Source organism: Gorilla gorilla, chromosome 12, assembly GCF_029281585.2.
Source record: "Gorilla gorilla gorilla isolate KB3781 chromosome 12, NHGRI_mGorGor1-v2.1_pri, whole genome shotgun sequence".
Taxonomy (NCBI): Eukaryota; Metazoa; Chordata; class Mammalia; order Primates; family Hominidae; genus Gorilla; species Gorilla gorilla.
In genome coordinates, this window is record NC_073236.2 from 75,695,914 (window position 1) to 76,780,000 (window position 1,084,087).

General features: G+C 38.1%; 9 protein-coding genes and 3 pseudogenes across 68 annotated transcripts in view; 7 read left to right on the plus strand and 5 right to left on the minus strand.

Annotated features, from left to right (window-relative positions):
* Positions 1–56,285: 56,285 nt before the first annotated feature.
* VPS54 (VPS54 subunit of GARP complex) lies at positions 56,286–184,227 on the plus strand. 6 transcript variants are annotated; one of them, XM_031008384.3, is made up of 23 exons: positions 56,286–56,425; positions 91,263–91,418; positions 93,399–93,640; positions 103,043–103,121; positions 106,326–106,360; positions 109,344–109,475; positions 113,862–114,247; positions 127,187–127,313; positions 128,864–128,971; positions 131,697–131,752; positions 133,790–133,886; positions 142,300–142,640; positions 154,997–155,126; positions 155,701–155,882; positions 156,333–156,445; positions 159,392–159,455; positions 162,056–162,161; positions 163,033–163,120; positions 163,688–163,809; positions 163,924–164,004; positions 176,786–176,893; positions 178,782–178,876; positions 182,830–184,227. In XM_031008384.3, the coding sequence occupies exons 2-23, from the start codon at positions 91,283–91,285 to the stop codon at positions 182,933–182,935; spliced, it is 2,934 nt and encodes a 977-aa protein (XP_030864244.1). In that variant the 5' UTR covers positions 56,286–56,425; positions 91,263–91,282; the 3' UTR covers positions 182,936–184,227. The 6 variants fall into 6 exon arrangements, 5 of the variants coding, with proteins under 5 accessions (XP_030864244.1, XP_030864245.1, XP_055233984.1 ...); XM_031008385.3 differs by having other exon boundaries at positions 93,435–93,640; XM_055378010.2 differs by having other exon boundaries at positions 56,292–56,425; positions 93,596–93,640.
* A 584-nt stretch (positions 184,228–184,811) lies between these two features.
* On the minus strand, positions 184,812–236,996 carry UGP2 (UDP-glucose pyrophosphorylase 2). Its single transcript, XM_004029313.5, has 10 exons — positions 236,117–236,996; positions 221,922–222,049; positions 220,415–220,522; positions 193,719–193,904; positions 192,282–192,415; positions 190,498–190,795; positions 189,848–190,045; positions 188,725–188,967; positions 186,189–186,293; positions 184,812–185,250 (listed from the first exon to the last, which is right to left on the minus strand). The coding sequence occupies exons 1-10, from the start codon at positions 236,133–236,135 to the stop codon at positions 185,143–185,145; spliced, it is 1,527 nt and encodes a 508-aa protein (XP_004029362.1). The 5' UTR covers positions 236,136–236,996; the 3' UTR covers positions 184,812–185,142.
* On the plus strand, positions 236,454–431,696 carry LOC109025731 (proline-rich protein 36-like). 3 transcript variants are annotated; one of them, XR_010130113.1, is made up of 4 exons: positions 237,067–238,272; positions 264,632–264,729; positions 369,446–369,540; positions 429,905–431,696. XR_010130113.1 is itself a non-coding variant. In XM_063696145.1 (3 exons), exon 1 carries the CDS (start codon positions 236,454–236,456, stop codon positions 237,147–237,149), a length of 696 nt encoding a protein of 231 aa, XP_063552215.1. In that variant the 3' UTR covers positions 237,150–238,272; positions 369,446–369,540; positions 402,383–402,596. The 3 variants fall into 3 exon arrangements, 1 of the variants encoding a protein (XP_063552215.1); XR_010130112.1 differs by lacking the exon at positions 429,905–431,696 and adding an exon at positions 402,383–402,596; XM_063696145.1 differs by lacking the exons at positions 264,632–264,729; positions 429,905–431,696 and adding an exon at positions 402,383–402,596 and having other exon boundaries at positions 236,454–238,272.
* On the plus strand, positions 243,389–325,236 carry LOC129531475 (heterogeneous nuclear ribonucleoprotein A1-like; annotated as a pseudogene).
* On the minus strand, positions 395,901–396,345 carry LOC101135486 (large ribosomal subunit protein eL27-like). The gene has a single exon (XM_055378014.2). It carries the CDS (start codon positions 396,334–396,336, stop codon positions 395,926–395,928), a length of 411 nt encoding a protein of 136 aa, XP_055233989.1. The 5' UTR covers positions 396,337–396,345; the 3' UTR covers positions 395,901–395,925.
* Positions 431,697–436,444: 4,748 nt separating the features above from the next.
* Positions 436,445–437,514, plus strand: LOC101136442 (small ribosomal subunit protein eS4-like; annotated as a pseudogene).
* A 20,268-nt stretch (positions 437,515–457,782) lies between these two features.
* Positions 457,783–458,689, plus strand: LOC101135126 (PRELI domain-containing protein 1, mitochondrial-like). Its single transcript, XM_055378008.2, has one exon. The coding sequence runs from the start codon at positions 457,930–457,932 to the stop codon at positions 458,584–458,586; it is 657 nt and encodes a 218-aa protein (XP_055233983.1). The 5' UTR covers positions 457,783–457,929; the 3' UTR covers positions 458,587–458,689.
* Positions 458,690–473,531: 14,842 nt separating this feature from the next.
* On the minus strand, positions 473,532–491,929 carry MDH1 (malate dehydrogenase 1). 2 transcript variants are annotated; one of them, XM_063696146.1, is made up of 9 exons: positions 491,655–491,929; positions 486,110–486,208; positions 485,181–485,277; positions 483,124–483,299; positions 481,411–481,533; positions 475,866–476,042; positions 475,335–475,448; positions 474,700–474,789; positions 473,532–473,867 (listed from the first exon to the last, which is right to left on the minus strand). In XM_063696146.1, exons 1-9 carry the CDS (start codon positions 491,655–491,657, stop codon positions 473,742–473,744), a joined length of 1,005 nt encoding a protein of 334 aa, XP_063552216.1. In that variant the 5' UTR covers positions 491,658–491,929; the 3' UTR covers positions 473,532–473,741. The 2 variants fall into 2 exon arrangements, with proteins under 2 accessions (XP_063552216.1, XP_063552217.1); XM_063696147.1 differs by lacking the exons at positions 485,181–485,277; positions 486,110–486,208 and having other exon boundaries at positions 491,655–491,760.
* Positions 491,913–974,566, plus strand: WDPCP (WD repeat containing planar cell polarity effector). Of its 13 annotated transcripts, XM_055377996.2 has the most exons (19): positions 492,408–492,506; positions 542,166–542,298; positions 593,992–594,076; positions 599,448–599,495; positions 600,354–600,398; positions 601,962–602,032; positions 602,287–602,346; positions 646,979–647,093; positions 649,300–649,433; positions 652,919–653,110; positions 682,296–682,905; positions 704,898–705,086; positions 708,476–708,599; positions 773,711–773,774; positions 827,505–827,607; positions 919,068–919,230; positions 940,634–940,713; positions 941,263–941,294; positions 972,074–974,566. In XM_055377996.2, the coding sequence occupies exons 2-19, from the start codon at positions 542,176–542,178 to the stop codon at positions 972,122–972,124; spliced, it is 2,289 nt and encodes a 762-aa protein (XP_055233971.1). In that variant the 5' UTR covers positions 492,408–492,506; positions 542,166–542,175; the 3' UTR covers positions 972,125–974,566. The 13 variants fall into 13 exon arrangements, 9 of the variants coding, with proteins under 9 accessions (XP_030864248.1, XP_055233975.1, XP_055233981.1 ...); XM_031008388.3 differs by lacking the exon at positions 542,166–542,298 and having other exon boundaries at positions 491,913–492,506; XM_055377999.2 differs by lacking the exon at positions 704,898–705,086.
* Positions 567,439–568,043, plus strand: LOC129531621 (uncharacterized; annotated as a pseudogene).
* A 63,545-nt stretch (positions 974,567–1,038,111) lies between the features above and the next one.
* Positions 1,038,112–1,043,706, minus strand: OTX1 (orthodenticle homeobox 1). The gene is made up of 5 exons (XM_004029302.5): positions 1,043,530–1,043,706; positions 1,043,111–1,043,179; positions 1,041,340–1,041,547; positions 1,040,230–1,040,381; positions 1,038,112–1,038,927 (listed from the first exon to the last, which is right to left on the minus strand). The coding sequence occupies exons 3-5, from the start codon at positions 1,041,434–1,041,436 to the stop codon at positions 1,038,112–1,038,114; spliced, it is 1,065 nt and encodes a 354-aa protein (XP_004029351.1). The 5' UTR covers positions 1,041,437–1,041,547; positions 1,043,111–1,043,179; positions 1,043,530–1,043,706.
* Positions 1,043,707–1,047,953: 4,247 nt separating this feature from the next.
* Positions 1,047,954–1,084,087, minus strand: part of EHBP1 (EH domain binding protein 1) — a 370,582-nt gene continuing 334,448 nt past the window's right edge. For all 40 annotated transcript variants that reach the window (XM_055377993.2, XM_019021230.4, XM_063696160.1 and 37 more), the window contains 4 exons: positions 1,056,782–1,056,881; positions 1,055,599–1,055,672; positions 1,049,259–1,049,373; positions 1,047,954–1,049,029 (listed from right to left, as the gene is read on the minus strand). In XM_055377993.2, the coding sequence (XP_055233968.1) occupies positions 1,048,939–1,049,029; positions 1,049,259–1,049,373; positions 1,055,599–1,055,672; positions 1,056,782–1,056,881 (380 nt within the window). In that variant the 3' untranslated portion in view covers positions 1,047,954–1,048,938. The remainder of the gene's footprint in view (positions 1,049,030–1,049,258; positions 1,049,374–1,055,598; positions 1,055,673–1,056,781; positions 1,056,882–1,084,087) is intronic.

Below are 1,084,087 nucleotides of genomic sequence, written 5' to 3' on the forward strand. Positions count from 1 at the left end.
TGAGAAGGTCACTGCAGTCATTTCTTCCCTTCTGTCAGACATAATTCCTCAGTTTAGCCTTCCCACCTCTATACAGTCTGATAACAGACCAGACTTTATTAGTCAAATCAGCCAAGCAGTTCTTCAGGCTCTTAGTATTCATTGAAACCTTTATATCCCTTATGGTCCTCCGTCTTCAAGAAAAGTAGAACAGACAAAAGGTCTTTTAAAAACACACCTCACCAATCTCAGCCACCAACTTAAAAAAGAATAGACAATACTTTTATCACTTTCCCTTCTCAGAAGTCAGACCTGTCCTCAGAATGCTACAAGATACAGCCCATTTGAGCTCCTATATGGACGCTCCTTTTTATTAGGCCCCAGTCTCATTCCAGACACCAGACCAACTTAGACTGTGCCCCAAAAAAACTTGTCATCCTATCTTCTGTCTAGTCATACTCCTTTTCATGCGCGTCTGTGTGAAGAGACCAACAAACAGGCTTTGTGTGAGCAATAAAAGCTTTTAATCACCTGTGTGCAGGCGGGCTGAGTCTGAAAAGAGAGTCAGCAGAGGTTGGTGGATTATCATTAGTTCTTATAGGTTTTGGGATAGGCCGTGAAGTTAAGAGCAATGTTTTGTGGGCAGGCGTGGATCTCACAAAGTACATTCTCAAGGGTGGGGAGAATTACAAAGAAACTTCTTAAGGGTGGGGGAGATTACAACGTACATTGATCACTTAGGGTGGGGCAGAAACAAATCACAATGGTGGAATGTCTTCAGTTAAGGCTATTTTTACTTCTTTTGTGGATCTTCAGTTACTTCAGGCCATCTGGATGTATACATGCAAGTCACAGGGGATGCGATGGCTTGGCTTGGGCTCAGAGGCCTGACACTCCTATTCACCATTCTCAACTACTCACACATGCCCTGCTCTTGTTTACACTGCCGGTTTACACTGTTTCTCCAAGCCATCACAGCTGATATCTCCTTGTGCTATCCCCAAACTGCCACTCTAAACTCTTGAAGTAAATAAATAATCTTTGCTGGCAGGACTATGCTGAATCTCCTTAGGCACTCTAATCAGATGTCCTGGGTCCTCCCAATTCTTAGATCTTTTATACCTGTTTTTCTCCTCCTCTTATTCCATTTAGTTTTTCAATTCATACAAAACCGTATCCAGGCCATCACCAATAATTCTACACGACAAATGTTTCTTCTAACAACCCCACAATATCACCCCTTTACCACAAAATCTTCCTTCAGCTTAATCTCTCCCACTCTATGTTCCCACACCGCCCCTAGTCCCGCTTGAAGCAGCCCTGAGAAACATCGCCCATTATCTCTCCATACCACCCCCAAAAATTTCCACCATCCCAACACTTTACCACTATTTCATTTTATTTTTCTTATTAATATAAGAAGACAGGAATGTCAGGCCTCTGAGCCCAAGCTAAGCCATCATATCCCCTGTGACTTGCACGTACACATCCAGATGGCCGGTTCCTGCCTTAACTGATGACATTGTCTTGTGAGATTCCTTCTCCTGGCTCATCCTGGCTCAAAAGCTCCCCTACTGAGCACCTTGTGACCCCCACTCTGCCCGCCAGAGAACAACCCCCCTTTGACTATAATTCTCCTTTATCTACCCAAATCCTATAAAACGGCCCCACCCTTATCTCCCTTCTCTGACTCTCTTTTCAGACTCAGCCCACCTGCACCCAGGTAATTAAAAGCTTTATTGCTCACGCAAAGCCTGTTTGATGGTCTCTTCACAGGGACGCGCATGAAACTGCCCTTGTTCATTCCTGGGCACAGGCCAAACTAACTTTGGGAGAAATTTAGTTTATAGTTTAACTTTGAAATAAAGATGATAATGAAACCATCTTTGCAAAAATTATAACAATGAGAAAATTAATGACAGTAAAAGAGATCTAATTGGCCAGGCGCAGTGGCTCATGCCTGTAATCCCAGCACATTGGGAGGCCAAGGCGGGCAGATCACAAGGTCAGGAGATCGAGACCATCCTGGCTAACACGGTGAAACCCCGTCTCTACTAAAAATACAAAAAAAATTAGCCAGGCATGGTGGCAGGCGCCTGTAGTCCCAGCTACTCATGAGGCTGAGGCGGGAGAATGGTGTGAACCCAGGAGGCGGAGCTTGCAGTGAGTCAAGATCACATCACTGTACTCCAGCCTGGGCTACACAGCAAGACTCCCTCTCAAAGAAAAAAAAAAAAAAAAAAAGAGATCTAACCAATCCCCATCTTTCCTTTAATCTCCAAACTGCCCTTAATCATTCCTGGGCTTGGGCCAACCTAACTTTGGGAAACATTTAGTTTATAACTTAAATGATAATAGCCCCTCCCCAAATCTAAACTGTCTTTGTAAAGCTAATAAAAGACCACCAGGGTAGGAGGATAACAGGAGCATGAATTCTGCTAAGGTGTCTGTGTAAACAATTACCAACCATTATTCCAGAGGTCACAAGATTTACAACTTCCTCAATTACTCCTGCAGATAACATCACTATTGTAGAACCTAAGATTGGCTTTTTGAGATGTCTTTTCAGGTTTGCATTTCTGACCACAATGGCTCCATGCAGACCCATCAAGCAGTCTTGTGGCCTCACCTGAAAGAAAACTATTTTCCACATCCCTATGATTGCACCCCCAACTAATCAGCAGCACCCATTCCCTGGCCCTCCAAAGTATCCTTGAAAAATTCTAGCCTTGGAATTTTCAGGGAGGCTGATTTGAATAATAATAAAACTCTGGTCTCCTGTTCAGCCAGCACTGTGAATTAAACTCTTTCTCTATTGCAATTCTCCTGTCTTATAATTGGCTCTATCTGGACAGTGAGCAAGATTAATCTATCAGGTGGTTACATATGCCACTTCTACTTAAATCCATTGACCATAGCTTAGTCCCATGGCACATCGAGCCACAAGAGAAGCTGATAAATATAGTCTTTATTGTGGATGACCATGTGCACAGTTAAATTTCTGAGGTCCTGTTTTTCAAGGGCAAGAGAAGGGGAGCCCCTGGGAGATACTAAGAGTCTGTCAACCTAAAGAAAGAAACTGAGGCAAAATTAATATAGGCTGAGAGTTTGGCCCAAGGTTGAGGACTGCAGCCTGGGAAACACTAGGAAGTGCTCCAGAGGAGAAGGAGAGGCTCAAAGTCTTAAAGAAAAAAGGATGAACCAGGAGAGGGGGCAATTTAGAAAAGTTTTTGGTCAGGAATTCTCACTGGTTTACAGAAATAACATTGATACGTGATTGGCTATACGTTGTTGTACAAAAGGGTATGAATTATGGTGTCCAGCATATGGCATTACTAGATTAATTTATAGCTATTGCTGGAAACACTCCATCTAGAGTCCATACAGCAGGCAACTATGAAATGATTACTAAACTCAAGGGCACAGCTGAGGGGGGAGATGGGATGTGACTGTCATCATATTTCAATGCCTCTCTGTTCCTGATCATTTAAAGGAGGCTTGCATTCCTCAGATTAAGTTTCTTTTCTTTCTCATTTCCCCCTTTTGATCAAAAATCTTTTTTCTTGAAAGCATCGATGATCAAAGTCTGAGTGTCAAAGTGTTCCTTGTCACTGGGAAGACTCATTCCCATATAGTCCTGTCTTACATCAGAGATAAGGAGGACACATCTTAGGGAAGAAATCTTAAGAGCGCCCAAAAGCTGAATTGTGATAGAATCAGAGACTGGCAAGAGACCTCAGTCAAATCATTGATTTATATAGCTATTATCACTTGTTGAATCATCTTTAGTCTTTGAAATATCATGATTTTAATTTTCTCAGAAATAAAACAATGAGAGATATATAGCATTAATAATTTGAATACTAGAAATATAATGTGCAGAAGGATTATAATCAAAAAGAGAATTCGGATGACAGAACAATAACAAAAAGAAACCATTCCATTAGGGAGCCAACTAAAAACATCAAGAAGAAAATTAAATCCAGGGTGTTTTGTAAGAGTCTTGTTGTAGCCAGAAAATAATTCCAAATTCAATCCAAATTTTAGGTAAACAATAAAAAGTCAAAAACAATGGTCAGGGCTAAAATCTAACAGTAGGCATACTATTAAAATACAATTTTTCTCTTCCAGTTCCCCCATTTTATCAAAGATAAATCATAGTAAGACCAATTTACTTGTAAAATAAGTTTTAGTCTTACTATACTTTGCCTGATTATTTACATAAAGTTCAACAAGAATACTGATTGTCCATAGTCTCCTTTTAAATTGGCTTTGCTGGAACATTTGCATAAAGAATTAGACTTTTAAAAGCCTCTTGAAGCTACAAAGCCAAGCCAAGAATTCACTATCAGACTATGCCTGTAATACCTGTACAAATCAGGTGAGTTCCTCTCTTCTGAAGGTCTCAAAATATCTTGAAGTTCCTGGGCCTGTCAGAAAGTGACGTTCTTTACTTACCACAAGGTCAGGAATCTTGTAAGAAAACTGTGTAGGCAAGGTACCAGGTCAGTCTTTTTCTAAGTCTATTGGCTTTCTAAAGTCAATTTCGATCCCTCAAAGACTGGTGATATCTAAAATATATTATTCCAGTCAACGCCTTGGTAAAATTACCAGTGTCTCCAACTGTGTCCTGTTACAAAAAAAACACCAAATTCTTATTGAACTTATGCAAATTACTATATTGCTAGAAAACAAGGATATTCATGAATAGTTTCTGAATTCCAGAGAAGACAGGTAAAGACAAAGGTAAATGTCTCAATTTCTTCACAAAAGTATACTTTACCTGGCCAGGCATGGTGGCTGACACCTGTAATCCCAGCACTTTGGGAGGCCAAGGCCAGTGGACCACCTGAGGTCAGGAGTTCGAGACCAGCTGGAACACATGCTGAAACCTCATTTCTACTAAAAATACAAATATAAGCCAGGTGTTGTGGTGGGCTAATCCCAGCTACTCGGGAGGCTGAGGCAGGAGAATCGCTTGAACCCGGGAGGCAGAGGTTGCAGTGAGCCAAGATTGTGCCACTGCATTCCAGCCTGAGTGACAGAGCAAGACTCCAACTCAAAAAAAAAAAAAAAAAAAAGGTATACTTTACCCGATTGCTGTTGGCCATAAATAACTCAAAAGCTAATATATCTTGACTCTGGAAAACAAAACATAAAAAGAATCAGCAATTTTTTTTTTTTTTTTTTTTTTGAGATGGAGTCTTACTTTCTCTCCCAGGCTGGAGTGCAGTGGCATGATCTTGGCTCACTGCAACCTCCGCCTCCTGGGTTCAAGCGATTCTCCTGCCTCAGCCTCCCGAGTAGCTGAGATTACTGGAGCGTGCCACCATGCCCGTCTAATTTTTTGTATTTGTAGTACAGATGGAGTTTCACCATGTTAGCCAGGATGGTCTCAACCTTCTGGCCTTGTGATTCACCCACCTCAACCTCCCAAAGTGTTGGAATTACAAGCATGAATGAGCCACCTTGCCTGGACTTTTTTTTTTTTTTTTTTTTTTTTTTTTGAGATGGAGTTTTGTTCTCGTCGCCCAGACTGGAGTGCAGTGGCTCGATCTCGGCTCACTGCAACCTCTGCCTCCTGGGTTCAAGCAATTCTCCTTGCCTCAGCCTCCCAAGTAGCTGGGATTTCAGGCACCCACCACCATGCCTGGCTAATTTTTGTATTTTTAGTGGAGACAGAGTTTCGCCATGTTGACCAGGCTGGTTTCAAACTCCTGACCTCAGGTGATCCACCCGCCTTGGCCTCCCAAAGTGCTGGGATTACAGGCGTGAGCCACTGTGTCCAGACATAATCAGCAATGTTTTAAACAAAAGGACATGAAAATAATTTCACTACTCCATCAATTCAGTCCCATGAAATTGAATCTTTTTCTGCTTAATGTTGGGTTAGCAATCTTCGTGAACCTGTCAGGTTTATATTAGAGTTCTGGAAGTTTTTTTGTTTTTTGTTTTTTGAGATGGAGTCTTGCTATTGATGCCCAGGCTGGAGTGCAATGACACGATCTCGGCTCACTGCAACCTCTGCCTCCAGGGTTCAAGTGATTCTCCTGCCTCAGCTTACCAAGTAGCTGGGATCACAGGTGCCCGCCACCACACCCAGCCTGCCTCGGCCTCCCAAAGTGTTGGGATTACAGGCATGAGCCACCGTGCCCAGCCTCATGTCTTTCTTATAACCTTCCTTATTAAAAACACATCTTACTTTCCTGCTATATTCTGTATGTAGAATTGTTTTCCTTCTTTAGTTTTAGTTACCATATGTTAGAATTTTAACTCTTTGTAACCTTAATTTATGGTGAAAATCTAAAAAGTAAGCAATTTTTAACTCTCAGTCAAGTATCAACTTGAATTTATGAATCTTTGGAGATGGAGTCTCGCTGTGTCGCCCAGGCTGGAGTACAGTGGTGCAATTTTGGCTCACTGCAACCTCCGCCTCCCGGGTTCAAGCAATTCTGCCTCAGCCTCGCGAGTAGCTGGGACTGCAGGTGCACACCGCCACGCCCGGCTAATTTTTTGTATTTTAGTAGAGACGGGGTTTCACTATGTTGCCCAGGATGATCTCAAACTCCTGAGCTCAGGCAATCCACCCGCGTCAGCCTCCCAAAGTGCTAGGATTACAGGCGTGAGCCATCCCGCCTGGCCTGAAACATAGGCTTTTCTAATCGAACAATTTTTTAATGTGGAACAGAACATTTTTAGTGTATCTAAATACCTTTTGTTTTCTGAAGTTAAAAGCATGTAAGCTTAAACTCATGATTAGTAATTATGTCTTAGCATTATATCTTATTTGCGGATGATTTAGATTATCATATGCAATGAATATCATTTAGTTTAGCAAAATTCTAAGGCTATAGCTCAAAAAGATTTGAAAACCCTTTTTAAGTAAACATTTTATAAAACATAATAATTATTAAAAGTTCATTTATAAATTTCTACCTCATTTACATCTATTTTATTTATTTATTTGTTTTGTGATGAAGTCTCGCTCTTGTCCCCCATGCTGGAGTACAATGGTGCGATCTAGGCTCACTGCAATCTCTGCCTCCCGGGTTCAAGAGATTCTCCTGCCTCAGCCTCCCGAGTAGCTGGGATTACAGGCACCTGCCACCACACCTGGCTAATTTTTGTATTTTTAGTAGAGACAGGGTTTCACCATGTTAGCCAGGCTGGTCTGGAACTCCTGACCTCAGGTGATCTGCCCGTCTCGGCCTCCCAAAGTGCTGGGTTTACAGGCATGAGCCACTGTGCCTGGCCTATTTATTTTTAACAATCATGTTTGGAAAATTTTACAATTGGACAAATCTATCCATTTCAAGTTAAATTTTCTATTCACCATTTTTATGATTGGGCAAGAATCTTGAAGTTAAATACATATATATTTTGTTGATAACTCAGAAGACATAGTTGTTTTTATTAAACCAACAATATTAAACTAGCCTTATTTACCAAAAGAGTTACTCGAGTCAATGGGAACTTTGGAAAGCATTTATTTGGGCTTACTAATTTCTGAGTGCTCATTTATGTATAAGTGCATTTGGTATCATGTAGACAATATACAAACACATGGATGTGCACAGGTATACATGAAATACAGACAAAGGGCCAGGTGCAGTGGCTCACATCTGTAGTCCCAGAAATTTGGGAAGCCAAGGTGGGAGGACCGCTTGAGCCCAGGAGGCGAAGGTTGCAGTGAGCTGAGATCTCACCACTGCACTTCAGCCTGGGTGACAGAGAAGGACTCTGCATAAAAAATTCAAAAATGCCAGGCGCAGTGGCTCATGGCTATAATCCTAGCACTTTGGGAGGCCGAGGCGGGCGGATCACAAGATCAGGAGATCAAGACCATCCTGGCTAACACGGTGAAACCCCATCTCTACTAAAAATACAAAAAATTAGCCAGGCATGGTGGCGGGCACCTGTCATCCCAGCTACCCAGGAGGCTGAAGCAGGAGAATGACATGAACCTGGGAGGCGGAGCTTGCAGTGAGCTGAGATCACTCTACTGCACTCCAGCCTGGGCAACAGAGCGAGACTCCATCTCAAAAAAAAATATTATATAGATTTTATTTTATTTTTTTTGACAGAGTCTCACTCTGTCACCAGGCTGGAGTGCAGTGGCATGCTCTCGGCTCACTGCAAGCTCTGCCTCCCGGGTTCAAGCAGTTCTCCTGCCTCAGCCTCCCGAGTAGCTGGGACTACAGGCGCATACCACAAAACCTGGCTAATTTTTGTATTTTTAGTAGAGACGGGGTTTCACCATGTTGGCCAGGATGCTCTCGATTTCCTGACCTTGTGATCCACCCACCTTGGCCTCCCAAAGTGCAGGCATGAGCCACCGCACTGGCTTTTTTTTTTTTTTTTGAGACGGAGTCTCACTCTTGTTGCCCAGGCTGGAGTGCAGTGGCGTGATCTCTGCTCACTGCAACCTCCGCCTCCCGGGTTCAAGCAATTCTCCTGCCTCAGCCTCCTGAGTAGCTGGGATTACAGGCGCCCACCATGGGTAACACCCACCATGACACCCAGCTAATTTTTGTACTTTTAGTAGAGACAGGCTTTCACCATGTTGACCAGGCTGGTCTTAAACTCCTGACCTCAGGTGATCTGCCCCACCTGGGCCTCCCAAAGTATTGGGATTATAGGCATAAGCCACCACGCCTGGCCTATAGCTTTGATTTTTAAAAGGTTTGAAAGTATCTTCCTCAAGTCAGTGTCACTATAGGATTTATCTGGGTAGGTACAGCAGAATGGGGCTAGGAAGTAAATGACATTGTCAAGAGATTAGTTAAAAGTAATGCATAATAGGCTGAGCAGGGATCTAAGTAAAGATAGAAGGGAGTCAATAAAGATTAGGAAGGAGCCTGAGTAGTTTAATCATTTTTGTTTAGGTGTCCATCCTGCCCCAGTATAGCTTATGTACCTAAGGGAAAACAACCTCCTGTTTCAGAAGTGTGCCCTGATGTTTTAAGTCAGTGTTTCTTCACAGAGGCACTATTGGCATTTTTGGCAGGCCAAAATTCCACACGACTGTCCTGTGTCTCCCCTCCCCCATCCCTCTTCCAGTAAAAGCCAGTGGTACTCCCAGTCAGAGCAACATTTCCAAATACTCTGAAGGAGGCAGTGCTGCTCCCAGCTGAGAACCTCTGATCTAAATCAGTCATCATAATCTCAACTCCCTTGTCACTGTAATTGGCTCAAAAATGGATAACTTAGTTCAGAGCTAAGCAAATTAGCACATGGCATTCCCCTAGTCACCATGATTGGTTCAGGTTGTTCTAATTAATGAAAGGCCAGGATTTTTGTTTGATGGTTAAAGACTCACTCCTCAGTTCCTCTGGACTTAATGCAGAAGCATGCAGGCTCAGTTGCTGCTGACCTCCAGCCTGTATAACCACGAGGGGAGCCAATCCCAGAATGAAGCTCACGTTGAGGGTGCGAGAGTAGACAAACAGAAGAAACAAGGCCCTTGGTATGTCTGTCTGGCAGGTAACCCAAGGCCTTTGCCACTGCTGAATTTTCAGTTACTTGAGTCGGTAAATGCCCTTAATGTTTAAACCAGTTAGACTTGAGTTTCCTGTAGCCTGCAAATGAAAACATACTACTTAAAAGAGGGAAGCAGAGGGAGGTTGAGTCAAGGGAGTGAAATACGGGGAAGGATATAAATGAGAGTAAGGGATACAATAGATGAATGAAGAGGCTTATGTCTTGGGTAGAAACTGAGGAATACAGGGACAATAGGTATGCTAAGTTTGGCTGGATGCAAGATTTTACAAAAATTAGTCTGGTCTCTTAGACTGGGGGTTGGGGTAATCAGAACAGTTCTAGTATTGTGTTGTGATAACCCAATGAGGTTTGTATTACTCCAATGTATAGAAGAAGAAACTTGAGACCCACCCAAGTACCTAAAGCTAGTAGCTGGCAGAGGTAAGCCCTAGCAAATTTGATTCCAGCACCTAAGTTCTTTCCACTGCTTCCCCATTGTTGTGTGATGCCAATGGGGTGGAAATAACCAGGGTGAGAACAAAAAACCCTTATTAATCCTTCCCACACCTCAATCCAGGATGAAGGGCGAGACCAAATGGGTCAGTGGGATTGTTTTCCCCTGTAAAAGGGATGGGCCACCTGTAGGGTCGGTGGTACAGTGTTTGGAGTACCATGCACAAATGGGTCATGGGCTCGCTGGAAAGGCAAGACAGACAGCTTACCCAACACCTACACAAATAAAGGGAATAACCACAAGGTACACTGAGGAGAAGTGGCTCAAAGATTCTGGTGAGATGAAAACTATTTAAGGTTAATTGCCAAGCACTGAATATCACATTCTGTGCATCTGCATTTTTCTCATTTCAGAAACTTATTTTTCCCCTTTTAATTTATTTTTGAATAGTTCATGCATGCATATGGAAAAAATGCAAAAGGTACAGAAAACGTTCCATGAGAAACAGGTTTTTCTTCCTTGTCTGTCCCTCAGTTATCTTCCCTGGAGGTAACTAAAGTGTTGACAGACTCAATCTTTGCCCTCCCTCTTCTTCCTCCCCCTCTCTCCATTAGAGGCAGGGGTATGTCAAGCTGAGTTCTCTTTATTTGGTAGCAATACAGACCTTCCTAATGTAGCAGGGTTTAAATGTACTCACTAAAAACTAGATTTACAAAAAAAAGTAACTTCATTGTCGATAATGATTTCTTGCTGGAAAGCCCCCATTCCTAACGTAGGTGGAAACACTTGATCTTGCCAATTAAAGGTAACACAGTCTCTTTACGTTTAAAACAGTTTTCCTTGGAAACTCACTCAATCTTTCAAGGTTTCTCCCTGATCCAGTGGTTCTCCTCTCCCACTTCTCTTTCTTAAGATGTCATTCGGGTCTTGAAAAACTGGCAGAGCAAGTCTGTCTGCCATCATCCAGGCTCTCCCGGCCTCCCTTGATGAGGAAATTATCTCCAGCTTTTGGGCCTAGAACCATTTCCACTACTGACAGCCACGGCCCCTGCCATGGCTCTCAGTGCCAAGGACCAGAAGCCTCACACCTTCTTGGCCCAAGGGCCAGGCCTCTTCCAGCCCATTCATCCCATTAGCCTTTGTCATTCTACCACTGGATCTCCTAAAGACCATGCATGACCCCAAAGAACAGAAATCACTATCTCAAGCCTGTTGTGCCTAATCATAGCATTTCTACTTCTCTGTAGTTACCCCGGTTCCAAACAGAAAGCAGGATACATGCCTCTTCTTCTTTAGTGCACCCTCCACTCATCTGGGGCAACCCTGTGCTGGTACTCTCTGAATGTCCCAACTTCCTGCCTGCTGCTTTTTTTTTTGGGGGGGGGGGGGGCGGGGAGGACAGAGTCTCACTCTGTTGCCCAGGCTGGAGTGCAGTGACGCGATCTCAGCTCATTGCAACCTCCGCCACCCAGATTAAAGCGATTCACCTGCCTCAGCTTCCCGAGTGGCTGGGATTACAGGTGCCCGCCACCACGCCCAGCTAATTTTTTGTATTTTTAGTACAGATGGAGTTTCACCATGTTAGCCAGGATGGTCTCGATCTCCTGACCTCATGATCCGCCCACCTTGGCCTCCCCAAGTGCGGGATTACAGGCATGAACCACTGCACCCGGCCTCTGCCTGCTGCTTTTATCTTCCCTTCCAGTCATGAGAAAGTGGCTCTGACATCATATCCTGTGTTCTTCTCGGCTGTATCTGTGATCTGTTCAGGGGCACTTTTCCAAGTTCTGCCTCACTAGCGTATACAAATACATTTTTTTCTTTCAACAATGTCTGGTTTTTGACACTCAAAAGCCCTTGATTTCAAACTATTGTCTTGCTATGAATTAATCCTATTTTGAAATTCTAAGCTAAGGGATGACTTATCCGATCTTGGCTGGGTTTTTTTTTCTCCCTGTGACTCAATGCATGCCATTGACTCAAGGGGGAAGCCATGGAGACAAAGACTTACTGGGCAGGCAAATACACTGATTTAACGTCTCACAAAGATTATCTCCATTACATCAGCATAAGGTTCCCAGAGCCAGCTGAAAGGAAACCAATGTCAGTGTGGCAAATGCTACTGAGTTTTCACATTGTAACAGGGGGTGCACCCACTGCATGGGAAAATTTCACGGTCCTGAAAGTGAACATGATCAGAATTGAACTACTGATTCCATAACTCTCCAGCCAATTATTGAGGTGCAAACTTGAGTCATTCTGGAGTCCTCTCTTTTCTTCACACCTCACATTTAATCCATCTGCAATCAGGGCATCTAATGGGAAAGAGGAGCCTTTTTCTAATTTTCACAAAGGCACCGTATGAGCCGGTAGTGGCCTGTTGCTGAAACCCTAGGCCAAGCTGCCAGTGTCTATCACCCGGACTTCTGCCATAGGCTCCTCCCAGATCTCCCCACTTCTGTGTTTGACCTCCTACAATCCATTCTCCACAAAGTAGCCAGATTAAATACAAATGAGATCACACCACTTCCCAGCTTCCTTGCTTTAACTCCTCCTCCAGCTTGTCATCACTCTTATCCGGCTCTGCTTCTTTCATCCTGGCTCCTGTTCAGCCTTATCTCCTTCCAAGCTTTTCCTCTAACTACTTGCCTCTAACCACACTGCCCATCTTGTTGCCTTCAAGTACACGGTACACAAGGCTCGTTTCTATCCCAGGTCCTTTGCACTTACTGTTTCTTTGCTAGCAGAGCTCTTCCCCGGATGCTCACACTGCTGCCTCCTTCACAGCCTTCAGGTCTCAACTCAGATGTCACTGAGCAGCCACACCACACCCCAGGTACCATCTACCATAGTACTCCGCTTTATTTTCTTCATAGTCCTTAGTTCCTGAAATTGTATTACTTATTTGTTTGTTTACATGTTTATTGCATATCCCCCTTCCCTTAGAATGCAACTGCCTTAAACAGGGACTTGTTTTGTCTTTTTCAGCACTGTGTTTCTAGCATTAAACAGTTGCCTGGCACATTGTAAACACTCAGTAAATATTTGTGGACTGAAACCAACTAATGTCAACCAGGGGAGGGAAGGAGGAAGACAGTATTTTTTAACTCCACAAGCACCAGTGGATACCATTTTATTTCTTTGCTAGGGAATATTAATTTCCATGTCAGGAAATCATTAAGGTTAATGTGGCTTTCTCGTGAGATACTTAGCTGCAAGACAGATCTAACATCTATATTTATGTCACAGAAAAGCAGTTTTTTCAAATAATCAAGTCAGTCAAAATATAAATTGTTAGCCTTATTTGCCAGGTACAAAATTTGACTGATTTGCATGTATGTCGGTGTGTGCTTAACCTGCTGCAGATCACCTGCTATTTTAGAGTCCCCTGATTGCTAAAAGTTGTTTACTTGATTTCTTTCATTTGAAGTGTGGCTGAGGAGGCAGGCCTGATCAGAGGCAAGTGGTCTAAAGAGAGACAATGTGAAAGATTTTTTTGGGTGTGCTATAAAATAACCACCAACAATCTTTAGGTATTTCTTGGACTTTCGAGACTGAAAACTAAGGTCTCTTTGATAGGTGCTTTAAAATTTTGAATAACTGATACACTGGAAAGTCCTGAACAGCTGTACAAACACTGAAGCAAGGACTTTAAAATTCTGCCCTGGGTGCTGGGCATGGTGGCTCACACCTGTAATCCCAGCACTTTTGGAGGCCAAGACAAGAAGATTGCTTAAGCCCAGGAGTTCAAGACCAGCCTGAGCAACATGGCAAAACCCCATCTCTACAAAAAATTAGCTAGGTGTGGTGGCACACATTTGTAGTCCCAGCTCTCTGGGAGGCTGAGGTGGGAGGATTGCTTGAGCCCAGGAAGTTGAGGCTGCAGTGAACTGTGATCATCACATCACAGCATTCCAGCCTGGGTGACAGAGTGAGGCCCTATCTCAAAAAAAATAAATAAATTAAAAAAAAAAAATCTGCTCTGAGTTACATGTTTTGAATAAAGGTGCGGAAAAATTAAGCCTCATCTTGATGAGAATAAACAAGATCAAACATCCTTCTCCATCCCTGGTTCATAGTGTCCACAATTTCTACCATTAGAGCTCTATATTTTTATCCTGGAGTCCTTTTTTAAAATGCGTCTATTCCTGGCAATATATTAGACCAATTCATGAAGACACTGAAACCACTTAGATCCATGTTCCTCCCTATGAGCCCTGAAGAGTAAGAAAGAGATGCATCAGGGGAGGCTAGATGTACCAACTCTGACTTTGCTGAACCTAGAAAGGACCCAGTACAGTACAGTAGAGTACAGTAGTTGTTGAGCCTTTGGATAATGATATTGTGGAGCAAATTATAAGTTTTGCGATGTGAGTTACTTAATCTAAGAAAATAGATTTTTTGGCCGGGTGCAGTGGCTCATGCCTGTAATCTCAGCACTTTGGGAGGCCAAGGTGGGTGGATCATGAGGTCAGGAGTTCAAGACCAGCCTGGCTAACATGGTGAAACCCTGTCTCTACTAAAAATACAAAAAATATATATATTAGCCAGGCGTGGTGGCACGTGCCTGTAGTCCTAGCTACTTGGGAGGCTGAGGTTGCAGTGAGCCAAGATTGTGCCACTGCACTCCAGCCCGGGTGACAGAGTGTAACTCTGTCTAAAAAAAAAAAAAAGAAAATGGATTTTTTAAAGTTCAAATGTCGCTATGCAATATAAATTTTGATGGATTTTCTTTTCTAGTGAGGGTCCCAACAGGCAACAGATGACACACTTGAATTAGGATAATTTGAGGAGAGTTTATTATTATTTTCTATTTTTTTTTTGAGACGGAGTCTCACCCTGTCACCCAGGCTGGGATGCAGTGGGAGAGAGTTTATTTTTAAAGAGACCATTTACAGGAGAGCTGGTGGGGTATAATGGAAACATAATGCTAGTCTACAAACCAGGGGTTAGAAGCCTCAGAATGGCTTATACCCTTAGGCCCTAAGGAGTGATGATCAGAACCTGGAAAGGGAGTGTCATTTGGAGGAGACCATCTTGAGAGGAGCAGTGACCTTTACTCAAGGGACACAAGGCCGGGAGCGGTGGCTCACCCCTGTAATCCCAGCACTTTGGGAGCTGAGGCAAGTGGATCACAAGGTCAGGAGTTCAAGACCAGCCTGGCCAAGATGGTGAAACCCCGTTTCTACTAAAAATACCAAAAAAATTAGCCGGGCGTGGTGGCATGCGCCTGTAATCCCAGCTACTCCGGAGGCTGAGGCAGAGAATTGCTTAAACCTGGAGGGGTGGAGGTTGCAGTGAGCCGAGATCGCACCACTGCACTCCACCTGGGGGTGACAGAGTGAGATTCCATCTCAAAAAAAAAAAAAAAAGAGTGATCAAGGGACGCAAACAGCTAGAGTCAACCTCTCTAGGAAAAAGCCAAGGAAATAAAAACTTTGATCTTGCACTTCTCGCTGTTCTGCCAGAGCTCCTCATTGGCCAAAACCAACTTGAAGCCAAAGGGAGATGGACCATATTCACATTAGTGGGGCAGAGGAGGGGGTAGAAAAGGGTGGAGAGGAATCTGGAGGAGCATAATGACACCCCCATTCACTCCACAAGAAGCGCTGAGGAAGAGCCATCCACATCTCTCCCTTTCCCACTGCAAGCTTTCAGAGTGAAGCAGTCTTGGGCTGGAAGAGTGGAGAGGATGTATCCTTAAAATCAGATTTGGAGTATTGATTAATATCTTACCAGATTTGGAGTGTGTGTATTTATATATATATATGTGTATATATATACGTGTGTGTGTGTGTGTGTGTGTGTATATATATATATATATATATATTTTTTTTTTTTCGAGATGAGAGTCTTGCTCTGTTGCCTAGGCTGGAGTGCAGTGGTGTGATCTCGGCTCACTGCAACCTCCACCTCCCGGGTTCAAGCGATTCTCCTGCCTCAGCCTCCTGAGTAGCTGGGATTACAGGTGTGTGCCACCATGCCAGGCTAATTTTTGTATTTTTAGTAGAGACAGGGTTTCACCATGTTGGTCAGGCTGGTCTCGAACTCCTGACCTTGTGATCCACCCACCTTGGCCTCCCAAAGTGCTGGGATTACAGGTGTCAGCCACCGCACCCGGCCTGATTAATATCTTACACTGGACATTCTAATCTCCATATCAAGACTGTGTTTGTAACTGAAAATGAGTCTATAGTGATAGTAATCATTATAAGCCAGAAAATTTAAGGGCTTGTCAGAATTTTCATACTAGAACATATCTATAGATGTCTAGATAGATAGATGGATAGACTTTATATATGCAAAAGGAAAATAGGGACAAAAATAAAGTTGCTTTTTTTTTTTTTTTAATTGAGACAGGGTTTTGCTCTGTCACCCAGGCTGGAGTACAGTGGCACAATCTCAGCTCACTTGGCTCACAGCCTCGACCTCTGGGCTCAAGTGATCCTCCCACCTCAGCCTCCTGAGTAGATGGGACTACAGGCGTGCACCACCACACCGGCTAAGTTTTACATTTTTTTGTAGAGATGAGGTTTCGCCATGTTACCCAGGCTAGTCTTGAACTCCTAGGCTCAAGTGATCCACCCGCCTTGGCCTCCCAAAGTGCTACAATTACAGGCGTGAACTGCTGTGCCCAGCCTAAAGTTGCTTTTTTATTACGTCAGAGAATTCTTATTCAACATAATGTTTTCCAACTTTCTCACTTTACAGGCAATGAAACTGAATCCGAGAGAGCTTGATTCACATACCCCCATCTCAGCAAGCCACTTCACACCAAAATCCAAACTAGAAGCATAAATTGAGGCATCTATAGGACATGCCACTGTGGGCTTATGCAAGAAGTTAGCACTGTTGCAAATTTCAAAAAAGGTCTAAGGCAAAATTTTAAACAAGGTCTATGAGCTATCTTTGCTGTATCGCTTGGCAGCAGACATTACCCTTTGGTCGTGTGGTATCTGGTAGTTGGAGAAGTCTCACTGGCCAAGCCAGGCTTCCTTGTTACTGTGACTTATACCTCTCCTTTGAGGTTTAGACCTTAGTTCTGTGATACAGAAATTCAATTTCATCTTTTCACCTAAGAATAATCAGGTTCCAATGAATTGATGTACTTGTCAACCTCACAAACAGAGTTACTGGTAAATAAAAATGTTCATTCAATTATGCTGAGAAATGTTACTATCAAAGAAATAAGACTGATATCAGCTAGTCAGCATATTCTCTGGCTCAATTGTTTGGAGGGAAAATATAGATAAATCAGACATTCATTTTCATTCTCAAGAAAATAACTTCAAGCGTAAGTCCCACTGACAGCGGGTCAAAGACATAAACTTCACACATAAATGACAACATATAATAACAATTTGCTTTACTAAGCATATGCTCTGCATTTTTTTTTTTTTTTTTTTTGAGATGGAGTCTCGCTCTGTTGCCCAGGCTGGAGTGCAATGGCGCAATCTCAGCTCACTGCAAGCTGCACCTCCCGGATTCATGCCATTCTCCTGCCTCAGCCTCCCGAGTAGCTGGGACTAAAGGCGTCTGTCACCACGCCCAGCTAATTTTTTTGTATTTTTAGTAGAGATGGGGTTTCACCGTGTTAGCCAGGATGGTCTCGATCTCCGGACCTCATGATCCGCCCGCCTCGGCCTCCCAGGTTCAAGCAATTCTCCTGCCTCAGCCTCCTTAGTAGCTGGGATTGCAGGCATACGCCACCACGCCCAGCTAATTTTGTGTTTTTGGTAGAGATGGGGTTTCTCCGTGTTGGTCAGGCTGGTCTCGAACTCCCAACCTCAGGTGATCTGCCTGCCTCAGCCTCCCAAAGTGCTGGGATTACAGGCGTAAGCCACAGCGCCCAGCCATGCCCTGCATTTTTACAAATTCCTTGGTGTTTTGAGGTGCATCCTCCATAGTGTGGTAAAACCTTGGCATCATAAAACTTTGGTTAGACAGAAATTAATTAGAACACTTCATTTAAAAGAATTTCTTTGATGCATCAACTTCTTTCCTCTCAGCTCCAAATCTCTGCACTGCTCTGCTCTGTGATGCTGGAGCTGGGCCCTGTAAACATTTCTCCTTTGCAGCTGGCAGAATGTTAAGCTTTGTCTACAGGGCTGGGAGGCCACTGCAGGAGGAAAGTGCTTCTCTCTTCTTTGTTCCCATGTGATTTTCCTTCTCTTGGGGTACTTGGCAGCCAGTGGGTGCAGGAATCCCAAAAGTGCTCAACTGCCCAGGGAGCTCACAGGCAACCCGGAAGGTGGTTTCTTGCATCCTGATGCTGACTTGCAGAACCTCGGTGAACTTCTTTACCATCTAGGAGGTGATAGCTACATCCGAGTGAAGTGACTCCAGTGAAGTCAGTCTTGAAGAGAGGGCTCTTCCAAATTTGTTCCTTCCTTGGGTACTCAGCCATAGCCCTGGGGCAAGCATTCTCAGTGGGGGTGAAAATTGGTTTTTGTGGGGGTGGGGAGTGTGTGTGAAATAATCTTAGGTTATTCCTCCAAAGGGCCACAGTAGACACACAGATATACGGTGTACCTGTAGAATTAAGGTTTCATGGGGATGTGGGGACAGGTGGTGATAAGGGGCAAAAAATATCTAAAAATATCTTCTTACAGGGGCAAATTTCTTTTTATAAGTTGAGAAACTCTGGTCTAGAGAGTAGCAGCTGCTCTTTATATCCACCATTCTTGTATTCTTAAGAGTTATGTTTACCTCTTAGTAGTTAATCCCATTTCTAGTTAATATACTTTAAATTTTCCCTGTTGGACTTATTGTGTGACTGTCTTCTGGCTGGACCTTGACTGATACAGTGCACTTGACTTTTATGGAAAAAAGGCAAATAATAATTGAAAATATGCTAAAATCAAAGGCTTAAGTTTTTAAAATTCTAGGACATTGTCTTTTTTTTTTTTTTTTTTTTTTTTTTTTTGAGAGGGAGTCTCGCTCTGTTGCCCAGGCTGGAGTGTAGTGGCATGATCTGGGCTCACTGCAACCTCCGCCTCCTGGGTTCAAGTGATTCTCCTGCTTCAGCCTCCCGAGTAGCTGGGACTACAGGCACTTGCCACCACCCCCAGCTAATTTTTGTATTTTTATTAGAGACGGGGTTTCACCATGTTGGCCAGGATGGTCTCAATCTCTTGACCTCGTGATCTGCCCACCTCAGCCTCCCAAAGGGCTAGGATTACAGGCGTGAGCCACCGTGTCCAGCCCTCTAGGACATTTTCTATAGCCTGTAGAGCTCAATCCCCAGCTACTCACATCCCCAGCTACTTACATCTTGCACAGTTTGGAATGATGACATTGGGACCATGACAGATGATGAATGGCCAAAGATAGGTTGCTAGCCTTTCACTAGTACAATGGATTCTATATGGATACTGAAAACATTTTTCGTTTATAACTATTTTATTAAGTTCTTATAAATGCCAAGCTCCATAATAACAATAATAATAATCATCATCATCATTATCATCATCATCATCATCATTATAACTAACATTTATTGGGTACTTACTATGTGCCAGCACTAATCTAAGCTCTATCACTCTGGTAGCAGGGCTGCAAATGAATGAGAAAAAGCTGAAAATATATAAGCCAGGAAGCCAGTTAGGAGGTTGCTATAAAATTCCAGGTATGAGATGACAGTGGCTTGGACTAGGGTGATAGCATGGAGATAGCATGCTGTTGGCTTAGTAAGGCCCAGAGCAGAAAGAGCTCTCTACCCTCTTCAGCCACAAAACAGTCTGTAGCAGAGGGGTCATTCAATCCACTTACCAGAGAAACAGGGCTAGAGAAAGAAACAAAATTTATTTGTTAAGTTCCTACAATATGGCCAGTACTGTGTTACACAACATTAGGGGTACCCAACAATAATCATATATTTATGACTACCTTATGACTTGGTATACAGCTATAAAATGATAAAGCTAATAGAAGAATATATAGAATATATGTGAGACTTTGGAATGGGAAAGAATTTTGTAAATCAGACCCAAAAAGCACAAGACATGAAATTTTGACTGCACGAAAATTACGGATTTCTGTTCAGTGAAGCCCATCATAAACAAACTTACACAGACAGAGGATAGACAGAAAGAAAACATTTGGAAGATATTTCACGCCAACAAGGAATTCAAACCCAGAATATACAATAGTGCTCCTTATCTGCAGGGGATACATTCTAAACTTTGCCAAGTGTATGCCTGAAACTGTGGATAGCACCAAACCTTATATATACGATGTTTCTTTCTTTTACATACATACCTCTGATAAAGTTTAATTTATAAATTAAGCACAGTAAGAGATTAACAATAACTAATAATACAATACAACAAATTATAATAATATAATAGCATTACTACTCTTGCAGTTTGTGGCCATTATTAAATAAAATAAGAGTGACTTGAACACAAGCATTGAGATACCACAAATTATTCTGAGAACCGGGAGGGCTACTAAGTGACTAAGGGGTGGGCAGCATGTGGATACATGCTAGACAAAGGAATGATAAGGGCCTTGGGCAGGATGGAGCAAGATGGCACAAGATTTTATCTCACTAGTCAAAACGGCATGCAATTTAAAGCTTATGAATTGTTTATTTCTGTAATTTTCCACTTAATATTTCTGGACTAAAGACGGTAGGTAACAAAACTCGGAAAGCAAAAGCTCAGATAAGGGGGGATGACTTTATAAGGAACTCCTATAAATCAGATAAAGTACCCAAGAGAGACATTGACAAAAAGTATGAATAGCCAACTCTCAGAAGTGGAAAACCAAATGCCTAAGAAGGATTGAAGAGAAGTTCAGTGTCACTAGTAAACAGAAGAATGGAAATTAAAACTATTTGACATACCGCCTTACATTACACCCAATAGATTTATAAAAATTAGAAAGTTGGGAAATCTCGGCAATCTTGGCAAAGGTGTGGGAAACAAAATCCCTCATGTGCTGCTGCCGGGAGTGTACACAGATACAGGTATCCTAGAGAGCACTGTGGCAGTATCTCTGTGTGTGTGTGTGTGTGTGTGTGTGTGTGTATTTGTGCACATGCACACATGCACGCACGTGCATGCTCACTGGCAACCTACAATCCAGGAATCCCTCTCCACACAGGTTCATGAAGAAATACACACAAAGATGTCTATCACAGGATTGTTTGTGGTACAAGAGAGTTCAGGGCAGTCTGGGAGTCCACCACTAGGGACCACGGATATGTTAAGAGGATCAGATGATCATGACATGATCATGACACATAATATGGAACCTTATGCAGCAGTTAGAAGAAATGCGCTAGCTGTGCATAAAGGAACATGAATAGAGCTTAAAAACAGCATTGCATCAAAAAGAAACAGAATGAGAGCCATTGAACATTACAGATTTAACACATATTCATAAAGCAGCATTATAGAAAAAACCTGGGGGTACACTCATATCCAAACAATTATTAATACATCAGAGTGACTGCCAATGCTGGCAATCAAGGAGGAAAACAATGAAGTAAAATAAAACAAAAAGGTCCTCTCATGGATGATCACATACAGTGATGTGAGGAAGGCGATTAACTCAAATCTTTGCACTTTAAGTCCAAAAGAAGAAAAAAGGAAAGATCTAAATCCTACCTTCCTTTCTTGAAGCTTTTTCATCCCATAAATGAGATGCAACATCTGATTTTTGAGATAATCCATGTAAACATCTGTGCAACTAGCAACTCAAGGATCATCCATCTAGCTGGTTCTTCTGGGTCTCTGGGGACACTTGAGCAAAGCACACATCCATGAGATGCCAGAGGGTAGAAATAAAACAGAGTGAAGGATACCCTTGTAAACTCAATTCCATAAACCAAAGCCTAAATACGGCCTCATTTATGAAACTAGAAGTGCAGTGTAAGACCAAGAATAAAGAGATTGCAGTGTCAGATCAGTGACCCTAGCGTGGTTATTTCCATCAAACAAAATGGAAAGTTATCTAACAATGAAGCACAGAAAAGAGAAAACAAACAGCTCTGCGTCATCTGCAAAGACAATGTAGTTGGTAAAGGCAGATTATTTGGCATAATCAGGCAATATAAAATGTATATATGTACATATATATGTGTGTGTATATATATATATATATACAAGTTTTTAAAGTGAGTTGATCTTAGGATTTTGTTCACTTCAAATTGCTTTCAGCCAAACAGGAAACACAAAAGAGCCTGGTGTGATTCCAGAACTCTTCCTTTTTAAGGCTGCCAGGTCTGTCCTCTTGCAGGGAATGAGAGTGAACAAGGCTGAATATTTCTCTGTGTTTCTGAGAAGGGCTTGTCTGACCCAAGTCCTTGCACCTGCATGCACCACCTGTGGCATGAGTCTGTTGCCCTTTTTCAGTTTGTTCTTTCTTGTCTCCAACTGTCTGCCTAGACAGATGACTGCTGGGAATTCACATGTTTTTCCTTCTCCTTAGCTTTAATACTATAGCCACCCCACTTAAATTACACTCCAAGGTAAGCAGGAATTGGTTTTAAATGGAACCCTGAGAGATGGGGAAGTGAGGAAGGTGGGGGATGACTTCTTGATTCCTTGGTGCTGTATTATCACTTGATTCTTCCTCTGAGTTATCTTTTTTACTTAAAATTCCTTTATTTAGCCATTAAAGTGAGTGAGGCTATAAACTGTACTCACTCTGGATACTTAGGTATTTGAAAATGTTTTTGGCTACCATTTCATTTGGCTAGCATTTTATAGTGGACTCACCTACAGATTTAACTAAAAGTCTAAGATACCCTGTAGCAGCACATCAATTTAGGGAAAACTAGCTTTAAAATGTATAGAAACTTAAGAGTACATAACTTTAAAAGTATATAAAGACATACTACTAAACTAAAATAATCACAAAATCTTAGAATTTTGTAGGAGAAAAGAACCTTAGCAAGCACTGACCAGTTCTCAGCCTCTTTTTTTTTTCTGCCTCCATACTATTTATATTTGCAAATTCTCAGTAACATGACTTCTACTTAATGAGTCTCACCTGGGAGAACAAACATGCACTGTAGCTTGAAAAGATCACCTCTCTCTTTCCCCATGCCAAGTTTATTAGTTTTCAGAGACCATTTGTTGCTAATTGATGATAAAAGTAATATTGTGATTCATGACTTTCCCTGTTTTTTATCTACCAGCCTGTGCCTCACTTTGAACTGTGCGACATAAGACAGGACCATGGCAGGGCACGGTGCCTTAAGCCAATAATCCCAGCACTTTAGCAGGCCAAGGCGGGCAGATCACGTGAGGTCGGGAGTTCAAGACCAGCCTGACCAACATGGAGAAACCCCATCTCTACTAAAAATACAAAATTAGCTGGGTGTGATGGCACATGCCTGTAATCCCAGCTACTCAGGAGGCTGAGGCAGGAGAATCGCTTGAACCTGGGAGGCGGAGGTTGCAGTGAGCTGAGATGGAGCCATTACACGCCAGCCTGGGCAACAGAGCGAGACTCCATCTCAAAAAATAAAAATAAAAAAAAATTTAAAAGACAGGGCCATGAACACAAAACAACTGTGTCTCCATCTGCAGAGAAGCACTGAGTATCTGGACATTGTTTAGTGTCCTTTTTAATCTTATAATTAAATTCCACACTTCCCCTGCTATTGTTTAAAGTATTTAGCACTCAACCAAATGTATTTTTATTGGCTATTAGTACTAAAGTAGTTACTATCTTATCAAAAGCCTATTAACAAAAGCCAAGGCACGATTTTTTCCCATGCAGTCTCTGGCTTTGATTTTTAAAAAAAAATTTTTTAGACATATTCATATAGAAAAGTTACAGAATACGGATGAACAGAAAAAGTTTTTCTTAATCTCACCACCTAGAGAAAAGAGCATCTCCCATGTACACTTCTAGTCTTCATTTTCATCTTAAACAAGAATATTTTACTTCAAAAATGTCACCCAAACAGACTTGTGTCTACAAAGGTGAGATTCTGAGAAACCAACTTCCCTTGTGCAGCAGCAGACTCTGCTTTAGAGGGAAGGAAGCGGCTCACATCCTGACTAACAGGGGGTTATTGTTACTCTCTCAGAATTGGCATAATGCCTTCTTCTTCAGCCAGAAAGACAATTATGTGACAGAAAATCTAAGAGGTTGGCCTGCCTTAGGGGAAAGTGGCTTAAAAGCAAATTTGACTCACATAAAGAGAGTGCTAGGTATTTTCCTTGCTTGCTTTCTCTGCAATTGTTACAACCCAGAAAGACATGGGTTTGAGTCCCAGTTATTCCTTACAAGCCAGGTAACCTTGGATAAATTACTAAAGTCCCTCTCTGCTACAGTTTCCTCATTTGTTAAATAGGAACAATAATAGTACCAACTTGACTGAGTTCTTGCAAAGACCAGCAAGTTATGTAGGGGCCAAGGGAGAGCTTTCCCCGTGGCCCTCAAAAGTTTTGCTGAAAAACCAACTCAAAAAAGGTAGACTAATTGGAGAAAAGACATTCAAATTTATTTAACGGGAATACACAAGAGCCTTCAGAATGAAGACCGAAACACGCAGGGGAAATTGTCATTTTTATGCTTAGGTTCAACAAAGTATGGCCAGCTGTATAGGAACATGACTGGACAAAAAGGGTAAGATCTAATGGCTGGAGTGGGGAAACCCAGCAAGGCCTGTCCGTCTAGATTCTTCTTGGCGTCTCTGAGCACGCATTCCTTCCTTCTGGGTGTGGGACAGGACCCTCTCTGGAACCAGGGTCTTATGTCCTATAGTCAAATAAGGGAGGTCAGATAATTTCTTCATGGCCAGTTTTTATACAGAAAGGTGGAGGGAAAGTTAGAGTAAAATTGTAGGTTTTATGACTAGCTTTGGGGAAAGGGGTTCTGGTTTCTATGACCCACTTTCGGGAAGAGGGATTCTAGTTTCTGCGGCTGGCCTCAGTGGAGAAAAGATTAAGAGACAGGAGGGCAGGAGAAGGTCAAAGAAAAACTTCTGTTTCTGAGGTTGCTTTCTGAGGTCTTTGTTTTAGGGTATTGTTTTCTGAGCCCAAACAGTTCAACAGAGTTTTTAGTGCCTGGCCTGCAGTAGTAAAAAGGTTTCAACAAATGTCAGCAGCGTTATTGTGGTTGTGGATCAGTGTGAGGATTATATGAGATACTCTATTTGAAACTCCTGCCACACTTAGGAATTAGTATTTCAATAATTAGCATTACAGGGAGGGTTTGTTCTTATCTACTCACCTTTTCACTTGGCCACACTCCCTGTTTTTTTCTTCTAGTCCACTGCTATCTGGTAGCAGTTTCTGTGATGATAAAAATGGTCAATTATCCGTGCTGTCCAACATGGTAGACACTAGTCACATGTGGCTGTTGAGCTCTTGAAATGTGGCTAGTGCAACTTAGGAACTGAATTTTTCATTTCAATTTTAATTAATTTCAGTAGTCCCACCTAGTCCCTTGATTTCTGTCTGCTCCTATCCCTGTCTAATCACCCCTATTTCCTTTAGGCATAAAGTAGATTCATCTATAGGGACTTCGGTCAATCTCTACTCATTTACGCTGTTTTGAATAATGTTTTCTACATAGCACTTTATTGATAAATGATACATACAATCCTACCATTAAGAAATCAGAAACAGACCTGGCACAGTGGCTTATACCTGTAATCCCAACACTTTGGGAGGCCGAGGCAGGTGGATCTCTTGAGGTCAGGAGTTCAAGACCAGCCTGACCAACATGGTGAAACCCCGTCTTGAATAAAAATACAAAAAACTCCTATGGGCGTGGTGGTGAGTGCTTGTAGGCCCAGTTACTTGGGAGGCTGAGGCATGAGAATCGCTTGAACCTGGAAGGCGAAGGTTGCAATGAGCCAAGATCATGCCACTGCACTCCAGCCCGGGTGACAGAGTGTGATCTTGTCTCAAAAAAATAAAAATTAACAAAAAATTTAAAAAGACAAAAAAGAATTCAGAAACAAATTGGATGTATTTCCAGCATCAAGCTTCTCCACCAAGTCTGCCTTTCCTTTTATTAAGCAGTTTGCAAATTTGAATGCAAGTAACTGAATAACCTTAAGAAAACCATTTGGCAGATTAGTTTAAAAGGCTGCGGCCAGGCGCAGTGGTTCAAGCCTGTAGTCCCAGCACTTTGGGAGCCTGAGGCGGGCGGATCATGAGGTCAGAAGATCAAGACCATCCTGGCTAACACGGTGAAACCCCGTCTCTACTAAAAATACAAAAAAAATTAGCCGGGCCTGGTGGTGAGCGCCTGTAGTCCCAGCTACATTAGGAGGATGGCGTGAACCCGGGAGGTGGAGCTTGCAGTGAGCCGAGATCGCGCCACGGCATTCCAGCCTGGGTGACAGAGCAAGACTCCATCTCAAAAAAAAAAAAAAAAGCCTGCTTTACACATCTGGAATGGAAAGGGGGTACTTCTGCTATCAAATGCCCTCCTTCACAAAATACAGCAGGGTAATTCTTGATCTGCTTCAATCTGTGTCTCCCTGCTCCAATCCGTGTCTCCCTGTGGGCCCTTGCTCAGAGATGCCACGTGGTTTCTGAACTTGACCAGACTCCCTGAGGGCAGCCACCAGTTTCTTCAGAGGTAGCAGCTGTGGGATTGAGCCCCAGAAGTGAGTTTATACTCCCTTTTCCAGGGCTTAGGATCTCTGCTTCTCTTCCCTCTGTGATAAAGCCAATTTCAACTTCAGGGTCAGGTAATCACTTGACACGTCTATCAAGGAAAAGCAATAAAACCCTGAACAATTTTGCATTAGATCAGACTAGCTCTGTCTTCTCTCCCAGGGAAAGGCTGCCACCTGCTGTAAAACATCAGCACTGGGCTTTTCCAAGGTCACTGAACAACCACTTCCTCACATACAAAATTAACGAAAGCACAACCACACTTGCCTTCACCTCTGCATGTCAAGAGTGTAAAGAGGAGGGCAAACCAGGAGGCACTGATGTAGAACAAGAGGCAAACTCATCCATATGAATGGTGCCCAGAAGGAACTGGCATAGCCATAACTCTGAATACAAGAGCAGCCTCTCTTCAGCAATTAGCAACAAGGTATCACAAATTAGCTAATTCATAGTAACCTTTAGGAAATCTCCCATGACAGCCTCATTATTTCCTCCATCCTTCTAGTTCTGTGTACCTTTATGTATTCTCCACGCCCCTAGCAAGACTTAGGCAGGTGAAAGGATTTGAGGAGAATAAAAACTGATCATTTTCAGGATAGCATTCCTGAGCCTTGTTCCTGATTTCCTACAAAAATCCCAAGTTGCAGCCGGGCGCAGTGGCCCATGCCTGTAATCCCAGCACTTTGGGAAGCCAAGGCAGGCGGATCACCTGAGGTCAGGAGTTTGAGACCACCCTGGCCAACATGGAGAAACCCCGTCTCTACTAAAAATACAAAAATTAGCCAGGTGTGGTGGCGCATGCCTGTAGTCCCAGCTACTTGGGAGGCTGAGGCAGAATTGCTTGAACCTGGGAGGTGGAGGCTGCAGTGAGCTGAGATCGCACCATTGCACTCCAGCCTGGGCAACAAGAGCGAAACTCCATCTTAAAAAAAATATATATATATATTCCCAGGTTGCTCCTTGGGATTTTTGCAGGAGGCCAAAAATGGGAGCAGGCCTAGCACAGTGTCTATCTCATTGCATAAAAGCTTGAATTGTTTGTTTGTTCTGTCTTTGGTGGGAACAATGTGCCCAAGAAAAGGAAGAACATTTCCCAAACTCAGAAAAAAGAAAGCAAAGGCATTTGGGACATGCCACCCCAAAATATGCTACTTTGGTATACTAATTATTTGAAGCTGAAGACACTTGAAAGACAGCAAATGCAGGGAGAGGCTTTCTCTGAACTCTCCCTTACCTGCCTGAGGACAGATCCTCCAAAATGAACTCAGTTGTCATTAATTCCCCTCTCTGGTAGGTTAATCAACCAGGAAGATTGACTATTACAACAGGACAGAAGTTTAGAAGTGGACACCACTTCTATTACATCTATAATAGAATGTAATAGTTTGCTACAAACGATTCCATCTCCCTAAGGGCTCATTCTTTCCCCCAAATTATTTACCCTCTCCTAAGTTGTCCATATCCCTCTTCTTCTTTCCCCTATGAAGACAGTATAAGCTCCCAAATCTCACCACTTTTTTGGGTATTCATTTTTTTTTCTCTTGTGATGCCCCATCCATGCAATAAATTTGTATACCTTTTCTCCTGTTAATCTGCGTATTGTCAGTTTGTTTCACAGACTCAAATTTTAAACCTAGGAGGGTAGAGGAAAAGTCTTTCCCTCCCCTGTAAAAGCAAGAATGAGGTGCTAGTATAGGGCCCATCATTTTATGCCCCAGAGCCTCCTCTTCCTTCTCCATTCTCCACTCCCACCCTGAGACCATTCACCATCCATCAGCTACTGTGGTCTACCCCCCAACACAACGTTTAAGAGTAGGTTTTGCTTACCATTATCTTCCTGCAAAGGGTACTCACGACTCTAAACTCCTCTCCCTGAATTGTGCCTTTGTATCTGGGAATTTATCAAACTTCAAGAATTCCTTAGGGATTCCAATGTTGAGTAAACTCAAATATAAACAACCTGACATTTACAACTAAATATCCAATATCCAAAAAGTTTACAATATAAGAAAAATAGGGCCAAACACCAATAACTTCTAAGCAAAAATAGCCGAAAGACAAATGCCTTGCTGCCTGATTTTTAGCCTTGTAGAATCTATGTCATTGTTATGGTTGATACAATTGTAAAATATCTGCAAAACATTTGCCAGCCTCTTGATGAAACTGAGTTATTTTCTTCACTGTAAACCACGGGAGAGCCCCAGATTGCCACTCCAACATCTCCTACCTGTATTCACAAACAGGAAGATGTAGGCTATGAAAGCAGGAAAGGACAAGAATATTGTTGTTGGTGTAAGAGAAGGCTTTTTAAAAGTTGCCTCAACAGCCAAAGAAATGAAATTGTATTATCTTGTATTATCTGATCCTTCTACACATTTGTGTGTGTGTGTGTGTGTGTGTGTGTGTGTAGTTTTTCAAATAACTTTTTTTTTTTTTTTTGAGGTGGAATCTCACTCTTGTCACCCAGACTGGAGTGCAATGGCGCGATCTCAGCTCACTGCAACCTCCGCCTTCCAGTTTCAAGCGATTCTCCTGCCTCAACCTCCCGAGTAGCTGGGATTACAGCCGCCTGCCACCACACCTGGCTAATTTTTGTATTTTTAATAGAGACAGGGTTTCACCATGTTGCCCAGGCTGGTCTCGAACTCCTGACCTTGTGATCCGCCCGCCTCAGCCTCCCAAAGTGTTGGGATTACAGGCATGAGCCACTGTGCCCAGCCTCAAGTAACTTTTAAGACAACATTTTATTTAAAATTCTGCCTCTTTAACTTTCATTTTTTTTTTGCTTCTATAGTTTTTTATTTGCATTCATTTAAGACACAATTTTATAATTTACACGTTTTTAATGTCTTGAATTATTCCTTTGAGTTGTTATATAAAAATTTACCTAGTTGTTGAAGATTTAGTTTCCTATGTTTTTCATGTTAGTTCATACTGAAATAAATATCTTTGTGGAAAGTGCTTTTCTCCTTACTGCAAGTTAATCTACAATCCATTACAGTGAAGAGCATGTGGCAATGCTCAGCAAATATTATAATTTTGTATAATAAATTATCAAGAATGAGAATATGGGGTAAAACAAACATTGAAACAATTCTGGTGTAAAAAAACAACGTCTTGATGCAGATTACTAAATAGCTTTCTAAAATAATTCTACTTATTTGCTATGTCAACAGATAAGTTGTTTATTTCCATTGATACATCTTTTTAAATCTTATTCATTAAGAAGAGATTAAGGTATGACAAGAATACTGGTTAAATGAAAGGACATAGAGAGTTTGAATGAATATGGAGAGTGTGGGTCACATTTTCAATTTTTTTTTTTTTTTTTTTTTTGAGACAGAGTTTCGCTCTTGTCTCCCAGGCTAGAGTGTAATGGTGCGATCTTGGCTCACTGCAACATCCACCTCCCAGATTCAAGCGATTCTCCTGCCTCAGCCTCCCGAGTAGCTGGGATTACAGGCGCCTGCCTCCATGCCCAGCTAATTTTTGTATTTTTAGTAGAGACGGGTTTCGCCATGTTGGCCAGGATGCTCTCGAACTCCTGACCTCAGGTGATCCACCTGCCTTGGCCTCCCAAAGTGCTGGGATTATAGGCATGAGCCACCTTGCCCAGCCTCAACTGTTTTTAAAATCTTGACTATAGTTTAATTTTTCATTTAAGTCCGCATTCTAACTTGCAGGGCAGAACATGTAATGGGATCAGTTAACCATCCCAATTTGAACATCTTAAAGCTTGGATCGGTTTTAGCCCAAAGGACCAAAGTGGGTTTGAATTTGTTATAAGGTGAATTTCCAGCTAGCAGGGAAGGACAAGAGGCCACAGAACTTGGCCATTCAAAGTGTGGTTTGCAGACCAGCTGCGCCAGCACCACCTGGAAGCTTGTTATTAGGTTGGTGCAAAAGTTATTGTGGTTTTTGCCATCAAAACCGCAATTACTTTTGCACCAGCCTAATAGAAATGCACAGTCTTGGGCTTCAGCCCAGAGCAACTGAATCTTAATCTGCATTTCAACAAGAGCTCCAGGTGCTTCTTATGCACATTGAGTTGGAGAAGCCACCTTCTAGACAGTGAAAATTGCTACTGCCAGTTGTCTAAGGGCTTTAGTAGAAAAGATAGTTCACCGTGAATATTAAAACATGAATCTAAAGGTAGCAAAAAACCTTCTATAATTTTAATTTGGCTGGTTCTTTTGAAAACATTCTTTATAGTATAGTTCAGCTTTTAAAAAAGTCAAATATAGGCCGGGTGCGGTGGCTCACGCCTGTAATCCCAGCACTTTGGGATGCTGAGGCAGGAGAATCGCTTGAACCCAGGAGGTAGAGGTTGCAGTGAGCTGAGATCACACCACTGCACTCCAGCTTGGGCAACAAGAACGAAATTCTGTCTCAAAAAAAAAAAAAAAGTCAAATATATTATGGAGTGTTTTAATACAAGCTTCTTTTATTTAAACCCTCCTAGCAGATAATGGATTATCTGATTTCTAAAACCAAGCTCCTCAAGACCTGGAAGAGAAAGCTTGGCAGATCAGGAATAAGAAAGTCTGGGGAAGGATGGGTATATGTGAATAGGCACAAAGTGGGCATGAAGATTACATGGTAATGCCTACCAGCAAGCACCATCTACCACCAAAGAGGCACTAAACAACCAGAAGTCAAAATGACACGGCTGGTTGACTTCAGCTAGCTTTCATCATCAGCATCTAGTGCTAATATGTTATATACAAACAGTGAACATGGCCGGGCACGGTCGCTCACGTCTGTAATCCCAGCACTTTGGGAGGCCAAGGCGGGCAGATGATTTGAGGTCAGGATTTTGAGACCAGCCTGACCAACATGGTGAAACCCCATCTCTACCAGAATACAAAAATTAGCCAGGCATGGTGGCAAGCACTTGTAATCTCAACTACTTGGGAGGCTGAGGCAGGAGAATTGATTGAATCCAGGTGACAGAGGTTGCAGTGAGCTGAGATCATGCCACTGCACTTCAGCCTGGGTGACAGAGCAAGACTCCCTTTCAATAATAATAATAAATAAAAATAAACAGTGTACATCATGGCAGAGTGCAGGCTATGAAAGGTCTTAAAAGCATGGGCTCTTGGGAAGTCGAGGCTGCAGTGAGCTGTGATTGCACCACTACACTGTAGCCTGGATGACAGAGTGAGACCCTGTCTCAAAAAACAAACAAAAAAAGGGGCTCTCTATGGGGTCAGCTGAAGCATTGGTTGAAACTGCACCACAGCCCAACTTCTGCCTCTGTCCAATTTTGCCTCTGCTCCATCCCTTCCACAGGTGTTAATCCCAAGAGCAATCCCTAATACGTTTTCTAAATGATAATCTCCTCGGAGTCTATTTCTCAACTGACAATGCCAAGTGTTAATAATGATGTGGTACAATTGTTAACAACTGTTAACTCACATACACTGTTTGTGGGAATGTAACTTCATATAACCATTTTAGAAAACTGAAAGAATCTACTAACACTGAATATAGGAATACCCATGATCTGGTGGTGCAACTCCTACAACAGAAATGCAGACATATGTGCAGCAAAATACTTGTTTAAGAATGATCATAGCAGCATTATTTTCTTTCTTTTTTGCTTTTTTTTTTTTTTTCTTTTTGAGATGTCCAGGCTGGAGTGCAATGGCTTGATCTCTGCCTCCCAGGTTCAAGCCATTCTTCTGTCTTAGCCTCCTGAGTAGCTGGGATTACAGGTGTGCGCCACCACACCCTGCTAATTAGTAGAGACGGGGTTTCACCATGTTGGTCAGGCTGGTCGCGAACTACTGACCTTGTGATCCACCCACCTCGGCCTCCCAAAGTGTTGGGATTACAGGAGTGAGCCACTGCACCTGGCTGCAGCACTATTTTCAATGGCCAAAAAAGAAAACAACCCAAATACCCATTAACAGTAGAGTTAAAATCTATGGTATATTCATACAATGAAATACTCTAGAGAGTCTTCATAGCATGTAGATAATCTACATACTAGATTATAGTAAATACCATATGTATGAACAAACCACTGCTACACATGACAACATGGATAAGTCTGACAAACATAATGTTGAGTAAAGTGAGCCAAACACCAAACAATGTGATACCATTTATATATGTAAAGTTTGTAATGCAATTCTATGTACATAAAGTTCAAAAATAGGAAAAACTGATTCAAACTGATAGAAGTCAAGATAGTGCTTAACTTTGAGTAGTGACTGCAAGAAGATGAAAAGGGGGCTTCTAGAGTGTGGTAATATTTTATTTCTTAATATGGGATGTGGTTATATGAGTGTTTTCATTTTGTGAAAATTATTTGAGCAATATAGATATATTTTTAGACAGGGTCTTACTCTGTTACCCAGGCTGGAGTGCAGTGGTGCAATCGTAGCTCATTGTAGCCTCAAACTCCTGGAACTCAAGGGATCCTCCCACCTAGGCCTCCCAAAGTGCTAGGATTACATGCATCTGGCTGAGCCATATATTTTAATGTATATATTACACATCAATAAAATGGCCTTACCTGTTAGAGAAACATTAAAATATTAATGAATGAAATGGTATGATACTTGAGATTTTCTTAGAAAACTTCAGAAAAATAATTAGGCATGGGATAGATGAAACAAAAATATAGACTGCTAATAATTCTTTAAGCTGTGTGATAGTTACATGGAAAGTTCACTATTCTACTCTCTCTACTTTTGTGTATTGGAAGAATGTTTTTATAATAAAAAGCTACAAAAAAAAAAACCCACAGGTACAACTTTAGTCAGTGTAGAAAAGGACATAAAACCCAAAAGTCATAAATGAAAAAAATGTTGATGGATTTAGCATCCATTCCAGCTCCCTTCCTCCCTGCCTTCCATTGTAAACGCTACAAAGTGAAATGTTGGCATTGCTAGCCCCCTGGCACTGAGCCTGTCCATATGACCCTTAATGCTAGTTAATGAGATTTAGGCAGAAATATATTCTACCTACATACATAAGCAATACAAATCAAAATCACAATGAAGTGCCATCCATTTTTCACCTATTAGATTGATAATGATAAAAAATTTGTCACTCCCAACTGTTGTTGACAGTTTGAAGACACATTCTTCTACACTATTGGTGGAAATATAAGTTCATATAAAATCCCTTGGAAGAGTAATTTGGAAGTATCTATCGAAATTCTCCTGAAAGCAACAGCAACATTTGAATGGTAAGAGCAAGAATGGAAAGGAAACAACAGATATGAAGCCTAAGTAGAGTCTAATTTAATTAATTTGTTGACTGAATATGGAGGAAAGGGTCAAACATTACTAGGGGCATTCATAGAAATAAGGAAGTCATACGCACTTGTTCAGGCAAGCACTTAATAATTCAGTTTTTCTGTTACTGCACAATGAAGACAATTTTTTTAATTCTAGGTCCAGAATCTAGATGTTAATACATATGTTTATATAGAAGATTTGTAATTTCATCAAGTATTAATCTAGGAACTCAAAAGGAAGGAAACAGAATGCCACTTAGCCTTAGCTACAAGTAGGACCTACTCATAAAGAAAACACACTTCAAATAGTGGTAAAAGACTTTTTTTTGCCTGGCCAACCGGCAAAGATTTTTTTTTTTTTTTTTGGGACGGAGTCTTGCTCTGTCACCCAGGCTGGAGTACAGTGGCTCGATCTCGGCTCACCGCAACCTCTTCTTCCTCAGTTCAAGTGATTCTCCTGCCTCAGCCTCCCAAGTAGGTGGGACTACAGGCGCCCGCCACAACACCTGGCTAATTTTGTACTTTTAGTAGAGACGAGGTTTCACCATATTGGCCAGGGTGGTCTCAAACTTCTGACCTTGTGATCCGCCCGTCTCAGCCTCCCAAAGTGCTGGGATTACAGGCATGAGCCACTGAGCCTGGCCAAAGATTTTAAAAAATAACCTAGATTAGCAAAGATGCAGAGAAATGGGTACTGTCATATACTGCTGGTGGGAGTGTGAGTGATTACAACTTTTGGAAGACAATTTTACAGTAGATAGCAAAAACTTTTTAAAAATGTTAGGTCTTTTGATCCAGCAATTCCAACTCTATCTGAAAAGTATATGCAGATATGTTTAAAATAATTTTTTAATCAAAGTAATATATGCACATCGTTGGGTTTTTTTGTTCTGTTTTGTTGTTGTTTTTAGAGAAAAGGTCTGGCTATGTTGCCCAGGCTAGCTTCAAACTCCTGGGCTCAAGAAATCCTCCCAACTAGCCCCAGCCTCTCCAGCAGCTGGGAAAACAGGCATGCACCATCATGTCCTGCTTGCACATGGTATTTTTAAAATTAATTATTCTGGAAGATTTAGATGGGAAAGCAGTGTACCTCTGCTCCATTTCTTACCCATACTGCTCTCCAATCTGCCACTTTCAAGAACGTTTTAGCCATTTCATCTACTACTTACGTCTTTGTGTTTAAATAATTTGCTCATTCAGGCTTTTTCTTGATTTATCAACTTAAGACATTGTCTATAGACATCCTGTTAAAGTAGTTGAGGATTTCACTCTCTTACTCAATCTCCACTTCCTTTCCCCACTTCCTCTCACTATAGCTTTATCATAATCTTTAAATGTCATAAGGCAGGACTTTTTGGTAAAAACAAAAACTTTTTTTCTTAGGGCAAAAGTGTTTTGATTAATTTGGTAATAAGTATTCACATAATTATGACTATGTAAAGATTTCTAAATATCAAAGGGCTAGCAATATTTTTTTCCAAATCTCCAAACATAAAAACATCCAACAACCTAGCAGTTCCATTTTTTCTCAAGACCTTCCTCTCATATCCCTCTAACTCCTCATCTAATCAGGACTGACTGCTCCATAGACTTGGGGCATGGTTGTCATTCTAGGACTTCCCCTCACTATCCTCTGTGTTAGCTCTCTCATTTCCTGGACTACTTTTTTTTTACTGTCCAGTATTCCTGAAATAGACATTTCCTAAGAAAAGGTACATATAGGTAAAATTTTGAGTCCTTGAATCTCTGAAAATGTCTTTTTTTTGAGACAGGGTCTTACGCTGTTGCCCAGACTGGAGTGCAGAAGCACTATTATGGCTCATTGCAGCACCCATCTCCCAGGCTCAGGTGATCCTCCCACCTCAGTCTCCAGTGTAGCCGGGGCTTCAGGTGCACGGCCCACCACGCCTAGCTAATTTTTTTTTTTTGTATTTGTAAAGACACGGTTTTGCCATGTTGCCCAGGCTGGTCTCGAACTGCTGAGCTCAAGCCATTCACCAGCCTTAGCCTCCCAAAGTCCTGGGATTACAGGCATGAGCCACCACACCCGGCCAAAGTGTCTTTATTCTATCCTCATACTTTATTGGTGGTTTGGTTGGATCTAAAATTCTTAGCTAAACCTAATTTCTCTTCAGAATATTGAAGATAATAGTCCTTTGCTTTCTAGAATTCAGTGACAATGTTGAGAAGCATGAGGTTATTGTTTCTCCTTTCTTTTGATCTGATCCTTTTTCCTCTCTTTGGAAGCTTTGATGGTGTTTATTCCCAGTGCTGTAGTTTTTTTCTTCTTCATTTTTGTTCGATACTCTCTGGACTCCTACTGGCTAAACAATAGAATTTCTGATTGATTCTTTAAGTCTCTTACCTTTTTTCTCCAGTGTTCCATCCCTTTGTTTCCTTGTTTGACTTTCTGGGAGATGTCATCAATGTTCTCATGCTTTTCTTTTCTGCTTTTAAATTCAGTGATTGTATTGTAAATTCCCAAATGCTTTTTAAAAATAATTTTCTTCAGTACCCTGCATCATCTTGGTTTCCTCTGAGTTCCTTTTTGTTTCGTTTGTTACCTTTGATACTGTGAGCTTTTCCCAATTACCTGGTGATTCTTGGGTTTTTGTTCTTTCTGTATGTGTGTTTACATGACAGAAATAAACTAAAAAGATACATTGGAAGGCCTTGCTGGAGTGAGGAGGACAGGTCAAATGGTGGGTTTCACTTATGGTGATCGGTTGGTACACCAGTCTTTTTATTGGCCGACTACCAAATGTCAGTACGAGAAAGTAAAGCAACTTAGTTTCTCCATAGAAGAAACTAAATTCTCCCATCTTAAGTTGCATTTTGTGAGCAAGGTGTAGAAATGAGTCTGACCGTCCACCGTTCAGCCAGAACATTTAGGCTGATGCAGCCAAGGTAATTCAGGTTAGATGTCTGTAACATGCACATCTGCATTAAAAAATAGTCTGAAAGTACATATACCAAAATGTTAAACTAGTCATCTCTTAGTTGCGGATTCATGGGTTATTTAAATTCTCTTTTTTTCTTATCTAAATTTTCTATTTTTTCTACAAAATTAACTATTTGATTTTTTAAAGTATTTAAATAAAATCAAACCATAAAAAACACCCAATTTCTTAAATGGACGAAAGATTTCAACAGATATTTCATCAAAGAAGAGATACAGATAGCAAAATAAGTACATGAAAAGATGCACAACACCTTTTGTAATTAGAGAAAAACAGATTAAAACCACAATGAGATACTACTATATACTCATTAGAATGGCTTTTTTGAAACAACACATATACTACCAAGTGCTGGTAATGGTGTAGAGCAATTTTCATACGTTGTTGATGGGAATGCAAAATGGTACAGCCACTTTGGAAAGCAGTTGGCAGTTTTCATGAGGTTAAACACATACCACATGGCCAATAATCCTACTCCTAGATATTTACCAAAGAAAAATGAAAGCATATGTTCATACAAAAAACTGTACGTGAATATTTACAGTAGATTTATTCATAATAGCCAGAACCTGGAAACAACCCAAATATCCTTCAACTGTATGATATTCCTTTGATATTCCATAGTATGAATATCTCCATACTATGGAATACTACTCAACAATGAAAATAAATGAACTATTGATACATATTACAACAATATGAATAAATCTCAAATGCATTATGTTAAGTGAAAGAAGCCAGACTCAAAAGGCTGTATTCTTTCTAATTCCATTTATATGACATTCTGGAAAAGCAAAACTATAGGGACATAGGACAGATAGGTGGTTGCCAGGGGTCAGGGACAAAGGGACAAGCTAACAAAAGGACAGTATGAGAGAATTTTTTGAGTGATGGCACTTTCTGTTTCTTGATTATGTGACTCTATGCATTTGTAAAAACACATGGTGTCATGTGCTAAAATGAGTGACTTTTACTGTATAGAAATTTTTTGGGCCAGGCGAGGTGGCTCACACCTGTAATCCCAGCACTTTGGGAGGCCGAGGTGGGCGGATCATCTGAGGTCAGGCGTTCAAGACCAGCCTGGCCAACATGGCAAAACCCCGTCTCTACTAAAAAATCCAAAAATTAGCTGGGCGTGGTGGCAGGCGCCTGTAATCCCAGTTACTTGGGATGCTGAGGCAGGGAGAATTTCTTGAACCTGGGTGGCAGAAGCTGCAGTGAGACGAGATCACACCACTGCACTCCAGCCTGGGTGACAGAGCGAGGCTCCATCTTAAAAAAAAAAAGAAATTTAAAAAAATACAAATATAAAAAACACTGTGTATTAAAATTACAACTTACAAAACTCTTAAATCAGAAGCTAAATATTTCAGAAGGATCCTATGTATGGTTCCTCTAAATAGCAAGACCCCTCTGGCATTAAAATATGAAATTTGGCTGGGCGCGGTGGCTCACACCTGTAATCTCAGCACTTTGGGAGGCCGAGTCAGGTGGATCATGAGGTCAGGAGTATGAGGCCAGCCTGGCCAACATAGTGAAACCCTGTCTCTACTAAAAATACAAAAATTAGCTGGGTGTGGTGGCATGCACCTGCAGTCCCAGCTACTCAGGAGGCCGAGGCAGGAGAATCACTTGAACCTGGGAGGCGGAGGTTATGGTGAGCTGAGATCATGCCACTGCACTCCAGCCTGGGCAACAGAGCGAGACTTCATCTCAAAAAATATATATATTTATATATGAAATTTATAAAATTTATAAAATGTATAAAATTTACTCACACATAAAGATTCTGGCACATATCTATTGTACACTGTCTGAACACTGGCAATGCTGAGCCCATGAAGTCATAAGAACTGCATCTTTATCCTTGGAAAAGATGAGACATTGGTCAAAGAGAACCTGATGTGACAAAGTGAAATTAATACAACTCCATTCCTACTATTTCATTAATTAAACACATATTTATAATTATTTATAAATATTTGTTCATTGCTTATTATATAAAAGCTTATGACAACGCAGAGAATACAGAGATAAATAATGAATCGTATGCATAGATCTAGTAAGGGAAACTAACCACATAATAAGTCACATAGCCACATTACTAGGCAGGAAATGACTAGTGCTGCATGAGAGGTATGGAGGAGGGATTCAGAGTAGAAGATTACTCTTTCTTAGTAGTGAGGTCAGAGATTGCTGTTTGCACTACACTGCATTTTTAAAAGGGTATTTGAAGAAGAGGTCAAATTTGAATATGCAGAATTGGGCATGTGGGAGCTGGGAAGGAGCCCAGGGAAGGCAATTCAAGCAAAAAAGAAAACAAAACAAAATGAAACTCATATGATTTTTCTTACAAATAATGGGGAAGTAGCTGTAAAAACACTAGCTATTATCCTTATCATCATCATCATTATGTGGACACTATGTGACACACGGACCACTTTGCCCACCATGTTAATTTGCTCCCAACCTTACTTATTGTACTAGCCATTGTGTTCTTCCAGCAGAATCTTCAGTGTTAGCCCAAAAGTTCTTGGGGTCTAATCACCTGAAACATGATTTTGTTGACTCTATCGCTAAACTTTAAAATGTGTGATTATTCAGTAAAAAATATATATCTTCTGTCACTTTTTTTCCCCATGATTCCTTTGTCATTATGAATAATATCCTCTTAAAATGCCACATAAAATCATACATCTCTGGTATTCTCATTAATACTAAAATGTATTTTAAATTCTCTTGTTCCTGTATTCAACCAGACAAAAAGGAGGAACAGATCAATTTTCACGTGCCCTCTGTAATTGCAATTTTCAGTACTTCAACCATGTCCCTTTATACTCTTTTCTATTTTGCAGGCTAAATAATCACTTTGAGTCAGTTGCCGCAGTGAAACTTGAAACCTGATCATTGAAGAAGCCTGCAAGTTAGCAGAAAACAAGTCATACCAGGATCTGCTGCTCCAGCTGCATGTTGAAGATTCAAGTCTCTTTAAAAATACCCTTATATTTCTAGTTAGTTTCATTGCTATAATATAATTCAGCCTTAAATAACTTTCCAAAGTTGTTTTTTTGAAGAATATTATATATTCATACCTACCCACAACTTCTAGGTGGCTCACCATAATCTTATAAGATTATAGTGATGTGATATATAACTATATAGTGATATGATATATGATATAGTGATGATGTATAACTATAATCTTATAAGACTATAGTGATATGATATACAACACTGCTTAAGCATAATTTGTGGGAAATGACTTGTGCTGGTTACATGAATTTTCTGGTTAAGCCCTTTTATCTTTCAATCTTGTCACATGATTCAGGATTTTGAGTTGCTTCGTTTCTGAAAATGATGCTGTTGAGAGCAGAACCTATGCTGCTAGATGCTGTTTTGATATTATTTTGCTGCTGTTTCATTTGTTGTTGTCATTTGTCTCTATTAAGGGCAGATCCTTTCCCCTTCTCTCTTCTCTCTGTCTCTTCTCTCTCTCTCTCCCTTTTTCTGTCTGCTTTATGTATGTGTGTGTGTGTGTGTGTGTGTATAATTGAGGTGCCAATTAATGCAAGTTAATCGGGTTCTGATTAACTTGGGGTTTTACTATTAGCAGGCCAAATTACCTCACCCCTAGAAACACCTGGAATATATTCCCTTCTTTTTCTTGTCCCAGTCACTATTCCTTCTTAATGAAAATGAAACAAAACTTATTCACAAAGCCATGTCTCCCAACTACTTGTGAAAACCCATTGTTAACAGCTATCAAAAGCACATTTATACTTAAATTTGCCAAGTTGATATTTGATAGTTCTGAATATATAAAACCCCTTTGGTTATCAAGAGAGAATACAGCCTATGTTAGTTTGTTCTCATGCTGCTATGAAGAAATGCCGGAGACTGGGTAATTTATAAAGGAAAGAGGTTTAAGTGACTCACAGTTCCCCAGGGCTGGGGAGGCCTCAGAAAACTTACAATCATGGTGAAGGGGGAAGCAAACATGTCCTTCTTCACATGGCAGCAGGAAAGAGAAGAATGAGAGCCAAGTGAAGGGGGAGGCCTCTTATAAAATCATCAGATCTCGTGAGAACTTACTATCATCAGAATAGCATGGGGGAAAATGTCCCCATGATTCAATTACCTCCTACTGGGTCCCTCCCACGACATGTGGGGATTATGGGAACTACAATTCAAGATGAAACTTGGGTGGGGACACAGCCAAACCATATCACAGCCTATAAGGTATGAAGAAATAGGGCAGATCTAACAATGATTTGCACAGTCCTAAGCCCTAGACAGTGGGGGAAATTGTTGGCATACCAAAAAGTCACCACTAATACCATTAATTTATTCAGCAAATTTGTAAAAAGTCTACTATGTGCAAATCACTATACTAAGGGCCATAAAGAGGACAAGGCATGATCTAGCAGTTTAATATGGAGACTAATAGTTTGAGCAGAGCTAGTATGTCACACATGCCATGTTCATGGTTCAGGAAATAATATGATAATTCAAAGGAGGATGATGTCACTTCTGGGTATGTGATAAAGGAAAATTTTGTAAAAGAGATGATGTCTGAGCTGATCCTTGAAGAAGGTGTAAGAGTTTAGTAAGCAGAGTTGACAGAGTCCAGTGAAAACAACGAGGCAGGAAAGCCCAAGTCTGTTCAGGGGCTGTGAGGAAAGATGCGTGAAGGAGAAAAATGACAAAAAGGGTTAGAAAGGCAGGTAGGATTCAATCAGGGAAAACTACTCCCAGCTAGATTTTGAACCTTATTCCAAATAAATGAACAGTTTTGACCAAAGCCCTGGTCAAGGGCTCAGACTTTTTATCAGATAGATTTGAGCTCCAATCCTGATTCTACTTACTATTTATGACCTTGAGCAAGTCACCTACCTTACCTCTCTAAGCCTCAGGTTGATCACCTCTATCTCACAGGGCTGCTATCAGGTTTAAGTGTAACTGGGATATGAAACACTCACTCATTCTGAAAATATTTACTGACCCTTCACTGTATATGTCCCAGACACTGAGCTTTGTAGCGCTAATACAGAGATAAAGGTAGAAACCCTTCCTTCAAGGAACACATGAGCCAATGCGTAAGGCAGATAAGTAAACAGAAAACTACAATATAGTATGAGTGAGCACAGGGGCAGAGGTGTTCAATAACTCAGATCAGGGGTGGGGGTGGTAAAGAAAACTGACCAGAGGAGGTACTCCCTGAGGCATCTCAAAGGATCCTTTGAAGAGGGATAGAAATAGAACTTACTTTCTAAGGTCTGATTATTTTTATTAGCCTTTATGTTAACATGCAGTTTCTAGCAGAAACAAACATTTAAAACTCTAAATAAATTTTTGTTGTTATTGTTATTCACTTTCATCTGTCTGGTTAATTGTTTTTGTCTTATTTCAAAGTCAGAAAAATAGAGATGGTGTAGGAGAGAGTACCCTATTTCTCAGGTGACCAAAAAGAAGAAAAGAGTCCATTTGCAATCATGATAGCAGTTGAAGGGCCAAATCCCTGGGACATGTGATAAAATGAAGGAATTAAAGGGAAGTTAGCTTAACACGAAGTAGGAAATCCAGGTTCTCATTTGCAGGAGATCTGTTACAGACATTTGTTGGGTTTACAACCCATATTTATTTCCTCTTTTGAAACAGGGCCACAGTTTTGTTTTGTTTGAATCTTTACCTATTTTTATTATACGTGTTCTGGTGAAGCTGACTCCATTTGACTCTGGCTTCATGAGTTGGCTGTGATTCAGGCTTGGCCAATTAGAGTCTCACACTGGCCACGGTGATTGGATCAGAGATGAAGGCATGCTCCAATTAGAGCCAGTCAGAGGCAATGTGGGACTTTTGCTGAACTCCTAAGACAAGTATGCCTTGACTTCTACTTGTTTGAACATGGGAAGTTGTAGACTAGGAGCTGCTGGTCGCTACTTTGCTATCACTTGCAGCCTTAGATTGAAGCCAGTCAACAGGGAGGAGAGCAGGGATCCTCATAGAAGAATGTAAAGTCCACGGGGGCAGGAAGCTTGGCTTTATTTTTAAATCTTTTTTTATTGACACATCATTCACATACAGAAAAAAATGTACAAAACAAATGTTTGGGTCAAAAATTATTACAAAATGAATACACCCATTTGTCTACCACCTAGATGAAGAAATAGAACATTACCCCCTCATGCTTCTCCCAATCACTATACCTTCTCTCCTGCTAACTAATAACATCATAGTTTGACAGTTTTTTAAGTTATATAGATAAATGGAGTATATACTTGCGTGTCTGGCTTCTGTCACTCAACATTATTGTAAATGTCTTTGGTACATATATGCCTTCATTTCTATTGAATATATTCCTGAGGATAGAATTGCTGGATCCTGGAGTATACAAATGTTCTGCTTTAGAAGATTATTGCCAAATTATCTTCTGAAGTTATTGTATCAACTTACTCTCCTACCCTAGTGTGTACCTGTTATTGCATATCCTAGGCAACATTTGGTGTTATAAGTCTTTAAACATGAATGTACAGTATATCATATTGCACTTTCCTAATTACTAATGAGGCTGAATACCCTTTCATATGTTTATTGGCCATTTGTATGTCCTTTTTTGTGGAGTACCTATTCAAGCGTCTATTGAGTTACCCATTTTTCTTTTTTGATTTGTAGGAGATATTAAAATTTTTATCTTTTAAAATATCCTGAATATAAGGCCTTTTTAGCTACAGGTGTTGCAAATACCTTCTCCCACTGGGCTTGCCTTTTTATTCTCTTAATGCTGCCATTGGACAAATATGTTACTAATTTTTTTTTTTTTTTTTGAGACAGAGTCTCGCTCTGTCACCCAGGCTGGAGTGCAGTGGCACAATCTCGCCTCACTGCAACCTCTGCCTCCTGGGTTCATGCCATTCTCCTGCCTCAGCCTTCCGAGTAGCTGGGACTACAGGCGCCCGCCACCACGCCCAGCTAATTTTTGTATTTTTAGTAGAGATGGGGTTTCAACATGTTGGCTAGGATGATCTCTATCTCTTGACCTCATGATCCACCCACCTCAGCCTCCCAAAGTGCTGGGATTACAGGCATGAGCCACAGTGCTCAGCCTTCTTCTCAATTCTTACATTGTTAAAAATGTCTTTTTCTTGAATTGTTGCACTGACTAGAACCTCCAGTGCAATGCTGAAAAGAAGCAGTGATAGTGGACTTGCTTGTCTTTTGTACCACTGCATCTCTAGTGTCTAAAATGGAGCATGGGACTCAGTAGCTTTTCAATAAATATTTTTAAATGAATGACAGTAAAGCTGAGAGAAGGGGGAAGATTGGTTCCTGCTTGATCATTTAAGCTTCCAGATCCCACCATGTCTTAAGTCATCCCTAACCTTGGACTTCTTAATGACATGAAGCAATAAATTTGTTCTCCCTTTTTATGTTGTTTTCACCACGTTAGCCAGGATGGTCTCAATCTCTTGACCTCATGATCTGCCAGCCTTGGCTGCCCAAAGTGCTGGGATTAGAGGCGTGAGCCACTGCACCCAACCGGAATCATCTTTAATCCCTACCCATTTCTTAGCTTCTTTGTCCAGCCAATCACCCAGTACTGTCAGTTCTGTCTCCAGGGATATCTCTTCAATCTGTTGTTGTGGACTGAATGTTTGTGTCCCGCCACCCAAATTCATATGTTGAAGCCCTAACCCTCACTGTAATGGTATTTGGAGGTGAGATTTTGGAAGGTAATTAGGTTTAGAAAGGGTCAGGATGGTGGGACTCCCTTGAAGGGATTAATGTCTTTATAAGAAGAGGAGGAGACTGATGTTTCTCTCTCTCTCTACCATGTGAGGACATGGGTAGAAGGCAGCCATCTACAAGCCAGGAAGAGAGCCCTCACCAGAAACCTGACCATACAGGCACCCTGAGTTCAGCCTCTGGAACTGTGAGAAATAAATTTCTGGTGTTTAAGCCAACCAGTCTATGGTATTTTGTTACGGCAACCCAAGCCAACGAAGACATCTGTCTAACTGGTCTTAGTCTTTACCTGACACCTGGACCCCTTGGATAACCTTCTAATTGCAGGTGCCACACCTTCTTTTGGTCATCTCCACTAATTCACTTTCCACATAGTGGGTCAAACCGATCTTTCAAAAACATGCTTATGTCACCTCATTGCCCAAAGCCCTATTATAGTTTATAATAAAGCTCAAACTCCACCAAGACCTACACCTTCTTGTATGAGATATACAAGAAGATATATTATAATATATATATTATATATATTATATATATATTATATATATATTATATATATATCTGGCTTTGGCCCAGTTGTCTCATTTAATGCCAGCCACATTGGTCCTTTGTTTCCTCTACTAGCCTACTAGTTCTTCATGCCTCAGAGCCTCTTTCTGCTGGCTGTTTCCTCTTCACCACCACTACTCTTCTTCCCTGACCAACTCCTATTCATTTTTCAGTTTAAATGTTGCTTTCTTGGGCAAGGATTCTCTATTTATCTATGTTAAATTATACTCAGCTTGACAAGCTCTCCTAACTTCTGCCTTCTCATGATACATATCCTAACTGTTGTCGAACAATTCCTATAATTGTTTAATGTCTCTCTTCTCACTCCAGATTGTAAGTTCTATGACAGCATGAACGGAACCAGTCTTGCTTACTGCTAGCTTATAGGACCCAGAACGCCCTTGATAAATATCCATTGAGTGTGAATGGATATCTGGATATTTATTTGAGAATGAGGATGTGTGCTGGGGGTTAAGGAGTTCTTGTGTAGAAATATTTTTCCTACCTCTTCATTACAATAAAAGATTTAGAATGAGAATCACAATATTAGTTTCACCATTAAGGGGAATCATAATTTTGACAAAATTTAACCTCATTCTGGGGGCAAGTAGTGAGTAACTGAGGTAGCCACCAATATACTAGAGCAAAATATAGGTATGTCGGCAGGCAGTAAAGAATCAGCAATTTCCTTCTTGGATGCCATTAACCAGAGAGATATGCTGACCACCTGGAATCAAAGCAGCACTCCACTGGCATGCATGAGTGAGCCAGTTTAATCATAAAGACAAAGCCATTTATACAAGCTTTTTGTTTGCTCATTGATTTGATGTATGCTTGTTGTAGAGCTCTGCAGGGGGAAAAACTGTCAGTAGCCTGACTTTCAATTTGTAATAGACACAGAAATACGTATGCTTTGTAAATGTGTCCTTTATGCTCATTTTACCATTTCTTTTGCTATGCATACTGATCTGCAAAGTAAAGTTGGGACAAACTTAGAAGAATAGAAATAGGCTTTTGCATATTTATGAAGGAAGAATACACGAAAATAGGCTATACATTTTCTAAAATACTGGATTCTTGCAACCAAACAAGAGATCTATCTTTGGACTTAAGAACTGGTAAAGAGTATTTAAAATAATAAATTAATGTATGTTGATTATTTCCTAAGTTATTAAACATCTGTTACCAAGCAAAATCTTTCCTACAAGATGGTTTTTTCTTACAAGTAATGAAAAACTTCATATTTTAGTGAAAGTTCTAACTTTTCCTTTGGGGACAGTGAGAGGAGAATACCATTTTTTTTTAAATTCAAGTAATAAGTAATTTCAGTTAACATAATTCTTACTTTTTCAGCTATTTGTTGTTATAGCATTTCCTCAGTATAGTGCGAGGCAAAGATCACTCACTAGTCTTAATGTCCTTAAACCCAGTTTCTGATTGGAAATCAGCTGCCACCACTAAAACATGATCTGTCTTAGCCCTCGTCTGTCAAATGAGAGGCATCTGCTGTTCTAAAAGTCTGATTTCAGTGATGTTTTCTTTCGAGTTTATTAATTCTATTTTATATATTGGCTTAAAAGCTATTAAATAAAAGCATGGAAGGGAAAAAAATGCTGTTCTAAATATAAAGTTAGATTTTTGGAAGTAAGACTTCTAAATTGAAACCAGATTCTGATTGAGAACTTTTTATTAGAGCTCAGGAATTCATAGCAGTAAAGAGAGTAAAAAAATACAGATGTTTTACTGCCTGGTGTAATGGGAACCAAAATGATCAGACAGTGGCATGAGAATTAAATGACCTTTATAATGCATTTTGGTATCCAGGAAAATCCATTACATAATTGCAATCCATTCTTATATTGATCTCTTACTTTGGATTATGTTGTTAAATTTGCCTAGTTTTATGATGCTCAGGGTTGTTTTGTCTCTATTTGGCTTGTAAAATTTTCCTCACTGCTTGATTTTTATTTTTTTCCATTTAAAAATATTATGTAGTGGGGTAAGAATTTGTATCCCTTGTATTTCTACCCCTTAGGGGGTTCTTCCTGAGCAACGGCTGGTGTTGTCGCATACCCAGTTGACGTATAAGGTGGTTCTTGAGAAAATCCTTTAGGAGCCCAACCCTGGCTTCTGTTTTTCTGGCAATGTATGGCTTCTAAATTGCCCACAATTTTCTTTGAGAAGTTTTAAACAAAATTTCTCCTCTCCCGAGATAACTTTTAAATGAGAATTTTTTTTTCCTGGCTGGGTGCAGTGGCTCATGCCTGTAATCCCAGCACTTTGGGAGGCTGAGGGGGGCAGATCACCTGAGGTCAGGAGTTTGAGACCAGCCTGGCCAACATGGCGAAACCCATCTCCATTAAAAATACAACAAAATTAGCTGGGCATGGTGGTACGTGCCTGTGGCCCCAGCTGCTCAGGAGGCCAAGACAGGAGAATCGCTTGAACCCAGAAGGCGGAGGTTGCAGTGAGCTGAGATCACGCCACTGCACTCCAGCCTGGGCAACAGAGCGAGACTTTGTATCAAAAAAAAAAAAGCTTTTTTCCTAATAAATGTTTGACTGTTATATCCTTATAGTTCTACTTCATTATAGAATTGCATATTTAAAACATTTTTCTAAACATTATTACTTAAATTACTCCAAATGTAAAATGAGCCAAGAGTATCATCTTGATCATAAATATAATAAATTAATAGTGGCTTACAAAAATCTTGAATCCTATAACATATCAATGGCAAGTTGTTTTCAAGATATTAGACTAACTGGTTATTTATCCTGCTTAGTGCATGAAAGAAAGTGGTGTATACTTGTAACAGCTAGTTTTTTTTTAGTCATTCATTCATTATTTCAAGTATTTATTGAACTCTTACTTTGAACAGGCACTGTTCCAGGTGTTGGGTGGTAAAGTGGTAAGCAAAACAGAAAAAAATCCTTGCCCTCAAAAGAGCTTGCATTCATGTTACGGACAGATAAACAATAAATAAGTAAAACATATGGAGGGTTAGATAATAATAAAGGCTAAGAGGTGAAAGTGGAAAAGCAGTTAAAGCCTAGTGTTGTAATGAGAAATATGCATGTCAAGAAATGCCTCACTGAGAAGGTGACATTTGAATGAAGACCTGAAGGAAGTAAGGGAGTTAGCTATGCGGACAACTGGGGAAATTCCAGGCAGAGAGAGGTGCAAGTGCAAATGCTCTAGGGCAGGGCCATGTCTGGTGTTTCCCAGGAATTGTGAGGAGTTCAGTTGTCAGAAATAGGGGGAGCAGGAGCAGATAAAGTCAGAGAGGTAACAGTGGGATGAGATCACCTAGGGCCTTGCAAGAACTTTAACTTTTCTCTGAATGAGATGGGAGCTTCTGGACGAATGACCTGATCTGACTTAAGTTTCAACAGGAGCAAGCTGACTATCGTTTTGAGAATAGACTGGTGGGGTCGGGGGAAGAAGGCAGAAATGGGGAGATGGCCTAGAAGACTTTTGCAAAAATCCAGGCAAGTAGGATCATTGCACTGCACAACTCCAAGAAGCATCATTCACCCTGCCGTCTGTATGAACGGTGCCTTCGGTAATAAGCAGTATATTATAGTCCAACAGCCACAGTCAGGGGCCCCGCGGGCAAGATGGCTTGGATCAGACTGGATGCAGTGTGAATGGTGAGAAGTCTTTAGTCTAGATATATTTCAAAGGTAGAAATAACAGAATTTGCTGACAAATTAGATGTGGTACATGAAAGTCAAGAATGATTTCAAGGTTGCCCACTAGTTTTATACATTATTAAAATTCATTATGCCAAATACCATTTGGCATGGGCAATTCATAATTATTTTAATTTTAATTATTTTAATTAATAATTAATAATTATAATAATTAAATAATTGAATTATTTTTATTTATTATTTATTTATTATTTATTAATAATATTATAATTAATATTATTAATTATAATAATTAAATAATTGAATTATTTTAATTCAACAAGCATCTACTGAAAGTCTACTATGTAGTATACTGTTCCAGATTCTGTAGGGAAATTTTTTAAAAGTACACTGCAACAACAACAGAAAATCCTACCCTGGAAATAGTTACAATTTAGTTCATTAGACATATTCTCCATAGAATAAAGAACCAAATACTGTATAAAGCAACATAAAGCAAAAATATGATAGCAGGACTAACAAAATGGTATATATAACTACTTTTCTAGGGAAATCGTTCAATTTGAAAGTAATCTTATATTTGTCAAGATATGCCCATATCCTCTGTTCTACTCAACAATGTAGTCACTATTTTCCTATAGGAACATGACTCCTGTGTTTTCCATTCAAAATAGTTATTGAACTCTTACTTTGTACCAGGCACGGTACAGACACATACCAGATATGCTCTGTGGTTGACTCCTGCTCCAGCAGGAAGTATATAAAAGGCTTCATGTTTGAAGTATGAATTATTTGTTTCATGTGCTCTTCTGTTGTGTCTTGGGTTGCGTTTTTCGGTTTGGTTGAGAATTCATAATTTTACCTTGGCCCATAGTTCCTATTTGTCCAGTTTCTGACCTGTCAATGTTCTCTCTCTTTTTCTCTCTCCCTTTCTCTCTCTCTCTGTCTCTCTCTCTCTCTCTTTCTCTCTCTCTCTCTCTATATATATATATAACTTTTTAAAATTATTTTAAGAGATGAGGTCTCACTATATGGTCCAGGTTGGTCTCAAACTCCTGGGCTCACATGATCCTCCCACCTTGGCCTCCCAAAGTGCTAGGATTACAGGCATGAGCCACCACACTTGGCTTTGACTTGCCAATTTTTATACCTTCTGACCACTGATCTTACTTGCAGCCCATGGGCTTATAAGGACTTTTGAGATCTTGTGGCTTCTCATGCCTCACCTCGACCACCTCACTCATAGTCAAATCTTGCCCCTTCCTATTTTGCGGGTTTCATTAAAACAGCTTTCCTAATAATAATGATATAGTGAAGATTATAATAATAATTATGATAGTTAACATTTTAAAGTACCAACTATGAACTAAGCATTAAATTATGCTATTTAAGTACAATCGTCCCTCAGTATCTGAGGACGATTGGTTCAGGGACTACCCCCTCCTCTGCAGTTACCAAAATCAGGGATTTGAGTAAGTCTTTTATATAAAATGGCAAAGTACTTGCATATAACCTACACACATCCTCCGAGATACTTTAAATCATCTCTAGATTACTTATACTACCTAATGCAATGTAAATGAAATGTAAATAGTTGTTATACTGTATTGTTTTTTATTGGTATTTTTTATTGTTTTTAAATATATATATATTCAATACACAGTTGGTTGAATCTATGGATGTGGAATCCGCAGATATTGAGGGCTGACTGTGTACTTTAAACGTAATCCTCACAGCACATCTACAAAGTCTAAATACTATCATTACCCCACAATGAACTGAGCTTTAAAGAGCTTAAATAATATCCCAAGGTTACTTAGAAAGTGGCAAAGCTGGAATACAAACTCAGAGCCCAGGAACACTATTATGCCAGAACACGTCCTTTTGTACCTTGTACCTATTGAACATGATTCAGAGGGAGAACTGAGGCCAACCCCAGCAACGTTCTCTAAACTCTCAAAGCCTCTATGTCTAATAATGATCTTTCTAATGTTATGCATTTATCATTTTATTTATTTTTCCAAGCTCAAGTTGGAAATAACATTTGCAATACTATCCATCCTTTTTTTTAAGGTGTTGATACTAGAATTGGTTTTGAATGGCCCTAGATACAGGTGCACACACATGTACATGAACTCTGGACCCAGGGTAAATACATAGCTGTTGAAAGGGTAAAAATGCCAACTGGGACTTCTAACAGACCAGGTTCAAAATAAAAAGAGATGAGAGAAAGGGGGAATAAAGGGAGAAAACTAACAAGTGTTTATTGAGTATTTCATGTTACCAGTTACTGTGTTAACATGCTCATTTAATCCTTAAACTCTATTATTAGTCTCATTTTACATGGGAGAAAAATAAAGTGCAAAGAGCTTGTTTTCCCTCTTTGCAGATGAACAAGCTATGAGTTAGAGGCTGATAATAAAGTCACATAGCTAAAGTGTCACAGCCAAGTTTAAAGCCCAAGGTTGGCCAAAATCCAAAGCCTGTGGTATTAATTATAGGCTCGAGGGTAGCCCTTCATGATTGCTACCATCAAAGGCAACCGTGATTGTTCACACTTTTTGTAATCCCCTCTCCTCAAGTGTGAGTGAAACTTGTGACCTGCTTATAAACCACAGACTATAGAAAATATGCTAGGATATCACTCCATTTGGCTAGCAGATTCACTTTAGAGACTTTAAAGACACTCCTCACTGGCTGATGAAGTAAACAGCTGTGTTACGGAAACCCACAGGGTGAGGAACTGCAAGTGGCCTCTAAAATCTGAGGGCAGCCTTGAGCCAGCAAGGAGCCAAGGCTCTCAGTCTGTAAATGCAAGAAAATGAATGCTGCCAACAACCTGAAGGAGACTGGAAGCAGATTCTTCCTCAGTCAAGCTTTCAGATGAGAATACAGGCTGATGGATGCTTTGATTGCAGCCTTGTGAAACCTTAAGCAAAGTTAAGCTGTGCTGAGACTCCTGACTCAAGAAACCATGACATAATAAACGTGTGTTGCTTTAAATTGCTAAATTGGCGATAATTTGTACACACCAATAGAAAACTAATATACCATAGTATCTTGGTTTTTCCCTATGCTTGGGGTGCAGTAAATTCTTAGTAGATTACAGCTGCTATTATTATAATAATCAAAATGGAAATCTGAAATATTGAGGTCAAGAAAGTTAACAGAGAAATTTAACAGAGTTAAATAATTGCTTCCAAAGTAACCAAGCGGCTGATGTAGAAGACAAAAAGATGATATGTTGAAAACTTGTATATTACTCCCAACAAGTATTGAGTACATTATCATCACCACATAAAATATTATAAATTTTCTAGTGGTGCTTATATCTACATTTAGCTTTAATATCTTACACCATACTCAAAGTAAACTGGAAAGTTTTCCTACATTAAGATAGTCCTATATTACCTATGAAGAAATATCAAAACACAGTTTCAGGTTAGAGTCATATTGTTATAAATTATCATTTATATTTTTATATACTATATATTAGCTGTATCAAAAATTATAAAATTTTTTAAATTATAAAAACACATATAATTATATATTTATATATATAACATTTAAGAATAGCTCAAATATGATGCATAAAATAATTCAGGACATTATTGGATAGAAAATCCAAACCCTAATGAAACAATTACCAGCTTGACACCTTCAGTTCATTAGTGCATGTAAATCTTGCTTATCAAAGATAGCTTATTTATACTAAACACACAATATAATTACACATATTTAGCTGTAGAGTAGGTTAAGAATGTGGATGGGTTTCCATTTGATAGATTCAAGGTTTGCTATCACAGAAAAAAGAAGCTAGTGCTTCTATCTTACTAAATTGGAAAATGATTTTTCTCATTGTTCATTCTATCAGTGCCCCCTTTCCCCTCTGTATTTATATAGCACGTGAATGTATAGTTTCTATCAAATAAATCATTAGAAAGGCAATGTTCAGGCCGGACATGGTGGCTCACACCTGTAATCCCAGCACTTGGGGAGGCTGAGGCGGGCAGATCGTGAGGTCAGGAGATCAAGACCATCCTGGCTAACACGGTGACCCGTCTCTACTAAAAATACAAAAAATTAGCCAGGCGTGGAGGCGGGCGCCTGTAGTCCCAGCTACTTTGGGAGGCTGAGGCAGGAGAATGGTATGAACCTGGGAGGTGGAGCTTGCAGTGAGTCGAGATCGTGCCACTGCACTCTAGCCTGGGTGACAGAGCAAGACTCCATCTCAAAAGAAAAAAAAAGAAAGGCAGTGTTCAGTGATTTAGTAGATATGTTAACCTTACTACTGCCACCTATACAAATATGCACAGAATACACAGTAAACATAAACATAGCCCTTTTATAGGTGTTATGGCATTAGAAAATTTGCCATTCTCCCTCTAATTAGAACATATAACCTTGATGGACTATCACCTTTCATGTGATTGGTCGGTAACAGATATAATAAATATGCCAAATACAGTGTTAGTGACATGGTAGCTAAATATTTTCTTCCTGATTCCTTTTTTTGAAGGCAATGATGGAATCTTAACTCCTATCAATTTCTTAATTTTGTATTAATTTCTTAATTTTCTATCATCTGTGCTTTCTGGAAATGCACACTAATAATATATCTATACCTATTTATTTGTGATTTGGCTTTCAGCTCTCATACTGACTGAAATGATTCAAGTGATAGCAAGTGAACATAGTAATTAATTTGAAACTTATCTAGCTTTAAATGAAATTGCTTGCCCAGTTTACACACTTTAAAAAAATTTTTGCAAACCTGATCATCAGCATTTACTTTCCTGTTTAGATTCAAGATTATGAATTGTTCTGTGGAAAAGTAAAAGTAAAAGTAAACATTGAGCTGGATCTCTGAAAGAACTAAGCACGGCACTCAATGTGTATTTTCTTCCTATGGTATGTTATCAACAGATGGATAATGAGGAAGCAAACCAGACTGTCTTGTTCTAGTGTCTGGGAGATAACTGACGGCTATCATTTAGCCCAAGTGCCAAGTTGGAATCTTTTCTGGAACAAGGTGGGGTATAAACACAAATATTTTTTTAAAGGCCAAACCAGCCAGGCTTAAGGAAGTTTTTGAACTGTTGTTGACTTCCTGAGGGGGGTCAAAATATAAGAATTTGCTAAATCCAATTCTTAGCATAATCTATGAACTGATTCTAGACATAAAGAAAAATTATTTTCCTTTCTGGCCTTAGATAAAACTTGGTTAATCCTCTTGTTAATATTTTCACAGTATAAACACATCTTTTTTAATAAAAAATTTTTAAACTGACAAATAATAATTATATATATTTATAGGATGCAAGGTGATGTTTTGATATATGTACACACTGTGGAATAACTAAACCAAGCTAATTAACATATCTTTCACCTCACCTACCTTTTTTTTTTTTTAAGAGATGGTGTCTGGCTATGTTGTCCAGGCTGGACTCAAACTGCTAGTTTCAAGGCATCCTTCCACTTCAGCTGAGACTACAAGTGTGGGCCACTGTACCCAGCTCACTTTTTTTATGGTGAGAACATTTAAAATGTACTCTTGGCTGGGCGTGGTGGCTCATGCCTGTAATCCCAGCACTTTGGGAGGCTGAGGCAGGTGGGTCACGAGGTCAAGAGTTTGGAGACCAGCCTGGCAAATATGGTGAAACCCCGTCTCTACTAAAAATACAAAAATTAGCTGGGCGTGGTGGTGCGCGCCTGTAGTCCCAGCGGCTCAGGAGGCTGAGGCAGGAGAATTGCTTCAACCTGGGAGGCCGAGGTTGCAGTGAGCCAAGATCATGCCACTGCACTCCGGCCTGGGCGACAGAGCCAGACACAGTCTCAACAAAACAAAACAAATAAAGTACTCTTTTAGCTATTCTGGAATATTAAATACATTGTTATTAACTGTGGTCATCATGCTGTGCAATAGATCACTAAAATTTATTCCTCCTACCTGAAACTTTATACCCTTTGACCCACATTTCCCCTTTCCTCATCACCCTTTACCCCCCAGTCTTTGGTAACCACCATTCTACTCTGCTTCTATGTAAACTCATCTGGTTTTATAAGCTATCAGGGATTTAAGAGGACTTCACTCTTTTACAGTTAAATTTATTTCATATTGGGGAATGATTTTCTCACTTTGTTTCTTACATAATTTTAGAGTATTGAACTTAGAAAAATATAATGTAAGAGTTCTCTCTCAACTATTTTTGGTGCTTCCTTACTTTTTGTCCTCTTTCCCCAACTTTAGCTCTTTGGTGGGGAAAATATTATTTCATAAAAGTTATGTTTGCAGTTTTCAAAGTGACTTCTTAGAAGTGAAACTTGGATCAACGTTTTTTTCAACCCAACTATAAGAGTTACATTTTCACTTTTGATTTGTTAAAACATACTATGTCTTATAAATGCTTGAAATTTATTTTTAGGCAAGAATTTCAAAATTGAATAAAATCTTCCCAAAATTAAGCCACAAGCACTCAAATGATTGAGGATCTTTTTCTTCCTAAAATATATGTGTGTGTGTGTGTGTGTGTGTGTGTGTGTGTGTGTATTTATATACTAAGACCTTCCCTTTCTTGTGGACTGTGTTTTATTGGTTTAAAGTTGCAAGTCCTGTGAAACCAGGCTGAAGTCAGAATTAGAAGGTATTAATTATCATACACACTCCAAGTATCTCAGTCAAGTAACAGAAATAACTGATTACAGTGTCTAGGAGGAAGGCCTGGAACTTGGGGAAGACTTGGAGGGGAGGACTGGATAGGGAAAAGGCCTCCATAGAGAGAATTGGGTTGTTGCGGAGGGGTGACCTTTAACCTTTGGAAGGGCATTTACTAGGGAACGGCTGAAAAGCATTTACTTCGAGGGGGTGGGGGAGAGGTGGAATCTCGTGGAAGTATTTACTTTAATAGGTCCCGGGTGATTTAGGGATGTTTCGAGTCGGTTAGTCTTGGGGGTGGCGAGGGCTACGCTGGAGGGGTCGCATCCCAGTCCCGGGGAAGGCGGCAGGAGGTTTTCTGGGTGTTCCTGAAAACTGGGAGTTGGGGGGAAGGGTGGTGGGGAAAGTGGAATTCAGCGTGGATTTGTCTGCGTGTAGGACTATTAGAGGAGGCGCAGGGGAGCCACGCGGTGTATTCCCCGCCCCGAGAGAACTTTGGCTGCGCCTGCGACGGGCACGCCGGCCTGCGCCAAGGCCGCTTTCCCCAGGCGGCGGGCGCTCCCCCCGGCCCGGGCCGCGGCCCTCCCGCCCCGGCAGAGCCGCGCGGTGGATTGTGGGCTGGGGGCTGCGGCGGCCTCCGGCGCTGTCTCCCCGCACCCGACCGGGCCGAGCCGGCTGGGCCGGCGGGGTGAGGGAAAGCAGTGGAGCCGGGAGCAGAAGCGCTAGAGGCAGTGGTCGTGGCGCGGCGGCGGCGGCTCCCCTGGAGGCCGGGGATGTGGGAGAGGCGGTGGCAGCAGCGGCGGAGGCGGCGCTGCGGACCCGGGGGAAACTGCTGGCTGACAGGACACCCGGGAGAGACGTGAGGGAGCCGCCGCTGCCACCTCTCACCCCTGAGTGAAGCTGGGCTCGAGAGGGCGGCCCTGTGCTCCCCGGGCCGACTGGCCAGCGGGCGCGGGGCGGGGGCGGGAAGCCGGGCTCGGGCCCGGCCGGGCGCCGGGCGGCGGCGGCCGTGGAGCAGCAGCCTCGGTGCGACGTGGAGGGCTGGAGGCGGCGGCGATGCACTAGGCCTCGCTCAGGGCGGCTGCCCCGGGACCCGCAGGTAGGTGTGCCCCGCGGCCCCCCGCGCGTCGCAGCCCACTCTTACCCCGACCTACTGCGGAGAGAGGGACCGAGACCCCACCCCCTCGGCTCTCCTCCCCAGCCCCAAACGGACCGAGTTTCGGTCACAGCTGACCGGCGCTGAAGCTTCCATGCTCCTCTCCGCCACCTCCTTTTTTTTTTTCCTTTTCACTCTCCCTCCGGGATCGGGGCTGGCAGCCGTGTTCCCTGCCTCCCGTCAGCGACCGCAAACGCCGCTCTTGCCCCTCTCTTATCTTTCCGGGATCCCAGCTCTGGAACTTCCATCACCCCCTTAGACGCTGCCCCCAAACTTTCCTTTTCTTTTTCCAGCCAGGCCCTTAGTCCTATTGGATTCTACTGGAATCGTTTAAACGTTTGTTTGTTTTTCTCTCCGGGGAAGGCTAACCCAAAGAGTTACTCAGTATTTTGCATTTTGGCAATGTAGCTTGAAATAATTTGTGCAATAATTAATTTTCTTCAGTTCTGCCTCCTTCCATCTCTGCATAGACAGAAAGGGCAGGCCCTCTCTGCCGTCTCTGCTCTCCCGTCGTTGACTTGGGAACTTTGGCTTGCCGATTATAATTAGCCATTTGGTCTGTTCATGTGTTGAGTTCAAGATGGTATTTTTAGCATTTTGACTGACCGGCGTTTCAAAAAAAATTTTTTTTCTTCTAACCAGCTTTATTTTTTGGTCTTTATTGAGGCTCTTTCGAAGAATTAAATTGTTTGGACTGTTTTTGTTTTTAATTGGCTGTATTTCTGATTTGTCAAATCAAGGGCAGTCTTAATACTAAACGCCTTTAAGTAATACCGTGATAAATTACTTGTAGTATACCGAGAAATATTACTGCGATAACCTAAACTGCAGATTTTGATGTACATTCACTTTTATAAATCCGAAGGGGAGTTCTAATTGGAAAAAGCACCTTCAGAGCCTAAATGATTTCTAAGCAGTTAAATGATGGAACAGAGGGAATGATGGGATTTGTTTGACTGTATTTGTAGTGTAGTCAGAATCGGATTTCCTAGAAATGGATGTTGATGGTTCGTAGTGCTCATCATTGCTTATGATAGGTTATCAGTAGCTGTAATTGATAGTTGTTTGGGACGACAGTAGATGTTTGCGATTTTATTGTAATTTGGCAATTTTTAAATTATGTTCTGATAACTTAAGAATTATTACACTACCAATCTAAGAGGCAGTCTGAGGATCACTTTTTAAATAAATGAAAAATGTTTTAATGGGTTTTTAAAATAATGCATCACAACCAAATCGTAAAGACTGTTTTGTTGTTGATATTCGTATATTTTGTTCTTGTAGAAGTATTGTTACTACAGCATTTGGCTTTCTGAAGTGTTTTTGAAATTAGAATTTAATACTAAAAGTTTACTAGGAAAAGGTGATTACTTTTGCATATGCTTATATTTTCTGGAAAGTTAAAATTGATTTCTGGATAAGATAATTTTTTGTGTCAGAATTAAAGTCAATTCCTATATAGCCCATGAAACAGCAAATTTTGCAGAATTTCTTCATCACACTCTTTTTTTTGTTTTTTTTGTTTTTTTTTTTTTTTGAGACGGGGTCTTGCTCTGTTGCCCAGGCTGGAGTGCCGTGGCGCTATCTTGGCTCACCGCAACCTCCGCCTACCGGCTTCAAGTGATTCTTCTGCCTCAGTCTCCTGAGTAGCTGGGACTACAGGAGCGCCCACACCTGGCTGATTTTTGTATTTTTAGTAGAGACGGGGTTTCACCATATTAGCCAGGCTGGTCTTGAACTCCTGACCTTGTGATCCACCGGCCTCGGCCTCCCAGAGTGCTGGGATTAGAGGTGTGAGCCACCGCCCCGGCCCCGGCCCATCACACTCTTTTTTTTTTTTTTTTAATCAACAAAAGTTAATTACAATTCCTTTTTCCTGCTCTTTGCTTTTTAAAAACTGCTTTATCGAGATAAAATTAACATACCATAAAATACGCCCATTTAAGGTGTACCACTTGGCCGGGTTCAGTGGCTCACACCTGTAATCCCACCACTTTGGGAAGCCTAGTCAGGTAGATCACCTGAGGTCCAGAGTTCGAGACCAGCCTAGCCAACATGGTGAAACCCCGTCTGTACTAAAAATATAAAAATTAGCCGGGCATGGGGGCGAGCGCCTGTCATCCCAGCTACTGGGGAGGCCGAGGCTGGAGAATCGCTTGAACCTGGGAGGTGTAGGTTGCAGTGAGCCGAGATAGCACCACTGCACTCCAGGCTGGGTGACAGAACGAGACTCCATCTCAAAAAAAAAAAAAAAAAAAGTGTACAATTCAGTGGTTTTTAGATTAAATAATTGTGCAACCATCACCATAATCTAATTTTAGAACATTTTCATCATTCTCTCAAAAAACCTTTATCCATTAACAGTTACTCCCCATTCTCTTCACCCCACCCCCAGCTTTAGGCAACCACTAGTCTACTTTCTGTCTCAATATTGGCCTAATGTGGGCCTTTCATATAATGCTTCTTGGCTCATAGCTTCTTGAAAAGCTTTTCCTTTAAAAACAGTGTACATGTTAAAATTTTTTATTTGAGCTAGGGAATAAGCAACTGATCACCAATATTAAAAGTGGTGTTGTAAATAACTGATACACTTTTTGGTTGTATTCAGCATAAAGTTGGAGAAGGCATGAATGGCTTCAGTAACCTCAAGAGGTAGTTTGGTCAGCTCGGAATCAATAAGTAAAAGTGGGCATTTTAGTCATTGAATATTAGAATATCAGGGAAAAGATCTTAAAGGTCATCAGCTTACTTCCTGCTTACCTCGCTATTAGTTGGCAGCAACCAGATGAGGAAACATGGAGATTAGAAGCTTGAATCTCTAGGATGTGTGGTTCAAGAACCACAGCGTGGCCATGTAAAGCAAGAAATGGGACTTTGGAAATTAGAATTGTTTAGATTCTTGTATATATGTATGTATTTGACATTTTGCTAGCAGAGCTGAGAAAGAACTGGACATTCCCCCAACTTTGGGGGAAAAGTGGGTGACTATATGTAGCTACATTGATGAAACCCACGTTACAAAATCCTCTAAAAATGCTTTAACCTAAGGAAGGGTAGCAAATGTATTATTTAGGTATATTCTTGTACTATTAATGTCTTATTTTTTTAAATCCAAATTTTAAAAAATTATAATTAACAGGGCCAGTTGGAGCTTTCCTTTTTCAAATATCCAGTGCCCTAACATCTAAAACAATGGCTCTGCGAGGACGGTTTTGACTCCAAGGGAAATTTAGCAGTGTCTAGAGACATTTTTGGTTGTCATAGCTGAAGGAAATGGTATTGGCCAAGGATGTTGCTAAATACCCTACAATGCACAGGACATACCACATCCACTTTTGCAAGAAATTATCCGGTTCAAAATGTCAATGGTACCATTGTAAACCTAGGGGCTGCATGATTTCTGGTAAGGACCTAGTGTTTTTGATTCCTACCAGGTGGGAGAATAGTCTCAGTGGGCGATGTTTGGTGAATTAGATTAACACCTTAGATCCTCTAGCAACTAACTCTATTTCTTTGCAAGAGGAGGAATTGAGGGAAAAATAAAAGGAAATCTGTTTACGACATGACGCAGATACTCTTTCGTATGTTTAGGTTGTCTTCAAATCTGAAAAAAGAACTCCTTTTTTTCTAAAAACAGACTTAATTTACTGCAAATTTGGACAACTATTGTTTTGAATTGTTAGTTATTTTTGCATACGTTTTTGAAATTGTAAATAGAATATAGTCATATCTTTTTTATCCAGAAGTGATTTTTTTTTCCTGGCAGCTTCAACTACCAAGAAAGGAGAAGTAAGCTAAGTGTTTAACTTTATGGATAACACTTATGTTATATATGTATATATGTATGTATGTATGTATAACACTTATGTATGTATGTATGTATGTTGTGAATGTCCAGAAAAATTCCAAGCTTATAATGAATCTTTTTTTCCCCTATGAGCTCCACTTTAGACTATTTAATGTTTTTAACAAGCTTAATTTGTTGATGAAAGAAGGTAATTGACAGTTGAGATCACTTTTGCTATTTATCATCCATACCTTATGGATAAGTTACTCAAATTATTCTTTCTGAGCCTCAGTTTTCTCATCTATAAAATAAGGGTAGTGATAATCCATGTATTACAAGGCTATTGTAAGAATTATTAAATGAGGTAATATGTATTAAGATGCAGTGTCAACTATAATATACTGTAGAAGAGTTACTCGCTTCAGAAGAATCAAATTAGGAAGGAATATAGAGGTTGTCAAAGGCAGGAATATAGATAGTAAGGCGGAGAATAGTGATGGCTGACAGCCTCTCTAGGGAGGAGAGAAGCACTAAATACAAATATTGATAACAAACTAGTAAAATAACTAGTATATCACTATAATCTGAAACTCCTTAATATAGGGGCAAACTGACTTCCTTCTGTAGCACCTGAGAGTATCACCGTTATAGCACAGTAAAATAACTGATTATTATAATGGTGAAATTAACTTATTAAGATTACCTTGTTTTCAAATATGCTATTTGAGAAGACTTGAAAATATATATTTTACTTCAGAGTTAAAATTTTTGGAAGTGACTTATACAAAAAGTTTTAGTGTTTTTAAGAGTATGCTATCGTTATTTGGATTAATTCCCTTTTGGGGAATAATCCTTTTGTCTTCATTTACTATGCCTGCCTTCCTGTGTATTTGAAGGGTTTTTCTATTATCTGAAGGTAATTATTCTTCAGATGTGAGAATTTAACTGAAGAAATAGGGGTTGTAAGCCTGCTCACCATTTGTAAAATCTCATTTCCTTCTAGATTTCTTTTAAAATTATTTTTCATCTTTCTGTGCAAAAAAGTCACTTTGATTTTTCTGTATGTCCCATAGTCCACAGTTATGCTGTAGCGTTTAGAGTTGAATTAATTAAAATGCATGAAATGAATGGATGAAAATATAATTTCTTAGAATTTTATTATTGTTATTATTTTTTGAGACAGAGTCTCACTCTGTCGCCCAGGCTGGAGTGCAGTGGTGCAATCTCGGCTCACTGCAACCTTTGCATCCTGGGTTCAAGCGATTCTCCTGCCTCAGCCTCCTGAGTAGCTGGGATTACAGGTGCGTGTCACTACGCCCGGCAAATTTTTGTATTTTAAGTGGAGACAGGGTTTCGCCATGTTGGTCAGACTGGTCTCGAACTCCTGACCTTGTGATCCACCTGCCTCCCAAAGTGTTGGGATTACAGGTGTGAGCCACCGCGCCTGGCTGGTTTCTTACAATTTTGTTAACTGGTCACCTTTCTTTCAGAATCATATAAAAATAAGGGTAGAGGTGGTCAAAGGCCCAGCTATTCAGTAAGATTTTTATGGGGTAATTTGAGGGTGGAATAGTTGCAGACAATATTCAGAATAAGTAATGTGGTATTGATTGGTATTATATATGATATATATATCTCTATATATGATATATATATCTATATATATTGATATATATATCAATATCTCATATATATTGATATATAGATATATATTTATATATAAATGCTGATATATATCATATATATATATCAGCATTTACTTAATAACATTATTTGATGTATACTCTATACTTAAATCTTCCCATTTGTCCCAAAAATCTTTACAGCTTTTTTCCCCCTCAAATGCAGGATTCATTCAAGGTTAATGCATTGCATTTGGCTGGTATGTCTCTTTGTCTCCCCCAATCTGGACTAGTCCTACCGCCTTCCTCTCTTCTTTAGGTTTATCCATTGAGAAGTAGAGACCATATGTCCTGGAGCATGTTCCACATTCTGAATTGGTCTGTTCCTCATGATTAGATTCTAGTCAGACATTTCTGGTGAGACCATCACACAGATGATGTGTATTTCTGCTGTATTACATCAGGAGGCACATGATTTCAGGCTGTCACTATATTGGTAGTGCAAGTTTGATCACTTGGTAAAGGTGAACTGACAGATCTCTCTACTGTTTAATAAATAATTTATAGAGGATACTTAATAGCCGTGTAAATATCCTATTCCCTGACAACCCTTTAACCAGTGATTTTGGTACCCATTAATGATCCTTGCTTGAATCAGTCATTATGTTGGAGGATTACAAATGGTAACTTTTCTTTTTGCATTTCTTATACTTTTATTACCTTCTTTGACTTTTTCAGGGCATTGAGGTCAGGTTAGATAAATTCTGAATATAGGCCACTGAATGTAGAAATCAGGTCATTCCTAACCTTTTCTGGAGCCAAGTAAATGGTGAAGATGGAAGACAGCTAAGGAGGTAGACCAAAAAGAGAACAGAGGTTTGCCAGTGAAGGGGAGGTGAGAAGTAGTAGCTGGAGGAGGCAGGGAGGAGGGAAAGAGCCTTCATTTGGTGCTTGAACTTTTCTTTTCTTTTTTTTTTTTTTTTGATGGGCCGATGAAGAGATTAAAGATAGAATTGGGGAATAACTAATAGAAAAAGGTCCCAGATGAAGCAGGAAGAGGTAAGATCCAAAACAGCTGTTGGGGGATTAACTCTGGAAAAGAGTAGACACCTATACTCTATCTCAGAAGGTTAAGAGTTGTGTATAGATGAGAATTAGGTACATTTGGATATGAATGGAAAAAACTACATCTGGGAACTTTTTTTTTTTAAACAGTTACTTTTTGAGCCTTGGGTTGTTGGAAGTAGGCTAGGGGACTTGAGGAGAGTGATGAAAGTGTTCCACATATTGTGGGGAATGGAGAAGAGAAGTGTTTCAAGATAAATAAGTGAAAGAATCGCTGAGCAGCATCGGAGGCTCATCTGAGATTGGAACTCATAAATTTGTAATCAGCATATTTTACTGTTTTTTCTGGCAGTGTTCTGCAAGCAGGAGAAAAGCAAAGACAGACTGTATTGAAGGTGGATGAGGGAGGAGAGATGCAAGGGAGATGAAGTAATGGGGATGTAGGCTAAGTAATGAAGTTAGTAAAGTAGAGCAGGGCTAAGATACCCAACAAGTGGTGAGAGATGTAAAGGGTAATGCCAAGGAGTGATTAATTAAAATACTAATTTATTGTTTGTTTGAGGTTATAGTAATCATAAACCCTGTATTTACTTTTCCCTTAAACTAACATTTAATATTTTTATTTGTAAACTATTTACTGACTTATTGCAGATGTTTCTTAGCTATTTTGCTTTATTTTCCCTAAAATGAAAATTCCTTGAAAGCATCATCTTTGTTACTTAATAAGTGTCTAATAGTTTATATATTTGAGACATATTTATTCTTCAGTACCTCTGAATGAGAGATTTTAAGATTATCTTGCTAATATTTTTGGCTGGGACACCAAGAAGAGAATACCAGTGTCTAATATGGTTCATTTTGACTGACAAAAATTTCACTAGTAATACAATCGTATCAGTGGCCCAAAGGAGTAAGAAAGCATCCAAGCTATTTTTTGTTGTTGTTGGAATTTTTACATGCTAGAGACAGATTTTATCTTAGTATAATTTATTCATATTCCAGGCCTGTGACCCTTAATCAATTTTTTTTTTCTTTTGAGACGGAGTCTGGCTCTGTTGCTAAGCTGGAGTGCAATGGTGTAATCACGGCTCACTGCAACCTCCCCGTTCTGTGTTCAAGCGATTGCTCTGCCTCAGCCTCCCGAGTAGCTGGGACTACAGGCGTGCACCACCATGCCTGGCTAACTTTTTGTATTTTAGTAGAGACAGGGTTTCACCATGTTGGCCATGATGGTCTGGATATCCTGTCCTTGTGACCTGACTGCCTCAGCCTCCCAAAGTGCTGGGATTACAGGCATGAGCCACCGTGCCCGGCCTCCCCTTAATTTTAATGGCTGCTATAATGTTATAATTCTCTGAGTGCTGGGGAAAAAAAGACATTGCTTTTATTTGGAATAATATCTAGACTTAAAAAGTATATATTTTATGAGGATATTTATGATTTTTCGTCCTGATAAAGATATCACATGAAATAGCATTTGTTTTATAAGCCATTTAAAAATATTTAAATTTAACATTACAAATTGTTATAATTTTTATCCTCCTAGTCAATATTATTTCTTATTGTTTCTTGTCACTAAATAAAAAGTAAATAAGCAACTTTAGGAAGCGCATGCATTCAGAGTTTCCTGCAAAGCACAGGGTCTCATAAATGCCATATGAGGATGTAAAGAAAAAGAAAATTAGATTACTACAACTTTGTTCTTATTTTCTGGGTTCCTTAAGCCTCTTGCATACTTCTTTAATGCTCAAGAGGACTATAGAAGTACTTATTTATATGACAGCCTCAATGTTAGTATTTCTTGAGATTATGTTTAAATTGTACCTTCAATATTGAGATTTTTGTGAGCAATAATATGTGATATGCATTTTAAAAAAATTTAAAGATTTTTTAAAATTATGATTAAACTAGATTTTGTCAAATGATAAATCTTAAATAGTGTAGAAGTATATTGCTATTTGTGTATAGGTAGTATGAAAAACTTACATTTGCCAGAAATTGGCTTTTACATTTCAAAAATGTTGTGGAAAGTACTTCTTAGAACATGAGATATTTGATGTATTTTGTAGGCAAACAGCAAGAAACCAACTGAAGGATGAGATTAAATAGGAACAAGAAAAGGTGGTGGAGAAAGGAGGGGGCAGAGTTTTTACTATGGTAACATAAACTCCTGAGTTCTGTCAAACTGATCTTTGGTAGGACATTACAGTGTGGTTAAGTTTTTCTTGCATATTATCAGTACTTGTAAATTTGGAGAAATGAAATTTGAGATTTTTTTGTTTGCTTTAAAAAAAAACAGCAGTCAATTGTGGACTTAAAAAAAAAATAGGTCCAAAATTGTATCAAAATTATGTCAAAAAAGCTCTGTCCAGCTCCAGTGTTAAAAAGAAATTTCACTTTATCCATGTTTTCTCAAATTATAAATAGACTTTTTTTAAAAAAGTTCATTTATAAGTCAATTATATGGGGCCAGGCACGGTGGCTCACGCCTGTAATGCCAGCACTTTGGGAGGCCGAGGTGGGCGGATCACCTGAGGTCAGGAGTTTGAAACCAGTCTGGCCAACATGGTGAAACTTCGTCTCTACTGAAAATACGAAAATTAGGCAGGCAAGGTGACAGGCGCTTGTAGTCCCATTTTCTTGGGAGGCTGAGGCAGGAGAATCAGTTGAATCCAGAAGCAGGAAGTTGCAGTGAGCCGAGATCACGCCACTGCACTCCAGCCTGAGTGACAGAGCGAGACTGTCTCAAAAAAAAAAAGGGTCAATTATATGGAATTCAGAAGTTGTTGTTGTTGAAATGGCCTCTCTCCACTGCCTTGGTCAGAGTGCAGTGACGCCATCACAGCTCACTGCAGCCTCAACTTCTTGGGCTCAGACTTTCTTGAAAGTGCTAAAATGATGCACCAAAGTAGTATATTTATCTCACGTTACAGGTGCAGAATTACTCCTTTGGTAAGAAAAATGCAGTAAATTACACTGATGAAAATGTAGGCTGGGCATGGTGGCTCACGCCTGTAATCCCAGCACTTTGGGAGGCTGAGGCAGGCGAATCACCTGAGGTCAGGAGTTTGAGACCAGCCTGGGCAACATGGTGAAACCCCGTCTATACTAAAAATACAAAGATTAGCCGGGCATGGTGCTGGGTGCCTGTAGTCTTAGCTACTCAGGAGGCTGAGGCAGGAGAATCGCTTGAACCCGGGAGGCGGAGGTTGTTGTGAACTGAGATCTTGCCACTGTACTCCAGCCTGGGCGACACAGCGAGACTCCTTCTCAAAAAAAAAGAAAAGAAAATGTATAGTATCTTTTTTCTTTTGGAATAGTCCTGGTCTTATAAAATTGTCACAATTAGATGTTAATTATTTCTATCATTCAATAGAAGATGGACATAAGTAATAGTTATGAAACTAAATAATTATTGATTCAGTCATTGATCTGATAAGGAGACAAAGACAGAAAAGGAAAGCACCAGGAGCCTGAAATGGGTGGGAAGGAGTAGTGACATAATTTAAAATTTTTTTATTAGTGCAGAGACAGAGGCATGGAACTTAGAATCAGAAAATCTGAATTCAGATTCCCTCTTCACAGTTAACTCACTGAATGGTCTGAAATCAAGTTACTCTTGAACTTGTTTCTTCATTCATATAATGGAGATCGTTGATTCATTGATTCATTCAGAAATATTTTTCTTACTAGGTTATTTTGAAGATGAACAAAAACATCTGAAAGTAAGCTATTATGAACTGTATAGTGTTCACTGTATTTGACTGTATAGTCAGATATTGGTGATGATGCAGTTCTTCTTGTCTTTCCATTTCATTCTTCCATGTCATCCTTCCTTGTTTCATTGATAGCGTATTTTTACATGCTCTTGATCTAGCACTTCACAGGACCTTCAGAGCCTGCAGTCCCAGCTGATTTCCACTCCTCCTCCCACTCACACATTGGGCACAGGAGTAGGGTGTGAGGCAACTTTTCTAGGTCAGCCTACTTATTTTCTCACTGTTGCCTGACAAAGTCCTGTCTTTCTCAAGGTGTGGCATAAACCTGAGGTGCCTTTTAGTCCCTGGGCTTGATATTCTTTCTTTCTCACTTTGCCTCTCCTTTTCCCATCCCCTCTCACCCCATTCCTGTGTGTATGTAACTCTGACCATCTCCTTTCTCCACCACTTACTTGTTCCTTTTTTTTTTTTTTGAGATGGAGTCGCGCTCTGTCACCCAGGCTGGAGTTCAATGGCATGATCTTGGCTCATTGCAACCTCTGCCTCCCAGGTCCAAGCGATTCTTGTGCCTCAACCTTCCGAGTAGCCGGGATTACAGGTGCATGCCACCATGCCCGGCTAATTTTTCGTATTTTTTGTAGAGATGGGGTTTCACCACGTTGGCTAGGCTGATCTTGAACTCCTAACCTCAGGTGATCTAACCACCTCGTCCTCCCAAAGTGCTGGAATTACAGACATGAGCCACTGCGCCCAGCCTCTTGTTCCTCTTTAATCTCACCCTTCAATTGGCTTCTTGCTGTTTGCCTACAAATATGCTTAGGTCTCCGATAGCCTAAAAGATTCTTGCTCAACTCTTGTTCTTTTTTTTTTTTTTTCCTTTTACCACCAAAGAGATGTTGATATTGTTGCCTTTATTACTTCATCACTTACCTCTTAACCTCAGTGGGATTGCTTCTTCCCTAACCACTGTCCTGAAACTGTTCTTAATCCAGTATCCTTTCTAAAGTTAGTAATCTCCTTGATCTCTTTGCAGCATGTTGATGCTACTTACTGTTTGCACTTTACTTCCTGACACATCTTCCCTGTGTAAGGATCGTATTTCTGATTGCCTTTGTCTTTTCCTCTAAACATATTTGCCCTACCCCTTGCTCAGAGCTTTCATTAGCTCTTTTCTTCGGCACTTTCTCCATTTGTAATATCACTTTCCTGTGACTATCTGTAGTTATCTACTAATTCATTCCTGTAATGTAATTGAACTAGAAGCAGTAATGGAAAATTCAGGGAAGCAGGATTCTGTTCACTACAAGAATTTTTTTTCTCCAAAGTAATTATGGTTGTTTTACAGTAGTACTCTGCTTTTAAAGTAGTTAATTCTTCATTATTGAAGTTTTCAAGTAGAGGCAAAAAGACCCCTTGTAGAAAGGATTTATATATGAAGTAGAAAGTCGAGCCAGATATTCTTTTAAAGTCTTGTCCAACTCAAAAATTGTAATTTTTATCTCGTCTACTCTACTTCCACGGACTTAACTTTGACCTATGCTCAGATGTCTTCCAAACCATTATTTCCAGTCACTCCCCTACCACCTCCTCGTCTGTCTTCTCTCCCATGGGCACAATTTTGTCATCAAAGTTGCTTATGTTCTAGGCCACCATATTTTCTAGCTTCATTATCACTTTCCAATATTCTTTTTACCCCCTTTAGTGGCAAGGCAATGAGGATCATTTTTCTATGCTTTGGTGGCTTTTCTGAAAGTAAGTTATGTCTGCCCATATTGGTTTAGTTTGTTATTGCTGTTTTCCCTCTACTTTCTCCTACCCACCACCTCTCTCTCCAGGATTAGGAATGCTCAAGCAAAGAAAAGGACGCCAGAAGAGGAGGCTCAGGATCCTAAAGTTTGCATTTATTTTAAAATTTTGCATGGCACAGTTGAAATGTTAATGTTTGCTGACCATTTAAAAAGTAAGATGTTTGCCAGGCGTGGTGGCTCACGCCTGTAATCCCAGCACTTTGGGAGGCCAAGGCGGGTGGATCACCTGAGGTCAGGAGTTCAAGACTAGCCTGACCAATATGGCGAAACCCTGTCTCTACTAAAATTACAGAAATTAGCTGGGCGTGGTGGCATGCGCCTGTAGTCCCAGATACTCAGGAGGCTGAGGCAGGAGAATGGCTTGAAACTGGGAGGCGGAGGTTGCAGTGAAGCCGAGATTGCGCCACTGCACTCTAGTCTGGTGACAGAGTGAGACTGTCTCAAAAAAAAAAAGTTTATAATAATAGTTGTTGCAAAATTATTTATTGAATGTCTACTATGTACCAAGTATTATGCTATGAACTCACATAAGTTATTTCATTTAAATCTTATGACATTCCTGTGAGGAAGATACTGCTGCTGTCCCATTTTACAGATTAGGAAACTGAGACTTAGGAAGGTAAGACAGTTGTCACACAACTAATAAATGACAGTGATCTAACTGATTGTAGGGCCAATACTCTTAACTAGTATATCGTTTTACAAGGAAGGTGGAGATCTAGAATCAAATTTCAGAAAGTCAAGTAATGTTATACAAACAAGGAAATATATTTTGGATTTATATTTTTAGATTATTTGAAATGTATGTGAACCTTTTGAGGTATTGTGTTAGTGGCTTGTGTGTCTTACACACTTTCTGTGATATTCATTCATTTGCTCATTCGTTCATTGAATAGTCATGCAGTTTATTGAATGCTTAGACTTTGTATTGGGTGTGGTACAGGAAGGTGAATGAAACAAATATAAGTAAGTAAGTTTACAGTATAGTGGGAGAGATAGGAAACAAGCAGGTAAATAATCACATAATTTATTGTAGTCTAGAGTAGTTTCCCACCTTTTTAAAATGACTGAGTATCCAAGCCAATTTCTTAATAGACTATCTCATACTCTTAATTTGTCTCATTGTTTCCTCATATATGGTGGTTTAAACCTTACTATCCTACTTCCTTCTATTTACTGTAAACTCAAAGGTAGGTCTAGAGCAAGGGTGCTGAACCTTGAGTTCACAGACTCTTGTAGGGTCTGTAGAATTCAGGGAATCTGTGAACTTTAGATGGGGAAAAAATTACATCTTTATTTTAACTTATCCCTAACTCAGTGGTTCTCAACCGGGGTGAGTTTGTCTTCTCCTTCCCCAACCCTAGGACATTTTTGATTGTCACAGCTGGGTGGGTACAAGATAGTCCCTGATAGCAGAATTATCCCTTTCAAAATGTCAGTAGTGTCAAAGTTGAAAAACTCTGCCCTAACTGGATTTTAGCATTTCCTTTAATTAGGAATATAAGAAACGCTTCATGGATACAGTACGGACAGTACATTTACAGTACGTGTAGCTTTGTCACCAATTGAAATCTCAGGTATTCTCATATCACATTCAATTGCTACAGATATCTTAAGATTTAATTTATGCTCATTTATTGCCTATAAGTTAGTTACTAGATTCGTATTAAGAAGCAATAGTAGACTGAGCGTGGTAGCTCATGCCTGTAATACCAGCACTCTGGGAGGCTGATGTGGGAGGACTGCCTGAGCCCAGGAGTTCAGGACCAGCCTGGACAACATAGTGAGACCTCGTCTCTACAAAAATACAAAAATTAGCCAGGTGTGGTAGCGTGCACCTGTGGTCCCAGCTACTCAGGAGGCTGAGGTGGGAGGATCGCTTGCACCCAGGAGGTTGAGATTGCAGTGAGCTGTGATTATGTCACTGCACTCCAGCCTGGGTGACAGTGAGAGCCTGTCTCAAAAAGAAGAAATAATACTATGTTATAATTTAAACAATTATTATTGTAGCTGTAGTTCAGTATAATTGTCCATTGTAGTGTTGTGTGTTTTATGGATTTAAAAACATTATTCTAAGAAGGCATCCATAAACTTTACCAGACTGTAAAAGAAATCCACAGGACAATAAAGCTTAACTCCTGATCTAGAGATTGGATTGGATTGGATTAAACATTTTTGAAGAGACTATTTCATAGGTAATGATGTTTATTTCCTATTTTGTCATTTCATGAATTACATAATATCAGGTTGTCCTCCTGTTATCAGTAATGTTAACTTTAATGACTTATGTAAGGTGGTGACAGCCAGGTCTCCATTTTAAAGATACATTTTCCCCTTTGTGTTGCTAAGTAATCTGTGAGGTAATACTTAGGCGCCATGAGAATATAATGTTTTTAACAACTTTTCACCTAATGGCCTTAGCATACTTTGGTGATTTTTGCCTGAATTAGCTTTTACATTGGGGGTTGCAAATTGGTGATTTTCTAATTTGGTCATTCCTTCTATATTTATTACTGGCATTCTTCAGTAGAGATTTTCTTTCCCCACCCCCTTTCCTTATCTCTTTTTTCTCCCTTAAGTATCTCTATGTATCCATTAATTTTTACTTATTCCATATGTTATACTCTATTGCTTTTAAAAAAATATGCTCAAGTTGTCCCAAATGTGGCCAGTGGGAACCCCCTTTTAACTTGGTCCTTTGTCCTCTTGATAGGTCCTGCTGGTCTTTGAGCATATCTTGCTTTCTGACACAAGAGTGCTCAGGGTAGACTTATTCTTTCTGTATTCCATGTCTGGAGTTACATATTCCTTCAAAGAGTCCTGGTTCTTTTAGTTGGAAGTGGTATTTAGAAACAGAAGTCTGGGCACCAGGTGTGTTCATTGCTTGGTGGGGTTCTGGCTGGTGGTTGGGGTTGGGGGAGGCAATGCTTCTAGTGCCTTTCAAAAGAAGTTTTTAACTGAACATAAAAAGATATTTTGAGCTATAAGAAAATCAAATCTCTATTTACTCATCCTTGGAAATCCTTTTTTTTTGGAATGGATGATTGTTTTTTCTTTTCCTTATTAGCCCAGACCCATTCTGTTATTACTTAAGTATTATTGGCAGCTGTCTGTCTGTTTTGTCTGTCTGTTCTGATATGTTCTACATACCATCCATTTCATTCACCTATAAAATTTTTATTATATGTATGACAGGAACTGTGATAAGCAAATAGAATACACAGAAAAACAGAAACATCAAGAAATTCAAAGCCTGATAGGGAAGAACTGTATGAAAACCAAAACCTCAGTATGATTGATGCAAAAATCGAAATACATAGAGTGACTAAGTGTGAGAAACCAAAGAAAGCTTCAAGAGAGAATAATATTTGAACATAGTATTCATACAATTATAAGGAGATTACCATGTGAAAAAGGTAGAGCTATTTATAGATTCTCATTACAATTGTTAAAATGCCAAATTTGTTTCTAGATGGTAGTTAACTTGAACTATCAGAAATCAGTAGTTCCCTGTGTTTAGTGCTCAGAGCTTTCCGTTTTCCTGTATTTTGTGTATTTTGTTTGCTTGTTTTTTCGAACTGATTTTTTTTCTGAGTAGACAAACTATCGTTGCTTATCCTGAAACCTTCTTAAGGTTTCTCATCATTTTTGTTCTTTAGCCTTTCAATGAAAGATTATTTCTTTGCTGAAATTTTGTGATTCAGATGCTATGTACATTTGTTGTATTTGTCTGTACATCTACATCTTATGAATAAATCCATGTTTTCTTACCAGTGATTGTACTTTTATAATTATGTGATGATCAGTACAAAGTTTGGTTCTTACTGTAGGGAGATCTTCTTAATAATAAGCTATGGATGGTGAAGGCAGTGAAGAGTCAAATGTTTGGAAACTGGGACTCATCTTTATAGGCAGTCCACTAGTTTTATGTAATCCCTTTTTACTAGAGATCTTCCCTCTTGTTATAAGAATTAAGAGTGGTATAGGAAAAAAGAGAATGTGCGTATGTTTTCCAATTCAAAATCTTTAAAGAGTAAACCATGTGTTTTTCTCCTCAGATACAGAAATAACTTAGAAGAATCTAGAAATATTCTTCTGCCATCTCCCTGCATATTTCTAGGTTTCTAAAATGGCACTTAGGATTTTTTTTCTGTAAAAACAGCATGGTAAATAGAATAAATCAAGATATCAGCATAGTATTGTCAGAATGAATATCTAATTTATCTGACATTAAGCAATGGATGTTTAACATAAATACATTTTCCACATGTCTGTGGCTTAACACTTCATGTCAAAATGTATTTATTTTAGATCTGGGGGTACAGAGCAAGATGGTGGACTAGAAGGCTCCACTGGATGTCCCCCTCCATAGGAACACCAAATTTAACAACTACACACCAAAAGCACTTTCATAAGAAACAAAAATCAGGTGAGCACTCACAGAACCTGATTTTAACTTCATATTGCCCAAAGAAGCACTGAACAGGATAGGAAAGACAGTCTTGAATTGCTGACACCACCTCTCCCCCATCCCCCATGCAGCGACTATGTGGTGTGGAGAAATTTGTATGCTTGGGATAGGAGGAGTGCAGCAATTGTGAGACTTCTCATTGAATGCACTATAACAGCAAAAAGCAAAACCAGGGTGAACTCAGCTGATGCCCACACATGGAGGGAGCATTCAAACCAGCCCTAGCCAGAGGGGAATTGCCCATCACAGTGGTTGGAACTTGAGTTCTGGCAAGCCTTGCCACTGTGGGCCGAGGTGTGCCGGGGTCCTAAATAAACTTAAAAGGCAGCGTAGGCCAAAAGGACTGCAAGTCCTAGTGCTGAACTGGGCTCGGCACCAGTGGAATTAGGGGCACGTGACTTACTAAGACATCAATTGGAACACCTAAGGGAGTGCTTGTGCCACCCCTTCTCCAAGCCCAGGCAGCCCAGCTCTCAGCTCCAAAAGATACCCCTACCTTCTGCTTGGGGAGAGGAGAAGGAAGAGTAAAGAGGACTTTTGTCTTACATCTTGGATACCAGCTCAACCACAGTAGGATAGGGTACTGGTCAGGCCCCCATTCTAAGCCCTAGCTCCTGGATAACATTTCTAGACACACGCCTGGGCTAGAAGGGAACCTGTTGCCTTGAAGGGAGGGACCCAGTCCTGGCAGGATCCATCCTGTGCTGACTAAAGGGCCCTTGGGCCCTGAATAACTAGCAGTGATAACCACGTAGTACGCCATGGGCCTTGGCTGAGACTCTGAGACATGCTGGCTTCAGGTGAGACCCAGCACATTCCCAGCTATAGTGGCTACAGTGAGAGACTCTGCTTGAGAAAAGCAGATGGAAAAATAAAGGGGACTTTGTCTTGTATCTTAGATATCAGCTTGGCCATAGTGGGTTCAAACACCGAGTGGGCTCTTGGGGTCCCTAATTCCAGGCCTTGGCTCTTGGACAGCATTTCTGGACCTGCCCTGGACCAGAGGGGAGCTTACTGAAGGGTGAGTCCCAGGCCTGGCAGCCTTCACCACATGCTGACTGAAGAGCCCTTGTATCTTGTGAACATTGACAGTAGCCTGGCAGTACTCCCTATGGGCCTTTGGTGGTGGTGGCCACAGGGTGAGGCTCCTCTGCCTGTGGAAAGGGGAGAGAGAAGTGGGAATGACCATATCTCATGATTTGAGGGCCAGCTCAGCTGCAGTATAATAGAACACCAGGTAGACTTCTAAGGTTTTTGACTGATTCCTAGCTCCTGGAGATAACCTCTGGACTTACATGAGGACTTGGGGGAACTTGCTGTCTTGAAGAGAAGGACAGAAGCTGGGCTGGCTTTGCCACCTGCCGATGGTAGAGCCCTAGGTCCTTGAGCAAACATAGGCGGTAGCCAGGTAGTGGTTACGGTGGGCCTTGGGTGAGACTCAGTGCTGTGCTGGCTTCAGGTCTGACCCAGTGCAGTGCCAGTGTTGATGACCACAGGGTGCTTGTGTTGCCCTGCTGCAAGCCCCAGGCAGCTCAGCAGAAAGAGACTTCATTTGTTTGGGAGAAAGTAAGGGAAGAGAACAAGAATCTCTGCCTGGTAATCCAGAGAATTCTTCCAGATTTTATTCAAGACTACCAAGGTGGTACCTCTACAAGTCTGCAAGAACCACAGCTTGACTGGGCTTGGGGTGCCCCCTAAAGCAGATACAGCTTAAATCACAACACCCAAATCCATTAGAGTATCTGGAAAGCCTTCCCAGGAAGGACAGGTACAGATAAGCCCAGACAGTGAAGACTACAAAAAATAACTTCAATGTCCAGACACTGAAGAACATCTACACCCATCTACATCATCCAGGAAAATATGACCTCTCCAGATGGACTAAATAAGGCACCAGAGACTAATCCTGGAGAAACAGAGTTATGTGACCTTTGAAACAGAAATCAAAACAGCTGTGTTGAGAAAACTCAGAGAAATTCAAGATAACACAGAGATGGAATTCAGAATCCTATCAGATAAATTTAACAGATTGAAATAATTAAAAATAATTAAACAGATATTCTGGAGTTGAAAAATGCAATTGACATACTGAAGAATGCATCATAATGGCTTAAAAGCAGTTGATCGGCCGGGCGTGGTGGCTTATGTCTGTAATCCCGTCACTTTAGGAGGCTGAGGAGGGTGGATCATGAGGTCAGGAGTTCGAGACCAGCCCGGCCAACATGGTGAAACCCTGCCTCTACTAAAGATACAAAAAATTAGCCGGGCAAGGTGGCACATCCCTGTAATCTGAGCCACTTAGGAGGCTGAGGCAGGAGAATTGCTTGAACCTGGGAGGCAGAGGTTGCAGTGAGACGAGATCGTGCCATTGCACTCTAGTCTGGGTGACAGGGCGAGACTCCATCTCAAAACAAAAACAAAAAACGGCAGTTGATCAAGCAGAAGAAAGAGTTAGTGAGCTTGAAGACAGGCTTTTTGAAAAGACACAATCAGAGAAGACAAAAGAAAAAAGAATAAAAATAAGCACACCTACGGGGTTTAGAAAGTAGCCTTGAAGGGGCAAATCTAAGAGTTATTGTCTGTAAAGAGGAGGTAGAGAAAGAGATAGGGGTAAAAAGTTTATTCAAAGGGATAATAACAGAGAACTTTTCAAACCTAGAGAAAGATATTAATATCCAAGTACAAGAAGGTTATAGGACACTAAGCAAATTTCACCCAGAGATGACTAACTCGAGACATTTAATAATAAAATTCCCAAAGGACAAGGATAAAGCAAGGATACTAAAAGGAGCAAGAGAAAAGAAACAACATACAATGGAGCTTCAATATGGCTGGCAGTAGACTTTTCAGTAGAAACCTTACAGGCCAAGAGAGTGGCATGACATGTTTCAAATGCCGAAGGAAAAAAATCTTTTACCTTAGAATACTATATCCAATGAAAATATCCTTCAAACATGAAAGAGAAATAAAGACTTTCCCAGACAAACAAAAGACGAGGGATTTCATCAGCTCCAGACCTGTCCTACAAGACATGCTAAAGAGCTGGCCAGGTGCAGTGGCTCACACCGGTAATCCTAGCACTTTGGGAGGCTGAGGTGGGTGGATCAGCTGAGGTCAGGAGTTGAAGACTAGCCTGGCTAACATGATGAAACCTTGTCTCTACTGAAAAACAAAAATTAGCCAGGCATGATAGATAGTCCATGCCTGTAATCCCAGCTACTCAGGAGGCTGAGGCAGGAGAATCACTTGAACCTGGGAGGTGGAGGTTGCAGTGAGCCAAGATGGTGCCACTGCACTCCAGCCTGGGTGACAGAGTGAGACTCTTGTCTTAAAAAAAGAAATGCTAAAGGGTATGTACTTTAATAAAAAAGAAAAAGATTAATGAGCAAAAAGATACCATCTGAAGATGTAAAACTAACTGGCAATATAAGTACACAGAAAATCATAGAATATTATAACATGATAACTGGTGTGTAAACTAGCCTTAATTAGAGAAATTAAAAGATGGGCCAATAAAAAATTATAACTACAATTTTTTCAAGACATAAGGATAGTAAAATATAAATAGAAACAACAAAAAGCTATAAAGTGGGGGGATATAGTTAAAGTGCAGAGTTTTATTAGTTTTCTTTTTGCCTATTTGTTTATACAAGCAGTGTTAATTGTTATCTGCATAAAACAATGGGTTATAAGATAGTATTTGCAAGCCTCATGGTAACCTCAAATCAAAAAACATGGAACAGATACACAAAACATTAAGAAACCAAGACATTAAGTCATAACACCAGAAAAAAATCACCTTTACTAAGAAGAAGACAGGAAGGAAGAGAAGACTATGAAACAACCAGAAAACAAACAAACAAATGGCAGGAGTAAGTCCTTACTTATCAGTAATAATATTGAATGTAAGTTGACTAACTCTCCAATCACAAGACATAAAGAGGCTGCATGGATAGAAAAACAGGACCCAGTGATCTGTTGCCCACAAGAAACACACTTCACCTATAAAGACACACACAGACAAAAAAAGGGATGGAAAAAGATATTCTCGAGTAGTTATCAGACAAAATAGATTTCAAGACACAAACTATAAGAAGAGACAATGAAGGTCACCATATAATGATAAAGGGGTCAATTCAGCATAGGATATAACAATTGTAAATATATATGCACCTAACTATTGGAGCACTCATATATAAAGCAAATATTAGAGCCAAAGAAACAGATTGGAAATAAAGAAAAAATTCAAATAATATCAAGCATCTTCTCTGACCACAATGGAATAAAACCAGAATCAATATTAGGAATTCTGGAAACCATACAAGCACATGGAAATTACATAATATGTTCCTGAATGACCAGTGAGTCAGTGAAGAAATTAAGAAATTGAAAAATTTATTAATAACGGAAACATGACATACCAAAATCTATGAGGATACAGCAAAAATGATACAAAGAGGAAAGTTTATAGCTATAAGTGCCTACATCAAAAAGGAAGAAAAACTTTAAATAAAAACCTAATGATGGATTTTAAAGAAAGGGAAAAGCAAGAGCAAGCCAAACAAAATTAGTGGAAAAAAAGAAATAACAAAGCTCAGAGCAGAGATAAATGAAATTGAAATGAAGAAACAGGACAAAAGATCAATAAAACGTTGGGTTTTTGAAAAGATAAAACAAAACAAAACCTGACACATCTTTTGCCAGACTAAGAAAAAAGAAGACCCCAAAAGATCAGAGATGAGAAAAGGAGATGTTAAAACCGATACCACAAAATTCAAAGGATTATTAGCGGCTACTGTGAGCGACTGTATGCCAATAAATTGCAAAATCTAGAAGAAAGGGATAAATTCCTATATACATACAATCTTCCAGGACTGAACCATGAAGAAATCCAGGGTGTGAACAGACCGATAACAAGTAATAAGATAAAAGTTGTGATGAAAAGTCTCCCCAGTAAAAAGTCCAGAACCTGAATGCCTTCACTGCTGAATTCTACCAAACATTTAATGAGGGTCTAGTACCAATCCTACTCAAACTAGTCTGAAAAATAGGAGGAGGGAATACTTTAAAACTCATTCTACGAGGGCAGTATTACCCTGATACCAAAACCAAACAAAGACGCATCAGAAAACGAAACTGCAGGCCCATGTCTAATGGGGGAACCAGCCCCCTATATTTCAACATAGGTTCTCTTCTGTTTTCCCTGAGTGTCGGCCAGTCTGAGAAATAAAGGGAAAGAGTACAAAAGAGAGAAATTTTAAAGCTGGGTGTCTGGGTGAGACATCACATGTCAGCAGGTTCCGTGATGCCCCCGAGCCGTAAAACCAGCAAGTTTTTATTAGCAATTTTCAAAGGGGAGGGAGTGTATGAATACGGTGTGGGTCACAGAGATCACATGCTTCAAGGGCAACAAAATATCACAAGGCAAATGGGCAGGGCAAGGTCACCAGGCCAGGGCAAAACTAGAATTACTAATGAGGTTACTAGGCAGGAATTTCCTAATCCTAATAAGCCTGGGGGTGCTGCAGGAGACTAGGGCGTGTTTCATCCCTATCTACAACTGCATAAGGCAGACACTCCCAGAGCGGCCATTTTAGAGGGCCGCCTCCCCGGCCGGGAATGCGTTCTTTTCCCAGGGCTGTTAATTATTAATATTCCTTACTGGGGAAAGAACTCAGCAATATTTCTCTTACTCGTTTTTGGCAATAAGAGAAATATGGCTCTGTCCTGCCTGGCTTCCAGGCAGTCAGACCTAATGGTTATCTCCCTTGTTCCCTGAACATCGCTGTTATCCTGTTCTTTTTTCAAGGTACCCAGATTTCATATTGTTTGAACACACATGCTTTACGAACAATTTGTGCAGTTAACGCAATCATCACAGGGTCCTGAGGTGACATACATCCTCAGCTTATGAGGATGACGGGATTAAGAGATTAAAGTAAAGACAGGCATAGGAAATTATAAGAGTATTGATTGGGGAAGTGATAAATGTCCATGAAATGTTCACAATTTATGTTCAGAGATTGCAGTAAAGACAGGCATAAGAAATTATAAAAGTATTAATTTGGAGCACTAACAAATTGTCCATGAAATCTTCACAATTTATGTTCTTCTGCCATGGCTTCAGCCGGTCCCTCCGTTCGGGGTCCCTGACTTCCCGCAACATCTCTCCCTTTCTTTTTATATAAATGTGCCATAGTGATGAAGGCTTGTTCTCTCGATTTAGATGCAGGATTCTTTGGCTGGTCCAGCACACTAAAGACAAGCCGATTAAACAGGGAAACATAATTCCAAAATTTACTACAGTGGAGCTCCCAATAGACTTAATCCAAGTTGTGGGGTTTAGTCCAGAAAGATTTTCTGCCACCTGATCTAATGCCTCAGCTCCAGGCACAATGGATAAATGAGCTTGAGAGGCTTCAAAAATTTGTTTATTTAATTTAGTCATGTCCAATGATAAATTATCTTCCCTACCCAGAAGGTGTCCTTTGACCATTTCCCATGAATGATCAGTCTCGTTATAGGAATACAGGGTGATATGGAAATCTGAAGTATTCCAGTCGCACTGCATTTGCATGTGATGTTTGAGACTCACTACCCGATCTCCAAGCCAAATAACAGACTGTCTTAAATCATTAATTTGATTAGCCAATTTTTGGTCAGTGCCTTGTTGAGAATTCAACATTTGGTGGAATTGGCTTGCCAGTCATTAACAAAATGAGCCGTTTGAATAGACTGATGTAACGCCATTCTGGCAGTCGTGGCCATTGCAGTGACTGTAATTAGGCCCATGATCACAGCAATTAAAGTGAAAACAAATCTCTTAGATCTTTTAAGAATTCGCTGTAACACTTCATTAATTAAATGTATCGAGGGGGAGGATTCCCAAGGTCTGGGCAAAGTTACCGGAATCCAGATTTCTTCTCCAGCTCGAACCAACATTATACTTTTCCTGGAGTCAAAATGGGAGTTAATATAAGTGTATAAATGACAATGCATTGCACAGTTTGATTCTTCGTCCAAATTTTGATATTTCCCACTAATGGCATGTAAGGAGGCTTAACACAACTCTTTGTGGGAACAGTCAGGTTGGAGGTAAGTAAAACAGAATGTCTGGATCTACGTTGATACTGAGAGAGGGGGACGGTAGCAGGGACAACAGACGAAATAGTTTCCCCTTCCCATACTCGCAGTCCAGACATGGCAATAGCCAATTTCTAAAGTTGTGGGTGTTCTGGGCTCAGAATGGGGAATATCATACGAGGCCTCAGATGGGGGTAATGCCTTTATCTTCCCATTTTAAGGGAAAGAATGAGCTGAACCTCCTATGCAAAGTAGAATGATGGTTCTCGTTCTCCCAATAAGAAATAAAATAAGTAGCCTCCAGGCATTCCCTTCCACCAGAAGAGCAATTGTTTTTTAAATAGCCCTTTGGTGCCCAGTCTATTACTAAACCATATGAGTCATTTTTAAACATTACTGCATGTGAGTTAACACAGTCTTCCCAAATTAAGGTTTTAGATGGGCCCTCAAAATTTTTAGGGCATGGTTTTCCTGCAGGTTTATATTGAAAGTATGGGATATCTCCCATTACTCCCCCTTTCATTTGTCTTAAAGGAGAAAGGGAGAGGCCAGAGACCAAATGTCCTGGTTTCTCTGTAGCTGATCTCTCTGGAAGATAAGCAGCCCAGACTTGAGTTTCTAGATGGATACAACCAGGTGCATGTCCGAGGCACAGAGGTGGGTGTTTGTAACCCATGGTAACATTAAATGCAGTGCCTTCTTTTCCTGGTTGAGCGGGGCAACGATCATCTGTAGCTCCAGGCATCCACACAGTATCATTAGTGTAGATGTCTGCAGGAGCGTCCATCCAGGTGAGTGGTCGAATAAGTGGAGGAAAAGGCACATAAGCCCAATAAGAATAATTTTGTGTAGCACATAGATCAGTGTGAAAGGAAACTGGTGAGACAGAAAGTATAAGGAGGGGAATCATTAAATAAAACCTAGTGTAAGCGAGATTCAGTGCCGAAGGAGGAAGAGAAGAACAGAGGGATGTTATTTTCAGGCTAATATAAATGGTGAGATTTTTAGGTTTGTAAGGAGAAAAAGAAAGGTAATTAGGAGAAGTGGGATTGGTTAGATGGGTCTGTGTTGCCATCAGGGAGGATTGAATGAGACCCATTGTGATTTGGTGGGCCAGCTTCTAAGGAGTTGGCACAGATCTCACCACATCTGAGGGCGGTTTTTGACGCGGACGTCTTTTCCCTGTGGTTTTCGTTTGATGATCTCCTGGTGAAACACAAGCATATTCTCTTTCCCACGTTAACTAGAATCAGAGACAATATTTAAAGGTTTGGGGGAAATCCTATAAGGCAGTAATTACAGCAATTTAACTCTGCCTTTTGAGCAGAGGTATAAGGGGTAGAAATAAACTTGTTTGTAGGACCTACATAACCAGCATTTCCATTACTGGAGCCATCAGTGAACACTGTAACAGCCTGAGGAATGGGCTGATCTTTGGTCAATCGAGGGACCACCCAAGAAGTCATTTTTATAAAATCAAACAATTTGTTTTTCGGATAATGAATGTCAATAATGCCAATAAAATCAGTCAAGTGAATTTGCCACAGTATGGAATGTTGAAAGGTGACTTGAACTTCGAGCCGATTTAAGGGAACTACAATTAAATTCGGATCAAATCCGGAAATTTTAAGTATTCTACACCGAGTCTGTCCAATTAAGATGGCCAGTTGGTCCAGATAAACAGACAAAGTTTTTGACACAGAATGAGGAAGAAAACACCACTCCGCTAAATCATTATGTTGAACTATTAGCCCAGTAGGGGAGTGCAATGAGGCGAAAACCAGAAGCTGAAAAGGCCGAAACGGCTGTACTCTAGATAACTGGGCGGTCTGAATTCTTTACGAATTCCAGTTCTAGTGAAGCCTCAGGGGTCAAAGTCCTGGGACTGCGGAGATTGGAATCTCCCCCCAGCATAGAAAACAAGTTAGCGCATAGGTCGGAATGCCTAAAGTAGGTGTTAAATAATTAATGTTACCCAAAAGTTTTTGGAAGTCATTTAAAGTTTTCAAATAATCTCTCCTAATTTGAACTTTTTGAGGTTGAATATGTTTATCGACCACGATTCCTAAATATTGAACAGGAGTGGTCTGTTGAATTTTATCCTGAGAGATGTGTAATCCAGCCTCTAACACGGCAGCTCAAAATATGATAACAGTCAATTCTTTATCAGTGGGGGCAGCAATTAAAATATCAATATAATGAAGAATATAGGTCTGGGGAAACTGGGCTCGAACTGGTGAAAGCACTTGCCCAACATAAAGCTGGCAGATTGTAGGGCTATTTAGCATTCCCTGAGGAAGTACTTTCCATTGATAATGAGCTGCAGGCTCTTGATTATTGATAGATGGTACAATAAAAGCAAATTTTTCACAATCTGATTTATGTAAAGCAATATAAAAAAATCAATAACTATGAGAGGCCAATTTTTAGGTATTAAAGCAGGGGCAGGCATGCCGAGTTGGAAGGCTCCTATAGGTTTAATTACAGCATTAATGACCCTTAAATTGGTTACCATCCACCACTTGCCTGATTTCTTTTTTACTAGAAACACAGGAGAATGCCAGTGGGAAAGAGAAGGTTCCACATTTCTAAGTTGTAACTGTTCAGAAACTAATTGAGTTAAAGCCTCCAGTTTTTCTTTAGAGAGCAGCCACTGCTGAATCCAAATGGGTGTGTCAGATTTCCATTGTAAAGGAATAGGATCAGGAGGCATGGCAGTGGCTGCCATTAAAAAGGATAACCTAAACCAGCCCTGTCTTCTTTTATAGTAATTGGGAGGGGTTTAGTAATCCCTTCATGTTTTGGACCGAGACCGAGTCCAGGAACGTACCGCATGTTTTCCATCATATGCTGACTGGGAGTACTATAAGAGTTATGTGGAATGTTAATTTAAGCCCCAGTATCTACTAGACCCTCAAACTTTTTTCCTTGAATGTGTATGGAGGTGGGCTGTTGTTCAGAAATTACATTAATCCAATAAGCGGCCTTTTCACCGCTGGAGCCCATTCCAGGGCCACGTGTCTTATCTCCTTTGTTTAAAACAATATTAAGTAGTAAAACCAATTGAGCAATTGACTCACTGGCCCGAATGGAAACAGGAAGCTTGGCAGATACGATTAGTTTAATCTCGTCAACTGAATCAGAATTAATGAGACCAGTATGAATGGTGATTCCTTTAGCAGAGGTGGATGCCCTACCTAACACCAGGCTCACCGAACCTTGAGGTAAAGGGCCAGTGACCCCTGTGGGGACAATTAAAGGCAAAGAGTTAGGTAGTAAATTTAGAGGAATAGTGCTACAGAGATCGACCGCCCCAACCCCTACCGTGGAGGTGGACAAGCATTGTACTGAGAAGAAGAGGCTGGGACCCATCTGGGTTGACTGTAGGTAAATTTGTTTGTGCTGGGGGCTGCGTTGGGACTGCCTGAAGTGGAAATGCAATGTTGGTCTGAGTCTGAAGCATCCCATTTGATATTGGGGCCTGGGACTGGTCCCACTTCCCGTTTCCCTGGTTCTGTGGTAGGGGGTTTCCATCTGTATCATACTTAGAGTGGCAAGTACTTGCCCAATGTTTACCTTGTGACGACGTGAGCAAACAGTAGCAGCAGCATTTGGCCATGTTTGTTGAGCCGGCTTGGCCGCTTTTAAGTTTTTAACAGTGCAATTTTTCTGAGTATGACCAAGTTGACTGCAATTATAGCAGGCTCCAAGAAAAGAATTAGTGGGGCCAGTTTGATTGGTCCTTCATGGCCCATGCCCACAGAATAGCTTTGTGGGTGTCTGATCCAATGCCTTCACAAGCTTTAATATATGCAGGGAACACCTCGTGATCAGGTAAATTTTGTCATTGGATGGAATGCATGGCCATTTTACACTCATGGTTCGCATTTTCAAAAGCTAACATACGAAAAAGAATACCTTGAGCATGCTCATCAGAGAGATTTTTCAATGGCATCTTGTAATTTAGCTAAAAAATCAGGGTATAATTCATCATGACCTTGTTTAACCATAGTAAAAGAAACAGGAGCTTGGCCTGGGGCGCATAATTTATCCCAAGCTCTCATACACACCTTTGTTACTTGTTCTGTGGTAAGAGCATCAAAGTTTAATTGGGCATAAGTATCAGAGAAACTATCGGAGCCTGTGAGCTGAGCCTGAGTAATTAGAATGCTATTAGTCTGATTTAGCTGAGCCTGCAGATGGGCCTCTTCTGACCACCAGATACGAAATTGTAAATGCTTTAATGGGGTTAGAAAAGCTTTTGCCAAAAGGTCCCAGTCTAAAGGAAGCAAAATGACCTCAGTACAAAAAGTTTGTAATACCATTTTAACATAAGGAGAAGTAGGACCATACTGAGTACAAGCATCCTTAAATTCTTTTAAAAAGCTAAGATTAAGAGGTACATAATGACACATTTGTACCCTTTGGAAGATAGGAGGTTCTAGTGTGACTGGGTAAGCCCACGTGTCTAATCCACTTGTTTCTTTGTTTTGGCATAATAAGTGTTGCATTGAAGTTTCAAGAGTAGGTATCTGAGACGGAGTTGGCATAGAAGTGATAGGAAAAGCATGTGTAGATAAGGGAAACTGAGGTTGAGGGGGTCGGACCAGGATGAGAGTGTGAGAAAGAGGCATTGAGGGAACAGAAGGAGCAGAGGTATCCTGGTGATTACTGGCGTGCATGTGTGAAGAAGGGTACAGAGAGGCAGGCTGAGTGGATGGCAAAGTGACCGGTTGAGGAACCGAAATGACAGGAGAGTGAGGGGCTGAAGTGGACGGGGGAGGGACTGAAGAATTATAGGTAAATTGTAGTTTGGTCCTGGAGCCATTAGGTGACTCCGGAGGTTTGAAGAGAGAAGAATTAGCGTATATATGGTCCCGGGCTGTCTGACTCGTGGCCACGGGAGCTATAAGTACTGGCTCTTCGTGAAAAGAAACAAGGTCAGCAGGGGGTAATGTTAAGCCAAAGTCACTGGAATTAGACATTGAATTTTCAGCATCATTAGGTGGGGGAGGAGTAGCTGAAGGGAGAGGCTGGTCAGATAACGAAGGCCATGCGGGAGAGGAAAGTTGAGGAAGAGGTGGAGGGTCCTCACATTCAGAAAATTGTGGTAACTGTAGGGGGTCACGGGATTGGTATGTCATTAGGACGACATGTACCAAGGCCCAATCACCCCAAAAAGTGACAGGAACACATTTCCCTGCTGGGAACAGCTCCTGGAATGTTGCACCAACACGATCCCATACTTTTACATATGGTTCCTTTTTCAGGAAACCAAGGACAGTATTTTTCCACCGCCTTGAGTAGAGTGACCATATTTTCCATGGTTACTCGGACCCTTCCCTGTTTTAACAGGTCTACATCTAAGGTTCCTTTTTTAGGAAACCAAGGACAGTATTTTCCCACTGCCCTGAATAGAGTGACCATTTTTTCAAACCCTTTTCTGTTTTAACCAGAGTGTAATATAGAAGAGATAAGTATAATTTTTAGACTCCGTGTGACCCGTAGTTAACCTGGACAAATTCACAGACTACTCACCAGTTGTCAGGGAGTCGAACAAGCATTTCTGTGGACCGAACTGATGACATTTCTCCGTACCTACCAAAGGGAATCGGGTTCCCACGTGCACTTAGGGAAAAAAGAAAAACCATGCTGGGCACCAGATATTGGGGGAACCAGTTCCCGATATTTCAACGTAGGTTCTTTTCTATTTTCCCTAAGTGTCAGCTGGTCTGAGAAATAAAGGGAAAGAGTACAAAAGAGAGAAATTTTAGAGCTGGGTATCTGGGGGAGACATCACATGTCAGCAGGTTCCGTGATGCCCCCTGAGCCGAAAATCCAACAAGTTTTTATTAGCAATTTTCAAAGAAGAGGGAGTATACGAATAGGGTGTGGGTCACAGAGATCACGTGCTTCAAGGGCAACAAAATATCACGAGGCAAATGGGCAGGGCAAGGTCACAAGGCCAGAGCAAAACTAGAATTACTAATGAGGTTCCCGGTCCTGCTGTGCAGGCACTGTCATTGATAAACATCAGGAAACAGGGTTTGAGAGAAGATAGCCGGTCTGACTACAATTTACTAGGCAGGAATTTCCTAATCCTAATAAGCCTGGGGGTGCTGCAGGAGACTAGGGCGTGTTTCATCCCTATCTACAACTGCATAAGGCAGACACTCCCAGAGCGGCCATTTTAGAGGCCCCCCTTTCCAGCCGGGAATGCATTCTTTTCCCAGGGCTGTTAATTATTAATATTCCTTACTGGGTAAAGAATTCAGCAATATTTCTCTTACTCGTTTTTGGCAATAAGAGAAATACGGCTCTGTCCTGCCTGGCTTCCAGGCAGTCAGACCTAATGGTTATCTCCCTTGTTCCCTGAACATTGCTGTTATCCTGCCTGTTCTTTTTTCAAGGTACCCAGATTTCATATTATTCAAACACACATGCTTTACGAACACTCTGTGCAGTTAACGCAATCATCACAGGGTCCCTAGGTGACATACATCCTCAGTTTACGAAGATGATGGGATTAAGAGATTAAAATAAAGACAGGCATAGGAAATCATAAGATTGTTGATTGGGGAAGTGATAAATGTCCATGAAATCTTCACGATTTATGTTCAGAGATTGCAGTAAAGACAGGCGTAAGAAATTATAAAAGTATTAATTTGGAGAACTAACAAATGTCCATGAAATCTTCACAATTTACGTTCTTCTGCCATGGCTTCAGCCGGTCCCTCTGTTCGGGGTCCCTCTGTTCGGGGTCCTTGACTTCCGGCAACACATATCTGTGATTATTGATGCAAAAAATCTTCAACAAAAATACTAGCAAACCAAATTCAACAACAATTAAAAATATTATTCATCATGACCAAGTGGGATTTATTTCAAGAATGTAGATAGTTCAACATGTGCAAAGGTGATACATCATATCAAGAGAATGAAGGAGAAAAAACATATCAATTGATTCTGAAAAAGCATGTCATAAAATTAAACATCCTTTCATAATAAAAACCCTCAAAACTGGGTATAGAAGGAACATTCCTCAAAACAGTAAAAGCCATGTATGACAGACCCATAGCTGTTATCACACTGAATGAGGACAAACTGAAACCCCTTCTTCTAAGATCTGAAACACAGCAAGGATGCCCACTTTCGCTACAGTTATTCAACACAGTACTGGAAGTCCTAGCCAGAGCAGTCAGACAGGAGAAGGAAAGAAAGCATCCAAATTGGAAAGGAAGAAGTCAAATTATCCTTGTTTGTAGATTATATGATCTTATGTTTGGATAAACCTAAAGAATTCATCAAAAATGATTAGAAGTGATAGATTCAGTAAAGTTGCAGGATACAAAATCAGCATACAAAAATCAGTATCATTTACATATGCCAACACTGAACAACGTGAAAAAAGAAATCAAGAAAGTAACAACAGCTAGATTTACAACAGCTAGAAATAAAATACCTAGGAGTTAACCAAAAAAGTGAAAAGTCTCTACAGTGAAAGCTATAAAATGTTGGTTCAAGAAATTGAAGGCAAACACACACACAAAGGAAAGATATTCTGTGTTCATGGATTGGAAGAATCAATATTGTTAAAATGTCCATACTAACCAAAGCAATCTACAGATTCAGTGTATTCCCTATCAAAATACCAATTACATTCTTCAGAGAAATAGAAAAAACAATCTTGAAATTTATATAGAACCACAAAAGACTTGGAATAGCCAAAGCTATCCTATGCAAAAAAAAGAAAATTGGAAGAACCACATGATGTGATTTCAAATTATACAACGTATTGGCATACAACCAGACACATAGAACAGTGGAACCAAGTAGAGAACCCAGGAATAAATCCATTCATCTACAGTGATCTCATTCTTAACAAAGGACAATCTTGGGGAAAATGACAGTCTCTTCAATAAATTGTGCTGGGGAAAACTAGATATCCATGGATAGAACAATGAAACTGGACCCTATCTCGCCATATACAAAAATAAAATGGATGCAGGACTTAAATCTAAGACTTCAAACTATGAAACAACAAAAAGAAAGCCTTGGGGAAAATGTCCAGGTCATTGAAGTGAGCAAGGATTTCTTCAATAAATACCCCACAAGCACAGGCAACCAAAGCAAAAATGAACAAATGGAATCACATCAAGTTACAAAGCTTCTGCACAGCAAAGGAAACAACAACGTGAGGAGACATCCCACAGAATGGGAGGAAAATATTTGCAAACTACCCATCTGACAAGGGATTAATAACAAGAATATATAGGGAGCTCAAATAACCTTATAGATAAAAATCCAATATGTTGATTAAAAGATGGGCAAAATATCTGAATAGATATTACTCAAGAGAAAACATGCAAATGGCACACGGGTGTATTTATCATCAGAGGAATGCAAATCAGAAGTACAATGAGCTATCTCACCCCAGTTAAAATGGCGTTTATCCAAAAGACAGGCATTAAGAAGTGCTTGCGAAGATGTGGAGAATAGGGAACCCTCATACGGTTAGTGGTAATGTAAATTAGTACAATCACCATGGAGAGCAGTTTGGAGGTCCCTCGAAAAACTGAAAATGGAGCTGTATGATCCAGCATTCCCACTCCTAAGAATATACAATAAATGAAATCAGTATATTGAAGAGATATCCATATTTATTGCAGCAGTATTCACAATAGCCTCGATTTGGAACAGCTGAAATGTCCGTCAACAGACAAATGAGTAAAGAAAATGTGGTACATATACACAATAGAGAACTATTCAGCCATAGAAAAGGATGAGATCTTGTCATTTGCAACAGATGGATGGAAGTGGAGGTCACTGTGTAAGCCAGGCACCGAATGAGAAACTTCACATGTTCTCCCTTATTTGTGGGAGCTAAAAATGAAAATAATTGAAACTCAAGTGATGGTTACCAGAGGCCTGGAAGGATAAGTGTGGGGGAAGGGGGCCTGGAGGAGAAGGTAGTGGTGGTTAATAGGTACAGAAAAATAGAAAGAATGAATAAGACCTAGTATTTGCTTGCCTAACAGGGTGATTAGAGTAAAAAGTCATTTTTATTGTATATTTTAAAATAACTAAAAGTATAATTTGATAGTAACACAAAGGATAAATACCTACTGTGTACTCACAAAAATTAAAAAGAAAAAGTTTCAAAAATGTTTTTTGCTGTTTTATTTGATTAATGAGAAAGTTAACATGGTCGATCTTAAATGTAGAATTGTCTTTATCACTTAGTACACAGTGTTTCTGTGTTGTACAGTGTTTCTTACCCTTTAGATAAGTATGTGTATTATCCTTTAGATAAAGCTGTATGTTTATCTCTCTTAAATATGTGTAAACTTTTATACAGAAACAACCATACACTTAATGTGTGTGGATATAAATGACAGAGGCCTTTCAAAGACTCTTAATTTTCCCAAATACCATTTTCATCACAGAACTTTTGCCACCAAACCTCTGATGTCTCCTTATTGCATAGAGAACCAACTACAATTTAACTATACTGTGTGTGTGTGTGTGTGTGTGTGTGTGTGTGTGTGTGTGTGTGTGTGTGAATATAATTTGTCACTTCTTCCCAGTGTAAACATTTCACTTTAGTCAGGTCAGTTTCCACTATAGTCAGTTCCTTAGTCTTATGATTGATTATTCAGTGTTCATTATCTTTTGTTCATGTTATCGTAGGCTTTCTGTTTAAGCAACTTGAGGAAGTTGTTTATCTTTGTGTATTTTTAAAGCAGCTTGTTTCTTATGGTTTCAGTGAATGGTATATTTGGTTATGTTTCCTTTGCATTGAAAGTACTGAGACAGATACATATTTTTAGTTTTCCAGCAAACTAGAGGGAAGTTAGGACAGATGAACTATTTGTCACGGGTTCTTGCCTCATATCTCTGCTCCTTATTTTTTATTTATTGTTTTTTTTTTGAGATGGGGTCTCACCATGTTGCCTAGGCTGGAGTATAGTGGCATGATCTTGGCTCACTGCAACCTCTGCCTCCTAGGCTCAAGCAATCCTCTCACCTCAGCTTCTGAGTAACTGGACTACAGGCATGCACCACCACGCCCAGCTAATTTTTGTAATTTTTATAGATACGAGGTTTCATCATGTCGTTCAGGCTGGCCTTGAACTCCAGGACTCAAGTAATCCGCCTGCTTTGGCCTCCCAAAGTGCTGAGATTTACAAGCATGAGACACTGTGCCAGCCTCTGCTCCCCATTTCCTACTCTTATTTATCTTTTTGCCAGATTTTCTAACTTGGCTTTTTGTTTTGTTTTGTTTTTTTTGACTTGTTAAACCTGATATTCTTTCTGGGCCTTTGTATTCTTCTCTGTTTTGAGAGAACTTACACTAGGTGATCTCTAAACATTTCAGTAATAAAACAATGCATGTTCTTTAGTGTCCAGTTCCAATATTGCTTCATTTATAAAGTCTTACCTGACCCTGTAGCCTGTATTATGTTGTCTTGCCCCACAAATTCTTTCAGTACTTACTTTAAAATGTAGACATAGGTTAACTTGTGTTTTGCTTACATATATTTGTTTTACTTAATACAATTGCAAGCTCTTTGAAGAATGACATTTCCTTTTTAAAGAATTTAATTACTATTTATTTTTTAATCATTATATTACTATGTAGCAGTCACGTCATAGTAATAATTACAATGACAGTAACCTCTGAATACTAACTCTGAGGCAGACATTATTTTAAATGCTTTACTTATTATGTCCATTCTCATAATTCGTAACAGGATGTTGATGAGATAAGATCTCGTTTCATCTCCATTTCACTGATGAGGAAAGATACATACATAAAGGTTAAGTAAATTTCCTCACCACTAGTGAGTAAACATAGATGGACCTAAGCAGGGATACTTCAAAACCCATGCACTTATCTGTTTTGCTATAATGCATAACTACTGTGTACTTGCTGAATGAATAGAGTGTTTTTAATCTTTAATATATGTTGGGTGCAACCTTGGTATTTTTTGTACTTCGAATAAAAGATTAAGAGTGTTTCACTTTTTTAAAAATGGGGACAAATAACTATCTTAGTAAACTAAATATTGTGATCAATTTTCCCAATTAAGAGCAAATATTCAAATTGCCTACTTTGAGGTATTTTGAGAAATTCTTCTGCTTTTGAAACAAAATTTGTGACATATATAATACTTGGATTTTGATTTGCGGTGTCTTAATTAGTATTTCTTACTCATTTTCAGTTGAGTGGTGATTTTATGCAATGGCTTCAAGCCACAGTTCTTCACCAGTGCCTCAAGGAAGCAGCAGTGATGTTTTCTTTAAAATAGAGGTAGATCCGTCAAAACACATTCGACCTGTGCCATCACTGCCAGATGTGTGTCCCAAGGAACCCACAGGTAATGCTTTTTTTTTTTTGTAGGATTTTTACTGATGATTTCTATTATCTTTAAATGAGTAGTCAGGTTTTATATACCAACATTAGAAGAGTAAATTTTATGATGTTAAAAATCATTTGGGGGGGCCGGGCACGGTGGCTCACGCCTGTAATCCCAGCACTTTGGGAGGCCGAGGTGGGCAGTTCACGAGGTCAGGAGATCGAGATCATCCTGGCTAACATGGTGAAACCCTGTCTCTACTAAAAATACAAAAAATTAGCCAGGTGTGGTGGCAGGCGCCTGTAGTCTCAGCTACTCTGGAGGCTGAGGCAGGAGAATGGTGTGAACTCGGGAGGTGGAGCATGCAGTGAGCTGAGATCGGGCCACTGCACTCCAGCCTGGGTGACAGACAGACTCCATCTCAAAAAAAAAAAAAAAAAAAAATCATTTGGGTCCCGGCGTGGTGGCTCACGCGTGTAATCCCAGCACTTTGGGAGGCCAAGGCAGGCAGATCACTTGAGGTCAGGAGGGAGTTCAACACCAGCCTGGCCAACATGGTGAAACCCCATCTCTACCAAAAATGTAAAAAATTAGCTGGGTGTGGTGGCGTGTGCCTGTAATCCCAGCTGCTTGGGAGGCTGAGGCAGGAGAATCACTTGAACCTGGGAGGTGGAGGTTGCAGTGCACTCCAGCCTGGGTGACAGAACGAGACTGTTTCTCAAAAAAAAAAAAAAACATTTGGAAATGATTGGGAAATTGAAATTTTTTTAAATGTATTTCATGCATTACTTACATAAACTGAAAAAGTGTTGAAAATGAAGGTACAGATTGAAAGCTGCTTAGTTAAAACATGGTACAGTCAGCCCTCATCATTTGCATATTGTGTATTTGCAAATTCTCCTGACTCCTTAATATTTATTCATAATCCCCAAATCACTACTTGTGGCACATTTGTGGTAATTTGCAGTCATGTGCAGAGCAGTGAAAGATTTGAGATACCTGACACATGCATTCCCAGCTGAAGTTGAACAAGACAAAGCTCTGCCTTTTTGTTTCAGCTCTCATACTATAAACTAATGTTCTTTTTGTGGTCTGTTTTTCCTTGGTGCCACATGTTTGGAGCTTTTTGTTGGTGATTTTGCTGTTTAAATTGCCCCTAAGCGCAGTGCTAAAATGCTATCTGGAGTTCCTAAGTGCAAGAAGGCTATGATGTCCCTTATGGAGAAAATACATGTGTTGTGTAAGCTTCATTCAGGCATAAATTATAGTACTGTTAGCCACAAGTTCGGTGTTAGTGAATCAATGATGTATACTGAATAAGGCGTCTTTAAACACACAAAACAAGGTTATGTATTGATCAGTTGATGACACTTTTGTGACCAAAGGCTCGCAGGAACCTAACTCTTTAGTTTCCCTACAAGCAGTGGTTCAATATTTGCTAATTCAATATTCACAATAACTTTATAGAACAAATACACTACTAATAATGAGAATAGAGTATATATTTTTCCTTCTTGTATGGTTAATGCCACAGCAACATTTATGTCACCTAATTATAAGCCAAAGGATGTTTTATCTAGGAGATCCTGCCATGATATAATAGAAAAGAGGCCTACCTCTAAAAAACAGTGGGGTATTAAAGGATAGAAAATATATAATAGAAAGCAGCATAGTTCTGATGTTGAAAAAAAAAGATAGAGTAATTGTACATTAAGGAAAGGAATTCATGAAAGACTTTCTTTACTATTCACTCCACCCTGCAATCGTAGTTCTCAAATTTTGCATATCTTTTATCTCGTGCATATTTTTCAAAGCCTTAGTAATTGATGCTGCCAGCTGAAGGTTGTTCAATCAGATTGATTTTTATTAAATCATTTACTGTGGAAGATTAGTTGGTTTACGTAAGATGGAATCTATGCTTTTTTAGTTTTCTAGTTTGTACTTTCAAACATAGAACCAATTTTACAGCATTTACAGAGTTCTCTTGTTTACTTTTTGCAGGTGATTCACATAGTTTATATGTTGCCCCATCTCTAGTTACAGATCAACATAGATGGACTGTATATCATTCCAAAGTAAATCTCCCAGCAGCATTAAATGATCCTAGATTAGCAAAAAGAGAATCTGACTTCTTCACAAAAACATGGGGATTGGACTTTGTGGATACTGAAGTCATACCTTCATTCTACCTCCCACAGATCAGCAAGGAACATTTTACAGTATATCAACAGGAAATCTCTCAGGTAATATCTAATCTTGGCTAGTTATAGTCAGGTCAAAAGTAATAGAAATATTTTTAGTATGCTTTATTATAGATTTTTGACCAGTAATGTTTGATGAACCTATAGTATTCATTTTGTTCATACAAATTATACTGTCCTGGGTTGCATTTAATTCTTTGCTTAAATATATTTTAATACATTTCTCTTACAGTAGTGATTTTTCAGAATTACACATTCCAAATAATGCTAAGATTCAACACGAAACTTACCCTGCTTACCAAGGAGAAAATGATTCTGTTAGGCCTATAAAGTCCAGATGATTTGTGAGGTTTGAGAAATTGGCAGAATATTACTGTTTCTGTGTCTGATTCACTGCATACAATTCTATAGAGCACCCTAGCTCTAGCAGATAGTTATAATATCTCCAGACATAATTATAACTTAATATATTACCTTAAACCCTGTCTGAGAGCAAGAACTGAGTATAGTGCAGAGTTTTAGATGGTCTATCAATTCATTTTCAGATTATTAGTAAGTGGCTGTTATCAATACAATTAAAATCATTAAAGTGGTAGAGGGGATATTTATATTTTTATAACCATTCCTTTTTATACTTTTTTCATTAGCAAGCCTAATTTGAATTTAGCTGGTTTTATTTTACTTACTTTGCACTTTTTTGAATATGGCTGTATTAACATTAATACTATATAGCATCTGGTTCATTTTTATTACTATCAAATATTTTTATACAGAACCTATATATTTTATTTGCCTTTGTGTGTATATATTGCCATATTAACAATCACTTAGATCTGATCATTGAAAACAACACAAAAACTGTTTTCAATGATCAGATCTAAGTGATTAAGTGGATGAACATTAATATGCCTTTGTAACCTATGATTTGGTTTTTCTATTTGTGTATTGATCAAATATTTATTGAGTGCCTTCCATGTGTCAGGTAGTCTTCTAAACATGAGGATACAGCAGAGAACAAAACTGACATCCATTCCTTCCCTTACAAAGCTATGTTTTTAGCAAGGGGTTTAACAATAAACCCTAAAGCAACCACTAAAATAGCAAAACAAAGAATTACAGCTAATAATGGAAGACAGAAATGGAATTTAAAAAATTCTCAATCCAAACAAAGGCATAAATAGAAAAAAAAGAATGGATAGGACATAAAATAAATTTCAAGATGATAGTCTTAAGCCTAATCATATCAGTAATTACACCAAATCTAAATGGTTTAAGCATCCCAATTAAAAGGCAGAGATTGTGAGATCTGATGACCCAAGTATATGCTGTATATAAGAAACATACCTTGAATAGAAAGAAAAAAGCATTTGAAAGGATGAAAAAATATATACCATGCTTAACAGTAGTCAGAAGAAAGCAGAAATGGCTGTATTAATAACAAAGTAGATTTCAGAGCAAAAACTATTAGTATGTATAAATAATGTTATTTTATAATGATAAAAGGGTCAGCTAACCAAGAAGACATAACAGTTTTAAACATTTTTGCCCCTAACAGCATGCTTCAAAACATGTGAAGCAGAAGCTGAGAATTTTATGGCAAAGTAGCTATTCATAATTACGGAGATTTCAATACTCTTTCAATAAATAATAGGACAAGCAGAATATCAGCAAGATTATAATAGACTTGAACCATTAACCAACCTGGCCTGACTTGAAAGAGCACTCCATATAACAGAAGAATATACTTTTTTTTCAAGTGTTCATGAAACATTTATGGACATAGACTATATTCTAGGTTTGAAAACAAATTTTAATACATTTAGAAGACTTTACCTCATACACAGTATGCTCTCTGACCACAGTATAATTAAAATAGAAATTAGTAATGGAAAGGTTGGTGGAAAATCCACAGATATTTGGAAACCAGAACTTTATGCTTCTAAATAAAATGTGAGTCAAAGAAGAAAGAAAAATCAGAAAGTAGTTTGAACTGAAAGGAAATGAAAACACAACATATCAGGATTTGTGGGGTGATGCTCAGTTAGCACTTAGGGAGAAATTTGTAGCACTGAATGCATATATTATTGAAAGAAGAATGATTTCAAATCAGTGACCTCAGCTTCCACCTTAAGAAGCTGGAAAAATGGCTGGGTGCAGTGGCTCACGCCTGTAATCCCAGCACTTTGGGAGGCCAAGGTGGGTGGATCATCTGAGGTCAGGAGTTCAAGACCACCCTGGCCAGCGTGGTGAAACCCTGTCTCTATAAAAGTACAAAAAAATTAGCCAGGCATGATGGCAGGTGCCTGTAATCCCAGCTACTCAGGAGGCTGAAGTGGGAGAATCGCTTGAAACTGGGTGGTTGAGGTTGCAGTGAGCCGAGATCGCACCATTGCACTCTAGCCTGGGTGACAGAGCGAGACTCCGTCTCCAAAAAAAAAAAAAAAAACAGAAAAAAGAAAGAATAAACATCAAAGTCAAAATCAGAGAAACAACAGAGAAAATTAGTGAAACAAAAAGCTGATTCTTTGAGAAGATAAACTCGATAAGCCTTTGGCAATACTGATTAGGAAAAAAAGAGAAGATAAAAGTCACCAATAACAAGAATAAGAAAGGTGATATCACTACAGATTCTACAGAGATTAAAAGCCTAATAATGAAATTTTATGAATAACTCTGTGCAAGTAAATTCAACAACTTAGATGAATTTACAGATTTCTTGAATGACACAAAATACCAAATCTCTTTCGAGAAAAAATAGATAATCTGGCTGGGCATGGTGGCTCACGCTTGTAATCCCCACACTTTGGGAGGCCGTGGTGGGCAGATCACCTGAGGTCAAGAGTTCGAGACCAGCCTGGCCAACATGGTGAAACTCCGTCTCTACTAAAAATACAAAAATTAGCCGGGCGTAGTGGTGCGCGCCTGTAGTCCCAGCTACTCGGGAGGCTGAGGCAGAAGAATCCCATGAACCTGGGAGATGGAGGTTTCAGTGAGCTGAGATCATGCCATTCCACTCCAGCCTGGGCGACAGCAAGACTCCATCTCAAAAAACAAAACAAAAAGAAATAGAAAAATCTGAAATAGCTTTATATTTATTACACTGATGTATAGTTAAATACCTTTCCACAAAGAAAGCTCAGATCCACATGGCTTCACTGGTGAATTCTACCAAACATTTACAGAAAATTCCAAATCTACACACATTCTTTCAAATTTTGGTAAAGATGTAGAAGACAGGGCTGGTTCTAAGATAAGGTGAGGCAGGTGAGCAAAATTTGAGAGGCACTGAAATCTGAGAGTGGGTACCTCCTTAAATATTGTACCATATGCTTCTTGCTTGCTTCATCCTACTGCCAGCCTTCATGGAGTAACTGGAACTCTCATATACCGCTGGTGGGAATTTAAAGTGCTACAACCCCTTTGGAAAAAAGTTTGGCAGTTTCTTAAAAAGCTAAACATACTTCTGATCTGTCATGTAAGGAGCTTGGAAGTTGTCACTTCTGTTCTCACAACAAAAAACCTTAGCAAACTGAAAATCAACAACTGAGAAGCACCTGTGAAGGTCGCAGCCCAGGGGCACAGGCTCACTAAGACTGAAACCTAATCATAAGATCATAGAATGCTTCCCCTCCCTTCACGCATTACCACCACATCAGTGGGGTGCTTGAATAAGGAGAATACAACGGAAAGGACTACATGTCTCAGACCTTATTTAAGAGGTCTGCAGGGAAACCTGAAGATAGTAGGAGAGGTGAAAAACAAGGACAGCAGTGGAAATTTTAGCCTCTGACACCTGCAGCTATAGCAATCAGTAAATAAAGCCTAACTCTTAGCCAGATAAACGAAACTTCATACTAAAGGCCTATTTACCTCAGTTCTTTTTAACTTTGGTATATCATATCTGGCTTTCAGCAAAACATTACAGTGAATACCAGACAGAAAACACTGTTTAAACAGACAGATCAAGTATCAGAATCAGACTCAGATGCGGTTGTGATGTTGGAATGATCAAACTGGGAACTCAAAGTAACTATGTTTAATATACTAAGGGCTGTAGTGGAAAACATGGACAACATGCAAGAACAGATGTAAGCAGAGAGATGGAAACTAAGAATCAAAAGTAAATGCTACAAATCAAAGATAGTATAACAGAAATGAAGAATGCTTTTGATGAGTTCATTAATAGACTTGAAGTGGCAGGGGAAGAAATCAGTGAGCTTAAAGAAATGCTGATACAAACTTATAAAAATGTGTGGGATGCAAGGGAAGTAAGGCTTCAAGGAAGTCTTGCTTAAATAAGCACTGAAGGCTTCATTGAATGCTTAAGAAGAAAATTTAAAATTAATAATCCAAGCTTCTACCTTAGGAAGTTATCAAAAGAAGAGCAAATTTAATCCAAATTAAGCAGAAGAAAAGCAGTAATAAAAATTAGAGCAGAAATCAGGGAAATTGACAATAGCAAATCAGTAGAGAAAATCAACAAAAGCAAAAGCTGGTTCTTTGCGATCAATAAAACTGATAAACATTTAGCTAGATTAAGAAAAAAGAGAAGGCCAGGCACGGTGGCTCATGCCTGTAATCCCAGCACTTTGGGAGGCTGAGGTAGGTGGATCACCTGTGGCCAGGAGTTCGAGACCAGCCTGGCCAACATGATGAAACCCCATCTCTACTAAAAATACAAAAATTAGCTGGGTATGGTGGTAGGCACCTGTCATCCCAGCTACTTGGGAGGCTGAGGCAAGAGAATCACGTGAACCTGGGAGGCGGAGGTTGCAGTGAGCTGAGATCGTGCCATTGCACTCCAGCCTGGGCGACAGAGCAAGACTGCATCTCAAAAAAAAAAAAGAAAAAAAGAGAAGATATAAGCCACTAGTATCAAAAATGAAAGAGGGGCTGTTTCTACTGATCCCACAGACATTAAAAGGATAATAAGAGAATATTGTGAATAATTCTATGCCCAGAAATTTGATAGCCTAGGTGAAATGGACCAATTTATTTTGAAAGACACAATTTACCAAAGCTTACACAACAAGAAATAAATATTCTGAATAGGCCTATATTTATTAAAGAAATTGAATCAATCATACTGCTCAAAGCAGAAATCACCAGGCCCAGATGGGTTCCTTGGTGAATTCTACCAAACATTTCAGTAGGAAATTATACCAATTATTTATAATCTATTTCAGGAAATAGAAGCTAAGGACATACTTACTAATGCATTTGGTGAGGCTGTCATGAAGCTAGTACTAAAATCAGACAAAAGCATTATAAGGAAAGAAAACTTTAGACCTCTTGTGTGTTTTTTTTTTGTTTGTTTGTTTGTTTTTGAGACAAGGTCACGCTCTGTTGCCCAGGCTGGAGTGCGGTGGCAGGATCACAGCTCACTGCAGCCTCAACCTCCCGGCTCGAGCAATCCTCCCATCTCAGCACCCCCCAAGTAGCTGGGACTGCAGGCGAGCACCACCACAACACCACGCCTGGCTAATTTTTGCATATTTTGTAGTGACGGGGTTTTGCCATGTTGTCCAGGCTGGTCTCAAACTCCTCAGTTCAAGCAGTCTGCCCGTGTTGGCTATTCATTATTTTTAAAAAAAGAACTCTCAGCAAACTAAGAATAGGAAGAAATTTCTTTAACTTGATAAAGAATGTACCGGGCGTGTCGGCTCACACCTGTAATCCCAGCACTTCGGCAGGATGCTTGAGGCCAGGACTTGAGACCAGCCTGGCCAACGTGGTGAAACTCATCTCTACTAAAAACACAAAATTTAGCTGGGCATGGTGGCGCATGCCTGTAATCCCAGCTATGTAATTGCCAATGGGTTCACCTTGCCTGCTGCCTAGGCAGCTGATTTATTGAGACGGGAATTGCAATAGAGAATGAATAATCCACACAGAGCTGGCTGTGTGGGAGACTAGAGTTTTGTTATTACTCAAATCAGTCTCCCCGAGCATTCGAGGATCAGAGTTTTTAAGGACAACTTGGTGGGTAAGGGGAATCCAGTGAGCCGGCAGTGCTGATTGGTCAGGTCAGCGATGATATCATAGGGAGAAGCCATCTCCATGTGCTGAGTCAGTTCCTGGGTGGGGCCAACAAGATCAAATGAGGCAGTTTATTGATCTGGGTGGTACCAGCTGATCCGTCAAGTACAGGGTCTGCAAAATATCTCAAGCATGGATCTTAGGAGCAGTTTAGGGGGAGGGTCAGAATCTTGTAGTCTCCAGTTGCATGACTCGACTCCTAAACCATAATTTCTAATCTTGTGGCTAATCTGTTAGTCCAACAAAGGTAGTCTAGCCCCCAGGCAAGAAGGTGGTTTGTTTTGGGAAAGGACTGTTATCATCTTTGTTTTAAACTATAAGCTAAGTTCCTCCCAAAGTTAGTTCACCCTATGCCCAAGAATGGACAAGAACAGCTTGGAGGTTAGAAGCAAGATGGAGTTGGTTAGGTCAGATCTCTTTCACTGTCTCAGTTATAATTTTGCAATGGGGATTTCAGCTACTTGGGAGGCTGAGGCATGAGAATCACTTGGACCCAGGAGGTGGAGGTTGCAGTGAACCAAGATCACGCCAGTGCACTACAGATTGGGTGACAGAGTGAGACTCTGTCTCAAAAAAGAAAAAAAAAATCTACAAAAACTCTATAGCTAATGGGGAAACTAGATGCTTCCCACTAAGAACAGGATCAAGGTAAGGATGTCCCCTGTCACTGTTTCTTTTAACATTGTCTTGGAAGTCCTAACTAATGTAATAAGACAAGAAAAGGAAATAAAATATATAAAAATTAGGAAGAAGTAAAACTGTTTCCAGATGAAATGATTGTCTATGTGGAAAATCCCAAAGAATCCAAAAAGAAACTCCTGGAACTATTAAGTGACTATAGTAAGCTTGCAAGATACAAGGTTAATATATAAAAGTTAATTACTTTCTTATATACCAGCAGTGAACAATTGGAATTTGAAATTAAAAACCCAATGCCATTTACATTAGCATCAAAGAAAATGAAGGCTTTATATATAAATCTAAATAGATATAAGATCTATCTGAGGAAAACCACAAGACTGATGAAAGAAATTAAATATCTAAATAAATGGAGAGATAGTTCATATATGTGGATAGAAAGGCTCAATATTGTCAAGGTGTCTCTTTTTCCCAACTTGATCAATAGAGTCAACATAATATTGATTAAAATCCTAGCAGTTGGTTTCATGGATATTGAAAACTGACTCTAAAGCTTATATAGAAAAAGACCCAGAATAGCTAACACAGTATTAAAAGAGGAACAAAGCTGGAGGACTGATACCACTCAGTTTGAAGTTTTGCTGTAAAGCTACAGTAATCAAGACAATGTCATATTGGTGAAAGAACAGACATATGGGTCAGTGGAACAGAGAACCCAGAAATAGACCCACACAAATACAATCAACTGATTTTTAACAAAGGGGCAACGGTAATTCAGTAGAGAAAGGATAGTTGTTTGAACAAATGGTACTGAAACAACTATGCATCCACATACCAAAGAGAAAGAATATAGACACATACCACCTTGCACTATTCATGGAAATTAGCTCAAAGTTGATGATAGACCTTAATGTAAAATGCAAAACTATAAAACTTCTAGATGATAACATAGGAGAAAATCTAGGTAACCTTGGGTTTGGTAATGACTTTTTAGATATGAAAGAAAAGCACAATCCATGAAAGAAAAAATTGAAAAGTTGAACTTCATTAAAATTAAAAAGTTCTACTCTGTGAAAGACACCTTTAAGAGAATGAAAAAACAAGCCAAAGACTGGGAGAAAATACTTACAAAACACATATCTGATACAGGATTGATGGTCAGGTGTGGTGGCTTACACCTTGTAATCCCAGCACTTTGGGAGGTGGAGGTGGGAGAATCACTTGAGACCAAGAGTTCAGGATCAGCCTGGGCAACATAGTGAGAACCCATCTCTACAAGAAAAAATTAGAAAAATTAGTCAGGCATGGTGGTGTGCACCTGTAGTCCTAGCTGCTCTGGAGGCTGAGGCAGAAAGATTGCTTGAGCCCTGAAATTTGAAGTTACAGCGAGCAACTTCAGCCTGGGCAACAGAACTAGACCCTGTCTCAAAAAACAAAAAGGGACTGGTACCAAAAATAAACAAAGGAGTTAAAACTCAACAACAACAAAATAAACAGCCAAATTAAAAAATGAGTAAAGGACTTTGAATAGACCTTTTCCCAAAAAAAGATATAGAAGTGTGCAATTAGCACATGAAAAGATGGTCAACATAGCAAATAATTTTACATGATAAATTTTATGTTATATATATTTTACCTTAAAAAATATGAGCAAAAGATCTAAATACCTCACCAAAGAAGATAATGCAGATGGCAAATAAGCATATAAAAAGATGCTAAATATCAAATGTCATTAGGGAATTCCTAATTAAAATGAGATGCCACTACATATCTATTAGAATAGCAAAAATCTAAAACACTGACAACACCAAATGTTGACAAGGATGTAGAACAACAGGAACTCTTATTTATTGCTGGTGGGAATGAAAAGTGGTATGGCCACTTTGGAAAACAGTCCTGTAGTAACTGATAGAATTGCTACCAGAACTCTGAACACTGCTGGCCTGCTGCTTTTCTTGTTACCACACTTCACTTTCTCAGGTATCCTTTCGGTGATATCTCTGAAAAGATAATAACATTGTTAGTGGTCATCTAATTCTAAATCAGAGTGAGATTTTTTTTTTTTTTGACTCAGAACGTGTCAATAACTAATTTCTATCTTTCTTTCTTTTTTTTCTTTTTTTTTGTGATAGAGTCTCACTCTGCCACCCAGGCTGGAGTGCAATGGCACGATCTCGGTTCACTGCAGCCTCTGCCTCCTGAGTTTAAGTGATTCTTGTGCCTCAGCCTCCCCAATTGCTGGGGTTTCAGGTGTGCGCCACTACTCCTGGCTAATTTTTGGTAGAGACAAGGTTTCACCATGTTGGCCAGGCTAGTTCACCATGTTGAACTTTTGACTTCAGGTGATCGGCCGCCTCAGCCTCTGAAAGTGCTGAGATTACAGGTGTGAGCTACCGCACCTGGCCTAATTTCCTTCTATCTTAGATATATAGGTTTTTGAATTTTCTTTCTTGATTCAAATTATTCTCCTAATTGATACATAAATATTTTCCATTTGCTTTCTCACTTTATTCTAAATATGGAGATTTTACTATAATTATATGAGATGGAATGGATGTAGGTATATAGATGTGCGTAGATCTCATAGAGGTATTTGGTTTATTAAGCACGCTTGTTACTTGTATTTAAGTTCAGGAGGCTAGTGATTTCATATTAAAAGTCGTAGGACTAATTTGGCATATTCTGATATTCTGTTGCAAAACACTTTCATGCTTTGAATACTCATGTTTACACATACATTGATCATGTTATTTGTCTTTTTATTAGAGAGAGAAGATTCATGAGAGATGCAAGAATATTTGTCCTCCTAAAGATACCTTCGAAAGGACTCTTTTACATACTCATGGTATGAATATGTGTTATTTATAGATAATAAAGCATAGCATAAATATTAGTGAACAAAATCTTTATTTTGGGACCTTATTGCCTATTATATCTATAATTTTTATTTCTAGTAAAATTTTTATAACCTATGATTATAATATTTTCTAAGAACTTCTAAGAGAAAAAGTAGATCTGATAGTAGTATAATCCTTTAGTTCAACAAATATTGATTGGATATCTTCGTGCTTGGTATGTTCCTTGTTGCTTAAAAATAGATGAGTAAGCTAGACATGATGGCACATGTGTGTAGTCCCAACTACTTGGGAGGCTGAGGTGGGAGGATTGCTTGAGCCTATGAATTTGAGAACAGTAACGTAGTGATACCCTAAAGTAAATCTATAGATAAGTAAAAAGTAGCTTTGGTCCTCAAAGAACTGATGTTCTCCTGAATAAGTTTAAAGAAAGAAACCAATAATTGTATCACTGTATATTAAAGAGTAATTTCAGTGTGGTAATGTTTTATAACATGCCTAACTTAGCTTTAGAAGCATTCCTAGAGTTGACAGTGATTACATGTGTTTTAAAGTCGTTAGTTTGAAACATTTATGTGGGAGAAGGCATTCCAAGAAAAGGGAATAGTTTATACAAAGCCATAGAATAAAGAGAGAACAGAATATTCAAGGAACTGTAAGAGTTTAATATATTGGTTCTACTGGAGCAAGAGATGAGACTGAAGCATAGGCAGGGGTCAGATCATGAAGAACCTTATATGCTGTGTTAAGGAATTTTACCTTTTCTGAAGACACTATAAAGCTACATAATATTTTTAACTAGGCATGATCAGATTTATGATTATACATTTATGTGAAAATAGTTGTGGATAGTGAATTATGGGATGATGATTAGACTAGAGGCAAGGAGACAGTTGGAGGCTACTGCAGTAATACAAATGAGAAATGATATTCCAGTAACAGTTACAGTGGAGATGGAGAGGGAATTAGGCCTTTGAGAAGTAACTCAGAGGTTGAGACACAGGTTTTGGTGGCCAGTTATTGGTAATGGAGCAAAATGATTCAAGGACAATTCCCAGGTTTCTTGCTTGGACAACTGGGTGGGTGACAGTGCAATTCAGTGAGAGAGGCAATATAGGAGGAGGAATTTTGAGGGAGATGGAGGCAAGTTTAGTTGCAGATTTGCAGTGAAGAACATGCCTTTTTGGCAACCTGGAGCTCAGGTTGAAGATTTAGGCTGAAGATGTAGGTATGGTAGACATCATCATAGACAGGTATGCTGGACAATAGCATGGTAGTTGAATCCAAGGACGTTGGGTGAGATTGCCTAGGGAAGATGTGAATAGTGAGAAGAAAACGACTGGTGATGGAGCACTAATTAAGCTGTCGCATTTAAGGGGCAGACAGAAGATGAGATACCTGTGAAGGAGACAAAAAGTGGTCAGAGAGATAGGAAAGTCAACCAAGAGAGAATTGCACCTTAAAAGTTAAAGCTAGTGAGGATTTCAGAAAGTAAGAACAGTTAGTTGGTCTATAATGTCAGAATAGTTCAGGGATAGATCAATTTGTACACTGAGAAGTCTCCTTTATTTTGGCAATCAGGAGATCTTAGAGCATTTATGGCAGTTCCAGAAACCTCAATACTATATATTAAGGAGTGAGTACAAGAGAAAGAAATGTAGACTACCAGTATTATGTCACTAGAAGATTTGAGATAGATTATTGACTACAGGGAACAGAGTGGAAGAATATTTTTTCATGGCCAGGACTAGATCAGGTAAGAGAGGCATTTGACTATCCCTGAGAGTGAGTGCTTTTGCATCTGAGGTCCTGCCCTTCCCTCAGTCTGGTCCTGGCCTGGGTTTTATCTTTTTCTGTATATATATATATATATATATATATATATATATATATATACACACACAGAATATGTGTATTCTGTATATACACACATATATAGAATATGTGTGTGTGTGTATATATATATATTTTTTTTTTAATGGGAAAGAACTGAGCATGTTTTATACAAAGAGAAGAGAGCTAGTACAAGGGAAGAGGCTGAAGATACCGAGATGAAGTAACCTTCCATGTGATTGGTGTGATTAACCAAGCTGACAGCAGAGGCAGGAGGGAATGGAGTCTAAGTGCAGAAAGATTGGTTTTGAAGAGGAGAGTAGTACTTTATCTGAGTTTGGATTGGCAGGATGAAAGTAAAGTAGGTTCATTTGAAGATAAGTGTGTATCTCAGCCTTAAGATGTCTGAGAAGAAAATTAATATAGTATAAAAAAGCAACCTTTGATCATAAGAAATTCTGGATGGGATGGTATATCTTTTAAACAATAAAAACAATATTCCTACTTTAGAATTTAATTCATTTTTAAAAATTACATAGCATGCCATATTCAGTCTTACCAAAACTTAAAAAGATAGCACAGCAGTCCTCAATCTTTTTGGCACCAGGGACTGGTTTCATGGAAAACAATTTTTCCATAGACCAAGGGGTTTGGGGGGAGATAGTTTTGGGATGAACCTTTATTATGCACTTTATTTCTACTATTATTACATTGTAAAATATAATGAAATAATTATACAATTCATCATAATGGAGAGTCAGTGGGAGCCCTGAGCTTATTTTCCGGGAACTAGATGGTCCCATCTAGGGGAGATGGGAGACAGTGACAGATCATCAGGCATTAGATTCTTATAAGGAGGGCACAACCTAGATCTCTGACATGTGCAGTTCACATTAGGGTTTGTGCTCCTATGAGAACCTAGTGCCACCACTGATCTGACAGAACGTGGAGCTCAGACGGTAATGTGAGTGATGGGGACTGGCTGTAAATACACATGAAGCTTTGCTTGTGCCCACTGCTCACCTCCTGCTGTGCAACCTGGTTCCTAACAGGCCATGGTCCGGGGGTTGGGGACCACTGAGATAGCATAAAGCCTTTTATGTCTGATTAAAAAGATTTGAGATGTATTTAGCTGTTTTATTGCTGCTATATAATTGATTACAATTACCTGAAACATTGTTTTGTTCAGCGCTTTGCCTACTACTAGGCATGTAATAGGTGCTTGATAGATATTTGTTGAAGGAATAAACTTTAGTTATTTGGATGTGACCCAGTACAATACTGAATCTGTCAAAATGTATTTTCTGGAGTTAAAATGAAAACAAGTTTTAAAAATAACATTTCCCTTCTTTTTTAAATAGATAAATCCAGGACAGATCTGGAGCAAGTACCTAAGGTAACAAAGCTTAAACATGAGAAAATTGCCTTATAATATTTGATCTTTAATTTTGCCTTACAAGCAGATTTCATTTGGCTTTTTTTTTTTTTTTTTTTTTTTTGACGCTTTGGCTACTTTGTCTCTTGTGGGGCTGTGTTGCATCACTTTTCTTCCTTCTTTCTCATTCTTTTCTTTTTTTCTTTCCTTCCTTCTGTCTTTTCTGTCTTTCTTTCTTTTTCTTTCTGCTTTTCTTTTCTTTCTCTTAACTTAGAATCTTGCTCCATCTCACAGGCTGGAGTGTAGTGGTGCGATCTCAGTTCACTGTAACCTCCGTCTCCTGGGTTCCAGTGATTCTCCTGCCTCAGCATCCTGAGTAGCTGGGATTACAGGCGCATGCCACCATGCCCAGCTACTTTTTTTGTTTTGTATTTTCAGTAGAGATGGGGTTTCACTGTGTTGGCCAGGCTGGTCTTGAACTCTTGATTTCAAGTGATCCGTCCACCTCAGCCTCCCAATGTGCTGGGATTACAGGTGTGAGCCACCATGCCTGGCCTTTTTTTTTAAATGAAAAAATGTTTTTAATTGACAAATAAAAATGATGTATATTTATGGTGTTTTTTCTCTTTTGCATCATCAGTCTCTTTCTCATCACTGAAACCTACAAATATTTTAAAATCTTTCCATTAAAAAAATTTTGCTGATCATTCAACCTCTTCAGATTATTAAGAGATACTTACTTTGTATGAAAAATTTTGTCGAGATGTATAATCCATTTTTTTCTGGGAAGAGAGTCGATTACCTTCATCAGATTCTCAAATAGGTCTGTGACAGTTGTTCTTTAGGGTAAGAAAGAGAAGATGAAAGACACAAAAAAGGTAGAAGGATATCATTTATATCATTTATTTGATCCTACAAAATAAAACTCAAAGTTTGTCATTTAAGGCTCAGTGTTCACTTCATGTAATCTTTACACATTCTTTACTTCAGCCAAACTTTTTTTTGATGGCTCTGTGCTTTGTTTACACTGTTTCTTGATCCTGGAAGACTTTTCCCTCATCTTCCCATATCTAATTCTCTGTAATCTTTTGCTTAAAATGGCAGCTTTACATGGGTACTTTCTTGTTCCTTCCAACAGAAGATAATTGGCCCTTTTGCCAAATTCCCATAACATTTTATCTGGGACTCTTCCCTCATCCCTCTGCTACCCCTTTAAGGATTTGTCCCTCTTCTCCTTATAAGATTTTTGAGACTGGCAGCCCAGGCTAGAGTGCAGTGGCACAATCTCGGCTCACTGCAACCTCCGCCTCCCAGGTTCAAGCAATTCTGTTACCTCAGCCTCCTGAGTAGCTGGGATTACAGGCGCCTGCTACCAGGCCTGGCTAATTTTAGTATTTTTAGAAGAGATGGGGTTTTGCCACGTTGGCCAGGCTAGGCTGGTCTCAAACTTCTGACTTCAAGTGATCCGCCCACCTGGCCTCCGAAAGTGCTGGTATTACAAGCATGAACCACCGGGCCCAGTCTCCTTATAATATTTTATATACATATTTTATCACATCCCTTGGATTGAAGCTTCATAAGATTGGGGTCTCTTTAATAAATTATCTTTGTTTCTCCCTCAGTGCCTAGCATCAGAAGTAGTCAGTAAATATTTATTGAATTAATCAATACTTTTAGTTATAATACCAAAGCGGGGATTAGAAAATTTGCTCATGTCTCTAGTTAGATTTTTTTTCTACCATATTCATTCTAATTTTTGTATATAGGTAAAATAAATCAGTAAATAAAATATAGCATATAAATAAATACATAAATTGATTAAACCATGTTTTAGGCCCTATGCTAGGTGCTAGAGATACAAAAATAAGCTATAAATTTAACCCTGCAAGAACATATGGTCTCCAGAGGGAGATATGCATACTATAAATAAATAATTTCTATAAAGTATGAGGTAAATAATTAAGTATGCATGATATATTTGTGTTCAGAGATGGGAGTCATTATGTCATGCACAAGGACACATTTGCCCTTTTGATTGGGTCATGTTCTTCAGGAAGATGTACAAGAAAAGGCATTCTAGGCCAGAAGTATGTATATAAAGATATGCATACTTTATGTATTAATACACTCATTGTAAAAAGAATAAGAGTATGGAAGAGAATTGAATATTGCTAGAGTGTAATGGGTAAATAGTGGGAGTGACAAGATACAAAGTGGTAAGTGGGTCCAGAAAAACAATGAAGGGTTTTGGATGCCATTCTAAATAGTTTGGTCTGTGGGTCATGGGAATCTATTGAGAGTTTTAAACAGGGAAGTTAATACAGTTATACTTGACATTGTAGAGGAGTATCTCTAACAGTAGTATAGGGGATAGATTAGGGAAGGATATCAGTAAATAGCTATTGAAGAGCTGAACTACTGAATGCTGTGGAGGTACAGGAAAGCAGAGATTCAAGGTATATTTACAAAATATAACGGGTAGGCCTTATTGCCTAGCTGGTCGTGATATGTAAGGGAAGAGTGGTCTATTCATAAAATTGAATTTGTTTTGGTTTTAATATTTATTGTATGCTTAATCTAAACTTGTTTTAAAACAATTTTGAGCAGGAGAAAATAGAAATGTAGGTTAGAGAAATTGATATTTGGCATTTTAAAAAACTATCAGTGGGAAATAATGTGGAAATTTTAGGATGAGTATTATATCTTCCTCTGGTATGTACCTGTAGGACTGCATGAGTGAGTATGATCATGTAGTAGTAGAATGACCATCTCCACTGGTAAAGGCAAAAACCATTTTGTATCTTTTATGAGTATTTTAAGCTTGGTGAGAAATTTACACATTTTTCTTATAGATATTTGTGTAAAGAGCTCAACTGTTATCACTTGCTTTTGCTATTCATACTCAAGATCCACGTTAATTTTGTTTAATGATCATGATGTTAGAAGAGATAATGGGTATAAAGAAAATACTTATCTAATTGAGGGAAATGCATTTTTTTAATAGATTTTTATGAAACCAGATTTTGCCTTGGATGATTCCTTAACTTTTAATTCAGTTTTACCATGGTCTCATTTTAATACTGCTGGTGGAAAAGGAAATCGTGATGCAGCTTCCTCAAAGTTGCTTCAAGAAAAGGTAATTTCTTTTTGACTTTTTCCATGTAGGAAACTATTTTAGTTAAGCGGTACTGTTTGCTTGGGTTCAGATTTAGTTATTTAGTAAGCTGTACTTTTAAATTCATTTTTGTTGTTACTGATAACTATAAGCCTCCCAATCTTAACTGATAAACTAACAGCATTTTGGTTCAATGGAACACAAGTTGTGCAGATGAACAAGGAAAAACTTACTATTTGAGTGCTTCTTACCTGAAAGAGCAGTTGATGGAATTTTAATTGAAAGGCTATATTAGCTAACACAATAAATTGCTTTGCATTTGTCCCAGATATTTTATTTACATACTGGCTAATTTTATTTATTTTTATTTTTATTTTTTTGAGACGGAGTCTCACTCTGTTGCCCAGGCTAGAGTGCAGTGGCACGATCTCCACTCACTGCAACCTCCACCTCCTGGGTTCAAGCAGTTCTTCCTCATCCTCCCAAGTAGCTGGGACTACAGGTGCGTGCCACCATGCTTGGCTAATTTTTTGTATTTTTAGTAGAGATGGGGTTTCACTATGTTGGCCAGGCTGGTCTCGAACTCCTGACCTCATGATCCGCCCACCTTGGCCTCCCAAAGTGCTGAGATTACAGATGTGAGCCACCGTGCCCAGCCCCACATTGGCTAATTTTATAAGAATGATTTAAAGTACAGAAAACCAATATTTTCCGAGGTACTGTTTTTCATTTTCACCTAGGGATGATTATTTTGAAACAAAAATATCTTAAAGAATACAATATTCCTATTGTTTTTGTAGCTTTGCAAAGCCTAGTCTTTTACATGTTACTAGTCAGCAGTTCTTTATGTTTTACAATGTCATAGTCCAGAAGTCAACATCTTGAAAGTCATTTAATATTTTATTTATTTATTTATTTATTTTATTTTTTATTTTTTATTTTTTATTGATCATTCTTGGGTGTTTCTTGCAGAGGGGGATTTGACAGGGTCACAGGACAATAGTGGAGGGAAGGTCAGCAGATAAACAAGTGAACAAAGTTCTCTGGTTTTCCTAGGCAGAGGACCTTGCGGCCTTCCGCAGTGTTTGTGTCCCTGGGTACTTGAGATTAGGGAGTGGTGATGACTCTTAACGAGCATGCTGCCTTCAAACATCTGGTTAACAAAGCACATCTTGCACCGCCCTTAATCCATTCAACCGTGAGTGGATACAGCACATGTTTCAGAGAGCACAGGGTTGGGGGTAAGGTCACAAATCAACAGGATCCCAAGGCAGAAGAATTTTTCTTAGTACAGAACAAAATGAAGTCTCCCATGTCTACCTCTTTCTACACAGACACGGCAACCATCCGATTTCTCAATCTTTTCCCCACCTTTCTCCCCTTTCTATTCCACAAAACCGCCATTGTCTTCATGGCCTGCTCTCAATGAGCTGCTGGGCACACCTCCCAGATGGGGCGGTGGCCGGGCAGAGGGGCTCCTCACCTCCCAGTAGGGGCGGGTGGCCGGACAGGGGGCTGACCCCCCCCCCCCACCTCCCTCCTGGACCGGGTGGCTGGCCGGGCAGAGGGGCTCTCACTTCCCAGTAGGGGCGGCCGGGCAGAGGCGCCCCTCACCTCCCGGACGGGGCGGCTGGCCGGGCGGGGGGCTGACCCCCCCACCTCCCTCCCGGATGGCTGGCCGGGCGGGGGGCTGACCCCCCCACCTCCCTCCCAGACGGGGCGGCTGGCCGGGCGGGGGGCTGACCCCCCCCACCTCCCTCCCGGACGGGGCGGCTGGCTGGCCGGGCAGAGGGGCTCCTCACTTCCCAGTAGGGGCGGCCGGGCAGAGGCGCCCCTCACTTCCCCGACGGGGCGGCTGGCCGGGCGGGGGGCTGACCCCCGAAAGTCATTTAATATTTAGATCTTTAAATATAATTTACTTATCAAGAGTCTTCTAAAGACATTTGATCTCTGTTCTTTCTTAGCATTCAGTTTAGAGCTCGTCTAAAACTGAAGGTAGTTCTTAAAATGAGAAGTAGTGATTTTGTTTTACTTTAATGGTATCCCCTGGCAATCTGAAAGCTTGTCTCAGGAAGACATCAATAATATCAGGTTCAGTCCTCATCAGAAACTGAAGAAAAGACTAGCTTGGGGAGGAGAGAAGAAGAAATGTGGGGAAGGAATCATGAGTATTCCTTTTCTCACAATTGAAAACGAAAATGAGCTTTTTCCTTTGGCAACATTTTTACCTATAAAAAGGTTTTTCCATGCATAAGAACAAATTGATAAATCTGATGAAAACCATGGGTTTAGAGACACAGGCTCATGACACAGGCTTTCATATTCTAAGTATATTCCCTGAGAGAATAATACCTTAAAAAGAGAAAAACAGCAAAAGCCAGTAAAAGTCTCATCAATCTATACAGGTACTTTTAATACAGATAATTTACAAATTATTTCCTTTATAGCATTTTAATAGGAAATAAACTATAAAAATGTTATGCCTTGAAAAGAGTAAATCAATGGATTATTGAAAATTCAAAAAATCTTTGAGACTCAAATGCTTTTCTTATGCTGAATGTTTAAAGTGACTAAAATAATGGAAATTTTTTTTATTTGTAAATTGCAGAATCAGATTTGCTATATTTACATTCTCACTCCTTTTCATTCTGCTCTGTTCTTAGAATAGGAATAGAAGACAGGATTCCAAGAGAGCACTTTCAAACTCCTTTTATGATGGACAACAGCTGGTTTATCGTGTTCGCTTTTAAGAGCAAGGATGCTATAACTAGAATTAAAGAAATTTGTATTCTATTGTACTATGCAAAGTGCTGGTCTGCAGTAAAATAAGGAGTTTGCACTGGAATGCAAATCACTGCACTGCTTACTTCATTAAGAAAGTCTGAAAAAAATACAGTGTGCTTAATGATGTAGTTGATTTACTTTCTAGCAAAATTCTTTATTTTATTATGGCCCTGTTAAACAGTCCACAGATTGGCAGCAGCATATAAATCACATTCTGGGTAGCACTGTCGTAAAGTTATCTATTCTCCATTTACTATTCTGGGAATTGAGTCCATGTTACCTTGCAATTTACCCTAGTACATTTGTGCCCATTTTGCTTTTTTAGTGAATAAATGAACAGCCATATTGAAGATGAAAGAGCAAAAGGGCATAAACTCAAGGTTTAAACTGTGGAAAAATTTCTTGTTTGTAACCTATTTAGATATTGTAAGATTATTGAAGGAGCATTATTGAAGATATGAATGATACTCTGTGTTTCCTTACAGAAACAGATTTGATGACCAAATAGTCTCTTCTAATCTTATGAGACCTAAATGTTGAAAGTTCATTAACCCTTTGAAACTATGAATTATCCCAAGACATTCAGAGATAATGCCCGAAGTCTGAGCTGTGGGTTAAAAAATCTCAAAGTAAAAAAATGGGTGAATAATGGAAAGATAATATAGCCAAAAAAGGCATATGCAGTTAGAAAGGAAGAAAAGGCAAAACAAGTTTTAGAAGTCCATATTTGAAATTTAGAAAGCATTTTAAATATATATTACCATAAGAATTAATCTTGGTAATGCTACTAATAAAATATATATGAGCTAATTATTTAAGGTGTTTGTCGAACTTTTAAGAGGAAAATTCGTTGGAAATAAACTGAATTTTACAAATTGATAAAAGAATCACTTTTGAAATGTAAAATAAGCAGCCTGAAAAAAATCCAAATGAATTTTAGTACCTTATCTATAATTTTTGACTGAACGAACCATCAGTCTATCTTGGATTATTCAGCATTTTGAGGCAGAATGGTATAATAGAAACAGCTTCAGTTTTTCAGTCAGAGATATACCAACATTTTAGTTTTGCTACTTAGTAACTACATGACTGTGTTTCCTCATCTGTAAAATGATAATAATAATACCTATATTTCAAGATTGTTAAAATTAGAAAAATTAGATGTGTATAAAATACCTGTGCCTAATCCATAGGAGGAGGTCAATAAATGGAAGGTGTAATCATCTATTTAGTCAGATAAATGATGTGCGATGATATTGGGGGCTAAGGAGATCATTCTCTTTCTCTCAGATCTTAGAACATCTGAAACTGGAATTGTAATTTGAGATGTCTGTGGGGTACTCTTTTAGAAAGCAGTTGGTGTTTGGAAGGTGGTAATGACAAGAACAGAGGAGGAAAGTAAATGACCTTGTACTCTTTTGTCTTACATTTATATCTTTGGGGTGTACCCTTGTATCTTCCTTCCATTTTGTTGTGCCCAATTTCAAGGATCTCACAATCAAACAATTCACACAATGGAATTTAAAGTATATGTAGAAATTTTTTATCATTGTCATAAAGTATTTGGATAATCAAGGAAGGTATGCTCATAGTACTTCATATTTTTTTTCCTTCCCTTTTAAGCTGAGCCATTATCTGGATATTGTGGAAGTAAACATTGCTCACCAGATCTCTCTACGTTCAGAAGCATTTTTTCATGCAATGACCTCTCAACACGAGTTGCAGGACTACCTCAAGAAAACTTCCCAGGCTGTAAAAATGCTTCGAGATAAAATTGCACAGATTGATAAAGTAATGTGTGAAGGATCACTCCACATTTTAAGACTGGCACTTACCAGAAATAATTGTGTTAAAGTATACAATAAGCTGAAGTTAATGGCAACTGTACACCAGACTCAGCCTACAGTACAGGTGTTATTATCTACTTCTGAATTTGTTGGAGCATTGGACTTAATAGCAACAACACAAGAGGTTCTACAGCAGGAACTTCAGGGCATTCACAGTTTCCGGTATGTTCATTAAGTAAGCCACTAGAAATAATGTTAGAAATTTTTAAAGAATAAAATTTAGCATGTCATGTTAAAAGTGTGAATGTATTCAAAGTTAAATGGATATTTTTTCTTCCAGATTGATCATTTGTTTAATAATGTTATTCTGATATTATAGTATTAGCAAAACAAAAACCATAAGGAATAATATTTTCAGAGACATTTGGATGGAGAAGCAAAATTAAAATTTCTAGGAGATGAGATAAATGCAAGGCCAGTCACAACATTAACATTTTGAAAATGTTGAAATAGCTTTGTGTCACAATGGTAGGTCAAGGTGGAGAGAATACCAGCATATTTAAAATTAAGTTTGTGTTGAAAGCCTTTAATAGATTTAAAATTGAATAATTATTAAAATTCATTTCTGATTTGCAGTCTGTTTGTCAAATTGCAAAAGAAATCCACATGGTGATAGAAAAGACCCAATTTCTCCTGTTATTATTTTGAAAATACCTTAGGTTTTAAATATTTTATATGAAATCATTCCAAAGTGTTTATTTTATAGACTAATTGCAAGCCATCAAAATTTCGTTCCATTAAGCAGGCTTGCAGTATCCTTGTAGAAGTTCATATCTGCTGGGAAAACCATCCAAACCACGTACTAGTAAGTGACTATAAAGTTTTATGGAAGATGTGCTCTGTAACTTAATCCATTATGGAAAAGTTAGCTTCAAAATACATTTATTTTAATTGAATTATAAATCTTATTGACTGAAGATACGTAATTGGAATGTTTAGGATATATTTTTAAAGCTGAAACCAAATTTAATTAGATGAACAATTGATTGATTCATTCAGTTAAGGTATGGCTGTTGAGCACCTATTACATGTCAAGTACCAGACAGAATGAATACTGGGAATATAGTCATGAATGAAGCAGAGATGTTCAGTGCTCTAAAAGTCTCTACAATTTATTTGGCATGGGGAAGGAAGCAGACAAATTACTGCATAGTTATGATATAGTGTAATACAGTGTGATGAATGGAAAGATTGCTGTGGAGCTCTGACCTTAGGGGTGGAACCTAATCCAGACTTGGATGGTTATAGAAAACGTTCTGAGTCACAAACCTCTTTGAGAATCCATTGAAAGCTACTGTTGGACCATCTTTCCACAAAAATATACCTGTACATAAAATTTTGCAATCAATTTTGGGTGATTCATGTTTTTTTGAAGTCTACTTTGAATTCCCCAGCATGGAACCCAGGGCAACTAAATTATTTTTAATTTTTCTTTCACCTTTGAAATTATAAGGATTTATCTTTGAATTTGTATGTCGTATGTATTTTATCAATAAATGTCAATTTTGTCATTGCCTTAGAAAAATGGATTTCTATAATGACAGAAGCTGTGTTTTTAACTTATCACTTACTGTATAATATCATGAGTGTTGATGAATATTGGGAGCCAGTATCCCATAGATAGTACAGAGCTGAGAAATAGAATCAAAGATTGAATGCCGCCTTGGCAAACACAAATTCTCAAACTGTTCTAATTTTTACCTCAAAGTTCATGCAGTTTACTTTTACTTTCCTTGACTCATAAGTTTATGGTCTACCTCAAAGTTCATGCAGTTTACTTTTACTTTCCTTGACTCATAAGTTTATGGTCAATACTCATGAAAAGTAATTTTAAGAAGAGGGTTGGATATTTATTTATTCTCAGTAGTTTATGATTTATTGGGTTACAGAATAAAAATTTTATAATCTTGTATTTATTATGAGCTCAAGGAAGAGCTTACCTTTGTTTTCAACCTTACTTTTTTTGTTTGTACCTTAACTCAAAGTATAAAATATTCTTCATTTAAAAATGTCTATTATTTATGTATGTATTTATTTCGAGACAGGGTTTTTATTCTGTTGCCCAGGCTAGAGTGCAGTGGTGCGCTCTTAGCTCACTGTAACCTCTGCCCCCACCCCCAGTCCCCTGCTACCCTGTTAACTCCCCACCCACCACCAGCTGAAGCCATTCTCTCACCTCAGCCTCCTGAGTAGATGGGATTAAAAACACACACCACCATGCCCAGCTAATTTTTATTTATTTATTTTTTATTTTTTTGAGATGGAGTCTAGCTCTGTCGCCCAGGCTGGAGTGCAGTGGCACGATCTCGGTTCACTGCAACCTCCTCCTCCCGGGTTCAAGCGATTCTCCTGCCTCAGCTCCCGAGTAGCTGGGATTACAGGCACCCGCCACTGTGCCCAGCTAATTTTTGTATTTTTAGTAGAGACAGGGTTTCACCATATTGGCCAGGCTGGTCTCGAACTCCTGACCTCCGATGATCTGCCCATCTTGGCCTCCCAGAGTGCTGGGATTACAAGTGTGAGCTACCGCGCCTGGCCTGATTTTTGTTTTTAGTAGAGACGGAGTCTTGCCGTGTTACCCAGGCTGGTCTCGAACTCCTGAGCTCACGCCATCTACCTTCCTCGGCTCCGCAGAGTGCTGTGATTACAGGCATTAGCCACCATGCTCGGCCAAAAATGTTTATGATTTTTAAAAAGACTTTCAGATGTTCTGATTTTCTACATTTTGCTCAATATTTTTCTATTTTTTTTTTTAGAACCACGTGTAAAGAGTGTTATTTCTTCATGTAAAACATTTCTGTAAAGTTTCCTATCAAATGTCAGTTCCAATATGTTTATAACTGTTTAAAAGTTTGGTATCAGAACTTGAGTCTCTGACTTCCAATAAACATATAGCAATTTATTTTCAAAAACAAAAGTACTCTAAAAGAAAATGTTTTTATAGTCAAGGAAGAATACTGAATCATACGTGAAGTAGTTTAAGACTTGTTATTATAACCCCATTCTTTTGTTTGTGTTTTGTTTTAAATTTGTGTCAAATCCTATATGATGATTTACTTTCTTGACTTTATCTTTCCTTTTGCTAAAGGTTGTTAAATATCAACATTAGTTACTTTCTTATATGGTTTCACAGATATTTTTAAGACCATTTAACTTTATTTAGAAGCATAAGAATTAGTTTTGGATGCTTTATAGATTGATTTTTATCCAGTAAAATATGTATTAGAGATCTCTTATGGTAACATAAGCATTAGGTTATAAGCTGTTCTCCTTAGTTTATTAAAATAATTACACTCTCCCATTAGGAAATAAGAAATATTCTACTTGAATTTCACACGTTTTTGTCTTTTTTATATCAGAGTCCATATTTTAGTCATTTCGTGGGCCATATACTAAGCCATAGGGTCTTACTTGAAATAAGAAATCTTTCAGTAGGACAAGCAAAGGACTCTTTTAAATTTATTTGTTAATAGTCTTTCCATTTTATGAATCTTAGTCCAAGTTTTGCTTTTGGCTATACTGTTCTTTGTATTTCTTTTTTAATACGTTCTATTTAATATATATATGCAGTCTTGCCCTGTCACCCAGGCTGGAGTGCAATGGTGCGATCATAGCTCAACTATAGCCTTGAACTCCTAGGCTCAAGTGATCCTCCTGCCCTAGCCTCCTGGGTAGCTAAGACTATAGGTCTGTGCTACCACGCCAGACTAATTTTTAAATTTTTTTGTAGAGATAAGGTCTTGCTGTGTTGCCCAGACTGGTTCTATTGCTTTTAAAGGGAACTTTCATACCACAATTTTCCAGTAGTTAAATTACCACAAATGCAAATCTCCGTTTTCAAAAAGGAATTTTAATAGTTGTATTTGTCTGCCATTTTTCTGTGTACTATTAACCTAACATCACATTTTTTCTAGTCATTAGTAGCAAATAATGCTTACGTGTGACTTCTTTTTTCTCATTCCTTCTGTATTTTTTGACTTTGAAATTATTTTTCATGTAAACTTTTTTGGTGACCTCTGAGCTCCCAGAACACCTTGTTTATATTCTCTAATGAAATTTTACAGTCTCCTACCATGTTTTGTCATGGTTTGTGTTTTTATTTTAAATCTTTCTATCGGGCTTTGAATTTAAATGTCTTGGACAAGAGCTATGTTGTACACATCTTAATATGTATTTGTGAAATCTGTGAATTATTCAGTATATTACCAAATGTATCTTGACACTTTATTCCACTCTTTTTTTTTCCTGTCTATAATCATTGTCCCTAATTTCCCATTTATAATCTATATGACTATAATTCTTAATCCTGGCTGCGTAATAAAATCTCCAGAAGAGCTTTTAAAAAAAGTGTGCCACACCTCACCCAAGCCAATTAAGTCAGACTTTCTAGAGGTTAAGGCTTGAGCATCTGTATTTTTTTGAAAGCTCTCTGGGAGATTCTAACGTGCACCATAATTGAGAAGCCTGGTTTATAACTACTATTGGATACTCAACTTTTTCATGATTTGTAATTAAAGTGGTAGCATCTTCCTACATAAATTTATTCTTTCTAAAATGAAATTTTCAACTAACATATCTTCCTGTCTCTATTCAAAGAGGTTTCTACTAATGGATTTGGGGGTATGATGTATCTGTATAAGTTCCAAGTTTGATTTCCCCTCTTCAGAACTTGAAGGGTAATTTTGACTCATTGCATAACTCATAATTATTATAATTCTTTTGTACATTTGTAGAATTTTTAAATTTAAAAAATTTTGAATGATTTTACTGCCTGAATTGTTGCAAAATTGGGCAATTTTAATTATTAGGACATAAATTTTTTTTTTTTTTTTTGAGATGGAGTCTTGCTCTGTTGCCCAGGCTGGAGTGCAGTGGTGCAGTCTTGGCTCACTGCAAGCTCCGCCTCCCGGATTCACGCCATTCTTCTGCCTCAGCCTCCTGAGTAGCTGGGACTACATGTGCCCGCCACCACACCTGGCTAATTTTTTGTGTTTTTAGTAGAGACAGGGTTTCACCGTGTTAGCCAGGATGGCCTCGATCTCCTGACCTCGTGATCCGCCTGCCTTGGCCTCCCAAAGTGCTGGGATTACAGGTGTGAGCCACCATGCCCGGCCCGGATATAAATATTTTTAACCATTACATGTGAAATGAAATTTTGCTATCTATTACCAATAAAAATGATAATCATTGAAACAATATATATCATTTATATACTAATTTAACTAAAAGTATTGCTGAGGCTAATGGCGTTCAAATGCTTAAGCAGATGTAGTACATAAGTCTCGTGAGCCCAAGAATGCATTCAAATGTTGATATCTTGCAGGTTTTGATACAGAAAATCTTTAGTTACCTTGAAACTTAGTGCTATTTGTGTGTCGTTATTTGCTCTTACTGTAAAGCTTTGTATAGAAACTCTTAGTTTTCATCACTGTCATTAACACTCTATTCCTACTACTTCATACCATGATTACTACCACCGCCATTCTACAACAGAGGACATATATTGAATACTTGAGTATTCTGTACCAGATACTGTGCTAAGTATATTGACATCACCCACTCCCTAAAAAACTGTGAGATAGGGAATGTTACCCACACTTTACAGATAGGAAAACTGAGGTCATATAGCAAGTTAAGTAACAGTACAGTAGAGATTCAACTTGGGTCTCACTGGGCTTGAGAGCTATGCTTTTTAATATATTTGTTTGAGGATCTTATGGGGCCTCAAATAGATCACTCTGAACATCAATACTAATTTGATTGTACAAACTGTGGGCAATTGAGGTATAGGTTTGCTCAGCAGCCAGGAACTACCATATTAATGGATTTTGGCGTAAAAATTACTGCAGCTAGCTTGTTTTCTACTTGTAAGCCTTTTTTTGTTTTGTTTTGAAAGAAAAGATGCAAAACACTCAGTTTATTATAGATTCCAGTTTATTATGATTTCATTGATCAGTGGCCACTGTGAGATTCCATTTAAGGGATATTTATTATTGGATGTATCAAAAGGTATTTAACATGTTATTTGACCTTAAATCTCCTATAATTTAGATTTTAAAATATTGTAGTAAGAAAACATCCACATTGTATGTTTTGTGATGAAGAAATCAGACTTCTTACTATTTGATGAAACTAGAATTACTACAGAGTTTATTGATATACAAGGTTTTCTGATAAGAACAGCACAGAGGTCACTGTATTGAACATACAGCTTAGTAGAAGGTCTGAATTAATGTGCAAATTGAGGCATATCTAAGTAGAAAGTATTGGGATTGTTTCAGTTTACTTAGCTGGGTATATTTTTCAGAAAGTGATATTTTAGTTGTCATTTCAGTAGATTCACCACTCTAAATTACTGTATGTGATTATTAGGATACATACTTTTAAAACAAGGTGTTAGCAGATTTCTTAAATATTTTTGTTAAGGTTAATAATAATGCATACATCATTATTATTGCATCTATTGTCAAAGTAGCCAAGAATATAAAAGAATAGATTGAGGATGAATAGGTGAAACTTGTAAAATATTATAGTTCTGAAAGTTGCATTTAAGGATTTGTGTAGACAAATTCTTGCATATATAAAATACCTGTGATTATAAAATAAGTACTGTTTGGTGTTAGTATTGAGGTTCTTTATTAAATTAATTATATAGCCTGTATTAGATAATTAAACTTTAAAATTACTTTAAGGATACATAAAAATGAAGCTACTCAAGTTATTTAAAATAATATCTAAGGTCAAATAGAACATTGCATTTAAGTTGTGCCGAAATGAGGGAAAGTTTTATTATTTTGATGCCCAAATATCAGTAGGTACAGTCATATGGACCTCCCACCATAATTCTTTATGGAGATTTGTTGAAGACTATTTATACTTGAGGTAACACATACCTGAGTGCTAACCTCTAGTCTGCATTAAAAAAGAATCAATGATCTTCATAAAAATAATTGAGAGCCAAGCAATATTAGGTCTAAATTTATGTCCTACACTGTCACTGTCTTTTTTTAAACTTATACTCAAACATACACAACAATAAAGGAAATTATATGAAAAGAATTATAGGAAGCTAGATGAATTGTTTATCTAAGTTGTCAATGCAAAGCCAAGTTTGTTTTATCTGTATCCTGTATTATTTTGTAACAAACCCCGAACATTTTGTTTCATTCATAAATACTTCATTAGGTATCTTTGAAAGATAAGGATTTTTTAAAAATATAACTCTAATGTCATTTATATTTTCAAATATAGCTAGTCAGTGTTCAGATTTTTCTGTTTGTCTCAAAATTCTTTCTTATGGTGTGTTTATTGTAATCAGGGTCCAAATAATATCTATATATTGCAATTGGTTGATATGTCTCAAGTGTTTTTTGATCCATAGTTATCCATTCTAATTTTCTTTCAAAATACTAATCGAAGAAACTGGGTTGTCTTATAGTGCTTCTCATAGTTTGGATTTTGTAAACTATGTTTCCATGTTTAGCATGTTATTTTTTCATCTATATTCTCTGTAATTGATAGTTAGTTTTAAAAGCTTGATTAGCTTTAAATTTTACTTTTTAACAAGAGCACCTAATAGACAGTGGTGTGTATTTCAGTCAAGAAGCATGAAAAGTCTCTCTTTTGATGATTAGCAGCCATTTAATAATTGTTGTCTAGATTTATCATTAATTGTGGGCTACAAATTATGATACTCTAATTCTATCCCACTTTCTTATTCACTGGAATATTTCTATGAATTGATGTTTCCCTATAACAATTATTTGGTCACCCTTTGAAAGACAATTCTTACAAGATTAGACAGGATAAATGCTAGATTCTTTTCCTTTATTTAGCTGTTTTCAAAATAACGAATTGGAAATCTAGCATCCTCCAAAGATAACTGATGAATTTTTAAAGATATTATAAATACATGGATTTATATGCAAAGTGTTTTAAGTTCTTTCTTTTTAATTTTTATCAATGTTCAAATTGAATTATCATTTGTAGGAACCTCCTCAAGTTCATTCTTGAGTCTTTTTGATGATTTCCTAAGTAGTTATTGACAGTTTTCTTACTTTGTGTTATGACAGGATGTTTATAGTATGCATTTCCTACCCCAGACTTGTAATCTGCCATTTGTCTAGGGAGTCCTACTTTCTTTTAGTAGGAAATAGTATTTAGAAATCCATATGGGTAGTAGGCATGTTCTTGCTACTGGATTGGCCATTATTTCTAGGCTTTTGTAGTGGACAGAACTGTGAAATAATTTTCTCTTTTAAGTGACTTTGATACATCTTAAGGAAAAGAAGAGGAAAAAGTCCTATATTGTTTGTATTAATAATATTGTTCTGAGACAATCTGTATGTTGTGGGATAAAACAAATGAGGAATTATGTTAGTGTCATTAGTAATCACAATTTTCAGCCTGATTAAAAGACGCATATGTAAGATTGAAGAAGTAAAAACCATATAGTCTTGAATTTAAATGGAAGTATCAGTATGACCTCAGTTTTTCTCCCCCACAACCCCTACCATAAGTCGCCATTTAAAAGTTTTAGTTTGTATCTATCCATCCATCTGTCTGTCTCTCATCTTAGATAAGCGTTAGCGCACTGTACATACTGTTCTCCACCTTGCTGTTTTTACCTTACAATATACTCTGGATATTGTACATGCTCTACAGCATGCATTCTCAATGGGAGATACTACCGCAAGAGGGCAAACGTTGGCTTTTGAAAGGTGAAAAAAAATCTTGAATATAACAATGGTTTTTGACCCTTCAAAGGGCCATAGTACATAAACAGATATATAATACATTTGTGGCATTAAAGTTTCCTAGGGGTGGCTGGGTACCGTGGCTCATGCTTATAATTCCAGCACTTTGGGAGGCCAAGGTGGGTGGACCACTTGAGGTCAGAAGCTCGAAACCAGCCTGGCCAATATGGTGAAACCCTGTCTTTTACTAAAAACACAAAAATTAGCTGGGTGTGGTGGCGCATACCTGTATTCCTAGCTACTTGGGAGGCTGAGGCACGAGAATTGCTTGAACCTGGGAGGTGGAGGTTGCAGTGAGCTGAGATTGCGTCACTACACTCCAGCCTAGGCAACAGAGGGAGACTCTGTCTAAAAAAAAAAAAAAAAAAAAATTAAAAATTTCATGGGGTTGTGTGTGTGTGAGATTAGAAAAGGCTTCTAGAGGGGAAATAATGAAAAAAAAACTGCTCTATAGCTGTATGTATAGGTATTTATCAATTCTTTTAAAAGTGAGTAATATCTATTTAAAATAAATGCGTTGTGATTTATTCAACCATTCTCCATTGGTCAGCATTTGGGTTGTTTCTATTCTGTTACAGTTACCAACAGTAGGGCAGTTAATGTATGTTCTTTGGTATTTTTGCTCATTCATCTTTGAGACAGATTCTAAGAAGTGAGATTCCTAGGTCAAAATTCCTCTGTGATTTTGCTAGATACTGCCAAATTCCTCTTGTGACAATGTTTTAGTTTGTACTGGTGGAAATATTCTAAATTAGTCTACTGTAAGATATTGATGCCATTTATGAGAACGTTTTTAGTCTATTAACTAACTATAAGAAATATAATTTCCTGTTGTAAGATGCAAACTTATATGTTATTTCACTTATCAGATTTGTTTCATAATTATCACTACTCCTACTTAACCTATGTTGTTTATAAAACAAGAATAATGCATCTACCCAAAAGGTCAAATGGTTTTAACTGATTTTTTAAAAATTGTGTTATATCTCATCTTTCTTAGTAAATACAGTTGCCAATATTAAGGATTTGTTTTTCAAGTAAATGTAGTGTGGATATATTTTAAATGTTTTTTAAATTTTAATGTAATATAAAATTTAAATGTTTTAAAACTGCCCCTCAAAATAGAGCTTAAAACATTTTTTTCCCTGAGATATAAACATATTTTCCATTGGACTCTTTCACTTAAGTTTTGAAATTCTTTGGACCAACTAGGTTATCTAGGCTTCTTTAGCTCATTGCTTTTACACAGCTATTTGAAAGTATGGCAGAAATCCCTTCATATATGAAAGTACTTCATCCTTACATTTTTCAGTCTTGTGTTTCAATGACTTTCAGTTTAATGACTTAAGGGATGTTGCACAGTAACTCAAACTGATTATAAGAAAGATTGAATTGAGTCCATCTGTACATACAGTCCTTCAGATATTTATTTGCACCCAGAACAGGGCCTAGCGCAGGGTAGGCACAAATGTTTGTTGAATAAATGAATGACTAGGGAGCTACCACCATTGATATTCAGTAAATAGTTAATAAGGAAAGGACTTAGAATGTCAATATTTTGTCTGTGGAAAACAATCATAAATATACCCAGTAACCAGGTTTTCTAGAACACATTTATTTGGAGGCTAAAGGTACACCTTTGACCTTGAACAACATGGGTTTGGACTTGTGGGTCCATTTATACACAGATTTTTTTTCAGTAAATATATTGGAAAAGTTTTTGGAGATTTGTGAAAGTTTGAAAAAACTTACCACATAGCCTAGAAATATATATGCCATGAATGCATAAAATATATGTAGGTACTAGCCTATTTTATCATTTACTACCATAAAATATACACAGCACTATTTAAAAAGTTAAAATTTATCAAAACTTGCACACAGACTGTATATGGCCCCACTCATGCAGTATTAAATCATAACTGCAGAAAACTAACTGTGGTACATATTGTACCACTGTAATAATTTCATAACCACCTCCTTTTGCTACTGTGGTGAGCTGAAGTGATGCTAGTCATCTATGTTTGAGCAGTTCCTCTCTCCAGTAAATTGAGTATCACAGTAAAAGGTGATCTCTTATAGTTTTTGCATGGTTTTTATTGTCTTTAATACATACTATACACCTTAAATACCACCATGGGACCCATACTAAGTTCACTGGTGATGCTGGAAGTACTCCCAAGAAGCAGAGAGAAGTCATGACATTTACAGTAAAAAGTTTAATTCCTTGATGTGTATAGTAGATTGAGGTCTGCAGTTGTGGTAGCCCATGATTGTAAAAAAAAAAACAACAGGTAATTTGTAAAGTCCTCACTCCAGCTACAACAGCATTTACAAAAACCTTTTCTTTTTGCAAGTACCTTTTTATCCATTATTGAAAATGCAGATTTTATGCAGGTGCAGGCTTACTATGAGAAAGGCATACCTATAGACTCTAATATTACTTGAGAAAAAGCTAAGATATCAAGTGGTAATTTAAAGCATAAGGAAAGTGAAGGATCTAAAGCTGGAGAACTTAATGCCAGCAAAGGATGGTTTGATAATTTTAGAGATTTGGCTTAAAAAAAATGTCATGATAATAGGAGAAGCAGCTTCTGCTGACAAAGAGGCAGCAAATGAGTTCCTGGATACCATTTAGAAAATAATGGAGGAGAAAGAATATCTACCTGAAAGGTTTTAATGCAGACAAAAGTGCCCTACTCTGGGGGGAAAAAAAAGCCACAAAGAACATTTATTAGCAAGGAAGAGAAGTGAGCACCAGGATTTAAGACAGGAAGGGATAGGCTATCTCTTACTGTTTTGTGCAAATGAAGTCAGGTTTCTGATCAGGACTGCCCTTATCTATAAAGCTGCTAACCCGCAAGCTTCAAAGGGAGAAGATAAATAACAGCTGCCAGTCTTCTGCTTATACAACAAAAGACCTGGATGAGAACCCTTTTTCTGGATTGGTGCCATTAATGCTTTGTCTCTGAAGTCAGGAAGTACCTTGCCAATAAGAGACTGCCTTTTAAAGTACTTTTGGTGTTGAACAATGCCCCTGTCCACCCAGAACCCCATGAATTCAGCACCAGAGGCATTAAAATGATCTCCTTGCCCCAAACACAACATCTCTAATCTAGCTTCTAGATCAGAGAGTCATAAGTACCTTTACAGCTCATTACACACACTACTCTGTGGAAAGGATTATCAGTGCTATGGAAGAGAACCCTGATAGAACATCATGAAACTCCGGAAGGATTACACCATTGAAGATGCCGTCATTGTTATAGAAAAAGTTGTGAAGACCATAAAGCCCGAAACAATAAATTCCTGTTAGAGAAAACTGTGTGCAGATGCTGTGAGACAATCAAGGAAATCACGAAAGAGATTGTGGATGTGACAAGGGTGAGGAATGAAGGATTTCAAGATAAGAATCTTGGAGAAATTCAACAGCTAATAGGTACGACACCAGAGGAATTAACAGAAGATGACTTGACGGAGATGAGTGTTCTCAAACCAATGCCAGACAATGAGGAAAAAGAGATAGAAGCAGCAGTGCCAGAAAACAAGATGACATTAGACAGTCTGGCAGCAGAGTTCCCATTATTCAAGACTGCCTTTGACTTCTTTTATGACATGGACTCTTCTATGGGCACTGAAACTAAAGCAAATGGTGGAAAAGAAGGGTTGGTACCATATAGAAACAAACATTTTTAGAGAAATGCAAAAGTAAAGTCAGAAATTACAGTGCATTTCGGTAAAGTTATACTGAGTGTGCCTGCCTCCTCTGCCTCCACTTCCACCTCCTCTGCCACCCTTAAGATAGCAAGACCAACCTCTCCTCTCCCTCCTCCTCCTCAGCCTACTCAATGTGAAGATAACCTTTATGATGATCTGATTCCAGTTAATCAATAGTCAATGTATTTTCTTTTCCATAGGATTTTCTTAGTACCATATTTTCTCTAGCTTTATTGTAAGAATATAGTATATGGTACACATAATATAGAAAAGAATGTGTTCATTGACTTTATGTTATTGGTAAGGCTTCTGGTCAACATAAGCTATTAGTAGTTAAATTTTTGGGGAGTCAAAAGTTATACACAGATTTCTGATTGCACTGGTGTTTGGTGCCTCTAACCCCCATGTTGTTCAAGGGTCAACTGTAAAGAGAAAAATGGAATTTAGAAGATGAAATGTTTGCAGTTATTTTGGTAAGTTAAAGGACTTCATTTTTTGAAAACATTGCATTATTGCACTGAAAAAGTACTGTCAACTGAAAAAGTTTTACCTACTAGTTCCCTTGATTGTGGAGCGAATTTGTAGTTTTTAGTGAATATAAATATAACATTTTTCTCTTCCTTTTTAGGCATTTGGGATCACAGCTTTGTGAATTAGAAAAACTGATAGATAAAATGATGATTGCAGAATTTTCTACTTATTCTCACAGTGACTTAAATAGACCACTGGAAGATGACTGTCAAGTTTTAGAAGAGGTATGTGTTTTAACTGTGGAATGAAGTTGATGCCATTGCTTAACAGTCTTGGCTTAGAACACATTTTTCTCAGATTATAGGAATCAAAATTATCTTAAATTTCAAGGGCTATCAGACCTATGAAGTCCTTCACTAGCTATGTGACTTTAGCAAGCACCATGATTGTTCACTATCCTATGGAATTAGAGAATAAAATAATTGTATAGCTTAATCAGAAATTAGAGTTAAAATGAGCTTACAGACCAAGTTAAAAATACAGATATAGGATGAATTAATTTATATTCTGTGTTTATGTGTGCGAGTGCTGGAGCTTGTCTTTTATAAAAAGTGATCATAGTTGGGCGCATTGGTTCCATGCCTGTAATCCCAGCAGTTTGAGAGGCTGAGGTGGGAAGATTGCTTGAGCCCAGGAGTTTGAGACCAGCCTTGGCAACATAGGAAGACTCCATCTCTACGAAAAATAAAAAAATTAGCTGGGTGTAGTGGTGCATGAACATCTGTAGTCCCAGCTACTTGGGTGGCTAAGGCGAGAGGATCACTTGAGTCCAGGAGTTTGAGGCTGTAGTGAGCCATGATCGTGACATAGCAAGACCCTGTCTCAAAAAAAAAAAAAAACAAAAACCGAAAAAGTGATCATTATCATATGGTAATTACCCGTCATTCAAATTTACTGAGTACCTATTATGAACATGTTTTTTATATATGTATATACAAATACATAATATCTAGGCTTCACTTAGCTGGTAACTTCTCAGTGTTAATCACTGACAACAACTAGTAAAAAATCCCAGAAACCCTGATAACTGCCTAAGTAAAGAAACTTTTGTAGATGTTAGCAGTTGACTTCCCACTGTGAGAGTCTAGGTCATTATTTCAGTCTTCTAGACTATGCATTACAAAGCATGGGTGAGGCGCAGTGGGTCAGGCCTATAATCCAAGCACTTTAGGAGCCTGAAGCTAGAGGATCGTTTGAGCCCAGGACTTTGAGACCAGCCTGGGCAACACAGTGAGTCTACAAAACAAATTTAAAAATTAGCCAGGTGTGGTGGTGCATGCCTCTAGTCCCAGCTACTCGGGAGGCTGAGGTGGGAGGATCACTTGAGCCTGGGGAATCAAGGCTGCAGTGAGCTGTAATCACCTCGCTACACTCCAGCCTTGGCAACAGAGTGGAACCCTGTCTCAAAACAAAGAAGCAAAAACCAAAAAAAACCCACAGGGCCCATGGAGTATTTATTGGTCATCAGGGTGTGAGAAGGATATTTTTTACTTGTTGAAACTAGAACAAAAAATACCCTTGTATTGTTTTGCCCGAAAACCAGCTTCATTGGTTCACTGTGGTGGGGTGGGATTTATCTGTTTTACAGCACTGACTCCAAAAATCTCATGATAAGATTGCTGTGGGAGGGGTTTTCAGGCTGCTAGAAAATACTCTGTGCAGGATAGAGATCTGAGGATCAAACAGAACTCTTGATGCTGAATATTTCTACCTCTAAGTAAAATTACTTCATATTTAAAATGTCAAGTTACATACTTTTATTTTATTTTAACAGGAAAGACTAATATCTCTTGTATTTGGACTTTTAAAACAAAGAAAGCTTAATTTTTTAGAAATCTATGGTGAAAAAATGATTATTACAGCAAAGAATATCATTAAACAGGTAATTATGCATTTTTATTTGATATATTTTGGTCTGGAACCTTTGTGAAGTTTATTTTTATGTTATCCTAGTAATAATATATATAGTGTAATAGTAATATAGCTCATTTATGTAAAAACTGAAAATTTAGAAAAATGAAAGTAAAACATAGCCCTACCAGCCAAAAGATTATTGCTATAGGAATATTTCCATGTGTAGACTGATTTTCTTATGTTGTCATTATGTGTATATGATTTTATACATATATTTCAGTTACAATCATAAGCAGTTTCTCATATTATTATAAAAGCTTTCAGAAACATCATTTTTAATGATTGTGTAAAGTCCCATTAACATTATGTTAAATCTACTTAACTTTTCCTCTGTGTTGAATATTTAGGTTGTTTTTCATTTAATACAATAAATAGCACTGTGACAGACATCTGTGGTATAAAGTTATTTTGTTTGTTTTTCGTACTTAAGAATGTTTGTTCTTAGACTGATTCCTAGAAGTATTGGTTAGAGAGTGAAAAGTATTTTTAAGTTATTTGATGTATAGAATTCCTATTTAAAAAGATTTGCCAATTTATACTCCCATCAGCAGTAGACAAATGTTCATTTCCTTTTTATCCTAATCTCTAAGAAATTATAAACTAGAATCCATGTGTTTTTCAGTATTCCCTGATCTTTGTTTTGACTTTTTTTAGTCAGATAAATCTTATCCACTGAACTTCAGTTTTTTAATATATGAAAAAGATAATATGATTTTAAAGGTATTTATTAGGCTTAATTGATTATTATCATTAGGTTGAATGTACATATATGAGTTTTTAAAGTTTAAGTAAGTTTAAAAGTTAAATAAGCAAAAAAATTATAATCATCCCCTCTTTCAAGCACTGATTAAAACACTATTTTTAAATTGGTACAATCACTTTGAAAAATTGTTGGCAATATATAGTAATGCCAAATTTGCATACATGTTGTGACCCAGCATTTCTATTCCTAGGTATGCACCCAACAGAAATATGTATATAAGTTCACCAAAACACAGCAGAAGAATGTTCCTGGCAGTACTATTTGTAATTTTAAAAACTGGAAACAGCCCAAATTCCATCACCAGTAGAAAGGATAAATAGAATTTTGATGTATTTGTACAGTGGAATACTATACATTAATGAGAATGAATAGATTACACAGAATAACAAATGAATATTATAGACATAATGTGGAGCCAAAGAAACCAGACACAGAAAAGTATACATTGTATGATTCCACTTATGTAAAACTCAAATGCAGGCAAAATTATTCTGTGGTTTAAAAATCAAGATAATAGTATATTTTTGGAGGAAGTAGTAACTGGTAGGGGAATAGGGGAGGAGCTCTGGGTATTAGCAAGGTTGTTTCATGAGCTGAGTTCTGATTACACAGATGTACTCCATTTGTACAAAAATATTGAGCTGTAAACATAATTTGTACAATTTTCTGTATATATATTTTAAGCAATTTCTAAAAACTGGTATGTTTCAATTCCCAGACTTCAAATCTAAGCATTTATTGTTTAATTTTAAACTGTTGCATGTATCACAAGGAAATGTAACTTCTAATACTAATTTCTTTTGGGATTTTAATATGGGGCTTACACCTTGTTCCTAAGTATTATAGTTCTGCTTTTCTGGTGTAGGATTTTGAACAGTTTTGAATATTAGGTGATTTTAATTATTACAATTCAAACATACTCTGAAATAATTATTTAATTGGCTAATTGTAATCAGCTTTTCAAACACTGTGAGAGATACATAAGAGATAAAAATCTGGTAAAATAATTATTGTAGCCAGTAAGAGCCTTTAAAATTTTTTTTTATCTTAAGTTCAGGGGTTCATGTGCAGGTTTATTATGTAAGTAAACATGTGACATGAGTTTTTTTGGTATAGATTATATCATCACCCAGGTATTAAGCCTGGTACCCATTAGTTATTTTTCTGGTCCTTTCTCTCCTCCCACCCTCCACTCTCCAATAGTCTCCACTGTGTGGTGTTCCCCTCTATGTGTCTGTGTGTTCTCATCATTTAGCTCCCACTTGCAAGTGAGAACATGCAGTATTTGGTTTTCAGTTTCTGTGTTAGTTTGCTAAGGATAATGAGCTCCAGCTCCATCCATGTTCCTGCAAAGGACATAACCTCATTGTTTTTTTATGGCTGCATAGTATTCCATGGTGTACGTGTACCGCATTTTCTTTATCCAGTCTATCATTGATGGGCATTTAGGTTGATTCCATGTATTTGCTATTGTGAATAGTGCTACAGTGGACATACGTGTGCATGTGTCTTTAATAATAGAACAATTTTTATTCCTCTGGGTATGTGACCAGTAATGGGATTGCTGGATTGAATGATATTTCTCTCTTTAGGTCTTTGAGGAATCGCTACACTGTCTTCCACAATGGTTGAACTAATTTACACTCCCATCAGCAGTGTATAAGTGTTCCCTTTTCTCTACAACCTTGCCAGCACCTGTTATTGTTGACTTTTTAGTAATAGCCATTCTTACTTGTGTGAGATGGTATCTCATTGTGGTTTTGATTTGCATTTCTCTAATGATCAGTTATGTTGGCCACATGTATGTCCTCTTTTGAAAAGTGTCTGTTCATATAGTAAGGGCCTTTTTAATGTACAAATGGAACATGGAATACTTAGGATTTGAAAGACAATTAATCGAATTGTTTTTGTTTTTTCTTAAATTTTGCAGTGTGTGATTAATAAAGTTTCACAAACAGAAGAAATAGACACAGATGTTGTTGTGAAGTAAGTATAAATATATAGGTTGGTGGTTATCAGTCAGAGAAAAGATGATAGAGGTAAATTAGAATAATTCGAAGTAGATTTCGTTAAGGAATTATTTACTAAGGTGTGAGCAGGGTGTAGGAAAATCACAAGTGACAGTGCGGAACGAAGACAGTGCTTAACAGAATTGAGGAGAAAGGTAGTTGAAAAAAAGCTGTGACCTTGAGTAGAGGGAAGCAGTCACCCTGAGGCAACCCTTGAGAGAGGCAGGAGAAATAGGTACCTTTACTAGAGAGCTAGAGGAGTAGGTACCTTTACTCCTTCCAGTTTTTGTAAGGGCTCCTCAATGGCCAGGCCCACATGTTAGCTTCCCAGAGCAGAGAGCAGGATGGACAGGGACAGAACATAGATATGGAGAGGTGAAATTGGAGATAATTCATTACAGGGGCATAGCAAGCATTATGTTTAAATTTGTAGCTATGTAATTAAAATCAACTTTTAATTGGCTTTGAGAAGTTTGAGTTAATGATTTTGAATTGCCCATGTTTGTATTTTTTTTTTGTTTTCACCCTAGAAATTCCTATTCTTGGCCAGGCGCATTGACTCACACCTGTAATCCCAGCACTTTGGGAGGCCGAGGTGGGAGAATCGCTTGAGCCCAAGAGTTCGAGACCACCCTGGGCAATAAAGTGAGACCCCATCTCTACCAAAAATAAACATTAAAAAAATAAGTTGGGCATGGTGGCACATGCCTGTAGTCCTAGCTACTCAGGAGGCTAAGGTAGGAGGATGGTTTGAGCCTGGGAGGTCCAGGCTTCAGTGAGCCATGATTGTGCCACTGCATTCCAGCCTGCGCAACGAAGTAAGAGCCTGTCTCAAAAAAAAAAAAAAAAAAAAAAAAAAGGAAAGAAAAGAAAAATTCCTATTCTATTATTTTAAGAAGAATAGTGATAATATTTTATGACTGAATTTCTTGTTCATATGGATATTTAAATGTTTTTAGCTGGCTTAGATATGAATAGCAATATGTACAACTGTGAAACTTTCTTGGGCCAAACTCACAGAATGGAGTATTAATTTCCACACTATTATCTAGGGAAAACTCAATTTCAGAATTAGTTGAAGCAAACTATAATAATCAGAGAATTGTTAGTGGTTGGAAAACATAAGTCATTGGGACACTATTAGAAGCTCCATGGATGTGGAGAGTCAGTTTTTCTTCTTCCCTAGGGAATTTTCTCCATAGAAGGAGAGAACTTCCTGTATATCAAGTGTTGTAGTATCTTTTTAGAATAAACTCTTAACTGAAGCTGCGTTTATTAAAAATTTAGAGTAATAAGTCATTTTGGTACTATAAAATATCTTTAGAGAATGAATTTGTATTACTTTTTTTCGCCTTGAAGTTAATGATTTCTGTCAACTATCAAAATAATATTGGCTGCTGCTTACATGGTACTTTTAAAAATGTGTCATGAATTGTTCTAAGTATTTTTTATTAACTCATATAATATTTACAACAACCATATAAGGTAGGTTCTGTCAGTTTCCTCATGTTAGATGAGAAAATCGGAGCGTGGAGGGGTTAAGTCACTTGCCAGAGCCACATAGCTAGCAATTCCAATAAGCTGCTGCTATTTTAAACCAAGGCATTGTGTTGTGGTTCCAGGGCTCTTAACTCATGCCATATTACTTCTCATATGGTATTTTTAAAGTTGTAGTTAGAAAAGCAGATTATTAAATTTTGGGGAGAGATGTATGTTTCCATTTTTATTCCAGAGTATATCTTCACACTTATTTCTCTATGGTTTATTCATTCAGTGATCATAAAGCTTGTTCATATGAAATTGATATATGATATAGTTAACTTACCAGTCTTAAAAATATTTAAATAAGCCATAACTCTTTGGTAATTTACCTCTTCAACATTTTAGTTAGGTATCTAGATGAAATTGCATTTTATCACTAGATAGTATTTAGTCTCATTTCTTCCAGTTTGTAGATGTTATATTGATTGGCCCAGAAACAATCATTATTTTTGTTTGAATTATTTTTTTCTAGGCTTGCAGATCAGGTGAGAATGTTGAATTTTCCCCAGTGGTTTGATCTGCTCAAGGATATTTTCTCTAAGTTTACAATTTTCCTACAGAGAGTGAAGGTAAGCTTATAAATTAGTTTGTCCAGAATATCCCTAAAATTAAGTCAGCTTTCTAGATACATAATATGTAAATAAAGACTCAAACTAGAATAAAACACAGTTTCTTTGTTTTTGTAATTTTTCTAAAGAGGCTTGTTTTTAAATAAAAATTTAGGTACCTCAGAGTTTGACAGTTTTAAGAATTTAGTAAGTTATAATTTTATAACTTGAAATATTATGCTCTTACTTTACATTAAATATTATACAGTAATATTTCCTCTCATGATTTTTTGTTCTAGGTTATCTAGAGGTACAATATTGTTAAACACCCCAAAATCACCCCAAACTATCAATTTTTCTATAAAGTCAATGTTGATATGATGGTGTTTTAAAATATATTGTTTATATTCAAATTACCTTGCTAATTTACTTTTTTTTTTTTTTTTTTTTGAGATGGAGTCTTGCTGTTACCCAGGCTGGAGTGCAGTGGCGCAATCTTGGCTCACCGCAACTTCTGCCTCCCGGGTTCAAGTGATTCTTCTACCTCAGCCTCCCGAGTAGCTAGGATTATAGGCGTGTGCCACCACGCCTGGCTAATTTTTGCATTTTTAGTAGAGATGGGGTTTCACCATGTTGGCCAGGCTGGTCTCGAACTCCTGACCTCAAGTGATCTGCCCGCCTCTGCCTCCCAAAGTGCTGAGATATAGGTGTGAGCCACTGTGCCTGGCTGCCAATATTCTTTATTTACATTTTTATTTCACTTTTTGGGCACGAATCCAATCAAACATCATGTGTTACATTTAATTATTTTGTCTCTTTAGTCAAGCCACTTAATTTTAAACCACTTAGTATAACAAAAAGAACAGGTCACGTATCATTTTACAGAAGATGTCAGACTCTAATACATACTGGTTTGAATCACCAGCATGTCATAGCTTTGGTTTAAGAAGAATACAGGCTGGGCACGGTGGATTACACCTGTAATCCTATCACTTTGGGAGGCCAAGGCAAGAGGATCACTTGAGCTCAGGAGTTTGAGACCAGCTTGGGCAACATAATGAGACCTCATCTCTACAAAAAAAATTTTTAAATTAGCCAAGCATAGTGATGCACACCTGTAGTCCCAGCTACTTGGGTGGCTGAGGTGGGATGATCACCTAATCCCAGCAGGTCAAGGCTGCAGTGAGGCATGATTGTGCTACTGTACTCCAGCCTGGCCAACAGAGAAAGACTCCATCTCAAAAAATGAAAAAATAAAAATAAAAAAAGAATACAATCATTAGGAATTACCATGTGTAACAGTTAAAAGGGACCATTTGTGAAATTAGATATGCTAATTAGAAATGCTAATTAGATTAGAAATGCTAATTAGATATGCTAATTAGAAATGCTAATTAGATATGCTAATTAGAAATTAAATTAGAAATGCTAAGTCACATGTGTAAGCTCTCCAATCAGGTTCACAAAAGTTTTATAGAGTGGGATTCACTGTGCTTAATTTAGACTGCTTCTAAAATGTTGATCCTACCTATAGATGGTGACAGACACAAACTTGTATCTATAGGTGTTCAATAACAAAACCATGTTTTCACTTCTTATATTCTGACCATGACCTCATCATCACACACTTCAACTATTGCATGTCTAGATATATAGAACTCTTACATTGCATAGTGTAGAATTGGCCAACTTTTTGCCAGAAATTTTTTAAAGTACAGTAAGTCTTCAATGTTATGGATAGGTCTTGGAAACTGTGACTTTAAGTGAAACAACTTATACCAAAGCTATTTTTTTCACTCATCATTATAGTGAAACATTTCCTTCAATGTTTTTTTCAATAACATTGAAGGAAACAGTGTTATTCAAAAACCTGCTGTACGTGGTTTCACTTAAAGTTACAGTCTCCCAGAATCTATCATCCATATTAAGTGAGGATTTACTGTAGTTATTCCACTATGTGGAATGGCTCTATGTCAGCTAAACTAAGTAGAGTTATTATTTTATGTATGTGCTATATGAAAACTGATTGATTATAGTTGTAATTTCTCATTTTCACATTTGGACCACTTAAACTAGTACTTATGTACAACATCTTTACAGATGACATGAAATATGGTACTTTTTTCTGTGAAAAAAGTTTGTGATTCTATCAAGTATTACTTCACTGAAAAATAATGTTAATTACAAGCTGTTCATTTTTATTGAAGAATTTAAAAATAACTAAAAATTGGAAAGAACCCAGATGTCTAACAATAGAGAAATGGTAAAATAAATTATGCTTGACACATTCTTTACCATGGAATATTATATACAGCCAAGGATTTTTAATGGTAGGAGAAAATACATACATTATGATATTCAGTTAAAAATGCAAGATACAGGGCCAGGCACCATGGCTCACACCTGTAATTCCAGCACTTTGGGAGGCCGAGGCAGGCAGATCACAAGGTCAAGAGATCGAGACCATCCTGGCCAATATGGTGAAACCCTGTCTCTACTAAAAATACAAAAATTAGCTGGGCGTGTTGGTGCATGTTTGTCCCAGCTACTTGGGAGGCTGAGGCAGGAGAATCACTTGAACCCGTGAGGTGGAGGTTGCAGTGAGCCAAGATGGTGCCACTGTACTCCAGCCTGGTGACGGAGCAAGACTCCGTCTTAAAAAAAAAAAAAAAAAAAAAAAAAGGCAAGATGTAGATGTACTTACATAGTGTGATCTCAGCTATGTCAAAAAAAATTTTTTTTAACCTTTTTATCTTCCTAGAACAAGGAGAAACTTTGGGGTTTTTTGGTGGTTTTCTTTAGCTGGTCAGATTAGATGTCATTTAAATTTTTTATTCTTTTCTATTTTCCCTGAATTTTCTACAAAGAGAAGTATTACTTTTATAATCAGAAAAAGTTGTTTTTTTTTTTTATAGAATTTACCACATTACAGGAATAGACTATTTGAATTTCTTGTTTGATTTACCAGGGTTAATAATTTACTTTCCTACATTGTTGCATTTATTTCTCAAAGACAAAGGATATCCAATTCTATATGTCACTTTAGTATTACGCTTTTTTTGTTTTTTTGGTTTTTTTTGAGGTAGAGTTTCACTCTGTCGCCAGGCTGGAGTGCAGTGGCACAATCTCAGCTCACTTCAGTCTCCGCCTCCCAGGATCAAGTGATTATCTTGCCTCAGCCACCTGAGTAGCTGGGATTATAGGCACACGCCACCATGTCTAGCTAATTTTTGTGTTTTTAGTACAGATGGGGTTTCACCATGTTGGCCAGGATGATCTCAATCTCCTGACCTTGTGATCCACCCACCTTGGCCTCCAAAAGTGCAGGGATTTAGTAGTATACTTTTTAAAAGAAATTAAAGGGTACATTTTCAGCCAGAATATTTCAATAGTTTTTTTATTTTGAATGGATAAATAATAAACTATTGGGATTTATAAATTTCATATTTGAGTAATTGTTAACAACTTGAGGATCTGTTGCTGTTATTTGTATTTTTTTAGTGTGTATTTTTTCTTTCTTTTTGGTCATGGTAAAAATAAACATAAAACTTATCATCTTAACTGATTTTAAGTGCACAATTCAGTGGCATTAAGTTCATTTGCACTATTGTGCTACTGTTAACAAACATCCATCCACAGAACTCTTTTTATCTTTCAAAGCTGAAACTCTGTACCTATTACATAATAACTCTGGGCCTGGCGTGGTGGCTCACGCGTGTAATCCCAGCACTTTGGGAGGCTGAGGTGGGTGGATCACCTGAGGTCAGGAATTTGAGACCAGCCGGGCCAGCATGGTGAAACCCCATCTCTACTAATAATACAAAAATCAGCTGGGCATGGTGTCTCATGCCTGTAATCCTAGCTATTCCGGAGGCTGAGGCAGGAGAATCGCTTGAACCCAGGAGGTGGAGGTTGCAGTGAGCCAAGATTGTGCCACTGCACTCCAGCTTGGGTGACAAGAGCGAAACTTTGTCTCAAAATAATAATAATAACTCTGGCCAAGGTGGGGCTGAAAGTCCCAACCCTCTAATCCTGCCTTAGTCTTTCAGGTGACCAGCCTTCATCCTGTGGCTATGTAGGGGCCCTCGGCTATTTGTCATCTCTTCAGCATATGAAGACATTTTTACCACTCTGGAGATTCCAAGGGTTTAGGGAGCTGCGTGCCAGGGAATGGGGACAAAGACCAAATATAGGCCTGACATAGTAGCTCATGCCTATAATCCCAACACCTTGAGAGACTGAGGCAGGAGAATCGCTTGAGACCAGAGTTTGAGACCAGTCTGGGCAACCTAGGAAGATCCTGTCTGCACACACACACAGCCATGCACACATGCACACAAGTCCTGGGCAAACCTAGCAAGATCCTGTCTAGACACACACATACACACACACACACCACACACACACACGTTTCCACTTTCCCCAATCCCCTGGCAACCACCATTCTACTTTCTGTCTCTATGAGTTTGACTCATAGAGCACTCATGCTGTGCACTGATTATTAGGTATTTCATATAAGTGGAATCATACAATATTTATCCTTTCGTGACTGGCTTATTTAATGTAGCTTAATGTCCTCAAGGTGCCATCTGTGTTGTAGCATGTTAGAATTTCCTTCCTTTTTAAGGCTGAGTAATATGAATAATATTCCATTATATGTGTATATACTACATTTTGCTTATCCATTCATTTGTCAATGGACATTTGTGTTGCCTTCACCTTTTGGCTGTTGAGAATAATAATGCCATGAACATGCATATGCAAATATCTCTCTGAGGCCCCCTTTTAGTTCTTATTTTTGTCAACCCCAGAATTGGAATTTCTGGATCAATACGGTCATCCTATTTGTAATTTTCTGAGGAACCTTCACACTGTTCTCCATAGCAGCTGTACCATTTTACATTTCCACCAATAGTGCAGGGTTTCAGTTTTTCTGCATCCTTGCCAAAACTTGTTATTTTCTGGATTTTGTGAGACTAGCCATCCTAGTGGGTATGAGGTGGTATTTCCCTGTAGGTTTAATTTACATTTTTCTAATGATGAGTGATGTTGAGCATCTTTTTTATGTGCTTATTGGGCATTTTTATGTCTTTTTTGGAAAAATATTTTATTTGCCTATTATTTAATGGGGTGGTTCGGTTTTTTTGTTGTTGAGTTGTAGAAGTTCTTTACATATTCTGGATATTAACCTTTTATCATATACATGATTTGCAAATATTTTCTCCCATTCCGTAGGTTGCCTTTTTACTCTGTTAATGGTGTCTTTTGATGCATAGAAGTTTTTCTGTTTTGATGTAGTCCAATTTGTCTATTTTTTTTGTTGTCACCTATGTTTTTCATTTCATATCCAAGAAATCAATGCCAAATCCAGTGTCCTGAAGCTTTTTCCCTGTATTTTCTTCTAAGAATTTTATATTTTTAGAGCTTATATTTAGGCCTTTAATTGACTTTAGTTTGTTTTTATAGGTGGTATAAGACAGAGGTCTACTTTCACTCTTTAGCATGTGGATATTCAGTTTTCCGAGTATCATTTGTTGAAAAGACTGACCTTTCTGCATTGAATGGTCTTGCCACCCTTGTCAAAAAACATTTTACTATATATGTGAGAGTTCATTTGTGGGCTCTCTGTATTCTATATGTCACTCTTTATGCCAATACCACACTGTTATGATTACCATAGTCTTGTAAGTTTTGAAATCAGGATTATAAGACTTCCATACTTCATTCTTTACTATTGTATTTTGACTTTTTATTAAATTCTTGTTTATTGTTAGCACCCTATAGATTAGGCTAATTTTTATAGGTAAGAAAGATAACAGCCTTTAAATGCAGCTTACCTTCTTTTCAAGGAATTCTTAGCTTTTAAATTTCATTTTGTTGTATGGATAAATAATCCTAGTCTGTCATTTTAGAATGACAATATCAGTTGTCATTATGGTTATCAATATGGCTACCAGATATTTCATTAACTCCATTCTCAAGATTGGAAAATTATATTTGGCTTAGCTGTCCTGGTGTTTTTGAAACATGAACTTGTCTATAGACTGTGTAATAGTTCAGAAAGTAAACCATGTATCTACTGTTGAAACTATTATGTATTTTAAAATCTTATTTTTTGGATACCAGTCTTCTGGCATTCTTAAGAATGGCTTTGGATTTGGAAAAAATAATCAGCAAATCTTTAAAAGTGTAGATACGGTGAAAACAGCAAAGAAGAATCCCTAGGAGAATACCTGATATACTTTATGTGGAAAATTTTAATAACTGTATGAGCAAAGATGTTATTAAAACGAACGAAGTATTCAAATCAAACTAGTTTAAACAATACAAGGAATGTATTGGCTCTGGGAATTAAAGAAAAGTCCAAGACTAGGAAGGGCTTCATGCATGGTTTTGTCTTGGTTCTCCAGCTTAGTTTCTCTGTTTCCAGTTCAGCTTTGCCTTTCTCTTTCCTCTTGGCTTCATCAGTTCTAGGTCTGCCACATTTGCCACAATTCTGTACCACCTAGAAGTTTTCTATTTTTTACTTAGAGTTTTCCTTCTTCAGTCACCAAATGAAATTCCTTTATCGATTAAGCCAAATTTAGAATTTTTCACCTGGAGTTTTTCTTCTTCAGTCATCAAATGAAAGTCCTTGGCTTTAATTGATTGAACCAGTTTAGGTCACATGTCCAGTCACTGTGATCAGGAAAATGCTGTGCACTGATTATTAGTTTAAATCTGGATTTTCTTCTCATCTCTAAGCTAAACATTAGGCAAGGAGGTTGGGAGTACACTGAGTGGGCTATTTAGAACTGATACTTGAAGCTGGAAAGTGGGCTTATTTCTACCCAAATTATATGGCTGTTGTACCATGGGAAAAGTGATGTAGAATAGATGTTGGATAGGTCTGTCATGTCTTTTTATTTTAAAAAGTTAAGAAAGAAAATTAGCAAGACAGAAGAGATAAGGAAAAAGACGCAAAACAAGATGGGGGAACTAAGTATATCAAAGATTGGACAGCAGTGAGGATTAAAGCAGCAGTAGTGGAGCAGCAAGTTTGTGACAATACAGAAGAAGCTAGTGAGCAATGAAGAAAGAAAAAAAATGCAGTATCCATAGTAGACTTTGGTCCTAAAGCTCTTGAAGGCTCTATCTTCGGTATACTGTATGGGCTATTGACTCATTTAAAATGCTTTCAGTTCCAAATAACAGGAAACACAACTCAGAGGGTCTCAAACAGTTAAAGAGGATTTATTAGCTCATACAACTAAAAAAATACACAGAGGTAGGTCAGCCTTAAGGTCTTTCATAAAAAGGTTGTTGGTGTCATCAAGCTTTGGCTTTATTTCTTTGCAATTCTCTCTTCTATGTACCTTACTAATGATTAAGCTCAGATTGTGGTGGTTCCATGTACTAATTGGACTAGCTTAGATCCTTTTGTTGATTTTGGAGACCCGAAGTTAGAGTCTGCTTCCCTAGAACCATGTAGATTCCAAAAAAACTAACCAAGCGTTTTGAGAAAGGGAGAAACAATTGTAAGACTGCAACTGTGAATGTTAAAATAGGCAAGCAGTCCTTTATTTCTTAATTGTCCATAAAGACATTAGTTTACATAAATTTACTCTTCATTTGCCTAGCTTTCAATATTTACTGAGCACCTCCTATTTGCCAGGCACTATTCTAGGCATTAGGATTACAGTGTCATGGAATGGAGCTGACATTCTAATAGAAGGAGACCTAGAATAAACAAAGATAATTGTACATAATGATAAATGGTTTTTTTTGTTTTTTGTTTTTATTTTTTTACAAAAACTGGATAATGGGATAGGGTTGCTGGGTGGAGAGTCAGGGAAGGCCTCTGAGGAAGTGACCACTGGAGCCAGAACCTCAGTGATGAGAAGGAAATATGTACAAAGATCAAGGTGAAAAGCATTCTGGATAGAGGAAACAGCAGAGGCACTGAGGTGGGAACAATCCTGGAATGAGGGAAGAGTAGAAAGAGAACTAGAATGTCTGGAGAGTAGTGAATAAGTGAGAGAAGATACGAGAAAAGGAGAAAGAGAGGTAGGGGCTAGGCATGGTAAGTAACACAGATTCCTTTTCATTTAGACAGGCATATCAATGTATATGATTCTCTGATGGGCAAGTTATGTTTAGTGTAACCTTTTTAAGAGGTCAGAGAAATATGCATATTTTAGGGAGATTTCCATTTTAAAAATTAGTTAAAATATAGGAAGTTTATTTCTAAGCTTTAGTGAACCCATTTCTCCTGGCCATTTCTTTTTCACATCACTTTTCCTATGTAATAAAAGATCGGTAGAAATTCTGATATACATGACTTTGACTCATTTATGATTATAGATGTCCAAAATTACATGCACAGAATTCTCTTTGGGAACTTCAGGTAAGAGATATTTTACATCCCTTAAAAGTGTGTCCTGTTTTCTTGTAGGCAACATTAAATATCATTCACAGTGTTGTTCTCTCAGTTCTTGACAAAAACCAAAGGACTAGAGAATTGGAAGAGATTTCACAACAGAAGAATGCTGCAAAAGATAATTCACTGGACACAGAGGTGGCTTATTTAATCCATGAAGGCATGTTTATAAGTGATGCATTCGGTGAGGGTGAGCTAACACCTATAGCAGTTGACACTACCTCTCAAAGAAATGCATCTCCAAATAGTGAGCCCTGCAGCAGTGATTCTGTATCCGAGCCAGAATGTACTACTGATTCTTCATCCAGCAAAGAGCGCACATCATCATCTGCTATTCCAGGAGGTGTGGATATTATGTGAGTATAGTGGCTACTGCCAAATTGACAAGATTTTGAGTCATCTTATTAATGGATTCAGTAATATTGGTTATTCAGTCTATTGAAAAACCATGTAAATTTTAGAATTTAACAAAAATATATTAATTTTATGAAACGTATCTCTATAAAAATGTATGAGAATTAAGGAGGTGAGCATTGGAAGTAATTAAAAATTATAGAGTTTTAAGATTGCAAAAGAACTTTAAAGACCATTTTATTAAATGCCCTCATTTCAGTGATAAGGTAATTGATGCCCAGAGAGCTTAGATGACTTGCTTACAGTGACTAGTGGCAGAACATATACTGGAACCCAGGTCAGTTTTTGCTTTGGTCATTTTTCTTTCTTCTGTGTCACCTTTGTGATTTATATGTTGTGAAGATCTGTTTGATTTATAACTTTTGGTTTTTCAAAGACATGAATTTCCAAATGGATCACATCTTCTCTTAAACCTTATTTTAAAAACTTCTTATTTTGAAATAATTTCAAATTTACAGAAAAGTTACCAGAATAGAATAAAAAACTCTCATATAACCTTCATTCAGATTCCCCAGGTGTTAATACTTTACCACATTGCACTCTGCCTCCCTCCCTCTCTTTTTCTCTTTCTGTCTCCTTTTGTCTTTATCTCTTATGTTAATATTTTTTCTGAATCCTTTGACAGTAGGTTACAGACATGATGCACTATTATCCCTGGATACCTGGTGTATATTTCCTAAACACAAGAACACTCCTATATAACCTTAGTATACTGATTAAATACAAGGAAACATTGATACAATAAATTATTAATATTACCATCTGATCCACAGATCCCATTTAAACAAAGTTTACCAATTGACCCAGTAATCTCTGTTATCAAAAAAATAGAACCAATAAAATATTTCTGGTCCAAGAATAGTTTGGATTTAGTTATTGTTAAGAATAACAATATTTTTATTATCTTTATATAAATCAACTCAGTACTTTATTATAACTTCTTTTTCTGTTTTGTTTTTTTTTAATTTAAGTTCTGGGTTACATGTGCAGAAAGTGCAGTTTTGTTACATAGGTATACATGTGCCATGGTGGTTTGCTGCACCCATCAGCCCGTCACCTACATTAGGTATTCTCCTAATGTTATCCCTCCCCTAGCCCTCCATCCCTCACAGGCCCTGGTGTGTGATGTTCCCCTCCCTGTGTCCACGTGTTCTCATTGTTCAGCTCCCACTTATAAGTGAGAACATGCAGTGTTTGGTTTTCTGATCTTGTGATAGTTTGCTGAGAATGATGGTTTCCAGCTTCATCCATGTCCCTGCAAAGGACATGAACTCATCCTTTTTTATGGCTGCATAGTGTTCCATGGTGTATATGTGCCACATTATCTTAATCCAGTCTATCATTGATGAACCTTTGAGTTGGTTCCAAGTCTTTGCTATTGTGAATAGTGCCACAGTAAACATACGTGTGCATGTGTCTTCATCGTAGAATCATTTATAATCCTTTGGGTATATGCCCAGTAATGGGATGGCTGGGTCAAATGGTATTTCTAGTTCTAGATCCTTGAGGAATCACCACACTGTCTTCCACAATGGTTGAACTAATTAACACTCCCACCAACAGTGTAAATGCATTTCTGTTTCTCCACATCCTCTCCAGCATCTGTTGTTTCCTGATTTTGTAGTGATCGCCATTCTAACTGGAGTGAGATGGTATCTCACTGTGGTTTTGATTTGCATTTCTCTAATACCAGTGATGATGAGCATTTTTTCATATGTCTTTTGGCCACATAAATGTCCTCTTTTGAGAAGTGTCTGTTCATATCCTTTGCCCACTTTTTGATGGGATTGTTTGCTTTTTTCTTGTAAATTTGTTTAAGTTCTTTGTAGATTCTGGATATTAGCCCTTTGTCAGATGAGTAGATTCCAAAAATTTTCTCCCATTCTGTAGGTTGCCTGTTCACTCTGATGATAGTTTCTTTTGCTGTGCAGAAGCTCTTCCGTTTAATTAGATCCCATTTGTCAATTTTGGCTTTTGTTGCCGTTGCTTTTGGTGTTTTAGACATGAAGTCCTTGCCCATGCCTATGTCCTGAATGGTATTGCCCAGGTTTTCTTCTAGGAGTTTTATGGTCCTAGGTCTTACGTTTAAGTCTTTGATCCATCTTGAGTTGATTTTTGTATATGGTGTAAGGAAGGGGTCCAGTTTCAGTTTTCTGCATATGGCTAGCCAGTTTTCCCAACACCATTTATCAAATAGGGAATCTTTTCCCCATTGCTTGTATGTGTCAGGTTTGTCAAAGATCAGATGATTGTAGATGTGTGGTATTATTTTTGAGGCCTCTGTTCTGTTCCATTGGTCTATATATCTGTTTTGGTACCGGTATCATGTTGTTTTGATTATCGTAGCCTTGTAGTATAGTTTCACGTCAGGTAGCATGATGCCTCCAGCTTTCTTCTTCTTGCCCAGGATTGTCTTGGCTATGTGGGCTCTTTTTCGGTTCCATTAGTAGTTTTTTTCATTTCTGTGAAGAAAGTCAGTGGTAGCTTGATGGGGATGGCATTGAATCTATAAATTACTTTTGGCAGTAAGGCCATTTTCACAATATTGATTCTTCTTATCCATGAGCATGGAATGTTTTTCCATTTGTTTTTGTCCTCTCTTATTTCCTTGAGCAGTGGTTTGTAGTTCTCCTTGAAGAGGTCCTTCACATCCCTTGTAAGTTGGATTCCTAGGTATTTTATTCTCTTTGTAGCAATTGTGAATGGGAGTTCACTCATGATTTGGCTCTCTGTTTGTCTGTTATTGGTGTATAGAAATGCTTGTGATTTTTGCACATTGATTTTGTATCCTGAGACTTTGCTGATGTTGCTTATCAGCTTAAGGAGATTTTGGGCTGAGATGATGGGGTTTTCTAAATATACAATCATGTCATCTACAAACAGAGACAATTTGACTTCCTCTTTTCCACATTGAATACCGTTTATTTTTTTCTCTTGCCTGATTGCCCTGGCCAGAACTTCCAATACTATATTGAATAGGAGTGGTGAGAAAGGGCATCTGTGTCTTGTGCCAGTTTTCAAAGGGAATGCTTCCAGTTTTTGCCCAGTCAGTATGATATTGGCTGTGGGTTTGTCATAAATAGCTCTTATTATTTTGAGATATGTTCCATCAATACCTAGTTTATTGAGAGTTTTTAGCATGAAAGGCTGTTGAATTTTTTCAAAGGCCTTTTCTGCATCTATTGAGATAATCATGTGGTTTTTGTCATTGGTTCTGCTTATGTGATGGATTACATTTATTGATTTATGAATGTCGAACCAGCCTTGCATCCCAGGGATGAAGCTGACTTGATCTTGGTGGATAAGCTTTTTGATGTGCTGCTGGATTCGGTTTGCCAGTATTTTGTTGAGGATTTTCTCATCGATGTTCATCAGGGATATTGGCCTAAAATTCCCTTTTTTTGTTGTGTCTCTTCCAGGCTTTGGTATCAGGATAATGCTGGCCTCATAAAATGAGTTAGGGTGGATTCCCTCTTTTTCTATTGATTGGAATAGTTTCAGAAGGAATGGTACTAGCTCTTCCTCGTACCTCTGGTAGAATTCAGCTGTGAATCTGTCTGGTCCTGAACTTTTTTTGGTTGATAGGCTATTAATTATTGCCTGAATTTCAGAACCTGTTACTGGTCTATTCAGAGATTCAACTTCTTCCTGGTTTAGTCTTGGGAGGGTGCATATGTCGAGGAATTTATCCATTTCTTCTAGATTTTCTAGTTTATTTGTGTAGAGGTGTTTATAGTATTCTCTGATGGTAGTTTGTATTTCTGTGGGGTCGGTGGTGATATCCCCTTTATCATTTTTTATTGTGTCTATTTGATTTTTCTCTCTCTTCTTATTAGTCTTGCTAGATCAATTTTGTTGATCTTTTCAAAAAACCAGCTCCTGGATTCATTGATTTTTTTTTTTTTGAAGGGTTTTTTATGTCTCTGTGTCCTTCAGTTCTGCTCTGATCTTAGTTATTTCTTGCCTTCTGCTAGCTTTTGAATGTGTTTGCTCTTGCTTCTCTAGTTCTTTTAATTGTGATGTTAGGGTGTTGATTTTAGATCTCTCCTGCTTTCTCTTGTGGGCATTTAGTGCTATAAATTTCCCTCTACACACTGCTTTAAATGTGTCCCAGAGATTCTGGTACGTTGTGTCTTTGTTCTCATTGGTTTCAAAGAACATCTTTGTTTCTGCCTTCATTTTGTTATTTACCCAGTAGTCATTCAGGAGCAGGTTGTTCAGTTTCCATGCAGTTGAGTGGTTTTGATTGAGATTCTTAATCCTGAGTTCTAATTTGATTGCAGTGTGGTCTGAGAGACAGTTTGTTGTGATTTCTGTTCTTTTACATTTGCTGAGGAGTGCTTTACTTCGAGTTATGTGGTGAATTTTAGAATAAGTGTGATGTGCTGAGAAGAATGTATATTCTGTTGATTTGGGGTGGAGAGTTCTGCAGATGTCTATTAGGTCCGTTTGGTCCAGAGCTGAGTTCAAGTCCTGGATATCCTTGTTAATTTTCTGTCGTGTTGATCTAATATTGACAGTGGGGTATTAACGTCTCCCATTATTATTGTGTGGGAGTGTAAGTCTCTTTGTAGGTCTCTAAGGACTTGCTTTATGAATCTGGGTGCTCCTGTATTGGGTGTATATATATTTAGGATAGTTCTTCTTGTTGAATTGATCCCTTTACCATTATATAATGGTCTTCTTTGTCTCTTTTGGTTTTTGTTGGTTTAAAGTCTGTTTTATCAGAGACCAAGATTGCAACCCCTGCTTTTTTTTTTTTTTTTTTTTTTTGCTTTACATTTGCTTGGTAGATCTTCCTCCATCCCTTTATTTTGAGCCTATGTGTGTCTTTGCGTGTGAGATGGGTCTCCTGAATGTAGCACACTGATGGGTCTTGACTCTTTATCCAGTTTGCCAGTCTGTGTCTTTTAATTGGGGCATTTAGCCCATTTACATTTAAGGTTAATATTGTTATGTGTGAATTTGATCCTGTCATTATGATGCTAGCTGGTTATTTTGCCCGCTAATTGATGCAGTTTCTTCCTAGCATTGATGGTCTTTACAATTTGGCATGTTTTTGCAGTGTCTGGTACCAGTTTTTCCTTTCCATGTTTAGTGCTTCCTTCAGGAGCTCTTGTAAGGCAGGCCTGGTGGTGACAAAAATCTCTCAGCATTTGCTTGTCTGTAAAGGCTTTTATTTCTCCTTCACTTATGAAGCTTAGTTTGGCTGGATATGAAATTCTGGGTTGAAAATTCTTTAAGAATGTTGAATCTTGGCCCCCACTCTCTTCTGGCTTGTAGGATTTCTGCAGAGACATCCGCTGTTAGTCTGATGGGCTTCCCTTTGTGGGTAACCTGACCTTTCTCTCTGGCTGCCCTTAACATTTTTTCCTTCATTTCAACCTTGATGAATCCGACAATTATGTGTCTTGGGGTTGTTCTTCTCAAGAAATATCTTTGTGGTGTTCTCTGTATTTCCTGAATGTGAATGTTTGCCTGCCTTGCTAGGTTGGGGAAGTTCTCCTGGATAGTATCCTGAAGAGTGTTTTCTAACTTGGTTCCACTCTTCCCATCACTTTCAGGTACACCAGTCAAACGTAGATTTGGTCTTTTCACATAGTCCCATATTTCTTGGAGGCTTTGTTCATTTCTTTTCACTCTTTTTTCTCTAATCTTGTCTTCTCGCTTTATTTCACTAATTTGATCTTCAGTCACTGATACCCTTTCTTCCACTTGATCAAATCGGCTATTGAAGCTTGTGTATGCTTCACAAAGTTCTTGTACTGTGGTTTTCAGCTCCATCAGGTCATTTAAGCTTTTCTCTAGACTGGTTATTCTAGTTAGCCACTCATCTAATCTTCCTTTAAGGTTTTTAGCTCCCTTGCAATGGGCTAGAACATGCTGCTTTAGCTCAGAGAAGTTTGTTATTACCGACCTTCTGAAGCCTACTTCTGTCAGCTCGTGAAACTCATTCTCCGTCCAGTTTTGTTCCCTTGCTGGTGAGGATTTGTGTTCCTTTGGAGGAGAAGAGGTATTCTGGCTTTTGGAGTCTTCAGCATTTCTACTCTGGTTTCTCCCCATCTTTTTGGTTTTACCTACCTTTGGTCTTTGATGTTGGTGACCTGTCGATGGGATTTTGGTGTGGATGTTCTTTTTGTTGATGTTGATGCTATTCCTTTGTTTGTTAATTTTCCTTCCAACAGTCACATCCCTCAACTGCAGGTGTGTTGGAATTTGCTGGAGGTCCACTCCAGACCCTGTTTGGGTATCACCAGCAGAGGCTGCAGAACAGCAAATATTGCTGCCTGATCCTTCCTTTGCAAGCTTTGTCGCAGAGGGGCACCCACCTGTATGACGTGTCTGTCGGCCCCTACTGGGAGGTGTCTCCCAGTCAGGCTGCACGGGGGTCAGGGATCCACTTGAGGAGGCAGTCTGTCCGTTATCAGAGCTCGAACACTGTGCTGGGAGAACCACAGCTCTCTTCAGAGCTCTCAGGCAGGGATGTTTAAGTCTGGAGAAGCTGTCTGCTGCCTTTTGTTCAGCTATGCCCTCCCCAGGGAGGTGGAATCCAGAGAGGCAGTAGGCGTTGCTGAGCTGCGGTGCGCTCTGCCCAGTTTGAGCTTCCCTGCTGCTTTGTTTACACTCTGAGCATAGAACTGCCTACTCAAGCCTCATCAATGGCAGATGCCTCTCCCCCCACCAAGCTCTCACATCCCAGGTGGATCTGACTCCTGTGCTACCAGTGAGCAAGGCTCCGTGGGTGTGGGACCCGCTGAGCCAGGCACGGGAGGGTATCTCCTGGTCTGCCTGTTGCAAAGACCGTAGGAAAAGCACAGTATTTGGGCAGGAGTGTACCACTTCTCCAGGTGCAGTTACTCACAGCTTCCCTTGGCTAGGAAAGGGAAATTCCCCGACCCCTTGCGCTTCCCAGGTGAGGCGACACCCTGCCCTGCTTCAGCGCACCCTCCATGGGCTGCACCCACTGTCCAACCAGTCCCAATGAGATGAACCAGGTACCTCAGTTGGAAATGCAGAGATCACCCGTCTTCTGCGTCGATCTCGCTGGGAGCTGTAGACAAGAGCTGTTCCTATTCAGCCATCTTGGGAGCGACCGGTCAACTCAGTACTTTATGTAAATCAACTTATGGTCCTGGAGCTTATAAAGGTCACAGTTACAGCATAAAGTCAGCTATAACACTGCTCTTCAGTACAAACAAACCAAACCCTGAGCTATATATTAATAAAGTTTCTTCTGTGTTCAGGCTGATATTTTCACATTTACTAGTTAGGGTGCAGTCTAAAACTGCTATAAAAAGAGATGTAAAAACTCTTTAGCTTAAACAGTGTAAAATTTTGTTTCTCTCATGTAACATTTCAGAGGTGGGAGATGGTCAGCTGAGAAGACAGTTCTACCATTCTCATGTGTAGTTTTCATCTGTGTCTAAGGTGGCTGTTCTGGCTTTTAGCATTTCATTTTCATCCGTAGCAGCAGGAAGAAGAGGACAAAGGGCTGATACCTTGCTTACTTTGTTTTGCTTGTTAAACATTTTAACAACAGCCATGTAATTTGGGTAGAACTAAGCCTACCTTCCATCTTCAAGTATCAATTGTATTCATCTTCCTCTCAGCCCTTTTATGATCCATTTGGAACATAAGGCACGTATGGGAAAATGTAGCAATTATAAAGTGCTCAGCTCAATTAACTAGCACAAAGTGAATGTGTTGGTGTAATTGTCACCCACCTCAAGAACTATAACTTTACCAGCTCTTCAGAAGCCCCTCTTGCTGCTGTAATACTACATTACTCCTTCCCATAGGAAACCATTAAAACAACTGGTTTTTCCAGTTTTTAAACTTTATGTTAATGGAATAATATATTTGGTCTTTTGTCTCTGATTTCTTTCGTTCAGCATTACAGTTGTGATATCTATCCAGGTTGTTACATGTAGCAGTGATTTTATTTTTTGTGTACAAATAATCCATTTTATGATAACACCACAATGTATGTATGTACTTTACTTTTGATAAGATTTGGGTTATTTTCATTTTGGATTGTCACGAACATTCTTCTAGATAACTTTGTTGCACATGTTACAAGCATTGCTGTTGAATATATACCTGGAAACAAAGTATGTGAATGGTCAATTTAGCTAATGCCGAACAATTTCTCAAAGTGGTTGTACTCATTTACGCTCCCCTCAGAAGTGTAGAGCAGTTTGTGTCACTCCACATCTTCCTTCACTCTTAATATTGCCAGTCTTTTACATGTTAGCCATTCTGTTGGGTATGTTGCAAGTGTAGTAATTTTATTTCCCTGATGATTGTTAGGAGAGCACCTTTTCATACATTCATTGGCTTCTGGGATGTCCTTTTCTATGAAGTGCCTATTCAAGGCCTTTACCCATTTTTCTGTTGGTTTGTCTTGATCTGTGAAGGTTCTTTATATTATGTCAGCACAAGCCTTTTGCCAGTTGTCCATATTGCAGATATCTTCTCCCACTTTCTGTATTGACTTTTCACTCTTATTGGGTTTTTTGGTGAACAAAAGTTCTTAATATAATTCTATGATTCATTACTTTCCTTTATGATTTATGCTTCTTTGTGTCCTGTTTAAGAAATCTTTCCCTACCTTAAAGACTTGAAGATGTTTTCTGGTTACTGTCTAGAAACTTTGTTACTGTCTTTTTCACATTAAGACCTACAGTCCATCTAGAATTGATTTTTATGTTTAGTATGAGGGTTAAGATTTTTTTCCCATATGGATATGTTTTTGACCTTGCACCATTTATTGAAAAGGCTGTCTTTCCTACTGCTCTATAATGTCACTCTTGACATAAATCAAATATTCAGATAGGTGTATCTGTTTCTGGACTCTGTTTCGTTCACTTTTCTGTCTTTACACCAGTACCATTAAGTTAAATTGTCATAGTTACTGTAGTTACTATAGCTTTTGTTTTCTTAAACAACTAGTTTGTAGAGATGGGGTCTTACTATGTTGCCCAGGCTGGTCACTCCTGGCCTCAAGTGATCCTCCTGTCTCAACCTCCCAGAGTGCTAGGCATGAACCACCATGCCCAGCAACTGTAGCTTTTTAATCCATATTAATATCTGGGAGATTAATTTCTTCCACTTTTTCTTCTTTAGGATTGCCTCAACTCTTCTTGGTCTTTTACAAATCCATATACATTTTAGATTTGTTAGTTCTCTGTTACCTTCACGTAGATTTGTTTATATTTTATTCTTTCTTTTTAAAAACAAGCACAATCCAGAATTCACACTTATTACTTCCACTCACATCCTAGTGGCCAGAATAATTACATGACTATGTCTAGCTATAAGGGAAGCTTGAGAAATAAGTCTTTAGCCTGCGGACTATTTGCCCAGCTAGAGCTGTCATTGTGGCAAAAGAGAGAACAGATACTGAAAGATAGTTAGCTTTCTGCCACACCATTTGAGATCCTTTTAAACTGGATGCAGTCTCACAGTTTTTATCCTTCCCCTCCTACCTCCATTGTGGCTCACTTTATACATTGAACCTTCTCTGGCTTTCCCCAATTGCATCCTCCTACAGCATGAAGCATAGGTTCTGTAGATGGTTCTTTCTATGTTCAGTAGGCACATAAATGTCTGGGAACTACCCAACCCAAAGGGGCAATGAATTGAGTATACTTATATGTGTGAGTCTAACTAGTTCTTTCATACAACGGCTCTGACTATTCCTGTAGCAAGTGTTTTTGTGGTATATAATTGAATCACTGATATAGAACACGCAAAAATACGTCTGACGTTCTAACTTTGTTAGTGGTAGATTTTCCCTATTTTCTTACTTCAAAATAACCTGCAATTTTGTAAGTTTATTGCAATGCAAATATGGCACAGAATAGCAAATACTTTTCTAGGCAGGAAATAGGAAAAGAAAAACAATGGAAAATATTAGAGTTGCAGAGCATAATGTCCTCAAGTTTCATCCATGTTGAAGCATATATCAAAATTTTCTTCCTTTTTAAGGCTGAATAATATTCCATTCACATGTATGTGATATATACATACAAGATGTATATGTATATATCACATTTTGTTTATCTGTTCATCCATTAGTGGACACTTGGGTTGCTTCCACATCTTGGCTATTTTGAATAGTGCTGTTATGAACTTGAGTGTACATATAAATCCTAGAGATCTTACTTTGTTATTTTGTATATATACCCAGAAGTAGAATTGCTGGATTATGTTTGAGTTCGTTTGTTTTTTTCCTATTGACGTGAAAGTTAGAGATCTAACTGAAGTTAAAAAATAATTTTTTTTTCTTTTTTTTTTTCCTCACTCCTTCACCCAGGCTGGAGTGCAGTGGTGCAATCTCGGATCACTGCAGGCTCTGCCTACCGGGTTCACACCATTCTCCTGCCTCAGCCTCCCAAGTAGCTGGGACTACAGGCGCCTGCCACCACGCCTGGCTAATTTTTTTGCATTTTTAGTAGAGACGGGGTTTCACCATGTGTTAGCCAGGATGGTCTCGGTCTCCTGACCTCATGATCTGCCCGCCTTGGCCTTCCAAAGTGCTGGGATTACAGGCGTGAGCCACCGCGCCCCAGCCCCAAAAAATCTTTTTAAAAGCAGAATTACAATGAATGAAATTATTTTAAAAAACTAACTTTGGGCTTTTTGGATTAATTCACTCTTTTTTTTTTTTTTTAAGGACTTGAGTTGTTTTTATTTGCTATTTTCTGTTTATATTTTTGTGAATTGGTAGGATATTGCCAAGAGTTTCAAATTCCTTAATCATTCTGTTACATGGGGGACATTTTAAGTAATGTTTCAGGAATTAAAAATTTACTTCAGTAGTAAAGTTGACTTTGAAATTTAAGCAAGAATTTTGCAGGTATTCTGTTTTGAAATACTACTAGACTGTTTATATAGAAATGTCGGAGCAGAGGAAGCTTACTCGATTAGAAGTAGACTAATTCTAGGTTCTAGTTCTACTCTCTTAATATTCTAACCTTGGATAGGTCACTTTAACTTTCTAAGATTCAGTGTTCTCCTCCATAGGTGGTTATTTATCTGCCTACCTCAGAGTGTGAGAATGAAACGAGATAATGTTTCTGCGAGTACTTTAAGAATATTAATTCTTCTGTTATTTTGAAGCATTAGTAAACAAATTTGGTGATATTATGATTTTGAAGGATAGCAGGTAATAACCTTCTTTAATACCATAACCAATTAGAATGGTAGTTTGCCTCAAAGTAATATACACCAGAGCCTCTTTGTAGTATCTTTGAAAAGTATTTTAATTCAGCTGAAAGAGAGAAAAATGAGGTTAAGGTACTTCACTTGGCTCATGGTAACACTAAACTGAACTGATGGCATGGAATCATTGGTCTTTATATATGCCCCTGGGGGAAAATGTTTAAAAATAGAAAGTTTTACATTTCCCCTCAAAATTGAAAAAAAGTACATTATGTCTTATAAATACTCCTCTTTGAGTTTAGGTTCCTTGAAAGCAGCAACCTATTATATTCCCTCTAGTGCCTAGCGCTTAAGCATGGTGAATGCCTAGTAAATATTAGTTCAGTTGAACTGAATATTTATACTCATTCATAATTATAAGTAAAAAGAGAGCCTGTTTGTCATGAAATAACATTCCTTCCCTCTTCTTGCTTCCACTGTATCATCCTAGGTGCCTATGCACAACTGTCCCCTGACATAGCTACTACCTTGTACCTAATCTAAAAATTTAATTTTGCTATAGTTACTGCAGACTTTCCAATTGGAGTCTGAACCAAGTGTTGAAAATACTACGGTGGAGAATGAAAATTCTTATTTAAGGTTATGATAAAATACATTTGTGGATGGGCACAGTGGCTCACACTTGTAAATCCTAGCACTTTGGGAGGCTGAGGTGGGAGGATTGCTTGAGGCCAGGGATATTTGAGACCACCCTGGGCATTGTAGCAAGACTCTGTCTCTACAAAAAATTTTCAAAAAAGATTAGCCAGGTGTGGTGGTGCACACCTGTAGTCTTAGCTACTTGGGAGGCTGAGGTAGGGGGTTCACTTGAGGCTAGGAGTTTGAGGTTTCAGTGAGCTCTGAATGTGCCAGACCCTGTCTCAAAACAAATAATAATATAGATAATAGTTGTATTATCTGAGCATGTTTAAGTAATGTTTCACTATAAAAACTATAAGATATTTGGTACATCATAGAATTTTTCTTCAAATGTGAATTTTACAGCTTTTTCATCCTTTTTATTGATAGGTCACCTGTGGAGAATACTATGTTTACAACTTTCCCTGACTAAATCTTATTTTGTCATTTTCAGGGTCAGTGAAGATATGAAATTAACTGACTCAGAGCTAGGAAAGCTGGCAAATAATATCCAGGAATTATTATATAGTGCCTCAGATATATGCCATGATCGAGCTGTCAAATTTCTCATGTCAAGAGCAAAGGTAGTTATTTTCATAAAGCTTTATATATTTTATACATAATAATTTTGAAGATCTGGAATTATGTCTTTGCTTCCTGTGTTCCCCATAATGCATATTATATTTTTAACATTTAATAAAGTCATTGTTACCACTGATGTGGTCTACTAGGGAGATGTTGAGATATGAAGTAATCTAAAATAAATAGGAGTTATTAAAGCATTATTTTCAGATAAATGATTAAATGACATTTTGAAATATATGTTAATAACTAATTTGAAATTAATGTTGTTTTACATATATAGTACGTGTATATATGTATACCTAAATATATGTAAACAAGTTTATAATAAAACTCCAACATTGTGAAAATTTTATAGTATGACCTAAATTCATTTGAACTATTATATTAGTTATAAAGGGATCAGAATCAAATTTGGACCTCTTAAGCATTTCATGCTCAATTTCTGGGTCTGAAGTATTGGGAAATATTATTAAAATAAAAAATATATAGATTATAATAATTGTTAAACTAACTTGGTTTCATAACTCAATTTGGTGTTACACTAACTCTCATGATTTTTGTATTAAAATTTAGGATGGTTTTCTTGAGAAGCTAAATTCCATGGAATTCATAACACTTTCTAGATTAATGGAAACATTCATTTTAGACACCGAACAGATCTGTGGAAGAAAAAGCACGTCATTACTTGGAGCACTTCAGAGCCAAGCTATTAAGTTTGTAAATAGGTTTCATGAAGAGAGAAAAACCAAGCTCAGGTATCATCACCATGTCCATTCTGTTGTTTGATTTTTTCATTTTTCTTTGTGAAACACAGTTATGTTTAAAAGAGGAAACTTAATTGGCCAGTGAAAATGCCTGATAAAGGTTTTTTTAACTAAAGGCAGATTGTGTAATTAAAATCACATTTCTTGGCTTTTCAAAGCGGAGTTAGAATGTTTACTTCTATTAAAGTACTTACCAGGAAGATCCTCAGTAAGTTGACTTTTGTTCCCACTCAAAGTTAAGTAAATTGTTTCATCATTCTTTTTGATTAGGCTGAGATATAAAAAGGGAACTATTTTCTAAGTATTGGTCCTGCTTATTAAAGTGTTCAGCACTTTTTAAGTCTTATGTTCTCACTCAGCTCTTCTTCCTTTTCTTTTAAACCAAGGAAGATGGTATTGAAATGTTAAAGTTTACCTTCTTTTCTCTTTACTGTGGACTAGCCTCCTCTTAGACAATGAGCGCTGGAAGCAAGCAGATGTTCCTGCAGAATTTCAGGATCTTGTTGATTCTCTGTCAGATGGGAAGATTGCTTTACCTGAAAAAAAATCAGGAGGTATGTGTATTCATTCACACATTCTCTTTCAATTTTATATTGTTTATTTATTTTGTATTAATGCTTAATATTTCTTTAGTTGACAATGCCTATTTCAAAGCTAGAACCAATATTTCCAGCTTAGTAAATACTTGACAGGAAAACTATGGTAATTTATAATAATTATTTCAAATATTTATTGCGTGTTATAACCATATGCCAGACACTGGACCATGTTCTTTACATGCATTACTCCAGTTCATTCTCAAAACGATCTGTGATACAGGTACTATTGTTTCTTTGTGTAACAGTGAGGAGGCTTGAGGCTCAGAAGGGTTAAGGAATTTTTATACAAATGATGAGTTGGGATTTGAAACCAGCTTTATATAATTTCATAGCTATGTTCTTAGCTACTATACCATATTGTTTACATACATGAATTGAGTAAGCACTAGTTAGCTTCTACTTTGTGTCCTATATTGAGACAGAATTGAGACAGAGATAACAGCTGTAATTCTGCTTTAAAGAGGCTAAGTCTAATGAACAAAACCAAAAAATACATAAGCAATCACAAGTAATGTAGTTACATGATAGCGAAAACCCAAACGTAAAGAAAGAAAACCATGAAGGAGACAAAAAAGGAAGAACCAGAGAGGCAGGGAGAAATCTAGAACATAGAAGTAAAATGATGAGAGAGTTTTCATGTGGAAGAGATGGCTGGGAAATATTTTTGTACCCTAGTTCAGGTGGAGTCATCATGTGATAATAATGTAAATTTATTTATAATAGTCCTATAAGATTTACAATTATGAAATTCTTGAGTATTTCTAACAGAGAAGGTAGTTGCACTATTTCAGATTTTATGCATTTAATCAAAGTTTTAAATTTCTACACAGAAATATTTTTAAATTGTATACTTCACATTCGCACAAAATGCAACTAGGCTACAAGAGAAAGACTTGAGTAAAACACCAACAGTAACCATTAGTTTGATACATAGATCATTTGCAATCTCAGTAATTCAGTGGAGTGATAGTCAAATTGCAGTTCAGTGCTTAGTAACTGGAAAAGTGAGGAAGGGTAGACAAGTATAGCCTACTTTTTCAACAGATTTGGCTGTGCAGGAAAAGTGAGTGATGAAATAGTAGCTAAAGAAGTTAGAGAGAGAGGGTGATTTACAGGGCAAGGTGCATGGAATCGAATCCAGAGTTTAAGAGAAAGGCTACTACTTCTGCCCCTGTGACAAGGGGAAGAGGGTTAAGGACAAGTATAAAATAGATGAGTTGATATAGGGCAGAGAAAAATTGAAGGAATTAAGTAAACTTTTGTCATATGACAGTTTTTAATAGGTAATAGCATTGGGTGGTAGAGTTTTCTACTTGATTGTATGATATTGGCACAACTAAAGCATTCAAGTAGCAAGAGCTGATGGAAAAATAAAACACTCTGACCACTCTAAATCACTAGTTTAAAATTATAAGACTTATCACTCATCTAGTCTTTCAAGCTATATTTAATTGACTTCCCTCTATGTGAGGTGCTGTGCTAGATGACTAGGATATGTTTTCTGTCCCTGAACAGCTCATGGTCTTTTGATTCCACTGTTAAGCAAACAGAATGATTTCTGAATTAAAATCATAAATGTGGAATAATTGAATTAATCGTGTGTTTTGTTTGAAACATGAACTACTTATTTTCACTTCTTTGGAAGATATTGATGGTAGGAGGTTTCTCTTACATACCTTGCTTCGTCTCAGTCTTTGTTTTCCTCTCTGAATAGCATAGGTGTATGCTATTAGAAGTCCATTAACATTTTACTAGTTCTTTTCAAGTTAAGGATCCTGGATTATTACCCATTTATCCATGATACATTAATTGGGTTACTATCCACTCAGCTAGGCATTGGGGAAATGAAGATTAATGGATAGCAGCTAATATTAATTGAGTGTTTACTTACACTGTTTTGTTCTAAGTATTTTACATGTGTTATCTCATTTACAGGTCCATGAGCTAGACATTATTAGTATTCCTATTTTACAAATTTAGAAACTAAGGCACAAAGAGGTTAAGCAACTTGTCTAAGGTTACATAGCTAGGAAGTGGTAGAGCTGGGATTCCAATCCAGGCAGACTGACTTTAGGGCCATTTCTCTTTTCTACGATGCTATGCCACTTCTCTGTAATATAGAAAAGTGATGAAGACACAGTCCTTAACCTCAAAAAATATACTTCTGACATACATAGTAAATTGTGATTGGAATATATATAGCTCTCAAATAGTCAAATATATTTACAAATCCTAAAGGAATTTGAAGCTTAGGGAAGCATAATGAGCTGCCCATGGTAATGTAATCAATTTGGCGTATCCAGGATAAAATCCAGTCCACTGTTCTTTTCACCTCAATATGCTGAATTTTGTTTAAAGAAATATCACATGCTGAAAATAAAGTAACGTCTGGGTTGAAGTATTAAAAATTAAATATATAATTTTTCCATCAAATTTAGAAATTAACTTGTATTTTATAATGATAATAGTAAAGACAACCAATTTAAATGCTAGTTCTGCCTTTCCAAAACTAATAACTTTTTAAAAAACTATTTGCTGATCATTTACCTTGTGCCAGCCCTAAGGGATAGGCAATTTGTGATAATTATTTCTACCATTAACAACAACCCTGAAAGATATTGTTGTCCACATTTAATAGATACAGATAGTGATACTCAAAGAGGTTAAATAATTGCCCCAAAGTCATGTATCCAGTAATTGGTAGTACTGGTACTCAAATCCAAATCTCTCCAACTTCCAGTATACTTTATTTACTGTGTGCCAAATAGTTTCCCAGGAAGTAGATGTTTATTTTCAGAAATGAGAGTTTTTGGCCTTAAACAGGAATTATCTTCTTCAGCTTTTTCTCTATTTTGTTTCATCTGGTACTCTTGTCTCTCGTTTATTTGCTTTACTCTGTAGCCACAGAAGAAAGGAAACCAGCTGAAGTTCTTATTGTCGAGGGACAACAGTATGCAGTTGTTGGGTGAGTGACACATTTTTCTTTAGTAGTTGAGTCAACTATTTAAAACACAGGTCTTCTAGTTCTCCCTTGAAGTGAATTGGAAATTTTGGATTAACAATTTTAACAGTGTTAAATTTGGATTAACTGTTTTAAATCCTGCAAAGAACTTAAAGGAAACTTTATGGATTTCTTTATCTTCTCTCTTCTGTAGCATACATTATTAAGGACTGCACTGGCTTAACACAAAAAGCTTGATTTTTCTCATATAACAAGAAATCTAGACAACCCAAGAGTAATTGTAGTGGATCCATGATATTATTGCTATCCCAGGCTCTTTCTATCTTTTCTTCTGTTGCTTTCTTAGAATGTATTATAGCATAATAGTTTAAGTTGTGAACTCTGGAACCCACACAATGTGGAAAATAGTACTATACACAGAATTATTGTGAAAATTAAGTAATTCATGTAAAGCATTTAGCACAGGTCTAGCACCTAATAAGTTGATAGTTGTTGGTAGTTATTCTCATTGGCATCATTTGAATCACTACATCTTTTACCAATAAAAGTATCTCAAATTCAAGTTAACTAAGAAGCATACAAATTCCATCTTTTTTTGTCTAGTACTATGTCTTTTATTAAATTGGTAATTAAAATATATCTTCATATTCTTTAACAGTACTTCACAGCTTAAGTGTTTTCATATATATGTGATCTCATTTGATCATTACAACTACATTGTAAAATAAAGATATTGGGGATTATTATTTCCTTTTTCCACTATGAGAATTGAAGCTTAGAAGATTAAGTGACCCAAATGGAGTCAGAATTCGAATCTAGGTCTAACTGCCAATATCTAGCCCAGCATTCTTTTTCACTTTTCTTCTTGTCAAGTGTTTTTTGAAATGGCCACCACCTCCAGGAAGAATGTAATTCTATGTCCCTCAATCATGGCACTTACCGTAGTATAATAGAATTGTTTATTTATGTATATGTCTTCTAATTTGACTCTGAATTCCTCAAAGGTAGAGATGAGGTCTTACCGTTTTTATTTGTCTTGGCACCATAATAAGCACTCAAAAAGTATGTATAGAATTAATCCTTTTTCTGTATCTGTATTCAAATACCTGAAGTCCACACATTCTAAACTAAAGCCTCCATTCTTTTCTCTTCTGAAGTCCTTCCCTGTTTCTGGTAGGGAAAGCTTTCTTCAGTCTTCCTGTAATCCCATCCCTTCAATATAATTATGATTTCCCTCCTTAACTACTGGTTATCTGGTCACTCTTCACTTGCTTGATGGATATGGTCCCCTCTGGCCATCTTGCTTTTGGCTCTTTAGGCAGAGAGTCTGTTGCCAAAACACTAAATTCCCTGGCTAAAGGGGAACTATTACAACTTCTGAGAGACAATTACAAAAGATAAGCAATGGACTCATGCTCATTTAGGCAGACTCTAGGAGAAATAAGCATAGAGACCAGTATGCATATATGGTCTGACAAGCTGTTATAAAGGCTAGACACCATCTTTCTTGAATCATTAGTTCCTGATATCTTTCAGGCTCTTATAAATCCTTATTTTACGTAGATCTTATTTCTGAGCATCTCATTGAACTTAGATATCCTATGATGAATGGCTTTCTCCTTAATTTCAATCTTCTTTAACCTCCCAGTAGTGTGTCTTTTTAACGTGTGATTTGTCCTTCTATGGAGGTGATAACTTTAACTGTATCATCTTTGGAAAACTTTTTTTTTTTTTTTTTTGAGACGGAGCTTTGCTCTTGTTGCCCAGGCTGGAGTGCCATGGCATGATCTCAGCTCACCACAACCTCCGGCTCCCAGGTTCAAACGATTCTCCTGCCTCAGCCTCCCCAGTAGCTAGGATTACAGATGTGCAGCACCACGCCCAGCTAATTTTGAATTTTTAATAGAGACAGGGTTTCTCCACTGTCAGGCTGGTCTTCTCCATTGTCAGGCTGGTCTCGAACTCCTGACCTCCAGTGATCTGCCTGCCTTGGCCTCCCAAAGTGCTGGGATTACAGGTGTGAGCCACCACACCCGGCTAGAGAACCCTTTGTGACCTACCAATAAAATTCTTAGGAGACATGTTTTCCTTAGAAGCCATTATAGATTTTTTTTTTTTCCATCTCACTAAGAAAATCTGGACTAGGTTTTCTTCATCAATTCATTAGTTATGATGGAGGACCTACTATGTTGGTAATCAGAAACACTGGATAGGCTTTTTGTCAGTGTTATTGAATTGGCTAATGAATGCAATACCTGTCTTACTGAAGCGACTCCCTTACTTAATAAGAATGCCATACAGAGAGTATTATGCCTCTTGTACAGAATTTAAGGAGCCACTCATTCTCAGTGTTGTGCAAGCTGATCCTGCAATTGCACAGAGTAAGAGCCTCTTTAAATTTTGCATTCTAGACACCTCTCTTGTCTTGTGTTAGTCAAGAACCTGCTGTACTAGTAGGTAAAATGCATACTTTAACATAGTTACCAAGGTCATTATATTCTCAGAGATCCTTTGTGCCATTAAGTAATTTGATTTTTATATGCCAAATTCTTTTGATTTTTCTTGTTTTAATTTCCTATTGGGCCATTTTTCTTTTCTTGTAGAACCGTATTGCTGTTAATAAGAATTATCCTTGAATATTGCCAGTGTGTGGATAACATCCCATCTGTTACTACTGACATGCTTACTCGTCTGTCAGATTTATTGAAGGTATGTATGACTTCACTCCATTATGGAAAAATTGTTCGAGGAATTAATACATTAGGGTGTGACTAACCTTAACTCAAAGACATTTCAAGGTCAAATTAACTTTAAGACATTAGTTTTATAACATTTGATTGTGGTTGAATCACAACATGTTATTGGAAACAGGCTGCCTGCTTCCTTCTTACTCCACAGTTAGTGATCCTCATTCACCCATAGAGTTGTTAATGACATTGGAGACAGGAGATGATTTGTTCGTTAGGTGCTGAACATGACTGAGGCCACTTAGGTCAAAAAACCTGGACTGGCTTCAAATGTGCATGGAAGGAATTCACTGAACTTTACAAAATTCATCTCACTAAGGTTAGAGATTTTTCTTGCATCATTCTTTCAGAACCATTGATATAAAATGAAAATGTGATGATTTTATTCAGCCATTTCATATTGAGATATTTTAAACTACCAGTATGGAGGAAATGCTTTATTATTTTTTTCAAACCTCTAATCTATTAATTATGTTCTGACTTGAGTTGTCATGTTTTAGCTGAGAAAGATTTTTATAACTTTTGAAAATAGGACTTCCCAACAAGAATGACTGAAACCGAATTTGTTTTGTACATGCAAATTAAAGATTAATTTCTGCGAACTGATTTTTAGAATTTTTCAACTTTTTTCTTATCAGTAAATATTATCATTTAGAATCTCCCCTTCTCATTTCTTTTTCATTAAATAAATAGATACTAATTGCTTCTACTAGATAATTCATTTGGCCATTGAATGAGAGGAAAGGGGAATGTATTTTTATAACAGCACATTGCCAGGATATAAAGAACAGTTTTTAGTAAATTTTGGGATTTTTTTCTCCTTCTTTTGTTAGTACTTCAATTCAAGAAGTTGCCAGTTAGTTCTTGGAGCTGGTGCACTGCAAGTTGTTGGACTAAAAACGATAACTACAAAAAATTTGGGTATGGATTCTTGCATTTAATTCACTTGCTGAAGTGTTAACAGTGATGTCACTGTACTCATCATGTTTTTTTATACCTCATGTTTTCATGGCTCTAACCAAAGTGGCATTACTCTAAAAATAAATGCTACTTACTCTTTTATGTATACTCATCACTGAAAAAACTAACCATGGGGAAAAGGTTACGATGCATTTCCCCTCCAAGTATAAGTTACTTGGAAGTTACACCACTCTAGAAAATATTAAGATATAATGTGTATAAAGTATTTGGGGGTGAAAGCTATCTGAATGTCATAAGAGAATCAGTTGTCTTGTTATTGTGATACTGATAATACTCACAACTTGAGTCCTTTGTGAAAGCAGCATGTTCATTACATTATTCAGTATCAAATTATTAGACAAAATGAAATATGTTGCCTTCTGCCATAGTGCTCTTCGTTTATGAAATAAACTGGATCTTTATAAGTGATGTTTTTTATTTGATTTGATTTGTAATTAAAATCAACTAATGCCTTTTTTTTTTTTTTTTTTAATTTCTCCATTATATATCTACTCCCTGGATCTTCAGCTCTTTCTTCACGATGTTTGCAGTTAATTGTGCACTACATTCCTGTGATCCGGGCTCATTTTGAAGCTCGACTACCACCTAAGCAATATAGCATGCTTAGGCATTTTGATCATATCACTAAGGTACTTTTTCATATATTTTCTATTGGCGTTTCATAAGTTTAGATCCTTAATTGTTAAGTATTTTTAAAATGTGTCCCAGGGACTTAAAAATACAATTATCATTTCTCATTGCAGGACTACCATGATCACATAGCTGAAATATCAGCTAAGCTTGTAGCGATAATGGATAGCTTATTTGACAAGCTGTTATCTAAGGTAATGATTTATAGAAATTATTAGACTTTGTTCAAAGACATTATGATTTTCTATTTTATAAGGAGTACTTTATAAATTAAGATGTGAAAAGATCATCTAAACTTTCATAGGATATTTACCAATTAGTAGAATTTTAAATTTTTTTTCAGGAAAATGTGACCATGTGCTGTGACCAAGACCCCCCATAGTGGTCTAACCTGCAGTTATCTAACAAATTATTCAGGGTTTAGAAAACAACTCAACAAAATTTTCGGATTTCCAAAACAGTTGATATTCTAAGGGGCTGGCAGGAGTAGGAGAGATGATTCTAAGGATGGTAGAAACCCTATGCAGAAGTATTTTTATGTTAATTCATTTCAACATTCATTTCTTGTTTGTTTTTCATTCCCAATATGTCATTAAATGAAGCAGTGTTCCCCAAAGAATTCGCAATTATACTGGGAGAGTATCTTTAGAAAAATATCATTTAGTCAGCCCCAATCACTCTTGATCTATCTTTCACTCTTTCCTTTCCCTAAGTTTTTCAATTCCCGTCTTAGGGGGAAAGCCAAAATTTCGTAACTTGAAAGTCTGAAAGTTTACTCAGTGTATACTCTCTGTCCAAGATCATATTTGGAATAACCTTAATAGCAAAGAACTTTGATTTGCTTTTTATCCTAGTTGCATCCTTCAGACTCCGAAATGGCAGGAACAGCAGGTACATAAGAATCAAAAGGGCAAGATAAAGTGGTGTCCATTCACTCACAAACAAGACTACCCAAACACATATTCTATTAGCCTTCAGAATAATGATATCAGAAGTCATCTAAAAATCCCCACTGTTCAATCATGAGAGAATGAGAGTAAAATAGATAAATAGCATCTTATTAATAATAATCTTATGAAAGCGGCTTTTACTTCCCAGATTCCTGGAAAGGGTCTCTGACTTCCAGGAATCCCCAGACTACACTACACCTCTGGTGTAGTTGGTAATACAGGTGTTTTATGCTTCACTTTTAAGAAGCTTAAGGAATTTGTATTTATGTACAAACATACCTATACTATGTTATGCCTATTTAAATTAGTTTCTAGTTGTGAAGGGAGAAAAATTACTGTTTAGAGATGCTTTATTTTCTTGACAGGTGCCAAGTACAAGCTACATTCAAAAGCAATTCTATTCTACCAGTTTCCTTTTTGATATACAGCATTCTTCTGTGTACCAAAAGTCGGTAACATATTGTGTCTGCTCTCAAGAAGCTTACCATCTAACAAGGTAGAAGACTGTAAACAGCTAACAGTGGAGAATAGAATATATGTTAAATAGTGGAACTAGGCTGGGAATAGTGGAACTATGCTTGAGTCCAGGAGTTCCAGCCTGCAGTGAGCTGTGATCACCCCACTGCACTCCAGTCTAGGTGACAGAGCAAGACCCGGTCTCTAAAACAAACCAACAAAAATAGTGGAACTATTAATAGGCTGTGGAATACAATGAAGAAAAACCAAAGATGTGGTAGTACTCTTAAAACTCTGACTTTAGTCTGTCACTTTGGTCATCCACAGAGTTTTTGAATAAGAATTGTCACAGTGACTAGACTTTTTCCTATGACAACTTATTTTTTCTGTAAAGAAAAAAGAGAATTGTTTAATTAACTTCCCATGTATGCATCACCTATATTTGTTATTAACAATTTGCCTTTTTTGCTAACATATTTTATAATAAATTTGAGGCATTATGGTATTTTATCCCTAAATACCTAAGTATGCATTTTTAAAAACTAAGAACATTTTTACATAACCACATTATTATCACACCTAACAAAATTGATAATTCCTCAAAATCATCTAATATTTATTCTCCTATTTGAAACTTATTAATTGTCCCAAAAATGTCTTTTTATAATAATTTGTTTGGACAAAGGCCTCTACACGGTTCACAGATTGCATTTGGTTATTACGTCTCTTAAGTCTTATAAACTAGAACACGCCCCTCCTCATTTAAAAAAATATATATCATTGACCCGTTGAAGAATATGGCCAGGCTTTTATAACATAATGTTCTCTCTAGTATCTTCTCCATTGATGACTTTTCCTATTACTCTGGCATATTACATTCTTCCTGTGTTAACAAGTCTCTCTTTGCCACTCCCTATTCTGTTTGCTTTCATGTGTTGCTCAGGAGTTTGACCCTGTTTTTAATTAATATCAAAATAACAGACAGTGTTTGGTTTGGGTTTGCCTTTCAGTTTTTAACCTTTCATGTTCTTATCTGAAAATATAATTTTAGGAAAGGATGACACAATAACATATGAGTTGATTCTAAGAAGCTAATAAGTGGCCAGGCACGGTGGCTCAAGCCTGTAATCCCAGCACTTTTGGGAGGCTGAGGCAGGTGGATCACCTGAGGTCAGGAGTTCAAGACCAGCTTGGCCAATATGGTGAAACCCTGTCTCTACCAAAAATACAAAAAAATTAGCCAGGCGTGGTGGTGGGCACCTGTAATCCCAGCTACTCGGGAGGCTGAGGCAGGAGAGTTGCTTCAACCCAGGAAGCAGAGGTTGCAGTGAGCCGAGATGGCACCATTGCACTCCAGCCTAGGCAACAAGAGTGAAACTCTGTCTCAAAAAAAAAAAAAACAAACAAACAAAAAAACGGCCGGGCGTGGTCACTTACGCCTATAATCCCAGCACTTTGGGAGGCCGAGGTGGGTGGATCGTGAGGTCAGGAGTTCAAGACCAGCCTGGCCAAGATGGTTAAACCCCGTCTCTACTAAAAATACAAAAATTAGCCGGGCATGGTAGTGGGTGCTTGTAATCCCAGCTACCCGGAGGCTATGGCAGAGAATTGCTTGAACCCACGAGGCGGAGGTTGCAGTGAGCCAAGATCACGCCACTGCACTCCAGCCTAGGTGACAGAGTGAGACTCCATCTCAAAAAAAAAAAAAAAAAAAAAAAAAAATGCAGCTAATAAGTAAGGGTACCATTGCCTGGGTAGGATGAAACAATATCTAATTGTACTAACAGCTAGACTAATGTTCCAACCACCATTCATTTATTCATTCATTCTGTAAGTTATGTATTAATATAAACTGTTTTGTTCAGTATCAGGGATACATAAGGGTGAATAAGCCTTTGATCTTGTCCTCCAGTAGCAAAATATTTGTCAGGGAAGTACATCAATAACTATGACAGGATGTAGGATATATGTAAAGTGTTATAAATAAGGAGCTAATTTAGTGCTGGAGCTTTTAAGGCTTTGGAAGAGATGGTGTCAGCTGGTGAAGGAGATCTGGGAAAGTTTTATGAATGAGGCATTCATGTAAATTTTGCTTTTAAGGATAGATAAGATGAGGGCAAATGAAGTTGAGGAGAACAGATCTCTGAGATAACAGCATAAGCAAACATGTTGGTAGAAATTTTAAGGCAATTCATTGTCAGGGTTTTGGAGTCAGGTAGACCTAAATTCAAATCCCATGTCTGTCACATACTAGCTATTGAAGGACCTTGGGCAAATTATTAATCTCCTTAAGCCTCAGTTTCTGCCTCTAAATGAGGATAATAGTGGAGCCTACTTCATACAGTTGTATTAATGAGATAATATGTGTGGATTGCTTTCCTTTTATCATGTATCTGACTATAGCAAGTTCTAGTAAATATTGACTGCTAATGCTTTTGCTGTTGTTGTTACTAATGATAAAGGTAATAGTTCCATTTGGCTAACGCATCAGAGTGGGCACACATGAGTGGGAGATATGGTGGAAAGATAGTAGAGCGCTGTGACTACCAGTAGAAAACTAGGCAATTCATATCAGCTTTATTGAGGTATAATTTACAGTCAGTAAAATTCACCTTTTCTAAGTGTATGTATACTGTCTGTATCTAAATACAGATAGTATAACTGCAAGTTATAGAACATCATTGGTAAACATTCTCTTGGGCACTTTTGTAGTCAGTTCACTCCCCATACTCAGCCTCTGAAAGCTACTGATCTGATGTTTGTCCATGTAGTTTTGCCTTTTCCAGAATATCCTCCAAGTAGAATTATACAGAGTGTAGTCTACTGTGCCACACTTCATTTAACATAATGTTTTTGGAGTTCATGGATGTTACAGCATGTGTCAGTGGTTTGTTCCGTTTTATTATAGAGTAGTATTCATTGTATGGATTCACTGCTATTTGTTTATCCATTCACCAATTGATAGACATTTGAATTTTCTCCAGTTTTTGGCTGTTATGAAGAAAGCTGTTATAAGCATACATGCACAGTCTTTGTGTAGGTATATGTTTACATTTCTTTAGTATAAATACCTTGGAATAAGATTGGCAATTGTGGATTATGGAAATATAAAATTTTATGGTAACTTTATAAGAAACTGCAAAATTTTTCTAAAATTTTCTAAACGCATCATTTTGCCTTTTTACTTGCCATGTAAAAGAGTTCCAGGTGCTCTTCACCATCACTTCATTTTTTAATGTTTGTCCTCTTGTAGGTGTGTATGGAGTGATACTCATTGTGGTTTTAAGTTACATAATTACAGATATGTTAAGCATCTTTTCATGTGCTTGTTTGCCATTCATATCTTTTCTTTGGTAAAGTGTCTGCTCAGATTTCTTGCTCATTTAAAAATATTAGGTTGTTTGTCTTATAAGAGTTCCTTATATATCTTAGATACAAATTCTGTATCAGTATGTGGTTTCGAAGTATTTTCTCCCAGTTTGTGGCTTGTCTTCTCCTTTCATTAGCAGTGTCTTAGAGCAATTTTTGATTTTGATGAAATTCAGTTAATTTATTTATTTATTTTCTGTTCATGCTACTTGTGTCCTATCCTGAGAAATCTTTTCTTTTCTTTTTTTTTTTTTTTTTGAGATGGAGTTTCGCTCTTGTTGCCCAGGCTGGAGTGCAATGGCACGATCTCAGCTCACCGCAACCTCCGCCTCCTGGGTTCATGCTGTTCTTCTGCCTCAGCCTCCTAAGTAACTGGGATTACGGGCATGCACCACCACGCCCAGCTAATTTTATATTTTTAATAGAGACGAGGTTTCTCCATGTTGGTCAGGCTGGTCTCAAACTCCCGACCTCAGGTGATCTGCCCACCTCGGCCTCCCAAAGTGCTGGGATTACAGGCATGAGCCACTGCGTCCGGCCAAGAAATCTTTGTATAACCCAAGTTACAAAGATATTCTCCAATTTTTTTTCTAGAATGTTATTGTTTTAGGTTTTATATTTAGGCTATGATTCATTTCTAGTTGATATTTATATATAATGCAAAGTATAAGTCAGTGTTCATTTTTCATAGTTCCAGCACCTTTTGTTAAAAAGACTATCATTTCTCCATTGGCACCTTTGTTAAAAATCAACTGTTTTTGTTTGGTTTTGAGATTATATTCTGTTCCAGTACCACACTGTCTTAGCTACTCCAGCATTATTGTAAATCTTGAAATAAGATAATGTGAGCTCACTAATTTTGTTCTTTTTCAAAATTGTTTTGGCTATTCTAGGTCCTTAGCTTTTCCGTATAAAATTTTATATCAGCTTATCAAATACTACCAAAAAGGCTGCTCAGATTTTGATTGAAATTGCATTGAATGTATAGATCACTTGGGGTGAAATTGACATTATTGAGTCTCCTGATCCACAAACAAGGTATATCCAGTTTTGTACCAGAGCCAGATTGCACCTGCTAGCCAGAAACTATGTTGTGTATCTCTTCCCAATACTACATTCAGTAACAGCACGCTGGTAACTTTGCCAGTGGTGTGAATATTTACACCATGGAAATTAACAAATACTACAAACCAGTGCTTTTCCCCCGGTGAGCCCATTAAATGTTTACCACACACCACTGGACCTATCTCTTTACTCCTTACATCTTTAATTTCTTTGATCAAAATTTTGTATTTTTCAGTAAACAGATAATGCACACATTTTATAAGTATTTCTTGATTTTTGATGCTATCGTACATGGTATCTTTTTTTAAGATTTACGTTTCCAATTATTCAACGCTAATATATTGAAACACCTTGGATTTTTCTATATTAACTTTGTGTCCTGCATCCTTGCTAAACTCACATATTAGTTACAATGCCAATTTTGTAGATTCTTTGGGATTTTTCTGCATACACACTCATGTTGTCTGAAAATAGAATCCTGCATCTTTTTCAGTCTGTATACCTTTTATTTCTTTTCCTTGCTTTATGGCACTGGCTAGGACTTTCAGCACAACGTTGAATAAAATTGGTGAAAACAGATATGCTTGGTTTCTCCAGTCTTGGGACAAAATGTTCAGTCTTTAACCAGTAAGTATGATGTTAGCTGTAGGTTTTTTTAAGAGGCCTTTATCAGGTTAAGGAAGATTCTTTCTGTTCAAGTTTGCTAAGAGGTTTATATGATGAACAGATGTTGAATTTTGTCAAATACTTTTTGTGCATCTGTTGAGATGATCATATGGTCTGCATTTCTTAGTCTGAAGAAATTAATTTCTAAATTTCTAAATATTTTAGGATTGCCTTTAGGATTGCCAAGGTGAATTACCTTCATTGATTTTTTAAGGTTGAGCCAACCTTGCATTCATAGGATAAACCTACTTAAGGATTTTTTTGTGTGGTGGGGCTGTATTATGAAGGATATTGGTCTATAGGGTTATTTGTTTTGTTTTGAAGTGCCTATTTGATTTTGGTATCAGAGTAATACTGGACTCATAAAATGAGTTGGACAGTATTCTTCCTCCTATATTTCCTGGAAGAAGAATTTGTGGGGAGTTGGTATTATTTTTTCCCCAAGTTTTAGGTTAGAATTTACCAGTAAAGCCATTTGGTCTTTGTTCTTGCTTTACAGGCAGGTTTTTAATAAGTTCATTAAAAAAAAAAATACATATAGGACTATGTGGGTAATCTACTTGAGTACACTTTGGAAGTTTGTTTCTTTGAATGGATTTATCTATTTCATCTGTTATTAACTTGGAAGCATTAACTTCTATATGATATTCTTTTATTCTTTTAATGTCAGTGAGGATCTGTATTATCCGCTGTTTCTTTCATGATATTGGTAATGATGTTAATTTATAAAGTCTTCCTCACCTCCCCCTTTCTGGCTAGAAGTTTATCACATGTTTTGATCTTTTAGTAAAAGTAAATATTTCCTGCTCTTTTTCTGCTTTTTATTTTCCTACTCCAGTCTGTGTTATTTTCTGTTTTCTTTTAACTTGCTTTGGATTTAATTTGCTGTTTTCTAATTTCTCAAGGTAGAAGCCCAGATTTTTGATTTGAGACCTTTCTTTTCCTTTTTTGAATATAAGCATTTGATAATCTGTGTTTTCCTTTATGTACTGCTTTTGCTGTGTCCTGCAAATTTTGATACTTTGTGCTTTTATTTTTATTTATTTCAAAATATTTTCTAATTGCTCTTGTGATTCTTCTTTGGCCTTGGGTTATTTGGAAGTCTGTTACTTAATTTCTAAATATTCTAGGATTTTTCCAGCAATCTTTGTTTTGATCTCAAGTCTAATTCTGTTTTGGTCAGCAAACAGACTATGTGACTCCAGTTATTTTATGTCTAAGATTTCTTTTGTGGCCCAGAATGTGGCCAAAGAATATCTTGGCTAATGTTCCACGTGCACATGAAAACAACGTGTATTTTGCTGTTGTTGGGTAGAGTGTGCTGTGTATATCAACTAAGTGGTGTTGGTTGGTAGTGTTATTTAGGTCTTTTCTGTCCTTACTGATTTTCTGTCTACTTCTTATATCAATTACTGAGAGATGAGCACTGAAGTTTTTTACTGTAATTGTAAATTTGTCTGTTTTTGTGTTCAGATCTTTGCAAGTTTTTGTTATATGTATCTTGAAGTTCTATTGCTGGATACATGCACATTTAGGATTACTGTGTTTTCTTAATATTTGTTGTGTGATCTCCCTTTTTTTTTTTTTTTTTTTTTTTTGAGACCAAGTCTTGCTCTGTTGCCTGGGCTGGAGTGCAGTGGTGCAATCTTGGCTCACTGCAACCTCTGCCTCCCAGGTTCAAGTGATTCTCCTGCCTCAGCCTCCTGAGTAAGTGGGATTACAGGTGCCTGCCACCACGCCCAGCTGATTTTTGTATTTTTAGTAGACGTGGGGTTTCACCATGTTGGCCAGGCTGGTCTCAACTCCTGACCTCAAGTGATCGGTCCACCTCGGCCTTCCAAAGTGCTGGGATTACAGGCGTGAGCCACCACGTCCAGCCTGTGATATCCTTTTTATGGCTGGTTATGTTCCTTTCTTTGAAGTGCGTATTATCTAATAGAAGTGTAACCATTCCAATTTTTTTGAATAGTGTTTTTATAGTGTTTCTCTTACTAACCTTGTGTTTTTAACATATCTATGCCTTATTTAAAGTTAGTTTCTTATACCCAGAATGAAGCTGGATCTTGCTTTTTTCCCTTAGTCTGACAATTACTGTCTTTCATTGACCTATTAAACCATTTAAATTTTTTTATATAGTTAGATTTAAATCTGTCATCTTGCTAGCTGTCTTCTGTTTGTTCCTTCTGTTCTTTGACTGATTTTCCCCTCTTTTTTCAGATTAAATGTTTTTTATAGTTTCATTTTGTTTAATCTTTAAAGTTGGTGTACTAGCTATATTTCTGTTTGTTTCTAGTGGCTGCTCTAGGGATTGTAACATACATCTTTCAGTTTACCTTTAAATAATATGATGACATTTCTTCCCTGATTGTGTAAGAACTTTATGACAGGATACCTGTTTTCTCTCTCTCCTGCTGTGTGCTATTATTGTCATACATTTTACTTCTACATATTTTATAAAACCTGTGATACCTTGCCACTGTTTTTGCTTTAGATTATCAGTTATCTTTTAAAGTGATAAAAATGAGGAAAACAATGCCTTTTATATTTATCCTCATTTTTATGAAAAAATGAGGGTAAATTTTTGGAGTTCTTCATTACTTTGCTTGGATCCATCCGATACCATACTCTTCTGCCTGAAAACATTCCACTCATATTTCTTGTGAATGTATCTGCCAGCAATGAATCATCTCAGTTTTTGTTTGAAAAAGCCTGTATTTTCTCTTCACTTTTCAAAGATATTTTTGCTAGATGTAGAATTCAGTTCAGTTGTCTTCTGGCTCGCATAGTTTTCAACAAGAAGTCTGCTGTAATTCATTGTTTTTTGCTCTATTTGCCTTCAAAATATTGTCTTTGATTTTCAGCAGTTTCACTATGATATGTGTAAGTTTTGTGTGTTTCATGCTTGAGTTTCTTCTGCACTTCTTGGACCTGTTGTGTGTTTCCTTTTTTATAGTTTCAATTTCTCTCTTGAGATTTCGGTTTCATTAGATCCTTTAACATGTTAATCAGTTATTTTATTTTTGTTATGTTATGTTATGTTATGTTATGTTATGTTATGTTATGTTATGTTATTTTTTGAGACAGTCTCACTCTTTCACCCAGGCTGGAGCACAGTTGCATGATCTCAGCTCACTGTGACCTCCACCTCCCGAGTTTAAGCAATTCTGAGGTCTCAGCCTCTGGAGTAGCTGGGATTATAGGCATGTGCCACCACACCCAGCTAATTTTCGTATTTTTAGTAGAGATGGGGTTTTGCCATGTTGGCCAGGCTGGTCTGAACTCCTGACTTCAGGTGATCCACCCGCCTCAGCCTCCCAAAGTGGTGGGAATACAGGCTTGAGCCACTGTGCCCGGCCTAATCAGTTATTTTTATATCTCCCTCTAATCGTTTCAACATCTGGATTCTCTCTCAGTCTGGTTCTGTTGGTTGCTTTATTTCTTGACAGTGGGATATTGTTTTCTTTTTTGTATATTTTGTTTTTTTTTTTTTAATTAAATGCTGAACCTTGTATGTAGAAGAACAGTAGAGACTGTGAGGTAAATAGTGTTTATGCATGGAAATGGACATGCCTCTTCTGTCAGGCTATTTTTGTTATGGTTTGAATCAAGTTATTCAATAACCAAGCTAGGTTTCTGTTTTGTTGTTGCTGCTGTTATCCTTAGTATGCCAGAGGCTTCCAACTCCTTCAGTAGTAGGCTGCTACTACCTTGTGTTTAATGTAGGGCCTGAGGTGTTGTTAGAGGGTTTTTCTCAGTGTTTGTTTCACCCTCATCTTTTAGTCATCTCTGTACATCTCCACTACAGAGCAGGAGTCTTTCTCCAGACTCTCATTGCTAGGCTCTTAAGGGTAATAGGGGAAATGCTTATTCTTCTTGTCTGGTCTCCATCTTAGGTAGAGCCTATATACCTGGCCTTGAATGTGGAGCCCATACTTCTGCTCTCAACTTCTGCTTTGATTGGTGCAAGATCCTAGGCTTCAGGTGTTTTTGTCCCTTTCTTCAGCAGCAGGCATGTTTTTTCGTTTTGTTTTATTTTGAGACGGAGTTTTGCTCTTGTCTCCCAGGCTGGAGTGCAATGGTGTGATCTCAGCTCACTGCAACTTCTGCCTCCGGGGTTCAAGCAATTCTGCTGCCTCAGCCTTCCAAGTAGCTAGGATTACAGGCATGCACCACCATGCCCAGCTAATTTTGTATTTTTAGTAGAGACAGGGTTTCACCATGTTGGCCAGGCTGGTCTCAAACTCCTGACCTCAGGTGATCCACCCTCCTTGGTCTCCCAAAGTGCTGGAATTACAGGCATGAGCCACCATGCCCGGCCCAGGAGCAGGCATGTTTTGTTCCTGGCTTCACACCGTGACCCCAGTGGTGAGAGTTTGGTGCCCCTTCTCAGTGACTTAGGCCTTTTACTTTGTAGGAGAATAGGGTTTGGGGAAAATGGATGATGGCATTTGTTTCTATTTCCTTGTGGCAACTAATCACCTCCTGAATACCTGTGCTGCTGGGAGTGGATCTATATGATCTTCTCCCTTTGATCCTCCTGTTTCTTCTGAGTACCTCCTGGAGGCCGTGAAGTAAAACTTGTGCATGAGTGCAAACTCTCCTTACGGCTAGGGTTTTCAGTTATCCTAAATATATCCTAGCCCACGTTTGGCCTTTAAGAATTTGTTAAAATTTTAGTTATTTTCATCTTACTTGCTTCTCTTGTGGTTACCTCTTCTTTTTATGCTCTGCCAAAAGTGAGACAGTTCCTGTGTATCACCTCTCCTCAGAGGGCCTTTTCAGTCTTTGGAATTAGTTCCCCTGATCTTTGTTCTCTGATGTATGGTCTTATAGATTATCTGTTTTTTGTGTTGTTAAGGTAGTAGCAATGTTCTATTGCAGCTTTCTAAATTTTAAATAAAAGTAGAACCCAAAAGTTTTTTAATGAATTAATCATACGATTAGAATGGTACTTTAGAAGTATTAATCAGATGGTGTATAAAATGGATTTGAGGTCGGACGTGGTGGCACACGCCTGTAATCCCAGCACTTTGGGAGGCCGAGGCTGGTGGATCACGAGGTCAGGAGATCAAGACCATCCTGGCCAACATGGTGAAACCCTGTCTCTACTAAAAACAAAAAATTACCCGGGCGGGGTGGTGAGTACCTGTAGTCCCAGCTACTTGGGAGGCTGAGGCAGGAGAATCACTTGAACCTGGGAGGCAGAGGTTGCAATGAGCTGAGATTGCACCACTGCACTCCAGCTTGGCATCAGAGTGAGACTCTGTCTCAAAAAATCAAAAAAACAAACAAAAAAAAACAGATTTGAGATGATATGGCATGTCCTCTACTTGGAATATTTTCACCTGTTTATTTTCCCTTTGAAGACTGAACACCTCAGGTGGGCAGCTCGGGAAGCCATTAGACATCATTATGTAAATATCCTTCACTTGAGTTCCTATAGCGTTCCTTGTCCACTTTTTGGAACACCAACCAGCTTTTAGACAGTTATCTCCCCAAAGGGAGATATAGTATTTAGCCCAAATTTGTCTTATAAATAAAATGGTATATAACTTCAGCTGTGTGAATTCTAAAATATAAGCTAAAAGATGGTTTTCAAAGTCATACTACCATATTGTTTCATATGTAAGAATAGTAAAATGAATTTACCTAAGTTTAAATTTTTAGCACAGAACATTGCTGAAAAAATCCTCCTTTTAATGTTAGGGTAAAATATTACTATATTGACCCACCTACAAAATAAAAAACATATTTATTCTGCCAGATTTTTCTGTTGATTTCAGATACGATCATATTGACACATTCTTTTTTTTTTTTTTTTTTTTTTTTTGAGACAGAGTTTCACTCTTGTCGCCCAGGCTGGAGTGCAGTGGTGCGATCTCGGCTCACTGCAACCTGCACCTCCCAGGTCCAAGCAATTCTCCTGTCTCAGTCTCCTGAGTAGCTGGGATTGCAGGTGCCTGCCACCATGCCCCAGCTAATTTTTAAATTGTTTAAAACGTAATCTGTTTATTTGGAGTGGCTATATTGTATATTGAGCCAGATTAGTAGCTAACAATTTTTTGAGTACTTACTTTGTATCAAGCACTGTTTTGCATTCTTATGAGTCCTCTTTTTTAATCCTCACAGCAGCCCTTTGAGATAGATAAATTAAATAACTTGCCCAACATCACCTAGCTTAGAATGGGAGGAGCTGGGATCTGAACCCAGCAGTCTGTTCTAAGATTGGAAGCAGCCTTTGTTCTTAGTCACTGAGCTCTTTTAGTTCCTTCAAAGTGAATTAAGATGTTGAATGAAAAGTTCTCAAGATTTGTATGAGTAGCGCAGATCACAGTTGAAAAGTGTAAGCTTAAGTACTATGCCAGAATTGGATATGTGGAGGGACAGTAAATATATGTCTCAGGGAATGGTGGAGACATTATGCAATTCAGAGGACATGAACATAATTCTCATTATTTTTTCCTACCAGTATGAAGTGAAGGCTCCTGTTCCTTCTGCCTGTTTCAGGAATATTTGTAAGCAAATGACAAAAATGCACGAAGCTATATTTGATCTCCTTCCAGAAGAACAAACACAGGTGAGTAGTAAGTAATTCCTAAAACTATTCATGTATATATAACATACAATATCTGTACAGAATTGGGGTGTTTTTACATGCTTTTGGCAGTTAAGCTGTTCATGTTCCAATATGATTATCATTTTTTTACATTGTTATATTGACTGGTAGAACATGGAAAAAAATTTCTAATTTGTAAGTGCTCCTTGCAGTGACAGACCAGAGCTAGAGCTTTACTATATTATAAACAATTCTAAAAAGTAGGTTTTCCATTTGTCCGTGATCAGTAGTCCCAGATTCTGCTTACATCATTTATTACGCTGTTCCTTGGAAAATTAGAGTTGGCCTTTATCAATGAGTAGCAAAATATGTTATGGTGATTGTAATTCAAATTGGATATGGAAAGAATTAGTGATAGAGTTAATAAGATTAACACATATAATTAACTCAATCTGCTTTATTGTTATGTCAGCATAAGAGATCTGTAGTAAAGACAAACTAGGAAAAAGAGCAAAATGGAGGGTGGGGGAGTCTTTGGCACCTCTCAGCTATGAAGTATCCACCCTTCTATTGCTACTGTATTCCCTTACAAAAGTATTATCACAGAGTTCTCTTCACTCTTCAGTAACAGCTCTACCCCCTACACTCCTGTTGCCCTCTCCTGGAACTTTGAAGTTTTCAGTATTCCCTTTTTTACCAGTTTTTTTTTTTTTTTAATCTCAGCTTATTTCCTCTGAACTAAGTGTGCCTAGTTTGTAGAATAAATGTTATAATATTAAAGTCTAGTTGCTGTATGACTAATGAATTTAACTTCCACTGAGATTTCTGCTATTCAGACAAGTTTGTTTATTTCAGTTTGTCTCTCTTACTTGGTTGAGTGCGTGGAAATGGTATTTGGGAGCAGAGGGTGGCTTTCTTAGTGTCTCTTGCCTACTGTTGCTCCTGCTGGTCTCCTTTCCTATGCCACCTCAAACTTCCATCTTATACTAGCTGTTAACATTTTCTTCGTACTTCCCTAGGTTTTCATAAATCATACCAAACTCATGAATAAATATCATGTAACTCCTTTGGGACTCACTGAGGACTGAAGGGGAGCCGTAAAATATGACGTACCCACTAGGGTCGTCTCCTTTTTCCTTCTAATTTCTTCTTAGCCAAGCCATCCTTTCCATTCCACATGTAAGATCCTCCACCTCTGACATTCTAACCTTCTGGATTTGCCATCTGAGTTCTAATTCTAGAGCAGGACTTACCCAGGTCAGGGAGCTGGGCATACAGGTACTTCATGTGTTTTATCTGTGGCGTAATTTAAAGGGTACTCTTGTCAACGCTGGGCAAATGTTATTTTGTGTCACTATTGCCACTTGAATACTGGTAATTCCACAAAACTTCCATAGATTATTATATATATTTTTCCCACAGAAAATGTTATTTCACAAAATCATTTCATAATTTCATTGTATATAATTTTAGGTTAGGTATTTCCCAAAGAAATATTGGGTCATTGCATGCAAGAACAATAAAATGCTTTGAAGTGATTTCACTAGAAGTACGAAGGTATCTTTGCCTCTATCATTATGACATTTTTTCCCCTACCAACTTCCTACTTACTGTGTTACAAAATTCCCCGCTACTTTTTATTATTTTTACCTGTCACAGTTGATCCCACTTGCGGGAATTTTTCCAAAAAGGAGTACTGCTAAGGAGGGTAAAAAGGTTTTTCCAACTAAGGAGAAAAAATGTAGTGAAATAGCAATAGAATACTTTCAGAGGAGGATTTTAAAAGTATATGTCAAAGCAAAGGTTTTGGTTTTTAAAAATACTTTCTCTAAATAATATTGATAACTCAGATATTTACATCTTCTATTTCAGTGGAACTTTAAGAAACTTAGTTTTATTTCTTTTTCAGATGTTATTTTTAAGAATTAATGCAAGTTATAAACTCCACTTGAAAAAGCAGTTATCTCACTTAAATGTGATAAATGATGGAGGACCTCAAAATGGGTATGTTTTTTAACATTTTCACCATATACTCCCATATCGAATTGTTTTAATGATCAGTTTGTGCCATCCTTTTCTGCTGTAATCACACTGAAGACCAACGTTGTAAAATCAGCAAGCTTTTGTGTTTTTTTTTTCCCCCTGTGGAAATATCTGTTTCTATCTAACTATCTAAAAGGGGTTTATACATGGACAATTGCTTACCTGATGTTATGTGTCTGTTTTGAGGCAGTGTGAATTAGTAGCACTTCCTTAGTTACCCAATAGCTTTCCCCATTCCAAACAGGATTCAAAAGTCCTACTGTGTGACCATGTGAATGTCACTTAACCTGTGTGCCACATTTATAAAATAACAAGGATGAAATCTGTCTTAATTCTTTCACAGGGTTATGAAAAATAATATGTGTGTATATGTATATATTTTATTGTAAGCGATTGAAAAATTGTATATATTACTGTAAAATAGCATAGTACATAGAAAGCATAGGGTAGGATTTAGAATCTGAAAACTTGGGTTAAGTTCTAGTTCTGTCACTTACCAGCTGTTGTAACTTTGGGCAAATCACTTACTCCCCCTCAGCTTAGGTTTTTTAGATTTGAAAATAGGGATGATGATAAAAGTTTCCTTAACAGGATTTTTTGAAGAGTTATGTAGATAAAGATATGGGGAAGAGATTTTATAAAATTTAAAGCACTGATCATTTAGTTACGTCTTAATGTCAATTCTTTAGTGTTCTAGGGTTTTTAGGAATAAAATTTTATTTCCTGTTAAAGGAATTTCAGGCTCAAATTTCAAACTTATAAGAACAAATGGAAAATGAAAAAAATGTATGTTGGGGTCAGAAGTTGGCCCTGCCATTTAAAAAGAAGTACAGTGAATCAATTTTGCAAAGAGCTATGTGAAAGCTTCGTTCTGTTGAATCTGTTAGGCTGAATTTAAGAGTTTTATGCAAGAATGATAGTCTTATTATCTGATTCTTCTTTTTCTTTTTAAAGAATTATTTGTTTTCAAAAATTTCAAAGCCATGGAACACTTAAAGGACAATAATGAACACTGAATAGCTTTTACCTAGATTTATCAACTGTTAAAAGTTTGCTACATACTCCCTGCCACTTTTGCTCCTTCTCCCTCCCACCCCCATACCTCCCTTTTGACAACCAAAAAAGTAGGCTGCAGTCATAAAATTTAACCCTTAAATACTTTGGCATGTGTCTCTAAAAACAAGGACATTTTTATACAACCGTAATACCTGAACCCCACCTAAGAAAATCAACATTAATTTAATAGCGTTATACCAACATGGAGTCAGATATTTTCAGCAAGAACATCACATGTGGTGACGCTGTGTATATCTTTTACTTGATGTCAGATGATACAAATGGTACATACATAAGAGACCTGCTCCTGAAAAGATAACAGCATATTAGAAACTTAAGAGACTCTTGGTAGAGATGTATACTGCGTACCTTAAAGAGGCTGTTCAAAAAAAGCTAATAATATTTTTAAGGCCTACCCTGCTCATACCCTTTTACTTTTATTCCCGTAGCTAAATCTGGGTTGGTTAGTTGGGTTTTTGTAGACCAGTAGTTCTGAAGCACCCAAGCTAACTCGTTAGCTGTTACTTTTCTTTCTTAATATAGCTATTTGGAAGTCAGTCTGACCTTAGAGAATCCTCACTGTCACATGCTAACAGAAACTCATTCTTTATAAGTCAATTCATGTCTTTGAAAGATCCCTGAAGATTAACTTCTACCCTGTAGCCAAGGACATAAACTACCTGCTTAAAAGAAGTTTTTGTTTCTGAAATTGCTCTAAAAATGTAGCTTTTGACTTTTTTTGAGGTGAAATTCACATAACATAAAATTAACCATTTTAAAGTGAACAATTCAGTGGCACTTAGCGTCTTCACAATGATGCGTAACCACCACCTCTATCTAGTTCCAAACATTTTCACTACTCCAAAAGAAAATCCTGTACCCATTAGGCAGCTGCTTCCTATTTCTCCCTCTCCCCAGCCCTGTACTTTCATTTTATTTTGAGATGGAGTATCACTCTGTCACACAGGCTGGAGCGCAGTGGCGTGATCTCAGCTCACTGCAACCTCCACCTCCCAGGTTCAAGCAATTCTCCTGCCTCAGCCTCCCAAGTAGCTGGGATTACAGGCACGTGCCACCACGCCTGGCTAATTTTTGTATTTTTAGTAGAGACGGTTTTACCATGTTGGCCAGGCTGGTCTTAAACTCCTGACCTCAGGTGATCTGCCTGCCTCGGCCTCTCAAAGTGCTGGGATTATAGGTATGAGCCACTGCACCCGGCCCAGCTCTGTACTTTTTAATGTGATTTTTTTTCCTCTAAGATATTTTAAAAATAGAGACATACAGAGAATAATAAATTATTTATATTTCTACTACCCAGAATTGATCAACATTTGTCATTTTCTCTTGAAAAAAATATTTATTGTATTTTTAAAATGGTATTCAAAAAATTGCATTCCAGATGAAGCTAAGTACACCTTTACACCCCATCTGCAGTCCGATTCCCTTTTTCTCCCAGCCTTTAGGTAACATTTCCAGTGAATTTAGTCTACATTCTTTTATTTACTGTACCTAGATTTATGAAAAATATGTAGTGCTGTTTTGTAAATTTACTTATATGGTATATTGCATATATGCAGCTTGCTTTCTACTAGGCATTTTTACTGATTTATCTATGTTGATATATGTTTAGTAGTCTGTTTTTGACTGCTGTACAGTATTCCATCACATCAGACAACCTTTTTTTTTTTTTTTTTTTGGAGACAGGGTCTCATGGTCACACAGGCTGGAGGGCAGTGGTGTGATCATGGCTCACTGCAGCCTCAACCTCCGTGGCTCAAGCAATCCTCCCACCAGACTCCCCAATAACTGCGACTATAGGTGTGTGTGGCACCACACCCAGCTAATTTTTTTAAATTTTTGTAGAGACGAGGTCTCACTATGTTGCCCAGGCTGGTCTTAAACTCCTGAGCTCAGGTGATCCTCCTGCCTCAGCCTCCCCAAGTGCTGGGATTACAGGTGTGAGCCACTGCTCCTGGCCATGAATCAGCCATAGATAAATTAGACATTTCCCCTAGTGATAAATTGCTAAGTCATTACTTTTTTCCATTATAACCATGCCATACTGAAGATCTTTATACATGTCTAACGGTGTGACCATTTCTTCAGGGCATATACCTATAAGTGAATTGGAGCTAATACACTTTTCATATTGTTAGGTATTGACAGTGGCTGTACCAACTCCCACATTAGTGGAGTAGTTTGTGAGAATTTGTTTCCCACATCTTTTCAACATTTGCTGTTAGATTTCCTAATTGTTGCTAGTCTGATGGGGGGATAGTAGTACCTTGTTTTGATTTGCATTTTCCTGACGTTTACCATTTTTTCAGTTTATTGGTTATTCAGGTGTTTTCATCTGTGACTTCTTATGTTCTTTCCTATTTTTCTCTTGGGTTTTTAAAGAAATATCTAGTATCGCTTATATACATGAATACTAGTCTGTATTTAACGCCTTAGATGACACTTAGAAACCTGGCCTGCTTTTCCCTTGAGTTTACTATTTTAGTCAACACTCCTATACTCTAGTGCTAACCAATCAAAAACATTTTAGTTTAACCTGTTATTTTCTCTGTATATTAATTCATGCTGTTTCAAGATAAATCTCATTTTCTTGGGCTGAATTTATCATGAAACTGACTCTAACAGCCATTGGTTTATTCATTTTCCAAATATTTATTATTGAAGTACAGCATTAAATGGCCTACTTATTCATAGCAGGAATCCTGCTAAGTATTTGGACACTTGGGCACTAAGAAATCTGAATTTTAGATAATAGGACTCTGACTCGGTGAGCACTGTTACTTTAATTATCTGAATAGAAAGTTTGAGATTTAAAAAATAATTTTCTCTCCATTATTTAGGTTGGTCACAGCAGATGTAGCCTTTTACACTGGAAATCTTCAAGCCTTAAAAGGCCTTAAAGATTTGGACCTAAATATGGCTGAAATTTGGGAGCAGAAGAGGTGATGTCATCCTGGAAAACGGGGTAGTTCATCTGACCATGGGATGTGTTTGTTATGAAGAAAATCTGGATGCCTGTGATTCGAGAATTGAACCTGAAACCCAAAGTGAACTGGTGTGGGGGAAGGGAAAAAGGAAAGTATCAAGTGTTGGGCAACTGGATTCAGTGGGATCTACAAGGAATGTCATTTTTGTGCATCCTACAGTGAGGAGTAACTGATCAGGTGTCTATAACATTTTTCATTCTCTCTGGAAACAGACTCAGGTTTCTTTGGACCAAATCCAAAAGAACACATAGCTGTAACACAGCTGTAGTTGACTAGAATGCTCTGTATACTTTATATTAAAAAATGCTTTGCATTTCTTCCAGTGCAATGAAATTCATATGGTGTCCCACCTTATTTAATGATGGTACAATTTAAAATCTTAAAATCTTAGTCAACTTCTGTAGAAAGTTTTCTCTATGAAAGTAAAGCTGTTTGAAAAATTATTTTTTTACAGATCTTTCTATAAAAAATAAACATCTTTTGATTGCTTGGATTTAGGAATTCAATTTTTGTTTCAGTGACCAATGTCAAGTTGCAGGCTTTGTGTGTTGCATATTTAATATTTCTACTACCACCGTATGTCAACTGGGTAAAGCCTTCCAGAGCTCTCTAAATACCTGAAAGACTTAAGTCTTTTTTTAAGTAATACTTAAAAAAAAAAGATACTGGCATCTATTTATGCAACTAAATACTTTTCAGAAATGGTATATAAAAGGCTACAGTTTAATATCTGTATTTTTATAAAAGTATGATGAAGGGTTTGGGGTGTTTTTATTTGTAGCAGAGGTAAGAATATGTATTCATATAATCTGCCTACTTTTGAGTTCTCATATTAACATTTAGATAACATATGAAGTATGGCCCCCTTGGATCCTTGTTTTTAAGTTACTTTCGATGTGTATACGAACAAAGACCAGGGAGAAACAGAACTTTTAAAACTATAGGCTGCTGTGTTGGGGCCAGAAATAAGGTGACAAGTAAAGACTTTTATAATACCTACCTTCAAAATTAGAATCAGCAGCACTCTACAAATAAAGTGCCTGTGCTTCACCTCACACCAAGAATCTTGCCTAACCCTGTCAGAGTGCCTAATATCCTGTGGTGATTATGTATAATGAAACAGTCTTATTTTGTGCTCTTTGGTTTCTTAAAAGGAAAGCTTGTTTTCTTTCCTTTATCATTACAGAGGTATGTCTTTGGTTCTTAAACTATCTGTCTAAAATAAAGCTGTAAAAAATTAAGACTTTAAAAGGCAACTTTTTTTAAAATGGTATATTGTGAACTTTAAGTTAAACAAGCAGCCTACTCAAAACAAGTATGGATGAATTTAAAGAAAAGGCATAAATTGAACTACCAGCAGACCTGATTGGAAAGATTATTAATGATCATTTTTTCAGTAATAAACAAGCTTCAGGAAATGAAGCTTCAGGGAAAGGGAACTTTTTATGAAGCTATACCCCCTACCTCACTATAGAAGAGTACAAGGATGTGAAAGAAATGCCTTCCCTTTGCCCACCCCCATCAGCTGGGAAAATAAATGCCACTTTGTTTCAATAAATGGAGAGTTTGTGGAAAGCATGGCAGGCATCCCAGTTTTAGAACTAGATGAAAGGTACTAAATACCTTCAGTTTAATTCCTATGGAAATAATGGTATGATTAAGATTCTTAGAAATGCCAAAAACTGGACTCATTAAGTACACACTGGCTAGGTAACTAGCCAGTGTGTACTTAAACGGCAAATCTTCCAACTAATGTAGTAACTGTCTAACAACAATAAACCATTTTATTTTACCATTTCATAGTTAGCATTATGAAGTACCAGTGTACACAAGTATTGCTTCACTGCTTTATTTTTGAAATCACAAGCAATTCAAAGTGATCATCATTGAGGCTCCTGTTAAAAGTTCTTCCAAAGTTGCCCAGTTTTAAGATTAAACAATATTGCACTTTAAGATGAACTAACTTTTGGGATCCTCTTCAAAGAAGGAAAGTATTGCTCCATCTGTGCTTTTCTTAGACTAAAAGCATACTGCAGAAAACTCTTTTAAAAATCAACACTGCAGGGTACAGTAACATAGTAAAGTACCTGCCTATTTTAGAATCCTAGAGAACATTTCATTGTAAGAAACTAGCCCATTATTAAAGTGTCCACAGTATTTTTCATTTCAGTGGTCCAAGATGCGAAGGTTTCCAGACACAATCTTGTTCTCTAATACTGCTCCAGGTGGGATATCAATTCTGTCACCATGATTTGCAATGATGATAACCGTTCCCTAAGTGACAGGGAAAACAAAAGAGTGTACTTGCAACTGAAATGCAATTTGATTATCTTACAGTGATCAAGTTTATGTACAACTTTTTTTTTTTACAGTGAAGTAACTGTATTTTTTTATAAACAATATTAAACATGAAAAACAAATAACAGTTAAGGAAAATTGTAATGTGTCCTTCTGTAACAATCCTGGCAGTAGTTCTAGATTCTCTGTCTCCTTGTTAAAGGTAGAACTAAGAGCGGGAAGTGGACCCGGTGCCACAGCATGGCCAGCCCCCTTTTTTGGAGGCCTACTTGCAAGGCCACCAGCATTATCCAACCTTCATAGAGAAATTAAAAGGTGCTTGGTTTACATTTACATATAGGGCTTTTGTTGTTGTTTTTATAACAGTTTACTGATAAGATTTTTCATGTCTTAAGTCTTTAGGCAGTCTCAGCAATAAAATTCAATATATGTATTTGTTTTTTCAAGATCTTCATTTAAGTAAGTAGCTTTAATGGGAGGAGTACATGAAATCTAGTTAGGAGATTTTTTTAAAAATTACAGGATTTGGAAAAAGCTATTGTATCTTTGGTGAGCTTTAATACTTTTATACCCCCATTTCCCTCCTATTTCTTACGTGAGGCTGGAATGACACTCAGAGTACCTGAGTACTACAATAATGTAAATGAATATTCTTACAGTGATAACATTCCTTTAATAGGGTATATTCAGTACAAATTGTCATTTTTTTCTGCTTTTACTCAATCATCTTTAGTAAGCTAATGCTAATAGTGATCCTATTTTAAAGATTCTCATTTCAGTAAAATAGTGCCAATTTAATTACTAGTGTAATTAAGACTAACAAGTATTCCTTAAAGTAAATGTAAATTTATGACTAGAAAATGAGACCTATATTGTAAGCTGTAAGAAATATAATTTTCATTGTAACAACATACCTTTAATGAAACATTTTTTCCAAATGTCACATCTCCTGAAACTGTGAGGTGATCCAATTCAAGCATATCTGGTATACTTTCAAATCTTCTTAGATAATCTTGAACCTTACAGAAAAGTAGAAACATAAAAATTTGTCTCAAATGGGTTCAAAGAAAGGAAAAATATTAACAAGAAAGTTTAACTGAACTGTAGAAACCTTTTTTGGCAAAGCTCAGGTCCTCTGTGGGAAGCACCTACTTATTAAGCACTCATTATATGCTAAATGCTGTGCAGGAAAGACCAGGAGCTACAAACATTGTTTTTATACCAAGCAATTTACAAGATAGTTGAGCAGATCTAAGGTTTTTTTTTTTTCTTTTTTTTTAAAGATAATCAACATGCCAAGAGCCAGATAAATAGTTCACACAATCTGAATTTAACTGAAAAAAAGAGATCATGCTTTGAAGCAGGCTAGACTGGAGCTGGACTTTAGTGGATAGGTAGGATTCTGAAAAATTAGAGCACATTTTAGGAAGAGCAACAGCACAAATTATTATGTTATCACCATCTTTGTCTTTTTATTTCCTTAGATTTACAAGCACTAGAGATTGTCCTATGTGACCCCATTTCCTATTTTGCTGGGAAAATGGGAGCAATCAGAAAACTTCCACTTGTTTCCATCCACCACCACCACTACTTTGCCCCCATTGCCCATTACTCTGCCTTCCTAGTACTGGAATTGGACTGTTTCTATTCCTACTTAAAGCCAACCTCTCCATTTGTGCATCAGATCCCTTCTTACGGCCTATCAAGTGTTGTTTCAGCAATTCTCCCTCTTCAGTCTTTTTTCCCTCCTGACTGCATTCCCATTAATGTATAAACATCCTCCCATTAAAAAAAACAAGAACTCAAATCCTATATTCCTTTCTACCTATAGCCCCATTTCTCTGTTTCTCTTTAAGGCAAAACTCTTGAGTTTTCGATATTCATATCTCCAATTCCTCGTTTTTCATTCTCTTTTAAATCCATGCCTGTGAGGCTCCCAAACCTCCATACTGATAAATCTAATTCTCATCTTACTTGAATCAGCAGCAGCATTTGACACATGATCATTCCCACTTTCTTGAAATATTTTCTTCATTTGACTCTGAGGACACATGCATTCATAGTTTTCTAATTCCCCATCTGCATTCTACACATCCACAGCAGGTGGCACCAAACCACACCTGCTGTGGACTAAAACAGACTTGGATGGCAGAGCAGGACCCCACAGGCCAACCACAAAGCCTCACAGTGTCACATTTCATTGATTAAATTTTTTGGATTTCACTTATCAGGCTAGGGTGGAGTTTTACAGCAGGTCCACAGATAGTGCTGTTTTGTTCAATGTTACTTTGTTACAACGCTGATGAGGGGAAAAAAAGATTGCCAGCCAGGGCTACTGTCTGTATGGAGTTTGCACGTTCTCCCCACATCTGTGTGGGTTTTCTCCAACTATTCTGGTTTCTTCCCACATCCCAAAGATGTGCATGTTAGGTGAACTGGTGTGTCTACATGGTCCCAGTATGAGTGTGGATATGTGTGAGTGTGCCCTGAGATGGGATGGCGGCCTGTGCAGGGTTGGCTCCTGCCTTGTGCCCTGAGCTGCCGAGATAAGCTCTGGTCACCCGTGAACCTGAACCGGAATAAGTGAGTCAAGAATTATCTTGTTTTTATTAATCAATGTATGTACAGCTCACATTTATTTCAGGGTTTAATATTAGAAGTGTTTTGTTTTTAAAATTTGGTGATATTTTTGTGACCAGAAATAAACTGTAGGAACTCTTGTTTATATCAATTAGCCTATGGCAAAATGTGTTACACATTGTTCTGCTTACTGTGGCAGTTTCCAAGAACATACTGATGACACTGAGGACGTACTGTACTTGCTATTCCACCTGTCTAGAACACTTTTTGCACTAGATACCCATTTGTCAGACCCAATCAACTCAGTGAGGCTGCCTGTGGCCACTCAATGTAAAATTACACCATCAACACCACCCCGCCACCTCCCCAGGCATTCCCTATTCTCCACCCTTGCTTTGTTTCTCCATAGCATTTTCCACCACTTGGTATATCATACATTTACTTACTTATCATCCTTTCCCCACTAGAATGTCAATTCCGTGAAGACAAAGATTTAGTCTGTTTTGTTTACTGCTAAATCCCTAGAACCCAGAACACTGCCCAGTACATGATAGGGGTTCAATAAGTATTTGTTAAGCCAGAATTAACCTTTTCCCACTGATGAAAGCAGTATTGGTCTTGGAAGAGACAGAAGACAAAATGCCCCAAAATTTAAAGATTATTTTCTACTCCCCATATGGCAATCATGTTTCAAATGTGAAGTAAAATATTTATCTTCTATGGTCAATTCCCTTTAAAAGGTATCAAAGACAGAGGAATACAACAGGTCAGTGGTAGAGACTGTAATTAGTCTCCAATTCACATGTATATCGTATCTTTATAATTACACATTTAAGAAATATGAACTCACATATCTTTATAGTTACGTACCTTTGTAAAAGAACTGCCTAATTTAACCAAGGGCACTGTAGGAAATTCCCGCTTTTCACTCATTGTCAGAGATCCTGCATTAAGACTATAGAGGTTTGACATCACCAGCAAGAGATCTGATGTGGTTTTGACAGGCAGAAAACGGCTCCTTGGCACATTAATACCTAGAGAATTCTCAAAACTTTTGATGGCAGCCCCTACTGCAGTTTCTAATTGAATGACATTCAGGCCTCCATCCAAAGTCTGTAAGAAATTAGGGGTGGGGAATAGAAAACAGAGGTTTTAGGCACCTACAACTTAGTTCCATGTAGGTTAGTTAATATTTGGGAAGTGATTTCAGAGATCCATTGATGGAAAAAAAAAATTTTTTTTTTTTTTTTTTTTTTTTTGAGAAGGAGCCTTCATCTGTCACCCAGGCTGGAGTGCAGTGGCACAATCTCGGCTCACTGCAGCCTCTGCCCTCCTGGGTTCAAGCAATTCTTATGCCTCAGCTTCCCGAGTAGCTGGAATTATAGGCATGTGCCACCTACCCAGCTAATTTTTTGTATTTTTAGTAGAGATGGGGTTTCACTATGTTGGCCAGGTTGGTCCTGGCCTCAAGTGATCTGCCGGCCTCGGCCTCCCAAAATGCTGGGATTACAGGTATGAGCCACTGAGCCTGGCCAGAAAAATAATTTTGAGAACTGACATTTATCAAGCACCTATCATATGCCAAACTCTTAAACATGTAATCTTTTTTCAGTCTTAAAACTCTTCTGTTCAGTAATATCATTTCCATTTTATGATAAACCATAGGTTCAGAAAACTCATGCAAAGTACCGATGGCCAAATGACCTATGAGTGTCAGAGCAACAACTAAGACTGAAGTAGGTTCTCTACTTTTGAAGCCCAGTGTTTTTGCCACTACCACAACCCAGGGTCAAATATAGGGCACCATAACTTGGCACACTAGAGGGGTGACAGCAGATTCCGGAAGACAGGGCTAGGAACTAGAGAGTCTGAAAAGGCAAAAGGGAGTGACCAATGGAATAGATGGGACAGAGGGAGTGGGCGATGGGGTCTGTGTGTAGCCTACTATGACCTTAGGAACCAGGAAGCTCAATGGGCCACAACCTTGGCTTACCTTTGCATTCACAATGATTTCCATGTCAATGGCATTTTGCTCCTGCAGTCTTTTAACTGCTGCAAGAGAAATCCATAGGTTGTTTGTATTAAATATTTTGAACTTTGATACAGACTTGAACTCATCTACATGTGCTTTTGGCACTTGAGCAATTTCCACCAGTCTCAGTTTGCCTTCATATTGAGTGAGTGTCCCACCCTAGAAAGGCAGAAAATAGTGAGTGCCTCCACATCAGTCCCAAGTGCATTTTTTTGTAAATACAAAGACAGTGATTATATAAAAAATATATAAATACATTATGTAGAAACAGTAAATTTTCATAAAAGGGACAACGAAATAACATTTAAATGCCAAACTAGAAGAGTATTAAAGGTTTGGACAACTTTACTGAAAGGTTTCACATGTTTCAGATTTTTGCCATAAATATGTATGAAATTATTTTAGTTAAAATTACTGATGTAGCTTATCCAAAAAAAAAGAGATGATTTTGATACTATTTATTATGGATTTATGATACATACTATTATGTCAAACAGAACATATTAAATGTGTTGTTTAACATAGAAACTTTCAAATAAAAAAGGCTTTAACTTCATAACTTACAAAATGTGAAAACATGAAGCCCTAAACTGCTTCCTCTCGGTATTTACCTTTACATCTGCACGTGTTTTATTTGTGACTTCCATGACGAATTCACAGCGTTTTCCATTGGGTGGGTTCATTAGATGATTAAGAATATACAGATCCACTGTGGCACCCAGATTATCTATGTTAGACACAAAAATATACTCTTTGCCTTCTCCTATAAAGGTATCAAGCAATCCAGAGTTGTAGAAACTGGCGTAAATATCACCATGACCTGGAGGGTACCAAGCTTCTGTATTTTCCCCTGAGTAAGACACGTCCTTTGCTACAGGAAGTAAAGATTCTTTATTAATCCTCGGGTACCTTTAAAAAAAAAAAAAAAAGCTCTTTTTCAATATTGACCCTGTAGAGCATTTCAGGCCTTTAAATAAAATAATACATTAAAGTTAAATAAAATTTCACTTCTTTTCAGAGTCTATCAATAAGTAATTTAATTATAGGTGAATCCATTTAAGAAAATCTCTCAGTATCTGTGTTGTCCAAAATCTGTTTTCCAGATGGTGATAGCTGCTGCAAAAACATGTCTCTATGGTCATACAGATGGGAGGACCCATCATATTTTTGAGATATTCATGTTTTATGACTCTCCAAAAGGAGGGATATATCAAGTAAATTTTCTCAAACTTATGTAGTTGTGAGATTGTTCTTTTCCCTGAAAACCTATCTGGGAAATACTGCCCATTCTTACAAATGGATATATTCAGGGATGGATCTCTTTCTTTCCCAGAAAATAAGCACCAGGTTAGCATTCCAAGATGTCTGCTTCCCACCACTAGTGAGAAAGGTAAAGCTGGTGATGGGGCAAGAGGAAAACAGGAGCTAGCACCGCAACAGACTAAAGACCAGAAAATAAAGGCAAAACATCTGCAAAGTAAAAAAAAAAAAAAAAGGAACCATGGGAAATAGATCTTAAAAACAACCAAACAAACTAATGACACAACTTTAGAAATGTCCTTTCTTTTTTATTTTATTTTTATTTTATTTTTGAGATAGGGTCTTGCTCTGTTGCCTAGGCTGGAGTACAGTAACACAAACAGCCTCGACCTCCTGGGCTCAAGTGATACTACCACCTCAGCCTCCCAAGTAGCTGGGCTACAAGGGCACACCACCAATGCTAATTTTTAAATTTTTTTTGTAGAGACGACGTCTCATTATGTTGCCCAGGCTGGTCTCAAACTCCTAGGCTCAAGCAATCCTCCTGCCTTGGCTTTCCAAAGTGTTGGAATTACAGGTATAAGCCACCACACCCAGCCTCAAAACATCCCTTCTGTACAAGTTCATGTGGACTGATGTCCATCCCTTAAATGGAAGTCTTATTTCTCCAGTTTCCTGGCCTTCAATCAGAATTCATCATCTGAATTTACTTTTTACTCACTATTTCCCAAAGATTTCCTCCAGAATTTGTTAAATTACCCCAAGCCCATAAAAGATGTTGAAGAAATTCCTTTCCATAGGAAAGGTTATCAATAACGTAGGAATATAAAAAGATTTTCACAGACCCACCTGGAGACCAAATATGCGCTCAGAAAGCAAAGGCTTAAGCTATCCCCAAATATTCTGGACATGGAACAGAGTCTCAAGCAGACTGAATTTTAAGAACTGGAAGTTAGAGAACCAGAGTGATTATAACAATCACATGTCAACAAATGCTTAGCTTTTATGGGCATCAAACACTTGTGAACATCAATATTTGGTACCTGTACATCTTGAAACTGCTCTGTTATAAACAAGATAAAGAAGTCCTTTCCCAGGAGTAACATACCCAGAGTTAATTTTTTACTCATTGTACCTGCTTTGATTGAAAGTGTAGATTTTCACACGACAATGATTGTACTTCTGTAGTATTTTTTTGGTATCTTCATCCGTGTTAAAAGAGTTCATTAAAACAAGAGGAACATCTGTATTGTAGGTTTTATTCAAATGCTAGGGAGGAAAATGACAATTAGATTACCCAGACTCACTTTTCTTTTGCTCAAATATGCAAAATTAGTTCTTAATGGTTAAATCATAAAATATCTAAAACATCATCTGTACGTAGCCAAATATACAGATTTGACAAAAAACTGCTCAGCATGAGCCAGACATTTTGCTAAGCAATTCACCATGCACTTGCTCATTAAATCACTACCCTCTGAGATAGAAACTACTGTCTGCATTTTACGGATGTCTAAACTAAGGCCCAGATAGGTGGTGGGTCTGGCAATGGCAGAGGCAGGACCCCCACCTCCCCACCCTAGGCAGTTTGAGTCTGGAGCTTGTGTACAGCCACAGTGCTCTGTGGCCTTACTGGGTAGGCAAGTGCTGATTAAGCATTTACTCTATGTTAACATCTCTGTAGGGATGAAAGTACAAATGTGACAAAGGCATGGCTCCCTATTCTCAAAATTAATGATCAAAAATTTTGAATCACACCCCAACTGAAATCTTTTCAACCTCAGAAGAGCTACGAGGCAGCAGAGTGTGAAGAAAACAGGGTCTTAGAAGTTACACTGCCCTATGTTAAAATTTTAATTCTGCACTTACTAACTAGCTTGGGAACCTTGGGCAAGTAACCAACCTCTTGTGCTTTGGTTTCCTCATTGGTAAAATGGGGATAACAGTACTTACCTCACAGAGCTGTTGAGAGGAACAAATGAGTAAATTCATATAAAGAGCTCAGAATAATACTTGGTGGACAATAAGTGCTGAATACATGTTAGCCACTGCTACAACTTGCATTAGGATTATAGTTGCCAGCACCATACTAGACAATAGGATAAGGAGATGGAAAAAATAAGGCCACTGCCCCAAAAGAGCTTATGGTATATGATTAATGACTGTCATAAGAGAGAAGCCAAGAACAGTTCTTAGCATGCATGGCCTGCAGCCAAATACACAGCATCCTCCCCACCCTCCCAAAAGGGGTTAATAAAGCAAGATCATCCCAGCCTTGATGAAGGCTGCCACCAGAAAGAAAGTGGGTAGAGCAGTGGGAGATCAAAAGAGAATCTCAACAGACCCAGAGATTTCAACAATCACAGGTGCTATTTAAGATCAAAAGCCTTTACATAACCTTAAGGATTTGCCCTTAAGAACACTAAACCTTTTTTCCACCAATAAAGAGACTAAAGATAGCAGGCTCTTTGGTTAGCTCAAATTCACATCTGCTACATTTTATAACATTTATGATAACTTAAAAACTAAAAACTATTTTAGTATCTCATGAGAAAGGCTAAATGTTACTCACTTCAATTTGCTGAACAGTCAGATCCAGAAAGGTATTCTCATTCCTCACACCAATCAGACTTTTAGGGCCTTTGCAGCCCATGCTGGTTCCCAAACCACCATTGAGTTTCACCACCACTAGTTTGTTCAACACAGAAGATATATTATCAGGCAAGCCCCTGGCCTTTATCTTTTCATAGGGTTGAATCTGAAAGAAAAATAACATTATAGGAGTAATTTAAACAGCTTTAAGGGACGTTAAAGCATATCAATCCCAGGGTTATTTCCATGCTTCCATAAAGTTTCGGTTTTTCTGTGGAAAGTTTTAATCAACTTTTCTTTAATGTCATAGGCCCTTGTGGTTCAAAATCAAGTACTTTAACAGGCAACTTCCCTTGCACACAGTAGTTCAGTGGCTCATTTATTTTACAATGGAGTAAGAGAAGGGGGAAAAAGTTGTAGGCCCTATATATTGTCTGGCTGGTTAAGAACATCCAGATCTCTTGGAGTATCTTCAAACACTCAATTCCCAATTTGCATCAACATAGCAAATGATCAAGTCATTTATTTAGAATCATCAAGTCTAAATATTTCTGTTGTACTGTGGCTCTACTTCATTTCTGGAGAACTACATATAAAATTACACATTATTCCTTCTACCACAGGAGGCAAATACCAAAACACACTTGTTCTTTGCCATTCTCCTCTATGCAGTCATAAGTTTGCCTTTCAGAGGAATGTAGCATAGACTTTTTGTCAAACTTCTAGGTATGCACAAGGACAGAATTCCTTCCTCAAGAATTTAACTTTCAGGTGTCACCATATAAAAGCCAATACTGGAAAATTAAGTGTTGTCACTGTTCTAAGAAATGCCCTGGAAGGGAGGGAAAGGGCAAGAGGTGGGGCTGAAGAAAATCCCAACTCAATCTTCTCCCTAGCATCCTCATCTATTTCTGTGAGCAGAGGGCCTTAATCTATAACTTCTCCCTTACAGGAAAGGAACAGTGACACAACTTACTGCAGAGGCCCAGATTCTTTTCTTCAAAGCAGAGGCACAAGCAAGTCTAAACATCTTACAGTAAGAAGGAAACCTTTCAGAAAGATCACAATGTATTTTCTATCCATTTATGTGACATGTTTGCTGTTATTTTGCTTTAATGGAATAGGTCCTCAAATTGACTCTTCAGTTACATCATGGTGTACAACAGCTAACACATAATGGACTGAAAAAAAATAAAACTACCCCATAAGTGCTTTGTGGACGTTAGCTGTTATTTGTTCTGCTACCGTAGGAACGTGTGTGTGTGTGTGTGTGTGTGAGGGTGTGTGTGTGTGTGTGTGTGACAGTGTGTGTGTGTGTAATGGGTAGGTGTGACTGGGAAAGAACTTGACAGGCTCACACTCCAGTGATCTAAGCCTATGGAGGCAAAAATCTCTTTATGCTTGGTCAGATGAACATACATACATATATCATATGTTGCCTCCTGATAACAAAATTCTTGTTTTTAACAGCTTTCCACAAAAAAACTAGTCTGTGGTTCTTATTTCTTCTACCCTGCAATATACTATGTTAACTGCCAAGTGCAAATTAATACACTTTCTTGTTTGGTGTAAATACAGAAGAACATGAAGCACTCTTCTCCAAGGCTCTCTACTTGTTATTGCTCCAATCATCACTAATGATCAATTCTTTCCTCATGTGGTAGGACTGTCAATCTTCCTGGTAAGTGCTGCTAAGTAGCTTTCTAAAGCCATTCATATTCATGAACCAAAATAACGGCCGGTTACAGAAAAGATAAGAGGAGGGGACAGGCCTGTGGGCACTCCAGGGGGTGCTACATAAATATTGGGATGTGAAATGACAAGGAAGAGGAGGGAGGCAGGAAAGAACGCAGACCACACCGATGGCTGCAGACCACACTGATCGCTTCCCCTGCAGCATGTGGTCCAGGTGAGGACAACGCAGGGGCGATAACAACTTGACCCCCCAACACACACACAAAGCACCCTGCAGAGTTGACAATCCTTGAAGGATGTTTTCATTTGACTCTACTGCCATGACCATCATTTGTTCAGCATTTCAAAGAAACTGGTAATATTGCTTAGGAGAGAAAAACCTCCAATTTATGCCACACTGCTAGAAAAATAAGAGTAGATGACAGTAGAACCTTTGTCGCCCTGATATAACAGGGTAGCTTATAATGTTTTCTAGCCCAGCAACTGAAAGCAACCAGTCACTAAAAAGAAACAGGCTGGATGCGGTGGCTCACACCTCTAATCCCAGCAATTTGGGAAGCCAAGGCAGCCTAGGGGTTTGAGACCAGTCTGGGCAACATGGTGAAACCCTGTCCCTACAAAAAATACAAAAATTAGCTAGGCATGGTGGTGTATGCCTGTAGTCCCAGCTACCCAGGAGACTGAGGTGGGAGGATCACCTGAGCCCAGGTGGTCAAGGCTCAAGTAAGCTGTGATTATGCCACTGTACTCCATAGAGTGAGACCCTGTCAGAAAGAGGAGAGGGAGGAGGGGGGAGGGGGAGGGGGAAGGCGGGAGGGGAGAGGAGAGGAAGGAAAGAAAGACCACTGTGATCAATGGCTGTAAGTAGCCTATTATTAGTTTAGAAGAGTCAGCAAGTGGGACCAGGCCAATTATTTTCCAATTATTTTGTAAAAGCCAAGAATTTCCATTTATCAGTTATTTTTCACTTCCTAGCAAGGACCTAATATTTACAGAGGTCTCACAAGGATGTGAAAATCAGTTGAAAGTCACCGAAAACTCCTAGTTCATGCATTCATTTTAGGTAAAATTGTTAGTTCAGAGACAGTCTCACCTATTTATGTTTTGACTACACTTTAAAAAAAGAGTACACAGCAGCAATTTTCCACATGGTAGGACAGGCCTGCCTTCCAATTTTACCTAAAATTTTTAATTGTGGTACATCGCATACATAAAAGTTTATAAAATATACATATGCAGTTGAAAGATTAACATTTTTAAAAAAGGAACACTGCCATGCATCTGCCCCTGATCACATTCCTCTTCTACCCCTACGGGTATCCGGACTTTTATTCTATAGTTTTACCACCTATGTGTGTAACAATATTGTAGGCCATTTTATTTGTCTCAAAACTTTTAAATAAATTGAATCGTACTATAAAGTATGACCCATCTTGTCATTACAATAACAGGAACTTAAACAAGGGATATCTCATTGAGTTTGTTGTTATTTGAATATTCTATTTCAAATAGAGGTAAACGTTATCTAGATGTAACTTGGAGTGAAAATTTTCATGTAACATCAATATTTTATCAAAGTATAAATGCTTATTATAAAAGTAAAAATGCTACAATAATTCTGAAAGCTATTAATTTTATATATAACAATGTTTTCAAATAATTCAATAAGTTGGAAAACAGAATGACAATAAACATAAAACTCAGTACATTAGATAGGTATCTTTAGGAAAATATTCCCTTTTTGAGGGAACAAATATTTATACAAATTTAAATAACGTGAGGCAGAAAACTCTAGATTACACCTTAATTCTAATCTTTACAGAAATGTTTGGTATACTAACATTCATAGCATTAAACAAAATGAGCTTTAGAAACCATGTTTAATTTTGAGCTATTTAATTTGATTTAGGACATAAGTCATCAAGAAACAGTACTAACAGGAACTTTTTTTTTTTTTTTACCTCCAGTGAAAATGAATTAAAAACCAAATGTCAACCTTGCTGCCTTAAAATTTCACCAGAAGAAAACAGAACTCCAAAATCATATGTATTCATGCTAAATCAGCTTTGATCCACACACCATAAATAATAGAAAGTTCTGGCTGGATGCAAGGGCTCACATCTGTAATCCCAACACTTTGGGAGTCTGAGGCAGGAGGATCACTTAAGCCCAGGAGTTTGAGAACAGCTCGGGCAACATGGTGAGACCTTGCCTCTACAAAAAAATTTTTTTAATTACCTGAGCATGGTGGTGCACACCTATAGTCCCAGGTACTCAGTGGGAGGCTGGAGTGGGAGGACTGCTTGAGCCTGAGAGGCTACACAAATAGACTGCCAACCCTTTTAGGCAGAAGAAAACAAATATTTGCCCACGTTCTTAGTCCTAGGTACAAAGTTCCTTGTAGAAACATGTTACTGGAAAGTTTTATTATAAATTTTGGTTAATGAAATTAAATGTGCTGCTTTTCTTTCCTGTACTTAGTCATGGAGACATAATCAGAGCTTTTTAAGTGTGAAAGCAAAATACAATGATCAATTCAACAATGCTAAAAACATACCTGATTGAAGAAATATTAAAGATAAAAGTGTTATGCAATTATCAGTGACAAATAGGGTGAGAGAACGATTTAGGAATCATCAACATTCAGTGTTTCACTCACACTTTTCACCTGCAGGCTATGAGCTAAGAGAGGGTGGGCCATTCTCATCATTCTGCTTCAAAGACAAGCTATCAGAGAACATCTGCTTACATGAGATGTTCATACAAGATGGAACAGCACTTAATACATTTTATATAGGCTGTTTGCACAAAAAAATAGTCCCAAAATTATGCTTTGGAAGTAACAAAACCAACATAGCAGGACTTACTAACAACAGTTCAATCGCCAGAACTGCTAAGAAATAACCAACTTATGTGTCCTAAGCATGCAGACTTCTTACAAGACAAGCTGTGAAGATCTTCCACTCATTCTGTTCTAGAGAAAATGTAAAAATTTATGTTTATGCAATGAAAACTGATGTTCAGAGACACACTTGTCAGGAGAGCCATTACTCCATCACCAAATTTCTAGATCCAAAATGTAAGATCTCAAGTGACTGTGTGAAGGAACAAGTGCATGCTGAAATATTTTTGAAAACACACACAAAATAAGGTAATATAAATGAGAAAGTATTCAGAAATTATCCGTCGACATGCACAAAACTTCAGTTTGTGAGATAACTTCAAGGAAATGGCATCATTGCCATAAATTAATGAAATTTACAAGCTCAGGATACTGAGAGGACAGAGCTTCACTTCAGTCAGTTACTATTAGAGAGGAAGGAAAACTTGACATCATGGCAGCTACATCATAATCAGCACATTCAATACTAGCAAAAATAGTTGGAAAATATCTTGCTCCTCCAACAACCTCCGTTGACCAAAGTCAGTCCATTTACTGTTATAGATGTGCATTCTGGTGACTGCAAAAGCAATCTACCAGATAACCATGCTGATGAACTATTGTTCTTGCACTGTAACATCAACATTTTAAAGCTTGGTTACTAAATTTCTAAATAGAACTGTAACAACTGCAATTTCTTTGTTATCCCAAAAACTTATTCTATGATGGTGATATAGATTCTCAGCCTCATATTGATTTTAACACTAGGCCATTTGGCCTTCAGCCAAAAGGTATACTAAATATACTTCTAGTTTTAACTCGAATATCCCCAAGGTTGGCATCTTAAGAAACTGAGTTTGAATTTAAAATGTAATTCTGAATACTGTTCAAATATTTGGTATAAAATAAAATGAGCTGATCCACGGACAACATTAAGAATTCAAAAACCAAGTCAATAAAGACTTCTGGGAACAGGCCCTGGCAACTCACAATACAGAGACTTATGTACCATTCAAGTAAGTGCCAGATTTCTCTGTGATGTGTTGTATTTATAACCTTGCATGCTAAGTTAAGGGGGCAGAAAGCCGCCCCACCTCTTAAAATGTCAAGGAACCATGGTTCTTTATGTAGTGCTTTCAATAATATCTTCTTGTCTTGCTATATCTAACCCTTAAAAGCAGCTAATTAAATGTAGGTCCTGCCGAGGAATTTGTTAACCACAGAAGACTCTCAGAATAACTGTGGAAAGGAAAGAAAGAAGTAACAGCGTATGAAGACGGGAGAAATATTTCAAGTGGTCAAGATAACGTTACTGTTGGAAGCCTCCAGGGGAGGTCTTTCACTGATGTTTCCTGACATACCCAGCCCCTACCACCACCACCCCTCAAAAGACACAGGGGTGTGCACAAAGGTACTAGTCATTTGATTCCAGGAAGCCAGGACACTTTCTGTCTAAAGCTTATTACATGTTAAATTTGGTGGTAAGCACAGCTTTCCATCACATAAATCACCCTATTATCAGCAGAGGTGTTCTCTCTTGGTGACACTGTCCACACCCTCTACCAGGCACCTAACCAAGCAGTCCCACAGAGCTTGGTTTAGTTCAACAAGCCAAGGGGACATGTGTTAGAAAATTGCTTAGCAACAGCTAAAGTCACACTGGACACACCTAGTCACAGAGACAAGTTTTAGGCCTGCCTTCCACTTTCCCTACTTAGCTCCCCCAGGAGAATGCACAAAGACATTTACTCAAGCAAAGACGGCTAGTGTTCAGAGACAACACAGGGAACATCACATACTACTGGATACAGCCTCAATGTTACTCTGACTGAATCACTTTAGTCAGTCACCAGTGCGATCTTTGTGCTTTCAATTCTAATCACCCTGTTTCTCTCTTTCCCAAAACATGAATAAAATTCAGTGTTCTAAGACCTCTACTGCAACTAAGCAGACAGGAGGGAAACTCCACAGGTGAGGTGGGGCAAACCGCATGAGGCTCCTGGCAAAAAGTCCAGAGGAGGCCAGGCCACTCATGTTCTCTTCTCACTGGTGGAAAAGAATTGGCCAAATAGCTAACATCCTCTGGGGGATAAGTGAAAGAAAGTTAATTGGCAATCTACTGAAGAACACGCTCTAAACAACATTCAGCCCTCTAGGATGTCAATCTAGTTTTTCTGCAGAAAGTGGAATGAGATTTTTAAAAAGATCTTTTTAAAACTATCTACCATGATCTGTACCTTGCCAAGTTTGTTCACAACTTAGTTTCCAGTTAGAAGAAAAGCCAAATTCATCACACAGTCATAGACACACTGTTCCCATTAGTAATAGGATAACCCAGTTCTTGGTAGCATATTTGTGCTATTCCTGGAGACACTGCCAAACACCCAAAGCAAGCTAACAGTACCTGCCCTGTATGCTTCACAAGGGTATGATTATTGCAATCTGAAAGAATTTTTTTTCAACAAAAGCAAGTTTGCCTGAAGGAAAATGAGCTGTGTAAACAGTTAACGAATTAGGAATGCCACTCCATATGTACAGAAAGTGTTCCAAGAACACTGGCTTATTCACTAAACCCTTACTGCACAGGGTTTGTGCGCCAAATTCTGTGCTAGTCACTTTCATGTATTGTCTATTTCACATTTCTAAAGGTAATAACCAAAATCTGGATCATTTGAAAGATCCTACAAATTTACTTTATAACAGAAAAGTCATATCTAGAATAATGTCTTTGTCTGGTTGTGTTGCCATAAAGGAATCCCTGAGGCTGGGCAGTTTATAAAGAAAAGATGTTTATTTGGTGCACGGTTCTGCAAGCTGTACAAGAAAGAAGCATGGTGTCAGCATCTGCTTCTGGTGAGCACCTCCGGAATCTTCCACTCATAGTGGAAGGCAGAGGGGAGCTGGTTTGTAGAGATCACATGGTGGGAAGCAAGAAAAAAAGGGAGCGAGGTACCAGGCTTTTTTTTTTTTTTAAACAATCAGTTCTCACTATAACTAATGAAACGAGAACTCGAACATTACCGCAAGGACAGCACCAAGCCATGCATGAGGGATCTGTTCCCATGACCCAAACACCTCCCACTTTGTGAAGTTGCTAAATCCTATCAATAACATCAGTACTTCTTATCTGCACTCTCAGATACATCTGACACAACAGACCAGTCCCCAAACCTTGAAGTGCTCTATTCCCCTTGACCTATGAAACACCATACTGTTTTCCTCCTCTTTCTGCCTGCTCCTTGAAAATCTCATTCTAAGTAGACCTCCTCTTCTACGCAGTCAGCTTCAATTACTCCTGTCTCTATGGCAATATAACATACTCGGCTGCTAAGACAGAAGCCTGCTCATATGTGATCAATGACCAAGTCCTGTCAGTCTCATGACCTGTGTTATTGCAGTGGTCTCTATGATCCTTTACCTCTTTCCAACCCACCCTCCATCTCTCAAGTGGCAATCTTTTAAAAAAGAATTTGAGCATGTTTCCCTCCTTATTGCATCATTCATAAAATAAAGCACTGGCATGGCATGGCATGGCAGAGATTATTAGCTGCCTACCCCAACATCATTTTTTTCCCCTTTCACTTTAGAACCCTGACTTTCAGCTGGGCACATTGCCATCGAGAATAAAAGACTCCATTTCCAGCCTCCCTTGCAGCTATTTGTGCCAAAGTTCTGGTCAATATGATTAACTAGAAGTGAATTAAAAGATTTCCAGGAAGTCTCTGTGAAAGGGCAGGGTCTGTGCCATCTTCCTTCTTCCTGCTGTTTGGACTAGAGGCATGATGAATAGTGTTCATTTTGGTGGCCATCTGGACAATGAGGAGATAAGGATGGCAGAGCAGCCGGACAGAGAAGCCCAAGTTTCTGATTACCACATAATTGTCTTACTAACTCTGGATTGCCTCTCTCCAGATCTACTGTGTTATTCTGGGTTTCTCTATTCTATGTAGCTGAATCTAATCCTAAGCGGAAGATAGGGTTTGCAAGGTCCTTAATGATTTGACCTTTCTTACCTTCCACTCTTTCTTCTACTCCCCCTAACACGCTGCTCCAGGAACATGGAGCATTGGGTTCTCTAACATACCACATCTCTTGCTTGTAAGGCCTTGCACTTTTTCCTCTCATACAACTTCATTTCACCAACTACTTTTTCTTTCTCTTCCACATCTCAGCTAAGACCGGCGATTTACAGGCTTTATGAGCCAACAGGTACTTGTGAAGATAAAAAAATGGAGCCTCTTTCAGACTAGTTCACCACCCCCAAAAAAACAAAATGTTTGCTTACAATTTACTTCACTACATTGGAAATGTCATTCACAGAATATAAAATTCATCTTAGTAACAGAAGTCATTCATTTCCCAATGAAAATTAATGTGCAAATAGCGTAAAAAATAAACTTTACCTCTCTCCAAACTAAGTTTCAATGAGAAGGCTTGTTTGGCTTGAATAAGAAGCTGATGCTGTGATGTGGTTTGAGATGATTACGTGCATACCATCTTTAATTGCCATTCCATTTTGACTTTTCTTTTTGATGGTCACAAGTGCTGAAAACCCTAATGTGCTCAAAAGCAAGCTCCCACAACTTTTGTTCTGTTAGTTGTATGCAGCCTGTGCTACAAACACCAGAATTCTCTAAGACTGAGAGCTGAGTGGTTCATGTGTGTCCTGTATCTTTGAAAGTCAATAAGGTCATCTTTGCAGAAGTCTGCATCATTCATACAGGATTGCACCATCCTGGATGTAAGGCTCACGGATGCAGAAGAAGGTGAATTACAGTAATACGTGGAGCTCACTCTCCTCCTCTGCAGCAGGACCAGAAGTGCTGGCTAGCATCACAGACACTCTACTGGCACACAGAGCACCAACACCTCGTCCAGCATGTTTTGCTTGGCTTAGACATGTTATCATTTAAAAAACACTTTCAGAAGAGGTTCATAAATCTTTTTTTTTTTTTTTTTTGAGGGCACTGGCATGCAATAGCTGGCTGCAGTGAGAAATGTCTGAAATTGCAAAGACATGCTAAAGGGAAATTATGTAGTTGCTGTTTCCTCCATGACCCGATTCAATGAACTACATCAATTCCAGCATGAATGATATCATTTGACAAAAAGCCTCCTTTAAATCGAATGAGACAGTAAAATACAGTAAGTGAGAGAGAACACAGGCTTTAATGCCAGGCTACCTGGGTTTCTTAGAATCCACCACTTACTATGGCAAATTATTTAACTGCTCTAAGTCTTTTTCATTTACTTCATTAATTCGTTATGAAGATAAATGAGATAATGCATATAAAGTGCTTAGCAAAGTGCCTGGCCCCACAGTAAATATTCAAATGTTGGCTGATATTATTACTACTTCACTGATTCACACACACTCCCTCACCCGTACCCAACATTTTAACATTTCTGAAAGCAGGATCCACCATATAACCAATAGGTTCTTACAATTAATTGGTTGATTTCTTTTCTTTATTAGTGGTACATAAAAGGTGTAACTTATAATCAGTGGCCCAAATTTGATGAAATATAGTATTGAATTTCTAGGTTTCAAGTCACGAACTAGCTGAATGATCTCCCAGACATGGGCTTCAGCCAAAGTTTCTCTCCAGTCATGTGTAGGCTGAGGATATTAAGACAGAGGTCAACAAACTATGGTCTGTGAGAGCTGCCACTTGTTTTCATAAAGTTTTATTGGAACATAGCCATACTCATTCGTTTACATATAGTCTACGGCTACTTTCATGCTACCATGGCTGAACTGAGTAATCATCCCCAGATTGTATGGCCTATAAAACCTAAAATATTTACTATCTGCCCCTTACAGAAAACGTTTGCCAACCCCTGGTTTAAGAAAGCCTTCTGGAAAAAACCCAAGTTTTGATAATATTTCTCCCTTTTCAAACCATGCTTCTTCTCCTAAAATAGCTCCATACTGCCTGAGACGCCTCAGGATGGCCAGAGAAAAGAGGGTCTCTCTAACTAAGGCTATATGTTGGCTTCGTGCTTCCACTGGCAAGAACGCTGCCATACAAAGAACCCCCTAGACTTTTGTATGTTCTCAAATTTCTCCAGGAAAGCAAAACCAGTAATATGTAATTGGTAACAGAAATCAGGCAATTTTCAAAACAACAGAAAGAAAACTTGAGATTTAAAAAGGTTTTTGTGGCCGTGCACAGTGGCTCACGCCTGTAATCCCAGCACACTGGGAGGCCGAGGCGGGCAGATCACCTGAGGTCAGGAGTTCAAGACCAGCCTGGCCAACACAGCGAAACCCCGTCTCTACTAAAAGTACAAAAATTAGCCAGACGTGGTGGCGCATTCCTGTAATCCCAGCTACTCAGGAGGCTGAGGCAGGAAAATTGCTTGAACCTGGGAGGCAGAGGTTACAGTGAGCCAAGACTGCGCCACTGCACTCCAGCCTGGGCGGTAAGAGCAAGGAGGAAAAAAAAAAAGGCTTTTGTCCACTAGTGAGTCATCTAAAGTAATCAAATTCATACAGACAGAAACCAGAATGGTGCTTGCCAGGGGATTAGGGGAGAGGGGGTAGAAGGGAATGGGGAACTGCTCTTTAATACTACAGAGTCTCAGTTTTACAAGATGAAAAAGTTCTGAAGATTGGTTGCCAAATAATAAAAATACACTTAACAACACTGAAGGATACATTTTAAAATAATTAAGTTAGTAAATTTTATGTTATGTGTATTTTACAATTTAAAATTTAATTTAAAAAATATTTTGTGTGTGTATGTGCAGTCACACATGTATGCCCCATCAAGGAGTTCAAGAACCAAATGGCAAAAGTATCACTTCCTTTAGAAGCCATTTGTGACCCTCAGCCCTAGTAGTGAATCTGGTGCAGCTCTTGGCTTTGGGCGCTACCGCCTCCTATCACAGCAATTCTTACAGTCTCCAATCTGTCTGCTAAGTTCTCTGGCTCTATTATAAGACTGTAAACTCCATAAGGGCAGTAACTGCCACCTGATACTCCCCACCATATTCATCACCTTTAAACTAACGGGTTAGCTCCCCAGTGTTGGCAGCACTCAAACATTTGTGAATAAGCGAATAAATGAATAAAACAAACGGCTATTAATTAATGAAATCTGCTCTCTGAAAATTATTTCTTGTCCTACTTTTAAATCCTTAGTTTAAAATAAAAGTGGTTTGATCACTGATTAGAAAACAGATTACAACCACCCACTACTTTAATTCAAAAAATAAAATACTGGATCAACAGACGTTATATACAAGTTTGATGAAAGAAAACCTAAATAGAAAACTTTGTTTTGCATAAGAAATTTTATAGGTCATAAAATTAGTACAGGAATTACAAAGCAATCCCCCATAATAAACAAATAGAATGAACAATCACATATCACAAGCCCAGAAAAGTAAATTTCCTAAGAAAGTTTTTTGTCTTCTACCACTTATAAATTATAAGCAAAGCAAACTATCAGATCAAGTACATATTTTTATTTTCCCAGCTATTAACTCCCATATCTTTGGGGTTTTTAAAAATTAATTTTAGGGGCGGGCACGGTGGCTCACACCTGTAATCCCAGCACTTTGGGAGACAGAGTCAGGTGAATCACAAGGTCAGGATTTCGAGATCATCCTGGCTAACATGGTGAAACCCCATCTCTATTAAAAATGCAAAAAATTAGCCAGGCATGGTGGCCGGCGCCTATAGTCCCAGCTACTCAGGAGGCTGAGGCAGGAGAATGGTGTAAACCTAGGAGGTGGAGCTTGCAGTGAGCCCAGATTGCGCCACTGCACTCCAGCCTGGGTGACAGAGCTAGACTACGTCTCAAAAAAAAAAAAAAAAAAATTTAATTTTAATTACTCTAAAATAAATGTTACTAACACTATGGAAAGGAAAACATGAAGGCAATTTTTCCAGTGATGGATGAGTCCTCACAGTCCAAAGGCAAAAATTTGTAACAGTTTTACATGTAAGTAAACAGGTCTTTTCAAAGAGCTAGTTAGAAATCTTGGCACCAACACTGTCCTCCAAACAACTACATACACCAGTACTAACACAATCATTCATGCTCAATATCCTTCAATATAATCTGCTACTTCAGTTACTAAAGTCAGCCTTAGTAAAACTCTAAGCAAAAAACTACATATTTGTGAGCCAGAATCATAAAAGTCACTTATTTTCAGCCTAAAGTTTGCGCTGTCCTCTCTAGGAAGCCAAACTTGAATAGTGTGCCTTTTTGTTATATTAAAGCATCATAGCAATTCAAAATCCAATGACCAATTACTACAAATAAAAGGTTAGTTCTCTATTAAATGTTTCAAACAGCAGTTAATACAACAGCCAATGGAAAAAAGATCAACTTGCTAATAAATAAAAATCAAAGAAAAATCTAGAAATTTAAAAATATTTTTCATTTCAACTGGCAAATATGTTTTAAAGTGATAATATTAAATGCTTTAATAAATACAGTGAGATTGGCAATACAACAGACTATACGTCTCTACTCAAATGTCAACTTAGAGACACCTTCTCTACCCAGCCTGTCTAAAATATTACCTCTACCCCTTCATTCTCTGTTCATCTTTCTTTTTTCTTCATTCACTTATCGCTACTTGAAATCACGTTACATATTTTTTATTGTCCACTTCTTTACTAGATTGTAAACTAGAAACTAGATGAATGGAGGGTTTTATCATTATGGTTCTCTACTAATATACATACAGTTGGTGCTCAAAAAACAGCTGTTGGACCAACAAATTAATATGAATGGGAGTGCAAATTGATATACTTTCTTTTTTTTTTTTTGAGATGGAGTTTCACTCTTGTCGCCCAGGCTAGAGTGCGATGGCGTGATCTCAGCTCACTGCCTCCCAGGTTCAAGTGATTCTCCAGCCTCAGCCTCCCAAGTAGCTGGGATTACAGGTACATGCCACCACGCCCGGCTAATTTTTGTATTTTTAGTAGAGAGGGGGTTTCACCATGTTGGCTAGTCTCGAACTCCTGACCTCAGGTGATCTGCCCGCCTCAGCTTCCCAAAGTGCTGGGATTAAAAGCGCTGGGATTACAGGTGTGAGCTACCGCGCCCAGCCTGATATACTCTTTTTAGAAAGCAATCAGAAATACAAAACAAAACCTTTAAAAAGTGCATATCCTCTGAAGAAAACACCATTTCTGAACATTTATTCTTAGAAAATTCAGAAATGCAAAGTTTTACATTCATTACACGGTTTTAATAACAGGAAAAAATCAGAACCAACCTATCCAACTATAAGAGAATCCCCAGAAGTAACAGGAGCTGATATGCTCACACTACCGTCAACTACAATATTTCCTTCAAGTGATTAACTGAATCCACTGTCTTATTTTCCACCATCAAAAAATTAAGAAAAGACATTTTATTTCCAAGGTTTTGCCATGCTTAATGATAGATGATCAAAGATCCTATGATGGCCATCAACCATCCTTCCTAAAATTTCACCCAAATTTTGACAACTTAATGCCAAGGACACTGTGCACAGCCTCCTTGGCCCACTAAACACCACATAATGAACACACACCAACTCTTTAAACATCTCCACCTCCATACAATATGAAAACGGGTACTTAATTATTTTAATAGCTACAATAGTCCTCTAAGACAAGGCCTACCTCTTACATTTATCTTGAGTTTGGTAGACATAAAACCTACAAACATGGTTGGAGTTGCTGGTTAAAGGTAATTCTACATATAACCTAGGGCTTTCAGTATGTGAATCTAGATATCCTTCAATAAAACTCATTAAACAAAATAGTCACCTAAGCATGTTCCTAATGTTGTTTATTCTCATTGACCTGACAGACTAGAGGCCTCCTGCAATCCTGAAGGTTAAAGAATTAGCTAAAGTGTATCTTTGCAATAACAAAAATTTGTTAGGATAGATGAGTTTTTTAATACAATGAAAACTGCAGACTAACAACACATTTGATAAAGAAAATTATAAGAATGTAAATATGGTTCTTCTACTTGATAGAATATCTTGCTAAAAATAAAAACAAAGTATTAAATTATTCATGAATCATAAATGAAACATACATCAAATTAAGTACACTGGTAACAAACATATAAAAGTATATTTAAAACCAAAGGCAAAGAATAAATATGAAAGTCATAGAATTTTAAAAAGCACAATCTAGACTCTTAATTCCATTGTTTTTACTGTGCCCAGCATAATACCTGACATAGAGGAGGTACTTCATAAGTATTTGTTGAATGTGTAACGATAGCAACCTTTGCTGTGGTTGAGCCTTTGCCAAAATGCCTGGCACATAGTAAATGCTTTTATGAATATTGTTAATAATCCTCACTAAAATCCTATAAAGTAGGTTCTTTTATTATTTCTACTTTTTATGAGTAAGGAAACCGAGACTTAAAGCAGTTAAATAACTTGCCCAATGTTACATGGTTAAGGAGTAATGAGGCTAGGACAAATCTCTTAAGCCTGTTTTTTTATCTCACTGCCATTACTAACAAATTGGAAAAAAAAGTGTTAAATACACTGAAGGCAGAATGAATTCAAAATGTATACGTAGGTGGTCTTTGTAATGGTAGGATTTTTTAGTGATTTACATAGAGCTTGAAGTAATTTCTCAGATACCTGTTGACTGTGCACTTGGTTAAGAATATTATAGCTCTCTATCATAAAATTAGGGATTTTAAAACTATAAAAATTCACACAATAAACAACATAAATATACAGAAATTAAACCACAAGCTCAGCTATCCCTGAGAAATGGTGTTAAAAATAAAAAATTTAAAAACAGGTAAATTTCAAAGTAGCCATTTCAGTAACAGTGACCAAGAACCACGAGAAATCTGTATTTCCTATGTAATTTGGGGTTTCAGATTGAGGAATTTAAAGCACAGCTACTCCCTACTTGCTTCCTAAAAAATGCATCCGCCTAGACTGCTATCCTAAGGCATAGGATCGTCCATCCTGTGTTTTCCAGCATCTTCTTATTTCAGCCAAAATGATCCCCCAATTGACAATGAGCTTGCAGCATGGCCCCCACTACCTTGCCTACCCTCATTTCCCACCTATTTGCATTCTTATTCTCCAGGAGTACTATAAAAATTATAGTTCTTAGAGCACGTTCTGTTCTCTCATGCCTGTGGGCCTTTGCATACCACATTCTCTTAAACCTGGAGTATCTGCATACCACATTCTCTTAAACCTGGAGTATCTACCCCTGATTTTTTGGGCAAACTCTTACTCATACTTCAAGTCTCAGCTCTAACATTACCTCTTATCCTTAACTTGATTAGGACTTCACCAACTCACCAGCTGCTCCTTCTCCTGCTACACTGAGCACATATACCAGAAACCCACTTATTTAATTATTTAGAACATCTGAACAAGTAGTCAGTTAATTTTAAAAATAAGTGCAAGCATAGAATCATGAAAAAGTTTTAGACACATTAACTGTTTTAACTTTTTACAAATAAGTCTACATTCATTCACCAGGGTCTTTTCCTTATTTATAGCACGAATCTGTTGACCCAGAGCTGTGTGTCATCTTTCTTATATAAACCACATCAATAATATACATTCTGTGATTTTCAGTTTCAGTTTCTTCCGAGTGGACCAAGAGCTCAGACATTTGTGAAACAATCTGCATGCAGAAGAATCATTCTAGATTTATGAAATTTTCCCAGTCTTTCTTAGTTGTCACACCTATTCAACATTTTTTTTTTGCTATTCCTCTTTATCCAAGTTTCCCAAAGCATTCAATTCAGTTTTCTTAGAAAGAGCTTTTTTAAATCCATTTCACTAGTTTGTATAAAATTTAATTATATTATGTCATTATAACCAAGATAACTAGCACGAGCACATTTGAGAACAAGCACAACTGACTTCGGTAAGCAAGCCACTCACTTTGGTGGGAGAACATATGCATAATAAAAAGTAGACCCAAGGCCAGGTGAGGTCACTCACACCTACAATCCCAGCACTCTGGGAAACCTAGGTAGGAGAATCGCTTGAGCCCAGGAGTTACCAGCCTGGGTAACATAGCGAGACCTTGTCTTTACAAAAAATTTGAAAATTAGGTGGGCATGCTGACACGTGCCTGTAGTCCCTGCTACTCAAGAGGCCGAGGCAGGAGGATCCCTTGAGTTCACAAGTTCAAGGTAACAATGAGCTATGGTCACACCACTGCACTTCAGCCTGGGCAATAGAGTGAGACCCTGTCTCTTTAAAAAAAAAAAAAAAAAAGTAGACCCAAGCATTCTGAGAATGGAGAACACCAGTTATTCATTCTCTCTAGGTAGAAGCCTGTTAGTGAAATATCTCCTGAACCACATTCATAGCTATTACCCAGTTGCACAATAAACATATTTTTGTGCAAACATCTCCTCACTAAACCAAAAGTTCAGAACCGGCTTGCTATTGCATGCCTGTGTTATTGATTCCTTCAGCCCTCTAGGCAGCTGGGCAGGGCTGGAGGCAGCCACAGCCTCCTTCCCAACTAAACGGCCTCTTACATTTACCCTACTCATTTTCTACGGGAAAACTTGGGAAACACTGTATGGTCCAAATTTTAAGTTCTTTAAGGGGAGTGACTGTCTTTATTTTTGCATTCCCAATAATTAAAATAAAACAGTGGGTATTTGATAGGTCTGTAGAATAAATGTAATGAATAAAGGAGACTTCGACAGCCTCACATAGTGACTACAGATAAACCAGAAAAAAGGACTTCAGACAGGGAGATGTGACTGTTGGGGGTAAGCCTGGGCCAGAAGAGCAGTGATGGGAAATTAGTCTTCTAAATTATTTTATTTATTTATGAATTTATGTTTTATCTCTCCCACTAGAATAGAGCTCTGTTAGTATTAGGCCCTTGACTATCTTGTTCACTTGTATCTCAGTGCCCAATGCCTATCACACAGTAGCTATTCAATAAATATTTGTTAAGTATCGTGGGAAGAACTTCAAAGAGAAGTGAGGGTATTTCAGGCTCTAAAGGAAGGAATGGAGCCTGCTCTACTCTACTCAAAGATGGATAACTGATGGAAAGGCCATACTTTAAAGACTTTCAAGTTTCTTTCAAACACTGGTGGCAACTGGTGGGTGTTCTACAATACATCATAGTGATTAGGAATGCGGGCTCAGGTAGACCTGGGCCTAAATTCTGCCTTATTAGCTAAGGAAAATTGTGTGGATAACTCAATCCCTCTCAGCCCCCACTGTGTCTTGCATTATGAAAAAAGGATAATAGTGAGCTCCTAGAGTTATCTGAGTATCATGTAAGAAAACACATGTAGAAGAGTTGAGAAGAATGCTTATTAGTGCTGAATAAATGTTTGTTGCTATTGTTATTACTACTGTTGTTGATAAGCACATAAAGTATGCCACATTCTGTGCACGAGAGATAAACATAGGGATGTACTCCTTATTGTTACTACAGGATACCAAAGAACCAGGTCTTAGGGCCTGACTATCTACCTGGTTCATCAGGGCCCCTTCTCTTAGGTGACCTACTCTGAACTTCAGTTTCCTCTTTTGTAAAATGACATAACAGTACCTATCTTCCAGGTCTGTTATGAATATTAAATGAAATCACAAACATAAAGGATTCAGCACAAAGCCTGACATGTGAGTACCCAAACACTGGCAATAATCATTAACTACAGAATATAGAGCTTTGCATACACAGCTTTTTACAAAGTTTTAAAAAAGGAAAAATGCTTAAAGCTTTGCTTCATTAAAAACCAAAAAACCCTTTGAAATGGTGTTTCTTGTTCTTTTGAAATAAGAGAATATTTTCCAATCTGCTGTTGGCATTAGGACTATGTACGATGAAGACACCTGTCTTAAATAAGCCCATCTATAAATAGAAATCTGTATTTAATGGCCTACTTCTACTTCTTTCCATATTTAGTCTAGTCATAGGTATTCTCCTGGCACATCCAAGTTTCTTCTCAGCTATCTTTTATATATTTTCACTTTTGACCTTGAAAGAAAAATTCCATCAGTACTCTTAGTTATTACCTTGTCCTTCCTTTGACTCAGTGGGAATTTTAAAAATGAGATACAGATAACAAATTAGCTTGGATAGCTTTATAATGTTTCTAGTTAAAAAGTGTATCTTTGCAACTTTTTTGTAAATCAAACTATTCTAAAATTAAAAGTTGATTTTAAAACACATATTGTAAGTTGCTTCTCACTTATTCAGTGCTCATGTGTTAACCTACTTACAGCATTTTATTTCTTCCTCTTGATATATTTGCCTCTCAAACTCCTGTAACTACTGCCCTTTCATTAAAAATTGTAGCAATTTCCAAAATGCTAAAGAGATGTAAAATTATAATGCTCCCAACTGTGCACTTTAAACCTGGAAAACTAGAGAAGAGATGACAATAAAAGAATTGGCAGAAAACCCAGATTAAAAAAACAAGAAATAAGTAAAACACTGTGGTTACAGATGGCAAACGATCCTACAAAGTAGATGGTACCTATGAAGAGAAGGTACCAACTGCTCCCTAAACCTTACTGTATCTAGAATTTTTATAGAAATTTTAAGAAGTTCAAAGACTTCTGAGTATTTTTTAAGTGTAAAAGGTAAAAGTGATACACAGATGGTTTAAAAAAATTCAAACACTACCAACAGTTATGTATATTCACCACCTTTTTATAGAAGTCAGCTGAAGTCATAAAATTAGTCAACCTTGTGGAACATCTGACCCATATCCTTATCAGCTAAGAAGATAGTTTTAAAAGAACACCCCACTTTAGTACGATTAGAAAGGACAAAGGTAGATGACTCAGGGAGCTGGAAAGCTATGCTAACAGAAATGGAGTTCCAAACACCAACCTGCTTACGTCACAATCTGTTCCAGTAAAGTCCTTAGTAAAGGACTCTTTACTAAAATCATCTTGTATCTCCCTTCTTGTTAGCCTACCTGTGGGCAAAAGAAGTTTCAGAATAATTTATAATCCTAAGTGCGTAAAAAAAAAAACGAAAAAAACCCGCAGTTTCTTCTTACATCACCCTGCTTACGCTGTATGCTAGCCTTAAACTCTGAGGTATTGAATAGCCTGTGATTAAAGCACTGTAAAATACAATGATAGTTGTTTTTTTTTTTGAGGCAGAGTTTTGCTCTTTCACCCAGGCTGGGGTAAAGTGACGCAATCTCGGCTCACTGCAACCTCCGGCCCCCCAGGTTCAAGTGATTCTCCTGCCTCAGCCTCCTAAGTAGCTGGGATTATAGGCACCTGCCACCACACCCAGCTAATTTTTGTATTTTTAGCAGAGACGAGGTTTCGCCATGTTGGCCAGGCTGGTCTCAAACTCCTGACCTTAGTTGATCCACCTGCCTTGGCCTCCCGAAGTGCTAGGATTACAGGCATCAGCCTACACTGGTAGTTTAATTATGTAATTCACATAGTTGGAACAGCTCCAGAGAAATGAAGGTGGGAATGGGGAAAAGGCCAGAAGCTATAAAAACAAAGTTCTATAAAAGGTTAAAGGGCTGGTATGGGCGAGTTATACGAAAGGCAAGATGATATAAAACAGAGAGGAGGCAAGGCTGACCTCTTTTTTGGATGTATAAATGAAGAAAAAGGCAAGATCTGCTTAGCTTGCGTGTTTAAGGGAAAATCTATAAAGAAGTCCATTTCAAAGGGGCACAAGAAAACGATTGGAGATGATGGAAAAGTTCTGTATATTTATTGTGGTGGCAGTTACCTGACTATGAGCATCTGCCAAAACTCATAAAAATGTGCACTAAGCGGGGGAGAAAAACCCCAAAGCTATTAACAGCTAAAATTCTGATTAACCTTATGAGGTTTATCACAATGAAAAACAAAAACAATAAGCATCTTTTAACTAATTGGGTTGATGTTTTATAATGTTGAAAAATCGAAACCAACTGTTTCAGTTATGTAATGAAGCAAGGTTTTACAAGTTTGTTCCAATCTTCTCTCCCTCAAATGGAAATTGAAGTTTCCGATATCTCCCCAGTGCAACCCACCAAGAGAAGAGGGAGGATCTCAGCCTGGAAGAAGGGCTGCAGTGGTAGGCAAAGAGACTCAGCATCTGGCTCTCAGGGGCTTTCTTCTGGCTCCAGATATGGAGCAGCAGACCCATCTACCATATGCTCCACCACCAGAGAACAGCTACATGCTATTAAGTTCATTATTTTTAGACATCTACTACTCTCAAAGCTTTTTTCTCTTTGATCATCCCTCTATCCTCAGGGAAATCTTGCCTCAAGGTTACCCCAGGAGTCTAGCCTAATGCCAGAAAGTCTTTCCTGAGCCTCAGGCCAGTAAGATGCTTCCACAGCACCCTATGGACTGTTAATTGTTTGTTCTGTAGTTAGCTGTTTTTGGACCCATTTCCTCCACAAACATGGGGCCAAAATTCTGAAAAGAGACCAAGACTTATTCTTCTAGAACCAGCATCCAACTAGTGCCTCGCAGAGAGAAGGTACCCGATAAATGCGTCTTGAATGAGATTCTAGGACAGTACTTCTTATCATCTTTACAGGTCATGAAACCCCGCCTTTGAAAATCTAATCAAAGTCAGGTAATCTACTCTAAAAAATGTACATTTACACATGGTTTCACATATAATTTTAAGAACTCTATGAAGGGACTGCAATTCCTACAAAGACCTCCCAAATTGAGATGTCTGGCGTAAACATTCTAGTCTCATCTTAGCTATATATATACAATGTGACAAGTGAAGTGTCAGCTGTTTAAGTCTGATCTACAACAAAGAAAATGAATTAGTAGGAGATCCCCCAAGTAAGAGATGTCAGGGAAGAAAAGATAAGAAGTAGACATGGGCCGCCCATTCCATTTTATATAAAGATTCCCCCAGTATTTATATTAAATAAAGATAATGGGGCCTGGCAAGGTGGCTCATGCCTGTACTCTCAGCACTTTGGGGAGGCCAGGAGTTTGAGACCAGCCTGGACAACACAGCAAGACCCAGTTTTCTAGAGAAAAAAAAAAAAAAGTTGTTTATAGTTAGCTGGCCATAGCGACACATGCCTGCAGTCCCAGCTACTCAGGAGGCTGCGGCAGGAGGGTTGCTTGAGCCCAGGAGTTCGAGGCCACAGTGAATATAATCATGCCACTGCTGCACTACAGCTCGGGCAATAGAGGTAGTCACTTTCTCCAAAAATGTATATATGCATTTTCATTCCATTATAAGACATATGACACACTTAGGGAGTAGAATACCAAACTTATCTTTATTAGTTATCACTAGCCCTGTGACACATGAGCTGAGTTCTAAAAAGACTCTCTGTGGGGTGGAAATTGGAATTGGAGGGACTGGCAATGTTCAAATAGTAGTATTACCACCTAAACCCACACTCTGATTTTCCTAATGAATTCAATTCTGTGGGACTGGACTGTCCTCTACTTTGGACACAAAGGCAGTAGTTAGAGACCCTGGTCCAACAATAAAACCTGGAGTCTATCAAATCAAATATGTAACTGCCATTAAAGTTCCATGTATTTGCTATTGCTATTTCTAAAGTGAAATTATAGACATGTAACCAGTATGGAATTAATAATCATGGGCTTGTTGTCAGTTCCTTTATCAGGTCCCCATTTCTGAAAGTCCTGTACACGAAGGAATGTGAAGGAAGGTAATCCCGAGGTAAATTCAAAAACTGTTCAATTCATCATGAAATCAAAAGTTGAAGCTTTGGCAATATTTGCTAAATTAGTATGTCTACTTAGTATCAGTATTTCTATATATTACTGTTTTGAAACTTTATGTCAAAGAAATGATGAGACTCTTCGGTATTCAGCCATGTCCTCAGAGCCATTTCTTTAAATGCCACTAATTCCTTTTTGTGGAATACTTTTTAGGATCTCATTTGTGTGTGTATCTCCACATACACACAAAACAAGTCTCTAATAGCTTTACCATTGGCTAGTTGCAGCTGGGAAATCTTCACATGCTCAAAGCAAATCATCCTATATGGCATACTATATCAGATGCTTGGCCAGATTGCCTCAAGATTTTTTTTTTTAATGTGCAAACTTTAAATGTACAGTGTACTACGGTTCACCTTCAGAAAAAAAAAAATGCTATGTATCTGTACTCTGCACACATAAACTGTAACTTCCTCAGACTTCCTTATAAATAAACAATAGCTTTTAATGTTTTTTGTATTGATAGACTAAGAAAAAGTCTCAGCAATTTTATGGAACAAAACAAAAAATCCATTGGAGCTAAATACCACATTGATGCATGCTATTCTCTTCATGCCAGTTCTCTACCCTATGACCCTACATAACTCCTCCCTGTTCACAAATATACCTTCACTCTTTTGATCCTATTAAATATTGAAATGAAAAAGTCGTTTTTTGTCTTTTTTTTTGAGACAGGATCTCACTCTGTTGCCCAGGCTGGAGTGCAGTGGTGATATCATAGCTTACTATAGCCTCAAACTCCTGGGCTCAAGTGATCTTCCTACCTCAGCCTTCCAAGTAGCTGGGACTACAGGTAGATGCCACCAGGCACAGCTAATTAAAAAAAAGAAATTTGTAGAGGTGAGGTCTATGTTGCCCGTGCTGGTAAAAAAGCCTTCTTTAGAGAATATTTTGTATAGAAATGAAAATACATCACCACCAGGGGTCAGTGCCAGCCATGTGACTAACAGGTTTTAAATTAGCGCTCAAGAGAACTTGTCAGCTCCAATACCTTCTTGAACAGGCCCCGTACTTTCTCGTAACTCTGATCTATTTCCCATCCCTGTCCATGCCCAACGTGTAAGCTTGGCCAAGACCAAGACACTCTCATAACCTCTCTGGAAAACAATGAAATGGTCAAATAAGCTACATATGCTGGCTTGTCCTTCCTTGCTCTAATTTAAAACATTAACCTTTATATATATATATATATAAATTTTTTTACTTATGTAGTTAAATATCAAGATAATCTTATTATTACATTTAGTTAACATTTACAAAGAAGGAGCAGAGCATTATCCATAACGCTATAAACTGGGTTCTTATTAGCCATAATTCATAAAACATGAACTCAAAAGACTTCTCACAAAACATCTATGTACTCACTGAGAGCTAAAACAAAGCATTCAACACAAAAGGTAAGAATGAGTAAAGCCTCACAATATAAAATTTCAATGCCTATCTATAAAATATGTCCTTCAATCTAGTATTTATGAAAAACTATTTTTATCTAAAAAGTGGTTAAGGCAGGAGGATCACTTGAGGCCAGGACTTTAAGACCAGCCTAGACAACATAGGGAGACCCTGTCTCTACAAAAAAAAAAAAAAAAAAAAATTAGCTGGGCCTGGTGGCACAATGCCTGTAGTCCTGCCTACTCAGGAGGCTGAGGCAGGGGGATCCCTTGAGCCCAGGAGTTCGAGGCTGTAGTGAGCTATGACTGTGCCACTACACTCCAGCCTGAGTGACAGAGCAAGACCTCATCTCTAAAAGAAAATAAAAAAGATAAAAATTAAAAGTGATCATCTGAAATGACAAAGGCATATGAGGTCAGTTTTCTGAGGGCCAAAGAAATAAAGAAAGCTACTAAAGATGTTCTGAAAATACATACACTAAAATGGGGTCAGTAAATGGGCTACATAATAAGTATTTCAGGTTTTGTTACAAGCCATACTGTCTCCACTCCAACTATTCAACTCTGCCATTGTTGCAAAACAGCAGTTATAGACAATACGTAAATGAATGTGTGGGTGTGTTCCAATAAAACTTTACTTACAAACCAGGTGGCTGACTCTGCTAATAGTCAACTCATACACAAAAATATAGATCCACTGGTATGACAATGTTTATGTCACACCTTTGATATAAGGCTGACATGAGAAATGTTACTCTAAATGGCTGTTCTTCCACAGTAATTTCTTTTTACTTAGGAATATAAAATATTATTTGCATTTTTTTAAAAAAAGACCTATGTTCACTTTTAAAAATTACATTTTGAAAGGAAAATTGATCTCTATAATAATCTCTAAGACCTGAGAAAGGAAACCTATGGGAAAGAGAAGAGTAGGACAAAGAGGCTAGAAGGAGGCATCCAAAAGAACCAAGGTGAACAAACATTAGCTCAAGATTTGTATTCTCAGAACTATCTGCAAAAGCTGGTAACATGCATACCGTATATAAAACACATATGTGCCCTCAAGAAACTCATGACGTAGTTGAAGAGCAAACTTATTTTTTGCCTCTGCATTCCAAAATTTTCAAGATTAAGGGCATATGGGATTGCAAATACATTTTTTGAAGAAGCTTAAAACTTATGCTTCAAAATAAAGACATTTTTAATGAAGACTTACACTTTTATAAACAGAAAAAGACTGCATAAAATCATATTACATCTAGAATTTATTTTATATTTCTATTCTTTTGTCCTATATCAATTCTGTATTACTATCAGTAACTATGGCTCACTACATGGGCATAGCCTCCTGAAAGAATTTATCAGAACTTTCTTGGGAATGGGGTAGGGTAGTACTGAACCGAAAAAATCCCATGATTCCTCTTCTCCTTCCTTCTCCACCCTCTGACCCCCACTTCAAGAATCCCTACTACATATCATGATCTCTCAAAGTACAAAAGATAGATTTCTCCACTGAAAAAAACTAATTATTGAACCCTAAAATATATTGAACATAATAAATCTGCGTGCCTTCCTTCAAGTAGGCTCTGTCTCCGAAAAGTTAAGTTTGTACAGTAGAAAACAAAAAATTCCCAGGTCTGCAAGCAAGAATTAAGACCAAAACCACTGTCAGGAACAGTGGTTCATGTCTGTAATCCCAGCATTTTGGGAGGCCAAGGCAGGCAGATTGCTTGAGCCCAGACGTTTGAGACCAGCCTGGGCAACATGGCGAAACCCCATCTCTACAAAAAAAATACAAAAATTAGCCAGACATGTTGGTAAATGCCTGTGGTCCCAGCTACCCAGGAGGCTGAGGTGGGAGGACACAAGCCCAGGGAAATAGAGGCTGCAATGAGCCTTGATCATGCCATTGTACTCCAGCTTGGGTGACAGAGTGAGACTGTCTAAAAAAAAAGAAAAAAGAAACTACACTTCTATACCCAGGTCCATCATAAATTATATAAGTGAGGTTACTTAAATTAGGGTAATTCCTAAGCAAAAGTTATAAGTGTTTCGGGGCGGGGGGGCGGTGGGAATAAATAGTGCCTAAATTTATTATAATTTTAGGCTGTTCCCAAACATTTTTAAGCATCTGACTGAATTTATACCTGCTTATTTTCTTAAACAACATACCTATCCAGAAGAATTCTAACTCTTTCTTGGAAGAAAATACTATTAAATCTACTACTTAAAAGTAGAAAAATAAATCACAATTCATTCACTAGGGTCAAGGAAATTAAAGACCAAAATAGACGCTAAAAAAAAAATGCATATTGTAACTGTTAAGCATTACAGCCAAGAGGAATTTTAGCTTTAACATCAAAAATAAGAGGCTCCTCAGAGAGAACATTACGTGAGATTTTTATTTTTTAGCTTATTTTTTTTTATAGTGAGAATGTTATGTATAATTTTTAAAACATTAAGAACTGAAAGACATTTTCCACATATGCAAATAAACGTACCTCTAACTAGGAACTACATATAATTTTCTCATTAGGAAAAAACAAGAGAGATTCATTAGCTTAAGCTATGATAAATAGTATATAAATTAATGAGTGAAGCTGTATTCCAATAAAAAACAAGAAGAGAGCTTTAAGGTCTGGCTAAGCATCCATGACCCTACGGGCAATGAGAAATCAAATGTTTTGGGAGAAAGAAGGAAGAAACAAAGTAAACGAAGCTCTTATGGTATATTTAGTACTTTGCAAAAGTCATTTCATATCCGGGGATACTGGGTACTGCCACAGGGAGATCAGACTGTTAGAGGACCTCAGCAAGACTCAGAGGTCTAAAAGAAGGGAAAGGAGCTGAAGGCTGTCTCCATAGTTTCAGGATGAGAGGTCAGAGAATTCAAAGCAAGTCCTGTCTTGTCTCACATGATTGTTACAGGTCCCCTACACTACCCAACCGTCCTAAGTTAAAACCAGCGTCCAAGATTACCCTACGTTTTCGTACATTTTATCTAAAACTTACCGAATCTTCAGGGGGTCTCTGGATTTTTCCCCAATCCACAGAAGGCCCCTTTTCTTGCAAAAATCTATGAAATAGCTTCCGAAATCCATCCAGGTCCTTTTTGGTGTGCTGTGAAAATAGAAGTCATTGTTACAACCAGCAGAATGCTTAATATTTAATAAAAACATAAAGACAGATACAAGTTACACATTTAAAATATCGTTAAATGAAATTCTTATACCATTAGGACATGGAGGGAGCAAGACTTTTTCACATCCTAAAAGCTAATACAGGCTGGGCATAGTTGGTGCATGCCTGTAATCCCAGCACTTTGGGAGGCTCAGGCCAGCTGATCATTTGAGCTCAGGAGTTTGAGACCAGCCTCGGCAATATGGCAAAACCCGGTGTCTACAAAAAAAAATACAAAAATTAGCCAGATGTGGTGGTGTGTGCCTGTAGTCTCACCTACTTGGGGGCTGAGGTGGGAGGATCACTTGAGCCCAGGAAGTTGAGGCTGCAGTGAGCAGAGATTGCACCACTGCACTCCAGCCTGGGTGACAGAGTGAGATCCTGTCTCAAAAAAAAAACAAAAACAAACAAACAAACACCATTTGTTTAATGGGAATTCCAACTGGCTCTGTACTTTTTTTTTTTTTTTGAGACAGTGTCTTGCTCTGTTGTCCAGGCTAGAGTGTAGTGGTGCAATCTCGGCTCACTACAAACTTTACCTCCCAGGCTTAAACTACCCTCCCACCTCAGCCTCCCCAGTAGCTGGGACCACAGGCGCATACCACCATGCCTGGCTAATTTTTGTATTTTTTGGTAAAGACAGGGTTTCGCCATGTTGCCCAGGCCAGACTCAAACTCCTGAGCTCAAGCAATCCTCCTGCCTTGGTCTCCCAAAGTGCTGGGATTACAGCTAAGAGCCACTGCGCCTGGCCGCTACACTTACTTACCAATATCTTTCTCTACTTCTCAATGAAAATTAATCTTCACTAAAAGAACAAAAAGAAATAAAACACAGCTAGCTTCAAAACATTACGTATAAATTGAAACATAAAAATGAAAATACTAACCTATTGATTTATAAGTAAAAAAGTAAATGCCTCCCAGTTCTGGAAAACTTCTATGACAATTGGCAAAGTAGCATGGTTCTATCAGAAGTGACTCTCTGGAAAAGGCATGCAGGACATATGAAGCTAACTTCTCTCAATTACAACTGAACACAGGTATGCATTTCTCCACCCAATGACATCAAAACACAGAACAAAGTATAATTTGGTTCTGATTATTTTAATGACTTTGAAAACTTCCTAGGCTTAAATGAAAAAAAGATGATGGATTTACAAAGGGCAAATGTTAAAAGCCCGTAATTGTTAAGCAATTCTAACTTTTTTGTTTTTGATGTTATTGTACATCTTGTGCTGATTTGAGGTGATGATTATCATCATCACCGGCAGCAACTCAGCATGAAGACAGATGAAGGGGGGTGCGGGGGAGGGGGGGAACACTGTAGAGACCTCCTTACCTCAAATTCATGTGATGATGCTGTGGTGAGTATTTTTTCTAGTTCCTTCTTCACAGATAATTCTAGCTCTTGCCGAATGACTTCTTGGAACTGAGAAGCACCATCTTGAGACATTGCTTTGCTAAGATCTTAAAACAAAAACATAAAACCACCAGCTGAAAACTCCAGGAAGCCATTCAAACAGCTGGTAAGCTACAACTGATTTCTGGTATTCAGCAAATGAAAAGTGCTCAATCCCAAGGTCCCTTTATCCTGTGGCAGTAATTCAGTGGTGTCAACTAGTTAGGACTCGTTTCACTCCAGTTTCATATTCTCCACTAAACAAGAACCCCTTGAGAGGTACTGGCAATTCCAAGGTGCCTCTACTTCCCTGTATCAACGTTTTCATTTTAAAAGGAGAAGGGCATAGGGCTCCCTGCCATCTTCTGGTTCCCAATTTCAGCCAAGACTTTGCACTGCTTACGTGTGTCAGACTAGACTTTTAATGCTTTTGGCATAGCCGGGCACTTCTGTGACAGATGGATCTCACTAAAGGTGACGGAAATCCCTCTTAGATAAATACAAACAACAAAAATAGAAAACTACAGAAAAAGGCTGGGCAATGGCAGCTCATGCCTGCAATCCCAACACTGTGGGAGGCTGAGGCGGGTAGACCCTGGAGCCCAGGAGTTTGAGACCAGGCTGGGCAACATGGCAAAACCTCATCTCTACAAAAAATACAAAAATTAGCCAGGTGTGGTGGCGCTTGTCTGTATTCCCAGCTACTTGGAAGGCTGAAGCAGGAGGATACCTTGAGCCGAGGAGGCAGAGGCTGCAGTGAGGCGAGATCGCGCCACCGCACTCCAGCCTGGGTGACAGAGGCAGATCCTGTCTCAAAAAGAAAAGAAAAGAGAAAAAAAAAAAAAAAAAAACCAGAAAAAGAAACACCCCAGACCCAAACACCTTGGGAGAAAAATACCAACACAGGCTGTTTTATACTTTATCTAGAAAGTAATCATCTGATTTACTTCTCATAAAATAGGGACAACTGGATTATTTGTCCACCTTTCCCCTTCTATCCTTAGTATTTGATTCAATCTTATTTTAAAAATGTATTTGTAAAGTTTCTATTCAAATAGTTTGATACCTAGTTATTTTTACAAATGCCTGTTAATTTAGCAGAATCACATTTCAATAAGGCTAAAAACTCTTTCCCCTTATATACTCCACCTACTATAAATTCTTTCACTTATATTTGAATAAAAGACATTTATACAGATAGAATTAAAGCCAACATATAAGATAAAACTAAATGTAACTACAAAGTTTAGAAGTAACTAAAGTAGCTGTTTGAGATTTGTCTAAATGAGAACCATTTGAAAACAAAACAAAACATTTTAGAAGCTCCCTCTGCAGAACAATAACTTATTAATTTACATGATTTAAGGTCAAAACACACAGAACCCAAGTCACTATCCTATCAACCCAAGCTAAGAAAGGCTGGCTGAAAGACTCACATTTAATATTGCATGTGCTCTCTGTCAACACAGGTCTAAGTTTCAGAGGCAGACTTGAAAAAATCCCAGACACAGGATCAAACTCGAGAAATGTCTCTAACCTCTGTTTCTTTCTTTTGTTTGATACAGCACCAATGCACATGAAGAATAATTTGTTTTCTTCCACCCTCTTTATAAATATAATCGGCTTAAACAAAAGAACATTACAACAAGCCTGTCACCTCTTCTACCCCTCTAAAAGCTCTGTTTTTAGTGATTAAAGAATCAGGAAGGGCTTGTAACGAATAAAAAATATTGAAGAATAAAGAATAAGGAAGAGTACTTAGACAAGAAGCGTAGCTATCTTAAGCATCTGGGCACAGACCAGGAGGCACAGAGCAGGGAACCATTTCCCTTAGTGGTGACTTCTTCATCCATCCTGAATTTTTTAAGAAAGGTCTGAAATTTCTGGTAGGAAAAGTAGTACAGATGTTAGAAGCCTTCTTGGATTTAACATTCTCAGGTTACACTTCTGACAAGGACAGTAGTGTTTCTAAAGGAAGGTCAACTAAAATCCTCTGAATAATCCAAGATTTCTAACCTCATGAAGTGTTTTGTCCCTATTTCCTAGCAATATAAAATTGATTCCCCACGACTTTAGACATAGAGTGGATTGGGAGTCAAACATTTCATTACCTTAGTCAAACATTTTTATAGATGGGAGGGAGCATTTAACCTACTCTCATCACTTTACAGACGAGGAAACAGGTTGAAAATAGTTAAATGACTTATCCAAGGTCACAGAGCAGGCCAATGTTGGAGCCCAGAAGCAAAGCCATGTTTTTTTAGTCCCATTCCACCACAGTGAGGCAGAAACACCTTGCTAATGTTTTTTTCCTGGCCTGGCTCTCTTTAACCTTGATGCAAAAATCCCTAAATACCACACTCTCCTCCAAAAGCATTTATATCAGAACCTCTTCTTATGTTCAATCAACAGACAAGATAATTCCCCACCACATAAAACTGGACTTACTAGACACTTTAAGTCAATTTCAGATAGAACAGGCAATAACTTTTTTTCACAAGTTCCTCCTTTCCCACAGTTTCCTAATTCTTCCTGTTCATAAGAACTAAAATTTCAACATCATGGGCTTTTTTATCCAGCTGGAGCCAAAAAAGAGAGAGGGCTACAGTCAATCTGACAAGTGAATATTTTTGTTTCTTAATTCATGGATCTCATTTCATGTATTTCAGCAAGTAAGAGGGATACATAATACCCTTCCCTGAAACCCTGACACTAGCGCAAACAAAATAAGTACACAAGCTAGTTTCATAATGCACAGGCCACGGAAAAACCACAGGCAAGGCACCAAGAGCAACAGAGAAGTTGAAGAGCCATCCCTAGGCCACCTCTGTCTGATCAGTCCCAACCTTCCTGGAAAACTCACAATGAGAGATACTCAAAGTCAGAGAATTGGAGAGCCCACTTAATCTTAAATCGGGAAATGACTTGTGATCCAAATAACCATAAAACTCCAAGAATTTAATGGCAACTGGAAATAATCAAGATAAAGCTATCTTGATTATTTTAAGACATAATCAAGAAATAATCAAGATAAAGCTATCTTGATTATTTCAAGGAAATATGAACTATGCCGGCTAGATTTACAACCAATTCAAGCTAACCAGCTTCTTCTGGGCTCACTACAGTCCTTTAAACCCAGTTATTTGTGAATATTCCTCCTAGAAAAGCTCTTTATGGGGTTCCATTACTCAAGTTTATCCTATATCTTTTCTTACCTCTCTGACCACACCTCAGTTTCCCTAACTGGCTCCTCCTTTCCTCTCCTGAGATTCCTAAAATTCTGTCCCCAGACCATTTTTTCTACTCAATTCTCATGCCACTCTCCTTACTGATCACTCAAACATGTGCCTCTCATCCTAAACTTTTTTCCTGAGCTCCAGGATCACATTCTTTACTTCCTTAAAGACTTCTGACACCTGGATACCCAGCTGGGTACCTCAAACTCAACATGTCCAAAACATGACTGATCATCCAAACTAAATTACTCTTTTGCCCACCCTGTTCTCCACGGCATTAACATTTCCATAGAAACTAAGGTTTAAACCTCACAGTCACAGTTGGCTCTTCCCACCTTTCCCCTCACATTGGACAACGCAATATCAAAACTTCTTAAATGATTGCTGTAATTCCATTCACTGTTTTCCATTTCCATTACTGCTACCTTGGTTCCCCTAGCATTTTTACTCTCCTAGTCATGACAACAGTTTTCTAACTAGTCTGCCCATCACTCTAATCTAATAGTGCCAAGGAGGATGGATTGATCTCCTTAAGCTGCAACCCCCATCATATCACTTCTCTTCCTTGTTTGATGAAATTCTCATTGCCTATGGAAATAAATACAAATTCCTTATCCAGGCATGACTCAAAAGCCAAGCTGGAGTATCTTTTGGAGTAGCCAAAGCTAATGAAAGTATGAAAGCAGACTGCCTAAAGGCTGCAATTTCCTACTCCATTTGGGACATCTAGAATAGTTCTTCTAAAACTTTAATGTACATACAAATTACTTGGAGGCTGGTTAAAACACAGATTCCTGGGTAAGCTCCCAGAGAGATTCTGATTCAGTAGGTTTGGGGTGGGAAAGATATGCATATCTAATAACCAAACATTGCCAGTATGGCTTTGAGTAGCTCTGGTAGATTACACTCCATTTATCTTAACATATTTGTAACAGCCATATTCTTCATCCTTCTTGGCTACTCCAATGCTATTCTGTCACCAACTCCCTGCCCCAATGCCCTGTGTTTCAGAGATGGCACGAGGCCCAGATTGGTCCAAAGCCTTCCTAGTGATTGGTTTAAGCATAAAATGTAATACGATTCTGGCCAGTAAGCCATAAGGGTATAATCTGTCACAGCACTTTGGAGAAAGGTGTTCCTCACTGAAAAAAGACATACATGAGAAAAGATAGTATTTTTTCTACTCACATAATGAGTATGTGTCCACCAATCACCCCACGTTTCTTCTGCCATGATTAGTGCCCTTGAAGGAAGCTGACCCAAGAATGAGGCAGATATGTCAAAGATAGCACAGCAGAAGGAAGGTCTGATAAGCTTTTGTACTGAATTAACCAACCCTGCATATCCTACTTCAGGATTTATGGGATAAAAAGACCCTCATTTTTGAAAGCCAAGTGAATTGGTATTTTTCTGCTCCATGAAGTTAAAAGCATCCTAACTATAAGACTGTTCGAAACCATGCACTTCAAATACCACTCAACACTTTTAGAAAAGGGGAGGCAGAAATGAGAAAAAAAGTAGAAAAATAAGAATGGCCCAGTATGAGTTCCAGAATAATGAGAATCATCCCAATCTCTGGGAAACCGCCCTGATCTCTCAATCCCCAAAGACTCAAACTGTTTTACTTGATTAGCTTCTGTCATTTTGATGGTGGTATTCCTAGTGTTCTAAGCAGTGGCTTCTGAACATTCCAAGAGGCCTTTCTTTCTACCACAACTGATTTGGGAGTTTTAATCACTCCTGTCTCTGTATTATAACAAACACCCCCTCAAAACCCCAATTCTTTAGTTAAATGTCTGTCTGCAATCCTAGAACATATTCTCTTGAGGGGGAAAAAACTACATTATGTCATGCAACTTTGTTTTCCCAAAACCTACCTTAGCACCTTGCACAGTACAGGTGCCTAATAATGGTATGTAACTAAACTGTAGATCAGGACTTAAATTCTCATATAATAGTAGTTTGAATAGCTCCTATTCATTTGTCAGAGTTCAGTTTAAATATTACCTGAGATTATCCTCCTAGAAATCTTTCTAAACTAAGTTACCTATTACATGCTCATATGCTTGATCCTTGTACCTCTCCTTTATAACATCATAATTTTAAAAATTTATTCAATGTTTATCTTATCCAACAGACTGTAAATTCTGTGAAAGTATATGTCTGTAATGTTCACAGCTGTATTCCCACTGCCAAACACAGAGCCTGAGATATAGTAGATACTCACGTAACATTTATTAAATGAGTAAGAGCCTATTATGATCCAGCTATGCTCTGGGTATACAGAAGGCAAAGTCTAGTCTAGTGTAGGTAGTGCCTAGTAAGCCCAAAGTGAAACTGTACAAGAGCCATGATGTCTGGTCACAGAAAGGCAGAGTTAAGATAAGTATAGACTGTCATAAGTATCTGAAGCCCCAGTCCCTAAGGCTTCTCAAGCAGAGGCTGATTTATTAGTCAAGTATCAGGGATATGGTCAAAGAAGTTTCACACAGATAGGTAGTCTAGACAAATGACTACTAAATTTCTTTTCAATTTTATTAACCAATATAAATGCCAATGTAATGTTTTCACTAACTTTAGAGATTAAACAAAATTGGGCAATTTATATGTTTACATTTAGTTTAATTTAGGGAAAAATATAGAAAAAATATTCCATGTCATTCAATGATAAATTAAGAAAAGTAAACTCAATTAAGTTGCATCTTATGTAATTTTATATGATCTTTTCATACTAAAGTTATTAGACTGTCAACTATGACTACACTGAGATATATTTTTAGATGACTCAGCTTTACATTCATATGAATGCTTAATAAATGCTTTTTGATAACAAAAATAAAAGGATATCAGGCTTTCAAGAACTGTTGCAGCAACAAATATGCAGAGCAGCTCGCTAAAAAAGATTTTTGCTAATCATGCATTGCTTTACTTAAAAAAAAAACTGCTACAATTTATATATAAACCAGACTTCTCATTAACAATTAAAATTAACCCTACTCTCATACAATAGAGTAGCTCTTAAAATCTCAAAGGAAAAAGAAAACACTACTTATGGAAAACAGAACATTCAGAAGAGATTTGTTAAATAATACCACTTTGTTTTATGTTTAATGGATGAGAAGAAAGTCATCACAAAAGGCCTCACACTCCTTTGTTGAGAAGAAGAGAAAGAGGTATAACATAAAATCACGATGAAAAGCCAAAAAATGATCCGGTAGTCCTGCCCTGTAACTTGCTATGTGTGCATTTAGAGAAACTTTTATGCTTAGAAGGGCTTTAAGGTCAGTGAGTCCAATTCCTTATTTTGGAGATAAAAAAACAGGGGCCCAGAGATGCTGACTGGCCTAAGGACACAATGCCAAGCTGGAACTCAAACCCTGTTGCCTGGCGCCCTGTTTCTCATTCTTCTGGAGCAAGGTCTCTCCCTTCTCAGTTACAGTGTATTTACATGGTTTACCACCTCCAGGTGTTTGCCACTAAATCTGAATGAAAACCGGCAGCTCAACTATGTCTGCTATGTGAGGTTAAAACTACAACTAGAATAATACTTTCTTACTGCATCTCATGCTCTTCAACTCCTCCTTATACACTGTGTTGTCTAAGCAATGAAAAAAATCGAAGAATGCTTTTATGCATTCCATGAATATTTTATTACCAAGGCTAAGCATTTTACCATTAGCACAAATGAACCCAAAACAGTGGATATAACTATGTTGTTCTGTTTTCCTGTGCTCTTTGGAAGTTTTAAAATTCTAGGCAGGCATATAACACAAATGAAATATCACATCAGCTTCTGCCAGAGCAGCAAATAGAAGAAAATACAAACTCCAATCACATTTTCATTGTGGCCAAGGAGCAAGAAGAGCTACTGTCAAAGAAAGGATCCCCTAAAATAGTATTTTTACAATATGTTGACTAGCAAGTAAAAAGGAGACTAAGCATAATACAACTAATTTCTGGTCCATGAAGACAATTAATGGCTTTTTGTTTGTTTGTTTTTTAGGACACAAGCGAAATCACAAAGAAACAATTCTCTTGATTTACACAGAAAAAACTAACAGAAATATCTAAAAATGTTTATGGAAATGAAACATTTTATTGTTTATGTATATTAATGAGAAAACATAGCCAATTTCTCCCATGTTTCTCAAAAACAATCCTTAATTGTAAAATGGATTGGGGGCACAATCGATTTCATTTGTTAATGACTGAGAAAAATAAACAACGGAACTGTTGGCAGAGGCAGAATTTGAGTCTTAGACAATTACTGTGCAACAAATTAAAGGAGATGCCTGCATCACCAATCTAGAAAACTGGGAAACAGCTTTCAAACAGAGTATTATCTTTTTTCTCACACATAAGTTACCCAATCAAAAAACACACAAAGTTTAATTTTCTTTGATAGCTTCATAAAGCCAACTTTCAAAGAATGTGTTATTAATAGAAGGACACGTGCCTGACAGTGGAATTTTAAATATCTAAGAATTGGCTGGGCGCAGTGGCTCACACCTGTAACCCCAGCACTTTGGGAGGCCAAGACAGGCGGATCACATGGTCAGGAGTTCAAGACCAGCCTGGTCAACATGGTGAAACCCTGTCTCTACTAAAAATACAAAAAATTAGCTGGGCATGGTGGCGTGCGCCTATAATTCCAGCTACTCAGGAGGCTGAGGTAGGAGAATCACTTGAACCTGGGAGGCGGAGGTTGTGGTGAGCCAAGATCGCGCCACTGCATTCCAGCCTGGGCAACAGAGCAAGACTCCGTCTCAATGAATAAATAAATAAATATCTAAGAAGTATGGTTTCAGTTAATAGTCATCGTGCCTGGGACAATCCATTCAATTACCAAGACCAAGATGGCCATAATTTCAAACACTATTACTCCAAGTTCAAAATATGATATTTAGAAAAGAAATTGTAGGCTATGTCAAAACGGCAACAGTCTTTAGAAAAATTCTGTCTTCTAAAGAGATTCTATCCAACCAAAAAGGTAGTAACTGAACCATATTTTCTCATCCATTAAACCCCAAGACAGAGAACTTGCCCTACTAATTTATTCATATTGCTGGAATTTTCTCCAACAGTATAAATGCTGGATATCAGGATGAATGGCATTACAGAAAGTTAACACACTCTTCTTCATTTTCACAGATAATCCAGGTTGACTATCAAATATCTGTTTATGTTAACTTTTCAGTAATTAATATGGCTAACTTTCTGAGAACTCATAATGCCTATGTCAGGCCTCTGAGCCCAAGCCAAGCCATCGCATCCCCTATGACTTGCACGTATACGCCCAGATGGCCTGAAGCAACTGAAGAATCACAAAAGAAGTGAATATGCCCTGCCCCACCTTAACTGATGACATTCCACCACAAAAGAAGTGTAAATGGCCGGTCCTTGCCTTAACTGATGACATTACCTTGTGAAAGTCCTTTTCCTGGCTCATCCTGGCTCAAAACCACCCCCACTGAGCACCTTGTGACCCCCACTCCTGCCCGCCAGAGAACCAACCCCCTTTGACTGTAGTTTTCCTTTACCTACCCAAATCCTATAAAACGGCCCCACCCTTATCTCCCTTCACTGACTCTCTTTTCCGACTCAGCCCACCTGCACCCAGGTGAAATAGCCATGTTGCTCACACAAAGCCTATTTGGTGGTCTCTTCACACGGACGCGCATGAAAGCCTATACTTCTGCAAAAAGCTTGGTGGGAACTAGGAAACTACAGTATATTTCTTTTATTTGAAACACTTTCATTATTAGGCCAACTGATGTTCCTCACACAATCTAAGTATCCCATTATTTTAATTAAACTTGCTGTAATTCATCTATGAAGGGAAAAATAATACATACCAACAAAGGGAAGGGTCTCTGTGAAACAGTATTACAAGAAAATACCTATGGACTAAAATAACACCTGAATTTCTTTTTAAGGTCATTTTTCAATTTATTCAGAATATTAAAATGGCACTCCCAAAAAGTGTACCAGTTAATATTTCTAATTTCTCTAATGTCCCTTATCAATTTTTTTCCTCAGTAGACTTTCACAAATGAAAATCATCCATCTTATTAGAAGAAAGGCTGAGTTAGCAAGAACAGGGACAATTTAACCACAGAGATTACAAGGTCCATGCTGGAAAACAGTCAGCACTTTTCATCAGCTCAACTCTTCATTTTAAATTTCTTTAGAATTTTTTTTTACATTTATAACTGTGACTGAATTTAACTAAACCCCTCTCTTCAAACAATATAATAAATCTTAAATCAGATCTTTAAAAAATGAGGGGTATGCCCTAGTCATTATTTTCATGGCTCTTGTCCTCACTCAAATCCATGCCACTATCCCTGTGCTAAAAGTGTCCTCATCATCTAAATAATCAGCAACAGGCTAAATTTGGTTTTAGGATTTGAGAAGAACCAGGCCCCAGAATGCTTCTCATCTCTGTATTCCTCGGAGACCCCTCCAGTTATAATTAGCTCAGTAATCTTCCCTGGCTAGCTGCCATCTATCAAATAGGAGTCACCAAAAAAGTTATGAAAAGAATTTTAACAAATGGGAAAGCTGATAGGCCTCAAGCATTTTTTAAGTGACAGAGGTACTTAAATGGCTTTCCCTGAAATGTAAGTATGTACCTCAATTTAAGAACATCAGGGACATTTTTACATAATTTAGATAGATAATGGCACATTTAGAATCATTTTTTTTAAAAAAACAATGCCTCTAATATTAGAGCATTAGCATCCATTATGGCCTTAGCTGGCTAGACAACATTCTCTCTTCACTATTTATTAAGTTTCAAAACATTTAGAGTGATTACCCCATAACACTCAGAACTTTTTAAAAGCAAAATTCCAAATGGCACCCACTGACAAACCTGACAAAAACCCACAGCTGCTGATGACCCCCGCCCCTGGTACCTTAAACTATGACAGGGAGCCCCCTTTCTCACTCAGCTAGGGAAGAGATGGTACTCACATCCATTTAGAATAACTGGGGGCCCTGGAACAATCCCTGGAGCAAGGAAAACCAGAAGCAGAAGGAATGTCACAAGTAGGCAGAAGGTGACCCAACAGCAGAATAGCTAGGAATTATGCTGCAGATCCAGTAAAGAAAGGTCTTCCTAAGAGAAGGAATGTTAAGTGCCTGAGGGACAGAGACTTGGGGATGTGACCAAAGAAACGTGAACCTTTTCTTTTGACCAAGAAATATATACTAAGAACTCTCCTGCCTACCTCAATATTTTTATTAATTGAATATTTCCACCTAATAGTTTATGGTCAATGTGCTTGAAGATGGAGATACCCAGCTTTCCTGTAAGGCACAATGCCTAGGATTTGGAGAAGGAGATACAAGCCAAGTATAGCAACCATTCTACTACATTCAAAACAGGTGTACACAACACTTAGGTGTAATGCCCAGATCTGCTGAACTTCAGTGCCTACCATAAGGGATATGCCAGAAATCCTAATACAGTACATCATACATAGTAAGAGCTCAAAAAAAATTTTGTTCACTGTATTCAGAAGAAAACCGTCACCAACTGGTACTCAAGTTGAGAGGTTATAAAAACTACAACCAAATTCATATTGTCCAAACGTTACCTTGCCCCACCCCGGCACTTTTTTTTTTTTTTTTTTAACATAATAACACCTAGGCCTGAACATGAAACCTGGAATAGGAAAATAAAGAACTGTCATACCTGCCTTTTTTCTTTTAGTTCTGTTGATGACATGTGGTTATATTTCGGGTGGCAATGCTATCTGAAAGGCCACCATCATTTCAGGAAAGAAAAGTTAAATTGACGGGCTACCTAATATGTGCCTAGCACATCCACATAGTTCATCTCATTTCAGCTTCTCAATAACCCTGAGGCATAAGCATTACTGCCCAATTTTTATCTAAGAAGAAACTGAGGTTTGAAAGGTATGTGCCTAAGATCACCTGCTAGTAACGGTATTCAAATCTAAGTCTGTACCTTTCCATCTTTCTCAACATTTATATAATCTAAGAGGTGTTATAAAAACTACAACCAAAAATGTAAGATAACCTACTAAATAGTAGATGGAAAGTGCTAAGCTGTGGGCTTCTCATTTGTCATCCATGACAAATTCATTTAGAGTATCGTCCACTTACAAAACACTGTATTTCTCCCAAGGATATAATATTATCTTTGCCCAATGGGAACTGACAGTCTAGCTGGAGAAACAGGCCATTTCCACAGTTGTTAATGTTAGAAGCAACAAAAGATGTCGGGAAGGACTAGGGTTTTAGACACACTCATGTAAGAATTTCAGTGCTGGGCACTAGCAGCTCACACCTGTAATCCCAGTACTCTGGGAGGCTGAGGCTAGAAGATCGCTTAAGACCAGGAGTTTGAGACCAGCCTGAGAAACATAGGGAAAGCCTGTCTCTTTAAAAAAGGAGAAAAGTAGCCAGGCATGGTGGTGTGCACCTGTAGTCCCAGCTACTCAGGGGGCTGAGGTGGGAAAATTGCTTAAGCCCAGGAGATCAAGGCTGCAGTGAGCTGTGATCGCACCACTGCACTCCAGCCTGGCAACAAAGTGAGACCCTGCCTCAAAATCAATCTATCAATCAATCAGTGCTTTATACAAGCTGTGAACTTTGGACAAGATACTTAATTTTCCTCACCTGTAAGGGCAGGATAAAAAATCTACATCTCAGGACTCTTATAAAGCTTGAGAAAACTCATGAAAAAAAAAAGTTAGATGAAAGAGCATGAACTACTAAGTGCCAGTGATTGGAAATATCAATATTTTCTGCAGCAAAGATCAAAGAATTTGATTTGCTTAAAAAAAAAAAATTAAAACCAAAATTTCCAACCCTTACACTTGGAAGCTCTTTTGTGGAGACAGCTGTGTCATTTGCCAATTAGGTTTATCATTTACAACAGCAGCAGAGTTAAACATATAGAGGGCTCACACTGTACAAAATTTAAACAATGATAAACAGGAGCATATTCATGTCAAAAAATTTTGAGGAGGTGTCATATTCTGCCCATCTTAAAAGGAAAACTACCATTTAAAGTAAAAATGTATGACAACTATAGGCTATGGCATATGCCTAAGTCCCATCTACTCAGGAGGCTAACACAGGAGGACAGCTTGAGCCCAGGGGCTTGAGGCTGTAGTGCACTATGATTGTTCCTGTGAATACCCACTGTACTCCAGCGTGGACAACACAGTAAGACCTTGACAAAAAAAGAACAAAGAAAAAGAAAAAAGAAAAAAAGTGGCTGGCAACTAAGTGCAATCTCGTATCTTAGAGTGAATCATGGGAACTGTGATCTGAACAAAGTCTTTAGTTAACAGTAATGTACCTACGTTAATTTCTTAGTTTTGACAAATGTGCAACTTTTCTATAAATCCGGAAGTATTCCAAAATATAAAAAGTTTTTTTAAAAAAAGTGGATGACAAAGTAATGACAAACATACACAGCAACTCTTACCACTTGATTTTGAATCTCCTGAGGACAAGTTGGCATTACAGCAAAGGCTGTGAAATCAGTCAATGCTTGCCAATTCTGCAACCTATTCTAAAGCATAACTCTACACGGAACACCTTGGGTTTATTAATATTTCTAACTTTTAAAGAGAAGTAACTTGTCCACTTTTACCTAGCATATTCTTGCAAAATACCGCCTTTATGGTAACTGAATATTGTTATTACAAAACCAGTACGTTTCTAACAGTTCTGCCTTTCTATTCTTGAATAAGACATTTACTCAATCAGAACATAAGCATCTCTTACCACATACAAGGTATAACATGAATTTGAAAGTCTAATAACAAGTGACATTTCTGAGCTTAGTGCTAAAGGCAAGCATAGGGTTCGATCTGTTTCGATAATAACACAGGCAGTCGAATTCTCTTAACCTACTACACAAAATTTAAAGAAGAGTTAATAAAGCGATGTAGAACTCAGTAGGGCATTTTTATTCCCAGGGTCAAATGATGGCCATTACTGACACAACTTTTTTTTTCCAAAAGTACACCTACATTTATCAGGAAGCATAATAAGTGTTTGTGAACTTTACTAGCTGTGTGTTCATCAAGATGGCTGAAGCTTTCACACACTGGAGTCTACAAGGAAAGAGTTTACTTGCATACCAGAAGGCAAATCTCATGGTGTCAAAGGTTTATGACAGCACCAATTTCAGTGAGTACACCGTACACACATGCATTCATATACACGTTACTGATCTCAGTTGAGGCATTCCCTAACCCTTTTTAAATACACATGTGGAATTTAGAGAGCAGTTTTCAAACTTCAAAGGAACCTTAATCATCTTTTCATAGTTCAAAAAAGGAAAAAATAAACACAGCAATGCAGCAAAGTCATTTCTCCAGCTGAAATGACCTCCAGCTTCTTCGGGCTACTCCCAGTTTCGCAATAAGTGAATCTGAGACGCAAACCACGTACACACAAACGAAGTAGAAGCGGAGAACACTAAAGCTTCCCCAACAGTCCCGGCAAAACCCACCTGGCCTTTCTCAGTCCTCCCGCTTCCCCAGCCCTTCCCGTCTGCGTGCACGCACAGGTACCTTGACACAGACCAGGAAAAGAGAACAAGGATTAATTAGCAGCCAAAAATCCTGTTTTATCACTTACAGCCACTATCCAGGAAAGCGACGGTACTACTAACCTGATTTCAGGGAGGCAAAACTAAACCCAGCAGGGTACAGGAGCATAAATTATACGCGTCTGGAACGTCAACCCAGCAGCTCAAGGCAGCTCAGATGACAATTCAACGAAAAGGGTTTCGCAAATGTTATCTCAAATGAACATTTCCACTTCCAAACCACCCACCAACCTCTCCACTGTCAGTACCCAAATTCGCCTGAAGCAACTCGGGATATAAGCAGCAGCATTTCTTACCTTGTACAAATCTCGACATTTTAGGGGCTTAGTAAAATACTCCGGCTTTTTTTTTTTTCTAGAGGAGTCACGCTATAGGGCAGGTCTCTCTTCCTCTCCTGCTTTAACAACAGATGTATTATTTCTCCTCCTATATTTAACTACTTAAGGGAGTATTTATTCAAAGCGATTAAAACTGGCTCAAGAAAAAGAAAAGAAAGAAACTCCTTCCCCAATTCCAAAAGACGGAAACTTGGTGCGACTGAGTCGGTTTGGGAACTCCTGAGCTCCGGACACAAATGAGGGCCAGCCGGAGACTCCCGGAAAAGGTAAAACCACACGAACTTAAATTTCTTCAATGAAAGAGGCGGACCTACAGCGGCTATTTCACCGCCCCCCAGTCCCCACGCCCTCCAGGGCTGGACTGCAGGAGGCACTGGCAGGCCGCGCCCCTAGCTGCCCCCTCCCCGCGCCGCCGTCCAGCCCCCAACCGCCTCCCCCGAAAACCCCGGTTAACAGCGGCTCCCGCCCAAGCAGGGGTCGGGGAGGCGGGCGAGGCCGGCAAGCGGGGGCAGTGCAACCATTTTCACCAGCCATAAACATCCTGGGACTAGGAGGCGCTACCAATTCCACGCTCTGGCTGGCCGACCGGTCGGGGCCTCAGCTCTCCGCCTTCCCGCCTCGAGCAGTGAAACCCGGCCGCAGCTCTTTCTCGGTAGGGGCCGAAGGCTACGCTGCCCCTCCCCCGCAGCGGACACTAAGGGGTCACCGGCTAGAGGCAGACCCGTGCACCGGCGCGGGAGTCCCAAGGGAGGGCACCGACCCTTCCCGCACATATTCTCGCCCCGCCTGCCCTGCGCTCCTCAGAATCCCAAATTCCGCCTCCGAGACCACACAGCGGGCCAGCGAGAGCGGGAAACACTCATCCAGGGGGTCGCCGGAAGCCCAACCTCGCCCCTCCTCAAGCCGCCAGCGAGACCCACCTTCCTCTTCCTTTAGCAGCTGGGAAATTGGGGGCGTTTATGGCGCCCCGGGAAGAAGGCTCGCAGGCTGAAAGTCACCTCTGAGGCGCCCTTCTCTCTCTCTCTCTTCCCTCACACATGCACACCTTGAGCCCCTCCCTAACGGTCGCAGCCCAGCTGCTAACCCCCCCTTGTCCACCCGTCAGCCGACTCCCGACACCCAAAGCCCCTACTTTCTCCTAAACACCTCCCCTCCCCCTCCATTCGGAGCAGCCCCTTCAATGCGGAAATGTCCCTGCCGCACGGACCGACAGGCGCAGCCGCCAGTCAGGAGCCGAGGCGGACGCAGGCTCTGGCCAATGAGACGTGCGGAGGTGGCAAGGGGCGGGGCGTTGCGGCACTTGAGAGCCGGTCGGAGTTGGGCACTGAGCAGTACGCGGGGATGCCGCGCGTGGGAGCAGCACTTACGGCGGCGTTGCGGCCAGGGAAGCCTCGCCAGTATATCTCAGTGAGGGAGAGCACCTGAGCACGACTGGTTATTTTTCCAATCAGTAAAAATATTCCCGCTGACTAGGGACTAAAGAAAGCCCTGCGGATAGAGCCGGAGCTCCCCACCGCAGCTGCCCCGAGGGAGCCCAGACGCTTCTCAGGGGACGCTTGCTCCCCTCATCACATCTGGCTGGGGGAGGGTGAGGATGCGTTAGGGAGTAGGCATTGGCCTGTGTGGGCCAGCTAACAAAAGGAGGGTTTAGGCATTGAAGAAAGTGACAAGTGAAGGCTCCCTCACCGGAACCACCACCATCCCCATTGCCCCGGTTCCTAATCCTGTAGAGATTTCTGCTGTGATAGGCGTTTACTTTTCTCTTCAACGTGGAACTGGCTTAAGTTACTCCTCAAGAGATGCTTTTCTTTTGGTAGATTTTTGAAGTCCTCAAGGAAAGAGGATGTTACACGGAACTTGACACTAGCCTGGGGACTGTTACAGGGCCAGCCCACGGCTTGTCAAATCACACCTGGTACCGTCAACCCCACCTGCACCTAAGACTCAGTGTGCCTGGCAGCGAGTGCATTTCAGACTTTGCATTTCCACTTTAAGACTCAAATAGCCCGCACCAGGACCGATGAATTGCCAGCGCCTTCTCTTAAGTGCCTCCAATAAACAAGTACAGTAATTACAGAAGAGTTTGAGGCTTTGGGCAACACTAATCAACCAAGGTAAAGTGAGAATTTTTTAATGACTCATTGTCTAAACAAAGGAACTTTGATTTTTTGGTTCTACGTCTTTATATGGAAATGTTATTAGAACAAACAACACAGAAAAGGCTAGTGAAAAATTGTTATACTAGAGAATGACAACCATTGGTACTGTGTTTCTTACATGAAATCCAAAAAGATTACACTCAAAAACCTCTCGGCCGTAAAACGAATTTTCCCCAGACAAAACAAAAGAAGTGTCTAAAATCCAGATGTCTACAGTTTAATAACAGCATTTGGAGACTGAAGATCTTAACAAAATCTCTACATCCTTTGTATACAGTACAAAAATTGTTCTAGCACTGAAAAAGCAGTCTTTACCAATGAGCATTAGTACCAAAATAAAATACTACCAAAAGATTTGGGCCACGTAGGGTTACTTAGCCTGCAAAAGATGAAGGACAATGAAGAGATTTATTTGTTGTTGTTTTGTTTTTGTTTTTGTTTTGAGACGGAGTCTTGCTCTGTCGCCCAGGCTGGAGTGCAATGGCACAGTCTAGGCTCACTGCAACCTCCGCCTCCCGGGTTCAAGCGATTCTCCTGCCTCAGCCTCTGGAGTAGCTGGGACCGCAGGCTCGTGCCACCGCACCTGGCTAATTTTTGTATTTTTAGTAGAGGCGGGGTTTCGCCATGTTGGCCAGGCTGGTCTCAAACCTCTGACCTTGTGATCCGTCTGCCTCAGCCTCCCAAAGTGCTGGGATTACAGGCGTGAGCCACCGCGCCTGGCGAGTTTTTAATTATACAAGGTTTATTATAAGAAACGATGATCAGTTACTGTATTTTCTGCCTTCATGGAAGATTAAAAAGGAAATGGGTTTTAACTGCAGCAAGAGCATTTGTTAATACCTAAGAATGGCATCTTGATTTATGAGTGATCGAATATTGAGATATAGTACCAAAGGTTGTTGTACACTTGCTGCCTCAAGAACTCTCCAAAAAGTAACTAACTACCCCTCTTCAGGGGTTACATCTATAACTGCTCAGTCACTAGTTCTTAGAGAAGTAGCACTCTAGAAGCTTAGTTTCCAAATATTTCCAAACAGTACTTATAAAATGAAATTTCTTTATACATCGGTATAAATTTAAATTTTGAACCCACAAACACTTTGTAAACGAGCTTCCCACTCTCTCAGAGCCACTAAGAACAACCTCGCTTGACAAATCCTGTGGAGATAGGAAAGAAAGAGGTGGAGTTATTGATGGCCATGGAGCAAAGACATGCTTGGAAAGTAGTTACCTATTTCCCTTTATATATTTCAGTCATTGAAAAATTGCTTTCTCTGGGCAAGTGTGTGTATCTTTAATCCTTTTTTTCATAAGATACTACTCTGGAATATCCCTTCAAGGTGCATGATGTTGATAATCTGTATCATTAGAAATCTGTAACATCGGTAGATTTATAGATTTTACCTTTGCAGAAACCTGGGGTGGGGGGATCCAAAGAATGAAGATGGGGGCTGATAAGAGTGTGTACAGGGTTAAGGAGCTGGAGTGAAATGGATTGCGAATTAAAAAGAAAGCCTGGAAGCCAGTTTTTGTCTGGTTCCATATGCGACCATCCACAGATGATACAAATTCTGCCTATAATTTCTTCCTTCTTTGTACTTTCCCATAGAAACTTGAGGAAACTCAGTTTGGTTTACCCAGTCCCATATCCTAGGATGTATAACAACCTCACCATATCTTTTTCCTTTGCTTTAGACAGGAGCTCTCTGTCAACAGCAAGGAAACCATGTCTGTGGTCCTATTTCTAAGCATCTTTTTTGGTGCCTTTTTAGATTTAATGCTTGGCACAGTGTCTGGTACATAGCGAACATTCCATAAGTATATATTGAATGACCAGTTTAGTGCCACTAAATCATTTTAACTCACAGTGTTGTATCGTACTCTCCACTCTTTTTTTTTTTCTTTGAGATAGAGTTTCGCTCTGTCACCCAGGCTGGAGTGCAGTGGCGCGATCTCGGCTCAATGCAACCTCCGCCTCCTGAGTAGCTGGATTCTCCTGCCTCAGCCTCCTGAGTAGCCAGGATTACAGGTCCCCACCTGGCTAGTTTTTGTATTTTTAGTAGAGACAGGGTTTCGGCGTGTTGGCCAGGCTTGTCTCAAACTCCTGACCTCAGGTAATCCTCCTGCCTCAGACTCCCGAAGTGCTGGAATTACAGGCGTAAGCCACAGGCCCGCCCCTACTCTCTGCTCTTTGAGAGCCATATAAAACATAAAAAGTTTATATTTAGAGATAACGTTTTTTAAGTTTCAGTTATTTCCACCTAGGAGATGAACCTGGGCCAAATTATAAGAATAATAGCAGCAAATGCCCTGATGACTTTACAATAAGCTGTGCTAACTACCCATGAGCATTATCTAATAAGGAGTGGTTTAGGAATTGTTAAAGGTATGAAATAAGTATACAGATCATCAATGTGTGTGGTCCTTTATTTTTTCTTGCCTGTCCTCTACATTCAAGAAAATAAAGCAGTGTAGTTTGAGCGAACATGTACTAGACATAAAAATTTCTGTGTCATGCCCAAAGTGTTTAGCCAAGAGACCAGGCAACAGTTATCCACTGGACTGTTGCCCATACTCAATATTGGCTCCCATCTGTACCCATCTAAATCCTAGGCCACCCACATGAGAGAGGAAAAAGGGGCTACTGTTACTCAGTCAGCAGTTGCCAGTAACTGACTACATCTAACAATAGGGCATTTCACTTGAGTAAAAAGGTAACCAAACGGGCTTAACTGGAAAAAGATATCAAATTATATCTATGAGATGGACCACTAATGAATGAGTTGTCTAAAAATGAGTGGGTTTCCAAATACTTGAGGAAGAGAAATACTTCATTCTTTCCTGTTGCCAACACCCTGTTAATGAACCAGGAAGTTTGCTGAAACAAGTTGTGAATTTAAATTATGACATATCCTTCCATTTGTTCACAGTATGATTTTTAAGTTATATTTGAGAGTTATATAACTTTTACATCAGAGCAGTAGCAATTATTTCAAATAACTGAGATGCTTTAAAAAATGAAGTTAGTTCACATTATGGATAGTTAATTAAAAGTTCATAAACCAATCTTCTAAGTGGTTTTAAAAGTCATTAGGCTCCCAAGCATGTTTAATCAAAACATACATTATCTTGTTCATGTTTATCAATAATTCCCCTCTAGATTCTCCTTTGAAAGTTGAAGGAAGCAGGTCCTTACTATTTTGTTTTCTGTTTAGTCTGTTCTGCATGTTCCCCAGAGGAGAGTGTTGGTGAGAAATGGTGACACCCATGAGGTTGTTGTATTTCTCTCATGTGCAAAACTGTATCTCCAAATCGTGTCCGCCCCTTTGATTATAGAGGCAATAGAGCCATTCCCTTTAGTGAATGGCCCAGGAATAAACATAAATAAACTCCCTATATTCTCTCAGGGTTTTTAACAAGCGTAGATTGTTATGTGATTATAATTTGAAAAGATAAAAAAACTAATAAGAAACCATCTTTTACCAAACTCATAGATAGAATAAATATTATTTTGATTTACTGTAGTGATATATGTATAGAAGATCAGGTTACTTATTGACTTTGAAATCCTCACAGAGAAGAGTTGTGAAAGAGAAAAGCATTCAGTTTAATTCTATTTTTTCTGCCTCTTTCAACTATATAAAAGATTCCCTGTTGTGCATTCCATCAAATGACTTTTGATGGTTTTCTAAATATCTCTGCCTCTGGTCTAGTTTATTAAACTTCCTGCTAGTGCCACCACTGGAAAGGAAAGGATAAAGAACTTCTGTTTCCTAACTTAGTCTCAGGGAATGTATTTTAAGCATTTCACACCCACCAACCTAACGAAATATTAAAGAGAAGATTCTCAGCTGGGTGCAATGGCTCACACCTGTAATCCCAGCACTTTGGGAGGCCAAAGCTGGTGGATCATCTGAGGTCAGGAGATTGAGAGCAGCCTGGCCAACGTGATTAAACCCCCTTCTCTACTAAAATACAAAAATTAGCTGGGCTTGGTGGCAGGCGCCTGTAATCCTAGCTACTTGGGAGGCTAAGGCACAAAACTCACTTGAACATGGGAGGCGGAGTTTGCAGTGAGCTGAGGTCGCGCCACTGCACTCCAGCCTGGGCTACAGAACAAGACTTTGTCTCAAAAAATAAAAATAAAATAAAGAGAAGATTCTCAGGACTGCTTTTTGGGTGAAGATTAAATAATTGAATAATTCTATGTCATTAGATGGATAATATGATTAGAGAATAAAAGGTAACTATTTTTTCTCTCTAATGAAAAAGGAGGAATGTCATATTTAGAGAAAAAACTACAGGAAAAAATATGAAATACTAATGTTAAGTTCTGGTGCCATTTTATTTTTTTTTTTATTTAATTTTTTTTTTTTTTTTTTTTTTTTTTAGATCACATAGCTACTATGTGACAGAACCAGGATCTGAACTGAAGCTATCTGACTCCAAAAACCCACAGGGAGGAAAATTTTCTCCCTTCGGTTTCTGGAGGTTGATTTGCTACCCCTCTCCATCAAAACAGAAAGGAGTGCAAATGGTCAGGCCTTTATCCGGGGCAAGTAATCTCTTAATGACTGAAGTTCTCTAGTAATACTGTTTTCTTCTTTTTTTTTTTTTTTTTTTTGAGATGGAGTCTCGCTTTGTCACCCAGGCTGGAGTGAAGTGGTGCAGTCTCTGCTCACTGCAACCTCCGCCTCCCAGGTTCAAGCAATTCTCCTGCCTCAGTCTCCCAAGTAGCTGGGATTACAGGGGCCTGCCACCTCACCTGGCTAATTTTTGTATTTTTTTGGTAGAGACAGGGTTTCACCATGTTGGCCAGGCTGGTCTCAAACTCCTGACCTCAAGTGATCCGCCCACCTCGGCCTCCCAAAGTGCTGGTATTACAAGTTTGAGCCATGACGCCTGGCTTCTGGTCCCATTGTAAATTGCACTTCAATTTTTTTTTTAAATTTCAGTAAGAATACACAGCTTAAAAAAAAAATCCAGATAGTACCAAAATGCCAATAATGAATAGCAGTACTTTTTTCTAGAAAGTACTTTAAAATAATGATGAAGCTTTAATTTATAAAACATGCATGCATTGTTGGATCAGTCAGACCAAAACTACTTTGGATGCCACAAAAAGGGCACTTCAGCTGCTAATGAAAAATATCCGATGTCTACGAAATCAGAGTTTCAGAGCCACCAGAGCTGCACCATCCAGGAGCTCCATGTTGGCTGCAATGTGCTGAGCACAGCCAAGGAGGTAGGTGTTCCATTATCTGGACATCTGCTTCAGGAACCAGCTACTGAACATACCACTCTTCACCTTGGATAAGAGGCCTGTGGAATTATTAGATGTTTTTTTATCATCCACTCTACCTGTAGAGATGCTGCTCCTCTTGGCCACCTTCCAGGAAGCTCTGGTAAATGCTGCTAGCAGCTGGACTGCAACCAGGCCAGGGGCTCCCAACTTGCGTGCCCCAGGCCTGAAAGAATCAATATGCTTCACAGCTTTAAGTCATTCAAAACATATAATTAGAAAATTCTGGTCTATATTGCCTCTCTCACAACTGCTGAGCAGCATATTAAAAAAAAAAATGAGAATTTGGAGCAGAGAGCAGTACTAGGAGAAAGACAGGCCATTCTCAATTATCAGTGACTTACAACAAGAGTTTACAAAGAAAATGTTAAGAGGTCAGCAACTTACTGAAGTTCTAGCTTTGCATGGATCTGTACAGCAACAAATTAAAAACAGACTATTTGGGTAATAGAAATAAATTTATTGAAGACTGCTGTCTGGATTTGGAGCATCACAGACAGACTGAGAGACGTTCAGCTGTTTGATATGTAAGCATTTCTAACACAGATCAGCATGGAATGGAGACCAGATAAAGTCACAAATGGAGTAATAGGATAATGAAAGAAAAAAGAATACAGATAGACCTTTGCTTAAGCTATGTTAGGCTGAAGGTTTTACCAGTTTCCTAGTGAGAAGGAATAAAACAGTGATAAAACCACATTGATAATTATTTGAAATTTGTGTGTGTGTGTGTGTGTGTATGTTGGCATACACTTACACATGTTCATATATTTATTTATAATTTATATTCTTTCTTATTCTAAAGAGAATTTGAGGCCAAGCAAGGTGTATATATTCCTAATTAAGTTCATTGCTTAGTAAACTGACCATACTATAGTTCATTCTTATAGTGGAAATTCAATTTAGTCATTCTCGTCTAAAATCCTTTTTGTTGTCTTTAGATTGTCATGTTAAAGAACCTCTTCTTATATTATTTTTTAAATGGCTTTTTCTCAACCCAGTGAACCCAAGTGATAACAGTCTAGATTCTGGGTCTAGAAAGAGTTAGGAAGTAAGCAAAATTCCTCAACATTATAGATGATATTCTAGATTAGGTATGCTATATATTACATGGTCAGTCTCTGAAACTGTAAACACTGAAGTCTCTTCAAAAGAATCTCCACAAAATATGTACCATCATGTAAGGGTTGGTTGGTTGGTTTTAATTTATTGGTGTCTTTCTGTTTTCGCATATTGGTGTCTAGGGAAGCAGAGGAGTACATTGGAAAAAGCAGAGTTTGGAAAATAGGTCTTTTTTTTTATTTCAAATTTTGTCACTTAGAACCTGAGTAACCTTGGATAAATTACTTAGATAACCTTATGAACCTTGATTTCCTCACTTAAAGATGAGAATAACAACTAATAGCTTGTCTCACCAGACAGAGAGTTCTTATATAATACAGAGGTGCTTGTCTGTTTGTTTGTTTTTTGAGATGGAGTCTCACTCTGTCACCCAGGCTGGAGTGCAGTGGCATAGCCTCAGCTCACTGCAACCTCCACCTCCCGGGTTTAAGCGATTCTCCTGCCTCAGTCTCTTGAGTAGCTGGGATTACAGGCGCCTGCCACCACACTTGGCTAGTTTTTATATTTTTAGTAGAGATGGAGTTTCACCATGTTGGCCAGGCCGGTCCCGAACTCCTGACCTCAAGTGATCCTCCCGCCTTGGCCTCACAAAGTGCTGGGATTACAGGTGTGAGCCACTGTGCCCGGCCTGAGTTATTATAAAGATCTTCTCACTCTGTTAGCACAGAGTGTAAGTTCAGCTAATGATTATTCCCTGTATTGCCATATCATAAGATTAATCTCAAGTTATTGTTATTAATTGATTTACTATTATAACTTATTAAATATTTATTTCCCCTCCACAGACTATAAGCTCTTTAAGAGCAAGGACCATGTCTCTCTTGTATCCCCAGAGTGTATCATAGTGCTTGACACATAATAGGCACTCAAAAGAAATTTGTTCAATGAATTATCAAATGAGATATTTATGAATGAATTTAAAAACTGTAGAGTACTGTATAGGTGTATATTAGAGTTTTCCCATTATTTCTATTGGAAACATGTTTTGGATGGCAAATAATCAACTTATAAATGTACTTTTATAACACAAAAGTGATCACTTCTAAGCAAGTCCTGCAGTAATAGATTGTTTGCAGAGATGTCCACAGTTCTTCCCATCCCTGTGCCCCTTGCTCTTTTACAATGTGACTTTGTCACTCCTCCCATTAGGAGGTGGAATTTCCCCCCCCACCTCAACACCTGGAGTCTGTGTTGGCCTGGTGATTTTCTTTGACCAATAGAATACAGCAGAAGTAATGTTATGTGACTTCTAAGCCTTGGCCTCAAGAAGCTTTTCAGCTTTCAACCTCATGCTTTGGAATACTGACCTGAGACTGCTGCATGAGGAAGGCCATTATTACCTGCTGGAAAATGACAAGCTACATGAAGTAGAGATGAGTTTTTCCAGTTGAGGCCCCACTAGACCAAACAGTACAGACAAACAGGCTGCCAGATGCGTTGTAGCCCATCTTAGGCTATCCAGCTCTCGTTAAACTGCCTAATGAGTCAAACTGGCCACATGAGTGAACTAGGTAAGACTAGTAGAAGAATCACCCAGATAAACTATATCCAGTGCAGTGTATTGATACATAGTAAAAGTTAATTCATACCATAATTGTAGTCTCAAAGAAAACTCAAACCACTCAAACCACACTCATTTGCTCTTTGCTTAGTCCCAGAACTGCTCTTCATCTTTCCACAAGGTGGGACTATGTTTTTCAGTCCACACATTTTTCACCTGTAAACTGTATTCTCCAAATCCTTCTCAGGAAGAGATCTCCTTTTATCACTTTCCTTGTCAAATCAATGCCCCCAAACTTAGAGATGTGCTTTTCCTCTACAGTTCTGAAGATTCTTTAAATGAAAAAAGATTGGTTTTGATGTTAAAAAATATTTTTACAGATGATTTAAATATATTGCTTTTGATATTCACTATATATATATATATACACAAATATTCCATGCAGTGTTTTAATAGTTTAAAAACATTTTAAACATTTAAAAACTATTTAAATGTTTAAAAACGAGGATACAATTCAAATATCACTAATATGGGGATTTAAATTATGTTAAATACATTTAGCATCAATATAAAAGGATAGTATCACTCATTAAAAGATGTGGTGGCAGTGTGTATTGACAAAGATATTCTTTATGTCTCAAGTGGAAAAAAGATCAGCCATATAATGACCTGTGGAGCAAGTATGCCAGATAGAAAGGCAAGAACCGAGGCTCTGAAACAGAGCATTGTGTATTCTAGGAGAGAGGAGACTGGAGTGAGGAAATGAATAAGTGCAGAATGGCAAGAGGCAAGAAATGAGTTTGGAGAGGCAAGATATAAGTTTGGAGGGCTGGCTGTATATGTTTTAAATTTATCCTAAATGCAGTGGAAAGCAATCTAATCATTTTAAACAGAGAACTGACATGACCTGATTTACATTTTTAAGAGTTTAGAGATATATTTTGAAAGTGGAAATAACAGGAATTACTGATGGCTTAGATGAGGAGGGAGTTGTTAGGAGGAGGGAATGAAAAGGAAGAGTCAAGGGGAACAGTTAACCATGGGACCATTTTTTGAGTGGTAAAGGGTGAAGGAGATCCAGATTTAGAGATAGAGATCCATTTTGGTCATTTTAAGTTTGAAATTCCTAGGAGACAGACAAGACAGAGGTCAAGAAGATATTTAAAGATGTGAGTCTGAACCTCAGAAAAAAAATCTAGCCTGCTGGTATAAATTTAGGAATTGTCAACATATAGTTTTTTAAACCATGAGAATGGATGAGAGCATATAGGGAGAAGACACAGAATAGAAAAGTGGGTATAAACTCCATCATTTAGAGGTCACACAGAAAAAGGAAAACTGAGAGAGAATAAGGAAGAATAGCCAATTATTTAAGAAAACCAGGATAACGTGTGCTATAGAGCCCAGAGAGGAGAGTATCAGATATGGCCAGTTATGAGAATTCAGTTAACTGTGGAGAGAAAAGAGAGTCAGCCAAACAAAAGTCAGTTACCCTTATAAGAGCAGTAGAGTGATAGGAAGATTAAAGTAGATTGAATTTTGTCATTTATTAGCACCATTGATTATTAGATGACTATTATTAGATTATTCAAACAGCAATATCTTTATAGTTCCGAGAGAAAATTATTCTAACCTAGAATTCTACAGACAAGCAAAACATTTAGGGATGAGGATAAATTAAAGATGTTCTCACCTTTTTTTGACTTTTTACCCATTTCAGGGGAAAAAATTGCTCAAGAAATGTTCTAGCAAAATAAGAAGAGAACTGAAGAGAGAACATGAGATCCCAGTAATGAGATCTCAGTAATGAGGTTCCAGTAAAGATCTGTTGAAGGTGTGCAATAAAAAGGTATTTCAGGACCACAAATATTTAGGCCATCAAGATAATTAATAATAATAGGACAAGAAGCTGGAAAATTTCAGAGAATGGCTTTAAGAAAAAAGTAAATTTACTTTATGAAATATCATTATTAAAAACTTTAATCATCTTTATGATAGGCTGATGATGCTTCTCTTGTCATCAAGACAGAGGAAATAGAATCTTTAGTAAAGGCAAAAAAAATTGTATAAGCCATGGCTCAAAGACGAAATGAACTAAAATGTGTCATTATTATGAGTAATCAGTGGACATAATAAGAAAAGAAAATCCGTTTGACATTGACACCTAGAACATTCTCCTTCAATAGGTGTAGATTTAATAACACGGCTTACATTTCTCTTCCCACACATCCATTCATACCACTTGATTCTGCAGTGAATAAGATGTACAAAATTGTAATACTGAAAAAATCTTTAATTTTCAAAATAAAAGACAAAATTTAAGACAAAATGCACAAGACGATTATTCTAACAGAGCAAATAATACAAATATCAACAATGTAAAAGTACTGGTGTAACCCATGGTATTTGGGAAATGGAAGGAAGCGAAAGGATAAAATTTTTTAATCTTACGCAATGGAAAAGTCAGGAGACACTTTCTAAATTAAGTACATCAAGAAATAGGTTTAAGTATTCTTTAAAGGAATAAAGTAGCAAATAGAATGTAATATAACTTAATTTTAAAAATTGCAAAGAGAAGACTAAGGGAAGAAAAATGGAGAGTACTGGAACTGAGCTAACTTCTCATTGTTCATTCTCAAAATGTAGAGTCAATTTGTTAAAAAAGCAAGGAGTTGAACCAAACAGTGGCGGTGCAGTGTGTGCGTATTATTTTAAATTATGGAGTAACTATCAGAAGAGCTAAAAACAGTTTGATGTTGGCACCTTTTGGGCAGTGTTTTCAAGCTGTGGGAATGAAATCAATTTAGTAGGTTGCCACCTACATTAGGAGACAAGAAGGAAAAAGAAATATCAGGTTGCATTGCACTAGTAAAGACAGTAAAGATGAGTAAAATGTGTGAAACATTTTTCAGCTTTCTGCATACCTGTAAAATGTATTTCCTACTTGAGTTTTGGTCAATAAAGTATGTAGGAAGTAGAATTGGATTGTAAGACAGTTGTTTGGCTGCATTTTTATGTTTTATTTTTCTGCTCATCTGTAATGTTTGAGTTTTTAAACTCGTGTATTACTTTTATCATAATAATTTTAAATGTTTCTGTTTTAATACATAAAAATACAAATTTATAAGCTTTTATAACACAAAGTGATATACATATTTTCTAACAAAAGCAAATATTAAGCAATTTTCTTGAGTAAAAAAAATGATAGTCAATCTTACCATTGCTTAGCAAAATAGAAAAAGTTAAACTTAATAATTTTTAAAGATTATTTAAGGCTCACAAGAGGGAAGGCTAGGGCAGGGGCAAGAGTTTAAAACATTAGAATCCAGGCAATGGATTGAATAGGAAGAAGACAAAGCAAAAGAAATAAAAAATCTTAGGTATCATTGTCACAAAGAAAACCAATGCTAAGGATGATCTTGAATACAACCTTGATGATTGTATGTAGTAGTGTTCCATCTGACAGTGAAAATATTTGGGCCATCTGCGTAGTTACACAGAAAACCTCATCTGCCTAAAAAGGAGAAAATGAAGCATAGAGGAGAGGTTATTTTTTCATTAAGTCAACAAATGTTTGAGCCTTAGGCACCGTTCTAGGTACTAAGTATATAGCAATGAGTAAAACGGTCTCTCCCCACATAGATATATATTCTTGGGGGAAGGAGAATGATGAACAAATATTTCATATAATATCAAGTAGTACTAAGTTTTATTTAAAAAGCAGGGTAAGGGATAGAAAGTTTGAAGAAGTTGGGTTCAGGGAAGTCCTCTCTGAGGAAATAGTTGGAGCAGAGGTTTGAGCCAGTTGGGAAAGCAAGCCAAAAATATATCTGGAAGAAATGCTTTCAAGCTGCAGTGCTAGGACATGCAAAAACTTTGAGTTGGGAGCATTCTGGGGAAATTCAGGAGACATAGTGGCAAGAAGAATGAAAAAAAAAAAAAAAAAGTAAATCCACACCTAAATAAAGATAAAGAAGAGATCTAAAAAACATCCAGGGAGAAAAGACAGATTTCTCAATTGTTACATAAATGGGTTAAAGATGGCCCCTGTGTATTAGCCCAATGTTTACTTCTTTGCAGCAGGCTAGGACCAGTAGATCAAAGCCTGCCAGTGCCAGACTCAAATTCTTGCATGTCTAGTTGCTTTAAATATAGCTCAAATGAGCATATTTTAGCCATTAGATCATACCTGCTTGGCATACCCCCATGAAACTGCACCCAACATCTTCTAGCCATAGATAAGACAAACTCTGTGGCTATAAAAGACCACAAACAGCTGCTGCCCTTCAGAGCTATTGACCTAGAGATTCCTCACCTTGCTGCTTAGTGACGTTACCTAGACATGTTAAGATCCCTCTTGTTAGGAATTCCATGAAGCCTGAAAATGAAGCCAGCATAGTGGAGAATGAAGAGACAGAGTTTTGATTACAAGGTTTGAACCCTTTAACTGAGATCCGCCTCTGCAGGCTATCCATGGACTTTTAAATTATGTAAGCCAATAATTTTTTTTATTCGTTTAGGCCATTTTAAGTTGGATTGTCTGTCTTATGCAAATGAAATGATCATGTTAGAGATGGTAGACTCAGCTCACTTTCTTAAATAAATTATTATAGAATCCATGATCAGTGAATTTCTTAAAATGTTGCTGGCTATAAAGATGGCTGTGACTAATAAGGCCAATGTGCAATCAACATGTATAGGAGACGATAAAACCTGTGCACTGGTTTGATTGAACTATTTGAATCATAGTAATATTACATCTTTTGAGAATTCTAAGAAAAACAAAGAGAAAAGAAACGAAAAATATTGAGCATATTTTGTTTAATAAAACAAAGCTGAAGGATTGAGAAGAATATAATGACACAGGGTCAGAAGGAGGGCTTAATTTTGTTAGCCAAGTAACAAGGGTAACAGGGGATAGTATAATAGAAAATAAACTCTTGCCTCATTTTTTTGGGTTTATTGAAGAAATTTTTACAAATATGCAGTGTAAGCTGCTTTTAAAATTTGCACATTTTGTTCACTAGGGAGTCTTTCTAGGATGACTTACAAGGAAGAAAGATTCAAGGAAGTCTGAAAGTCTTGAGACACAAGAGATTACATTTGCATTTTTAGAAGATTTTTCAAAAGATGGGAGACCTAAAAGTCAAATAAATACCAAATGGATTTGTGACAAAGACAATGGTCTATAAAAGTAGTTCTCAAAATTAATTTTAGCTTTGGACCATTTTTCCAAATTAAATCTTACAGAGAACTTCAAAATTAGAACTTCAAAGTTAGAAAAATGATATATTTGTTAGTACGGATTTATTTTTTAAGTTTAACTGTATAGCATCTATTTTTTAAAGAGTAGAAGAGGGATGCTATTTGGTGAACATGCAAAATATTTAAAATCAGGAGTTATGGATGACAGTTCCACTCTTATCTGCATTATCATTTAATTTATTTCTCTATTTTGGTTACGCAAGAGTAAGGTAAGTATTTCCAAATGATAATTTCAGGATACTTCTCAATTAAACTAACTTAGAAGCCTAAGAAAGAAGTAGCAGACTTTTTAAAAATTTTATTTCAAAGTTACACCACTAGTGTGTCTGTTAGTGGAATTAATTTTCATAAATATAAAAGTTAGAGAAAAAAGAACTAAAAGTTAACAAGGACTGCTTAAAATACCTATAATAGGACACAGTATTCTGGTGACAAGATGTCACCATAATGAATATTGAGAATTGTGCTAAGTCAGAAGATAAGAGCCTTTTAATATATATTGCCAAATATTACCCACTAGCGAGGCGGAGTGGCCTTTTCACAGTACTCTTGACTCCTGATTCTGAGGATATGTATTAAATTAAGCAAAGCAAAAACTTTCCTAGTAGGCAAAAAAGAAAAAATAGGATACAGTATTCTGTATCCTATTATAAGAAGTAAGACACCATACTTACTTGTTAATGTGTTATTTTTGGTACGTAAGTGACTGTTTTTCCTCAACAGAGAATTTGGCAAACTGATGCATTTGAACTTTTAATGGCATTGAATTGAGCAAGATACATGTGTATGTTGGCTTTTTGCTCATTTTTATAATTTTGTGTCAGGAAATATTTGCTGATGTGTTTTAATTTTTTTAAAAAAAGATAATGCAGGACTGTAACTTTCCATTTAATCCACATTTACAAGAAGTATAAGTGAGCACACAAAGATGTAGATAAGGAAATCATAAGGACTGTTCACAAATATTCCAATTCTCCTCCTGGATATTTGGTAAGATTGCTCTTCCTTGTCTTCTTTGGAGTTAGTTGTAGCCATGTGCCTTGCTTTGGCCAGTGAAATGTGAGCAGCAGTAATAGGTATCATTATGGGGCCGACATTTTAAGAACAAGTGTCAGTGCACAATTCTCTGTTTCCTTTCCCCTGTCACATGATTAAAGTTCACTTTTGAGATGGAGTCTCCATCAACCTCAATTCCTGGGTGATGATGAACAGAACCCCCTGCTAATCTGCACTGGATGTATAAAATCAGAAACCATGTACAAGCAGAAGAATGTAGTTTGTTAGCAGAGAATAGAGAGTGGGACAGACTTGCAGAGAGAATTGGAGATGCCATCAGAGAAAGAGAGAGCAGCTGATCCCTAGAACTCTTTTGGCTCGAGGTGCTTCCCAGGTCTCATGGGTTCTAACACTAAATCTCATATTATCCTATGAAGCTTGAATAGGACTCCCAATCCTTGAACAATAGCAACAACAAAAAGCCTATATAAAACATTATTTCCACTCAGCAAGATGTCACCATAATGAATACTGACAACTGTGCTAAGTCAGAAGATAAGAGCCTTTTAATATATATTGCCAAATATTACCCACTAGCGAGGCAGAGTGGCCTTTTCACAGTACTCTTGACTCCTGATTCTGAGGATATGTATTAAATTAAGCAAAGCAAAAACTTTCCTAGTGGGCAAAAAAGAAAAAAACTGTATTCACCGGCATTTATTAGTGAGACTGAAATTTTTTCAAATGTTTCTAAGTCATTCACCCTTTCTTTTGTAATTTTAAAAATTTATCTCGCGCCCAAATTTATTAAGGTCTTAAAGATTTCTTAAGGATTTATATGAGCTTTTTGTATTATAATACCTTTCACAAATATTTGCCCAATTTGCTTTCAGCTTTCACATTTTTATTATGTGAAAATGTCAATTATTAACTGTTACATTGTAAAATATATATTTTCCTTTGCTAGTTCACCATTGTGTCTAAGACTAAAAGTTTTACCTAACCGAAGATTATTCATTTATTTTTCCCTTTACTCTCTTTTTCTCATCTATTTGATTCTCATTTATATTGTACAAAAACCTTATATCAATTGAAGAAAACTGTAAATACAAAAAGAGATACACAAATGACCAAACTATTATTTTCTCTTTTAATGGTAAGATTTAAGATTTTTTAACCTACAATTTATAATATATTTTAATTTGGCATACAGTATAAGATAAAGATTTGATTGATTCTTTTAAAAAATGGCTAATTATCCTGGCATTTTATTGAACAACCCTTCCTTTTCCTGTTTTTTTTTTTTTTGAAACATGGTCGCTATGTTGTCCAGGCTGGAGTGCAGTGGCGTGATCACAGCTTACAGCAGCCTGGACCTCCTGGGCGCAAGCAGTTCTCCCACTTCAGTTTCCCAAGTAGCTGGGACCATGGGTATGGGCCACCATGCCCGGCTAATTTTTTTTTTTTTTTGTAGAGATAGGTGCATTAGTGCATTTTTATACTACTGTAAGAACTGCCTGAGATTGGGTAATTTATAAAGAAAAGAAGTTTAATTGATTCACAGTTCCACGTGGCTGGGGAGTCCTCAGGAAACTTAAAATCATGGTAGAAGAGGAAGCAGGCATGTCTTACATGGTGGCAGGAGAAAGAGAAGATGTGGAGGAGGAACTGTCAAACACTTATAAAACCATCAGATCTCATGAAAACTCACTATCATGAGAACGGCATGGGGGAAACTACCCCTATGATCCAGTCACCTCTCACCAGTTCCCTCCCTTGACATGTGAGAATTAAGGGGATTACAATTCAAGATGAGATTTGAGATGGGACACAGAGCCAAACAATATCAACAGGGGTCTCCCTATGTTGCTCAGGCTGGTCTCAAACCCCTGGGCTCAAGCAACCCTCCTGCCTTAGCCTCCCAAAGTGCTGAGATTACCAGGCATGTGCCACCATGCCCAGCCCATTTCCCACTATTTTGTTGTGCTTTTCCAGTATCATTTTTGACCAAATATAATGAAGTCTTTATTTCAGTGTATCCATTCTACAGTTCACATTTATCTGTTTCTTTGTTTCATGGTGGCTTTTGAAAGATTCCATTGAGTATAACAAAATTTGGTTATCAAAATATCCCTTAAAGGTTACTGGTGTATTTAGGGGGAGAGTGTATTTAGGGGGACAGTGTGATGATGTCTATGATGTTTGCAACTTAATTTCATTTGGTTCTGGAAAAAGAGACAGAGAGAAAAACAACAAAATGTTACTCTAGTGATTCTAGTATTCACTGTACTATTTTCTATCTTTTATGTAGGTTGGAAAAGTTTTTTTTGTTTGTTTGTTTGTTTTTGTTTTTGAGATGGAGTCTTGCTCTGTCACCCAGGCTGGAGTGCAGTGGTGCAATCTTGGCTCACTACAACCCCCGCCTCCCAGGTTCAAGCAATTCTGCCTCAGCCTCCTGAGTAGCTGGGATTACAGGTGCGTGCAACCACGCTTGGCTAATTTTTGTATTTTTAGTAGAGACAGGGTATCACCGTATTGACCAGGCTGGTCTTGAACTCCTGATCTCATGATCTGTCCACCTTGGCCTCCCAAAGTGCTGGGATTACAGATGTGAGCTACTGCGCCTGGCCAAAGTTTTTTGTTTTTTTTTGGGGGGGGGGGTGAAACTTTTTGTTCCTAAATGAAATTTTTTAAATTGAGGTATAATTTACAAACAGTGAAGTAGGCTTGAAATTTTACAAAATGAAAGTGAGGAAAAAAATAAAAACAAGACATTTTAAGTGAGATTTGGGATTTGGTTCAATGTTTAAGACAAAAAACTTGGTATCAGAGTTTTTCTGATGAGTTATTTGTTGTGCCATTTTTTCAAAGATTTAATTAAATTTGTCAATGGGTGTTTTGTATTTTTACAGACACCAAGATAGGTTAATAATAACAGAAGCAGATCTGATCAAATAAATGAATATATATACCAAATATATATATCAAATATATATATATATACATATATATATATATATATTTAGAGACAAGGTCTCACTCTGTTGCCCAAGCTGAAGTGCAGTTGGCTCAAGCAATCCTCCCACCTCAGCCTCCTGAGTAGCTAAGACTACCGCTGCGTGCCACCGCACCCAGCTAATTAAAAATTTTCTTTTAGAGACAGGGTCTTGCTATGTTGCCCAGGCGGGTCACAAACTCTCGGCCACAAGCAGTCCTCCCACCTTGGCCCCCTAAGGTGCTGGGATTATAGGTGTGAGCCACTGTGCTCAGCTGACTGAATACTTTTCTCTGTCACTCATATTTTGAGATCTGTGTAAAAAATAAGAGCTACTTTTAATTACTGCTTGACTTTTTCAAATCTGTGAGTTATATGTTATTCATATAATAAAGTAAAATCCAAATTTAGTGTGTGCAAACTGATACTTTGAGGGTTTTAAAATAAATCTCCAAAGCTGAATTTTAATATAAAAATTCTACAAACTCTAATTTCTTTTAATTATGTCATAATAAATAGGTAACATATTGGCCAGTGCTTTGTGTTTTGACAACTTCAGTGTCAACAGTACAGAGAGTGGACCATGGTGAACTACCTCAGACAAAAAGTCTAGTTAGGATGTGGTCACAACAGGCCGTCTATTGCTATTTCCAATATTTGACTCAATATTAGTCTCAAATTCTATTTTAAAATTGTTACATAAAACAAAACAGTCATTTTACATAATAATTTTAAAAACAGAGATAAAAAACAGGGAATAATTTTTAAAAACTGGGAATAACTATTAATATTATTCCCCATATTTTCCCTTTGAAGTTCAGATTGATTGATTCACAGACCCCATCTCTTTTCTATTTTCTTTAATAAAACATTGAATTGTTTCACAGTATATCTCAATAATCGTAGTCCCTCTTCCCTCACACAGAGGTGGTTCATATTTTAGTCTTATGTTAATTAGCTGAGTGACTGAAAAGGTGCTGAAAACCTATCCTTACTACTTAACTTCATACCTTAAGTGTGTGTTTGTGTGTGTATTTTTTTCTGAAATCCTTTGATATCCTCAATTTTGAGCTTTAAGCCTTTGAGTAGGGCCTATAGTTTTAGTTCATTTTCACTGACTGTTTTCATTTTATGTAACAATTTTAAAATAGAATTTGAGACTAATATTGAGTCAAACATTGGAAACAGCAATAGACGGCCTGTCGTGACCACATCCTAACTAGATTTTTGTCTGAGGTAGTTCACCATGGTCCACTCTCTGTACTGTTGACACTGAAGTTGTTGTCAAAACACAAATCTGGTCTTGTCACTCTGCTGCTTACAAAGCTTCCACGTCTCCCAGCCACTTACAGGTAAAATCAAAACTCCTTAGACGAGAAAAAGAACCTTTCACCATCTGGTCTCACCTAACTCTACCCTCCTCATTTGTACTACACTCAAAGGAACACAGGAGCTGTAGCCACGCAGTGATACTTGTAAATCTTAACAATTATTTTCCATGTCAGTGCTTTTGCACTTATTCTGTTATTTCCATTTAGATTGTCCTGCCCTTCTCTCCCTACTTCCTCACCCCAAATCTTAGTATCCTTCAAGAGCCAACCCAGAGTTCACCTTCTTAATGACACCTCCAAGTTCAGACTCCCTGGCAGAGTCAGTCACCTCCTCCTCTAGGGACTAGACAAATCATAGTCTAGTGGGTGAGAGAGACGTGGAAACAAATAGTCAAACACATGGTCAGAAGAACTGTGAACTCCTCAAGGACAAGGACATCATCATTTATTCATGTCTGTGTCTCCAGTACCTACTAGTCACATGTCGAATTAAATGTAACTGAATCATGTGGAATGAATTTATAATTGCATTTTCACTTCTAAGAATATTGACTATGTAGATTTTCAAAAGCTATAGGCTCATAATTTGGCTTTAAAAAACAAACCACAAAATGGTTGCTAAAGTTTTAGAAATAAGTATATATACTATAGTTTTTAATAAATTTAAGTTAAATTTATATGGGATTTTTGTTTGTTGTTTTTTTACTTTTAGGTTTGTGTAATTCCTAGAACCTAGGTAAATACCTCAAAGTAATTTGAAAGCGTATAAAGCATAGAAATAATATTGGAATGGATAACTAAGATACAAATATTAAGATTGTCCCCAAAAAACCACCGTTTCCTGAAAAGAACACAGGTTTTTTTGCAGAGACCAAAATGCGGAAATATTTAATGAGGCATTGCAAAATATACAAGCCCCCGCTTCTAAGGGAGGCAAAGTCAAGGTTCAGACTGAACTGTGCTTAGCAACTTTGGAACCATGTGTTTAAAGAATGAGATAGGTTTGTCAAGACTGTCTGCCAAAGCACATCACAAGCTTAACATGTGCTTACTGCCTGCTCTCAAAAACGAGTCTCTATGAGCCAGCCAGCTGCTAGCATTTGTGTTATCCTCTAGCTAGTTAGGTCTCAAACTGGGTTGCATCACTATTTCCCAAAAGAAGCTCCACAAGCTTTCTGTTGTCTCCTCTGTCTCTCAGATTACTAATCTGGTCTGTTTTATAAAATTCCTCAACTTTAACCTTAGAGCCATGATACAAAAATTTATAAATATGAAAATAAATATAAAATTTATAAACATTAAAATGTTCCTAACTAAACTATTCATTTTCCTAACAAACCTTTTCATCTCATGTACTGTTTCTGTTATGATGCAACCATCTTTGCAAACATCCACTTCAAAAAAGTTGAAGTCATAACAATGACAGTAACATTTATTAAGTACTCTTAATGTCTCAGACATCATGCTTTTATCTCCCTTAATTCTCACAGAAGAAGTTTTTGGGAAGAAAATGAACACATGTTCCTGATCTCTCTCTTCCCACAATTCCTTACTGGAGGAACTCAGGGACTAAAAGCAACCGCCAGAGTCCCTTGGAAGTAATCCATGCTTCTGAGAAAATCTGTGAGCTCTCATAGGAGAGGGTAAATGAGCGACATATGAAGTCTGTAGCTCAGGAAGGCTGACCCCTAAGAGGAAAAGGGGGCCTGCATAGGTAGATGGAGTCACTCTCTTTCCAAGTGTGTGTGAAAACTGTCTCCTTTGTACTTGGAGAGCCTGAGAGCAAAGAAGCTCCTTCCTCTCTCTTTTAAGTGAAGGGGACCCAGTTTACCAACTTTTCTGACATTGGGCTAGAATAGAGGTTCTAGAAATACTGTGCCTGGACCAGAAGCAACAGTATAACCCGGGAACTTACTAGAACTTGTTAAATAAATGCAAATTCTCATGTCTTACTCCATGTCTATGAATTAAAACTCCGAAAGTGGAGCCTAGCAAGCTGTATTTTAATACAAGTCCTCCAGGAGGTTGTGATAAACACTCATGTTTGAGAACCACTGGGCTTGCAGAGCAGAAAGCTTAATATCCTCCACCTGCTGGTTTATGACTATTAGGGAAACCCAAGCCACCTGACCTGTAAAGGTGCTGAGGAACTCACAGCCATTAGTAAAGCACAGGAAATTACAATGCAGGTAATAACTTTAGTAAATTGAGGGAGATCCCTCAGCTGATCAATCAGAAAAGGTCACAGAAAAATAATCAGACAGATCAAAATTTTAATCCTAGTAACAGCCCTGTTAGTTCCCCTGATAAAAATTGAGGCTTAGACAGGTTAAATAACTTGTTCAAGGTCACACTACTAATAAATAACCAAGATTTGAACCCAGAGCTGCTTTGCCTTCCATATCCTAATTAAGTCATAATTAAGTGTACCTCAGCTGTTTCTGTACAATCTTTTTTAAAACCTTGATTTAAACTGTGATATATGGAGAAAACATATATAATAGTGCATATATCTATGTGTGTATATTATATATATGTGTGTATACATCTATTTATAGTAAATATATATCAAGAGACATTTGTATTTATGTATATTTATATTTGTTATTGTTACACAGCCAGCACCCATATAATCGCCACCACTTAGGGCAAAATAGAACACTGCAGCCCCAGAAGCTCGTATATGCCTTTCTCTTCCTCCTGGAGGTAACCATTAATTTGACCCTTGTGATAATTGTTTAATCACTTTTTCTTACTAAATCACCTCTATAAGGATTCTCAAGCAACATAGTTTGGTGGGTTTTTTCCCCTGTTTAGCACCTTATGTGAAAGGAATCATACTTTTTATATTCTTTTGTATCCTGCTTCTTTTGCTCAATATAATGTTTGTGAATGCATCCGTGTTGTATGTAGCCATAGATCATTTTCATTGCTATGTAGTGATGCATTCAGTGGGTCATAAACATTTTCTTTATCCTGGAATTCATTTCTTCATTCCCACTGTCACTCTCCTAATTCAAGAATTCAGTATATGTTTTCTTATTAATTAAATTATCCCAGTGACCCCTAACTGTTCTCCTCATCTCCAGGCTCTCTCTGACGGCTGGCAGAGTAATTTTTCAGAACGTCAACACTGATTATGTGCTGACATTATTCAAGGCATTGGTGACCATTTTAAGGATTGTGGTTTTTATTCTAAAGGCAACGGAAAGCCCTTTCTGGCTGATAGCTTTGACTTTCTAAGTTCAGTTACTCCTACACCAGAGTCCCTAGACCATCAGCTTAGACCCTTTTAATAATTATGTCTGCAAGAATACAACCAAGTGTGCTTGGCCCTTATTATGCTCTGCATAGTGCCTTGGGATTGCTTAGGCTGCTAGTTGGTTCTGTCAGCCCTGGCCCCACTGGTTGCCAATTCTCTTTCATTACTCTGTAATGAACTGTTGTGTGCCTAGCATATCTCACAGATGAGGCCATATAAGTTAATGCATTTATGGATAAAATGTGATGACTTTTGATAGTACAATAGTGAACTATTAATTTTGCTAAAAATGGCAAGTGAAAGAAAAAAATGGAATAACTAAGAATTGTAATATTTAGCTGAAAATCTCACCTAAGTGCCCTATGGTAAAGACATTTCAAGTGTCTTAACAGACATCTCTGATTCATACCATTAAATATAATGAGAATCACAGAATGTTAGAGCAAGAAGAGGCTTCTATAGTTATAAATGTAGTCACAGACTATAATTTTTCCCCCTCACTCTTGCTGTCATCTTACAGACTATAACTTTAGTAGAGAGGTTGGCAAACTTTTTTTTGTAAAGGGACAGATAATAAATATTTTCAGCTTTGCAGACTGTCTGGTCTCTGTCACAGCTACTGAACTCTGCCTTTGTAGAGTGAAAGCAGCCATAGACAATATGTAAATGATTGGGTCTGGCTGTGTTCCAATAAAATTTTATCGGTGGCAGGCAAGATTTAACCCATGGACTATAGTTTGTCAACCCCTACCTTAATGTGTAATTTCAGTCCTCATTGCTGTTTGTTGTTTTGGTTTATTCCTTAGTTTTTAAAAATTAAGTCGTAATTTACACTCAATAAAATGTAGTAGCTTGGCTGGGTGCGGTGGCTCACTCCTATAATCTCAGCACTTTGGGAGGCCAAGACAGGTGGATCATGAGGTCAGGAGTTCGAGACCAGCCTGGCCAACATGGCAAAACCCCATCTCTACTAAAAAGACAACAATTAGCTGGGCTTGGTGATGGACACCTGTAATCCCAGCTACTCAGGAGGCTGAGGCAGAAGAATTGCTTGAACCTAGGAAGCAGAGGTGGCGCTGAGCCAAGACTGCACCATTGCACTTCAGCCTGGGTGACAGAGCGAGACTCTGACTCAAAAAAAAAAAAAAAAATGTAGCAGCTCTTGAGTGCAGTGTCTGATGAGTTTTTGACAAACTATTCGCCTGTGTAACCCCACCGTCCTAATCAAGATATAGAATATTTCCATTGCCCCAGAAATTGCTTTCATGCCTCTTTCCCATCAGTCCTTACCCCTGCCCCCAGAGGTTAACCACTGTTCTGATTTCTATTCTCATAGAATAATTTAGCCTGTTCTTGAACTTCATATAAATAAAATTACACAGTGCATGTCTGAGTGTATGGCTTCTTTCACTCAACTTATTTGTGAGAGTCATCCATGTTGTTGAGGGTGTCAGTAGTTCATTCCTTTTATTACTGATTAGCATTCCGTTTTATGAATATACCACATTTTTAGGAATATCCCTGTATTAGTTTCCTAGGGCTGCCTTAACAAATGACTACAAACGTGGTGGCTTAAAACAACAAAAGGTTATTCTTTCATAGCTCTGGAGGCCAGAAGCCCAAAATCAGGGTGTTGGCAGGGCTGTGCTCCCTCTGAAGACTCTAGGGGATAATCCTTCCTTTCTTCTTCCAGCTTCTGGTGGCTCCAGATATTCCATGGTTTGTGGCAGCATAACTCCAATCTCTGCCTCTGTCTTTATATGGCCTTTCTCCCTGTGTCTCTGTGTCTTTCTTATCTTCTGTCTCTTATATGGACAGTGTCATTGATCTCATCTCAAGATCCTTAATTTCATCTGCAAAAATCCTTTTCCCAAATATAGGCACATTCACAGTTTCTGGGTGGAATCTTTTAGGGGGTCACTATTTAACCTACTATAATATCACAGTTTGTCAAGTCGCCTAATAATATACATCTGAAGTATTTTTTTGTTGTTATTATGAATAAAGCCGCTATGAGTCATACCATACCAGGCTTTTTGTAGATTTGTTTTCAGCCTCACAGTTTTTGAATTCCAGTTTTAATTATCTTAATATAAAATGTGATTAATTTTCTTTTTAGTGATAATTACCCATAATATTTTTAATTTTGGCAGGAATTTCTGTAAGAATTGTTCAACCTGTATACATCTGACTTAGATATTTTGTACAACTGAAAACATAATAATGCCAAGAGACAAGATACGGAATTCTACTATCTTCATTTTTGTTTCTCAAGATAATATCAAGAAATGAACAAGTTCCATGAGGCAGTGCCTTTAACTCATTAAAATATCAGGAGTACCTGATTAAAGTGAAAAAAAAGCAAAAAATAAACAAACAACAACAACAAAACAAAGACAGTTTGACTCCATTGTGTCTTTTGTTTTGTTACAATACTTTATTAGTACTTGCAGCTATCACCTAGGCTATATTTGATACATTTATCTCATATGGGAATGACTAATACTGACCTTCCACTGTTTTGGAATTTAAATGCAGCTCCTTAATAAACAACCAAATAAAGCCATTCATCTGGGCTGCCCTCCCACCCTTAGACTCTGATAGGCCAACTACTACTGGTATGTGGTTTGGAGACTTTCCGGCTGTATTTAAGAGTATGTGTCTGAATGTCACTTTGCAATGAAAGCTTCTTAGAGAGCAAGAACTAGGTCTCATTTGTCTATGTATCTCACGACTCTAGGCCCAGCTCAATGCTTTCTTAATCTTACAAGTGTTTCCTGACTAAATAGTACCTGTTAATAAAAAACAAGGAAAACAGTGTCTTATTTTGTAGTAGAGTAATTCCACTAATGTAGAACAATTCCAGCTAATGAAATTTTTAGAAATAGTTTTAATGAATGATTCCTTTTTTTAATCCACTAGAAAGTCTCTGATTATTATTTATTACACTGGTGGTTTCTCATTGAATATTTGTTCCCTTTGTTCAAAATTCTAGGAACTGGTGAGTGGCTTCACTCCTCATTTATAAAAGCAATTTAAAACACTTCTCAGTCCCTGTTGACACTTGGCAAATCTAACAGAGAAAAGTGTAGAGTTCTCATTATACTTTTTAGACAGCTTTAAAACATGGTCTTGTAAATGGTTTGGAGTTTTTTTTAATGGGCACAGAATTATGTAATGTGCTTTGTCATTACCACTCCAGTCTTTTGCAATGTCTATAAATCGAAAATCTCATTTAACTGTTTTAGAAAAGTATAGATACAGTTTCATTATTTGGAATAGAATTACTTTGAAACTTTTAGGTAAATAAATTTGGAAGTTTATTCTGTTCCTTTCATTTCCCTTTTGTTTGTAATAGTTCTACCTCTGAAATCAGAGTTGACAAACATATCCTATTGAAACCATATTTTCTTCATCTTTGACATAATTATCCACAGGATGAGGTATAACAGAAAAGACAGTGAAGACTATGATAACACAGCCACATGTAGATAGTGTAACTTACGATAAATATATTTAAAGACACATAGTGCTGTTTTCAAAAACACAATTTAAAATCAAATAGGCATTTTAAAGTCATTTCGTATGTGGCATTATTAACCAGATAATATTATTAGCCAGGATTTCTAAGACATCTTCCACTAGTTCAGGAATATTTTCAACTATAAGTAACAGAATAACAGACTAACAGATCTTAAACTAGAGGAGTTTGTCTAACAACAAGAGTTAGGTGCCTTCTGGCATTGGTGTAGTGGCTTAATGTGAGGGCTCTGGATTGGTATCTCTGTGATTTCCTTTGCCTTCCCTTCATAGTCACAAGATGAATGCAAAAGCTCCAAGCATCAAAATTTTCAAATGTAGGAAGCAGGAGATATGACTGGACAGATCTTTCTGCTTTTTTTTTTTTTCAAACCAGGAAAGACATATTTTTTTTTCGAATCATCCATTGAGTAGATTTCCCCTTGCATTTCAGTGACCAGAATGTGTCACATGACTATCTCTAGCTATAAAGGAGGCTGGGAAAATAATTGTTTACTTTGATCTCTGTAATTAGAGGGAGGCAAGGAAGAAGGGGTTGGGAATAACTTTTGGGTAACCAGTCACATATTGCATACACTAGGTGTTTGGTAACTGTATGTTAAGTGATCCATACTCTTAAACAGAGCTAATGTTCCAGGTATACATCCACCCCTTTGTTATCTTTCCTATCAAATTTATATTTTCTTTTCTTCATTTGTTCAGAAACAGAAGTTCTTAGTTGTACTACTAGTTATCAGCAAACATTTATGGTATGGAATTTATCAGTAAACATATCTATGATATGGAATACATTGGTATTTATTAGAAAACATATTAGTATTTATCAGCAAACATATTAGTATTTATTATCAAACATATTAATATTTATCTGCAAACATATCTATGATATGGAATATGTTAGTATTTATTCTGTGACTGGAGAGAGAATAAGGAATGGCTTTATATAAGACATTTATCCATTCATTCAATAAATATTTATCGAGTACCTGTTATATTCCAGACACTGTTCTAGGTTTTTGAGACATCTGTGGACAAAACAAAGTGCCCTGCCCTCAAGGGAGCCCACATTCTAACAGAGCATATTGACATTTTTAAAAGGTGAGTAGGATTTTTATAAATTTGATGAGGGGGAATTGCATTTCATTCAAAGTGAACAGCATCAGCAAAGACATGGACTTGTGCGTAGGCATGTCCTGTTTGTGGATCACCAAGTAGCTCCATGAAGTGTAGAACACATGATGAGGACTGAAAGGGCAGCTTGCTGTCAGGTTGTGACCAGAGAAATGTGAGTTTTTCCAGATCAGAACTAGCATCTTGCAAAGTTAGTACTGAAGCTTAGTAGACATCTTCACCTGGAGGACCTATGGACACTTCAAATTATCATGTCCCAAATAGACTCGGTATATTAATACTTCTCCTGAAACCTGTGCTTCTCCTTTATTTCCTAACTTGGTAAATGGCACTGCTATTTTTCTGGTTTAGGCCTTCACCGTTTCTCACCTGGGCTATTGCCATTATTTCCTGCCTTTTGAATCCATTCTCTCTTAAACTGCCAAGTGATTTTTGGCTGAGCATGGTGGCTCATGCCTGTAATCCCAGCACTTTGGGAGGCTAAGGTGGGAGGATCACTTGAACCCAGCAGTACAAGACCAACCTGGGCAACGTAGTGAGACCTCATATCTACAATTTTTTTTTTTTAAATTAGCTGAGTGTGGTGTTGTGTGCCTGTAGTCCCAGCTACTCAGGAGGCTGATGTGGGAGGATCAGTTGAGCCTAGACTGAACCACTGCACTCCAGCTTGGGCACCAGAGTGAGACTCTGTCTAAAAAAATAAAAAATAAAGTGATTTTTTTTCTAAAACTTACGTGACCCAGAAGTTAGATGGGGGACATAGATTATGGAATATCTGTAAACTTGAGGGATGGGGTACTGTAGCGGGAGCAAATATTTGTATTAGTTTTCTATTGCCATGTAACAAATTACCACAAATTTAGAGAGGTTTAAAACAACACCCATTTATTATTCCACAGTTTCTGTGGGTCAGGAGTCACAGGCACAGTTTAGCTGGGTCTTCTGCTTAAGGTCTCACGAGGCTGCAAAGTGTGGACAGGCAGAATGGCTATTATTAAAAAATTGAAAAAAACCAACAGATGTTGGTGAGGCTGTGGAGAAAAGGGAATGCTTATACACTGTTGGTGGGAATGTAAATTAGTTCAGCTACTGTGGAAAGCAGTCTGGAGATTTCTCAAATAACTTAAAACAGAACCACCATATGACCCAGCAATGCCGTTAGTGGGTATATATTCAAAGGAAAACAAATCATTCTATCAAAAAGACACAGCCTTACGTGTTCATCACAGCACTATTCATAATAGCAAAGACACGGAATCAATCTAGGTGCCCAGCAATGGCTGGCTGGATAAAGAAAATGTGGTATATATACACGATAGAACGATGCCATAAAAAAAGAACAAAATCATGTCCCTTGCAGCAACATGGTTGGAGCTGGAGGCCATTATCCTAAGCAAATTAACACAGGAACAGACAAACAAATACCAGCCAGGCATGGTGGCTCATGCCTGTAATCCCAACACTTTGGGATGCCGAGGCAGGAGGATCATTTGAGCCCAGGAGTTCGAGACCAGCTTGCGCAACATGACAAAACCCCGTCTCTACAAAAAAAAATACACTTAGCTGGGCATGGTGGTATACGCCTGTAGTTCCAGCTACTCAGGAGACTGAGGTGGGAGGATCACCTGAGCCCAGGGAGGTTGAGGCTGCAGTGAGCCTTGATTATGCCACTCTACTCCAGCCAGGGTGACAGAGTGTGACCCTGTCTCAAAAACAAAAAGAAAACCAAATACTGTATGTTCTTACTTGTAAGTGGGAGCTAAACAGTGGGTACACATGAACACAAAGATGAAAACAGTAGACACTGGGGACTCCAAAACGGGGAGGGAGAGTGGGGTACAAGGAATGGAAAACTGCCTATTGGGTACTATGCTCAGTACCCGGGTGACAAGGTCTTTCATACCCCAAACCTCAGCATCAAGCAATATACCTAGGTAACATACCTGCACATGTAATCCCTGACTCTAATAAAATTTGAAAAAAAAAAAAAAAAGTGTGGACAGGGCTCTGTTCTCATTTGGCAACTTGACTGGGAAATAATCTGCTTCCAAGTTCACTCAGGTTGTTGGCAAACTTCATTTCCTTGTGTTGGTAAGGCTGAGAGCCCCAGCTTCTTTCTGGCTATTGGCTGGAGGATGCCCTTAGCACCTAGAGACCACCTGTAGTTCCTAGAGGCTACTTACACGTGGCCTTTTCCAATGTAGCTGCTTACTTCATCAGACCAGTGAGGAAAGTCTCTAGAGTGAGTCTGTGAGCAAGACCGAGCGATGTAATTATGGGAGTGACATCCCATCACCTTTGCCATATTTTATTAGTTATAAACAAGTTGAAGGTCCTGCCCACACTTAGAGAGGTATGAATACCAGAGATGTGAACACCAAGAGGCAAAGATCATGGGGAGCCACCTTATACTGTGTTTGTCACAACATTTTCACAGTCTTCTCTGTCCTTGGGTTCCGCTTCATGAATACTATCTCTGGGACTGATCTTGAAGTGAAGCCTGGTTTCTGCCAACAAACAAACCAAAAAAACAACCACTCAAAGTGTTTATGAGTTAGTATTTTATAGAAGATATAGGGGTCCTCTGCCTTTGGCAATTTTGCTGGTTTTTCTCACTTCTCTCCTATTTTCCTACAATTGTCCTAGGAAATTCCTTCTCCCTCTGGAAAGCACATTAGTCCAGCTTTTCTAGGCTTCCACTCACAAACATGTACAGTCAAATTGTTTCAGGGCTCAGCACAACAAATTTAGTCCATATTGTTTAGAAAGCAATAGGGATTAAAATAGAAAAGTTTTTCCCTACATTATATCCAAATTTGATCCTGTTTCTCCTTTGCTTAAAAAGCCCTTTAATGCTTGCTTCCCTATTGCTACATAATAGGTATAAAAAATATGGAATAAATTTGAATTCCCAAGTATAATATGTGAGACCTTCCCTGATTTGGTACTTGCCTGGTTTCTGGTTACTCCCACCTTGTACTATAAGGCCCAGATTTTAGGGTATTCTTTTATAGCTTGCTTCCTGGTTCAGAAACTTGACTCCCACTGTTCTTTTTCCCTCCAATGCCTGTCATCTGTCTCCCTTTCTGTCACTCCTTCCTCTAGACATCTACTGAAGTATTATTTCCTCTAGGAAGCTTTTCCTGTCTTCTTATTTTGTAAACTCACAGAACCTTGTATGAACTGATACTAGTATCTATAACACTTTTATAACTTTTTATATGCCTGTATCTTTTTAGAAAACTTGAAGAGGTTGTCCTATCACAAAGATAAATACAGGTCAACACAGCAGGACAGAGGTGATAGCTGGAGTATATATTTGAAAGTAGTCAACATAAAAGATGGTATTTGAAGTCATGGAGTGGACGAGATCATCCAGAGGAAAATAGAAGTGGGCAGAAAAAAGCAATATAGAACCTCTAATTAGGATGCCCAGTGAAGTATAAAACCAACTTCTGTTTGCAGTTCACCAGGTCTTTAGGTGCTCTTTGTATATTGCTTATTTTTTGAATTACTTTTTGTCTACACTAAATAGATTAGCCAAATGTTGTAGAGTAGTGTGGATTCTGACTACAGTCTAAATAAGGTATACAGTGAAAAATTTCATTTAAGGAAAAAATATTTATCATGAAGGAATTAATTTTAAGGAAACTCAGATAAAATGTTCTCTATGTTTTATAATTTGAGCAACTTAAATAATTTTTCAGTCTCCTGCCAGTTTAATTTCAGTAAATTCCTGTCCTAAATAGCATTTCTATTACACACCATAACATATAAACTTACAGGCTTGTGGCCTCAGTTATTTTCTTGAAATGATGAGCCCTGAGTGAATTAAAGGTCTTAATGTTCAGAGATAAGAGCTCAGTTTCTCCAGATTTTATGTAGTCACTCTTTGTAATAATTCAGTAAGTACATTGAATATCTATCATATGAATCTGTTATTGCCTTTGTTGGTTTGATTGTTTTCTGACAGATGGCTTCCATACGATATTTGTAAACTTCATCAACCTAGTATAATGACACTTCCTCAAATTTAATTTTTGGTTTTAAAAATACTATAAATTAGAATTAAATTGCAAGCAAAACTCAGTTTTAATCTTCAAGTTCTTTCATACAGAACAGTCTTATATTTAGTATTCCTTCCTTCAAAATAAGTTTATTGCTAAAATTATTCACAATTTGAGAAGTGAGACAAATTGTGATAAGATTTTGAAAGAAGAAAACATACTTATAGTGATTTTAAATTTATTAACTTTTTTGCTAATATGTTTGTGAGAGATTAGTAAAAGTCTTTTATATTTATTTATTAAGAATAGAGTTTTATGTTATTCCACTTGCATTGCCATAAAGAAATACCTGAGGCTGGGTAATTTATGAAGAAAAGACGTGTGATTGGCTCATGGTTCTGCAGGATGTACAAGAAGTGTGGTGCCAGTATCTGCTTCTGGTGAGGGCCAGAAGCTTCCAATCATGGTGTAAGACAAACAGGGAGCAGGCACATCACATGGCAAGAGTGGGAGCAATAGAGAGAGATGGGGAGGTGTCACACTCTTTTAAACAACCAGATCTCTTGTGAATTCAGAGCTGGAACTCACTCATTATCTCAAGAATGGTGCTAAGCCATTCATGAGGGATCCCCTCTTATGGTCCAACACCTTCCTCTAGACCCCCTCCTCCAATAATGGGGATTACTGTTGTGGGAAGTCAGGGACCCCAGATGGAGGGACCAGCTGAAGCCATGGCAGAAGAACATAGATTGTTAAGATTTCATGGACATTTATTAGTTCCCCAAATTAATACTTTTGTAATTTCTTATGCCTGTCTTTACTGCAGTCTCTAAACATAAATTGTACAGATTTCATGGACACTTATCACTTCCCCAATCAATACCCTTGTGATTTCCTATGCCTGTCTTTACTTTAATCTCTTAATCCTGTCAGCTGAGGAGGATGTATATTGCCTCAGGACCCTGTAATAATTGCATTAACTGCACAAATTGTACAGCATGTGTGTTTGAGCAATATGAAATGTGGGCACCTTGAAAAAAGAATAGGATAACAACAATTGTTCAAGGAATAAGAGAGATAACCTTAAACTCTGACCGCCAGTGAGCCAGGCGGAACAGAGCCATATTTCTCTTCTTTCAAAAGCAAATGGGAGAAATATCGCCGAACTCTTTTTCTCAGCATGGAACATCCCTGAGAAACAGAATGTGCACCTAGGGGTGGGTCTCTGAACTGACCCCCCCCCCCCCCGGGGCGTGGTCATCTCTTATGGTCGAGACTGCAGAGGTCAGATAGACTCGTCTCCCATAGCGCTCCCAGGCTTATCAGGAAGAGGAAATTACCGCCTAATAAATTTTGGTCAGACCGGTTGATCTCAAAACCCTGTCTCCTGATAAGATGTTATCAATGACAATGGTGCCCAAAACTTCATTAGCAATTTTAATTTTGCCTTAGTCCTGTGGTCTTGTGATCTTGCCCTGCCTCCACTTGCCTTGTGATATTCTATTACCTTGTAAAGTACTTGATGTCTGTGACCCACACCTATTCGCACACTCCCTCCCCTTCTGAAACTCCCTAATAAAAACTTGCTGGTTTTTGTGGCTTGTGGAGCATCACGGAACCTACTGACATGTGATGTCCCCCCCGGATGCCTGGCTTTAAAATTTCTCTCTTTTGTACTCTGTCCCTTTATTTCTCAAGCTGGCCGACGCTTAGGAAAAATAGAAAAGAACCTATGTGAATATCAGGGCAGGTTCCCCGATAGATTACATTTCTTTTCCTTTTCTTTTTCTCTTTTTTTGAGACAGGCTCTCACTCTGTCACCCAGGCTGGAGTGCAGTGGCGCAATCCTGAATCACTGCAAACTACGCCTCCTGGGTGCAAGTGATTCTCTCACCTCAGGCTGCCCTGGGACTACAGGTGCTCACCACCACTCCTGGCTAATTTTTGTAATTTTTGTAGAGATGGGGTTTTGCCATGTTGCCCCGGCTGGTCTCAAACGCCTGGACTCAAGCAATTTGCTTGCCTCAGCCTTTCAAAATGCTGGGATTACAGGTGTGAGCCACTGCACCCAGCCAGGGATTACATTTTAACATGAGATTTGGAGGGGACAAACATCAAAATCATACTAAGTTCTGTATTAATAATTTGTGGTACATTCCTGTTATACTGCTCTCAAATTATTTTGAAATGAAATGGAGGATTTTATTCATCAGAATTCCTATGGCATTGCCCCTCCTAATGTTGGGAGATGGTGTGCTTATCCCTACTCTTCTGTTTTCATGTGGAGGGACTTCCCCAGAGTAGTAGCACTTTGACCTCTTATTCCACCTGGTTGGTGGCTGACAGCCATTAATCTGCAGATCATAATTGGGTGGAGTGAATCTATCAAAAAAATCATATAGGCACATAAATGTTCAGTTCTGAACCAAACTGAGTCAGTTTCAATTTCTGTTCTGGGGTCTGATTTGGGGACAGAGTATGAGTGGGATAGGGCAGAGTATGTTAGGAAATATTAGCTAGCTCAATTAGCTCTCAGCCCTAACCCTCATTCCACAAACAGTTTTATCAATAATAAAAGTGACATTTTGACCTCTAATTTCCTAGATTCCTTCCAGTTCTGAAATTCCATGATCTTAAATGAGATTAAGTGGGTGGGTACACTCACTGAGCATATGGGTTCAAAACCCAGTAGAAAGCAATATGCTTATCAAAAGTACATCTACTTCTTGATTTAAATTGTAAATCATCCCTGACGCTTTTCTTTCTATAAGGGAGAATAAAACTTCAAAAATTTGACATGAAATGGGTAGCTTTTGTTTTGTTCCTATCTTCAGCCAGAGACACCCTGGCATGGACTCTTTCTTTTCTTTTCTTTTCTTTTTTTGAAATGGAGTTTCACTCTTTCACCCAGGCTGGAGTACAGGGGCGCCATCTCGGCTCACTGCAACCTCTGCCTTCGGGTTTCAAGCGATTCTCCTGCTTCAGCCTCCCGAGTAGCTGGAATTACAGGCGCCCGCCACCAAGCCAGGCTAATTTTTATATTTTTAGTAGAGACGGGGTTTCACCATGTTGGCCAGGCTGGTCTCAAACTCTTAACCTTGTGATCTGCTCGCCTCGGCCTCCCAAAGTGCTGGTATTAGAGGCGTGAGCCACCGTGCCTGGCCCAACATGGACTCTTTATATGACAAATCTAGACCATCAGGAGATAGGCCTGAGGGAGAGGGAGTTGTAGGAAGAGAGATCTTGAGTCCTTCTAAGTTATTCTAGTCGTTCACCAGCATTATCTTGCAAAGGTGGGATCTGGCCACCTTGCAGCAAGGAGAAGGACACATAGAGTTAGGATAAGTGTCTGGCTTGGGTCAGGCGAGGTGGCTCACACCTGTAATCCCAGCACTTTGGGAGGCCGAGGCTGGCGGATCACGAGGTCAGGAGATCCAGACCATCCTGGGTAACACGGTGAAACTCAGTCTCTACTAAAAAATACAAAAAAAAATTAGCCGGGTGTGGTGGCAGGTGCCTGTAGTCCCAGCTACTCGGGAGGCTGAGGCAGGAGAATGGCGTGAACCCGGGAGGCGCAGCTTGCAGTGAAGCCGAGATGGCGCCACTGCACTCCAGCCTGGGCGACAGAGCGAGACTCTGCCTCAAAAAAAAAAAAAAAAAAAAAAAAAAAAGGAGTATCTGGTTTGTTCTTCAGGATATTTCTATGCTTCAAAAAGCCTAGGATAGGAACTGAGAAAAACACTTCTCCTTAATGTACTGGGTAAAGTGTGGTGCCACCCCTGCTCTAGATACGAAGGGAATAATTCAGCCTGATAAAATTTCATAGTCACAAGCCCATTACCAAGTGAAGTATCATCTAGGATAAACCTGGTTTTAAATGAAAATTCCCCCCTAGAGGCAACTATTTCAATTCAATGCCAATTTTTCTCAGTCTATCACATGTAGTTTTCTGGTAATAGAAGAAATATGGAAATAGATAATTGAAAGAACAATGTGAAACTAAATATAAAAGCATGGCATTTAATTGTCAGTAATGTTAAGTACATATCTAAAACTAAACACTGAAATTATGTGTATTCATGTTCCGTAACTTAAATTCCCAAAACATATCTGAAAATGCCTTACATGTAGTAGAACACTGAGTTTCATACATGGTGAGTGAAACTGAGGAGAGCCAGCCCTAGTTGTAGCCTCCTTAGTAATAATAAATAGGTAAGTTAATAGGAAATAACATATTTTTTGTGTGTCTGTTTTGTAAAAATAATGAAACAATAAATAAATGTAATGTTTAATAGCTTTCTATATTTTTATATAATTCCTATATTAACAGCCATTAAAAAGTACCCCAAAAAGCCAGAAAAATAAAGAGGTAAGGGTTACAGCAGATGGTAAATGCTGGCCAATTATGTAACTCATTACTCAAAGTTACTTAGGTAGAGAGCCAAAATTTTCTACATTTGGAATATGCTAGTTCCATATTATTTAACAATATAATATGATAAGATGGTAATTTTCTGGTTTACATTATACAAATTCTGCCAAAAAGAAATACCATACCAGTTTTAGTGGGTATTCCATATATTTATTGCAAGAAATAAATCCAATAACCAAATTTTTTTTCAGTATTAAAATCGATTTTTCCTTGTATGTTTAAAATACACAGGTCATACTTAACAGCATTGTCTGTCTTTAGGGTTGGTATCTCTGCCAGAGTATGAATGTCAAAGTGAAAATGTCTGAAATCTCATGAGTCAGTTTCATAACAGCTTAATTATTATTCATGATAAATACCTATAGATTGAAAACAAATGCTGGTGGGCAGGCATGTGTTCCTCTGATCACCCATTTGAGGTGTCTGTGTTACTCCATATATAGCTCGTTTGGGCCTGTGAAATGTCAGGGTCTCTAGAAATGCTGTAAAGGAGCTCACTACAAAATGAAAACCTTGAACTTTTTGTGTTATTACAATGTAAAAAGGGTTCACTCCTTGAACAGGTGCAGTGTTTTAGATGGGTAGAGTTTGAGTAATGCCCCAAGCTATATGTGTAGAGTAATGTCCCAAGCCTACTTCCAATAATTGGTTTAAAATGTCCTAAAGAAATCTAAGAATTAGAATTCTTCAGAACTCTTGCTGTTTCTCTTTTAGCTGGAAGAAACATAATACATCTCTATGTGTCTTTTTTTTTAAAGCTGTACTATATAGACTAACAATAATATAGACAATTTCCTAATTCATTTGCCGGACTAGGTACAATGCAGCAAAATTCTTAGGTGAGATGTTGTGAATTCTATGCAATTAAAAAAATCATCATCTGTAGGAAATGTTCCTTTAAGAAATTCAGTCCAAAATTCTTCACAATTTTTTTACTTTCAGTCACAGCTAGAAAAAATCCAGCAAGGTAGTTCTTTAGGACAGTACTATACCTTGTGGCATCTGTAAACCTTATCATGAGACTGAAATATCACTGGAAATATTGTTATATGGAGAAAATAGTGTAAATGGTATTTGGTATCTATGGGTTAAAAGAAATATTTTGGTAAACTACTTGAGGCTGGTGAGTGGGACCTCCTTCCCATAGGGCATGCTGAGAATAATAAATCTTTATTTATTTATTTTTTAAGAGAGAGGGTATCATAATGTTGCCCAGGCTGGTCTCGAACTCCTGGATGCAAGTGATCTGCCCACGTTGGCCTTCCAAAGTGCTGGGACTACAGGCGTGAGCCACCATACCCAGCCTACTTTGAATGATGATGTTAGAATATGCAAGTTTGAGGTTAAAGCTAAATCATTCAGAAAAAATAGAGGAGATGCAATGTGCATGTTCTTTGCTATTTGTTGTGGTTAAAATGTGTCCACAAATTCTTTGATAACCTTTCTTGAAGAGGTGGTGCTTACTAACCTTCTTCTTGACTTTATGGACTTGCTTTCCCTTGCTTGACTTCATGGACTGCATGACTTGCTACTTACAGATAGAATATGGCATAAGTGACAATGTGTGACTTCTAAGACTAAGTCCTAAAAGACAATGTGACTTCCTCCTTGCTCCTTCTCTTGGATCGCTTGCTTTGTGGGAAGCTAGCTACCATGTCATTGAGAGGTGAAGCTAGCTGGACTTCCTGGGTAGAGTGGGAACTTGGGGAACTTTCCTGTCTTGCAAGAGAATTGTAAAACGCATCAATCAGGAACTTTCCTGTCTTACCAGAGGTTTGTAAAATGCACCAATCAGCACTCTGTAAAACGCACCAATCAGTGTTCTGTAAAATGCACCAATCAGCAGGATTCTAAAAGTAGCCAATCGCAGGGAGGAGTGAAAAAAGGGCATTCTGATAGGACAGAAATGGAACATGGGTGGGGACAAATAAGGGAATAAAAGCTGGCCACCCCAGCCAACAGCAGGAACCCGCTGGGTCCGCCTTCCATGCAGTGGGAGGTTTGTTCTTTTGTTCTTCATAATAAATCTTGCTGCTCCTGACTCTTTGCCTCCCTACCACCTTTAAGAGCTGTAACACTCACAATGAAGGTCCACGGTTTCATTCTTGAAGTCAGCGAGACCACGAACCCACTGGCAGGAACCCACTCCAGACACATCATGAGATACTAAAGGAGCACTATGGAGGGGCTCACATGGGTGAGGAACTGATTTCTTTGAGCCATCTTGGAAATGTATTTTTTAACCTGAGGCAAACCTTCATATGATTCCTGCCCCAGCTGACAGATTGACTGCAAAGTTATGAGAGATCATGAGCTGGAACCAACCACCCAGTTAAGATGCTCATCAATTCTTGACCCACAGAAATTGCTAAAGAATAAATGTTTGTTGTTTTATTTTTATGTATTTATTTATTTCAAAACATGGGCATACTCTATAGTCCAGGCTGAGTATAATGGTGTAATCCCAGCTCTCTGCATCCTTGACCTGCCGGACTCAAGTGATCCTCCCACCTCAGCCTCCGGAGTAGCTGGGACTACAGGCACACACCACCATGCCTGGCTAATTTTTAAGTTTTTTGCAGAGATGGGGTTTCTCTCTTTTGCCCAGGCTGGCCTTGAACTCCTGGGCTCAAGCAGTCCTCCCACCTCAGCCCTCCCAAAGTGCTTGGATTACAGGCGTGAGCCATGATGCCTGGCCTGTTTGCTATTTTAAATTGCTGAATTTTAGGGTAATTTGCTATGTGGTAATAGGTGCACTCTTTCCCATGAAGCACTTAGTATTACCTATAAATAAATGTTGAGCATTTATTTTTTAGATATCGCTTTAAAAAATGCCAAATTAGTACTCTGCCTAGGGGACCCACATATTTAACCCTGGAGTTATATTCCCCAGATTCATATCTGCTATGGGCAGTAATCTTTCCAACATACTTCTGAACTTTTGATTGTTTTATTTTGTTCATTTATTTATTTAATTAGAAAAAAATACAACTCTCCTTACTATGCTTGATGCTGTGGGAATATAGAAACATGGAAAAAATATGGTCTCTGTTTTTAAATAATTTACAATCACTTTTCTTATGTGACACCATAATAGGAGAGACAGGTCTGAAGAAAGGCTGCTTCCACTGTGCAAGAACCAGAAATGCAGCTGTACTGAGCTCCGTTACTCACTATACAAAGTAACATTCTATCACACAATAAAAGGAACTCAAAAGTTTCTCAGTGGTTCTGAAATAATTGCCAGAATTCCACTGGGGTTTTTTTTAGAATTAAGTTATATGTTGCCATTCAGTTGTGAATCCTATTTGGATACATTCTAAAAGCCTAAGATGCCTTATTTGGGATCAGTGAATATTCACAAAGACTCTTAGATGTTGAGATTTCAGGGAATAATAATATATATGTAATTTTCAATTAGGTATATAGACCAATACTTTTTTTTTAACCAAGGAAGAACATAAAAAACAGAACAAGCAAAATCTTACTGTCTATGTCATCACAATTGCATACAAAAGAGAACATTTTAATGCTTCTCCATCCCCCACAATGGAGGAAGGGCATGATTTCAGAACAGAGGATAGTCCTTTATACTGAACGAATTGAGTTCATTACATTGCCCTTATTTTTTTCATTTTGCTGGGCTAATGAAAACTTTACTGACCAACACTCTCTGACATATAACAGGTATTGAAAAACTACTAGCCTAGGGGATAAATCTGGCCTTCAGCCTATTTCTTAACAGGAACTCAAGCTAAAAATGGTTTTTATATTTGTGAAGGGTTACGAATTTAAAAAAGAAGAATATGAGACAAAGACTTTTTGTGGCCCATGAGACCTAAAATATTTACTATCTAAGCCTTTACAGAAATGTTTGCAGATGTCTTGCCTACATCACCCTAGAATTATATCCCTTGAGAAAAGACTCTGATGTTGGTACAAACCATTGAGGCTACTATTGAGTGGTTGTCTCCATCAAGGCTAGTGTTAAGGAAGGACTGAAGTCAAGGCTACTTTGGTGTATTCCAAAAACTGCCACTAACTCTGAGATCTTGGGCAAATCACTGAATCTCAGTAAGCTTCAGTTATGTCATTTATAAGTTGATAATAGTTGAGGTCACTTCCAAATCTAAGTCTGTTTCTAGAATACCAATTATCTTCTATGGTTCACTCTCCTTTATATTCAGTTTTTCCCCCTGAATTCAACAACTAACAAGATATTGGTGATCCTTCCTAATTTCTTCATAGGCTAGATTTCTTGGACTTTACTGTTCACTTTGAACAACATAGCTTTTCAGAAATGTAGTTGACATACGTAACAGGGAAAATTCCAGGAACAGAAAACTATTAGTTGTATTGGCAGACTCTAAAGTGTGAAACATTCTTAGTAGGTATGGTAATTAAGCAAAGGTAAGAAACACACATTTGCTCACTTTTAAGTATTTCAGATCATGAATAAATCTTAGATGTAGGAACACTGATAACGTACCAAAATTCAAAATAAGTAATTCTTGAAATCTATTTTGTTTGATATAAGTATAGCTACTCCGGATCTGTTTGTTTTAATTGGCATGGAATATATTGTTCCATTCCTTTATTTTCAGCCTATGTGTGTCATTTTAGGTGAAGTGTGTTTCTTAGAGGCAACAGATCACTGGGTCTTGATTTTTAATCCATTCAGCCACTCTCTGTCTTTTGATTGGAGAATTTAGTCTATTTACGTTCAGTGTTATTATTAATAAGTAAAGACTTACTACTGCCATTTTTTATTTATTTTCTGGTTGTTTTGTGGTTTTCTTTTACTTTTTTTCTTTCCTTCCTGTCTTCCTATTAGTAAAGGTGTTTTTCTCTCATGATATGATTTAGTTTCTTGTTTTTTATTTTTTGTGTATCCATTATATGTGTTTTGGCTTGAGGTTACCATGAGGCCTGAAAATACTATCTTATAATTCATTATTTTAAGCTGATAACAACACTGTTTGTATAAGCAAACCAACAAACAAGCAAAAAGAAAACTAGTGAAGACTATGCCTTAACTTCTTCCCCCTGCTTTTTAACATTTTGTTGTTTCTATTTATATTTTATCGTACTATGTCTTGAAAAGTTGTTGTAGTTATTTTTGATTGGTTCATTGTTTAGTCTTTCTACTTAAGAGTAGTTTACACACCACAGTTACAGTGTTATAATAGTCTGCGTTTTTCTGTGTACTTAATTACCAGTTAGTTTTGTATCTTCAGATGATTTTTTATTACTCATTGACATTGTTTTCTTTCTAATTGAAGTTTAGCATTTCTTGTAGGACAGGCCTTGTGTTGATGAAATCCCTCAGCTTTTGTTGTTCTGGGAAAGTCTTTATTTATTCTTCATATTTGAAGGATATTTTCACCAGGTATATTATTCTAGGGTAAAAGTTTTTTTCCTTCAGCACTTTAAATATGTCATGCCACTCTCTCCTGGCCTGTAAGGTTTCCACTGAAAAGTCTTCTGCCAGACATATTGGAGCTCCATTGTATGTTATTTGTTTCTTTTCTCTTGATGCTTTTAGGATTCTTTCTTTGCCCCTGACCTTTGGGAGTTTGAGTATTAAATGCCTTGAGCTAGTCTTCCTTAGGTTAAATCTGCTTGGTGTTCTATAACCTCTTGTACTTGGTATTGATATCTTTCTCTAGGTATGAGTTAGTCTCTGTTATTTTTCCTTTGAGTAAACCTTCTATCCCTACCTCTCTATTTCTTCAAGGCCAGTAACGCTTAGATTTGTTCTTTTGAGCCTATTTTCTAGATTTTGTAGGTGTGCTTAATTCTTTTTTCTTTAGTCTCCTCTGAATATATATTTTCTTTTCTTTTTTTTTCTTTTTCTTTATTTTTTTGAGACCAAGTCTCAAAACACTGAACGTAAATAGACTAAACTCTCCAATCAAAAGACAGAGAGTGGCTGAATGGATTAAAAATCTTCGGTCAGTTTGTGGTGAATGCTGCCAGGCCTGGGACTCTTCCTTCGGGGTAGTGTGCTCCCCTCTGGCCTGGGGTATGTCCAAAAATGCCGTCCAGGGGCCATGGTCTAGAATCAGGAACCTCAAGAGACACTTGGTGCTCTGTCCTACAGTGGCTGAGCTGATACATAAGCTGCAAGACAATGTCCTCTTTACTCTTCCCTCTCCCTTTCTCAAGTAGAAAGAGTCCTCCTCGTAGGAACTGCAGCTGGGAATACTCTGGGTTACACCTGAGGCCAGCACAGCTCTGAGTCTCACCCAAGGCCCATGGCAAGTACTACCTAGGTACTGCTGCTGATTATTCAGAGTCCAAGATCTGTTTAGTTAACAGGTAATGAATCCTGGCAAGTCTGGTTTCTTCCCTTCAAGGCAGCATGTTCCCTTCTGGCCCAGTCATGTCCAGGAGTTAGGGCCTGGAATGGAGCCTCAGGACTCTGCCTAGTGCCCTTTCCTTCTGTGGCTGAGCTGGTATCCAAATGGCAGGACAAAGTCCTCTTTAATCTTCCCTTTCCCTTTCTCAAGCAGAAGGAAAGAATCTTTCCTGGAGCTGCAAGCTGCGCTTCCTGGGGTTGGGAGAGGGGTGGTGCAAACACTCCCTTGGCCACCCCAGTTGGTGTCTTACTAGATCTTGTGCCCCTCAAGTCCACTGGCTCCAAGCCCAGCACAACACAAGGACTTGCCTAGGAATTGGAGTCCTTGCGGCCTAGACTGCCTTCAAGTTTATTTAGGATCCCAGAGCATTTTATCGTGTGGTAGTAAGAACTTGGTTAATTCTCCTCTGGCTACGGCTGCTCTCCTCTGGCTGGGGCTGCTCCCTCTGTGGGCTGGCTGACTTCTGCCCCATGTTGCTTTCCACCATGACAGGGCAGCACTGAGTTCCAATGCAACGTTTCACAGTCACTGTGGCCTCCTTCTCCCAAGCACACAGATTATCTCTTTGTGCCACACAGCCACTGCCAGGGGATGGGGGAGGGGGTAGTACCAGCAATTCAAGACTGTCTTACACTCTTCAGTGCCCCTTTCAATGATATGAAGTTAAAGCCAGGTACTGTGATTGCTCACCTGATTTTTGGTTCTTATGAAGATGCCTTTTTAAGTGGATAGTTGTTCAATCTGTTGTTCCTACAGAGCGGACAATTGGTGGAGGCTTCTATTTGACCATCTTGCTCTACCTCCTCCTGCTCCAAGACTGCTTGATTAAATGTCTGAAGAACACTGTTTCTTTCCATTGTTTTCCTCTTCTTAGCATGTCAGCTTCATACTTAGTATAAGGCTTTCCTCATGGTCACCTGATAGCTGCAGCAGGTCCATGTATCACAACCTGACATGATAAATTACAGCACACAGAGAGAAGCTATAACTCTCTTGTATCTTTTTTAAAAAGTAGAGAAACCTTTACCAGAAATCTTCTAGCAGCCTTCTCATGTCTCATTGCTCAGCACAACCATGTCTGAAACAATTACTTGCAAGGGGAATGGGAGAATCATGATTGGTCTAGACCAGTCAGGATTTACCTCTTTGGAGAGACCAATCTCTCCTGATGCACATGGACACATAGAAGGGAGTGGGTACCTGAACAAAAGTAAGATTCTTTCAATAAGGAATAATGGGGGATGGACGTGTAGTAGAGAGCCAATAGTATCATACATGGTTAGTAAAGTTTCATGCCACACATACTATCCTGCCACACATACTATCTTTAAAAATGCCCGGCCAGGCACAGTGGCTCATGCCTGTAATTCCAGCACTTTGGAAGGCCAAGGATTCTTGACCTTCTTTCCTTCTTTACTATGGGTTTTTAGTGAAAGCCCTAAGAAATAGCCAGTACACACCAGTGTTTTTCTTTCTTTCTTTCTTTCTTTCTTTCTTTCTGTCTTTCTTTCTTTCTTTCTTTCTTTCTTTCTTTTTCTTTTCTTTTCTTCCCCTCTCTCTCTTTCTCTTTCTCTCTTTCTTTCTTTCTTTTTTTTTTTGAGACAGGGTCTCACTATGTTGCCCAGGTTGGATTCAAACTCCTTGGCTCATGTGATCCTCCTGCCTCACCCTCTCAAGTAGCTGGGATTATAGATGTGCACCACTGCACCTGGCTCAACATTCTTATTCTTACCATTTTCCCTAATACTAGAATCTCAGAAGGCTGTGCTCAGGTACAAAGTGATAGTTCAATGAAATGTTATTAACCACAGAACAAGAGTGACCATCCCCTCAGCGTGAAAACAGTGGGATCCTCATTGTTGTTCCACTCATCCAACTCCAGAATTTTGGGGTTGTTATTTGCAGAATTCCACATTCTGGTAGCAAATTCTTTATCATTTAGGTTATTTTCAAATACAAACAACAGAATGCCCTAACTCAAATTGTATTAAACAATGAGAATTTCTGTTAATCAGATAATAAGAAGGCTGGAAGTAGAGTATTCCAGCAGTTAAATGACTCAGAGCTTTTTCCACTTTTCTGTGTTGTCATTTTCAGCATATTGACTTTGTCCTCAGGTGAGCTTCTCTCTTGGCTACACAAGGTTCATATAACCTGTCCTACACGATAATGTCTAGTGGGAGAAGCTATGAATAAATATTGGGTAGACAACAAACAGTGTTTACTACAAATGACTAGATAGAAGAGTGCTGGTGATTTGAGCTAAGAAAGCCAAATGGTGCACCTGATTGGAAGCAAAGATGGTAGTCAAAAGTGGTAGGAAATTGCATCACTTAGAATGCTTTCAGCTGCAAGTAACCGAAAACCCAACTCAAAGTGGTGGCTTAAACAGTAAGGAAATGTAGTGGTGCACACAACTGGAAGTCTAGAGGTAGAATAGGCCTCGGGCTTGGCTGAAATGCAGTTCAACAAGGTCATCAAGAACCCAAGATAATATCAGGCTTATCCTAAGGTGGTTTCCTAGTGGTCATAGGATGATAGTAACAAATACAGCTACGTGCTTTGTTCATGCCAACAGGGGAGAAATGCCATCCCTTTTTAAGAGTGAGGAAACTTTTTCCTTAGCAGTCTTTTTGACATGGCTCATTGGCCTAGATACTGTTACATATCTGTTCCTAAGTCAGTCAGCCTTTTTCTAAGGGAATGCCATGTGCTACTTGGTTTAAGCATGGGTTCCTAAACCAGTTACAGGCAAAGAGGATTTTCTTGATTGAATCAGACTTATCTGAGGCTGTCTCCATTGCTGGGGTCAATTCCTTAAAACATATGGGTACTGTACATTGTGGGAGGGGTGGAATAGATGTTGAAGAGATGACCTCAGTGTCTACTACACAAGTAGAAGCCAACCTTAAGGAATAAAGGAGAAATGGCAAAGTACAAACATGAAAGAGAGCAATTCAGAATGGGGCTTTGGCTGGAATATGTCTTTTTTTGCATGACGTGGCCGGGTTGACCACATGAAAAACAGAGGTTTCAACAACCAATATCTAACATCTTTCACCTAATATTTTATCTGTATATATGATTCAGTAGTTTAATTATAATTCAGTTTCCTTAAGTTCTTTTATAATCACTTCTTAAAAATTAAATTTCCTGCCAGCATTCTAAAAATGGCAATATGATACACACACACACACACACACACACACACACACACACAATGTAAGTACTAACTATTTTACAAAATTGAGATTTCTTAAATTTCTTGATATAAATTGTCAATAATATTTATAGAGAGTTCAGTGTAGACATAGGTTTACCCTGGTCCCGGAAAGAATAAACATTTCACATTAATTTCCATTCATTGTCATTTTCAGTCAGACCTGTGACTATCGGGGATGCATGTACAGCTATTAAGATCATAGATTTGGGAGCACATGTAGGGATCCTGATATTTCATTTTATTATTTTATTAAAATAATAAAAGAGTCTTGCTCTGTCACCCGGGCTTAGGTGCAATGGCACAATCATAGCTCACTATAATCTTGAACTCCTGGGCTCAAGCAGTCTTCCCACCTGGGCCTCCCAGAGTGTTGGGATTGCAGGTATGGGTCACTACACCTGGCTAATTAAAAAATTGTTTTTAATAGAGATGGGATCTTTCTTGCTATTTTGCTCACGCTGGTCTTGAACTCCTGACCTCAAGCAGCTCTCCCACCTCAGCTTCCCAAAGGGTTGTGATTACAGGTGTGAGCCACCATGCCTAGCCTCATTTCAATCATTTTGGAAAATGTATAGTTTTGTTTTTAAAAAGAATCAAGAAGCTCAGCCTGTGGTCCCAGCTACTCAGGAGGCTGAGGCAAGAGGATCACTTGAGCCCAGAAGTTTGTGGCAATAGTGTGCTATAAATGTGCCTGCAAATAGACACTGTACTCTGGTCTGGGCAATATAATGAGACCCTGTCTCTAAAAAAAAAAATCAAGAAGCTCAAACTGAAAGACTTTTTATTCTAAAAATGTTTTATTTTCATTATCCTATTGCCTTTGAAATTATTCTGTGATGACATTTACATTTCAAAATTAAGAAGAGGAGAGCATACCTCTTGAGTAGCACAGGAAGGAGGAATTGTCAAACACTTATAGGCTTCTACCATGGTAGTTCTGCCTTTTTTTTTTACAGTGTTATTTGAATCTATGATGTTATTCATGAGGCCTTTGGAGTGATTTTTTTTTCTAAAACACAAATCTGATCATTTTGTTCCTCTGCTTAAAACCCATCACCTGCTACTCACAGCCCTCAGGTCTGATCCTACATTCCTTTGCGCAGCCACAGGGGCCATGATGAGAAACCCCTACTTAATTTCCACTTCCTGCTCTGACTCACCTCCCTGTCCTCTGTCTGTATTCCAGCCATGTTGATAGACTACTTGCAATTTCTCAAATGCGTCAAGCTCTTTCATGCTCTGCCAGGAGCACCTTTTATCCCTCTTTTCTCCTAATCAGCTCTTTTCTTTAGGATACTCTTCCAGGATTGTCTCTCCTGGTTTAGATGCCCCTCATATGTATAGCCGTATCACTCAGGGCTGACATGTTGATATGGTTTGGCTGTGTCCCCACCCAATCTCATCCCAAATTGTAATCCCCATAATCCCATGTGTCGAGGGAGGGACCTAGTGGGAGGTGATTGGATCATGGGGGCAGTTTCCCCCATGCTGTTCTCATGATAGTGAGTGAGTTCTCATGAGATCTGATGGTTTTATACGTGTTTGACAGTTCCTCCTTCACATGCCCTATCTGGCCTGCTGCCATGTAAAACATGACTGCTTTCTTTTCTGCCATGATTGTAAGTTTCCTGAGGCCTCCCCAGCCATGTGGAACTGTGACTCAATTAAATTTCTTTTGTTTATATATTACCCAGTCTTGGGCAGTTCTTTATAACAGTGTGTAAATGGACTAATACACATGTCATTGCACTATTCACAGCACACTGTTTTGAAGATGTCTATTTACTGATTCTTTTTCATGTCATCGCCTTTGTACCTCCAGAGCTCAATACAATAATTGGCAGCAAATAGGCAACTAAACATTTGTTGGATGAATTAATATAGTTTTTTTCCCTTACATTTGCTAATAACTGAATAGCAATGATTTAAGCAGCTTTTACATGCAGGCACCGTAGTAAATGCTTTATATTATTTATCTCATTTAATTTGTTAGTTGTTATGTGACTAGGAATCATTATCCTCATTTTTGCAGATGAGATAATAGGTCTAGAAACATTCAGTAATTTATCTACAATTAAGTGACAGAGCTAGGATCAACCCTATGTCTGTTAGGTTCCAAATCTTTGCTTTTGTCCTCCATGCAACACATTATGGAGATCCTCCCTGATACCCTAGGTGAAGAAAGAGACTGGAGACTCTGGTGTGATGGCCTTCAGGATCAATATTCAATCAGCTCCATTCAGTGTCCAAGGGTGTAATGGTGCTAATCTCAGTGTTATTCTAGGCAAATATTCAGCAGTAAGCAGTGCTCTAAGATAAGCAAGCACCATTTCCATGGCTTTAGGGTTATCATTTACCTTCCAAGAAGAATGCTAGGTGGAGGCTATGGGTATAAAAAGCAGGATTCAGTCTTTTAGGAGACAAGATCCAGAGCTAACAATGCATCAGATGCCCAGCTAGGAAGACTAGGTCTTGGTATAAGTCTCCATCCCATAAAGAATTGGAATACTAAGTAAGGAACGGAGATTGGAGCACAGTCATAGAAACTTAGCCAACATGGCAGCGTTAGGGACTAATATGTGGTCATCCTGAGCTTGTCAGACACCAAGTCTATGCCAACAAGGCAAATTCTAAATTCCACTTACAATATATTGAATCCTCTAAAGTATTCCCTACCCTAGACCCAGGAATTGAGCAATTATGTGTGGGGCTAAATGATAGACCCCAGTGACGTCCAGAATTGGAAACAGCCTATCTCCCTGGTGAGTCAGGCAGTGAGTCAAGAGAAAAAATGTGCTGAGCAGCTTCCTAGGTGAGGAATTCATATCAAACAGTTGCTAAATCAGTATTAGAAAGAGAAAGCAGCTTTCTTTATCCTAACTTAATTCTTCCTGAATTTTTAAAAAAGAGTCCTTAATTACGTTCTCTACTGACAGTTACTTTCTTGCCTTATTATATGTAAAGGAAAACTAAAGAATGTATGTTTTAAAAATCTGATTATTTCTTTCTCCCACTAAAAATATTTCCCCTTACTAAGAGGTCTTCTCTTTCTTAGAAGTAGCATAGAAGAGTCAAGTTATTTTCCTTATGTCATTAAGTTTTATTTACATGTTCTCTTTTGATGTTTTATTTCAAAAGTCCCGTACGGAAATAGGACTTTCCTTTATTTCATCATCAGTTAGTTCTCGCTTGGCTCCAAGTTTCTGCAGTTCCCTTCTTCCCTCATCAAAGGCTTCATGGTCCTAACCATGAGCTGAACTTATCCTACTGTCTGTTATACGACTTGAACAGAAGAGGTTTAAGGGGCTGTAGCCCAATACTATGGGATTCAGCATCAAGTCACCCATGTTGCCAGGCCAACTCTGACTACCTGCTCAAGTTCTGATTACAAGTCTCTGTCTCATCCTCCAAGATCCACTTGTGCACCTGCTTGTGCTTCAGTTTAGTTAACGGAGTTTCTGCCTTGCTTCCCTGTGGCTGGTACTGACTGTGTTATTGGTTTGGTTTCTTCTTGGTTTCATATTTTCTCCCATTTGGGGCACCCCACTCTGAGTATCAGAATCCATAGCATCAACTGTGTGAATTTATCGATTGTTATACTCCTTAGGTATCATGATGCACTATAATTTCGCCCAGCACCTTGAGTGAGGACTGCCTACCCCATCTCTCCCATCAGGCTCTGGGTGACCCCACCTGGTCTGATGGGTGGCTCTAGATCTAGGTGCTGGTGCTTCAGAAGCAGCTCCATCATGAAGCAGTTAACCCAGCCCCATATCTAGATTTGACTTCATCTTTAGTTAAGGGAGTTTCCTAAACTTCTAGCACTTGATGAAGCAATCTAGAAATTTTGAGGTTAAACATTATTTTAGGGTGGAAATAGTACAAACATAAATAGAATAACAATATCACAATTCACAATTCACATGCTAATTCAAGTAAAGTATTTTAACTTGGAACTCTATGTGGAAGACTTCAGTCACTTCCAAACACTGATATCTTGGGACTTGATGTAATCCTACTCACATATGTTTCGCATTATACAGTGTAAAGGGAAGGGTGAGTAACCATATTCTTCAAATGAGAAACATAACTCAAAAGAATAAATTTCCAAGCACATGAAAATTAATTTGCATACTCTTTGGAGACAGAAAGAGTTTCTTTTCATTAATTTCAGTACCCTTCAAAAATGAAAGCATAAGGAAAAATATTGTTTCTTGACTGTAAAACAACGTGACAGTCTTCGGCCTCATTTTCTCTGCCTTTGCTATCTCGGCTTCCCACTAGCTGAGTTTAGGATCTCTGCTGGCAGGTGTAGTACTACCACTCTCCCGAAACTGGTCCAGTCTGGAGGCTGGATATGCTAAAGAACTCTCAGCATAGGCTGACTCTACTTTCACTAAGCTAAGTATGAAGTCACTACCCTTGGGTTGATAGAAACAGAGTGTTCCTTTCAACAAACACCTAATTTGCCAGGTTCTGAGCCAGGCACTGGGCAAAGGCAGACCCAGGTTTTGTGTGGCCTGAAGATTATGTAATTTGGGGGCCCTTGCTAAGAAAAAAAATACTTAATTGCAGACCAAAATTGGTATGAAAATGAATAAGAGAAAAAAAATTGTGACAAATTTAAATTTTCAAAAACTGACAAATACCACTAAAAATTACAAAATCCAGAAAAATGATATAATGTTTTTATTAACTTATCTGGCACATCTCTGTTATATTTTTCTATATTTTTGTCTGCATATTCTTTAACCATCTTTTCATATAACAATAATTATGTGAATTTTTTATAGAAATAAAAATAGTTGTAAGAATGACAATGTTAAGCCAGGCACAGTGGTGTTTACCTGTAGTTCCAGCTACTCAGGAGGCTGAGGTGGGAGGATTGCTTGAGCCCAGGAATTCAAGACCAACCTGGGCAGCATAGTGAGGATCTATGTTTAGGGTTTAGGGTCTGAATGCTCAGAATTATAGGCATACTCTATAGATAGATATGTGTGATACTGAAGTCTGGCAATGCCAGGAGCAGAAGGTGATATCAGTGGATAGGTAAAGAAAGAAAAGGGATTTGAAAATGTGAGTCAACCAAGGCAGATTGAATTTATGTGCACCTAATCATAGTTTTTGAAAACCATTTGCAGAATTGGTGCAAAAAAATTAAGGCAAGATTTTTTCTTTGATTTGTTTCTTTTTTTAAATCAGTAGCACAAGGAACTTTGGCAGTTTGTTTCTCTTGGTAAAAATAAAAATGTCCTTTAGATAATATTCATGTTGATTATAATGAATGATACAAGTAAGTAAAATAGAACTAAGTATGTATTTAGCATTAGAAAAAGAAAAAGTCCTTAAAAGAGTTCTGAGAGAAGTCCTAAAGATGTGCTCCAAGTTGTAGCTGCAAACAGTTTTCACAGGCCTCCCACTACTGCTAAGTCTGTAAGTACTGAACCATATGTTCCTCTCAAGTATAAAAATATGAAGTTGTAAATTTTACTAAGAAAAATTCTGTTTATCGTTATATCTGTTGAGTAGACTCCCTATTGGAAAATTGCATTAGCTAATGCCCTGCGAGTCATACCCACCAATGACATATTGCTCATTTTGTTTTTTTATGGTACTTGACTGTACTGGAACATCATGGTCTGGAAAATTATACTACTTGTTTGTACGTGTGTCTTGAAGGGCTGTGTAGTCATTCTAGCTACAAAATGTTGCAACATACAGCTACAGATGTGCTAGATATCATGAGTTCTTTACAAGATTAAAATAAAAAGATAATATGGTATTGGACTCATTTTTTATTTTATTTTATTTATTTTATTTTATTTTTTGAGACAGAGTCTTGTTCTATTGCCTAGGCTAGAGTGCAGTGGCACATGATCTCAGCTCACTGCAACCTCTGCCTCCCAGTTCAAGCCATTCTCCTCCCTCAGTCTCCCAAGTAGCTGGGATTACAGATGTGCGCCACCACACCCAGCTCCTTTTTGTATTTTTAGTAGAGATGGGGTTTTACCATGTTAGCCAGGCTGGTCTTGAACTCCTGACCTCAGGTGATCTGCCTGCCTCAGCCTCCCAAAGTGCTGGGATTAGAGACATGAGCTACTGTGCCTGGCCTGGACTCAATTTTATCAATCAAATTAATGTAGTATTTTGGTTCCATAGTTTAGTAATTATTTATATTTACTATAATTTTAATTGACAGAAAGTGGATTATGGTCAGTGCCCAAACTTACCTATAATTTTAGACAATGCTGCTCCATGATATATGTTTTAAATATATCTTTTTAATGTAATGTGTTCTGGAACAGCCAACAAAAATCAGTCACATTTGATTCTTCATAGTTTCAGTGCCCTTAATTAATGAGGCCCTTAAATTTTTTTAAGTCAAAATTACTTTGGTCTAAGATAAGACAAACCCTCCCCAAGACTGCATATTTCATCTTTTTGTCCAGTAGTTTTACCAGCAGGTATAAGTAGAGAAACTTCTCCGTCTATTTTTCCACTCTACTTGCTTAAGCGCACTTTGCTTGTGGTGTAGGAATCTGGTTGACCCTGGCAAAATTACAAAGAAGAAACATTTGTCTTGGATGCCTGTCTCTTCTATCCTGAAGGCACACTTCCCCACAGGGGCCCATCTCCAGCACTCTGTCCTTCTAGATTCTTCCCTTCAATTCCTAATACCTTATTCTTTAAAATCACGAATACCATAATTTCTTTCTCCATTTAAAATTTAGCTATTCTGTGTTTATTTTCTTAGGATCCAAGGGTATCCTAGTTTATATAATTTTTTTAAATGTCAAGGCAGATTTACTCATAGGAGAGGGTTAGAATTGTCATGATCAAGGAATGTAAGAATCTTCTAGAAATAGTACCCTTTCCTCATTCATATTGTCTCAATCATTCATTCATTTGACATATATTTATTGACTGACTATTGTGTGCCAGATATATTCGAGGCACTTGGAATACATCAAATAACAAAACATAAAATTCCCTGTGTTTGTTTTCCATATAACAATAATTTTGTGATTTTTTTTCTGTGTGCTCACATTTGTTCAATTTTATATCTCTTGAGATCATGAATCATTCTTTTTCATTTTGTAAGTTGTTACATCAGTGCATGATATTTGGATTTTTTGCAGTCTGTTTCTGCTGATCATGCTTTATGTATGTCTGTATTACTTGATGAAACACAATTTAGTGTCTCAGATGGGGCCGTGTAAGTGGCCAAGTGACATACTTGCTTCTCACCATATTGAAAACAAAGTGAGAGGCTGACACTTAAAGGTCACCATTTTCATGGAGGTAAGGATATAGATCAGAATTTAGTGAGAGGCTGTGCTCAACACACATATGGCGCTGGCAGTATCGTGAACAGATTCTAGACCTTAAAATTTTTCCAGGACTCCTGTAGCTTTGGACTAAAATGGTTACTTAGATGCTGTCTTCCAAACTGCATAGAGCCATTCTCCTAAAGACATTCCATAATGGGACTTTTTAAAAAAAATTCAAATGTTTCACTTTCTGCTTAGTTGAATATCACATAAAAAAACAAAATGAGGCCGAGTGTGGTGGCTCACACCTGTAATCCCAGCACTTTGGGAGGCTGAGGCAGGAGGATTGCTTGAGCCCAGGAGTTTGAGACCAGCCTGGGCAATATAGTGAGACCTCGTCTCTACAAAAGAATTTAAAAATTAGCCAGATGTGTTGAGGCTGAGGTAAAAGGATTGCTTGAGTCTGGGAGGCAGAGGTTGCAGTGAGCTGTGATTGCGCCACTGCACTCCAGCCTAGGCAACAGAGAGAGACCCTATCTCAGAAAAAAAGAAGAAAAAACAAAAGAGAATCATAAATATTTTGAATGAGGAATTTATCTGTGGAAAACACATAACTCTTTTTTTAAAGTTTAGCTGAGCCAGGTCAGTGTGGTTAATCTTGTTTGCAATACATGAAGCTATGCTACCAAATGTGTACTCTCTTTTTCATAGTAAAAATGTATCAGTTGTTATTGTGATCATACCGTCTTAATATAGTCTTTTAAAAAATATCTTTGTCTTGCTGCACAATCATATAAAAACTAGATGTTAAATCAGGTTTCTCCAGATGACCTAATTTAAAACTTGTAAGCCTCCAATTTGGGGACAGAAAATGAATCTAAGAAAATTGTAGTGGTTGTTTTGCTTCAGTTAAGTTGAAGACTGCATGCATTTATAAGATGCCTGATTTTCAGCTAACCAACAACAATAAAATATAGAATATAATAAAGAGAAGAACAGAGAGGGTTTATCATGTTTCCTAAACCTTTCCTAAAATATGGCCCTCTAGGGGAAAAATTATCTGCTGCAGTGTTACATGAAAACTTTATAAATATTAAAGCAGAAAAGTAAATGTATATAATATAATATTTACACGTTCTTAATTTATAAATGCCAATGTAGTATCCTTTCAAAGTAGTGACTAAAAAAAAAAATGACACTACCCTTCTTCAATAATGAATGAGTTCAGCTCTCCACACCAGAGAAAGGGAAAAGCAGTGAATGTGAATTCATGCTAAGTAGCCAGCCTAGGTGTGTACAAAAGAAGCAGAGGGGGAGAAGGGAGAAAGGAGGAGTAACTCCTCTGGTGTGAAAAGAACCTGGGAACAAAAAAGACATTTTCTCTCCTCTCTGCCTATGGAACCTATTTTCACTAGCCTTGACTAGGAAGAATATGTTTAAATATTCTTCTTGTGGTTGAGGGAAAAAACCAACTCAGTGTAATTAAAGAGCAAAACCAATGGAGAAAGACTTTTAAGAAATATTTTTCAATGTTTGAAGGAGATAGTTTCATTTGTTTAACAGTAATTGTCATTTATTGAACTCTCATAGGGTGAGCGTAGCCAAGCTCTGTATATATTGTTTCATTTAATCTTTACAACTTTATGAGGTAGCATGATTATTTTCATGGTCCATATTAAGAAACTGAAGTTTTCAGAGATGAAACAAACTTAAAGCAGTAGGATTTATACCCAGGTTTGCCAATTTTAAAGCCTGTGTCCCAAACATAACATTGGTTCCTCATATAGTTTCAATACTGAGATTTGAATTCAAGTACTACAATACAATTGTATACATGGGTTATGATTTTAAATTTATAAGAATATAATCATCTTAAAACATCTGAGATTGCTAAATTTGTATTGAGTAATTGGGCCTAAATTTTGACTTGTTTCTTCACTGTCTTTCTTTATTACAGCAAGATCTTTGTCAGAATTTCCCTCTAGAAGTTTCATATTCACACACACACACACACACACACACCAGCTAGAGATATTTTTTCAAAAGTTCAGAATTTTAAAATCATCTTTGAAGAGTTGTCTTTCACATGTTGGTGACTCTCATTTGTAATCTCTATTATTAACATTATAGAAAGAATAAGAGCTTTTTTGGACCCACATTCTCTTATGCCCAAATTCTGCTATTAAGTGCAGTCATGTTTCATTATTTTCAAAAGGAATTTCATATGCCAGCTGACCTAAGGCAACATTATTTTAGTCTTGGGCCAAAATTTGTCTTTGGGACCCCTTCTCTCTTCCTTTGAATGCCCTTCTAACTGCTTCAGAGGTCCTTTCCTGGGACCTTCTTGATGATACTGGCTGCTCAGAGTACCCCACCCTTCCTTGACTTTTTCCTGCTTGCCCTCATTGATACACTTTTGTTCATTCACACGACAAATATTTATTGACCATATGTCTCAAGTACAGTGCCAGATGCTAGATATACAATGATGAGAGAAGAGACATGCTTATTGCCCTCATGGAGTTAATGATGTAAAAAGGAATTAGGTGCTAATCCAATGAATAAAGGTTACACAAACAAAAGCAACACTGCAAATGTGAAACGGTGCTGGAGATTTGGTACTGGGATTTGGCTAAGTCAGGGAAATCAGGCTGAACTTTTTTCTTTTGATTTGTATAAATTTAAGGGGTACAAGTGCAATTTTGTTTCATAGATATATTGCATAGTGGTGAAGTCTGGAATTTTAGTGTCTCCATCACTTAAATAATGGTCATTGTACCCATTAAGTAATTTCCCATCATCCAGCACCCAAACCTGCCCACCCTTCCAAGCCACCAATGTCTATCATTCCACACTTTATGCCAAGGTGTACACATTATTTAGCTCAGACTTCTAAGTGAGAACATGTGGTATTTGTCTCTTTCTGAGTCATTTCACTTAAGATAATGGCCTCCAGTTCTATCTATATAGCTGCAAAAGACATTATTTCATTCTTTTTTATGGCTGAATAGTATTCCATTGTGTATATATACTTATACTTTTTTTATCCAGTCATCTGCTGATGAACACTTAGGTTGATTCCATTTCTTTGCTGTTGCGAATAGAGCTGCAATAAACATATGACTACAGCTATGTTTTAAAAGATTATTTATTTATTGAAAATTTTTTTTTAGAGACAGAGTCTTCCTCTGTTGCCCAGACTGTGGTGCAGTGGTGCGAACATGTCTCACTGCAGCCTTGAACTCCTGGGCTCACTAATCTTCCCACCTTAGCCTCCCAAGTAGCTAGGACTACAGTGCGTACCATGACACCTGGCTAATTTCCTTTTTAATTTTTTTTTTTTTTTTTTTTTGTAGAGACAGAGTCTTGCCATATTGTCCAGGCTGGTCCTGAACTCCTGGCCTCAAGTGATTTTCCTGCCTAGCCTCCCAAAGCACTGAGTTTACATGCATGAGCCACTGTGCCTGGCCAGGTATCTTTTTGATGTAATTATTTCTTTTTCTTTGAGTAGATACCCAGGAGTGGGATTTCCGGATCACATGGCAGTTCTATCTTTAGCTCTTTGAGAAACCCCCATACTGTTTTCCATAGAGGTTGTACTAATTTACATTCCCACTAGGAGTGTATAAGCATTTCCTTTGCTCCTTCTTTTAATAAGGAAGTGACACTTAGCTGCAGTTTGAAGGATGAATTAACACTGGAAAGGAGAAGGAAGGGCTTTTTTGGACTAACTGCCCATTTCTCTCTCCATTTTCCAGTCCTGAGGGAATGTGATGGCTCCAGGTTGTCCTTTTATATATTACACACACACACAAACACACACACACACACACACACACACATTGCCTGTGGACTGACTGCTTCAGATTAGGTGGCCAACTTTGGCCCACCTTTGCCAACATTCATTATTTTTTGTCTTTTTAATAATATAATAGAATTTTAAAATTCTGACTGGTATAAGACAATATCTCATTGTGGTTTTAATTTGCATTTCTCTAATGATTAGTGATGTTGAGCATTTTTTCATATGCTGCTTGGCCATTTGGATGTCTTCTCTTGAAAAATGTCTATTCTTGGCCTTGGCCCACTTTGCCCAGTTTTTAGTTGAGTTGTTTTGCTGTTGTTGTTGAGTTCCTTCTAGATTCTGATATTAGTACCCTGTTGGATATATAGTTAGCAAATCTTTTCTCCCATTCTGTAGGTTGTATGCTCACTCTGTTGATTATTTCTTTTGCTGTGTAGAAGCTTTTTAGTTTAATTAAATCCCATTTGTCTATTTTTGGTTTTGTTGCTTGTGCTTTTGAAGTCTTAGTCATGAATTCTTTGCCTATTCAAATGTCCGGAAGAGTTTTCCCTGGGTTTTATTCTAGTATTTTTATAGTTTCAAGTCTTACATTTAATTCTTTAATCCATCTTGAGTTGATTTTTTAATATGGTGCGAGATACAGGTCCGGTTTCATTCTTTTGTATATGCAAGCCAGACTTCTTAATAAGAAAGTGATACTTAGCTGCAGTTTGAAGGATGAAACAGTTTGAAGGATGAACACTGAAAAGAGGGGAAGGAAAGGCTTTCTGGGCTACCCAATTCTCTCTGCATTTCCCAGTCCTGAGGGAATGTGATTGCTCTAAGTTCTCCTTTTATATACACACACACATAGGTTGCCTGTGGACTGACTGCTTCAGATTAGGTGCCCACCTTTGGCCCAGAGAGCTGTGGCTGGGTGAGGGAGAGTTCCTGGGTCCTGGGCTCCTTAACAAGATCTAAGCAAGTGACAACTTCACTTACTGGAAATATGGCTGTAATAATTCATTTCGGGGACACGCTGCTGCCTCCAAGAAGCTTCCCTAGTTCCCCCAGGCAAAGTGATTGCTCCCTTCTCTTTTCTTCTCTTGTATCTTATACCTGCTTCTGTTGGTTGCACATATCCCACAGATAGTTTCGTTTCTGTTGTTAACATGACTCTCTGCCTCCCAAGTAGGCTGTACTTCTTGAGGACAGAAAATATATCTTATTTATGTCTGTTTTCCTAGAATCTAGCATAGTGACTGTACAGTGCCTAGAGTAAGCACTCAATAAATGATGCTGAATGAATGAATGAAATGACAAACTGCTACTGGAGTACTTCTCAAAAATGAATGAAATAAAGAACAGGAGAGTAGGCACTCTATCCCTTCCTTCTCTTTCTCTTCCCAAGTCACCCACAAATATGTGTCCCATTCAACATTTCTGGTACACATATTTGGCACATGTGACATATGCTATATGAACAGGCAAGTGTGATGGCAAATATATACCAGTCATGGAATGCCCGTGCTCAGCAAATACCTACATGGCATTTTAGAGCCAACCCAAGTCCTGGCATTTGGACTGGGATTGAGTATGGAAATACTATAGGAAATAAACAGCAAGATCTTATGGTGCCCACCAGTGGTGCAGATTTGAAGTAATAATACAGAGTGGGGGGAAATAGCACTAATTAAGCTGAATGGCTCAAAGAGCAATACCGTTTCTCAAACCAATTCTGTAACAGACCTGGTTCTTCAATTTTCTATTGTTGGCTCAATTCTAACTGTGCTGAGATTCCATCCATTTCTGAAGTGGTTTTATTTGGTGAGGGAGGAATACAAAATGACTACTTGGCCCGGTTTTCAGGTCTCACATGTTGTTTGGTTTTTGTTTTATTTTGGATTTTGTTTTAAAGAGTCTAAAGGGCTTCATTACACTGGAATCTAACTACCTATTTATTTTCTTTACTGCTTCCATTCTGCCTGAAGTTAGTTACCATAATAAATGTTGTTCTCCAAGCTGTGCATATATTATCCATCACTGCTAGGAAACAAAGAAAGATGTGTTTTCCTGAGAAGACTGCTGTTGTTAAACAAAGCAGCAGGTGTCTTGAATCAGACCGTGTGGGCTGATTAAAACATTGTGATTCTCCTCCTGACTTTGCTTTTCATTTCTTACACTTCAGCTCCTACTTCTGATTAGGCCAAGTATGTCCTTGGGAGTTACGTGCTTAGAAGGAAAAACATGTAACAGGAAAAATACCTACTTCTCTATAATTGAGGATAATAATGTTCAGCTTGGTTCATTAACAGGGTATCCTTCTGGTAAGGAGTAGAATAATCCTTCTATCTCTTTCTTCCAGATTGTATTCTGGCAGTCACAGCCCTCAAAGACCTGCACGAGAACCCTTTCCACTAGCTTCTTTTGGTGGCTGGGAGTTTCTCTTAGGGTACAGTGATACAAGAAATATGCATTCATCAAACTAAAATGTGTTGAACCAAGCCTCCTCTGGTCCAGGTACTGTACCCAGGACTCGAAGGATCATTGACTGCCAATCACTTTTTGGCACCATACATTTGTGACTTCTGCAAGATGGAAATAAACAGCTGTGCATAGCTGAAAATGTGAGTGCAGGGCACAGAGCTAGAAATAAAAATAAAAGACAACATCCCTAGATTGCTTGGAGTTTACAAAACAGCCGTGAGGGGGTTATAGGTAGGCAGGGGAAAGACTAGGAAAAACCTGAGAACAGGAATTGTGTGTTTATTCACCCTTGCATACCAAGAACCCTAACTATTTGATAAATTATTAAGAAATATGTCAAAGATGAGGATGGCATCTTGACTCTAAGAACTAGTTTTTGGAATCTTTTTGGAAAAAGAAATGAAAGTATAATTTAGATCTTATGTATCACAAAACTAGATTAAGCTTTAAAATCCTTTGCTCACACAGTGAATTAGAAATTGAGGCTGAGTGAGGTTTAAGGGTTTTTTCAAACAGTATTTTCAGCCCATCTGAGAAAGTGATTTGAAAAACTTTGGTGAAACTGCCTCCTCTCTTTGCACTCAAGAATGGAAAGCATCTGCTATTTATTCCTCACAAGGCGCTTAATCAACATCAAGCCCTCTTCTCTGCCCCAAGGATATACGCACCTAGAGATCGATGGTGATTTATCCTCAGGAGGCAGGTGTGGGCACCCCTCCCCACCAAAGAGGGTTGAAGAGCCTTGCTCAACCATAGAAGCACTGTGTTGCCTCTCAGGCTCAAGTGGAATCAGAATAAACCAGGACAAGCAATGCCTTATTTCTCTGAAGTTTTATTTTGGCTCTTCTCAACTTAATATAATTACCCCAAGTACTCTAACATCCTACCTTTTACTGTGGGAATGAAAGTGAGATTCCAACATCTGTTGTTCCCTGAGTCTCTGCTGAAAGTATGCCTTATGTTTGGAGGCCATAGCAATACATCCTACCATAAGGTAGTCATTTATACGATAGGTTACACGTTTTGGAAAACAGTTCCAGCATTTTCACAGTTCCTGCTAGGTCTTTCAAATTCTTGAGAGGATGCTTGTTTATCCCAGTGATTTATCTAAAAGTATTTTGTCACTTAGTTTTGAACCTTCTTGTGAATTTACTGTTATTTTCCTATTGAGCCTGTCCCCTCAAAATATAGTTGCAATTCAGTTAGATTTTATAAACCTTCATTGAGAGTTTACTGTGTGTCCAACATTGGGATTCAAAGAAGGAAAAGATACATTCCCCTTCTTTAGTGAGGTGTTTCTCAATTGGGAGAGAGAGGGATGTATGCCAAAATCTAGGCAGCAGAAGGGAGGGAGAAACACATATAACTTGAAAAAAGCATATTCAATGATAAAATGTTATCTTTTATTTGGAAAACAAAAATATGTTATTTTATAACACAAATGACAGAAAGTAAAGCTTGAACAAAAATTTCGGACTGGCAATATTATATAGAGGATGCGGAGATTCTCAGAACCAACAGTGAGACTAAGGGTTAAGACATTTATGTTTATCAAAAGAGAGCATAGAGTTTTTAAAAGCTGAACAGTGCTGCTCTGGCCAGTGGTAGAGTCTGAGATATAAAAAGAACATAGAATCAGTGTGTTGTAAGTTTGAAAATAGTGTTTATGCAAACCATAACAGGAGCAACATAAGACACAGGAACTTTCAGAAGGAAGTTAGGAGGCCATCTCAGAGGTCGAGACATTTTAGTTGGCTCTTGTAGGATGGGAAGAAGTTCAACAAGTGGACAAGGGAGGCTGGGCGCAGTGGCTCACGCCTGTAATCCTAGCACTTTGGGAGACCGAGGTGGGTGGATCATGAGGTCAGGGGTTCAAGACCAGCTTGGCCAAGATGGTGAAACCCTGTCTCTACTAAAAATACAAAAAATTAGCCAGGCACGGTGGCAGGCACCTGTAATCCCAGCTACTTGGGAGGCTGAGGCAGGAGAATCGCTTGAAGTCGGAGGGTGGAGGTTGCAGTGGGCTGAAATCGTGCCACTGCACTCCAGCCTGGGAGACAGAGTGAGATTCTGTTTCAAAAACAAACCCAAAAAAAAACAAAAAACAAGTGGACAAGGGAGAGACAACCTCTAGCCAGAGAAAACACTATGTCTAAAGACTCAGAGACATGAAGGAAAAGGCATAATCAGAGCATGTAAGCAGCTCTGTGTGCCCACAGCACAGAATGGGTCAGGTGGAGTTGAAGGAAATAGGGTAGAAATATTGTAAAAGGCATTGCATACTAGGAGTTCAGTTTTTATCCCAAAGACCAATGGCTCTCAATCTTACCTCCTTACCAGAATCATCTATACAGTTTTTAAAGACAGCTTTATTGAGGTATAATTGCATACAATAAACTGTGCATATTTCAAGTGTATAATTTGATGTTAGACATGCATATATACCCATAAAATTATCACCCCAGTCAAGATAATAAACATCTCCATCACCCCTTAAAGCTTCCTTATGCTCCTTTGTGATTCTTCCCTTTCACTCTTTTTACTCCCCTCATCTTCAGGCAACCACTGATCTGCCTTTTGTCACTATAGAACAGTTTGTATTCATTAGAATTTTATATAAATGGACTCATACACCATATATTACTTTTTGTCTGGCTTCTTTCAGCATAATTATTTTGAGATTCATTCATATTGTTGCATGTATCAATGGTTTATTCCTTTTATTAATAAGTGAGATTTCATTTTATGGATATACTACAATTTGTTTATTCATTCACCTGCAGATAGACATTTGGGTTGTTTCCAGTTTTGGGCTATTACAAATAGAGCTGCTGTGAACATTCAACTACAGGTCTTTGGATGTATGCTTTCAATATGGTAGTGGTATGTTTAACTTTTTAAGAAACTGCCAAACTGTCTTCCAAAATGGCTGTGACATTTTACACTCCTATCAGCTGCAGAGAGTTCCAGCTGTTCCACATCCTCACCAATTGTTGGCATCTTCAGTTTTTGAATTTTAGACTTTCTAGTAGGTATGGTTTTAATTTGCATTATGGTTTTTTAAAAGTTTTAATTGACAATTATTTTTTAAAGGTTTTAATGGACACATAATAATTATACATATTTATGGAGTACAATATGATATTTCAATACATGTATATATTGTGTAATGGTCAAATCACAGTACTTAGGATATTCATCACATCAAACATTTGTCATTTCTTTGTGATGGGAACATTCAAAATCCTCACTTCTAGGTATTTTGAGATATACAATACCATATTGTTAACTGTAGTTATCCTACTGTGCAATAGGACACCAGAACTTAGTCTTTCTAACGGTAACTTTGTACTCATTGACCAACCTCTTCCCATTCTCTTCTATGCACTACTTCTATGAGATCAACTTTTTTTATGTATGAGTGACATCATGTAGTATTTGTCTTTCTGGGTCTGGCTTATTTCACTTAACATAATGTTCTTCAGATTCGTCCATGTTGTCACAAATGACAGGATTTCATTTTTTATGGCTAAATAGTACACCATGGCACTGTGGTTTTAATTTGTATTCCCTAACAACTAATGATGTTGACCATCTTTCATGTGCTTGTTTTCTATCTTTATGTCTTTTTTTTTTTTTTTTTGAGACAGGGCCTCACTCTGTTGCTCAGGCTGGAATGTAATGGCACAATCATGGCTCACTGCAGCCTTGACCTCCCAGGCTCAGGTGATCCTCTTATCTCAGCCTTCCTGGTAGCTGGGACTATAGGCATGCGCCACCACACCCAGGTAATTTTTTGTATTTTTTGTAGATATGGGGTTTCACCACGTTACCCAGGCTGGTCCCAAACTCCTGGGCTCAAACAACCTGCCTACCTTAGCCTCCCAAAGTGCTGGGATTACAGACATGAGCCACTGCACCCAGCCTATCTTTATAACTTCTTTAGTGAAATGGCAATTCATATCTTTCCGTGTTTTATACTGGGTTGTGTGTGTTCTTATTATTGAGTTTCAATAGTTCTTCATGTATTCTGGATACAATTCCTTTATCTGAGGTGTGATTTGCAAATATTTTCTTCCTGTTGGTGGCTTATCTTTTCATTTTCTTAAGTTTCTTTCAAAAGTTCTTTTTTTTTTTGAGATTCAGTTTATCAGTTGTTTCATTTGTGGGGCAACTTGTGTATGTATGTATGTATGTATGTATGTATGTATTTATAGGCAGAGTCTCACTCTGTTGCCCAGGCTGGAGTGCAGTGGTGCAATCATAGCTCACTGCAGCCTCAAACTCTTGGGCTCAAGCAGTTCTCCCATCCTAGCCTCCCAAAGTGCTGGGATTATAGGTGTGAGCCACTGTACCTGGCCTGTTTTTATTTTTTAATACTAATGCCTGGGCATCTTCCCTTAAGATCCTCATTCAGTAAGTTTTGAAATAAGCCTGGGCATCTGGGTATATATAAAACTTCAAAGATGATTTTGATATCAGCTACTGTTGGGAATACTGCATAAAACAACAGAAGATAGTAGGATTTTGTATTTATTTATTTGAATGTTTGTGTATTTATTTAGTTATCTCCTTTTATTTCACCTTGTTCCAGAAAGACTCTAAGATAGTTTATAAGGATCCAAGATAGCATAATTTGAAAGTAAATAGAAGAAATAAAAGCGAAGTGGGACTGAAGCTACTAATGAAGCTAAAGATGCATACTTTAATGATGTATACATGGACTCTGAGCAGGACACAAATTTGCCTTCAACCTTTCCAACAATTCAATGTGTATAAGACACAAACAAGCCAACTGCTTAGGAGACATACTAGTACTAAAACTATATATGAATTTCCTCCAAAGAACCTCATAAAGAGGGAGGAGCAGTGTTGTAGACAGCAACAGTAAGTTTCAAAGGGCAGTTTGTTATAACAATGTTCAGTATGGGCTGACCGCATTACAATTAGGTGCAATTCAATAAAAGCCATTCTTTCAGAGAGCCAATGCAATGAAGAATAGATATCCAGCTCACTGCTGATCTAAATTGATGCAAGAGTGTACTTAAGACTATCTGGACTGTAAGAAAGGGTAAATAATCTTCATTTCAGACAATAATCCACATTTTCTCTTAAACAAGTTTTTGAAAATATCGGTTGGGGTCTGTGACGTTGAGCCCAAGATTATGCTCCCTGCTTTTCTATGCTGCTTGTTGAATATATACTTTATATATTAAGGGAGACAGTTGGATTTGGGATTAGCATCTCTCTTTGCAAAGGCTATTGCCTAACAGAGTCATTCCACCTATGCCAGGATATCAAGGAAATCTTATAGTTAGGGACAAGAACCATTAGAGGTCTTAAAGCATGAGATTGATGTGACTTATATTTTAGACAGATGAGTTTGTTAGCAGTGTGAAGAACATATTGAAAGGGGCAGAGAAGTTAGGGAGATGGGAGACTATTGAAACAGTCTAGGAAAATGAAAATGAGGGGCCTGCTCTGAGACCATTATAGTGGAAACTGAGAGGTGGGGATTCAAGAATTACTTGAAGAAGCTGAAGAAGAACTTGAAAATGACTCTAAGATTATTCTAGGCTGGCCAACTAGGAGGACTGTTGGCCAAGTCACTGCACTTTAGAACAATGGAGGAAGAACTAGGTATGCCATAAATGATCATGAGTTTAGCTTTTGACATTTGAAGGTTATGTCTTTAAGTTATTCAAGTGAAAATAGCAGTAGAACATTAAAAATAAATCTCTGGAGCTCAGAAAAGAGAGGTGGCTGGATATAAAGATTTGAGGAAAAATATACACACATAGGTGGTGGGTCAAAATCTTGGGAAGAGTTGAGATTTCCTGGGGAGATTTTGTAGAGAAGGAACAGAAGAGAACTGAAGTCAGAAAATTGATACTAGGGAGTTTAGATATAAGATATTTTCTAAAATATTTTTCAGTAAAGATGAAAGCAAAAAAAATTCTATCTGCAGCTATGCCTTCATTTTACATTCGCTCCATAATGCTGACCTGATTCCACTGATTTTCAGTCTGATTTTGAATATTTTCTGTCATAAACTTTTGTTATTAGATTTTATGGCCCTGGAAAGATATTTCCATAATTGCTTGGCACTGTGTAATTTCTGACCTACAATTTCCTAGGCTTTACTGATCTCACTTAAAATTATACCTGTTTTACTTTGCATATAGCCATGGCATATTTTTATTAGAGTAGGAGGTCTTTTAATCTGAGGTTCAATTTTTCCCAGACTTTTAAAATATTTTATATAATCCCTAGAATATACAGTGACTTACTATATTTTTAAGTCTCCATACCATTATTTCCTCACAATGCTCGTATTTTTTAAAAAAATCTTATTTTTTTGCTGCTCCTTGTGGACAGGGCTAACCCATAGCCAGTGTGCTCAGAGTCAGCCAATACTCAACGTTTTTATCAGTTTCCAACACTAAAACAACAGGATGAGATTTAAAAATTTTTCTCTCTTTCAGAATAATGTTGAACTGAATTACATTCATTAAATTATATAGCTCTTTTGGCAAAGTTTGATTTATCTCAAAAATATTTTTGCATCGAACCTGGTATTTCTCAAAGACTTCTTATTCAACAGCCATTCATTTGCATGTACAAGTAAAAAAGATTTCTTCTTTAGTATCTTGTACAAGTATCTTTATGAATTATTTTATTGAAGTATAATATATACAGAAAAGTACAAAATTCATAAGTACTCAGCTTAATAAATTTTTATACAATGGTTATATCCATGTAATGTCTACTTAGATGAAGAAATAAGGCACTACTGGCACCTCAGAAATCCCCCCTTGTGCTCTTCCCAGTCACCCTTCCCTGCTTTCTAAATGGTAATTGGTCTTCTGACTTCTAATCTCATAAATTAGTTTTGTCTTTTTCTGAGTGTCATATAAATGTTATTATACAACATTTACTCCTTATGTCTGGCTCTTTTCATTCAACATATTGCTTATGAGATTCTCCATATTCTTGCATCTATCATTAGTTTGTTCCTTTTTGTTGCTATATAGTATACCATTACATGAGTATATCTCAATTTATTTTTCCATTATACTGTTGTGGGCATTTGGGTTATTCCCAGTTTTCTGGCTATTATAAATAATGCTGCTGTAAATGTCTTTTGGCATACATATGTACATATTTTATTGGATATATATATAGGAGTGAAATTATATAAAGAAATGCAATGCTAATGGTTTCTCTAAAGATTCTTTTGGATTTTGTACATATATGGTCATATCATCTGTGAGTAATAACAGTTTTATCATTTTTCTTTCATTCTAATACTTTTGTTTTTCTTGACTTATTGTAGTGGCTAGGCCATTCAGAAAAGTAGTGAATCACAGTGGTGACAATAGGCATCCTTGACTTGATCCCAGTATCAGGAGGAAAACTTTCAAAGTAATAAGACATTTACTGTAGGTATTTTGTAACTACTCTTTATCAGGTTAATGAAGTTTACTTTTATACCTCATTTGTTATGAGGTTGCTGTTGTTTTATTTTATGTCATGAGTAATTGTTGAACTTTTTTATTGTCGATGCCTTTTCTGCATCCACTGAATTGATATAACTGATATCTTTTATTCTATTAATGTCATGAATTACATTGATTGATAATCAAACGTTAAAGCAATATTGCAGTCATAGAATAAACCCAATTTGGTTTTAGTGTATTATTCTATTATGCATCCTTGGATTAAGTTTGCTAATCTTTTGTTTAGGAGTTTTGCATCTGTCATAGAAGAGATTGACCTGTGTTTTTTTCTTGTATTGGCCTTGTGAGGTTTTGGTACCAGGTTATGTGGTCTCATTAAACAAGTTGTCTATTAGACATTTATATACAGAATCTATAAGGAATAATTAAGCAAGCAAAAACCAAATAACCCCATTAAAGAGTGAGCAAAGGACATAAACACTTCTCAAAAGAAGACATACAAGCGACCAACAAACATGAAAAAATGCTCAACATCACTAATCGTCAGAGAAGTGCAAATCAAAACCACAATGAGATGCCATCTCACATCAGTCAGAATGGCTATTATTAGAAAGTCAAAAAGGCAGATGCTTCAGAGAAAAGGGAATGCTTATACACTGTTGGTGAGAATGTTAATTAGTTCAGCCACTGTGGAAAGTAGTTTAGAGATTTCTTAAAGAACTAATAGAACTGCAATTCAACCCAGCAATCTCATTACTGGGTATATACCCGAAGAAAAATAAGTCATTCTACAAAAAAGACACATGCACTCATATGTTCATCGCAGCACTATTCACAATAGCAAAGATATGGAATCAAGTCAGGTGCCCATTGGTGGTGGACTAGATAAAGAAAATGTGGTACATATACACAATGGAACACTATGCAGCCATTAAAAAATATCAAAAGTAAGTTCTTTGCAGCGACATGGATACAGCCGGAGGCCATTATCCTAAGAATTAATACAGGAAAAGAAAAGTAAATACATGTTCTCACTTATAAGTGGGAGCTAAACATTGGGTACACACAGACACAAAGATAAGCACAATAGACATCAGGGCCTCCAAAAGAGGGTAGGGAGAGTGAGGGGGCAAGGAAAAACTACCTATCAGGAATTATGCTTGCTACCTGGGTGACAGGATCAATTGTACCCCAAACCTCAGCATCATGCAATATAACAAGTAACCCAGACCTGCACATGTACTCCCTGAATCTAGAATAAAAGTTGAAATTAAAAAACAAGTTGGCAAGTTTCCACTTTTAGTCTATTCTCTTGAAGAGTTTGTGTAAGATTGGTGTTATTTATTCTTTAAATGTTTGGTAGAATTCACTGGCAAAGTCATCTGGGCCTACAGGTTTTGTGTATACCAGAGAAAGGTTTTAAATTATAGATTAAATGTTTAAATAGATATAAAATTATTTGTATTTTCTATTTTTTTGTGTGTCACTTGAGTAAGTTTTATATTGTTAGGAATTTATCAATTTATTAAAATTTCAAATCAATTAACATAAAGATGTTTATAACATTTTATTATTTTTTAATGTCCATAGACTTTATAGTGATATCTGCTTTTTATTCTCGATATTAGAGATTCATGCCTTTATTTCTTTTTTTCTTGATCACCATCACCACTGATAAATCAATTTTATTAGCTCAGCGATTCTCAGGACTCTCTACACTTTTAAAAATTATTGAGGACCCTAAAGATATTTTGATAAATATTTATGTTACAGGTTAAAAATGTGAAAAATTTAAAATATTTATTTTTTAATTTACTTATAACTATTATACTTTAGCATGACATATTTTTTGTTATTTTTAACATAATAAAGATAATAGAGATAAAATGTTTATCTCTAATGAAAACAGTAATTTTTTTTAAAACAAGAAATTGAGAAGAGTGACATCGTTTTACATTTTAAATCTCTTTTAATGTCAGGCTTAATAGAAGACAGTTGGAGTCTTTTACCTATTTTTGCTGTCAATCTGTTGCAATATTCCCTGTCATGCATCCACTGGAAAACTCTGTTGTATACTTGTGAGGGAATAAGGATGAAAACGAACATATTATTATTGTTATAAAAATAATTTTGACCCTGTAGACTCCTTGAAAGGACCTCAGAGATGTCCAAAAGTCCTCAGACCACACTTTGAGAACCACTGTATTAGTCTTCATAAAGAAGCAACTTTTGGTTTTGATTCACACCACTATAATTTTGTTTTTTTGTTTGTTTGTTTCATTATAGCTTGTTAAGTTCTGTGATTTATTATTTATTTCCTTATATTAAATTTAACAAAATGAAATTGCTGTTTTTGTAGGTAAAAAATAGTTGAATACAGATAATTTAATATGCTTCACTTTAACACTTCCTTTAGGTTTAATTTGGTACTCTTTTCATGACTTTTTCAAATGATTTTCACCTTCTTTTTGAATATATTCATTTAAGGATACAAATATTTTTCTGAGTACAACTTAAATTGCACTCCAGTTTGAATATGTTGTATTTTCCTAATCTGAAACAAAATATTATTTTCAGATGAGATTGGGCACGTTCAGGGTGGTATGGTGGTAGACTAAAATATTATTTTCAGCTCAAAAAGTTTCCAATATTTGTTGAAGTTTCCTTAGAACCATAGGTTATCTAGAAGTGTATGTGTAATTTCCAATGACTTAGCAATTTTTAAATTATCCTTTATTACTGATTTCTAGCTTAATTCCACTGTAGTTTGAGAACATGCTTTGTTTCGTTTCAATCATTTGAAATTTGTTCAGACTCATACATGGCATTTGTCTTGGGGGGACTGTACCTGCTTAAGGCTCTCAAAAGGAATGAGCCATGTTGAATAACACAAGGAATGACTGAAGGAAATAGTGACTCTGAACTTAGAGAAAAACTAACAGAAACTTAAAGAAAAACTAACAGAATTCTGTATCCCTCACACAGAATTAGTTACCCACCAGAAATGTATTCATTTTTTTCCCCATCAACCTTGAAATGTGAATTATAATATACCTACAGTTGTGACCTAACAGTATAATGTAGCCATTTCATGAAAGTTTCATGAAAAATTTTAAAGAACTATTTCATGGAATCAGAAACTCAGAGTAGTTACCAAACTCAGAGTAGTTCTTGCTTGTTGAATTATTCCGTATAGATTCTGTATATAGAGGTCTAATAGACAATTTGTTTAATGAGACCACATAACCTGGTACCAAAACCTCACGAGGCCAATACAAGAAAGAAACACAGGCCAATCTCTTCTATGGTCCAGAATATGGTCCATTTTGGTCAAGGTTCCATATGCCCTTGAAAAAACTAATTATATTTCTAAATCTGTCAAATATTTTAGCTGCTACTTTAACTCCATAAAAACTATACTCCATATAAACTTTACATTATCCTGGTCATGTGATCAATGCAATAGATTCACCCCACATATTTTTATGTTACTGGAATTCCCTACCCACAGAAGTTTCATGGTTCTGAGCTTCTTTTTCTCAGTGAGACAGTTGCATTATTACTATTTCTGTTCTCTGTCTTACATAATGCTGTATGCCCCTGTGTGTTCTTATCCCTCACACAGAATTAGTTACCCACTGGCAATGTATTCATTTTTTTCCCCAACAACCTTGAGCTATGAATAATAAGAAAGCCTGTAGTTGTGGCCCAACAGTACAAAGTAGCCATTTCATGAGAATTTCATGAAGAATTTTCAAAAAGTATTTTATGGAATCAGAAACTCAGAGTAGTTATCAAACTCAGAGTAGTTCTTCCAAGAACTCTTCTGATACTGAAAAGCCTCTGCAACTTTCTTGTCAGTACATTGTAGGGAGCTGGTGAATGTTTAGTGAATGAATCCCACTAATCTCTAGGACCAAAGAGATCTCCCCTCCTAGAAAGCCCATTGTTTCTGAGGACATCATTGACTGTTGAAAGTACCTCCTTGGGCTAAGATAATGTCTGATTCCCTGAAGTTTCTGTCTGTTGGGTTTGCAAGAGTCTAATTCCTCTCCTGTATGATAGCCTTTCAAGTCCATGTCTCCTTGAAAGTTTTTCTCTAAGCTCAGTGTCACTATTTCCTTCAATTATTCCTTGTGTTATTCAATATAGTTCATTTCCTTTGGGAGCATTAAGCAGGCAGAGCTGCCCGCAAGACAGATGCCAGAGCTCAGTGTTCACAACTCTGGCTGTACATTAAAAGCACCTGGGGAATTTCTTAGAAAATACAATGGCTTGTCTTGTCCCCAGAGATTCTGATTGAATTGGCTTGGAGTAACCAATACCCAAGTGATTGAAGACTTGATATTTTTAAGACATCAATTATCCCCAACTTCATCTATAAATTCAATGCAACCCCTATCAAAATTTCAGCAGGTTTTTTAAAAGTTGACAGATTGACTCTAAAACTCATAAAAATGCAGAGGACCTGGAATAGCCAAAACAATTTGGAAAAAAAAAAAAAAAGGAACAAAAATGGCACACTTATACTGTCTGACTTAAAGACTTAAAGATAGTGGCATAAAAATAGTCAAATAGTTCAATGGTATAAAATAGAGACTTCAGAAATAGGCCTACACATGTATGGTCCATTGATTTTTAACAGAAGTACAAAGTCAATTCAGGAAAAAAGCATAGTCGTTTTCAACAAAAGGTACTAGAACAATGGGACATTTATTTGCAAATAAATGAACTTTGGTCCATACCTTCTACCATAAATAAAATCAACTAAAAATTGATCATAGACCTGAATATAAAACCTAAAATATGAAACTTATTTTTTGTTGTTTTTAAATTTGTTGTTGTTGTTATTTTCCTAGGCATCAACCTCAACTTAACTAAAACTGTAAAACTTCTGTAAGGAAAAATTAGGAGAAAATCTTGGTAACCTTGGGCTAAACAAAGCTTCCTTAGATACCATATGAAAGAGATGATCCATTTAAAAATTTTGATAAATTAAGCTTTATCAAAATTGAGACATTTTGCTGATAGAAAGACACCAAAGAGAGTGAAAAGCCACACAGACAGGACAAAATATTTGCATATCACATATCAAATAAAGGACTTCTATCTAGAATACATAAAGAATTCTTGAAACTCAACAATAAGAACACACATACACAAATAAACCTACAGATAAGATATTTGAGCAGACTTTTTGTCAAAGAAGATATTCAGATGGCAAATAAGCACATAAAAAGATGTTCATCATCATTGATCATTACAGAATGCAAATTAAAACCACAATGATATACCTATACCCACTAGAATGTCTAAAATTAAAAAGACTAATCATACTAAGTTTTGGAGAGGTTATGGAACAACAGGAACTCTCATACAATGCTGATGAAAATGTAAAATGTTATCGTTGTTTTGGAAAATGGCTCAGCAGCTTTTTAAAAACTTAAGCCATACATCCACCAAATGACCCATTCAACTCCTAGGTATTTGCCTCAGATAAATGAAAACTTACACCCACACGAAGACTTATACAGGAATATTCACAGCAGCTTTATTTGTAATAGCTCAAAACTAGAAACAACCCAAATGTCCATGTACAATGAATGAATAAGCAAATTAAGTATATATACAATGCACTATTACTCAGTAATAAAAAGGAATAAATTATTGATACAAACAACAACATGGAGGAATCTCAAAGTAATTCTGTTGTATGAAAGAAGCCAGACTTGACAGAAAGTGTACATTATAACTCCATTTGTATGAAATTCTAAGGAACAAAAACTAATCTATAGTGATATAAAACAGATCAGTGGTTGTCTGGGGATGGGGTGAGGGTGGGGCAAGAAGGTGGCATTAAAAAAGGACAAGATGAACTTAGAGTAGTCAGAATCATAGACAGAAAGTAGAATAGTGGTTTCCATGGGCTCGGGATAGAAGGGAATGGGAGTTATTGTTTAATGGCTATGGAGTTTCAGTTTTACAAAATGAAAAGAGTTATGGAGTTATATGGTGGTGATGGTGCATAACTTTATGAATGTATTTAATAACACTGAACTGTATACTTAAAATGGTTAAGATGGTAAATTTTATGTCTATGTGTATTTTGACAAGAAGAGTCTTTTGAGAGTGATGCATATATTCACTATCTTGATTGTGGTGATGTTTTCACAGGTGTATTAATGTGTTAAAATTTTTCATAGTGAGACTTTAAACATATGCATTTTATTATATGCCAGCTATACTTCAGTAAAGCTGTTTTTTTTAAGTAACATACAGAAATCCATAGATTAAGTATATCCATAGAGTAAGATAACTATACATAATCCTATTGTCAAAAAATTAATATTGGCTAGGCATGGTAGTACACGCCTATAGTCCCAGCTAAATGGAAGGCTGAGGTGGAAGTATCGTTTGAACCCAGGAATTCAAGGCTTCAGTAAGCTATGATCATGCCACTGCACTCCAGCCTGGGTGACAGCACAAGATCCTTTCTAAAAAAAAAAAAAAAATTTAATATTTGGGCATATTTACTTCCAGCCTAATTTCTTTATAAATATACTTTAAAAACATATCTTAAATAAAACTTATATGTATGTAATGTATATGTTCAGGGAGGGATGAGACTCACTGGTTTAGCTGCTGGCTTTTCACATCTCTGCAAGCAAAGAATGCTAATCTTTTGGGTTAGCTGGGAACTGCTTTAGCAGAACTGCCTGCTCTGTGCTCTACCTCCACTCATCCATTACAATGATATTTCTTGATTTCCTAAAATGCACCTAGGTGCATGTGCTAGGTGCTAGTGCTCTAAACAAGATGGACAACTTTTGAGGCCCCTGGAGCTATGGATGGTTGGAGGTGCTATCCCTACTCATAGAAGTTCTGCCCAAATATCTGATAGGAAGCCTGGCCCTGATGTGACTGAGAGATGTATGGCTCTTCACGCAGCTCATTCCTGATAAAATGTTTCTGCTAGGTAAAGCACAAGCATGGCTGCATCCTTCCTACAACAGAAGAGTCAGTGTCATGAGGGGTTTCCCATGCAGATGAACAAACACATGTGCCCCCGAACTGAGCCAAAATTGTTAACCACGCAGTAGGCCAACCCTGTCAGCACCACATGCCTTAGCTGTGGTTCCTGGTCTGAGACTTGATCCAGAGTCCAGGATAATTTTGGAGTTTCTGGAAGGGATTGAATCCATGTCTTTGGGACAATGTTGCATAGAAGCCAGAGGCATGTGACCTGGCCACACAAAAGGCCTAGTGCATCTAGCTAGAGGGGTAACCAGACACCTGCCTAATCCATTTACCAAGCCCCTCAAGGCCCCAGTTCAATTCATACCCCACAACCTTACAACAGTGAAGGTCTCTCTGCCCTGCCTGTGGCTGGTTTGCTTGCTGGCAGAACAGTCCACAAGTGCAGGGAAGTAGCCAGCTCCTTCATAAACTGTTCTGCTGCTTTTCTCACTGGCCCCTATGCTTAAGCCCACTGGCCTCAAACTCCAGCTCCTCCCACCTCAAAACATTTACACACACTGTACCTACTGCCCCACCCTCTTGCCTTCCCTACCCTTTATTGTTCAGATATCAGCTGAAATGTCTCCTCAGGAAAGTCTTCCCTGTCTTTCCAGACTGGGTTAGAGTTCTGCCATTAAACACTGCCATTGCCTAGTGAACTATTCCTTTGTAGTCTTTATTGTAGTCAATATTTATGTAGTCCTATTTTAAATATCTACCTTTAGACTGTAAAATTCTTGGAGACAGGGAGTATATCTGTCCTGTTTACCATTGTATCTTCCATGTTTAACAAATGCCCAGCACATAGTGCTTTCCACACATCTTTGTTGAGTGGAAAAGCTACCTTAGCCTAGTTCAGGAGTCCCTCTTAGATAAGCAGCTCTTTCCATTTTCAATTTTTTATTTACCATGTTCCTACTCTACCCCATCCAAACATGACCTCAAAGAGAATCTGGGCTAGGAAAGTAATCTGAATGACAATATAACCCTGGAATCAGAAAGATCACACCCCTTTGGTGACTTAGCCTTTGTTTCCAACCCAAACTCCTCCTTCATGGTCTTGCTTTAAAAATAGATTTTCTCCTCAGGAAGCCTCTCGGTCCATCCCCTAAATAAACGAAAGCCCCTTTACCAGCACAAATTCCTCATCAAGAAAGTCAAGGTTGTAAAGAGGCATTTCCTAAAGGCTGTCAGTGTGTAGTGTTTGTGGCTTTTTTCACATTCCAATCCATTTATATTTAATCTGCTTTTTTAATCACTTACCATATCTACTCTTTGCGTGGTGTTTGACAATTCAAAAATCATTTAAGTCTGAAAACCTTAAATACACTTAAAAACTCAGTTGACATTTTGGTCTTCCGGGATCATTCCAGGTAGCTTTCTCAGAGGCCTATGCAGAGATACACCTGCTGCCCCTCTGGAGGTCAGACCACGCCCATATGTTCAGCATCAGAGGTCACCACGGCATCACTCGAAGGATCACAGGCTAGCCCTTGACTGGTCTTGCAAACCCTATTATTAAAGTTACAATTTTTATACTTTTTGGAGGAAAATACTTTTCCTGTTATTTTTCTATTACAGAGCTGATAGGACTGGTGCTTATTATGTGGAGCCAGAGATTAAATAATTCTCAGGGTGACTGCTTAATGGGTATGAGGTTTTCTTCTGGGGTGATGAAAGTGTTTTGAAACTAGAGAGAAGTGATAGTTGTATAATATTGTGAATGTACTCAAAGTCACTGAATTGCACACTTCAAAATAATTTTATCTTATGTGAATTTTACCTCAATAAAAAGTAATAACAATAACTATCAGGGAACAAGAATTGATAATTATCAATAATTATCAACTGTAGAATTCCTCTCACAAGAAAAGTCCAGGAAAAGTCCAGGAATTTTAGTCAGTCATCACTGAGGTCATAGAATTCCCTAGAGATCTGGCCATCTGTGACCCTCCCCCCAACACCACCACCCTGTACCGTTTGAAGCCAGCTGGATTTAATCTACCACTTAAAGGTTCTATTCTTAAAAACAACTTCTAACAGCAATTTTTTGGCACAAGTAAATAGCCATAATGGAAGAAAATGAAAATAACTCCTGACTATCTCTGAATATATCCTTTTTAGGTATATTTTTCTACATAATTTCACTAATCAAAATACTTTTTTGTGCTACATTTCAGAATATATGAGAAGAATTTTGGTTTCATGAAGTTTTAGTCATGCTGAATTAACAACATGTGTATTTTGGATGCATTTCATGAGTTATGTTATTCTTACTGCAAATGAATTCATTTATTCCATCAACAATTTTTTTTTTTTTTTTTTTTTTTTTTTGAGACAAAGTCTTGTTCTGTTGCCCAGGCTGGAATGCAGTGCCGCAATCTCGGCTCACTGCAACCTCTGCCTTTCAGGTTCAGGTGATTCTCTGCCTCAGCCTCCTGAGTAGCTGGGATTACAGGTGTGCCACCACGCCCAGCTAATTTTTTGTATTTTTAGTAGAGATGGGGTTTCACTATATCGGCCAGGCTGGTCTCAAACTCCTGGCCTCAAGTGATCCACCCTCCTCAGCCTCCCAAAGTGCTGGGATCACAGGCATGAGCCACCGTGCCCAGACCATCAAGAAATACCTTTTTGTACTTTCTGTGTGTCAGTCAGGGTATTAGGTGCTAGGAATCAATAAGGCATACCCCCTAACTCAAATAAGTATGGTCTTGATAATCACATTAAATATATAGATGATCATGTTTCAAATATAGAGAGAGCTGCATCAGAAGATGAAAGTGAGCTTCAAGATATCAAGACTCTGTTTGTCATGGTCACTGTTGTATCCCAACGTATATAACAGGTCTGGTATACTGGAGAAACTCAGCAAATTTTTTTTATAAATGGATGAAGCTTTCCACAATTATATACCACCTTCATTGTTTTACTTAGTTCTTATTGCTATGGTTTGAATAGCCCCTCCAAAATTCATGTTGAAACTTAATCCGCAATGTGGCAGTATTGAGGGGTGGGGTGGAGCCCTTAAGAAGTGATTGGATCATGAAGGTTCTGCCCTCAGGAGTGGTTTAATTTATTCATGGATTAATGTGTTATCATGAAAGGAGAACCAGTGGCTTTATAAGAAGACAAAAAGATCTGAGCTAGCATGTTAGTACACTCAGCTTCCTCACCAGGTGATAACCTCCTTCGGGACCCTTCAGAGAGTTCCCACTAGCAGCAAGACTCTCACTGGATATGGCCTTTCAACCTGGGATTTCTCAGCCTCTAGAATTGTAAGAAATTAATATATTCTTATAAATTACCCAGTTTCAGGTATTCTGTTATAGGCAACAGGAAATGGGACTAAAGACCATACATTGTCCTGCATTGACTCAAACCAAAAATGCCCAGTTTATTGGCATAATCTGAAAGGGGTAATGAGTGCATTTTTTCTTACCCTCCTCAGTGTACAAATGTTATTTCGTGTTAGATTTTCAGATTGTCTGATTTTAATTCATTTAGCTTGCTCACATAATGATCAAAGGGCCACAGAAAAACCCTTATAGAAAAAGGCATCCATCCTCCTCTGCAGCCTTGTTGGTCCCCTCAGTCACCAACTCTTCTCTTTTCCCCAGTGATTCAGACTCCCACATTTACCTCTTCTCCTGCCCGACCACTTGGACTTAGTGGTTTGGTTTGGGGCTATTTGCACTGATTTGGGCCATAATGCCCCCACTCAAGGCAACTTTTAGTATCTCAATCCTGTCCTGAACCTTGGCCAGAAAGAGATGGCAATCTTGCAATGGTCTTGAAGAACCACGCTAAGACTTTTACTAATATCTCTATTTATCTGATGCACGTATTTTTTTAAATGTAAGTATTATTGTCCAGGAATTAGTAACTAGACCCCCAGCCCAAAAGAAGATGTGTTAATACCATGTTATAAGGCAGCCACCAGTAATGGGGACAACATATCTGTGATGGTTAATACTGAATGTCAACTTGACTGGATTGAAGGATACAAAGTATTGATCCTGGGTGTGTCTGTGAGGGTGTTGCCAAAGGAGATTAACATTTGAGTCAGTGGGCCGGGAAAGGCAGACCCACCCTTTAGCTGGGTGGGCACAATCTAATCAGCTGCCAGCATAGCTAGAATATAAGCAGGCAGAAAAATGTGAAAAGAGAGACTGCCCTAACCTCCCAGCCTGCATCTTTCTCCCATGCTGGATGCTTCCTGCCCTGGAACATGAGACTCCAAGTTCTTCAGTTTTGGCACTTGGACTGGCTCTCCTTGCTCCTTAGCCTGCAGATGGCCTATTGTGATTGCGTGAGTTAATGCTTAATAAACTCTCATATATATTATATATAATAGTATTAGGATGATGCTAGAAAAAGGAAGAATATCAGGCTTGTGGTTTGCCTTAGTCCATTTTTTGTTGCTATAACAGGATGCCAAAGGCTAGATAATTTATAAAGAAAAGAAATTTATTTCTCATAGTTCTGAAGGCTAAGAAGTCCAACATCAAAATACTGGCATCCGGCAAGGACCTTCTTGCTGTGTCATCCCATGGCAGGAGGCAGAAGGGCAAGAGAGTGTGAGAGAGCAAGAGAGGAAGGGAACCAAATTCATCCTTTTATCAGAACCCACTCTGAGATAACAGCATTAATCCATTTATGAAGGCAGAGCCCTCATTACCTAATCACCTCTTAAAGGTCCCACCTCTCAACATTGTTGCATTTCGGATTAAGTTTGCAACACTTGAACTTTGGAGAGGGGGACACATTCAAGCCATAACATGGTTCATCCTCCCTTGAGGGAGAAGAGGGAGCCTTCACCTCCCACCCCAAGCCAAGTGGGCAGGGGAGGAGCAGGAGAGCCTAGTAGTAAACCCAGTAATAGCAGAGTATTGGATGTACCACTGAGTGGATGGGTGATGGCTGTGGATGAGGTGGGGTGGCATCATCTGCATTGGAGATTCCTGTGGTGGGCAGGCCTTGACTCTGAAGAACTCATACATGTACCCCACAAGGAAAGCAGAATTTAGGGACTGTCACACAGAGGGCATCCTTAGAACCACAGTGTTAGTCAGAGAGAAGTGACAACCCACCAAGTTGGAAAAGATTCTTGTCCTAGACCTTCGCCCTTTTCCTACCTAATGCTGGAGACTTCAGCTTTGGAAAAGGTAAGAAGGAAAGATGTTGCAGAAACAGATTCTCTAATAATCAGGGTCCCAGGTCAGTTCTACCCTAGGAGGAGGGGAAATGAGATTTAAGTTGAGGATGAGATTAAAGTCTTTAAATATACCAAGTTTTAATAGCCAAAATGAGTAGTTATGGAATCTGAAAGTTAGGAATCTAGTTTGCCTATAAGTTCTAGAAGTTGTTAGGGGCAGGAAGGGAGATATTCCTCAGATTTCATGTTGAAAGGAAGAATTGGAGAAAAAGAAATCCTTTGCGTGTGTAAACACTCTGTGTTATAGATGCAATCAAGCCCTCCTGGAACAGAGTTGTAACACTGATATGTAACAGTGGATATCAACATCAACTCTGGCTGTCGTATTAAACTCTCAGGCAAGGCTTCCTTCATGGATGCAGTCTCATAAGGCCTCATGCTCAGAAGGGGGCTTTATGCTTGGGGTTTAATGTTCTGTTGTCACCATCTTAAAGTTCTTAATACTTTATCTTCAAATTTGTGTTTGGTAAGTGAAGTCTGATAAGACAATGGAGCACGTACTTGGGGCTTGGAGCCCAGGCTCATTCACAGTCCTGCCTCCCACCACCTTCCCAAACAGCTTCTTCACTGCCCACTCCCCTATTCCCTGAAGCCTAGAGACTCATCCAGCCTCCCTCTTACTGCCCGTACCCAGTGACAGCTATCACCCATCGCCCCCTGGGTGTAGGCTTGTGGAGGGTTGGGACCAGTTGGGCATGGGCAGTGCCATCTTCATCCTGTACTGATAGTGCCACAGTATATTAGGCAAGAACTTGGCTGAATGAGCCTCTAGCCTAACCCTCATCCAGGTATCTGGTGTATCTGGAGGTTCTCCTGTTCATTGTGGATTGTGGCAGCAGGCCGGTGAGAAGGAGAAATGCTTGACTTAAATTTCTCACCCTGACTGTGGGCAAAGCATTGGTTTAGTGGTTGGCGGGAGGAGAAACCCAGTAGTTGGTGTGTCGTGTTGGGGCAGGGGCCCCTGGCTGCTTGAAATCTCCATTCACACCAAGCCTGCGTGAACATAACATTAAATGGCAAATTTAAAATACCATGACAGGTTGAGAGAGAGAAAGTGGAAGAAAGGAAAAAGATTTATATATTAGTTCCTGTAACAATACATGTTTCCTGCTTCCTGGACAAAAAGCCTCACATTTTCGTTTTGTACCAAGCCCTGCAATTGTGTAGCTGGTCCTGTGCTCAAGTCCCCTTTCCCAGGGAAGGATTAATTTCCTAATATGGAGTGTCCTTTACGTGACTCCCAGTGCCTGAAGCTGTGACAAGGCTTTCCATGCCAGCTTACTGCCTCCATACAGAGGCAGATACAGGTTGCATGGACCTGAAGCTCATATAATTTAGGGGGCAGTCCTTTAAAAAACTACAAATACAAGATTGCTAGGACCCCTCACAGGACCTTAGAAAGGGCCTGTGCAAGTGAGGGGTCCTAAAGCTTATGCCTTATGAGCTTCATGGTAACTCCACCCCTGCCTTCCCAGCATGCCTTCTATTCACTCCTGGGTCCACTTTAAGAATCTGGAGCTTTTTTTTTTGGCCGTGCATGGTGCCTCACGACTGTAATCCCAGCACTTTGGGAGGCCAAAGCGGGTGGATCACCTGAGGTCAGGAGTTTGAGACCAGCCTGGCCAACATGGTGAAACCCCGTCTCTATTAAAAAAAATACAGAAAATTAGCCCAGCATGGTGGTGCACACCTGTAATCCCAACTACTCGGGAGGCTGAGGCAGGAGAATCGCTTGAACTCGGGAGTCTGAGGTTGCAGTGAGCCGAGACTGGGCCACTGCACTCCAGCCTAGGCAACAGAGTGAGACTCTGTCTCAAAAAATAAAAATAAAAAAAAAAGAATCTGGAGCTTTTTTTAAAGATTCCAGAACTGGGCTGTACGCAGTGGCTCATGCCTGTAATCCCAGCACTTTGGGAGGCCAAGGCAGGCAGATCACTTGAGCCCAGGAGTTTGAGACTAGCCTGGGCAACACGGTGAAACCCTATCTCAACAAAAAGATACAAAAATTAGCCAGCCGTGGTGGCATGTGCCTGTAGTCCCAGCTACTTGGGAGGCTGAAGTGGGAGGATCACTTGAGCCCAGGAGGTCAAGGCTGCAGTAAGCCAAGATCGTGCCACTGCACTTCAGCCTGAGTGACAGAGCCAGATGCTGTCCCAAAAAGCAAAAACAAAACAAAACAAAAAGATTCCAGAACCTCTCCTGGTTACCCTGAAACCCACAAATTAAAAGCTAAGCAGTCATTTTTTTTTTGGTAAACTTTCACTGAGGCCCTCATAATTTCAGTGTTTTTCTCTCCTGTCTTTCACTCTTCTTTGCTGCCACAGAGTACTTATTTGTGGCCTCCTCGAAGCACCTCTTCTGCTGAACCAACCCTAGACTTCTTTATGAGAACTCTTTCCAATTCAGTGGTGCTGGGTTGCTGAGGTGAGATGGTTGACTTTATTAAATTTTTGGCCAACAATTTTACCTAGTACTGGGAAATACAATTTATTAGGTTGGTTATAAAAAAAAACAAAAAACCAACAACACTTTATCTCAGGTTGATTGACATTGATCCTACTTGTCTTTGTGAAGGAAATAATTTCAATGAATTAATAAAATGTGTGCTTGTGTTAATAAAAGTCTACTGCCTTTTACTGTAGTAACAAACAACTTTCATATCACAGAGGCTTGATCACAATAAATATTTATTTCTTGCTCACTCTACATTCAGAACTCAGGTTAGCAAGGAGGTCTCTGTTCAACTTAGTGACTCAAGGACCCGGGCTGAAAGAGGTTCCATCTATACATGTGTTTCTGTGATCGCTATGGTAGGAGAGAAGAGAAACATGTGAATAAATGAATTTTGCCTGAAAGTGACACATATCATTTCCACTCACATTTCACTGGCCAGAGTAAATTACCTGTCTGTGTCTAACTTCAAGGGGCAGGAAAGTACAGTCCCATCATATCCCTGGAAGAAGAACTAGAATATTTAGAATAGCTCTAATGGCTACATGCCTTTTGGTCACCAATTGTTTGATTTGCTCTATTTCTGAGATGCAAAATATACCCACCCATTCCCTTAGGGAGAAAGCCCCAAAGTCCTAGGCAAGCATAGCATCAAGGTCATAATCTGTGACATCTGGGTGAGGTATGGTAGTTTCTAATCATGATCTGCTTCTGTAGATCCTACTTACACCTGTGAAATAAAAAAGACAGATTTTCTGCCTCCTCTCACCTGATACATAAGGGCTGATACAGGAACAGGATAATTGTAATATTCTCCTTGGGGAAAATGGAAAACACACAGCAAATACGTGTCTATAGAATTCTGAAATCCTGTTGGGAACAACTTTTGAGGGCCCCCTACCTGTGTTTGAGGAATGTTACCTGATTAATTCTGATTTTGAGATGCTCCTTTTGCTTATTGGTCTCTGTAGCCCCTGGATCTGCCTTCTGAAAGTTTTGTCCTTTTTCATTTTCTTTGACTGAATCTAAAGTGGACATTGGGAAATATGCCTTCTTTCAGGACTGAGCAAATTTCTCATATATAACCAATTTGGACTACGCTTTTCCTCAGGGTGCTAAAATACTCCACATTGTAGTACCCCCAACTCCCACTACACATGTATAACCAACCAGTAAGGTCCCATACCTTCTGCAATTAATTGGTTTATATGTCCCCTGCAAGAGACTTTGATATGAGCACAGTGTAGTGATAAGTGCACTAGAAAATTTCTTGGATATATGATCTTAAGCAGGTTACTTGACTTCTCTGTCTGAATTTTCCCATGTATGAAATTCTATTTTTAGATTAACAGGATTAAAGGACCAATAAACAAAACCTTTATGTGCCATATAATTGTTGGCTAAGTTCTTTTACATTTTTCCCTCTTTTAATCTATACACAGTCTTAAGAGGTTATTAGTATTTATTTTTATATGAGGAAACTGGAACTCAAATAGACTAGATGACTTGCCCATGTAAGAAATGATATGGCTTGCCCATATATTAAATGATATGATAAAGCTAATAAATGATAGAGTCAAGATTCCCAACTTGATATCTTGTGTACCTTCTACTCCCACACAGCTGCTCCTTGTTTTGAGGTAAATGTTACTAAATTCTATTGAAAATATATAATGTATATTTGTTTTTTTATCATGAATCAAGATGTCACAGAGTGATCATAATCATTGACAAGAATTTTGCCATCTGATTTACACATTTCTCCATTACAAAGAACTAATGGACCCTGAAATAAGGCTATTGCTTTCTTAAATTGTTATAATAACAATGCAGGATGCAGCAATTCAAAGGATACAGAATTTTTTATAATGTGCTACTTCTATCATTCCAATCAAATGTAGTCAAGCAAACTTACTTTAAAAAGAATGAATATATACTATCTTCAGTGGAAATGTGGGCAAGACTAGTTCTGAGTTGTTAAATGTTTAGGAAAAATCAATAACATTCTGAATTCCAGTTCACTGATGCAGAATATGACTCAAAGCCAAAACAGAATGTTTGGGACAAATTAGGAAGAAAACTATTTTTCACTTGAGGTTCTTGTTACAACTGAGATTATCTCTTCTTCATTAAGCAAAACTAATTAAAAAATCTTTTGGTTCAATATTTAATATTCTATCTGAGATTTTACTGTTTTAATAGGAAATGCAATGAGAATTACCTGGTCTCTGACCTAAGTCAGTGCATAGGAAACATTTCTGCAGGAGAGATTCTCAAAGAAGGAATAGAATATTTTGCACCTTGGTTACTAATTTTTCAGGCAGCGAGTGTGTAGACAAATTATATTTTCCCTGTTGTATATGTGTCTTGGATTTCACTAATGGACATTAGTATTTTTTGCACTATTTTTAAAAAGTCAGTTACTTAAATTGAAAACATTTGTTAAGGCCATGCATGACTAAGATGTTGGATTTTTAAAAATAATCTATCAGAATTTAAGAGCTTTTGCCTATGAGATTCTATAAACAAGAACAATTTTATGAAATCAGAAAAAAAATTTAAGCATTATGTAGGTTTGGGTACATAAAGAAATTTGCTCACTAACGTCAACTTTTGTTGTTATTTTAGTTATTCTTGTCTTGAAGATTTTTTCTTCCTGTTTCATTTTCCCAATTGTAGCAGAAGCTGCCAGATGTGCATTTAAATACTTCCCTCCTCCTTCCACTGTAATAAAAGGCACATGGCTAACCAACTATACAACATGTCCTTGCGTCTCCTGCTATTAGATGTAGCCATGTGAGTAAGTGTACTCCAATGGAATGCAAATAGGATTTGTCCTTAAAAACCTCCCACACGTGCTCCTCTAAGATGATAGCCCACCTCGGAGATGGCTGTCAGTGATTCTTGGCTCATGGTCCCTGTATAATTCCCTCCTCTACTGAATATAGCAGACCTGTGTAACGAACAAGATAGTGCAGAAATGATGGAATGTGATTTCCAAGTCAAGGCCGTAAAGGACATTTAGGCTTTCATCTTGCTCTCTTAGATTACTTTCCTGAGGGAGGTCAGCTACTATGTCATGAGGACATTCCAACAGCCCTTATAAAGAGGCCTGAGTGTCAGGAAACCAAAGCCAGCTGCCTATAGTCAGGACTAAGGAAGCCATATTGGAAGCAGATACTTCAGCCCTAGTCAAGCCTTCTTATGACTGTACCCACAAAACACATCTGATGGCAAACTCATGAATGACCTTGAGCCAGAACCATTCAGCTAAGCCACTTCCAATTTTCTGACCCAAAATAACAATGAGATAATAAATATTAATTGTTGTTTTAAACTGCTAAGTTTGTTATGCAGCAGCAGATAATTAATACACCCAGTCAGCTGGATGGCAATACTCATGAGAGTCTTGGAAATCATGTCTTGAAGATTGCAGAGCTGCTGTCAGCTCAGGTGCCTGAATGATTGTGTAAAGGAGGGCCCTTTCCTCTAGTTTCTCCAGTCCCCACATCAACCTGGACTGTTGAGAGAGAAATAAACTTTAGAGCCATTACATGTTTGGGGTCTAAAATTTATAACAATATAGCCAGCCCTAACAAATACACCAACTTTGTATTCTATTTCTTCCTTACATCAAGTCTTATTCATCTGTGAGAGTATTATTCCCCTGAACAAGGATTATTATTGGCATAGTTCTTCAAACACTATCAAAAATATTGTATTGGCTACAAGGCATTACATTAAATATTCAAAGCACTTCCCCCACCTGCAAATCCTATTTTATTTGCCTAGGACTCTATGTTTACTATCAGAGTTGTGGTTGATACTGTGGTGCCCTGTCCAGATCCTGTTCACTTGGTTAAAGCTTCTATCCCGAAGGTCCTATGAGTGGTGGCTGGTAATAGCTTACAGCTAGCCCTCTTCTCTAGAGAATTGCCATCAACTGATAGGAGCCAACTTACTAGGGAAGTTATGCTCCCTCCATAGATGACCCACAACAGTGGCCAACTGACATGATGGCATAAAAGTCCAGCCCTTGCCACCAGGGATGACAACTCTGCTGTGTTATTTGTATTTCAGATCCCTCCCTTCTGTGGTTTGGGCCAGGACTAGACTTTACCTAAGACCAGATCCTTGCTTGGCAGCTCTTTTCCCTTCCCTATCATGCTCCTTTCCTTCACTTACAGGTTTTTCCCAAGGAGTCCCTCAATAAACCACATCCACCCAAATCTCTGTCTCAGATTCTGGTTCCAGGGAATTTTATCTAAGGCTACCTACTTCCATAAAACTGAACACAAGAGGTAAGATCCTCTTCTCAGGTACTTACATTACTTATATGGTTTGGATCTGTGTCCCTACCCAAATCTCATGTCGAATTGTAATTTCTAGTGTTGGAGGTGGGGTCTGGTGGGAGGTGATTGGATCATGGAGGTGGTTTCTCATAGCTTAACACCATCCCCCTTGGTGTTATCATAGCGAGAGTGAGATATTGCAAGATATGCTTGTTTAAAAGTGTGTAGCACCTCCCACCTCTCACTCTTCCTCCTGCTATGGCCATGTGAAGTGCTGGTTTCCCCTTTGCCTTCTGCCATAATTGTAAATTTCCTGAGGCCTCCCTAGAAGCTGCTATGCTTCCTGTACAGCCTGTGTAACCATGAGCCAGTTGAACCTCTTTTCTTTATAAATTACCTAGTCTCAGGTATTTCATTTTTTGTTGTTGCTGTTGTTCGAGACGGAGTCTTGCACTGTCACCCAGGCTGGAGTGCAATGGCGCGATCTTGGCTCACTGCAACCTCCGCCTCCTGGGTTCGAGTGATCCTTCCACCTCAGCCTCCTGAGTACCTGGGATTACAGGCACCTACCATCATGCATGGCTAGTTTTGTATTTTTGTAAAGACGGGGTTTCATCATGTTGGCCAGGCTAGTCTTGAACTACTGACCTTGGTGAGCCGCCCGCCTCGGCCTCCTAAAGTGCTGGGATTACAGGCGTGAGCCACTGCGCCCAGCCCCTAGTCTCAGGTATTTCTTCATAGCAGTGCAAGAACGGACTAACACAATACTGATATATTTTATGCATGATAGGAAGAATATATATTCAGTCCAAAACTTTGGAAAAGACTTAAAAACAGAAAAACAATAAAGAATATTAAGAAATCTAAAAGTTGGCCGGGTGTGGGGGCTCATACTTATAATCCTAGCACTTTGGGAGGCCGAGGTGGGTGGATCACTTGAGATCAGGAGTTCGAGACCAGCCTGGCCAACATGGTGAAGCCCCATCTCTACTTAAAAAATACAAAAATTAGCTGGGCTGGTGGTGGGTGCCTGTAATCCCAGCTACTCAAGAGGCTGAGACAGGAGAGTCGCTTGAACCCGGGAAGCGGAGGTTGCAGTGAGCTGAGTTATCAACAAAATTGATAAATCCTAAAATGGATTAAGAATATAACATAAGGATACATTCATTAACTTACTTCTTTCTGCCTGTGGTCGCTACCAAGGAGGAGTTGCTAAAGTCTCTTCCCACCGCCACCGTCATGTCTAAATCAGTCTCCTAAAGAGCCTGAGCAGCTCTTCACTGGAAGGCTGAGCTTTGAAACAACTGATGAGAGGCTGAGGAGCCATTCTGAGCAATGGGGAATGCTCACAAGCTGTGTGGTCATGAGAGATCCCAACACCAAGCGCTCCAGGGGGCTTTGGGTTTGTCACCTATGCCACTGTGGAGGAGGTGGATGCAGCCATGAATGCAAGGCCACACAAGGTGGATGGGAGAGCTGTGGAACCAAAGAGGGCTGTCTCAAGAGAAGGTTCTCAAAGACCAGGTGCCCACCTAACTGTGAAAAAGGTATTTGTTGCTGGCATTAAAGAAGACACTGAAGAACATCACCTGAGAGATTATTTTGAACAGTATGGAAAAATTGAAGTGATTGAAATTATGACTGATTGAGGCAGTGGCAAAAAAAAAAAAGGAGCTTTGTCTTTATAAGCTTTGATGACCATGACTCCGTGGATAAAATTGTCATTCAGAAATACCGTCGTGTGAATGGCCACAACTGTGAAGTTAGGAAAGCCCTGCCAAAACAAGAGGTGGATAGTGCTTCACCCAGCCAAAGAGGTTGAAGTGGTTCTGGAAACTTTGGTGTTGGTTGTGGAGGTTGTTTCAGTGGAAATGACAACTTTGATTGTGGAGGAAACTTCAGTGGTCATGATGGCAACTGTGGTCATGGTGGATATGGTGGCAGTGGGGATGGCTATAATGGATTTGGTGATGGAAGCAATTTTGAAGGTGGTGAAAGCTACAATGCTTTTGGCAATTACAACAATTAGTCTTCAAATTTTTGACCCATGAATGGGAGAACTTTGGAAGCAGAAGCACTGTGGTGTTGGAGGCCAATACTTTGCCAAACCACAAAACCAAGGTGACTATGTCAATTTCAGTAGCAGCAGTAGTTACAGCAATGGGAGAAGATTTTAGTTACTACCAGGAAACAAAGCTTAGCAGGAGAAGAGAGCCAGAGAAGGGACATGGAAGCTACAGATTACAACAGATTTGTGAACTCAACCAAGCACAGTGGTGGCAGGGCCTAGCTTCTATAAAAAAAAGACATGTTTTAGATAAATACTCATGTGTATGGGCAAAAAACTTGAGGACTGTATTTGTGACTAAAGGTGTAACAGGTTATTTTAGTTTTTGTTCTGTAGAAAGTGTACAGCATTCCAACAAAGGGTTTTAATGTAGATTTTTTTTTGCACCCATGCTGTTGATTGCTAAATGTAATATAGTCTGATCATGACGCTGAATAAATGTGTCTTTAAAAAAAGAATAGAACATAAATCACCAGTATCAGAAATAAAAGAGAGGTTATCACTATAAATTCTACAGGCATGAAAAGGATAAGATACCATTACTAAAATTTTATACTAAAAATATGACAACTTAAATAAAATGGATAAGTTCTTTGAAAAATGCAATTTACCAAAGTCAATACAGGTTAAACAAAAACATTAATAGTCCTATATCCATTTTTAAAATTAAATTTATTGTCAAAAAATTCCACAGTGTAAATCTAGATTCAGATGGTTTCACTGAAGAAATAACACTAATCTTACACAAACCCTTATAAAAAACAGAAGGAGGGAACACTTTCCTGCTTGTTCGTGAGGCCACCATAACTCTGATACTAAAACCTAACAAATAAATTACCAGAAAAAAATTTGCCTACCAATATTATCCATGAACATAGACATAAAAATCTTTGAAAACTTAATGCATTGATTGCAGCAATATATATCAGTAATAATATACAGTGACCAAGAAGGGTATGTCACAAAAATGTAAGATTGGTTTAACACCCACAAATTTATCACTATAACCACATTAACAGAATAATGAAGAAAAAAAACATACGATCATTTCCATAGATGCAGAAATAACATTTTTCAAAATCCATCACCCAATTATGAAAACACTTTTAGCTACCTAGGAATAGAAGGGAACTTCCTCAATTTCATAAAAGGTACTTACAAAAACCTAGAGCTAACCTCACACTTAATGATCATACATTGAATGTTTTTCCCCTCAGATCAGTAACCAAGAGTGAAGGCCCACCCTTACAACTTGTACTCAACAGTGTTAATGAAGGTCCTAGCTATTGCAATAAGACAAAAACAGGCAGCAGTGGGGAGAATAAAAACTTGAAGTAAAACTATCTCTGTATTCAGGTTTTTCTTTTTAAGTATATGCTTTCCTATTTATTTTACCAAGGTTGTGCATGAAATAAACCAAAATATTTCAAGAAAACTTGAGTTTAGATAGGCTTGCCTTCTGAATTAGAGTTTTTAATTTCATAGGAATTCTGTTTTAAGTTATTCTAGTTATGCTTATATAACTAAACCTAGGCAAAATTGTGAGGCAAGAGAAATTTATTTTAGTGCCTTCCTATCTTTGGGGGTTTTAAGTATATCTCTCATCCATTCTGATGCCTCCCTGTGTCTCCCAATCATCGATTGCCCAGAGGTAACATACCATTCCAGTCTATTTTTCTTCAATAATATCTCATTCTTCAAAATCACTTCTCTTTTCTTACCTATTTTTATCACAAATATATATATTCTCCCACTGTCTCAGAGTTCTAGTCACGGTTGTCAGAGGAATACATCTCAAAAACTATTTCAAACTAGTAAGTTCACAGTTAATGTGTTGTCCCTCCCAAGGATATTTGCATTGGAAGAGCATATTTATAAACAATAATAGCAAAATTAAGATAACAGCAAGACTATAGGATGGGGATATAAACATTTAATATAGTAATTTCACATAATGTGGAAGAATAGGCACCTAGTTTGTCCTTTTTTAAGAAAACAACAAAAAATTCTAGATTATGTGTTCAAGAAATCTTAAAAGCATCAATGAATTACAGATGCTTCTTATAATGGGGTTACTCCCTGATACACCCATTGAAAGTTGAAAATATTGTAAGTCTAAAATGCATTTAATACACCTAACCTACTAAACATCATGGCTTAGCCTAGCCTACCTTAAACAGGTAGTTGGGTGCTAAAACGCCTACATTAGCCTACAGTTGGGCAAAATCATCTAAGACAAAGCCTATCTTATAATAAAGTGTTGAATATTTTATGTAATTTATTAACTCGTGTACCGAATATGAAAAACAGAATGGTTGTATGGGTACTCAAATGGTTTCTACTGAATGCACATCACCTTTGCACCACTATAAAGCCAAAAAATTGGCCGGGCGCGGTGGCTCACGCCTGTAATCTCAGCACTTTGGGAGGCCGAGGCGGGCAGATCACGAGGTCAGGAGATCGAGACCATCCTGGCTAACACAGTGAAACCCCGTCTCTACTAAAAAATACAAAAAAAAATTAGCCGGGCATGGTGGCGGGCGCCTGTAGTCCCAGCTACGCGGGAGACTGAGGCAGGAGAATGGCGTGAACCCAGGAGGCGGAGCTTGCAGTGAGCCGAGATCGCGCCACTGCACTCCAGCCTGGGCGACAGAGCGAGACTCCGTCTAAAAAAAAAAAAAAAAAAAAAAAGCCAAAAAATTATAAGCAAACCATTGTAAATTGGGGACTGTCTGTACAAGAAAGTAAGGAAGTCTCAGATCAGGGACTAAAAGAGGAAGGGATCTTGGAGAAGTGTAGTATTTTAGCCAGTTTTCTTTCTGAGTGTATTTGTTAACTTGTGTAAATTTGAGCCTTGGTTATCCTGAATCTACAGAGCCCACAGAGCAGGAAACAAAGACAAGGACTTTCAAAAGGTAGCAATTTATTAGCTCATCCCTTACTTTAAAAGAGCTGAAATATCAAAGTTCTAAACAGTCAGTGTAAGCATGACCTGGAAATAAACCCATCCCTTTCTTGTCCCTGAGGTCTAAAAAGAAAATATCCTTGACCTTTAGCAAAGAGTACAGGAGGTAAAAATAGTTGCTGAAAATTTGGAATCACAAGATGGTCCTCACACAGATTTGTAGCGCAAATTCACAGAAACTGTGTGTTACCAAAAACCACAAGTTAAGAATTTAAATTAGAGCACCCCAGACTTGTAGTGCCTTCATATGGCTGGTCAGAAACAAATGCAAATTAATCTATAGTATCCCACCATCATCTCAGTCTTCAAAGACTTCAAAGAAATGAAACTCTAAGTAAAATGAACAACTCACAACAAAAACACAGCAAAATATACGAGTGAACAAAAGCACCATGAGTGATAAACAGCAAAAGCAAGAGCTACAAGGAATATGTCCATATGTATTTCACATACCAGCTATGAAGTTAAAATGTTTACTATGCTTAAAGGAATAAGGGATAAGCTTCAAAGTATATGCCAGTAATAAAATATTACCAAAAACATACCCAGCAATGGGTATAAGATAATATATCAAATTAGGTTTATCCTAATAATTCGGGATTGGTTTATACTAAAAAATTAGTAATGTCGTTCACCATGTTAACAAATTAAAGGAGAAAATTTATATGATCATCTCAATAAATGCAGAAAAGGTGTTTGATAAAATTTAACATTCATTTATAATAAAAACATCTAGTTAACTAGGAATAGAAGGAGCTTCCTCAGTCTAATTTAAAAATAAATAAAACTAAGGAAAATATTATACCTTGTGGTTATTCAAATAATTTTATCTAAGATTAGGAACAAAACAAGGATTCCCATTTCTGTTTAACGTTACACTGTATGTACAAGTCACTGAAGAAAAGCAAGAAAACATAACGAGAATAAGGATTGAAAGAGGGATAATACTATCATTGCTTTCAAATAATACTGTTAATATGTAAAAAAATTCAAAATGAACTACCAATAAATTTTTTAAATGAATGTAAATTTAACAAAAGTTGTCAGATACCAACTCAATATAAAACTCTATTTCATTTCTATATAGCAGCTAGAGTTAGCAAATAACACATACACTCTTTTTCTTTTTCTCTTTCTATTTCCCTCACTCTCTCTCTCTGTGTATATATTCATTCCATCCACATGTATTTTTAATGGAAAATACCTATGTATTAATCTAACAGAATATACAAAACTTTTAAGAAACAATAGAACTAGAAGATTCTATATTATAAAGATATCTGTTGTCCCCAGTTTGATCTACAGAATCAATGCAATCTCAATCAAATCTCTGATAGATTTTGTTTAAAAAGTCAAACATGACCATCATATTCTAAAATGTATATGGAATAACAAAGGACCAAAAATAGCCAAAACACTCTTAAAGAGGACAAATGAGTTTGTCCTACCAGCTTTCAGGACACTAATAAAGCTGTGGTTCTTAAGATAGTATAGTATTAGTGCTGGATAGACAAATAGATCTATGGAACAGAATTAAAGCCCAGAAATAGACACTGACATATATAGATACTAGATATATGATGGAAGTGGTATTGCAGATGACAGGAAAATGATGAGTTTTTCAATAAATGGTACTGGATAAAGATATCCATATGGGAAAAAATTATATTGAGTCTCTACCTCACACTATAAACAAAATAAAATTTTGGGAGAATCAAAGACCTTAAAGTAAGAGGCAAAACCAAAGTGTTTAAAAAGATATATAGGAAAATATCCTCATGGCAACAGAGTACAGAAGGATTTCTTGAACAAAGTACAAAAAGACAAACAGGTGAAAGATTGAAAATTTAAACTAAATTAAAATTAAGATTTTTAGATATGTTTCACATCATCAAAGGACAACATAAAAAGTGCAAAGACAAGTTACAAATTAGTAGAAAATATTTGTAGCATATGTTACTAAGATCTAACATCTATAGTATGCAAGAGCTGCTACAAATCAGTGGGAAAATGACAAAATAGGACCAGACATTTTATCAGGGAAAATTCAGCCCCCGATATTTCAACGTCAGTCCTTTTCTATTTTCCCTAAGTGTCAGCCAGTCTGAGAAATAAAGGGAAAGAGTACAAAAGAGAGAAATTTTAAAGCTGGGTGTCCGGGAGAGACATCACATGTAGGCAGGTTTCGTGATGCCCCCGAGCCATAAAACCCAAGTTTTTATTAGCAATTTTCAAAGGGGAGGGAGTGTACGAATAGGGTGTGGGTCACAGAGATCACATGCCTCAAGGGCAACAAAAGATCACAAGGCAGAACGTCAGGGCGAGATCACAAGTTCAGGGCGAAACTAGAATCACTAATGAACTTCCATGTCCCGCTGTGCACGCATTATCATTGATAAACATCTTAACAGGGTTCAAGAGCAGAGAAATGGTCTGACTAGAATTCGCCAGGCTGGAATTTCCTAATCCTAGCAAGCCTTGGGGCGCTGCAGGAGACTAGGGCGTGTTTCATCCCTATCTACATCTGCATAAGGCAGACACTCCCAGGGTGGCCATTTTAGAGGCCCCCCCTGGGAATGCATTCTTTTCCCAGGGCTGTTAATTATTAATATTCCTTACTGGGGAAAGAATTCAGCAATATTTCTCTTACCTGTTTTCGGTAATAAGAGAAGTATGGCTCTGTCCTGCCCAGCCCACAGGCAGCCAGACTTTAAGGTTATCTCCCTTGTTCCCTGAAAATCACTGTTATCCTGTTCTTAAGGTGCCCATATTTCATATTGTTCAAACACACATGGTCTACAAACAATTTGTTCAGTTAATGCAATCATCTCAGGGTCCTGAGGCAACATACATCCTCAGCTTACGAAGATGACAGGATTAAGAGATTAAAGTAAAGACAGGCATGGGAAATCACAAGAGTATTGATTGGGGAAGTGATAAATGTCCTGAATCTTCACAATTTATGTTCAGAGATTGCAGTAAAGACAGGTGTAAGAAATTATAAAAGTATTAATTTGGGGAACTAATAAATGTCCATGAAATCTTCACAATTTATGTTCTTCTGCCATGGCTTCAGCCGGTCCCTCTGTTTGGGGTCCCTGACTTCCCGCAACACATTTCACAAACGAAGAAACTCAAATGGCCCATAAACATATGAAAACATGCTCACCTTCATTAGTGATTAAGAAAATGCAAATACAATGAGATATTTCCTATCTATCAGATTAACAAAAATTTTAAAATAGCCAATACCATGGGTTGATCAGCATCTGTCTTAATGGGAACTCAGCTGTGCTGGTGGGAACGTAAATGGGCACAAAAACAGTTTGGCAGTACTTCATAAAGAAGAAAAGAGGCACACTTTTTACCCTAGTAACTCCAGTAACTCCCTCATACTCATCAGGAGTCATACAGAACATTCATGGAAACATAGTTGATAATAGCGCCTATATTAGTCAAGATTCTCCAGAGAAAGGGAGCAAATAAGATGGAGTACAAGTGTGTGTGTGTGTGTGTGTGTGTGTGTGTAAGCGCGTGCATGCGCATATGATTTTAATAATAATGCAGAGCTATAAGACCAATACCCAAACTCTAGGCCTTCCGGATGAAAGGGCTATAATAAAACAACAGTTGAAAAATCATTACCTTGTCTAATTAAAATATCTAAAACCAACAACTATGAGTTCTAAACTATGAATGTAAATACATATGTTTTTAAATTTAATAATGATAGTAATCAACCAACAGTGTAAAGAAACTGGTACTCATAGTTGTTGGCAGCATTCCCAGTTGATACAATCATTCAGTGGAATAGTTTTAACCATATTAGAAATATGAAATGAGATATTAAAACATTGCCATTCTTTGACTCAGGTTTCTACTTTGGGAAATTTAAGGTTATTTAAGAAAATAATTTTTAAAGGGCAGAACAAACCAATGTGTAAAATAATGTTTAAGGCAGAAATATTTATAAAGGCAAAACTTAAAACAATTTAAATTCCTTACTCTTTATAAATCCTCAAAGTAGAGTACATTACTTACAAAAATAACATAAATATATACCTTGTATTGATATATGGATATATTAAACAACATCAAATGAACAACCAGACTAAACATAAACTCACATATTGTTTATATGATTAAAAAGATCTGCAGAAGCACTGAAAATATCAGAGAAATTTAAAGTAATATAAATAGTTGTGTTAGGCTTATGGGAATGTTCAGTGACGTGATTATTATTTTTAAAATAAGTGTGTATATATTTAATGTGAAAGAATATATTTAATGATGAAATTTCAGGCAGTGTTATAGACAGATGGTGAAACTATTTGTGCAGGAGGTGGGGTGGGTAGGGGAAAGGGGGACCTAGAATCTCACCACATGGAAGTTTCTATAATCAGAGGGTTTTCTCTGGGTTGTGCAGACTGTGGAGCCAAAAGGCAGACTCATACAGAAGACTTCTCAAAGGGGAAAAAAGAACTGAAAGGACTATAATTAGAAAAATGTGATTGTAAATTAATTTCCCTTTAGGATGTAAGCTGCTTTTCTTTTCTTTGTTTCTTTTATTTGTTTATGTTTAAAACAATTGCAACTTAGTGATTTACTACAGTATATGAGAGAGGCTGTTTTCCAGAGAGTCTGAGTTCTGTGTCCTTGGTCTGACTAATTTGTTTGATTTAACATTGAGAGAAGTGTGGAGAGTGTAACTATGGAAGAAGCTTATCAATTAACTGGCATCCAGTTCCTTTGATGGCAGCAACATTAAGGTGGCTGTCTTCTCAGAATCTTGTCTCATTTACTGAAGACAAAAACAAGGAATGATGTGCCATTCTGAACCAAAGGCCAGCATAAAAGAAGGTCAGTGAGCAAGAGGAGAGGGCTGCATTGCTGTTGCAGCTTTCAGATTAGAGTATATTGGAAACAAAGAAGAAGGCACCATTTCCTTAAACGGAAGCTGTAAAGTATGAATATTCTGCTCGAGAAAAAGTGCAATGCAGCTGAAACTGTGTTGTGCATCCAAGAACACTATGACTGCAACAGATCACTTCTCTATTTCAGTTTCTCCAGTTATAAAACAAAATGAGAAATAACTCCCTCTGTCTACTATCCCTCCACACCCCCACCCTTCATACATCTGGAACATATTATGACAGATTAGAAAAATCAATAATTTCATTTTAGAACATGATGTGTATAAGTTGCCCCTGCCATTAAGGGGCTTATTACACTTTAATTAGTACTGCTTTCTGTTTTGTACATTAAGTTATGTGATTTCTACTCAAGTGTTTTGTTGACAGATCTTAAAGTCACAAAGAGTGATAAGCAATGAATAAATTTTTTAAACATAATTTTCCATGTTATTAAAGTTGCAATAAATATATCACAGACAGTCACTTGTTACTTTTAAGCAGCTCATGGTATTTTTTTTAAAAAGCTTTTAGTATCACAAGGTCTACAATGTAATCTCCCTAATACGATCACTTGATATCAAGTTGCTCAACTGTACACATGGCCTTTCAAATAGAATGCCATCTCTTAATGCTGTGGACTGTCATGCAAGTATTCATAACTTGGGATTAACTTTCATATGAATTATTTGAGAAGTCTACATAATGCCAACAAAATAATTTTCTAAAAACCTCATTATCTTATTTCCATGTATATCTTGATGTATTTTTTTAAAAACTGTAGAATCAACAAATCCCTTTGGAATCTAAAGTTTAGATAATGTCACAAACTATTCACAGGAATTAGCAAATCTTTCCAGCAGCTGTTCTTCCATTTTCCCTGGCAGCATCAGGTGGCAAGGACAGGCGGTAACCAAATCCATTTAGTGTTAAGTGTGACTCTAACATTGATGACCTTACTGAAATAGTTGGGTCTGATGCTCTGAAGAATGATCAGGTAGGGAAGCCACGTAGCAGGCTGCACATACCCCCTTATCACAGAGCTCATTTAGAATATAGTTTGAAATTTTGTTGGAATAACAACTTGCAGGTAGGAAGAACAGCTCAGGAGAAAGAGCACTGGAATGGGACAGATCTGGATTCAAATTCCAGCTCACCACTTACAACATCAACTCCTCCAAGCCTTGTTTACTCATCTGTAACATGAAAATACAAACAATATCAATTCCACGGGGTTGTTTGGGGATTAAAAAGATGTAAACATCCCTTTTGGCATAAAATAGAGGCTCAAGAAATGGTAGTTCCCTTCTTTCCGTTCACCTGCGTCATGTGTCATGCTGGCCTTTCTTAATAAATTTTCAGTTCATTTTCAATTATAGCACCCTTAAATTCTTTACAGGCTAGTAATAAAATGCAACTGATAACATTGGGCTCTGTGTTACTGAGGCAAGGACTGGGTATAGAGTTTCCCTGGTGCTGCTTGGCACATTACCCAGATGTTCTAGAAGGTCATGGTCTGTGGCATTGTGTGGAACATACAATAAACAATCCACCAACGTTTTTATGTCATCTTGTATGGGTCTTTTGTTAGTTATCACCACTCTCAAGTTTTGTGTTGATAATCTACAGATAATGTCATTAGAATTTATAAGAAAAAAGAACCCTCGTAGGCATGGCAGGCTGCATAAAATAGATTGAACAAGACGAAGCTTTTAATGCAATCTACCTCATTAGTGAGAGGATATGGATCAGGCAGGGCACGATAAATTCTGAGGACCATCCCAAAGTGATCCTTGGGACCTATTCTGTAATGAAGTAGGAAGGCCAGACCTATCTTAAAACACTAAGTCTCCCTATAATGTTGGGTGAGTATCATCCACAAGTTACATGGCACTTTAATTAAGAGGACCACTAAAATTATAAGCTAGAATACAGACATTGAAATATAAACTTTCCTTCCTTTCTCCCTTCCTTCCTCCCTCTCTCCCTTCCTTCCTTCCTCCCTCCCTTCCTTCCTTTTCTCTTCTTCCTGTTTCTTTCTTTCCATTTTATCTTTTTACAGAAAGAACAACAGGCTACTGACAAAAACACATACACTGTAATAAGATGAACTATTAGAGATAGGGGAGACTAATATTCTTGGACATACAGTCAAGAAATTCCTCTGGGTTTATGCCAAGAGATAGACATCAGACTGAGTCAAGCCCAAGCACACATGACTGAGATCTCTAAAATATGCCTGACATGTGAGAAAAAATTTATCTGGAGTTCAGCTAATCCATATGATTCAGTTTTCTTTTTCTTTTGTTAAACTGAAGTAAACTTTAATAGTTCTTTATTAACCACCAGCTGTTGTATGATCCAATTTTAATAACATTTTCTATTTACCTTGCTTTTTGTTTGTCTAATCTTTTATCTGTATATAGGCATAGAGAAGTCTGGAATAATATTCACCTGAAGTTAGCAACAGTCATTTTCTGAGTGGTAAGAGGGGGCTTTATTTGTTGTGCTTTTATAAATTGCTTGAATTTTTAAATGATTTATTTAAAGAAATCAGAGGGTTTTTAAATAAAATAATCCACAACACTGATTTTTCACTTACCCAGTTTCTGATTAAAAGTGGCAAATGAGGAATGACGTTACATTGTTAAGCCATTAAATTTGAAAAAAAAATGCAAATATTGTAATCATGCAGGTAAACCAAAAAATTTAAGATGCAATTTATCAAAGCCAGAAATCATTCAAAGTAGGCAAGCAAAGAAAGTAAACATTAAGCATAGTGAAATACAAGAGACCAACTCTACTTAAACCATTTCCCACTCAATTAAACAATTAAATAAAACATTTATTTCTAACAGCTGGCTACCAGAGATGCCCAGGAGAAACCCAGCTCTGTGCAGGTATCTTAACTCAGGGTGTACAGTGGATAAATGAGCCTGAAAAAAAAAATAAATCAAAGAATGTCCGAGGGACCTGAGACTGACTCCCTAGCTAGTGCTTAATGGTGCCACAAAAGATGTCTTTATTAAGTGCTTTGTCTCAGTATTTTTGAAGGATCAGCTTACAGCAAAGTAAGAGACATTGCACAATATCAGAAATTTGTTACTGATTGTTAGAGTCAACCTTTATCCAGAAAATTCCAGCTTCCTTCCCTAAGGACAGACATTATCCAGAAACATCTGACTTCCTGGATATCCCATTAAGGATATAAAATTTCTCAGCAATAGCTTTCCACATACCACAATTTTGATTAATACCAAAATTGGTTAATACCAAAATCATCAGGACAGAATTTCACAAAATAGATGTGCCAAGAATGCATGAGCAGGAGGAACTAGAAGTAAAGCAATTATATATTCCTCATGGACAGGAGAAAGAGCTATGTTTTTATACCAAAAGACAATTAACTGCTCATGTGTTTGGCATGGCTCTGGGCTGTAGGAACTAGGAGCAGCAAATGGACAAATTACCTTGTACAGTAAGACTAGAGTGAGGTCTTAAACTTCTTAATGTATTATGGAAATTGTGGTTTGAGGAAGAGCATCACCTGCAGGAAGAGTTGCTACAAATAACAACTGCCTGTTACCAAATGCAAAGTAATGTTGGTTACACATTTAGATTACAGCTGCAAACACAGAGAATAATCATTATCTTCCCATTCATAATATACTTTGTGGCTTAAAAACAAACAGATAATTTATGGCAGGAGGAATATTCACTTAGACAGCAAATTCACTAACTAAGTTATCTATTTACAAATTGGTTGCGAAGCCCAATCATTTATTAAAGAAAGATGTATGCCTTGATTGCTTGAAAGTGATAGAAGTTGTGCAGTAAACTTAAGATGTATGAAAATTAGATAAATACACTGATAACTTAAATCTAGTCAAATCTCTCTTTAGAGTAATAAGTAAAATCCAAAGTGTTGGAAACAATGTGGAGAAACTGGAACTTTGATACACGTCTAATAGAAGTATTATTGGCACAATCACTTTGGAAAACTTTTGGGCAGAATCTCCTACAGCTGAATATACATATATCCTCTGACTCAGCAATTCTACCCCTAGCTATATACTTAATAGAAGTACACATATATGTGCAGCAAAAGACATATATGAGTATGTTTGTAGCAGCACTTTTTCTAGCCCCATCAAAATGTAAATAATCCAAATGCTCATCAATAGTAGAATGACTAAATTGTAGTGTAATCACATAATGGAATACTATACAGCAATGACAGTGAACAAATTATGATTATGTATAACAATGTTAATGAACATAATGTTCATTAGTGATGTTAATGTTTATTAACCATGTTAAATTTACAAGAGAAAAACAAAAACCCATTAAATAGTGGACAAAGGACATGAATAGACACTTCTCTAAAGAAGATATACATGTGGCCAACAAGCAATATGAAAAAAAAGCTCAATATCACTGATCGTTAGAGAAGTGCAAATCAAAACCAGAGTGGGATACCATTTCACACCAGTCAGAATGGCTATTATTAATAAAAGTAAAAAAATAACAGATACTGGCAAGCTTGTGAAGAAAAGGGAACACATACACTGTTGGTAGAAGTGTAAATTAGTTCAACCATTCCTCTTTGAGGAATCACCACACTGCTTTCCACAAAAGTTAGATTGCTGCTATCCACAAAAGCAGTGTGGTGATTCCTCAAAGAGCTAAAAGCAGAACTACCATTCAACCCAGCAATCCCATTACTGGGTACATACCCAGAGAAATATAAACCATTCTACCATGAAGACATATGCATCCGAATGTTCATTGTAGCAGTATTCAGAGTAGCAAAGACATGGAATCAACCTAGTTGGATAAAGAATTAGGATTGGATAAAGAAAATGTGGTACATATACACCAATGGAATACCATGCAGCCATAAAAAAGAATGAGATCATGTATTTTGTGGAAACATCAATGGAGCTGGAGGCTGTTATCCTCAGCAAACTAACGCAGGAACAGAAAACTAAATACCACATATTCTTACTTATAAGTGGGAGGTAAATGATAAGAACTTATCAATGCAAAGAAGGAAACAACAGACACTGGGGTCTACTTGAGGTGGGAGGGTGGGAGGAAGGAAAGGAGCAGAAAATGTAGCTATTGGGTACTGGACTTAATACTGGGGTGATAAAATAATATGTACAACAACCCCTGTAAAACGTATTTACCTATATAACAAACCTTCACAAGTACCCCCAAACCTAAAATAAAAGTTAAAAAACAATGTTAATAAACATAATGTTGATCAAAAAAAGCCAGACACATGGAGTACATATTGTATAAGTTCATTTGTACAAATTACAAAAATAGGCAAAGCTAATCTATGCTGTTAGAAGTCAGCATAGTAGTAACCCTGGGAGTTAATATTTGAAAGGGTTGTCAGGGGGATTTTGGGGAGCTGGTAATGATCTCTTTCTTGCTCTGGGTGGTAGTTACATGAGTGTGTTCAGTTGTGAAAATTCAATTATCTGTACATTCATGATGTATATACTATTCTGTTTATCTGTTAATACTTCAATAAAAAGTTTAAAAAACATAAACATTTATCCTTTATGACAGATTTAAATTATCCTCACATATTACTATGCCTATAGCTATGAATATAATCAGCATTTGGTTTTCAGGCAATGTTTGGTCTTTGACCAAGGCATAGATTAAAATTTCAAATATAGATATGCTTGAAAAATCACCATTTTATTCTAAAAGTGACATGATCAAACAGACAAAAATGAAATTGCTTCCTCATTTGTCATAAGCATTCTGGCCTTTCTCATTTTCCACTTCTGGATTGAGCTGATATCAAGCAGATCTATGTGCACAGGAGAAGGAGTGGGGGTGGTCCCCGGAACAAGCAAATGTCAATAGTAGCCCTGATAAAAAAATAAGAACCTGAGTATTTGCTGAACATTCTGTTGTGAGGCCATAGATAAACCACGTATTACAAGTGAAATAAAGTGGATAATATTATACAATCATCTCCATGAGTCATGCTGTGAAAGGGATTTCACCTGAAATATTGAGACTCACAGAATTTTCAGACTCACAGGCCAAGCAGTTAGTAATAGAAATGAATAAAACGGGTCAGATGAAATGCAATGGGGACTGGTGAGGGGTGTGGGAAAACTACAGAGCACCTAAGCACTGGTTGTCAGAATATGTCTCCAAACCAGCTACATTTGGAACTAGGTAGACATTCAAGTTATCTGGCCCCCAACCCAGAGCCATGGAATTAGAAATGCTGGGGGTTGGGCCCAGCAATCTAAGTTTTAACAAGCCCTCAAGTTGTAACAAGCTTGATTCTGATGCACATTCAAGTATGAGAACCACTGATCTAGATGTATACTAACTCAAACAAAATTTTTTAAAATCATGTGTGCTTAAAAAAAAATCATCTGGCCAGATTCAGCCTACAGGCTGCCAATTTGTAACTCCCAGTGAGATTCAAATGAAAAACAAAAACTTGAATTATTTGTATAATTATGTCAGTTCTGTATTTTCCCTTTTTAAGATGAAGAAAGATAGTATGTGGTAAAGGTTGAGCCTAAGTTTTATCTTCCCCAGGATTCAGGCATATCTGGACATGCCTGGTATCTAGTGGGATGGGCCTTCTGGAATTCTACTTATAAGACAACTCAAGTCGCCTCCAGGAAAGAACTCATCCCAGTGGAAGGAAGAACCAAAGTACAGAGGTTGTATTAAGACAGCAGATGAGGTTGAACATGTCTGAGTACACATGATGTCTGCCACTCAGGTTGCTTCCAGCCCAGCAAGGAGGACTAATTCATTCTTTCAACAAATAGCTATTGAACATCTACCTCATCTGTCTCTGAGTTCTGTGACCCCAAAGTGTCTGTAATATAAGACCTAGTAGAAACTAAAGGAGTTGGTGTTTGCTAATCTTCTTAGGACATGGAGAGTGCAGCTTGTTTGTGTCATGAATATTGGTGCCAGCGGCAGCAGCCTTGGCTCCAGGACTATCAACATCTTTGATGCCCTTGAAGTTGAGCTTTGAGCCTTGGAGGCCTGCTTGCACACATCAGCAACTGCAACAGTGGTGGTAGTGCTTTTGGTGGGCAGTGGGACATGGCTTGAAGGATTGGCAGCAGCTGCTTATATCAGGCATGGAGAATTGTGAACCACATGGCAGCCAAGAGACCTGTTTTGGGAGTACACATGAGACATCCCTGTACATTTTTGGAGGATGAGAGCCCTCCAGGAGAGGTAGAGAAATGGTAGTTTATAGCTTGTTTTTGTGCTGTCGTTTGAGTCTATAAGGTAATGTATGTTTTTTTTTTCTTTGTCTTTGGCAGCATTTAAAGAAATTACATGCTGCGTCTTGTAATAAGATTGACATAATATGCCTGCAGTGAACATGGTGGACTCAAAATCAAATCTCAAACATTTGGTTTTGTTTTTTAAAAATAAAAAGCAGCAAAATTATTACAGGTTTTGGGATATGAGGTTTAAAAAATCACAGCATTCATTCCTAATTTTTTTTCTCTTTCAAAACATCCCTATAAAATCAAACAACATTGCTGATGAGCTGTTCTTTGGCACCAGCAAGCAGGTTATTCCAAAGGAAAAATAACTTTGGAAATAGCCACTCCTTTCCTGCCAGAATTTTGGGAGATTGATGCCCTTTTCCTTCATTTCTGCAATGCCTATAGGCTGCAGATTTTCCATTACTTCCTGAAATCCTAAATTGAATTCTATTAAAAACATATTTGGTGTTCTCAATAATAAAAAGTTTGGTATTATATTTTGGAGACCACAAGTTCTCTGTAAGACCTAAGGAATTCCCCTAAGTAATCAGAGTTTTCCACAGAGTTAAGTGGTTGCTACATTGCATTTAAGCCAGTGTTTTATGATACCTGATAAGTAAGGCATGTGGTACATCAGTATTTCATCCAGACAGCAATACCTTGCAGATTTCCAGTTTTCTGATGGAGTCATATTTTTTGTTTGCTATTTATTTGAAACCAATTTTTTAAGCCCATATGAACTAAAAGAGTCACTTTATTTTGATACCTCAGTTCTAGCCAACATAGAATATCCACAGCAGAATATGCATTAATGAGATGAGGGTCAGAGATCAGGAGATTTGCATTCTAACCAGCAATGTTTTCCTGGACAAGTCATTTCCTCTATGGTGTTCAGTTTCACTGTCAGTAAAATTGGAGGTGGGGAAACTGGCCTAGACTTCAGTGTCTAGAATTCTGCAATCCTTAACCTCTGGATTATGAGAACTCTCCCTGGAGAATCTTAATGATGGATTAAGTATTTCAAAAAGAAAAATTTAACTGGAAAGGACTCTCGAAAACCATTGGTATTATAAGTTTCTTTTTTAACAGAGAGCTAGGGTTATTTTCTGTGTATCTTTGGGTACAGGTGCCTGATATTGTCACCAGTCAATCAAAGCTTGTTTCTATATTAACTTAATAGAATTTAGCTTTCTGGAACACAATTAACAACAAGAATATGAAACATTTATTCGATTCTGATTTCATAATATTTCTTTCTTCCATGCCTCTAGTCTGACGGTGTCTCTCTCTTTTGGACCATGGTAATAGACTCCTAACTGGTTTTCCCACTTTGGGCCCCTTCCTCCGACCCTTTTTACATGATTTTATACTTGGATTACAAGTTAATCTTTCCCACATACAGCTCTTCCCTATTACTTCCCTGCTCAAAAACCTTAATAGCTCTCTGTTGGCTACAATATAAAATATGAACTCTTTCTCATGGCATCCAAGACCTTGCACTGTCTGACTCAACCCTGTTTCCCATCCTGTGGCCCATTGCTCCTTGTCCCACAGTCTTCTGAGCTTCCTGTTCTTCCTTCACATGCCCAGAAATGCTCTGATTTTGTCCCTTTGTCCCACCGGTTCTTGCTCCCTGTTTCTACCTGTTCAGATTCTACCTCTCCTTACAGTTTAAGGCCACGGTTCTGATATCACCTTCTCTGCCTGCCCAGCTTTTCTTGGTCTCTCTTAACTGCAAGGGACCTATAATTTTTCTGAACTCCTGTAACAATTTATCTGCATCTCTATCATAGGAGCTATCACTTCCACTCTATATTATAGATATTTGTATTCACATCTTATTTTCCTCACTAGATACTCATTTTCATGAGGTCAGAAGCAATATTGTTCTGTATTTGTAGCCCTCAAGATACCTGGCACATAGTAAGTAGTTCTTCTATAAATGTTTGCTTAATGAATAAATGATATCAGAGTTTGAACTTACCCAAACTCCTTCAACTAAATTAGAACCACTCACAGGGCATATTTTTTAAGTGGGAAATTTCTTCATCTGTCTATCATCTGTCTATCTATCTATCTATCTATCTATCTATCTATCTATCTATCTCCATCTATCTATCCTTCTGCAACTTAAAATTTCTCAGCCTATGTGTGGTTTCAGTGAGGAAAATTAAGAAAAAAAATAAAAAGGTGCAATAACTTAAACTGCAGGTTTAGCAAGTAATTTATATCCAGCTCCTTTCTTTCATGCATTTTGCCATGGTCAGCTTTCAACAATGGTTTAGGTTCACATTTGTTTGCATACTGTGATGTTCAAATGTTTGTTAAAGCTGATGCAACTCTGAGAAAGATCAACACTAACTCTGTAGATGGAACATACAAGTTTTAATCCAGTGAAGTGAAGATTTACTCGAGGTATTGTTTCATGTGGGGCACTGAGAAAAGTCATGGCCTTTTAATTAATTAATTTATTTTTTTGGCAAAGAGCAGCCATTCGATGGAAAATGTGTACCTAAATAGGGAAAGTTAGATGTAGATAACTGGTCACAAGATCTCATTATATAGACATTATATGCATATATATATGTATATATAATAAAGTGGTTATATATGTAAATACATACATAAAGCCACTTTATTCATTTCTAGGCCTTTTGTGATGTTTGCCAATTTTTATACAAATTCTTTATCTTAAAATTAATCTTAAGAACCTTATATCACATACTTGGAATTTGTCTAGTTGAATGTAAGAATAATTTCCAAATATCTGCACACTAGAAAAAAATTAAAGGAAATTAAAAAAAACTGAAAATGTTCATCAACTGGTGAATGGATAACAAAATGTAGTTTATCTATACAATGGAATATTGTTTTGCCATAAAATGGACTGAGTACTCATACCTGCTACAACATGGATGGACATTAAAAACACTAAGTGAAAGAAACCAAACACAAAAGGTTACATATTGTATGATTCTATTCATGTGATATTTCTAGAATAAGCACATTCATAGAGACAAAGTAGATTCTTGGTTGCCAGACGCTGGGAAGAGGGGGAAATGAGGGGCTACTTATGGGTTTAGAGGTTTTTTTTATGGTGATGAAAATGTTTAGAATGAGATAGTGGTGATGGTTACACAATTTTGTGAATATACTAAGAGCCACTGAATTGTACACTTTCAAGGGGTGAATATTATGGTAGGTGAATTATATCCCAATTTAAAAAAAATACAGATTGAAGATTCTGCACAAGAAGAAGATTTTCCAGAGGTTTTCTTCCAGCCCAGCACTGACAAGTACAGAGAAGACAGTCGTTGGCAATCCCAGTCTTCAACACACTTGCCCTTGCTGGTCACTGTGTTTTATGGTAACCGAGCAGGACCAGCTAAATGCTTCTGCCCTCCTTGCCTGGACTGTGTGAAAGCCCATCACTGCTATGCTCCAGTGAGATAAAATCATTTATTTGTATTATTTGTATATTATCCTGTAATTTTTAAAGCACTTTCACTCCCACTAACTTATATGGTTCTCAAATGTTTTCTTTCCAAACATACTTATATTTTATACCCATTTATAGTTGTTCATCAAAACAGAAAAGTTTTATTTCTTGTAAATGTAGTGGGTTTCTCTTTGCTGTCTTTGCTGACACTTTTGTTTCACTCTCCTCTTTCTTCTAATACATTTTGCCCAGTTCTCCAGTACTGTGCATATATGTCCAATTCTCCTGACTTTTTACATATCTGTAGTTCTTCGTGTTTCTGCCTCCTGAGTCTTTATTTTCAAGTTTCAATGATTTACTCTTCATCATTCACCCTTCCCCTGAATAAGATCAATAAGCTTTTTCTTCAAAACTGTAATTCACTTCTTTCTTTCCCTTAATCTTGGTTGAGTGACTCCAAAAATAATGTCCTATCCCATGCAATGGTATTTGCTGCCCCTATCGAATATTTTTATTGTAGAACCATCATTTCTTAAATAAATAAAACATTTTATAAGATATTTCTGTTTTATATTTACTATAAACTGGTTATACTTATTCCTTTATTTCTTGTAGACTCCCATATGTTATTTTTATATAGTACTCAGGTTTATTATTTATTCTCTAATAAGTATATATCTCCTTTAAGAGTACTTTGATAATTTCTTATTATAGTTTTTAGGTCCTCAATATTTACATTCCATTGATGATCTTCTGCATTTTATCTTATGGAAAGATACCCCTCTTCTATATTTACAAATCACCTTTCTTTATAGCATGATTTGCCATTTCATCTTGGCCAGGGTGGAATTTGAAGCTTAGTCTCCAGCAGTTGCATTTTCTTCCATCTTGGGGCATAAGCCTAGTCTTTATAGCATCAGTGCTATGGTACTCCTCTTTATGTCCCATTTTAATTTTGTTGGCATCCATAACAGCTCATGTTGCTCATTCTTTATATGTCTTAAATGCACAAATGATGCCTTGAAAGCTATGATTGCATAGCACCCTCTTTTCATTTTCCCCCATCTGTGTCTTGGATTTGGCTTGTACTTTATTGTAAGAGTGTCTACACACCATAACACCATAAAGACCAATAGTCACATGGAGCCTTAACTATCTCCCCTCTTTCCTCATTTATTCCTAGGGAGTGGGGATTCACTTCATGTGCCCATGTAACATTTGCCTTGATTTTAGCAGTTTGTCTGGCATCTGCTTTTCATAGTCTTAAAGAGAAAATCATCATTGGCTCAAGCACTAGACTTTGCTTAATCTAAACAGAACAAATATACTTCTTATCACCTTCCTTTGGTATCTTATCCTTTCTCTATCCAGTCCCTTGTCTCTTGCTTACCTTGTACCATTGATGACATGTCTGAATTCATCTTGAGATTACAAGCTCTTTTGAAGACTAAAATCAGATTGCATTCATATTTGCTACCTTCCCTATCCTCCCTCCAACCACAGTATCCAACACTCTGCACAGTACATTGTACATTATAATGTTCCAGCAAAAATTTGTTAAATATGATTTTTAAAATATTTATTTTTATATTAATCCGTCACTTATTGCCATACCACTGGATCTTAGTATCTTACTTTCCTCCATTTTGCCAACTTTCCTAATAGTATTTCTTCAGACTGCATTGTTATGGGTACAGGGTTGCCTTGTGGGGTGATGAAAATTTCTTGGGAGTAGTTAGAGGTGATAAGTTGCACAACATAGTGAATATATACTAAGTGCCACTGAATTGTACATTATGGTTAATAGGTTAATCAATGTTATGTGAATTTTACCTCAATTTTTAAAACTGCACTACTATGAGTTAATAAAACAAAAAAAACCTCAACAGTTTATAAACAGTCTCATTCTTGTCTTTTTTTTTTTTTTTTTTTTTTGAGACGGAGTCTCACTCTGTTGCCATGCAGGGGTGCAGTGTCGCAATCTCAGCTCACTGCAACCTCCGCCTCCCGGGTTCAAGTGATTCTCCTGCCTCAGCCTCCCAAGTAGCTGGGACTACAGGCACGTGCCACCACACCCAGCTAACTTTTGTATTTTTAGTAGAGGCAGGGTTTCACCATGTTTGCCAGGATGGTCTCGATCTCCTGACCTCGTGATCCGCCCGCCTCGGCCTCCCAAAGTGCTGGGATTACAGGCGTGAGCCACCGTACCCGGCCTCGTTCTTGTCTTTTAAGATAGTGCTTGTATTTTTTTTTTCATGTACTTGGCTATTTTACCTTTCTCCCATATATCATTGAAAATAACAGCAAAAGGTGAGTCCAGCCAACTTTCTAAAGATTGGAACTCAGCAGTGAGGACATCAACATTTAATCACTGCTTATTTTTTGGCTGTAATTCCTACTAGTAAATCATTATCTTTTCACTCTTTTAATGATACTCTCCTATTAGTGCCCATTCTTTCTTTTCTCTTTTCTCAGTACCTTTTCTTGCTCTTGAATTGAACTTTGCCTTACCACGGTGATCATGTCATATCTCCTGGGGATGCCATAAAGAAGACAGTAAAATAAAAAAATTAGCCAGGTATGGTGGTGGGCACCTGTAATCCCAGCTACTCGGGAGGCTAAGGCAGGAGAATCACTTGAACGCGGGAGGCGGAGGTTGCAGTGAGCTGAGATTACGCTGTTGCACTCCAGCCTGGGCAACAGAGCGAGACTCCATCTCAAAAAAAACAAAAGAAGAAGAAGACAGTATTACTAGAGAACTTCAGTCATTAAGAGATTACTTGTCCCGGATAAACGCCTGACCATTTGCACTCCTTTCTGTTTTGATGGAGAGGGGTAGCAAATCAACCTCCAGAAACCGAAGGGAGAAAATTTTCCTCCCTGTGGGTTTTTGGAGTCAGATAGCCTCAGTTCAGATCCTGGTTCTGTCACGTAGTAGCTATGTGACCTTGGGTCAGTCACTTTGTAAGTCAAATTCCTTATGTAAAAAAAAAAAAATGAGAATAACAATAGTACCTACTTCCTAAGGTCCTTGTGAAGATTGCATGAGATAATGCATACAAATGTCGCTTGGAATTACACACATGCCTGTGTATAAGTGTCCATGTTCACACTTACTCTTTTTCTAGTTGTCTCCTAGTATCTGAAACTACTCTTTCCCTCCCTTACAACAAACACTGAGCTACTTATGCCCCTGCCTGGGGAATGGCTCTTTCTCCCATTCTCACTATGCGTAAATAAATGCCAGCCAATGAAGCACCAAGTAGAAAAATGAGCATGGACTATATTTGATGAATTTCAGCATTATAAGAAAATAATACAGGAGCATGTGTCAGGCACAGGAAAAACAAACAACCTAATTCCTCTTTGTGATCCTTACTTTTGACTGTATTTTTTTTTCACTACATAAAGCAGCATAGGAAACATAACTAGTGTGCAGAAATTTGGTTAAAACTGCTGTATCCCTTTAGTCTGGGGGAGAGAGTAGCCTTAAACTATAGATGAAAGTTATTCCACATGTTAAATAAGAAAATAGAAAATTGAGTTGTGCAATATTTCTGGTTTTTTTTGTTTTGTTTTGCTTTGTTTTGGCGTGAAGGTGCAATCACCTGATGTGCTATCAGGAGGCAGCAGGGTTCAGAGGAAGCGCTTTGAATTGGGGGTTAGGAGATGTGGGTCCTGGCCCTGCCACTAACTGGATGACCTTCAACAGGCTACTTCTCCTAACTGGGGCTATGTGTTTCCTGAAAAATACAAACTGAATCTGCAACCCCCACCACCGCCTATTCTGTTATTCATTTATTTTCACTCCAAAGCTCCTTTCCACAGAGCAACTCCACTTCTTAGGAATTAAAATATTTTTTTTATCATTTTTTGTGGTGTATTGCAAAATGGTTTTAGGTTAAAAAATTTTTAGATCAGATTTAATACAGCATCTATTAACATAATTTTAATAAAATCATTAATGTATAATCAGAATCCTATGTTTCCTTTTGTGGCAACACTGGGTTAAAAAATACTGAATCATATTATCTCCAAGTCAGTGTTTGATGTAGAAAATATTTTTTTCAGGAATAATTTTATTTAGTGATATATGGCACTGTGATTGATTGATATTTACTTGGACCTTCATACTGAAGAGAATATCATGAGTGTGGATAACATGGAGTGGCCTCTTTGAGGGGTATAATTAACTCTTGGTCAAAAGCCATTAAAAGTGTCAGTGTATGTTCTTAGAAAATATGAATCAAGGATTCTTTTTGTTAGAAATACGTAACTCTTAGTGCTGGTCCTAAATAGCGATTGGATGAATAGTTAGATGAAGAATGAGTTTATTTTAACTTCCCAGATATTTTCAGTTCATGTTCATGAGATTGTATATTGAAAATTTCCTTGATGCCTGCTGGAAGGAACCCCTGTGGAACTCAGAGAGAAGCAGTCCGTGATGGCATGGGAATGGAGCACTGAGTGGAAGGATGCCAACACTAAAGTCACAAAGCCCATGTTCAAGTCATGCTATTCAACTTGCAGTGGGATAACTGCAAGTTATCACTTAGCCTTGAGCCTCAGTCTCCTCATCTGTACAATGAGGATAATTATATATTTACTTCCTAGGGTTATCATAAGATGTAAATAAAATTTAGTATATGACATTACTTTTAGAAAGTATCACATTTGTCAAAAAGCATTTTCACAGGACAAGGGTGAGGTGATTAAGATGCCAGCCAGCCTAGTGGTCAGAATTTAAGGAGGCCCCTTCACTCTCAAGATCATACAAGTGCAATGTCAGCCTTGAAAGTGAGCACCTACTCAAAGTTTGAGCCCAGGCTCCTTACTTCTCTCACCCTCGTCCGAGTCCTGGTGTTTGGCCAAGTAAGCTCCTTTGAATAGGAGCCATACAGCTTCAGATGTGGGTCCAGTTTCTGAAAGACCGTTTTTGTTCACTTACACTTAGTAGGTCAGGAGCAACTTTTCCTGCTAGTTTCCAAAAAATATAATGCTACTGCTTGTATTAAACAATCTTCCTCTAACTTCTTTTTTCTTTTAATTGCCTTATTATGCTACTTATATCTCTGTGCATAGTTAGATGTTAGAAGATACATTAATTTTGTCTTCAGATATTCTCCTGGAGGTAGTATTTCATTATGATCTATTGATAAACAATACCATGTCTGCATTATTATTTTCTGAAATTTGTAGTACTGAGGGGGAAGATCTTTTAGCTTTAGCTTCTTTAAATTGCTTACTTTCAAAAAATAAGATTGATAGATTGCTAGCTAGACTAATAAAGGAAAAAAGAGAGAAGATCCAAAAAACACAATCAGCAATGACAAAGGGGACAGTGCCACTATTATGAGCACCTCTACACACACAAACTAGAAAACCTAGAAGAAATGCATAATTTCCTAGAAATATACAACTTCCCAAGACTGAACTAGGAAAAAATTGAAACTCTGAACAGACCAACAATGAGTTCTGAAATTGAATCAGTAATGAAAAGCCTACCAACCAGGAAAAGCCATGGATCAGACAGATTCACAGCTGAATTCTACCAGACATATAAATAAGAGTTGGCACAAATACCACTGAAACTATTCAGAAAAATAGAGGAGAAGGGACTCCTATGCAACTCATTCTATGAGGCCAACATCATGCTGATACCAAAGCCTGGCAGAGACATAACAAACAAATAAAGAAAAATTCAGGCCAATATCCCTGATAAGCATAGATGTAAAACTCCTCAACAAAATGCTAGCAAACTGAATACAGGAGGACATGAAAATGCTAATCCAATACGATCAAGTAGGCTTTATTCCTGGGATGCAAGGTTGTTTCAACACATGCAAATCACTAAACGTGATTCAATACATGGACAGAGCTAAAAACAAAAACTACATGATTATCTCAGTAGACTCAGAAAAGGCTTTCAATAAAATTCAACATTCCTTTATGTTAAAAACCCTCAACAAACTAGGCATCAAAAGAACGTACCTCAAAATAATAAGAACCATCTATGACAGACCCACAGCCCACATCATACTGAATGGGCAAAAGCTGAAAGCATCCTCCTTGAGAGCCACAACAAAACAAGGATGCCCATTCTCACCACTCCTATTCAACATAGTACTTACTGGAAGTGTTAGCTAGAGCAATCAGGCAAGAGAAAGAAATCAAAGATATCGAAATAGGAAGAGAAGTCAAACTTATCTCTTTGCAGACAGTATGCTTCTGTACCTAGAAAATGCCATAGTTTCTGCCCAGACTTTCCTAGATCTGATAAACAACTTCAGCTGTTTTAGGACATAAAATAAGTATACAAAAATCAGTAGTATTTTTGTGCATCAATAACATTCAAGCTGAGAGCCAAATCAAGAACTCAATCCCATTCACCATAGCCACACAAAAGGAATAAAATGCCTAGGAATACATATAGCTAACCAGGGAGATGAAAGATCTCTACAATGAGAATTACAAAACACTGCTGAAAGAAATTAGAGACAACACAAAGAAGTGGAAGAACATTCCATTATCATGGATAGTAAGAATCAATAGTGTTAAAATGGCCACACTGCCCAAAGCAGTTTACAGATGCAATGCTGTTCCTATCAAACTACTGATGACACTTTTTACAGAACTAGGAATAACTATCCTAAAATTCATACGGAATGAAAAAAGAATAGCCAAAGGCAATCCTAAGCAAAAAGAACAAAGCCAGAAGCATCACACTACCTGACCTCAAACTACACTACAGGGCTACAGTAACCCAAACAGCATGATATGGTACAAAAACAGTCATATAGACGAATGGAACAGGTTAGAGAACCCAGAAATAAAGCCGCACACTTACAACTGTCTAATCTTCAACAAGTTCAACAAAAACAAGCAACGGGAAAAGGACTCCCTATTCAATAAATGGTGCTGGCATAACTGGCTAGCCATACATGGAAGATTGAAACTGGACCACTTCCTTTCACCATATACAAAAATCAACTCAAGATGTTTTGAAGACTTAAATGTAAAACCTAAAAGTATAAAAACCCTAGAAGAAAACCTAGGAAATATTAATACTATTCTGGACATATACCCTGGCAAATATTTCATGAGGAAGCCTCCAAAAGCAATTGCAACAAAAGTAAAAATTGACAAGTGGGACTTAATTAAACTAAAGAGCTTCTGCACAGCAAGAGATACTATCAATGGAGTAAGCAGACAGTTTACAGAATGGGAGAAAATATTTGCAAACTATGCATCCAGCAAAGGTCTAATATCCAGAATCTATAAGGAACTTAAAAAATTAACAAACAAAAGAAAACCCATTAAAATTAGCAAATGACAAGAATGGACACTTCTCAAAAGAAGGCATACACGCAGCCAACAAGCATATGAAAAAAATGCTCAATATCACCAATCATCAGAGAAATTTAAATCAAAACCACAATGAGATACCATCTCATACCAGTCAGAATGGTTATTATTAAAAAGTCAAAAATATAACAGATGCTGTCAAAGTGGTGGAGAAAAGTTAACACCTACATACTGTTGGTGGGAGTGTAAATTAGTTCAGCCACTGTGGAAAGCAGTTTGGAGTTTTCTCAAAGAACCGAAAACAGAGCTACCATTTGACTCAGCAATCCCACTACTAGGTATATACCCAAAGGAATATAAATCATTCTACAGTAAAGATACATGCATGTATATATTCATTGCAGCACTATTCACAATAGCAAAGACATGGAATCAACCTAAATGCCCATCAATGTTGGACTGGATAAAGAAAATGTGGTACATATACACCATGGAATACTATACAGCCATAAAAAGAATGAAACTATGTCCTTTGCAGCAACGTGGATGCAACTGTAGGCCATTATCCTAAACAAATTAATGCAGAAACAGAAAACCAAATACCACATGTTCACACTTATAAGTGGGAGCTACATTGAGTACACATGGACACTAAGGGAACAATAGACATGGGAGCCTGCTGGAGGGTGGAAGGGTGGGAGGAGGCTGAAGATCAAAAAACTATCTATCGAGTACTGTGCTCATTACCTGAGTAAAGAAATAATCTATAAACCAAAACCTTGTGACAAACAATTTCCCCAGGTAACAAACCTGCACATGTCCCCTCTGAACCTAAAATAAAAGTTGGAAAGAAAAAAAACTGGCTGCTTTCAAGGTAGAAGCCATTTGCTTGCCAAGTAAAAAGATGTCACAGGTTATCATTTTTAAAAATCCCATAGGAGAATGGATATGAAAGCAGTTCTTCCAGGCTCAGAGCCAGAATTCAAGAAGCAAATATGAGTTGCCCCTCTGTACAAACAGATTTTTCAAGAGTTGTTCACATGCCCACATGTGCTGGCAGAGGTGGGCTTTTCAGGATAACAGTTCAGTGACAAACCTCTCAATGAGTTATTTAAACAAGAGAGGCTAGTGTTACTAGTTACACTTTCAGAGCTTTCTAAATTGCTTGCTAGTAGAGTTTTAAACTTTGTTGCCCACTTTTCCATTTGGGTTTCCTCATGCTGCTGTTAAAATGTTTGACCCACTCTTAAATTTTGCTTTATGATGCCCCATACTTGTCTTTTAAATCTTTGCAGATACCCAGGTTTTATATCCTGAAATTTTATATTTGTCTCTGATGCTCCCATAAGCATTGGTGTGATTTTATTAGTGATATTTTGAAGCTAAATCTGTCAGAGAGGAATTGTGATTTTTTTAAAGATATGACTATTTAAGTCAGGCTCAATGACTAGCAAAATCCGTAGAAGCAGGAGAACTGGCAAGTAGGTTTCTCAGAAAATGTGATCAACAGTGTAAGTATTGATGAAATTCTTTCAAAGATTGCATTTTTTGCCCTTCAGTAGTTTAGAAGATGAAAAAAAAAAAGGCTGAAGACCATTTTTTAAGTCTATTAATTTAATGGAAATTTAGGACATAGATGAAATGTGGTACTTTTAGCCCACTTTTGTTCTGTTGTTAAAGGTAGATATATTTATGGGTAAGAGTTGCAGCACAGCAATGAACAACTATGTATCTACATCAAACTAAATATGTATCATTCAGGCATTTTCCTTTATTACTCAGCATTCTGCATGTTTTGGTTTATAAATTATCTCCCATAGAAACTGCTCAAATTGGGCAGGACATAGCTATATACTAGATGTGTAGGTTGTTAGTTAAAGATGAAAAAATTTCAAATTGAAACTTAGGTAGCAAATCTGAAATGGGTATGAAAGACATTCTTCCAGGCCCAGAGCCAGAGTTCAAGATGAGTTGCCCCTCTGTACAGATTTTTCAAGAGTTGTGTAATACCACACAAATTTATCAGAAGTCAATGTCCTGGATGTCGAAGTTATGGGAAATTTTTCTTCTCCTTTTTTTTTAACTTTGCCAAATTTTCAAAATGAGAATGTCATTTAATAAGGATTTATAATCCATGTTGCCTCAGCTTTCTTGGAGGTGTGCTAAGATCTCAGTGGTGCTGCAAACCAGCATTGGGTGGGGCCAGAGGTGTCACTCATCAGCAGTTTAAGTTGTTGGGGGAAAGGTAAACTTGAGTACTGTCCAAACCGACATTAATATATATTCATTTGTCCACAATTCAACAACTATTTGTAGAATGCCAACTATGTGCAAAGCATTGTGTGAGGGGTTAGGCAGCCACTGATGAGCTCCAACATGGAGATTCTGTTCTGGGAGAATTCTTTAGATGCATTATGATAATTTCTACAAAGAAATTATAAGATTCTAAAAGAGGAGGGAGGAGCCAAGATGGCCGAATAGGAACAGCTCCGGTCTACAGCTCCCAGCGTGAGCGACGCAGAAGACGGGTGATTTCTGCATTTCCATCTGAGGTACCGGGTTCATCTCACTAGGGAGTGCCAGACAGTGGGCGCAGGCCAGTGGGTGCGCGCACCGTGCGCGAGCCGAAGCAGGGCGAGGCATTGCCTCACCTGGGAAGCGCAAGGGGTCAGGGAGTTCCCTTTCCGAGTCAAAGAAAGGGGTGTCGGACGCACCTGGAAAATCGGGTCACTCCCACCCAAATATTGCGCTTTTCAGACCGGCTTAAAAAACGGCGCACCACGAGACTATATCCCACACCTGACTCGGAGGGTCCTACGCCCACGGAATCTCGCTGATTGCTAGCACAGCAGTCTGAGATCAAACTGCAAGGCGGCAGCGAGGCTGGGGGAGGGGCGCCCGCCATTGCCCAGGCTTGCTTAGGTAAACAAAGCAGCCAGGAAGCTCCAACTGGGTGGAGCCCACCACAGCTCAAGGAGGCTTGCCTGCCTCTGTAGGCTCTACCTCTGGGGGCAGGGCACAGACGAACAAAAAGACAGCAGTAACCTCTGCAGACTTAAATGTCCCTGTCTGACAGCTTTGAAGAGAGCAGTGGTTCTCCCAGCACGCAGCTGGAGATCTGAGAACGGGCAGACTGCCTCCTCAAGTGGTTCCCTGACCCCTGACCCCCGAGCAGCCTAACTGGGAGGCACCCCCCAGCAGGGGCAGACTGACACCTCACACGGCAGGGTATTCCAACAGACCTGCAGCTGAGGGTCCTGTCTGTTAGAAGGAAAACTAACAAACAGAAAGGACATCCACACCGAAAACCCATCTGTACATCACCATCATCAAAGACCAAAAGTAGATAAAACCACAAAGATGGGGAAAAAACAGAACAGAAAAACTGGAAACTCTAAAACGCAGAGCGCCTCTCCTCCTCCAAAGGAACGCAGTTCCTCACCAGCAACGGAACAAAGCTGGATGGAGAATGATTTTGACGAGCTGAGAGAAGAAGGCTTCAGACGATCAAATTACTCTGAGCTACGGGAGGACATTCAAACCAAAGGCAAAGAAGTTGAAAACTTTGAAAAAAATTTAGACGAATGTATAACTAGAATAACCAATACAGAGAAGTGCTTAAAGGAGCTGATGGAGCTGAAAACCAAGGCTCGAGAACTACGTGAAGAATGCAGAAGCCTCAGGAGCCGATGTGATCAACTGGAAGAAAGGGTATCAGCAATGGAAGATGAAATGAATGAAATGAAGCAAGAAGGGAAGTCTAGAGAAAAAAGAATAAAAAGAAATGAGCAAAGCCTCCAAGAAATATGGGACTATGTGAAAAGACCAAATCTACGTCTGATTGGTGTACCTGAAAGTGATGCGGAGAATGGAACCAAGTTGGAAAACACTCTGCAGGATATTATCCAGGAGAACTTCCCCAATCTAGCAAGGCAGGCCAACATTCAGATTCAGGAAATACAGAGAACGCCACAAAGATACTCCTCGAGAAGAGCAACTCCAAGACACATAATTGTCAGATTCACCAAAGTTGAAATGAAGGAAAAAATGTTAAGGGCAGCCAGAGAGAAAGGTTGGGTTACCCTCAAAGGGAAGCCCATCAGACTAACAGCGGATTTCTTGGCAGAAACCCTACAAGCCAGAAGAGAGTGGGGGCCAATATTCAACATTCTTAAAGAAAAGAATTTTCAACCCAGAATTTCATATCCAGGCAAACTAAGCTTCATAAGTGAAGGAGGAATAAAATATTTTACAGACAAGCAAATACTGAGAGATTTTGTCACCACCAGGCCTGCCCTAAAAGAGCTCCTGAAGGAAGTGCTAAACATGGAAAGGAACAACCGGTACCAGCCGCTGCAAAATCATGCCAAAATGTAAAGACCATCGAGACTAGGAAGAAACTGCATCAACTAATGAGCAAAATCACCAGCTAACATCATAATGACAGGATCAAATTCACACATAACAATATTGACTTTAAATGTAAATGGACTAAATTCTCCAATTAAAAGACACAGACTGGCAAGTTGGATAAAGAGTCAAGACCCATCAGTGTGCTGTATTCAGGAAACCCATCTCACGTGCAGAGACACACATAGGCTCAAAATGAAAGGATGGAGGAAGATCTACCAAGCAAATGGAAACCAAAAAAAGGCAGGGGTTGCAATCCTAGTCTCTGATAAAACAGACTTTAAACCAACAAAGATCAAAAGAGACAAAGAAGGCCATTACATAATGGTAAAGGGATCAATTCAACAAGAGGAGCTAACTATTCTAAATATATATGCACCCAATACAGGAGCACCCAGATTCATAAAGCAAGTCCTGAGTGACCTACAAAGAGACTTAGACTCCCACACATTAATAATGGGAGACTTTAACACCCCACTGTCAACATTAGACAGATCAACGAGACAGAAAGTCAACAAGGATACCCAGGAATTCAACTCAGCTCTGCACCAAGCGGACCTAATAGACATCTACAGAACTCTCCACCCCAAATCAACAGAATATACATTTTTTTCAGCACCACACCACACCTATTCCAAAATTGACCACATAGTTGGAAGTAAAGCACTCCTCAGCAAATGTAAAAGAACAGAAATTATAACAAACTATCTCTCAGACCACAGTGCAATCAAACTAGAACTCAGGATTAAAAATCTCACTCAAAGCCACTCAACTACATGGAAACTGAACAACCTGCTCCTGAATGACTACTGGGTACATAACGAAATGAAGGCAGAAATAAAGATGTTCTTTGAAACCAACGAGAACAAAGACACAACATACCAGAATCTCTGGGATGCATTCAAAGCAGTGTGTAGAGGGAAATTTATAGCACTAAATGCCCACAAGAGAAAGCAGGAAAGATCCAAAATTGACACCCTAACATCACAATTAAAAGAACTAGAAAAGCAAGAGCAAACACATTCAAAAGCTAGCAGAAGGCAAGAAATAACTAAAATCAGAGCAGAACTGAAGGAAATAGAGACACAAAAAACCCTTCAAAAAATAAATGAATCCAGGAGCTGGTTTTTTGAAAGGATCAACAAAATTGATAGACCGCTAGCAAGACTAATAAAGAAAAAAAGAGAGAAGAATCAAATAGACACAATAAAAAATGATAAAGGGGATATCACCACCGATCCCACAGAAATACAAACTACCATCAGAGAATACTACAAACACCTCTACGCAAATAAACTAGAAAATCTAGAAGAAATGGATAAATTCCTCGACACATACACTCTCCCAAGACTAAACCAGGAAGAAATTGAATCTCTGAATAGACCAATAACAGGAGCTGAAATTGTGGCAATAATCAATAGTTTACCAACCAAAAAGAGTCCAGGACCAGATGGATTCACAGCCGAATTCTACCAGAGGTACAAGGAGGAACTGGTACCATTCCTTCTGAAACTATTCCAATCAATAGAAAAAGAGGGAATCCTCCCTAACTCATTTTATGAGGCCAGCATCATTCTGATACCAAAGCCGGGCAGAGACACAACCAAAAAAGAGAATTTTAGACCAATATTCTTGATGAACATTGATGCAAAAATCCTCAATAAAATACTGGCAAACCAAATCCAGCAGCACATCAAAAAGCTTATCCACCATGATCAAGTGGGCTTCATCCCTGGGATGCAAGGCTGGTTCAATATACGCAAATCAATAAATGTAATCCAGCATATAAACAGAGCCAAAGACAAAAACCACATGATTATCTCAATAGATGCAGAAAAAGCCTTTGACAAAATTCAACAACCCTTCATGCTAAAAACTCTCAATAAATTAGGTATTGATGGGACGTATTTCAAAATAATAAGAGCTATCTATGACAAACCCACAGCCAATATCATACTGAATGGGCAAAAACGGGAAGCATTCCCTTTGAAAACTCACACAAGACAGGGATGCCCTCTCTCACCGCTCCTATTCAACATAGTGTTGGAAGTTCTGGCCAGGGCAATCAGGCAGGAGAAGGAAATAAAGGGTATTCAATTAGGAAAAGGGGAAGTCAAATTGTCCCTGTTTGCAGACGACATGATTGTTTATCTAGAAAACCCCATCGTCTCAGCCCAAAATCTCCTTAAGCTGATAAGCAACTTCAGCAAAGTCTCAGGATACAAAATCAATGTACAAAAATCACAAGCATTCTTATACACCAACAACAGACAAACAGAGAGCCAAATCATGAGTGAACTCCCATTCACAATTGCTTCAAAGAGAATAAAATACCTAGGAATCCAACTTACAAGGGATGTGAAGGACCTCTTCAAGGAGAACTACAAACCACTGCTCAAGGAAATAAAAGAGGATACAAACAAATGGAAGAACATTCCATGCTCATGGGTAGGAAGAATCAATATCGTGAAAATGGCCATACTGCCCAAGGTCATTTACAGATTCAATGCCATCCCCATCAAGCTACCAATGACTTTCTTCACAGAATTGGAAAAAACTACTTTAAAGTTCATATGGAACCAAAAAAGAGCCCGCATCGCCAAGTCAATCCTAAGCCAAAAGAACAAAGCTGGAGGCATCACGCTACCTGACTTCAAACTATACTACAAGGCTACAGTAACCAAAACAGCATGGTACTGGTACCAAAACAGAGATATAGATCAATGGAACAGAACAGAGCCCTCAGAAATAACGCCGCATACCTACAACTATCTGATCTTTGACAAACCTGAGAAAAACAAGCAATGGGGAAAGGATTCCCTATTTAATAAATGGTGCTGGGAAAACTGGCTAGCCATATGTAGAAAGCTGAAACTGGATCCCTTCCTTACACCTTATACAAAAATCAATTCAAGATGGATTAAAGATTTAAATGTTAGACCTAAAACCATAAAAACCCTAGAAGAAAACCTAGGCATTACCATTCAGGACATAGGCGTGGGCAAGGACTTCATGTCCAAAACACCAAAAGCAATGGCAACAAAAGACAAAATTGACAAATGGGATCTAATTAAACTAAAGAGCTTCTGCACAGCAAAAGAAACTACCATCAGAGTGAATAGGTAACCTACAACATGGGAGAAAATTTTTGCAACCTACTCATCTGACAAAGGGCTAATATCCAGAATCTACAATGACCTCAAACAAATTTACAAGAAAAAAACAAACAACCCCATCAAAAAGTGGGCAAAGGACATGAACAGACACTTCTCAAAAGAAGACATTTATGCAGCCAAAAAACACATGAAAAAATGCTCATCATCACTGGCCATCAGAGAAATGCAAATCAAAACCACTATGAGATATCATCTCACACCAGTTAGAATGGCAATCATTAAAAAGTCAGGAAACAACAGGTGCTGGAGAGGATGTGGAGAAATAGGAACACTTTTACACTGTTGGTGGGACTGTAAACTAGTTCAACCATTGTGGAAGTCAGTGTGGCGATTCCTCAGGGATCTAGAACTAGAAATACCATTTGACCCAGCCATCCCATTACTGGGTATATACCCAAAGGACTATAAATCATGCTGCTATAAAGACACATGCACACGTATGTTTATTGCGGCATTATTCACAATAGCAAAAACTTGGAACCAACCCAAATGTCCAACAATGATAGACTGGATTAAGAAAATGTGGCACATATACACCATGGAATACTATGCCGCCATAAAAAATGATGAGTTCATGTCCTTTGTAGGGACATGGATGAAATTGGAAACCATCATTCTCAGTAAACTATCGCAAGAACAAAAAACCAAACACCGCATATTCTCACTCATAGGTGGGAATTGAACAATGAGATCACATGGACACAGGAAGGGGAATATCACACTCTGGGGACTGTTGTGGGGTGGGGGGAGGGGGGAGGGATAGCATTGGGAGATATACCTAATGCTAGATGACGAGTTAGTGGGTGCAGCGCACCAGCATGGCACATGTATACATATGTAACTAACCTGCACTATGTGCACATGTACCCTAAAACTTAAAGTATAATAAAAAAAAAAAAAAAAAAAAGATTCTAAAAGAGCTTATAATAGCAGAATCTGACCAGGGAAAAGGGCAGAGAGACACTGGATGGTGACTATGAAGAAGTGACATATACTTTGAAATCTGAAGAGTAAGCAGGAATTAGCCAAATATGTGGGTGAGAAAAAGGAAGCATTCTAAGTAGAGGGAATGGCTTGCTGGAAGGCCCAGAAATAGGAAAAAGAGTGGCAAGGCCAAAAAATGGAAAGGCCATTATAGCTGGAGCCAGGAGAATGAGAAAGTTACTGGTTATGAGATTTTAAAAATTTATTTATATTTTTTAAAAAAAGACACTCTGACTGCTCTATGGAGTGAGATTAGAAGGGGTAAGAGGGGTACAGGGAGGAAGAGGCTATTACAGTGGTCCAAGTGGGAAAGATGGTGGTCTGTGTGGCAGTTGGGGCATCAGGCTTGGGGCATAATAGACAAGTTCCCGAGATAACACAGGAGACAGAGTTGACAAGATTGCTGTCTGGTTGGTTATGGGAAGTTGTCAAGAATGATTTCCATTAGCTGGCATATACAACAGCCAGAGCACCTCCCCTCATGACACCACTCTGAAGTGGACAGATCAAGAACGCTCACTGTCATTTTGTAGATTTGCAAACAAATAAATCAAGCAATTGAATGACAGCCCCATTTATGCAGTCATGCCAATTTTCCTTGACTCGTGTATCTAAATCAGTGTTTGAATTGTGAAAACAAAAATTGTCAAGGTAGTTTCTGCCTTGTATAAGGAAGCCTGTTAAAGAACTGTTGTTTGATTCAGGGTTTTCTGTTCAAATGTCCCTATTAACACTTGAAATGTCAGATGAGATATTACTCTGCTATTGACATTTCAGGCTCCAGGTTAATGACTATCTGTCAGGTATGGCAGCATACTCAGAGAACTGCTAGCTGTTTCTGACTGGGGGAACTTGGCTTAAAAATGTACAAGGTAATTTAGATACTCCATTCTTGACATTCATTTCAGTGGGCTGTGTTAATATTTAGTTCCTTGTTCTGATGATTTTATTTTTCCTCTGTATTGTTTCTGTTTAACTGCCATGGGAGTGACTGCCATCCCTAGCAGAAATTCCCAAAGAACAAGACAGTATGTATATGCAGAGATCACAGGAATGTTGTTTGTGTTCAGAAGTTCAGCTTTTATTTTTTCAGATATCACCTCAACCTACGGGTCAATGGAAAGAGACACATTAGACTTAATAATGTTATTTTCTATGTAGGAAAAAAAATCAATGGGGAGGGTAAGTGGAAATTTGGCAGAGCACCGGGTAAGCCATGGCAGCTCTTAATCATGCTACAAAACTAGCTAAGGAGTCTGCCTTAAGAATTGATTTTTTTAAATTGAGGATAGTATTTTTTTGTTGTTGTTTTGTTTTTTTTATTTTTGAGGTAGAGTCTTGCTCTGTCACCCAGACTGGAGTGCAGTGGCGCAATCTCGGCTCGCCGCAACCTCTGCCTCACGGGATCAAGCAATTCTTCTGCCTCAACCTCCCGAGTAGCTGGGACTACAGGCGCACACCGCCATACCTGGCTAAATTTTTTTGCATCTTATAGAGATGGGGTTTCGCCATGTACCCAGGCTGGTCTCAAACTTCTGAGCTCAGGCAATCCACCCGCCTCAGCCTCCCAAAGTGCTAGGATTACAGGCATGAGCCACTGCGCCAGGCCTATTTAGCAATTTTTAAACTAGGGCTTTATTTGTTGTTTTCTTGGGATTTTTTGTTCTTTAGTAATGACACAAATATTATAAAAGATTCAGAATACCAAAAAGAAGAAAAAGGTCAATTACCCATCTACCCCAGGGGCAACCACTATTCATAGTTTCTTGGGTATCCAGGTATTTTCTGTGCATATATAAGTAGAGATAGATGATTGCTATATAAATACTAGTATAACATAGGTAACATTCCACATCTTGTTTTTTTCGCTCAGAAAGGCTAATTTCTAAGGCTAATTAAGGTTAATTTCTGCATTTGATTTTCTTATAGCCTAGTATATGGTAAACTTTTATAAACTTTTATAACTTATAAACTTTTATAAATTATAAGCCTTATAATTTATAAACTTTTATAAATATTTCATTATGCTCCGAAATATTTCATACGCTCAAAAAGAATGTATGGGAACATACATTCTTGGGAACAAGTTGTCTCTCACTCTCTCCACACAACCCACCCACCACACATCTATTAAATCAAACTTGTTAATTGTATTGAACAAATATTCTGTATCTGCCTAATTTTTGATCACTTTGTCTATCAGTTTCTGACAAAGTGATGTTAAAATTTCTCACCATGATTGTTTTGCCAGTTATTCTCCATTTGTACATCAGATCCATTCTTGGCCTTTCTCTACCAGCCTCTTTTGCCTCTGATTTTCAGTTAGGTTTTGTTGGTGGGCTTGGTACTATCAAATCAGAGAGCAGACAGAAAAAGAGGTCAGGGTATTTAACCTCTCACTACTGTCGCTTGCTCTGTCCCACATTCCCTCCCTGCACCACCCAGGGTTCTGGCTGCCATCCTCTATGGCTATAACTCATTCTAAGTAGCCCCTCCTCCACATTTCCAGTTCTCTCTGGCTCCAGTAATACTGTCCTCACCTCTTGTACTGTCATGCCTGAGGGAGTAATGTCATGCCACTCTTGCTAGTTCTTCGGTCCCTCATAGTCCCTCTTGTTCCTTCAACCTATACACCTCTGTAAATAGTACATTCATTACATTATCTTCAGTTAAATCTCTTAAGCTTGACAACTGTTTCCTTGTCAAGACTCTGACTAAATTTTCCATATCTTCTTTTAAGTCTGTTCATTTTTGTTTGTAAATTTCAAGGCTATATTGGCAAGTACCCATAAAATTATGATTAATGTATCTCCTTGGTGGATTTCTCCTTTTATATATTAATTGTTTTTAAAAAAACATTATTTTGTCTAACAGTAACTGATAAGCCAGTCTTCTTTTGGTTTGTATTTACCTAGCATAGTTGAGTTTTTTAATCTTTTGTTTTTCAACCTTTCTGTATTTTTTTGAAGTACGTTTTTGAAGCATCTTTTAGAAAGTTTACAGACTTCTACAAAGCACAAGAAATGATCCATAAAGTAAACAGACAACCTACAGAATGGGAGAAAATATTTGCAAAGAATGCATTCAACAAATGGCTAATATATAGAATCTACAAGGAACTCAAACAACTCAACAAGGAAAAAAACAACCCCATTAAAAAGTGGGCAAAGGACATGAAGAGACATTTCTCAAAAGAACACATGCAAGTAGCCAACAAATATGAAAAAATGCTCTACGTCACTAATCATCAGAGAAATGCAAATTAACACCACCATGAGATACCATCTTACATCAGTCAGAATGGCTATTAATAAAACGTTAAAAAACAACAGATGTTGTCAAGGATGTGGAGAAAATGGAAGACTTATACATTGTTGGTAGGAACATAAATTAGTAAAACCCCTATGGAAAATAGTATGGAGATTTCTCAAATAGAACTACCCCTTGATCCAGCAATCTCACTACTGGCTATCTACCCAAAAGAAAAGAAATCATTATATAAAAAAGATATTTGCACCCTTATGTTTATTGCAGCAATATTTACAATAAGATATGGAATCAACCTAAGTAGTGTCCATCAATGGATGATTGGAGAAAGAAAATGTGACATATATATATCATATATATCATATCATATATTTATCATATATATGGGATCACTATTCATTGTTTAATGTTTTAATATATATTTTTACCTCAAATGTATTTTCAGTGCCTCAGATACAATTTAATCTTAAGTTTTCAAAGGCCTCCTAAAATAAAAAAAAAGTACACTTTCTTTTTAAGCTTTCTTACTTTCTGGTAGTCAGTTTCCCCCACAGTCTTCAATTTTACCCTAAGAATTCACAAACTTCATCAGACCATCTGTGCTCATGGACTTGGACCTCTCTAGAGGGAGGCCTTGGGCTCACCTTCAGATGTGCTGTGCCAGTATACCCACTGCTTATGACACCCCAAATAGGACTATGTAGTAATTCGTCTCCATCATACCGCAGTACTGGAGCAACACCCAACTGTGGGCATCAACATTGGGCCAAGGATTCTTGGCCTTGCTCTGCTCTAAGAGGATTTTGGACAGAATCTTGTACAGTTGAGCAGTCAGCTTAACATGGGGTCACTAGGCAGGTGTTTCAGAGCAAACTCTCACTGACAGGTATACCATGAATCAGTCTTCCTTAGAAGACTGCATGGCCAGAGCCTGGGACAACCTGTCCTGAGTTTGTTCGAGATGTATTCTCTTAAATGCTCATCTGACACATCTTTGCCACCCTTAATTCTTTTCCACCTTTAGTTTTGGGCAGCAGCCTCTGGCATTCAGGGATACCATGACCTTAAAAAAACAGACACTATCATCAGGATCAAGAACTGACATTTCATGTACCAGTCCTTGGTGCCTATTGTGCCATCATTTTTCATGTTCACAGTGATTTGGCCTGCCACCATCTTGCCATGTTGCTGCCTGAAGGTCTTAATTCTGGCCTGCTTCTTACGCATCAGGTCAGCCAATATGTCTTTCAAATTCGTGGAGGAAGCACTGGCATGCTGGACAGCAAGAATACAAAAAGATGCATTCTTCATTTCCAAGAGTCAGGTGGCAACAGTGAGTAATGCCATGGCAGGTGAATTCCAGAATATAGTGGAGACAGAAGGAGGGAAGAGAGCTGCCTCAGGAATGGGAACCACCACTGCCTCTCCAGAGGTCATACCGATGAAGTGGACAAGGTTGAAAGGAGACACTTCATAATATATTTATTTTATATTAACTGAGCTTCCAAATGTGGGCAGCCTAGTTCAGTACATGCAGCACTGAATTCGTAATAAAGTACTCCTAACATCAGTTCTGCTACTGATTGGCTGTGTAGTAGTAAGTAAACTATTTGTTGTTTCTTTGCCTCACTCAATCCTTTGACCTTTAATTAGTAAAATATAAATGTAGCACAAGAGTTCTGGTCAGATCAGTCTTTAATATTTAATTTGAGGAATTCCTGGCCCCAGGGCCAGTTTTTATTTTCCAATAAAGTCCTCATGGGGCAGTGCATCAATACCATCTCCTTCTTGCTCCCTGTCCTCCCGTCGGCCCCACACTGCATACCCCAACCTCTTCCAAACAAGGGTTTTTCTGTGACCCTATATAAAATGATAGCAACTAGAAACAAAATGCATTCTATTATTTTTGCATATTTATTCAAATAGCACTTACACTTCCTTTCAAAAGTTGGGCTCCCCCATCATAGAGATTACTTCTGAGGACAATAAAGCGGTTTAAAATAATGACAAAAGTGCCACAGAGATGATCAAATAGATTTGTGAGAAAAAAGAACTAAACCAGAGAATGCAAAACTTAGCTGGGGTAGGGAGGAGCTTACTGCAATAGTGACTTTGATCCTTGTCCTCACTAAGGTTAGGACAATAAGACAGTAATCATGGAGCAATTAATTATGTTAGATACAGGCAGAGAGGTCTATTAACTTACTAGAGGTCTATTAAGTTACTAGAAAGGAAGTTGTCCTTTCTGTCCTGATCTGTTACAGCTTTCCCAGAGTCAGAGAAGTGGACTGTCCCTTCAGAGCTCATTAAGTCCACCAGCTTCCCAGAGAAACGCTTACTAACCTGAGTCTTAAAAATGTCTCCTGAAGAAACATTATACTCTCCTTTAGTGTCTTATTTTGATGTCTTTTAATTCTTGCAGCAAGAACACATTAATGCCAAATAGAAACCCCTCTGCAGTTAAGCACATTTCCTCTTTCCTCTGGGAAGGAAGAACAGAAGATCACCAACCTCGACCTCATGTGACATCCCTCAAATACTAAATTCCTATACCATGTCTTTCTTTTCTTCCTTTATTTCCCTAGCCCTCACTGGGTCTAGGTCCCAAAACCTTAAGTATTGTTCTTGCCTCTCTGATTTTATGACGAATGGCAATCCTGACACCTCCTGATGCTGAGAAGTAGAGAATTCTTGACTTTATCTTTGTATTAAAAATTTAAATGCAATGGAATGTATGAGCAGAAATAGGCTATTTTTCTTCTACAGATCACCAATTGCAAGATTCTTTTCATAAAAACAAGTATATCATTTTTCTATTGAAAGTACATTTTTTGTGAAGCATGAAAAAATTTAATCTCAAGCTCTGTAGCTGTCAGAGAAAAGAATGGCTCTTCTATTTTGAAATGGCTGTCAACAAATATGAGGACTGGGTATTGTTTCTCTTTTTGGTGAACTGTCAGGCTTCTCTTTATGAAGCTGGCATGTTACAGGTAGCTAAAGTAGCTTCTCATTGTCAGGAATTGGTACAAACAGTTGTTTCTCTACCTATGGCTTATAGTCCTCTTGCCTAAGGCTGAAAGGGTATTCTGAGTTGCATCGTACTTAATGCAGAGAATTGAACAAAGTGCTGTTTTGCATTTATTTTCAAATTATTTTACTGGGGCAAAATTTGCATAACATAAAATGAACCATTTTAAGGTGAAAAACTCAAAGGCATTTAGTATAATGACAGTATTTTGCAACTACCATCTATATCAAATTCCAAAATATTTTATCACCCCACAAAGAAAATCCATACCCACTTACCACAAGGCCCTAGAAACCATCTATCTGCTTTCTATCTCTATGAATTTACCTATTCAGGATATTTCATATAAATGGAATCATCCCATATGTGACCTTTGTGTCTGGCCTCTTTCCACTTAGCCTAATATTTTCAAGGTTCATCCATGTCACAGCATTCTTTTTTTATGACTGAATAATATTCTATTGTATACATATACCACAATTGGTTTATTCATTCATCTATGGATGGACACCTGGGTTGTTGCCACCTTTGACTATTGTGAATTGTGCTGCTATGAACATTTGTGTACTATTATTTATTTGTTGTTTGTTTGTTTGTTTGTTTTGAGACGGAGTCTCACTCTCTCACCCAGGCTGGAGTGCAGTGGTGCAATCTTGGCTCACTGCAACCTCCGCCTCCTGGGTTCAAGGGATTCTCCTGCCTCAGCCTCCCAAGTAGCTGGGACTACAGGTGTGTGCCACCATGCCCGGCTAATTTTTTGTATTTTTAGTAGAGGCAGGGTTTTACTGTGTTACCCAGGATGGTATTGACCTCCTGACCTCGTGATCTGCCCGCCTCGGCCTCCCAAAGTGCTGGTATTTATTTGCATACCTGTTTTCAGTTCTTATGACTGGAATTGCTGGGTTGTATGGTAATTTTATGTTTTACCTTTTTAGGAACTGTCAAACTATTTTTCTATATTTATTTTTGAAAGAGAAAACCCACAGCATTAATGAAATGAACTTATCTTATAAGGGAGGTATAGTCCCCTGAACCTGAGGAGGATTTTCTGAAGAATAAAAGGAAGGCCAGGCGCGGTGGCTCAAGCCTGTAATCCCAGCACTTTGGGAGGACAAGGCGGGTGGATCACCTGAGGTCAGGAGTTCGAGACCAGCCTGGCCAGCTGGCCAAGATGGTGAAACCCCATCCCTACTAAAAATATTTTTAAAAATTAGCTGGGCATGGCGGCGGGTACCTATAATCCCAGCTACTCGGGAGGCTCAGGCAGAAGAATCACTTGAACCCGGGAGGCAGAGGTTGCAGTGAGCCAAGATGGCACCACTGCACTCCAGCCTGGGCAACAAGAATGAAACTCCGTCTAAAAAAAAAAAAAAAAAAGAATAAAAAAGATACATAGTTGTTCGCAGCGAAGATATTTTAGCTGACTGTCCTCTGCTCCTGAACAGACAGAACCAAAATATACTTGGAACAACAACAATGACAATAACCACAATCTCTATAAATATCAGGGGAAGGAATCTCAAATTAGCCGCAAAGCCCACTTAAGTTTTTGCTGTGTTGTTTCTCTGAGATACTTCAATCAGCACAAATCAATTGCCCTTTGGCTATGTTCCTACTATAATTAACCTCAAACCTAATGATGAGAATTGGTTTAAATGAAGAAGCCAATTCTGATGAGGTATATTCTAAGGAAAACCTGAAAAACATTCTAGTTGGCAGAAGTCAGGTTTGTGCCCCTTTCTTCTTGTCAGCATAAGTATCTACCCTTTGAGTGTTTGACTAAAGTTAGCAAATTAATTACCATTTAATTATGATGTAGAAAGACATCTACCTATTTTCCAGAAACTGCTACTCTGTTATGGGTAAATTGGTATGAAGATTAATCTAATTTGCCTATTGTAGAAATAGGCTGGACTTTAAAAATTCATGCCTTATGTTCAGTTTTCAGAATGTTCCCATAGACATTGCCTTTTATATGACATTGCTATTGAAGATGTAGTGGAGCCCTGAATGATACTCATCCTACAGTGCCAATGAAAGGCTGTAGGAGACAATTCACCATTCCTATCCCTCTATGCTTGATAAAGCTGTGCTGGTCATAAAATGAACTTGTCTTGGTAAGGGAGGTACAGCCCTTGGAACCTGAGGAGGATTTTCTGAAGAATGAAAGGACCCAAAGGGGTGTGTATGGAATGGAGGTGTGTGATGGAATTAAAACTGTAACAGGATCAAAATGGAAACATTAGAAACAAAGACCTCACTCTTTCTTGGAGGTTTTGTTCAAGTCAGTATAATTGAGATAATATGCCCACATAGTGCACCCAGAAGATGAGCTCATCCATTGTGGATCCTGCCATGTTGTAATTCAGAATTACTCCTCAAAATTACAAAGCTGTTACAGTCTGAGTGGCAGCGTTGCCAGAGAATGAATCCTCAGAGAACCCTGGCTAGCCCAAGTCAGAGGAACAACTCCTTGGCTGCTAATCCACTGTGTCTATAATAGTTCAGCCCTGATCCCTGACATTATGCTGCCTGAGTCACATGCTCTTGGAGAAGATGACATCAGGTTTAAGTAGAAAGGTCAAAAGAGGACAGGGAGGCAGGGCAACTTGGGTCTAGGCAGATGAACCCTCGATCAGATTACTTAGAAACAGATTAATGAGAACACACTACAGGGGGTCTCACTGTCTTCACACAGAAAAAGACTTCTCCTTGAGGAGGGCTCACAAATTCCTGAGAGTAATGATTATGCCTGTGGAGAAACAAAATGTCCCTGAAGTGGAATTTTTGAACCCACTTATAGATAACTGGTAGTGGCAGACAGGAGAAAGCCTGATGCTGCAGGCTTCAAACATATTCAGGAAGATGTAGTTCATAGAGTAATTCATATTAAAACCTTAAGTCTCAATCTCTCCTTATCCCAGGTTATCACTTTAAGATATTAGGCTAGTTAGATCTCTAAAGTTTGATTAACATTTTCCAAGGACAGGAGAAATCATTCTTGCTATGGGAGTTGATATTCCTCTTTCAGTAATTTATCTCCTTGAGCTATTACAAAACACTGAATATATTGCTACTTTTAATATTTTCAAAAAATATTGGAAAATGCATCTGATGCAAATTGGTAACTCATGGCAATATTTTTGGATGACACCTGGGTTCACTGCCCACATGAGCTGAGCCCAAGCCCACATTATATGGTGGAAGTTGTCAGGCAATATCCTTTCAGCTGGCACACCGGGCCCTTCCTTTTCTCACCAGAGCATAGAACAAGTTTTTGGTAAACGTGCAAAGCTCATATGACTAATGAGACTTGGTTTGGCCCCTAATGAGATTCTAAGTCCCATTACGCCAAAATAGAAATCAGAGCATCACATCAACTTTGTGAAAGCCCCAAGAACTATTCCTCTCTCTAATATAGGGAGAATGAATTGCACAACCTCAATAAAAAAAAAAAAATCCTTAAATGTTGCCATACTCACCAAATCCTGCATTCTGATCCCAGCAGCAGTAGCAAGGGAGTTTGTGGGAGGGCCCGGTTTCTCCAGTATCAATCCAAAAGGTCAGGAATGTGTTTCAGCTCCCATCAGGAAAGTACTATCAATTTACCACACATAGGGTTTACCTAATCCATTAGAAGCTATTTCTGTTTTGTTTGTTTGTTGGTTCGTTTTAAGAACTGTGTCTTGCTCTGTCACCTAGGCTGGAGCACAATGGCACCATCACAGCTCACTGCAGCCTCGACCTTCTGAGCTCAATGGATCTTCCCCCTTTAGCCTCCCAAGAAGCTAGGACATTTGCACACCACCAGACCCAACTAATTTTGTTTTGTTTTGTTTTTTAGATAGATGGGGTCTCACTATGTTGTCCAGGCTGATCTTGAACTCCTGGGCTGAAGCGATCCTCCAACCTCGGCCTCTCAAAGTTCTGGGATTATAGGTATGTTGAGCCACTGCGCTTGGCCTAGAAGCTATTTCTGTAACCCATTTATTCCCAGATTCCCAGTCTATAACTACAATGGAAAGTATCCTTCCATTTCATACCAAAAATATTACAGTATTCTCTCCTATGAACCCACTTGCTGGAAATTCACCTCTCTCAAAGTGGTTTCAACTATATGTGAAACTTTACTGGTACTACCTTATATTTGGTCTAAAACAGAGCTCTCCCATGCTTCCTCTCTCATTTTTTTCAACTCATTGTTTTCACCTTCAGGAGAGCTCTGCTGTCATGTTCTCATATCTACCCACTGAAGCCCACTGTTATCCTGACTTCAGCCTCAGGAAAGACAAACTTTTTCCTTTGGTCCAAAGAAAACATCCTGATAATGATTCCTGCTTTTTGGTGGGTCTAGGATGAAGATGTAATACCTTTTGGGCCTAGGGGTTCTTTACCTGGTGTTTCTTATCAAAATATGCTGGTTGTTTCCTTCTCTGAACTGCTGTTGTCCCTGTTGCCACTCTGACAAAAATAGAAGCTTGATGTTGCAGCTTCCCTGGGCACAGCTTACTCCAGCATGAGCCTGCCTTTTCATACCTCAAAGTCCAGGACGAAATAGATCCCTAATACAGAGACAGGTGGAGGTCCCTCCTTCTACAGTCCATAGTTTTAGTTTATTTCCCACATGGGGATTATCCACTTCCAAGGATGACTGATAGTGGGAACATTCATTCTCTCAAAAGAAAAAGCCTACTTCCACCCAACCATTCAGCCCAACAGGTGCTCCTTGGCCCCAACAATACAATTGCAAAATGGTCTAATATTGACCTCTTTCCCAAAGTCAGAGCTAGTGTCTTATCCATGGTCACTTTTTAAACATTTGTATTTTCTACGCTTATTATTTCTTAGTTACAGAGATCTCTTGGTCCATTAATTAGTACATCAGTCAGGGTTCGGCATGGGTCTGGAAAGAGAGGGCATACTCTATGTGGGCAATTGAGAGTAGTCAAGGCACTGTTTACAAGGCCCGAGCAGGGTTTGCAGAAATCAGCAATAGCATATAGTATCTGGAATTTGCAACAATGAGGGGCTATTACTGCTCATAATTCTGAAATGGAAAGGAGAAGATATGTTTACCAGAACTCACAAAGCGTATGGAGAGAACTGTGTGACACAAGTGCTAGCTTTCAGTAGACAAACTCAGCCAACCTTGGGCACCCTGGTGGGGAGGAAGCTGGGGAATAAATACCCCGATCTTACTTTCCTCCATTTTCCACTTTCCTGCCACAGTGCTGCTCATCGCCACCCCACTCACCAAGCCCATCACTAAGCCAGAAGGCAAAGGTGCTTGTTGATGTGGTCAGTGTAGATCAGCCTCCTAGGACCAGAGCAGGGTAGAAAAGGACAAAAAGTAGATCCGGAGGGGCAAAAGAAGTTACCTAATGAAATTTCCTATTGCGAAACTCAAGCTTTTTTTTCTCAATTTATTTCTTAAAAGTTGCAAGAAATCTTCTAGTGTTAGTGTAAGGATACTACAATTAGATTCACCTCATTTTTACCCCTTGATTTTAAAAGCTTTAACCATGTGCCCTCTGAATCATTGCTTTCACAAACCCAAAAGCTCTAATCATTTTTGTTGTTCCCTACTCAGCAGTAGCCCTTCGTCAAACATTTTATTGTAACTCTCTGCTCCTGAATATCTTCAATAATTTCCTTAAGGTTCAGCAACTAAAACTGCATACATTATTCTAGAAGCATACATCCCAAGGTAGGAATGGAAAATATGCTAATTAAATCATGAGAACTTTCAGGACAATAAAAGTTAAAATAAAACTTAAGGAAATAAGAAAATATAGCAATGTTAAGAATTGAAACAATTTAGAGGCAGTTAGGAATTATTAGGAATTAGCACCACATAGACCATAGACTTAAATTCATAGCAGGCCTTGGGGTGGAAGTTTCCATAAGTTTAATGTATTTCTGGTGGCTTGAAATTGATTCTATTTATTGGGAATATTTTGCATAGCATAATCCAATACCACCCATGACTAGATATGAAATGTGCATGAATCTAGCCCCCAAATAAAATGTCAAATATGATAATAGCACCAAAGCTTGAAGGGGATGGGACTGAGGGTAAGAATGGAGGAGGGAAAAAGCAGCTAAATTTTCCATTCTTTTTTTTCGAGACGGAGTTTCGGTCTGTTACCCAGGCTAGAGTGCAGGGGCACGATCTTGGCTCACTGCAACCTCCACCTCCAGGGTTCAAGTGATTCTCTGGCCTCAGCCTACCTAGTATCTGGGATTACAGGCATACATCACCAAGCCCAGGTCATTTTTTTTTTTTTTTTTTTTGTAGAGACAGGGTTTCACCATGTTGGCCAGGCTGGTCTTGAACTCCTGACCTCAAATGATCCACCCCCCTCGGCCTCCCAAAGTACTGGGATTACAGGCGTGAGTGCCCGGCCAAATTTCCCATTCTGTTTAAGAATGGGTAGCTATTGGCCAGGCGAGATGGCTCATGCCTGCAATCCCAGCACTTTGGGAGGCTGAGGTGGGCAGATCATGAGGTCAGGAGATCCAGACCATTCTGGCTAACACGATGAAACCCTGTCTGTACTAAAAATACAAAAAATTAGCCAGGAGGGTGGAGCCAAGATGGCCGAATGGGAACAGCTCCGATCTAGAGCCCCCAGCGTGAGCTGGGACAGGTGATTTCTGCATTTCCAACTGAGGTACCGGGTTCATCTCACTGGGGAGTGCCGGACAGTGGGTGCAGGACAGTGGGTGCAGTGCACCGTGCATGACCCAAAGCAGGGCGAGGCATCGCCTCACCTGGGAAGCGCAAGGGGTGAGGGAATTCCCTTTCCTAGTCAAAGAAAGGGGTGACAGACGGCACCTGGAAAATCGGGTCACTCCCACCCTAATACTGTGCTTTCCCAATGGGCTTAACAAATGGCACATCAGGAGATTATATCCCACACCTGGCTCGGAAGGTCCTACGCCCACAGAGCCTCGCTCATTGCTAGCACAGCAGTCTGAGATCAAACTGCAAGGCAGCAGCGAGGCTGGGGGAGGGGGGCCCGCCATTGCCCCGGATTGAGTAGGTAAACAAAGCGGCTGGGAAGCTCGAACTGTGTGGAGCCCACCACAGCTCAAGCAGGCCTGCCTGCCTCTGTAGGCTCCACCTCTGGGGGCAGGGCACAGACAAACAAAAGACAGCAATAACTTCTGCAGACTTAAATGTCCCTGTCTGACAGCTTTGAAGAGAGTAGTGGTTCTCCCAGCACACAGCTTGAGATCTGAGAACGGACAGACTGCCTCCTCAAGTGGTTCCCTGACCCCCAAGTAGCCTAACTGGGAGGCACCCCCCAGTAGGGGTGGACTGACACCTCATACGGCTGGGTACTCCTCTGAGACAAAACTTCCAGAGGAACGATCAGGCAGCAGCATCTGCAGTTCACCAATATCCATTGTTCTGCAGCCACCACTGCTGATACCCAGGCAAACAGGGTCTGGAGTGGACCTCCAGCAAACTCCAACAGACCTGCAGCTGAGGGTCCTGACTGTTAGAAGGAAAACTAACAAACAGAAAGCACATCCACACCAAAAACCCATCTGTACATCACCATCATCAAAGACCAAAGGTAGATAAAACCACAAAGATGGGGAAAAAACAGAGCAGAAAAACCGGAAAATCTAAAAATCAGAGTGCCTGTCCTCCTCCAAAGGAACACAGCTCCTCACCAGCAATGGAACAAAGCTGGACGAAGAATGACTTTGATGAGTTGAGAGAAGAAGGCTTCAGAAGATCAAACTATTCTGAGCTAAAGGAGGAAGTTCGAACCAATGGCAAAGAAGTTAAAAACTTTGGAAAAAAATTAGACGAATGGATAACTAGAATAACCAATGCAGAGAAGTACTTAAAGGACCTGATGGGACTGAAAACCAAGGCACGAGATCTACGTGACGAATGCACAAGCCTCAGTAATCGATGAGATCAACTGGAAGAAAGGGTATCAGCGGTGGAAGATGAAATGAATGAAATGAAGCGTGAAGAGAACTTTAGAGAAAAAAGAATAAAAAGAAATGAACAAAGCCTCCAAGAAATATGGGACTATGTGAAAAGACCAAATCTACATCTGATTGGTGTACCTGAAAGTAACGGGGAGAATGGAACCAAGTTGGAAAACACTCTGCAGGATATTATCCAGGAGAACTTCCCCAATCTAGCAAGGCAGGCCAACATTCAAATTCAGGAAATACAGAGAACGCCACAAAGTTACTCTTCGAGAAGAGCAACTCCAAGACACATAATTGTCAGATTCACCAAAGTTGAAATGAAGGAAAAAATGTTAAAGGCAGCCAGAAAGAAAGGTCGGGTTACCCACAAAGGGAAGCCCGTCAGACTAACAACTGATCTCTCAGCAGAAACTCTACAAGCCAGAAGAGAGTGGGGGCCAATATTCAACATTCTTAAAGAAAAGAATTTTCAACCCAGAATTTCATATCCAGCCAAACTAAGCTTCATAAGTGAAGGAGAAATAAAATACTTTACAGACAACCAAATGCTGAGAGATTCTGTCACCACCAGGCCTGCCCTAAAAGAGCTCCTGAAGGAAGCACTAAACATAGAAAGGAACAACTGGTATCAGCCACTGCAAAATCATGCCAAATTGTAAAGACCATCAAGACTAGGAAGAAACTGCATCAACTAATGAGCAAAATAACCAGCTAATATCATAATGACAGGATCAAATTCACACATAACAATACTAACATTAAACGTAAATGGGCTAAATGCTCCAATTAAAAGGCACAGACTGGCTAATTGGATAAAGAGTCAAGACCCATCAGTGTGCTGTATTCAGGAAACCCATCTCACGTGCAGAGACACACATAGGCTCAAAATAAAGGGATGGAGGAAGATATACAAAGCAAATGGAAAACAAAAAAATGCAGGGGTTGCAATCCTAGTCTTGGATAAAACAGACTTTAAACCAACAGAGATCAAAAGAGACAAAGAAGGCCATTACATAATGGTAAAGGGATCAATTCAACAAGAAGAACTAACTATTCTAAATATATATGCACCCAATACAGGGGCACCCAGATTCATAAAGCAAGTCCTGAGTGACCTACAAAGAGACTTAGACTCCCACACATTAATAATGGGAGACTTTAACACCCCACTGTCAACATTAAACAGATCAACAAGACAGAAAGTTAACAAGGATATCCAGGAATTGAACTCAGCTCTGCACCAAGCAGACCTAATAGACATCTACAGAACTCTCCACCCCAGATCAACAGAATATACATTCTTTTCAGCACCACACAACACCTATTCCAAAATTGACCACATAGTTGGAAGTAAAGCACTCCTCAGCAAATGTAAAAGAACAGAAATTATAAAAAACTGTCTCTCAGACCACAGTGCAATCAAACTAGAACTCAGGATTAAGAAACTCACTCAAAACTGCTCAACTACATGGAAACTGAACAACCTGCTCCTGAATGACTACTTGGTACATAACAAAATGAAGGCAGAAATAAAGATGTTCTTTGAAACCAACGAGAACAGAGACACAACATACCAGAATCTCTGGGACACATTCAAAGCAGTGTGAAGAGGGAAATTTATAGCACTAAATGCCCACAAGAGAAAGCAGGAAAGATCTAAAATTGACACCCTACATCACAATGAAAAGAACTAGAGAAGCAAGAGCAAACACATTCAAAAGCTAGCAGAAGGCAAGAAATAACTAAAATCAGAGCAGAACTGAAGGAAATAGAGACACAAAAAACCCTTCAAAAAATAAATGAATCCAAGAGCTGCTTTTTTGAAAAGATTAACAAAATTGATAGACTGCTAGCAAGACAAAGAAGAAAAGAGAGAAGAATCAAATAGACGCAATAAAAAATGACAGAGGGGATATCACCACCGATCCCACAGAAATACAAACTACCATCAGAGAATACTATAAACACCTCTATGCAAATAAACTAGAAAATCTAGAAGAAATGGATAAATTCCTCGACACATACACCCTCCCAAGATTAAACCAGGAAGAATTTGAATCTCTGAATAGACCAATAACAGGCTCTGAAATTGAGGCAATAATTAATAGCTTACCAATCAAAAAAAGTCCAGGACCAGATGGATTCACAGCCGAATTCTACCAGAGGTACAAGGAGGAACTGGTACCATTCCTTCTGAAACTATTCCAATCAATAGAAAAAGAGGAAATCCTCCCTGACTCATTTTATGAGGCCAGCATCATCCTGATACCAAAGCCGGGCAGAGACACAACAAAAAAAAGACCATTTTAGACCAATATCCTTGATGAACATTGATGCAAAAATCCTCAATAAAATACTGGCAAACCGAATCCAGCAACACATCAAAAAGCTTATCCACCATGATCAAGTGGACTTCATCCCTGGGATGCAAGGCTGGTTCAACATACGAAAATCAATAAACGTAATCCAGCATATCAACAGAACCAAAGACAAAAACCACAAGATTATCTCAATAGATGCAGAAAAGGCCTCTGACAAAATTCAACAACCCTTCATGCTAAAAACACTCAATAAATTAGGTATTGATGGGACGTATCTCAAAATAATAAGAGCTATCTATGACAAACCCACAGCCAATATCATACTGAATGGGCAAAAACTGGAAGCATTCCCTTTGAAAACTGGCACAAGACAGAGATGCCCTCTCTCACCACTCCTATTCAACATAGTGTTGGAAGTTCTGGCCAGGGCAATCAGGCAGGAGAAGGAAATAAAGGGCATTCAATTAGGAAAAGAGGAAGTCAAATTGTCCCTGTTTGCAGATGACATGATTGTATATCTAGAAAACCCCATCGTCTCAGCCCAAAATCTCCTTAAGCTGATAAGCAACTTCAGCAAAGTCTCAGGATACAAAATCAATGTGCAAAAATCACAAGCATTCTTATACACCAATAACAGACAAACAGAGAGCCAAATCATGAGTGAACTCTCATTCACAATTGCTTCAAAGAGAATAAAATACCTACGAATCCAACTTACAAGGGACGTGAAGGACCTCTTCAAGGAGCACTACAAACCACTGCTCAATGAAATAAAAGAGGATACAAACAAATGGAAGAACATTCCATGCTCATGGGTAGGAAGAATCAATATCGTGAAAATGGCCATACTGCCCAAGGTAATTTATAGATTCAATGCCATCCCCATCAAGCTACCAATGACTTTCTTCACAGAATTGGAAAAAACTACTTTAATGTTCATATGTAACCAAAAAAGAGTCCACATTGCCAAGTCAATCCTAAGCCAAAAGAACAAAGCTGGAGGCATCATGCTACCTGACTTCAAACTATACTACAAGGCTACAGTAACCAAAACAGCATGGTACTGGTACCAAAACAGAGATATAGACCCATGGAACAGAACAGAGCCCATGGAACAGAACGGAGCGACACTCTGTCTCAAAACAAAACAAAACAAAACAAAACAAAACCCCATCAAAAAGTGGGCAAAGGATATGAACAGACACTTCTCAAAAGAAGACATTTATGCAGCCAAAAAACACATGAAAAAATGCTCATCATCACTGGCCATCAGAGAAATGCAAATCAAAACCACGATGAGATACCATCTCACACCACTTAGAATGGCGATCATTAAAAAGTCAGGAAACAACAGGTGCTGGAGAGGATGTGGAGAAATAGGAACAGTTTTACACTGTTGGTGGGACTGTAAACTAGTTCAACCATTGTGGAAGTTGGTGTGGCGATTCCTCAGGGATCTAGAATTGGAAATACCCTTTGACCCAGCCATCCCATTACTGGGTATATAACCAAAGGATTAGAAATCATGCTGCTATAAAGACACATGCACACGTATGTTTATTGCAGCACTATTCACAATAGCAAAGACTTGGAACCAACCCAAATGTCCAACAGTGATAGACTGGATTAAGAAAATGTGGCACATGTACACCATGGAATACTATGCAGCCATAAAAAATGATGAGTTCATGTCCTTTGTAGGGACATGGATGAAGCTTTAAACCATCATTCTCAGCAAACTATTGCAAGGACAAAAAACCAAACACCGCATGTTCTCACTCATAGGTGGGAATTGAACAATGAGAACACATGGACACAGGAAAGGGAACATCACACATTGGGGACTGTTGTGGGGTGGGGGGAGAGGGGAGGGATAGCTTTAGGAGATATACCTAATGCTAAATGACGAGTTAATCGGTGCAGCACACCAACATGTCACATGTATACACATGTAACAAACCTGCACGTTGTGCACATGTACCCTAAAACTTAAAGTATAATTAAAAAAAAAAAAGTAAAAAAAAAAAAACTAGCTGGATGTGGTGGTGGGCACCTGCAGTCCCAGCTACTCGGAAGGCTGAGGCAGGAGAATGGTATGAACCCCGGAGGCGAAGCTTGCAGTGAGCCGAAATCGCACCAATGCACTCCTCCCTGGGAGACAGAGTGAGACTCCGACCCCTACACCAAAAAAAAAAAGAACGGGTAGCTATTAATTTTTGATGTTGATGTAAAAATGTAGGCTTAAATATGTCAGGGCAACCATTAGCACTATAAAGATGTTAATTAAAACTTTTTTAAATTCTACTTTTTATTGATATATACTAGGTGTACATATTTTCAGGGTATATATAATTTGTAAAGATCAATTCAGCGTAATTAGAAGATCCATCACCTTAAATGTTTGTCTTTGGCCAGGCACGGTGGCTCACGCCTGTAATCCCAGCACTTTGGGAGGCCGAAGCAGGCGGATCACCTGAGGTCAGGAGTTCAAGACCAGCCTGGCCAACATGGTGAAATCCCGTCTCTCTACCAAAAATACAAAAATTAGCCAGGTGTGGTGGCATGCGTCTATAATCCCAGCTACTCGGGAGGCTGAGGCAGGAGAATCGCTTGAACCTAGGAGGCGGAGGTTGCAGGGAGCAGAGATCGTGCCATTGCACTTCAGGCTCGGCAACAAGAGCGAAACTCCATCTCAAGAAAAAAAAATCGTCTTTTCTTTATGCTAGGAACAATTGAATTATTCTCATCTAATTATTTTAAAATATACAATAGATATTGTAAACTATGATCATCCTATTTATCTATGAAACACTAGGTTTTATTTCTTCTATCGAACTGTATATTTGTACCCATTAGTCAACCTCTCTTCATCCCCCTCACCCCACCCTTTCTGGTGCCTGTGGTAACCACCAATCTATTCTCTATTTCGTGATAGTCACTTTTTAAGCTCCCACATATGAGTGAGAACATGTGATATTTGTCTTTCTGTGCTTGGCTTGTTTCACTTAATATAATGACCTCCAGTTCCATCCATGTTGCTGCGTGTGACAGGATTTCATTCTTTCTTATGGCTGAATAATGTCCTGTTGTATATATATATAACACATTTTCTTTATCCATTCATCCATTAATGGGCACTTAGGTTGGTTCCATATTTTGGCTATTATGAATAGTGCTGCAATAAACTTGGAAGTACAGAAGTCTCTTTGATATGCTGATTTCATTTCTTTTGGCTATATATAAGTAGAAAAATTGCTGAACATATGATAGCTCTATTTTTAGTGTTTTGAGGAACTTCTATACAGTTTTCCATAGTGGTTGTACTAATTTACATTCCCACCAACGGTGTATGAAGGTTCTCCTTTCTTCACATCCTTGTCAGCATCTGTTATTGCCTTTTTGACAAAAGCCAGTTTTAATTGGGGTGAGATATCTCTTTGTGATTTTGATTTGCATTTCTCTGATGACTAGCAATGTTGAGCATTTTTTTTTATATTCTTATTGGTCATTTATATGTCTTCTTTTGAGAAATGTCTATTCAGATCTTTTGCCCATTTTTAAATTGGATTATTTGTTGTTTTGCTATTGAGTTGTTTGAGCTCCTTATATATCCTGGTTATTAATCCTTTGTCAGATGAGCAGTTTGCAAATATTTTCTTCTATTCTGTGGATTGTCTCTACCTTGTTGCCTCCTTTGCTATGCAGAAGGTTGATGTAATCTCATTTGTCTTTTGTTTTGGTTGCCTGTGATTTTGAGGTCTTACACCAAAAATTCTTTGCCAAGACCAATGTCCTGGAGTATTTCCCCAATGTTTTCTTCTAGTAGTTTCTTAGTTTCAAGTCTTAAATTTAAGTCATCAATCCATTTTATTTGATTTTTGCATATAGTGAGAGATAAAGGTCTGGTTTCAATCTTCTGCATATGGTTATCCAGTTTTTTCAGTGCCTTTTATTGAAGAGACTGTTCTTTCCCCGTTGTATGTGCTTGGTGTCCGCGTTGAAATGAGTTGGCTGTAAATACATGGATTTATGTCAGGGTTCTCTATTCTCTTCCATTGGTCTGTGTGTCTGTTTTTATGTGAGTACCATGCTGGGTATCAAAACTTTTAAACACTGTATGCGAGAGAAAAAGAATAACAAAATTTTACCATTTAGAAAAAAATCAGTAAAGGAAAAAATGTTCAACACGAAAGCATAATGAGTAGGGAACGTAAATTACAATGACAGGCATACCACATTTGTCTTCGTTATCCATCTGTAATTGATTTTTGACTCCTCTCTCACTCACCATGTCTGTGCAGTTGACTCACTTGATTTTTCCTTGGAAAAGTCTTGTATCTGACCCTTTCCATTCCCACTACCACTTCTCTAGTTCCCTGGAGCCTGTACTAATTAAGTAGCTCTAGCACAGCATTTTTTTCTTTTTCTTTTTCTTTTTCTTTCTTTCTTTCTTTTTTTTTTTTTGAGACAGGGTCTCACTCTGTCACCCAGGCTGCAGTACAGTGGCACGATCGTGGCTCACTGCAGCCTTGACCTCCCCAGGCTCAGGTGATCCTCTCACTTCAGCCTCTCAAGTAGCTGGGACTACAGGTGTGCACCACCATGCCTGGCTAATTTTTGCATTTTTTGTATGAGATTTGGTCAGGTTGCCCAGGCGGGTCTCAAACTCCTGGGCTCAACACATCCATCTGCCTCAGCCTCTCACCATGCTAGGATTACAAGCGTGAGCCACCATGCCCAGCCCAAAACATATTCTACCTTGGCCTTACCCACAGCAGTGAGCAATCTTCATAAAACATAACCTCACACCCCTGCTCAAAAGCCTTCAGGAGCTCCTCATTTCTCACCATCTACCCTCTTAGCTGGTTTTTGAGACCTTGTATAATACTATCCCAGTTAACTGTGTTTTGTCAATTCTAAGACACATTTTTTTAAAAGACCTTTGAAACACCTCTGAAATCAGAGTGCATGTTACAATCGATGGCAATCATGGTGTCTTAGATTCAATATTTCTTTTCCCAGTTTGCCCTGGCTATGGGATACCTCTATGCTAGAAAACGAGACTTCTCGCTTTGTTATGCCATGACTCATTCTTTTATAGCTCCAAACTTTTTTTTAGACATCTCCCTCTGTCTGGGTATCCCTCTTCCTCTGCCTCCCTTAACATATCTCCCTGTCAAAATCAGCTCATCTTTAATAAGGCCCAGCTCAAAGGCCAGCGCCTCAAAAACTGCTTTATCCACCACCTTAGTGGGAACAACCGTCCCTGTGAATCCTCTCAGTTCCTTCTTTGTAAGTCTAGCATCTGTTATCACATAGTTCTTTTTAGTTAAATACTTGCATCCAGATTCGGTCCTGCAAATTGCTTGAGTGGACAGCTAAAATTGTGACATTATATGAAAGAACATGGGTTTCTTTCACAAGGACATTTTGAATAATTTCATTACAATCTGTGAAGTACTACCATTACAGAACTCAGTGAGAATCCTGCTTTGAACTGCCCTCTAGAGGTAGTACATTATCAGTGAGCCAGAGAGAGACCTACAACCATGGATGGGTGAAAGACAGTGGCTGCTAACCAGCTGGGAAGGGGAGCTGCTGAGAGTGTTCCTTCATCAGCAGGACTCGCTAATTGGCCCTGTTTGTGGGAGTAGCTGTTGGAAGGGTCAAGCTCTGGGAAACCGTGTTGCTTGGAGATTGCCAGCCCTCTCCAGTTTGCTCAGATGAGTCACTGTGATGTCTTGGAAGGGTGGGGCCTGACTAAGTAATAGCTTCCCTCAGGAAATCCAGACTGGGCTGGAAGTCCAGGAACTCTGGGTCATTTTCCAGGGAGATACTGAGCATAACCGCATCCTGTCAGAGGGTGTAGTCTGGGAAAAGACGGCTACATGTCCATGTCATTGTCTGCAACAGGATTCTTCTCCATCACAGCTAATTTTGAACTCTCCCAAGCATAAATCTTTACTGCAATACATTCACAAAGCTTTATTCCCCCCTCCCTCTTTTTCTGAGTAAACTTCTATGGCCACGAGAAGATAAAAGTCATCTCAGGTGTTCTCTTGCTAGCCAGGAAATTCTGTGACTACATTTTAAATGACTTGTGAAATTTCCTGCTTACTTCTGCTTCCTAGGGCAAATGCCATTTTCTGTAAGTGCCTCCCTGTTACCTGACTTGACTTTCCATAGGCATCCCCTCCAGCCTCAGTCTGTGCCAACAGAGGGATTAGATTCTAGAGGCTCCAGGTCCCTGCCAGCTTCAACATTCTAACATCTGCTTGGTGCTCAACATAGCTTGCCTCCCAGGCACTGAGTTTACGCATTAATGAGTTTGAAGTTCATTTTCCTCTGAGGCAAATCGGTTGGCATGATGTGATCTGGGAATGTCCTTTGAAAGCTTTCCATAGGATGTGACTTCTCTCCATGTCTTCATACCAGGAGACCTTGCATAAAGGTCACAATTGTTGAGCTGATTTCACCACAAGAAATCATTTTGTCTTAGAATTTTTTCCTCATTAAAAAAGTCGAGCACTTTGGGAGGCCAAGGTAGCAGATCACCTGAGGTCAGGAGTTTGAGAACAGCCTGGCCAACATGGTGAAACCCCGTCTCTAATAAAAATACAAAAACTAGCCAGGCATGGTGCTGCACATCCATAATCCCAGCTACTCAGGAGGCTGAGGCACGAGAATCACTTGAACCCAGGAAGTGGAGGTTGCAGTGAGCCGAGATCACACCACTGCACTCCAGCCTGGGCAACAGGCGACAGAGCGAGACTCTATCTTAAAAAATAAAAGTCATAGGCTGGGCATGGTGACTCATACCTGTAGTCCCAGCACTTTGGGAGGCCAAGGTAGGAGGATCACTTTTGAACTCAGGAGTTCAAGACCAGCCTGGGCAACATGGCAAAACCCCATCTCTACAAGAAATACAATTAGCCTGGCATGGTGGTACACCCCTGTAGTCCCAGCTACTCCAGAGGCTGAGGTGGGAGAATCACCTCAGCCCAGGAAGTCTAGGCTGCAGTGAGCCAAGATCACGCCACTACACTCCAGCCTGGGTGACAGAGTGAGACTCTGTTTCAAAAGAAGAAATCATAAAGATTTATTATAGAAAATATAGACATTATAGAAAATTATTAAAAAGGAAATAAGAATCACTTAAATGCAACTTCTCAGAGGTAATACTGTTAACACCATGGCAGGCAACACAACAATTTTTCTTCGTGTGTATGATCATACGATTTTTTGGTGCTTGATACGGAATTGGAATCACACTTTTCAAACTGTTTTTTAGCCTGCTTTTCTCCTGTAATTATAAATGATTAACATTTCATTTGTCATTATGCAACAGTTCATAGAGTGGACTCTGGATCTATCTGAATTTGAATCTTGGCTCATCACTTACTGTGTGACCCTTGGGTGTGTCCTTTAACTGAAATAATTTCTGCAAATTCCTCAACTGTAAAATGGGGATAATAATGGTTCCTACTTCACAAAATGTTGTGAATATTTAAGTGAGTCAACATTTGCCAAGTACTTAGAGCAATGCTGGCAGGTAGTGTGGGCTTTATGGGGCCCACACTACTACAACTACTACTACTACTACAGCTACTATAACTACTACTACATTTTCTTCTACAACATCATTTTAAGACTGAAGAGGATTACATTGTTTGGTTGTGGCGTAATTTATTTAGTCAAAGTCCCATTCTTGAATAGAGTGTTCTGCTTTTTTGGTATTATAAATAATACTGCAACAAATACCCTCTTCTGTAACAGGACAGACTATGTACCAGGTAGGGGAGGAAAGCAGTGATGGGAGATGGAAGAACTATGTTTTACCTTCTTTGTTTTGAGCTTGGTGGAGAGGCAAATATTTTGATATCTCACTTTTGCCTGGAAGGCTGCTACTGAGAAACCATTCAGACTTTCTGGCATCAGCCAGTCAAATATTTGGTGGTCCTTGCCAAACTGAATCACCTGGATTCCTAACCTAAGATTCTGGTCAGAAAAGGATTCTTAACCACCCAGGTCATATACTCTGGCTCTTTACCCAATTACCCAATTGCTACCATGGGTGTCTCAGCCATGTGGGCTCTGCTGCAAGGAAGCATTGGTGTGTACTCAGTGAACTGTAGTGGGTCCCTGGAGCCTCATTTTCCAGGCTGGTGGAGATGAAGGTCCTGCTCTGCCTTCTCTTGGAGCTCTATTCCTGTGGCCCTCCCCCTCAATACTACTGGAGAGAAGGGGAAGGCACCCCTTCTGGTTTCTGTCCTTAGTTATGGTAATGATTATGATGCATTCTTGTAGAATGGGTGTAGTTATCTGTCTACAAACTGAGGGAATGATAGAAAAATTTCATGGCTTCATGGAACAACTTTATACAACAAAGCTGTGCCATTGCAGACCAACACTGCCAAGAATAAACCTTGCTGGGGTATTAGCAACGGATCGGATCACTTCCATGAAGATGTGCATGTGGGAGTGTGTCAAATGCCTAGTTCTTACAGTCTCTCAGGTGTCATCAACCAAACCACCTGCTTGTTCTCAGCCCCTCCTAGCCAAAATTCATAACCTGACCACATTCTGGAAGACCCACAACTTCTAGATTTCTGCCTTTATTATCTCTTAGGTCCACTGGAAGGTTCTACCCACCTGCTACCCACTGTGGGGTTATAGATAAATACCACTTCCTAGAGAATTCCCTTAATACATGGAGATGGAAGAGCTGTCCCCCAACCTCAACCATCTCCAAATCAAATGGTCATTTAACCTGGTGCCAGGGAGTCTTTGTTTCTATCAAGTGAGTGGATATTCTTTTAGAATACAAGGATGAGGCCACTGACACTAGATAAAAATAGTTGTGAAATAAGCAAAACTAGTTTATACTTTTAGAAGTCAGGATAATGATTACTCTTAGTGGAAAGGTCAAGCTCTGGGAAACCATGTTGCTGGAAGAGGGTACAAGGGAGGCTTCTAGGGGGTGGATAACATTTTGGGTTTTGACTTGGGTGCTGGTTACATGGGTGTGTGCAATTTGTGAAAGTTCAATGAACTATACACTCATGATAAGTATACTTTTATCTATTAAAAAAAATTTAAGTAGGAGATATTGATAAACCAAAAGAGCCCAAGGAGATCCACCTCTCTTAAGACTAGTGGTTCTTTCCTAGTAGGGCTACCAGATTTAGCAAATAAAAATACAAGACAGACAGTTAAATTTGAATTTCAGGTAAACAATGAATAATTTTTAGTTTAACTATGTCCCATGCAATATATGGGACATATTTATGCTAAAAAAAGTATTCATTGCTTATCTGAAATTCAAATTTAACTGGTTGTCCTGCATGGCAGGATTTGATCTAGCAACTCTAATCTTAAATCTTCTAAATAAGTCTCTTCATCAATATAACAAAGTAAAAAAAGGATAGCTATTGAATCATATATATGAAGCATATATAGTCTTGGAAGGGAATACTAAAATCTGTAAATAAAGCATAGGAGACAAAGAAATGAGAAAATAAATGTTTTAATTTTTTGTTTTATCTATTCCTCATTCATTTCATATTTCTCTTCTGTTGTTCCTTGGTTTCTCATTCCCACATTCATATTAATGAAAATAAGGGAAATAAGATAAGTAAGATAAATAAGATAATGCCAAATACTTCACACTTTCATTTAGTAAGTTTGAATTCACAACTCTGTTGGTCAATGTTTCTGAAAATATTGTTCCTGTATTTGTCTGTGTTTTTGTTTCTTATTTTTGACTGAACTATTTCCTCCCTATTTCACTCTCTTTTAGAACTTGGCCTGCAGCCTTTGACCAGACAGAAGTTGAACCCTTCTCAGTCTAATCAGTGTTTCTCCCGCCTTTTCTTATCTTTAGGTTTCATAGGCTAAATGTGAAAAATCTATTTGTTGTTGATCTCAAAATGGCCATATTTTCCTCTCCAACAATGTTAACTTATACATACCTGCTACATTTCAATTGTTTTTTAAACAAATATGAACCAAAGTCAGAATTCCATTTCATTTCCTTTTTTATGCTTCCTACTCTTAAAGATGAAGAAATTCTGGTACAAATTATTTCGTACAACTAGGCTCTATAAGTACGTGGAATTGAGTCCCCAAGATTTTGTGCTTTGATACATTTTCAGTATATATTGATGGATGGTAATAAAATAAAATTATTTCCTGCTTGAAAAGGCTCCTAAATTGTGACTTTGTCACCAAGAGTGTCATCCACTTTATTCAGAGTAAAATACTCAATAATTATTTTTATTATTTTTTTCATTTAAACAATAAATACATGTCCTACAATACTTGAGGAGAGAAAGAAGGGGAAAAGAGGGAAGTTGCATCAACATCAAAGAAAGATTATAAGGTGCCTCTCAACAACCCGCCTTTGAAATCCTAACCATCTAAAGGCTAACTATCCTAGTCTTTTGAAGTTAGTAGTTTCCTGCAATATTGTCAACTAAAAAGTATATTTTTGATTGAATCACTTCACCAATCATTGATCTACTCTAAATGACTTCAGACAAAGTTTTCCTTTATTATCTTAGACACAACTGATTAAATCAACTGATTATCCTGTCATGGAGACGACTCTTTTTCTATACCATAAAACAGACATATTTAACCTTAAACCCTCTGTTCATAAGTTTTGCTGTGAAAATACAGTAGAGAAGAGGAGGGAAGAATGATAAAGGTTTAATATGTGCAGAGAAGAATTTAAAAATATACACAGACAAATTAGTATGAAAGCATTATAAATAAGGTAGAAAAACAACACTAATTTTCAAGAAATGGTATTAGCAGAAATACATAAATCAAGTAGCTCTGGATTTTTCAGAACACTCCATAAGCATTAGTGAATGGTCCATTAATCAATAAATGATGTATACAATTGCAGAATCCTTAACGACTCTAATAGTATTTTCAACTCTAATATTCTACAGCAAATGCAATAATGACTTTAGCAGCTAAATGAGCTCCCAGGAATGTGCTGGGTTGTTAGCAACAACTTATCAATTACTTGCCCTTGTAGTCTCTAGCATTCCTAACATTCAAAGGTCTCCAAAATCTGCTCCCTCCTACTTGTCCAACCTTATTTTCCACAACCCGCCTTGGGGGTCTGTTCTGATCAGGTCTTATTGGTTTCTAATCTCTGTACTCCTGGGGCTGTCAGAGTAGTACCTTTCCTACTTCCTGCTTGTCCCCTCAAATCCTCCCCACTGTTCAGGCCTAGCTCCATTCAACTCCCACCACCTCCATTAAATTCTATCTATCTATCTATCTATCTATCTATCTATCTATCTATCTATCTATCTAATATCTATATCTACTCTAGTCTATAGCCATCTTTTCTTTTGCTTGGTTATATTATTAAATTACTATCTGTACCACTAATATGGTATTTTATTATACATACCAGCTTATACCATCTTCTGCACTGTTTTCTTGAAGAGTTACTTAATATTCGTGGGTATACAAACATACTTTTGTAAACTATAAAACATCCTACCAATGTAAAGTTTATTCCCTAGTTTATAGTCCCCTTGTGCATATATTTTTGTATGACATCTAGGAGAGCATTGTATTCTCCAATTAATATTTTCTGATGAGTGAATGCATGGAAGACCACTGGAATTGGAGCTAAACCACCAGAGTTTGCATTTGCCGCTTGTCACCTCTCTGACTTTGAACTAGTTATTTAATCTCCATGCCTCAGTTTTTTATCTGTAGAATGGGGATAATAATGGTATCTACCTCATAAAGTTGAGAATTAAATGAATTTATACATTTTAAGTGCCTAAAACAGCTTGCTTATGTAGCACATAGCCAGTGCTCAATAAATGTTAGTTGAATGAATGAATGAGACAGAATGCATTTCAATTAAAATCTATAAACAACAATGTTATATTTTATTATCCCTGGAACTGTCATTATAAAATAACACATAATACATAAGAATGTCAAGGGAAATCAGTATATCTGTTTGAGATATAAGCCATTATGTATATATTTATTCCTAGATATATTTTTCAGAATGAAGCTTATATTCTGTATTACTTAATTTGTACTTCTTAAATTTCAAAAATCATTTAAGGCCTATCTAAAAGAGATTTTAGTACAGTCACTTTTCTAAACATCACATTACTTTTAGATGTGAATAAATAATGATTGCTGAATATTCTTGACCTTGGTTTATACTGTTTAGAAGATGACACTTAAAAGCAGCAATTAATTCCAGACAATTTGCTCTTGATATCTGTGTTGAACTACTTTTGCATATATTATGGGTAAATTTTGATGTAGAAGTTGACAGTAATAACTTCATGATGAACTTCTTGAAAACTATTTTCTTCTAAAATTTTACCAAAACATTTAGCTTGCCTAAGTTAATTTAACAAGTTAAATGTTTTCATTTTTACCATTCCAGTTTCTCTCATACACACACATACACACACAGAGAGAATGTAAAAAAGATTTCCTGTAATAATGATTTACACATACATCAGTTTTAAATTATGTCGTGATTTTTTTTGTTGTTGCTCTGTAGAGCCATCTGCTGGTCAATGCTGTGTTTTATATATTTATATTAAAGTTTTTCTCTGTGTAATGTAAGGCTCTAACAAAATCAGGCACTCCCAGTAAGAGTAGAGCTAGAAATCTGTGGCTCAAACAAAACTTGAAGAAAATGTCCTTCCAGGAATAACTATTGAGAGTAACTTGTAATAGTATAATGGAGAAAATAATCATTTGTAGACAATGAGTAAGTCCTATATTTTGGATAATTATTTCATTCATTCAGTAAATATTTGTAAACTTCTTCCTGCTAATAGAATAGAAAAATACACACACACACACACACACACACACACACACACACTTTGTAGTATATAATTTTTTAAAATCTTGTATAGATCATACCTTTCTACTTATTAAAGTTAATCAAGTAAACCAAAACTTTTTTATTCTCCTTTTGTATGTCAATTACATTTTTATCACTTATAATTAGCATTCCTCCTTCAGCATCAGTATGAACTCACAGCCTTTTACAGTCTCAGCTGGCTTCAGTTACCCATTATTATTGATATTACTACTTCTTTTTCTTTTTTTCTTTTTTTGAGATGGAGTTTCGCTCTTGTTGCCCAGGCTGGAATGCAGTGGCACAATCTTGGCTCACTGCAACCTCCGCCCCCCAGGTTCAAGCGATTCTTTCACCTCAGTCTCCCGAGTAGCTAGGATTACAGGTGCCCACCACCACGCCCAGCTAAGTTTTGTGTTTTTAGTGGAGGTGGGGTTTCAACGTGTTGGCCAGGCTGGTCTCCAACTCCTGACCTCAAGTGATCTGCCTGCCTCAGCCTCCCAAAGTGTTGGGATTATAGGCATGAGCCACTGCGCCCAGCCTACTACTTCTTTTCTGATACACAAATGTTCATAACCTGTTCAGGGGAGGCGTCCTTATATAGTGCCTTCTGTCATCTAAGCATTTCTATCCTTGTATCCTATCCAAACATCCTGATGTTTCAGATCCAACATAATATTTTCCTGCCCTCAAACTATGGAGTCAACCATCCCCCAAATTTCCTGGTTCATATTAATGGATAATAGAGACTAAAAGCTGGATGCTAAGGGTGCCTACGTGAGATTTAGTTGAGAGCAAAAATGCTATCATTGATGTTATTGTTGCTTATAACAGATCTAGATAAATATATGTTTTAAGGTTATGCATGTACATTCATTTCTCCCCACTGATATACATTTGCATTACATTTCCCTACCCAACTATTCTTGAATTATGTGGTTTTTTTTTTTTACTATTACCATGGCATTCCCCTATGTAATTTAATGTGCCACCTTTGGTAGATATTTATATTAATTCCAATCTTTTGCTTTTAACAACTACGCAATGGAATCATTACAGGTAAACTTTACACATATTCATAATTATTACCTCGGAGCAATCTGCTTGAAGTTTTTTGTGGGTTTTTGTTTGTTTGTTTGTTTTGTTTTGTTTTCTCGAGACAGGGTCTCACTCTGTCACCCAGGCTGAAGTGAAGTGGCACGATCATGGTTCACTGCAGGCTCTGCCTCCTGGGCTCAAATGATCCTCCCACCTCAGCCTCCTATAAGCATGCCCCCACCACACCTGCCTAGTTTTTGTATTTTTTGTAGAGAGGAGATCTTGCTATGTTGCCCAGGCTGGTCTCAAACTCCTGGGCTCAAGCGATCTGCCCATTTCAGCCTCCCGAAGTGCTGGGATTACAGGCATGGGTCACGGCTCCTGGCCTGCTTGAAGTTTTTGATGTTACTGCTGAACTACAGAAGGCCAGGATGTTCCTAAGTGGGACTTACTGGGATGGTGTGAAAAAAGCACAGAATCAGGAATTAAATAGGGATTAAATATCTAGCTCTACATAAATCACTTAACTTCATTGTGTCTCAGTTTCCTCATTTATAAAAGTATGATAATGATAATTAGCCTTTCCAGCTGAATTTAACAGTTTTAAATAAGGTTTTACAATAATTTCTCTCCAATCTACTTCACGGGAAATTGTTTTACAGGTTAATTAAAATAACCTGTTAGAAGTGCTTTGAACAGGGTAGAACAGACTGGAAGAGACAGATGGTTCACCTTATGACTGTCCTTTGTGCATGGGTCCACTTAGCTGGAGCTGTCTGGTTTCTCCTCATGCCCTCATTCTTGACATCTTTAAACACTCATTCAGGGGTATCCACCACCATCTGAATGCAAAGGTGATAAGTACATACATTATAGGGTATTGCTCACATCTGTCTTAGCTCCTCTTTGAAGTCTGTGCTAGACTTCACTTTGCAATGATGTTTTATGGCTTTTATTATTGCTTCTGTGCAGTACACTGGGCTAATAACATCAAGTTCACCTCTTGGCAAGGAAGATTGAATAGGCCCTGGAAGTTTCTGGAGGTCTTTATTTCATATGATACTGAGCAGCTGAATTATTCACTCTGCATAAATAAGAATAAAATTTATTTATATTTCAGAAATCTTATATCTGAAGAAATAAGAGAGGATGATGAGGAAATGTTGGATCAGGCCTACTTTAAAATTAAGAAACTAGGCATCCGAAGCAATGATGCTGTTTTCTCCACTGAATAAGGTTAACCCCCAACAGGCATTTTTCCCCTCAACCCCTTAGAAGTATCCCTCCTGAATACATCTGTACTACTTGCATCAGGAGTTTCAGTTACTTGGGTTCACCACAGCCTGATAGAAGATAGTTGAAAGCAGATAATTCAAGAACTATCCGTCACAATTACCTTAGGTATTTACTTCAACCTCCTACAAATCTCAGAATATTTCGAGGCCCCCTTTACTCCACTGAAAAGCTTTTCAGTGGAGAAAATAGCATCAGAGAGTCTGATGCCTAGTTTCTTTTCTGAAGTTAGAGGGTTTGACCAGATTATCTAAATTTGTGAATTCTTCTGCTCTTTGAAGAAAAATTTACAGAGAAGAATTAAACTAGTTGCTGACAATACCCTGGATCATTTTTTTAAAAAACAAATTGATCCATTAAAATTATATTCCCCCTCCCCATCCCAAAACAGACCCTAGTAATAATGCTTTGCCACTTTCCACAAAGCCCTGCAAGAGGGATGTCTTAGCACATTTTCTGTTGTTAAAACAGAATACCACAGACTGGATAATTTATAAAGAACAGAAGTGTATTTGGCTTACAGTTCTGGAGGCTGGGAAGTTCAAGAACATGGCCTTCATCCCATGGCAGAAGGCATCATATAGTCAAAGAGGGCAAGAGAGAGAGGGCAAGAGCTCATGAGACAGAAAAAGGAGGGCCCAACTCCTGAGATAGCTGATCCACTCCCACAATAATGGCATTAATCCATTCATGAGGACAGAAACCTCATGACCTAATCACCTTTTAAAGGCCCCACCTCCCAACATCATTATATTGGCAATCAAATTTCAACATGAATTTTTTTTTAATTTTTAATTTTTGTGAGTACATAGTAGGTATATATATTTATGGGGTATGTGAGATATTTTGATACAGGCATGCAGTGCCTAATAATCCTATCAGGGTAATGGGGGTATCCATCACCTCAAGCATTTATCCTTTGTGTTACAAACAATCCAATTACACTCTTTTAGTTATTTTTAAATGTACAATTAAATTGATTTCTTTACTATAGTCACCCTGTAGTGCTAGCAAATACTAGTTCTTATTCATTCTTTCTAACTATTTTTTGCACCCTTTAATCATCCCCACTCTCCCCAACCCCGCAATAACCCTTCCTAGCCTCTGGTAACTGTCCTTCTACTCTCTATCTCCATGAGTTCAATCGTTTTAACTTTTTTTTTTTTTAGACGGAGTCTCGCTCTGTCACTCAGGCTGGACTACAGTGGAGCGATCTCGGCTCACTGCGAGCTCCGCCTCCCAGGTTCACGCCATTTTCCTGCCTCAGCCTCCTGAGTAGATGGGACTACAGGCGCCCACCACCACGCCCGGCTAATTTTTTTGTGTTTTTAGTAGAGACGGGGTTTCACCGTGTTAGCCAGGCTGGTCTCGATCTCTTGACCTCGTGATCTGCCCGCCTCGGCCTCCCAAAGTGCTAGGATTACAGGCGTGAGCCACCGCGCCAGGCCAATCGTTTTAACTTTTAGCTCCCACAAATAAATAAGAACATGTGATGTTTGTGTTTCTTTGCCTGGCTTATTTCACTTAGCTATAATGATCTCCAGTTCCATCCATGTTGTTGCAAATGACGGGATCTCATCCTTTTTATGCTGAATAGTACTCCACTGTATGTAAGTACCACATTTTCTTTATCCATTCATCTGTTGATGGACACTTGGGATGCTTCCAAAATCTCAGCTATTGTGAATAGTGCTGCAATAAACATGGGAGTGCAGATACATCTTCGATATCATGATTTCCTTTCATTTAGGTATATACCGAGTAGTGGGATTGCTGGATCATAGAGTAGCTTTATTTTTTGTTTTTTTGAGGAACCTCCAAACTGTTCTCCATAGTGATTGTACTAATTTACATTCTTACCAACAATGCACGGGGGTTCTTTTTTCTCCACATTCTCATCAGCATTTCTTATTGCCTGTCTTTTGGATATAAACCATTTTAACTGGGGTGAGATGATATCTCACTATAGTTTTGATTTGCATTTTGCTGATGATGAATGATATTGAGCACCTTTTCATATGCCTGTTTGTTGTTTGTATGTCTTCTTTTGAGAAACGTCTATGCACATCTTTTGCCCATTTTCTTTGATGGGATTATTAGATTTTTTCCTATTGAGTTGTTTGAACTCCTTACCTATTCTGGTTATTAATCCCTTCTCAGATGGGCAGCTTGCAAATATTTTCTCCCATTCTGCTAGTTGTCTCTTCATTTTGTTGATTGCTTCCGTTGCTGGGCAGAAAGCTTTTTAACTTCATGTGATCCCATTTGTCCATTTTTGCTTTGGTTGCCTGTGCTTGTGGGATATTATTCAAGAAATCTTTGCTCACTCCAACGTCTTGAAGAGTTTCCTCAATGTTTTCTTTTAGTAGTTTTGTAATTTGAGGTCTTATATTTATGTCAAGCTTGTCCAACCCATGGCCCTTGGGCTGCATGCAGCCCAAGATGGCTTTCAATGTGGCCCAACAGAAATTTGTAAACTTTGTTTAAAAATTATGAGTATTTGTGCGATTTTTTTTTAGCTCATCAGCTATCATTAGTGTTAGTGTATTTTATGTGTGGTCCAAGACAATTCTTCTTCTGATGTGGCCCAGAAAAGCCAAAAGATTGGACTCTCCTGATTTAAGTCTTTAATCCATTTTAATTTGGATTTTGTATATGGCAAGAGATAGGGGTCTATCTGAATATGGATATACAGTTTTTTCAGCACAATTCATTGAAAAGACTGTCCTTTCTCTAGAGACTGTATGTTCTTGGCAACTTTGTCAAAAATGAGTTTACTAAAGATGTGTGAATTTATTTCTGGGTTCTGTATGCTGTGCCTTTAGTCTATGTGTTTGTTTTTATGTGAGTACCATTCTGTTTTGGTTACTATAGTACTGTAGTATAATGTGATTCCTTCAGTTTTCTTCTTTTTGCTTAGGATAGATTTGGCTATTCTGGGTCTTTCGTGGTTCCACTTAATTTTAGGATTTTTTTTCTATTTATCTGAAGGATGTCATCGGTATTTTGATGGATTGCATCAAATCTGCAGATTGCTTTGGGTAGTAGGACATTTTAACAACACTGATTTTTGCAACCCATGAACATGAGATAGCTTTCCATTTTTTAATGTTCTCTTCAATATCTGGAATCAGTGTTTTATAGCGTTCATTACAGAGATCTTTCCCTTTTTTGGTTAAGTAAATTTGTAGGTATTTTATTTGTAGCTATCATAAACAGGTTTACTCTCTTGATTTCTTTTTCAGATTATTTGCTATTGACATATTGAAATGCCACTGATTTTGTGTATTGATTTTGTATGCAACTTTACTGAATTCGTTTATCAGTTCTAATAGTTCTCTGGTGGGGTTTTTAAGTTTTTCCAAATATAAGATCATATTTGCAAACAAGGATAACTTGACTGCTTCCTTCCACTTTGGATGCCCTTTCTTTCTCTTGTCTGATTGCTCTAGTGAAGACTTCCAGTAATATGTTCAATAACAGTGATGAAAGTGGGCATCCTTGTACTGTTCCAGATCTTAGAGAAAAGATTTTCAGTTTTACCCCATTCAGTATGATACTAGCTATGGTTCTGTCACATATGGCTTTTATTGTGTTGACATATGTTTCTTCTGTACCCAGTTTTTTGAGGGTTTTTATCATGAAGTTATGTTGAATTGTATAAAATGCTTTTTCAGCATCAATTTAAATGATCATATGTTTTTTGTCCTTCATTCTCTTGATGTAATATGTATCACATTTATTTATTTGCACAAATCAAACCATTCTTGCATCCCTGGAATAAATCTCACTTGGTCATGATGAATGATCTTTTTAATGTGTTGTTGAACTTGGCTTGCTAGTATTTTCTTGAGGATTTTTGCATCAGTATTCATCAGAGATATTGGCCTGTAGTTTTCTTTTTCTGATGTGTCTTTTCTGGTTTTTGGTATCGGGATTATACTGGCCTCATAGAACGCATTTGGAAGTATTCCCTTCACCTATAGTTTATGGAACAGTTTGAACAGGATTGGTATTAGTTCTTCTTTAAATGTTTCATAAAATTCAGCCATGAAGCCACTGGGTCCTGGGCTTTTCTTTGCTGGGAGACTTTTTTACTACAGCTTCATTCTTGTTACTTGTTATTGGTCTGTTCAGGTTTGGATTTCTTCATGGTTCAATCTTGGTAGGTTGTACATGTCTAGGAATTTGTCCATTTCTCTTATATTTCCTAATCTAGTGACAAAAGTTGCTCATATTAGCCACTAATAATCCTTTGAATTTCTGCTCTATCAGTTCTAATGTCTGCTTTTTCATCTCTGAATTTATTTATTTGGGTCTTCTCTCTTTTTTTCTTAGTCTGCCTAAGGGTTTGTCAATTTTGTTTATGTTTTGTAAAAAACAGCTTTTCCTTCCGTTAGTTATTTGTATTGTTTTGTTCATTTCATTTATTTCTATGGCCTTGATCTGTATTATTTCTTCTACAATTTTGAGTTTGGTTTGCTCTTTCTTTTCTAGTTCTTTATGATGCATTGTTATTTGAAGTTTTTCTTTGTTTTTGGTGTAATCACTTATAGCTATAAACTTCCCTGCTAGTACTGCTTTTGCTGTACCCCATTGGTTTTGGTATTTTGCATTTCCATTTTCACTTGTTTTAAGACATTTTTAAAATTTCCTTCTTAATTTTTTCATTGACTCACTGGTTATTCAGGAGCACATTGTTTAATTTCCATGTGATTGTATAGTTTCCAAAATTCCTATTATTATTGATTTTTAGTTTTATTCCATTGTGATCAGAGAAAATGCTTGTTACTATTTCTTTTTCTTTTTTTTTAATTTTTAATGACCAAAACAAAGCATCTAAAACCACAGCTTCTGGAAGAACCACTTGTTCTTGCCTGTCTTGTATCTCTCTTCAAACTTGACCTTGACCTCTCGTCGGGCCTTGCGTTTAAGAGCAGGGTCTCTGAAGACATCCTTACTGATGACAGTTTTGTTCAAGGGGATATCCACAGAGTACCTTGTGGGCATTAGGTGATTGTAGTTATAAACTGTCACAAAAGACTTGATCTTTGACCTCTTGGCAATCTTCTTCTTGCCCATGGCAGCTATCGCTTTGCGGGGGTAGCAGTCAATTCCAGTCACCAGAGAATGGCTGTAGGGGCGATCTGAGGTGCCATCATCAATGTTCTTCATGATGATGGCTTTGCCTCCAGAGTAGTGTCCAGCCAGGACAAGCGCCACCTTCCCAGGTTTCATGAACTTGCCCATTTCAGCAGCAACCACTTGGGCCTACAGCAAAAAGGGCGCTTCTTACTATTTCAATTTTTTGAATGTTTTAAGACTTGTTTTGTGACCTAACATATGGCCTATCCTTGAGAATGATCCACGTGCTGGGGAGAAGAATACGTATTCTGCAGCTGTTGGATGAAATGTTCTGTAAGTATCTACTAGGTTTATTTGGTCTATGGTGTAGATTAAATTCAATATTTCTTTGTTAATTTTCAGTCTGGAAGATCTTTCCAATGCTGAAAGTGGTCTGTTGAAGTCTCCAGCTATCATTGTATTAGGGTTAATCTCTCTCTTTAACTCTAGTAATATTTGCTTTATATATCTGGATGCTGCAGTGTTGGGTGCATATATATTTACAATTCTTATATCCTCTTGCTGAATTAACCCCTTTATCATTATATAATGACCTTCTTTGCCTGTTCTTTTTTTTTTTTGAGATGGAGTCTCACTCTGTCACTCAGGCTGGAGTGCAGTGGCACAATCTTGGCTCACTGCAACCTCTGCCTCCCGGGTTCAAGCGATTTTCCTGCCTTAGCATCCCAAGTAGCTGGGACTACAGGCGCATGCCACCATGCCCAGCTAATTTTTGTATATTTAGTAGAGATGGGTTTTCACCATGTTGGCCAGGCTGATCTCCGTCTCTTGACCTTGATCCACCCGCCTTGGCCTCCCAAAGTGCTGGGATTACAGGTGTGAGCCACTGCGCCCAGCCCTTTGTCTCTTTTTATAGCTTTTGTCTTGAAATCTATTTTGTCTGATATAAATATCATATTATGATAAATATAATGTGATAAATATCATAATATGATATTTTAAATATGACATTTTGTCTGATATAGCTATTCCTTCTCTCTTTTGGTTTCCATTGGCATGAAATATCTTTTTCTATCCCTTTATTTTCAGTCTATGTGCATCTTTATAGATGAAATGTGTTTCTTGTAGGTAATAGATTAGTGGGTTTTGCTTTTTTTATCCATTCAGCCACCCTATGTCTTTTTATTGAAGAGTATAGTCCATTTACATTCAATGTTACTACTGATAAGTAAGGACTTGCTTCTGACATTTTGCTATTTGTTTTCTGGTTGTTTTGTGGTCTTCTCATCCTTTTTTCCCTCCTTCCTGTCTTCCTTTTAGTGAAGGTGATTTTCTGTGGTGGTATTATTTACTATCTTGCTTTTTATTTCTTGAGTATCAGTTGTATTTTTTTTTACGTTACCATGAGGCTTGCAAATACTATCTTATAACCCATTACTTTAAACTGATGACAATTTAACACTGATTGCATAAAAAACACAAGCAAAGAGAAAACTAATAAAAACTATAACTTCATTTCTCTGCTTTTTAACTTTTGTTGTTTCTATTTATATCTTAGTGCAGCATCTATGTCTTAAAAAGTTGTTATAATTATTGTTTTTGATTGGTTCATCTTTTAGTCTTTCTACTCATAATATGAATAATTTACCCAACACAATTACAGTGTTGTAATATTCTGTATGTTTTTTGTTTCTTTTCTCTTGCTGCTTTTGGGATCCCTTATTTATCTTTGATCTTTGGGTGCCTTGAGGTTCTTAAATCTGCTTGGTGTTCTATAAGCTTCTTGTACTTGGATATTTATATCTTTCTCTAGGTTTAGAAAGTTCTCTGTTATTATCAATTTGAATAAACTTTCTATCCGTATCTCTTTATCTGCCTCCTCTTTAAGGCCAATAACTCTTAGATTTTCCCTTTTGAGACTATTTACTAGATCCTGTAGGCATGCTTCATTGTTTTTTATTCTTTTTTCTTTTGTCTCCTCTGATTGTGTATTTTCAAATAACCCATCTTCAAGCTAATTCTTCTTCCTCATCAATTCTGCTATTAAAAGATTCTGATGCGTTCTTCAGTATGCCTATTGCATATTTTAGCTCCAAAATTTGTTCAATTCTTTTTAATTATTTCAATCTCTTTGTTAAATTTACCTGATAGAATTCTGAATTCCTTCTCTATGTTATCTTGAATTTCTTTGAGTTTCCCCAAAAAAGCTATTTTGAATTCTCTGTCTGAAAAGTCACATGTCCCTGTTTCTCCATGATTGGTCCCTGGTACCTTATTTTGTTCATTTGGTGAGGTCATGTTTTCCTGGATGATCTTGATGCTTGTGGATGTCTGTCAGTGTATATTTGAAGAGTTAGGTATTTGTTTTGTCTTCGCAGTCTGGGCTTATTTGTACCTGTCCTTCTTGGGAAGGCTTTCCATGTATTCAAAAGGACTTGAATGTTGTGATCTATGTTGTATCTGCATTGGGGGCACCCCCAAACCCAGTAACACTGTGGTTCATGCAGACTTGTGGAAATATCAGCTTTGTGGTCTTGGGTAAGATCTGGAAGAATTCTCTGGATAACCAGGCAGCGACTCTTGTTGTCTTCCTTTACTTTCTCTCAAACAAAGGGAGGGTCTCTCTCTGTGGTAAGCCACCTGGAGCTGATGGTGCAGTGATACAAGCACCACTGTGGCCACCACTGCTGAGACTGTGCTTGGTCAGACTAGAAGCCAGCATAGTATTGAATCTTGTCCAAGGCCCTCTGTAACCACTGCCTCCCTACTGCCTATATTCATTCAAGGCCTTGGGGCTCTACAATCAGCAGATGGCAAAACCAGCCAGGCCTGTGTCCTTCCCTTCAAGGTGGTGAGTTGCCCCAGGGAAATCCATAGGTACCATAGAGGTGTCAGGGACTAGAGACAAAAACCTTAGAAGTCTGTCGGTGTTCCATTGTTTGCAGCTGAGCTGGTACTCAAACCACAAGATGCAGTCCTTCCCACTCTTTCTACCCCTTTCCAAAGGAAGAGGAGCCCCACTCCATGACCACCACCACCATAGGCCCATGAAGAGTACTACCAGACTACCACCAATATTTCCTTAAGGCTCAAGGACTCTTCAGTCAGCTTGTGGTGAATGCTACCAGGCCTGTGACTCACCCTTCAGAGCAGTGGGCTCCCCTCTGCTCCACAGCAGATCGAGAAATGCCATCCAAGAGACAAGTCCTGGAACTGGGAACTCTAAGAGCCCTGTTGGTGCTGTACGTCCCTGTGGCTGAGCTGGTAGCTAAAGTGCAAGACAAAGTTCCCCTCAGTTTTCCTTCTGCTTTTCTCAAGCAGAAGGAGTCTCTCACCATAGTTAATGCAGCTGGGAATGTGCTGGGTCTCACCTGAAGCCAGTACATCTCGGTCTCACCCAAGGCCCGTGCTGTACTATCAGGGTATCACTGCTGGTTTCGGGGCCCAAGGTTTCTTTGGTCAGCAGGTGACGAATCCTGCCAGGACTAGGTCCTTCCTTTCAAGGCAGCAGGTTCCCTTCTGGCCCAGTGTGTGTCTAGATATGTTGTCCAGGAGCTAGGGCCTGGAATGGGTGCCTCTCAACTCTGCCCAGTGTGCTATACTGTGGCTGAGCTGATATCCAAGATTCAAGACAAAGTCCTCTTTACTGTTCCCTCTCCTCTTCTCAAGTAGAAAGAAGAAGGAGTTGCTTTTGTTGCTGTGAGCTTTGCTGCCTGGGGTTGGGGAGAGGTGGCGCGAGCACTTTTTTAGCCACCCCAGCTGGTATCTCACTGGGTCACATGTCCCCCAAGTCCCACTGGCTCCAAGCCCAGAACAGCACTAGGAATTGCAATCCTTGTGGCCTAGATAGCCTTTCATGTTTATTTAGGACCCCAGAGACTTCATTCAGCCTGGAGTGACAAGGCTTGTGGAAACTCAAATTCTGACCACTGGGATGGGTGATTCCCTTCCGGCCAGGGCTGCTCCAAATGCTCCCTCTATGGATGAGTGTTGGCTGACCTCAGCCTGGTTTTGCTTTCCACTGTGACAGGGCAGCACTGAGTTCAATGCAGGGTCTCACAATTGCTGTGCTGTCTCTCCTGTAAGCACACAGATTCTCCATGCTGTGCAGCCGCTGCTGAATGGGGGAGGGGGTGGCATCAGCTATTCAAGACTATCTTTCTTACCCTCTTCAGTGCCTCTTTCAGCTATGTAAAGTTAACTTTCAGCTATTTAAAATTAAAACCAGGTACTGTGATTGCTCACCTGATTTTTGGTTCTTACAAAGATGCTTTTTTGTATAGATAGTTGTTCAATTTGGTATTCCTCTTGGGGAGATGATCAGTGAAGGCTTCTATTTAACCATCTTTCTCCACCCTGTCTCACTATGAGTTTTGATGGGGATATTCAGACCCTAGCAAGGGATGAACTTGGCCTAGACGTAGCCAGGGTAGAAAAGATGAATGAAAACATAGTTTTGCTGAGAGAAGTGGTCTCTGCCTGCTGCCTACACTCTAAATTGCCTGCAAATGTTACAGTTTAGAACCTTGTAGTGGGGGCTTTAGGCCTTTCTCAAGCATTTTCCCTTAAAAGCTCTCTACCAGTGAGAAGAAAGAGAGGCCAGTCCCTAGGGAAAAAATTGATTAAAGGTGATATCTTTCCATAGAGGGCTATTCATTCAAAGTGCTCCATGCAGTGGCCATGAAGCTTAGGGACAGAGACTATGTCCCTAAGCTATGAGTAACTATGGTTACTCATATCTGGGATCAGCAAGAATCCGACTAACTAGAAACCTACTAACGAGGTCGTGGAAGCTGCAAAGAAATGCTGGCCTAGCTTGCTGTCAGCCAGTGACTAACTGCTCAGCCCTCAGGCTCCTAAATCCACCTCAAAAGGAGATGGTTTATAAAATCTGTGTAGGAATGGAATGCTCTCCCAAATATTAATAAGATGTGGCTATGGGGGATAATGAGAAGATTCTCCCATAGGGCAGAACCAGGACTGACAGACAGATGGCTCAACCAAGGAAGTGACTCCACTGTCAGCATAGAGTACTCACCACTCCTGCCCAACAGGATTCTGCATGTGCCATGACCACTGACAGCTCCGTGTGTCATGTTCATAGTGTAGTCATTCTACTTCTCCACACACTGTACACTGAGAATGTAGAAGACAGATTAATTCCATGACTCCATGGGGAGCCCATATAGGAACTTGACAGCAATAAAAATCACTCAAGCTGATTGCAAGAATTGAGTTTAACCTGAGGGAAGGGATGACTCCCTCTAAACCAAGTATATATTTGATTAAAAGATTGAGTAGGGGTATTGGGAACCCAAAGAGATGAATTGAGGCAGATTATATAGGCCAGAGTCAATTGCAGAAACATAAACTAGATATTTTAAGCAAAGGTATTTAATGCACGGGATTAGACATTTACGACATTTTAGGTAGGAGCAAGCTCCACGCTAGGTCTTCAAAAATAAATCCTAGAATGACCCTGCAGAAGTAGCCACCAGAGATGTCATTTCTGCCACCATCATTGGAACTGTTGGTTTCAGAAGCATGTACCAGGGATCAGGTAGCTCCGGCCACCACCGCCACTACTGCTAGCTCTAGAACTATGCTGACCCTCTTAGATGTGCATGCTCTACATCAGGCACATCCCTACCCATGAAGCTAGCGACTTGCCACTGAAATGCTGGCACAGAAAAAGCCAGTGCTTCTCTGCCTGACTGTGCCTGCCAGAAGAAAGAATCAAAAGAAATAGCAGAATCGCTTTCATCCTATCACTTCCAGGTCCCAACTCTTGCACAAGTGCATCTGATTAGCAAAAGCTAAATCACACAGGAACCTAGTTGGGAAAAGTAATTTTTAGCTCCCTAGCCTCTGCAGTACAAAAAGGTGCACTAAAAGGAGGGTAGAGTCAATGTTTAGTGAGCTAGTTGACCTTATCCCCCATGCAGGTACTGTAGGCTGGCTTACTTCAAATTAATTCCCTGCCCCATTCCCTTTTGTCTTCCTGTGCATTAGAGGCTGGAAAGATAAATCAATCAATTCTTAATCAATTCTCCAACCTCTTTTGCAATTGGGGTGCCCTGTGAAACAGTCTGACCAAGAGGATGTGAGTAGCAGTTTGATATGTGGTTTTGGGAAAGTATTGTTTCCCCCCCTAAATGGAGAATAAATTAGCTGATGCAGCCTTTTGCTCTTCCCTTTTCTTCCTGCCTAGGATGAGACTGTGATGCCTGGATGTACAGCCATCTGTTGACCATAATACTGAAAGCCAACAAACTAAGAACGATGGAGCAGAAAGAAAAAGGCTGAGACCTTGATTACTTTCGGCAACTGCAAATACCATAGATTTGGCATTTGCATTAATTTCTTGTTATATTAGAAAAATGAACCCCTATTTTCAAGCTTTATTTAGTTTTCAAATACTTGCAACCCACATTCCTAAATGATACACAGACTTTCCTGTCATAGAAAGATTATGAAGATGATATATCTTATATGAGAATACTTTTTTGAAGTGTTGTTACATAAACAAATATTTTGAAGCATCTACCAAAAATATATTTAATAAAATATATACAGGCAATATTCATGTAGATTTACCCATGTATTTACCCTATCCATTGCTTTTCCCAAGTTTCATCTGGGTTTGTTTTCCTTTTGCTAGAGAACACTCTTTCATATTTCCTTTAGTGACAAATTCTGTCAATTTATAGTAGTCTGAAAATGCTCTTATTTTACTTCATTTTTGAGGGATATCTTCATCAGGCATAGAATTCTAGGTTGGTAGTAATTTTCTTTTAGCATTTTGAAGATATCACTGCATTTATTCTGACTTTCCTATTTCTGTTAGGAATTCAGCTATAAGTTTAATCTTATGGCTGTTTCTTTATAGTTTTTATTCTGTGGCTGCTTTTAAGACTTTTTTGTCTTTGATTTTTAGTACTTTTATCGTCACGTGCATAGGCATGGTTTTCTTTGTACTTTTTTCTGCTTTGAATTTTTTTCTTTGTGGCTTTTCTGTTTTTATAGCTATTTTAACTATGGTTATTTTTAAATCTTTGGCTGATAACTTCAGTATCTGGATCTTCTGTGGATCTGTGTCTATTATCTGTTTTTATTCTTAGTTTTGTATGAAGTCTTGTCTTGATGTATACTGAGTATGAAAAACCATAGAGATAATTTGTGATCCTGAATGATGTTATCTTCTTTCATAGAGGATTTACTTTTGCTCTGAAGGGAATGGGCCTAGTGATAATCTTAATCTATCCAAGTATTGAAATTATTAAAAGTGCCTTCATTCCCTGTAAGTCAGTGGTTCTCAATACTGGGTGCACATTAGAACCACACAGGAAGCTTCAAAAATATGCATGTGCCTGGACTCTACTTCAGAGATCTGAATCAACTGATCTGGAGTGAAGCATTGATTTTTTGTGGGGGAGTAGTTTTTAAAAACTTTTTTTTGAAATAATTATGGATTCACAGGAGGTTGCAAAAAATGCACTGAAAAGCTCACGTAGCCCTTCCCTAAAGCTTACCCCACTGAATGCAAACATTTCACACAACTATAGTACAATGTCAAAACCAAAAAACGAACATTGGCACAATCCATAGAGCCTATTCAGATTTTACCAGTTATACATGGACTTGTGTACATATGTGTGTGTGTGTGTGTGTGTGTATGTGTAGTTCTATGCAATTTTTTCACATCTGTAGCCTCCCTAAAAAGCACCACAAATGAGATACTTAACTATACCATCACTCCCTGTGTTATTCCTTTATAGCCATACCCATCCTCTCTCTTTCTTTTCTAACCCCTAGCAACCACTGATCTGTTCTCCATTCCTGTAATTGTTCCACGATTGTTAGACAAAAGGAGTCATGTAATATGTATCCTTTTTTTTTGTTTTTGGTTCTTTTCACTCAGCATAATTTTGTAGAGATTTTTTGAACTATGGGGCATTGATAAATTTTTTTTTTTTTTTTTTTTTTTTTTTTTTGAGACGGAGTCTTGCTTTGTCGCCCAGGCTGGAGTGCAGTGGCGCGATGGGGCATTGATAAATTTTTTAATCTTTGTAGGTAATTCTCATGTTTATCCATGATTGAGAACCACTGCTATAAGGGCTGGTCTGTTTCTGGTTCACTGTTACTCTTAGACCATAGCCTTTAAAAGTCCCAAACAAAAGGCTGAGGTGTTTTCCAGGGTCACTCCTCCTTTGTGGGCTTTTCCTAGCTCAAGAATCTTGCCAAAAGTTCTGCTCAACTTCTCATGCACTTAGATACCTTTCACTTTGAGAATTAGCAATTGCCTTGAAAGAAATGGAGACCAAATGCCCAGCTCCCCTTTGTAAACTTTCTTCTTCTTTTGGATTCTTGGCCCTGTAAATTCTCATTCCCTCAGTGTCTTTCTGATGTCTTTGAACAGATGTTTATTTTATATTTTGTCCATTTTGTGTGATTCTTATCAATGCCAGGATTACTCCAAAATAACCTAGCCAGCTATTGCCAAAGATAGAACTCTACCTAATAATATCTAAGTAAAAGTAAAAAAGATTAGTCCTAGAGAAAATATATAGACCAAAGGGAAAGTAATCATAAACTATGAGGAAGAATTGGTCATAGAGTATCTGATCGTAAGGTTTTAATATTTGGTATAACTAAACCATAAATTTGTCTGTGTTGTATTGGGCAATGCTTTAATATTAAATTATAGTTTCTATTCATCACATCACTACATTACTCTTAAATAAATGATATTATTTCATATATTTGGTCGTGAAGGGGAAGATGGCTATCTCTTAAGACAAAAAATGGCAACTGAATTCCTAAATAAATTATTAAACAGATTGAAACAATAGGCTGAAAACATTTTTATTTGCAAAACTTAGTATTTGTTAAAAGAGAAAACATTTTCTTACCATTCCACACTAGATTTAAATAGAAAATGCCAAATTTGGAGGACTAAGCATAATTTATATAAAACTGGAGTTGAAAGGAGTGCATGACACATATAATGGAGATTTTTCTGCCCTTGCCACCCCCCCCTACCCCGCAAAGAAAGGAAATGAGAGAGCTTGAACAGCAGTTAGAGGATATTTTGGAGGGAACCAAATAAAGCATAGGCTTTTCACTTTAGAACCATTCCCTTACCTGCTCCATTATATACATGCCACCCACCTGGACTTAAATAAAGCCCAGATGGAGAGAGTATGATAGAAACACCCAGAGAGCTTTGAGGGAATCCCAGCCAAGGAGACTGCAGAACTCATAGGGAAGCCTAGAGTTAAGTGAGTTCAGCCAAGATTCTGAGAAACTCACTGCCTGGGTGGTAGAAGAGTCCCAATGAAGGAGGCGTGTAGGCAGATGGGCCTAAGAGGGGCTTGGCAGAGTCTCACAATCCTGGGTAGTTCCAGAAGGCACTGAAAATTCCTGAGCTCCCAGTGGAGGTTAAAAAAAAGTGATGAGAGAACCAGAGGACAAAAGGAAGTTTGGGGTGGGGTTCAAAAGGAACCCCAAGACCAGGGCAGGTGAGAACCAGTTATACTCTCACGTAGACATAGGCTGGCATAAGAACAAGAGGCTGCTGCCCCATGCCAGGACAACTGCTATGTCCCCAGGATAACTTAGAACACAGACACATACATACCTGTCAAGAAGGTGGGTATTCTCAGATCTTAGGGTGGACCAGATATTTACTTACAAGGAACTACATTTTAAACCAAACTTACTGAGCTAAAATATGAGGCAAGATTGAGTATTTTCCGTCATCAAAGAAAATGAAAGTCAAAATTTGAATTCATTTATAACACACATATTATATAAATTTTAAACCATTGAATGCTTTTTTTTTTTTTTTTGTAGTGTCAAGAACACTTAACATGAAATCTACCCCTTAACAAGTTCCTAAGGGTACATAGAATACAGTATTGTTAACTATAGGCTCGATATTACACAGCGGATCTCTAGAACTTATTCATCCTGCATAACTGAAACTTTATACATATTGAACAGCAACTCCCCATTTCTCTCTGCCCCAAAACAAAATTATCATTCTACTCCCTGCTTCTTATGAGTCTGACTATTTTAGATACCTAATATAAGTGGAACCATGCAGTGTTTATCCTGCTGTGACTGGCTTATTTCACTTAGCATAATGTCCTCTAGCTTTACCCCTTTGTAGCTTTTCTTTTTCAGGAATGTTTTGACCCTTGCTCCTTTTTCATTCTACCTGATAAACTTTGAACCACTTTGTTAAATTTTCCAAAATCCCATGGCAAGCTTTGATTACTCTACATAGGTCTATATAGTAATCTTGGGAATTTTTTAAATAAAACAAAAAAAAGTTTTAACCTGTTAAAGTTGCAGCCAAAGGAAAAAGCAAATACGTAAAATCAATCGCATTGTTCTTTTTATCCATGAGGAGAAAATATTTGTTTTCCCCAGACAAATGTGGCCTTGGGACTCTGATGTGGATTTGGCTCCTCGAAACCAGAGTTGTGATCAAGAACAGGGCAGGGCTGCCTGAGGCTTTGGGGACATGAGACAAATACAGAAGCAATGGCAGCATTCTGGGGAAAAGTCAGACCTGGGAACCAATAAAGCATACCCAGCTTCACGTCCGGCAGGAACTAGGTAGAAAGGCAAATTCCACAGCAACTGGAACTGGAAAATGGAACAGGTTCCTGAGGACAATTAGAAAAACATTTGATAAGATTGCCTCAGATGGGGATGCAGAGTGCCAAGTCCTTATGAAATTTTGCGTGTATTTGGGGAAGAAGTTTTTATAGGGACCAAGTTTGTTGAGACACTCAGGAAGACTTTCTCAAATAAGACTTTTTATAGACTGTACAGATATATGATGGAAATGTTTCTTATCCTCACAGCAAATGCAGTAAATGAGTAATGGGTTTTTGATAGGCTATTATGGGGCAGGGGCATGGAGATGTGCTTTTCAGGTGTCGTGTTAGAAGAACCTCTTGTGGAGAGTGTAGCTGACCAATAGCCTCCAGCCTCTCCCACCAATGGCTGGTGGCACAGTGGAGATACTCAAATCAGGCCATTCCTGCCTGATGGGGATTCCTTTAATGGGCAACTCTGGCTCAGGGACTCCCATCAGCCTGGCCAAAACTTGCTCAGAACTGCAGTATTTGAGACTCTTCCTACCCAATCTTCTTTCCTTCTCTCTCTCCTTTCACATGTGTCAAGCTGATATTGTGGTCTGAAAACAATTCCTACTTCAGCTCCCTACCACTTTATCCTTCACAGACGTTTTCTCCAATAAATCTCCTGTGTATCTATCTAATCCCACCTTGGCCTCTGTTTAGAGGAGTCAATTTGACACTGTTTTCTAAGTGGTTTGGTATCTCCTCTATACTTTACCCCCACCCACACACATCTGCATACTTGTACATTTATCAAGCACTTAGGTACCTTATGCACTTAAGGTATTATGCTAATTAACACATATTTATATTATATTTAATCCTTGTAAAGAAGTGCATAGTTTAAAATGGTTAAAATGGGCCAAGAGCAATGGCTTACACCTGTAATCCCAGCACTTTGGGAGGCTGAGGCAGAAGGATCACTTGAGCCCAGGAGTCAGAGACCAACCTGGGCAACATAGGGAAACATCCCCACCTTGTACCTACAAAAAAAGTTTTAAATTAGCCTGGCATGGCAGCACATGCCTATGGTTCCAGCTACTCAGGAGGCTGAGGTAGGAGGATGGCTTGAATCCAGAAGGCTTCAGTGAGCCAGGATCATGCTACTGCCCTCCAGCCTGGACAACAGAGTGAGACCCTATCTCAAAAAATAAAATAAAATAAAATAAAATAAAATAAAATAAAATAAAATAAAATAAAATAAAATAAAATAAAGTAAAATAAAGGCTTCAGTGAGCCAGGATAATGCTACTGCCCTCCAGCCTGGACAACAGAGTGAGACCCTATCTCAAAAAAAAAAAATAAAAATGAAATAAAATAAAAAATAAAGTAGTTAAAATGGTAAATTTTAGGTTATGCATATTTTACCACAATTTTAAAAAGTAGAAAATCTTGGTCTCTCAAGAAAATAAAATGTCTTCTTGTTTAGACATTTATATTGTTGGAAATTTTCTTTAAACAGGAGAAAACACTATAGTTTGCATGTTTTCTGTGCAAATATTTCTATGACAATTTCCCCAAATATGTTTATTGTGTTCACATCCTCTGATTTATATAGTAATTATAAGCTCATTAAAGTAATACTTCTCAGAAAAACAAAACAAAACTGAGGATATGGCCTTAGAGTAAACTCAGTTCTTTCTTTTTGATCCAAGATGAGCTGTACAAGTATTCAGCTTTCTGACAGATCTAATGACAAATTTTAGAATCTGCAGGATTGGCTGGACAAACAAGACTCCCCATGTGTCATTCCAAATAGGCTTCCTCTCTTTGATGGGGCAGTTCAATGTCAAGGCCTCCAAAAAGTCCTAGGGGGCAGGTACTCTATGTCTTGCTTAGGTTAGACCCCCTATAATGTAGAGATCATACATGTTAATGCCACAGTTGACTTCTTTCTAGTGGAATTTGAGGAGTAAAATCAAGCCTTTTACTTGGAAAAATGGATATCCCACCTCCCCACAGAGACGGACTGAGAGAGTGCCCACTGACAAAGCCAGAAAACTGGGTTTATTTGAGCATGGGAGTGACTAGCCAGGTCACTGAAGTGTTTACATCACACTCAGAGCATGGTAAGGGTCTGTTAGTATAATCGAGTAAGCACTGATTTAGGCCTTGCATTGTATATAACGAGTATTGAGAGCTGGGATTTTATGTTTCTGCTAGTTCTTGGATATTATATTAGTCTGAAAAGCAGGTACCAATTTGGGATTAAATATGCAAAGATTGGCAGGGTGTGGTGGCGTGCACCTGTAATCCCAGCTACTAGGGAGGCTGAAGCACGAGAATCACTTGAACTTGGGAGATGGAGGTTGCAGTGAGCCAAGATCACACCACTGCACTCCAGCCTGGGTGACAGAGTGAGACTCCGTGTCAAAAAAAAAAGGCAAAGGTTATATTAGGGGGACCACTCGTGAAAGAAAATGAAGAGGGAGCCAGACAAGGCTGGGGGAGCATCGGCTAATAAAGCAAGTCTGATGCTAGGTGAAGGAGATAGAGAAAGTAGGTTGGGTAGAAGCATCCTACACTGCTGGAGTTTAAGAAAACTTCAGTTAGGCTGTTTGGGAGTCCCTAAGCCAAAGTAGCCGTCAGAAGACTCCCGTGCCTCTGAGAAATGGGACTGTTAGTATCCCTGCTGCACTTTGTCATTGGCTAGGAGCAGCCTGTGGGAAGCATGGCCTGGGAACAAACGTGATGATGGATTTCAGAGTCAGGAGCTGGACCCTTAATCAATTACACTCAATGTAGTTGGAGGTCTAGTAGGCACACCTCATGGCAGTCAGAGATAGGAGAGAATCATGCCAGCAGAAGAAAGAGGATCCCAGCTAACCTCCTGGGCAGTCTAGGAATTACTCTAGCCTCTCTAAAAATCTCAAAGCTGAGCCTGAGTAGGGACAGAATTAAAGGTTCGAACTGTGCAGTGGGATTCCCCTCTTTCATTCCCTTCTCTGCGGAATATTTATGTGTAGCAGTGGCAACTATGCCTGTTACTGGTTCTCCAAAAGCTGAACTTTTTATTTAGCCTTCCCTTTTCCCTAATTTTTTCCTACTTCTTTTTTCCTCTCTTTCATTTCATACTTGTGCCTTAGATGTGCTCCCACTACCCCAAGGTAATAAGAGATTGCTACCCTTGTTATTTACGATGTTAACTTGGTCTGAAGGTGAGTGTGATTAGTAACCTCAGATGCCATTTCTGACTAGGTCCCAGACCTTGAGGCAAGTTGGCAAAGGGCAGATGGGAACATGGTCTCCAGTAACTGTTGGTTCTCATCACTGCTTTCCTCCATCTCATTTTCTCTCTTCCTCCCTGTTTTTTATACCATATCCACTTTACCTCTATACACACTCACGCTTGGGCACTCACATTCCTATAATCTTCCTGCTGCACTGCTATTTTGCTCTGTCTGTAATTTTCCCTCATGGTTCCAGACCTGGCATTCAAGGGCAAGAAATTAAAAAATCTAGAAGCCACCTTTCCCAGTGTACTTGGTCCTGGTACTTGTAGCTACTAGATCCCAGGATCACACTTTCCTTAGGTTCTAACTCTGTTCAAGATTCATATAGATTCTCCATGGTGGGCAGTCACTGGGATGGGAGAACAGAGGAAAAGGGGCTCTGTAGCCAGAGCCAAAGTATACCAGACAGCACTGGCTGTGTAGCAACGCCACGACTGCAGCAGAACTGAGGGAAGACCTGGTGATATAAAAGCCTGGCACCTTGAAAGAGCTCTCTGGAAGTCAAGATTCATAAAATTACATCATGTTAGAGCCTTTGAAAAGCTCTCCTCCCCTATGCAAATGTTCCATTTTATCAACGTTACAGATTGTGCTCTCTGTGGCTGAGATATCAGAGAAATGGTAAGCTTATTTGTTATTTTTATCAATAATACCTAACAATTATTATCATTTTCTTAACTACCTCATTTAATCCTCACAGCAATCCTAAGGGGTAGATACCATTATCATCCCCTTTCTATAGTTGAAGAATATGAGCCTTATAGAAAATAAAAAACTTCCCTGAGTTCACACAGCTGGTAAGTAGCAGACCAGGATTCAAACCAGGAGCTCCATGTACTGTCCTGCAAGCTGTGCACTGGACAAATCCTGGGGTTGCTATTCACAGACCATGACGTGGATGGTGCTTCCTGGAGTTGTACAGTGCAGCAGCCCTGACCAAGCAAGAATGTATAAGCACAACACTGGGGTTTTGAGCAAATGCATGTAACAAGAGAAGAGCTTTTTTAATGTATCTAACAAGAGAATATACTCTTTAAATTAAAAATTAGGCTGGGCACGGTGGCTCACACTTGTAATCCCAGCACTTTGGGAGGCTGAGACGGGTGGATCACCTGAGGTCAGGAGTTCAAGACCAGCCTGGCCATCATGGCAAAACCCCATCTCTACTAAAAATATGAAAATTAGCTGGGCATGGTGGCACGTACCTGTAATCCCATCTACTCGGGAGGCTGAGGCACAAGAATCGCTTGAACCCAGAAGGTGGAGGTTGCAGTGAGCCAAAATTGCACCACTGCACTCCAGCCGGGGTGATAGAGTGAGACTTTGTCTCAAAAAAATAAAAATAAAATAAAATAAAATAAAAAATTAGACATTGTAGAAGAATCGGGTTGCTTAGATTGCATTTAAGCACATATCCATGTTGTGCTTAGACATTTTACTACTTTGTACTCTGCAGACTTTAGTTGCTTTTTATATCCTGCCAGATTTCATAGTTTTACCTTCTGGATTTCTAAAGAAAATGGGTAGAGTTCAGAGAAGCTAATGACGAATCTTTCTCCCTAATGTTTTGCCTGAGTGTGGATCTTGGGACATCACTATCTACTTCATACCAGAAAAGAACAGATGTGTTACTGACCTAAGCATTCGACAGAAGTTTACCTAGCAATGCTAAGTAAGTGTTAGTGTTTTGTGTAACTCAGTGCTGTTGACCAGGGTCTAGCCAAAAGCATGCTGGCAGTAGTTCCCAAAGCCTGTGCTTTCTCTCCTGGGAAAGAAGGGTTATTCTAGAAAGCAATTTAGTGTCCCTAAAATTACACCAAGCACTAATATATGGGTGATATGCCAAAATCAGATTTAGATCTAATTCCTGCCTATTAGAGTCTGTCACAAAATAAGAAAAGATATAAACCTAGAAGAGAAACAGGAGTGTACAGAAAGGAGGAGGGGAGAGAGGGAGAAAGATGTGTAGAAACAGAAGAGGAAAGAATCGAAGTCTTCAGTTTACCCTGGAAAGCGGGGGCAGGGAGTAGTGTGGGTGATAAATCTTCTACCATCCTATTCTCACCCCATTTTTGGGACTGCCAGCAGGGGAGGGAAGCACAGACCTTGGTCTTGTGTCCTGCCAACGAATATATATTTACGTTATAAATAAAAAGTATAATTTCACACTTTCGGTCAGTACCCTGTTTTACTAAAAGTACAGATCTGGATTTTCTTTTGGGGTAGACAGTTCTTTTGGGGTTGGGTTAGGAATACTCTGAATGGTTCTTTAGTTATGCTAAAACCTAATCCAGAAAAAACAGGTATAGAACAATATGAGCTAAAACTTTCCTGCTGGTTATTGTAAAACAATTGGTTTATGGAGAGAATCTTTTTTGTTGTCTTCTCCATTTTTCTGGGAACACTGAAGCTGCAGTTTTGAGGCTTGGGGAGTGGTGGGAGAGGGGATGCAGGAGAGAGTTAGAGATGACCCCAGCCAGGGAGAGATGGCCAGGGACAGCCAGGGACTCCTGAAAAGGAGGGTAGCCAGTGGGCTCTAGGAACAGAGATATCTGACATCTCACTTTGTGTCCTGTTCTGCCGTATAGTGGCCACCTATCTGTTGCCATTCCACTCACCAAAACCCTTTAAAAGGCTTTTGTTAATCATCACAGTTTAGTATTAGACTTGAATTAGCACTCATTGCCTTAGGGAATTCAAGTTTTAGAACAAAGAGAACTGGAGAAAGGGCCCAGCATCCTGGAGAAGCACTAATCAGATAGAGAAAAGTGGGGAGTAGGAAGGCATCCAGAGTGTGTGAACATTCCCTGGCAGCCCTAAGAAACATATGAGAAGGGACTGGAGCATGGGGTTTGAGTTACTTTATTTGAATATTAAAGGAAGGAAACCTGGATAACATGAAGACTACTTGGGTTTCCCTAGCCAGAATCCAGAGGGTGCAGCAAGTATTAGCTAAAGCCAGCAGCTCTTCTTCCTGGGATATCATGGGACCCTATCCCTATATATTCCCTGTTCCTCTGCATTCTCCAACCTACCCTGCAAAAGAGACCCACAGAGGCTTTCTAGAGTTTAATGTAGCTCTAGAAGAAGAAGGAAAGAGAAGAAGAAAACATGATAAAAGGGAGAGAAACTCCAGAAATGTTCTGAACTGCTTTTGAATGTGCGTCATATAACTCCACCTTGAAAAGTGGCCAAAAAAACTGAACAAACAAAAACTGGCAACAACAAAACAACCAAATCCACAAGCAATTAACTATTACTGTTAAAATGCTAGCAAAACATCATTTCAGAGTTCCATCCAGAAGTCACTGGATTGCTTGTTCAGGTTTTTGCAATGACTTTGCGTGTGGTTTGAAGTTCATACCTATCCCCAGGATCTCTGTCAGCGCTGTTCTGCCCTAGAGGACAAACCTATGCCAGCCTCACCCCATGGCGAATAAATGGGTGTGTGAACATCACTTGCCAAATTCTGAAATACAACCATGTCAGTGAGAGACCACACACAAAAATAACAGACAAGTTTGTTCAGGGGCCCACACATTTTCATAACAGTTTTCTTGGCATATACTTGACATAAACTGCTCTTATTTAATGCATACAATTTAAGTTTTAATGTATGTATGCACCCCTGAAATCGTCACTACAATCAAGATAGAGGACCACCACTTTAAAAAGTGTTTATGGGTGTTTCCAGGAGATGGTTCCATTTAGCCAAGTATCTCATCAAATGAAATAAACTTCCCCAAAAATATTTAACAAAAAGCATCTGCATTGTGATTACCTAAGCTGCTCTTTTTGTGGGTCTGTTGGGCTATATTGGTGGGAAATTTGACAAGGTTCCAATGCTGATTTCCTTGATTCTCCAGCAATGAATGTCTGTGGAATTGAGAGTGTGGTGTGGACATATTGACATGGGGTAGGATTTGTGGTAAGGTTCCGACACGTTCAGCATTTCCACTCCTCATGTTAAGCAGATGAAAATGGTGGGGTAGAAAGGGAAGGAAGTGAAAAATGCCCAGCACTGAGAAAGCCTGGCCATAGCAGGAACTTCAAAAGATCCTGGCAGCCAGGTGGTCACACCCTGAGAGAATCAGTCATTAGCACACAGGACTAAACTGTTTGCAGCCTGAAGGCAGCGGCACAAAATTCAGTTCTGCAGGATTATGCGTGAAATGAATTCACCAAAACAGTAGGGAAGTTTGAAAAGGAATAAAGCATTTCTTTCAAACTGGAGTTTTAAACATACACGGAGAACCAATTCCATGTTCTCAGTCACACATCTCTGCTTTCAGAGCTTCTCTGTTTCTGAAATACAGCAACTGACCCTAGCAAAGAGAAATGAAAACACACAGCAGGCAGTGAAATCAGCCTTCTAAATCCTAACTCCTTCCTGCTAGCAGTAGAGCTCAAAAACTATTTGAATTTGCTCTATTTGAGCTCTTGCATTTCAGAAGAGTATCTCCAGGCAGAGGACATATTTCATTTTCAGGAAATGAAAAGCATTTCATTTTCAAGGAATGAAAAAATGTCTGAAGTGTTCTATTACTCATTTAAATAACATTAACATTCAGGAGGGATATATGTAAAGGTCCTTAGTATCTAAAATTATGTCTTCATTTTGAAACACAGAAGTTTCAGTGTAAATATCCTACCCTGAATTCCTCAGAGTAGCAATCACTATGGCAACACCACCACATGTTGTGCAGATGTCTGCCCAAAATCAGTTGTTGACTTAAACCACAATTCCTAAAGATTTGGATTCACACGTAGGAAGTGACACCACCAAACCATAAAATTTCTGTTTATAGTATCAAGTATCTTGGTAAAGGCTATGCAGGGATCTGCCTTCCTGTGTAGGGAAAGTCTACCTTTCTTGACACATCAAACTTCTATAGAGAATTGTCTATGCTTATTCCCTCATGTCCTCCCCTAAGCCCTTCCTCCATGTTAACTTCTATAATATATGTGTACCAGCACCATGCTACTGAAATTGTTCTTGCCAAATCTCCAGCCACCTCCTAGTTGTCAAATTCAATAGTTTATTTGCAGCCGATATCCTTCTTTACCTTTCTGTCACATTTGTGTAGTTGACCACTGCTATGGGTTGAATTGGGTCCCCCAAAATTCACATGTTGAAGTCCTGACTCCTAGTATCTCAGTGTGTGATCTTATTTGGAAGCAGGATCATTGTATAATAGATGTAATTAGTTATGATGAGGTCATACTGGAATAGGGTGGACCCCCATATCAATATGACTGGTGTGCTTATAAAAAGGGGAAATTTTGAGACAGACATACACAGAGTGAAGATTGTGTGAAGAGATACAAGGAGGATGCCATGTGAAGGCAGAGATTGGGACGATGCATTTACAGGCCAAGGAACATCAGATTGCCAGCAAACCACCAGATGCTAGGAAAGAAGCCTAGAACAGATTCTTCCCTCACAGCTTTCAGAAGAAACCAACACTACTAACACCTTGATCTTGGACTTATAACCTTGAGAACCATGAGACAACGCATTTCTGTTGTTTAAGCCACCCAATTTGTGATAGTTTGTTACAGCAGCCCTACTGAACTAATAGAACCATAATTCCTTTAAACTCTCTTATCCTAGGCTTCTGATAGAGAGAGCACTCTCCTAAGGGATTCTGTCCAGCTCTACAATCATTTATTTCTTCTCAGTCCATCTCACTTTCTCTATCTGCTCCCTAAATGTATGTTTGCTAGAATGCCATCTTCATCCTCTCCATGCAGAGGCAGTGTAGTGTAGTGGTAAGAGCATAAGTCCTAGAGTCAGATCTCCTTGTTGGGTGACCTGGGGCAATGTGTTTGATCACTCTGTTGATTCAGTTTCCCTACATGCAAACCAATAATTCCTACTTGAAAGGGTTATTCTAAGAAGTAAATTATTATATATGTATATAAAGTGCTGAACATATAAGTGCTCAACTAACTTGCTATAATTATTATCTTCTCTTCTTATTTTCACATTTTCTCTCTCATAATCTTAGCTTCTATTCTGGTAGTGGACATTTGTTATATCTGTTGGCTACACTGCCCATTTCACCCCCTTCCCTACATTAACAGCTTCTGCCTCCTGTAATAGACGATAGATTGCTAGTCATGTTTCCAGCCTCACTTGCAGCTATGATGCAAGCATTTCAGTTGTACCCACGATAGACTGAATTGGGAGCCGGTGCAGAAAAAAGGAGTCCTTCATGGAGCTCTTTTGCCAAGGATGGAAGCAGCACCTCCAGTATCTAGGGGCAGTTGCAGCAGAGCTGATGGTAGTGCCCAATCCCACATATTGGCAGTGTTGATGGTACCAGCTGCAGAGACAGAGCCCAGTCCTGCAATGTGATTTGAGAATTGTTTCTTGTCATATAGTCTCTAATCTTGGTTCTCTATCTTCCAGCCACCCATTTTCACTAGTAAATTATTTTCCTACTTAAACTAACCAGGATTGGTTTCTATTGTTTGAAACCAAGAACTCTGACGGTCACAACTTTGGTTTTAATGACCACTCACGTACTGATGATGCCTAAACTGAGATTGTCAGCTTCTACTTCCCACTTGGAATTCCATCTGAGCCTCTCTATCTGCATGTTCTAAAAATGACCTTGAGACAAACATGTGCATAACCAAATGTAATGATTTAATTATCTCAAACTTCCCTAAACTGTATTTTCTCAATTTAATGAAATTGCTAGATGCTCAAATGCCCTTCAGTACTGCTTGGGTTAAATGTGCGGTGGTTGTTGATATATGAGGGAAAATGCCCTCTTGACTTCTCAAACTATTAAAAACATGAAAAAAAATCCACAAATGCATGATGTGAACATCAATTATCAAATTTAAAAATTCCCATTCTAGTTCTTCCATGATAGCATGATCAAATATTTTTATCTAAATATGAAAGTGCAACATTACAACATCCAATTAATCTATAACCTCCATCCAAATGTTTTAGTCACACAACACTCAGCTTAGAAACTGAATTCACCATGAACTCTGCCCTCTTTCTCAAACTGTGTTCAGTCACCAACTTTTATAAATCACACCTACAAAATCTTAAATCCTCCATGTCCTTTCTCCATTTCTATAGCCAGAGTTCAAATGATCATATCTCATCTATAATCTGCAATTGCCACTTTACAGGAGTTTCCATCTCTGCTTCCTCTCTCTCTACTCAGACTGAGTCAGGCTGGGAGCCAACCCACACCAGCATTCATGATTGCTTTCCTCTCTGATGTTTCCTTCCAGTTATCTGTATCTAGTCCTAAGATAGAGAAGGAGTACATTATGCAACTGGTTTTATAAAGTTCCAAGTATGTGCTTCAAGTGTGAACCAGAGATATTGAAGAAGTTGGCCTCTTTGTTCTCCAGTTCCCTTATAATAAAATTTTCCAAAATAATAGTTGTCCTGCATTGTAGCTGCCAACAGTAGCAGAGGGCAAGGGGCAGGGTACAGGGAAGCTACCAATTAGTAGTTAAAATGGTTAGCCCTCCAAACACAAGATACTCTCCAGAATCTCTAATCTACAGAAATTATATTTGTGAAAGAAGCCCAAAAAAGCAGCCAACAGATTGTTGTGTTGTAAGTCAGGAAATGACCAAATGGAAGCAGGTACGACATAACATGGCTAGGGCTGTTCACCTTGAGGTACCTCATGGCTGGTGAGCTTTTGGTCTCTCAACAACAGTGGCATGGGCATCTGTGGGAAAAGGTTTAAAAGTAAAGAGCACTGTTTTCAGACTCATGAAAGAAGATAACCTTTACTGACTACCTACTGTTGGGATGCAATTCTCCATGAATATTTTCACATTTCTGCACTGTTTGGGCTTTCTGAACAAAGAACACTGGCAAAGTCGGTTAAAGAATGATTGAATGGCAAACACACCTAGGAAATTAGAGATATAGTACTGTTCTGGAGAGATTTAGAGGCTTATCTTTCCTGGAGCCACCTACCCCTCTCTCCAGGAGACATTTGCTTAAATTCCAGAGCAAAGATAAGCTCTCTCTCTCTCTCTCTCTCTGGAAGAGATGATGGGCAGATACATCAGCAGCCCATATAAAGCTCCAAGTCTCATGACTTTGGTATTCCTCTCCTGTGCTGCAACCCTGGCTCTTATCATGGGCTTAACATGGTAGGCTCTTCCCATGTTGCTCTGTAGGGCTTGGGGAACCAGTGCTAAGATACTGTGTGAATAATGAATGGTATGTTCTCTGATCCAGAAATCTCATGTTTTCTATCATAAATATGAATTTATGTGTGTGTATGCATACATACATATACATATATACACAAACAGACGATGTGGTAAACGTAGCACTATCTAATTTAATCCTCAAAAAACCCTGCAAGTGGTATAAACTATTATCACCATTTACAGATGAGGAAACCAAAGTTCAGAGAGGTAGCTCTTTGCCTAAGGTCAATCTGATAGGTGGCAGAGCTATGTTTCAAATCCAGCTATTTACCACCAAAGTACGTGCTGTTTATACTCTAATAATTTGTACTCTGTACTGGCTTGTTGTGGCACATAGGGCAAGTCATTTGACCTCTTTGTGCCTCATTTTCCCTGTATTTAACATGAAAAGATTAGATTATGTGACCACCATGATCCATTCCAATTTCATCATTTTAAGATTTTTATGCTTCCCCTCTTACCTTGTCTCTAAGTTCTCCCTAAAGGCAATTTCTCTCTTGCCAGCTGTTCTATTATGGATCCCTATGCACAACATACATACCTTCGCCTTCACATCTTTGTCCCAGTGATTTTTGCCACCTGGAAGCTCCCCTTACTGACTTCCATTCATCAAGGTCCTGTTCATCAATCAAGGAACAGGAATCATTAAGATAGCCTTGGTGATGGCTCTCCCCACAGCACCCACTGTCTGCAATATTCAATTACCCTGTATTGTATTTAGCATCTATTATGTCACCTACTATTTTGTTTGTTTCGTAGATAACTTCAAAACACAATGTCAGTGTATAGCTATTTATCTCCATAGATTGACAACTGAACATTGTAACAGAAATTGTGTGTGTATTTAAGATGATTCAAGCAATACATGTCATGAATGATACTTAAATATCCTTTTGTTTTGTTCAAGCAGCAATAATTACAGCAAGTATGTTCATTCTATCATTATTTTGACAAGCATGTATTAAGTCCCACTTTTTGCCATGCATTGTACTAGGTGATAAGAACATTGTCATGAAAAATAGATGTGGTCCTAGCCTTCAAAAAGTTTACAGTCTAATGAGTAGGGTATGGAGGACAGACATTAACTGAATACTCACTAAGGAAACAGCATGTGGCAAGAACCCAACAGCTTGTAAGGAATTGAAGCCTCAATTCTGTAGTCTGAGAGGAAGTGAATACTACCAACAACTATTTGAGTAGGCTTAGAAGTAAATCCTCCCTAGTTGAGTCTTTAAATGAGATGTTCCCAGATGACACTTTCATTGCAGCCTTGTGAGAGATCCTAAAGCAAAAGACCCAGCTAAGCTGTACTCACAGAACCCATAGAAACTGTGAGATAATAATTGTGTGTTGTTTTAAGCCAGTAAATTTTGGGGAGATTTGTTGCATAGCAATAGATAACTCATACATTCACACAAATGAACTACAGATGATGTTAAGTAAGTGCTATGAAACAAAAGTCAAGAATGGAATGAGAGATTATAACAGGATTTCCTAATTTAAATTTAGGTTTAGATCTCCACTAAATGGAGTTAAATTTTATCAAATAATGTCATTAAATGGTCATGTTTAGTGATATGGAAAAAATATTTGCAATAATAATTTACACTTTAATTCTTATATGAAGAGTTCTCACTAAACTCCACTACTAAATCTTTTTGAAAATAATACTGTGTTACTAAAATGTTATTCAAAATTAACCATACTTCTGTGTCCCTGAAATTTTCATTATCTGATAATACAAACATGTTACTTAAACACAGAAATCAAAGATAGTTTAGAATTTGATATCTCATTTTGGGACTATTCAAGGAGCTGTAGTTTTTTTATATTTCAACTTTTATTTTAGATACAGGGGGGTACATGCATAGGTTTGTGACATGGAGCTTTAGTTTTGAGGTAATAGAATAACAATATAGAGCAGAGGAGAGAAATTGGACTGGGAGGCAGGAAGCCTGTTGGAATGGACACTTGTTTTCATCTGCCTATAGCCCATCCCTTTCTTACATCCATGTTCTTAGTAAAACTACTCTTCTCCTACTCTCTGTAATTTTGCTGCAACTACCAATTGCAATTCAAGCAAGCCTTATCAGAGTTCTTCCCTGGAATTCTTTGCCTTGAAACTGGGAAAGGAATTTTTTCTTTCTCTTTGATTTGTGAATTTTAAGGGTGGAGCTTAGATTTACCAGTGTGGAGGTAGGGGCATCCCAGGGACTTTGACCTTGAGTCCCAACTTAGAAATTGATCTAGGACTTGTAGTCCTGGTAAATTAATTAATAATGAATTTTTTTAAAAAAAGAAAAAAGTAAACAAATCAACTCCAAAATATCTAAGTTACAGCTTATCATTATATTGCCAAAGATAAAAGGCTATATTTACCTTTGGGAACCAGAACTCTTGGTTTTGTGAAAAATACTTTAGTGGATCTTTGGCTGTGAAAAAATAATCTAAAAAGAGATAAGGGTAAATATAATATACAGCATATTATTTAAAAGCTAAATTGTGGCCAGAGTTGTATCTTTGCAAAGATTATTAAAATGATTGGATTATTAAAACGAAAAGTTTTCTGTGTTCTTCAGAGTAAAAGAGAAGTTGGGATCCTAGACCATGAGAGAGCAAGCTGGTCCTACAACCTTGCCACAGACCAGGGGCTAAGGATGGAGGTGGCCATTAGAGGATACTCTGTGGAAACTCACGGGCTCATATATAGTTGTATCTACTGTATTAGTTCCTCTAGGGCTACTCTAACAAATTGCCACACACTAGGTGACTTAAAACAACAGAAATGCATTCTCACAATATAGAGGCCAGAAGTCCAAAATCAAGGTGTCCTCCCTCCCAAGGCTCTAGAGGAGAATCCATAGCTTGCTTCTTCCAGCTTCTAGTGGGTATAGGCCTTTTTTGGTTTGTAGCTGCAATACTCTAACCTCTGCCTTCCTGGTCACATTGCCTCCTCCTCTTGTTTGTGTGTCTGTCTCCTGTGCTTTTTTGATATAATATCCCTCTCTTTTATAAGGATACACGCAATTGCCCACCTGGATAATCCAGGATAAGCTTCTCCTTTTAAGATGCTTAACTTAATATCACATCTATAAAGTCCTCTTTTCCGAATAAGGTAACATCACAAGTTTCAGGGATTAGGATGTGTCATTTAGGGGACCACTGTGCAGCTCACGATATCTAGTTTTAATGTTTTTCTCTCGACCATTATTATAAATTCTTTCTGACATCCTGAAACTTCCAGTTAAACGTGGTTAGACCTAGTCTTATTTTGACAGAAGAGCTCACTTAACTCTTTTAGCTCATTTCTGGCCACAATTTAGCTTTTAAATAATATGCTGTATGCTATATTTACCCCTATCTCTTGTTAGATTTACTTTTTCACAGCCAAAGATCCACTAAAGTATTATTTACAAAACAAGAGTTCTGGTTTCCAAAGGTGAATATAGCCTTTTATCTCCAGCAATATGATGACAGCTATAGCTCAGATATTTTGGAGTTGATTTGTTTACTTTTTTGTTTTGTTTTTGTTTTAAATCAAGATGATGAAAGTCCTAGATCAATTTCTAAGTTAGGATTCAAGGTCAAGTTAGTGAGAGGAGAACTGAGGAAACAAAAGCAGTGGACCAGAGCCTGTTGGCCAGCTGAGATGATCAACAAAAAGTGGCTCATACTTGTGGAACATGTCAGCATTTCTCAGGGATTCCCAGAAACACTTGGATCCAGCAACCCAGTAAATCACAGGACTTCCTGCCATTACACAGGATGGGGGTGCAAACTATTGTTATTTGAGCATTAAAGGCCAGGGTAGCTCCTGACCTTGGGAATTGCTAAGTTACATGTTTTCCTAAATTTTTCATAATGTTTTGATTTTCTGATAAATAAGAATAAACATAAATTTTGGGGTCCTGTTTGATTGAAATACCACACTCAGTGCTTTTTTGAGTGGTTTCTTCTTTGGTATTCTCTGCTGTTTGTCCTATACAGCTATTTTTACTAACTACTGACCTTTCTGCATAGTTGGTACATAGGTCTGATTACCCCATCACAGAAATGGAGAGGAAAAGTACCTGGCTGACAAACAGCTGACACATCCCCATAAGGACTTTCTGAAGCTATTTTACTCTGTCTTTTTCCAGGGATGCATTCTGACATTAGACAGAGATTATCCAGGGCAGAGATTATCTGGACCTTGTGTACTTTCCTTGCACTGTTTCAGGGTATATATGAAGCAACTCTATTCAAGCCATATAAAACACACATTGGAACTTTTCTTAAAACCAAGAATCAGAATCAAAGGTATAATGTGAAGCAAGATTAGGGCAATGGAGTTGTAGAACGCTACTCAGACCCATAGAGAACAATGGGATGTTCATAAAGGGTGGACCTTCAGTTTTTTGAGGCTAAAAAAAATGCCATTAAAAAAATTATAGATTGTCCTTTATCTTCTAGAAGGAAACTAGAATTTGTCTTGGGGGAAAACCAGTTAGGAAGGCAACTTTGATGGAACCTTTTAAATTAAGCAGATATAAAGCAAGGTTTGTGCTCCACAAACCTAGAGATGCCTGGGTGTTGTAGGTGGTGAGGGGTGGACAGGTCCCTGCCAAGCAGAGGCCAGCTGGACAAGGAACCAGACTGAGGGACTCTACTGTAAGGATGGGCCTGTGGGTTCTGAGTAGCTACCTTCACAATACTTTTATAACTTTTTTCTATTTACAAACAATGGGAAATACATTCAGTGTTTTTGCACTGAATGTTTTCAGGAACAAATTAATGACAGTAAGTGGGAAATGCCAGTATATTTCAAATCCGCCCGCTTACCACCACCTGCACCACCTACATTCTAGTCTGCCATCATTTCTTGCCTAGATGATTGCAGTTGCCTTTAAATATTCCTCTTCCCCAGTCTGTTCTCCACAGAACAACCAGAGTGGCTTTTTAAAAATATCACTCAGAGGCCGGGCGCCGCAGTGACTCACGCATGTAATCTCAGCACTTTGGGAGGCCGAGGCGGGCAGATCACGAGGTCAGAAGATCGAGACCATCCGGGCTAACACGGTGAAACCCCGTCTCTACTAAAAAATACAAAAAAAATTAGCTGGGCTTGGTGGCGGGTGCCTGTAGTCCCAGCTACTCAGGAGGCTGAGGCAGGAGAATGGCATGAACCCAGTAGGCGGAGCTTGCAGTGAGTCGAGATTGGGCCGCTGCACTCCAGCCTGGGTGACAGAGCGAGACTCCGTCGCAAAAAAAAAAAAAAAAAAAAAAAAAAAAAAAAAAATCACCCAGAACCTGTCTCATCTGTACGCAAAACCCTCCCCAATAATTCACAGCCATAATTATAATAAAGTAGCCCTTACCATGGCTTGAAAGCCTCACACAACCTGGCCCTTACCACCCTCCCCAGCTTCAGCTCTTAGCACTCTGTCACTAACTCCACTCCAGCCATCCAGGCCTTCCAGCTTTTCCTTTACTTTGTGAAGCATGCTTCAGCCTCAGGTCTTTGGCACTTACTTGGAATTCCCTTCCCTAGATAGTCTCATGGTTATTTCCCCCACTTTGTTCATTTCACCAAATGCCATCTTCTTGTAAAAGGCTCTCCTGACTACTCTTGTCTTAAAAAGCAGACATCTTTCATTCCTCAGCCCCCTTGTTCTTCTTCACTTTCCTTCATTGAACTTTACTACCTTGATAGCCTTTGTTTATTATTTTATTGTCTGTCCCTACGTTGAAGGTAAGTTCATGAGGACGGTCACAGTCTGTTTCATTTATTGCTCTGTCTTCAGCACCTTGAATAGTGCTTGGCACATAGTAGGTACTCAGGACATTGTTTTTGATGCTGTTTTAGTTCCTCAAGTCGGCTTTTAATCTTGACTTTGTCTTCTCAGTCTCCATTCTGCACATGGCTCCTGAGTAATTTCTGACTAGCTGCTCTTAGCTCTTGAAATATATCCCAATGTTTGTGTGTCTCCTTGGCTTTGGCCCATTTCTGGCTTCCAGTCAGGTTCCATGGCCCTCTCAGCCCGCTTGTAGCCCAGGTATTTGGCCTTGGCACTTCCCGATGCTAATGCCAGCCATTATCCATGAATCTCAAGAATCGTGAATCTCTGTGACTTCCAAGCCACCAACCCAGTCTGCATCTGGGGCCAACCAAGCCTGACCCACTGTAGGGCTCTAGGTCTGAGGCAGGGAGGCAAGCAGGGTATGGCCTCACTCTTCACTGGAATTGGGGAAGTAGACATGTTGTTGCAGCAAGATCTTAAGATACTGATACACAATGGTCAAAAGTGCTACTTGGGATCTTCCTGTTTTTCCAGAACTGGCAACTGGAACTCACAGTTGAGAACAAAAGGCACCAAGTACCTGCATTCTAAGTTCAGAGAAATAGGAGCTATGATGTCAGCCAATTCCCCACAGGGCTTGCAAAGAGGTTCTTTTCAGCAGAACCAGCACAATAATCCCCCGTCCTTCATCAGATTAATTTATATTAAAGGGTAGGAAATCCTATTTCTGAGAATACATCCTACAGAGTCATTTGCACGATGTGAATTGATGTATACACAAGGTTACACATTGCAGTTCATAAGGAACTGGGGAAATAAGTGATATAGTGCATACATACAATGGAATACTGTACAACTGTAAAGAAAGAATGAGAAAGTTCTTCATGTATTAATGGGGAAATATCTTCAAGATATATTGTTAAACTTTAAAAAAGGTTTAGAACAGCATATATAGTATTACACCTTTTGTGTAAAAAGGTAGTAAACAAGGACATATATAGATTTTACTTCTATGTGCACCAAGAACCTCTGGAAGGATGCACAAAAGCTAATAATAGTGATCACCTAAGAGTGAGGTGTGTGAACAGACAGAGGACAGAAGTAGTTTCTCTTTTGAATCATGTGAATGTATTAAAATATAAAAATTAACCCCTCTTAATGAAAAATAAGAAAATTATCATGTACTGAGATGGAAAGATCTCTAAGACATAAGATTAAGCAAAAAAATTATAGAAGAGTGTATAGCAAGGTGTTATTTAAATATATATATATATACGTGTGTATATATATATACACATATGTAGCATGTATATATGTGTTTGTAATACTAGAATTTCTGTGGCAGAAGACACTGGTAATAGGCTTTCCACTGGAAAAGTAAACCAGATGGCTGGAGAAAGAGAAGGGGGTAATACGAAGAGAGAGCAATGCTCACCAAGTTCTCATTTGGTGATGAGCCAAAATGTGTGAAAATGTGAGTTATGAGTCACACTTTCTCTGGGTTATGAGCCACACTTTCTTTGTGTCTCCCATTTGCTTCTTAACATTTCCTGGCCCCTTTGCAATTGGGCAGACCCACATGCATGGTTTTGGCCAATGAAGCATGAGTCCAAATGACATGAGCCATTTCTGAGCTGAGATGGTGAAAGTCTATGAGTGATTCTCTAGTCTCTCATCTCTGGCTTGGTCTGGTTACTAGAATGGGGCTGAATATTCTGTGGGAGATGAGTGGGCTCAGGCATGAGGAGCTGAGAGCAAAGGCAAAGCTTAATCCCAGTACAGTCAGTCCCCCATATCTGTGGTTCCACATTCACAGATTCAACCAACCATAGATTCAAAATATTTGAAAATTAAAAAAAAATAAAAATATACAAAATTTAAGACCAATACAGTATAACAATTATTTGCATGGCATTTACCTTGTACTAGGTATTATCGGTAATCCAGAGATGATTTAAAGTATGTAGGGGACTGTGCATAAGTTATATGTAAGTATTACACCATTTTATATAAGGGCCTCAACCATCCATGGATTCTGCTATCCCTGGGGGGTCCTGGAACCAATCTCCCACAGACACTGAGGGACAACTGTGCATATGTGGCTAAAGAACATGTTCCTTATTGTGGAAAGTTTGTCCTTTCACATCAAGCTTTTCGTCTGAAAGGAGAAGACAAGAGAGTGAGGAAGGAAGAAGGCATCCAAATATTCAGCAATATGAAAAAAATCCATCAGTGGACATCTCAGCCTGATTGTCCACATTTTCATCTTCCAATTAGTGACAAATGCCTTGCCCATCTAGACCTACGGTCATTTTTTAAGTGGACAGAAATAGTTTTAACTATTTTAGCCCCAAGAACCTCTATTCTGCCACTGCTTGTACCATAATGTTACAATCTTTTTCTCTCTGTGCCTCGTTTTAGATTATTTTTATTGTCTTCTATTTAGCTTCATGGTTTATTCTTTTGCAATATCTAACCTGCTATTTAATTCTGTCCAGTAAAATTTTTACTTCAGATATTTTATTTTTCATCTCTAAAAATTTATTTTGTTTTTTACCCCAAGGTTTCCGTGTCTTCCATTTATCTCTTTATTGTGCTCATATATTCTTTTAAATCATTGAGCTTATTTATATTATTTCTGATAAGTCTTTTAAAGTTCTTGTCTAACTAATTTCATCATCTGTCATTTCTGGGTCTGTTTCTATCAACTGATTTTTCTCTGGGTTATGAGCCACACTTTCTTGTGTCTTTGCATGTCTAATATTTTTTTTTTTTTTGAGATGGAGTCTTGCTCTGTTGCACAGGCTGGAGTGCAGTGGCACGATCTCAGCTCACTGCAACCTTTGTCTCCTGGCTTCAGGTGATTCTCGTGCCTCAGCCTCCCGAGTAACTGGGATTATAGGCACCGCCATTACACCTGGCTAATTTTTGTATTTTTAGTAGAGACGGGGTTTCGCCCTGTTGGCCCGGCTGGTCACGAACTCCTGACTTCAAGTGATCCACCTACCTCAGCTTCCTAAAGTGCTGGGATTACAGGCATGAGCCAACGTGCGTGGCCTCTAGTAATTTGTATTGGATATTGGACTCAAATTTTACATTGCTGAGTGCTGGATATTTTTGTATTCCTTTAAAGATTATCTTTACACTAGCAGAAAGTTATTTGCAGATTAGCTTAATCTTTTCCAGACTTGCTTTTAAGGTTTTTTGTCAGGGAGTTTATCTGGAGTAGCCTTACTCTAGGTCTAGTTTAGTCTCCCTATCAAAGTAAGTTTGACCTATCTGGGGTGTCTACTGAATTCTCCATGTATTCAGCAAAGTCTCTTCACTCTAGTTGGTGGGAACCTGATTCAGTCCCAATCCTGTGCAAGCTTTGAGTTATTTGGCTTCCAGTGTCCCAATAATTACTCTTTCCCAGCTCTTTGTTCCACCTCATAAAGTTTCCTCCTTTGCATGCACAAATTGATAGTCAAAGTCTGAAAAGGACCTCTATATAGATTTCTGGATCCTTTTTCACTGTAAAGCTCCCTTCTGTCCACTATTTACGATCTCTGTCTCCACTCAGCAAGAACACCAGGCTCTATTTGGGTTCCCTCTTCCTGAGCTACTGCCAGGAAATTGCTTCCAGGAAGAAAGCCAGAGCAATTGAAGGATTCATCTTATTTTATTCCTTTCTCTTGAACATCATAGTACTGCACTGCCTATTATCCAATATCTGAGAATGGTTGTTTCTTTTTTGTCTAGTTATCTAGGTTTTTTACCGGTAGTTGGGGACGAGTGCAGACTTCTAGTAGTTACCCCTTAAGGGCCACAGTCTTACTTTAAACTCCCTTATCTGGGATTGTATCCATCCATATGCTCTACATTTTTGCTGAGAACAAATAGGATAAAGATCAATGGCCCACACTGAGTTGGACTTAAGTTTTCCAACCAGGTACTAAGAGCAGTTTAACTTGTAGTAAATTTGGCACATTTTATCTTCAGAGCCAACTGCATTTCATTTCTGAATCCTTTTATCCTCAGGTTCCTTCATTTCTATCAAATCTTTCCTCAGAAAGCCTAAAACATTTTAGAAGTGATCAAGCCTTAGCAGAAGAAAATGAAGCTCCAGTGCTGATAAATTGCAGCAGATGGTAGAGACTTTGTGGCAGGCGAGGAAGCCATCTGGTGGGATCCTTCCACACAGTTGCCTACTTGTAGACCCAGTGACAGTCCTGATTTCAAGCAAGTGAATTCTTTCCTTCTCTTCTCAAATAAAAACACACCTTTGCTTGCGTTGAGATCTGCTTCAGCTGAGGGCTTTCCTGTTTCTCAGTAATAAGTTCAAGTACTTGAATTTTACAAAAGTTTGTGAATTGCATAAGTGTTGTGACCCACCTTCACCCAGAGGTTGTGCCATCCAAGTTGCTGGAAGCCATACGCAAGCCTCCAAAGTTAACCGGACATTGTGTTTGTGTCTGTGTCTGTGTGGGTGGCCAGGGAACTTATACTGGGCTAATGTTCTGTTCCTGCTAGAGCTTCACAGAAGCCTTCTGCAAATGCATCATGCCAGTGTCCATGTGTGGAACCATCAGGGCCACTTGCATCATTCAATATTGCATTATCTGAACAAATGGCCCTTCAGAATTGCAGCATTTAACTCACTGATTGAACCAGACTGTGGGTTTAAATTAATCTTTTTCTCCATATGGAGCCACGGCTTAAATTAGGCTGTTTATATCCTTAAGGAAAGTTATTATAGCTCCAGGAACACACGGCCAGATAAGAAGCATGCAAAAATCATCCTGATATAAGTCATGTGCTTATTGAAATCTTATTCATTCTTCAAGGTTAAGCTCAAATACCACTTTTTATGAGAAGTTGTGATGGGTAGTTTTACATGTCAACTGAGTTAGGTTATAGTACTGAGTTATTAGATCAAGCATTAATGTAGATGTTGCTGTGAAGGTATTTTGTAGATGTGGTGAACATCTACGATCAGCTGACTTTAAGTAATGATTACCCTCAGTGAGGCCGGTAGACCTCATCAAATCAGTTGAAGGCCTTAAGAGCAAAAACTGAGGTTTACCCAAGAAGAAATTCCATCTCAAACCTGCAACATTAACTCCTCCAGAGTTTCCAGCCTGCCTGCCTGCCTACCCAATGGATTTCAGACTTGCCAGCCCCTACATTGCACATTGTATGAGCCAATTTCTTATTTCTTAAAATAAGTCTGTGTGTGTGTGTGTGTGTGTGTGTGTGTTGTACACACATATAAAATAGATTTTGTTTCTCTGGAAAACCTAATTGAAACGGAAGCCTTTTCTGACATCTCTAGACCAGAGTGACTTCCCCTTCCTCTGACTTAGCACTTAACTGTACACTACCTTTATTTTTATAATTTCTTGTCTTCTATCCCCACATATTTTTGGTATGTATTTATAATATACCCATACTTGTTAAAGGACAGACTAAACTGCTATAATTAAGAAATTCAAAAGTATAGTGGCTTTTAAAAAAATAGAATTTTCCTCTCTAAACATTCCGGAGGATGAGCAGTCCAGGCTGACAGGGTGGTTCTGCTCTACACGGTCGGAAAGCAACCTAGGAACCATATTGTTGTTCTATCATCTCCAAGGTTGTTGTCTTTATTTATAAATGTCTTTATTGATAATGGTCTCAAGTTTGTCTCTTTGTATTCGAGGGAGACAAATTTCCAAAGCCCTGTACATCCAAGTCCACTGGGCTACTGCCAGTTCCCCACACTCCATCTTTCAGCCTTCTTGGCAAGGCATCTGGCAAAGTATTTTAAAAGTACTTATGTTGTTTTACCTCCTACTAACAGTACTACAATTGTAATCATGTCTTTCCACCACAGACTTTGCCAACCCCAATGCATTGCACCTCTCATTGCATGTGAATGATGGCTCCTGTTCTATTCTCTCACCTTCCAACACCATGAAGTCCATGCCAGCTGGTCAGTTGCTAAGAAAACTACCTATGGTTACCAAGAAGGACCTCCAGGAAACCTCAGATTGCCCAAGGATCACTATAAGAAGTAAGAGCATCAATTCAGGATCCTTTTCACTTCACTTATCTTCCTCCAATTTTTACTCACAGCTTCCTGAGTCATACTAAGAACATATTTTTTCTTCTTTATCCCAGTTATCTCCCTAAAAGAAACTTAAGTAGGGTGAACATATGGATCATATAAGACAAGTAAAGAAGCCATGGCAAACTCCAGTACTAAAGTCACTGGGCTGGGCAAGTCCTGAAGAAGTGATAGTGGGGACCACCTCCCTTCAAAATGTTTTTCAGTGGGATAAAGTCATTCACTAAAGCAGAAGTTCTCAAAGTATGTGTGGTCCCTGGACCAGCAGCATAAGCATCATTGGCGAACTTGCTAGAAATACCAATTCTCAGGCCCCAACAGTGTCCTGAATTTGAGCCATAAACTCAGGGAGTGGGGTCCAGCAATCTGTGTTTTAATAAGTCCTCCAGGTGACTGACTCAAGCTAAAGTTTGAAAACTTCTGTACTGAACAAATCTTGGGAAACTTCATGTCATTCCATCTTGAGCAAAGGTCTTGGGTGTAACATCCAAGCTGGTTATTCCATTATCTCATTCCAGACCCAGAGAAGAAGGCACAGCCTCTGCTGGATTCTTGGCTGTACACACCACTGTCTCAGGGGATCTCTCTGTAACACATCAACTGGTCTTCTCCTCTTATTGCCTTTGCTTCTCATTCCTGACACCAGAGGTTGTCTGTCAGACTTGGTTTAAGCCTCTCTGGCCAAATACTGTATCTGTTGCTTTATCTGGTCTGTCTCTTTGGTTTCTGAACAAACCTTTCCCTTGGATCCTATATCTGTTTCTCTTTTGCTCCAAGTCCTGCAGCCATTGATCATTTCTGCTCTACTCCAGACCCCTCCCCACAAGCCCCCCTTTCTGGGAAAAGGAGTCAGAGTACCAAATTAACTTTTTCCATTAAAAAAGCAAAACAAGTTAATAGGCTGGCTGAGCAGGGGAATGATATTTGATGAATGATGAAATTTAAGAAGGACAAATATTAGGTATTTCTATGGAAAACAGTTATTCAGTTCCTTAGAAAATTAAACAGAGTTATCTTATGACCTAATAATTTTACCATAGCTGTATATACCCAAGGTGTTTGAAAACATATTCCCACAAAATCTTGTACACAAATGTGTTTATAGCATCACTATTCACAATAACCAAAAGGTGGGAAAAAATCTAAGTGACTATCAGCTAATGAATGGATAAACAAAATGTGGCATATACATACAATGAAATATTATTCAGTCATAAAAGAAGTTCAGTTGTTACATGTTACCACATAAGTGAACCTTGGAAACATGCTAAGTGAAAGAAACCAGACACAAAAGACCACATGTTGTATGATTCCATTTAAATGAAATGTCCAGAATAGACAAATAGAGACAGAAAGTAGTTTAGTAGTTACCAAGGGATGGGGAAGGGGAGAATAGGGACTAGCTGCTAATAGGTATGGGGTTTCTTTCTGGGGTGATGGGAATGTTCTAGAAGTAGGTAGTGATGATAGTTGCTCACCATAGTCAATATACTAAAGTGTACATACAAAATGGTGAATATGTTATATGAAGTATATATCTCAATTTTTAAATGCTATCAAAGAAAAAAAAAAGTTGTGTTAAGTATTGTACTTGGGCCCAAAACATCATATGAGTCCTAAAAATTGCTAAACAGCAATCCATGTGAAAATGATATGTGATTTTTAGTTAACTGGAGCCTAAATGAGGTAATTTTGCAATATAACTGCTGAGAACACTAAGTTGATCTTTGATTGCAATTGGCAGTGTTCCACTTAAGGAAGAAGGTAGTCATTCTTTCTGCTGTGTTCACCAGAGTGGACCATTTCTAAGGTCTTGGATTCAGTTATGGGCATTTAAGAATGTTGCCAAAATTCAGCAATAAAAAGAGATTAACTACTTATTCATGCAACAAAATGGATGAATCTCAAAAGAATTATACTAATGAAAAAAGCCAGACACAAAAGTCTATACATTTTTTGGTTTCCATTTATATGACATTCTGAAAAAGACAAAACTATAGGTACCCAAATCATATCAGGGGTTGCAGGTTGTCAGAGGATGGAATTGACTGACTAGGGGCACCGTATTTTGGGATGATGTGAATACCTTGATTGTGGTGGTAATAATTACACAACTATACATTTCCCAACTCATTGAATGACATACACTTTAAAAGGATTAATTTTATTGTATATAAATAATACTTCAAAAAAGAATACTGATGAATTTTAAAGTGACCAACGAGTCCAGATTTGGCCAGTATTTTCATTTTAGCACATGAAAGTCCCACATCCCTGGGACACCCCTAAGCCTCAGATAAATTGGAGTTAGAGTGGCTAGATAGTGAGGAGTTTGAAACCATGAGAAAAACTTAGGGGGATAAGACTAAAGAATTGTCACATGCCTGACAGATTGGCCCACAGGGAAGCCCTAGAGAGGCAGATTTTGGCTCAAAAACCAAAGAATGTTCTATGGTACTCTCCTATAGGCAGACGGGCTGTCTTAACCAGAAGAGTGTTCATTTTCCTAAAAATATTCAAGGAGCTATCCGGGGCACCTGTAGGGGAGGTTTTTGGAAGGAATTCATGCATCAGTAAGAAGTTGGGTTACATCATTCATTCTCAAATGGTAGTATGCAGAGCTAAGGAAGTTGTTAGAGATATAGATTCTTGAGCCCCATTTCTGGAGTTCCTGATTGGTCAGGTTTCAGATGGGGCCCAAGAACCAAGTTTTTTTTTAATTAAACTTTTTATTTTGAGATAATTATAAATTCACATGCAGTTGTAAAAAAAATAATAATACAGAGAGGGTCTTGTATCCTTTACCCAGTTTTACCCAGTGGTTACATCTTGCAAAAATATAGTACAATATCAAAACCAGGATATTGACATTTATACAGACAAAATAAAAAAAGGTTTCCATCACCTGAAGTTGTCCTTTTATAGGCAGTCACTTTCCTTTCACTCTCACCCACTCTGGAAACCACTAGCTTGTACTCCATGTCTATAATTTCATCACTTTATGAATGTTATATAAATGGAATCATACAGTATATAACCTTTGGGGATTGGCTTTTTTTCCACTCAGCATAATTCTCTGGAAATTCATCCAGGTTGCTGTATACATCAAGACAGGCTATTTGAAAATGCATAGGCCGGGTGTGGTGGCTCATGCCTGTAATCCCAGCACTTTGGGAGGCTGAAGCAGGTGGATCATGAGGTCAGGAGTTCAAGACCAACCTGGCCAAATGACCCCATCTCTACTAAAAATACAAAAATTAGCTGGGCGTGGTGGCGGGCAGCTGTAATCCCAGCTACTCAGGACCTGAGGCCAGAGAATTGTTGGAACCCAGAAGGCACAGGTTGCAGTGAGCCAAGATTGCACCATTGCACTCCAGCCTGGGAGACAGGGTGAGACTCCATCTCAAAAACACAACAACAACAACAAAATGCATGATCAGAGGAGACGAAAGGAAAAAAGAAGAAAAAACAATGAAGCACACCTACAGGATATAGAAAATAGTCTCAAAAGGGCAAATCTAAGAATTAATGGCCTTAAAGAGGGTGTAGAGGAAGAGATAGGAGTAGAAAGTTTATTCAAAGGTATAATAAGAGAAGTTCCCAAACCTAGAGAAAGATCTCAATATCCAAGTACAAGAAGATTATAGAACACCAAGCAGATTTAAGCCAAAGAAGACTACCTCAAGACATTTAAAAATCAAACTCCCAAAGATCAAGAATAAAGAAAGGATCCTAAAAGCAGCAAAAGAAAAGAAACAAATAAGATGCAATGGAGCTCCAATATGTCTGGAAGCAGACTTTTCAGTGGAAACTTTACAGGCAGGAGAGAGAGGAGTGATATATTTAAAATGCTGAAGGAAAAACAAAGTTTTATTTTAGAATAGTATATCTGGTGAAAACATCCTTCAAACATGAAGGAGAAATTAAAAACTTTACCAAGCAAACAAAAGCTGAGGGATTTCATTAACACCAAAACTGTCCTACAAGAAATGCTAATGGAAGGACTTAAATCAGAAAGAAAAAAAAATGTGAACAAGCAGTATGTAATCACCTCAAGGTACAAACTTGCTGGTAATAGTAAGTACACAGAAAAACACAGAATATTATAATAATGTAACTATGGTGTGTAAACTACTCTTAAGTAAAAACATTAAATGATAAATCAATAAAAAATTGTAACTATGACAACTTTTCAAGACATAGAGAGTACAGTAAGATACAAATGGAAACAACAAAAAGTTGAAAAGCATGGGAGGAAGGGTGAAGTTAAGGCATAGAAATTTTATTAGTTTTCTTTTTGCTTGTTTGTTTATGCGAGTTGTTATCAGCTTAAAATAATAAGTTATAAGATAGTATTTGCAAACTTCATGGTAACCTCCAACCAAAAACCATACAATGAATACACAAAATATAAAAAGCAAGAAACTAGATCATATCATTAGAGAAAATTACCTTCACTAAAAGGAAGACAGGAAGGGAAGAAAGAAGGAAGAGAAAACCGCTAAACAACTGGAAAACAAATAACAAAATGGTAGGAGTAAGTTCTTATCAGTAATAACAATGAATGTAAATGAACTAAACTCTCCAATCAAAAGACATAGAGTGGCTGAATGGGTGAAAAACAAGAACCAGTGATCCCTTGCCTACAAGAAACACACTTCACCTATAAAGACACACATAGACTGAATGTAAAGGGATGGAAAATGATAGTCCATGCTAATGGAAACCAAAAAAGAGCAGGAGTAGCTATACTTATATCAGACAAAATAGATTTTAAGAGAAAAACTGTAAGAAGAGACAAAGGTCACTAAATAATGATAAAGGAGTTAATTCAGCAAGAGAATATAACAATTGTAAATATATATGTGCCCAACACTGGAGCACCCAGATATATAAAGCAAATATTATTAGAGCTAAAGAGAGAGATAGACTCCAATATAATAATAGCTGGAGACTTCAACTCTCCACTTTCAACATTGGACAGATCTTCCAGACAGAAAAATAAATAAATTACACCGGACTTAATCTGCACTATAAACCAAATGGACCAAATAGATATTTTCAGAACATTTCATCCAATGGCTGCAGAATACACATTCTTTTTCTCAGCACTTGGATCATTCTCAAGGGTAAACCATATGTTAGATCATAAAACAAGCCTTAAAACGTGCAAAAAAAATTGAAATACTATCCAGCATCTTCTCTGATCATGATGGAATACAACTAAAAGCTAATAACAAGAGGAATTTTGGAAACTATGCAAATATATGGAAATTAAATAATATGCTCCTGAGTGATGAGCATGTGAATGAAGAAATTAGGAAGAAAATAAAGCATTTCTTGAGACAAGTTATAATGGCAACACAACATATCAAAACCTTTGTGGTACAGCAGAAGCATTACTAAGAGGGAAATTTATAGCTGTAAGTGATTACATCAAAAAGAAAAAAAAGCTTCAAGTAGACGACCTAACAATGCATCTTAAATAACTAGAAAAGCAAGAGCAAAGCAAGCTCAAAATTGGTAGAAGAAAAGAAAAAATAAGATCAGGGCAGAAATAAGCGAAATTGAAATGAAGAAAACAACACAAATGATTAATGGAAGAAAAAGTTGGTTTCTTGAAAAGATAAACAAAATGGATAAACCTTTAGCCAACGAAGAAAAAAAGAGAGGAGATCCAAATAATCAAAACAGAGATGAAAAAGGACACATTACAGCTGATACTGCAGAAACTCGAAAAATCGTTAGTAGCTATATGAGCAACTATATGCCAATAAATTGGAAAATCTAGAAGAAATGGACAAATTTCTAGATGCATACCACATACCAAGATTGAACCATGAAAAAATCCAAAACCCAAACAGACCAATAACAGGTGACAAGATTGAAGTCATAATAAAAAGTCTCACAGTAAAGAAAAGCCCAGGACCCAATGGCTCCAATGCTGAATTCTACCAAACATTTCATGAAAAACGAATACCAATCCTCCTAAAACTATCCTAAAAAATAGAGGAGAAGGGAGGCCGGGCATGGTGGCTCACGCCTGTAATCCCAGCACTTTGGGAGGCCGAGGTGGGTGGATCACGAGGTCAGGAGTTCAAGACCAGCCTGGCCAACATGGTGAAACCCTGTCTCTACTAAAAATACAAAAATTAGCTGGGCGTGGTGGCAGGTGCCTGTAATCCCAGCTACTCGGGAACCTGAGGCAGAGAATTGCTTGAACCCAGGAGGCGGAGGTTGCAATGAGCTGAGATTGCGCCACTGCATTCCAGCCTGGGTGACAGAGCAAGACTCTGTCTCAAAAAAAAAAAAAAAAAAAAAAAAAAAAAAAAAAAAAAAGTAGAGGAGAAAGAAATACTTGCAAATTCATTCTGTGAGGCCAGTATTACCCTGATACCAAAACCAGACAAAGATACATTAAAAAATAAAACTATAGGCCAATATCCCTGATGAACATTGATGCAAAAATTCTCAACAAAATACTAACAAACCAGATTAAAAAGATCATTCATCACTCTTTCTATGCCTAGCACAACCATGGCTTTGGTCCTAAGAAGCATCTGAAGTGAGTACCAGCTCCAAAGCATTGGATGCTGGATAAATTGATTGGTGTGTTTACTCCTCGTCCATCCACTGGTTCCCACAAGTTGAGAAAGTTCCTCCCTGTCATCATTTTCCTAAGGAACAGACTTAAGTATGCCTTGACAGGAGATGAAGTAAAGAAGATTTGCATGCAGTGGTTTATTAAGATCAATGGCAAGGTCCAAACTGATGTAACCTACCCTGCTTGGATTCATGGATGTCATCAGCATTGACAAGACTGGAGAGAATGTCCGTCTGATCTATGACACCAAGGGTCACTCTGCTGTTCATCATATTACATCTGAGGAGGCTAAGTACAAGTTGTGCAAAGTGAGAAAAATCTTTGTGGTACAAAAGGAATTCCTCATCTGGTGATTCATGATGTTCACACCATCCACTACCCTGATCCCCTCATCAAGGTGAGTAACAGATTCAGATTGGTTTGGAGACTGGCAAGATTACTGATTTTATCAAGTTCAACATTGGTAACCTGTGTATGGTGACTGAGGGGTGCTAACCTGGGAAGAATAACCAGGGAGAGACATCCTGGATCTTTTCATGTGGTTCATGTGAAAGATGCCAGTGGCAACAGATTTGTCACCCACCTTTCCAACATTTTTGTTATTGGCAAGAGCAACAAACCATGAACTTCTCCTCCCTGAGGAAAGGGTATCTGCCTCACCATTGCTGAAGAGAGAGACGAGAGACTGGCAGGCAACAGAGAAGTGGGTGAAATGGTCTCTAGAGACATGTTAGAAAGCTTTTTGTACTTAATTAAAGATAATATAGCATGAAGAAAAGATCATTCATCATGACCAAGTTGTATTTATCCCAGGAATGCAAGGATTGTTGAACATACACAAGTCTATGAATATGATACATCATACCAACAGAATGAAAGCCTAAAACCATATGATCATTTCAACAGATGCCAAAAAAAGCATTTGATAAAATTCAACATCCCTTCGTGATAAAAGAAAAACCTCAAAAAACTGAGTATAGAAGGAACATAACCTCAACATAATAGAAGCCATATATAACAGACCCACAGCTAGTATCATACTAAATGGGGAAAAACTGAAAGCCTTTTCTCTAAGATCTGCAACACAACAAGGATGCCCACTTTTGTCACTGTTATTAAACATATTACTGGAAGTCCTAGCTACAGCAATCAGAGAAGAGAAGGAAATAAAGGGTCTCCAAATTGGAAAGGAAGAAGTAAAATTATCATTGTTTGAAGATGATATGATCCTATATTTGGAAAAACCTAAAGACTCCACACACACAGAGACATATGCACACAAAAACTATTAGAAGATAAACAAACTCAGTAAAGTTGAAGGATACAAAAATCAACATACAAAAATCAGTAGCATTACTGTATGTTAACAGCAAGCAATCTGAAAAAGAAATCAAAATAGTAATCCCATTTACAATAGTCACAAATAAAATAAAATCCCTAGGAATTATCCAAAGAAGTGAAAGATCTCTATAATGAAAATTCTAAAATAGTGATGACACCAAAAAAAAAAAAAAAAAAAGAAAGAAAAGATATTTCATGTTCATGGATTGGAAGAATCAGTATTGTTAAATGTCCATACTACCCAAAGCAATCTACAAATTCAATGCAATCCCTATCAAAATGCTAATGGCATTCTTCACAAAAATAGAAACAACAATTCTAAAATGTCTATATAAACCACAAAAACCCAGACTAATCAAATCTATCCCAAGCAAAAATAACAAAACTTGAGGAATTACATTACCCAACTTCAAATTATACTACATCAAGATAGGGTAAGAAAAAAAATTATACTACAGCGCTATAGTAAACAAAACAGCGTGGGACTGGCATAAAAACAGACATATAAACCAGTGGAACAGAATGGAGAGTCCAGAAACAAATCCCCATATGAACTCATTTTCAACAAAGGTGCCAAGAACATATGCTGGGAAAAAGTCTCTTCAATAAATGGTGCTGGGAAAAATGGATATTCATATGCAGAAGAAAGAAACTAGACCTCTATCTCTCACCATAAACAAAAATCAAATAAAAATGGATTAAAGACTTAAATCTAAGATCTCAAACTATGAAACTACTAAAAATATATTGGGGAAAGTCTCCAGGACATTGGTGTAGGCAAAAATTTCTTGAGTAATACCCCACAAGCACAGGCAACCAAAGCAAAAATGGACAAATGGGATCACATGAAGTTAAAAAGACTTTGCACAGAAATGGAAACAATCAATAAAGTGAAGAGACAACTACTAGAATGGGAGAAAATATTTGCAAGCTGCCCATCTGAGAAGGGATTAATAACCAGAATAAGTAAGGAGCTCAAACAACTCTATAGGGAAAAATCTAATAATCCAATCCAAAAAATGGGCAAAAGATGTGCAGAGACATTTCTCAAAAGAAGACATGCAAACAACAAACAGGCATATGAAAAAGTGCCCAATATCACTGATCATCAGCAAAATGCAAAACAAAACTACAGTGAGATATCATCTCACCCCAGGTAAAATGGTTTATATCCAAAAGACAGGCAATAAGAAATGCTGGCAAGGATGTGGAGAAAAGGGAATCCTCATACACTGTTGATGAAAATGAAATTAGTACAACTACTACGGAGAACAGTTTGGAGGTCCCTCAAACATCTAAATATAGAGCTGGGTATATACTCAAGAGAAAGGAAATCAGCATATTGAAGAGATATCTGCACTCTCATGTTTATTGTAGCACTGTTCACAATAGCCCAGATTTGGAAGCAACCCGAGTGTCCCTCAACAGATGAATGGATAAATAAAATGTGGTACATATACACAATGGAGTACTATTTAGCTATAAAAAGAATGAAATCCTGTCATTTGGAACGACATGGATGGAACCAAAGATCATTATGTTAAGTGAAAAAAGGCAGGCACAGAAAGACAACCATCCCATGTTCTCATTTATTTGTGGGATCTAAAAATCAAATCAACTGAATTCATGGAGATAGAGTAGAAAGATGTTTACTAGGGGCCGGGAAGGTTAGTAGGAGGTTAGGAGGAAGATGGGGATGGTTAACGGGTACAAAAAATAGTTTGAAAGCATGAATAAGACCTAGCATTTGATTGCACAGCAGGGTGACTATAGTCGATAATAATTTAATTGTACATTTAAAAATAACTAAAAAAGTATAATCGGATTTTTTGTAACACAAAAAATGAATGCTTGAGGGGATGGATACCCTACTCTCCATGATGTGATTATTACGCATTGCATTCCTGTATCAAAACATCTCATATTCCTGATAAATATATACACTTACTATGTACCCACAAAAATACAAACAAAATATTTTATTTCTTTTTATTGTCAAGTAGTATTCCATGGCATGGATGTGCCACAATATGTTTAACCAATTATTCACCTGGTGAAGGACATCTAAGTTTGTTCAAGTTTTGGACCATTATAAAGAAAACTATATAAACACTCATTTGCAGGGTTTTGTTTGGTTTTGTTTTGTGTTTTTCAGAGAGTCTCACTCTTTTGCCCAGGGTGGAGTGCAGTGATGTGATCACAACTCACTGCTGCCTCAACCTGCCAGGCTTAAGCAATCCTCCTGCCACTGCCACCTGAATAGCTGGGACTACAGGGGAACACTGCTACATGCAGCTAATTTTTCATGTGCAGGGTTGTATATTAACATTAAATTTGGCCGGGCATGGTGGCTCACACCTGTAATCCCAGCACTTTGGGAGGCCAAGGCGGGCAGATCACGAGGTCAGGAGATCGAGACCATCCTGGCTAACACGGTGAAACCCCGTCTCTACTAAAAATACAAAAAATTAGCTGGGCGTCGTGGCGGGCGCCTGTAGTCCCAGCTACTCGGGAGGCTGAGGCAGGAGAATGGCGTGAACCCGGGAGGCGGAGCTTGCAGTGAGCAGAGATCGCGCCACTGCACTCCAGCCTGGGAGACAGCGAGACTCCGTCTCAGAAACAAACAAACAAACAAACAAAAACAACATTAAATCTTGATCTCTCTGGAATAAGCGCCCAAGAATGCAACTTCAGGGTGATATGGAGGTTGCATGTTTAATTTTTCAATAAACTGCAGTATTGTTTCCATAATGTTTTCCATAATGACTGTACCGTTTTACTTTCCTACCAGCAATGTGTGAGTGATCTAGTTTCTCCACATTTTTGACAGCATCTGGTTTTGTCACTATTTTTTATTTAAGCCATTTTGTTACGTTTGTAGTAATAACTCATCATGGTTTTAATTTGTATCTCTAATGGCTAATGATGTTAAATACCTTTATATGTTCTTGACACCTGCATATCTTATGCTATGATTTAAATGTTTTTGTCCTGTGAAACTCATGTTGAAATTTAATCCCCAATGTAACAGTATTAAGAAGTGAGGACTTGCCATGGATTAATGGGTTACCATGGTAGTGGGTTAGTTAACATACGAATGGGCCTGTCATAAAAGCCAGTTTGACTCTCAGTGTGCCCCTCTCACCTTGATCTTAGACTCCTCAACCTCTAGAACTATAAGAAATAAACTTCTAGGCCAGGTTAGGTTGCGCACACCTGTAATCCCAGCACTTTGGGAGGCTGAGGCAGGAGAGTTGCTTGAGGCCAGGAGTTTGATAGATCAGACTGGGCAACACAGTGGACCCTGTCTCTACAAAATTATGTTTTAAATTAGCCAAACATGATGGCGCATGTTTGTAATCTTAGCTACTTGAAAGGCTGAAGCAGGAGGATCTCTTTTTTTTGAGATGGAGTCTCACTCTGTCACCCAGGCTGGAGTGCAGTGGTGCAACTTGGCTCACTGTAACCTCCGCCTCCTAGGTTCACTCCACTGCACTCCAACCTGGGCAACAGAGGATTTTGAATTATGAATTCAGTTTACTTAGTAGCTATACAATGTTTCAAATTCTCTATTTCATATTGGATGAATTGTGTTTTTTAAGAAATTGATTCATTTCACCTAAGTTGCCAAATTTCTGAACATAGAATTGTTCTTAATATTCCCTTATTATTCTTTGAGTGTATGCAGGTTCTATAATGATATCCCTGTTTTCTTCTTGATATTACTAATTTGTGTCTTCTCTCTGTTTTTTCTTTTCAGCCACCCTAGAGGTTTGTCAACATTACTAATGTTTTGAAGGAAACAGTTCTTTGTTTCATTGATTTTTTCCTTTTTTTTTTTTTTCTTTTTTTCGAGACAGAAGTTCCCTCTGTCACCCAGGCTGGAGTGCAGTGGTGTAATCACGACTCACTGCAACCTCAAACTCCTGGGCTCAAGTGATCCTCCCACCTCAGCCTCTTGATTAGCTAGGACTACAGGCATGTACAACCATACCTAGTCAATTTTTTAAATTTTATAGAGACAGAGTCTCACTATATTGCCCAGACTGGTCTCATAATCCAGGCCTCAAGCAATCCTCCTGCCTCTGCCTTCCAAAGTGTTGGGATTACAACTGAGAGTCACTGCACCCAGCCCATTTTTTCATTTTTTAAAAGCTTTATTGAGGTATAATTGATAAAATTGTATATATTTAAAGTGTACAAGATGATGATTTGATATATGTATAGATTGTGAAATGATTACCACAATGAAGTTAATTAACATAATCATCACCTCACACGGATACCTTGGATGTGTGTGTGTGTGTGTGTGTGTATGTGAGAGAGAGAGAGAGAGAGAGAGAATGAGAGAGAGAGAATGCTTAAGATGTACTCTCATAGCAAATTTCAAGTATACAGAACAATGTTTTTAAGTATAATTCTCACACTGTACATTAGAACCTCAAATTGTATTCATCTTATTACTGAAGGTTTGCACCTTTTGCCCACCATCTCTTCATTTCCCACAGCTCCAGTCCATGGCAACCACCATTCTACTCTGTTTCTATGAGATCACAGTGGCAGTATTTCCTTCATTTTATGACTCAATAATATTCTATTGTACATACATAACACATTTTTTATCCATTGATAAAATCCAATCCAATGTTCATCCATCCAGTGAACATGAGAGTGTAGATATCTCTTTAAGATACTGATTTCCGTGACTTCAGAGATATACCCAGACTTGGGATTGCTGGATTATATAGAAGTTTTATTTTTAGTTTTGTAAGGAACCTCCATACTGTTTTCTATAGTAGCTATACCAATTTACATTCCCACCAAAAATTTGAGACAGTTTTCATTTATCCACATTTTTGCCAACGCTTGGTATCTTTTGATATTTTTTATTAGAGACATCCTAACAGATGTGAGATTATCTCTCATTGTGGTTTTGATTTGCATTTCCCTGACGGTTAGTGATGTTTAGTACCCTTTCCTGTATCTGCTGGCCATTTGTGTATCTTCTTGGAAAAATATTCATTCAGGTCTTTTGCCCATTTTGAAACCAGATTATTTGTGTTTTTATTGTTTTTTTGTTTGTCTGTTTGTTTGTTTTGCTATTGAGCTGTATGAGTTCCTTATACATTTTAGTTGTTATCCCCTTATATCAGATATATTTTCTCCCATTCTGTAGGTTGCCTTTCCATTTTGTTGATTGTTTAGTTTGCTGTGCAAAAGCTTTTTTTTTTTTTTTTTTTTTTTCTGATGTAGCCACTGGTTTTTTTTGTTTGTTTCTTTGTTTTTGTTTTTTTGTTTTTTCTTTTTTTTTGTGAGACGGAGTCTTTCTCTGTCACCTAGGCTGGAGTGCAGTGGCATGATCTCTGCTCACTGCAACCCCCATCTCCCAGGTTTAAGCAATTCTCTGCCTCAGCCTCCTGAGTAGCTGGGATTAAAGGCATGTGCCACCATGCCCAGCTAATTTTTTGTATTTTTAGTAGAGGTGGGGTTTCACCATCTTGGCCAGGCTGGTCTTGAACTCCTGACCTCATGGTCCACCCTCTTTGGCCTCCCAAAGTTCTGGGATTACAGGCATGAGCTACCACGCCCAGCCGCCACTCTTGTTTGTTTTTGCTTTTACTGCCTGTGCCTTTCGTGTCATAGCCAAAATATCACTGCCAAGACTAATGTCAAGGAGCTTTTCTCTTTTTCTTCTAGGAGTTTTACAATTTCGAGTCTTACACTTAAATGTTAAATCCAATTTGAGTTAATTTTTGGAAGTGATGTAAAGTAGGGATACAGTTTCATTTCCTTGCATGTGGATATCCTGTTTCCCAACACTGTTTTTTGAAGATATTATCTTTCTTCATTGTGTATTCTTGAAGCCCTTGTCAAAGACTGGTTGACTGTACATGTGTGGGTTTATTTCTGGGCTCTGTATTCTGTTCAATTGCTTGGTGTGTCTGTTTTTAGGCCAGTATTGTACTGTTTTATTACTATTTGTAATGTAGTTTGAAATTAGGAAGTGTGATGCCAGCCTGGACAACATATTGAGACCCTGTCTCTACAAAAATTGAAAAAAGATTAGCCAGGCATGTGGTATGTACCTGTAGTCCCACATACATGGGAGGCTGAGATAGGAGGATGTCTTGAGCACAGAGATTGAGCCTGCAGTGAGCCATGATTGCACCATTTCACATTGCCCTCCAGTCTGGGTGACAGAGTGAGAATCTGTGTCAAAAAAATAAAGGAAGTGTGATGCCACCAGCTTTGTTTTTTCTCAAGATTGCTTTGGGTGTTTTGGGTCCTTTGTGGTTCCATCCAAATTTTAGTATTGTTTTTACTATTTCTATGAAAAATGATGATAAAATTTTGACAAAGATTGTATTGAATCTATTGATCACTTTGGATAGTATGGACATTTTAACAATATTCTTCCAATCCATGAACATGGGATATCTTTCCATTTGTTTATGTCTTCAATGTCATCATCAACGTTTTGTAGTTTTCAGTGTACAGAGCTTTTACCTCCATAGTTAAAATTATTCCCAAATACATTAATTTTTTTGATGCTATTGTAAATGGGATTGTTTTCTTGATTTGTTTTTTGGATAGTTCCTTGTTGAAATATAGAAACTGATACAACTGATATTAATATGTTGATTTTCTATCCTGATATTATATTTCATTTGTTGATTACTTCTAACCAATTTTTGGTGAAGTCTTTAGGATTTTCTATGTACAAGACCATATCATCTGCAAACAGCAATTTTACTTCTTCCTTTCCAATGTAGATACCTTTGATCTGTTTTTCTTCCCTAATTGCTCTGGCTAGGACTTCCAGTACTATGTTAAATAGAAGCGGCAAGAGAGGACATCCTTGTCTGTCTTGTTCTACTTCTTAGAGGAAAACCTTTCAGCTTTTCACCATTGAAATGATATTAGCTGGGAGCTTGTCATATACGGCCTTTATTACGTTGAAATACATTACTTATGTGCCTAATTTGTTAAGAGTTTTTATCATGAAACATGTTGATTTTTAAAAATGCTTTTTCTGCATCTATTGAGATGATCATATAATTTTTATCCTTTATTCTGTTAATCTGGTGTATCATCTTTATTGATTTGTGTCTATTGAACCATCCTTGCATCTCACTTGATTATGGTGTTTGATTCTTTTAATGTGCTATTGAATTCAATTTGCTAGTATTTTGTTGAGAATTTTTGCATCTGTGTTCATCAGGGATATTGACCTCTAATTTTCTTTTTTACAGTATCCTCATCTGGTTTAGGTATTAAGGTAATGCTGGCTTCATAAAATGAGGTTGGAAGTGTTCTCTCCTCTTCAATTTTCTGGAAGAGTTTGAGAAAGATTGGCATTAATTCTTCTTTGAACATTTGGTAGAATTTGCCAGTAAAGCTATTGTTCCTGGTCTTTTCTTTTTTTGGGAGATTTTTGATTACTGATTCAATGTTCTTATTATTTATAAGTCTATTCAGATTTTCTATTTCTTCATGTTCCAGTCTTGGTAGGTTGTATGTTTCTAGGAATTTATACATTTCTTCTAGGTTATCCAATTTACTGATGTATAATTATTTATAGTAGTTGCCTATGATCCTTTGTATTTATGGAGTAGCAGTTGTAATGTCCCCTGTTTATGATTTTCTTTATTCAAGTCTTCTCTGTTTTTCTTACTTAGTTTAGCTAAATGTTTGTCAGTTTTCTTTATCTTCTCAAGAAACCAGCTCTTAGTACCATTGATCTTTTCTATTGCTTTTCTACTCTCTATTTCACTTATTTCTGCTCTGATCTTATTTTCTTTCTTCTGATAACTTTGCACTTAGTTTATCCTTTTTCAGTTCCTTAAGGTATAACATTAGGTTATTTATTTTGTTACATTCCATAAGTTTTGGTATGTTGTGTTTTCATTTTTATTTGACTCAAGATATTTTTAAATTTCCCTTTTGATTTCTTCTTTTATCCATTGATTGTTCTGGAGTGTGTCGTTTAATTTTAACATATTTGTAAATTTTCCAGCTTCTTAAATTTGTTAAGACTTGTTTTGTAGCCTGACATATGATCTACCCTGGAGAATGTTCCATGTGTGCTTGAGATGAATGTGTATTCTGCTGCCATTGGATGGAGTGTTCTGGATATGTCTGTTAGGTACATTTGATCTAAATTGTAGTTCAAGTACAATATTTCCTTATGGATTTTCTGCTTGGATGACTGTCCATTTTGAAAATGAGATGTTAAAGTTTCTACTATTATTGTATTGCCATAGATTTCTCCCTTTAGGCCTTTAATATTGGCTTAATATATTTGTGTGTTCCAATACTGGGTGCATATTTACAATTGTTATATCCTCTTGATGAATTGACCCCTTTATCATTATTCTGACTTATAGTTTATTTTGTTTGATATAAGTATAGCTATCCCTGCTCTCTTTCAGTTTCCATTTGCATGGACTATCTTTTTCAATTCCTTCACTTTTTCAGCCTATGTGTTTTCCTAAAGTTGAAGTGAGTCTCTTGGAGGTAGCATATAGTTGTATCTTTTTTGTTTTTGTTTTTGTCTACTCAGGCACTCTATGTTTGCTTGTTGACTGGGGGATTTAAATCCCCCTTTTTTCGAGATGGAATCTTGCTTTGTTGCTGGAGTGCAGTGGTGTGATCTCAGCTCACTGCAACCTCCACCTCCCAGGTTCAAGTGATTCTCCTTCCTCACCCTCCTGAGTAGCTGGGATTACAGGCATGCACCACCATATCTGGCTAATTTTTGTATTTTTAGTAGAGACAGGGTTTTACCATGTTGGCCAGACTGATCTGGAACTCCTGAACACAAGTGATCCACCCGCCTTGGCCTCCCAAAGTGCTGGGATTTCAAGCATCAGCCACTGCACCTGGCCGAATTTAACCCATTTAAATAAAAAATAATTGTTTATAGGTAAGGACTTACTATTACCATCTTGTTAATTGTTTTCTGGCTGTTTTTAGTTCCTTTGTTCCTTTCTTCCTTCTTTCCTGTCTTCCTTTGTGGTTTGATGGTTTTTCCATAGTGGTATGCTTTGATTTTTTTCTGTTTATCTTTTGTGTGTCTACTATAGGTTTGTACTTTGTTGTTACCATGAGGCTTCCATAAAATATTATATAATTATAACCATCTATTTTAAGTTGATATTAACTGAACTTCAACTGCATACAAAAACTCTACTCTTTTACTCGCCTCCATTTTATATTTTTGATATCATAATTTACATTTTTTCTTTTTATATTATGTATCAATGAACAAATTATTGTAGCTTTAGTTATTTTTAATGCTTTTGTCTTTAAACCTTTATACTATTACAATAATTAGCACATTCTGAATTTGACTATATACTTACCTTTACCAGTCAGTTTCATACTTTCTTATGTTTTCATGTTTCTATTAGTGTCTTTTCATTTTAGCTTGAATAACTCCCTTCAGTATTTCTTACATGGAAGGTCTAGTGGTGATGAACTCCCTCAGCTTTTGTTTGTCTGGGAATGTCTTTCTCTCTCATTCATTGCTGAAGGACAGCTTTGCTGGGTAAAATATTTTTGATTGGCAGATTTTTTTCTTTCAGGACTTTGAATATATCTCACTCTCTCCTGGTCTATAAGGTTTCTGCTGAGAAGACTGCTGGTAGCCTTATGAAGATTCCCTTGTATGAGATGAGTTTATTTTCTCGTGCTACTTTCAAAATTTTCTCTGTCTTTGATTTTTGACAGTTTTATTATAATGTGTTTTGGTGAAGTCCTCTTTGGATTGAATCTGTATGGGGATCTATGAGCTTCATATTCCTATATATCCATACATATCCCCAGACTTGGGAAGTTTTCAGACATTATTTCTTTCAATAAGCTTTCTGCATGCTTTGCTCTCTCTCTTCTCCTTCTGCAACTCCCATAATGTATACATTGGGCTGCTTTTTGGTGTCCTATAATTCAAATATATTTTCTTCACTTTTAAAAATTTCCTTTTTTATTTCCCTAACTGGATAATTTCAAATGACCTGTCTTTGAGTTTATAGTTTTTCCCCTCCACTTGTTCAAGTCTGCTGTTGATGCTCTCTATTTCATTTTGCATTTTATTCATTGCATTCTTCAGCTCCAGTATTTCTGTTTCTTTTTTATAATTTCTATCTGTCTGTTGAACTTCTCGTTTTGCTCGTATATTGTTTTCCTGATTGCATTGAGTTGTCTATCTGTGTTCTGGTATAGCTTACTGAACTTCCTTTAAACAATTATTTTGTATTCTTTGTTTGGCAGTTTGTAGGTCTTTATTTCTTTGGCATTGGTTATTGTAAAATTATTGTGTTCCTCTGGTGGTATTGTGTTTCCTCTTTTTTGTTCTCATGTTGATGTCTGTGTATGTTTCCACTATTTTTGTTGTTGTTGTTGTTCTCATGTTGATATCTGTGTATTTTATGGAGCAAGCCTTTCTTCCAGATTTTACAAATTGGTTTTTGTGGGGAAAGACCTTCAACAAGGTGGTGCTGGGCTGGTGCAAGGGCACTGGAAGAATGGGGTGATGGTTTCAGCTCTATAGAAGGAACAGTGGTGTAATATCTGTGCAGCTCTGTCAGCTGAGATCATCATCAGTAACGATTGCAGGGGTCCTCAACATACGTAACAGCCTATCCTTTTGTGGGGGTGCTCAGCAGTATCTCTCTCTCTGGGGAGTCTGTGGCAGCAATGACTGTTCATTATCTCAATAATGAAAGATGCCAGTGTCCTCTGCAGAGCAGGATGCTGGGGTTGGCACCAATGAACACTACAGGGTTCTCCACAGTGAAAGCTGCACAGAGTCTGTGGCTGTCATCAGGGCTATTGAGTTCCTGAGCAGCAAAGGTTGCTGGAGTCCTCCACTGAGCAGGCCACTTGGGGTTACAATGGCACCTGCAGCATGGCTGATAAAGATAGCCCCCATGCCTTGCCTTTACTCCCAGCCATCTCCAGATGTCTCTAATTAGCTAATCTCCTTAGCAATCTTTTCTGTATGGTTATTATCTTTTTTTGCTCCACTGTATTGCTGTAGTTTTTAAACGGACATTTGAGCCCTCTCAGGGCTATTTTTATCCTTGGATAGCTGTTTAATTATTATTTTTTGTTAGAGGAGGGAGGCTGTTATCTCTTACTCCTCCATCTTGCTGACATCATTTCTCTCCCTATTGTTTTTCTATTTTCAATTTTATTGGTTCCACTTTTATGTTTATTTTTCCCTTCTGCTTGCTTTTTTCTCTCTTCTTTTTCTAGCTTCCTTAGGTGGAAACTTAGATCATTAATTTGAAACTCTTCTTTTCTAATGTATGCATTTAGTGCTATAAATTATTTTCTCAGCACTGCTTCAGTTGTGTTTCACAATTTTTTTCTAATTTATTTTGAGATGGAGTCTCACTCTGTTGCCTAGACTGGAATGCAGTGGCGCGATCTTGCTCACTGCAACCTCTGCCTCTCGGATTCAAGCGATTCTCCTGCTTCAGCCTCCTTAGTACCTGGGATTACAGGTGTGCACTGCCACACCCAGCTAATTTTTTGTATTTTTAGTAGAGATGGGGTTTGACCATGTTGGCCAGGCTGGTGTCGAACTCCTTACCTCAGGTGTTCCATCCACCTAGGCCTCCCAAAGTGCTGAGATTATAGGTGTGAGCCACTGTGCCCAGCCCACAATTTTTGATATATTATATTTTCATTACTTGTTTACTTTCCAAGTATTTAGTGATTTTCCTATTGTCTTTCCATTGTTGATTTCTAATTTGACATCACTGTGATCAGAGAACATACTCTGTATTATTTCAGTTCTTTTAAATTTGTTGAGGTTTGTTTTATTGCCTAGAATAAGGTCTATCTTGGTACATATTCAGGAAAACTTGAAAAGAATGCATACTTTGCTGTTCGGGGGGTAGAATTCTGTTGTTTGATGTTGTTGAGTTCTTCTATAGCTTACAGATCTTTCTGTCTTATTGATCTATCCATTGTTGAGAAAGAGGTGCTGATATCTCCAACTATGATTGTGTATTTGTCTATCTCATTAATCCTGTCAGTTTTTGCTTCACATACTTTGCATCTCTGTTGTTTGGTGCATACATATGTAGGATTTCTATGTCTTCTTGGTGGAATGATCATTTTATCATTACGTTAAAGGCCTTCTCTGTCCCTGGGAGTTTTTTTCTCTTTATCTGATATTAATATAGACACACTTGCTTTCTTTTTGATTAATGTTTGCATGATATCTTTTTTCATTCTTTTACTTTCAACCCTGTCTCTATCATTATACTTGAAGGAAGTTTCTTGTAGACTGTATGTAGTTAGGTCATCTTTTTAAATCCCTTCTTTCAATCTGTCTTTTAACTGATGCCTTTAGACCATTTTCCTTTAAAGTAATTATTGATATATTAGAGTTTAAATTTGCCACTTCATTTTTGCTTTCTATTTGTTTCCTCCGGGTTTTGTTTCCATTTTATTTTTCCTTAATTCTTGTGGGTTACTTGAATATGTTTGTGAATTCTATTTATTTAGATACAGTTTTTTGAGTGTATCTTTTTGTTATAATTTTTTCATGGTTGCTGTAGATATTGCACATCACTTATGCTTAGATTTTCTGATTTTTCATTTGTTCCAAGCATGTTCATAATTTCTCATTGAAGCATTTATAATAGCTGCCTTTAAATCCTTGTCAGATTTAAATCATAACGTTTCTGTCATCTCAGTATTGGCATCTATTCATTGTCTATTTTCATTCAGTTTGAAATTTTTTAGTTCATGATGTGACAAGTAATTTTCAATGGAAATCTGGACATTTTGAGTATTACATTATGAAACTCCAGATCTTAGTTACATGTTTTGTTTTACATGGCTTTCTCTGACAGTGCTACGGCAGGAAGGGTGGGGGCACCACCGCTTTATTGCCAGCTGAGGGTAGACATTTAGGTCCCTCCCTCAACCTCCACTGATACCCAAGTGGGGTTGAGGGCTCCTCGTTACTGCTGGGTGGGAGTGGAAGTTCCAACTCTCCACTAAGCCTTTACTGATACCTCCTGACTGAAAGGGGTAGGAGTGTGTCATCATTGCTTCCCGCATGGCCTCCACTGCCACCAGGAGGGAGGTGGCTTTCTTTGCTGATATAAGTCCTTACTGTCCACTAGCTCTCCTCTGATACCACATAGCATGTAGGTGGGAGAGGAGTGCCTCATTAATACCGAGTACGGTGGAAGTCCAGACTTCCCATGTAGTCTCCACTGATACCGTAAAATTTCTCAAATTTCCCAGTGGGATGAAAGTCATAGAATTCTACTTGGCCTTCTCTGATACTTCCCCAGTGGTGGGGTTATGATGCCTTTTTACAGCACGGCCTGAGGGGAACTTTGGGCTCCCCATTTGGCATTTGCTGGTGTAGCTAAGGTGGGGTTACAGTTCTTTTCTGTGGTGTAGAGCAATTATTGCCTAGAAGTTTTTTCTGTTGCAAAGCTTCCCCCTTTCCTGCTCCTTTGGCTAGAGAGAGCAGACTTATGATGGGCTTTTTTCTTTGTTTGTCTGTGCCTGTTGGTGTTTCCAGTTTGCTGGCTTCTGGGATCTATACAAGGTAAAAATAAAGCCCAGAGAACTCACCACCATGTTACTCCTTTAGTTATACTTAGAGGAAATAATAGATGAAAGAATGTCTACTCTACCTTTCTAGAAGCTAAAGCCCTGTGAAACTTTTTGTTTTGTTGGGTGGTTGTTGTTTTGTTTTGGAAACTCATTGTTGAGTCCAAGTGTGGGACCACTAGACTAGGTAACTGTGAAGCCCATTCCAGCTCCAAGTTGGTTTTCTGTATTGTGGTCCTGGATCTGGGTTCTTAGGAGGCACTTTGCAGGCATTAGGTCAATTGGTTGCTAAGCCAGTTGCCATAGGATGTGCCCTTCTCTCAGACCCCTGTGATTGTCTATTAAAAAGTTGAGCAGCTGCTGTAAAGGACATTATTACCAACTCCCTTAGGCCACATACCAAGATGTCAAATTGGGAGCTGGTCCTTTGTATGGAAAAACTGAGGCCTCCTAAACCAGATGGTATCTAAACTCACAGCTGTGAATTTCCTCATAGAACAGAAGCTTGCAGAATTTTCTGTTTTGAATTTTAAACTGAAACCTCTCTATTTTAAGATCACTCTGTCTTAGTTTTTCCTCAGTTGAAACTTATGCTTTTTAAATAGATTATTTTAAGATAGCTCTGTTGTGGTTTCTGTTTAGAAAGTCATACATAGAATTGTCAGAAGGTATGTTCATTAGCAAAATATATTATATTTGATATTATACAAAAAAGATGATATCTATTCTCTCTCACTGAGTGAATGTAATTATCTTTATGATATTCATTTTGTTTTGAAAGTGGAAAATAGCATTTTTTTCTATTGAGAAAAAATTTTTTTATCGCTATAAAATAGAAAAATAGTAGTTACCATTATCCTATTTTGTAGAGCAGAAAGCTGGTATATAGACTATATATAACATTACTGAAACAGGAGATTTTCCCTGACCCCTTTGCGGGCCTCGGCGACAAGGCTGCCTCAGCTTTCTCAGCCCACAGCTCTCAACCCCTAGCAGGACGGGGAGCACGCAGGTGGGCGGGTGCCAGGAGTCCTCGCGGCAGGATCCAGTCTGGGGATACCCATGACCCCTAAAGCCCCAGAGGGTGTGCGTTACAGTGCGCTCTTTTAGTTTTGCCGTCCGAGGACGGCTCAAGTGTTAAACAGCTCAGTGGGCCCTCTGCGTTTTTGCGTCAGGCAGTTGCTCTCCACCAGGAGAGCAGAGGGTCAGTGTGACAGCCTTTAGCATCTGCAGACGTGGCACCCAAGCTCTTGTTCGGCGTCCAGGAAAAATCAGGTCCCACGAACAAATTGAAGGGTGGTGAATGCAGAGGATTTTATTGCCGATGGAAGTGGTGCTCAGCTGGAAAGGGAATGGAGCGGGAAGGTATTCTTCCCTTCAAGTCTGGCAGTCTCTGGAGGGACTCTGCTCCGAAGTCCCATTGTCAAGCCGTCCCGTTGAAGTTAAGCTACTTCTCTCCAATGTTCAACTACTCCTTCTCTTTTCCCATTCTCTGCTCTCTACCAGTGGAGCCTAGGGTTTTTATGGGTACAAGATGGGGGGCAGGTCGGGCCATGGGTGGTTGGAAAAGGCAACGTTGGAGTGGTAAAACGGGAATGCATGTTCTCACTTTGGGCTGTGGTTCCAGGCTTGAAAGTGGAGCTTCGCAAGGGACCCCGCCCTTTTCTGCCTAGAATTTCTCTGCCTCCTGTCTTTATCATTACAGATATGATTTTCAGTATTTTTAAAGAACGAAAAAAAGTTTCTCTATGTCTCTCTAATCTCTGTGTCTCTCTAATCTAGTCACTGACTAGGGTGTAAAAATCGTCAGTTGAATACTCCTTGAATATTATAACTCCAGATCATGACAATCTTGGGGGAGGTTGACAATACATGAGCTTTGTCTTTTCAACTAAATGTTGTGTTCTAGCAATCCTGTTATTGGAAAACTGAGAATAAAAATTATAGCATTTGAGATTAATGTTTTAGAAAACAAAATAACTAAGGTCAAAGCAGAAAAATTACTTATTAATGGAAGTAGTCACCAAATGTGTCATTTAACTAATTCTTGGATTTTGTTGTTGTTGTTGTTGTTATTTATATATTTTATTCTCTTGGGCTTTTTTTTTTTTTTAATTATGCTTTAAGTTCTGGGATACATGTGCAGAACGTGCAGGTTTGTTACACAGCATGACATGTGCCATGGTGGTTTGCTGCACCCATCAACCCGTCATCTACATTAGATATTTTTCCTAATGCTATCCCTCCCCTATCCTTGCACCCCATGGCAGACCCCAGTGTGTGATGTATTGTATTTCTGGTTCTAGATCCTTGAGGAATGGCAACAATGTCTGCCACAATGGTTGAACTAATTTACATTCCCATCAACAGTGTAAAATCGTTCCTGTTTCTCCACATCCTCTCCAGCATCTGTTGTTTCCTGACATTTTAATGATTGCCATTCTAACTGGTATGAGATGGTATCTCATTGTGGTTTTGATTTGCATTTCTCTAATGACCAGTGATGATGAGCTTTTTTAAATATGTTTATTGGCTGCATGAATGTCTTCTTTTGAGAAGTGTCTGTTCATATCCTTTTTTAATGGGGTTATTTTTTCTTGTAAATTTTTTTAAGTTCTTTGTAGATTCTGAATATTATCCCTCTGTCAGATAGATAGATTGCAAATATTTTCTCCCATTCTGTAGGTTGCCTGTTCACTCTAATGATAATTTCTTTTGCTGTGCAGAAGCTCTTAGGTTTAATTAGATCCAATTTGTCAATTTTAGCTTTTGTTGCCGTTGCTTTTGGTATTTTGGTCATGAAGTCTTTGCCCATGCCTATGTCCTGAATGATATTGCCTAGGTTTTCTTCCAGGGTTTTTATGGTTTTAGGTCTTACATTTAAGTCTTTAATCCATCTTGAGTTAATTTTTGTATAAGGTGTAAGGAAGGGTTCCAGTTTCAGTCTTCTGCATATGGCTAGCCAGTTTTCCCAACACCATTTATTAAATAGGGAATCCTTTCCCCTCTGCTTGTTTTTGTCAGGTTTGTCAAAGATCAGATGGTTGTAGATGTATGGCCTTATTTCTAAGGCCTCTGTTCTGTTCCATAGGTCTGTATATCTGTTTTAGTATCAGTACCATGCTCTTTTGGTTACTGTAGCCTTGTAGTATAATTTGAAGTCAGGTAGCATGGTGCCTCCAGCTTTGTTATTTTTGCTTAGGATTGTCTTGGCTGTACGGGCTCTTTTTTGGTTCCATATGAAATTTAAAGTAGTTTTTTCTAATTCTGTGAAGAAAGTCAATGGTAGCTTGATGGGGATAGCATTGAATCTATGAATTACTTTAGGCAGTATGGCCATTTTCATGTTATTGATTCTTCCTATCCATGAGCATGGAATGTTTTTCCATTTGTTTGTGTTCTTTTATTGCCTTGAGCGTGGTTTGTAGTTCTTCTTGAAGAGGTCCTTCACATCCCTCTTCACATCCCTTGTAAGTTGTATTCCTAGACATTTTATTCTCTTTGTGGCAGTTGTGAATGGGAGTTCACTCATGATTTGGCTCTCTGTTTGTCTATTATCCGTGTATAAGAATGCTTGTGATTTTTGCACATTGATTTTGTATCCTGATACTTTGCTGAAGTTGCTTATCAGCTTAAGGAGATTTGGGGCTCAGACGATGGGGTTTTCTAGATATACAATCATGTCATCTGCAAACAGGGACAATTTGACTTCCTCTTTTCCTAATTGAATGCCCTTTATTTCCTTCTCCTGCCTGATTGCCCTGGCCAGAACTTCCAATATGTTGAATAGGAGTGGTGAGAGAGAGAGCATTTTTGTCTTGTGCCTGTTTTCAAAGGGAATGCTTCCAGCTTTTGCCCATTCCGTATGATATTGGCTGTGGGTTTGTCATAAATAGCTCTTATTATTTTGAGATACATTCCATCAATACCTAGATTATTGAGAGTTTTTTGCATGAAGGGGTGTTGCATTTTACCAAAGGCCTTTTCTGCATCTGTTGAGATATTCATGTGGTTTTTGTCATTGGTTCTGTTTATGTGATGGATTACGTTTATTGATTTGCATATGTGGAACCAGCCTTGTGTCCCAGGGATGAAGCTCACTTGATAGTGGTGGATAAGCTTTTTGATGTGCTGCTGGATTTGGTTTGCCAGTATTGTTTTGAGGATTTTCACATCAATGTTCATCAGGGATATTGTCATGAAATTTTCTTTTTTTGTTGTCTCTGCCAGGTTTTGGTATCAGGATGATGCTGGCCTCATAAAATGAGTTAGGGAAGCATCCCTCTTTTTCTATTGTTTGGAATAGTTTCAGAAGGAATGGTACCAGCTCCTCTTTGTACCTTTGGTAGAATTCGGCTGTGAATCCATCTGGTTCTGGCCTTTTTTTGGTTGGTAAGCTATTAATTCCTGACTGAATTTCAGAATTTGTTATTGGTCTACTCAGGGTTTGACTTCTTCCTGGTTTAGTCTTGGGAGGGTGTATATGTGCAGGAATGTATCCATTTCTTCTAGATTTTCTAGTTTATTTGCACAGAGATGTTTATAGTATTCTCTGATGGTAGTTTGTATTTCTGTGGGATCAGTGGTGATCTCCCCTTTATCTTTTTTTATTGTGTGTATTTGATTCTTCTCTCTTTTCTTCTATATTAGTCTGGCTAGAGGTCTATCTATTTTGTTAATCTTTTCAAAAAACCAGCTCCTGGATTTATTGATTCCTTGAAGGGTTTTTCTGTTCTAATCTTCAGTTCTGCTCTAATCTTAGTTATTTCTTGTCTTCTGCTAGCTTTTGAGTTAGTTTGCTCTTGCTTCTCTAGTTCTTTTAATTGTGATGTCGGGGTGTCAATTTTAGATCTTTCCCACTTTCTCCTGTGGGCATTTAGTGCTATAAATTTCCCTCTAAACACTACTTTAGCAGTGCCCCAGAGATTCTGATACGTTGTGTCTTTGTTCTCATTGGCTTCAGAGAAGTTATTTATTTCTGCCTTAATTTCGTTATTTACCCAGTAGTCATTCAGGAGCAGGTTGTTTACTGTCCATGTAGTTGTGCAGTTTTGAGTGAGTTTCTTAATCCTGAGTTCTAATTTGATTGCACTATGGTTTGAGTGACTGTTTGTTATGATTTCTGTTCTTTTGCATTTGCTGAGGAGTGTTTCACTTCCACATATGTGGTCAGTTTTAGAATAAGTGCAATGTGGTGCTGAGAAGAATTTATATTCTGTTGATTTTGGGTGGAGGGTTCTGAACATGTCTATTAGGTCCACTTGGTCCAGAGCTGAGTTCAAGTCCTGAATATCCTTGTTAATTTTCTGTCTTGTTGATCTGTCTAATATTGACAGTGGGATGTTAAAGACTCCCACTATTATTGTGTGGGAGTCTAAGTCTCTTTGTAGGTCTCTAGGAACTTGCTTTATGAATCTGGGTGCTCCTCTATTGGGTTCATGTATATTTAGGATAGTTAGCTCTTCTTGTTGTGTTGATCCCTTTACAATAATGTAATGTTCTTCTTTGTCTTTTTTGATCTTTGTTGGTTTAAAGTCTGTTTTACAGAGACTAGGAATGCAACCCCTGCTTTTTTTTTTTTTCTGCTTTCCATTTGCTTGGTAAATATTCCTCCATCCCTTTATTTTGAGCCTGTATGTGTCTTTACACGCGAGGTGGGTCTCCTGAATACAGCACACTGACAGGTCTTGACTCTATCCAATTTGTCAGTCTGTGTCTTTTAATTGGGGCATTTAGCCCATTTACATTTGAGTTTAATATTGTTTTGTGTGAATTTGATCCTGTCATTATGATGCTAGCTAGTTATTTTGCCCATTGATGCAGTTTCTTCTTAGTGTTGATGGTCTTTACAATTTGGTATGTTTTTGCAGTGGCAGGTACCAGTTTTTCCTTTCCATATTTAGTGCTTCCTTCAGGAGCTCTTGTAAGGCAGGCCTGGTGGTGAAAAAATCTCTCAGCATTTTCTTGTCTGTAAAAGACGTTATTTCTTTTTCACTTATGAAGCTTAGTTTGATTGGATATGAGATTCTGGGCTGAAAATTCTTTTCTTTAAGAATGTTGAGCGGGGCTGCGCCGGAAGTGGCGCGCGGCCGGACAACTCATGGCGGCGGCGGCAGCTGCTTGGGCGCGGTGCGGTGGTGACTGAGCTACGAGCCTGGCAGCAGGTGTGCGCCGAGCCCCGGCCTGTCCCCCGCGTGCCTCCCAGGCTCCGCACCCCTGATGCTGCGCGGGTGCTGAGCCCGCTTCGGCAGGGACGATGGTGAAGTATTTCCTGGGCCAGAGCGTGCTCCGGAGTTCCTGGGACCAAGTGTTCGCCGCCTTCTGGCAGCGGTACCCGAATCCCTATAGCAAACATGTCTTGACGGAAGACATAGTACACCGGGAGGTGACCCCTGACCAGAAACTGCTGTCCCGGCGACTCCTGACCAAGACCAACAGGATGCCACGCTGGGCCGAGCAACTATTTCCTGCCAATGTTGCTCTCTTGGTGTACATCCTGGAGGACTCTATTGTGGACCCACAGAATCAGACCATGACTACCTTCACCTGGAACATCAACCACGCCCGGCTGATGGTGGTGGAGGAACGATGTGTTTACTGTGTGAACTCTGACAACAGTGGCTGGACTGAAATCCGCCGGGAAGCCTGGGTCTCCTCTAGCTTATTTGGTGTCTCCAGAGCTGTCCAGGAATTTGGTCTTGCCCAGTTCAAAAGCAACGTGACCAAGACTATGAAGGGTTTTGAATATATCTTGGCTAAGCTGCAAGGCGAGGCCCCTTCCAAAACACTTGAGACAGCCAAGGAAGCCAAGGAGAAGGCAAAGGAGACGGCACTGGCAGCTACAGAGAAGGCCAAGGACCTCGCCAGCAAGGCGGCCACCAAGAAGCAGCAGCAGCAGCAACAGTTTGTGTAGCCAGCCCACCACCACCACAGCACCCCAGACAGCTAGGCTTAGCCCCTCTGCCCTCCCTCCATTGTACTTTATCATTAAAAATCAACTTCCAAAAAAAAAAGAATGTTGAGGGGCGGGGGGAGGGGGGAGGGATAGCATTGGGAGATATACCTAATGCTAGATGAGGAGTTAGTGGGTGCAGCGCACCAGTACGGCACATGTATACATATGTAACTAACCTGCACATTGTGCACATGTACCCTAAAACTTAAAGTATAATAATAAAAAAAAAAAGAATGTTGAATATTGGCCCCCACCCTCTTCTGGCTTGTAGAGTTTCTGCAAGCAGATCCACTGGTAGTCTGATGGGCTTCCCTTTTGGGTAACCCGACCTTTCTTTCTGGCTACCCTTAACATTTTTTCCTTCATTTCAACCTTGGTGAATCTGATGATTATGTGTCTTGGGGTTGCTCCTCTTTAGGAGTATCTTAGTGGTGTTCTCTGTATTTCCTGAATTTGAATGTTGGCCTGCCTTGCTACGTTGGGGAAGTTCTCCTGGATAATATCCTGAAGAGTGTTTTCCAACTTGGTTCCATCCTCTCCATCACTTTCAGATACACCAATCAAACGTAAGTTTAGTCATTTTACATAGTCCCGTATTTATTGGAGGCTTTGTTCATTACTTTTCTTTCTTTTTTCTCTGATCTTGTCTTCACATTTTATTTCATTAAGTTGATCTTCAATCTCTGATATCCTTTCTTCCGCTTGATCAATTCGGCTATTGATACTTGTGTATGCTTCACGAAGTTCTTGTGCTGTTTTTCAGCTCCATCATGTCATTTATGTTCTTCTCTAAACTGGTTATTCTAGTTAGCAATTCCTCTAACCTTTTTTCAAGGTTCTTAGCTTTCTTGCCTTGGGTTAGAATGTGCTCCTTTAGCTCAGAGGAGTTTGTTATTAGCCACTTTCTGAAGTCTACATCAGTTAATTTGTCAAACTCAGTTTTCATCCAGTTTTGTTCCCTTGCTGGTGAGGAGTTGTGATCCTTTGGAAGAAAAGGGGTGTTCTGGTTTCTGGAATTTTCAGCCTTTCTGTGCTGGTTTTTCCTCATCTTTGTGGATTTATCTACCTTTGGTCTTTGATGTTGGTGACCTTTGGATGGGGTTTTGGTGTGGGTGTCCTTTTTGTTGATGTTGATGCTATTGTTTTCTGTTTGTTAGTTTTCCTTCTAACAGTCAGCCCCTCTGCTCAGGTCTGCTGGAGTTTGCTGGAGGTCCACTGCAGAGTCTGTTTGCCTGAGTATCACCATCAGTGGCTGCAGAACAGCAAAGATTGCTGCCTGTTCCTACCTCTGGAAGCTTTGTCCCAGAGGGGCACCTGCCAGATGCCAGCTGGAGCTCTCCTTTATGTCTGTTGACCCCTGCTGGGAGGTGTCTCCCAGTCAGGAGGCAGGGGGTTCAGGCACCCACTTGAGGAGACAGTCTGTCCCTTAGCAGAGCTCAAGCACTGTGCTGGGAGATCTGCTGCTCTCTTCAGAGCTGGCAGACAGGAACGTTTAAATCTGCTGAAGTTGTGCCCACACCCACCCCTTCCCCCAGGTGCTCTGTCCCAGGGAGATGGGAGTTTTATCTGTAAGCCCCTGACTGGGGCTGCTGCCTTTCTTTCAGGGATGCCCTGCCCAGAGGGGAGGAATCTAGAGAGGCAGTCTGGTTACAGTGGCTTTGCCAAGCTGCAGTGGGCTCTACTCAGTTCGAACTTCCGAAAGGCTTTGTTTACACTGTGAAGGGAAAACTGTCTACTCAAGTCTCAGTAATAGTGGATGGCCCTCCCCCTACCAAGCTTGAGCATCCCAGGTAGACTTCAGACTGCTGTGCTGGCAGTGAGAATTTCAAGCCAATGAGTCTTAGCTTGCTGGGCTCTGTTGGGGTGGGATCCGCTGAGCTAGACAAGTTGGCTCCCTGGCTTTAGCCCCCTTTCCAGGGGAGTGAATGCATCTGTCACGCTGGTGTTCCAGGTGCCACTGGGGTAGGAAAAAAAACTCCTGCAGCTAGCTCGGTGTCTGCCCAAATGGCCACCCAGTTTTGTGTTTGAAACCTAGGGCCCTGGTGGTGTAGGCACCTGAAGGGGTCCCCTGGTCTATGGGTTGCAAAGCCTATGGGAAAAGCGTAGTATCTGGGCCGGAATGCACCATTTTTCATGGCACAGTCCCTCATGGCTTCCCTTGGCTTGGGGAGGGAGTTTCCCAACCCCTTGCGCTTCCCAGGTGAAACAATGCCCCACTCTGCTTTGGCTCGCCCTCCATGGGCCGCACCCACTGTCTAACCAGTCCCAATGAGATGAGCTGGGTACCTCAGTTGGGAATGCAAAAATCACCCACCTTCTGCATTGATCTGGCTGGGAGCTGCAGACCAGAGCTGTTCCTATTTGGCCATCTTGCCAGCCACTTCCTAATCCTTGTATTTTTATGTGAACCAGTTGCATGGTGCTAATATTTGAAATCAATAATAATTATTGAAAGATCTCCCTAGATACAAAGCATGGTGTCAGGCACTGTTAAAGAATAGAAGATGTAGATCCTGTTTTTCAGGTGCTTACAATCTAGTAAAATAGGACATAGACCGAGGAAGAGTAAATAATGACAGCAGTTAAGTTCAAAGGGAGGCAATGCTGCAAGGAAGTGCATGACCAGTGGCCACATGAGTTAGCTATACCAAAAATCTATGAAAGCTTCGAAGAGGAAGGCTCATTTTAGATTGAGCTTTATAGAGTAGATGATAATTGAATCAAGTCATCAAGGGTAGGGGGGATGTGGATATATGAAGGTAAAGAAGGTTGGGTATTCCAAGTCTTAAAATCCCTTCTGTTAAAATCTTTTAAAAGGAAGCTGGATAATTTTCTCTGATGATCTGTTACCCATGACCCAACATACTGATATCAGTTTAAAACTCTTCTCTGCCCTTTACTATTTTTGCGTGCTCCCAGCCAACTAACATGGATTGGAGGAAGGGAGTGGTGGTCAAGAAACAAAGAAGATGACAGAATAAAGTCCTCCTGGGAGACCTGATAGTGGTTCTGTTTAATTTTACATTTTAACACGGATCAGGATGAAATAGATCCTCTTCACACCACACAATTTACAACCCATTTAAAACAACAAATGATTATCCAGGCTGGGCGCAGTGGCTCATGCCTGTAATCCCAGCACTTTGGGAGGGTGAGGCAGGCAAATCACTTGAGGTCAGCAGTTTGAGACCAGCCTGACCAACATGGAGAAACCCTGTCTCTACTAAAAATACAAAATTAGGTAGGCGAGGTGGTGCATACCTGTAATCCCAGCTGCTCAGGAGCTGAGGCAGGAGAATTGCTTGAACCTGGGAGGCAGAGATTGCGGTGAGCCGAGATTGCGCCATTGCACTCCAGCCTGGGCAACAAGAGCGAAACTCTGTCTCAAAAAAAAAAAAAAAAAAAAATTACTATCCCCCTTCTATCCTTCTATCAAAAGTAACACATTTTAAAAGGCCCACAGTACCCATGCTTCAAAAAGTGAACCAAGGGCATGCAGAATTGTCAACTACAGCTCAAGAGTGTTGAATAAGAAATTGTTCCAGTGTGGTGGTATCAGTATCTAAGGGAGGAACATAGGGGATAATCACTGATCATTTCACAATTGCAGTAAATGAATTCAGGAAAGAAAAAGAAAATGCTTGACACCTGGGCAATTAAATTCTTAATAATAAATTGGTGATGAGACTCGAATGTACTCTGTGTGTTGAAGGAAAGCAATGAAGTCCATTTCTACCTTAGTTGCTGATTGTACTTCCTGTTAAACTATTAAGTTCAAAGGTGCAGTTTCCCCCCAGGAAATAAAACCTTCCAGATAAAGCTTTCCCAGTTCTTCATTCCACTCTGTGCTGGCTGAGTTTTCATTCTAAGCACTTGCTTGAGCATTTTGGGGAATCTTCTTCTCAACAGGGCGTTGATATTTGAGCAGAAAAGAAAATTGTTCTCATTTCTGACTCAAAGGTGGTATATTTACATAAGCCCCTCTTTCATTTAAATCTGTCTTAATCCTCAAGGATTTAGTAATTGAAATGCAAAATGCATTTTTTTATCAATGGAAAAAAAACATAAGAGAAAACAAACAGTACAGATAAAGAATTTTTAAAAACTATTTTCTTTTTTATTTTCATGTTGTCTTGCCTAAAAGCAGTGTGGTTTCAAGATAATTGTTTGTATTTTCCTGATCTGGGTTGAAAACAAATGTGTACATATACGCATATGAAGGGGTTCAGAACATGCCATTCTAAAATATGTTGCTTTGGCATGCTGATTATTTTGAGCTAAAAGAAATTGAGAACCAACTCTTTATCTCAACTGCCTAAAATAAAGTATAAACTTCCTCTTTTATGAAGGAAATTTACATTTATAAAGGAAATTTTCATTAGTAAAGGTATTTGTTCCAGGAAGATGGCCATCCCTGAAGACAACTTTTATCACCTGAGAGACTCTTATCTGTATAACAAGGCAGGCAACTTTTATTCACTATACATTTCCTCCTCTAGCCTTCCCACAATTTGCCTCCACCACCCCTGAGCAGCCCCAAACCCCTATTCCTTTCTGTAACCCCAGACAATATGAAAGTCTCAATCACCTGGCTGCTTAGTTTCATATATCTGTGGGACTCCTATGTGTACATATGTAATTATTTTTCTCCTATTAATCTATGTCAGTTTAATTCTTAGACCAGCCACAGAACCTAGAAGGGTATAAGAAAGCATTTTTTCCTCCCAAACACGTATGAAATAAGGAAGATATGAGGTTATAATTTCATTTGAAAGTACAATGTAATCATTTTAATCTTACTTTCAACCCATCTCTAAGTTCAAGATAATTTTGAAAATCCTTATTTTCAATTTCATAGCTGAATTGAAAGGCAGCTGGTCTACATTATCACTCCAACAAATACATTAAAACATGGTTAATTATCTCTTATGGCTGCAAGAGCATGGCCAATGTGGAATTTATTCTGTGTCTTGAATGGCTTTCTTGAGAGTTATTACAAATTTTTCCTGTGGTGAGGTGCTAATTACAAGTGCTCAGTTCTGCCCCAGAAGACCTGCTGCCAAATCAGAGACAAGGCAAAAGCTCCTGGTTTGCATCCATTTCTAAATTTGTTTTTCCACTTACTCCAGCTTTATTTTTACTTTTGGGGATGTTAGAGAAAGGCATTTTGTTTTTACAAACAAAAAATTCTTAAACCTTAAATATCCTTGTCATTACTTCAATTAAAAAAAAAGCATTTTGTTGGATAATCTCAAAGTTTCTTCCAGCTTTAAAATCCTTCTATGGAAAGTAATTTTATTTAGTCCTTTTCACATTATCACTAATATCCTTATTTGCATATACTTTTTTAAATAATGATTTTTTTCTTCTCCACGTGGGTTGCTGTGTTTAAATAATGCTACTTATTTGCATTCTAATATAGGAGGAAGGGAGGAGAGTAATATGGTCTCTTTCCACATAAGCAAAGTTGTCCACTAGTCAACATTATTGGCAATACTAAAGCCACTAGAATCTTAAAATTATTTCGTTTTTGTTTTATATTTCTTATTTTATGCTATAGAGTAAAGGATATATAAAATACTCAAAGGTGCACATTAGACTTACTTTTGCATGTTAAAAAGAAATCTAGCCTATTAGGCTAAGGTGAGGGTCTAGCATGGACTGGCTCCTACTTACCTCTCCAATTCCATTTTCAGCCCCTTTACCCTCCCTCCCTTAATTCCCCCAGTTTGTTTTAGGCCTAAACAGACCTTTTCTTTCCTAAAACAGGAGGAGTTTTTTTCCAGGCTCAAGGCTTTTCCATTTATAATTCCCTTTGTGAGGTAAGGAAGGAACTCCCCGTCTCCCTTCTTATTCTTCAGATCTTGGCCTTAAATATCAATGCCTCAGAAAGATTTAGAGAACCATCCCTATCTAAGTAGATTCTCACCTCTGTAAGTTTCTTAACATTGCACTATTTCCTGCAAAGAATTTATTGTACTATATGTGTGTTATTTATAGTATGTTCCATAAAGATAGAATTCATCAATGTACCTGGAATTAGCACAATGCCATGCACAGACTAATATCTCTGTTGAAAAAATAAATGAACAGGAGAGCATTAACTCTGAGCAACTTTATTCTGGAAATGCCCCAGCTCAAGCCTGAGAATATTATTATTACCAAGGTAACTTCCAGCCAGAATAAGTAGTGCTATGAATTTAGCTCTACGGTGAAACGAGAAAGCTTATTCTCAGGGCCACAAAGTAAGAGAAGAAGAATGAGTAGAAAATCATGCACACATAAATCATTTGCAGAACCCGGGTGTAATCCTGAGGGTTGTGGCTGACACCCCTCTTGAAATGGCCTCATTGCCTGGGGTGGCACCTGAAGTTCTTGGTCTTGTGGCCAAGGAAATCAAGGACACAAACACACCAAGGGTGAGGTTAGAGCAGAAGTTTAATAGGCAAAAGAAACAGCTCTCTGCTGCAGAGTGGGGTCCCCAAAAGTGTTGCCATTCTGCAGGGAAATGCAAGGGTTTTTATAAATGAGTTAGTGGGGAGGGGGTATCTTATTTACCTAGGGTGTGAAAAACAGGTTAGAACCAGGGGTGCCATCTGCACAGAGCACGAATCTCTGGCAGCCCCCACCCCTACCTTTTATTATGCAGACAGCTCCTTGGCCTGAGCTTCTTTGCATTGCTTATTTCTTTCCTACTGTGCATGTGCTAAAAAAGGGGAGGTAGATCCTGCATGGTGGACATGCCTGGCCCCAGGTACTCCTTTCTGTTGGTGCAGCTGCAGGCATCTCCCCATGAGTATGTCGAAAAAAGGAAAGGAATGTGCTCACTAAGGCCCATTGTGTTTACTGGGACCCACCGTATGTATGTGAAACTTGCCAATTACCCAGGAAGCTCCACCTCTGTGTCATAGCTGCTTCCTTATCTATGTTTGCAGCCTGATCTTCCAGGCTGCTCTTTGTTAAAAGGGAAGTGATTTCTTGGGCTGCTTTTTGTTAGAAGGGAAGTTCTGCCGAGAACTCTTTGCCCTGTCTGCCTAGCTAGTTTCTTTCTACCTCCTCTCTCACTATAACAAAAACAGGTTAACAAGAGAAAAGCATAACAAACTTATTTTATCAAAGTTTTATGTGATACGGGAGGCTTCAGAATGAAAATCCCAAAACCTAGGGAAAATTGTCTGTTTTTATGCTTAGGTTCAATGAAGAATAGACAGTTGTGTAGAAATGTGATTGGATACAGGGTATGATCTAATGGTAATCAACTGAGGGGAGAAACCTAGCAAGGCCTGTCTGTTCAGATTCTTGAAATTCCTCTCTGGGAAGCATTTCATCCTCCAAGTATGGGGCAGAATCCCTATGGAATGAGGTTCTTCAAGTGAAAAGGGAAAAAGAGGTCTTTCTAGGTTTTATGACTTGTTTTGGGGAACAGGAGTTTTAATTGCTATGAGTCACCTTGGGGAAGAGGAATACTAGTTTATAGGCCTGCTTTGGGGAGGAAAAAGGATGGGAGACAAGAGGATGAGAGAAGGTCAGAGAGAGACTTTGCTTGTGTGGTTCTTCCAGTCTCTTTCATTTCAAAGTACTCAGCATACCAAAGACATCATACTTTGGGCTGTTGTGTTCTGAGCCCTAACAGTGCCATCTCCCTCTAAGTATAAAATGATAGAGTTCATCTAGCCTTCATTAGGAGTAAGACTAAGTGGGTAGACATAGAAGTGGAGGGAAAGTTTGCCATTTGCCTTCTGAAGGTTTGCTGAAATGAACTGACAGTAGGGAGATTAACAGGAGAAAAAGGCATACAAATTTATTAACATGCAAGTGTGTACAGAAGCCATACAAAATATGAAACTCAAAGAAGGGTCAGATGGTTGAGGTTTAAAAATCTTCTTCATAGGGGAGAGGGAATGGGGGATGTGGGCAATTTTGAGGGGTAGTAAATGATTTTCAGGATAATTGAATGAGCCCAAAGAACAGACATTGGTCTGGAACAAAACTTCATTCTGAGCACTAGGGGCGGTGGTGGGATAGTGACGGGCAGAACTTCCCTGTGAACGGAGGTTCTTATATTATGTAAATAAAGCCTCCCAGGTAATCTCTTGGAGCTGCTCTCAGAAAAATGAATAAAAAGTCTGTCCGAGCATGGTGATGATGTTTAGTCTTTTCTCCAGTGGTTAATCTTGCCTAGTTATTTGATGAGATTCCTAGGGAGGGGGTCTTAAGACAATTGCATTTCTTTTGAAAGAAGTTTTCCTCAGTCAGACAAGGGAAATTCCAGAGATAACCTCTCCCTGTGCTTGGGGTTTGGGGTAGAAATAAGAGAAGGCTAGAAACTCCTCGGTTCTTAGCCTTTCCAAGTTCCTTTAATTCAGAAGTGTTCGGCATGACAAAGCATCATACTTTGGGGTATTGTTCTCTGCACTCCAACAGTGGAAATGGTGAATAATGTTGGTGCTTCTGCCCAGATTCCTTTTAGCACCCATGCTCCCATTCCCTTGGACTTTCCTTTGCTTCTAACAGCTAGCATCTGGGGTTCTTTTTGGAGGACTGTGCCTGTACTGCTACAGCCTGCTTTGCTGGCAGCATAGAGAGCAGGCAATGGCTGGGAATTACATTCTCCACCCCCATCCCATGATTGGGAGGTTTAGGAGTATGAAATAAAAGCCCCAGGCTCCTTGCCTAAGAACAGAAGTTCCCTGATTTCATCAGGCTGGAGCCATCCTTGGCTAGATGCACCATTGCTTGGCTTCCTCCTTTTCCCTGCTCCTGCTCTTCTTCCTTAGATATTTCTTCTGGGAGCACTGCCTTAGTAAATCACATGCATTTGAATCCTCAGAAACCTCATTTTAGGGTCTACTACTGGAGGACTAGTCTTAAGACAGTGGGACAAAGGTTCTTGGGATTTTTTCCCCCCTTAATCAATATGCACATGTTGACTACCTATGTGTAAGGCAGTCTAGAGAAGCAGAGAAGAGCATTCTAAGCAAAGAGAACAGCCAAACAAAGGCATGGAGCCATGCACGTGACTAACTGTCCAAGTACTTTAACATGGCCAGCATGGAAGGTATGGAAGGTACAGGGAATAATAGTCAAAGACGGGGCTGGAAGGTGTCACTTGAGGCCACATTATAATAGACTTTGAAGTGATGCTAAGAAGTAAAAAAAAAAAAAAAAAAAAGAAAGAAAGGAAAAGAAAAGGAAAAAACCTATGGGGAGAAAAAAATAACATTTTTCCCCTACCTGCCTAGGTCCTAGCCTCCATCTCGGGCCCTGGAAATCTAACTGACAAAAGACAGATTAACAAAAGAAAAACAGAATTTACTAACGCATGTAGTACACATACATGTGGGAGAAACTCAGTGATGAGTAACTGAAAACGATGGTTAGAATTTGAGTTTATATAGCATCTTCACAAAAAACCAGCCCATTTAGATGTGACGAGACAAAGGAAAAGGTTTTAAGCTTTCAAGGGTGGTAAACTGTGGAAAGGTAAGTGTATGCGGGAAACTAAAGGAATAAGGTTTGTTTTCATATGTCCATGTCAGTGCCGACTTTCTGTCTTCTTCATGGTCATGAAACTTCCCTAGGAGAGAGGATTTATGGCAGTCCTCATTTTCAGAAGTTTCTGCTTTTAGTCAGACAAGGGAGGTGCTGGGAAGGCTGCTTCTGTATCTGTTGAATCTGAAATGATTTTAGCTCAAAATACTTCTTATGCTAAAGTGGCATATTTTGGGGTGGTGTATTTCGATCCCCTACAAACCCAATAAGTAAACTGAGCCCTTACCATGTGCTTTCCATTTAAATAATCCTCACAAAAACATTTTAAAGGTTGTACTATTAATATCCCCATTTTGTATCTGAGGGAGTCAAAACGTAGAAAGGTTGTTTAAGGACACCTAAAAAGAGTCAGAGCTGGAATCCAAGCTTGTCTGACTTCCAAGCCCATGAGTTGGTCTATTCTTCAAAAAACGTGAAGTAAAATGTCGTTGTTAATCAGTAACTCTGTGCAAGTCTGGATTGGACTAGGGAGAGAGGGGAGGCATAGACTCCAAACTGAGCTCCCATTTCCATTGTTATTGCAGAAGTCTTTTATGAAGAAATAATGATGGCTTGGACCAGGGCGATGGTGGTAAGGACATGAGAAAACTGGATGGTTTTAAAGATGTCTATTCTGCTTAAAAGTGCTTTACTCAGTTGTGCTACCCAGGTCAGGCTATGAGTTTGATTTAGAATACGAGTCTATTCCCAGCAGAGTTAGAGGGCAAATTGACAAGAACCCATTTATTCAACAATGTGTATTGAACTGTCACTATATTGTGCTGGATGATACCAATTAGGTGACACTACTGGAATGAAAGCGTATATATTTCTACTGAGTCAGTAACCATTTTAGTTTGTCTAAGAACCCACCAATATTCAGAAATCAAAACAGATATGTTTCTTGTTTTGAGGTTTGTTTAAAGCCATCCAGATAATAAAGATGATGAGTTCTCCTACCAATTTCACAAGGACAACTAGGAACTTATTTTTGTTGCTTTTTGTTTTTCGTAGTCAAATTCTTAAGCTTACATACCAAAAAGGTACTTTCTAATATATTTTTCCCCTGGTCAACATTTCTTGAGAAATATTGTGGCTGGTTTAATCAAGGTATTGTTAAAAAAAAGTGGGGGGTTAGAAAGGACAGTTAAAATGGTATTAAATACACATATAATATCAAATCCAGAAGGCTGCTGCTTTCATAACAAACTAGATTCAACAGTATTAAAAAAAAATCTGCTGTGTTTTAGGAATTTATCCTGCAGATACACTTGTACATGTATGAAATAACCAACTTACAAAAATAGTCCAGCATCTTTATAGTAGTAGAAGATTGAAAAGAATCTAAAAGTCCATCAATAGGAGACTGGCTAAATAAAGTTTGGTATATCCATTCAACAGAGTACTACATAACTTTAAAAATGAATGGGATGGCTCTGCAGGTATCTATATAGCTTTTATGTTTTTTTTTGAGACAGGGTCTTGCACTGTCACCTAAGCTGGAGTGCTGTGGCATGATCTCAGTTCTTTGCAACCTCTGCTTCTGGGGCTCAAGTAATCCTCCCACCTCAGCCTCCCAAGTAGCTGGAACCACAGGTGTGAGCCAGCAAACTGGGCTAATTGTTTTATTTTATTTTTGTAAGACGGGGTCTTTCCATGTTGCCCAGGTTGGTCTCGAACTCCTGAGCTCAAAGCGATCTGCCTGCCTGGGCCCCCCAAAGTGCTGGGATTACAGGCATGAGCCACTGTGCCTGACGCTAAGTATCTATATAGCTTTAAGATGTATTACTAAAGGAAAAACACAGAGTGCAGAACAGTGTGTTATAATTTATGTACAAAAGGGGATGGTTACATGCACACACATATATTTACATACATACTTTGGTTATGCATTGAATGTTTCTGAGCTATAGGCCATGGGACAAAAACAAGGCTTAAATGGGTGGGAGTCAGGTGAGCAAAGAACACTTCTTTTCACTATGTATTCCTTTTTTTTTTTTTTTAATTCTCAAAATAAATATGTGTATTTTTTTTCCTGTAAGGATAAACAAAAACTTGGTTTTCATTTAACACCATTTCATTGATTTTCTAATGTATATATAACTTTTATTTAAATTATGATTTAACTGGCAGTGGAATTATAGGGTTTTTCCCCCACTCCTTCTTTATGCTTTATTAGAATTAAATAAAGCTGCACTGGCCATCCACTTGTTGTTCAGGAAACATTACCAGGGTCATGATCTGCAGAGGTCAATATTCCCTTAAGGTTTAGGTTTATACAGATTGTACCTCTTTTGGAAAGCTTCTTAATCTAACTTTATTGGCTTAAAATGTAATGTCTTTTGCCCTGTAATGCACCCATGTATCATTTCCTGAAGTACTAGTAAAAATGCTTAGGAAAGGCATAGGCTTTTCACATATTATCATGCCGCTTGAAGACACAACTTCCTGGGCCTGGACTCCATTAAGAGAAGGAGCAACAAAATGCTTTGTTCTCTTGGTAAAGGTGATGGAAGTGAAGAGCATTAAAAAAATGGCATAAAGAGATAATCAGTTTCACAATGTGAATATTCAAACCGAAACCCATGCTTCAAAGGCACAGTTGGTGAAAAATTACTTGTTTCTACAAGTAATCTAGATCTCTCCAATAACTTTCATATATACATACTTTCTTCATATAACATTTTCTTTCGTTTTTTAAAAAGACAATCTTGCTCTGTCACCCAGACTAAAGTGCAGTGGCATGATCATGGCTCACTGCAACCTTGACCTCCCGGGTTCAAGCGACCCTCCCACCTCGGACTCCCGAGTAGTTGGGACTACAGGTGTGCACCACCATGCCTGGCTAACTTTTTATTTTTAGTAGAGATGGGGTCTCACTACATTGCTCAGGCTGCTCTGCGATCCTCCCACCTTAGCTTCCCAAAGTGTTGGGATTACACGCATGAGTCACTGCACCCAGCCAAGATTTTCTTTTTAATTCTACATGAAACTAGTTTTCATGCTTCCAACTAATTGCTCTTCTAAAGATATGTTTGATTCATTTGTTTTTTTCTTTTCTGGCTTATATAAAGTGGATAGAGGGTAATGATAGAGGAAACCAACAGGAAGGAGTAAGAGCACGTTTTCTTTCTCTTCTGCCATCCAGTCCCCCTCTAGTACCCTTTATTAGTGTGTGTGTATATATATATTTTTTGTTGTTGCTGTTGTTTTGTTTTGAAATGGAGTCTTGCTGTCGCCCAGGCTGGAGTGCAGTGGCATGATCTCGGCTCACTGCAACCTCCCACGTTCAGGTGATTCTCCTGCCTCAGCCTCCTGAGTAGCTGGGATTACAGGCATGCGCCACCATGCCCGACTAATTTTTATATTTTTAGTAGTGACAGGGTTTCACCATGTTGGCCAGGCTAGTCTTGAACTCCTGACCTCAAATGATCTGCCCGCCTCGGCCTCCCAAAGTACTGGGATTACAAGCATGAGCCACCACACCTGGCCTATTAGCACATTTTTAACAAGGAGCAGCTGGTAAAGAAATGTGGCTTGCCAAATTCCAGTCCTAATGTCACGAGAATATAGAAGGGAGTGTTTGGAACTGAAAGAAAATAACAACTGGTACAATTCATACTTACTTTATACAAAATTTTGTTCATTCTATATGAAATTTTGTTTTTATGCTTCCAATTAATAGTAGTCCTAAAGGTAGTTTTACTCAACTTGCTTTTTCTTTTCTACATCATATAATGATCTAGGTAATTTTTAATTTTTTAAAAAGGAGACGGTCTTGCTCTGTTGCCTAGGCTGGAGTGCAGTGGCGTGATCCTAGCTCACTGCAGCCTTGAATTCCTGTGCCTAGGTGATCCTCTTGCCTTACTTTCCGGAGTAGCTGGGATTACAGGAATCCACCACTGCACTCAGCTAATTTTTAAATTTTTTTGTAGAGATGGGGTCTTGTTTTGTTGCCCAGGCTAGCCTTGAACTCCTGGCTTCAAGCAATCCTCCTGCCCTGGACTCCCAAAGTCGTAATTTTAAATAAGTCCAACCAACAAATATTTGAGCATCCATGAAGAGTACTATGTTAGGCCTGGAGATATTTATTAATACAATATTGCCTATTACATGTGGACAGTGTGTTAAGCATGAGGATGAAAAGATAGAAAATGCCTTCTGCTATCATAGGTTTGGGGAAAAAACAAGACTATTAAAAAACTCCACTATTTTTCTAGTAATAAGCTTAGTTTATTACTTACTCCTAACATCATAACACTATGCTAGTGTTACTCCTAACACTAGCATAAACTTCTGTGGTATTTAGTGGTTTTGAAATATAAATGATTCCTTATCTGCTAAAAAGTAATACCACCAGTGAAAACCTATTACCATTTTTTTAATATAATGAAAATATTCTAATTTCATCCAATGGCATAACACTGTTAACAATATTATCTGCAACTTATTTAATATTAGTAGCTAGCCTTAAAATCAAATTATCTACAAAGCGTAAACCTTTAAGAAGATTTTTAAAATATGGTATTTGTTCAACGTAGGTAATGTTTACAAATATATGCTGAAATAGACTGATTCAGTATCACAAGGTGGGTTTCTATATTCTATTTAAATACGAGATTCATGCTTTATCTTTCTAGCCTTACTGCCTTCCCCTGGTTAAAAAAATGTATATATATCTATCTCAAAATTATTTAGGCAACCTGGGAAACATCCGAGTTTGTTTTTTTTTTTTTTTTTGAGACGGAGTCTCGCTCTGTGCCCTGGCTGGAGTGCAGTGGCGCCATCTGCTCACTGCAAGCTCCGCCTCCTGGGTTCACGCCATTCTCCTGCCTCAGCCTCCCGAGTAGCTGGGACTACAGGTGCCCGCCACCACGCCTGGCTAATTTTTTGCATTTTTAGTAGAGATGGGGTTTCACCGCGTCAGCCAGGATGGTCTCGATCTCCTGACGTAGTGATCCGCCCGCCTCTGCCTCCCAAAGTGCTGGGATTACAGGCGGGAGCCACCGCGCCCAGTCATCTTTTCTTTTTTTTTGAGACGGAGTTTCCCTCGTAGCCCAGGCTGGAGTGCAGTGGCGCAATCTCGGCTCACTGCAACTTCTGCCCCCCGGGACAACCTATTCTCCTACCTCATCCTCCCAAGTAGCTGGGATTTCAGACCTGTGCCACCACGCCTGGCTAATTTTTGTATTTTTAGTAGAGACGGGATGTCACTATTTGCCCAGGCTGGTCTCAAACTCCGGACCTCAGGTGATCCGCCCATCTCAAGCTTCCCAAAGTGCTGGGATTACAGGTGTCAGTCACTGCACCTGTCCGCAAGTTTGCTTCCTGAATAGACACTAAATATTAGCTAGAAACAGAGTCTGAGTCACTTTCATTTGAATATATATTTATTTAGAATGCACACTAACAGCATGACGATAAACTGTCATTCACAAACCTGTACCAAGAAGCACGTAATCTTTAAAATGTGTTGTTTTTCACAAGTAATTTAAGTATAGCATTATTATTATTTGGTACTTGAGTCAAAGACGACATTTAGATTCTTCAGCTTTGAAGCATTTAGTAACATCATTGTCTAGTCAGGCAGAGGAAAGAAATTCAAAAGCACTTTCTTTTTCTTCTGTCAGTTCCTTTGCAGTAAGATCCATCTTCTCACGTGAGAAATCATTAATAGGGAGACCTTCAACAAACTTCCAGGTTTTATTCTGTTTGAAAATAATGCAAATAAGAGATTTAAACTGGAACTGATCTTTCAGTAAGCAACAACCTTGTTTGAACTTATATTTAGAGGTATATCATTTTAAAGTCTGATTCTAAAGTAAATAAAAATCCAGATTTTAATTAATAGATAATTCTAATAAAAACTCAACACTTGAATTTTAAACCCCTTGAATCTAAAAAAAAAAATTCAAAAATGACTGACTTTAGCACAGTTATAATAAAGAACAACAACACTGAAAACCATTGCTTCATTTAGAAATATACTATTTGTAGGTCTCTAATACTAGAGGCATAATAACATAGCGTCTAGTGGGAAGAGCTGAATCTTCCTTTCCAGATTAATTTCAATCATAAAAACTTTTAATGACCTGAAGCTGAAATACATATAGTTTTAAAGCTGAGAAAAATGTCTATTTTAGTAAAGGAACAATTTTCTAGATTAAGTGATAACATTCTGTTTTCTTTTTTGGGGGACAGGGTCCTGTTCTGTTGCCTGGTTGGGGGGTACTGTCATGGTTCACTGCAGCCTAGATTTCCTAAGCTCAAGTGATCCTCCTACCTCAGCCTCTCAAGAACCTAGGACCACAGGTGTGTGCCACCATGCCCGGCTAATTATTTTATTTTTGCAGAGATGGGGGTCTCACTATGTTGCCCCGGCTGGTCTTGAACTCCTGGGCTCAAGCAATCTTGCCACCTTGCCCTTCCAAAGTGTTGGGATTATAGGCGTGAGCCACTGTGCCTGGCCAATAATACCATTCTTAAGAGAAACATATAACTACTTCCTCAAAGAAGGGAAATAGCTCCAAAATACCTTACCTTGATTACAACAGGGAATGAGTAGAGCAGATCATCAGGAACACCATAGGAGTTGCCATCAGAGATAACACCCATGGACACAAACTCTCCCTGAAAAAAACAATGTTTCACATACTCATGATGATTAGTTTACACAACTGACACATGAACTAATAAAATTAAACCAGGTGACCCTTTCTTACTATGTTCATAACATCATTACTGTGTAAGGAACTATCATCAGCACCAGGTACTGGTGACAAGGTAACTTTCACGGATATTATTTCATTCCACGCTTCCATATCATATGTGAAGTAGGCCAGGGAAACCTAATCCTCATTTTACAGATGAGGAAGCTGTGGCATAGAAGAAAAAAATTCACCCCTACTATGTATCAGGCATTGTGCTAGGTGTTTTCCATAGGCAATCTCCTTTAACCCTCACAACCCTGTGTATAATAGTAATGTCATGTAAAAGATGACAAAACAGCTCAGAAAGGTCAAGGCTAACAAACCCCGAAGTTTACTTGTTAATAGGCAGCTGAGCTGAGAAATGAACCTAACCTGACTGACTGCTAAAGCTATATTCTTTTTATATTATATCATCAGGCAACAAAAATAAAATAGAGTGACCTGTGCAAATCACTAAATGCTTACCTCTGGGGTTCCAAACCAGATGTCCCTGACGTGGTCACAGATGGCTTTTGCAGCAGACATGGCACTGGATAGTTTTCGAGCCTTGATGACAGCAGCGCCACGCTGCTGCACAGTCTGGGAAGGGGGCAGGTGAAGGCAGCAGTATTACTTGGTCATGATAGCAAAGTTTTCATTAATTCCAAGTCGACCTTGGGGTGAAAAGCTATGACCAGAGCTTAATGTTTCCCCTCCAAAATCATGCAACAACCCAATGTCAGCCTTACCAATCCTTCTGGAAAAAGGAAACTATATATCTCCATACGAAGTTTATCATAGGTCAGACAAAGACATGGATCTTGGTATAAATCTCAACTGCTGTGCTACAGGTCACATCAGATCACACTAGATCATGACTGGCTTACTATGATCCCGAAAGTATGCAGTCATCAGAGCAACTGTGAAAGACCTGCCCTCTTTAAGGTTTTCTGCCCTAAGAGTCTCTCAAGAGTTCTTTATGCTCAGTGTTAAGAAGGCTCACAGATTTTTTCTTACCGTGACAAATTCTCCCTTGAGCCAGCTGTCATCTTTCAGAGCTTCATAAACACCAACTTCCTTTCCTTGCAATTTCACCTTGGCATGGTTGACATCTGGATACTGAGTCGAGGAATGGTTTCCCCAGATAATGACATTCTTTACATCATTAGCAGTCACACCAAGTTTAAGAGCAACCTAGTTAAATTGAAAACAAATACATTACTGAGACAAATGGTTTTTATTTCCAACTGGGACCTGTTTTGACAAATGCCCTTAAATAAAGATAAAAAGCTTCTGAAATTTCAAGAGAACACAAGAGTTATATTGACTTGTAAAAAATGTAAATTTATTGCTTGGCAATTTCCTGCAACAGCTTAACAGTGGTAACAACTGTGGACTTGAAACCTTATGGAGTGGAATGTTTAAGGGTATAAAGCATCCCATAGTTTGTGGTTAACTTATTAGTACAGTAGGTGTATCAAACATAAAACATTAATCGTTACTATTATTTATTAATCAATTTACTATTTCTTGAATATGTAAATGTGATCTTTTGTTTCACTGTTAATGTTTACTTGGAGATGTCTTCTCAGTGCTTCTGAGTAATCAGGTATTTAGGCACTTTATATTTAGGTAAAATTTTTATTATATACCATATAGAAATTAATTTTCTAATAACCCTAAATATGAGATTTTAGAGTTGGATAGGACTCAAATTACCAAGATATGACTGTCCTCATTTTATATATCAGGAAACTGAAGGAAAGAGGTTTTATATATGTGTATGTGTGTGTGTGTACACACATATATACACACTAAAATTATAACATATGTAACAATCTCTAGCTATAACTCCAGAAAGTACTTTAGGGTCCTGCAGTGCCTTGCAATCACATGTAGTACAGTAGCCACAAAAAAGGTTAGAAAGTTATGTCTTGGGCTGGGCATGGTGGCTTACACCTGTAATCCCAGCACTTTGGGAGGCCAAGGTGGGCAGACCACCTGAGGTTGGCAGTTCGAGACCAGCCTGACCAACATGGAGAAACCCTGTCTCTACTAAAAATACAAAGTTAGCCGGGCTTGGTGGCACATGTCTGTAATCCCAGCTACTTGGGAGGCTGAGACAGGAGAATCGCTTGACCCTGGGAGGCGGAGGTTGCGGTGAGCCAAGATTGCACCACTGCACTCCAGCATGGGCGACGCAGCGAGACTGTCTCAAAAAAAAAAAAAAAAAAAAGAAAGAAATGTCTTGGTAGATTTAAATAAAATCAGCCTGCTTGTTATTTGTCTGATAAGTTTATGTGCAGAAAATAAATTATGATCAGGTATATGTATAATTTGTTCCTAACTAGACAACAGAATTTATGATGAACCAGAAGGGAATGTGGAAAAATATTTTAAGAAGCTGATCTGTTTTGGTGACATTGTGGGCAATTCTTCCTTCCTCTGTGTCCCAAAAAGAATGGGAGAGAAAACTAGTTGTGCCAGAGTCTGTAGCTTTAGCACACATAAATAAAGCATTTGAGTATTTACCATGTAAGAAAAGGAATACACTTTGATATTTTAAGGAAAATTTTAAAACAAGGGTAATAACAGCTCCAAACTGAAACAACTCAAATGTCCTTCAAGAATGGTTAAATACGCCAGGCGCGGTGGCTCACACCTATAATCCCAGCACTTTGGGAGGCCGAGGTGGGAGGATCACGAGGTCGAGATGGAGACCATCATGGCCAACACGGTGAAGCCCCGTCTCTACTAAAAATACAAAAATTAGCTGGGTGTGGCGGCGTGTGCCTGTAATCCCAGCTACTCAGGAGGCTGAGGCAGGAAAATCTCTTGAACCTGGGAGGCGGAGGTTGCAGTGAGCCGAGATCGTGCCATTGCACTCCAGCCTAGGCGACAGGGCGAGACTCTGTCTCAAAAAAAAAAAAAAAAAAAGAACGGTTAAATAAACTGTATTATGTCTTACATAGGCAATGGAATAAATAAAAGGGGTAAGTGGAAAAACAACAAAAAGAAACAAACAACAACCTGGATGGATCTTAAAGGCATTAAACTGAGTGAAAAAGAGCCAGTCTCAAAAGGTTCCTTACTGCATGATTCCACTTTTGTAAATTCTCAAAACGACAAAATTATAGAGGTGGAGTGCAGAAAAATGATGTCAGGGACAGAGGGAGGTGTGACCATAAGGGAGAGTATGAAGGAGTTCTTTTATGAGTGATGAAGAAATTCTGTACCTTGACTATGGGGGCAGTTACAGGAATCTACACTTGTAATTAAATGTCATAGAATCATTCATAAAGACACAGAAAAAAATAAGTGAATATAAAACTGGTGAAACTTCAGTAAGTCAGTTAATAGTATTGTGTAGTTCATCAACTTCCTGGTTTTGATAATACTCTGTAGTTATGTAAGATACCATCAATGGGTGATGGGTACATGGGCCTTCTCTGTACTATTTTTTTGCGACTTCTGAGTCTAAAATTATTTCAAAATAAAAAGCAAAAAAAAAAAAAAAAAAAAAAAAAAAAACCCCAACCAACCAACCGAAAAGGATAAAGATGAAAAAAAAAGGCCATTACCTAAAATGTCTGCAATGACTTGACTGGTCTTCATACTAATTTATTCAGTTAAGTAAGAAGTAAACTGTCTTTACTTTCACTCTCACTCTTAAACTAGTTGAGACTGCTTTCTTAAATCCTAAAATAGTTAAAAGTTTACTTAAAAATTTATGTTTGTGATATTGTAAATCACTTTTGACCGATCTAATCCCTGCAAGTCTTGCAAGTATTAGGACTATTATCTACAATATTTGCATTAGTCTCCACAAATTAGTTCACAGTTGGGTTTCTGGGGTACCCAGCTATTGATCTGCTTAGCCTGTGGGATAGGGTAGAGTGGCACGCTGTTCAATGAGTACCATTTTTTACGTGTGCCATGACCAGAAAGAACTGGGGAAGAAACTGCTCTTATATTTATACTTAAATTTAGCTGGTATGGTATATAGAAAAAGATAAATTTATACCTTGAACAATTAACTCAAGATATATATTACCAGGAAGTTAGAGCCTATAACTTCCCTGAATGTCTGCTTCAATACTCCCAAGTACAGTGAAGACAAAATGCCTCTAGGCCTCTCCACCCTCAGTCCTCCTTGGCTCCCATGCCTTCTTTTGTTCTTGTTGCCCTCCTCCTCTTGCTCCTTCTATCTCTTGAGCTAATCCAGTTCTGTCTGGACAGCAAAGGCCAGGTACTTTGCATCCAGCAGATATAGTTTCTTAATATGATTCATGTCACAATTAGTCTAAATTAATACATATCCAGGATAACAGCTCTTTGCTCCCTTAGACACTCATGTCTGTCACATAGGTCTGTTGAAAGTTTTTGATTAATTCTCCAGCCCTAGTAATTTTCTTACCAGCTAACTGGTATCATTGTCAAATTACCTTATCAGCAGACATAAATACAGCACTGGTTTGCAAATACACAGGCAAGTTCTGCAGGTGTTAAACAGTCCCTAAGTAGCTAAGGCCTCTGAATTTTAAGACAAAAATATCTAGCAACCAGTCCTGTAAGAAAAACTTATCTTTGGGTTTGTTATTTTTCTCACTGGATAAACAACTTCTTTTAGAGGAAGAAAGTGCTTCTTCAATGACTCCCTAAAAGCTCTCACTATGCCAGATTGACATGCTGAAACAATGCCTAGCCAAGGTCCCAGGAGTAACAAAGAACAGGTCCCCAAGTGAAGGTTAAAGTCTGAGGAGATAGCACTTTCTTTCCTCTTTGCTCATTCAGACTTTAGCCCTGCAGTGAGAACTGTTTCAGGCACTAGGACAAAGTATCTCTTTGTAGTACCTTTGGAAGCAGAATTTTCCAATGCCTGTCTCCACCAAAGCCTCAGGTGAAACAACAAAAAGTGGTTGTTAGTGTCATTGTTGTAGGAACTTTCTTGTTGTAGGAACTAAATAAGTCACTTTCCGGCAATCCAGAGTTTACAACTGTAACATGTATAATATCTCTTCCTTTACAACTGTCCCACAGAACTCAAACTGCCTGCCATTCAAACAAACTCCTATTCGTTCTCAGCTACCACCAGACCCGGCTCACAGCCTATAGCCTCTCAGGGAATATTTGCACTTTAAGCTAAAAATTTAAGGGTTGTTATCCAACAACCCTCTAAATTAGGAATGTTTAGGCTGTATGCTTCTTAGAAAGAATAAATCAACTAATAATAGCAGCCAACCTTTCTTGTATTTACTATGTGCAGGCACCATGCTAAGGGCTTAAAACAGATCTTATTTAATCCTCATAAGAACTCTCTGAGGTAGATACAATTATTACATTTTAAACATTGAATATACTTTCTCAAAATCACAGAGCTAGTAAGTGGACTAAGGGTAGTTGATACCATTAGGTAAGAACATACATAAGGGTTTGGAGTCAGGCAAATCAAAGTGGCTCCGTAATTTATGAGCTGTATGACTCTGAGCAGGTTCTCTGACTTCCCTGGGCCTCAGTTTTCTTACCTAATGCAGGGATAATATGAGATACCCATATGGTTACTATAAAAATTAAATGGAAAATTACATGTATAGCATTCAATTTACAGTGGATGCTTAACAAATGTATATTCTTTTCTCTTTCACTAGGCATTCCAGAGCTGAAGGATTATTAATTCTCAGGTTAGGGCAGTAGTGCTTCAGCTTAGACCTCACAGCATCTTCTGGTTAACAACAATTTTTTTTTGAAACTAAAGTTATCTTCTCTAGAATAAAAAGCACTGAACTCATAGACCTATCTAGCAGTGATGACCTACAGACAAGAAGGGATGGCCAGAAAAGCATTAGGGCAAAGGAAAGAGGTTCTGTCCAAGAATGGGCACCAGGACCAGTTAGATCTGAAAACGCCTAGGAAACTAGCTCAGATCAGTTGCCTGGCTTCTAATTTTTTGAAAAGCTATTGTTAATTCCCTGGTCACTGGCTCCTTGGCATACTTATCTATGGCTCTAAGAGTAAAGAAAATTAGCAACAGACTTTAGCTCCTAAGTAGTGAAAGTAGGAAATTTTACAGATACACATAGAATATTAAAAAGACATAAAACTGAAAATTAAATATAAAATTAAAAATTAAAATCTGAATTTGATGGCTTAGCTGCAGCTAAAATAGAAGCAGAACCACACAATCACACAAAGCTCAAGTCTTTGTTTATATGAGATTATATGTATCTGAAAAAATTAAACTAAATTATGTACCATCATGTATAACTAATTTTTAACTACTGTAACAAGAGAACATTAGTAACTGCATTTCATTATAGTTAGCAATTGAAATATAGTTAAAGACAAAATCAAGTAGGAAGTCCAGCCTCTGGTCCTTTAAGAGAATACATTTAAAGACTCCCTAACAAATGAATAATAATTTACTTTTAATTTAATAAAAGTAATAGGTTCCTACCAAACAAAAACAAGAAAAAAGCACAAACTCAGATTCAGTTATTTTAAAAGTGAGAGAAACATGTTTTAAAGTTGAACAACCACAAGATTTAAAAGACATTTTTCTTACTTGAGCTTTAGCTCGGTTGTGATCCAAACGAGTCAAGCAACTGAAGTTCTCCTTGGGGATGGATGGAGCCGACTTGGAAGCAGTCAGGCAGTTGGTATTGGCTGGATTACCCACAACAATAACCTAGGAGGAATGGAAGGCACTGAAGAGTTACAGACTATATAGTTACTAACTAATCTATGTTAAAATTTGACTGAAAATGTCTAACAGGTAGCCTTTGTACAGGGGAGGCTTGGGAAACACCAAATACAATATAGCATAGGAAAATGCATTTTAAGTTATAAAAATCTTTTATAAAATGGTAATAAAAAATTTTGAAATAATATCAGATTTATAGAAAAGTTACAACCATATTACAGAGACTGACTCCCATATATCTTTTTTTTTTTTTTTGGTACCTCTTGACAAGCTGTAGACAAGATACTTCATTGTCTCTAAGTAGTGCAGTGCTGGCAAATATTTCTCACGAACAAGGACGCTTTGCAGAGGTGGAATTACTGTGCAAGGAGTACTTTACCTCCAAATAGCCTGCAATTTAGCAGTCTGAACAATCTTCTAATCTTTTACTGGCACCTGTGGATTTCTATTAAACTCATTTATACTATTTTCTGTGATGACAGAAAATAAGTTAACTATTTAAAATGAAGTGCACAGAAAGCAAAAAATGCAGACATCTATGAAATGTTATTGATAGAACATTATAATGGGCAACTTAAAAAATCTTAAAAAATTTTCGTTCACCTTTTTTTGAAAAATAGGAAAGTATATGGAAATCAGTTAAACCTTTAACCGGCAAGCCTATTTGCTGGGTGACAATTAAGTTCTAGTTAATTGATAGTTCACTAATAAAAGAAGGTTTGGCTGGGCGTGGTGGCTCACACCTGTAATCCCAGCACTTTGGGAGGCCAAGACAGGTGGATCACCTGAGGTCAGGAGTTCGAGACCAGCCTGGCCAACATCGTGAAACCCCGTCTCTACTAAAAATACAAAAATTAGCTGGGTGTGGTGGCGCGCAACTGTAGTCCCAGGTACTCACGAGGCTGAGACAGGAGAATCGCTTGAACCCGGGAGGCAGAGGTTGCAGTGAGCCAAGATTGCACCACTGCACTCCAGCCTGGGTGACAGAGCAAGACTCCATCTCAAAAAAATTAAAAAAATAAATAAAAAATAAAAAAGGCTTACTGTAATATTAAGACATATTAGAATCTAAAGTAAATAGTTTGAACACAAAGAGAGAACTATAAGTCATACTGACTCAATTCTTCAAGAGACAAGCATATTAAAATTCCTCTGCATTAAGAAAATCTGAGCATTCAGAAACCACTATCTTCTATTCCTGAGAATAAACTTACCTTACAGCTAGCTATCTCCTTTCACAATCACACACAAATTTAAATGTCTAAATAAATATTCCCAGGCAGCAAAAATGCACCAGAAGGTCCTGTGCCTTCTCTATATGTTTAATAACTAATACTAAATTTTCACGTTATACTAATAGGAAAAATATTTTTGAGCACTCTGAATATAGATTTCTACACTGTAAGACAAAACCCAGAAAGGGAGAGCTTATCAAGCAAAACTCTAGAGCCGTATTTACTGATGATTGTACAGAACTAGAAAAAAGGGCAAATAATTTTGGTTTTGCTTAAATGCTAAAAGCGTAAGTTTCAAATGCTAATAATGAAAAATCCCATAAAATACAGCGTTGGTCACCTTAACTGACTTCTTGGCGTATTTATCTAAGGCTGCACCCTGGGATTTGAAGATTTTCACATTTGCTTTCAGTAAATCTTTTCTCTCCATGCCTTCCCTTCTTGGCATGGAGCCCACAAGAATGGCCACATCCAGGTCTTTGAAGGCAACCTCTTCTTTATCTGTTGCGATGACATCTGTGGACATGGCAATAAATACGCAGAGCTACTTAAACATCAAAGTTTGAAGTTTGCTTTTTCATATTGAATCTACCCATTAATTCTTTCACTTGTTGCAAGTGTTTACATATCACACTGATATACATTTCAGGAGCCTAAGAAAGATAATATATTAATTTAACAATCATAACATTAGAAATGTCAATAGATTTATTTTGCTTTTCCTGTTTCAATAATTATCTTAAATGTCAAAACTCCATAGCTTTTATCTTTTATAATCATATATGATGCAAGGTATAATGACGACTTTTGAAGTGACACTTGTTATTCACACTAATTACCACACAACACAAAAGAGCAACTAATTCACCTAACCTTTAAATTACAATTACTTTAAGGTCTAAGACACCAATCACAAATTTAAAAATAATAAATGTTTATTGAGGAGTTTTGTGCCAGGATAATGCTAAGAGATTTATATTACTATCAAATTTAATCTTCACATTTTATAGATGGAGACACTGAGGTTTAAAGAGATTAACTCGCCACCATCAAAAGATAATGGAGCTGTAATTCCAGCCTAGGTTGGTCCAGAGTTCAACCACTATGCTCCAGTGCTAGTACAATAAGCAAACATCACTTGCTTTTTGACTAAAGAACATAAGTCATCGCGCTTCTTTGTTGATTGTATTAAAAAAGCTATGACCAACATTCAGCATTTTCACTGGAAAATTGGCTAGTTGCATCATAGTCAAGGCTGCCATAAGTCTGAAAATGGGCATAGACAGGAACACCAGTTGGAGAAAAAAAAAATTATCTTCCTCTTTCCCAGTCACATGTCCTTATTTGCTGAACTTTCCCTTCCCTGTCATATTCATATCTGGCGGAGGACAAACCAACAGCAGTCTGGGCCCTTTAGAGAAAAAGCACAGGGAACTCAGCAGAGAAAGGAATACAAATGGGAAAAAGCAGCAAAGCTGATTTGGAAAGAGCTGTGGGTGAGAAAAGGGAACCAACAGAATAGTGTGGGCAGTCATGTATTCTTCTACAGAACTTTGCAACCAAAAGACTTAGATGGCAGAGTATCCCTTCTAGCAAATGTTTATTCAACAGATGAAGAATTTTAAGGAAAGTTTTTCTTGGAAGGTATATATTATTTTGCTTTGTGCAAACTTCTAGGAGAGTATCATTAATTAATCCTTACCAAAAGAAAGACTATGATGAAGAAATAGCTGAAGAAAAATATTTAAATTAATTTAGAATATTTTAATAAACTTTTTGATCAAATTTAAGGCTTCCTTATTATATCTGTGTTATAGTTCAATGATTTGCAAAGGCCCTTAGCTGAGCTCTTCTGGGTTTTTTCAAACTATAGAGCATATGGTAAGGACAATTTACACTATGTCTCAACCTGATGATTGGTAGATGGGATGGGGACCGTGTAAGAGGAACCAACCAACTTCCAGAGCAATGTATAGCTATGAAGGACATCCTTCAAAACTGAGAAAGTTTTCCATTACAGGATGCTACTATTACCATTTAAGCAGACTCCATAACAACACAATGTAGACAATTCCTATGTTGTCTATAATGTGTGTGTGTGTAGACAATTTCAAGTGTATAACCCTTGTGCAGTATTACACTTAACTGGTATAATAAATTATATACACACACACATTGGGGAAAAAAGGATAGTCCTTTACCTGACATTGATTGTTGCTCATTTCTTACCCTTATTTATCCTTGGTATACATAAGTAGTTAATAAGTAGTGGTAGTTCAAAATAAAAAAATCCTCTTATGAAATAATTTCTAATTGAGAGCCTTTAACAAAAACCTAAAACCTGTATTTTGTAAGAAATCAAATACCATAAAATCCCTTCTCTACTCCCCAACCCACCTTTCAGGAGGGGAAGGGCACAGTCTTGCAGTTCCATTAAGACACCGTCCAGGACACCCATCATGGGGGTGATATCCAACAGCACAAGAATTATAGGCTACCAAATAGCAAGGACAGCATCTGTTAGTGTAGGCTATTTCATTTAGACACAAGAAAGTCTTTTCACATAGTTTTTATTTGGTATGTACATGCATGTAATTCCCATTAGTCATGATAATTATTTTAGGAGGTCAGGTATCTAGCACTATGCCACTTTCAGAAAGAAGGATGCTATAAAACCAGCATTGGTTTGCTAACAGACACAGTGAGAGGAATCACCACCACTCAATTTTAACAGTACATGAAAAAAACATTAAACTGAGTGACATGCCATAGCTTGCTCTTATTGTTAATAGCTGTATATTTGATTTCAGTTCATGGAAAGCTAAGTACAGTATCTGACATGAAAGAATAATTCAGTATCCATGGGTCAAGAAACTGAATAAATGAATACCTTAGAAAAGGATTTTAGTGTATATTAATCAGGCTTGCTGGAAGTCAGAGTGCCTGCTTCAGCTGGGAAGCAGATTTCCTTACTCTTTTGGTTCCAAAGGCCATTTATGAACAAGGGAGTGCTTACTGAGTAACTCTCTCCCACATGACTGTAAGTTACTGTCATTAGTGATATCTCCCATTGACTGACACCTGCTGGTTGCACCAAGTCAACTGAGTACAATATATGGAAGAGTTCTCATTTGCAAAGTGTTTTCAGTGCCTGGAGGCATACATATAAATACCTTAGTAGCTTCCATTTATAGCAATGTGCCTATTACATTTACTGGGATTACATATTCCTTCACTGTTTAACAATTTGTGTACAACTAAATACAGATTTTTATTAACCATATTCTTACTCTAATAACTTAAGATTTATAGACACCTGTTCCTACCTGATCTTTACCAAAGACAGATCCATTTCCAATACTGTACAGCAGTGAATATGCAATTTGACCAGCTGCTCCAGTCACAAGGACTCTGATTGGTTCAGACTGTAATGAAAAAGACCCATTAACATCTTTAAGTACTACTGTACCTTAAAAATATCCAGGATTTTAATCTATAGTAAGAAATCCACAAACTTTAAAAGTGAATGTAAAATTTTAAAGTCCTTTTTCATCTGGCTCAGTAGAAAATGAATGTGCTGCATATTTATGTGGTGTTAACTCTCACCATGTAGGGAGCTAAGTGTTATCCTGGATTTACTTACATAATCTTATCCACCTTTTTTGGGATATTTTACCACTAAAATAGGCTCAACAATGTTGATGTGTTCAGTATGTGGTGATCCAAACCCTGGCAGCCACTAGAGCCACACAAATCCTTATTATGCAAAGCCCCCACTCCCATCTGCTCAATAGAATCTTCATACCAAGAAGAAGAGTGAAAGAGGCTAAAACTTTCCATTTACATTGAGCCAAAACATTTAAATAAGACAATTAATCATGCTTCAACTTTGTCTGGAGGAGGAAAAACAAGATTTTTTATTTCGGGAGAAACAACAGCAACATGTAGTGACAGACAGCTGACAACCTGATTCCAAGGGAAAATTATTTTTAAAAGCAAGGAGGGAAGACATACAAAGAGAGATTTCAACAGTTCCTGAACAAAATACAGACATAGAAACAAAGATAACTGATATTCAAAGTGATGACTCTGAGTAAAAAAAGACTAAGCTGACAGAATTTTAAAAGATAGAAATATATCTATTAAAAAGAACAAAACAATAATGTTTAGAAACGTAATGGGTAGGTTTAGTTAGACAGAAAAATTCAATTAAGGTGAACCATTCCTTTCCCTGATAATGCTGGGTAAATGTACTTCCACTGTCACCTTTACCCCTACCTGCATGGAGAAATGGTCCACTGATGTGACTAAGCCTAGAAGTGTTTGGTTTCTTTTTATTTAAAGTTCCTTCTTCCAGATGAGAGTCATGTCTCTGAGACGAAACAAGGATGGATAGCCTTGAAGGCTTCTTTTAAGCTTCTGACACTAAGCTCTGAAAGTCAGCAGCACTCAGCAATTTGGTACTCACTCATAGAAGTCAAAGAAAAAAAAATTTCAAAAAAGAAGTGTCAGGCCAGGGACGGTGGCTCATGCCTGTAATCCCAGCACTTTGGGAAGCCGAGGCAGGCGGATCACCTGAGGTTGGGAGTTTGAGACCAGCCTGACCAATATGGAGAAACCCCGTCTCTACTAAAAATTCAAAATTAGCTGGGTGTGGTGGCAGGCATCTCCCAGCTATTTGGAAGGCTGAGGCAGGTGAATCACTTGAACCCGGGAGGCAGAGGTTGAGTGAGTGGAGATCGTGCCATTGCATTCCAGCCTGGGCAACAAGAGCGAAACTCCTTCTCAAAAAAACAAACAAACAAACAAACAAACAAACAAAAAGTGTCAACTGGTGTAGAGAAATGAATTTGATCATAGCCAACTACATACTACACAATTTTTTTTTCTAATTTATTACTATTTATAGAAAAATCTTTAATGGCCTACATGTTTTTCATTCTGTCATTTTCCCTTCTTTCCTTGAAGTAGAGTAGGTGAGGAAAAGGGAATACAGGACGAAATTATTACTCCCTTTCCCTTTAGAATACGAGATCCTTAAGGACAGGAACTTTGTCTATTTTATTTACTGCTGTATCTCAATTGCCTAGAACAACACCTGTCCCGTAGATGGAACTCCGATATTTGCTTGAAGGAATAGCTGGGTCCTGTAAAACTACCAAAAAGATGGAAATGTATAAGAACTGTTTGAAAACATATGTAACGTGCTTTAAAAAATTTTTTAAGATATTTTATTTATTTAAGCTATTTCAGGCTGAGTGCAGTGGCTCACACCTACAATCCCAGCGCATTGCGCGGGGGGACAAGGCGGGTGGATCAATTGAGCCCAGGAGTTCGAGACCAGCCTGGGCAACATAGTGAAACCCTGTCTCTTAAAAAAACAATTTAGCTGGGTGTGGTGGCAGATGCTGTAGTTCCAGCCACTCAGGAGGCTGAGGTAGGAGAATCTCTTGAGCCTTGGAAGTTAAGGCTACAGTGAGCCATTACTGTGTGAGTGCACTTCAGCCGTGGTGACAGAGTGAGATCCTGTCTCAAACAAAAACTTATTCATATATACTATGAAAACAAAAGGTATTTTATTCATATATATTATGTATTGAGAAAACTGGAAACTTAGTGACCACAATAGTTCCAACTATAGCTAACAAAATTGTCATTAGTACTAATGATATTACCTTATAAATCCACTGATGAACTATTTTCTCATTTAATTCATTCATTAAACAAAACATCATTAAGTTCCTATCATGTACTTGGTACTATTTTAGGCCAGGGAATCCATTGGTGAATCACGTGAAGGAAACAAAAGGATACACCAATTTTCTAAAACAGGGGGCTAGAGAAGCAGTAGAGAGTAGTAATTAAAGAGATGGACTCTGGAGCCAGACTTTCTGTGTTCAAGTCCTGGCACCACAACTCATTAACTGCATGCTCTAGGACAAGTTACTTAACCTTTCTGTATTATTTCCCCACAGTAAAATGGAGATAATAATAGCAATTACCTAACAAACAGAGTAGTTTTAAGGATTAAAAGAGTTAACACACAAAGCACTAAGAACAGTACGTAGTGAGTATTTATAATTATCATCACAGAATTTTCCTCTAAAGACTTTAATAGCCTGTGGTTTTCTATTTACATTTCTGTTGCTCTGTATTAGGCCATGAAGCGCCCTTGAGAACAGTCTGTCTTTGATATGGATTTGCATTTCCACATAGTGTTCAAAAAGTATTTGTTGAATGAAGGAAGGTTAGGGTATAAAGTATGAACAGATACTACTTCAATGAACAGCAAACTAGGATAAGAAAAGGGGGGCTGGAGAGAGTGAAGATCACTATCTATTAAGTTTAACTTCCCATAAGGTCACCTATATGGTTAGAATAATGCAGTCAATTTTAATAGCTACTTAAAAACATGTTCACAGTATCACAGCCCTTAGTGAAGGGGTTGTGGCCACCTAATGAACAGTTAATTCCACCTCAGCAGTTTTCTTCTGTGTCTTTGGGGAAACTACTTTCCCAGGTAGGTAATTCCATCTTATTAATGGTAGTATGAGGCTTAGTTAGTGTTTGAATGTCTGAAGATGAAACAGAGAAAGAAAAGTCCATGTATGGTTCTTTCTGCTCTTCTGCAACATTGCAGTTGAAAAGCAGGAGGGTGGGAGAGTCCTGCTGACTTTCACAATGTTATAGTGTGAACATAGGTTACTATTCTTTGCTCAGATATCTGGGCAGTCTGCCAAGATCCAAAAAAGGAATGTCTTTGCTCTTAGCAGGGCACCAATGACTTTCCTGCAGATGCAGGCTCTGTGCTAACTTCTCAGCTATAAAGATTGAATTTAAGTGTCTCTGTTATTCCACAGACAGATCCACATATTTCTTTTTCACTTTCAAATTTATATATATTTCTAAATTACATGTATTTCTATAACACAAAAAACTAAGCAGTACCATTTAGATTCCTTCATACAGTTTATTTTGCTGTCACTCCCTATAGACAACAAGCAAAGAATCCTCTGCTTTGAATGAGCTTACAGAAGAAGGCTCTTTTCTAACTCTGTCCATTCACACACCCTCCTGAGGGGGCAGGGAAATTGAGTCATGTGTGAGTTTGCTGTCAGTTCCAGCAAACTGCCAGACAAATTCTTCCTCATGTTCTGTCTCTGTGTTATCTGGCACCCCAGTGACCTTCCAAAGGTGGGGCCTTGCTAGGGAAACTAGCTAAGAATCTGGGGCCCAAAATCTCTGTGACCTTGGGAAAATTATCTGACCTCACCAGACTACATTATAAGAGTAGATAATATAATCTCCAAATTCCCTTTTAATTCTAGAATTCCAGTATTTTGAATTGCAAGGAATAAAGCTATCAAGTAATCTACATGCTGATAACATATTTGAGTTTGTATATGCAGTATGAACTGGTAACTTCATCCGGAATCTCAGCTAGTAAAAATAAGTTTTCAGGGAGTTGAGTACACTGTCTCTCCCCCGCTGCGAGACCTCACTGCGGTGGTCCCTATAAAAATAAAAATTCAGAAAGACTTGGTAAGTGTAAGACACAATACAGAAAAATGGCAAGAGTGTGAGACTCTTGGGGCAAATCACATTCTCTCTGGGTCTCGATAAACTCAATTTTAAGATCTGAAGTGGGGAGATTCGTCAAGATGACCTTTAAAAGATCCCATTCAGTTCTAAAAGCAAAAAGTCCAAGGTTCTCAGATAATATGTACCTCTGCTTTCTAGCTAAGGTTATTAGGACAGAAACTACCGAAACCATAATTTAAATGACTAATTATGTGACAAAACATTTAGGAAACCTAGGTTTAACACCTACTGGGAATTAGTAGCTGTCTCCACTGGCCCCGTTAGACAGGCAGAGAGAGTAATGCCCTTGCCTTGAAAACGTGTCTTTTCAGGTTCTGGGAAATTTCCAATTCATTCAAACATTTCTCCACATTCTCCAGCCATTTTAGTATTTTGCAGATAAAGTAGGAAAAACAGTCGCGACTATAAATAGAAGCCATTGTATTGATAGTATGAAGCGATTTCTCTGAGTTTGATGACAAATGTCACCTTCAAGCAGTACGCAGATTATTCCTACGCCAGAGTTCCTTCACCAACTCTCCCCCTCCCCCTCTCTTTCAGCAGAGACAAGCGATGGAGATGTAGGTTACCCAGGTCTTCCATGACAAAATGGTTACTGTTACATTTAAGAGAGGTGCTTCTGGAATTCACAACATACAGTTCAATAAAGAATATTTGCAGTAGTTATTTGGTTAGTGATGCTGTCACTTCAATATGTCCTGGCATTACAAAAAAGGTCAATGAACGGGTTCCAAATAACATTTTGAGAAATTAGATATGGCGGAAACACGTCTCCTGCAAACGCAGATCGTAATCTGGAGCACCTGGTAAATACTACCTTTCCAGCTTTTTGCTTTCAAGGTCCCTGTGACAAAAGCCGTTATAAACACTGTGGGCAAATGAGGAGAAAAAGGGGTTAGGACCCTACCTTTCCCTCCCATCGCAAACCTTATCGTCCTTATCAAACAAACACCGTAACGTCCTTTGGAAAATAGCTGCAGCGTCGCATTTTGTCCTCCCGCCATGCAGCAGGATTAAGATCGCTCCTCTCCCAGGACAACTACTTCTCCAGAGTCCTCCTAAGAGCGCCCCATGCCCCGCAAGGTGGAAATCAATCCCTTCCCATTACTGGGTCACTGCGACAATCCCCAGAAGATGAGTCCGAGCTTGCCAAAGGGCGCGAAGGACAGTGCCTTGCACAGCTGCCTCCCAAAAGTCCCTAAAGTGCAAGAAACCCCACACAAGGGCGCGAGGGCCAGAGGTGGGCAGGAACCCGGGGCCCACACTCACCATGATTGAAAACTGCAGGGACAATTTCAACAACTGCAAAATGAGCCTCAGAGAGTCAGGTCACCTCTACCGCGGAACTGACTCGGAGCGGGCGAGCGGTGTTAGCGAGAAAAGGCTCCGCTCCCGACGCGGCGCTCTCTGGGAACTGTAGTTTACGCTGCCCTGGTTGTGGCGCAATCTCCAAAGCATTGCCTTCAAGTGTTGAACTACACTTCCCGACACCAGAGGATTTTTCAAGCTCTTCTCACTGCGCTCTGCGCCGATTGCAAAGTAGTCCCTGAGGATGAGCCTCTGTGATTGGAGGACGACAACAAACGGATGGTTTGGGCTCAGGAGGAAAGGACCTGCCTGATGGCGCCAGGCAATTGGCGGGAGAGATAGCGTGTGTAACTCTAGGGAGGGGAGAATCACCCCTTAGCGACATCACCCCCACGCGCGTGACTGAGACTGCATCCTCCCATGAGGGGAAACGTGGGAGGTAAAGAGACCTTCCGCTGCGTAAAGCTGGATCGACCCGGAAACAAAATCTTTTAAAAAACGATTGACACTCTGGAGGGGCGGGGGAATTGATAAGTTGGGACGACCGGACAGCTTCTCAGGTTGCTAAGCGACGAGGCGGGAGCGCACGCACACCCTGGCTGCTTTGTAGCACCTGAGGAAACTGTGGCGGCGGCGGCGGCGGCGTCCTGGAGACCCAAGAGACCAAGCGAGCGTGTCGCTCTCTCTCGGGTCCAAGGACCTAGCCCAGGAACCTGCTGCCCGGGGTAGTGTCTGGTGATGAGGCGAGAGTTTTGCTGGGACGCCTACTCCAAAGCGGCTGGGAGTCGCGCTTCTTCCCCACTCCCGAGACAGGTGAGCCCTGGCCCGAGGGCAAGGGGTTTTCTTTTAACCTTAGGATCCGGAATGCGGTGGTGCGCCGTCCCGCTTTGCTTTTATCCGCTGTGCGGATGCCTGCAAGCTCGCCGGTCCCTTTTCTGAGCGGAGTATGAGGGCTATGGGAATGCAGCTATTTTGGAGGGGGTGGTGCCCTGGAGTAGGTGCACCCCCGACCCCAAATGGAGCTCTTCCAGAGTTATATCAAAAATATTTATTGAGCATTTACTTTGTAGGAGGTGAGCCTCTCCCTTCCAGGAGGTCACAGTATACGGTTCTAATTTGCTCTAAGCCCTCCGTGAATGTTGAGTTTTGTCCATTCCCTTTTGGAAGAAACAGGATGCGCCTTAAACCATCTTGAGTCTTAAAGTTATGCCAAACAGGCATTTCTAAGGAAAGACTGGCAACTGAAGGGGAGACACTGGATGTTTAGTCAGTCTCAGCTGGTAAAAAAACTTAAGAGGTTCTCTTTAAAATTAATGCTGCCAAGAGAATTGCTGTGCTTTTTGAAAGCTTGTTTCTTGTGGATGTTAAAAGGAAGATGTGATGCTCGGGAGTAGCATACACAGCATATACGTAATGAAAATGAATAAAACATCTCTATTAGATAACATTGTTAGAACTTCCGTTTTTTCTCTGTCACTGATAAATGAATGCCAAGTAATATCTTTCAATTTTTCTCTATTTCAGTTTGGAGGATTTGCTATTTTTTGGAAAGAAATGTAATGCTTTACTTTTAGCATTTATTAATACCGTACCTGAATGACTCTCCTTGTGTCTCTTTATTCATTTGGCTCTCAGACAACATATCCTGGTTTTCCTCTTTTGTTACTGGTTCTCAGTTCTGCGGAGTTTCTAAATTTTTTTATAGTTGTGATCTCTTAACATTGGGGTGCCTGTATTCTCTGTCTATACTAAATCCCTCAGTGAGCTAATTCATAAGTTGCATCACTTCAAATGCTACTTTTAATGTCAAAAACTCTCAAATTTATGTGTCTAGTCCTGAATTAGTAGGTGTGCATTATTCTCAAACCTAGGTTCTCTGAGTTTTACTTTTTACTCTGAGCAGTTACGAAAAATTTCTCCCATTATCCTCCTAAATGAATTCTTCTACTAGCTGCTAACAGAAAGATTTTTCCATGTTGTTGTCCTTAAAAATATCATGATTTTACCTAATGTAAATGACGAGTTAATGGGTGCAGTACACCAACATGGCATGTATACGTACATATGTAACAAACTTGCACGTTGTGCACATGTACCCTAGAACTTAAAGTATAACAAAACAATCTCATGATTTTTGACCTTGATTTACAGTGAATTTTACAAGGGAGACTTTTTATAACCAGAATTCTCACTGCAGTCCTATAGCAGGACAGGACATTCCCATACTCCAAGAAGGCCACAAACATGTAAGCCCCCGTATTCCCCTCCAGTCCAGATACACAGAATTGAAGTCACCTGTGTGGTAGTTCATGGGCCTTGTTCTGTTTATCGCTAGTTGCCCTTGTAAATCAGGTTAAGGAGCATATTAGCACTGCTTATAAGTTACTTTTCTCAGGTAATATAATACACTGCAAGAGAAGATGTTTGGTAAGGTGGGTATATCAGCACATTTCCAATTATACTAATAAGATTGTCTGTGTTCTCTTCCTTTTGAACCGTCTTTGGTAATAGCTAATGTCAACTAGCACAATATGTCATTGCACTTTCATTGTGAGTTTGAATCTCCAGGTGGTTTGTGAATGTGTTGCAGACATTCATTTTTTGTTAAGGCAACAAACAGAGCATTAAACTGTTATGCTATATTTGGAGATATGCTTAACATTTTTTTTGCCCAGCCTCGCGTTATTTAGTAAGGTAATATTTAATTCAAATTGTAGAAAATGTTTGAAATACCATTCTAACAACATCCAGCAAAGATATTAAAGGATCATTAAGTTTCAAATCCCTGAAATAGAATGTTGGCTCTTGATACCCAAGGCACTTTGGAACTCACAAGATCTTATGCTTTTTTATAGTATGCAATTATTTAACCGCAGCTAGGCGTGGTGGCTCACACTTGTAATCTCAGCACTTTGAGAGGCTAAGGCCGGAGGACTGCTTGAGTCTAAGAGTTTGAGACCAGCCTGGGCAATATACTGAGACCTTGTCTCTACAAAAAATTTTTAAAAAATTAGCTGAGTGTGGTGTTGTGCACCTGTAGTCCCAGCTCCTCAAGAGGCTGAGGTGGGAGGGTTGCTTGAGCCCAGTAAGCAGAGGTTGCACTGGCATCACTGCACCCCAGCCTGGGCAACAAAGGGAGATCCTGTCTCAAAAAAAAAAAAAATTATTTAACCTCATATTAATTTCATCTCTAGCATATATAAAATTGTTATAGATCTAGTTAAAACTCATTCATCTTAATGTTTTCTTTAATGAAGTTCTATTACACTTTTAAGCTATTTTATAACAATTTTGTTATAATCTGGTTCCTTTTTGTTGAAAGTAACAATGTAATATTTAGAGAGTACTGTAATGTAAAGATGCCTTTACATTGCTGTCTGTCTAAGTAGCTACATTTTTAGAAATATGTACTTTACCATAGGATCATGAAATTAGTAAACAGCCATGTTAGATAATGGAGTGTGATTGAAAATAGGATTATTTATAAAGCAAGATTAAGACTTGTGAAATAAATCAGAGACCAAATTATTACAAATATTTTTTAAAGGAAAGATTGCAGAGCTAAATAGTTGACCTTAGCTGAAAAAAAAAAAACTTTGGCTTTTTACCCTTTTTAAAATTTAAGTGTAATGCTAGATATCTTGGAAATTATTTGGTTGGCTTAAGTGACATGCAGGACATTTTTGAAAGTATTCTCAAGTAATTTCTAAAATGAATATGTAGTATTTTAAAAATAATTATTACATTCACTTTAGTGAATCTTAAACATAGTAATTCCAAATTTAGTTATGGCAAAAATAAAAGTGCTTGTAATTTAATTTAAAACTGTAGTCTCAATGAGAACCACTTTATTACTATGTCTTATAATTTTATACATACACAATTTGTACACATTTTAAACTATAACATCTGACTAGAATTTTCAGGAATGGTGAAATACAGGATATTTTAATAGGATAAAAGTTTTAATCATGATCATTATGTAGTCAAGTTGCTTTGACTGGTCAAGTGGTAGAATTGAGTGGAATAATTTGCTAGGACCTCCTCTTTTAACTTTAGTTAAACAAGATAAAACATTATTCATCAGGATTCTGTTTGATAATTACATGTTTCCAGAAGTATGAGCTACCTAACCTTGAGTTTTTTTCAAGTGAAAGGAGCAGAATTTTTGGTCTTTACTACCTAGCTGTGTGACCTTGAACAAGTTTCCTGGTCTCTATAAATCTTCATTTATTAATAAAATGAGGCTAATAACACAGAGTGATCATTATATCTGGAAACATAATGTAGCAATTCCATTCCTTTACATACCCATTTAAATCAAGAGATGTAGAAGATGTTCATAAGCACTGTTTCTAAGAGCACAGCTCTAGAAATTACCCATATGGCCATCAATAGGAAAATGTAAAAATATATTGAAAATGAATAGAACATAGCTACACACCAACATGGATTCATTGAAATCCATTGGATTGATTGAAAATGATTTCATTTTCATTGGATTCATTGAAAATGAATATAGCTACATACCAACATGGATGAGCATCAAAAATACAATGTTAATTGAAAAAAGCAAACCATATAATAATATATACATTATGATTTAATTTTTATAAAAATTAAAAATTTGCAACAAATACTGTTGTTCAGGATTTCATACCCATCTGGTAAAACCATAAATAAGAGCAGAGGAATGATTAACTCAGAATTCAGGATAGTGGTTGCTTGGGGAGGAGAGTAGGAGATGGGGTACTGGGGTCTTCAAAATATTAGTAATCTAATTCTTTTTAAGCTGTGTTAGTATTTGGGTATTTATTCATTCATTTATTTATTTTGAGGCCATCTCACTCTGTTTCCCAGGCTGGAGTGCAGTGGTATGATCATGTCACTGTAGCCGTGATTTCCTGGGCTCAAGTGATCCTCCTGCCTTGGCCACCCAAAGTGCTGGTATTATAGGCATGAACCACTGCACATAGCCTGGTTTTATTTTTTGTTTTAGTTTAAGACATACATATACCTCTGACCACTCTTTTTTTTTTCTTATTCTTTTTTGAGATGTGGTCTTGCTAGGTTGCTGAGGCTGGTCTAGAATGCCTGGGCTTGAATGATCCTCCTGCCTCAGCCTCCCAGGTAGCTGGGACTACAGGCACTGACCACTCATATGTATCCTATTTTATATGAAACATGGTGACTTAGAACTTTATCTTTTATTATTGAACAACAAATGTGAGAGAGAATACAGTCACTCATGACACTAGTACCCTAAAATAACTATGTACATTTTTCAAAATTTCTTTCTTTTTTTTTTTTTGAAACGGAGTCTTGCTCTGTCGCCAGGCTGGAGTGCAGTGGCGCAATCTTGGCTCACTGCAAGCTCCACTTCCTGGGTTCAAGCAATTCTTCTGCCTCAGCCTCCCGAGTAGCTGGGACTACAGGCACGTGCCACCACACCCAGCTAATTTTTGTATTTTTAGTGGAGATGGGTTTTCACCATGTTGGTCAGATGATCTCCATCTCTTGACTTCGTGATCCACCCGCCTGGCCTCCCAAAGTGCTTGGATTACAGGCATGAGCCACCGTGCTCTGCCAGGTTTTCAAAATTTCAAGGTTAAATTTAAATGACGTCTTGCTATTTGTCTTCAATTTGTCCCATTTGTTCTCTGTTCTCTCTTCTTTTCTTCCTTCTTTTTGATGAATTGAAATTTTTTACAATTCCATTTTATCTCCTTTATTGGCTTATTGACAGTAACTTTATTTTAGTGACTGTTGTAGGGTTTATAGCATACATCCTTTTATCATAGTGTATTTTCAAGTGATATTATACCATTTCATATATAAAAACCTGCCAATAATTTACTTCCATTTCTCCCTTTCTGACCGCTTTACTTTTACATGTTATGAGCCCCATACAACATCATCGTTATTTTTGCTTAGTCAATTATTTTTAAAAGAGATTTAAATAGTGAGAAAATATCTTAAATATTCATCAATATGGTTACTATTTTCAGTCTTTTAATTTCTTTTTATAGATCTGTATTTCTAATATAGTATGATTTTTCTTCTGTCTAATGTAGTTCCTTTTTAAAAATGTTTCTTGTGGTTAGGATTGGCTACTGAAAAATTCTCTCAGCTTTTGTATGTGTGGAAAAATGTTTGTTTGAAAGATATTTTCACCGGATATAGAGTTCTAGACTGATAGTTTTTTCTTTCAGTACTTTGAAGATCTTGATCCACTGTTTTTTTTCATTTGCCTTGTTTCTGATTAAAAATCTGCTATCATCTTTATCTTTCTGTATTTGTACTTAAGTGTCTGTTTTTCTCTGGCTGCTTTTAACATTTTTCTCTTTATTACTGGTTTTGAGTAATTTCATTATGATGTGCCTTGCAAGTGTAGTCTTTTTCATGTTTCTTGTGCTTGGGGTTCATGGAGCTTCTTGGATCCGTAGGTTTATAGTTTTCAATGAATTTGGGGAAATTTTGACCTTGTTTCTTGAAATACTTTTTTCTGTCTGCTCTTCGATTCTTGCGCTGTTTTGGGGATGACAGTTATATGTATTGTGAGCCGACTGAAATTGTCTCACGGCTCACTGATGCTCTGTTTATTTTTAAAATTATCTTTTCTTTCTAGGTTTCATTTTGTAAAGTTTCTGTTGCTAGGTTTTCAAGGACACCAGTTTTTTATTTTGCAATGTCTAATATGCTATTCATTCTATCCAGTATATTTTTTATTTCACGTATTGTTTTTATGTGTAGAAGTTGGATATGGGTCTTTTAAAAAATATCTTTCATGTCTACTACATTTGTTTAACATGTGGAATACAGTTATAATCATTGTTTTAATATTCTAGTCTCCAGGTTATAACATGGCTGCCAGTCCTGAGTTGGTTTTAGTTAATTTTTATTTCCATTATGGGCCATATTTTTATGCTTCTTTGGAAGTCTGGTAATTTTTTTTATTAAATGTCAGATTGCGAATATTACATTTCTTTTTTTTTTTTTTTTTTTTAAGATAGGGTTTTGCTGTATTGCCCAGGCTAGAGCTAGTGGCCAGTGCAGCCTCAACCTCCTAGGCTCAAGCAATCCTCCATCCTCAGCTCTCAAATAGCTGGGCCTACAGGTGTGCACCACCATACCTGGCTAATTTCTTGTAGTTTTTTGCAGATACAGGGTTTTGCCATGTTTCCAAGGCTGGTCTCGAACTCTAGGACTCAAACGATCCACCCGTCTCAGCCTCCCAAAGTGCTGGGATTATAGGCCTGAGCCACCATGCCCAGCCTGAATGATTTTATCTTTCTATAAATAACTTTGAGCTTTATTCTGTGATGCAATTAAATTATTTGAAATTAGTTTAATTCTTTCAAAACTTGCTTTTAAGATTTATTAAATATTAGTCAGATCTGAGTATTGCTCAGCTACTAGGGCTAATAATTTCCTACTCCTGAGCCAAGACTTTTCTGTGTACTCTACCCAATGACTGTGAATCACAAAGTTTTTCTGTCGGGCTGGTGAGAACAGGCACTATTCCCAGCCTGATATGAGTGCCAAGCACTGTTATCTGTAATCATTTCTAGTTGCTCTTTCTCCAGCCTCATGGTTTTATCATATGCATGTGCTGTCAGTACTCAGCTGAATTCTCAAGGGGAACCCTCTGAAATTCTCTGGAGTTCTCTCTGTATGATTCTCCCTCCCCAGGGAACTAACTACCTTGTCTTCTCCAGTTTTTCAGTTCTGTCTGCTCAACTCAAGTTTGCCGGGCTACTCCTGGTTTCCCCTTCCTTGCACTGTACATTCTCTCACACAAAGACATATGGAAATATGTCTTATGGAACTAAGCTCTAACACAGCTTTGTATGCCTTCTACGTTGGTTTTTAGTTCCTACTTTTTGGTGAAGAGAAGTGCTCTCTCTTACAAGCTCAGCTATTTTTTTTAGTCTTTTATTTTGAAATAATTTCAAATTTACTGAAGAGTTGTAAGAATAGTAAAAAGAACTTCTAAGGCCCCCTCAGTTAGATTTACCTTTTAAACATGTTGTCACATTTGTTTTATCACATGTTCCCACCACACTGTCCCCTTGATTTTTTCTGAATCATTCGAGAGTAACTTGCAGACAATGTGTCCTTTTATATTCCTATATTCTTCAGTGAGTATATTCCAAGAACAAGGCATTCTTTTGCTTAACCACTATACAGTTAAGAAACTTAACATTGATGTGTACAAGTATCTAATATACTCTCCTGTTGACATGCTGCCAGTTGTCTCAGTAATGTCCCATAATGTTTTTCCCCTCATACAGGATTGTGCATTTAATTTAGATGTCATATCTCTTTAATCTCCTGTAATCTGGAACAGTTTATCGGCCCTCTTTGTCTTTCATGACATTGACATTTCTGAAGAGTATAGGCTAGTTTTTTGGAGACCATCCCTCAATTTGGGTTTGTTTGATGGTTTTTTGTGGTTAAATTCAGGCTTGCATTTTTGGGAGGAAGATTACATAGGTGATGTTGTGGCCTTATCAGGGCATTAAATCAGTATGTCTTATTTATGATGTTGATTTTAATCATTTGGTTAAGGTATTCACCAGATTTCTTTACTATAAAATTACTATTTCTTCCCCTTGTAATTAATAATCAGTGGGGACATACGTTGAGACTACATTAATATCCTATTTCTCACCAAACTTTTACTCATAGTTTTAGCACTTATTGATTATTTTTGCCTGAATCAATTATTACTATGGTTGTAAAATAATTTTCAAAGTCTGTCATTTTTTCACCACCTAGTAAATGGCATTCTACTGTAAGTTTGAGTTTTTCCTTCTCATCTGCCTTTGTTTGCTGCTCCTACATATAACAAATACTACAGACTGAGTGATTTATAAAGAATAGGAGTTTATTTGGCTCATAGTCCTGGAGGCTTGGAAGTCCAAGAGTGTGGCATTGGCTTCTTGTGAGGGTCATCTCATGGCAGAAGTCACCACATGGCAAGCAAGTGTGAGAGACAGAGAGAGGAAGGGGGCTGAACATATCAGGGGCCCGCTCCCACAATAATTAACCCATTCTCCTGATAGCAACATTAACCAGTTTATGAGGACAGAACCCTCATGACCTAATCACCTCTTAAAAGTCCCCACCTTTTAATACTATTACAATAGCATCAAATTTCAACATGAGGTTTGGTGTAGACATCCAAACTAGCATTATCTATCTTGTCTGTCTGTCTGTCTATCTATCTGTGTATCTACCTACCTGCCTACCTACCTATCTCATCTATCTACTCCATTTGGATTCATGACTTCTCATTTTATTCAGTGGATTGCATCAGTACGAAAGGCTTTGTTTTTCTTTCAGTGATTGTTGATGATTTTTTCTTTTTCTTTTTCTTTTTTTTGAGATGGAGTCTAGCTCTGTTGCCCAGGCTGGAGTGCAATGGAGTGATGTTGACTCACCACAACCTCTGCCTCCTGGGTTCAAGTGATTCTCCTGCCTCAGCCTCCTGAGTAGCTGGGATTACAGGTGTGTGCCACCACACCCAGCTATGTTTTGTACTTTTAGTAGAGATAGGGTTTCACCATGTTGGCCAGGCTGGTCTCAAACTCCTGACCTCCAGTGATCCACCCACCTTGGCCTCCCCAAGTGCTGGGATTACAGGCATGAACCACTGCGCCCAACCAGTTGATGACTTTTTTCTAATTTGGCATGACTTAATAAGAGGAAATGAGCTAAACATCAAGACAGATGATCTTTGATTTAGCATCTTTTATTTAACACTTATTTACTGGCCTCCAGACTGTGTGAGGTGCCCATTCCTAGTCCACTCAGGTTTATGTGTGGGGCACAGTTGGAGAAGAATTATGTTTAGAGCACACATGATCTTCTATTTAGCACTTTTAGTGAAAAGTGATATAAGATGCCCTTTCAGTTATTTTCTGGAGAACGTAAGGAACAGAGACCACCTCAGATGCTTTGTCATAGGATGCTATAGTGTAAGGATATGCATGATAATAAGAAGAGACAAATCTTGGCCACTTAGGAAGACCTCAGGGGAACCCAGGGAAAGTCAAACTGTGAGATTCCAATCCTATTCTCTCCTCTCCTAAATAGGAACAAATAGGGCCATTATTTGAGCCTCATTAAGAATAAGTGAATCTCATGGAGAATAGAATCGATAGGCCATTCTAGAATCTCAAAAAGTTATGGGTTGTGTGTTACCTGTCCTAGCTTCAGCAGTCCACAGATCTTAATTCTAGTGTTTTATCAATAACCTAACTTAACTTTTAAAATCTTTCTGCTTTTCTTCTTGCTCTTAATTGTCTGGGTGTCCATAGTTCCTTAGAGAGACAGAGGTAGATTGGCCTGGGAGTTCATCGCTGCTGTTGTTTTGGCAGAGCTTCCCCTCCTAAGTTTCCCGTTGTACTTACCAACCTCCAGGCTATGTCAGGTGCCCATTCCCAGTCCACTCAGGTGAGGGCACAGTTGGAGAGGAATCATGATGTTTAGAACACATATTTCTTTTCATGGAATATCTTGTGGCTCCCCTTGTGGTAGGGTTGGTGGAAAGTGCAGTTTTCATAAGTTGCTACTATAGATATAATTGGCAATATGGATTTGCATCCTGTTCTTCATCCTAAAGACAGAGTCCTACTCAGAGCTGTGCTCTGTCTGTAGGTAATATAAGCTAAGTGGTTTACTTTTTGAGTTATTTTCGGGATACTAATATGGTGAGATTTATTTAAATTTATTTTAAATAATGATAATGCTGAAAATTGGTATAAAACTGGGACAAGGATTTCCAGTAATTTGATACCTTGTATTATTCACTAAAATTGTTATGAAACCATGACTGTTAATTGAGTCTGCCTTATTAATTTGGCCTGATTAAGAGATATAAATATAACACAGTGTATTTTTTTTAACTTTTTTGTTATTACCGCATCATTTAGTATTTCCTTAAAAGAGCTATTCAGTATTTCTGTGAACATCTGTGTAGATTGTTTGCAGTTAACATTTTCCAGAAGCCAAAACTAGACTTCCCACAATGTATAATTTACCTTTGAAGATTTCCTGTGTTGGGTATCACTTGTTCATGTGTTCTTGTTATTTAATATGAATGAAATATTAATAACTAATTGTTTAAAGTGCAGTATTTAAGTTAGTTCCATGTATAATTAAAAAATTTAAATACATTAACATTTCACAACATAGTCTATGACTGGGATTAGGACTGTTTGTGTTTGCTGTTCAAATATTCAGTATAATATTTGATATTTGGATAAACTGCTATTTTTCATATCAAGTATATTTGTTTAAAATTTTAGAGGGGATATACCAGGGAGCTTGGAAAATTTGTATTTGACATAAAATTATTTGATTATTTTCAGATATTAAAAATGTAGAACAGTTTTTGGCAATCTCACAGGCTTACATGACTATTAGATTTTGCAGGTTTGCATCCTTTAATGATATGTTACTTTTTCTGTCTACATAAAATATTTAATTTCTGGGTCATGCTTGAAATGGGATAAAGGAAGGGAAAAATGAGATGAGATGCCTTTTCACTTCTTTTCTAGAGAACATAAAGCTGCTTCATTTCCATTCAGCAAACTCTCCCAAACAATAAACTTTATTTAGAGGAAACATATCTTTAATTTAAGGTACAATACTTTCCATGTACATTGTGTGAATTGTTAAGGGTGTTGACAGTTAAAAAGCTGTCTGACTGAACCAATTATTTACAACAAGCCCAGGCCAGCCAGAACTACTTTGGGAAGGGATATAGACTTACTAATATAAGGCAAGATTACTCTAGAGACATGAAGTCTGGGTTTTGGCTTCAGGAAATATCACTTTGGAAATTACACTTTAGGTCAGATTAAATATAAAAAGTTGAAATATGCATCTAAAATGAATTAAGTTACCATATTGACTAGAACTTCTTGATTGCAAAGGGATCTTTAAAAAGCATTTTTATTACTGTTATTTGAAATTACATTCAGAATGTTTGAAACTGCATTGTGGAACTACCTTATAGTGAAGACTTCAAAAGAACATGGTCTTTTCTGGCTATGAAAATCTGATTTTATTATTAAGTTGCCTGTGAGAAACCTGTTAATGATGGATATTTATATATCATTTATGATATAATTAGAAGTATATATTTGGTCTCTGCCGCTGGTTCCTGGCACACAACAACCCAAACCCTTGGAATCTCTAAAGTGATAAGTGTTTTTTGTATGCTAGTGAGATGACTGGTAGCTGGAGGGTCCTGGATAGCCTCAGGATTGGGGGGCTGGTTGCCAGAGGAGCCAACTGTGATTAGAGGGTTGGCTCTTTCAGCTGAACCCCACAACCTCTAGAAGCTGAAGGTTGGATAGATTCTTTCATGACTATTGATCTAATCAATCATGCCTACATAAATAAACCTCCATAAACCCCGAAAAGGACAGGGTTCAGAGAGCTTCTGGATAGTTGAACAGCTGGCGGTGCCTGCAGAGTGGCATGCCCAAAGAGGACATGGCACTCTGTGCCCCTTCCCACATGCCTTGCCTTATGCATTTCTTCCATCTGGCTGTTCATCTGTATCCTTTGTAGTAACCTTTATGATAAATGGATAAGTATAAGTAAAGTGTTTCTCTGAGTTCTGGGATCCACACTAGCAAATTAATTGAACCCAAAAAGGGGTTCATGGGAACCCTGATATATAGCCAGTTGGTCAGATGTGCAGGTCACAACATGGGGTTTGTGATTGGCATCCGAAGTGGGGGGTGGGGGACAGTCTTGTGGGACTGAGTCGTTACCTGTGGGATCCGATGTTGTCTCTAGGTAGATAATGTCAGAATTGACTTAAATTATAGGACAACGCATTTGGTATCTGCTAGAGAATTGCTTATAGTGTGCAGAGAAATGCACATACATCTGGTATGAGAAATGTGTTGAGTGGTGTGTGAGGGTAGGAAAAACACTTTGGTTTGTCCTGTCTCTATACTGTGTCTAATTGAAAAAATAAAATTACTTAACTGTGTGCCTGTAAAAAGGAAATAAACTCTTAATGCCAAATTATGAATTGTGCTCTCATTGTATTAAAATAGTTTACAACTAGATGAAGAGTTAAAATGCCAGAATTAGTCTAGGATTCATGTTATTTACTGGATTCATATTCTAAATAATATAAATTATCTCCCATTTAAATATTGGCACAGTTATTTTCTATATTGTCTATTATATACATACACACACGTGTTTTTATATACTGAATGCTGTATACTTTATATGTGTCTCTATATTGTATAGTAAATAAGACATTTTTAGTAGTATACAGTATACTGTATAGTAAATAAGATATATTTAGTAGTATACAGTATATATACTGTATAGTAAATATCTTTGGTAGTATACCGTATATATACTATAGTAAATATCTTTAGTTATATAGTATATATACTCTATATACTATATACTGTATATATACTCTATATACTATATACTGTATATATACTGTATGTACTATATATTGTATATATACTGTACATACAGTATGCATACCGTATATACTATATATACTGTATGTATACTGTATATATACCATATATACTATATATACTGTATGTATACTGTATATATACCGTATATACTATATATACACTGTGTATATACTGTATATACTATATATACACTGTGTATATACTGTATATACACTGTGTATATACTGTATATACACAGTGTATATACAGTATATACACAGTGTATATACTGTATATACACAGTGTATATACTGTATATACACAGTGTATATACTGTATGTACACTGTGTATATACTGTATATACTGTACATACACTGTGTATATACTGTATATACTGTATATACTATATATACCATATATACTGTGTATATATGTACATACTATATATACATACTATATATGTGTATATAATATGTATTATGTATAGAGAGACATACTATCTATAGTAGAGAACAATACATTTCTAGACTATTTCTATTATGTAACATAGAGAAATAATCATTGTATTGATCCCAAGTCTGTTTTGTTATAGTAGTTGTCCCCTAGGCAGCCCTCCTTTGCCATGTTTTTCAAGGTTGCATTACAGAATTATTGATGACAGATATGTATGTTGTCTTTCTATTTTAACCCTCTACCAAGCGGGCCATTTTTAAAGGATAAGGTTAAAAAGTGAATATGATCATGATTCTCAAAAAAATATAAAATGATAATTTGTCAAAGATTATATTTAACTCAATAATGATATTATTGCCAGTTGAAGTACCATATATTGAATGCAAAACTGGCAAAACTGATGAATATCCACTGAGCAATAATCAGTTCCATTTTACAGGACATAATTTGCATTTCTATGGACAGGAATTATTTGTATTATTATCAGTTTTCTACAACTTTTCTCTCTACAGAGTTGTAGCATGGCCTAGTCTATGACAGACAAATGGACAAGCTAGCCAAAACACTCACTGAATTTCAGTCTTTTACATTTTTTTTTCTTATTGTTCAATACTGGTACCCCTGGTACTTCATATTAGCTTGATTTTAGTAGCTTCAGTAGAGTAATTGATTCATGTCTACCCATGTTTTTAATTTATTCATGTCTACCCAAGATGGAAATTCTGTGAGGGTAGGCACCTTAAAATGCATGAATCTATAAATGAATAAAATGATGTTCTTGGTATAAAAGCACAAATTGATTGGTTAAAAACTGTGTCCTGATTCAGAAAGTAGAAGAAAATAGGGATTTTCTAAATCTAATCTTATTTCAGTTGCTATCGGGGGAAATTCAGCCAGATATCGGGTAAAATTCACCCCCGATATTTCACGTAGGTTCTTTTCTATCTTCCCTAAGTGTCGGCCAGTCTGAGAAATAAAGGGACAGAGTACAAAAGAGAGAAATGTTAAAGCTGGGTGTCCGGGGGAGACATCACGTGTCGGCAGCTTCCGTGATGCCCCCTGAGCTGTAAAACCAGCAGGTTTTTATTAGTGATTTTCAAAAGGGGAGGGAGTGTATGAATAGGGTGTGGGTCACAGATATCACATGCTTCACAAGGTAATAGAATATCACAAGGCAAATGGAGGCAGGGTAAGATCACAGGACCACAGGACCAGGGTGAAATTAAAATTGCTAATGAAGTTTCGGGCACGCATTGTCATTGATAACATCTTATCAGGAGACAGGGTTTAAGAGCAGACAACCAGTCTGACCAAAATTTATTAGGCGGGAATTTCCTCATCCTAATAAGCCTGGGAGTACTACGGGAGACTGGGGCTTATTTTATCCCTACTGCTTTGACCATAAAAGACGGCCGCCCCCTGAAGCGGCCATTTTTGAGGCCTACCCTCAGGGACGCATTCTCTGTCTCAGGGATGTTCCTTGCTGAGAAAAAGAATTCAGTGGTATTTCTCCCATTTGCTTTTGAAAGAAGAGGAATATGGCTCTGTTCCACCTGGCTCACTGGCAGTCAGAGTTTAAGGTTATCTTTCTTGTGTCCTGAACATTGCTGTTATCCTGTTCTTTTTTCAAGGTGCCCAGATTTCATATTGTTCAAACACACATGCTCTACAAACAATTTGTGCAGTTAACGCAATCATCACAGGGTCCTGAGGCCGCATACATCCTCCTCAGCTTACGAAGATGATGGGATTAAGAGATTAAAGTAAAGACAGGCGTAGGAAATCACAAGGATATTGATTGGGGAAGTGATAAGTGTCCATGAAATCTTCACAATTTATGGTCAGAGATTGCAGTAAAGACAGGCATAAGAAATTATTAAAGTATTAATTTGGGGAACTAATAAATGTCCATGAAATCTTCACAATCCACATTCTTCTGCCATGGCTTCAGCCGGTCCTTCTGTTCAGGGTCCCTGACTTCCCACAACAAGTTGCAATGAGGGAGCCAGTTATATAAAGGAATCCAGCAACGAATCCTTTTTTTTTTTTTTTTTTTGAGGCAGGTCTTGCTCTGTTGCTCAGGCTAAAGTTCAGTGGCATGATCATGGCTCACTGCAGCCTCTACTTCCTGGGCTCAAGTGATCCTGGTCTCAGTCTCTTGAGTAGCTAGGAGTACAGGCACATGCCACCAGCCAATTAAAAAATTATTTTTTTTAAGAGACAGGGTCTTGCTATTTTGCCCGGGCTGCTCTCAGACTCTTGGCCCCAGTCAATCCTCCTGCCTTGGCCTCCAAAAGTTCTGGGATTATAGGTGTGAGCCACTATGCCTGGCCAATGAATACTTTTGAAGAGCAGAAATCCTCTTCTAACTAAAGTTATTTCTTGCCTTATGTGTTTTAAAAATGAGAACTTTGTATATCAGATTTTAAGTTGGGCATAACTTTTCACTCCAAAATAATTAGAAGCATTGAACCAAGGAAAAAACAAGCATGACAAGTTATTTTTACAAATTTCTCATATTGCATGATTTTGCCCTCTTTACTCTCTTGCTAGTGATTTATGCTGTCCAAGTTTTTTTTTTTTTTTTTTTGTTTGAGACAGAGTCTCACTCTGTCACCCAGCTGGAGTACAGTGGTTCAATCTGGGCTCACTGCAACCTCCACCTCCCAGGTTCAAGCGATTCTCCTGCCTCAGCCTCCTGAGTAGCTGGGATTACAGGCGCCCGCCACCATGCCCGGCTAACTTTTGTATTTTTAGTAGAGATGGGGTTTTGCCATGTTGACCAGGCTGGTCTCAAGCTCCTGACCTCAGGTGATCCGCCCACCTAGGCCTCCCAAAGTCCTGGGATTATAGGCATGAGCCACCATGCCCGGCCTACTGTCCAATTTATAATTAATAACAACATATTAGAAATAACTTACAGCTGGATACCCTTTTTATCTGGGGCAAATACTACACATGATAAGGTAGTTTCTACCTATCTACTCCTGGCAGTTAGACTGAGCCAATCAGATAGTTCTGCCCAGAGAGCTTACTCTTAAGGAAACAATTGGTGTTAGATTAGTTAGATTAGATGAAGTAGCTGTGGAATAGTTGTGAGTCTAGCAGTATGGTGGTAGGGAGTGAGGAAAAGTATTCAGTGGGTTAAGGGATATGGGACTGGAATACACGATATAGGATTTTTGCCATTCCTTGCCTCCTTTGGTTTCCTCTGGAGCCTGATTATCTATACGTCCACTGCTTCTGTGATTTGCCTGATTTCTTTGCAGTAATTTTCCTTTCTGTTAAAGTTTACTGGAGTTGGTTTCTGTTGTTTTAAACAAAGCGAGAAGAAGAAAAAACCAAGTACATGATTATGTGTCTGGGCAGATGATCATTATCAAGTTTACATGGGAGAGAGTAAAATATATATAAAATATATGTGGGAAAAATAGAAACAGTGCTGAAATAATTAGGTTGCTGAATTATAACCCAGTAGACTACATGAATTAATTTATGGTATGATACGAATAACTATGAATATATCATGTTGAAGCATTGTAGTTCATCTTTTGCCTGATGGTCATGTGTCCAAGAATGTTTGAATATTTAAAACTTTTCTGGCATCTTAAAATACGAGCCACTTCTAGTAATGGTGGAGTAGGTCATATTGAACTAATCCTTTTACAGAAAACCATGATAAATTCTGGACAAAATACAGAAAACCCACAACTCTCTGAAGGCACTGGAGAGTGACCATAGCAGACATAAACTGAGAGGAAGTCTATACTTGGAAAGAGGGAGTATCACCGAATAAACAAAAATGAGGTTTTGTTGCCAGCAGACCTTCACTGCAAGAAATGCTAAAGGAAATTCTTCAGGCTGAAAGGAAATGATACCAGATGGAAACTTGGATCTGAGGAATGGAGAACTCCAGAAATGGTAAGTATATGGGTAAATATATTTATTTCTCTCAATTAAAAAAATGACTAAGTTTAAAAATTATAACATTCTTCTGTGAGGTTTGTGGCATATGTAAATATAGTACACTGATTTATTTTACACATGAGGAAAGTGACACATGGTAATGTTAAATAATTTACCCAGACCGGGCGCGGTGGCTTATGCCTGTAATCCCAGCACTTTGGGAGGCCGAGGCAGGCGAATCACGAGGTCAGGAGATTGAGACCATCCTGGCTAACACGGTGAAACCCTGTCTCTACTAAAAAAAAAATACCAAAAATTAGCTGGACCTAGTGGCACGCACCTGTAGTCCCAGCTATTCAGGAGGCTGAGGCAGGAGAATCGCTTGAACCAAGAGGCAGAGGTTGCAGTGAGCTGAGATCACGCCACTGCACTCCAGCCTGGGTGACAGAATGAGACTCCACCTCAAAAAAAAAAGAAAAGAAAAATTTACCCAAAGTTTCATAAAGTGTAAGTGGCAGAGCAAGGATTTGAACACAGTGTGTCTAACTTCAGAGTTTATGCTCCAAGCTACTATATTATACCACCTCAGAAAATGAAAACTGAATTAAACTTCATGACTAGCATATGGCAAATAAAATACAATATATGAATAAACTAAAGTATTTGTCAAAAATATGAAATATGAGAAACATTTAATTCCCATCTCTAGTGTACTTGGCATTCTGTTTTTCCTACATATAATATATACATTTCAATTTCTCCCCTGTAAACATGATAATGATCATCTACCTAGATGTATCCCTGTGGTTAATCCCTAGGGCAGGTAATACCTATCCCAAGTTCATCATCCCTTGGCTTTATTTTGTCACTTAGCCCTTCCTTTGCACTCACAACCCCTATTTTAATATGTCTGACTGGAAAACAAGAGCCGACAGCCTAGAGTAGGAAAGCTAAGGGAAAAGTTGATGAGGTGAAGGTTAAGGGGAGGATAGAAAAATCAGGCTATTCTTTGGTGGGTAAGGACATAAACATCCATCAAGTTCATAAAAATTCTCTGCGTTTTGTCCAGTTTGAGAATGCATGATAATACATATGTTTTCAGACCTTTTTTAAGTAGCAAAGAACCCTTTTTCCAAGTTAAATATTTCATTTTATTGCAGTGTATAAAACAAATATATTGTTTACACGGGTGTTTTTGTACTTTTACATTTATAAATATTTGCATCAAGTTAATGGGATTAGCCATTTTTTGAAAAAGGCCAAATTTGAAAATGAGAGTTGTGGATGTCAGTTGTGATCTTAGTCTCAGCACCCAGTTATTTCTGTAGTTTTAGTGAATAAGTATTGAGATAAGTGGTGAAAATGGCCCTACTAACAGAAGCAGGGAGCCAGTCATTCAACCACATCCTTAACCCCTTTTCTTGAGCTGTCTTTTGTGATTTTAACTATATATAGGTACTCGGGGTTCAAAGCATATGAGAGAGTCTGAAGGTGTTTTAAAACTACCCATTGGGGTACTTTCAATGCTATATATAGTCAGATAGTCCTTTCTGAGGGCTTCTAAGTAAACTGAAAATATGCTTGCTAGCCCCATCTACCAGGATACAGCAAATTTCATGTAGGTGGGGAATTTGGGGGGAAACAGTTATCAACACACTGTTAACTGGCTACTTGATTCTGCATGTCAGTGGTAGCTCTGACCCACTGAGCCCTTGCCCACATGAGTTAGCAAATGTTTGTGAGGAAATTGAGTACAGGCTCCCAGCACTAAAGCTATAGAAGGAAGAAAGCCAGGTGTTCAATATCAGGTAGGATAGCGCTTATAATCTTTGGACCTTCCCATCTTTTTTTTGACATGACATTGCTTCCTTGGGCTTTCCCATTCTGCTGGATCTTTCTTTTTTGCATTGGTGACATAGTATAGCTTTAGCTAGATATATGTGAAACAACATATAACATATATAAGGCCAAAGGAAAAAAAAATACATGTACCTGCTCTCCAGCTTAAGAAATAGAACATTAACAGTGCTTTTGAACCACCTACAGATCCCTTCCCAATTGCATTCTTCTTTTTCCTCACCAGTGATAACCATTGTCTCAAGTTTTTAGTTAATTATTCTCTTGGTTTTCTTCATAGACTTTTCATTTATATTCTAAATAGAAGGTTTCATTTTGATCATTTTTGAATTTTATAGAAATTAGCGTTTTTCTGCAGCTTGTTTCTTTGTTCAACATTGTTTTTGAGAGTCATCTATGTTGTTTTCTACCTTATACTTTGTTCTCCATTTTCCATTTAATGACATTTAGGTTGTTTCCAGTTTTTAACTATTTCTAACATTGGTACTGTAAAAAATAAAGTAGAGATTCCTCTTCAAAGACTTTCCTCCCCATTTAATTAGGAATAAATAGTAACTTCTCTTAGAAGCAAAATTTATTCAAAGACCTGTGCTAACATTCTTAAATATCTGCTAGCCGTGATAAAGAAATCAATGTACTTTATGTTGTTAGCTCTCACAATTTAGCCTAAATATTTGCCCTGGCATGCTTATACTGGTCCAAGCAAGCATTAGGTCATAGCCTGTTTCTCTTCCTTATTTGAAGGTGTTTTTACCTTTCTTAGCATTCCACAAGTTACTTCCTCCTTCCTTTGTTCTCCTCTGCCTTTGCCTCTTTTAACAAGTTCTAAGTTGCTAGCCAGTCAGGACAAATACAAAATGTGAGGTCCCATTCCAGCCAATGGAAACTGGACACAGCAGTAGGGTGGACGCGTCAGGTTATAAATGACCCTGTCTCCTTTGTTTGGTGTACTCTCGTGGCAAAACTGCTGGTGAGTATACCCTTTCTGCAGGAAGTAAAAATGGCCTTGCTGAGTAAATTAAATTTATGTTCAAGTGCTATTTCTTTACAGCACTGGGAAACAAGCGTTTCAAACAGTACTATGTGCACTTTTATAAATATCTCCCGTTACAAATGAGAGGCTGTTGTGGAATTTTTAGAGCTCTTTAGAGAGAGAGGTTTTTTTTTTTTTTTTTAGGAATTTATTCAGCGTTTATAGTCAGAGACTTCTTCCTTCTTTCTAACCTAAAGTAGTTATATTACCCTTAAACTTGTTTCCTTTTATTCTAGAAGGCATAGTAGTTGAACTAGATTGCTTGGGTTAAAAATTCCCAGCTCTCTCATGTTTGTTTAGTCTAGGGCAAGCTAATTAATCTCTCTGACCTTGTGCCTTCACCTGCAAACAACCTCATATGGCTGTCATAAGGATCATTGAATTAATACATGTAAGTGCCTGAAACATGGCAAACTTTCAGTAAATGTTAGCTCTTATTATTCTTAATCTACCCATAATGGAAGTGGAAAAAGCTGTCATTATCTTTTATGGGATACCCATTTATACACTTAAATTCAGTACTCCTCAACCCTATTCTAAATTCAAAGGCATACTTATTGGATTTTAATTCAAATTATATCAAAATGAGGTATATAAAAAATTATTTATTCAATGAGTTTAATATCTACTGGATGCCTGGCATCATGAAAGGCACTGGCCAAACAATGGTCAACTAAATTGACATGGTTTCTGCCCTTAAGAAACATCAGAGTCTAACAGGAATAAAGATCGAAAAAAATACACAAATATCGAATTTCAAACTGTTATTAGTGCTATGAAAATAAAGAATATGGGCTATGAAGGGGAAAAAAACAAGGGATGTCTACTTTAGAGGGAAGGATTGGGGAAAGCCTCTTTTAGCAACTGATATTTAAACTGTAACTGTAGCTAAGTAGGGAGAAAAGTGCTTCTTACAGAGGGATCAGCATGTGTCCAGCTCCTCAGGTGGGAGAGAGCCTGGCGTACTGGGGGCTCAAGAGAAGCTAGAGAGGCTAGAGCTTAGTGAACAAAGTGGGAGCTGCATGAAGTTAAGTTGAGAGTGTGATATAATGGGAAATGAAATATATACTTGGTCTTTGTTCCTGGTTTTTAGCACATAGCTTCTAAAACACTTGCAATCTCTGCAGTTGATAAGAATGTCTTTTGTATGCTAAGGTGACTGGTGGCTGGGGGTCCCTAGATAGTTTTGGAATGGGGGCTGGTAGCCAGAAAGACCAAGGGAAGGATAGGGTTTGAATTTTCAGCCCCACTCCCTGACCTCTAGGGGAGGGGAGAGGGGCTAGAGGTTGAGTTCAGTCAGCAATGTCCAGAGATTTAATTATTCACACCTATTAATGAAACCTTTAACGCCACTAAATAACAGAGTTCAGAGCTTCTGGGTTGGTGAACACATTGCGGTGCTGGGAGGGTGGCAAGCAAGTAGAAGGCATGGAAGCCCTGGCCTAACCTTTCTCCCCACAACCACACCACCCCCGACCTCAACTCCACCCGACCCCTGCTGCCATTTGCCCTATGCATCTCTTGCATTTGGCTGTTGCTAAGTTGTATTCTTTATGATAAACTGGTAACAGTAAGTAAGGTTCCTTTCTGAGTTCTATGAGCCATTCTAGCAAATTACAGAACCTGAGGAGGGGGTCGTGGGAACCCTTGAATATATAGCTAGTCAGTCATAAGTATCAGCAACAACATGGGACTTGCAACCAATATCTGAAGTGAGGACAGTCTTGTGGGACTGAGCTCTTAAACCTGTAGAGTCTGTTGCTGATTCTGGATATTGTCAGGATTGAACTGAATTGTAAGACATCCAGTTGGTGTCCAGAGAATTGGAGAATTGCTTGGTGTGGAAAACCTCCACACATTTGGTGTCAGAAGTGTGAACCCAGAAAATCTGAGACAGGTCTCAGTTAATTTAGAAAGTTTATTTTGCCAAGGTTGAGGACGCGCCTGTGACACAGCTTCAGGAAGTCCTGACGACATGTGCCCAAAGTGGTCACAGCACAGCTTAGTTTTACACATTTAGGGAGACATGAGACATCAATCAATACAAGAAAGAAGTACATTGGCTCAGTCTGGAAAGGCAGGACAACCTGAAGCAAAGGCAGGACGACTAGAAGCGGGGAGAGCTTCCAGGTCACAGATAGGTGAGACACAAATGGTTACATTCTTTTGAGTTTCTAATTAGCTTTTCCGAAGGACGCAAATCAGATATCCATCTACCTCAGTGAGCAGAGGAGTGACTTTGAATAGAATGAGAGGCAGGTTTGCCCTAAGCAGTTTTCAGCTTGAGTTTTCTTTGGTGATTTTGGGGGACCAAGATATTTTCTTTTCACAGACATATAAAAACAGATCAGAGTGGTACATTCAAGGTCCTGCAAACCAAGTAAAGGGAAATGGATGGGAATTCTTGAAGAATTTGAGGTTGGAGAAGAGAAGGATCCATTTTATATCTTAAAGGATCTGTCTGTAGCATAGAGAAAGTACTGAATATAGATGAGTTAGGAGACTGTAATAGATTGTTGAGGTAGAAGATGATGGTGGCAGTGGATATAAAACTAGACATTCAGAAATATTTAGGATATAGAATAGACAGGACTGGGCGATGGCTATATATGTACCTGCAGATGGTGAGAGAGAGGGAGATGTCAAGGATAAGAGTTTTGACTAATCAATCTCCTTTGCAAAGTTTTAAATTGTGTTGGTGGTTTTTTATTCAACCTGCTCAGGTTTACAACTTTTCTCTTTAGTTATATAACCTATAATATAATTCAGTATTTTTTCAAAAATAGAGGCTTAACTAATGTGGGATTCCAGGTTATATGTGCTGATTTCCTGCTTGCTTTTTAAGATTATCTATCAATATAGTAATTTATTCATTAATTCCTTGAGAATTTACATTTAGCAAGGCATTGGTAAGATACAGTGATTCAGAAGTGAATTGAATGGAAGCACAATGCTCAACCACTGACACCTTATTTTTCTCAGTGACTCCTTGATGTTTTATTATACCATAATTCATATCCTATAGAGTTTAAATATTTCTTTAATTTTCTAAGGTTATTTAAAATACATACTTGTGTATTTTCAAGGTGTATATCTCCAGCTTATTCTCTGTTGGTTCTGACCAACAGTCATCCATACATTTATTCAAACTCTTATTGAAGCGAATTGAATTTTCAGTCTATGTATTCATAACAAATTCATAAGTTTTATAAAAAATAATACATTACTTTTTTTGGTCTTAAAACAATATCCTGCAAGCTTTGAAGGTTGAAAATTTTAAATCTAATAATCTGGGATTTGATAATCATTCTGTGTTCAGCCTTTTCATGACCTTCATGCTTTAGGATAAATCTCGTTTTGCTTTCATCATTCTGGACAGTAGTCTGATCTTTTTAAAAAGTGCAGTTTTGGCCAGGTGCCTTGACTCACGCCTGTAATCCCAGCACCTTTGGAGGCCAAGGCGGCAGATCATGAGGTCAGGAGATCAAGACTATCCTGGCTAATATGGTGAAACACCATCTCTACTAAAAATACAAAAAATTAGCCAGGTATGGTGGCGCGCGCCTGTAATACTGGCAACTCGGGAGGCTAAGGCAGGAGAATTGCTTGAACCTGGGAGGTGGAGGTTGCAGTGAGCCAATATCGTGCCACTGCACTCCAATCTGGGTGACAGAGCAAGACTCTGTCTCAAAAAAAAAAAAAAGTGCAGTTTTAAGCTTTAGTAACATCACAAGTATAAATACTATAGATTTAGAAAGAACATCATTTGAAACTTTATTTACATTTGTTTTATAGTCATTTATTTTTGTTAATTTTGAATAACAAAATTTTAACTTTGATTTTTCATTTCAGTTGATTGAAGATCAGCAAACATTGAAAACAAGTTAATTGTGCTATCTGGTTAGCTGAACTCAAACTCACGATGACAGAAACAAGAAAACTCACTTCCTGTCGAAAGAAGGAGGCTCCCCACAGACATTGAATTAACAACTGGATGAAAACTTCAAGGAAACTGGGTTCATAGTTCACAACAAGCCTAGATCTGGGAGATGCCAGCAAGCAGAAAAACTGTGGCTGAAATTGAGGCAATGTTAGCAGAGCATGCACTGCACATTTGCTGAATTGAATATTCCAAAACCACAGGTTACAGAATTCTAACAGTGAAATTCCGAAGCATACCTAAATGTATAAATGCTACAAGTTAACCAGGCTGAACTTGGCTTCTGTCATCTAATGAAATGAGAAAATGAAATTTCCAAAAATATTCTTGACAAGTTGACCCTTATAATGAAGCACCTTTCCACCTAAGTGACAATGTTTTCTGTCAAAAGTACTTCGTTTTATGTACAGAGAAGCCACCAAAGTTTAGCAACATGAGAATCCCCAAAAGTTAATGTTTGGTGGGCCATTAAGGAATCTTGCATTACCAGCCCCTCATTTTTATTGTGATATAATTCATATACCCTAAAATTCACCCTTTTAAAGTGTACAATTTAATGCTTTTTGGTATACTCAAAAGTTTGCCACCATCGCCACTGTCTTAGCCCATTTTCTGTTGCTAGAACAGAATACCTGAGAGTGGGTAGTTTATAAAGTGAAGAAATTTATCTCTTACAGTTCTGGAGGCTGACAAGCCCAATTTCAACGGGCTGCATGAAGGATGAAGTCCTTCTTGCTGTGTGGCAGAAGGCATCATATGGTGAGAAACAGGGAGTGTGTTTTCCTTCTCTTTTTTAAGGCCACAGTCCTTTTGTACTAGGGATCTACCCTTATGACCTCAATTTAACCTGAATTGCCTCCTAAGAACCTATCTTAAGGGGTACTTTGAAACCATAGCAACCACTATCTAATTGAGAACATTTTTATCAACCCAAAAAGCAATCCTATATGCATTAGTAGTCATTCCCCATTTCTCCCTCCCTGCAGTCCCAGCAAGTAATCTACTCAGTGTCTCTATGGATTTGCCCCATCTACACATTTCATATATATGAAATTATACAATATGTGGCTTTATGTGTCTATTGGCTTTTTCTTTTTGAAGAACCTATAATCAATGATAAATTTTACTTGGCAGTGCTTCAGTATTTTTTCATTTCCATACTACAGTGGTTATTCCATTAAATGATGCTATTTTTCAACAAGCAGAGGACTTGTTATACGTTCCATATGTGGCATTTTCTGGATGACACTTTTTCAGACTAGTGAATTAGTAGTAGAAGAGATTGTCTTGCTTACTGTTCTGTGTCTCACTTGTTCTATTAACATTACAATTTTTTGATGGAGTTATGTTAAAACTGTCGTATATGCATCAAAACCTTGTTCTTTGGATGGTCTTAAGACTAGAATTAGAAATGCAATCCTTTCAATCATTGCACCAGCAGTGGGCTGTATGTATATCTGTCTGTATGTGTGTGTGTATTTGTGTGTATACCTACATATATTTCCTACCTCTGATCTCTGAGAGGACTTAGAAGCAATGACGATCTAGTAGCGGTGAGCACACTAGTGTCCACATCTCTATTTTTAACTATCATTTTCCACTAAAAGAGTTCAGGGCCTCTTAGAGAAATAGCTTGCTGTGCCAGAAAACAATGAAATGTTGAGAGAATGATAAAACCATGTCAGAAGCACACAGGAGCAAGCTTGAAGGAACTCCAGTGGCCAAATCTGGGACATTTTGAATGTCAGAATGAATAATAATACATTTAACTCATTGAGTAAGTTGAAATTCACAAGTACATACATGAAATTTATAAATAAGTTTCAATTGGAAAGCTCTACCTTACAGTATAATACCAACTTATGTAGAAAAATGTTGGAATTAGAAAATCATCTTTGGCAATTCTCATAGTAATAATTTATTTGGGCAGAATCATCAGTGGATTCTGTAACTGGTAGGTGAAATTTTTGTTGGAAATTTTTTATTTTTAAAAATTTTATTATTTTTAAAGTTTTAAGTTCCAGGATACATATGCAGGATGTGCAGCTTTGTTACAAATGTGTGCCATGGTTGCACCTATCAACCCACCACCTAGGTATTAAGCCCCACATGCATTAGTTATTTATCCTGGTGCACTCCCTCCCACCACAACCCCGACAGGCTCTACCCAGTGTGTGTTGTTCCCCTTCCTGTGTCCATGTGTTCTCATTGTTCAGCTCCCACTTATAAGTGAGAATATGTGGTGTTTGGTTTTCTGTTCCTGTGTTAGTTTGCTGAGGATAATGGCTTCCAGCTTCATCCATGTCCCTGCAAAGGACATGATCTCGTTCCTTTTTATGGCTGCATGCTATTCCTGGCATACATGTGCCACATTTTCTTTATCCAGTCTATCATTGATGGGCATTTGGACTAATTCCATGTTTTTGCTATTGTGAATAGTGCTGCAGTGGAAATACATTTGCATGTATCTTTATAACAGAATGATTGATATTCCTTTTGGTATATACCCAATAATGGGATTGCTAGGTCAAATGGTATTTCTGGTTCTAGATCTTTGAGGAATCATCACACTGTTTTTCACAGTGGTTGAACCAATATGCATTCCCACCAACAGTGGAAAAGCTTTCCTGTTTCTCCACAGCCCCGCCAGCATCTGTTGTTTCTTGACTTTTTAATAACTGCCATTCTGACTGGCAAGAGATGGTATCTCACGTGGTTTTGATTTGCATTTCTCAATGATTAGTGATGTCTAGCTTTTTTTTCACATGTTTGTTGGCTGCATAAATGTCCTCTTTTGAGAAGTGTCTCTTCATGTCCTTTGTCCACTTCTTAGTGGGGTTGTTTTTTTCTTGTAAATTTATGTTCCTTGTAAATTCTAGATATTAGACCTTTGTCAGATGGATAGATTGCAAAACTTTCCCATTCTGAAGGTTGTTTGTTCACTCTGATGATAGTTTCTTTTGCTATGCAGAAGCTCTTTAGTTTAATTAGATCCCATTTGTCAATTTTTGCTTTTGTTGCAACTGCTTTTTTTTTTTTAATTATTATTTGAGACAGAGTCTGGCTCTGTTGCCCAGGCTGGAGTGCAGTGGCATGATCTCGGCTCACTGCAACCTCCGCCTCCCGGGTTCAAGTGATTCTCCTGCCTCAGCCTCCCAAGCAGCTGGGACTACGGGTGTGTGCCACCACGCCCAGCTGGTTTTTTGTATTTTTTAGTAGAGACAGTGTTTCACCATGTTAGCCAGGATGGTCTCAATCTCCTGACCTCATGATCTGCCTACCTCGGCCTCCCAAAGTGCTGGGATTAGAGGCGTGAGCCACCGTGCCTGGCCTGCAACTGCTTTTGACATTTTCATTGTGAAATCTTTGTCCATGCCTATGTCCTAAATGGTTTTGCCTAGATTTTCTTCTAGGGTTTCTGTAGTTTTGGGTTTTACATTTAAGTTTTTAATTCATCTTGAGTTAAATTTTGCATAAGGTGTAGGGAAGGGGTCCAGTTTTAGTTTTTCTGCATATGGCTAGCCAGTTCTCTCAGCACCATTTATTTATTATACTTTAAGTTCTAGGGTACATGTGCACAACGTGCAGGTTTGTTACATATGTATGCATGTGCCATGTTGGTTTGCTGCACCCATCAACTGGTCATTTACATTAGGTATTTCTCCTAATGCTATGCCTCCCTGAGGCCCCTACCTCCCAACAGGCCCCAGTGTGTGGTGTTCCCCTCCGTGTGTCCATGTGTTCTCATTATTCAGCTCCCACTTATGAGTGAGAACATGCAGTGTTTGGTTTTCTGATCTTGTGATAGTTTGCTGAGAATGATGGTTTCCAGCTTCATCTATGTCCCTGCAAAGGACATGAACTCACCCTTTTGTATGGCTGCATAGTATTGCATGGTGTATATGTGCCACATTTTCTTAATCCAGTCTATCATTGATGGACATTTGGGTTCGTTCCAAGTCTTTGCTATTGTGAATAGTGCCACAATAAACGTATGTGTACATGTCAACAGCATTTATTAAATAGGGAATCCTTTTCCCATTGCTTATTTTTGTCAGGTTTGTTGAAGATCAGATCGTTGTAGATGTGTGGTCTTATTTCTGAGATCTCTATTCTGTTCCATTGATCTATGTGTCTGTTTTTGTACCAGTACAATGCTGTGTTGGTTACTGTAGCCTTGTAGTATAGTTTGAGGTCGGGTAGCATGATAACTCCAGCTTTGTTCTTTTTGCTTAGGATTATCTTGGCTATACACACTTTTTTTGGGTTCCATATGAATTTTATTTTATTTTATTTTATTTTCTTGCGATGGATTTTTGCTTTTGTCACCCAGGCTGGAATGAAATGGTGCGATCTTGGCTCACTGCAACTTCCACGTCCCAGCTTCAAGCGGTTCTCCTGCCTGAGCTTCCCAAATAGCTGGGATTACAGGCATGCGACACCACGCCTGGCTAATTTTTTTTGTAGTTTTAAGAGACAGGGTTTGGTCAGGTTGGTCTCGAACTCCTGACCTCAGGTGATCCACCTGTCTTGGCCTCCCAAAGTGCTGTGATTACAGGTGTGAGCCACCATGCCTGGCCCCATATGAATTTTAAAGTAGTTTTTCTAATTCTGTGAAGAATGTCAATGGTAGTTTAATGGGAATAACATTGAATCTATAAATTACTTTGGGCAGTATGATCGTTTTCATGATATTGATTCTTCCTATCCATGAGCATGGAATGTTTTTCCATTTGTTTGTGTCCTCTCTGATTTCCTTAAGCAGTGGATTGTAGTTATCCTTGAAGAGGTCCTTCACTTCCCTTGTTAACCATTATGTTAAATATTCCTAGATATTTTACTCCCTTTATAGCAGTTGTGAATGAGAGTTCACTCATGATTTGGCTCTCTGCTTGTCTGTTGTTGGTGTATAGGAATGGTTGTGATTTTTGCACATTGATTTTGTATCTTGAAACTTTGCAGAAGTTACTTATCAGCCTAAGACACTTTTGGGCTGAGGTGAAGGAGTTTTCTAGATATAGGATCATGTCATCTGCAAACAGAGACAGTTTGACTTCCTCTGTTCCTATTTGAATACCCTTTATTTCTTTCTCTTGCCTGATTGCCCTGGCCAGAACTTCCAATACTATGTTGAATAGGAGTGGTGAGAGACGGCATCCTTGTCTTGTGCTGGTTTTCAAAGGGAATGCTTCCAGCTTTTGCCCATTCAATATGATATTGGCTGTGGGTTGTCATAAATGGCTATTATTTTGAGATAGATTCCATCAGTACCTAGTTTATTGAGAGTTTTTAACATGAAGGGATGTTGAATTTTATCAAAGGCCTTTTCTGCATCTATTGAGATAATCATGTGGTTTTTTTCTTTAGTTCTGTTTATGTGATGAAATATTGATTTGCATATGTTGAACCAGCCTTGCATTCCAGGAATGAAGCTGACTTGATCGTGGTGGATAGGCTTTTTGATGTGCTGCTGGATTCGGTTTGCCAGTATTTTATTGAGGATTTTTGCATTGATGTTCATCAGGGATGTTGGCCTAAAATTTTCTTTTTTTGTTGTATCTCTGCCAGGTTTTGGTATCAGGATGATGCTGGCATCATAAAATGAGTTAGGGAGGAGTTCCTCCTTTTCAGTTGTTTGGAATAGTTTTAAAAGAAATGGTACTAGTTCCTCTTTGTACCTATGGTAGAGTTCAGCTGTAAATTCATTTGGTCCTGGCGTTTTTTTGGTTGGTGGGCCATTTGTTGCTGCCTCAATTTCAGAACTTGTTATTGGTCTGTTTAGGGATTCAGCTTCTTCCTGGTTCAGTCTTGGGAGGGTGTATGTGTCCAGGAATTCATTCATTTCTTCTAGATTTTCTAGTTTATTTGCATAGAGGTGTTTATAGTATTCTCCGATGTTTGTATTTTTGTGGGGTCAGTGGTGAGCTCCCCTTTATCATTTTTTATTCTATTTGATTATTCTCTCTTTTCTTTTTTCTTTTCTTTTTTTTTTTTTTTGAGACGGAGTCTCACTCTGTTGCCAGGCTGGAGTGCAGTGGTGCGGTCTCGGCTCACTGCAACCTCTGACTCCCTGGTTCAAGCAATTCTCCTGCCTCAAGCCTCCCAAGTAGCTGGGATTACAGGCACGCACCACCACGCCTGGCTAATTTTTGTATTTTTAGTAGAGACGGGGTTTCCCCGTGTTGGCCAGGCTGGTCTCAAACTCCTGACCTCGAGATCTGCCCGCCTCACCCTCCCAAAGTGCTGGGATTACAGGCGTGAGCCACCACACCCGGCCTCTTTTCTTCTTTATTAGTTTAGCTAGCCGTCTAGTTTGTTAATTTTCAAAAAACCAGCTACTGGATTCATTGATTTTTTTTTTTAAGAGGTTTTTATGTCTCTTATCTCCTTCAGTTGTGCTCTGAACTTGGTTATTTCTTGTCTGCTTTGATTCTCTAGCTCTTTTAGTTGTGATGTTATGGTGTTGATTTGAGATCTTTCTAGCTTTTTGATGTGGGCATTTAGTACTATAAATTTCCCTTATGACACTGCTTCAGCTGTGCCCCAGAGATTCTGTTATGTTTTCTCTTTGTTCTCTTTGGTTTCAAAGAACTTCTCGATTTCTGTCTTAATTTCATTATTTACCCAGGAGTCATTCAGGAGGAGGTTGTTCAATTTCCACGTAGTTGTATGGTTTTGAGTGAGTTTCTTAATTTTGAGTTCTAGTTTGATTGCACTGTGGTCTGAGAGACTGTTTTTATAATTTCACTTCTTTTGCATTTGCTGAGGAGTGTTTTACTTTCAATTATGTGATAGATTTTAGAGTAAGTGACATGTGGCACCGAGAAGAATGTGTATTCTGTTGTTTTTGGGTGGAGTGTTCTGTAGATGTCTGTCAAGTCTACTTGATCCAGAGCTGAGCTCAAGTCCTGAATATCCTCGTTAATTTTCTGTCTAATATTGACAGTGGGGTGTTAAAGTCTCTAGCTGTTATTGTGTGGGAGTCTAAGTCTCTTTGTAGGTCTCTAAGAGCTTATTTTGTGAATCTGGGTGCTCCTGTATTGGGTGCATATATGTTTAGGATAGTTAGCTTTTCTTGTTGAATTCAACCCTTTACCATTATGTAATGCCCTTCTTTGTCTTTTTTGATCTTTGTTGGTTTAAAGTCTGTTTTGTGAGAAACTAGAATTGCAACCCCTGCTTTTCTTGCTTTCCATTTGCTTGGTAAATTTTCCTTCATCGTTTTATTTTGAGCCTTTGTGTGTCTTTGCACGTGAGATGGGTCGCTTGAATACAGCACACTGTTGGGGTCTTGATTCTTTATCTAGCTTGTCATTCTGTGTCTTTTAATTGGGGGCATTTAGTCCATTTACATTTACGGTTAAATGAGTGAATTTGATTCTGTCATTGTGATGCTAGCTAGTTATTTTGCAGACACGTTGTAGTTGCTTCATAGTGTCATTGGTCTTTGTACTTCAGTGTGTTTTTGTAGTGGTTGATAACGTTCTTTCCTTTCCATATTTAGTGCTTCCTTTAGGAGCTCTTGTAAGGAAGGCCTGGTGGTGATGAATTCCCTCAGCATTTGCTTATCCAAAAAGGATTTTATTTCCCCTTCATTTATGAAGCTTAGTTTGGCTGGATATGAAATTCTGGGTTGGAAATTCTTTTCTGTAAGAATGTTGAATATTGGCCCCCAATCTCTTCTGGCTTGTAGGGTTTCTGCTGAGAGGTCTGCTGTTAGTCTGATGGGCTTCTCTTTGTAGGTGACCTGGCCTTTCTCTCTGGCTGTCCTTAACATTTTTTCCTTCATTTCGACCTTGGAAAATCTGATGATTATGTGTCTTGCGGTTGATCTTTTCATGGAGTATCTTACTGGTGTTCTGAAAACTAAAAAAGCCAGAGTGCCTCTTCTCTTCCAAAAGATTTCAACACCTCTTCAGCAAGGGCACAGAACTGGATGGAGGCTGAGATGAATGAATTGACAGAAATAGGCTTCAGAAGGTGGGTAATAACAAATTTCACTGAGCTAAAGGAGCATGTTCCAACCCAATGCAAAGAGGCTAAATTTGAATGTTGGTCTGTTTTGCTAGTTTGGGGATGTTCTCCTGGATTATATCCTGAAGTATGTTTTCCAACTTGGTTCCATTCTCCTTATCTCTTTCAGGTACCCCAGTCAATCGCAGGTTCAGTCTTTTTACATAACCCCATAGTTCTTAGAGGTTTTGTTCGTTCCTTTTCTTTTTTTTTTTTTTATTATATTTTAAGTTTTAGGGTACATGTGCACATTGTGCAGGTTAGTTACATATGTATACATGTGCCATGCTGGTGCGCTGCACCCACTAACTCGTCATCTAGCATTAGGTATATCTCCCAATGCTATCCCTCCCCCCTCCCCCTACCCCACCACAGTCCCCAGAGTGTGATGTTCCCCTTCCTGTGTCCATGTGATCTCATTGTTCAATTCCCACCTATGAGTGAGAATATGCGGTGTTTGGTTTTTTGTTCTTGCGATAGTTTACTGAGAATGATGGTTTCCAATTTCATCCATGTCCCTACAAAGGACATGAACTCATCATTTTTTATGGCTGCATAGTATTCCATGGTGTATATGTGCCACATTTTCTTAATCCAGTCTATCATTGTTGGACATTTGGGTTGGTTCCAAGTCTTTGCTATTGTGAATAATGCCGCAATAAACATACATGTGCATGTGTCTTTATAGCAGCATGATTTATAGTCCTTTGGGTATATACCCAGTAATGGGATGGCTGGGTCAAATGGTATTTCTAGTTCTAGATCCCTGAGGAATCGCCACACTGACTTCCACAATGGTTGAACTAGTTTACAGTCCCACCAACAGTGTAAAAGTGTTCCTATTTCTCCACATCCTCTCCAGCACCTGTTGTTTCCTGACTTTTTAATGATCGCCATTCTAACTGGTGTGAGATGATATCTCATAGTGGTTTTGATTTGCATTTCTCTGATGGCCAGTGATGATGAGCATTTTTTCATGTGTTTTTTGGCTGCATAAATGTCTTCTTTTGAGAAGTGTCTGTTCATGTCCTTTGCCCACTTTTTGATGGGGTTGTTTGTTTTTTTCTTGTAAATTTGTTTGAGGTCATTGTAGATTCTGGATATTAGCCCTTTGTCAGATGAGTAGGTTGCAAAAATTTTCTCCCATGTTGTAGGTTACCTATTCACTCTGATGGTAGTTTCTTTTGCTGTGCAGAAGCTCTTTAGTTTAATTAGATCCCATTTGTCAATTTTGTCTTTTGTTGCCATTGCTTTTGGTGTTTTGGACATGAAGTCCTTGCCCACGCCTATGTCCTGAATGGTAATGCCTAGGTTTTCTTCTAGGGTTTTTATGGTTTTAGGTCTAACATTTAAATCTTTAATCCATCTTGAATTGATTTTTGTATAAGGTGTAAGGAAGGGATCCAGTTTCAGCTTTCTACATATGGCTAGCCAGTTTTCCCAGCACCATTTATTAAATAGGGAATACTTTCCCCATTTCTTGTTTTTCTCAGGTTTGTCAAAGATCAGATAGTTGTAGGTATGCGGCGTTATTTCTGAGGGCTCTGTTCTGTTCCATTGATCTATATCTCTGTTTTGGTACCAGTACCGTGCTGTTTTGGTTACTGTAGCCTTGTAGTATAGTTTGAAGTCAGGTAGCGTGATGCCTCCAGCTTTGTTCTTTTGGCTTAGGATTGACTTGGCGATGCGGGCTCTTTTTTGGTTCCATATGAACTTTAAAGTAGTTTTTTCCAATTCTGTGAAGAAAGTCATTGGTAGCTTGATGGGGATGGCATTGAATCTGTAAATGACCTTGGGCAGTATGGCCATTTTCACGATATTGATTCTTCCTACCCATGAGCATGGAATGTTCTTCCATTTGTTTGTATCCTCTTTTATTTCCTTGAGCAGTGGTTTGTAGTTCTCCTTGAAGAGGTCCTTCACATCCCTCGTAAGTTGGATTCCTAGGTATTTTATTCTCTTTGAAGCAATTGTGAATGGGAGTTCACTCATGATTTGGCTCTCTGTTTGTCTGTTGTTGGTGTATAAGAATGCTTGTGATTTTTGTACATTGATTTTGTATCCTGAGACTTTGCTGAAGTTGCTTATCAGCTTAAGGAGATTTTGGGCTGAGACGATGGGGTTTTCTAGATAAACAATCATGTCGTCTGCAAACAGGGACAATTTGACTTCCCCTTTTCCTAATTGAATACCCTTTATTTCCTTCTCCTGCCTGATTGCCCTGGCCAGAACTTCCAACACTATGTTGAATAGGAGCGGTGAGAGAGGGCATCCCTGTCTTGTGTGAGTTTTCAAAGGGAATGCTTCCCGTTTTTGCCCATTCAGTATGATATTGGCTGTGGGTTTGTCATAGATAGCTCTTATTATTTTGAAATACGTCCCATCAATACCTAATTTATTGAGAGTTTTTAGCATGAAGGGTTGTTGAATTTTGTCAAAGGCCTTTTCTGCATCTATTGAGATAATCATGTGGTTTTTGTCTTTGGCTCTGTTTATATGCTGGATTACATTTATTGATTTGTGTATATTGAACCAGCCTTGCATCCCAGGGATGAAGCCCACTTGATCATGGTGGATAAGCTTTTTGATGTGCTGCTGGATTCGGTTTGCCAGTATTTTATTGAGGATTTTTGCATCAATGTTCATCAAGGATATTGGTCTAAAATTCTCTTTTTTGGTTGTGTCTCTGCCCGGCTTTGGTATCAGAATGATGCTGGCCTCATAAAATGAGTTAGGGAGGATTCCCTCTTTTTCTATTGATTGGAATAGTTTCAGAAGGAATGGTACCAGTTCCTCCTTGTACCTCTGGTAGAATTCGGCTGTGAATCCATCTGGTCCTGGACTCTTTTTGGTTGGTAAACGATTGATTATTGCCACAATTTCAGCTCCTGTTATTGGTCTATTCAGAGATTCAACTTCTTCCTGGTTTAGTCTTGGGAGAGTGTATGTGTCGAGGAATGTATCCATTTCTTCTAGATTTTCTAGTTTATTTGTGTAGAGGTGTTTGTAGTATTCTCTGATGGTAGTTTGTATTTCTGTGGGATCGGTGGTGATATCCCCTTTATCATTTTTTATTGTGTCTATTTGATTCTTCTCTCTTTTTTTCTTTATTAGTCTTGCTAGCGGTCTATCAATTTTGTTGATCCTTTCAAAAAACCAGCTCCTGGATTCATTGATTTTTTGAAGGGTTTTTTGTGTCTCTATTTCCTTCAGTTCTGCTCTGATTTTAGTTATTTCTTGCCTTCTGCTAGCTTTTGAATGTGTTTGCTCTTGCTTTTCTAGTTCTTTTAATTGTGATGTTAGGGTGTCAATTTTGGATCTTTCCTGCTTTCTCTTGTGGGCATTTAGTGCTATAAATTTCCCTCTACACACTGCTTTGAATGCGTCCCAGAGATTCTGGTATGTTGTGTCTTTGTTCTCGTTGGTTTCAAACAACATCTTTATTTCTGCCTTCATTTCGTTATGTACCCAGTAGTCATTCAGGAGCAGGTTGTTCAGTTTCCATGTAGTTGAGCAGTTTTGAGTGAGATTTTTAATCCTGAGTTCTAGTTTGATTGCACTGTTGTCTGAGAGATAGTTTGTTATAATTTCTGTTCTTTTACATTTGCTGAGGAGAGCTTTACTTCCAACTATGTGGTCAATTTTGGAATAGGTGTGGTGTGGTGCTGAAAAAAATGTATATTCTGTTGATTTGGGGTGGAGAGTTCTGTAGATGTCTATTAGGTCCGCTTGGTGCAGAGCTGAGTTGAATTCCTGGGTATCCTTGTTGACTTTCTGTTTCGTTGATCTGTCTAATGTTGACAGTGGGGTGTTAAAGTCTCCCATTATTAATGTGTGGGAGTCTAAGTCTCTTTGTAGGTCACTCAGGACTTGCTTTATGAATCTGGGTGCTCCTGTATTGGGTGCATATATATTTAGGATAGTTAGCTCCTCTTGTTGAATTGATCCCTTTACCATTATGTAATGGCCTTCTTTGTCTCTTTTGATCTTTGTTGGTTTAAAGTCTGTTTTATCAGAGACTAGGATTGCAACCCCTGCCTTTTTTTGGTTTCCATTTGCTTGGTAGATCTTCCTCCATCCTTTTATTTTGAGCCTATGTGTGTCTCTGCACGTGAGATGGGTTTCCTGAATACAGCACGCTGATGGGTCGTGACTCTTTATCCAACTTGCCAGTCTGTGTCTTTTAATTGGAGAATTTAGTCCATTTACATTTAAAGTTAATATTGTTATGTGTGAATTTGATCCTGTCATTATGATGTTAGCTGGTGATTTTGCTCATTAGTTGATGCAGTTTCTTCCTAGTCTCGATGGTCTGTAAATTTTGGCATGATTTTGCAGAGGCTGGTACCGGTTGTTCCTTTCCATGTTTAGCGCTTCCTTCAGGAGCTCTTTTAGGGCAGGCCTGGTGGTGACAAAATCTCTCAGCATTTGCTTGTCTGTAAAGTATTTTATTTCTCCTTCACTTATGAAGCTTAGTTTGGCTGGATATGAAATTCTGGGTTGAAAATTCTTTTCTTTAAGAATGTTGAATATTGGCCCCCAGTCTCTTCTGGCTTGTAGGGTTTCTGCCGAGAGATCTGCTGTTAGTCTGATGGGCTTCCCTTTGAGGGTAACCCGACCTTTCTCTCTGGCTGCCCTTAACATTTTTTCCTTCATTTCAACTTTGGTGAATCTGACAATTATGTGTCTTGGAGTTGCTCTTCTCGAGGAGTATCTTTGTGGCGTTCTCTCTATTTCCTGAATCTGAATGTTGGCCTGCCTTGCTAGATTGGGGAAGTTCTCCTGGATAATATCCTGCAGAGTGTTTTCCAACTTGGTTCCATTCTCCCCGTCACTTTCAGGTACACCAATCAGACGTAGATTTGGTCTTTTCACATAGTCCCATATTTCTTGGAGGCTTTGCTCATTTCTTTTTATTCTTTTTTCTCTAAACTTCCCTTCTCGCTTCATTTCATTCATTTCATCTTCCATTGCTGATACCCTTTCTTCCAGTTGATCGCATCGGCTCCTGAGGCTTCTGCATTCTTCACGTAGTTCTCGAGCCTTGGTTTTCAGCTCCATCAGCTCCTTTAAGCACTTCTCTGTATTGGTTATTCTAGTTATACATTCTTCTAAATTTTTTTCAAAGTTTTCAACTTCTTTGCCTTTGGTTTGAATGTCCTCCCGTAGCTCAGAGTAATTTGATCGTCTGAAGCCTTCTTCTCTCAGCTCGTCAAAATCATTCTCCATCCAGCTTTGTTCCGTTGCTGGTGAGGAACTGCGTTCCTTTGGAGGAGGAGAAGCGCTCTGCGTTTTAGAGTTTCCAGTTTTTCTGTTCTGTTTTTTCCCCATCTTTGTGGTTTTATCTACTTTTGGTCTTTGATGATGGTGATGTACAGATGGGTTTTCGGTGTGGATGTCCTTTCTGTTTGTTAGTTTTCCTTCTAACAGACAGGACCCTCAGCTGCAGGTCTGTTGGAATACCCTGCCGTGTGAGGTGTCAGTGTGCCCCTGCTGGGGGGTGCCTCCCAGTTAGGCTGCTCGGGGGTCAGGGGTCAGGGACCCACTTGGGAAGGCGGTCTGCCCATTCTCAGATCTCCAGCTGCGTGCTGGGAGAACCACTGCTCTCTTCCAAGCTGTCAGACAGGGACATTTAAGTCTGCAGAGGTTACTGCTGTCTTTTTGTTTGTCTGTGCCCTGCCCCCAGAGGTGGAGCCTACAGAGGCAGGCAGGCCTCCTTGAGCTGTGGTGGGCTCCACCCAGTTCGAGCTTCCTGGCTGCTTTGTTTACCTAAGCAAGCCTGGGCAATGGCGGGCGCCCCTCCCCCAGCCTCGCTGCCGCCTTGCAGTTTGATCTCAGACTGCTGTGCTAGCAATCAGCGAGATTCCGTGGGCGTAGGACCCTCCGAGCCAGGTGTGGGATATAGTCTCGTGGTGCGCCATTTTTTAAGCCGGTCTGAAAAGCGCAATATTTGGGTGGGAGTGACCCAATTTTCCAGGTGCGTCCGACACCCCTTTCTTTGACTCGGAAAGGGAACTCCCTGACCCCTTGCGCTTCCCAGGTGAGGCAATGCCTCGCCCTGCTTCGGCTCGCGCACGGTGCGCGCACCCACTGGCCTGCGCCCACTGTCTGGCAGTCCCTAGTGAGATGAACCCGGTACCTCAGATGGAAATGCAGAAATCACCCGTCTTCTGCGTCGCTCTCGCTGGGAGCTGTAGACCAGAGCTGTTCCTATTCGGCCATCTTGGCTCCTCTGTTCGTTCCTTTTCATTCTTTTATCTCTAATCTTGTCTGCCTTTCTTATTTCAGCAAGATAGTCTTCAAGCTCTGAAATTCTTTCCTTCACTTGGTCTATTTGGCTGTTAATACTTGTAGTTGATTTGTGAAGTTCTCATGTTATGTTTTTCAGCTCCATCAGGTCATTGATGTTCCTCTCTAAACTGGTTATTCTGGTTAACAGCTGCTGTGATGTTTTCTCATGGTTCTTAGCTTCTTTGCAGTGGATTAGAACATGCTCCTTTAGCTTAGAGAAGTTTGTTATTACTTACCTTCTGAAGCTTCTGTCAATTCATCTGTCTCAGCCTCCATCCAGTTCTGTGCCCTTGCTGGAGAGGATTATTTGGAGACGAGGCACTCTGGCTTTTTTATTTTTCAGCATTTTTTTCATTGATTCTTTCTCATCTTTGTGAGTTTGTCTAGCTTCAGTCTTTGAGGCTGCTGACCTTTGCATGGGGTTTTTTGGGGACTTTTTTTGTTGATGCTGTTGTTGTTGTTCCTTTCTGTTTGTTTTTCTTTTAACAGTCAGACCCCTCTTCTGTAGGGCTGCTGCAGGTTGCTGGGGGTCCACTCCAGACTCTGTTTTCCTGGGTCCCTCTCACACTGGAGATGTCACCAGTGGAGGCTGCAGAACAACAGAGATGGCTGCCTGCTCCATCCTCTGGGATGGAAATCCCAGAGGGGCTCCGACCTGATCCAGTGGGAATGCTCCTGTATAAGGTGTCCTGCAACCCCTGTTGTAGGGGGGTCTCACCTAGTCAGGAGGCACAGGATCCGGGACCCACTTAACCAAGCACTCTGGCTGCCCCTTGGCAGAGAGGGTGTGCTGCACTGGGGGGAATCCCACTGGCCTGGACCGCCTGGATTCTCTAGAGCCAGCAGGGGGAAAGACTAAGTCCGCTGATCTACAGAGATCACGGCTGCCTCTCCCTGCAGGGGTGCAGTCCCAGGGAGACCATAGTTCTGCCCATAAACCCCTGGCTAGAGTTGCTGAAATTCCCTCAGGGAGGTCCCCCCAACGAGTGAGGAGGGATGGGTCAGGGTCCGGCCTCAAGAGGCAGTCTGGCCACAATCTGCCACAGGCACTGTGCTGTGCTGTGAGGAATTCCTCCCGTGTCCAAACTGCCCAGTCTCCTTGGCACTGGCAGGGGAAAAATAGCAGACCAGAGCTGCAATGATGGCTGCTGCCCCTCTCCCTGGGAACTTGGTAGTCTTAGGCACTCTCCAGCCAAGTGGCTGTAAAGAATCTGCACATCTCTGTGCGTTAGACTAAGGCCCTGCTGGCATGAGTTCATGAGGGGATCTCCTAATCTGTGGACTTCTCAGATCTGTGGAAAAAGTGTGGTTTCTTGGGCAGGGTAGCACAATTTCTGACCTCCTCTTGGCTGAGGGTGGGAGCTTCCTTTCCCCCATGTAGTTCCCAGGTGGGCTGTCACACCACCCTGCTTTTCCTCAGTCTCCATGGGTCTCACCAACTGCCTAGTCAGTCCCGGTGAGAGAACCTGGATACCTCAGTTGTTGGTTCAGGACTCAATCACCATTTTTGTTCTTCTCAGTAGTAGGTGAAATTTTGATGAGGAGGATACTTGCATAATTTCATAATATCTGCCCACAAAATATTTATTAATCTTTTTTTTTTTGAGATGGAGTTTCGCTTTGTTACCCAGGCTGGAGAGCAATGGCGCAGTCTTGGCTCACTGCAACCTCCGCCTCCTGGGTTCAAGTGATTCTCCTGCCTCAGCCTCCAAAGTAGCTGGGATTACAGGTGCCTGCCATCACACCCAGCTAATTTTTTGTATTTTTAATAGAGATGGGTTTTTGCCACGTTGGCCAGGCTGGTCTCGAACTCCTGACCTCAGGTGATCAAGTACAACATATTTATTAACTGGGGGAAATCATGGTAGACACCAATTTACCAAGTGACATAAGTTGCCAACCCCAATAATGGGACAAATTGACATTGTGTACTTCCTGATATAATGAACCTAGAAGAGCATGGCATCAGTTCTGCAGTATTCTTGCCAAAGATACATAAGCCACATCTAATTCCAAGGAAACATATGAAAAATTCAATGCGAAGAAACTTCTATAAAGTAACCAGCCTTTATGCATCAGAAATGTCAAAATCAAGAGACAGCAGGAAGTGTTCCAAATTGAAGTGGACCAAAGAGACATAACAGTGAAATGCAAAGCATGATCCTGAATTGGATCTAAACATTATTGGAACAATGGGTGAAACTGGCATTTGGTCTCTGGTTTAAATGGTAAAATTGTGTTGATAGTAAATTATTAATTTTGATGGTTGTACTGTGGTTATGTGAAAGAGTGTCCTTGGTTTTAGGAAATACACACTGACATATCAAGGGGTAATGGAGCATTATGTCTGCAACTTAATTTCAAATGGCTTGAAATAAATTTGTGTGTGTTTGTGTGTATAAGAGAATGTTAAATTGAATGAGGTAAAATGTTAATTGGGGAATCTGGGTCAAGGGTATATAGGAGTTTTTTTAAAAAAATCATTTTTGCAACACTTCCATTAACTTGAAATTATTTCACAGCAAAGCTAGAAAAACAACCCTCTTTTCTTCTAAAATTGAATATCCCTATGACCCAATTCACATTGAATGCTCTACTTACCAAGAAAAAAGTTTTTTTTTTAAAAGCATCAGATTGATGTAAAGGTGAGCTTAAATATTTACACAAAATAGAAGAATGGAAAATTATGTCTTGAATATGTTGAGGTCAACATGAGACATGTTGATATTTTAAATCTTGAAAAAAATACCCTGCACTCCAAAATGCATAAATCATTTCCAAACAGAGATGAATTGAGGAAAAATAGCATCCTGGAGGACAAAACACCTCAGGCATTCATCCCCTGACCTAACCAAATGACAGATCTTGAAGCAACTTCAAAGCTGCAAAAATAACTGGCTCTGACACGTACCAGGATCGGGAGGATGGGCGGGAAATACTTCCCACAACCTTGAAATAAATGATTAGTTCTTAAAGAGAATAAAAGAAAATGTTGTATCATATTTCATAAATGGAATTTAACAGTTGAAGAGTTCACATTACTCATTTGTAATTTTATTATTACTTGGCAAAAGCTCGTAAAATTAAATCAAGCTTATTTTTATATCAGTTCTTCCTCTCTCCCCCTTACAGTGGTGTGGGGAGAACTAAACACTTAAAAAATACTGTTGCTTTCCCCAAGTGTCAGTGAGTCTGTTGGATGCTTTTCTTTCAGTGCCATCAGGCCCAGAGAGGTTAAATTTCATTTCATAATTCTTAGTTTGGCATGCAAGGCCTTCTATAGTTTAGTGGTAACCTATCTAACTTTTCTTAACTTCACTGCTTAGTAGAAATCACCTTTAGACACACTTGTATTTATTTTACGCTGAAAACAATCTTTGGTTTTTATTATGTGTGATTCTCTTATCTCTGTTATTTTCTAAAAGTTTGCTACTCATCTGACAAAACACAGGTTCTATTCCTTCCAAGAAGCTGTTTCTAATCACTGTTGGTCCATAGTGATTTCTCTGTATTAAGTAATTTATAGCTTATTTGTTAGTGCCTTTTATTTGGCATTTAGTCACACATTTCCTATCAAATATCCTGTATTATTGTTCTGCTGTTTGTATCTGTGTCCTTTGTCTTCTCAACTAATTTGTAAACCCTAAAAGAAGAGATACACAGCATCACGCAATATACCCATATAACAAACCCACACATGTACCCCCTGCATTTAAAAGTTGAAATAAAAAAAAGAGGAGATACTGTGTTTATACCTTATAATCTTCCTGACAGTGTCTAGCTATTTTTTAAATTACTTCTTTATTACTTTTTAAAATGCAGATATCTTTTAAACACTTGTTACTTAATATGAGAATAAATCTTTAAAAATTGGCATTTTATTACTGCTTTCTGGAATCTTTAAAATTAAATAATTTTTATGCATTAGAGTAGGTGTATATATATCTCTGGGAATAACTGGAATAAACAATATAAAAGGGAAAGAATAGAGAAAATTTATTTTTTATAAGTCTTCATTCTGCTCAGTTTAACAGTGCCCAAATACAGAGTAAATATTGATACTAGTGAAATAACTTTTCACAACTTTTTTTGGGTACTATAATAGAATACTTGGATTTTAAATAGAATATAGAATATAAAATATTGTTTTAAAGAAAGCAGGGCCAAGTGTGGTGGCTCACACCTGAAAATCCAGGACCTTAGGAAGCTGAGGTAGGAAGATCACTTGAGCCCAGGAGTTGAGACCAGCCTGGGCAACATAGTGAGACGCTCTCTCTTAAAAAAAAAAAAGAAAACGAAAGCAAAACAGAATATTCATATTTAGGTTTGTACTAGGATAAGAAGATTTAAGAAGGAAAGACTGTGATGGGGATAGGTTAAAAAAGGACAATGAGAAATCTGGCACATTATAAAAAAATCACCCTTTTCAAATGGGTGCCTTTTATGTAACAAATAATTCACATATGTGTCTTTGGTTTTAGAAAACAAAAGCATTATGCCAGCATTTTGCTTTTAACATATTTTGAGTCTTATTTGCCTTAATATTATCTAAGAGCAGTGTGTCCAACATGTCCTTGTCATGATAGGAGTCTGTATTAGTCCATTTATGTTGCTATAAAGAAATATCTGAGGCTGGTAATTTATAAAGAAAAGAGTGTTATTTTGGTTCATGGTTCTGCAGGCTGTACAGGAAGCATGGTGCTGGCATCTGCTCCTGGTGAGGCCTCAGGAAGCTTTCAATCATGGTGGAAGGCAATGGAGTCATTGTCATTGTATCACATGGCAAGAGGGGGAGGTTCCAGACTCTTAAATAACCCGATCTCACTTGAACTCAGAGTGAGAACTTGCTATCTCAAGGAGGGCAACAAGCCATTCATGAGAGATCTGCCCCCATGACCCAAACACCTCCCGCCAGGCCCCATCTCCAACACTAGGGATTATATTTCAACATGAGATTTGGAGGGGACGCAATCCAAACTATATTACAGTCATATTTTTTACTAGTGGATTTTTTTTTTGTATTTATTTATAAATGAAAGCTAAGCTAATTTTTCTTGTGGATTAGGAAAGTTTATATTGTACATAAGAAATGATGAATTTGAAGGTCTTGATTTTTGAAATCTTGGAATAAATGCTGATATTTCAGAGAAGAGATTTAGATCATTTTGAAAGACATTTATAAGGTAGACTTTAGTGGGTAGTGGTTGACTGGATGTGAGTAGCAAGGCAGAAGGAAGACAAAAGACCTATACGTAGGTTTCTGCCTTGAGCAATTGAATGAATGATAGTATTATTTACTAAAACTGGAATCACAGGAAAATAGACAGGTTTGCCTGGTGAAGAGAAGTTCAGTTTTAGTCCTTGGTAAGTAACATTATAAGGAATTCTTATTTCAGGAGTTGGGGGTAGGTGAAAGGGAAACAGCTTGCCTTTCTATGGGTGTGTATATATATATACATATATATATATACACATATATATACATATATACACATATATGTGTGTGTGTATATATATATATATATATATACACATATAAAATGCTTGAGATTTAATTTTGTAGATGGAAATTGAAGCTGTGGAAGCAGATATGATCACCCAAGGATAGCAGATAGAAGAGGACCTAGGACAGAATTTTGAGGAATATTAGACAGAAACAGAAAAATGGTACTTAAGGAAGAGTGGTCAGAAAGATAGGAAGTAAACTAGTTTGGGAGCAAAGAGAAGAAAATAGTACTAGAAAAAAGAGATGTTAACAGTGTCAAATAATAGGAGAAACCTCAAGTGAGATAAGGCCTGAGAAAGGTCCATTAGCTTTAGGAACAAGGAAATCATTGGTGATCTTAGCGAAAGCAGTTTCCTTTTGTGGTGAAAATAGAAACCATAGTGCAGGGATTGTGAATACATGAAGAAAACTCTTTCAAGACTTGGTTTTTAAACCAAGGAGAATGGTGGTCATTGGAATTAGAGGAAGGGTGTGTGTGTGTGTGTGTGTGTGTTTCTTAAGATGGGAGACAAATATAGTTAATGCTGTTGGGAATGTGTGAGATAAAGAATCTACGCATGAGAACATAGGAGAAGCCAGTATAATGGCAGAACTAAGTTTTACAGAAGACAAGGAGAGAGAGAGAAAACATTGGTTGATGCATTTGAAGATGTTTAAGACAGAGTGGAAGGAAGTTCAGAGAGTACTGCAGAAAGGTCTGGAGTGGAGGGGAGCAGTGGGAGATGTCCTTGGAAAGAGAGGGAGTGAGCACATTTTTACTGCATAAACTAAATTTCAGATCTCCCTTTCTTACTATTTGGAGCAACAAGATCAGAAGCTTGAGTGGAAGCAGCCACTGATGTGGGTGTGTTCTTATGTCCATCTTCCTAATTCCTGTTTATGAGAATAGTTTTGTTGTTGTTGTTGTTGTTTTTGTTTTTTTGAGACGGAGTCTCACTCTGTCGTCCAGGATGGAGTTGCAGTGGCTCGATCTCAGCTGACTGCAACCTCTGCCACCCTGGTTCAAGTGATTCTCCTGCCTCAGCCTCCCGAGTAGCTGGGATTACAGGCTTCTGCCACTGTGCCCGCTAATTTTTGTATTTTCAGTAGAGATGGGGTTTCACCGTCTTGGCCAGGCTGGTCTTGAACTCCTGACCTTGTGATCCACCCGCCTCGGCCTCCCAAAGTGTTGGGATTACAGGCGTGAGCCACCGCGCTTTGCTGAGAATAGTTTTAAAATTTCTTTTATACTAATGACTTGGTAATTTTTTTTTTCTAGTTTCCATTACAGTATAAAACAATTTCTTGACTGTGGTGTTTTTGTTTCTGAATTCATTAATTCTGCTAATTTTATTATTTCCTTCCAATTACTTCAAATTTCCTTTGAGGCTCTTTTTATTTTTAATTCCTTTAGATGGATGCTTAGCACAAATGATATTTTCTTTCTTTTTTTTTTTTTTTGAGACAGTCTCGCTCTATTGCCCAGGTTGAAGTGTAATGGCAGGATCCTGGCTCACTGCAGCCTCCGCCTCCCAGGTTCAAGTGATTCTCCCTGCCTCAGCCTCCTGAGTAGCTGGGATTACAGGCGTCTGCCACCATGCCCAGCTGATTTTTATATTTTTAGTAGAGACTGGGTTTCGCCATGTTGGCCAGGATGGTCTTGAACTCCTGACCTCAGGTGATCCACCCACCTCTGCCTCCTAAAATGCTGGGATTACAGGTGTGAGCCACCACGCCTGGCCAACAAATGATATTTTCATCACTGTTTAACATACATACTTAAAACTTTTTCTGCTGGTATGTTTCTTTCACCCATGGTTGTTTAGAAGCGTGTTTCCTGATTCTTAACATATGGACATTTATTTTAATTATTTTTTGGTTGAGTTCTAGCTGAATTAGTTAGAAAATGTGTTTTGCTGGGCATGATGGCTCATGCCTGTAATCCGAGCTACTCAGGATGCTGAGGCTGGAAGATCGCTTGAGGCCAGGAGTTCGAGATCAGCCTGGGCAACATGGCGAGAGCTCGGTCTCAAAAAAAAAAAGGAAAGAAAATGTATTCTTTATGATCAAAGTACCTTAACATTTGTCAAGACTTAAGATGTGGTCCATTTGATTTTTTAATGTCCAAATTGAGTTTTCTATTAGAAGAGTACATATTCTTTAGCTTTTGAGTGTAGTGTTCTCTACATGCCAATTGTGACAGATTTGTTAATGCTGTTCTAAAATCCATATCTATTATGATTTTTTTTTTTCTGATTGCCATTCAGGAAACTAAGAGTAGATTTACTTCTGTTAGTTTTTGTTTTATATATTTTGAAGGTATGTTATTGGATGCATATTAATTATAAATTGTTTTTTCATGGTGAGTTGAACCTCTGTCATTATAAATTGACTCTCTTTATCTTTAGAAATAATTTAAAAAGCCTTTTTTGCTTGATATTAATACAACTGTACCAGGTATCTTTTTGTTAGTATTTTCATGAAAAATCATTTTTCCTTCTTACTTTCAATCTTTGTGTTTCCTTATATTTTAGATGTGTCTCTTATAAGTATTATGTAATACTTATATTTGCTTTTTAAAAAAATTTGGGATTGCTTCTAGTATTTATTATTTTTGTTTTGAGTTATATGTCTTGTTTTTAATTAATATTTTTTATTGATGCATAATAGATGTACATATTTTCAGAGTATGTGATAATTTTGATAAATTCATATAATCAAATCAGGGTAATTAGAATATCTCTCACCTTAAATATTTAACTTTATGGTAGAAATATTTGAATTATTCTCTTCTAGCTATTTTGAAATGTATAATAGATTACTGTTAACTATAGTCATTCTACTGATCTGTGAAACACCATTTGTATCTATTAATAAACTGCTCTTCATCATCCCCCACCCCACCTTCCCAGCCTCTGGTACCCACAAGTCTATTCTCTATCTTCATGAGAGCCACCTTTTTTTTTTTTTCTTTTTCTACCTTCCACATATGAGTGAGAACATGTGATATTTGTCTTTCTCTGCTTGGCTTACTTCACTAACATGATGACCTCCAGTTCCATCTATGTTGCTTCAAATGACAGAATTTCATTCTTTATAATGGCTGAATAATATTTCAGTGTGTGTGTCTGTGTGTGTATGTATGTGTGTGTGTGTGTGTGTGTATACATACCACATTTTCTTTATCTGTTTATCCATTGATGGGCACTTGGGTTTATTCCATACTTTAGCAAATTTTGTATAGGGCTGCAATAAAATGGGAGTGCAAATATCTCTTTGATATATTGATTTCCTTTCTTTTGGATATATACGCAGTAGTGGAATTGCTGGATCATACGGTAGTTCTATTTTTAGTTTTTGAGAAATCTCCATACTGTTTTCCATAATGGCTGTATTGATTTATGTTCCCACCAGCAGTGTTTAATAGTTGAGCCTACTCTCCTTTTTGTCTACATCCTTGTCAGCATATGTTGTTTTTTGGTCTTCTTGATAATAGCCATTCTAACTGGGATAGGATGATGTCTCTGTGGTTTTGATTTACATTTCATTGATGATTAGTGATGTTGAGCATTTTTAATATATTTCTTGGTCATTTGTATGTCTTTTTTGAGATATGTCTTTTCATCATTTGCCTACGTTTTAATAGAATTATTTGTTAAACTGTCTTTTAAACTAGCTCACTCTTTCATGTTTCCCAGCTCTCTAATCTGGAATTAATTCTTTCTATTGAGTTTCTAATTTCAAGTATTATATTTTTCATTTCTAGTTTATTTACTTTCTCAGAAATCTTTTGTCTTTTAAAAAAAATAGTTTTCTGTTTTCTGCAGTATTTCCAACCCTGTCTTTTATGTCTTTAGATATAAATATAGTTATTTATTTTCTGTGCCTGATTCCAATATATTAAGTTTTTGAGTTTGTTTCTGCTTTCTAATACTTTTACTGGTTCTTTTTCATGATACCTTGTTTTATTGTGTCATTTTTTAAATTTGAAAAATTAAATAAGGCTTTGGGCTCTGGAATGATCATGTAATTATTCTTCCAAGAGGAACTTTGTTTGCTTATGCTGTGCATTTGAGGTCACTTACAAGCCTGGCACCAGTTTGAGCTAAGTCAAGATTTAAAATGTTTTGAATACACCAGTCAAGAGAATTTGGACTGTAACTGTATGCAGTGGCTTGCTTCAGGCTATGGTGTCTCAGGTACAGAATCCCCTGGCCTCCTTTCAGTGCCAAGGCATTTTTAGTTGGAGTTCTCTAGAGTAGGAAAGATTGGGTGAGTTTACTTTTCTTTCCCTTTTATGTTGAGAATTCAAACTTGTTGTTAGAATTGGATTGTCTATTAGATCCCCTACCTTGAGCAGGCCTGGACTCTGTCTTCTTTCCTCTTGAATTTAAAAACTACATTACTGTTTTGCTCTGAGTTCATATTAAAGGCTCTGAGTTATCTATTTCCACATACGTCATGCATAAAATATCTCCTTTTACCATTTTCACTTCATTTTATTCTTTAGGAGGAACAGTAATGAGTGTTACCCCATTTCTCCATTTTGCTGATCAGAAGAGCTAATTACAGGCTAAGGCCCTCCCAAGCGTGGCTTTCATTTTTCTGCTTCAGTGAATATAGTATCCCACAATATTTTTGTAGGTATAGTTCCTTGGTGTGCTGGGTTAGACTTAGGATCCTGAGAGGTATGGCTGTCAGATCTTAGGAGATTGTATTGTTACAGTTGGTCTCTAGGATCATGGGAGCAAGACCCTGCATCAGTCTAGCAAAGATAAAGGTTTTGGTAAGTTTTATGTGAGTCAGGAAAAGCCTTCAATCCACAGGCACATTTCACAGTACTTTTTTTTTTTTTTTTAAGTCTGAGCGCCTCATATCACTATAAAGCTCAGTTCTCAGGATGAGTAATAGGAACCTGTCAGAAGAAACGAGAGGGGCTGGAAGAGCCCTTTGTAGACCATTGCACCGTTTTTTGCCAAGGAAGTGTCATATTCTTGTGTACCTTCATCCTCTAGAGAATACACCGTGGTCCATGAACACTTGAATGTTTCTAGGTGGATCTGAGTTCTACTTGACATCATGGCACCAAGAAAATCACTTGGATTGTTTTTTTATACCCTGCTTTAGAGGAACACATTATATAAATCATACCTTGACTAGACAGAAGGTGAAAAATAAAATGTTCGGGTAGATTATCACAGGGTGGATAAGAAAATGCATCATTATAGAAGCCTGATGCTGGAGAACAGAGGGTAATAGACACTATCCAAAGATTTGATTGCATACCTTTGCAGTTTAAATGGGAAGCCTGGACTTGTTTTCAATTTGGATTGAAGCCCTCCATTTTCATTCATCTGTCTCTTTTTTTCTTTCTCTTTCTCTCCCTCCTCTCTCTCTCTCTGTCTCTCTCTCTCACACACACATACACATACACACACATACACGTGCACACACACACACACACATTCTACTCACACACTTTAACACTTAGGACTACTACTCTAAGCCAAATTGTATTTGGCTCTCTCCTGGCTTTCAACACTGGAGGTTGGCAAGTTGGAGAACTGGTATACTTACCAGCCAGGGAATTCTGTAATCCATGGCCGTGGCACCCTGCTGCTAGAAAAGGAATAGGATTGGCTCTCCCAAGTGTAGATAATGGATCATAAAGTGTTTGGAAAGGCCTTAGGGTACCTTTCTGTTTTGCCTGAATTCCTCTTTTTCTCCCTCCAGCTTACTTTATGAATTCTTAGTTTTAACTATGTAAAGTCAATGTTGATTCTAGTAATTCCCATGAATAGTTTATCACTTATGCCTGATTAAAATGTAGAACTGCAATAATGATTTGTAATAATCAGGTACATTATTAAATAAGTGTCAGGTTAATATTTTAAATTTCATATAATATGGTAATTTATCATTCACAGATGCACATTTAAAAAAGTTATTGCTCAACACTGTAACAGGAACATTAATTTAAAAAAATCTAATAACTATTGAGGAAACTAATAGTAGCATACCTTTCCTTATATACAGCTTTTAAAATATGATTCTGAGTGAAGAACAGGAAAAAGAGCCTACTCTGCGTACTACTCTGTTGTCCTCAGGAAGCCAAAGGAGTAGAGAGAAGAGGAGATATACACCATTATCGCTTTTGCCCATGAAAATGGTAGGCCACCTACCATTCTCATTTTTGTCTATTAATTTTGACATTGAAATACATTCTAGATTTTTAAAAGTGAGTCTTTTTGAAATAATAGAGAATCAGTCTGAACACATTTGAAATATGTATTTCAGTGTACACTCAGAATATTTTAAATAGATTATAATTAAAATCCAAAATGTTAATATATCCCAAACTTAATAGTTTATAAGTCTTTTATAAGTCAAACAAAGTTAAACTTTATAAGTTAAAGATAACAAAGTTTAGATGGTTGATGTAGTATGGTGGTATCATGATGGCGATGGTAGGGGTTTTTGTTTTGTTTTAAATGCTGAGAAAACTTTATTAAATTTGTGGAATTATTGAGTAAACACTAGGTGGTGCAATTGTGCAAGGACCATATAATGAAGTATGCATTTTTTGAAAAAAGGTGTCAGGATGAAATTAAAATTATAGTTTGAAGAAACTCTTTGGAAATAAGAATTATCAAAATACTAAAACAGAATGAATGAATCTTGCTTTGCTATTAATTGGTCTGGGATTTAAATGGGGACCTATCTTGTGATTTACACTAGAAGTCTCAAGCTATTGGTATATTGTTTATATTGCATTTTAAGCTCAGCTAACCATACCACCCTCCCCAGAGTACAAATAAAGTACATAAAATATAAAAGAAAATACGACAACAAAAAACTGATCCAATTTGGTTTTCTGTAAAATTTAAATATTAAATTGCTCTCTGACTACAATTAAAGAGGCTTACCTTCTACTATTTCAAATTATTCTAAAATGCCCTAGGATTTGAGTAATTTTCTGTAATATTATATCTCATCGAGTAATTGTTGATCAGTTAAAACTTGAAAAGTAGCTTTCCTTTTGGCCTATGTGTCTTCTTTTATTCACTGAAAAAACCCTTGCATTCCTATGTATATTCAAGTCATTAAATTATTAAAGAATCAGCTTCTGAAATGAAAAATAATTATTATTGTTTTATTTATATGTTGAAATAAAGTAAACAAATTATATGGATAATAATTTAAAGCCTTAAGTCTTAATTTGGAGAGGTTTTATTTTCCTTTTAAGTTATTTTCTAATTTGAGACACAATACTTTTTGGGAATTAAAAAGAAAAGCCATCTGTGTTTTCCCGTGATTTTGCGAATAATGTTTCTGTTACATTTGTATTTAAATATTTTTCAATATTTTTGAAGCACAAAATAAGGCTGTCTTACCATTTCAAAGCATTCAATGGTCATCACAGAAAATCAGGATCAATTTAAGTACTTCAGTAGGCTATTATAACTGACAGAATTACACAAACTATATGTGTATTCGTATATGTTATTTTTCTGTGAATAAGATAATGCTCTCAGATGCAGAGTCATACAAAACTGATTTTTATACTTCACTAATGTAGTGAAACAATATAGGATATAAATGATTTTCTTTTAAAACTTATTTTCCATTAACAAACAACTGTACAAAAATTACAGCATTTTTGGAAATCTAGATTTATGTTTTATGAAATTCTTTCCCTATAATGTTTTACTACTTCTCTTCAAAACTACCACCTTTAGTATTTTTCTTTTGAATATTTGATATTTTTATTTTGAGGTAATGTTTCATTGCTTATGAATAAATTATTACACATTTATTTCAGAATATGTTCAAGTTTCCTTATATATAAGAATAATTAGATTTTTTACTAGCAATTAGCAGAGGAGGTTTGAAGGGAAGAGGTGTTTTCCTTCTGTTTGTGAAACAGATGTATATGTGCACAGACTCATGGACATACATATGCGTCAGAGACTGCTTGGGATTACTGTAAGTCCAGGTGGCTGGGCCATTGCTCATGGTTTATTTGATGATACATATTTTCATTTTAAATTTATTTTAAGTCTCCTTTGAAACTTTTGGAATGAAACATGTAATTAATATTTTAAAAATACATATTTAGTATTTGAGTAATGCAAGCCAGTTTTAGACAAAATGTTACAGAAATAATTTGTGGAATTATAAAATCACTATTTTTATAATAGTTGGAGCCTTTATAAAGTTACTTGCTGCTTTGCAGATATATCCATTATCGCAATTGCCACTATTTAAAGGCACCCATGGTAGCTACATTACCCAGGGGGCTGAATAGCCATGAAAATGGGAGTAACCTCTGACCTCAGAAATCGTTCTTTTAAAAGAGGATTGAAACATTGGTGATAGGAAATTTGAATTGCTCTTGCAGCTGCAGTGTTTGTTCTGTGAATACTTAATTTAGTTTAGAGCTATACTTTCTCGTCCAAATCTGTCAGTCTTTCAGAAGCATCAAATTCACTTCAGGAAGAAAAAAAAATGCTTCCTTCCCAGGCCTGTATTATTGAATGCAGTATTCAGGCTTCAAATAATTTCATTTAGGTAATACATATAGTCTCAAGAATGGGAGTCCTCACATTTGACACGCTCTGTTAAATATATAGTTCATTTAAACCCCGTCCAAGATATTGCTATGCAGTCACTTATTTTGGATAATCCTTTTAATGACTATAACTCAACTCCTTAGCTATATAGAGAACTGATAGTGTGTGTGTGTGTATGAATTAATATATAAACATATATGTGTATATATACATTATGTAAATATGTTTAGGCTTTATAAAGAATTTAGATTTTTTTATAAAATTTGAAAGATAGACTATGTATAAACTGTGAAGGCCTTATGTTGGGTGCATAGAGAGTTACACATAGAATACTCATTAAGGTAATGGGATTGCTATGATTAATTCTTACATGCTGACTGAAAATGTAGCCCAAAGAGATTTGGAAGTGATGTCAAAAAAGCAAGTTGGTCTGTGGTCTTATTAGTTTGATGTTATTAACTAGTTGGTATGGCACTGGCTTTTACATGACTCTTATCGCCTTACCTTTAACATTAAATAATGCATTTATTGATAAGAGAAGGGGGAAATAAGGGCAGAAACCCAGCATTTGCTGGTTTAATAACAAACGGGCAAAATTGAAATATTTGCTATATACTTTAATATTTGTTATTCTACTTTTCATTATGATAAATGGTTTTGAAAAAACAAGAAAGGATGTTATGGTGGAAAAACCAGTATTTATGAGAGTAATCTGAAATATGCTTCTTTTTCAACATTACACAATTAAGAATAATGTGAAATGAAAAACCATGTATAATTGTAACTTATTTTATTATATACTGTATTGCATTATAAATCTTGATAGTAACAAGCCATTTGTTTGCATGCAGTTTTGAAAAAAACAAAGGACTACTGAAGCCCATTTGGGTTAAAATGCTTATTAGGCTGGGCATGGTGGCTCATGTCTGTAATCCCAGCACTTTGGGAGGCCAAGGTGGGTGGATCACTTGAGGCCAGGAGTTCAAGACTAGCCTGACCAACACGGCAAAAACCTATCTCTACTAAAAATGCAAAATTAGCCAGATGTGATGGCACATGCCTGTAGTCCCAGCCACTTGAGAGTCTGAGGGAAGAGAATCACTTGAACCTGGGAGGCAAGGTTTCAATGAGCCGAGATCATGCTACTGCACTCCAGCCTGGGCCCCAGAGGGAGAGTCTACCAGAAAACAAAAAAACAAAAACCACCAGCCTGGGCAACATGGTAAAACCCCATCTCTACAAAACAAAAACAGAAAAACACAAAAATTAGCCAGATATGGTGGCGTGCACCTGTAGTCCCAGCTACTTGGAGGGAGGATCACTTGAGCCTGAGAGGTTGTGGCTGCAGTGAACTGAGATCGCCCCACTGCACTCCAGCCTGGGCAACAGAGTGAGACTCTCAAAAACAAACAAACAAACAAACAAACCACTGTATCAAAATGGATCCAATTAAAAACTGAAATATAGAATTTAATCGTTTTAATTAGGAAAATGTATAACAGTTCTAGTTTGCTACTTTTTGCATTTCATATTTAACATAAGCAGTTTCATACAGACACACGTTTATAAACACATATAATATAAAACAGTCTCATATATTTTCTGGCACATCATTAGTATCTCCTTATGTCTTAAGGTTTAGAGATGCTTCTTGGTGAACACTGAGTGCATTCCTTAGACAACCATAAGGGGGGTCTTCTATGTCAACAAGTTGCTCTCATTACTCTCCTTATCCCACCATGAGAGGAGGTCTTTATACCAACAAGCTGCTCTGTTTGAACAGTGTGTACATAATTATCTACTCTGAAGGTGAACGTTTTGTGTAATTAATTTTCTGAATTCCATCACTCTTAATTTGTTAGAATAATTGTGTTTGCACTAATTGTGCAAACACTAAAGTCAGAGTATAACTCTGACTTTATATGAGTTTAAATAACCTAGTAATAAAACAGAAATATTTTGATGTTTTAGAAGAATATTGAGGCCAAATAAATATTTGTCTATTGTTTATACAAATAATTAGTAAATTAAATACTATTTCTAATGTAGAAAACTTGTTTTTGTCTTGAATATACTTATACATACCATCTTTAAGTCACCTTTAAGTAGTGATACCGAAAAGTTTCTATGTAGTTAATAAAAGTAATTGTTTTTAAAATTTAATTCTCAAGAGACTATTCATTGCATAGCTGTTGGAACATAACCTTTTAATGGAATATCCTGCTTTTATTTAACATTCCAATGAAAATGGTGAAATTATTAAATTAAGTACTAAAGAATGCAAAACATGTCCTGAATAACTCAAGAGATGACTAATTATTATTTATCTACTCATCCATCTATCTATAAATAAATGGCAATACTTAATAGAATTATTGGTTCACATTCTGTGATTATCTATAGATGATAGAATAGTTTACTGGAAAGAAATATATTACTAAAAACTTAAGTTGATACATAATCAAAGTTTTACCTGAGTTTTATTTATTTATTTATTTATTTTGAGACAGAGTCTTGCTATGTCACCCAGGCTGGAGTGCAGTGGTATTACCTGAGCTCACTGCAACCTCCTCCTCCCAAGTTCAAATGCTTCTCGTGACTCACCCTCGCAACCAATTACAGGCATGCGCCACCACACCTGGCTAATTTCTGTATTTTTGAGACAGGGTTTCACCATGTCGGCCAGGCTGGTTTCAAACTCCTGGCCTCAAGTGATCTGCCCTCCTTGGCCTCCCAAAGTGCTGGGATTACAGGCATGAGTTGAATTTTTTTTTAACCATTATTTGTGGAACAGATATTATTCAGTGAAGTCAGTTTAGTTTAACTACATGTTACAGAAGCATTGGCAATGCAAAATAATTTCTGTCTGCTTTCACCTTGTAATATCTGTACAATTTTTACTTCAAACGAAAAAGGGGCTTTAGCTATCAAAAGCCAGATTATGATGAGATAATGCAGTTTTTCACATAAATGTAAATCATGGGTTAACTGTCTTAGTAGAAAATATAAATTTTTAAAAACTAATCTAATTGCATATTGGGGAAAGTTTCACTTTTCATCAAATACTATTTTTGATAAAATATGTTTAAATATTTTAGCAACAAACATTTAAACAATATTCTTTAATGGTATGTTAAAGGTCTAGGAGACTTGGATTCAAGAATTGCAAAGGAGAAAATTGAGAAAAGTCTGAGAAATGGACACCAGCTGTGAATTTTAATGACTGGTGTTATATTGTTTTGGAAATATTTTCACTAACCACAGTTATTTTGCAAGTCACCTTACATAATTTTTCAGAAGAGAATAAAAGTGACTGATTTCTATTGATAGGATACTGACTCTCAGAGCTATTATATAATGAAATTCTATCAGACTAGTTTTATCTTTTCTGCTACTTTATTACTCTGAAAAATATAAATCTTTATAACTGCTGAGTTCTTGTCAGTTTGAAAATACATGTCAAAATATATATGCTTTAAAAATATTTTCCTTGAATGATGCATGAATGTTTTTAAAGGAGGTGTTGACACTAGTGATTTTGATGGTTGATATTAAGCTATAAAGAAAATATACAGAATGATGCAATATATTTAAAGCGGATTTATGTTAGTATATGCTAAAAGTTAGGATACGGAAATCATCTTTATAGCTGGGCAAACTTGCTTGTATGAATTTCTCTCCCATAGAATGTGCAAAACAATTTGTCAAAGGCAATTTTTTTATTATAAAGGGATGGCTTCAAATATTTTAAAATTATGAAAGCTCTAAACTCAAGTAGATTTCAGCATTCTAATTCTGTGGGATATTCACATTTCTCAGTGTTTCTTCATTTTCTACACTAGCATATTAATGAATTTATGTAGAGTAAGTCAATTTTTATTTTAATATCTTATTTGGGGTTCTGTACATCTAATTTTGTAATTTTTTCATGTTATTTTTAATAATATTGCTGACAGTAATTTATAAATACTTGATTACAGCTGAGGGATTATCTTTTATTTGTTTAAAGGCAGGGGCTTGAATTGTGTTACTCTTGAGATCCCTTTCTCAACATTATAAGTATACTTTTCTATTGTACATAATGTTCTTTAAAGTTTAAGATTTATTTTGACCTATCTGAAATTAAAAAAACCCCAAAACCTTGTTTTTTAGCACATATTATATGATGATTGCAAATTTATCAGATTCAGATTTTGCCATGCAGGACTTATGCTCTTGTTCGGCAGAGATGGCATTTGTTTATTCATTCATTGATTAATTTATCTGACAGCAAATATTTATAGAACATTTACTATGTTTAAGAACCTGGGTATAAAATAGTAAGTTACCTGTTATGGCTCAAGTTGCTTACAGTTTTGTGGAGGAGACAAACAAGTAAATACGTAGTTAAAATCTTAAGCGTCTAAGATGATGTTATGATTGAGGAAAGCACAACCCATCTAACTGAATCCTAGTGGGGCCTGATGTTGGGGAAAGCTCCATGGAGAAAGTTTTGGCTAATCTGAGGCCTAGCATGTGTAAGCATTAGTCAGGCGAAGGTTGGAAGAGGGAGGAAAGCAGGGATAGGTAAGTGCATTTCAGATTAAATGATATGTAAAAAGGCAAAGAGTCTAGGGAACATGGTATGACTCATAGGACCCTAAGACTTTAGTGTTCAGAGGTGAGGCCAGAGTTGTGAGTAAGGATCATTTCATGCATGGTCTTGTGTATCATCAGAATTTCATCCTTGGTGCAATGAGTAGTCATTAAGGCTTTTCAGAGAAGTGACATAATTGTTTTCTGGAAAAATTGCCCTGGCAACAATGTGGAGAATGGATTCGAAAGAGTCAAATTAGAGGCAGGGATACAAACTTTCTGAGTTATTACTTGAGAGGCATTATCAGCATAAACTATGATGGTAGCAGTAGGGATGAAGAAAACTAGATGTATTTGTGAAATATTTAACTAGTAACAGCAAGAGAGTTGATTTACTAGATATGGAGGTTTGTGGAAGAAACAGTAGTAAAGGCGGCACAAATTTTTGTTAAAGATAACTAGGTGGTTGGTGCTTCCATTCAATGGGATTGGAACCAAGGAAGGAGTCTGAAAGCAAAAAATGTGAATTCAGCTTTAGAAATGGTGAGCTGGGCTCCACGGCTCAGGCTCCTAATTCCAGTACTATGGGAGGCTGAGGCGGGTTGATCACTTGAGGCCCAGAGTTTGAGGCCAGCCTGGCCAACATGGCGAAACCCCGTCTCTCTTAAAAATACAAAAAAATTGGCTGGGTGTGGTGGTGCATGCCTGTAATCCCAGCTACTTGGGAGGCTGAGGCACAAGAATCATTTGAACTTGGGAGGCGAAGGTTGCAGTGAGCCAAGATCGCGCCACTGCACCCTAGGCTGGGTAACAGAGATTCCATCAAAAAAAAAAAAAAAAAAAGCATGAAGAATCTGAGACTTTTACCATTTTTTTTGGTTGTTTGTTTTTATCTTTCCATTTATTTATCTTCCACCTATCCATTAATCCGTTTTATGTTCTGATGCACTTCTGATGCACTTCAAAGTATATTACAGATAATTTTTTTTATATTTAATTTTCTGTCCTTGCGATAGTTTGCCCAGACTGATGGTTTCCAGCTTCATCCATGTCCCTACAAAGGACATGACCTCATCCTTTTTTATGGCTGCATAGTATTCCATGGTACATATGTGCCACATTTTCTTAATCCAGTCTATCATTGATGGACATTTGGGTTGGTTCCAAGTCTTCGCTATTGTGAATAGTGCCGCAGTAAACATACGTGTGCATGTGTCTTTATATAGCAGCATGATTTATAATCCTTTGGGTATATGCCCAGTAATGGGATGGCTGGGTCAAATGGTATTTCTAGTTCTAGATCCTTGAGGAATCGCCACACTGTCTTCCACAATGGTTGAACTAGTTTACATTCCCACCAACAGTGTAAAAGCGTTCTCATTTCTCCACATCCTCTCCAAGACCTGTTGTTTCCTGACTTTTTAATGATCGCCATTCTAACTGGTGTGAGATGGTATCTCATTGTGGTTTTGATTTGCATTTCTCTGATGGCCAGTGATGATAAGCATATTTTCATGTGTCTGTTGGCTGCATAAATGTCTTCTTTTGAGAAATGTCTGTTAATATCCTTCGCCCAGTTTTTGATGGGATTGTTTGACTTTTTCTTGTAAATTTGTTTAAATTCCTTGTAGATTCCAGATATTAGCCCTTTGTCAGATGGGTAGATTGCAAAAATTTTCTCCCATTCTGTAGGTTGCCTGTTCACCCTGATGGTAGTTTCTTTTGCTGTGCAGAAGCTCTTTGGTTTAATTAGATCCCATTTGTCAATTTTGACTTTTGTTGCCATTGCTTTTGGTGTTTTAGATATGAAGTCCTTGTCCATGCCTATGTCCTGAATGGTATTGCCTAGGTTTTCTTCTAGGGTTTTTATGGTTTTAGGTCTAACATTTAAGGCTTTAATCCATCTTGAATTAATTTTTGTATAAGGTGTAAGGAAGGGATCCAGTTTCAGCTTTCTACATATGGCTAGCCAGTTTTCCTAGCACCATTTATTATAATAGGGAATCCTTTCTCCATTTCTTGTTTTTGTCGGGTTTATCAAAGATCAGATGGTTGTAGATGTGTGGTATTATTTCTGAGGGCTCTGTTCTGTTCCATTGATCTGTATCTCTGTTTTGGTACCAGTACCATGCTGTTTTGGTTACTGTAGCCTTGTAGCATTGTTTGAAGTCAGGTAGCGTGATGCCTCCAGCTTTGTTCTTTTGGCTTAGGATTGTCTTGGCAATGCCGGGTCTTTTTTGGTTCCATATGAACTTTAAAGTAGTTTTTCCAGTTTTGTGAAGAAAGTCATTGGTAGCTTGATGGGGATGGTATTGAATCTATAAATTACCTTGGGCAGTATGGCCGTTTTCACGATATTGATTCTTCCTATCCATGAGCATGGAATGTTTTTCCATTTGTTTGTGTCCTCTTTTATTTCCTTGAGCAGTGGTTTGTAGTTCTCCTTGAAGAGGTCCTTCACATCCCTTGTAAGTTGGATTCCTAGGTATTTTATTCTCTTTGAAGCAATTGTGAATGGGAGTTCACTCATGATTTGGCTCTCTGTTTGTCTATTATTGATGTATAGGAATGCTTGTGATTTTTGCACATTGATTTTGTATCCTGAGACTTTGTTGAAGTTGCTTATCAGCTTAAGGAGATTTTGGGCTGAGACGATGGGGTTTTCTAAATATACAATCATGTCATCTGCAAACAGGAACAACTTGACTTCCTCTTTTCCTAATTGAATACCCTTTATTTCTTTCTCCTGCCTGATTGCCCTGGCCAGAACTTCCAACACTATGTTGAATAGGAGTGGTGAGAGAGGGCATCCCTGTCTTGTGCCAGTTTTCAAAGGGAATGCTTCCTGTTTTTGCCCATTCAGTATGATATTGGCTGTGGGTTTGTCATAAATAGCTTTTATTATTTTGAGATATGTCCCATGAATACCTAGTTTATTCAGAGTTTTTAGCATGAAGCGCTGTTGAATTTTGTCAAAGGCCTTTTCTGCATCTATTGAGATAATCATGTGGTTTTTGTCTTTGGTTCTGTTTATATGATGGATTATGTTTATTGATTTGTATATGCTGAACCAGTCTTGCATCCCAGGGATGAAGCTGACTTGATTGTCATGGATAAGCTTTTTGATGTGCTGCTGGATTCAGTTTGCCAGTATTTTATTGAAGATTTTTGCATTGATGTTCATCAGGGATATTGGTCTAAAATTCTCTTTTTTTGTTGTGTCTCTGCCAGGCTTTGGTATCAGGTTGATGCTGGCCTCATAAAATGAGTTAGGGAGGATTCCCTCTTTTTCTATTGATTGGAATAGTTTCAGAAGGAATGGTACCGGCTCCTCTTTGTACCTCTGGTAGAATTCGGCTGTGAATCCATCTGGTCCTGGAGTTTTTTAGTTGGTAAGCTATTAATTATTGCCTCAATTTCAGCGCCTGTTATTGGTCAAGTCAGAGATTCAGCTTCTTCCTGGTTTAGTCTTGGGAGGGTATATGTGTCCAGGCATTTATCCATTTCTTCTAGATTTTCTAGTTTATTTGTGTAGAGGTGTTTGTAGTATTCTCTGATGGTAATTTGTATCTCTGTGGGATTGGTGGTGATATCCCTTTTATCTTTTTTTTTGCATCTATTTGATTCTCCTGTCTTTTCTTCTTTATTAGTCTTGCTAGCAGTCTATCTATTTTGATCTTTTCAAGAAAACCAGCTCCTGCATTTATTGATTTTTTGAAGGGTTTTTTGTGTCTCTATCTCCTTCAGTTCTGCTCTGATCTTTGTTATTTCTTGCCTTCTGCTAGCTTGTGAATGTGTTTGCTCTTGCTTCTCTAGTTCTTTTCATTGTGATGTTAGGGTGTCAATTTTAGATCTCTGCTGCTTTCTCTTGTGGGCATTTAGTGCTATAAATTTCCCTCTACACACTGCTTTAAATGTGTCCCAGAGATTCTGGTATGTTGTGTCTTTGTTCTCATTGGTTTCAAACATCTTTATTTCTGCCTTCATTTCGTTATGTACCCAGTAGTTATTCAGGAGCAGGTTGTTCAGTCTCCATGTAGTTGAGCAGTTTTGAGTGAGTTTCTTAATCCTGAGTTCTAATTTGATTGCACTTTGGTCCGAGAGACTGTTTTTTATAATTTCTGTTCTTTTACATTTGCTGAGGAGTGCTTTACTTCCAACTGTGTAGTCAATTTTGGAATAAGTGTGATGCGATGCTGAGAAGAATGTGTATTCTGTTGATCTGGGGTGGAGAGTTCTGTAGATGTCTATTAGGTTCGCTTGGTGCAGAGCTGTGTTCAGGTCCTGGATATCCTTGTTAACTTTCTGTCTCATCGATCTGTCTAATATTGATGGTGGGGTGTTCAAGTCTCCCATTATTATTGTGTGGGAGTCTAAGTTCTTTGTAGGTCTCTAAGGACTTGCTTTATGAATCTGGGTGCTCCTGTACTGGGTGCATATGTATTTAGGAGAGTTAGCTCTTCTTGTTGAATTGATCCATTTACCATTATGTAATGCCCTTCTTTGTCTCTTTTGATCTTTGTTGGCTGAAAGTCTGTTTTATCAGAGACTAGGATTGCAACCCCTGCATTTTTTTGTTTTCCATTTGCTTGGTAGATCTTCCTCCATCCCTTTATTTTGAGTCTATGTGTGTCTCTGCACATGAGATGGGTCTCCTGAATACAGCACACTGGTGGGTCTTGACTTTTTATCCAATTTGCCAGTCTCTGTCTTACAATTGGAGCATTTAGCCCATTTACATTTAAGGTTAATATTATTACGTGTTAATTTGATCCTGTCATTATGATATTAGCTGGTTATTTTGCTTGTTAGTTGATGCAGTTTCTTCCTAGCATCGATGGTCTTTAGAATTTGACATGTTTTTGCAGTGGCTGGTACCATTTGTTCCTTTCCATGTTTAGTGCTTCCTACAGGAGATCTTGTAAGGCAAGCCTGGTGGTGAGAAAATCTCTCAGCATTTGCTTGTCTGTAAAGGCTTTTATTTCTCCTTCACTTATGAAGCTTAGTTTGGCTGGATATGAAATTCTGGGTTGAAAATTCTTTTCTTTGAGAATGTTGAATATTGGCCCCCACTCTCTTCTGGCTTGTAGAGTTTCTGCTGAGAGATCCACTGTTAATCTGATGGGCTTCCCTTTGTGGGTAACCTGAGCTTTCTCTCTGGCTGCCCTTAACATATTCCTTCATTTCAGCCTTGGTGAATCTAACAGTTATGTGTCTTGGGGTTGCTCTTCTTGAGGAGTATCTTTGTGGCATTCTCTGTATTTCCTGAATTTGAATGTTGGCCTGCCTCACTAGGTTGGGGAAGTTCTCCTGGGTAATATCCTGAAGAGTGTTTTTCAGCTTGGTTCCATCACCCCATCACTTTCAGGTACACCAATCAGACATAGATTTGGTCTTTTCACATATTACCATATTTCTTGGAGGCTTTGTTTGTTTCTTTTCACTCTTTTTTCTCTCAACTTCTCTTCTCGCTTCATTTCATTCATTTGATCTTCAGTCCCTGATCCCCTTTATTCCACTTGATCGAATAGGCTACTGAAGCTTGTGCATGCGTCACGTAGTTCTCGTGCTATGGTTTTCAGCCCCATCAGGTCATTTAAGGTCTTCTCTGTGCTGGTTATTCTAGTTAGCTGTTCGTCTAATTTTTTTTCAAGGTTTTTAGCTTCCTTATGATGGGTTCGAACATCCTCCTTTAGCTCGGAGAAGTTTGTTATTACTGATCTTCTGAGCCTACTTCTGTTAATTTTCAAAGTCATTCTCTGTCCAGCTTTATTCTGCTGCTGGCGAGGAGCTGCGATCCTTTGGAGGAGAAGAGGTGGTCTGATTTTTAGAATTTTCAGCTTTTCTGCTCTGGTTTCTCCCCATCTTTGTGGTTTTATCTACCTTTGGTCTTTGATAATGGTGACCTACAGATGGGGTTTTGGTGTGGATGTCCTTCTTGTTGATGTTATTCTTTTCTGTTTGCTAGTTTTCCTTCTAATCGTCAGGACCCTCAGCTGCAGGTCTGTTGGAGTTTGCTGGAGGGTCCACTCCAGACACTGTTTACCCGGGTAGCACCAGTGGAGGCTGCAGAACAGCATATATTACAGAATAGTAAATGTTGCTGCCTGATCCTTCCTCTGGAAGCTTCATCTTAGAGGGGCACCCAGCTGTATGAGGTGTCTGTCAGCCCTACTGGGAGGTGTCTCCCAGTTAGGCTACTCAGGGGTCAGGGACCCATTTGAGGATGCAGTCTGTCCATTCTCAGATCTCAGACTCCATGCTGGGAGAACCACTGCTCTCTTCAAATCGTCAGACAGGGATGTTTAAGCCTGCAGAAGTTTCTGCTGCCTTTTGTTCAGCTATTCCCTGCCCCCAGAGGTGGAGTCTACAGAGACAGGCAGGCCTCATTGAGGTGTGGTGTGTTCCACCCAGTTCAAGCTTCTGGGCTGCTTTGTTTACCTAGTCAAGCCTCTGCAATGGCAGATGCCCCTCCCCCAGCCTCGTTGCTGCCTCACAGTTCGATCTTGGACTGCTGTGCTAGCAGTGAGCAAGGCTCCGTGGGCGTGGGACCTGGCGAGCCAGGCGCGGGATATAATCTCCTGGTGTGCGGTTTGCCAAGACCATTGGAAAAGCACAGTATTAGGGTGGGAGTGTCCCGATTTCCCATGTACTGTCTGTCACTGCTTCGCTTGGCTAGGAAAGGGAATTCCCCAACCCCTTGCACTTCCTGGATGAGGCAATGCCCCGCCTTGCTTTGGCTCACACTCCATGGGCTACACCCACTGTCCAATAAGTCCCAGTGAGATGAACACAGTACCTCAGTTGGAAATGCAGAAATCACCCGTCTTCTGTGTCACTCACACTGGGAGCTGTAGACTGGAGCTGTTCCTGTTTGGTCATCTTGGAACCTGAACTGACCATATTTTCAAACCAACAATTTGGCCTGCCAGTTGCATGGATCCTGTTAGAAAATATGACCTTGGGTCAGAGATGAAGGACAGTTTATTACTCACAGTAACAGAGTAGCTGAGGTATCAACATTTTTGCACTGGCTCTCTGAATCTTAATTACCTTAGAGTGACATGAAAAGGGCCAGATAACACATGTACATACAGTGGGCTGCATTATAGGAGAGGAACTCCAAACTTAAGAAACCCAAGTCTTTTATACTGTACATAAAGCATGTCTGCCCTGAAATAAAGATGTTCTTTGAAACCAATGAGAACAAAGACACAGCATACCAGAATCTCTGGGACACATTTAAAGCAGTGTGTAGCAGGAAATTTGTAGCACTAGATTCCCACAAGAGAAAGCAGGAAAGATCTAAAATTGAAACCTAACATCACAATGAAAAGAACTAGAGAAGCAAGAGCAAACACATTCACAAGCTAGCAGAAGGCAAGAAATAACTAAGATCAGAGCGGAATTGAAGGAGATAGAGACACAAAAAACCCTACCAAAAAATCAATGAATCAAGGAGCTGGTTTTTTGAAAAGATCATCAAACTCGATAGACGGCTAGCAAGACTACTAAAGAAGAAAAGAGAAAAAAATCAAACAGATGCAATAAAAAATGATAAAGGGGGTATCACCACCGATCCCACAGAAATACAAACTACCATCAGAGAATACTATAAACACCTCTACACAAATAAACTAGAAAATCTAGAAGAAATGGATAAATTCCTAGACACATACACCCTCCCAAGACTAAACCAGGAAGAAGTTGAATCCCTGAATAGACCAATAATGGTCTGAAATTGAGGCAATAATTAGTAGCCTACCAACCAAAAAAATGTCGAGGACCAGATGGATTCACAGCCGAATTCTACGAGAGATACAAGGAGGAGCTGGTACCATTCCTTCTGAAACTATTCCAATCAATCCCTGACTCATTTTATGAGGCCAGCATCATCCTGATACCAAAGCCTGGCAGAGGCACAACAAAAAAAGAGAATTTTAGACCAGTATCCCTGATGAACATCAATAAAAAAATCCTCAATAAAACACTGGCAAACCGAATCCAGCAACACATCAAAAAGCTTGTCCACCATGATGAAGTCGGTTTCATCCCTGGGATGCAAGGCTGGTTCAACATATGCAAATCAACAACCGTAATCCATCATATAAACAGAACCAACGACAAAAACCACATGATTTTCTCAATAGATGCAGAAAAGGCCTTTGACAAAATTCAACGTTTCATGCTAAAAACTCTCAATAAATTAGGTATTGATGGGATGTATCTCAAAATAATAAGAGCTATCTATGACAAACCCACAGCCAATATCATACTGAATGGGCAAAAACGGGAAGCATTCCCTTTGAAAACTGGCACAAGACAGGGATGCCCTCTCTCACCACTCCTATTCAACATAGTGTTGGAAGTTCTGGCCAGGGCAATCAGGCAGAAAGATTGCCTGAGAAAGAAATAAAGGGTATTCAATTAGGAAAAGAGGAAGTCAAGTTGTTCCTGTTTCCAGATGACATGATTGTATATTTAGAAAACCCCATCGTCTCAGCCCAAAATCTCCTTAAGCTGATAAGCAACTTCAGCAAAGTCTCAGGATACAAAATCAATGTGCAAAAATCACAAGCATTCCTATACATCAATAATAGACAAACAGAGAGCCAAATCATGAGTGAACTCCCATTCACAATTGCTTCAAAGAGAATAAAATACCTAGGAATCCAACTTACTAGGGATGTGAAGAACCTCTTCAAGGAGAACTACAAACCACTGCTCAGTGAAATAAAAGAGGACACAAACAAATGGAAGAACATTCCATGTTCATGGATTGGAAGAATCAATATTGTGAAGATGGCCATACTGCCCAAGGTAATTTATAGATTCAATGACATCCCCATCAAGCTACCAATGACTTTCTTCACAGAATTGGAAAAACTACTTTAAAGTTCGTATGTAACCAAAAAAGAGCCCACATTGCCACGTCAATCCTAAGCCAAAAGAACAAAGCTGGAGGCATCACGCTACCTGACTTCAAACTATACCACAAGTCTACAGTAACCAACAGCATGGTACTGGTACCAAAACAGAGATATAGACCAATGGAACAGAACAGAGCCCTCAGAAATAATACCACACATCTACAACTATCTGATCTTTGACAAACCTGATAAAAACAAGAACTGGGGAAAGGATTCCCTATTTAATAAATGGTGCTGTGAAAACTGGCTAGTCATATGTAGAAAGCTGAAACTGGATCCCTTCCTTACACCTTATACAAAAATTAATTCAAGATGGATTAAAGCCTTAAATGTTAGAGCTAAAACCATAAAAACCCTAGTAGAAAACCTAGGCAATACCATTCAGGACATAGGCATGGACAAGGACTTCATGTCTAAAACACCAAAAGCAATGGCAACAAAAGCCAAAATTGAGAAATGGGATCTAATTAAACTAAAGAGCTTCTGCACAGCAAAAGAAACTACCATCAGGGTGAACAGGCAACCTACAGAATGGGAGAAAATTTTTGCAATCTACTCATCTGACAAAGGGCTAATATCCAGAATCTACAAAGAACTCAAATTTACAAGAAAAAAACAAGCAAACCTCTGAAAAAGGGGGCAAAGGATATGAATAGACACTTCTCAAAAGAAGACATTTATGCAGCCAACAGACACATGAAAAAATGCTCATTATCACTGGCCATCAGAGAAATGCAAATCAAAACCACAATGAGATACCATCTCACACCAGTTAGAATGGCGATCATTAAAAAGTCAGGAAACAACAGGTCTTGGAGAGGATGTGGAGAAATGAGAACGCTTTTACACTGTTGGTGGGAATGTAAACTAGTTCAACCATTGTGGAAGACAGTGTGGCGATTCCTCAAGGATCTAGAACTAGAAATACCATTTGACCCAGCTATCCCATTACTGGGCATATACCCAAAGGATTATAAATCATGCTGCTATAAAGACACATGCACACGTATGTTTACTGCGGCACTATTCACAGTAGGGAAGACTTGGAACCAACCCAAATGTCCATCAATGATAGACTGGATTAAGAAAATGTGGCACATATACACCATGGAATACTATGCAGCCATAAAAAAAGGATGAGGTCATGTCCTTTGTAGGGACATGGATGAAGCTGGAAACCATCATTCTGAGCAAACTATCGCAAGGACAGAAAACCAAACACTGCATGTTCTCACTCATAGCTGGGAACTGAATAGTGAGAACACTTGGATACTGGAAGGGGAACATCAGACACCAGGGCCTGTCGTTGGTTGGGGTGGGGGGAGGGATAGCATTAGGATGTATACCTAATGTAAATGATGAGATAATGGGTGTAGCACACCAACATGGCACAGGTATACATATGTAACAAACCTGCAGTTGTGCACATGTACCCTAGAACTTAAAGTAAAAAAAAAAAAAGGCATGCCTGCCCTTTGCTCTGTTAGGTAAACTAGCTTGATTTTCTAAGACTGCTTGCTATTTTTGAAAAAATAGTCAAGAACAAAGCAGTGCCTTGGTTGCAGAGATGTGAGAGACTTCTAGAGAATTATTGTCCAGCACCTCAAAACAGAATTTTTATCCTTATTTCACTCATATTCTAAAAAATAAAAGTCATTTCTTTTCATGGCTGACACTCCAAATTTATGAGGAAGCCTTGTTTCATTGGCTGTGTGTTCTCTTCCCTAATCTCCGTTCATCGAATATTTATTGAATACTTTGATACATTGGGGAATATTATAGAGCAAATTTATGTGGCATGCATTCTAGTTCATGTACTCAGATGAGTAAGCAAAGAAATAATCAAGGTAATCCTGGACTAGGATAAGCTCAATAAAGTTAAAACCAAAACAGAATGTGACAAAAAACTGGGATTGAAGTATGGGGGTTATTGGAGAAGACTTTTAGGAAGAAACAACATTTGCAAAGAGATCTGAATCATGAGAAGCAGCCAGCCATGTAAAAACCACGGGGAAGAGATTTCTACATAAAAGAACATCAAATACAAAGGCTCTGAAGCAGGAATGAGCTTGATATTTTTTGAGGAATAGAAAGCACAGGTTTCTGGAGGATAGTCAGCTATGGAGGAAAATGGTAAAGGGTAAATTTGGAAAGGTAGGCCATGGCAAGAGGTTTGAGTTTTATTCTGATATCTTTAACCTTTGTTACTCCCCTGTATCTTTCCTCTTAATTTACAAATATTTTAGGCCTTTTCCCTTTAAAAACTTCCTTTTCAAACAGTTGCCACTGCTTCTCCTTTTCACCCCAAATATTTTAAAATAGAGGAGAATGAAAAGATACCCATAATAGTGTTGGACAACACGAAATCATGCCATCAAAAATTGTGAGGAATTCCTGAGAGACAGAAGCAGAAGGCTGGAAAACAAGTACTCAAAATGACACACAAGAAAAAACAACTGTACGTGAAAGTAGAGCGTCAAAAACTTCAAGACTTGGTTATAGGGATCTGTGCCTTAAATAGGATGGCTGGTATGTCTTTTTTTCCCAGTTCCTCCTCTGTTCTCAAGTTATGCACGTGCATGGGAGAGCACATGTATGTGTGTGTACACACACACACACACACACACACACAGTAGCAACAGCAACAACAGAAGTATTTGCCCTTTCCTGAAATTCAAAAGCCGTACATACATAAGGTAAGCCACTTATCTGGGAAAGACTTATGGTGTGGCTGTTGCAACCTGAGGAAAGAGCATAACCTGAAGTGACTTGGGACTTACCTATATTACAGACACAGATGGGAGGAAAAAATGAAAAGGAAAGGCAGCCTTGCCCAGGAGGAAATTACATTAAAGTACTCCAGTGTACTTTACCAGTGTAAAGCTCTTCTTTTTTGCAGTTACGGTGCCCTCAACTTGCCTCCCTTGGCCCACACATCTTAATGTGGCCACGGCCACTAACATAATGGCAGTCAGCCCTTCTCTCTAGGAAAGAGACCAGATGGAGGAAACAGAGCCCTGTGTACTCATCAACTTAGACCTTCATTTATAAATATGAATGATAGCCCAGGATCATCAGACACTAAGAAAACCAATAGCCAGAAAAAGAAGAGCCAAGATGAGCAGACAATGGATTTGGATGAAACTTGGAATTTAAAGAATAGAAGAATACATAAAATGTATTTTAATCAATGATTCCAGAAGTGAATAAAATAAGAACAGATCACTATCCAAAAGAAGCAATGAGAGAAAGAGACTTTTTATTCTTTTTAGTTTTAATTTTTTTAAATTTTATTTTGGGTTCAGGAGTACATGTGCAGGTTTGTTATATAGGTAAATTGCATGTCACAGAGGTTTGGTGTACAGATTATTTTGTCACCCAGGAAATAAGTATAGTACCCAACAGGTAGTTTTTCTGTCCTCACCCTCCTTCCACCCGCCACCCTCAGGTTGGCCTTGGGTCTGTTGTTCCCTTCTTTGTGTCCATATGTACTCAATGTTTAGCTGTTACTTATAAGCAAGAATATGTAGCGTTTGGTTTTCTGTCCCTGTGTTAGTTTGCTTAGGATAATGACCTCCAGCTCCATCCATGTTGCTGCAAAGGACATGACCTTTTTCTCTTTTTTGGGCTGAGTAGTATTACTTTGTGTATCTATACCACATTTTCTTTATCCAGTCTACCATTGATGAACTTTTAGGTTGATTCTCTGTCTTTACTATTGTGAATAATGCTGTGATGAACATAAGCATGCATGTGTCTTTGTGGTAGAATAACTTATATTCCTTTAGGTATATACCAAATTGTGTGATTGCTAGGTTGAATGGTAATTCTGTTTTAAGTTCTTTGAGAAATCATTATCTCCCATTGTGTAGGTTGTCCATTTACTCTGTTGATAGTTTATGTTGCTGTGCAGAAGTTCTTTAGTTTAATTAGATCCCATTTGTTAGTTTTTGCTTTTATTGCATTGCTTTTGCCATCTTCATCATGAAATCTTTGCGAAGTCCTATGTCTAGAATGGTATTTCCTAGGTTGTCTTCCGTGGTTTTCATAGTTTTAGGTTTCACATTTAAATCTTTAATCCATCTTGAGTTGATTTTTGTATGTGGTGAAAGGAAGGGGCCAAGTTTCAGTCTTCTGCATATGGCTAGCCAGTTATCCCAACACCATTTATTCAATAGGGAGTCCTTTCCCCGTTGCTTGTTTTTGTTGACCTTGTCAAAGATCAGAGAGTTGTGGTTGTATGGCTTTATTTCTGGGTTCTCTGTTGTGTTCCATTGGTCTGTCTGTTTTTGTACTAGTACCATGCTGTTTTGGTTACTGTAGCCTTGTATTATAGTTGGAGGTCAGGTAGTGTGATGCTTCTGGCTTTGTTCTTTTTGCTTAGGATTGCTTTGGCTATTCTTTTTTGGTTCCATATGAATTTTAGAATAGCTTTTCCAAGTTCTGTAAAAAATTGTCATTGGTAGTTTGATAGGAATAGCACTGAATCTGAACATTGCTTATGGGCAGTATGGCCATTTTAACAATATTTCCTATCTGCGAGCATGGAATATTTTTTCATTTGTTTGTGTCATCTCTGATTTGTTTGAGAAGTGTTTTGCAATTCTCATTGTGGAGGTGTTCCACTTCTCTGGTCAGCTTTATTCCTAGGTATTTTATTCTTTTTTGTGGCTATTGTGAATGGGATTGCATTTTTGATTTGGCTCTCAGGTTGGATGTTTTTGGTGTGTAGGAATGCTACTGATTTTTATACATTGCTTTTTATTTTTATTTTTTTGAGACAGAGTTTCACTCTTGTTGCCCAGACTGGAGTGCAATGGTGCGATCTTGGCTCACCACAACCTCCACCTCCTGGGTTCAAGCAATTCTCCTGCCTCAGCCTCCCGAGTAGCTGGGATTACGGGCATGTGCCACCATGCCCAGTGAATTTTGTATTTTTAGTCGAGATGGCGTTTTGCCACATTGGCCAAACTGGTCTCGAACTCCTGACCTCAGATGATCTGCCCACCTCGGCCTCTCAAAGTGCTGGGATTACAGGTGTGAGCCACCGCGCCCAGCCTGTTCATTGCCTTTGTATCCTGAAACTTGCCCAGGATCCTTTGTATCCTGAAAGTTGTTTATCAGATCAAGGAGCTTTTGGGCAGGGACCATGGTGTTTTCTAGGTATAGAATCATATCATCTGCCAACAGGAATATTTTGACTTCCTCTCTTCCTATTTGGATGCATTTTATTTCTTTCTCTTGTCTGATTGCTCTAGCTATGACTTCCATTGCTACGTTTAATAGGAATGGTGACAGATGACATCCTTGTCTCCTGGTTTTCAAGGAGAATGCTTCCAGCTTTTGCCCATTCAGTATGATGCTGGCTGTGGGTTTGTCATAAATGGCCCTTATTATTGTGAGGTATGTTCTTTTGATGCCTAGTTTGTTGAGAGTTTTTAACATGAAGGTATGTTGACTTTTATGGAAAGCCTTTTCTGCATTTATTGAGATGATCATGTGGTTTTCATTGTTAGCTGTTTATGTGATGAATCACATTTAGTAAATTTACATATGTTGAACCAATCTTGCATCCTAGGGATGATGCCTACTTGATTGTGGTGGATTAGCTTTATGATGTGCTGCTGGATTTTGTGTGCTAGTATTTTGTTGAGGATTTTTGCGTCTATGTTCATCAAGGATATTGGCCTGAAGTTTTCTTTTTTGTGTGCATCTCTGCCAGGCGTTGGTATCAGGATGATGCTGGCCTCATAGAATGAGTTAAAGAAGAATCCCTTCTCAGTTTTTGGAGAAATTTCAGTAGGAATGGTACTAGCCCTTCTTTGTACATTTAGTAGAATTTAGCAGTGAATCTGTCTGGTCTAGGGTCTTTTCTGGTGGGTAGGTTTTTTATTACTGATTCAATTTTGAAACTACTTATTGGTCTTTCCAGGGATTTAGTTTCTTCCTGGTTCAGCCTTGGGAGGTTGTATGTTCTCAAGAAGTTACTCATTTCTGGTAGATTTCCTAGCTGTGTTCATAGAGGTGTTCATAATAGTCTCTGAGGGTTTTTGGTATTTCTGTGGGGCAAGTGGTAACATCCTTTTTGTCATTTGTGATTGTGTTTATTTAGATCTTCTCTCTTTTTCTTTATTAGTCTAGCTAGTGGTCTATCTATCTTATTAATTCTTTCAAGGAACCAGCTCCTGGATTCATTGATCTTTTGTATGTTTGTGTGTGTGTGTGTGTGTGTGTGTGTGTGTTTGTGTGTGTGTCTGTCTGTCTGTCTGTCTGTCTGTCTGTCTGTCTTGATTTCCTTTAGTTCAGCTCTGATTTTGGTTATTTCTTGTCTTCCGCTAGCTTTGGGGTTTGTTTGCTCTTGTTTCTCTAGTTCCTCTAGGTGTGATGTTAGGTTGTTAATTTGAGATCTTTTTAACTTTTTGATGTGGGTGTTTAGTCTTATAAACTTCCCATTTAGCATGTTTTCACTCATAAGTGGAAGTTGAACAATGAGAACACATCGACACAGGGAGGGGAACATCACACACCGAGGCCTGCCGGGGGGTGGGGGGCTAGAGGAGGGATAGCATTAGAAGAAATACCTAATGTAGATGACAGGTTGATGGGTGCAGCAAACCACCATGGCACGTGTATACCTATGTAACAAGCGTGCACATTCTGTACATGTATCCCAAAACTTAAAGTATTAAAAAAAACAAAAAAAAATTGCTTTGGCTGTGTTCCAGAGATTTTGGTATGTTGTATCTTTGTTCTCATTAGTTTCAAAGGCCCCCTGATTTCTGCCTTAATTTCACTGTTTACCAAGAAGTCATTCAGGAACAGGTTGTTTAATTTCCATGCAATTGTGTAGTTTTGAGTGATTTTCTTAGCGATAATTTCTATTTTTATTGCACTGTGGCCCGAGAGTGTGGTTGCTGTAATTTTGGTGTTTTTTAATTTGCTGAGGGTTGTTTTATGCCTGATTGGGTGGTCTATTTTAGAGTATGTGCTATGCCCAGATGAGAGAAATGTGTATTCATTCTTTTGGTTTTGGGTGGAGAGTTCTGTAGATGTCTATTAGGTCCCTTTAGTCCAGTGTTGAGTTCAGGTCCCAAATATCTTTGTTAGTTTTCTGACTTGATGATCTGTCTAATACTGTCAATGGGGTGTTGAAGTCTCCCAGTATTATTGTGTGTTTATCTAAGTCTCTTTGTAGATTTCTAAGAACTTTATGAATCTGGGTGCTCCTGTATGGGGTGTGTATTGAGCCTTTTACCATTATGTAATGCCCTTCTTTGTCTTTTTTGATTTTTGTTGATTTAAAGTTTGTTTTGTCTGAAATTAGATAGCAACCCCCTGCTTTCTTCTGTTTTCCACCTGTTTGGTAGATTTTTCTCCATCCCTTTACTTTGAGCCTATGGGTCTAATGCCATGTGAGACGAGTTTCTTGAAGACAGCATATCATTGGGTTTTGCTTCTTATCCAAGCTGCCACTCTATGCCTTTTAATTAGGGCATTTAGCATGTTTACATTCAAGGTTGGTATAGATATGTGTGGATTTGATTCTGTCATGTTTTTAGCTGGTTATTATGCAGATTTGTTTGTGTGGTTGCCTTATAGTATCACTGGTCTATGAGTTTAAATGTGGTTTTGTAGTGGCTGGTGACAGTCTTTCCTTTCCATATTTAACACTCCCTTTAGGACCTCTTGTAAGGGAGGTCTGGGGGTAACAAATTCCAAATTCCCTTAGAGTTTGCTTGTCTGAAGAGGATCTTATTTGTCCTTTGAGTATCAAACTTAGTTTGGCTGGATATAAAATTCTTGGTTGAAAATTTTTTTTTTTTTTTTTTTTTTTTGAGATAGGGTCTCACTCCATTGCCCAGGCTGATGTGCCGTGGCACAAACATGGCTCACTGCAGCTTCGACCTTCCCAGGCTCATGTGATCCTCCCACCTCAGCCTTCAGAGTAGCTGGGACCACAGGTGCATCCCACCATACCTGGCTAATTTTTTATTTTTATTTTTGTAGAGATGGGATTTTGCCATGTTGCCCAGGCTGGTCTCAAACTCCTGGGCTAAAGTGATCCATCCATCTTGGCCTCCCAGAGTGCTGGGATTACAGGTGTGAGCCATCACGCCTGGATGAAAATTCTTTTTTTAAAAAATGCTTAATGTAGGCATCCAATCTCTTCTGGCTTGTAGGGCCTTTGCTGACAGATCTGCAGTAAGCCTGAATGGGATCCCTTTCTAGGTGACCTGCTCCTTCTCTCTAGCTGCCTTTAACATTTTTTCTTTCATTTTGACCTTGGAGAATCTGATGACTATTTGTCCTTGGGATGATCTTCTTGGGTAGTATTCTGCAGGAGTTCTGTGCGTTTTCTGAATTTGAATGTTGGCCTCTCTAGTGAGGTTGGGGAAATTTTCATGGATGATATCTTGAAATGTGTTTTCCAAGTTGCTAGGTTTCCCTTCCTCCCTTTCAGAGATGCCAGTGAGTTGTAGATTTGGTCTCTTTATATAATCCCATATTTCTTGGAGGTTTTGTTCATTCTTTTTTATTGCTTTTTTCTTTATTTTTGTCTGACTGAGTTATTTTGGAGAACCAGTCTTCAAGCTCTGAGATTCTTTCCTCAGCTTGGTTGATTCTTCTGTTAATATTTGTGATTTAATTATGAAATTCCTGTAGTGTGTTTTTCAGCTCTGTCAGATCAGTTTGGTCTTTCTTACAATGGCCATTTCACCCATCAGCTCCTGTATTGTTTTATTATAATCTTAATACTCCTTGGATTGGGTTTTGACTTTCTCCTGAATGTTGATAATCTTTATTCCTATCTATATTCTGAATTCTGTATCTGTCATTTTAGCTAGTTCAGCTTGGTTAAGAACCATTGCTGGGGAACTAGTACGATGGTTTGGAGGTAAGAAGACACTGTTTTTTTGAGTTGCCATTTTTTGTGCTGATTCTTTCTTATCTTTGTGGGCTGATGTTCCTTCAATCTTTGAAGTTGCTGACTTTTGATTTTTTTTTTCTTTTATCCTCTTTGATGTCCTTGGGGGTTTGTCTTGTGGTGTAAGGTGGGTTCAGTTGACTTCTGGATAATTTTAGGGGCCCAAGGCTCAGCTCCTGATTCCTGGGCTGCATGCTCTGACTCTGGGGAGCTGGTATCAGGCCCCCAGATTTGTTCTCTCACCCCTTGAGGTTAGGTAACTTCTGTGCTGGAGGGGCTGAGGTGTTCCAGACTACTGGTCACTAATGGTGGTGCCAGCCAAAGCTCTTTGGGCAGTGTCAGTGGGATCCATGCCCGTTTGCATTTGCCAGCCGCATGGCAGCATGTAGTCTCACAGTCTGTGGCAGGGCACTGGCAAGTGCAGGAGTGCCAGCCTCTCTGTGGGCATTTGCAACAGTGGTGATATTGGCATGGGGGCGACCCAGGGCACTGGCAGGTGTGGGGTTGGGATTCTCCATGCCAATGTTCCTGCGGGTGGCAGTGGCTCTGCAGGGCAGAGGGCAGGGCTACTGGTCTCTGTGCGCAGGTTTACAGTAATGGTAGGTATGGGGCGGGGTGCTAGTGGAAAAGAGTCTGGTGATCTCTTTGTGCATGAACGTGCTGGTGACAATGATGGTGCAGTTTGGGGGCTGGGGCAACTGGTTTCCTTGTGTGCCTTTAGGTTGGCAATAGCAGCATGGGGGGGGTGGCAGGATGTGCACATGCTGACAGTGGTGGCACAGTGGGTGCATGTGTACCATGCACTGGCAGTGAATGGGAGGTGAGGTTTGCCCAGGTGCACATGTACCAGCAAAGTGATATGGGGGTGGCCATGGGCGAAGGGGAGTCTGTGGGTGGGAGGTGGGCATGAGCAGGTTAGTGTGCATTTGTGGGGGCCGCTCTGCTGGAGTGCTCTAATGGTCAGATCCAGTTTGCCCCTGCAAGAGCTATGATGCGACCCCACGTGGTATCCTAGTTGGGTATCCAAGGCTGCACTGTAAGCAGGCGTGGTCAGGCTGGGGCCCCAGGAGAGGCCAGGTGAAGGGGGCTGCTCAGGTTGGACTGGCCCTGTCTCATGGGCAAGATTGTCCTGCACTGTTCAGGTCTGACGGTTCCCCTAAGGCTAAAGTCTCCTAGGGGTGCCTGGTGAGCTTTGGGGGGTGTGGGCATCCATGGCCATGCTCCACTACAGATGTTCCCACACCAAACCCTCTGGGCTCCCCACTGGCTTTAGTTCTGCCCCTACCACTCCTCTATGCAGCTCTCCCTGCCAGTTCAAGTGTCTGTGGGGGTTCTGGGGCCTCCTGCTACCAGAATTCCAGAGGTTCCTGGTGATAGCAGATGGCCATTTACCTGCTCAACTCACCCTGTCTCTAGGAGTCACTGGGGACCAGGAACAGGTCCTGGTGGTGGTAGCCATGTGCTGTGTTCCCAGCTTCCTTCCCCTTCAGATCAGGATTTGTGTCTTCCCTCTGTCCACTCCCAGTGCCATCCCTTCATCCACCCAATGCCTTCCCTCTGAAGATCAGAAAGAGGTCTTTGAAATTAAAAATATAATTTTTTAAAATATGAAACTAGTCCAGGCGTGGTGGCTCATACTCATAATCCCAGCACTTTGGGAGGCCGAGGCGGGTGGATCACTTGAGGTCAGGGGTTCGAGACCAGCCTGGCCAATGTGGTGAAACCCCATCTCTACTAAAAGTACAAAATTAGCTGGGTGTGATGGCACATGCCTGTAGTCCCAGCTACTCGGGAGGCTGAGACAGGAGAATCGCTTGAACTCGGGAGGCAGAGGTTGTAGCGAGCTGAGATCGCACCACTGCACTCCAGTCTGGGCAAGACAGAGGGAGACTCATCTCAAAAACAAACAAACAAAAAAGAAAAAAAAAAAGAAAGAAACTAAAAATAATGCTGTATGTGTGTGTGTATGTACATAGAGAGCAAAACAATGTAACAGATCTAACTACAGATTGAAATAGTAATATGACATATAAAACAAAGAAACATTTACAGATTTAAAGCTAAAAGACAAAATGTGACAGGGAAGTTGAGACTTAGAAGGGCCATCCTGTAAATGCAATAATACAACTAGAAATTAAGAAATAAAGGATGGCTCCCTGCATCTAACCTAAGGCCTTAGGGAACTATTCGTATTAGTGGTTGGAATGGGGCCCTGGACCTTGCTTCAACCAGTCTTTACTTGTACAAGTTTTATATATTGGAGTCTTATATAATGTTTTATTATAAGAAAAAGTGTTCTGCCAGAAAAAATGTTTGAAAACTATTCATCTGTGGGATACATTTAGACTTATTGCATTTTATCCTAGGTTCTTTATAATTTCACCCCAATTTGTCTTTTTTGGGGTAATAAAGGGAGATTATGTACAAGAGACAGGCAGAGGCAATCTCACATGGGTATATAAGCCAGTATAAGGACTTGAAACATAGGCAATGAAAATATTTTGAAGGGCCTTAGACAAATGATCTAATTCATATATTTAAAATATACTTTTTATTAAATATTATACATAATATATGAACATATAAAATAGTGTTATATTTTTATAGGAAATGGGTTATAGGGACTCAAAAGTCAAAATGGGAGTCTAGTCAGAAAGCTATTGAAGTGCTCTAGGCAAGATAAGATGAGGGCATAAACTACAGTGGTAATAGTAGAGATGAAGAAATAGAAGGATTAGGATGTAGTTTAGAAGAAGACGAGCCAAGAAGGGAAAAGAGGACATGAAGTGGTGACGGATAGTGAGATAGAGTTCAAAGGGTAGGTTTTTGTTTTTCTTTTTTTCTCTTTCACTTCTTTCTCCCACCTCCTTCCCTACCTCCCTGTTTCTCTCCCTGTCCTCATCCCCCTATATAAAAGAGTGAGCAATTTTATGTAGCCACCATGTTGCTGGGAAAGGAAAAAGAGTTTGTGTTAACAGTGGGAAGATTGCTCACATTTAAGATGCATTACTCATATTTAAAAAAGAATATCAGAACTTTAAAAAAAAACCCCATTATCCTCACAGTTTCTGTGCATCAGGTATTTGAGAATGGACCAGATAGGCCATTGTGGCTCAAGATTTCCTATGAGGTGGCAGTCATCTGAATGCTGGCCTGGAGCTGGTGGATTTCCATCCAAGGTGGCTCATTCACATGGCTGACAATGATGTGCTGGTCATTGGCAAGAGTCCAGCATCCCCTCCTCTTCACATGGGCTTCCCCACAGGCTGTTTGAGTGTCTTCACAACACAGTGGCTGGCTACCCCTCTCACTCTGGTCAGAGGAGACAGGTGTCTGTGAATGAAGGCTCTGAGCCTTACAGAGGGCTGTAGCAGCCCCATCATGAGGCAAAGTAGTCAGAACTTTAAAAATAAAAGTAGGTAGAAGAAATAAGACTAGTGTTTAATAAATCAGTAGAGTGACTAAATAATCTATTGTATATTTCAAAATAGCTAGTAGAGAATAATTTGAATGTTCTCAGCATAAAGAAAAGATAAATTTTGAGGGTGATGGGTATCCCATTTACCCTGACTTGATTATTACACATTTATGAATGTATTGCAATATCACATGTACCCCAAAATATGTCTATTATGTATCAAAAAATTGTTCTAAATACCTTACAATGAAGGAAGCATGTAGTGACAAAATGATGGGCTTTGGAATTAGACAGATTTGTGTTAAAAATATAGCTACATCACTTTTCCACTTTATAAAGTAGGGAAATACTACCTTATATGGTGATTAGAAAATCTTTTTTTTTTTTTTGAAATGGAGTCTGGCTTTATCACACAGGCTGGAGTGCAATAGCGTGATCTTGGCTCACTGCAACCTCCGTATCCTGGGTTCAAGCGATTCTCCTGCCTCAGCCTCCCAAGTAGCTGGGATTACAGGCGTGCACCACCACGCCCAGCTAATTTTTGTATTTTTAGTAGAGATGAGGTTTCACCATGTTGACCAGGCTGATCTCGAACTCCTGGCCTCAAGTGATCTGTCTGCCTCGGCCTCCCAAAGTGCTGGGATTATAGGCGTGAGCCACTGCGCCCAGCAGTGATTATAGAATCTAAATGAGAAAATGCATGTAAAGCATTCAACACATAGTAGGCGCTCTATAAGTAACTGAGAAGAGAACTTTCTCCTTGATCAAACATAAAATGGTAACATTAAAAGTTTTGGCGATTTTCCAAATTTGCCAAGATTTAGAAACAAATAAATGCAATCTCTAAAGGCAAATTGCACTTTTCCTAGCACAAACAGTTATTTAAATTATAAGTGAGAGGTTAACAACACCTCACACAAATGCAGTTTTTAGGAATTGACCATTTCTTTGTAACAGCATTCAACCTTTTATTGAGCATCTTTAATAGAAAGTACTTTTGAGTGTGCCACATATTGGATAACGTGCAAGTCACACTATGAAGTTTATATTTGAGACAACTAAATCATGTTCAGATATCAATTTTGTAAATTAGGCACTTTACATAAGTCTAAATTGGAATGTTCATCAAAAGAGAATGTATAGTTATCAGTGCTTGTGCCAAATCTACCACACACTCATATGTATTAAGCTGTACCAGAAGAAATTAATACTCCTCTGGTATAGCTTACTGTAAAGCTTTTAATTTATAAATATATTAAAATATTTTACAGTTAAAATATGTATATCATCTAATTTTCATTAGAAAATAACTGACAAACAGTATTTATTACCTATTGAAAAAATGGCAAACTGTCCTTTGAATACCTAGACATCTTCTCGTTGGCTGGAACCAACTGTGATGATTTACAGACACACAGCTGCAGCCTGAATTGGCACCAAAACCAATTACTGATGCTGTGTTATTTGCAGCCCTGGCCCTGGCTAACTTTTCTTGAAAGGAGGGTATGGGAAGAGAGGTTGCAAACACAGGAGTGGCAAGAATAATTGATAGTTCATATCTATTCTGTCTTAAAATATAAACCCTCCCTTTGTCTTGAGAATCCTCTAGCTATCACTCTCTCTCTATGCACATCTGTGGCTTCAATTGCAGGGTTGGCTCCTAAACCCGTATTTTCATTCCAGATCTAACTCCTGAGCTCTATATCTGTATTTAGGTGTTTAACGTCTATCTAGAGCTATAACTTAGCCTGCCGTTCTACAGAGCATGTAACTCCTAAATAATAAATGCTAACTGTGGGCAGCCCAGCAGTTTTGTACCTATTTTTAAGTGCCAGGTGACATCATGGAATGTTGCAAAGCCAAAGTGCTGAATTATCCTGGAAAAAATCCTGGTTGCACTTCTAATAGAAAATATTCTTTCATGGAAAGTGCCTGTCAAGGTAATATGATTAGCTGTATCAATGGTGCAACCCATGTAGTTAAACGGACCATCAATTTGAAGGAAGAATAAGGGATGCTCACCAAGACATTAAAGGCATTAGCACAGGAGAGGGCAAAGCACCTGGGATGAGGCATTTACTCAGTGTTCACTGCTATTCCCATCTTCTAATGTGTTCTGAGTGAACTTGGTAGGAGGTGGGGCACTTAAAAAAATCCATATAGCCCATATATATAGTATAAAAGGCCAAAGAGTTCTACAAGGCTCATTACTAGCAACAGCATTCATCTTTCCCAGCTCTCTCCAGAGGCAACCAATTTTAATTCTTTAGTTATTTCTTCTGGTATTTGCTTCCATGTTTATAAACAACATGCATATACTTATTTCATCATTTTTAAAATTTTAATTTTTAACCTATTACCTTCTTACTTTGAAAGAAGAGAACTTAACTCTGGAGAGATAGCAAGGGGTGATACTTTTCCTCACCCATTATAAGAGTTATAGCCAACACTCCTTTAACAAAGGACAGGTAAACAAGAGAAAAGCATAGTAAATTTATTTAACCAAAAGTCTTATGTGACACAAGAGCTTTCAGAAATGAAGACCTAAGGATCCAGGGAAAACTGTCTATTTTCATGCTTAGGTTCAATGAAGAATGGACAGTTGTGTAGAAATGTGACTGGACATAGTGGGGAATAATGGTAATAGAGTGAGAGGGGAAACCCAGCAAGGCTTGTCTGTTCAGATTTATCTTGGCCTCTCTGTGTAGCATTCCTTCCTTAGAAGTATGGGGCAGGACCCCTGTGGAATGAGGGTCTTCAAGAGAGAAAGGAGAGAGTAACCTTTCTAGGTTTTATGGCTTGCTTTGAGGCAGAGGAGTTCTAGTGTCTATGACACTTGAGGAAGAGGAATTCTGGTTTCCGTGAATCACTTTTGGGGGAAAAAGAGGAGGGAGACAGGAGAGCAGTAGAACGTCTGAGATACCTTGCTTCAGAGACCTTCAAATCCCCTTTAAAGTGCTCAGCATGCCAGAGTGCCATACTCTGGGGTCTAGTGGTCTGAGCCTCAACAACCCCTACTTCAGCACTCATCCTCTCCCCAACATACTTCCTTTCTCCCCTCCAGCATGGTTATGCCACCATTTTTGGTTAATCAATATTGTATGTTTACATTTTTCTAACAATGTAAATATTCAAAGCAAAGCCCATATAATCATGTAGCATACTATATTTTTTGTACAACTTTTTTCTCTGCAGTAAATAATTGCCTTTACTTTTTAAATGTGCTTTTTTAATAGACCTATTATTTCTTCATTCCCAACTTCCCCAGAAGTATAAGTCTTCTTTAAGTAAGTTCAGAAGCCTCAGGCCTCTATTACTCTGTAAATTTTATTTTTCCTTGAAGCTATCCCTCTGAAACTTCTTTGCTCTCCTGCTTAAACCTGAATTTACCGTCTTCCTCATGAGACACAGATATCCTTGTAGGATTTCCTTTCATCATTATTCTGGAAATTCTTTTTTCTTTGTTCTTGTGTTGAATCCCTTATTTCCTGGATTCTTTTTTTTTAATTTTTAAAAATTATACTTTAAGTTCTGGGATACATGTGCAGAACGTGCAGTTTGTTACATAGGTATACATGTGCCATGGTGGTTTGCTGAACCCATCAACCCATCATCTACATTAGGTATTTCTCCTAATGCTATCCCTCCCCTTGCCCCCCAACTCCCAACAGGCCCCAGTGTGTGACGTTCCCCTCCCTGTGCCCATATGTTCTCATTGTTCAACTCCTACTTATGAGTGAGAACATGAGGTGTTTGGTTTTCTTTTGCTGTGTTAGTTTGCTGAGAATGATGGTTTCCAGTTTCATCTATGCCCCTGCAAAGGACGTAAACTCATTAGTTTTTTATGGCTGCATAATATTCCATGGTATATATGTGCCACATTTTCTTCATCCAGTCTAACATTGATGGGCATTTGTGTTGGTTCCAAATCTTTGTTATTGTGAATAGTGCTGCAATAAACATAGATGTGCATATGTCTTTATAGTAGAATGATTTATAATCCTTTGGGTATATATCCAGTAATGGGATTGCTGGATCACATGGTATTTCTAGTTCTAGATCCTTGAGGAATCGCCACACTGTCTGACACAGTGACTGAACTAATTTACACTCCCACCAACAGTGTAAAAGCGTTCCTGTTTCTCCACATACTCTCCAGTATCTGTTGTTTCCTGACTTTTTAATGATTGCTATCCTAACTTGCGTAACATAGTATCTCATTGTGGTTTTGATTTGCATTTGTTTGATAACCAGTGATGATGAGCTTTTTTTCATATGTTTGTTGGCTGCATAAATGTCTTCTTTTGAAAAGTGTCTGTTTATATCATTTGCCCACTTTTTGATGGGGTTACTTTTTTCTTGTAAATTTAAGTTCTTTGTAGATTCTGGATATTAGCCCTTTGTCAGATGGATAGATTGCAAAACTTTTCCCCCATTCTGTAGGTTGCCTGTTCACTCTGATGATAGTTTCTTTTGCTATGCAGAAGCTCTTTAGTTTAATTAGATCCCATTTGTCAATTTTGGCTTTTGTTGCAATTGCTTGTAGTGTTTTAGTCATGAAGTCTTTGCCCATGCCTATGTCCTGAATGGTATTGCCTATGTTTTCTTCTAGGGTTTTCATAGTTTTAGGTCTTAGGTTTAAATCTTTAATCCATCATGAGTTAATTTTTGTATAAGGTGTAAGGAAGGGGTCCAGTTTCAGTTTTCTGCATATGGCTAGCCAGTTTTCCCAGCACCATTTATTAAATAGGGAATCCTTTCCCCATTGCTTGTTTTTGTCAGGTTTGTCAAAGACCAGATGGTTGTAGATGTGTAGTATTATTTCTGAGGCCTCTGTTCTGTTCCATAGGTCTATATATCTGCTTTGGTACCAGTACCATGCTGTTTTGGTTATTGCAGCCTTGTAGTATAGTTTGAAGTCAGGTAGCATGATGCCTTCAGCTTTGTTCTTTTTGCTTAGGATTGTCTTGGCTATACGGGCTCTTTTTTGGTTCCATATGAAATTTAAAGTAGTAGTTTTCTAATTCTGTGAAGAAAGTCAATGGTAGCTTGATGGCAATACCATTGAATCTATAAATTACTTTGGGAAGTATGGCCATTTTTATGATATTGATTCTTTCCATCCATGAGCATGGAATGTTTTTCCATTTGTTTGTGTCCTCTCTGATTTCCTTGAGCAGTGATTTGTAGTTCTTCTTGAAGAGGTCCTTCACATTCCTTGTAAGTTGTATTCTCAGGTATTTTATTCTCTTTGTAGCAATTGTGAATGGGGGTTTGCTCATGATTTGGCTGTTTGTCTATTACTGTTGCATAGGAATGCTTGTGACTTTTGCACATTGATTTTGTATCCTGAGACTTTGCTGAAGTTGCTTATCAGCTTAAGGAGATTTTGGGCTGAGATGATGGGGTTTTATTTATTTATTTTTTGAGATGGTTTCTTGCTCTGTCATCCAGGCTGGAGTGCAGTGGCTTGATCTCAGCTCACTGTAACCTCCACCTCTCAGGTTCACGCCATTCTCCTACCTCAGCCTCCCAAGTAGCTGGGACTACAGGCACCCGCCACCACGCCTGGTGAATTTTTTTTGGTATTTTTTAGTAGAGACAGGGTTTGCCATGTTGGCCAGGCTGGTCTTGAGTACCTGACCTTGTGATCTGCCTGCTTTGGCCTCCCAACCTGGTGGGATTACAGGTGTGAGCCACCACGCCAAGCCAGATGATGGGGTTTTCTAAATATACAATCATGTCATCTGCAAACAGAGATAATTTGATTTCCTGTCTTCCTATTTGAATACCCTTTATTTCTTTCTTTTTCCTGATAGCCCTGGCCAGAACTTCCAGTACTGTGTTGAATAGGAGTGGTGAGAGAGGGCATCCTTGTCTTGTGCCGGTTTTCAAAGGGAATGCATCCAGCTTTTGCCCATTCAGTATGATACTGGTTGTGGATTTGTCATAAATAGCTCTTGTTATCTTGAGATGTGTTCCACCAATACCTAGTTTATTAAGTGTTCTTAGTGTGGAGGAGTGTTGAATTTTATCAAAGGCCTTTTCTGCATCTATTGAGATAATTGTGTGGTTTTCGTCATTGGTTTTGTTTATGTGATGAATTATGCTTATTGATTTGTGTGTGTTGAACCAGGCTTGCATCCCAGGGAGGAAGCCGACTTGATCGTGGTGGATAATCTTTTTAATGTGCTGCTGGATTCGGTTTGCCAGTATTTGTATAAGGATTTTTGCATTGATGTTCATCAGAGATATTGGCCTGAAATTTTCTTTTTTTGTTGTGTCTCTGCCAGGTTTTGGTATGAGGATGATGCTGGCCTCATAAAATGAGTTAGGGAGGAGTTGCTTTTTTTTTCTGTTGTTTGGAATAGTTTCAGAAGGAATGGTACCAGCTCCTCTTTGTACCTCTGGTAGAATTCGGCTGTGAATCCATCTGGTCCTTGGCTTTTTTTGGTTGGTAGGCTATATATTACTGCCTCAATTTCAGAACTTGTTTTTGGTCTGTTCAGGGATTCAACTTCTTCCTGGTTTAGTCTTGGGAGGGTATATGTGTCTAGGAATTTATCCATTTCTTCTAGATTTTCTAGTTTATTTGTGTAGAGGTGTTTATAGTATTCTCTAATTGTAGTTTGTATTTCTGTGGGATCAGTAGTGATCTTCCCTTTATCTTTTTTTATTGTGTCTATTTGATTCTTTTCTCTTTTCTTCTTTATTATTCTGGCTAGTGGTCTATCTATTTTGTTACTGCTTTCAAAAAAACCAGCTCCTGGATTCACTGATTTTTTTGAAGGGTTTTTTGTGTCTCTATCTCCTTCAATTCTGCTCTGATCTTAGTTATTTCTTGTCTTCTGTTAGCTTTTGAATTTGTTTGCTCTTCTCTAATTATTTTAATTGTGATGTTAGGGTGTCAGTTTTCGATCTTTCCTGCTTTCTCCTGTGGGCATTTAGTGCTATAAATTTTCCTCTAAACACTGGTTTAGCTGTGTCCTAGAGATTCTGGTACATTGCATCTTTGTTCTTACTGGTTTCAAAGAACTTATTTATTTCTGCCTTAATTTTGTTATTTACCCAGTAGACATTCAGGAGCAGGTTGTTCAGTTTCCATGTAGTTGTGCGGTTTTGAGTGAGTTTCTTAATCCTGAGTTCTAATTTGATTGCATTGTGGTCTGAGAAACTGTTTGTTTTGATTTCCATTCTTTTGCATTTGCTGAGGAGTGTTTTACTTCCAATTATGTGGTTAATTTTAGAATAAGGGCTATGTGGTGCTGAGAAGAATGTGTATTCTGTTGACTTGGGGTGGAGAGTTCTGTAGATGTCTATTAGGTCCGCTTGGTCCAGAGGTGAGTTCAAGTCCTGTATATCCTTGTTAATTTTCTGTCTTGTCAATGTGCCTAATATTGACAGTGGGATGTTAAAGTCTCCCACTATGATTGTGTGGGAGTCTTAGTCTCTTTGTAGGTCTCTAAGAACTTGCTTTATGAATCTGAGTGCTCCTGTACTGGGTGCATATATATTTAGGATAGTTAGCTCTTCTTGATGAATTCAACCCTTTACCATTATGTAATGCCCTTCTTTGTCTTTTTTGATCTTTGTTGGTTTAAAGTCTGTTTTGTCAGAGACTAGGATTGCAACCCCTGCTTTTTTTGCTTTCCATTTGCTTGGTAAATATTCCTGCATCCCTTTATTTTGAGCCTATGTGTGTCTTTGCATGTGAGATGGGTCTCCTGAATATAGCACACCGATGGGTCCTGTCTCTATTCAGTTTGCCAGTCTGTGCCCTTTAATTGGAGCATTTGGCCAGTTTACAGTTAAGGGTAATATTGTTATGTGTGAATTTGATCCTGTCATTATGATGTTAGCTGGTTATTTTGCCCATTAGTTGATGCAGTTTCTTGATAGTGTCAATTGTCTCTAGATTTTGCTTTGTTTTTGCAGTGGCTGGTACTGGTTTTTCCTTTCCATATTTAGTGCTTCCTTCAGGAGCTCTTGTAAGGTGGGCCTGGTGGTGACACAGTCCCTCAGCATTTGCTTGTCTATAAAGGATTTTATTTCTCCTTCACTTATGAAGCTTAGTTTGGTTGCATATGAAATTCTGGGTTGAAAATTCTTTTCTTTAAGATAGTTGATTATTAGCCCCCAATCTCTTCTGGCTTGTAGGATTTCTGCAGAGAGATCCGCTGTTAGCCTGATAGGTTTTCCTTTGTGGGTAACCCGACCTTTCTGTTTGGCTTCCCTTAACGTTTTTTCCCTCATTTCAACCTTGGTGAATCTGACGATCATTTGTCTTGGGGTTCCTCTTCTCGAGGAGCATCTTTGTGGTGTTCTCTGTATTTCTTGAATTTGAATGTTGGCCTGTCTTGATAGGTTAGGGAAATTCTCCTGGATAATACCCTGAAGAGTGTTTTCCAACTTGCTCCCATTCTCCCCATCACTTTCAGGCACACCAATCAAATGTAGGCTTGGTCTTTTCACATAGTCCCATATTTCTTGCAGGCTTTGTTCATTCCTTTTCATTCTTTTTTCTCTAATCTTGTCTTCACACTTTATTTCATTAAGTGGATCTTCAATCTCTGATATCCTTTCTTCCACTTGACCAATTCGGCTATTTATACTTGTGTATGCTTCATGAAGTTCTCGTGCTGTGTTTTTCAGCTCCATCAGGTCATTTATGTTCTTCTCTAAACTGGTTATTCTAGTTAGCAATTCCTCTAACCTTTTTTCAAGGTTTTTAGCTTCCTTGCATTGTGTTAGAACATGCTCCTTTAGCTCGGTGGAGTTTGTTAGTACCCACCTTCTGAAACCTATTTCTGTCAGTTTGTCAGACTAATTCTCCATCCAGTTTTGTTCCCTTCCTGGATTCTATATCATTCGCCTTCTTGGGTTTATTTCATCCTTTGGTGTGACACATCCTCCAGTAACTTCCTTGAAAATAATACATGATTGTTAATTTTTGAGACTTTGGTCCTCTGAATGTTTTTTTCTAACCTCACACTCAAGTGACAATTTGGCTAGATATAGAATTATAGGTAGGAAATAATTTTCTTTCAGAAATTGAAAGCACAACTCCTTTGTCTTCTAACAACTCCCAGTGTTGCGATTGAGACAGTCTGTTGCCCTGATCCTTTTTATGTGACCTATTTTTTTTCCTTCTCTGCAAACTTTTAGTATATTTTATTTATCTCCAGTATTTTGAGATTTCACAATAATATGCACAGGGATTGTATCTTTTGTAATTCATTGTATTGGGTACTTAGTGATTTCTTTCAACAGAGAAAATCATGTACTTCAGTTCTGGGGAATTTTCTTGCATTATTTCTTCATAATTTCTTTCCTTCCATTGTCTCTGTTTTTTGTCTTAGTCTGATGTCTAAGAATCACTGTGACTGATCACCCAAACTCCTTCTCTCTCTCTCTTTCTCTGTACGTTTCTTTTTTTCTTCTGGGAGACTTCCTCAAAAGTATCTTTCAAGTCTTCTTTTGTTTGTTTTTGTTTTGGCTCTCATATTTTTATTTCCAGGAGTTCCTTTTCTCCCTGTTTTCAGCATAGCCTTCTCACTCTCAGCAATGTTTTACTTCTAAAGATGCTCTGATATAACCTCTCACGAGTCCATTTTCAATTTTTTTCTGTGGTAGGGAGAGATCATTGGCCAACTGTGTTGGCAGGGAAGAGCACCTAGAATTCTAAGTATTATATCCACAGACTTTCAAACAGTTCTCTTGTTTTCAGTTCTAAGCAAAGCCATTTCTTCAGAAGTACTTGGTGCTTCCAGTTTCTGAGCTTTTCTAGGGTTCCAGTACGTGTGCTTTTTGACTTCATCCACCCCGCCATTGGTACTTGCTTTCTGCTTTCTCAGATCTATTGTCAGTTATCTCTTGCCCATCTGCTTTTTACCCTCCAAAATTTTTATGACATCTGTTTTGTGGTTATCTTGCCACTAATTCCTTTGCCTTTTTTTTTTCTCCTTTATCATTTCTGTGAGAGTTTGGGAGGGAGTGCAAATAACTACATGTGCTCAATCCCCCATCTTTTTTTGGATGGTCCTCTGTGTAGGACTTTGTATATGTTGCCAAGTTATTTGGAGCCGGTCTTGCTGCCAAAGGAAATCAAGCATTGGCATATACCATGTTTCCTTGCTTCTAATTTACCATTGGTTGTAAGGTACTGTTCATTTAGGTGCAAGTTTGATGAAAAAAAGCAACACTATATTAAATGTACACATTGATTATAAGATACATAAAATTTCAGAAACTATCAAATGTGAATTACAGTGACTTTAGAATTAGTAAATTTGTGTGGATCACATGCTTGATATTCATTTTCTTTAAAGAAGTTTCAGGTTCTGAAAATGAATATATGATTTCTATTTTTATTGCGATAGAGATTTTGTTAAATGCTAGAAATTATAACTCTCTTCTTTGTACTAAATTCCTGGACATGGTTCTATTTTATTTGCCATACTCTGACAGAATTGTATTCATTATTTTTCTCCTCCATCCCAAGCTCCCCACTAAGTTTTGATATCCTCAAGAACAAGTTCTTTGGTTTGTTAACTTCATATTGTGAATGCTTAGCATGGTGCCACTCAGTGGTTGCACTTAGTAGATGCTTTGTAAATGTAGGTTGAATCATACTAAAAATAATTAGAAGATAAAATGATATCCAGTGAAACTCCTTTTTTTCAGGTAGGTATTTTTGAGATCAGACTCATTATTTTAAGGATGTTGAATGTTCATGAAAGAGAAGCACATTTATTGAACAGTTATTTGCCACAAATTTTCAAATATGTTTTTCCATTTACTCTTCTATGTCTTAATATAGAATTAAAAAAGCATAGGAAACATTTTTTATTAATCTGTAACTTGTTTGGGCTTTAGGGCAAAACATGGTCGTAATCTAGAATCTTCCTTATTTTATTCTACTGATTTTTAAATATCAGGTAATAATTTCCTACTATATTAGGGAATTAACATTTTAAGCTGTGATGATGTATGCCTGTGTTAAATATAGTACGGCGAAATTGATCCCTTCTCGGGGGACCTTGGTGGTTTATTCACAGGCTTTCATTTCAATAAGAAAAGGCTGTTCTTTCCTAAGTTATCTCCTTTGGTTCTCTATTCAACCATTGAAACAAAATACTAAAAATTTTATGTTAAGTACGAACACTGTGACAAACCGTTAGTAAAGTTGAAAGCAAACAATCAGGGAAGAAAGAGTATGAAGGAAGATCCAATTACAGTATTAAAGAATTCACTGCAGAATTCTTATAAATTGTGACTATTTAGGGCTTGTTTACATTTCATTAAGAACTTGTCATAAAGACTAAGGGGCTGAGAACTTAATGGGTGCCACTACCAAATAAGGGTAGTCAAAATAGAAATAAAGCTTCTGCGATGTAACACAATAACTTAACAGGAAGACCTTAATTTATTTACCAATCGGCCATAAATATTAATAATTCATATTGGAGCTTACTTTTATATCATCTGTGAAGTCTGCTAAGCAATAGTGGGAAGATTCTTTAGGGCATAAGAAATATCAAATTTAATCTGATATTTAGATACATCAATTTACTTATAAACTATTGATATACTAATTTAAAACACTCCTTAGTCATTCAGTTAACTTTCTCCAAGAGCTTTCTAAGCAAAGTAAATTAAAGTAAAAGTTGGTCAGAAGATAGTTTCCATCGATATCCCTTTCCATGGATTAGTTATACAAGTCTAAACTGACATTTGTCTCAGGGGTCAAAAGGCTCCATTTAGCACAGCATTTAGGCAGAGGGAGAGAGAGTTGAAAGAGCACTGCACAGATAATTTGTGGACAGAAATTTTAGTCCTAATTGTTCCTCTAACAAGATGATTGAATTTGTGCAAATTACTTTACCCTCATAGATTTCAGTTTCCATATTTATAAATTAAGGGGTTTAGGGTCTCTCAGAGTTGATTTATGGGAGAGGAGGTACATGGACTCTGGAGAAACTGCTATTCCCTGCCCAGAAAAATATTTTTAAGAATACGTGAATAAAATACATCACACACACACACACACACACACACACACACACACACACACACACACACACACACACACAATTTAGTACATAATTTCAGAAGGCTCTTGTGAGGATTAAATGAGATAATGAATATAAAGTGCATTTAGTAGGTATTTTAAAATGTTACCCACCTTTCTATTCCCCATGTTAGGAGGGTTCTTTAGCTTCTAAGTTTTTCTAGAAGCCATAGAAAAAAGGTTTTCAGGTCTCTTTTGGAAAAGAAATATTTAAAAGTATACAACTATCAAGTTGCATGAGATATTTCACTTTTTATAAGAAGCCATTTCTTTCAGCAGTTACTAGAGTTTGTTTTTCAGAGGAGTGGGTAGCAATCTGTCATCAAAGTGTTGACAAGTGAAATCTGACAAGGTAGAGGTGGTATAGCTGCGGGCCACTCCAAAATTTTCCACTATCTTTTCTATTTGTAGATAAAGGATTTCTTTTTTTTTTTTTATTTGAGCTCACTTCATAGCAGTCTTTGATTTCTAACCTTTTCAAAACAATAACCCTGAATTGACAAATTATTTTGGTATTTAAGCATTGGTTTAGATAAGAGCATTTCAGTGTTCTCTTGCCTTTATTTTAGCTATTTAGGAGTTATTCCTGAAATTCAATTTATTTTCTCTTCAAAGTTACGTTTTTTCAATTTATTCAAGTGTGGCATAAAATTATATTTATAGAGTTTTAATCTAGAATTAATTATCATTGTTACATTGCTAACATTTCTGTTTTCCTTGTCCTTTTATTGTTGTGGTTGAGGTACATCCTAAAAAGAATGAAGTTCATATTTTTGAAGATCAGAAAAGTAGGTATCTGTATTGAATGAAGGTGGTGAGAGGTGATGATGATGATTATTATTATTTGCTTATGCAGGCATACCTCCCCCCAATGCCTGATATAAACTATTGCAATTTTTTTTTAGGTCATGGAAAAAATGCACTTCAACTAGATACAAGTCTCTTTGGGATAATGGAAAATTGTGTGCAGCAAAATATTTAAAATGAACATTAGCAAACAAGATGTTTGTATTAATAGGGACCTAGAAAATGACTATGCAAAGGTCAGCACCGATCTTTAAATATTAGTGAAATTTAATTTGTTGCATGTAATGAGTAGAAAGAAGAGGAAGCAGACCACAATGAAGAAGCCATTGATAAATTGTCTAAATGTCAAAACTGCTTATAATACGGAAAATGTTAAATTGACAAGATCTATTTAACTAAGTGAATTAAACCGTTTGAACAATGCCCTAGAGAAATATTTTCCAAATTTAACTAAAACAAAAGATTTTAAAAGATTTTTGCCACAATTCTTTGATGAAAGTGAAGGGATTCCTACTTTTCTTTCTAGGCATAGAATTTGTTCTAACCTCTTTTAGTAAGAACGGTGCACAGATTATCTTGGAACATAGAAATCTGTCACCTTTTGCTTCATGTTGAAATAGCATCATCTGACCAGTGGTTAGCAGCTGTGAAGAACCACAGTCTGGCTGGGGTCTAAATCTCTTTGGCACTTTGCACAGCACTAGCTTAATTGAGTTTAAAGAGCTTTTTATGTTATGCCCAGTTTTTTTTTTTAAATCAGATTCTACATTCTCTTATTTTCTTCATATATGTTAGTGAAAAAAATTTTAAATGACTAAACATGCACAAACTTCATAACAAAGGATTAATATTATTCATACACACATAGGGATAAAGAACTTAATAGAAAGATGAGCAAAATATAGGAACAGGTAATTTATAGAGGGAACAAATTGTTTTAAAAATCCATGAAAAGATGTTTGGTTTCATTAATGAATGGAAAAATGAAACTTAAAATTACAAGATAAATTTTCACCTACCAGGTTGGCAACAACTTAAAACTTGGATAATGCTGCGTGCTGTTGAGGATATAGGAAAAAGTACAGTCATGTTTTGGGTGGAAATGTAAATTTACCAATCATTTTGGAGGCTAATTTGGCAATACCTATCAAAATGTAAAGTGTGTATGTATATTTTCATGGTTATATTATTTGTAAGGTAAAAATTAGAAACAGATGGTTGTTTATTAAGGGAATGGATAAGTCAATTATGGTCACTATTCAATTGAACATATTGTGGCTATTAAAACATCAGGTAGATCTATCTGTTTATGCTAACAGAGTATCCATGATGTGGTGTTCAGTGAACAAAGCAAGTTGTATATATAGTAAAATTTTATCTTTATAAAAACACAAAACGAACAAGTCAGTATGGGTGTGCACGTGTTGTAAGTACATTTAGAAAGTCTGGAAGGCCACATGCCACACTGTGCAATGGCTTCCTTCAGAGTGAGGAGGGCACCTTGGAGGAGAACACATTAATTTTTACATCAAATACTTCTGTATGTTTGCATTTTTTAAAAAACAATAAGTATGTGTTGCTATTGTAATTTTAAAACCTGAGAAGAAACAAAAGACCAGTCAGGCACGGTGGCTCACACCTGGAATCCCAGCACTTTGGGAAGCTGAGGCCAGTGGATTACCTGAGGTCAGGAGTTCGAGACCAGCCTGGCCAACATGGTGAAATGCTGTCTCTATTAAAAATACAAAATTAACCTTATGTGGTGGCTCATGCCTGTAATCCCAGATACTTGGGAGACTGAGGCAGGAGAATTGCTTGAATCCGGGAGGTGGAAGTTGCAGTGAGCTGAGATCGTGCCGCTGCACTCCTGCCTGGCTGACAAGAGCGAAACTCCATCTCCAAAAAAAAAAGAAACAAACAAAGGACCAGACAGAGGCCTAATGCATTTAAAAGTTTTTTTTTTTTTTGAAACTTGGTCTTGCTCTGTCATCTAGGCTGGAGTGCAGTGGCAGGACCATAGCTCATTGCACTCTCCAACTCCTGGTCTTGAGCCATCCTCCTCTGTCAGCCTCCTGAGTAGCTAGGAGTACAGGCAGGTGCCACCACACCTGCCTAATTTTTATTTATTTTTTGTAGAGACAGGGTCTGAATATGTTGCCCAGGCTGATCTTGAACTCCTGACTTAGAGCAATCCTTCTACCTCGGCCTCCTAAAGTCCTTGGATTATAGATGTAAGCCTCTGCACCTGGCTTTCTCTCTTCATTTTTTGCACACTTTTAGGTTCAAAAGCTTGTTTTAAAAATAGGGACTTAGATAGTATTTTGAACATAATGTTTTGTGCTTTTGCATTTTGCTTCTATTTAGTTGCTTAGTGTTGCTTGTTAAATCTGAAATTTTATAATTAAAAATACTACCTTTGGTATTTATTGAATACTTGCAGTGGGTGCTCATTTTCAAATAAATACGTCCTGAATACTTACATTTAATATTTAGGTTGAAAAAGTGTCCTAGGCTTCTGAACTGATTTAGAACTTTATATGCCATGAGATGACAGTTGTAAAATAGATCTAGATACACATTCAATAATAAATTTAATATTAACATTAGAAGCTAAATGTCACTAAGGGAGCTAGAACATTTATTTGATAACTGCTATTTGCCTAAACTTAAAGGATAACATTTTTAGTATTATAGACAATTAGTTATGTAATACTCACTAATAATGCTCAGCACTTTTAATCTTCAAAGCATTATACACACTAATTAATCCTTACAACACCATTACAAATGTAGGTCAATATCATTATCCCTGTTTTTGCAGGTGGGGAAATTGAGGCAGAGGTTAAATGATTTGGAGTAAGTTTGTCATAGCAGGATTAGAATGAAGGCATTTTTGGCTTACAGCCCAGCATTCAGAACAGTAGAACCACACCTTTAGCAGACTTAATCTCTATGTACTTGATAAAACATTACTTCTCATTAAATCATATTGAGGTCATCTCTGCATTAAAATTCAGAACCAACAAGTTTGATCACTGTATAACCACTTTACACACACACACACACACCACTTTCTCTTTCAAGGCTTTCTTGACACTATATTATCTTAGTCTGCCTTTTAAATTGACTCTTTATTGGAGAATTACCAGACTATCTATCTTTGACTTTATTTTTCTTCTGTGATCTTACTCAATGGCTTTACTCTCTATTTAGAAAATTCCAAAGTAGTTTTTATGTTGTCCAGGCCTCTCTTCTGTATTTCTAGCTACCAGCTAGACATATCTACCCAGAGCATTTCCTTGTACCTTTATCTCCCACTGAGTCTAAAATTCAACTTATTAACAAAACTTGCTCTTCTTCTAGACTAACCTGTTTCTATGTGTGTTTCAATCCAAGTCCTGCCCTTGAAACTAGGATCAACTAGGTGGGAACAAGTCTGGGTAAGGGGTTCCTGGGAACTTGATGTGGCCAAGAAGAACAGTATTCATGGGTCCTTTGACAGGATGAAGAAGTTGAATCACAGTTTAAGAAGAAGAGCCAGAGTTACATACTGAGGGGCAAGGCAGAAGTAAAACAGGAGACCACGTAGCCAGGTTAGTAGCTAGGAACATTGATGTGTGTGGGTTCAGTAGTTGAGGCAGTCATTGTGAACAGATGGAATGCACTGGTACCCATTTACTGGGCACATGATGATGCAGGCATGCCTGTTCAGTGAAGGCATGGTCAAGGCAAGGGTCACTATATGAGCAGTAACCAGATCCCCATCCATTGATGGTCACTCCAGATTCTTCTCTCTTACTCCCTTACACTGTCTCTTACAAATCATCAGTGCCCATATGCTGTCGATTCTTTCTTTAAAAGATCACTTACAACCCTTTCTTTTGTTATATTCCAGCTGCCACCACCCCAATTCAGGTCCTTGTTACTGAATATTAGTGTTATCTGTTCCTTTAATACCTTTCTAACAGGTCACCCGTATCAAACTTTCCTTCACTCCTCCAATATTTTACCCACCAGTTAATCTTCCAACAATTATTCTGATCTATTAATTATTCTTTTTAAAAATACCTTCCCAGATCAGAAACTTCATTGTTCCTAATTAGCTACCTAGCAAATACAAAGTCCTAATTCCTGAGCTTGGCAAAGACTTCCTTATTATGGCTCTGATTTATCTCTTCTACCTGTGCATCAAACCAGATTGCTTATTATTCCTCAAATAAGCCTTGCATCTTTCTAATTTATACTTTTGGGTATTGTTCCCTCCTTTTAATCTATTTCCCTCTAGCAAAATCTGACAATCCTCAAATGCCCTTTGAACCCCCCTAGCCCTTTGTGTATGTTACCATATTAGCACTTACTACATACTTTGTATTGTTTTTGTGATTATTTTATCTGCTACCCTGATTATATGGTGTTTGATAGTAGAGGCCCATTCTATAAAACTTTGTATCTATGACTCAGTAAACATATACATAAAGTGCTCAAATTGTGATATTTAATTGGTATTTAGATCTCATAAGGCCCTGTGAGGTACAAATGAGCCATTGTTTCTAGTACTGCATTCTTTGGGTACAATAGGTTAGTCCAAGCTTGAGGTCTCCCTATTTACCTTAGGTTCTTTGCAGTCTTCTGCTAATATACCTCCATGTTAAATGTCTTATAGATGCCATGCTATCATTTATCCTTATTATAACTACAGCAATGTCTTCTATTTCTTAATTCTTTCTTTGCTATCATGTTTCACATTTGGGTTTTCTTTGCCCTCAAGCTTCCTGTCCTTCCCATGGCTGCCAAAATAGCTGACTTAAGAAACCGGGGAACTGCATAGCATGCTTTACCCGGGCAGAGTACAGGTATTTTGCAGATTTATTCAGTGGCAAGTAATCTCTACTTCTAAAACATATATTTTATTTTTCAAAAGGAGATTATCAACAGTATAGTAGTGAAACTATTTCTATTTTGCATGTTACTTTCTCAAAATTTAGTCTATATGGTAAAATTATTCTTAAGACAAATAAATATTAACTTACTCTAGTGTAACCCGAATTGGAGTGAAGGTATTAAAAATCGAAATTTTTTAAGGATGTAAGTATAAAGTGAAAAGGGGCTTTCTAGAATTCTCACATCTCTGTCCTCAAAATTTGGGCAATCATAGATTGTCCCCTGTATAAAAAAGAGCAGTCATTCTAAATGTATGTGAAGCTCAATTTAAATCATGCTGTTTATTGCCTCATGTAGGAAGCTTGGATTCAAAATGGCCTCTGAGACTGTCATCAATGCCAATGTAATTAAAGAGGAAATTGTAAAAGTTAGGTATTTAAAAATAAATGAAGTTACATTATGGGTGATTTTTTGTTTGGGTTTTTCATTCTACTATTTTCATTTGGATAATTCTTTTTCTGATTCAATATTTAATAGTTGGACAACTTGCTATATATTTTATTCTTTCATTCTTTCATTAATTTCTCCTAGTACAGCTACTTTTATTACAGTTCTGTGCCATGTGCATTGGGTTTTATTGCTCAGGGAAATGTACAAGGGCACTGAGTGGGGCAGCATTGCTCAGCTTACTTTGGTAGATGCCCCCTGACTATTTCACTACCTTTTTAATCCCTGCCCGCACCCCCTTCTGAAAATGCAGAATCCAGCATTCTTCTGACATTCTTTTCTTCTCTCCTTCAAAACAACTATTTATGCACGAATACAATATTTGAATAATACAAGCTCAGTCTTGACTACTTCCTCCAGGCGGATTTTTCAAACCAGGAAATTACCAGCATTCTTTTTAACTGGTGGCACACTTGAGTAAGATTCAAGATGTTTAGAGCTCTTTAAAAAACTTGTGTCTTTCAAAAAACCTGCATGACATATAATGCTTGAAGACTAAAAAGGATGTTGATTTGGTCCTCTCCCACCTTGCCCATCTAGTTATTATTAAAGATTTTTACAAACTTGTTTTATTTACTCCATTAATTTTCTTTAGTTTTACCTGGTTTTCTTGGCAGATATTTGAAGTTAAGGAAAAAAGAAGGATGAATAACCCACATTTGACTATCTTCCCCCCGCTCCCCTCTTAATGCATGACCACTTGCAAAGCCCCCTCCTTAATCACACAGATCTTGGGGAATCCACAAGAGTTGTGACATTTTGTTCACAAACCAGTCCAGTCATCTACTAATGGACATTGGCCGTTTTCTTCTCATTTATGTACCCAATACTTGCTAATTATTGCTGCTGTTTCTTCAGATGATACAGGCCACTCCTTGACCACCCATGTCTGCTTTTGCTGGATACAGATTCTGCTTTGTCTGTATACCACCACATTCACCATTCCTGCTTGCTTTCTGCTGCACACCACTTCCTGCAGCCACTTCTCCATTCTTTTTTTTTTTTTTTGAGATGGAGTCTCACTCTGTCACCTAGGCTGGAGTGCAGTGGCGTGATCTTGACTCACTGCAACCTTCGCCTCCTGGGTTCCAGAGATTCTCCTGCCTCAGCCTCCCAAGTAGCTGGGATTACGGGTGCATGCCACCATGCCCAGCTAATTTTTGTATTTTTAGTAGAGATGGGGTTTTGCCATGTAGGCCAGGCTGGTCTTGAACTCTTGGTCTCAAGTGATCCGCCTACCTCAGCCTCCCAAAGTGCTGGGATTACAGGTGTGAGCCACTGCGCCTGGCCTGCTTCCCCATCCTTATATGATAGATTCCCTGTGGGGCCACAAAAGGGTCATTTTTAAAGTAGGAGAATGTCTCTCTCCTCCTTTTGTCCTGTGCTTTTTAATGGGAAACTAGAGCAGTGTTGTTTGTACATCAGAGCATTTTGAGAAATACCTTGTACATTTTTCTCAGTCCTCCCACCACCATTGGTCCTAGATATGGATCGTTTGGTGCTGAGCTGGAAGACAAGTCCAGGTCATAGACTCTATACTGTACTATGCTCAGGATTTCCCATGTTCAAATGTAGAGAATTAATGGTTTGACTCTTGGCTTTGAAGCTCTTCACAGATCTCATTTTGCTTATTCTCCTTGAAACACTGTAATTTTTTATTAATTTAGGACTTTCAAACTTAGTGAAGATATGGGGAGTGGACCTATCAGTTTTTCAAGTAAAAGGTGTTTTTCTGCCTCGTAGAAATAGTCAGTGTAGACTATAGTGGAAACTACACTACACTCTCCATTTCTGTTATCAGGAGGAAGTTTTGACAAATTATTATTAAATTGACAAACTGAAATACAGAATTTCAAGTGTTGTCTTCTTTTGATATGTAAGTAAAGGTGCAGTCTCTTGGTTTCATCCATAAAATTTTATCTGTATTTAATTTACCTGATAAGACATTTTTATATAGCAACAAACAGCTAAACTTCAGCCTTGTCTTATGCAGATTGTCATAAATTAGTATTACTGGTATCTGAATAAAAACTAAATTGAGGAATATGATTTTTATTTTTCTAGTATAGTCTAGAAGTTGGTGACTTTTGATGCTCAATGTCAGAGGAAATATACACCTGTTTTACCATCTCTTTTCTTTCTTACTTGCAATGGAATATTAACCCATTTGCATGTCCTAATTCGAATACCTTCTCTTGTGTAGTAACTTCTCCACATCTGGATGTTTTTCCTTCATAAACCTCCTGTTGTGCTTAGTACTTATTTATTTCATACTGTGAGATTACCATATAAGGTCAGAGATCACATTTATTATTTTATTTTTTTCCATACAAATTTGCGTAGTGATGGATATACTGAGTAACAGCAAGCAGCAACTGCAGTGTTAAGGTAGTTGAGTAAGTGTACCCTGAAAGCAGTCCTGATGTAGGTACTTTATTATACCCATTTTATAGCTGGGGACTCTTAGAAATAGAGAAGTTAGGTAATTAGTCCAAGTTAGCTACTAAGCTGAGAAATTAGAATAAGAAAAGAGGCAGGCAGATTCTAGAATCCACACATTAAGCTAAATAGATGCAAAATAAATATTTAATTCACTAACTGATATTTTAAAACAAACATTCCAGTCCTCACATTTCCATATGAAAAGGCTGCAGTTTACTTATTCTAATACAGTAAGTATTTTAGTTAAGAAAAAAACTTAACTGTAAGATGACAATTCTAAAATAAGCCTCATAAAACTAACTGAAAGCAATTCCAAAGAACACTGCATTGGAAACATTTTGAGTAATAGTAGGCTTACTAGAGTCACTTCCAAAGTGATAACTCTGAAAGATAATACTCAGTTGAACTGAAAAATTAGTAACTAGTTTAATATCCCTTTTTCTCTACTGCTTGCTGATAATGAACTGCATTCTTTCTCTTAGTAATGCAGTCCACTAGCTTTCCAACTCCATACCTGCATACAATGGCAGCCAGCATCTAGGCACAGCAGGGCAGATCTGGGGATTGAGGGGTTCCTTATTTCATCTCTTACCTTTAAAGGCATTTAATGCACGGAAGAAAGTAAATTCAGATCAACCCAAAATTTACTATTGTAGCCTGTTTCCTCCTTACCCTTTCCTACTTCACCTATCACTATCCACTGTGCACTTTAATCTACTGTCATACTTGGGTCATGCCATCTTTTTTTTTTTTTTTTTGAGACGGCGTCTCGCTCTGTCGCCCAGGCTGGAGTGTGGTGGCGCGATCTCGGCTCACTGCAAGCTCCGCCTCCCGCGTTCACGCCATTCTCCTGCCTCAGCCTCCCGAGTAGGTGGGACTACAGGCGCCCGCCACCACGCCCGGCTAATTTTTTTGTATTTTTAGTAGAGACGGGGTTTCACCGTGTTAGCCAGGATGGTCTTGATCTCCTGACCTTGTGATCCGCCCGCCTCGGCCTCCCAAAGTACTGGGATTACAGGCATGAGCCACCGCGCCCGGCCGGGTCATGCCATCTTTTTACTCAAACATCTGTATATACTCCCTCCCACAACTCTGCCTACCCCAATATGGTAGAGTACTGTGGTTGCAAACAGACTCCGGAGCTAGTCTGTGTAGATCCAAAGCCTGCCTCCACCTGCTAGCTATGTGACCACTCTGTGCCTAAGTTTCCTCATTACAGGAATACTGATGGTATTACCTCAAAGAGTAGCTATGAGGATTAAGAGAGTTAATACATGTAAAATGTTTGGAACAAGTGAGTGTTATCTGTTGTTATCACCATCATTTTCTTCCTCATCTTTTTCTCCATCATCATCATCATCGTCGTTATCATTGTCGTCGTCGTCGTCGTCGTCATCATCATCATCATCATCATCTGGTGAAATCTTATCCTTCTTTGAGGACCCACTAACATTTCACAACTTCTCTGAGCTTTCTCACAGCCCAGCTGTTCAGGCAGGATTGGGCCCCTCTTGTGTGCTGCCACATTTTTCACTCTGCCATTTCAGTCCGTAGCATACTATATCTCATTAGTTCAACATGCATCTGTTTCTTGATTGTAAGTGCATTGAGGTCAAATAAATGTAAGGATGAAGGGCGGGCCGAGGAAGTTTGTACTATGTCTGAAATTATTTTAGATTATCACCCATATGGATAGTATGGGAAATATTTTTAGTCACTCCTAATGTTAAAGAAGCTGAAGGATTTTTCCTCCATTAAAATATGTCTTAAAATATTTTTCAAACTTTGTCATTCGGAAGTTTACTGGAAAGAACATTTCTTTCATGATTCTATAAAGAAAATGTCCATAGTTTAAATTATTGTATATATTTCTAATATGTAGTATAACATAAATACAGTATAGTACTATATGTATTTCCAAGCAAACATTTGAAAATTATATAAATTCCTTTCAAACTTTTGTAAAATGTTGACCTTTTTTCTAATGCAGACTAGCCTTCTCCCAGTCAGTCTAAATCGATGAGGTAGTACTTGATTAAAAAAAAAAAGTATTCATAGTGTCCATCCCTAGCCCCTACTAGGGGGAAGACAGGATGTATATTATTACCATTTTGTTTTTTCAAAAAAAAAAACCCCATAGAATAAAATATCTGGATCCATCAACACATGCAGATTAACATACTAAGTTGAATGCTAATGTGGTTTCAGAGTTTACTTTTAAGTAATTATGTTTCTTATAATAGTAACTATATATCATTTACCTTGCAAATTCCATTTTAATTAGCCTGTTTGTATGTAGGATATTGTAAATATTTGCTTTATATACCAAAAATGCACCACAAAATGTGCTCGTACTTAATAACTACCAACAGATGTTTCCTTTCCTTAAAATAAAACTTAAAAAAATGCTTAAATACTAAATAATTCTAAATATACTCAGAGCCTTAACCAAACATATGCTATTGAAAACCCAAATACTATATATATTCTTCTTACCACATTTCTCAATGTGATGACATACTAAATCCAGGAAAAGAAGTGTATTTTTCCTCTTTCTAGAGTTTATTTCTGGATGGTTAACCAAGGATACACTAGAGCATGTTTATTCTAATGGACCATATTTCAAATAACAGTTGTGGCGAATGATTCTTTTTACTATTTCTAAGGTATCTTGGTTTTATTGGCAATAGAAGATAATTAATTGGCACCTCTTTTTAATTATTTTTTAAACAGGACAGAGATTCCTTCTGCCATCAGATGTCTTTCTGCTTGACTGAACTGCACCTGTGGTCTTTGAAGAATACCTTACACATTGCGGGTAAATGAGCTCTGGATTAATTTCAATATTTTTCAAATATGTTACACCATTATAAATAAGTACTAGCAAAGGTTAGAGCCTGAATTCTCCAGCTGGAGTTGCATTCTTTCTTTATTCTTAATGAAAAATTGGTTAATGGAAAATAATTCCTTTTAATTACTCTTACTAACTTAATATTTACAGCTTGAGTTAGGTTTTCAGTTTTGAAAATTAATCTTATTGGCTTAATATTTGTTCTCTCTTAAGATACACACGAGCCTAGGAGGTTGACGCTGCAGTGAGCCCAGATCGTGTCACTATGCTCTAGCCCAGGTGACAGAGCGAGACCCTGCCTCTAAAATAATAAATAAATAATAAAATTTATTGAACGGTAAAAAAAAAAGATACATATTCAATTTTTTTTTCCTGGGATTCTTCATAATAAGATTTATATTCATAAATATGTACAGGATAGCTAATGGTAAAGGCATTTCTATTTGATATTAAAATAACATTTCAAACATATAGGTAAGATGTATGATTATTTTCATGTTCTTTGTTTTTCACAGTTTTGGCGGGGGAGAATAATATGTGTGTTTTAACAATGCTTATTAACATAGGATACAGTGTACTTTATAAGAAATATCTTTAAAAAATCTTTGATTATACGAAGTAACACTTGTGTTTAGGAGAAGAATATTATTTATATCTTTTAAGCATCATTACTAAGAAAATGATTTACCTTACAAAGTATTGTTTCTTCATATCAAATATAGAATTAAGGATGACTGTGATATTTTCATCAAGTTTATCTGCTTTAAAATATGTAAAGATTGAAATTTCAGTTAAAGTAGATTTAATATTTGTTTGCTCCCTCCTAAAACTCTTCTAAGATGCCAATAAAGGAATAAAAATAAAGAAGGTATAAACCCTTTCGACAGAGGGGACAACTGAAATTGGACAAATTTTGGAAGATGAGAGGGAAAGAGGAATTAGCAGAGATGAAAAACCTGAATATAAATTGCCTGCAGAGGAGAGTTCCAATGACAGCCAATTTATGACTCAAAATTCTGGAAAGATACAGAAATTTGAGGAGCCAGATATTGTAGAAGATGGTATGTGTCATCGGAGTGACAGTAAAGGGACATGAAAGTTGGCAGAAAAAGTTGTGAGATACCTTTCATGCTGTGGAAATATTTAATTAAGGAGGCTCTAAAGTTGGGAACACCAGGGGCAGTAGAAGAAGACCTGCTGAACTGAAAACAGGCATGAAATGGAAGGAAGCCTACATACTGATGGGTGAGGTCTTCTTAATCCCACTTGGTTCTGAGAATGTCATACCTATTTGTACACTTTCCAAGAAAGAAGGAGCTTGAGATATTCCTCTCTGGAATGACTGCATGACCCGAGAAAGAAGACCTAGTATATAGACGTTTGAGGGAGTCCTTTGGTGAAATACCCCAGTCGTTGGCTGATCAGTGAAGCCCACCAGTTGGCAAGCTCTATGTGTACACAGGGCTTCCAATCAGTTTTTTAGTACCTCGCTTGTAAATACAAACAGAGAACTAAGGATCACTAGATATTTGAGGAATATCTTCAACAGGAAAGAAAACAAAATGAATAGGTGAATGGGTCTCTGAAGAAACAGAGATAATGTAGGAAGGGGGGAAAAAAGTACAACAGAGACCTAAGGAAAAATACTAAATCCATGAAGCAAGAAACAAAAACAGAAGCTTCAGAAAACATTTGAAGTTATACAGGTCTCTTGGAAATTAAAAATATGTTGCAGAAAAAATTCAAAATTCAAAAGTGTAGAAGAAATCTCAGAAAATAGAAAAAAGAAATCCCAAAGTGAACTTATTTTACTGCTGGTCAAAATTTTTAATTGAAATGTTTTCTTCTTTAATCATAATTGCCCATTTTTCATATTATTCCCTTATTCTCATATAACTAGGTTTTATGCTTCTTTGAGATGGTCAACCTTTTAATCGCTTGACATTCTCCTAGTCCATTGGGTCTTCTTCACTTATCTTCCTACCCAGCTTGGACCCCATGGTTGGAAGTCTGAGCTGTTCCATCTTGATCCCCTTTTACCCCTCGTCCTCTGTTCATGCCCAGCAAATTCCTTCCCTGTCCCTCCATGTGTCCTCAAGTTTTCTGTCCCTGTTCCTTCTATTCTGAGTCAGTGAATGGTTTTTAGAGAAGAATCACACAGTGGTGCACAGTAGCCCCATGAGAATAGTCTTCAACCCCAACTGCATTTTTGCAGGGCCTACCCATTCTGTCTATTGGGACATTCTTCTATTTAACCTTTTATGAATCCTACTTCTTTAGGGCTCGGCTTTATTAAGTCACTTAGAGAAGCCTTTCCTGCTATCTAGACTAAATTAGTAACCCTGTTAATGTGCTCTCATTATGCTTGATGTTTATTTTTTAAATGTGTGAAATAATCACAAACTTACAGAAAAATTGTCAGTACAGAGAATTTTTTTTTCTTGAACCGTTTGAGAGTTGTAGCCTGATGCTTTATCACCTCCAAATACATTCATGTATATGTCCTACAAAAAGGATTTTGTCCTGCATTACTGTATAGCCATTGAAATCAGGAAATTAACAATGATGTACTTCAGTCTAAATGGACCAGTTCACCAATTGTCCCATCATTGTTCTTTTTTTAGGAAAAGGATTTTTGTTCCCAGTAACACATTGCATTGTTATGTTTCTTTAGTGTCCTTCATTCTGGGTTATTCTTCATCCTCCTCCTTTTTTTTTTTTTTACATTTTCATGACCTTAATATTTTTGAAGATATTAGGCCAGTTATTGTGTAGGATGATTGTAAATTTGGTTATATTTGAAATTTCCTCACAATTAGATTCAGGTTATGCATTTCAATGCATCCTGTCAGGTGGTGCATAATTTCAATTTGTCCCTTTCCTGATGATATTCGTGATTACCTGATAAGATAGTGTCTGCTCGGCTTCTCCACTGCAAAGTTACTTTCTTCTTTGTGATTAGTAGGTATTTCATAGGGAAGTACCTTGAAATTATGTAAATATCCTGTTCCTCATCATGCTTTAAATATATTATTATATATGATCAATTTATTTTATCTCTGTGGACTCAAGTTTCCCACTTTATGGAGTTGTTATAGTCATATCATTATTTTATTTTATTTCATTATGTATTTTGATGTTTAAATTGTCCCTGATGTGGCCAGAGCGACCCTCTTCAAGCTGGCTTCTGTGTCTTTTTGACATGTCCCTGTCAAAATCTGAGCACTTTAATTCTTTCTGGTACAACAAATGTTCCAGACTCATGTTGTACTTTCCTTTCCCTAGCCTAGGAATCAGTCACTTCTCTAAGGAGCTTTGTTCCTTTTAGAGGGCAAGGGTTCTAGAAGCCAAGTTCTGCTTTAGGTGCACTCATTATTGGAGTATTGCTGCTCCCAGGCCCTCTCAGTGGACAGAGCTTGCAGAATGTATGTATGTATGTATACACTCATATTTACATCCATATTTATTTCTGTATCTATCTCTCTATATTGAAACCATGAGTTTACACTGGTACATCTCATTCCTATCTACCACCATAGGGTTCATTCTAATTTTCTCCCTTTCCATATTTGTATTTTTCTTCTCAGACAATGGGAAACCTGGAGCTCCCCTATTTTTTATTTATTGACTTATCAGTCACCCTGTTTGCAGTCAATCCCCTATCTCTGTGGCTACTCCCTCCCTGTATAGATACCTTCTCACCCCATGTGGGATTTGATATACCATGTTGGGTTGCCCCCATATGTAAATGTCCTCCTTACCTTGTTTAGCCTCTAATACCCCACATCAGGCTGTTGCTTCATGTGAGTGTTCTTACCCTGCTGGAGATCTAACACACCATGTCAGGCTGACTCTGAATGGACACCTTCCCCATCCAGCTCTGGTACCCACTGTAGGGCAGGTTTTCTTAACTGGATGCTCTCCTTATTCTGCTTGTGTTTTGACAGTCCCACTCTGGGCCAGATGCAGTAGGTCAGACTTGTGCACATAATTCAGGATTCTTTATGATCTTCATAGTTCTGTTCTAGAGTTATGATATATATTTGGATGTATGGAATGATGAGTATAATTATAGGGTGGAATATTTTAATAGAGATATTGTCTGCATATGTAGTGCCTGTGGTTCTTAGATTTTTTAAAAAAGCCTTTTTATTGAAGTATAATGTATGTACTGGAAAGTGTAAAGATCATAAGATTATGTTGTGAACCATCAGAATGTGAAAACACCCATAAAATCACCATCCAGGACAACAAATAAAATATCAGTATCCAAGAAGTCCTACTCATGATTTTTCGCAATAAATCCTTATTAGATATATTCAGTCTAACCAGTAGACATAAACTGCATTCTTTAAAATTGTATTCCTCTACTAATGGCATGATGAATAAAGTAGAGCTTTAACAAGTACATGCAATTGACTATTTTGAAAGACTATATTTGAAAAGTTAATTATAGCAGTAATACTTTTTTTTTGAAGTTTTATCATTCAGTTTGAGAAAGTCTGGAGCAGTCAGTCACTAGGGGGCAGCCTGTACTGCTTCCACCTCTTTAGAAACAGTTGTATACTCTTTATCCTTATGTTAGTAACTGAGAATTATTTTGCATTGAAGAAAACAAATGTTCCTTCAATGAAAGAAATATTTTATTATTCATAGATATGAAGAAAATGGACAAAATTATTTTGTTCTCTTATATTTAAATTGGAATAATTCCTTGGTTAAATGAATCTTGACATCTGGGAAGCCCAGCTTTGCTTCTTAGGTAGCCCCAGCAAAGTGTCCGAATTTAGGTTTAGAAGGGGTTTTCCCTGTCTAAACAAGTTTCAGATAATAATGTATCCAAACGTTCCTCTAATCTTCCCTTTCTTGTCTGTGGATTTCTCCCAAATGCCGTAGAACAGGAACTAGACTCTTGAGCTAAATTGGAGAAAAGAAAACCACAGCTCAGAATCCAACAGGGCATTTTCTTCCATCCACTGATTTCATCTGGCATTGCTTAGTGGCAGTTCCTTTTGGTAGAACCCTGTGAAAAATATCAGAGGATGTGTGAAAGAGAAAACTTGGTGTTTCTTGATTTCGGTTCTTTACTAATCTTTTTCTCATGCCATTCTAGTTTTGTGTAAATCTTTTCTCATTAGATTGATAAACTTTCCAGTTTCTGCATATCCCTAGAATAGATGAACTCATCTCCAGATGCTTTTGAGCCATTTTATTTCTAGTAACATAAGGAGACTGTTTCTGCTTTTCTCCCTATCCTTCCCCTAATATAGTATGGCTTGGCTTCTTATTCTCTGGGACTTTTAAATCATAATTTAATGTTATTTCTTCCTTTCTATAGATAGAGATATTGGGATCTACCAGTATTATGACAAGAAAGATCCACCAGGTAAAGTACCTATTCTGTGCAATTAATTTTTATTAACTAAATATTCTAAACCATGAAATACTGACCATTAAAAGCTCTCTTCTCATGAGCTTTAGATAAATTCTAGAATTTTAAGAACAGTCCCTTCAGTTCTTTAGAAAAATGCTGAGGTTGATATCTATCTGTTCTATATAAAATAAAGTAGTATCGAGAAAATGCTGTAGAAAGACATGAAAATTTTCATTTTACTGCTGATCAGGCTGATTATAGGGCAGTCTATTCACATTTATTTATCAGTGTCCCAGTAGAGGGCATTGTTAATGCATGGGTCCTACTGATGCTGGCCTCTTGGATCCTCACCTGATATCTGAAATAGGCATTTCTGAGTGAATGATCAATTTTCTTTATCTGATTAATCCTGCTAATCCCAGAAGTTTTATGATGGGCCAAAAGGTCTTTCTAGCTAGAGTTACTTCCTGTTTTGGTCTCCGTTGAAGTGGGCTTGTGTGAGCAGCCTGTGTGCTTAGCTTAGTGGTTAATAGGCTGACTTCATGGTTCTGATGACAGACTGAAGCAGCTTCTGTTCTGGGCTCTGTTGCAGTTCTCTTTCCTATCTGATCAGATTGGAAGCTCAGGATATTGGTCCACCTGTTGTGCCCTTTCACTGCAAATTTAGGAAATATCTATGAAATGAAAACATCCAAATTATGGCATTTTTTTCAACTGTCCTTTTAGAACCTAAGCATAATTTATTAATCTCAATAATGCATGTAATGTTAACAATACCTTATACATGTACATATTAAAATACAAGGCATTATAATAAAAATAAATTCTACTTTTGTTTTTTTCTTTCTATCCCTTCTGCCACAATATCAGCGACAGAGCATGGTAACTTAGAAAAGAAGCAGAAGCTGGCAGAGTGTAAGCTTACTTTATCTTTTTTTGGAATTATTATAAAACTGGAAAGTTCAGTATTATAAAATATTCATCTGGAACAAAGAGGAAACATTATTCCCTCCAAATTTTTTAAATTCCTATTACTTAGGAATATAAACATATAAGTAACAATTGTATTTGTCAGGCCTTTCTAATTTAGATCGTTGAAATCTCTATTCAATTTTGATAAAATGTTTGTTTATATAAACATAAAATTTCATAGTGAACTATATATTAGTATATTTAGGATAATTATACCAAGCTTAAATTCTGATAGTAACATTTAATTATTCATACTTTGCCTAAATTGTTAACATGTCTTACCCATTTTTAAGAAAATAGTATTTGTAATATCAGTATTAGCATTTTATTCACTCTAGTCTTTTCTGATCTCCAGTATATAAGTATGTTGTATATATTATGGCGACAATGTAATACGGTTTTAATGACATAGAATTAAACATACATTAAAATTTTTTTGGATTATAGCTAGAGCTGAAAATCCCATTTGTTCTCTTGTTTTTTAAATGGTTGAACTGACATTTAATTTTAAAAAATAATGTATTAGTAGCTGCAACACAGATTTAAAAATTTGCATATACGTTCTACATCAAAATTGTTTATAGACCCAAATTCATTTGCTGAAATAAGATGTATAGCAATTCTACTCTCAAATTTAAGTATCTATGTATACTATATATATGTATATGTACATACAACACATCATATAAGCACAAATACACATATAACTCATTTAGAATTATTAATGAGGAGAATCCAAAGATGAATTCATTTTTCTGATAAAATAGACATGTTTAACATTTTTAAATTATTTTAAACAGAACTATTTTTAATTTATTTTAGGCTAACATGATGACTCTACTAAATAATTTTATCTTTCACTTTATTTATTTAAAGCAAAATGAAGGCTTATCATTATTCAATTGTGGTGTATACTTTAAAGATAACTGTTTTAAATTAAAAAGAGCACTATTAGGGCCTAATTTGTTAAAACTTGGATTTCCCTCAGATTTTTCCATAGTTTTAAAATGTAGAGCTTTAATGCTTAACTTCATATATTTTTACATACAGTTTTATTTTTTATTTCTTTTCATTTTATTTTATTTCTTTGCTCATTATATTCATTTACTCATGATAATTTTTTTTTTTTTAGGTCTGAGTAGGTTACTTGTAGAATTTGGAATTTCTTTTGGATTGAACATTTAATTATTTACATGAAAAAGTTAGTAAAGAGTACATCATTTACCATGAATTACTAGATTCACAAGCCTAGCAAACTTTCCCAGGGATTCTCCAAGCCTTGTTGGTTGTCATTGTAAAATTATGGTTAGGGAGATTGTTTTGTGGTTAAAAATCCTGTTCCTATGACAAAGCCTTTCATAAGGCTGTCATTTGATGATGGAAATGAAGCCCACTTCCTCTCGATTATAGAGGTGTTTTATTTTAATCTTCCTAAGGCACACTGCTAAGCAGAATTTCCTTTTTAAATCTTGTTTAACTAACTGTAGTACATGTTTTATTTGCCAGCACGAGATTATCCTTGGACGCTCAAAAACAGACGCCCAGAAAAACTCCGAGACTCGCTCAAAGAGTTGGAGGTATCTTTCAAAAAGTTTCAAAAATGGCAACAAACAAATCTGTTTTTAAAACATCTTTCAACAGCTTTAATTTTCATAAAGGATCAACTCTCATGGTGATGATAACTTTGCTTTTGTCCAGTGATGAGTTCCAAAACAGTTGCATCTTTGTGTGGCATGTTGATCTTTTTTTGCTTGCAAATCAGAGGCACTTTAACTGATAATGACAAATGTGTACAGCCAACTACGCTCTCTCTTTTTCTGTTGTGCTTCAGGAGCTGATGCAAAACAGTCGGTGTGTGCTGAGCAAATGGAAGAACAAATATGTCTGTCAGGTAAAATGATTTGACAAGCCTTTGCAGTGTTTAACCAATGGAGCTGAAAACTATGTAGTAATTGGTATTCTTGTGTTATGTTAGGTAATGGACAAAAACTTTTTTAGCAGTGGTTATTTCATAGTTTGAATTCTAGTTGTTCTAGAGCTAACATTAGACAGATTGACACAGGCCACCAGGCTCATTAATCAGTATTAACCAGTATAGTTGTACGGACATAGAAACACTAATAAAAATCTTTTCATATTGTATTTTTTTGTTTGAAGTTGTCTGAATGTTGTAGTCGATGTTTGCTGGCATAGATTTAATAATATTTTTGAGTGAAGATGAAACCACAGGGCAAAAGACTTTTTGGCATACTACTCTTGTAAGCATTTGTGAATATCATTGCTTATGCAAATCAACAAGCCGACTACATACAGTTAGACCTATCATAACAAGACGTTTAGTCTTACTTTTTGAACCCTGTAAGCTGTGCTGTTTACTATGGTAGCCACTAGTCGTATGTGACTGAATAATTAAATAAAATAAAAAATTCAGTTCTTCAGTTGCACTACCCGCATTTAAGTGTTCAATAGCCACATGTTATCATATTGGACAGTGCAGATACAGAACATTTCCATCTCAGACAGTTCTATTGGACAATAGTGTTAAGGCCTAGACAAGTGATCTAAGTATTGAATGGGTAGATTCAGAACACAATAATTAGTGTACACTGATTATAAGATAATGACAAATGCTTTAGCTTTGCTGATAGGCTTAAAAAGTACTATATGCCTAGAAAAATTTAATATACTTGTCATAAAAAGAATAATTATTAGTCATCTGTGGAATTGAAGTTGCATTAGTTCTAATAATAATTGTAACTGATGTGTGGAATCACATATTCCTATATTAATTTAAATTCTTTTTTACAATGTGATTTATTTTGTGTAATCATTCTTGTTTGTAGTTTAGGCCCATGGTTCTATTCATAAAGCTACAACGTCAAATTTGTAGCAATTATAAACAGATCTTAATCTACTATTTGAATATATATACTATCATTTTTGTGGATTCTAGTTTTTCCTCATTTTTTTGTCTAGTCTACCTTTACTCATGGAGGCAACTATTTAGTTACCTTCTCAACTGGCATAAACTTTTATTTTTCAGAGGTCGTTTACAAGGGTGAATTAGCATTTTGAGAATTATAATACTTCTTAAATTTGCCTTAGGATACTATTAAAAAGGATGGCATTTTAAAAAATTATAGCTTATTTGCATAATAGTACATTTCAATCAGACTTTAAAACCTGAATACAAAATACGCTCCAGAAAGTTTCAACCTTAGTACCAAACTTGTAGTTTTTAATGCCATTACTCACGTTAAAAACGGGCTCAGAATTATTTGACCAGAGGGCCAGCCTGCCACCTATAATAAGAGGCATGTCTCATGGCCTCCACCCTTACCCGTCACACAGGGTAAATTGGAACATGTCAGGCATTTTAAAATATGCAGTGGAGCATCCCAAAAGACAATCCTTTTTAGATAGAGTTTAATGAATTTTAATTTAATAGTAATTTTGTGTGTGTGTCTGACGAAGGGATGTCTGGAGAAGAATGTCCCTCACTATTACATTAATTCAACTCAGAAAGGGAATTTTCATGATAAAATATATATATAATTACTTTTGTAATTTACAGTAATCTAATCGGTTAATCAGGCTGGTGTACCAATGAATCTGCTTTTAACATTTCTAATAGGACTTATCTTTTTTTGTTGTTCTGTTATATTCTGTGCTTCATTTCTATGATTATAAAGATATTTCTAAAATAGACCTTATACTCTCAGCACATTCTTGATGTGGTATATTTTAACAAGATAACTTCACCTCCACCCTGCCCACAGGTCTAGGTTAGTCTTCACATATTTAAAGTCTTTGAGAGACCTCCTAACATTATCTCTTCACTTCTTCAGTTTCTAGTTAAGACTGTTAGCTAGTTCTTCTAAAAATTTGTGTAGGTTGTATTTCAAAAGATCTCTGGTATCACAATAAATTAAAATTTTGATGTTGAAGCTACATTACTAGCTTAAGGGAATGAACCCTTTAGCCCTTTTAGTTAAATTTTTGTTAAATTTTCCTTAGTTATAAAGTAAGTAAACCACCTCAACAGGCTCCCCAAGGGACCTCCTTTTGTGCACATATCCAGTATGGTGGTTCCAGAGATAACATGTCAGCTGACTGCAACATAATGCTCTATAACTCTTAGAAAAGGAGTGAAAAAGTTCACCAACATCTTCATGCTAACATGTTTGGACGCTCAGTCTTTTAATTTGGCTACTCCTCTGCTAATGTACGTCATTTTCTCCCAAGAAATGGTAAATTTAGGATTTATGAATTTATTTAAGTTGTCATCCCTTACTGCTTTAAAAAGTCCAATTGTTTAAAAATGAGCCAGGCAACCACAGCAACATAAGATTTCAGAGGATGCAATCTGAGGTTGGATCTTTCTTTGTGTCAAACAATGAGGATTTATAGGTTTTCATCATTTACCAAAGCTTAGTCGATGTTGTCAATCCAATGATCTGCACATTGTACCATTTAAAAACTAATTCCCATCACCTGTAAATTCAGAATTATTTTCTTTCTTTTTTTTTGGAGGATAGTAGTTTATTTTATTTTTCAGGATGTTTACTTATTTTTTCTCCTGTTTTTATTTTTTAATTTTATTTTTGTTTTTTATTTCCATAGGTTTTTGGGGGAACAGGTGGTGTTTGGTTACATGAATAAGTTCTTTAGTGGTGATTTCTGAGATTTTGGTGCACCCATCACCCGAGCAGTATTCACTGTATCCTATTTGTAGTCTTTTATCCCTCACCCCCCTCCCACCCTTTCCTCTGAGTCCCCAAAGTCCATTGTATCATTCTTATGCCTTTGCATCCTCACATCAAACTCCCACTTATAAGTGAGAACACACAGTGTCTGGTTTTCCATTCCTGAGTTACTTCACTTAGAGTAATGGTCTGCAATTCCATCTAAATTGCTGTGAATGCCATTATTTCATTCCTTTTTATGGCTGAGTAGTATTCCTTGGTATATATTTACCACAATTTCTTTATTCACTTGTTGATTGATGGGCATTTGGGCTGGTTCCATATTTTTGCAATTGCGAATTGTGCTGCTGCAAACATGCATGGGCAAGTATCTTTTTCGTATAATGACTTCTTTTCATCTCGGTAGATATCCAGTAGTGGGATTGCTGGATCAAATGGTAGTTCCACTTTTAGTTCTTTAAGGAATCTCCACACTGTTTTCCGTAGTAGTTATACTAGTTTACATTTTCACCAGCAGTGTAAAAGTGTTTCCTTTTCACGACATCCCCACTAAATCTATTATTATTTTTATTTTTTGATTATGGCCATTCTTGCAGGAGTAAGGTGGTATATCACATTGTGGTTTTGATTTGCATTTCCCTGATCATTAGTGATATTGAGCGTTTTTCCATGTGTTTGCTGGCCATTTGTATATCTTCTTTTGAAAATTGTCCATTCATGTCCTTAACCCACTTTTTTTATGGGATTGTTTGTTTTTTTTTCTTACTGATTTGTTTGAGTTCATTGTAGATTCTGGATATTAGTCCTTTGTCAGATGTATAGATTGTGAAGATTTTCTCCCACTTTGTGGGTTGTCTGTTTACTCTGCTGACTGTTCCTTTTGCTGTGCAAAAGCTCTTTAGTTTAATTAGGTCCCAGCTATTTATCTTTGTTGTTATTGCATTTGCTTTTGGGTTCTTGGTCATGAAATCCTTGCCTAAGCCAATGTCTAGAGGGGTTCTTCCAATGTTATCTTCTAGAATTTTTATAGTTTCAGGTCTTAGGTGTAAGTCCTTAATCCATCTTAAGTTGATTTTTGTATAAGGTGAGAGATGAGAATCCAGTTTCATTCTTCTACATGTGGCTTGCCAATTATCCCAGCACCGTTTGTTGAATAGGGTGTCCTTTCCCCACTGTATGTTTTTGTTTGCTTTGTCAGAGATCAGTTGGCTGTAAGTATTTGGGTTTATTTCTGGGTTCTCTATTCTGTTCCATTGGTCTATGTGCCTATTTTTATACCAGCACTATGCTGTTTTGGTAACTATGGCTTTGTATTATAGTTCGAAGTCGGGAAATGTGATGCCTCCAGATTTGTTCTTTTTGTTTAGCCTTGCTTTGGCTATGCGGGCCCTTTTCTGGTTCCATATGAATTTTAGGATTGTTTTTTCTAGTTCTGTGAAGAATGGTGGTGGTATTTGATGGGAATTACATTGAATTTGTAGACTGCTTTTGGCAGTATGGCCATTTTCACAATATTGATTCTACCCATCCATGAGCATGGGATGTATTTCCATTTGTTTGTGTGATCTGTGATTTCTTTCAGCAGTGTTTTGTAGTTTTCCTTGTAGAGATCTCTCACTTCCTTGGTTAGGTATATATCTAAGTATTTTTTTTTCTTTTGCAGCTATTGTAAAAGGGTTGAGTTCTTGATTTTATTCTCAGCTTGGTAGCTGTTGGGCTACTGATAATAGCAGAGCTACTGATTTGTATACATTAATTTTGTATCCTGAAGCTTTACTGAATTAGTTTATCAGTTCTAGGAGCTTTTTGGAGGAGTCTTTAGGGTTTTCAAGGTAAACGATTGTATCATCAGCAAACAGTGACACCTTGACTTCTTCTTTACCCATTTGGATGCCCTTGATTTGTTGCTCTTGTCTGATTGCTCTGGCTGGGACTTCCAGTACTATGTTGAATAGAAGCATTGAGAGTCAGCATCCTCATCTTGTTCCAGCTCTGGCTGGGACTTCCAGTACTATGTTGAATAGAAGTGTTGAGGGTCAGCATCCTTGTCTTGTTCCACTTCTCAGGGGAAATGCTTTCAACCTTTCCCCATTCAGTATTATGTTGGCTGTGGGTTTGTCATAGATGGCTTTTATTACATTAAGGTATGTCCCTTCTATACCAATTTTGCTGAGGGTTTTGTCGAATGCTTTTTCTGCATCTATTGAGATGATCATGTGATTTTTGTTTTTAATGCTGTTTATGCAGTGTATCACATTTATTGAATTGAGTATGTTAAATTATCCTTGCATCCCTGGTATGAAACTCACTTGCTCATGGTGGATTATCTTGTGATGTGTTGTTGGATTCAGTTAGCTAGTATTTTGTTAAGGATTTTTGCATCTATATTCATCAGGAATATTGGTCTGTAGTGTTCTTTTTTTTGTTATGTCCTTTCCTGGTTTTGGTATTAGGGTGATACTGGCTTCATAGGCTTCATAGAATGATTTAGGGAGGATTTCCTTTTTATCTTGTGGAATAGTGTCAATAGGATTGGTACCAATTCTTCTTTGAATATCTGATAGAATTCAGCTGTGAATTTGTCTGGTCCTGGACTTTTTTTTGTTGGCAATTTTTTATATTACCATTTCAGTCTTGCTGCCTGTTACTGGTCTGTTCAGAGTTTCTATTTCTTCCTGGTTTAATCTAGGAAGGTTGTATATTTCCAGGAATTTATCAGTCTCTTCTAGGTTTTGTAGTTTATGAGCATAAAGGTGTTCATAGTAGCCTTGAATGATTTTTTTTTTGTATTTCTGTGGTATTGGTTGTAATATCTCCCATTTTGAACTTATTTTGATCATCTCTCTTCTTTTCTTGGTTAATCTTGCTAATGGTCTATCAATTTTATTTATCTTTTCAAAGAACCGGCTTTTTGTTGCATTTATCGTGTGTGTTTTTGTTGTTGTTGTTGTTTGTTTGTTTCAGTTTCGTGTAGTTCTGCTCTGATCTTTGTTATTTCTTTTCTTCTGCTGGGTCTGGGTTTGGTTTGTTCTTGTTTCTCTAGTTCCTTGATGTGTGACCTGAGATGGTTTGTGCTCTTTCAGACATTTTGATGTACGCATTTAAGGCTATGAACTTTCCTCTTAGCACCATCTTTGCTGTACCGCAGAGGTTTTGATAGGCTGCATCACTATTATGGTTCAGTTCAAAGAATTTTTAAATTTCCATCTTGATTTCATTGTTGACCCAACAATCTTTCAGGAGCAGGTTATTTAATTTCCATGTATTTGCATGGTTTTGAGGGTTCCTTTTGGAGTTTTATTCTACTGTGGTCTGAGAGAGTACTTGATATAATTTCAGTTTTCTTAAATTTACTGAGACTTGTTTTGTGGCCTATTCTATGGTCCATCTTGGAGAAAGTTCCATATGCTGATGAACAGAATGTATATTCTGCAGTTGTTGGATGGAATGTTTTGTAAATATCTGTTAAATCCATTTTTTCTAGGGTATAGCTTAAATCCACTGTTTCTTTTTTGACTTGGTCTTGATGACCTGTCTAGTGCTGTCAGTGGAGTATTGAAGTCCCCTGCTAATACTGTGTTGCTGTCTGTCTAATTTCTTAGGTCTAATAGTAATTGTTTTATAAATTTGGGGCCTCCAATGTTAGGTGCATATATGTTTAGGATTGTGATATTCTTCCTGTTGGACAAGTCATTTTATCATTATATAATGTCACTCTTTGTCTCTTCTGTGCTGTGTCTGCACTCCCAATTCACCCCCTCCCTTGAGTTCTGTCCAGCAAACTTCACATTCACATTTGGTTGAAATTGTTACAAAGTTGAGCTGGAAGTTTCCTTCTCCCTGTGGTCTCTTCCCAGGGAGCCCTTCCCAAGGACCTCTGCAAGACAAAAGTCAGAAATGGCTTCCCTGGGGACTGAGAGCCCATAGTTCTCTTCCCACTGCTTCTTCTACCCTTTTGTTTCGCTTGGCTCTCTAAAATTGTCTCAGCTCCAGGTAAGGTGAGATCCTTCTCCTGTGATCTAGACCTTTAGGTTCCCTATTTAGGGCGTGTGTTCGGGGGTGGATGATCCTCCTTTCCCACTTTCACACTTCGGGCACTCACGGTTTTGGGGCTGTTTCCCAGGGCCTGCAGGAGCAATCTACTTCCTTCAGAGGGTCTGTGGATTCTTTTGGCTTTTCTGTTAAGTTCCTGTGGTAGTTATTGGAGCAAAAGTTCATGATGTGTGTCCCCACGTGCTGCTCTGTGTGTCTGAGTGGGAGCTTTAGTTTAGTCCTGCCTCCTATCCACCATTTTCCTTCTACCTCCCAGAATGGTTTTCAAATCAAGACTTACCTATACATATGTTCAGGATAAAAATTGTCTTTTAAAGTTGATTTTCTTCAGACAATGCCTGTCCCTAGTTTGGGATACATTAAAAGGTATGAGATATATAGTTTTAGTTTTACCAGCTATTTAATATATTTCTCATATTTTTTTGTCTCCTAAAATCATTTCACTAAAAGTGTTTAATAATTTCCTGCTTTGAATTTCTTAAATCATTATAAATCTGTTCCTAGAGAATAATAGTTTTAACATTAATATACTATTAAATTTTTCATTAGTCTGGTGGAATTTTTGAATTTAATAAAGTATTATGGTTTAAGTCACATTCATGTTTGTAGATTATTATGCAATTAGTTTAAAACAGTATTATCATTAAGTATAGATGTAACTTCATATATGTTCATTTTGGATTAAATTATTTGAATTGTGCATGTAAATTTAACTATAAAAGTATATAACATAGTCAGCTGTACCATGGTTTCCATCCATAACAATTCTGCATTTTCAGGCACAATCATAAAAGGCCAACTAAAGATAGTTTCCTTTTTAAATGCGTCTGGTAAATTATTTGACAGGCTATGTAAAAGTACAAATTATTTTCCAAGCCTATCACAGATAAATTGTGATCTTATGAAACTCATTTGATCACAACTCCCTTAATTGTAGAACTTGATTTTTCTTTTTGTCAAGTTGTGCGAAACTCAATTTGCTTTTCTCATAAAATAATAATAGACATACCATGTTTTCAAGTTATAACTATTAATAACAGATTATTATTTATACAAAACTCACCACACAGTATTTATTGATTTCAACCATTGTGGGAAGAACTGTGGGAGTCACTAAAGAAATATAAGGCATGGGCTGGGTCCACAGCATAACCTAGTCAAGGAAAATAGACACATGAAATCACTAGGACACTAATGAGTGCCAAATTGTATGACACTGAGTAAAATGATGGTAGAAGTTTAGAGAAAGCATAGCATAAAATAAGAAAAAATTTGTGGAGAATTTATAAATTTACTTAGACCTAAAAAGCTGTGTGAAATTTGGTTAAGCCAAAAGGAAAAGTATTCCAGAAAAAGGGAATTATATTAATTGAGACTTAAATAGGGTGTCTACATAGTAGTGAGGAGGTGAGCCCATTTAGAAACACATGGTTCATGTTGAAGAATGAAAGGACTAGAAAGGCACCTTGGAACTTCCTTGTCGGGGACTTTGAATGTTATATTAAGGAACTGACACATTGTCCTGTAACACTGTAAACACTTTCATATTGCGGAGTACCATATTAAAATTAGGCTTATAGAAGGATTAGCCTGGCAGTGGGATGTAGGGTAACACGTGAGAACCAGAGGCCCTGAAATCATTTCAAATGATAAGTACAGTGAGGTTAAGGTGCAGAGGGTTTTGAAAGCCAGAAAAATTTAGAATGACAGGTAAAAAATTTAGTTTTGACTCTGTTACATGTGAAGTGACCAGAGGTAATCAAATGATGATATTATTGGAAGTATGGAACTGCAGTGAAAGGTTGGAGTTGAAAATTTGAGAGGAGACAGGCTCCCAAATCACCTAAGAGGTGATATTAAAACCATCTAAGAGGGTGCCCTCAAGAAGGAGTAGATGAGTATCTTGGGAGAAGAGCTAGAGCCAAGGATCTTCTCATTTGGAGGACAGGAGAGGAAAAGTAAGCCAACAGAAGAAACATAAAGATCAATTAGAGTAATGAGGAACTGTGGAGAAGTTTATTTCCCTAAAAATTAGAGGGTTTAGAAGTCAGAGGGCCTGAAAAAGCCTTAACTTATATTTTGATTCCTGTTTTAATATTTAACTACTTACAAGTCTCAATGTTGTTATTATTAAGCTGTCTATCAACAGGTATTTGTTGAGGCTCAACAAGAAACCCATCTTTATGTTAGGGACTAGTGAAAATATTAGATCGAAATTTGAAATATATTTGGGAAATGAAACTAATATATAAAATATTAAAGGATAATTTGATACTAAATGTCATATTTGTTGATACAGTATCTAAAGTTTAATATCTAAAGTACAGTATCTTAAGTTCAGAGGTTGTTGCTGATTAAATTAGTTGGTTAAGATTTCATAAAGGAGACTGGACATAGCTGGACTTTGCAGGAAGGACATAACTTTAGGCAAGCAGAAAGGGAAAGGACAACATTCCTGGTCAGGGGAAATGTACCATCAAAGAAAAACTGTCTTTTGATAAGCACAAATTAAGGGCTAGAAAGGTAGTCTGAAAAGATTGCTCCATAGATGTGTATTTGATTTCCTCTTTTGACATACTCTACAACTGTTTTGTTGCAGGGTTGGGCTAGTTTCACTATTATGATAAACAAAGAAATAATACTGTGTAGGGGCTACCGAACTTAGCCAGTATGTGGCAGCTTAGCACTTTATATTTTCCCACTTAAAAAAAAGTATTTACTGGTTTTCTTTAAAATTATAAAAATAACAGACCTGCTTAAGGCAGAAAATTTGGAAAACACAGAGAAGCCCAAAGGGACATAAATAATCTAATTCAGCCACTCAGTATTACCCACTATTCACCATTTGATATTTATCTTTTTACTGTGCAGACATTTACTTACAAGTGTTTGCTTAAAAGATTACATAGTTAATATACATATACTGTACATATGGCCTAATTATTTTAACACATAATATTTGAACTTACATTAATACATTACATATATTCTTTTCCATGTGTCATAAAATAAACACATGAACCCAACACTGAACTAATGAATTAGATTATTACCAATATTGTTGAATCTGCCTATTATTCTTCCTCCACCCAGTTGCCCATCCCTCTCAGGTACAGATGGTTTTAAAGAGCTTTTCCTACCAACCATTAAAATGTACAAATTAAAATAGCAGTGAGATACTATTTTTTCCCCTCAGGAGATAAGCAAATATTTAACAGCCTCAGATATTAATGGTAAGTTTATAGGAAAATGAGTATTTTCATAAATCACTGGTCAGAGTGTACAATTGCCAATTGGAGGGCAATTCTATTGTTAGATATGTATACTAGAGAAACATTCACATAAATGTCCAATTAAAGTAAATGTTTAAAATTGAGAACCATCTTATGTCTGCCAATTAGTGCAGAACCTTTTATGTATACTCTGATTCCATTTAAGTAACATAAATTTTCTAATTTGCCATGGATATGTATTTATGTGTGTAAAATTATTAAAAAATGCACTGGAAGACACAATTCTAGTTACCTCTGATATCCTGTAATTGGATATTCTTCAATTCTGTATGTATTTATTTAAGTTCTATATTACCTGAATATACATTTTTTATTTAAAATTTATATAGCATTTCCTATGTTCCAGGCAATCTTTAAGTATTTTATAAATATTAACTCATTTTCATTTCTCATAGAACAAATATTAACTCATTGTACTCCTCACAGCCCTATGAGATAGCTATTATGTCTCCATTTAATAGATGAGAAAACAGGAATACGGATTAATTACACAACTAGTAAGTCATACCAGGATTCACACTCAAACAAGGTGGCTTCAAAGTTCATGCCGTTAGTCACTGTATATCATACTGTTTTTCAGCAAAACGTAATTATAGAAAAAATATTCAAATAAAAATATCCTCCATCACAGTAAGATATGGAACACACATAGGTCTTCCCATTAAACATGGGTAATTAAAGCTATATTATTATGCTCATTTCCTCTTATAACTTCACTAAATTATAGTAAAGCAATGGAAAAAAAAAGATGTAAAGTCGTGAGGACAAAGAGAATAAAAAGGCTGTGCAAATAGGAGATATCAGTTTTTGGAAGTTGCAAACCAGATGGCTATGTGGTACCTGACTTTACAGACCACAGGCTTTCCTGAAATATCAGTGGTTGCAGCAAAAGATACCAATGGGGAGTAAAAGTTTAGTACTATAGAACCCCAGAAATGCACAAATATTGGGATGACCAAGTGCATTAGGAGGTAGAACTTAAAATAAGGGGGTATGTTGAAAGTTTGTATAAAGAGAAAATGAGATGGAATAATTTTTGGGAGACACCAACCCACAGGGTTTCTGGACTTGAAAACACTAAGCACATTAAAAAGTAAACATGAGGTGGCTAGACTGAAAATAAGGTGATTAATTGAGTCTGTATCCAGAATAGTGAGGTTTTTCCCAACTCTTTCCCTGCTCCAGCAACAAGGCTTATGTCTCTATGTTTCTTGCTTAGAGGATCCTTCTCTGGAAAAATAGATTATTCTTCCCAGAGTAAAAGGTATACATACTGATGTTTGACAGTTCTCTCTGAAAAGGTAGCTGTGCCAACTAACCTCCTTACAATGAGGCTCAAGTTAACAAGCCTACCCATGTAAACCAACTTTCTAATCACCTTTAAATATAATCGGAGAGCCAGAGATCACCATACTTTTGTGGAAATTCTCCATCTGTAAATCTCAGATCTGTAAGTCTAAGGCTTCAGAAAATAGAATCAGGGACAACGCCGTAAACAGAACTAAATTCAGAGAATTAAAATGTGTATCCACAGAGAAATAAGAGAAGATGTTGCATCCTGGAAACAAGAATGGTATGCTGTTTTTAACAAGGAATAATTGGCCGGGCACGGCGGCTCACGCCTGTAATCCTAGCACTTTGGGGGGCCAAGGTGGGTGGATCACCTGAGGTCAGGAGTTCCAGACCAGCCTGGCCAATGTGGCAAAACCCTGTCTCTACTAAAAATACAAAAATTAGCCAGGCGTGGTGGCACACACCTGTAATCCCAGCTACTCGGGAGGAGGCGAAGGTTGCAGTGAGCCAAGATCGCACTACTGTACTCCAGCCTGGGAGACAGAGCGAGACTCCATATCAAAAAAATAAAAAATAAAAGTAATAATCAGGAAAAAGGGAAAGGAATTCTTGCAAGTTAAGAACATGACAGCATAAATAGAAAAATTAATACATTTGAAAGATAAAGTTGAAATATCCCTATAATGTGGAACAGAATGACAAAGGGATATGATAATGAACCAAAGGTGATAGGAGATAAAAAAAAATTAGAGTATTAAGCCAAAAGATTTAATATCTAACTAATAATAGAAAACAGAAGAGAAGAATAAAAGAAATAATAAAAGAAAATTTCCCCGAACTGAAGGCATGTCTGTAGTTTGAAAGGACCCAATGATTAAAAAAAGATTAATAGGCGTATTTTGTGAATTTTAGAAAAGGCATTTTTGTTAATTTTAGGAAATCAGAGAGAAAAAAAGAAAATCCAAAAAACTTCTAGAGTTTAAAAAAAAGAAAAGAAAAAACAGCAAGATACATACAAAAGATTGGGAATCAGGATTATATCAGACTTCTCAACAGTAACACGAGGAGTTAGAATACAATGAGGCCTTCAAAATTCGGAAAGAAAGTGATTTTTAGCCTATAATTCTGTATCTAAAATTCTAAATTGTCACATGTATACATATGTAACTAACCTGCACATTGTGCACATGTACCCTAAAACTTAAAGTATAATAAAAAAAATTCTAAATTGTCATTCAAGCCAGACACTTTCAGACTTACTAGCTCTCAAAAAAATTTACCTGCCAAGAACTTTTCTCAGGAAGTTATTGAAAGATGTGATGCCCTAAAGCCATAGAGTAAACAAGATTCTTAGGAATCAAGAAACAGTGAATTTCATACAGGAAAGAGGTGAAACAAACTTTTAGAATGACTGTGCCTCTCAGAGAGCAGCTAGTCCAAATAGGGGCAGGGAATATGAGGTTCCAGGAAGGATGTTGAAGAGATGGAAAGCAACTGATAGATCATTTAATGTAAGATAATTAATAAGAGATAATAAGAGATATGATAAATCTGCATTTATGGTAATGGGAAGTCAATAAGTAATGACTAAATCAAGAAACAGCATCTATTGAAGACACTACTCATTGCTTGTCCATCATCCATTTTTCCTTATGAACTGACCTTGATGTTCAGAGTAGCAATATAACCAATTAAAAATTCTTGGCTTTCCTATTCCCCTTCCAGCTGCAGTTGGCCATATGAAGCACGTCTTGCTTTGCTAAGGAGAGGTCACTGGTGGGACTTCCAAGAATTGGGTTATAACTTCTCCACTTCTGCTCTTCACCTTCTTTTAGAAGTCTGAATCTGAGATATGATCCAGAAAGGGTAGGGGCAGCTTGTGACCATTCATTCACTCAGTGCATATTTATTTAGTACCAACAATATGCCAGATAGTATTCTAGGTGCTGGGGATAGCAGTGAACAAAAGGGACAAAAGTGACCAATATCCCTGTTCTCATGTAGCTTATGTTCTAAAAGAGGATAGAGTCAAGAAAAGATGAATAAGGAAAATATGTAAGAGAGTGCAACTATTAGAGAAAAATAAAAGCAAGCAAGAAAGCATGATGGGGGATGGTAGGGCAGGATGGGCCTCATATTTGGTGGCCAGGAAAGGCCTTAATGAAGTATCCCCAGATTGAGATTAAGATATGAAAGAAGTGAGGGAGTAAACCATGGAAGATACCTGGGGAAGAGCGTTCCAGGTAGAGGGAACAACAGGTACAAAGGCCCTGAGATGGGAGTATACCTGGCATGTTTGAAGAATAGCAGGGAGTTGATATGAGTGGGGTGAAATGAGCAAGAAGAGTAGTAGGAATTGAGGTCAGAAAGGAAATGTGACACAAGTTATATGTCTTCTAGGCCATCCAGAGGGCCTGGCTTTTACTCTAAATGAGAAGAGAAGCTCTTGAAGAGTTTTGAGTGGAGAAATATGTTTCAATTTACTTTTTAATTGGATCACTGTAGCTATTGATGGGAATAGATTGAAGAGAGTGAAAAAGATGAGTTAGAAGGCTGTTGCCGTAGTCCAGGGTAAGGTGTGATGGTGGCTTTGACTGGATGATAGCAGTGGAGTGGTGAGAAATGGCCAGATTCTGGGTATATTTTGAGTGTTGAGGCATCAGAATTTGCCGATGGATCAAATGTGGGGTATAGAGGAAATTTCTGAGGAATTGGAAGAATGGAGTTGTCATTTACTGATGTGGGGAAGATTGAGAAGAGATATTTTTGAGGGACTTATCAGAAGTTCAATTTTGGACATGGTATGTTTGAAATGCCCATTAGATAGCCAATTAGAGAAGTCAAATAGATTGTTGATTATTGGAATTTGTAGTTGAGGGAAAGATTTGGGCCAGATGTATAAATTTGAGTGGCAGCAACACAGATGGCACTAAAAGCCAAAAGACTGGTGAAGAACACCAAAGGAGTGGGTGTAGACAGAGAAACAGAGGAGACTGAAGAGCGGAGCCCTGGAGTCCACTAACATTTTAAGATTAGAGAGACGGAGAAAAGGGAAGATGAAGAACGGAGACAGAATGGAGTAGCTAGAGAAGTAGAGCACAATGAAGGGAGTGTGGTGTCCTGGAAACCAAGTTTCAAGAATAAAGTGGAGTGTTACTAGTATGCCAAGATACCTGTAACAAGATGGTGGCCATTGGCCACTGCATGGAGGAGCATGCAGGTCATTCATGATCTGGATAAAAGCAGTTTCAATGGAAGGTGATGGTAGAAGCCTGATTGGAAAGTATTTTTTAAAAAACTTTTATTTTAGGTTCAAGAGTACATGTGCAGGTTTGTTATATAGGTAAATATGTGTCATGGGGGTTTGTTATACAGATTATTTTGTCATCCTGGTACTAAGCTGAGTAGCCAGTAGTGATTTCTTTTGCTCCTCTCCCACCTCCCACACTCCATCCTCAGGTAGGCCCCAGTGTCTGTTGTTCCCTTCTTTTTGTTCATGTGTTCTCATCATTTAGCTCCCACTTACAAGTGAGAACATGTGGTATTTGATTTTATGTTCCTGAGTTAGTTTGCTAAGGATAATGGCCTCCAGTGCTATCCATGTTCCTGGAAAGAACATGGTCTTAGTCTTTTTTATGGCTGCATAGTATTCCATGGTATATATGTACCACATTTTCTTTATCCAGTCTACCACTGATGGGCATCTAGGTTGATTCCATGTCTTTGCTATTGTGAATAGTGCTGCAATGAATATATGCATGCATGTGTCTTTATGATAGAACTATTTATATTCCTTTGGGTATATCCCAGTAATGGGATTGCTAGGTCAAATGGTATTTCTGACTTTAGGACTTTAAGGAATCTCCACACTGCTTTCCCAGTGGTTGAACTAATTTACACTCCCACCAACAGTGTATAAGCATTCCTTTTCTCTGCAACCTCACCAGCATCTGTTATGTTTTGACTTTTTAGTAATAGCCATTCTGACTGGTGTGGGATGATATCTCATTGTGTTTTTGATTTACATTTCTCTAATGCTCAGCGATATTGAGCTTTTTCTCATATAGTTGTCGGCTGCATGTATGTCTTTTTTTTTGAAAAGTGTCAGTTCATGTCCTTTGCCCACTTTTTAATGGGCTTTTTTTTTCTTGTATTTAAGAGAAAATGGGAGGAGAGAAATTAGGGGCTTATAAGAAAGGGTTAATGTTGTAAAGGAAAATGGAGAAATAGAGTAGGAGCTTGACAGAGAAATGGAGTCAAAGGAGGTTTTAATTTTTTCTTTCTTTTTTAGATGAGAGAAATAACAGATATTGGTATGCTAATGAGAATAATCCAATGGAAAGAGGGAAATCAATTCAGGGAAAGGGGAGCATTAATTGCTGGAGCTGTTGGCAAGAAAGAAGGAGAGAGACAGAGAGAAAGATAAACATACCTGCTAAGGGGGGAGGGAATAGAACGTAGGTGCCTGGTATCTGATGACATCATGGAGATGCTTTATAGTCCTGGACTGCTCAACTTCATATTTCTTCCTAAGTGAGAATAACAAGCCCTATTTGGTTAACTAGTGAGTTTTCAGGTTTGTGTTCCATACACAAGAATGCATTTCTAACTAACATATCATGTTACTTAGAAGTGTGAGGTAGCAACAGAAGAAGCTGCTAAGAGAATTGAAAATGATTATCTTTGAGAGTGGGATGAGAGGCTGTGGGGTGGAGGTAAGACAGTAAACAGCTGTTTTAATTCCAAGTATTCTCTGACATTTTAACAATTTATACATGCATTCCTTTAATTGAAATCCTTTTCAATCATGCTCAGTGTCAGTTTGGGTCTTCTAAGAAGCAGATGGCAAGATAGTACTAGCCATGTGAGAGATTTGTGGGGGAGATGTGAAAGATGATGAAGAAGGGAGCAAGGAGTAGGTGGGAAGAGCTTTTAAACTATGATGCTAGTCTGAACATGTGAAAGGAGAGAGAAGGAAGGAGGGTTGGATAGAAAGAGGTGCAGGCTGAAGCATGGTGCTGAGAAAGTTTCAGCCAGGCCAAATGTTATTCATTAGAGGAATCCCCTGTTGGACAGGATTGGGCTGGCCCTAGTACCCAGTGATGCTCAGTCGTTGGCTGGTAGCCACCCAGGGAAAGTGTGGCTTCTCTCCATCAACTATACCGCCAGCCTCAGTTCCTCTTGAAGGAGTTCTGAGTGGCACACAGCCATAGCCATCACACTCACAAAGATTTACATTAAAGTAAAGGATGTGTGTATGTTTGTGTATACACACAACATTGTACCTGAGGAATCTTAAATGTTCAGCTAGTGAGTTTAATATCATGCCCTTGATAATTAGTCTTCCTTGGGCAATTTTTTTTTTTTTTTTTGGAGACTGAGTCTTGCTCTGTTGCCCAGGCTGGAGTGCAGTGGCACAATCTTCGCTCACTGCAACCTCTGCCTCCTGAGTTCAAGCAATTCTCCTGCCTTAGCCTCCCGAGTAGCTGGGACTACAGGCGTGCACCACCACACCTAATTTTTTATTTTTAGTAGAGATGGGGTTTCACCATATTGGCCAGGGTGGTCTTGAACTCCTGACCTCATGATCCGCCTGCCTTGGCCTCCCAAAGTGCTGGGATTACAGGCCTGAGCCACCACGCCTGGCATTTTCTTTTGTTTGTTTGTTTTTTTGAGATGGGGTCTCCCTCTGTTGCCCAGGATGGAGTGCAATCTCGGCTCACTCCAACCTCCACCTCCTGGGTTCAAGTGATTCTCCTGCCTCAGCCTCCTGAGCAGCTGGGATTATAAGTGTGTGCCACCATGCCCGGCTTTGTGTATTTTTAGTAAAGATGGGGTTTCACCATGCTGGCCAGGCTGGTCTCAAACTCCTGACCTCAGGTGATCTGTCCACCTGGGCCTCCCAAAGTGCTGGGATTACAGGTGTGAGCCACCGCTGGACCTTGGACAAAATTTTTATTCCTTTCCAAGAAAAACAGGAAATTTACATTGTATCTTGACTACTTCAATCCAAAATTCAATGACCTATGATAATTGACTGACATATTATTTATGCTTAAGAATATAGTAGAATGTTTACCCGATTTTCAACATGGTTGTGACACAAAGAAACACTTGGTCTTCTTTTTAATAATATATCTTTGTATCATCAATCAACATTTTCTTCCTGTTCTCTTCATAAATGGTTATTTCTTTGCTTTTATTGTTTTCATTTTAAAACATTTCTTTAAAGAAACTCTTAATTTCCTGGCTCCACTGTTGGCATTCATGACTAATAACGTTTTGGAAGCTTCCACGTATTTTGCTACAAAGGAAGCCAGTTCAGGACTATTAATTTTTCTCATATTTATTCAGTTATAGTTAATCATATGTGTCAAGCTAAATGAGTTCAAAATCTGAATAATCTAACTCCTCTCTTGTTGTTTTTCACGTGTCTTTTACAAACACATACCAAATATTTATCTAGTTTTTAAAGGGAGGGTAAAATTGTACTTCCATAGTTAGCTAATGAGAAGACTTTAATAAATTATATTTAAATACTAGTACTGATTTTTTAATCAGGTTTTATCAGTTTTGTAGAAACTTAAAAAGTGACTTATTTTAAATTTATAACTTTGTATTAAATATACAAGTTAGAATGTGATATAAATGTATGTATAAACTAAGCATCTAAGGTTAAGTGTGAAAACACAGCAAATTTATATTCATGATATTTGAGAATATTACGTTATATATATATGTCAATGTAACTAATAGAGAAAACACATAAGGTACTTTTGCCAAATTGTAATTTATATGTCCCTTAGTTTTTTTAATAAAGTGTTTTTTTAAAAAATAAAAATATTAACTTAGCAAATAAACTACTTAACAAGTGACTGTGAAATGAAAAGCAGTTATAACTACTCATAAAATAGTATTGTATGTAAAATGTTCACAGTGGCTCTCCACAGTGAAGAAGTACCTGTCCTTTGGTAGTCCTGTTGGTCTTAGTGGAATCCTAGGTTGAATTGTGAGGCCCCACTAAGCATATAAATTGGTCTATTTTTGTGCTCATCCTTCTCCCATAATAGAACAGTCCCTTGTTTTATCTGAGCCAAGTCTTCCACCTAGACCTAAAGTTCCCAAACTATGCACAGAGGCACCCTGGGTACTACAGTGAATTCACAGGCATGCTGCAGGATATTTTTTAAAGTCTCAAGGAAAACACAGAGACTACTGTCGAAGATACAAACTATTAGCCCCAGATAGTTCAGAGTTTCAATGTTAGTTTATGCTACATTCTTTTTCAGGTTGTCATAGCTATTTGAAGCTGGGTTTTCAGGGCTTGCTATGATAAAAAGCAACTACTACACAATAATCAGCATAGAACAGGAATTAGGGTGAGGATGTCCAATTTGATTTCAAAATTTGACAAGTTTTGTGGTGCCTGTCTTCTGTTAGTACACACAACTTGTTAGTAAGTAATTGTAGTTATTTAGGAATGAAATAAAAATCTTTTTCTTTCAATCTCTGTGTATTATATTTTCAAATGGCTATTAATTTATTAGGACATAAATACTTATTAAGTTGTTTTAATCTATTTAATAAATGGAACTATTGGTATTTCTTTTGGCCTAGGGGCACTGTAAAAAATTAGAGAGACACAAATGGTACTGTGAACTGAGAAAGAATAGGAACCTGTGGCCCTCACTTTGGATCCCAAAGTGGGATACAAACCTTCTCAAACCTAATGTGACTGTCACTTCTCTGATGTGCAGCATAGTAGTGGAAAGCACAGACTGCTCCATTTTTCTTGGTGTCAAATTTTGGCTTTCCCAGCTGTGTGACTTTGGGGAAGTTACTTCATCTATTTGTGCCAGTTTTTATTTAGCTATCAAACAAAAATAAAAATACCTAAGTCGTAGGTTTATTATGAGAACTCAGTAAGTTAACACATATGAAATACTTAGCACAGTGTCTGGCACAGGTACCTGCTTTTTAAATAAATAAATAAATAATAAATAAATAAATAAATTTAACCTATCAGTTTGATCTTCCCAGTCAGCTTTTTTTTCAGTAAAAAACTTTAAATTAATTTTTTTATTGTGATAAAAACATATGGTACTGTGTTTTTAAAACACAATCTCCCATCTTTAAGTGTACAGTTCAGTGGGTTAAGTATATTCACATTATTGTGAAACAGATGTCCAGAACTTTTTCATTTTGCAAAGCAGAAACTCTATACCCATTAAACAACAATGCCCCCTTTTCCCCCTCCCCTCAACCCCTGGTAACCAGCATTCTACTTTCTGTTTCTATGAATTTGACAACTTTAGATACCCCATCTAAGTGGAATCCTACAATATATATCTTTTTGTTACTGACTGGTTTCGCTTACATAATGTCCTCAAGGTTCATCCGTGTCGTAGCATGTGACAAGATTTCCTTCTTTTTTTCAGGCTGAATAATGTTCCAGTGTATGGGTATCTACATTTTTTTTTCTCCATTCATCCATAAGTGGACATCTGGATTGCTTCCACCTCTTAGAGTTTGTGAATAGTGCATCTATGAAGATGAGTGTGCAAATGTCTCTTCAAGACCCCACTTTCAATTCTTTTGGTTGTATACCCAGAATTGAGATCACTAGATCATACACTAGTTCTATTTTTAATTTTTTGAGGAAACACCATACTGATTTTCATAGTGGTTGCACCATTTTACAATCTCACCAGGAGTGCATGAGGATTCTAATTTCTCCACATCTTTGCTAACACTAGATCTTTTCTGATTTGTTGTTGTTTGTTTTTGTGGTAGTAGTCATTCTACTATCAAGCTATGAAGTAGTATTTCATTGTGATTTTGATTTGCAGTTATCTAATGATTAGTAATGTTGAGTATCTTTTCATATGCTTGTTGGGTATTTATATATCATCTTTGTAGAAATGTCTATTTAAGTCCTTTGCCCATTTTTAAGTTGGATTATCTGATTTTTTTTTGTTGAATTGTAGGAGTTTTAAAATGTATTTTGAGGATTAACTCTTTCATATGTTTTGCAAATATTTTCTCCCATTCTGTAGGTTACCTTTTCATTTTGTTGATTGTGTCTTTTGATACCTAAAGGTTTTTAAGTTTGATGTCCCATTTGTCTGTTTTTGCTTTTGTAGTATGTGCTTTTGGTGTCATATGCAAGAAATCATGAAGTCCACCCCAATGTCATAAAGCTTTTCCTCTGTTTTCTTCTGGAAGTTTTATAGATTGGGTCTGTGATACTTTGCTTTTCCAGGGTTCTCTCTCTACATTTCTGTCTTTAATCCATTTTGAGTTAATTTTTGTATATTATGTAAGGTAAGGTTCAACTTCATTCTTTTGCATATGAATATCCAGTTTTCTCAGCATCATTTGTTGAAAAGATTGTTCTTTCTCCCCATTGAATAGTCTTGGCACCCTTGTGGAAGATCATTTGACCATTTATGTGAGGATTTATTCCTGGGATCTCTTTTCTGTTCCACTGGTTTATGTGTCTGTTTTTATGCCAGAACCACACTGTTTTTGATTAGTTTTGTAATATATTTTGAAATCAGGAAATGCAAATCCTCCAACTTTGTTCTTCTTTTTCAAAATGGTTTTGACTACTGGGGGGCCCTTGATATTCCCAGACAGCTTTTAAACAGGCTCAACTCTTCTCCATTTAAACAAATGAACCCAACTCTTGGTCAGTACCACATTCTCCTCCAGGTACCATCATATCATATCCTTCTCCTTCCAAATCAAATTTCTCAACAAAATTGTCTGTATTTAGAGTCTCCATTTCCTTCTTTCTTACTCAGCATTCACAAACTTTAATCATGCTTTTTTCCTGATTATTACACAGCCTAATCTTCCACTAAGGTTGTAGAAAACCTCCATATCCCTAAATCTAGTAGATGTAAAAAAAATCTTATCATCTTAAATACACAGTAGCAGTTAACATTACTGAGTACCCCTTGTTCTTGAAATATTTTTTTTTTTTGGTTCTTTCAGTGTTCTCTCTATTTCTTTTTCAGGTCCGTGTTCCTTTCCCCTGTCTTTGAATGTTGGAATTCCTCAAGGCCCAATTCTGAACCATCTGCTCTCCATTCTGAACTTCTAGATTATCAAATTTATAACCACAGCTTCCATGGTTCCTCCTAGAGCTCAAACCTCTCCCCTGTGCTCCAAGGTTATAAATCCAGCTGACTACTTAATGTCTCCCCTTAAGCAGCTCAAAGATAGCTCAGACAGTATCTTTAAAATGAAATGCAGAGACCCCTCTTTGGTCCTCTTCCACCATTCCCAATCTCAAGGAATGGCCCTGACTTCCATCCATTTATAGAAACCAGAAACCTGGAAGTCAGCTATTTATCTTCGAAATTATCCTCTTCTTTATCCAACTCCTTCTTTCCCCCCATATCCAACTAATCTCTGGTTCTTGTTGATTTTAGTTTCTAAATTTCTCTCACCTCTGCCAGAGGTTCTCCATCGCTTTCTGCATATTTTTAGCCAGAACCTCCTCACTTCTTCTCTCTCTAGACTACTTCAAAACTTCCTAACCACTCTGTCTATTCCGTGTGTGCCCCTACCAGTCTGCTCTCCACATAGTAGTCAGAATGATTTTTTATTTAATTAATTATTTATTTATTTTTTATTATACATTAAGTTCTAGGGTACATGTGCACAATGTGCAGGTTTGTTACATATGTATTACATGTGCCATGTTGGTGTGCTGCGCCCATTAGCTCATCATTTACATTAGGTATATCTCCTAATGCTATCCCTCCCCCATCCCCCGACCCCATGACAGGCCCCGGTGTGTCATGTTCCCCACCCTGTGTCCAAGCATTCTCACTGTTCAGTTCCCACCTATGAGTGAGAATATGCATTGTTTGGTTTTCTGTCCTTGTGATAGCTTGCTGAGAATGATGGTTTCCAGCTTCATCCATGTCCCTACAAAGGACATGAACTCATCCTTTTTTATGGCTGCATAGTATTTCATGATGTATATGTGCCACATTTTCTTAATCCAGTCTATCATTGATGGACATTTGGGTTGGTTCCAAGTCTTCGCTATTGTGAATAGTGCCGCAGTAAACATACGTGTGCATGTGTCTTCATAGCAGCATGATTTATAATCCTTTGGATATATACCCAGTAATGGGATGGCTGGATCAAATGGTATTTCTAGTTCTAGATCCTTGAGGAATTGCCACACTGTCTTCCACAATGGTTGAACTTTTTAAAAACAAATTTGTTACTCCTCTGCTTAAAACCCTTCTACAACTTTGGAGGACAGGTGGGAAACTGGAAACTGATTAAAAGGGATAGAGAAACGTGGGTAAGGGGATACAGGGATGAGAAGAACACTTTTAATGGTACACCTTGGTATAATCTGCTGTTGTGTTCTTTTGGAGCTACATGAATGTATGATATATTCCAACAGGAATCAGTAATTTGAATTTTAAAAATTATAACATCAACAAAACTGGTCCCAATCTACCTGCATTTTAAATTTCATCCCTTACTGCACTCTTTTTTAATCTCATTGGCCAAGCTACACCAGGTGTGTTAGGCCGTTCTTGCATTGCTATAAAGAAATACTTGAGACTGGATAGTTTATAAAGAAAAGGGGTTTAATTGGCTCGTGGTTATGCAGGCTGTACAAGAAGCATGTTGCTGGCATCTGCTTGGCTTCTGGTGAAGCCTCAGGGAGCTTTCAATCATGGTGGAAGGCAAAGGGGGAAGCCAGCATCTCACATGGCAGGAGCTAGAGCAAGAGAGAGTAGGGATGGGAGGTGCTACACATTTAAACAACTAAATTTAGTGAACACTCTCTCACTATTGCCAGGATAACACCAAACCATGAGGAATCTGCCTCTGTGACCCAAATACCTCCCCGCAGGCCCCACCTCCAACACTGGGGATTACATTTCAACGTGAGATTTGGGCGGGGACAAATATCCAAACTATATCACCAGGCTTCTGTCAATCCCTTATATTCTACATACTATCTTTTGCTACCTGGCCTTTGCATGCACCATTCCTAGCTCTGCCTAAAATGCCCTTTGCTTCCCCTTACATGGAAGTAACACATTCTTAACCTTAGATCCCAGACTATCAGTTGTCTCTTTCTCAAGGAAGCCTTCCCAGAGAAGCTTTATCCTTTATTTTGTGGTTTTAGAACATCATGTATTTCCTTTTTTTCTGCTTATAAGAGACTTAGTGGCTGGGCGCAGTGGCTCACACCTGTAATCCCAGCACTTTGGGAGGCTGAGGTGGGTGAATCACGAGGTCAGGAGATGAAGACCATCCTGGCTAACATGGTGAAACCCCGCCTCTACTAAAAATACAAAAAATTAGCTGGGTGTGGTGGCAGGCACCTGTAGTCCCAGCAACTCAGGAGGCTGAGGCAGGAGAATGGTGTGAACCCGGGAGGAGGAGCTTGCAGTGAGCCGAGATCGAGCAAGACTCCGTTTCAAAAAAAAAAGAGAGACTTACTTTATTTTCATGTATTTTTTGTTTTGTTTTTTTCCCTTTTATTGATACATAATTTACATATTTGTGGGGTACATGTGAGTGTTTACATGCAAAGAATGTGTAATGATCAAGTGTGAGTAATTGGGATGTCTGTTAACTTGAGTGGGTAGTATTTTTACATGTTGGTATTACTTCAAGTTCTCTCTTCTAATTATTTTGAAATATACATGATATTGTTGCTAAGTATAGTCATCCTAGTCTGCTATCAAACATTATAACTTATTTCTTCTATCTAACTATATGTTTGGACTCATAACCGAACTCTCTCCCCCACCCCCGATTCCCAGTCTTTGGTATCTGTGCCTTCTATTCTCTCTGTCCATGAGGTCAAGCTTTTAGCTCCCATATATGAGTAAGAACATGTAGTACCTGTCTTTCTGTGCCTGGCTTATTTCATTTAACATACTGACCTCCAGTTCCATCCATGTTGCTACAAAATGGATGATTTCATTATTTTTTATGGCTGAATAATATTCCATTGGTTATATACACCACATTTTCTTTATTCATTGATCTGTTGATGGGCATTTAGATTGATTCCATATCTTTGCTGTTATGAATAGTGCTGTGATAAACATGTTAGTGCAGATATCCTTTTGATATAAATATATTTCTTTTCCTTTGGATAGATACCAAGTAGTAGGATTTCTGGATTGTATGGTAGATCTCCTTTTGTTTTGTTTTTCTTCTTTTTTTGAGACAGAATCTCACTCTGTTGCTCAGGCTGGAGTACAGTGGCACAATCTCACCTCACTGCAACCTCCCCCTCCCAAGTTCAAGCCATTCTCTTGCCTCAGCCTCCTGAGTAGCTGGGACTACAGGCACATGCCACCACTTCTGGCTAATTTTTTGTATTTTTAGTAGGCACAGGGTTTCACCATGTTGGCCAAGCTGTTCTCAAACTCCTGACCTCCGGTGATCTGCCTGCCTCAGCCACCCAAAGTGCTGGGATTACAGGCGTGAGCCACCATGCCAGGCCTCCTTTTGGTTTTTGATAAATCTCGATACTATTTTCCATAGTGGTTGTACTAATTTACATTCCAACCAACAGTATATAAGAGTTCCCTTTGCTTTCTTGCCAGCATGTTGTTTTTTGTCTTTTAACTAATAGCCATTCTAACTGGGGTGAGATGAAATCACATTGTGGTGTTAGTCATATACCTGTTGTCTATATGTATGTCTTTTGAGAAATGTCTATTCATGTACTTTGCTCATTTTTTTAAATGAGTTTTTTTTTAACTGTTGAGATGTCTGAATTCCTTGTATGTGCTGGGTATTAGTAGTCCCCTATTGGATGAGTAATTTGCAAACATTTTCTCCCATACAAGAGGTTGTTTCTTCACTCTGTTGATTGTTTCTTTTGCTGTGCAGAAGCATGTAAATTTAATATACTCTCATTTGTCTATTTTTGTTTTTGTTGCCTGTGCTTTTGAGGTCTTAGCCATAAAATCTTTGCCTAAACCAATGTCCTGAAGAGTTTTCCCTAGAACTACTACTATTTCTAGTAGTTTTATACTTTTGGGTTTAATCCATCTTGAGTTGACTTCTGTATATTGTGAGAGATGGGGGTCCAGTTTCATTCTTCTACATATAGAAGAATAAGTGGTTATCATTTATTGAAGAGGGTTTTCTTTCCCCAGTGTATGTTCTTGAGGGCTATGGAGAAGATCAGTTGGCTGTAAATATGTGGATTTATCTCTGTGTCTCTAGTCTGTTCCATTGATCTATGTGTCTGTTGTTATACAAATATCATGCTGTTTTGGTTTCTATATCCTTGTAATATGTTTTGAAGTCAGGTAGTGTGATGCCTCCAGCTTTGTTCTTTTTGTTCAGGATTGCTTTGGCTGTTTGGGTTCTTTTTTGGTTCCATACAAACTTTAGGATTATTTTTTCTATGTCTGTGAAAAGTGGCATTGGTATTACATTCAATCTGTAGATTGCTTTGGATAGTATGGTCATTTTAACTATGTTAATTCTTTTAATCCATGAGCATGGTATTTTCTTTTTACTTGTTTGTGTCCTTTTCAATTTCTTTCATCAGTGTTTTACAGTTTTTCTTGTAGAGATCTTCACTAAATTAAATTTATTCCTAAGTATTTTATTTTTTGTAGTTACTGTAAATGAGATTGTCTTCTTGATTTCTTTCTCGCCTAGTTCATTATTGTTGTATATTGATTTTTACATGTATGCTGATCAGTGTACTACTGATTTTTATATGTTGATTTTTGTATCCTGCAACTGAATTTGCTTATCAGTTCTAAGAGTTTTCTAGTGGAGTCTTTTGGTTTTTCTAGATATAAAATCATGTCATGTGCAAAGAGGGACAGTTTGAAATTCTGTTTTCCAATTCGAATGCCTTTGATTTTTTTTTTTTCTTGCCTGACTGCTGTGTCTAGGACTTCTAGTACTATGTCGATTAGGAATGGTGAAAGTGGGCATTCTTATCTTATTCCAGTTTTTTTGTTTTTTGTTTTTTTTTTTTGAGATGGAGTCTCACACTGTCACCAGGCTGGAGTGTGGTGGTGTGATCTCGGCTTACTGCAACCTTGGCCTCCTGGGTTCAAGCGATTCTCCTGCCTCAGCCTCCCAAGTAGCTGGGACTACAGGTGCACACCACCACACCTAGCTAATTTTTGTATTTTTAGTAGAGATGGGGTTTCACCATGTTGGCCAAGATGGTCTTGATCTCTTGACCTCATGATCTGCCTGCCTTGGCCTCCCAAAGTGCTGGGTTACAGGTGTGAGCCACCATATTCCAGTTTTTAGAGTAAAAGCTTTCAACCTTTCCTTATTCAGTATGATGGATGGTCTTTCTATGCCTAGTTTGTTGAGAGTTTTTATCATGAAGGAGTGTTGAATTTTATTACGTGCTTTTTCTGCATCTTTTGAGATGATCATATGATTTTTGTCTTTCATTCTGTTGATGTGATGTATCATGTTTATTGATGTGCATGTGTTGAACCATCCTTGCACCCCTGGGATACATTCTTCTTGATCATGATATATTATCATTTGATGTGCTGTTGGATTTGGTTTGTTAGTATTTTGTTGACGATTTTTGCATCTATTTTTATTTAGGGATATTGTCCTGCAGTTTTACTTTTTTGTTGTATCCTTGTCTGGTTTCGGTATCATGGTAATGCTGGACTCATAGAATGAGTTAGGGTGAATTCATTCCTCTTCAATAGTTTGAGGAGGTTTAGTTCTTCTTTATACATGTGGTAGAATTCTGCAGGGAATCCATCTGGTCCTTGGCTTTTCTTTGTAGGGAGACTTTTTATACTGATTCAGTCTTGTTATTGGTATGCTCAGGTTTTCTATTTCTTCCTGATTCAGTCTTGGTGGGTTGTGTGCATTCAGCAATTTATCCATTTCCTCTAGATTTTTTAGTTCGTTAGCATATAATTGTGCCTCTTAGTCCCTGATGATCTTTTACATTTCTGTGGCATCAGTTGTAATGTTTCCTTTTTCACTTATGATTTTATCTGGGTGTTCTCTTTTGTTCTTGGTTATTCTAGCAAGTAGTTTATCCATTTTGTTTGTCTTTTTGAAGAACCAACTTTTCTTTTTTTGTTTTGAGATGGAGTCTTACTCTGTCACCCAGGCTGGAGTACAGTGGAGCAACCTCGGCTCACTGCAACCTCCATCTCCCAGGTTTAAGTGATTCTCATGCCTCAGCCTCCCTAGTAGCTGGGATTACAGGCACGTGCCACCAAGCTCGGCAAGTTTTTGTATTTGTAGTAGAGACAGGGTTTTGCCATGTTGCCCAGGCTGGGCTTAAAGGCATCAAGTGATTTGCCTGCCTCAGCCTCCCAAAGTGCTGGGATTACAAGAGTGAGCCACCGTGCCTGGCCTGAAGAACCAACTTTTCATTTCATTGATCCTTTGTAATTTTTTTTAGTCTATTTTGTTTAGTTTTGCTCTGATCTTTATTATTTTCTTCTCTCTGCTAATTTGGGGTTTGACTTGTTCTTGCTTTTCTTGTTCCTTGAGGTCTATCATTAGATTGCTTATTTGAAATCTTTCTGTTTTTTTGATGCAGGTGTTTATTGCTATAAATTTCCCTCTTAGCACTGCTTTCACTGTGTCCCAAAAACACAGCACAGGTTTGGGTATATTGTGTTTCCATTTGCATTTATTTATTTATTCATTTATTATTTATTTATTTTAGACAGAATCTCACTCACTCTGTTGCCCAGGCTGGAGTGCAGTGGCGCAATCTTGGCTCACTGCAACCACTGCCTCCCGGGTTCAAGTGATCCTCCCACTTCAGCCTCCCAAGTGGCTGGGATTACAAGCATGCACCACCACGCCTGGCTAATTTTTGTATTTTTAGTAGTGATGGGGTTTCACCATGTTGGTCAGGCTGGTCTTGAATTCCTGACCTCAAGTGATCTCCCTGCCTTGCCCTCCCAGAGTGCTGAGATTACAGCGTGAGCCACCTCGCCTTGCCTCCATTTGCATTTATTTTGATATATTTTTCAATTTCCATCTTAATTTCTTTATTGATCCAATGGTTGTTTAGGGGTATGTTATTTAATTTCCATGTATTTGTATGCTCTTTAAAGTTTCTCTTGGTAGTGATTCCTTGTTTTATTTCACTCTCTGAGAATATATGTGATATGATTTCCATTTTTAAACTTTTGTTGAGACTTTTTTTGTGACCTAACATGTCTAATCCTGGAGACTGTTCCATGTACTGAGGAGAAGAATGTGTATTCTGCAGGTTTTGGATAAAATGTTCTGTAAATGTTTGTTAGGTTTGGTTTAAAGTCTGGTTTAAGTCCAATATTTCTTTGCTGGTTTTCTGTCTAGATGATCTGGCTAATGCTGAGAGTGGACTGTTGATGACTCCTACTATTATTGTGTTGGAGTCTGTCTCTTTCATTAGATCTGGCAATATTTGCTTTATGAATCTGGGTGCACTAGTGTTGGTTGCATATATATTTAGAATTGTTATATCCTCTTGCTCGATTGATCCCTTTATCATTGTATAATGACCTTTGTTTTTATTTTTATTTTTTTACTGTTTTTGAATTAAAGTCTGTTTTATCTGATATAAATGTAACTACTCCTGGTGTGTTTTGTTTTCCATTTGCGTGGAATATCTTTTTCCATCCCTTTACTTTCTCTGTGTGTGTGTGTGTGTGTGTGTGTGTGTGTGTGTGTGTGTGTGTATATATATATATATATCTTTACAAGTAAAGTACATTTCTTAGAGGCAGAATATTGTTGGATCACGGTTTTTAAAAATCTGTTCAAACAGTCTATATCTTTTTAAGTGGAGAATCTAATCTGTTTACATTCAGATTTATTGCTGATATGTGAGGTTTTGTTCCTGTAATATTGTTAATTGTCTTTAGGTTGCTTTGTATAGTCTTTGTTCCTTTGTTTTTTTCCTTACTGACTGTCTTTGAGGATTGCTGTTTTTCTGTGGTGGTACCATTTGAGTCTTTCCTCTTTCTCATTTGTGTATTTGTATTACCAATGATTTTTATATTTTCATGTGTTTTGATGATGGAAATTAATCATTCTTTCACTTCCAGGTTTAGGACTCCGTTGAGGCTTTCTTGTAAGGCAGGTCTAGTAGTGATGAATTGCTTCAGCATTTGCTTGTCTGTGAAAGTATTTCTTTCTCATTTATGAAGGGTAATTTTGATAGTATCTTTGGGTGGTTATATTTTTCTTTCAGCAATTTGACTATATTTTTTCATTCTCTCCTGTCCCATAAGGTTTCTGCTGAGAAGTTTGCTGTTAGTCTGATAGGGGCTCCTTTATGACTAGATTATTTTCTGCTGCTGTTTTTAGAATTTTCTCTTGTTAGTGACTTTAGACAGTTTGCTTATAATGTGCTGTGGAGAAGACCTTTTTGCATTGAATCTGATTGGGGTCACTGGATCGCCAGTGTCTGGATATCTAAATCTCTTGCTAGACTTGGGAAGTTTTCATCTATTATTTTAAGTAAGTTTTTGAACTTTCTCATTATCTCCACACCTTCAGGAATACTGATAACTCCTGTATTTGGTTGCTTTATGGTATCCTATTTATCACACAGACTTTGCTCATTCTTTTTATTTTTATTTTTTTATTTTTTTTATTATTATACATTAAGTTCTGGGGTACATGTGCACAACATGTAGGTTTTTTACACAGGTATACATGTGCCATGTTGCTTTGCTGCACCCATCAACTCATCATTTATATTAGGTATTTCTCCCAATGCTATCCCTCCCTCAGTCCCCCACCCCCAAACAGGGCTCAGTGTGGGATGTTGCCTACCCTGTGTCCATGTGTTCATTGTTCAATGCCCACTTATGAGTGAGAACATGCGGTGTTTGGTTTTCCATCCTTGTCATAGTTTTCTGAGAATGATGGTTTCCAGCTTCATCCATGTACCTGGAAAGGACATGAGCTCCTCCTTTTTTATGGCTGCATAGTATTCCATGGTGTATATGTGCCACATTTTCTTTCTTTTTTTAATATATATATATTTTTATTATACTTTAAGTTCTAGGGTACATGTGCACAACGTGCAGGTTTGTTACATATGTATCCATGTGCCATGTTGCTGTGCTGCACCCATTAACTCATCATTTACATTAGGTATATCTCCTAATGCTATCCCTCCCCCCTCCCCCCACCCCACAACAGGCCCCAGTGTGTGATGTTCCGTTCCTTACCCTATGTCCAAGTGTTCTCATTGTTCAATTCCCACCTATGAGTGAGAACATGCAGTGTTTGGTTTTTTGTCCTTGCGATAGTTTGCTGAGAATGATGGTTTCCAGCTTCATCCGTGTCCCTACAAAGGACATGCACCCATCCTTTTTTATGGCTGCATAGTATTCCTTGGTGTGTATGTGCCACATTTTCTTAATCCAGTATGTCATTGTTGGACATTTGGGTTGGTTCCACGTCTTTGCTATTGTGAATAATGCCACAATAAACATACATGTGCATGTGTCTTTATAGCAGCATGATTTATATTCCTTTAGGTATATACCCAGTAATGGGATGGCTGGATGAAATGGTATTTCTAGTTCTAGATCCTTGAGGAATCGCCACACTGTCTTCCACAATGGTTGAACTAGTTTATAGTCCCACAAACAGTGTAAAAGTGTTCCTATTTCTCCACATTCTCTCCAGCACCTGTTGTTTCCTGACTTTTTAATGATTGCCATTCTAACTGGTGTGAGGTGATATCTCATTGTGGTTTTGATATGCATTTCTCTGATGGCCAGTGATGATGAGCATTTTTTCATGTGTTTTTTGGCTGCATAAATGTCTTCTTTTGCGAAGTGTCTGTTCATATCCTTTGCCCACTTTTTGATGGGGTTGTTTGTTTTATTCTTGTAAATTTGTTTGAGTTCATTGTAGATTCTGGATATTAGCCCTTTTTCAGATGAGTAGATTGCAAAAATTTTCTCCCATTCTGTAGGTTGCCTGTTCACTCTGATGGTAGTTTCTTTTGCTGTGCAGAAGCTCTTTAGTTTAATTAGATCCCATTTGTCAACTTTGGCTTTTGTTGCCATTGCTTTTGGTGTTTTAGACATGAAGTCCTTGTCCATGCCTATGTCCTGAATGGTATTGCCTAGGTTTTCTTCTAGGGTTTTTATGGTTTTAGGTCTAACATTTAAGTCTTTAATCCATCTTGAATTAATTTTTGTTTAAGGTGTAAGGAAGGGATCCAGTTTCAGCTTTCTACCTATGGCTAGCCAGTTTTCTCAGCACCATTTATTAAATAGGGAATCGTTTCCCCATTTCTTGTTTTTGTCAGGTTTGTCAAACATCAGATAGTTGTAGATATGTGGTATTATTTCTGAGGGCTCTGTTCTGTTCCATTGGTCTATATCTCTGTTTTGGTACCAGTACCATGCTGTTTTGGTTACTGTAGCCTTGTAGTATAGTTTGAAGTCAGGTAGCATGATGCCTCCAGCTTTATTCTTTTGGTTTAGGATTGACTTGGCAATGCAGGCTGTTTTTTGGTTCCATATGAACTTTAAAGTAATTTTTTCCAATTCTGTGAAGAAAGTAATTGGTAGCTTGATGGGGATGGCATTGAATCTATAAATTACCTTGGGCAGTATGGCCATTTTCACGATATTGATTCTTCCTATCCATGAACATGGAATGTTCTTTCATTTGTTTGTGTCCTCTTTTATTTCGTTGAGTAGTGGTTTGTAGTTCTTCTTGAAGAGGTCCTTCACATCCCTTGTAAGTTGGATTCCTAGGTATTTTATTCTCTTTGAAGCAATTGTGAATGGGAGTTTGCTCGTGATTTGGCTCTCTGTCTGTTATGGGTGTGTAAGAATGCTTGTGATTTTTGCACATTGATTTTGTATCCTGAGACTTTGCTGAAGTTGCTTATCAGCTTAAGGAAATTTTAGGCTGAGACGATGGGGTTTTCTAGATATACAATCATGTCATCTGCAAACAGGAACAATTTGACTTCCTCTTTTCCTAATTGAATATCCTTTATTTCTTTCTCCTGCCTGATTGCCCTGGCCAGAACTTCCAACACTATGTTGAATAGGAGTGGTGAGAGAGGGCATCCCTGTCTTGTGCCAGTTTTCAAAGGGAATGCTTCCCGTTTTTGCCCATTCAGTATGATATTGGCTATGGGTTTGTCATAGATAGCTCTTATTATTTTGAGATACATCCCATCAATACCTAATTTATTGAGAGTTTTTAGCATGAAGCGTTGAATTTTGTCAAAGGCCTTTTCTGCATCTATTGAGATAATCATGTGGTTTTTGTCTTTGGTTCTGTTTATATGCTGGATTACGTTTATTGATTTGCATATGTTGAACCAGCCTTGCATCCCAGGGATGAAGCCCACTTGATCATGGTGGATAAGGTTTTTGATGTGCTGCTGGATTCAGTTTGCCAGTATTTTGTTGAGGATTTTTGCATCAGTGTTCATCAGGGATATTGGTCTAAAATTCTCTTTTTTTGTTGTGCCTCTGCCAGGCTTTGGTATCAGAATGATGCTGGCCTCATAAAATGAGTTAGGGAGGATTCCCTCTTTTTCTATTGATTGGAATAGTTTCAGAAGGAATGGTACCAGCTCCTCCTTGTATCTCTGGTAGAATTCGGCTGTGAATCCATCTGGTCCTGGACTTTTTTTGGTTGGCAAGCTATTAATTATTGCCTCAATTTCAGAGCCTGTTATTGGTCTATTCAGAGATTCAACTTCTTCCTGGTTTAGTCTTGGAAGGGTGTATGTGTTGAAGAATTTATCCATTTCTTCTAGATTTTCTAGTTTATTTTCATAGATCTTTTTTGTTTATTTTTGTCTGACTGGGGTGTTTTAAAAGTCCCGTCTTCAAGTTCTGAGATTGTCTCTTCTGCTTGGTCTAGTTCATTACTGATGCTGTTGACTGTATTTTGTATTTCATAGAAGGAATTCTTCAGTTTCTGTATTTCTCTTTGGTTCTTTTCTATATTTCTCTCTTTGGTAAATTTCTCATTCATATCTTGAATTCTTTTTCTTATTTCGTAGTATTATTTTTCAGGATTCTCTTGTATCTTACTGAGCTTCGTTAGTATCATACTTTTGAAATCTTTTTCTGGAAATTCTTGAATTCTTTTTGATTGGAATCCGATGTTGGGGGATTATTATATTTCTTTGGAGGTTTTATATTTCCTTGCTTTTTCATACTTCCCGTGCTCTTACATTGATAGCTGCCCATCTGGTGTAATAGTTGTTTCTTCCAGTTTTTTGAATTTGTTTTTGTAGGGGATGACTTTTTCCTGAAGTTATGTCAATTCTCTTGGTTGGATGGGGTGTTTTGGCTTTGATTCTGAGTGTGTTCAGTAGTATAGTCTCTGTATGATTTCTTCATCTGGAAACAGCATCAGTGGTATCTGTGATTTTCTCAGTGGTTTAGGGTGTGGTTATTTGTGAGGGCTATGGTGAAGTTTTACTGAGGACAGGGGTGCCAGTTGGGCTGGTCTTCAGGCCCCAGTGGTAGTAGTGGTGGGCTGAGTGTGCCTGATCTTGGGTCCTGGGGCTGTGTGCAGTGGCACTGGTGTTAGCAGTACCAGGCAGGTCAGTTACTGGACCTTCAGATGGTTTGTTTAAATGTTAGTAGTGGCAGTGGTGGGCCAGGTGTGTGAGTGGGTTCATGAGTCCCCGGGCAGCTGGCATGGTATGGGTGATGCCAGTAGCAGTGGTGGGATGACTCTTTCGGTCCTGGGTGGTGCATACTGGTGTTGGCTATGGCTGCAGTGGAGGGTTGCCACCCACAGCCCCAGACAGGTAGCAGCACCACAGTGCTGCTCAGCAATGGGGGAGGAACCCTGTCTCTCACATGTAAGTCTACGCATGGAGGCCATTCCACTGTTGGGGACTCAGTCACCACTCATAGCCCCAGACAGGCAGCCCTCCAGCTCACTTAGTGACTATGCCTGCAGTGGTGTGTGGAAAGGAAGAAGGAGTCCTGGTCTCTATGTGTGAGCCCAGGAGCAGAGTTTGTGCTACTGCTCGAGGCACGGTCACTTCTCACATCCCTAGATAGGGAGCTCTGGGGCTCTGGAAAGCATGCACTTTGCTTTCCTTTGTCCTGGGGGCTCCCTTTTTGGTGCACTGCACTCTTCTTTCCCTGAGGATTAGTACTCTCTGTAGGCTAAAGTACTGGAGACCCCATGGCACCTTTGGGACCAACCAGTGCTGTATTGCTGTAGCCTTCTGAGTGGACACTGAGATGTCAGTGGAAGCTGTTAGGATGTGGTTATATGGGGGCTGTAGTTTTCAGGGCAGGATGCAGTCCTGTGACAGCTGTGTAATGGTGCCCAGCTGCAGCCACTTAGGTCTCAGGGGTAGGGTCCATGACCCAGTACAAGTTTTCTGTCTGGTGTAGTGCCCTCTCAGGGTCTCCAAATCACACCATGCTAATGTCGGGGTTTGTGTGGGTAGAGGAGGTCTCTTGTGGTTCAGATTGCAGCAGTCCATAGTGGGGATGTGGACCGCTGAAGTTCTGTGACTTACTCTTTCCTGGCATTACCAAGCCCCTCAGGGTCCCAGTCAATCTTGGATGAGGTGGCCACTTGCTTTCTTTTCCTTCTGTACCTCAGGTGTTTCCCATGACTTCTCTGTTAGACTCTAGTTCTCTCCTAGATTTTCTATTCAAGGTGCAATTATCTATTCATAATTTTGGTCCTTCTTTCTGGAAAGTGGGGGGGTGTCTGATGTCTCTAATCAGCCATATTTAACTGCATTTCATGTACTTCTTGACACTTATTGCAGTTCCAGCTGGACATTTATTGTGTGACCATCTAATTACTAACTACCTCACTGACTTGACTGAAAGTTTCAGGAGAGAGGTTATCAAATATTTGGGAGGAGAAGTTGTAAAACTCCCTGCAAATATTTTGTGATAGATTTTTTTTTCAGTTTTATTCAAGTTGTTAATTGATAAATAATAATTGCATATATTTATGGGGTACAATGTGATGTTTTGCTATAGGCATACATAGTGGAATGATTAAATCAAGCTAGTTAACATATCCATCATCTCACATACCATTTTTTTTTGTGATGAGTACATTTGAAATCTGATACTTTAGCAATTTTGAAATATACAACACATTATTATTAACTTTAGCCACTGTGTTGTACTATAGATCTCTAAAATGTATTTCTCCTGTCTAACAAAAACTTTGTACCTTTTGACCAGTATCTCCCCATTTCCCCTACCCCTAGCATGGTAACTACCATCATACTCTCTAGTGCTATGAGTTTTACTTTTTTAGATTCCACATATAAGTGAGATCATGCAGTATTTGTCTTTCTGTGCCTAGCTTATTTCCCTTAGCATAATGTCCCACAGGTTCATCCACGTTGTCACAAATGACAGAATTTCCGTTTTTAAAGGCTGAATAGTATTCCATTGAGGATATATACCACATTTACTTTCAGTGATCGTTTTTATTCTCAAAGATTTTGGGGTTTCATATTTCTAACTAAACAAAACATAATGGTAACAATTTAACAGTACTCACCCTAAGAGATTTCTGCTGTGCTTAAACTCACCATAATACTCTATGCTGATAAATGAGGAAGCATATCTCATTGCATATTAAGGGTGTGTGTGTGTGTGAGTGTGTTGATGTATTTTTAATTAACTCAGGTAGCATGGTTGTAAGTCTTTGAGAGGGGCCTATTATATGAAAAGTTGCCAAGCTTACTTTCTTGAAACATTATTCAAAGATTATTATTTCATGGACTCTGCTTTGAGAAATGGTCTTTTTTCATTTATGCCACATTAGTATGGATTATGGAGGAGAACTGGAAGTTGTAAAGGGCAACCGTTGAGTGTGGTCCTAGTAAAAGAGAATGGACAAGGAGGTATATTAAAAGTGGTAGATCTGAGCTAAATGGAACAAAGAGTATCAGCAGAATTTACTGATGAATTTGAAGTTTGTTAGCTAAAGGTAAGAGATTAAAAAGGGCGATCTCATACCAAATGAACTGAAAAGAGATTTAGTGGAGATCTTTATTCCCTCTTTTAATGTTTTTAAATTTAAAATAATAAAATGATTTCTGGTAATCATAAAATGGCATAGTATACAAATAGATATATAGTAAAAACTATATGCCTACCCGAAACTCATTCCCTTCTCCAGTAGTAACTGTGTTCAGCAATTTGGCTTATATCTTTTTTCAAACACTCATCTGTGTATGTGTATGTATACACACATTTAAAAATAATGGAATCACTCTATACATATTTTTCTCTAACTTTCTTTACGTAACAATATATGACCATCTGTCAATGATCGATATCTACCTCCCTATTTTTACTAGATACATAGTAATCCATAATTTGTATATACCATACTTTACAATTATTAATGGCAATCTTTTTAGTAAATATGGAAATTGGACATAGATGAGTAAACAAGGCAATGTAATAAGAACAAAATGGTCTTAAAATTTTTTAATAAGTTAAATAGCAGAGATGAGGGACTCATTTCAGTTTCTTATTTGATCCTTTTAGTGAGGAACAACTCTTAGTGCATTTTCAGTATTCCGACTTTTGAGAAACACATTTCTAGCATCTCTTTAAAACCATAAAATAAGAAGTATATTTGTGGCCAGATATTTTAAGCGTTTCCTTTTTTTGAAAATTTTTATAGAAAAATACTGAATAACACACAAAAGTTTTAAAAAATTATCCCTAATATCAATTTTTAAAAATTTTATAAGGCAAGAAGTTGAAGTTTGTGCCCTCTGGGTTCCAATTTTATCTCTGTGAGATGCCTGCTATCAACAGCTTTGGTTTTATTTTTTCTGATATTTTCTTGTGTTTCTACAATTTCTTTATGTGTATATATACCCATACTACTCTTGTTTTTTTCCTAGTAAAACAGAATGATGCTACTTGTGTAGGTCTGTAACTTTTAAAAATGCCTCTCCCCACCTTCAACAAGGTATCATGCAGTTGGGAAAAAATTTCTGATTAATTAAACTTATTTATCTTTTATGTTATCTCCATTTATTTTCTTGTACTAACAACATTAACAATAGCCAAATTCAGATGTGACTGATTTATTAACTGGAATGGCAATTTATTAATTTACTATGTGAGATATATTTGGCATCATAGACATTGCTCATTTCCTTGGGGCATTACCTCACGGATAAGTTATTCAAGAGACTGAAGTATAGATAAGAAGGCTGATTGGTGAGCAGAGAATGAGAACAAAGGCAAGAAGGTGTTCTAACAAGATATTTCTTTCAAGCTAAGGTAGCTCGATTACTTGCTATGGGGCACTTTCAATCTTGGAAAGTAGCATTAGTCATCAAAGTGATAGCCCTGGACATGGTTAGAGACACACAGGGTGGGTTTCCTGTGGACTGCTGATCTGGACTGTGCACTGCCCACCACTCCATTTGAGATATCTGACCAGGCTGTCATACATGAGAGAGGATAGCTTATCACATTACCCTTTCTTTATGTGAGAAAAGGATTGATTAAAATTTGGGAAGTTTCCAAATCTGCCTAATGAAGACATGGAAAACATCTTTGCTTCCGCAGCAACTCATTTAAAAGCACTCTTTTAAAGAGAGGCTCTGTGAAGATGGCTAATATATAAAGGTGGTGACAGCTGCAGTGTCTCCAGACGTTGCCAGATGTCATGTCTCCTGGTGGCCAAAATCATCCCCAGTTGAGAACACATGCACAGTTCCCAATAGGGTTTACCTCCTATGAGAATGTAATGCTGCAGCTGATCTGACAGAGGGTAGAGCTCAGGCGGTAATGCTTGCCCACTCACCGCTTACTTCCTGCTGTGTGACCTGGTTGCTAACAGGCCACAGATGGGTACTGGTTAGTGGCTTGGGCATTGGGGACCCCTGGTTTAGAGGGAGACTGGTTTGAGTGAAGAAAAGAGCTGGAGAGAGAAAAATCAGGTGGGATATTGCATGGAAGTCAACTGAGAAGTGAGAGTTAAGGATATTAGTTCCTAAACAGTGGTGAAGGAGTATATAGGATTTGTCATTAATAGACCTGTCTTGGTCTCCACTTTCCCACTAATTATGAGACCTTTGATTAATTGCTTTACCTTTCTGATTGGGAATTAGTATGAGCATGAGATTAACCTTATTACTATTGTTTTTAAAACTTGCATACTTATTTTGTATCAGTTATACTGTCATTTTACATGCATTATGTTGCATATAAAAGTCTTCTGTAAATTATAAAATAATATACAAAAAAAGTGTTATCTGATTTGCCTTTCTCTTTACTTCTCACCACTGCTTTTAACTCTTTAGATCTTTAAAACTACTGACAAATACAAAATCTACTTTCGGACCTTGTTTTATTTTGAGATGCCTCCCTTTACCACCTTGCCTGCTCTTTTTTATTTTCTGAGCTACCAGAAGCCTCCCTCCAACCCCTTGCAATGGAATAGAACACTGTCTTGGTGCTCTTTTTCTTTTTTGTCCTACCAAATTTGACCATGTTTATAAATACTTTCTAGGAATGATCACTTTTCTTTTATGGAAATATAGTTAGCAGGATTTTAAAGTTACATTAGGGATTGAAATATGGCATCATTTGTTTTATAATGAGAATAAGTGAGAAAATTAGGTTTATTAAATTGAAATAGACTTTGCAGGCAGATTTCTAGGTACGTTGTATTCCATATATTGAATAACACCGTACAAATCTTTGGGAAATCCCACTGGGAGACCCCAGTGAGGAACCTCACTTCTCTATCCAGAAAAATACTTGTTTATTTCTTGTTCTTTTGTTTCTTTCTCCTTAAGTCAATTCTCTGTAGTAAATCAACTAATTTTTTTAAATTCTTAACTATATTTACTTTTGTTTCCTGACATGTAGGAGGCACTTAGGTGTTTTTTTTTTAACCTACTGAATGAACAAAATTCAGATGTTATTTATGTTTGGTTTCAATTAATGATGTCATCTGATATAATTTTCTCATTTCCCTCAAAGTACCATTTCACTTCCAATTTAATCCTCAGTCTAAGTACTGTAGACTTTAGGGTTAAGAGAAGCCAATTTGAAGAGCCATCTGGGGATTGTGAAAATCATTTCTGAGTTTCTTAAAGAGAAAGCTTACCTTCCCAGTATGAGCTTATTTGAAGAAAATGAAAAGGAGCAAATGAGAAAGGCAACATAAAGAGACATGGTCAGAGCAGGAATAATAAGGAAGGTACTTTTTGTCTGGCGGGGTGTCAAAGAAAAAGAAGAGTTTCGGTTTCTCTTTGCCTCAGTTATCTCCTGCACAACATTTAAACAACATTCAAATTGGGACAGTGTTGGGAGATACCACTGGCCTTCTCGTTGGTTCATCCTGCGGGTCTTTTCAGTTCAGATCTGCTTCAGAGATGCCTCCCTTTACCACCTTGCCTGCCCTTTTTTATTTTCTGAGCTACCAGAATCCTCCCTCCAACCCCTTGCAATGGAATAGGACACTGTCTTGGTGCTCTTTTCCCTTTTTGTCCTACCAAATCTTACATAGACCCTTTCCATTTTGGAGGTCTTAAGGACAAACCACTTTGGGGAAACAGGCAGAGGTGAGAATAGCACTTTCCTGTCTGGGCTGGAATATTCTTTCCTTGACTATATTTTTCTAACTCTAGTTATCTCCTTTACAATATCCAGGAGTATTTTTGGCACCATTATTTGGCAACTCTATGCTTCCCCATAGGCTGTTTTATAAAAATGCATTAATTAGCTTATTAATTGATTTATACCTTCTTATTCCAAAATCTGGTGTCAGGGATGCCTCTAGTCCATAGGACATTTGGAAATATGAAATGGTGGACATACTTGATCTTTCAAGTATCCAAACTCAGGTTCAATAAGAGGGCTAAACTGATCTTTTGGGTCAGAATGTCCCAGAGCTCAGACCTTAGATCTCTTTCTGTCTTTCCACTCATTTTTTAAAGGAGAGCATGTCCAGTACCATGGCTTTAAATACTACCTTTGTATTGTTGATGACTCCCAGATATACCTCTGTAGTCCCCCATGAAGTTCAGACACATTTCTGATTATGTACTAGATCTCTCCACTGGTATGTCCATAAATACTTTAAACTTAACGTGTCAGAATCAAACTCTTGATTCTCCATAATCTAAATTTGCTTTTCTTCTAGCATTCCCAATCACAGTAAACTGTTGCTCAGGCCAAAAATCTTTGAGTCTTTCTCTCATATGCCACATTCAATTTTTCAGCAAGTGCTAGTAGATACTTTTTAAAATATATCTCAAGTCTGCCCACTTATCATTTCCTTCAGCATTACCATTCTAGTCCCAAGCCATCATCTCTCACCTCAACCACTGCAATAGGCTCGTGATGGTCTCCTTGCTTCACTCTTGCCCTGATCCCGTGCTTTAAAACATAAATTATATTATAGTTCTGTGCTGCTTAAAACTCAGTGACTTCTCATCAACAAGGTCTAACCTAACCTGGCCCTTGACTGCCTCTCTGACTTCATCCTCTATGAATATCCCTTTCACTTACTCCCCTCCAGCCACACTGGCCTAGCTTTCTTCAATCAGCCTAGGCACATTGCCACCTCAGAGTTTTTGCATTAGCTCTTCTCTCTGCCTCGAACTCCTTTTCTCCAGATATTTATGTGGCTTGTTCTTTTACTTCATTTGAGTCTATATTCAAATGTTATTTCCTCAGAGAGGCTTATTTCTTTATTAGCCATCTTGCTTAAAGTAGCACCCTCCTAAATTTGCTCTATAGTTCTTACTGCTATTGTACATTATATTAAAACTATTTGTTTTATTATCTGTGTCCACACTTGAATGCAGGCTCCATGAGGCCAGGGAGGGCAAGGGCATTGTCTGTTTTGTTCATTGCTGTATTCTCAGCACTTGGAACAGTGCCTGGCTCATATGATATACTAAATATATATATTTTGGGGTAAATGAGTGAATTTATGAAAAAGTGGCTGCACCTATTCTTTGAGAAGGATTCTGAAGGAATGTCCAACCTCACTTGGCAGGATCCATAGTCTCCAAATCACTGCTCCTGCCTCCATGCATAGATCAGTTATCTAACCAGTGTATGCATGCTTTTGGCTCCATGACACTCACCCCTCTGAATCTTTTCCGGCATAAGTTCCCTCATTTACTTACTCTCACAGGCTATACTTTCCTTCTTCATCTCATAAAAGTGGGTTTTTAAAAGAATTTTATAACAAACGCTCATACATAGAAAAAGCAGTTTTTGTTAGGATATGAGAGTTATTTCATGAGAGCAGTGGTGAGAACAGAAAACAAGGTAAAAGAAATTAGACACTTGGAAAAATTAAATTCCAGAGTTCTGAAGGAACTTGCAAATATTTTGGAGATAATATCCTTGTGAAATCATAGCCAATGGGAGAGGCAACAAAAGATTGCATTTTTTACTAATTGTAACTCACCTGAGTGTCACACATCTAACATTGAGTCCAACCTGGGTTACAAGGTTTTTAAAAAGACAAATGTGCTCAGAGTTGGTTAACAACGTAGTGAGGATATTTGTTATTTGATATAGGATTCAAAGGGGTGAGTGTCATGGAGGCAAGAGCATGCATACATTGGTTAGATAACTAATCTATGCCTGGAGGCAGGAGCAGTGATTTGGAGACTATGGACAGCATCCTACAATTAATGGTTGAATAATAATAATAATTGCAAACACTGTGTGCCAGGCATTATTCTAAATGTTTTTTGTAAAAAGTTATTTAATCCTCATCCTATGAAGTAGATACTATCATGTTTATTTTCAGGTGAGGAAATGAAGGGACAGAGAGGTTAAATTACACTGTCAGTGTCACACAGCTAGTAACAAGTAGCCAATATTGATTTTATTCTGATTTCAGAGTCTGTGCTCTTAACCACTGTGTTATTATCCTTGAATATTTGAGGTGGGTGCTACTGAAGAATAATTGGGGTGACTGTTGAAGTTGTAGGGAGTCAGTTGTATCCTTAGCCTCAATCTCAAGAGTCACCACCTCCTTCTCAGTCAGACTCTGAGTCTACCCAGTATGTACTTCTATAATAGGTCTGGTAAACTAGTAACAGCACTTTATTAGTTATTTGCTTTGATCTCGACCTCTTTCTATTAACCTACTTTATTTAACCTACTTTAAGAATTATATTTGATTTCTTTTTGAGCCCTTAAATTTAATTTAGTGCTTGGCATATAATGAATATTCAGTTTTTGGTGAATTAAAAAAATGAATGAAGGATCTTTAAATTGATTACAACTGACCCATGGTAGAACAGTTTTCCTGTGAAGCAGTGAGCTCCTGATCACTGGCAATATTCAAGCATGGGCTAGATGCTTGAAGGGATGCTGCAGAAGGAACATCCATGTCATATGAAAATGGAAAATTAGACCAAGTTTTTTTTTTTTGTAACTGCAAATTATCTGGTGTTCCATTGAGTTAGTTGTGATTCTTTCTCCAAACATTTGTTGAGCACCTACTGTATTCCTGGCACTACAAAGATAAATGTGGCCAAGCCAACATCCATAAGGAGCTGGTAGTCAATGAGTAATTAGGAAAAGAAGTGCTTAAGAGTATAGGTGTAAAGCTTTACTAGATAAAAATAAATAGAAAAGGGTAGATTTTAGAGATGTTTTGAATAAAGGAGGAAGGGGAGAAGTAGATATAAAAGATGTCCCTAAAATTGCCCGTCTGAGAAGGAATTTGGGGAGTTAAGACCACCTGCTGTGTTGCTATGGGGGGATTCTTCAAAAGGGAAATATCACCATTTGCCATTAAGGTATGTGGTAGGGCTGGGTGTAATTCAGTAGAGATTAATTTGTGAAGCATTTTAAATTTCTTGAAACAAATGTGCCTTCTCTTAGTAGTCTCCAAAACCCATAAAGATGATTAAGTACCTTCCCCCCAACTCTCTGCCCCTGTAGAGGTATTAACGCAAAATGGAATAATCTGTTAAGTCAAATAAAGGTAAGCTTTCTGGTGACTAGGACAAGAGTTCTAACAGTAAATGCAAAGCAACTCTTCAGTTTCTTTTCTGAATCATGTGCCTGGAATCTGTTAGGCAGTGAGGAATGGTGGTCTGTCTTTATATTACCCTGGTCCCTCATGCTGCTTATCTTTCACACATGTCCAAATATGTCTCAACACAGAATCATCCTCTCTAGCTGGGACATGATGCCTAGGTGGGTGGGGGATTCCCCTGTTTTGTTTAAAATCAAAGTTGTCTTTGAATTTGGCTAGCATGTTTGTGATTAGTTTACTGACAATTGTTTTTTTTTCTTCTTATACCATATGTTATTCCATGATTCATCAGCTTTGAGTCTGTTGCCTTGAAGGTGAAACAATTTCTTCCAATGTTGATATTTCATAATCTCATAGATAACAAGCATACGCATATGCATAGTCCTTTCAGAAGTTTTAAACATTTGGAGATGAATGAATTATGCTGCCACAAATGGAAAGGAGCAGTATAAAATTATAATGGTGATATCCAATCATCTTTTGTTGAGTGGTTTTGTGAACACTGATATTGATAAAGCCTGGATGCTCTACTATATTCCTTTATTTCTCCTTGTGAAATTGTTTCTGATATGTGTTGTTTATGATTTTAAAAATTTAACATTTTACTTAATTGCCTTGATTTACATGTATTTTAAAATTTTAGACTGACAAGATCTTTATTTTTAGAAGTAAGTAGTATTTAACTTCCAAATAAATGCATAACATTAGCTGTTTATATTGTAATAGTGGCATCTCTTCTATATTTAATGTGTAGCAATGACTATTCAGACCTCAAGAAATGTTTTAGTTTATAATAGTAATTTTTCAAAATAATAGAATACATTACATTTTCTGAATCCAAAACAAAGCAGTTATTTCTGCATATGTGCTTTCTAAGTATTTAGAAGATTAGATTTCTAATAAACATGGCCTAAATTAGGTTTCTGCATGTAGCTTTAATCAATGCATTTATTGTGTTGCATCCTTTAGCCACCTTTCTCTTTTTACTCACAATGTCAGTAATTGTTTTTCAGTGAAGAAAATCTTTATAATTTTGTAGTGTAGATGCATGTGTAAAATATCTGTATAAGTTGTATATTTGGAGAGAGGTTTTTTAAAGATTCTAAATCACAGCATGTCTTCCTCTCTCTCTCCCCCACTTACCTGGTTTTAGCTCCTTTTTGGTTCAGGTGTGCTGGTGTCTCTAAGCCTTTCTGGGCCGCAGCTGGAGAAAGTGGTGATTGACAGAAGCCTGGTGGGGAAGCTCATCTCAGACACCATCAGTGATGGTAATTACCCCCATGTGCAAATCAATTGCCTACATTAACAGTGGGGCAGGAGAAATAGTGTGTCAACAGGTAGACTAATTATTACCACTGGGGACTTGCAAACACAACAAGTAATTGCTTGTAATAGCGTACTTACACCCCCTGGGACCAATACAAGTTTCGACTAATATTTAATATCAAAGTTTTTTTCTTCTTGTCAACTGTTAAGCTTATATTCTGAGTTGTTTTTTTACTTTTTCCTTAAAAGAAGTGAACATTTTTTCAAAATAGGGTTTTGTTTTCATTCTTTCAAAATTATTTCTCTATAACTGGCACTTCAAATATATATTTCATTTCCAAATGAATTTTGAATAAATAACACAAACATATCAACACAACCACCAGTAAACAATTGATGCTTTGGCTCTCATAGGAAGATTCTTTGTTACTAAAGTCTTAGAGAGATTTTGGGCTATATTTTCTAAATAGTAAAGACCAATGCCTAATATACTGGACAATCAGGTCCTATTAAGTGACATCTCAATCAGTCTGTAATTGGTACAAAGCACATAAGAAAAAGATATTAAGCCAGTTATTGAATAGGAAGGATACTGACATTTATTGAACCAAAAGGCTCTATATGCTGGGTTCCTAACCTACCTATTTAATACAAGAAAACAATTGTATAAGGTATAGTTATTTCCATTTTTACACATAAGGAAATGAAGCTGAGCTACTAAGGAACATGTCCAGAGTCATATAGCTAGAAAGTGACTGAGCTAAGATTTGAATACAGGTTCGGGCTGTGAAGCCCATTTTCCTTTCACTATACTGTTCTGACTCCTGAATTTTTAAAGATTATATTCTTTTATTCAAGATAAAAAGGTTGAGAAACATTGTATTATCATGAAAGATTGAAAATGGTCAGTATCTTAAATTTAGTAATCAAAGGAAGTATGTCCTAGTGGAAAGGACAGAGGTGAGAATAAAGAAATCTTCCGTCTGCTGTGTTCTCTCACTAGCTACCTCTGAATAAATCAGAAACAATCACATCATCTTGAAGAAAAGAACTCTGCAGGATGGCCATAATTAGCAACATTACTGATAGTAATAAGCTGGGGGTAGGATTGTAAGCATGCTATTTCCCCTTCCTTACAGGAGTAAGGTGCTGAGGAAGCTTCCCTGTAGAAGAGGTTCCATTTTCATATGTCTAATAATTGACCCCTTCATTGGTACTGCAAATAAAATACTGGCTGTGATGATTTTGTTATATTGATGCTCCTCAATGAGAATTAAAAGGAAACTTTCAGCACAATTCGTGTCTCTGAGTTATCCTTTTTCATGTATTTCTTTTATTTGTACCCAAAATAATACACTCTCATGGGAACATGGTAACAATGTGATTTCTTGGCAGTTCTCCAGATTCTCTTGTAATTGTGTAGATCCACTGTTGGTCACTGTTTGTATGGTCAGGGGTGTGAAAGTAAAGGAAAATGTATAAAACATTTAATAATTTCTTTATGCTAGGAACAATGCAAAACATTTCTCAAATTCCTGTAACATGTTTTTATCAATAATTTTATGTAACATTAATAGCCCTTTATATAATCCACAAATATTAGTTATTTACCTACTTCTGTGCTTTAGTGACAAAGCTGTAGAAATATTGTGCTAATTTTCATTATTAGATATTAATTTATGTAATGTACATATTGGTCATAATATGCTTTATTTCATCCAGCTTGTATACCCCTAAAAGAAGATTCACTGATGAAAATTTTTAAAATAAATAGACTGGTAGAGAACACTGATCAGTATCCCCTAATAAATCCACTTTATCCTCTGATGGTTTCTATCATATAAATATAGGATTAAACTCTTAGCACAAATAAAATGGAATGTTTTCATCTCTACATTCAGGTGCGAAATAGTTTTTTTAAAATACCTTTATAGCCCTGGTTCTAAATACATCTCATCCATTGGTGGTCCCCAAATATCAGTGTATATTGAAATAGTCACAGGAAAAAAAATCACACATGATTAGATTGACAATTATTGTTTATTCCTAATATCTTTAATATTTTTATAAAATGCTATAATGATATTCAAGAGACTTTAGTGATTTCAGTTAATATGTATGTTTGAAAATAGCTTTTTGTAACATATCAGTGGAAAAATCTATTCATTATTTTATTCTAACTTGGTATTATCTAATTATGTTTTTTAGCTCTTCTCACAGACAGTTTTATCATCTTATCATTTTTGGCACAAAACAAACTATGTTTTATTCAGTTTACCAAGAAGATGGATTCTTCTGATGTAAACAAAAGACTGGAAAAACTCTCAGCCTTGGATTATAAGGTAGAGATTTTGATTTATATAGTCATATTATTAATTATTAAGGTATATGAGAGTATCACATAAATTGGTATTCTGCTCATTATTCTTCAACATTTCTGGATTTCAGAAAAACTGGAAATATTACAGGATTAAGCTTAATTAACTGTAAACAGTGGCCATCCTAAGTTTTCTTTTATACTCTCACTATGGGGGGTTGTCTAACAATGGCACGTTTGGAGCAATTTATGTAGTATTTATAGACGTCAAAGACAGATAATAGAGGCAAGTTACACTTTTGAAAATGGTTTTCGTGCTAGTGGTAGTATATATACCATTCTCATTTTCCCCTAAGACCCCATATCATCTTTCTAGGGTAGGATAGCTTTCTAGGGTAGATACTTTCCACTTCAGAAGAAAAGAAAGAAAGATGGAGGCACTTTGAAAGGTTAATAGAAAAGTGTAATAAACAAGGAGGGGGAAGAACCCTCCCCCTCCAGCTATAACTGGACAAAATGCAAAAAGAAATCTTCATGTGTTAGTATCTCACCCTTCACTAATTCCAGGTAATTTGTTTCCTTCCTGTATCAGGAGCTTTACATCTATTAAGGCAGAATTTTTATTTTAAGTGATGTGTTTAATTTGAGTTTTGCCACATTACATTTTAACTGCTGGGAAGACATATTCTCTGCTAGGATGAGTAATACATTTTCCAGGCTGTTTCAGTTCAAGGCCTCTTTTCAGCAGTGACTTGTGTTTGCAAGATTGATCCAACCTCTATGATGTGGATTTGAGACAGTTCACTGTTCACTGGGAACAGAGCTGATATACAGCTTCCTTAAAAAAGATGCACACTTATGCCATACCTAGAGCATCTGTAGCAAGAGCAAAGAGTTTGAGAAGCTAGCTCTGTAGCTTGAAATGTGTGTGTGTTTTTGGCAAAGTAGTATTTAACCTAACCTTTTGCCCTTTGGGATTATTACTTATGAATGAGGTGGTGGTAGCATGGGAGGATTTAGTTTTATTTAGTAGAAACATTTATTCTTAAAAAAAGATTTTTAATGTGGAATAAAATAAATGAGTTTTTCATTGTGGTGATAAACTACCATCTAGTTTCGTTTGCCAGCTTTGTGAAACTTCTATAAAACCTTAATATAGATTTTTTAAAACTGGAAATTAGTGCTACTTATATATGGTTAGCCAAAACAAAAATGGTATTAGCATTCTTAAAGGGATGTTAGTTCTAGAATGGCTAACTTCAGATTTACTTGAAATACTGTTTATTTACTAAAATTGATCGGTCTTTAAAATGCACCAGTGTGCATTAACTCAAACCATTTAAAGTAAGTATATATAAAATTCTGGATGACTAGTTTCTTTATCTTAGGTGTGATAGCTTGATAAAATCTTCTCAACTGAAGAGTAGTAGCTACCTGAGAACAGAGAGAAACTGTCAAGATGCCATCTTTTCTTATGAAAAGATGAGGAAAAGACATCTAGCGTTTGGGTCCTTAAACCTTAAGTAAGGGAATTACTTACTTGCTTATTTGAATATGCCTTTGGATTTAGGAAAATAGGAACATTGGCACTCCATGTCATTCCTATATATTAGAGAAGTAATCTGTTTCCCTTCGGAAAGCTCATTAATTTCATTTCCTGGTTTAATATTTAAAATGTATATTTTTAATACTTAGTCAAATCTGCTATTTGTCCATTGGAAGGATATTTTAAGAAATTTGTTTATTTTACATTCCCTCTTGGTCATCATGACAGAATACTGATAATATTAAACTCATAGGAATCATGAAATTTCCTAACATTTCATAACGTAAGTGATTTGCATTATGTGACAACTGAAAATGTCAGTCACTCATTGTGACTCAATTTCCTCATCTAGAAATTCATAGGTAACATACTTATGCAGCAAATCAGACATCGAAATAATGTATGTGTATTTTTAAGTACTTAGCAATTTCATCGTGGTATTTCTCTCAAATAAGAAGACTTAATGATATTGAGAGCTTAAATATAAGAAATTACACTTAATAGCATAAAGTACATCTGTGTTGTCTGTCATTGCCCATTTGGATTTTAAAACAAGGAAGTGGTATAGAGTATTGTACTTTTGCTTTTCTTTACAGCTGTACCATAGTTTAATTCTTTCAGATTGACATAATTTTGGCAAAGAAAATTGCAGAGTAAACATCCTTAAACTATTGACCTTTAACAAGTTTTCCTGTCTACATCTGAAAAAAATCCAATTCAATTTATTTAACAGTGAAGGGACACTGTGAGGAGTTAAATGTTTACCATGAGAGAACAACACTGGTAATTACTTTGATTTCAGTTCCTTTTGATGTGCATTCAGAGGATGAAGAGGTCAATAATATTATGGCCATGCAAATAGAAAAGGGTTCCTTTTGACCATATTGAAAAAAAATAGCAGAGGATTATTAAAGCATTAACCTTGGTTTTAATGGCCTTGGTTGAGTGGTGAGATCACAATTTGGATGAGCCTGATTATTTACTAAATACAATACATAAATGCAACGGGTTCTTAACACCCGTTGCACTCTGGCATTATCGCATTACTGCCATCCTTTGTTGCCTTGCAGACAGGAATATGAAAGCAATCTGTCATGTAGTGAGACTGGCTCCAGAAGCATTTCTCTGATAAGAAGACCCCCTGCCCTTTGCTAGTGTCTGGTCCAGTAGGCTTAGCCATGCGCTTAATCCCCAGAAAGTGGTTCGATTATTGCTGACCAGCAATGGCAAGATAGTTTTTTTTTTTCTTCCAGGCTATCAACCTTCCATTAATTCCTTAAGCAGAAATACGGTGCAATCTATATTTCCTTGGCATGTGTCACACAGATGGTGCCGTGCTTATGTTTTCAAATAACCATGTTCCAAAATAACATAGTTTGAATAATAAATTCTACAAATCCTGCCTAAGAAAGAGAAGCATAATTCTCAGAAGCTGCATAAACTTTTATGCATGATGCTGTGGCTTATCCCTTTTATGCAGAATATATGTGTATACGTCGCATATATTCTTTAAAGAGATATTTGCCTCAAGTTGTTTTTCCTTTTTTTGTTGTCAGTCATTGTTAACACGTTATGTCTTAAACAGTAGTGAGACTCTCTTGGTCAGCAGTACTGAACTTGTCATTTTATACAGCTGGTCCTAAATCCTATGTGTAGGTCGATGCTGTCAAGCAACCATGACTGTACATTTTGGTATTGATTGGAATTGCTACATTCAATTCCTTCCTAGCTCACATTTCTTCTTTTCCTTCCTTCACTAAAAATGGGGAGAATTTTGAACATATGTCTTTTTTATATATGTGTCAGAAGAATTTGGTAAATTCTGACACCTTCTTACGCACATGTTTAACATGCATATTTACTTGCATGTAACTACATTTCCAGATGCTTTAATTTTTGTAATACTTGAGGATTTTGCGTCTTTTAAAAGAAATGTTTCATGTATGCTTTTTTAAAATTGTTAGATTTTCTATTATGAAATACCCGGCCCAATAAACAAGACAACAGAGCGACATCTAGCTATCAACTGTGTTCATGATAGAGTTGTTTGCTGGTGGCCACTGGTCAACGATGATGCTTGGCCTTGGGCCCCCATTTCTTCTGAGAAGGACAGAGCCAATCTACTCCTCCTGGGTTATGCTCAAGGAAGACTAGAGGTAAATCTAAAACAAATATGTACATTTTAATAAAGTAAATAAAATAGAATTATTAGATTTTCTATTCTGAAATAAATGTGAATATTTTTTACCTATAATTTATGTTTTTCAAATATTCAAAAAGTATCATATCTAGAAGATACCCAGACAATTCCAGGGCTGGCTAGAACAGTGTAGTAGTTAAGAGTCCAGGCTTCCAGGTTCAAATGCTAGCTCTGCCACTATGTAGCTTCCTGTCCTTGACCAAGTTACTAACTTGTATGTGCTATAGTTTCATTATTTGAAAAATACAGTTCATGATGATAAATGAGTTAATACATGCATTTAGAGCAATATCAATGTATAGTAAGCCCTGAATCGCTGTTCACTGTTATGACTCTTGTTATTATCATTATTAGTTCTATTATTACTGTTTACTCATGATATCATGCCTGTGAAAGCTTTTATTACCAATTACTCTCTTCAGACTTCAGTCAATTAACAAACATTAGTTAAATGCCTATATTGTGTAAGGCCCTGTCGTGCCAGACCGCATTTGGGGCAAGGATATTTAAGGAGAGCTATAGATTATGAGGTGAGGACAGTATCCTCTATCAATTCATGATAATAGTTTGATCATTCATTCATATATGTGAACCTATGTGTATTTTCAGTTTGTACTAGTACTTTGGTTTCAGAATTCTCTGTTTTGTTGTATTATAACTGTAAAAAAAGCTCCCTCTCCCCCACTTTCTTATGTAGGTAAAATAGTATGTTCCTATATTTGCCTCTAAATCAGTTATCTTTTAGACTTTAAGGAGTATTTCCCAGAATTAGTATTCGAGATAAGATGAATACTCTAAGCTTCTGCCTGCTTCTAGCTAATTCTGTGTTCTGTGCCTTTGAGTAGATCACCTACCCTATCTGACTTTAGTTTTCTTATTTTTAAAACGATTGATTTAATTCAGTTAGGTCACCTCGAGGTCTCTAACAGGTCTAAAAAGTGCTTCTATGGATCCTGAAGCACAGATCTGATTTAGACATTGCCTGCTTAAAAGTCTTCTGTGGATGCTAAAACCAAACTCAGCCTCAGCACTAAAAAACCCACCCTGATTGCCCTTGGCCTACCTTTCCAGTGTTGTTTCCTTACATAAACCATGTCTTAGTCAAATGAATTTACTTGCTGACTCATTATTTCCTACCTCTGCATGTGCACATTAATGGTATTTCTACTTGAAATAGCCATGTCATTTAGCAACTACATATCCCCTGGTATGAAAAACACTGTATTTCATACCAGGGGATATGAATAAGAAACTGTCCCTGCCTTCAAGGATCTTAGCGTCTGCCAATAAGAGACAAATATGAAAATGTGTAAGTGCATTAAAGTGTTAATGGTGCTGTGGGTAGAGTATGTGTAAGCTACAGTGGGACCCAACAGAAAGTGGTGATCAATTCTACTTAGAGAGATGTTAAGTAGGGAAGATTGAAGAGGCTTCCCAATGTGCTTAAATATGAGTTTGGCACACAATTTTACTTTTTAAAATTATCCTTTCTTATCTAACCTTTCTAGAGTTGATATTATTAGCTCTGTGGAATGATTTGGCTAGCTTTTTCCTTTTCTCCTCTCTGTAACAGTACCAAAAGGAATTGATACTTGAAAGTCTGATAAAACTTACCTGTAAAACTTCCTGGGTGTGACGTCTTTTAAGGAGGGTAGATTTTTTTCATTACTGATTCCATTTTTAAAGGGTTATTTTTTTCCATAATTGGTGTTTCTGGAAAATTATTCATTTTATGCATTTGAATATTTTTTCATAAAGTTGTATGCAAATTTCTACATGATTCTTTATTCACCACTGATAGTATAATTTCCTCCCTTTTGATCTTATTAAGATATATAATTCATTTTTTTGTCAAGAGCTTTTGTTTTAGGAATTGGCCCTTTTAGTTATTCTAGCAACTGGAAAAATTTGTAAAGATTTCTTTTTTAGAGCTTCATGTGAAAGTCATTATGCAAAAAGTATAATCTTGTAGAAGAAATTTCTAGGGCATTAATTGTTTTTCTTGTGTGTGTGTGTGTGAAGACATAATCTTTAAATACGAAGTATAGAATTTTTTTTAGAATATCGTGAACCAAAAGTACCAGTCTATTAAAGTAGTATTCAGGCATATTCCTTTAATTTTTTTTTTCAGTAGCAGCCAAGGGACTTCTTGGACTAATCATCAGAATAAAGATACAATATGCTCTTAAACCCTAAAATTCAAACTAAAAAAAGAAAACAGCCTTGTAGAGAAGAAATTTAATCATTGGATCTACTGAACTATAGAATTTTTTAAAAAGCATTTATCATCTAGGTTCTATCAGAAAAGATAAGCTTTTATTTGGACAATGGCAGGATCCTAGAGCAGTAGTTCCTAGCTTTGACAACACATTAAGATCACCTACAGAGCTTTTAAAAGAGGCCCACCCAGACCAGTTACATCAGAATCTCTGGAGGGGAGGGAGTATCAGTATCTTTTACAGGTTCCCTAGGCGATTCTCGTGGGCATCCAAGTTGAGAACCACTGCTATACAGCAAACTTAAAAAAAATGTTTTTTAAGCCATCTTTTTTACATAACAGACCATGAAAAGGATAAAGCCCACATACTGAACCAAATGAGAGTTTTAACAGTAAATTCTAAGTAGAAAATTGGCTTACCAAGCAGCTGAAAACAAAACAAAACAAGGGAAACATAGAAATAAGCTCTCTGTGACTGAATTATGTGACTTTCAGAGGAGAAACATTTTAAAATTATTTTATGGATATTAGAAAACTGCTGGTCTAATTTCACACCACAGAACTCTAAACAACAGTCCACACATATATTTTAGACGTAGTCTCGCTCTGTCACCACGCTGGAGGCCAGTGGCGCAATCTCAGCTCACTGCAATCTCCGCCTCCCAGGTTCAAGTGATTATCCTGCCCCAGCCTCCCAAGTAGCTGAGACTACAGGCATGCACCACCACGCCCAGCTAGTTTTTGTATTTTTAGTAGAGACAGGGTTTCAACATGTTGGCCAGGATGGTCTCAATCTCTTGACCTCATGATCTGCCCGCCTCGGCCTCCCAAAGTGCTGGGATTACAGGCGTGAGCCACCGCGCCCAGCCCAACAGTCCATATCTTAATTAGAAGAACAGAACAGAGAGAATTATGTAGTCTAAGAAAAAATTCTTTTGAAAAATATACAGTAAATAGTACAGAAAAAAATTTTATCAGTAAATTCATTTAAAAATATTAATATATTTTAATGGTCTATATGTAGATCATCACATATAACATGGTAGTTGTTTTCATTTGAATTTCCACATACTCTTTCTTTTATTTTTCAACTTATTTTAGAATTGGGAGGTACTTGTGCAGGCTTGTTAACAAAGGTATATTGCAGGTTGCTGTGGTTTGGGGTATGATTGAAACCATCACCCAGGTAGGGAGCATAGTACCCAGTAGGTAGTTTTTTAGTCCTTGTCCTCCTCCCTCTCTCCCTGCTCTACTATTAGTCCCCACTGTATATTGTTTCCCTCTTTATGTCTGTGTATACCCAGTGTTTAGCTCCCACTTATAAGTGAGAACTGTTGTATTTACCTTTCTGTTCCTGCATTAATTCACTTAGGATAATGGCCTCCAGCTGTATCCCTGTTGCTAGAAAGGACATACTTTTGTTCTTTTTTATGGCTGCATAGTATTTCATGGTGTGTGTGTGTGTGTGTGTGTATGTGTGTGTGTGTGTGTGTGTGTGTGTATCACATTTTCTTTATCCAGTCCACCATTTGATGGGCACCTGGGTGGATTCCATGGTTTTGCTATTGTGAATAGCACTGCAGTGAATTTACAGGTGCACACTTCCTTTTGGTAGAATGATTTGTTTTCTTTTCAGTGTATACCCAGTAATAGGACGGCTAGGTCGAATGGTAGTTCAACTCTTAATTCTTTGAGAAATTTCCAGACTGCACTCCACAGTGGCTGGACTAATTTACATACCCACCAACAGTGTGTAAGTATCCCTTTTTTTCTTCAGCGTCACCAATTTCTGTTATTTTTTGACTTTTAACAAAAGCCATTCTGACTGGTGTGAGATGGTATCTCATTTTGGTTTTGATTTGCATTTCTCTGATGATTAGTGATTATGAGCATTCTTTCATATGTTTGTTGGCGATTTGTATGTCTTCTTTTGAGAAATTCATGTCCTTTGCCCGCTTTTTGTAGAGGTTATTTGTTTTTTGCTTCTTGATTTGTTTATGTTCCTTATAGATCCTATGTATTAGACCTTTGTTGGATGCACAGTTTACAAATATTTTCTCTCATTCTGTAGGCTGTCTGTTTACTCTCTTTATAGTGTTTCTTGCTGTGTAGAAGCTCTTTAGTTTAATTAGGCCCCGCTTAATTTGTGTTTTTCTTGTATTTGCTTTTGAGGACTTTACCATAAATTCTTTGCTAAGACTGATATTGAGAAGGGTATTTCCTAGGTTTCCTTGTAGGATATTTATAGTTTGAGGTCTTACATTTAAATTTTTTAAGTGAATTAATTTTTGTTTAATTTAATCGTGAATTAATTTTTGTTTATGCTGATAGGAGGGGTTCCAGTTTCATTCTTCTGCACATGAATAGCCAGCTATCCTAACACTATTTATTGAATAGGGAGTGTTTTCCCCATTGCTTACTTTTGTCAAGTTTGTTGAAGATCAAGATGGTTGTAGGTGTGTGACTTTTTTTCTGGGTTCTCTATTCTGTTCCATCTCTAGGTTGCTTTGGGCATTATGGCCATTTTAACAAGAATGATTCTTCCAATCTCTGAGCATGGAATGTTTTTCCATTTATTTGTGTTGTCTCTGATTTCTTTCAGCAGTATTTCGTAGTTCTTATTGCAGAGATCTTTTACCTCCCTGGTTAGCTGTCTTCTTAGGCATTTTATTCTTTTTGTGGCTATTGTGAATGGGATTGCAATCTTGATTTGGACATTACTGGTGTAGAAAAATCTTGCGTGATTACCCTGGCAAGGACTTCCAGTACTATATTGAACAGGAGTGGTGAGAGTGGGCATCCTTGTCTTGTTCCAGTTTTCAAGGAGAATGCTCCCAACTTTTGCTCATTCAGTATGATGTTGGCTGTGGGTTTGAAATAGATGGCTTTTATTATGTTGAGGTATGTTCCTTCAATACCGAGTTTGTTGGGTGTTGTGAAAGGATGTTGGATTTTATTGAAAGCCTTTTCTGCATCTATTGAGGTAATCATGTGGTTTTTGTCTTTAGTTCTGTTTATGTGATAAATCACATTTATCGATTTGTGTATGTTGAACCAACCTTGCATCCCAGGGATAAAACCTACTTGATTGTGGTGAATTAACTTTTTGATGTGCTGCTGGATTTGGTTTTCTAGTGTTTTGTTGAGGATTTTTGCATCTATGTTCATCAGGGATATTGGCCTGAAGTTTTCTTTTTTTGTTGTGTCTCTGCCAGATTTTGGTATCAGGATGATGCTGGCTTCGTAGAATGAGTTAGGGAGGAGTCCATCCTCCTCGATTTTTTTTTTGGGGGGAATAGTTTCAATAGGATTGGTACCAGTTCTTCTTTTTATGTCTGGTAGAATTCGGCTGTGAATCCATCTGGTCCAAGGCTCTTTTTGGTTGGTAGGATTTTTATTACTGATTCAATTTCGGAACACATTATTGGTCTGTTCAGGTTTTCACTTTCTTTCTGGTTCAATCTTGAGGGGTTGTGTGTTTCCAGGAATGTATCTATTTCCTACAGATTTTCTAAGTTTTATGCATGGTGATGTTCATAATAGTCTCTAAGGATCTTTTGCATTCCTGTGGGATCAGTTGTAATGTCATCTTTGTCATTTGTGATTCTGCTTATTTGGATCTTCTTTCTTTTTGTCTTATTAATCTAGCTAGCACTCTATTAATCTTGTTTATTCTCTCAGAAAACAACTTTTGGTCTCATTGATCTTTTGTATGGATTTTTGTGTTTCAATTTTATTCGGTTCTCTGATTTTGGCTTTCTTTTCTACTGCTACCTTTGAGGTTCATTTGTTATTTTTTTACTAGTTCCTCTAGGTGCAATGTTAGATTGTTAATTTGAGAGCTTTCTAACTTCTTGATGTAGGCATTTACTGCGGGAAATTTTCCTCTTAACACTCCTTTCACCCAGAGATTTTGTATGTTGTGTCTCTGTTTTCATTAATTTCAAAAATTTTAAAATTTCTGCCTTAATTTCATTGTTTACTCAAAAGTCATTCAGGAGTAAGTTGTTTAATTTCCATGTAATTTTGTGGTTTTGGGAGAACTTTTGGTATTGATTTCTATTTTTATTGCCATGTAGTCCAAGTGTATAGTTGGTATGATTTTGATTTTTAAAAAAATTTATTGATGCTTGCTTTATGGCTAAGGAGGTTGTCAGTTTTTCAGTGTGTCCCTTGTGCAGATGAGAAGAATGTATGTTCTGTGGTTGTTGGGTGGAGTATTCTCTTATATGTCTATCAGGTCCAATTGGTCAAGTGTTGCAATTTAGTCCAGAACTTCATTTTTAGTTTTCTGCCTTGATGATCTGTCACATGCTATCAGTGGGTTGTTGAAGTCTCTCTATTATTGTGCGGCTAAGTCTTTCACATAGGTCAAGAAGAATTTGTTTTATGAATGTGGGTGCTCCAGCGTTGGGTGCATATATATTTAGGATAGTTAGATCATCTTGTTGAATCGAACCTTTTTTTATTATTATTATGTAATACCCTTCTTTGTCCTTCTCGACTATTGTTAAAGTCTATTTTATCTGATGTAAGAATAGTGGCCCCTGCTCTTTTTTGATTTCTGTTTGCATGATAGATCTTTCCCCATAGTTTCTTTCCCCTTTCATAGATCTTTCGCCTTAGTTTGAGCTTGTGGGTGTTGTTAAATGTGAATTGGCTCTCTTAAAGACAATAAACACTTGGACCTTGTCTTTTTATTCAACTTGCAACTCCATGCCTTTTAAGTGGGATGTCAGGACCATTTACATTCAAAGTTAATACTGATATGTGAGATTTTGATGCTGTCATTGTGTTACTAGCTGGTTGTTTTGTAGATGATGTTTAGTTGCTTTTGATGTGTAGTTGCTTTATAGTATTTGTGGGCTATGTGCTTACTTGTGTTTTTGTGGTAGCAGGTATTGTTCTTTTGTTTCTATGTTTAGCACTCCCTTAAGGACCTCTTGTAAGGCTAGTGTACTGGTAATGAATTCCCTTAGCATTACTTGTTTGAAAAGGATTTTATTTCTTCTTCACTTATGAAGCTTAGTTTGGTGAGATATGAAATTCTTGGTTGGAATTTCTTTTCTTTAAAGTTGCTGAAAATAGGCCCCTAACCTATTTCTTCTGCCATTTGTTTTGTTTTGTTTTGTTTTGTTTGAGACAGAGTCTCACTCTGTCACCTAGGCTGGAGTGCAGTGATGTGATCTTGGCTCACTGCACCCTCCGCTTGAACTGGGTTCAAGCGATTCCCCTGCCTCAGACTCCTGAGTAGCTGGGACTACAGGTGCGCGCCACCACGCCCAGCTAATTTTTGTATTTTTTAGTAGAAATGGGGTTTCACCATATTGGCCAGGCTGGTCTCGAACTCCTGACCTCATGATCCGCCCACCTCGGCCTCCCAAGAGTGCTGGGATTACAGGCGTGAGCCACCATGCCCGGCCTCCTCTTTTGCCTTTTAAGTTTCTGCTGAGAGGTCTGTTGCTAGCCTGACGTAGTTCCCTTTGTAAGTGACCTGACCCTTCTGTCTAGCCCCCATTAAGATTTTTTCTTTGATGTTGACTTTGGGCAATCTGAAGAGTATGTGCCTTGGGGATGGTTGTCTTTTATAGTATCTTGCATGGGTTCTCTGTATTTCTTGAATTTGCATATCAGTCTCTCTAGGGAGATTGGGAATGTTTTCTTGGACTCAAATATGTTTTCCAAGTTGCTTACTCTCTCTTCTTCCTTCTGAGAAATGCCAGTGAGTCATAGGTTTGATTTCTTTACGTAATCCCATATTTTATAGAGGTTTTACTCATTTTTAAAAATTCTTTTAAAAATTGTTTATCTTACTGAGTTGATTTGAACTGCTCTTTGAGTTCTGAGATTCTTTTCCTAGTTAATGCTTCCAATTGTATTTTGAAATTCTTGTAGTGAATTTTTCAGTTTCAGAAGTTGAGTTTGGTTGTTTCTTAAAATGGCTGTTTCATCTTTCTACTCTTGAATCATTTTACTGGATTCACTGGGTTCTATTGGGTTTCAACTTTCTGCTGAATCTTGATGAGCTTCATTGACACCCAGATTCTGAATTCTATGTCTGCCATTTCTGTTGCTTCAATCTGGTAAAGAACTGTTGCTAGGGAGCTAGTGCACTTGTTTGGAGGTAGGGGGACACTCTGACTTTTGAATCACCAAAGTTCTTGCGCGGATCCTTTCTCATCTGAGCAGGCTGGTATTGTCTTTTTGGATTTGCTGTCGTTGAATGGGGCTTTTTGTTTTTATATAATTTATTTCCCTTGAGTTTTTAACTGTGGTTCAAGTTGAGTATAGTCAATAGGCTTTGTTTCTGGATGCTTTCAGAAGGCCAAGTGTCTGCACAGGTTCTTCATTTGTGGCTAGATTCTTGCTCTCGGTTTCACAAGCTATGTATACTGGAAGAGTATTTTTGGTGTTGTAATTTAGGCTGCAATCCAGTAGATGGCGCTTAAGAGTAATGACTGGCGGATAAGTTCTTAGCCACGTGGCTCTTGTATTTCAGCACATTCGCAGCATCTCTCTGTGGTGTAGGGGGAAAGATAAGCCCCTCGCCAGATCCATTCCTGGGCCTTGGGGATCCCCCTCCGATCACTCGCACCGCGCCCAATACCTTTGTTAGGTATTCTAGGCCTCAGGCTTTCTTAGATAGGGGCTGTGGCTGGCAGACAGGCTATACCCTTCCCAGATAACCCTGTGGAGGGAGGCATGCCCCAGGCCCACACCAGCCCACGAATACCCATGTTTCACTCTTCTGAGTGTTCTGAAAGTGGGAGCTCTTCCCCCGCTTACGTGCTGGCCACAGATCTCAGCTTGGCTCCCCTGAGCTGTGTGCTGTAACCCTGGGGGATTGGGACTGGGCCTGCAGCTTCGCTCTCTGGCCCCTGGTTTGGGTACCGGCCATATTGGGGCAGTCAAAGTGCTCCAAGGCCACCAGCAAAGCACTCAGGCTGGGCAGTGGAGGCCGTGCTATGTACACACTCTTGCAGGAGTGGCCAAGCGGGGCCTTGGGAGGGGCTGGTGGACAACGAGGGTGTGAAGAACAGTCATGCCTCAGTCTTATGAGAAAGACAGTCCTCTTCTCTCCTGGCTCAGTGGTCAGTTGGGGGATAGAACTACCTGGAGGAAAATGGAGAACCTATGACCACATTTTGCTGCAGCTGCCCCACTTACAAAGGCTGACGCACACCCCCTTCCCCCACCCCCCCCACCCCCCGCCCCCAACACACACCGCGCGCCTCCCTGGGCTCCATGCTGGCTGAAGCTTTGTCTCTGCTTACTCTCTGGGCAGATACCCCTGCCAATTCAAACGTGTATGGGGGTTGTGGGATCTCTTGTAGCTAGAATCCCAGAGGCAAGCGGCGAGAGAGCGTTCCCCTGCCATCACTTCACTCACCCCTTCCTTAGGAGCTGTTCAGGGCCAGGATTGCTGTCCTGGTGCTCAGCAATCCTATGCAGGGTTCCTAGTTTCTTCCATCTTCAGCTTCGTGTCTATATCCCTCTCTATTGAATGTCAGTGTTTTTTCTCCGAAGATCTGTTCCAAGTACCTTGGCTTACTCAATATTTTCGTCTCTCTCAGTGGTAGAGGTACGTCCTGGCTGTGTCTAGTTGGCCATCTTATCCCTCATTAATCTCCACATACTTTTAATATTTCTTTTTGGAAAGTTATTACCATCCTCCTAGACCTAGTATTTTATTCATTTGCTTTGTCACATAATTCATTTGTCAACAAACACCTTCAGCTTGAACCAACTTTTATCAGTAATGTGAACCAGTATCAATCACGTGATGGCAACTTATTCTGCCCTTTAGTATCTAAGCAGGTACTTTAACTTTTCAGATGTGTAGACTTGATAATGCTTTCTGAGTATGGTGGTAATTTCATGATCTCTTACTCAGAACAGGTCCTTGAATTTGTTTACCAAATTAACCAGAAATATATAAGCAGAGCTATTAAACCTTAAAATATGTTGTCAGGGAAACATAACATTATGAAAACAATTTTCCCATAAGAAGAAAAAACTAGTTTTCCAGGGATTTTTCAGGAGCAGTAACTTATGGGAAAGTAATAATGTAACCAACTATTAATGTAATTTGACACAATAGGCATTCAGAAGGCATTATAAATGCATCCAACTGTAAAGGCAAAGTACTTAAGAAACCTGTCTTCCCCAAAAATGCATATACTGTGTTAGCTTTCAACCAGTGACAAAGATATTCTGCTTTAGGGATGGCAATTTTTAAAGAAACCTCTTTATTATAAAATAAAGCACACATAAAACCACACAAAATAAATGCATAGTTTAATGAGCTATTACAAAGGAAACACTCCTAAAACCACCACCCAAGTGAGGAAATAGAACTGTGCAGGCACCCAGAAGTACCTCCATGTGCTCTGTCATGATCTTAACCTCTTCCCTGTCCCCCAAAGTAACTACTATCATGACTTTTTATCACTTTCTTGTATACCCATATAGCTTTTATCACCGAGTGTGCATCCCCAGAAACCATAGTTTAATATTAGCCATTTAAGACATTTTAATGTATATCTTAAATCTCTTTTAATGTACAAGTCCCCCATCCATCCTTTCTTTTTCTGTAAAATTTGTCTGTTGAAACTGTAGTGTCCCACAATCTGGATTTTGTTGCTTGCATATTCATGTTTGGTTCAATATGTTTCTCTGTTATTTGAAAATTCCTCAAGTTAGTAGTCAGTTTTGGCAAGACTATATGAGATGGTGTGTCTTTCGTCAGGAGGCACATAATTTCATATTTTCTCTCAGTTCTTTCTCTTTTTTGATGTTAGCAGCTATTCAATGTTCAATGCCTAGATCCATTAATTCATTAGGGTTGCAAAATGGTAATATTATAATTATATTATTTATTTTTCATTGATTACTTGGGATGCTTCTATAAAGAGACACTTCCACTCAACTCCTATATGTTTCCCAATGGTTGTACGTATATAGGGTAAACAGGACAAATGTCTGGTTATTTTCTCTTTACCAGTTTTTGAGATAATGAATTGATTCTCTAGTACTTTCTGAAGGTGCCCTGTTAGCTTTTGTTTTTAAAATAGCATTATTAATTCATGAATTTTAATACATTTGATTTGATGGGGTCCTAAATTATAATTGTTATCCTTTGGAAGCTCAGATTGTCCCATCTTAGGCCAGTGGGAGGCTCTTCAGGTTGGCTGTTCTTTTTGTATGGCCTCAGCAGTCTCTTGGGTAGCTTCTCTGCTATCTGGTGTGATAGTATATTCCTTGTTTATCTTGTATATTTTCTGCCCCACACCTGGAATTAGTCATTTCTCCAAGACACTGTGGTTTCCTTTTTAATGGAAAATGGTATTTTACGCCTGAGTCAGGGTGTTAGGGATATTAGGCTGTTGTTTTTGGGTTGATTATTGTTTCTAGGTTTCTTCAGTAGAAAGAGTTGGAGATTTTATACATATACATATTCGTAATGAGTCCGTGGCAACACTTACAACTCAAATTCAGGACTACAGAGTTTTTAATTTAACCTCTTCTGTATTACATTTATATCTCCTTCTTTCTGTATCAAAAATCCTAGTTTGTAGGGACACGGGATGAATAGGAATATCCCATAATTTCTCATTTACTTTAACCCACAGTACACACTTAACAGTTTCAAGATAATCATGCTATTACTACCACTACATGTAATGTTCTCTTTCTTTTAATCTTCTTCTAGTTGTCCATAGGTTTTGGGTTTTGCTCTTTAGTTTAACTGTCTGTTTTATGTGGGGACTTAGAGACATTAAAAATCTGTAGTACTCCTCGTGACAACTCTCCAGAATTAGGGATGCCGTGTTTATGGTCATGATGAACACCTTTAGTTTGAACCAACTTTTTGTGAAAGCTTAAGGCCTGTGTTTAGATTCACATTTTTGCATGTGGATGTCCAGCTGTTCCACCACTATTTCTTGAGAAGACTATCCTTTCTGCATTGAATTGCCTTTGCTACTTTGTCAAATATCAGTTGATTATATTTGTGTGGGTCTATTTCTGGGCTTTCTGTTCTGTTCCATTGATCTATTTGCCTGTTTTTTTAATGAAATAAAGTTTTTAATCTATTGTGTTGACTGTTATAACAAGTAGTTCTGTGGATTGGAGGATTTTATTAATATAAACATAATTTGTAACTTTCACATGCCCAAAAGTATGCATAAGAAAATGCTTATACTTACTAGTAAATATGTATGTTTTTCTAAACTTTTCTTTTTATTCTGTTAAGACATTTATATATTTATCCTGTATACAAATGACAGATTTCATTGAAAACTATTACAAATAAGAGAGGTATCCATTTGAAAACAATTGCTACTATTTTGTTTTTAATTGATAATTTGAATAAGTAAAGATGTAGAGCAATAGGGAACTCTCATTCACTATTACTGTAGAGTAAATCAGTAAATTTTAATGGAGAGCAGTTTAGCAATAGGTAATATAATTGAAGGTGAGTATCCTACACTAAGAAAAACTGGCCCATGTGCACAAAGAGGCATGTACAATAGTGTTCATAGCATCACTGTAATAGTAAAAATACATTAGAAACAACTTAAATGCCTACCAACAGGAAAATGAAAACATCTTGTGGTGAATTCAGAGGGTGGAATGCTCTTCAGCAGTTTAAATGACTGAACTAGAGCTATGTGATCATGTGAAATCTGAAAAGAATAAGTTGAGCAAAAAGAAATTACAGTATGACAAAATACAATAACATTTACATAAAATTTTAAAACATTCAGGATAATGCTATAACACATTGTTCTTGATTGATGATGAAGTAGTAGTATGCATAGGATTAAATACCAAATTCATAATAGTGTTGCATCTGGGGAGAGAGGCAAGGGAATAGGATTTGGCAGGCCTTAACTTTATCTATGATATTTCTTTCATTCTTTTTTTTTTTTTTGAGATGGAGTTTCGCTTCTGTTGCCCAGGCTGGAGTGCAATGGTGCCGTGTCGGCTCACCACAACCTCCGCCTCCCGGGTTCAAATGATTTTGCTGCCTCAGCCTCCCGAATAGCTGGGATTACAGGCATGTGCCACCCATAGCCGGCTAATTTTTCCGGTTTTTTTTTTTTTTTTTTTAGTAAAGACGGGGTGTCTCTATGTTGGTCAGGCTGGTCTCAAACTTCTGACCTCAGGTGATCTGCCCACCTTGGCCTCCCCAAGTGTTGGGATTACAGGTGTGTGCCACCATGCCTGGCCAATATTTATTTCATTAAAAGAAATGAAGCAAAAGGATAGTATTTCATGAAACTGGTTTTCACATTTATCATATTATTCTGATTTTATGTGTTTTGAATGCATCATGGTAAAAAAGTAAAAATAAAGTGTACCTTTTAAAAAAGTAAAAATAAAGTATACCTTTTATCTCCTGTTTCTAAAAATGTCCACAAAGTAAGGAGGGAAATAGAGATTTCAGAAAAAAATTCTGCTGATAAGCTAAGAACTTTTGGTTGCTGCATAATATTTTAAATGATTGTAATAGCAAAAAATATGTAATAGCAAAAAATAATCGAAACATTAAATGTTTACCTACAGGAAAATGAAACATCTTGGTTACTTACTGGCACTTACTGGTGAAAGTTTTCAGTTCCAGAAAAGGCCACACTTTAAGTAATTTTTTTTCCTGATTTATTTATATATTAGGTGACCTTAAAAGGATTATAATAGATATATTCCATACCTGAAACATGAAACATGAGGATCTTAAGCCTATCTATGACTATTGTTTTTCTGCTTTTTGTGTTTTCCTGATTTTAAATATCTTCCAGAGATTGGCGTCAATCATGTTGACTGATTATTTTTCTTCCACCTTTGATGGCATTTGGATCAATTCTATCTACATTTTTCAAATGTAGCTTTTTAAAAATGAAAATGAATCATTTCAGTGATGCATTTTTCAGCAGGTTTCAACCTTAAATAAGACAATGTATGACTGATTTATAGTTGGCTAAAACAATCACTTTAAGATACACTTAAGGGGCCGGGTGCAGTGGCTCACACCTGTAATCCCAGCACTTTGGGAGACCAAGGCGGGTGGATCACGAGGTCAGGAGTTCAAGACCAGCCTGGCCAAGATGATGAAACCCTGTCTTTACTAAAAATACAAAAATTAGCTGGGCATGGTGGTGGGTGCCTGTAATCCCAGCTACTCGGGAGGCTGAGGCAGAGAATTGCTTGAACCCGGGAGGTGGAGGTTGCAGTGAGCCAAGATCACGGCACTGCACCCCAGCCTGGGTGACACAGTGAGACTCCATCTCAAAAAACAAAAACAAAAACAAAAGATACACTAAAGGATAAACTACTACCTTGTTCATCTTTGAAATTGGGAAATCCCAGGACTTTTAGGGACTCTATCTTTTCTACTCTTTCTTAGTTTGAATTTTTCAGTTCTCACCATTTCTTTCTTTACCACACAGTTTTCTTTAAAAGCAAAAAACAAACAAGAAAAACAAAACACTGGACGCTGGCCATCCGTTTCTTGTGTAACAGTCTTCCCTCCCTGGCCATTTTTAATACTGCATAGCCTGTGGTTTAGCTAACACACTGCCTGTGTTTCTGTGCTTTTCTTCTTTGTCCTACCCTATTGCCTTAGAATTAAAACAGAGATATTTTCCTTTAGATTTTTAGACTTTCATCAGACTTTTCACCTCATAAAAGTTTTTTCTTCTTCCTTTAATTATCTATACTGTTTTTCCCCTTCTTATTGTTTGCCTTTTCACCATGCCTTTGTTAGAACTTTTTACCCTGTTCGTTATCACAGGCATTCTCTTTTGAATTCTAATGACCAGTTCCTGAAATCCCCGACATGTATTTTAAGACTCTTTAGTTATTAGATTTCAGAATTCACCAAGTCTAGGAAGTACCTGAAGACAGGATTAAGACCAAGAACCCAGTAAGTGAAGGAATTCTTGAGCATGAGGTTTGTTGATAACAATAAGCATGCCTCATGGAAGATGGGAGTAGACTTCAAATTAATCTTGATAGATTACACTAATGTCACCAACCACCATCCTATCTTTTTGGATTCTTCTTTCTCCTTTGTGCTTTTCTTCAGATCATTGTCATTTAGCATTTCTCCCTTCATTACACACCATATATTTTGTTCTTTTTTCTTAGCATCATATCTTGGACTTAGTCATCTCTTGACTAGTAATTCAACCGAAGCTGATTTTGGGAGAAAAACCAGCTGCATGAATATAGGATGAGAGATGTCTTAGTATGGACAAGTTTGGATTTTTAAAAGTCTGGTTTTTTCTAGGTATTTTCAATAACTACATAATTCTATTTGATGTTTTCACCTTCTTATTTGCAAGGATCTGCTAACAGAAAGTCTTATAGCTAGAAAATATATTCACATATTTTTGTCTTTATATAGTTCTTTAGTCAACAGAGTATACTCTAATAACTTTAAAGCTGCTAAAATGCAGGTATTTGCACTTTATCATCTTGGTCTATCACATTAGCATTTTCCTAGAAGAACTGAATGAATTTTCTTCTACTGATTGCCATATTTTATCAGAGCCCATTTTTATTGATGATTGTCCATTTCTCCCTACTTTTTAAATACAAAATGTCTTACTTCAAAATTTTAATTGAAATTCCAATCTACTTTTTCTTTCAATTAAAATATTACTATAATTTAATATATAAATATATATTAATATTAATATAATTTAAAATAATATAATTTGATGTCATTTCAGTCTTCTTGATCAACTTAAACTTTTGCACTCCTAAGGGTCTGTGCTGTGTGAATCAAATTATTTATAAACATTTTCCTGTGCAGATTTATTATCTCTATATGCTTATTCTTGTTTCTTGTTTATTATAGTACATGATACCTTTATCATAGCAGTATACAAATTTATTATTTTCATAGACATTATTTTCATTATTTCATAGACATAGAAACATAAATATTTCATTCTAATAATATTGGTTATCTTTAAAAATCATTGTTAAGTATGAATAAAAATAAATTTAAAATTATGAAATTAAATATGAAATGTATATTTTATTTGAAATGTATTCCATCAATAGTGTTTTATTGAGCTACTACCATATGCCAACTACAGGGTTAAATTTCATAAATCAATTAAATGAGTTTAATATTAACTTCCAAGCTACATCCTTACTATGTTTAAAACAGTTTGCACTATATAAATATCAGCCATAAATTCTAAATAACCAAATATGGATTTTATTTAGTGTCCGTGTTTTTCATTCTTTTTTTGTTTCATTCTGCTATTCTTGCCAAATAATCCAGGGCTTTCTCATTAGAAACAACAATAATAGCCGCTATTTACTCAGTGCTCCTGTCCCCTGCATTTAGTTACATTATTTTTAATTTGTGCAGCAATCTTGTAACACAAGTGAATAAATCCTTATTTTAGAGATGAGAAAATTGCAGTTCTAAGAGATGATCTTGCTCAAGATCCCAGCATTCTCTATTGTCAAAACAAGGGGTCAGGCCCTGTTATTTGCCTTTTTAACTGTACAGTGTTGTCTGTGGCTGTTATACAGGGTCAGGTCCAACTTGGAATTATATTCTGAACCCAAGTGTTTAAAATACTTTAAACATAAAAGTATTTTGGGCCAGGTGTAGTGGCCTACACCTGTAATCCCAGCACTTTGGGAGGCCAAGGTGGGCAGATCATGAGGTCGGGAGTTCGAGACCAGCCTGGCAAACATGGTGAAAACCCGTCTCTACTAAAAATACAAAAATTAGCTGGACGTGGTGGCGGGGACCTGTAATCCCAGCTACTCGGGAGGCTGAGGCATGAAAATCATTTGAACCTGGGAGGTGGAGGTTGCAGTGAGCTGAGATCATGCCATTGCACTCCAGCCTGGGCAACAGGGCGAGACTCTGTCTCAAAAAAAAAAAAAGTATTTTGGGTGTTAATGCTAATGTCATATCATTATAAGGGTCATATCAACTTGACCCTGTCTGTTCTTGACATACTACTACTTTCAAAAGATTCCAGCCAAGTGTGGTGGCTTGCACCTGTAATCCCAGCACTTTGGGAGGTTGAGGCAGGTGGATCACTTGAGGTCAGGAGTTCGAGACCAGCTGGGCCAACATGGCGAAACCCTGTCTCTATTAAAAATACAAAAATTAGCTGGGTGTGGTGGTGTGCACCTGTAATCGCAGCTACTCGGGTGGCTGAGGCAGGAGAATCACTTGAACCCGGGAGGCGGAGGTTGCAGTGAATGGAGATTGCACCACTGCACTCCAGTCTGGGTGACAGAGCGAGACTCTGTTTCAAAAGAAAAAAAAAAAAGAAAAAAAGGATTTCATGCAACAGCATAGGAGGAACTTAGTTTTCCTTTTTATCTTCTATATAAACAGATGCAAAACTAGCAATAATGTTTTGTATTTGTATAATTTTTGTTTTAAGGAGATAATTTAGTTTTTATTTGGTTCATTTTAGGAATTTTTTTCATTTACATTTACAAAGCATTATCTTTATTTTTAGTACAAATCAATCAATAAAAGAATGAAGCATCTTTATGAGAAGTCAGCTTATTAAGAACTTCCCCTTCCAAACTTTTTCAACCATTCAGAGCAAAGTTACCTATATTATTAGCTACTGGACAAAAAGCACAAGCTTCTTTCTTTTCCACCCCAAAGTTAACAGGCTCTATTGTCATTTGCCCTCTTTTCAGTCCCTTCACCTTTTTCTCACTCTTCTTTCTTCTGTGGGGGCTCCCTCAGCCTCACTTAAGGTTCCCAGTGCCCTGTGGTTCCCATTTCCTCTCTCTGATTGTATAAAGGAAAAGCTGATACAGTCATGTAAACTTATTAGTTACCTATGCTTGACAACATGCAGCATGTCTTGCAGAGATCTTGGTTTTTAGAGTCAGACAGACCTGGATTCAAACTGCAACTCTATCACTTATTAGTGGGACCAGGTGCAATTTCTACCATCTCTCTGACCCTCGCTTTCCTTATCTTTAGAATGCAGATTATAATACCTAACTTTGGGGTATTGAAAATATTAAAGAAGACAATGCATGAAAAGTCAAACAGTATCCTATTGTCTTGCTTACTACTATTATTGTTGGTGAGGTTACTCTTTACGGAAACTTACGCACATTCAAGTATTTTCCTTTGTTTTTTAATAGACAGTCTTGCTTTGTCACCCAGCCTGGAATGCAGTGGCATGATACTAGCTCACTGTAGCCTCAAACTCCTGTGCTCAAGTGATCCTCCCACCTCAGCCTCCTGAGTAGCTAGGATTATAGGTACGTGCCACCGTGCCTGGCTAATTTTTTAATTTTTTTGTAGAGACGAGGTCTTGCTAAGTTGCCCAGGTGGGTCTCAAACCCTTGGGCTCAAGTAATCCTCCCGCCTTGGTGTTACAAAGCACTGGGATTATATTAAAGTATTTTCTTAATCTTTAAACTTTTATGGTATCTTTAATTATGCTGTGCAAGACATTTTCCACCCTTAAATGAGTGTTAGCCATCTATCATTACGTGGACAGTTAGTTGAGAAGACAGCAAGTGATCCTCTGGCCTTGACTGGCTTTTAAGAGTAATCTAGGATTGGCAGCTGGGGAAAGGGGGTACATAAGTCCATGGTCTTACTCCTCTTTTTATTATTTTCCCATAACTTATTGGGGTAAAGGTGGTATTTGGTTATATGAGTAAGTTCTTTAGTGATGATTTGGGAGATTTTGGTGCACCCATCACCCAAGCAGTATACACTGCACCATATTTATAGTCTTTTATCCCTTCTCCCCTTCCACTCCTTCCCCCAAGTCCCCACAGTCCTTTGTATCATTCTTAGGCCTTTGCATCTTTATAACTTAGCTCCCACATATCAGTGAGAACATAAGATTTTTGGTTTTCCATTCTTGAGTTGCTTCACTTAGAATAATAGTCTCCAGTCTCATCCAGGTCACTGCAAATACTGTTAATTCATTCCTTTTTATGGCTGTGTAGTATTCCATCATATGTATATATGTGTGTGTGTGTATATATATGTGTGTGTGTGTATGTGTGTGTGTGTATATATATATGTGTGTGTATATATATATCACAGTTTCTTTATCCACTCATTGATTGATGGGCATTTGGATTTGTTCCACGATTTTGCAATTGTGAATTGTGCTATGCAAGTATCTTCTTAATATAATGACTTCTTTTACTCTGGGTAGATACCCAGTAGTGGGATTGCCGGATCAAATGGTAGTTCTACTTTTAGTTCTTTAAGGAATCTCCACACTGTTTTCCATAGTGGCTGTACTAGTTTACATTCCCAACAGCAGCATAGAAGTGTTCTCTGATCACTGCATCCATGCCAACATCTACTGTTTTTTTATGTTTTGATTATGGCCATTCTTGAAGGAGTAAGGTGGTATTGCACTGTGGTTTTGATTTGCATTTCCCTGATCATTAGTGATGTTGAGCATTTTTTCATATGTTTGTTGGCTATTTCTGTATCTTCTTTTGAGAATTGTCCATTCCTGTCCTTAGCCCACTTTTTTTATGGGATTTTTTTTTCTTATTGATTTGTTTGAGGTCGTTGTAGATTCTAGATATTAATCCTTTGTCAGATGTACAGATTGTGAAGATTTTCTCCCACTGGGTTGTCTGTTTACTCTGCTGACTGTTCCTTTTGTTCTTTGCAAAAGCTCTTTAGTTTAATTAAATCCCAGCTATTTATCTTTGTTTTGTTTGTTTGTTTGTTTGTTTGTTTGTTTTTTGAGACAGAGTCTCGCTCTGTAGCCCAGGCTGGATCTTGGCTCACTGCAACCTCTACCTCCCAGGTTCACACCATTCTCCTGCCTCAGCCTCCTGAGTAGCTGGGACTACAGGCTCCCGCCACCACACCTGGCTAATTTTTTTGTATTTTTAGTAGAGATGGGATTTCACCATGTTAGCCAGGATGGTCTTGATCTCCTGACCTCATGATCCGCTCGCCTCGGCCTCCCAAAGTGCTGGGATTACAAGTGTGAGCCACCATGCCCGGCCTTATCTTTGTTTTTATTGCATTTGACTTCGAGTTCTTGGTCATGAAATCCTTGCCTAAGCCAATGTCCAGAGGGATTTTTCCAATGTTATCTTCTAGAATTTTTATAGTTTCAAGTTTTAGGTTTAAGTCCTTCATCCATCTTGAGTTGATTTTTGTATAAGGTGAGAGATGAAGATCCAGTTTCATTCTTCTACATGTGGCTAGCCAATTATCCTAGCATCATTTGTTGAATAGGGTGTCCTTTTCCCACTGTATGTTTTTGTATGCTTTGTCGAAGATCAGTTGGCTGTAAGTATTTGGGTTTATTTCTGGATTCTTTATTCTGTTCCATTGGCCTGTGTGCATATTTTTATACCAGTACCATGCTCTTTTGGTGACTATGGCCTTATAGTATAGTTTGAAATCAGGTAGTGTGATACCTCCAGATTTGTTCTTTTTGCTTAATCTTGCTTTGGCTATGTGGGCTCTTTTTTGGTTCCATATGAATTTTAGAATTGTTTTTCTAATTCCATGAAGAATGATGGTGGTATTTTGATGGGGATTGGATTGAATTTGTAGATTGCTTTTGGCAGTATGGTCATTTTCACAACATTGATTCTACCCATCCATGAGCATGGGATGTGTTTCCATTTGTTTGTGTCATCTATGATTTCTTTCAGCAGTGTTTTATAATTTTCCTCGTAGAGATCTTTCGACTCCTTGGTTAGGTATATTCCTAAGCATTTTTTTTTTTTTGCAGCTATTATAAAAGGGGTTGAGTTCTTGATTTGATTCTCTGCTTGGATGCTGTTGTATAGAACTACTGATTTGTATACATTAATCTTGTATACATAAACTTTGCTGAATTCTTTTATCAGTTCTAGGAGCTTTCTGGAGGAGTACTTATGGTTTTCAAGGTAAACAATCATGTTGTCAGCAAACAGTGACAGTTTGACTTCCTCTTTACCAGTTTGGTTGCTCTTTATTTCTTTCTCTTGTCTGACTGCTCTGGCTAGGACTTCCAGTACTGTGTTGAGGAGGAGTGGTGAGAGTGGGCATCCTTGTCTTGTTCCAGTTTTCAGAGGGAATACTTTCAACTTTTCCCCATTCAGTATTATGTTGGCTGTGGTACTGTCATAGATGGCATTTATTACATTGAGGTATGTCCCTTGTGTGCCAATTTTGCTAAGAGTTTTAATCATAAAGGGGTACTGGATTTTGTCAAATGCTTTTTCTGTATCTATTGAGATGATCATGTGATTTTTGTTTTTAATTCTGTTTATGTGGTATATCACATTTATTGACTTGTGTATGTTAAACCATCCCTGCATCCCTGGTATGAAACCCACTTGATCATGGTGGATTACCTTTTTGATATGCTATTGGATTCAGTTAGCTATTATTTTGTTAAGGAGTTTAGCATCAATGTTCATCAAGGATATCGGTCTGTAGTTTTCTTTTTTGGTTATGTCCTTTCCTGGTTTTGGTATTAGGGTGATGCTGGCTTCATAGAATGAAGTAGGGAAGGTTGTTCCTTTCTCTGTCTTGTGGAGTAGTATCAAAAGGATTGGTACGAATTCTTCTTTGAATGTCCGTTAGAATTCTGCTGTGAATCCGTCCGATCCTGGACATTTTTTTGTTGGTAATTTTTAAATTACCATTTCAATCTCACTGCTTGTTATTGGTCTGTTCAGGGTATCTAATTCTTCCTGACTTAAGCTAGAAGGGTTGTATTTTTCCAGGAATTTTTCCCTCTATTCTAGGTTTTCTAGTTTATGTGTAAAGGTGTTCACAGTAGCCTTGAATGATCTTTTGTATTTCAGTGGTGTCAGTTGTAATGTCTCCTTTTTCGTTTATTAATGAGGTTATTTGGATTTTCTCTCTTCTTTTCTTGGTTAATCTTGCTAATGGTCTATCACTTTTATTGATCTTTTCAAAGCACCAGCTTTTTGTTGCATTTATCTTTTGTATTTTTGTTTGTTTCAATTTCATTTAGTTCTGCTCTGATCTTGGTTATTTCCTTTCTTCTGCTGGGTTTGGGTTTGGTTTGTTCTTGTTTCTGTAATTCCTTGAGGTGACCTTAGAATGTCAGTTTCTGCTCTTTCAGTCTTTTTGATGTAGGTGTTTAGGGCTATGAACTTTCCTCTCAGCACCACCTTTGCTGTATCCCAGAGGTTTTTGTAGGTTGTGTCATTGTTGTTCAGTTCGAAGAATTTTTTAAATTTCCATCTTGACTTTGTTTTTGACCCAATGCTTATTCAGGAGCAGGTTATTAAATTTCCATGTATTTGCAAGGTTTTGAAGGTTCCTTTTGGAGTTAATTTTAGTTTTGTTCTACTGTGGTCTGAGAGAGTGTTTGATATTTCAATTTTCTTCAATTTATTGAGGTTCATTTTATGGACTATCATGTGGTTTATCTTGGAGAAGGTTCCATGTGCTGTTGAATAGAATGTGTATTCTGTGGTTGTTGGATGAAATGTTCTGTATGTTAAGTCCATTTGTTCCAAGGTATAGTTTAAATCCATTTTTTCTTTGTTCACTTTCTGTCTTGATGACCTGTCTAGTGCTGTTAGTGGAGTATTGAAGTCCCCCTCTATTATTGTGTTGCTATCTATCTCATTTGTTAGGTCAATTAGTAATTGTTTTATAAATTTGAGAGCTCCAGTGTTAGGTACATATATATTTAGGACTGTGATATTTTCCTGTTGGACAAGGTCTTTTACCATTATATAATGTCCCTCTTTGTCTCTTTTAACTGCTGTTGCTTTAAAGTTTATTTTGTCTGATATAAGAATAGCTACTCCTACTCACCTTTGGTGTCCATTTGCATGAAATGCCTTTTTCCATCCCTTTACTTGAAGTTTATGTGAGTCCTTATGTGTTAAGTGAGTCTCCTGAAGGCATCAGGTAGTTGGTAGGTGAGTTCTTACCCATTCTGTAGTTCTGTATGTTTTAAGTGGAGCATTTAGGCCGTTTACATTCAATGTTAGTACTGAAATGCGAGGCACCCTTGCATTCACAGTGCTATTTGTTGCCTGTGTACTTTTGGTTTTTTGTTTATTGTTTTGCTTTATAAGTTGTATTTTTGTTTTATAGGTCCCGTGTCATTTATGCTTTAAAGGTGTTCTGTTTCGATGTGTTTCCAGGATTTGTTTCAAGATTTAGAGCCCCTTTTAGCAGTTCTTGTAGTGGTTGCTTGGTAGTGGCAAATTCTCTTAGCATTTGTTTGTCTGAAAAAGACTGTATCTTTCATTCACATATGATACTTAGTTTCAATGGATACAAAATTCTTGACTGATAATTGTTTTGTTCAAGGAGGCTGAAGATAGGAGCCCAATACCTTCTAGCTTGTAGGGTTTCTGCTGAGAAATCTGCTGTTAATCTGATAGGTTTTCCTTTTTAGGTTACCAGGTGCTTCTGTCTCACAGCTCTTAAAATTCTTTCCTTTGTCTTAACCTGATGACAATGTGCCTAAGCAATGATCTTTTTGCGATGAATTTCCCAGATGTTTTCTGTGCTTCTTGTATTTGGATGTCTCTAGCAAGGCTGGGGAAGTTTTCCTTGATTATTCTCCCAATTATGTTTTCCAAACTTTTCAAATTCTCTTCTTCCTCAGGAACACCAATTATTCTTAGGTTTGGTCATTTAACGTGATCCCAGACTTCTTGGAGGCTTTGTTCATATTTTCTTATTCTTTTTTCTTTGCCTTTGTTGGAAGACTTTGTCTTCCAGCTCTAAATTTCTTTCTTCTACTTGTTAATGCTATTGCTGAGACTTTCCAGAGCATTTTGCATTTCTATAAGTTTTTCCAATGTTTCCTGAATTTTTCATTGTTTTTTCTTTAAGCTCTCTATTTCCTTGAATATTTCTCCTTTCACTTCTATCGTTTTTTGAATTTCCTTGCATTAGGATTCACCTTTCTCTGATCCCTCCCTGATTAGCTGAATAACTAACTTCCTGAATTCTTTTTCAGGTAAATCAGGGATTTCTTCTTGGTTTGGATCCATTGCTGGCGAACTAGTGTGATCTTTTGGGGGTACTAAAGAGCCTTGTTGTGTCCTGTTACCAGAGTTGGTTTTCTGGTTTCTTCTCATTTGGGTAGGCTCCGTCAGAGGGAAGGTCTAGGGTTGAAGGCTGTTGTTCAGATTATTTTGTCCCTCTGCGTGTTCTCTTGATGTAGTACTCTCCCCCTTTTCCTATGGATGTGGCTTCCTGTGAGCCAAACTGCAGTGATTGTTGTCTCTCTTCTGGGTCTAGCCACCCAGGAAGTCTACCTGGCTCTGGTCTGGTATTGGGGGTTGTCTGCACAGAGTCCTGTGATGTGAACCATCCGTGGGTCTCTCAGCCGTGGATACCAGTGCCTGTCCTGGTGGAGGTGGCGGGGGATGCAGTGGACTTTGTGAGGGTTCTTAGCTTTGGTGGTTTAATGCTTTATTTTGTGGTCGTTGGCCTCCTGCCGGGAGGTGGCACTTTCCAGAGAGCATCAGCTGTGGTATTATGGAGAGGGACCTGCGGTGAGCAGGGCCCTAGAACTCCCAAGATTATATGCCCTTTGTCTTCCACTACCAGGGTGGGTAGGGAAGGACCATCAGGTGGGAGCAGGGCTAGGTGTGTCTGAGCTCAGACTCTCCTTGGGTGGGTGTTGCTGTGGCTGCTGTGGGGGATGGGGGTGAGATTCCCAGGTCACTGGATTTGTTTACCTAGGAGGATTATGGCTGCTTCTGCTGAGTCATGCAGGATGTCAGGGAAGTCGGGGAGAGCCGGCAGTCACAGGCCTTACCCAGCTCCCACACAAACCAAAGGGCCTGTCTCACTCTCACTGCCTCACACAACAGTCCCAAGTCTGTTTCCAGGCAGGGGGCGAGCCAGGCTTGAAAACTTGCCCTAGGTTACCTGCCTCCTAGCTGTGAAAGAAAAGGGCTTGCTTCTCCCCGTGCATATGGAGTGTGCATCCCGGATGTCTTGTCCCGTTCAAATTGTTACACAGTTCAGCTAGAGATTTCCTTCTCCCTGTGGAGTTTTACCCGTCTTTCTTCTGGCCACCCCCTCAATGGATCCCTATGGTATCAGGTTAGGAATGGCCTGCTTGGGGACATAGTGAGCCCAGGGCCTTTCTGCTACTTCCACTACCCCTGTATTTTGCTCCGCTCTCTAAATTGACTCACTTCCAGTTAAGGTCAGAAACCTCTCCTGCAAACAGACCTTCAGTTTCTCCATTCTGGGGGTGTGTTCAGGAGAGGAGGCTCTCCCTTTCCCACTCCGCAGTTGGGGCACTCACAGTATATGGGGTGTCTCCTGGGTCCTGCAGGAGCAGTCTGCTTCCTTCAGAGAGTCTGTGGCTCTTCTCGGGACTGCTGGTTTGTTCTTGCAGTCTATCTGGGCTAAAATTCACAGTATGAGCCTCCACACACTGCTCTGTCTGGAGGTGCACTCTAGATCTGCCTCCCATCCACCTCCACTTTTTACCCCGTTTTCTTCGTGAAACTACAGAGCCTATTAGAGAGCATCTCACAAACTTTGGAAACAGGGAGGCCTGGGATCCTTTTTTCTGAATCATGAACGTAACTTGTTCAAGTCCAAGACTGCCATCTGTTTGGGCCCCTTCTTTTAGGCTGCCCCTTTGTGAGTACAGGCTCTACTCGACATCACCTGGCCTCTCAATCATCTGCCCTAAGGCTTCCTTTGCAAATCTTTAAGCTTTCTGGAAGTATGATATTTCAGCCAGCATTACAATTTTCTTTTAATTCATAGTTTAAGAAACTTCCTACCAGCACAATTTTTGGCTAGCTGCTACACAGGTACAAAAAAGTGTAAAATATATAAGACAGATTATTTTTTTAAAGATGCCAGAAGCTAGAAGGAATCCAAGAAATGAGGATACTTTTGGTGTAGCATATATGTAAGTACGGTTAGTTAAGTATGGTTGGTAGGACAAACAGAGTGTGTAGGTGAAGACTGTGGATTTCAGGCAAAAGACATGAATGAAGTTATAGAGCAGGGAAAATGTGGGGCAGGTTTTAGTTTGAACTTGGAGTAGGAGTCCTGGAGGGGAGACTGTAGGAGATGATACTGGAATTTGCAAAGCAGATCATGTCCCTCCTTTGTTCAAAACTTACAGCTTCTCATCTGATTTAGAGAAAAAATGAAAGTCCCTAGTGGCCTACAAGCTATCACACAATATCCTCCCTGTGCCTCAATTCCCATTTCCCATGACTTTCTTCCTTGCTTCCCCTTCTCTAGCTATATTAGTCTCCTTGATCTGGCCAATAGAGATTCCACCTCAGGGCTTGTTTCCTCTGCTTGAAGCTCTCCTTTCCCACATGGCTGCATGGCTCACGCCTCTTTCAGGTCACCTTTATGAGAGAGGTCTGTCTCGATCTCTCTGTATCACACCCCGAGCCCCACTCCAGCCACTCCCTGTTCCCTGTACTTTGCTTTATTTTACTTCATAGTGTTTAGGATATCTATATGCTTTTATTATTATTGCCTCTGTTTTTGCTATTAGGGTGTGATGTGTGTGGAAAGTGCTACCCCCAAATACGGCATTTTTGGCATACTGAATGTTTAAAGCTGAAGGAAATTGAGAAAACCACAGAAGCAGAAAGGTCCCTTTGTCTTTGTCATTCTCTTTCTCTGACATCCTTCCATCTTTCTCCCCTGAAGCCATGAAAAGAATTCTCTGACCTAAAAGTAGATCATAAGACCCTCATGTGACAAGTGTCTACCCTATACATGGAGGAAAGGAATGAGTACACAGAGACACAGAGAAAAATCTGAACAAATAGGACTTGCTAAGTTCCCCTCAGTACATTAGGTCATACCTGCTTTTTGTCCAGTCATACTTCTACATGACTATCAATTCTTCATCAAACCTAAGCATAAAATAGAGTTTTCCCTGGTTCTTTGGGTCTTCATTTCTGAAGGCACCTGTGTTGCATAAAACTTTGGTTACATAAAATCGTTAAGCTTTTCTCTTATTAATCTGTCTTTTGTTATAGGGGGTGTCAGCTATGAACCTTGTGATAGGAGGGAAATATATTACTTTTTCTCCTTTACAAGTGTATGCCCCTGATCGAGAAGATTTTATGCAATGTCATATCCCTAGCCCCCAGAACCAGTGCCTGGCACATGGCTCGTATTCAAATATTTATTGGAGAAAAAAGAAAATGACTGCAGCAAAAAGAGTGTGAGGGAGGGAAGGAGTTGGATATGGATCCTATGGTAGTTTATGTTCCAGGCAAAGGAATAAAAATTTAATGTATTAGTCAGTGGGTAGCCATTGAACGGTTTGAAGAGTGGAGTAAAGGCAGAAGCATTTAGTTTAGGGAGATTAATTTGGTGATAAGGTGTAGGATGGATTTTTTTTAAGTCACATCAACTCCCCACCCCTCCCCAATCCAGCACTCTGCCACACAGCTCTATGTGCTTTTTTAAAAAATGACTTTTAATCTTGAAATAGTTTGACTCACATGAAATTGTTAAACAGTACAGTAAATGCTCTTTCTGTACTTTCCCCCAGTTTCCCCAGTGACATCTTACATTACTGCAATACACTGTCAAATACAGGAAAATGACCTTGTTACTATACTGTTAACTCAGGTGCAGACCTTAGATGGATATTATCAGATTTTACATGCACCTTTTCTGGGGGATGTACAGTTCTATAAAATTTTAACGTGTAGATATATGTTTTTTAATATTTCTGGGTCTGACCTTCTTTAATACCACTCTCCTGGTTCTTGGACTCCTGTCATTTACATATGAATAAAGTGAATGGCCTGTGGTTTTATTTGATATTCTTCTGCATTGTGTTCCATGTTGGTAGATAGCCTTTCCTTTCTATACCAAAGATGCTTTTAAAATTTTACTCCATCAGGATTGACAAATCATATTGCAGTTGTCCCTCGATATATGTGGATGATTGGTTCCAGGACCACCCCCGCCAACACACACACACACACACACACACACACACACACACACACACACACACACACACACACACACACACACCCGCCAACACACACACACACACACACACACACACACACACTATACCAAAATCTGCATATACTTAGCCTTGTGGAACTCGAGTATATGAAAAGTCAGTCCTCTGTTTACATAGATTTCCCACATACTGGGAATACTGTATTTTCTATTTGCATTTGGTTGAAAAACATCCACCTATAAGTGGACCCTACAGTTCAAACTCATGTTGTTCAAGGACCGACTATATATACTAGGTCTTAATTTTTTAATGTTTATTTTAAAACTAGTACATTACATTATTTCTTTCTATTGGTCACTTGTCTACTTAGAATTCCTATATATCCTTTCTGATAGTAAAATATTTCCACAAGATTGTTAACAGGGTTCTAAAGTTTTTTCCTTTGTCTACCCAGCCCTACTAATTAGAAATATATTTCTAATAAGCAATTTACCAATAATTTCAGAATTGACAAGGGTGGTAGGTTGAAGGAGATTAACTAATCATTTAAAGTCCAACTTTGTGTTGGTAAGTTCTTATTCATTCTTTTTAACTTTTTAAGATATTCTGCTAACCATATGATATTACTAAAAGCTGACTTTCTTAGTTTTTATGTACTGTGGAACTTATTTAAAGTGATTTACAGGCCTTCCAAAACAAATTGTTAAAGTTAAAATCTTATAGTTTAATTCTTGCAGCTGTGCTATATGTATATTTTTTATTTTTTTAAGACAGGATCTCACTGTGTCACTATATATATTTATATACATGCTGTATATGAGATAGATGTGCTATATGTACTTTATATACTTATATGTTGCTGATGTTTAAGATAGTAATTGATGTTCTTTAATAGGTTTCTGAATAAATATGCAGTCCTAGGTGTGAAGTTGAAGAAAAACCAGAGTTTATCTGAATGTACTTGATATATTTCTTAACAGGTTCTGAGTTCTGTCCGCACAGAATGGGACCCACTGGATGTTCGCTTTGGCACCAAACAGCCTTATCAGGTGTTCACAGTGGAGCACTCCGTAAGTGTAGACAAAGAGCCCATGGCTGACAGCTGCATCTATGAATGCATTCGGAATAAAATCCAGTGTGTGTCAGTCACCAGAATACCACTAAAGTCAAAGGCCATCAGCTGCTGCAGGAATGTTACTGAAGACAAACTGATTCTGGGCTGTGAAGATTCTTCGCTAATTCTTTATGAAACTCACCGTAGAGTGACTCTCTTAGCACAGACTGAACTTTTGCCTTCATTAATAAGCTGCCACCCAAGTGGTGCCATTCTGCTAGTTGGCAGCAACCAAGGGGAGTTGCAAATTTTTGATATGGCTCTATCCCCTATTAACATCCAACTGTTGGCTGAAGACCGCTTACCCAGGGAGACTCTGCAATTTAGTAAATTATTTGATGCCTCCAGCAGTCTTGTTCAAATGCAATGGATAGCTCCTCAGGTTGTTTCTCAGAAGGGTGAAGGTAGTGATATCTATGACCTCCTCTTCCTCAGGTTTGAAAGAGGACCTTTGGGTGTGCTGTTGTTTAAACTAGGTAAGTCAAGGAAAGTGATGAGTAAGTAAATTAAAATGTTTGTGATAGTGACATAATTAAGGCAATAAAACTATTCTTAGAATGTAGATTTTTCTGTTTATCATCCCATAAATATGTTTGCCTTTCAAATATCCATATAGTTTCCTTTTGTGGATGACTTTCTAACTGCCAAAGGAACACTAGATATTGAATAATTTGGAAATTGCATTAATTGTCAATCATGACGCTTCAAAAGCCCTAACTTTTACATTTGATACGCTCTGAAATAAACTACACTACTAAATAATCCCTTAAGAAATAGACATGTGAATATTTTAAAAGGACTTACTTTGTCCATTGAAAAATTCTGTGTTGTAGGAATGGAATAATTTTTCTATAAAAATTATTTTAGATTATTGGTGTCTGTTGCTTCCCAGACTGGAATTGTGTGAAGCAAGTGTTTTAAAAGAAAAGAAAGCAGATGTTTAGTTAGAATTTGCTGAAGATACCTGTATAACTTTTAGTTTCTCTTTTGGATAAAAATATTCAAAAGGATAGGTATTTTTATAGATGTTGATAAGTTAATAGCTATAAAATTATATATTAATGTAGGCCATTTCAACCAAGAGAATTTTTTTTTAACTTTTATGTAGGTTTGTGGGTACACATGCAGGTTTGTTATATAGGTAAACATGTCACGGGGGTTTGTTGTACATATTATTTCATCACACAGGTATTAAGCCCAGTACCCAATAGTTATCTTTTCTGCTTCTCTCCCTCCTCATATCCTCCTCCCTCAAGTAGACCCCAGTGTCTGTTTTTTTCTTCTTTGTGTTCATAAGTTTTTATCATTTAGCTCCCACTTATAAGTGAGAACATGCAGTATTTGGTTTTCTGTTTCTGCATTAGTTTGCTAAGGATAATGGCGTTCGGCTCCATCCAAGTTCCTGCAAAAAACATTATCTTGTTCTTTTTAATGGCTGTATAATATTCCACAGTGTACCACATTTTCTTTATCCAATCTGTGATTGATGGGCATTTAGGTTGATTCCATGTCTTTACTATTGTGAATGGTGCTGCAACAAACATTTGTGTGCATGTATCTTTACGGCAGAATGATTTATATTCCTCTGGATATATACCCAATAATGGGATTCCTAGGTCAAATAGTAGTTCTGCTTTTAGCTCTTTGAGGAATTGCTATATTGCTTTCCACAATGATTGAACTAATTTACACTCCCCCCTCACAGTGCATAAGCATTCCCTTTTTTCCACAACCTTGCCAGCATCTGTTATTTTTTTACTTTTTAATAATAGCCATTCTGTGTGGACCTGGGAGGCGGAGCTTGCAGTGAGCCGAGATCGTGCCACTGCATTCCAGCCTGGGCGACAGAGCAAGACTCCATCTCAAAAAAAAATAGCCATTCTGACTGGTGTGTGATGGTATCTCATTGTGGTTTTGGTTTGCACTTCTCTAATAATCAGTGATACTGAGCTTTTTTTCATATGCTTCTTGGCTGCATGTATGTCTTCTTTTGAGAAGTGTCTGTTCATGTCCTTTGCCCACTTTTATTTTATTTTTATTTTTATTTTACTTTAAGTTCCAGGATACATGTGCAGAATGTGCAAGTTTGTTACGTAGGTATACATGTGCCATGGTGGTTTGCTACACCTATCAACCTGTCATCTAGGTTTTAAGCCCTGCATGCATTAGGTATTTGTCCTAATGCTCTCCCTCTCCTTGCTCCCCACCCCCAACAAGCCCTTGTGTGTGTTGTTCCCCTCCCTGTGTCCATGTATTCTCATTGTTCAACTGTCACTTATGAATGAGAAAATGTGATGTTTGGTTTTCTTTTCCTGTGTTAGTTTGCTGAGGATGACGGCTTCCAGCTTCATCCATGTCCCAGCAAAGGACATGATCTCATTCTTTTTTATGGCTTCATAGTATTCCATGGTGTATATGTACCACATTTTCTTTATTCAGTCTATTATTGATGGGCATTTGGTTGGTTCCATGTCTTTGCTATCTTAAATAGTTGTGTAATAAACATACATGTGCATGTGTCTTTATAGCAGAATGATTTATATTCCTTTGGGTATATACTCAGTAATGGGATTGGTGGGTAACATGGTATTTCTGGTTCTAGATCCTTGAGGAATCACCATACTGTCTTCCACAATGGTTGAACTAATTTACATGCCCAGCAGTGTAAAAGTGTTCCTATTTCTCCACAGCCTCACCAGAATCTATTGTTTTCTTGACCTTTTTTTTTTTTTTTTTTTGAGACAGAGTCTCACTCTGTCACCCAGGCTGGAGTGCAGTGGCGTGATCTCAGCTCACGGCAACCTCCACCTCCTGGGTTCAAGCAATTCTCCTGCCTCAGCCCCCTGAGTAGCTGGGATTACAGGCATGTGCCACCACGCCTGGCTAATTTTTGTATTTTTAGTAGAGACAGGGTTTCATTATGTTGCCCAGGCTGGTCTCAAACCAGCCTCAAGTGGTCTTGAGGTGGTCTCAAATCCTGACCTGAAGTCATCTGCCTGCCTCAGTTTCCCAAAGTGCTGGGATTACAAGTGTGAGCCACTGCACTTGGCCTCTTGACTTTGTAAATAATCACCATTCTGACTGATGTGAGATGTATCTCATTGTGGTTTTGATTTGCATTTCTCTAATGATCAGTGATGATGAGCTTTTTTTCATATGTTTGTTGGCTGCATAAATGTCTTCTTCTGAGAAGTGTCTGTTCGTATCCTTTGCCCACTTTTTGATGGGGTTGTTTGTTTTGTTCTTGTAAATTTGTTTAAGTTCCTTGTAGATTCTGGATATTAGACCTTTGTTAGATGGGTAGATTGCAAAACTTTTCTCCCATTCTGTAGGTTGCCTGTTCACTCTGATGATAGTTTCTTTGGCTGTGCAGAGAGGCTCTTTAATTTAATTAGATCCCATTTGTCAATTTTGGCTTTTGTTGCAATTGCTTTTGGTTTTTTCGTCATGAAGTCTTTGCTCATGCCTGTGTCCTGAATGGTATTACCTAGGTTTTCTTCTCGGGTTTTTATGATTTTGGGTTTTACATTTAAGTCCTTTATCCATTTTGAGTTAATTTTTGTGTAAGGTATAAGGAAGGGGTCAGTTTCAGTTTTCTGCATATGGCTAGCCAGTTTTCCCAGCACCATTTATTAAATAGGGGATCCTCTCCCCATTGCTTGTTTTTGTGTCAGGTTTGTTGAAGATCGGATAGTTGTAGATGTGTGGTATTATTTCTGAGGTGTCTCTTCTTTCTCTTCCATTGGTCTATATATCAGTTTTGGTACCAGTACCATGTTGTTATGGTTACTGTAGCCTTTAGTATAGTTTGAAGTCAGGTAGTGTGATGCCTCCAGCGTGTTCTTTTGGCTTAGGATTTTCTTGGCTATATGGGCTCCTTTTTGGTTCCATATGAAATTTAAAGTAATTTTTTCTAATTCTGTGAAGAATGTCAATGATAGTTTTAAGGGAATAGCATTGAATCTGTAAATTACTCTGGCTTTGCCTACTTTTTAATGGGTTTGTTTTTCTCTTGTAAATTTGTTTAAGTTCCTTATAGTTGCTGGATATTAGACCTTTGTCAGATACACAGTTTACAAATATTTTCTCCCATTCTGTAGGTTGTCTGTTTACTCTATTCATAGTTTCTTTTGTTGCAATTGCTTTTGGCATCCTTGTCATGAAATCTTTGCCTATTGTCCAGGATAGTATTGCCTAGTTGTCTTCCAGGATTTCTATACTTTTGGGTTTTATATTTAAGTCTTTAATCCATTTCCAGTTGATTTTTTATGTATCAACCAAGAGACTTTAAAATAAAATTTTATTATGATGATTCACTTGCCTATTGTAGCTTTGCATTACTAGCTGTGCCCTGAAATATATGATATACTTTAGGTAGATTTCTACAATTTAACATTCTTGAGAGAACCTCACTTAGGTGTAAAAAATAAATTTTAATTAATGTACATTATGGCTATTTGAAAACATAGAAAGGTAAATACATTTTAAAACCCTTTATGGAATTTGGCTCTGTGGTACAAAGTTAGATTTTTAAAGACATTGTAGTGTTTGTTAAATAGCTTTCAATTTACTTTGTTTTTTCATGGATCTGCTTGTCTCTGAAGTTGAATACATGAAATAAATCTAGTGAACATGATTTGATTTACCTGAAAGATATAATACATACAATGTGAGACCTATGTTCTTTTCACATAATAAAAATGCAGCTAAATCTATTCATAATGTTAATATTGTTCAAGAAAGAAATGTTTGGAGTCTCATTTATTATGAGATAATCCAGTTATACTTTGCCTAACTACATGTTTAACAGTTGTATGTCTCCATACACAACACTAATTAAAGTGGATGTTTGATGTTTTGCATGTCTGTTAAAACACACACACATGCATGCACTCATGCTCTCTCTTTCTCACATACTCTGTCTCTCTCTCTTCCCGCCCCCCGCCCTTCTTACTCTCTCTCTCTCAATCTCTCCTTTCACCCTCTAAATTACCCAGTTACCTGTCAAACAGAAGGCTTTCTGCCCATGTACACCTAGCTTTTCTTCAGCCCTCCCTTGTGGGCCTACTCACAACAGCTTTGCAAAAAGCACAGCTTTCTCTTCCTATCTCTAGCACATTTGCCTTCTTACTAAAGTAAACAGGCTCTCAGTGTAGGGATTTAGAGGGCTTCCTGCTAATTGCCAGCTTGTAAACTTAATTGGACTGTCTCCCTGGGCACTGTTCCTAAATCAATTAGGCAATGAGTTGGCTGTCACCTCTTTTTCCCAAGAAGGTCTCTTGGAAGAGAATTATCCAATAGAAGTCAAGCATTCAAATGAAAAGGTGATAACTTTTGCAACTGACATTTATCATTTAAATTTTACTTTCAATATGACTCTTAAGTTTTATAGAGTAGGGAAACTGTACAGTCTTATAGGCTCTTTAAAAGATCTAAATGTGGAATTTCCAAGGATTTTTTAAAGTTTTGTTTCTCATTTTTAATGTATAAGATTAATATTTATTACAAATTATTTTTCCTGGGAAGAGTAGATTCCTTGAAATAGAAGATTCCAACTAGCAGATTTTTAAAAGAAAACCCAGTATAAAGAACAGATTTTTCTTATGATCTGCTACTAAATACATCCAAAAAAATTAATATACTTCTTGAATTTGTCAGTGCTGATTCTGGGCATCCATGTGGAGTTTTCATGTATAATTCAAGTTACTGCATATATAAACAGGTAGTTGCATGTGCAGTTTTCCCACTAGGGAGCATTTATGAGATTTTTTTTTTTTCAGATGCTTGTTATGCAAGCCTTTGGAAAATTTGACATGAAAGGTGTAGCTTACAATTTAAAATTGTAAAGATAGATCACGGATCGTAGTTTAAAATAGAATGCTTTCATATGTAAACGTGACAGTGCCTAATGCCAATATGCTAAGATTTTTGGAGTTAGACTCTTAGATTAGGTCAGTTAGTGTAATGTTGAAGGAACATTGCTCCAAGGCTAGAGCTTCCATTTCTTAATCCTTACAATGATCACACAAATGTGTTGGGCATTAAAAGTCCATCATTCTTGTTATTAGAAGAATTCAAAGATTATGTCTTCCTTAGGAGGTAATTAGAAGTGTCATTACATGGAAGCCAAGAAATGTTGTTTTATAGAAAGCAATATGTATTCAGAATCTCTTTATGTGGCAATAATTATAACATATTTCTTCATATATAGACTGAGATTAATTTTAAAAAGTGGAGGCCCTAATTATACTATTAAGATATTAAAGCTTTTCCATTCTCACCAGTACCTTTTCCAATATTCACTGCTCTCCTTAAACTCACATTATCAGCTCCCTATTCCTCTCAACAGAGCATCTCACCTTTTGTCAGTTCATTATCTGCTTCTTACGACGCCCCCACTCAACCATTTATCAATATGCACATGAATCTTTCCCTCTCAGTTCAGTGAAAAAGGATCCCTTCCTCTTGTCCAAGACTAGCGCCACCACTATTTGCTCTGTGGATCCCATAACATTCCCTTTGACACCTTTACTTTGTCACCCTCCCTGGCCCCATCTATCTTGGAACAGCAGCAGATAAACAGGCCCAAACTACACCATAAAAACAGACTAACAAAACTCTTCCCTAAAATGGTTTCCCCTCTGTTGCTGATCTAGTATTCACCTTCCTTTCATAGACAAACTCACTGAAATAATACTGAACATTGCCTTTTCTCTGCTTCTTCACTTCTCACTCCTCAGAACACTGTGCTCTGGCTGTATCTTCTGCAGTGTCTCAGAACTGCTCTTGGAAAAGTCACCAGTGACTTCCTACTTGATAAATACATTTCTCTTACATTGTTTGATGACTTTTCAGCATTTGATGGTTGCTGACCACTCCCACTTTCACAGAACCCTCATCAAACAGCCTTCTATGATCCCAAATGCAACTTTCTATCACTTTTTTATGCTCTTCTTCTGCCTACTCATGAAAATGTTGGGGCCATCCAGGCTTCCATTTTTAGCCCTCACTTTGTGCAGGTTTAGACTTTATTTTCAGTTTTGTTATCTGATCTCTGACTCCAGCCCAGACCATTCCTGACTCCACATCCACATATTCATCTGGCTTGCTGAATACCTTCTCTTGGATGTACGTGTGTGCCTTAGACTCATCATGTGCAGACATGAAGTCATCTTTTTTCTCTCCAGACCTGCTTTTCCTCTCGTATTCTTCTTTTTGGTGAATGGAACAATTATTCAGATGGAACGTCCAAGTCAAAAGTCGTTCTAGAATCCTCCCTCACTTCTAATGCCACATCCAATTAGTGACCAAATCCTATCGATTCGGCCTTCTAAATACAGTCAAAACATTTCATTCAATTTAGCGTCACTGTCATTGCTTTAATGTAGACCTTCTCTATTTTACCATGATCAAGCAGAGGCCCTGTATCTATATTCTTCTGCCTTCCAGTCTTGTCATCCTACTCCACAGTTAATCCCCTGAGTGCTACCCTAGTGATCCTTCTAACAGTACAGATTTGGTCATGGATTCTCTAGCTTGAAATACTTCATGTCTTTTGTGGGAACATGGATGGAGATGGAGGCTATTATACTTAGCAAACAAATGCAGGAACAAAAACCAAATACCACATGTTCTTAACTTATAAATGGGAGCTAAATGCTGACAACTCATGAACACAAACAAATGAACAGCAAACACTGGGGTCTACTTGAGGGTGGAGTTTGGGAGGAGGGAGAGAAGCAGAAAAGGTAACTATTGGGTACTGAACTTAATACCTGGGTGATTAAATAATCTGTTCAACAGGCCCCCATGATATGAGTTTACCTACATAACAAACCTTCACATGTATCCCCAAACCTAAAATAAAAGTCAAAAAAAAAAAAAAAAGAAATACTTCAGTGGTTGATAAGCCCTTTCCTGCCGCTTGGTCTTTATCTCCCCAGCTGAGTTGCACTAGTGTAGCTTCCCAGCCATGGTGTGTGCTCTCACGCTCACTCCTTCCATGTTGGTGATGATAGTATTCCCTTTGCCTAAAGCGTCCCCACAATGCCCTCATAGAGTGTGCAAAGTTAGGAAAAGGTTACATGTTCAAGTGATGATGTTAAACAAGAGGTAATTAAAGCTAACATCTTCACTCTCATAGAATTTTTTAAATCACAGGCAACGTGTGTATGTGTGTGTATGTCTGTCTGTCTCTCTCTTTCTAAAAAACAAACAGTATGATTTTTCTCTTAGAAATTTGGTACAAAGCAATTTTCCTCAAGAGTTATTTTCAAAGAGTTATTTTAACATTATACTTTACCCAAGTGGTATTAGGTTATTTATTGCTGAAAATGCTAGACACTTTGTTAGATGCCTACTCATCTTAAAATTGGATCTCATATCATTTAAAATGAACTTTTATTCTAGACAGCCTTCTACTTTCTTCAAACTAGAGTGATGATGAATTTTAAAAATCAAGTTTATTGAGGTATAATTTACATAAATAAAATACACACATTTAAAATGTACAGTTAAGGCCAGGCGCGGTGGCTAATACCTGTAATCCCAGCACTTTAGGAGGCCGAGGTGGGTGGATCACCTGAGGTCAGGAGTTCGAGACCAGCCTGACCAACATGGTGAAACCTGTCTCTACTAAAAATACAAAAAAATTACCTGGGTATGGTGGCACATGCCTGTAATCCCAGCTACTCAGAAGGCTGAGACAGGAGAACCGTTTGAACTTGGGAGGCGGAGGATGCAGTGAGCCGAAATCGCGCCATTGCACTCCAGCCTGGGCAGCAAGAGCAAAACTCCTTCTCAAAAAAAAAAGTGCAGTTCTATGAGTTTTGACAAATGTATATACCCTCATGATTACCACCACAATCATAATATAGAACATTTCCGTCATCCCAAAAAATTCTCTCAAGGCCCTTTTCAGTTAATTCCCACCTCTCCGGAAGCTGATGAGCATTGATCTGCTTTCCATTATTATAGATTATATTTGCTCATGTCCTTTGCAGCAACATGGATGGAGCTAGAGGCCATTATCCTAAGTGAAATGGCCGTAAAACAAAGTCAAAAACTGCACATTCTCATTTATAGGTGGGAGCTAAACAGTGGGTACACGCGGATATACAGAGTGGCGTAATAGACACTGGAGACTCCAAAAGGTGAGAGAGTGGGAGAGGGGTGAGGGATGAAATACTGCCTATTGAGTACAATGTTCACTATTTGGGTGATAGGTACAGTAAAAGCCCAGACTTCATCAGTGCAATATATCTATGTAACACAACTGCACTTGTATCCCTAAATCTATAAAAAACATTTTTTAGATAAAAAAATAGATTCGATTTGCCTTTTCTAGAATTTCATAGAAATGGGATCATGTAGTAGGTACTCTTGTGTCTTGGTACTTTTGCTCAGCATTATTCTGTGAGAATCTTCAATGTTAGTACGTATTTCTGTATTTTTTTGTTACATTACTGAGCAGTAGGTCATTATGTCAATACACCACAATTTTTTTAACTTTTAGGTTCAGAGGCACATGTGCAGGTTTGTTTTATAGGTACATTGTGTGTCTTGGGGGTTTGGTGTACGGATTATTTCGTCACCCAGGTAATAAGTACAGTATTCGATAGGCAGTTTTTCGATCCTTACCATCCTCCCACCCTTCACCCTCACCTAGGCCCTGTTGTCTATTGTTCCCTCCTTAGTGTCTGTAAGTACTCAATGTTTAGCTCCCATGTATAAGTGAGAAATGTGGTGTTTGGTTTTCTATTCCTGTGTTATTTCATTTAGGATAATGGCCTCCAGCTGCATCCATCTTGCTGCAGAGCATATCATCTCATTCTTTTTTATGGCTATGTAGTATTCCATGGTGTATATATACCACATTTCCTTTATCCAGTCTACTATTGATGGGTATTTGGTTTGATTCCAAGTCTTTGCTATTGTGAATAATGCTGTGACAAACATACGTGTGCATGTGTCTTTATAGTAGAACAATTTATATTTCTTTGAGTATATACCCAGTAATGAGATTGTTGGGTTGAATGGCAATTCTGTTTCAAGTTCTTTGAAAAATGCCCAAACTGCTTTCCACCATGTCTGAGCTAATTTACGTTCCCACTAGCAGTGTATAAGCATCCTCTTTTCTCTGCACCCTCACCAGCATCTGTTTTTTTTTTTTAGCTTATTAATAATAGCCATTCTGACTGGTATGAGATGGTATCTCATTGTGGTTTTGATTTGCAATTCTCTGATAATTAGTGATGTTGAGCATTTTTTCATATGGTTGTAGGCTGCATGTATGTCTTCTTTTGAAATGTCTATGTTCTTTCCCAATTGTTAATGGGGTTGTTTGTGTTTTGGTTGTTCATTTGTTTAAGTTCCTTAAGATTCTGGATACTAAACCTTTGTCAGATGCATAATTTGCAAATATCTTCTCCTATTCTGTAGGTTGTCTGTTTACTCTGTTGATTGTTTGTTTTGCTGTGCAGAAGCTCTTTAGTCTCATTTGTCAATGTTTGGTTTTGTTGCAACTTCCTTTTGGCGCCTTTGTCATGAAATCTTTGCCAGGGCCTGTGCCCAAATGGTATTTCCTAGGTTACCTTGCAGGGTTTTCATAGTTTTAGGTTTTACATTTAAGTCTTTAATCCATCTTTAATTGATTTTTCTGTATGGTGGAAAGATGGGGTCCAGTTTCAATCTTCTGTATATGGCTAGCCAGTTATCCCAGTACAATATACTGAATAAGAAGTCCTTTCCCTGCTTGTTTTTGTTGACTTTGTCAAGATCATATGGTTGTAGGTGTGTAGCATTATTTCTGGGCTCTCTATTCTGTTTCATTGGTCTCTGTGTCTGTTTTTGTACCAGTACCATGCTGTTTTGGTTGCTGCAGCATTGTGGTATAGTTTGAAGTTCGGTATGTTGTGATGCCCCCAGCTTTGTTCTTTTTGTTTAGGATCGTGTTAGCTATTCATACTCTTTTTTTGGTTCCATATGAATTTTAAATTAGTTTTTCTTTTTTTCCCCCTTTTTAATTTTATTTATTTTTATTATACTTTAAGTTCTAGGGTACATGTGCACAACATGCAGGTTTGATAAATAAGTATACATGTGACATGTTGGTTTACTGATCAACTAGTCATTTACATTAGGTATTTCTCCTAATGCTATCCCTCCCCTAGCCCCCAACCCGCTGACAGGCCCCAGTGTGTGATGTTCCCCTTCCTGTGTCCAAGTGTTCTCATTGTTCAATTCCCAACTATGAGTGAGAACACGCGGGGTTTGGTTTTCTGTCTTTGTGATAGTTTGCTGAGAATGATGGTTTCCAGCTTCATCCATGTCCTTGCAAAGGACATGAACTCATCCTTTTTTATGGCTGCATAGTATTCCATGGTGTATATGTGCCACATTTTCTTAATCCAGTCTATCACAGATGGACATTGGGTTGGTTCCAAATCTTTGCTATTGTGAATAGTGCCACAATAAACATGTGTGCATGTGTCTTTATAGTAGCATGATTTATAATCCTTTGGGTATATACCCAGTAATGGGATTGCTTGGTCAAATGGTATTTCTAGTTCTAGATCCTTGACGAATCGCCACACTGTCTTACACAATGGTTGAACCAGTTTACAGTCCCAACAACAGTGTAAAAGTGTTCCTATTTCTCCACATCCTCCACAGCATCTGTTGTTTTCCTGACTTTTTAATGATCGCCATTATAACTGGCGTGAGATGGTATCTCATTGTGGTTTTGATTTGCATTTCTCTGATGACCAGTGATGATGAGCATTTTTTCATGTGTCTATTGGCTGCATAGATGTCTGCTTTTGAAAAGTGTCTGTTCATATGCTTTGCCCACTTTTTGATGGGGTTGTTTGTTTTTTTCTTGTAAATTTATTTGAGTTCTTTGTAGATTCTGGATATTAGCCCTTTGTCAGATGGGTAGATTGCAAAAATTTTCTCCCATTCTGTAGGTTGCCTGTTCACTCTAATGGTAGTTTCTTTTGCCGTGCAGAAGCTCTTTAGTTTAACTAGATCCCATTTGTCAATTTTGGCTTTTGTTGCCATTGCTTTTGGTGTTTTAGACATGAAGTCCTTGCCTATGCCTATGTCCTGAATGGTATTGCCTAGGTTTTCTTCTAGGGGTTTTATGGTTTTAGGCCTAACATTTAAATCTTTAATCCATCTTGAATTAACTTTTGTATAAGGTGTAAGGAAGGGATCCAGTTTCAGCTTTCTACATATGGCTAGCCAGTTTTCCCAGCACCATTTATTAAATAGGGAATCCTTTCCCCATTGCTTGTTTTTGTCAGGTTTGTCAAAGATCAGATGGTTGTAGATATGCGGCATTATTTCCGAGGCCTCTGTTCTGTTCCATTGGTCTATATCTCTGTTTTGCTACCACTACCATGCTGTTTTGGTTACTGTAGCCTTGTAGTATAGTTTGAAGTCAGGTAGCATGATGCCTCCAGCTTTGTTCTTTTTGCTTAGGATTGTCTTGGCAATGCAAGCTCTTTTTTGGTTCCATATGAACTTTAGAGTAGTTTTTTCCAATTCTGTGAAGAAAGTCATTGGTAGCTTGATGGGGATGGCATTGAATCTATAAATTACCTTGGGCAGTATGGCCATTTTCATGATATTGATTCTTCCTATCCATGAGCATGGAATGTTCTTCCATTTGTTTGTGTCCTCTTTTATTTCGTTGAGTAGTGGTTTGTAGTTCTCCTTGAAGAGGTCCTTCACATCCCTTGTAAGTTTGATTCCTAGATATTTTCTTCTCTTTGTAGCAGTTTTGAATGGGAGGTCACTCCTGATTTGGCTCTCTGTCTATTATTGGTGTATAGGAATGCTTGTGATTTTTGCACATTGATTTTGTATCCTGAGACTTTGCTGACATTGCTTATCAGCTTAAGAAGATTTTGAGATGAGATGATGGGGTTTTCTAAATGTACAATCATGTCCTCTGCAAACAGGGACAATTTGACTTCCTCTTTTCCTAATGGAATACCCTTTATTTCTTTCTCTTGCCTGATTGCCCTAGCCAGAACTTCCAATATGTTGAATAGGAGTGGTGAGAGAGGGCATCCTTGTCTAGTGCCAGTTTTCAAAGGGAATGCTTCCTGTTTTTGCCCATTCAGTATGATATTGGCTGTGGGTTTGTCATAAATAGCTCTTATTGTTTGGGGATATATTCCATCAATACCTAGTTTATTGAGAGTTTTTATCATGAAGTGCTGTTGAATTTTGTTGAAGGCCTTTTCTGCATCTATTGAGATAATCATGTGGTTTTTGTCATTGGTTCTGTTTATGTGATGGATTACATTTATTGATTTGCGTGTGTTTAATCAGCCTTGCATCCCAGGGATGAAGCCAACTTGATCGTGGTGGATAAGCTTTTTGATGTACTGCTGGATTCGGTTTGCCAGTGTTTTATTGAGGATTTTTGCTTTGATGTTCATCAGGGATATTGGTCTAAAATTCTCTTTTTTGTGTGTGTCTCTGCCAGGCTTTTGTATCAGGATGATGCTGGCCTCATAAAATGAGTTAGGGAGGATTCCCTCTTTTTCTATTGATTGGAATAGTTTCAGAAGGAATGGTACCAGCTCCTCTTTGTACCTCTGGTAGAATTTGGCTGTGAATCCGTCTGGTCCTGGACTTTTTTTGGTTGGTAGGCTATTAATTATTGCCTCAATTTCAGAGCCTGTTATTGGTTTATTCAGAGATTGAACTTCTTTCTGTTTTAGTCTTTGGAGAGTGTATATGTCCAGTAATTTATCCATTTCTTCTAGATTTTCTAGTTTATTTGCATAGAGGTGTTTATAGTATTCTCTGATGGTATTTCTGTAGAACAGGTGGTGATATCCCCTTTATCATTTTTTATTGCATCTATTTGATTGTTCTCTCTTCTTTATTAGTCTTGCTAGCGGTCTATCAGTTTTGTTGATCTTTTTGAAAAACCAGCTCCTGGATTCATTGACTTTTTTGAAACGTTTTTTTGTGTCTCTATCTCTTTCAGTTCTGCTCTGATCTTAGTTATTTCTTGCCTTCTGCTAGCTTTTGAATTTGTTTGCTCTTGCTTCTCTATTCTTTTAATTGTGATGTTAGGGTGTCAATTTTAGATCTTTGCTGCTTTCTCTTGAGGGCATTTAGTGCTATAAATTTTCTCCTACACACTGCTTTAAATGTGTCCCAGAGATTTTGGTACATTGTGTCTTTGTTCTCGTTGGTTTCAAAGAACATCTTTATTTCTGCCTTAATTTCATTATTTACCCAGTAGTCATTCAGGAGCATGTTGTTCAGTTTCCATATAGTTGTGCGGTTTTGAGTGAGTTTCTTAATCCTGAGTTCTAATTTGATTGTACTGTGGTCTGAGAGACAGTTTGTTGTGATTTCTGTTCTTCTACATTTGCTGAGGAGTGCTTTACTTCCAATTATGTGGTCAATTTTAGAATAAGTGCAATGTGGTGCTGTGAAGAATGTATATTCTCTTGATTTGGGGTAGAGAATTCTGTAGATGTCTATTAGGTCTGCTTGGTGCAGAGCTCAGTTCAAGTCCTGGATATCTTTGTTAACCTTCTGTCTCATTGATCTGTTGAATATTGACAGTGGGATGTTAAAGTCTCCCATTATTATTGTGTGGGAGTCTAAGTCTCTTTGTAGGTCTCTAAGGACTTGCTTTATGAATCTGGGTGCTCCTGTATTGGGTGCATATATATTTAGGATAGTTAGCTCTTCTTGTTGAATTGATCCCTTTACCATTATGTAATGGCCTTCTTTGTCTCTTTTGATCTTTGTTGGTTTAAAGTCTATTTTATCAGACCCTAGGATTGCAACCCCTGCTTTTTTTGCTTTCTATTTGCTTGGTAGATCTTCTTCCATCCCTTTATTTTGAGCCTATGTGTGTCTCTGCACATGAGATGGGTCTCCTGAATACAGCACAGTGATGGGTCTTGACTCGTTTTCCAATTTGTCTGTTTGTGTCTTTTAATTGGGGCTTTTACCCCATTTACATTTAAGGTTAATATTGTTATGTGTGAATGTGATCCTGTCATGATGTTAGCTGGTTATTTTGCCTGTTAATGGATGCAGTTTCTTCATAGCATGGACGGTCTTTATAATTTGGCATGTTTTTGCAGTGGCTGGTACCAGTTGTTCTTTTCCATGTTTAGTGCTTCCTTTAGGAGCTCTTGTAAGGCAGGCCTGGTGGTGACAAAATCTCTCAGCATTTGTTTATCTGTAAAGGATTTTATTTGTTTTTCGCTTATGAAGCTTAGTTTGGCTGGATATGAGATTCTGGGTTGAAAATTCTTTAACAATGTTGAATATTTGCCCCCACCCTCTTCTGGCTTGTAATGTTTCTGCAAGGAGATCCGCTCGTAGTCTGATGAGCTTCCCTTTGTGGGTAACCCAACCTTTCTTTCTGGCTTCTGTTGACATTTTTTTCTTCATTTCAACCTTGGTGAATCTGACGATTATGTGTCTTGGGGTTGCTCTTCTCGAGGAGTATCTTTGTGGTGTGTTCTGTATTTCTTGAACTTGAATGTTGGCCTGTCTTGCTAGGTTGAGGAAGTTATCCTTGCTAATATCCTGAAGAGTGTTTTCCAACTTGGTTCCATTCTCCCCATCACTTTTAGGTACACCTATCAAACCTAGATTTGGTCTTTTTACATAGTCCCATATTTCTTGGAGTCTTTATTCATTTCTTTTTACTCTTTTTTCTCCAACCTTGTCTTCTCGTTTTATTTCATCAATTTAATCTTCAATCACCAATACCCTTTCTTCCACTTGATTGAATCGGCTATTGAAGCTTGTGCGTGCATCACGAAGTTCTCGTGCCATGGTTTTCAGCTCCAGCAGGTCATTTATGTTCTTCTCTACACTGTTTATTCTAGTTAGCCATTTGTCTAACTTTTTTCAAGGTTTTTAGCTTCCTCGTGATGGGTTTGAACATGCTCCTTTAGCTTGGAGAAGTTTGTTATTACCAACCTTCTGAAGCCTACTTCTGTCAACTCGTCGAAGTCATTCTCCGTCCAGCTTTGTTCCACTGCTGGCGAGGAGCTGCGATCCTTTGGAGGAGAAGAGACGCTCTGGTTTTTAGAATTTTCAGCTTTTCTGTTCTGGTTTCTCCTCATATCTGTGGTTTTATCTACCTTTGGTCTTTGATGTTGGTGACCTACAGATGGGGTTTTGGTGTAGATGTCCTTTTTGTTGATGTTCAATTCCTTTCTGTTAGTTAGTTTTCCTTCTAACAGTCAGATCCCTCAGCTGCAGGGCTGTTGGAGTTTGCTGGAGGTCCACTCCAGACCCTGTTTGCCTGGGTATCACCAGCCGAGGCTCAGTTGGAAATGCAGAAATCACCCGTCTTCTGTGTCAGTCACACTGGGAGATGCAGACCGGAGCTGTTCCTATTCAGCCATCTTGGAACGGCTCTCAAATTAGTTTATTTTTTTTCTAATTCTGTGAAGAATGTCATTGGTAGTTTGATAGGAATAGCACTGGATCTGTAAATTGCTTTGGGCAGTAAAGTCATTTTAATGATATTGATTCTACCTATCCATGAGCTTTGAATGTTTTTCCATTTGTTTGTGTCATGTCTGATTTCTTTGAGCAGTGTTTTGTGATTCCTGTTGTAGAGATCTTTTACCTCTCTGTTAGCTGTATTCCCAGGTGTTTTATTCTTTTTGTGGCTTTTGTGAATGGGATTGTGTTGCTTATTTGGCTCTCAGCTTGGATGTCGTTGGTGTATGGAAATATTACTGATTTGTATACTTTAGTTTTGTATCGTGAAACTTTGCTGAAATTGTTTCTCAGACGTAGGAGCTTTTGGGCAGAGACTGTTGGGTTTCCAGGTATAGAATCATATTTTCTACAAACAGAGATAGTTTGACTTCATGTCTTCTATTTGGATGTGTTTTATTTCTTTCTCTTGCCTGATTGCTCTGGCTAGGACTTCCGGTTCTATATTGAACAGGAATGGTGAGAGAGGGCATCCTTGTCTTGTTCCAGTTTTCCAGCTTTTGCCCATTCAGTATGATGTTGGCTGTGGATTTATCATAGGTTACTCTATTATTTTGATGTATATTCCTTCAATACCTAGTTTGTTGAGGTTTTTTTTCTTTTTTTTTAGCATGAAGGGATGTTGGATTTTATTGAAAGCCTTTTCTGTGTCTATTGAGACGATCGTGTGGTTTTTGTTTTTCATTCTGTTAATGTGATGAATCACATTTAGTGATTTGTGTATGTTGACCTAACCTTACATCTAGGGATAAAACCTACTTATTTGTGGTAGCTTTTCATTTTGATGTGCTGCTGGATTTCATTTGCTAGTATTTATTGAGGATTTTTACATCTACGTTTATCAAGGATATTGGCCATAAGTTTCCTTTTTTTGTTGTCTCTCTGCCAGATTTTGTATCAGGATGATGCTGGCCTCATAGAATGAGTTAGGGAGTCCTTCCTTCTCATTTTTTTGGAATAGTTTCAGTAGGAATGGTACCAGCTCTTCTTTATACACGTGGTAGAATTTGGCTGTGAATTGTCTGGTCCTAAGCTTTTTCTGATGGTAGGCTTTTTATTAGTGATTCAGTTTTGGAGCTTGTTATTGGTCTGTTCAGGGATTCAGTTTCTTCCTGATTCAATCTTGACAGGGTGTACATTCCCAGAAATTTATTCATATCTTCTAGGTTTTCTAGCTTGAGTGCATAGAGGTGTTCCTAATATCCTCTGAGGGTTTTTTTGTATTTCTGTGCCACAGTTTTTTAATTCTTTCACATATTGATGGACATTTGGTTTGTTTCCAGATTTTCGCTAACAGATTAAAAATGCTATGTACTTTCATCTACAAGTCTTTGTATGAACATATATTTTCATTTCTCTTGTCAAAAACCTACAAGTTTAAAATGGCTGGGCCATATGCTAAGTGTTTGTTCAACTTTAGAAGAAACTGTTTTCTAAAATGATTGTGTCATTTAGCATATCAGCAATTTATGGGAACTCTAGTTGCTCCAAGTTCTAACACTTGAAATTAATGGTCATTTTAATTTTAGCCATTCTAGTAAGTGTGTCGTGGTACTAATTTGCATTTCTCTGGTGACTGTTGGAATCAAGCATCTTTTCATGTGCTTATTTGTTGTATATCTTGTCTGATGAAGTATGTCTTCAAATCTTTCGCCCAAATTTAATTGGATTTTTTGTTTACTTATTCTTGAGTTGTAAGAGATTTTTTATGTATATTTTATGAATACAAGGCCTTTGTAAGATACTTGTATTGTGAATATTTTATTTCAGCCTGTAGTTTACCCTTTCATTATTTTACCATTGTGTATAAAGTAGCAGAAGTTTTTAATTTTAATGAAATTCAGTTCATAATGTTCTTTGTTTTATGGCTTTTGCTTTTCACGTCCTAAGAAAACTGTTTAATGCAGGGTCACAAGGATTTTCTTATAGAAGTTTTGTGGGTTTAGCTCTTACATTTAGGTTTATGGTCTACTTCAAGTTAATATTTTGCATATGGTATGAGGTATGGGTTGAGATTAATTTTTAATATAAATATTTATTGTTCCAGTACCAATTGTCAGAAAGAGTATTCTTTCTCCCATTGAATTACTTTGATCTATCAATAACTGTATTGTCTTTTAGTGAATTAAATGTCTGTACTTAAGCAAGTACCATTCTGACTTGATTCCTGTGGCTTTACAGTAAGTGGCTTTACAGTAAGTCTTGAAATCAGGTACTGTTAGTCCTTCAACTTTATTCTTCTTTTTCCTATTATTTTGACTATTCTAGATCCTTTCCATGTCTATATAAGTTTTGAAACTGGCTTGTTTCACCTGATGGGATTTTGACTGAGATTGTGTTGGATCTATAGATCATTTTAGGGAGGAATGATTCTTAACAATATTGAGTCTCCTAATCCATAAAAGTAGTACCCTTCTCCAATTATTTAGGTGTTCATTAGTTTCTCTCTGCATAGTTTTATAATTTTAAGTATAAAGGTCTTGTACATGCTTTGTTATATTTATCCCTAAGTATTGCATGTTTTTGGATTATATTGTAAATATTTTTATTACAATTTTTATTGTTCATTGGGATTATGTAGAAATAAATTTTTAAAATATTGACTATGTATCCTGCAATCCTGTTAAACTCATTCTTAGCTGAAGTAACTTGGAATCCTTAGGATTTTCTACTTAGATGATCATGACAACTGGATTTAGAAGTGTTACATCATCTTATCTAAACTGTGTGCTTTTTATTTTATTCTCTTCACTTCTTACAGCTAGGACATCTGGTACAATATTAAATAGAAATGGTAAGAGAGGACATCCTTGCTTTGTTTCTAATCTTCGGTGGAAAACATTCAATCTTTCACTATAAGTATGATGGTATTATATTGAGGAAGTCCCTTTCCATTCCTAGTCTGCTGAGATATATTATCTTAAGTGGATGTTGAATTTTTTTTCAAGTGCTTTTTCTGCAGCAATTGAAATGATTATAGGTTTTTTCTCTTTTTTCTCATCATAAGGTAAATTATATTGATTGGCTTTCAGATGTTTAAGCAACCTTGCATTTGTGGGAGTAATCTTGCTTGTTCATGATATATTATCTTTTTAATATATTGCTGGATTTGCTAATATTATGTTAAGGGTTTTTGTGTTTGTTTATGGGAAATATTGGTCTGTAGTTTTCTTTTTATTTTCTTGTAATATCTTCATTTTTGGTGTCAGTGTAATTCTAACCACATGAAATGAGTTGGGAAGTATTCTCTCTTATAATTTGAGTTGTATTGAATTTATATTATTTCTTCTTTTGTTAATTTTTTTTTTTTTTTTACATATTACTTTTTTTTTAGAGACACAGTCTTGCTGTCTTGCCCAGGTTGGACTTAAAACTCTTGGGCTCAAGCAGTCCTCCCGCCTTAGCCTCCTGTGAGGCTGGGACAATAGGTGTATGCCACTGTTCCTGGCTTTATTATTTCTTCCATTAATGTTTGAGAGAATTCACCAGTGAAGACATCTTAACATGCAGGTCGTGTTTAATTATGTGTGTGCATTGGTGCACGTGTGTGTGTGTGTATGTGTAAAGGTTTTTTTTAACAATGCCTTCAAATTTAAATAATATAGAGCCATTCAAGTTTATTCCTTCTTGAGTGAGCTTTGATGGTTTGGGTCTTTCAAGGAATCCATTGCATTTAGGTTATATTTGTTCATATAAAAACTAATTATTCACTGATTTTAAATGTCAGTAGTTCTGTAGTGATCATTCTTATATTGGTAATTGTATCATCTCTCTTTTTTTCTCAGCTGAGACAGAAGTTTGTCAATTTTACTGATCTTTTCAAAGAACAAGCTATTGAATTCATTGATTTTTCTATATTTGTTATTTACTATTTACTGTCTTTATTATTTCCTTCCATTTACTTTGGGTCTTACTTTAATTCAATTAAAAATATTTTCTAATCTACTTTGTGACATTTTTTTCTTTGACCCATAGGTTATTTAGAAGGATGTTGCTTAACTTCTAAATATTTGGGGATTTTCCAGATAATTTTTCTGTTACTGATATTTAATTCTATTGTGGTCAGAGAAAATGCTCTTATGATTTTAAAACTTTTAAACGTATGTAGCTTCATTATATTACTCAGAATATGCTCTATCTTGGTCTGTGTTATGTGTGCACTTAAAAAGAATGTATTTTACTGTGGTTGGGTGCAGTGTTTTATAAACGTCAATTAGGTCAAATTCATTGATAGTGTTTTTCAAGTATTTCCTATACTTACTGATTTTTTGCTTACGTATTCTCTTGATTATTAAAAGTGCTGAAATCTCCAATTATAATTTTATTGATTGATTGATTGATTGAGACAGAGTCTCACTCTGTCACTCGGCTGGAGTGCAGTGGTGTGATCTCAGTTCAACGCAACCTCTACCTCCCAGATGCAAGCGATTCTCCTGCTGCAGCCTCCCGAGTAGCTGTGATTATTGGCCCCTGCCATCATGCCTGGCTAATTTTTGTATTTTTAGTAAAGACTGTTTTGCCATGTTTGCCATGCCTGTCTCGAACTCCTGACCTCAACTGATCTGCCTGCCTTGGCCTTCCATAGTGCTCAGATTACTGGCATGAACCACCGCCCCTGGGCACCAATTATAATTTTAGATCTGGCTTTTTCTCCTTTTAGTTCTGTCAGTTTTTGCTTTATTATTTCACAGCTCTGTTATTAGGTGCATTTAAGGATTGTTATCTTTCTTCATGAATTTTGGATCATTTTTATAAAGGTATAGAATTCTAGATTAATTTTTTTACCTCAGTACTTTTAAAATTGTCTTGTTATTGTTTTCTGGATTACATAATTTTAGATGCAAAATCTGTAATCATTCATATCTTTGCTTTTTCGTACATCCAGTGTATTTTTTTTTCCTGTGGTTGCCTTTTAAGATTTTCTCTTTATCACCTTTCAATGATTTTATTATGATTATATGTTAGCTTTTCTTCTCAATAGATGAGTTCTTTCTCTTGTTACTAGTAGAAGTATTACATAGGGTATAGGTGGAGTCAACAGACTTCAGATATTTTTGGTTTCCTGCAAAGTTCCTATGAATTAATATCTACTGCCAAGGAACCACCCTGATTTATGAGGACTTCCAATGCCTGAATGCAGGCTCATGAAGGCTGTTGGATGGTCACATTCTTTGATTTTACCAACACAAAAGGAATAGTAAAGTTTTACTGCTTAGTATAGTCAGGGCAATTCCCCAGATTCCCTATCAAGTTGAGTCCTGTTAATAGCACAAGTTTTCATTTTGATGTGATTTGAAGTTAGTATGAAGAATTTTAGCGTCTTTCTCATGAACTAATACATTTTTTAAAATCCTGAAGCCTATAACTATTCCAGTTAAATGATGATGATGATGATAGTAATAAAAAGAATTACAGTAATATTTTATAATACTTTGTGGCTTAAAAGTAATTTCACATACATTTTCTCATTTTCTTTCATGATTATTTGTACTGAGTGGAAGTTTTTTAGACTTTAATCAGTAAACATTGAAGAAAAAAAGATTTTGTAACCTACCATTTTGAAAAGATTTAAAAAATTACATAAAACAAGCAAAAAACCTTGTTTTTTTTGCTAGTACTTATTGTCATTTAATACACAGAAATTATTAATTTCAAATGAGGTCAGCCATATTTAAAAGACAATAAAACCAGAACAGAATGCCACCCCCCAATCTTTGTTTTATGCTCTTGGTCCTAAGAGTAAAAGTGAATTTTCTTTCATTTTAAAAGGATCAACAGATGTGTTTTTGTTGTTATCAGTGTATCTTATAGCAAATATTAGTTGAGAAGGAGATCAGTCCCACATTTCTAGCACTTAATGCAAGCAATATAGGTTTTTTTCTTTATGGAAAAGTTAACTCTTTTTGTTATTCTACTTTTATTTTAAAAGATTCACCTGGTTTTCCATGTTTTGTGGTAGGCGTCTTCACTCGAGGACAGCTGGGCCTGATAGACATCATCTTCCAGTACATTCACTGTGATGAGATCTATGAGGCAATAAACATCCTGAGCAGCATGAATTGGGACACTCTGGGCCACCAGTGCTTTATCAGCCTGAGCGCCATTGTAAACCATCTTCTTAGACAGAAGCTCACTCCAGAGAGAGAAGGTCAGACTTGAAATATTTTTCATAGATGAGTTTTGTATATACATGAAATAGATTTTATTGAGTTATTTTTTGAGGTTGTTTTTGAGTCATGGTATTGGAGATTAAATGATAAAAATGTTAGTGCTCTATTAAAACTGAAAGGATCAGATATCAAATAATTGCTCCCATATAGTACTTACTGTATAGTATTTGTCAACATAAAGAACAGCTTTTCTGTATATGCTTATGTTGGAGCTTACAGTGCAGTCATTGTACAATTCGGTCTAAGCTCACAGACGGAACATGCTCAGATTTCAAACTTTGATCAAAAATTTCATGTACTCCGTGGGGTCTGCTAGACAAACGGCACCAAAGTCTTTATTCCTCCCTCACATTAGATATCAATATTTTTTTCTCACACTGAAGTCCTCTGTCCAGACAATAGTCCTTAACACTTCCTTTTTTTGTATATCTGAATTGTGGCCCAGGCCGCTCCTTCTTGTTTTCCTTATTCTGACTTATAGTTGTAACACTCTTCTCTCTTCTGCCTGCTTCGATTTCCTTACCTTTGCCCAATAAGTAATTTTGTTGATATATATCTAAGATGTTTAATTTTAAAAGAGAAGTTAAAAAAAATAAGGTCAGGGGGTGGGGCAGTGGGGAATGCTGTGACACATACAATAATGAAATAAATCTTTATATTTGCCAATTATCTAATAGTATTATTTTTCTTATAAGTTATTTACTTAATGTACAATGCACCTAAACATTCTGACATTTGCATCTTTCATATCTTTGTGGTAAGCATTGACATTAATGGTGGAAAATCATGGTGAATGAGAAACTGTCCCTAGGTAATTTACAAGATAGGAGGAACAGGAAATATGTCAAAAGATCTTTACTTGAAGAGCTTTTCTTTTCTGCTTTCTTTGCATTTTTATAGATTTTTCTTATCCCACTTTATTACATTGCCAAAATAAACAAGTTTTTTGGATAGAATTCTGTAGGTAACCTTCATTTTAGTAATTTTAGAGAAGAATAATTAGTAAGTACATGCTCTTCCAGGAAGTCTGTATCGTGGGTCTTGGCCCAAGTCACACATGGCCCACAATAAATATTTATTTAATGTTAATTAAATGTTCTTTTTGGAGGTGGTCAAAATTTATCTCGGGAAATTCCGATATTTTTCTTTTTTTATTTAGAGACAGTCTCGCTCTGTTGCTCAGGCTGGCATGCAGTGGCATGATCTCGTCTCACTGCAATGCCTGCCTCCTGGGTTCAAGCGATTCTCCTGCCTTAGCCTCCTGAGTAGCTGGGATTACAGATGTGCACCACACGCCCAGCTAATTTTTCCATTTTTAGTAGAGGGATTTCACTATGTTGCCCAGGTTGGCCTCAAGTGATCTGCCTGCCTAAAGCCTCCCAAAGTGCTGGGATTACAGGCGTGAGCCCATACTGTGCCTGACCAAGAAATTCCAGTATTTTTACAATGAGAAAATGCCTAGTGCATGGCCCACTACTTCGGCACTCAATGAGTATTAGTTAAAAATAAAAAGAAGAGTATAACTCCATAATTTTAGGGTACAAGGTACTACTATAATATTGCTGCCTGCAGTTATCTTAACTAATTATTTCTTAGTATTGATATACTGTAATGACTGAGTGTATACTTAAAAAAAAATGAAAGAAAAAATTTTAAAAAGCAGGGTCCCTAAAGAATGCTTATGTTATACACAATCTATATAAGAGATCATAAATTTACAGTTAAAGAAGAAATATGAAAAAGATAAAATATTGACCCGCAGCACACTGAAAAATTGCTAGCACCTTAGTGAATTTGTCTTGTAAGATTACTGTGTTATAGGAAAGATTATTAGGGAATACACAAATGGGCATTATCAGATTCTTGCCTTAATAAAGTATATTTTCAAGGAACCATATTGGGGAGATAGGGAAATAAAAAGCTTGTATGATACTAGGCTATTAAACTAAAATTTTTGCATGATGCTGGGTTATCAGAATATGTACATTTTAAGTAGGTGTGTGCATTTTCCTCCAAGTAACTACAAAACATATTTCTAAAACATTCACAGTTTTTTTTTCTCTCGAGACTTATTCTATCTGAATCTAACAAATTTGACGTAGTAATTTGTTTTCCTTTTATTAGCGGAACCCAGTGAGCTCTTTTATTTGTAGCCGTATTGTAGTTATCTTTGAGATCTTCATTTCTGCCTTAAACATCAAGCTGGGCTATCTAATGAATCTACAGCTGTGCTGGGAGTTATGAGTATTCCATGTAGGTTCGAATATTTCAGATGTACGAAACATGCTGTCAAGAAAAGAAGCAATGGCAAGAGAATCTGGCTTGTTTTCACAATAGCATTGCTGTATTCAATTGTAATCTAAATTGACTGCTGCTTTGAAAGAAAATACCCCTAAAGTTCATCTTACTTTACTGTCTAGATTTGAGATTAAAAAAAGAAATTACTAACAGCTTAGCCAAGTCCATAGTAATTACTCTGATGAGGTATTTAATACTTTCAAACCCAAATATGCCTAAAACTAAAGAGTTTTGCTAAATAAGGAATTGTTTATTCAACTCAGTGCTAGTAGCATAAAAATCAGAGAAGTCTTACTGTGAACTGTAGTGTTCTCATACATACTCTTACTCTCACCATTATGGTAATTACTTAACTTCCAGGTATTTCTGGGAAAAAACCTAGTCCCATGAGCATGTCTTGGTAAAATTCTGAAACAGGCAAAATGTGCCCTTTCCCCCCATCTTAGCCCTCTAGTTTATCAAAACCTGCCTCTCCAGTCCTTCTTTCCTCTCCCAGAGGTCTTAGTTTTCACACTTGGATAAAACCAAGATTTTTGCTGTTTAGGGCAGGACTTAGGGAAGATATAGAGACTTTCACGGTTGTCTTAAAATTGCAATAGAGATATATTTCTACTCCAATATGCCTGTTTATTTGTATTATTTTAAAAAACATTTCTGCTATATTGATTTCAATTCCCAATGAAGAAAGGTCAGTTTTCTCCTTTTAGCCAAAGACAGTAAATGTTTAGCACACTGTGAGTTGATTTTACTGGAAGTACTAGTTCAAACTGTGTTACTTTGATGAGTCACTGTTTTAATTACCCATTTGTGGTGAGAGGTTGGTTCATTATGGATTTCTTCAGTTTTGACAGCTTTTTGTTGCTCAGAGTCATTGTCAGCTTTGCCTCAAGTGAAAGTTTATACACAGGTTTGTTTTTGTACCAGCTGTCATATTTTAATTTCATCTTTCCTGCAACAAGTTCATGTTTCATCCAAGTTTGCAAAACCTGACTGACTGCAAACATGAGTATTTTGTTGTAATTGAAGGAGTTTTCACTTGTTTTAGTGCTGCTATGTTTGAATTCCACAGCACAGCTTGAGACAAGCCTTGGAACCTTCTATGCTCCAACAAGACCACTTCTGGATTCCACTATATTGGAATATAGAGATCAAATCAGCAAATACGCAAGGAGATTCTTCCATCACTTGCTCAGGTGAATGATATGTTTGGATTGATTAGTGTCAGACTAATTACTTATTTCAGGAGACATCCTCTTTAATTAAAATATTCCATAGTAAGGCTACGTGTTTCCTAACAATCCATCTCCTCAAAGAAATATACATCTTCTTTTGGTCTTATTTAATTTGTTATTGTTTTCATTTTAAGGAAATATTTGAATATTATTTGGGGGGTTTATATCACCAGTACTTTTTAATATACCTTCCTCTTTAATATGAAAGCTATGTAAAGTCAATGTAGAAATATTAACTGAATTGTGCTACTCGCACTAAGTAAATATTTTCTTTTTAATTGAAGGTAATGATGTGAATGTTCTGTAAAGCTCTGAGACAGTCATTAGTTTGTTTTTCTTTAAGAATTACTGTAGAAAAACTTGTCCATTGTCTGCTTATATAATGTGGCAAGTTTCTAGCTTCACCGTACCCCATTTTCTCTGCTTTAAATGGGTATAATAAATTTTGTTAACCTAGAAAATATGTGAAAAATAATGTCAAGAAATTTCTCTAAGAAAAATATTGCAGAAGTTAAAGGAAAAATACAATAGCATGTATATATATATATACATGAAGTTCAGAAAGCAGGATTAATGGATGGAAAGAAGGAAGATGAATGCATGGATAATTTAGGGATACATATATAAATGTGGCAGTACTATAAGTAAAAGCAAGCAAAAAAATTAGCACACAATTTAGAGCAGTCTGGAGTGAATGAAAAGAAATATGATAAAATAAGCATATAATAGCCTCTAAGGTATTAGTAATGTTCTATTTCTTAAGATGAGTGGTAAATATCAGGGTATATTAAATTATTAAAAATAAAAAATTATTTTTAAACTGTGTATATATACACATACATATACATATGTATGTCTGTGTATGTTTGCATATATGTATACGTATATGTATAGTATTCTTTTATATATGACATGTTATACAATGGAAAGTAACAGAATTTTCAACTGTGTACCAAAAAGGAGGATTACATCAAGGAGTTGATTTTAGACTTTAATTTTACTAATAATATAATCTGTTATAGTGCTTTTCACTCTTTCAAGGGCTTTGATGTATATTCTCTTATTTTTTTTCTCAGAAACTCCTGTTAAAGTAGTAGTATCATTTGACAAGTGAGTAAACTGAGGCATAGATAAGTGGCTTGCTTAGATCAAATAACAAGTTATTGGTGGTGTCAGATCTTTGAACTGATTTTGATTCCCTGTTCCTTACTCTCCCCTTAAAACCATTTATCTATTATTGATTGTATATTTTTTAGATCCTAGCTTATAAAATAACTGGAAATTTTTATTCACTTAAGAGTAGACTGTTTGGTAACTATTTTTGACTGCCAAAAAGAAGGGGGAAACTTCAGATTGGTCAAGATTTGAGAATTTGTATTGTTGTGTAGATATTCATGTTCTATAATTAGATTTTTATATATAAAGTGGCATTTTGAAGTCTACCAAGCAGTGAAGCCTCTGAAAAACAGCAATTTTAGAAGCTGAGAAACGTTAAAATATTGCAAGGGTTATGATATGTAATTGAATCTTGCCTTTTCATCTGAATGACATTAGCATATTCCAGGACTCTTCATATAAATGAGGCTGTCTTCTATGAATGAACATATGGTAAAAGTGCTGGGGTTAATGTCACATTTATTTGGACTTAGAGCTTTGTTCTTTGCTCTTATTGCTAATATTTGTTTCTCTGTTTCTGGGGAAAATTAATGAATTCTCCTCCTGCCTAAAGAGCCCAAAAAGATGAAAGTGAATGAAACAGAAGTTTTGGAAGCCTATTCTTTGTGTCCTCATTGTCTCTGGCCTCTGAGATTTTATGCAGTGATTTAGTTTTCACATAAGCATCATATTTGTAACCATCCTGCTGGCTCTAGGATGCTCTATTCTACTAATGTGAATTTTTTGTTCATTGGTTTTTCTCAAATGGTTTTCTAATTATTTTTTGGACATACTTTGATAAGGTCACTATTATTGTTATCAAAATTATTATTCTCCAGCTTTTCTATGTGGTTACATCTGGAACTGGATGTTTTCCCTTGGGGCATACTAGCTTTTTCATGTTTCTTCTTTTGCATACTTTGCTACTGTTTCAATTATAATGAGTGTTTTATTAGTTCTTCTTTTGATAGTAGGCTATACAGTATTATGAAAAAAGAAACAAAAGTTTTGAAGAAATTAAATGAGATAGCTTAAGTTGGAACCATTCTTTTGTTTAATGTGCTACCAAGAAGTTCTCATGCTTAGGGGAAGAGAAACAGGCCAAATACCTTTTTGTATTTGTGAAGTGCTAGAATTACATTACTCCCTGTCCTTTGGCTAGTCAATATTTTAATACTCTGAAAAAAGACACCATAGTAGACAATGGAATATCCCTAAACAGTAAAGACCATCATAGGGAATTTTAAATTAAAGATGAGGAAAAGTTGCCCCACAGAGATTAGGGGCGTGCCTAAAATTACTCACATGGAACTCAGATTGCCTGAATCTGGATTGGATTATTTTGATAAAGAGTAAAATATTACATTGATTTTAATTTCATCTAGCATATGAAGGGCAAGGTCATAGTATGAATTTGTGATAATAGACAAGTATACCATGTAGATTATTAAAATAAATGTTTTATATACAATTTTGTTTTTTTCTTGAGAGGAGAGGAATTCTATAGACATTGCTTTACACTTTTTGGTCTTTTTTGTCTTTAACAAATATAAAAAATTATCTGAAAGCCTTTTTCCAAATCCAAAGAAACCTAAACTTTAAAACTCACTTCTCATCTTTTTGTATGCATTCAAAGTGATCAATTTTCATAAAGAAATGCTCCCTAGAAATGTAAATTAAACTCCTAACGTTAAAGATAGGAAAACAGTAGAAGCACAGTCTTGATATGGTAGCTAATAAAGTGTTTATTATAATAAAATTTTAAAGAGATGATAGAATCTAATTTATAAAATCATTAAACTGGAAGACACTTACCTACAGAAGGTAAATGCAACTTTGCCTAAACTAAGTTTAAAAGATAATTAGTCAGCTGCCTCCATGAAACTGAATAGTCTTCCACAAGTACTGAACAGGGAAATGATGGCAAATGAGAGCTTTTCATCATAAACAAATAGAAACTATAATAGGAACCCCTAAATATTGATGAAATGAAAGGGCAAACATTTCAAATGAATGTGCCACATATGAAGCTTATTACTAACATGGAAATATAATGTATTATAAAGAGTTAATAATTTATTTTTAACTTTTCCCCCTTCTTAACTGTGAGACTGTTGTTTTCTGTCTCAAATAGTGTTATGTGATTGTGGCACAGAGAGTTGTGCTTTTTAAATGCTTATAAAAATATTAAGCAAAACTTGGGGAATTTGAGATTTATTGCCTAGAAATAAAATTTTTTGTTTATGAAATATTGGTAGGGTAATGTATTGATGTCTGCATTTTCCTTTGTAATGTAACAACAAAAAGTAATATGAATTGATGGATAAACAGAGGGATAGATAGGTAAATATGTGATAAGCAATATTGTAAAACGATAAAGTCAGAATACATGTGGTAGATAATCTTTTAACTTTGCTCTATGTTGGAAATTTTTACAGTAAGATGTTGCGGATAATATACTGGAGTCAATATTTACACTTAGAATTCAGAAAAAAAGGGCAGTCTTTTGGAAATGGCTTTTAGCTTATGTAAAATATATATGATAGGCAAAACAAAAATCATTTTGTGACTAAAACAGTTCTTAAGCAATTCCATGTATACATGGCTTTTTCAGTTATACTTTTTGCTGATAGAGCATATATAGTAAATACAACATTTGTATGAAATCATTTTAAAGAACATGAATACTAAAAAAGTTAACCTAAGAACATTCAAGGCAACAAGATAGAATGATTTTTAGAGAAAATCTCCTGGTCAGATCATCCAAAAATGCTAGATAATATATTCAAAATATTTATTGAAAGCATGGTTGAGCTGGCAGTAAAGTAAGGGAAACAGGCTGAAATGATAAGGATGCTTGATTCCACAAGAGTAAGCAAACTCAACGTTCTCCTGGAGGGCATCTTCTGGCTCACAGTAAGATAGGTGCTTGGTTTACAAAGGTTGTGTACTCAGAGGATAGGAGACATAACTGAGAGCTCATGCAGAATGGAAGGTTGTATCAGACATCCATACATAAATCTAGAACCCTTGAATGGGACAGCATCCTTCCTGAGAGAACTGGAATGAAGGAAGTCATGAGATGCAGAAAGGAATGGTAGACAAAAAAAAAAAAAAAATCATAAACTTGTGGAAACCTAAACCAAAATTGATCATATAAAGCATATACACTAATGTCTAATTCAGGGGGTTAAAAATTAAAATAAAATCTTGGACAATAACAACATATAAATCAGAAGAGGAGTGAAGAGAGTTAAAGCATTCTAAGGTCCTTATACTTTTCAAGAGGAAGATAAAGATATTTATTCATTCTAGATTTTAGTAAGTGAAATACAGAATTTCTAGGGTAATCACTAAAAGGAAAGAAATAGAGTATATAATTTTCAAGGAAGGAGAGGGAAAATGTTGGATAAAGAAAAAAAATTAACCCCAAAGATGGCAAGAATTAGGGGAAAGTGCAGCATGCAGGGGAAGAAACATGGGAAAAAAGATGGAAAATAGAAAACACACAATGAGATACTAGCAATGAATCAAAAACTCAATAATCATTGTTAATGTAAAACAGATTTTTTTCCTCAGTTTTTTTTTTTTTTTTAAAGACATCTAAAACAGAGAAGGTGGCTGGGTGCTGTGGCTCACACCTGTAATCCCAGCATTTATGGGAGGCCAAGGCAGGAGAATCGCTTCAGCCCAGGAGTTTGAGACCAGCACAAGCAACACAGTGAGACCCCGTCTCTACAAAACGTTTTTTAAAAAATGAGCCAGGCGCATGGTGGCACACGCCTGTAGTCCCAGCTACTTGGAAGGCTGAGATGGGAGGATTGCTTGAGCCTGGGTGTTCAAGTCTGCAGTGAGCCTTGTTCCGGCAATTGCACTGGGCGACAGAGCAAGACCGTATGTCATTTAAAAGAAAAAAAAAACAACAACAAAAAAACGAAAACAAAGAAAGTTTAAACATCAGAGAATATAAAAAAATTTATACCAGATAAATACTCCAAAGAGGGCTAATATAGTAGTAATGGGTTTTTTGTTTTTTGTTTGTTTGTTTGTTTGTTTTGATATGGCGTTTCACTCTTGTTGCCCAGGCTGGAGTGCAATGGAGTTATCTTGGCTCACCGCAACCTCCGCCTCCCAGGTTCAAGCGATTCTCCTGCCTCAGCCTCCCAGGTAGCTAGGATTATAGGAATGCGCCACCATGCCCGGCTAATTTTGTATTTTTAGTAGAGACGGGGTTTCTCCATGTTGGTCAGGCTGGTCTCAAACTCCCAACCTCAGGTGATTCACCCGCCTCGGCCTCCCAAAGTGCTGGGATTATAGGCGTGAGCTACTGTGCCCAGCCTGTATTGGTAATGTAATACAAATAGTCTTTAAAGCAAAATCATTAGTAGAGATTACTAGAGATCAATATTGACAGAAAAATCAATTCTCTGGGAAGATAAAACAATTCTAAATGTGTGTAACATAGCTTCAGTGTACACAAAAGTCCACTGTCAATAGTTAAAGAATTTTAACTCCTTTCATTTAGTAATTGATAGATTAAGCAAACAAAGTGTCAGGAAATAGGAGATTTGAACAATACTGTATAATTGAAATCTTGATTTAATGGACATGTGTAGAGTCCAACAAGTGGAGACTATACTTTTTTCCCATGAATAAACATTTATATAAATTGACCATATTCTAGGTAATAAAATTCATGAAAATGTCAAGGAGTAATTTTTATTTACTCCACAATTAATTACTGAGTACTACATGCCAAGCACTTAGCTAGGAATATGGCAAAGGGCAAAACAGACCAAAAAAACAGAAGTTTGTATATTTGCCCCTGCCTAAATCTCATGTTGAAATGTAATCCCCAGTGTTGGAGGTGGGGCTTGGTAGGAGGTATTTGGATCATGGGGGTGGATTATTTATGGCTTGATGCTCCCTGTGATAGTGAGTTTACAAGGACAGCACCAAACCATAAGGCATCCACCCTCATGACCCAAATGACCATATTTGGTTGGTTAAACATTGGTGGCTCTCCCTCCTCTTGCTCCAGTTCTTGCTATGTGAGATGCTGGCTCCCCCTTTGCCTTCCGCCATGAGTGAAAGCTTTCTGAGACCTCACCAGAAGCCAAGCAATTGCTAGCACCATGCTACCTGTACAGGCTGCAGAACCATGAGCCAATTAAACCTCTTTTCTTTATAAATTTCCCAGTGTCAGGTATTTCTTTATAGCAATGCAAGAATGGCCTAATACAATAAATAAGTGGGTAAAATACATAATATGTCAGGTAATGATACATGCCATGAAAGAGAACATTCAGGGACAGGGCTAGGAAGTATTAGATGATGGGTGAGTGGACTGCAGTTTTAAATAAGATTGCCAGATTTCTTAAATTTTAATCCTTAGGTAAATTCTCTTGTTCTCCTTCATTCATCTCATCCTAGCCTTAGCCTTGACCCTGGCCCTGGAAAATACAAATTGTTATGAAAAAGGTTTTTTTGGGGGAGTGGAGGCTTGTTTTACAAAATAAAGAATCATACTATTAAAAAAAAAAGATTGTCAGGGAAGGCCTCACTAAAAAGGCAAAATATTAGTTAAATCCCAGCAGTTTGGCTGGAGCAATGAATGAGAAGGAGAGGAATGAGACAATGGGTCAGAGAGGCAGCAAGTGGCCAGGTCATACAGGACTTTGTAGATTATTGTAAGGAATTGAGAGTATTCTCTTGAATAATAGGGGAACTCAATAGATGATTTGAAACTACCTAGTGAATGGATAACTCAGATCCTATGTTGAGAATTGTCCTTAGAAGGTCAAGGAGAAGGAGACCCATTGGGAGGCTATTGCAGTAATTGAGTAAGCGATGGTGGCCAGTTACAGATTGGTAGCAAAGGGAATGAAGATAGAGTGGTGGATTTTGAACATATTAAAGGTTCTGACAACAGGATTTTCTAACAGATTGGACAAAGAATATAATAGAGAAGTCAAGCATGACTTCAAGTGTTTTGACCTGAGCAATTGGAAAAACAAAATTGTTACTGACAAGATTGATAAGACTCCAGAAAGAACAGGTATGTGGGAAAAGACCAGGAGTTTGGTTTTGGAAATGTTGAGTTTGAGTGAGAAATTCAGAAGTGAGTTCTGAGACAGGGCTATGAAGGGAAATATATATATTTAAAATGTTTTTCTTGGAAAAGAAGAAAGACTCAAAATTTATGAGCCATGAAATTTTTAAAACTTGCAAAAAATATCAGTAAAATAAATCTGAAGAAAGAAGGAAGTTTAAAAATAAATGTAACAAAAACCAAAATTATAAAATAGGATTAATAAAGCTAAACATTTCTTCTTTGACAAGATTAGTCAAACAGAAAAAAAAGCAAAGGGAATACAATGAACAATTTATGACAACAAACATGAAAAATGGGGAAAACTGAAAATTTCTTAGGTAAATAAAAACCAAAACTGACTAAAAAAGAAATAGAAGATTTAAATAGTCCTATACACATGAAAGAAAATGGTAATTAATGTTTCTCCTATAAAGTAAACCACAGTCCCAAGATGTTTTTTGCAAGTGAGGTTCCATTGCTATATTCACACAATTCTTTTCTATGTTGTTTTTTTTTAGTCCTTTTTATCAAATGCATTTTTTACATAGTTGTAATCATTGAATACATGAAATTTTAACATCTTTAAAAAATCCTAAGAAGTTTGATTCATTATGATGACATTCCAAGAGACTTGTACTCTTTGGTATGGTAGTTGGATTTAAAGGTTGTTTAAGCCTAGAGTGGTCTGCACACATCTAAACAGACCCTTGGTTAGGGAAAGGATGAAAAGGCAAAAGGAGAAATAAGCAGGAGGGAACAATAGCAAAACCTCAAGTCTTTTAACTGGAAGCACCTACAAAAATGTGATTTTATAGATGAAGGAGCTGGTTTTTATGTGGGCACAGTTAGGGCCATTTAGGAAGGAATACCATGGGTATAAGGGCTCTTTAGATTCCTGCCAAGGGATGAGGGTTCCTTTACCATAATGGCAATTTGAAGAAAAGTTGTTATACTAATCAGTAAATTAGGATACCAAACAAAATTGACAGAATATAGGTATAAATAACTCGATGGTCATTATGTGAACAAATTTTGTATACCTTGCTTTTCTTCCTTAAAGCCCCTTTCATAGCTAATTGGGTGTGTGAGTGAGGGGTGTGGCCCAAAGCATCCATGCTGTTTTTCATCTGGCAGTCTGGTTTCCTTTAACAGCATTGCCTCCTAAATATAGCAATAGCAGTAAAAGAAGTCCTTACATTTTGCTTATGTTGTTCATGTTCTAAATTATGAATGGTATTTTGTCTAAAAATCAAATGGGTAAAAACTGCAGTGTTAAAAAGGGAATATCATGATTATGTAAGAAGCTACCCTAATACCCACTCTGTTCCATTTGCATTGCTGTGATAACCTTAACAACTCTTTTTTTCTGGTGTGAGAGAAATAGACTGGATTCATTGTACAGATAGAGGTAAGAGTGGGGATAGTCTGCTTATTAGGCGTGACATTGAACAAATGAATCTTAAGACTTTTCTTCACCCTAGACATTAGTTATTTTTTTCATTTGGGATGTACAAAATGTGTTTTCTGCCCAAATTCTAGTTGAGGTATCTGTTCGGAATTGTTTATTACTCTCATTTTCTTTTGCTTGTAACTCCTCGCTGTCTTCTCTGGTACTTTTATTCAGTGGGTGAGGACCTGGGTAGAGGACCACTTTTATAAGAGAGTGAACTGCATCTGCAGACCCACCATACTCCTGATCAAGACAGTTGTTGACCTCAAACTCCAGACTGTCCCCTGCTGATGACCTCACCATGCTTCTTGTCAGCAAGCTTGGCTCTCTTTAGTTTGGCGAGGATTAAAAGACATACAGTGCCTATATTCACTGTATTAAGTAACTGGCCTTTAAGGACATTTGATTATAGTACCAGCAGAAATTAGTATGTACTGGAGATGGCTACAGACACTTCTGTTACAAAGCTACAGTTGTATTAAAGCTGTGGGATGAGGACAGCCTTTACCAACATGGTCAAAATCAAAGATTTTTTTTTTTTCTACTATGTAGTGAAGGGCATACATAGTATGTGCAAACTGCAGCTATTAAGAGAGATATGATGATTTTTGGCTGTTTACATTCATGAATACTTTATAAAATCCAGGAAAAATTTCATTAGATATTCTACTCTATTGAAGTCTGAAAAGAAACATGCAGAGAAAATATAATCAAGAATTTATTTGGCAGATTTATAACATCTGCAGAGCTCAGAGCTCAAGGAAAGACCATAACACATAAAATATGAACATCAATAAATGTTCAGAATGTGTCACTGGATGTGAAATATATTTGTATTTCCTTTGTGTTTAATACAATGTAGACACAACCTTAATAATCCTTTACACTTTTATTACATATTTAAACTTAACAGAACTTGCCAGGTGTATGCCTGTAGTTCCAGCTACTTGGGAGGCTGAGGCAAGAGGATTGCTTGAGTCCTTTTTTTTTTTTTTTAATTAAATAAAATTTGCTGGGCGTGGTGGCTCACGCCTATAATCCCAGCACTTTGAGAGGCCGAGGTGAGTGGATCACCTGAGGTCGGGAATTCAAGACCAGCCCAGCCAACATGGTAAAACCCTGTCTCTACTAAAAATACAAAAATTAGCCAGGCATGGTGGCATGCGCCTGTAATCCCAGCTACTCAGGAGGTTGAGGCAGGAGAATCACTTGAACCTGGGAGGTGGAGGCTGCAGTGAGCCGATATTGCGCCACTGCACTCCAGCCTGGGCGACAGAGCGAGACACTGTCTCAAAAATAAATAAATAAATAAATAAATAAATAAATAAATAAAATAAAAATAAACTTAGTAGAACTCAAAAAACTATTGACAGGTGATGTAATCTTTTTCTCCTTCTAGTAAGTGCTCTCAAGCATCTGTCTCCTAGAGGAGACAAGGATAAGTACAACTCATTTCTTTTGAATTCTCCCTCTTTCCTTTTCCTTCCCCACAGATATGCATGTGTAACTAAAAAAGTATTCAGCTTGCTGTAGATTCTGGTCCTTATTCTCTATCTCATTACATTTTATTGAAAAAGGTATTTGAGTTTTGTCAATACCTGGAAACTGAGGGTCATCTGTCTAAATCTGAGGTAACAAATATTAGCTTTCCTCAAAGATCACATTGTTTATGGGCCTCAGCAGTGTTGAATTAGTTGAAAAAAATACATCACTTTTGTGAAATCTTTAATGAACACTTTGGTCACATGTGGTTATTGCTGTGGAAGGATATGTATTTGTCTTTTGGTTCATTGGTTTAATAAATAAAAATTGTTTAAAACTAAAGCCCTCCCATTAATTCAAGTTTTCCTGATCCATAGACTGCCCAGCCACTACAGTTCTTTGGAACACTTATGTTTTTCCTAAAGCAAAAATAGCTTTCTGATTACAGGAGTAACACATGATTTTTTTTCAAGACATAAATATTATGGCCTTCTATTTATGTTAATAAACATAGATCTATATCACACATTTATTAAGGATAGACTACCATAATTTATTCAACTATCCTGCTATATATAGACATGAACAATTTCCAGTGTCTTGCTACTATAAACAGTGCTGCAATAAACATTGTATTTGTGTGTGTATAAAAGTCACACATCACACATATCTCTGTACATTTATCTGATTATTTCCTGAAAATAAATTTCTATAAATGGAATTACTGAGTCAGAAGTGTGTATACATTTTAAGGAATCTTGATATGTATTGTCATATATTCCTGTCACTATTTTTTTGTGAAATTTACTTACTACACCCACAGTTGAAATAATCAGTATTTTTAAGTGTTGACAGTTAAACAGATGAAATTTGGCATCTTGTTGTTTTAATTGTTTTAATGTATGAGATTCTTACTTTTTTATTGGTCTTTAAGTAGTTATAAGCTTTATTTTTAGAGTAGCCTTAGGTCACAGTAAAATTAAACAGAAAGAACAGAGAATTCCCATATACTCCCTGTTACCACCTGCTTTAATTTTTTTTTTACAAATGATGATTGCATGTATTTCATATATATATATGAATATATATATTCATATAAATATATGGGTTGAATGACTACTATTTAATGTGTGCTAGTCAAAGGTAAGGGCTTTATAAACATGATCACATTTAAACTTCACATTCTACTATGTAACCATATATAATTCCTATTTTATAGATGAGTACACAGATTAAATAACTTGCTCAATAACCACAATGTGTGGTAGACTAGAATTAGAACTTCAGTCCATGTGTGTGATGTGTGTATGTTTTATGTGACCTCAAAGTCTACACCTTTCACCTTCATACTATGAAATAAACCACTTCAGGATACAAGGAATTTTCTTCTAGAGGTATTTGATAAGAAGGGAGATACATACTGATGTAGAGGGCAGTATGGTATAGAGGATAACAACACGAAAGTTTGAATATGAGGACATTCTTAATATTTCTTAGCTTCAGTTTCTTAATTTGTAAGTAAGGACAATCATGGTACCTGTCACACTGGGATGTTGTGAGAATTAATATAATAATCCATGTAACAAGAATTTAAGTGAAAGTCTGGAAGATAATAAGGGCACAATGAGTGCTAACTACTATTGATGACAGTGTTGTAGAGATACACAAATTAGATAAAGGTAGACTAAATGATCTTTAGAACAGCATTTCTCAACCTTTTTTTCATTATTGCCTCTCAAAGGAGGAAAAATATACTTAAATTAATTTTCAATTAAGTGATTTTAATTTCTAACAAGATCAATTAAATGCTAAGGAATAAGACTTTTCATGTAGGGTTGGGCATTGGAGGGACAGAAATCATTGTTATTAGCTAAGAGTTTTTTCATTCCTTAAAGACCAACTTTTGCTCCCTTGAAGGTGATGCTGCCCTTCATTGACAATATATATTTTGAAACAAAATGCCTCCTTTTGAAAATTAAACAGAACCCCACACATCAAACTAGTAGGAGAGTCATCCTGTATTTGGGAGAATTAGTGGAGGTATGTGAGATTTCCTCGTACTTTTAAGGTTCTTTCCAACATGAGATTCTATGATCCTATTTATCAGGCACCTTTGAGTAGACAAGTCAAGTCTCAGTTCCCTAAGCTAACCTCCTATCTAGTGGGTTCAAAATTTTCCAAGTTCTCATTGAACAATTAAGGAATATCTGTAATAAGTCATAAAGAATGCCACACAAATAGTTTAGGGTTAAATAAATTTACAACAGTGTTTATCTGAGACATCCAATAATATTTACAACCATAGCTTGGCTACATGCTACTAAATGAACTTATATTTTTTACAATGAAACTTAGTTCTGCGAGTGGTAAGGTAAATGGGACCATGTGATGTCAGTTGAGGATGCTGCTCCACATTGAGCCATTGTGGCAGTTGTCTAATGTCTGCGTAGGGCCATTTTCTCTTACTTTGGGCTGAGCGAACCTGTAGCGAGGAGCTTTCAAAAAATATTGGTGCTCTGATTAGTCTTACCATTAGGAAAAAAGAAGGGCTACCCCAAAAATGCCAGTCCTAAGAGATCAAAGATTATGGTTTTAGGTCCTAGTCTACTCCTAATCTGCTATAAGAATGGGAATTTAATTTTTTTTGTAGTTCTCACTTTTCTTAACTTTGTCATGGAAAGAACACCTACCATGCATACTTCTAGGGTACTTATTGAGCTCAAATGAAATATTTGAAAGTTCTTAGCAAAAGGTAACTGAATATTATTACGATTTTTGTTATAGCTGTAGTAAATTCCTGCCATTCTTTGGGGTTACATACAGCAGAATAGTCTTCTGAATCCCTTTAGTAGAGCATAGCACTGGTTAGAATGCTGGTGCTGAAGAGACCTTGCTAGGTCAGCACATTACCTACATTGACTCATTCTTCCACATGGGCCATGTGGTGCTGAGTTCAAATTTGTGCTAGTTGGCTATTAATATAATCCTTACAACAACACTATTTAAGTCCACCCATTCCAAGTCAGTACATGGCCGGGGACCTTTACTTTGACTGCAGTTGCCAAAGTTGATTGTATAAAACAGGAGTCAGCAAATTACAACCTGCCTCTCATCTTTGTAAATACAGTACTTTTGGAACACAGCCAAGCCCATTTGTTTGCATATTGCCGATGGCTGCTTTCATACTATAATGGCAGGGTTTACTTGTGATAGGGTTCATATATCCCTCAAAGTGTATTACTGTTTGGCCCTTTACATAAAAAGTTTGCCAACTCATTATAAACTAAACAGCAAGAGATAATTTTTTGGAGCATGCAGTCTGAATATGAAAGGAAAGAGAAGGAAGATGTAAGAAGAGTTCCATTTGTAATATTGTGTTAATATCTTCATAAGTAAGAGGTTATTGAAAATATTGAAATGACTTCATAGGTCCTAGCACTCTGTTGAGAGTTTTATTGTGAGAATGGATTAAGAGGTAATTTTGACATACAAAACACTACAGACATGGACCAACCTAGGTGTGCTATCACAGTGGTGGGTTTGGGTCCACATATAATAGCATTGAGCTATGTGTCAGTTGGGGAAGAGGTAGGACAGGTGACAGGCAGGGAATAAAGACAAACAACCGTGAAAATCAAGACAGACTTGAGATAATCACAGGGAATGCACATGAAAGACAGATTAAGGCAATTAGAAATATGTATTTGATATAGAAGACAGATGATTCAGCATTAAACTAATAGGAACAGAAGATGTACTCAAAGATATAATTCAATAAAAAGTCTCTGAAAAGAAAAAAGAATCTAGAAGTGTGACCCGAGAATATTATGCTCGGTTGAGATTTTTGTCACGTTTAGAGGCAACAGGCAAATATTCTCAATCATGTAAGTCTTCAGAGAATAATAGCATCTGTGAGTCCTTCGTGAAAAAACTGCTTAACAATGAATGTAAATAGAAGACTTATCAGAAATGGAGAATCTGAATGAAAAAACAAAGAATCATGGTGGTGAGCAATCCACTTATGAGTAACTAATGCTAAACAACCATAGATATTATGATTAGAAAAGAAATTGAGTATTTTTTTTTTAAAGACAGGGACTTGCTGTGTTGCCGGAGGTGGAGTGCAGTTGCTGTTCACAGGTGTGATCATAGTGCATGTCTGCCTTGAACTCCTGGCCTCAGGCAATCCTCCTTGCTCTGCCTCCAGAGCAGCTGGGACTAAGGCACAGGACACTGTGCCTGGCAAAAATTGGGTATTATCTTGGTTAATGTAAAAATACAACTATATGATAAAAAGTGGAATTTGGAGGAAAGAGAAATGGAGAAAATATCAGAGTTACCACTCTCAAAACAGAGAGTCCAGAATACTGTTTAAAAGTCATTAAGTAGTTAAAAAAAATATATTCTTCCTAATCTCCTAACTTTAGAGGGATCTTATAGAAAATAAAATATGGTCAGGAAACATGTATTTGAAGGTTAATAATTCCTATAAAATTTCGCTTTTCTTTTTTAAGTAAAATTAAATTTAATACTCTATATATTTTTTGAGACAGGGTCTCTGTTGCCCACTCTGGAATGCAGTGGCCTGTTCATGACTCACTGCAGCCTCAACCTCTCAGGCTCAATCATCCCACCTTAGCCTCCCGAGTAGCTGGGACTATAGGCTCACCCCACCACACTTGGCTAATTTTTAAATTTTTTGTAGAGATAGGGTTTCACCATGTTGCCCAGGCTGGTCTCAAACTCCTGGCTCAAGCATTCTGCCTAACTCTGCCTCCCAAAGTGCTGGGATTACAGGTGTGATCCATTGCGCCCAACCATAATACTCTTTATTAACAACAGGACATATAACATAAACCTATTAACATAGAAGAATCTCTTCGTATCCTTCCATCTACAAGATATGGAGGGTGATGCATATCTAATATGAACCATGTTAATTTCTGGGTATTGCAAAGTGGAAGTGATATATATTTCCATCTTTGTGCTTCTTGTATTGTTTGAATTATTTTTTATGAACATAGATACATTTTACAAAAACAAGAATAATTATTTTGTCCATATTAAAAAAAATCTAAATAAGTGGAAGTATATATATCCAGATGTGAACAGTGGTAATTGAGTTGTTCTTTGTATTTTCTTATTTTCAAAATTTTTAAGTTTTTAAATTACAAATGAATAATAGTACTAAAATTGTACTTGAACTATAATCTTAAGGACTTTCATGTTATAGGGAAACTGAAGCAGAAAGTATGCCTAAGAGTAACCTAGTTTGTAAATAAAACATTTTATCATACTTGTTAAGAAAACTGATTTTTAGCAGGGTGTGGTAGTTCCAGCTACTTAGGGGGCTGAAGTAGGAGGATCACTTGACCCTAGGAGTTTGAGGCTGCAGTGAGCTATGATTGCACCACTGCACTCCAGCCTGGGTGACAGAGTGAGACCCCATCTCTTAAGAAAATTGATTTAATTTATAGAAGCAAAAATTTTCATGTTCATGTAAAGTAAATTAATTTCTGAGAGAGCCGGCTCATTTTTCAAATCTGTGGGAACACTTTAGAGATTTCATACATCGGGCTCACTCAGACCACAGGGGACAAGCAGAGCTAAGAAGACCAGTATTATTAACATAATTTGTTCTCCTGGCAGTACTGGGTACTATTCATAGTCTTGGTGACTACAGTATTAATAAACACCACTGATGACCCAAATAATAATAACAAATTTTCTAGTCACTCTGAGCAGAATATTGTTTTACTTTCTATTTCCAGATAATCTGCCTCTTTCTCTCCCTCTCTCTTCCCCTCCCCTCACCCACTTCCTTTCTACACACACACACACACACACACACCCCCCGACCAAAAAAAAAAAAAAAAGGGATTCTACCGATTTTACCAGGATATGCATGTAACAATACCTCATTAAAGAGGAAAAAATTGGGTTGCAAAAAATAGTTAGATGGAAAAAATAAATGCTGTTATTCAATAGTACAGTAAGGAAATTATAGTCAACAGTAACTTGTATATTTCAAAATAATTAATAGCTAGAAGAGAAGTGAAACATTCCCAACACAAAGAAAAGATAAATGAGGTGATGGATATCCCAATTACCCTAATTTGATCCTTACACATTGTACACAGGTGTCAAAATATCACACGTACCTCCAAAATAGATGCAACTATGATATATCAATTTTTAAAAAGTGGGAAAAAAGGAAAAGCTCAAAACCTTCCTCCTCAACCCCAAATTTTTAGGTGAAGCTTCCATGCCCTGAGATACCGTGAATCTTGGAGCTTGGATGCCTCACCCCTCTCGCTCTGAGAAGCACAGCTTTAACCTTTGTCAGCCTTGTCCTCACTGCTCCTCTCTCTTTTCACCTCTTCACTTGCACTGTTTGCAAAAACCAAATAAAGAAAACAACAACAACAACAAACAAATGAAAGAATCAGGCTAGTGCTTGGAGCAGGTCATGTGCTACCAACATAAAATTAAGTAGGGAGAGTTTTCTATCCTAAATGGTGACACATGTGCATAGTTTAGATGGCACTAGACTTAACTGGCTTTATTTTCATGTTCCCTATGTTATTCTTGCTTTCCTCATAATCTTCTACAAATGTTTCTTTAGATTTTGCAAACATCATTAACTCAATAAATACTTGTTTACTATATGCCTTGCACTATGCCAAGAGTGAAGAATAGAGCTCAAAAGTCTACTTTTTTGTAGCTATTGAGGCTGTAACCCCATGCTTGGTGTAATTTAGGATTAGTGGCCAGTGATCAGTATCAGAATATTCCAATTTATACATGTATTATCTCAGTAGCTATTTTGGCCACAATAATACACTGTTTAGTCCTGATTTCTTGTTTGATCCACTCTGTAAATGTTTCTGAATATTCTCATCTAGTCCCTCCCCATCTTAATCAATTTTATGCATTTTATTTCCAGTGACTCACAGTTACTTTTAAAGAACTCTAATCTTTTCTGACTACATGTGCTAGGTGATTAAGGTCACTATGAATTCTGACCTGGTCCTTCTCCTTTCTTCCATCTTGTCTTGTCATGAAAACACTCTACTAAGATCTGCGGCTGGAAGACGGACATGCATTTAGTTAATTTCCCAAGTTCCTGTTCTTATAGTTAAAATTATTCAGACACTGCATCCAGATAACTGACATTTATCATTAGAACATATTTCATTCTTAAATTAGAGCTGTGACTTAGGGCTGCCTGCATTGACTCTGTGTAGTCATCCTGATAGTTTTGCTCAGTAAAACATGGCTTTTCTGTTAAGTTTGAATGATCATCACAGTGAAAGACCTGCAGCTGGAATGGAAGAAAAGCTGCAGAAAATTATTGAAATAAAAGATGGGATTTGGACCACTGGGGCTTGAGCAAAAGAAGTGTGAAACAACAGGTGCCATGGGATGTTATCTACGTTTTTAAATTAACATCTGTTTTTAGCTGAAAGCAATTTGCAGAGAATGCACCACGTGCCTTTATTCAGAGCTAAACACCGACTACTGAGACGCCGCTAAGTAGTAAGGGGTTAGTAAAATATAAAGATTTTCCTTGGGAGGAAAGAATAATGGAGATTACTCACTGGATATAGATGTCTAAGAGAAATCTCTGATAAACCTATGTTTGGCATAAGGTATGGTAGCAGTTTAAGAATTTTTTCATGTTGGGAAAATTGAAAGAATCTAGAGAATTGAAAAAAAATAAAAACCAACAAGGGTTTGTGGAAGGGAGTCAAAGTAGTCTTCTTGATTAGCTTTTGTCAGATAGCGAAATATGTACTAGTTGAGACTAACTGTACAATATTGGTGCTTAAGTTTCTCTGCATAACCACTGCATAACTGCAGTTATAACAAGACACAGACTTCCATTATTCAGCCTAAAATCGAATTCAAAGCTAAGGTTTGGTTTGGTTTGTACTGTTTGGAGGAAAAATGATTCTTAGAAATGTTTTAATAGATACTTCTTTTTCACATATATATAAAGCTGCTAGTCTGACTCTCCTAAGAAATGTTATTTTATAAAGTACAATTTTTTTTTTTAGATGGAGTCTTGCCTTGTCGCCCAGGCTGGAGTGCAGTGATGTGATCGCGGTTCACTGCCACCTCCATCTCCTGGGTTCAAGCGATTCTTCTGCCTCAGCCTCCCAAGTAGCTGGGACCACTGGCATGTGCCACCACACCCAGCTAATTTTTGTTGTTTTTAGTAGAGATGGGATTTCACCATGTTGGCCAGGCTGGTCTTGAACTCCTTACCTTATGATCCACCTGCCTCAGCCTCCCAAAGTGCTGGGATTACAGGCATAAGCCACCGTGCCCGGCCATAAAGTACAATTTTTAAAAATCATGGAATTCACTTGTCGGGGTATTTTGGTTGTGGCCAGTTTGGGGCTATTACAAATAAAACTTCCATGAACATTCATGTACAGGTTTTTGTATGGATGTGATTTCATTTCTCTGGAATAAATGCCTAAGAGGGTGATTGCTAAGTCTGGTGCTAGGCCATGTATGGTTAGTTCTATAGGAAACTGCCATACTGTTTTCCAGAATGTCTGTGTCATTTTGCATTCCCACCAACAATGTGTGAGAGATCTGGTTTCTCCTAGCATTGCTATTTTTTATTTTAGCTATTATAATAGATATGTAATGATACCTCATTGGGGTTTTCATTTGCATTTTCCTGATGGCTAATGATATTGAACATCTTTTCATGTACTTATGTTCTATCTTTATGCTCTCTAGTGAAATATCTTTTCATGTCCGTTGCCTATTTTCTAATTGAATTGTTTGAACATATGCTTCTAAAAAAGTTTATGGATTTTTCCTTGGAAATGCAAGGTTGCATGTCTTAAGCATGAGAGAAATATTGCAAGACAATTTGATGATATTATAGATGTTTAAATGTAGATGTAGGAACTAGAATGTTGTGATTGGATTATGGTAAGACTCAAATATTGGCAAAGTAGTATTGAGATACGAACATACAAGGGAGGGAGAAGGAAAAAGAAGGGAAGGGAATGAGGGAAAGTGGAAAGAGGAAGGAAGGGAGGGAAGGAAAGAGAGAGTGCAAGGACAGGGAGAAGAGATAGGTATACATAGAAATAAGAAAGCGGGTAAGTAAGGGAGAGAGTGGATCCAGGGAAGAAAATGAAATATCTCAAGTCTAAGTATAACCCAGGAACAAGGGCTTTTGTCAGGGACTAGAAAGTATTTATGGGACTAATGGGCAGTGAGACTGGGTAGTCTGTATAGAAATTGTGGGGATTTAAAAAATGAGTTATAATCTGTGATAGTGGAAAAGAATTTGACTTCCTTTAAATTGCATCTATGCTGACCGTTAGTGGTAGAGTTAAGAGAGCATTGGAGGCCATCCTGGTGGCTCACACCTGTAATCCCAGAACTTTGGAAGCCAAGGTGGGAAGATTGCTTGAGGCAACTAGTTCAAGACCAGCTGATGCAACAAAGTGAGACCCCATCTCTACAAAAAATAAAATAATTAGCCAGGTGTGATGGTGCACACCTGTAGTCCCAGCTGCTCATGAGGCTGAGGTGGGAGGGTTGCTTGAGTATGAGGCTGCAGTGAGCTATGACTGCACCTGCACTGCAACTTGGGTAACAGAGCAAGACCCTGTCTCTACCAAAGAATAAGAGATCTTTGACAAGCTACTTATCTATATACTGGGAAATCAAATCATCTGAATCTCCTGTATTTCTGGAGTGTTGTATCCAATAAGACAATTACTAGAAAACATTTTTAAATCTGTAAGGTGTTCTGTAAATAAAAGCTGTGAGTGCTAGTTAAAAAAAAAACCAGGAATATAGTAACAGGACTGAAATATTATAAGAATGCAAATACAACCATGATTTTTTTTTCTTTTTTAAAAAACTTTTAGGTTCAGGGATACATGTGAAGGTTTGTTACATACATAAACATGTGTCATGACGGTTGTTGTACAGATTATTTCATTACCCAGGTATTAAGCCTAGTACTGAATAATTAGCTTTTCTACTCCTCTCCTTCCTCCCACCTCCACCCTCAAGTAGACCCCAGTTCATATGTTTGTATCATTTAGCTCCCACTTATAAGTGAGAACTTGCAGTATTTGATTTTCTGTTACTATGTTAGTTTGCTAAGGATAATGGCCTCCAGCTCCATCCATGTCACTGCAAGAGACATGACCTCGTTCTTTTTTATGGCTGCATAGTATTCCATGGTGTATATGTACCACATTTTCTTTATCCAGTCTGTAACTGATTGACATTTAGGTTGATTCTATGTCTTTGCTGCTATGAATAGTGCTGCAATGAACATTTGCATGCATGTGTCTTTATGGTAGAATGATTTATATTCCTCTGAGTATGTACCCAGTAATGAGATTGCTGGGTCAAATGGTATTTCTGCTTTTAGCTCTTGGAGGAATCGCCAAACTGCTTTCCACAGTGGTTGACTAAATTAACACTCCCGCCCACAGTGTATAAGCATTCTCTTTTCTCCGCAACCTTGCCAGCATCTGTTGTTTCTTGACTTTTTAATAATAGCCATTCTGACTGTGAGATGGTATCTCATTGTGCTTTTGATTTCCATTTCTCTAATCAGTGATACTGAGCTTTTTTTCATATGCTTCTTGGCTGCATGTATGTCTTCTTTTGAGGAGTGTCTGTTCATGTCCTTTGCCCACTTTTTAATGGAGTTGTTTTTCTCTTGTAAATTTAAGTTCCTTATAGATGCTGGATGTTAGACCTTTGTCAGATGCATAGTTTGCAAATATTTTCTCCTATTGTGTAGGTTGTCTGTTTACTCTGTTGGTTTCTTTAGCTGTACAGAGGCTCTTAAGTTTAATTAGATCCTACTTGTCAATTTTTGCTTTTGTTGCAGTTGCTTTTGGTGTCTTTGTCATGAAATCTTTGCCTGTTCTTATGTCTAGAATGGTATTGCCTAGGTTGTCTTCCATGGTTTTTATAGTTTTAGGTTTTACATTTAAGTCTTTAATCCATCTTGAGTTGATTTTTGTATGATGTAAAGAAGACCTCCAGCTTCAGTCTTCTGCATATGGCTAGCCAGTTATCCCAGCACCATTTATTGAATAGATACTCTCTTCCCCATTGCTTATATTTGTCCTTTGTTGAAGGTTAGATGGTTGTGGATGTGTGGCCTTATTTCTGGTCTCTCTCTTCTGCTTCATTGGCCTATGTGTCTGTTTTTATACCAGTAGCACGCTGTTTTAGTTACTATAGCCCTGTAGTATACTTTGAAGTAGGATAACATGATGTCTCCAGCTTTGTTCTTTTTGCTTAGGGTTGCCTTTCAGTGTGGGCATTTAGTGCTATGAAATTCCTTCCTAACACTGCCTTAGCTATGTCCCAGAGATTCTGGTATGCTGTATCTTTGTTCTTATTATTTTCAAAGAACTTCTGGATTTCTGCCTTAATTTCATTGTTTATCCAAAAGTCATTCAGGAGCATATTTTTTAATTTCCATGTAATTGCATGGTTTTGAGCGATATTCATAATTTTGACTTCTATTTTTATTTTGCTGTGGTCCAAGAGTGTGTTTGGTATGCTTTCAGTTTTTTAACATTTTTTGAGGATTATGTCCAATTATTTGGTTGATTTTAGAATATGTGCCACATGGCAATGAAAAGAATGTATATTCTGTTGTTTTGGGGTGGAGAGTTCTTTAAAGGTCTATCACATCCATTTGGTTCAATGCTGAGTTCAGGTCCTGAATATCTTTGTTAATTTTCTGCCTTGATGATCTGTCTAATACTGTTAGTGGAGTGTTGAAGGGTCCCACTATTATTGTGTGGGAGTCTATTTCTCTTTGTAGGTATTCTAAGAGCTTGCTATATGAATCTGAAGGCTCCTGTGTTGGGGTCATATATATTGAGGATAGTTAGGTCTTCTTGTGGAATTGAATCCTTTACCATTATGTAATGTCCTTCTTTGTCTTTTTTGATCATTGTTGGTTTGAAATCTGTTTTGTCTGAAATTAGTATTGCAACCCCTGCTTCTTTCTGTTTTCTATTTGTTTGGTAGATTTTCCTCTATCCATTTATTTTGAGCCTATGAGTGTTATTACCTGTGAGTTGGGTCTCTCGAAGACAGCATACCATTGGGTCCTGCTTTTTTATCCAGCTTGCCACATTGTACCTTTTTAAAAGTGGGGCATTTGGCTTGGTTACATTCAAAGTTAGTATTGATATATGTGGGGTTTTTTTGTTTGTTTGTTTTTTGAGACAGAGTCTTGCTCTGTCACCCAGGCTGGAGTGCAGTGGCACAGTCTCAGCTCACTGCTACCTCCACGTCCTGGGTTCAAGCAATTCTCCTGCCTCAGCCTCCCAAGTAGCTGGGATTATAGGTGTCCGCCACCATGCCCAGCTAATTTTTATATGTCAGTAGAGATGGGGTTGGGGGGGGTCTCACCATGTTGGCCAGGCTGGCCTTGAATTCCTGACCTCAAGTGATCCACCTGCCTCAGCCTCCCAAAGTGCTAGGATTACAGGCATGAGCCACCGGCGCCTGGCTGATATGTGGGTTTGATCCTGTCATTGTGCTGTTAGCTGGTTATTATGTTAGCTTGTTTGTGTGGTTGCTTGATAGTGACACTGGCCTGTGTGTTTAAGTGTGTTTTTGTATTAGCTGGTAGCAGCCTTTTCTTTCTATATTTAATGCTCCTTTCAAGATCTCTTGTAAGGCAGGCCTGGTGGTAATGAACTACCTCAACATTTGCCTATCTGAAAAGGATCTTATTTCTCATTCAGTTTTGAAGCTTAGCTTGGCTCAATATGAAATTCTTGTTTGAAGATTTTTTTCTTTAAGAATGTTGAATATAGGTGCCCAATCTCTTCTGGCCTATAAGGTTTCAGCTGAGAGGTCCACTCTTAGCCTGATGGGGTTTGCTTTGAAGATGACCTGCCCTTTCTCTTTAGCTGTCTTTAACATTTTTTCCTTCATTTTGACCTTGGAAAATCTGATGATTATGTGTCTTGTGGATGTTCTTCTTGTGTGGAATGTTGGAGGAGTTCTCTGTATTTCCTGAGTTTGACTGTTGGCCCCTCTAGCAAGGATGGGGAAGTTTTCATGCACCATATCCTGAAATATGTTTTCCACATGTTTGCTTTCTTCCCCTCCCTTTCAGGGATGTCAGTGATTCATATATTTGGCCTCTTTACATAATCCCATACTTCTCCAAGTTTTTGTTCATTCCGTTTTATTCTTTTTATTTTTGTCTGACTGTCATTTCAGATAATCGATCTTCAAGTTCTGAGATTCTTTCCTAAGCTTGTTTTATTCTGCTGTTAATATTTGTGATTGCATTGTGAAATTCTTGTATTGTGTTATTCAGCTCTGTCAGACCTGTTAGGTTTTATATACATACACACACACACACACACACACACACACACACGTACATACATACATATATACGTACATACACACACATATATATACACATACACACACACACATATACACACACATATATGTGTGTGTGTGTGTGTGGGTGTATGTGTATATGTATTTTTAATGTTGAAGCTTTGGGGTGTGATCCAGCTGGTGGCACTTAGACTTATTGGTCAGTTGGTAGACTCTTGCTTAATGAGTGTGACTCCCCTATGTTTGCTCACAGTTGCAGCCATTTTCCCTCTCAGTGCTCTGAATGTGTGGGTTCCTTTCCCCCTTGAGTGCTGGCTGTAGATCATGACTTGGCACTCCTGGGGTGCCTACTTAAGCTCTGGAGAGATCTCAGTGTTTATGTTCCTTCTCCAACTTGGAGGCAGCAGAGGAAGGGACCTCATAATGGTTATGGCCAAGTGTTGTTTGCTTGTCTCCTGGAGGCTCTTCTCCAGAGAGATGCAGGTCAGCAATCACTCAGTGCAATCAGCCCAGGATGGAAGGTCTGTGCTGTGGGCCCAAGCCAGGGGTTCCTTGTCTGGTGACAAGCACTTGGGGATGTGTGAGATTGGTGGGAGACGGACTGGCCTCTTTTTGGGTCTACTGCAGCTTGTAAGAGGTGTGGATAAGGCATTTAGGGTCTTTGCCCCTTTGTTAGTCTGAGGGTGGCAAGGGCGGTTCCACTGTAGAGGCAGTGGCAGAGAGGCTTTCAGTTGCCCCTGAAGGCTCTGTTCAGGGAGTTGCTGACTTGCTACTGGCTCAATAGCTCTGGCAGGGGATGACTGGAGGCTCAGACCTGGAGGACCTGCCCAGTGAGGAGATATGGGAATGGGCAACCACATACAACAGTCTGGCCACTTTTCTATAGGGCTGCTGCAGTATTCTGGGGGCCTGCTCCCGTCCCTTGTCACTTCGGATTTTCCAGTACCTGGAGGTATCACCAGGGAAGGCTGCAAAACAACAAAGATGGCAGCCTGCCTTTCCCTCTGGGAGCTTCATCCCAGGGACATACGGGGCTGTTGCCAGCCCAAAGACACCTGTAGGAGGTGGATGGAGACCCTAGTTGGGAGGTCCTGCCAAGTGAGGAGGAACAGGATTGGGAAACTGCTTAAAAAAGCACCCTGGCCACGTTTTGGTAGAGCAGCTGTGCTGTGCTGGGGATCCCTTCCACCCCTGGTCAGCTTGGACTCTCCAAAGCCTGACTGGAGCAGCTAAGGCACCCAAATAGCAAAGATTGTGGCCTGCCCCTCCCACCAGGAGCTCCTTCTCAGGGAGGTGCAATGCTACTACCAGGGGCTGGCTGGAATTCCAAGCCAGTGGGTCTTATCTTTTGAGGTGCTGTGGAAGTGGGACTTGCAGGCTGTTTTTGCTCAGTCCCTTGGATTCAGCCTCTTTCCTAGGGGTATGTTCCGATGTCTAACCTCCCACTTTGCTGGAGCCGCAGCTACTTTTGCCAGAAAGCCCAAGTATCTAAGGCTCCATGGTCTCTGCGTGTGCCTTAGGGACTGTTCTACAGAGACTCCAGGTAGCTCTGTCTGTCAGACTGAAGGCCCCGGTGGAGTGGGTTCACATAGAGATCTCTTGACCTGAGGGTTGCAAAGATCTGTAGGAGAATCGTGGTTCTCTGGGGTCACACATTCATTCACTGCTTCCCTGGCTCTGTGTTGCTTCCAGGTGGGCCATCGTCCTGTTGTGCTTTTCTTTGTTCTCCGTGGGCCAGGTTGTTTCCTTGATTAGTCCCAATGTGAGTATACAACCATGATATTTTTTTAAAAAAGGACTTTACTAATTTTTATTAGAAAGGGCCATTACCTTACTAGTTTTTTTATTAGCATAACCATTATTACCACCAATAGGACATAGCAGGAGTCAGTAAATTCATGTCATATTCACATTATTTGTGAAGTATGAATACCAGCATCCAAGGCACAGAGCTTGCACCCTCAAGTAGAGAATGTGTCATTCCTTTATGTATGTTCCTAGCCTTAATGGAGGCCAGGGAAGGTGTCTGGCACCAAGATCATATGCTCAACAGCTGCCTTTCCACTGTAGGAGATACTGGCTCCACGTTCTTCTCCTCTTTGCTTTTGAACCCAGATTGAATTAAGAATATTGAACTGTATTCAGGCTTCTGGCTGTTGTCTTTTCAAGTACAACTTACTATGATTCCCTGAATGCATTCATCCCATGATTCAGTTAAATATCCATTTAGTTTATATTTTATCATACTACTAAGTTATAAAGTATCGACACTCAACATTGAAAATGGTTTCACATTGATTTCTGAAGCATATTTATTGCCATACATTAATTTATCACTGTAATCTCATGAATTTGTTGGGAGCAGAAATTATATCATTCTTGCCTTTTAGATAAGAATATGAAGTATAGGAAAGTATTGAAACTTAACACTTTTCAAAAACATTTTCAACTTTTAAAAAAACAAAAATAGACAAGTGGATCCTGATTAAATGAAAGAGCTTCTGCACAGCAAAAGAAACTATCAACAGAGTAAACAGACAATCTACAGAATGGGAGATGATAGTCACAGATTATGCATCCAACAGAGGTCTACTACCCAGAATCTATAAGGAAATTAAACAAATCAACAAGAAAAAACAACCCCATTAAAAAGTGGGCAAAGAATATGAACAGACACTTCTCAAAAGAAGGAAGACATACAAGCAGCCAACAAACATGAAAAAATGCTCAACATCACTAATCATTAGAGAAATGCAAATCAGAACTATAGTAAGATACCATCTCACACCAATCAGAATGGCTGGTATTAAAAAGTCAGAAAACAACAGATGCTGGTGAGGCTGCAGAGAAAAGGTTATGCTTATACACTGCTGGTAGGAGTGTAAATTAGTCCAGCCACTGTGGAAAGCAGTCTGGAGACTTCTCAAAGAACTGAAAATAGAGTCACCCTTTAATCCAGCAATCCCATTACTGGGTATATACCCAAAGGAATATAAATCATTCTACCAAAAAGACACATGCACTCCTGTATTCATCACTGCACTATTCACAACAGCAATGACATGGAATCCACTCATGTGCCTATCAATGGTGAATTCGATAAAGAAAATGTGGTACATGTATACCATGGAATACTATGCATCTGTAAATAAAGAAATCATGTTCTTTGTAGCAGTGTGGATGCAGCTGAAGGCCATAATCCTAAGTGAATGAACAGGAACAAAAACCAAGTGCCACATATTCTCATTTATAAATGAGAGCTAAACATTGAGCATACATGGACATTAATATGGGAACAATAGACACTGTGGACTACTAGATGGGAGAGGAAAGGACAGGTCATTGGTTGAAAAACTACCTATCAGGTATTAGGTTCACTACATAGGTGACGGGATCCATACCCCAAACCTTAGCATCACACAATATTCCCATGTAGCAAACCTGCACATGTACCTCCTTTATCTAAAATAAAAGTCGAGCCGAGCACAGTGGCTCATGCCTATAATCCCAGCACTTTGGGAGGCCGAGGTGGATGGATCACTTGAGGTCAGGAGTTCAAGACCAGCCTGACCAACATGGTAAAACCCCATCTCTACTAAAAATACAAAAATTAGCCAGATGTGGTGGCACACGCCTGTAATCCCAGCTACTTGAGAGGCCGAGGCACAAGAATCACTTGAACCCAGGAGGTGGAGGTTGCGGTGAGCTAAGATTGAGACATTGCACTCTAGCCTGGGCAACAGAGTGAGACTCCATCTCAATAATAATAATAATAATAATAAATAAATGTTGATATTTAAAATAATAAAATTAGAGACAAATATTTAGAAATTTTCATTGTTTCAAAATATTTTATTATTTAATTAGATTTCAGGATAGAAAGCAAGGGAGGGAGGAAAGGTCTAAAAAGTATATAAATTGGCTATTTGCATTTAGTAGGTAAACAAAGCATCATAGAAGCTTATAATTTGCCTTGCTGTGCCACAGAAATGCTTGCAAATTGCCAGTAGACATCCAAAGCTTTACATAATCCCTACACTAAGCAAGAGTACAATTTAGAGCCAAAATGGAGTGGGAAGGAAGAGTTAATAGCCATTCTATTACAGTCCTTCCTCTTTCAACATACCCTATACTGTGCCCTGCAAAGAAAGGGCTTAGACCTTAGATCAAATGGACAGTAGCTCACAGTGTAAGCCTTAAACCCACAACTTCCAGGAACTGACAATGGGTTGGCTCAGATATGGCTGTTAGAGAGAGGAGGGTGTATGCAAAAGAGAAGCACAGAGTATTTTTTTGGGGGGGAGTTTCGTTGATTTTCTCTATTTCCTATTTTCTTTTCTTTTTTTATACTCTAAGTTCTAGGATACATGTGCACAATGTGCAGGTTTGATACATAGGTATACATGTGCCATGTTGGTTTGCTGCACCCATCAACTAGTCATTTACATTAGGTATTTCTCCTAATGCTATCCCTCCCTGAGCCCCGCACCCTCCGACATGCCCCGGTGTGGGATGTTCCCTGCCCTGTGTCCAAGTGTTCCCATTGTTCAATTCCCACCTATGAATGAGAACATGTGGTGTTTGGTTTTCTGTCCTTGTGATAGTTTGCTGATAATGATGGTTTCCAGCTTCATCCATGTCCCTGCAAAGGACATGAACTCACCTTTTTTATGACTGCATAGTATTCCATGGTGTATATGTGCCACATTTTCTTAATCCAGTCTATCACTGATGGACATTTGGGTTGGTTCCAAGTCTTTGCTGTTGTGAATAGTGCCGCAGTAAACATACGGAGAAGCACACAGTATTAAGGAGAGGAAATCCTATACCCCATGAATTCTTCCATTTCAGTCTTTTGGAAAAGGAGGGCTGGAATCTAGCCTATTCCCTGAATGTGATCTGGGAGAGCCTGCAACTAAATTGAAATAATCCTTCTATTTTTTTATTCAGCAGAGATGAGCAGTGCTGTAAGAAACCAGGGGGTAGAGCTAGCCTAGTAAATTAGTTTTTATAAGCCTCCCTTTTCGTAAAGGTATTTTTCTCTTCAAAGGATGAAAATAAGACTGTTCCTAAGCCAAACAGCTTCAACTTCAAATGTGTCATTTTAATGTAGATTTATATACCTTTTTTATATGGGGGCTAAAAAGGAAAGAAACCAACTTGGGTTTTTTTTCCCCAGAGGATTCTGACTACCATTCATTATTAATTGATTAATGAAAATGCCAATAAACCTTTAATTTTTATATGATGTTATAATTTAATCAGAAATAATTTATCTTTGAAAATAATTCGTATAGAAAGAGATAGTCTAGAGGTACAAAATAGTCATGAGTAGTGGTTAATTTGATACAGCTTAGAATAGAGTGAAATTTTGGATGGGTTTTAAATTAACTAAAATAAAATTAAAAGAAAATAAATTTTTAGTACTTTATGACTTAGAATAATAAAATTGTACTTCTATACATTTAAACTAAGATCTGAATTATTTTATTTTTGAAATTTATGCCCTATATATACAAAAACAATGAGTTAAAATTTCTAGTAAAGAAACAGGTACTTCCAACAACCTCATATTTCTAGAAAAAAAAAACCAGGAACTTTGACTAAATCATTACTTCTATTCATACTTCACAGACAAAATTTAACATGAACAACCAATCCATGTAAATTTTTTACAGATTTATTAATCACAAATTTTCATCCCTATACTAAACACACAGGCACACAGACCTCTCCTACTTCAACAGGAGAACTCAGTTGTAGTTTCCATAAGTGGCCATGAGAAACATTTCTGAAAACTTCTATGGACATCTCACTATCTCAACATGTTTTCAGGTCCACAATTTATACTGCTATTTTATCAGCTCAGCTTTTCTGAATATCCCTGATGTCTGAAGAGCCAGAATATGTTCACACTTGTTAACAGTTTTCTCCAGAGGCATATCCTTGGCTAAACAGTAGTGTTGAAACTCTCCTTTGTCGGGCCTTATCTTTTTACTCATATTCTTATTTTTTAAATATACTTGCTGCCATTAATTTGGAGTTTTCTATTAATTTATTTTAGACTGATTTACTGTCATGGAATTATTCTTCAACTTAGTATTATTTTTCATGTAATCATAATGTCCGTAGCCATTTTGCAACATTATATCATCAATACCCATATAAGCACAATTAAATATACATGGTATCTTCTACCATTATTATATGGTAATAGAGTCAGTCTATTACCAGTTTCCTCATCATTGCTGTCAGAAAAAAGTCTTAGAAATAATGTCTTTAGAAATATAACACCAACAACAAGATTAATTGGTACATGTCATCTCAATAATCAACAGCAATTATAATTAAGAATAGCCCCTCTACTAGGTATTGAGGAGGATGCACTAGTTATGAATGCTTCCCTAATTCTTCATTGACAGCTCTGCTATAGCACTTATAGTCTGAAGTTTAAGTCAGTTGTGGAGATAGCATGCAGTAATTTTTGAAAAGTCCAAGGCTTGGAGTCAAACACAACTAAGTTTGAATCCCAGCTTCCTAATTTATTGGATGGGTAACTTTGGGTGAGTTACTTAAGCTATTACTATTATTTCCATTTTTATAGATGAAGAACTTACCAAACTTTAATTAAATGCCAAGATTATAAATAATAAATAATAAAGTGACTAGCATGTATTAAGTACTTTGTAAGTGATAGCTATTATCATTGTGTTTGTGGCTATCTCACCTACTAGACTGAGTTTCTTAAGGTGAGAAAGACTAATGTCATTAGTTTTTCTAAACTTTTTAGTCCTACCACAGGACATCAAGCATTAGGGGATTTTGAAAATACCCCATAAAAGTAAATGTAGTTATAGCTGACATCTAGCTGATGATAACTTTTGAATGATACTAATTTTAAAACTTGCGAGGTCCAAAATGACAGAAGTTTAGGTCCCTAACATATAAGTCAAAGAGGGGGCTGGCATTAGGGAGGGCCACAATCAAAAGTCAGGGCCATAGCTGGGACTCAATAAAGCTCAGACGAATATCCAGTCGGGGGGAGGGGGGGCAATTTCCCCCTCTCAGAAGTTATTTCTTCAACACCCAATGACCCCCCCCTCAAAAACAGCCCAACATGGGAGCTACTTGATCATTCTTTTTCCATGACTACAAAATGGCATTTCTAATCTTGAATTCTGAAAACCAAAGAACCAGATCTAAAGAAGGATCTATAAGCCTGGGGCAAATACTTAATTCTTTTCCAATGACAGTAGAGCAACACTATGGTAAAGAGTGTGAGTTTTGGAGCAAGACTGCCAGTCTCCATGTCCTACTATGCAATTGAGTAGCTATGGGAGCCTGGACAAGTTAAGGGTTGCCAGATTTAGCAAAAATACAGAATGCCCAGTTAAGTCTGAATTTCAGATAATAAATAATTGTTTCATATAAGTATGTCCCAAATATTGTATCAGATATACTTAAAATAAAAAATTATTATTCATCTGAAGTTCAAATTTAACTAGGTGTCTTGTGTTTCACCTGGCAACTGTTATTTAACATCTCTGTACTTGAGTTTTCTCATCAGTTGAATGGGGATAATAGTACTACCAACTTAACAGGGCTGTTGTCAAGATTAAATGAATTAATATACGTAAGGTACTTAAAATAGTAACTAGTACACAGAAGATCCCAATAAATATTACCTGTTGTTGTTACTGTGGCTATTGTTGTTAGGGTTGTAATATTTAATGAAAATATTATTTGAGAGTTCCTGCTTTCAGCTATGATAATTATTTGGAAACAGACTGACCTTCTTGCCATAGACAATTATTAAACTGGACAAAATGCATTGAAAATTTGTCTTTAGATATTAAAAGATTGACAGTATAGGACTCTGATCCCTGAGAATTAAAAACAAATGAGGTCACCTTATGATCCTCTGGTTTTATGATGAGAGGCACTTTCTAGACCAGAGAGCAAAGAGAGGGAATGCAAGCGGAACATGGCAGTTTTTTGAGTTAGTTGGAGTTCAGGGAAGCTGAGGCAGCTTGAATTTGCAGGTTTGTGTACTGGAGAGGCAGGTGCTTTGTGGAGAAAGAGCTCCATAAATCTACATAAGAGTCACCTTGAGTCTTTGGCTGAACTCTAAGCTATGCATTCATAGAGTGAGATGACTTGAGGCTAGGCAAAGAACAATAACAGGACAGTTCCATGTCTCCCAGAAAGGGAGCTGCCCTAGAATCGCTGCTGGGGATTGGCTGGGAGCAGCGTGTGGGAATTATATGTTCAGTGCAGATGCACTAATGGATTTCAGACCATAGCAGCCAGGGCTGCTGGTCTATTTTGTTGAATGAAGTCAGAAATCTGAGGGGTGCATTCTCAAGATCTCCACTATCCACCTATTGGCTGAATAGGTCTACTTTTCCACATAGGCTCAGCTATTCCATAGTAACTGAGGGGAGGTGAAATGGGAGGTTCCTAATATAAACTGAACCCACTGTCACTGCATCTCATCTCGGCTTCACATGATTCTTACTCTCCCTCCTATGCTTTCCATTTTTTCTTGTGCCATAACAATTGGGGTATTTCCACTTCATTGAGTACTCGACATTACTTTTTCCAGGCATCTAAGAGCCATTCCAGCAGCAATTAGCTCCATCTCTTGGGCTCCACAGTAAGGTGTTAAATCCTGTGTCCTGAAAAAGTACCTCCACATCAATGGACTCTTACCCAGTTTTCCATTCCAGCTCCCATGTTCAAGCATCCTCTTAATCCAATCCGAGGGGTGCTCCCCTATTTTTGCTGGCACATAGTGTCGAATTCTTGCAACTCTTTAGTTGTATAGTCTCCTACCTTATCAGGTTCATCATGTCCCCAGCTGGATTGTGCTGAGATTTAACTGTAGTTATCAGCCTGGCAGCCAGGATAAAGGTAGAGGCATTTCCTGAGAGAGGGGAGTAGGTACTACATTGTGGGGAAAGGTCTCTGAGCTTCTTCTAGTACAGTGGAGTGCTGGCTCAGATTCAAGAGTTCTGCAGTATCAGAATACTCAAGGGCATCTATTCAAAGGTACCCATTTCATATTTCAGGATTCCAGGTGTTATTAAGCAGTGCCCTGACTTTAGTAAAGCAGACCTGCCTTGATGTTGCATCTTAACATCTCTAGAGTTCTGATCAACAATTAGATCTTCTACCTGTCTACTATGTCTGCCCTTCAAATTAAGAAGATAAGAACCTCTGTGAGCTACCAGAGAGATTCTCTGTCACATTTAATCATTACCTGTAAATAGCACTCAGTCTTTCACTAGCCTTCCTGAAAGCATATACAGCTTAGTAGCAATCAGCAAATTCCACTGACTTAGTGAGCCTTGCCCATCTGTGTCCTGCCAACTGCATGTACTGCAGAGCAGTTCTACAGAAAGGGCACTGGGAGTCTTCAAGCCAAAGTTGCCCAACTAAAGTGCCTTATGTCACCTAGAAACAGACTGCCTTAGTATTGCTCTTTCTGAATAATCACCCATTGCCTAGGAGCAGCTTAGGAAAGTGTAGTCCTAACATGAAAATACAGTGATAAACTTCAGAATGCAGCAACTGGGGCTGTAGTAAATTTTCTGTGTAATAGGAAATTGGAGACGTATATGGTAGTAGATGCCACATTGCGGTTTATAAATAGAAGCAGGAATGATATCATTAAACACAGCAGAGTAAGAAGCTCCAAGAATTAATGCCTCCACTGAAGCAACTGTCAAGTAGGCAAAAACTGACAGAATCAATTTTTTGAAAATTAGATTATAAAGAATCTAATGAAACAGAGCAATCGGGTGAGTGCTTAATGAAGATAGAAGCTGCTAAATTTTGGTTAGAAAGCATGGTGGCATTTTGGTTACCTGTGTATCACCCCCAGTTCCCAGTGTGATAGTGGCCATAAGGACATTTCTGGTGTGGTTAGTTGGTGCCAGAGGGCCATTACAAACCTTGTTCTCAGAAACTGTGGTTGTGTATTTTGACCAGTCTGGTGGTTTCCAGAGGAACTGATACAGAGGTTCGGTTTTTTCACATCCCTCAGGCTGGAATAGCATTTCTGGCAGTGTGTGTCTAAAGCATGTAAAGACATGTAATACCTATATGTCTGAGAAAATACCTAGCTGTCTCAGTCAAGGGATGGCAAATGGGGAAAGCAGCAGACAGACCAAAGAAACCTGGGAAAGAAGAGGATGAGGAGAAAGATATTTGGGTGAATAGGAGCCATGAATAGCTACTTGCATATGTTAGTGAATTGTGTACAACACCATGCCCAGAGCTGGACACAGGCTCAGAAATAATGAGATGCACCCTGGGTTTACACCTCTGGAGGACTTTCAGAGTCTGCACAAGTAAGAAAGAAATGGTAAGGTAGAATGTCAGGCAGCCTGGCTAAACACTGAAGGAGTGCCCTAGTTCTCGGAAAATTTTTGTCTTTGTTCATTTGTTATTGTGCTTCAGGATTTAAAGGCATCTCTGTTAGGTCACCAGCTAGTGACAGAGATAATGAAATGAAGACTTCACCGACCACAAATGACAAGGAATACAAGCTTTGCAAGATTAGTTTGGGAATGTCACTAATAAAATGGGTGACTGCAGCCCTCAGCAGTAACAATAGCAAACCATGGAGAGGGAAATAATCTGATTTCCAGAGTTATAACATTAAAATATTTAAAATGTCAACAAAAGTTTAAAAGCAGGAAGGTATGGCCCATTCACATAAAAAAGAAAAAAAAAATAGAAAGTATCCCTGGGGAAGCCCAGACATTGAAATTACTAGACAAAGACTTAAAATCAACTGTCTTCCTTTAAACTCAGAAAGCTAAAGGAAACCATGGACAGTAAACTAAGGGAAACCAGGATAATGATGCCTCACCAAATAGAGAATATCAATGAAGAGACAGAAATTATAAAAATGAACCAAATAGAAAAGTTGGAGCTGGAAAATATAAGAACCAAAATGATAAATTTGCTAGACGGCATTCATCAAGTTTGACTTGGCAGAAGAAGCATTAAAATAGGACATGAAAATAGGACAATTGAAATGATTAACTCTGAGGAATAAAAATTTTAATAATGAAGAAAAATGAACAGAGTCTGTATATGCAGCATAGCAGCATATATATTATGGGAGCCCTAGAAAAAGAAGAAAGACTATCAGAAGAAATTATGGTAGAAAAATCCCAAATTTGATTGAAGACATGCATCTGCACATGCAAGAAGCTCAACAAAATTCAAGCAGAATCAACTCAAAGATCAATACCAAAACATATTATAATCAAAACCAAATGACAAAGAGGGAATCTTAAACAGAAAGTAAGAAGTATTTTGTCATGTAGAAGGGATCCTCAATATATTAACAGATAATTTTCTCATTAGTAATCCATGTAGAAGGGATCCTCAATATGTTAACAGATACTTTTCTCATTAGTAATCATTGAGGCCAGAAGGCAGTGAGAAGACATATGCAAACTGTTTAAAGAAAAAAAAAAATCACCTGTAATCCCAGCACTTTGGGAGGCCGAGGTGGGCAGATCACTTAAGGTCAGGAGTTTGAGACCAGCCTGGCCAACATGGCAAAACCTCATCTCTACTAAAAATGCAAAAAAAGAAAAAAAGCCAGATGTGGTGGTACAAGCCTGTAATCCCAGCTACTCGGAAGGCTGAGGCAGGAGAATTGAACCTGGGAGGCAGAGGGTGCAGTGAGCTGAGATGGCACCACTGCACTCCAGCCTCGGTAACAGAGTAAGACTCTGTCTCAGAGAAAAAAACCAACAACAAAGAATTTTATATCCAGCAAAATTATCTCTTAAAAATGAGGGAGAATTAAGACATTCTAGATAAAAGATGAGGGAGTTTTTGCTAGTAGACGTGTCTTATAAGAAATGCTAAAAGGAGTTCTTCAGACTGAAATGAAAAGACACTGGACAGTAACTCAAAGCCATAGAAAGAAATAAAGAACGTGTAAAGATAACTACATAGGTAAATATAAAAGACAATACTACTGTATTTTTAGATTGTAAGTTTTCTTCATGATTTAAAAATTAATACATGAAACAATAATTAAAACCTGTGTAAATGGGGATACAATATATATACATGTAATTTATGACAATAATAACAGGGTAGATAGAGCTATAGAGAAGCAAAGTATTTGTATGTTATTGAAGCTACTTTGGTGTGAATTGAAACTAGATTGTTATAAATTTAGTACATTAATTATAATCCTTAGGGTAACCGCTAAGAAAATAACTAAAAATATATACAGAAAAGGCAATGAAGATTAAAATGGTACACTGGAAAAAATTTGCAAAATAAGGCAGTATTGGAAGAATTATATAACAAAACACGTATGATTTATGGAAGACATAGCAAATGGTAGATGTACTTTCTTATCAGTAATCAATTTAAATGTAAATAGATTAAATTTGATACTTAAAAGGCAAAGATTGAAACAACGGATTAAATCAGGGCTCCCCAATCCCCAGGCCATGGACCTGGTTAGGGTCCCCAATCCCCAGGTACCATGGCCTGTTAGGAACCAGGCCACACAGCAGGAAGTGAGTGGTGGGAGATCGAGCATTACCACTTGAGCTCTGTCTCCAGTCAGATCAGTGGCAGCATTAGATTCTCATAAGACCATGAACCTTATTGTGAACTGCACATGCAAGGGATCTAGGTTGCATGCTCCTTATGCGAATCTAATTCCTGATGCTCTCAGGTGGAATGGTTTCATTCCAAAACTATCATCCCCTCCCCACCCCATCCATGGAAATATTGTCAAAAAAGTTGGAGACCACTGGATTAAATAACATGATCCAACCATATATGTTCTAGAAGTCACTCACTTTATATCCAAAGACACAAATAGGTTCAAAGTGAAGGGATGAAAAAATATATTCTATGCAGTGGTAACCAAAAGAGAGGTGGGGTGGCTATACTAATAACAAATAAAATAGATGCTAAGACAAAAATTATTACATGAGGCAAAGAAAAACATCATATATTGATGAAAGAGAAAATGCATCAAGAAGATATTACATATTTAACATGTGTCTACCAAACAGCAGAGACCAAGATATATGAAGCAAACATTGATGCAATTGAAGGGAGTAGAAAGTTGTACACTAATAGTTGATGACTTCAATAGCTCTGTCCCATCTCTCTAGATGTCCCACCTCTAGAGAGAAAGTCAATAAGGAAATTGAGGGTTTGAACAATGCTATAAACTAACGACACCCAATAGATACATAAACAGAGTACACTACCCACTACCCACAACAGCAGAATATACATTTTTCTCAAGGGCATTCTGCAGGATAGATCCTATATTAGGTCACAAAACAAGTCTGGGGCTGGGCATGGTGGCTCACGCCTGTAATCCCAGCACTTTGGGAGGCCCAGGAGGGTGGATCACCTGAGGTCAGGAGTTCAAGACCAGCCTGGCCAATATGGCGAAACCCTGTCTCTACTAAAAATACAAAAATTAGCTGGGCATAGTGGTGCACGCCTGTAGTCCCAGCTACTCAGGAGGCAGAGGCAGGAGAATCACTTGAACCTGGGAGGTGGAGGTTGCAGTGCGCCGAGATCACGCCACTGCACTCCAGTCTGGGCAACAGAGTGAGACTCTGTCTTTAAACAATAAACAAGTCTGAATACATTTAAAAAGAAAAATCATACAAAACAATTTCTATCAGAGTAGAATGAACCTAGAAATTAATGAAGGAAAACTGAAAAATTCAGAAATATATTGAAATTAAACAAAAGACTCTTAAGAGGTCCCAGAAGAAATCACATTGTCAAATTTGACAGAAATTAAAAATGAAAACAATGAAACTTACGGGGGTACAGCAAAATTCATGCTCACAGGGAAATTTATAGTGGTAAATGCCTACATTTTTAAAAAGGAGGAACTTCTGGATTTAAAATGGCAGTGTAAATGCAAGCTGGCTTAACTCACCCTCCCACAGAAAACCGGAAATAAATATACAACACTGAGATTTCTACCAACAACAACCCAGAACTCAAATATGAGGATGATACAGATCCCAGGGCCACAGAGAAGTGAAAACATTCTGAGCAGATGGTAGGAGAATTGGACTTTCACATCCATCATACCCCTTACTCCTATTCTGCCTGGCAACAAGTGAATGGAAAAATCTTCACTTCAGTTCACAGTTTCTATACTGGAAAAAGTGAGATTAAGGTGGTCAACCAGCAGTCACACTATATTGGGGTCGCTGGTAGGAGACCTGCCCTTGTGTTAATCCACAAGAAGCATCATGACTGCTTAAATGAAAAAATATCCCTTAGGAGAGGCAGAGACAGAGTAGATAGGCAGGACTACTATCCTCCACCCTGGAAACGCTGCTCTGGAACTTGGCCAAAGGAGACGCCAAATCACAGTGGTTATTCAGCAGCACCACACTTTAGGAGGTATATTTCACAGGTCCCTTGGACAGGAACTCCTAGCCAGCCTTCACATACTGCTGGGATAATCCCTTTAGGACCGCACCATTTGGGACAGGCAGAACTCTGATCATTTACTATAGCTGAGGAGAACCTGGGCTTAAAGAGCCGCCTTGAGCCAAAAAGGAGGCAGTGACCTACCAGTTAAGATAGGCTAAGCAAATATATTCAATAAAAAACAAAACAAGCTGGACAGAAAAAACAGGAATGAATAATCCTTCAATGCAAAGACATAGATGTATACCCGTAAGAAACACCAACAAAGAGAACCATGAGCTTCCCAAAAGGACTAAGTAAAAATCCAGTGACTGACGCTAAACATGGTATATCACATTAACAGAATAAAGAACAAAAACCATATGATTATTTCAATAGATGGCAAAAAAAAGCATTTGATAAAATTCAATATACCTTTATGATTGAAAACCCTCATCAAAATAAGTATAGAAGGAACATACCTCAAAATAATAAAGGCCATCTATGACAAACCCACAGCTAAAATCATACTGAATGGGGAAAAATTGAAGACTTTTCCTCTAAGCATTGGAAAAGACAAGGATGCCCACTTTTCACCACTTTTATTCAACATAATATGGAAACTCCTGGTGAGAGCAATTAGGCAAGAGAAAAAAAGAGAAAGGGCATCCAAACTGGAAAAGGAGAAGTTAAATTAGCCCTGTTTGCAGATGACATGATCCTATATGTAGAAAAACCTAAAGACCCCACCAAAAAACTGTTAGAACTGATAAACGAATTCAGTCAAGTTGCAGGATATAAAATTAACATACAAAAATCAGCAGCGCTTATAAATACCAACAGCAAACAATCTAAAAAATAAATCAGGCTGTGCACGGTGGCTCACACCTGTAATCCCAACACTTTGGGAGTCAGAGGTGGGCGGATCACTTCAGGTCAGAAGTTTGAGACCAGCCTGGCCAACACAGTGAAACCCCGTCTCTACTAAAAATACAAAAATTAGCTGGACGTGCTGTCGTGTGCCTATAGTCCAGCTACTCGGGAAGTTGAGGCACAAGAATTGCTTGAACCCGGGAGGCAGAGGTTGAAGTGAGCTGAGATTGCACCACTGCCCTCTAGCCTGGGTGACAGAGTGAGACTCCATCTCAAAAAATAAAAATTAAAAAAATAAGAAATCAGGAAGGCAATCCCATTTATAATAGCTACAAAAAAAAAATTAAGTACCTAGGAGTCAATGTAACCAAAGAAGTGAAAGTTCTATACAAGGAGAACTGTAAAACTCTGATGAAAGAAATTGAAGAGACACACATACAAAATAGATATTCCATGCTTGTAAATTGGAAGAATTAATATAGTTAAAATCACAATACTGCCCAAAGCAATTTACAGATTCAATGTTATCCCTATCAAAATACCAATGACATTTTTCACAAAAATAGAAAAAAAAACTATAAAATTTATATGGAACCACAGAAGACCCTGAATAGCCAAAGCAATCCTGAACAAAAAGAACAAAGCTGGAGGCATTACACTACCTGACTTCAAAATTTACTACAAAGCCATAGTAACTGAAACAGCATAGCACTGGTATAAAAACAGACACATAAACCAATGGAACAGAATAGAGAACCCTGATATAAATTCACACTTTTATAGACAAGTCATTTGCAATACAGACACCAAGTACATACAATGGGGAAAGGACAGTCTTTTCTAATTATCCACATATATATATATATATATATATATATTTTTTTTTTTTTTTTTTTTTTTTTTTTTGAGATGGAGTTTTGCTCTTGTTGCCCAGGCTGGAGTGCAGTGGTGCGATCTCGGCTCACTGCAACCTCCACCTCCTGGGTTCAAGTGGTTCTCCTGCCTCAGCTTCTGGAGTAGCTGGAATTACACACACCCGTCACCATGCTTGGCTAATTTTTGTATCTTTAATAGAGACGGGGTTTCACCATGTTGGCCAGGCTAGTCTCAAACTCCTGACCTCATGACCTCAGGTGATCCACCCGCCTTGGCCTCCCAAAGTGCTGGGATTATGGGCATGAGCCACTGTGCCTGGCCCTAGGAGAGTCTTTTCAATGAATGATGCTGGGAAGACTGGATTACTCTTTGAAGAACAATGAAGGTAGACCCCATCTCTCACCATACACAAAAATTAAATTAAAATGGATTAAATACTTAAACCCAAGACCTGAAAGTATAAAACTACTAGAAGGTATCATTAGGGAAAGGCTCTGGGATACTGGTTTTTGAGAAGACATTTTGTGTAAGACCTCAAAAGCACAGGTAACCAAAACAAAAATAGACAAATGAGATTACCTCAAGCAAAAAAGTTTCTGCATAGCAAAAGACATGATCAACAAAGTGAAGAGCCAGTCCACAGAATGGGAGAAAATATTTGCAGATTATTCATTTGACAAGAGATTAATAATCAGAATATATAAGGAGCTCAAATAACTTAATAGCAAAAAAAAATCCTATTTTTTTTAAATGGGCAAAAGATCTGAATAGACATTTTTCAAAAGAAGACATACTAATGGCCAACATATATGTGGAAAAACTGTTCAACATCACTAATCAGAGAAATGCAAATCAAAACCACAATTACCTATCATCTTATCCCAGTTAAAATGACTTGTATCCAAAAGACAATAACAGATGCTGGTGAGATTGCGGATAAAGGGGAATTCTTATACACTGTTGGTGAGAATATAAATTAGTATAGCCACTATGAAGAACAGAATGGAGGTTCCTCGAAAAACTAAAAACAGAACTACTATATAATTCAGCCATTTTACTACTGCTTTAAATATATACTACTGCATATATATCCAAAAGAAATGAAATCACTATATCCAACAGATTTTTGCCCACCCATGTTTATTACGAACTATTCACAATAGCCAAAATATGGAAGCAACCTAAGTGCCCATTAATGGATGAATGGATAAAGAAAATGTGGTATATATACACAATGGAATATTATTCAGCCATCAAAAAATGAAATCATGTCACTTGCTACGACATGGATGGAAATGGAGGTCATTATGTTAAGTGAAATAAGCCAAGCACAGAAAGACAAATACTGCATGTTCTCACTCATAAGTGGAATCTTAAAAAGTGACTCTCATGGGCCGTGCGCAGTGGCTCATGCCTGTAATCCCAGCACTTTGGGAGGCTGAGGTGGGTAGATCACAAAGTTAAGAGATTGAGCCCATCCTGGCCAACATGGTAAAACCCCATCTCTACTAAAACTACAAAAATTAGCTGGGCGTTGTGTCACAGGCCTGTAATCTCAGCCACTCGGGAGGCTGAGGCAGGAGAACCACTTGAACCTGGGAGGCGGAGGTTGCAGTGATCTGAGCTCATGCCACTGCACTCCAACCTGGTGACAGAGCGAGACTTTGTCTCAAAAAAAAAAAAAAAAAAAAAAAAAGTGACTCTCATGAAGATAGAGAGTAGACTGGTGGTTACCAGTGGCCAGGAAGGGTAAGGAGAGGATAAAAGGGGAAAAAATATATATATAAATATATTTATTAGTACTGAACTGTACATGTAAAACTAGTAAAGGTGGTAACTTTATATGTATATTTTACCTAAAAATTAAATTAAAAAAAGAGGAGAGATCTGAAATCAATAACCTAATGGGTAGATTTATCACAGGAATACAAGGGCGTTTCAACATAAGAAAATCTGTCAATCATGAGTGGAAGCAACGAGGAAAGCCATACAATAATCTTAATTGATGCAGGAAAAGTGACCACATTCAATAGCCATTCATGTTAAAAACACTCAGAAAACTAAGAATAGAGGTGAACTTCCTCAACATAATAAAGGCCATTTATGGAAAACCCACAGCTAACCTTATATTCAGTGGCTGAGTGGTTTCCGCCTAAGATTGGGAACAAAATAAGGATGTTCGCTTTCACCACTACTAGTCAATATTGTTCTAGAACTGCTAGTCAGAGCAATTAGGTAAAAGAAAGAAATAGCACCTAAATTGGAAAAAGAGTAGAAAGACTATATTTGCAAATGACATGATTCTATTTTGAAAATTCCAGAGAGTCCACATAAAAACCATTATGTTACAGGAAAGCGGTCCCGATCCAGACCCCAAGAGAGGGTTCTTGGATCTTGTGCAAGAAAGAATTCAGGGTGAGTCTGCAGTGCAAAGTAAAAGCAAGTTTATTTAAAAAAGTAAAGGAATAAAAGAATGGCTACTCCATAGAGCAGCATTGAGTGCTGCTGGTTGCCCATTTTTATGGTTATTTCTTGATGAAATGCTAAACAAGGGGTGGATTATTCATGCCTCCTCTTTTTAGACCATATAGGGTAACTTCCTGATGTTGTCATGGCATTTGTAAACTGTCATGGCGCTGGTGGGAGTGTAGCAATGAGGATGACCAGAGGTCGCTCTCGTTGCCATTTTGGTTTTGGCAGGTTTTGTCTGACTCCTTTACTGCAACCTGTTTTATCAGCAAGGTCTTTATGACCTGTATTTTGTGCTAATCTCCTATCTCATCCTGTGACTTAGAATGCCTTAACTTGCTGGGTTGCAGCCCAGTAGGTTTCAGCCTCATTTTTACCCAGTTCCTATTTAAGATGGAGTTGCTCCAGTTCATGTGCCTCTGACAATTAGACCTAATAAATGAATTCAGCAAGGTTGCAGGATACAGGATCAACACACAAAAACAGTAGCATTTTTCTACACCAGCAATGAACAGTTTAAGAAGGAAATTAAGAAATCCTGGCCAGGTGTGGTGCATGCTTCTAATCACAGCTACTTGGGAGGCTGATGTGGGAGGATCTTTTGAACCTGGGAGGCTGAGGCTGGACTGATCTGAGATCGTGCCACTGCACTCCAGCCTGGGTGACAGAGCCTACACCCTGTCTCAAAAAAAAAAAAAAAAATCTTTCATTCTATTTACAATAGCATCCAAAAGAATAAATTACCTAGTGTAAATCAAATGAGCAAGGAGAGTCTCAATCATTTTAGGAGGTTTATTTGCCACAGGTAAGGACATGCCCAGGAAAGAATACAGATTCACAGGAAAAATTGTGGTCCATGCTTTTTCCAAAGAGGGTCTGGGGACTTCAGTATTTAAAGGGAAAAGGGCAGGTATTGGTGAAAGAGGAAGAAATTTTAAAAGCGCATGCGTAGATAAGAGGCAAGGGGTTGCATTCTTTTGAGTCTTTGATTACCCATATACATGTGAAAGGGGTAGAAGAATAGTCACTTACGCATCTAGCTCATTAAATCTGCATTTTTTTAAATAAGATAAACATAGAGCAGAGGAAGCAATCAGATATGCATTTGTCTCAGGTGGGCAGAGGGATGACTTTGAGTTATGTCCTTTGTCCCTTACCTGTGAAGATAAGCTATCAATTTACATTGTCAGGGTAAAAGTCAACAGAACTGTTTTAGGGTAAAGATCTTGGGGCCAACAAGAAATTTCCTCGTGGGCAAATTGTGAAGGAGGTCTATAGCTTTTAAAAATCTTTGTATCTGTCCTATTTAGGAATAAAATTGGAGGCAGGTTCGTGTGACTCAGTTTCCAACTTGACTTTTCCCTTTGGCTTAGTGAGTTTGGGTCCCAAGATTTACTTTCATTTCACACTAGCAATAACTATAACCAAGGAGATTGTGAAAGGAAAATAAATCTTGGGGCCCCAAACTCACTAAGCTAAAGGGAAAAGTCAAGCTGGGAACTGCTTAGGGCAAACCAGCCTCCTAATACTCACTCTACTCACTAAGATAAATGCATATCTGATTGCCTCCTTTGGAGAGGCTAATCAAGTTCTAAAGAATGCAACCATTTGTCTCTTGTCTACTTATGACCTGAATGTCCCCTCCCCATCTCCAGTTGTCCCACCTTTGCTTCAAGTTGTCCTGCCTTTCTGGACTGAACCAATGTTCATCTCACATATGTTGATTGATGTCACATGTCTCCCTAAAATGTATGAAACCAAACTGTGCTCTGACCACCCTGGGCACATATCAGAACCTTCTGATGCTGTGTCACAGGCACGCATCCTCAACTTTGGCAGAATAAACTTTCTAAATCAACTGAGACCTGTCTCAGTTAGATATTCGGGGTTCACAAGGTGAAAGAAATAAACACTGAAAGCTATAATACATTCCTGAAAGAAATTAAGACTTAAATAAATGTAAAGACACCCCATGTTCATGGATTAAAAGACTTGGTATTGTTAAGCCGGCAATTGTAAACAAAGTAATGTACAAATTTGATGGTTCCCCTCCCAGAATTCCAATGGATGTGTTTTTTGTTTTCTCAAAAATAGGGAAAGCCAGTCTATGAATTCATATGAAATTACAAAGTGCCCCCAACAATGTTGAAAAAGAACAAAGTTTGTATATTTCCCCTTCCTGATTTCAAAACTTATTACAAGTGGGTTTTTATTAACTTGTCAAGATAATTCTATGTGGAATGTGTTGTTGAAAAGAGTCAAACTCTGTAAAATATTTTAAGAGATTTATTCTGAGCCAAATATGAGTGAACATGGCCCATGACACAGCCCTCGGGATGTCCTGAGGACATGTGCCCAAAGTGGTCACAGTGCAGCTTGGTTTTATATATTTTAGGGAGGCATGAGACTTAATCAAATACATTTAAGAAATACATTGGTTTGGTTCAGAAAGGCAGGACAACTCAAAGCAGGGGCTTCCGGGCTATAGGTAAATTTAAACATTTTCTAGTTGACAATTGGTTGAGTGTATCTGAAGACATGGGATCAACAGAAAGGAAATGTTCAGGTTAAGATAAAGGATTGTGGTGACCAAGTTTTATTGTGTAGTGGAAGCTCTCAGATAGCGGACTTCAGAGAGAACAGGTTGTAAAATGTTTCTTAGTGGACTTAAACGTGTTCCTAGCTCTTAGTTGATTATCTCCTGGATCTGAAAAGGAAGGAAGGAAAACAAAGGGGAAAAGGGAAAGGGGATTCTCTACAGAATGTGAATTTTTCCCACAAGAGACTTTGCATGACAATTTCAAGGTATGACAAGGAAATATATTTTGGGGTAAAACATTTTGATTTTCTTCCTTGTTATGCCAGAGTCAGATTGGAAAGTAAGTCATGATATACAGGGTTTAATAAAACCCATCTGATGAGAATTTTTGGTTTGTAGGGCATGAGTCCCCAGACCCCTTATACAGGAATTTGGGCAAGATAAAAAAAATCAGAGCTTAGTCATCAAATGAGTAATCTTTTCAATAAATGGTGCTAAAACAATCGGATATCTGTGTGGGCCAAAAAAATAAAAAATCGTGTTCTCATACCAATACAAAATGTACTTGAAATGGGTAAAGCCTAAATATAAGAGGTGAAACTGTAGACCTTCAGGAAAAGTGGATAGAAGATAAACATTAATGATTTTGATATAAAGATTTCTTAGATATAACATGGAAAAAATAGGTTGAGTGTGGTTGTACCTGTAATCTCAGTGCTTTGGGAAGCTAAGGTGGGAGGATCACCTGAGGGCAGGAGTTCCAGATCAGTCTGGGCAGCATAGTGAGACCCTGTCTCTACAAAATCAAATAAGGAAAAAATAAAGAATAAAATAGACAGATCTTCATCAAAATCGGAAGCTTCTGCTCTTCAAAAGACACCATTAAGAAAATGAAAATGGAAGCCACAAACTGAGGATATTCTCAATATATGTATCTGATAAAACAGTATCTGATTAGAGTATTGTATCCAGCGTATATAAAGAATTCTTAGAACTTAACAGTAAGATAACGCAATAAAAAATGGACAGAAGATTTGAAGAGACACATTACCAAAGAAAAAATATGGATGTCTAGGTAGCACATGAACAATGTTCAACATCATTAGTCATCAGAGAAATACAAGTTTTACATATAATAAGAAGCCACTACAGTAGGAACCATTAGAAGGATAAAATTTAAAAGACAATACCAAGTGCTGGGGAGGATGTGGATATACTGGAAATTTTCTGTGTTGCTCTTGGATATATAAGATGTTATAACCATACTGGAGCATTGTTCAGCAGTTCTTTTTAAGAATACATTTACCATATTACCCAATAATTCTATCCATTCTAATCATATATATATATGTATTTCTGTTAGGGGGGAGAGATATATTTATATTTATACATTCTAACCATTCTAATCATATGATTAGAATTATTAGAATATTATTAGAGTGGTTAGAACATATAAATAAAAATATATATACACATATATATACACACACACACATATATATATGTATCTCCCCCCAAGAGAACTGAAAATACATCTCCACCCAAGAACTTATACATGAATACTTAAAGCACCATTATTCATAACAGGCCCAAATGGGAACATCTCAAATGACCACCAGTTGGTAAATGTATAAACAAACTGTTGATTAATGCTACTCAATTTTTTTTTTAAAAGCTAGCTACCTGAACAAAATGGATGAATCTCTAAAGATTTATGAAAAGAAAGGTAAAAACAATACATTCTGCACTATTCCATTTATGATATTATTGAAAAGGAAAAGCAAAGCCTGATACATTTTAGACTATATTCTGTTTGATATCACACATATGACATGCTAGGAAAAAAAGCAAAAGTATAGTGACAGAAACAAGGTGGATAAATTGTTTTTCAAAGCCTGAAGGTGGGTGGACTAAGGGCATTTGCTGCAAAATAGCACATGGAAACTTTTTTGAAATGATTTAAAAAATACTTATCTTGATTGTAGTTATTGTAACATAACTATACATTCATCTAAACCCCTTGCACTGTTTACTTAAAGTGGTGAATTTTATTATAAATGAATCATATCTCAATAGGTGATTAAAACATTCGAGATATCTTTCCTGAAATAGATGACTTGAATGTACGTACTGAAAGAACTCACAATGTACCTGGAAAATTAACCCAAACAGTCAGACTGTTCCATGAAATAGCTTAGTAAAACAGACTTTAAAGATAATATATCCTCCCAGTCTCCAGGCCAAAACATTAAATCATTTTGAAAGGGTAAAAATAATCAAGTTAACATCAGATTTCATACCAACAAAAGAACACTGGTGCAGTGACTACAAAATACTCAGGGAAAAAGGGGATGGGCCAAGGATTTTCTATCTTCCCAAGCTGTTCTACATGGTGTCAAATCTGACTTTAAAAAAATATGGCCGATGGCTTTAAAAAAATTAGGCATGATGGCTTATGCCTGTAATCCCAACACTTTGGGAGGCCAAGGTGGGTGAATTTCTTGAGCTGAAGATCAGCTTGGACAACAGAGCAAAACCCTGCCTCTACTAAAAATACGAAAACTAGCTGGGTGTGCACATCTGTAGTTCTAGCTACTTGGGAGACTGAGGTGGGAGGATCCTTGAACCTGGGAGGTCAAGGCTGCAGTGAGCCATGATAGTACCTCTGCATTCCCACCTGGGTGACAGAGCAAGACCCCGTCTCAAAAAAAAAAAAAAAATGGCCTTGGGGAACAGTGAACATATGCATCCTAAGGATGAAACACACAATATACCAAAACATAACTAGATGGAGCAAAACAGTTCTAAGAGGGATGCTTCTCTTACACCATACAAGTAAGTTTACTTAAAATGGATTAAAGACTTAAACATAAAACTTTGAAACTAAAACTGCTAGAAGTAAACGAAGAGGTAAAGTTTCTTGCCATTGGTTTTGGCAATGAGTTTTTAGATTTGATATCAGAATCATAGGCAACAACAGGAAAAATAAATAAATGAAACTACATGAAACTAAAAAGTTTCTGTACTGCAAAGAAAAAAAAATCAGCAAAATGAAAGGCAACCAACTGAATGAGAGAAAATATTTGCAAACCATATAGCTGGGAAGGGAGTCAATATCTAAAATATATAAGGAACTCATACAACTCCATAGCAAATAAACAACCAAATTTTAAACTGGGCAAGGGAACTGAATAAACATCTTTCCAAAGAAGATACACAAATGTCCAACAGGTATATGAAAAGATGCTTGACATTACTAATCATCAGGAAAATGAAAAAGCACAAAGAGATAACACCTTACATCTGTTATGATACCTACTAACCAAAAAGTCAAAAGGTAACAAGTGTCTGGCAAGAATGTGCATAAAAGGATACCACTTGGTGGGAATGTAAGCTGGTGTAGCCCCTGTGGAAAACAGTATAAAGGTTTCTCAAAATGTTAAAAACAAAACTATCATATGGTCCAGAAATCCTACTTCTAGGTATATGTCTAAAGGAAATGAAATCAGTATCTTGAAGAGACATCTATACTCTCATGCTCATTGCAGCATTATTCACAACAGCTGAGATACGGAAACAACCTAATTTTCCCTCAAAAGTTGAATGGATAAAGAAATGAGATACATATCTATATAATGGAATATTATTCAGCCTTTAAAAAGAAGGAAATCCTGTTACTTACAACAATGTGAATGAACCTGGAGGACACTATGCTAAGTGAGTAAGCCAGACACAAAAAGACTCCATGATCTCACTTATATGTGTAATCAAAAAAAAGTTGCACTCATAGTGATACAGAATAGGATGGTGGTTACCAGAAAGTTAGGGAAATGAGGCATTCTGGAAAAGGAGAGATGTTAGGCAAAGGGTACAAAAAAAATTCAGTCAGCCCTGAAAAATTTGGATATTTCACATTTAAAATTTTTTTAAATGAAAAGACCTTTGGGGGAAGGGTAATAATGAAAAAAATTGAGAAACATTGATATACAAAACCAGAACAATAAAATTCAGACTACCAACTTCATTTACAAGGCAAATTAGGAAGTTCTGTGAGGATTAGTCAATCTCTAATTCTTAGCAGAATTAAATAGAATTCAAATACTTACAAAGTTCTATTAATATCATCTGTATCATTCACTTATATTGCAGTATAATCAATAAAAGCAATGTACTTGCAAAAAAAAAGTGTGGTATGTACATAAATAGAATATCATTTTGCCTTATAAAATAAAGGAAATTATAACATGGATGAACCCGGAGCACATTTTGCTGAGTAAAATAAGCCAGGAACAGAGGACAAATATGACTTATTCCACTCATATGAGAAATCTAAAGTCAGACTCATAGAAACATGGAGTAGAATCGTTATTGCCAGGGCCAGTGGGAGGGGGAACAACATGTGTTAGTCAAAGAGCACAAAGTTTCAGATATGCAAGATGAGTAAGACCTAGAGATCTAACGTACAGTGTAATACCTATCATTAACAAATACTGTACTATATACTTAAAAATTTGCTAATAGGGTACATCTTAAGTGTTCTTATGAAAGTAAACAAATTAAGAGGGCCAGGCATGATGGCTCACGCCTGTAGCACTTTGGGAGGCCGAGGCCAGCAGATGGCTTGACCCAGGAGTTCGAGACCAGCCTGGCAACATGACAAAACCCCATCTCTACAAAAGATACAAAAAATTGGCCAGGCACAGTGGTGTGTACCTGTAGCCCCAGCCTACTCAGGAGGCTGAGGTGGGAGAATCACTTGAGCCCAGGAGTTTCAGGCTGCAGTGAGCCATGACTGCTGTACTCCAGCCTGGGTGACAGAGTGAGACCCTGTGTCAAAAAGAAAAAGTAAAAATTAGAAAACAGAATAAGGGGAAATTTTTGGAAGTGATAGATATGTTTATGGCATTGAGTGTGGTAATGTGTCTGGAATTGGTGGGTTCTTGGTCTCACTGACTTCAAGAATGAAGCCGCGGACCCTCGCAGTGAGTGTTACAGTTCTTAAAGATGGTGTGTCCAGAATTTGTTCCTTCGTGGTCTCACTGACTTCAGGAGTGCAGCCACAGACCTTCACAGTGAGTGTTACAGCTCTTAAAGGCGGCACGTCCAGAGTTGTTTGTTCCTCCTGGTGGATTTGTGGTCTCGGAGACTGCAGGAGTGAAGCTGCAGACCTTCGTAGTAAGTATTAACAGCTCATAAAGGCAGTGCGGACCCAAAGAGTGAGCAGCTGCAAGATTTATTGTGAAGAGCGAAAGAACAAAGCTTCCACAGTGTGGAAGGGGACCCGAGCAGGTTGCCGCTGCTGGCTCGGGTGGCCTGCTTTTATTCCCTTATCTGGGCCCACCCACATCCTGCTGATTGGTCCATTTTACAGAGAGCTGATTGGTCCATTTTACAGAGAGCTGACGGGTCCGTTTTGACAGAGTGCTTACTGGGGTGTTTACAAACCTTTAGCTAGACACAGAGTGCTGGTTGGTGCATTTACAATCCTTTAGCTAGACAGAAAAGTTCTCCAAGTCCCCAACCAACCCAGAAGCCCAGCTGGCTTCACCTCTCAATCCCCTCTCTAAACAGGACACCCCAATTGCGGTTGGGAATTTGGCCGATGACCGCTCTAGCTATTTCCTGCTGGATAGGGGCGAAGAAGGGACCCTGCAGTTGTAGTGTCCTTCAGAGGGGAACTCTTTAGGCCAGTGGAAGGGCCAGCGGGTTGGTCCGGGGGTCCTCGGTAGAAGTTGTTAGTCAAACTCATTTGGGGTTCCATTTGTAAGACCATCTGTAGCTTGATGGCCTCGATTCTAGAGGAAACAAATTTGACAAGGAGGTTAAAAATACAGGGCCCCGAAGGCAAGTAATAATAAGATGGCTGTCTTGGGACCTAGAAAGGGGAGAAGACATGTTGCCCAACTCCAGAGGTTGGTTTACGAGTTTGAAAGGCATCTGATTTCAGAAGCCTTTTCCTGTAAATGTCGGGCGATATCTCATACTATCCCTGACTGGTTAGTGTAAAAGCAACATTCTTCCCCTAAGAATGTGCAAGGTCCTCCTTTCTCAGCAGTGAGGAGGTCTAGGCCTCGGGGGTTTTGGAGAGTCACTGCTGCCAGAGTCTATTTGGGATTGTAGAGTAAGGATAGATTTAGTTATTTCTTGCAAACTGTCTGAGAAATCCTTTGAGAGTGTGTGGTAGTAGGATAATGCATGTTACACTGTTAAGTTTTAGCAAACTTTAGTTGAAAACCTTTTAAGTTTTGGATTTTAATTTTTCTTTGATATTAATAAAACCTCTTAGAGTCCATATTAACTTAGAATTGGTATAGATGGCTCGTTCCTGATTCTGTAAGTACTTTAAGATTTGGCTGAGTGCAAACAACTCCCAGGTTTGGGTAGATCAATTATTAGGCAGTTTTCCTAAGTCTGCTTCTACAAGAGTCTCCTTATCACTTACTAAATACCCATTGTGTCTTTTTCCCTTAATCGCCTGGGAGGAACCATCTATTGTCCTGTCCTGAAGGGAGTTCTGCCCAGATTTGGTCAGAACTTTGTATGGTAATTAATTAAGATTTAGATCCCCTGTTAGGAAACCTGCTAGGTTAAGGATTTTTGATAGGAAGGCTATGGGTTGTCAGTGGCCTCAGTGCTTTCAGGCTACACCCTTGTTCACACTGACAACAAGGTGGTATTGGAGTGTTGTTACAGGGTTACAGAGAAGACCTTCAATTATCAATTAGAGGTTTTAAATTTACCTGGCTTTTAAAGGAATAGGGTACACTGTTTTTTCTTTACTACTTCCATCTCTCTTTCTCTTTGACATCTTCGTCTCTCTTTCTGACTCCCTCTTTGTCTGTCTCTTCCTCTCTCTCTCTGACTTTCTTCTGTTCCTTCCTCTCTCTCTCTGATTTTCTGTCTGTCTCCTTCTCTTTGACTTCCTATCTTTCTCTCTCTCTGTCTCTCTGTCACTTCCTCTCCCTCTCTCTCTGTCTCTCTGTCTCTCTTCCTCTCTCTGTCTCTTTCTCTCTTTCCTTCTTTGACTTTGTCTCTTTCTTTCTTTCTGACTCCCTCTTTGTCTCTCCCTACCCCTCTCTGTCTCTTTCTCTCTTTCCTTTCTGCTGGTCTTTCCCTTTCCCAGTTCTAAGGCTCAGGTAAGTGCCACTAGTTCTGCTAACTGGGCGCTGGTCCCTCGGGGAAGAGGCTTACTTTCAAGTACAGTTACATCACTAACTATGGCATAACCTGCCCTTTGCATCCCACTCTCCACAAACGAACCTCCATCAACATATAGGTTAAGGTCAGGATTAGCCAAGGGGACCTCCAAGAGATCATCTCGGGCGGCATAAGTCTGGACTATAATTTGTTGGCAGTCATGCTTGATTGGTTCCCCATCCTCTGGGAGAAAAGTGGCAGGGTTGAGGGCCACGAACTTATGTATTTGAAGCACCAGTCCCTCAAGGAGTAGTGCCTGGTATCTGAGTAGGCGGTTGTCCGATAGCCATAAACTTTTTTTAGCACCTAGTACGCCATTTACATCATGAGTTGTCCAGACAGTGAGATCCTTTCCTTGTATTATTTTGATAGCCTCTGACACTAAGACAGCCACCGCTGCAACTACCTGTAAACAGTGAGGTCAACCTTTTGCTACTACATCAGTTTCCTTACTTAGGTATGCCACTGGTTGTAGGGTTGTCCCACGAGTCTGAGTAAGGACTCCAAGAGCTATCCGTGCTCTCTCTCAGACATATAAAGAGAAGTTTTGTCCTGTGGGAAGGCTTAAAGCTGGAGCTTCAGTTTGTTCCTTCCACTGCCCAGACTTCAGGGTTGATTTTCTTCTCAAGTAAGGGGCAACAAATGGATAACTTGTTCCCCACATTCGTGTAGCTAATAGGTCCAGCTTTGGCTAATATATCCCTCCCTAATAAGGGTATGGGACTTTCAGGCATAACAAGAAAGGCACGTGAAAAGAGCAAAGTCTATCAATTACAACTGAGGAGGTGGGAGAAATACCTAGTTACAGGCTGTCCCAGGACTTCTCGGACGGTAATGGACCTTGAGGACAGTCATCCGGGACAGAAGGTTAACACTGAGAAGGCCACACCAGTGTCCAGGAGGAAGTCAATTTTCTGGCCCTCAATGGTTAACCATACCTGGGGCTCAGTGAGGGTGATGACATGAGCTGGTGCTTTCCCCAGGCACCCTCAGTCCTATTGTTGGATCATCTGGTTGGGGGCTTTTTTCTGGCCCAGAGAACCATTGCACTCTGGGGCAGTGTGCCTTCCAGTGATTGCCTCAGCATAGCGGACATGGACGAGGGGGTGGCTTGTTTCTCATTGGACAATCTTTTTTAAAGTGTCCTTGTAAACCACACTGATAACAAGCCCTACCAGATGATTGGCCTGCTCCATTTTCTGTTCTCTCTGAACCACCAAGGTTTGTCTGAGGGCCATGACGAAGGCTGCAGCATTTCTCTGATCTTGCTTTTCCTTTTGGGCCTGTTCCTCTTCATCCCTATTATAGAACACCAAGGTTGCCAGGTTTAATAATGCCTCCAGATTTTGTTTAGGGCCCGGGGCTTGCTTTTGGAGCTTTCTCCTGATATCTGCAGCTGATTGGGTAATAAACTTATCTTTTAGAATCAATTGACCCTCGAGTGATTCAGGTGACGGGAGTATATTTTCTTAAGGCGTCCTGTAGCCACTTGAGGAAAGCAGAAGGATTTTCTTCCTTTCCCTGAGTTGTGGTGGACATCATTGAATAATTCATGGGCTTTTTCCTAATTCTCCTTAGTCCTTCGAGAACACAGGTCAACAGATGTTTGTGACTCCAGTCCCTATGATCTGAGTTGAGGTCCCAGTGGGGATCCATACTGGGGACAGCTTGCTGACCAGTAGGGAATTTTCCCTTTCTTCAGCTGTCATTTTATCATTTACTTGACTAAGATGCCAGGTATCTCCAAACTCTTGGGCTGCAGCTAAAGCTGCATTCTTTTCATTAAAGGCCAGGGTTTGATCTAACAAAAGCATGACATCTTTCCAAGTGAGATCGAAGGTTTGCCCTAAACCCTGTAGGACATCTGTGTACCTATCAGGATCATCTGAAAACTTCCCCAGGTCTGCCTTGATCTGCTTTAAATCAGAGAGGGAGAAGGGGACATGTACCTGGGTTGGGCCAAATTCCCCTTCCCCTACAGCTTGAAGGGGACGTAACTGATAGCCCGGGGGTTTTTGTGGTCCTTTGGAGATTTCTTTGCTTATTTCCTTCTGGGCAGGGGAGATTAGAGGAGGCTTATCGTTAATAGGAGAGGGAGCTATAGGGAGGCTAGGATATGGGACTAAGCTGAAAGGTCCTCTTGGGGGATGTAAATTGCAAGCTTTGCATAGTCATGTATTCTCCTTCAATGAAAAGAGTTTGGACATAAGGTATTTCACTCCATTTGCCTTCCCTCTTACAGAAAAGGTCAAGCTGCAGGATAGTATTGTAATTTATACTTCCCTCAGGTGGCCATTTTTCCCCATCAGAAAGAGAATATTGGGGCCAGGCCATAGTGCAGAAAAAAATGAGCCGCCTCTTTTTCAGGGTTTATGGGTCAAATTGGTCCCAATGGCTTAGGATGCATTTCAAAGGTGAGCCTGTTGATGCCTGAGTGTTTCCCATCTGAAAGACAAAACCGACCGTGGTTTTGGTTTGTTTTGTTTCTCCCCCAACCACAAACCCGCAACGGTCCCTGGACCCTGCTGATCGGAATAGTTGCGCTCCCCGACGCAGCAGCAAAAATACTAGTTTTCCTCCCAGACCACAAGGGGGACTGAGAAAGGTCGGATTTAGTGGCCCTTACCAACGCATTCTCGAAAACCTGCACCCTTGCCTGTCCTCCTAGACCACAAAGAGGACCGAGAAAAATCGGATTTAGTGGCCCTTACCGACACATTCTCAAAAACCCATTAGAGTCCTAAGCATTCACCTGTTAGTACTGGGACCTTACCCATGTCCTATAAAGATGTTATGCCCCCAAAATGAAGTGGAGGGCCATACCCTGAGGGAGGGAAGGGATGTCCAGGGTTGGAAGAGTGACACCTTTTGTCCTTATATGAATAGGAAGGATACAATTTCTGAGGCTCCCCATATTCTAGCTTCAGGAATAGCTTTTGTTAGGCCTGCTAGTCTGAGGAGGGATCCTAAAATTCCAGATAGTCCCCCCTACGATGGGGCTTTGGGCAAAAATTACGTCTTTCTGATTGGTGAGCCTGGGTGCCTACAGAAGGTAACAGAATCCTAAATTTATACTAGAAATCATTCTTACAGGAGAAACTAGAAAAGCACCAGAGACAGGGAGTGGTTTTTAGAAGCAGGACTAGCCTGGAGAAGAGAGGCAAGAGGAACTTTGTCTGGCAGGCGTTAGGACCCAGGGGGCAATGGTCAGGGTAGATAGAATAGATGGGCAAGTCTCGCTTGGGCGACATGACTTTGAGAGTTCCACTCATGGCCACAGGGTCAACCAAGTTGTTGTTGGGACCCCAGAGCTGAATGGCTTTCCTCTCTGTCGACCCTGGGCTCAGCCCAGAAGTACAGGAAAAGCGGAAGCTGGTTCCAGGCAAACCAACGCTACCAACTCTGAAGAGTCAGGGATTGTTAGAGAGCCCTTTCCCAGAAAGCCTGACACCTGTGTCTTTAGTCTGGCAGCTGCGCTAGTAGCTTTTAACTGGCCAACAGGTGCCCGGTATTTAGCCCCCGAATTCTAAGGAAAAATAGGAAAGAATAGCAAGCGAAAGGGGTCCGATGGTACTCACCACTTGGCGATAGGCGATAGTCTCACTTCTTGGCGATAGGCGATGGTCCCATCTGGGTCGCCAAAATGTGTCTGGAATTGGTGGGTTCTTGGTCTCGGTGACTTCAAGAATGAAGCTGTGGACCCTTGTGGTGAGTGTTACAGTTCTTAAAGATGGTGTGTCCGGAGTTTGTTCCTTCTGATGTTCAGACGTGTCCAGACTTTCTTCTTCTGGTGGGTTCATGGTCTCGCTGACTTCAGGAGTGAAGCCGTAGACCTTCACAGTGAGTGTTACAGCTCTTAAAGGTGGCGCATCTGGAGGTGTTTCTTCCTCCCAGTGGGTTCATGGTCTCACTGACTTCAGGAGTGAAGCTGCAGACCTTCGCAGTGAGTGTTACAGCTTATAAAGGTAGCACAGACCCAAAGAGTGAGCAGCAGCAAGATTTATTGTGAAGAGCGAAAGAACAAAGCTTCCACAGCGTGGAAGGGGACCCGAGCGGGTTGCCACTGCTGGCTCAGGTGGCCTGCTTTTATTCCCTTATCTGGGCCCACACACATCCTGCTGATTGGTCCATTTTACAGAGTGCTGATTGGTCCATTTTACAGAGAGCTGATTGTTCCATTTTGACAGAGTGATGATTGGTGCATTTACAAACATTTAGCTAGACACAAAGTGCTGATTGGTGCATTTACAATCCTTTAGCTAGACAGAAAAGTTCTCCAAGCCCCCTACCTGATTAGCTAGACACAGAGTGCTGATTGGTGCATTTACAATTCTTTAGCTAGACAGAAAAGTTCTCCAAATCCCCACCCAACCCAGAAACCCAGCTGGCTTCACCTCTCAGTAATAGCTTCAGTGGTGTCTACTTCCCTCCAAATTAATCAAGTTGTATACATTAAATATGTACAGCTTTTTGTGTGTCAATAATACCTCAGTAAAGTGATATGTAAAAAGAAGACAATAGAAATAAAGAAAAAGGAGCTCAAGAGAATTACATTAATTATCCATACTTGAGTTTATAAAAATGTAAACATTCCTATATACAAAACAAATATGAAATCAAAACAATTTTTTAAAAAGTAAAGCAAAGTTGCCATATGGCAAAAAATACAAACTAAGCAGGGATTGTTATATACTGTATAACAAGACAGAATTACGCCACAGATTATTAAACAGAACAAAGAAAGTCACTCTACAATGCTGTGGGCTACCTTTCATAATAAAAAAAAGTTATATCCTTGTACCAAATAAAATGATAGGAATCTTCATAAAGCAGAAATTGTAGGAGATATAAGAAGAAACAGACAAAAGCAAACCAGTAGTTAATTTGCACGTAACATTTTCAGTCTAAGATGGGTCAGAATAACAAAAATGAGGAAATAAATCAGCAAAGTAACAATAAGGAGCTCTCGTGGGTGGATACACACACACACACACACACACACACACAGAGTGTATATATATGTCTATACACACAAAGTACATATCAAAATGTATATATATATATATATACACTCTGATAATAGAGACACACTTCAGTACTTCAGACTGATATTGTTCTATAATATCAGTTACATGAATATAGAGATCATCTATTACTTTATTTGTTTAACTTTCCATTTGTTTATCTTGCTGATTGAGGTGTGCTAAAAGCAACTGTTAATATAATTGTCTTCTTTATTTCTGTCACCTTTTTTTGTTTCATATATTTAAGACACTCACAGTCATGATTGTTGGGTCTTCCTGATGAATTGGTGTTTTTATCATTATGAAATGTCCCTCCTTTAATACTGTTTTTTAAAGTATATTATATCTGATAATTATTGCCATTCTAGCCTTTTCATATTTACATTTTTCTATTTATGTACTTTCAAACTACCTGTGTTTGTATATTTATAGTGAACTTCTTACAAACAGCATATATTTGGTTCTTGCTCTTTTATGACAGTCTTTGTCTTTTAATTGGAATGTTCAGTTCATTAACATTTAATGTAATTATGGATGTACTTGCAATTCAGTCTGTCATTTTGTTTTCTGTTTGTACTAATTTTTACTAATTTTTGTTTCTTCACTCCGCTTTTCCTTCCTTCTTTGAATTATTTTAATATTTTCCAGATTTTTTATTTATTTGCTTTTTCAGTCATACCTACTTGCACTGTTTTTTTAGTGGTTGCTGTAAGGGTTACATTTATATCCTTAGTGTTCTACAGTCCACTTAGAATTAAAATGTAGAAATCTTCATGCAGTCCACTTCATGGAAAATGTAGAAATCTTGCAATGAACTGTATCAGTTCATTTACCCACCTTACCCCATCCTTTATGCTATTGTTGCCATATACCTAACCTACATGTTACAACCCTCACAAAATGTTATAATTTTTGCTTTCAACAGACTAGTGTATATTAAATAAAGGTAATGGAGTTCTTTATATTTGCCCAGGTATTTACTGTTTCTCCTACTTTTCATTCTTTCTTGAAGATCTGCATTTCCATCTAGCATTTATTTTAGCCTAAAGAGCTTCTTTTAGTCTTTCTTATGGTGTAGTTCTACTTGTGATAAATTTTCTTGGTTTTTTCCGCAAATGTCTTTATTACACCTTCATTTGTGAAAGAGTCTTTGCTGCATATAAAATTTTTTGTGTTTCTTCCTTCCAGTACTTCAAACATGTTATTCCACTGTCTTCTTCAGATTATTCTGCTATTTTTTTAAAATTATTAAGTTGGATATTTAGTTTATCAATTTTTAACCTTCTTTTCAATATAAGCATGTAAGGCTATAGATTTCCCTTCAAATACCTCATTTGCTCAAGTGTTTTTTATAGTATTAGCATTTATTTAAGTATTTTAAAATTTCTATTATGATTTCTTCTTTGACTAATGACTTCATTTCTAAGTACATGTGCATATATTGCTTATCTTTTTGTCAATTAATTACATTGTTGATGGATTAATTATAATGTTTAAAATGTATTGAGACATGCTTTTTTACTTACTACATAATATAATTTTGTAGATATCCCATTTGTGCTTAAGAAGAATGTGCATTCTCTGATTTAAGATTTAAAGTTCTCTGGGCCAGGCACAGTGGCCTGTAATCCCAGCACTTTGGGAGGCTGAGGCGGGCGGATCACGAGGTCAGGAGATGGAGACCATCCTGGCTAACAACACAGTGAAACCCCATCTCTACTAAAAATACAAAAAATTAGCCAGGCGCAGTAGTGGGCCCCTGTAGTCCCAGCTACTTGGGAGGCTGAGGCAGGAGAATGGTGTGAACCCAGGAGATGGTGCTCTGATTTAAGTTCTATGTATCCAATAAATATAACTTTGTAATTATGTTGTTTAAGACTCCTATTTCTTTCTAATTTACTCACTGCTTAGACTAGCAAAAATTTAGAGATAACCCTTAGTCTCACACAGTGATGGTAGTCTGATCATTTGTTTTAATTCTATTCATGTTTTGCTTTATACATTTTTGAGCCTATTTTATTAAGTACATTCAAGTTTAGAATTTTTGTATATACAGAAGATTGAAACTAGGCCCCTTCCTTTCACTGTATACAAAAATTAACTCAAGATGGATTAGAGACTTAAATGTAAAACCTACAACTATAAAACCCTTAGAAGAAAACCTAGGAAATATTGTTCTGGACATAGGCTCTGGCAAAGACATCATGACAAAGACTCCACAAGCAATTGCAACAAAAACAAAAATCGACAAATTAGAGGAGTCTCTGCTCAAAGACTTGATGCTTATTTTTCCTCCATAATTTGAAGATATTTTCTGTCTTCTACCTCCCATTGTTGCCAATGAGAAGTCTAGGGTCAGTCTATTTGTAGTTCCTTTTTAGATGATATGTCTTCTCTCTGGCAGCTTTTTCTTTTTTTAAACTTTATGTATAAGTTATTCTTCTCTTTCTTGCACTTTTAGGGTCAAGGGTACATCAGCCAGTTTGTTACAAGGGTAAATTGCATGTCATGGGGGTCTGGTGTACAGCTTATTTCATCACCCAGAATAACTATGCTAAAAATGAGCATAGTATTCGATAGGTACTTTTTCAATTCACCCTCCTCCCAGACTCCAGCCTCAAGTAGGCCTTGGTATCTACTGTTACCTTCTTTGTGTCCCTGTGTACTCAGTGTTTAGTTCCCACTTATAAGAGAGAACATGGGGTATTTGGTTTTTTGGTCCTGTATTAATTCTCTTAGGATAGTGGCCACCAACTCCACCCATGTTGCTGCAAAGGACAATCTCTTTCTTTTATATGACTGCATAGTATTCCATGGTGTATATATACCACATTTTCTTTATCCTGTCAACCACTGATGAGCATCTAGGTTGATTCCATGTCCTTCCTATTGTGAATAGTGCTGTGATGAACATGCACATCACATATCTTTATGTTAGAACAATTTATATTCCTTTGGGTATATACTCAGTAATGGGATTGCTGGGTTGAATAGTAGTTCTGTTTTCAGTTCTTTGAGAAATCTCCAAACTGCTTTCCACAGTGGCTGAACTAATTTACATTGCCAGTAGGGGTGTATAAGTGTTCTTTTTTCTCTGCACCCTTGCCAGCATCTGTTGTTTTCTGACTTTTTAATAATAGCCATTCTGACTGGTATGAGATGGTATCTCATTGTGGTTTTCATTCACATTTCTCTAACGATTAGTGATGCTGAGGATTTTTCCATATGCTTGTTGGCTGAGTGTCTTATTTTGATAAGTGTCTGTTCATGTCCTTTCCCCATTTTTTAATGGGGTTTTAAGTTTTTTGCCTGTTAATTTGTTTAAATTCTTTATAGATTCTGGATATTAGACCTTTGCCAAATGCATAGTTTGTGAATATTTTCTCCCATTCTGTAGGTTCTCTGTTTACTTTTTTGATAGTTTCTTTTGCTATGCAGAAGTTCTTTAGTTTAATTGGTCTTTCCATTCATCAATTTTTTGTTTTTGTTGCAATTGCTTGTGGAGTCTGTGTCATGACATCTTTGCCAGGGCCTATGTCCATAATGATATTTCCTAGGTTTTCTTCTAAGGTTTTTATAGTTTTGGGTTTTACATTTAAGTCTGTAATTCATCTTGAATCAATTTTTGTATACAGTGAAAGGAAGGGGCCTAGTTTCAATCATCTGTATACGACTATCCAGTTACTCCAGCACCATTTATTAAATAGAGTCATTTCCCTATTGCTGCTGTTGTCTATGTTCTCAAAGATCAGATGGTTGGTTGCAGGTGTTTGGCTTTATTTCTAAGTTCTCTAATCTGTTTTATTGGTTTATGTGTCTGTTTTTGTACCAGTACCATGCTGCTTAGTTTACTGTAGCTTTGTAGGAGTTCGAAGTGCATAACCTGATGCCTCCAACTTTGTTCTTTTTGCTTAGAATTGCTTTGGGTGTTCAGGCTTTTTTTGGTTCCATATAAATTTTTTTTTTTTTTTTTGAGATGTAGTTTCACTTTTGTTGCCCAGGCTGGAGTGCAATGGTGCAATCTCGGCTCACTGCAACCTCTGCCTCCCAGATTCAAGCTATTCTTCTGCCTCAGCTTCCCAAGTAGCTGGGATTACAGGTGCCCACCACCACGCCCAGCTAATGTTTTGTATTTTTTTTTAAGTAGTGCTGGGATTACAGGTATGAGCCACCATGCCTGGCCTGGTCCATATAAATCTAAGGTTTTACTAGTTCTGTGAAAAATGTCAGTAGTAGTTGGATAGGAATAACACTGAATCTGTAGTATGGCCATTTTAACGGTATTGATTCTTATTATCCATGAGCATGAAATGGTTTTCCAATTGTTTATGTCATCTCTAATTTCTTTCCACAGTGTTTTGTAATTCTCATTGTAGCGATCTTTCACCTCCCTGGTTAGCTGTATTCCTGCTTATTTTATTCTTTTTGTGGCTATTGTGAATGGAATTGCATTCTTGATTTGGCTCTCAGCTTGGACATTATTGGTGTATAGAAATGCAACTCATTCTGCACTAATTTTGTATCCTGCAACTTTGCCAAAGCTGTGTATCAGATCTAGGAGTCTTTGGGCAGAGACTATGGGATTTTGTAGGTATAGAATCATATCTGAGAAGGGAGATAGTTTGACTTCCTCTCTTCCTATTTATTAATAGATGCCTTTTATTTCTTTTCTGGAAGCTTTTAGTTTTCTTTCTTTTATTTTTATTTATTTATTTATTTATTTATTTTGAGGCAGAGACTCACTCTCTTGCCCAGGCTGGAATGCAGTGGCACAACCTCAGCTCACTGCAACCTCTGCCTCCCAGGTTCAAGCAATCCTTGTGCCTCAACCTCCTGAGTAGCTGGGAATACAGGCACCCACCACCACATCTGGCTCATTTTTGTATTTTTAGTAGAGGTGGGGTTTTACTTTGTTGCCCAGGCTGATCTTGAACTTTTAGCCTCAAGTGATAAAACCCATCTCGGCCTCCCAGAGTGCTGGGAGTGTAGGCGCCTGGCCTACTTTTCTTTTTTTGTTTAGTTCTGCATTTCCATTACAAATGTGGATATTTTAAATTTCCTTTTTATATCTCCTGCCTGATATACATTGTTTCTTTTGTGTTGATTGTCTCATATCATTTATCATCTCTGGAAATTCTTAGCCATTAACTTAATTCCCTGTGTAGTCATATTAGACTTTTTCATTTTCTGTAATTTGCTCAGCCTCTCTTTATATTTTTAATCTCTTTTTCCTCTGTGTAACATTCTGTGTAATTCCTGACTTATACATAATTTATGCACTTTTATTTCACCAATTCTTTCTTCAAATGTGTCAAATTGACTGAGCACAGTGGCTCACACCTGTAGTCCCAGCATTTTGGGAGGCTGAGGCAGGAAGATCACTCGAGCTCATGGATTCAAAACCAGCCTGGGCAACATAACGAGACCTCATTTCTACAAAAAAAAAAGTATTACCCCAGCACGTGGCACATGCTTGTAGTCACAGCTGCTTAGGAGACTCAAGGTCTTCTAAGACACTCGAGGTACTTATGAGGTTGATGTTGCGGTGAGCTATAATCACGCCACTGTACTCCAGCTTGGGTAACAGAGCAAGACCCAGTCCAAAACAAAAAAAAAATCAAATTATTTAACTTCAATAATTAGATTTTTATTTCTAAAAGTTCTGTTTTATTCTTTAAAATAGTAACCTGATTATTCTTTATTGTATCATATTACATGCTTATTTTCATGACTCCCTCATTTCTTTAAATATTTTATATTGAATTATTTTATATGCCTACTTTAATAATTCAATTATTTGAAATCCATGGAGATCTAAATTTGTTATTTTTCTAATTTTTAGTTATAGTGCCTTGTTTTCTTGTGTTTTTGATTATCTTTATGAACTCATACTTGTTTGATTTTAATTTATGTTAATTTTATGTTAAAAAATCATTGAGGGCCTCTATTAGAAAGGCTTTAATCCAGACATGAATTTGTTTGTTTCTGTGAAAGTTAGGGGCACTACTTACCTGGGTCTCTTTTAGCCCCTGGCTTAATCAGAATTCTTGGGTTTAGCTCTTTTACTTGCCTTAATCAACAGTCTGAGCTTATCACCTTTAACTTGAGTTTTGTTCAGGCTTATCTCCTAAGGATGATGGCCCTGTAAGTAGTTCTGCCCTGTTTTTCCCCCTTATTTGTTGTCTGCTGAGTGATCCTTACTCTGATTTCTATCAAGGGATTTTGTTTAATTGGTTATTTTTTTATGGAGGATATGGCCCCCTTGGTATTTACTTACTTTTCATAGTCCTATGATTTACTTTAACTAAGTATTTTATAAACAACCTAGTTGGGAGTCTCCTTTTGCTATTTCTGTTTCACCATGCTGCCAGATGCCAATGTCAGTTTTTTAATTTTACCATGTATCATTACCATCTACTGTCTATCATTATCTCTTACCTAGAAAGAAGAGCACATCCTAACTTATCCCCCTTAATTTCACTCTCTCCAATTTCAGTTTGCCCTCTATGATTGCCAAATTGATGTTTCAGTGAACATGTTAGACATGTTAACTTTGAGGTGCCTTGAAATAATAATTTGGAGATCAGGGAAGAGATGGATCCCGGAGGTGTAGATTTGTAAGCCACTGATAATTGATAAGCAATGCCCTGGGTGTGGTAAGGTTATTGAGGAGATTGGAGACAGTGGGTAGAAATAAAAGAGGATCATAGAATACTGATTTCATGGGGAGGCAGAGAAAAATGAACTAGCAAAGGAGACTAAGAAGAACACATCTAAGGAAGGGAAAACAAAAAATTAAGGAAAGCAGGGCAAGCCAAGGTAGGAGAGGGTTTCAAGGAAGGGCAATTTATAGAATTAGATGGGACCAAAGGGGCACACAAGGTAAGAATTTACCTTTAAGTTTGATCCTAAGAAGATGGATGACAATGGCTCAGGCCTATAATCCCAGCACTTTTGGGACGCTGAAGTGGGTGGTTTGCTTGAGCCCATGAATTTGAGACCAGCCTGGGCAACATGGCAAAAACTCCATCTCTACAAAAAATACAAAAAATTAGCTGGGCATAGTGGCGTGCACCTGTAGTCCCAGCTACTTGGCGGGGCTGAAGTGGGAAGATCATCTGAGCCCAGGAGGTCAAGGCGATGATTGCACCACTGCACTCCAGCCTGGGTGACAGAGTGAGATCCTGTATTAAAAAAAAAAGAAGATGGGGCCAGGCACAGTGGCTCACGCCTGTAATCCCAGCACTTTAGGAGGCTGAGGCAGGCGGATCACGAGGTCAAGAGATCAAGACCATCCTGGCCAATATGGTGAAACCCCATCTCTACTAAAAATACAAAAATTAGCTGGGCACGGTGGTGCACACCTACTTCCAGCTATCGGGAGGCTGAGGCAGGAGAATCACTTGAATCAGGGAGGTGGAGGTTTCAGTGAGCCGAGATCATGCCCCTGAACTCCAGCCTGGCAACAGAGCGAGACTCCATCTCCAAAAAAAAAAAAAAAAAAAAAATATATATATATATATATATATATATGTATGAATAATTAGTATTGCCAGATAGTTACAATGGAATGGGGACAAATGCAAAACTGCAGTGAATGCATGGAAAAATAGTACAATTTGCTAATCCTCTGACCTCTTCCTTAGTATATCCCATCTCCACTGAATATATAATGAATCAATAAGCTTCCTAGTACAAGACACTCTTCATTCACAAAATAAACACAATTGCCTTTTGATTTCTATAGCTGAGAGGGATTCAGGCAAATATAGGAGGTACTAACAAGAAGAGGCAACATATTTTCTAAGCTATCATAGTCAGCAGTGTCTACTTGGGGTTATGTTTATTCTTGAAAGTTATACTTAAGGCCTCCACAGGCTCTGTGCCTCAGCCCCTCCTAAATGTAATAACTGCACATATGGAAGATCCTAGTAGGCCAAATCCCTTCTGTTTGAAAATATTTTTCCAATCAGAAGGACAAAAACAGTATCACAGAAATATGTTAAATAAACAGCTCTTTTCTTTTATATATTCTTGTTCACAACTAACATAATATTTTTTTCTGCCTTGTAGGTACCAGAGGTTTGAAAAGGCATTTCTCCTAGCTGTTGACATTGGTGCTCATGACCTCTTTATGGTGAGTCATTTTCAGAGATGATTTTGTGCCTTCAGTTCTAAGGCTAAGTTGTCAGCTTTTGTGACCATAAAAAGGATTACTGTCATTTTGCAGCCTTAGACACAGGGTGGGAAAGCATTATTCCATCTTGACTTGCAGGTTTGCTTTCGTGAAACTGGTCAATAACCATCTAGTATCTTTTTATTTGTTGACATTTTCTTTGCTGGCTCCAATGGATCTTTTGTGTTTTCTAAGAATTTATAATTCTTGAACTTTTCTCCTCATGTACCTTGATGCAAGGGGATGACACCTATCTATGTAGTAAGCTTAAATGTCTTTCTAATCCATTCTCTGAAGAAAAGCTACAGAATCCAGGACATAGGGCAAAAGATGTCCCACAGATCTCGAATGTGCTCAGTTTGTCCCTTATATTTTAGTGTAGAGTAACAAAGTAGGAATGTTCTCACATGTATTTTTTAGGTAACCGTAGTACAAAGTGGATCCAAGAGGTTAAATTCATGTACACTCTGGCCCTCCCATTTATTAGCTACAGAACAGTAAAACTGACCAGTTTCTTACAAATCCTTGTACTCTGTATCAGGTTTCTGTTTTATAAGATCTTGCACTACAGTGCCATATTGAGATCAAATGAACAAAGGAAAAGTCCTTTCCTAGTTTCCCAGCATATTCTGTTAGACAGCAATTTCATTGTTTCCACAGAAACAACAGAGCAAAAGGTTCTTGAAAGAAGAAATACTTCTAGAAGGTGCTTTTGCCTGAATCTTTTGCACAATTAAGACATTTTGTAGTTTAAATTAAGCTTTGATGTTTCAGATATTCTGTTATACAGCAATTTCATTGTTGTCACAGAAACAATAAATCAAAAGCCTCTTGAAAGCCAGAAATACTTCTGGAAGGTGCTTTTCCTGAATCTTTTGCACAGTGAAGACATTTTGTAGTTTAAATGAAGCTTTGATGTTTTAGATAATATTATGGATTCATCACATTAGATCAATCATCTTTGGATTGAGTTTGATATTTAAATTCTAAATGTACGTCATTCAATTAATTATACTATTATTGATCATAAAAAATCTAATTTCAAAAGTGTGAACATTCTGTTGTTCGTCATCTGCATTTTGTGATGTCTGATTGAGCAGGCATATTACATTGAGGGAAGATTTTATTATTTTCATCAAAATCTATACATGCAGAGATCACAGTGTCAGAAAATTAATTACACTTTTTAGATTTTCCAGCCCCATTGACTTTTTTCCTTATCTCCACCTTTTCACCTTTGCCACTTACCCCAATAATGGTAGATTTTCCCCATATTTCTTTATTTTTTATGTCTATAGTTTCAGTCTTTTTTCTAGCCAAGATAAGAACTAAAGAGATGAATATTTAAATGTTTGGTGCCTGGTAAAATTTATCTCTCAAGGTATTATGTTCTTTAATTTCTAATGTTGTAATAATTAATTTAGAAACATCACGAAAGGCACCTTCTAAACTTTTCTCAAATCATATCTGTTTCAGCTTTCGGTCTCAGTTTAGCCAATAACAATATAAAGTGTCCATGTTAGTTCAAATCACCTTCATCCAGTAGCCTTTCTACTGATAGGCTAATCCTAAACCATGAGGATTTTTACACATAAAAGATGAAAATCTAAAATAAGGGAAGTATAGAAGTGGTTTTACTGTCCTTTTTATTTGCAAAAGCAAACAGTCATTATTCAGAATGCTGCATTGTTACTCTTCATACATAACTTTATTTATAGCCCAAGGTCTGCTTTAAAGAAGCTCAAAATATTGAGAGCATTAAAGCCTCAAAGTTCTATTTAAGCTCATGAATCTACTATTTACATTTAAGGTTCCATGTAGAAATTGCCTAAAAGGATTTATTTTTTTAATAGATTCATTCTTACTATCTAAATTTCGTCTAGCCAGAGGTCTGTAGCCTATAGATTGAAAAATGTTACCTCTTTTGAAATTAAAAGCTTGTAGATTAAACAGGATTATTCCTATTTATACATGATTTTCTACCCTTGAGATATCTCTTGCTAAAAGACTAAAAATAATAACATATGAATCACAATGGGATCACACAAAAGTTTATCAGTTAACCTGAAAATAGTCCTTTTTGCATTAGCATATTATCAGTGGTAAAAAGTTACAAGGCATACAACATGATAAGAAAGTTGATATGGCTGGAAAGCAGAGAGACTAAAGGGGCTTACATTCCATATAAAGGAGTTAGAATTTATCTCAAAAGCAATAGGAAGTTACTAAATCATTTTAAATAGAAGAGTGATATTATCAGTATTTTGGCTAGGAAACTTTTCCTCTAAAGGGCCAGGTAGCAAATAGTTTAGGCTTGCTTGCTTGCTTGCTTTATTGATTGATTGATTGATTGAGACAGGGTCTTGGTTTTTCACTTAGGTTGGAATGCAGTGGTGTGATCATAGCTCACTATAACCTTGAACTCCTGGGCTCAAGCAATTCTCCTATCTTAGCCTCCAAAGGAGCTAAGACTACAGGCATGTGCCACCATGCTTGGCTTAGTTTTGCAAATATTTTAGACTTTTTACAAGCCATACGGGCTCTGTTGCATCTACTTAACTCTGCCATTATAGAGCAAAAGCAGGCATAGTCAATAAATACAGAAATAAGTTTGGCTGTGTTCCAATAAAAGTTCATATATAGACACTGAAATTTGATGTCACATAAAACTGTTCCTGTGATTTTTTTTTTTTTTTCCAAAAACCATTCTTAGCTTGGGTTAGACTTGGATGGCAGGTCACAGTTTGCTGATTCCTTGTTTAGAGTATGATCACTTAAGGCTGCATTGTAGAAAATAAACTGAAACGAGACAAGGCTCCTAGGTACAAGTGTGAAGTAAACAAAGAGGTGGGTTCTTTCAGGCCCATTTCCTCAGGTCCAGCAACCTCATAGTAATTTTCTTATATTTAAGGCCTGTTGATTCAACTCCAAGCTCTCTCAGTTATTAGCTGCATAATTTTGTATAATTTACCTAACTTTGCTTGCTTTCATTTTATTACCTGTGGTGATGATAATGCATAAATCCCTAGTGTGCTTTAAGTATCAAATGAATTAATAATATATATGAAGTGCCTGGCATATTGTAATGACTTAAGAACTACAGTTCTAGTATATATTTTAAATTACTCACTTTTCAAATATTTAGGTAGTACTTCACTTTACATTGTTTGTACATTTGTCACATTAACAATGCTGGAATTTAGGTAGCTATTGATATTTGGGTGTTTAAAAACAAGGAGTCTCTACCTTAAAGATTGGAATTGAATCAAGGCAGCCTAGTTTCAGAGTACATACTCTGTGTTTTCATTTTTATTTGTCTCTAAGCATTTTCTAATTTCCCTTGTGGTTTCTTTTTTAATCCATTAGTTGTCTGAGTGTGTTATTTACATGATTTCCAGAAACTGGGGTTTTTTTTGTTTTAATTCTGTTACTGATTTGTAACTTCATCCCATTGTGATGGGAGAAGATACTTTGATATCTATCGTTTTAAATCTATTGAAACTTAGTTTATCCTAGAAAATGTCCTATATAGACGTGAGAATAATGTGTATGTTTTGGGGAAGAATATTTTGTATTTGTACAACTAGTTGATTTATTGTGTTGTTTAAGTCTTCTGTTTCCTTCTGTCTGGTTTTCTAGCAATTATTAAGAGTATGGTATTGAAGTCTCCAACTACTGTTGTAGACTATTTCTCACTTCAATTCTATTTGGTTTATTTTAAGAGACAGGGTCTCACTATGTTGCTCAGACTGGACTTGAACCCTTGGGTTTATGCAATCCTGCCACATCAGCCTCCCAAGTAGCTGGGATTACAGGCATGCACCACTGTACCCCTCCTGTCAGTTTTTGCTTCATATATTTTATGATACGGTATTAGGTACAAAATGTTAATTATTGTTATTTTTCTTGCTGTATTTAAATTTGCATCAGCATATGCCATCTTTTAACTTTTTTTAGTTTTACATTCAGAAGTACATGGACAGGTTTGTCACATGGATACACTGAGTAATGGTGAGGATTGGGCTTGTAGTGTACCCATTATCCAAATAATAAACATTGTATCCAATAGGTAAATTTCTAACCCTTACTCCTCTACCAACTTTGGAGTCCCCAGTGTTTGTTATTTCCATCTTTATGTCCATGTGTACCCAATATTTAGCTCACACTTATAAGAGAGAATATGTGGTGTTTGATTACCTCAGTTACTACAACTAGGATAATGTTCTCAAACTCCATCCATGTTGCTGCAAAGGACATGATGTCATTCTTTTTTATGGCTGAACAGTATTTCATGATGTATATTTACCACATTTTCTTTGATTATACTTTAGGTTCTTGGACACATGTGCGGAACATGCAGGTTTGTCACATAGGTATACATGTGCCATTGGTTTTCTGCACCCATCAACCCGTCATCTACATTAGTTATTTCTCCTAATGCTGTCTCTCCCCTAGCCCCCCACCCCCTGACAGGCCTCAGTGTGTGATGTTCCCCTCCCTGTGTCCATGTGTTCTCACTCTTCAGCTCCCACTTCTGAGTGAGAACATGTGCTATTTGGTTTTCTGTTCCTGTGTTAGCTTGCTGAGAATGATGGTTTCCAGCTTCATCCATGTCCCTGCAAAGGACAAGAACTCATCCTTTTTTATGGCTGCATAGTATTCCATGGTGTATATGTGCCACATTTTCTTTATCCAGTCTATCACTGATAGGCATTTGGGTTGGTTCCAAGTCTTTGCTATTGTGAATACTGCTAAAATAAACATACGTGTGCATATGTCTTTATAGTAGAATGATTTATAATCCTTTGGGTATATACCCAGTAATGGGATTGCTGGATCACATGTTATTTCTAGTTCTACATCCCTGAGGAATTGCCACACTGTCTCCCACAATGGTTGAACTAATTTGTGCTCTCACCAACAGCGTTAAAACGTTTCTATTTCTCCACATCCTCTCCAGCATCTGTTGTCCTGAGTTTTTAATGATCACCATTCTAACTGGCGTGAGATGGTATCTCATTGTGGGTCTGATTTGCATTTCTCTAATGACCAGTGATGATGAGCTTTTTTTCATATGTTTGTTGCTGCATAAATGTCTTCTTTTGAGAAGTGTCTGTTCATATGCTTTGCCCACTTTTTGATGGGGTTGTTTGTTTGTTTTCTTGTACATTTGTTTAAGTTCTTTGTTTAATTTCTTTGTGTTTAAGTTCTTGGTAGATTAGCCCTTTGTCAGATGGATACATTGCAAAAAGTTTCTCCCATTCTGTAGGTTGCCTGTTTACTCTGATGATAGTTTCTTTTGCTGTGGAGAAGCTCTTTAGTGTAGTTACATCCCATTTGTCAATTTCGGCTTTTGTTGCCATTGCTTTTGGTGTTTTAGTCATGAAGTCTTTGCCCATGCCTATGTCCTGAATGGTATTGCCTAGGTTTTCTTCTAGGGTTTTTATGGTTTTAGGTCTTACATTTAAATCGTTAATCCATCTTGAGTTAATTTTTGTATAAGGAAGGGGTCCAGTTTCAGTTTTCTGCACATAGCTAGCCAATTTTCCCAGCACCATTTATTAAAAAGGGAATCCTTTCCCCGTTGCTTGTTTTTGTCAGGTTTGTCAAAGATCAAATGGTTGTAGATGTGTGGCATTATTTCTGAGGCCTCTGTTCCATTTGTCTATATATCTGTTTTTGGCACCAGTACCATGCTGTTTTGTTTACTGTAGCCTTGTAGTATAGTTTGAAGTCAGGTAGCATGGTGCCTCCAGCTTTGTTCTTTTTGCTTAGGATTGTCTTGGCAATGTGGGCTCTTTTTTGATTCCATATAAAATTTAAAGTAGTTTTTTTCTAATTCTGTGAAGAAAGTCAATGGTAGCTTGATGGGGATAGCACTGAGTCTATAAATTACTTTGGGCAGTATAGCCATTTTCATGATATTGAATCTTCCTATCCATGAGCATGGAATATTTTCCATTTGTTTGTGTCCTCTTTTATTTCCTTGAGCAGTGGTTTGTAGTTCTCCTTGAAGAGGTCCTTCACATTCCTTGCCAGTTGTATTCCTAGGTATTTTATTCTCTTTGTAGCAATTGTGAATGGGAGTTCACTCATGATTTAGCTCTCTGTCTATTATTGGTGTATAAGAATGCTTGTGATTTTTGCACATTGATTTTGTATCCCGAGACTTTGCTGAAGTTGCTTATCAGCTTAAGGAGATTTGGGGCTGAGACGATGGGGTTTTCTAAATATACAATCATGTCATCTGCAAACAGAGACAATTTAACTTCCTCTCTTCCTATTTGATTGCCCTTTATTTCTTTCTCTTGCCTGATTGCCCTGGCCAGAACTTCCATCACTATGTTGAATAGGAGTGCTGAGAGAGGGCATCCCTGTCTTGTGCTGGTTTTCAAAGGGAATGCTTCTATCTTTTGCCCATTCAGTATGATACTGGCTGTGGGTTTGTCGTAGATAGGTCTTATTATTTTGGGCTATGTTCCATCAATACCTAGTTTATTGAGAGTTTTTAGCATGAAGTGGTGTTGAATTTTATGGAAGGCCTTTTCTGCATCTATTGTGATAATCATGTGGTTTTTGTCATTGGTTCTGTTTATGTGATGGATTACGTTTATTTATTTGCCTATGTGGAACCAGCCTTGCATCCCAGGGATAAAGCTGACTTGATCATGGTGGACAAAGCTTTTTCATATGCTGCCAGAGTCAGTTTGCGAGTATTTTATTGAGGATTTTTACATTGATGTTCATCAGGGACATTGGGCTGAAATTTTCTTTTTTTGTTGTGACTCTGCCAGGTGTTGGAATCAGGTTGATGCTGGCCTCATAAAATGAGTTAGGGAGGAGTCCCTCTTTTTCTATTGTTTGGAATAGTTTCAGAAGGAATGGTACCAGCTCCTCTTTGTACCTCTGGTAGAATTCGGCTGTGAATCTGTCTGGTCCTGGGCTTTTTTTGGTTGGTAGGCTATTAATTACTGTCTCAATTTCAGAACTTGTTATTGGTCTATTCAGGGATTCAACTTCTTCCTGGTTTAGTCTTGGGAGGGTGTACGTGTCCAGGAATTTGTCTATTTCTTCTAGATTTTCTAGTTGATTTGCAGAGAGGTGTTTGTAGTATTCTCTGATGGTAGTTTGTATTTCTGTGATCATTGGTGGTATCCCCTTTATCATTTCTTATTGTGTCTATTTGATTCTTCTCTATTTTCTTTATTAGTCTGGCTAGCAGTCTGTGTATTTTTGTTAATCTTTTCAAATAGGTCCTGGATTCATTGATTTTTGAAGGGTCATTTGTGTCTCTATCTCCTTCAGTATGCTTTGTGAAGTTCTTGTGCTGTATTTTTCATCTCCATCAGGTCATTTGTGTTCTTCTCTAAACTGGTTATTCTAGTTAGCAATTCCTCTAACTTTTTTTCAAGGTTCTTAGCTTCCTTGCATTGGGTTAGAACATGCTCCTTGAGCTCGGTGGAGTTTGTTATTACCCACCTTCTGAAGCCTACTGTCAATTCGTCTCGCTCATTCTCCATCCAGTTTTGTTCCCTTGCTGGCAAGGAGCTGTGATCCTTTGGAGGAGAAGTAGCTTTCTGGTTTTTGGAATTTTCAGCCTTTTTGCCCTGGTTTTTCCTCATCTTTGTGGATTTATCTACCTTTGGTCTTTGATGCTGGTGACCTTCGGATGGGGTTTTTGTGTGGACGTCTTTTTTGTTGATGTTGATGCTATTTCTTTCTGTTTGTTAGTTTTCCTTCTAGTAGTCAGGCCCTTCTACTGCAGGTCTGCTGGAGTTTGCCTGGGTATCACCAGCAGAGGCTGCAGAACAGCAAAGATCGCTGCCTGTTCCTTCGTCCCAGAGGGGCATCCGTCAGATGCCAGCCGGAGCTCTCTTGTATGAGGTGTCTATTGACCCCTGCTGGGAGATGTCTCCCAGTCAGGAGTCACGGGGATCAGGGGCACACTTGAGGAGGCAGTCTGTCCCTTAGAGCTCGAGTGCTGTGCTGGGAGATCCACTGCTCTCTTCAGAGCTAGCAGGCAGGAATGTTTAAGTCTGCTGAAGCTGTGCCCAAAGTCGCCCCTTCCCCCAGGTGCTCTGTCCCAGGGAGGTGGGAGTTTTATCTATAAGCCCCTGACTGGGGCTGCTGCCTTTCTCTCAGAGATGCCCTGCCCAGAGAGGAGGAATCTAGGGAGGCAGTCTGGCTACAGCGGCTTTGCTGATCTGTGGTGGGCTCTTCCCATTTTGAACTTCCTGGCAGCTTTGTTTACAACGTGAGGGGAAAACTGCCTACTCAAGCCCCAATAATGGTGGATGCCACTCTCCCCACCAGGCTCGAGTGTCCCAGGTGAACTTCAAACTGCTGTGCTGGCAGCAAGAATTTCAAGCTTGTAGATCTTAGCTTGCTGGGTTCCATGGGGGTGGGATCCGCTGAGCTAGACCACCTGGCTCCCTGCCTTCAGCCCCCTTTCCAGGGAAGTAAACGGTTGTGTCTCACTGGCATTCCAGGCACCACTGGGGTATGAAAAAAAAATCCTGCAGCTAGCTCGGCGTCTTCCCAAACAGCCGCCAAGTTTTGTGCTTGAAACCCAGGGCCCTAGTGATGTAGGCACCCGAGGGAATCTCCTGGTCTGCAAGTTGCGAAAACCATGGGAAAAGTGTAGTATCTGGGCCTAAATGCACTGTTCCTCACGGTACAGTCCCTCACAGCACAGTCCCTCACAGCTTCCCTTGGCTAGGGGAGGGAGTTCCCCGACCCCTTGTGCTTCCCATGTGAGGCGATGCCCCACCCTGCTTCAGCTCGACTTCTGTGGGCTGCACCCACCATCTAACCAGTCTCAATTTGATGAATCAGGTACCTCAGTTGGAAATGCAGAAATCACCCACCTTCTGTGTTGATCTCACTGGGAGCTGCAGACTGGAGCTGTTCCAATTCAGCCATCTTGCCAGCCACCCATATGTCACATTTTCTTTATACAATCAACCATTGATGAAGACTTCAGTTGATTCCATGACTTTACTATTGTGAATAATACTGCAATAAACATATGAGTGCAAGTGTCTTTTTTATATAATAATTTATTTTCCTTGGGGTAGATGCCCAGTTGTGGGATTGCTGGTTTGAATGGTAGTTTTATTTTTAGTTCTTTGTAAAACATCTATACCGTTTTTTATAGAAGTGGTACTAATTCACATTCCCACCAACAGTGTAAAAGGGCTCCGTTTACTCCACATCCCTGCCTACATCTGTTTTTTTTTTTTTTTTGACTTTTTACTAATAGCCATTCTGATCATGTAAGATGAAATGTCAGTGTGGTTTTAATTTTAATTTCTCTGATAATTACTGATGATGAGCATTTTTTCATATGTTTATTGACTGCTTATATGTCTTCTTTTGAGAAATGTCTATGTCTTTTGCCCACTTTTAATGGGATTGTTTGTTCTTTTCTCTTGCTGGGTTGTTTACCAAGGCCTTCTTTAGCATTCCCATTGCCCCAGAGAGCCAAGACCAATATGCATTCATCTGGGAAAAGAAAACGATGAATCTTTACTGTGTTGCCCCCGGTATTTTTACTTAGCCCCACTGTCTGTTGTGGCCAAAAGGCCTCCAACCTCAGTCAGTGGACCACTCCAGAGGGGTATGTGTTTTCCATTATACTGATGATATCATGCTAACTTCTGAGTCTTTTTCTAGCTTAGAAACTGCAGCCCCAACCTTGCTGTCTTACTTGACCTACAGAGGTACAATGGGTGGTCAATGCAAAGTCCAGGATCCAGGCGTATCAGTCAGATACCTGGGTGTCATCTAGTGGGGTGAGACTAAATTTATTCAGTCTACCATTATAGAATAAGGTAAAGGCCAACCCATGTCCTACCACACCAGAGCAGTTGCAAACCTTCTTAGGCCTTCTAGGGTATTGATGTCCTTTTATTTCCCCATTTGGTACAACTCCTTAGGCCCCTAGATGGCTTAGTCAAGAAGGAGGGCCACTGGAACTGGTCCACAAGGGAGGATGTGGCCTTGAACAAGCTAAAATCGCAGTGAAATAAATGCAGGCCTTGGAAGTTCTAGTGCAGGAATAGCCTTGTGAATTGGAGGTAGCCAGTTACTCTGAGGGGCTTGGGTGGGGCCTGTGGGAAACACACGGACATATACATGTGCCTTTAGGATTCTGGTACCATCTATTGAAGTGGCTACTTTGGGGTATATACCCTGACCCCAGTCAGAAAACTGGCTTCTGATTTTGTGGCCCTCACCCAGGAACTAACTTAGCACAAGAAGATAGTCACCATTGTAAAATGGCAGAGACTAAAACAAAATATTGCCATGTGTTTACAGGTCATGTTCCCAAGGACATGAAACAAGATGGAGGCCTGTAGCCAAGTTTGTTACTGATCATTTTGTTGGGCTGGCTTGAACAGCAGTCATATGGGGTCCTGGGTCTACATCTTAACCTAAAGTACCCTTTCTTCTGACAGAACCATACAGAAAGACACACAAAGCACACCAGAGTGTCTACAGCTTGAGACCAACCTCACAAATCCTTTTTCATTAAAACTTTACAGAGAATATTAGCAATTATCCTTATTTATCCCTTTTACCAATTTGCACAGGGAGAGAGAAGCCAAAAGCCCAACTGGTAAGAAATTGTTACCCTTTTGTTGGCATGTCAGGCTTCTGGGTTCCCTTCCTCCTAGCTCAACTCTAAGCCAAGCATTTTAACAGTTGGGAAATTAATTTTTCCAAAGTTGGAGGAACATTATAAAAGAGAAGCCATTTTAAACCATGAAAGAAGGAAAAACACCATAGAAAAGTCTGGTAGTTTCAATTAAGATTGTGAACAGGTATTTCCTATCCTACTGGGAATGGTATTTGCTGTATTTCTTCCCCTTTCCTATTTTCTCTTTTCTCTTATGGCCCACTATAGGAGACATATTGCTCATCTTTGATATTCTCTGATGCTTGCAGAGCTGCCTGCTTCTCAGCTGTGGTTAGGGTTTGGCTTAGGAGCAGCCTAACATCCTTCTATGAGAGGTCAAATACATGAGTTAAATTTTGGAAAGCTTCTATATACCTATCAGAGTCATTAGAAAATCGACCTAAGTCCCCCTTTATTTGCCTAAGGTCCTGTAATGACAAGGGAACTTGAAGGGGCCCCAAATGAGGGGGATCATCAGGTGGTTCCCTTCAAAGTTGCTTCTCTAATTTTGGAGAAATATTCTTTTTGGGTCTGCCCGATATGATTGCTAAAAGCACTAGGTTGATTTTGTAACACTTGCGAAGATCTAGTAAAAAGGCCATGCCCTTGTGCAAAAGAAAATGAGCTGCTTTTTCTTTAAAGTCTCAGGGTGAAAGAAGTCCCAGTGCTTCAGAATGCACTCCAAGGGAGTGCAGGTTTCAGATAGTACCCATCTAGAAAGAAAAGTGGGGAAAAAAAAAAGGTATCCCTTTGTCTCCTTCCTTTTGGTGTGACTCAGTGTGGGGAGGAAGACAGTGGGGGTGTCCCCTTGCTGTTTTCCCTCTATGGTTCCTGGGTCCTGATGCCTTGTTGAACATGCTGCTCATGGTTGCTGGCGTGACCCCCAGCCATGGAACCAGAGGAACTAAGAGATTGGGATTAGTCATGCTCACCCAAGTGGCTCTAGTTCTCTGCCTGTGATTTCCCTTTGACTTCCTAGATTTGTGTGACCTGCCTGGCTCCCTGAAAAATGGATCTCCAGAAAAACTACATAATAGTTGAAGAAGGCCACTTTAATGGAGGGGGTATGCTAGATTGAACTTTATATCCTGCTATTATGGCCTGTGCTGAAGCGTTTACCCATAGAGAATGGTTCAGGCTAACTTCTGAACTTAAAATCCCCTTACTAATTAAGTACCACTCTAATTGGAAGCAGAACAGGTATCTTAAAAGAACGTAGAGACTGAATGGCCATTTTCCTGCTGATGGGACAGTATCAAGACTAAAATTTGGCTTTGGAGGATATTTTAATGCAATTGTTGAAGGCAGAATTTTCCCATTTACCAAAGCAGCAGAAAGCCTGGTTTCCAGTAGAGAGGCTCAAAAAGGGAAGATAATTGGGAGGCTAGGGTATTTTGGTGAAGGACCAACAATGTGCCTCATGGATCCCTGTTCCACTAGGTGGCACTGTTGACCTTGAAACACCATGTGCTCTCTAGACCAAGGGCAGAGTGACCTTGACATGCCATGTGCTCTTCAGACCAAGGGCAGATAGAGACCTGGAAATGCCACGTACTCTCTAGACCAAGGACAGAGAGACCTGGAAATGCCATGTACTCTCCAGAACAAGGGTAGAGACCTGGAAATGACATGTGCTCTTCAGACCAAAGGCTAAGAGAGAGACAGTCACTGTGGTGGGGGGAACCCTCTGTTCCTAGAAAATCACAAAGACATCTTCCCTTGAGCTATATCCCCAGTTACTAGACATTCTCTGATATTGCCAAACAAGATTACTTCCCTGAACTGTAAAACTTCCTGCATATATTTCATACACAGGATAAGAGATATGATGGTTGCAAACAGGAAAGGAGGAAATTATGATAGGAAAGTTGGGGATCCTGTTGCTGACACCCCATCAGGGCAGTCAGAGGCTGGGGTCAGTCCAGAAGCCTTTGAATAATACCAGGTGGCAGCTCTGGCCAGAAGAAATATTCATTTGCCCTAGGACTTCTTTCAGTCCCATGCAACAACTAAGTCCTCCATGAAAGGTCTAAAATGGAGGCTGAGAGCCTCAGAAGGAAAGGACAGAGTTGGAGTTCGCTCCCCTCTACTCACCATTTTGATGAATGTTGTACTTGGTATCCTAGACAAGGTTCCCATTATGAAGTGGCTACATTGTCTGGGTTATAAACCCTGGGGTTCATTGTCATGCACCAGGAAAATTTAGGGCACAGACACACATGAGGAGTTTAGGAACAGAGGTTTAATAGGTAGAAGAGAAGAGAAAGAGAAACAGCTTCCTCCGTAGAGGAAGAGGTCTCCTAGCGGAAAGGGCCAGCTGGCCAAGTTTATAGTCCAGTTTGAGGAGGTGGTGTCTGATTTATATAGGGCTCATAGATTGGTTCCATCAGGTATGATGTTTACATAGCAAGCAGAGAAGGCTAGTTGTCCCAGGGCTTTCCAGATGATCAGTGCCATCTTATCTGCTCCTTACAGCACACGTGGCTGGCAGAGAAGGGAAGATGGAGCTGCCATCTTAAAAATGTCCAGTCCTTAGTTCCTGCCGGCATTCATCCATGCAAGCTCCCAGCTTGCAGGCTGTTCTTTGTTAGAAAATGATCGGGGCTGCTTTTTATTAAACAGAAAAGCCTTTCCAAGGACTCCCATGTCCTTGCTATCTGCCTAAGTGATTTCTTCTTAACTCCTGTATCACTATGGAAGGGGACTGGAGTTAAATGTAATGTCGCAGAGCAACAACTTTGTGCTACATATTATGCCTTACAAGTTGAGGACATTACAAAGAGGGTCTCGAGGCTAGTGTGCACCCCGTACCTCACAGCAGGTTGGCTGAAGGGTACCTTCCAGAAACCAAAGTCTATGAATGCCCAGACTGGCCAAATGTGAAGCCTGCCTTCAACAGAGGAGCACATGAACTAATAGCCCCTTGATTGCAGAGCTCCATTTGATGCTTGGACCTGTCACTATGTTACAACTGAAGGACAGTCTTCAGTGGAGGATGCTGAGCCTCCACAAACCCCTTCCTTTTTACAGTAGGGACAGGGTCCAATTCCTAACCAGGCCTGGTACACAGATGGCTCATCTCGATGCAGTCCTTGCAACTAGACAGTTGTGGCCACTCAGCCATCCACTGATAGTATCTGGTTTGATACAGGTGAAGGGCATAGTAGCCAATGGGCTGAGCTGTAGGCAGCTTGGATGGTCCTCCTTCATAAGCTGGACCCAGTAGTCCTATGCACTGACAGCTGGGCTGTCTTTAAGGGACTCACAATGTGGCTACTATAGTGGAAAACACAGGATTGGTCAATAGCAGCCTGTGCCCTTTCAGGTGCTGACGTGTGGAATGACGTTCTCCACGCATCCAGAGGATGCATGTAACAGTCTACCATGTGGATGCCCACATTGCATCTACACCACCTGGAAGTCAACAGGTAGACAAGCCTAGCCTACATTCTCCTCCTCAAGGAAGTGCCCACAAAAGATGTGGCTTACTGGCTACATAAAAAGACAGGACACTGGAGACCACATACCTTTTGGGACATAGTGAAAATTGAGGACTACCACTATGATATAAAGATATAGTACTCATCTATCAGCAATGCCCTACCTGTGCACAGAAACACCTCAGGCCCTTTCCACACAATACTGAACAGATAGGCCAGGGCTGCAGCCAAGTGCAACAGTGGCAGGTAGACTACATAGGATCTTTGCCTCTATGTAATGGCTGCCAAGGAACCCAGTAATGGCTCAGCCCAAGTCCCAAAACCTCAAAAGTAAGGAAGCCAACAGTGTGGCCTCACAGCTGTGGCTGAAGGCCCGAGAGCCCCTGGCAAACTACTGATGTAAGTCCAAGAGTCCAAAAGCTGAAGAACTTGGAGTCTTGAGAGCAGGAAGCATCCAGCATTGGAGAAAGATAAAGGCAAGAAGACTCAGCAAGTCAGCTTCTTCCACCTTCTTCTGCTTGCTTTTCTAGCCATGCTGGCAGCCAATGGGATAATGCCCACCCACATTGTGGGTGGGTCTTCCTGAAGGTGGTTCTTCCTCTCCCAGTCCACTGATTCAAGTGTTAATCTCTTCTGGCAACACCCAGAAACAATACTTTGCATACGTCAATCCAATCAAGTTGACAATATTAACCATCACAGATTGTCATCCCCACAGCAATGTAACCGATCCCTTCAAATAACCAAAGATATGTGGCTGGGTGGCAGTATAACGCTCTCCACATGGGGGCCTATCCCTCCCCTTGGGGATTGTTATGGGCTGTGACACCCACAGCTGGCCTTACTTACCCTCTAATTGGACTGGTATATGCACCTGGTGGCATCCTTGTCAGTATGCATTGTGTCCCGTTTAGATACCATGCATTCCTATTCACTGGGAGAGTGTAAAAGTCAGGTACTGCCAGAAGCATGCATTCTGGAGGTTTTACCCTTTGGCCATTTTTTCTCCCCAAGTGGCAACAATAGATATAGATAGAGCTGCAAGTTGAGGCTAAACATATGGCTGCAGCCATTAATGATGCCAACCATGCTATTCTTCTTCTTACTGTAGAGACCACCCAAATCAGACACATTACTTTGCAAAATGGCATGGACATCTTAACTGCTGCCCTGGGTAGAACCTGTGCATTAGTTAAAACTGAATGTTGTGTATATATCCCTGATTACTCTCACAGTGTAACTAGCCCATGCGGGTCCTAAATACCAGTATTTAGGTCTACCCTGTGCGTTATATTCTATAGTGTATATTATAATAACACTATAGAATCTCTGTCTTATACCCCTATAACAACATGGTTAAATCAACTCCCAAGCACTTGGTAGAACTTTCTATCCAGTGAGATTGTCATTATATTTGTTATTCTTTTTTGTTGTTGTAGTTTGTATTGCTGCTGTAGCATCTGGCTGAAATGCTCCTCCACATACCTGACTGTAGGAGAATGATAGAGGAAATGGCATGATAAGAATGAGAGGGCCATTCAAGAGTATGTTAGGGTGGAGTGTATGGCACACACACCTGACAGCAATAACTTAAGTATACCCTGAGAATGATCCTGTTGTCTTACAAGAATGTGTGTCTGGAGTCCTAAGCTAAGGAATCCAAGAGTGACGAACCTGAGGATCTATTCCCTATTTATGGAGGACATCTGAACCCCCAGCCCACCCCTCGGAATGCAGGCTGTACCGGGGATTATTTTGGCCAAGTGGAGGTTGCTAAGTGAAAATGCTATATAAACCACATGCTTTTTACAAGCGGTAACAGTTCTCCTGTCCAACTCACCACCTCTGGACCATCCTTTTATGTAAGTTCCTCACTAAATGCTATGCCTCGTTTGCTGGCTCCGGGTCTCTTCTTCAGCCTCTCAGACATGGTGCCATCCTTATTGGAGTCAGTAGGCATCCAGAACAACAGCAGTCAGATAATGTGATGCTTTCAGCTTCGTTCTTTGTCCTTAGGATTGCTTTGGCTATTTGGGCTCTTTTTTGATTCGATAAGAACTTTAGGATTGTTTTTTCTAATTTTGTGAAATGACATTGGTACTTTGTTAGGAATTGCATTGAATCTGTAGATTGCTTTGGGCTGTGTGGTCATTTTAACAATACTGATTTTTCAAATCCATGAGCATGGAATGTTTTCCCATTTTTTTTGTATCATCTGTGATTTCTTTTATCAGCATTTGTGGTTCTCCTTGTAGAGATCTTTCACATCCTTGGTTAAATATACTACTAGGTATTTTAATTTTTATGGCTGTTGTAAATGGGATTGAGTTCCTGATTTGACTCTCAGCTTGAATGTTATTGGTTTATAGAAATGCTACTGATTTCTGTATGTTGATTTTGTATTTGGAAATTTACTGAAGTCATTTTTCAAGTCTAGAAGTCTGTTGGAGGAGTCTTTAGGATTTTCTCGGTATAAGATCATGTAATCAGTGAATAGAGATAGTTTGACTACTCTTTTCCTAGTTGGATACGTTTTATTTCTTTCTCTTGCCTGATTGCTGCAGCTAGGACTTCCCAGTATTATGTTGAATAGTAGTGCTGAGAGTGGAAATCCTTGTCTTGTTCCTGTTTTAAGGGGGAATGCTTGCAAATTTTCTCCATTCAGTATGATGTTTGCTGTGGGCTTGTCATAGATGGCCGTTATTATTTTGAGGTATGTTCCCTCGATGCATAGTTTGCCGAGGGTTTTTATCATGAAGGGATGCTGGATTTTATCAAATGCTTTTTTTTTTTTGCATCTATTGAGATGATCATATGGTTTTTGTTTTTAATTCTGTTTATGTGGTGAATCACAATTATTGATTTGTGAATGTTGAACCATCCTTGTATCCCTGGAATAAAGCCCACTTAATCGTGAGTTACCTTTTTAATATGTTGTTAGATTTGGTTTGCTAATATTTTGTTGAGGATATTTACATCTGTATTTATTAGGAATACTGGCCTGTATTATTAGGAATATTTGTTGTGTCTTTGCATGATTTTGGTATCAGGATGATACTGGTTTTGTAGAATGAATTAGGGAGGAATCCTTCCAGCTTGATTTTTTTGGAATAGCTTCAGTAAGTTTGGTACCAGCTCTCCTTTGTATATCTGATAAAAGTAGTCCATGAGTTCATCTGGTCCTGGGCTTTTTTGTTGTTGTTGTTGTTGTTGTTCGAAGATTTTTTTATTACTGATTCAATTTCAGTACTCATTATTGGTCTGTTCAGGATTTCTATTTCTTCCTGGTTCAATCTTGGGAGGACGTATAGGAATTAATATATTTCCTCAAGGTTTTCTGGTTTATGTGTGTATATATGTTCATAGTAATCTCTGATGATCTTTTATATTTCTTATCAGTCGCAATTTCACTGTTATCATTTCTGATTGTACTTATATAATATTCTTTTTTAATCTCTTGTAACCTTTTTAAATTTAAAGTCTGGTTTTTTTCTGAATATTAGTATTACCATACCTGTTATTTTGGTTACTATTTGCATGGAATATCTTTTTTTCATCTTTTCATTTTTAATCTATTAGAGTCTTTGGATCTATAGTAAATCTCTTACAGCGTATAGTTGAGTCAGTTTTTATCTATTCTGTTAATATGTGTTTTGATTGGAAGTTTGATCCATTTGCATTAAAATTACTAATACAGAGGGTCTTCTGTTATTTTGCCAGTCGTTTTTTATACCATACAGCTTTTTTTGTCCCTCATTTCCTGGATGACTGTCTTTTTCATGTTTGGTTGATTGTTTTTGTAGTGAAATATTTTTTTCTCTCTCTTTCATTTGTGTATATTCTATAGCTATTTTCTTTGCAGTTATCATGGGGATTACATTTAAATATCCTAAAGTTATAAGGCTATAATTTGGATTTACACCTGGTTAATTTTCAGTAACACACAAAAACTCTGCTCCTTCGTGCCTTTCCCTACACCCGTTTTGGTTTTTAGTGTCACAAAACTACTTTGTTACAAGTTGTTTACTCTATAACATAAACTAATAATTCTTTTAAATGTATCTGTCTCATATAAAATATAAAATGTAGTATTACCAACCAAAGTTACAATAATGCTAGCTTTTAGACTAATAATTTTTAAAATGAATTAGTATATTAATTTGTATAGAGAGCAAAAAGGTGGAATTTTGAACCATTGTTACAATAATGCTAGCTTTTATAATATACCTGGTAGTTAATTTTATTGAGTTTTTTTTTCTTTGTATGGCTTTGAGTAGCTGTCTAGTGCCCTTTTATTTCACCCTACAGGACTCCCTTGCACATGTCCTGCAGGCAAGGTCTAGTGGTAATGAACTCCCTTAGTTTAGGTTTATCTGGGAATTTCTCAATTTCTTCTTCACTTTTGAAGGACAATTTTGCCAGATACGGGATTCTTGGTTGACATTTTTTTCTTTCAGCACTTTTTTTTTTTTTTTTCGAAACAGTCTTGTTCTGTCACCCAGGCTGGAGTGGAGTGGCATGATCTCAGCTCCCTGCAACCTCCACCTCCCGGGTTCAAGGGATTCTCCTCCCTCAGCCTCCCAAGTAGCTGGGATTACAGGGGCCTGCCAAGATGCCCAGCGAATTTTTTGTGTGCGTATTTTTAGTAGAGATGGGGTTTCCCCCTGTTGGCCAGACTGGTCCTGAACTCCTGACCCCAAGTGATCTGCCTGCCTCAGCCTCCCAAAGTGCGGGGATTACAGGCATAAGCCACCATCCCTGGCCTCTTTTGGCACTTTTATCAGCCCAGTGCTTTCTTACCTCCAAAGCCTTTGATGGGAAATCTACTGGTAGTATTACTTAGGGGCCCTTGTATGTGAAAAATCACTTCTCTCTTTCTGCTTTCAACATTCCCTTTGTCTTTGTCTTTTGAACATTTAATTATAATGTGTCTCACAGTGGGTTTATTTGAGTTCATCTTACTTGGAGTTCATTGAGCTTCTTGGATGTTTGTATTCATACCTTTCATCAAATTTGGGGAGTTTTTAGCCATTATTTCTTTTAAGATTTTCTCTGGCAGTTTCTCTTTTCCTTCTGGAACTCCCATGATGCATATGTTGATCAGCTTGATGGTATCTCTCAGGTCCGTTAGGCTCTACTCACTTTTCTTCAGTCTTTTTTCTTTCCGTTCCTTAGGTTGATAATGTTTATTGTCCTGTCTTCAGAGTTCCTGATTCTTTTTCTGTCTGCTCAAATCTGGCTTTGAAATCATCTTGTCATTATATTTTCCAGCTCCAGAATTTCTTTTTGGTTTGCTTTTAGGTTTTCTTTTTATTGATGTTTTCATTTTGTTCATTCATAATTTTGACTTTCCCCACATCTTCCTTTAAGTCTTTGAGCAGATTTTAGACAGCTGTTTTACAGTCTAGTAGGTCTGCCATCAGGTCTTTTTTTTTTCAGGGACAGTTTCTGTTTATTTTTTCCTCTTAAAATAGGCCATACTTTCCTATTTCATTATATGCCTCATGATTTTTTGTTGCTAAAAACTGGACATTGGAATCTAATAACATGGTAACTGAGAATCAGATTCACATCCTTCCCCAGGGTTTGCTGTTTTTTATTACTGTTATAGGGTTTTTACAATTGTTTTAGGCTGACTGTGGGCCAAAGATTATACTAAGGTGAATCTTAAGGTCTTCTCAGGCCTTGTCCAAAACTATACTTTTCCTGTGCTTGGAATGTGTGGTAACTTTCTAATTTTCCCCATATATGCAGTTGCATTTCAGAGTCCTAGTCTTTAATGTTTGGTTCGCAAAAGGGCAAGAAAGAAAAATGAAGGGGGTAATGAGATCGCAGCTCCTTAAGTCTACTACAAGTCACTTCAGGCAAGGAGGAGGGGTTTGCAATAATGAGGGGTGAGGTGCAATGAGGGGTCAGGTGCCCTGCCTCCCTGTCTGCACCTCTGCAATCAAGCATCAATTCACAGAGCACAGAACCCCTATGTTTTGCTCACCCTCGTTCCAGACAGCTGACCACCAGCTGCTCTGGAAGGTCTGCACAGTTGCCCACCATACAGCTGGGGTGGTGGTTGTGTAACAGATACTGTGCTAAGAGCTGAAATTGAAAATTAACTGCAATTTACCATCCAAGCCTTTCCCTAAAAGTTGCAAGCCTCAATAGACTCCATAGTTCCAAAACAATTACATCAGACAGATTCTGCCAATGCAATTATTATTTAGGTTCCAGATTCCTGGTGCTTTCTACTCTGTCATCTTCCCAGAGATCAGTGTTCAGAATCCACGGATGATAAGGGATCTAAAATTTTTGATATATCAGAAAGGGGGAATCCGTGTGAAGAGGTGAGACCCAGAAGTCTTTATTGTGGTCCCCTTTGGGTCCTTAATGGAGAGCTAGACTATAGGTAGACAAGGCATAGCAAAAAGCCACTGCTGTGAGATTAAGGGCTAAATGGAGATGCTAGAGTTTTCACAGTTCTGAGAAATACTAGAATTCTGACTCATCCAAACTTAAGCATCCTCATTGGGCATTTGTATAAAATCCCACATTAAACATGTCTTATATTTACTAAAAACAACAAATTGGACAATTTGTTGTTCTGTTGTGAGATTTTTTTTTTTTAAATAAAACTGTTAGGATAGAAAATCCAGCTGCATTAAATGATGATAATGTTGATATCCTTCTCCATGACCCTCAACCTGATAATTCTATTACAGGGTTATTTTGTGGTCTTTTTAAACCTTCTCATAAATTCATTATGGAGACTAAAAGAGCCAACTTTCAAATTGCTAACAAGATCTTTCCATTTCCTCTTTGGGTTTGTCTTTTCTTTTCTTTTCTTTTTTTTTTTTTTTGTAAGAGAATCTCACTCTGTTGCCCAGGCTGGAGTGCAATGGCACAATCTCAGCTCACTGCAACCTCTGCCTCCAGCATTCAAGTAATTCTCCTGCCTCTCCCTCCCAAGTACCAGGGATTACAGGCATAAGCCACCATGCCCAGCTAATTTTTGTATTTTTAGTAGAGATGGGGTTTCACCATGCTGGCCAGGCTTGTCTCAAACTCCTGGCCTTAAGAGATCTGCCCACCTTAGCCTCCCAAAGTGCTGGAATTACAGGTGTGAACGACCATGCCCAGCCTCCTCTTTGTTTTTCATTTCCCTATATTTGTAATCCAAAAATCAGAGACACAAAAACACCATCACTATGGAGACATTAATTTGCCTTATTCTTCCTTCTCTTTGACAGTGAAAAATAAGTCTGTGTAGCACATACAAAAAACTGTAATTGACTCTCTGGTGCAGCTGCCATTGGGTCTTTCCTATAAGAAATTGTATTAGCCTTCCTTTTAAATGTGTTCTGGGTAATAAGTCATCAGAAATGTTCAAGGATTTTCAAGGAAATGATGAACATAATGATTGAAAAGATAGGGATTCTCAGGAGAAACATAGAAACTGTATGTTTTTTTAAAAGCAAAATAGAAATTCTAGAAGTAAGAAATATAAAACCTGAAATGAAACATTTACTCAGTAGAAGATTGGACATAATAAAGGGTCAGTGAACTTAAAGACAGATCAGTATAAAGTATCCAGTCTAAAGAAAACAAAAATATTTCAAAAAATGAGCAGAGTCTCAGTGACTTATGGAACAAAATCAAATAGTCTAAAATACATGTAATTGGAGCTTGGTGAAAAACATTGTTCTACAGATCCAAAAATCTCAGTGAATTCCAAATATAAGAAATCAATACCTAGGCACACCATATCTTGGCACAGCATAGACAAATTACTGAAAACTAGTGATGAGACATAAATCTTTAAAATACCCAGGAAACAAAAAATTGCATCTTTAAAATACCCAGGAAACAAAAAAGAGCAACAGCTAATACGAATTATGACTGACTTCAAATCAGAAACAGTGATGCCAAAAGATAATGGAACAGCATCATCAACATGCTAAACAAAACTAAAACTCTCAACTCAAAATCTTACATCCAGTGAAAATCATCCTTAAGTGAGGGTGAAATAAAGATACTTTTAAATTAGTGAAATTAAATTGAAATTAGCAGCAGCACTACTAGAAAAGCTGAAGGAGGTTTTTCAGATAGGACAAAAATGATACCAGATGAAAACTCGTCTCTACATGAAAGAATGAAGAGTCCTAAAAATCATAAGCATGTAGACTAATATTAAGTCTTTCCTCCTTATTTTAAAATTTCTTAAGTATATAATTATTTAAAGCAAAAGTAATAACAATACATTGTGATAATTATGTCTACAAGAAATGAATAACAGCAACATCAGAGGAGGGAGTAAATGGAATTATATTATTGTAAGATTTGTGCCTTTTAACTGAAGTGGTGCAGTATGAATTCTAGGTAGACTGTGATAAGTTAAAATTGCATATTATGGTGCTGAGAGGATTTTTAAAAAAATGTAAATAGGTATGTTGCTTTAAAAAGTCAAAAGAGGAAATTTTAAAATACTTTAAAAATATTCAATCCAAAAGAAGACAGAAAAGGAGGACAAACAGAAAACAAATAATAAGATGTTACACTTAACCCCAAATATATTAATAAATAACGACCGTAAGTTCAAACTGGATGGATACTCAAAAAGCAGACATGAATTTTTTTTTTAAAGTCAGAGATTGTCAGACTGGATAAAAAGCAAGACCTAATTATGTTTGGTGTATAAGGGAAGCACTTTAATTATTATGACACAAATAAATTTAAAGAAAAAATGTGAAAAATATATATCCTGCAAACAGTAAATATAAGACAAAGTGACTTCAAAAACAAAGAAAGTATCACCAGAGATAAGAGAGACATTATAATGACAAAAGTTTAATCAGGCAGACATGACAATCCTAAAGAAGATAACTGAGCTTCAAATGCATGAAGCAAAAGCCGACAAACCAAAAAAGAAATAGATAAATATAATAATTCATAGAACATGTCAAAAAATCATGAATATATAAAATATGTGAACCAACTTGATCTGACATTTTTTGAACCTATATCCAACAACTGCAGAATACACATTCTTTTCAAATCTACATGGCATATTCCCTAAATATAAACTGTATTCTGGTTCATAAAATAAAGCTCAACAAATTCTAGAAGATTGAAATATGACAAGAAAGGAATTAAATTACAAGTCAATTACATCCAAATATCTATGAAGTTCCCAAATACAAAGTAAATAATACTTCTCTAAAAAGATCACGGATTAAAGAAGGAATCACAAGAGAAAATGAGAAATATTTTCAATTGAATTTTAAAATGAGAACATAATATATCAAAATGTGTAGGATGATTATAACATGTAGCATAAAATAAGGCACCATGACTTCATAATGATACAAGTAAATAAATCCAACTAATAAATATAAAAGTAAAGATAGAATTAGAAAATGACAATTTGGCAAACATCATAGTGATAATTTTCTAAGACAAGAATCCATAATGGATGCTATAACTGGTGAGAAAAAGTTTCATGAAAAACAGGATATTTACATAGCCTCAAAATATTTTCTCATGAAATATCTATGATTTACAAAGGGAAAAGGAACAACTTTGCAGTGGAGAAGGCTGGCAGATGCCCTGTTAATCAAGTAATCAAAATTTATATTTATATCGTCAATAATGGAAGAAATAAAAGTAATTTGTCACCTCATATATTGCAATAAGAACACAACATCCTTTCCTTGGTATTCTTGAAAAAAAAATGCATAACCCGAATCTAGTCATGGGGAGTATCGATTGAACCTACATTGAGAGACATTCTAATAACCAGCCTATACTCTTCAAAAATGCTAAGTTCATAGAAAGTAAGAGCAAAGAACTATTCCAGATTACAGGAGACTAAAGAAACATTACAACTAAATGCATCAAGAAATGGATATTTGTGATAGGAGGGACATTATTTGAACAACTGGTGAAACTTCAGTGATTAAGTTTGAGTAATGATATCAGTGTTAATTTCATGATTTTATTGGTTTGATTGTGGTTATGTAAGTGAATGTCCTAATTTGTGGAAAATAAACGCTGAAGTATTCAAGAATATGTTGGCAACTTACTCTGAAATGGTTCAGAAAAAAAGTGATCTTTGTACTGTACTTGAAACTTTTCTGTATCTTTGAGATTACTTAAAAAATATAAATTTTCACTTACTATCACAGATCTAGACTCTACTATTACATGCATTCTCTCAATAGATGCTGTGTGGTTTGGAAGTCGATTTGGCCACAGAAATGCTGCTTTTAATTCTTTGTCTTTAGGACATTATTCTGCTTTTGAAAATTCAGGTAACCTCTCCAAACTCATTATTACTGTGCCATAAAAGCTACTCATTTTACTTTACTCATTGTGGCATAAAAGCCACCCAAGATTGCATCTCTGGCTTCATGTTGGATGGCATGAGGATGAGTATGCCTTCTGAACATTCTCATGTTGGCATCCCTAATTACCTTGGCCATTGGCGCAGGTCCAGTTGGAATGTCAACTGTGCCATCTGATAATGCTATAAAAAGACCTATAGCTGCTGCTCTCCAGCCATCTGTGCCTTCCCTTGGCATGATACTGTTGGGTAGTTTGTCTTTCATTGGCATGATTTTTGTAGGATGGCTTACATCTGCCACTCCTAGGCACTTGCTTGGTGATCAAGTTGACATAGAATTGCTTTGTTGGCACTGTTTTTATATAGAGGAGTTTTATACCTGCTAACTTCTGAAACAAGACTTACCATTTATTACATACCTTATAATTGCAATTTTAAATATGATGAATATAGACTCGTTTTTGCCTCTGTTGACTCAAACCTAGCTTGGACTTTCAAGTTTAAATTATCCCAATTGGAACTCTCCAGTCAGAAGAATTAACTATGAAATGAAATGTACTTCTGTTTTAAGATATTAGATTGAGTGTACACATAAATCTCTTCTACTTCTGTGCCAAATCTCTGGAAATGATGGAAGATGCATGTGTATGCATGTGTGTTTTAAAAATTTATAACTGGAATTCAAGACAAGAAATTTGATGGACCAGAGTTTGTGAGGAATCTATTGAAAACTGTAAAACAGAATGAAATAGAAGAAACAAAGCAGAAACCAAAATCAAGAGGAGAAGATTGCTACCAAAATTGGGAGGAGCACCAAAAAGTTCTTCATGCCCTGAGGAAAGGGATACTAGGAATGGGAAAGTGTTCCTGGGCAAGCAAGGATGAATAATTAGGGTGTTACAACAGGAAGAGTAGGGTGAGTGAGTGGAGAAAAGTCAGAATAAGTGGATACTAATTAAACCCTAGGTATTTTTAGAAAAATAAGTTGATATGAGTATGTTGAAAATTTAAGGATATTCAGCCAAAAAAAAAAAAAAAAAAAGAATGGATGGTGTCATGGACTGAATTATATCCACCCTTCCCCAGTTCATATGTTGAAGCCCTGACCTTCAATGTGACTATATTTGGAGATAGAACTTTTAAGGAGGTAATTAAGGTTAAATGAGGCCATGAGGATGGGCCCCTTATCCAATATGACTGGTGTCCTTACAAGAAGTAGAAGAGACACCAGGAATGGGTGTGCACAGAAGTAAGACCATGTGAGGACACAGCAAGAAGGTGGCCATCTACAAGCCAAGGAGAGAGGTTCAGGGAGAAACCAAACCTGCCAGTTTGACAATGAATTTCCAGCTTCTGGAACTGTGAGAAAATAAATTTCTGTTGTTTAGGCCACCCACTCTGTGGTATTTTGTTATGACAGCCTTAGCCAACTACTATAAATGGTATAACTTTAGAACTAGTGAATAGGAAAAACACAACAAAGAAAACTTGATAAAAAATTAAAAAGCAAATAGGAAATAATCAAAAGGAAATAGTTAAAGGTATGGTAAGAAACCATAGAATAAGCTAGCTAGAATGTCTAAACATCATAAATTATAATAAATGTAAATGAATTAAATTCACTTGTTGAAAATCAGTGACCATAAGATTGGATTTTTAAAATATCCATGTCACGTGTGTCTGTGTGAAGAGACCACCAAACAGGCTTTGTGTGAGCAACAGGGCTGTTTATTTCACCTGGGTGCAGGCGGGCTGAGTCCGAAAAGAGAGTCAGCAAAGGGTGGTGGGATTATCATTAGTTCTTACAGGTTTTGGGATAGGCGGTGGAGTTAGGAGCAATGTTTTGGGGGCAGGGGGTGGATCTCACAAAGTACTTCTAAAGGGTGGGGAGAATTACAAAGAACCTTCTTAAGTGTGGGGAAGATTACAAAGAACCTTCTTAAGGGTGGGGGAGATTACAAAGTACATTGATCAGTTAGGGTGGGGCAGAAACAAATCACAATGGTGAAATGTCATCAGTTAAGGCTATTTTCACTTCTTTTGTGGATCTTCAGTTGCTTCAGGCCATCTGGATGTATATGTGCAGGTCACAGGGGATATGATGGCTTAGCTTGGGCTCAGAGGCCTGACAATCCAGATATATATTACATTTAGAAAATTTAAAAATTTGAATGTGGTGGTGTGCGCCTGAAGTCCTAGCTACTTGGGTGGCTGAGGTGGGAGGATTACTTGAGCCTAAGAGTTCGAGGCTGCAGTGAGCAATGATTGTCACTGCCCCTCAGCTTGGGTGACAGAGAAAGACCCTATCTAAAAAAAACAAAGAGAGAGAGAGAGAGAAAAACTTGTTTTATGACCTTGTGTTATTATTGAATGTTCCATGTGTACTGAAAGAATGTATATTTTGCTCTTGCTGGGTGTTGCTCTTTAAATGATAATTAGGTCAGTTGGTTAACAGTGTTGTTTAAGTCTTTATATCCACTGACTTTCTGTTTGTTCTCTCAACTACTTCGAGAGGAGTGTTTAAATCCTCTTTACTTTAGAACTAGTAAATAGGAAAATCTATTTTTACTATTTACTATAATTGTGGATTTCACTACTTCTACTTTCAGCTCTTTCAGAGTTTGCATCAACTATTTTAAAGCCATTGACCTTCTTTTTCATGAAATGACGTTTTCCCCCAATAATAGTTACTGTTCTGAAGTTTACTGGTCCTTTATTAATATAGGCATTTCAGCTTTCTTTTGATTGGTGTTTGCATTATATATATTTTTTATTCTATTACTTCTACCTATCTTTGTCTTTAAAGTGGGTCTCCCGTAGACAAAATGTAGTTGATTCCTGCTTTTTCATCTAGTACAATAATCTCTGGGGTTTTATTTTTGGACTTTTTTTTTTTTTTTTTTTTTGAGATGGAGTCTCACTCTGTCACCCAGGCTGGAGTGCAGTGGCACGATCTCAGCTCACTGCAAGCTCCACCTCCCGGGTTCACACCATTCTCCCGCCTCAGCCTCCTGAGTAGCTGGGACTACAGCCACCCGCCACCACACCTGGCTAATTTTGTTTTTGCATTTTTAGTAGAGCCGGGGTTTCAGCATGTTAGCCAGGATGGTCTTGATCTCCTTACCTCGTGATCCACCCCTCTCGGCCTCCCAAAGTGCTGGGATTATAGGCATGAGCCACCGCACCCAACCTTATTTTTGGACTGTTTAGACCATCTTCATTTAATGTAATTATGTATTTCGATTTAAACCTGTCATTTCATTTTTTTGTCATATCTGTTCTTTGCCTTTTCTTCTTTTTACCTTTTTTGGTGCTTCATTTGAATTAATTTTGTTTTGTTTTGTTTGGTATTCCAATTTACCTTCTATTTTGGTTTATTAGCTATACTTCATTTTTAAATTTTTGTGTGTGTGTATGTCCATGTGCAAATGCTTGTTCTAGGGCTTAAAATACAGTAGTCCCCTCTTATTACCAGCAGCTTCACCTTCCACGGTTTCAGTTACCCACAGTCAACTGCAGTCTAAAAATATTAAATGGAAAAGAAAATTCCAAAAATAAACAATTCATTTTAAATTGTGTGCCATTTTGAGTAGCATGATGAAATCTTGTGTTGTCCTGCTCCATCCTGCCCAGGATAAAAATCATCCCTTTGTCTAACATATTCATACTTTATACAGCTACCTGCCCATTTGTCACTTAGTAGCCATCTTAGTTATTATATCAACTGTTAAACTATTACAGTGCTTGTGTTCAAGTTACCTTTACTTTGCCAAATTATGGCCCCAAAACACAAAAGTAGTAATTCTGACAATTCGGATATACCAAAGAGAAACCTTTTTAAAGTGCTTAATTTAAAAGAAAATGTGCAAGTTCTCAACATAATAAGGAAAGATTAAAAAATCATATGCTGAGGTTGCTAAGATATATGGTTAGAACATTTTCTGTCCATGAAATTGTGAAGAAGGAAAAATAAAACCATGCACAGTATATATAGGATTCAGTATTATCCATGCTTTCAGGCATCCACTGGGGACACCCTACAGGTAAGGGGGGACTACTTTATGCATGTTTAAGTTATAACCATCTGCTTTCAAATAATATACCACTTCATGGATAGTGTAAGAACATGACAACAGTATATATTCATTCCTCCTATCTTCTGTGCTATTGTTATTCATTTCACTTTTATATATAATACATGCCATAATACATTGAAACTGTTTTTGCTCGTAGTTTTTAATGTAAAAAAAAAAGTCTTTTATATGTACCCATGTATTTACCATTTTGGTACTCTTCATTCCTTTATATCATTCCAAGTATCTATCCGATATATTTTCTTTTTTGACTGAATAACCTTGTTTAGTATTTTTGTTGCGCTGGCCTTTACTGATAAATCCTCTCACCTTTGTATCACCTTCATTCCTCATTAGAATTCCTCATTGTTCTCTAAGTTACTCCTAAGATACAGGAGCAAACTGAATCGAAACAACACAACTACCTCGTTGGTCATAATATATAGCACTGCCCTAGCACTGTTTAGAACCTTAGTGCCGGTGATACGGAATTAGAGACAAAAAGTCACAACCCTAATTCCAAAGTACTCAAAATGTTACAGATTTTGAAGCATTTTGGATTTTTAGATTTGGGATGCTCTGCTTGTCCTGAGCGTGTTATTGTATTGGAGAAAGAGCTAGAACAGAGGTTGGCAAACTTTTTTTGTAAAGGCCAGATAGTAAATACTTCAGGCTCTGCAGGCCACAGTCTCTGTCACAACTATTCAACTCTGCCACTGCAGCTCAGAAACAGCCATCGGCAATATGTAAACAAATAAGTATGGCTACGTTCTAATAAAACTTTATTTACAAGAACTGGTCATAGGCTGTATTTGGCTCACAGGCTGTGCTTTATCAACATATATACAATGTTTATAGAATGTTTGAATAATTATACAAATATTAATCCTACTTGTAAAATTATAAAAGCATTCCAAAAGCTGGGTGTGGTGGCATGCACCTGTAATCCTAGTGACGCAAGGGGCTTCAGGCAGGCAGATTGCTTGAGCCCAGGCCTTTGAGGCCAGCCTGGGCAATATAGCAAAACCTCTTTAAAAAAATTCTAAGATTTCTTTGCAGTTCCTTTCTTTGTAAATACATCCCACAAGCGATTAAAAAACATTTATATTTTAAAGTGACTTGAAATCATGTTCTTCATAAAGTTATGCCACGAATTTGATACACAGTCAGGCCACCATATCTGTTAGTTCCCCATCCATGGATTCCACCAACCATGGATCAAAAACATTCAGAAAAAAAAATTCCGCGAAATTCCAAAAAGCAAAACTTCAATTTTTCCCAAGCCAAACACTACGTTGAATCCACATTAAAGAAATAATGTGTAGGAATTATAGTAAGTGTTGTAAGTAATCAAGAGATGATTTAAAGTGTTTTGGGAATATGTGTGTAGGTTATGTGGAAATGCCAGGCCATTTTATATAAAGGACATGAATATCAGTAGATTTTGGTATTCTTGGGGGTGGGGGAAGTCATGAGACAAATCCCTCATTAATACTGAGGGACCACTATACTACTAAGTTCATTTAGTTAATTTTGCTTCTGATTCTTGAGAACTGCCTTTCACTTTTATTTATTTTATAATTATGTAAAAATGTATATGGCTGTAAAGTAACATCATCAAAAAAAATTACCTTCAGAGAGATCCAATTTAAATCTATGTTTTATAAATCAGTTGGCTGTAAAGATGTAGATTTCTTTCTGAGTTCTCTATTCTGTTCCATCGATCTATGTGTCTGTTTGTTTATTTATTTATGAGACAGAGTCTCACTCTGTCGCCCAGGCTGGAGTGCAGTGGCACAATCTCGGCTCACTGCAACCTCTGCCTCCCAGGTTCAAGCAATTCTCTTGCCTCAGCCTCCTGAGTAGCTGGGACTACAGGTGCGCACCACCATGCCCAGCTAATTTTTGTATTTTTAGTAGAGACAGGGTTTCACCATGTTGGCCAGGCTGGACTTGAACTCCTAACCTCATGATCCACCTGCCTCAGCCTCCCAAAGTGCTGGGATTACAGGCGTGAGCCACTGCGCCCGAGCCCCTGTGTCTGTTTTTATACCAGTTCCATGCTTTTTGGGTTACCATAACTTTGTATTATATTTCGTAGAGTGCCTTCAGCTTTGGTCTTTTTGCTCACATTGCTTTAGTATTTAGAGTTGTTTGTGGTTCTATAATACTTTTAGGATTATTTTATCTATTTCTGTGAAGAATGTCATTGATATTTTGATAAGGATTGCAGTGAATCTGTAGATTGCTTTGGGTGGTATGCTTCATTGTATTTTATTTTTTATTTCAATAGGTTTTAGGGAAACAGGTTGTGTTTGGTTACATGAATAAGTTCTTTAGTGGTGATTTCTGAGATTTTGGTGCACCCATCACCCAAGTAGTGTCCATTATACCCAATTTGAAGTCTTTTATCATTCACCCCACCCCCACCATTTTCTCTGAGTCTCCAAAGTCCATTGTATCATTGTATCATTCTTAAAATATTGTGTCGTCATAGCTTAGCTCCCACTTGTGAGTGAGAAGATACGATGTTTAGTTTGCCATTCCTGAGTTACTTCACTTAGAATAATAGTCTCCAATTCCATCCAGGTTGCTGCAAATGCCATTATTCAATTCCTTTTTATGGCTGAGTAGTATTCCATAGTATATATATATCACATTTTCTTTATCCGCTCATTGATTGGTATTTGGACTGGTTCCATATTTTTGCAATTGCAAATTTTGCTACTATAAACATGCAGGTGCAAGTATCTTTTTTGTATAATGACTTCTTTTCCTCTGAGTAGATCCCAGTAGTGGGATTTCTGGATCAAATGGTAGTTCTACTTTTAGTTCTTCACAGAATCTCCACACTGTTTTCCACAGTGGTTGTACTAGTTTACATTCCCACCAACAGTGTAAAAGTGTTCCCTTTTCACCACATCCACATCAACTTTTTTTTTAAAAAATCTTTTATTATGGCCATTCTTGCAGAAGTAAAATGGTATCACATTGTGGTTTTGATTTGCGTTACCCTGATAATTAGTGACGTTAAGCATTTTCCCATATGCTTGTTGGCCATTTGTTTATCTTCTTTTGAGAATTGTCTATTCATGTCCTTAGCCTACTTTTTTTATGGGATTGTTGGGGTTTTTTTTCTTGCTGATTTGAGTTCTTTGTAGATTCTGGTTATTAGTCCTTCGTTAGATGTATAGATTGTGAAGATTTTCTCCCTTTCTGTGGGTTGTCTGTTAACTCTGCTGATTATTTCTTTTCCAGTGCAGAAAAACTTTTTTAGTTTAATTAAGTCCCATCTACTTATCTTTGTTTTTGTTTCATTTGCTTTTGGGTTGTGGTCATGAAGTCTTTGCCTAAGCCACTGTCTAGAAGGGTTTCTCTGATGTTATCTTCTAGAATTTTTATAGTTTCAGGTCTTAGATTTAAGACTTCAATCCATCTTGAGTTGATTTTTGTATAAAGTAAGAGATGATAATCCAGTTTCATTTTCTGCATGTAGCTAGCCAATTATCCCAGCACCATTTATTGAAACGGGTGTCCTTTCCTCACTTTATGTATTTGTTTGCTTTGTTGAAGATCAGTTAGCTGTAAATATTTGCCTTTATTTCTGGGTTATTTATTCTGTTCCATTGGTCTATGTGCCTATTTTTATACCAGTACCATGCTGTTTTGGTGACTGTAGTCTTAGGGTATGGTTTGAAGTTGGGTAATGTGATGCTTCCAGATTTGTTCTTTTTGCTTAGTCTTGCTTTGGCTCTGTGGGCTTGATAATGGTTTGGCTGTGTCCCCACCCAAATCTCAACTTGAATTGTATCTCCCAGAATTCCCACGTGTTGTGGGAGGGACCCATGGGGAGGTAATTGAATCATGGGGGTCGGTCTGTCTCATGCTATTCTTGTGATAGTGAATAAGTCTCACAAGATCTGATGGGTTTATCAGGGGTTTCCGTTTTTGCTTCTTCCTCATTTTTTCTCTTGCCTTGGCCGTGTAAGAAGTGCCTTTCACCTCCTGTCATGATAATGAGGCCTCCCCAGCCATATGGAACTGTAAGTCCAATTAAACTTCTTTTTGTTCCCACTTTTGGGTATGTCTTTATCAGCAGCATGCAAACGAACTAATACAGGGCTCTTTTTTGGTTCCGTATGAATTCTAGGATTGTTTTTTCTAGTTTTATGAAGAATGATGGTGGTATTTGTAGACTGCTTTTGATTGCTTTTGACAGTATGGCCATTTCCACTATATTGATTCTACCCATCCATGAGCATGGGATGTGTTTCCATTTATTTGTGTTGTCTATTATTTCTTTCAGCAGTATTTTATAGTTTTCCTTGTGGAGGTCTTTCACCTCCTTTGTTAGATATATTCCTAAGTATTTGCTTTTTTTTCTTTCCTTTTCTTTTTTTTTGCAGCTGTTGTAAAAGGGGTTGAATTCTTGATTTCATTCTCAGCTTGGTCGCTGTTAGTATATAGCAGAGCTACTGATTTGTGTGCATTAATTTTGTATGCTGAAACCTTGCTGAATTCATTTACCAGTTCTAGGAGCTTTTTGGAGAGTCTTTAAGGTGTTCTAGATATATGATCGTAACATCAGCAAACAGCAACAGTCTGACTTCCTCTTTACCAATTTGGATGCCCTTGATTTCTTTCTCTTGTCTGATTGCTCTGACTAGGACTTCCAGTACTATGTTGAATAGAAGTGGTAAAAGTGAGCATCCTTGTCTTTTTCCAGTTCTCAGGGGGAATGCTTTCAACTTTTCCCCATTCAGTATTATGTTGGCTGTGGGTTTGTCATAGATGGCTTTTGTTACATTAAGGTCTGTCCCTTCTATGCTGACTTTGCTGAAGGTTTAATCCTAATGGGATGCCGGATTTTGTCTAATCCATTTTCTGCATTTATTGAGATGATCATGTGATTTTTGTTTTTAATTGTGTTTATGTGGTATATTAAACCATCCCTGCATTCCTGATATGAAACCCACTTGATCATGGTGGATTATCTTTTTGATAGGCTGTTGGATTCAATTAGCTAGTATTTTATTGAGGATTGTTGCATCTATGTTCATCAGAGATATTTGTCTGTAGTTTTCTTTTTTTGTTATGTCCTTCCCTGGTTTTGGTATTATGGTGATACTGGTTTCATAGAATGATTTAGGGAGGATTCCCTCTTTCCCTATCCTCTGGAATAGTGTCAGTAGGATTGGTACCAATTCTTCTTTGAATGTCTGATAGAATTCAGCTGTGAATCCATCTGGTCCTGGACTTTTTTTTGTTGGCAGTCTTATTACTATTTCAATCTCACTGCTTGTTATTGGTCTGTTCAGAGTTTATATATCTCCCTGGTTTAATCTAGGAGGGTTGTATACTTCTAGGAATTTATCCATCTCCTCTAGGTTTTCTAGTTTACACACAAAAAGGTGTTCATAGCAGCCTTGAATAATCTTTTTCTATGGTATCTGTAGTAGTATCTGTCGCCCATGCTGGAGTGCAGTGGCATGATCTCGGCTCACTGCAAGCTCTGCCTCCCAGGTTCACACCATTCTTCTGCCTCAGCCTCCTGGTAGCTGGGACTACAGGTGCCTGCCACCATGCCCGGTTAATTTTTTGTATTTTTAGTAGAGACAGGGTTTCACTGTGTTAGCCAGGATGGTCTCAATCTCCTGACCTCATGATCTGCCTGCCTCAGCCTCCCAAAGTGCTGGGATTACAGGCATGAGCCACCGTGCCCAGCTGGATGTTCTCCTTTGCTTGGTTAATCTCACTAATGTCTATCAATTTTATTTTTTCAAAGAACCAGCTTTTTGTTTCATTTATCTTTTGTATTTTTGTGTGTGTTGTTTCAATTGATTTCATTTAGTTCTGCTCTCATCTTCAGTATTTCTTTTCTTCTGCTGGTTTTGGGTTTGGATTGTCCTTGTTTGTCCAGTTCCATGAGGTGTGACTTTAGATTGTCTCTTTGTGCTCTTTCAGACTTTTTGATGTAGGCATTTAGTGCTATGAACTTTCCTCTTAGCACCGCTTTTGCTGTATCCCAGAGATTTTGATGGGTTGTGTTACTATTCTCATTCAGTTCAAAGAATTTTTAAATTTCCATCTTGATTTCATTGTTAACCTAAAGATCATACACGAGCAGGTTATTTAATTTCCATGTATTTGCATGGTTTTGAGGATTCCTTTTGGAGTTGATTTCCAATTTTATTCCACTGTTGTCTGAAAGTACTTGATAGAATTTAGGTTTTTCTTAAATTTAGTGAGACTTGTTTTGTGGCCTGTCATATGGTCTTCATATGCTCTGTCTTCGAGAATGTTCCATGTGCTGATGAATAGAATGTATATTCAGTTGTTGGGTAGAATGTTCTGTAAATATCTGTTAAGTTCATTTGCTCTGGAGTATAGTTTAAGTCCATTGTTTCTTTGTTGACTTTCTGTCTTGACGACCTGTTTAGTACTGTCAGTAAAGTATTAAAGGCCCCCACTATTATTGTGTTGCCATCTATCTCATTTCTTAGGTCTAGTAGTAATTGTTTTATAAATCTGGGAGCTCCAGTGTTAGGTGCTTATATATTTAAGATTGTGATATTTTCCTGTTGGACTAGCCCTTTTATCATTATATAATGTCTCTCTTCATCTTTTTAAACTGCTATTGTCTTAAAGTTTGTTTTGTCTGATATAAAAATAGCTACTCCTGCTCACTTTTGTTGTCCATTTGCATGGAATATCTTTTTCGACCTCTTTACCTTAAATTTATGGGAGTCCTTATGTGTTAGTTGAGTTTCCTGAAGACAAGAGAAACTTGGTTTGTGAATTCTTATGCATTCTGCCATTCTGTATCTTTTAAGTGAAGCATTTAGGCCATTTACATTCGACATTAATATTGAGATGTGAGGTACTGTTCTATTCATCATGCTGTTTGTTGCCTGAATACCTTGTGGTGGTTGTGTTTTTGTTTTTTTTTTTCCCGTTGTGTTATTGTTATGCAGGTCCTGTGAGAGTCATGCTTTAAGGAGGTTCGATTTTGGTGTGTTTTGAGGATTTATTTCAAGATTTAGCTTTTTTTTTTTATTTATTTTTTTATTTTTTTTTTGAGACGGAGTCTCGCTCTGTCCCCCAGGCTGGAGTGCAGTGGCGCGATCTCGGCTCACTGCAAGCTCCGCCTTCCAGGTTCACGCCATTCTCCTGCCTCAGCCTCCCGCGTAGCTGGGACTACAGGCGCCCGCCACCATGCCCGGCTAATTTTTTGTATTTTTTAGTAGAGACGGGGTTTCACTGTGTTAGCCAGGATGGTCTCGATCTCCTGACCTCGTGATCCGCCCGCCTCGGCCTCCCAAAGTGCTGGGATTACAGGCGTGAGCCACCGCGCCCGGCCGATTTAGCTTTTTTTTAAGCAGTTCTTGTCATGCTGGCATGGTAGTGGCGAATTCTCTCAGCATTTGTCTGTTTGGAAAAGACTGTATCTTTTCTTCATTTATGAAGCATAGTTTCTCTGGATACAAAATTCCTGGCTGATAATTGCTTTGTTTAAGGAGGCTAAAAATAGGACCCCAATTCCTTTTAGCTTATAGGGTTTCTGCTGAGAAATATGCGTTACTCTGATAGGTTTTCCTTTATAGGTTACCTCATGCCTTTGCCTCACAGCTCTTAAGATTCTTTCCTTCATCTTAACTTTAGATAACTTGATGACTATGTGCCTAAACAATGATCTTTTTGTGATAAATTTCCCAGGTGTTCTTTGAGCTTCTTGTATTTTCATGTCTAGATCTCTAGCAAGGCTAAGGAAGTTTTCCTCGATTATTCCCTCAAATATGTTTTCCAGACTTTTAGATTTCTCTTCTTCCTTGGGTACACCAATTATTCTTAGGTTTGGACACTTAACAAATCCCAAACTTCTTATAGGCTTTCTTCACATTTATAAATTATTTTTTCTTTGTCTTTGATGGATTGGGTTAATTTGAAAGCCTTGTCCTCAAGCTCTGAAGTTCTTTCTTCTGTTTGTTCAGTTCTATTGCTGAGACTTTCCAGTGCATTTTGCATTTCTCTAAGTGTGTCCTTGATTATCAGAAGTTGTGATTGTTTTTTATTTATGCTAGCTATTTCAATGAAGATTTTTCTTTTCATACCCTGTGTCATGTTTTTTATTTCTTTAAGTTGGACTTCACCTTTCTCTGGTACCTCCTTGATTAGCTTAATAATTAACCTTCTGAATTCTTTTTCTGGCAATTCAGATTTAATCTTGGTTTGGATCCATTGCTGGTGAGCTGGTATGTTCTTTTGAGGGTGTTAAAGAACCTTGTTTTATCATATTACCAGAATTGTTCTGGTCCCTTCTCATTTGGTGGACTATATCAGAGGGAAGATCTGGAACTCAAGGACTGCTATTCAGATTCGTTTGTTCCATGGAGTGCTCCCTTGATGTGGTGTTCTCCACCTTTCCCCTAGGGATGGGGTTTCCTGAGAGTGGAACTGCAGTGATTGTTTTTGCTCTTCTGGGTTTAGCCACCCAGTGGAGCTACTGGGCTCTGGGCTGGTAGTGGGGAATGCCTGCAAAGAGTCCTTTGATGTGATTTGTCTTCAGATCTTTCAGCCATGGATACCCGCACAGTTTTTCAGTGTCTCAGGGAGCCTGCAGGGTGATCAAGTTCCTTCAAAGAGTCTATGGATTCTCTCAGCTTTCTTGGTATGTTCTTGCAGTAGTTCTTGGAGCAAAAGTTCATGATGTGAGTTTCTATACACTGTTTTGTCTGTCCAAGCAGGAGCTGCAAGCTAGTCCTGCCTCCTATGCACCATCTTCCTGGTGCTGATTCATTTTAATGAGATTAAATCTTCTGATCCATGAGCATGGGATGTCTTTCCATTTGTTTGTGTCCTCTTTGGTTTTTTTTACTGGTGTTATTTCATTTTCCTCATACAGGTCTTTCACCTTCTTGGTTAAACATTTCTTAATTTTTTGTGGCCATTGCAAATGGGATTTCTTTCTTGATTTATTTTTCAGCTAGTTCATTATTGATATATAGAAACTCTGATATTTATATGTTGATTTTGTAAACTGAAACTTTACTGAGTTCATTTATCATTTCTAATAACTTTCTAGGTATAAGATCATGCCGTCTGCAAATCTGACTTTGTTTTTTCCAGCTTTCCTTCTCTTGCTTGATTGTTCTAGCTAGTACTTACAGTACTGTACTGATCAGGAGTGGTGAAAGTGGGCATCCTTTTCTTGTTCAGTTCTTAGAAGAAATACTTTCAGCTTTTGCCTATTCAGTATGATGCTAGCTGTCTGTTTTTCATATATGGCCTTTATTATATTGAGGTAGGTTCCTTTTTTGCCTAACTTGAGAGTTTTTACCAGGAATGGATATTGAATTTTATCATGTTTGTTCTGCATCTATTTGATGATCAAATGGTTTTTGTCCTTCATTCTGTTTTTTATCGATTTGCCTATGTCGAAGCATCCTTGCATCCCTGGGATAAATCCCACTTGATCATGGTGTATTGTCTTATTGATGTCTTGTTGGATTCAGTTTGCTAGTATTTTGTTGAGGATTTTTGCAACTGTGTTCATCAGGCATATTGGCCTGTAGGTTTTTGGCCTATAGGTTTTTTTCTTTGTCATATCCTTGTCTGGTTTTGGTATTGAGGTAATGTTGACCTCATAGAGTGAGTTAGGAGAATTTTTGCTCTTCAGTCTTCTGAAATAGTTTGAGAGGAATTGGTATTCATTTCTAAGTTTGGTAGAATTCAATAATAAAACAGTTGGCTTTTCTTTGTTGGGAGAGTTTTTATTACTGATTAAATCTTGTTAATGAAGAAAAAACTTGCTCTCTTCAGGTTTTCTATTTCTTCATGGTATAATCTTGGTAGGTTGTATATGTCCAGGAACTTATGCATTTCCTGTAGGTTTTCCAATTTGTTGGTGTATAGTTGTTCATAAAAGTCTCAGATGATCCTTTCTGTTTCTTTGATATCAGTTGTAATGTCTCCTTTAGCCTTTCTGATCTTATTTATTTCAGCGTTTCTCCTTTTTTCTTGTTAGTCTAGCTAGAAATGTATAGATTTTCATCTTTTCAGTGAACCAATTTTCTTGTGTTATTTATTAGTCTCTATCTTGTTTAGTTCTGCCCTGATCTTTATTATTTCTCTTTTTCTACTAATTTTGGGTTTTGTTTGTTGCTTTTCTAGTTCCTTCAGGTGCATTGTTAGGTAGTTTATTTGAAATCTTCTTACTTTTCTGATGTACAAAAAAGTACTTCTTAGCACTGCTTTGGCTGTATCCCATTGGTTTTAGTATGTTGTATTTCCATTTTCATTTGTTTCCATTTTTTTATTTCCTTCTTAATTTCTTATTTGATTCAGGGGTCATTGAGGAACATATTGTTTAATTTCCCTGTATTTATATATTTTCCATAGTTCCTCTTGGTATTGACTTCTAGTTTTCTTCCTTTGTGGTCTGAGAAGATACTTGATATGATTTTTTAAAAATTTGTTGAGAGTTGTTTTGTGGCCTAACACATATGGTCAATCCTGGAGAATATTCCATGTGCTGACGAGAAGAGTACATATTTCGTAACTGTTGGATAAAATGTTCTGTAAATGTCTGTTAGGTCCATTTGGTCTGCAGTGCAGTTTAAATCCAATGTTTCTTTGTTGATTTTCTATCTAGATTATCTGTCCAATGCTGAGAATGAAAAGTGTTGAAGTCTCCAACTATTGTATTTAAGTCTGTCTCTCCATTTATATATAACAATATTTGTTGTGTGTGTGTGTGTGTGTGTGTGTGTGTGTGTTTCTGCGTTGGATGCATACATATTTAGAGTTGTTAGACCCTCTTGCTGAAATGATCCCTTCATCATTACATAATCACCTTCCTTGTCTCTTTTTAGTTTTTTATTTAAATTCTATTTTACCTGATATAAATATAGTTACTCCTATTCATTGTTGGTTTCCATTTGTGCAACGCATATTTTTCTATATCTTTACTTTGTTTATTGTACCTTTACAGGTGAAGTCAGTGTCTTATAGGAAGCATATAGTTGGGTCATGTCTTTTTAATACATTCAAGCTGTCTGTATCTTTTAAATGGGGAATTTAATCCATTTACATTCAAGGTTTTATTGTTAGATGAGGACTTATTTCTGGTTTTTTTTTTTTACATGTTTTAAGTTTGTTTTGTATATCCTTTATTCTTTTCTTCCTCTCTTACTGTTTATTATTGTAGTTTGTTGGGTTTCTGTAGTAGTAACATTTGACTCCTTTCTCTTACTGTGTGTCTGCTCTACCAGTGAGTTTTATACTTTATGTGTTTTCATGGTGGTAGATATCATCCTTTTGCTTCCAGATCTAGGACTTCCTTAAATATTTCTTGTAGGACCAGTCTAGTGGTGATGAATTCCCTCAGTTTTTGCTTATCTGGGAAACATTTTATTTATTTTTCCTTCATTTTTGAAAAGCAGCTTTTCTGGGTACAGTACTCTTGGCTGACATGTTTTTTTTTCTTTCAGTAGTTTGAATATATCATCCAATTCTCTCCTGTCTTGTAAAAAGAGAAATCCAGTGTTAGTCTGATGGGATTCCCTTATATGTGACTTGACACTTTTCTCTTGCTGTTTTTAGAATTCTATCTTTCTTTGACTCTTAATAGTGACTATAACATGGCTTGAAAACCTTTTTTGGATTGTATCTATTTAGGAACCTTTTGATATTCCTGTATGTGAATGTCCATGTCTCTTGTAAGATTTGGGAAGTATTCAGCTATTATTTTGTTAAATAGGTTTTCTATACCTTTGCCCATATTGTCTCCTTCTGGGACTCTGAAAATTCAAATATTTGGTAGATTTATGGTGTCAAAACTGTCTTCCAGTTCTTAGATTATTTCTTGTATTTGATCTAATCTGTTGTTTAAACCCTCAGTTGTGTTTTTTATTTCATTCATTGAATTCTTCAGTTTCAGAATTTTTTAAATGATATCTCTTGAATTTCTCATTCGGATCATGAATTGTGTTTCTGATTGTTTTAAAATTTTTATCTGTATCTCATTTTGCTTCTTTAACATTTTTATTTTGAATCCTCTTTCAGGCATTTTACAGATTTCTTTTTCATTGCAATCTGTTGCTGGAGAATTATTATGTTCTTTTGACAGTGTCAGGTTTCCTTGCCTTTTCATGTTTCTTGTGTCTTTATGTTGATATCTGCACATCTAGTGAACAGTTGCTTCTTCCAGTTTTATAGATTGGCTTTCATAGGGTAAGACATTTTCCTAAATATGTATCTATAGTGTTGGTTGGGTAGGTTGATTTGGCTTTGATTCTGGTTGGGCATACTCATGTAGTTGTCATATGATTTCATTGGCTGTCATCAGAATTAGTGGTGTCTGTTAATTCCTCAGTTGCTTGGGCTGCAGTTGTTAGTGAAAGGTATAGTGAGGCTTTGCTGAGGATGGGAATGTCAGGAGGGCTGGTCTTCAGGCAGCAATAGTGGTGGTGGTGGTGGGCTGGATGTGCACCAATTCTTGGACCCCCAGGTGACATATGTGGGCACTGGTGGTAAGTCCATGCAGGCTAACCCTTGGACCTCCAGGTTGCTTGTTCAGGGACCAACAGTGGCAGTGGTTGGTGGGTGGGTGGGTCCTTGGGCAGCATGTATGATGTTAGCAATGACGGTAGCAGTGTTGGGACAACCTAGAGGCTCATAAGCAATACATACTGGCACCAGTGGTTGTAGCAGTCTGGGCAAGCCAGTTTCCTGTCTCCCAGGTGGCACATGTAGGTTGATGTTGGCAGCAGTAGTGGCAGCAGGCTGGGTGGGCCTGATGTCATGCTCTCAAAAGGCAGGTGCAGGTGCTAGTGTTGGTGGGTGGGATGGGTTGATTCCCCACGTCCTCAAATGGTGTGCTTGGGCAGTGGAAGCAGTGGCAGTGGGCAGAGTAGACCTATCTTCAGGTTTCCTTATGGTACATGCAGTCACTGGCAGTGGGCAGGGCAGGCCTGTTTTCAAGCCCCCTCCCCCCCACCACAATGGTGCATGTAGGCACCAGTGACGGTGATGGGATGAGTCAGTCCCGAGGACCCTAGATAGTGTACTCAGATGCCAGTGACCAGGGGAGACCTATTCTCAGGCTCCTCAGTGGTACATGTGGGCACCAGCATTGGTGGCCAGATAAGCCAGTCCTGAAGCTCTTTAATGTTTCACTCAACCACAGGCTGTGGCAGACAAGCAGATCAATCCTCAGGGCCCTGGATAGTGCACTCATGCAGTAGTGGGTAAGATGGGCCTGTCCTTAGGCCTTAGGATGGTGCCCAGGTTGGTTGGTCTCTGGGCTCCTCAAAGGTATGTGCAAGTGCACATTGGCTTTGCTGCTGGGAGCGAGGAAGGGCTGCTGTCAGTGACAGTGGACCTAGGAAGTTGGCTCTCAGGCTCTGGTGAGCACACACTTTGGTTCTGGCTCCCATTGTCCCAGAGGCAGCCTCCCCAGTACACATCACTGCCCATTTCCCAGGTGCAGGACAGTATGTGGGCTAGAGTGCTGCAAACCTGGGCATACCACTGAGTCTAGCCGGTGCCTCAATGCTACAGCCCTCTGGGCTGATGTTGGGGGAAATGTCAGCAGGGCTCCAGTGATGTGGACATTCAGGGGCTATTGTGCCCCAGAGAAGCATATCATTTCTTGTGACTGGGCTCTCAAAGTGACGTCATGCTACAGCTGCTTGAGTCTTGGGGGATGTGGGATGCAGCGCAAACTACCTGTCTGGAACAGTGCCACTGCATGGACTCCGAGAAGTCCCTATACTAGTCTCAGGGTCCATAAGGACTGAGGGGCTCTCCTGTGACTAGGACTGTAGGAGTCCATCATGGGAGAGCAGACTGCTATAAACCTCTCACTTTAACCTTTTCCCTGCACTGGGGAGTTTCTCTTGGCTCTTTGTCAATCCTGGCTGGCTGGCAACTTTTCTTCCCTCTCCTTCTGTGTCTCAGAGGTTCCCTGTCACTTCTCTCTGAATTCTAATGTTCTCTCTTAAATGCCGTATTCAATATGTGATTATCTACTTGATATTCTGGTCCTTCTTTGTGGAGGTGGTGAGTGCTGGTGCCTCTAGTTAGCCATCTTGAAAGCCTCCTCCCCACCGTGAATAATTTCTAGAAAAATATAAATGGCTAAAATCGACATAAGAAATAAAAAAAAATTAAATAGTCCAGTAACCCCACAGAGAAAATTCAAACAGTAGTCAAAAATAGAACTCCTGAAAGGAAGCACTTGGTTTTATTTACGAGTTCTACAAAACCTTCAAAAACATGTAATTCCTACAAGCTTATTCTAACATGAGAATATACGACAAGCCAAGTAAATTCTTAATTTGGTAAAATAAAATATCGATTCTTTCCAAATATTTTCACTTTTAAAATGATGATTCATTGTTGTGACCTAATATAAGAAAGACTGTGGAACATTTATATGAATGTTAACAATTGATTACTAAAATTTTTATTTCTATTAACATAACTCTGAGGTAAGTTATTTAACATACTTCCTTATCTTGAAAGTTACATTCATTCTCCTCAAAGCTACAAAATATGGTGCTTCTAAAATACAGCATTAGAAACGATATTTTTCTCCAATTCTTAAAGCTGCTTATTGATCAGATTTGTCCAAAGGAAATGTTATTTTAAAATAAACATAAAGAGGATTGTATCAATATTTTACACATTTATGTGTAGGTGAAATAGCATGAATTTGAATGTGTTGAAGGCAACTTTGACCAAGGTTTAAACCTGTAAAGCTGTAGAATATGAATAAAATTTTTCAATTATCAATGGATTTGAACTAATCAAAGCATCATACAGGGCAAGAACACAGTAATCATAAATATGTATAAGCTGTTGCATGTCTTTGTTAGTGCTTCCATATCTCATAGAAACCTATCAATCCTACGAACATTTCACAAATTAGGAAAGGTTATAACAACATCAATATGTTATAGTACTTATAATTATCTGTCAATAACTGATCCAAACTATGATTTAAGATGAAACTCCATTCAAGATTTTTTTAGCTTTAAATGCTTTTTTTGCTGTAAATTTGCATATTCATTCTGGTAGCACATTCAGAAGTCTTCTGTGAAAGGTAATGAAGTCCCAGGAACAGCAAGTTTTTTATTTAGATCTTACATGTATAGACAGAATATGTGTACATTTTGAAATCTGGATCAAGTCCAGAGACTGTCAGTTTGTCATCTTTTGTTGAGTGGAAGCCAATTTCATTTAATAGTGCTAAATGATGATGCTAATATAAGTCAAATTGGCAAATGATAAATTATAAAATTGTCATTGAGAATGACAGAAACTAAGTGGTATTCATTCTTCTGAATATCTTTCTGAAAACTTGATTCCAAGTTAGTAACACTTTTATAAGTTAACCATCTATCAACTAAGTAACACTGGTTGGGTTGAAGTAAAAGTTAAAAATTGTCAATATGACACTTTTCAAATCTGTTATGTATATTGTCCATTTAGACTTGTGATATGACATTTTAATTTTATAAAGTGACTCCAAAAAGGGGCCAACAAATAAAAAAAAAGACTAAACATCTTACAATGTTTTATTATGGCTCTCTCCAAGATGCATGATTCTATTTTTAATTGACAGATAACAATTGTGTCTATTTATGGGGTACAATGTGATGTGTGTATATTTGTGGGGTACAATGTGATGTTTTGATCTATGTATACACTGCAGAAGGATTCCCTTGAGCTAATTAACATATTGTTACCTTACCAATTTATTTTTTATGATCATAACATTAAAAATCTTTTTTGAAGGCCAGGAGCAGTGACTTATGCCTGTAATCCCATCACTTTGGGAGGCTACAGTGAGAGGATCACTCGAGCCCAGGAGTTTGAAATCAGCCTGGGCAAAATGGCAAATTTGTCTCTACAAAAAAAAAATAAAAACAAAAACAAAACAAAACTAGCCAAGTGGGGTGGCATGTGCCTGTAGTCCCACTACTTGGGAGGCTGAGATGGGAGGATCACCTGAGCCCTGGAGGTCGAGGTTGCAGTGAGCCATGGTCATGCCACTGTACTGCAGCCTGGGTGACAGAGTGAGATCCTGTTTTACAAAATAAAATAAAAAGATAAAAAATAAAAATCTATTTTGAAATATACAATACATTGCTATTAATGCTGGTCATCATATAGTGTAAATGATCACTAAACTTATTCCTGCGGTCTAACTGAAACTTTGTATGTTTTGATCAGCATTTTCCCTTTCCCCACCACTATCACCTCCAGCCTCTGTCATCACCTTCCTGTTTCTATGAAATCAATTTTAAAAAAATCCATATATAACAAGTGAGATCATACAGTATCTGTCTTTCTGTACCTAGCTTCTTTCACTTAGCATAATGTCCTCTAGTTCCATCCATATTGTCACAAATGAAAAAATTTTCTTATTTTTAAAGGCTATATATATAATATCTCATTGTGTTCATATACCACATTGTCTTTATCCATTCAACCATTGATGGACACTTAGGTTGCTCCATAACTTGGCTATTGTGAAAAATCTTGAAATATATGGGAGTACCAACGTCTGCTTGACATATCAATTTCAATTCCTTTGGATATATACCCAGAAGCGCAATTGCTAGATCATATGGTATTTTTAGTTTTTTTTAAGAAACCTCCATACTGTTTTCAAAATGGCTGTACTAATTTGCATTCCCAGCAGCAGTATACACAGGTTCCCTTCTCCTCATAACCTCACCAACACTTATTCTTTTTTTCTTTTTTGACATTAGTAGCTATTCTAACAGGCATGAGGTGATATCTCGTTGTGGTTTTAATTTGTGTTTCCTTGGTGATTAGAGATGTTGAGTGTTTTTCATGTATCTGTTGGCATCTACCTCTCTTTTGAGAAATGTCTGCTCAGATACTTTTACCAGCTTTTAACTGAGTTTTCTTACTATTGAGTTGTTTGAATTCCTTATATATTTTGGATATTGGCCCCTTATCAGATGTATGGTTTGTAAATATTTTCTCCCAATACATGGTTTATCTCTTCACTGTTACTTCTTTCTTTTGCTGTCCATAATCTTTTTCATTCATTGCAGTCTCATTTATCTATTTTTGCTTTTGCTGCTTGTGCTTTTGGAATCCTAGCCAAGAAATCATTGCCCAGGCAAATGTCGAGGAGTTTTTCCCTCCTCCTCAAGTTTCAAGTCTTGTGCTTAACATACTATCTTTTATCCATTTTGAGTTGATTTTTATATGTGGTTTGATGTAAGGGTCCAATTTTATTATTCTGCACATGAATATCCAGTTTTCCCAACACCATTTATTAAAGAAATTGGAAAGGACAATAAATTGTTCTTTCCCATTGCATGTTCTTGGCCGCTTTGTTGAAAATCAACTGACCATAATTACCTGGATTTGTATCTGGGCTTTCTATCTTGTACCATTCTTCAGTGTGTCTGTTTTTATGCCAGTACTATGCTGCTTTTGTTTCAATAGCTTTATAATATGTTTTGAAGTTATTGTGTTGCCTCCAGCTTTGTTCCTTTTGTGCAAGATTGTTGGCTCTCTAGGGTATTATCTGGTTCCATATTAATTTTAGGACTGTTTTTTCTATTTTGCTAAAAAAATGACATTGGAATTTTGATAGGAATTGCAATTAATTAGTACATTACTTTGGGTAGTATGAACATTTTAACACTACTGTTTCTACTAATCCATGAATATGGGATATCTTTCCATTTATTTATTTTTTAATTTTATTGATTGATTGATTGATTGATTGAGACAGAGTCTCACTCTGTTGCCCAGGCTAGAGTGCAGTGGAGTGATCTTGACTGACGGCAGCCTCCACCCCCCGAGTTCAAATGATTCTCCTGCCTCAGCCTCCTGAGTAGCTGGGATTACAGGCGCCTGCCACCACACCCAGCTAATTTTTGTATTTTTAGTAGAGATGGGGTTTCACCATCTTGACCAGGCTGGTCTTGAACTCCTGACCTTGTGATCCACCCGCCTCAGCGTCCCAAAGTGCTGGGATTACAGGCGTGAGCCACCGTGCCCAGCCGATATCTTTCCATTTATTTGTGTCTTCTTTAATTTCTTTCATCAATGTTTTACAGTTTTCAGTGTATAGGTTTTTCATCTGTTTGGTTAAATTTGCTCCTATGTATTTTCTTTTTTGGTGCTAGTATAAATGGAATTGTTTTCTTAATTTTTTTTGGATAAGTTTTTGTATGTTGATTTTATAACCTGCAACTTTACTGATTTTATAAGCTGCAAAATCAACCAAATTTGGTTTTGCAACCTGCAAATTTATCAGTTCGAACAATTTTTTGTTTTTTCTGTATGTAAGATTGTGTCATCAGCAAACAGAATTTCACACCTTCCTTTCCTATAAGGATACTTTTTATTTCTTTTCCATGTATAATTGCACTGGCTAGGATTTCCAGTGCTGTGTTGAATAGAAGTGATAAGAGTAGGTATCCTTGTCTTATTTCTGATCTTAGAGGAAAAACTTTCAACTTTTCACAAATGAGTATGACATTAGCTTATCATATATGGCCTTTATTGTGTTGAGGTATATTCCTTCCATATTTTTTTGAGTTTTTATCATGACCAGATGTTGAATTTTGTCAGGTGCTTTTTCTGCATCTATTGAGATGGTCATGCAGTTTTTGTCCTTCATCTTGTTAATACAGTGTATCACACTTATTGATTTATATATGTTGAACCATACTTGCGTTTCTGGGATACTTACCACTTCATCATGGTGAATGATCTTTTTTAATGTGCCACTGAATTTGGTTTGATAGTATTTTGTTGAGGATTTTTGCATCTATGTTCATCAGGGACATTGGGCTGTAATTTTCTTTTATTGTAATGCCTTTGTCTGGCTTTGGTATCAGGGTAATGCTGGCCTCATAGTGAGTTTGGAAGTACGTCCTCTTCAGTTTGTTGGAAGGGCTTGAGAAGGATTGGTTTTACTTTTTCTTTCAGTGTTTGGTATAATTCAGCAGTGAAACCATCAGATCCTGGGCTTTTCTTTTTGATTATTTATTCAGTCTCCTTTCTCATTATTGGTCTGTTCAGGTTTTCTATTTCTTTCTTTCCTGACTTAGTAGACTGCATGTTTCTTGGAGCTCATTCATTTCTTCTAGGTTATCCAAGTTGTTGGTATACAGCTGTTCATAGTAGTAGTATGTTGTGATTCTTTGTATTTCTGTGGTATACAGTTATAATGTCTCCTCTTTCATTTCTGATTTTATTTGAATCTTCTCTTTTTTCTTTGTTAGTTTACCAAAAGTTTAGTCAGTTTTGTTTATCTTTTCAAAAACCAACTTTTAGTTTTCTTGATCTCTTCTGTTATTTTTCTAGTATCTATTTTGTTTCCTTTTTCTCTATTATTTCCTTCCAAGTTTGGGCTTATTCTTCTTTTTCTAGTTCCTTGAGGTGTAATGTTAGATTGTTTATTTGAGATATTCTTTTCTGAAGTAGGCACTTTTTACCATATACTCTCTTAGGACTACTTTTCCTGCATCTTATACGTTTTGGTATATTGTGTTTTCATTTTTGTCACAAAGTATTTGTAAATTTCATCTTTGGCCAATTGGTTGTTCAGAAAGATGCTTCATTTATACATGTTTGTGAGTTTTCCAAGATTGTTCCTGTTACTGATTTATAGTTTCATGCCATCGTGGTCAGAAAATATATGATTTCAGTCTTCCTAAATTTGTTAAGACTTGTTTTGTGGCCCAGCATATCATATGTTCTGAAGAATGTTCAATGTACTCTTGAAAAGAATTTATATTCTGTTTCTGTTGGATGCTGATGCTGTAAAATATCTGTTAGGTCCATTTTTTTAATTGTAGTTTAAATTGATGTCTCCTCATTGATTTTCTCTTTAGATGATCCAGTGTTGAAAGTGGGGGTAATGAAGTCTACTACTATTATTGTATTGCAATCTCTCTCTCCCTTCAAACTTATTAATATTTGCTTTATATATTCATGGGCTCCAATGTTTAATGCAAATATATTTACCATTGTTATAACTTCTTGATGAACTGAACCCTTTATCACTATGAGATGACCTTCTTTTTCTCTTTTCACAGTGGGGTTTCACCGTGTTAGCCAGGATGGTCTCGATCTCCTGACCTTGTGATCCACCCGCCTCGGCCTCCCAAAGTGCTGGGATTACAGGCGTGAGCCACCGCACCCAGCCTTTTTACTAAAAGTATATTTTGTCTGATGGAAGTATAGCTATCTCCAATGTTTCCGTTTCTATTTGAATGGAATATCTTTTTCCCATCCAGTTACTTTCAGTCTGTGTGTCCTCAGAGGTGAAGTGATCCTCTTGTACACAGCATGTAGTTGCGTCTTCCAGACAAGTGATTCTAAACAAGTAGCATATAGTAACATAGTCCACTAGTCTGTTATAACCATGATAGCTAGGCCTCTGGCCAGGGGTACATCCATGTTTTACAGGGCCTGAAGCTGATATAATTTGAGGAATTTTTTTTTTAAGAAAAAGGATTTACATTTGCAGATACAAAATTAGATACCAGAAAGGACTTGTATAAGTAAGAGGTAATGAAGCTCAAGCTTCATTAGCTTCATAGAAAATTCATCTCTGTATCTGGCACATAGTAAACATTGCATAGTTATTTGCAGAATGATTTTTGATTAGCTAATATCTGTTGATTAAAACTAATGTTACAATGAGTATGACTACCCCGCTGGTGGCCACTTGTTTGCAATTTCTTCAGTATATTTAGACTTAACAGTACCTTAGCATTAGTCTCAATGAGCTTTACTCCATGTCTATTATTCCTGTATGTGCTAGCCTACTCAGGTAAAGGACATAAAAATGAAATATACAGCCAAGTGGGTTTTATTTTCTTGATTCATTTAGACTATGACCATTTCCCAGACATTTGTTGTCTTAATCCGTTTTCTGCTGCTACAACAGCATACCACAGACTGGGTGATTTATAAAGAAAACAGATTTATTCAGTTAACAGCTCTAGAGGCTGGGAAGTCCGAGAGCATGGTGCTGGGATCTGGTAAGAGTGATCCCATGGTGAAGGGTGGAAGGCAGAGTAAACACATGAGACAGAGAAAGGAAATTGGGCCAAATTCACTTTTACAACAAACCCATTTTTTTGATAACTAACCCACTCCTGTGATAACAGCATTAATTTGTTCATGATGGCAGAGCCCTCATGACCTAATCCTCTCTTAAGGGCCCCACCTTCCAATACCATTGCATTGGCAATTAAGTTTCAACATGTGTTTTGGTGGGACATTCATATCATAGCATTTAATTGTGTAAATCAAATATTTAAACTAAATTCCTAGGCTAAATCTATCAAAAATTATTAAACGAAGACAGAAGATAGCCACTTGAGAGGTGATATAGATACTAGATATGTCTTTCACCAGATCCTAAAGCTTAATTAACTCTGTCAGACCTCAGGGGCATGGAATTATAGAGATATACTCTTGAATGCATTTTGCTTAAGTCCACATTCAAATATATGAATAATGAGGAGGTCCACAAATGAATCAGCAAATAAATGAACTGCATAGTATGTTTCCAAACAGATTATGAAATTAAGACTTTCATGGGAGAGATGTAATATCAATTTAAGAACTATTAATGTTTGCCCTCTTAGCCAGTACCTGTAGTCCCACCTACTCAGGAGACTGAAGCAGAAGGTTCACTTGAGCCCAGGAGTTTGAATCTAGCCTGGGCAGAGTAAAACATGATCTTTTTTATTTTTATGTTTTAGTTTGCCCTCTTCAAATCGACGACCCCAATTCCCTAGAACTTTTTTTAAAATACATGGGAGAAATCAGAGAATTAAGGAAGAATGCAAAAATAAGAGACAGAAAATGTTCCAGAAATCATTTGTTGACCACAGATCTTATAGCCCACACTTACGTCTAAACATAAAGTACTCATGACAGTACCACAAATAGAACCATGTATATATGGGTATGTTTCTTGTTTCTTTTCTTTTTTTTTTTTTTTTGGCTTATATGGTTGTATATCAGTGTTCTATAGTTTTAAAATTAACTAGAATAAGTTTTAGATATTCTTGACCATTTGTTTTGACCTATTAATTTTAAGATCAGTTTATCAAGTTGAGGGGATTTTGATTAGAGCTCCACTGAGTTTTACAGAATATATGGGGTCAGAATTGAAATCTTCATAAATGTATGGTCTTCCTAGATAGAAACATGTGTATGTCTGTATTTTAATCAGATGTTCATTTATGTTCTTTAGTAATGGTTGGTAATGTCTTCTCAAATGTATTGCATATTTTTTGCTTTCAATAATAAATACAAAGTTTATCAAAGAACAGAAAACAGGGAAAGCCACCTAACTCATTTTATAAGGCCAGTGTAATCTTGATACCAGTCAAGGGCAGTCCAAGTAAACAAAGTCACAGACTATTCTTAAGAGCATAGATGTAAAAATCTTAAATATTAGCAAAGTTGAAAAAAGTATATATTTTCAACTTACCAAATTCTTCTCTGAATATAAGGATCTATTATGAAAGTATCATGCTATTCTTGGATTAAAAATTAAAAACCACATGATTATTTTGATTGTACATTTTAGTTGCCCCCAGTTTTTCACTGTTATAAACAATGCTTTAATTACCAATCTTGGACACTGTCCCATCATTTCCTTAGGAAGATTTACCAAAAGTATATTTTAAATTATGATATATTGTTAAAATACAGGGCCAGCAAACCTTCTCTACAAAGGGCCAGATAGCAAATATTAGAGATTTGTGAGCCAAGAGGCAAAACTGAAGTTATCATGTAGGTACTTATATAACAAGACAGAAAATTTCCATAAATCTTTATTGATGAAATTAAAAGAGGACAATTTTTGTGATATAGCTCTATATATGTGAAGAATGGAATCCTTTTCAGAGGAGGTAACATTTCACTTAATTGGGTTTGAAAGCTGATGTTTCCTGTCATCAAAATCTTTAGCTAACGTTCATCTGTTAATGCTTATCTACAATGAGATTTTACATATTTCACCTTTGAAAATGTCTTTCCACATATATAAGTACTGCCAAATACTGATATCAATCCATGAGTATATGCTTTTAATTGAGTATATTCAACAGACTGGCAGGCATTTTTAGAATTCTATTAGCTAAAAGGCTAGAATGCCTTTTAGCATGTCATTACATTGCAAATCACTTCCAATTAAAGTTCCTCAATTGCACAGTTAAATGGATTTTGGAATATGTAAATTTCCTTTGCACTTGCATCAAGGTCTGAAAAACACTGCTGTAGTTTGAAATCAGAAAATATATTGCTGAAAATTTTTGTAGGAATGGAGATTAAAAAAAAAAAAAACAGAAAAAAAAAACCTTTCGACAGTGCAGGAAGTATGTGATGCAGCCTGACATTACTTGCAATTCAAACAATGTTCTCGTTGAAATGAAATGACTTTATCACAGTATGTTTCACATATAAGCACTGTTTTACATTGTAACTTTAGCTTGAAACCTTTTCAAATCTGCAGCAAAAGCTAATTTCAAAGCCACTCAGCATTCAATAGCAGTGATTGAGCACAGTTCTTCCAACCATTAAAAATGTAAAAACCATTCTTAACTTGAGGACTGTATCAAAAGCAGGCTAGATTTGGCCCATGGGCCATAGCTTACTGATCCTTGGCTCTATAAAGTCTTAACCGGCCGGTTGCGGTGGCTCACGCCTGTAATCCCAGCACTTTTGGAGGCCTAGGCGGGCAGATCACAAGGTCAGGAGTTCAAGACTAGCCTGATCATCATGGTGAAACCCCATCTCTCCTAAAAATACAAAAGTTAGCCAGGCGTGGTGGTGCGTGCCTGTAATCCCGGCTACTCAAGAGGCAGAGGCAAGAGAATCACTTGAACTGAAGAGGCAGAGGTTTCAGTGAGCTGAGATGATGCCACTGCATTCCAGCCTGGCAACAGAGTGAAACTCTGTCTCAAAAATTAATAAATAAATAAATAAATAAATTAATTAATTAATAGTCTTAACCAATTATATTCCCAGTAAATGTCACATGCCTGTTTTCCCAAAACTTTGCAACCTGTAATTATTATTTACTTTTAAAGATTTATCCAATTTGAAATTACATTTTTCAGCTTGCATTTATTTGCATAAGGTCACATATCTTTTAATGATAAGCCATTTATATTTATTTCTTCACTGTAAACTGGTTGTTCATATTCTTTTCCCATTTTTATTTCAATAAAATTTTCATTCCAACAATCATTCCGCATAGCAAAAAGAGATCTAAATCCTTTTTAGTGACTCCACTTGTTCAGTATTATTTTTCACTGCTTTCTCCCACACATCCAACACTCCTTCCATATGGAAAGATCTGCCATTGTCAGAGAGAGTTGTTTTCTCAAGCTTCTCTGCATATCTGCACCAGATGTCATTCATTCCCTGTCACCTTTTCTCCATTTTCCCCCTCTTATAGTAGCTCTTATTCACCCTTCAAGACTACCATCAGAGATCAGTTCCTCCTCTTTGGCTCCACAGCACTCTGCACATATGTGCTATAAAATCTATCATACTTTTTTGTAATTAACTATTGGTTTACAGTGGTCTCTCTCCCCACTGGGCATACAGCTTTCTGAGATATGGTATTATAATTGATCGCCATACTCCAAAACAGTGCCCAGCAATTAGTCGGTACTAATTATTTGAGTTCAAAATACTAGTAATATTAATAAAAACAAATATATGCCAGATGCAGCAACAAATCTGTTTAGTATCCCTTGTATCGTGCTTAGCATAATATACAATTAAAATTTGAAGACACACTCTTGGATATTAATGTCTTACCAAAGAAAAATAGCAATTAACATTTTTATTCCCTGACAAAACTATGTCACTTTATTAAAAACTTGTATTTTCCCTCACAGCTTAAAATAATTTATTTAAATACTTGCCTTTAGTTATAGCTGTGATCTCCAATTCAGAAAAATTTGCTTATACTAGAAAACTAAGAAACTTAAAATACAGAAAAGAATATTTACAAACTGTTTCTATTTTGTAATCTGGACAATAAGTTTCCTTCAAAATCCTCCTTGTAACTTGGGCAAGGTTCATTTTGAATCAATCTTTTATTTTGCTTTATTTCCTCAGGATATTCATTACCTTGCACTAGATAAAGGTGAATTGGCACTAGCTGAAGTGGCAAGAAAAAGAGCTAGTGACATTGATGCAGAATCAATAACCTCTGGGGTTGGTAAGAATTAATGCTATTTTTAAGTGCTTTTTATTTTAATCAATAGTATCATTTCTATTTATGTTTGGAGGACATGGATGGTTAATTTGAATTACTTTGTTTGTAAAGACAGTGCCTTATAAAAAGAAGAATTAAGCTTTGACAAACAGCACAATGTTGATACACAAGTTGGAATTGTGTTTATGTGAAAATTTCTAATCAGTGATTACTATAGTCATCGTTTAGCAAAAAGTCAAAAGGATATTCTTTTCATAAGATTTTGGGAGAAAGAGCTTAGTATTATCATAGTGCTGTTACTAAAATTAACCAACACAGAAATTTATATAATCCTTTATTTATACACAGACATGTCATTTCTCAAAAGAATTCTCTCCTATATCAGGCAAAGTATTTCATATGAGATTTTGGGTTTGATGGGTGATTGTTTTTGTTTAGAAGCTGCTAGAATCATTTTAAACCATAGTATTCTGAAGAAGACAGATCAGAAGCCTTAGAATGAATTTAAAAGTCCATTTAAATTTTATAACATAAAAAATGAAAGTTTATAAAAAGTATTGTAATATCAACACTAACATCTTTTTTTTAAACTCAGTTTATCTAATGCTGCTAAATTGAGCAATATTGATACTTACAAATCCAATTCCTTTTCTTCCTGAGTATTTATTATTCCTAAAGTACGCAAAGAACCCTCAGGATTGTACTAGAATTCATTTTTCTGTGGAACTCCTCTGAAACAAATAAGTTTTAAAAAGATTTCCACTTTGTAAGTGCTTGAAAAATCTTATACAAGCCTTTCCATTGACAGATCTTGTGCTTTGTTTTTGTAATGCTGTTTGCAGCCAAAGGGACCAATTGTCACCTTCTCTCTGATGCCACCACATAGATCTAATCTTCAAGGTGGTACTGAAGGACTCAAAGCCAGCAGGGTAGCAGGGTAGCTCTAAACCTGAATACCAGGGCTGACAGGTACTAGCAAGATAATCCCATTCTCCTTCCCCCATCCTGAAAGAGTTCCAAATTGATTAGACCACTTTCATATCTCTGTTTCTAATGGATAGGGAATACTCACTATTAATGCAGTGTTGTATAAGAATAACTGTAATTGACCTATCACTGTATCTTGTTACTTTCTAGGGAGGGATATTAATGTGTGTACTACTACTAATAATAGCACCTAATATTTATTGAATGTTAAGTTACAGATAACTAATTTTCACCACAACTCTGTGAAGTAAGTACAATTTATATTTGCTATGAGAAGTCACTTCTAACTAAATGATGAAAGCATACCATGTTTATAGGAATGATGACGTTATATGATGGGGAAATATCCGCCATCCCTATCCCTCTAGCCATTTAGGAAAACAAAGCAGGAAGTTAAGTCCTAGCCAATTTTCTGGGAATCTTCCTTAGTTGTCCTGTACCCTGCCTTTTCTTCCAGGGTATCAGATATAATGAGGGCCATCTTTGCATTTCAAAGCTATTTAAAACTAGTAAGAGTGAAAGAGAATGTGAAGAGATTATCACAAAATTTCAGCAAAATGAAGAAACTCCCCAATTCACCAAAATGCATCTCATTTCCTGTGTATTTCTGATGAGGTTACTGTGGCCAGCGGATAATTCCTAGCCAGAAAGCTTAGTGTACCCACTTTGAGCCCTGCATCATTTCTAGCAAATATATTTTCACTGATACCCTGTGACTTCCCTTTTCTCAGCCTTGTCTCAGGCCTCAGCCTTTGACCTGGATTACTATGTTTTGACAAAGATACTATTAAATAACATCAGTAACTTTCAAGAGGTTGCCCTATTACATGAATGTTCTACTCTAGTTTTTCTGCAGAAAACTGGGTGATTCTCACTCATAATTCCGAATGGAATTAACAAAGAATTTCTTGTTTCCTCATCATGGTCTCTACCTAGTTCTTTTTTGCAGCCCACATCATGCTGGGGAAAGCTAATTTTCTTTCAAATTCCCTCAATTTAATTCAATTATTCTCTTAAACTTATCCCAAAGCTGAAAGTTATTAAATTTTTGGCTTTCAAAGTGGTTCTTTGATGCAAGCAAGGAGCCAAATTATGTAAGATAGCAAAAGAGTAGTTCCATTTACATGGGAAAGTCTGTAAAAAAACATCAGACATAAATACTGTCACCATAGTTAAAAGCAAGAGGCGCCAAAGGAAAAGCTGGATGATGATAATCTGAACAATTTGGTAATTTTTTAAACTTTTTATTGAAGTCTAACATGCATACAGAAAAGTGCACAAAACATAAGCATGTGACTCAATGAATTTCACAAAGTGAACACATCCTTGTAAACAGTATCCTGACCAAGTAACATATGTTACCAGGACCCCAGAAGCCTTCCTATACCCACTTCAAGATGCTATAATCTCAGCCCAACTGTCCAGATTTGTAACATTATAGACTAATTTTGCCTTTTTTCAAACTTAAATGGATTCATACCTATATTCTTTTGTATTTGGCTCCTTTTATTCAACATTATGAATCTGAGAATCTTTCATTTGTTGCATATAGTTATAATTCTTCCACTCTTATTGCTGTATAACAATATTCCAATGCATGAATGTACTTCAATTTATTCTACTTTAGATGGATATTTGGGTTGTTTCAAGTTTGGGGCTAATGTGAATAGTGTTGTTATGAACATTCTTGTGTATGTCTTTTAATGGACATAGGTAGGCAGATCTGTTTGACTGTGCTTAGAAGCTGAATTCCTGTGACACAGGATATGCAGCCTTAGTAGCTACTTCCAGTTTTCCAAAGTAGTTGTTAACAATTTCCCTTCTCACCAGCAGTACGTAAGAGTTCCAGTTTTGGCCATCCTCAATGATGCTTGATATTGTCTCTCTTTTTCATTTTAGCCATTCCGGTGGAAAAGGTATTGTAATTTTGTATATGTGACAGTATAATATATAGGCTGTTTCTGGACCATGTTCTATTTTATTACTCTGTTTGTCTATACTTGCACAAATATCTCACTGCTTTAAGCAACTCTGGCTGTCAATGTTATTATTTAGTAGTGAAAATTGCCCAGCTTTGTTCTTTAAGATAGACTTGGCTATCCTTCCATATAAATCTCAAAATCAGCTTATACCCTGACTCACTCAAGGAAAAAAAAAAACAAAAACAGTGGGGGCTGAAATTCTGGTTAGAATCTCATTTAATTCATAGATACATTTGGGCTGAATTTATTTCTTTATAATATTGTTTTCCAATCCATGAATATGATCTATCCCTCCATTTATTTAGGTCTTCTCTATTTCTTATGAAAAATGTTTTGTAGTTTTCATAGTAGTGGTCTTCCACATCTTCCTTTAGATTTAAGTATTTCTTTTTCTCCTTTGTATGTGGTAATCTTATTTTTAAATTTCATTTTCTGTTTTATTTCTGGTATATATACAATTGACTGTTGTATATATTGACCTTATATCCAGCAATAAGTGATAAATTCACTTATTAATGCCAACAGTTAGTAAATTCTTTTGAATTTTCTGCATCCACATCATGTCGTCTGGAAATGTGTTAGTCTCTTTGCATTGCTATAAAGGAATACCTGAGACTGAGTAATTTATAAAGAAAAAAGGTTTATTTTGGTTCAAGGTTCTTCAGGCTATATGAGAAGTATGGTGCTGGCATCTGCACCTGGTGAGGCCTCAGGAAGCTTCAAATCATGGTAGAAGGTAAAGGGGCTCGGAGATGCCATATCACATGGTAAGAGAGGAAGAAACAGAGAGAGGAGGAGGACCCAGGTCCTTTAAACAACTAGCTCTCATGTGAACTAACAGAGCAAGAACTCAGTTCTTACCATGGGGAGGGCACCAAGCCATGTAAGAGGGATCTGCCTTCATGACCCAAACACCTCCCATGAGGCCATACCTCCAACATGGGGGATTACATTTCAATATGAGAGTTGGAGGGGACAAACATCCAAACCATATCAGCAAATAAGGACATTTTAATTCCTTCCTTTCTAGTTCTTATGCTTTTTACTTCTCTTTCCTTATTATTGCACTGACTAGAAGCTCTAGTATAAAGATAAGTAGAAGTTGTGACCGGCATTATTTTCTATTTCTTGATTCTTAGGGAAAGCTTTCAATAATTCACCAGTTAGCATAAAGTTTTCCCCAGGTTTTTAATAAACCTTTTATTCATATTAATAAAGTTCCCTTCAGTAACTAGTCTGCTAAGAGTTTCTATCATGAATAGGTATTGAATTTTATCGAATACTTCTCCTGTGCCTATCAAGATTATCATGATCTTTCTCCTTTGTTCTATTAATATCGTGAATTGCATTGATTTTCAAATGGCAAACTAACCTTACGTTCCAGAATAAATACTTCTTAATTGTGATGATGTATTTTTACATATTCCTGCATTTCATTTACTATTTTTAAATGTTGGCATTTACATTCATGAGGGATCAGACTTACAGACTCATGGTTTTGCTTCAATATCTCTGCCTAGTTTTGATATCTAGATTATTTTGACCTAATGCCTAAATGTCAAACATTCTAGAAAGGATACATTTGAACATGTGATAGTACTTTATGATCCAGCTCTTTATATATGGCATATGTAACACTTCCTACAACTTAAAAATTTTACATTAATCTTGACTGTATTAATGTGAATATTTTGGTTGTAACATTGTATTAAATTTTTGTAAAATATTATCATTGGAAGAAACTGGATAAAAGAGACATGGGACTTCTCCATTATTTCTTAGAACTGCATATTAATATATAATTATCTTTAAAAGTTTAATTTTTAAAGTTTATATTAATATAGTGTCCTATGTTAAGTACTGTGACAAACATTACCTTATTTGGTCCTCCCAAATTATCTCTAAAGGAGAAACTACTGTGTTGGTGAATTTTTTAGAAGTTTTTTTCTTTAATAATTTCAACTTTTATTTTAGATTCAGTGGGCATATGTGCAGGTTTGTTACATGGGTATATTGCATGATGCTAAGATTTGGGGTATGCATGATCCCCATCACCCAGGTAGTAAGCAATAGTACCCAAGAAGTAGTTTTTCAGCCCTTGCTCCTTGCCCTTCTATTAGTCCCCAGTGTTTATTATTCCCATCTTTATGTCCATGTGTACCTAATGCTTTACTCCCACTTACATATGAGAATATGTGGTGTTTGGTTTTCTATTACTGAGTTAATTCACTTACAATAATGGCTTCCAGCTACAACTGTGTTGCTGCAAAGGATGTTATTTCAGTCTTTTTTATGGCTGTATAGTTTTCCATGGTGTATATATACTACATTTTCTTTATTCAATCCATCATTGATGGGTTCCTAGGTTGATTCCATGTCTTTGCTATTGTGAGTAGTGCTGTGAACAAGTGCATGTGTCTTTTTGGCAAAACAATTTATTTTCCTTTGGGTATATACCCAGGAATGGGATCAATGGGTTGAATGATAGTTCTCAGTTTTTGAGAAATCTCCAGACTGTTTTCCACAGTGGCTGAATTAATTTACATTCCCACCAGCAGTGTATAAGCATTCCCTTTTCTCCACAACCTCACAGCATATGTTATTTTCTGACTTTTTAACAAAAGCCATTCTGACTGGTGTGAGATAGTATGTCATTGTGGTTTTGATCTGCATCTCTTTGATTAGTGACATTGAGCATTTTTTCATGTTTGTCGACTGCTTGTATGTCTGCTTTTGAGTAATGATTGTTCGTGTCATTTGCATGCTTTCTAATGGACTTGTTTTTATCTTGTTGATTTCAAGTTCTTCATAGATTCTGCTTATTAGTCCTTTGTTAAATGCATAGCATAGTTTGCAAATATTTTCTCTCATTCTGTGGGCTGTCTGTTTACTTTGTTGATAGTTTTTTTGATGTGCAGAAGCTCTTTGGTTTAATTGGGCCCCACTTGTCAATTTTTGTTATTCTTGCATTTATTTTTGAGGACTTACTTAATCATACATTTTTTACCAAGGCCAATGTCCAGAAGGACATTTCCTAGGTTTTCTTCTAGGATTCTTATATGGTATGAGGTCATACATTTAATTATTTAATTAATCTTAAGTTAATTTTTGTATATGGTGAAAAGATATGGCTAGCAAGCTATTCCAGAATCATTTATTGGATAGGGAGTCCTTTCCCAACTTCTTTTCTTGACTGCCGAAGATCAGATGCCTGTAGGTGTGTGGCTTTATTTCAGTGTTCTCTATTTTGTTACATCAGTCTCTGTGTCTGTTTTTGTACTAGTACTATGTTGTTTTGGTTACTGCAGACTTGTAGTATAGTTTAAAGTTGGGTAATGGTGATCCCTCCAGCTCTGTTCTTCATGCTTAGGATTGCTTTGGTTATCTGGGCTCTTTTTTGGTTCCATATGAATTTTAGAATGGTTTTTGTTCTATTTCTATGAAAAATGACCTTGGTAGTTTGATAGATACAGAGTTGAATCCATAGATTGCTTTGGGCAGTATGGACATTTTAATGATATTGATTCTTCCAATCCAGGCACGTGGAAGTTTTTCCATTTGTTGGTGTCGTCTGTGATTTCTTTCAGCGGTATTTTGTAGTTCATTCACTTCCTTGGTTAGGTGTATTCCTATGTATTTTATTTTGTTTGTGTATTGATATTGTAAGTGGGATTATGTTCTTGACTTTGCTCTCAGCTTGAATGTTATTAGTATACAGAAATGGCACTGATTTTTCTGTTGATTTTTGTATCCAAAACTTTACAGAAGTCATTTATCAGGTCTAGGAGTCTTCTGGTGAAGTCCTTAGGGTTTTCTAGTACAGAATCATATCATCAGCAAAGAGAGATAATCTTTTCCTATTTGGATGCCTTTCATTTCTTTCTCTTCTCCTGATTTCTCTGGCTAGGACTTCCAGTACTTTTTTGAACAGGAATGATGAGTGTGGGCATCTTTGTCTTATTCCTGTTCTTAAGGGGAATGCTTCCAGCTTTTGCCATTTAGTATGATGTTGGCTATGGGTTTGTCATAGATGGCTCTTACTTTGAGGTCTGTTCCTTCTATGCCTAGCTTGTTGAGGGTTTTTTATCAAGAAGGATGTTGGATTTTATCAAAGGCTTTTTCCATGTCTATTGAGATAAGCATATGGTTTTTGTTTTTAATTCTGTTCATGTGGTGAATCACGCTTATTGATCTGCATATGTTGAACCAACCTTGCATCCCAAGAGTAAAGCCTGCTTGATCATGGTGAATTAACTTTTTGATTTGCTGCTGGATTCGATGTGTTAGAATTTTGTTGAGGATTTTTGCATTTATGTTCATCAGGCATATTGGCCTGTGGTTTTCTTTTTTCATTGTGTCTTTGCCAGGTTTTGGTATCAGGGTGGTTCTGGCTTCATAGAATGAGTTATGAAGGAGTTCCCTCCTACCTGATTTTTGGAATAGTTTCAGTAGGATTGGTACAAGTTCTTCTTTATACATCTAGTATAATTCAGTTGCAAATCCATCTGGTCCGGGGCTTTTTAAAAATTGGTAGGCTTTCTGGCCAGGCACGGTGGCTCACGCCTGTAATCCCAGCACTTTGGGAGGCCGAGGCGGGCAGATCATGAGGTCAGGAGATTGAGACCATCCTGGCTAACATGGTGAAACCCCGTCTCTACTAAAAATACAAAAAATTAGCCAGGCGCAGTAGTGGGCCCCTGTAGTCCCAGCTACCTGGGAGGCTGAGGCAGGAGAATGGCGTGAACCCAGGAGGCAGAGATTGCAGTGAGCCGAGATCATGCCACTGCACTCCAGCCTCGACGACAGAGCGAGACTCTGTCTCAAAAAAAAAAATAAAAGGTAGGCTTTTTATTATTGATTGAATTTCATAACTTGTTTATTGTTCTGTTCAGGGTTTCACTTTCTTTCTGGCTCAATCTTGGGAGGTTGTGTGTTTCCAGGAATTTATCTATTTCCTCTACATTTTCTAGTTCATGTGCATTCAGATGTTTGTATTAGTTTCTAAGGATCTTTTGTATATCTGTGGGATCACTGATAATATTACCTTTGTCATTTCTGATTGTGCTTATTTAGATCATCCTTTTTTCCTTTGTTATCAAATGAGTGGTCTATCATACTTGTTTATCCTTTCAAAGTATAAACTTTTGGTGTCGTTCATTCTTTGTATGGATTTTTGGATCTCAAGTTCATTTAGTTCTGCTCTGATATTAGTTACTTCATTTCTTCTGCTATCTTTGGGGTTAGTTTATTCTTGTTTTTCTAGTTCCTCTAGGTGTGATGTTAGATTGTTAATCTGAGATCTTTCTAACTTTTTGGTGCAGGAGTTTAGTTCTATAAACTTTGGAGAGATCTTTTTTGTATAGGCAATGAAATGAGGTTACAGTGGAAATGCTCCATAAATTGCAAAAAATTGAGAGCCAGTGCTCTATAGCAATTCTAATCAGTTTTCTATGGATATAGTTCCCAGATTGAACTCCTTAATATAATAGTGCCATAAAACACTCAGTAAAATAAAATATATATGGCTAAATACTTGAAGGATATATTAAGACAAACGAATTTCTTTAAAAATTTCTGGTGTACATGAAATGTTCTCAGAAATCACAAACTTAACTATTTGTTTATCTTAACATTTCCAAAAATTTTGACCATACAACCCTCATCTTTCTCATCGTTCCAGGCAAGAGCTATAAATTCACAGAACTTGAGATTTTTATAATTCACATGGGGAAACTTATAGCTTAATTGCACAGCTGTAAATCTTTATCCTGGCTAATAGGCTTAGCATGATGGTACTAGCTATTAAAATAATAATAATCATTCAATTGAGGTAAAGAACTCAGATATTTATACTGTTATTATAGTAGTCTCCCCTTATCTGCTAATTTCCTTTCTGTGGTATCAATTACCTGTAGTCAACCACAGCCCAAAAATATTATATGGAAAATTCCAGAAATAAATAATTCATAATTTTTAAATCGTGCACTGTTGAGTAGTGTGATGAAATCTCACACTGTCCTATTTTGTTTTGTCCAGGATGTGAATCCCTTTGTCCAGTGTACCCACACTGTATATGCCACCTACCCATAAGTCACTTAGCAGCCATCTTAGTTATAAGATGGACTGTAATGGTGTAGCACGGCTTGTATTCACGCAACCTGTATTTTACTTAATAATGACTCCAAAGCACAAAAGTAGTGATGCTGGCAATTCAGATATACCAAAGAGATGCACCTTATGGTGCTCTCAGTGAGTAAAAAGGTGAAAGTTCTCAACTTAATAAGGAAATATATCATATGCGGAGCTTGCTAAGATCTATGGTACATTACATATGAATCCTCTATCCATGACATCGTGAAGAAGGAAACAGAAATTCATGAGTTGTGCTGTTGCACCTCAAACTGCAAAAGTTACAGCCACAGTGTGTGATAAGTGCTTAGCTACGATGGAAGTCATTAAATTTGCAGGTGAAAGACACAAACAGAAAGGTGTTCGAATTGACAGCCATCAGATTCAGTAATATCTGCTATTTCAAGCATTCACTGGGGGTCTTTGAACATATACCCCATGTATAAAGGAAGACTACCATACCTGGAAAATTCCTCTCCCCTCAGCCTCTTCCTTCTTTCAGTTCCACACTCTGAGTGACATACAGCCAAATTTCAGAATAGGAAGCTCTTTGTCCTTGTTACCCCACAGTTACATAAAAAATCAGAGGTAAAGACATGTGCAGCTGGTAATGTCTCAGACTTTCTTGACAAAACTGGAGAGATTAAATAAGCATTCTCATGAGGGGTTATATTGCCAAAACCCATGATCACTATAGAGGCTAGATAAAACATCTTTATTAGGGATTATCGATGCTACAGGCATTGTCTAAAGAACTTGCTGCAGAACACCTTGGTATGCAGGAGTCAAACATCCGTCATCATGTCAGTTTTGCTTCAAGATGACATCACTGTTGCCATGCAACAGGCCATTTTCTTACAGAAATTAAGGCATTCAAAAGCAGCCGTGTATACAGGGGAATTGAGAAAGCCACACACAGGCCCAGTCAACACACATTTCAGAAAAGACCTGACAAGACCATAAGCTTTTACCTCAGGCCAATTCCTATGCTCAGAGCAAACCTAGCTAATTAGTGGGACTGTCCCAGCACACAGCTAGTCTGCAAAGACCAGGAAAGATGGCTTTTTCAAATGCCCAGTTTCACACACACACACCCCACAAGGCATACAAAGAAACAGGAAAACATGGCCTATTCAAAGGAGCAAAATTAATTGGTAGAAATCAAACCTGAGAAAGCACAGACATCTTACTAACTAGGCAAAGTCTTTAAAACAGCTGCCTTAAATATGTTCAAAGAGTGAAAGGAAACCATACAAAGAACTAAAGAATATTAAAAAAAAACACATAAGAACAAAATGAAAATATCAAAAAAGAAAAATTATAAAAAGGAACCAAACAAATTCTGAAGCAACTGAAAAGTCCAATAACTGAATTTAAAAATTTACTAGAGAAGTTCAAGGTTTGAGTAGGCAGAAGAAAAAAAAATCAGCCAACTTTATGATACAATATTTGAAATTATCAATTCTAAGGACCAAGAAGAATTATGAAAAGTGAACTAAACCTATGAGATTTATGGGACATCATCAAATATACCAATATATACATTATGGGAGTCCCAGAAGGGGAAGAGAGAAAGGATCAGAAAGATTATGTGAAGAAATAATGACCAAAACCCTCCCAAATTTTAGGAAATACATGGATCCACAAATCCAAGATGCTTATTGAACAGAGAAAGGATCAGAAGATGATTTGAAGAAATAATGACCAAAACCCTCCCAAATTTGAGGAAATACATGGATCCACAAATGTAAGATGATGCTTAATGAACTTCAAGTAGAATCAACCCAAAGGATACCTTATAATCAAATTGTTGAAAGAGAATCTGCAAGCAGCGAGAGAGAATAAACTCATCATATACAAGGGATTCTCAATAATGAGGGATTCTGACTTCTCAGCAGAAGCTTTGGAGGCCAGAAGGTATAATTAAAGTGCTAGAAGAAAAATAAAGATTAACCAAGAATTATATGTCCAGGAAGACTGGGCAGTCAAATATAAAAATTAGTATTATTATAATTTTAGTTTGTAACTCTACTTATTATTATCAACCTGAATTAAAACACAAAGGCATAAAAATAATTATAAAGCTCTTTAGTAGGTACACAATATATAAAGATGTGATTTGTGACATCAATAACAAAGTAGGGGAAGTGACAATGCTTTATAAGAGTTTTTGTATACACTTGAGGTTAACTTGATATCAATTTAAATTAGATTGTTGTAACTTTAGAATGTTATACATAATTCCCATGATAACCACAGAGAAAATAACTATCGAGTGTGTACAAAAGGAAATGAGAAGGGAATCAAAACATGTCACAACTAAAAACAAAAAAAGGCAGCAATGGAGGAAATGAGCAACAAAAAGCCTATATGTAAAAAACAAAACAAAACAAACAAAAAACAGCTCTAAGACATAAGTCCTTCTCTCAGTAATTACAGGTTAACTGTTCACTGTCTGAAATGCTTGTGACCAGAAGTGTTTTGGATTTGGGGTTTGTTCGGTGGTAGGTTTTTTTTTTTTCAATTTTGGAATATTTGCAGGTACATACTGAGATATCTTGAGGATGGTACCACAAAACACCTTACACACATAGCCTGAAGGCAATTTTATATAATATTTTTGATAATTTTGTGCATGCAACAAAGCTGTCTACATTGAACCAATGGAATGTAAAGGTGTCACTGTCTGAGCCACCCATGTGGACAATCTGTAATTGGCATCACCATCATTCCTGACTGAATTTATATGCTACCAGTAAGCAGTCATTTTCTTACACATTCATTCATAAGTACTTAAGAGTAAACATATGACATACCATTACTACAGTAAAAAAATGTGTTCAGGATAACTAAGTAGTACAGTAGCATCGTCAGAATACCTGTTATCAGCTGTTACACAACAGCAACAACAAACAATGGCAAGCTTTCTGCCTCTACCTACAATGTTGTGTTCTGAATAAAAGATTACTGCATAGGGCATTTTATTTTTCTGGGTGAGAAAAACAGCAGCAGCAGTTAAAGAATCCAGAAGTGGGTCATCTAGGGATAAGAAGGAATCCTGTTCGATGGCATTTTGAAGTGTTTCCTTTAGAGTTATCTGCCTCATAACAAAGGTTTTTGTCTTACAAATTTCTTTTTGGTTTTATAAACTGACATGATTTCTTGTTCATGCTGCTCTAGTCTTTCAATAAGCCCATCACACATTTTCACAATGTCACTTCCAGGCACTTTTTCTGCAGTGTTAACAGTTTCATCATCACTATTATCATAATCACCTTGATTCAGAACCATTTTGGCTATTTCACCATTGGTCAATGAATGAACAACTGGAGGCTCATTAGTGATGTTAAAAACCTCTTCAATATCCATCTCTTCCAGCTTACTGATGGACTGTGAAGGTATATTTGTTGCACATGTAAGGAGGTCAGACATTTTTCTCTCACTTGACATACAGAATCCTTCAAAGTCACCACCTTATCATCATCAGTTAACGTAATCACAGGCCAGAGATTGTGCCAGTCACGCACAACTGTGTCTTTAGTCATGTGTTCAAAGTGTTGGCAACAGCACATGTGGCATCCTTCATGCTAAACATCCTTTTGAAAACCTTCTGCACCCATGCCTCTGCTCACTGCTGATAGGATGCTCTTTAAGAAAGTGTTTTTATATTTACTCTTCATTGATCTAAGGATACCCACCCTGGTCACATGGCTGAATTAATGAAGTCACACTTGGGGGAAAATACATGGCATAAACATTTTTTAATGAGAATTTCAGATGGAAGATGAGCAGAAGTTATCAAGGAATAACAAAATCTTGCAGTCATCACCCAGGCCAGCTTCCCTGCAGTGAGCACAAACCACTGGTATAAAATGTTTGTGAAACCGACCAGGAAAGATGGCCCTGGTGATCCATGCCTTTTTGTTAGCATAATAATGGACTGGTGAGAAATTCACTCCTGGAAAATAGCAAGGATGTAAACTTTTTCCTATCATAGCAAGTTTATAATTATGCGGGCCTGCTGTATTAACATATCTTAGCAGAGTTCTTCTGTCATTGGTATCCTTAATTCATATAGGGGCTGTCTCACCTGGGGCAGTAACAAAAACAGTGATGTTTCGTCAATATTATAGACTTGTTCTGGTGTCAGATTTTTATTTCTGATGACCTTAGTGAACTCGTCAGTGAATTTGTCCACTGCTTTATAATCAGCAGATGCTTTATCACCACAAATTTTTAAAACAACTAAGAAAGCAGAATTGTAATGTTCCTAACACGAAAAATAGTAAGTGCTAAGGTGATGGATACCCCAGTTATCCTGATTTATTACATATTTTTATCCCTATATCGAACATCACATGTACCCATAAATATATAGAACTATTATGTGCCCATAATTAAAAGTAATAATAAAAATTTAATGCCATATCTTTCTTAAATTTCTGCAACCAGCTTATTGAATATCCACAGTTCCCTTCAATTTTTAGTTCATCATGATCTTTGCTGGTTTCATGATCAGTATACCATTAAGTGGCATGTGTTCACTGCAATACTGATGGATCTACTCAATACATGATCAAAATCTTCATTTTTAGCTTTATGGCATGCATTGTTTTTCTATTTTTCATTAACTTAATCACTTTTAGCATAAAACAATAGTTTATCCTCCTGTTTATACAAGTCATTTATACTGGTTGTTCCAACACCCTTCTGCTCTCCAAGATGTTTTACACTTACACCACTGTCCTTTTCTCAAAAAGCTCGACTTTCTGTGCAATAAATATAAATGCTTCTTCTTTTTCTTATCACTGTTACCCGTACAATTATTTAATATAGACTATTTGGACATTTCATGAATATCTTTACAAAGAGCAGAGAATACACAAAACGACACAGTGAGTAATACACATAGGTCTTGGCCTTATGCAGGGTATCAAGGGGAACCTGACATTGGCACACCTGGCTTGCACTTGTGCCATTTTATTAACCTTTGTGGGTGTGCTTGTGTGAGGGCATCTAGCTGTGTCTGGAAAAGATATGACAGCTGAGGGGGCGGGGGAAGGTCTTTCTTCCTTGGGAACATTTAATAAACTGTGCGTGCATGCATTTTTATTGCCACCTGTCACAGGCGGTCAGATGTAGAATTTCCACTTATGCCATCAATATTGGCACTCAAAAAAATTTGAGATTTTGGGTCACTTCAGATTTTGGATTTTTGGATTGAGGATGCTCAACCTATGCTTTAAATGTAATGGATTAAACTCTCTAGTCAACTTCACACTGATAGAAGTTGCAGATAGGACTTGGCTTGTGAGTTATGTGAATAAGGATAACTGACCGACACCCGTCTCAAAATAAGTGAAAATGGGAATACGTCACTGCAATCATGGGATACATACTAGCAGCAAAGAGGGGAAATGTGGCTGCACCTCAGAAATAGCTGGACTTATTAAAAATTACTTATTTGATTTCGGAATTTGTTATTGGTCTGTTTAGGGTTTTAATTTCTTCCTGGCTCCAGTAGTGGGAGGTTGTGTGTTTACAGGAATTTATCCATTTCCTCTAGATTTTCCAGTTTGTGTGCATAGAGGTGTTCATCATAATCTGTAAGGATCTTTTATATTTTTATGGGATCAGTTGTAATGTCATGTTTGTCATTTCGGATTGTGCTTATTTGGATCTCTCTTTTTTTCATTGTTAATCTAGCCAAGCTAGCAGTCTACCAATCATTTATCCTTTCAAAGAACCAACTTTTGGTTTCATTGATCTTTTGTATGGATTTTTGCCTCTCAATTTTGTTCAGTTTTGCTCTGATATTATTTCTTTTCTTCTGCTATCTTTGGGGTTAGTTTTTTGCTGTGGTTGTTGTTCCTCTATGTGTGATGTTAGATTGTTAATTTGAACTTTCTCTAACTTCTTGATGTAGGTGTTTAACTATAAACTTTCCTCTTAATACTGTGTTTACTGCACCCAGAGATTTCAGTAAGTTGTGTCTCTGTTTTCATTACTTTCAAGAAATTATTTGATTTCTGCCTTAATGCCCAAAGTAATTCAAGAGTAAGTTGTTTAATTTCCATGTAATTGTGTGGTTTTGAGAGACCTTTGATATTGATTTCTATTTTTATTGCACTGTGGTCTAAGAGTGTCGTTTGGTATGATTTTAATTTTTTTTTTCATTTATTGAGACTTGCTTTATGGCCAAGCATGTGGTCAATCCTATGTGGTCAATCCTAGAATATGTTGTGTGTGCAGATAAGAAGAATGTATATTCTGTGATTGTTGCATGGAACATTCTGTAGATGTTTATTAGGTCTAATTGGCCAAGTGTCGAGTTGAAGTCTAGAAGTTCTTTGTTACTTTTCTGCCTTGATGACCTGTCTAATGCTGTCAGTGTGCTGTTGAAGCCCCCAAAGTCCCCCATTATTATTGTACGGCTGTCTTAGTCTTTTCATAGGTCTAGAAGTACTTGTTTTATGAATTTGGGAGCTCCAGTGTTGGGTGTATATACATTTCGGATAGTTAAGTCTTCTTGATAAATTGAACACTTTATCATTATATGATACCCTTCTTTGTCCTTTTTGATGCTTGCTGGTTTAAAGTCTGTTTTCTATGATCTAAGAATAGCAACTCCTGCTCTTTTTCGTTTTCTGCTTTCATGAAAGAGCTTCAGCACAGCAATAGAAACTATCAGTGAAGTAAACAGGCAATCTACAAAATGGGAGATGTTCACAAACTATGCATACAACAAAGGCCTAATATCCAGAATCTATGAGAAAATTAAATAAATCACAAGAAAAAATAACCCAATTAAAAGTGGGCAAAGGACATGAACTATGCAAAAGAAGACATACAAGCCTCCAAGAAACATGAAAAAATGCTAATCACCACTAATCATCAGAGAGATGCAAATCAAAACCACAACGAGACACTCTATCACACCAGCCATTTGTGTGAGGAAAGTAATAGAGATGGCCATTCAATAAGTTTTCCCTTAAATAAGACTGTATTTTTATATTGTGTCATTTCTAGCATAAGCCTGAGAAGTCAGATTGACATATGTCTACAGTACAATACAGTTATGAAGTGAAATAGTCTAAGCTACTGTAAAACAAGAGACCATGAAACCCAGTAACTTCAGCAAGAGAATTTTCTTTCCTTCTTGTATAACAATCCTGGGACGTGTTCCAGGACTGGTAAGGCATGCTGGTATTAGATTACTAGGCCTTATCTATTGTGTTACTTTGTCATCTCTAGGGTAAAGCCTTCATCTACATCATTGAAGATTTGCATCCCAGCCTACAAAAGGAGGAAAAAGGAGGCAGGCATAGTCCTATCTTGTTCAGGCTACAACCCAGGAGTTGTTACATATCACTTCTGTACATATCCCATTGGACAGAACTTGTTCCTAAGGCTACACTAACCATAAGAAAGTCTGGGGTGATTATGCACCCAGCAAAACACCAGTTACTGTAAAAGCAAAAGCCATTTGGGGACAGCTAGCAGTTCATCTGTTACACTGAGATTTGAAGAACAGCATTTATTTATTTTTTAGAGACAGTGTCTCGCTCTGTTGCCACGGCTAGAGTGCAGTGGCGCCATCATAGCTCACTGCAGCCTCAAACTTCCAGGCACAAGCAATCCTCCTGCCTCAGCTTCCTGTGTAGCTGGGACTATAGGAGTGCAACACCATGCCTGGTTAACTTCTTATTTGAAGAATATTATTTAGAAAAAGAAAAACATGGAGAAACAACTTCTTTTATATAATCCTCATATGCAGAGAAATGAAAATATAAAAGAAATCCTTTTCAAAGACATCCCAGCTGTACTTAATGTGGCGGTCTACAAATTTGCATATTATGAAATCCTTCCAAATGCATTATATTTCCAAATACATTTATCATATATGATCTTGCAGATACTATGCTATAAAAAAGCTGTAGCATTATAAGTTGCCATCTCCTTTTAAAATGTATTTTAAAATTCTGATATAAAAGCTTATTCATGCTTAAATGCGGTAACGTTAGAGAATGTAATATAAAGAATGTAAAAGATAAAGATCACTCATATTATTACCTGGAGATAACTGATAAAAAGAGTTATTTTAGTGTATTTAATTCCCTTTTTTCTATGCATATATTTAACAAAATTGGAATCATTATTTATCTTCCTATTTGTTACCAGAGACATGTCATCACTACATTACCATGTCATTTTAAAAATCATTCAAAAGCTTGATTTTTTATGTTATCTTCTTCCTAAAATGGCATTAAAGTCATGAGCCTAGGTGCAGTGGCTCACACATGTCATCCCAGCACTTGCAGAGGCTGAGGCAGGAGGATTGCTTGAGCCCAGAAGTTTGAGACCAGCCTGGACAGCACAGTGAGACCTCATGTCTACAAAAATTAAAAATTTAGCTGGGCATGGTGGCAAACACCTGTAATCTAGCTACTTGAGAAGCTGAGATGGAACATCATTTGAGCCCAGGAGTTTGAGGTCACAGGGAGTTATGATCAGGCCACTATACTCTAGCCTTGACTACAGAGCAAGACTGTCTCTAAAAATACTTTAAAAATTAAAAATCATGGTACCATTGTAAACATATATAAAAATTCTATCCAAGAGGTGATACATGGATGAAGGTAAAGATTTGGTCTTATACTTTAAATATCTTATTATAAATACAAAATTCTTCTAAACTGAAGCTACAAAAGCAGTTTTTAATTCTATAAACAATTGAAACTGCGGCCAACTGTTTAACTTCCTATACTGTGCATTACAGGGTGCGTTATATTATTTGTTTGACTTAGGTATATTCCTGCCAATCTACTTTTGGCTTCACTTCACCCTTCCTCCTTTATTATGTAATGATGTCAGTTTTGATCTAAACCTTACTACCTATAGGCATCTTTCCCTAAATTCATCCTAAATATTTCATAATTATGAGCACATCAAAGACTAACTGCTTGCTTGACTGCAGAGGTCTATACAAGACTGTATTACTTGTATATCTTAAGAGATGTACAGTTTTCAGTAAACTTATTAAGTATGCTATGATTATCAAACCTTTGTTCCTTTCTTTGTGGTGACATAATGTCAATCACAGAATGTGACATATGGTAATTAAGAATTGGTGTTATTGAATAAGTATGGATTTTCTCTAAATTAGTTATTTTCAGATGGAAACTTTCCATAATTTAAATGTTATTTAACATATTTTTGAATTCTGAAATACTAGATTACTATATTCCAAAACAAGTTGTCAACTCTTCAGAACTTACCTAGTCATAAAATGACAGTAACTAAGCAAAAGGTAGTGGTCTTTTCCTGTGGAGAAAGGTACAAATGTTAAATGTTATGCTTTTAGCCCTTCTGTTTTTCTTTCTGAGACAGGAGTTGAATGTCTCAAACCTCTTTCTCTGCTTTACTTATTAGACTAGCAAATTATGCCAATCTGGGGCAGAATAACCCATATTCACATTTTCTATAAGAAAATAATGAAAGAATTTTGCTCAAGGATTGGTATATAACATTGGTAACTAATGAAACTATGTAGTTAAAGAATAAACAGAATACGTGTCCAATGTAGCTAGTGTGGAGTATAACAAAAATATCTTCTATCAGTAATTCCAAAATGTGGATGGACAAGTAGATTTATGCAGTTATATGGTACAAACTAAGAATATACTAAGGATGGGCCAGTCATGGTGGTTCATGCCTGTAATACCAAAGACTCAAGAGGCCAAGGTGGGAGGATAGCTTGAGGCCAGGAGTTTGAGACCAGCTTGGGCAATATATCAAGACCACAACTCTATCAAAAATTTTAAAGCTAGCTCGGGGTGGTGGCACGCACCTGCAGCCCTAGCTACTTGGGAGGCTGAGGTAGGAGGATCACTTGGGCCAAGAGTTTGAGGTTACAGTGAGTTGTGATCATGCCACTGCACTCCAGCCTGGGCAACAGAGCAAGACCCTGTCTCTAAAAAACAAAAAATACTATGAGTGATGGGAAAGCTGAGGTCTAGTCTTGGCTAAACTAGTAAAGACTAGCCAAATAACACTTCAACAGTCCCTTTTTGGGGTCTCAGTTTGCTCTATTATAAAATAAAGATACAGAAGAGTCTGTCTTTTCCAGCAGTAAAATTTTATGCATGTGATTAGATATGACAAAATAGAATCCAAACTCAGGCACTATAAAATTCTAGCCAACATATAACTCTGTGAAAAAATCATTTATTCATATCCATTTAATAGTACAAACAAACCCATACTAAAATAATAAGCTTGAATATTCTCTTAGAGGATTTCCTTAGAGGGGAAATTGCTTTATTCAAAAGATACTTTTAAATTAAATCCTCTTAGATACTGCCTTTAAAAGACGTTATACTAAATTTAAAAGTGTAGCAAAAAGCATAACATTAAAGTGCCCAAGCAGAGGAGCTATTATAGAAACAAGAATTTCTAAATAAACAGAATGATTTAACATATATTAGCTAACAAAACTCATAAAATTATCGAACTTTAGAGCTAAATTTGGACCTCTTACAGATATTTTACATGTATAAAATTCTCAATATGTCAGAATTTATATCAATTCTGAAGGTAATCTTCCTATGCCCTTATTATGTCCCTAGGAAATCTCTATTCACAAATGTTTGTTATGTAGTTGGCCTACTAAGTTTCTAAGTTACAATCATGTATCTTGTTTTATCAAAATTAAATGTCTTCACCTGTTTTTACCATTTTACAATTTACAAAATGGCTTCATACAACCATAAATCTATATTCTCAAGGGGAATTTGGAAAGAATCAGAGTTTTTATAGTCACTTAGTTTCCAAAGGCTTAAAGAAAATGAAATGCCCTGAACCCAGGAGGCAGAGCTTGCAGTGAGCGGAGATCACGCCACTGCACTCCAGCCTGGGTGACAGAGCAAGACTCCATCTCAAAAAAAAGAAAAGAAAATGCCCTACTTTCATAGAAATAATAATCCTATAATACTTTTTTGCTATAGGGCAGAATTTAATTTAAAGCTGATCTATTTCAGCTCCCACATACACACATATATACACACACACATCTTTCAAGAATATAGATGTCAGCAACTCAAAGTATTCCAGTGCTGCACTGAGGCTGGATTCTATGGCCTCATGAGTGCCAATTATGTGCATCTCTTCCCAAGTGTATGTTCAGTGACCATGTTGGTAGCTCGAAATTGGCCCTGGTAGGAATATTTATGTCGTGGAAATTGGCAAACTCTACAAATTGGCTGTTTTTTGGTTTGGGTTCTGGTTTGGTTTGTGGAGAGCTAGTTGTTAATCATTTAATAGTGCATAACTGAAGTAATGCCAGGTCATAGTTCATGAAGGCCATGTCTTCACCTATCAAAGAAAAGACCTATTACTCCCCTATTCTACAAATACAAGAACTGAAATTTTTTACTTTCACATATACTATTCCAACTTCCTAGGTTTGGACTAGAAGGATTAAAAAAGGGAGTAAGGTCCATGTCATATATGGTTTGTTGTGTGTCTTTAAACCTGTGTAGCAATGATGTCCAATAGAAATATAATGCAAGCCACAGACAGAATTTTAAATTATCTACTACATCTTAGGGTACATCTCAAATCAGATGTTAAATTTTCATTGGAAATACATGATCTATATTCGTATTTCATAAAATTTACAGTTGAAGTAGTTTGTTACCCAAGTCGTTGTACACATTCTTTAAAATTTCACAATTACTAGATCGAATATCAATTTTTAAATTTAATTGAAATTAAATAAAATTTTTAAATGTAGTTCCCCAGTCACATGAGCCGTGTTTCAAGATTCAGTAGTCACATGCAGTAGTGTCTACCATATTGGAAACTGCAGCTTTACAACATCAATAATTCAGGAGTTTCCCAGAAGCTTAGGCCTTTTTCTGTGCTAGCTTATATTGTAGAATCAAAAATGAATTATTTCACTTTTCAGTGGTGTAATTATCTGAGACAAAAATAACCTTTGAAGAATGAGTTGCTAATAGTTATTAATAGCTGTCTAACAAAAGAAATTTGTATTATTGCTATAATCATGAAAAGGTTCACATGATATACTACCTGCCATTTTGGGCATGTCATCTTATTTAACAACTCATGAAGCTGTAGCTGCATTTTGTTGTTTTTTTTTTAAAAATATTTATTTTTAATTTTCATTTGAGATTAGGGGAATGCATGTACAGGTTTGTTACAAGGGTATATTGCCTAATGCTGAGGTTTCGGCTTCTATTGACCCTGTCACCCAGAGAGTGAATATAGCACCTAACAAGTTTTTCAGCCCTTGCCCCTCTCTTTCCCTCTTTCCTTTTGGAGCCACCAGTGTGTGTTGTTCCCATCTTTACATCTGTGTATACCCAGGGTTTAGCTGCTCCTACTTTATAAGAGAACATAGAATATTTCATTTTCTGTTTCTGCATTATTTCACTTATGATAATGCCTCCAGTTGCATCCATGTTGCTGCAAAGGACATGATTTCATTCTTTTTTATGACTGACTACATAGTATTCCATGGTGTATATGTACCACATTTTCATTATCCAGTTCACCATTATGGGCACTAAGGTTGTTTCCATATCTTTGCACTTGTGAGTAGTGCTACAATAAGCTTACAAGGCCGGGTATCTTTGGTAGCACAATTTTCCTTTGGGTATAAACATGGTAGTGGGATTACTGGATGTAATTGTAGTTCAACTCAGTTTTTTTAGAAATCTCCAAACTGCTTTCTACTGGGGCTGTACTGATTTTTACATTCCCACCAACAGTGTATAAGCATTCCCTTTTCTCTGTAGCCTTGCCAACATCTGCTGTTTTTTAATTTTTTAACAAAAGCCATTCTGATTGGTGTGAGATGGTATCTCATTGTGGTTTTGATTTGCATTCCTCTGATGATTAATGATATTGAGCATGTTTTTAATGTTTGGCCACTTGTATGTCTTCTTTTGAGTAGTGTCTTTTCATGTCCTTTGCCCACTTTTTAATGGGGTTATTTTTTTTTCTTAATGATTTGTTTAAGTTCCTTATAGATTCCGGATATTAGTCCTTTGTTGGAGGTGTAGTTTGTAAATATTTTCTCCCATTCTGTAGGTTATCTATTTATTCTGTTGATAGTTTCTTTTGCTGTGCAGAAGCTCTTTAGTTTAAGCAGGTCCCGATATTCCATTTTTGTTACTGTTGCAATTGCTTTTGAGGATGTCTGTCAAGTCATAAATTCTTTGGCTGTGTCAATTTCCACAAGAGTATTTCTTAGGTTTTGTTCTAGGATTTTTATATTTTGAGGTTTTACATTCAAGTCTTATTCATCTTGACTTAATTTTTGTATATGTTGAGAGGTAGGGGTCCAGCTTCATTCTTCTGCATATGGCTAGCCTATTTTCCCAGCATCATTTATTATATAGGGAGTCCTTTCCCCATTGCTTATTTTTGTTGACTTTTTGAAGATCAGTTGGTTGTAGGCGTACAGCTTTATTTCAGCATTCTCTATTCTGTTCCACTCTATTCTGTATGTCTGTTTTTGTACCAGTACCATGCTGTTTCGGTTACTGAAGTCTTGTAATGTCATTTGAAGTCAGATAGTCTGATGCCTCCAGCTTTATTCTTTTTGGTTAGGATTGCTATGGCTATTCAGCCTCTTTTTAAATTCCATGTGAATTTTGGAATAGTTTTTTCTAATTCTGTGAAAAATGACCTTGGTAACTGGATAGGAATAGCATTTAATCTGTAGATTGCTTCGGGTGGTATGGACATTTTAGTGATATTAATTCTTCCAATCCATGCACATGGAAGTTTTTCCATTTGTGTTATCTATTATTTCTTTCAGCAGTGTTTTGTGGTTCTTGTGGAGATCTTTCACTTTCTTGGTTAGGTGTATTCTTATTTTATTTTGTGTGTGGCTACTGTAAGTGGGATTAAGTTCTTGACTTGGCTCTCAGCTTGAACATTATTGGGATATAGAAATGGCACTGATTTTTGTACATTGATTTTGTATCCAAAACTTTACAGAAGTTATTTATCAGGCCTAGGAGTCTCCTGGTGAAGTACTTACGGTTTTCTACAAACAGAATCATATTGTCAGCAAAGAGAGATAATTTGACTTCCTTTTTGGATGCCTTTTCCTATTTGGATGCCTTTCATTTCTTTCTCTTCTCCTGATTTCTCTGACTAGGAATTCCAGTACTTTTTTGAATGGGAGTGTGGGCATCTTTGTGTTGTTCCTGTTCCTAAGGGGAATGCTTCCAGCTTTTGCCCACGCAGTACGATGTTGGCTGTGGGTTTGTCATAGATGGCTCTTATTATTGTGAGGTTTGTTCTTTCTATGCCTAGTTTGTTGAGGGTTTTTATCAAGAAGGATGTTGGATGTTATCAAAGGCTTTTTCCGTGTCTCTTGAAATGATCATATGGTTTTTTTTTAATTCTGTTTATGTGGTGAATCACATTTATTGATTTGCGTATGTTGAACCAACCTTGCATCCCAGAAATAAAGCCTGCTTGATCATGGTGAATTGACTTTTTAATTTGCTGCTGGATTCGATGTGTTAGAATTTTGTTGAGGATTTTTGCATATATGTTCATCAGGGATGTTGCCCTGTGGTTTTCTCTTTTCATTGTGTCTTTGCCAGGTGTTGGTATCAAGGTGGTTCTGGCATCATAGAATGAGTTAAGAAGGAGTTGCCTTCTACTCAATTTCTGGAATAGTTTCAGTAGGATTGGTACAAGTTCTTCTTTGTACATCTGGTTTAATTCACCTGTGAATCCATCTGGGCCAGGGCTTTTTTTGATTGGTAGCCTTTTTATTACTGATTCATTTTCACAACTTGTTGTTTACTGTTCTGTTCAGTGTTTCACCTTCTTTCTGGCTCAATCTTGGGTGGTTGTGTGTTTCCAGGAGTTTATCTGTTTCCTCTACATTTTCTACTTTGTGTACATTGAGGTGTTTGTATCAGTTTCTGAGGATCTTTTGTATATCTGTGGGATCTGTTGTAATGTCTCCTTTGTCACTTCTGATTGTGCTTATTTGGATCTTCTCTCTTTTTTCTTTGTTAATGTAGCTAGTGGCCTATTAATCCTGCTTATCCTTTCAAAGAACCAACTTTTCGTTTATCCTTTATATTATTTTTGGTGTCAGTTTCTTTAGTTCTGCTCTAATTTTAGTTATTTAGCTTCTTCTGTCTTCACAGCATTTTGAAGAAGAGCTTAATGATGTTTATATTAGTGGTAATAAATGCTAAGCACTTATGGAGTACTTTTCATCTTTGAAGGGCTTTACAAATAGTTATTAATCTGATAACATAAAAATATATCATTTCTGTTAGAAGTGAATTATAGAGCCAAAGTGGGCATTTCTTCTCAACAAAAACCATCAGTATGCTTGTCATACATTCTATACTACAATGTACATAAACTTGTGTTAATATCTTATTCCTGAATAAGACAAAATATACATATTAACTAAGTTTTCTGATTCTAAGTACCATAATAAACTAATCACAGAGAAAAATGATTCTTCTTTAATGTTTATCACCTGTGTATTGTCTACACAATTAACAAAAGCTAGCCACAGCTTTCTTGATTATATATACTTTAAAATGACATTTTTATGTTATTTATCCTCTCAACTGCTATCCAAATTATTATATCATCCATTTTATAGACATTCCAGCTTTCAAAGGGATTACTTGCATCATTTTTTTAAGAGATGAAATCTTGCTCTGTCACCCAGGCTGGAGTGCAGTGGCATGGTCATAGCTCACTGCAGCCTCAAACTCGTGGGCTTAAGCAATCATCCTGCCTCATTTTCCCAAGTAGCTGGGATTACAGGTGCAAGCCACAGTGCCCACTTCATTTAATATTGTTATCTCAACAACACTAAAAGATAGATGGTAACAGGTGTTGTTATACCCATTTATTCTTTTCTTTTTGATGAAACTCAGGCTAGGTGACTTGCTCAAAGTTAACATACTGATTGGTGCAAGAACTAGAGCCAGAATCTAGGTATTGTGATTTTAGCCACCCTTATTTAGTATTTACTGTATGATGGAGAATGTGTTGAACACTGTTCATACATTATCTCATTTTATGGTTACGGCCACCTCACAACATATCTATTTTACCCATGAGTAAAAATTATGATGCTGAGAGACTGTTACATATACGTCCTTTTTACCCTAAGCATATGTTCTTAATTTTTATAATACTATGCTGAATCTACAAATGGAATACTGGGTAGGTTGGCTGGGCACAGGAGGAGATGGCTGCACCTCCTGCAGAGTTAACCTTGGCTGAGCAAGAGGCTCCAGGGCTGGGCACCAGATCAACCTCATACCCCTAAGTGAGGGCATCTTTAATGTCTGTGGCCTGCAAGTCGAGGCATGCAGGCAGTCACTGGGTCAACATCTGAGCACTCCTGGACCAGAACCAGTGCATTCCAGAATTCTTGAATTGAGGATACTAAGACAGGGATTCATAATGCCCTCTGCTTGATGTGCTGGTGGTTGCCAGGAGGCTTGGCTTCAGATTCAGAGGAAGATACCAAAAAACGGATCGTTTCCTTGAATTGGCTTTTCTATTTGCTTCGTCTGTGTCTCTCATATTGAATATCTTAAGAGAGATGCTGGAATATTTTGGCGTTCCTCTAGAAGAAGTTTTACCGATTTGAGAAAATAAAGAATGTGGATCAAGTAGGAATATCATTTGTATTATTGGGAAAATGCTTCCATTAGAACTTTGTAGAGGACTTAATTTTGAGTTGGTCCCACTCTTGAACTGTGTAGACTCTGTGGATTTATGGTTCCATCTTTTGCTGATATTTTCTGTGTGGCAAATGATGAAGAAGCCAGCTAGCTCTGATTTTTTAATAGTATACAGAAAAAAGAAAAGAACAAAATTGAATTTTTCCATATTTTGCAACTAATTTGGGATCCATTGTCACCTACCCTAAGACATAACAAACCGGTGAAAAAAGATCTGCCTGCAAATGAAGCTGCAATTTAAAAAAGTAGTTGTCCTTGAAGTTAATTTTTGTTTTGGCTGTCACATTGCTGCAATTGTTGAAATGCAGGAACTTAAAAAGAGTACAAATTCTAGCTCCTTTGGCTTGAACGACAGGCCCATTAGTTTGAGACAAATGCCAACATTGGGGGCTGCTCAGATGAGTTTCCAACTTAAAGTCAGATCAGTTTCCAAGTTCAATGCTTTCTTTTCCTCCTTGCTTCCTTCTCCACCACCACCACTTCCTCCTCAGTTTTCTTCTCTCCAGCCTCCATATTCCTCCCGTACAACCAGGATCTAATATTTGTAACTCAGATAATCCAGCTACTGAAATAAACAAAAAGCATGCAGGTGCTAGTAAGACCAATTATAATTATCATTAAAAAAAGCCAGAGAAATATATTCCAAACATATTGGATGTTCTAAAGGATATGAAAAAGGTTAAGCTTAATGTGATTGAATGGTCACCTAGCAGCAAACCCATTCATAAGAGGAAAAGACAAAATTCATATTAGGACCCGATGTCTTTAATATCTCATGCACTTATGCAGAAATTTGCGTTTCAAGATTCTTTTGAGAAAGTAAATACATCTTGAGAGTCTTCCCCATTTTCTAGTTCAATAACTTCAAGGTTTGGACATCACATTTCGCAGTAAGGACGGTGAACTAAAGCAAAACTGATAAACACAGCAGCTGTTGGCCAAGGTATCAGCAACAAAATCTGTGTCTAAACTTAGAAGGAAAGATTGCAAAAATACACCAGCGTGTCTTTCACTACATTTCAAAGGATCTTCTCTTCTGTTAAATGAAGTTAAATAAACTCTATGCTGGAATATGCTAGTGTGGAGGTCTGAAAAGTCTGGACTCTTAAGAATACCTTGTCTCAAAGTCCTTGGCCATGCCTATGGCCTGAATGGTATTTCCTAGGTTTGCTTCTAGGGTTTTTATGGTTTTAGGTCTAACAAACATTTAAGTCTTTAATCCATCTTGAGTTAATTTTTGTATAAGGCGTAAGGAAGGGATCCAGTTTCAGCTTTCTATGTATGGCTAGCCAGTTTTCCCAGCACCATTTATTAAATAGGGAATCCTTTCCCCATTGCTTGTTTTTGTCAGGTTTGTCAAAGACCAGATGGTTGTAGATGTGTGGTATTATTTCCGGGGGCTCTATTCTGTTCCATTGGTCTATATCTCTGTTTTGGTACCAGTACCATGCTGTTTTGGGTACTGTAGCCTTGTAGTACAGTTTGAAGTCAGGTAACGTGATGCCTCCAGCTTTGTTCCTTTGGCTTAGGATTATCTTGGCAATGTGGGCTCTTTTTTGTCTCCATATGAACTTTAAAGTAGTTTTTTCCAATTCTGTGAAGAAAGTCAATGGTAGCTTGATGGGGTTGGCACTGAATCTATAAATTACCTTGGGCAGTATGGCCATTTTCATGATATTGATTCTTCCTATCCATGAGCATGGAATGTTCTTCCATTTGTTTGTGTCCTCTTTTATTTCATCGAGCAGTGGTTTGTAGTTCTCCTTGAAGAGGTCCTTCACATCCCTTGTAAGTTGGATTCCTAGGTATTTTATTCTCTTTGAAGCAATTGTGAATGACAGTTCACTCATGATTTGGCTCTCGGCTTGTCTGTTATTGGTGTATAGGAATTCTTGTGATTTTTGCACATTGATTTTGTATCCTGAAACTTTGCTGAAGTTGCTTATCAGCTTAAGGAGATTTTGGGCTGAGATGATGGGGTTTTCTAAATATACAATCATGTCATCTGCAAACAGGGACAATTTGACTTCCTCTTTTCCTAACTGAATACCCTTTATTTCCTTCTCTTGCCTGATTGCCCTGGCCAGAACTTCCAACACTATGTTGAATAGGAGTGGTGAGACAGGGCATCCCTGTCTTGTGCGACTTTTCAAAGGGAATGCTTCCAGTTTTTGCCCATTCGGTATGACACTGGCTGTGGGTTTGTCATAAATAGCTCTTATTATTTTGAGATATATCCCATGAATACCTAGTTTACATGTGGTTTTTGTCTTTGGTTCTGTTTATATGATGGATTACGTTTATTTATTTGCATATATTGAACCAGCCTTGCATCCCAGGGATGAAGCCCACTTGATCATGGTGGATAAGCTTTTTGATGTGCTGCTGGATTCGGTATGCCAGTATTTTATTGAGGATTAAAACACCAAAAGCAATAGCAACAAAAGCCAAAGTTGACAAATGGGATCTAATTAAATTAAGGAGCTTCTGCACAGCAAAGGAAACTACCATCAGAGTGAACAGGCAACCTACAAAATGGGAGAAAATTTTTGCAATCTACCCATCTGACAAAGGTCTAATATCTAGAATCTACAAAGAACTTAAACAAATTCACAAGAAAAAATCAACCCCATCAAAAAGTGGGCAAAGGATATGAACATACACTTCTCAAAAGAAGACATTTAAGAAGACATTTATGCAGCCAGCAGACACATGAAAAAATGCTCATCATCACTGGCCATCAGAGAAATGCAAATCAAAACCACAATGAGATACCATCTCATACCAGTTAGAATGGCGATCACTAAAAAGTCAGGAAACAACAGGTGCTGGAGAGGATGTGGAGAAATAGGAACACTTTTACACTGTTGGTGGGACTGTAAACTAGTTCGACCATTGTGGAAGACAGTGTGACGATTCCTCAAGGATCTAGAACTAGAAATACCATTTGACCCAGCCATCCCATTACTGGGTATATACCCAAAGGATTATAAATCATGCTGCTATAAAGACACATACACACGTATGTTTATTGTGGCACTATTCACAATAGCAAAGACTTGGAACCAACCCAAATGTCCATCAATGATAGACTGGATTAAGAAAATGTGGCACATATACACCATGGAATACTATGCAGCCATAAAAAAGGATGAGTTCACGTCCATTGTAGGGACATGGATGAAGCTGGAAACCATCATTCTGAGCAAACTATCACAAGGACAGAAAACCAAACACTGCATGTTCTCACTCATAAGTGGGAATTGAAGAATGAGAATACTTGGACACAGGGTGGGGAACATCACACACCAGGGCCTGTTGTGGGGTCGGGGGAGGGAGGATGGATAGCATTAGGAGATATACCTAATGCAAATGATGAGTTAAGGGGTGCAGCACACCAACATGGCACATGTATACATGTGTAGTATACATGTGTAACAAACCTGCACATTGTGCACACATACCCTAGAACTTAAAGTATAATAAAAAATAAAAATAAAAAATAGTTACGCTTATTTTTTTTGTCTTTTTTTTTTTTTTCCTTTTTCTGGAGAACAAGGCATCACACTACCTGACTTCAAACTATACTACAAGGCTACAGTACCCAAAACAGCATGGTACTGGTACCAAAACAGAGATATAGACCAAGGGAACAGAACAGAGCCCTCAGAAATAATGCCGCATATCTACAACTATCTGATCTTTGACAAACCTGACAAAAACAAGAAATGGGGAAAGGATTCCCTATTTAATAAATGGTGCTGGGAAAACTGGCTAGCCATATGTAGAAAGCTGAAACTGGATCCCTTCCTTACACCTTATACAAAAATTAATTCAAGATGGATTAAAGACTTAAATGTTAGACCTAAAACCATAAAAACCCTAGAAGAAAACCTAGGCAATACCATTCAGGACATAGGCATGGGCAAGGACTTCATGTCTAAAACACCAAAAGCAATGGCAACAAAAGCCAAAATTGACAAATGGGATCTAATTAAACTAAAGAGCTTCTGCACAGCAAAAGAAACTACCATCAGAGTGAACAGGCAACCTACAGAATGGGAGAAAATTTTTGCAACCTACTCATCTGACAAAGGGCTAATATCCAGAATCTACAATGAACTCAAACAAATTTACAAGAAAAAAACAAACAACCCCATCCAAAAGTGGGCAAAGGATATGAACAGACACTTCTAAAAAGAAGACATTTATGCAGCCAAAAAACACATGAAAAAATGCTCATCATCACTGGCCATCAGAGAAATGCAAATCAAAACCACAATGAGATACCGTCTCACACTAGTTAGAATGGTGATCATTAAAAAGTCAGGAAACAGGTGCTGGAGAGGATGTGGAGAAATAGGAACACTTTTACACTGTTGGTGGGACTGTAAACTAGTTCAACCATTGTGGAAGTCAGTGTGGCGATTCCTCAGGGATCTAGAACTAGAAATACCATTTGACCCAGCCATCCCATTACTGGGTATATACCCAAAGGATTATAAATCATGCTGCTATAAAGACACATGCACACGTATGTATATTGCAGCACTATTCACTATAGCTAAGACTTGGAACCAACCTAAATGTCCAACAACGATAGACTGGATTAAGAAAATGTGGCACATATACACCATGGAATACTATGCAGCCATAAAAAAGGATGAGTTCATGTCCTTTGTAGGGACATTCATGAAGCTGGAAACCATCATTCTCAGCAAACTACCGCAAGGACAAAAAACCAAACACCTCATGTTCTCACTCATAGCTGGGAATGGAACAATGAGAACACATGGACACAAGAAGGGGAACATCACACACCGGGGACTGTTGTGGGGTGGGGGGAGGGGGGAGGGATAGCATTAGGAGATATACCTAATGCTAAATGATGAGTTAATGGGTGCAGCACACCAGCATGGCACATGTATACATATGTAACAAACCTGCACGTTGTGCACATGTACCCTAAAACTTAAAGTAAAATAAAATTTGAAAAAGGAAAATAGAATCAATCAAAAAATTCAAAAAAAAAAAAAGAAAAAGAAAAAGAACAAAATAAAACAAAAATAAAAGAATACCTCATCTCTGTTTTGGAAGATCCAGCAACATATTACTGATTATAGTTAGGTGTAAGGATTTTTTTTCATGTGTTAATATTACTGAAAGTTAGTTGAATATACACTTCAAATAGTTTTCCTAAGCAATTGTGACTTGCTAATTTAAGAGCCTTTGAATCTTTTAAAAATTGGCAGTGATCTGATGTACATGACCTCCAGCAACTTGGAGATTTTCAGAAGATAAAAGTAAACTTTTTTCATTAAGAAAGTCATAGTTTGAGTCATATATGTTGAGCCTTCTAAAACTTCTTCCTGAGATGATAAATTATTCTTAGCAACTGATTTTGACTATTAAATGATACAAGTAGTAACATTTAAAGAAAGACTCTTCTCAACAAATTTTGCTATACTTGGTATGTAAATATGTATGCCTGTCATTTTTGTTTCCTTTGTTCCCTGTTAGATTTATACTCTGTTCCTTTGAAATACAGTGTAAAATAAATGTACCTTTTGAACTTGAAATAAATAAAAATGGAATATTATCAAGGTTAGGGAATATAGTAACCGACCTTCATTAAAAATAACTACTTTTAGCACATGCTATTTGCAAGCCATAATGCTAAGCTCTGTAATTACTATCATATTTCATATTTACAACTGCAGAGTTAAATATTAGTTTTCCCATTTACAAATGAGGACACAGACTCAGACTGTCAGTGGCAGATTTTGAAACCATGCCTGTTTGACTACAAATCTCATACTCTAAATCACTTTTGCTAGTCTGCTTTTTAAGTCCACTGCCATTTCCCATAATTTTTACCACCATAATGTTGCATGTTACAGATTAGTTGTGTGGTTCTTTTTTAATTTTGGCATAGAAAAGATAGCAAGAAAGGTTTTCCTTGTCTTATTTACCATATTATATTAACAATGCTACAAGCAAGTGCTTACACCACTTACATAGCACAGTGCAGCAAAGTAGCTTTGAGCCTTGCATCATACAATCACTATAACACCTTTGCATGGTATCATACTGACAGGTTTTAATACTAATGTGGAACTGGAGGTTTTTACCTTAGACCTTGATCTAAGCAATTCCTTCATTTATGAAATGGAAACTTCTACAATTCCTCTAGAACTAAAGAAGTTGTTCATTCAGTGGGTATTTTAAAGCTATATTTATAATAAAATATGAGATAGAGGATAAAACATTGCTTATCATAGCTAAATAATTTACATTAATGGGGACTGTTAATTATGTGCATAGAGTGATTCCTTTTCCTTAGGAAAATTTTTTTTCTACATTACCTGAATATCCTTCTGAGAGCCTCACTTTATTTTGCCTTATTAATCAAAAAAGAAGTGTTTGGAGCTATTCTAGGTTACTTAGATGTTCATAGTAATGCTTTTTCGTAACAAATGGTGTGTTAAGTTCCATAAACACTTTCTGGCCAAATTTTCTGTTAACTTTCAATTAGTTCTTTCTTCTTTATTTTCTGGCTAAATTCCACTTACAGTAGATAGTTACCATGTTGTGCATAAGACTGCTTCCAAGAAAGAAGTAAAACAAGTTTGTACATGTACATTCATATGAAAAGACAAAATGTGAAAGAGAAACATAATATTTCTAGTAAAACTCTACGCTCATCTAGAATTAAGTATACTCATAAATGTATGTTCTACAGTAATACAGAGAGATTACTCTTTCATTATTTTGTAAAGTGTGTAATTTTTCCAAGCTAATAATCTAGGTATTTGAGATGCATTCATTTAAGCAGAAGGAATAGCTGGCAAATATTTTCATGTCAGGTGGTATGCATGCTAGGTTTTTATAACCTTTCTTCTGTTTATTCGATGTAAGGTAACTTAATGTGACAGGGTGTGACACATCACAAAGATGACTCAGGTCAGGAATTTCAAGAAATCTTGAAAACAATACCTTAAAATGATTTAAATAAATAGTATTTTAAGGTTGTTTAGAATATATAGTCTTTTTTTTTTTCCTATCAAAGAATTTAGTTCAAATGCTTAGGAAAATCTTTTACTCAAAAAAAGGAAAATATATGGCAATTGAAGTAAGGGAGGAATCCCTAGGTTCCTCTGGGTTAGAGTCCCTTCCAGCAGACACAGCTATTTAGTTAGAGTTTACACATTCCATTGTTGACCAAACCATTCTAGTAATAAAATTATGTTTTCCTCATCTACCTTTATTTTTCTAAAGCCTCTGCAGTATATTTAGCTGTCATCACAAACTCCTGTTCCAAAGCATGGGATTTCAACATAGAGTATGGGTAGATGAGTTGATAACAAGATTTGCTTTGGAAGAGCCAAATTTTGTTTCTATTATAGTGAATATACATATTGTAAGTGTTCAACTCAAAGAATTTTGACTAAGTGAACACACACATATAATTGGCATCCAGACCATGAAACTAAATTTTACCAGCACTCCAAAAGGCTCCTTTGTCCCATCTTCTTATACTGCAAAGGATTAAAGTTCCTGCCTTCTAATACTATAAATCAGTTTCACCTGGTTTTGGAAGAGAATTACACATCCTTATCCAGAAATAAGCTCATTCATAAATATATGTACTGTAGTAATACACAGCGATGACTATTTGCACCTTTCTGTGTGTTGGCAGAGGTAGATGAGGAAAACATAATTTTATTACTATTATGTTTGTGAAATGCACCCATATTGTTATGTATATTATCCCACTGTATACCATAATTTGTTTATTCAGTTCATCATTAAGAAATATTTGGGTTGTCTCCAGTTTGAGGCTATTATAAATATTATTCTGCATGTCCTTTGTGAATGTATATACCCATTTCTTTTGGGTATAATATCTGGGACTTGAATTGTTGGGTCTTAGGGCATGTGTTTTTTCGGCTTTAGTAGATGCCTCTTAGGATTTTTCCAGAGTAACTATAGCAATTTATGTTCTCACTGCCAATACGTGAGAATTCTCTTACATCCCCATCCTTGCCAACACTTGGTATCCTCAACCCCCAACCACCACTACCATTTTATTTGTATTTTTCTGATGATTCACAAAGTTTCTTTTTATATGTTTATTGGGAATTTGGATATATCTTTTGTGAGGTGCCCTTTCAAGACTTTTGCCTTCTGCCTATTGTTCTATAGAGTTATCATCCCTATTCTTACACTTTCCAAGAGTTCTTCATATATTCCTTATACAAATCTTTTGTTAAATGTATGTACTGCAGAACAAGCCCAAAGTCTGAAAAGTATTTTTTCATTCCTGAGTATCTTTATAAAAATTATTTTAATAGGTTTCTTTTTTTTTTTTTTAGTCATTGTAGGTTCACAGCAAAATTAAGCTGAAGGTACAGAGATTTCCCCTATACCCCCAGTTCCCACACATATAACAGTCTTCCCCTATAACAACATCCCCTTCTAGAATGGTACATCTGTTACAATTGGTGAGCCTATATTTATACATCATTATCCTCCAGAATAATAATTTACATTAGTGTTTGCTCTTTGTGTTGCATATTCTATAGGTTTAGACAAATATATGTACAATGACATATATCCACCATGTAATATCATATAGACTAGTTTCACTGTCCTTAGAATCCTCTGTGCTCTGCCTGTTCATCCCTCTCTCCTCCCTAGTCCCTGGTAACCACTGATGCTTTTATTGTTTCTATAGTTTTGTCTTTTCTAGAATGTCACATAGTTGGAATCATACAGCCTTTTCAGATTGGCTTCTTTCACTTGGTGATATGCATTTAATGAGGTTTCTTCATGTTTTTTTCATAGCTTGATATCTCGTTTACTTTTAGTGTTGAATAATACTCCATTATCTAAATGTACCACAGTTTATCATCTAGTCATCGACTGAAGAACAACTTGGTTACTTCTGAGTTCTGGCAGTTATGAATAAAGCTATGATAAATATCTGTGTGCAGGATTTTGTGTGGACGTAAGTTTTCAGTTCCCTTGGGTAAATATCAAGGAGTGCAAGCATTGGGTCATACAGTATGAGTATGTTTAGTTTTGTAAGGAAGCACCAAACTTTCCTCCAAAGTGACTGTACCATTTTGCATTCCCACCATTGATGAATAAGAATCCTTGTTGTTCCACCAGCATTTTATGTCATGAGTATGCTAGATTTTGGCCATCCTAATAGGTGTGTAGTCATATCTCCTTGTTATTTTAATTATTGAAAATTGCATTTCCTTAATGACATATGATGTGGTGTATCTTTTCCTATGCTTATTTGCCATATGTATATCTTCTTTGGTAAGGTGTCTCTTTAGGCCTATAACAGTATTTTTGGTGTAAACTGACAACTGATTATAAGATGAAAATGGAAATGCAAAGGACCAAGAATAGCTAAGGCAATTCTGAAGAACAACAAAGCTGGAAGACTTACAGTGCTGGAAATCAAGAACTTTTACAAGTCTATAGTAATTGAATAGTGATATTGATGCAAGAATAGACAAACAGACCAACGGAAGCAAATAAGCCAGAAACACACCCCATATATAGTATGGCCATATGATTTATGACAAAGGTGACACTGTAGTGCAGAAGAGAAAGGATAATCTTTTAAATAAATGGTGCTAGGTTATTTGGATATCTATGTGGTTAAAATGTAAGTAAGTTCTTAAAACCCCGCCTAATAGCATACACACAAAGCGATTCCTTATGGATTAAATAGTTTAGAAGCAGAGGGCCAATCTCCTGAAACATATTGCTGCTAGGTATTTACCTGGCCATGCTATAGCCCTGCCACCATATGCCACAATTGTAGTGAGTCTTACGTTTCACAGAATTCACTCAATCCTTGCCCACTTACTGCCCTGGAATAAGGCCTCTTGTAAGCTCCACAGAAAAGCACAGACTGGATTATTACTATTTAGTTTCTCTTTTCCAGGGGAGCCTTTATGTAACTGTAGGAATATTGCCTTTATAATGGCTAGTTTGTGAGTGCCAATCAGATTTTCACAACCAAACAATATGCTATCTCGGGATTCTCACACGTAAGGGTGGTAAAACGTTCTCTGATAATATCATTAGGTTAATGAAGAATCTAGGTCTTTGCTGATTGCCATCTGTGTATAAGAAATTATCCGAATAGTTGCAAATGCATTGCCCAATTTAGTCAAAACTCACCCAACATTCAAGTATGAATAGAATTCATAAGCATATTTGATAGCAGGTGAGTTGTTTCATCAAATAGGAATTGCTAGCTTTCTCATTTAAAATGTAAGACATCCTACATATAGACATATTTATATTTAGTACTGATACAGTCATATTTTGTTTAATTAAGGACTAAAAGATTATACCCATTTTATCTTATCTGGTTATAGATAATTGGTTTGTTAGGATCATTTTCCCATTTTTTCTTATGTTTTATATCAATCAGGTGTTCTTAACCCTCTTAGACCTTTTCCCCCTTTTAAAACATATTTCAAAGAAGATCAATTTTACTTTACTCAAATTGAACTCATAATGAACACATGTATATGTACACATATTATTAATGACAATGAAATATCATAACTTTATAGAGAAGAAATAAATGGAAAATAATTTATAAGTTAAAAAAGATTCATGTAACAACTCTATACTAAAAGACATAAATTATTTAGTTGCTTATACCTGTACACAAAATCACAGTAAATGTTACAGCTACAAATGCAGCTGATACAGCTATGTGTAGTGCTGACTTAAATTATGATAAGCTTCACCTCCAGGCACTGCCTTAAGCATAGTCTGCAAACTACCTACCTAGATGTGCCATCTGCTCTATCCACTCCTAAAATTCTAACCAAATGTACTGCTTCCTATAGGACTTCTCAGACGAGGAGACAAAGGAGTTACATTGTCACCAGAACTGCAGGTGAAACACTAGGTGCTTGACATGATAAACAGTGTATTTAATATCTAAGCCAGAGGCCCTTGCTCCCACATTCCTGATCTATGGCCACGCCAGTGTCTTGTTTTTTAAAAGTTGGGAGTTGAGGGAATCCTGTTGTGCTAAATCCCCACAAGTCTGATGGTAGAAGTTTTAAAGAAGCTAAACTTAAACAGTAGAATTGTAAGTGAGGAAGCCTTCCAGACACTGTTAAAAGTGTCTGTTACTAAAAGTAACTGGTGATGTTCTTAAGTCCATAAAATGCTATAGGCACATTACAAAGGTTGGTCCGTAATATTAGGAGTAAACATATATATATATATATATAGATGAAACTGCTTTCTCTCTTTAGCCTCAACTGCATAGGAGTCTCTGTCCAGGCAAAGGTGAATTGCCTGCAAGAGTACTACCACTGGACCAATCCCTAAAACTGTATCTTTGAGAGCCTGGTGGTGACTCTTATAAGTAATGTTCTCTCCAACTATGGGAAAGGATCCAACCCAGAATGGGACAGCCCGCACCCCTCCTCAAAGATATTTAAATGTTCCTATGATTTGCAGGTTATTTCATCACCCATTTTTCTAATGTCATTGCCCTACCTAATGAACTTTCTCAAAAAAAATACAAGGTTTTGCTTGAGTTCTGGTCATAAATTCTCTACACAATTTTAATTAACTGAGATAATTAGGAGGAAACAACAAGTGGACACCTACATATAGCAATGCCTGACCTAATCGAGAACCTTTTAGAGTCAAGCCCCTGAAGATAAGGAATGCAGGCCAGGAAATGGAGGGGAAGTTATCTACCAATACACCTTGTTCTATGTATCTTTTAAAAAGCTCCAGCAAAGCTTTACCTTTGTGATACATGTACCTCCAGCAAAGACCCAGAACGTCCAAGAAGTTGCTACATCTGAACTGTCTTCTAAATACCTTTAGGAAACTGTTGCTATGGATGTTATAACAAACATGTCCTCTCAAGGATGACATTTAATCCTGATAGTGGTAGATGTGCTTTTCGAAATGGCTCTATTACCTTCACTGGGCCTATTGGCTCCTCTGTTCTATTAGTATATCATTCATCAAAGTTTTCTACCACTATTAACTTCCCCACAGCCTATTCCCTTATCCCACAGTTTATGTATGCAATTGTGGAAAGCATTACAAAACAGCTGCTTTAGCTGGAAGAATTCATATTCTTCTATTCACCATTCAAATGAAGGGAAGAGAAAACTAATATTACATGAATCCTGGAAAAATAGTTCTACAGCTACATATGATATAGACAACACTCCTGGTTCTCTTATCTCATTGTTGAAAAATAGGCATATACTATTCACAATAGCAAAGACATGGAATCAACCCAAATGCCCATCATTGATAGACTGGATAAAGAAAATGTGGTACATACACACCATGGAATACTGTACAGCCATAAAAAGAATAGGATCGTGTCCTTTGCGGGACAGGGATGGAGCTGAAAGCCATTATCCTTAGCAAACTAATGCAGGAACAGAAAACCAAATACTACATGTTGTCACTTGTAAAGGGGAGCTGCACAATGAGAACACATGGACACAGGGAGGGGAACAACACACACTGGGGCCTTTTGGTGGGCAGGGGGAGGGAGAGCATCAGGATAAATATAGCTAATGCATGCAGGGCTTAGTACCTAGGTGATGGGTTGATAGGCAAACCACCATGGCACATGTTTACCTATGTAACAAACCTGCACATCCTGCACGTGTATCCTGGAACTTTAAATTAAATTTAAAAAAAGAAAAATATGCATATAATAATGTACTACATTCATTTATACATCACTGCATAGTAACTTTAACTTCCATAACTGCATTTTGTCTGCACTACTGGGTAATTTCACAAACCCTTGCCAATCGACAGCTAGAAAGAACTTCAGACAAAAAAAAACTAAAACGACTCAGAGTAAACCTTCTAATATGCCAAGCAATAAACAGTAGTTATCAGAAGACATAATCCAAGTTGGAGACACCATTTTCCTCCAGAACATATCCATACTATCAATTTTAGTTAAACGTTTCCTAGAGCCATTCAGGGTCACAGATGTAACCAACCACCTAATATTCAGCCTAGAGTTGCTTATGTTCAGTCAGATTTACCCCCCTTCTCTTTTTCTGCTGATCCCTACTTCTCTCATTAAGTTCTCACCCCATTCTCCAATCCCAGAAGCTAACAAATTCTCAAAAACTCCATGGCCAGCTCTGAAATTGATGATAATGGGAATCAGTTTTCTAAAACCAGAAAGTGCTAAAATACATGTGCAATTTTTATTGGCTTAAAATCTGGCTTCAGCTACCCAAATCTATGCCTTTAAGTTAAAACTTAAGGATGACATATTTCAGGTAGCAGAAGAAGGAGGTGCAGTCAGTGTAGCCAAAGGCTTTTGTTGCTTGTTGTGTTTTTACTATACCTTTTTATTTTCGAGACAGAGCCTCACTCTGTCGCCCAGGCTGGATTGCAGTGGCGCGATCTTGGCTTACTGCAACCTCTGCCTCCTGGGTTCAAGCGATTCTTCTGCCTCAGTCTCCCGAGTAGCTGGGACTATAGGTGCTGCCACCACCCCCGGCTAATTTTTGTATTTTCAGTAGAGATTGGGTTTCACCATATTGGTTGGCCAGGCTGTTCTCAAACTCCTGACCTCGTGATCTGCCCGCCTTAGCCTCCCAAAATGCTGGGATTACAGGCGTGAGCCACCGTGTCCGGCCTGTTTTTACTATATCTTAATATGCATACATTCAGTGAAAATGATACATATTTTAATTCATTCACGTTAGAATTTTTTAGATGTGTAAAAATTATAGAAAATGTTGGAAGCAAGATAAATAACCAAAGTTTTAACAATTTTGTTAAAATATTAAGTTTTTATCATTCTTACATCAATCACTTTAAGAAAATACAAGACTACTCTTTTAAATGGAAGAAAAGTATCTGCTTGAGGACTTCAACTTTAATCTGGGGTTTTCAAACACTGATATGGTTGCATGGCCTTTTAAAAGCCTTTAGGCACAAAACTGATAAAATGTGGTTTTACTTATTGGCATGCCTGTGCAACAAAGCGTTTGAGAGGCATGACTGACAGGCCGGAAGTATGTATGAGGGAAAACCTATGCTTATGTCTGCTTCAGTGACTTTTTTAGCCACACCCTACTTGTAAATTGTAAACTGTCATTCAGAGTAGCATAGTGATGTTTCAAACAAGTCAGGTTATAATACCTCTACTTCTTTTGTCTTAATGCCCAGAGGTGAATTCAGAAAATGTTCCTATGTTTTGGCTCGTAAAAGCATCCATCTGGAAAATACTAAATAACAAACCCTAATAGTAAAGAGCATTGCAAAGATTTATGACACTATGCATACATGTAAATTGTATATTTAAACATCATAATTAGCTAACTCAGCCTTCATTATAGTTCAGCACGTATTTCAGGTTGAGGACAAAGAAAAGCATTCTATTGTTTTGTGTCAGGTTTTAAGCCATATTTTAAAACATACTATTAACCCTATACACTGAATTAAAATTGCAATTAATAACAAAAACTTCATTGGAGATTTTTAGTATCTAAAAAGAACTATAGAACAATCTGTATTTTCGCTAGCTGCAGTGGCTCACGCCTGTAATCCCAGCACTTCGGGAGGCCGAGGTGGGCAGATCATGAGGTCAAGAGATCAAGACCATCCTGGCCAACCAACATGGTGAAACCCCGTCTCTACTAAAAAAATAGAAAAATTAGCTGGGCGTAGTGTCGCACGCCTTTAGTCCCAGCTACTCAGAAGGCTGATGCAGGAGAATCGCTTGGACCCGGGAGGCGGAGGTTGCAATGAGCCGAGGATAGGGCCACTGCACTCCAGCCTGGGTAACAGAGCGAGGCTCCGTCTCAAAAAAAAAAAAAAATAATAAAATAAATAAATAAAAGAACAATCTGTATTTTAAAGCATGCTGTATTTTATGAGAAACATCCAATTTAACTTTAAGATATTAAACAGAAACACATATATGTTCCCATCATACTTTTCTTACAGCTGTACAGTTCTGAACTGAAATAAGGCATGAAAACAAATATTGGTTTGACTTTTATTAATAGTGCTAATATCCCTTCCTGAATATAACGCTATCATATTTCTAATAAAAGTAATATATATTCATTTGTAAAATTCATACAGTACAGGAAAGCATAATATATTCAATAAAAATGCCCCATAATCCCCTCCTTCACTGACCAAAAACTTTACTTAAAACAAAATAATTTTTGTGGTCTAAATTTCAATAAGGGTAGTAATTCAAATGTATAGCTTTTAGATAAGTATTAAAGGTTTTAATCCATTTACCATAAATTATCAAATTGAATTCTCATTAGTACTCAAATTTTAAGGTAAAGAGCATTCTGTATAACTGCTCAGTAAATTAGTACTCGATACTTCAAATTTTTCATTTCTGAAGGATATCTCCACAGAGGCAACCTTAAGGGGACAACCTTAAATAGTCTAATCTTTATCAAGGAGTTCAATTGTGGGATTCTTGGGTTTTTCTTTTTGAGGTGGACCAAACTGCAAAATGATGTCTCAGGAACCCCATTTATCTGACAACTAAGAAAAGATAAACACCTGTAAGTCGATGTTTAAAGCCCAAACTAGTTTTGAAGTAACAAGAAAGAGAAAGCTAATAGTTCAAATTTCAGTCGCTTTTCATCTAAACCCATCAATGTGTGCACTGGTCCATTAATTATGTGGCTCAGCACAAAATGATATGTTAGTCTTCCCTTTTACTCTAAGATGACAGCTGAGAGGTAAAGTTTTAGTTCAGGAGAAAGAAAGCTATTTCAAATACTTTTATTTGTTGGTCTCAACAATGTACCTAAATCATGAATGAAAATGAAAAATTTTCCTAATTGAGGATCAAACCAATTATTTCTTTGATCACTCTGTTAGAACCTAAATAATACTAAGGTCAAGGATTTAAAACTCATGATACTAATACAGCCAGCTTTTCCAGATTAATGAAATATTTTAAAGCAGAGGTAGGCAATTTATTTTTCTGTAAAGGGCCAGATAGTATTTTAGGTTTTGTGGGCCACACAGTTTCTGTCACAACTACTTAACTCTGCCCTTGTAGTCCAAAAGCAGCCATAGATGATAGATAAATGAATAATCAAGGCTGAGTTCAATAAAACTGAATTTATGGACATAAATATAAATTTTATATAATGTTGACAGATCTCAGAAAATTCTTTTGATGTTTTTCCAACCATTAAAAAGTAAAAACCATTCTTACCTCAAAAGTTAAAGAGTAACAGGCATCAGCCTGGATTTTGTCTGAACTTAGTTTGGTGAACCCTGTTCTAACAGATTGTTTTGGTTCTTGATTTATAGACTGTACCTATGCTTCAAAGAAAAAACATATCACTGAGGTATTTTTTTTAATTTTATTTAAAGTATTTGATGGGTTCAAGAATCCTACCAATTGCCAGAATAATTATTGGAAGTAATGCCATTTAAAATATTTCTTTCAGGTGAACCCAATTCAGTGTCTTTAGACCACATTTTCATTATAGTAGTCCTTAGTAGAAAACATCAGTTTTCAGTATAAAACCTTTTGTTCCATTTACTTCATTAAAAAATTTCCTAAGCTAATAAATTTTTAGGAAAAAAAATTAAGTTTGGCCATGTTCTACATTAACTATTTTATTTATTTTTTTTAGTTTTTTTTTTATTAAACTTTAAGTTCTAGAGTACATGTACCCAATGTGCAGATTTGTTACATATGTATCATGTGCCATGTTGGTGTGCTACACCCATTAACTCATCATTTACATTAGGTATGTCTCCTAATGCTATCCCTCCCCCTCCCCCAACACCAGGACAGGCCCTGGTGTGTGGTGTTCCCCACCCTGTGTCCAAGTGTTCTCATTCTTCAATTCTCACCTATAAGTGAGAACACATGCGGTGTTTGGTTTTCTATCCTTGTGATAGTTTGCTTAGAATGATGGTTTCCAGCTTCATCCATGTCCCTACAATGGACATGAACTCATCCTTTTTTATGGCTGCATAGTATTCCATGGTGTATATGTGCCACATTTTCTTAATCCAGTCTATCATTGTTGGACATTTGGCTTTGCTATTGTGAATAGTGTTGCAATAAACATACGTGTGCATGTGTCTTTATAGCAGCATGATTTATAATCCTTTGGGTATATGCCCAGTGATAGGATGGCTGGGTCAAATCGTATTTCCAGTTCTAGATCCTTGAGGAATCGCCACGCCGACTTCCACGATGGTTGAACTAGTTTACAGTCCCACCAACAGTGTAAAAGTGTTCCTATTTCTCCACATCCTCTCCAGCACCTGTTGTCTCCTGACTTTTTAATGATCGCCATTCTAAGTGGTGTGAGACGGTATCTCATTGTGGTTTTGATTTGCATTTCTCTGATGGCCAGTGATGATGAGCATTTTTCATGTGTCTGCTGGCTGCATAAATGTCTTCTTTTGAGAAATGTCTGTTCATATCCTTTGCCCACTTTTTGATGGGGTTGTTTTTTTCTTGGACATTTATTTGAGTTCTTTGTAGATTCTGGATATTAGCCCTTTGTCAGATGGGTAGATTGCAAAAATTTTCTCCCATTCTGTAGGTTGCCTGTTCACTCTGATGGTAGTTTCTTTTGCTGTGCAGAAGCTCTTTAGTTTAATTAGATCCCATTTGTCAATTTTGGCTTTTGTTGCCATTGCTTTTGGTGTTTTAGACATGAAGTCCTTGCCCATGCCTATGTCCTGAATGGTACTGCCTAGGTTTTCTTCTAGGGTTTTTATGGTTTTAGGTCTAACATTTAAGTCTTTAAATCCATCTTGAATTAATTTTTGTATAAGGTGTAAGGAAGGGATCCAGTTTCAGCTCTCTACATATGGCTAGCCAGTTTTCCCAGCACCATTTATTAAATAGGGAATCCTTTCCCCATTTCTTGTTTTTGTCAGGTTTGTCAAAGATCAGATAGTTGCAGATATGCGGCATTATTTCTGAGGGCTCTGTTCTGTTCCATTGTTCTATATCTTTGTTTTGGTACCAGCACCATGCTATTTTGGTTACTGTAGCCTTGTAGTATAGTTTGAAGTCAGGGTTATTTCTGAGGGCTCTGTTCTGATCCATTGGTCTATATCTCTGTTTTGGTTACTATAGCCTTGTAGTGTAGTTTGAAGTCAGGTAGCATGATGCCTCCAGCTTTGTTCTTTTTGCTTAGGATTGTCTTGGCAATGTGGGCTCTTTTTTGGTTCCATGTGAACTTTAAAGTAGTTTTCTCCAATTCTGTGAGGAAAGTCATTGGTAGCTTGATGGGGATGGCATTGAATCTATAGATTACCTTGGGCAGTATGGCCATTTTCATGATATTGATTCTTCCTATCCATGAGCATGGAATGTTCTTCCATTTGTTTGTGTCCTCTTTTATTTTGTTGAGCAGTGGTTTGTAATTCTCCTTGAAGTGGTCCTTCCCATCCCTCGTAAGTTGGATTCCTAGGTATTTTATTCTCTTTGAAGCAATTGTGAATGGGAGTTCACTCATGATTTGGCTCTCTGTTTGTCTGTTATTGGTGTACAGGAATGCTTGTGATTTTTGCACATTGATTTTGTATCCTGAGACTTTGCTGATGTTGCATATCAGCTTAAGGAGATATTCGGCTGAGACAATGGGGTTTTCTAAATATACAATCATGTCATCTGCAAACAGGGACAACTTGACTTCCTCTTTTCCTAATTGAATACCCTTTATTTCCTTCTTTTGCCTGATTGCCCTGGCCAGTACTTCCAATACTATGTTGAATAGGAGTGGTGAGAGAGGGCATCTCTGTCTTGTGCCAGTTTTCAAAGGGAATGCTTCCAGTTTTTGCCCATTCAGTATGATATTGGCTGTGGGTTTGTCATAAATAGCTCTTCTTATTTTGAGATACATCCCATGAATACCTAGTTTATTGAGAGTTTTTAGCATGAAGCACTGTTGAATTTTGTCGAAGGCCTTTTCTACATCTATTGAGATAATCATGTGGTTTTTGTCTTTGGTTCTGTTTATCTAATGGATTATGTTTATTGATTTGCGTATAATGAACCAGCCTTGCATCCCAGGGATGAAGCCCACTTTGATCATGGTGGATAAGCTTTTTGATGTGCGGCTGGATTCGGTTTGCCTGTATTTTATTGAGGATTTTTGCATCAATGTTCATCATGGATATTGGTCTAAAATTCTCTTTTTTTGTTGTGTCTATGCCAGGCGTTGGTATCAGGATGATGCTGGCCTCATAAAATGAGTTAGGGAGGATTTCCTCTTTTTCTATTGACTGGAACAGTTTCAGAAGGCATGGTACCAGCTCCTCTTTGTACCTCAGGTAGAATTCGGCTGTGAATCCGTCTGGTCCTGGAGTTTTTTTGGTTGGTAGGCTATTAATTATTGCCTCAATTTCAGAGCCTGTTACTGGTCTATTCAGGGATTCAACTTCTTCCTGGTGTATTCTTGGGAGGGTGTATGTGTACAGAAATTTATCCATTTCTTCTAGATTTTCCAGTTTATTTGTGTAGAGGTGTTTATAGTATTCTCTGAGGGTAGTTTGTATCTCTGTGTGATCGGTGTTGATATCCCCTTTATCATTTTTGTTGTGTCTATTTAATTCCTCTGTCTTTTCTTCTTTATTAGTCTTGCTAGCAGTCTATCAATTTTGTTGATCTTTTCAAAAACCCAGCTCCTGGATTCATTGATTTTTTGAAGGGTTTTTTGGTTGTCTGTCTCCTTCAGTTCTGTTCTGTTCTTAGTTATTTCTTGCCTTGCGCTCGCTTTTGAATGTGTTTGCTCTTGCTTCTCTAGTTCGTTTAATTGTGATGTTAGGGTGTCAATTTTAGATCTTTCCTGCTTTCTCTTGTGGGCATTTAGTGCTATAAGTTTCCCTCTCCACACTGCTTTAAATGTGTCCCAGAGATTCTGGTATGTTGTGTGTTTGTTCTCATTGGTTTCAAATAACATCTTTATTTCTGCCTTCATTTTGTTACATACCCAGTAGTCATTCAGGAGCAGGTTGTTCAGTTTCCATGTAGTTGAGCGGTTTTGAGTGAGTTTCTTAATCCTGAGTTCTAGTTTGATTGCCCTGTGGTCTGAGAGACAGTTTGTTATAATTTCTGTTCTTTTACATTTGCTGAGGAGTGCTTTACTTCCAACTATGTGGTCAATTTTGGAATAAGTGTGATGTGGTGCTGAGAAGAATGTATATTCTGTTGCTTTGGGGTGAAGAGTTATGTAGCTGTCTATTAGGTCCACTTGGTGCAGAACTGAGTTCAATTCCTGGATAATTTTGTTAACTTTCTGTCTCATGGATCTGTCTAATGTTGATAGTGGGGTGTTTGAGTCTCCCATTATTATTGTGTGGGAGTCTAAGTCTCTTTGTAGGTCTCTAAGGACTTGCTTTATGAATCTGGGTGCTCCTGTACTGGGTGCATATATATTTAGGATAGTTAGCTCTTCTTGTTGAATTGATCTCTTTACCATTATGTAATTGCCTTCTTTGTCTCTTCTGATCTTTGTTGGTTTAAAGTCTGTTTTATCAGAGACTAGGATTGCAACCCTGGCTTTTTTTTTGTTTTCCATTTTTGTGGTAGATCTTCCTCCATCCCTTTATTTTCAGGCTATGTGTGTCTCTGAACGTGAAATGGGTCTCCTGAATACAGCACATTGATGGGTCTTGACTCTTTATCCAATTTGCCAGTCTGTGTCTTTTAATTGGGGCATTTAGCCCATTTACATATAAGGTTAATATTGTTATGTGTGAATTTGTTCCTGTCATTATGATGTTAGCTGGTTATTTTGCTCGTTAGTTGATGCAGTTTCTTCCTAGCATCGATGGTCTTTACAATTTGGCATGTTTTTGCAGTGGCTGGTACCATTTCTTCCTTTCCATGTTTAGTGCTTCCTTCAGGAGCTCTTGTAAGGCAGGCCTGGTGGTGACAAAAATCTCTCAGCATTTGCTTGTCTGTAAAGGATTTTATTTCTCCTTCACTTATGAAGCTTAGTTTGGCTGGATATGAAATTCTGGGTTGAAAATTCTTTTCTTTAAGAATGTTGAATATTGGCTCCCACTCTCTTCTGGCTTGTAGAGTTTCTGCGAAGAGATCTGCTGTTAGTCTGATGGGCTTCCCTTTGTGGGTAACCCAACCTTTCTCTCTGGTTGCCCTTAACATTTTTTCCTTCATTTCAACTTTGGTGAATCTGACAATTATGTGTCCTGGAGTTGCTCTTCTCGAGGAGTATCTGTGGCATTCTCTGTATTTCCTTAATTTGAATGTTGGCCTGCCTTGCTAGCTGGAGAAGTTCTCTTTGATAATATCCTGAAGAGTGTTTTCCAACTTGGTTCCATTCTCCCTGTCACTTTCAGATACACCAATCAGACGTAGATTTGGTCTTTTCACATGGTCCCCATATTTCTTGGAGGCTTTGTTCATTTCTTCTTACTCTTTTTTCTCTGAACTTCTCTTCTTGCTCCATTTCATTCATTTGATCTTCAATCACTGATACCCTTTATTCCACTTGATCGAATTGGCTACTGAAGCTTGTGCACGCATCACGTAGTTCTCGTGCCATGGTTTTCAGCTCCATCAGGTCATCTAAGGTCTTCTCTACACTGTTGATTCTAGTTAGCCATTCGTCCAGTAGTTTTTCAAGGTTTTTAGCTTCTTTGCGATGGGTTCAAACTTCCTCCTTTAGTTCAGAGAAGTTTGTTATTACCAATCTTCTGAAGCCTTCTTCTCTCAACTCGTTAAAGTCATTCTCCATCCAGCTTTCTTCTGTTGCTGGCAAGGAGCTGCGTTCCTTTGGAGGAGAAGAGGCACTCTGATTTTTAGAATTTTCAGCTTTTCTGCTCTGGTTTCTCCCTATCTTTGTGGTTTTATCTACCTTTAGTATTTGATGATGTTGACGTACAAATGGGGTTTTGGTGTGGATGTCCTTTCTGTTTGTTAGTTTTCCTTCTAAAAGTCAGGACCCTCATCTGCAGGTCTGTCAGAGTTTGCTGGAGGTCCACTCCAGACCCTGTTTGCCTGGGTATCACCAGCGGAGGCTGCAGAGCCACAAATATTGCAGAATGGCAAATGTTGCTGCCTGATCCTTCCTCTGGAAGCTTCATCTCAGAGGGGCACCTGGCTGGCTGTATGAGGTGTCAGTCAGCCCCTACTCAGAGGTGCCTCCCAGTTAGGCTACTCGGGGGTCAGGGACCCACTTGAGGAGGCAGTCTGTCCATTCTCAGATCTCAAACTCCATGCTGGGAGAACCACTACTCTCTTCAAGGCTGTCTGACAGGGACGTTTAAGTCTGCAGAAGTTTCTGCTGCCTTTTGTTCAGCTATGCCCTGCCCCCAGAAGCGGAGTCTATAGAGGCAGGCAGGCCTCCTTGAGCTGCAGTGGGCTCCACCCATTTCGAGCTTCCTGGCCGCTTTGTTTACCTAGTCAAGCCTCAGCAATGGCGGGCGCCCCTCCCCCAGCCTTGCTGCCCCCTTGCAGTTTGATCTCAGACTGCTGTGCTAGCAGTGAGCAAGGCTCCGTGGGCATGGGACCTGCCGATCCAGGCAGGGGATATAATCTCCTGGTGTGCCATTTGCTAAGACCATTGGAAAAGCGCAGTATTAGGGTGGGAGTGATCTGATTTTCCAGGTGCCGTCTGTCATGGCTTCCGTTGGCTGGGAAAGGGAATTCCCTGACCCCTTGTGCTTCCTGGGTGAGGCAATGCCTTGCCCTTCTTCAGCTCACAGTCCGTGGGCTGCACCCACTGTCCTGCACCCACTGTCTGAGAAGCCCCAGTGAGATGAACCCAGTACCTCAGTTGGAAATGCAGAAATCACTTTTCTTCTGCATCACTCACGGTGGGAAATGTAGACTGGAGCTGTTCCTATTCGGCCATCTTGGAACTTCCCCCTACATTAACTATTTTAAATGAGTTTTAAATGTGTGTAAAGTTAATTTACACAAATTTTAATTTAAAAAATTTTAATTTGTGTAAATTAATTACACCAAAGAAGTTTTAATCTGTGAAACTTTTAATTTTAAATTACATTTAATTTTTTGAATAATAAATACACACATGGCTCAGAATTCCAAAGGTTTCTAGTTAAAGCGTCTACTGCCAAACTTGTTCTGTAGTCATCCAGTCTTCTCTTCAGAGGCAAATAATGTTAACTGTTAGAAACCTAACAGCCCATATTAGGTTTGCAATTACATATGTATATTCTGTAAATATATAACATTTATAATTTTATATGTATATTAATTTTATCTTAATTTTATAGCATAGCCATTGTTTTCAAAATGTACTCTTCTTTCTAATGACAAGTTAATACATTCACATTACATAAAACTCAAACATTTAGAAAATAAGAGATCTGTATAATGTCACCAACCAGAAAAGGAATCTTAACATAGTACATATTTTCTAGCTTTTCCCCTTTCACATATTTTTAACAAAATATAATCATACATATTTTTAACAAAATATAATCATGCTTCCTGTTTTAGAAAATGACTTTTTAAAAATTTAACAAAATATTTTGGAACACTATATGTCAGTATACGTAGACTGACCCCTTCTCTTTTTTATAGCTATATTATTCAATTGTATGAATATATTACAATTTAATCAGTACCCAATTAGTGGGTGTTTGGATTATTCCTTGTTTTTACTAAAATCTGTGCTGCTAGATAATTCTAAAAAGATGCTGTCATTGAAGTATTTTAATCCCCTGGAACCTCTCTTAACAGAAAGAGCAACTACAATAATGAACACCAATATCCATGGACAGCATCTACAACAAACTTTAGTGACAACATATTCTTATAAACCCCAAAACATAAGTGGACAGGGATAAATCACCAACAGCTACAGGACCCACTAAAAACTTCATGAGGTCTAGAGGGTCCACAGTGGGTGTTGAAGCAGTGTGATTTCTGTGCAGTCCTCTGAATGCCAACATGAAAAAATTCAATGAGGCTCAGGTAAGTGGCAGTAGCAACTATAGGTCTCTCAAGGAACCCTAAAGCTTGGTCATTTAATTAGTGACACGCATGAATGGATGACCAAGATTCCTACTGTCCCTACCTACTGTCCAGTGAAACCTCAGCCAAGGGAATGAGTATGGCAGAAACAGCTATGAAAGGTGAACAATAAGTGTGAGGGAGAACATTTATTCTATTTTATGGAATAAAGTGTTATGCAATTCTACAATTACAAAAAGTAAAATAATTAGAGGCACCCCTGTGAAGGAGTGGGATGGAGGCAGCCTTTTGGGCTGCCTGTGAAATATATCACTACTCTTACTGTTTTTGTTTTTGTTTTTTACTGGCCCAGTATGGGGAGAGTAGAAAGCGAGCCCTAATGGGCTGTTACTTCCGGCTGTAAGCACCCAGTCACACCAGCCAGATATAACCCTTGCCAGAGCCAGAGCCAAATGGGGAGTTAAACTGGGGGGAAGCAGGGTGGGAGGGTGCAGGTATACCTATGAAATAATAATGCAGGTGTTCCAAGGCAAGCTCAGGGAGGGTATAAACCTCCTATGGAGCAGAAGGGCAAAAGCTGACTTGATCTTGATTTTCAGTATAAATACAGACCATGAAAGCAGAGTCTCACACAAACAAAAATAACAACAACAACAGTTTCATGGGAGAAACACATGGAAGGTAGGGGGACTTCTAATGGTCCAGACAGATGAAAACTTCAACTACTAATTGGAAGATTTTGTGAAGTCATTCTCAGAACAGCAGCAGAAAATAGAGATGATTCTGTAGATTCCAATTAGTGGATACAAGAAAACTGTAGAAAGTATGGAGGTGCTGGGATGGTCTAGATTCTGGATCCTATAAATGCTTAAGACTAACAAATCAAAATAATCTTTCTAGATAAATCCCCAAACTTAGGAGAAACAGTTCAGAGTAGAGCCCAAATTGAGCACACCAGGCACAATGGGGGAAAAGGAAAAAGAATGTAGAAATTAAAGGGGTAAAATAGAAGACCATATTTTTCTCTATATGATGAAGACAACAAACTCAGAAGCTCCAGACCTATGCAGATAAGAAAGCTTTCTTGGCACACTCACCCCCTTAAAAGTACAGAAAAGGCAGTTTTCCATAAAAATGAACAAGAACAAAGGGTTGCAATCACTCCTATACAAAACAGCATTTTAAAAACAGAATAAGAATAATAATTTCCCTATCAACAATGAAAGCACTCTAGAAAGACATGCCCAAAAATAGATGAGAATTGACCCCAATATTTTAAAATAATCTTAAATACAGTGATATAAGTTATGAAAGAATAATGTAAATAAGGATAACAAACTCAGAGGTGATTAAAGAAGATTTTTTAGAGGATGAAAGAATAAGAAACAGAAAAAATCATTTAATAATGTAAATAAGGATAACAAACTCAGAGGTGATTAAAGAAGATTTTTTAGAGGATGAAAGAATAAGAAACAGAAAAAATCATTTTAGAAATGAACATTAACTTAGAAGGATCACAAGACTAAGTAAACACAATTGCTTATGATAAGTAGAGAATTTAAAAGAGGAAACACTTAAAAATCAAAGATAAATGAAAATGGACTCAAGAAAAAGTGCTAGAGAAAGATGATAGGCAAAGAAGATCCAACATACATAAAATGAGAATTCCTAGAGAAGAAAAACCAATGCAATACAGCAGAATCCTGAAAAACTCTCAAGAAAAATTTCCTGAAATAGAAAAAAACTTTATAGTAGTAATGAAAGAGCACATCATGACCTGGAAACACCAGCCCAAGTTGGTCGACATCAAGACATATTCTAATGAAATCCTTTGAGCATTCAGATGAAAAGACCAAGTTCTTATAAATGAATGAAAATGGATTATGATCACTTTTTGTCAGCAACACTTTATGCCAGAACACAATACAGAAATATATTTAAGATACTCAAGAAAAAGGTGAGCCAAAACGACCTATTTGCATTAGGTCCATTCTCACATTGCTATTAAGAACTACCAGAGACTGGGTAATTTATTAAGAAAATAGGTTTAATTGACTCATAGTTCCGCAGGCTGTACAGGAGGCATGGCTGGGGAGGCCTCAGGAAACTTACAATCAGGGTGGTAGGGTGAAGGGGAAGCAAGCACCTTCTTCACATGGTGGAGAGGGAGAAAGAGAGTGAAGGGGGAGGTGCTACAGAAACAACCAAATCTTGTGAGAACTCATCGTCATGAGTTTGACATGAGATTTGGGTGAGGACACAGAGCCAAACCATATCACTATTATTTCCATGAGCCACTACTAGGAAACCTATTGGATAATGAGATTCAAACAGCCAACATGACTTGAGACATCTATGTAAGGACTAGTGATAAGCATAATAAATACATCTACATTTAAAACTAACTGATGAAGCCAGTCACAAAAGGGTAAATACTATATGATTCCACTCATATGAAGTAACTAAAGTGGTCATAACTCATAGAAACAAAGTGGTGGTTGTCAAGAGCTGGAGAAAAGGGAGGAGGAGAATTAGTTTTTAATGGGTTTCAATTTTGCAAGATTAAAAAGTTCAAGCAATTTGTTGCCCATCAGTGTGAGTATAGTCAACACTACTGAAGTATTCACTTAAAAATGGTTAAGATAGTAACTTTTCTTATGTGTTTTTTACCACAATAAATGAAAAACTATTAGCTTGTAAGTAAATTAAAAATAAAACTAAATGATGGTTAAAGAGAGATAATGATACAACCCAAAACAAATACAAATATAGGGAGAATAAGAAGAGTAGAATAAAAATACAATAAGTGGGATGCTGAGACAGGAGGATCACTTGAGCCCAGCCTGGGCAACATGGCAAAACTCCATCTGTATAAAAAGTACAAAAATTAGCCAGGCAAGGTGGCACACTCCTGTACTCCCAGCTTCTCAGGAGGCTGATGTGGGAAAATTGCTTGAGTCCAGGAGGTCAAGGCTGCAGTGAGCCATGAGCCACTGCACTCCAGCCTGGATGACAGAGTGAGACTGTGTCTCAAAGAAAAGGAAAAAAATAAAATTAATAAAGGACTGCCTTACAGATGCTGGCTAGAAACAAGAAGTGTATTACTTCATATCTGACACTGGGAGAGAAAAAGGATAAAGGGGGAAATTGGTTACTAATTCGAGTAATGCTCATAGTAGAGAACCAACAGACAGTACTCCTCTAAAAATGACAGGAAAAAAAGAAAACAACTGGTGAATATCTCTGATGAATATTGATGCAAAAATCCTCAACAAAATACTAGCAAACCAAATTGAACAGTACATTAAAAAGAGCATTCATCATGACCCAGTGAAATTTATTCCTGGGAGGAAAGGATGGTTCAAAATACGCAGATCAATGAATGTGATACATCATATCAACAGAATGAAAGACAAAAGCCGTATGATCATTTTCATTTGATGCCAAAAAAGCATTTGATAAAATTCAACATCACTTCCGGATAAAAACCATCAAAAATGGTATAGAAGGAATATACCTCAGCTTAATAAAAGCCATATATGACAGACCCACAGCTGGTAACATACCAAATGAGAAAAAACTGAAAGCCTTTCCTCTAAGTATGGGGACACAACAAGGATGCCCGCTTTCACCACTGTTACTCAACATAGTACTGGAGGTCTTAGCAAGAGCAATCGGACAAGAGAAAGAAATAAAGGGCATCCATATTGGAAAGGAAGAAGTCAAACTGTCCTTGTTTGCAGATGCTATGATCTTACACTTGAAAAAATTTAAAGAATCCACACAAAAGAACTGTGAGAACTGATAAATTCAGTGAAGCTGCCGCTTACAAAATCAACCTACAAAAATCAGTAGCATTTCTATATCCCAACAATGAACAATGTGAAGAAGAAATTTAAAAAGTAATCCCATTTACAATAGCCACAAATAAAATAAAATACCTAGGAATTAATTTAACCAAAGAAGTGGAAGATCTGTATAATGAAAACTATAAAACACTGATGAAAGAAATTGAAGAGAACACCAAAAAGTAGAAAGATATTCCAAGTTCATGGATTGGAAGAATCAATATTGATAAAATGTCCATACTACCAAAACAATCTACATATTCAATGCAATCCATATCAAAATACCACTGACATCTTTCACAGAAATAGAAAAAAAAATCCTAAAATTTACATGGAACCATAAGAGATGCAGAGTAGCCAAAGCAATCCTAAGCAAAAAGAATCATATTACCTTACTTAAAATTATACTACAGAGCTATAGTAACCAAAACAACATGGTACTGGCAGAAAAATAGACATGCAGACCAATGGAACCAAATAGCTAACCAGAAACAAATCCACGCACCTCCAGTGAACTCATTTTCAACAAAGGTGACAAAAGCATACACTGGGGGAAAGACAGTCTCTTCAATAAATGGTACTGGGAAAACTGGATATCCATATGTAGAAGAATGAAACTAAACCTGTATCTTTTGCCATATACAAAAATCAAAGTAAAATGACTGAAGACTTAAATCTACAACCTCAAACTAATACAAGAAAATATTAGGGAAATGCTCCAGGGCATTGGTCTGGGTAGAAACTTCTTAAGTAATACCCCACAAGCACAGGTAACTAAAGCAAAAATGGACAAATGGGATCATATCAAGTTTAAAAGCTCCTACCCAGCAAAGGAAACAATCCACAAAGTGAAGAGATAAGCCACAGAATGGGGGAAAATACCGCAAACTACCCATCTCACAAGGGATTAATAACCAGAATATATAAGGAATTTAAACAACTCTGTATGAAAAAAACATGTAATAATCCTACTTAAAAATGAGCTAAAGATTTAAATAGACATTTCTCAAAAGTACAGGCCAGGCGCAGTGGCTCATGCCTGTCATCCCAACACTTTGGGAGGCTGAGGCGGGCAGATCATGTGAGTTCAGGAGTTTGAGACCAGCCTGGCCAACATGGTGAAACCCCGACTCAACTAAAAATACAAAAATTAGCCAGGCGTGGTGGCAGATGCCTGTAATCCCAGCTACTCAGGAGGCTGAGGCAAGAGAATCGCTTGAACCTGGGAGGTGGAGGTTACAGTGAGCCAAGACTGCACCATTGCACTCCAGCCTGGGTGACCAGAGTGAGACTCTGTCTCAAAAAAAAAAAAAAAATACAAATGGCAAACGGGCATATAAAAATGTGCTCAACATCACTGATCATCAGAGAAATGCAAATCAAAACTACAATGGGATATCATCTCACCCCAATTAAAATGGCTATTATCCAAAAGACAGGTAATAAGAAAAGCTGGTGAGGATGTGGAGAAAAGGGAAAACTCATACACTGTTGGTGGGAATGTAATTTAGTACAACCACTGTGGAGAACAGGTTGGAGGTTCCTCAAAAAACTAAAAATAGAGCTACCATATGATTCAACAATACCACTGCTGGGTATCTACTCAAAAGAAGGTACATTAGTCTATCAAAGAGATATCTGCACTCCCATGTTTGTTGCAATGTTGTTCACAGGAGCCAAGACTTGGAAGCAACCTAAGTGTCCATCAGCAGATGAATGAATAAAGAAAATGTATATATGCACAATGGCATACTATTCAGCCATAAAAAAGAATGAGATCCTGTTATCTGCAACAACACGGATGGAACTGGATGAAATAAGCCAGGCACAGAAAGACAAACTTCTCATGTTCTCATTTATAAGAGCTAAAAATTAAAATGATGGAACTCAGAGAGAGTAGAAGGATGAAAGACAAACTTCTCATGTTCTCACTTATTTATAAGAGTTAAAAATTAAAATAATTGAACTCAGATAGCATAGAAGGATGGTTACCAGAGGCTGGGAAGGGTAATGGAGGTAGCGGGGAAGTAAGGATGGTTATTGGGTACAACAAAATAGAATGAATAAGACCTAGTATTTGCTAGCACAACACAGTGTCTATGGTAAAAAATAGTTGTACATTTTAAAATAACTAAAAGAGCATAATTGGATTGTAAAATAGAGAGTAGAAGGATGGTTACCAGAGCTGGGAAGGGTTAGTGGGGAATTGGAGATGGTTAATACATACCAAAAAAAGACAGTTAGAAATAATGAATAAGACATAGTATTTGACAGCACAGCAGGGTGACTTTAGTCAATAATAATTTAATTGTACACTTTAAAATGACTAAAAGAGTATAATTGGATTGTTTGTAATAGAAAGGATAAATGCCTGAGGTGATGGATACCCCATTTCCACAATGTGATTATTATACATTGCATGCCTGTTTCAGAACATCTCATATACTCTGTAAAGATCTATACCTACTATGTACCCACAAAAATTTTTTTAAAAATTAATAAAAAAGACAGGTGCCAAGGGTATTATATAAAGCAGTTGATATGAATGCAACTATTGGAATAAATACAAACTTTACTAAGTATTAAAAGTTTATACACACACACACATGCACCCCAAATAAGGCAGACAACACAGACTCTGTACATGTGTACAATGAAACAATATGACAAATTTGAGGCCAGATATAAAGATCTTATCAATGAATGTAAATGGGCTGAACTCACTTATAAAAAGTTCAGATTAGTAACAGAGCAAAATCTAAAACTAGGCTGAATATAAGATACACAGATAGATACACAGACAAGGGAAGGAAGGAGGAGGAGGAAGAATGAGAGATTGATTTAGAATGGTTGAAAATAAAGGATAAACAAAGATGCAGACAAATGAAATGTGACGCGCAGTCTTGGTATCTGAGAAAGGTATATAATTCAGATCAAAAAGAGACAGAAGGAGGGCTTTCATAATGCTAAATACTGCAATTCACAATGAAGATGTAACCTTTATGGAATCTCCTAATAACACAGCAACAGCTTTCATTAAGCAGAAGTTACAGGGCTGCAAGTAGAGATAGAAAGAACTGCACTATAAAAGGAAACTTTAACATACCTCTCTCAATTTAAGAAAAATCAAGTGGACAAAAAATCTAAACAACATAATCAGTGAGGTAGATCTTTTAGATCTGTAGTAAACTCTGAATACTGATAATGGAGGATATGCCTTTTTTTAAGTGCTGATGGGAACATTCAGGAAAAGTTGGCCATATCTTAGGCAACAAATGAAACTTCAATCATAAGTCAATTTCAAAGAACAGAAACAATAGAGAAAAATACACCCTGATCTGAAAGCAATAAAATGAGAAATGATTAACAAAATACAATCAAAAGGCCTGCTATTTGGCATCTTAAAAACATAACTATTGAATAATTCTTAAACTGCAGAATTTCTTGAAAATAAAACTAAAGAAAATCCTATATATATATATATATATATAATGATTGAGTTATTAGGGTAAAATATATAGTACTTAATGTTTATATCAATAAAAATGAAATTTAAGAAAATCAGAAAATATGAAAGCTGTGAAATAGAGCAGTCCTCAAAAAAAAGGCAGAAGGAAGGACTGAATTAAAAAAGCACAAATTAATGCTAGAATTTATAGAAGTTAAATCTAGAAAATAGAAAAACAACAGAACTAACAAATCCCAAATTTGGCCACTTGAAAAATGAATCATAAAAATAATCAGCTGTTGGAGGAAGGGAAAAGGCACAAATACACAAAATAGAAATGATGAATAATTACCAAACATAAAATTTTAAGTATTATAAGAGAATACTTCATACAACTCTATGCAAATAAATTTGAAGAGTCACATTGGATGGATAATTTCTAAGAAAATTACGGTTTACCAGACTAACATTAAGTCCTAAATGACAAATTACTTTAGAAGAGAATAAGAAACTTAAAGTGCTCCCCCCACAATAATAGTCCTGGCTCAAAAAGTTTAGTGATGAAATTCTACCTAACCTGTAAAAATCAGATTACCCAGTGGTTCTTAAACTTTACTAGAACATTAAAAAAGAGGAAATTGTCAAAATTGATATTATAAAGTACAACATTGATCTAAAACCTTAAAACCTATTGTACTGCAGATCATTCTCACTCAATGAGTATCAGTGTAAAAACTTTTAAGTATTAGCATGTGGAATCCAAAGCACATTTTTAAAATACTATATCATGACCAAGTGGGGTTTATTCCAGTTTGCAAGTATGATTTTTGTATTTGTCCATTCTCACATTGCTAAAAGGCACTACCTCCTGAGACTGGGTAATTTATAAAGAAAATAGGTTTAATGGACTCACAGTTCTGCAGGCTGTACAGGAAGCATGGCTGGGGAGGCCTCAGGAAAACTTATAATCATGGTGGAAGGCAAAGAGGAAGCAGGCATGTCCTACATGTCTGGAGCAGGAGGAAGAGAGTGAAGGTGAAGGTGCCACACACTTTTAAACATCCAGATCTCATGAGAACTCACTCTCTATTATGAGAACAGCAAGGGGGAAATCCTCCCCCATGATCTAATTACCTCCCACCAGGCTCCTCCTCCAACATTGGGAAATACAATTTGACATTAGATTTGGTAGATTTGGGTGATGACACAGACCCAAACCATATCATTTAGCCCCTGGCCCCTCCCATATCTCATGTCCTTCTCACATTTCAAAACACAATCATGCCTTCCTAACAGTCCCCCAAAGTCTTAACTCATCCTCACCTCCCCACTACCCTTCCCAGCTCTAGTAACCATCCTTCTACTGTCTATCTTACATACAATCCAATTATACTCCTTTAGTTATTTTTAAACGTACAATTATTTTTTACCATAGATATCCTGTTGTGCTAGCAAATACTAGGTCTTATTCATTCTTTCCATTTTGTTGTACCCAATAAACATCCTCACTCTCCCCCACTACCCTTCCCAGCCTCTGGGTTCCTCTGGGTTCTATTCTCTCTGAGTTCCATCATTCTAATTTTTAGCTCTCATAAATAAGTGAGAACATGATAAGTTTGTCTTTCTGTGCCTGGCTTATTTCATCCAGTTCCATCCATGTTGTTGCAGATAAAAGGATCTCATTCTTTTTTATGGCTGAATAGTACACCATTGTGTATATATACCACATTTTCTTTATCCATTCATCTGCTAATGGACACTTAGGTTGCTTCCAAGTCTTGGCTCCTGTGAACAACAGTGCAACAAACATGGGAGTGCAGATATCTCTTTGATAGGCGAATACACCTTCTTTTGAGTAGATACCTAGCAGTGGGATTGTTGAATCATATGGTAGCTCTATTTTTAGTTTTTTGAGGAACCTCCAACCTGTTCTCCATAGTGGATGTACTAAATTACATTCCCACCAACAATGCATGAGTTTTCCCTTTTCTCATCTTAAAAAAGACAAGTCCCTTCCACCTATGAACCTGTAAAATCAAAAACTAGTTACTTCCAAGATACAATGGGGGTACAGGCATTGGATAAATACACCCATTCCAAAAGGGATAAATCAGCCAAAACAAAGGGACTACAGGCCCCATGCAAGTTTGAAACCCACCAGAGCAGTCATTAGCTCTTAAAGCTCCAAAATAATCTCCCTTGACTCCATGTCTCACATCAAGCACATGCTGATGCAAGCAGTGGGCTCCAAAGGCCTTGGACAGCTCTGCCCCTTTGGCTCTGCAGGGCTCAGCTCCCATGGCTGCTTTCATGAGCTGCTGTTGAGTGCCTGTGGTTTTTCCAGGTGCACAGTACAAGTTATTGGTGTATCTACCATTCTGGGGTCTGGGGGATGATGGCCCACTTCTCACAGCTCCACTAGGCAGTGCCCCAGTGGGGACTCTGTGGGTGGGTGGGTGGGGGGGCCTCCAACCCCACAGTTCCCAATTGCACTGCTGTAGCAGAAGTTCTCCATGAGGGTCCTGCCCCTGCAGCAGACTTCTGCCTGGATATCCAGGCATTTCCATACATCCTCTGAAATCTAGGCTGACGTTCCCAAGCCTCAACTCTTACACTGTGCACCTGCAGGCTTAACACCACATTGGAAGCCACCAAGGCTTAGGGCTTGTACTCTCTGAAGCAATGGCCCAAGCTATACCTTCGCTCATTTTAGCCATGCTGGAGTTGGAACAGCCACAATGAAGGGCGCCATGTCTGGAGGCTGCACAGAGCAGCAGGGCCCCGGGCCTTGCCCACAAAACTATTCTTCCCTCCTAGGCCTCCAGGCTTGTGATAGGAGGGGCTGCTGCAAAGGTCTCTGAAATGCCTTGGAGGCATTTTCCTTATTGTCTTTACTAACATTCAGCTCCTCTTATGCAAATTTCTGCAGCCAGCTTGAATTCCTCCCCAGAAAGTGGGTTTTTCTTTTCCATCACATGGTCAGGCTGCAAATTTTCTAAACTTTTACACTCTGCTTCCCCTTTAAATATAAATTCCAGTTTCAGATCATCTCTACTCACTCATATGACCACACGTTGTTAGAAGCAGCTGGGCCAAACCTTGAATGCTTTGCTGCTTAGAAATCCTTCCGCCATATACCCTAAATCATGACTCTCAAGTTGAAAGTTCCACAGATCCCCAGAGCAGGGGCACAATGCTGTCAGTCTCTGCTAAAGCATAGCAAGAGTGACTTTACTCCAGTTCCCAGTAAGTTTCCATCTCCATCTGAGACCACCTTAGCCTGGACTTCAACAATTTAACCAGTCTCTAAGAAGCTCCAAACTTTCCCTCATCTTCCTGTCTTCTTCTGAGCCCTCCAAACTGTTCCAACTTCTGCCCACTACCCAGTTCCAAAGTTGCTTCCACATTTTCAGGTATCTTTATAGCAATGCCCCTCTCCCAGTACCACTTTTCTGTATTAGTCCTTTCTCACATTGCTATAAAGAACTATCTGAGACTGGGTAATTTACGAAGTTAAGAGGCCTTGTTATGCCCAGACCGTTAGTTCCCCAAAGAAGACCACCAGAGTCCAGAGTCAAAGCCAAGCGGCAAGGATCTTTACTACAAGTTCGAACCTGGTCCCTCCATTCCACAGCATACAAGAGGGCCCTGAACAATGCGAGTGTTTGCTTTTTATAGCCTGAAAGTTACAGGGGAACAAAGGAATTCTTTTGGTTCGTGCTCTTTCAGTAAAACTTTGAACAGCTGTCCTCTTATCGGAGACTTTCCTGGTGGTGTTTGTACTGGGCTCAGGAAGTTTGAGAGATATATGGCGATATGTGGTGGGATGGGAGGATGGGATGTGTTTGTACTGGGCTTGTTTGTTTTGAGCCCGGGGCTGAGGAATGTGCCCGGCTCCTTTCATTCCCCCCTTTTCTTTTCAGGTATTTTTTAGAGCCAATCTTGGGTCTTATAAGTCTGATTCTGTTTCAGCGTTTACAGGTTGGTATTGGGCTCTGAGGACCATGAGTTGTACAGTGTTAAACCTTTCTTTAACGAACCGCAAAATTCTGTTAACAACACAAGGTCCTACAGTAAGCAGAAATAGTAGACTCAGCAGGGGTCCAAGGAAGGGGGCTAACAGAGAAAACATAGATGAGTTCCACCATTGGTCTGCAGCTGAAGCAAACTGCCGTGTTCTTACTTCTGTGCTTAACTTGCATAACTGTTGGACCCGGTCTTCCACGAGCCCTGATTCATTTATGTAGAAACAACAATCTTCCTTTAGAAACAGACACGTTCCCCCTTTTTCAGCAGTGAGTAGGTCTAAGGCCCTCCGGTTCTGCAAGGTTACCTGTGCTAGGGACGTGAGCTGCCGCTGGAGGGAGGCAAGGGACTCAGCTGACTCCTCCATAGCAACAGCAAATTGTTGGTACAGCTTGTTACTTTCTATGAGGGTGTGACCTAGGGCTCCCCCAGCCAGTCCGGCCGCCATGAAGGATGCAGTGAGGGAGATTCCTGCAATGAGGGGGAGAAATATGGCTCGTGTAGGTCTTGGTCTAGGGTCTGGGTGAATAACAGCACTAGTCCGGTTACCGGTATACCCTAGGAACTCACCGGCAGTAAGTAGAGTTAACCGGGGAACTAATGTGACAGGAAGACACAGTAGGTTGGTAACAGAGGGGCTTGATAGGTTTTTAGATAATGTTCCATTACACCAGAAGAATATGCCTGACGGAGCCCTTAAGGTGATATTAGGGAGCGTTGCAGTGATGTTGCAGAGGCTGGAATTAGTTCCTGAGAAACAGTAGGGAAACTTTTCTTGACTGGGGTTTAGGTATAGTGGCACGTTAGGGATAGGGGCATATGAGAGGTTTTGGTGGTTGTTAGCTTGGGCAGAGGTGGAGGATCCCCATGGCAGGGGGACAGCGGTTAGCGGTGGACGCCCTAGAGTGGCACACAGAAAGCAGCCAGACAGGCTGTGAAGTCCTGTAAGGTTGGCAAGTTCTAACCCTTCTTGCAATAATTTTAACCAGGAAAAAGGACGTAAATCTTGTGTCAGGCGGTTTTCTTGTCACTGGATATTTCAATGGACCAGGGGCCGTACCTGCACTAGACCCCGCCACAGACAGAGGTGACTGCTAGGCCATGTGGAGGTGGAGGAGTAGTATACAGCCCCGTGTTGAGGCGTGGTCCAGCGGGAGTTCCAGGGGTCTCTAACTATCCATATATACGAAAGGTCTCTATCTTGTCTGCGATGGAAGGGCCATCTGGGATCTATCTGTTCTTCTCCACCCCACCATTGGTATTTATGGATGTTACAATAGTTATAAGGGCAGCCGGCACTTTGGTGCCACCAATAGTGCTTACAATTGTATTTAGTCTGATCATACTTGAAGCATATTATTGGTGCCACTGGTTTGGCTACTGGGAAATTGGTAAAATTTAGTAAAATTGGGCTATTGCACCCTGAGGAGGGGCAATCTGCACTGGCCACTAATTTCCCGGGCTTATGAGGTTGCCCAGGGTGGGTTTGGTTTTCATAAAGCCAGAATCTCCAGACAAAGGGATTAGGAGCTGGCTTTATGTTTTCCCCAGCGGCCACTAGGGCGACTAATGTTAGAGTTAGACTACCTAATTGCATGTTTGCAGTGAGCTATGCTGCCGGCGCAGGGTGAGTTTTAAGGGGTTGTTCTTAGCTCTGTCCACAGTCCACGTGTCTGGTGCTTCAGCCACCGCCGTGATTGGCCCCAGAAGGTCGGAGGTTGGGTCCACTGGCTTGACGTGGGTGTAGTGGATCCACGACGCAATGCCTTCTACCTTCAGGGCGGTGGGTGTGGTCAGGAGTACTTGGAGTGGTCCTTTCCACCTGGGCTCTAGGGTCTCTTGTCGGTGTCGCTTAACCAGGACCCAGTCTCCCGGCTGGTACGGATGGGGTGTCGGTGGGGGACTGGTCTCATATAGCTCTTTTAGCTTGGGCCAGATTTCTTGCTGAATTTTCTGTAAGGCTTGTAGGGAAAATAAGAATTCAGAGACATTTTCTGTTTCAGACTTAAGCAGGTCATCTTTTAAGCTAGGAACCAGGGGTGGAGGTCTGCCATACATGATTTCGTAAGGGGTAAGGCCCAGTTTGTAAGGGGTATTACGGGCCCGGAACAGAGCCTAGGGGAGAAGGACTACCCAATTAGCGCCAGTCTCTATAGTCAATTTAGTTAAGGTCTCTTTTAAGGTCCGATTCATCCTTTCTACCTGTCCTGAACTCTGGGGCCTGTAAGCGCAATGTAGTTTCCAATTTGCCCCAAGGATGGAAGCCAAGTCCTGACTTACCTTAGCGACGAAAGCGGGCCCATTATCTGACCCTATCTGGATGGGGAAGCCATACCTGGGAAGGATATCTTCCAGAATTTTCTTTGCTACGACCTGAGCAGTTTCTCTTTTGGTTGGGAATGCTTCAGTCCACCCTGAAAAAGTATCTACAAAGACAAGTAAGTACCGGTACCCGTACTTTCCTGGCTTTATTTCAGTAAAATCTACTTCCCAGTAGATACCGGGCCTGGTTCCCCTGAGCCTTGTTCCTGCTGCAGCTTGAGATTGGGGGTATGCGTTGTTAAGCTGGCAGACTTTGCAACTTGTCAAGATACTGCTGGCCGTCTCAGCTATATGTCTAATTTTGAGCTTGGAGCATCTGATCAGGTCTATCATCCGCCAGGCCCCCAGGTGGGTGGTTCGGTGGATGTGTTCTAACACCTGTTGTCCTAATTTTTCTGGTAGGATGGTTTGGTCATTAGTATCAGTCCACCACCCATTCTGGATTTGTTTCAGGGGAAGTTTGTCAATCCACTGGAGATCTTGTTCTGAATATTCAGGGAAATATGGCAAGTCCCGGGGGCCCGGGTCAGGGAGCTGGAGTGCAAGGAGTTGGCTGGGAGCCTTCGCCACATTTCTTGCAGTTTGGTCTGCCAGAAAGTTGCCTTGAGCAGTTGGAGTAGTTAGTTTCTGATGCCCTGGGCAATGTACAATGGCTAATTTTTCTGGCCTCCATAGGGCTATTAGCAGGGCTAGGATCTCTTGCTTGTTTTTTATCTCTTTTCCTTCAGCCGTCAGTAACCCTCACTCCCTGTAAATGGCCCCATGTATATGCGCCGTTGCAAAAGCATATCGGCTGTCTGTATATACTGTCAGCTTTTTCCCCGCCCCTAAGGTAAGAGCTTGGGTGAGCGCTATCAGTTCGGCCTTCTGGGCCGATGTCCCCGGGGGCAGGGGTTCCACCCAGATTACCTCAGTCTCTGAAGTTACTGCCGCTCCAGCGTACCTCTGGCCTTGATGCATGAAGCTGCTCCCATCAGTGAACCAGACGAGGTCGGTGTCAGGAAGTGGGCGGTCCTGCAGGTCTTCTCGAACTCCGTGCACCTGAGCTAGTATCTTGGTGTAGTCATGGAGTGGGGCGTACTCATCTTCTAGGTTTATAGTCAGGACGGACACGGGTCGATTGTGGGAGTTGGTCACGACGGGCCCCTCGGGAGGAAATGGATCTGTGCTCCCATTTTAGTTAGCAGGTCTCTCCCCAATAGGGGACAGGGGCTCTCAGGGATGACCAGGAAAGAATGTGTTACATTCTTGGCTCCGAGGTTTACTGTTCATTGTGTTGTCCATGGGTATTTCTTAACTCCTGTGGCCCCTTGTACCCACGAGGATTTGGAGGATAATTTCCCATTAGTTTTAACTAAGACCGAGTGCTGTGCTCCCGTATCGACCAAGAACTGGACTGGGGACCCCTCCAATTGCAAAGTTACCCTAGGTTCGGGGAGGGGGTCCGAACCCCATCTTCCCTAGTCTTTGTCTTGAGTGACTAGTACGGGTGTAGACCTAGGGGGTCCGGGTCCCTGTCCTCGTGGTTTCTTTTTGGGGCAGTCTCCTACCCAGTGGCCAGCCCCCTTACAGTAGGCACATTGGTCTTTGCTCAGATTATCATGCCGGGGGGGGGGGGGCCGCCTAGGTTGGGTGTACTCTGGCTGTAGATGCTCTTTCTGTACCACTGCTGCCAGGACCTTGGTCATTTTTTCAGTGGCCTTAAATTGCTTTTCCTCTGGAGTATCTCTGTTATTGTAAACCCGCTGGGCTATCTGAAGGAGGTCCTGAATCCGCTCTCCCTCCAAGTCTTCTAATTTCTGGAGTTTTCTCAATATCTGGGGCTGCCTGATTTACGAAAGACATTACAACAGCTGCCTGACTTCCTGGAGCCTCTGGATCTATGGGGGTGTACTGTCTAAAAGCTTCCATTAATCTTTCTAAGTAGGTAGCTGGGCTCTCTGTCTTCCCCTGCAGAATAGAATATACTTTAGCCAAATTAGTGGGCTTGCGAGCAGCTGCCCGGAGACCTGCCATTAGAGTCTGGCGATAAAGGTGTAGCTGTCCCCTACCTTCTGCCGTGTTGTAGTCCCACACCAGCCTGGTCAGAGGAAAGGTTGCGTTTATGAGGTCGGGGTTGGCAGTCGGTTGACCGTCGTCCCCCGGGACCAGCTTTCTAGCTTCTATCTGTATTCTCTCTTGCTCTTCCGTGGTGAACAAGATTCGGAGGAGCTGCTGACAATCATCCCAAGTGGGCTGGTGGGTGAACATGACACTATCCAGTAAAGCCAGTAAATCTTTGGGGTTGTCTGAAAACCGAGCACTCTGAGTCTTCCAGTTATACAGATCATTGGTGGAGAATGGCCAGTACTGGAACCTGGGGATTCCTGTGTCATCTGGGGGTCCTATTTCCCGAAGGGGTAAAGCCACCGTGGAGTCAGGCGGCTGAGGGGGGCTAGTCCGCGAAGTGCGCCCTCGCGTCCGCCCCGCCGGCCCTTCAAAGTTACTTTCCCTTTCAGTGGGCCCGTGTGTGCCAGCCGCCTCCCGTCCGCCTGCTCCCTCCCGCAGCTCAGCCAGGGGAGCTGGGGCCTGGGGCCCGGAGGGCGTTCTGTGAACAGTGGGTCCCCGCTGTCAGGTAGAACAGGATGGGGGGGGGGCAGTTGGTTGCTTGGATTTTAGTGGTCGAGCAACCAGTGCCTTACAGGGTTCAGAGGCTAATTGGAAAGGGGAAAGCCAAGGAGGCAGATTCTCAACAAGGTCCTGCCATATGAGGATATATGGGATTTGATCTAAGTGGCCCGCACGCCCACGTAGGAAAATCTTGGACTTTACCCTAGTGATGACAGCAAGTCGGAAGGTCCCTTCGGGCGGCCACCCCACATCAAAGGCAGGCCATTCGGAGCGACACAGAGTAATTAGCTTTCCTTTCTTGATTTCTATACCAAGATCATGGCCCCTTGCTCTAACTTCTTTGAAATTACTCGTAAGGAGAGATAGAGGAGTGCTCTGGGTATTACCCATCCTGTAATAATTTGTAGCCTCTTCCTGTAAAGGAATGTGGGTTTGAATCCCTGTAAAGGAAATCTGATCTGACTTATTAATGATATCTAATCGCAGGCGCACTTTGGCAGCCCTGGTCAGAGTTAGCTGCCTGGATCGCGATCGCGCTGGGGCAGCCCAGATCAGAGACAGCTGCTGCCCGCCAAACCGGGGCAGTTCAGATTGCAAGCGCGCACTGGAAGCCCGGGTCAGAGTTAGCTGCCTGGATCGCGATCGCGCTGGGGCAGCCCAGATCAGAGACAGCTGCTGCCCGCCAAACCGGGGCAGTTCAGATTGCAAGTGCACACCGGAAGCCCGGGTCAGGGTTAGCTGCCTGGATCGCGATCGCGCTGGGGCAGCCCAGATCAGAGACAGCTGCTGCCCGCCAAACCGGGGCAGCTCAGATTGCAATATAGATCAGATGAGAGCCAGGGGACGTCTCCCACCGGTCTCCACTGGCCGTCCTATAGCACGTCCGCCAGGACTGTGCCAGCTCCAGTTTCAGACCTTGCGAGTCACAGATTCAGATTCAGAACGGACACAGACAGACAAACGGAGACGAGCCAGCTCACCTATCAGTAGATCGATCCTAGCAGATCCGTTGACCAGGGGTCTGGTGGGCTTGGGGAATCCCGGACGAGCCCCCAGATGTTATGCCCAGACCGTTAGTTCCCCAAAGAAGACCACCAGAGTCCAGAGTCAAAGCCAAGCGGCAAGAATCTTTACTACAAGTTCGAACCTTGTCCCTCCATTCCACAGCATACAAGAGGGCCCTGAACAATGCGAGTGTTTGCTTTTTATAGCCTGAAAGTTACAGGGGAACAAAGGAATTCTTTTGGTTCCTGCTCTTTCAGTAAAACTTTGAACGGCTGTCCTCTTATTGGAGACTTTCCTGGTGGTGTTTGTACTGGGCTCAGGAAGTTTGAGAGATATATGGCGATATGTGGTGGGATGGGAGGATGGGATGTGTTTGTACTGGGCTTGTTTGTTTTGAGCCCGGGGCTGAGGAATGTGCCCTGCTCCTTTCAGCCTCAGAAAACTTATAGTCATGGCAGAAGGCGAAGGGTGAGCAGGAGGAAGAGAGTGAAGGTGCCACACACTTTCAAACAATCTGATCTCCTGATAACTCACTCACTATTACTAGAACAGCAAGGGCGAAATCTGCCTCCATGATCCAATCACCTCCCACCAGGCTCTTCCTCCAACACAGGGGATCACCCCTCCCAAAGTTAACTTACAAATTTAACATTATGCATATAAAAATACCATCAGACTGTTTTTCCCTGGCATCCACAAGTTAATTGTAAAATTTATTTGGAAAGCCAATAAAAAAAAAATCTGGGAATATCCTGCAAAAGAATAGTAAAAAGAACCTAGCCCCATAGACATTTAAACATACTGTAAAAACTCTTTAATTAAAATTACAGAGTATATTGGTATCCCAATGGAAATGAGCAGAAAATCTGTATGGAAATTTAGTGTATGATAAAAGCAGTTCAAATTAGTGGAGAAAAGATGAACTTCAGCTTTTTAATAAATGGAATTTCCATAAGTGTATTAGATTTTTTAATGATAAAATTGGATTCACTCCTCACACCATAATAAATTCCAGAAGGATGAGGGATTTAAATGTAAACAAACGAAACCATATAAGTACTAGAAGAAAACAAAGGTGAACTCTGGTATAACCTGTAAATGGGAGAACCCTTCCTAAAAATGAGTAGTAGACAAAATATCTCCCCCGAGAGATGTTCACATTCTAATCCCTAGAACCTGTGAATATGCTACGTTACATGGCAAAAGGGACTTTGCAAATTTAACTAAGATTACAGAGAAATTATTCTGTATTATCCAGGTGGGCCCAATCTAATTAAATGAGCCAGAGAACTTTCTTTGGCTAGGTAAGATGTGGTAGAAAAGGAGGTCTTGCAGCAACATGGGTAGAACTGGAGGCCATTATATTAAGTGAAACAAGTCAAACACAGAAAGACAAATATTGCATGTTCTCACTTATAAGTGGGAGCTAAATAATGGCTAGTTTCAGATATGTTGAAATTTCCATAATAAATAATGTATGTATGTTTAATCACAAGCGTGCATAAGTACCCTTATATATATCTTCATGCTCATTCTATTGATGTTTTTTACAGGATATACTTCAATAGGTAGGCTTTCTAGGCCAAAGAGTATGAATATTTTTATTTTTATTTTTATTAATACTGCCAAATTGCCCTTTTAAAAGTACAACTAACCCTTGAACAAGGTGGGGGTTTAGGGGCACTCCCATGAAGTAGAAAATACATGTATAACTTTTGACTTTACCAAAACTTAACTACTAGTAGCCAACTGTTGATTGGAAGCATTACCAATAGCATAAACAATCAATTAACATATGTTTTATATGTTATATTATATACTATCTTCTTACAATAGAGTAAGCTAGAAAAAAAGAAAATTTTATTATAAAAATCATAAGGAAGGGAAAATATTTACCATTAAATGGAAGTGAATTATCATAAAGGTCTTCATCCGTGTTGTCTTTGTGTTGAGTAGGCTGAGGAGGAGGAAGAGGAGGGGTGGGTATTGCTGTCTTGGGGTGGCAGAGGCAGAATATGTGAAGGAGGTTGAAGGAGAGGCAAGAGAGAGGTAGGCATACTTGGTGTAACTTTATGGAAATACATCATAATTTGTTTATTTCTTTTTCATTTCTCTAAAAATGTTTCTGTATTGTACCAATCCTTCTTCCATTGTTTGCTTTAGTTTCAGTGCCTGTTTCATAGAAGGGTCTGTGTCAGAAGTAGTCAAAAGCAGTCTTGAACAGTCAGAACCCTTCTGCCAGATTGTCTGTCAATTTGTTTTCTGGCACTGGTTCTTCTATGTCTTCTTCCTCATGGTCTGACTACTCATAGTCGGAGGCACTCACGTCTTCCTTACTAATAAATGTCCTTTGTGGCATTTTTTTCCCCAAAAATCAAGCACTTTTGTCTACATTAAACACCTCAGATAGATATCCTTTTCCTCAATGATTTTCTTAATGGTGGCTGAGAACTTGTCTGCTGCTTCTTGGTCAGCAGAAGCTGCTTCTCTTGTTATCTTGATATTTTTAAAGCCTGTCTAAAATTATCAGACCATCCTTTGCTGGCATTAAATTCTCCAGCTTTAGATCCTTCACCTTCCTTTTGCTTTAAGTTGTCATATAATGACTTCACATTTTCTCAAATCATTATAGTCTATAGATATGTCTTTCTCATAGGAATCCTGTACCCACATGAAAGCTGTATTTTCAAAACAAGATAAAAGGGTATTTTGCAAAAAGTGCAAGATTTTAGCACCTGCTGGCATAGCTTCAGTGACAGCTTCATGAATTTCCTTTTCCTTTTTTAGAATGGTCCTTATGCTGGATTCATTTATCTTGAAATGGTGAGCAACCACAGCTGCAGATCCCCAGTCTATTGTACATATCAAGCAATTCAACATTATTCAACATTTTCTTGTAATGTCTGGACTTTTCTCTGCTTCTTGGCAGAAATTCCAGCATCACTAGTGGCACTTCACAGGGAATTGATAGTGTTATTCAAGGTTTCTGGTATTGCACTAAATATAATGAAAAATACACAAGAACCACAAAAGATCACTTTTTACTGTGATACACAATTTACTTAAGAGACAAACTGCTCGTGGATAGATGATTAGCATCATGCAGCATTTTAAGCAGATACTCAAAAACCTCAAATCCACCACAGTAGCAACAGGAGGTGGCTATACAATTATTACAGTAGTACATTATGTGTACTACAGTTAATTTGATGCTATTATGACTTATATTCAATCTTTATATTTGTTAACATTTCTTTTGATTGAATGGTTCCATGTATGGTCTATAAGTGTGTGTATACATTTTGATAAATTTTAACTTTTTATAACAGATTGTATTTATCTTAGACTAGTATCTACATGTTTTTTTGAATTCATGAAATATCTTTTTCTTAATTTTTTTGGATATTTTTAGCCTACGTGGTTCATCTGTGAGTTTTTTCAAATTGTCACAAACCTCCAAAAACTTTTTTTTAATATATTTGTTGAAAAAATCTATGTCTGTCCTGGCATGGTGGCTCACGCCTATAACCCTTTGGCAGGAGGCAGGAGGCAGTAGGATCACTTAAGCCCAGGAGTTTGAGGCTGCAGTGATCTGTGATCACTGCACTCCAGCCTGGATGCCAGAATGAGACCCTGTCTCAAAAAAAAAAAAAAAAATCCATGTATAAGTGGACCCATGCAGTTCAAACCCATGTTGTCAAGGGTATACTGTATTGATTTACCAATAATATGTAAGATGCCCACTTCTAAATGCCACTTCCAACAATCTGAGAGATTATGTGACCTGCTTAAGATCACATGGCAGAGTCTAGAATAAATCTCATAATTATCAGTAATTATTGTTGCCTGACTCAGTACAGTTTATTTGAACAGTTTGTAAATTCGCGTCTATGAAACACTGAATAAAAAGGCTCATCGGCCTTTGACTCCTCTACCAATTATAAAAATGTCATCTTGGTTTTGCGTCAATAAAAATTTAAACAATAAGTGCAAAATAAGTTAAATCTTAACTCTAAAAGAAAAAATTTCTGAAATGTAAAGATTAAGTCATTTAATCAAGACTAGTCACTTCTTTATATATTTCCTAGCCCTATATTTAACTATAAAATTACCATACATTTTTGAGAAAATATATTTAAAAAAAACAGTAATAACTAGTATCCTACCAGTACATTTTAGATGTAAAAACCCATTTGATTACTACTGAAATACAATAAACAGATTTTGTGATTCCTGATATTGATTATATTTTCTACTTGCAACAAGCAATGAAAACTGAAATCTGATCTTGTTTAAGAAAACTTCTTTTCCTATCAAGTTATGCTGGAATAAACTGGTTCAAATATCTACTTTTTCCTGTGATATGCTTTGATAATATATAGACACTGAAACTCAATGTATCAATCAACACATAGTAATGATAACTGAAAATGAAATTTTTAGAAAATACTTTAATCTCAATACCTTTACATCTCCCCAAAGAATGACTACTTATTTCCATATAGGCACATCAACTCATATCAAAGATTTCTAAGATGAGAAGGGAAAACTCAATGTTAAAGACAAACTTTCGTACATAAATATAACACATTATCATTAATTGCATATTTTTCCTGTTTTGCTTACTTATTTTTCTAATGAAAAGAACTGTCAACAATATATATGCGGGTATTTCTTACACAGGAAGGCATAACTTCCATAGAGATCACATCAACACTTTGAAGTAACTAAGACCAACAGTATGGGACTTCATAACATTTACCCTAAAAGATAAGTTGCCTGTTATCACCCTTTTGGGTCAAGGTAACACTGTTTTTTTTCTTTCTTTCTTTTGATAAGCTGCTGACACTTATTGAACATCCTAACACTTCCTCCATCATCATCTTAGTCTCTTGCCTTCTTCTAGTTCTAAAAAATGGAAAAATATTATTTTCTTTAAGAGCAGCATGGAAAATACTGTATTTGGAAGGACAACAAAGTGTGAACTAAGTGAACTTGAAGGTAGAAAAAATAATATCAAAACATTTTTAAAGGTTTGTAATAATTCCATAATTTATAGGGATATTTAAAAATGAAAGTATGTGGTTTTCTCAAGCTATTAGTATATCACAGATTTAGAAATCACTACCAGAAGGTTTTCTTTCTTTTCAATCTAATGGTCTTACCAGTAAGTAGAAGTCATTAAATAAATCAGCAAGCTCATGTTATCAAGGATCATGACCAGTATCATTCTTCCATTAACTCAAAATTTCGCAAAAAGCCACCTTCACATACATATAAACTTTTTTCCTTATGAATAACCTTGGGTTGTAAAAGTTACATATGACTGCTCTATTTTGATAAAATTAATTTTACCCAACAATGCAAATTTTTAATGTTTACTTTTTAAAAAAAAATCACTTAGCTTATATATAAAATATCAAATTACTAGCCTAGGCAACATAGTTAGACCCCATATCTACAAAAGTAATTTAAAAATTAGCCAGGCATGGTGGTTCGTGCTTGTACTTCCAGCTACCCAGGAGGCTGAGCTAGGGAGGATTGCTTAAGCCTAGCAGTTAGAGGTTGCAGTGAGCTATGATCATGCCACTGCACTCCAGCCTAGAAAACACAGCAAGGCCTTGTTTCTAAATAAATAAGTAATGTCATATGAACAGATAAAGGCATAAAATGCAAATGTTCAGTTACTTTTAAACATTTTTGTTAACATATATTGGTTCGCTCTCTTGATCTATTTCCCACAACTTCTAATTATTTATATAAGAAACTTGGCTTTAATTCTAGTAGAATATAAAATGTAACTGAGTTCAATAGAGATTCATTCATATGTAACTATCTTCTAAAAACAAAGCTTTTTTTGGAAAAAAATAAAAAACACCTAAAATGTAAAGCTTATTAAAGGATTATGTTTGGGGGTTCCGTAAATTGTTTCCAAGATCAGTATGGAAAATTCTTGTAAACAGTTCAGGTCTTACTCAGCCTGTGTCCTTTTAACTTAAAAGGCTTTGTAGTATAATTGCTGTGTAAATATCAGAATTTTCCATATATTGTGCAATGTACATAAAGAAGTCACCAAATGGCTTATCTTGTACTTATCAACTAGTTTATTTTTATGCCTCCAAAAAGCTGTATTTTTTTACAAGAGCAGCTGCTACTTTGTAAATATTTTAATGGTTTCTGTTAAGTAGAGCTGTCAGTTTAACAAACAATATTATAAAAGATTTTCATTCTTCCATGTGATTGAACATCTTGAAAAGTGTTTTACCTTGAAAATCCTTTGGAGATTTTAGACTGGAAAGGATATCTCCTTTGAAGGCACAAAGCCAACAAAAGAATAGATAGGTTTAAAAAATAATGTATAAGATCACCAGAGAAACAGTGCCATTTATGTCAGAAGACAAATGTATAACAGCAATAAGTTCTCTTAGCTCACTTCTCTTCTTTTGACTTCAGCAGTTTGTTGAAATGGAAGAGCACTGGCTTTGTGCCAGACATTTCAGGTATGAACCTTGATTCTTTTGCCACTTAATAGATATTGGTTTAGAGCAAGCCAATTAACCTCTTTGACCCTCAGTTTCTGTATCTGCAAATGGGGTAATGATACCTACCTTAAAGGGTCATTATGAGAATTAGAGATAATATATGCAAATGGGCTAACTGAATAAAGGTGGCAATTATTATTCTATCCTACCTACCTAGCAACCAGGAGTCTCCCAATCATTCTTTAGTCTTTGTCCTTTACATTTTTATTCACCCAGCTTATCTCTTCTTTCTTTTTTGTCTACTTCATGGAATTGAAAGTAAGAAATATTTTAGAGATGATCTAATTTAGCACTTTTGTTGAACAAATGAGGAAATAGAAGCTCAGAGAGATTAAATGACTTGTCTAAGATCACAGATAGTTAAACACAGAGATCAGAACCCTGGTCTCCTGAGTTTTTCACTGTTTTCATTCTTGCTGTGAAATGGAATTTGATAAGGTAATTCTAGCCTGGATCTAAAGGAACATGTTAAGATAGGATAGCAAAAAAACAGTGAAAGAGACAAGAAAAGGAAAAAATTTAAAGGGGGGTAAGGAGAGCTTTTCCTTTTGTTCTGCATCAAGGCTGAGCAAATTTTTTAAAGGGCCAGATAGTAAATAGTTTAGGCTTCTCAAGTCATATGGCCTCTATCTCAACTACTCAACTCCGACACTATAGTACAAAAGCAGCCTTAGACAATATGTAAACAAACAAGCATGGCTATGCTCCAATAAAACTTTATTTGGACACTGAAATTTGAATTTCATATAATTTTCACATCTAAAAATATATCTTTCTTGTATTTTTTCAACCATTTGAAAATATAAAAACCATTCTTAGATTGTGGGCCATAAAAAAAACAGATGTAGGGCTGCATTTGGCCCATGTGATCTATAGTTTGATGCCTTTAGAAGTATAAGCCTGATAAGTAGAACAGATATTCAGCCTTGATGTCATAGAAATAATAGAGTTTAATGGGGACTGGGATGAAGTGGAGTGTGCCTGCCCCACTAAAGTGGGCAGTAGCCATTCTGATTAAGAGTCTGTGGCTCTTAGGAATTGGAGGCCAAATATTGCAAAATCTGACTTTTCAAAAAGCCTGAACACTGGATTTTTATGCTAAATCCCTCCATTTTTTTTTTATGAATTAGGGTAGCTTCCATTGCACAAAACAGAATGAAAGGTCACCTAAATGTCCCAATTTTTTCTTTTTTTTCTTTTGAGATGGAGTCTGGCTCTGTTGCCCAGGCTGGAGTGCAGTGGTGCAATCTTAGCTCACTGCAAGCTCCGCCTCCCAGGTTCACGCCATTCTCCTGCCTCAGCCTCCCGAGTAGCTGGGACTACAGGGGCCCGCCACCACGCCTGGCTAATTTTTTGTAATTTTTAGTAGACACAGGGTTTCACCGTGTTATCCAGGATGGTCTTGATCTCCTGACCTTGTGATCCGCCTGCCTCAGCCTCCCAAAGTGCTGGGATTACAGGCGTGAGCCACCATGCCCAGCCCTAAATGTCCCAATTTTTAAGTGTTGGTAAATAATTCAAAATAGTTGTTAAATACTGTAGATCAAACATCTATAAACTGAATTTGGCACATGGACTCCCAGTCTAAAATCTGTGTTCTAGGAAGACAAAGCAAAATTCTAGGTAATTCATGCTTCCGAGCAATAATTCAAATTTACCCAATTCAGGATCTTTCAGACCAAACACTTAACCTTTCCACAAACTGAACACAAAGGTGATCATAAAGTAATAGGTCACTCAGGCTATAATCACTCCCTATCCCATCCTGTACCCCACCCCCACCAAAATTCTGCTTCTTTGTAGTTTATTAGTTTAAGACATTAAGCTTTGTTTAGTAGGTGGTACCAAAGTACTAGTCACATCTAGAACCTTTCCTGGAATTGAGTACACTCAATATTATATTTCAAAAATATAATCACATATTATAGCTATAATCTAAGACTATCAGATTTAAAATAGTTAATATAAATTTTTTTCTAACTCTTGTTGTCCTTTCTCAAAGTTATAACCATATTAAATTGCTGCCACTATGGATCTTACTTTCATTTTATATTGAGGAAAACACAATTTAAACATATTTACAAATATAAAGGACCCAAAATATGTCCTTTAGCATCTTCTAAAAACTTTTCTCCTCTACTTTTTTTTTTTTTTTTTTTTTTGAGACAAGGTCTCACCCTGTCACCCAGGCTGGAGTGCAGTGGCATGATCACGGCTCACTGCAGCCCTCAACCTCCCCAGGTCAGGTGCTCCTCCCATTCAGCCTCCCAAGTAGCTGGGAGTACATGTGTCTGCCATCATGCTTGGCTAGTTTTTGTATTTCTTTTTTTTAAGAGATGGGGTTTTGCCATGTTGCCCAAGCTGGTCTTGAACTGCTTGGCTCAAGCAATCTGCCCGCCTCAGCCTCCCAAACTGCTGGGATTATGGGCATGAGCCACAGCACCTGGCCTCTTCTCTACTTCTATGTTGTCATTATTTGTTTATTTTTTTCTGCCCCCTCTCCCCACCCTGCTATCACACTGTAAGCTCATTAAGGATGGGATTATGTCAGCTTCATCTTTACATCCCCCAATCAGTAAAGATATCTGCACAAAATAGACCTTCAATAAATGTTTGCTTTTAAGAATGAACAATGAAACCTAATTTTCACATTTGAAAATGAAACCATCTAAGAACTCGATTTACTGGTAGAGATACATTTTCATTTTATCTTAATGAATAGCAAAGAGTACAATTGATCCATGTAGTGATATTCTGGAAAATAAGTATGTTAATAGAAGGACCTACTACACTTTTCATCCTTAAAATAGTACTAGCATATCCAAGCAGAATGTATTACAGAAAGTTTTGGGAGGAGACAGTCCATATGCTATATGTATCTTCTAATGGAATATAAAAAGAAATTCAATAACAGTAAGGATTGGGAAAAGGACTCAAGGTGAGAATAAATATAATGTTTTGTCTGTCAAGGAAAAAGCATTTAGTCCTCACCTGCTGTAGTTTTCAAATATATATATATCTATGTAGATCTATATACACACTGTGGAAATAATATACATAAGTGACATTAGCAAGATGGCAGATTAGGAAGCTCCAGGCCCTCATTTTTCTATGGAGACAAATCATCTGTAACATATACATAAAAATAGCTTTGTGATAAATCTAGAAATTAGTTAATGGACTACAGAACTCAGGCAAGTGCAAAAACAAGAGAATGGATGGTGCCTGAGAGGGTAAGAGAGTTCATTGCATTTTGCTTGCCTGACCCCTCCCTTGGAACAGAAGAAATAGAGTGAAACTTAAGTCCAGCATGCTAACTTGTTTGTGGGCTGCAGTACTTTGCTCAGGGAACTGATGAGAATGACAGTTTGCATAGTTTGGATACAAGATTAGAGGCCACTGAAAACAGAGGTTAATGCCTTAGCATGTTAGACAGGAGAGACTCTGCGGTTCTGCAGGCAGGCTCTAGGGGGAGCAAGAGATTAAGGGCAGAGGACAACAACAGAAACAGCTCCCGCGAAGACACAGGAAAGAAGACAGTCAGAAGCACCCAGATACACTAAAAGTAAACATACAACCCCAAAGAAAACGCATCCCCAGGAAAAATCTGAGAGGTCTTAGAACCTCTAGCCAGCCTGACTGGTCACAGTTTTCCCCCAAGTAGAAGTAGTTCATAAAGATTGAGAAAGGTGGCTGTTTCTTCAAATGCTCAAATCCCAACAAAAGACGACAAGGCATACAAAGAAACGGGACCATGGCCTGACCAAAGGAATAAAATTAAGCTCCAGAAATTTGCCTTAAAGAAATGCAGATCTGTAAACTTCCTAAAAAAGAATTTATAATAACTCTCATAAAGATGATCAAGACCTACAAGAGAACACAGAACTGCACAGAAATCAGGAAGACAATGCATGAACAAAATAAGAATATCAACAAAGAGAAACTATTTTCAAAAAATTATAAAGCCAGCCATGATGGCTCAAGCCTCTGATCCTAGCACTTTGGGAGGCTGAGAAGGGAGGATTGCTTGAGCTCAGGAGTTCAAGACTAGCCTGGGCAACATAGCAAGACCCTGTCTCTTGAAAAAAAAAACAAAAATAAACTGTGGACCTGAAAAATATAAGTGAACTAAATAATTCACTGGAGGGGTTCAATGGCAGACTTAAGCAAGCAGAAGAATCAGTGTTCTTGAAGTTAGCACATTTGGAATTATTGAGACTGAGGAGAAAAAAGAAAAAAAAATGAAGATAAATTAACAGAACCTGAGCAGAATAATATATGTAGTATGGGAGTCTCAAAAGGAGGAAAGAAAGAGAAAGGGACAAAGAGCTTATTTGAACAAACAGTGGCTACAGACTTCCCAAGGCTGATAAAAGAAATGGACCTACAAACTCAAAACTCAATGAACTCCAACTATGATAAACCTGAAGAGACCCATACAAAGACACATTATAATCAAATTGTTATGAGTCAAAGGAAGAATCTTGAAACCAGCCAGAGAAAAACAACTCATCACGTACAAGTGAGCCAGCTAAGGTTATCAGCAGATTTCTCAATAGAAACCTTGAAGGCTAAAAAGAAATGGGATGATTAAAGTGCTAAAAGAAAAAAAAAATCAACTAAGAATACCGTATCCAGCAAAACTGTCCTTCAGAAATGAAGACCTTTCCAGATAAACAAAAGCTGTTTAGTCAATGTTACTAGACAATAAATACTAAGGAGAGTTCCTCAAATTAAACAAAGGATGGTAGGCACCAACATAGTAATATGAAATTATAAAGTTCTCCACTAATGATAAACATTTAAATAAATATAGAATCCTATATTGTAATTCTAGTGCATAAATCCACTTTTAATTCTTGTATATACAAGTCTAAATGAGTAAATCACAGATACACACAATTATAAATCTATGTTAATTGGTACACAATATATATAACAGGTAATAACAATATATATAACAATATATATAACAGGTATATAACACAATATATATAACAGGACAATAACATAAGGGGGGAAATGGCAGCTGTAAAGGAGAATTTGTGTATGCAATTGAAATTAAGTTATTAGCCTAAAATAGATTTGTTATAACTTTAAGATATTTTCTGCAATTGCAGTGGTAACCACAAAATATCCATACAATGCACACAAAAGGACAAAGAAGGGAGTCAAAGACAGACAGTAACAGAAGCATGAGGGTCCAAAAAGCCACAAGATATACAGGAAACAGGTAACAAAATGGCAATAGAAAATCCTTCCATATCAGTAATTACTTTAAAGTGAGGCAATTAAACCCCTCAGCCAAAAGACACATTGGCTAAATGGATTAAAAAAAAAAATAGGATCCAGTGATATGCTGCATAGAAGCACTTTAGATCTAACACCACATAAAGGCTGAACTTGAAGGATGAAAAAAAGATATGCAATGCAGACAATAACCAAAAGAGAGCAGGGATATCTATACTAATATGAGGCAAGATAGACTTTAAGTCAAAAACTGTCACAAGAGACTAAGAAGGATACTATATAATGATTAAAGGGTCAATTCACCAGGATGATATAGTAATTATAAATATTTATGCACTAAATATCAGAGCTCTTAAATATGTGAAGCAAACATTGACAGAATTGAAGGGATAAATACATATCAACACAGTAATAGTAGGAGATTTCAATAGCCCACTTTCAATAATGGATAGGACCACCAGATATAAGATAAGATCAATAAAGAAATAAAGGACTTCTCTTTTTTTCCCCCAAGGTGGCAGATCAGAGACTCTTTTAGCATGCTTCACCTATTTGGAAGCAAAAAAAAAAAAAAAAAAAAAAAAAACCACAAAAAACAGTGCATAGTCATATAGTGCTCTTTTATTCAAGAAGGAGCACAGAAATTCAAATCCTGGAAAATAAACGGTGAGAAGGCACCCTGAGTAGCAGCATCTGGCTGAGAACTGTGAGTGAAGCCCCCAATATGCTAGAGGAGCAAAGAGTGTACCTCTGTGATCTACCTTTCCTCTGAGAAACCATGCCACCCAGGCCATGGGAAACTACCTCGGCCCTTCTAAGCCCTGGGGCTAACATGGCGAGAGGCCAGGAGACTGAGAAAGAAAAATACTGGGAAATGCTCCAGTATTTTTCTCAGACCTGGGATCTAACAGGAGGATGCCCTTCTCAATCTTGGCTCACAACAAACTGGGCAGGATTCAGTAACCTAGCAACAGTAGCCATGGGCATTAGAGATTCTTGGGCTGGAGAATGGAGTGCTGGGACTGGAGGTGGGGAAGGGCCCCCACATCCAGAACTGAGTGGTGATTGTGGAGTGCATTCAAGCCATGGGTTCTGAAATTGGGCTTTCCCCCTTTGTGGAACCAGAGAGGGAGGAGATTTGCTAGAGAGCCATGGTTTTCCCCAAGTGGCAAGATTTGTGGACAGGGATGGCACTGTGATCTAAAGCCAGTCTGCACTGACTTTCCTGAGTGCCCCAGCTCATGCCAGGGTGGGATTCAACTCCATTGGTTCTGAGGAGTGAGAGGGAGGCAGATTCCCACACCAGCTCACCTGGTCTAGGAGCTTTGGCTGCCCTGGTCTTCACATGTGAGGAACTTGGTGCAGCAGCAGTGTTTCTACCCTTTACTGGGCATATCTCCAGGCATTTGGTGACTGCTCCCTAAACTCTCCTCAGAGATAGTGGTTGCATTCACTGTTTGGGAGGTGGGGGGGCCGGGGGGCGGGAGCAGCGCAAGTGCAGGGTTGCCTGGTCCAGCTCTGCCCAGCTTCACACTCTCTCTCAGGCTGAGGATAAAACCCAAACCACTGAGCATTCCATAATCCAGCCCATTGCCTGGGACACTGAAGAGTTTCTCTTGGTAAACAAAGATCAAGCATGAATTTTACTACTACCACCACAGCCAGCTCTTACTTACAAGTGCCACTGACTGGCCTGGAGGTCAGCCTGCACAATACAGGACAAAATCTGGTAACACAAGCCCATAGCACTTATGAATGAGATGAGCTCCTTGTGACCTATAACCCTGGCTTCACAGGAGGTCATGAGCCTGCTCACCTGCCTGGTATACCACTACTGCAAACAGCATTTGAAAAAGCCACCACATGATGGTAATTTACAACCACGGAATTCATACATAGTCTTTGCCACTGAATGCACCCAGAAGCAAAGCCAAACAGCCCTGCACAACATATATTACAGTCACATCCTCAAGGATTTGGGGGTGGGGGGGGGGGGAAGTCCAAACCCAAGTAAATTCAGTAATAAGAAGTGACTATTTCTCCAAATGAGAAAAAATCTGCATAATACTGGAAGCATGAAAAGTCAAGTCAGGGGGTTATGACACCCCTCAAAGGATTACACTAACTCTCTAGCAATGGATGCTGACCAAAAGGAAATTTCTGAAATGCCAGATAAAGAATTCAAAATACTGATTTTATAGAAGCTCAATCAGATCCAAAAGAAATCCGAAAACCAATAGAAAGAAATCAGAAAATTAATTCTGGATATGAATGAGAAATTTATCACAGAGAACTTCACCAGTTTTTTCTTATCTAAAAATGAACAAACATAACTTTTGGAAATGAAAAATTCACTGAAGGAATTACAAAATATGGCTGAAAGGGTCAATAACTGACTAGATAAAGCAGAAGACAAAATCTCAAAATTTGAAGACAATCCTTTGAATTAATCTAGTTAGACAAAGATAAAGAAAAAAGAATAAAATAGAATGAATATTTTGAGAAGCATGGGATTATATAAAGAATCTAAACTTACAAATCATTGGTGTTCCTGAGGGGGAAGAAAAAACAAAGTTTTGAAAATCATTTAAGGAGATAATAGATGAAAATTTCCCTAATTTTATAAGAGATTTAGACATGCAAATACAAGAGGCCAAATGAATACTAGGAGAACACACTGCCAGGTGGATTTCACCACAACGTATAGTCATTAAATTGTCTAAAATTAATATAAAGGAAGAAATCCTAAAATCAGCAAGAGAAAATCATCTAGTCACTTGTAAAGGAAACTCCATCAGACTAACGGTGGACTTCTCAGTGGGAACTTTATAAGCCAGTAAGAGATTGGGATTCTATTTTCAATGTGCTTAAAGGAAAAAAAAAAATTGTCAACCACAAATTTTGTATTCTGCTAAAATAAGTTTCATAAATAAAGGAGAAATAAGGTACTTCCCAAACACAGATGGAATTTATCACCGCTAGACGAACCCTATAAAAATATTCAAAGGAGTTCTAAACACGGAACAAAATGGTCAATGTTTGCCATCATAAAAAATACACAAAACTATAAAACTCACAGGTCTTATAAAAACAGTTAGTTACACAAAGGAGGAAGAGAAAGAAATCAAATTACAACAGGACAGAACTCCACCAAACAACAAAGACAAACAGAAAGAGGGAAAAAAAGATGCAAATAATGTACAAAGCAATTTGATAACAATTAACATTATGATAGAAACAAACCTCACATATAACTATGAACATTGTACATAAATAGATAAAATGCTTAATTTAAAAGGTATAGATTGGCAGATGAGTTTTTTAAAATACGAACCATATTTTCATAAGAACTATAAGAAACTCCCCATATTGGTAAAGATTCTTATAGCCTGAAGGTAAAGGACTAGAAACAGATCTCCTGCACAAACAGAAACTAAAAGTGAGCAGGAGTACCTACACTTATATCAGATAAAACAGACTTTTAATCAACAAAAGTAAAAAAAAGACAAAGTCAGTCATTATATAATGTAAAGGGATCAATTCTACAAAAGGATATAAAAATCCTGAATATATACACACCAAACACTGGAGCAGTCAGAGTCACAAAACAAATATTACTGGACATAAAGAGATAGACAGCAATATAATAATGGTGGGAGACTTCAACACTGTACCTGTAGCAGTTCACAGATCATTGAGACAGAAAAACAAGGAAACACTGGGCTTAAATTGATCTTGAGACCAAATGTACCTGACAGACATTTACAGAACACTCTACCCAACAACAGCGGAATATAGATTCTTCTCATCAGTGCATGCAGCATTCTCAAACACAGACCATATATTAGGTCACAAAACAAATCTCAATAAATTTTTAAAAATTGAAATCATACCAAGTATTTTCTCGACCACAGAAAAAAAAAACTATAAATCAATACCAGGAGGAACTGTTGAAACTATACAAATACATGGAAATTTGATAACATATCCCTGAATGGTCTTTAGGTCAAAGACAAAATTAAGATGGAAACTTAAAAATTTTTAGAAATGAATGAAAATGAAAACAACATACCAAAACCTCTGGGATACAGCAAAAGCAGTGCTAAGAGGGAAGTTTATAGCATTAAATGCTTACAACCAAAGAACAGAAAAATCAAATTAACAACCTAACATCACACCTCAAGAAACTAGAAAAAAAAGAACAAAGAAAACTCAAAGCTAACAGAAAACAAATAACAAATCAGGGAAGAAGTAAATGAACTTGTGAACAAAAGAACATTATAAAGGGTCAAAGAAACAGAAAGTTGGTTCTTTGATAAAATAAAGTTGACAAACTGCTAGCTAGACTAATCAAGAAGACAGAAGATCCAATAAACAATCAGAAATTTAAAAGGAGACATTAGAACTGATACCAGAATACAAGTGATCATCAAAGACTACCATGAACATCTCTACACTCACAAACTAGAAAATCTAGAAGACATATAAATTCCTGGAAACATAAAACCACCCGAGATTGAACACATAGAAATCCTAAGCAGACCAATAACAAGTAGTGACACTTAATCAGTAATAAAAAAGTCTCCTAAGGAAAAAAAAAAAAAAAAAAAGTCCAGGGCCAAATGGATTCACAGCCAAATTCTACCAAATCTACAAAGAACTGGTACCAATGCCCTCTGAAATGCTTCCAAAACTTCAATGAGAAGGGAAGCCTCCCTGACTCATTCTACAGAGCCAGTATTATTCTGATACTAAAGCCGGACTAGCACACAACAAAAAATGAAAACTATAGACCAAAATCTCTGATGAACATAGATGCAAAAATCTGCAGCAAAGTACTAGCAAACCCAGTACAACAGCACATCAAAAACATAATACACCACAATCAAATGGTTTTATTCGAAAGATGCAAGTATAGTTCAACATACTCAAGTAAACAAATTTGATTCATTACATAAGGAGAATTAAAAACAAACTATATAAATATCTAGATACAGAAAAAGCATTTGATAAAATTAAGGATCCTTTTGTGATAAAATCCTCAACAAACTAGGCATAGAGGGAACATACTGCAAAATAATAAAAGCAATATATGATAAGACCACAGAAAACATTATACTAAACAGGGAAAATTTGAAAGCAGTCTCCCGAAGAACTGGAACAAGACAATGATGACCACTTTCACCACTCCTATTCAACATACTAGAAGCCCAAGCCAGAGCAATCAGGCAAGAGAAGAAATAAAAGGCATCCAAATTTGGAAAAGATGAAGTCAACTTATCTCTGTTTGCTCATGATATGATCTTATACCTAGAAAATCCCAAAGACTCCCAGATTTCATAAGTTCAGTAAAGTTTCAGAATATGAAATTGGTGTACAAAAATCAGTGTCATTTCTATACATCAACAACAAACTGAGAACCAAATCAAGAACTACAATAGCTACAAAAAAAGTAAAATATTTAGGAATATATTTTAAACAAGGGGGTGAAAGATCTTTACAAGGAAAACTACAAAACACTGATGATAGAAATCATACATGACACAAATGGAAAAACCTCCCATGTTCATGGATCACAAAAATCAATATCATTAAAAAACAACCATACAGATGTATAGATTGAATGTAATTCCTATTTTTAAAATGTAATTTTTCATAGAATTAGAAAAAACAATCCTAAAATTTCATATAGAATGAAAAAAGAGCCTGAATATCCAAAGCAATTGTAAGCAAAAAGAACAAAACTGGAGGCATCACATTACCTGACTTCAAATTATACTATGAGGTTATAGTAACCAAAACAGCATGGTACTTGTATAAAAATAGACATACAGATCAATGTAACAGAATAGAGAACTCAGAAATAAAGCCATATACCTACAGACAACTGATCTTTGACAATGTCAACACAAACATACCCTGAGGAAAGGACATCCTTTACAATAAGTGGTGCTAGGAAAATTGGATTACCTGTGCAGAAGAATGAAACTGGACTTCTGTCTCTCACCATCTACAAGCCAACTCAAGATCAATTAAAAGCTTAAATGTAAGACCTGAAACTATAAAAATACTAGAAGAAAACCTACGGAAAACTCCTCTGGACATTGGCCTAGATGAGCAATTTATGACTAAGGCCTCGAAAGCAAATGCAACAAAAACACAAATAGACAAATGGGACTTAATTAAACTAAAGAGCTTCTGCAAAGCAAAAAGAAAGAAGAGAACAGCCAATGTGTAGAATGGGAGAAAACATTTACAAACTATGCATACAACAAGGGACTAATATACAAGGAACTCAAACAACTCAACAACAACAAAAACAAATAAAAGAACATAAATATTTTCTCATCCTTTACCCACCTCCTACACTACTGAATGGGCAAAGAACATGAATATTTTTTCAAAAGAAAACATACAAATGTCTAACCTGCATATGAAAAAATTTTTAACATCACTCACGATCAGAGAAATGCAAATTAAAACCACAATGACATATTTCACACAAGTCATAATGGCTAATACTAAAAATTCAAAAAATAACATGTTGGTAAGGATGCAGAGAAAATGGAACACTTACACACTGTTAGTGGGAATGTAAATTAGTATAACCTGTATGAAAAACCATATGGAGATTTCTCATAGAACTGCAAATAGAACTGCCATTCTAGGCAGCAATCCCACTACTGGCTATCTACCCAAAGGAAAAATAATTAGATCTAAAAGATACCCACACTCATATGTTTATCACTGCACTATTCACAATACCAAAGAGATGGAATCACCTACATTTACATCAGTGAAGGACTAGATACAGAAAATGTAGTATATATGTGCAATGGAATACTACTCAGCCATATAAAAGAATAAAATCATCTTTTGCAGCAACGTTGATGGAACTGGAGGCTATAATCTTAAGTGAAATAACTCAGAAACAGAAAGTCAAACACCACATGTTCTCACAAGTGAGAGCTAAATAATGTGTACATATGGACATAAAGTATGGAATAATGGACACTGGAGATTCAGTAGCGTAGGAGGTGGGTAAAGGATGAGAAATAAATTAATGGGTACTATGTACCTTATTCAGGTGGTGGTTACACTAAATGGCCAGACTTTACCACTACACAGTATATCCATGTAACAAAACTGCACTTGTACCCCTTAAATGCATACCAAAAAAAAGTAATAGAGGTCTTCAACAACACAGTTACCACCCTCCCACTGTTCTGAGGCTCCAGTGTCTATTATTGTACACTCTATTTCCATGTGTTCACAGTATTTAGCTCGTATTTATAAATGAGAATATATGGTATTTGACTTTCTGTTTTCTGAGTTATTTCACTTAAGATAATGACCTCCAGGTCTATATAAAGAACAGAACATATACAGAACACTCACCCATCAACTGCAAAAAAACACATTATTTTCAAGTGCACATGGAACATTCTCCAAAACAGACCACATGAAGGCCACAAAACAAATCTTAACAAATTTTAAAAGACAGCAATCACAGAAAATATCTTCTCTGATTACAGTGAAATGACACTACACATCAACAACAGAAGGAAAACTGGAAAATCCACAAATACATGAAAATTAAGCAATGCACTCTTAAACAACAGGTCAAAGAAGAAATCACAAGGAAAATTAGAAAGCCTCTTGAGACAAATGAAAATGAAAAAGTGTTCCTGTGTTAGGCCATTCTTGGATTGCTATAAAGGAATACTCCAGACTGGGTAATTTATAAAGAAAAGAAGTTTTATTGATAGTTCTGCAGGCTCTACAAGCACAGTGCTGGCATCTACTCAGCTTCTGAGGAGGCCTTAGGGAGCTTTTCCTCATGGCAGAAGGTGAAATGGGAAGAGCAAGGGAAGGCTGGAGAAGGAGAAAGAGAAGGGGGAGGTGCCACACACTTTTAAACAGCCAGATCTCATGAGAACTCACTATTGCAAAGACAGCACCAAGGGGATGGTGCTAAACCATTCATGAGAAATCTGCCCCCATAATCCAGTCACCTTCCATTTCACCTTCCTCCATGAGGAAAAGTTCCCTGAGTCCTCCCCAGAAGCTAAGCAGATGCCAGCACCATGCATGTACAGCCTGCAGAACAATGAGTCAATTAAACCCCTTTTCTTTATAAATTACCCAGTCTCTGATATTTCTTTTTTCTTTTTCCCCCCCGAGACAGGGTCTCACTCTATCACCCAGGCTGGAGTGCAGTGGTGCAGTCTCAGCTCACTGCAACCTCCATTTCCCTGGTCAAGCGATTCTCCAGCCTCAAATTCCTGAGTAACTGCAACTACAGGCATGAGCTACCACGCCTAGGTAATTTTTGTACTTTTTGTAGAAATGGGGTTTTGACATGTTGCTCAGGTTGTATGGTATTTCTTTATAGTGATGCAAGAACAGCCTAATACAAGGTCCCACCTCCAACACTGGGGATTACATCTCAACATGAGATTTGGAGGGAACATCCAAGCCATATCAGTGCCCAAACTTGTGAGATGCAGTGAAAACAGTACTAACAGAGAAGTTTATGGCTATGTTTACATTAAAAAAGAAGATTGAAAATTAATAACCTAACTAACTTTGTACCTTAAGAAACTGAAAAGAAAGAAAAACAAACTAAACCCAAAGCTAACAGAAGAAAATAATAAAGTTTAGAGCAAAGATCAATGAAATACAGAATACAAAAGCAATAGAAAAAAATAAAACTTAAGAGGTGGTTTTTCTAAAATATCTACAAAACTGACCAATTATTAGGTATACTAATTAAAAAAAAGAGAGAAGACTCAAATAACTAAAATCAAAAGTGAAAGAGGGGATATTACAGCCAATACGAAATAAAATAAAGAGGGTTGTAAGAGAATATTACAAACAGTTGTATGCCAACAAACTGGAAAACTTACATAAATGGACAAAATCTTTTAAACACACAACTAACCAAGATTGGATAATGAAGAATTACATAATCTGGACAGACTTACAACTATTAAAGATATTGCATCAGTAACCAATACTCCACACAAAGAAAAGCCCAAGACCTCATGCCTTCATTAGAATATTCCAGCAAATATTTAAAGAAGAATTAGCACCCATTCTCCTCAAACTCTTCCAAAAAAATTAAAAGAAGGGAAAATCCCAAATTCATTATATAAGGCCAGCATTACCCTAGGAACAAAGCCAGATGAAGACAAAGAAAACTACAGACCAACGTTCTTGATAGATATTGGAGCAAAAGTCATTAACAAAATACCAGCCAACGAAATTCTTAGGCATAGTAAAAAGATAATACACCATGATCAAGTAAAATTTACTGATGTAAAGTAAGGATGGTTCAACATAAGAAAATCATTCTAATCACATTAACAGAATGAAAGATGAGAACTACATAATCATCTCAATTGATACACACAAAAAAAGCATTTGACAAAATTTGATGTTCTTTCATGCTAAAAATGTTCAACAAACTAGGATGTAAGGAAACTATTAATACTCCAACATAATAAAGGCTATACATGAAAAGACCACAGCTAACATCAGTCTCAATGGTGAAAAACTGAAAGCCCTTTCTCTAGGATCAGGAACAAGACAAAGATGCCTGCTTTCACCCCTTCTATTTAACATAATACTGGAATGTCCTAGTCAAAGCAATTAGGCAAGTGAAATAAAAGGCACCAAAATCAGAAAGGAAGTAAAATTGTCTCTGGTTATAGATATCTTAATCTCCTATGCAGCAAGCCCTAAAGATCCCATTTAAAAACTTTAGAATAATTGAATTCAGCAAAGTTGCAAGATACAAGTCAACATACAAAAATTCATTGCATTTCTGACACTAAAAATGAGCAATCTGCAAAGGACAGTAAGAAAACAATTTCATTTACAATAGCATCAAAAAGAATAAAATACTTTGGAATAAACCTAACCAAGGAGGTAAAAGACTTAAAACTAGAAAACACTGCTGATAGGTATTAAAGACACAAATAAATTGAAAGACATCCAATATTCATGGATTGGAATACTTCATGTTGTTAAAATGTCAGTATTGCCCAAGGTAATCTACCAATTCAGTGCAATCCCTATCAAAATCCCAATGACATCTTTGGAAATATAGAAAAATCCATTTAAAAATTCATATGGAATCACAAGGGATGCTGAATAGCCAGAACAATCTTCAAAAGGGAAAAAGAGGTCTTTCTGATTCAAAACATATTACAAGGCTACAGTAATCTAACTGTAGCATAAACACAGACATATAGACCAACAAAAATAAACAGAATTGAGAGCCCAGATATAAACCATTAACCATATGGTCAAACAATTTTTGACAGATGTCAACACCATTCAATGCAAAAGGAACTATCTCTTCAACAAACGTTGCTGGGAAACTGGATATCCCCATGCAAAAGAGTGAGTTGGACCCTTTTGTTACACCACAAACAAAAATTAACTCAAAATGAATTAAAGACCTAAACATAAGAAACAAAAGTATAAAACTGCTAGAAGAAAACATTAGAGAAAAGCTTCATGATATTGGATATGACAATGATTTCTTGTATGTGACACCAAAAGCATAGGCAACAAAAGCAAAATAGACAAATGGGACTACAAATGGGGCTTAATCCAACTTAAAAACTTTTATGCATTAAAGGACACAATAAAGTACCAATAAAGTGAACAGACAGCCTAAGGAATGGGAGAAAATATTTGCAAATCTGACAAAGCATTAATATCTAGATTACATACAGAGTTCCTACAACTTAAAAACAAAAACAACCTAATTAAAAATGGGCAGGGGGGGCTGGGCGCCATGGCTCATGCCTGTAATGCCAGCACTTTGGGAGGCAGGATTACAGGCATGAGCCACCACAGGAAGTGGGAAGATTGCTTGACCCCAGGAGTTCAAGACCAGCCTGGGCAACCTAGTGAAAGCCCCTCTCTACAATAATGTTTTTTTTAAATGAGTCATGCATTGTGGTACACACGTGTAGTCCCAGCTACTCAAGAGGGCTGAGGTGGGAGGATCACTTGAGCCTGAGAGGTCAAGACTTTAGTGAGCCATGATTGTGATACTGCATTCCAGCCTGGGCAACAGAGTGAGACTCTGTCTCAAAGAAAAAAAGGACAAGTGACTTGAATCCACATTTCTTCAATGAAGGTATACAAATGACCAACAAGCATATAAAAAGATGCTCAGTATCACTTAATTAGAGAAATGCAAATCAAAACCATAAGGTAGCATGTCACATTCATTAGGATGACTAGTTTTGAAAAAACAGAAAATAACAAGTTTGTCAAGGATTTGGAGAAATTAGAATCTTTGTGCACTGTTGGTAGGATTGTAAAATGGTGAACCACAATGAAAACAGTATGGCATTTCCTCAAAAATTTAAAGATAGATCCACTGTATGATAGGCAATCCCCCTTCTGAGTATATGTCCAAAAGCATTGATAGCAGGGTCTCGGAGATATCTGCACATCCATGTTCATAGCAGCATTATTCACAATAGCCAAGAGGTGGAAGCAACCCAAATGTCAATAGATAGAGAATGGAAAAACAAAGCATGGTATATACATACAACAGCTTACTATTCAGTCTTAAAAAGGAAGAAATCTTGTCACATACTACAACACGGATAAACCTTGAGGACATTATGCTAAGTGAAATAAGCCAGTGACAAAAACATGAATACTGTATGATACCACTTATACAAGATCTAAAGTTATCAAATTCATAGAAACAGAAAATAACATGTTGGTTATCAAACTGGGAGAGGGGCAAATGGGGAATTGTACAATGGGTGCAGTTTCAGTTTTGCAAGACAAAAAAGTTCTGGAGATTTGCTTCACAACAATGTGAATATACTTAACACTATTGAACTGTATGCTTTAAAATGTTTAAGATGGTAAAAATTATGTTTTGCCATACACGGTGGTCCTAAGAGGTTTTTTTTTTTGGTTTTTAATAAGGTTTATGTTTCTTACAAAAAATATATTTTTCACAGCTTCATTATGTTTCAAACAACATTTTTAAACAATGCCCTGTCAAAGTTGCCAATATCTCTCTATACACCTCTGTACATCTCTAAGATATGGGAGTATATATCTCCCTATAAAGTTTAAAATGCTAATTGAAAAGCAAATATTGGGAAAGATATTTTCCTTTTCTTTTCAAGTTATGTGCTATATGTGACAGAGTAAAATCACTTCCTGCAATATTCCAAGATAAAATATTCCAGTAATTGGCTAACAAAAACAAAAAAATTTTATAAATAATATGCTCGTTAAAAACACTACACATAAGCAAGATATAAATGAATTTTTTAAAATCTATACTTGAAAACATTCACTATTCTGTTATCAAACTGCTGAAGTAAGTATAAGAATGACAGAAGTCATAGGGAACTAGGACAACAAGATTTTCAAATTGACAAAGAAAAAAGTTCCACTGGGATATGTGAATGTTGTTCTGTAATCTTACTTATAAGGGAGTTAGCAGAAATTGTACTTAGTATTTCACTCACATATTAATCATTTTTAACAGAACTCCTGGGGCCCTTGGACAGAGGGGATATGCTAAATGAAGCATTTATTGGCCTGTCTTTAGCACCTCAAGGAGAAGACTCATTTCCAGATAACCTCCCTCCCTCTTGCCCAACCCACAGACATATTTTACAACCAAGAATACTGAATGGCTCTTCTAACAGGTAAGAAATGTTGAACTGAGGAAATTGCTCCATAAAGTATTTAGTATTACCTGTTCAAATGCGAACTAATAGCAAAGCAAGAATATTTCAAAATGTCAAGGAGAAAAATTTGCATTTCTCATGGCTCAGACTTTGCAGTAGTTTGGTTATTCGGAGCAGGCATAATGAATGGCAGAAGTGAATGTAAAAATAATATTGCTACAATAAATGTTACTCTGGGCCAAAATGAAATTACTGTAACATATTGAATTGTTTGTATTCTGCTGTTAAATTCTAGGATTGTTAGGCTACCTTTAATAAATATTAATTTTTAGAATATGTAGTTTGAATTATAATTTATATAATATTTATTTAATGCAAGTTTACCATTAGTTTTTGAAATCTGATAATGATAGTTTAAATATCTGTTATCTGTCCAGTTTGCTACATGGGGTTATTGAGAAGATAAAGAATAAATATGAAATTTAAAAAACAAACAAAAGTAATAATGTTATTTAAAGTGATAATTATAATATTAATTATGATAATGATTCTCTCAAGCAAGGGTCAGCAAGCTTTTTGTGTAAAGGGCTAGAGAGCAAATATTTTAGGCTTTGCAGGCCAGACAAACTTTTGCAACTACTCAATCCTGCTGTTACAGTAAAAAAGTGGCCACAGACAATATATAAATGAATGAGAATGGCAGTGTTACAATAAAACTTCATAAAAATAGGCAGTGGGTCAGATCTGTTCCCTGGTTTATGCATAACATCCCTGCTTTTGAGGATCCTATTTTCAGTAATTGTAAAGAGGCCACATTAAAAAATACATATATATCAATTATACATACCCACCTATAATACCCTCAAGAAAAATGCCTCAAACTGTACACATTAACAGCAAATAAAGAGGGGGAGGATTTCTAAGTATGAAAGAGTTTATTTGGATATCAGCAAATCCTCTCCCCAAGAAACAAATATAAAACTAGACAAAAGCCATCATTTCTGGGCTTTGGAAATCACACAAAGGCAAACAACAAATTGAAAAGCATTTATTCATGAAACATTGCTGAACTTCTAGTAATAAAGTAGAAGTCTCTTATTTTCTTGCCTGAAGCTGCTTCCATCCTCCTGCCCATCCCCAAACTAATTCTACCATGGTAGGACTGGCTTTGAAAACCAACAGCTGACTTGAGCTGAGGGTGGGAAAACTCTGCCTAGCAGCATTGTCTAATAAAAGTAGCAAACTATTGTCAGCAAAATTGACAAACTTGATAGGAAATGCCAGTTCTGCTCGCCTCATTAGGGCAAGTGACAGAATGGCAAACTAGCCAAAAATTCAACAGGGAGAGGCTGGAAATGAGAAAAACAAAGAGGGGCTAATTAAGCTCTCCACAATTTTTTTTTTTTTTTTTTTTTTGAGACAGGGTTTCGCTCTAGTTGCCCAGGCTGGAGTGCAATGGCACGACCTCAGCTCACTGCAATCCCCACCTCCTGGGTTCACGCGACTCTCCTGCTTCACCCTCCATAGTAGCTGGGATTACAGGTGCCCACCACTGTGCCCTGCTAATTTTTTATTTTTTATTTTTAGTAGAGACAGGGTTTCACCATGTTGGCCAGGCTGGTCTCAAACTCCTGACCTCAGGTGATCCACCCGCCTCAGCCTCCCAAAGTGCTAGGATTACAGGCATGAGCAACCACACCCAGCCCACAAATTCTTGATGGGATTGTATGACCTCTCATTTTTTGGTTTTCTCTTGTCTGGTATTTTCCTCCTTATGCTTCTTTCTTCCTTCACACCCAAATGCCAAAAGTGCCCCTCTCTTTCTGCCTTTTCCCTGAGAAGCTATCCTTTTCGAAAACTGCCTCTTCAGATTGCATGGACTTTATAGCATCTTCCCTGTAGTCCATGCTCTGATGTACCAGAATATCAGGAGCTAGAGAGATCATGCATTGGCATTTGGTGTTTTTTCCATTTTATTTACAATTATTTTGAAGTTTGGACATTCTCTGTCTTCAAGTCATGCTAAGAACATGATTGTCATGTAGTTTCATTTTTCCTTGTATAATGTTCTGTATTGTTTATAAAAGAAGTATTGGGAGCTAGAACATAGGCTACTGCTGTTATCTTCAGCTACCTAGAAGTCCTACCTCTTTATTATTATTTTTTTGGGGGGTGGGGGGCGGCATCTCACTCTGTCACCCAAGCTGGAATGCAGTGGTGCGATCATGGCTTACTGCAGCCTTGACCTCCCAGGCTCAGGTGATTCTCCCACCTCAGCCTCCCGAGCAACTGCAACTACAGGCACCTGCCACCATGCCGGGCTAATTTTTGTATTTTTTTTGTAGAAACAGGGTTTCACCATGTTGCCCAGGCAGGTCTCAGACTCCTGGGCTCAAGTGATCCTTTTGCCTCGGCCTTTCAAAGTGCTGGGATTACAGGCGTGAGCCACCACATCTGGATACTTCTTTAGAAACAATTTTACTGAGATATAACTTACATATACCATAAAGTTCACCCATTGTAAGTATACAAGTCAATGATATTTGGTAAATTTATAAAGCTGTATGACCATCACCACAGTTTAGGTTTAGAGCATTTCCATCACCCCCAAATAGTTCCCTTATGCCCAATTTCCACTCTCCTAACCCAGCCTGAGGCAAACATTGCTCTGCTTTCTGTCTCTAGAGAAATTTTATAAAAATGAAATCATATAATCTGGACATTTCATATAAATGAAGTCATACAATATATTGTCTTTTGTATCTGGCTTCTTTCACTTAGCATTATGTTACTGAGGCTCATGTAATGTGTAGTTTATTCCTTCTTAATTGCTGAATAGTATTCTATTACATGGATGTGCCACATTTTGCTTATCCATTCACCAGCTGATGGTATCTGGGTTATTTCCATTTTGGGGCTATTATGAATAATGTTGCTGTAAACATTCACATTTAAGTTTCTAAGTGGACATATATTTTCATTTCCCTTGGGCAGATATCTAGGAACTTAATTGCTGGGTCTTATTCTAAGTTTATATTTAATTCGTTAGTTTTAAGAAACTGCCAAATTGTTTTCCAAAGTGCCTGTAACGTTTTACATACCCACCAGCAATATATAAGGGTTCCAATTTCTCAGTATCCTCACCAATATTTAATATTGTCAATGTTTTTTTATTATAACTATTCTGTTGGGTGAAGAATGGTATCTAATTGTAGCTTTAATTTGCATTTCCCTAACAACTAATGATGTTGAACATTTCTTATTTGCTCATTAGCATTCTTTGTTGTTATAGCTATTCAAATTTGTTGTCCATTCTTTAGTTGTCTTGTTATTGAATTGTAAGATACTTTTATATATTCTGAATACAAGTTCCTTATTAAATACCTGATGTGCAAGTATTTTCTCCGTCTGTGGTTTGCCTTTTCATTTTCCAGTAGTGTCTTTTGAAGTGCAAAAGTTTCCAAATTTTGGTGAAGCCAAGGATACCAATTTTTTCTTTTTTTGATTGTCTTTTATGTGTTGTACTTAAATTTCTTTCTAATCTGAAAATGTGGCTATTTTCTCATGTTTTCTTCTAGAAGTTTTATAGTTCCAGCTCTTAAAGTCCATTTGAGTTAATTTTTATGTAGGATGTGAATAAGGGTCTAAGGTCATTATTTAGTACATAGAAATACACGTTTCCCCGGTATTTTTTTTGAGGAAAAAAAAAACTCATTTTCCCCACTGAATTGCCTTCACACCTTCATCAAAAATCAACTGACTATAGGTGTTAAGTGTTTATTTCTGGATTTGTCATTCTGCTCTATTGATGTATATGTCTATTCATATGCTAACAAGTGCCTAGACTTTGCTCTACTGAGGACCCCACTGAACTAGGATCTCACAAAACATAGCCAATACCACAAAAATAAGCAGGAAAAAGATGAACAGTTTCATACAAAGTAACAGAAAATGAAAACTACACACATCAGTTAAGGAAAATTCTCCTCCCCCAAAACAATCATGATGTCAAAGAAAACTGTACAACACCACACCAGGCAGAATTAGACACATTGAAATAAGCAACTGGGTATATTGAAACCCACTCTGAATTATAAAGACAAAATGAGGCCAGGCACGGTGGCTCACGCCTGTAATACCAGCACTTTGGGAGGCTGAGGCGGATCACCTGAGGTCAGGAGTTCAAGACTAGCCTGGCCAACATGGTGAAACCCCATCTCTACTAAAAATATAAAAATTAGCCTGGTGTGATGGCACATGTCTGTAATCCCAGCTCCTTGGGAGGCTGAGGCAGGGGAATTGCTTGAACCCAGGAGGCGGAGGTTGCAGTGAGCTGAGATTGCACCATTGCACTCCAGCCTGGGTGACAGAGTGAGACTCCATCTCAAAAAAAAAAAAAAAAAAAGAAAGAAAGAAAGAAAAAAAAATGGAAAATAGAAATGGACAGGAGAGAAGGAGGGAGGGATGGAGAAGACACCAAGAAAATTGGCCAGGTGTGGTGGCTTGCACCTGTAATCCAAACACTTTGGGAGGCCAAGGTGGGAGGATCCCTTGAGCCCAGGGACTCAAGACCAGCCTGGGCAACATAGCGAGACCTCATCTCTACTGAAAAAAAAAAAAAATTAGCCTGGCATGGTGGTCCACGCCTGCGGTCCCAGCTACTTGGGAGACTGAGGTAGGAGGATCGCTTGGGGCCCTAAACATTAAGGCTTCAATGAGTCCTGATTATGCCACTGCACTCCAGCCTGGGTGGCAGAGTGATAGAGTCTCAAAAAAAAAAAAAAGTCCACTGAAACAAATAAATGAAAATAAAAAGCATAATATTATCCAAAAATGAAAAATAAGTTACAGGGTACCCAAATGAGAATAAACTCACAATAAAACTTAATTAAAAACATTGAAAATGGTGGAAAACAAAAGAAAATGAGAAGTAAAAAAGTCTAAGAAAAAGTAATGGAATGGGAGATAAGACAGAGAAGCAACAGCATTTGTATAATTGGATTCCTTGAAAAAGAAAAAATAAAACAATGTAACAGAATACTTGAAACTAAAAATCCAAGAAAATGTTGCAAAATGTATTCATATACTTTTGCTTATGTAAGTTATTTGATCTTTTTACCAGAAGGCCCTAAACATTTTTTAAATTAATCATTGAAATATAAGAGTATAGCTAGGATATTTCTTGGAGCTGATTGTTCTAATTTTTCTCAGACACCCAAAGTGCACTTTCAGGAAAAAATTATCGAACTTTTCAAACAAGTATCAAACTTTTCAAAAAAATAAAATATAAGGCAAGGCAAAAGCAGAACTACAGTTTTCAAAAACTCAGTGACTGAAAGTGTGAACCAAGGATAGTATAGTCATCCATGATCTCCTTCAAGTATGAACACCAAAAGAAACAGTTTTCAATATAGAAAATTCTGTACCCATGAACCCTTCTTGAGGAATACTAGAGGAAGAGTTTCATCTAACCATGAGATGAGTAACAAAGTGTCAGTACAAGGACTGACTATATTTTAATAAATATAAATGTAGGCAGAAGATAAAAGGGGTGGAAGACCCATATACAAATACTGTATGTTAAGTAGAAGTAATACAACTTTAGAAAATGGGAGTGGAACAGAGAGTGAAAGAGTAAGATAGAATAAGCTCACTGATGGTTGTATAGCCAATAGTTGGGAGTTAAAAGAGACAATAAAATCTCATATGCCACATAATAAAAGGTTAACTAGGAAAAGAAGAGACTAAAGGCATTAGAAAAGACACAAGTACAAAGGTAACCACTAGAACAAAACCACAGGCGTTACTAACTACCATTTACTTTTTATTTTTTAAGAGATGGAGTCTCACTGTGTTGCCCAGGCTGGAGTGCAACGGTTATTCACCAGGCACAATCCCACTACTGATTGACCCCCTTTCCAGCCTGGCCCAGTTCACCCCACCTTATGCAACCTGGTGGTCCTCAGCTCCCAGGAGGTCACCATGTTGATGCCAAACTCAGTGTGGTACCCAATGGGCATTTTGCAGCCCACAACTCCTGGGCTCAAGTGATAAATAAGTGAGAAGAAAGGAAACACATACCTCAGAGAGAAACAGAGCAAATATATCAAAATTCACAAAATTATAAAATATTAGTAAAAGAGTTGAAACCTAGCATATCAGTCATATCAATTGATGTAAATGGACTCACCTCACCTATTAAAAGAAAAAGATTCAATTTGCTCATAAAGCAAGATCCAGCTATGTACTGTAAGAAAGACATACATCTAAATAAAATGATTCAGAAAGGGTAAAAATAAAGGAATGGGGAAAGATATTCAGACAAATGAAAATAATAAGAAACCAATAGTAACCATACTAATTACAGAATTCAAGCCCAAAAGCATAAAATCCAACAAAGAAAAAAAAATTAATGCAAATTTCACATAGATAAAACACTTAAGAATATTTGTACAACAAATAATATAGAAGCCACCTTTATAAAGGAAAATCTATAAAAGATGCAAGGAGATATAGAGAGATATGAATAATAGGAGATTTTAACTTACTATTCCTTTTTTTTTTTTTTTTTTTTTTGGCAGGGTCTCACTCTTGCCCAGCCTGGAGTGCAGTGGCGTGATCATGGCTCACCACAGTCTTGACCTCCTGGGCTCAGGTGATCCACCTCAGCCTCCTGGGTGGCTGGGACAACAGGCATGTGTCACCACATGCAGCTAATTTTTTGTATTTTTTGTAGAGATGGGGTTTTGCAATGTTGCCCAGGCCAGTCTTGAACTTCTGGGCTCAAGTGATCCACCTGCCTTGGCCTCCCAAAGTGCTGGGATTATAGGCGTGAGCCACCACACCCAGCCTAACTCACTATCAGAATAGATCAAGTAGGCAAAAAGTAACAAGAAATAATACCTAAACATAATAATGTAGATATTATGAATATTCATCAAATTCTATTCCTTGATAAAAGAAAATAAGTTTTCTTCCTAAGAATTCATGGACTATTTACAAAAAAGGTATGTTACTTGCCAAAATATGTCGTTAAATTTCACTAAATATTACAAACACTCTCCAATCACAATGTAATACAACCAGCAATGTTTAACAAGAACCAACATGCCCTTTCTTGTGGAAATTTTAAAACCTTTTATTAAACAATTTTTGGATGAAAGAAGAAATACAACATGAAATTTCTAAGAAGTAATTATAATAAAACACTACATATCAGAATATATGGGATGTATTTAAGTAATAATCAGAGGAAAATTGATACCACTAAGCACTTTTACCAGAAAAAAAATGAGAAAAGGGAAAAATTCTAACTCAAAAGCTTTAAAAAATAAAAAGACACTACACCAAAATAAAGCACAAGGAAAGAAATAATAAAGATAAAACCAGAAATTAATGAGGCAGAGCAGGGATTGGCAAACTTTTTTCCTAAATGGCTTCAGTGTAAATATTTTAGGCTTATGGACCATATGTTCTCTGCTGCAACTATTTAACTCTGTTGTAGCACGAAAACAGTCACAGACAATACATAAATGAACGGATGTGGCTGTGGTCCAATAAAACTTTATTTACATGGAACTGGAGAACATTATGTTAAGTGAAATAAGCCAGGCACAGAATGACAAACTTCACATGTTCTCACTCATTTGTGGGAAGCTAAAAATTAAAACAATTGAACTCATAGAGATAGTGAATATAATAATGGTTACCAGAGGCTGTGAAAGGTAATTGATGGCGGTGGGGATGGTTAATGGGTACAAAAATACAATCAGATAGAATGAGTGAGATCTAGTATTTGATAGCACAACAGGGTAATTACAGTCAACAGTATTTTATTGTATATTTTAATAAAAATAAATAAATGAGTATAATTGGAATGTTTGTAACACAAGGAAATGATAAATGCTTTAGGTGATGGACACCTCATTTACCCTGATGTGCTTATTACACATTGTTTACCTATATCAAAATACCTCATGTACAGCCAGGCACGGTGGCTAATGCCTGTAATCCCAACATTTAGGGAGGCTGAGGCAGGCAGATCACTTGAGGCCAGGAGTTCGAGACCAGCTCGGCAAATATGGCGAAACCCTGTCTCTACTAAAAATACAAAAAAATTAGCCAGGCGTGGTGGAACACGCCTCAGGAAGAGTGAGGCATGAGAATCGCTGAAACCCGGGAGGCAGAAGTTTCAGTGAGCTGATCGCGCCCCTGCACTCCAGCCTGGGTGACAGAGCAAGACCCTGTCTCAAAAATTTCATGTACCCCATAAATATATACACCTACTACGTATCCAACAAATTAAAAATTAGCCAGGCACGGTGGCTCATGCCTGTAATCCCAGCACTTTGGGAGGCCAAGGCAGGCGAATCACGAGGTCAGGGGTTTGAGACCAGCCTGGCCAACATGGTGAAACCCCGTCTCTACTAAAAATAGAAAAATTAGCCAGGTGTGGTGGCACGCACCTGTAGTCCCAGCTACTCGGGAGGCTGAGGCAGGAGAATTGCTTGGACCCGAGAGGCGGAGGTCGCGCTGAGGCTAGACTGCGTCATTGCACTCCAGCCTGGACGACTGGGCTTGACTCCGTTTCAAAATAAAAAAATTAAAATTAAAATTAAAAAAAAGAAATTTACAAAGCAAAAAACAAAACAAACAAAAAACTTTATTTACAAAAACAGGCAACCAGTCCATAAGCCATAGATTACTGACACCTCAGGTAGAAGACAAAGAACAAAACAAAACAAACAAACAAAAAACTGTAGTAAGATATCAAATCCAAATGTTTTTGAAACAACAAAATGGACAAACTTGATCAAAAAAAGGAGAGAAAACAAAACATACAAAATTAAGAAATGGCAGAGGGAGGAAGGGAGAAATTAACCATTTAAACAAGGGAGGGTTTTTTCTTTTTAATCATAAGAGACTACTTCGCAAATTTCTATGCAAATGAATTTGAAAACTTAGAAAACAATAGATAATATACTAGATAAATACAGATTGCCAAAAGTGTCCACCACTGAATTTAGAAATCTGAAGCACACCAATTTTCATAAAAGAAATAGACAAGATTATTAAGAAATTACCCTGTAAAAGAGCAAAAGGCCCAGATGACCAGGTAGAATTCTACCAAACCTTCAAAGATCAGATATTCCGAATGCTCTATAAATTATTCCAAAGCATTGAAAATAAAGAAAAACTTTTCCACAGAAAAATGACAAGCCAATATCATTCATGTAAAAAATATTAAGTAAAATATTAGTGAAAAAAATCCAACACTTGGATCCACCCTGAAAATACAAGGTTGTTTTAGTGTTACCAAATCCATTAATATCATATACCATATTAATAGATCTAAGGTTGATAAAAATCATACAATTATTTATATAGATGTTGAAAATGCCTTTGACAAAATTCAGCTCAATTCAGCTCCCAGTCCTGATGAAAACACAGCAGGAATTGAGGGACACTCACTTTACGTAAGAAAAACAATATATTTTTTAAATTCTCTTTTAAAGTTTCTCACTTTGTCTCTTACATAGTGTCACATATCTTAAAATATTTGAAAGTGATTCTTTTTAAATTCATTCCACCAATCTCTTCCTTTTAACTGGAGGGTTTAATCCATTTATTATTAATGTAATTACTAAATAAGTCAGGATTTACATCAGTCATTTTGCTGTCATATTCTACATTCCTTGTAGCTATTCCTCTATTCCTCACTTACTGCCTTCTCTTGTGTTAAGTAGGTATTTTAATACCCTTGTAATTTCTTTGGAGGATTTTTCTTTTGTGGTTCACCTGATGATTATAAATCTTAATTTATAACAACTTAGTTTGTTTTAATATCAATTTAACAACAATAGTATATAAAAACTTTGCTCCTGTATTGCTCCATTCCTCTCTCTTGCTCCTTTGTGTTGTTATAAATTACGTCTTTATACATACACATTTGTGTGTAATAAAGCCTTAAACATTATATTGGTCTGTCCTCACATTCTTATAAAGAAATACCTGAGACTGGGTAATTTATAAAGAAAAGATGTTTAATTGGCTCACTCTTCTCAGGCTGTACAGGAAGCATGATGCTAGCATCTGCTCAGTTTCTGGGGAGGCCTCAGGAAACTTACAATCATGGCAGAAGGCAAAGGGGGAGCCAGCACTTCACATGGTCAGAGCAGGAGGAATAGAGGGGTTTGGGGGGAGGTGCCACACACTTTTAAACCACCAGATCTCATGAGAACTTACTTGCTATCACAAGAACAGCACCAAGGGGACAGTGCTAAGCCATTCATGAGAAACCACTCCCACGATCCAATCACCTCCCACCAGGTCCGACCTCCAACTCTGGGGATTACAGTTTGACATATCTAATCTCAAATTTGATTTGGTGAGGACACAGATCTAAACCTTGTCAGACACTGTATAAACAAAATGAATGATCCTAGGACTAAATTAAAAATAATTAGATTAGGTACAGCCCTAAACTAGTTCTTGTATTTCAAATAAGTCAACTTCTCTGGTTGCCTCAATTTTCTCATTTGTATTAGATTATCCTTTCCAAGGTCTAAAATTATTTATTGTAGAACAAATAAACCTTGTATTTGCAATAAATATATCTACTTTGATATTTACAGCTAGAAATTAACTACAATACTGGTTGGTTTCCTGCTATTATAATGAACCAGTATTGAATTCATACATAAGAAACTCCAAATGAAATACTATCTTGTTAAAAGTTGTTAAATTTTGGCGTGATTTTATTTGATTCATGTCTAAGCAGTTTTCCTTTAAGTTGGAACAAACCAAAAATACTGATCTATTCAGAATCCTGGTGTGTGCCTATAAACAATATAATGGATGAAAATTTTCAGTGTTTACAAAACAAAGAAATTGTCAACAGAATGCCTGGCAGTAGACTTACCAGAAAAAAAAAAAATTACAGCCTATAATTCATGAAGATTGGCTCAAAACAAACTGTCCCTGCCAACAGAAAATCTGACAATTATTCTGTTGTCTAATTTGGCTCAGCCTAAGTTGACCTTGTTTATTCATCTCAGTCTTTTAATTCTTGTTTACTTGGCATGAGAGGAGAACATATGGCATATGTCTAGGAGTCCATTTCTGTATCTTAAACTGAAATAAATGTAGACTATACTAAGTATTTCCAGTGTGTTGAGCTCTTAAGGTAGCTTTAATGTATACTACATAAAACTGTAAGTTCATATTGTGCCCACCAGGTGCTTTATGTTTGCTGCCTATAAAACCAGAAACTCACTAGAGACATCCTTTTCTAAGCCTTGGTATATGATTAAATGTGTCTAATTTTAAACATCTTTCCAAAGAAGATAAACAATCTTAAGCTCTTTTAAAACATAAAAATGAAAGGGTATAATCAATTTGGCAATCTAAAGATGTTTACACGTTTTCACTGACTCTATAGCTATTTTTAAGAAAACTGATAATGTGAGAAAGACAATGGGAGTTGAAGAACAAAAAGATTTCCATTTTCTCTCCAGCTTAATCTGGCCTGTTTTCTTAGTTTCTTTTTCTGATCCACTAAAGCTTATTGAGTAGGAGAAGTTATATTTTATTGTGGCTTTAATATGTCTCAAGAAAAGCTGGAAGGAAATGAGCTGCTTTATAGATTCACAGCTCTTTTATGGAACTGCAGTTAGTTCTCCAGTACCAGAACTAGACAAATGAAAACCTTAGAAAATCTAAGGCACCAAAATTTATGTATTTTAAGAAGTGTTTTCACTTGGAATGTTTCATTTTCTTTTCTTTTTTTTTTTTTTTTTTTTTTTTTGAGACAGAGTCTGGCTCTGTCGCCCAGGCTGGAGTGCAGTGGCGCCATCTCGGCTCACTGCAAGCTCCGCCTCCTGGGTTCACGCCATTCTCCTGCCTCAGCCTCCCGAGTAGCTGGGACTACAGGCGCCCGCCACCACGCCCGGCTAATTTTTAGTATTTTTAGTAGAGACGGGGTTTCACCGTGTTAGCCAGGATGGTCTCAATCTCCTGACCTCGTGATCCACCCGCCTCAGCCTCCCAAAGTGCTGGGATTACAGGCGTGAGCCACTGCGCCCGGCATTTTCTTTTTAGCAACTAAGTCAAATGAGGTATAATTTCATGTATAAAGCTTATCTATATTACATATTTTGAAATCCTTAACCTTTATTAGTGGACTTCATGTGACATTTACTATTTGCATAGTACTTTTATCCCACAAAGCTCAGAGCATTCAAACTTCATAAGTTGCATTCAAAGATATAATTTTTTAACTACAGGGGTTCCTAATTACCCAAATATTCATTATCTGAGACCCTGTAGTTATCAGTTTACATAGAACAATAGTCCTTATAACATGAAATATTTAATAAGAAGTTAACTACTTGTAAACTCAGTCCTCTCCCCATTCAAATATCCCTCCCCAGTGAAGACTAGCATTTATCTCCACCTATGAAATATTAGTTTATCAGTATTTTCACTGATTGTCAGCTCTTTAAATACCCAACACAGCAATACAAACATATTTCAAAACAACTAAAAATCTTGCAAAAACAATGTTTCATGAAGTCAATGAAAGAGATGTTACAGAAATGTTCAGGTCTCATGTAAAACTATTGATAAATCAGGAAAAGGAACTTAGACCAATTAAAAAGAGAAATTCAACAAGAATAATAAAACTGCAAATGAATTTATCAAAGTGTTAATAGAATCCCTCAGAAAAGTGATTAAGTCCTTGAATATTTTTTGAAAAAAAAAATGGTCCTCTTTCTGAACTTGTATGCTGTGCAAGTCGAATATGAAGTTAAATATGCCATATCATACTGTAAGACAATTTGGTCAGAAAAAGTAGAACCATTCCCCACTCTCCAAATCAAACTGACTGACTTTGTTCCATCTAAGAATTTACGCACAGATGGCTGGGCACAGTAGCTCACGCCAGTAATCCCAGCATTTTGGGATGCTGAGGCACGCGGATCACTTGAGGTCAGGAGTTCAAGACCAGCCTGGCCAACATGATGAAACCCCATCTCTACTAAAAATAAAAATACAAAAATTAACTGGGTGTGGTGGCACACGCCTGTAGTCCCAGCTACTCAGGAGGCTGAGGCAGGAGAATCGCTTGAACACAGGAGGCAGAGGTTGCAGTAAATCGAGATCATGCCACTGCACTCCAGCCTGAGCAACAGAGCAAGACTCCATGTCAAAAAAAAAAAAAGAAAAAAATGAATTTATGAACAGTTGAAATTACAACATATATTTTATTAATACAAGTAAAATAAGCTTATCTATATATTTTTACCTCTTATTTTCAGTCAAATTATATTGTCGCCATTTATTATGATTTTCAACCCCATTTTAAATTGATTCACTGTAAGGGGCTTTTTTTGTTTTATTTTCTGAAAGCAGTTATTCTCAGATATGGACCTCCTGCAGCTTTGTTAGTGAATAATGAAATATTGAAGTATGTGTTTCAAAATCATGAAATATTGCCATTGCAGAACAGCCAGAAATGTCCTTTTCACTATTTCTTTGGGTCTATTTATTATCTCTGTGCCATATTCTTTGAATCTAGGTTCACATACCTTTCTGTGTCAAGAAGGAGTGACAAAAAGGTTAACAAATTCAGACTTTCAGAGAGGGAATTATGGAAAGTGAAAAGCACATAAGGAATATGGCGCCACTTATATATATATGCAAAAATTATAACTAAATAATAGATGCTTTTGGCTTTGCTGTTTCCTGCACAACTGAAAACGGAGCTAGACAAGGGTACTGAACTGCCTTCTGCAGATATGGCAGAGGCCCAGAAAATTCCTTAAGTATGCCCTGACACACTTTCACACCATCATGTAATATTTTCCTTACAGACCATATCTATTAACTATGGTTCAACGTACATCAAGCTTTGTATGCTTCTTCCCACAGATACACTGCATATCTGGAACAAGGGAGAAGAGCACATGTCATCTGCAAATCCCCTATATTTATACATTTTTATTATTTTGCTTTCTTACTTATGGTTCTATAAGCAAATTTGGGGAAATTGTTGCTTTGTGTCCCAAGTAATGCATAGTAGATGGTGCTGTGAGCTTCCTATTACATCACAACAAGAGGTATATAATGTCTTTTAGTGAAGCAAAGACTGATTAATGGAATTCTCCATTATAAACTTCCCCATCAACCTTTCACCTGATGTTTTTTAAATCACTGATGAACATTGCCTAGATTATTTTATTAGGGGTTGTGAAATGATGATTTTCTAATTTTGTAACTCCTTCTGCATTTATAAGTTTGAGTACTTCTATACATAATAAAAGTTTCCTTATCAACTATTGAGTTACCTCGAAAGGCAGAGTAAATGCTTGATAACTTCCCTAGATTTATCAGTTTTTAGGATAATAGATTAACCCAGCAACCCCCAGTAGTGGCCACTGTTTGGGTAGTAGGGGAGGGGAGGTTCATATGGATTTTTAAATATCATTTGATGTGTTTTAATGAATTGTGGTCAATATTCTTTGTGATGGTCAAATTTGTAAATCAGTATCAATCTTTCAGAAACTAATTTTAGCAACATATAACAAAAGCCCAAAAATGCCATAACTTTAAATTTCATTTTTGTAATATAAACATAAAAATGTTAATCACATTGTTATTGTATAAGTGAATGACCTAAAAATATATATGGGGAATTAATGACTAAATTACAGTATATCTAAATAACAGATACTATATACTCACTTAAAAATCATGATTATCAGGTTCTGGTTCCCGGTAAGATGGAGTAAGCACATTCCTCCTGTCTCACCCATCGAATGCAGCTAAAAATCCTAGGTAGAATATATTGGAGCAGCTGTTTGGGGAGTCTGAAAAGTAAATAATACAGAAGAAATAAGGACGAAGACAAGAACTTAAGGTGCCTCTGAACCTATGGCAAGTTTACTAGTGTTTTCCTTTAGTTCACCACCGCTTGGGCCTAGTCAGGTGCAACCATGGAGGTACATGGGAAGCATAAGATAACTAAAGATGCAGCTTCCTGGATCCAGAAAGCACCAAAGGAGATTGCAGACATGAAAGCGTGTGAAAACAACCCCATTAAATTGTTTATAAACTCCAGGGCTTACCCCAAGGTATGCATGTGTGGATCTGATTCTAACCAGTATATAAAAGACTTTGAGATCTAAACTGATAGATAAACTATCACCCAGGTTATATATTTGCTACTGGATGGTACACACACTGACAGCACTGCAAATATCACCAAATAGCATGACAAACAGCCCTGCAAAGAGGCTTTGAAAAGTAAACTGACATACCATAGCTCACAGAGGAACACTGTAACTTGAAGCCTAAACATAAGATAATTGCTTGCTAAAACAAAAATAACATTCATCACAGAATTTTAACAAGATCAAGTCTTAAAATATTCAAAATGTCCAGGATACCAAAAATTACTTGATAAATAAAGTGGCAGGAAAATCTCAACTCACATGAGAAAAGATTAGTAAAAGACAATAATGCTGAGATGACAAATGTTGGAATTATCTGACAAACTTTAAGGAGCTCCAACAATCATTAAAATTACTGAAACAAGCCAGGCATGGTGGCATGCACCTGTAGTCCCAGCTACTTGGGAGACTAAGGCAGGAAGATCACTTGAGCCCAGGAGTTGGAGGGTAGCCTAGGCAACTAGTGACACCTCATCTCTTTAAAAAACCAACAAACAAACAAAAAAACCCAAGTATCAAAAAGAAATAGAAGGTATAAAGAAGAAACAAATAAAGAATTCAAAAGTAAATTAACCAAAAAAAAAAAAAGTTTTTTTTTTGAGACAGGGTCTCATTCTGTCTCACAGGCTAGATTGCAATGGTGCAATCACAGCTCACTGCAGCCTTAACCTCCTGGGCTCAAGCGATCCTCCTGCCTCAGCCACCCAAAGAGCTGGGACTACAGGTGCATGCCACCACACCCTGCTAATTTTTGCTTTTTTTTTTTTTTTTTGTAGAGATGAGGTTTTACCATGTTACCCAGGCTGGTCTCGAACTCCTGAACTCAAATGATCCAACCACCTCAGCCTGCCAGAGTGCTGGCATTACAGGTGTGAGCCACCGTGCCTGGCCCCCACAAAATTTTTTAACTCATTGATAGGTTTGATAATAGCAGAATAGAGATAACAAAGGGAAGTCAATGAACTTGAAGACAGATCAATTGAAAGTATCCAATGAACAACAAAGAAAACATATTTTTTAAAAAAAATGAACCGAGGGACCTGTGAGGCAATGCCCAAAGGTCTAACATTCATGACATTAGAGCTGTAGAAGGAGAGGATAAAGAATGCAATGCTGAAAAATATATATATACAAAGAATACCTGAAAACTTCAAATTTGGTGAAGGAAAACTTAGTAAATATGTTTCCAGTAGATTTGTTATTAAAGAATTACTAAAAGTTCTTGAGACATAAGGTAAATGATACCAGAGGGAAACTTGGGACACCAGCAAAGAAGGAAAAGATGATAAAAGAGTCAATTTATCAAGAAAGCATAACAATTCTAAATGTGTTTGCATCTGACAAGAGAATGTCATAATATATAAGAAAAAATTATAGAGATCACAATGGGAACAGACAAATCTACATTTGCATTTGGAGACTGCATCAGTCCTTTCTCAACAACTGATAGAACTAGTGACAGAAAATCATTCCACCCAACAACAGTAGAACACACATCCTTTTGCAGTGCACGTGAACATTTACCAAAACAGACCATATCCTGGGTCATAAAACAAACCTAGAAGAATACACAAAGTATGTCCTCTGACCATAATGGGAATAGATTAGAAATAAATAACAGAAAGAAATAGAGAAAATTCTCCAAACGCTTAGAAATTAACAAACTTCTAAATAATCCCTAGGTCAAAGAGACGGTCTTAAGGAAATCAGAAAAGATCATAAACTGAAAAAAAAAATCACAGCTTAAAATAAGAATTTTACTCAATTAAATGCTTATATGAGAAAAGAAGAAATGCCTCAGTCAACAATCTAAGCTTCCATCTAAACAGACTAAAGGAAGAAAAGCAAAGTAAACTCAAAGGAAGCAGAAGAAAGGAAATAATAAAGAGCATATATCATTGAAGTTGAAAACAAAAAAATTAATGAAGTCAAAAGCCTGTTTGAAAAGATCAACAAAATTGAAAAAACTCTAGTCAGACAAAGAGAAAAAGAAGACATAGATTATTGATATCAGGAACGAAAGAGGGTATATTATCTTAAACTTTACCGACATTAAGTAGATAAAAAATAATGTCATGAACTACTGTATGCAAATAAGTTTAACAACGTAGTTTGAATGGAATAATTCCTTGAAAGCCACAAACTACCAAACTGGCAGAAAATGAAAGAGATCATCTGAATCCTATGGCTATTAAAGGAATTAAGTTTGTAGTTTAAAACAAAACAAAAAACTCTGTAAAAGATATCTCCAGGTCCCGATGGTTTCGCTGGTGAATTCGTTGAGAGAAAAATATACTAGCAATTGTGCACATTTCTTTCAGAAAATATGAGATGATAATTCAACACATCCCAGCTCATTTTCTGAGGCTACTACCCAAAGACAGTACAAAAAAAGATATCAAGCAGTCCCATGGAATTTTTTACAAAACGAAAGAAAAAAAAGTACAAAAAACTATAGACTACTGTCTCTCATACATATAGAAGTAAAAATCCTCAACAAGGATTAAGAATTTAGTAATATATAAAAATAATAATATACCAGAATTAAGTGGGATTTACCTTGGGAATGCACAGCTTATTCAATATTCAAAAATTAATGTAATCCACAATTTTAGCAATATAAATAAGAAAAATCAACTGATCAAATCAACTGGTACAAAAAGCATGTCTGACAAAATTCCATACCCATTCATAATCAAAAAAAAAAAAAAAAGCCCAGAAAACTAGGAGTAGAAGGGGGCTTCCTCAAACTATAGAGAGTTTCTACCAAGAAGGAAAAAAAGAATACTACAGTTATTATCCTACTTGATAGAGAAAGACTGAATGTTTTCCTCCTAAGATTGGAAACATGGTAAAAATGTCCACTTTTACCACTCTTATGGAACACTGTACTAAAGAAGAAATGAAACCATCCCTTTTTGCAGACAAAATGGTTCCTACAACTAATAAGTGCATTTAGCAAGGTCACAAGATATATGGTCAACACATAAAAATCAATTGTATTTCTTTTTTTTCTTTTTTTTGAGACAGAGTCTCGCTCTGTCACCCAGGCTAGAGTGCAATGGCACGACCTCGGCTCACTGCAACCTCCACCTCCCTGGTTCAAGCAATTCCCCTGCCTCAGCCTCCCTAGCAGCTGGGATTACAGGCGCATGCCACCACGCCTGGCTAATTTTTTTGTATTTTTAGTAGAGATGGGGTTTTACCATGTTGGCCAGACGGGTCTCGAACTCCTGACCTCAGGCGATCTGCCTGCCTCGGCCTCCCAAAGTGCTGGGATTACAGGCATGAACCACCGCTCCCGGCCCAATTGTATTTCTATATACTAGTAATGTACAATTGAAAACCAAAAAAGCTTTTTAAATTACAGTAGCTCCAAAATAAACAAAATACTGTGTTATAAGTCAAACAAAACATTCCATCTGTATGCTAAAAACTTAAGAAGATTAAAATAAATGGGCCGGGCATGGTGGCTCATGCTTGTAATCCCAACACTTTGGGAGGCCTAGGAGGGCGGATCACCTGAGGTCAGGAGTTCGAGACCAGCCTGGGCAACGTGGTGAAACACCGTCTCTGTTAAAAATAAAAAAAAAATTAGCCAGTTGTGGTGGCACATGCCTGTAGTCCCAGCTACTCGGGAGGCTGAGGCAGGAGAATCGCTGGAATCCGGGGGGCGGAGGTTGCAGTGAGCCAAGATCCTGCCACTGCTCTCCAGTCTGAGCAACAGAGCGAGACTCTGTCAAATAAATAAATAAACAAATAAATAGACGTGTTTATGGTTTGGACTCAATATAGTAAAGATGTCAGCTGTCTCCTGACTGATCTAAAGATTTCTGATTAATCTAAAGATTTGATAAAATTCTGATCAATATCCCAGAAGGATTTTTTAAAGATATCAACAAGCTGATTCTAAAATTTATACAAAGAGACAAAGAAGCTAGAATAACAAAAAACATTTTGAAAAAGGAAAATAATGTTGGAAGAATCATACATGATCTTAGGACTTTTGCTAAAGCAGGGGTTGACAAACATTTTCTGTGAAGGGCCATTTAGTAAAGATTTTTGGTTTTGCAGGTCACATAGTCTGTCACAACTACTTAACTGTCATCATAGCAAGGAAGCAGCCATAGATAATATAAAATGAAGATGTTCCAATAAAACTTTATTTACTAAAATATGTATGAACTGGATTTGGCCTAGGGACTGTGGTTTGCCATCCCCAAAGCTATAACTAATCAAGAAATTACAGTATTAGTAAAAGGACAGACACACAGATTAATGAAACAGAACATACAACCCAGAAATAGACCCATATAAATATGCCCAGCTGATTTTTGACAAAAGTACAAAGGTAATTCAATGGAGAAAGGATAGTTTTTCAACAAATGGTACTGGCACAATACACATCTATGCACACACAGACACACAAAGAATCTCAAACTAAACCTCACACATTACTCTCAAAAATTAACTAAAAATAAATCATAGATCTAAATATAAAATGTAAAACTATCAAACTTTCAGAAGAAAGCATAGGAGGAAATATTTGTGACCTGGGATTAACAAAGAGTTCTCCAACTAGACACCAAAAGCATGATCCATTTTTAAAAAAATGGTAACTTCATCAACTGTTTTTCCTCAAAAGGCACTGTTAGGAGCCTGAAAAGACAAGCTACATGATGGGAGCAAATATTTGCAAGTCACATATCCAGCAAAGGAGTTGTATCCAGAATATATACAGAACTCTCAAAGCTCAACAGTAAGAAAACAAATAGCCCAACTACAGTGGTCAAAAGACTTGGACGGACATTTCAATAAGGAGATATATGGATAGCAAACAAATAAATTTAATATCATTAGCTATTTGGGAAATTGAAATTAAAACCATGATGAGATAGATACCTCTGTACACCTATTAGAATGTCAATAATTTTTAAAAATACTGACAATTCCAGGTGCTGGTGAGGATGATGCAAAGTAACTGAACTCTCATTCATTGTCGCATGAGATGTAATATAAAATGGTACAACTCTTCTGGGAAATGGTTTTGCAGTTTCTTATAAAGTTAAACATGTATTCACCATATGATTCAACAATCCCATTAAGTATTTACACTAGAAAAGTAAAAACATGTTCACACAAGAACTTGTACATGAATGATTGTGGCAGTTTTATTCATAATTTTCAAAAACTGAGAAAAATACCCTTCAACAGGTGAATAAATAAACTGGTACCCACATCTGTAATGGAATACTGCTCAGCAATAAAAAGCAGTGAACCATTGATACACGTTTAACAACTTGGATGACTATCAGGGCATTATACTGAATGACAGAAGTCAGTCACAAAAGGTTATATGGTATAATTCCAATTATACAACATTCGTGAAGTCAAAACTATAGTTATGAAGAAGATTTCTGTGGTCGCCAGGGTGTATAGGTTGAGGGGGGTGTGACTATAAAGTATATAAGGGAGGTTTTTTTGGCATGATGAAACTGTTCTATATTCTGTTTGTAATGGTAATAACAAGAATCTAAACATCTGTTAAAATTCACAAAACTCTATACCTTAAGAAAGTCAGTTTTAACATATAAACAGTACAAATTTTAAAACAAAAAAAAAAAAGTGAAAGATGATGACATGAAATTTCACAAGACCACATTATCTCAGTTTCATTTTTTTAAAAGATACATAATAATAAGTAGTTGAGCTAAATATCCAGAGAACAACTCTGGATATTTATATTATTCTTTTTCTATGTTTTGGGTGGGGGGTTTTCTACATCAAAAGTGAATTACTTTTACAAGTTTATAAAACTTCATCATTCATTTTAATTTTGTAATAACCATGAGTTCAGAGCATCACATTTGGTTTCCATGATTGTTTCTCTTAAAACTTCATATGTAAAATACATTATCTGTATGTTAAAGTTTAATTTAACTGCTCTTTGAAATGTCCGGTAAAATATTTAATGGTGGAAAAATTAAAAGTGGCTTTCTCTGTTTTTAAATATAATAGTATTTAAATGATTACTATATTGTTGAAAGTTTCCAAAGAAATTTTTTAATTACATTTTTTAACCCAGAAATTTTAAGATATTTTAATACTTTAAAATCTATAACTTATACCTAACCTTAAAATTTTCTTTTTTAATCCTTTTTCCAATTAAAAACACCCATATACTGCAGACAAATAATTGACAGAAGGAATGAACTTGAAAAAGACATCTGTTCTGGATTTTTGATGACTAATACCCGTAATGCAGAAGGTAACAGTATTCAAGACACCCAAGTATTCAAAGTATAACAGAAAAACTATGCTATAGCTTGCAAGAACTTTCAGTAAATTAATAAAAATAAGAAAACTCTGAGCATTTCTAGTTGGTATAAGACTGCTTGTCATTGATATAAAATACCAAGTTGCCTGATTATTACAAAGGTGAAATTTCAATGATCATACAAATAAATATAGATAAATTTGTAGATCTTGTTAAAAAGTTGATTCTGATTCAGTAGATCTGGGCTGGAGCCTATGGCTCTGCATTTCTAATAAGCTCTCAAGTGATATGCTGCTAGTATATACTATAGTATATACTGTACATAGTAAATACTGTAATGCAAGGTAGCCATACACATATATATGAAAATGATTGGCACTTTCATACTATGTTAAGGTTTGGTTTTTTATTTCTCTAGAGTTTTCAGCATTGTAACTTGTTATTATTTTAAGCATTTCTGTTTTTAGTGTTGTAAAAAATTTTTCTTAAGGTCCATTATTAGACTTTTAAGATAATTAATGTTTTAATCTTTTACTTTAGATGGAGAACTGAGAGAAGACGGCAGAGAACAGGTAAAACACTTTCTCTGTTTATTACTAGACATTTAAATTCTAAGAGAAAAGCACAATGTATGTGATTATTTTGAACTCAAGAAATGCTATCTATTGGTCTACATTAACTGGACTACATTAACTAGATTAACTGGTCTATATTAACTACACTAACAGCTTCTAAAAAACTATTCAGCTTTTCAGTATTCCCAAGTTGTAATTATTATTTAAAAGCTATTTTAAAATAAAATTGTGCATAACAGAGTATGTACGAATGAAATTACACATCTTCAAGTTGACTCAAAATGATTCAGTAGGGAGAAAGTAGAAGGGATATAGGTGAATTAAGAGTAACCAGATGTTGGCCAGGCGCGGTGGCTCATGCCTGTAATCCCAGCATTTTGGCAGGCCGAGGCAGGTGGATCACTTGAAGCCAGGAGTTTGAGACCAGCCTGGCCAACATGGCAAAACCCTCCCTACTAAAAATACAAAAATTAGCCAGGTGTGGCGGCTGCACCTGTAATCCCAGCTGCTTGGGAGGCTGAGGCATGAGAATTACTTGAACCCAGGAGGAAGAAATTGCAGTGAGCCAAGATCATGCCACTGCACTCCAGCCTGGGTGACAGAGCAAGACTCTGTGTCACAGAAAAAAAAAAAAAAGAGTAGCCAGGAGTTGATAACTGATGAAGCTGGGTAGCGGGTAATACAGCAGTTTGCAAATGTCATTCTCTCTTTGGTATATGTCTGAAATTATCCAAAGTAAAAAATTTAAAAATAAAAGGTGTATAATAATGATTAAATTATCCAATATACTTTATTACATATAATTTTTATAAATAATGCATATAAAATATCACATCTGACAGGTAGTTCTGAACCCTTCTCCGTGTCTGTCTCTGACATCACATCTCAGTTCATTTTGAGAGGAAATAGCAATTCCCTGTTATACCAATTACAGAAAGGCTAGGATTTATTGTGAGACTTGAGTCTGAATGATAGTCCCACAACTTCTAGCATTATAACTTTGGGCAAGTCATTTCATCTCTCTAAGCCTCAACTTCTTCATTCCTAAAATAGAGATAATGCCACACACTCCACGGGATTTTTATGAAGCTCTTTTGTGAACACAAATGTGATAGGACTTTGCTAATTATATGGAACTATACTAATGATAGTAATGGTCAATATCATTGCTTCAATCTACTTCTTTCTGGACATACCTGGACATACATATTTTATTGAAAATAAAAATAATAATCTTTATTTGCTTGGAGGGAAATACACCATATTACAGTTGAATATACATGCCTAAAAATTTGTTTAATTTGCGAAAGCTTCAAGAAACTTTACCATAAATTGTATATATTTTAAATAGCTTATTTTTTTAGAATACTTGTTTTAAAAAAAGAACAACAACAACATCCTGGCCAGGTGCAGTGGCTCACACCCAAGCACTTTGCGAAGCTAAGGAAGGTGGATTGCATAAGCCCAGGAGTTCGAGACCAGCCTGGGCAACATGGCAAAACCCCATCTCTACTAAAAATACAAAAAGTAGCCAGGCACAGTGGCATGTACCTGTAGTCACAGCTACTCAGGAGGCTAAGGTGGGAAGATCACTTGAGCCCAGGAGCTGGAGATTGTAGTGAGCTGAGATCACACCACTGCACTCCACCCTGAGCAATAGCAGGGTAAGACCCTGTCTTGAAATAAGCAAACAAACAAAAAAACAGCATCCTGTCACAACTTTACAGACACATCCACTTGGATAAACAAGTGTACATGAAATTCAATCAAGAAACTGACTTCCCAAGGATCTTTCTGGAAGGGTTTTTATAGAGAATAAGGGAAATATCAGTTTGTGTACTAAAGTATAGGATGGTTTTTGTAATGTAATCTGTCACAAGACTGAGTTCAGTTACTAATATAGCTTAAATTCAGATTAGCACTAACTCATATACACTTTATGTTCAGTGCTCTGGTTTCTTGTTTAGAAATTGCTATTAAGTACAGATAAGATACGGATTATAACAGGCTTTCATTGTTTGCAAAGTCTTCTTGTGAAATTTCCACATGCTACATTTTAAAGTAGGGTTTCTGCATATGTGTGTCTTTGCATAATTTTCTATTGCTATAATAACTATTTTTCAACATATTTCTCTTAATTAACTTTTTTCTCAACCAATTGAATATATTCAACAAAAATAATAATAAAACATTATTGTTAGTATTTATCAAGTACTTCTTATTTGTCTGGTTCTGGACTCAGTACCTTACGTTTTAATTCAGTTAATTCTCACAACAAACCTATGAGATGGATACTACTATTAGCCTCATATAAACAACGATACTGAGACACAGAGATTAGTAATTTCCCATAGTCTCCCAGGTTGTAAAGTGCAAAGCTGGAATTCAAACCCAAAGAGTCTAACTCTTAGAACAGGGTTTCTGAACCTGAGTGCTATTGACATTTTGGGCCAAATAATTATTTGCTCTTGGGCTGTCCTGTGCATTGTAGGATGTTTAGCAGCAATCCCTGGCCTCTGTCTACTGAATGCCAGTAGTTTCCCCACCCCAGTCACAACAACCAAATAACTCTCCAGACATTGCCAAATGTCTCCTGGTGGGAGGAAGATAGTAAAAAGTCATCCTTGGTTAAGAACCACAGCCCTAGAGAAACCCCTACATGACATCACCTCTCTGAAAGCCACACATACAAAAATATGGAAAGCCAGAAAACAAAATAAAAATCACCTTCATCCCACCATTGAGAGAAAAATCATTAACATTACCAGTACCTTTGAAGTCCCCTGGGTGTCCCTGCTCAATTACATTTCTTCTTCCATCTACTCTCAGTCTTAACTCTTGTCTTAACCATTCCTTTGCTTGTCTTTATGGTTTTCCCATATGAGGCAAGTTCCATAAATAAAATCTTTTTTTTTTTAAGAGAAAGAGTCTCACTCTGTCACCCAGGCTGGAGTGCAGTTGCATGAACACAGCTCACTGTAACCTCAAACTCCTGGGCATAAGCAGTCATCCCACCTCAGCCCTCTGAGTAGCTAGAATTATAGGTGCATGCCACCATGCCTAGCTAATTTTGGGTTTTTTGTAGAGACAGGGTCTTGCTATACTGTTGGTCTCAAACTCATTTAACAACTTGTTTAGTTTTACTTCTGTCTGAACTTTATATAAGTGGAAACATAGTGCATTCTTCTTGTTACTTACTTTTTTCACTAAATATTATTTTTGAATATAGCCATGCTGACATATGTAGATGTAGGTATGTTCATTTTCACTGCCTATAGTATTTCACCGACTGAATACAATTTATTCATCCACTACTCAGTTTATTCATTCTTCTGTTAATGGACATTTATGTTGATTCTAGCTTTTTCTATTACAAACAGGGCAACTATATATTCCTAGGGTATATACTTAGGAGTGAAATTTCTGGTCACAGGCAATACACATCTTTAATTTTAATAAATAATTCCAAATATTTCCTAGAGTAGTTTTGCCAATTTATATTTCCACTAAACAAGTATAAGAGTTTCCATTTCTCCACATCTTGCTAATACTTAAACACTCAGGTTTTTAAATGTTTGCCATCCCTAGTAGCTGTGTAGTGGTTTCTCATTGAGGTTTTAATTTGTATTTGCCTGATTAATAATGAGGTTGAACATCTTCTCATATGTTTCTTGTCATCTTGTTTCTTCTTCCTTGAAATGCCTATTCCTATGTTTTACTCATTTTTCCACTGAGTTCTTTGCCTTTTTCTCACTGATTTGTAGTAGTCTTTATATATTTTAGAAACTAATCCTTTGTCAGTGTTACAAATAACTCCTCCCAAGTTGTTGCTTATCTTTTTCCTGTCTTTGTGGTTGACGAAAAAAATTTTTGACTATATTAAAGACAAGAATGCACCATTATACCTTTATGGTATGCTTTTATATCTTGTTTAAGATGTTCTTCCTTATTTCCAATCTCATACAGATAATCTCCTTTTATTAAAGTTTTTACCTTTCACATTTGTCTTTAATCCATTGGGGTTTGGGATGTGTGTGTGTGTGTGTGTGTGTGTGTGTGTGTGTGTTGGCTCCTGTGTCCTTTTAACCCTATTAGTCTTTGGCAGCAGCTTAACTTTTATGGCATGAGATGTCCCAGACTCATCTTGTAAATTCCTTGTAAATTCCCTGTCTTACACCTAGAATCTACTATTTCTCCATTTCTTCTGTTTTCTCTGGGTTAATCTTGGCTTTTAGATTTTTTTAGTGGACAGAAAAGAGAATACTTTTTTTTTTTTTTTTCTCAGCCAGGAGTAGTGGTTCACACCCGTAATCCCAGCACTTTGGGAGGCGGGTGGATCACGTGAGGCCAGAAATTCAAGACCAGCCTGGCGAACCTGGTGAAACCCTGTCTCTACTAAAACAAAAACAAAAACAAAAACAAATATTAGCTGGCGTGGTGGTACACGCCTGTAATCCCAGCTACTCGGGAGACTGAGACACAAGAATCATTTCAACCCAGGAGGCAGAGGTTGCAGTGAGGAAAGGTCATGCCACCGCACTTCAGCCTGGGCGACAGAATAAGACTCTGTCTCAAAAGGAAAAATGAACAACTTTTTTTTTCTTGATACAGTGTCTCATTCTGTCACCCAGACTGGAGTGCAGTGGTGTGATCACAGCTCACTGCAGCCTTGACCTCCCAAGCTCAAGCCATCCTCCCACCTCAGCCTCCTGAGTTGCTGGGACATTTTTATCAACTCTCAGGAATCAGCAGCAGAAAGACATTAATTGGTATCTCCAGTCCAGGCTTCATCCCAGGCTTCAAACTGATAATACCTACAAGCCAATGTTAAAATAACTGTTCCTTCTAGGAAGTTCCATACCATCTTGTACTTTTCCTATCACCATAAATATCACTTTTTATTATAACTCTGGTTTAATTATCTCCTTCACTAGGCTGTAACTTTTTTTTTTTTTTTTGAGACAGAGTCTTACTCTGTCACCCAGACTGCAGTGCAGTGGCACGATCTTGGCTCACTGCAACCTCTGCCTCCGGGTTCAAGCACTTCTCCTGCCTCAGCCTCCCAAGTAGCTGAGATGACAGGCACGTGCCACCACTCCCAGCTAATTTTTGCATTTTTAGTACAGATGAGGTTTCACCATGTTACCCAGGTTGGTCTCAAACTACTGAGCTCAAGTTATCTGCCCACCTTGGCCCCTCAAAGTGCTGGGATTACAGACATAAGCCACCGCACCCAGCCTATTAGGCTGTAACTTTCTAAAAGGCAGTATCTGTATCCATTTTGCTCAACATCTTACTGTTAGCAACAGACATGGAATTCTATAGTGAATGTTTTTAAAATAACGTAGGCAAAAATGCATGAATAAAGAAGTCTTTGACTAGATAATATCCAAAACATAAGATGTCTTAAACTAAACTCATCATTTTCCCCTCAAACTCCAAACTTGCTCCTCCATATGTGGTCTCTGTCGTTCTTGATTCTCTATAACCCACTTACAATTAATCCAACCAATCAAATTCAATTGATTAATGCTCCTAAATATTTCTAGAAACTAGCCCTATAACCATTGGAATTTAGGTTAATCAATCATCTTCACTTGGAGTACTGCTTCCTAATTATTATCTTTGTCTTTAGTCTATACCCACTACCACCACCACCTCCTCCTGAAATCTAGCCTCCACAATGCTGCTAAAGTAACCTACCTAAGTATCATTCCCCTCCCTAAAACCCCATAGGATAAAGTCCAAGCTCCTTATCATGGTGTATAAGACTCTCCATTAACTAACCTGTGCTTTCCAGTTTTATTTCCTGCCACTGTTTACCTCAGAGTCTGAGTTACTTCATTCTTACATCCCTAATACTTATTATATCACTCTGAGCACTATAGGTGTCACTAAATGTTGACTGAACCAAACTAGACCTATGTAGGCTTAGGTACCTTCTCAGTAACACTAGTTTTACCAAAATTTTATTATGAGAAGTTTTAAATATACAGTAAAGTTCTAAGAAGGTACAGTAAACATCCGTATGCCCACTATTTGGATTCGACCATTAATGTCTCACAATAATTGCGTTATCACTTATCTGTCCATTAACCTGTCCCTTTATCAATCCATCTTATTTTTTTCAACTTTTATTGCATTGAAACATCTTATTTTTGATACATTTCAAAGTAAGTTGCAGATATCCATACACTTCGCCTCTTTAGCCACTTTAGCATACATATCATTAACATGTTAAAAACTCTCGGCCGGGAACAGTGGCTTACGCCTGTAATCCCAGCACTTTGGGAGGCCGAGGCGGGTAGATCACGAGGTCAGGAGATCAAGGCCATCCTGGCCAACATGGAAACCCCGTCTCTACCAAAAATACAAAAATTAGCTGGGCATGGTGGTGTGTGCCTGTAGTCCCAGCTACTCAGGAGGCGGAGGCAGAGATTACAATGAGCTAAGATTGCACGACTGCACTCCAGCCTGGGCAATACAGCGAGACTCTGTCAAAAAAAAAACAAAAAAACAAACGCTCTCAATAAACTAGGTACTGAAGGAACATACCTCAAAATAATAAGAGCCATATATGACAAACCCATAGCCAAAATCATACTGAATGGGCAAAAGCTGGAAACATTCCCCTAGAAAACTGACACAAGACAAGGATGCCCTCTCTCACCACTCCTATTCAACAGAGTATTGGAAGTTATAGCCAGAGCAACCAGGCAAGAGAAAGAAATAAAGGGCACCCAAATAGGAAGACAGGAAGTCAGACTATCCCTGTTTGCAGACAACATGGTCCTATATCTACAGAACCCCATAATCTCAGCCCAGAAGCTCCTTCAGCTGATAAACAACTTCAGCAAAGTTTCAGGATACAAAACCAATGTACAAAAATCACTAGCATTCCTATACACCAACAATAGCCAAGCCAAGAGCCAAATCAGGAACACAATCCCATTCACAATTGTTACAAAAAGAATAAAACACCTAGGAATGCAGCTAATCCAAGAGGTGAAAGATCTCTACAATGAGAACTACAAAACACTGCTCAAAGAAATCAGAGATGACACAAACAAATGGAAAAACATTCCATGCTCATGAACAGGAAGAATCAATATTGTTAAAATGGCCATACTACCCAAAGCAATGTATAGATTCAATGCTATTTCTATTAAACTACCACTGAGATTCTTCACAGAACTAGATAAAAACTACTTTAAAATTCAGGCCCTTTTCTTTTGCAGCTGGGAGGCAGGTAGCCCAGGACAAGTTTTCAAGCCCATCATGCCCTCTGCCTGGAAAAAGACTCAGGACTGTTGTTGGGGGGCATGGTGGGAGTGAGACAGGCCCTTCAGTTTGCATGGGAGCTGGGTGAGGCCAGTGACTGCCGGCTTTCCCCTACTTCCCTGAGAAACTGCATTTCTCAGCAGAGGCAGCCATAATCCTCCTAGGGACCCAACTCCAGTGACCTGGGGATCTCACCCCCATCCGCCACAGCAGGCACCGCAAGACCTGCCCAAGGAGAGTCTGAGCTCAGACATGCCTGGCCCCACCCCCACCTGATGGTACTTCCCTATCCACCCTGGTAGTAGAAGACAAATGGCATATAATCTTCGGAGTGCCAGGGCCCCGCCCACCGCCAGTCCTTCTCTATATTACTACAGCTGATGCTTTCTGGAAAGTGCACCTCCTGGCAAGAGTCCAACCAGCCCAAAAATAGAGCATTAAACCACCAAAGCCAAGAACCCTCACGGAGTCCATCACACAGCCCTGCCATCTCCACTGGAACAGGCACTGGTATCCATGACTGAGAGACCCATAGATGCTTCATATCACAGGACTCTGTGCAGACAACCCCCAGTACCAGCCTGGAGCCAGATAAACCTGCTGGGTAGCTAGACCCAGAAGAGAAACAACAATCACTGCAGTACGGCTCACAGAAAGCCACATCCATAGGAAAAGGGGGAGAGTACTACATCAAGGGAACACCCTGTGGGACAAAAGAACCTGAACAGCAGCCTTCAGCCCTAAACCTTCCCTCTGATACAGCCTACCCAAATGAGAAGGAACCAGAAAACAAACCCTGGTAATATGACAAAACAAGGCTCTTCAGCACCCCCGAAAAATCATACTAGTTCAGCAGCAGTGGATCCAAATCAAGAAGAAATCCCTGATTTACCTGAAAAAGAATTTAGGGAGGTTAGTTATTATTAAGCTAAAGAGGGATGGACTAGAGAAAGATGAAGCCCAATTTTAATGCGAGGAAATCCAAAAAGTGATGCAACAAGTGAAGGGAGAAATATTCAAGGAAATAGATAGCTTAAAGAAAAAACAACCAAAAATTCAGGAAACTTTGGACACACTTTTACAAATGTGAAATGCTGCCCAGGCATGGTGGCTCACCCCTCTAATCCCAGTACTTTGGGAGGGTGAGGCAGGCAGATCACAAGGCCAGGATTTTGAGACCAGTCTGGCCAACATGGCGAAACCCCATCTCTACTAAAAATACAAAAATTAGCTGGACAAAAATACAAAAATTAGCCAGGGAATCACTGGAACCCAGGAGGTGGAGGTTGCATTGAGCCATTGAGCCGTGCCACTGCACTCCAGCCTGGGTGACAGGGCGAGACTCCGTCTCAAAATAAAATAAAATAAAATAAAATAAAATAAAATAAAATAAAAAGGGTAAATGCTCTGGAAAGTCTCACCAATAGAATTGAACAAGTAGAAGAAAGAAATTCAGAGCTCGAAAACAAGGTCTTTGAACTAACCCAATCCAACAAGGTCAAAGAAAAAAGAATAAGAAAATATGAACAAAGTCATGAAGAAGTCTGGTATTACGTTAAACAACCAAACTTAAGAATAATCAGTGTTCCTGAGGAAGAAGAGAATTCTAAAAGCTTGGAAAACATATTTGGGGGAATAATCAAGGAAAACTTCCCCAGCCTTGCTAGAGACCTAGACATCCAAGTACAAGAAGCACAAAGAACACCTGGAAAATTCATTGCAAAAAGATCTTCGCCTAGGCACATAGTCATCAGGTTATCCAAAGTTAAGACAAAAGAAAGAATCTTAAAACCTGTAAGACAGAAGAACCAAGTAACCTATAAAGGAAAACCTATCAGATTAACAGCAGATTTCTCAGCAGAACCCCTACAAGCTAGAAGAGATTGGTGCCCTATCTTCAGCCTCCTCAAACAAAACAATTATCAGCCAAGAATTTAGTATCCAGCAAAAGTAAGCATCATGTATGAAGCAAAGATACAGTCGTTTTCAGACAAACAAATGCTGAGAGAATTTGCCATTACCAAGCCACCACTATAAGAACTGCTAGAAGGAGCTGTAAATCTTGAAACAAATTCTGGAAACACATCAGAACAGAACCTCTTTAAAGCATAAATCACACAGGCCCTATAAAACAAAAATACATGTTAAAAAGCAAAAACAACAAAAAAAAAACAAAGTACGCAGGCAACAAAAATCACAATGAATGCAACGGTACCTCATATTTCAATACTAACATTGAAAGTAAATGGCCTAAATGCTCCTCTTAAAAGATACAGAACCACAGAATGGATAAGAACTCACCAACCAACTCTCTGCTGCCTTCAGAAGACTCACCTAACACATAAGGGCTCACATAAACTTAAAGTAAAGGGGCAGAAAAAGGCATTTCATGCAAATGGACACCAAAAGCGAGCAGGGGCAGCTATTCTTATACCAGACAAAACGAATTTTAAAGTAACAGCAGTTAAAAGAGACCAAGAGGGACATTATATAATGGTAAAAACCTTGTCCAACAGGAAATATCACAATCCTAAAAACAGAGGCACCTGCGGTGACATGTGCCTGTAGTCCCCGCTACTCCAGGAGGCTGGGGCAGGAGAATCGCTTGAACTTGGGAGGCAGAAGGTGTAGTGAGCCAAGATCGCACCACTGCACTCCAGCCTGGATGACAGCAAAACTCTGTCTCAGAATATGTATATAGATGTGCGTGTGTGTGTGTGTATGTATGTGTATATATATGTATGTGTGTATATATATGTATGTGTATATATGTATGTGTGTGTATATATATATGTGTATATATATACACACACACACACCCCTAACACTGCAGCTCCCAAATTTATATAACAATTACTAATAGACCTAAGAAACAATTACTAATAGACCTAAGAATAGACCTAAGACCTACACTACTCCACTGACAGCACTAGACAGGACATCAAGACAGAAACTCAACAAAGAAACAATGGATTTAAACTATACCTTAAAACAAATGGACTTAACAGATATAAACAGAACATTTCATCCAACAACCACAGAACACACAGTGCATGGAACTTTCTCCAAGATACAGCATATGATAGCCCATAAAATGAGCCTCAATAAATTTTAAAAAATTGAAATTATATCAAGCATGCTCTCAGATCACAGTGGAATAAAACTGGAAATCAACTCCAAAAGGAACCTTCATAACCATGCAAATACATAGAAATTAAATAACGTGCTCCTGAATGAGCATTGAGTCAAAAATGAAATCAAGATGGAAATTAAAAAATTATTTGAACTGAATGACAATAATGACACAACCTATCAAAACCTCTGGGATACAGCAAAGGCGGTGCTAAGATGAAAGTTCATAGCCCTAAGCACCTACATCAAAAAGACTGAAAGGGCACAAACTGACATTCTAAGGTCATACCTCAAGGAACTACAGAAACAAGAACAAACCAAACTCAAACCCAGCAGAAATAAGAAAACTGCCAAGATGAGAGCAGAACTAAATGAAATTAAACAAAAAATACAAAAGATAAATGAGACAAAAAGCTGGTTCTTTGAAAAGATAAATAAAACTGATAGACCATTAGCAAGATTAACCAAGAGAAGAAGAGAGAGAAGCCAAATAACCTCAATAAGAAACGAAACAGGAGATATTACAACTGACACCACTGAAATACAAAAGATCATTCAAGTCTACTATGAACACCTTTAGGCACATGAACTAGAAAACCTAGAAGAGATGGATAAATTCCTGGAAAAAATACAGCCCTTCTAGCTTAAATCAGGAAAAATTAGATACCCTGAACAGACCAATAACAAGCAGCGAGATCGAAATGGTATTTTTAAAATTACCAACAACAACAAAAAAAAGAGTCCAGGCCAGATGGATTCACAGGAGACATTCGGATTCTACCAGACATTCAAAGAATTGGTACCAATCCTTTTGATACTATTCCACAAGATAGAGAAAGAAGGAACCCTCCGTAATTCATTTTATGAAGCCAGCATCACCCTAATACCAAATCCAGGAAAGGACATAACCAAAAAAGAAAACTATAGACCGATATCCTTGATGAACATTGATGTTAAACTTCTTAACAACTACTAGCTCTAGCTAACCAAATCCAACAACATATCAAAAAGATAATCCACCATGATCAAGTGGGTTTCATACCAGGGATGTAGGGATGGTTTAACATATGCAAGCCAATAAATGTGATACACCACAGAAACAGAATTAAAAGTAAAAATCAGCTGGACATGGTGGCTCATGCCTGTAATCCCAGCACTTTGGGGGGCTGAGGCGGGCGGATCACGACGTCAGGAGTTTGAGGCCAGCCTGACCAACATGGTGAAACCCTGTCTCTACTAAAAATAAAAAAATTAGCCGGGCCTGGTGGCGCACGCCTGTAATCCCAACTACTCAGGAGGCTGAGACAGGAGAATCACTTGAACCCAGGAGGCGGAGGTTGCAGGAGCCAAGATTGCACCATTGCACTACAGCCTGGGCAACAGAGTGAGACTCTGTCTCAAAAAAAAAAAAAAAGTAAAAATCACATGATCATCTCAATAGATGCAGAAAAAGCATGCGACAAAATCCAGCATCCCTTTATGATTAAAACTCTCAGCAAAATCAGCATTCAAAGGACATACCTTAATGTAATAAACTCCATCTATGACAAACCAACAGCAAACGTGATACTGAATGGGGAAAAGTTGAAAGCATTCCCTCTGGGAACTGGAACAAGACAAGAATGCCCGCTGTCACCACTCCTGTTCAACATAGTACTGGAAGTCCTAGCCAGAGCAATCAGACAAGAGAAAGAAATAAAGGGCATCCAAATCAGTAAAGAGGAAGTCAAACTGTCACTGTTTGCTGATGATACAATCGTTTACCTTGAAAACCCCAAGGACTCCTCCAGAAAGCTCCTAGAACTGATAAAAGAATTCAGCAAAGTTTCTGGATACAAGATTAATATACAAAATCAGTAGCTCTTCTATACACCAACAGCAACCAAGTGGAGAATCAGATCAAGAACTCAACCCCTTTTATAATAGCTGCAAAAAAAAAAAAAAATACTTAGGAATATACCTAACCAAGGAGTTGAAAGACCTCTACAAGGAAAACTACAAAACACTGCTGAAAGAAATCATAGATGATGCAAACAAACGGAAACACATCCCATGCTCATGAATGGGTAGAATCAATATTGTGAAAATGACCATACTGCCAAAAGCAATCTACAAATTCAATGTAGTCCCCATCAAAATACCACCATCATTCTTCACAAAATTAGAAAAAACAATTCTAAAATTCATATGGAACCAAGAAAGAGCCCACATAGCCAAAGCAAGACTAAGCAAAAAGAACAAATCTATAGGAATCACACTACCTGATTTCAAACTATAATATAAGGCCATAGTCACCAAAACACCATGGTACTGGTATAAAAATAGGCATACAGATCAATGGAACTGAATAGAGAACCCAGAAATAAATGCAAATACTTACAGCCAACTGATTTTCAAGAAAGCAAACAAAAACATGAAGTGGGGAAAGGACACCCTTTTCAACAAATGGTGCTGGGATAATTGGCTAGCCACATGTAGGAGAATGAAACTGGATCCTCATCTCTCACCTTATACAAAAGTCAACTCAAGATGGATTAAGTACTTAAACCTAAGTCGTGAAACTATAAAAATTTTAGAAGAAAACATTGGAAAAACCCTTCTAGACATTGGCTTAGGCAAAGATTTCATTACCAAGAACCCAAAAGCAAATGCAATAAAAACAAAGATAAATAGCTGGGACCTAATTAAACTAAAGAGCTTTTTCACAGCAAAAGAAACAGTCAGCAGAATAAACAGACAACCCACAGAGTGGGAGAAAATCTTCACAATCTATACATCTAACAAAGGACTAATATCCAGAATCTACAACAAACTCAAATCAGTAAGAAAAAAACAATCCCATAAAAAAGTGGGCTAAGGACATGAATGGACAATTCTCAAAAGAACATATACAAATGGCCAACAAACATGAAAAAATGCTCAACATCACTAATGATCAGGGAAATACAAATCAAAACCACAATACGATACCACCTTACTCCTGCAAGAATGGCCATAATAAAAAAAAATCAAACAGTAGATGTGGGTGTGGATGTGGTGAACAGGGAACACTTCTACACTGCTGGTGGGAATGTAAACTCATACAGCCACTATGGAAAACAGTGTGGAGATTCCTTAAAGAACTGAAAGTAGAACTACCATTTGATCCAGCAACCCCACTATTGGGTGTCTACACAGAAGAAAAGAAGTCATTACTCAAAAAAGATACTTGTACATGCATTTTTATAGTGGAGCAATTCACAATTGCAAAATCATGGAACCAACCCAAATGCCCATCATCAACAAGTGGATAAAGAAATTGGTGTGTGTGTGTGTGTGTGTGTATATATACACACACATACATACATACACAGTGGAATACTATGCAGCCATAAAAAGGAGTGAATTAATAGCATTTGTAGTGACCTGGATGAGATTAGAGACTATTATTCTACGTGAAGTAACTCAGGAATGGAAACCAAACATCGTATGTTCTCACTGATATGTAGGAGCTAAGCTATGAGGACACAAAGGTATAAGAATGATACAGAGGACTTTGGGGACTTGGGGGGAAGAGTGGGAAGGGGGTGAGGGATAAAAGAGTACTAATATGGTGCAGTGTATACCCATATTTGATGGGTGCACCAAAATCTCCTATGTCATCACTAAAGAACTTACTCATGGGCCGGGCGCGGTGGCTCACGCCTGTAATCCCAGAACTTTTGGAGGCTGAGGCGGGCGGATCACAAGGTCAGGAGATCGAGACCATCCTGGCTAACACGGTGAAACCCCATCTCTACTAAAAATACAAAAAATTAGCCAGGCGAGGTGACAGGCGCCTGTAGTCCCAGCTATGTGGGAGGCTGAGGCAGGAGAATGGCGTGAACCCCGGGGAGCGGAGCCTGCAGTGAGCTGAGATCGCACCACTGCACTCCAGCCTGGGCGACAGCGAGACTCCGTCTCAAAAAAAAAAAAAAAAAAAGAACTTACTCATGTAACCAAATACCACCTGTACCCAATAACGTATGGAAAAATTAATTAATTAATTAAAATAAAATAGCAATATCTGGTGTTGCCAAGGTTGCAAGGAAATGGGCACTGGTATACACTGCTGAGCATGCACACATTAGCACAACCTCTCCTCAGGGCAGCTTGACACTATGCATTGAAAGAGTTAAATGTGAACTACAATTCACTCTCTGGAAATTCATCCTAAAAAGATAATTAAGGATGAGTACAAAAATGTAATCATAAGGATGCTCACTGAAGTGCAATTTTTTATTACAAATAAAAGTGGGAAATAATCTAAATCACCAAATAGAGGAGTGTTAAATAAACTATGTGCACCAAAAAAAAAAAAAAAAAATCATATGGAACCTAAAAAGAGTCCAAAAGGCCAAGGAAATCCTAAGGAGAAAAAAAGAAAAACAAAAAGCTGGAGGCATCATTGCTACCCAACTTCAAACTATACTACAGAACTACAGTAACCAAAACAGCATGGTACCTGTACAAAAACAGACACATGGACCAATGGAACAGAATAGAGAATGCAGAAATAAGACTGCACACCTACAACTATCTGATCTTCAAAAAACCTGACAAAAACAAGCAATGGAGAAGTGAATCCCTATTCAATAAATGGTGCTGGGATAAGTAGCTAGCTATACGTAGAAAATTGAAACTGGACCCCTTCATTAGATCATATACAAAAATTAACTCGAGATGGATTAAAGACTTAAATGTAAAACCCAAAACTATAAAAACCCTAGAAGAAAACCTAGATAATACCATTCAGGACACAGGCATGGGCACAGATTTCATGATGAAGATGCCAAAAGTAATTGCAACAAAAGCAAAATTGACTAATGGGATCCAATTAAACTAAACTAAAGAGCTTCTGCACAGCAAAAGAAACTATCAACAGAGTAAACAGATAACCTGCAGAATGGGAGAAAATGTTTGCAAACTATGCATCTGACAAATGTCCAACATCTATAAGGAACTTAAATAAATATACAAGAAGAAAAAAAATCTATTAAAAGTGGGCAGCAGACACAAGCAGATACTTTTCAAGAGAATCATACATACAAACAAAAATCATGAAAAAATGCTCAACATCTTTGATCATCAGAGAAATGCAAATCAAAACCACAATGAGATACCACCTCACACCAGTCAGAGTGACTATTAAAAAGTAAAAATAAAAACAAAAAAAAACAACAACAACAGATGTTGGCAAGTTTGTGGAGAAAAAGGAATGCTTATACATTGTTGGTGGGTGTGTAAGTTAGTTCAACCACTGTGGAAGAGAGTGCGGTGATTCCTCAACGTCCTACAGCCAGAAATGCCATTTGACCCAGCAATCCCATTACTGAGTATATACTCAAAGAAATATAGATCATTCTGTTATAAAGACATGCATGCATATGTTCATTGCAGCACTATTCACAATAGCAAAGACATGGAGTCAACCTAAATGCCCATCAATAATAGACTGGATAAAGAAAATGTGGTACATATATACCGTGGAATACTATACAGCCATGAAAAAGAACAAGATCATGTCCCATTCAGGGACATGGATGGAGCTGGAAGCCATATCCTTAGCAAACTAATACAGGAACAGAAAATCAAATTTTGCATGTTCTCACTTACAAGTGGGAGCTAAATGATGAGAACACATGGACACATAGAGGGAAACAACAGACCATGAGGCCTATTGGAGGGTATTGGAGGGTGGAGGGTGGGAGAAGGGAGAGGATCAGTAAAAATAACTAATGGTACTAGGCTTAACACCTGGATGATGAAATAATATACATAAAAAACCTCAAATCCCCACTACACAAGTTTACCTATGTTACAAACCTACGCATGTATTCCTGAACTGAAAAGTTAAAAAAAAGAATATTTGTTTATACTCCTTTCCCTCCCCCATAAAATGCATATAAATAAAATGCACCCATCTTAAGTGTTCCATTATGTGTCTGTATATAATACATAATACATTATATATTTTATTATACCCATATTATAATAGTCTCTTTCTCTTCCTCTCTCTCACTCTCTCCATCAATCCCTGCAGGACTTTTTTCCCAAATAATTTTCTTAAATTTCATATTCTGCTCAGACCTGAAGTTAGCTTACAATTAAAGTAAGCAATGAACTATTTTTAAAATCACTACTTATTTTAACCATTACCTAGCTCTAGGCTTCATGAGATTATAAACTTTAATTCTAAGAAAACTGTTTGGGTAAAAGTCCTCTGGGGAATATATATATATAGAGAGAGAGTAATTCATGTATAAAGTTCTCTGACACTTTGAATTAGTTTACTAAACCTTTGGTACTACAATGGCTACATCTTTAATAGAATACATTACTGCCTGTTTACTTCTCAAGAAAAAGTATGTCCCTCAGATTTCCTTGTTCAGTGCAGTGGCTCACACCTGTAATCCTAGCACTTTGGGAGGCCAAGGTGGAAGGATCACTTAAGGCCGAGTTTGAACCAGCCTGGGCAACATAGCAGGACCCCATTTCTAAAAAAAAATTTTTTTTAATTAGCCAGACACGGTACACGTGCCTGTAGTCCCAGCTACTCAGAAGGCTGAGGCAGGAGCATTGCCTGAGCCCAGGAGTTAGAGGCTGCAGTAAGCCATAATCACACCTCTGCACTCCAGCCTGGATGACAGAGTGAGACCCTGTCTCAAAACAAACAAACAAAAAAACTTAATTTCCTTGTTCATATTCTCTTTTGTGGAAAAACATAAAGAGAGGATTATGTTGCCATAATTATGAGAATTTTATTAACTTGAAATAATAACATTTGGCTGGGCACAGTGGCACATGCCTATAATCCTAACACTGGGAGGCTGAGGTGGATGGATCACCTGAGGTTAGGAGTTCAAGATCAGCCTGGCCAACATGGTGAAACCCTGTCTCTCCTAAAAATACAAAAATTAGCTGGGCGTGGTGCCGCATGCCTGTAATCCCAGCTCCTCGGAAGGCTGAGGCAGGAGAATCGCTTGAATCCGGGAGGCCGAGGTGGCAGTGAGCCAAGATCGCGCCACTGCACTCCAGCCTGGACAACAGAGCAAGACTGCATCTCAAAATAAAAGAAATAATGACATTTGAAGAACAATTATATTAGCCTTTGTGAAAACAAAAATATGTTCTGACAGTGCTTGGCTAATTCCTCCTTAAAGTTTATGAACACGTTCACTGAGATCTTAAAAACATCACGTGCCCTGAATTTAGTAGACTATTCTCTGATGGATGTGGTCCATTTTAAGATTTTTGCACACTTTATCCAGAGCTTTTTGTTTTGTTTTATTTGAGACAGGGTCTGGCTCTGTTGCCCAGGCTGGAGTGCAGTGGTGCGATCTCAGCTCACTGCAACTTCTACCTCATGGCTTTAAGTGATCCTCCCACCTGAGCCTCCCAGGTAGCTAGCACTACAGGCCCGTGCCACCACACCTGGCTACTTTTTGTATTTTTTGTAGAGACAGGGTTTCACCTTGTTGCCCAGGCTAGTCTCAACCTCCTGAGTTCAAGCAATCCACCTGCATTGGCCTCCCAAAGTGCTGGGGTTTCAGGTGTGAGCCACAGCGCACCCCCGTCTTGAGCTTTGAAAAACACACTTAAATGGACCTTAACTGAGATACACAGCAATTTCCCTATACTCAGCCACAATGAAGAAAAAATTAGGAAATTCATAATTTTTTAAATACATACTTCAAAGATGGACACAATATTGACTTAATCAGAAGCCATCAGAGGTCACTAATAAATGAAGCAATTTGCATATGTGAATTTTACAAGTTTCATATTTGATACCAAGAACAAAAGGTTCTCAGAATTTCATATTAAAAACACCAGTGTTCAAAGTGCTCATAGTATAAGCCAAGTATCTAAAACCTTTGAAAACACAGCATTCTATGAAAACAATATGTGTACATGTATGTGTATGTCTGTGTGGGTGTTTGTGTATGCATATATATAAATTTACTAAATACTTTTCTGGCATTCTGTGAAACTTAGCCAGAATTTAATTTTTATTTCCTTTATTTACATGCCGAGTGGGTATTATTGATCATAATTGTGATCTATTATATTGGAGCAGGAAAGGATATGAGTTAAATCATAGAAATAAAATATGAATTTTGGAGGAAAAATAAAATAAAACTGGGGAAGAGAGATACTACAGAGAAATTACATTCTATAACCACAGAAGTGGGGTGGGCAAAATAACAAGGATTTGACCAGGTGGGATTAGAATTTCACTAAAGTTCTCACACTGCATATATTACTCAGGGTTGTATTGACAATGGAGTCCCCTTCCCATGCAGTAAGGAAACCACATACAACCAGAGGAAACAACGATTAGAAAACCTAGGAAGAATGACATCAGCAAAATGTGACTAAGAAACTTCAGACCCTCATTCTCCTTAATAAACATTAAAGAAACAACTATACAGTGACTAAATAACTTTATAGGAACTCTGGAAAACAGTCAAAGGTCTACAGAAACCAAGTAAACAAACAATCAAGAACAAGCTACATCCCGAACAGTAGGACATGTCATGGCATTTTTGCTCACCCTTGTTCCACTCCTCCCCAGCCGTTGTCTTGGTTTGGAGGAGATGGCAGTTCCTAATTCCACCTGTATTAGTCCATTCTCATGCTGCTATGGATAAATATCTAAGACTGGGTAATTTATAAAGGAAAGAGGTTTAGTTGACTCACAGTTCTGCACAGCTGAGGAGACCTCAGGAACCTTATAATCATGGCAAAAGGCAAAGGAGAAGCAGACAGGACAGAGTGAATGCCAGCAGGGGAAATGCCAGACGCTTATAAAACCATCAAATCTTGTGAGAACTCATCACTATCATAAGAACGGCATGGGGAAAACTGCCCCCATGATTCAGTTACCTCCACTTGGTCCCACCCTTGACACGTGGGAATTATTACAATTCAAGGTGAGATTTGGGTGGGGACACACAGCCAAATCATATCACCATCCCTTGAACCAAAACGAACAAGGCTGACCTTATTTGCAACATTCTAACTTGTCTAAAGGCTGCCTGAAGAATTGATCCCTGATTCACCTAACTGAGATCTCTGCTAGGAGACAAGCATGGCCTTAATTTCAGATGAGGAGAAGCAGTAGTCATGGCTCAGGAAAGCTGCAGAGAGACCCTACAGATTCCTGGGGCAAAAGATTATAGGTGGAGACATATGACAGACCATCAAGACCCCACAAAGATCTCTTGGGAAATTTAAGACAATTAAAAGCAGCCATCTATACAGAGATTCAAAAAACCACAAACAGGTCCAGGCAAGATGCATGCTCAGTAAAGACCTGAGAAGACCTTTAGCTTTCTCTTTGATGTGATCTCAAAATTCAGAAGCAAGGCCAAGATAATTAGGAAAGGACTTCCATGGCAAAGAGCCAGTCTACAGAGAATGGGAGAAGTAGTTGTTTTTGTTTTTGTTTTCAAATCCCCAACATAACTATTGTGAATTTAAAATCCCAAAATCACAATGCATAAAAAGAAACAGGGAAACATGGACCATTCAATAATAATAATAAATTGGCAGAAACTATCCCTGAAAAAATACAGGTATCAGACTTACTAGAAAAAGATTTTCAAACAATGTTTTAAATATGTTCAAACGGTAAAGAACAACATGGACAGAGACCTAAAGGAAATCAGGTAAATTATATGAACAAAGGGGAATTTCAACAGAGATAGACATTATTAAAAGAACCAACCAGAAATTCTGGAAATGAAAAATATAATGGGCACACTGGGGATAGTCAAACTTAAAAATTCACTAGAGGGATTCAATAGCAGACTTGGACAGAAGAAAGAATAAACAAGCTTAAAGATAACTTATTTGAAATTATCTAGTATGAGGTGCAAAAAGAACAAAAGAATAAAAAAGTGAACAGAGCTTAAGAGACACTATCAAGCAGGACAATATATCCATTATGAAGATCCCAGAAGGAGAAGACAATAAGAAAAAGGTAGGGAACTTATTTGAAATATAATGGCCAAAAACTTACCCAATCTGAGGACAGAAATAGATATATAAACTCAAGAAGTTCAACAAATTCTAAGTATAATAAACCCAAAGAGACACACAACAAAACACATTACAATCAAACTGCTGAAAGTCAAAGACAAAGAGATAATCTTGAGAGCTACAAGAGAAAAATGACTCATCACATACAAGGGAGCCTAATAAGATTATCAGCAAAGTTCTCAGTATGAATCTTGCTGGCTAAAAAGGAATGGGAAAGTATATTCAAAAACATCAACTGGGCTGGGCGTGATGGCTCACACTTGTAATCCTAGCACTTTGGGAGGCCGAGGCAGGCAGACCACTTGAGATCAGGAGTTCAAGACCAGCCTGGCCAACATGGTGAAACCCCATCTCTACTAAAAATACAAAATATTAGCCAGGCATGGTGGCACACACCTGTAATCCCAGCTACTCGGGAGGCTGAGACAGGAGAATAGCTGGAACCTGGGAGGTGGAGGTTGCAGTGAGCTGAGATCGCACCACTGTACTCCAACCTGTGAGACCCCATCTCAAAAAAAAAAAAAAAAAAAAAAGAATACTGTATCTAGCAAAACTGTCCTTCAAATGTGAAGAAATGATGACATTCCCAGATAAAAGATGTATAGTCAACACCACTAGATGTTCCCTACAAGAAATGCTAAAGAGGGTCCTTCAAATTGAAACAAAAAGATACTAGACAGCTATATAAAGTCACATGAAAGTATAATGTTCTCCATTAAAGGTAAACATATGGGCAACTATAGAATCCTGTGTTATTGTAATTCTGGTGCATAAATCCACTTTTAATTCTTGTATAGAATCTATAAAATTACTCACACAAAAAATCTATAAATCTAAGTTAATAAGTACACAATATATAAATGTAAGTTTTAACAATAAAAAAAGGAGGAACTGTAAAGGAGAATTTTTGTATGCTAATGAAGATTAGTTGTTATCAGTGTAACATAAATTGCATAAATTTGAAATGTGTTACATAATCACAATGCTAGCCACCAAGAAAAATATCTATATATTGCACACAAAAGGAAATGAAAAGGGAATCAAAGTATGTCACTATAAAAAAAAATCAATGGATTACAAAGGAAGGGCAGTAAGAAAAGAAATGAGGAACCAAAAAGCCACAAGACATACAGAAAACAGGTGACAAACCAGCAATAGTAAATCCTTCCATATCAATAATTACTTTAAATATGAATAATCCAACTACTAGTCAAAAGACACATTGACTGAATGGATTTTTTAAAAAACTCTAACTCTCTGCTGCACACATGAGACTCATTTTAGATCCAACACATAAGCTGAAATGGAAAGGATGGAAAAAATATTTCATGTAACTAGTAACCACAAGAGAGCAGGGGTACCTATAATGGTATCAGATAAAATAGACTTTCAATGAAAAATCATCACAAGAGACTAGGAAGGATAATATATGATTAAAGAGTCAATTCACCAAGATATAATTATTATAAATATGTATGTACCAAACATCAGAACTCTTAAATATATGAAGCAAACATTAACATAATTGAAGAAAGAAATAGACAGCAATGCAGTAATATTAGGAGACTTCAATAACCTGCTTTCAATAATCGATAGGACAACCAGACAGAAGATCAATAAGGACAACAGAAGACTTGAAAAACACTACAGACCAACTGGATGGAACAGACACATACAGAACTCTCCACTCAATTCGTATCAAAATCTCAATATATCTTTGCAGAAATAGAAAAGAAAATACTCATCCTTAAATTAATATGGAAAATCAAGGGACCTTGAAAAGCCAAAACAATCTTGAAAACAAACAATAAAGTTGAAGAACTCACACTTTCTGACTTCAAAATTTACTACAAAGCTACAGTAATCAAAATATGGTGCTAGCATAAAGACAGACATATAGAACCATGGAACAGAATCGAGAACCTAAATAAAACCTTTGTGTATGTGGATAAATGATTTCTGACAAGGGTGCCAAGACCATTTAATGGGGGAAAAGACAGTCTTTTCATCAAATATTGCTGGGAAAACAGGATGTCCATATGCAAAAGTATGAAGTTAGACTCTTACCTTATACCATATACAAAAATCAACTCAAAATGTATCAAAGATCTACACACAGGCCTAAAACTATAATTCTCTTGGAAGAAAACATAGGAGAAAATGTAGCATTGAATTTGGCAACGATTTCACAGGTAAGACACCAAAAGTACAGGCAATAAAAACAACAACAAAAAAACAGATAAATTAGACTTCATTAAAATTATTGTTTGTCCATCAAAGGATACTATCAACAGAGTAAAAAGGCAACCCACACAACAGGAGAAAATACAGTTGGCCCTCTGTATCCATGAGTTCCTCATCTGTGGATTCCACCAACAACAGATTGAAAACATTGGGAAAAAAACCATCTGTACTAAACATGTACAGACTTTTTTTCTTGTAAATTATTCCCTAAAGAATAGAGTATAACAATGATTTACATAACAATTACATTGTATTAGGTATTATAAGTAATGCAGAGATTATTTAAAATATATGTGAGGATATGTATAGATTATATGCAAATACTACGCATTTAATATCAGGGACACAAGCATCTGCAGATTTTAGTATCTCTAGGGGGTCCTGGAATCAACCCCCACAAATACTGAGCAACAACTGTATTTGCAAATCACATATATAATAAGTGACAAATAACCAGAATATAGAAGAACTACAACCCAATAAAAAAAATTTAATGTGCAAAGAACTTCCAAGGTATACAAATGGACAAAAAGTACATGAAATGATGTTCAACATCACTAATTGTTAGAAAAATGCAGATCAAACCACAGTGAGAAACTACATACATTGGAATGGCTATTATTTGATTTTAGCCAAAAGGCTGAGAAGCAATAAGATAGCCATTATCAAAAAACAGAAAGCAAAAAATGTTGATAAGGATGTGGAGAAACTAGAACATTTGTACATTGCCAGTGGGAATATAAAATGGTGTTGCCCCTGTGGAAAACAGTATGGTAGTTCCTCAAAAAATTAAACATAAAACCATTATATGATCCAGCAATTTTACTTCTGGTATACACCCCAAAGAATTGAAAGCAAGGACAAGAACAGATATTTTTACACCTATGTTCATAGCAACATTAGTCACAATACCCAAAAGGTGGAAACAACCAAAATGGCCACTGACAGATGAATGAATAAACAAAAGGTGGTATATACATATAATGAAATATTATTCAGCCCTAAAAAGGGAATGAAGTTCTGATACCTGCTACAGCATGGATGAACTTTGCAGACATTATGCTAAGTGAAATGAGGCTCAAAAGGACAAATATTGCATTACTCCACTTATATGAAGTACCTGGAATAGTCAAATTCTTAGAGACACAAAGTAGAACACCGTGCACAGTGGCTCACGCCTGTAATCCCAGCACTTTCAGAGGCCAAGGTGGGTGGATCACCTGAGGTCGGGAGTTCAAGACCAGCCTGACCAACATGGAGAAACCCCATCTCTAATAAAAATACAAAATTAGCAGGGCGTGGTGGTACATGCCTATAATCCCAGCTACTCGAGAGGTTGAGGCAGGAGAATCGCTTGAACCCAGGAGGCGGAGGTTGTGGTGAGTCGAGATTGCGCCACTGCACTCCGGCCTGGGCAACAAGAGCAAAATTCCATCTCAAATAAGTAGAACAGTGGTTATCAGAGGCTTAAGGAAGTATGAAATGGGAAATTGTTATTTATTGAGTACAGAACTTCAGTTGAATGATTAAAAAGTTCTGGAGATGGAGAGCGGTGATGGTTACATGATGATGTGAATGTGCCTAATCCCACTAAAGTATACACTTAAAAATAAAGTGGTAAATTTTATGTTATATATATTTTACCACAATAAAAAATAAAGGAAAGGGAAAGGAAAGAAATGAAACCACTAGTGATCTAGTTACCTCTTGGGAACATTCTGGAAAAAATTTGTGCTAATGACAGAAACGGAAGGAAAAAGTTTTAATTATCTTTTAAACTTTAATAGGTAAATTTAGAGGTTATCTTGGGGCTACATGTTTGAATGAGTTTCTAGGTATGGGGCAAACCTCTTGTTTCCTCCCACTGACTTTGCTCATAGTCAAGGGTAATAAATCATGTAGTTACCTATCTACATTGTCTTGTTTGTACTATTCATTGGCATACTGTCTGAAACAAATCTTATATTTATTTATTAATTTTTTTTGAGGTGGAGTATCATTCTGTCACCCAGGCTGGAGTGCAGAGGTGTGATCTCAGCTGACTGCAACCTCCGCCTCCCAGGTTCAAGTGATTCTCCTGCCTCAGCCTCCAGAGTAGCTGGGATTACAGAAGCACGCTACCACACCCGGCTAATTTGTTTATTTTTAGAAGAGACAGGGTTTCACCATGTTGGCCAGGCTGGTCTTGAACTTCTGACCTGAAGTGATCCACCCGCCTTGACCTCCCAAGTGCTGGGATTACAGTCGTGAGCCACCGTGCCAGGCCACAGAAATCTTGTATTTAGAAATGGCAGAAACCCATTCTTTTAATGTGGAATTATGGTAGATATAGCAACCTGCTGCACTTCCTGTTTTTACTATCACCCAAAGAGGGGAGTAATACATATAGAATAGGGAGTGTGTGCATATATATGTGTGTGTGTGTGTGTGTGTGTGTATGTGTGTGTGTATATATATATATATATACACGCACATACACATACACGGTATTTACATGTTGACAATTACATTAATAGAGCATCTTGAAGTATAAGTGTATAACCTCTAAAAATGATAAAGTAGCAATTTTTGTGTTTGCTACTACTTCTATCATAAGTTTATCAATTTACTTGATGGAATACAGTATCTTCAAGTATTGGTTGAGATGGAGTAATTGATAAACTGTTCTCATTCTTTCCTCTAAAAATTGATTTTTAAAAAATATTTTCAGGCCGGGTGCGGTGGCTCACGCTTGTAATCCCAGCATTTTGGGAGGCCGAGGCGGGCGGATCATGAGGTCAGGAGATCAAGACCATCCTGGCCAACATGGTGAAACCCCGTCTCTACTAAAAATACAAAAAAAATTAGCTGGGTATGGCGGCTCATGCCTGTAGTCTCAGCTACTCGGGAGGCTGAGGCAGGAGAATTGCTTGAACCTCGGAGGCGAGACTGCCATGAGCCAAGATTGTGCTACTGCACTCCAGCCTAGTGACAGAGCGAGACTCCATCTCAAAAAAAAAAAGTTAAATATGTCAACATACTTTATCTCAGTATTTATGATCTATTTACTTTCTGAAAGATTTGGGGCATTTCGCTAAAGTATTTTATATATCATATCTAAAATAAATTATATACATAGCAAAAGTCAATTAAAAGTTGCAGGCCAGGCATGGTGACTTACGCCTGTAATCCTAGTGATTTGGGAGGCTAAGGCAAAAAGTTCGCTAGAGCCCAGTAGTTTGAGACTAGCTTAGGCAACATAGCAAGACCTTGTCTCTACAAAAATAAAAGTTTAAAAAAATTATCCAGGCACAGTGGTGCACACCTGCAGTCCCAGCTACTTGGGAGGCTGAGGCAAGATCACCTGAGCCCGGAAGTTTGAGCTGTACTTTTACTGTGAGCTATAATTGTGCCACTGTTCTCCAGCCTGGGCAACAGAGCACAACCCTATCTCAAAAAAAAAACAAGTTGCACAGTTATGTGATGTTGAATATCGGGCTGTTTTATACAAGTTAAAACTGTGTTTAGCTCTGAATTTGGGAAGGCAAAGGCAAAAAAGTGAAATAGGTTTACTTTGAGAAGCATCATGGTATAACAGAAAGAATGCAGTATTATAAGCAAACTGTCTCAGTCTAATTTTGTTCCACTACCTCCTCACTGCTACACACCTCTATACCTGTTTCTTCATCTGTAAAATGAGAATAGTTATGTTTAATTTAGTAATATTACATGATTAATCTGTCAAATTAGGTAATGGAAAACCATTCTGTTCTAAAACATGGTTCATGATCATTGTTTTTATTAATTTTTTAACACATGCAAATAGTAAATTTATCTAGATGGAAACACTTTTTCAGCATTCTATATTCACACTCAAGAATGTTTGTGCAGCCCAGGTGCATTGGCTTACACCTGTAATCCCAGCACTTTGGGAGGTCAAGGCAGGCAGATCACTTGAGGCCAGGAGTTCAAGACCAGCCTGGCCAAAATGGTGAAACCCTGTCTCTACAAAAAATACAAAAATAGCCTGGTGTGGTGGTGCATGCCTGTAGTCCCAGCTACTTGGGAGGCTAGGGTGGGAAAATCACCTGAGTCTGGGAGGTCAAGGCTGCATTGAGCCTTGATTGTACCACTACACTCCAGCCTGGGTGACAGAGTGAGACCTTATCTCAAAAAAAAAAAAAGCTTGTGTAAAAAAAAACTGAAAAGCAGCCCGGCAAGGTGGCTCACGCCTGTAATCCCAGCACTTTGGGAGGCCAAGGTGGGGAGATTGCCTGAGGTCAAGAGTTCAAGACCAGCCCAGCCAAAATGGGAAAACCCCGTCTCTACTAAAAATACAAAAAAATTAGCCAGATGTGGTGACGTGCGCCTGTAGTCTCAGCTACTCAGAAGGCTGAGGCAGGGAGAACTGCTTGAACCCGGGAAGTGGAGGTTGCAGTGAGCCGAGATCACGCCACTGCACTCCAGCCTGGGCAACAGAGCAAGACACCGTCTTATTAAAAAACAAAACAAAACAAAACTGAAAAGCAAGCTGGGTGTGGTAGTGTATCCCTACAGTCCCAGCTCCTTTGGAGGCTGAGGTAGGGGAACTGCTTGAGCCCAGGAGTTTTAGGCCAGCATGGAGAACCTAGCAAGACCCAATCTCTAAATTTTTAACTGAAAAACAAACTAAACATGTCTTAGAGTTTTGAAAAGGATAGACATTCTAGTCACATAGCTGTTTCTTATTATAACTCCTCTTTATAAGGTAAAATACTTAAATCATAATTCACTAAAGGCATTCCTGTGGAAAGGTGAAATGACAAGTTCTAAGTACACTCCTTTCTGATGGCTTACTTAACACAGAAGTTAGAAAGTTAGTTAGCTTATCTATAAACTTGTCTCTCGTATGTACCAGAAGCCTCAAGCCAACCTTTGGCAAGTGCTAGACTACAGTCAGTTTGAGACTGCATTTTCTACAAAAAATGTCAAGTACCAAACTCTGCAATGTTGATGAAAAAGAAACCTATATATGATACCAAATATGCAAGAAGCAGAGTTCAATTTCACAATGTTCAGTAGTGAAACTTGAATAGCTGGTCAACTTACTCAGAAAAGTGTCTCCTGACACATAGGGTGGACCACTAGCTAGCATGCTTATAAGCAAAAGCCTTAAATGAGAGGAATAGGGAATCAGAGAAGTTAATCAATCATAAAGCGGCCTGTGGAACAAGTATTGTTAGTACATTAAAAAACTATAGTGGAAAAAAAAAACTCCTTTACAGAGAAATAAGAACAAAATTATAATCCCAACTCTGCCACTAACTGACTTTGGACAAAACACTTAACCTATATGAGCCTCAACTTGTTCATCTATAAAATAAAACAATTTCAGATTAGGGAGTTTTAAGATTTCTTCCATGTCTAAAATATTATACTTCTGGGATTTAATTATTATTAAACCAAATCAGAAACTTCAAGACAGACTATTAGTAACACAGAGGAAACCTAACATAATAAACTGAGATGATCACTTACTGTATTAAAATTTAAAAATCTGCATTAAGTGAGCCACAGGTCAAAATCCAGTTTATAGCAAAGCAAAGCTTAACTTGTCTGCTGAATTTACTTACAAAAGTCTGTGTACATTTAAAGGAAAGTGACCTGATATCACCCAATATTAGGTAACAGCAAAAGGGTGTGGCTCAGAAAATGCACTTAACCACATGTAGAAAGCAATGAGGGACTGGGGAAAACCCTTTTGTTGCTGTAAAATTACTACAAGAATTAACACGTAGTTTCACTCAGTCAAGGCTGAGCACAATTTCAACACATTAAAAAAAAAAATGAAGATCAGTCTTCCTTGGAACCACAACTTCCTATTATTGAACAAAATCACCTCCTCCCAAACTAGGAAACAAACAAAGCAAAACTACCAGTTCTACAGTATTTATCCAGAAGCTTAAAATTTCATAAGCTTTTGGTCCAATAATTCTATTTCTACAGTTCTATACCAAGGAAATAATCCTACAAACAGAAAAAAAAAAAAAAAAAAAAAACTTCATGCCTATCTACCATAGGGTTATTTATGAAAAAGAAGAAATTGGAAACAATATAAATTTAACCAAAAAAGGAGTGGTTAAATAAAGCTATAGTATTTAATGGAATATTCAGCCATTAAAAACAGACTATGTAGGGACATTAAAAAGTTTTGAAGTGTTATAAGGCCAAAAAAAAAAAAAAGAAAAGAAAAGATACAGAATTATATATATATATACACAATATAATTCAAGCTGTGTTTAAAATAAATAAATAAAACATATATGTGGAGAAAAAGAGACTAGAAGCAAATTCATGTTAACTTTAGTTTTGTATAACTGGTAGGACTATAGGTAAATTTTCATAGTTTTCTGTTTTCCAAATTTTATTTAATGATTACGTTTTACTTCAAATAATGTTTAAAAACTTGAATGTAAAATAAATTATTTTATAAATCTTCAAAATATCCGTCTAAGGTACGTAGAGTATAAGTCAAGGCTATATAGCAATGGAAACCTTGGAAATGCCCTGAAGTCTTTTTAAAATGCAATGGATTTTAAAGAAAATCCCCCAAAGGAATATTTTTTGTTTTGTTTTTTTAAATCCTGGAAGATCTTGAGAAGTTAATTCTATGATTCTTACTTTTTAAAATGTAATTCCTAAGGTAAGAGAGGATTAAATCATGGAGAGAAGACACTACATAACAACAACAACATGGCTGAACGACACGATAGTTCTTAGGTATGCCATCAGCCTTCTAGCAACAAGTATATCTAGATATTAAGAAAATAAAATAATTTACCTAGGATCTCTGCCAGTTGATGAACAAGGCCAAAACCTAACTCATTTTCTCAATGACCATTCTCGTGGTATAGAAACTAGACTTTGGTATGGTAGTTTATAAGCCAAGAGTTGAAGCTTATGTTTTAAAAATGACAGTGCTTAGTTTTCTTTTTAAATTGAAAGCTACCTAAAAGCCTGGAACTTGCCAGCACACACTCAAGCCTCAGGCACTATTAAATTACGCATTCTTCTTGCTACCTGTTTTTCCAGGTTTTTTTTTTTTTTTCAATTTTGTGTACATCAAGGTCTACAGGCACATACCTACATACATGTGTTGCCCTTATTTTTTAGCCGCATATCTGTTTCCTTTGATATGTGACTACTTAAAATAGTATAAATGCAGACTTTCTGAAAGGCTTCTCTTAGTAAAAATAACTTTTAAGATATAACTTACAGAATAAATTTATTTTTTAAAATTACTTTCACCGATACTTTAAGTAGAATGTCTCCAATTATGACATGATAGTGTAAGTGCTGTTATCCCTACTCTCTTTACCTTTTACTTTTACCATTTCAGCTCTAAGTAGGTTATCTTCAAATTTTAAAAACTGTCCCCACTGTATTATTTTTCACATAATATCATTCATCTTTAGTCTTATCTTCACACATCATCCAACTTCAGAAGCCCATAAGATCTTCTGTTTTTCTGTAACTGACAGGGATGGGCAGAAGGTGCAAAAGAAAGAATAACAAATGGGAAATAGATGAAGTTGTTGTTAATATTTCTTTGCAGCTTCATAAAATTTTATGAAAGTCTTATAAAACCACAATCTTTTATATTTTATAAACTATTATCTCAATAGCCATTATCAAATACTCAGTAAAACACCAAAATTAGGAAATATATGCTATATAATACCTTTTAGAACACACAGTATTTTAAAATCACACTGTAGAATCCAAATGATGACCCACAGTTTGCAATTTTTCATTGGAGGAGCCCTCAGATGCTTCTAAATTTCAATTAACATCCTGTCCTTTCTTTGCCTTTTAATGCTTATTATTTCTTGACTAGTTTTTATAAATATCGTATCAAAATTTTCATTACCAAATCAGGTAAGTATACAGTTATCTTATGTATCTATGTGCAGTACATTTTAAACTATTTTATTTTGTTTCACTATTTTTAAGTACTTAAAAATAATAAAGATACAAATGTTAAGTCAATTACTTTTTACTCTGCTTAAACATTATTTTTATTTGTTTATTTGCAGGAAATCAGAGATGGTGGTTCTCTCAAAATGATTCACTTTGGTCTGGTGTAAACATTAAGAAAAAAAGAAAACTGCCTTCTTCATATCTAAACTTTTCATGGCCTGATACAGACTTAAAATCCCCCGTGTGGATTTTTAACAAGAGACAGTATGAATCATATAAATTAGTTAAGAGTTTTGAGTTGAGTGTTTTCAAAATAAAGTCTTATTATTTCAAAAACATGCAGCATAACAGCAAAGTGACCGTAAGTAAAAGTCTTTAACCTACTTATTTTCAATAATGTAAAATTTTGAAAGTGTCTTAAATTGTATGTTAATTAGGTGCTACAAAAATAGAATATTTAAACTTTGTTCTCCCAGGTACTTTAAAAAAGGGGCAGTAGGGGGCAGGCATAGTGCTCATGCCTGTAGTCCCAGTGCTTTAGGAGGCTAAGGCTGAAGGATCACTTGAGCCCAGGAGTTCAAGACTAGCCTGTGCAACATAGTGAAATGCTGTCTCTAGAAAAAGTTTTAAAAATTAGCCAGGCATGGTGGTACATGCTTATGAAGCTGAGGCAGAAGAATTGCTTGAGCCCAGGAGTTCAAGGCTACAGTGAGCTGTGATCGCGCCACTGCACTCTAACCTGGGCAACAGAGAGTGACCCTGTCTCCAAAAAAAAAAAAAAAAAAAGAAAAGAAAAGAAAGAAAGAAAGTCCTCTTCTGCTCTTGTTTACATTATTAATTTACATTACAAATACAGTATTTATTATGCAAATTTTTCAGCCCAGATCCATTGTTAGAAGACAATTCTCCATGGTTCTCTCGAATTACTGCTATGAGTAATTTGCCCTGACTGCCCCTTAGAACACAGATACTGTTTCCCTCTGGAGAAAGGGGCAGGCATGCTTATCGACTTTTATATGAGACTTGAGTTCTTTAAGCTCAGAATGCCTCTCCTTTACAATGACCATTGAGTGTGCAGGTGTCATCTAGCCCTCTTAACATTGCTCTATAAGAATAAGGCTGAGAGAATCCATGAAGAAAAGAAAAAAATGCCGATACCCTGGTTACTATCATTTGTCTCTGACTCAGGAGTCTCATGTCTTCTAACAGCATCCATGAAACTATAGTGTGATAACTTGTTAGCTAGTAAGTAGGGTAAAATCTCATACCCTTCACAGTTATTGACACCCATTCTTTAGCAGATAACTGATATTTCACAATTATAGACATCTATAGGCCAGGCACGGTGGCTCATGCCTGTAATCCCAGCACTTTGGGAGGCCAAGGTGGGCGAATCACGAGGTCAGGAGATGGAGACCATCCTAGACAACATGGTGAAACCCCGTCTCTACTAAAAATACAAAAAAAAAAAAAAAAATTAGCCGGGCGTGGTGGCGTGCACCTGTAGTCCCAACTACTTGGGAGGCTGAAGCAGGAGAATGGCGTGAACCCAGGGGGCAGAGGTTGCAGTGAGCTGAGGTTGCGCCATTATGCTCCAGCCTGGGTGACAAAGTAAGACTCCGTCGCAAAAAAAAAAAAAAAAATTATAGACATCTATAATAATAATCAACATTGTTTAATATTAGACAATAATTACATTATATAATTAAATCTTAGAGTTCAAAGTTAATCAGACTGAAGGCTTTTATACTTCAAATTTTTCTTTCTACTTCCCATTTATCTGTACCTCTACCAGAGGGTATGACAAAAAAAGGTGAAACTCAAATTAGATTTTTCATTTTGTTATTACTCTGAAAAAATTTTAATAATGTATAACATGTAAGCCAAACTGAGTTACCAGCAAATTTTCATTCTCCTATTCCCAACCTTCTTTATCACACAGATAATCAAAAGCTAACTAATTTTTAGAGAAAAAATTGTATTTAAAAAAATAGGGTTTTGTCAAGATTGCAGAATTTTCTCCAGATTTTCTGGGTAAATAGTCATTAACCCAAAATACCTTTCCTGTGAGATATTAAAGATAAAATATGGATATTGATACATCTATGTTGTTCTACATAATGATAATAATAATGAAAATGTTTGCCAGTTATGTAGGTGAAAATTAAACAAATCATAGTTCTTAAAGTACCCATTTTCCCCACTTCACATACCTCTAGAAAAATTAAATGTACAGAAAACCAAGTTTAGATAGTAAGAATATATTATGAATGATCTTTGATAATGTCCATGATTTATAAATGCTGTTATTTCCCAGATGTTGTAAATCTGAGAATATTAATTAAATTGACATTCCTCCTTTGCTAGAACCTGAAAGGATTATGAAGGGGCTACCATAGCTTTAAAGTAAGACGAGTGGTATAGGCAGGAACAGCTAGGTAGTATCTGTCCTAGCACTGACAGGTTCACAGGTTGTCCTTTAGGAATAGACCCATGAGCTTTTTCAACTATTTTCCAGATTTCTCAGATCTGAGGTAATTTCCACAGTAATTTATATTAGCTGTCACATTGTGTCTTATTGCTAGAATAAACTTTGTTTGGAATGCTAATGTCTAAAAGTTTTTACTTCATTAAAAGGCTGTGTAACCAAAACTTGGTATTATAGTTTCTTCTTAGTATCCTGAAATGTTTGTTAAGGAGTTATAATTATACCACTCTCTACTGAGAGTTTGATCAGTGCTACAACACACATAGCCCTGTACCTACATAGGGATTCTCAGTGAAACTCAGTGAGGAAGATACATCATCATCATCATCCCTACTCTATCGATGAAGAAACCTGATGAGCCTTCTAGCACCAGGTGTCACCTAGAAAGGACAGAGGGGCCTGGCCTCCCCTCCCACAATGTGCCAAGTGGAGTGTGAGCTGGCCCACACTGCCCTCAAGCAGCTGAAGGGTACTGTGTGCGATCAGGAGAAAACTGCTGGTGTATAGCTTCTGCAAACAGCCCACCCAGAGCGACTGCAAGATCCCTGCCCCTTCAGCCTCAGATGTGAAAGCGAAGGCCAAGTAGGAGGCATGGAATGTGAACAAAGGGATGTCTAAGATGGACACCATGAGGATCTATGTTGCCAAAGTAGAAAAGCTGAAGAAGAATGAGGCTGGCTAAGGACACATTAGCAAACACAAGGAAGCAGCATGGCTCCTCTGGTACAGAATGCTCTTCCTTAAAAACCTTGATGGCTGAAATGTCCTGAAACAAAAGCAAGTTTAGCTGAGACATCAATAAATCACTTAAACTGCATGAGAGTGACTGTCTGCTGCTGGAAAAGAGAAACACAGTGACTGTGAGTGCTCGGGAGGTGTCCAAATATACAAACTGGTTTTTTGTATGGTTTTGAGTGGAGTTCCCAGCTTTCCTATTATAAGAGTTAGGTAGGCATTTGGCAGGAGTAGAGGGGTTAGGGGGAAAATGTGCTATGGAAATGCCCAAGGGCTGAGGTCAGTGAGACCATTCTCCAGTGACAGCCTCTTGGGAGGCTGAGGCTCCAACCCTTTACCTCTTCAGGGTTGATTCACTAATAACCCAACACTACAAGGGGAAAGGGACTCTGTCCTCCAAAAAGCTGAAGTCAAGTCCATAAGGCCCCATTGGCACACAGGCCCTAAGAAGTTAATGTTTTTAGGGAGACCAAGTTTTTAGTGATAATGTGGTGAAATAATTGATGCAGCACAACACAGCAGATGAGAAACAATGGAGCACATAGTGTCAAAATACCAGCCTCAGAAAGACTCATCTATGGCCTAGCAACCAAAATTTTCTTGAGGTTATTCTGCCCCTAACTCTGGTTTCTGCTTGGGGATGTTTGTGGAACAATATGCATATGTATGTATATGTGGGATTTGTTACAAGAACACAACATACCCCTCGACCTATGCAAGAGCCAGAGTGTCTAAGCCCAACTTCTACTCCTCACTGTTAGTTATCGTGGAGGCATCATTGCACAACCAATATGCCTGGTGGCTGGAGTATAGACTGCTAAATGGTATTCAGCGAAGCAGGTCTACAGTGACATGAGATTTCCTGGTACTTCTTCCTTAATTAAAAATTATATTCATAGATCATGACATCAGGTCAGTTCCAGTTCTTGCTGGGAACAATAATAGAAACAACAACCGTAAAGACTTCAGAGAACAGACCGGGCGTGGTGGCTTATGCCTGTAATCCCAGCACTTTGGGAGGCCAAGGTGGACGGATCACAAGGTCAGGAGATTGAGACCATCCTGGCTAACATGGTGAAACCCCGTCTCTACTAAAAATGCAAAAAAAAAAAAATTAGCTGGGCCTGGTGGCACGTGCCTGTACTCCCAGCTACTTGGGAGGCTGGGGCAGGAGAATCGCTTGAAGCCAGAAGGCAGAGGTTGCAGTGAGCCGAGATCATGCCACTGGCCTCCAGCCTGGGCGACAAAGTGAGACTCCATCTCCAAAAAAAAAAAAAAAAAGACTTCAGAGAACAAAGGCAACCAAACCTCACCATGTATCTTCAAGATATTCTGTTCACATATACGTATTTGCAGGGAGTTACTATAGACAAAGTACATTACTTAAGAATGAAGCCTACCCAGGGCATCACAACAACTAAAGAACTATTTCTTGTAACTATAGACCAGGCAAGAGCCACAGTGTAGAACAGCAGTGCTGTTCTGTCTTCTTTGTAGGATGTTATGAAGACATTTTGATGCTTTTAGGATCATGATTCATGTTAAATGTAAATAGTAAAAATAATAATACATTTTGCTCCAAAATATGGTAACAACTTACAAGCTGTAATACATAGCCATACCACTCTTCAAATCATAGAACCTAAAAAGTAAAAATGTGCTGTAATTAGGACAGTAAAAAGTAACTGTAAGATAGATTAAGTTTAAAAAAGGAGAAACAATAGGATTTATATATGTGTATTTCCTTATGACGTCGTTACCTATAGGATGCAGGGGAAATGGGACTGATGCAGATGGGGTAGGAGCAAGATTTTTCTATGGATACTGTGAAAAGAAAAGAAAATCTCAGGACTCACTAATGAAAAAAATTATACCATTCTGGCATATTAACTATTTAAGTTAATAGAGCACTTGAAAAACAGCAGGTGAAAAAAAGATCGCTATGACATTCATGCTGGTTCCTAAGGCAAAAAATGAAATTCCTATATAAAAGATGCAACATTCTTACCATGGAGGACAAAAAGCTGAGGCCAAAGGAATTCTGTACAAACAAACCTAGTTACACCAACGCTTATCTTCCTGGCTACTTACCTACACAATTAGCTATCCTAGCCTAATCCCCTTTGCCTTATCACATTTTCCCAACTTACTGTTCTTTGTCCAATTCAGTATTTAAGTAATTGACTCTAACAGCTTCTTCAGTTCTTCATTTCTTTATGAAGGCTCCCATGCCACATAAAACTTATATTGAATAAATGTGCATGCTTTTCTCCCGTTAATCTAACTTACATCAGTTTAGTTATTGGGCCCAGTCAGGACCCTAAGAGAATGTAGGTGAAGTTTCACCATCTCTACATTAGTAAAGACTATCAAATTTACAACTAAGACTTTATTTTAAAACAACTAACTGGCCAGGCATGGTGGCTCACGCCTGTAATTCCAGCACATTGGGAGGCCGAGGTGAGCAGATCACCTGAGGTCAGGTGTTCAAGAACAGCCTGGCCAACATGGCGAAACCCCATTTCTACAAAAAATACAAAAATTAGTTGGGCATGTGGTGCGCGCCTGTAGTCCCAACTACTCATGGAGGCTGAGGCAGGAGAATTGCTTGAACCCAGGAGGTGGAGGTTGCAGTGAGCCAAGATCGCACCACTGCACTCTAGGCTGGGTGACAGCGTGAGACTCTCTATGAAAAAAAGAAAAAAAGAAACAGAAAGAAAGAAAATACTAATTAATTAATTATATTATTTAAATATATATATATACACAAACAGACATATAGACCAATTGAAGAAATACAGAGCCGAGAAATAAACCTTAGAGTATATGGTCAAATTATTTTTGATGAGGGTGCCAAGACCATTAAATGGGGAGGGAAAGGGCAGTCTTTTCAACAAATGCTGCTGCTGGGAAAACTGGATATCCACATGCAAAAGAATGAAGTTGGACCCTTACCTTATGCCATATACAAAAATAACTCAAAATTGATCGAAGACCCAAACATAAGACCTAAAAATATAAAACTGTTAGAAGAAAACACAAGGAAAGCTTCTTTACATTTGATTTGGCTATGATTTCTTGGATATAAAGCCCAGCAACAAAAGTAAAAATAGATAAACTGGACTCCAAATCAAAAACTTCTGTGCATCAAAGGACACTACCAGCAGATTGAAAAAGCAGTCTATGAAATTGAAGAAAACATTTGCAAGTCATATCTGATAAGGGCTTAATATCTAGACTATATAAAGAACTCCTACAACTCACACAAAAAATAGCAAAATATTTTTAAATGGGCAAAGAACTTGAACAGACATTTCTCCAAAGAAGATATACAAATGGCCAATGAGCACATGAAATAATGCTCAACACTGCTAATGTAGTCGCTAGTGGAAATGAAAATCAAAACCACAATCACATACTACTTTACATGCCTTAGGATGGCTATTACATTATAAAAGAAAGAAAGAAAATAACAAGTGTTACCAGGGATGTAGAACATTTATACACTGTTGGTAGAAAGTTAAAATTGCATGGCCATTACAGAAAACAGTACGTTCATTCCTCAAAAAATTGAAAATACAAAGATCATATGATCCAACAATTCCACTTCCAGTATATACCCAAAAGAATTTTAAGCAGTGACTCAAATAGATATTTGTACACCCATGTTAATAACAGTATTGTTATTCACAATGGCCAAAAGGCAAAAAGAACCCAAATGTCCACCGACAGATACATAAACAAAATGTGGTGCTTATGTATGTCTGTACACACACACACACACACACACACACATACACACACACACAATAGAACATTGAGCCTAAAAAAGGAAGTAAATTGTGACATATGCTACAACATACATGAACCTTGAATATATTATGCTAAGTGAAATAAGTTAGTCACAAAAAGACAAATATTTTATGATTCCACCTATACGACGTATCCAAAATAGTCAAATTCATAAAAACAAAAATAGAATGGTAGTTGCCAGGGGATGAGGGGAGAGGAAAATTGTGAGTTGTTATTTAATTGGTAGAGAGTTCCAGTTTTGCAAGATAAAAAAAGTTCTGGAGGTTGGCTGCACAGCAGTGTGAATATACATAGCCCACTAAGCTGTACACTTAAAATGGGTAAGATGGTAAATTATATGTTATGTGTATTTATCACAATTTTGAGAAATATATATGTAACATATAGTTTTTCCTTAATATGACTTTGAAGACTGAAATTCACTGAGATCTGCTATCTCCTAAAATAACTCCAAAAAAGCTGACTTTCAGAAGTAGCAAGATTTTGCTAAGAATATTTCTATATTTTAATAATCTACAACTATAACCCTAGTTACATAACTACCAATTTGCTTTTTTTAAAAAAAATCATGGAAGAAAATCCAAAAGAATTCACAAGAAATCTGGAATAAGCAATTATAGCAAGATTGCAGGATACAAAGCTAATATACAAAGGTCAATTGCTTTCCTATATACCAGCAATGAACAAGTGCAATTTGAAATAAAAAACACGATACCATTTACATAAGCACCAAAAAACTGAAATACTTAGGTATAAATCTAACAAAATATTTACAAGATCTATATGAGGAAAACTATAAATAAATTGGAAGATATTCCATATTCATAGATAGGAAGACTTAATATTACCAAGACATCAGTTTTTCCAACTTGATCTATAAATTCAATGCCATCCCAATCAAAATCCCAACAAGTTATTTTGTAAACATGAACAAACCAATTCTAATGTTTATATGCAGAGGCAAAAGACTCAGAATAGCCAATACAATATTGAAGGGGCATAAAGTTAGAGGACTGACACTACTCAACTTAAAGACTTACTGTAACACTACAATAATCAAGACAGTGTGGTACTGGTGAAGGACAAATAGGTCAATGGAATAGAATAGAGAGCATAGAAACGGAGCCACTAAATATAGTCACCTAATCTTTGACAAAGGAGCAAAGGCAATACATTGTAAAAAAAAAAAAAAAAATATATATATATATATATATATATATATATATATATATATATAGCCTTTTCAATAAATGATGTTGGAACAATGGACACCCACATGCAAAAGATGAATCTAGGCCGGGTGCAGTGGCTCACGCCTGTAATCCCAGCACTTTGGGAGACCGAGGTGGGCGGATCACCTGAGGTCAGGAGTTCGAGACCAGCCTGGCCAACATGGTGAAACCCCATCTCTACTAAAAAAAATACAAAAATTAGCTGGGCGTGGTGGCAGGCGCCTTAATCCCAGCTACTTGGGAGGCAGAGGCAGGAGAATCATTTGAACCCAGGAGGTGGAGGTTGCAGTGAGCTGAGATCAAGCCATTGCACTCAAACTTGGGGGACAAGAACGAGATTTCTCTTATTAAAAAAAAAAAGAAGATAAATTTAGAGGAAGACCTTCACAAAAATTAACTCAAAATGTATCACAAGCCTTAATGTAGAACACAAAACTATAAAACTCCTAGAAGATAACAGGAGAAAATCTAGATGACCTTAGATTTGGTGATGACTTTTTAGATGTGACACTGAAGACATGATTTATAAAAGAAAAGAGTCAATTAGCTGGATTTCATTAAAATTAAACATTTCTGCTCTACAAAAGACACTGCCAAGAGAATGAAAACACGGTCACAGACTAGGAGAAAATATTTGCAAAAGACCTATCTCATAAACGACTGTTATCCAAAATACACAAAGAATTCCCAAAACTCAAAAATAAGAAAACAACCCAATTAAAAAATGGACCACCATCCTGGCTAACACGGTGAAACGTCGTCTCTACTAAAAATACAAAAAATTAGCTGGGCGTGGTGGTGGGCACCTGTAGTCCCAGCTACTCAGGATGCTGAGGCAGGAGAATGGCGTGAACCCGGGAGGCGGAGCTGGCAGTGAGCTGAGATCGCACCACTGTACTCCAGCCTGGGCGACAGAGCGAGACTCCATCTCAAAAAAAAAAAAAAAAAAGAAAAGGACCAAAGACCTAACAGACTTCTCACCAAAGAAGACATATAGATGCAAAAAAAAGCATATGAAAAGATGCTCCACATCATATGTCATGAGGGAAATGCAAATTAAAAAAAGAAGATAACCACTGCACACTTATTAGAATGGCCAAAATCCAGAACATTCATAGCACCAAATGCTAGCAAGGAGGTGGAACAAGAAATATCATTTATTGCACATGGGAACACAAAATGGTACAGGCAGTTTGGAAGAAAGTTTGGTGGTTTCTCAACAAAACTAGACATACTCTTACCATATATATCATTCAGCAATTGAGCTCCTTGGTATTTATCCAAAAGAGTGGAAAATTTATGTCCACACAAAAGCTGCACATGGATGTTTATCAAAGTTTTATTCATAAGTAACAAAACTTGGAAGCAATCAAGATGCCCTTCAGTAGGTGAATGGATAAACTGTAGTACATCCAAATAATGGATTGTATTTGGATAATACAATATCCAAAATGAATAATAATTCAACACTAAAATAAATTAGCTATCAAGCCATGAAAAGACATGAAGAAACCTTAAATGCATAATACCAAGTGAAAGAAGTCAATCTGAAATGGCTACATAATGTATGATTCCATCAATATGACATTCTGGAAAAGGGGACTCTGGACAACTATGAAGACAATAAAAAGATCAGTGGGTTCCAGGGGTTACAGGAAAAGGAGGGATGAATAGGTGGAGCACAGAGGATTCTTAGGGCAGTAAAACTATTTTATATGATACGATAGAGTAGATACAGCTCATCATACATTTGTCAAGACCCAGAGAATATACAACATCAAGAGTAAACCCTAATATAAGCTATGGACTTTGTTTGATGATATATCAATGGAGAGTCATCATCTGTAACAAATACACCATTCTGGTGGGGGATGTTGATGGGGGGAAGCTATTGCATCTGTGGGGACAGTACATATATGGGAAATCTCTGTACCTTCCTCTCAACTTTGTTGTGAACTTAAAACTGCTCTAAAAAAATTAGGTCTTGCCAGGCGCGGTGGCTCATGCCTGTAATCCCAGCACTTTCGGAGGCCGAGGCTGGTGGATCACAAGGTCAGGAGTTCAACACCAGCCTGGCCAATATGGTGAAACCCCGTCTCTACTAAAAATACGAAAATTAGCTGGGTGTGATGGCATGTGCCTGTAGTCCCAGCTACTCGGGAGGCTGAGGCAGGAGGATCGCTTGAACCTAGGAGGCGGAGGTTGCAGTGAGCCGAGATCATGCCACTGCACTCCACCCTGGGTGACAGAGCAAGACTCTTGTCTAAAAAAAAAATTTGGTCTTATAAAAAATAAGTCATGAAGTTTACTACTCAGGAGGCTGAGACAGGAGAATCGCTTAAACCCAGGAGGTGGAGGTTGCAGTGAGCCGAGATCATGCCACTGCACTCCAGCCTGGGTGACAGAGTGAGACTCCGTCTAAAAAAAAAAAAAATTAGGTCTTGTAAAAAATAAGTCATGACGTTTAAAATACAATTCATTTTAAAAATCAGATTTTAACAATCTAGTTCAGTATTCTACTTTTATTCTCAACTTTTCGAAAAAAGCAGTATTCCTTTATCCTCTTACAATGATTCTAACATAAATTACATAATATTGTTCATGTGTTATGTAAAAGTTTATTAATACTTTTAACTTTTTTTTTGAGACAGAGTCTTGCTTTGTCACTCAGGCTGGAGTGCAGTGGCACGACCACAGCTCACTGCAGCCTCACCTCCCAGGCTCACACAGTTCTCCCGCCTTAGCCTCCTGAGAAGCTGGGACTATAGGTGCATGCCACCACACCTGACTAATTTTTAATTTTTTTATAGAGACAGGGTCTCACTATGTTACCCAGGCTGGTCTTAAACTTCTGAACTCAAACTATCCTCCTGCCTCAGCCTCCCAAAGTGCTGGGATTACAGGCGTGAGCCACTGTGCCCACCTATTTATTTTCAACTTTTTAATTAATTTTTTATGTTAATATTTCTGCTCTATAGCTGAACTATTTACCTAAATATGATACATTTAAATTATTTCATGCAACCTCCTGTTAGGACAAAAACACATTGCTTTACTTTATTTAAATTTCCTTTAACTATTAAATATACATTAATTTCAAACTATAATCCTCACTGCTATCTTTATTTTTCACACTCCCTTTTAACATTCATTTATATGCATATAATTTTACCTATTTCATTCAAAAACATATAAGCAAATGGAGTAATGTTCTCATAGTATTAACTATTTTGTTTAAATGCAAAAGTTTATCTGTACTTGTTTCATGAGAAAATTTAAGTTTAAAATAATGCAGAAACTTTTATATAAAAATATAAAATTATCCTCATTCAGTAACTTTAACATACTTTAAGCCTAATAAAGTGGGAAGAATCACAGAATATTTATATTGTTCTATTTCACCACATAAGCTATCAGAGATACCTTTTCCATGAATCCTTATGAAACTCTGAGAAAAATGTGTGATTATGAGGTTTATTTAAATTTAATTTGGAGAATTATACAATCAGTCAAGAAGCATACATTCTTCATTCTACATAAAATAATGAAATGGTTACTTATCCATTGAATTTTTTTGGTGAATTACAGTCATATTTCTATCAGGTCAAGTGACAATCTATGTATGAGAGATTAATCTGACACAAGACAGTGAAGCTTAATCCTTCAATATATCATAATCTACTTACTCTGTATGCTAGAACAATTTCAGATTTTAAAATTACACAGGAAGTAATGCTAAACATGTACATAGAACAAAAGCAATTTTCCTAAAATATTTAGTTTTAATATCTACATAGCATGAATGGACTTATTTTAAAAGGTGAAATACAATGCTTATTTAATTTTATGGGGTAGAATTAAAATCATCATTTGATAACATTTTATAATTTTTTTAAACTTTTTAAAATTTTTGAGGGTACAGAGTAGATGTATATATTTACAGGGTACATGAGATGTTTTGATACAGGCATGCAATGTGAAATAAGCACATCATACAAATGGGGTATGTATCCCCTCAAGCATTTATTCTTTGAGTTACAAATAATCAAATTACATTATTTAGGTTATTTAAAAAATAAATTTAAGTTATTATTGACTATAGTCACCCAATTGTGCTATCAAATAGTAGGTCTTATTCATTCTTTCTATTTTTTTTTTTTTTTTGTACCTATTAACCATCCCTACTTCCTCCCTAACCTCCTACTACGCTTCCCAGCATCTGGTAACCATCCTACTACTCTCTGTGTTCGTGAGTTCAATTGACATGATTTTTAGATCCCACAAATAAGTGAGAACATGCTGAAATCTTCAATCCAGAGATTTACTTAAGATAATTCTATCTAGACATCAATATGTTATCATTTTGTGACCACTCTATGAAGCTACCATTACTGTGTTCACATAATTCACAAGTACAGTGGAAGACACTGAGACTTAAAAAAAAAATCCTTTGCTTTATCTGTGATTATTCACATTACATATAAAAATTAAAATTATTCACAACATGTATCAGAAATGCCAATAATTTCTTCTTTGAGAATCTGTCCTGCTTATAACCCTGGAAGGAACAGATCCTTTGTACTATTTGACCCTGTTCCTTCACTCCCAACCCTGTCCCCAGAACATAAATGACTGAAGCAATTAGATACTCTTTCTTGGGGATTTGGAATTAGAACATGAACACTTAATTACATTTGGGAGAGCCAGAAGTCATGTAGACTCTGGGTCTGAGGCTATCATTCTGAGATGGTCACAATGAGACCGTAACTAAGAACTTCCAAAAACATGACAACAAAGAAACAACCCCAAAACTCCTTATATTCCTTTTAAAATATCTAAGAGCTGCTGCTTTTTCAAGTGTGAGAAACAAGGGGAAAATGGCACCATTAAATAGATATTGTCTTCTACCTCTCAGCAATCTTCAGACAGTCACTAAAGCTATGAAACTTCCTCAGCTCAGAAAACTCTTTTTATTCTCATTCTTACAGGATGTTAATGTGAAGATTTAATCCGGGTATCTACCTTATTTACTTCTTCCAGTTTAGTGTGATTTTGTTTTTAAAATTCATTAATATTAGATTATTTTATTATATTATTTAAACATTGTATCACTTCATTATTCAATCTTTTACCTTCTGGTTTTAATTGGCTTATATTGATTAATCTTAGCATACATTATTGTCTTACCATTTTTGCTATCTTATCACTTTAAACTCATATTTTTATCCTCTTATGAATACTTAAGTTTGCATTCATTTCTTTATATTTCTTTCATATGCAATAGATATCTTAAATTTGTTTATTGATAATTATACAAATGTATGGAGTACATATGATAGTTTTATACATGCATACAATGTGCAATGATCAAATCAGGGTAATTAGGATATCCATTACCTCAAACATTTATAATTTGTTTTGGGAACATCTCAAATCTTCTAACTTTTTTGAAATATACAGTTAGCAGAAGTGCCCTTTCTTCCTTTCTGATGTACGCCTACTTGGTTGTTGTCGAAATGGGCAAGTTTGTGAAACCTGGGAGAGTGGTGCTGGTCCTGGCCTGATGCTACTCCGGACTCAAAGCCAACACATCATCATGTAGAACATCGATGACGGCACTTCAGATCACCCCTACAACCATATCTCTGGTGTCTGGAATTGACCACTGTCCCTACAAAGTGACAGGTGCCATAGGCAAGAAGATCATCAAAAGGTCAAAGATCAAGTCTGTTGCGCAAATTTATAAACACAATCATTTCATGCCCACAAATACTCTGTGATATCCCCTTGGGCAAAACTGTCTTCAACAAGGATGGCTTCAGAGACCCTGCTCTTAAACACAAGGCCCAGTGGGATTATTGTTAACTATAGTCATGCTACTGTGCTATACAACCCTAGCACTTTTTCCTTCCATCTAACTATTTTATACCCATTAACCAACCTTTCTTCCACTGCACCCCTCCCTTCCCAGCTCTAGAACCATCAGAGAACAGATATCTCTTAATCTTATTATTTTTCCTCTAAATTTAAGAATATATATTCATAATGGAACATTTGAAAAAATTACATAAGTTATTAGAAAATAAAATTAAAAATGTGTGCTTCTTTTCATTGTCCTTTATTATAAATATATTTTTCTTATAAAACTAGGGTCACATAATATGTATAGTTTACTATCCTGTTTTTTGTAATGAGCATTTTGTAATTACACTTAAACATTTATCTGTTGATCAACATTTTAATCACTTTTCAGTTTAAGGTTTATATTAATACTAATGTCTTTTTGTTGTTTATATATACATATTTCTGGTTATTTCCTTAGGACAAATTGGAATGTTGTGTGAAAGAAAATAAGTATTTTTAAGAATTGTGAAATACATTACCACATTGTTTTCCACAAAGTTTTATAAATTCTGAGGAAACATGTTTGTATGTGGTATTTTTTAAACTGAATCCTCAATATATTAGTTTTATTTTTCTTTGTAAATTTGACAAGCTATTTTCATTGCACTTATTGTGAACAATTTTTCAAATATGTCTCATTTTATTTTTTGAAAACTTTATATTCTACCTTCTAAAGTAGAAATATCTTTATTAATTTTTCTAAGTACAAAAATTATAGGTCTTCCGAGAGCTGGTTGGAAGGGAGAGTAAAACCACATCACAGTTTCTCTTTGTCAAAGCCTAACAAAAGCAATTTAAGAGTACTTTAAATGGCAAAAAAACCAAACAGTAAAGGATAAACGATATGCTATGAATCTTCAAAAAATAATAACTAAGGAAATGTTTGGGATGGCTATAATCTCTATCCCAAAGAAGAAATTCTAAGAAAAGAAGCAGCTTCAGAAAAATCATGAGGCGAGTTGATTTAAGATGACTGACTAGATCCTACTAGTATGCACCTCATCCATGGAAAGGAACCAAAATATCATATAGATACTTACAGTTAGAATAGATCCTCTAGGAGAAAACACTGGAATTCAACCGAGAAGTTCTAGGAAGCACTGAAAGCAAGGAAAGGACAGAAATGAGGCAGCCTCCTTGGCCAAGATGCACTGGAAGCCAGGAGAAGCTCTGTGATACAGAGAAAAGGTAAGTAAGAGACCCCAAGGGTCCACACTCCTGCCACAAACTCTTACAATCCTAGCTAGAGGAGAGCCCCTTGACACTCATGGGCCTTGAGACTCACATAGGGAGCTGCCTAAAGATTGTGCAGAGGCATTGCTGCAGAGAGGGAGCTGACACTGTGACCCACAGGCCCCTAAGCCTTGAGTAGCTACCACAAGGCACCATTCTGAGACCCTAGTCCCGAAAGGACTGTGTCCTGCCCTGGAGCCAATGCTACTGCTGCTACTCCCAGGCCAAGGAGGGAGAGGGGAGGCTGAGCACTTTCATGTGCCCCAAAGACAAATCCGATGACTGCTGCTGCTGCAAGCTGTTGCAGGATTGAAGTGCAAGAAAATCATACACTCCAGAACTGTCTGCGTTTGCTGCTCCCACTGAGAGTGGCCCCACTTTCCCCAGTGGCAGGCTTCTGCAGCACAGTTGCCACTGTCCCTATCTGAGCATTTTTCCAGTGGCCTAGAGACAACTCCACCCCTATTATCATAGCTAGTGCCTAAACACACTACCAGGGACCTGATAACAAGTCTGCTGGACCAGTGTGTCCCCCTAATACTTGAGCATGCTGTCCAGGTGCCTAAAAATTGCCCAACCCAGCCCATCACTGTTGACATCTGAGCACTCCTCCTGAGGTCTGAGATCAGGCTGATGCAACTGGTCAATACCACCACAGCTGGCACCCAAACACATATGCCACCTGTGGATCAGAGGATTGGTCTTCCCAACCCATTGCAGCCACCACCAACAGCAGCTTGAACCACTTGGGTTCCAATGATTTGCCCCACCACTGCCACTACCATCACCCACATCACACCTGCTGCCCAGGAGCCCAAGAACATCCCCACATGCCTGGCCTACCACTGCCAGTGCCAGCATCCAAGCAAACCACCTGGAGGCCCAGGAACCAGCCATCTGGACCCACTAACGCTAGAATCAGCATACACCACTCCAGGGCTCAAGGATAATCACTTCAGTCTACCACTGCCACCCCTGGGGCCCAAAGACTGGCCTACCTGGCATCCCAGTCCCGAGCAAAACTTCAGCACAGCCTCCACTAATAATTGCACCTAAGCTACACAGAAGTCACAGGTACCACTAACACTGTTTATAGCCAAAGAAACCATACAGGAACTACACTACTGCATGCACCCGAATCAACACCAAAGTGCCCTACCCAACTAACGTCATAGATACATCTTCAGGAAAAAGTCCTCCACTACAAAGGCAAATTCAAAAATGTGGAAGAAGCAACAGTTACACCAGATGTACACATATCAATAAAAGAACATAAGAATCACAAAAAAGCAAAGAAATATGACACCCCCAAAGAAACACAATAATTCTCTAGCAACAGATACCAATTAAAAAGAAATTCATTAAACCTTAGACAAAGAATTCAAAATGCTCATTTAGAGAGGCTCGATGAGATACAAGAAAATTCTGAAAAACAATACAAAGAAATTTGAAAAACAATTCAGGATATGCATGAGAAATCTACCAGATAGATATTTTTTAAAAGGATCAAACAAATTCTGGAATAGAGAATTAATTGAAATACAAAATACATTCAAAAGCTTCAACAATAGACTAAGCAGAAGAAAGAATCTCAGAACTTGAAGACGGGTTTTTTGAAATAGTCCAATGAGAGAAAAATAAAGAATAAAAAAGGATTTAAAGGAATAAGCAAAGGCTTTGTGACATCTGGGAGAACATAAAGCAACCAAATATTTGAATGACTGGTGTCCCCAAGGGCAAAGAGAGAATGAAAGGCCTAGAAAACCTATCTGACAAAATAATTGATAAAAACTTCCCAAGTCTGGCAGGAGACTGACATGCAGATCCAGGAAGTTCAGAGATTCCCCCAACAGATAAAATGCAAAAAGGCTTACTGCACAGCACATTATAATCAAAATGTCTAAAGTCAAAGACAAAGACAGGATTCTAAAAACAGAAAGAGGCAAGTATCGATATACCTATAAAGGAAAACCCATCAGTGGATTTCTCAGCTGAAACCTTACACCCCAGAGGAGAATGGAATGACATATTCAACAAGCTGAAAGAAAGAAACTGCCAAGCAAGGATACTATCTCCACCAAAATAAGCCTTCATAAATGAAGAAATAAGGTCTTTCCCAGACAAGCAAACACTAAGGGAATTCATCACCCCTGGGCCAGATCTATAAAAAAAGCTCAAGGAAGTCCTAAACCTGGAAATGAAAGGATGACATTTATCATCAAGAAAACACATGAAACTATAAAACTCACTCATAAACCAAATACAAATAAGAGAAAGGACTCAAAAGGTATCACTATAGAAAACTATCAAACCACAATAACCAGCAATAACAGAAAAAGAAAAAAAAACCACAAAGAATACAGAAAACCACGAGAAAACAATTAACAAGAACAAATAAAAAACCTCACATGTCAATAATAACCTTGAATGTAAACAGATTAAATTCTCCACTTAAAAGATAGAGACGGGCTGAATGGATAAAGAAACAGGAACCAACTATATGCTGCCTACAGGAAATGCACTTCCCCTGTAAAGATAAATATAGACTCAAAGCAAAGGAATGGAAAAAAATATTCCATATACACAGAAACCAGAAGCAAGCAGAAGAAGCTATACTTACATCAGAGAAAACAGACTTTGAGTCAAAAACATTTTTAAAAGATGTAGAATGTCATTATATGATGATAAAGGTATCAATCCCACAAGAGGATATAATAATTCTAGACATATGTGCACCCAATACTGCGGCACAGATTCATAAAGCAATATTACTAGATCTAAAGAGAGAGATAGACTCCAATTTAATAATAGTAAGGAACTTCAACACTCTATTCTCAGCATTAGTCAGATCATGTACACAGAAAATCAACAAAGAAGCATTCAATTTAAACTGGACTTTAGACCAAATGGTCCTAAAGACATTTACAGAACATTTTATCAAACAACTGCTGAATATACATTCTTCTTATCAGCACATGGAACAGTCTCTAAGATATGTTAGGCCACAAAAGAAGTCAACATTTTTAAAAAATCTAAATGACATCAAGTGCCTTCTCAGACCACAATAAAATAAAAGTAGAAATCAATACCAAGAGGAACTTTGGAAACTACGCAAATATGTGGAAAATTAAACAACACGCTCCTGAACAACCACTGGGTTACAGCAAAGAGGGAATTTTATTACAATACCTACATCAAAAAGGTAGAAACATTTCAAAATAAACAACCTAACAATACAATTCAAGGAACTAGAAAACCAAGAACAAATCAATCCCCAAATTGGCAGAAAGAAAGAATAAAGATCAAAGCAGAACTAAACAAAATAGAGACTAAGAAAACAATACAAAGGAGCAACAAAATGAAAAGTTGGTTCTTCAAAAAGATAAACAAAATTGCTAAACTGCTAGTTAGACTAACCAAGAAAAAAAAAGAGAGAAGACTCAAATAAACAAAATCAGAAAAATGAAACAGTACAACTGATACCACAGAAATACAAAAGATCACAGACTATTATATACAACTCTACACTAACAAACTGAAAAACCTAGAGGAAATGAATAGATTGCTGAAAATATACATGCTACCAAGACTGAATCAAGAAGAAATAGAAAACCTGAGTAGGCTGGGTGTGCTGGCTCATGCCTGTAACCCTAGCACTTTGGGAGGCCAACAGGGGCAGATCACTTGACGCCAGAGGTTTGAGATCAGCCTGACCAACATGGTGAAACCTCATTTCTACTAAAAATACAAAAATTAGCATGCATGTTGGTACATGCCTGTAATCCCAGCAACTCAGGAGGCTGAGGCAGGAGAATTGCTTGAACCTGGGAGGCAGAGGTTGAGTGAGCCGAGATCATACCATTGCACTCCAGCCTGGTTGACAGAGTGAGACTCCGTCTCAAAAAAAACAACAACAACAAAAATCAAAAACCTGAGCAGACCAGTAATGAGTGTCAAGATTGAATCAGTAATAAAAAGTCTCCAAAGAAAAGCCCAGGACTGGATATACTCACAGTCAAATTCTATTAATGTAGAAAGAAGAATTAATACCTATCTTCCTGAAACTATCCTAGAACACTGAAGAGGAAGCTCTCCCTAACTCGTTCTAAGAGGCCAACATCACCCTGATACTAAAACCAGACAATAACACAATAAAAAAAGAAAATGACAGGCCAATATCCCTGATGAACATAGATATAAAATTCCTCAACAACATTGTAACAAACTGAATCCAGCAACCCAGCAAAAAGGCAATAGACCATGACCAAGTGGGATTTATACCAGTGATGCAAGGATGGTTCAAGATATGCAAATGTCAATAAATGTGACATATCACATCAACAGAATGAAGGAAAAAAAACATATGATCATCTTAATAGATGCAGAAAAAAGGCATTTGATAAAATTCAACATCCCTTCATGGTAAAAACTCTCAAAAAACTAGGAATAGAAGAAACATACCTCAAAATAATAAAGACCAAGTATAACAAACATATTGCTAACATCATACTGAACGGGGAAAAAGCTAAAAGCCTTTTCTCCAAGATCTAGAAAAAGACGAGGCTGTCCACTTTTACCACTTCTATTCAATGTCATAATGTAAGTCCTAGCCAGAGCAACCAGGCAAGAAAAAGAAATAAAAGGCATCCAGATTGGAAAAGAGGAAGTCAAATTGTACTCCTCTACTGCTATGATCCTATATTTAGAAAAACCTAAAGATTCCACCAAAAACTTCCTGGATTAGATTAATAAATTCAGTAATTGTATGCAAAATCTGCATTAAAAAAATCAGTAGTTTCCATATACCAATAATCAACTAGCTGAGAAAGCAATCAAGAAAGCAATCCCATTTAAAATAGTTACAAAAAAAAATCTAGTAACACTTCTAACCAAGGAGGTGAAATATGTATACCAGGAAAACAAAAAAACATTAATGAAATAAATCGAAGAGTACACACACAAACAAATGGAAAGACATCCCATGCTCATGGACTGGAAGAATTAATCTCATTAAAATGACTAAACTGCCCAAAGCAATCTATAGATTCAATATAATCCCTATCAAAATGCCAATGTCTTTTTTACAGAATTAAAAAAAATCCTAAAATTCATATGGAAAAAGAAAGGAGCATGAATAGCCAAAGCAATCCTGAGCAAACAAAGTGAGAGGCATCACACTGCCTGACTTCAAAATATATTAAAAGGCTATAGTAACCAAAACAGCATGGTATTGATATAAAATCAGACATACAGACCAATGAAACAGAAGAGGGAACCAAGAAATAAATCCACATGTTTACAGCCAACTAATTTTCAATGAAGGCACCAAGAACATATATTGGGGAAAGAACACGATCTTGAATAAATGGTGCTGGGAAAACTGAATATCTATACACACAGGAATGAAACTGGACCCTTCTCTACGTGTAAAATCAACTCAAGATTAATTAAAGACTTAAATATAAGACCCCAAGCCATAAAACTACTGGAAGAAGACATAGGGTAAACACTTAAGGACAATTGGTAGGCAGATTTTATGCCTAAGACCTCAAAAGCATAGACAATAAAAACAAAAATAGACAAATGGGACTATATTAAACCAAAAAGCTCCTGCACAGCAAAGGAAACAATCAACAGAGTGAAGAGGCAACTTGTTGAATGGAAGAAAATATTTGCAAATTATTCACCTAATAAACTAACATCCAGAATATACAAGAAATTCAAACAACAGAAAAAAAAATCCCCTGAAACAATGGGCAAAGGATCTGAATAGACATTTGTTAAAAGAAGACAAACAAATGGCTAACAAGTTTATGAAGATAAAAGTTCAACATCACTAATTATCAGGGAAATGCAAATGAGAACTTCAATGAGAGATCATCTTACCCCAGTTAGAATGGCTGTTATTAAAAAGACAAAAAATAACAGATGCTGGTGAGGGTGCTGAGAAAAGGGAATTCTTATACACAGTTGGTGGGAATGTAAATTAGTAAAACCACTATGAAAACCAGCATGGACATTTTTTTAGAAAACTAAAAACAGAACTACCCTATGATCTGGCAATCCCACTAATAGATATTTATCCAAGGAAAAGAAATCTGTATATCAAAAGGATACCTGCACTGGCATATTATATGGCACCATTATATGGAACCAACCTAAGTGTCTATCAACAGACAAATGAATAAAGGAAATGGTGGTATATATACACAATGGAATACTAGTCAGCCCGAAGAATGAATTCCTGTCATTTGCAACAACATAAATGGAACTGGAGGACATTATGTTAAGGGAAATAAGCCAGACACACAAACTCTCAGGCACATCATTTAAAATACAGGCAGTGCTAACTATCCCCAACAATAAACAGGAATTTAGCAAAACAAAACACCAAACACACAAAGACAGATAACGTATTCTCACTCATATGTAGGAGCTAAAAATGTTGGTCCCACAGAGGTAGTGAATAGAATAATAGATACCAGAGAGTGGGGTGAGTGTGGGTGGGAGAGTGGCATAAAGAGAGGTTGGTTAGTAGGTACAAACATACAGTTAGATAGAAGAAATAAGCTCCAATATTTAACAGCAGAGTAGGGTGACTATAGTTAGCAACAATATATTACATATTTCAAAGTAGCTAGAAGAGCAGATGTGAAATGTTCCCAACACGTAGAAATGATAAATACCCAAGGTGATGGATACCCCAAATACCCTGGCTTGATCATTATAGTCTATACATGTAAAAATACTCATATGTATCCCATAAATATGTAAAATATTTTATTGCTGCACATTATAATTAATTAAATTTATTTATTTTGGTAACAAAAATAAAAATTATGAGGTTTCTCACTGGTGCCCCAATTTGGAAAAAAGCAGACTGAGGAAATGAACAAGTGAGTAAGTGGCTCATGGAAAAGAAACCAAAACCATCTTTTTATTTTTATTTATTTATTTATTTATTTATTTATTTATTTATTTATTTATTTTGAGACACAGTCTCACTCTGTAGCCCAGGCTGGAGGGCAGTGGTGCAATCTGGGCTTGCTGCAACCTCCGCCTCCCAGGTTCAAGCAATACTCTTGCCTCAGCCTCCCAAGTAGCTGGGACTACAAGCATGCACCACCACACCCAGCTGATTTTTGTAGTTTTAGTAGAGACAGGGTTTCACCATGTTGGCCAGGCTGGTCTCAAACTCCTGACCTCAAGTGATCCACTCACCTTGGCTTCCCAAAGTGCTGGGATTACAGGCGTGAGCCACCACACCCAGCTGAAAATATTTTTAGAGTAGACAAACTACATAAAAAAGCTAGATTCTAGTGAGGAAATGAGGTACTCTCAGACGCATCATTTAAAATACAGGCAGAGCTAACTATACCCAACATTAAATAGGAATTTACCAAAACCAAACACAAAAGGAATGTGAATTGTTATAAACTATAAGTATTGAGGTGGAAATGAGTAAGTAAAATGGGGTAGGATGTTTTTCCCTAATGGAAGAAAAGGCACTAGAGTTACATAACACATTGGAGGAAAACATGTCAACCCTGAGCACATCCCACCCAGGAAAAGGATACCCACTCGTCAGGAGGAATGAACCCTGGTCAAGGACACTTAATAAAACCTGAAAGAGGAAACAAAACCCATGTCCTTTACAAAAACTTGCAAAACCTCAGCTGAATAACTCTCCCTACTCCCCTCACATTCCCAACTTTACGAGTACAGAAAGCAGGTACAAGGCATTATCCAACCACCAAACTGTAGCTCAGAAAAGACAAACTGGTCACAGAGAAGTCTAGAAAAATTCATCCATATTGCAGTAGAGCAAATAGAAAGTTGGGGTAAGGACCCAGACCTTAAGAATGAACAAGATAAGGCCGGGCGCAGTGGCTCACACCTGTAATCCCAGCACTGTGGGAGGCTGAGGTGGGCAGATAACGAGGTCAGGAGATCAAGACTATCCTGTGAATGGTGAAACCCTGTCTCTGCTAAAAATACAAAAAATTAGCTGAGTGTGGTGGTAGGTGCCTGTAGTCCCAGCTACTCAGGAGGCTGAGGCAGGAGAATGGCATGAACCCAGGAGGCGGAGCTTACAGTGAGCCAAGATCGCGCCACTGCACTCCAGCCTGGGCAACAGAGTGAGACTCCGTCTCAGAAAAAAAAAAAAAAAAGAATGAACAAGATAAAAGAAATAGCAAATCAACTAGAAAATCATACAGTAGCATAATGAAAAGAAGAAACTGTCTATATGGAAAATCCAAAGACAGAAGCTTAGATTATTGAGTTGAGTTGTTCTTTTTTTTTTTGGAGATGGAGTCTTGCTCTGGAGTCTCGCTCTGTTGCCCAGGCTGGAGTGCAGTGGTGCGATCTCGGCTCACTGCAACCTCCACCTCCCGGGTTCAAGCAATTCCTCTGCCTCAGCCTCCCGAGTAGCTGGGATTACAGGTGCGCACCACCATGCCCTGCTAATTTTTGTATTTTTACTAGAAACGGGGTTTCACCATGTTGGTCAGGATGGTCTCGAACTCCTGACCTCATGATCCACCCACCTCGGCCTCCCAAAGTGCTAGGATTACAGGCATGAGCCACCGCGCCCAGCCAAGTTGTTCTTTTCTAAGTGTTACAGGGAAGGCATCTGGATCCAGACCCCAAGAGAGGGTTCTTGGATCTTGTGCAAGAAAGAATTCAGGGAGAGTCCATAGAGCAAAGTGAAAGCAAGTTTATTAAGAAAGTAAAGGAATAAAAGAATAGCTATTCCATAGACAAAGCAGCCTGAGGGCTGCTGGTTGCCCATTTTTATGGTTATTTCTTGATTATACGCTAAACAAGGGGTGGACTATTCGTGCCTCTCCTTTTAGACCATATAGGGTAACTTCCTGATGTTGCCATGGCATCTGTAAACTGTCATGGTACTGGTGGGAGTGTGGCAGTGAGGACAACCAGGGGTTACTCTCATCACCATCTTGGTTTTGGAGGGTTTTGCTGGCTTCTTTACTGCAACTTGTTTTATCAGCAATGTCTTTATGACCTATATATTGTGCCAACCTCCTATCTTATCCTGTAACTTAGAGTGCCTTAACCATCCGGGAATGCAACCCAGTAGGTCTCAGCCTCATTTTACCCAGCTCCTATACAAGATGTAGTTGCTCTGGTTTAAACGCCTCTGACATAAGCATTTAATTCTATTAATTTCCCTCTATTTTTAGGCCAGGCACAGTGGCTCATGACTGTAATCTCAGCATTTTGGGAAGTCAAGGTGGGCAGATCACCTGAGGTCAGGAGTTTCAAGACTAGCCTGCCCAACATGGTAAAACCCCGTCTCCACTAAAAATACAAAAATTAGTCAGGCATTGTGGTGGTGCGCGCCTGTAGTCCCACCTACTCGGGAGGCTGAGGTACAAGAATCACTTGAACCTGGGAGGCAAAGGTTGCAGTGAGCTGAGATCATGCCACTGCACTCCAGCCTGGGAGACAGAGTGAGACTCTGTCTCAAAAATAAAAATAGAAATAAAAATAATAAATTTCTGTCTATTTTTAGTGCTATAAATTTCCCTGTATTCTGTATCCCACAAATTATGTTATGTTGTATTTTCATTTAATTCAAACTATGTCAATTTCTCATGAGATGTCTTTGACCCATGAGTTATTTAGAACTATGTTGTTTACTTTCTAAATATTTTCAGACATTCTAGATATCTTTTTTTGATATTTTTCTAGTTTAAATCCATTATTGCCAGAGAACAGACTTTGCATGATTTCAATTTTTTTAAATGTGTTAAGGTTTGTTTTATGAACCAGAATATTGTTTATTTTGGTCAGGGGAGTGCAAACTATGGCCTTTGCACCAAACCCAGCCGCTGACAATTTTTGTATGGCCCATGTATTAGGGATTATATTTATATTTTAAATGACTGAAAATATCAAAAGAAGAATATTTCATGATGTGAAAATTACATGAAATTCAAATTTCAGTGTCCATGTATAAACTTTTATTGGAACATAGTCACACCCATTTATTTATGAATTATCTAAGGCTGAGTTTGCACTACAATGACAGAACTGAGTAGTTGTGACACAGACCACACGGCTCACAATGCTTAAAATATTTACTATCTGGCACTTTACACAAAATATTTGCTGACCCCTGATCTTGGTATGTTCCATGAGTATTTCAAAAGAATATATATTTGGCTCTGTTGGGTGATATGTTCTTTAAATTCAATTAGATCTAGTTGATTGATGGTGTTATTCAATTGTTGATCTTCTCTTTTTTTTTTTTTTTTTTTGAGGCAGAGTCTCATTCTGTCACCCAGGCTGGAGTGGAGTATGATCTTGGCTCATTGCAACCTCTGCCTCCCAGATTCAAGCAATTCCCCTGCCTCAGCCTCCCGAGTAGCCGAGACTACAGGCATGTACCACCATACCTGGCTAATTTTTGTATTTTTAGTAGAGACGGGGTTTCACCATGTTGGCCAGGCTGGTCTCAAACTCCTGACTTCAAGTGATCTGCCCACCTCGGCCTCCCAAAGTGCTGGGATGACAGGTGTGAGCCACCATGCCCGGCCTCTCTCTTCTTTCTTTATCACTTAGGATAGTGATTGGAGTGGATAGGAAAGGAGTCTTGAAGTCTCCACCTACAAGTGGATTTTCCCATTTCTCCTTTCTACCAGTTTTTGCTCCATGACTTTCAAAGCGCTGTTGTTAGGCACACAGTTGTTTTAAATTGGTAGAGTCTTCTTGGCAAATAGACCCCTTTATCAGTATGTAATGCACCTACTAATTTTCCTTGCTCTGAAATCTATTTGGTGAGGTATCATCCAAGTATCTTTTGATTAGTATTTGCAAGGTATATCTTTTTCCATCCTCTTGTTTTAATCTGTCTGTATCATTGTATTTAAAGTGGGTTTCTTGTATAGACAGATATTGTGGAGTCTTTTTATTATTATTATTGAATCTGACAATTGCTGTATTTTAGTTCTTGTATTTAGACCACTTATATGCATATAGATATAGATATAGATATGTTTGGATTTAGGAATACCATTTTATTGTTTTCTGTTTGTCTCTGTTTTCTTCTGTTTCCCATTTCCTGCCTTTTTGACAATTTGAATATTATTTAGTATTTGATTTAAATTTATCTATTGTGCTATTACTATATATCTTTGTATCTTTTTTAGCGGTAGCTTTAGGGATTACAATAAAAACTACTCAGTCTTCTTAGAATCACAATTTAACAATTAAAGTAGACTACAGAAACATTACCATCATATAGGTCCTTTTGCTCTCCCCTTTGTGTTATAGTTATCTATATATCTATACACATTGAAAACCCCATTAGACAGTGTTATTTTTTATTTCAACTGTAAAACATTTACTAAAGAACTAAAAAAAAACTGTTTATGATATTTACCATTCCAGTTGTTCACACAAATGAACAGACTGGTACCACTGAAAATGCGTAGTTACCTATCTCAGTTTGGTTCTCAGCTCTACCAAACAACCCTTCTTCACTTCCCTAGTCAGTTCCCTCCCATTCTTCTTTACTTTCCTGCCACCTCCCATCCTGCTGTTTCTCTACTTGGTCTCAGCAAATGACCTTGCCTGCTATTTTAGTAAAAGACATCAGCTAAGAACTCCTCAAATTCTTGCTATCACACTTAAAGTGACATATACCCATAACTATCCATTTCTCGGAGCTGGATTAAAGGGTTGACTGACCAAATAGAAGTCTGAGCACCAGTCTTCAAGCGGCACTATAACATCACTGGAATAAACTGATAATAAAGAACCATTTAATGCAACTGCTTCATAACCAGGCAAATGTGTAATGGTCCCTAAGTCCTCAAAGTTGAAAGCATTTAAAAAAAAAATTTTAATACCTCTTGCCAACATCAACCTATCCTCATCAAATATTTTTGCAGACTGTACTATACAGTACTACTGAAGGTTGTACCACCAATCCTGATCCAGATGGTTAACAGGGACTTAAAACTGATAGTCACAATCTCCAGAAAACTTGAAATTAAACCATGCATTGCATGGTGCTATTTACCAGGAGCAAGTAACTTATTTTTTAAATTTAAATTCGAAATCTTTAATATGCCTCACAGGAAGCTGTCTGGTTCAGAAAACAGCACAAGAAAACTGATTAAAGAAAAAAATACAGAAAAGTGAGAAGCATGTTGCCAACATAAAAACCATAAAAGTAACCTGAAAATATATTTTGAACAAGACTTTTCGACTTTAATAATGTATTCAACAATATTATTGAGCACCAATTATATACCAGGTACAGTTCTGGGAAACCAAGGATATAATGGTAAACAAGACAAACAAGGTCCCTGCTCTTGTGGGATTTACATTCTAGGAGGAACAGATACCAAACATACAAATGAAGATGATACATAATAAACACTATTTTTAGAATAACACAGGGGGACATATAGAGAAGACTGGGGATAAAGAAGTTGCCAATAGAGATTAAAAGTAAGGAAAAGCCACACTGAGGTACAAAAGACCTAAAGGATAAAAAGGAAATAGCCATGCAAAGATAGAGAAGAGTAGAGAACAGCACATTCTAAGCAGAGGAAAATGGAAAGTACCAAAAACAGAAACAAGGACCTCTCTGTGGCTGAAATGAACAAGGAAGTAAATTACAGGAGATGACTTCAAAAAGGGAGGGAGGAGTCAGATCAAGTATAGGCCACCACCCCAATCCTTAATGAGTGTGAATAAATAATGCTACCTAATTTTCAGTGGTAGTATATCAATGAGTTTTTAAAAATATATATAAATTAAAATATTAAACTATGTTCTGTGCATGTTAATAAATCTTTTATTATGAACATACAGAGGTATGCAATATTTTTTACTGGAAAGTAAATATCTCCTTACTCTGAATAAAATATTAAACAAATATTTGAAGGAGACTCTTTAGATTTTCCTTTCTACACTCCTACTATCATTACGGAACAGGAATCAATCACTTCTGGCCTCTGGAACTCATCTCTGTCCACCAGAGCCTCTGAGAGCTCATGCTATTACACTTTGTTAAGAGAAAGGCTCCTCCTCTAGGTACACAATCTCTACACAAGGGCACAGGTTTAGCAGACAAAGCACACAATTTCAGTCCCTCCTCACCCACTTGGCCCAGCATCCTTATGCACAACCATTTAAGTTGGCCTTACTAACCACCTCCTCAGAAATCTTATTCTACCAGTTAACTCCTTTAGGCTGTAACTTCAACTACTCCCTCATGGGTAAAAGATACATATGTCAGAAACTGTCCAAAGTTATACCTTTTCCCTCAAGAAATGCTGAGCATTACTGTACTGTATATATACCATTATGTACTGCCAAAATCTTGACAGAGTGCTAAGGCTTTGAATGTTTTGTTAACTTAAAATAATCAAAGTTATAATAGTTCAAAAGCTCTCATCTTTTTATTAGGCTACCTATTTTTATTTGGGTAGCTTTAAAACCACGTATACACCTAGTTATTTGTAATCTACACCCTACTTCCTATGGTTGTGAGATAAATCACAGTTTGAGAATGAATTTTTGGATCATCTGTAACTCTAACTACCATATATCTGAATTCTGGCATTACAGCTAATTATCCTGCCAAAAATAATGATGCAAAAACTGGCAGAGATGCTGATTTGTCTGTCAAGAAAATCTTTTTCAGATAATATAACATTTTAAAATTTCCTAGTCAGCACTTAAAACTTTCAAATGTTTCTAAGCAGAATAGGTTCCTTAACATGGAACCTATAAATTAATTACAGCAAACAGCAATTACAGCAAACAGCCCATTTGTTATTACACTTTCACAACTGGTAAGCTAAGAAAATAATGAAGACCAAATTTAATAGTCTAATAATATATTAAAATTCATACATAAGATAGTTCTCTAATTTAGAACATTTTAATTAACTTGTAAAATATTTATTGTAATAATGTGCAAATTATGACAGTTATACAAAATGTTTGCTTCCTCCTCCCCTACCCAATCTAAAAATATACTTATGAATTATAAGGGCCTGTAATAATTATCAGCAAATTAAACACTCTGCCTTTGGTCATACATTGAGACTGCCTGAAGTAACCCCATAGCACAGAGAGAATTTAGGCTTCAAAAATAAGCTGTAACATTTCAGATAAAAAAATCACAGCTCACTGGCTCTGAACAAAATGTTATATCCAGCTCTTCTTCAGCCATTTGTACAACAAAATTGACCCTTCTCATGCACCACTGATTTGGTCATCTCATATTACACAGATAAGTAAAGAACCATCAATTACAAAACACTTTCTACTTTTAATAGTAATAGTAAAGATAGTCCAATTTTTAAAAATTAAATATTACCCATAATCCCACTACCCTAAAAACAAATAGCTTTTATTTACCATACTTGAAATATGGTAATATGTGAAAAGACCAAATCTACGTCTGATTGGTGTACCTGAAAGTGATGGGGAGATGGAACCAAGTTGGAAAACACTCTTCAGGATATTATCCAGGAGAACTTCCCCAACCTAGTGAGGCAGGCCAACATTCAAATTCAGGAAATACAGAGAATGCCACAAAGATACTCCTCGAGAAGAGCAACCCCAAGACACATAACTGTTAGATTCACCAAGGTTGAAATGAAGGAATACGTTAAGGGCAGCCAGAGAGAAAGGTCGGGTTACCCACAAAGGGAAGCCCATCAGATTAACAGCGGATCTCTCAGCAGAAACTCTACAAGCCAGAAGAGAGTGGGGGCCAATATTCAACATTCTTAAAGAAAAGAATTTTCAACCCAGAATTTCATATCCAGCCAAACTAAGCTTCATAAGCGAAGGAGAAATAAAATATTTTACAGACAAGCAAATGCTGACAGATTTGTCACCACCAGGCCTGCCCTAAAAGAGCTCCTGAAGGAAGCACTAAACATGGAAAGGAACAACCGGTACCAGCCACTGCAAAATCATGCCAAATTGTAAAGACCACCGAGGCTAGGAAGAAACTGCATCGACTAATGAGCAAAATCACCAGCTAACATCATAATGACAGGATCAAATTCACACATAACAATATTAACTTTAAATGTAAATGGACTAAATGCTCCAATTAAAAGACACGGACTGGCAAATTGGATAAAGAGTCAAGACCCATCAGTGTGCTGTATTCAGGAAACCCATCTCACATGCAGAGACACATATAGGCTCAAAATAAAAGGATGGAGGAAGATCTACCAAGCAAATGGAAAACAAAAAAAGGCAGGGGTTGCAATCCTAGTCTCTGATAAAACAGATTTTAAACCAACAAAGATCAAAAGAGACAAAGAAGGCCATTACATAATGGTAAAGGGATCAATTCAACAAGAAGAGCTAACTATCCTAAATATATATGCACCCAATACAGGAGCACCCAGATTCATAAAGCAAGTCCTGAGTGACCTACACAGAGACTTAGACTCCCACACATTAATAATGGGAGACTTTAACACCCCACTGTCAACATTAGACAGATCAATGAGACAGAAAGTCAACAAGGATACCCAGGAATTGAACTCAGCTCTGCACCAAGCGGACCTAAGAGACAGCTACAGAACTCTCCACCCCAAATCAACAGAATATACATTTTTTCAGCACCACACCACTCCTATTCCAAAATTGACCACATACTTGGAAGTAAAGCTCTCCTCAGCAAATGTAAAAGAACAGAGATTATAACAAACTATCTCTCAGACCACAATGCAATCAAACTAGAACTCAGGATTAAGAAACTCACTCAAAACTGCTCAACTACATGGAAACTGAACAACCTGCTCCTGAATGACTACTGGGTACATAACGAAATAAAGGCAGAAATAAAGATGTTCTTTGAAACCAACAAGAACAAAGACACAACACACCAGAGTCTCTGGGACACATTTAAAGCAGTGTGTAGAGGGAAATTTATAGCACTAAATGCCCACAAGAGAAAGCAGGAAAGATCCAAAATTGACACCCTAACATCACAATTAAAAGAACTAGAAAAGCAAGAGCAAACACATTCAAAAGTTAGCAGAAGGCAAGAAATAACTAAGATCTGAGAACTGAAGGAAATAGAGACACAAAAAACCCTTCAAAAAATTAATGAATCCAGGAGCTGGTTTTTTGAAAGGATCAACAAAATTGATAGACCGCTAGCAAGATGAATAAAGAAGAAAAGAGAGAAGAATCAAATAGACGCAATAAAAAATGATAAAGGGGATATCACCACTGATCCCACAGAAATACCAACTACCATCAGAGAATACTACAAACACCTCTACGCAAATAAACGAGAAAATCTAGAAGAAATGGATAAATTCCTCGACACATACACCCTCCCAAAACTAAACCAGGAAGAAATTGAATCTCTGAATAGACTAATAACAGGCTCTGAAATTGTGGCAATAATCAATACCTTACCAACCAAAAAGAGTCCAGGACCAGATGGATTCACAGCCGAATTCTACCAGAGGTACAAGGAGGAACTGGTACCATTCCTTCTGAAACTATTTCAATCAATAGAAAAAGAGGGAATCCTCCCTAACTCATTTTATGAGGCCAGCATCATCCTGATACCAAAGCCGGGCAGAGACACAACCAAAAAAGAGAATTTTAGACCAATATCCTTGATGAACATTGATGCAAAAATCCTCAATAAAATACTGGCAAACCAAATCCAGCAGCACATCAAAAAGCTTATCCACCATGATCAAGTGGGCTTCATCCCTGGGATGCAAGGCTGGTTCAATATATGCAAATCAATAAATGTAATCCAGCATATAAACAGAACCAAAGACAAAAACCACATGATTATCTCAATAGATGCAGAAAAGGCCTTTGACAAAATTCAACAACCCTTCATGCTAAAAACTCTCAATAAATTAGGTACTGATGGGACATATCTCAAAATAATAAGAGCTATCTATGACAAACCCACAGCCAATATCATACTGAATAGGCAAACACTGGAAGCATTCCCTTTGAAAACTGGCACAAGACAGGGATGCCCTCTCTCACCACTCCTATTCAACATAATGTTGGAAGTTCTGGCCAGGGCAATTAGGCAGGAGAAGGAAATAAAGGGCATTCAATTAGGAAAAGAGGAAGTCAAATTGTCCCTGTTTGCAGATGACATGATTGTATATCTAGACAACCCTGTTGTCTCAGCCCAAAATCTCCTTAAGCTGATAAGCAACTTCAGCAAAGTCTCAGGATACAAAATCAATGTACAAAAATCACAAGCATTCTTACATACCAATAACAGACAAACAGAGAGCCAAATCATGAGTGAACTCCCATTCACAATTGCTTCAAAGAGAATAAAATACCTAGGAATCCAACTTACAAGGGATGTGAAGGACCTCTTCAAGGAGAACTACAAACCACTGCTCAATGAAATAAAAGAGGATACAAACAAAAGGAAGAACGTTCCGTGCTCATGGGTAGGAAGAATCAATATTGTGAAAATGGCCATACTGCCCAAGGTAATTTATAGATTCAATGCCATCCCCATCCTGCTACCAATGACTTTCTTCACAGAATTGGAAAAAACTACTTTAAAGTTCATATGGAACCAAAAAAGAGCCCACATCGCCAAGTCAATCCTAAGCCAAAAGAACAAAGCTGGAGGCGTCACGCTACCTGACTTCAAACTATACTACAAGGCTACAGTAACCAAAACAGCATGGTACTGATACCAAAACAGAGATATAGATCAATGGAACAGAACAGAGCCCTCAGAAATAATGCCACATATCTACAACTATCTGATCTTTGACAAACCTGACAGAAACAAGCAACGGGGAAAGGATTCTCTATTTAATAAATGGTGCTGGGAAAACTGGCTAGCCATATGTAGAAAGCTGAAACTGGATCCCTTCCTTACACCGTATACAAAAATTAATTCAAGATGGAATAAAGACTTAAATGTTATTCCTAAAACCATAAAAACCCTAGAAGAAAACCTAGGCATCACCATTCAGGACATAGGCATGGGCAAGGACTTCATGTCTAAAACACCAAAAGCAATGGCAACAAAAGCCAAAATTGACAAATGGGATCTAATTAAACTAAAGAGCTTCTGCACAGCAAAAGAAACTACCATCAGAGTGAACAGGCAACCTACAGAATGGGAGAAAATTTTCGCAACCTACTCATCTGACAAAGGGCTAATATCCAGAATCTACAATGAACTTAAACAAATTTACAAGAAAAAAACAAACAACCCCATCAAAAAGTGGGCGAAGGATATGAACAGACACTTCTCAAAAGAAGACATTTATGCAGCCAAAAAACACATGAAAAAATGCTCACCATCACTGGCCATCAGAGAAATGCAAATCAAAACCACAATGAGATACCATCTCACACCAGTTAGAATGGTGATCATTAAAAAGTCAGGAAACAACAGGTGCTGGAGAGGATGTAGAGAAATAGGAACACTTTTACACTGTTGGTGGGACTGTCAACTAGTTCAACCATTGTGGAAGTCAGTGTGGCGATTCCTCAGGGATCTAGAACTAGAAATACCATTTGACCCAGCCATCCCATTACTGGGTATATACCCAAAGGACTATAAATCATGCTGCTATAAAGACACATGCACACATATGTTTATTGAGGCACTATTCACAATAGAAAAGACTTGGAACCAAGCCAAATGTCCATTGATGATAGACTGGATTAAGAAAATGTGGCACATATACACCATGGAATACTATGCAGCCATAAAAAATGATGAGTTCATGTCCTTTGTAGGGACATGGATGAAATTGGAAATCATCATTCTCAGTAAACTATTGCAAGAACAAAAAACCAAACACTGCATATTCTCACTCATAGGTGGGAATTGAACAATGAGAACACATGGACACAGGAAGGGGAACATCACATTCTGGGGACTGTTGTGGGGTGGGGGTAGGGGGGAGGGATAGCTTTAGGAGATATACCTAATGCTAATTGACGAGTTAATGGGTGCAGCACAACAGCATGGCACATGTATACATATGTAACTAACCTGCACATTGTGCATATGTACCCTAAAACTTAAAGTATAATAATAATAAAATAAAATAAAAAAAGAAAACAAAGATGTCTCAACTCTTAAATGGTGAGAGAAGTAATGAGCCATTTAATTAAACACACTTACAATTTCTTTCCTGGCTGGAGCATCTCCACTCAAAACAACTGCATTTAGGATAACTTAAACTTTATGTTCCCCTTTTGAATCCTGGAGTAGAAATAACATGGTCCTGTCATTAACATTTGGTAGAATTACCTATTTTGCTATCCTGGGAGAGACAAGCTACGATTTTACTTAACTCAACAGGAAGGATCCTGGGACCAACAACCTGAAGTGTCCACACTCACATTCCTTTACCTGCATTTGATCTTGGTGAATTTCAATAATGTTTTTCACATATTATTGGTACGGTGGATCATTTACCACTGATGATCAGAGTTTCACAGTAGCCAAGAGGTTTTCTCCACTTACGCAGTTTTGCTACCTTTAAATTTTTAGGAGATATGATTTCTAGCTTGGACACATGTGCGTCAAAAGTACAATCACTTTTAGAAGCAGCTGCTCTTATTGACAAACATTCCAAATAATGTTTTGGAGAATTTGGTGAATGGAATGACCCTACATTTCTCAGATAAACTCACCATGCTAATAATGCTAATCCTATGGATGGATTCAGGACATGGAGCTGCCATAGTCACTATTTCCTTCTCATTTTCTTCCAGCAAATCTGTATATGAGAATGATAACCAACCCCATGCCTAAATTCCCATAAAATCAGCCACCTTTTCCTTCAGAGACAGTGTGATGATGACGTCACCTTGTACAAAGTTAAGGTCTTATCAGCAGTATGTGAAAAAATCGATTTTATGTTTTTTCATCATGTTCAGTCCAGTTACAACAGAAACCAGTCACTGTTAACAAGGATAATTTGAAGTATTTGTGGATTATTTATCCTTTCTCAACCCTCTGGAACTGTTAACATGCTGTTAAACTTATCAGTCAAAGATCTGGTATATGTTCTGGCTAAAGGAGCTGGGTACTTTCAATGGAGAGGTAGGGTGGACATAAGTGTGTAGTATGCTTTTGATCTAATTATGTTGTTTCTATTACTGATGAAGGTTGATGCGTTCTAGATATTGAGAGACAGACTAAAGTCTTTATTTTTGCCTATCATATTCATTCATTATTTTTTCTGGTTCTTTGATATTATCATCACAGATTGTTTGCCACCAAGGCAATGTGAAATTAAGTAATTCTGCACACTGTGAGTGATGATAATGTATGTAATTCATAAAACTACAATGTTTGTCAGCCAAAAAACAGACTCCCTTGTTCTTCAAGTGGAGCTTCTTTGAAAACTTCTGTAATAAATTTCTGGACTTCACTTGAGCAACAAGTAATGGTTTCCAACAAATACATGGAAACTAAAAAACTGCCTCCTGAATGACATGTGGGTAAACAACAAAATTATGGCAGATATGAAAAAATGCTTTGAAACAAATGAAAATAGAGACACAGTGTACCAAAACCTCTGTGATGTGGCAAAAGCAGTGTTAAGAGAAAAGTTTATAGCACTGAATGCTTATGTCAAAAAGATAGAAAGATCTCAAATTAACAACCTAACCTCACACCTAAAGGAACTAAAAAAAACAAAGACAAACTAAACCCAGAGTTAGCAGAAGAAAAGAAATAACTAAAATCAGAGCACAACTAAATGGAGACCCAAAGAAAACATGCAAAGGATCAATGAAATGAAAAATTGGTTATTTGAAACAATAAACTAGACAGATCACTAGCCAGATTAACAAAGAAAAAAAGAGAGCATATCCAAATAATTACAGTTAGAATGACAAAGGAGATATTACTACCAAGCTCATAGAAATACACAAGACCCTCAGAGAGTACTATTAACATCTGTATGCACACAAACTAGCAAATCTAGAGGAAACTGATACATTCATGGAAACACACAACCTTCCAAGATTGAATCAGGAAGAAACAAAAATTCTGAACAGACCAATAACAAGTCATGGAACTGGATCAGTAATTTTTTTAAAAACATACCAATCAAAGCAAGCCCTGGACCAGATGGATTCACAGCTGAATTCTACTAGACATACAAAGAAGAGCTGGTACTGACCCTACTGAAACTATTACAAAAATTCAAGGAGGAAGAACTCCTCCAATAACATTCAAGCTGAGAACCAAATCAAGAACACAATCCCATTTATAATAGCCACAGGAAAAAAAGTACCTTGGAATACATCTAGCCAAGGAGGTGAAGCAACTCTGTAAGGAAGACTACAAAGCACTGCTGAAAGAAATCAGAGACAACATTAACAAATAGAAAAGCATTCCATGCTCATGAGTTGGAAAAATCAATATCATTTAAATGTCCATACTGCTCAAATTAATATACAGATTCAATGCTTTCCTATCTAATTACCAGTAACATTTTTCCTAGAATTAGAAAAACTACTCTAAAATTCATATGGAACCAAAAAAATAGACCAAATAGCCAAGGTAATCTTAAGCAAAAAGAATAAAGCCAAAGGTATCACATTACCCGACTTCAAACAATACTACAAGGCTACAGTAACCTAAACAGCATAGTACTGGTATAAAAATATACACATAGACCAATGAAACAGAATAGAGACCCCTGAAAGAAAGTCACACACCTAAACCAACTGATCTTCAACAAAGTTGACAAAAATAAACAATGAGGAAAAAATAACTTCTTCAAGAAATAGTGCTAGGAAAACTGGCTAACCACACACAGAAGAAATAAATATTGGACTCCTGCTTCTTACCATGTACAAACATTAACTCAAGATGAATTAAAGACTTAAATGTAAGACCTGAAACTATAAAAAATCCTAGAAGACAACCAAGAAATACTCTTCTAAACACTGGCCTAGGCAAAAAATGTATGATGAAGATCCCCAAAGCAAATGCCACAAAATAAAAAATAAACATACAGGACTTAATTACACTAAAGCGCTTCTGCACAGCAAAAGAAACTATGAACAGAGTAAACAGACAACCTACAGAATGGGAGAAAATATTTGCAAACTATGGATCCAACAACAGACTAATATCCAGAGTCTATAAGGAACTTAAATCAATAAGAGAAAAACAAAAATCCCATTAAAAAATGAGCAAAGGATATAGACACTTCTCAAAAGAAGACATACAGCAGCCAACAAACATATAAAAAATGTTCAACATCACTAATCATCAGAGAGATGCAAATCATAACCACAATGAGATACCACCAGTCAGAATGGCTATTATGAAAAAAATTTTAAAGTAACAGATAGGCCAGGTACGGTGGCTCACGCCTGTAATCCTAGCACTTTGAGAGGCCAAGGTGGGTGGACCATGAGGTCAGGAGTTCGAGACAAGCCTGGCCAATATAGTGAAACCCCGTCTCTACTAAAAATACAGAAATTAGCCAGGTATGGTGGCAGATGCCTGTAGTCCCAGCTACTCAGGAGGCTGAGGCAAAAGAATCGCTTGAACCCAGGAGGCAGAGGTTGCAGTGAACTGATATTGCGCCACTGCACTCCAGTCTGGGCGACAGAGTGAGACTCCGTCTCAAAATAAATAAATAAATGAAAAATACCAGATACTGGTGAGGTTGAGAAGAAATTCCTGTGGCAGGAATGCAAATTATTAATAGTTCAGCCCCTGTGGAAAACAGTTTGGAGATTTCTCAAAGAACTGAAAATAGAATTACCATTCAACCCAACAATTCCATTACTGGGTATACACCCAAAGGAAAATAGATCGTTCTACCAAAGAGATACCTGCACTCACATGTTTATCACAACACTATTCAAAATAGCAAAGACATGGAATCAACCCAAGTGCCTATCAATGGTGGATTGGATAAAGAAAATGTGGTACATATACACCATGGAATGCTATGCAGTCATGAACAAGAATGAAATCATGTCCTTTGCAGCAACATGGATGCAGCTGGAGGCCATTATGTTAAGAGAACTAACACAGAAAAAAAGCCAAGTAAGGCATGTTCTTACTTGTAAGTGGGAACTAAACACTGGGTACACATGGACACAAAGATAGGAACAACAGACATTGTGGACTCCAAAAGTGGGGAGGGAGGGAGGGAAAGGAACAAGGGCTGAAAAACTGCCTATCAGGTAGTATGCTCAATACTTGGGCAATGGGATAATTAGAAGCCCAAACCTCAGCATCACTCAATATATCCACAAATAAACCTGCACATGTACCCCCTGAAACTAAAATTTTTAAAATGTAATGGTTTCCACATATTTCATTGATTTGTTTTCTTTGTGTTCTTTTGTGTGTTTCATTGATATTTCTATCTGATCATCAATTTTCCTTCAGATTTCTCCAAAGAATCTAATTTATTTGTATGTCCATTTTAGTACATTTTTAGAGATGCATTCATATATTTTTCATTGAATGCTGTCTCCTCTAATTTGCATATAATCCCATTATGAAAATTATTTGAACTATTAACAGAAGAAAAATTTTACCAGTATTATCAACATAGGAAACCTAGGGTTTACTTATTTTGGCCACTCCATCTTCCTGCCACTTTTAGGTTGATATACAATATAGTCGTGCATATTAGTTTTCCATAATTTTTTTCATAACTTTTCCTAGGTTTATTAAATTTCACAGCTCAGGGTTGAATTATTCCATAACATTCTGGTAGAATAGACAAGCTTACAAATAATAGCAAGACATATGCAACTCAAAGTTCTCTAGGTGACCAAAGGCTGCCTAGATCCTACTGTAAATGGAACACATTACAGACATTCTTGTCTTTATCTTCAAAGTGCAACCCACAGAATCTAATATGCCTACAGGGGTTATATTTTAAACAAGTGAGTTCAGCAATTTCCAAAGGAATCCACAATGAAATTGTTTGGGGAAATAATGCATCTTCCTCTAGTAAATTGAAAAATATTCACTGACATATTAAAGGCCATGAAAAATCACGCAATTAGGAGAAAAAGAAAACTATTTTAATTCAACCTTAGACTATTCCCTGCCCCCCATGGGTATTCTGTTAACATGTCAAAAACTAGTTCATCACAAAACACAATCTGGGAAGTCCTGATTTCATCTGAAAATCAAAATAGTTTTTAAAATTATTCTCAATGGGGCAGCATCCCCTAAGAAAAGGATTTATTTTCTATGGAAAATAAAATTTTTTTGTCTTAAAAATTTGGTGGTGATGGCTGGGCGCAGTGGCTCAAGCCTGTAATCCCAGCACTTTCGGAGGCGAAGGTGGGCAGATCACTTGAGCCCAGGAGTTCGAGACCAGCCTGGGCAACATGGTGAAACCCCATCTCTATAAAATAAAATTTAAAAAAATTAAAAAAAAAAAAAAAGAAATTTGGTGAGGAGGCAGGCATGGTGGTTCATGCCTGAAATCCCAGCACTTTGAGAGGCTGAGGGGGACAGATCACTTGAGCCCATGAGTTTGAGATCAGCCTGGGCAACATGACAAAACCCTGTCTCTACAAAAAATACAAAAATTAGCCAGGCATGGTGTCATGCACCTGTAGTCCCAGCTACTCAGAGGATCGCTCGGGCTTTGGAGGTCAAGGCTACAGTGAGCCATAATCACACCACTGCACTCCAGCCTGGGTAACAAAGTGAGACCCTGTCTCAACAACAACAACAACAACAACAAAATAATAATTAAAAAAATACAGGCCAGGCACGGTGGCTCACACCTGAAATCCCAGCACTTTGGGAGGCCGAGACAGGAGGATCACGAGGTCAGGAGATCGAGACCATCCTGGCTAACACGGTGAAACCGCGTCTCTACTAAAAATACAAAAAATTAGCTGTGCGTGGTGGTGGGCGCCTGTAGTCCCAGCTACTCGGGAGGCTGAGACAGGAGAATGGCGTGAACCCAGGAGGCGGAGCTTGCAGTGAGCCAAGATCGAGCCACTGCACTACAGCCTGGGTGACAGAGCAAGACTCTGTCTCAAAAAAAACGAAAAAGATATCTGGTAGGGGCATTTTTGGTTGTTACAATCACAATAATCAGTTGCTACTGATATTTAATGAGCAGTAAGCAAGTGGGCAGGAAGTGGTAACTACACAGAACAAAGAATAGTCTCATCACTTTCAACTCCTGATGGATGGTCATATAAGGGAAAAACGTGTTTATAATTATGTGAGCTTAGACTCTCCATGTTACATATAAACACAATATATTCTTGTACAGCATTGATATGTGCTGAATTTTTCAGGAATGAAAAGTTTGGAACTTTGTAGTTATTCACCATTTCAGAAAATCACACTACTGAAAGAAACACTACTCATTATACTCATTATATTTTAAACATCAATACAACTTACCTCAATCAGTTTGTATACATAGTTGTCTATTTCATGGTGATTCTGTGTACAAACATCTGACTGCTTCATTGGGACTTCCAGTGTGGTCATGCCTAAGCATTTACATATAGAAATATCTAATATTTTATTATAAAACAGTTTCCTTTATTGCTTCTTAGTGTGATTTCAGGCATTCTATTTTATTTTTATATTAGATATATAAATAGGTTGTATTGTCCATATTTTTTTTCAGGATAATAAAGTGATTGTTACAAAGTATTTAATTTTAAAATGGGGGTTGTTCATTCCATTGAGATTGAGAATCACTGTTCTATAGGGAACCTTTGGTTCCCTAAAGGTGAGGATTTGAATTAGGACAACTTATGACTGACCAAAAACCTGATTAAATTAAATTGACCCACAAAAATGGTATGGTTAAGGTATGTATTGGAAGATACTGTATGTTTAAAATAAAACAACTTATCAGCAAGTCATTTCTATGTACCTAGCATTTGATTACACTGGAGCACACACAAAGAGGTATAACATAGGTCTGCCTGCCTTCATGGAACTTACAGGGTGCTAAAGAAAACAGGCAATAGGAAAAACAAAGAATTACACGTCAGTCATTTTCTAAATTACACGTCAGTCATTTTCTAAATGAACATTTGTGAAATAAATGTTCATAATTCCTTCAGCTGTGCATTCTAGAATTAAATGGACAGCATCAGCAAGGTGTGTTCACCATGGCAAAGAGGAGACCAGCCTAATACCAAGCGGTTAGGGGCAGGGTGAGGTTAGATCCTGGGAGGGACTAGTGAGAGAGAGATGACCGAACTAGATAATGAAACCTTGAAAGCACAGGAGCCTGAACTCAAAGCAATGGACAAAATGAAGCCCCTATAAACTTCTAGGGAAAGTAATAAAGGTGAATTACTTACTGGGAGTCAACTAGACCTCTTTATATTATATTTTTAAAATTTAAATTTAAATTATATTATTGATAGTAATATATATGACAGACACACTTATGGAGAGAAAGACAGATACAAATGACCTTGGGTAGTTGGGGAAAGGAGTCTGACATACAAAAATGAATTAAGCTTTAGATTTGATGAAACTGAGATAATCAGTCTGAACAGACTGCTTTAAAAGTCGACATAGAAGTAATAGCTGAATCTTTCACCAGAATGAATGAGCTCATGAAGAGAATGAACATGGCGAAGGAAAGAGGTAGAAAACAGGGCCTTGGGAAACACCCACAGGTTAGGGAACCAAAAGAAGGGCCGGCAAAGCAGCCAAAGAAGGCGAATATGACTTTCCATTCAAATGTTAAAACAATGAAAAGCTTTAGTCTTGCCAGGGGGGTTGCAGAAACTAAAAACACGATAAATCAATCATCTTTTAAGATTTAAGAAAGGTTATGGACCACAGAATCATGATTGTTTACCAATATGTTATGACAGAAATTCCTAAACTTTTAGGTTGATATCAAAGATTATAGCCCTGTATATAAATAACACATACATCCATGAGGGAGGCTATTCTAAAAGGAAGACATACTACCTGTAGAAAACAAATCCAGTTACATATAGGTGAGTCAAATGGCTCATAGATACTATTATAAACTCTCAGAAAATAACAGTAAGCAAAAATGAGCTATAAATTCATCATCAATCATCACTGAAAGTTGCATTACCACAGGATTACTCTGACTCAATCTAATAGGCAAAGAAATTGCCTAAAGGGCAGTATAACTTTGAGCATAAATTTAGTTGTATGCAATAGCAGAAGCAACTGCAACAGAAATCCCTACATTTTTCACAAATTATCCTTTATTTTCTATGTTCATGTGTGAACTGAAGCTGTTTATATTAAATGTCTCAACCTTATGAATCCACCTCTAGCAGTTAATTATTAACAGAATTAACTGTTTTAGCAGTTAATTATTAACAGAAATTAACGTGCCATCATGACTAAACATTCCCAAGATTAAATTCTAACTACAGTTGCCATCTAAGAATGTGAAGAACTCTACAAATAGGATACCCTGTGTCCCAGTTTGCCTGGGACAGTCAGTTTATACCTGCTTTTCAGGAAGGATCATTAATAGTACCCCCTTTCACTCTTAAAGTATGGATGGTAAATCACATGGACCCTATATCGATGAAGACAAGCACACAGGAAATTATAATTTTCTATTTCATGTTTATTCCTAATTTACAAAAATATCTGTCATATCCTATGAACATCCATTATAGTTGCTAGTAACTCATAGAATGCTGCTCATACTTTCAGAAACTAGCCCTGAAACAGCTAGGGACTGCCTCCTAGTGGTGGGGTGAGTCTCGGATGTCCCCGACCCCTTAACAAAACAACATTTTGTCAAGCCTAGTGAGGTTCTCCCATACTTACCAATCAGCTTCGAAGGACTCTTTCCATCCCATACTTTTCCCTCTTGTGCTTAATAAGCTCTTGTGTTTCCTCATTCAAACCAAGCTAATGAGAAGTGTATCCCAAATATGACTTTCTCCACAGATGGAAATTTTTACTTTATAGAAAAAAATAGGCTTGATTTCCTGTAAGATCAGGAACAAATCAGGGGTGCCTGCTTTTGTCACTTCTATTCAAAAAGTACTGGATTTCTAGCCAGAGCAATTAGGGAGGAAAAAGAAAATTACAGGCATTCAAGTTGGAAAGGAAGAAGTAAAACTATCTCTGTCTGCAGATGAAATGATCTTCTGTATTAGTCTGTTTTCATACTGCTACAAAGAACTGCCTGAGACTGAGTAATCTATAGAAGAAAGAGGTTTAATGGACTCACAGTTCAGCATGGCTGGGGAAGTGTCAGGAAACTTACAATCATGGCAGAAGGCGAAGGGGAAAAAAGGCACCTTCTTCACAAGGTGGCAGGAAGGAGTAGTGCCTAGCGAATGGGGAAGAGCCCCTGATAAAACCATCAGATCTTATCAGAACTCACCCGCTATCTCCAGAACAGCATGGGGGAAACTGTCCCCATGATTCACTAACCTTCACCTGGTTTCTCCCTTGAAACATGGGGACTGTGGGGATTACAATTCAAAATGAAACTTGGGTGGAGACACAAAGCCTAACCATATCATCTTCTATGTAGAAAAAACTCTAAAGGATCCACATAAAACCCAGGCATGGTGGTTCATGCCTGTAATCCCAATACTTTGGATGGCCAAGGTGAGAGGATCACTTGAAACCAGGAGTTCAAGATCAGCCTGGGCAACATAGTGAGACCCCATCTCTACAAAAAAAAAAAAAGTTTTCAACCTGTCAGAGCTAATAAACAAATTATGCAAAGTTACAGGATACAAGATCAACACACACAAAAATCAGCTGTATTTCTACAGATTAGGAGGAAACAATACAAGAAAGAAGAAAATAATTTCATTTATAACGTTATCAAAAAGAATAAAATGCAACCATTAGGAAGACTATTATTAAAAAAACAGAAAACAATAAGTGTTGCTCAGGATGTGTAGAAATTGAAACCCCTGTACACTGTTGGTGGGAATGTAAAATGGTATAGCTGCTCTGGATAACAGTACAGTGGTTCCTCAAAAAATTAAAAATTAAATTACCATATGAACCAGAAATTCTACTTCTAGGTACATACACAAAAGAATTAAAGCAGAATCTCAAACAGATATTTGCTGTTATACACTAAATTGTGTCCTCCTCAAAATTTACATGTTGAAGTCCTAACCCTCAGTACACCTCAGAATATGTCTCTATATTTGGAGACAATACATTTAAAAAGGTAATTACGGTTAAATGAGGTCACATGGATGGGACTTAATCCAATATAACTGGTGATCTTATAAGAAGAAGAGGAGGCACCAGAGATGTGTCCACATAGTGAGAAGATGACCATCTGCAAGCCAAGGAGACAGGCCTCAGGAAAAACCGACCCCGACAACACCTTGATCTCAGACTTCTAGCCTCTAGAACTGTGAGAAAATTAATTGCTGTTGTTTAAGCCACCCAGACTGTGGCATTTTGTTATGCTGCTCCTAGTGAACTAATACATTTGTACACTCATGTTCAGAGCAGGATTATTCGGAATAGCTAAAAAGTGCAGGCAACCCAAGTGTCATCTACCAGTGATACATATATTGTTTATCTCATATATATATCATATATATATATATACCCACACAATAGAAGATTATTCAGCTTTAAAAAGGAATAAAATTCGGCCGGGCGCGGTGGCTTACACCTATAATCCCAGCACTTTGGAAGGCCAAGGCGGGTGGATCACGAGGTCAGGAGATCAAGATCATCCTGGCTAACATGGTGAAACCCTGTCTCTACTAAAAATACAAAAAAAAATTAGCCAGGCATGGTGGCGGGTACCTGTAGTCCTAGCTACTTGGGAGGCTGAGGCAGAAGAATGGCGTGAATCCAGGAGGCGGAGCTTGCAGTGAGCCGAGATCGCGCCACTGCACTCCAGCCTGGGCGACAGAGTGAGACTCCATCTCAAAAAAAAAAAAAAAAAAAGAAAAAAAAAGGAATAAAATTCTGACACATGCTACAACATAGATGAACCTTGAGGACATTATGTTAAGTGAAATAAGCCAGTCACATAAAGACAAATATTGTATGGTGCCACTTATATGAGGTAATTAGAGGATTCAAATTCCTAGAGACAGGAAGTAGAAGGGTGTGTGCCACAGGCTGGGGGAGGAAAATGGAGAGTGGTTGTTTCATAGATACAGAGTTTGTTTTGACAGATGAAAGGAGTTCTGAAGACTGGTTGTACAACAACGTGAATACTTAAACTGAACTGCACACTTAAAAAATGGCTAAGATGGTTAATGTTATATGTATTTTGCCATAATTAAAATTTGGTTTAAAAAATAAAATACTGAGGAATCAATTTAGCAAAGGAGGTGCAAGACTTGTACACTGAAAACTACAAAATTTTGCTGAAAGAAATTAAGGAAAACATAAATAAATGGAAAGACATCCAATGTTCATGAGTTGGAAGACTTAATACTGCTAAGATAATACCACCCAAAGCAATACACAGATTCAATTCAAAGACCCAATAGCATTTTTTGCAGAAATAGAAAAGTCCATCCTAAAATTTATATGAAATTCCAAAGGTCCCAGAAGAGCAAAAACAATCTTGAAAAAAAATGACAAAGTTGGAGGACTTGCACATTCTGATTTCAAAAGCTACAAATATGCCTTAAATATACACAATAAAATTTATTTTTTAAATGCTATAAATAATGGAAAAAGTATAGTACTGGCATAAAGACATACATAAAGACCAATGCGATCGACAGCCTAGAAATAAACCTTAGAGTACCTTGTCAAATGATTTTTGACAAGGATGCCAAGACCATTCAATTGGTAAAAGAGTCTTTTTCAACAAATGGTGCTGGAAAACCTGGATATCCACACGCAAAAGAATGAAGTTCTCTTACTTTATACCACATACAAAAATTAACTCAAAATGGATCAAAGACCTAAATATAAGACCTAAAATTACAAAACTCTTAGGAAAAAAAAAGGGAGAAATCATCATGACACTGAATTTAGCAATAATTTATTGGATATGATACCAAAAGCACAGCCAACAAACTAAACAAATAGATAAATTGAACTACTTCAAAATATACTCTCAGCAGAGTGAAACAGCAACCAACAGAATGGGACAAAATATTTCCAAATCATATATCTGATAAGGACTTAATATCCTGAACACATACAGAATTCCTACAATTCAACAACATAAAAACAAACAATCTGATTTTTAAAATGGGCACAGGACTTAAATAAACCTTTCTCCAAAGAAAATATACACATGGCCAACAGGCACATGAAAAGATGCTCACCATTACTAATGATTAGGAATATGCAAGTCAAAATCACAATGAGATACCACTTCCTACCCATTAGGATGACTATTATTAAAAGGAAAAAAACAAGTGTCAGCAAGGACGTGGAGAAATAGGAACACTTGTGCATTGCTGGGCCGGGGGGAATGTAAAATGGTACAGCTGCTATGGAAAATATGATGGTCCCTCAAAAAATTAAAAATAGAATTACCACATATTCCAGCAATTCCACTTTTGGGTATATACCCGAAAGAATTCAAAGCAGAGGCTTGAACAGACATTTGTACACCCATGTTCACACCAGCATTATTCACAACAGCTAAAAGGAAGACACAACTCAAGTGTCCAACAAAGGATAAATAAACAAAATGCATATATGTATACAATAGAATATTCAGCCTTAAAAGGAAGAAAATTCTGACACATGCCACATGAATGAATCTTGAAGACATTATGCTAAGTGAAATAAACCAGACACAAAGGGATAAATATTGTATGATTTCACTTACATGAGAATCTAAAATAGGTAAATTCACAGAAAGGGAAAGTATATTAAGGGTTTCTAGACTCTGGAGGAAGGGGAAAATTACAGTTTATTGTTTAACGACACAGAGGTTCTGTTTGGAATAATGAAAAAAAAATTGGAAACAGACAGTGGTGATGGTGGCACAATATTGTGAATGTAATTAACACCACTAAATTGTACACTTAAAATGGCTAAAAGGTGCCAGGCACAGTGGCTCACGCCTGTAATCCCAGCACTTGGGGAGGCCAGGGTGCGCGGATCACCCGAGGTCAGAAGTTCGAGACAAGCCTAGCCAACATGGTGAAACCCCGTCTCTACTAAAAACACAAAAATTACCCAGGCATGGTGGTGTGCACCTGTAGTCCCAGCTACTCAGGAGGCTGAGGCCAGAGAATCACTTGAACCCAGGTGGCGGAGGTTGCAGTGAGCCAAGATTGCACCACTGCACTCCAGCCTGGATAGCAGAGTGAGACTTTGTCTCAAAAGAAAAAAAAAAGGCTAAAATGACAAATCTGTATTTATATATATTTCACTAAAATAAAAAAAAGAATTTAAAAAGGCATGAATTTAGGCTTTTATTTGGATTGATATGACGAAATGTGAATAATCTGAATTCATTCATCCATTTAGTAATTCTTTTTTTTTTTTTTTTTTTTTTGAGAACAGGTTTTGCTCTGTCACCCAGGCTGGAGTGCAGTGGCATAATCACAGCTCACTGCAACTCTGAACTTCCGGGCTTAGGCAATCCCCCCATTTCAGTCTCCTGAATAGCTAGGACTACGAACATACACACCACACTTAGCTGATTTTTGAAAATATTTTTGTGGAGATGGGGGTCTCACTACGTTGCCCAGGCTGGTCTTGAACTCCTGGCTTCAAGCAACCCTCCCATCACAGCCTCCCAAAGTGATGGGATTATAGGCATGAGCCACTGCCTCTGGACTCACTGCCATTCCATATAGCACATATTATGTTGTAGGCACTTTGCTAGACTCTAAAGTGATAAACAGACACTTATGGTAATGTTTTTGTTGTCGCTTTTTGAGACAGGGTCTTGCTCTGTTGCCCAGGCTGGAGTGCAATGGCACAATCTCAGCTTACTGCAGCCTCAATCTCCTAAACTCAAGCAATTCTCCCACCTCAGCCTCCTAAGCAGCTAGGACTATAGCGGGCACCACCATGCCCAGCAACTTTTGTTTATTTTTTGTAGAGACTAAGTCTCACTATGTTGTTGCCCAGGTTGGTCCCGAACTCCTGGCCTCAAGAAATCCTCCTGCCTCAGCCTCCCAAAGTGCTGGGATTACAGGCATGAGCCATTGCACCTGGGCTGTGATAATGTTTTCACAACATTAATAATCATTAACAGTTTTTGGGTTTTTAAAATTTCAACTTTTCTTTTAGATTCAAGCAGTATATGAGCAGGTTTGTTACATGGGTATACTGAGTGATGCTGAGGTCTGGGATACAAATGATCCACCCAGGTAGTGAGCATAGTACCTAATAGTTTTTCAACCCTTGCCTTTCTCCCTCCCTCCTACCTCTAGTAGTCCTCAGTGTCTATTGTGCCATGTTTAGCTCCCACTTGTAAGTGAGAACACAATATTTGGGTTCCTCTTCCTATGTTAATTCACTTAGAATAATGGCCTCCAGCTGCATCCATGTTGCTGCACAGGACATGATTTCATTCCTTTTTGTTTTTGAGACAGAGTCTCGCTCTGTCTCCCAGGCTGGAGTGCAGTGGCACAGTCTCGGCTCACTGCAAGCTCCGCCTCCCGGGTTCACGCCATTCTCCTGCCTCAGCCTCCCAAGTAGCTGGGACTACAGGTGCCCACCAACACACCTGGCTAAGTTTTTGTATTTTTAGTAGAGACGGGGTTTCACCATGTTAGCCAGGATGGTCTGGATCTCCTGACTTCATGATCTGCCTGCTTCGGCCTCCCAAAGTGCTGGGATTACAGGTGTGAGCCACCGCGCCCAGCTGATTTCATCATTTTTTATGGCTGCATAGTATTCCATGGTATATACATACCACCGTTGATAGCCACCTAGGTTGATTCCATGTCTTTGCTTAATGATAGTTAACTGTTTTTGAACGTTCTTACATACTCCCAACAAACTTATGGGTTAATTTATATGATTATCCTCATTTTACTGATGAAGAAACTGGAGGCTTACAGACAATAGGCAACTTGCAAAAAGATCACTGCTCAACTATGTATTCTCAACCATTATTCTGCCAGCAAGTGTATTTGCTACTATGAGAGTACATTAGCAATGCAATTAAATTAGTCACCTAGGATTTTAGGGATGTCTAAGCAAAAATTTGAAAGCTAAGTAGGAATTTTGGTAGGGCAAGGGTTATAAGTTAAATAAGAAAATGTTTCTAGGCCAGGTGTGGGAGCTCACGCCTGTATTCCCAGCACTTTGAGAGGCCTAGGCGGGAGGATCACTTGAGGCCAGGAGTTCAAAACCACTCTGGGCAACACAGCGAGACCCTGTCTCTACAAATAATTTAAAACTTAGCCAGGCATGGTGGTGCATGCCTGTAGTCCCAGACAGTTAAGAGGCTAAGGTAGGCAGATCACCTGAGCCCAGGAGTTCAAGGCTACAGTAAGCCATGATTGCACCACTGTACTACAGCCTGGGTGACAAGGCGAGAACCTGTCTGAAAAAAAGAAAAGAAAAGAAAATGTTTCTAACAGTGGGAACAAAAAGCCTAGAAGAAAAGGCAGAGGGGATTCGGGGAACTTCAAGCAGCTTAGTGAAGGAATATCTTAAAGTGTCAAAGGTAAACTGTCAGAGATGAGACTGGAGTAGTAAATACAACAAAGAGAGGTTTAATTTTGGCTTTACCTATTGTGAAATAAACCACCACAATGTTTAGTGGTTTAAAACAACAACCATTTTGTTATTTGTCATTATTCTGTGGATTGATTAGGCTCAGTTAGATAGTTCTATAACTCCATATGACGCTGCCTGAGGCTGAAGTCATCTGAGGGTTTTACAGATGTGGAACATCAAAGATGGCTCTCTCACACATATGGCATCTTGTCAGGGACATCTAGAAGGCTAGATTCACCTGGGGTACTGGGATGCCTGAGCCCTTCTCTTCCTCCATCTAGTTTCAGGCACACTTTCTACTTTCTAGTCCTCCAGCAGGGGAGCTGGAGACTTACTATGAGGCACTTTAGGTGCAAAAGTTAAAGCTATCAAGCATTCAACTTTTGCTATATGGCGGAGGCCTGGAACTGACACAGCATCCCTTCTACCATATTACTTAAAGTGAGTGACTAGGTCAGCTCAGATTCAATATGGGAGGGAACCACACAAGGGCATAAATCCTGGAAGATGTGATTCATTGGGGGCCATCTTTCGAAACTAACTACCACAGGTTTTATGTATAGGATCAGGATTGAGGAAAGCATAATCAGTAAGGAGGTTATTGGAACAGACTAGGCGAGAGATTATAGAGGCATTTTGTATTTGGAATATAGACAAGTAAGTAGAATTAAGACCTGTTAAGTGATAAAATGAACTGAATTTGCTGAGTAACTGACAATGGAAATTGAAGAAGGACCAAGGTGGATGGAATGTAGATAACTTTCTGGTTTCCTTCTGTAGTCAGGGGTTCATAGAGTTGTTATTCACTGAGATACAGGATAAAGTACAAGGAGCAGATGTGGTAGTGTAGGTACCACTGTATGTACATCACGCAGATAGAAATTGGGTCAGAGATTAAGGCTGAAAACACATATGCAGAGCAACTGAAAACATGGGAATAGATGAATTACCCATAGAGGGTATGTAAACTGAGAAGACAGCCCAGGGAAGGAGTCTTGAGGAAAAACAATATTTAATGCATAAGCAGAAAAGGAGTAGCCACAAAGCAGACTAAGAAGAAAAAAAAAAAACTGCAAGAATAGAGAATCCCAAAACCTGGGGGGAAAAGGTGTTTCATAGAAGATAAAATGATTACTAGTGTCAAATGCTATTGAGGAGTTAAATATGATTAAGACTAAGAATTGTCCCCTTGGATCTTAGACATATAATTATTGGCTTTGGCAAAAGCAGTCTTGGGGAGAAGCTTTACTGCAGTGAATTAAGATATAAACAGAAGGTGATGACATAGTAAGTAGGCAATTTCTTCAAGAAGCTCAGCTGTTAGAAGAAGACCTAGTAGTAAGTATAGGAGGACAAAGGATCAAGAGAGGATTTTTAAAGATGGCAGAGGTCAGTACATCTTTAAGTTCTGTTGGGATAAAGCCAGTAAGGAGGGAGAAAGAAACTGAAGATGCCAAAAGAAGCCTCTGAGGAAGCTTAAGGGGATAAGAGCAAGAATACAGAATCAGAGATTAACTTCAGACAGAAGAGAATCACTGTGCCTAACATTTGACAGAAGTAAAGGAATGGTTATGAACTGTGATGGTTAATACTGAGTGTCAACTTGATTGAATTGAAGGATACAAAGTATTGATCCTGGGAGTGTCTGTGAAGGTGTTGCAAAATGAGATTAACATTTGAGTCAGTGGGCTGGGAAAGGTACGCCCACCCTTAATCTGGGTGGGCACAATCTAATCAGCTGCCAGTGCAGCTAGTATATAATCAGGGATAAAAATGTGAAAAGAGAGACTGGCCTAGCCTCCCAGCCTACATCTTTCTCCCGTGCTAGATACTTCCTGCCCTCGAATATCGGACTCCAAGTTCTTCAGTTTTGGAACTTGGACTGGCTCTCCTTGCTCCTCAGCCTGCAGATGGTCGATTGTGGGACCTTGTGATCGTGTAAGTTCATACTTAATAAACTCATATATATATATATGAGTATATATATATATGAGTATATATATATATGAGTATATATATATATGAGTGTATATATATATATGAGTGTATATATATATATATATATGTATTCCATTAGTTCTGTCCCTCTAGAGAACCCTGACTAATACACAAGTAGAGATAAGATTGCAGGTATGGTAGCTGAAAGACAAGGGAATTCCTCTCTGATGCCTTCTACAGTATTTTCTCAGTAAAGTAGAAAGTAAGGTCATCTGCTAATAAAAAGGATAGAGGGTTTGAGAAGAATAGAGGGGGTTTTAATGGCCACCATGAAGACTAGGTTAAAGAGATGACTAGAGGCTGGGCAAGGTGGCTTACAGTTGTAATCCCAGCACTTTGGGATGCCAAGGTAGGAGGATCACTTGAGCTCAGGAGTTCAAGAGCAGCCTGGGCAACATAGTGAGATCTTGTTTCTACAAAAATTTTTTTAATTAGCTATGCATGGTGACATGAGCCTGTAGTCCCCGCTACTTGGGAGGCTTAGGTGGGAGGACTGCTTGAGCCCACGAGGTCAAAGCTACAGTGGGCCACGGTTGTGCCACTGCACTCCAGCCCAGGTGGCAGAGTGAAACCCTGTCTCAAAAAAAGAGATAAATGATTAGAAAAACACAGAAACATTGCAAAGATTGTTAAAAAGCTTGAGAATCCAAGGCCAGGTTGGCAACAGTGCCTCTATGGAATCCTGTCTGCTCAGCTGTGAGGTCTTCTCTTTTGGCATTCAATAATCAGGTACAAAAAATAAGTCACACAGATTCAAGGGAGGAATTGTACTACAGAGGCATTGACAGGTGGGTAACATTCAAGAAAATTAACAATTTTAGCAAGACGTCTATTGATAACTGTAGGCAATTACCTTTTATTCAGTTAAGAGACTCACAACTCACAATGTTATTAGTTTTGTAGTTTGCCAAAAGTACATATTTGTAGCACTTTCGGTGATACTTAGATGTACTATAGAGTATGGATGGGGTCCCCATTTAGAGTTCTTTCTGTCCCTGTAAGAGACAGACCAGAGAACCACACCAGCCATCTTAGGGATCTCTATTCAGAGGTGAATTAAAGAAAAATAACAGGAGCCACATACATAATTTAAAATGTTCTAAAATCTACATTAGAAAAGTAAAGAGAAACTGGTGAAATTATTTTTAGTAATATATTTGATTTAACCAGTATATCCAAGATATTTTTTCAAAAGCAATTAATGTAAAAGTTAATGAGATGTCACATTCTCTTTTTTTTATACTCAGTCCTTGAAAACTAGGAAGAGTTGTATACTTACATTGCATCTCGATTCAGACTAGCCACATTTCAAGTGCTCAAAAGCCACATGTGGCTAATGGCTACCATAATGGACAGTGCGGGTCCAGATGTTATGTTTCCACAGTTACTCTTGCTGAATTAACAGAGCCACTGAGGTTCTTCCTTAGATACCATCATCCTACTCCCATAATGAAACGTAATTCATAACATGCTTACATAGCATACTGCATCTATAATGTTCAGTTATTTGAAGGCTCAAAAATGTAGACACATGTGTTACAATGAGATCATCTCAAGACAGCTCTGGTCCCCCTTATTTCATGCTGACCACTTGCTTGGAACCACCAGTATCTGCACAGCCATTGGCTATTATTTCCTATCCCAGCTAGCCAGGTGTAGCAGGTAGAAAGTAGCTGCACAGTCAGGGATTCAGCTTTCTTTACTAAGTTAGTTATCACTCACCCACTAACAATCCAGCTTCCAAAATTCTGTTGATGTCTCCTTTCATGTTCCCTTTTTCCTTATGGAGTTTATGCCTTTTTTTATTCCTTGACTTTCATTTTACTGTGTTTTCATGACAGAGTAAAAATGAACACATGTATTCATTTGACCATGTTTATCTAAAAGTTGCTTTTATGATTAGGGGCTGATTTATTTCAAAATATATATAATTATCAGAAGATACTGATCTGCAGACATAGAAGACAAACTTTTTCAAGTTTATTTAAAGATCTACTTCAGTCCGAATTCCAAATGTAAATAATATATAATATCTTAATGAAAAATCAATTTTCTCTTAAATTTTCTCTATTAAGAACATTTTATATTCAGAATATTCTTGTGCATATGACAAATAAGCTAACATGAAAAGAGAGAAAGATAATGTTATCAAACGCTACTAACCCTGCTTTCTCCAGATGAACAGTAAAAAATTGTCTAACCACAATTCAATTGTTTTGTATGTGCTGTGTGAGCCTTAGGTAAATATTTGGACTCTAGTCACCAGAGGTTTTATATTTTGTGGAAGTCTGCAAAATTATCACACGTAGAAACTGTTAACCTATCACCATTATGATTAAACCCAAGGAGTACCTAATTCCAGCACCTTCCAGACTAGACGTTAGCAAGCACTGTCAAAACAAATATATTCATCAGTATAACACTTGTAATAGGATAGATTGTGCTCATTAATGTGTTCTCTGAAAAAAACACACACACATTTCTCCATCAGTGTTGCAAATTTCTTACTTTTTTAAAACTAATTTTTAACTAACTTTGTATTCTAAGTCTGTTTGAAACAAGTCATCCTTTTAAAAATTAGAGTTCAGTCAATTTTATTTGTTAAGATTATTTTTGCCCCTTCATTAGCGTGGAGCCAGAGCAGTATGCTGTAATCTTTTTAGCTAGAACCCACCCACATAAAACAGCCCAGATAACTAATTAAGCTGAGATTATGGTACAGCAAAACACAACAGCTTTAATCAACTTCGGAATAGGTAATGGATATGAATCTCTTCTAAAACAGTTTAGAAACATTGATATTGTACTCTTTCATCAACATTTTTCTCTACTCATGACCTTTTAGTCAATGCATGTATTTCTATTTTCTTTTTTAAGATTAGCAGAATTTTTAAATTTAATTCAAGTATGTTTTAGTACTATTATGTATCAGGCACTGCTAGGTGCTAAGAATAAAAATATTACCAAAACATATTCTCTGTCTTGAAAGACCTCAAAATCTATAGCATGAGAGACGGGTACATAAACTAACAACTATAAAGCAGTATGATAAGTACTGCAATAAAGATATGAACAAAGTGTTATGGGAAGCCCAGAGGCAGGAGCAATTAATTTTGTCTGGGAATGGTGGTGGAAGGAATAGGATTTTCCCAGTGGGAAGAGGTAGAAGGAAGACTACTCCAAGCAGAGGGAACAACATGAAAAAAGGCATAATGAAAGTACGCAGCTTCTTTGGGAAACAATAAGTAGCCTGGTGTGGCTAAAACATGAGATTCCCGCAGAGTAATGGTAGAAGCCATGTGAAAGATTTAAACTTTTTGTTATAATGAAGGCAATGAAAAGCCATAAAAGCAGGAAAGAGGTGTGATTTGTCTTAGAAAGAAAACTCTGTGGCAGTGTGAATGACTGACTACAGAAGGGGGATAGAAGGAAGGCAGGAAAACCAATTAGGAAGCTATTGTACTAGACTAGGTGGAACTCTGAGCAGTAATTGTGGAACTGGAGAGAAGGAAAAGAAGAATGGATTTGAGATGTATTTCAAAGGTAGCATCACTTGGACATGATGGCTATGTGGATGGGGAAGGAAAGGGGAAAAATCTCAAAGATTCCACCACGTACTTTGGCTTACATGACGATTTAATCTAAACAGAAAGCAAGGATTAAACAAATGAGTTCAGTGTAGCAGATATTTTCCAAATTCGTTGTGTTATTGATTGAATTCAAGTGGAGAGATCCAGGAGGCAGCTGGAAATAAGGGTCTCAGCTAAGGAATGTAGTCAATACCAAAATATACAGAGTTTTGGAATTAGCAACATAAAGATGATATTTGCAGTCATGTGAGCAGACGAAGTTTCAAGAAGGAACAGGAAGAACCATTGCCAAATACTTCACTCACACAAAAGTCAGATGATAAATATTTAAGGCAAAACTTTTAAAAGAAATCTTTTATAAGAAAATATAGGCCGGGCGCGGTGGCTCACGCCTGTAATCCCAGCACTTTGGGAGGCCGAGGCGGGCGGATCACGAGGTCAGGAGATCGAGACCATCCTGGCTAACATGGTGAAACCCCGTCTCTACTAAAAATACAAAAAATTAGCCGGGCGTGGTGGCGGGCGCCTGTAGTCCCAGCTACTCGGGAGGCTGAGGCAGGAGAATGGCGTGAACCTGGGAGGCGGAGCTTGCAGTGAGCTGAGATTGCGCCACTGCACTCCAGCCTGAGTGACAGAGCCAGACTCCGTCTCAAAAAAAAAAAAAAAAAAGAAAATATAGAGAAATATTTTCATGATCATGAGGTAAGAAAGGACTCCCTAAACAAGACATATAAAAAGCACCAATCGGAAAGAAAAAATTTAACAAATTCAGCTAAGAGTGAAAGTGCAATCCACAAAGTGGAGAAAATATCTGCAACACATATAACTGACAAAGGACTAATATGCAGAACATACAAGGAGCTCTTACAAATCAGAGAAAAGGCAGACAATCTAATAGGAAAAAAAAGACCAAGGCAAATATAAGAATAGGCACTTCACAAAAGAAGAAATAAAAATAGACAACAAACATATGAAAAGGGGCTCAATCTCATCAGTAATCAAGAAAATATAAATTAAAACCACAAGGAGATATTACTACACACCCAACAGAGAGACAAAATTTTTAAAGTCTAACAATACTAAACTCTGGCAAAGATATGGAGCAATTAGAATTCTCATTCACTATTCGAGAACATGAACTAACACAACCAATTTGGAAAATTATGCCAGTATTTAGTCAATATATACATGTCTTATGGCTCAGAAACTTTACTCCTACAACATATCCTAGAGACCTGCATTCTTATACGCATCAGGATATGCATAAAAGAATGTTCAGAGTGGCACCATTATAACTGTCCCAAACTGGAAACAACCCAAACACCTATCAACAGTAAAACAGATAAATTTTGGTATATTCACACTATGTAATATTATACAACATACAGCAATAAAAATGAACAAGCTACAGATACATAATTATAAACATTACAATGTTAAGTGAAAATAGTTACAAAGATAATACAATATAATTTTATTCTTATAAAATTCAAAACTGGCTAAATAGATCTATAATTGTTTAGGAATACATATAGAGGTTGTTAAGATAGAAAAGAAATGCAAGAAAAAATTATAGACAGTTCCCAACTTACAATGGTTCAATTCAGGATTTTTCAACTTTATGATGGTGCAAAAGCAATACACATTCAGTAAAAACCATATGTTAAGTTCCCGTGTACTCATTCGGGTTTTCACTTTTAGTACAGTTCTCAATAAACTGTATGAGATATTCAACAGTTTATTATAAAATAGGCTTTCTGTTAGGTTATTTTGCCCAACTGTAGGTTAATATAAGTGCTTTTCACACATTTAAGGTAGGTTAAACTAAGCTATGATGCTTGGTAGGTTAGAGTATTAAATGTGTTTTCGACTTACAATATTTTCCCTTTTTTTATTTGACTCTAGCCAATAAACTTATGATATTTTTAACTTACTATGGGTTTATTGGGACATAACCTCATGGTGAGTAAAGGAGTGTCAGTAACACGAACAACAGAAGAGCAGTTACCCCTGGGGAGACAGAAGAGATTATGATGGATAAAGAATAACCTAAAAAATTCTGTGGTCCCAATAATATTCTATTTCTTGACGTGGGGGTAGTGATTACATGGTGTTAAGTTGATAACCATTTGATAAAATGTACATATACATTTTACAAACTTTTAAATAATTTTATAACATAAAATTTTAATGAAATAAATTTGGAAAGAGATGTGATAGTGAGAACCAAAAAAGTCTTATTTCTAAGGATGATCAAAAGAGATTAAGAAAGGATGCTATCAAATCCATTCAAAACCAACTTTAAAAATCACAAAGAAACAAAGGCAATTCTGTATCTGAGAAGAATTACAGATATGATATAAATCTGCTTCATGGCTGATGACTGGGCTTCACTCTTTAATTCACTCAATAAACACTGTTGAGTCCTACCTTGTGTCTGGCACTGTGCCAAGGCCTAAGACTACAGGAAAACTTAGTGCAACCTCTTAGGTTTCTCTTAGCACTAGGAAGCCCGCTGATTTCTAATCTCTCTTGGGATAAAAGGTTTAGCTGACTTATTAATTGGAATACAATCTCAGGGTAAAGAAAAATCTCAGTTCCTAATAAAAAGTCCAAATAAAAGGTATGCAGGATTATCAGGTGCTGAGCTGAGTACACGATAAAGTTTATGCCTCAACTGAGAAAATACAGGGAGAAAATAGGTGCTATTTATTTTCTCTAAACATAATAAACATGAATAGACAACGTTTATTTTTCACATCATGTAAGGGGAAGACTGAAGAAGTCATTAGCATGAATAGAATAATAAAATAAGGGTTTTTAAAAACCTGAAGAATAAAGGTACAACTTAAACAAGACTTTGGCTCTTTGCTTTTCAATAAAAAAGACCAATAGTGATATGATCTCTGCCACCCAACTTGTTAACCCATTTCTTAATTTCCAGACTTAGCTCTGAAAAATAAAATTTACCCAAAAAGACAATGATTTGCCATTAGTGAGATTTTAAAAATCACTCTACAAGCTTCAAAACTCAAAAATAGATGTTTCCAAGTTAGTGTAGTTAGGGAAAAAAAAACCTTAATGTTTACTTACACATAAATTAAGCCTCAAATACAGAGCCACTAATCTAATCCCAACTCCGTATCTGGTTTAAACTTATTCTCTGGATTAGAACTCCTATAATGTAGCAATATTCTGAGCAAAGAAGGCTCAGTCAAGAACAGAAAACACCACTCATAAATATGAACCCACCAATAAGAAATTTTTTAATTACTTAGAAATGAAAATTAGTAAGAAATTAAAATTAATAAGGAATTAATGGGGAAAATAGAAAGATAAGACTTGGTATCACACTAGTCTCCTCAATTAATGTTAATATCTCTCAGAAAACTCATTAAAATGAAATTTAAGTGATGCCCAGAAACAGGTAAGAATATCCCAAGACATAATTTTCAATGACCGAAACTCAAATTTTTACAACTTGAATTTAGATGAAGCATGTTTTGTTAATGTTAATCTGGCAATCAGATTCTCAAATGGTATGTTATGTATTTTAAAATTAATGTTTGTTAATATACTTAAAAATTTAGGTACCTCTTAGAGCAAATGAGAATGGAATCTGAAGACTGAGTACCAAGATCTGCTACCTACCAATAATGCAACCTTGAATAAGTGACCAAACCACTTAGTCTCACTTTACCATTGCCAACTTCACAAGACTTGGGCAACTTAAAGAAAACAATATATGTGAATAATATTGTACAAACACCAAAGCAAGGGAAGCGCAATTTTTTTCAATCTACTACAAAGACTACTTTTGACAAACTAATAAAATATCTTTTATTCACAGTAGAGAAAAAAATTTAAATCTACAAAAGCATAGTATAATAAAGTCTTAGTTCTCTCCCTCAGCTTCAAAAGTTATCAACTCAAGGCTAATCTTATTTCTTCTATTTTTGACCTACTCTCTCTCTTCCTTGACTATTTTGAAGCAAGTCCCAGACATCATATCATTAACTTCCCTAAGGGCTTAAATTCAATAGCCTCTATTTAGTTCATGTACAGGTATGGTATCCGAAGTCTAACAGAGAAGTCTGGGCTAGAAACATGGATTTGAGCAATGAAACACCAGCAATGAAATCAAGATTTGATGCAATAGCTCTGGATGAGGTCAAATATTCATGCTTGAGAAACAAGAAGGTAGATTATCTGGGTGCTCGTTCATAAAAAATACAAATAGACGTAAAGCACATCTCTTCCACCCAAGAAAAACCCTACGAATTTACAAAGGCCTATAGATTTTTTTTAATCTTATGATTTAAAGTGCTTTTCTCCCTTAAAAAGTGTCCCTACTTAGTAGCAGTAACTACTCTAAAAGATTTAACAAATCCCCCAAACATGAAGATATATTTAATGCAACATCAAATTTAAACACTGATATTGTAACCAACAACAAATCTACTTTTCAAAGTATTTGTTAAAAACTTGTTGCTCCATGTATATTTTATTCCTTGCAGTGTACAAATCTTTTTAATTTCTTTTGTATATTTCACAGCAAAATTTTTAAAACAAATTTTAAAAATAAAATATGATTCCTATTGAAATAGCTATGATAGATGATGTATCTTACAAGCATTTAGAGAGCTGAACATACATGAGAATATTTGTGTACTGAAAATGTTTACACATTCTTTAGACACCAAATGTTTTATATACTCTTTAGAAGCTGAATCAGAGATCATTTATTCTTACATTTTATTTTTTACCCCAAGTGTAAAGATTAGTTATGATCTATTTATACTCCAATCCTGAAAATGTTTTGACTCAAGTTCCTTAAATCCTAACTTCCAATCCACTTTAAAAGAATTTCTAAAATTTTCTAAAATAGCTTTCATAATCTGTTTAGTAAAGATGAACCTTTGTAAAAAAGTATTTGCGACCATTGGAAAGGAATGCAATTTTGTCCCTTTAGTTATATTAGTCACCAAGTAAAGGATTCAAAGGAGGTAAAAGAGGCACAATTTTTAGAAACACCATAGATTTCCAATGTTTCAATGTTGATGGACCATCATTGATTAAATGGAGCCTAAGTCCTATTCGGTCAGAAAGAACTCCAACATATTTTAAGCATATCCCTATCTTTCAAGTAATAGTTTTAGAAACAAAAGTGTAGGATTTCATAAATTAGAGTGATACACATTTTAGTTTCAAGCACACTATACAGTTCTTTGCTCTATTTTTTTCCTGAGAAAAAAACCAGATATATTTAAAAGCAGTGTCAATTTTGGCTGTATCATGTAACTGCCATTTCACCTAAATTACTGGATTTTTTTGGCAAATATTTTTGATTTTTAAAATTTTTGAGGAACTGCACCTAATGTGTTTTAAGTAAAATCCAACTCAGTTTTAAAACATGACTGAAGAATCATTAGATCAAAATGGCATGTTCCCCTCCTCCACACACACAAAAATTCAATTCTTTTTTCAGATATCAGTAAATATCAACAGGATAATTAAGAGGCATAATTGCTTTCTCAGGAACCATCTACTAAACACAGCCAAAAAAGCTTCTGGTTTTCAAAAAAGTACAGTCTAGACACCCAAACATTTATTTAAAACAGATTCTTTCCTTAATGAAGATGTTTTCTTGTTGTCAAATAGGCAAGACATTGTTATTATTTAGTATTCATTTAAAATGTGATGGGTTTTAATTCAAGTATTGTTTAATATAAATATTTCTTGAGGGGTTTTTTCATTTTCATTTTAAACATGAAAACGCATGGGGGAAGGGAGAGAACGTGTGAAAAATATAGAATAACTTGTTGAGAACTTATTCTGTTTTTAATTAGGGAATTTTATAAAAATATCTTGTTGCTGTTCTTAAATTAATTCCGCATCAGAAGCCAAGTGATTTTTTGGTCTTGAATAGTAATGATACAGATTCTCTTTACCAATAATGTATATAATAACAACATTTATATATCAGATAGATTTTATTTCTTTACCTCTAAAGAAAACCTTAGTGCTTGTCATCAGGCACTAATGACATCATTAACATTAATTAATTCTGCCAGAGCGAGTAGTGAATTTATATTTTCACAATTGAAAAAAATCACAATTTAGCTGTGGAAATTGCTATTTTGCACAAAATACATTAAAAACTAGTAATTTTCTTTTGATACAAGAAATGAAACCACTCCGTTTTTTGGTCTCTGTAATTTAGCAGAAATGAATTTGCTGACATCCAGCGTCTTAAGGTTTTTACCTGTTTTTCTTATGAATCAGATTCCCCCTTACGTTTAATACCCTGTAGCTTTAAGATTTTTTCTCAAAAAAAAAAAAAACCACCACTAATGAATTAGAGAAATATTGTCTCTATATATCCTCAATAACTGGTATAAAAAATTACAGAAAGGCTCAACAAACGAGGTTACTTCACCGAATCTGTTCAGAACTTCAGCAAATTGAAGCAGTGCCCTTGAGTTTTAACATTAAAAGCAATCTTTAAAATCATAAATATGACCCATCCCTTACCCTTAAAGCACTTCACACACGTTTGTCTAAGAGTAGACTTTTTTGCCCCTACAGTATAAGCAGAGAATACAAGGTATGAGTAGAAAACGTCAAGTTTTCGTTGACCACTCAAAGAAAGAAAACTGTTGACGTCTGAACGTTGCTAAATTTTCGCGGGTTGCTAAATCTCCTTAAGTTGCTTCAATTCTAATTGCTCCGATTGTGTCACGAACACCTAAACCCAAACCGAACAAACTTCCTGGACAGAAGGGCGAGCTGAAGTCGGTTCTCAGCGAACCTGCCTGTCAACAGGTGGCCGGCCCGGGGGTGGGGGTGAGGGTGGGGGTGGGGGGAACCTTCCGCGTTCCCGCCGCCGCTGCCCGGGGACTCTCGGCCAACGCCAGCGCCCTCACCCTGCCGGGCCTGGCCACCTCCCGCCGTCCCCCGCCGCCCCCGGCCCGGCGGCGCACTCACCCCACTCCCCCACGCTCCAGCGTCCCGGCAGCCTGAGGTGGCTCCGCGGCCCGGCAGGCCCCGGGCGCCTTCTCTCTTCCGGTTTCCACTCAGTGCCGTGGGGTTTCAGCACCTGGCGGGAGGCCCTGGGAGAAGCACGTGCCTCTTTTCGAAGCCTCGTTCCCCGGGCGGGAACTCCGGCCGGGCCTCGGTGTGCCTGGCTGCCAGCCCCCTCCGGCCTTAGTATGCAGGTGCCGAAGCTTCTAGACGCCCCCGAGGGGCCGGCCCAGGGGTCGCATCTGCCCTTCCCGCCCGCAGCCGCGACCTAAAGTGTGAAGCTCTGGCACGTCCCAGGCCGAGTGGGTTCAAATAACAACTGCGACGAAACTGAGGCCCAACGGTTTGGGTACCTTGCTCCGGAGGCCACACAGTTGTCCAAACGAGTGCAAAGCCGGGTCTCCTGGTTTCGTTCCATTTAGCAGCCAAGAGGACTGCTGGGCCCCGCAGAGCTCGCCTCAGGGAGCCGCGGGCCTCGAGCGGCATTGGCAGCTGCTGCCTGAGCCAAAGCGGCCCTGGGGCCGCTACAGGCAGGGTCACTGAGGGGAGGGCCCAAAAGGCCCTGCAGCCCGGGTGCCCAGGCCAGTGCGGTGCAAGCTGGAAGCCTCCTCGCCCTGGCCGCCCGCCAGTTCTCCCCGGCACGTGTGGGGTCCGCACCAGAGATGCCACGGGGCACCCCGGCAGGTCAGGCTTGGCCCCGCATTTCACCCTAAGGCGCCGCCTAAGAGAGACCCTGCGTGGCGCGGGCCGGCCCTGCCTTCAGGCCTGGGGTACCAGGGCGGCGCCGCTGGGCCAAGGGCGGAGGGACAGCGGCTGCGCCCCTGTGGGCCTCTGCTGAGTCGGGAAAGATGGTTTGTTGGTGTGGGAAGGGCGCGCCCGAGTCTGGCCTACCGAATCCGGAGGGAGGACGCGGCCGAGAAAGCTTTCCTACAGCCGGGCTCGCAGCCCTGCGACCCCGTTGGGCGCGGAACGCGGGAGGGGTCGTTCTCCGAACCCCGCTTCACAGTGTGTTCTCAGGTCTCACACGGAATTTTTTAAAAATAGGGGATGTTGGTCACTTCGCAGGAAACTTTTCGTTGTTTCCTTGTTTCCTTCCCGCCCGTGAGCAAGTCGAGCAGATTCATGGCCTTACACCCAGGAGGTTTCAGGCCAGAGTCTGGACAGTTCCAGCCTCTGCATTTTCTGGGGGAGGATTACCCCCCACCCCCGTCTTCCCTCAGAGGGAGATGGAACTGTCCTTCCTGACCCCCAGATGCAAGCCAGGCGTCTTCTTCCCCTGCCAAAGTGAAAGGCGTCCTTGTCGACTTTTCCAGGTTATGAGTTTGTATGTTTTAAAGGAACTTTACAATACGAAGAAAGGTAATTTGGCTACTTCTGGCAGGAGCTGAGGGCTTAGAGGGACATCTTAGCACGTGGAAGGAATGGCTCGGATTCCCCAGCCGCGGTGAAGCCACCCGGGACAGCTCAGCAGCAAGGAAGGTTGTCTGCTGCCAACATGCAGGACACGGATCAGTTTTTTGTCGTTTTGCTTTCTTTTCCTTTTTGGCTCAGCTCTGAGAGCATTACAGAGCTATCCTTTCCCGCCTCCCGACCCTCTTCCCCTCCCCCTCTTCTTTCTGGTGCAGGCAATTAGGGTGAAGAAATCAGTGCCAGGCTCCTGCCTCTGAAGAGAAAGGAATTGCTTCGGGAATTGAGTCCTGACACCTGTCTCTGTCCTGGATGGCGAGGGGGGATGCGGGGTCAAAACGCCTGGGGGAAGAGGCCAGGCTGACGCGGAGGGGCGTGGTGGGGGTGGGGGGAGACACTCCCTAAGCGAAAGTTTCTGGGGACTTCTCTTGCCAAGTCCTCCCGCCTCATCCTTTGGCCTCCAGCTTCACGCAGGTCATTAACACGCGGGTTATTAACACGGAGTTTCCCTCGCTTTTAGCCCCCCGAGACCAGGACCTCGGGCTGGAATCAGAAGAGCAACACTGACAAGCCGTTCATTAATTTGCATTTATTTTCGGGAAGTAATGTAGATAAAGAGGAGGGGGACTGCCTTACATTTCAACAAGTAATTTGTGATCTTCACATCAGACAAATCAAATTTACAAATTACTTTCCCACCTACTGGACGAAGCGGCCAAAGCCAAAATTGATACACAGGCGCGCGGGCTCTCCGCGGATTTCGGAGAACGAAGGCGCACTAAAAACTCACTAGACAAAACAAGGGTGTTGAAAGAGAGAAGCCGACAGAGGAGTTGGAACTGGGTTTGGGGCCTGGGTTTGTTTGTTTTTCCCTAATGCTGTACTTTTACGGATTTTGTTTTGTTTTGTTGTTTTGTTCCCCGGTTTTGGTTTTCTTGTTTTAGGTTTGTAAACTGGAACTGCGACCCTGTGCTTAGACCGGGTGAGGGGTTCAGCCCTGTGCCCCTGCCCAACCCCCACCTCTGTACCCTGACTTGTCTGTTTCCTCCACACTTCGGATATCCCGCGCCCAGCTTCCTGAAACCAAGCGGTTCTCTTCAATAAATACACAGAGGGAGAAGATGTGAAGAGGGCAGGGCAGCTTTGCAACAACTGAAAAAGAAAAAGCGCCATTGATTGAGGAAGAGCAGAAGGGGGACGGACAGAGGGAAAATATTTTTTGCTTTTGTTTTTTATATATGTGTATATATATATGTATATATATATATATGTGCTGTATATATCTTAAAGTTCTGTTTCCTGGGTGCTAAGACAAGATATGTTCAGTTCAACCAACCAACAGCAACTAAAAAGTTTAAGTGGTCCCTGGAACGGACCTAACTATGTACAGCGTTCCCGCCGAGGCGGAAGCTTGAACCAGTCCAGCGCAGGGCGGGGCGGGATGCGGCTCTGTGCGCGGAAGGCTGGGGACGCGCTCCTCCGGCGGGCCTAGCCCTGGCGCGCCCCAGCGCACTCCGCTGGGGCGGAAGAAACGCCGGGAGGCTCTGGCCGGCAGGCGTGGAGCAAAATCGAGGGCAGCTGAAGGGGCAGCAGTCTGCGCGGGAGGAACTCTTAGTGGTTTTGATTTGGAGTAGTGTGCGGGTGCTCCAATGGGCAGAAACACGCCAGTTAGTGACTCCAGTCTCCAGAAAGAATAAATTAAAGTGTTGGGCTCAAACAGCGGATCAGAGCGCAGAGCCTCCGAAGGCTGCAAGTGCTTAACAGCTGTCCAGAAAGACTGGAAGGGGAGGCTTAAGAGTTTAGTAGGGGCTGAAGGGGGGAAATAATACATCTCTCCTGTATAGAATGTGTAGGCCAAGCCGAAGCACCGGTCCCCCCATCCAAGGGGCAGGGCGGGTTTGCACATCCCCCCAAGCAAGTGGCACAAAAATGGGGGCGGCAGTGCAGGCAATGGACATCTTTTTGGGGGGTGAAAATTCAGTTTTGGAGAAGACGAGGCAAAGGCGGGCGGTGCAGCAGCAGCAACAGGATCGGGACCACGGAGGGCGCAGGTAGTTGCGTTTCTTCTCCTCTTTCATTCCTGGGCTCACAAGACCTGGAACCGCCATGAGGCTTGGTCCTTATAGTCCAGACAGTCGGGGGAGTTGAAGTTGAGTTTCCAGGCGGAGGAAGCAGCAGCGGCGCCAGGCTCCTTGTAATCCAAGCAGTCGGCAGAGTTGAAGGCAAGCCCAGAGCCACCGTAGCCTTGGTGGTGGTGGTGGTGATGGTGGTGGTGGTGGCCTGAGGACTGGCTCAACGGGTGGTGCGCATGTGGGTGGTGATGATGGTGGCCCGCCATGGAGGAGGGTGCCATGGGGCTGAGCTGGTGCGGGTGGTGGTGTGAGTGCATGGGCGCTAGGTATGAGCTGCAGTCCACGCCGCCAAAGTAGGAAGAGGAGGGCGTAGGGTAGCCTTGGCCGTAGCTGCCGCCCTGGCCGTAGGACATGGGATAAGAGGCTGCTGCGGTGGCGGCGCCTGCAGCTACCGAGCGCTGCATACACGAGGTGTTGCTAGGCGCGGCCAGTGGCTCCGGCACCGACACGGACGCGGGCGCTGAGCCTGGCGAGATGGAGGCCGGGCTCCAGATAGATGAGGCAGCTGGTGTACTCAGCGACGACGCGGCCGCCACCGGGTTCCCACCTAGTCCCGCAGCCGCTGCAGCCGCTGGGTTGGCGGAAGAGCTGGACGCCGAGCTAGAGGACGAGGCAGAGCTGGACACAGCTGGCGGGGTGAATTGGCCACTGCTTTCGGAGCCCGAGCTCTCCCGCACTGGAGAGGACTTCTTCTTGGCTGGGCGGCTCTTGGTTCCGCTCCCGCTCTGCTGCTGCTGGCGGCATTTGGCGCGGCGGTTCTTGAACCAGACCTGCAGTGGGCCGGATGGGGGAGAGTGGGTCAAAGGGAGCTAGGGGAGCTTGTTGCTCCACCGCCCCGTGGACCCAACTCCCGGCCCAGAGTATCGCAACCCTTTCTCACCGAGGCCTCCGCCCCTTCCTGTCTCTGGCCTGGCCAGACCCTGCCCCCTACCTCGGTTCCCAGCTCCTCCACCCTCCCCCATCCTTCTGCTCAAAGCCCCTCCTCAGCTGGCTCCAGAGCAGGGATGCGCACCTCCCCACCCCTACCGCAACTCTGCCCTAGGGCGGAATATTTCAGTCTGCCCAGTCAGAAGTTCTGCCATCTCTAAATTGCTGCTGTTGGCTGCTTCCGTGTATGTTTGGAGGCCCCGTGTGTGTTTGGAGGCCCAGTTTTCTACTAACAGAGCTCAGGCAACAGTGGAGAGGTACAGAGCCGAAGAGTGTGGAACAGTCACCAAGTCTAGGGCCTGAGCCGTTTCACTGAGCAGCTCCTGGAGGCCAGAACTGGGCAGGGCGAGTATTTGGGTGGGGGTAGGAGCAAGGCCAGAGGCTAAACAGAGGTGGTACTTGAGGGACTCGGGAAGGAAGCCTGGGTGAGATTTCGTTGGCCCTTTGGCTCCAGGTGGGGAACCAAATGGAATGGTTACTCTTCTAGGAGAGCCCCAGCACATGGCACTGCATTCCTGGTCCCCCTTCTCAAGCTTTCGAGTAAAGGAGGCGAGACTCTTGAGGAGAGTTCTGAGTTAGAATCCGAACGTTATCATCGGAACCCTTTCATCTCAAAAACAGAAATAAGAAAGCCGGCAGCAGGATTTTGCACTTAGCATCCTCTGTAAGCAGAGGAAGCGTCTAATGAGACCCAGGCAGAGCACCAGGCTCCGGCCAATCTCCGCTCTTCCATTTCTAGGATTCCCGGGGTGGAAGACAAAGGCAGAGGCAGAATTCAGGCCTCTAAGGGAAACTGCCAAGTCCTGGGGCAGGCGAAGAAGCAGGGGCAAGTGTCAGGCCCGCAGGGCGCTTTACATTCGGGAGCTTCCCTAGTCCTCCCGCAATTCTAAAAAGTACTTTCGATACCGATACCGAAGGCGCCCTAGGGCTAAAGGCGGAATCCAGGGCTCTAAGCCATTTCCTTTAACTTTTGCCCCCTTTCCTGGCTGGGGCCCAGCGCTAGGGGGAGTCCGAGAGCGGCTGCCCAGTCTGTAAGCCCACCCCCACAGGATGGTCTCCTCAAGAACTACTCAAGAGCCTTCCTAGACCTTCCCCGAGCAGCCTCAGCTCCCCTACCCAGACCCTGGAGCCCGGGGAGTGCGCACCTGGACTCTAGACTCCGGCAGGTTGATCTTGAGCGCCACCTCCTCCCGCATGAAGATGTCAGGGTAGCGAGTCTTGGCGAAGAGCGCCTCGAGCACGTCCAGCTGTGAACGCGTGAAGGTGGTGCGCTCCCGCCGCTGCTTCCGCGGAGTGGCTGCGGGGACACGCGGGGGCGCCGCGGGTCATTGGTGGCCACGTGGACCCGCGATAGAGGACTCGGGCAGGCCCCTGGCAGGCCCAGATCTCGGCCTTCGCAAAAGAAAGCCGAACTGGGAATAAAAGAAACTCCCTCGGGCGGCCGAGCCTGAGAGGCCACAGGTGGGAGAAAGTGCAGATGTGCGACTAGAAGCCAGTGTCTCCAAGATTCGAGGGCTGCCCCTCTCTATGCCTCTCAGAGGTTAAAAAAGTAAGAGAAGTCTACAATCTCCCTTCTTCTACATCTCCCCTCCCCTGCACACACACACACACGCACACACACACGCACACACACACTCTGGATGGGGGACAGGGAGTGGGGAAGAGGTAGGCAGAAACACGACCTGAAAAACACTTTCGGAGAAAATAAATGAGGTAAAGGAGCGGGAGCTAAAAAAGAAACCCCGGCTTTGGCTCAAGTCGTCCTCTACAGCAGTGCAAAAATGGGTGCAGGACATCGATTTAGAGGACAATTTAATTAGGGAGGAAGAATACTGCTTCAGTGCAGCCTGCCGCTTCGCATAAGGAAAGTTTGGCTCTTTCTGTCAGGGCCTAACGAGTGTCCAGATTACACATTCCATGTTGGGGAAAAAGGAAAAATACTAGCCGCCCCTGGGTAGCGAATCCGCAGGTAAATGAGCTCTGCGCTGGCGGTGGGACCACAACAGGAGAAAGGTTGCCGGTGACCCGGCCGGGAAGGCGCATATTGCGCGTTTTCTCAGCCCTGGCCACCTCACACGCCCACGACTCTGCCCCATGCGCCGGCAGTGGGCCCTGTATTGTAAACAGACAGTGGGCCCTGTATTGCAGCCGGCTCCCTGGGCCTGCTCAGCAACAAAGCTTGCACTCAAATCCAACAGTCTGGGGGTCCCCAACATTTGAGAGGCTGAGGCAGGGTCGGGAGGGCTGGTGCTCACCCGGATAGCCCACGGATGGGTGCAGGAGGTCCATGGCGGGCCCGGCCAGGCCCAGCCCGTTCATGCCGTATGGGGGTTGTTTGAGGTAAGACATCATGCTAACAGCTGGGTGGAGGCGCCCCGACGGATCCAGGGAGCCCGGGGCCAGGAGCGGTGCAGGGCTCCCACCGCGCAGTCCTTCAGGGTCTGATGCGTCTGGGGGCCTGGCCTATGAAGACACGAGACACACGGAAACCGTCAATCGGAGCCACTTGGCTGCCAAGTCTTGCCCCGGGATAGACAGGGAAGGCAGGTTACAGAACTGCGCAGGGTGGTCAGCTGGGATCCACAAGGCCTTAGCCCAGAAACCACAGTTGCTTTGAAAAGTAAAGTTTTCTGGGTCGTCTGGCTCTAGGGTTGGAATGAGCCAAAGACACTGGTAGGGAGTCCATAGGAGTAAGGAGAAGTTAAAAGCAGGGCCAGGCTGGGGAGGTCAGAGCCAGAACCGCGGAGTGTACAAGCTCCCAAGTCCAGGCAAAATTCTGAATCCGGCAGAAGCCAGCTTCATGTTGCACAAGCAAAGGTTCACTTGGTGCCCGGACGGCAGGCCGCCCAGAGCATGAGGGGTTGTTTCATTTTGTTTCACGTGTTTTTGAAAAGGTAGAGACTACAAAGGGCCAATGTGGAGGGCTAATTGCACCTCCTGTCCACTTAGACACTTGGTTCCTTCAAAGGTCTCCAGGGCTGCGCCCCTGCCCCAGATCCCGCAATCACCACTCCAGGTGACCTCTCTGTGCCCAGCCACTGAAAGATCGCTGACGCGAAATCCCACGGCATCTCAACCGCAGTAACGGGCCCAGGCTTCGCAGAGGGACAGAGGACGCCGAAGGGGCCACTGTAGAGGGGGGCGACCCCAAGATGCGGCCTGAGGTCGGGAGCGCCTCAGCTGCGGCCAGCGTCCTTCGTTGCCAGCGCGCACCCGGCCTTCTCTCTGCCCAGTCTGGGCTGCGGACCGCAGGGTCCCAGCAGGGGGTGAAGGGTGACTGGCCTAGCACCTCAAAGGGTCTCGGGGATTTGTGGAAGCCGGAGGGCAGCAAGTCGCGTGCTGCCATCCTTGTAGCTGAACCCGCGGCCCCAGGACACGGTCGAGAACAGAGAACTAGGCCTCAGCGGCGTAGCCCACGCAGACCCGAGCTGGGAGGTCGAAGCCTCGCCCCCGCCGCTGCCGGGAACCCGGGGTGCCACTCTCAGGGGTCAGGGAGGGGCGCTGGAAACTGGGCCTGGGGCCCTGGGGGGCCATCGCTACACCCCGCTTAGCGGGATCGCTGTGAAGCAAGCCAGGGACTCGGGCTAGGACGTTCAAGGAGAGAAGTTAGAGCTAAAGAAGCTCCCCCCAGCCCCGTTCCCGCCCCCGTCTTCTGGGACCCAAGACCTGGGCTGAGGGAGTCCAGCTTGTAGGAAGGGGACCGGAAGGGAAGCAGCCAGGGCTCTAGGGCCGAAGGAAAATGGGACTCAAAGCTGCGACGGCTTTGCGAAGCTGCAGCGTGAGTTTTCAAAGACTTTCTCCAAACTTAGCACTTCAGCTTGGTTACTTCGGAGGAGGCGGGGGAGGGGGCTGTGGGCCGCGACAGCGCCCCGGGGTCCTCGGCTCACCAAGAGGGGAGCCAGGCCGCTCCCACAGCCCCGCCCACCTGCTGGGGACCGGGGAAGCCGGGATCCATTTGAGGAGGGGGAGGTAAGGGTAACCAACGCGCTCCCGGAGTCCGGGGTGGCCCCGCGGCTTTCTCCTTACCTGCCCTCAGCTGCCGGGGCCGTTCACCATCTACCTGGATCTCTCACGGAGACCCGCCGGGCAGCCAACCTGCAAAACAGAGCAGCACTGGAATTACCCTGGCGGCTGGTCTAGGACCCCCAGGTTTCTTTCTTTTCCCAACTTCCTTCTTCCCACCTCTATCTTTTTTTCAATGGCTTTGTGCGTGTCCTTCTGGGTTTCACTTTATTGCACAGACACTTTGTTTGCTAAGCCCCACACGTTCTCAGGACATTGCCTCGCCCGGGATCGCGCCGAGGGGCCGCAAGGGGGGGAATTCGAGGGGCAGAGTTGGGAGGTGGCTCGGCGTTGCCGCGGCACTCCCGGTGCAACGTGGAGGCAGTGGGGACTGGGAAGTCCTGCAGAGTCACTTTGCAAACTAAATAAATCAAGCGATTTACCTTGTCGGAGTGGCTTGTCTTGCTCGGTTGTTTAGGTGATTGGAAATGTAGCCTGATGAAGATTGATCACCTTTCTACTGCCCTCCCCGGGTATGTGAACGCGAGGCGAGTGCGTAACGGGGCTAGGCCGCCAATCGGGGGCCCCGCGCGGGCTGAGTGACAGGGAGCCGGGCAATGGCTGCGCGAGCCGGGGGTTACCTCCGCGCGCCCCCGCCCTCCCCCGCCCCCCACACCCCGCCCTCCCCGCCCGCCCGCCCCGCCCCGGTCGCGCGCTAACTCCGGGACTCGGCTGGCAAAAGCGGCGCAGAGCTAGGCGAGGAACGCGAGCGGAGAGCCCGAGTCCTGGCCGCGGAGGGGGCGGTGGGTCTCCAGGCCTGCCCTGGGAGCCCCCGCCCTTCTCGCGCTCTCGGCGCTTCGCAGGGAGTGGCAGGGAGGAGGCGAGGTGCTGGAGAACCGGTTCCTTCGCTCTCCCGCGCGCTACAGGGCTCAGCCGCTCGGGTGTGGGCGCCAGGACCCGGGGGCGGCGGGCTGGAGGAGCCCGGGCCTCGGCCCCTCTCCCGGCGCCGCGGGCCCCAGCGTTTTCTTCCTTGGCGCCGCCACCTGAGACCGACGCCGCGGGCTGCTTGTGCCGGCGCAGGCTACTTTGCAGAGCACGGGAGCAGCTCCGGGCGTGCAGATCTCTCCTCGGCCCCTCGGGACTCTCGTGCCTGGGAAGAGCACCCACTGGGAGGGCGCCGCCACTTACCTGCTTGCTCGTCAGCATCTCCCGGGGTTCCAGGTCCCCACCAAGGGTGTTTGCAAGTCTTAAGCGCTTCTACTGAAACGTTGGAGCCCAGCGTCCTCTTCCCCTCACACGTACACCCTACTTCTTAATTGAAACATTTTGATAGTAAAGTTTCTTTTTCGCTCTTTCTCTCTCTTTCTTAGACTGCCTCTAACAGGGACTTTTTGATGGAAAATGTGGCCACAGACCCCTGCCCTCAACTTTTTTCCACATGCTGCGTAAGGATCCTCCTTGAGGCGATTTCCCCGGATTGTTCGTACGAGCGAAGCCCATTTCCCAGCCGAAAAAACTTCCCAAACACGTCTACCTGGGTGGACTTTTAAAAGTGCAAAAAAGAGTTTTCGTTCCAACTCTAAGCTAGGCGAATCTTTTAAATGGCACCTCCTCCTGAAAATTAGGCACTTTATTCCCTTTCGAGGAATTTCTACCCCTTGTTTCTAATCTCCCCCACTCCCCCACCCCGACAGGCGGGGTAAAAAGTTTGCACAGGATTAAGTGTGAGGGCGAGTCAAGGAGCTTCCAGGCGCATCGCAGTGGGGAGCACTCGCGCTGCCCGGGCTGCGGGGTCGGGCGCCGAGAGCGGACCGGGCGCTGGGTGAGGAGGAGGAGAACGAAGGGGGAGCCCGCTGAGTGAAAAGGGGCCGCGGCCGCCGCTCATCAAAGTGCTTCCCCCTCCCCCAAGCGACACTTTCCTTTGGAGTCCGAATAAAATACGGTAACAGAATATGATGGAGGGCACACTGTTTCCTTAACTGCTTCTCAAAGGACCCGGGAGATCTTCTTAGGACCTTTAATAAGGCTTTGGTCGGTTCTTTTGTTGATCTCTCAAAATCAACTCCTTCTAATTGAAGTTGGAGCTGAAAGCGAGCTAATGTTCAAAGAAAGTGGCCGCCAGACCAACGAAATTACATTTTTTTTTTTTTTTTGACGATGAGGGAACATCTAATCAAAGGGGCAGGGGAGGAGGGGTGGGAGTGGGGGCGTACGAAGGAGAAAAGGAGGTTTTACAAGATCCTTCTCTGGTTCACAAAAGTCAGCGACACGGGCGCTTCTCTCCAGAACAAAGACACCGCGGCCCATTCACAAAAGGGAGAGAAAGAGAGAAAGCTGAATAAAAGAACGAGAGAAATGGGAAAAAAATGAGAGAGAGAAGGAGGGAGAGAGTGAGTGAGAAAGAAGCTTTAAGAGGAAAAGAAACAGTGCAGAGCGCAGCGCTAACCCAGGGGGGGACACACCTTAGGCTCGCGCAGGCCCCTACCAGGAGTAGCCCGCGAGGCCCGCGAGGCCCGCGGTCAGCCGCCCGCGGCTCGGAGCCACTGTGATCGTGCTGAGGTTTAAAGAAAGCAACGAAATATACCCCTTCCTTAGGTTCCGAGGAAAGGCGCCGGGTGGAGCGCCCTAGTTTTGGGGGAAAGAATATGCGGACGTCCCGGGGTGCGCTTCGCCGGCGTCCGCGTCCATAGCCTGGCGCTGCCCTAGTCCCGGCCAGTCCGCTGTGTGCCGGGGTTGGCCCTCCAGTGCCGGGGCGCGTGACCTTGCCCCATTCCTCCACCTTAACGCATTCCTCCCTCCACCAGGCCCTATTTCGCCTGCAGCCTCAGCACCTGACCTGGGTCCGGCGCAGCGAGGTGGGACGGCAGTGCGCGCTGGAATGTGCCCGCGCGGTCCCCGGGGTACGCCTCGCGGGAGTCCGGCGCTCTCGGTTCCAGATGCTGCCACCATTCTCGGGGAAGTTGGGAGGTATCAAGTAGCACGGATTTTTTTTTTCCTAATTAGAGTATTTATCTAATCCCAAATTGCAGGCGAATTTTCTTAACGCTCAGCCCGTAAAACCCCAGGATTAAGAAAAGAAAGAGGAGAGGGGGAGAGGGAGGAGAGTGGAGAGGGAGAGAGACTGGGATGAAAGTTTCTTGAAAGCAGCGCAGAGGATTGAGGCGGCCGTCGCTAGGCAAATGTCCAGGTGGGAGATGCTGGGCCAGAAGCCATGACCGTTCCAGCATCGGCCGCGGTGCGGGAAGGGGAAGTGGGGACACCACTGGAGGAGGTGAAGCCGTCCAGCTCAAGGCCCTCGAGCCGGGAAGGGGCGAGGGAGCTGGGTCTGGAGACAAGGATCCAGCATCCAGGTGACCTCCAGGCCGGGCCAGGCTCTGGAGGACACTTGGGACAAGGGGAGGGCTTTGGATCTGAGGCCGAGGGATCTGACCAGGGGCGGAAGTTCTGCTCCGGCCCGCAGACTGTGCCCAAGCAAGCCCGCTGCCAACGCCCCTGCTCCTCTGCGACCCTCGGACCGATAGTCTCTTTTCCCGCAGCGCGGGCTTTCGAGTTCCGGGTCCTCCGGCGTGCTGGGCTCGTGCCCGTTCTCGGGAGCCAGCGTCTGGGCACCACGCAGCGATGTCCGGATGCAGCGCCCTTGCCGCGGGCCTTACCCCGCCAGGCGCCGGAGTCCACGCTCCACCGCCGCTGAGGGGCGTTCGGGCGCCACCGAGCAGCCCAAATTGAAACCCCGAGAGGCTCGGGACTAAAGCTGAAGGGGCAGGTAGAGGGGCCGCCCGGCGGTCCCAGACCATCCTAGCAAATCTGGGGCGAGGGAAGGGTTGTCAGTTGGCCGATTGGGAGCGGCTTTGGGAGCGAAGGAGCTGCTTTTCGGCGAGGCCCCTCGGGAGTGAAGGTTCCTCGAATCAAGCGTAAACTGGGTGGGTGCTGTTGGCCGCCCAGGCCCCAGGCTGCTTGGGGCGGGCGATTTCTGTCTGCTGAGTTTTCCCGGGGTTAGAACGGGATTCTGAGAGCGTTCCCCAGAGAGCAGCAGCTCTCTCTCTGCTCTCGTGCTCGAATAAAGAGGGCAAATACCGACTTCATTTACTTAAAATAACTTTTCAATAACTTAAAAGAAATGCTCATCATGAAGGAATTCTACAGTAGCAAGTTTTTATCATTTTGAAAGACTGGCAACTGGAGGTGGCTGCATACTTGGAACGAAATTTGTTTGTGTGTACATACATACGATCTACGCTGAAGTATAAATGCTAGTGGACTGTTTTCCCTAAGTTTCTGGACTTGTTGAACAAGCTTTCTTTGTTTGGACACCCCTGTGGGGGAATGAAGGAAACTACCATAGAATCGCTTTTTTTTTTTTCTGTAGCCTAGAACTTCTTGTTAAAAGTTCTCTTTCCCTCATTTCATACACACACACCTGCACACATTCTCCCCGCCCCCCAACAATAACCCTCTTCCTTTCACTTCAGTACCTACAGACTTGCCGGTTATCAGAAGACACGACTCTCCCTAATACGACTTCAAAACTCTAACAATTCAAAGTAATGACGTGGAAAATTCAAGATATAAATATTGGTTTTTCATTGGTGTGGAATCACAAATTTCCTCAAATCTTTAGCAGAGATGACCCTTTACAAAAGACATGATAGTTTATACTGCTTAAGAATATGACTAATTACTTTTCAATTCGCATTCGTGTGTCAGTAGGGCCCCCTCTGGGATGGTGTAAACTTATTCAGCTTCAAATGCAGCCCAGTATCCTGCCCTAAGTTCCAGAGGACCATTTTCCACATGAAAAGTCTTACGGATAGACAAACTTCCATTCAAACCAATGTCAAGTTTTCATTGCAAGAAAGTAGCAGCCGTGTTTAAGGTAAGAAAGTTTCTGCTTTTATTGAAAATTTATATATGACTCAGTATTGTAATAAATAAACATAACCATTTTCACAAAAAATGACAGTGCTATGCTAAAGAAGAAAATATTAAATGGGGGATTTACTTGTAGTGGCAAGACAGACTTTTTATCAATACAGAATAAATATTAACAGCATTCGTGAGCCAATGTTGAGACCCAACAAAATGTAGGAATCAAGCATGATGTAAGAAATAATTATCCAGAGAAAAAGATGGTGTATTCTCGGATGATAAGACTGTCTTTGTAAACTGGTGCATATCAATTAGTCCCATCCTCACAGCTCACCTTCAAACCACAGGGCTTGTTTCTGGCTATGTTAAAGGACCATCCTCTGAGGAAAGCAGAGGAGAGGAACTCCATTATCCTTACAGTGAAACGCAACCACTGCAGAAAAACTCCGCTGGTAAATAGAACACAGTTTAATAAGTAGATTGGATATGATCTAACTATAAAATTCAGGTAACAGAGTAAGTGTTACATATGGCAGGACTGGAAAAAAATCATGACATTTTTCTTATCCCCTTGTACCCCCTCCCACTGTCATTATGCTATTACCAACAACAAGAATAATGTTTCAAATTTTCCTCTCATCAAAAAATGAGAGAAAATAACGAGGGAAGTGTTTTTGTTCTTTTTCGAACAGTTTCTTGAACACCTCCAATACCAATAACTCACAAGGTGTCTGTGCAAATCTATTTCACAGGATTTCAAGGAAATTGTTAACTCACAAAAAAATCCTTAAATGAAGCTATTTTGGAGTTCTGTATATTATTTGGAAAGGAGGGAGGAAAAGGGTGGTGGTGGTAAAGTAGAGGTAAAGTAGTACAATCCAGCCAAACAAAATGTTAAAAGTTTTAAATCAACAATGAGTCTGACTTTTTCTGGTTTGGGAAGCAAGACTCTAAAATGTTGGGAGACATTCTTTCTGATCTGATGGCTATTGAAGAACACATTTCTCCTCTTTCTTGGCCATCTTGCCTTTGTTTTGCTCCAGAGTTCGCTCCAAATGCTCATCTTCTTCTTCGGCCCTGGATGTCAGACAAACAGGACAAACAGGAAACAAAATTATTTTTCTTCGTGGAGGGCAGAGCAGCACTCCCCCGTCGCCCAGTATTTGGATCCCCAGCGGGAATGGGGAGCACCAGGCCAGTGGGAGGCTGCCCCGGCCCTCCCGCTACCTCTGGATTGAACTTTCCACACACTTCTCGGCCCCTCGGCAGGTGGCCCAGCCTCGACCCGACCCCACTGCCCACTCACTGCTTCTCCTGCGCGTCCAGGTCCCTGACGAGCGCATCGCGCTTGTTCACCAGGGCCACCAGCTCATCTAGCAGAAGCTGTTCGCGTCGCTTCTGGGCCTCGGTCTTCTGCCAGTCTGCAGAAGACGGGAGGCTAGTTAACCACCGGCAGGGCCTCCGAACACCCGGCCCCCCGCCCTCCCCTTCCCGCCTTTTCCAGTTTCCTTATATTTCTCAGCAAACCACATTATAGAGCCACTAGCTAGTGTTTTCTGGGGAGTTTGGCTGTTGTGGTGAAGGCTTCCTCGCTAAAAGTCTACTTCCTAAACAGGTCCTGTGAATGGAGATGGCTGCAGCAGGGTTGGAACCTGCTTAGAACCAGGTGTGAACTGGTGGCTAGCCTGAGGTGCGCACCTGAATCCAGCCAAAGTGGGGGAGGGGAGCTAGAGGCCCAGAAGAGGTTGGCCCAGGGGTTGGTAGTGGGGGAAGTGGGTAAATGAGGAGGCGGGAAACAGTGATGGGCGATAAAATCATTCTGAAAAGGCTAGAGAATCTGCCTGAGAACCTATCCTCCTCCCCCACCCCCACTCTCACCCCAAACAGCCCATTCTTCGCTAATTTCCTCTTCGCTCTATTTTAGCAGTTGGATGTATCTCACACTGGGCGCCATATGCTTCACAATAACTTTAAAAGTAGTGAATCGGCTAATTAGCATTTTTCTTTGAAGTAAAAAATAAATTTGCTCTGCAATATTACACTGCAAGCTCTCGATCGCATCACAGCCAGTTTTCTTTTGGAGACGTTTGCTGGGTGGTTTCAAATCAAAGCACTTTTGCAAAGGAAAAATTACATATTTCTTTCTGAAACCCTATGTTAAAGGTTGGAAAACCCGATGGGCAGTGCTCTTTCCATGGATGGGGGGCGTTTTTTTTTTTTTTTGAAGGTTTTAGACCCCAATAATATATTTCCTAATCTTTGCTGGTCTGATGATTTCCTTAAGATGAGCAGCAGTTTCATTTAATAGAAACAGGACCAAATCGAACATTTAAAACACTTTTGAAACCAAAGCCAACTGCTCTCTGGCCAGACTGTAAGGGCTTGTAGCTGTCAATCAACCCCCAGTCTACCCCGCCTCCCTCATTAGGAAGGTAAACAATGAAAAGAAGAAGTAGATGATGAGGCAGATAGCAGAACAAATGGGGACCTAGAGGGAAACAGGACACCAGCTTAAAAAAAAAAAAAAAAAAAAGAACCATGGCCACTGACTCCTGCAGCCCCCTCCTCCAGCAAATGCACTTTCCAAAAAACAGAGAGAAGTGCAATCCTTTTGGGTTTCTCTCTTCTCTCTCCATTGCCCTGGGCAATCATGTTAAAACTCACATGGCTGGTGCTTATTCAGATAAACCTAACAATGCACACCGCTGGTTACCATGTGAATCTTCACAAACCACACAAGAATGTGCTGGTTCAAATCCCCCCCGACCCCCTCCAAAGCAAAATTTATTCAAGACAGCAAACTGCTCAGCAGCTTTATGAAAGTAAATGGTGCTAGAGGGAATTCTATCTTGTATTTACAAATTAAAAATTAGATGCATCATCATGCAATAAAGGTTAGAAAAGCAGCAAAAAGCTAGACTGTTTTATTCAATTTATCACTATTTCTTTCATTATAAGCTCTAACACATACATACATATTTATATGAAACATGCTATATGTTAATTATCCACATTCGATATAAAACATCACACAAATACATTAAATAACTGATCACTATTACATTTTTATTTTAAAAATGAAATATTCTATAGCATGGAGATGAACACAGAAACTATTTGGAAAGGGTTTCTTTGAATATAATAATTTAAAAAATAATAAACAGCAAAATTGAAGAGCAGCCATATATATCACAATTTTATTCTTTGGATTTAAATGCAACTGAGGAGAGGAATGCTGGAAAATTTTTTAATCTGGTTCTTGTTCTTAAATCAGTCTTATTCAGCAGGTAAATTAATAGGCTCTCCAGGTTGGAAAGATCTTAAAGGTCATCTAGTCTAATTTCAGGTAACTATAATTCTAGAAATATTATTTCAGAAAAAAACCCTAAATGTGTAATAGATTTGAGACTAAATTTTATATTAAGATTACTAGTTTAATAAATATTAATTTTTTTCACTTCCAACCTCAAGAAATCATTGATTATAAGCTTTGATTTATAATTATTTACTTCGAAAACATTTTGCTAACAGCTTTACAATTGAATACATTTTCAAAAATAGAATTAAATTGAAAATTATATTTAAAAAAATTAAACCAAGAAAACATAAATTTTAACAACACATATAATTTTCTTAATTATTCCTTCTCTGAACTTGACCAGTTGCTTTTAAGGCTTTAATTAGTAATTAAAAATACCAAGATTTCATTAATATTGAAAAAATTAGGACTTTAACAAAATGGATAAAAGAGGACATTAAAGAAAATTTTAACCTTTGAAGTATTGAGTAATTTAAAATATCTTAACTTTTCCCTAGCTCAGTAATGACATTTTCTATAACTGTAATGAAATCATTTAAAAATTATGAATATTTAGGTAATTTTCATCATTTCAGAGTCAAATTTAAATGACATTAGAATTTAAAATATCCCAGCATAAATTTATAGGTTTTTAAAATATTAAATCTGTCATTACAGTGCTACATGAATATCTGTCTACAAAATATTAGTCAACTGTACAGGAAATAGCAATGTGCAGTGAATAGATTTTACATTAGCAAACTATAGTTTTACTTCATGTTTGTTTTCTCATAATGGGAATAAATTATATAATATATATGTACACAAACTCATACACATGTATACATATACATATATATTTGAATGCTAATTTGAGAAATTAAGTAAACTATTTTTATCTTTTTTAAAAAATGTAATATTACATTTAAAATTGATCAAGATTCACATTCGCATGTTCAAGCCTAACTGCACTGACTTTGGCTTGGACAAACTACAATGTGGGTTCTGATTAATTTAAAGATTCCAGTGTACTTTTGCTACAAAAGCCATATCCTCTCATAACAAATAGGATTAAGTTTTGATGCTGCATTTGAGCCAAAGTGTTGAAATAAAGAGATTCTGTTTATGTCCATCTGCACTGGGCTGTTTTGTTAGTTTAAAAAACTCTTTTTTATATATAGGGCCAATTATTCACTCCCTGATTCAGTTTATTTGCTGAAGTTGATAATTACCTCGAAAAAAGGCAAGAGAAATACCTACAAACACTTTAATAGAAAGGACCTAAAGTTCTTGTAGTAAACCTTCAACCTTGCCACTATAAATAAGCCTGGCACTTTGATGAAAATTAACACTAGTTTTGTAAAGAGCACATTGGGGGATTGCAGTCAAGTCTTATCTTTAGTTCCAGTCAACTAGCAATCCTGAAAGAGTTTGCATCATCATCAGAACAGGCCATTTGATAGGATTCTACCGCTGTACCTAATCAATCTATGGAAGACTGTGGCTGTACCGTGTAACAAAGCTAAAATAGATTTACAAATGGGGTTTTAGGGGATAAGCTCCTCCACAGGATTACATATTGATTTTAAATATAAAAAGCTTATCATATAAACCATAACTACAAAAATAGTGAACCTATGCATAAATCCCTTTAGAAGAGCACCCACTTCAAACTCTAAGCCAAGAATAAATCAAGATGTACAAAATCCTAGAGAAGATCCATTTCTTGTGCAGAAAATGAACATACCACTTTCTAAAAGCCCACCCCAATGTGTGCAGAAATGAATTTATCTTTCTTGAGGGGGCATTAAATAATCTGGAACAAAAAAAACTATAGGAAAAGTATCTAAAAGATGTTTGTTAGCTTGAGGGATCCTACAACTTAGTTCAGTAGAGTGAAACTCCTGCTATGAAAAACACCTCAGGAGAAAAAGGGTAAAAAACAGGCCAAAGTGATTATGGATTCTCAGAAGAATGGATGTATTGAATATTATTTTTTTTGCTCTCAAACCAAGCTGTTAATATTTCTTTCAATGTGCTATGGTTATCAATATTCTATGCTGTTCTCCTGGTGAATGGTTTCAGCAGCAGATTTATTTGAAAAGATTTTAGTTTATTTATTACTAAAACCATCTTATGGCTACTAAGTAGGAGGGATGGGAAAAGAGAAATGAACTTTAAAACAAAAGAAAGCAAAACAAAACTAACTACTGTTGCTTATTCATGTGTTTTTTTCTGTGGTGTGTTAACACTTAAAAAGGCTATTCATCTGAATGTGTGTCCACTCTAAGGGTTGGCTCAGAGGACACTGTCTTCACAGAGCTGATCTTCACAGTGATCACCACCTCTCTGGGACAGCCCAGCCCATGTACTGCCCAGGCTAGTGGGGCAGGCCTCTTTCTTAAGACAGTATCTTTATTTGTAATCAACAGGCTGCTCCTTTTCTCAAGTCTCCTTTTTCCCTCAACCAGCAATGGAAACTGGCCGAGAGATTTAAGGCACAGTCATATATATACAGACAATGTATTTAAAACACAAAAGAGAATGATAATGCAAAACACTAACAACTGTAGTAAAACTGCTTTAAAAAGAAAAATATTTTTCCCCTTTTCTTCAAATATATGACTTTCTACTGCTTTTCTGTATGTGCAAGCAGGTCAGGCAGATAAAATATTTGATTATTTAACACTGTAAATCTGGTATATAGGGATAGGACTGCTGATGAAATTGAATTATTTAATGTGTCATGGCCCTGCTTTTAAGACAGGTATTTGGTTATAACATTGGTTTTGGGGTTAGAACCAATATCTATCTTAAAGTGAACTGTATTGTATCAAGCTGTATTTTGGGGATAGTTTATCTTTTTATACGTGAAAGCATAGATAAAAATGTAAAGAATATTCTGTGTTGAGTGTAGTGTACAATGAATCTATAAATAATAAACTGTATGATGAGTTATATGTATTATATATACTATATATAAACATTATATATTACACATACATATATATATATAATATAAATAGTATTTGCTGTGTCTACTTTTCAACTGACTATTTTGCTCTTTTAAAGACTGTACCATGACTACAAAAACAATATCAAGAGGAAAAATACCATTTAGTATAGTTGTGCACTTTATTTCAATGGCAAGTTTCACAGAACTTCTTAAATAATTTTGACAAATTTTATAGTCATTATCAATGCTATAATTTGATACATCTGGGTAGCCACTTGAAGGAAATAGGCTAACTGAAGCCTTTCAAAATAAGGTAAATCAGATTTCTAAATGAGGATATACAAATGTTGCCAGTGATATTTATCAAATGAGTTTATGAATATAAAGTAACTAAACATGAATTGTCTACAAGCATATATGATAGTATTTAGACAAATAGCATGCACTTTGATGACAATATTTATTAAAATATTTTAAGAATATAAGGCTTCACTTGGCTTTCCCTTACGTACTTAAATTTCCAGTTTCTGAACTAATTAGAATTGACTTGTGATGGATCAGGTACCTTATCAGGTGAAGAACAAAATTACCATGGACAGTCAATGGGTTAAGAGGTCAATATAGAATAGGAAAATCAGTTTGCATTGATTAGACAAAAGGTCCATTTTACAGAGCCCAAAGGATTAGCTTTTAAGCAGACATCTTTGAACTATAAGACATTTTCAACTGAGATATAAGGAGAACAGCATTATAAAACACCTAAGAATTAAAAAAAAATCATATATAGTAAATGCCAGATAAGCTACCTGATGTTTACTGATATATGAACCATGCATAGGATTACTATATAATTCATTTAAAAGCTTTATGAAAAGCATGAAACTGTTTCATTTATCTCTTATGCCAATCTTTGCCCAGATATTCACTTAATACAAGTTGGAATCTTAAGAACTGTAGTAGACTGAACAGGAATATATTTCAATGTTGACATCAATTAAATATTAAAGTAAAATTTAGAGTGTGGATGTAAAAAATCAAAATGATAAATCTTTTCCAAACCTCCCCAGTGGAAACAACTTTAAATCACACTTAAGTAAAATGTAATTAAATCAATCAACTCCTTATATTTTCCATTTTATGGACATATAAGCTTACTGAATCAAAAGTTAAGACAATTTTGTGCTATTATTAATAGCAAACATAATGATTATCTATCTGAATTAGGGTCCTTAAGTTTATATGGATACTGCTTTCTGCCTCCACGGCATTTATTTGCAATTCCGGAAGGTCCCTAGTACACCAGATCTAGTAAGACCAGAAGTGTATTATATTCTTTAAATCTCTTTGAGAACTGACACGTCACATACCTCACCCCACCATAGCATTTCTTACCTTCAATGGCTAGCATTGCCCTCAATTCCCGGTTCAGCAGCTCATACCGTCGTTCTAAATCATGTTCTTTTTCCCTGGGCAAGTTGCAAAAGTTCATCAATATGCTAATTACTAAATCATTAAACACTTAAAAGAACCTTTAGGTTACATTGATTTTAGGACTCATAACTGACTTTTCTCTTTAAGTTTAAGCCACTCCAAATGAATGATACACAAACCTAAAACCTTCCTCAGTCAAATATTTACTAGTGCTATTATTTTCCTCCTTCAATTCTGAATGTTACATAGGTATATTTTAATCTGAGGATAATTACTCACTTTCTTCATTGCTTCTTGTAGTAAATGCCAAGTATAAGGCTATTTTCTAAAATATTTTTCATAATTTATAATCTCTTTTTTCCAAAACTCCATATGAAAAGAATACAAGAAACATGAAAGTACCAGCAGTGCAAATTTAATACAGAGACCACAATTCAGGATTTGTAAAGTTTTGTGCTTCTTCATAACTCTTTTATCAAGTTCAGGCATGGCAGAAATTATAAAATTAGACTTTTTCACTAAAATAAACCACGTAAGCCTGCTCATTCTCACGCTAGGTGGCATACTAGAAGAATACTGCTAGTGAGCAGAAAGGAACATGCTTAAGTCCTCCGGTGAACTAAAATGCTAAAAACTAAGAATGCTTACATTTTGTCTAGACTCCATTTTACTGTAATTCTTATAATCACAAAAAGGTCACTTGTGTTTTAGTAACTCATCTTTTATCCCAAAATTTAGAGTAACATCACCTGAGACTATAAATGTACTTTTGTCCTTATTAAGAGTTATTTTATTTAACTTAGAATTTGTTGTTAAATAAACTTTAATTTTATTTATCTTCCCCTCTCTCAATATAAACCAAACTTCCTTTCCTTGTATAAGTGATTTACTTCTTAAATACAATAATTGTTTATATTCCTTGGCTTTCTGTATAATAAACACTTTTTCAGTGTCTACTGTTCCATTTAAAAATTCTTATAAGATGAAAACTGTCATATACTATTTTTTATTTTTTTAATAAAACATGTAATCTCTAAGGAAAGGGAAAATACCGAATAAATATTAAATCCCAAAGAAGGCAATAACAAGAGGCCTAAGATTTATCAATGTTGTAGGCAAAACAAGCATAATGATGAGTACTTACAGAAGAGAGAGCTGATTCATTCTCCTTATTAAGGCATTTTTCTTATTAACTAACATAAACCATTCCTGCATCATAGCTTCTTCTTCTTCTGTGTTCCTTCCTATAATTCGGGAAGAGTTACCTTTTACTATACGATGTTAAAACAAGCCAAATAGTAGTTTAGCACATAATTTTTTAAACATAGAAAACATTTTAGTTATTCTAATACTATATATTAAACTGCTTATAAGAAGGTTAAAGTCTAAGTCCTGAAAAAAGAAAAGTCAATCTCAAGGTGGTATTATTCGGCATGCATATTTTACTCTCCGTGAACATACCGATAGATCATATTAACACTAAGTACAGTAAACAAAATGTCCTACCTTTTAAATTCTCCCTAGAGGCTGACTTGCTATTATGTTTCAATAAGGAACTCACAGTGCTGAGAGACATATGGTCATGATTAAAAAAAATTTAAAAATCATTATGAGACTCATAAGACTAGCAGGAAGATCAGGGAAGTCCAGAGATTGTGTGAAAGCTTCCATTTGTAACAACTTGCTATTTTCTTATTTTCCTCCCGAAAAGTAAACTAGAGATATATATGACATTTTGGAACTCATCATCCCTAATAGGGTAGACTACTTATAAATTACTAAATACACTGTAAATGACCAGGCTACAAAAAAATACCCACAGCTATCTATGAAAAAAAAATTTAATGAACATCATGATGTTCAGAAAACATGTGAGCAGAGTGACAACTGAACATTTTAGATTATAACTGATTGTACACAGGAGATACTTAAAATTCTCCATCGCTAATATCCATCCCATCATCTAATACCACCCTGCCACTTCCTCACAAAGGCCAATATAATCCATATTAAGGATTATAATATAGTATATATTTGGCATTTGTTCATGTAGAAGTAGGCCACAATTATACTGAAGAAAAATATTAATTTTCCTAGCTTCCTTTCTCTCCCTTCAAATTATACCTAGTCGAATTTCTAATTCTTCAATGTTTATTTACTGAATTTTTCCCATGACTGGTTTATTGTTTTGCTAAGCTATTATTTAATATTTCAGTCTAACTTCTGTATGGCATTCATAAGGTTAATTTAAATATCTATTAAAAATTAAATAATTCCCCTCAGATTATTATTCCCTAAATTTGATTTTCTTTTCAAGTAAAATGTGAAGGATAGCCCTCTTCCACCAACCCCACACTTCCCTTCTCCACAGGTAAGTATGATTATAGTTTAACATATCTCCTTGAGACCACATTGATAGCTATGTCTATCACACATGTGTATATACTGTATCTATAGACGCATACATGTTTCTTTCACATAAAAACTCATATTACATATTCATCTATGATTTGTTTTGTCATATTGTCCAAATATCTATCTCATTCTTTATAGTGCTTGCATAAATTATGAGCATACCATAATTTAAATATTTCTACATTAATACAAATTTAAATAATTTTTAGAATACAAATAGAATATAAAAAGCTAATCTGTGTGTAAGGGATTAAACATGTATTTCAGAGCATCCCTATAAAATAGATAGCTGTTGTTTACCAGTAGGGAGAATAGTTGAGAATATATGCCTTCATTCAATGCTGTTAAAACTAACGGTACGAAGCCGACTTAGGACAGATTCTTTTAGAGTCTGAACAAAAGTCTTTATTGTTTTACAGTATTTTTAATCTCTCTTTTAGGGTAGCTGGTTTTGTATTCACTTTGGACCATGTGATGTCTTGACACTGGTCATGTGATATAGGCTGCGATAGGCACAAATCCCTGGGTAGCAACAAAAGAAGAAAGAGTAAAAAGAAAAAGCTGAGAAAAAGCTTGCAATTTGGAAAAAGGCCAATTGTACCCTGGTGAAGGCCTTTTTGATCAGTGAAATGCCACATGTGTGCAATATTAATAGGTGTAGATTTTATGATATTTTACTTTCCGATTAAAGACTTAATTCTTGTGTTCATAACCTATGTGATTTCTAAAAATATAGACTTTTTAAAACTTTCTTTTGCGTTTAACTTAACCTATAATTTGAGGTTTTCAGGCAATACTAGAAGCAATCAGCCTACTCTTAAATTAGCATCATTTTCTTCAATGGAAGGCTGCTTCCTTCAGAATAACAATATTGATGTGGTACTGTGTTATTTTCAGTTTAACTTATGCCTATGAATTCTAGTGAAGAATAAGAGATCCCCTTCCTCTAATTGTTAGGAAATGACTAATAACAAAAGAATCTCATGTTTTACAAGGAAATAAGCCTAACAATAAGAAATATTTAAGGACACATTACTCATTGCTGCACAGAGCATTTAACTGGAAAAACATATTTGAAGATAAATCAATTCTGTATCACCAAATCCTTATCTGCGATAGTATACAATGATGGACATCTATACGTAACCTCATACTAAAAAAATTAAAATTTCTTCTAATACATCATTACACTATTGTTTTCAGGGCTCTCAAATTTTTTAAATTTAAAAAGCTTTTAAAAGCCAGTAAGTTGAACCATTACAAATTAATCCTGACTTTAATAACTGGTTAAAGACCCCTTTAGCTTTATAAGTAACAAAAAATATTAAAGCCTGTGATCACAGTGAGCTTTTCTCATTTCTCCTCTAACCATTTGTTATTTAATCCAATACTAGTAATCCAATTTGTCCATCAGACTTTTAAAGGGCAGAATGCAACTTCCTCAGCTTAGACACTTTTCAAAGTACAATATATTTTTCAAATGAATGCTGGATGTTTCATTTTTCCCAACTGTTCGTAGCTCTAATGCATGAGGAAAAAAAGAACAAGATGAACATTGTTCATACTGATTAAGTAAGAGCTCATTAAAGAGCTGTCAGTGCGGTACTTTGAATATGCATGAAGCATATAATCAGATCTAGTACCGTCACTAGAGGAGAATACGGTAAGTACAAAGGATTGATTTAATTACTTAGAGTGGGCTGTGGTGGTAAAGCAGTCTTGTTAGTGCAAAAAGAAAAAGAGGTTGTATTCTGGCACTGCTAGAAAAAAAGGCAGTTTTAGCTTCTGCCACAATACCTAATCTCAGAATAAAGCACTTTACATTGTAGCTTAAAATGAAGACTGTCATTATTTTATAAAATGGCCATAAATCGTTTAATCTTATTTAACCTAACCTGGTTAACTACCTCTTTTTCAAAATTATCTTTAATTTGTAATTACAACCACATTTTTGTCACCTAGACCAACAATAATCCTTTTTAAATTTTTTTTTCAGTTTCACCATTTAAAAAATTCAAGACATACACTATTGAAAGCCATTTTGATATTAAAAATGACAAAATAATATACTACAGTATACAATTATTAAAATGTGAAAGCGTGGCTGAGTTGTTACACTATATTTTAAAACATAGTACCTCACGTTTATTATAAATAAATTACCAATAAAAACATAAAAACTACTTAACTAGTTTTAACCTTAACATTTTAAAGTATTGGACTACTTAATATAATCTCTGGTAATATTTTTTCCTACTTTGTTTCCTTAAAAACTTGTTTTTTATTTTGCCTCCAAGACAATGTAACATCTATTTCGATATCACAATCCTTAAAGTCAGTTTTTTCTTTTAATCCATTATTGCAGCTGGAGTATGATTTGTAAAAATTATTAAATAATCAAGGATAATGATAATAGCAGGAAAAGTAACTATTTGTAAATATAACTTCAAATTATTCTTCCTATCACATAGTTAACAAAAAACACTTGATAGAAGCATATGATGCAGAGCAGTACATGCAATAGTCAGTGTTAACTGACAATATCAACTACTTTACATTACATATCTTCCAAGAAATCTTCAGTTATTATTTTTATTTAGCAATTCATTCATTTATCCAAGAATCTGTATGTAATTTTTATTTATTTTTTCAGAAGTAGTATTTTCAACATAAGTTTTAAAATGAATAAAAGTGATGTCAAAAACCAGAAATTATGAATGTTTTAAAAACTGTCTTCTCATTAGCTTTTCCTAATTAATCTTTCACCATAAAATTATCTATCTATAAAGATATATTTTAGACAATGAATTCTTATATAAATGCAAAATAAGGAACAAAACAATTTTAGCTGAATAGAAGACGAATTCAATGGAAAAGAGTAAATACATATAAATGTAGGCTGCTGTTATACAAGTATACAAATTCAAGATTTTCTACCATGAAATCATTAAAGAATGCTGAAATCTTGCCATAGCCCCATAGTGGTGATGGCTGAGTAGTAATCACATATAGCCCTTAAAGGACACAACATAGCAAAGCTAAACCAAACACAAAAACAAAAAAACCTGCCATTACAAATTGTCCTGATGGTGATTATAAGAATATTATGACCTTTGAAAGACATATGACAAAAAGACATATGATACATGAAGGTATCCAAGTAACTGGTATTTAATGGACGAAAGAGATGAATTTGGTGCAGTTATGTAGGGTCATGTAGACATTAACTCCAAAGCCAACATTATTGCAGGACTCCAGTGCCTCAGTTTTAGAAAATATTTAAACTTAGGAAATACAGCTATAATATGAAAATAAATTTTACTACAAATGTTTCTGATCCAACAATATCCTCAAACAGCATCAGCATAGAAGAATCTCATAATCTTGATGTTTTCAGCAGTTTAATTGTCTTAAAACCATTTGCTCAGCCTGATATATTTATAATATTAAGAGTACAAACTTTGGGAAAAATCCTGTCTCCTTTGGTTGAAGCAAAAGAAAAACTGCCATATTCTCTCACACATATCTTTTATTTACCTGTCTGCTAAGACAGAATGTGGGGAGAGATGTGAGGTAGCAACTTTCTACACATGACTTCTAACAGACCCCTATGCATGGACTTTCTACAGGAGGAGGCACAGACAACTTCACCAAAGTTCTTCCTCAATAAATTTACACATAAGAAGAAGCTATTTCTAAAGGTTGGAAGTTTACAGCAGTCTTCTTGTACCAACTCCTTACTCCTTAATGGGGTCTGAACTGACTTTTTTTTTTTTTTTTTTTTTTTTTTTGAGACAGAGTCTCCCTCTGTCGCCCAGACTGGAGTGCAGTGGCGCGATCTTGGCTCACTGCAACCTCCGCCTCCAGTGTTCAAAGAATTCTCTTGCTTCAGCCTCCAAGTAGCTGGGACTACAGGCGTCCGCCACCACGCCCAGCTAATTTTTTGTATTTTCAGTAGAGACGGGGTTTCACCGTGTTAGCCAGGATGGTCTGGATTTCCTGACCTCATGATCCACCCGCCTGGGCCTCCCAAAGCGCTGGGATCACAGGTGTGAGGCACCGCGCCCAGCCTGAACTGACCTTTTTTTTTTTTTTTAAATCATTTTATTTATTTATTTATTTATTTATTCATTTATTTATTTATTTTTTTAAATTATACTTTAAGTTGTAGGGTACATGTGCACAACATACAGGTTTGTTACATATGTATACATCTGCCATGTTGGTGTGCTGCACCCGTTAACTCGTCATTTACATTAGGTATATCTCCTAATGCTTGAACTGACCTTTTTTATACTGAAGGTCAGCACTGGATTTCTCAAAAGGTAACACATTAAACACAAAGTTAAGGCAGAAATAAAAAAGCATCAAAGTAGTCATTACGGAAAAAAATATAACTGATAAAATTATTTATATTTACTTATAGCTTAGGTTTTTTTTGTTTTTGTTTTTTGTTTTGAGACAGGGTCTTGCTCTGTCACCCAGGCTGAAGTGCAGTGACACGATCTCAGCTCACTGCAACCTCCACCTCCAGGGTTCAAACGATTCTCTGGCCTCAGCCTCTCGTGTTGCTGGGATCACAGGTATGCGCCACCACACCTGGCTGATTTTTGTATTTTCAGTAGACGTGGGGTTTCGCCATGGTGGCCAGGCTGGTCTCACACTGCTGGCTTCAAATGATTTGCCCACCTCGGCCTCCAAAGTGCTGGGATTACAGGTGTGAGACACTGTGCCCAGCCAATAGTTTAGTATTTTTTTTAAATTACATATGGATGATGATGCATCCATAACTTTTTATTGCTAAGAGCCTTTAAAGGTAAATGACTCACATTTCAGGTAACGCATGACTATCTTGACCATCTACAGATGAGCATTTGACTAAAGTTAAAACACTCAGAACTCCAAAGCTGTATTTATTTTTTAAGGTACATTTAATGTATTTTGTAAAATAGGATAAAATACAGTCAGTCACTTTTACAGGCATAATTCTACTGGATAGACAGTAGTCTTCTTGGAGAATCAATTAAGCGACCTCTAGTAAGGGGAAAATTTGAATTGTAAGCTTCCCTTACAGATGGATGCCTCCCTCTGCCAGCTCTCCACTCTCCTGAAGGCCTTTTTGTTTGGGCTGCATCTGGCTGACTCCATTCTACCCACTCCCTGTCCTATAGCCTTCTCACAGTCATGTCATGGGAATGACTCAAGTGGCTCTAGAAGTGACAGATATATTAATATCAAAGATGAACATGAATAGTTGAATAAAATAATTTCTTTAAAAGTGGGAGTGGAAGCTGGGCGCAGTGGCTCATGCCTGTAATCTCAGCACTTTGGGAGGCTGAGGTGGGCGGATCACCTGCGGTCAGGAGTTCGAGACTAGGCTGGCCAACATGGTGAAACCCTGTCTCTACTAAAAATACAAAAAATTAGCTGGGCGTGGTGGCACATGCCTGTGATCCCAGCTACTCAGGAGGCCAAGGCAGGAGAATCACTTGAACCTAAGAGGCGGAGGTTGCAGTGAGCCGAGACCACACCACTGCACTCCAGCCTGGACGACAGAGCGAAACTCCATCTCAAAAAAAAAAAAAAAGCTGGGCGTGCTGGTTCATGCCTGTAATCCCAGCACTTTGGGATGCCGAGGCGGGCAGATCATTAGATCATGAAATCAAGACCACCCTGGCTAACACAGTGAAACCCCATCTCTACTAAAAATACGAAAAAAAAATTAGCTGGGTGTGGTGGTGGGCACCTGTAGTCCCAGCTACTTGGGAGGCTGAGGCAGGAGAATGGCGTGAACCTGGGAGGTGGAGCTTGCAGTGGGTCGAGATCGCGCCACTGCACTCCAGCCTGGGCGATAGAGCGAGACTCTGTCTCAAAAAAAAGAAAAAAAATGGAAGTCGAGAAAAGCAATATTTCTAGGTTAATGTATTTTAAGATGTGATTTTTAAATATGTGTGTGTGTGTATATATATATATATATATATATATATAGCTAAATATTAAAACAGATATTCATAAGCATTTATACATTCATGTAGGCCAAAATTTCAGGGGGGATATTCTCATTGGGAGAATGGGGTTCATCTTTATTTAGGTTATTTGGATACACGTGATAGAGCAACTGACTCATAAATGAACTTTAGAATAAAGACCTCTTATAAATTAAGGAGCATATTATGAATGTTTACTTACATTAATTCTGAGAAACTCCTGTAGATATAACTATAAATTCTGGTAGTGTCAAGCATGATATATAATTATATAGTATCTATAGTTTTGTGGTTGGTTAGATCAGTCTGAATATAATGCAAATAAGATGAACATTGCATCCACACCCAATATGGCTTCTGTTGGCCAGGCATGGTGGCTCATGCCTGTAATCCCAGCACTTTGGGAGGCTGAGGTGGGCAGATCACCTGAGATCAGAAGTTTGAGACCAGCCTGACCAACATGGTGAAACCCCATCTCTACTAAAAATACAAAAAAATTGGCCAGGCATGGTGGCGTGTGCCTGTAATCCCAGCTACTCGGGAGGCTGAGGCAGAAGAATCGCTTGAATCTGGGAGGTGAAGGTTGTGAGCTGAGACTGTGCCACTGCACTCTAGCCTGGGCGACAGAGCAAGACTTCATCTCAAAAACAAAAAATATAGCTTTTGTTCAGTTTAGCTTTTAAAAAAAATTGAGCCCCTTGATCTCAGACTAATTATTGAAACTCTCTAAACCTCAGTTTCTTCATCTCTATATGGATAATGGTATTACTTACTTCACGATTGTTGTAAGAATTGAGAAAATCCACATAAAGTACTTAGTGCAGAACCCAAGACTACAAGCTATGATGATAATAATGAAGGGGGTGATGATGGTGTATATAGCCCTGAGGCAGGAACTGGAGATACAAGATAACCAAGATGTGGTCCCTGCCCTCAAAGGCCGCATAGTCTAGTATGGAGACAGACATAACCAGGGATAGCTAGATGAAGGGTAAATCTGTAAACAATTTCATGGACACAAATTGTATTTTTAATCTTCACTCCCATAACAAAGTCTATAGTTAGTGTTCCATTAGTCATATGCAGGATAGGTGAAAAATGTGGGTGAATCAGTACAAACCCATCTCTGCAGCTGGAAAAACAAAGCAGATGCCCTACAGGGTCAGCAGTGTCACTGTGGCCTACAAAAGATAGCCATAGCTATGGTAACACAACAATGTGGCTGTGCTCCAAATAATGATAGTCTAGTTATTGACAGTGGGTTTTAGAGACTTAAAAAAAAAGTAGATAATGGAATACTGCTTAATATCAAAAAATAAAAAAGGTACATTTTAAGATTGAAAATTATGGACTAACGGAACACATCTACAAGTTTGCTGGTTATGAACATAAAGTTTAAAAAATGAGAATTACAATATGAAGTACAAATTGATGTAATTTGAAGAAAAGAATGACAACAACAGAATATCAAATACTTATAAAGCAAAAAGCTTCAGTGGGAAAGTAAGTTTTCATCATTTTTATAGGAAGATATTTTGATGTTAAAAGCACAGCACCTTTAAAATCAGCTTATGAAATTGTCAGTGTAGATGAAATAGCTTATTTACTAAATGCCAGGTGAGACTGTGATTAGATTCTATTGAAAGTATGGAAAATTAAATATATATAATTTTTAAAATATAGAAATACAGATTCAGACAGATAGGCTTTAAATGTGTTCCAGATAGGTTCCTTCCTAATAAAGGGTTTCTCCAAAGATGTATCATGCAGTCAGACAACTACTCTTGTAGGTAACCTGCTCCAGTGTTGCTTAAAGTCTCTACAAATTGGCTGGGGGTGGTGGAGCATGCCTATAGTATCAGGTACTCAGGAGGCTGAGGGGAGGATCACTCGAGCCTAGAAGTTCAAGGCCAGCCTGTGGAACATAGCAAGACCAAAACTCTTAAAAAAAAAAAATCTTTAAAAGTCCTTAAAATATCATAACCAGGGTGTCTCCAGAGCCTCCAGTTTCCAATAAGGGATGAGTTCAACCCTCAATTAGATGCCCGCACAGTAAGTTTCTTTTCCACTCTATACCTGCTTTGATCATGCTTGGGTTCAGATAACCAGGTAACACGGTGATATATCCTTCCTATGTACCTTCTCATTTACTTATTTAATTGACAAAAAGCATATATATTTATCATGTCCATGTTTTGAAATAGGTAAACATTGTGGAATGTCTAAACTATGGTAATTAACATATGGATTACATCATATACTTATCTTTTTTTGTGGTAAGAACACTTAAAATCAACTCTCTTAGCAATTTTGAAGTAAAATACACTGTTAAAGGCCAGGTGTGGTGGCCCACGCCTGTAATCCCAGCACTTTCAGAGGCCAAGACAGGAGGATCGCTTGAGCCCAAGAGTTCAAGGCAAGCATGGACAACATAGCGAGATCCTGTCACTGAAAAACAAACAAACAAACAAACAAAAACATATACTCACCACGTTGTACAATAGATTTGGTGAATGTATTCCTCCTATCAAACTAAAATTTTGTATCCTTTCACCAACATCTTCCCTGACCTTACCCCTACCTCCCCTACCATCTTAGCCCCTGGTAACCACCACTGTGTTCTCTATGAGTTCAATCTTTTTAGACTATAAATATAAGTAAGGTCATATGATATTTGTCTTTCTGTGCCAGCCCTATTTCACTTAACATAATGTCCTCATATGCACCTTCCTAAATATCTATAGGGGAGAGCTGATGGGAATTATGCTTCCCCATTTGCAGCCTGCACCCACATTTGTTCTCAAACCACAGAAGCCTAAGCAAAGCAGGACAGTGTAGATCCTTCTCCAGCAGCTTTCTAACTTGAACAGGATTTCAACAATTACACAACACCTTGAAATCAAATGCAATAAATGCTGTTCTTCCAGACCAGGCCAGGTGATTAGTGTGAATTTCAACACTATAATACCACATCCAGTGCCCCTCAGTGGTTCTCTGGAGAACCATTCTCTTCACTTGGGTACACATTATCTTCACTAGAGTACACTCATGACGAACTTGGGTCTGTATTGCCATTTCCTGAAGTTGAGAACAACAATGTCTCAAAGAGACTGTCATGTATTTCCTTCATCAGATCACTGACAACCAATAACTTTCTTATAGGCTGGGAATAATAATGGTAATGATGTTGATGATGATGATAATAATAGCATCAACTGTTTAATGAGGTTATATAATTTACCTCAAGTCATATAGCTAGTCAGTGGTGGAACCAGGCCTCGAATGCAGCCAGTTTGTCTTGTGAGCCACCACTCTTAGCCACCCATTTGACACTTAAGGACTCACAGGTAATCAGTCTTACCAGAACAGACTCTTTATTTAGAATTCAGGCCAACTTTGACAAAGCCTTCAGAGTGGCTCTGATAAACAAATGAACACAAAAAACCTTCAAAACTCTGATAAACAAGAAAACCCTCATGCTGTTCACTTAGTTCATCCATAACAGAGGGGATTTCATTTAGTCTTCCCATGTGTATGCCATTGGGACTTAGCAATGATGTCAGAGCAGCATACCATTCTTCATAGGAGGAGTCAACCTTTCTTCCTATGCAAACATGTCCATAAGATCCTTGAATTATAGGTTGGTATATGATATCTTACAGAAACGGGATGCCTAGACGAGACCTGTTCACTTCTTGGGTAACTACAAGTTACCTGTGATTCCAATTGAGGCAATGGAAATGGCCATTCAATGAAAATGGCCAAGCAAGAATACTCTGCCTAGCACTGGATTATCAGGATACATTCAAGTCCAGCTATGCTCTTTAAGAGCTATATGAACTTGTGTAACTTATTTATTCTCCCTAAGACTCAGTTTCCTCATCTGTAAAAAGGAAACAATGGTACTACTTCATAGAGTTCTGTGAAGATTAAATGAATTCAAATATGTAAAGCACTTAGAATAGTGCCAAGCTCATGGTAAATAAATGCTATGTAAGTAATATGATATTGCTATTATTGTTTCTTTCTTTCTCTCGCTCTCTCTCTACACACACAGACACACACACACACACACACACACACACACACACACACACACACACACAAAGTAGAGAGCCATATTCATTACTCAAACTTCGATATGCTCTCTTGATTCCTAGAATTATTGATAGAGCAAGGCATGGTGATTCCTCCCAGCAGAGTGTCAGAGTTTTTCTGACTGCCTATGCAAGCATTAGAAAGGACTATCCACAGAAGTAAATATGCTGGGCAACTTAGTGCAAGTCTGAAGTTGTTAGTTTCATTGAGTATATTTCTAATGTCTTTATGTATTCATTTTACTGAACCAATCAACCAAAATGCATCCTAACATCATTCTGCCTTTTTAAATCCCCTCAATGCACCCAACCCCATCAACTACCCATTACCCATTTTTCTTTTCTTAAAGCAGCTACTCAATTGCAAACCCTCCAGTAGACATTCCCTTTTCCAAGGTTACACATGTTCTGTTAAGTGTATTCCAAAATCCTTGTGCTAATTGCCATTTTGTTCAGTTAGAAGTCTAGAGAAAATCTAATGTGTGATTCCCAGAATCTCTAAAATTCCCAAGGATTAAGTTATTTTCATATTTCTTCTCAACTTAATCCCCAGGATATGTTCAGTTGCCCCTTTTATCATGATATAAATTTTAAAATACCCCATAGAGTGAAGAATATCACGGTACCCCAGTAGTTCACCTCAGATTCTGGCATAAATCTTATGGGTCAATCTCAAGCAGTTAGCTTTATGTCCTTGTGTTGTAATATCCTTTCCCTTCTCTCCAAAGCTACAGCCCATTTAAAAAGGGCCAGAGCTTCACGCCTATAATCCTAGCACTTTGGGTGGCCGAAGTGACAGGATCATTTAAGCTCAGGAGTTCAAGACCAGCCTGAACATAGCAAGGCTTTGTCTCTACTAAAAATCAAAAAAGTTAGTTAGCTGGGTGTGGTGGTGTGCACCTGCAGTACCAGCCACTCAGAGCCTGAGGCGGGAGGATTGCCCGAGCCCAACAGATGGAGGCTGCAGCGAGCTATGACTGCATCAAAGCAATCCAGCCTGGGTGACAGATCAAAATCCTGTCTAAAATCTGTTTAGTCCTCACAATACACCTGTTGACACAGTACTTCATTTTCATTTCCCATACTTGTTGCCATAAAATCAAATTACATATTTCAGAGCTTAGCAAAATATCTACCTAATCTACACTAATAATTTTGTAGGATGATTTTAAAGAAAACATTTTTATCATCTATAAATGATGAAAACTAATCTTTTAATGAAATTCCATTATCTAAAACCAAACTTTGTTGGCTTTATGAATGTTTAGTACTTTTTTCTAGAATGACATTCTACTTTTTTTTTTTTCCCCAGAGTGGATCTTGCTCTGTTGCCCAGGCTAGAATTTGGGAGAGCAATCATAGCTCACTGTAACCTTGAACTCCTGGGGTCAAGCAATCCTCCTGCCTCAGCCTCCTGAGTAGCTGAGACTACAGGTGCACACCACCATGCCTGACTAATTTTTAAATTTTTTGTAGACATGGGGTTTCACTCTGTTGCCCAGGCTGGGCTCAAGCAATCCTTCTACCTCAGCCTTCCAAAGCATTGGGATTACAGGTGTGAACCACCATGCCCAACCAGTATTCTACTTTTGAATAGCAATGTTCAGTATAATTTTGATTCAAAATAAGCATTTGAGTAAAAACAAACGGTCTTAAAAGTGTTAAATTTTGACTCCATCTAATTTTTTTTTTTTTTTTTTTTTGAGACAGGGTCTTGCTGTGTTGCCAAGGCAGGAATACAGTGGCATCATCACAGCTCACTATAGCCTTGACCTCCTGGGTTCAGGCAATCCTCCTGCCTCAGGCTCCTGAGTAGCTGGGACCACAAGCACATGCCACCATGCTGAGCTCATTTTAAGTTATTTGTAGAGACAGGGTATTGCTGTGTTGCCCAGCTGGTCTTGAACACCTAGGCTCAAGTGATCTTCCCATCTTTTTTGTTTTGTTTTTTGTTCTTTTTGAGACGGAGTCTCGCTCTTGTCATCCAGGCGGCAGTGCAGTGGTGCAGTCTTGGCTCACTGCAATCTCCACCTCCCGAGTTCAAGTGATTCTCGTGCCTCAGCCTCCCAAGTAGCTGGGATTACAGGCACCTGCCACCACGCCTGGCTAATATTTGTGTTTTTAGTAGAGATGGGGCTTCACCACGTTGGCCAGGCTGATCTCGAACTCCTGACCTCATGATCTGCCCACCTTGGCCTCCCAAAGTGTTGGGATTACAGGCGTGAGCCACCGTGCCTGGCTGATCCTCCCACTTTGGCCTCCCAAAGTGCTTGGATTACAGGTATGAACCACCAGACCTCGCATTGGCTCCCTCTAATTTTATTCTCATAAGAAAATATTTATGACTTTTAATAATTCATTTCTCTAGAAAATTTTTATACCTGAAATATAAAACTATCTCTAATTTTTTAAAGCACTAAAATTTGTAATAAACTCATTTTTAAAATAAACAATTACATCAATCTAAATGTCTTCCTTGACTTATATCTTTAACTTTCCTTATGGAGCTAGACCCTTCAAAAGCACAACAGATATAGCCATGAAGAGATCTGTCAGGTTCCAGTTCAGAAGTGTCTAATGTGGAGGACAACATGCTAGTATGGAAGAAATGTTAGTGCTTGACACAATTCCTAGTTTTGGCCACCAAGTGGTGCTATTAATTCAGAGTGAACTGGCACTGGGGGCATGGGATTGGTTGGCTTTGGGGTGGGTAAAGAGTAGAAGAGCAGTCTACAACCAGTCAGTAAGTACAAGGGACACTGACAAGCCAGATGTTTGCAACTCTGTATACTGTGAATTCATGTATCAATGTCACTAGTTTAAACACAGAGGATAAAACTAACTTACATACTTTCATTTTTACAGGTAAAGTCCACTGTCTTTCCTTAGGAAAATAACCGTTTATGTATATATATTTGTATCAAATCTGATCCTGTAAAGCTACACAGCTGTAAAAATAATCACACTATTTTGATTAATTTTTGTTTCTCTAAAAAATTCCTCCAAATTCCATTAAAACAAAACAAAAAACCGTTAAAGAAAACCAAACTATTAAGCAAACATTACAAACATTAATTAGTAATATTAAGCATCTAAAAATATCTAATTTATTACTATTATTATTTGATACAGAGTCTTGCTATGTTGTCCAGGCTGGAGTGCAGTGGTGTCATCTCAGCTCACTGCAACCTTCACTGCCCAGGGTTCCAGCGATTCTCTTGCCTCAGCCTCTTCTGTGGCTAGGATTACAGGTGCACACCACCACGCCCAGCTAATTATTGAATATTTAGTAGAGATAGGGTTCTGACATATTGGCCAGGCTGGTCTCGAATTCCTGACCTCAGGTGATCTGCCTGCCTCAGCCTCCCAAAATGCTAGGATTACAGGCGTGAGCCACTGTGCCCGGCCTCTAATGTTTTTAAAAAAAATAGGTATCAACTCAACAGGTTTTCTTTAACTTACACTGTAAACTTTTTCTGATGAGATAGCTCCTTTGAGTGCATGAATACTTTTCACATTTCAGCTCAGAAGTGACAAGTGGGGATAGGGAACAGATACAATGACTATATAAGTTCAGTTTTCGTATGCAAACCACCTACAGGCCTATGAAAAATGTTAAAAACATAATGAGTAACTAAAAGAAAGACTTAATAATCTACCATCCACTAGAAGAACTGGCAATGTTGGCCAGGTGCGGTGGCTCATGTCTGTGATCCCAGCACTTTGGGAGGCGGAGGCAGGCGGATCACCTGAGGTCAGGAGTTCGAGATCAGCCTGGCCAACATGGTGAAACCCCATCTCTACTAAAAATACAAAAATAACCTGAGCGTGGTGGTGCATGTCTGTAGTCCCAGCTACTCGGGAGGCTGAGGCAAGAGAATCGCTTGAACCTGGGAGGCGGAGGTTGCAGTGAACTGAGATCGCGCCATTGCACTCCAGCCTGTGCGACAGAGTGAGATTCTGTCAAAAAGAAAAAGAAGGAGGAGGAGGAGGAGGAAGGAGGAAAGAGGAAGGAGGAAGGAGGAAAGAGGAAGGAGGAAGGAGGAGAGGAGGAACTGGCAATGTCTCCACAACAGAATGGCCAATGATGTGAAAACACAACTTTGTAAGCCTGCATAACAATGAAAGTAAGGTTCACGACTATTCAGTCGGACAGCTCTGTCTCCAAGATGAAGGACCTAACAAGGGTCAGTAATGCATCCAGTTGTTTCTATACATTAGCATCCGTATTTTTAAGTAAAAATGTTTCGAATGCCGGGCGTGGTGGCTCACTCCTGTAATACCAGCACTTTGGGAGGCCGAGGTGGGCGGATAACGAGGTCAGGAGTTTGAGAGCAGCCTGGCCAACATAGTGAAACCCCGTCTCTACTAAAAATACAAAAAATTAGCTGTGCGTGGTGGCAGGTGCCTGTAATCCCAGCTACTCAGAAGGCTGAGGCAGGATAATTGCTTGAACCTGGGAGGCGGAGGTTGTAGTGAGCAGAGATCGAGCCACTACACTCTAGCCCAGGCGACAGTGTGAGACTCCGTTTAAAAAAAAAAAAAGTTTCCATTTGGGGAAACTGGGAGAAAGGTGTCGGAACAGAGCTTGCACCCTTCCATAAACTACCTTGATTTTGGTTCGGGACTGAGGGGCCAACGCATACATACTTATCCATCTCTGATGTCATTCTTTGTCAAAACAAATTATGAAATGTTGGTTAATCTTCTTAGGGGATGAAGTCAGGATGAAACAGAGGAGGATAAATGCATTTGTAAAGTTGACTCTTACCTGATGTCCTAAAATAGATTTCTCAAAATACAATGTCTAAGTTCAGTTTGCTTCTGTAAGTGCCTAACACTCATATAATAAGTGTAGGAATTCAGATAAAGGGACTAGCACAATTCCTAAGGCATCCTCCTAGTTATTAATTTATCTGTGAAAATTATGGCGTTCACAAAACATTCATCAAAGTTACTTTTTACATATAACCTAAGGGTTGAAAAACAACACAATAACAACAAAAATAATTCTCTAGCCTTATGTCAAATTCCTAAACCAGTACTTTTGGCTTTTCTGGGGGGCTGGGGGAGAGACAGAGGAAGAGACGGAGAGAGTATAAGTGGGTGTATGTGAGTTGCAGAGAAGAGGAGAGTTATGATAGAACGAGATGTGTATATTAGAAGCTAAGGAAAATTTAAAGTAAATGTAGAAACAGCTGGGTGTGGTGGTGCATGCCTGTGATCCCAGCTACTTGGAAGGCTGAGGTGGGAGGACCACGAGTCCAGGAGTTTGAGAACAGCTTGGGCAACATAGAGAGACCTTGTCCCAAAAAAAAAAAAAAAAAAAAAAAAAAAAATGAGGCCAGGCACGGTGGCTCACACCTGTAATCCCAGCACTTTGGGAGGCCAAGGCAGGTGGATCACCTGAGATCAGGAGTTCAAGACCATCCTGGCCAACATGGTGAAACCTGTCTCTACTAAAAATACAAAAATTAGCTGGGCATGGTGGCACGTGTCTGTAATCCAGCTACTCAGGAGGCTGAGGCAGGAGAATGGCTTGAACCTGGGAGGCAAATGTTGCAGTGAGCCGAGATCGCGCTACTGCACTCCAGCCTAGGAGACTGAGCAAGACTCCATCTCAAAAAACAAAAAAAAAAAAAAAAAGAAAGAAAAAAGGCAGAAACAATAGTAAATAATTAAACTACTCTGACTGATAGCAGCAGCTACTATTGTATTGAGTGCTCATCCTCTGCCAAGTTCTGTGCTAAGTACTCATAACTTTCTGAAGTAGGTATTATCAGCCTTTTCTTTTCTTTCTTTTTTCTTTTTTTTTTTTTTTTTTGAGATGGAGTCCCATTCTGTTGTGCAGGCTTGAGTGCAGTGGTACAATCTCAGGTCATTGCAACCTCCACCTCCTGGGTTCAAGCGATTCTCCTGACTCAGCCTCCCAAATGGCTGGGATTACAGGCGCCTGCCACCACACCCAGCTAATGTTTTCTTTTTTTTTTTTTTTTTTGAGACAGAGTCTCACTCTGTTGCACAGGCTGGCGTGCAATGGCATGATCTCGGCTCACTGCAACCTCCACCACCCAGGTTCAAGTGATTCTCCTGACTCAGCCTCTCAAGTAGCTGGGATTACAGGCACCTGCCAACACGCCTGGCTAATTTTTTGTATTTTTAGTACAGACGGGCTTCACCATGTTGACCACGCTGGTCTCAAACTCCTGACCTCGTGATCTGCTTGCCTTGGCCTCCCAAAGTGCTAGAATTACAGGCATGAGCCACCTTGCCCGGCCTTAATTTTTCATACTTTTAGTAGAGACAGGGTTTCACCATGTTGGCCAGGCCGGTCTCCAATTCCTGACCTCAGGCAATCCGCCTGCCTCGGCCTCTCAAAGTGCTAGAATTACAGGCATGAGCCACCGCGCCCAGCCCAGCATTTCTTTTTTTTTTCCTTCCTTCCTTCCTTCCTTCCTTCCTTCCCTCCCTCCCCCTCTTCCCTTCCCTATCCCTTCCTTTCCCTCCCCCTTTCCCTTCCCTCCCCCTTTCCCCTTTCCTCCCCTCCTCTTCCCTTCCCTTTCTTTCTTTTTCTTTTTTTGAGATGGAGTCTCACTCTGTTGCCCAGGCTGGAGTGCAATGGCATGCTCTTGGTTCATTGCAACCTCCACCTTCTGGATTCAAGTGATTCTTCTGCCTCAGCCTCCTGAGTAGCTGGGACTACAGGTGTGTGCCACCACACCTGGCTAATTTTTGTATTTTTAGTAGAGATGGGGTTTCACCATATTGGCCAGGCTGGTCTCAAACTCATAACCTTGTGATCTGCCCGCCTCGGCCTCCCAGTGCTGGGATTACAGACGTGAACCACTGCTGCCTTTATCTTTTTTAAAACATCTGATCAAACAGAGGCTCAGAGAGATTAACTAAATTGTCTAAGAACACCCAGATTCTAGTTGGGATCTTACTGATTTTAAAGTCTATGCTCTTAAATCTCTATGCTGTGCTACTTCTCTTAGCGCTTGTAACACTATGAGTTTAGCACATCTTCCCTCTGTGTTTCTCAAATGTGGTCTGTGGATCACCTGTATTAGAATTGCCTAGAAGACTGGCTCCATACCAGGTCCAGTGAATCAAAATCTTCTAAGTAGGGCTTGGGAATCTATGTTTTTAACAAATTTCTCAGGCATTTTTTTAATGGATATAAAAGTTTGAGAATCACTGTCTTGGCCCTTTCACAAAGAAGTCACTGAGATTAATTTTTCTTAAAAAAAGAAAGGGTGATATTCCATGTATAACATGTTATTTTAGCATTGGCATGACATTACACAAATTTAATTTCACATTCAGAAGAAAAACACGTTGCTGCCAAGTCAGTTCAAATGCCTAAATTTTGTTTCATAGATAGTTGTTGAGAAAAAACACATTTTCCTGGAATTTCTACTTTTTTAAATGTTAAAAAATTTTATTGCAATCTAGAATAAGGATGTTCCTCACTTCAGGCAACAGACATGTTCCAAATTGAAAATTATGGTGATGTGTTAATTCTTTAGGTTCAAAAATTATACTTTACATTTCCAATTCAAAATTTCTAGTAGTGGAAAATACTTTCTAAATATCACGGGTAGAAACTGTATACATTTGTTTTTCTGGATAAATGAATAAACATGAGTCAGCAGATGAGAAAGTCAACTTAATACTGTATATAGTAAAAAGTTGGGGCATCCAGTGAGTGCCAAGGAGAGAAGAAGAAATAAATGTTAGAAATGAGAACCTTAGGAAGCCCTCTGCATTTCTGAATCAGCAAGGTTCCTTTCTAGAAATCCTATGATCCAGAACCTATTGCATGAACCAGAATGATTCAAAAATTAAGTGCTAGTGCTTCTATATATAATTTATATTTTCCTTCTTAAATGGTCTAAATAATGAAATACAGATAGCAACAGAAGCTTGAATTAGCTGAACAAATTGTGAGAATAAAGAAGACTTGAAAGTATGATATTTTAATTTTCCTTGTAACTACAGAAAAAAACTATAGAAAGACAAGAATTAAATTACCAGTTTTTAAAATTGAAAGTAGAAAAAGTAAAAAACAAAAGTACTATAAGCACCTTAAATATAAACTCTCCTTTTATTTATTTTATTTCAGTTTTAGAGAAAAGGTCTCATTCTGTTGCTCAGGCTGGAGCGCAATCATAGCTCACTGTAGCTGCAAACTCTTGGGCTCAAGCAATTCTCCTGCCTCAGCCTCTTGAGTAGCTGGGAACTACAGTCATGTGCCACCACAACCAGCTAAATTTTTTAGTTTTTGTAGAGACAAGGTCTTGCTTTGTTGCCCAGGCTTGTCTTCAACTCTTGGCTTCAAGCAATCCTCCTGCCTAAGCCTCCCAAAGTGCTGGGATTACAGGTGGGTGCCACCACACTCAGCTCCCTAAACTCTCCTTTTAAATCAAAATTTACTATTTTCTTTAAACTATATGTCTGTTCATTATTGATTATTCCCAATAATCAAATGCCTCTATACTACATACGTAATACAGAATAATAAATAAAATGTAGAAATGTGAGAAGAGAACAATATTAATTCATTATACCTTTTTTTAGTGCTTGATGATGATAGGTAAAATTCCCAGCATATTGGTGTTTTTCATCTTTTATTTCAAAGGAGACCTTGAGAAATTTAAGTATTAAAAAGATCATATAAATAATAATAGCTAACATTTATGGAGCTCCAAGTGCTTGGTTGCAAATACCAAGTACTTGGTTGCAAATGTTATACTCCAAGTGTTTGGTTGCAAATGCTTGATATAAAGTATCTAATTTAATTCTCACATTTCTCTTAGTTGCCATACTACATCAACTTTGACTTAGTGTGACTATATGTAAACTAATTAGGTTCACTAACCAGGGTTAAGTTTCTACATTCAGTATAAGCATATCAAGGATCAAAACCTCAGGCATAATGAGGGATCCAAGCATATTGGCTGGGCCGGGGACGGTGGCTCATGCCTGTAATCCCAGCACTTTGGGAGGCTGAGGCAGGCAGGTCACTGAAGGTTGGGAGTTCAAGACCAGCCTGGCCAACATGGTGAAACCCCATCTCTATCACAGGACATGAAAGAATGGAAACAAATTTCATCCTTTATGGGAATTAAAGTTGGGTTCTTTACTCCAATTTTTATTTCTAAAGCCATAGTGTCCTCATTCTATTAGTGTACAAACTGAGGGTCCCAGCTGTGAAGATGAGTTAGTAAGCAGGTATCATTCCCCCAGCCAGGGTCCCACATCACTGCTGCAAGGGATAAGTCCATGTTTTCAGATGAAGGTATGATATGGATTAAATATTGAAGAACAGCCTCTCCTGTAGTTATGCTAACAACAGTAAAAGACCTATGGGCCCTGGGTCCTAATGGACAGGAGCATAGGAGCAATAGTTCACATGAAGACCTTGGAGAGCTGGGCCTTGGAGCACTGTTCTTCTGCCTGGCTGTGATTCCATCAAGATGTGGCAGAATCAATTGTTTGACATGTTCTTATATGCTTTTTTACCTTCTGCATATTGAATTAAAACATAATTTCAGGCTGGGCGCAATGGCTCATGCCTGTAATCCCAGCACTTTGGGAGGCTGAGGCGGGTGGATCACCTGAGCTCAGGAGTTCGAGACCAGCCTGGCCAACATGATGAAACCCCATCTCTACTAAAAATACAAAAATTAGTTGGGCGTGGTGGTGGGTACCTGTAATCCCAGGTACTCGGGGGGCTGAGGTGGGAGAATCACTTGAACCTGGGAGGCGGAGGTTGCTGGGAGCCAAGATGATGCCACTGCACTCCAGCCTGGGCGACAAGAATGAGACTCCATTCCCCCAATCCCCCAAAACAGAAAAACAAACAAAAACCCCCCAAAACCCCACATAATTGCATGAAGTTTTATCACTTCTTGTAATTAGAAAATGATGCTGTATTATTTTGCATTCTTGGAGTTAGGTAACATAAAGTAACTAAAATCTTGACACAGTTAAAAACACATATATACAAAACAGACCTATAACACCACATTTATCAAAATCATGTCAGCATTTTGCTTCCAGAAAGGAACAATACTATCAACTTTAGAGTCTATCAACAGATGTGGCTTATTGCCCCTGAAAATTGTGTTAAAAATTCACTTTGTAGAAAATTTTCAGATATAAAGTATCATTTTTTCTGGTTTCTTTATTATTACAGATTCAGTACTCTATGAATTTTAGTAGAGAAGAATAGGGTAACTCTATACTACTTCAGAACCTTAGTAATCATTTTATTTGCTTTATAACATCAAATTCCCTCATTTATTTTGTTTCTGTTTATGAAAAGTTCCTTTGCAGAGGAAATATTAAAGCCTTGTCTGTCCATCTTATATTTTATATGAGTAGATGTCAACTGGGTATTCAACTTTAATAACGTAGAAAACTTTATTTTCTATTTTATCACGGTATATCATATTAGAAAACAATTTTTAATGACAAATCTTCACTTTTTAAATCTTTTTCAGTTCTGTAATTAAAATGCCAAGAGATATCTCACTTAGTTTAATGTATATATTTTTAATGACATGGTCTCTTTTCTCATTATAATCTGTATGAAAATAGACATATTAATGTCTATTGAAACAGAATCTCTAGCCAAGCAGGGTGGCACTTGCCTGTAGTCCCAGCTGCTTGGTAGGCTGAGGCAACATAATTGCTTGAACCCAGGAGGCCCAGTCCAGCCTGGGCAACATAGCAAGACCCTGTCTCTAAACAAACAAACAAACAAACACAAAACCACAAAAACCCAGGAACTTTACCAAATGGAGACATGTTATTACACGAATCCTAATTCTCATATAATCCATACTTACGAGGAACATAGAAATAGCACACTAAATAATAAAAAGTAAAGAATTAGCATATTTTTTAAAACTGTTGTTATATTTAGAAGATAGTCTCTACTTTTTCCTGACTTTAAAAACTATGGTTGTCCAAGTTACTCCTATTAATACAGGATTTTTAACCTCCATTTTGCTAGAAGGGTGTATAAATTATAATATCTTAAGAGGCAATATTTAAGTCATGTGAACCAAGTACAATGTACAAAAATATAATTTTTCAGGATAAGAGAACATTTAAAGAACAGTATATAGAAACATCAAATATATGTGTTAAATGTGAGAAACACTGGCAAAATTTTTCCTCATATAAAATTTGGAAAGAGTTATTATATCAACATCTTTTCCTTCCTTTCCTGGTTATTTATTAGTTGTACAGAATTAATTTAACTCTAAGCTCAAATATCTTTTTTTTTTGAGACAGAGTTCCACTCTTGTTGCCCCGGTTGGAGTGCAATGGCGTGATCTCGGCTCACTGTAACCTCCACCTCCCGGGCTCAAGCGATTCTCCTGCCTCAGCCTCCCGAGTAGCTGGGATTACAGGCATGCGCCACCACACTTGGCTAATTTTTGTATCTTTAGTAGAGACGGGGTTTCTCCATGTTGGTCAGGCTGGTCTTGAACTCCCGACCTCAGGTGATCCACCTGCTTCGGCCTCCCAAAGTACTGGGATTACAGGCGTGAGCCTGTGCCCAGCCATGTTCGAATATCTTTATATAAAAAAATGTACCCAGTTTTGGTTTTTTCTTCTTTCTAGGTATGGATGGATATGGTGAGAAATGGAGTTGACTACTCTTATTCTCCTGGTAAGTGTACAGTGATTGCTAAAGAAAAGAGAGATTGTGAAAAATATGTTCCTTATAAATACATAATTAAAATCTCATAACATATTATCAACGAACATATTTTTATAACATTTATGCAGATAATCTTAAATTTATGTTGTTATTTATGCCCTAAACTATAAAAAGTATGTAATACGCCATTTTCTAACTCATAGACTCTAATAGTCTATATAGATCCTGTTTTAATGTTAATGAATTTATAGACACAAATAGCTAGCATCAAGGCTACACGGAAAAGCAGAACACTTCAAGCATTTAATACAGCTAAAGGGGCAGATTAGAGATCAATAACAAAATCACCTGGTAAAAAGGAAAAAGGTGTTGCATTAAAAGGCTTTTTGCTTTACATGTGAAACAATACTGAGAAACCTGTATTTTAGCACTTGTACTCAACAGGCACTCCAAACTATGCAATGATGAGAACAGAAACCCATCCTTTCTAATAATCTTGTGACAAAAGCTAAAAGACATCATCCTATTAACTAGTGATCTCAACTGCTAATGCGGAGTACTTCCTGGTGCCTTTTATGTAGAATGCTGCTATTAAAAAACCACTAAACATTCACTGTGAACAACACAGAATCATTCATCTTTTATCAGCATCTCTTGTTAGAAGAGTATGAGTGGGGCTGAAGGTGTCATTGATATTATGGAGTGGAAATTAATCAGAAATTTTTCTCATATTTTCCTCATCTCACTAATTTACTTTTGTTCAAATTTCCTCCTGTTAAAAAGTTCATACCCAACCCCCTGTTGTACTCTTTTAAGTTGAGAATATTCAACGAGTGCGTCCACTGAAAAGCACCAGGTCCTAACACAAAAAGCATTCGAAATTCTCATTTAGTTGTCTTTATTTTGCTAGCGCCATGTGGTCCTTGAAGATGTAGAAAACACGGGAAGCCGAGTAAAGATCAGAGCAAGCTCATTAGCATTCTGACAAAATTGGAGTGGTGGAGATGTATAGTTTGCCTAGTTTGTCGTTTTGAAAGCTACCGGTGGTAAGCTTTCTATTTCATTGTGCCTTTGTCTTTTGGGGGGGTTTCAAAGCAGCAGGGTATTTGTTAGCCCTAGGTTTGCACAATGCATTGTGGGAAACTTTCCTGCACATTCAGCCCTACATAGTATCATTCCAGTTTGAGTCAAAAAGTTTTTTTCACTCTTTATAGGAAAGGACTGTGTGTGAATCTTAATGCATACCTTTAATATGTTCATCACAGCTCTGACTTTTCCTTTTGCCTGAATCATAAAGTCCAAAGAGAGTCAGAACCTAAATTAGATTATTTTCAATTGTTTATAAATGCTGCCAGTCATTTCAGAATATAACATTAAAACATTAATTTACTTTCTGCTCTTTGTTATAAACAACTAACAAGTAACACAGGACTGATTCACTTAGTTACAATTTAAAGGCTTATTGCTCACTATGTAAGACCCGATTCTATTTTTGAAACTGTGTAGAGAAAAGAAATGGTCCGTGCTTTAGAATCATGTAAATAAATACCTCTTAGAAGACTTAAATAAGTTATTACCCTACTCGTTTGATTTTCTTCATCATCTTCTTCATTTTCTTTTCTTTTTTCCTCTTCTTTTTTTAAACATAAGACTCACTTTGAAGAGCTAAATAGGCTACAGTAATGCTACTATTCAACATGAATGTTTCCAAGTTGCAGTGAAATGGATAAAGGTCTTTGGGGATGAATTTATCTGCTAAATCCTTGTGGTTGCCCTTGTATCTTGAATGATGACCCAAAAGAATGTCAACAGCTCATTTTCCCAGAGAGCTGGAAGGAGTCCCTATGCAAGCCATAATCTGCACATTCTCAAAGAACCATTTCAAACATTATATTTCACAAGCTGTTTTAAGTGATTTTCCTCTCATCTCTAGTATCCTAACAGTACTTTGGACATTAGTGCCTCTGAAATGAGGGCCAAAATTTTACGAGACTTCTACATATGGCATATACATTTTGAGATTTACTTAGTGTACATTTTAGAAACATGGTTAGCTTTTGTTACAATAACATATTTGTGGCATAAATGAAATAAAAGTCTAAACTGAAGATTAGTATTTTTTATCACTGCAGAAAAAGTGCTTTTTTATTATTAGCTATTATATATTTTGCTTAGAATCAAACCTAATTTATGACAAGTATCTACAGTCTTTCTTAATTTATAATTATTAAAAGCCTAGGGGAAGCTAAAGAGCAGTGAGTGAGATATAGTATATGAATAATCTGGTGAAGGTAGTTTAACAGTAAGAGAATAGATCATTTCTATATGACACAGTAGCATTTGGTTATATCACGTTTTATTTCGTTTGTATGACAGAAAACCACTAGACTAGTATGTCATCATCAAGGCAGGTTTTACAATATTAACTGTTCATATCATATTAGAGCATGAAATTAAAATGATGCAACTTTTATTTCTAATTTAGGTTCTAATTTTCACCCCCTACAGCTTTGGTTAGCCTTTTCTATGTTTAAAAGTTCATTAAAAAAACAACAGTAACAACAAAACTAGAGACCTACTATGTATTATTTTGTGGCTATGATGTGGCTACTTATATTTGGTTAGAACTTGAAACTTGACTAACAAAGCTTAATATTTAAATGTATCCCAACATTGAACTGTTCTACTGCTCACTTTAAAGCTAAAGAACAGATGTTACTACAGTCATAATGATTGAATTAGTTCTATACTTTGCAATATGAGTATAGCTGCAAAATTATTTATCTCCTTCACTGAATTCTCCTGCCAAAATTTCTTGAATAAAATCATTTTGACTAGCTATATCAAATTAGAGAGCAGTCAGGAATGTTTAAGTCCAGCTTTAAAACAAATATTTTAAGAATTACTTAGACATATGCAAAATAGGGAATGTCCCTCCTGAAACCATGTTTAAAATATATTTTCTATCTTGAATTTAGACTACATTAGAAACCATTTTTGACTTGTAATACCAAGATTGCTGTAATGTTATTCTGTTAAACAACCACAAAGATGTAAAAAGGCTGAACTTCTTAAAGCTGCAAATTAACAATTTTCTAATCTTTAAAGCACATTACATTTGGATTTATAATACTGTCAAAGTCCAAAAAAACTAAGTGGAGTTAAAGTATTATAAGTAAACAAATTCTGTTGTATGGTTAGATAAAGCTACACACACACTAACATTGCTTTTTTATGCTAAACCAAACTTGAAGCTTCTTCACAAGTGTTCACATTATACTGGTGTTTAGGTTCCTATGACTTAAAGGCCAGATGTTTTTCACAAATGACCAACAATTGTAGTTAGAATAAATTAATGATTGATTTTTTTAAGCTTTGATGGAATTAAGCAAACTTCTTTTCTCAACGTGCCCATGTGAATGTTTGCCTGTTAAACTTCTTTTTTTTTTTTTTTTTGACAAGTGAGGCCACCCGGCAGAAAACAACTGATGCAAAACCCAGGAGTAATCCCTCTGTTTAGTTCAACACTATGGTTAGCCTTAACACTGCCTCTATTATCCAATGGATTTAGAGAAACTTTCATTTATTTGTTGGCCTCAGTTTTCAATTCTGTTGCCCTCTTTAAGGAAACCTAGATCTATTCCTATGTAAATACATTTGCATACTGGTACAAAGAAATGTTCTAGAATTTGGTTACCTTAGAAAGCTAAATTGGGGTTGTGTACTTAAGTAGTTTGAAGAAATAAGTGAAAAGAATCAAGACGTAGGTTAATAATCCTACTAAGGATTTTAAGACATATTGGAATGAACGTATAATGTTCATGGTACAAGACTAATGTAATTATTTCTAACAATATTTTAACAATATATGGACATCTATTTTTAAAAACCCTAAAACCACTGGAACCTAGGAAACTTACTCTATTTTCACAAAGTCAGTGTCAAATTGCTACATTAAAATGTGTTATATTTTCCTAAATAAATGTTTTATAATTTTTTTATTACACATATTTACATTCTATAACATTTAGAGTCTAAATTACAAAAGGTTTACTCCACATGAGTAAGGTAGACTACGATTGTTTTAGTTTACTTAGGAGACTCAAATTAGGGATTCATTTAGCTGTGAACACACTATGGAAAATAATCCAGTATAATTTTTTTAATAGGTTTTAAAAATCTAGATGGTTTTTCCTTGAGACATTTAGGTATTGATTTTTCTTTCTTTATTTCTTTTTAAACAAACTATGTAAGAGTATGGCTTAAGAGAA

Coding starts and splice junctions, on each gene's coding strand:
- OTX1 (XM_004029302.5), bottom strand. CDS start 1,041,436: ATGATGTCTTACCTCAAACAACCCCCATACGGCATGAACGGGCTGGGC. Junction 1,040,382..1,041,339: donor CCCATCCGTGGGCTATCCGG/GTGAGCACCAGC, acceptor GTGTCCCCGCAG/CCACTCCGCGGAAGCAGCGG. Junction 1,038,928..1,040,229: donor TGCCGGAGTCTAGAGTCCAG/GTGCGCACTCCC, acceptor GGCCCACTGCAG/GTCTGGTTCAAGAACCGCCG.
- LOC101135486 (XM_055378014.2), bottom strand. CDS start 396,336: ATGGGCAAGTTCATGAAACCTGGGAAGGTGGCGCTTGTCCTGGCTGGA.
- VPS54 (XM_031008384.3), top strand. CDS start 91,283: ATGGCTTCAAGCCACAGTTCTTCACCAGTGCCTCAAGGAAGCAGCAGT. Junction 142,641..154,996: donor CCAGGAGGTGTGGATATTAT/GTGAGTATAGTG, acceptor TGTCATTTTCAG/GGTCAGTGAAGATATGAAAT. Junction 162,162..163,032: donor GTCTGTCAGATTTATTGAAG/GTATGTATGACT, acceptor TTCTTTTGTTAG/TACTTCAATTCAAGAAGTTG.
- LOC101135126 (XM_055378008.2), top strand. CDS start 457,930: ATGGTGAAGTATTTCCTGGGCCAGAGCGTGCTCCGGAGTTCCTGGGAC.
- UGP2 (XM_004029313.5), bottom strand. Junction 188,968..189,847: donor AAATCATTGTGAATGCAAAG/GTAAGCCAAGGT, acceptor AATTTCTTACAG/ACTTTGGATGGAGGCCTGAA. Junction 185,251..186,188: donor GAAAAAATGTTTCATTAAAG/GTATGTTGTTAC, acceptor CCTGTCACTTAG/GGAACGGTTATCATCATTGC.
- MDH1 (XM_063696146.1), bottom strand. Junction 481,534..483,123: donor ACGCCAAGAAGTCAGTTAAG/GTGACCAACGCT, acceptor CATTCCTCCTAG/GTTATTGTTGTGGGTAATCC. Junction 474,790..475,334: donor TCTGGTTTGGAACCCCAGAG/GTAAGCATTTAG, acceptor TGTTTTTTTCAG/GGAGAGTTTGTGTCCATGGG.
- LOC109025731 (XM_063696145.1), top strand. CDS start 236,454: ATGAAAGAGGCGGACCTACAGCGGCTATTTCACCGCCCCCCAGTCCCC.
- WDPCP (XM_055377996.2), top strand. CDS start 542,176: ATGATTCTGAGTGAAGAACAGGAAAAAGAGCCTACTCTGCGTACTACT. Junction 653,111..682,295: donor ATGCTCAAGGAAGACTAGAG/GTAAATCTAAAA, acceptor ATTTCTTAACAG/GTTCTGAGTTCTGTCCGCAC. Junction 919,231..940,633: donor CTGAATGGCTCTTCTAACAG/GTAAGAAATGTT, acceptor CATATACTGCAG/ACAAATAATTGACAGAAGGA.